This window comes from Thalassophryne amazonica, chromosome 10 (genome assembly GCF_902500255.1).
Source record: "Thalassophryne amazonica chromosome 10, fThaAma1.1, whole genome shotgun sequence".
Classification (NCBI taxonomy): Eukaryota; Metazoa; Chordata; class Actinopteri; order Batrachoidiformes; family Batrachoididae; genus Thalassophryne; species Thalassophryne amazonica.
Genome location: NC_047112.1, coordinates 77650388 through 78803820, shown reverse-complemented (window position 1 = coordinate 78803820; position 1153433 = coordinate 77650388). Strand labels below are relative to the sequence as shown.

Here is a 1153433-nt window from a genome sequence, read left to right as displayed (position 1 = left end):
GTCTTCGATTCCACTGGATTGCATCAAATGTCCAATGGCTCCAAGGAAAAAGATGCATATGCCATGATGTTAAATAATGTGGACATAACAACCATATTCAAATAATGCATGAGTTTCGGAATTTTGAGAGTAGCCTAAATTCTATTGACGTTCTGAGCCTGGTGATTGGTTGGATTTTTATAATTTTTTCTGTGAAATGAGTATACTGTTTGGTGAAAAGAATGGCATATTGGCTGATGTCATAACTTGGGGTAATAGTTGATTGCCAATGAAGTAAAGATGAAAATATTGGAAAAAAGTGAGAAAACGCCTATTTTTTTTCCATTAAATTAAGCCAAAATCATGTAGAAAAGTCTTTTAAGAGTTATTTTGTCAGTGTATGTTGTCAGCACATATGTTCTGTGTAACTGGAATGTATTTGACAGCCTACCCAAACCACTGACGATTTGAGGGAAAGAATCACCTCACATTTTTCTGATAAAAAGTGAAGGATACATACACTAAAATGGGAACAATTTTGTTTTCGCGATATTTCTGGCAGAGCAGACCCTCCAATTATTGTTGCTTAGGGTCAGAATTAACACGAAAAACGCAAATAAAAAGTATGGCAGACCATGTCAGGTTCAACCCATTTTATTGAGCTTTTGAGACTTTGGCTCCCTGACTATATATTTCATGTCCCAACCCCAAACATTCATTCATGCAATTTCTCAACTCAAATTCGAGTTGAGGGTGATGGGGCACTCATTGAACCAATCAGCCACAAAATACGAGGTGTATTAGATAAGAAACCGACACTTTTATTTTTTTTTTAACTATATGGATTTGAATGACGTGCGATTACACCAATCATGCTTGAACCCTCGTGCGCATGCGTGAGTTTTTTCACGCGTGTCAGTGACGTCATTTCCCTGTGGGCAGGCCTTGAGTGAGATGTGGTCCAGCCCTCTCGGCTGAATTCCTTTGTTTCACATACTGCTCGAGACGGCGCGCGTTGCTTTATCAAAATTCTTTCTGGACCTGTGAGGAATATCCGAGTGGACACTATTCGAGAAATTTAGCTGGTTTTCGGTGAAAAGTTTAACAGCTGATGAGAGATTATGGGGTGTTTCTGTCGCTGTAAGGACTTCCCACGGAGCGGGACGTCGCGCAGCGCTTCCAGGCGCCGTCGTTGGCCTGTTTCGAGCTGAAAACATCCTAATTTAAGGTTTAATTCACCCAGGACGTCGTGAGAGAACAGAGAAGATTCAGAAGAGGCCGGCATGAGGACTTTATGCGGACATTCCACTGTTTAAGGACATTTTGTAAGGAAAGACGTGCGCGCAAATTCGCTGAGTCGTTTCCGTGACGACTCGGCAAATCTGTGTGCGCCGCGACAGGAAAAACACCTCCGTGTTGAAAACCATTTGTAAAATTCAGGCGGCTTTTGATGGCTTTCAACAAGTGAGTAACTGAGAAATTGTTTAACAGCTTGGGCATGTTCCAACTTGCCCGTTAAGGTTTCCAACGGAGGTGTTTTTCCTGTCGCGACCCCCCGCGGTCGGGTCCGGCCCGACATGCGACTCTGCCTGCACGTTCTTTCATTACAAAATGTCCGTTAACAATGGAATGTCGGAATAAACTCCTCATGCCGACTTCTTCTGAAAGTTCTCTGTTCTCTGACGACTTCCTGGGTCAACAGAGCCTGAAATGTGGAAGTTTTCAACTTGAAACGGCGAGACGCTGCCACCTCGAAGCGCAGATCGCCATCAGGCGCCGTGGGCCATCCTTAAAGCGACACTACCAGACCAAAATCTCTCATCAGCCATTAAAATTTTTACTGAAAACCAGCTGAATTTATCGAATGGTGTCCACTCAGTTGTGCCTTACAGCTTTTGAAAAAATTTTTATCAAACAAAGCAGCAGTCTCTGAGCCATTCCTAAACAATGAAAAATCGACGAGAGGGTGGGCCCCTCCTCACTCAAACACTGCCCAGAGGCGAATGACGTAACCGACAGGCGTGAAAAAACTCTCACATGCCCACGAGGGTTCAAGCATGTCTGATGTAATCACACGTGATTCAAATCCATATGGTTTTTGAAAAAAATAATAAGGTCGGATACTTTTCTAACAGACCTCGTAAATAACCTAATTAATAATTTTGAAAGCACCAGTGTCAATATTCTACTAACCCAAATCCTAATGTATCAGCACAAGCTGGAAGATACCGTTCAACTCGGCTTCGCCTCGTTGAACAGTATGTTCCAACTTTCACCTCATGAAATATTCGTTCTATTGAAAGAATGCAAAAACATTCATTATTTGTTTTATATAACGGCTAATAGATCCTTGTCATTTGATTTTTTATTAATTTAGAAACAACAGGAAAGGGACTTAAATTTTGGTGTTCCACTGCTGCTAAAGTCCAAATTGTGGCGTGTAGTCCAGTGATGCTGTGCACTGACTTCGGACTTCCATATAAAAAAAAAAGACTTTGTGTAGTTCCTCAGTCCAGCCAAAAATCATGTCAGCTTTTCATGTGAAAAGCTCTTCACGTATCCAGACAGCTTACAGTGGAGTGGATTTTGTGTGTGTATGTGTGTATTTTACAAGAATTAGCAGCATCAGTTAGCTCAATCAAATTATGTCTCAGTAGAGTTGTTGTCCCCTGCACACACATGCAACCTGGTCAGTGCTTGTGTGTACGTGTACTACCAAAAAAAGCCTGTGTACGTCCTCAATGCAGTGAAAAAAAAAATCACATCAGAAATGAGTCTAGCTTTTCATTCCAACTTCCTGCCACCAGCCTCCAGACAGCACAGTAGATTGTTGTGTGTGCATGTGCATGCACGAGCACGTGCGAGCGCGTGTACATGCGTTTGCACAAGGAGGTGCGCACAAGCATGTGTGTGCATGCACGAGGACATGCGTGCATGTGTGTGTGTCCGTGTATGTGCAGAGTGCAATGGTACCAAACGTATGGAACCAAATTTGCACTCAAAATGGGACCAAGCTGCACTCTAAATGCAATGCAACACAAATGGGATGAATTAATCCATGTCATGTGACATACAAAGCACCGATCAAATGACAAGGATCCACACCGTTGTATAACAGTTAATATTGCATAGTATGTCCTTAGTTACAAGACATAAAACAGGGTTGTAAATTACACCACAGTGAAAGAGACACTATTCTTTCACATACAGATCCAGAAACAGATTGCCAAACAGGTTAGATGGCCGCAGGTACGGGTGGAGAGTAGCTATCCTAATACCAGTACAGAGGGAAGTCATCAGAACAGCAAAAACCTCAAGAAATAAACAGGTAGTAGGCAGAACAGGCAGTTAGACAGGTAAACAGCCATAACGAAGCAGTCACACCAGGAAACAAAATAGGCAGCTCTACCTGTCCGCTGTCGTTTTCCAGTAAGAGTCTCCAGAAACAAAGACAGCAGCAGCATAGAAGGAATCTATTAAAGCAGCCTTTTATCCACGGCTGCTGCTTCCGAGAGAGACAAACTGATTGAGACACACTCAAAGGCAACTACTGAGGCATTTGGCCAGCCCAGCTCTGCAAGGTAAATATCCAGATCCAGTTACTTTACGAAGCTCAGGTACTTCAGTTTCACAGTGCGTGGCTGGATACAGGTAATTTTTCTGAACTGAGAAATCAATATTATTTGTCACTTGTTTTTTCTTCCTAAGTTCTTATTTTATTCCTGCCACCAAGAGTCATGTTTGTCGTTGATTTGCTGACAGCTTCCTGTTATGTTTCGACATGTTTTGTCAAACAATGTATAGAGCCTCTGCCTCTTGAAGATGGACCCTCATTTGCTTCAGATTTAGTCTTGGTGAAAGGGATTTTTTTTTTCATGCCACTGTCATAAATGAGCAAAAATCTAGATGTCATGCTTTGATATGATTTTTATTATGGGTTGGTGTAACTGACTTGAATTGACTAAGTGGTTGTGTGTATACGGGCCTTTGATGCACATCCAGCGGCATCAGTTCATTTAACCTTGGAAGGCATGGATTTTTTTTCCTCCATTAAAGCAGCCATTCCTGAGTATACTACTGCCTACTTTGAACAAGGGAAAAATTTAAATACATAAATTTACATAAATGAGCATTTTTCTCAGTAAATATATTTCTAAAGGTGGTATTGGCATTAAATGTTCACCAGATGTCAGGAACAACCCAAGAAATCCACACATACAAAGAAACTAAAACAAATAAATATAGAAATTAAGTTATGTGTAATAAAATGGAATGACACAAACTATTGAACATGCTTACTGAAATTGATTTTGTACCTTGTACAAAAGCCGTTGTTGGTAATAACAGCATCAAGATACCAGATAAGATAGATAAGATTCAAGCCAGGTGATTGGCTGGGCCAGTCTCGCAGATTTATTTTCATTCTCTGAAAACAATTGAGAGTTTCCTTGGCTGTGTGTTTGGCATCATTGTCTTGCTGAAATGTCCACCCACATTAAATCTTGATTATCCTGGTAGATGGCAGTAGATTTTTATCCATCCATCCTTCCTTCAGTGATATGAAGTTTGCCAGTGTCGTATGCAGAAAACAGCCCCACACCATGTTGCCACGTCCAAACGTCACTGTTGGTATGGTGTTTTTGGAGTGATGTGCAGTGCTGTTTGACCTTGAAACACTGTGAGTATTATGGCATCCAAAGAGTTGCTTTCTAATTACTGATAGATTCCTGCTGGTGTCTTGGCTTTCCGTGTCTCAGTAGGGCGAATACTGCCATGAACACTGCCATTTACTGGCCAGTAGATGGCAGTGATGACACATGATGACAATTGATCAGTTTAAATATATTGGAGGTAAACTGTTACTTGCAGAGTTTGTATTTTTATTAAATTATTATTTTTTTTTAAGTGCATGTGTGTGTCTGTGTGCGTGTGTGTGAGATTTTGGTACCGGTGAAAGTATTATGTTGTGCATAGTTCAACAAACTCTTACTGGAAACTCGGGGTGTATGATATGGACAAAAAAAAAAAAGAAAAATCAGAACATTTTGTGACTTTGGTGATAACAATAACTAAGATATTCCTCAAATATTTGTTAATGTCTTCGTACTTGGCTTTAACTGTTGCTTTCTAATGACATTAATGGACACAATGTTGAATGCTGCATTTACACATAATGACGGCAAGTCACGAATGCCACGAAGTATACATTTTTGGCTGGTGATCACGAATGTAATGATTCGGGTGGAGGCCTCAGGTGTCCTCAGGATCTGCTACAACCTGTTACCACGCGTTATGATTAATGGCCCATGTTGCTGGAGAATTATCAGGAACCATTACGCACAGTCAAGAATAATGTTCCACATTGTTGCACGTTATCGCATGTAACAGCACATCGTTAAGTTATGTCATGTTGTGAATGAGGCGAATTGTCTCCACACACACCCATATTCATCCAACCGTCAGTTGCTGAATAATTCAGATCGTTCCAGTTTGTTCCTCAAAATCCACACCAGAAGAACTTTGTGACTGCATGCTTAGTTGGGCTCTGTGCCATGGAGTGGCGCAGACAGGAGCAGGAGATGGAGAGAGCCAGATGTGCGGCTCCACACGGCTCTCGTCTCGCTCGTTTTCCCAAACATCAGGCACATGTAGCAGGTGGAACACCTGCAGGAACATGCTGAGGAGCATTGGAGCAAGATTTTTAAGTGACTTGGCATCACTGTCCTTCTTCAGCATACTGCAGCAATGAAACTCAATGTGGTGCAGCAGGGTTTAATTGTGTGCACGTCAGAGAACGCTGTCATGCTCTATTAAGGATCAACACTAATCAAGACGGATCAACACGCTCAGTTGCGACCTCCACGACATGAGGTTAAATGAGGGTGGTGCGTGACATTCATGGAAGATTTTTTTGACAGCCAAAAACATGCTGCACGACAATCATGAATATCACGCAACAAAACGCACTATTATGAAACCTATTCAGATGCGTTAAGTCACGTTAAGAATGTCAGGAATGTGCCAAGAATTATGCAAATATGACGTTCATAGCGCGTCCTGCCTATGTGTAAACGCACCTTAAGGAAATCTGTTCTAATTTATTTCCTGATAGTAAAGACAATAGATCAGCATTAATCACACGTTCAAATATTACTTAATCAAATAAAGTTTGGTGAGTGTGCTGTGCAGACTCCTTCGCTGATTTAGGCTTTTCTATGGCAGTTGTGTCTCAAAGCTTTTCAGATTCTTCATAGTCCTTGCTGTGGTTAGTTTGCAGGTGGTGAAACAAGTTCAGTGTTGTTTTGAACAGCAACAGGTCTGGCATCTTTTTTTGTGAAACATCTTTTTTCCCCATCTAAACCACCTAGTGACGTTCATCCACTTTTAGCTACAAAATCTTCTGAGGTAACGTGCAAAGCTGGAGTTTTGTGCGTGTTGTTTCAGTTTTCTGATCATTTAATACAGTCAGTCCTGCTAAGAGGTAGGGTAACCGAGGTAACCTGTGTTGATGCTCTGTGAGAGATCATATGACTGTGCAGTGTTGCCAGATACAGCTGATGATTTCCAGTCTAAAGCCTGCAAACTAAAATTCAAAACTGACAACATTTCTCTGCTGCACACAAGGGCTTAACTGATGAATGCCATCAGATTACACATTAAAACAGCAATCATGATATTATTGTAGATGCACTCACAGGTCACTTTATTATGTACACCTTGATCTTCCCACCTTGGACCCCCTTTTGCTTCACAAACTGACTTAATTCTTCATGGAATAGATTCACCAAGGTGTTTGAAAAATTCCTCAGAGATGTTGGATCATATTAACCTGCCAGCATCATGCAGTTCCCCATTCAATCAGACTGCCCAATGTCCTCTGACATCAGCAAGGCATTTTCATCCACACAACTGCCGCTCGCTGTATACCGTCTCTATGTTGGACCATTCTCTGTAAACGCTATCCCATTAGATCAGCAGTGTCTGAAATACTCCCATCAGCCTGGCTTGCACCAACAAACATGCCACATTCAAAATCACATAAATCCCCTTTCTTCCATTCTGATACTCAGTTTGAACTTAAGCAAGTTTTTTTCACCACATCTTGATGTCTAAATGTATTGAGTTACTGCCATATGATTGGCTGAATAGCTATTTGTATTAACAAGCAATTGAAAAGGTGTACCTAATAAAGTGGCCAATGAGAGTATCTCTCACACCTCTATGAGAGGCTTTAGTAGGTTTTACACCTTAGTAATGTCGTAACGTTACACTATATGGTGTCTCTCTGTCTGAATTGTAGATACCATGCAATTCAATACATCACTCAAGGACCACAGCTGATGCTGTGTTGCATATGTGTCCCATCCTCTTGAGGATCACCTTCAGGATCTGATTATTGAAGAGAGGTATGGAGGTGTCAGTGGAAAAAACAGAAATCAAAATAACAGCCAGATGATTCTTGCTTGAAATGACTGAGCAAAGAATATTTTCAAGCACTCTTTCTCCTACACCCACATAACTGCAGTCTAACTTCATTCTTCTTCAGGGAATGACTTTTTCCCCCCTCAATAACCTGTGTTATCTACTTACCATTATTTACTCAAGCCAAATTCTTCAGGGAACCATGGTGTTGCGAAGGTTGCCAGGAGATTTGTGGTATGACAGCAAAACTAGAGGAAGTGCAGTCACAAGATGATGAAGACTACGGTGGTGGAGTGTTTTCACAGTGGATTTCTAACAGAAAACAGCTCTACTCATCAACATTTGCCAAGTAATTACTTTCCTGCTGTTTCCTGAATCACAGTAATTCAAAGGCTTTTGCTCATTTATAATCACAAATTCAATTTTTGGGAGAGTCAAATAACAAACCTGTGATTGTGAAACCTTATAATGGCTGCAAGAACTAATGCTGAAGAATCATGATGATGATGAACAATAATAATAATTTACACACCACTTTCTATTAAAAAATGCATTAAAATTTAAATAAAGTGTATAAAGCAACTAATATAATTACACAACTTAATGTCTTAAAATATATTTCAAACAACTGAAACTAAATGGGTTTTAAGGTTTTCCTTCAAAGAGTTGACAGAAATGGACATTATAATGTCAAAAGGAAGTGGTTGCACAAAGTAGGAGCACAGTAGGCAAAGATTCTAAAGCCTGCTGACTTCATTTTAACCCTGAGGATGCAGAGGAAGCCTGCTACCACAGGAAACAAGAAGGCACTTGAGGTTCAACAAGTATAGGTAGAGGTGGGAGTAAGTCAGCATCAAGTCACTTTCAAGCAGGTGTGACATCTGACTTGAGACTTGACTTGGGACTTGCTGATTCATGACTTGATGATGACTTACTCCCACCTCTGGTATTTTCATCAGCCATCTTGAGTTTACTTAAGCGCAATGTTAAAAGAAGTATATTTGGATGATTGCGTCTCACAGTCTTATCAAAGTGATTGCTAGTAATAATAATTGTGAAGTGATTCAGATTTTTTTTTTTTTTTTACATTTTGTCCAATCATTCATTCAGAGAAATATTCACAGGATTACTCAAACACTAGCCATGATAATTATGTAAAATCTGTAATATTTTAAACTATCCAGGAAGTGAGTTAAATTCTCCTTTAGAGAATGACGCAATACTGATTCTGTGCGCATTGAAATTGAAATCAAAGTAGTTTTCCTGCTCCTTGATGCAAAGGAGGGAATCGTTTTTAGCACCTTAAACATAGAGATTTGTTTGGACAGTGGGACCAACATTTTTTAAGAAAAAGCACTTCTCATATGAAACAAAAAGTAAAGACCACTGTTGAAGAGAAATATCTTTATTTGCGATTGTTGTTGGAAAAAAATACATATGTCTACCTTTAGAAGTATGACCTGACCAGTGACTTCTACTAACAGTGCAACCAGAAAGTATTCTCAGCGCTGCACTTCTTCTACATTTTATGTTACAGCTTTATTCCAAAATTGATTAAATTCCTTTTTTCCTCAAAATTCTACACACAAAACCCCATAATGCCAGTGTAATTTTTTTTGAGATTTTTGCAAATTCATGAAAAATAAAAATAACTGGGGGAGGTGATGGTCTAGTGGTTAAGGTGTTGGGCTTGAGACCAGAAGATCCTGGGTTCAAATCCCCGCCTGACTGGAAACTCACTAAGGGCCCTTGGGCAAGGTCTTTAATCCCCTATTGCTCCCGGTGTGTAGTGAGTGCCTTGTATGGCAGCACCCTGACATCGGGGTGAATGTGAGGCATAATTGTAAAGCGCTTTGAGCGTCTGATGCAGATGGAAAAGCTCTATATAAATGCAGTCCATTTACCATTTCTAAGAAATCACATGTGCATAAGTATTCACAACCTTTGCCTTGCCATGAAGCTCAAAATTGAGCTCAGGTGCATCATGTTTCCACTGATCATCCTTGAGATGTTTCTACAGCTTAATTGTAGTCCACCTAGGGTAAATTCAGTTGATTGGACATGATTTGGAAAGGCACACACCTGTCTACATAAGATCTCACAGTTGACAGTGCATGTCAGAGCACACACCAAGCATGAAGTCAAAGGAATTGTCTGTAGACGTCCAGGACAGGATTGTCTTGAGGCACAAATCTGGGGAAGAGTACAGAAACATTTCTGCTGCTTTGAAGGTCCCAATGAGCACAGTGGCCTCCATCCATAAATTAAGATGTTTGGATCCACCAGAACTCTTTCTCGAGCTGGCCTCCTGTCTAAACTATAAGTGATCAGCGGAGAAGGGCATTTGGTAGGGAGGTGACCAAGAACCTGATGGTCACTCTGTCAGAGCTCCAACATTCCTCTGTGAAGAGAGCACCCAAAGGGTTCTCAGAATATGAAAAACACAATTCTTTGGTCTGATGAACTCTGCAGCAATCCACCAATCAGGCCTGTATGGTAAAGTGGCCAGACGGAAGCCACTCATTAGGGCTCCTTCACACATAGTATGAATAAGTACAACTCAGGGCGACTCACGGCAAAACAGCTCATATGAACGAACCACGCAAACATCGAGCCGACGGGCAGGTGTGCACAATCCCGGTGTGATGGTTCGTGCATGCGACAGTGTCTTTCGAGCATGAACACAGTGCAAGCAGCTGCACCACATCATGCTGCTGATGTGGAGAACAATAAAATAAAAACCAGCTGTATAATTAGTGAATATCACTGTGTTGTTATAAATAATACATAAAAGGGGACGCAATACAGAACCCCACAGTTAAATAACCCTGGTTAAAAAAAAAAAAAATGTCACTCACTGGATTCAAACCTGTAAGCTCTGATTACTAGACTGAAACTTTACCACTGTGATACTGTGGTTGGCCTGTAATCAGTGCAAAAAATGCCTGAAATCAACAAAGACATGAAGGAGGCGCGCTGTGTCAGGCCGCTGCAGCCCGGCACAAAGGCAAAAGATGTTTATATATTTCCAAGTGAGGACAGCAGGCAGAGACACACACCTCATGGAGGAATGTTGGCACTTCATGTCCTTCCAAACACGAATGTGTTCTCAAGTTGGGACATCCAGGTGCAGAGATTTTTTACAGCTGCAGCTGTGGGCGGATACACCCCCCTATCCATTCAGCGCCCAGATGAACATGTCACTCTCTGTGTTATGTGGTCATTCATTTTCACTATTTGTTAAGTAATTGCATATGTAAGTATCATCGTAATTATTTATTTAACTGTCCTGTTGGTGGATTCTGTGTTTGTAATGTGTGCACTGAGCTGCCATCCAGCTGTCATTGTGCTACGATCAGCTGGCAGGCCCCTCCCCATGCTGTGTATGTGATCAGACCTTGCTGTCAGGCCCCATGTGATAAGATCTGGACATACATATATAAGCATTTTATGCAAATGTGTGCCCCTCTCCCCAGTATGCCAGATGTGAGCACTTAAGACAAATTTCACATCCAGCTCGACAGTGATTGTCTGCGGACTGTTTTCGTGAGGATAGTATGAATGGCCACATATTTTACAAGTGCCAAATGAGCGGTGTTAGATGTTTGTGCATGGCCGACACCTGCCGCGAGAGGGTTTGTTGGGCTTGCACAGCGCAAACTCTCTTTCAGCTGCTGGTGTGGGTAAATAGTTGTAGCAACAGGTGAACGAGGCGTTGGAAGCAGCTACAATTTTACACATTTTGTATACGATTCCTGCTTCATGCGCAATTCGCACCATGTGTGAAGGGGCCCTTAGTAAAAAGCACATGGCAACCCACCTGGAGTTTGCCAAAAGGCACCTGAAGGACTCTCAGACCATGAAAAACAAAACTCTCTGGTCTGATGAGATAAAGATTGAATTCTTTGGTGTGAATGCCAGCCATCATGTTTGGAGGAAACCATGCACCATCCCTACAGTGAAGCATGGTGGTGGCAGCATCATGCTGTGGGGATGTTTTTCAGCAGCAGGAACTGGGAGACTAGTCAGGATGGAAGGAAAGATGACTGCAGCAATGTACAGAGACATCCTGGATGAAAACCTGCTCCAGAGTGCTCTTGACCTCAGACTGGGGCAACGGTTCATCTTTCAGCAGGACAATGACCCTAAGCACACAGCCAAGATATCAAAGGAGTGGCTTCAGAGCAACTCTGTGAATGAGCCCAGACCTGAATTTTTCAAAAATGAAAATAAATTTTCTTTCATGTTGCAATTGAGGGAAAATTTCATTTACTCAATTTTGGAATAAGACTGTAACCTAAAAAGTGGAAAAAGTTAAGCGCTGTGAATACTTTCTGGATGCGCTGGATTTTGAGTTGAGGGTGTCTGTGCAAATGAAATCTTGAAAGCACAGATCCTGCTGGAAGCAAGAAAAATGGACCATGGCACAAAATGAGACTTTCAGTCATCCTTTGATTTTGCTTTAGAAATCTCCTAACAACCAGAGAGATCCATTGAGGAATCGGCTGTGGGTAAATGGTAAAATACTGAAGTGCTGGTGCTGTTAATTTCTTGAGGTTTTCAGTTGAAGTGAATAACAGACTTGTTCTGGGATCTGTGATGTCTGGTTAATGATGTTGCTTATTTTATTTGTGCAGCTCAAGCTTTTCTCACAGTACATCCTGAAGAGAGTCAGAAGGACACATTACCTGCAGGCTCATTATAGCCAAAAATTGTGAAATGTTAAAAGAAAAAAAAATACATTAAAAGAAATCTAACAGCAGGGAAAATGATGGCCTCTTGTTTTGGAACATCATGGTATTTTGGTGGATGGGTGCAAATGCAGTGAATGGATGTCTAATTTTGAAGTCTTTGGTGACCCACTGTTTCCTTTTGTGTGTGTGTGTGTGTGTGTGTGTGTGTGTGTGTGTGTGTGTGTGTGTGTGTGTGTGTGTGTGTGTGTGTGTGTGTGTGTGTGTGTGTGTGTGTGTGTGTGTGTGTGTGTGTGCAACCTTTCATTTAAACTTTAGAAAGATATTCAGAATTTTGAAGTGGACTTTTGAGGCCACATATTTTCAAATTACTTTAATAGACATAATTTTTTCAAGTGCCATTTTCAATCTTTTATCTCATTATTTTGTGATTTGCCTGTTTCATGTGATTCAAAGTTGTTCTTGTATTTCTGTTTCTTTGTAAAGCACGTATATATATGAGGTGTATTAGATAAGAAACCGACACTATAACTAACTATATGGATTTGAATGACGTGCGATTACACCAATCATGCTTGAACCCTCGTGCGCATGCGTGAGTTTTTTCACGTGTGTCGGTGACGTCATTTCCCTGTGGGCAGGCCTTGAGTGAGATGTGGTCCAGCCCTCTCGGCTGAATTCCTTTGTTTCACACATTGCTCGAGACGGCGCACGTTGCCTTATCAAAATTTTTTCTGGACCTGTGAGGAATATCCGAGTGGACACCATTCGAGAAATTTAGCTGGTTTTCGGTGAAAAGTTTAACGGCTGATGAGAGATTATGGGGTGTTTCTGTCGCTGTAAGGACTTCCCACGGAGCGGGACGTCGCGCAGCGCTTCCAGGCGCCGTCGTCGGCCTGTTTCGAGCTGAAAACATCCTAATTTAAGGTTTAATTCACCCAGGACGTCGTGAGAGAACAGAGAAGATTCAGAAGAGGCCGGCATGAGGACTTTATGCGGACATTCCACTGTTTAAGGACATTTTGTAATGAAAGACGTGCGCGCAAATTCACCGTCGTTTCCGTGACGACTCGACGAATCTGTGTGCGCCGCGACAGGAAAAACACCTCCGTGTTGAAAACCATTTGTAAAATTCAGGCTGCTTTTGATGGCTTTCAACAAGTGAGTAACTGAGAAATTGTTTAACAGCTTGGGCATGTTCCAACTTGCCCGTTAAGGTTTCCAACGGAGGTGTTTTTCCTGGCCTGACATGCGACTCTGCCCGCACGTTCTTTCATTACAAAATGTCCGTTAACAATGGAATGTCCGAATAAACTCCTCATACCGACTTCTTCTGAAAATTCTCTGTTTTCTGACGACTTCCTGGGTCAACAGAGCCTGAAATGTGGAAGTTTTCAACTTGAAACGGCGAGACGCTGCCGCCTCGAAGCGCAGATCGCCGTCAGGCGCCGTGGGCCGTCCTTAAAGCAACACTACCAGACCAAAATCTCTCATCAGCCGTTAAAATTTTTACCGAAAACCAGCTGAATTTATCGAATGGTGTCCACTCAGTTGTGCCTTACAGCTTTTGAAAAAATTTTTATCAAACAAAGCAGCAGTCTCTGAGCCATTCCTAAGCAATGAAAAATCGACGAGAGGGTGGGCCACTCCTCACTCAAAGACTGCCCAGAGGCGAATGACGTAACCGACAGGCGTGAAAAAACTCTTGCATGCCCACGAGGGTTCAAGCATGTCTGATGTAATCACACGTGATTCAAATCCATATGGTTTTTGAAAAAAATAATAAGGTCGGATACTTTTCTAACAGACCTCGTGTATATATATCAAATCAGCCCATGGTTATTTGCAGTCTTTTGCCTGTGTTTCATTTTCTGCTCTCCTCTTAAACGCCATCTGACATTTCTTACCTGGAAGCGCACACAGTATCACCTGTCATCTACTCGCTATTTCTTCAGCAACACCATCTGATGTGCCTCTTACACAACAAAAGGGAGCAGAGAAAAAGGGAGTGTGGAGGTATAGAAGGAGGGAGGGGAGGATGGAGAAGTGGGTGTGCTGTATCTCTGACAGTCCAGCACTTTCTTTTATCTCCTCCCTGTGTGGGAGAAATGCATCCCACCTTCTTTATTATCATCAAGCATTGATAAGCACGGCCGTGATGACACGTCTTCACACAAAAGCAAGCTGATACTGCAAAGACTGTATGCGTGCGTCAAAGACTCTGTCTTGAAGATATCATTTCTCGTTTTCCTATACTCTCGCTAGATAGTACTCTGTGATTTTGCTGTGGTTTTGTGATATCGGCTACAGCTCACTTCTACACAGTGGAGCTCATTGACTTTAGATTACAGTGTTAAAAGAATAAAGTCCAGAGCAACTATTCTTTCAAAATATAATTTTGCGGTTTATTAGCATAATCCATAGACTTTGTGCTTTTGTGTTGGTCTGCTTCAAGATGAACAGTTGGTTGGTATCGTTCAGTTGAGGGCAGTTTGCCCAGCAATGCTTAAGAGATTATTGATCCAGAGTGTTATTAGTTGAATATCCAAGCAGCTGTTCCTGGTTTTCACACAGGATAAAGAAATAGCAGTTAAAAGTGAGCACCATAATTTCCAGACAATGAGCCGTTACTTTTTTACATGCTTTGAAAACTGCGGCTTTTACAATGATGCGGCTAATGTATGGATATTTACAGGTTTTTTTCAGAAGTCCAAATATATCGATGCTGTCAGTTGATTTCCTGAAAGCTGTTCTCCTAATGTGGTGTAAATTCACACACAGTGTAAATATAAGGTCTTACCCATTCATTTTAGTGAAGAAAAGTCCCTCTCCAGCGCCAGAGTTGCGCCATCAGCGGAGCGGAGTCTTCTCCCCCCACCCTTCCACACCGGTTCTCTGTCTTGGTGCAACAAGTCGAAAAAGTCACACCGCCTCATGAATGTCTCATTTACCACAGACTCCATCTGATCCTGGCTGCACGCGATGAAATCTCAAGAAAAAGTTAAAATTACTCAGTTCTCCGTGTGGAGCAGAGACACCGTGCGTGTGCTGCATGACGTGCGCATCAATATTTGCATGTAACACTTGCGGTACAAAAGCATGTACAGTACGTATTTAATTAAAAGTTAAAAAATCTTTCTTTCTGACATCTTTCTGTGTAAATATCTCATTTTTTTTTTCTTTTTAAAATTGGTGGGTGTGGCTAATATTGAGGTGCACTCTATAGTGCAGAAATTACGGTAATGTGCCACATCTTAAGGACGAGATGGTCAACCAACTGGCCTCCCCCGGAGTCAGTGATCCAAGTCAGCTCAGTGTGTCCAGTACCGTCACCACATCTACACTCCTCAATGTCAGACATTAGTGCCCATGGGTGCTAATTGGCTGTTCAGCTTTTAGTGAAACTATACAAAAGAAGAGAGAAGAATTGGATGAAGCTAAGTAACTGATAAAATGGAAGGCACACACCACATACTGACTATAGGTGTATGTGCTGTTGTTGGGAAGTGATGGTCTAGTGCAGGGTTGGGCAACGAGGGTCAATACAGTGCAGGTTTTCCTTGCAACCAATCAAATCAGCAGGTGGGTTTACTGATGAGCCTCTCCCCTGAACATAAACACTTGAACATCATTGAAATTACCTCCTGATGTGATTGGTAGAAAGGGAAACATGCACTGTCTTGGCCCTTCATGGTACATGATTGCCCACCCCTGGTCTAGTGGTTAAGCGGTGGGCTTCAGACCAGAAAATCCTATACTCAAACCCCTTTTAGGCCAAGAAAGTAGCCCTTGGGCAAAGTTCTAATCCCCACGTTGCTCCCAGTGTGTAGTGAGCGCCTTTTTTGGCAGCACTCTGACATCAGTGTGTGCGTGCGTGTGTGATTGGGTGAATGCGAAGCATCATTGTAAAGTGCTTGAGCTTTTAATTCAGATGGTATTATGCTATATCAATGCAGTCCTTTTACCATTTCTGTACCAAAAGAGCTTCACACAGCTCTTTAGGGGAGGTGATGGTCTTGTGGTTATGGCATTGGGCTTGAGACCAGAAGATCCTCAGTGAAAATCCCAGCATCTGATGCAGATGGAAAAGCGCTATATAAATGCAGTCCATTTACCATTCCATTTACAGCCCATGGCAAATGTCTCAGAAGCTGACAAAGCTGTTAATGAGCAGAGAGTGTGGTAGAAATAGTGAGCAAATGCTGCTTGAATCCAGATTAGATAGTTACAACTTCCATGTTCATACAAGTAAGGTCTAACCTAACTTTACCAACCCGTCTCTGCCCCCGAGCAAGCACACAGGTGACAGTGGTAACGAAAAACTCCCTCTGGTGATAATGAGGAAGAAATCTCATTATGCTGCTTGGAATCCAGGTTAGATTTCTACAAATTCCGAGTTCTCTTTCTGAAGGACGTACACAGAGTAGAGCCACCTACTGGCATGGAGGGTTTAAACATGCACAGAATTTACATGCCAGATGGCCATCTGTTGTCGTCTTTCCAGTGTGACTGAATGCAATTTTTTTGGGTTACTGGGGCTAAATGACTGCAAATTCAAGGTTGATTGGAGCCTAATTGACCTAAATCTCCCAATGTCTCCTCCTTAATACACATGATACAGGTATCATTTTTTCATTAAGATCACTAAGGTCCCATGGGGAAGCACGTTACTCCCTCAGATCTGCTTGGTGTCCGGTTGAGCACCTTGCATGGAAGCATGTTGACAATGGCGTGTTCGAATGGGTGAATGTGAGGTATTATTGTAAAGCATGTTGAGCATCTATAGTATGATGGAAAATCATTATTAAAATCTAGACAATTTACCTTTTTTTTTTTTTTTTTACCAGTGACCATGTTCTTTTATGAGCTCATGAACTTGGGGCCAGGGGCATGTTGGCCTTGGGTGTCCTCAGACACAGTGTTGGTGCATTACTATCATGAAGCAGCAAAAAGTGAGTACACCATAGACAACCAAAAATGTGATCTGAAGTCGATTGCAAAATGTTTCTGATAATTATATACTAATTCTAGCAAAGGTACCAATTTTTGCCCGGGTGAAGAGTAGGGGAAGCCGGGGCACAGTGGATCAGAAATGTTGTTTTGTGGCAGTATAAACACATTATGCATAGGTTTCGGCCATTCTGTTGTGGATTTAATACAGCAAGTTATTGTTTATAAGACTGTGTTATTTATGTCTCCCCAAGTGTAATTTACAGGTGTTTAAAATCGATTTGAAATTTTTTTGATTCACTGTGCCCCAGACACACATTCACCTGGCACAGTGAATCAGTGTCCGGGGCACAGTGAATCAACTCACAATATAATGAAAAAACACATGATTATCAAGATTTCTTCAAAATGATTAAATATATGCTGATGCATATACAAACTATAATCCAGCAAACCAGCTATGTAATGTGTGAGTGTCTTATATAGTAATATAAGTCCTTTGGAAACTATTATAAATACAGCTGTCACAATTTCTATTCAAACGTGAAAACAGTTGTTTACACAAATTATGGAATTAATTCATGGAAAAATAAATGTATAAGCTTCAACAAGTAATATTTGTCATCCAGTTGATAGTGGGGCTTAGTAAATCACTTTGTAGACTGATTCACTGAGCCCCGATTCACTGTGCCCCAGGTACATGTGACACAGATGAGTCATGTTATCAAATAGCTGATAGTCTGGAGAAGACATAACACATGCTCAGTAGTGTTCTAACTAATAACAATTGTTTGGGCCACCTTACCTCTGTTGTGAGAAATAAATACAAAGACACTGACATCCACAAAATTTACTTTTGATAGGAAAAAAAAACTGCCTTCACTTGCCACTTAGTTTTACCCTTAATGTAACCAAAAAACAAAACACTAATTTATAAGGGGGATGTCTTTATGCATAAAAATATGGCATAACTACTGCAAATATGTATGTAGTTTTGCAGATATAGCTACTTTTTCACTGTGCCCCATGATTCACCGTGCCTCAGCTTCCTCTACTTACAAAACTTAAAAAAAAAAATGTAAGCACACCATTAGAATCAACACATCAACCCTTTGGTTTTTCACTAAACGTAAACTACAGCACTCATAGATGGCTCTTGTTCTTTCCTTTAAAAATGTTTGTTGCTCTTCTCTTTGCAAAGAAACTTTTGTACAATCTGAAAAAAACCTTCTACCTGTTAGAATGGCCTTAGCAGTGAATCACCCTTCTGGGTCTGATCTGCTTGAGATTTCTTCTTCATTATCACCAGAAGGAGTTTTTCCTTGCTACTGTTACTTGTGTGCTTTCTCATTGGCATTGGTAAGGTTAAACCTTATTCTTGTAAAGTGCCTTGAGGTAGTTTTGTTGTGATTAAATAGTTATTAGATAAGTTATGCAGTAACTGTATTTCACAATATACTAATGTCTGATTTAGGGTAATATTGTTCAACATTAAACTGGCTGTTCTGCATTTAATTAATTTTTATGAATTAGAAATATTAGATAATAGTACAAGTGAGCATAAGACAGTAGCAGCTATGACAACCTGACATTTAAACCCAGGGACCATAAACATCAACAAAATGACTGACCTATGGCTGACCTTGCCAAAAGAATTCTATAAGCTACCTAGATGTGGGCAGCATTTTGTCTAAATTGCGTTGGAAATCGTATTCCTTGACCTTTGCCAGAATTAATTTAACAGCAATTCTGATGTCAACCATCCTTGACACACCAAGTTTGGTAAAACTTAACAAAAGGGAGGAGTAAGCCAACAAACAGACATGACCTTAACTCCAGTGACTGACTTTGGAAAATGCAACCTTGTTGAACAATCCTGGACCCATCCCCTTATGTGTACCAAATTCAGTGCAAATGAGAGTGAAAGACTGGTGTAAATCAGAGTGAAAAACAATTTTGACTCTTGACCCCAATTAACTTTTCATAAAATTTAGTGTTTTCTGGTCAGTTCCAGATCTGATGACCTAGATAACTGTGATTTAGTGAATTTCTTTGTGTGTTGCTCATTGACCCCATTCCATTTGCACAACAGAGTGGCTTTTTTGATTCATCTGGTCCATCACACCAGAGTTAAATGAGTTTAAACTCATTATATAGCATTCAAATTTGGTGAAGCTCATCTGTTGTTTTTGAAATATTGTGCTAAGAAACTGTAGGAGACTGACGCCTTCATTTTTCAGTCAATTAAATCACTGCATTTCACCAGGTCCATGCCGAGGTTTTACCAAATCCTAGGAAAGTTCTCACATGTAAAACATTACCCTCAAATTTGTTTTTTCCCATGCCACAGGATGCAGTTTGTTTTGAACCAGTGAATTTTAAGACTGCAAGATGGTTTTGTGTGTGTGTGTGTGTGTGCGCGCACGTGCTTGTGCAGTTGGGTTTCTTACTGCCTTTCCCTGTGTCTGTAAATTGCTGTCATCAGTGGTGTGGGCTGTGAACTAGAAATAAAAGGAATAAATGAGCTCTGAAATACCGACTCCTTGCTAAAACAAACTCAGCATGACCTTTAGTTAACGGACAAATTGAGGTGCAGCCAGAGCGCACTTCCGACTTTTGACTGAGCACTGACAGACTGAGGATTACATGGGAGGACAGTAGGAGCCAATCCATTATTTTTTTGTTCATTTATTTATTTTGGTATTTTATGGGCTGTAGCAGCAGAATGAGTTGTACAAATTCTTAGACATTTGCATTAAACCAATGACCTTTTATGTTCAGAGGCAGTGAGCCTGTGATTAGCTCTGCAGACTAATGCTTTCTCCATTCTTGCATGTGCATGCAGTTTTTTTTTTGTTTTTTTTGGGGGGGTGGGGGGGTGGTTTTGGGATCTGTCCTTGCTTTTTAATTCTGTTTGGATGTAGGGATTGGGACCCAAAATACTTAAATAACCTGGAAAGTAAGAATGATCAAAATAAAGTTGATTTCACTGCAGTTTGTTTTAGATTGCATACCAATAGTATTTCACTCGGCTATGACAGCGTTCAAAAGGCATTTGTGAGGGAAATTACATGATTTTGCGCAGCGATCACTGGGTGGCACTCTTCCCTCGCTTCACTCACATGACGTACCATATGTCATGCCAGGATTTTGAACTGCTCAATGTTGGCAAAGCAAAAAGGGTCGCCTCACGATGCCCCCAGAGCCGTCGTTGTTGTGCAACCCTCTGAATGTACTCAGTGGGACTAATAATGTGAGAGATTCATGAGAGAACTGTGGGAGGGGTGGGCCACATGAACGAGCTGCTGGGGAGCATGCCAAAGTACTGGCGATGATTGGAGAGGAACAGCCACTTCTGGAAGTGGCTGAGCTTCTGCCAGCCTGGTCACAGTTGTACCTTCATAACTCCCATATGAGCTTTCTTCACTTGTGCATTTAATGTTAATGTTGGGTTTTTTCTCATTCTTTTGACTTTTTTGGAATACTTTTTACTAATTCTGCAGGAGCAGTGCACAGTGATTTTTTTTTTTTAATGTTTTTTTTTTTTTATCTAGAGTCGCTCTCTCTCTTTCGGGATGTGCGGTGGAGTTTTTTTTTCTGCAAACGTCACACTTGTAGCTATGATACAGAACAAATGGTTTGTCACATTTTAATATTCATAGTTTAGTTTAGTTTATTCATTTATTTGAGGGACAGTGTACAGCATCATTAAGCTCATCAAAGCACAGATGTGCTGTACCAGATTATAGCTAAATAGCTAATTTCCATCTGCAGTTCCTAGGTACATCAAATAATTTAACCACAAATAAATTAAAATTCATAAATTACAAAATATTAGCACAATATTGTAAAATTCAAGTTCTGTAATTGCTCTCCCTCAATAAATCACTCTCACAGGTACCATATCACAATATCACAATCAGTCGCAAGCATATAAATCCATGCCCCCTAAAGACTGTACTATTGCACATTTAAGTCTAAAAACACGGGGTTAACATTAGACAATTTCACACACACAAAAACGAAAGAAAAAAACTATCTAAGAAAACATGAAATTAATACTAAACAGTTTCTTCCAAAAAAAAAAAAAAACTCAGTCAGTGCTCGCAGATCTGACCATTCAGCAGCCACTTTTTTTAATTCAGTGGTGAAAATAAAATAATTTGACTTTTTTGTGCAGTGGGTAGATTTTTACAGTCTTTAATCGCTCTACATGAAAAAGCTGTCCGTGCAAAAGTTGTTTTATGTCTTGGAACAAGCACACTGCCCCCTAGTGATGGAACGTATACTTCTATTTGTCACTTGAGATGTTAACTGGACAAAGTTCTGAAGAGGAGCAGGTGCTGAATTATGTATAATTCTATGCACTAATCGAATGTTTTCAAAATTAAACAATCTGTATTTTTCCAGTACATGGCAGTGATGGTACAGCCTTGTTCTCCGATCCAAGATTTTTAAGGCTTGTTTATGAATGGATTCTAATGGCTTCAAGGTGGTTTTATTTCCTTGTGACCAGCATGTGATACAATAATAGAATCTAGACATGATCATTGCATTAAAATAATTTTTTGCTGCTTCCCTAGTTAGAGAATTCCTGATACATTTAAAATTGCGATACTAGATTTAAGTCCCTGACGCATTTGTTTTACATGTTTTTTAAAGGTAAGCGAAGGATCCAGGATAACACCTAAGTATTTATATTCTGTTACATTTTCAATCTGTTCCCCATTTACATACACATTTGGAAAGTTACACTTTTTTGGTTTATTGTAAAAATACATGGTAGATGTTTTCTTTATATTTAAAGTTAATTTTGACTCTAGTAGCCACGCTGCCACTTTACCCATGGCCTCAGTCAGTTTAGAAGCTACCTGCTCAACGTCTCTCCCCCAAGTATAAACGACTGTCATCTGCGTACATTTGAATATAAATATTCTCCTGCATCACAGATGGCAAGTTGTTTACATATAGGGAGAAGAGCAGAGGGCCCAAATTGGACCCTTGAGGCAGCCCACTATCAGCGGCTAAGATAGAGGATGTAGTATCATTAATATGAACACATTGAGAATGATCTGACAGATAGGATTTTTAACTCATTCATGTTGTCCATGCAAGTGTGTTTACATATTGTTTGTGGGAACTTCAGACTGAGCATTTGAACTGATTCAATAAAATGATTAAAAGAATTTCCAATAGTGAGATTATCAGATATAATTGTCATTCAACTTCAGTGTTATATTACAGTCCCTTGATTGTCCTCTTCCTGACAGAGAATTTGAAATTAGCTAATTTAGAAAAAAGAACCGGATTTTTGTAGATCTCAAAATGTTCCGCCTACTACTCCTCCATTATCCAAATGTTTTTTGTTTTTTTTTATGTTTTCGACAAGGAGGCAGCAAGCTGTTTCTGTTGAGTGGTTTGTCGTGAACCCAAACTGCATAGGATGTAGCAGGTCTTCAGCCTCGAGATGTGCAATGAGTTGCTTAGCTACAACCTTTTCAAGAGCCTTTGACACAACTGGGAGAATACTGATGGATCTGTAATTATTAATGTCTTGTTTATCCCCTGTTTTATGGATAGGGATGACAATTGCTGTTTTTAACGACTTTCAAAATATGTTTTCAGCTATAGACTGATTTACAAGTCTGGTGATTGGCACTGTTAAACTGTCTTTGTAAATTTTTATGAAAAGGGTATCAAGTCCATGAATATCCTGGCACCGTGAGCTAGACAGTGAAGTGAGGATTTTGTGCACTTTTATGCCATTGGTCAGAGAAAAGTTTAACTCATTCATGTTGTCCATGCAAGTGTGTTTACATATTGTTTGTGGGAACTTCAGACTGAGCATTTGAACTGATTCAATAAAATGATTAAAATAATTTCCAATAGTGAGATTATCAGATATAATTGTCATTCAACTTCAGTGTTATATTACAGTCCCTTGATTGTCCTCTTCCTGATAATTTATCAATGCTTTTCCACAACTGTTTAAAAATCCACTTTTGCTTTCCTTAACTGCATTGTAACCTTATTTCTTAGGCTTTTAAAATTCATTCTATCAGTAATATGTCCCGTTTTAAGAGATATTTTAAGTGCTGAATCCCTTTTTCTCATAAGAGCCCACATGGTTTCATTCAGCCAAGGTATATTTGCTTTTACATTTGCCTTACATGATTGAATTACAGTGTATTTAAGAACTATTCATTTAATTTCAGACAAAAATTCATCATATGATCGGTCAGTGTTTTCCCAGCTAACAATATTATTCCATGGAACGTTCTTTAGTTCGTGTTCCAAAAGTGCCCTACTTCTTTTGGGGACAAAAGATGTCCTTTTTTGTTGTGAGCATCTTGTAACCTTATGCCTAGATTTTGACAGGTGGTACCAGTGGCCCACATTTGGGGCCTTGGCTCATGGAATATAACAGTGTTAAGTGCTTCCAGCCATGCTGCTGTTGAGAACTCAATGAAATTATTGTAAAATCTGATTCTCTGACCTGAATTTCTTATAATCCAAAGGATGCCACCTAAAATAGTCTTATTTTTGTCCTGAGAATGATGAAGTAATTTTAAAAGTGAAAAGTAGTCACACATTTTGCTGATTTGCATGTGTATATTGTCTAGATATTAAGCAACTTTTTTTTTTTTTTACAAACATTTTCAAAATAGACAAACTTAATTGTTTAATTAGGATGATGTACACCAAAAATTTGGTGCTGGTCCAGAAAAAACTGTGCTGTCTGAACTGTCTAAAAATGAAGTTAGCTGGTGCCCATTGTGCAGCCCTAAATAAATAAACATCTAAATATTTGGGTTTTATTCATAGTATATTTGCCAAAAGCTTTTGAACATCGCATTACATCAGACTGATTCACAAATGAAAATGAAAGATCTTTGGGAGATATCACACAATTTTTAAAAAATCCAGACAAATTAAAATTCTTAAGAGTATTTTGTGCTGTTTTCATAAGTAAATCTTTCTTATTTTTCATCATATTCTGCCTTGACCATGGGACAGTGTCCAGCTCCCCCGAGACCCTTAGCTGGAATAAGTGGGTTTCCAAAATGAATGGATGAAGTATTTTGTGGATTAATTTTCCAAGAGATTTGTGTCCCCACATGGGAACTGAACCACAAACCATTTAATAGATAACTGCTTCTTCTGTCTGATTTGCTTTCACACCGTGCATTTATTCAAATAAATCTGAGTTGGCAATAAAAACCTCAATATTTTTGTCATCTTTTTCCAAGTCCTGTCTCATACCTCTTTGCTGTTGCTCAGACAGCAGATCTGGTTTCCCAGTAACCGAAAGGGTTGGCGTAGAAAATCTGTCCAAATTTTCTTTGGCAAGTGCAAAGAAACCTCCTGGGTTGAGTCAGTGCATTAATGCGATGTCACAAAACAAGGATATTGAGAGTAATAAGGGAAATCAAAGCAGATCATTGATTTTGCTAGATTTTGAAAAAAATAAGTGTTTACTGACGAAACCAAGAGCATATATTTTGTTATAGTAAGAGTTTCTGTATGTACTATGTTGTAGAGGGGTTTTTTTTGTCCAGTTTTAATAGACATTAAATTCTTAGAGGTTATACACTGGACATCTTGAAGAGGAATCGGAAGTCCAAATGATTTAGCGTGAACTCCAAGAGATCTCCTACCTCAGTGTCACAGCACACATTTTACAACAGTTTATGATAAGTTTACTCAATGGCACGCAAGATTGAATGCCAGTGCAGGGATCAAATTTAAGCAAGTGACAAGGTGGCTTAACTATACACAATCTTTTCTTATCTGTTACTCTGATATATATCTTGCTGTCATCTGTTTAAATATCCTGTCACCGAAAGCAATGGTGACCCCCGCTTCTCCCGCCCCCAATTTTCTGTACCGTTCCAGCTTTCTCTGCTTTGAGATTGTTACCAGACAACACTGTGCTGACTCATATATATAGAGAGAGAGAGAGAGAGAGAGAGAGAGAGAGAGAGAGAGAGAGAGAGAGAGAGAGAGAGAGAGAGAGAGAGAGATGAGAATATTTGCTCATTTTGAAATGGATGCCTGCAACATGTTTCAAAAAAGCTGGGACAGTGTTATGTTTACCACTGTGTTACATCACCTTTCCTACTAACAACACTCAGTAAGCGTTTGGGAACTGAAGACACTAATTGTTGAAGCTTTGTAGGTGCAATTCTTTCCCATTCTTCCTTGATGTATGACTTCAGTGGTTCAACAGTCCGGGGTCTCCGTTGTCGTATTTTGCACTTCATAATACGCCACACATTTTCAGTGGACGGCAGGTCTGGACTGCAGGCAGGCCAGTCTAGTACCCGCACTCTTTTACTATGAAGCCACGCTGTTGTAACAATGCAGAATGTGGCTTGGCACTGTCTTGCTGAAAAAAGCAGGAATGTCCCTGAAAAAGACATTGCTTGGATGTCAGCATGTGTTGCTCCAAAACCTGGATGTACCTTTCAGCATTGATGGTACCATCACAGATGTGTAAGTTGCCCATGCCATGGGCACAAACACACCCTCATACCATCACAGATGCTGGCTTTTGAACTTTGCGTTGGTAACAATCTGGATTGTCTTTATCCTCTTTTGCCCAGAGGACACAACGTCCATGATTTCCAAAAACAATTAGAAATGTGGACTCATCAGACCACAGCACACTTTTCCACTTTGCATCTGTTCGTTTCAAATGAGCTCGGGCCCAGAGAAGGTGGAGGCGTTTCTGGATGTTGTTGATGTATGACTTTCGCTTTGCATGGTAGAGTTTTAACTTGCACTTGTAGATGTAGCGACAAACTGTGTTAGCTGACAATGGTTTTCTGAAGTGTTAATGAGCCCACACGGTAAGATCCTTTACACAATGATGTCGGTTTTTAATAAAGTGCCTCCTGAGAGATCGAAGGTCATGGACATGCAATGTTGGTTTTCAGTCTTGCCGCTTACGTGTAGCAAGTTCTCCAGATTCTCTGAATCTTCTGATTATATTATGGACTGTAGATGACGGAATCCCTAAATTCCTTGCAATTGAACATAGAGAAACATTGTTCTTACACTGTTGGACTATTTTTTTTCACGCAGTTGTTCACAAAGTAGTGATCCTCACCCCATCTTTGCTTGTGAACAGCTGAGCATATACCCAATCATGACACTCACAATTAGTGTCCTCAGTTCCCAAACGCTTATTGAGTGTTGTTAGAAGCAAAGGTGATGTAACACAGTGGTAAACATACCACTGTCCCAGCTTTTCTGAAATGTGTTGCAGGCATCCATTTCAAAAAGAGCAAATATTTGCACAAAAAACAATAAATTTTATCAGTTTGTACATTAAATATCTTGTCTTTGTGGTGTATTCAATTGAATATAGGTTGAAGAGGATTTGCAAATCATTGTATTCTGTTTTTCTTTACATTTCACACAATATCCCAACTTCATTGGAATTGGGGTTGTAGAAACAAGGCCATTTTAAGCAGAAATGAGGTTGTTTTAAGCAGAAATGAGGCGAAATTCTGTGACGCTTTGAAATGACCGACGCGCAGTGAATGCATCAGCTAGCAGCTCATTTAGCTGTGGTGCTCTGATCACTTCCGCCGCCTTTTATGATTAAATTATTCTGAATTTATGTGGAAATGATTGCTGTACAAAAGCTTCAGATATTTGTTGCTGAGATAGATGATGACTGCAGTTTGAAGCAGAAACAAGGTGTTAATCCGTGAACCGCATCATCATGGGGGACAGAGTTTTAGGGGGACCGTTCAGTCTGCAACACCGGCAATCCAGGCACTGGTCCTGTACTGGTACACCCCTTCCCTAACACATCCTGTAATCTACAAACCCACAATCCAAGTATTACCCTGAGAGATGATGTGTGAGTGCTAATTTTATGATATACATGGAGTATACAGCAACTGTTCAAGAATTAAAACCAGTGGTGGTTGGGACACGGGAATCCAAGTGAAATGCAGCCAACAATGAAGGGAAATAAAAGGAAGCCCTGATATTTGACAGCGCAGCCTGGTTATAAATCATCATATCCATATTTTTTCTTCCTAACCTTACATATCTTTAAGTTAATAGTTCATCATAGTAATTGTAATGGCTGATGAATTCTGCTGCTGTATTCATGTTTACAGATGAAAAACCATCATAATAGCAGAATTGTGATCTCTGCAGCACCGTCTGCCACTGCAAATGATGGGAGTCATTCTTTTGTGCTAATCAGACAGACAATAATGTACTTAATTGCAAGATACAATAGTGTTTGTGTTTGGACAGTGTTGTATGACAAAGGAAGCACTATTACTGATGGCTGATTTAAAAAGTCTACTTTGTGATGTTGCATCTTAGGTTCTATCTGAACTATCACAATTTTTTTTTTCCTGATAAAAGCAACTGTAGCCTCTAGTGCAGGGGTGGCCAAGTTCGGTCCTCGAGAGCCACCTTCCTGACACCCCTAGTTGTCTCCCTGCTCCAACACACACCTGAATCCAATGAAGGACTCGTTAGCAGACTTTTAATGAGTCTTTCATTGGATTCAGGTGTGTTGGAGCAGGGAGACAACTAAGAGTGTCAGGAAGGTGGCTCTCGAGGACCGAACTTGGCCACCCCTGCTGTGGATGCCCAAGTCCCTGTGATGAGCAACAAGGCTTTAACCAGGAACTAGACAGCACTGTTGGTCTTTATTTTGCATGTTAAAAACAGCCTGCATTACCCAAAATAGGAGGTTCACTGGTTTCACACAAAACTTAATATGTGTCCGGTTTTACTGAGTTTGTTCAGTTGAGTATATTAATTCACTCAGTCACTTGTGCATGCCATAAGTCCTATACATCCCCAGCAAATCAAAATGGGGTAACTGTGATGAATAAAATCAGGTGCCTTTCCATGTCAAAAGCTTGTCTTTTCCTATTCATCCTTCCACACCATGAAGAGTAAATCAACACCTTGTTTGTTCTCATTTCTGTGACAAGCAGAAAAGGTGACCTTTTTTTTTTTTTTTTGACATTGCATGCTGTCATGGAGACAGGCCAATGCAGCATTATCTTCAGACAGAACCAGTCTGATCTTTGCAAAATTTCACAAAAGAAACAGATGGCATGAACAATAATCAACCCAGCAGCCCTGTATGCTGGGTTGTCCTGATCAGGCAAGCCCTGCCACTTATCCCAACGAGCTTCCTGCTGTGCGGCTACACTCACGATCTGTCACCATAAGGTGAATGAAAAGGCCTCCACTTGCCTTAAATAAAGATTGAGTGAGGCAGATGTGGACCTGGTGTTGGCTTTTGCACAAGCGCACACACACTCACACACACACTTAAACCAATTGTCATGACATGACATGCTTGTGCTCTTAGGTACTGATGAAGAACCACTCTGTGCCCATTTCCGTCCTACCAAGCAGAGCCTCTCTTCTCCAGTCAATTTGACAAATCCAATTGGGATCCATTACCAAGCCTTTATGAAAAGCAGCTCCATTATTTCTCTCCCTGCACTGAGAGCAGTGTCATAAATAAAACCCATGAAGATGATGAAAGTTCTGAAAGTTTTTTTTTTTTTTTTCCCCTTTCCGGAGGTTTTCGTATATTTTGACACTGCTTTGCACGTGTCATGTTGCTCACACTGCCATTGTTATACTTTGGCCATTTTCATATACAGTGCAATGTTATACACATGATGAATGTTATGAGTTCAATGGTACGAATATTTCATGAGGTGAAAGCTGAAACGTTCCAGCGTATATTTGTTCCATTGAAAGAATGTAAAAACATTCATTATTTGTTTTATATAACAGCTAAAAGAGATCCTTGTCATTTGATATTTTATTAATTTATAAACAACAGAAAAGGGACTTACATTTTTGTGTTTCACTGCTGCTAAAGTCCAGATTGTGATGTGTAGTTTAGTGATGCTGTGCACTGGCTTCAGACTTCCATAAAAACAACAAAAAAGAGACTTTGTGTAGTTCTTAACTCCAGCCAAAAATCACATCAGTAGTTCATCTGAACAGTTCTTCATACTTCCAGATGACTTACAGCACAGTGGATTTTGTGTGTGTGTGTGTCTTACACGACATAGCAGCGTCAGTTAGCACAATCAAATCATCGTGTCGTTGTCCCCTGTGCGTGCGCGCACACACACGCGCAACCGGGTCAGCGCTTGTACGCGCGTCTTCTACCAAAAAAAGACTGTGTACATCCTCAATGTAGCGAAAAAAAAATCACGTCAGAAATGAGTCCAGCTTTTCATTCATACTTCCTGCTAACAGCCTCCAGACAGCACAGTGGATTGGTTTTGTGCGTGTGTGTGTTAAAGAATTAGCAGCGTCAGTTAGCTCAATCAAATTATGTCTCGGGAGAGTTGTTGTCCCGCGCTCACGCGCCACCTGGTCGTCGTTTGTGCGTGCATGTACTACCAGAAAAAAGACTGTGTACATCCTCAGTGCAGCAAAAAAATAAAAAATAATCACATCAGAAATTAGTCCAGCATTTCATTCTAACTTCCTGACAGCACATTGGATTTGTTTTGTGTGTGCGTGCATGTTATGTGTGCACGTGCATGCGCATGTGTGGGCGTGAAGGTGTGCGCATGCATGCACGTGTGGGTGTGCATGAGGACGTGCACAATTGCGTGCGCATGTACTTGTGCATGCACGAGCATGTGTGTGCAGAGTGGAATGGTACCAAACGTATGTAACCAAATTTGCACTCTAAATTGAACCATGCTGCAACTCTAAATGAAATGCAACAGAAATGGGATGAATTAATCCATGTCATGTGACATACAAAGCACCAAAGAAATGACAAGGATCCACCCACCCATTATATAAATCAATGTATATGCAGGTCAAATGCATATATATATATATATATATATATATATATATATATATATATATACAAATATACAGTAGTGTTCAGAATAATAGTAGTGCTATGTGACTAAAAAGATTAATCCAGGTTTTGAGTATATTTCTTATTGTTACATGGGAAACAAGGTACCAGTAGATTGTCACAAATCCAACAAGACCAAGCATTCATGATATGCACACTCTTAAGGCTATGAAATTGGGCTATTAGTAAAAAAAAAATGTAGAAAAGGGGGTGTTCACAATAATAGTAGCATCTGCTGTTGATGCTATGAACTCAAATCTATTATGTTCAAACTGCTTTTTTAGCAATCCTGTGAATCACTAAACTTGTGTTTATTTGTATAACCACAGTTTTTCATGATTTCTTCACATTTGCGAGGCATTAATTTTGTTGGTTTGAAACCAAGATTTTGCTCATTTACTAGTGTGCTTGGGGTCATTGTCTTGTTGAAACACCCATTTCAAAGGCATGTCCTCTTCAGCATAAAGCAACATGACCTCTTCAAGTATTTTGACATATCCAAACTGATCCATGATACCTGGTATGCGATATATATATATATGCCCAACACCATAGTAGGAGAAACATGCCCATATCATGATGCTTGCACCACCATGCTTCACTGTCTTCACTGTGAACTGTGGCTTGAATTTAGAGTTTGACGGTCGTCTCACAAACCGTCTGTGGCCCTTGGACCCAAAAAGAACAATTTTACACTCATCAGTCCACAAAATATTTCTCTATTTCTCTTTAGGCCATTTGATGTGTTCTTTGGCAAACTGTAACCTCTTCTGCACATGTCTTTTATTTAACAGAGGGACTTTGCGGGGGATTCTTGCAAATAAATTAGCTTCATACAGGCGTCTTCTGTCACAGCACTTACAGGTAACTCCAGACTGTCTTTGATCATCCTGGAGCTGATCAATGGGTGAGCCTTTGCCATTCTGGTTATTCTATCCATTTTGATGGTTGTTTTCTGTTTTCTTCTCCGCGTCTCTGTTTTTTTTTTTTTTTTTTTTCCATTTTAAAGCATTGGAGATCATTGTAGATGAACAGCCTATGATTTTTTGCACCTGCGTATAAGTTTTCCCCTCTCCAATCAACTTTTTAATCAAACTACGCTGTTCTTCTGAACAATGTCTTCAACGTCCCATTTTCCTCAGGCTTTCAAAGAGAAAAGCATGTTCAACAGGTGCTGGCTTCATCCTTACATAGGGGACACCTGATTCACACCTGTGTGTTCCACAAAATTGACGAACTCACTGACTGAATGCCACACTACTATTATTGTGAACACCCCCTTTTCTACTTTTTTTACTAATAGCCCAATTTCGTAGCCTTAAGAGTGTGCAAATCATGAATGCTTGGTCTTGTTGAATTCGTGAGAATTCTACTGAATCTACTGGTACCTTGTTTCCCATGTAACAATAAGAAATATACTCAAAACCTGGATTAATCTTTTTTGTCACATAGCACTACTATTATTCTGAACACTACTATATATATATATATATATATATATATATATATATATATATATATATACATATATATATATATATATATACGAGGTCTATTAGAAAAGAAACCGACCTTTTTATTTTTTTTTTAAAACTATATGGATTTGAATGACGTGCGATTACGTCAGACAAGCTTGAACCCTCGTGCGCATGCGTGAGTTTTTTCACGCCTGTCGGTTGCGTCATTCGCCTGTGGGCAGGCTTTGAGTGAGCACTTACTTTCTCGTTAAATCTGGTGACTTTCCAAACCCTCTTGATGACTTATTTTCTCAAAAGCGACTAGCGACAAATCTAGCTACTTTTCCTGGCATTACTGGAGACTTTTCTGATGTTTGACGACTGAAAGTGAAAGTCTCTGTTTGTCACCAAGCGGCAGCGGGTCTCCCCCTCTTCCTCTGCAGCAGCCGTAAAGCACTGAGCGGAGGGATATCAACAATCCTCCTCACTTGGACTCAATCAGCCTACTGACGTCATTTGCTGTGCTGTGATTAAATAGTCCCCAGACTTTGAGAAGCCCAGGCCTTGAGAAGTTGTTTTTTTTTTAATAAGTGATGGCCAATTTTAATGGCAAAATAAATAAACAAACCAAGAATCAATTTTATTTGTGGTTTTAAATATTTTTAAGGTGGTTTTACTCACTTTTTTGCCTCTCCCCCAATGTTTTTGTTTTCAGAAAAGATATTTAAAAAGATATATTAACAAACATTAAACGAACAGTTAATAGAAAGAGATAGAAAATAAAATAAATTGTACAAAAGGAAAGGGATTCTTTAACATTAATTCTCTTTAAAGAAAATTCCTTATAGAGTTTGACAGTTTTGGGCAAGTTAATTTTTCTTGCAAAAATGTGAAGGTTGAATAAAATTGAACAGATCTTCATGCTGCAACTGTTGCTTGTTGAAAGGTTTTGTTAAAAGCTGTTTACTAGGAATTTTTTAAATAATATTTCATACATTTGTTGTTTATTTGAGAACATTTTATTTAACTTATTACCAGGCAGCACATTGCAATTATTTAATTTTCCTGTTTGTATAATGTTACAATAAACTCTTTGTTTAAACAACAAGCAAATTTAGGTTTTGCATTTTGTTCCCATACTGTACCGAAAATAAACCGAACCGTGACGTCAAAACCGAGGAACATATTGAACCATGATTTTTGTGTATCGTTACAACCTTAAAAAAAAAAAAAAAAAAAAAATATATATATATATATATATATATATATATATATATATATATATATATATATATATATATATATATATATACTCACCCTGTTGGGCTTCTACATGATTCTATTAACTTATAACATTAACCCCTTAACGCCCATCGTCGCATATATGCTACAATCTCTGACTCAAATATGCAACTTACCAAATTGACCTGTATGCCTGCAACATACCATCATTATTATTATAACATTATAACATAAAGTCATTACCAGAATACCCAATATTGCTATCTAGTTTTTGTGCAAAAGTGAAATTAATAATCTCAACATTATTTACCATCTACTTAAAGGCAAAAACACACACAAAACATTTTTTTATATACAGCTATATAAATTCTGGTGTTAAGGGGTTAAACTTGAACAACAAAATGAAGTCTTCTTTACAGTTTTCCAGCTTTTTTGTTGCAGGGTTTTGTTTTTTTTTGGAACATTGCAGTTCAGTTTACTTTGAACCCTTTTATGAAAAGACACCACCATCTTATGGTCTCAGTGAAAAATGGAGTTCGTGAAGATCATTACCCATATAAAAGCAACGTTCCACAGCAAGAATAAAACCATAAGTCATGCTTTAGCTTCATCAGTTAGTGTTCCATCTCACCTATTTTCTGTTTTGACAGTATAATTTTGCATTTTATTTATAGTCCTTTTTTGAAAATCCTAACTTTGAACCCTAATGAGGCACAACTTTATCAACTGTGGACTTGTTGTTGCAAAGCAAATGCTCTACTAGTGTATTACCGTGCTGTTACTGGAAAGAGATATGATTACGTACAAATAAGCATACGTCACCTTTGACGTATGCTTATTTTAAAAGTTTGAACACACTTTCCATTCAACTGAATGGGAAAGTGTGTTCAGATTTTCGACTAGTAGCATATCTTCCTTGTGCATAACAACACAGTTGTGTACTGGCAGCACACTTGCCATCTATCTGCTACAGCGAGGTCCACAATGATTCATGCAAGCTAAAACATGCTCAGGAATATATGAATAAAAATTTCAAGTAAGCAGGGCTTCCAAAAACAGTCTCAGACTCAATTTTTTTAATTTATTTTTTTCATAATTAGTGAACATAAAAAAAAAAAATGTTGGTCTACCTCTTCCAGATCATTTTGCAGATTTCTATCAGACTTAGTGTGTTAATGATGTTGATCCTATAATTGCCAGTAAAGGTCAAGGGACTTGATTTTCAACCTCATTTGACCAAATGTGTCACACCGTCAGGGGATGCTAGAAATTTGGTATTTTTTGGGGGGAGCAAAGGTCAAGGTTGTTTGCTTCAAGTGTCAGATTGCTGTACTTCCCAATTGTGCATTTTTTTTTTCTGTTCCCGTCACGAAAAGTGCCTGATTTTTGACACTTTTTTTTTTTTTTTTTAGTTTGCTATTTATAATCCTCTCATTCCCCTATCGCTCACCATAAACTCCCCAGACCCCCCTCTCACCCCACATTTTGTGCCCCATCATGAAAAGCACCCAACTTTTGTGACATGTTTTTATGTTGCTATTTATGATCCTCCCCTTCTCTTAACTGTAACCATAGCGTGTCTACCCTCCTCCTAACCCTAACCATAACCCCCCAGACCCCCATCACCCCACATTTCGTGCCCCCGTCACACACCCATAGATTAATGTACTTTTCGTAATGCCGCCAGGAACTGCTGTGAGACTGGGTTGCTTCATGCCCATGTACCCATGGGCATGTAATTGGTAAAAACTAAATGTGCACTTTAAATGAATGGGTCCCTGAGCTATTGCTTTATACACTTAGGTAATATCTTTCGTTTGGTGATGTCCAACGCTGCACGAGATACATGTGCTGCCACCTAGTGGGTAACAAAAAATGCGTGTCACCGCAGTACATTCTGGCAAAAAGGTCGACATGTGCCGCTATATGTGATCATGGCGTTCTACACTTTTATCTGATTTGCATTTAAGGTGACTTCTTGGTGTTTATGGTTCCCAGAGAATATCGTTTTCTTCTGTGAAGCTGCAGAATGTGCACCGCATATAAGCAAAATAAGAAAAAAAAGCTGAATGCTTCCCCACAGATGTCCAGGGTCTGCTTCTCTGATTAAGACTCCTCTAGATCACACTCCCCAAGAGCCACATATCTACCCTCTGCCTGTCTTATGAATGCTAATAACGTTGTTTTTGTTACACGCATGTAATATTTTCTTAGATAAAATTTCTTGCAATTTTTTTTCCGTGGTTAACCTTTAAAGAGGTGCATCAGAAGCCATGTTGGATTTTGTGTGTCGACAAGCTGCCCAGATGAGATGCAAATTTTTACCCACTATAAGCGACAGCCTCAATTCACCTTTGTGATCTACGACATGACAGTATGTGACAAATGAGGAACTGACTGTAGTACTATAACTGGCCCAGTGACAGAAAAACATAGATTTCACCTGTTAAAATAATAAAAAAAAATGTTCCTGATGATTACTGGTGTGGACCAGACATTCTCTTCCAAGTGGCCTCTGTATCACTCACATGCATGTATGCACACACGCACACACAGATGGAGAGAGAAAGAGTTGGAATTACACACAGCAGATTGAAAAAAAAATGAAGAAATGCTGAAAAAAAGATGTTGAACTGAAATGACAAACAATGGAATCTGACAGGTCGAAAATTGAGAGTTCTCATAAAATGGAGCTATAGCACTTTCAAAACAGCCAATCTCAACTCGCCACTGTTGAAAAGACCAACCACAAACAGGAGGTAGGTATTAGACCAGGTGACAAGCTGTCACTAAATCCGGCTGAGGTGTACTTTATGCATAGAGGAATGGACTAAAGGTGTGCCATCTTGCCGCATTGCTTAAATCTCAGTGAGGCTACTTCAGTCTGAATGTTGACAATCTGCTTTACAGCACCTCCAAATGGTTTCTCTTGTTTTTCCTCTCTCTTTCCCTTCAGTTTCATCAAATCCATCTAATCATATGTCACATATTTGAGGTCTTCCAAAGTCCCGTCAATTGTAGAAGTCGCTGGGAACTTTCTGATGAATTTTGTACTTGATTTGACAAATACTTTGAGCCACAAACGTTGCAATTTTATCTCAGTATTCACAGATCGTCAAAAAAATATGCGTAGCTGCAATCAGGATGCAGTGAAATGACTTATTTGAAAATACCCACAAACCCAAGAGTGGTGAATAATTTGGTCATCACCTGAAGATATTACTGGAGCTTGCACTTATAGAAAATAGATGCCTGGCAGGTTCTGAAACGAACTATGGCTACAGTATCATGCATTAGCACTGTAATGGGGAAAAAAAAAAGTTTTGAGGGTGTTGAGTACTGTATGTACTCCCTATTTTCACTTTTTTTCATGAATCATATATGTGTTTGTGTATACACTGAAAATAATACAAATCCAACACTTATGTTTTTGCTCCCATTTTTCATGAGCTGAACTAAAAAATGTATAACATTTTCTATATCAAAAATCAATCGATTTCTATCAAATATTGCTCACAAATCTGTCTAAATCTGTGTTGGTGACCACTTCTCTTTTGCTGAGATAATCCATCCCGCCTCACAGGTGTGGCATATCAAGATGCTTATTAGACAGCATGAATATTGCACAGGAGGTGGTCTGCAAAAGTAACCTGAAGGGCTCTCAGAAGACAATAAACAAAATTCTCAGGTCTAATGAGACAAAAACTGAAATATTTGCCGTTAATGCCAGGCAAATATGTTTGGAGGTAAACAGACACCATCTCTACAGTGAAGCATGGTGATGGCAGCATCATACTGTGGGGATGTTTTTCAGCAGCAGAAACTGGGAGAAGAGTCAGGACTGAGGGAAAGATGAATGCAGCAATGTACACAGACATCCTGGGTGAAAACCTGCTCCACAGCGCTCTTGACCTCAGACTGGGGTGATGGTTCATCAATAAATAAATAAATAAGTAAAAAAAAATTACTCCATTTTGCAATAAGACTAACATAACAAAATGTGGGAAAAAAGTGAATCTCTATGAATACTTTCCTGATGCACTGTAAAGGATCATTAATGGTGAAAAATGCTTCCTATTTCTGTTTGCAGCCACCATGCCTGACTTCCTATCTTGCACATGCTGGGATGCAGTATGTGTAAGTGCTCAGAATACCTCTCAAAATTCAATTCAATTCAAAGGCAAGCTTTTCCTTTTGCTTTAAACCTTAAATAACTTTGCTATTTCCTCCCTCTTGCCCATTTGACAGCTTCTCCTTGTCCTGCTGCACAGTTCACAACCTTTGACATTGGATTTATTAGACTGTCTGTGTACTCAGCAGTATCACTTTCCATTGTGTGCGTGTGTTGATAGAGTATATTTGTGTGAGTGTGGTGTCTAGCGTTGGCCACATGTTGTGTAATCAACACCTGTACCTCAGTGTGGTGTCACAGGTTAGGGACTGGAGATAAACTGCTCTCACCAGCACCACACACATCAGAGACAACAGTAGATTAAGTTGTGTCTCCCCAAAGGGAGACACTCCACTCCATCATAGCATTAGTCTGCCCATTTCACCTACTCCGCTACATGTTCACATGTACACATTGAGGAAACTGCCCAGTAGTTGTGATTGTTAGTATTGTCTCAAAAGATACAGGTGTTTTAAGTCCTGTGTAAGCAAAAATACAAGATAACTCATCAGATGACTTATAGCCAGCAGTCACTGGCAACCCTGTGTTTGCATGGGTTCCCCCAGGTGCTTTGGCTTGGCTAAATTGATCATAGGTGTAAGTGAGCATATACTTCTTTGTCTACCTATATGTGGCCCTGCGATGCACTGGTGTACCCCAAATGTTGCCCATTGACTGCTGGGACAGGTACAAGCCTCCCTTACTCTTGATTGGAGTAAGCAGGTATAGAAAATGAATGAATGTTCAAGGTTTGCATAGGATACATATTTACATAACACATCTGTTTAAGCTGTCACATTTTAATAATTTTAGGAGTGTAGTTATTTTGAATGACATCTCATTTGCTGGTGTCGCTGACCAAATGGTTCCCCAAAAAAGTGGTCCCCCATTGACGTGGTTCACAGATTAACACCTTGTTTCTGATTCAAACTGCACATCAGTCATCATCTATCTCAGCGACAGATATCTGAAGCTTTAGTACAACAATCATTTCCACATAAATTCAGCATTATTTCATCATAAAAAGCAGCAGAAGCGATCAATTCCGTCAGCGACACCAGTGTCGCGGACTGAAGGGTCCCCCCTAAAAATCGGTCCGCCTTTTGCATCTGCGCATGCGTCATTAGCGGCAGTTCCACATAAATTCATCATTATTTCATCATAAAAGGCAGCGGAAGCGATCAGAGCACCGCTGCTAAATGAGATGCTAGCCGATGCATTCACTGCGTGTCAGTCATTTCAAAGCGTTACGGAATTTCGCCGAGTTTCTACATAAAACGGCCTCCATACTGCTTAATACTGACTTTAGAATGATTTAAGAGGTTTTACCTTTATCATCTGATAGTTATTAATCCCATTAATGCATATGATTGTTTTCAGTAAAGAGACTCCATCTCAGACGTGCTTCTGTGGTCCAAAGTGACGCATACACAGATGCAAAAGGTGGACCGATTGATAGGGGCGGACTGTTCGGTCTGTGACACCGGGTCCAGGGCTGTCCTAGCAGTGACCATTAGCTGCTGCAAACTCAACCGTGTTTGCCTATTCTGAACAATATATTACAAATGTCAGAGTTAATATGGTTTTGTACATTTAACTGACCTAAAAGACTCTTTAACAAGCATGTGATTCAGTATTCCCATTGAGTTAATTATTAGTATGATTTAATTTGTACAGTGTATTTATATAACTAATTAGCAGGTATCGAGGAGCCACACTGATAGTGCCTCATTTATAGGGACAATTGTCTGTCATTAATTTTAATGCACACACCCAAACCACCCATTATAAGAACTACCAGCAACTCCACAAAGACATTTTAATCTGATAATATGTTACAGACCTTGCAGCGGGTTGGATCAACTGTTTCTGCAGCATGACACCACTTTGAAGTGTGAACGAGCTTGAACCAATGAAGCAATGCTTCAATCCACTATCTCATTGGTTCTTTGATTCGCTGCTCTTCAGAAACGGCAAGTCCGCTTCTTAACCCCTCTCAAAGCCATTAAAATATCTTGAGTCACTTTTGTGTGGATTAAAGTCACTAACTGGGACTCTTGTCTTGTTGCAGTCAAGAAGTGTGACTCGTCCTCCGTTCTGTGCGGCTCTCTGCTGAGACAGAGTCCGGTTGGAATTCAAAACAAATTTCCGCTTTAAATAAAATGACACCTCTTTACAAACGTTGTAATACAGACAAGGAACTACAATCGACTAAAACATTTTTTTTCCTCCCAAAATGAGACATCCTGCATTCTTTATGAATTCCATCCTGATGTGCAGCACAGCCAGCTGCAAGAGCTCAGCTCAAATGTATGGAAAGACATTCATGCCAATAATGTCTGAAATGAAATGCTTTTGACAATAACTATAGATTTTGTTTATTTCTATTTATGTCCAGAGATCCACCATGTAGAGTTTATTATGTCCAAAGTTTCCAGTGACCAAAGGATCCAGTGACCAATTTCATATTTATTTACTTTAAGACTCAATAAAATGTTGTTCAATTTGAATTCAATTTCAATTTAATCGGCTTATAAAGCATCAAATCACAACAAAAGCCATCTCAGGGCGCCTCACATAGAACAGTTCAACATAAAAAATTTAAATAAATAAATTAAAATTAAAAAAATTCAAATACACAATTAAAAAACAGAAGTAAAAGAATAAAATGAAGAGAAAACCTGTAAAGCCTACTTTTAGTACACAAAAAATTCGCAAGAGGTATCGATAAGCGAATCCATAAGAAATCGGATCGATAAGCAGAATCAATAATGGTATCAATATCGAAAAAATCTTATCAATACCCATCCCTAGCCGATGTCAAATCTATCATTTTGCTCTAAAGTTCTGGGAAAAAGTGGTGTCACAACAGCTCGTGGACTGTCTTACTGAGAATAATCTCTTTGAGCCACTGCAGTCTGCTTTTAGCAAATATCATTCCACAGAGACGGCTCTGTTTCAGGTGCAGCTCCATCCAGAGTATGCTGTGGTATTTGTGCTGAAATCCCTCCTATCCTGTGCACCAACAGCATTTCTTGTATATTTGTTTTGTGAATTGTTCTGTAATTTATGTCGCAAATAGAGGGTCACCGATTTGAGTCTGGTCTGCTTGAGGATTCTTCCTCAGAGGCAGTTTTTCCTTACCACTACTGCTCTGGGGGTTAGTAAGGTTAGACCTTACTTGTGTGAAGCACCTTGAGGCAACTCTGTTGTGATTTGTCGCTATATAAATGAAAGTAAATTGAAAAAAAAAAACATTGAGAAAATTTTGAATTGCATCTTCATGTTGCCACACACCAGCAAGCATGACTGACACAAATTTAGATTTTTCATCTACCGCCTAATTGTTTTTCTTGGGCCATTATTCAAATTAATCAAAAACAAATATATCAACAATTTTTGTACTGGGAGAGAGACGCCACCCTTTGAGTGGTCTACACCAATGGTGTAGCGTGATAGTACTGCACACTCTTCCAGTATGTTAGGTATCTATTACTGTTTGAGCTTGAGCTTTCAAGCTCTCTGCATGTTCCTTATATCTTGGGATATCTTCTAGGCTTCTAATGTTTTCAATGGATTAGGTCACTGCGCTTCCTCTATATAGTGCATCGGATAAATGAAACAATTAATAGGGTTTTTAAAAGGAATAGTTTGGACCATGTATCATACTTAGTTATCATGTTACAGGGTAACATATGGCACATGTCATAGAATCCAATGGACGTTGACCTTGTTTGACCTTTACTTTGGAGACCAACAATTCAGCACAGTCAAAACTATTCCATTTATTAATCCTATTACCTCAACCAATAGTTACCATCACTTTTTACCAGTACTGAAGGAACTTTAACTTTTAATCCCGTACAAACTGAAACTGACCTTTGTCACCATTTTTGCTGTTTTTACCCCATAACTCCTGAACATTTAGTCATAGATCATCCAAATTATACCTTTTTGGAATCATTATGACCAGACAAATAATGTAGTGTAGTTTTCAATTTGATTGTAGCATTTACAATTTTTACATTTTTTTTCCTGGTTCTCTCCCTCAGCCCCAACCAGTCCCAGCAGAAGACTGCCCCTCCCTGAGCCTGGTTCTGCTGGAGGTTTCTTCCTGTTAAAAGGGAGTTTTTCCTTCCCACTGTAGCCAAGTGCTTGCTCACAGGGGGTCGTTTTGACCGTTGGGGTTTTACATCATTATTGTATGGCCTTGCCTTACAATATAAAGCGCCTTGGGGCAACTGTTTGTTGTGATTTGGCGCTATATAAAAAAAAAAATTGATTGATTGATTTATAACTTTGACCCCTGTGTAATTCTTCAGTTGACCCCTACCTGGCCCCCCTGAAAATTCAAGTGGCTAGTTGTTTTTTTCAAGAGTAATTTCTAAGGTATTTGTTCTGACTTTGGTGCTTCTATCACCATTTGCAGGAGTTTGCTCTAAATATTCTCTTAGCTGCTACTGATTCAATATCCAGTCTTCAAATTGTTTTTTTATGCATCTTATTTTATCTTGCACAGCGTTGTATATAGTTTTGGTGCTTCAGTTGTGGCGCATCCCCAGATGCACCATGACATAATATTTCCATATAATTCATCAAATGTCAAGACCACATCGGACCAAATATTATGCAATCACTGAATCATAAAATTTCTTTTTATGGCTCTGTATTAATGTGAGGTGTATGTTCTACTCAAGTTTTTCCTTCAATTTACATTAATTTATTCATTTACTGATTGCATGGAGTCATTAATTGTATTGATTAGTTTCCCTGTAGTGCTTTACTGGTACTTGAGTAGATGTTTGATGATATCAATTCAACAGAAGTACTTGTGATCCCAGCCACTTCTGGTGCTGGTGCTAATATTACTATAACAGCAGCATCATGTCTCCAATCAGGCCAGGCAGTGTGGTCTCTCTTCCTGCAGCCTCCATAGAATTAGGTTGATTAACTCACAATTATCTTGTGTACTCAAAGTCCATCCTTGTGTGCTTCAAGCAGTGAGGAACATCTGTTTCTCAGATTTGGCAGGCATATAAAAATACCCACATGTACATATGAACTGAGCACACACACACATGTAAATGCGCACAGGTCCTTTGTTCGGGTTGAAACATCTGCTGTTTGTTGTTCACAAATTATTGATAGCAGTAAACAGAAAGTTTGAGGGGAAAACAGGCATTTCTCATGCTGATGAAAATTTCATGACCTGTCAACTCATTCAAACCAACAGTTTGTTACTGAGCATTACGGCACCATAACAATAGACACATCCCCACTGCTCCCCACAGAGAGAGGCGACACAAAGAAAACAGAGTCAGTGAAAACAAGGAATCTTACAGTTTTATGATGCTCTCAACAATTCAAAAATACCACCTGAACTTTTTTATACTTTGTAAGCAAAGCAATATATTTTGAAGAAACTCAGACTCATACAGTATATTTGATTGTTTTGGTAGCAATCAGGAGTGGCCTTGGTGGCCACCAGAACTACATGCTTTAGAAATGAAAGAAACTGGCAAATAAGCCTATTATTCCAAGCTACATCATTCATACAAATCCCTTTCTGTGGCATTACCACTTACTGCCAAACTTGAGCTGAAATCTTCTAAAGCTTTAAATATTTCAATTTCAGTTTATTTAATTTATATCCCACCAAATCATAACAAAGCTGCCTCAAGGCGCATCGCAAGTATGGTCTAACCTTACCAACCTCTAGAGCAAGCACACAGGTGACAGTGATAAGGAAAAACTCCCTCTGATGATACTGAGGAAGAAGCCTCAAGCAGACCAAACTCAAAGGGGTGACCCACTGTCTAGGCCAGACTATCAAAAAGGTTTCCAGAACACAACAACAATTGATGAAAGTCCATGCAGGTGTGCAGTCCATCATCGGGGGTGATCAAGCCACTCTTTGGATCTGTTCCTACAGCAGAGTCCGTCCCGCATCCGCCACAGAAATCATCCAATCCAGCACGTAGATCCAGTCGTATATCGGACAGAGAGAAAAAGACAACAGAATCAGTCAGCCAGTAAAACTACATTTAAGGTATAATTCTTCAGCATTAAGCAACAGGAAAGCAGAAGAAATACTAAGATGGTCGCCGGCCACAAGCCCTAATCTTCAATAACAGACCCAGACTTTAGATCAAGTTGAGGCCAATTAGTTAAACCTAACACTTAAACCACACTGTAAATTACAGCCTCCGAAATTAAATTACATTAACACCTCTCTCAGACAAATTCAATGAAAAGTAAACATTATAATCCTCATATAGTGCCAGTTTATTACAGTGTTGTGCTACATTGCATTAGTTCTGTTTACCTAAAGCATTGGTTGTGTCTGTTTCAGCAGTGGTTGCTCAGCATCGTAGTGAAGTGACACGCACAAGGATTACAAGCAAATCAAGGCTCAACTGGCCATATGGGTTCTGGTGAACTGGAGCAGAAATTTCATGTCGTCTTTTCAGAAAATCTTTCTGTTCTTCATTTGTGACAAGATTAATTCTTATTTTTATGTCTAATTATGTGTGGCCTCAAAGGATAGGTGGACTATTTGTAAAAAAAAAAAAAAAAAAGTGCTAACTCTGAAATGGTTAATGCAAAATGTCCGTTAAACTCCTTTATATAATGGCTGAGTAGATCCTTGTCATTTAATTGGTGCTTTGTATGTCACATGACATGGATTAATTCATCCCATTTGTGTTGCATTGCATTTAACTTGGATTTAACTCAGCTTGGTTCCATTTAGGGTGCAAATGTGGATCCATACGTTTGGTACCATTGCACTCTGCACACACACATACACACGCACGAAGATGTGCGCATGCGCACATGTGATTGCACATGCACATGTGCGCGGACTCGTCCTTGTGTGCACACACGATCATGCGCGCACAACACGCGCGTGTGCGCGCGCACACACACACACACACACAAAACATCCACTGTGCTGTCTGGAGGCTGTTTGCAGGAAGAAAGAAGAAAAGCTGGACTCATTTCTTACGTGATTTTTTTTTTTTTTTTTTTTCGCTGCACTGAGGACGTACACAGTCGACCGACCTGGTTGTGTGTGTATGCACGCGGGGGACAATGACATGATGATTTGATTGAGTTAACTGACACTGCTTGTAACATACAGACACAAACAAACACACAAAATCCATTCCGCTGTAAGCCATCTGGATGCACGAGGACCTGTTCACATGAAATGCTGATGTGATTTTTGGCTGGACTGAGGAACTACACAAAGTCTTTTTTTAATGGAAGTCCGAAGTCAGTGCACAGCATCATTGTACTACACGTTACAGTGGGACACTAAAATGTAAGTCCCCTTTCTGTTGTTTATAAATTAATAAAATGTCAAAATGACAAGGATCTATTTTAGCTGTTATATAAAACAAATAATGAATGTTTTTACATTCTTTCAATGGAATGAATATTTAGTTCGGTGAAAACTGGAACATACCATTCAACTCAGCTTTGCCTCGTTGAATGGTATGTTCCAGCTTTCACCTCATGAAATATTTGTACCACTGAGCTCAAACATTCATTATTTGTATATTACGTAAGTAAGTCCCTCCGGTTGCTCCCTTGTTTGCACTAGGGGTCGCCACAGCAAATCCAAGGTGGATCTGCATGTTGAATTGGCACAGGTTTTATGCCGGATGCCCTTCCTGACGCAACTCCACATTACATGGAGAAATGTGGCAGGGGTGGGATTTGAACCCGGAACCTTCTGCACTAAAACCAAGTGCATTATCCATTTGGCCACCACGTAATTGTTTCATTTCAACTCTACTGTGGAATTGTACAGAGACAAACATTCCAAAAATTGTCACTGTCCAAATGCATATGGATCTGACTGTAGTTCAAAGTCTTGTTTGTTATCAGAGGAAAAGATTCAGCCAACATAAATGGTTACATGCCTTTGTTGACATGTAAATAACAGAGGCTTTGAATCTTTCACCAGCACCTTGCCAGTTTCTTGTGATTTAACAGATCTCTAGTGCCATTCTGTTGGGCATCATGTTACATGAGAGAAATGGTGGATGTCCTTTTGGAAAAGAATATAGAAGTGGTTGAAATGAAGAAGTTTCTTTCTTTTTCTTTTTTTTTGGCAGAAATACAACATTAAGGATTTTTTATGAAAGTTCCCAAGGCTCCAGTCAAGGTAACGTCTGACAAGGAGGTCATTGTTTTTTTTTTTTTTGTTTGTTTGTTTTTTACTGTTGGTTTCATTGGCATTTTTTTTTTTAAATCAGGTTTACTCAAAGCATGTGGGCCAATTTTGATTAAACTTGATAAGGAGGTGGAACGAGAAAAGATTTTTTTTCCTTAGATTCCAAAGCTCTCACTCATCATCACTCATCTTCAACCGCTTTTCTGAGTTTGGGTCGCGGGGGCAACAGCTCCAGCAGGGGACCCCAGACTTCCCTTTCTCATGCCACATTGACCACCTCTGACTGGGGGATCCCAAGGCATTCCCAGGCCAGTGTGGAGATGTAATCTCTCCACCTAGACCTGGGTCTTTTCCGAGGTCTCCTCCCAGATGGACGTGTTTGGAACACCTAGGGAGGTGCCCAAGAGGCATCCTTACCAGATGCCCAAACCACTTCAGCTGGCTCCTTTCAACGTGAAGGAGCAGCGACTCTACTCCGAGCTCCCCAAGGATGAGCGATCATCATCAGCCATCATCATCCAAATCTACTTTTTTTAAAAAATAACGCAAAGTAGGGTGGTTAAATGTTGTATGAATCTTTATCCAGCAACTCATTTTAAACCTTGATAAACTTTGTTAGGTTGAAAACACTTCAATGACACCATTAGTCACGTGAAATGCAAGATGCATTCCCAATTAAATTTTGATCACATTTAGCAGGGGCAATGGGCCTAGAAGTGATTTTGATTTTGGTGAGGGTCAGTCAATGATACATGTCCGAACTCAAGGTCAAATTTCCAGCCCCTTGCTAATAGCGCAATGACAGAATTTAAGGGAATTATTTGTATGTATATGTCTGGTTCTTGAAAATGTGGGTAAAACATTGTTCTCCTTTCTGAGCACTTTTGATCTAGTTTTGCAGTCATTTTATCATAAAATAAATCATAGACCATGTCAAAGATGAAAAACGTATTGCAGAAGGTTTGGGACATTGTTACATATTACACCATTATTACAAAATGTGGCACGACAGGGTCTTTTGTGCCTTGGCAGAGGTGCACACTCAGTAAGTATAGCATGCACATATACAGAGAAGCTCCTTGTATCAATGCAAAGAGGTCTGGAAAGCACTGTGGAGAATTTGAATTGCCCTACAAACAGAACAAAACCTTTAAGAAGCCATGCCAGACAAGAATTCAAAAAAATCCCTTCTCTTCAAATGTTGCACTTCAGTGTTGTTTACCTCTCTCACTGATACCCTCCTGCTATTTCTAGCCTCTTTGTTGACTCCTGCAGCCCCGTTTATCTCACCACTGTGCTGTATGGAAAACTCCTTGCCTTAAGTGTTCTTTCCTGCCACTTGTGGGGATTGTTTCTGAAAAAAAAAACATGCATTAAGCTCAGAAGGTGGTCAATGGCATGTGTAGATAAGGCCAGGAGAAAACCCCAGCTTACACAAGAATTAATTTAATACATAACTATTGTTTACAACAAAAACACAGTATATAGAACCATTTTTCTTTCAGCTGCTCCCATTAGGGGTTACCACAGCAGGTCATTAATCTCCATCTCAGCCTGTTGTCTTCTTCTTCTCCATCTTCTTTTGTCACACCAACTACCTGCATGTCCTCCCTCAACCCATTCATAAACCTGCTCTATAGCCTCCTTCTTCCTCTTCCTGTTAACACCATCTTCAGCATCCTTCTCTCTATATACCCTGGGTCCCTCTTCCGCACATGTCCAAACCATCTGTGTCACCTGCCTAACTTTATCTCAACCTTCTTTCCTGTGCTGTCATTCTTAAATTGTCATTCTCAATCTTGTCCATCCTCATCACTCTTAAGGAAATGTAGCATCTGCAACTCTGCCTCCTATCTTTTTTTGTTAGCACTACTGCTTCCAAGCCTTACAACATAACTCGTCTTACTACTGTCTTGTAAAGGTTCTCTTTCACTCTTGGAAATATCCTTCTATCACCAATTACTCGTGACACTGTTCTCCACTGACACTTTGCTCTTTCTGACCCTACCCCTTCTCCCTAACCATAATACCCATAGACACCCCCCCCCCCCCACCGCCTATGTATCACCCTTCATTTTATGATACTGTCATGAAATTAATTCATGTTCCTGTCACAAAAATGTGGCACTTTTTGTGACAGTATCACAAACTAATAGATTGATTTGCTTTTTGTGATTGGGAAGCTCTATCACACTCTCCATTACTTTTGATTGTTGACTCGAAGTATTTAAACTCATCTACTCAGCACACTGTCTCTGCTCCATGCAAACACACTATTCCACCAAGCTCCGCCTCATTCATGCATGTTAGTGCTGTGTCAGCTGTGTGCCACAGAAACACTCCCTTTGGAAATCTTTCAGTTAAGAAGCTGAAAATAAAATATCCTTTTAATCAGTAGCAAATGATCACTCACTCCACAGAAAACTGTACTCATCAGTATTTTATGTTCTCCCTGCATGGTGTGGGGTGCAGCCCAGCTGCACCACACTGCAGAACACCTCTGCAAGTTGAGCCAGACACGCGCCAGCAGGCCGGCTTTGGCCACAGCCCAGAGAGCTTGCCCTAACTAAGCAAACTGGACTTTGTGGGATGAACACACTCCGTAAAGTCTCGAGTGCACAGCAAGAGTTCAACCAAAAAGAATAATCCCACTGCTGCCGATTTTAAACCAACATTCTTTGCATTACAGTGCTCTATGTCATCCACTTGTGTCCTATAGATGTGTGCAATTTTGAACATCCAACCCTATTGTGAGATGTGTCTACAAGACAAAGATGTTGGGGTGCATGGCAGAAAAACTGTGCCAAGGAAAGGTTGGATATCATGTCAGTCAAGGTTTGAACACACCTTTATCACATAAGAATGACACTGTTTCGCAGCAGATGTGCTCTGTCCTCTCCCACGAAAAAAGCTGCAGTGCACTCCATGTATACCACACACACACACACACACACACACACACACACACACACACACATATATATATATATATATATATATATATATATATATATATATATATATTCAATGTTGGTTTTCGGCCTTGCCGCTTACGTGTAGAAAGTTCTCCAGATTCTCTGAATCTTCTGATTATATTATGGACTGTAGATGATGGAATCCCTAAATTGAACATTGAGAAACATTGTTCTTAAACTGTTGTACTATTTTTGTCACACAGTTGTTCACAAAGTGGTGATCCTCACCCCATCTTTGCTTGTGAACGGCTGAGCCTTTTGGGGATGCTCCTTTGATACCCAATCATGACACTCACAGTTAGTGTCCTCAGTTCCCAAATGCTTATTGAGTGTTGTTAGAAGGAAAGGTTATGTAAGACAGTGGTAAACATACCACTGTCCCACCTTTTTTGAAATGTGTTGCAGGCATCCATTTCAAAATGAGCAAATATTTGCACAAAAACAATAAAGTTTATCAGTTTGAACATTAAATATCTTGTCTTTGTGGTGTGTTCAGTTGAATATAGGTTGAAGAGAAATTGCAAATCATTGTATTCTGTTTTTATTTACATTTCACACAATGTCTCAACTTAAATGGAATTGGGGTTTACAATGAACAAGAAAAAATAAAAAGAAATATGATATGATATGATATGCTTATGTATTTTGGATCAAGGGTGAAAGCTGTGAAAATAGAAAATTTATGGGACAAATATTTTGGGAGACATTAGGAATAAGCTAACAACAGTGAAGAATGTATTCTGTGCTGCAATGGACCATTAGAGTTTGGGGTGTTGGGATTTTAAATGTTATTGTGGTTCATGTTAGTTTAACAGTGTTGTTAGTGTTATTGATGTATAGTGTAGTTCAGTTGGTTTAGGCAGGTCCATTAAATGTCATGTTGCCATTATGATGAGTGGGAACTGTAGAGCATTTGATGTGTTCCACCACTGTTTGTTTGTTTGTGGGTGTGTAAAAATAAAAGCACTTGCTTGGGGAAGAATGCAGAAAATACAAAAAGCTCCAATCATATTTAGCTTTAAAAGTGAGATACATTTTTTTCATCACAAGAAAACTTGAGCAGACTGTATTTTAGACCTCCTTTTCCTTCTCCTGTTATGTGGACACTGGAATTTTAGGCATTTTTGCTATTAATAATTCAGATTGGAGGATGGGTTTTGTTCTTTATTTACACAAAAAGGTCTGCTCCACTGAACAATGCACTCATGCCGAGGCCCCTGGTGGATCTTCAGGAGCAGTTCTATTAAAAAAAAAAAAAAAAAAAAAAAAAAGCCTTTTCTCTGCTTTCAAACACAAGGTATCTTCAAACAGGCCAAAAGAACATGGTCAAGAGACACAGGAGTCGTGATTTATTTATTTATTTTTTTGTACTTGTACTGAGAACACAGGATTTTAATGAAGAAAGGCTTTCAAGACAAGGCTTTGTTTGTGAAAGGTACTGGAGCAACATTTCTTTAGAAACAAATTTGTCCCCTCTTTAAACCACTGCTGACAAATTTGCGAGTCAATTTTGCTCCATTTCCTCTCTCCATCTTTCTATTTTGTTGGCATTTTCATTTTATTTCATGGCATACTTTCATGTGATGACATGGATATTCATCAGTTTTGAAGGGCAGGACGATCAGGGGGGCCTGTCACCTGCTACGTGTCATACATTATAGCACAGACCTCATTTCCTGAGTGAGTTTAACAGTGTCTGTGTCCTTTGAGAGGTGAGACTATATGAGGGACACATAATGGCTTTCTACAGGTCTCAGACACCGTGTCCCTTGTTTGAGTGTGTGGAGGATGAATATGTGTACAAATAATGGGAGAAACACATCTGGAAATGTATGCGTCCTCCACATAACATTCAGTGTCACTGTACTGTACCAACACACTATAGGATTCTTGTGTGGCTCAAGGTAGAAATACTAATATTAGATTTGTCCTTAATGGTGTTGTTCATGAGTGATAAAATCCAAGTCACAAACCTTGAAGTCTATGAGTAAGCCTCATGTTGGAATGTAGGATTTTTATTCAAATGTGAAAGATCAAAAAAAAAAATAAAAAAATTTTGGGCCCAGGCTCGACAGTCTGTGACGCACAGTCTATTCTCCACAATGCAATACCTTTTATGGATATGTCTGACTCATTTATGCTATTTACAGGATGCAAAATCAGATACTGGGTGCAAGTGGGTCGGATTTTGTCCTCCGTTTGTCATGGGCTTATTTGGGGCTACCATGAAATAAACCAGTGTGTCATCTGTCATCCCCTTGAAGCCGGTGTCACCAACTGAATGGTCCCCCCCTAAAAAGCACTTCACTGTGCATGTGTCACTTTGGAGTGTCAACCGTGACTCACAGATTATTGCCTCGTTTCTACTTAAAATTGTCACGTTTGTCATTAAATATGACTTTAGAATGATTTAAGATGTTTTACTTTGTCATCTGATTTTTAATAATCACATTATTCCCTTTGATCACTTTGGGTGTAGAGAGTCAGACTCAGACATGCTGCTGTCACACTGTGATCACTCCCCATCTTTAATTATGAAATGTAGCAGAATCAGGGTTTTGGATTCCATCACAAAATGTGAACTCGGTCAATATTGGGTCGATTTTGATCAGAAAAACTGGACTGTGATCAACAAGTTGATGGCAATTCTTCAGTGAGATGTTTTTACTTGAATTTTGTTGTAAAGATATATTTCTAGGACTTTTGGGGAGAAAGTATGTTCTTCTGGTGTCTGTGTTTTTTGTTTTTTTTTAGATGAGAAAGGAATTAGCACATCTGGTTTAGGGCTGATAAGGGAATTCGCAGCTCTGTCAGGAATGCACTTTGGGGAGTCTTAAATCCTGGCAAGGGTGGGGGTTTATGACACCGAGCCATCCTGTGTTGGCTCGGAGGGTCTCCAATTGACACCTGCTGTTTTGAATCTCTTCTTTTGAAGAAATTTCATGACCTCTGCTTGATGCAAACTTAGGACGTTGAATGGTGGTACAGCATTCCGCTACATTCCCCCAATCGATTCGACTTTGGGTCTCCAACATTGAATCGCCAAGAGGAGAAAGGCTGTGAAGATTGGTGGGTGATGTCTTCCACTGGCAGTGAGGCTGTGGAGGGTTAGTGTCAGACTAGCAGCGTGGCTTTTGGGTGACTACTACATAACTAAAGTGGTCCGAATATGGCACCACATCATACATTTGCCTATTAGCTTGGAGGTCTGGTCGGGTTTGATTTCTTGGTTTAAATTTGGGTTAGCTTCGATGTCTTTGGTCAGTTTGGCCACACGTCTTTTTCTTCGGGCTAGCCTGGTGAGGGCACGAGAACACCTGGCTATACCATTTTGAAGGGTGTTGGCGTATCTGCGCACCCACAGAGCTAAGCCGAGGGTAGTTAAGTAACCAACGATTGTGGCTACAAACAGCAGGGTGTCAGGAGTGGAACCAAGCATATGATAGGGCTTGGTATGGTCTGAGATCTTGATTTCGAATCTCTTTCAAAACTTTATCTATCGGGGCCACGTCGATGACTTGAGAGCCCTCATACTGGATTTTCTCCAGTGTTTGTTGGTCTAGTTCAATAGCGGTTTGGTTATAAAAATCGGACACTTCAATGGCTCCTTCGTATTGGTCAGGATGCAGGTGGTCGAGGGATACCTCACCAATGCGGAGCAGGGCGTTTTCAGGTACTGTGACACAGAAAGTCTTTCAAGGGAGTCCGATAGGAGTCGATGTATTATGGCTGTTGTACACTAGTTGGGCTGATTTTTCAGGGGTGTTGACTAACACATTGTCCTAGTATCTCTACCTGAGTGTCCATGACCTGGCGGAATGGCGTGATGGTTGTTGGACATCGATTTGCCCCAGTAAGTGTTTTGAGGCCACAGATGCCGGCGGTGTCATCCCGAATGGTTTGCTGGGACACAGATAATGGATATCCTTAGTGACAGTACACATTTTAAGATTCGGCACTAAGTATAGCTCAGGATTAGCACCGTTGAAAGCCACCACGGGTGGTGTGTGGATTTTGAGGTGATTGTCTCCTTGCCAGAGACCTACGTTCATGACACTTTTGAGTCGGTAGATGTTTTTGGTAGTGACATTAGGCAAGTTAATTAGAAATGCCATTTCCAGATCCTCTGGATCAACATAGACTGAAATTGAGCTTCCCAATACAAGGTGAGCTTGTAGCCGTGTGACTACGCTATGGGTTTTGGACTCTAGAAGTTGGTGGACCAGGGTTAAAGGGACAATGTAGGGTGGAATCCTACTGATGGCGAGGCTGTCAATTGAAGATCTGACGTCCCTGGTCATGTCTGCCATGAGCATACTCAAAATCTGTGTGTGTGCATAGTCTTCCTGCAACACTGACGTTATTTGGTCAAGTACGCGTACATTTTTTTTTTGAGCACATTGGTCACCCATACCAATGTGCTCAAATGTGCGTAGTTATGAGGTGGCCACAAGCCGCAAACAGTTCTTTGTGTTTGACCGATTTCCTGTTGGAGGTCACAAAGCCATTGCGTTTCCAGCCAGGTAGATGGCACAAAAAGCTAAGGCATGCATAGTTAGTCTGTGCATAGCACAGATGTTCTGACATTTTTCGCCACAGCTAACTGACATGTTATGAGTATGCCAGCAATTTCTGCATACTGAGAGGACTGTGGTCCCAGTTGAAACTTTTGTGGCTCATGTGGTGTGTTGTCAATCCACGTGACCCCAACTCCTGCCCGGGTGACTGTTTCTTGGTGAAATGAACAGCTGTCCACCTATGCAGTGATCATGCCTCAGCAGGCATTGTGGTCAAAGTAATAGTGATTAGGGGAGTCGGGTGGTGACATGTCTTCGTTCAACAGGGTTGCAGCCGGTGTGTCTTCGGTGCAGTGCTGGCAAGCAGCTAACCCTGTACCTAGGGGAGTTTTGTGGCCTTGTGTGTACCGCACCTCCATTTCAAAACTTTGCAGTGCCATCAACCAAGAGGCAACTCCACAGTTTATTACTACACCTTCTCGCAGTCTTTGACTGTTAAGGAATGTCACTGGTTGATGACTTGTTTCTACAATGACTTTTTGTCCGCCCAGATAGATGATGAAATGTTTCACGGCCCAGACTGTGGCTAGTAGGGCTTTTTCGCAGTCACTGAATTTAAGTTCCGGTGGTTGTAGTGTTTTGCTCGTGTATGCAACCGCTCGCCTATCTTTGTCGTACATCTGGTATAGTCCCGCGATTAGGCATTGACTGGAGGATCCCACCTCTAGGTGGAATTCTTTGCTACAATTGGGGTATGCTAGGCATAGGGCTAAGCAGAGTTTGTCTTTTAAAGCCTGCATGGCCTGTTCTTGGGATTCACCCCATAGGAACGGCGTATCATTTTTTAGCAGGTCTGTCAGTGGTTTCGCTAAATGTGCATAGTTTTCAATGAATTGGCAGGAGTAGTTGCACACTCCCAGAAACCTGCGCAGTTCTGTTAGGTTCATAGGCATTTTGATGTTTGTGATGCCTTGGACTCATCTAACTTGTGGTTGCACTCCGTCTGGCCCGACAAGGTGGCCCACATAGTTACCTTGGTCTGACAACATTGACACTTTGGGAGTGAGAGTTTTGCACCAGCAGTCGCGAGTTGGCCCAGTATGTGGTCTATCTCCTCCAAATGTGTGTCTAATGTGGGGTTTCACATTAGGACATAGATAAGGGTGCCTCGCTCGTTAGCATCTTGGCACAACTTATTCAAGAAGATGTTGAATTCTGCAGGTGAGTTGTCATAGCCAAATGGGCACCTGGTGAAAGTGTACTGGCGGTTGGCGAAGGTGAATGCCAGTTTGTGTTGATCGTCTTTATGGACAGGGATTGTCCAGAATCCGGAGGCCACGTCAAGTGTGGAAATGTATTTTGCCTCTTTTATCTTGGAAGTTCCTGCTCTAACCGAGTCATCGGCCATCGAGATAGCGACACCTGTTGTTTGAGCTTGCGGTAATCAATGGTGAGTCTCCACTTACTGTTTGGTTTGATTACCAGACATACAGGAGCTGAATAGGTGCTGTTGCACGTTCTTATGACCCCTTTTCCTAATAGGTCATCTGCGATTTCCTGTATAGGTTCATAGGATGCCAAAGGAATTTTGTACTGTCACAAGAAGGTGGGCGGTGCGTTTGGAGGAGTTGGGATACACACAGAGTGAATGTGTGTGAGTCCACAATCTAAGGAATCATTGGCAAAGGATGCTTGGTATTTATACAGTAGATCTCTTAGGCGTCCTCACTCCTTACCATTCTTTAAAGCATCTGCTAAGACTACAAGCTCAGAATCAGAACCTTGGTTAAGGCTCAGAGCTGGTTCAGTGTCATTTCCAGCATTTTTGTTCTGAGAGTCGACAGTGAGGACTGTAAGGGTTTGGAGGACCATGTGGTCAGGGTCATCAAGGTCTATTGTGCTAACAGTGCCTTCCTCAGAGATGATCGCTGGATATACGGCGATTGCTCCTGATAGTTTGGAAAAGACAACCCCCTGTTGTGGACAGGGAAAAAGTGATGGAGGGACTTGACCAAGAACTGGAATGTTCAGCTCAAAGTCCTGAAATTCAGTGCTGATTAAACAACCAGTGGGTTGGCCTTGGGAATCAGGATGTCTTGCCAGTGTCGTTATGCACCACCAAGTGAGTTGTCCTACTTCTTAGGCTCAGAAGTGGGGAGTCTTCGAGAGACAGTCCCAGTTTGGTGAAGAGCTGGGATGGCTGGAAGACTACCTGCGAGTGCCGGAGCCATTGTCCTGGACGTATCATGAGGCGGAGTGGTGCATTTTTCAGGTTGGCAGGTATCGTGATGTGACCATCACTCACTACCTGACATGCATCGGGGATCAATTGCCCAGACTTTAGATACTGCAGATCGGAGTAAGCGGGGTCTTCGTGTGCTCTGGTCAGAGACCAGAGGACCTGATTGACTCTGTCAACCTGTCCCTCCAATCGGACAAGGAGGTCACCTCCTATGTAGACAGAGCGTGGTAAGTTTGGAACAACTAAGAATGAGTGGCTGAATTCTTGTCGGTTCCAGCATGTTCTGAGCGTGCAGATTCCAGTTGCATTGAATATGGTCAGGGGTAGAGGTTCGTTTGGAAAACGGAAAGATTTCTCCACATATCAATCAATCAATCAATTTTATTTATATAGCGCCAAATCACAATAAACAGTTGCCCCAAGGCGCTTTATATTGTAAGGCAAGGCCATACAATAATTACGTAAAAACCCCAACGGTCAAAACGACCCCCTGTGAGCAAGCACTTGGCGACAGTGGGAAGGAAAAACTCCCTTTTAACAGGAAGAAACCTCCAGCAGAACCAGGCTCAGGGAGGGGCAGTCTTCTGCTGGGACTGGTTGGGGCTGAGGGAGAGAACCAGGAAAAAGACATGCTGTGGAGGGGAGCAGAGATCAATCACTAATGATTAAATGCAGAGTGGTGCATACAGAGCAAAAAGAGAACGAAACACTCAGTGCATCATGGGAACCCCCCAGCAGTCTAAGTCTATAGCAGCATAACTAAGGGATGGTTCAGGGTCACCTGATCCAGCCCTAACTATAAGCTTTAGCAAAAAGGAAAGTTTTAAGCCTAATCTTAAAAGTAGAGAGGGTGTCTGTCTCCCTGATCTGAATTGGGAGCTGGTTCCACAGGAGAGGAGCCTGAAAGCTGAAGGCTCTGCCTCCCATTCTACTCTTACAAACCCTAGGAACTACAAGTAAGCCTGCAGTCTGAGAGCAAAGCACTCTATTGGGGTGATATGGTACTATGAGGTCCCTAAGATAAGATGGGACCTGATTATTCAAAACCTTATAAGTAAGAAGAAGAATTTTAAATTCTATTCTAGAATTAACAGGAAGCCAATGAAGAGAGGCCAATATGGGTGAGATATGCTCTCTCCTTCTAGTCCATGTCAGTACTCTAGCTGCAGCATTTTGAATTAACTGAAGGCTTTTCAGGGAACTTTTAGGACAACCTGATAATAATGAATTACAATAGTCCAGCCTAGAGGAAATAAATGCATGAATTAGTTTTTCAGCATCACTCTGAGACAAGACCTTTCTAATTTTAGAGATATTGCGTAAATGCAAAAAAGCAGTCCTACATATTTGTTTAATATGCGCATTGAATGAGATATCCTGATCAAAAATGACTCCAAGATTTCTCACAGTATTACTAGAGGTCAGGGTAATCCAGAGTAAGGATCTGGTTAGACACCATGTTTCTAAGATTTGTGGGGCCAAGTACAATAACTTCAGTTTTATCTGAGTTTAAAAGCAGGAAATTAGAAGTCATCCATGTCTTTGTCTGTAAGACAATCCTGCAGTTTAGCTAATTGGTGTGTGTCCTCTGGCTTCATGGATAGATAAAGCTGGGTATCATCTGCGTAACAATGAAAATTTAAGCAATGCCGTCTAATAATACTGCCTAAGGGAAGCATGTATAAAGTGAATAAAATTGGTCCTAGCACAGAACCTTGTGGAACTCCATAATTAACCTTAGTCTGTGAAGAAGATTCCCCATTTACATGAACAAATTGTAATCTATTAGATAAATATGATTCAAACCACCGCAGCACAGTGCCTTTAATACCTATGGCATGCTCTAATCTCTGTAATAAAATTTTATGGTCAACAGTATCAAAAGCAGCACTGAGGTCTAACAGAACAAGCACAGAGAAGAGTCCACTGTCTGAGGCCATAAGAAGATAATTTGTAACCTTCACTAATGCTGTTTCTGTACTATGATGAATTCTAAAACCTGACTGAAACTCTTCAAATAGACCATTCCTCTGCAGATGATCAGTTAGCTGTTTTACAACTACCCTTTCAAGAATTTTTGAGAGAAAAGGAAGGTTGGAGATTGGCCTATAATTAGCTAAGATAGCTGGGTCAAGTGATGGCTTTTTAAGTAATGGTTTAATTACTGCCACCTTAAAAGCCTGTGGTACATAGCCAACTAATAAAGATAGATTGATCATATTTAAGATCGAAGCATTAAATAATGGTAGGGCTTCCTTGAGCAGCCTGGTAGGAATGTGGTCTAATAGACATGTTGATGGTTTGGATGAAGTAACTAATGAAAATAACTCAGACAGAACAATCGGAGAGAAAGAGTCTAACCAAATACCGGCATCACTGAAAGCAGCCAAAGATAACGATACATCTTTGGGATGGTTATGAGTAATTTTTTCTCTAATAGTTAAAATTTTATTAGCAAAGAAAGTCATGAAGTCATTACTAGTTAAAGTTAAAGGAATACTCGGCTCAATAGAGCTCTGACTCTTTGTCAGCCTGGCTACAGTGCTGAAAAGAAACCTGGGGTTGTTCTTATTTTCTTCAATTAGTGATGAGTAGTAAGATGTCCTAGCTTTACGGAGGGCTTTTTTATAGAGCAACAGACTCTTTTTCCAGGCTAAGTGAAGATCTTCTAAATTAGTGAGACGCCATTTCCTCTCCAACTTACGGGTTATCTGCTTTAAGCTGCGAGTTTGTGAGTTATACCACGGAGTCAGTCACTTCTGATTTAAATCTCTCTTTTTCAGAGGAGCTACAGCATCCAAAGTTGTCTTCAATGAGGATGTAAAACTATTGATGAGATACTCTATCTCACTTACACAGTTTAGGTAGCTACTCTGCACTGTGTTGGTATATGGCATTAGAGAACATAAAGAAGGAATCATATCCTTAAACCTAGTTACAGCGCTTTCTGAAAGACTTCTAGTGTAATGAAACTTATTCCCCACTGCTGGGTAGTCCATCAGAGTAAATGTAAATGTTATTAAGAAATGATCAGACAGAAGGGAGTTTTCAGGGAATACTGTTAAGTCTTCTATTTCCATACCATAAGTCAGAACAAGATCTAAGATATGATTAAAGTGGTGGGTGGACTCATTTACAATTTGAGCAAAGCCAGTTGAGCCTAATAATAGATTAAATGCAGTGTTGAGGCTGTCACTCTCAGCATCTGTGTGGATGTTAAAATCGCCCACTATAATTATCTTATCTGAGCTAAGCACTAAGTCAGACAAAAGGTTTGAAAATTCACAGAGAACCTTCACAGTAACGACCAGGTGGACGATAGATAATAACAAATAAAACTGGTTTTTGGGACTTCCAATTTGGATGGACAAGACTAAGAGTCAAGCTTTCAAATGAATTAAAGCTCTGTCTGGGTTTTTGATTAATTAATAAGCTGGAATGGAAGATTGCTGCTAATCTTCCCCCTCGGCCCGTGCTACGAGCATTCTGGCAGTTAGTGTGACTCGGGGGTGTTGACTCATTTAAACTAACATATTCATCCTGCTGTAACCAGGTTTCTGTAAGGCAGAATAAATCAATATGTTGATCAATTATTATATCATTTACCAACAGGAACTTAGAAGAGAGAGACCTAATGTTTAATAGACCACATTTAACTGTTTTAGTCTGTGGTGCAGTTGAAGGTGCTATATTATTTTTTCTTTTTGAATTTTTATGCTTAAATAGATTTTTACTGGTTATTGGTGGTCTGGGAGCAGGCACCATCTCTACGGGGATGGGGTAATGAGGGGATGGCAGGGGGAGAGAAAATTGGCCAGATTTCTAGAAATGAGAGCTGCTCCATCCAAAGTGGGATGGATGCCATCTCTCCTAACAAGACCAGGTTTTCCCCAGAAGCTTTGCCAATTATCTATGAAGCCCACCTCATTTTTTGGACACCACTCAGACAGCCAGCAATTCAAGGAGAACATGCGGCTAAACATGTCACTCCCGGTCCGATTGGGGAGGGGCCCAGAGAAAACTACAGAGTCCGACATTGTTTTTGCAAAGTTACACACCGATTCAATGTTAATTTTAGTGACCTCCGATTGGCGTAACCGGGTGTCATTACTGCCGACGTGAATTACAATCTTACCAAATTTACGCTTAGCCTTAGCCAGCAGTTTCAAATTTCCTTCAATGTCGCCTGCTCTGGCCCCCGGAAGACAATTGACTATGGTTGCTGGTGTCGCTAACTCCACATTTCTCAAAACAGAGTAGCCAATAACCAGAGTTTGATCCTCGGCGGGTGTGTCGCCGAGTGGGGAAAAACGGTTAGAAATGTGAACGGGTTGGCGATGTACACGGGGCTTCTGTTTAGGACTACGCTTCCTCCTCACAGTCACCCAGTCGGCCTGCTTTCCCGGCTGCTCGGGATCTGCCGGAGGGGAACTAACGGCGGTTAAGCTACCTTGGTCCGTACCGACTACAGGGGCCTGGCTAGCTGTAGAATTTTCCACGGTGCGGAGCCGAGTCTCCAATTCGCCCAGCCTGGCCTCCAAAGCTACGAATAAGCTACACTTATTACAAGTACCATTACTGCTAAAGGAGGCCGAGGAATAACTAAACATTTCACACCCAGAGCAGAAAAGTGCGGGAGAGACAGGAGAAGCCGCCATGCTAAACCGGCTAAGAGCTAGTAGCTGCACTAAGCTAGCGGATTCCTAAAAACACACAAAGTGAATAATGTGTAAATAATTTAGATTCAGCAGAGGTAGTGCTTTAGTTAAGGCACGTGAAGATTACACTGTGAAACAAATATAAAATATCTAGATTGGATTTGCTCAATGAGTCAAACAAACTTTCACTAATAGCTGATCTTTTGGCCCATAGAGCCAGGGCTACATCAGCAGTGTGTGTGTTTTCCAAATGGAGACCATCTACTACCAGAGGGCAGTACTCATTTGCATTAATGTCCTCTGACAATTTACAGAGGAAAGTGTACTTCTCGGCCAGCCGTGCATCTGGGGGCCATGAAGCATTCCGCGGGTCTACAGTCGAAGGGATGTTCGCTGTAACCGTGTCGTGTGGGGGTTCTGTATCATCTGGGATCAGAGTCTTAATGGCATAACATTGGCACTCTGCTGGTTGGGCCACCTCAGGTGGGAGAGGGTGACAGGACTGTGCCCACAGTTTTAACCATTTGAAATCAATGACAGGTTTAAATCAGTTGAGAAAATCTTTCCTTATGAGGAAGGGGATGGTGTCGAGTGCTGATATGTACACAGGGTGTACCAGACTCATGGGGCCGACAGTGATGTTTACCAGAACAATTGAGGACAAAGTTGCCAGGTTGTTTGTGTAGGGCTGGATCTCCAACGAACACAGCGATAGTTTGAGGTTTCTGTTGGCCTGCCGTGCTGCTACCTGCAGTTGTTTAAACAGTGAGGTAGACATTCAGGTGACATCGGCGGCAGTATCCAGAAGAGTCTCATGTCTGAGGTAATTTTCCAGGATTAGGGACAAATAACATTTCTTTGCAATCCCCTTCTCAGAGAGATTGCCCAAGAATTTCTGTATAGGTGGTTGTCCAGGAATAACGGACGCTGGACACCGGGTTGGTAGTTGGAGCTATGCGGTTTACAGACAACACGTTAGCTTTCTTTTTGGCCTTTTCGTCCTCAAACTCCTGGAGGAGGACTTTCATGATCTTACAGATTTGTTGGTGGAGTTTTGAGTCCACATCCTTACTTGAGTGCTTGGACTGGTGTCTTTCTCTGGAGTTTCAGTTAACAAGTACTCTTGTTGTTGCATCCAGGTGGTCCCTGATGTGGGTGTCTGGAACCCTGCCATCCCTGGGATCGGTCACCTGGGTACTCACGTCTGTCATTGGGGTGATCTTCCCATGTGGTGGGCTTCTCCCACTGTCTGGGTTTCAATTTATTACCCTGATTTTCATCAGTTTCAGAGCCCTCTCTGGTTCTGAAGTCACTTTGGTTTTGTGGGGACCACTGTGGTTTTGCTCATGGTCCACCTTGATCCTTGGGTCGGCCTCTGACAGATGGTTTCATCTGTCGAAGTGAGGTAGTGGCAGATCAGGTATGGGGTTTAAATTACCCCCCGGAGGCACCTTCAAGCTCGAGGGTCGGCCAAGGTGCTTCAAGGCTGAGGATCATTTTGTCCTCAGGTTTACCCTCTCTCTTAATTTGTTTAGCAAAACCTTTCACAGCAAGGTCACGCAGGTCCTGTATGGGTGCCTCATTGGGATATCCCAGGTTTCCATGATGACTCGTGGTAGGGTGGAGGTTTTCAAGGAATAAGGTTTTAAAATTAAGGTCTTCTTCCATACCTGGTTCATTTTGGATGCCGAAAGAGGTACAGAGGAGCCTGTTATAATAATGTTGGGGCAGTTCACGCCTGCCTTGTTTGACAGCCATAGCGGCAGCTAGGCCTGTCTGAATGGAATGACCTGAATATTATTTTTTCTAATGCTAAGCTAAGTTTAGCAAAGTCTTGTCGTACCTCCATCGGTTGATGCTCAATGAACTGGCTAACCTCGCAGCTGGAAGTCCGCTTGATGAGGTAGATGTAATGTTCACCGGTAACATGAGTGAAATCCCTGAGGTAGTAGCGTATGTCATTTAAATACGCACGTGTCAGGGGAGCCTCCTGGAGTTGGCTCAAAAAGGTTAATGAGCCATGCAATCTTGTCCAGTTCTCTGTCATTAAGGACTGTGGTAGGATGCATATGAGTGGAAGGAGAGACGGTGTCTCTCAGTACCCATGATAAGGAGGTTGGAGCTCCCGAGGATGTGACATGGGTCCTGACGGAGGTTCAGGGTGCAACTGCTTGCGATCTGTGGTGGTGAACATTTGCTTTCCGTTTTCCCACATGGCTCTTTGTTCAGGTTCTCCTGGTGATTGGGAGTTTAATTGGAGTTCACGTTTTAGTGATTGCACTTCAGCACTGAGGCGTTCATTTTGTTCTTGAGTATCGGCTAAGAGAGTTTGTGTATCTTTCAGACGTCTCAACACCTCACGATTCTTCAGCTTTTCAGACTCCAAAATGTCTTCATGCTTTCCAGCATAACTCTTCAATGTTTTAAGCTCACCATACGGCTGTTGGAGTAAGTCATGAGCTTCTCTTTGTTCCAGACGCGCAGAACTCAGTTAATTTTGTAACTCCTCAATTTCATTGTCACGTTTCTGAAGGGTTTCTTTCAGGAGTAAGGCTTTGTCTTCAGCTCCGGGGTCAGATGTGGTATCTGATTCAGTGGCCTGATCTGGGAAAGCCTTCAGGTCTTCCAATTTTTCCTCAGCAAGGGTCAAAGACTGTTGTTTTTCTTCTAATTGCTGTCTCAGGAGTCTATTGTCCTCACGCAATTCTGTGTTTTGTTCTTTCTGCCTCTTTAGAGAAAGACTGCTTCATAGATAATTGGCAAAGCTTCTGGGGAAAACCTGGTCTTGTTAGGAGAGACGGCATCCATCCCACTTTGGATGGAGCAGCTCTCATTTCTAGAAATCTGGCCAATTTTCTTAAATCCTCCAAACCGTGACTATCCAGGGTTGGGACCAGGAAGCAGAGTTGTAGTCTTACACACCTCTCTGCAGCTTCTCTCCCCCTGCCATCCCCTCATTACCCCATCCCCGTAGAGACGGTGCCTGCTCCCAGACTACCAATAACCAGCAAAAATCTATTTAATCATAAAAATTCAAAAAGAAAAAATAATATAGCACCTTCAACTGCACCACAGACTAAAACAGTTAAATGTGGTCTATTAAACATTAGGTCTCTCTCTTCTAAGTCCCTGTTGGTAAATGATATAATAATTGATCAACATATTGATTTATTCTGCCTAACAGAAACCTGGTTACAGCAGGATGAATATGTTAGTTTAAATGAGTCAACACCCCCGAGTCACACTAACTGTCAGAATGCTCGTAGCACGGGCCGGCGCGGAGGATTAGCAGCAATCTTCCATTCCAGCTTATTAATTAATCAAAAACCCAGACAGAGCTTTAATTCATTTGAAAGCTTGTCTCTTAGTCTTGTCCATCCAAATTGGAAGTCCCAAAAACCAGTTTTATTTGTTATTATCTATCGTCCACCTGGTCGTTACTGTGAGTTTCTCTGTGAATTTTCAGACCTTTTGTCTGACTTAGTGCTTAGCTCAGATAAGATAATTATAGTGGGCGATTTTAACATCCACACAGATGCTGAGAATGACAGCCTCAACACTGCATTTAATCTATTATTAGACTCTATTGGCTTTGCTCAAAAAGTAAATGAGTCCACCCACCACTTTAATCATATCTTAGATCTTGTTCTGACTTATGGTATGGAAATAGAAGACTTAACAGTATTCCCTGAAAACTCCCTTCTGTCTGATCATTTCTTAATAACATTTACATTTACTCTGATGGACTACCCAGCAGTAGGGAATAAGTTTCATTACACTAGAAGTCTTTCAGAAAGCGCTGTAACTAGGTTTAAGGATATGATTCCTTCTTTATGTTCTCTAATGCCATATAACAACACAGTGCAGAGTAGCTACCTAAACTCTGTAAGGGAGATAGAGTATCTCGTCAATAGTTTTACATCCTCATTGAAGACAACTTTGGATGCTGTAGCTCCTCTGAAAAAGAGAGCTTTAAATCAGAAGTGTCTGACTCCGTGGTATAACTCACAAACTCGTAGCTTAAAGCAGATAACCCGTAAGTTGGAGAGGAAATGGCGTCTCACTAATTTAGAAGATCTTCACTTAGCCTGGAAAAAGAGTCTGTTGCTCTATAAAAAAGCCCTCTGTAAAGCTAGGACATCTTTCTACTCATCACTAATTGAAGAAAATAAGAACAACCCCAGGTTTCTTTTCAGCACTGTAGCCAGGCTGACAAAGAGTCAGAGCTCTATTGAGCTGAGTATTCCATTAACTTTAACTAGTAATGACTTCATGACTTTCTTTGCTAACAAAATTTTAACTATTAGAGAAAAAATTACTCATAACCATCCCAAAGACGTATCGTTATCTTTGGCTGCTTTCAGTGATGCCGGTATTTGGTTAGACTCTTTCTCTCCGATTGTTCTGTCTGAGTTATTTTCATTAGTTACTTCATCCAAACCATCAACATGTTTATTAGACCCCATTCCTACCAGGCTGCTCAAGGAAGCCCTACCATTATTTAATGCTTCGATCTTAAATATGATCAATCTATCTTTGTTAGTTGGCTATGTACCACAGGCTTTTAAGGTGGCAGTAATTAAACCATTACTTAAAAAGCCATCACTTGACCCAGCTATCTTAGCTAATTATAGGCCAATCTCCAACCTTCCTTTTCTCTCAAAAATTCTTGAAAGGGTAGTTGTAAAACAGCTAACTGATCATCTGCAGAGGAATGGTCTATTTGAAGAGTTTCAGTCAGGTTTTAGAATTCATCATAGTACAGAAACAGCATTAGTGAAGGTTACAAATGATCTTCTTATGGCCTTGGACAGTGGACTCATCTCTGTGCTTGTTCTGTTAGACCTCAGTGCTGCTTTTGATACTGTTGACCATAAAATTTTATTACAGAGATTAGAGCATGCCATAGGTATTAAAGGCACTGCGCTGCGGTGGTTTGAATCATATTTGTCTAATAGATTACAATTTGTTCATGTAAATGGGGAATCTTCTTCACAGACTAAAGTTAATTATGGAGTTCCACAAGGTTCTGTGCTAGGACCAATTTTATTCACTTTATATATGCTTCCCTTAGGCAGTATTATTAGACGGTATTGCTTAAATTTTCATTGTTACGCAGATGATACCCAGCTTTATCTATCCATGAAGCCAGAGGACACACACCAATTAGCTAAACTGCAGGATTGTCTTACAGACATAAAGACATGGATGACCTCTAATTTCCTGCTTTTAAACTCAGATAAAACTGAAGTTATTGTACTTGGCCCCACAAATCTTAGAAACATGGTGTCTAACCAGATCCTTACTCTGGATGGCATTACCCTGACCTCTAGTAATACTGTGAGAAATCGTGGAGTCATTTTTGATCAGGATATGTCATTCAAAGCGCATATTAAACAAATATGTAGGACTGCTTTTTTGCATTTACGCAATATCTCTAAAATCAGAAAGGTCTTGTCTCAGAGTGATGCTGAAAAACTAATTCATGCATTTATTTCCTCTAGGCTGGACTATTGTAATTCATTATTATCAGGTTGTCCTAAAAGTTCCCTAAAAAGCCTTCAGTTAATTCAAAATGCTGCAGCTAGAGTACTGACGGGGACTAGAAGGAGAGAGCATATCTCACCTATATTGGCCTCTCTTCATTGGCTTCCTGTTAATTCTAGAATAGAATTTAAAATTCTTCTTCTTACTTATAAGGTTTTGAATAATCAGGTCCCATCTTATCTTAGGGACCTCGTAATACCATATCACCCCAATAGAGCGCTTCGCTCTCAGACTGCAGGCTTACTTGTAGTTCCTAGGGTTTGTAAGAGTAGAATGGGAGGCAGAGCCTTCAGCTTTCAGGCTCCTCTCCTGTGGAACCAGCTCCCAATTCAGATCAGGGAGACAGACACCCTCTCTACTTTTAAGATTAGGCTTAAAACTTTCCTTTTTGCTAAAGCTTATAGTTAGAGCTGGATCAGGTGACCCTGAACCATCCCTTAGTTATGCTGCTATAGACGTAGACTGCTGGGGGGTTCCCATGATGCACTGTTTCTTTCTCTTTTTGCTCTGTATGCACCACTCTGCATTTAATCATTAGTGATCGATCTCTGCTCCCCTCCACAGCATGTCTTTTTCCTGGTTCTCTCCCTCAGCCCCAACCAGTCCCAGCAGAAGACTGCCCCTCCCTGAGCCTGGTTCTGCTGGAGGTTTCTTCCTGTTAAAAGGGAGTTTTTCCTTCCCACTGTAGCCAAGTGCTTGCTCACAGGGGGTCGTTTTGACCGTTGGGGTTTTACATAATTATTGTATGGCCTTGCCTTACAATATAAAGCGCCTTGGGGCAACTGTTTGTTGTGATTTGGCGCTATATAAAAAAAATTGATTGATTGATTGATTGATTGATTCTGCATGTTTGAGCTTCAGGTCTGTAGCAATGGCTAACTTGCCAAGGACTGTAGCCAGGTTTTTCTTTTCCACAGTTGCTGCTAATGTCTGACTGATGAGTTCAGACATTTCAGCAACTACGCTTTCACGTGTGGCTCGTTGCATGTGGTGCAAGTAGTCAGGCAATATTTCGGCGGTTAGCTCACCTGAGTCTCTACGACCTTGGCTTTCCAGGTCTTCAATGTGGTGGGCTTCTCCCACTGTCTGGGTTGCACAAGGTATAAGCGCTTGGTTTGTTGTCACTGGGCATGGCCATGTTGGCTTTCTGGGGTGGCGGTTAGACAGCGTGCACCAGAAACAAAACAATAAAGAATCAACAACAAAATAATAAGATGAGTGAAAATAAAAGATTTTACAGATGAACCACCTGCAGATGTGTGAACTGGATTAGTGAGTTAACTGCAGGTGAAACCAGCAGTGGATAATTCACATGAATGTAAAAAGGAAATTTTGAAAGGAGTGTTATTCATAGTATTATGTACACACTCATAGAAACTTTCCTTTGTTTAGTTATTGTGATGTAACACCAATATTCTCTGTTTAGAATTACTATGGGTTACACTTTAGTAAAGCTTTAGTACTTTCACTTTAAAAAGAAATCACTCCTGAACGAGATGTTCTTTTAACGAGGTAGGAGAGTTATATTTTTTTGTTATTAAATGATTTCCTGATTAATCCTAATTAAATAGGATTGAAACTGTAAAGTTCATTAGCTAGTTGTAAAAACAACAAGATTAAATATCTGTGTGTACACTTGATTAATATCAAAATAGAAGAATAAATGAGTAATATTTCCAATTAAATTGGAGAAGTGACTTAAAAGAGTTTAAAAACATTATTATGCAAGATAAAACTTGATAATAAATGTTTCAGTTAGTAGTTATTCTTTTAAGTGGTAGAGAAGAGTCAAAGGTTGCTGGAAATTATTTGCATGCAATACAAGCTAGCGACCAGCAGTCAGCAGGCTATCCAGTTAATGTTGCATGCTATTAGGTTGTTAGTAGAAGCCAGGCTAACTGGTTAGGCATTTAGCTGCGGTGATTATCACCTGGGTTAATTCAAATGTCGGAGCCTCGGCGGTTGAAACCAGCTAACGGCCTGTTAGCACGCTATTGCCTCTGGCTTTCCGATGGCTGATTAGTGTTCAATCCAGGTTAGGGGCCATTAGCATGGCTAGAGTAGCTAGCGCGTGTTTGCGCTATCTTAGCAGGCTAGAACTGTTGAGTGTAGCACAGACAGCTGAGATCGATTGAACGAAATTACACGGAATGATTAACATGCAGGTTTCATGCAGTTAGTGACCGTTAAAAGCAGCTTGGTTCATCAAGTAATGATTAATTAAACTAATTGTAATGATTTTCAACAGAGCTTGCGATTGCTAAGCAGCTCGGAGTGGGCGCCCCAAGATGGCAACTGTTTCCATCAAGCGTGTGACGTAGAGCAGGTTGACGGTGCCACGTCAAGCTGCTGATAGCGTCGTGATGTAAATCGCACACAGAGGGGTTTTGAAGCGGGCAACGCCTCCTCTTCAAACTTTTTCACTTCACAACAATAAATTCTTAAAAACGTGCTTGCTTTCTCACAAAATGGCAGCCACGGCGGTCCTTTGAACAATACACCACGTTAACCCACACATGATGGTGGGCACGTGGGTTCTCCCTCCCTTTTCTCTCAAACAGATTTGATCAGGTCATCTCCTGACCAGGAAAAATCACTGGCAATCCTTTCTGGAATATAGGCTCAGTGTAACATCAGAATCTCAGCTCATGCAAATCGTGGCTGGACAATCAAAGCACAACGTGCTGACTGACTCACAAGGTTTGTGACTGGTTAAGTAGCTAATTTAACCACTCCCTTGGAGTCACGAATACAGTGATTACAATAATTTAGAATCTCACAAATTTATGTAATATGTATTCTGGTGAACAGTTTAAACCTGGAAACTCACAGAATTTAACCATCACAGAGGACTCACATTAAACATGAATTTCTCATGTGTCAAGAATACAGCGCTTTTTCTTTTTATTTCTCTCTCTCTCTCTCTCTCTCTCTCTCTCTCTCTCTCTCTCTCTCTCTCTCTCTCTCTCTCTCTCTCTCTCTCTCATACCCACACAGAGTTCAGAATAAGGAAAGATTAAGTTGCTCTATACGCTTCCAACTTAATTGACTGTGTTTTTTATATGATTCACAGACGTTCAGACCTGATAAATGCGCCTCACACGGGGCACCAATAACATGTTGCAGAATCAGGAAGAATATAATATATGATTTAGGATATTTGAAATTATCGCTTGTGGATAATTTTACCTCGAAGAAGGACACCACCTATTTGAAGCATAGGTACTTTAATTTAAACATTCATTCATTAATTAGTCTCAATTTAATTACTCAGTCTCAATCTGTACATAATCATACAAAATCACAGACAACTTCACACATTTAAGATATTTATTTAACTCAGGTATGAGTTAAATAACAGGACATATCACAGTAAGCAATTTGATGATGACAAAATTCAATGAGCAACGATTATATGACGTTAATTTGGATTAGTAGCAGGAGTTTAGGAATGAAATTTGTCCTAATCAGCAGGGAATTTACTTTGGTATTTATTAACGTGAGAGAAGATTAGTACTGTTGAATAGAGTTAAATAAAGCCATTCTTTTTTTTTTTTTATCTGACACCGTAGCTCGGTCTTAATTTGGAGGTGCTGTCCAGATCGGTCTCCATAGGTCAGGTGCTGGAATCGTCTTGTTTTCAGTCCAACACACAGCTGATTCAGGTACCTTGACAAAGACACTCTGCCGGTCAACCTGCCCAGTTTCATTGGTTACCAGGGACGCTTTCCGTTGTTATGCTGTGACATGTGGCAGCGGTTCAAATCGCTGTTGATGTTTCAGCTGACCCATGTGTTTTTATCTCTGCAGTACGTGTAGTCTGGGCTCATCAGAATAAAGGTTTGAGTGTCTTTATTCTCTATCAAAAAAATTAAAAATTCGTGTTTCATCACCGTCTGAAAGCCGGGTCAAATCAATACAAAAATAGTTGACTTTGTGAGAAAAATGTTCACGAGAGGAATGTGAAGTTTAAGAAGAAAACACTTTAATTTGAAAAATGGAAAAAGGAAAATAAATGCACCTGCACGTTTAACTTTACAAAAGTTGAGCAAAAGTTATCTGTAGGAAAAAAAAAGGAAAGTAATTTCTTGTTGGAGCGCACAAACAAGAAATATGTTTAAGCCACGTGGTGGCAGACAAAGAGTCGTAAAATCTGGACAGCGAGGCGTGTGTTTCAGGACCCAAGATAAGAAGAGAGAAAGCCGGAGGAGAAGAGGAGAGGCAAGAGCATGATTCCCCGGGGGCGCAGGCTTTTAAAGGGTTAAAAGCTCCACCCCCAAGAATTCTGGGTACTGTAGTTTTTCTTTGTTTCTTTGTCTCGTTTTCTAATAAGTCAGCATCTGTTATTCCTAAATACCCACTTACAAACCAAGCAGTCCTGTATTGCAAACTCTAGCAAACAAGGTTTTCCATGAAGATACCACACAACACAATTATATGAAAAACACACTTGATAATCTTCCTACAGTTTATAATCAAAGTACGAAATACCATATATATACAAGGTCTATTAGAAAAGTATCCGACCTTATTATTTTTTCAAAAAACATATGGATTTGAATCATGTGTGATTGCGTCAGACAAGCTTGAACCCTAGTCCGCATGCGTGAGTTTTTCCACGCCTGTCGGTTGCGTCATTCACCTGTGAGCAGGCTTTGAGTGAGGAGTGGTCCAGCCCCCTTGTCGGATTTTCATTGTCAGGAAATGGCGGAATGATTTGGGCTTTTTTTCCATCAGAATTTTTTCAGAAACTGTTAGAGACTGGCAGCTGGAAACCATTAGAAAAATGTATCTGGCTTTCGGTGAAAATGTTAACGGGCTTGGTAGAGAATAAGGAGTGTTACTGTCGCTTTAAGGATGACCCCCAGCGGCTGTGGGGCGTGCCGCGCTCCGAAGCCGCCATGGACAGGCTGAACGACCATTTCATTTCTAAACGGATGGCTGTCTGGATCCGTGACCATCATGTGCCATTTCTCTGGTTATCACAAGAGCTGGACATCAACCATTTTCTGGCAGATTTCACTTTTAACAAGAGATTTTGTCATGGAAAGCCGAGCGGAGGCTTCGCGCGTCACGATGGATTTGCTACTGGAGCGAGACAAAACCACCTCCGTTTTGGTCTCACAGGATGGCTTTGAGATGGCATTCAGACAACTGTCTGTGGTTTTTCCATCGAGTGATTATCCGAGAAATTGAGGATGTGCCTGGACATGCCAGAACATGTCCCATGAGGCTTCATCACGGCGTTGCTGTGCGCCATGCGGCACCGCCGAGACACGCGGAATTCCTCTGCACATCTGTCTCAATGTGCCGAAAAAGTGCTGATGTCCACTTCTTTTCACAATTCCTGTGCTAGTCAGACGACGTCCCCGATAAAACACAGTGTCCAGTTTGGAAATGAACGGCACATTCCACTGTTACAGGAGTTTTTGTCATGGAAAGAGGAGCGGAGGCTTTGCGCGTCGCGGTGGTGCCGCATGGCGCACAGCAATGCCGTGATGAAGCCTCACGGGACATGTTCTGGCATGTCCAGGCACATCCACAATTTCTCGGATAATCACTCAATGGAAAAACCACCGACAGCTCTCTGAACGCCATCTCAAAGCCGTCCTGTGAGACCAAAACGGAGGTGGTTTTGTCTCGCTCCAGTAGCGAATCCATCGTGATGCGCGAAGCCTCCGCTCAGCTTTCCATGACAAAATCTCTTGTTAAAAGTGAAATCTGCCGGAAAATGGTTGATGTCCAGCTCTTGTGATAACCAGAGAAATGGCACACGATGGTCACAGATCCAGACAGCCATCCGTTTAGAAATTAAATGGTCGTTCAACCTGTCCATGGCGGCTTTGGAGCACGGCACGCCTCACAGCCGCTAGGGGCCGTCCTTAAATCGACAGTAACACTCCTTATTCTCTACCAAGCCCGTAACATTTTCACCGAAAGCCAGATAAATTTTTCTAATGGTTTCCAGCTGCCAGTCTCTAACAGTTTCTGAAAAAATTCTGATGGGAAAAAAAGCCCAAATCATTCTGCCATTTCCTGACAATGAAAATGCGACAAGGGGGCTGGACCACTCCTCACTCAAAGCCTGCTCACAGTCGAATGACGCAACCGACAGGCGTGGAAAAACTCACGCATGCGCATGAGGGTTCAAGCTTGTCTGACGCAATCACACGTGATTCAAATCCATATGGTTTTTGAAAAAAAATAATAAGGTCGGATACTTTTCTAATAGACCTCGTATATATTGAAACCTCACGTGTAAGGTTAAATGGTCACATGTTGTTTCTTTTTCTTTTCTTTTTTTCGGTTACAACAATAAAATGTACTTTTTTAAAATGTGGTTCATTTTAACAGTGCATGAGTTGGTTACATGCCCTTCCCCAATTCGTCCAACAGGGGTCACTCTTGTTCCATGGACCGGAAGGGACGGGGTTTTGGATTTCATCACAAAATATGAACTTGGTCAATAATGGGTCGATTTTGATCAGAAAAAGTGGACTGTGATCAACAAGTTGATAGCAATTCTTCAGTGAGATGTTTTTAATTGAATTTTATTGTAAAGATACATTTGTAGGACTTTTGGGGAGAAAGTATGTTCTTCTGGTGTCTGTGTTTTTTTAATATGAGAAAGGAATTAGCACATTTGTTTTCGGGCTGATAAGGGAATTCACAGTTCTGTGAGGAATGCACTTTGGGGAGTGTTAAATCCTGGAAAAGGTGGGGTTTATGACACCGAGCCATCCTGTTTTGGCTTGGAGGGTCTCCCTTTGACACCTGGAGATATACCAGGTCTTGCTGTATTGAATCTCTTCTTTTGAAGAAATTTCATGACCTCTGCTTGATGCAAACTTAGGACATTGAATGGTGGTACAGCTTTCCGCTACAGAAATAATGCTGAATTTATGTTGAAATGATTGTTGTCCAAAAGCATCAGATATCTGTCGCTGAGATAGATGATGACTGGAGTGCAGTTTGAAGCAGAAATGAAAGGTAATCAGTCAGTTGCTGCTGACGCTCCAAATTGACACATGCACAGTGAAGGCAGGGGGAACCGATTTTTAGGGAGGACCGTTCAGTCGGTGACACTGGAGTGTACCAGGTGGTCCTCCTCCCCGAGGTGAGCTAGTAACAAGAAATTAGTGTTTTTCCATTATTGTTTAATTGTGGTAAATGTTTGTTTTCGTTTTAGTTTCATTATGTACAAACTCTTTGACCTATTTATGTATGGCGCGTCTGTGTTCCACAATTTACTTATTACCAATATACTGACTCTACTCGACTGTATTCCTGTTATTTGCTACATGATGATGCAATTAAGTTGCACCTGGCCACCATTCATTTTACACCAATACCTCGACAAGTACACAGTTAAGCTCAATCCTTGATGTGGTCCTGGACATGAAAACAACAGCTTTACTGGGTGAAAACTACAAATTACACTTTAAACTGTGCTCTCCTTTGCAACATGTGGAAAGCCTTTAAAGTCTGGCCCGAGAGCAACATGCACAACTTGATTTTCAGTCTCTCTTGCCCACATACACATAACTGCTTTGTCATGGCACCTCAAAAATAACCTGTTTTGGGGAAAAAAATAAGTCTTTGTTCAGAGGTCAACAGGGCTCAGCTGCTTGCTGCTCAGTGAACAGAGAAGTCTGGCTTTATGCCCAAGAGTTATTTATCACATTCTTGATCTGAGAGCACAGCTCAAATGCAAGTGTCTTTCAGTAGGGCATCCTTGTAGCCAACATTTATTTTCATAATATGCTCGACTCGGCAAGTTGGGCTACTTTTGGGACAATCTAAGAATTTATGGAATTCTATGTACAGAAGTGCATAGGTACTGTAAATGCTAAGCTGTGTACAGGAAGAACCTCTGAACCTCTTCCCACTGAATTCTGGGGTTTGTCATGGATTTGCATTGGCTGTGACTGTTCAGTGTTTGCATGGGCAGAGTACTGACTAATGTCATGGAGTTCAGTGAGGTGACTAACAATTTAATGACCTTGACTATGTGATCTTTGCTTAATTATTGCATAACTTAACTGAGGTCAAGGTTACATGAGAAACCAAGTAAGAGCTCAGCATGTTTGAGTTTGCACCTATTTTGGCCCAAGGCCAATATCCAGGCTATCAATGAGTTTCTGGATTCATCATGAGTGTGTCTGTATGTGACAATGTATCAAACAGGAGAGATCCATTTATCTCAGCCATGACTTTCATGTTTCTGGAAGCTCAGCCAAGGTACAGTAGCTAAATGACATCTGGGAAGAACTCACTGAGTCACTGGACACAGGTGTACTGTGATGTCAATATATTTGTATGTCAATATCCATGTCTTCAGAGTCCAGGTGCTTCCAGTTTAATTGTATGCATGTCAGACCTGGACAGCAACTTGAACCTTAAACTGCACTGAGTGATTTCAGTCAGATTTCAAGTAAAATTTTGAGCTGAATGACTTTGTTTTTGAGTTGTCGAGTGTACCAGGGTAATGACAGGTGATTAATCCCTCCTGACCTGCAATCGAATGGTCAAATGTCTTCTGATGTCAGAAATTTTAGTTGCCCCTTTTGATGGTTTCGCACATTTGAAGCAAAGCTGTGAGCCAAATCACCTAAACTCTGTGTTTTCTCGCACCCCACCTCCTCGAAAAACATCAAGAGAACTGAATACATGCTGACAGTGTGTAAATTGTTTGGACAGAAACACTAATCAAGCTGTGGCGGCAGCATGCAAGCCTCTTTGATGTGTCCTGCTCTACATCCTTATTTTATTTATTCATGAATCTTTCTACACATAGATTGGCACAAAAGGCCAAGGCAGCACATTTCTCCTTTGTGAAATAGTGATGTTTATTTCGCACACATGGTTTGAACTGTCAACTCACAGCTGATCATCAGACTGCAGTGTGAGCACATAAAACCTGAAATTTGGCTCCACATCACATGTAATTTGCTCTCATATATAGATTATAGTAGGATACAGTAGAGTGTGGTAGAGAGGTGAAGAAGAGAGCGCAGGCAGGGTGCAGTGGGTGGAGAAAGGTGGCAGGAGTGATTTGTGACCGAAGAATATCAGCAAGAGTGAAGGGGAAAGTTTACAAAACAGTAGTGAGACCAGCTATGTTGTATGGTTTAGAGACAGTGGCACTAACAAAAAGACAGGAGGCAGAGCTGGAGGTGGCAGAGCTGAAGATGTTGAGATTCTCTTTGGGAGTGACAAGAATGGACAAGATTAGGAATGAACATATCAGAGGGACAGCTCAGATGGGACGGTTTGGAGACAAAGTCAGAGAGGCGAGATTGAGATGGTTTGGACATGTGCAGAGGAGGGACCCAGGGTATATAGGGAGAAGGATGCGGAGGATGGAGCCACCAGGCAGGAAGAGAAGAGGGAGACCAAAGAGGAGGTTCATGGATGTGCTGAGGGAGGACATGCAGGTAGTTTATGTGAGAGAAGAAGATACAGAGGACAGGGTGAGATGGAAACGATTGATCTGCTGTGGCAACCCCTAACGGGAACAGCCGAAAGACAAAGAAGAAGAATATAGATTATAGTAGGAATTTCACAAAACATTGCTAAACTCACAGTGTATGTCCAGCTTTAGAGATTAAATCAGTGTATTTGGGAATGACTTTGTCTGGAGAATCTTTACTTGAACCTAAAAATGTAGACCACACAGGATGCAAATTATTTCACCAGCTCAAAAAACAAGGAAGAGTCAGATTTTTTTTTTACAGGGCAGGAATGAGGAGTTGATGAGGTGACCAGGAAACATACTCGGACGTAGGGACACGGGAGCACAGGAACCAACAAACAAAAAACGAAAACAGGGGCATTGAGCAGGAGTCAGAATTAGTCAAAATAATCCAGCAAACACAAAGGGGAACAGTGAAGTACTTAAATAGTGACATGTAACAAGATGATGAGAGAGAAGTGGAGTGATTACAATGAGACACACCTGCAAAGGAACACCAAGTGACAGAGCCAGAACTGACAGAGTGAAACATCAAACCACAAATAGCTCTGGCATTGGGTAGAACCCTAAACAGACCACAAACAATGACCAAACTTTTATAGTTTTATAGTTCCAGTGCTTGATACCTGGTGCCTTTTTGGTGATGTTCCAAGCGAGCTGATCCAGTACTAAAATGTGATGTCAACGGGCTGCCAGCCAGTGATTGGTCAGAGAGTGTCATCACTGGAGGAGTCATGAGAACCACATCCAACATAAGAATTAAAGCCCCACACTGCAAAAACTGATATCTAAGAAACTAAAAAAAAACTTGTTTAAAGAAAATTGGACTTATTTTTTTCTAAATATAAAAATAATCTTGTCGAGTACTTTTACATAAGAAAAAATGTCTTATTTTGGGAAAATGTTTGCTAATTTTGAAAATTCTGACCAAGCAATTTTTTCTTACCCCATTGGCAGATTTTTTTGCTTAATACAAAACAATGTGGCTAGATTTAGGATTATTTGGCTTATTTTGAGAGGGGCAGTTTTTCAGTGGATTCTTACATAGTTGCAACAGCAATACAGTGACTGTGCTATTCTTTCATTTCCCACAAGGTTTTTTTTTTACTACATGGCTGCTATGTGCAAAATCACACTGTTGTCCATCGACAAGTTGAGGACATTTCTGTGTTTGGTGGAAGAGGACAGAATCCAGATAGAGCGACCTGAAATGAGAAAATATTTCAGGCAATCTCCCAGTTGTTTCAGGCAATCTCCCAGTTGTTAAGCCACTGATGGGTACTAGCGGACAATCCAGCAATGTAGGAGAAAGCTAAAACCGCTGATAAACAACAACAGGACCATCAATGACCACAACGGCCAGAGTGGGTTGAACTGTAAAGACTGGAAATGGTTTGACCAGATGGACTCCATTTACGGAAACCACCACTGAGCAATGGGAGGCAGGGTGACCTGGACTTTGCCACTGATTTGTTGGAGGTCGTAATGGACAATGGTAAGTGTTTTTGTGATGTTATAGTCTGTAGTCTGCTTGAAAGCAATATTTAATATTACTTATCCCATTGGTGGGAAGCACACTTGAACAAACAAGGATGATTTGAGTCTAAACCCGTGTTAAATTGCCAATGTTGTCTCATTAATGCAGACACAGTGAGATAGCAAGTTATCATTGATTGCTAGCTAGCGAGTTAACTAAACCCGTGCTCTGCTTGAAAATATTCGCTTCTGAGAAAAAAAACAAAAGCACTTAAAGTCAGCATGCCGACAGGCTTGTAATACTTATTTTTTGTGCAGTTTTCTCTATTGCTCTTTGCAACACCTCTCAAGTTCCATTAGGTTTGATGGGGAGCGTCAGTGCACAGCCATTTTCAGATCTCTCCAGAGATATTCAATCGGATTGAAGTCTGGGTTCTGGTTGGGCCACTCTAGGATAGGCACAGAGTTGTTGTGAAGCCACTGCTTTAATATATTAACTGTGTGCTTAGGGTCATTGTCCTGTTGAAAGATGAACCTTCACCCCAGTCTGAGGTCAAGAGTGCTCTGGAGCAGGTTTTCATCCAGGATGTCTCTGTACATTACTGCATTCATCTTTCCCTCAATTCTGACTAGTCTCCTAGTTCCTGCTGCTGAATAACATACCCACAGCGTGATGCTGCCACCAACATGCTTCAATGTAGGGATGGTGCATGGTTTCCTCCAAACATGGTGCCTGTTTAATCTTAGTCTCATCAGACTAGAGAATTTTGTTTCTCATGGTCTGAGAGTTCTTTAGTGTCTGGTTTCATAAAGTGGTCTAATCTTTTAGTCTATTAAACTTACTTGGTTGACTATGGTTAGTCACCCAATATTAGCCATCTAATCACCGTTTCACATACACGACTAAACTTGCAGATTAGCTACCTTACGTTAATCGACAATTTTCACAGCCGTAGCGGCCTCGTGAGTTCTATTGCCAGAAAACACCTCCAATGCGCTAGAGTTTTGTTTACTTCCGGGTTGATGACAATCATAATATCTGTGTTAAACTCCCGCCTGTTCCCGCGATGTGTATGTTCAGCCCGCATCCACCTGTGATATTCTGAGAATTTTTGCCCACACAACAATAGGGATGCATTGATTTTGTGTCTTCTCCCCTTCCGCAGAAGAAAAAAACACATAATTTAGTGTATTAATAAAGAGAATTGTGGGGTTGTTCATTTTGTTTTCCTGGCTTGTATGTCTTTTGATGCACTGGTCAGGAATAGCGCTCATATTTTATTGTTTTCATTTTGTTTAAAGACTGTTTCATACGTGTGCCATATATGGGTATACAGTGTGGCTACAGTAACTCTCGCTGCAGCTATGTCTGTCTTTGTATGTGTACCTGTTGCTTTCCGCTCAAAAGTGCCAAACCAAAATCCCTCACGATTCAACACACTGTCAACTTGGAGATGTGGATGGTGTCGCCGATAACCTGCTGAAAGGTCCCACAGGTGCCATTTTTTGTCAACTAAAAGTAAGATTAGCCTCCTTTGTAGCAGGCTAAAAAACTTGAGGCAGGTAACATGAAACTTGAGGTGACTACACTTTGTGCAACGTCTAATGTGACGAGATTAACTGTCTAAGTGGGTGTAGTCAAATAAACAAGATTAGACCACTTTATCAACCCAGGCCCAGGTGCCTTTTGGCAAACTCCAAGTGGGCTGTCATGTGCCTTTTACTAAGGAGTGGCTTCTGTCTGGTTACACTACCATACAAGCCCGATTGGTGGATTGCTGCAGAGATGGTTGACCATCTGAAAGGTTCTCCTCTCTCCACAGAGGAACGCTGGAGCTTTGACAGTGATTCTCTGGTTCTTGGTCACTTCCCTGACTAAGGCCCTTCCCATGAAGCTTCATGGCAAAGGCTTTGAATTCTTATGTGCTTGTGATATCTTAGTTTTTTATTTTATTTTATTTTAATGCATTTGCAGATTTCTAAAAAAAAAAAAAAAAAAATTGTAATATATCATAATATATATGGCATAACTGTAATTAATCAAAATTAATGCTGTAGTTTGACAACCATAATTTTAATACTTAAAAATGCCATGCAGCTATTACAACATTGTACACTGGACTTATTATTTATGAGCGACCTGTCAAGTTAGCAATAGCTACAATTAGCTTACCCTTAGCAGCTTGTATTCTCTACTCTTCGTCCTCATACTATTGTATGGCTCCCCAATGTCTCCTGTACCTTTCAAGCGTGTTTCATCTTGCCACCTGTCGCCGTCTCTTAAAAACCCACAAAACAAGCAGCAAGCACACAATCACCTCAATGTCCTCCATTGTTTCTATGTTTGTGTCCCATATAAATTAACATCACGGCAGTGCTATGAAGCCATGCTCTGCCAACTCATGGTGAGGAGGATCTCATTAATAGAAAAGGACATGGCTGGCGCCAAAAACTGAGTACAGCTGTGTGGAGTAGTGCTGGAACTGTAAAATGGAAAAGGGTGTTAAAGGGGAACAATGAAATAACAATAAAGTACAAACCAAGGAACAAAGACTGAAAACTAAAGTGAAACTCAGGAAAAGCAACAAACACAACACAACTAACAGATAAGACATAAGACATGAACAGGGACAGGGACAGACGAAACATCTTGGATACTGCTGGAATGCTTTTGTGTCAAATTAACAATTTTCAGTGCATAAGCCCAAACTGAGGTCTTCTGCTTGCACCATGAAGTCATTTATTATAGCAAGGCCATGTGGCATGTTTCCCTGAGCATGTCCCAACACCAAAGTATCTCACTGCTGTACCGAAAGAAAAGTACGAGATCAAGGACGTGCCCAGATGCTGCTGTGGTGGATAAGTCAAGTCAGCTCTGTCAATTCTGCAGTGCATACACAGACATATTGAGAACTAAAATTGTGTTACTCTGTCTCCCAGACAATACAGAGTTAAAAAAAATATGCAACAGTAGAATATAAAATGAATATATAAATATTGTAGACAGTGGAATGTGGTCAGTGAAGTACATGATGGTAGCAGTATGTCTTGTGCAAATTTAGCAGTGATTCAACATTGATGATCTTATTCAAATTAATTTGAAGTGCATGCAGTGAATAAGCAATCCTTGGAGATATGTTTCGTATTTGTGAGGTGGGTGTCAGGAGTACGAAGTCGGTGACTGGGGTCGGGGTCGTCAGGATAAAGAGTTTGTGCATGAGGAGGAGCAGAAGAGGAAATGGGGGAAGAGCAGGGAGGGAGTTGAGTGCTCTGTAGAGTCAGCTGGTCCTGGCCTGGAGACTCTGCAGTCTCCTCCTTGATGGTAGCAGGCTGAAGATGCAGTTTAATGGGTGGGTGGGATGTCCTGCAATGTGGATGGCCTTGTGGGTGAGGCGGGTGCCATATGTCTTGGAGGGGGAGAGAGGTGCCTGTGATCCTCACAGCTGTTCTCATGATTCGCTGAAGGGTCCTGCGGAAGAATGCATTGCAGGCACCGTACCACACCGTGATGCAGCTTGGATAGGATGCTCTGTCATGCCCCTGCAGAAGGTGCACACAATGGGGGAGGGACCCATGCTCTTCTTCATTTGTGGAGGCGTTGGCAAGCTTTCTTCGCCAGTGACATAGTGTTGGTGGTCCAGGAGAGATCCTCTGTGACGTGCACACCCAGGAATTTGGTGCTGATCACCCTTTCCACCCTTTCTCCTGAAGTCCACAACAATCTCTTTTGTCTTCTCCACATTTAAGGAGAGATTGTTGTGTTCACACCACAAGGTCAGGTGGTTCACCTTGTTCCTCGTAAATGGTAACTTTTAAGAGATTGTGATTACCTAACTGCCAATTAAAATATAGGGTGATTTTGTAGGGTTGTGAATGGTGCACTGCAACACCAATGCATACTTCAATGTCTGCCCAAATCAGGTCAGAGAAAAGGTAAACAAACATAAAGCTGTAGTCACACTGTGATGCCTTGAGTGAAGTGATGAGTAGCAGCTTTTAAATAAGTTGTTCAGTGGCAAAAATCACCTAATCCATTGGTCCCCTGGTGGATTTGGGGCTTTGCTGGAACAAGTGGACAACCACCAAATGTGGATGCATGGCACTTTGAGATGTGAACAGAAGACAAACAGATAATGCATACATAAAAGTAATGTCTATGGGATGTCCAAGCTGACAAACAAGTACAGGACAAAAGGGTAACATATGTGGAACCACAAGGGAAGCGCTCTGTTTGATGTCCACTCAATGTTTTGAGCATGCACAAAACAAAACTTTCCAACGGACTCGACAGACATCAGCTGACAAGGAATGTATTTAATGAATGACAAAAGCATTTGCACAAAACAGACACAAACAGTTATGTAAATTCCATTTCTGTTGCTCATGTTTCCTCAGTCCACAGTGTGACAGCTGCTTAAGGATATTAAGGGATTTTCAAGAGTTCTGCTTTACAAAATCATTAATGTAGAAAGCCCTGTGACAGACTGGCATCCTGTCCAGGGTGTACCCCACTTCATGTCCTACGACTACTCGCATAGGTTCCAGCCCCCCATGATGCTTAATTGGAGTAAGTGGATATAAAAAAATGGATGGCTGGATTAATCTCATAGCTTACATCTCACCTTAAAGCAACAGGCACAATAATATAGTTTCTAACAGGGTTTAAAAGTTTTGGTTTTAAAAGGCATAGCCTCAGTGTCCACAGGGTATTTTTAGCTTATAAAGATGCTGAGTGACCTCTTAGCTTGATGAAAAGGTTTATATCATGGCTATTTTACCAGCTTTTTACAGGTTGTAAGTTGACATTTGTAGGAACATCAGCTCGCCTGTTCATTAATAATGCACTGTTTTAAAATCAACATAAATCCAATAATTAATTGCTTCAAATTATTCTCAGATGGAATCACTTCCAAATAATTGAAAGACTAAACAAGCTGGGCTGGTGTTTATTACCTTGTGTTTCAGCACCAGTGGAGCGCTGTTTTCACATTATGCCCTCTGATAGTTCACTACACTGAGATGAAATATTTATTCTGTCAGGAATAGAATCATCAATTGCACCAATTCCAGATCATTTAGCCCCTCCGGCTAGAAGCACAGCAGTGAGCAAAGAGCAGATTGCTCACATAAGTTGGATAAAGTTATCAATAATGAATCTTGTTATTTTGTTTGTTTTTTTCTTTTCTATTTCATGGTGCACTGAGCTGCATTTAGTGACTTTATGAACAACGGGTGACGCAACAAATTTCTTCGGTATTGCCCATCACTGCCCCTGTGGGGCAGATGAGGCTGATTTGAGAATATAAATTCCTCATAGCCACAGACTGTTGACAGCTTTATCAATATAGTTACCCCACTGTGTCGTAATGTGGCAATTATAAGACCATTCGTTGTCATTTACACTAGATTGTACTTTTCCCCTCAGCAGTGCAACTTCTTAACTGCTGTACTCACATTTAAGGAATTATGTGGTAAAAATGTGAATGCATACATTAACCCTCTGGGGCCGACGCCCTCCTATACGATGGCTGAGACCAAGCTTTACTAAATTATAAATAACTGTTTGATGATATGAGATAGAAACATACTTTTTTTTGCTGAAAAGTTAACTCCACAGACTTTCGAGCTAGCCATCGACCATCTATGTACTCATCGAAGCTGTGTGATGACGTGTGCAATGTGAGTGTCCAATCAGAATTGGTTCACCATCACATGGTTTTCCAACATCCAATCGTAGGGCAGATTTAGCTCGCGTGATAAACCAAAGATCATTTTTATCAGTGATGTGTTACTAGTTGGCCCATTTGAATAGTCACTTGGCTGCTTGCTCCAATGCGCCCTGCGCCATTACGCACAGCGGTCAGTGAAAGTGAGCAGAGGGAGCAGACGGAGGGCCTGTGATGACAATCTCACGTGCTCAAACACAGACCGTGTGAGTTTTAGAGATCCTCCACTCCTCATTACCTGTGAATGTTATTGAATAAGCCTGTTGCAAGCTCTCTCACTCTGGTGTAGAGCACTGTTTACCATATCAATGGAGCGAGGGGGAACGGGCCGCTCCTCAGAGTGTAAATGGGCCACAGTGTGAAAGCTGCTTTCACAGCAGTACAGAACACTCCAAAACACAGTAGTAGTAGAAATTTATGATGTGACCTTGAATTCTTGAAAGGGTAGTTGTAAAACAGCTAACTGATCATCTGCAGAGGAATGGTCTATTTGAAGAGTTTCAGTCAGGTTTTAGAATTCATCATAGTACAGAAACAGCATTAGTGAAGGTTACAAATGATCTTCTTATGGCCTCGGACAATGGACTCATCTCTGTGCTTGTTCTGTTAGACCTCAGTGCTGCTTTTGATACTGTTAACCATAAAATTTTATTACAGAGATTAGAGCATGCCATAGGTATTAAAGGAACTGCGCTGCGGTGGTTTGAATCATATTTGTCTAATAGATTACAATTTGTTCATGTAAATGGGGAATCTTCTTCACAGACTAAAGTTAATTATGGAGTTCCACAAGGTTCTGTGCTAGGACCAATTTTATTCACTTTATACATGCTTCCCTTAGGCAGTATTATTAGACGGTATTGCTTAAATTTTCATTGTTACGCAGATGATACCCAGCTTTATCTATCCATGAAGCCAGAGGACACACACCAATTAGCTAAACTGCAGGATTGTCTTACAGACATAAAGACATGGATGACCTCTAATTTCCTTCTTTTAAACTCAGATAAAACTGAAGTTATTGTACTTGGCCCCACAAATCTTAGAAACATGGTGTCTAACCAGATCCTTACTCTGGATGGCATTACCCTGACCTCTAGTAATACTGTGAGAAATCTTGGAGTCATTTTTGATCAGGATATGTCATTCAAAGCGCATATTAAACAAATATGTAGGACTGCTTTTTTGCATTTACGCAATATCTCTAAAATCAGAAAGGTCTTGTCTCAGAGTGATGCTGAAAAACTAATTCATGCATTTATTTCCTCTAGGCTGGACTATTGTAATTCATTATTATCAGGTTGTCCTAAAAGTTCCCTAAAAAGCCTTCAGTTAATTCAAAATGCTGCAGCTAGAGTACTGACGGGGACTAGAAGGAGAGAGCATATCTCACCCATATTGGCCTCTCTTCATTGGCTTCCTGTTAATTCTAGAATAGAATTTAAAATTCTTCTTCTTACTTATAAGGTTCTGAATAATCAGGTCCCATCTTATCTTAGGGACCTCATAGTACCATATCACCCCAATAGAGCGCTTCGCTCTCAGACTGCAGGCTTACTTGTAGTTCCTAGGGTTTGTAAGAGTAGAATGGGAGGCAGAGCCTTCAGCTTTCAGGCTCCTCTCCTGTGGAACCAGCTCCCAATTTAGATCAGGGAGACAGACACCCTCTCTACTTTTAAGATTAGGCTTAAAACTTTCCTTTTTGCTAAAGCTTATAGTTAGGGCTGGATCAGGTGACCCTGAACCATCCCTTAGTTATGCTGCTATAGACGTAGACTGCTAGGGGGTTCCCATGATGCACTGTTTCTTTCTCTTTTTGCTCTGTATGCACCACTCTGCATTTAATCATTAGTGATCGATCTCTGCTCCCCTCCACAGCATGTCTTTTTCCTGGTTCTCTCCCTCAGCCCCAACCAGTCCCAGCAGAAGACTGCCCCTCCCTGAGCCTGGTTCTGCTGGAGGTTTCTTCCTGTTAAAAGGGAGTTTTTCCTTCCCACTGTAGCCAAGTGCTTGCTCACAGGGGGTCGTTTTGACCGTTGGGGTTTTACATAATTATTGTATGGCCTTGCCTTACAATATAAAGCGCCTTGGGGCAACTGTTTGTTGTGATTTGGCACTATATAAAAAAATTGATTGATTGATTGATTGACCTTTGTGTAATAGCAGACAGAAATTGCTGCTCACAGGGGGTCGTTTTGACCGTTGGGGTTTTACATAATTATTGTATGGCCTTGCCTTACAATATAAAGCGCCTTGGGGCAACTGTTTGTTGTGATTTGGCACTATATAAAAAAATTGATTGATTGATTGATTGACCTTTGTGTAATAGCAGACAGAAATTGCTTTGAGATGAAGACAAACAAAATGCATAGACCATTTTGTATATACTGTTCAAAATGTGCATTTGTGTTTATTGTTTGAACCTTTTTGTTGTACAGTATTTTACACAAGACCACAAATTACCTTTATAAAGTGTCAAAACAGTTATTATAGTTTACTGTGTGTTTTGAATAAATGTGTGTGGAAAATTACCTCCGCTTTACTTTTTCCTTTCTTATTTCTGATTGTAAACCTTTATTACACTTATAAAACACAACTATAGCATATATATTCTGAAAGTACAGGTTGTACTGAAAAAAGAACAAATTGTAATGAAATGACACGCACATCCGAGTCTGTATTGGCGTGCAGGGTCAAGCAGACCAATAGCACAAAAAATGAAGTAAAGATCCGCACAGCCGGTTAGCTCCCAAACAAATCTTTAATAACAACGAGGGTGACGTTTCGGGCCTAGCCCTTCATCAGACATCAACCATCGAGTATCATCAAGCATGTCTGATGAAGGGCTAGGCCCGAAACGTCACCCTCGGTGTTATTAAAGATTTGTTTGGGAGCTAACTGGCTGTGCGGATCTTTACTTCATTCTTTGTACTGAAAACAGAGCCAAAAAACTTGATTGAGGGATGCAAGGAGAGCTGTTAACAGCAATAATAAAACATTTACAGTGACAAAAATAAGTATTTCAACACCCTGCGGTTTTGCAAGTTCTCCCACTTAGAAATCATGGAGGTGTCTGAGATTTCCATCATAGGTGCATGTCCACTGTGAGAGACATAATCTAAAAAAAAAAGTCCGGAAATCACAATGTATGGTTTTTTTTTTTTTTTTTTTTTTTTTTTTTTATAATTTATTTGTATGATACTACTGCAAATAAGTATTTGACCCCCTACCAACCAGTAAGAATTCTGGCTCTCACAGACCTGTTAATTTTTCTTTAAAAGCCCTCTTATTCTGCACTCTTTACCTGTATTAATTTAACCTGTTTGAACTTGTTACCTGTATAAAAGACACCTGTTCACACAATCAATCAATCACACTCCAACCTGTCCACCATAGCCAAGACCAAAGAGCTGTCTAAGGACACTAAGGACAAAACTGTAGACCTTCACAAGGCTGGGATGGACTACAGGACAACAGGCAAGCAGCTTGGTAGAACAGCAACTGTTATGATTATTTATTAGAAAGTGGAAGAAACACAAGATGATTGTCAATCTCCCTTGGTCTGGGATTCCATGCAAGATCTCACTTTGTGGAGTAAGGATGATTCTGAGAAAGCTCAGAACTACACAGGAGGACCTGGTCAATGACCTGAAGAGAGCTGGGACCACAGTCACAAAGATTACATTAGTAACACATGATACTGTCATGGTTTAAAATCCTGCAGGGCAGCAAGGTCCCCCTGCTCAAGCCAGCACATGTCCAGGCCCATTTGAAGTTCACCAGTGACCATCTGGATGATCCAGAGGAGGCATGAGAGAAGGTCATGTGGTCAGATGAGACCAGAATAGAGCTTTTTGGAATCAACTCCACTTACCATGTTTAGTGGATGAGAACAACCCCAAGAAAACCATCCCAACTGTGAAGCATGGGGGTTGAAACATCATACTCTGGGGGTGCTCTTCTGCAAAGGGGACAGGACAACTGCACCGTATTGAAGGGAGGATGGATAGGGTCATGTATTGCGAGATTTTGGCAAACAACCTCCTTCCCTCATTAAGAGCATTGAAGATGGGTCATGGCTGGGTCTTCCAGCATGACAGTGACCCAAAACACACAGCCAGGGCAACTAAGGAGGGGCTCCGTAGGAAGCATTTCAAGGTCCTGGAGTGGCCTGGCCAGTCTCCAGAGCTGAACTCAATAGAAAATCTTTGGAGGGAGCTGAAACTCCAAACCTGAAAGATTTGGAGAAGATCTGTATGGAGGAGTGGACCAAAATCCCTGTTGCAGTGTGTGAAAACTTGGTCAAGAACTACAGGAAATGTCTGACCTCTGTAATGGCAGACAAATGTTTCTGTACCAATTGTTAAGCTCTGTTTTTCTAGGGGGTCAAATACTTATTTTGTGCAATACAATGCAAATTAATTATTTAAAAATCATACAATGTGATTTACTGGATTTTTTTTTTATTATTATTCTGTCTCTCACAGTTGAAGTGTACCTACAATAAAAATTATCGACCTCTCCATTCTTTCTAGGTGGGAAAACCTGCAAAACTGACAGGGGGTCAAATACTTATTTTCCCCACTGTATGCCAGGCGAGTGAACTATCTGAAAAATGCCCTCGGACCCCAGTTGGTTAAATTCATGTTTCTCGTCAATTGCTTTGTTTTGCAGTTTCTGGATAATTCCTTTAAATTTGCCATTTATGACTCCATACCTATTTTCCTGTGGTATATACTTAGTCTTAAATCAATGATGTCAACCCATGTGCTAAGGGTAATATCTCACTTGGCTGCAACAGCTTTTCATGTGGCATTCATTAGGGTATTCCACCCCCTTGCATGAGTAGCAGGGCACTGCTCTTGTCATTTTATTTTTGAACAGTTCAAAAAAACTGCACAACGAAGTTTCTCACCAAACCGTTATGTGAGCATCACAAACCCTTCTGAATGTAGTCTCAGCCACTCAAAATGTCACATAACTTGTCACCCAACTAATTGGAGATGCTCAGCGACTTCCAGAAGTCCAGTAGCCCTGGCTCTGCTGCTGGCCTGGCCATGCAAGCAGGAGCAGCAGACTGGTCAAACACCGTGGGGGACAGGATGAACACACCAGCACTCCAGATTCATTCTTTTATTTTTATTGAGGACAACATAAAAAAAAAAGTTTAATGCAGTGGCTTCAGCACACATTCTGGGTATTCAAACTGTATTCGCACACGGCTGTCTGAATATCTGTCCCTCCCAACTGTGCCTTGACATTTGGCTTTTTTTCCTATTCGACCTGATTTGGTCTCATTGATGCTCATTTATGCTACGTATGATGGGGGTTTAAGTTATCTGGCAGCTGTTTGTTTGTAGCCTTTCCATTAACTGAGTTGTTTGAAATTCTACCACATCTGCCAATTTTAGCAGGCAAGAGTTAATGAACAATGAATTAGTGTGATCATAATAACCCGCCTTATGCACCATCCTGATTTATTTTTTTTTTCTGGAGGACGCATAACGGTTGGAGTGACGTCCTGTGGGTGTTACCCCAAACTTATGCACAGTAATTCAGATATGGTAGAATTAGAGAACAATACAGAATATGTAATACTTTTAATTTAGAAAATGCTTTACTTTATAAATAATTGAGATGCTTCTGGATAATTGAATCTGAACATATTTAATGCAAGGTCTCCAGCAAATTTTGTGATCAATCATCACACCCAGAAATTTAATTTCCTTTTTTCTTCCGCATTCACACCATCTATTTTAACTTGCACTTCACTGTTTCCTGCAAAAATTCCAAATATCATAAACTTCATTTTATTTATATTTAAGGACAATTTCTTTATATCAAACCACTTTTATAATTTACCTGTTTTTGGTGTGATGTCTCCTAAGACCTGCTGTAAATTATCACCTGTACAAAAAATATTTGCATCATCTGCAAACAGAACAAACTTGAGTATTTTCGAAACCTTACGTAAGTCATTTATATAGAGGATAAACAGTTTTGGTCCAAATACTGACCTCTGGGGACACCACAGACAATGTCCAAGCATGATGACTGATAACACTATGTAACACGATTTTTGTTCCTGGCTTCTAAGTGTTATATTTCAACTGCTTATGTCTAAAGTCTATGGAAAAATGACTACATTCAGCACAAACTTTGATTTAATTTTTTTTTTAACATTCTAGAAAGTTCTAAAAGTTTCTTGACATTTCTAGATAATTCTGGAAACTTCTAGAAAATTCTGGACAGTTCTAGCAGTTAAAGAATATTCTAGAAGACTACTCAGTAGTAGTGAAGGCGACTCAAGAATATTCTTGAAAACAGACAAATTTCAAAATATCATTGTCCTGATCACAGAAGCAAGGTTTCTGTGGAATAACAGCTATTTTCTACTTATTTAAGGCATAACAGGTTAGGAAAACACACTGTGTACCCAGGAACGAAACAAAAATAAAAAATTGTTACATAGTGTAATCACCCATTTTTACAAATTGGTGCCTGTTGCTGACATACTGTAGCTCTTCATCCACTCAAGAATCACCCCCGAATACCAAAATGCTGTAGTTCCTTAATTACTATTTTGTGATACAAAAACCCCTACAGTAGTAAATAAGCTTGAATCTTCGACTGGACTGGGTTGCTTGACGCGAGGACGTCAAGCAACCCAGTCCAGTCGAAGATTCAAGCTTCTCTATTATGGAAACCACCTGGACAACTGAGAGCCTACACAGAAACAAAAACCCCTACAGCAAATTTCTTTTAATCTATAACAGTATCTGACAGTTAAAAAAAGATTGCATCACACACTCTGTTTTCACTTCAGTAATGTTGATATTACACTTTATTTTTTTCCTCATTAATTCTATCTCAGGCTTAGTCTCTTCCTGTAATCATCTGTAGTCCGAAGTGACATCTTTCTCCTCTTCTTTCCCCATCATTCATCCACTAAAACGCATCAGCCTCTACATATGAAATAGAGAATGACTGACAGGCATGCACCTGGAAATACCTATCACTTTTTTCTTAGTAGCTTAAAAGTGTCAAAATGAGGGTGGGGGGGGTATGGGGGTTGGATGCTGGTAGGCAGAAGTGGGTCTTATCTCCTGCAGACACCTGTACCTGCTCCATAGTGCCATTTAAAGCCTCATCACTGCATAAATAGGTTACAATGCAGATTCTTGTGTTCCTTTAAGAGATGCTGAAAGCTCACAGATTAGAGGGCCCCGGGGATTGTAAGCGGCCTTTACCTCCAACACATCTTTATTTGTGACTCAATGATATTTCTGCTGTCTCTTTTTTTCTTTTTGGCTCCTGTATATACAAAGATGTCCTGCTATTTTGAAGCTGCCTTATTTCTGTGCATCTTTGATTTTAGAAGTAAGTGTATGGAGTTATGTGAGGAATTCACAGTAGTGTGATGCTGTAGCTGGTGATCTGAGGAGCTGAGATTTTAACGATATTACCTGTAGAATTGATGTTGGTGACTGGTCTGCTGTTTTAAACAAATAACCTATTATTCGTAGCTATATATTACAAGTATTGTATATTAATAAAGGTAATTTATGCTGGATTTCCCAGTTTGCCTTTGGGCACCACTATGTTTTGATTTGTTCAATTCTCTTGCTGATACAGCTTGAGATGTGCAAGGAGAATGGGGCATAGTTTGGCTTGGTGTGGTCTATCAAACTTTCAGATACTGAAGTATAACTTAATAGGTGATGGAAGTGTCAGCATTTAATATTTCCACAACATATTTCTTTGGCAATTTATTTGAAGCTTACAGCCAAGGTAATACATTATTGTAGATTTGGCTAACATTCTAGAAAGTTATGTGTCACTTGCTGTATGGTTGACATTAACATTAAGTCAGAGTCTTTTAATTGGATGTCTGAAAGATGAAGTCCATCATGCCAACACTTCTGAACAAGGTGAGCATGAAATTGTTGATGTCTGCAGATATCACCTTCACACCTTATCCTGCATGTAGCCGGTCTGCAGGGGATTCACTATGTTGCCTTGTTTTTCAAGTGGATGATGTGCTTTTGAAACATATTTAATTTAGACCCCATTCAGACTGGAGTTGGCAGTCTTGCTTGAGTTGGATTCAATCCAAATTGTTTTTTAGCTTATCCTCCACGTGCAACCAATCTCATCCTCCTCAAGCCAAATTCAAGCCATTTGTGTGTGTTTGTGTATGGATCTGGATGTGAGATTGCAGGTGCGTGTGTGTGTTTTTACACACACACAGGCATATATACACACACACACAGGTGATGGTCATATAATTAGAATATCATGAAAAAGCTGATTTATTTCAGTAATTCCATTCAAAAAGTGAAACTTGTATATTATATGTCTTTTTTTATTATTTTTTTTATTTGGCACACACACAAAAACATAACAAAGAAATCTCTCACAAAACAAACAAACAAAAACAAACAAAACCTCAAACAATTAAAAAAAAAATTAAAATTCCCAGTTGTGTGCAGCCAAAAGGCTGTGGGCTGAAGCAAAGGCTTATAAACACCCACCCCTATCATGAGTTGTCATATGCACATACGTATGCACAACGAGATGAGCAAAAAGGTTTTGTAGATTAATCAATGCATTAAACATCACAACATAGCAGAAGAATTTAACAGTATGATGCACAGATTAAACAGAAGAACAGAAACAAAAACAATTTACCTAATTTATCATGCTATAATATGCAATTTTGTTATTTTTATAAGATGTGATTGTGGAGAATAAGTAGCTTTATCTGATAACCAGGCAGTGTGTTCGGTACCCAGGAAGTCAGACATACAGGCAGAGGTATCAGACATGGAACAGGCTGGGTCATGGCCAAAAAATGAGCAGAGTTTATTCCAACGGCGTCAAGGAGTACCGTATTTTCCGCACCATAAGGCACACCTAAAAGCCTTAAATTTTCACAAAATCGTCCGTGCGCCCTATAATCAGGTGCGCCTTATGTGCGCACTGAATTCCAAAATCTGTAAAAACGACCAACGTCTTTGACCATCGGAATATCGGACCATTTCCCACTGACACAGAGACGTAATACGTAAAGTACGTACACTGGCAGCGTAGAGTACGTACCCTGGCAGCGATAAACCAATCGGAGAACATTAAGTAATACGTAAAGTACGTACGCTGGTAGCGATAAACCAGTCAGAGTCCGTGAGTCCGTGGTACGTACACTTACCTCCGCCACTCCTCCGGTAGTTACCGTATACTACAGGTATCCTGAAAAACATTTGTTTGTCTAAGGACACCCGAAAATGGCGCCAGCGAAGAGACATGCTTACGAGGCACAATTCAAACTGCAGGCTATCAGTTACGCGGTTGTTCATGGGAACAGAGCAGCTGCGAGAGGAAACAAGAAAATGAAATGCGCCAAGTTAAAAAGACCAAATGGAGTTTCCGCGGAAACAAAGCGAGGTGGCCACAGGTAGAAGACCAACTCGAGCAATGGGTCATTGAACAAAGAACAGCCGGGAGAAGCGTCTCTACAGTCACCATTCGGCTGAAGGCAAAAACGACAGCGATGATGAGAGGGAAGATGAGCGGGAACCTGGCATGTTTGATGGCGAAATTGCCCAGCTGTTCATTTCAGACACAGAAGATGAGGACTTCGGTGGATTTGTGACAGAACCATAATAAAAAATAATGTGAGTACCATATTGTTGAATACCGGTAGTTCAAAGTTGTTAAAAAGTTCAAATAAACTCACCGTTTTGCTTCCGTGACCTTTTTTTTTTTTTTTTAGACTATATGTTTTAGTGTGCACCTTTTCTCAGGGTTAAGTATCGGCTAATTGAGGCCGCGCCTTATAATCTGGTGCGCCTTTTGTAAGGGTTAAGTACCTGCCAATTGAGGGCGCGCCTTATAATCCGGTGCACCTTATGGTGCAGAAAATATGGTATAACAGGCAGGGCAAAGGCAGAGTCAAAAAACAGGCAGAGTTCAGGGCTACGGCGTGGCGGAAGATGCAGTACACAAGCAAGGTCAAAAAACACTAGAGCACAAACTGGACAGGACGAGAAGCAAGAGTCAAAGTCAACAATCGGGAAGTGAGCTGTGGAACTGTGAGGGTTTTAATAGGAGCAAACTAATTAGGGTGATGTGATGCAGGTATGTGGAAGGTTCTGGAAAGAGGTGTGGTTTAGTGAACAAAGAAGAGTGAAGAAAGGCAAGAGTGCGGGAGGGCAAAACAAAGCAGTGCAAAGCAAGACAAGTGTTGTGTGGGCCACCCAAAGAGGAGGTACTGCTGGCCTAACACCAGAGGGCGCCCTGCCTATAGGCGGGCTTCAGGCACCAGAGGGCGCAGCCGCCTCCCTGGAACAGTGACAGCTGCCACTCATCAATTCCTCATTACATCCTCCTATAAAGGCCGGATAGCAACTCCACCTCCCTGCCGAGAAATCCTCTACCTGACAAGGTAAAACTCTCAGCTGTTTGTCTGTGCCGTACGCACTTGTTCTTTTCTCTGAGTTTTGCAGGAGTACCTGTCACCTACTTTCAGCTGAGAGCTGGGTTTGTGGTTTGTAGAGGAGTGACGTTCCTCACCCCTCACTCTCGAACCAGATAAGTAGCACTTTCAGGCTCTGCACGAACTGTGTTCCTGTGTTGGAGGTGGAGATTCTCCACAAAAAGGAACTGAACTGTTTTTGCTGATTGTTCTGCTGGGTGTGCACACACCCACCATAAACTGTCTTTACTTCCTGCCAGCAGTACCAGATCTGACAGCTGGAGACGGTGGCCACCTGGGGACTCGGGACTTGGCGGCTCCGGTGTGCTCCAGATCCGTTGGCAGGGGAAATCGTGTGGGACCCGGCTCTTCTCTGGACAGACGTCTTCTATCCTCGAGCCTGCCCACATGTCACCTTTGTATCATTGACTGTGTTCCAAATTTGCATTTGTATGCCGTTGTGCACATTCCACAACATTAAATTGTTATATTTTTGACTTTCACAGTGTTCACGGACCATCGGAACCTGGAGTATATCCAGACCGCGAAGCATCTGAACCCCAGGCAAGCCCGTTGGTCACTGTTCTTCGGTCGGTTTGATTTCCAAATAACGTATCGCCCCGGGACCAAGAACCAGCGGTCCGATGCACTGTCCCGGGTGCATGAAGAGGAGGTCAAGCCAGAGCTGTTAGATCCACCTGACACCATCATCCTCGAGTCCACTGTCGTCGCCACCTTCACCTGGGACGTGGAGAAGACCGTCCGGGAGGCCCTGACCCGACACCCGGACCTCGACGATGGACCTAAGAACAGACTTAACGTCCCACCAGAGGCCAGAGCTGCAGTCTTGGACTTCTGTCACGGTTCCAAGCTCTCCTGTCATCCAGGGGTGCAAAGAACTGTGGCAGTGGTCCGGCAGCGCTTCTGGTGGGCATCGATGGAAGCCGACGTCCGGGAGTACGTCCAGGCCTGCACCACCTGTGCCAGGGGCAAGGCATTACATAAAAAGGAACAAGGACTCCTCCAGCTGCTGCCCATGCCTTGTCGCCCCTGGTCCCACATAGGCCTGGACTTTGTCACGGGTCTCCCTGCGTCCCAGGGTATGACCACCATCCTGATGATAGTGGACCGGATCTCCAGGGCGGCCCACTTTGTAGCCCTCCCGAAGCTCCCGACTGCCCAGGAGACTGCAGACCTCCTGGTCCACCACGTCGTGCATCTGCATGGTATCCCCACGAACATTGTCTCGGATTGTGGTCCCCAGTTCTCCTCGCAAGTCTGGAGGAGTTTCTGTCGGGAACTGGGGGCCACCGTAAGTCTCTCGTCTGGGTACCACCCTCAGACAAATGGTCAGGCAGAGCGGGCGAATCAAGATCTGGAGCAGGCCCTGCGATGTGTAACCTCCGCTCACCCGATGGCCTGGAGTCAACATCTGGCCTGGATCGAATACGCCCATAATAGTCAAATCTCCTCGGCGACCGGCCTCTCCCCCTTCGAGGCATGTTTGGGGTATCAACCCCCATTGTTCCCAGCCGTGGAGGGAGAGGTCGAGGACCCCTCGGTCCAGGCCCATCTCAGAAGGTGCCGTCGGGTGTGGCGCACAGCCCGTTCTGCCCTTCTGAAAGCCCGGACGAGGGCTAAGGACCATGCAGACCGCCGGCATACCCCGGCTCCTGCATTCCAGCCCGGGCAGGAGGTATGGCTATCAACCAAGGACATCCCTCTGCACGTTGACTCCCAAAAACTGAAGGACAGATACATCGGACCGTTCACAATCATCAAAGTCCTCTGTCCAGCCGCAGTGAAGCTGGTAGCCTCAGCTTCACTGCGGCTGGACAGAGGACTTTGATGATACATCCAGTCTTCCACGTTTCCAGGATTAAGCCATATCACGCCTCCAACCTCTGCACTCCCGGACCGGCGCCGCCTCCTGCCCACATCATTGACGGCGAGCCTGCGTGAACCGTCCTCAGGCTCCTGGACGTCCATCGGAGGGGCCGGGGATTCCAATATCTGTTGGATTGGGAGGGTTACGGACCCGAAGAACGCTCCTGGGTAAAGAGAAGCTTCATCCTGGACCCGGCCCTCCTGGCCGATTTCTACCAACGACATCCCAACAAGCCTGGTGGGGTGCCTTTGACGGGGGGGTCCTGTTGTGTGGGCCGTCCGAAGAGGAGGTACTGCTGGCCCAACACCAGAGGGCGCCCTGCCTGTAGGCGGGCTTCAGGCACCAGAGGGCGCAGCCGCCTCCCTGGAACAGTGACAGCTGCCACTCATCAATTCCTAATTACATCCTCCTATAAAGGCTGGACAGCATCTCCACCTCTCTGCCGAGAAATCGTCTACCTGACAAGGTAAAACTCGCAGCCGTTTGTCTGTGCCGTACGCACGTGTTCTTTTCTCTGAGTTTTGCAGGAGTACCTGTCACCTACTTTCAGCTGAGAGCTGGGTTTGTGGTTTGTAGAAGAGTGACGTTCTTCACCCCTCACTCTCGAACCAGATAAGTAGCACTTTCAGGCTCTGCACGAACTGTGTTCCTGTGTTGGAGGTGGAGATTCTCCACAAAAAGGAACTGAACTGTTTTTGCTGATTGTTCTGCTGGGTGTGCACACACCCACCATAAACTGTCTTTACTTCCTGCCAGCAGTACCAGATCTGACAGCTGGAGATGGTGGCCACCTGGGGACTCGGGAATTGGCGGCTCCGGTGTGCTCCAGATCCGTTGGCAGGGGAAATCGTGTGGGACCCGGCTCTTCTCTGGACAGACGTCTTCTATCCTCGAGCCTGCCCACACGTCACCTTTGTATCATTGACTGTGTACCAAATTTGCATTTGTCTGTATACCATTGTGCACATTCCACAACATTAAATTGTTATACTTTTGACTTTCCATTGTCCGTTCATTTACGCCCCCTGTTGTGGGTCCGTGTCACTACACTTTCCCCAACAACAAGTAGGTGACAGAAAAACTAACTGAATAATGTGACTTGTTCTCGACAAACAATAATGCGTGAGCAAAACAAAAAGGGGCAGAACTAAGAAATACTGTGACTAGTCTAAAGAGGGAAAAAAACAAAGAACTTAATATGGGCCAGTCCTCTAATACTGTACTTCTGTAATTTATTCAATAGTAAGGTGTGATCTGTGGTATCAAATGCTTTCTGCAAATCAAAAAAAAAAAAAAAAAAACTCCTACAGTGTATTTCTTCTTCTCTGTTGCATTTGTAACCTGTTCAGTAAAATCGACCAAAGCCAAATATATATCGACCAATCAATATTTCAAGTGTTAATTCCTTTTAATTTTGATGATTATAACTGACAACTAATGAAAACCCCAAATTCAGTATCTCAGAAAATTAGAATATTGTGAAAAGGTTCAATATTGAAGACACCTGGTGGCACACTCTAATCAGCTAATTAACTCAGAACACCTGCAAAGGCCTTTAACTGGTCTCTCAGTCTAGTTCTGTAGGCTACACAATCATGAGGAAGACTGCTGACTTGACGACTTGCCTGGGCTAAAGACAAAAAGGACTGGACTGCTGCTGAGTGGTCCAATGTTATGTTCTCTGATGAAAGTACATTTTGCATTTCCTTTGGAAATCAAGGTCCCAGAGTCTGGAGGAAGAGGGGAATGGCACAGAATCCACGTTGCTTGAGGTCCAGTGCAAAGTTTCCACAGTCCCAGCTTTTTTGAAACGTGTTGCAGGCATCCATTTCAAAATGAGCAAATATTTGTTTATCAGTTTGAACATTAAATATCTTGTTTTTGTGGTATATTCTGTTTTTATTTACATTTTACACAACATCCCAACTTCATTGGAATTGGGGTTGTACGAGGTATCTTATAAAACTAACCGGCAGTTTTATAAAAAAAAAAAACTATATGGATTTGATAGACATGCGATTACACCAATCATGCTTGAACCCTCGTGCGCATGCGTGAGTTTTTTCATGCGTGTCGGTGACGTCATTTCCCTGTGGGCAGGCCTTGAGTGAGATGTGGTCCCGCCCTCTCAGCTGAATTCCTTTGTTTCACACGCTGCCTGAGACGGCGCGCGTTGCTTTATCAAACTTTTTTCTGGACCTGTGAGGAATATCCGAGTGGACACTATTCGAGAAATTCAGCTGGTTTTCGGTGAAAAGTTTAACGACTGATGAGAGATTATGGGGTGTTTCTGTCACTGTAAGGACTTCCCACGGAGCGGGACGTCCTGCAGCGCTTCCAGGCGCCGTCGTCGGCCTGTTTCAAGCTGAAATCATCCTAATTTAAGGCTCTGTTGACCCAGGACGTCGTGAGAGAACAGAGAAGATTCAGAAGAGGCCGGCATGAGGAGTTTATGCAGACATTCCACTGTTTAAGGACATTTTTTAATGAAAGACGTGCGCGCAAATTCTCCGAGTCGTTTCCGTGACGACTCGGTGAATCTGTGTGCGCCGCGACAGGAAAAACACCTCCGTGTTGAAAACCATTTGTAAAATTCAGGCGGCTTTTGATGGCTTTCAACAAGTGAGTAACTGAGAAATTGTTTAACAGCTTGGGCATGTTCCAACTTGTTCGTTAAGGTTTCCAACTGAGGTGTTTTTCCTGTCGCGACCCCCCGCGGTGGGGTCCGGCCCGACATGCGACTCTGCCCGCACGTTCTTTCATTACAAAATGTCCGTTAACAATGAAATGTCCGAATAAACTCCTCATGCCGACTTCTTCTGAAAGTTCTGTTCTCTGACGACTTACTGGGTCAACAGAGCCTGAAATGTGGAAGTTTTCAACTTGAAACGGCGAGACGTTGCCGCCTCGAAGCGCAGATCGCCGTCAGCCGTCCTTACAGCGACACTACCAGACCAAAATCTCTCATCAGCTGTTAAAATTTTTACCGAAAACCAGCTGAATTTATTGAATGGTGTCCACTCAGTTGTGCCTTACAGTTTTGAAAAAAAATTGATCAAACAAAGCAGCAGTCTCTGAGCCATTCCTAAACAATGAAAAAACGACGAGAGGGTGGGTGACTCCTCACTCAAAGACTGCCCACAGGCGAATGATGTAACCGACAGGCGTGAAAAAACTCTTGCATGCCCACGAGGGTTCAAGCATGTCTGATGTAATCACACGTGATTCAAATCCATATGGTTTTTGAAAAAAATAATAAGGTCGGATACTTTTCTAATAGACCTCGTACATGTGATTTCTTTCTTTTTTTATTAATCAAATGCAAAAGTGTAGTATACTGTAAATGCAGGTCATTTACCTTTTTTGTCAGCACTTCACTTGGAATAGAATGATGGGGTTGGGCGAGTAGGTGATTATCATCTCATTATCACATAAAACAACAAGCACCTAAACGGGACATCCTGGACAGGACTTTCACATGATTGCTGTTGCACTTGATCCTTGTGGTATTTTGGCCAAAATGTGTTACAGACATTAATTATGACTCCAGGAAGATGTGGAATAGGAGTATAATAAGTCTCCTTTACGATCTGCACCCTTTGTCATCTTTCACAGTACTGTAGGTCAATTAGCAGGACACCCAGAGACAGATGCTATAAATCATTTAATCCACTTCATTTAGTCTTCATTGCTGTGGGGATGCCGCATCCTTCTTAATTTCAGGATTATGCATCGTACAGACACTTCAGATGCAGCTAATTCTAGAGGGCTGAGCAAAGTTAGGGTGTTACAGTTGTCAAGTCGGAGCAGAAAAGTCGAGACAGAGGAGATTAGATCATAAGCCACTTTGTCAAATGTATTCATATCTTCATATTATATTAAAACAAACTAAAAAAAAAAATTTACACAGTGAACCCGGAGAGCTGTTTAGCTGATCTTCTGCTTTGGAATATATATTTTTTTTATTTATTAAAGTGTTTCTACGAGACATTCCAGTGGCAATGTAGACATGTATGTCAATAAAACGGCATGAACTATTTTGTAAATCACAAAATCTGCAGGACAAGAAGGCAGTAATAATTTTGTGAGAGTAAATTTAGATTAGAAAGGATTACATAAAATTAATAAATGATTATTACAAATTTAAATACTGTTTTGTGGAAAAACTGTATTTTCTCATGTTTTCGCATTTAACTGCATGTATGTTTCATCAAGAGCTTTTTATATATTTCCAATAGTGACCTGACCAAGAAGGCAGCACAACTATAACTTTTATACACAACAAATACACAATATCTATGTATGTAGGTATGTATGTATGAATAAATAAAATCACAACATCTACCCAGCATGGGACACAGGTACAGTTTCTGCAATGATATCATAAAAAAAACAACAACAAAAACATTTAAAAGCAGTCACATTGCCCTTGGGAGTTTTTCTCTCTACATTAAAAATTGAAGTCTCACATGTTAGTACATCTTAGTAATTCATCCATTATTAGAGTCCGTTTCTACTTGTAAATTGCTTTCAAATGTTTTCACCTTTTCACAAGTATTCACAGGGCTTCACTTTTTCCACATTTTATGATCCAGCCTTATTCCAAAATGGAGTAAACCCCCCCCAAAAAAATTCTACTCGCAACACCCCATTTTTTTAAAATGACAAATTTATAAAAAATTGAAAACTAAGAAATCAGATGTGCATAAGTTGTCACACCCTTTGCTCAAAACCTTGTTGATGCATCTTTGGCAGCAATTACAGCCTCAAGTCTTCTTGAATATGATGCCACAAGCTTGTCACACCAATCTTTTGGTAGTTTTGTCCATTCCTCTCAGCACCTCAAGCTCCATCAGGTTGGATGGGAGTGTCGGTGCACAGCCATTTTCAGATCTCTGCAGAGACTGGGCTCTGGCTGTGCCACTCGAGGACATTCAGACTTGTCCTGAATCCACTCTATTGTTTTCTTGGCTGTGTGCTTAGGGTCATTGTCCTGTTGGAAGATGAACCATTGCCCCAGTCTGAGGACAAGAGCGCTCTGGAGCAGGTTTTCATCCAGGATGTTTGTTGTGTGTTAAATTTATATTTATGCTGTGTGATTATATTGGATTTTTTTTTTTGGGGGGGGGGGCATTGTATGCAACACATGAGTCAAGACAAATTTCCCTTTGGGACAATAAAGTACAACATCGTATCATATGTCTCTGTACATTGCTGCATTCATCGTTCCCTCCATCCTGACGAATCTCCCAGTTCCTGCTGCTGATAAACACCGCCACAGCATGATGCTACCACCACCATGCTTTATTGTAGGGATGCTGCATTGGTTTCCTCCAAAGATGAAGCCTGGTATTTGCCATTTGCCAAAAGGCACCTGAAGGATTCTCAGATCATGAGAAAAAAAATTCTCTGGTATGATGAGACAAACTCCAGGTGGGCTGCCATGTATTTTTTACTAAGGAGTGGTTTCTGTCTGGCCACTCGATCATACAGGCCTAATTCTTGGATTGCTGCATAGATGGTTGTCCTTCTGGAAGGTTCTTCTGTCTTCACAGAGGAATGCTGGAGCTCTGACAGAGTGACCTTCTAGTTCTTGGTTACCTCCATGACGAAGGCCCTTCTCCCCTGATCAATCAGTTTAGAGAGGTAGCCAGCTCTAGGAAGAGTCCTGGTGGATCCGAACTTGTTCCATTTCTGAATGATGGACGCTACTGTGCTCTTTGAGACCTTCTAAGCAGCAGAAATGTTTCTGCACCCTTCCCCAGGTTAGTTCCTTGAGACAGTTGTGTCTCAGAGGTCTACAGCCAAATCCTTTGACTTCATGCTTGGTTTGTGCTCTGACATGAACTGTCAACTGTGGGACCTCATATGTAGACAGATGTGTGCCTTTCCAAACCATGTCCAATCAACTGAATTTACCGCAGGTGAACTCCAACAAGCTGTAGAAACATCTCACGGATGATTAATGGAAACAGGATGCACCTGAGCTCAATTTTGAGCTTCATGGCAAAGGCTATGAATACTTATGCCCATGTTTTTTTTTATTATTATTTTTCATACGTTTGTATAAATTAAAAAAAAAAAAGTATTTCACATTGTCATTATGGGGTAATGTTTGTAAAATTTTGAGGGAAAAATAATATAACTTTTGGAATAAGGCTGTAACCTAACAAAATGTTGAAAAAGTAAAGTGCTGTGAATACTTTCTGGATGCACAATAGATACACAAGAAGGAAGGAAGAAATGAAACCAGTGAACAGACCATGTGTAGGTGGGTACATTACCTCCACCAATGCTGTTGTAGAAGTGGTTGCGCGACCACGTGTTGCTGCACGCCCCCCCACACTCACATTGCCTCAATTTGGATGACGGACTGTGTCAAAGTTTAGCGTACATAAACAATCAAATGTACAGTGAGGAAAATAAATATTTGAACACCCTGCGATTTTGCAACTTCTCCCACTTATAAATCATGGAGGGGTCTGAAATTTTCATCTTAGGTGCATGTCCACTGTGAGAGACATAATCTAAAAAAAAAAAATCCGGAAATCACAATGTACGTATGATGTTTTAATAATTTATTTGCATGGTACTGCTACAAATAAGTATTTCAACACCTGCCAATCAGCAAAAATTCTGGCCCTCAAAGACCTGTTAGTCCACCTCTAAAAAAGTCCACCTCCACTCCACTTATCAGACATGGGGTCAAATACTTTGCATTGTATTTAAATATAAATACAAATACTTTAGATTTTTGAATTCCAAATACAAATACTTTGTACTTTTTCAAATACAAATACTTTATATTTTGAGTATTTCAAATACAAATAGAAATACTTTCTATGAACTATAAACAACAAATCAACACAAAAACTGATAAACTAGTGATCATTTATTTTGAAAATAGCATGACCAAATACTATTGATAAGTAAAGGATTGAATGTTTTATCACAAATTCACTATTATAATATCACAGCCAATAATCAAACTATCACAATATATATTCTATTTCCATCAGTATTGCATCCTTTTGTATCCACCATATCACAAAACAATAATAAAATGTCATATCTTCTCGTCTCAAGCATATTGTATTATTGTATCTCAATCAAATAACTTATAGTTTTCTGGTGTGTCTCAACATGGTGTCACAGAGATTCCCAAGTTTGAAAAGTATTTGTAAAAGTATTTGGAAATACTTGGGATCGGCGATGTATTTGAAATACAAATACAAATACTTTGAATTCAAAATCACAAAATACAAATACAAAAACAAATACTCTGAAAAATGTATTTAAATATTTTCAAATACAAATACTTTTGTATTTGGCCCCATGTCTGCCACTTATTATTCCAAATTAGAAGCATCTATTTGAGGTTGTTAGCTGCATAAAGACACCTGTCCACCCCACACAATCAGTAAGACTCCAACTACTAACATGGCTAAGGCAAAAGAGTTGTCCAAAGACACCAGAAACAAAACTGTAGACCTCCACAAGGCTGGAAAGGGCTACGGGACAAATGCCAAGCAGCTTGGTGAAAACAGATCAACTGGTGGAGCAATTATTTGAAAATGGAAGAAGCTAAACATGACTGTCAATCTCCCTCGGACTGGGGCTCCATGCAAGATCCCACCTCGTGGCGTATTAGTGATCCTAAGAAAGGTGAGGAATCAGCCTAGAACTGCACTGGAGGAGCTGGTCAGTGACCTGAAGAGAGCTTGCACCACTGTTTCCAAGGTTACTGTGGGTAATACACTAAGACGTCATGGATTAAAATCATGCATGGCATGGAAGGTTCCCCTGCTTAAATCAGCACACGTCCAGGCCTGTCTTAAGTTTGTCCATGACCATTTGGATGATCCAGAGGAGTCATGGGAGAAAGTTATGTGGTCAGATGAGATCAAAAAAGAACTTTTTGGTCTTAATTCCACTCGCCGTGTTTGGAGGAAGAAGAATGCTAAGTATCATCCCAAAAACACCGTCCCTACTGTGAAGCATGGGGGTGGAAGCATCATGCTTTGGGGGTGTTTTTCTGCACATGGGACAGGGCGACTGCACTGTATTAAGGAGAGGATGACCAGGGCCATGTATTGTGAGATTTTGGGAAACAACCTCCTTCCCTCAGTAAGACCATTGAAGATGGGTCGTGGATGAGTCTTCCAACATGACAGTGACCCAAAGCACACAGCCAGGATAACCAAGGAGTGGCTCTGTAAGAAGCATATCAAGGTTCTGGAGTGGCCTAGCCAGTCTCCAGACCTAAACCCAATAGAAAATCTTTGGAGGGAGCTCAAACTCCGTGTTTCTCAGTGACAGCCCAGTAACCTGGCTGATCTACAGAAGATCTGTGTGGAGGAGTGGACCAAAATCCCTACTGCAGTGTGTGCAAACCTGGTGAAAAACTACAGAAAACATTTGATCTCTGTAATTGCAACCAAAGGCTACTGTACCAAATATTAACACTGATTTTCACAGGTGTTCAAATACTTATTTGCAGCAGTAACATACAAATAAATTATTAAATAAATCATACATTGTGATTTCCGGATTTTTTTTTTTTTTTTAGATTAAGTCTCTCACTGTGGACATGCACCTAAGATGAAAATTTCAGACCCCTCCATGATTTCTAAGTGGGAGAACTTGCAAAATCGCAGGGTGTTCAAATACTTATTTTCCTCACTGTATATGTGCGATTGTTTTAATTCTGATGTGGGCCATTATTACGTTCAACTAGTAATAATTGTGGACTAATTGCTGTACATTTGTATGAGGTAATTGGGTGTGAAATGAATTGCTCTTTTAGGGATCAATTAAGTTTTCCGAGTCTGAGGTTATGTTGTCGCCCTTGTGTGTTTGTTTGTCTGTCTTATGTCTGATTTTGAACAGCCTGGAGCACAAATTTTTAATATATCATGAAATATTTACTGAAGATTAATTTCCTGATAGGCAAGGACTGATTAAATTTTCAAGGTCAGAGGTTATAAAGGTCGTGCAAACTGGCACTTTCAATGAATAGACTGTTTGATTCTTCTGAGCCGTATTGTGGATTTAGCAATTTGATTCTTTTGAACATTGAAAAGCCCTTTTGATCTATATTTTGTATTATATTTTAGATTTTGAAAAGTCACTTCTAGGACTTTGTCCTTGAAAATTTTTTCCAAGGTAAAAATTTGTGCACTTGGAAACTAGTGTTGGTGGAGGTTTGTGCTTTACGAGTGCGGTGCTGTAGTTTGCAATGCGGCTGGCTTTTCTGCAGAGGTGGACCCTGTACACTGAAAAAATGGAGACATGACATTAAAATGTGCATCCAACTGATATGCATATTTAAGTCATGCAATTCCAACAGATATTTTTTCATTATTTATGTCACTGAGGGGGACATTCACCTTTCCTTAAACATGCAGCTGGCAAATCACGCAATGAGCCAGTATGTCTGGAGGCTCTGAATGGCTGCTCCATAAAAGTTAAAGAGCAGGTATTGATGGAATTTCACCTGCTTCAGCTTCCTAAGAAAATAGCCTCTGCTGGGTCTTCTCCAATTTATGTGAGATGTTTCTAGACCAGGGGCCTGTACTATGAAGCGGGGTTACTGGCTTATCAGGGTAACTTCAGGAGTAAGTTGATGATGTGTGGAGTAAATTCCCGGTTAACCCGTACTACGAAAGGTGGATAGGTTTCGATCGAGGTATGCTGCCACGGCAACTTACGCTGTGCGCCAAACCTGCTCCGAGCAGGTTATGTTCTAGGTTAGCGTGAGGTTTTCGCTTAACCACTCTCTTTATAAGTACCATCCATCCACCTGCATCACTCCGAAGACAGTGCCGGCCTACCTGAATGATCCGTGTGATATTGGAGCACAAATTGTGAGGGGCTCTCTTCGCAGGGCGAGAGTTTTTAAAGACCGCCGGAATCCGCTGACATACCCGGACGATATTCTCTATGAAAGATATAGATCCTCAGCCGAGGGAATTTGTTATCTTTGTCAGCTATCGGGCCAGAAGTCTGTAACATCACCCATCGTACACTGTAAAAAAAGACTATTGTTTTTACAGGAAAACACTGGCAGCTGTGGTCACCAGGGAATTCCTGTAAAAATACAGCAGTTAAATGTACAAAAAAGAGATCTTGTTTGTAGATTTAACAGTTCTTTTAATGTGAGTCAGCCGTGGTTCATTCACTGTAAATCCATATACATAGAATAGAATTTAAAATTCTTCTTCTTACTTATAAGGTTTTGAATAATCAGGTCCCATCTTATCTTAGGGACCTCGTAGTACCATATCACCCCAATAGAGCGCTTCGCTCTCAGACTGCAGGCTTACTTGTAGTTCCTAGGGTTTGTAAGAGTAGAATGGGAGGCAGAGCCTTCAGCTTTCAGGCTCCTCTCCTGTGGAACCAGCTCCCAATTCAGATCAGGGAGACAGACACCCTCTCTACTTTTAAGATTAGGCTTAAAACTTTCCTTTTTGCTAAAGCTTATAGTTAGGGCTGGATCAGGTGACCCTGAACCATCCCTTAGTTATGCTGCTATAGACGTAGACTGCTGGGGGGTTCCCATGATGCACTGTTTCTTTCTCTTTTTGCTCTGTATGCACCACTCTGCATTTAATCATTAGTGATCGATCTCTGCTCCCCTCCACAGCATGTCTTTTTCCTGGTTCTCTCCCTCAGCCCCAACCAGTCCCAGCAGAAGACTGCCCCTCCCTGAGCCTGGTTCTGCTGGAGGTTTCTTCCTGTTAAAAGGGAGTTTTTCCTTCCCACTGTAGCCAAGTGCTTGCTCACAGGGGGTCGTTTTGACCGTTGGGGTTTTACATAATTATTGTATGGCCTTGCCTTACAATATAAAGCGCCTTGGGGCAACTGTTTGTTGTGATTTGGCGCTATATAAAAAAAATTGATTGATTGATTGATTGATATTACGTCTGTAATGTTATCTACTGTGCTGCTGTATGTTTTACAGGAATTCCCCGGTAACCACAGCTGCCAGCGTTTTCCTGTAAAAACAAGTCACTTTTTACAGTGTAGCAATGCCCAGACGATCGCACAGATAATGTGCTTTGCACTTTGATATGTTGCCAGTGGACAATTTATGTATTCCATCGGTGATGCTGAACATCTGAGCAAGAATACTGTATGTCGTATGATTCGCAAGGTAGTACTTGCTCTATCTAAACTGTTGGATGCATTTGTCGTTTTCCCTGGCCATTTATCCGCAATGCAAATCAAAGAAGGGTTTTATGCAATCGCAGGTAATTACTAATATCAAAATAGGTCTAATGCATGTCCATTAATTAGGCGAAGTGGGGCTTACCAAGCAATGAATATAAACCTACCGTTCTGAAGGATGTTTTTATATTTCATCTTCACCTGCTGCCAGGTGCGTTTGGCACTGCTATTGCATCTGAAATATTGACAGGATTAGGAATAGCAATCATACAGTCAAGGTAGCCTATTTAGGAACCATTAAATTAACCTAACATTTATTAGGAGGCCTATTCCCACTTCTGAATCGTGTTGAAACTGGGCGTAATTAATGGAAGAGGGGCATTTATTTTAACACATATCAGACATTCCACAGGTTAATCATCTGTAACAGATTTGGAGAACAATTACGCATTTACCCGATCAGCAATACTTGCCAACAAGCCTGTCTTGCTTTATTGGCAGACGATGTGTTCGATTTCCCCCTTAACATTAATTTAAATTCCTCGTAGCTCCGCATAATAATCGTGCATTCTTCTCCGGTAAAGTAAGGTGACCGCACCATCATTGAAAAATGGTGATGTGTGCTGCAACCTGCCCCTTTTATGTGAACGCCCACATACTCCACTTAACACAGGTTCAACAAATCAACATCTTATTCAGCGTCGTAGTACCGATTAACACCACTTGAGACACCCAGGTTTTGTCAACCCCGGTTTAAGAGGTTGACCCTGGGTTACATATGAGTAAGTTAACCCCGCTTCGTAGTACAGGCCCCAGGTGAGGTAAGCTGAAATGTAGACTCAAAGGAATTTAAAGTGGTCTTTCCTCTCTCCCTGCTCTCCATGTGTAAACAGAGCTGAGAGCTTCACTGGTCTTGATCCCCTAAATTTAATTATTATCATTTGTTTTTGTTGTGTGTAAGTCCAGGTTGTTATGGTAACACCATTCTGCCAGATATTGAACCTCCTCTTTGTGCCCTGTCTTATTCTCAGCTGTCTTCCCTAATATAGTTGTCTCATCAGCAAATTTTACAGTGGTGTTGGTGGTAAGAATAAGCAAGCAGTCGTACATGAAGATGGAGTAAAGGAAAGGGCTGAGGATACACCCTTGTGGCATTCCGGTGCTTAGGGTCATAGTTGATGAGGTGCCCCCCAATCCTGACACTTTGAGGACTGTTGCTGAGGAAGACCAATACCCAAGTACATAGACAACCCCAGTGCACATTCTTGTTTTCTTTTTTTTCCTGTTTTACCAGGCTTTGAGGTATTATAATATTAACTGCAGAAATTAAGTCAACAAACATTATCCTTACATGTGTGTTGTAGCGTTCTAGATGTGCAATGGCTGAGTGAAAAGCTATTATAATTGTATAGTCTGTTGGCCTGTCTGTCTAATATGCAAACTAATATCTCTCAACCTCAATAGGGAGGGTAGAGCTTTTATGTGAGAGAGATCTATCATCTTGAAAGATTTTGCAATGATATGGGTATGGGACAATGGTGGCTCCTTTGGTGGCAGATGGGAACTGCAGACTCTTCAAATGAGACGTTATAGATGTTGGTAAATACCTCCACTAGTTGGTTTGTGCAAGGTTTCATCTGGAGACTCCATCTGGTCCAACGTCTTTCCTTGTATTTAAATTAATAGTAAATAATAATAATAGTAAATTAGTTTTTAGCTGATGTTAAACATTTCATAAACATGGAGTCAGGATAATCAGTTTAAATTTTGATCTCATCGCACTTTTTATGTTGTGTACTTTCTAATTAGAATACACAAATACACATAGAAAAGCACCTACCTCTGTCAAAAACAAAGACACCCTCTCTAACAAGCTAAAACGAGAACATCAAGAACACCAACTTAACGTTTCATGGTGCTGTCCCTTTATTTGGATCCATCCCCAAAATTAAATGGAATCTGTTGTAAGCCAACACTGTCAACAAACTTAATGAACTGATGTTAATTTGCTTATTGCTAATCCTACCAGAAAATGACTAACAAACATGGACAAAAGAACCTTGTAATTTCTCGGGTCTGACTATGCACTGGTGTCATGTGTCACCACATATGCCACAAAACTGAACCACATTCAGTCAAGCAAACAATCAGTTCAGTTGGTCTTAGAGGTGACATATATGAAAATCATTTTGCCCTGAATACTACTATTGTGATTTAATTTAGTAGAAACTGTTGTTCGGTTCTAGGTCTCTTTAGCAGCTTACAGTAATTTGACTGCATCAGTCAGAATACCAAAAGGGTGACTGTTAAGTATGTAAAACCTAATCAATATGCTGATTTTAATTACCTGCCACTGTACTGAGAATGAAGCAGTGGTAATGAGGATTTGATTGCTTAAATCACAGGGCCAGATGATGCTACCAACATACTGAAATTGTTAACTTTGTCCTTACACAGATTTAGAAATAAAGGCCACGTTAAGGTGCACAGCCTGGTTTACTTCAACACATATGTTAAATACTAAACCAGTGGCGGGCACAGTTCCGCTAATCTGCTAACCGTTAATTAGCAAAGCTAACTTTTTTGTTAGCAGATTAGCTTTACAGCTAACTTCAAAAACCATCAGTGGACCAATTAGCTTTTGCTAAATTTAGTTCCACTAACTTAGTCCACCAATTTTTTTTTATTTTTTTTTGCTGGCATAGTTGGTAACAGTCAAAAACATTTGCAAACCCTAAAATCATACATGTTGGTTCCTGTCTGCTACGTGTTTTGCAGCAGTCAGGCAGCTGTTACGAGCTTAGCTCAACTCTACCCCCGCAGAAGGGGCCTGGCTGCCAGCCTGCGACAAAAAAAAAGTAATTTACATTCAACATACAGTGCTCCAGATGTGAGGCAGAAGTCATGAAAAGCAAAGCAGGTTTGACTTATGGTTTTGATTTATAAACCAAATTAATCCCAATAGTTTATCTACATTAATGTCAACTACCATTTTTACAAAGTGAAAATATAATGCATATCTTTTAATTTTAAAATAATATGGTAATTCTGAAGGTTTGAACATTAACACACACACAGATGCCAAAAGGCATTATGAGAAAATGAGCCTGGTGTAACATTGAAAATAAGCAAAACATTGAGAAATAGTTTTGAATGCAATTACTGAATGGACACACAGTCTTGAAATTTTTTGGCAACATACTGTGGCATGCAGATCTTTTTTGTTTTTTTCAAAGAAGCCTTCTTCATATTTGAACTTAGGAAATTATGTCCTTTCAACTCAATGAAAGCAAATATCCAAAAACCCCTTAAAAGTACCTTCAGCATAATTACATTTCTTGGATTTATTTACAGTCTTATGAGCTGGTGGACATAGTGTACAAAGTTAACCATGGTTGATGGTGTAAGAGTGTTCCATGATGCATAACACAACATGGCTGATGCACATCAAAAATGTCCTTGTACCTATGTGATCTTAACCTGGCTGCCTTACAAAATGGCTGACGCACAAAATGCCCTTGTATTTGGTAAAACTATCAGATCCTTTTACAGCTGTCTAATTGATAAAACCATCTGATCTTTTTATATATGTTTAATTGATAAAAACCAAAGTATTCATGTCTATTTGGAAAAAAGAATCAGCATGATGGAACACTGTTTTTTATTGCATGAAACTACACTACATACATAAACACAGTGGTGGGCACAGATAACCAAAACAATAACTTCGATAACAGATAATCAGATAACTGAAAAGTTATCTTTGATAAAGATAAAACAATAAACCACCCAAAAATGTATCGGAAGTTACCGATAAATTACAGTATTGTCTCTGGTACATTTGCAACTACTAACAAGCTGAGTTTTAACACCACAATCCCTTCTGGTAGCATCAAAAGCGACAACAGACACAAACAATGAGCCTGCACTTCTGTCTTTGAACATCTTACCCCCTGCTGGAAGCTCCTGTTTACTACATGGCTTGCAGCACAGAAGCAAGCTGAGAGGAGCCACAAAGCTCAGTTCGCTACTCAATCACAATGCTCCTGTCAGGCGGAGGTCTTAGAAAATAAAGCAATGCTGACTTATGGTTTGGTGTATAAATAAAATGAATACTGATAGAATAAATCCATTAATGTCAATTCTGTCATTTGTACAACGTTAAAATATAACACATCTTTTAATGTTGAATAATGCACTAATTCTGAAGTTTTGTAGCAAACACAGACAGATCGCAAAGGATTCTTGGTAAAATGTGCCTCTGCTAAACACTGATTGGTTGAGTCATTCATTATGTAAACCAACACGTTAATGTGACGTGTGTCATGTGCTCGTGTTTACAGATAAATGCGCTTTTGTAAAATATTCTATTTTTTTATTTGTAAAAACAGCCATTTTTATGGAGCCCTGGAAGTGTCATTGCAAAATGTTTAGCATGTGGAGACAATGTGCGCTCATTTTATTATATTGTGCGCACGTTTGATTATATTGTGTGCACATTTTATGATGTTGTGTGCACATTTTATTATATTGTGCACACGTTTTATTATTTGGTGTGCACGTTTTATGATATTGTGCGCACGTTTTAAGCATTGTTTGAGTAAAACAAGGGCACGATCTACTTAAACGTGGCCACAATTTGTAAAACGTGCACTCAGTATTGTCTTGATACACTATTAGCCAACAAACGAGGAGACAGTGTAATACATTTCCCCATTAGAAATGGATCTGGTCAGAGTGTATCATCATGGTTTGGGCGCACAAGGACATATAGAGAACTCCAGATGCCCAGCATGACATCATCTGGAGTTTAAGCACATTAAAAAGGATGCTGAGGGCGAAGCGTCTTCCTGTCGTAAGGATGACAATTTAGGTCATATTATGAAGTTCATTTTGAATGAAAGGAAAACATGCACACGTTTTATTAATTTGAGGGCTCAATTAAAGGAAAACGTGTGCATGAATTATCACGGCCAGGAAAATGTGCACACGTTTTATTAATTTGAGAGCATGTTTTATTCATTCGTGGGCTCAGTTAAAGGAAAATGTGTGCACAAATGATCATGGCCAGAAAAAAATATCACTTTAAGTGACCTCTCCCGGGTTCCGTACTCCCATCGAGAGTTTTTGTAAATTAAGTTTGAAAAAAAAGCTTCTGTTTATGTTTTGCTTCTGGAAACACGAGCCCAACGTGTGGTTGTTGAACGCACTATGTGTGTGAGAACATAAATCGTGCGCTCTGAACTTTTACACCGTGTGGTCTGTGGTACAGTTTGAGCTGTAGACGAGTGCAGTGATTGAAAATCTATCAGCTCAGCTTCAGGGCCAATACCGCCATGAACACTACTGGCCAGTAGATGGCAGTAGAGACCTTGAAAACCTGCCAAAACAAAATTCCAGATAATCCGTGTCTGCTACATTTAAGATGCGTGGAATTTAATAAATGCGTACACAATAATGTCTATAAACCCAGAGAATATATTCACGAGAGTTTTAGGCACTAGAGTTTAATGCTGTTGTCCTTAGAGCCTGATCAGAGTGTTTCAGTTGCATTTCTCATGTCATGAACGTTCAGAAATGATCCTACCCATAATGCACTGCTGGGCACAGCATATATCCACACTAAAACCTTAAAAATTAGCACATTATAAAACTAAAACATATATCTGATATTTTCACTTTATAAAACTTCAGACATGACATTAATTTAAATAAGTTGTCTGAAATTAGTTTGGTTAAAAGTTGAACCATAAGTTTAAATTGTATGCCTCTGGATGACTTGGGTGATATTGCCCTCATATTAGTGTGGGGTTAAAAGAAATAACTTTTTGGGGGGTGGGGCAGTTCTCCTTTGCTTTCAGAGGATAGAGCGGTTTCTTCTAGAAGCAGCTCTTCTCTGTTTTGCAGAGGGTAGAACTACACATCTGCTACGAAACATTTAACAGGTAGGTGCTCAACTGATTTAAAATTTTATAAATATTTGTAGCTATTCAGCTTTAGTTACCATGTTATCGGTCTAAAAATTATGGGACAAAAATTTATCACAATATAATTACTCCAATAATGTTTTTTAAAGTTATCTAAAAAGATAGTCCGATAATATAAACATTATCTTCGACAATTATCGGTTATTGGATTATCGGAACTGTGCCCGCCACTGCATAAACACACACTATGAGATTTTTACATAACAACCATGAACACACCGTGAACAGACAGCTGCCCACTTTCACCACTGTGCACCCAGCTCACATAGACACTAATTCAAGCCAGGTTAAAGGCCGCCCATATGGAGCTGGTTTAGGCTAAGGTAATAAAAGTTAGAGAACAAAGAAAATCGGGGTTCTGTGTTCCTGGTGTTTTCATGTGGCCAGTTCAAGATCCCAGCGCTGAGATAACTCTGTATCAGTGTAACAACTTTTTTACAGTACAACATCTAAACTTTGAAGTCTGTTTGCTGTCCATTTCTTTTTGGAGGTCTCACCATGATAAAAGAAACTATTAATGGGAAAAGACCTGGTAACAGACAGGCAGTCTGTTAGATCCAGACAGGATCTATCATGTCTGTTACATGTGTGTCTAGCAATCGGACTGACCAGGAAAACCCACTGATGTCAGAACACAGAATATGAACATACCAGGCAAACAATGCAACACACGGCAAGATAATAATAACAATAGCCTTTATTTAACCAGGTAGAATTCCACTGAGATCGAAACCTCTTTTACAAGGATGACCTGGCCAAGAAAGGCAGCGGCACATGTCATAGTGGACAGGTTAACATCAACATGAAAACGTTGGTGATGAATAAAATGCACTCATCTTGGTCATAATAACATTGCACATGATACAAAGTCCCAAGCAGATTTGGATTGAGAAACATAGGCATTGCACAAAAGAATCCCATTCACAATCTTGTAAAATAGACCGGAAGGTGTTAAAGGAGGTCAGTCCAGGCAGGTTCAGTTGGGATTAGATAACAACAACAGCTTGGGACTCTGGCGTGGGCAGACGCATCTCCTCCTCTCTCCCTTATCTCTGCTCCAACCTTCAAAGTCCCAACTTCACCAGACTGTGAATTCTTCAAACTATATTGGATTAACCATGGAATTAATCAGCTGGTCTCTGAATGCTATTGACACCATTTTTACTACAAGAAGATCAGGGACGGGGGACCCTGCGTGCCCAGATGGATCTTACCCTGCGGGCTATGTTCTCGACGCCTGGGAGATGTGGCGAGTTGCATGCTTTGCGCCATTCTGTGTAGAGGATGTTGAGGATTTATTTATATTTGGTTTCATAGTAGGAGGGCTGGTACTTATTGGCTTATGTGCTGCCCTGACCTACTGGAAAATTGGCAAGATGGCTGCCACTAGGCCACAACCCCTCACCTGTCCGTCATGATTAATGAGTCAGGCAAGGCAATGCATTCTCAGACTGCATTAACTCAGACGCAAATTGGATGGCATCTCGGAGCAAATGCGCACCTTGCAGATGAAGATGAAGATTTCAGAGACCGGGGAATATTCATAATTGGAATCTGGTTTGTTCATGTGAGACTGTAAAAGTGTTTTTTGCTGGTCAACCACAAACACAGCAGGCTTATCAGCCTCTGAAGGATTAAATGCCCAGTTTTCCTCCAGAAGAATGTCTATGGCCTTGGTGAACATTCGGTTGCCTGTTATCGTCTCTAACTCCCACATGGACAGAAAAACAACTGACTCACACAAGGACAAGAGACTGAAGCATGCTCCACAACGCCCCTACCCCCCTCCTGTCCCCATCCACCCCATCCCAGCCCCTGCTCACGCCACTCCATTCCCCCTCCGGGGACTGTGCAGTTTTAACTGCAGTAGACCCCTGTTCCCCCAAGCTAGCGGTGGTGCGACGACATGTTGCTGCGGCTACCACACACTCACATTGCCTCAATTTGGAAAACCGACTGTTTGAAGTTTAGTGCACATAAACAATGTCAAATGTATATGTGTTGTCTTGAATTCTGATGTGTGCCATTATTACAGTAAACAAGTAATAATTGTGGATTAATTGCTGTCTGTGGCAATTTGTTGTTGCACTTGTAATGACAATGACAATAAATCTCATTCATCCATCTCATCCATCCATCCATAATGTTCCAATCATAGGGAGCTGAAAAAATGAAGGCATTTTTTCCCGCTTCAGGACACACGGTACACGAAAACTTAACATGTCATTTGAACACAGATCATAACGGCTTTCAAATTTCTGAAGTAAACTGGGGAAATAGGTTGGAACCAGACCAATAAGAGTTTTGTAAACCAGAATCATCCAATGTGTATAGCACCTGTCAGACAAAGAGGGCATGCCCGCTTTGTCATACAACTCACAGTGGAGGGTGAGGCGGCTACAACCAGTGATAGGCTCGGGGAAGACACAAATGCAGGATGGGTTAGCAATGAACCAAACATGAGGAACGACCATGAGAGAGCAATCACAGATCAATGAGGAACCATTAGTGTACATGAATCCGGAAGCACAAGTGACAAGCAGCACAAGCAAATATGGAGCAGATGTCAAAATAAAAGTGTGAGGGATAACTAACACAGGAGAGAGTGTATATAGGGAGCACACAAGGAGTAAAGCACATGGAGAAAAACAATAGATAATTACCATAACATAATACAAGGAGAATATTACTCAGAGATAGAAACAGAAATAAGAATAAAACACCATGAATGTGAACCATAACAGTCAGGGAATCACAGCTTCACAGCAGAGTGGGATGGAAGGTGGGTTTCTGTGAGAGATTTGTATAAGATGTAATTGGTATTTTCTGAATGTTGTCAAAACACAGTTGCAAAATGACAATGTTAACATTGATTGATTTAATGCATCTGCTGGGTTTTGTCCTAATAATGACAGATAACGATGATTCTAGTAAGCTGTTATTTCAGTTATCGTAGTGACAGATCTGCAAGTTTCCAGGTTTCTTTTTGTTTTTGTAGATGTTGTGGAAACATAGCCGAGTGTGATGGGGATTTTAATAAGGCCACTGCAGATAGTCACCCCACTAACAGTATGATATAATGATATAGACTTGATATGGGCCTCCACTCCACACACTCCCACCACCACCAGACACATCTTGACCACTTGTCATGACTGGACCATGAAAAGGAGCCGTAACAGAGATAAACCACAATAAACAGGCTGTTCTCACTCTTTCAGGGTATTCTAGTAGAGGCTGAGTGTTAACCAATAGCAACCTAATTTTTCACCTTTTTTTTGCCAACTTATAGGTGGAGAGTTCTAACAAATATGATGCCATCTGAAAGTGTGTTCATTGTAAAATACTGTAAAAATAACAAGATATTATGGGTGTTTGTAATTTATAGCTATTACACTGCAAAAACTGTCGTCAAAATAAGACAAAAATATCAGAAATCCAGCCAAATTGTCTTGTATTAAGCAAAAAAAAATCTGCCAATGGGGTGAACATGAACTTGCACAAACAGTATGGCCACATAATATGTAACAGACACGCAAACACCCACAATATCTCTGTATTTGTTGAAGTTAGAACACCCCATTTCACTCCTACCTCCCCATTTCACATTCCAAACATGGCAAGGGTTCAGAAAAAAATATTATCCATTTGTGAGACAATGTCACCATTTGGTTTGTCTCTACCAATGATTTGAATTCATTTTCCAAACAACTCTGCCCTCCCCCCACCCCAACAAAGAAAAAAAGTCCTCCTCTGAGCTCAGAGAGCATTAAATCATATTTGGCCTGCAGTTCCCTTCTTTGCTGGCTTGTGTCATTCACCTGCTGTATCCCCCTTTTGGTACAAGCACGATGGGCTCCTTGCCAGCAGTTAGATCTCAGAGGGACTCATCCATATGGCCGACATGTTCCGAACCCATTACAGGTCCATTTAACACTTCTAATTGTTCAATATTTAACACTTTGTAAAAATGATTAGTTCAGATTATCTCATTGCTTTGTAATGTTGATCATATCTCAAAGCAATAGAAAATTTGCATTGAGTGTATCACTGCTACTGTGTAAGACAGCTGTCATGAGACTAATTTCATGACTTTTCTCTCATTTCCTTTTTGTAGGCCTGACAGACAGTGCTCATTTTCTTACACCATTTGTTTATTGCATATGTTCTACAGTATTTATTTTATTTGTTTTTTTCTTTTTATAAAATTTACTATATTCTAACTCTACTGATACTCTACCTCAGTTCATATTAAAGCTATTGTCCCTTTTGAAAACTGGCAATTTATTTGGTGTTGAAATCTATTTATTGTTAAGTACCTTTATTTATGTGGCATATCTAATTTTGTGGCAGGTAAAGTATTTATTTTTGGGTAATTCTATGGTAAATATAGTCAGTGCAAATTTATTTAAACAAATCAGAGCATCCTTGAAAAGACCTTTGTCATCTCCATACAGCGGCCCACCAAAGTGCTGAACAATGTGAAGAACTGATTACTGTTACAGAATGTCTATGACTATTGTGAAAGCAGAAACAGTCATCATCAACACACATGAGATTTTCCAGATGACATGAAGCAGGAAGCACATATGCAAGATTGGAAGTTCATTTTGGATTTGTTGGAAACTGAGAACTCACTTAAACCTCGGTCCAACTGAATAATGAGCCACGCACGGGTGTGTCAGCGATTATTCAAAGAATGATCCATGTTTTACGTTATCACATATCCGCTACTAAGGTGCCTCTCAGTACCTCACATGTGCCAGGTATCAGCCTCTAGTGAGCCATGCCTGACCTGTCATTTGAGCTGTGTCCAGCCTCGAATGGCTCGTGTCGCCGCATATGATCCACGTCAAGCCGCATTTGATCCATGTAGCACCATGTAACGTGATGTTGGTACACGTTTAGGCATGGGTTTGGTCCAAATCTCTAGCCCTCCCACACTCATATAGCCATCACTATTTCTCATAAACCAACATACATATGCCTCAGTGTAGGGGATCCTAGTAGAAGGCCAACGGGATGCCCAAAATTCACATGGCTGCATTGATGATACTTGTGAAATTTGGTGAAGGTCCACTTGACGGCATCAGTGGTTGCTAGCCAAGACCTTTGGCAGTCAGAGTGTACTGAATACAGCAATGAGAGGGTCTGCTAAATTTAAACAGTTTAAAGCCACCTTGAGACTTGCATGCACTGGCATGCAATATTGTGTGCCAATGAGTAAACTTGTAAACAGTGTGAGGCCCTGTGCGCAATGACATGATGACATGCAATGTTTGTGAATAGGTTTACGCAGAGTTTACACACTGTTTACGACTAGTTTACTCATTGGCAGGCATCAAATTTATGCAAGTGTCATCGTCACACTAGAGCACGAATTGCATGAATGCCGTATGAATTGACATTTGAATGACATTCATGCAGTTGATGCTGCATTTAAACTGCACTCAAATGCCTCGTACAGCATTCCTACAGCAGTCGGTACATTCGTTTGTCGGTAGTGCTGGAAAATATCCAAACTCCTGTACAAGTGAACATTCGGACGTCACTTGCATAATTCGACCTGCAGTCGAGCTGCATTCGAATTCCTCGGACAGCATTCGTGTGGCATTTAGGAAAATACACCAAACTCACACTGCCAGCACGAATGTAGAGAACAGGGACACTACTGTGGTGCGGCATTCGAACTGGGGAGTATCCGTACGGCGGTCGCACTGCTGTGTGACCGTTTCCTCCAATGGCATTCAAACTGGCATATAAACTGGCATCCAAAATGGCAACTCACCAGCAATTGGAGCAGCCTGATCGCATCGGCACGTCCCGATTGTGCCCCCGATGAGAGGGACCCCCTGCACTCTGCGTAGTCAACCTTGATTCGGGTGCTGCTACTCTCATTTGAGTCGGCTTTGTACCACATTCTGGGTATTCATATGGCATTCGTACAAGTCTGTCCCATATGAATATAGCTCGAATTCTGTTTTTTTTTTTTTTTTTTTTTCGCAATTTGTGTCATTCGTACAGCATTCGTGTTCTAATGTAACGGGGCCCTTAAGGTGGCTTTGGTAGTTAACTGCAAGCCACACTATGTGACATGGATGTATTTCACTAAGGTAAGACTCTAAATTTGAAGCATCCAGCCTGTATGATGTACTACAGAATTGTGGGATGAAACATCATCTTGTTACCATGACAACAAGGCAATGGAAGAAAAAGATTGTATTTGTTGACATGTCGTACAAAATCTGTCACAATAGAGAGAGCAAAACTCATTTATGATTGCAAATTGGACAGACTGCATGTTTCTGTGAAGGGTAACTACTTTTCAGCTGTTTCAAAAGACATTTTGTGTGCAGTTCTAAATTATTATTTTTTTCATGAAATGCTGGATGTGCACCTTGCCAGCACTTTTCTGCTCTAAAGAAACCAAAAGTAGAGCACAATCCTCCACCAAAACCCAATTCCACAAATTTTTACCATAGAAAATTTTCAAGGTCAGAGTCCTGTTAGAAGTGGCTATTCATAAGATAAATTAGATGCTATTATATTTCATAAGTATGTATTTAGTTCATGCACCAATGAAGTTGGAGGAGGTAATGTGTATGCCCAAGGGCCCAAACAAGGTTGTTTGTTTGTCTGGTTGTCTGTGTCAACAGCCCCCAATTTTTCATATATTATGAATTTTTACTGAGGATCCATGTCATTATAGGCAAGAACTGATTTAATTAAATTTTCAAAGTCAGAAAAAAATCTTGGAAAATTTAACAAATTGAGATATAATGCAAAATATACACCAAATGGGTTTTTTCAGTATTAAATTCAAATGTCCACAAAATACACAATCTGGATCAGATCCAGATCAAACTTTGTCAGGTGATAGTGAGTGCCAGTCTACACCTCACTTTCAAATATGAGCGTGAATGGAGCATGTTTGTTTAAGATAGAATGTCAAATATACATTAAATGGGGTTTTCAATGAAAAAATTAAATTGGCTACAAAATCTGTAATCTGGATCAGATCCGGATCAAACTTTCAGCCGACAGCTGAAAAATCATATAGTGTATACCTGGCTTTGTGGAGGTCTGTGTGTTGCATCTCTTCTTGCAGATGATGCAGTTGCAACTGCTTCTGCAGAATGTTGCCTCCATTGTGCATTCATATGGCAAATGTTTGGGACAAGAATCAACATCTCCATGTCTTAGTCCATGATACTGTGCTGGAAAGAAAACAAACAAACAAAAAAAAACTGATTTTGACTAGGACCATGTTGTTGCTGCAGCTGCACGTATGCAAGTATTTTGGGTTGGCATTGATGACTTAGAGAAATGGAATGAAACATAAAAGTAATTGGCAAATTAGGGAAATTTTTACAGTAATACTGTCATTGTTTTGTCTTTGTGAATAAAATGTGAAACTTCAAGCAATACATTCAATTTACCCATTGATTTATGTTGCAACTCTCATTTGTGGGTGTTGTGGAAAGTAACTTTGACAAGTTACTTTTTTAGTTACTTTTTCAGTTGCTTTATACAGGTGCTTTATGCAGTTACTTCATTAGCAGCTTTATGCAATTACTTTATTAGAATCTGCAGAAAACTTGCAACTAATAAGTAATGTAACTAATAAGGTAACGAGTAATCTAACTTGGTTACTCGTAAAATTGAGCAATCAGAAAAGTAACTAATCAGCAAAGTAACTAATAGTTACTTTTCTGAGTACTAAATCTTAAAAATAACCAAATTAGATTATGAGTAACTTTATTAATTACATTCAGCTGCCAACAAGGTGTTCGCAGCTGCTAATGAAGTAAATGTAAGAAGTAACTGTAAAATATAACTGTATAGACTAACTAATGAAGTAACTTTCCAAAGTTACTTTCCCCAACACTGGAAATTTTTATGTTGACCAACAGAATGAAAACATGGGTAAAACAGTCGAAACATGGAGTCTGAGCATCCTGACTTATTCATGACTTCCTTTTGAGGTGTTATGGGCATTTCCAACTCAGAGGAGAACCCGCAATACTTTGGAGGGACCATACATCCCATCTCAACACAATATTTGAATCTTCCAGGTCCTTCTCTGGGATTCCGTGTAGTTCAGTGGAAATGAGTGCCTAAACAAGCTATAACTACTGGCTGATGCAAAGGTGTAGCATTTAACTGTTTTCAGCAGGTTTAGCCAAATAAATAAATAAATGATCTCACCCCACTCTTTTTAAAAGCCTTGAGTATACTATATACATCAAATTATCATCATCAGTCAAAGTGTGAACTTTGTTTCAATATAGTGGAGAACAACTTGATATGGACAGTCTGTGGAAGTAAAAGGTTTTCTCTCTGCCAAAGATGTTCACAAGTCATTTTTTGCAAGTCCAAGTCTCAAATCTTTGACTGAATCCAATGGACGTTGACTTTGTTAGACCTTTACTTTGGAGACCAAACATTCAACACAGTCAAAACTATTCTAGTTTTTAATCCTTTGAAATCTTTTCAATAATTTGCATCTTTTTTTTTTTTTTCTTACTGAAATTGGGGCAACTGTACAAACTGAAAATGACTTTTGTCGCTATTTTTGCTGTTTTTACGCAATAAGCCAGAACATTCAGTCAGAGATAGCCCAAACTATACCTTTTTGGAGTCATTATGACCAGACAAATAATGTGGTATAATTTTCAGTGTGATTGGAGCATTTTTAAATTTTGACCTCTGTGTAATTCTTCATTGACCCCTAATTGGTTATAGCTGCCACCCTGGGATGGCTGTCATATATTTTTGTGTAGGCCAAGGTACACTGAGGCTGGATTCTAAGTGTCGTTTCATCACCCTAAGTGGTACTGATTTATGTCAAAAATTGATGAGTGTCTCATGGACTAGAGGACAAAACCACATTTAAGCTGCATCAGAGTATATGTAAGTTGCGCCGGACAATAAGTTGCACATTTTTATGTGTTATGAGCTCTGTCATTTGGCATTTTTGTGCACCAATTTTAGTGTTGTTTTTTTATTATTATTACTGCCATTTATTCTGCATGGTTGGAGTTTATTTTGGTTTAAAGTAAGCTTTAGTTTTGATTATTGTGAAAGTTCACTATAAATTGTCATAATAATTATGATGATTAATAACACACTTGTGAATTTTCGGTATAAAGGCACACCAGAGCATAAGTCACAGGGCCTCCCAAACTAATAATAAGACCTGACTTATACTCCGGACAATATGGTATGTGTGACTCGAGTCCAAGTCTAAAACTTATTCATTTTCTAATATGAATTGTCAGACACGAGGCTGCCTCCATCTGGTCTCAATAGCTGGTTTGTCCTTCATTCAGAGGAAGTGGTGCCCTAAATGTCAGAGAAGGGGGCTTATGATGGGAGTGCTATGCAGAGTTCAATTCTCCGGTCAGATGGAAAACTCACTGAGTGCCCTTGAGCAATTATATTATTCACCATACCTCTTGAGTACCTTGCACGACATCTGTGTGAATGGATGAGAGTGAAACATCACTGCCAAGTGCTTTGAGCATGTGCATCAGATGGAAAAGTGCTATGTGAAAGCATTTAATTTACCATTCAAACAATTTTAAATTCATAATAATCTTGATCATGCTTTTTGTGTGTGCATCAGACTTTTGAAATGAGAAGCTATTTTCAGTAGCCAGTAAAAAGCATTAGATGGCAAAGCAGACAGACAAAGCGAAAGGAGGCTTGCCAGTCTTTACTAAAGTTTTGAATGTTTTTTTTTTTTTCAATAGATGTTGCACTAGTGTCACATTTCAGGAAGTAAACAAAGCTTCCCTCATCAGCCCTCCTCCATCTTTTGCATCAAGCAGAAGAAATGCCAGTTGGAGCATTTTAACAAGTCTAAGGGCCCCTTCACACATAGTACAAATAACTACAAATCAGGGCGAATCATGGTAGAACAGCTCGTATGAGTGAACCATGAAAACATCGAGCCGACGGGCAGGTGAGAACAATCCCGCTGCGACGGTTTCATGCACGTGACGGAGTCGTGCAAGCAGGAACACAGCGAGCAGTTGGGATGTGGTGCACCACATCGCGGCACTGATGTGGAGAAAAATAAAATAAAAACCAGCTATATAATTACTCAATATCACTGGGTTGAATAATCCTGTTTAATTAAAAAACAAATGCCACTCACGGGATTCAAACCTGCAATTTACAAAAGCTCTGATTACCATACGGAAACTTTACCATTGCGCTACAATCACTGGCTTATAACAAGAGCATGAAATGGCTAAAATAACAAGCAGATAAATGTAGGAGAAAAAAGCTTCTTGATAATTGACCAAACGGCATTTGTTATGATGTATTTCTGCTGATATATAAATGGACTGCATTTATATAGCACTTTTCCATCTGCATCATGATGTTCAAAGCACTTTACACATCAATGCCTCACATTCACCCTGATGTCAGACTGCTGCCATGCAAGGCGCCCACTACACACTGGGAGCAACTTGGGGATTATGGACCTTGCCCAAGGGCCCTTAGTGATTTTCTGGTCAGACTGGGATTTGAACCGAGCATCCTCTTTTCTCAAGCCCAGTGCTTAACCACTAGACCATCACCTCCCCTAACGTGACTGAAAGTGGCATATTTGTTGCACTGTTGGCTTGTCATATGGTCCTGTAATGCCCTGCTCACAGGACACGCGTGTTGGACCGGGACCGAGTCATGTCCGACATGCATGTCCTGTCAGATAGACGTGACATTCAGATCACCTGCTGTGTGTCCATGTGAATTGACGGTCCATTTATCCAGCCCGTCCCAAAAGCGCTATATGTTTTTATGTATTTCCACGTGAGGACAGCAAGTACACACACGCACGTATCTGTCAAAACACCATACATGTTCTGCAGCTGTGACGTCCAGGACCAGAGATGTCTCAACAGCTGATGGCAGCCAGCCATGCCCCCGTACGTTCAGCGTACAGACAAAGGTGTCACTCTCTGATCAGATGAGAGGCGCCTCGCCTGTGGAGGATGAACCATATGCACGCCATGTGTTGGGTGGAGCGGAGAGCACGCAAAACAAACACACATACACACACGTGTTGTGGGGAGCTGACACTCTAGCATGCCAGATGTGTATTGGGCAACTCCACAGTCGTAGGGGCACTTAGACAAGTTTCACCACCAGCTTGAAAGTGATCGTCTGCTGACTGTTTTCGTAGCGCAAATGGCCACACATTTTCTAAGTGCCAAGTGAGCGGTGTTAGATGATTGTGTGTGTAACCCGGAATATATATATATATATATATATATATATATATATATATATATATATACAGTAGTGTTCAGAATAATAGTAGTGCTATGTGACTAAAAAGATTAATCCAGGTTTTGAGTTTATTTCTTATTGTTACATGGGAAACAAGGTACCAGTAGATTCAGTAGATTCTCACAAATCCAACAAGACCAAGCATTCATGATATGCACACTCTTAAGGCTATGAAATTTGGCTGTTTGTATAAAAAAGTAGAAAAGGGGGTGTTCACAATAATAGTAGTGTGGCATTCAGTCAGTGAGTTCATCAGTTTTGTGGAACATACAGGTGTGAATCAGGTGTCTCCTATGTAAGGATGAAGCCAGCACCTGTTGAACATGCTTTTCTCTTTGAAAGCCTGAGGAAAATGGGACGTTCAAGACATTGTTCAGAAGAACAGCATAGTTTGATTAAAAAGTTGATTGGAGAGGGGAAAACTTATATGCAGGTGCAAAAAATTATAGGCTGTTCATCTACAATGATCTCCAATGCTTTAAAATGGACAAAAAAACAGAGATGTGTGGAAGAAAATGGAAAACAACCATCAAAATAGATAGAAGAATAATCAGAATGGCAAAGGCTCACCCATTGATCAGCTCCAGGATGATCAAAGACAGTCTGGAGTTACCTGTAAGTGCTGTGACAGTTAGAAGACACCTATGTGAAGCTAATTTATTTGCAAGAATCCCCCACAGAGTCCCTCTGTTAAATAAAAGACATGTGCAGAAGAGGTTACAATTTGCCAAAGAACACATCAACTGGCCTAAAGAGAAATGGAGGAATATTTAGTGGACTGATGAGAGTAAAATTGTTCTTTTTGGGTCCAAGGGCCACAGACAGTTTGTGAGATGACCCCCAAACTCTGAATTCAAGCCACAGTTCACAGTGAAGACAGTTAAGCATGGTGGTGCAAGCATCATGATATGGGCATGTTTCTCCTACTATGGTGTTGGGTCTATATATCGCATACCAGGTATCATGGATCAGTTTGGATATGTCAAAATACTTGAAGAGGTCATGTTGCCTTATGCTGAAGAGGACATGCCCTTGAAATGGGTGTTTCAACAAGACAATGACCCAAAGCACACTAGTAAACCAGCAAAATTCTTGGTTCCAGACCAACAACAATTAATGCCTCGCAGATGTGAAGAAATCATGAAAAACTGTGGTTATACAACTAAATACTAGTTTGGTGATTCACAGGATTGCTAAAAAAGCAGCTTGAACATAATAGTTTTGAGTTTGTAGCGTCAACAGCAGATGCTGCTATTATTGTGAACACCCCTTTTCTACTTTTTTTTTTTTTACTAATAGCCCAATTTCATAGCCTTAAGACTGTGCATATCATGAATGCTTGGTCTTGTTTGTTTGTTGTGAGAATCTACTGAATCTACTGGTACCTTGTTTCCCATGTAACAATAAGAAATATACTCAAAACCTGGATTAATCTTTTTAGTCACATAGCACTACTAATATTCTGAACACTGCTGTGTGTGTGTATATTTATATATATATATATATAATCTGTTATGGTTGTTCATTTGAGTTTGGTATCAAATGCACCTCTCTGGAGCTGCTCCAGATGTGGTTTTGATCATCTTGTCCTTCAGGTCATAGCATGTCTGTAATCTTTCATCATCCACAAACCTGAATAGATCCTGGTTAACTGAATAATCACTGTGGTTGTATGAGCGGCTAGCACTGCACTACAGTCATACATCACCTGTCATTTCTACACAAAGCAAAACAATGCTCACTGTACTCAGGATGTTTTCATATCCCCTTGCTTTGCTAGAGCAAAGTCTGTGTTGCATCACTTTCTGCATTGCAGCTTCCATCACATTATTTTGTCATTTTCCCTGTGCCAATTGCAACATAAACATTGACAGTCATGCATTTGAGTTGAAAAATAGCATTTAGATTTAAAGCAATTATGACTGCAGAAATGTGTCTTGTTCTGTGGATGCATAAGGAATGTATGTGCTGCTTAGTTTTTTTATGGTAGTGTTAGTGTATATATGGTATGGTATATAACACAACATTACGTTATACAGTAGATTTAACAAGAAGTACCACATTATGACACACTCGTCAACATCATACTGTAGACCTGTAAAAGTACCTTTGGTATTGTTGCCGTTAAATTTGTGAAGTATATGGATTTGTTTCAGCATCCTAAAGATATGTATTGCATCCTCAAAATGATAAAAGCATTCTATTAAGAGGAAACCTAACTCACTCACTTCTCATTTTTTTCTTAATCAGCCCAATAAGTCTTTAAGTGCATGTTCTTGCATTAAGGACATGCTGAGCACATCTAGCAACCCTACCATAAGACCACATTCAGAGGACCATCCATTGAGTGCAATTATTAGAGCATGTGGAGTGAATAAGTGTATTATGGTCCGTCATGCTTTTTACAGTACAGTCACGTCTTTAAAATGACATTATTTTCCACAAGTATTAACAAGATTCATGAATTTTTAATGTTGACCTCTGTGTGCCTTGTCATTGTGTGTCTGAAGACAGTCCAGGTGGAACACCGAGATGAGCTTACCACCAAGATGCTAATTTCTGTTCAGAAAAAAAAGGTTGTCATCCAGCTTTTGTTCATCCTGTGTGGGGAAGATATATTGAGAAGTTACACATGCATATTTTGGAAATTTCATTTAGTTACATCAAACATTTTGGCCAAGCAGTTTGTGTGCTTGTTTTCAGAGCAGAATGTTAATGGTTCAAGGCCACCCATGCTCACTTTCCATGGAATTTGCAGGAAAGGTACCTGCTGTCAAACCTGTACAAAATCAAGTTGCACATCTGAGATGGATCTGCTGTGGTGACCCTGAGTGGAAAAAGGGCGAAACCAAAGTGGTTGAGAAAGGCATTTATTTTGTTTGGATCTGCCACATCAACTTTATCCAAGTTGAATACTTCTATTAGAAATTGCTGCAGTGGATCATCCATCTTGACAACACCATGTCCCCTGCATCTTCCTTTGTCATGTCAACCACCTGCATGTCCTCCCTCAATGATTTATGAATCTCTGTTCTGTTCTTTCTCCAGATATACCCCATAGACTTAGTCTGTCCAACATCTCAGTCTCAACTCTCTCATTTTGCGTTCAAACTGTCCAAATTATTGATCCTGCCCATCCTTGTCATTCCCAATGATTTATGCCTCTTCTAGGTCCACCACCTTTATCTCAGTGCAACTGCTTTCAAGCCCATTCATAAGCCTACAAACTTGATTTACTAAGTTTGAAATTGTGTGGGCAATTCAATATTTTGCACATTGGGTTGAAAATAGTTTTGCAAGTGGGTTACCAAGAGTAAATATGAAATTGAAAGTCTCATCTTCATGAGACTTTATATGGCAACCACTAACGATAGATGGCAACTGATACTTTAATGATATAGTTTAGCAATATTAATGCTTAATGACACTTTCACAGGACCCAACAGGGAGAACTGGTGAGGACCCAAAAAATGCACAGAGCCAATGAGCAGAATGAATGAAGTAACAGGTTTATTGTCCAATGAACAGATAAGCTATGGATGTTGTTATGAATGGCATGGAGGAGGTCACAGAAGGAGTGGATGGTATTGAGTAGAACTAGGTGGACCAGTGGAGCTGGTGGGCTGCTGCAGACCTGGAAGGAACCAAAAGCAAAGTATCAAAATAAGGAACACAGGGGTCAATGGAATGGAAATAGTTAAACTCGTGAAATCAGGAATCAAGAGGCCAACTGTACCACACAGAGCATGGAATTATCTGGTGGCGTCCTCCTGCTCAGCCAGGCCTTAAGAAGTAGCCAGTGATGACTGACAGGTGTGCTGCAGCTGCAGGTGTGTCTCATAATCAGCTCCACTGAAGGGAAAGAGAAAAACACATGGGCAAAGAGCACAGACCACCACCTCAAACCACAACACCAATGCTTCTGAATAGTTTTGGGGTGTGTGAAGGATACTGAACAAATATTGCTTCAGAGTGGCCAACATGGGGGGGGGGGGGGTCCCCCACTAATGTCTAAAATCAATAATGGCCTAATCCTGTGAAAACATGTAATAAATTATTGGTTTTGTCAAACAAAATATAAGAAAATATATATAATATGCCCCATTTCCATTCTTATGTTAATTCATTGTAGCCAGAGATGTGGAAAGGAAATCTGGAAAGGTTGATGCCATTTTGTTCAAGTATATTAAGGTTTTCTGATCAGAACAATGTTGGTTTCAAATCATATTTTCTCATAGGATAAATTTAATGGAGCTACTTTGACAATTAAAAAAAAAAAACCTTGAAATTTCAAAACATCCACTTTTGCAGCTATTTTGACTTTTCAAACTTCAGGCAACCTAAAACCATTTTCATACTGCGGACCCCATGAATGTATCCCTGGAAAAATTAAATTATTACTCTAATAAGAGCTGTAGCTCAGCGAGGTCATTGTTTCCTGAGCAGCTGCAATATTTTTCATCAGTCAATGGTTAATTAAAGAGGTCGCACTTTAAGTAGGTGTGTTGAGCAACTATTAAGCAAATTGAAGATTTTACACTTTGGCATAATGATACACTTTCAGGAGTCAATAATTTGTTCAGAACAGTGGAAACTAGTTGATGTATGTATATGGAAACATTTGCTTACTGTGTTTCACTTTTTTATGTTGACATGACATGACAGGACACATCGCTCCCATTGCATATGAAACTTGTGATATTAGATAAATGCATGTAAGCATCTTTATTGAATATGCATTCTGTGATATACTCTCATTGAATGCACAAATTGCATTAGCTTTGCCCGAAGTCCATGACCTTGTTGATGGATGTGGCTGGCTAAGTCTATTTAATCATTGTAATCATCATGATGGAAAATTTACTAACTAGACCTGGCAGTGCTGCAATGGCATATGTTCAAATGCACACACACACACACACACACACACACACATATATATACACACACACAACTAGGCATGCATGTTTAAAGTTTATTATATTTCAATAGAGACATTGGACATTGATATACAGCACATCACAGTGATAGGACCCGAAAGATGGTGAACTATGTCTGGGCAGGGTGAAGCCAGAGGAAACTCTGGTGGAGGCCCGCAGCAGTCCTGACGTGCAAATCGGACATCCAACCTGGGTATAGGGGCGAAAGACTAATCGAACCATCTAGTCGCTGGTTCCCTCCAAAGTTTCCCTCAGGACCCCTGGCCCTCCCCACTCACAGTTTTATTTGGTAAAGCAAATGACTGGAGACCTTGAGGCCAAAATGATCTCAACCTACTCTCAAACTTTAAATGGGTAAGAAGCCCGGCTCACTGGCTTGGAACCAGGTGTGGAATGTGAGCCGCCTAGTGGACCACTTTTGGTATGCAGAACTGGTGCTGCGGGATGAACCGAATGCCGGGTTAAGGCACCCAACGCCGACGCTCATCAGACCCCAGAAAAGGTGTTGGTCGATATAGACAGCAGGACGGTGGCCATGGAAGTTGGAATCCGCTAAGGAGTGTTTAACAACTCACCTGCCAAATGAACTAGCCCTGAAAAGGGATGGTGCTGGAGCACTGCACCCATACACAGCTGTCGCCGGCGACAGGGGCCGCGAGGAGTAGGAGGGTCGCTGCAGTGTGCACGGAAGCCCAGGGCGCGGGCCTGGGTGTATCCGCCGTGGGTGCAGATCTTGATGGTAGTCGTAGGTGGTAGAATCAGGTCATATGCAAGTGATTCACACCAGGTTCTCCACAAAACATGAGGTGTGAGGAAGGAGAGGGGTGGCCGCGCATCTGGCCGCACCCCAGTCCAGTCACGAGCGGCTCTGCTCACCGGGCCCCGGGGCCCAGCTATCAGGGGCCAACCGAAAATCCATGGCGCTTTGGTATCTCTTCATCTAGGAAGGATTCTGACTTAGATGCTTTCAGTCATAATCCCACAGATGGCAGCTTCGCACCATTGGCTCCTCAGCCAAGCACATACACCAAATGTCTGAATCTGTGGTTCCTCTCATACTGAGCAGGATTACTATTGAAACAACAAATCATCAGTAGTGTAAAACTAACCTGTACCACAATTAACGAACAGCTACTTTGCATATAATCACTGATGCTTGTGCATGTTTTTTATCGGTGTGATGGAACTGTAGTGCCTGTAGGAAACCCATGCAAACTCCACACAGAAAATGCGGTGACTGTTGAAAGTGAGATAAAGAATAATTCAGCAACTATGTAGCATTTTTAAATAACACTGGTGTAGGCAAGTTCTACTGGCTTCTTCTTGATGGTGCTGCCACAACACATCCAGCATGAATCATGTTAATTTGGCACAAGCTTTAGACCTGATGCCCTTCTTGAAGTAATTCCACATTATATGGAGTACAAGCATAGATGGTCTTGAATGGGAAATCTTCTGCTTTGGAAAAAAGCTCAATAAAGGCTTTCTCACTACACTGTTTCAAATAGCATGTGAACATAACTGCATTGTGTGGAAAATAGCAATGACACTAACCTTGTGCTTTGTCATGCTATGCATTGCTTTGGGCTACTTTGCGCCACTTTGGAAGATAGGATCCCTCAAGGTGCTTTCATTTAGGGCAGTTCTCCATCATCTTGAGTCACACTTATCCAAAATGACCCAACAAGGATAGCTTTTAATGAAACTGCCAAATAGCCAGACAGACCAGTTTCTCAAAATAGATTTTCTTGGGAAAATATTACTATTCCAGCAACAGATCTCTTGAAGTGCATGAAGTGAAAACGGTTCAAGAAGTGTGTGAATTGCAGCCTGCAAATTGATTACAATGAGTTTGCACATCAAATGAGCTAAAAATTACAATATCATGTTGCCTTGTCGTTAGTTACTGTTTTCAGTTATGGTTTTGCTTTGGTCTCCTTTAGGAGAACATTAATTAGAAGTCCATTAATTGTAGGATCTTTGAGATTGCTGATTTCTTGCTGGGTTGATGTGCTCTACTACAAGACACTGATTTACCCGATCATCCCCATGGAAATATGAGTCTAAGATGCAGAGGTTTGCTTTGGGGCTTGATTTATGAATGTCACAATTTTTTTCAGCATGTATGTATGAATTCTGAAGACGGCATTAAACCAGAAGGTCATGAGTGAGCAAAGATATTAATTGATGACAAACATGGACCAAGTAAGGCTATTGAAAGACTGATTTTCAGAAATATTGTTTATCCCAGGAGTCACTGTTTTTGTGTTCAGAACTAGAAAAAATGTATGTGTAATTTATTTCAGTTGCTCTTGCATGAACAATTTTTTTTACAGTAATCACACTTATACCAAAGAGCTTAGCTCATTCAGGGTGTTGTTCATACATATATTTGTTTTACAGAGACTTTATTTTTGCCACTGAACATTGTGCAAGAATTTACATTAATAATGTTATACAGAAGATCTTACAGGATATGTTTTGATGGCTAATGTAGCAACATGTTGTTCATGGTTTATTTGTAGGCTTGCAATGTTGAGATAAGTACATGTTCAAATGCATGCTATTCATTCGGGCTGGTGTTTGTTTTATTTTTGAATTATATTTTAAATAAAGATGAAGACATTTTCTACTATTCACTGTTATTGTTCAGAGGTTTTTCCTACTAAAACCCAACTGATTTTCTAACTACCAGCCTTCTGAAAATAAGGTGGGCGCCGGAATTTCTTAAGGTATGACAAAATCAAGAAAGTAGCCTTAATTAGACTCTGAGGCTTACCAGGGGGTAATTGCTTCTACTGTTATGTGTTCCTATTTATCTTTGTTTCTTCTGTCCTCTCTCTGTCCATCTTTTTTCATTTGTAAGTCTTTTGTTTCTACTTACCACCCAAGTGACATGCTTATATGAAGTTTAGGCATGGTTAGGCAGAAGCAGAGCAGAAGGAATGGGGAGATGGCAGAGAGGTGAGAGGTTGAGAAAATCACTGACGGGAAACAGAGATGGAATAAGTAAAAGGACAAATAGGTAAGACGGGGAGAGATTGTCTGGAGTGGAGGAGGAGCAAGGGGGTGGGCCCAGGAGATAGAAAGTTCAGACTCTGCTTGCTTTCACCGAAATGCCACAACTGTTAAAAAGATTTTTTTTAAAGCATCAATCACAGCTGAGGTGCTCCTCCAAGAATTGACACAGAGATTGGGAAATGAGACCTTGGCATTGAACTGCAGAGGTAATCACTATTGCACGCTTCAGGTCACCTCGCTGGTTGTACAGAGGAGGAAGACCTGAGAAAACCAAAACACAAAGGTGCAAAGGGGACGTGCTGATGCTTTTTGATTGAAACTGCCACAGATATCCTTTATGTGAAGTGTAGCTTCTAAAGCAGTGCTGAATTGTCAACCTTTACACTTTTAACAAGGCATCCTGGCATTTTGGTACCTCATCGCTGCCATGTAATAATTTGACTTGCTCGCTTGACATTGTGACGTCATTGGCAGGAGAGGTCCAATTCATTTATTTACCCCAAGGAGAACAGAAATGAATGCATAAAACTACATTTCAGCATCTGAATAAGTTCCTGAGATATGGGCATTCAGGTACTTTTGAGGATGACTTCTGATTTAACCTTGATGTAATCTGTGTTGTGAGAGGGCGATCCATACCAAGTTTGATTGAAGTTGTTGAGTTTTGAAGATTTTGCTGTGAACAGTAGACAATGACTTCTGACTGGACCCTCATGTTTGACCTATGACTTTCAGTTTACCCACCAACACTGAACTTGGTAATTTTTTTGTATTTTTATGTTCTCACTGCAGACAGTCAAGCAAATAAACAGACAGACAAGACAAGACATACACACACAGATTTGTAAAAAAAAAAAAATCCAAAATGTTCTGTCGCGAAAGGCTAAACGGAGTGATAATTACTCCCTAAATGTATTGATTCTCCTCTGCTGCCACCAATGCTTTCTTCTGTTTCCTGCAAACCAATTCATGGTGTTTGATTAATCCTGCTACGAAACAAGGAGCATAACATAACACATTACCTACTGAGCAGGAGTAACCATATTAAAAGCTCCTTGATTAAGTGTTTTCATAAAATTTCCTTCACTGTGACACCAACAGGCTACATATGTTGTGAAAGTGTAGTGACACGGACCCACAACAGGGGGCGCAAATGAACGGTCAATAGATGAGCCAAAAAAGTAACAATTTAATGTTGTGAAGGTGCACAACGAATATACAGACAATCTCAGAATTTGATAACAGTCAATCCACAAAGGTGACGTGTGGGCAGGCTCGAGGATAGAAGACGTCTGTCCTGAGAAGAGCCGGAACCACACGATTTCCGCCGCCACCGAACCTGGTGAATACTGGAGCCGCCAAGTCCCGAATTCCCAGGTGAGCACCGTCCCCGACTGTCGGATCTGGTACTGCTGGCGAAGAGCAAAAACAGTCAAGTGTGGGTGTGTGTACGCCCCGTAACAACAACGGTGGGAATGCCACCTCCACCTCTAATACACACTCGTGCAGCGTCTGTGTAACCACTTATCTGACGGGACATAGGACGAAACAGTCGCGACCCACGCCGGTCCTCTGGTTGACAGCTGCAACACAATAGCTCTTGGAATCAATCAATACAGGCAGAGAAAGTTACCTCCATAGAAGTACGATATCTCGGCGATGAGGTGGAGATGACATCTGGGTTTTATGGAGTGAGATGATGAAGAATGAGTGACAGCTGTCAGGAAATAATGAGTGACAGCTGTCACTCCCGGCTGTGTCCGTGGCGGCAGCGCCCTCTCGTGCCTGAAGCCCGCACTTCAGGCAGGGCGCCCTCTGGTGGTGGGCCAGCAGTACCTCCTCTTCTGGCGGCCCACACAACAACATAGGCTTATAGTATGTGGAACAGATACCATGGATGGTTCTTCAAAAATGATCACTTGTTCAGTTCCATTTTTCTTCTGTTACTTTTCCTCAATTTAGTTTCAAAGTCTACCCATTTATGCAGATATTTTCATTTGCAGGACATTATCAAAATTCAAGTTTTTCATGATTTATTTATTAAGTTGAGAGTGGCACAGTGGCTTAGTGGTTAGCACTGCTGCCTCACAACAAAAGGTCCTGGGATCGCTTCCCACCTTGTCCTTCCTGTGTGCAGTTCACATGGTTGTCTGCGTTCACTCTGGTTTCCTGACATCCAAATCAAATTCACATATTTATTAACAGGTGAACTGCATATATATGAATGGATATAATTGCAAAGCTTAATATTTTGACTTCTTGAACTTTTCCAGGTTGCACAAGTCCTGATCTCATTCTTGGACATCAGCTGCCCGTTGGTTTCCTGATCCCTGATCCCTCCATCTCTCTTTTCCCGTGAAAAATATTTAGCAGAGGCATCAGTCACCATTTTAACAACCCTGCCAATGCTCTGCGTGTGGCAAGGCCAGTTAGGAACATCAAGGGAGTATCGATGAAGTGCTTAGGGACGAGGTGAGAGGTACCTCTGATACATCTTCTGATCAGGTCACAAATGCTTGAACCATCACTTTTGGTATCAGGAGTCCCTCATCTTGGTATTTGGGCCCTACTCTACCTTGATGGCTAGGATTCTTTCCTCCCCCTCAATCCTGTCCTCCTTATCCTCAGAGCACAGCTGTGTTTGGACGATGGCATCACTGTGGGCATACCAATCAGATTTCCTCCTCGCAGTTGGCATCACAGCATCTAATACATCCTTGAGGCAGTCCAGCTGAAACAGAATGTGCCTAAGCCCCTCGATCCAAGAGAGCTTCATGTTGAACCAACATGGAAAATACACTCCAATGATGAATTTCACAATCAATTGCAGATTATTCAGGTTCTTTCCTTTAAGTCCCTACTTTGACACCCAGCATCTGTTTGCTGTGTTGAGCCAGCAGCTGTTGTTGAATCGTCCAGTCTCTAAAAGAGGCAGCTTTGCAGGAAGCACTCCATCCCTGACACCACTGACTATTTTATAGCTATCGTGTTGATCAGTTGAGAGATCTTGATTGAACTCTTGAATAAATGGCCCACACAGATCTGTGTGAAGTTTGGATTAATCCAAGTCTGTTGCCAATTCAAGGAGCTTACCTGCTGTCCCATATAATTTGTTGTTTGATAGAGTAGGGACATTAAGGTAAATAATAAGACGGAGCAGGGAAAGTTCACCACTGTGTATCAGAGATCTCCAATTGGTTTAAATGCTGCTGCTGGAGCTCTCACGAGAAGAAATCTTGACCATATTATCCCATTTTTGCCTCCTTTCTCTGACTTCCTATGCATGCAAGGTCACATTTTAAGTTTTTTGTTGTTAACAATCAAGCTGTCCATGGACTTGCGCCTCTCAATCTGGCTAATCTAATTAAATCTAATGTACTGGCCTGCACTCTTTAGCAGGATTACTGTGTGTTCTAAAGGTTAAGAAGAAGTCAGCAGGCTACAGTATTTTTTTGTTTGTTTTTTGTTTTTAACTAGGGTTGAGCCGGATACTCATTTCAGACGAGAATCCGGTACAGATAAAGCATTGTTGATGACCACGAGCATGAAACGAATAAAACTTATTAATATCTGTGCTCGTGCTGAAGGATAATTTTCATTGGCATCTCAGGGCGTGACTGTCTTCATGCTCTGTGATTAGCCAGTCACACACAGCGCCCGCCCGTCCCTACACAAATCTCTGCAGCCGCTCCGACCTGTCTCTCACTCTCGCAGAGACACACACACACAGAGACAGGAACTGATCTCTCTCTCTGTGCTTGGCTCAGTCAGTACTCCTTAAGTTTTCTTTAGCTCGCCTTTTTTGGTTTGTATGATATTTAAAGTTACTTGGTGAACTTGTTTTGTATCGTACACGGTGCTTTTGACAAGACAGAGCTGAAAACGGCTCATGTTTTCGGTCACTGCCTCCACTCCAGTCAGTTTTTTTTTTTTAACCGTTGGTTTGCTGGCTGGTGATATAAAGTCAGTTGGAAAACTTTGCTCCTACTGAATGCAATTCTTTTGAGAAGAATACAGTGAACACGGCTGACATATTATTTCCCTGTTTGCCATCACTGGATGTTTGCATGAATTACCAAGTTTACACAGATCATTAAAAAATAAACAGACCACTTACACACATACACATATATAGCTGAACACACAAAAGTAGCTGATATTAATACTTTTATTGAATATGGCTGCATGCAGTATCTGACAGTTTCTCACTGCAGTTCATAAAACTAAATTGGTCAGTCGAACAACCTCTCTCTCTCCCTCTCACAGAGTCACTCAGTCACACACACATGCACACAGACACACACACACACACCTTAATCAACATTGTTTAATTTTGTGTGGAAAAAAATGCAGAGAACGTAAGGTAGTAAAAATAAATAAATAACTGGAAAAAAAAACAGTTTGATCATAAAATTAAAAAAGAAAGTTGGGTTGAGTATAACAACTCTTGTTCATGTATACTTAGTAGTTCATAATTTCCTACAACATTGAAGCTCAATTCTGAGGCTGTTCTGTTATTCATTCATACACTTAAGAATATTCATGTTCTGAGTTTATAAAAAACTTGTTCTGTAAAGTAGTTCCTTTACTATTGTGATCAAAAACATTAAATCTCAATTCTGAGGCTGTTCTGTAAATATTCATTAATACACTTAAGAATATTTATGTCCTGAGCTCATAAAAACTTGTTCTGTAAATAGTTCTCTAACTTTTGTGATCAAAAACATTTATTTAAATCTCAATTTTGAGGCTGTTCTGTAAAGAGTTTTCAAATAAACAATAAATATTGCAACTTCTGATCAATCCATATCATTTCAGACTTAAAATAATGTGCTGATTTAAGTCCCAGCCATTTTGGGTTAAACCACGCCCACTTCTGGTTTAGACCCGACCTACTACGAGTACAGATACCGAAACAGATCATTTAGATGGTTGAAAAGATACAGATACAGATAGTGGTGTACTTGTTCATCCATATTTTTAACCATGCACCTGTTCTGTGGAATATTTTGCCTGCTAAGATGAAACAGTGTGATTCTGTTGATTTATTCAAATCCAGTTCAAAACCCCATTTTTTCCTCCCTTTCATCTGACTAAGATATTAGTGTTGTGCTGAACAATTTTCCTGTCCACCATAATTTTGTTATTAAAAAAGGAGTGTAACTAAATTCTGGGACTGTTGGTGAAGCAAAAGGCTAGCTGCCAGCAGTCAGGTTGTTATTTTGCTGCTTGGAAATACGAATGATACACTGATTATTCTGCACTCTCTCTCTCTCTCTCTATCAGAGGTACTGTCATCGGGTGTCAGTGGTCTTGTGGTCCCCTGTCTGAGCATATGGTTTTGGAATGATCTTGCAGGAAGATCTCCAGCACGCTATGAAGGCCAATAGATTTTTCAATAATATGAACATTTCTTTTACTGTTTTTCTTTTGACATATTTGATAATCCTTTGTTGTATTTTTGTATTTTTTTTTATTGATTTTTGTTATTGTTATGGCCAAAGCAGTTGGTCACCCCTCTGAACTTGGTCTGCATGTGATTTCTTCCATACAAAATGGCAGAGGGATTTTTTTTCTACCACTGTTGCCTACAGTATGTGCTTGCTCATGGGTTGTTTTTTTTTAAGGTTAGTCCTTACCCTTGTGTTGTCCCTTTGGGCAACTTACATTGTGAGTTGGTGCTATATAAATCAATTTAATTAAATTGAGGAAGTGATTCCATGGTTACATTTCTCTTGGTGGCAGAGCATGCACTTAATGTCAGAGGCAGAGTGTGCAACTTGTCTCTTGCAGCCAGACACTATTGCATGCAGTAGCCTGTAATTACGTTCTGAAGCAGGACACTGGGTCAAAGGATGACCTGGGTTTACATAAGCTGTACGCGTCCATGCCCCTGATTGCATTTTCCTGTGTATTGGAGCCAACAAAGTTTGCAGAAATAACTAAATGGATTCATCTATCACCCAAAAACTAGCAACTCCAAGCATAACAGAGACTCCAACAAAAACTAACAAATAAAGAGGGGTTTTATCTGCAAATGGCACAAACAGGAATCAGATTTATATCTGGGGAAAGCATGTCTCATCACTTACACAGCTTTTCATTCATTTTCTATACCTACTTATTCCAATTATCCAAATATCCCAGTGGTTATTGGGCGAGAGGCCAGGTACACCCTGGACAGCCCAGTGTCATGTTTTTTTTTGTTTGTTTTTTTGTTTTTTTTTTTGTGCTCCCGTGACGAAATAAGTCAAATTTTCGTGATGTTTTTTTTTTTTAACTCACTATTACTAACCCTACTCCTACCCCCTACCCTAACCTTAACCATAACCTAATCTTACTATTTCCCCCACCCTAACCATAACCACTCCGACCCCCCTGCTTCAATTTTATTTCATGCAGCCGTCATGGAATGAATTAGAATTAATTTGTGCTGCCGTGATGAAAATGAGGCGCTTTTCATCACAATATCACAAACCAATAGATTAATGTATATTTCGTGCTGCTGAATCACAACTTCTCCCTTGTTTTCACTCTGGGTCACCACAGTAGATCCGAGGTGGATCTGCATTTTGATGTTGGCACAAGTTTTATGCCGAATGCCCTTCCTGATGCAACTCCAGTTTACATGGAGAATGTGCACTAATTACATGAACACTACCCTGCTTGAATAGCACAGTCTTCAAATAATTCAAGAACATTTTGGTAAAAAATGGGGGTGGGGCTGGTTTCTTATCTTACTGATGAATATGAATTGTTTTCAGCAAGAAAAGCCAGAAAATACTTCCTCCTCCATTGGCTGTGTCAATAAATATGTTGTCAGGTGTGCAGCACAACATACGAGGTCTGTTAGAAAAGTATCCGACCTTTTATTTTTTGAAAAAACCATATGGATTTGAATCACGTGTGATTGCATCAGCCAAGCTTGAACCTTCATGCGCATGCGTAAGTTTTTTCATGCCTGTCAGTTGCGTCATTCGCCTGTGGGCATGCTTTGAGTGAGCACTGGTCCTCCCCCCTCCTCAGATTTTCATTGTTAGGAAAATGTCTGAACGGCTGGAGCAGCGCTGCATCAAATTTTTCCAGAAACTGTGAGAGACAGCCAGGTGGACACCATTCGGAAAATTCAGATGGCTTTCAGGGACGATTTTATGGGCATCACACAGATTAAGGAGTGTTACAGCCGGTTTAAAGACGGCGCACAATGGCGGAGGGCGCGCCGCACTCCGAGCGGCGATCGACAGGCTGAAATGACCAGATCATTTCCAAACTGAATGCTGTGTTGATCCGGGACGTCGTCTGACTACCAGAGAAATGGCAGAAAAGGTGGACATCAGCACTTTTCTGGCACATTCCACTGTTAAAGGAGATTTTGTCATGAAAACAGGAGCGGAGGAATTCGCCACGGAGCCGCTAATGGCGCGGAATGAAAGCACCTCCGTGTTGGTCTCACAGGACATGTGACATGCCCAGATCTTTGACAGTTTCTCAGATACTCACTCGACTGAAAAGCCACCCAAAGCCGTCTGAATCTTCCGAATGGTGGAAGAGCTGGGCATGTCCCGTGAGACTTCCAACATGGAGGTGCTTTTTGTTCTGCACCATTACGCGGCTCCGTCCTGACGCATGAATTCCGCCACACGTCTTTCATTACAAAATCTCCTGTAACAGTGTCAAAAAAGTGCTATGTCCACCTCTCTTGCCATTTCTCTGGTAGTCAGACGACGTCCCAGATCAACACAGCCTTCATTTTGGAAATGATCTGGTTGTTTCAGCCTGTTGATGGCCGCTCGAAGCGCGGCGCGCCCTCAGCCGCTGTGGGCCGTCTTTAATCCGGTTGTAATGCTCCTTAATCTGTGTGATGCCCATAATATCTTCACCGAAAGCAATCTGAATTTTCCGAATGGTTTCCACCTGGCTGTCTCTCACAGTTTCTGAAAAAATTTTGATGCAGCAAAGCGGCAGTCGCTCAGCCATTTTCCTTACAATAAAAATCCGACGAGGGGGCTGGACCACTCCTCCCACAAAGCGTGCTCACAGGCGAATGACACAACCGACAAGCGTGAAAAAACTCACGCATGCGCACGAAGGTTCAAGCTTGGCTGATGCAATCACACGTGATTCAAATCCATATGGTTTTTGCAAAAAATAAAAAAAGTCGGATACTTTTCTAACAGACCTCGTATTTAGAAATTTCTTATTGCATAAATGATCATCAAATTATCTGATTTACAACCCAAATTCCAATGAAGTTGGTACGTTGTGTAAAATGTAAATAAAAACAGAATACAGTGATTTGCAAATCTTCTTCAAACTATATTCAATTGAATACACCACAAGACAAGATATTTAATGTGCAAACTCATAAACTTTATCGTTCTTGTGCAAATATTCGCTCATTTTGAAATGGATGCCAGCAACACATTTCAAAAAAGCTGGGACAGTGGTATGTTTACCACTGTGTTACATCACCTTTCCTTCTAACAACACTCAATGATTTAAACACTTCTAAAACTGAAAATGCTATAATAACACCTAAAGTGATTTAAGACATTTTGCAGATGTTGGCTAACTTTTGCTCTTTTCAAAGGCTCATGTTCATATATTATGTAAAAGTGTAAAAGCTAGCTACAAATAAACACTTCGAAAACTGAAAACAATGTTTTCATAACCTGATCACACATCTGTTTTAATATATGAGAGAGAGAGAGAGAGAGAGAGAGAGAGAGAGAGAGAGAGAGAGAGAGAGAGAGATTGTGCATTGTTATTGAACATGTACAAATTGTACGTAAGCCAATAGGACCTTAATTACTTAAACTACAAATTATAAAGACAACAATGCTCATCCGGTCGAGGGTATTTTAGCATTGTGTTATATTTACTGGTTTTAGTGAACCGAAAGAAACAATGCTGTGCCTGATTTAACAGCTGGATTATTTATTCATCTGCTCAAATCCATTCAAGTTCTGTGCACATAAACATCTCTCACCATGCTGCTGTAGTGGGCAGACTGTTACACTTTGATTTTCACTGATGAATGCATCAAGTGTCCGCAGTGAAATCAGTTGGAAACAATGAAGATATTTGCAAATGCGTAAGACAGTGAACTGTTGCAATTCTGGAGAGTAGATACATGCAGTGAAAATTAAATTTCATTCAGTTTGTTCAAACCACAACTTAATTTAATGGATTAATTTTGGGAAAGTGATAATATAAAAAGAGGTTGTGAACAAGAGACAATGGGGCCTATTTTCCACTCATCACAAGGGAGCACAGTGCCATTGGTAGCTTCCAACCAATGCATTTTCACGCCCAGAGCCCAGTTTCAATCAATTCCAAATCTACTTGTGCTCATCTGTGCAGCCATGGGTTTGTTTGTCTAAAAATCAAGTTTGGTGCAAGGCTGTAATGATGCACTGGTATTTTTTATCACTAGAAAGTGTTTGCACTTTGTTTGTTTTTCGTTGTTTGAAGAAATCAATACTCAAACGTGCCTTAAATAACTGAGTTCACAACTCATGTACACCCTGCTTGCCTGCACGTATCATCACTAGTTCCCTACAGCCATGTATTAGTATGTCAGAGTTTTATGGCTGCTGTTGGAATACAAAGGGAAAGGAGAAGGGACACACAAAAAATACAAGAGTTAAATAACTGCTCCCACCACCATCAAATCTCAGCTAATCTGTTAACTCACTGCCTGTTGTACAACAGTGCCATGACTGACTCCTGCTGAAACCCAATGACAGCTCCCACTTTATGTTGATATTATGATAGGACTACAACATGCCTATGCATAACCCAACCATTTTGTACACAGTGGCCACATTTAAGGTCACTTTAGGCAACTGCAAGATGGCAAAAAGAACTTGGACTTGCCCTAAGTGGTCGTCCCTACTGAATATAAACCAAGCACCGCAGAGCCTTAAGACATGGCGTGATTGAAAAACTGCATGCATTACAAGTTAGTCACGTTGATTTGTATAATTTGAGTCTATAGTTTGGTGGGCTCAGGGGCTCGTCATTGCTTTCTGTGGTTGATGTGGTCCTGTTGGCTTCATCGGCCTGTGACCTTCAGCACTCACTGGGTCGGTTCACAGCTGAGTGTGAAGCGGCTGGGATGAGGATCATCACCTGTAAAGTTAAGGTCATGGTTCTCAGCAGGAAACTGATGGATTGCTTACTCAGTGTAGGGAATGAGGTCTTGCCCCAAGTGAAGCTCTCAATCTACTGGTCAATCGTCCTTCCTACTCTCACCAACAGTTGTCAGGGTGTGTCATGACAGAAAGAAGTAGGTCATGGGTACCAGCAGCCAAAATGGGTTTCCTCTGAAGGGTGGCTGGTGTCTCCCTTAGAGATAAGGTGAGAAGCTTGGTCATCCGTGGAGAGCTCGTAGTGGAGCGGCTGCTCCTTTGCATTGAAAGGAGCCAGCTGAGGTGGTTTGGGCATCTGATGAGGATGCTCTCTGGGTGCCTCCCTAGGGAGGTGTGTAGGCACATCCATCTAGGAGGAGACTCCGGGGAAGTTAAAGAACTTGGTGGAGAGATTATATCTCCACACTGGCCTGGGAACACCTGGTGATTCCCCCAGTCAGAGGTGGCTAATGTGACTGGGAAAGGGAAGTTTTGGGTCCCCTGCTGCAGCTGGTGCCCCCGCGACCCAATTCCAGATCAGCAGTTGAAGATGAGTGTATTTTGCAATGCTCTTGTTCATCTTGCCACAGCGGAGCCACATTTATTCTTGATGATAAGCAACAACAACCACGCTAGTGTTCTTCAGTTCAGAAAAAGACCAATTTACACTGGCCAAGTTAAATTTGAATTATGATTCTCTGATTGCTTACACTTGCAGTTAAATTTGCCTCATTATGTCAGCAACTGCACACACAAGTCACATGAGACAATTACATGTGAGGTGTAAAAACATCTCACTTTTGTGTCAAAATTAAACCTCTATCAAATCCTAACAATCCTTTGTCAAAATGACATTTTTGCAACATAATGTTGCAAAAATGAATGAAGGCATCCACTATAATTAATCTTTCAACACATCAACAACACACTAAAGTACTTATCCAAGACAACTTTGGATGCTGTAGCTCCTCTGAAAAAGAGAGCTTTAAATCAGAAGTGTCTGACTCCATGGTATAACTCTCAAACTCGTAGCTTAAAGCAGATAACCCGTAAGTTGGAGAGGAAATGGCGTCTCACTAATTTAGAAGATCTTCACTTAGCCTGGAAAAAGAGTCTGTTGCTCTATAAAAAAGCCCTCCGTAAAGCTAGGACATCTTTCTACTCATCACTAATTGAAGAAAATAAGAACAACCCCAGGTTTCTTTTCAGCACTGTAGCCAGGCTGACAAAGAGTCAGAGCTCTATTGAGCTGAGTATTCCATTATCTTTAACTAGTAATGAGTTCATGACTTTCTTTGCTAACAAAATTTTAACTATTAGAGAAAAAATGACTCATAACCATCCCAAAGACGTATCGTTATCTTTGGCTGCTTTCAGTGATGCCGGTATTTGGTTAGACTCTTTCTCTCCGATTGTTCTGTCTGAGTTATTTTCATTAGTTACTTCATCCAAACCATCAACATGTTTATTAGACCCCATTCCTACCAGGCTGCTCAAGGAAGCCCTACCATTATTTAATGCTTCGATCTTAAATATGATCAATCTATCTTTGTTAGTTGGCTATGTACCACAGGCTTTTAAGGTGGCAGTAATTAAACCATTACTTAAAAAGCCATCACTTGACCCAGCTATCTTAGCTAATTATAGGCCAATCTCCAACCTTCCTTTTCTCTCAAAAATTCTTGAAAGGGTAGTTGTAAAACAGCTAACTGATCATCTGCAGAGGAATGGTCTATTTGAAGAGTTTCAGTCAGGTTTTTAGAATTCATCATAGTACAGAAACAGCATTAGTGAAGGTTACAAATGATCTTCTTATGGCCTCGGACAGTGGACTCATCTCTGTGCTTGTTCTGTTAGACCTCAGTGCTGCTTTTGATACTGTTGACCATAAAATTTTATTACAGAGATTAGAGCATGCCATAGGTATTAAAGGCACTGCGCTGCGGTGGTTTGAATCATATTTGTCTAATAGATTACAATTTGTTCATGTAAATGGGGAATCTTCTTCACAGACTAAAGTTAATTATGGAGTTCCACAAGGTTCTGTGCTAGGACCAATTTTATTCACTTTATATATGCTTCCCTTAGGCAGTATTATTAGACGGTATTGCTTAAATTTTCATTGTTACGCAGATGATACCCAGCTTTATCTATCCATGAAGCCAGAGGACACACACCAATTAGCTAAACTGCAGGATTGTCTTACAGACATAAAGACATGGATGACCTCTAATTTCCTGCTTTTAAACTCAGATAAAACTGAAGTTATTGTTCTTGGCCCCACAAATCTTAGAAACATGGTGTCTAACCAGATCCTTACTCTGGATGGCATTACCCTGACCTCTAGTAATACTGTGAGAAATCTTGGAGTCATTTTTGATCAGGATATGTCATTCAAAGCGCATATTAAACAAATATGTAGGACTGCTTTTTTGCATTTACGCAATATCTCTAAAATCAGAAAGGTCTTGTCTCAGAGTGATGCTGAAAAACTAATTCATGCATTTATTTCCTCTAGGCTGGACTATTGTAATTCATTATTATCAGGTTGTCCTAAAAGTTCCCTAAAAAGCCTTCAGTTAATTCAAAATGCTGCAGCTAGAGTGCTGACGGGGACTAGAAGGAGAGAGCATATCTCACCCATATTGGCCTCTCTTCATTGGCTTCCTGTTAATTCTAGAATAGAATTTAAAATTCTTCTTCTTACTTATAAGGTTTTGAATAATCAGGTCCCATCTTATCTTAGGGACCTCATAGTACCATATCACCCCAATAGAGCGCTTCGCTCTCAGACTGCAGGCTTACTTGTAGTTCCTAGGGTTTGTAAGAGTAGAATGGGAGGCAGAGCCTTCAGCTTTCAGGCTCCTCTCCTGTGGAACCAGCTCCCAATTCAGATCAGGGAGACAGACACCCTCTCTACTTTTAAGATTAGGCTTAAAACTTTCCTTTTTGCTAAAGCTTATAGTTAGGGCTGGATCAGGTGACCCTGAACCATCCCTTAGTTATGCTGCTATAGACGTAGACTGCTGGGGGGTTCCCATGATGCACTGTTTCTTTCTCTTTTTGCTCTGTATGCACCACTCTGCATTTAATCATTAGTGATCGATCTCTGCTCCCCTCCACAGCATGTCTTTTTCCTGGTTCTCTCCCTCAGCCCCAACCAGTCCCAGCAGAAGACTGCCCCTCCCTGAGCCTGGTTCTGCTGGAGGTTTCTTCCTGTTAAAAGGGAGTTTTTCCTTCCCACTGTAGCCAAGTGCTTGCTCACAGGGGGTCGTTTTGACCGTTGGGGTTTTACATCATTATTGTATGGCCTTGCCTTACAATATAAAGCGCCTTGGGGCAACTGTTTGTTGTGATTTGGCGCTATATAAAAAAAAAATTGATTGATTGATTGATTGACTTTACTAAACAATGCTGTGTTGTCCTCTTTTCATACCATTTTTAATTTTCTCTGTTTTCCACTGCAGGACTTTCCAGCAACATAAAACAGAGTAAAGAAGAATTTTAGTGCAGTGTACATTAAACTTATGGAAATGTAATTACACTTTTAATTTACATTGCAATGGTAAACAAAAAATGTATGATGTGGATGGGGTGGTTGTTTTATGGATTCCAACATTTGTTAGCATCTGGCAACATCATCTTTTCCTCATTCCAAGTAATGTAATCTCCGGAAATGATGGGCAGTTGGAAAATACGACCTTGCATGGGCCACTGGATTGACCAAAGTGTCTCCAAATGGATCTCCCATTGCTTACAAAATACATGGATCAAGTTAGCAACCATACAAAGATAAAAATAAGTAATGACTATAAAATAAGGAGTAAAGTGGCACATACGCAACTGTGAAGTTATTGTGTTTGGTGAACCAAACTCGAGCAACTCAATGAACATGAATATTTTCTCAAATGGCACCGAGCCTGGCTACTCTGATCCATCCTGTTCAACTGGATGATGTTGTGCATGAATTTAAAGTTCTTAAATTTTACTGTGTGCACAGTACTGTTGGGACCAAGGGTAGCATGGTGATGAATTATACCTTTGAAGCAATGGAGATACGCACATCCAAAACACGTAAAAAGGCGTGCAGGACCAAAAAAATATATCAAAGAGAGAAACCAAATGAGCCGCACAGCCACAGTGAATATAGAAAATTTAATTTAACAAAAAATAAATGTAACGGTTTGGGCAACATTTCCTAATAAAATGTGTCTGACAAAGGGCTCTTGCCCGAAACGTTATGTTTATTTTTTGAATTATACCTTGCAATGGTGACACACAAGGTGATATTTCCCACTCAATGCCCAGCATCATTAACAACAGTTCTGTAACTTTTCTGATGACATTGAATTCAGCAACATCAATGAAAATGACATCATGAGGCCATGTAGATGCATCCAGGTCCAAGGGTGGTTGTGGGTAGTGTGAGACACAATCAGTCAAAGCCATAATCTATTGCACAACATGAAAACCCAGGCAGTTATAACATAACATCATTCCATTGATTTGGTTCTGTGTTAGAAAAGTCTCCCATGACTGACTTTTGATATGTGATTGTATATGTTTGTGTTGCAATAAATTAATAAATAATCTGTTAACCAATCTAGGTGTAATATGTAAAAAAAAAAAAAAGTGCTGTAGACCATTGTAAACAACTAAGAAAACATGTTTTAAAAATTCTGACATTGAGATAAATTGTGAAAAACAGATTTAATTGGTGGAGACTGGGGGTACTCTTGTATAAAAGTAGGTGAAAGTGGACAAGCTGGAACAACATGTAGTAATCAGGAACTATGTTGTCTGAGGAGGGCCTCATTCTGATCATCCTATACAACATGAAACCCATGAAAAGCATGTTGGACTCTTCAACTGAAGGCAGTTTTGAGATGTTAACACACATGTCAACTTTCTGGGAAACTGTGGAGAAAAATGTGGAAGTAATATTTTGTGCATACTCTTAAACAATAGTGCAAAGTATTTGAGTGTTTTTTTTTTTTTGCTTTGTTTTTAAACGTATAAAGTGTCTTTGAGCATTGTTAAAGGTACTATACAAATCAAATGTATTATCATTATTATTACTGGTCAATATTTGTTTACAGTTGTATGTTAGTGGAAATAAAAATGGAGCTAATACAAATTTTGCCTAATATTTTAAATTTGAAATTGGGATGGAAATTGAGGTCAAAGTTTGGCAATGGGAGACGTTTTAAAACATTATACTGTCATGCTGTACACAGTAATATCAAAACTCTCATGTACTTCACAGTTCATTGACGAGTGTTGACCCAATATTGTTGGACTTTTATGTATTGTACTGTCATGTAGAGTGATGTGCAACAATTGCAGGGGTATACAGTCTAGCATTGTATAAAGTCTTGAAGACATACCTGTTTTCCAAGATAAATGAAAGTATTATGGATGTCACCATATAACAACTCAGGATGAGCTGCACTCTCTGCTCAGCCTCCTTCATTGTCAGGCCATGATTTATGACATGGTGTACCGACATGGCCTGAAGGTCATTGTAAATATGGTCCATCTCTTGCCTGGTCCCCTCCTTTGTTCTTGTCCTTGTCATCCTTCTCCTCACTTGCTCTTTCTCTCACCCTCACAAATTCTCACAATAGAGGAGAGCTTGTTTGAGGTCTGTTTGTCCTCTTTAGGCGCAGAGTGACTGGTGTTCAACTCATGTTTGTGATTTTATGTGTGTGTGTGTGTGTGTGTGTGTGTGTGTGTGTGTGTGTGTGTGTGTGTGTGTGTGTGTGTGTGTGTGTGTGTGTGTGTGTGTGTGTGTGTGTGTGTGTGTGTGCAGGTATAGCTAAATTCAGGTGTGTTTTGAGTACTGAAGAGGAATGGTTTCCCAAAGACTTTAGATTTCTTCCTTTATCAAAGTGTTTGTTGTACAGTATGAAGCAGTGTGTAGTTTTGTTTTTGAAAAAGTGCATATATAATGTACTGTAATGTCATTACAGTTGCTTGTTGGTCAGTTGGCTGCTCCCAGTCTTTGTTCGGGGTCGCCACAGCGGACACAGCCAGATCCGCATTGGTAATTGGCACAAGTTTTACGCTGGATGCCCTTCCTGACGGAACTCCAGTTTTACCTGGAGAAGCATACACAGCCGCTGGTGTTCCAAAGAGGTCTCCCATCCAAGTACTAACCAGATCCTGCTCTGCTTAGCTTCTGAGATCTGACGGGATCAGGCTGACACAGAGCAGGCCGGCTGCACTGTAATGCCATTACAGTACATTATTGAATTTCTAACGGTGGCTTTGTTTAAGGTATAGCAAAATAAGAAGTGTTTTTTTTTTTGTTCTTTTTTTTTCCGATGTTTTGTTTTATATTTAATGCATTCACATTTAGTTTGCAAGAATTAAAAAAAAATTATTTAAGAAACTGTAGTCAGCACAGGTGAAAACCAAAGCTAAAACCAAGAGTACCCATTAAGAACTACATATTGTCAAAATAAAATAAATGATAAAATAAATGTATTTATCACAACATACATATTCTTGAAATTGGTCATTGCCTCTACTGGTGGTTGGCTCTCACTGCGGTATTGTATCACTTCCTGTTCCGGAGCACAGCTGTGTTTTTCTGTATCTGTTAGCTGTTTAATCTGCGCAGTTAGATTGATCTAGTTATCGAGATTGCGATTTGTTTCCCAGTGTAATCTTTACGTGCCTTAACTAAAGCACTCCTTCTGCTGAATCACCTCTAAATTATTTACACATTATTCACTTTGCGTGTTTTTAGGAATCCGCTAGCTTAGCGTAGCTACTAGCTCTTAGCCGATTTAGCATGGCGTCTTCTCCTGTCTCTCCCGCACTTTTCTGCTCTGGGTGTGAAATGTTTAGTTATTCCTCGGCCTCCTTTAGCAGTAACGGTACTTGTAATAAGTGTAGCTTATTCGTAGCTTTGGAGGCCAGGCTGGGCGAATTGGAGACTCGGCTCCGCACCGTGGAAAATTCTACAGCTAGCCAGGCCCCTGTAGTCGGTGCGGACCAAGGTAGCTTAGCCGCCGTTAGTTACCCCCTGGCAGATCCCGAGCAGCCGGGAAAGCAGGCTGACTGGGTGACTGTGAGGAGGAAGCGTAGTTCTAAACAGAAGCCCTGTGTACACCGCCAACCCGTTCACATCTCTAACCGTTTTTCCCCACTCAACGACACACCCGCCGAGGATCAAACTCTGGTTATTGGCGACTCTGTTTTGCGAAATGTGAAGTTAGCGACACCAGCAACCATAGTCAATTGTCTTCCGGGGGCCAGAGCAGGCAACATTGAAGGAAATTTGAAACTGCTGGCTAAGGCTAAGCGTAAATTTGGTAAGATTGTAATTCACGTCGGCAGTAATGACACCCGGTTACGCCAATCGGAGGTCACTAAAATTAACATTAAATCGGTGTGTAACTTTGCAAAAACAATGTCGGACTCTGTAGTTTTCTCTGGGCCCCTCCCCAATCAGACCGGGAGTGACATGTTTATCCGCATGTTCTCCTTGAATTGCTGGCTGTCTGAGTGGTGTCCATAAAATGAGGTGGGCTTCATAGATAATTGGCAAAGCTTCTGGGGAAAACCTGGTCTTGTTAGGAGAGACGGCACCCATTCCACTTTGGATGGAGCAGCTCTCATTTCTAGAAATCTGGCCAATTTTCTTAAATCCTCCAAACCGTGACTATCCAGGGTTGGGACCAGGAAGCAGAGTTGTAGTCTTACACACCTCTCTGCAGCTTCTCTCCCCCTGCCATCCCCTCATTACCCCATCCCCGTAGAGACGGTGCCTGCTCCCAGACTACCAATAACCAGCAAAAATCTATTTAAGCATAAAAATTCAAAAAGAAAAAATAATATAGCACCTTCAACTGCACCACAGACTAAAACAGTTAAATGTGGTCTATTAAACATTAGGTCTCTCTCTTCTAAGTCCCTGTTAGTAAATGATATAATAATTGATCAACATATTGATTTATTCTGCCTTACAGAAACCTGGTTACAGCAGGATGAATATGTTAGTTTAAATGAGTCAACACCCCCGAGTCACACTAACTGTCAGAATGCTCGTAGCACGGGCCGGGGCGGAGGATTAGCAGCAATCTTCCATTCCAGCTTATTAATTAATCAAAAACCCAGACAGAGCTTTAATTCATTTGAAAGCTTGACTCTTAGTCTTGTCCATCCAAATTGGAAGTCCCAAAAAACAGTTTTATTTGCTATTATCTATCGTCCACCTGGTCGTTACTGTGAGTTTCTCTGTGAATTTTCAGACCTTTTGTCTGACTTAGTGCTTAGCTCAGATAAGATAATTATAGTGGGCGAATTTAACATCCACACAGATGCTGAGAATGACAGCCTCAACACTGCATTTAGTCTATTATTAGACTCTATTGGCTTTGCTCAAAAAGTAAATGAGTCCACCCACCACTTTAATCATATCTTAGATCTTGTTCTGACTTATGGTATGGAAATTGAAGACTTAACAGTATTCCCTGAAAACTCCCTTCTGTCTGATCATTTCTTAATAACATTTACATTTACTCTGATGGACTACCCAGCAGCGGGGAATAAGTTTCATTACACTAGAAGTCTTTCAGAAAGCGCTGTAACTAGGTTTAAGGATATGATTCCTTCTTTATGTTCTCTAATGCCATATACCAACACAGTGCAGAGTAGCTACCTAAACTCTGTAAGTGAGATAGAGTATCTCGTCAATAGTTTTACATCCTCATTGAAGACAACTTTGGATGCTGTAGCTCCTCTAAAAAAGAGAGCTTTAAATCAGAAGTGCCTGACTCCGTGGTATAACTCACAAACTCGTAGCTTAAAGCAGATAACCCGTAAGTTGGAGAGGAAATGGCGTCTCACTAACTTAGAAGATCTTCACTTAGCCTGGAAAAAGAGTCTGTTGCTCTATAAAAAAGCCCTCCGTAAAGCTAGGACATCTTTCTACTCATCACTAATTGAAGAAAATAAGAACAACCCAGGTTTCTTTTCAGCACTGTAGCCAGGCTGACAAAGAGTCAGAGCTCTATTGAGCTGAGTATTCCATTAACTTTAACTAGTAATGACTTCATGACTTTCTTTGCTAACAAAATTTTAACTATTAGAGAAAAAATGACTCATAACCATCCCAAAGACGTATCGTTATCTTTGGCTGCTTTCAGTGATGCCGGTATTTGGTTAGACTCTTTCTCTCCGATTGTTCTGTCTGAGTTATTTTCATTAGTTACTTCATCCAAACCATCAACATGTTTATTAGACCCCATTCCTACCAGGCTGCTCAAGGAAGCCCTACCATTATTTAATGCTTCGATCTTAAATATGATCAATCTATCTTTGTTAGTTGGCTATGTACCACAGGCTTTTAAGGTGGCAGTAATTAAACCATTACTTAAAAAGCCATCACTTGACCCAGCTATCTTAGCTAATTATAGGCCAATCTCCAACCTTCCTTTTCTCTCAAAAATTCTTGAAAGGGTAGTTGTAAAACAGCTAACTGATCATCTGCAGAGGAATGGTCTATTTGAAGAGTTTCAGTCAGGTTTTAGAATTCATCATAGTACAGAAACAGCATTAGTGAAGGTTACAAATGATCTTCTTATGGCCTCGGACAGTGGACTCATCTCTGTGCTTGTTCTGTTAGACCTCAGTGCTGCTTTTGATACTGTTGACCATAAAATTTTATTACAGAGATTAGAGCATGCCATAGGTATTAAAGGCACTGCGCTGCAGTGGTTTGAATCATATTTGTCTAATAGATTACAATTTGTTCATGTAAATGGGGAATCTTCTTCACAGACTAAAGTTAATTATGGAGTTCCACAAGGTTCTGTGCTAGGACCAATTTTATTCACTTTATACATGCTTCCCTTAGGCAGTATTATTAGACGGTATTGCTTAAATATTTTCATTGTTACGCAGATGATACCCAGCTTTATCTATCCATGAAGCCAGAGGACACACACCAATTAGCTAAACTGCAGGATTGTCTTACAGACATAAAGACATGGATGACCTCTAATTTCCTGCTTTTAAACTCAGATAAAACTGAAGTTATTGTACTTGGCCCCACAAATCTTAGAAACATGGTGTCTAACCAGATCCTTACTGTGGATGGCATTACCCTGACCTCTAGTAATACTGTGAGAAATCTTGGAGTCATTTTTGATCAGGATATGTCATTCAAAGCGCATATTAAACAAATATGTAGGACTGCTTTTTTGCATTTACGCAATATCTCTAAAATCAGAAAGGTCTTGTCTCAGAGTGATGCTGAAAAACTAATTCATGCATTTATTTCCTCTAGGCTGGACTATTGTAATTCATTATTATCAGGTTGTCCTAAAAGTTCCCTAAAAAGCCTTCAGTTAATTCAAAATGCTGCAGCTAGAGTACTGACGGGGACTAGAAGGAGAGAGCATATCTCACCCATATTGGCCTCTCTTCATTGGCTTCCTGTTAATTCTAGAATAGAATTTAAAATTCTTCTTCTTACTTATAAGGTTTTGAATAATCAGGTCCCATCTTATCTTAGGGACCTTGTAGTACCATATCACCCCAATAGAGCGCTTCGCTCTCAGACTGCAGGCTTACTTGTAGTTCCTAGGGTTTGTAAGAGTAGAATGGGAGGCAGAGCCTTCAGCTTTCAGGCTCCTCTCCTGTGGAACCAGCTCCCAATTCAGATCAGGGAGACAGACACCCTCTCTACTTTTAAGATTAGGCTTAAAACTTCCTTTTTGCTAAAGCTTATAGTTAGGGCTGGATCAGGTGACCCTGAACCATCCCTTAGTTATGCTGCTATAGACGTAGACTGCTGGGGGGTTCCCATGATGCACTGTTTCTTTCTCTTTTTGCTCTGTATGCACCACTCTGCATTTAATCATTAGTGATCGATCTCTGCTCCCCTCCACAGCATGTCTTTTTCCTGGTTCTCTCCCTCAGCCCCAACCAGTCCCAGCAGAAGACTGCCCCTCCCTGAGCCTGGTTCTGCTGGAGGTTTCTTCCTGTTAAAAGGGAGTTTTTCCTTCCCACTGTAGCCAAGTGCTTGCTCACAGGGGGTCGTTTTGACCGTTGGGGTTTACATAATTATTGTATGGCCTTGCCTTACAATATAAAGCGCCTTGGGGCAACTGTTTGTTGTGATTTGGCGCTATATAAAAAAATTGATTGATTGATATATATTCCAGCCCCCAGTGACCCTTGATTGTAGTAAGCAGACATAGAAAATTATTGAATTAATATATAGATGTAAATGATATCAGGGCAGGTCCACGAGCATGCGTTTATGCCAGTTGTTTCTGTATCCACCAGACTAAGGAATTGCGTTGATTGCTGGAAATAATCAACCAACCAACCAACTTTATTTGTTAAGCACTTTAAAACAACCACAGTGGACCAAAGTGCTGTATATAAAAATTCACAGAAAACATAAAATTGTAAACAAAATACAACTAAAATTAAAAGCCATGAAACGTTAGTAAAAATAACAGTCATATGATAAAAATCAATGAGATTAAATCAAATATATGAATGAAGCCAGTATAGTAAAAGGTGTCAAAGAACAAGGAAAAGAGATGGGTTTTGAGAAAACATTTAAAAACAATCAGAGATGAGGCCTGTCAAACCTGCTGAGGCAGGTCATTCCGTAATTTTGGAACTACAACAGGGAATGTGCGGTCCCCTCTGAGCTTCTGCTTAGCTTTTGACCTGAGAGGGTGAGTGGGTTTATAAGGGTGCTGGAGTGGGGCAAGAACATTCTGGGATTTAAAAACAAATACAAATCTGAAATAATCCGGAGTGAGGCTAAAATGGCGTAAATGTGCTCATATTTACGTGTGCCAATTAAAAGACCTGCAGCAGAATTCTGTACCATCTGAAAACAGGGGATGGAGGACACAATAACCCCCACATACAGTGCGTTACAGTAATCCAGTCGAGTTGTAACAAAGGCATGGATTATTGTCTCAAAGTGTTGCCTCAAAAGAATTGGCTTCAGTTTGTCCAGCTCTCTCAAGTGGAAAAAGCTTGATTTAACAACTGTCCTGATATGAGCCTCCCTGAGCCTGGTTCTGCTGGAGGTTTCTTCCTGTTAAAAGGGAGTTTTTCCTTCCCACTGTAGCCAAGTGCTTGCTCACAGGGGGTCGTTTTGACCGTTGGGGTTTTACATAATTATTGTATGGCCTTGCCTTACAATATAAAGCGCCTTGGGGCAACTGTTTGTTGTGATTTTGCGCTATATAAAAAAATTGATTGATTGATTGATATGACTATCAAATTTCAAATGGGTGTCCACTTTAACCCTTAGATTTGTGATGGCTGGCTTCATGTACTGGGCCAAGTATCTCATATGTAGCAGAGGGGTCCCAGTTGTGCCACCAAAAACCATCACTTCAGTTTTCTTATCATTAAATTACAAAACATTCAGAGCCATAGAGGTTTCATGTCATCAAGAAATTTGACAAATGAAGTGAAAAAGTGTGCATCATTCTTTTTTATAGGCACATATATTTCACAGTCATCTTCATAACAGTGTAAAGGAATACCATGCTTCCTAAGTATAGAACCAAGCAGGAGGATATAGAGAGAGAATATAAGAGGGCCTAGAACTGAGCCTTGTGGGACCCCACATAAGAGAGGAACAGATTAGGACATTAGAGTCACCAAGGCTGATGTAGAGCGTTTGGTCTGACAAGTATGACCTGAACCACTCCAGTGCTATGTCCCTAATGCCCACCCCGTGCTTCAAGCGAGAGACTGCTTTCATGGTCCACTGTGTAAATGCAGCAGTTAAATCTAAGAGCAGGAGAATAACAGCCACCAGAATTAGTAGCTGTAAAAATATAATTAAAAACTCTTAAAAAAAAGCTGATTCAGTGTTGTGCAGGGTTTTAAAACCAGATTGGAAAACCTTAAGAATATTCTGTTCTTCCAGAAGGGCCATTAATTGAGTGTAAATTATCTTCTTGAGGATTTTTGAAAGAAAAGGCAAATTGGAGTTAGGCCTGAAATTGGTAAGAACTGCAGGATCTAGCCCAGGCCTTTTAATCAGAGGTCGCACTACTGGCAGTTTAAAATTTTCAAGGACAAACACCTGAGGACAGACTAATAATACCCTGTTTGCACCAAGTCCACTACTGATGTGCAATCGAAAAAATGGCCTCTGCTCGTGTGGCCTGCTGCAACGGGATTGTAGGCTGATCACAGTCGGGTCTCCATGGTCGGAACAAAGCTCCCTCCTGGTCACCATCACTCTCAATCACTCTCAATCGGTTTCCAACAGGTGCACGAGTGTATCGAACTGTTTAAGACACTTGCATCAGTTAAAAGACACATGGGTCTAATAATCTGTCTCATTAACTCTCACAGGTCTCAACCCACTCCAAACCTGATCCTATTGGTTGTAATAGACTCTAGACGAACTCACTGACTGAATGCCACACTACTATTATTGTGAACACCCCCTTTTCTACTTTTTTTTTTTACTAATAGCCCAATTTCATAGCCTTAAGAGTGTGCATATCATGAATGATTGGTCTTGTTGGATTTGTGAGAATCTACTGAATCTACTGGTACCTTGTTTCCCATGTAACAATAAGAAATATACTCAAAACCTGGATTAAACTTTTTCGTCACATAGCACTACTATTATTCTGAACACTACTGTACATGCATGTGATCAGAAAACTGCATCACAAGTCTCTATGTTAAGAACAGGCAAGCCATATGATGAAGATCAATGGGGTGTTGGTGTTCTTGTGTGGGTCCAGCGACAAACCCCAAAAGATTAAGAGACAATGAGGTTTAAGAAGTCCTTGCCAGTTGTTTATCAAGACAACGCACATGAACAAACACATAAAAAAAATCACCAGCAATAATGACACTGTCCTATTTAGGCATAATTTCAGCCAAAAAATAAGAAGATTAATCTACAAAGTCCTGATTATATTTTGGATGCTGATAGACCACAGCACCCAACACTGTGTGAGAGCAAACCAGCACAAATAAACTCAGTCCAAAGCTGCCGAACGAGGCTGAAAGTGATACCTTAATTTACAGTGACGCTTACAGACAGTGGCTATTCCTCCTCCTCAACCCAATGTCCATGGGGAGATAAAATAGCAACAATCACAGGGTAAGATGAAAACACTGGTCTCACTAACACTCAGCCACATCCCAGTCACACAGAGAAAATCCAATTCTCTGGGCGTGAAGAAATCCTTTAAGATAAAGGTCTTGTTCACTAGCGATCTCAGGTTTACCAGGCCAAACCAAGCAGGAAGTGGCAGGTCTGTGGCATTAGCTGTTTGGGGAGCCTGACACAGAGGCCACAGGTTGCAGTGATTCACCTGCACCGGTGTGAATGAGGAGAGCAGGAGTCATGAAGCTGGAACGCCTCAACTGCACAACAACTGGTGTCAACCAGGAGTTAACCGGGTCCAGCGAGCACTGGGGATTAAAGAAGCAAAGCACTGCTCCCAGCTCAGACCAAGAGGCTGAAGAAGAGCCCACCAGACAAGCCTTCAGCCACACCAGCCGACAGTTGCATATGATCATGGCACCGGGTGTGCTTACGCCGAGGAAGTAGATCCAGTGTACAACAGAGGTGGGCTGGGATCTTTGCCAGGAATGGGGCCACAGTTCCATTTCTACCATGATCCAAATTTATTAGATCTTAAGTATAAAGTGGAAGATCCAGCAGTATTTGGTGATTATACACCAGTAGATCATTGACATTCAGAGCAAACAGCGACACAAACACACACAGCAGTGACAGATGGCAAGCCGCACACACTCACACCATCTTGACTCTTCCATTAACCATCAACCTGCTACAGCCAGTTGAAATATGACCATTCTCTTGGCCTCTTCCAGTTGCTGGGGTCCTCTGCACTAAGGCACTTGCATGCTGGATCATGTCCAAAAAACATGCATGGTCAAATTCTTGTAGCTAAAGTTCTTTTAAAAGGTAAGTAGTATTCCTCATCTGAGTCTCCCTAAACAACTGTTAATTTGAGACAGTGATTCCAGCAGTACCCAAGGATCCTCAAAATTGATTGCACACCAAAGACATCTATTTGTTTCCTTAGGGTACTATCTCACTGGGTTGCTACAGAGTAGTTGTAGTTGAGAATTTGTGACCAAACACGTGAATTACCAGCAAATTTGCAGTTGTCATCTCACTAAATTGTTACGGAAGACACGTTGGCATATGTCGGCCGAATATCGCACAGACTTACGATGAAAATGACCTCATACATATAGCATCAGTGGTGCTGGAAATCCGTGTGGCACATTCGCTAATGGCAAGCAGCATTTGTGGCTGAAATGATGACACATTTGTAAACAAAGTGCTCATGGTCGTGAACTGTTATCGCACGATTATGTGAAAAGAGGCTGTGGAAATACTGCACACTGTAGCCACATAAGGCACGGGCCTGGAAATAATAATAAAATAAATGCTAAAACAATGATAAAGAATAAATATGAAATAATGACAATAAAAAAAGCCTAGTATTTCTCTATGGGGGGACAAATGGGAACAAAAGTGTGGACAGCACACTTACTGACTTCCAAACTTATGGCCTTTGTACAGCCCCTGTCCTCTCCTAGAGGGAATGACCAGTATGCTATCTCCCGCTTATATGATCCTTTTGTCCTTGACTCAGAGATCCACGTGCACCGCTTTTCCACACACTGGACCAGCCTGTTCTCCATGACACTGAGATGTGTAGCTGAGTGACCCCACAGGAAAGGCTGATGCATCTCAACAATATTATTGTTGACACGGGATCCACTATCCATTCATTCCGGGAATGAGCAGTTCATGATCCCTTGCTCATACGTCTTCATTCTTCTGCTCTGTTCGGGATCCATGCACAGTGCTCCTCCACGTGGTGGACCAACCCCTTCTTTGTGACTTGGCAATGTGCAACAGCACTTCAGGGGTGGGCATCTTTTGATTTCATTAGATTTATTCAACAATAATATAGAAAGTCCCATTGGCTGTAACTTTGTTTTTTTGTTTCTTTTTTACTTACGGTTACTACAGCAGATGTGACGTGGATCTGCATGTTGATTTGGCACAGATCACACGCGACCTCATCCTCCGTCCTCCTGCATGCACGGCAGGTTGGAGATGAGAGGCAGCATATAACTCCCATAGTTATATGTATGTGTTCTCTGCAGTGAACTTGGATCCAGACACGCAAAAGCTGTCCGACTTGGACCAGCACATTGTGCCATCATCAGGGAGATGGCACACTCAGGTCGGCTATGTGAAAAATCTGCATCATTTTATATCTCTAATTCTCCCCACCCTAACTTTTAGGAGTATCATCGCCTGAGTGCCTGGATGCGGACCTGGGCACCAAGGTAACGCTTCCATCCCCTCCCTATGTGGCTGCTACTCCACTTGATTAATGTTAGTGTTGGTACGCTGTACAAATTGAAGTTCACTGACTTGAACTTGAACTGACTTGAAAATGTGAGTAATTTAACTGAACTCAGTTAACTTGCCTTAAAGATAAGCTTTGTTTCAACTCATAACTAGTGAAGACAATGTATAGCTTTAAGTTCACATTTTGAAAACATATAGACTTGCATCCAATATCCTAAACTTGCCATTACAAGAGGAGTAAATGAGAAGAAATTAGTTCACTTAACTTCATGGTGCTATTATTTTTGACAGTGTACATTTAATTTATTTTAATATGAAAAATACTCTGTAAATTACTGAAATGTAACATATAATGATAAACACAGATATAACAGGAATATCACTGCAATATCATATTTTAATGAACGTCACATCAGGAGACAAAGCAACCAATGAGACAACATGTCTCCACTGAAATGTGCGTAAGAGTACTCCTGAATGCTCATGTAGGAAAATGATCATGAATGCCACAATCTTCATAAAAACTTTGTAAGCAGGACTTGGGAACAGATTTGTTCTTAAGAACAGTTTGTGAATGAGGCCCATTGTTCATGAAGTCAAGATCAGCAAACCTTTCCTCACTAACAAAGGCACCTAAGCTTCTGATTTCCACTACCCTGCCCAACACTCAGTCCAACTATGTACCCTAGCATTTTCCATACCCACTTAATCCAATTAAGGGTCATGGGGAGCTATCCTAGCAGTCACTGGGCATAGGATAGGCCACCAGTCCATATATATAGACAAACAACCACATTCACACTCTCACTCAGACCTACGGTCAATTTAAAGTTTCCAATTCACCAAACCTTGATGTCTAAGGAAGTGGGAGGAAGCTGGAGCACCCAGAGGGAACCTATGAAAGCATGGGGAGAACATGCAAACTCCATACAGAAAGGACAAGATTGTAAGTGATCCCATGACCTTCCTACTGTGAGGCACCAGTGATAACCACTAAGCCACCATGCTGCCCCATCCAAGCAATGACCAGTGTAAATGGAGTATTGTTTTTTATAGTAAATACCAGGAAATAAGATGATATTCTAAATTGTCTCCCTATAATCAGCATGTGATATCAAACCCTATCTTCTGTGTACAGCAAAAAGATTTGAACTGACCTTGTTTTTCTTTTTTCTGTACTTTTGGATGGGAATGCAAAATCAACTTTAAAAAGCTGTTAACACTGCATATGTGGACTCCTCTGAGCAGTTCTGGATGATTCTTGTAAAAAAAAAAATAAATAAATAAATAAAGTAATTCCAATGTATTCTCATTAATACACCATAAATGGGCTTTGGGACTTGGTCTGTGGTGCTTAATCAAGCAAGCCTGTCGCATTTTACAGATGAAAATGAAGAAAAGGAAAAGCAGAAAATTAAAGATCAAAGCCAGACACAGGTTAGGCCATTGAAAAAAACATCATTTGGCCCAACATCTCTTCCAACTTGAAAGTAGAGCTCTTTTGTTCTTTATTTCCCACCACCACCCATACACCTTCTCTCCATTTTTCTTCATTGATTTTCATTTTCTCCCCTCATCCTCTGCATAATTAAGGCATTGATATTTTTGTGATAGTTTTCCACCATTACTTGGATATAGAAATATCCTGCAGTAAAAGAAAGTGGACGTTATGAACAACAGTGAAACATTTTGCACAGATCTTTGCAGGGGGTTTTAAATAGCACACTGACACAATTTAATGAACTGTTGCCAGAGTAGAGAAGCTTGAATCTTCGACTGGACTGGGTTGCTTGACGCGAGGATGTTTCGCTTCAAATCGCAGAAGCTTCCTCAGCTAAAATTCTTGCTCTGGTAGTCTGACTTCTGTCTTGACTCTTGTAAACAGAAGCCACAAACGCTGGAGTTTTAAACCTAACCAGACCCCTCCTACCGAGAGGCTGACTGCTATAGGCTGGTGACTAAACAATAGCTCTAATTAGCACCTATTGTGCTCTAGTAAGCACCCTCCTAATGACAGGGCAGCTGTCCCTCCTAATGATGGGACGGAAGTCTCTCCTGATGGCTCCCTTGACGACTCTCCTGATGACGTAAATGACTCATTTCCATGAACAAAAGACTGAAACTGCTTTGACCTGAGTACCCCATTGTAAACAGGGGACAAAGTGTGTCTCAGACCCCCTCCCCGGTTAAGGCTGGGTTTCAACTGTTTCACATAGAAAGCCTCTTTGACCCCTCTCTCAAACCATTTCTTCTCTCTGGCTAAGATTTTAACTTCCTTGTCATCAAACGTGTGGTTAGTGTCTTTCAGGTGGAGATGAACTGCAGACTGAGGTCCATTTGCGCCCTCTCTGCGGTGCTGGTATAGCCTTTTGTGTAAAGGTTGCTTAGTCTCACCTATGTAGTGTTCATTACTTTTTTCCTGACATCTGATAGAATACACTACATTGCTCTGTTTGTAACTAGGGATCCTGTCCTTAGGGTGAACTAATTTCTGTCTCAAGGTGTTAACCGGTTTAAAGTAAACTGGGATTTTGTACTGTCTGAAGAGCCTCTGTAGTTTTTCCCCTACTCCTGCTAAATAAGGGAGAGACACTCTTCTTCTTGTCTCCATCTCCTGTCTATCTGATCTCTTTATTTTCTGGGACTTCTGCACTTTGTCCAGGGACCATCGTGGGTACCCACATACTGTGAGCACTTTCCGTACAAGTTGTTGTTCTTTAGCCCTTCCCTCTGCAGTTGTGGGCACCTGTAGGGCTCTGTGTTGAAGAGTCCTGATCACCCCAAGCTTGTGTTCAAGGAGGTGGTTTGAGCCAAAGAGCAGATATTGGTCAGTGTGAGTGGGTTTTCTGTAAACCCCTGTCTGGAGCTGCCTGTTCTCTCCAATCATAACATCACAGTCCAAGAAGGCTAAATGTTTTTTTCTGGCATCCTCACGTGCGAACTTGATATTGGAATCCACCGAGTTGATGTGTTCTGTAAAGTCCTCAACCTGCTGTTGCTTGATTTTAACCAATGTGTCATCGACATATCTGAACCAGTGACTGGGAGAGATGCCCGTGAAAGACATCAAGGCTGTCTTCTCCACTCACTCCATGTACAGATTGGCCACAATGGGGGATACCGGAGACCCCATCGCACAACCATGGATCTGCCTGTAGTAATTCCCCCTAAAAAGGAAAAACGTGGTGTTAAGACAGACCTCCAAGAGTTGGCAGATGTGGTCTGGTGTGAGTTTGGTCCTTTCAAGTAGAGACACATCCTCCAGCAGTCTCTGCCTCACAGCTGAGACGGCCTCAGCGGTGGGGATGCAGGTGAACAACGTTGTCACATCAAATGACACCATAGTTTCATCTGCCTCCAGCTGCAGGTCCTTGATCTTGTTCACAAAATCTTGTGTGTTCTCCACATGGTGGTCTGAGTTACCCACTAGAGGAGCCAAAATCCACTTGAGGTGCTGGGCCAAATTGTATGTGATGGAATCTGTACTACATATAATAGGCCTGAGTGGCACGTCCTGTTTGTGGATTTTGGGCAGTCCATCGATGCATGGAGTGGCGTCCCCAGGGTACAGTCTGTAGTATGTGTGCCTGTCGATGAGTCCCTCTTTCTCCAGGTTTTGGAGATAGCTAATGATTTTCTTCTTATAGCCGCTCGTGGGGTCTCTCTTCAGACGTTCGTATGTACTGGAGTCACTGAGCAAGTTGCTGATCTTGGCCTTGTAGTCCGATGTGTTCAGGACCACCGTGCATCTGCCTTTATCTGCTGGAAGGATAAGGATGCTTTGGTCCTTCTGCAGTGCTGACAAAGCTTTCTGTTCTTCTCCTGTGATGTTGGACGGAGGAGGCTTAGCACTGTTCAGCACTGCTGTGTCTCTTAGTCGGAGGTCCCCAGCTTCTGACTCTGACAAACTGTTATGTTTAATGGCTGACTCTACTGCAGTGATGTAATCTACTGTCGGTATATGTTTAGGGGTCACTGAGAAATTTAGTCCTTTAGCGAGCACATCCTTTTCTGTCTGTGTAAGAACCCTGTTGGAGAGATTCTTTACCCAATTTTCCCTGTTGTCACTAATTTGTCTGGGTGTATCTTTAAAACTACTCCCACTGAAAGTACGCCTTTTCTGCACTAAAAGCTTGTGAAACTTCCTGATTTGCCGCTCCTTACTTTTTAAATGCTCAGCCATTTGAATTTTAACTATGAACTTTGTCATCTTGTTATGGGCCTCTTCCCCCACTAAGGTTCTAACCTTTTGTGAAGACTATCAAGATTATTTTGGAGGTCTAATATTTTAACATGAAGCCTTCTAATTCTAAGACCCAAAATCCTCCTAAGGTAACTGTGCTGGATCTTTTCTGCTGTGTGACCTGCTTCTAGTGCCTTTTGCTTCATGCATTTGGGAATAACATTGTTTTGTTTGCATCTCAGGTTAAATCTTAAGTGGTTTCTAAAGTTAGCTATCTTTTTAGCAGTCTATTCCAGCTTACGTACCAGTGCCAGGGCCTCATGCCCACAGTTGGTCGCAATGTTTCTGTGTAGGCTCTCAGTTGTCCAGGTAGTTTCCATATTAGAGAAGCTTGAATCTTCGACTGGACTGGGTTGCTTGATGCGAGGACATTTCGCTTCAAATCGCAGAAGCTTCCTCAGCTAAAATTCTTGCTCTGGTAGTCTGACTTCTGTCTTGACTCTTGTAAACAGAAGCCACAAATGCTGGAGTTTTAAACCTAACCAGACCACTCTGGTAGTCTGACTTCTGTCTTGACTCTTGTAAACAGAAGCCACAAACGCTGGAGTTTTAAACCTAACCAGACCACAAACCTAACCAGGGGTCTGGTTAGGTTTAAAACTCCAACGTTCGTGGCTTCTGTTTACAAGAGTCAAGACAGAAGTCAGACTACCAGAGCAAGAATTTTAGCTGAGGAAGCTTCTGCAATTTGAAGCGAAACGTCCTCGCATCAAGCAACCCAGTCCAGTCGAAGATTCAAGCTTCTCTAGTATGGAAGCCACCTGGACAACTGAGAGCCTACACAGAAATGTTGCCAGAGTCTGTGATATTTATGGTTAATTTTACCATATGATGAAATACCAAGGGCAAATGACAGCTTTGGATTCACCACTGGTTCTAGTAATGGCTCATTTTTGTCTTTGTGCCTCATTTTCAGGTATAGAGTACCCACATAGTTGTTCAGTTGTTCCCTTTTTCCACTTGGGGTCACCACATTAGATCAGAGGTGGATCTGCATGTTGATTTGACATGGATCCTGCATGCAACCCAGATGGTACATGTACGTCTCCCTGACATTAACAAGACATATCAAGTTCCATCGCGGAGACACCTCTATAAGGACTTTTGCGAATTGTCAATATGTCACCAAGATGTCTGTATTTAGTCTCAGACGACCATTAGATTATTTTTTAATGATTAAAAAAGATTCTATAATCACGATCTCTTATGTCAAACAAGCTTGCATTAGTAATACGTCCAAGTAATAAGTCATGACCACAACATTTTTCTTTTTGACAGTTTTGCTCAGATGAAGACGTCAGCATTTGTATGATTCTGTAGATGTCCTAAGGCTATTGCATTACTAGCTCGCCTTACTTGAGGTTATTGTGCACTAACCCCAACCCATGTTCTAATGCACTGTAAAAAAAAAAAAAAAAATCCCTTGCTTTTACGGAAAAATTCTGGCAGCTGTGGTTACCAGGATAATTTTGTATAAATTACAGAGAATATGTAAATGGTTTTACATAAAACATGTACATTTTATAGTGTAAACCTGTTGTAATTTTATTGTCTATTTAGAAGATAAAATCTCTGCAAACCGGTCACCTTATGTTTAATTACCCTTAAAATGTAGTTTAAACAGACACATCACCTCTTTTTTCAAACCTTTAATTATTAGTATTTTACTGTATTTGTGAAAATTCTCATCTGTAAAATCTCACTGTATTGGACAGTTTTTGGTATTATGGTTTTTCTGTGTTTAAACTATATAGTCATTTGTAAAATATACAATGGTATATGATTATTTTAACATATTTGTACTGTTAAATTTACATTTCAGTTTGGTTCCACATTTTACACATCATTGCTGTAAATTAAAGATCACTCCATTGTTTTTCTTTCTACAATTTCTTTATGTTGGGATTTCACAGAATTTTGCCATTAATTTAACAGATTTTTTTTTTTTTTTTTTTTTACTGTGTGCTCTTACATGTCCCCTGCCATGTGAGATCGTATGAACTACTGACTTAAATATAAACATTTAAAGAGTTCAGATGCAAAACCCAATATCTCCAAAACCATAAATTTTTAGTTGAGGCCAACATGTACTTGGCTGTCAAGGGGACCATCAGTTTGCCAAATATAAAAGAATTTGAACAAACTGTTTTCATTTTATTGATGAAAGTCTTGCATTTCTGAATAGGGTTTCCTTTAAATCTTCATTACCTCCGCCAAGGAAGTTATGTTTTCGGTCGCATTTGTTTGTTTGTTTCTCTGTCTGTCAGCAGGATAACTCAAAAAGTTTTGAACGGGTTTTGATGAAATTTTGTGGAGTGGTTGGAAATGACAAGAGGAACAAGTGATTACATTTTAGTGGTGATCTGGATCACAATCTGGATCCTGATGCTAAGGCGTTAGCATGTCTCTGGCATTTTCAATGTTAAAAGTTAGCATTAAGCAGTTGCAGCTGTCATCACGTTCGGGTGCATTTGTTTTCAAATTGTAATATTTCTTATTTTTACCTCCGCCAAGGAGGTTGGAAATGACAAGAGGAACAAGTGATTAAATTTTAGTGGTGATCCGGATCTCGATCCGGATCCCAATGCTAACGTGTTAGCATGTCTATGGCATTTTCTGTGTTAAAAGTTAGCATTAAGCAGTTGCAGCTGTCATCACGTTCGGGTGCATTTGTTTTCAAATTGTAATATTTCTTATTTTTACCTATGCCAAGGAGGTTGGAAATGACAAGAGGAACAAGTGATTAAATTTTAATGGTGATCCGGATCACGATCCTGATCCCGATGCTAATGCGTTAGCATGTCTATGGCATTTTCAATGTTAAAAGTTAGCATTAAGCAATTGCAGCTGTCATCATGTTCAGGTGCATTTGTTTTCAAATTATAATATTTCTTAAATTTATTTTTGTTTATATATGAATAATCTAATGATTATTATATACAATTTTAGAGAAAGAGACAAAAAGAAATAGATCACTGTGCCAAGGAGGGAATCTCTTTAGGGTCAGTGACCCTATGGCCTTGTTTAGAGAAGTGTTTCATAAATGTTAAAAAATTCATATATTTGCAGTTTAGTTGAATAATAAATTGAATTTTGTCTCTTAATTGTTTCTGTCTATAAGCACATGCAATATCAATATCAGTGCTCAGATGACAGTAGCTTCTGGGAAAGGTGCAAGTTGCAATAAACTGTGATGCCAATCGCTAAGGATACATGCTATCCAGTCACAGCAGATGAAACTTTTTTTTACTACTGAGCAAACATCATTGTTAGACTTTTTTAGGTTCAATGATTCCACGGCATGTAGATGTTATGGCGTCAGTGACCCCATGGCCTTGGCGGAGGTTTGCACTCTCTGAGTGCTTCTAGTTTTCAACTGCATTTTTCTCCATTTAAAGAGAAGAGCACTTACGGGGTTTTGCATCTGAACTCTTCATTTACTAGAAAGTGTTCTGCTGTCTGAAGAGGGTAACTGGAGTCCTCAGAACCAAAGGACCTCGGTAACGGTGGTACCGATACAATCTGCCAGCCACTACATTATCAGAACCTCTACAAAGCACAGCATGTTTTCTGCAGTAGAGTTTAAGACAGGTTGAAGACTACATGCCCTTCAGTGTTAGAAATGATGTTAAAAAGGGAAAGAAAAAAGACAGGAGCTTTTTCATAGGTTTTGTGTAGAGGTTTCAAGATCGTAATGGTTCCATGACGGCTGGTCCTGGGGTTGCATCTTTCTGAGGTCTCCATAAACCTGAAGTAGCAGTCATCCAAATTCAAAACAAACATCAGCTTTGCCTATAGTCCCTTTATACAGAGAGTTACGGCATGACAATGTGAAAAAAATATGGTCATGTGACTCGGGGAACCATTTTGGGACCAAATTCTTCCTGTGATTGTTGGAAAACACAGAGATAGTCCTACTGTTTTCAGTCATACAAATCATTTAGAAAGTGACACAACTTTGTAAACTCATATTATCAGTTTACACTGAAAACATGGTATATAGCCCACTGTGAAAATGCAATTATTGAAAGTATTTGTCGTTTAAGTACCTAGTGCAGAGGGAAATAGTAATTCTAAGATCACAATTATTTTCAGTATTCCCATGCAAACATTTTTAATGATTTTTTTATTTTATCATTATGTTTTTTTTTGTTGTTTTTTTTTTTTTTTACTTTAACAAAATGTTGGGCACTTGGCTATTATAATATAGGGGTGATTCTTAGACTATGGGCACTTATTATGTCCTTTGATCGTATTGTATGAAAAACAGAAAAAAGGGGAAATTTCACACTGTTATAGTTATCTTTACAATGAAAGTGTGTTAAGAAATTTGTTCTAGTAGTCTATGATGACTTTTTCACCTTTTTTCAGCATCATTATATGCAAATATTGCCGTTTTGTGCTTGTCCCACACCCAGACTTTTGATCTTCAATGATAAAAATGAATGGTAAAAAAACATTTTTTTCTAATGTTTTAAAATATCTCTGAATAAAATATCAGTAAAATAATCAAAACATAATTGGGGTATTCAATGTCATACAACTGTTGTGATTTTTTTTAAACAAAATGTAGTTGTCCCACACTATTGCCGTAATTTCCACCACAACACTTTAATGTCCCTTTAAACAGTTTGTATGAAAGATTGTTTGAGTAGTTTCTATGGAGATAAACAGTGACATCAGAGCACATGTATATAGCACCAAATCACAACAAACAGTTTCCCCAAGGCGCTTTATATTGTAAGGCAATGGTGTGGTGGAAATTACATTTACAAGGCCAATAGTGCCCGTAGTTAAAGAATCACCCATATAGATGCAACAAATATGCTGGTCTACCACACCAGAAGAAATATATTACTCAGAACAACAGAAACATTGAGACTGAAGTACCACCAGTGGGGTCACACAAGCACAGCCTGCTGATACACATACAGGGTTTGACTGGGACTCAGTTCACATTTAAGAGGGTCAAAGCTACAAATTTCCTTCCATGATGGATTAGGAAGAACTTCTCTTCTACCTGTCCAATTCTGCATAGCTGTGTCGTGTGTGAGACTACACTCCAACTGTAGTGGAAGGTGTGGGGTACTCAAAGAACAATCGTTGCTAAGTATACCATGTATATTTCTTCCTTTTCAGCAATTATTGTACACCTCAGAGGGAAAAAAGTGAAGTTTTTCTAAAATTTTTAACCATTATGGTTCTGGTAGAATTGTTCTGAAAAATAAACATGCACTGGCCAAAATGAATTGAAAACTTTTGTTAGATTTCAGTGTTTGTGATTCAGGAGTGAAGCAGGACTCCTTGAAACCTAAAAATATTTTTACTTTAACCCAATAACTTTGAGGTTTATGGTAGGATTGTGATGAAGATGCAGTCAAGAAAGTCATACTGGGAGACCTCAATGTAAAACTGTGCAGAAAATTTCCAGAAACATTCACAAATATGCACGATTGTATATGCATCATCTGGTATTAGTCTATCAATTCTACTAATGTCTACCTAATTAGTAAAAGTTTACAATTGCATGAAAGAAACATCAAGTCTGAGCTTGCCTCACTTTCTTAACATTATCTCTTCCATTATTTTTCAGTCCTCCACCATTCAGCTCTCACTCTGCACCCTTTCCATCTGCAGACTGTTGGGATTCACTGCCATGCTCTGTCTCTCTCTCTCTGCCTTTATCTGTGCTATTTCCAGAGGGGAGCAGTAAGTGAAGTATTGTGAGAGGTGATACAAAAGCCTCCTTCTCAAGGGAGGAAAGAGAGAGGGGGAAGTAGAGGAGAAATGTGGAGGAATGTGCCACTGACTATTCATCCTTTCTCTGTCTGCTCTCTTGCTGTCTCTCTCTGACTCCTATATTTAGGCCGCTTCAGATGCTTGGACAGAAAGAATTTTCATATTCTGTTAAATAATGCACATTGTCCACAATTCCTCCATCTTTCCTTTCTTTTTCAAGCCATTTGAAATGTCTCAACCACTGTAGACCAGAACAGTGGATCCTTCTTATTACAGATTCATCAAATACAGGAGTGATGTTGATCCAGATTGTGCAAATTCTTGAAATGCAAAGAAAATAATGTTCAATACTTCAGTCATTCATTTAGAGTGACCAACTGGGCAACTGATACGAGTAACGATGGTTACTTTTCTAGATTTTATGTAGTTGACGAAATCCTCAATTTTCCCAAAGTTGAAATTTCCTTTAAATGAAAAATGCAGTGGGCTCAGTGCAACTGGTGCATTGTAAATGGTTTTCAGAAGAACAATTTAAAAGAACCAAAAAGCACTCTGTTGACTTCTGCCAACCATGTGAAAAAGTGCACTGTAGTGGTGGAAAAAATGGCAATTCTTTGTCCTACATCCCCCTCGCTTTGTTTTGCATCTTACACAGACTTAAATTACCTGCTACCAAAGCCTGTCTACACTTGGCTTTGAACTGCAGATGTCCTTGTGCCAAAGTAGGTGCACTAGCTACCACACCAGTGTGTAGCTGTTGGTGACTAATGATGCCCAATTGGATCATTAAATCATTAGTCCATTTTTTTTTTTTTTTTTTTACATTAGATGCTGTTCTTTATTTAAAGTAAGAAGATGAAGAAAAACCTTCATTGTCTTAGTGGCATGGCCAACTTAGTGGCCATTGCCCCTTTATTGGATTAGTGGTTAGCACTGTTGCCTCACAACAAGAAGGACAAGTTTCCACCCACATTTAAAGACATGCAGGTTAGGTGTATTGGAAAATTCATAATTGTCCAAGTCTCTTCTGCAAAAGAGATCTCGATCTCATTGGGACTAACCTGGTTTTTTTTAACCAATTTAATGTCATCTTTTTTTAGATGACATTAAATTGTCTGTACATACAGTGAGGAAAATAAGTATTTGAACACCCTGCGGTTTTGCAAGTTCTCCCACTTAGAAATCATGGAGGGGTCTGAAATTTTCATTTTAGGTGCGTGTCCACTGTGAGAGACATAATCAAAAAAAAATTTTAAAAAAATCGGAAATCACAATGTATGATTTTTTTTTATAATTTATTTGTATGTTACTGCTGCAAATAGGTATTTGAACACCTACCAACCAGCAAGAATTCTGGCTCACACAGACCTGTTAATTTTTCTTTAAGAAGCCCTCTTATTCTGCACTCTTTACCTGTATTAATTGCACCTGTTTGAATTTGTTACCTGTAAAAAAGACACCTGTTCACACAGTCAATCACACTCCAACCTGTCCAACATAGCCAAGACCAAAGAGCTGTCTAAGGAGACCAGGGACAAAACTGGAGAGCTGCACAAGGCTGGGATGGACTACAGGACAACAGGCAAGCAGCTTGGTAGAAGACAACAACTATTATGATTATTTATTAGAAAGTGGAAGAAACACAAGATGACTGTCAATCTCCCTCAGTCTGGGATTCCATGCAAGATCTCACTTTGTGTGGTAAGGATGATTCTGAGAAAACTCAGAGCTACACAGGAGGACCTGGTCAATGACCTGAAGAGAGCTGGGACCATAGTCACAAAGATTACATTAGTAACACATGATGCTGTCATGGTTTAAAATCCTGCAGGGCAGCAAGGTCCCCCTGCTCAAGCCAGCACATGTCCAGGCCCGTTTGAAGTTCACCAGTGACCATCTGGATGATCCAGAGGAGGCATGGGAGAAGGTCATGTGGTCAGATGAGACCAAAATAGAACTTTTTGGAATCAACTCCACTTAACATGTTTAGAGGATGAGAACAACCCCAAGAAAACTATCCCAACCGTGAAGCATGGGGGTGGAAACATCATACTCTGGGGGTGCTCTTCTGCAGAAGGGACAGGACGACTGCACCGTATTGAAGGGCGGATGGATTTGGTCATGTATTGTGAGATTTTGGCAAACAACCTCCTTCCCTCAGTAAGAGCATTGAAGATGGGTCATGGCTGGGTCTTCCAGCATGACAGTGACCCCAAACACACAGCCAGGGCAACTAAGGAAGGGCTCCGTAAGAAGCATTTCAAGCTCCTGGAGTGGCCTGGCCAGTCTCCAGACCTGAACTCAATAGAAAATCTTTGGAGGGAGCTGAAACTTCAAACCTGAAAGATTTGGAGAAGATCTGTATGGAGGAGTGGGCCAAAATCCCTGCTGCATTGTCTTTAAACTTGGTCAAGAACTACAGGAAACGTTTGACCACTGTAATTGCAAACAAAGGCTACTGTACCAAATATTAACATTAATTTTCACAGGTGTTCAGATACTTATTTGCAGCAGTAACATACAAATAAATTATTAAAAAAAATCATACATTGTGATTTACGGATTGTTTTTTTTAGATTATGTCTCTCACAGTGGACAACCCTAACCCTAAGATGAAAATTTCAGACCCCTCCATGATTTCTAAGTGGGAGAACTTGCAAAATCGCAGGGTGTTCAAATACTTATTTTCCTCACTGTACATACATACAATGAAAATTGTCCTCTGCATTTAACCCTTCCAAATTACAGTTAGACACAAACCAACCACTAGGAGCAATGGACAGCCACAGTAGAGATGTAGAGACACTGCCTTGGTCATGGTCAGAGAAAGGAGAAGACCCAAAATAGCAGGCTTTTTGATTGTGAGAGGAAAGCGGAGTGCCTGGAGCAAACCTGCACAGACATGGGGAGGACATGCAAACTCTACACAGAAAGGCTGGGAAGCGATCCCATGACCATGTTGTAAGGCAGCAGTGCTAACCACTAAGCCACTGTACTAGCGCTCATGAGAGTTTGCTTCAGATTTGAACTGAACACGTCATTTGGTGGTTGGCTCTCACTGCAGTATTGTATCACTTCCTGTTCCGGAGCACAGCGGTGTTTTGCTGTATCTGTTAGCTGTTTAATCTGCGCAGTTAGATTGATCTAGTTAACTAGATAACGATTTGTTTCACAGTGTAATCTTCACGTGCCTTAACTAAAGCACTCCCTCTGCTGAATCACCTCTAAATTATTTATACATTATTCACTTTGTGTGTTAAGCTACTAGCTCTTAGCCAATTTAGCATGTCTCTCCTGCACTTTTCTGCTCTGTGTGTGAAATGTTTAGTTATTCCTCGGCCTCCTTTAGCAGTAATGGTACTTGTAATAAGTGTAGCTTATTCGTAGCTTTGGAGGCCAGGCTGGGCAAATTGGAGACTCGGCTCCGCACCGTGGAAAATTCTACAGCTAGCCAGGCCCCTGTAGTCGGTGCCGACCAAGGTAGCTTAGCCGCCGTTAGTTTCCCTCTGGCAGATCCCGAGCAGCCGGGAAAGCAGGCCGACTGGGTGACTGTGAGGAGGAAGTGTAGTCCTAAACAGAAGCCCTGTGTACACCGCCAACCCGTTCACATTTCTAACCGTTTTTCCCCACTCGACGACACACCCGCCGAGGATCAAACTCTGGTTATTGGCGACTCTGTTTTGAGAAATGTGAAGTTAGCGACACCAGCAACCATAGTCAATTGTCTTCCGGGGGCCAGAGCAGGCGACATTGAAGGAAATTTGAAACTGCTGGCTAAGGCTAAGTGTAAATTTGGTAAGATTGTAATTCACGTCGGCAGTAATGACACCCGGTTACGCCAGTCGGAGGTCACTAAAATTAACATTGAATCGGTGTGTAACTTTGCAAAAACAATGTCGGACTCTGTAGTTTTCTCTGGGCCCCTCCCCAATCGGACCAAGAGTGACATGTTTAGCCGCATGTTCTCCTTGAATTGCTGGCTGTCTGAGTGGTGTCCAAAAAATGAGGTGGGCTTCATAGATAATTGGCAAAGCTTCTGGGGAAAACCTGGTCTTGTTAGGAGAGACGGCATCCATCCCACTTTGGATGGAGCAGCTCTCATTTCTAGAAATCTGGCCAATTTTCTTAAATCCTCCAAACCATGACTATCCAGGGTTGGGACCAGGAAGCAGAGTTGTAGTCTTACACACCTCTCTGCAGCTTCTCTCCCCCTGCCATCCCCTCATTACCCCATCCCAGTAGAGACGGTGCCTGCTCCCAGACCACCAATAACCAGCAAAAATCTATTTAAGCATAAAAATTCAAAAAGAAAAAATAATATAGCACCTTCAACTGCACCACAGACTAAAACAGTTAAATGCGGTCTATTAAACATTAGGTCTCTCTCTTCTAAGTCCCTGTTAGTAAATGATATAATAATTGATCAACATATTGATTTATTCTGCCTTACAGAAACCTGGTTACAGCAGGATGAATATGTTAGTTTAAATGAGTCAACACCCCCGAGTCACACTAACTGCCAGAATGCTCGTAGCACGGGCCGAGGCGGAGGATTAGCAGCAATCTTCCATTCCAGCTTATTAATTAATCAAAAACCCAGACAGAGCTTTAATTCATTTGAAAGCTTGACTCTTAGTCTTGTCCATCCAAATTGGAAGTCCCAAAAACCAGTTTTATTTGTTGTTATCTATCGTCCACCTAGTCGTTACTGTGAGTTTCTCTGTGAATTTTCAGACCTTTTGTCTGACTTAGTGCTTAGCTCAGATAAGATAATTATAGTGGGCGATTTTAACATCCACACAGATGCTGAGAATGACAGCCTCAACACTGCATTTAATCTATTATTAGACTCAATTGTCTTTGCTCAAAATGTAAATGAGTCCACCCACCACTTTAATCATATCTTAGATCTTGTTCTGACTTATGGTATGGAAATTGAAGACTTAACAGTATTCCCTGAAAACTCCCTTCTGTCTGATCATTTCTTAATAACATTTACATTTACTCTGATGGACTACCCAGCAGTGGGGAATAAGTTTCATTACACTAGAAGTCTTTCAGAAAGCGCTGTAATTAGGTTTAAGGATATGATTCCTTCTTTATGTTCTCTAATGCCATATACCAACACAGTGCAGAGTAGCTACCTAAACTCTGTAAGTGAGATAGAGTATCTTGTCAATAGTTTTACATCCTCATTGAAGACAACTTTGGATGCTGTAGCTCCTCTGAAAAAGAGAGCTTTAAATCAGAAGTGCCTGACTCCGTGGTATAACTCACAAACTCGCAGCTTAAAGCAGATAACCCGTAAGTTGGAGAGGAAATGGCATCTCACTAATTTAGAAGATCTTCACTTAGCCTGGAAAAAGAGTCTGTTGCTCTATAAAAAATCCCTCCGTAAAGCTAGGACATCTTACTACTCATCACTAATTGAAGAAAATAAGAACAACCCCAGGTTTCTTTTCAGCACTGTAGCCAGGCTGACAAAGAGTCAGAGCTCTATTGAGCCGAGTATTCCTTTAACTTTAACTAGTAATGACTTCATGACTTTCTTTGCTAATAAAATTTTAACTATTAGAGAAAAAATTACTCATAACCATCCCAAAGACGTATCGTTATCTTTGGCTGCTTTCAGTAATGCCGGTATTTGGTTAGACTCTTTCTCTCCGATTGTTCTGTCTGAGTTATTTTCATTAGTTACTTCATCCAAACCATCAACATGTCTATTAGACCCCATTCCTACCAGGCTGCTCAAGGAAGCCCTACCATTATTTAATGCTTCGATCTTAAATATGATCAATCTATCTTTATTAGTTGGCTATGTACCACAGGCTTTTAAGGTGGCAGTAATTAAACCATTACTTAAAAAGCCATCACTTGACCCAGCTATCTTAGCTAATTATAGGCCAATCTCCAACCTTCCTTTCTCTCAAAGATTCTTGAAAGGGTAGTTGTAAAACAGCTAACTGATCATCTGCAGAGGAATGGTCTATTTGAAGAGTTTCAGTCAGGTTTTAGAATTCATCATAATACAGAAACAGCATTAGTGAAGGTTACAAATGATCTTCTTATGGCCTCAGACAGTGGACTCATTTCTGTGCTTGTTCTGTTAGACCTCAGTGCTGCTTTTGATACTGTTGACCATAAAATTTTATTACAGAGATTAGAGCATGCCATAGGTATTAAAGGCACTGCGCTGCGGTGGTTTGAATCATATTTATCTAATAGATTACAATTTGTTCATGTAAATGGGGAATCTTCTTCACAGACTAAGGTTAATTATGGAGTTCCACAAGGTTCTGTGCTAGGACCAATTTTATTCACTTTATACATGCTTCCCTTAGGCAGTATTATTAGACGGCATTGCTTAAATTTTCATTGTTACGCAGATGATACCCAGCTTTATCTATCCATGAAGCCAGAGGACACACACCAATTAGCTAAACTACAGGATTGTCTTACAGACATAAAGACATGGATGACCTCTAATTTCCTGCTTTTAAACTCAGATAAAACTGAAGTTATTGTACTTGGCCCCACAAATCTTAGAAACATGGTGTCTAACCAGATCCTTACTCTGGATGGCATTACCCTGACCTCTAGTAATATTGTGAGAAATCTTGGAGTCATTTTTGATCAGGATATGTCCTTCAATGCGCATATTAAACAAATATGTAGGACTGCTTTTTTGCATTTACGCAATATCTCTAAAATTAAAAAGGTCTTGTCTCAGAGTGATGCTGAAAAACTAATTCATGCATTTATTTCCTCTAGGCTGGACTATTGTAATTCATTATTATCAGGTTGTCCTAAACGTTCCCTGAAAAGCCTTCAGTTAATTCAAAATGCTGCAGCTAGAGTACTAACGGGGACTAGAAGGAGAGAGCATATCTCACCCATATTGGCCTCTCTTCATTGGCTTCCTGTTAATTCTAGAATAGAATTTAAAATTCTTCTTCTTACTTATAAGGTTTTGAATAATCAGGTCCCATCTTATCTTAGGGACCTCATAGTACCATATCACCCCTATAGAGCGCTTTGCTCTCAGACTGCAGGCTTACTTGTAGTTCCTAGGGTTTGTAAGAGTAGAATGGGAGGCAGAGCCTTCAGCTTTCAGGCTCCTCTCCTGTGGAACCAGCTCCCAATTCAGATCAGGCAGACAGACACCCTCTCTACTTTTAAGATTAAGCTTAAAACTTTCCTTTTTGCTAAAGCTTATAGTTAGGGCTGGATCAGGTGACCCTGAACCATCCCTTAGTTATGCTGCTATAGACTTAGACTGCTGGGGGGTTCCCACGGTGCACTGAGTGTTTCTTTCTCTTTTTCCTCTGTATGCACCACTCTGCATTTAATCATTAGTGATTGATCTCTGCTCCCCTCCACAGCATGTCTTTTTCCTGGTTCTCTCCCTCAGCCCCAACCAGTCCCAGCAGAAGACTGCCCCTCCCTGAACCTGGTTCTGCTGGAGGTTTCTTCCTGTTAAAAGGGAGTTTTTCCTTCCCACTGTCGCCAAGTGCTTGCTCACAGGGGGTCGTTTTGACCGTTGGGGTTTTTACGTAATTATTGTATGGCCTTGCCTTACAATATAAAGCACCTTGGGGCAACTGTTTGTTGTGATTTGGTGCTATATAAATAAAATTGATTGATTGGTTAAAAGGGTTAAGGTACCATACGACAGTGTGCATTGAACTCCTTTGGGAGAAGAAAATGCTATCTAGAGCATTCAAGAGAAAACCAAATTCAGTCATCAAGCTTCATTTGGCCATCACAAATTTACATCACCTAAATAATATTGAGTGATAGCAATGAAATATATTGTCCTTGTGCTTAACAACATGGTAGTACACTCATAATGCATTATAGGCTGGAACCAGGAGTGCAACAATAAAGGCCCAGTTGAAACTGTCCTGTAACTCGTATCACAGTATCAACAAATTACTGATGTTTCTGGATTGTTCAAAAGACATGTTGCTTTTTTGACCTGTCCGTGCTCTATTTACAATGAACAGGGCACATAAACTGTGCACAAAGGTGGGCACTCGGCACAAAGTGCTTAGATTGACTTTGTTCATTATGTATGGGCACTCTGTATGTTGGACATAAAATCAACCAATCAGAGCTTGCCTGTTATTCCCTTTTAACCTTAATGCTTCAGACACACAGCACTGTGTTACTGAGAAACAAACGAACAGAGGATTAATGCTGACCAATTCATGGTAAAGTTGTTATGTGTCGGACGCAGCTCGGAGAACCGACCAGCGTTTGAAGGACCCAGTATGAAATAAGCAGAGCACGGTACAAAGGCTAACTGAATTTAATACATAACAGTGATCATAATAATAATAAAAGGTGCGGTCTGGCGTGGTGCGCTCCCAGCAGCGCTAATGGTCCGGAGCCAGAAGCTGTTTCGGACCCAAGGACCCCGCCGACACCCCCCAGGTGGCCGCAACAACCGAGTCTGTGAAAGAAGGAACCATTATGTGAGTCCACACTCTACACACAGAACACTTAAAGGTGTACAAACAGCAAACACTTCCTGGCTTGATTACTGATCAGCTTCCAACCTGCAGGCATGGAACATCCCGTTCACAAATCACCACCGCAGTGGAAGCTGATACATGACTAACATACAGCTCAATACAATAAGGTGTGAGGGACACCACATTTACTGACTGTATAACTGTTAGTCACAAAATCCAACGTACCTCAGGAAGTGTGCTGACGAGCGTGAGACCTCACCCTCTCCTCTTTCACAGACCGTGCATCAAACCTGGACATTCTCAGCGTCCGCTGCTGATGAGATGGCTCCCAAGACGACGATCTCACCCGTCTGGTCACAAGGTCGAGTCTCTGGCAAATGCACACTGGGCACTTCAGTCTTAAATGCCAACATACTCCAATCCCTCCAGATGCACCTCAGCTGTGAGTCCTGACGAGTCGCAGGTGATCAGGGTGAAGTCCTAACAGCCTCAGCAACACAGCCACTCAGTCCCAAATGCATGCCACCTGGGAGGAAACACAAAAGGCAAACAAACCGGCAGCCAGGCCCCCCCAGCCATACAACAAAAGTCGGACTTATATAGGCTCTTTGGCCCATTGGTGTAGGTGCTTATTCCCAGTGCGTGAAGTGGATAAGAGTTTATTACTCCTCCTGGACAAGACACAAGTCTGATGTAAGTGACATGAAGGTTCTTGTCCAAGGACACAGACAGGTAGTGTGATGGGGAATCAAGCACAGGCCTACATATTGGTAGTCAAACTCCTTATTCTACTGAACTAACAGGCTCTACAGCTCAAAGTAATAAAGAAATCACATATATAATCACTGACCAGCATTCTGGTCCAAAAAAGTAACAGCAGTCGACAGTTTAAATATCTTGAGAAAATTCACAGCTGAATCAATTCAGTACTTCTAACCCCAACAAAACTGTTCTCACCAATTTTTCAGTTAAGTTGCTCTGGCAGTATATTGTTCTGGGGTAATGGTAAATAGCATTAGTGATGTTTGGGAATTGTGCCACATCCAAAAAGGGAAATTTTCCTTTCACCCATTGTATAGAATAGTATGCATCCTATAATTTAGCAGAAGAGGCTTTTGGGTTCCTTTTTTTAGACTGGTATATGCAATATTCACTTCATTTCAGTTCAGATCTTCTTCTTTTTTTTCCTTTGGTTCCACAGCAGGGACTTCTTTTTGAGGCAAGAAACATAAAAGCACTTAAACGCAGTAATGGTAATAAAAAACATTATGTACAAATGTGCACAGTATAAACGACAATAAAATAAATAAAATGCAAGTGTCTCTTGGGAACCGAGAGAGAAAATAGGAGGCAGTTTTATGATATATTTAAGTGAAATTCATTGTTCTAAGGAAGACGTAAAAAATGGAGGAGTTGTATCTCACTTTCTGAACCAACAAATCATGAGTCGGCGCCAAAAGCTTCATTTGTGAAATTAAGTGATTTTACTTGGACAATGGTGCATGCTTACACTGTTGGATATTTTGATTTTTATCAGAGCCAACACATTCACAGATTGAGACATCCCTTCCTCTGCTGATCTTTATTTTTTCAGAGACGTTTATATCAAACCTCATCTGAAACTTTACATTAGGGCTGATTAATATGACACCTATGAAAACGTATATACGAGGTCTGTCCATAAAGTATAGGTCCTTTTTATTTTTTTCAAAAACTATATGGATTTCATTCATATGTTTTTACGTCAGACATGCTTGAACCCTCGTGCGCATGCGTGAGTTTTTCCACGCCTGTCAGTGACGTCATTCGTCTGTGAGCACTCCTTGTGGGAGGAGTCGTCCAGCCCCTCGTTGGAATTCCTTTGTCTGAGAAGTTGCTGAGAGACTGGCGCTTTGTTTGATCAAAATTTTTTCTAAACCTGTGAGACACATCGAAGTGGACACGGTTCGAAAAATTAAGCTGGTTTTCGGTAAAAATTTTAACAGCTGATGAGAGATTTTGAGGTGATACTGTCGCTTTAAGGACTTCCCATGGTGCGAGACGTCGCGCAACGCTCTCAGGCGCCGTCGTCAGCCTGTTTCAAGCTTAAAACCTCCACATTTCAGGCTCTATTGATCCAGGACGTTGTGAGAGAACAGAGAAGTTTCAGAAGAAGTCGGTTTCAGCATTTTATCCGGATATTCCACTGTTAAAGGAGATTTTTTTAATGAAAGACGTGCGGACGGGTCCGCGCGTCGGGATGCAGCCGACGCGGTGCGGCGGCACAGGAAAAACACCTCCATGTTGATAACCATTTGTAAAATCCAGGCGGCTTTTGATGGCTTTCAGTGGAGTGAGTATATGAGAAATTGTTTAACAGCTGGACATGTTCCAACTTGTCCTTAAGGCTTCCAACAGAGGTGTTTTTCCTGTGGCAGAGCGTCGCAGCGGCTGCGAGCCGACGCTGCAATCCGCCCGCACGTCTTTCATTAAAAAAATCTCCTTTAACAGTGGAATATCCGGATAAAATGCTGAAACCGACTTCTTCTGAAACTTCTCTGTTCTCTCACGACGTCCTGGATCAATAGAGCCTGAAATGTGGAGGTTTTAAGCTTGAAACAGGCTGACGACGGCGCCTGAGAGCGTTGCGCGACGTCTTGCACCGTGGGAAGTCCTTAAAGCGACAGTATCACCTCAAAATCTCTCATCAGCTGTTAAAAGTTTTACCGAAAACCAGCTTAATTTTTCGAACCATGTCCACTTCGATGTGTCTCACAGGTTTAGAAAAAATTTTGATCAAACAAAGCGCCAGTCTCTCAGCAACTTCTCAGACAAAGGAATTCCGACGAGGGGCTGGACGACTCCTCCCACAAGGAGTGCTCACAGGTGAATGACGTCACTGACAGGCGTGGAAAAACTCACGCATGCGCACGAGGGTTCAAGCATGTCTGACGTAAAAACATATGAATGAAATCCATATAGTTTTTGAAAAAAATAAAAAGGACCTATACTTTATGGACAGCCCTCGTATATATGCCCAACAGATACAAATGAAAAATTGTTATCAGGAAAATTTCATACAGATTAGTCAACATTAGATAATAGGGAGACACCTGAGGAAACCCAATTTACCCGCTTGTACCCACTGTCTAATTCCTTTGGTCATGACCCAACCCTCATGGCCATAGGTGAGAGTAGGAATGAAGATTGACCAGTAGCTCGAGAGCTTTGCCTTTTGGCGCAGCTCCTCAGTATGGTAGAGTGAATGCAATACCATCTCTGCTGCACCAATTCACTGGCCAATCTCATGGTCCATTGTCCCCTCACTTGTGAACAAGACCCCGAGGTACTTGTACTCCTTCAATTGGGGCAAGACCTCATTCCCTACCTGGAGCAGGCAATCCATCAGTTTTCTGCTGACAACCATGGTCTCAGATTTCAAGGTGCTGATCATCATCCCAGCCACTTCACACTCGGCTGCAAAGTGACCCAGTGAGTGCTAGCTCCCAGGCCAAAGAAGCGAACAGGACCATATTATCAGCAAAAAGCAAAGATGAGACCCTGAGCCCACCAAACTGAAGACCCTTCTCCCCTCAACTATATGCCTCAATATCCTGTCCATGAAAAAAAAAAAAAAAAAAAAAATATATATATATATATATATATATATATATATATATATATATATATATATATACCTACATACACATCCTTATATCAACACTTTTTTTTTCCACAGCACACATACGTTGTACGTTACCTATAGGCAGTCACTGAGCAATCAAAAGTAACAAGTTACTTTGCATTGAGAATAAGCAAAGTCATATATTACTTTTAGAAAATAATGTGTAATAGCCACTTCACACTCGGCTGCAAAGTGACCCAGTGAGTGCTTGGTCCCAGGCCAAAGAAGCAAACAGGACCATATTATCAGCAAAAAGCAAAGATGAGATGCTGAGCCCACCAAACTGAAGACCCTTCTCCCCTCAACTATATGCCTCGATATCCTGTCCATGAATATATATATATACATCCTTATATCAACACTTTTTTTTTCCACAGCACACATAAGTTGTACGTTAGCTATAGGCGGTCACTGAGCAATCAAAAGTAACAAGTTACTTTGCATTGAGAATAAGCAAAGTCATATTTTACTTTTAGAAAATAATGTGTAATACATTACTTTTTTTTAACATGTTTTACGTCACCATTGGCTTTGAGGCTGTCATCTGAAAAAGAAAACTTGTCTTGAATATTCACACTTTTGAGGTTGGCGAAAGCTCACCGCTGACCACACAGAGAAGGGAAAAAAAATCTGGGGAGAAGGTTTATGATCCGAAGAAAAAGGAAGAGCTGCTTGGCCACAATTTGGCATGTTGAGAGGATTCCTTCATTCATTTTCTATACCCACATACTTCATTTAGGGGTCATAGGGAGACTGGAGTCTCTCCCAGCAGTTATAGGGTGTGAGGCGGGGTACACCTTGGACAGGACGCCAGTCTATCACAGGGCCGCATATAGACAAAGACAGTTACACCAGCATGCACACCTATGATCAGTTTAAAGTTTTCAATTCATCTAACCTGCATGTCTTTGGATGTGGAAGGAAGCCAGAGCACCCAGAGAGAATCCACGTGAACATGGGAAGAACATGCAAATTCCACAAAGAAAGGCCTCAGGAATGAAGAGATTGTGTTTAGATGATTGAATGACAGCAGTGGAATCCAGAGAACACTGTTCTACCTCTGAAGCATGGTGTGGCAAAATTATAAACCTAACTTGATACTTCTATTTCATTATATTCATGATGGTTGACTTCTGATCACAGCAGTAAAGGTGATATCTTATTATTTTCTCTTACATGTGTGCTGGGAATGAAACGGCTGTTCATTGCATTTAACCTCACCTGCTGCTGTGCCAAAAAATTTGCTGATGATCAGTTAATTTGGTTTTCAGTCAGGGGCAGTTTACAGTTCCTTGAAATATTTGTTAGCAGAGACAAAAATCACATTAGTAGGCAATGTTATGAGTGCAAAAATGCTAATCACAATCTTGTTGTCGAGCCAGCAGCCACAAACCAAAATATGCTTTATTACCGTCAGTGTAGGCGGTGGCACAGGGTATTATAATTAGTCATCTGTGTGTGTGTGTGTGTGTGTGTGTGTGTGTGTGTGTCTGCTTGATAATTTACAAAATAAATCAGGACTTGGCAACAAGAACCCCCTGCCCTACACCCACACACACACACACACACACAAACACACACTGACACCAGACTGAGTAGACATTTTCCTTGGAATAACTCATCAAAGGTCAACCTTATCAGAAGCATAGTCATAAAATATTTTCTACGGTATCTCCACAAGTAGCAAGACGATGTAAAACTTATTGCATGTCCATCAGTATTTTTATGTTTCTTTTTCTTTCTTTCAGCATGGTGTCAAGGCAGTGATTGCGGCTTAGATCCATATGTTGATTTGGCAAGGTTTTTTCTTAATTTGTTTGCTTTATAACACTCTTTTATCCAGACGTACATTGAAAACTGGTCACAAATGGTTTTGAGCCAGAAAGCTTCAGTTTTGGAAATGAGCACCCTACATTCTTGCACCATCGTGTTGCTGTATATCTTATTTATATTAGTATCAATCCTTGAGTGTGTGCCAATGTGATAACAGTTTTATTCTGAAATGTTATAGTAAGTCCTTTCTGCTTTTACATTGTTTATTTCACTCATGGTCGCCCCAGCAGATCAGAGGTGGATCTGCATGTTGATTTGTCCAAAAAGCACATTTTCTACAGTATCTCCAAAGCAATAAGGCTGGAGAGGTGATCCAAAACATATACTGATTAGCTAAGGCTTATTAGAAAACAGTTGTTGCTTCCGGTAGCCAGAACAACCCTATTTCACATAATCTAGCTATTTTGTTTGACTGCATTTTAAGGACACCTTGAGTTTTTTTAGACTTTGAGAATAAAGTGATAATATTATAAGAATTAAGTAATAATTTATGAGAAAAAAAACTTGTACTATTATGACAATAAAGTCATAATATTACGGGAATAAAGTTATAATTTTATGAGAGAAAACTTGTACTATTATGACAATAAAGTCATAATATTATGAGACCAAAGTTGCAATTTTATGAGAAAGAACTTGTAATATTATGAGAATAAAGTTGTAATATTACGAGAAGTTGTATTTATACGAGAAGCGATAACCCTATAGACTGCCATTTCCAGCCTCCTCCTCCTCCTCCTCCTCCGCGAAAGAGGCGATTTCCCTCAAGTCCATGTGGTTCCTCCAAAATGATAGTACCAAAGCATTAGGACATATATTACCTGAAAGTACACCCCCACTATTAATTCCTATCCTAGTTATTATCAAAACAGCAAGTCTATTTATTCGCCCACTAGCTTTAGGTGTTCGTTTAACTGCTAATCTTACAGCTGGTCATCTCCCCATTCAACTCATCACCACTACAATCAAAACTTTTAATAGTTTCTATGTCAGTTGCTTTATTAACCCTAATCCTCCTTATACTCCTTTCCTTGTTAGAAATTGCTGTTGCTGTAATTCAAGCATACAGTATGTCATCGTACATCTTCTAAGCCTTTGTTTACAAGAAAACGTCTAATGACCCATCAAGCAAGCACATGCATTCCATTAGACACATTTGCTCTGGGGCTGTGGGGCCTGGGGTCCCGCGGCTCGTTGGGGGAGTGGCTGGTGGCGGTGGGGTGCGGGGGATGCACTGGGGGGTGACGGCTGATGGGTGGTTGGGGGCCGTGGTCTCCGTTGGATGGTGTGGAAATCACTGGTGTGCCATGCATATGCCTGCAGTTGCCGCCAACACCAGTGACTGCCAACGTGTGCGACGTGATGTCTGCCTGTGCATGTTGTGTGAGCGCAACGTGTGCAGCACTTTGTTTACTGCTTCCTGTCCAGTGTTTTATCAACTTTGTCTCTGTTTTCATTTATTTTATCATGGATTTGGAGTTTCTGAACAACCTGGTGCACTCCATCCTGTCGCGCAGACACCATGTGTTTGGCGTGTGCGTGGCGAGTTAGTGGTGTGCATAGGGGCGACTGTATGGTGAGTGTTTGGAACATGTCAAAGACTCGCCACACCCCGGTGAGTGTGGAGGATAGTGGCAAGATGGGTGGTGAGTGCTACACATGCCTCCAAACACCACTGTGTGTGCCTTCTGTGTGAGGATGGCTTTACACTTTCTGCTTTATGGTTTTATTGATGACTTTAAAGGAACTTGGTGAAAACACAGTGAGCTGAATATGACAACACTGAATTAAAGTAAAGATTAAATGATGGATCAAGAATTTTTATTTTAAGTAAATTCCAATGACATTATTATTGGAGGGCCTACTGCAGGGCTTTTGAATTTATTTATCTTTTCAAAGAAATCATGAATTCATTTCGCGAGAGAACTCCCTCCTCAAGCTCATGTCCTTTGTCCCGTTTTCATTCCCAGTCGTTTCTTTCTTTGTCTCTTCTCTTCGGGCCGTTCCTCTCTGCTCTCATCACTGACTTTTGTTTGTCTAATAAAAACAGCAGTATCTCTGAGCTTGGAAATAGAATCAACTTTTTTTAGAGTGACACAAGCTGTGCTTTCACATAAAGCAATGGTCAATTAGAGTTAAGAAGCCAGACTGTTCCTGAGCCATAAAACAAGGATAACAATCAGAGAACAACCAAGAGTCAAACACTTTCACACAATGGGCCTCATGTATCAAAGTTGCGCACTTGTGGCGTAAATTTACGGTGTAAATTTGAAGTACACCAAAGATGCCGTGACATGTATCAAGCAGTGCGCACCTGCCCATTTCCGGCGTACGCCTGACGTGACCTTGATAAATGCGGCGGGTGAAAACAATCGTAATTATAATAAACACGCCCATAAATATTCAGACTCTGCTTCAGACACACCCTCATTTTACGACATGGAAGCCAGGAAGACGGCAAAGAAAAAAAACTCGTCGTAATAATTATTTTGTAGTATAATCAAAAAAGTGTTACAGTGGTCCCTCGTTTATCGCGGGAGTTACGTTCTAAAAAATAGCCCGTAATATGTGAAACTGCGACGTAGTCATCGTTATTTTTTACAATTATTATAGACGTTTCAAAGCTGTAAAACCACTTTATATACACTTTCTCAATCAGGCATGAACATTTTCTCACTTTTCTCTCATGTGTAAACACTCTCAAAGTTCAAACTTTAGTAGAAAAATAAGACCAACCTGTTTTCAGGCCCAAACATTTGTTTGAGAAATAAAAATAGAATGTTTTCCTATACATAATTATGATGGCTTTTAGAAGTAACGAATTTAATTTTAACTATCAACCTACGAGGTTGGACACATAAGAAATTATTAATAGTGACTGACCAGTATTTCACAGATCGCGCCTCTGCGTCCTGACACCGCACCTTTTTCCTCTGAGTCACACCTGGCTGCAGCTGTCTGTTTCTGAGTGACAAACACAGTTATGAGTAGTTGTTGGCGCTCTTTTTTCGCTCATCAAGAGGGCACTCGTTTGGCGCCCTCTTGCTTGCCTCTACTGGTGGTTGGCTCTCACTGCGGTATTGTATCACTTCCTGTTCTGGAGCACAGCGGTGTTTCGCTGTATCTGTTAGCTGTTTATTCTGCGCAGTTAGATTGATCTAGTTACCTAGATAACGATTTGTTTCACAGTGTAATCTTCACGTGCTTTAACTAAAGCACTCCCTCTGCTGAATCACCTCTAAATTATTTACACGTTATTCACTTTGTGTGTTTTTAGGAATCCGCTAGCTTAGCGCAGCTACTAGCTCTTAGCCGGTTTAGCATGGCGGCTTCTCCTGTCTCTCCCGCACTTTTCTGCTCTGGGTGTGAAATGTTTAGTTATTCCTCGGCCTCCTTTAGCAGTAATGGTACTTGTAATAAGTGTAGCTTATTCGTAGCTTTGGAGGCCAGGCTGGGCAAATTGGAGACTCAGCTCCGCACCGTGGAAAATTCTACAGCTAGCCAGGCCCCTGTAGTCGGTGCCGACCAAGGTAGCTTAGCCGCCGTTAGTTTCCCTCTGGCAGATCCCGAGCAGCCGGGAAAGCAGGCCGACTGGGTGACTGTGAGGAGGAAGCGTAGCCCTAAACAGAAGCCCCGTGTACACCGCCAACCCGTTCACATCTGTAACCGTTTTTCCCCACTCGGCGACACACCCGCCGAGGATCAAACTCTGGTTATTGGCGACTCTGTTTTGAGAAATGTGAAGTTAGCGACACCAGCAACCATAGTCAGTTGTCTTCCGGGGGCCAGAGCAGGCGACATTGAAGGAAATTTGAAACTGCTGGCTAAGGCTAAGCATAAATTTGATAAGATTGTAATTCACGTCGGCAGTAATGACACCCGATTACGCCAATCGGCGGTCACTAAAATTAACATTGAATCGGTGTGTAACTTTGCAAAAACAATGTCGGTCTCTGTAGTTTTCTCTGGGCCCCTCCCCAATCGGACCGGGAGTGACATGTTTAGCCGCATGTTCTCTTGAATTGCTGGCTGTCTGAGTGGTGTCCAAAAAATGAGGTGGGCTTCATAGATAATTGGCAAAGCTTCTGGGGAAAACCTGGTCTTGTTAGGAGAGACGGCATCCATCCCACTTTGGATGGAGCAGCTCTCATTTCTAGAAATCTGGCCAATTTCTTAATCCTCCAAACCGTGACTATCCAGGTTGGGACCAGGAAGCAGAGTTGTAGTCTTACACACCTCTCTGCAGCTTCTCTCCCCCTGCCATCCCCTCATTACCCCATCCCCGTAGAGACGGTGCCTGCTCCCAGACCACCAATAACCAGCAAAAATCTATTTAAGCATAAAAATTCAAAAGAAAAAATAATATAGCACCTTCAACTGCACCACAGACTAAAACAGTTAAATGTGGTCTATTAAACATTAGGTCTCTCTCTTCTAAGTCCCTGTTAGTAAATGATATAATAATTGATCTACATATTGATTTATTCTGCCTTACAGAAACCTAGTTACAGCAGGATGAATATGTTAGTTTAAATGAGTCAACACCCCCGAGTCACACTAACTGCCAGAACGCTCGTAGCACGGGCCGAGGGGGAGGATTAGCAGCAATCTTCCATTCCAACTTATTAATTAATCAAAAACCCAGACAGAGCTTTGATTCATTTGAAAGCTTGACTCTTACTCTTGTCCATCCAAATTGGAAGTCCCAAAACCAGTTTATTTGTTGTTATCTATCGTCCACCTGGTCGTTACTGTGAGTTTCTCTGTGAATTTTCAGAACTTTTGTCTGACTTAGTGCTTAGCTCAGATAAGATAATTATAGTGGGTGATTTTAACATCCACACAGATGCTGAGAATGACAGCCTCAACACTGCATTTAATCTATTATTAGACTCAATTGGCTTTGCTCAAAATGTAAATGAGTCCACCCACCACTTTAATCATATCTTAGATCTTGTTCTGACTTATGGTATGGAAATTGAAGACTTAACAGTATTCCCTGAAAACTCCCTTCTGTCTGATCATTTCTTAATAACATTTACATTTACTCTGATGGACTACCCAGCAGTGGGGAATAAGTTTCATTACACTAGAAGTCTTTCAGAAAGCGCTGTAACTAGGTTTAAGGATATGTTTCCTTCTTTATGTTCCCTAATGCCATATACCAGATATAACTCAGATAAAACTGAAGTTATTGTACTTGGCCCCACAAATCTTAGAAACATGGTGTCTAACCAGATCCTTACTCTGGATGGCATTACCCCGACCTCTAGTAATACTGTGAGAAATCTTGGAGTCATTTTTGATCAGGATATGTCATTCAAAGCGCATATTAAACAAATATGTAGGACTGCTTTTTTGCATTTACGCAATATCTCTAAAATTAGAAAGGTCTTGTCTCAGAGTGATTCTAAAAAACTAATTCATGCATTTATTTCCTCTAGGCTGGACTATTGTAATTCATTATTATCAGGTTGTCCTAGAAGTTCCCTGAAAAGCCTTCAGTTAATTCAAAATGCTGCAGCTAGAGTACTGACGGGGACTAGAAGGAGAGAGCATATCTCACCCATATTGGCCTCTCTTCATTGGCTTCCTGTTAATTCTAGAATAGAATTTAAAATTCTTCTTCTTACTTATAAGGTTTTGAATAATCAGGTCCCTTCTTATCTTAGGGACCTCATAGTACCATATCACCCCAATAGAGCGCTTCGCTCTCAGACTGCAGGCTTACTTGTAGTTCCTAGGGTTTGTAAGAGTAGAATGGGAGGCAGAGCCTTCAGCTTTCAGGCTCCTCTCCTGTGGAACCAGCTCCCAGTTTGGATCAGGGAGACAGACACCCTCTCTACTTTTAAGATTAGGCTTAAAACTTTCCTTTTTGCTAAAGCTTATAGTTAGGGCTGGATCAGGTGACCCTGAACCATCCCTTAGTTATGCTGCTATAGACTTAGACCGCTGGGGGGTTCCCATAATGCACTGGGTGTTCTTCTTCTCTTTTTGCTCTGTATGCACCGCTCTGCCTTTAATCATTAGTGATTGATCTCTGCTCGCCTCCACAGCATGTCTTTTTCCTGGTTCTCTCCCTCAGCCCCAACCAGTCCCAGCAGAAGACTGCCCCTCCCTGAGCCTGGTTCTGCTGGAGGTTTCTTCCTGTTAAAAGGGAGTTTTTCCTTCCCACTGTCGCCAAGTGCTTGCTCACAGGGGGTCGTTTTGACCTTTGGGGTTTTTACGTAATTATTGTATGGCCTTGCCTTACAATATAAAGCGCCTTGGGGACAACTGTTTGTTGTGATTTGGCGCTATATAAATAAAATTGAATTGAATTGAATTTTTTCTTCTGGGTGAGAAGATTCTTATAAACAGACACGCAGACCACAATGCACTGTAAAAAAAAGCATGCAAAATTGGACTAAAAACTCCGTGAAATGGTGAGGCCGCGAAAGGTGAACCGCGTTATAGTGAGGGACCACTGTATTCTCTTTTCACATGTCAATAATTCTTGACATGTGGATATTTGCTCACTCAGTTAATAAGACACGCCTAATTTTTCAGATTTCTTTATTCTTAAGATGTATTTCTTTATTTATTTTATTGTGACAAACGAATGGAGAAGACAAAACCTGATTGCAGCACTGGCGAAGGGAATGAGAACACACACAGTTTTAATTATCAATTTCATTGTCTAAAACGATCACACCACATAAAGTTAAGCTCAGCGCTGCTCTGGCTCCAGGCTCTGGAAAAAAAAAGGCGAGCAGCACTTTCTTTGCAGTCAGCGCTGTGGCCATGGATCGTGCTCGATAGACCAGCAATCCCACACAGGCGGGATTTGTATTGATTATTATGTAGTATAATCATGAAAGTGTTATTTATGTAACATATGCATTGATTTGTATAATGGCACTGTTTATCATGTTGCTAATTTACATTTTTATGTGGATTCCAGCGCTGGTTCATTTGGTGATAATTACACCACCTCTCGACCTGGTGTATATTTTCAGCGCAGCGTACACCAACGACCACATTGATAAATGCCAAGTAGCGCAGCCGTTTTGGCGTATACCCCATATACGCTCAAATATCGCCGTACTCACGTTGATACATGATGCCCAGTGGGTGCAGCTGTTGGAGTTGTTACAGAGTTGTTGAGCGCTTTTAGCCTTTTCATTCTTCTTTCTGCTTGTTCAAAACAGCTTCCACATTATATGGCAATGCTGACAGGAGAGTTTAAAGAAAAATAAGTTTTATATAGGTACCAAAGCACAGAAATGCTTCATTTTCCAGTGGTGGCTCCTCACAAATTTCCCAAGGGGGGGAGGTGGCAGTTTCTGTAATGCTGGCCTACAGCCCCTTTCACATTAGTGTATTCGTAGAGCTGCTCATTGCAGCGTATCATCTATGCTGAGTTGAACAGCTCTACACCCACTTTTAGCAGCTCTACGTTGAGTTTTTTCTCCCTACGCAGCAGTATGTTGAGGGCTACGCACGTAGGATGGAAGGAATTAAACATTAACTGAATGTAGTTTTAAGCAGGTCTGCGCAGCACAGCATTACTGCATGCAAACCTGTGCAACACGGCGCTCCTGTACACAACCAAAAATTGAGTGCGTGCATCCAGAGGAATCAGCTGGAGAACATGATCACACAGCTCACAGCACCTGTGTGTGATCAGAACAGGGAATCAAACTTCAACTCAGAAATTCAGAAACACAACAGAAACAGCAGGTTGGTTGCTCACACTCTCTCTCGCGTGCGCTCCCCCTCACTCTCACTTTGTCTCTCTGTGTCTGATCAAACCTGTGACTTTAAAATAAAAGCACACTCACTGCATGTCGGTCCGCTCATCAAACACCCTGATCGATCAGGTCTGATCAAACCTGAAAAGAGCTGTGACTCTTTAAAATAAAAGTGCACTCGTTGCATGTCGGTGCGATCATCAGACGACCTGATCGATCAGGTCTGATCAAATCAGCGGACCTGATCGGAGTAACCGGAGGTTTAAAAGTTTAACGAGTCACAGCGTTTTATTAGAGGCAATAGATAGTTTTGACTGTGTTGAATGCTTGGTGTCCAAAGTAAATGTCAAACAAGGTCAACTTTCATTGGATTCTATGACATATGTTACCCCATAACATGATACTTAAGCATGACAGATGGTGCAAACTATTCCATTTATTAATCATATTAGCTCAACCAATAATTTGCATCACTTTTTACCAAAATTGAAGGAACTATAACTTTTGACCCCTGTACAAACTGAAACTGACTTTGTCACCTTTTTTTTTTGCTGTTTTACCCCATAACTCCAGAACATTCATTCAATCATAGATAGTCCAAACTATACCTTTTTGGAATTATTATGATCAGGCAAATAATGTGGTATAGTTTTCAACATGATTGGAGCTTTTTAAAATTTTGACCCCTGTGTAATTCTTTATTGACCCCTGTAGTTCATTAGAGGTCAGCTTTAGGATGGTTCCACATCTGAAATACACATTAGTTAATTTAGAATGTGTGTGCCAAATTCTATGCTTTTTATCAGAAAAAGCACAGTTGTTATGGAAATTTTAGCTAAGCTGCACCACAACTATTGTGGTGGTGTACAGAGGCAAAAATACAAAAAGCAAATGAACAAAATCACTATTCAACAACTTATGGACCTTACTATTTAGACTATATTGCAAGAGAACTAAGTTCTTAATAGCAGTGCTCTCTTGTGCTTTATTTGCATTTTCCATTGGGCTTCAGCCACACAAATGGCTATCAGTCGGTTTGGTTCCACTCATTTACATTCATTCAGCCACTGTGATTATTTTTTGCCTCTAGGGAAATTCACACACCGAGAAATGTCTATCTAACAAATGCAATGTAGTAGCCTTTGTGCACTGTGTGGAGGTTGGATAGCTGATATCATTGTTTAAAACAATTTTGTGGGTAATAACTGTAATCACAAGTGAAATCTGGATGGGTTATAGGTTGTATTATTTCTGTTAAAACTCTTGTAGAAAACAAGTAAAGTGCAGACCGTGATGGGTTCAAAGTAATGTCTCGGCAGAAATTTAAATCTTTACAATGAACTTCAGCATTTTTTCTCTTTTATGGAGAGTGAGGAAGAAAGGGAAACAGACTGATTTGGTATAAGTGTATCAGAGTGTGTCGGGCGCTGACTATGCATTTTCCACCAGCTCGGTTATCTGTGCGGGGTAACGAATGGAGTACGATGATGTTAAGTTGAAATGAATGGAGGTGAATTCAGGATTCAGCAAGCTGGCCTTATCATCAGTGGAGTATGAAGGTGGCTATTCAACAATTCTGAGAACATACGGCGTACCTTTGCTGATTCCACATTAAGTTGGCTCCTATTTAATTTATTGCCACAAATTCTCACTTATACCATTTCTTTTTTTTCATTTTCTTATTCCTGTATTGCTTTTTTCATTCTTTTACATGATTCCATCAATGTATTTTAAGAAAGACTCATCTCAGCTTTTTGCCTGTGCACAAATCTTTGTTTTAATTTACTGCAATAGTGGCTCCAAGCCAGGATGCATGAAGAGTAAAAAACAAAATACATTTCATCTGTCAGTCTTATTAGATCCCTCCACCTTTTGACGTTCAGGTGCTGTCATGACCTCCGGACAACGTAAGGCAAATGCTCAGAAGGATCAACGCAAGGAAAGCCCCTGGTCGGGTCCTGAGAGACTGTGCTGAGGAGTTCACGGATGTCTTCACGGACATGGTCAACATCTCGCTGAGACAAGCTGTTGTCCTGACGTGCCTCAAAGCCACCACCATCATCCCGGTCCCAAAGAAGTTGTCTCCCTCCTGCTACAATGACTACCGCCCGGTTGAACTCACTCCCATCATTATGAAATGCTTCGAGCGGCTAGTCATGGACCACATCAAACCTGCCCTCCCCCCGCACTGGACCCCTACCAGTTTGCATATCGTCCAACCGCTCGACCGATGATGCTATCTCCACTGCCCTCCACTCAGCCCTCACTCACCTGGAGACCAAGGACTCGCACGTCAGGATGCTGTTCATCGACTTCAGCTCAGCATTCAATACAATCATCCCCCAGCAGTTCATCCACAAACTAGTCCAGGTGGGACTCAACACCTCCCTGTGCAACTGGGTGCTGGACTTTCTGACAGGGAGACCACAGGCAGTTAGGGTTGGCAGCAACACCTCCAGCACCATCACGATGAACACAGGAGCCCCCCAAGGCTGTGTGCTGAGCCCCCTCCTCTTCACTCTGCTGACCCACGAGTGCACACCTACATCCAGCTCCAACCTCTTCAACAAGTTCTTAGACGACAGACTGTGGTGGGTCTCATCAACAACAACGATGAGACAAGCTACAGGAGTGAGGTGAGCCGCCTGGCCATGTGGTGCATGGACAACAATCTTCACCTGAACGTGGAGAAGACGAAGGAGATTGTCGTGGACTTCAGGAGAGAGCCCGCTCAGCAAGCTCCACTAACCATCAATGGTGCTGAAGTGGAGCAGGTGAGCAACACAAAGTTCCTGGGTGTCCACATCTCCCAAGACCTGGCCTGGAACATCAACACCACATCTGTGGCCAAAAAAGCCCAACAGCGACTCTACTTTCTGCGAAAACTGAGGAAAGCAAGAGCCCCGACCCCCATCATGTACTCCTTCTACAGGGGTACCATCAAGAGCATACTGACCAGCAGCATCACTGTGTGGTATGGTGCCTGCACCGTATCCTGCTGCAAGACCCTGCAGCGCACTGTGAAAGCAGCTGGGAAGATCATTGGTGTTCCTCCCCTCTCTGCTGGACATCTACCACACCCGCCTCACCTGCAAAGCCACCAGAATCGCAGGTGAGCCCACCCACCCACTCACAATCTATTTACCCTTTTGCCGTCGGGGAGGAGACTGCAGAGTCTCCGGGCCAAAACCAGCAGGCTCAAAGACAGTTTCCTCCACCAGGCAGTCAGGATGCTCAACTCTGTCACTCCCCCCCCCCCCCCCCACCCCCCACTGACCCTGCATGCCCATGCACACCTCACTTTATCCTCCCCCATTGCACTATTGCATCCACATCAGGACTGCCTGTACTGATACTGGTACATTAGTACACAGTCATTGCTCCACCAGGCAGTCAGGATGCTCAACTCCCTCCCTTCTCTGCCCCCACTCACCCCCCTGTGACCCCCCACTGATCCTTCATGCCCACGCACACCTCACTTTATCCTCCCCCATTGCACTATTGCATCCACATCAGGACCGCCTGTACTGATACTGGTACAGGCGGTCATCAGCATACTGCCACTTGCACCACTGTTATACTGTATTACACTGTTATCCATCGTATTTAATGTCATACTGTGTACAATAGTACACTTTTGCCATTTGCACAGTAGCATCATACTGTTATACTTACATGACCTACACTGTTTACACTGTTTTATATTATTTTTATTTTGTAAATCAGTAATATTTAAGTAGCTTAGTAGTAGTTTTTATTCTATACCCTGCACCTTGGGTCTGAGAGGATGAAATTTCATCTGTGCTGTATGTCTAGCATGCATAGCATATTTGACAATAAAGCTGACTTAGACTTTGACTTTACTTTTAAAAACCAAGCTCCTAATATAGTTCTATATTAGGAGCTAGGAAATGAAGGATGTCAGTCAACGGCATGCTTATGCCAGGTCCAGATCTAGCAATTAAAGGATTACGTTTGTTGATTCCCTTTTTCACTGCAAAAGCAATAATATTATGTCTTAGACCCCCATCACACACAGGCTGCAGCACGGACAGGAGCCAGAGACCGCAGCTTGTGGTGAAACCGTCTCACCTGGTTGTGCTGTGTGCTGCAAACAACCACGGCATAAATAAATCCCATATGACATGTTGTGCACCAATTATCCAACTGGACATTGCGGTGTAAAGAGTTGTGTTGTGCTGCTTATGCTGGAGTGGGAAATAAAAAAAGAAATTAAAGTTTTCTGGAATGGCTGCATCTGACAAATGTTGTGTGCATGGGGAAGCTTGGCCCACGGCTAGCAAAGTTTAGCAGCAAAAGGTGTCCACTGGCTGACAGTGGCACACACATGCATCCCACGCACATGCGTAGTGGCTCGTTCAGCCATTATGAGCAAGCGCACGTCTGATCATTTCATCACCTGTTCAATGCACGCATACCTGCTGTGAGATCAGTGAGCACTGGGAAGAGAGAATGAGCAAGATGTGATTGCATGGGAGTGAGTGAATGACAGCACTGATGCTGGCTTTTGACACATATGGCGTGAGTTCCGGTCAATACGTTGGTTGTACTGCGATGTCCAGTACCTACAAGTCCTGTACAAGGGAGGGCAGAGCGATGGCTCCCACTCTGGTCCTGTGTTTACCATCCAGATGTTTGGACATCTGGCAGTCTTCAGTTGTTTTTATGGCCATCTGACAGCAGTCTGTGTGGTCTAAAGCTGAGACTCAATTCTACCCCTCGGCCCTTCCCCTTACCCCTTCCCCTCCATTTTGCGCAGGCACGAGAGACAGAGGGGTGTCTCAATTCTTTTTTTGGAGCGAGGCGGAGGGCTACAAACCCTTTCAAACGGAGTGAATCTGGATGCACACTCCATTTGGAAGGGTAGGAGGAGCTTACTGCTGTCTCCAAAAAAACAAACATGGCGCCGAAAGAGCCGCACAAATGAAGCAGCTTTGATTAAAAATTACGCTGTTTAGAAAGTTATAACTTGCCAAAAAACTTTACAGGCAGTTGCCTATGACAGCAACGTGTATGCTGCTGGATGCATGTTGCGTATATTGTCGTTCTGAGGAATATCATAACGTCGCTCGTGCGCTGAGGCGTTGTAATGCACATACACACGAACGCTACGATAAGACACTTTTATATCTCACAATGGAGAAAATCATGATAAAGGATAAGCACGTTAATTTGTATGTTCATAAATCTTTAGATAATATCGACCCCTGCTGTTGGATTTCGAGGTCTGTAACGTGTGTGTATTTTGTAAACAAACGGGGAGCTCTGAACACACTCATCTCATAATAAGGAAATGAGGAGAAGTTTCATCAATGTTGGAAAATATATACACACACGTGTATATGTGTAACACATAACCTGACATCCTAATAGACTGCTATTATTTGTCAAGGAAATTTCTAAAGGAAATAGGGCTGGGTGCAAAAAATGGGAGAATTTGAAAAAGAAATATAAGGTTAACAGAACTACAGGTGCTGGTCATATCATTAGAATATTATGAAAAAGTTGATTTATTTCAGTAATTCCATTCAAAAAGTGAAACTTGTATACATTCATTGCACACAGACTGATATATTTCAAGTGTTTATTTATTTTAATTACTAATTAATTAATAAATTACTAACAATCAATTAATGATTAATCAAACAATATTAAGTATTGCTATTATTGATTAATTATTATTGATATTATTAACATTAATTAATTACTAATTAATCAATTAGTAATACTATTAATTATTATAATTATTATAAATTACAAATTAATTAACATGACATGATTGTGATGCATCAAAGAAATCTGCAACCTCTTCTATTTCTTTGCATTTACACAGAAAGGTGAGAAAATAAAAAGAGCAAACAGGCTACTGCAACAAGCTGCATTTCGGTTGCCATGTTAACAAACAGTGAAGACGGCAGTTTGACACGGGCAGTTTTTTTTTTTTTTTCTCCTAAGGCAGAGCGGTGTCTCAATTCATAGGGCTAGAGTCATACCCCTTCACCTTACCCCTTGTTTTAAAGGGCTAGGCGTAGGGGTAGGGGTAGGGCCAAGGGGGAGGGGAAGGGGTACAAAAGAGAATTGAGATTGGGGTAACTGTTGTCCAAATATGCTTTTGCTGTGATCGTGCAGGTGTGGATGAAGCAGTCTGGATGGGATCCACCCACAGTCTACATGCCTCATGAGCTATATATAGGGAGTCTACAAGTATAATTCCACAACCTTCTTCCACCTTCTTCCTTTGCTTCTTCTTATTTATAATTAATTCTTTATTAATTATTTATAGGGATTGGTATCGAGAACCGGTTCCTTTCGGGTATCGTTAAGAAATGATTCGATCCACCGACATCAATAAGCTTTGTGCTTAACGATTCTGTTATCGGTCCTTCAGAGTAGCCGTTGTTTTGGGGGTGTTTGTCAGGAAAATGATCATTTCTCTACATTGATTACAGACCCTGCAGCGGGTCCGTAATCAACTTTTCTGCAGCGCATTTTGCTTTGAACCTTGAACCAATCGAAGCAGTGGTTCGCAGATTGAAGCAATGCTTCGATCTATTGCTACGTTTATTCTTTCTTTCTTTCGCTTAATTTTCCCCCGCTAAAACCCTAAAGAGCATACGTCTGTGAGTATTATTTACTATGTATTATTATTATTAGAGTATAGAGTAATATACTCTATACTCTAATAATATAGAGAGTATTATTTTCTATGTTAAACTGACCTGTTATGGTCTTCTGAAACAGTTGATAGATGTATTTTATAACTTAAAAACGGGAGTGATGCTAACGCGTTAGCATGTCTATGGCATTTTCAAGGTTAAAAGTTAGCATTAAGCAGTTGCAGCTGTCATCACGTTCGGGTGCATTTGTTTTCAAATTATAATATTTCTTAAATTTATTTTTGTTTATATATTAATAAGCTAATGATTATTATATACAATTTTAGAGAGAGACAAAAAGAACCTGAATAGAAACACAACAGAAAAAAATATAAAACCAACTAACAATGAACATACATACATAAATACATACATACAGAAATAAATAAGTGTTTTCTGTGAACACCTAGTGACTCTTACACCTCCATTTCATCCCTGTCTTATTTAAGTTTAATGACAGTTTGTTTCGGTCAAACCATATTTTCAATGTGTTAATTTCTTCAGTGATTTCCTCCAGAACTATCTGCCAAGCTAGAAAACTGCTGGAATGAATTTGAATAAGGAAAGTTTGTTTTTTTTTCTCACTAAATGCATGCTGCACTCACTCCACTTTATTATCTGGAATAGTCCCAGATTGCATTTCAGAGCTTCTAGAATTCAAACATTTTCATGCACATGGTGTTGGGGGGTAATTTGGGGTTTCAGCTTTTTTTGTTTTTCACCACTTTCATCCCTGAATATGTCAATAATGAGTCACTTTTGTGCAGATTAAAGTTACTAACTGGGACTCCTGTCTTGTTGCGAGAAAGAAACGAGAATCATCCTTCGTTCTGTTCACACAGCTCCAAACGTTGCGCGGCTCTCTGATGAGTCAAGTTAGAACGATAGAGTCCAGTCGGAATTAATAACTTAAAAGTGAAACACCGTTTTGTTTATTTTTATTTATGTCCAGAGATCAAGGACACAGTAACCAATTTCATATTTATTTACTTTAAGACTCAATGAAATTCATAGAAAACCTGTAAAGCATACTTTTAGTACAAAATTCATGTGGTGATCCCTAATTATTTATTATTTGAACAAGTAGGCCTATCTTGCCCTGTGGTACACAGGAAAAGCCCTAGTCATATACTAGAGGTGCTTACAAACTGGACAGGACAGGACCCATGAATACTTCATGTAAAATTCCTGGAAGCACTATTGGCCACCACTGCAAATGTTCACCAGGCCTTGTGCATCCAAGGTTTCAAACAGGATCTTTCAATATACATGATTTTGCCAAGCTTTAACCATGTACCTCTGTGCCTATAGCCCTCTGCGCTTTATCCCTCTCATATAGGCCTATTGCCTCAAATCTGACTGTACATCTATTTCACTTATCCAGGCAGCAATTTTCAACATATAATGCATTCTATTTTTGAATGTGCAAGCTACATATAGTGGCAAAGACATCTTAGCCTATCCCATTACATGAAGGAAAATGTAAAATAATAATACAATAATAATGGAAGATAATAAAATACTAAAGGCCAATTATAGGCAGATGTCTCATTAAGCTTTTTCATTATGGAAGAAATCATAAAAAATTTACATCTAAATAACTGTCCAGCAGTTTTATGTTGTACATTTTGCAACTGTTCAGGTGAAACTGAAACCCACCCCTTTACATTTAACAAGATTTTTTTGTTTGTTTTGTTTTTTTGTGTGTGTTTGGGATTTTACATTTTGCATTCAGAGTTTTATGTTTTGCTGCATTTTGCGATTGGTAGATATATAACTCTATAGCCTGGTTCTCTGCTCAGGGGTCCCCAACCATATTCCAGTTAGTATACTAACACTATTTTTGTATTTCTTAGTGACAGACATAAATTAAGTCCATGACATCTTCATTGATTTGGAAATGTTCATGTATCCATCCAAAGAAAACATTTTTCATAGAGAAAAGCTCAAATTCTATTTTTGTTTTTGAAATAGCATGAAAAAAATTCAAATGTGGGGAAAACGGATTGGTATATATTTTTTAAAAATCAAATTCAATCATTCCATGAGACTAAAAAGGCTGTATACTGTATACTTGTGAAAATACAGTTTATTTCACAAAGTTTTATGCTTGTGGACAAGTTTCCAAGTCTTGACTCAATATCAGAAAAGTATTTGGTTCACGTAGTAAAAGTCTGTTTCTAATTGGAGGAGTTCACATTTTATCCTACAGCCCCACACTGTATTTTTATCATGATTTGGTTTTGCATAAATGTCATTGCAACTGTAACATCTTGATAATCTTTCTGGAGAGAGCCTGCTTTGATTTGTTATGAGCAACAGCAAGTATGATCAATTAGCAGTCTGAAACAATCAGCAAAGCATTCACATTCGCAGTATGCTGGAACAGTCATTTCTGATAAATGGTAGGCTACCCCTGACTGAAAAAAATGGCTTGGCATATGTATTTATTTATATTTTTACATTTTCGAATGAGGGAAAAGTAGCACTTCAAATAAAACTGAAAAGCTCCTTTCTGAGACAGAGTGGTAGGCGGAGAGATCAGAAAATCTATAGCACGGTATGGTGACTGTTCAGTGTATGGATCATTAACTCAGTCGATGTAAGCAGTGGAAAGGAGGAAGTCAGTTAGCTGACAACTAATGAGCAACAGTGGTTGAGTGCTGTGGTGACACACACATAGAAGGACTGAAATGTGTACGTAAAGTATGAAGCAGTAATGAAGCATGTGATTCAAAAAAATCCAGTATAGAGGTGTGTCAAGGTTAAATTTTTGACTCCGTTTTGACTCCAAATCTTACAGCTTTATATAAGATATACTAATAAAAATAAAACAACAAAATAAACCATAACCACAACAAGGAACTGACAAACCTAGATCATTTCACAAAATTTGGTTCCTGATTACTGCGAATACATGACCGTATTGAATTATGTGTATTGGAGGAGGCATGTTGCATCTTTTGGATTAAACTCTCTCTCTCTCTCTCTCTCTCTCTCTCTCTCTCTCTCTCTATATATATATATATATATATATAAAAAAAATTTCTGGTTATGACACAATTTATTATATGATCACTGTAACTGCACTCGTGCAAAACTATGCTTATATAACTGTGATTACCGTACGTTCCGGAGGGTTAGGGTTAGGTCACAGTTTTTAAGCATGGTGGGTTAGTGGTCAGCACTGTGGCCTCACAGCAAGAAGGTCATGGGATTGTTTCCCACCTGTGGCCTTTCTGTGCTGAGTTTGCATGTTCTCCCTGTTTGCACATGGGTTTCCTCCCCCCATTTAAAGACATGCAGGTTAGATGAATTGGAAACTTTATAATTGTCCAGGTCTCCCTTGCAAAAGAGATCTCAATCTCAGTGGGACTAACCTCGTTAAATAATGCTTACATTAATTTAAAATTACTAGTTTGGGAGGCCCTGCGACTTATCCTCCGGTGCAACTTATACACCAAAAATTCACCAGTGTTACGATTGTCAAAGCTGAGACTAATAGAACCCCAAAATTGCAAGGCAGTCTGGACACAAGGGATGGGTGTACCAAAAATCCAAAACTTTAACAATCAACACAGTGAAGGAATCTACATACACAGGTGCCGAGGGAAGGTACAATTAAAATACAGAGTCCGTACAACATGCAGGACTTAAGGAAACCAGCAAGTGAGATGGTGAAGTGATAACAACAAAAGGCTGACAAGGAGTGTGACAAATTCAACCAGATCCTTAAAACACTGTATAATCATGGAGCAAGCTGGAGGAAAGAACAACAACGGACAAGAAGAATGGAACATTATCTTATGCAATCGACCCACAAGAGGCAATCAAAACAGGAGTGGCTCAAATGCAAAAAGCTAAATGAGACACAGGTGCAGATTAATAATGGATCAAGAAATGTGAGGATTAAAATAAACATGACGTATGAAAATATAACTTCATGATAACTGATAAACTCTGACGACAAACGAAGATGGAAAATAACTATGAGAACAACAGGTGAATACAAATAACTATCAAATAACCAAACCCGCACCCAGAGAAATAACAAACAGAAATATGAGACAACCTAGGAGGTGAATGAATAAGACTCAAAGAATAATACCAGGAATTCGGTAATGCCAAGTAATCAACACAAAACCCAGATCATAATCAGAAATAGAGACTATTAGTTAACCGTCACCACCTAAAGGTGGCGTAAATGTAAGCACGAAATACATATTTCGAGAGCTCAGTTTAGGCATATAACGTACTCATGATTTACTAATTTGAAGATTCAAGTAAAGGGAAACATAATCACGGCCAGAAAAAATATCACTTTAAGTGACCTTTCCCGGATTCTGTAGGAATGTGATGATTATTTTGTCTCTTAGAATTAAGATTTTGTTATACAGTTATATTACATAATAGGTTCTGTTTGTTTCATCATATATGGATAGTTGAGTGATAAAATATCCATCCATCCATCCATCCATCCATTTTCTTCCACTTTATCTGGAGTCGGGTCGCGGGCCGAGAGATGTAGTCCCTTCAGCGTGTCCTGGGTCTTCCCCAGGGCCTCCTCCCAATGGGACATGCCCGGATAAAACGTGCCCGGATAAAACACATATTTTATCACGTGCCGTGCCGTGATAAAATATGTGTTTGGTAAATATCTTTAAGTCAAAGGTGAGATATTTTCACGTGATGTGTTGTTGTTTCATAAGTTGTGCCTGTTCCTTCCAAACATTCTTAAAAGAACTACCCTTCCCACAATCCTTTGTGGGAGGAGCTTATAGCCACATAGGAGCTGACTTTAAAAGGGGCCGGGTAAAGGGCTCTGGGATTCTCTTTTCTGCTCTTGTCCCATTTTCTGTTCTGCTTCGACTCTCCTTGTGTGCAGGTCTAGTCCCATTTTGCTGACCCAGTCCCCTTCTTCTGCTAGCGTTGTTTCAGTATGAATTTTTTTTTTTTTTTTTATGATTATTTTATCAAACGTTAGTGTGTCAGGATAACTGATGTCTGGCAAAAACTTCTGAGCATAAGCCAACAACAACAAATTAGGAGTGCAGATTATTATGTGTCTTGTCCAAGGACACAGACAGGTTGTCTGTGTCCTTGGACAAGACACATAATGAGACAAGACACATAATCCGCATGAGCAGAATTCAAACCCTGGTCTCCATATTGGCAGGATAGATCCATATCTACTCAGCTACCTGTTCTGCAATTGGTGAGTCAGTTTTTCACCCTATCACTTTTTTGACAACATGATGGTCCCTTAACTCATGGGCACAATATGGATTTTAAACTGCTCCCACAAAGACCAGATCTGGATGGATGATGGATGGATCCATCTCTCCCTCAGACAAGTACAGCAAGCATTATTTGTTCACAGTCCCCACAGCTCTTCTACTCCTGTCTGTAATGCAGTAGAGGACAAACTCCTCATCCTGGTGGAAAGCAATTCAAACATTTGCCACTTACTGCCCAGTTCAGTTGTCGATGTGTTTTTGGTAATATGTGGAAGAGAGGCAGGACTTGTAACACACAAACAACCATCCAAAGGTAATATTCAGCTCCCAAAGAAGAAGTTGGCAACTTCAAGTTTAATGAAGGGAACTGAAAACATTCAGCAAAGCACTGGGGGGAAAGATCATAGATTCTCTCAGTCTGTGTGTGTGTGTGTGAGAGAGAGAGAGTTATGAGGGCTGTATCAAACAATAGGGAGGAAATTTACCATTAAATATATTTGTCAAACACAAAAGCCAATGCATTATAATCATAGGCACTGTAGCGTTTCTGAAAATACCACATTATGCAGCATGTTAGTGTAAGTACAGCACACGTCTCTACCGTAGAGAGCAGCCATATGGATCACATTATGGGCTCGCTGTGTGGGGTCGTCAAACTGACAGGACATACTGATTTAGCCCTGCTGGAAGTGGATGGATCCATGCGTTCCTTAAAAGTAGTCTATCTTCTGGCTCTGTACGAGTCCACGGGTCCCCAAGGACACTATGCAGCATATTGGCCTTTCGAGTATCTCTCAATTACTGCTTTTAATTCCACTTCCACTGCTGCTGTGTTTCCATTACCTGTGACTTTTCTCCCATTAAAACAGCTCTTGTATGCAGTAGAGGTTTTGATAAAGTGGTGTTTTTGCATATCAAAGACAAACCACAGTGTGCGAATAGTGGCTGAATTTCACTCAGAGATTCACAAATTAAATTTAGATTCATATGACGTAATTGTTTTTTACATGCTGTTTTGGAATCTTTTGGTTACTCTAATTTGCTTTGGAACCATTTGCTTGAAACCACATGTTGATTTAGTTCAACTTTTAAGCTTTCCATAACCCACCTCCAAATGGACAGGGAGACTGGGTAAAGGAAACCCATGCCTTGTTGGTGTGAAGGAATGATATTGTTGCTGCACCACTGTGCTACCATGTATACTGTAAATGACATTGTATTATGTCACTCGGCTTCAAGACCACCCCTCAATTAAATTTTCAATTTATGTAGTTTATATATAGCGCCAAATCATAACAAAGCTGCCTCAAGGTGCTTCACACAAGTAAGGCCTAACCTTACTAACCCCTAGAGCAGTGGTGGGCACATCCTAACCAAAAAGGTAGCTTCGATAATGGCAAATCCGCTAACTGAAAAGTTAACTTTTATAGCGCTAAACTGATGAACCACTAAAAAAAATAACAGAAGTTAAAGTTAACCGCAAACTTTTAGTACTGACTCGGTACACTATTGGCTACTGACAAGCCAGTTTTGAGTTTAAGCACTGCCAAGGGTTCTGAGTTAAAATCAAAAGTTATCACAAACCCCAAAGGAACAACAAGCCAGAGCTATTTGTTGCGCTGAATCACACATAACAAACAGAATTTTCAGTTGTGAAAATGCCTTTTGATTTTACAAATGAAAAGAATGACATATTTACAAATACACATTTATTTGTAAAGTCCAACACACACGTTACAGTAACTTGTGTGTTGGTTTTTACAAATAAATAAACTAACCAACCAGTGATGAGCAGTGGCTCATTTTCCCATAATGCCTTTTGGCATCTACGTCTGTTAATTCTCAAACCTTCAGAATTAGAACACTACTTTAAAACTAAAAGATATGTGTGATAACTTCACTTTGTAAAAACATTACATTAATGTAGTTAAACTGTCCGGAATTATTATTATTATTATTATTTTTATTTTATTTTTTTTGTAGCAGCCTGGCAGCCAGGTTCCTTCTGCTGGGGTAGAGTTTGCTCAGCTCCTCACAGCAGTTTGACTGCTGCAAAACACATAATACAGACAGGAACCAATATGTATGATTTTAGGGTTTACAAATGTTTTTGACCATTCAGCTTTACTAACTATGCCAGCAAAAAAAAAAAAAAAGTAACTAAACTAAAAGTTTGCGGAAATGAATTTACTGGAAGCTAATTGGTCCTCTGATGTTTTTTGAAGTTAGCTGAAAAGCTAATATGCTAACAAAAAAGTTAGCTTCACTAATTAATGGTTAGCGGATTAGCAGAACTGTGCCCACGGCTGAACAGATTTATAGCAGAAGTTTTGAGCATGGTCAAACTTGTGCAATGTATCTCCTTCTCACCAACACATAGGATCCTTATTTGCTTTCCTCCAAACACATGTTATCTTTCAAGTATATTATTTTGTTCTTTGAACACAATGTGTGAACAAGCTCGATCTTTGCCTCCTCCAGCTCAGCTGACTCTGACCAGTGCTTCCTCCAGCTGACTTTGGCCATGACCTGCAAACTGCCACTTTTGTGAAGAAGGAAAAACACTGTGACTCCACTGGAAATCACACCTGACACCATATTCACCAGTTTTGCACTTTTCAACTAATTCAACCATTGCAATCAGAAGGCTGGAACACACAAGGTATTTCATTTTTGTTCTTTTCCAAAGCGCCCTAAATCCTGTGGTGGCTTCGGCCTTGTCCATACTGTTATGGAATTTTCCCAATACATTCTTTTTCTTTGTTGTTTTCAAAAAGTGTTGTGTAAAAATGCCACCATTTCAAGAAACATTGGCACATGAAAATGTTCAAACTGCCTGAAAATGCTGTAGCCTGTATGTGCCACTGTGTAAGGCTTCCACATAAAATGGAGAAGACATGTAAGAGCTGACCAGTGTAAAAAGCTAATTATTATAGCACCAGAAACTAAAGCTACACTACAAAGTGACACACTAATAACACATATATATATATATATATATCCCCAAAAGGCATCTACAGACCTTATATTTGTGTCAATGAACTCCTCACATGACCATTCGTACAGTTCCAACCTGTACTGTTTCAAATATTAAAACCATTTGCATAAATGTAAAGACTTAATCTTACCTGTTGAATCCTTTCAACTGGATTCATCATCACAGCCTGACGAAAAATGTTATCCGCATAAGATGTCCTTGCTTTGGCAGACAACATCTGGAAATACTTGAATTCTTTATCGTGGAAATTACTTGTGAATAAACTCAGCCTTTTATAAGAATTTCCTCTGTGTTTATCTGCTCCAGGTGTGTTTCTCAGCCTGAACTGGAGGAAGCCTCCGCTTTGTACACAAGGAAAAAAAAAAACATTTTTATAGCTGACAGTTATTTCTACAGTTATTTTGTTAATGTCACAATGCTCAATTTATTCACCACAGCCATCTGTCATCTCTTCAGCAATTTCCACATGACATAAATAAATCCCTTTAAGGATCCACCAAGACAAAAGACAAAAAAGTATGTCAAATTACACTGTTAATAAGTCATTCATTATGAGCGACTGAGGTTAGTGAGGTGCGGCTGTGACATCATTTCAGAAAAGTTCCATATTGCGTGTCCACGTGAAGACACAAATCCAGCATTTCTGATTTATCCAATTTGGGTCCAGTTTTCAAAAAGTATAATTTTTGGTCACCGAAAACACCGGTTCCATGTGGATGAAATGTCAATATTATACAAAACTTTTGCAGATACGCCTAAAGCCATTTCTGTGTGGACAGGGCCTTAGTGTTTACACTGTTGCCTCACAGCAGGAAGGCCCTGGGATTGTATCCCACCTAGTCCTTTCTGTGTGCAGTCTGCATGTTCTCCCTGTGTCAGTATGGCTTTCCTCCAGACACTCCAGTTTCCTCCCACAATCAAATACATGCTTATTTAGAATCTGCTCCTTTCTCTGCCCCTGACTAAGGCAGCGTCACTACATCTAGAGCTAATCCCCAGGCGCTGGACTGGGGCAGCCCACTGCTGCTCGTGGTTGGATTATGTCTAACTGTAATTATGATGAGTTAAATGCAGAGGACAAATATTGCTGTATGTATGTACAATGACAATAAAGGCCTTTCTTCTCTTCCTCTTCTCATAAGATGTAACAACCTTTTTAATCTAACATTAAAAATTCAGTTACATTAGCTTCATTAATGTGTAGTGTTTTTCAAATATAAAATCATGAAAATGCGTTATATTAGGTTCCTTGTTGTAAGCATTCATAATCTGGTAATATAAACCCTATATGATGCATATTAGCATGAGTAGGTGTTAACAACAATCTGTTTTAATAATGGTATGGGGAACATGTTTCTTGTAATAATAATCAGACATTTACTTCTAAAACAAGCATATTAGCAGTTCATAAAGACCTATTGAATGTTAATGAAACCATTGTGAGTTAATTATAATTGTTTAGAATAACATAATAAATTGTATTCAGTTTTTTGATGACTGTTCTCTTTTCAGTTCTACTAAGATCTTGTTGGTCTTCAAATTATGTCGTCACATCCAATAATAGTGGAATGTATGGAGACATAAGTTGCATTTGTTTCATTTATCCATTATTTAGGGCATCTGTGTCAATAAAAAATAAAATTTGTTACCGAACTAGTCTGAGATGATTTATAAAACTGAATTTAGAATCCTCTCCAGCAGGCACTTCTTCCAGGAGCCTATTTGGAAGAGTGGCTCCAGCAGATTCTCGGCACAACATCAGAGTTCTCTGTCCAGAAGAGGGCAGTCCTAGGAACACCTAAGATACTGTGCCAAACCCTCAAACTCCCAGGCCCGAGCTTAAGGAACACACATACTACCCTCCCCAGATGGTGTGAGAGGGAGATTTTATATATATATATATATATATATATATACACATATATATATATACACAGTGAGGAGAATAAGTATTTGAACACCCTGCAAGTTTGCAAGTTCTCCTGCTTAGAAATAATGGAGGGGTCTGAAATTTTCATCTTAGCTGCATGTCCACTGAGAGACATAATCTAAAAATAAAAAAATAAAAAAATCCGGAAATCACAATATATGATTTTTTTAAATAATTTATTTGTATGTTACTGCTGCAAATAAGTATTTCAACACCTGTGAAAATTAATGTTAATATTTGGTACAGTAGCCTTTGTTTGCAATTACAGAGGTTATACGTTTTCTGTAGTTTTTCACCAGGTTTGCACACACTGCAGCAGGGATTTTTGCCCACTCCTCCATATAGATCTTCTCCAGATCTTTCAGGTTTGGAGTTTCAACTCCCTCCAAAGATTTTCTATTGAGTTCAGGTCTGGAGACTGGCCAGGCCACTCCAGGACCTTGAAATGCTTCTTACGGAGCCCCTCCTTAGTTGCCCTGGCTGTGTGTTTGGGGTCATTGTCATGCTGGAAGACCCAGCCATGACCCATCTTCAATGCTCTTACTGAGGGAAGGAGGTTGTTTGCCAAAATCTCGCAATACATGACCCCATCCATCCTCCCTTCAATACGGTGCAGTCGTGCTGTCCCCTTTGCAGAAGAGCACCCCCAGAGTATGATGTTTCCACCCCCATGCTTCACGGTTGGGATGTTTTTTTTGGGGGGGTTGTTCTCATCTTCTAAACATGGTAAGTGGAGTTGATTCCAAAAAGCTCTATTTTGGTCTCATCTGACCACATGACCTTCTCCCATGCCTCCTCTAGATCATCCAGTTGGTCACTGGTGAACTTCAAACGGGCCTGGACATGTGCTGGCTTAAACAGGGGGACCTTGCTGCCCTGCAGGATATTAAACCATGACAGCATCATATGTTACTATTGTAATCTTTGTGACTGTGGTCCCAGCTCTCTTCAGGTCATTGACCAAGTTCTGAGCTTTCTCAGAATCATCCTTACCCCACAAAGTGAGATCTTGCATGGAATCCCAGACCGAGGGAGATTGACAGTCATCTTGTGTTTCTTCCACTTTCTAATAAATAATCATAACAGTTGTTGTCTTCTCACCAAGCTGCTTGCCTGTTGTCCTGTCGTCCATTCCACCCTTGTGCAGGTCTACAGTTTTGTCCCTGGTGTCCTTAGACAGCTCTTTGGTCTTGGCTATGGTGGACAGGTTTGGAGTGTGATTGATTGAGTGTGTGAACAGGTGCCTTTTATACAGGTAACAAGTTCAAACAGGTGCAATTAATACAGGTAAAGAGTGAAGAATATGAGGGCTTCTGAAGGAAAAATTAACAGGTCTGTGTGAGCCAGAATTCTTGCTGTTTGGTCGGGGATCAAATACCTATTTGCAGCAGTAACAAACAAATAAATTATTAAAAAATCATACATTGTGATTTCTGGATTTTTATTTTTATTTTTTTTTTTAGATTATGTCTCTCGCAGTGGACACACCGAAGATGAACATTTCAGACCCCTCCATGATTTCTAAGTGGGAGAACTTGCAAAATCGCAGGGTGTTCAAATACTTATTTTCCTCACTGTATATATACAACCCCTGGCAAAAATTATGGAATCACCGGCCTCGGAGGATGTTCATTCAGTTGTTTAATGTTGTAGGAAAAAAGCAGATCACAGACATGACACAAAACTAAAGTCATTTGAAATGGCAACTTTCTGGCTTTAAGAAACACTATAAGAAATCAGGAAAAAAAAAATTGTGGCAGTCAGTAACGGTTACTTTTTTAGACCAAGCAGAGGGAAAAAAATATGGACTCACTCAATTCTGAGGAATAAATTATGGAATCATCCTGTAAATTTTTGTCCCCATAACTAACACCTGCATCAAATCAGATCTGCTCCTTAGTCTGCATCTAAAAAGGAGTGATCACACCTTGGAGAGCTGTTGCACCAAGTGGACTGAAATGAATTATGGCTCCAACACGAGAGATGTCAATTAAAACAAAGGAGAGGATTATCAAACTCTTAAAAGAGGGTAAATCATCACGCAATGTTGCAAAAGATGTTGGTTGTTCACAGTCAGTTGTGTCTAAACTCTGGACCAAATACAAACAACATGGGAAGGTTGTTAAAGGCAAACATACTGGTAGACCAAGGAAGACATCAAAGCGTCAAGACAGAAAACTTAAAGCAATATGTCTCAAAAATCGAAAATGCACAACAAAACAAATGAGGAACGAATGGGAGGAAACTGGAGTCAACGTCTGTGACCAAACTGTAAGAAACTGCCTAAAGGAAATGGGATTTACATACAGAAAAGCTAAAGGAAAGCCATCATTAACACCTAAACAGAAAAAAACAAGGTTACAATGGGCTAAGGCAAAGCAATCGTGGACTGTGGATGACTGGATGAAAGTCATATTAAGTGATGAATCTCAAATCTGCATTGGGCAAGGTGATGATGCTGGAACTTTTGTTTGGTGCCGTTCCAATGAGATTTATAAAGATGACTGCCTGAAGAGAACGTAAATTTCCACAGTCATTGATGATATGGGGCTGCATGTCAGGTAAAGGCACTGGGGAGATGGCTGTCATTACATCATTAATAAATGCACAAGTTTATGTTGATATTTTGGACACTTTTCTTATCCCATCAATTGAAAGGATGTTTGGGGATGATAAAATTATTTTTCAAGATGATAATGCATCTTGCCATAGAGCAAAAACAGTGAAAACATTCCTTGCAAAAAGACACATAGGATCAATGTCATGGCCTGCAAATAGTCCGGATCTTAATCCAATTGAAAATCTTTGGTGGAAGTTGAAGAAAATGGTCCATGACAAGGCTCCAACCTGCAAAGTTGATCTGGCAACAGCAATCAGAGAAAGTTGGAGCCAGATTGATGAAGAGTACTGTTTGTCACTCATTAAGTCCATGCCTCAGAGACTGCAAGCTGTTATAAAAGCCAGAGGTGGTGCAACAAAATACTAGTGATGTGTTGGAGCGTTCTTTTGTTTTTTTTTGTTTGTTTTTTTCCTCAGAATTGAGTGATTCCATATTTTTTTCCCTCTGCTTGGTCTAAAAAAGTAACCGTTACTGACTGCCACAATTTTTTTCCTGATTTCTTATAGTGTTTCTTATGTATATATATATATATATATATATATATATACCTCATTTGTATATTGTTATCCCACAGTGTAAACTAGAATGGTCAAATTAAGTAGTAAGTATTTTTTTTATTATTATTATGCTTAACTGTGAGTTTCCACTATTTAATCTATTTAATTAATTGGAATGTTTGGGTTTACAGTGCATGAATTTATCAGAACGGAGTGACATCTATTCAATTGCTCAAATTGTGCAGTTCATTTTCTCCATTATAAAAATTTAATTTTGTGTAAATCTGGAAGAGATAAAATGCAAAAAGTAGTTTGCTGTTAATTGTTTGTTTTAAATGCTCCAAGCAGCAAATTATAAGAATGCAATCCTATTAGGTTGATGCCAAATGAAAAACAATTTGTTTGGATTTTCACCTTTAAAAACTGATAATGACTCTGAAATGATTAATGTTAGCAATTTAGCTGGGCCACTAAACAGAATGGCTTGCTGCTCTACAGAGAGTGAGAACTGAGGAAGTGAGGGTTAAAAAAATAATAATAAAATTAAGTGAAATGCGCTCTCAATTAGAAATTTCCAGTGAGGAAAGAGTAATGTGTGTTCAGGAGCTGAAAGCAATTAATGGAATCAGCAGACAGTCTCGGTGGCTTCTTGATCTATGATTAAATGATTGCGAGAGAAATCACTCCCTAAGAGGAAGATCCATAGCCGTCTATACTGTTAAGTGGCCTATTGATAAATCTGTTGCCACGGGAGACTGAAATGTTTGTGCACAGAAGGATATTGTTAATCAAGGTCTTTCACAGATGCTAAAAGCTGATCAGTGCCCTTTCCTCTGTACATTCATTATGATTCAGCTTGACAAAAAGTCAGATAACGTAGGGATGCATATATCCAGTTAACTGCATGTTCCAGGCCACCTCATATCCTCCTGGTGCATGCTGCTCCCTAATTTAAGGCCACTTCACACATAACACGACTACAACTATAGGTGCGCACCAGCAACTGAAAGACAGAGAGTGCCCTGTGAGAGCCCATTTGATCCCCATCACAGCAGGTGTCGGCCAAATTCCAGTTGACACGCATTGCAAAGCAACACATATGTGGCATGCCAGAGTATCGGCTCCCCCAACAACACGTGGCATGCGTGTGTTTCACGCCCCACCCCCGCAACATGTGGCGTGCTGGGGGTGGTGTACACTTTCATGCAATGCTGATGTGTCTGTACAGATGGGGACTGCCCGCCATGTTTGAGCGCACACAGCACAGCGAGCCGCCTCCCAGCTGATCACCAGCCAGATAGAGCAAATGACAGCTCATTGCACATGGCGTTTAACATTAAAAGCACATTGACCACCACCATGACAGGTATATAAATATGTACTATAATAACTACATACAAAATTACATAACAAAATAACTAAAAAAAAAAAAAAGATCACATAACACAGAAACAGAGTGACGCATTGGTCTTTGCACTGAACAGACAGGGGGCGTGGCCACCAACAGCAGCAGCTGTTGATATATCTGGTTCTGGATGTCACAGCTGGGGAACACCTACTGTGTTTTGGCCGACATGGCCTTACAACTGTCCACTGTGACATGCGTGTGTCTGCTTGCTGTCCTCACGTGGACATACATAAAAACATATATCACTTTTGTGATGGGCTGTAGCAAGTGAGGGCATGGCGTGCACATTGACAGGCTGTCCCAGCTGAAACGGACCATCAGCTCATGTGGTCATGCAGCAGGCAATCTGAATGTCACATCTGTCTGACAGGACATGTGTGTCCTGTGAGCCACGCACCACAGGACTACAAGCAAACAGTGCAACAAATATGCCACTCTGAGTCACGTGTCACCAAAAAAACGCCATAACAAATGCCATTTTGTCGGTTATTACTGTACTTTTTTTGCCGTAACTGAAGACAACAAAAAACATCCTCATCATCTAGATCATTTAATTTCTCTTTTTTAAATACGTTTATCTCCTTGTTGATTTTAGGGATTTTGCGCTCCTGTTATAAGACAGTGGTGGTAGCGCAGTGGTAAAGTTTCCGTCTGTTAGTCAGAGCTTTTGTAAATTGCAGGTTTGAATCCTGCGAGTGGCATGTACTTTTATTTAACCAGGATTATTTAACCACAGTGTTCTGTATTGGGTCCCCTTTTATTTATTATTTATATCAACCCAGTGATTTTCATTATTTATGCACCAATATCTAATGTATCAGTGTCCTGTGATTGTAGTAATTATTTATATACCCGGCTGGACATAATAAGACAAAATGAGAGCGCTTCATTCATGTCATTTCATGACTACGTCTGTGACCATGGGTCATATACAGAGGCACAGAGGGATCATACTTGTATTGTCCGCTCAATAAGAGGGATTAAATATTGGACATTGTGGTGTTTTTGATGGTGTTTAGTGCACTATGTGATCCCACAGCTGCTTTTTATTTTTTGTTTTCTCCACATCAGCGGCGCAATGTGGTTCCACATGTTCCAGCTGGTTTTTATTTTTATTTACTCTCCACATCAGCGGCACGAAGTGGTTCCATACGCTGCACCTGCTCGCACTGTGTTCCCGCTGCAACTCCGATCCCGAGCGTGCACAAAACCATTGCAGCGGGATTGTTCGCGCCTTCCCGATCATGTGTCCATCCCGACGTCGGCTCGATGTTTTCAGGGTTCGCTCATTCAGGCTGTTTCGCCCTGATTCCTACTTATTCGTGGTATGTGTGAAAAGGCCCTTATATTTACCAGGCAATTGTGTATATATATATATATATATATATATATATATATATATATATATATATATATATATATATATATATATATATATATTCCTTTGGGAAGAGCCAAAAATCAGAGGGATCCATGTGAGGTGAGTAGGGAGCCTGATGACTCACAGGAGTGTTGTGGTTGGCCAGGAAACTCTGAAACAACTCTGAGCAGAACGGGCGTGTGAATTGCCATGATGGAGCTGCCAACGTTTTGACATGCACAGATTCAATTGTTTGCAGCACACAACATCACAAAACTGAGGTTGGACCTCCAGATAATACTCTTTATTGTTTTGGGTTCATGGTGTGTATTCTTGATGCAACACCCCACATGAGTGAAACTAAATGGTTAAGATAACTGCTGTGCACCTGCCATGCTTACTTTGGACTTGATGATGCTGGATAGTTCCAGTGTGATGACTGAAATTTCAATTCTAGGCCATATCCATAAACTCACTATCACCAGTGATGATGATGCGAGAGGACTGGGAGCTGAAATGGACTTGAATGCAATGAGGCAGGAAATGATAAAGAACAGTTTATTGTAATGGAGGTTAGGATATATTGGGAGTGGTCAAGACCAGGAAGTGAAGGCACTGGAAGATGGGTTGGAGGTGCAGGAAACCAGGTGGGTCAGTGGAGCTGGTCCACAAAAAGACAAACACAAACATTAGATAAACAACTAAATTCCAAACAGGGAAACACAGAGAAGAATCCTGACGGTGAACACTACAAAACATAAGGCCAGGGTTACCACTCTAGAGATGGAAATATCTGGCAGAGTCCTCCTGTTCAATTGAGGCTTACGTAGGACACCACCAACTGATGCAGGTGTGCCACAACCACAGGTTTAGATGATGATCAGCTCCAATGGCAAAGAAAATACAGGAAGGAGGGGACACAAACAAAAAGGAGCCAGACCAATTCTCTAGACCACAACAGTTAAAGCTCTTCAAAAAGTCATGGTCGCTGTTTGCGCATTCCACCATGTCCTAAGAGACATACAGATGCACTTGCTTTTGCTCCGCCATTGGCAGCTTAGGCACAATTTTCACTAATGCGCTCCTCATGCTGAAATACTCCATCAAAATAGAATGTACTGAACTTTTGTCTCCACCTTATCCTCAAGTTCTTGGATGGTGACACAATGGTCATCCATGACCAAAGTCTGAATTCTGTCTATGACTTGGTCATTTCAGCTTGTCAGTGGTCTACGAGAACGTGTTTCACTGTCCAGTGATGGCCACAGATATTTGAAGCAGTTATACCTCTTCTTAATTTGTGTTATGCTGATGTCATCATTGCCAAATGACTGCTGAACTTGTGAAGGGTTTCCACTTATGTATCACAAAGTTTTTTGCAAAATTTTATGCAGTACATTTGTTCAAATAATTTTGTCACGTTATCGCAAATGAGAATCAGATGTACTCAGTGCAAGTGTTCACTCTATGGCTGACTGTGAGTGAGTAATGCGCTCTGCAGGTGTGAAAAAAAAAAATACACACGCACAAGAAGATTCCCTCTACCTCATCCACCAAACGACAACATGCAATGTGCTGTACTCACCAGCACTCATTGCCAATCCCGGTCACTGTGTGCAGGTCATGTAACTGCTGCATGTGCATGGACGTCAATGGTGTTTAACCCTCTGGGGCTGACGCTGTCGTATACAATGGCTAAGACCAAGCTTTACTAAATTATAAATACGTTTTTAATGATATGAGATAGAAACTTACTTTTTTTTTTTTGCTGAAAAGTTAACTCCGCTGGCTTTCGGGCCAGTCTTCGACCATCTTTGTACTCCTCATAGAAGCTGTGTAATGACGTGCACAATATGAGTGTCCAATCGGAATTGGTTCACCGTCACATGGTTTTCCAAAATCCAATCGTAAGGCAGATTTACCTCATGTGAAAAGCCAAAGATCATTTTCAGGAGAGATATGTTGCTAGTTGGCCCGTTTGAATTGCCCCCTGGGTGCTCCAATGAGTACATACTATTGGTCTCCAATGCACCCTGCACCATTACGCACAGCGATCAGTGAAAGCAGACGGAGCAGACGCAGAGCCTCTGATGACAATCTCACATGCTCAAACAAAGAGTGTGTAACTATTAGGATTGCTCCACTAGTTTGCATGTGAATGTTACTGGATAAATCTGTTGCTTTCTCGGCGTAATGCACTGTTTACCATGTCAATGGAGTGAGGAGGACGACCGCTCCTCAGACTATAAGGAGCCAACGTGGGCCAAAGTGTGAATGAAAGCTGCTTTAGGAGCAGCACAGATCACTCCAAAACACGGTAGAAGTAGAAGTTTGTGATGTAACCTTTGTGTAATAGCAGACAGAAATTACTTTGAGATGAGACAAACAAAACGCATAGACCATTTTTATATATTGTTCAAAATGTGCATTTGTGTTTATTGTTTGAACCTTTTTGTTGTAGAGTCTTTCACACAAGACCTCAAATTACCTTTAAAGTGTCAAAACAGCTGTTTATTATAGTTTGCTGTGTGTTTTGAATAAATGTGTGTGGAAAATTATTTACCGCTTTACTTTTTCCTTTCTTATTTCTGATTGTAAGCCTTTATTACACTTATAAAACACAGCAAAAGCATATATATTATGAAAGCACAGATTGTCCTGAAAAAAAGAGACATAAAACTTGATTGTGGGATGCAGGGAGAGCTGTTAACAGCAATAATAAAACATTTATGCCAGGCGAGTGAACTGTACAAAAAATGACCTCGGACCCCAGAAGGTTAATGTAGGGCATCACCTGCTGCTTCGTGGCCAGTGTTTTGTCAAATTTCTCCCTGTTCTTTCACCATTTTTATTTTGAACAACCTGTTGCCTTCCACTTTGTCACACAGCAGCCCAGTCTCATGGCATTCTGTGATGGCATTACAAAAAGTAAATAAATCTATTATTTTGTGATACCATCATGAAATGCATAACATTTCACCACAATGCGGGGAAGGCAGAGTGTTATGTTAAGTTCTTTTATGTGTGAGAGATCTCAAAAAGAATTAGACAGGAAACGGACTTCAGAGCTTAGATGTTGTATTGAAAGGTGCCTGCACTGATGACAGAGTCATCTAGCAGTGCTGGGGTCTTCGAACAAATCACATGCAACATCTGAACAGAGCCTCGATTCTTCTTCTACACTAACTTTTATTCCTGAGTCTAGGCCATCCCCCATGTGGGTGGTCCTTAACCTGTCATGAATCAGTCACTATGTGATTGGCTGCAAAGTGTAGTGAGGTAGGCGGGTATAAACATGTGTCGTGCTCACATTGTGTTCAAGGTGGTATGTAAAAATTTTATAGTGTATTTGTATGTAGATGTGTCATGCAACAAATCAGACTCTTACATCATGCCATCTAAATAGATGCGAATACTTTGGTTTTATTCAAATAGACAGCTATAAAAAGATCACATAGTTGTGTCAAATACAAGCAGTTAGCTTCAGATCAGATAGTCACAAGGACAGTTTGGATGTGGGTCGGCCATTTTGTGGTATGCATCATGGAACATGCTGACAGTTAGGACTATATGGACAGAGTGGGGGGAAGGAGTAGGGCTAGAAATAATAAAATTAAAAAACATCAGAAAAATGTCACTCATTTCATGACAAAACCATGAAATAAAGCAAGAAACTGGGCTGCACACAGATGGTGTGTGTATGGTACTGGGGTAAAATTTATATTAAATTGCAAAATGAGCCATACTATCAAATAAAAAAAAAAGGCAATTGAATCCATACAGACCATTAACTACACTTGCACATTTAAGAAAAAAATAGTTCTGAGTTCATGCAGAAGAGGAACTGGTCACATTAACATAACCACTGCTTTGACAGTGCTTTGTTCATGCTGGTTTTGTTTGTAGAATTCTATGTGAAACAATGAGTTGTTTTGGAAGATGGCTGTAACATAACTTGTTGAAAAGTGACGCCGTGTGAATACTTCCCGGATGCACTATATGAAAGTTTCTCAACCTATAACAGCCTTTCAAACATTCCAGAGCTTTGTAGCAAAACAAAGGACCCCCCCACCGCCCCCTGTTAGACGTGCGTTGCCCACAGTGAGTGCAAAAAAAAAACTTGGCACTTCAGTTCCTTTTCACACTCTCAGCTCCAAAGATCTGGTACCTCCATATATTGTTTTGTTTTTATAATAAAATAACTCAGATAAACACAGTGCAGATATGAAATATGCATCACCTCACTTTCAGTGGAAGGTCTTAACTTACTTTTCTTTCTCAAACATTGACATTTCCATTTGTTTTTTGTTTTTTTGTTTTTGTTTTTTTTTTGGACTGGAAGTTGACCTTTTCCACAGATGCCACTGCTGATGGAAAGGCTTGGCAGTCATGGCTCCCATTAACCCATAGTCCCTTGCTTCATGGGGTCACAGCTCTATTTTGTCAAGGTAAAGTAAAGATGATTCGAAGCCCTGCACAAGCCTTTCTTAGGGTTTTAATCAGACAAGTTTGCATGATTCAAACTTGATTACTGATGTGCATGCAGGTTTTTAGAAAGAAATAAGAAAGAAAAAGCATTACGGCGCAAAACATGAATGAGAGATGTTAGCAAGAAGAGTGAAAGTATCTTGGCTGCTGTGTCAATATGCTTAGTGGAGTTTTTTGAAGTGAGATGGAGGTATAAGGCAGTGACATTTTCATTAATTTGACATCAGGTAGATTCTTTCCCCATGACTGAGCTTGACATATAAGGCTGTTTTCGCACACATATCAGTGGAATTGCTTTACATATTACATCAGGTCTTGACTAATAAAGAAACTGACTTGAATTGTGCACAATAGAATATATGAATCACTCTAGCATGGGATATACACCGCTCATGTACCTGCTTTTCAAGTTCATAGCAGGCATTCCAGAAGGACATGTCATTTGATGTATCTGAATAAGTAACATTAAATGGATGGTTTTTTGTTCATAGTTCTGTTGAATGAAAAATTACAGGTCTCAGTAAGAAAATGTCACTCATGCTTAAAAAAGAGTGCCTTGTTTGCAACATATGGAGATAATCCAGCAATTTTTACAGGAGTTACCCCCCCCACCCGTGCAATGACAATAAAGACTATTCTGTTCTACCCAGCTAGAAATGGGTACACCCTGACTGGGGTAGTAACCCATTTCGGAATAGCATCCTGTCCAGAGGGAGTTGCAGACGCTTATCCTCTTCATGCTATGGCACCAATGGCCCTAAATAGGACTCACTTTTTCATATAAGAATGTCAAAAATGGCACGTAACTTCAGTCAGTCTGTCTTAACCTCACTGTCCGTCTGCCACCTTTCAACTGATGTCAGTCCTGAATACCCTGGTAAGATCAATCAATGAATATCTGTGATATTGAGTCTTGGCATACAGTTTCATGTGGCTGATGGTCGCCCCACTCCTGAATCTGGAACCAGATTCCAGATTCAGGAATGGCTGCAGGGCCCAGGACTATGTAGCACAACAGTAGTTACAGTGTATCACATCACCTTCGTATATATGACACACCTGATGGTGTGACCTGATGTGTGATTACTGTCAAGTTTGTCTCTAGTGTTGCCACCATTTGGGCCAGGACCTCTAGTATCCATGTGTGGGGTACTGATTCATAGGCTATCTTGTACCCAGTTCAGACATTGTTTGGGTTGGTGCAAAGAACGGCTCAGTGATTGAAGTTTGAATCCCAGTCAGGACAAACTTCTAATTAAGAGTCTTAAGGCAAGACTACAAATGCTATACAAGCCTATTTTGAAATGTGAGTGAGAGACATAAAACGTAAGCCATATCAGCTCAGACATCATCAAGGTTAACAATGTCTATGTCAGGTGTGAGTGAGGCAAGACAACCTGATGGAAAAGGTACCTTTGGAAGAATACATTCAAGCACATGGATATTAACAATACAAAGGCATCTTTATTATCACTGATAGTATGTGTTTATCTTAACTCTTGTCTTGTTTGGAAATTATGGTTGATTTTGTTCCCTGCACTTTATAATGCATCAGGAGGATGTGACTGTGAGCATTTGTCCTCCCTCCATCCCTTATTAACAGCCTTCACCTCACTGTCACCTTTTCCTCAATACACTTCCCACCAGAACAGTTTTTTCTTTATCCTTCATCACTCCCTCATTCAGGCCTCTACAGTATATGACAGATCTTTGTCTCTGTCTCTGCACCATCCTGTCTTTATTTTGCACAGTGTCTCTCAGACAGGGACGTGAACAAGTCAATATTGTTATCACAGCTGACCGCAGAAGGAATGGTCAAAATGAAAATTCCTATATTTTGATCGGTACTTATAGTGACAAAGCCTGGAGAAGTATTGTTGCAACTGTGGACACTTGTAATATTTTGGGATCTATTTTACACCCTGTGCAAAGCAGCAAAAACAGCAGCACAAATGTTATTGTTGTCGTCCACCTGACGCTGGTGTCTTTTTTAAACTCTGCAACCCTCATTTGACAGTAGAGATCATGACGCCACTTCCACACTTGCCTGTGCGTTGGTCTAAAAATGAGGTGCGGTGGGCTGCAGAGCTGGAGAATTGATATTGTCCATCACCAAAGTTTGCACCTAAGACCAGCAAAAACCAGGTTTAATGTCCAGCATCGACTAGTAATCCTCCAAGAGTGCAACACATAAGCAGTTTCAATGCATGTTTCCAGACTTAACGAAGAGAAAGGTGCTCTCAATGGATTTTTTTTTTTTTTTTTTACCAGTTTGGTTCAAGATTCAAGATGGTCATAGACTTTGGGATTAGAAATTGTGTAATTTCAAACTGATTCCCATCCAGAGTTGTTTGCATTTGCTTCCTTCAAACTCTTTTTTGGTTTGGAGTGTAGGAATGCATGAAATGCACAATGGAAAGAGAGACTTGAATGAACATTTTTCATGACTTTATCTCATTTTTAAAGTATTCAGTCAACAGATAAATTGGAAAGCCAAAACTCTTAGTCGTCAGATTAATTAAAGGAAATGATTATTAGGTGCATGTCTAAACCTCAGTGTCTGTTTACAAAGTACTGTTCAAACAGTTGCTAGCAGTGATGCTTGGTGTGCCTCAAAGGGCTCTTGTCACCATTCAGCTCATCTTAATCCTGTGGATTTTGTTGTAATGGCTATGAAGTGCCTCTCTAGGGCAGGTGAGAGCCTATGTTTGCAGAACTGTTTCCCCGTTGGGTCCCTCAGCAGAGCTTATTTAGCAGCCTGATGCTTTGTAATTAACAGTAGTGCTAAATGGCGTTACCAGTGCCAGTTCATTGCTGCATTCTGTTTTCTGTCTGCTAATGAGTGCATTAGTCTCCTGTGAGCGACAACTAGGATGAAGTGATGGAAGAAGGATCCGCCAGATGTTTGTTGACACAAAATAAGGTAGATGTTTGCATGTATGTGTATCTGGGGTGGAGAAAGGTTGAGCAGTTTTTTAGAGATATGTCAGGTTGTGCATAAATATCAAACTCATCAAACTTTATGCATTGAAATTCTTCTGAGTCATTCAATGAATCCAGGTTTTATGAGTCCTTTGAATCACTTCATTCAGTGTTATCAAGAGCGTCCCACCCACTGAAGATGAGCCCACTGCCTCCACTTGCAAATAAATTGAGGGAGGTCTACTGTTTGCTTAATTGAAGAGTTCAGATGCAAAATCATCGGGGGTTTTGCGGAGCTTGGAGTAGAGTCACTGTTCCTTTGCATTGAAAGGAGCCAGCTGAGGTGGTTCGGGCATCTGGTAAGGACCCAGGACTAGGTGGAGAGATTATATCTCCACACTGGCCTGGGAATATCTTGGGATCCTCCAGTCAGAGTTGGTCAATGTGACCCGGGAAAGGGAAGTCTGGGTCCCCTGCTGGAGCTGTTGCCACTGCGACCTGGATAAGTGGTTGGAGATGAGTGATGAGTGAGATGCAAAATACTATAACTCAACTCCACAAACTCAAAAATCACAAATTTTTAGTTGAGGCCAACATGCATGTGGCTATTTAGGGTGGTATCTCACTGGACTGTGACTGTTGGCAAGTAGGCAGAGACAAAATCGTGACAAAATGGGCACATTTGGAATAGTTTCGCAGTTGGAATCTCACTGAATTGGTACTAACAGTATGTTAGCGCATGTTGCCCAAATGTGGCGGCCCACCTGTCTGCGGACGGGCTGATGGATTTTCTGATAGCCCACCTCTCCACAGCACAGCACGATGTCCAACAGCACTTCTGGGATGAACATCTTTTGACATGTTTCATTCGACAATAACAGACATATATGTGAAATTGCCAAGGATAACACAATAAAGCATTAATGTTATTTACATTGTGGTCCTCAATAAAAATAAAAACACAAGCTAAATAAGGATAGGTATCACACAGCCCACTGTCCCTGCATGCATGGCTGGTCGTAGCTGGCCCAGCAGTATTGAATTTGTTTCTATTGTGGCCCTTAAAGAAGTTAACAAAAGTGAACGGAAAAAATCTGGATGATGATCCTCCCAGACCTCAGCAGTTGAGTTGGAGAAAGGTGGCAGGAGTGATTTGTGACTGAAGAATATCAGCAAGAGTGAAGGGAAGAGTGTAAAAGGCAGTAGTGAGACCAGCTATGTTGTACGGTGGCACTAACAAAAAGACAGGAGCCAGAGCAGGGGGTGGCAGAGCTGAAGATATTGCAATTGTCTTTGGGAGTGGCAAGAATGGACAGGATTAGTAATGGACAGCTCAGGTGGAACAGTTTGGAAACAAAGTTAGAAAGGTGAGACTGAAATGGTTTGGACGTGTGCAGAGGAGGGACCCAGGGTATATAGGGAGAAGGATGCTGAGGATTGAGCCACCATGCAGGAGGAGAAGAGGGAGGCCAAAGAGGAGGGTTATGGATATGCTGAGGGAGGACATACAGGTGGTTGGTGTGACAGAGGAAGATACAGAGGACAGGGTGAGATGGAAACGACTGATCTACTGTGGTGAATCCTAACAAGAACAGAAGAACAAGAAGTGAATAATATAAACAAATTTAATGAGCTCGTTAATAATCAGGAAATAAGTAGATAATGATGATGGGCAGAGGGTGTCCTTTAATGAGCTTGTTAATAATCAGGAAATAAGTAGATAATGATGATGGGCAGAGGGTGTCCTTTTCAGCATTTAAAACAGAAGAAGGGTTAGGATTTGTTATGAATTTCTGCTTCTTCCCGCTCCTTCTCAAACGTATTTCATTTTTATTTTTTGATTGTGATCAAGATTAAATAAAATATTCTGTGCTTTAATTTGTTTTAATGTATTGCCTTGTGGAGGAAAACTTAGCCGACTTAAACTTTTTTCGTGGTCCCATTATGGCTTCTGTAACGAAATGAGTAATGTTTTTGTGGTGCAGTATTTTTAAATGTTTTTTACTATTTGTAACCGTACCCATCGTGTAATTTCAGAAAAAAACTGTGAAAAACAGAGGAAAGATGAGTTGAGATGACACAGCCAAGTGTATTGTGAGCAGCGAACGTTGACCTTCAGTTGCGTGTGGCACCGCCCTGCACGTGACCTGTGACATTAAGTGCAATGCTTTGATTGCTTGTGTGACTGGGACATATGTACCTGCACTTTGACATTTACATGGCACATAATGTAAGTGCAAAGTAAGGCACAGAGTGCAAAGGGTTTGTCATGATTTAATTAATCATGAATGCATTTTGGGCATAACATGAATGAAACCATTGAGATGGCATCTTTCATTGGCATTTGCCCCCATCACACTAGAGGCCGAATGAGCCCGAATCTCATCTGAATGAAAAGTTGACCCACATTTGGGTGGTGTTGAGGTGCATTCAGACAGAATTCGGAGCCCAGTCTAAACAGTCGGACACAGTCGTGCAGCCACCTCAACTGTTTTGCACATGCTCAAAACGAAAGTGGCGCTTCGAAATGGAAAAACTATCAAACGGCAGTCAAAGTGTCATCTGACTGCAGTCTAAACAATCAGATGGCTTGAAAATGGCATTCAGGACATTCTAATCAGGTTCGGGGGAGACATTTGACATGTTTCCACCACGGCCAAATGTCACAAAGTCACTCCCCCAAGCCAGATGTGGCACGAATCTTGTTTTTTTTTACATTCTGCGTGATTCGCCTTTGTTCATCCTCCTTTGTACTAAAGGCCCCCATGACTGCACGTGAGAGGAGCGCCAGTGCGTGCTATTGTGCTCAGAGAATTTTGAAATGTTCAAAACATCTTTCACGCATAAATGTTGTGCTACGTGGCACGATCTAATCACCAACATGACGTGCAGCTCGTCAATTGGAGTAAAGAAGTGAACAGAGCGAGTGGTGACGTCAGCGGTCACATCAGAGAGCAGCTCGTATGAACGATTATAACAAGAAGTTAAATCTCTCATAAACATACTTTAACAGCTGCACACAAGAAGGAAAGAACACACAACTGTTTTACCAACCCGTGACAATGTAAACATGACAAATAATTACCTTTATAGACAGCTCAAAATGCTTTCTGCAGCTTGTTAGACCACACATGCGTGTGTGTGCGAACAGCTGAGGCTGGAGCGCTCCTCTGTGATTCAGGAAGTGATTACAGCCATTTTCAATGACCAATTTGCAGAGAAAATGATTAATCCAACACAAAATAATTACTTTATATACACAGCGTCCAGCGCAGAGCGCGTGGCAGCTGGAAGAACAAAGAATAGTGTCCAGCTGGGATCACAGCGGGTGGGATCAACACAACGACGGGCATGTGAGTGCGTGAATGAAAGACTCGTGTCAGGGGGGCCTTTAGTGTGATGGGGGTCTTTAAGTGTTCTGAGCATGACATATCTGTGAGCAAAGCACCAAAACACAGCAGAATGTGTGTCAAAGCAGCAGTCATTCACCACAGCTCCCCAAAGTGAAGCATGTGTATTCATTATTTGTGACTTGATTTTTGATTTGAACTTTTGCTTTCAGTAAAGTTTTTAACTTCTAATTTATAATAAAAACAGTTTCATATTTCCATTCCATTTGACTGAGTTTATCTTGAAGTCTCATTCCAGAATTGCATATGAAAACAGAGGCAAAGAATAACCCCACTATCTCCACACCAATGTGAAATTTCCATCAATTAGCATTACCAGTGTAATGTGTAGGTATAAACACCCACCATTTCTATCAGAAAACAAAGAACTGAAAAAAAATCATCACAGCATTATGAAATGTTTCCTACATGGTAAAAGTGCGATGTCAGCTCATTGTTGTGATGTGCACTGAGTGATGTAAAAAGCCTAAGCCATTATTCAAAACCATCCAGCACTCAATTAACTCTCCATTTGCATTATGGCAGAGCTCCACTGCCGCGTCTTGATTAATACGTCTCCGTCTTCCTCACCAGTCAATCATGAATCATCGTCTCTGCCACGGGACTTTACACTCCCCTGCAGGGAGAAGGAAGGATGGGGGAAGAATGGCAAGTGGGAGGGAGGATGAGAGGGTGGAAAGGTTGATGAAGGAGGGAGAGACGCCAATGATAGACTAAGACAGAGACGACAGAAAGGATGCATCTTTTTCACTCAGATCCTCTCACGTAAAGTCATGTTCTGATGTGAGTGATTTTTAAGTGAGTCAAGGCTGAATGACTCGGTAAAGAGTGCACCATGTCACCACAAAACCTTATATTCACCTATTCCTGGCAAACGGCCTCTTGTGGCCATGTGTAGATAACAATGACCTTTTGTAATTTGCACAATACAAGGGGGGGTGCATCATTGTTCTACTGCAGCAAAAACTGTTATGGAGTAGATCAAGATAGATGTTTAAGTGAAAAGGACAGTAGTGATAAAGTTTTTAGAAATTGACAGATTTGTATTTATTGTACACCAAATCTTAAATCAACACCAGACAAATCTGATGGATGACTGTAGAGGAAGGGGCACTAAATTAAATGTGAATAGCATGTGCGCCAAATAATTAAGGCAGTAAAAAGATGTTTTGAGTGCCATCTGACATAGTATGTACACCCTAAGAAATGAAACACAGGTGTTTTTAAATGCAATTAATACTATTATTTCAGTATACTTGCAATTGTTAAATTTATGGATTTAAGGAGTAATGATTCATTTCATTTAATTATTTTCAACTACACTATTGTTTTGCACTTAATTCTTATGTTATGTGGAAAAAGTTACCTTAACTTTATCAATTAAATTCAATGTTGTATTTCTTAGAGTTTGCAAGGTTCAGCTGAAAGTTTTTTTCCTCCTATGCATTATTTCAATAACAAGCACAATACTTGCATGAATTGCATATCCGCTTAACCCTCCGGGGTCCGAGGGCATTTTTTGGACAGTTCACTCGCCTGGCATAAATGTTTTATTATTGCTGTTAACAGCTCTCCCTGCATCCCACAATCAAGTTTTATGTCTCTTTTTTTCAGGACAACCTGTGCTTTCAGAATATATATGTTTTTGTTGTGTTTTATAAGTGTAATAAAGGTTTTCAATCAGAAATAGGCAAGGAAAAATAAAGCGAAAAATAATTTTCCACACACATTTATTCAAAACACACAGCAAACTATAATAAACAACTGTTTTGACACTTTATGAAGGTAATTTGAGGTCTTGTGTGAAAGACTCTACAACAAAAAGGTTCAAATAAACACAAATACACATTTTGAACAATATATACAAAATGGTCTATGCGTTTTGTTATTTTGATATGGTAAACGGTGCTTTATGCTGAGAAAGCAACAGAATTATCCAGTAACATTCACATGCAAACTAGTGGCACAATCCTGATAGTTACACACTCTTTGTTTGAGCATGTGAGACTGTCATCAGAGGCTCTCCATCTGCTCCGTCTGCTTTGACTTTCGCTGTGCGTAATGACGCAGGGATCATTGGAATAGTATGTTCTCATTGGAGCACCCAGGGTGCTATTCAAACGGGCCAACTAGTAACATATCACCTCTGAAAATGATCTTTGACTTTTCACGTGAGATAAATCTGCCCTACAATTGGTTTTTGAACCAATTCTGATTGGACACTCGCATTGCGCACATCATCACACAGCTTCTATGAGGAGTACAAAGATGACCGACGGCTGGCTCGAAAGTCAGTGGAGTTAACTTTTCAGAAAAAAAAAAAATAAATAAATAAAAATAAAAAAAAAAATATATATATATATGTGTGTGTGTGTGTGTGTGTGTGTGTGTGTGTGTGTGTGTGTGTGTGTGTGTGTGTGTGTGTGTGTGTGTTTCTATCTCATATCATTAAAAAGTTATTTATAATTTAGTAAAGCTTGGTCGTCGGCCCCAGAAGGTAAAAGCTTGGAGTGTTCTCTACTCTCCACTCAGTCACCTTCCCTTTCCACACAATTACCCCAACGTCAGACAAGTTTTTGCATCCCATTGGTGAAGTAATTTTGCATCTTCTCTCAGCACCAGTGATGCACAGTTTACCAGTGTCCCTTCAGGTGTGCTTTCAGCTTTGGAAAAAGGAAAAAGTCAGATTTTTGTGCTTCAAGCTGCTTGTCCAACTCTGACATCCACACAGTTGTAGCCATAGACAACACTCATCCGCCAATGAATGTTCATGGTTGCACAATCCTACGCCTTGAGGAATTCAGCAATGACATTTTGTTGCAAATGCACATCCTTGTATGTTGCCATTTTTTGCTGACTACTGTGCGCATGCGTTACATCAAAGATGATACTGCGCAAGCCTGAAATTGCAGGCAAAAACTGTTTGGTGTAGCCATGGTCGATCAGTAAAGGATTGTTATTGTACAGTTTCACTTTGATATCTTGTTTTTTATTGACATAATAGTATTTGAGGTATCAGCTCACCCTCATGTATAACCACTGTCATGCACTCCAGGTAACAACACAAAATGATGTGAACCATTAGTTTACCCTCTGGGGCTGACGCTGTCCTATACAATGGCTAAGACCAAACTCTACTAAATTATAAATAACTTTTTAATTATATGAGATAGAAACTTACTTTTTTTTTTTTTTTGCTGAAAAGTTAACTGCGCAGACTTTTGAGCCAGCCATCGGCCATCTTTGTACTCCTCATAGAAGCTGTGTGATGATGTGCACAATGTGAGTGTCCAACTGGAATTGGTTCACCGTCACATGGTTTTCCAAAATCCAATCATAGGGCAGATTCACCTCACGTGAAAAGCCAAAGATCGTTTTCAGGAGTGATATGTTACGAGTTGGCCCCTTTGATAGCCCCCCGGGTGCTCCAATGCGTACATACTATTGGGCTCCAAATGCGCCCTGCGGCATTATGCACAGCAGTCAGTGAAGCAGACGGAGAGCCTCTGATGACAATCTCACATGCTCAAACAAAGAGTGTGTAACTATCAGGATTGCTCCACTAATTTCTATGTGAATGTTACTGTATAACTCTGTTTTTACCGTGAAGATTAAAAAAAACCAGCATAGACCATTTTGTATATATTGTTCAAAATGTGCATTTGTGTTTATTGTTTGAACCTTTTTTTGTACAGCCTTTCACACAAGACCTCAAATTAGAATTAGAAATAGAAGTAGAAGTTTGTGATGTAACCTTTGAGTAATAGCAGACAGAAATTGCTTTGAGATGAGATAAACAAAACGCATAGACCATTTTTATATATTGTTCAAAATGTGCATTTGTGTTTATTGTTTGAACCTTTTTGTTGTAGAGTCTTTCACACAAGACCTCAAATTACCTTTATAAAGTGTCAAAACAGTTGTTCATTATAGTTTTCCGTGTGTTTTGAATAAATGTGTGTGGAAAATTATTTTCTGCTTTACTTTTTCCTTCCTTATTTTTGATTGTAAACCTTTATTACGCTTATAAAACACAACAAACGCATATATATTATGAAAGCACATGTTGTCCTGAAAAAAGAGACATAAAACTTGATTGTGGGATGCAGGGAGAGCTGTTAACAGCAATAATAAAACATTTATGCCAGGCGAGTGAAGTGTCCAAAAAATGCCCTCGGATCCCAGAGGGTTAAAAAAAAAGAAGCAAAAATCAAGATTTTCTGTTTAAAATATTTCCTCTGTAATGATGTGAGGACAACCGGGATCTCCTGCACAGAGAACAGCACAGAAAGGTGAGAGCAATGTTCCTTAACCATAGTCAAGGGCCAGGCAAAAGGAAAAAAACAGCAACAACAATAACAACAAAAAAACCCCACAGGAGTAGCTGTCCCTGTCACAGCTGGATATTAATTGAGGGGCAAAATACTGAAACAAGCAGGAGGTCAAAACACAAAAGTCTAACATACCAGACACCAGTAAAGATGTATATCATTAAAATTTTAGCACTACTACTACTCTTAACGGTGCTGCTTATCGGTCCGGTACTTTAGCAGTATCCTTATTGGTACTTTTTGGAGAACAAACAGTTCAATTAAGAATAGAATTAACAATGCTTCATTTTCTGTACAGAATTTAAGAAGCAGTCAAGTGCAACAACACTTTTAAATGTTTAATTCTCTCTGCCATCGTCAGTTTTGTAAATTGTCGGCACTTGTAAATCTCTCTCTCTCTCTCTTTCTCTCTCTCTCTCTCTCTCTCTCTCTCTCTCTCTCTGTAATACTCAGTTAAACACGTGTGTGTACATGTGCTCCCAGTGTGAGATGGACAGAGAGCTGAGCGAGTTAATTCAGAGGCAGTCGTGCAAACACATGCAGTTGGGAAAATGCATGGAGAAATGCACGCGCGCACACACACACACACACACAAGCTGCCAGCACAGTGCGAGAGAGCCAGAGAGTGAGACACAGACGTGATGTGTGACAAGATGACCTGCCTTCAGCTCTGCACAAAAGGCTACAAAGCAAAGAAAGAGCCCTTGAATACCAGGTTTACCCGCAGTGCAAGGGAGCAGCATTAATTATCAGTTATTTGTCTATTTATTAACGTTAGTGAGACAATTTATAAATTCTAAATACTGTAGACTCAGACCATACTGAAAAGGTATGATATATGAACAGTATGATATTACTGGACTGGGGTATTTGGAGTTGTTGACATCTTTGCAGGATAAAAGGTCCATGTCTTTTGGGTTCTGGTCTTGCTATATGGTTGTGAGACTTGGAAAGTAACCACTGACCTAGGGTGATGACTGGGTGTCTTTGGTATTGGGTTTCTTTAGAGGATCTTTGGGTATTACTGGAAGGACCTTGTGTCAAGTAAGTGGTTACTTGAGAGGATGAGGTGTATTAATTTCACTGATATGCAGCATCAGCTACATGTTGGAAAAAGTGTCAAATTTTTCTGTGCGTGATGTGCACTGTTAAGCACCTTAGAATGCCCAAGGGGATACCCATGTATCACCTTGCTGTAGCACATAGGCTGCTACTTCCAGTTGGTGGTGTACTATTTGTCTACTTGAGCAGTTGCCATCCAAAACACAGGGCAGTTCTGGGAAGACAGAGAGAGAGTGAGAGAGATAACCTTGTTCTCCCTTAATGAACCTGCTGCTATCAGTTACTGTCCCCACATAAATATACGTGGAAAAAGGATGGATGACATAAAAACATCAAAGCTGTCAAAAGGAACCCCTTAGACCTCAAATCAACTAAATCAGGGTGTAGTCTCTGAAGTGATTTAAACAGGTGTCAAAGTCACAGCTGTTGCCACATCTGACTGCATCATAATTATTTTATTATTGTACTATCCATTTCAAAGACAGGTGCTCAGATTGACTGATTGAGATGCCACTGAGCTGACACTGTATTTTCCACCTCACTGCCCATCTTCGTGGATTTCTCTGTCTGTGTGGCTTTCTCTGACACTGAAAAGAAGGGCCTGTATAATTGACAGGATTAAATTAGCACGTTAATAACCTCATGTTCCTCAAACACATATTCCATTAATTACCTAAAAATGAGATGTTTAATTTCCTTGTCCTTTAACAAGCCTAATACTTTATATGCTAATAGTAGAATGAGGTCAGGTTGTAGGGTAGAGATGAAAGTAGTGTCATATGCTAACAAAACTGAAAAGCCAAACCCGGACTTTAACATTTTGATTAATGCATGCGTGTCACTAAAAGGGCTTCGAAGTGAAATACCGACTGTTGGGTGATGTCATCCTTCTTCCTCTATGGCCGCCCCAGCTGATTGCATGTCTATGTTGGTTCTTCAAAGAGAAACATCCCTTGTTTGGGTATACGAGGTCTGTTAGAAAAGTATCCGACCTTATTATTTTTTTCAAAAACCATATGGACTTGAATCACGTGTGATTGCGTCAGCCAAGCTTGAACCCTCGTGCGCATGCGTGAGTTTTTTCATGCCTGTCGGTTGCTTCATTCGCCTGTGAGCAGGCTTTGAGTGAGGTGTGGTCCACCCCTCTCGTCTATTTTTTATTGCGAATAAATGTCTGAACAGTTTGGATCTTTGCTGCATCAGTTTTTTTCCAGAAACTGTAAGATGCCTCCAGGTGGACACCGTTCGAAAATTTAATATGGCTTTCAGGGACGATTTTATGGGGATTAAACAGATTACGGGGTGTTACTGCCCCTTTAAGGACGGCCCACAACTGCTGAGAGCGCAGCGCGCTCCCAGTGCCGATGGACAGGCTGACACCCCGCACAAACAACCAGATCATTTCCAACGTGAAAGCTTTGTTGATCCGGGACCTCGTCTGACTTTCACAAAAAGGCAGAAGATGTGGACATCAGCACTTTTTCCGGCACATTCCACCATTACAGGAGTTTTTTTTCATGGAAAAAGAAGCCGAGGGATGCGTCACAGAGCCGTTCATTACGCGGGACAAAACCACCTCGGTGTTGGTCTCACAGGACGGCTAAAAAGTGGATTTCAGATGGATTCTGGTTGCTTTCCAGTCGTGTGAATATCCGATTGTGATTGTGCATGAGCTGAACAGGCTTCATCACGCCGTTTCTTTTCGCCATGCAGCTCCGCCGCGACACGTGGAATTCCTCCGCCTTTGTTCCTCTTTCCATGACAAAAACTCCTGTAACAGTGAAATGTGCCGTTCATTTCTAAACTGGACGCTGTCTTGATCCGGTATGTCCTCTGACTAGCACAGGAATTGTGAAAAGACGTGGACATCAGCACTTTTTCCGGCACATTCCACCGTTACAGGAGTTTTTTTTTCATGGAAAAAGAAGCAGAGGGATGCGCCACCGTGCCACTCTTGACGCGGCACAAAACCACCTCGCCGTTGGTCTCTCAGGACAGCTTTCAGACGGATTCCGGTTGCTTTTCTGTCGTGTGAATATCCGAGAAATTGAGCTTGAGCTGGACAAGCCCCAACATGTCCTGTGAGGCTTCATCACGGCGTTTCTTTGCGCCGAGCGGCTGCACCACGACGCACCGAACTCCTCCGCACGTCTGTCTTAATGAGTAACTGAGAAATTGTTTAACAGCTTGGGCATGTTCCAACTTGCCCGTTAAGGTTTCCAACGGAGGTGTTTTTCCTGTCGCGACCCCCCACGGTCGGGTCCGGCCCGACATGCGATTCTGCCCGCACGTTCTTTCATTACAAAATGTCCGTTAACAATGGAATGTCCGAATAAACTCCTCATGCCGACTTCTTCTGAAAGTTCTCTGTTCTCTGACGACTTCCTGGGTCAACAGAGCCTGAAATGTGGAAGTTTTCAACTTGAAATGGTGAGACGCTGCCGCCTCGAAGCGCAGATCGCCGTCAGGCGCCGTGGGCCGTCCTTAAAGCGACACTACCAGACCAAAATCTCTCATCAGCCGTTAAAATTTTTACCGAAAACCAGCTGAATTTATCGAATGGTGTCCACTCAGTTGTGCCTTACAGTTTTTGAAAAAAATTTTATCAAACAAAGCAGCAGTCTCTGACCCATTCCTAAACAATGAAAAAACAACGAGAGGGTGAGCGACTCCTCACTCAAAGACTGCCCACAGACGAATGACGTAACCGACAGGCGTGAAAAAACTCTCACATGCCCACGAGGGTTCAAGCATGTCTGATGTAATCACACGTGATTCAAATCCATATGGTTTTTGAAAAAAATAATAAGGTCTGTTATTTTTATCACAGACCTCGTATACCTATAAATGATAAATGTTGTATGGTTTACTGAAGGGTGTAAAAAGCCATATTCATTGGTGAACAACTTGATAACGATTTTATCATATAAAGTGGTCCCTCGTTTATCGTGGGAGTTACGTTCTAAAAATAACCTGCGATAGGCGAAATCCGCAAAGTAGTCAGCGTTATTATTTACAATTATTATAGATGTTTTAAGGCTGTAAAACCCCTCACTACACACTTTATATACTTTTCTCAAACAGGCATTAACATTTTCTCACTTTTCTCTCCTGTGTAAACACTCAAAGTTCAAACCTTAGTAGAAAAAAAATAGAATGTTTTGCTATAAATAATTATGATGGCTTTTGGAACTAACAAATTTAATTTTAACGATCAACCTACGAGGTTGGACACGTAAGCAATTATTAATAGTGACTCACCAGTATTCCACAGTTCCTCTGACTGCGCCTCTTTGTCGTGGCACTGCTCCGCTGTCTAGATTGGCTGATTACTTGGGTGGTGTGAAAAATATTACCCGTCCGCAAAAAGGGTGTATTGCTATTTATTCTTTAGTGTTTTATCCAATAACACTGACGTATCATTTATAGGTATATGATAATGAATTGAATACACCACAAAGACAAGATATTTAATGTTTATACTTTAATGTTTTGTGCAAATATTTGCTCATTTTGAAATGGATGCCTGCAACATGTTTGAAAAAAGCTGGAACAGCAGCAACAAAAGACGGGAAAGTTGATGATTACTCAAAGAACACTTAATTGGAAACATGTGAGTGTCATGATTAGGTATAAAAAGAGCATCCCCAAAAGGCTCAGCTGTTCACAAGCAAAGATGGGGTGAGGATCATCACTTTGTGAACAACTGCATGAAAAAAATAGTCCAACAGTTTAAGAACAATGTTTCTCAACATTCAATTGTATTTTGTTTTTATTTACATTTTACACAACGTCCCAACTTCATTGGAATTGGGGTTGTACTTTATTTATTCATTTATTTTGCCATGCTGACCCAGGTCAACAGCAGATAATGTTCAAGGGCAATATTTACCATAACCTGCCTTGCCAAGCCCAAGTTTGAATTTTTGGAAGGTCTGATTAAGGTATAATATACAGTAGCAAGTCATCAACGATTGAGAACAGTTTGTGTTAAGTGTTGTATGTGAATGTGTTTTTGTCATAGACTGTATATATACACGGACAAAGCTGTGTGATATTACCCATAGGTTTCCTATAGCTACCTGGAACAGTCTATTGAAAGCGTATGTCTGGGTGTTGCCATGTTGGCAGCAGCACAGCGCTGATTTTGGCTATGTCACAATGAACGCATTGATGCATCAAGTCCGGAACAGCCAAACTAATAGACTTACCTCATTTTGGGTGTTTCTTAAATCATATTTTGGGGGGCTATACGATGGTTCCCATAATGTTTTGCTTTGGTGTAGACATTAAATGTTACAAGCTGCTTATTTTCCCAGTAATCGTGCATTAAAGGGACCTGACAGATCAGGCTACCGATAGCTGCTAGAAGTGGTAATGCACAGTGGTGGGCACAGATAACCAAAAAAATTAACTTTGATAACAGATAATCAGATAACTGAAAAGTTATCTTCGATAAAGATAAAACAAACCACCCAAAAATGTATCGGAAGTTACAGATAACCGAGAACAGATAAATTCCAATATTACTTCTGACACATCTACAACTCGATCTCTGCTCCCCTCCACAGCATGTCTTTTTCCTGGTTCTCTCCCTCAGCCCCAACCAGTCCCAGCAGAAGACTGCCCCTCCCTGAGCCTGGTTCTGCTGGAGGTTTCTTCCTGTTAAAAGGGAGTTTTTCCTTCCCACTGTAGCCAAGTGCTTGCTCACAGGGGGTCGTTTTGACCGTTGGGGTTTTACATAATTATTGTATGGCCTTGCCTTACAATATAAAGCGCCTTGGGGCAACTGTTTGTTGTGATTTGGCGCTATATAAAAAAATTGATTGATTGATTTAATAGCTTATAATAATAAAAATAAAAACACACCACAACAATGAGACCACACTTTTCTTTCAACATTCTGTCCTTGCTGGAAGCTCTTGTTTACTACAGAGCTCTCAGCACAGAGACACTCCGAGAGCAGCCATAAAACCAACTCTCTATTAATTACGACGCTCCGGTCAGGCGCAGGCCTAAAAAATAAAGTCATGCTGACTTATGGTTTTGATTATAAATAACATTAATACCGATAGAATAACTCCATTAATGTCAATTATGTCATTTATACAAAGTTAAAATATAACATATATCTTTTAATGTTGAATAATGCACTAATTCTGAGGTTTTGTAACAAACAGACAGATCGCAAAGGATTCTGGGTAAAAGTGCCTCTTTTTGGAGCGAGGTGGAGGGGAAGGCGAAGGGCTACAAATCCCTCCGTTTGGAGGGGTAGGAGGAGCTTACTGCTGTCTCTGAAAAAACAAACATGGCGCCGCACAAATGAAGCGGCTTTCATTACAAATTATGCTGTTTAGAAAGTTATAACTTGCCAAAAAACTTGACAGGCAGTTGTCTATGACAGCAGCGTGTCTGCTGCTGGATGCATGTTGCGTATGTTGTCGTTCTGAAGAATATCATAACGTCGCTCGTGCACTGCGTTATAATGCATATACACACGAACGCTACGATAAGACACTTTTATATCTCACAACGGAGAAAATCATGATAAAGTGTAAGCACGTTAATTTGTATGATCATAAATCTTTGGATAATATCAATCCCTGCTGTTGGATTTCAAGGTCTGTAACACGTGTGTATTTTGTAAACAAACGGAGCCCTGAACACACTCATCTAATAAGCTTTCAGGCAGAAAGTGAAAAGTTTCATCAATGGGAATAAGTTGGAAAATATATACACACACATGTATATGTGTAACACATAACCTGACGTCCTAATAGACTGATATTATTTGTCATGGAAATTTCTAAAGGAAATAAGGCTGGATGCAAAAAAATGGGAGAATTTGAAAAAGAAATAAGGTTGTAATTCCATTAAAAAAGTGAAACTTGTATAATGTATACATTCATTGCACACAAAAAAAAGCCATTTGCAAAGCCAAAAAGTTGATTTGACAGTCATCTGACATAACCGGGGTCAAAATAAATAGAACACTGCTATCTACTGGTTCCCACATGCTTAGTGAACACTACTGACCAGTAGCTGGTAGTAGGGGCCTTGAAAACAAAATTCCAGATGCAGTAATCCCTGTCTGCTACATTTAAAATGTGTGGAATTTAACAAACGCAAATAAAACCAACATCTATAAATGCAGAGAATATATTCAAGAGAGTTTTAGGCACTAGAGTTTAATGCTGTTGTCTGTGGAGCCTGAACAGAGTGTCTGAAATGCATTTGTCCTGTCCTGATGTACTGAGATTACATCATCCTACCCAAAATGCATTGCGGGTCACAGGATGTGCTCACAAAACCTTAAAAATTAGCACATTACTTTAAAACTAAAACATATATCTGATATTTTCACTTAATAAAACTTCAGACATGACAGTAATTTTAAATAACTTGTCCAAAATTTGCTTTGTTAAAATTTGAACCATAAGTTAAAAACGTATGCCTCTGGATGACTTAGGTGATATCGGCACCCTATTGGTATGGTGTTAAAAGAAATGTTTTGTTTTGTTTTTTCTTTTGGGGCTGTTTTTCTTTTGTTTGCAGAGAATTAAGATGCTTTTTATGCAAACAGCTCTCTTCTGTTAGCAAAGGTTATACCTGTGCGTCTGTTACAAAATTTTTAACAGGTGAGTGCTAAACTAATTTTAAAAATGCTTGTCTCTGTTCAGCTTTGTTTATCGGTTTAAAAGTTATCAGACAAAGATTAATCAGAAGATAATTGGTCCGATAATGTTTTTTAAAGTTATCTAAAAAGATAATCCGATAAAGAAAACATTATCTTTGATAATTATCTGTTATCGGTTTATCGGAAGTGTGCCCACCACTGGTAATGCAGTTAGCATACACCATTAAATATGACAAGAGTCTCACTCAGGATGAATACTGCAGCAGGGATATCTTAGATGATCCAACAGGAGCTTTCACCAATGTTTGTAATGATAGGCCTATATTCCACAGAGCACCGCTCCCTTCTGTTTAATTCTGAATAGCAAATTGGGTTGCATTTTGAAACCTTATAGTAATGTCTTATCTTGTTGTCAATCTTAAACAAATTTGGTATACGTAGTACTTATGGTGATCATTGGCACCAGATTTCAAATCAGGATCCAGTTATTCAACTGTTCAAAAATTTCATCCTGATTCTTGAAATCCGTGATAATAGGTGGTAACGTCTGGGTATTTGTAGTCTTAAGGGCTTCAGTCATGTTCAAACTTTTTGAATTGGGGCATTTGTAGTGACTCCAACTCAAAACTTATTTGTGTTCCATCGGGGTAAAAATTTAAAGCCAAAGCAACATTTGTTGCGGTTTTAGTTCAAAGTCGAACAGCTCAATCATGTCTGGCCAAGGGCGCAGCATCTTTCTGTCATTTTTGGGCAGGAGGTTGCCAGATCTGCACATTATAAGCCAGACAGTCACCAGGTCTGCATTTTAAAAGCAAGCCTTGACAGGCGGCAAGCCGGATTGAGCCAATTTATCCCTTTTTTCATTTCTTTGGATTGTGGGCAATCATAGTAGAATTGCACCCTATGGGATAGACCTGTATCATGCTCAGAGAGAAGCTCATCTCTGCCACTGTTAGTCAACGTGACCACACTCTTAATTATGCAAAACTTTATGGATTAAAACATCTTAAATTAAGGAGTTAGAAAAAGAAATGTGCCCCTGTACAGTTGTCATGGAGAAGGAAACTATCTACAAGCACCAAAATGTTTAGTGTGCCAGGCTGTAAACATGTTTATTTCTGCTATATTTGCCCTATTGAGATATTCCATAATCCCTTGCATGCCAGGAAATCACTGCAGTCAAAACAGCCAGGGCCGGCCCAAGCCTTTATGGGGCATTAAGCAGAATTTCATTTGGGGGCCCCCCTACCATCACCTCAGCACCAGATGCCTCATTATTCCATAGGCTACACTGTTATGTGTGTAACATACCCACAATCATTAGCATCATTTGTAATTATCTTACATCATACAGGTGTCATTCTTGTTTTTAACCTTAAAGGGGTAGCAAACTCATAAATATGTTTTAATTAACTTCTACATACAGAGTGATGTAGAAGTATGGCTCATTAATTTAACTATTTGAAAGTAACATCAGCGGGCAGGAGACTGCATTTGTAGTAAACACATTAAATAGTTTAATTTCTTTCAGATGTGCAATGGTGTGCAAAATGTTCAATATCCAAATACAAAATAGAATCAAATGACATTCACATTATCTTACAGAAAAATAAAGTTGGAATCAAAATTAAATACTTAAATAATAAATACAATACTTAAATAATCTCCAAAATGAACATAGAAATCCACAACATAACAGCAATGTGTGTGCACAGCAATGCACAAACATTGCACTGGGGGCTATTGCTTTAACTTTGGCCTGCAAACCATTGAGAGCTGAGCTACTTTTCCCCACCTTTTGCAACAAATTAATCTGAGGAGTTGATCTGCCCTGCTGTTTAACTCTAAGTTTTTCTTCGTAAGGAAGACTATCAAATGGCTTCGCCAAAATGCGGTCTACAACATTCAAATTGTCTGCTATTATGTGCAGCTTGCTACCTAGGTAGCTCGCTAGCTGGGACTGGCGCGAGGCTAGTGTGAAGTGTGTCCGCCTGTGAGTGCTTTGTGACGGTGGAGGAGCTCAGCAGCACCCGCTGCTCGGTAGGGACAGAAACTGCGATAGAAGTCAGAAAGAGTGATAGAAGTCAGTCTCCAAACACAAGCAGCTACAAAAAAAACACCAGAAATAGAAGTTCGATTTGTTACTAGTTGTTTTTAACAAAGAAGATGCCGCTAAGAGGATTAGGAAAGTCTCCGGTTCAACTCAGAACAGAACAGTGTTGCCAGATATGAAATATGAAACTATCGTACCAAAATCTCAAAATTATTGTATTTTGGGAGAAATTATCGTACACAAACAAAACGCATACAACGTAGCTATTTTAGCATTTTTTTTTTAATTTCCAAAGAATTTTATGTCACATTTTTAAACAGTAATTCACAATATCCCTATAGTAATGGGGAAACTATGGCACAAAAAGAACGCAAATGCACAAGCAAATGCACTACCAGACTAGAAAGATTTTTTTTTTTCTGTGAAGGGACACAAACGTGTTAATTACCAGACTAGAAAGAGTCGAATTCAACCTCGAGGTCGTTGTCGTCATCCAATGCCATGGCCACTTGTGCAGATTTTGTTGAACACAGAAAAAATGTTGACACCTCCATAAGGAACTTGATCTTTTTTTATTTTTCTTGTATATCTCTTTGCTCTTGTGTTTTGTTTGTTTGTTATTGCATTTGTTGAAATAAAGTTTCAAAGAAAAAAAAAGATGTTCGTTGGGGAATCTTCCTGTCACGGCAGAGACTGGATGGGAACTCATTACTTTGTATGGAGAGGGGGTGGGCTTTCAAATGACTTTGTCCCGGCCGGTCAAAGCCAGCAGCCCTGTGTGTGGTGTGTCTTTGATGTCGCCTGAGTGCAACGCCTGCAAAATGATTCTTGGGTGTCAGAGAGAGATGCGTGTTTGGGCAACCAACTGAAATTATTGTACATTCTGGATTTTTTCCGTACATCGCACAGAGGGCAAAAGTATCGTACAAATACGATATTTATCGTACATCTGGCAACACTGGAACAGAATGAAAATGCTCCCACAGATGTTTACACCAAAAGATTGCTGATTCGCTCATTTCGCTGTCAATCAAAAAGGGATTCAGCCTCAGACAGATCATCCAATCATCATGCAGAAGCTGAGCGTCCGGGCCAGCCGAGGCCAGCCCACTGCCCCATAGACCCCCAGAGACGCTGAACGTCCGATGGGCGGGACAAAGCCCAGCATTTATCCAATGACTCGTCCGTTTCACTGCATGCTTTGTGTCGCTATTGACGTCTGTGGACTGTTTAAAGCACTGTGAAACTGCGGGTTTGAGTGAGAGGAAAGCCGCGTCGTTACCAGTGATAAGAAGCTGATTCTGAACAAAAGTTGAGCGCGTTGTAGCGCATATTTAGTCAATGACATGTACACACAACAGTATATATTTGATCACTTATTTTTTGACATTTTGCTGTCTTAGAGCAATCGCCTCTGACTTTAAGACACCTAAAGCACTTTACACTAAATGAACGGAGCATTTCGCAAATAATGACAACAAAAATTGTAATATTGGACATGCAAACCTACCTTTGTCTTGTTGTTTTTTCTCGTCTTCCAACTTCTTTTTTCTTTTCTCTGCTCCAGAAGGATAATTTCTTTTCTGAGACATGACTTACACTCACTTCATTCCTCACGATTAGCCATTGACCACCTGACCCAAGCGGTGCATCTAAATTTACCCAACGGTGGCAGCAGCCAACAGGAGGCATCACTTAACCTAGTATTGGTATTTTGTCAAAATGAATTTATTTTTTTCAGGTGTAATACAATTTTGTTTAAATGATTCAATATTATTTTAATTTCATGTATATATTTACTTTTTTTATCACAATGTCTCTGTGCTCTCGGGGCCCCCTGGTGGTGTGGAGGCCCTAAGCGACCGCGTAGTTGGCGTATGCCTTGGGCCGGCTCTGAAAACAGCATAGAGAATTTACATGATGACAATTGCAAATGAACATTATTCTACCAAAATGTAATTTTTTTTATGCTTTTCATCATGTTATTAAGAGACTGCATGCAAGAGACCCTGAAAACTTGCTAAAACAAATATATCAAATATTCCGTGTCTGCTACGATTAACCTGCATGGAATTTAATAAACGCAAACCGAATTTTAGACATCTTATATATATTCCTCTGGAACAAGCAGGACAAAAAGTGTTGTAAAGGACAAGAAGCAGTGTTGGGAAAGTGTAGGTACATGGACCCACAACAGGGGCGCAAATGAACGGACAATGGAGGAAGTCAAATACAACACTTTACTGTTGTGAAAGGGCACAACAAACACAACAGATCACAATAATAGACAAAAGGTCGAATCACAACAGGTGTCGTGTGGGCAGGCTCGAAGATAGGAGACGTCTGTCCAAAGTAGAACCGGAACCACACGATTTCCTCCGCCACCAGACCCCAGGAATACTGGAGCCACCAAGTCCCGAACTCCCAGGTGTCCACTGCCTCCGCGTGTCGGATCTGGTACTGCTGGCGAGGAACAAAAAACAATTAAAGGTGGGCGCGTATGCACCCAGCAATTCACACGGCAGGAAAAACCAATCCACCTCTTGTTGGAAAAAGAGTCTGTTATATGATACACAAAAAGTCACAAAAGGTTACTGTCGAATAACTCTCACAGCCAGCTGAGAATGTTACCTTCCTGGTAAAGCGCTATCTCAGCAAAGAGGTGGAGATGACGTCTTGCTGATATACTGATGCTGATCAGATGAGTGGTGACAGCTGTCATAGGTGATGAGTGTCAGCTGTCACCCCGGCTACTCCTGTTAGGCGGCAGCGCCCTCTGGTGCCTGGAGCCCGCACTCCAGGCAGGGTGCCCTCTGGTGGTGGTGGGCCAGCAGTACCTCCTCTTCAGCGGCCCACACAACAGGACCCCCCCCTCAACGGGCGCCTCCTGGCGCCCGACCAGGCTCCCGACCAGGCTTGTCCGGGTGGCGGCGGTAGAAATCGGCCAGGAGGGCCGGGTCCAGGATGAAGCTCCTCTTCACCCAGGAGCGTTCTTCGGGTCCGTACCCCTCCCAGTCCACCAAATACTGGAAGCCCCGGCCCATCCTACGGATGTCTAAGAGCCGGCGCACAGTCCAAGCCGGCTCGCCATCGATGATCCGGGCAGGAGGTGGTGCCGGACCCGGAGTACAGAGGGGTGAGGTGTGATGGGGCTTGATCCGGGACACGTGGAAAACGGGATGGATTCGCAGTGAGGCCGGAAGCTGAAGCCTCACTGCGGCTGGACTGAGTACCTTAATGATTTTAAACGGACTGATATACCGGTCCTGCAGCTTAGGGGAGTCCAATTGAAGGGGTATGTCCTTAGTAGACAACCACACTGCCTGCCCTGGCCGGTACGTAGGGGCCGGGGTCCGCCGATGGTCTGCATGGGCCTTCGTCCTCATCCGGGCCTTCAGCAAGGCAGAACGGGTGGCACGCCATACCTGACGGCACTTCCGTAGGTGGGCCTGGACCGAGGGCACACCGACCTCTCCCTCAACCACCGGAAACAGAGGAGGTTGGTACCCCAGACATACCTCGAAAGGGGAGAGGCCGGTGGCTGACGACACCTGGCTGTTATGGGCATACTCGATCCAGGCCAGATGGGTACTCCAGGCCGCCGGGTGCGCGGCTGTCACGCAACGCAGGGCCTGCTCCATCTCCTGATTGGCCCGTTCTGCTTGCCCGTTGGTCTGGGGATGATACCTGGATGAAAGACTCACCGTGGCCCCCAGTTCCCGGCAGAAGCTCCTCCAGACGTGTGAGGAGAACTGGGGACCGCGATCGGAGACGATGTCTGTTGGGATCCCATGCAGCCGGACGACGTGGTGGACCAGGAGGTCCGCTGTCTCCTGGGCCGTCGGGAGCTTCGGGAGGGCCACGAAGTGGGCCACCTTGGAGAATCGGTCCACTATCGTGAGGATGGTGGTGTTGCCCTGGGACGGCGGGAGGCCCGTGACCATATCCAGGCCGATGTGGGACCAGGGGCGATGGGGCACGGGCAGCGGCTGGAGCAGTCCCGAAGCCCTGCGATGGTCAGCCTTGCCCCTGGCACAGGTGGTGCAGGCCTGGATATAATCCTGGACGTCGGCCTCTAGGGACGCCCACCAGAAGCGCTGCCGAACAACTGCCACGGTTCTTCGCACCCCTGGATGACAGAAGAGCTTAGAGCCCTGACAGAAGTCCAGGACTGCAGCCCTAGCTTCTGGTGGGACGTAGAGTCTGTTCTTCGGCCCAGTTCCGGGGTCCGGGCTTCGTGCCAGGGCCTCCCGGACAGTTCTCTCTACATCCCAGGTGAGGGTGGCCACGATAGTGGACTCCGGGATGATGGGTTCCGGTGGATCCGACAACTCCGTTTTGACTTCATCTTCATGTACCCGGGACAAGGCATCCGATCTCTGGTTCTTGGTCCCGGGATGGTAGGTGATCCGGAAGTCAAAACGGCCGAAGAACAGTGACCAGCGGGCTTGCCTGGGGTTCAGCCGCTTGGCGGTCCTGATATACTCCAGGTTCCGGCGGTCAGTGAAAACCGTAAATGGCACGGACGTTCCCTCCAACAGATGTCTCCACTCTTCAAGAGCCTCTTTCACCGCAAGGAGTTCTCGATTGCCGACGTCATAGTTCCGTTCGGCCGGGGTCAACCTGCGGGAAAAATAGGCACACGGGTGAAGGACCTTATCGGTCTTCCCGCTCTGGGAAAGCACAGCTCCTATCCCTGAGTCCGAGGCGTCCACTTCAACCACTAACTGGCGACTAGGATCGGGCTGCACCAGAACGGGTGCAGACGAGAAGCGTCGTTTCAACTCCTTGAACGCAACGATCCGACCAGGTGAAGGGGATTTTTGGTGAGGTCAGGGCTGTCAGGGGGCTAACTACCTGACTATAGCCCTTGATGAACCTCCTGTAGAAATTAGCAAAGCCGAGGAACTGTTGCAGCTTCCTACGGCTAGTGGGTTGGGGCCAGTCTCTCACCGCCGCAACCTTGGCCGGATCAGGAGCGACGGAGTTGGGGGAGATGATAAACCCCAGGAAGGACAAAGATGTGCGGTGGAACTCACACTTCTCGCCCTTCACAAACAGCCGGTTCTCCAACAACCGCTGCAGGACCTGACGTACATGCCGGACATGAGTCTCAGGATCTGGAGAAAAGATGAGTATATCATCTAGGTATACGAAGACGAATCGGTGCAGAAAATCCCGCAAGACATCATTAACCAAAGCTTGGAACGTCGCGGGGGCGTTTGTGAGGCCGAACGGCATGACCAGGTACTCAAAGTGACCTAAGGGGGTGTTAAATGCCGTCTTCCACTCGTCTCCCTTCCGGATCCGAACCAGGTGATACGCATTTCTAAGATCTAGCTTAGTGAATATTCGGGCTCCATGCAGGGGCGTGAACACTGAATCCAACAGGGGCAACGGGTATCAATTACGAACCGTGATTTCGTTCAGTCCCCTATAATCAATGCATGGACGAAGTCCGCCGTCTTTTTTACCCACAAAAAAGAAACCTGCACCCATCGGGGCGGTGGAATTCCGGATCAACCCGGCGGCTAAAGAGTCCCGGATGTAGGTCTCCATTGATTCGCACTCAGGTCGTGAGAGGTTGTACAGCCTGCTGGACGGGAACTCACCGCCTGGAACCAAATCAATGGCACAATCGTACGGACGGTGGGGGGGAAGGGTGAGCGCCAGATCCTTACTGAACACATCTACAAGGTCGTGGTACTCCACCGGCACCGTCCCTAGATTGGGCGGGACTCTGACCTCCTCCTTAGCCTGGGAACCGGGAGGAACCGAGGAACCTAAACATACCCGATGGCAGGTCTCGCTCCACTGAACCACTACCCCAGACGGCCAATCGATCCGGGGATTGCGTTTTAACATCCAGGGGAACCCTAAAATCACACGGGAGGTAGCAGGAGTCACAAAAAACTCGATCTCCTCCCGGTGATTTCCTGACACCACCAGAGTTACAGGTGGTGTCTTATGCGTGATTGGAGGGAGTAGGGAGCCATCTAGTGCCCGCACCTGCACAGGCGAGGTAAGCGCCACCAGAGGGAGCCCTATCTCCCTGGCCCATCTGCTGTCTAACAGATTCCCTTCAGAGCCCGTGTCCACCAGTGCTGGGGCCTTCAGGGTTAAATCCTCATAAAGGATTGTAACTGGGAGTTGTGTGGCAATGTGGGTGTGTCCCACGTGAATGTCTCGGCCCACCCCTAGCCCAGTTTCTAGGGGCGGGCGTTGGTGTTTAACCGCTCGGGGCAGTCTCTTACCTGATGCTCTATCGAGCCACAAACAAAACACGCTCCGCGGGCCAGCCTCCTCTGTCTATCTGGTGCTCTAAATGTGGCCCTGCTCGTGTCCATAGCTTCGTCAGCAGGGGGAGCTGTAACCACACGGAGCGCAGGGGCCGTGGAGCGTGGGGAGGGCGGAACGCGGTCGGAACCGGAAGGGAGAGGGACGGCGCGTGCCCGGCCACGCCCTTTGTCTCGTTCCCGACGGCGTTCTTCTAACCGATTGTCTAATCGTATGACGAGATCAATAAGCCCATCTAAATCCCACGGTTCGTCCTTAGCCACCAGGTGCTCCTTTAGAACCAATGACAGTCCGTTTACAAAGGTGGCGCGGAGGGCAGTGCTATTCCAGCCGGACCTCGCAGCCACGATGCGGAAGTCGACTGCATAGGCAGCTGCGCTCCGGCGCCCCTGTCTCATTGACAGCAGCACGGCTGAAGCGGTCTCTCCTCTATTTGGGTGATCGAACACTGTTCTGAACTCCCTCACAAACCCATCATATGTCTGAAGGAGCCGTGAATTCTGCTCCCAGAGCGCTGTAGCCCAAGCGCGTGCCTCACCGCGAAGCAGGTTTATTACATAAGCTATCTTGCTGGCATCAGTCGCGTACATGACAGGACGTTGTGCGAAGACGAGCGAACACTGCATAAGGAAGTCCGCGCACGTCTCCACACAACCTCCGTACGGCTCTGGAGGGCTTATGTATTCTTCCGGGGAAGGTGGGAGGGGTCGTTGAACGACCTGTGGAACGTCACTGCTACGCACAGGGTCGACAGGAGGGAGAGCCGCAGCAGCGCCCTGAGGGCGCGCTTCCACCTGCGCGGCGAGAGCCTCCACCCTGCGGTTCAGGAGGACGTTCTGCTCGGTCATTAAATCCAACCGAGCCGTGAAAGCGGTGAGGATCCGCTGCAACTCACCGACCATTCCTCCTGCGGACGCCTGTGCGCCCTGTTCTTCCATTGGCCGTTCAACAGCCGGTTAACGCCCCTCGGGATCCATGACGTTGGCCGAGATATCCTGTTGGGAAAGTGTAGGTACACGGACCCACAACAGGGGGCGCAAATGAACGGACAATGGAGGAAGTCAAATACAACACTTTACTGTTGTGAAAGGGCACAACAAACACAACAGATCACAATAATAGACAAAAGGTCGAATCACAACAGGTGTCGTGTGGGCAGGCTCGAAGATAGGAGACGTCTGTCCAAAGTAGAACCGGAACCACACGATTTCCTCCGCCACCAGACCCCGGGAATACTGGAGCCGCCAAGTCCCGAACTCCCAGGTGGCCACTGCCTCCGCGTGTCGGATCTGGTACTGCTGGCGAGGAACAAAAAACAATTAAAGGTGGGCGCGTATGCACCCAGCAATTCACACGGCAGGAAAAACCAACTCCACCTCTTGTTGGAAAAAGAGTCTGTTATACGATACACAAAAAGTCACAAAAGGTTACTGTCGAATAAATCTCACAGCCAGCTGAAAACGTTACCTTCCTGGTAAAGCGCTATCTCGGCAAAGAGGTGGAGATGACGTCTTGCTGATATACTGATGCTGATCAGATGAGTGGTGACAGCTGTCATAGGTGATGAGTGTCAGCTGTCACCCCGGCTACTCCTGTTAGGCGGCAGCGCCCTCTGGTGCCTGGAGCCTGCACTCCAGGCAGGGTGCCCTCTGGTGGTGGTGGGCCAGCAGTACCTCCTCTTCAGCGGCCCACACAACAAGCAGGACATTAAAGAGCAAACTTCACTGTCCCCCCACAACGACATGAACAGGAAGCCATCGCAGCTCACAGCAACTCCCACTGAAAATAACGGAGAAACAACCTGAACTTCTCGCATGTTTACATGTTTACATGGGATTTGAAACCTCAATAGGGTGAATAGTTGGATATTTTACCTGGAGTTGAAAGGGGAACTTGCTCACTTTTAGACCTAGCCTCAAGCGGCCAGTCAAGGAAGTGCAACTTTTTCTTCTTCCGTTAAGGCTTCATCTGAGACCATCCAAGCTTTCCGTTTGGATTATGTTAATCACGGACATGTGTCAGCACACATCTCTGGCACACATTTTAAGAATGCTGAAACATGGACACCTCCTGCCTCTCTCTCTCTCTCTCTTTATCATTAACTACACAGAAATCAATTTGTTGAAGAAAATCAGTGTAAGGGCTTATTTTATTTGTTTCTTTCTAAGTGCCTATAATGACTTTCCCTGTCCAAATGACAAACTTTTGTCATCAGCCTGGGATTTTTACACATGTTGGCAATCCTTAAAATGAGCCTTACGAGAGAACAAGCGTGAGCCAATAAAGTTCAGTGAAGACTTGTGCGTCCAATGGGTCACATGACAGAATGATGTAGGTGTAAGACCTCAATATCGACTGAGGATACAGGCTGTCTGCAGAATGATGTTAAGATCGTCATGGTCAAAACAGAGCAGTCTAGCAGAGATGAATAATACACTTCATATTAAACTTTGAAAACCCTGTGAGTCACAGTTGTCCTGACAACACCAGAAAACGGTTCCATCCCTCACTCCATGACTCACATATGCTCCCACCCCAACTTTTCCATATATATACCATCATAAACTTGGGTACTATTTACCATAACCTCACCACAAACCAACCCAGCCCATGCATAATGAACACAAAACTGATCATTTATCACTGTCTGCATTGCATGGAGGATGACATCTGTGAATGCAGTTAAACAGGCATTAGTACAATCAGCTCAGTATTAATAACACCCCATATGTTGTCATGGACGTTGTTAGTCACAGAGAACATTGTTGTGTTCATCTCCATCACATGCACCGGCCAAACTCGGAGGCAAAACAAAATTAGAGAAATTAAATTTGTGTCCATTCAGTATCAATGAGTACATCTGCTGGTTTCAGTGGGTTTTAATGGTGACATTAAAATTAATTACTTTGCTGTTCAGCTTTATGATGAAAGTAAAATTAAGTAAAATTTCAGCCAGTTACAAAACAGACCTTGCTTTCACAGATGTTAAATAGCTTTCTATTGAGAAAGAGCATAAGCAACCATCTGTTGTGAACAGATTTATTAACCATTTTAACAAGTGCTAAAAAAAAAAAATCCACATCATCTGATAGTAGATTTTAAAGCTGATTCTGCCTTTGTTTAATGACATGTTTTTCTTAATTTAAGGCCAATTCTTTGTTTTATTCATTTATAGTTGAAAAAAAGGTTGCTGTCAAAGTATTAAATTAATAAATATAAAGTAGTCTTCTTCCAGCCATAATTGCATTCCCCAATTTGAATTATACTAAATATTTAAATATTGTTCTTTCCATAAAAAGAGAAATCATAACATCCTACTTTAATCACTTTGCCTTGTTATAATACCAAATAGCATATATGCCTTTCAGCATACTGTTAAAAAAAAAAAAAATCTAAAACATACCAAAGTAGCACATAAAAATGTACACAAATTGATGTGCTCTTTTTTAATAAATTAATGCATAACCCACATATTTTCCACTGGGAAGTCATTTTTCTTTTTGTTATAATTCTAACACTAAACCTTACTATAATCTAAAACCCAACTGTAAAACAACAACAACAACAACAAAACACTCTTTTTAGAAGGTTGGATATGTAGGGGTGGCTGGTAACTAAAGGGCAGTCGGCAATGCTCCCTCAAAATATTGAGGAAAATAGCTCATTTCTAAATTATGCTACAACATAGTTAATAAATAGGAAATACAACTGTAAGTATGGTTTGCTCAGCGTCAGAACATGCAAATGTTTGTATTCATTAAAATGTGTTTCAGTGTTTTCCATTTCATTTCTGTTCATGAGAGTAAAGCCCACTTTCCTGCTTGGGTTGCAGGTCATATGGAAGTCTATGGAAGGAGATAAAAATTTCACACTCATGTGACCTGGGGCTGGGCGTTAATTTAGGCATGAAATGTTCCCTTAGCGACACAGCTCTGTGCATCACGTACCTATTATATATATATATATATATATATATATATATATATATATATATATATATATATATATATATATATATATATATATATATATATCTTTTACTGTCCATGTTCTTTTGCGATTGTCACAAGAAATTGCATAGTTTGAGGCAAAGATTAGTGCAAAACACTCTTTGAAATCTCAAAGCGAACTTTGAAGCTTTTTGCGTACTGAATTCGAAACAAGATGCCACCTGTGGACTAATGAACCTATGATGCCTAGTTATTGATTGATGAAGATGGAATGTCACCAGGGAGGTGATGATCAAGTACTTAAAGTGGCGGGCTTGTGACCAGAGGATCCTTGGCTCAAATCCATGTCATCTGAAAAAAAAATCACTCAGGACCCTTGTTGATCTCATGCCTTGCATGGCAGCACCCTTACATTGATGTGTGTGTGTGAAAAGGTGAATGTGAGGCATCACTGTAAAGCTCTTTAACTATGAACGTGCTATATAAATGCTGATTTAGCATGTCAAACTTCAACAGCTTCATGAAACGTTGAGTTTTAAAGCATTTGATTGGTTCACATTCATTAGACATCATCCTAAATAGCTTAACAAAGTAAAAACATGATCTGAATCATGCCTGAACAGTTTATAGCAATTACACAAAGTGATTGTTTAACCCATTGATATTATTATCATTTGATGACAGGTGATACTGTGTATGAGAGAGAGAGATCCTGTATTAGGCTACAAATTTACACTAAGTTGTCAGTCTGTTAGGTACTCCTAGTGAAACATAACCCAGCCCTTAATTCCCCCTTCATGAAGAAGTGAATGTGTGGCCTCTTAAAAATCAATACCACTTGATTAGATTAGACAGAACTTTATTGATCCCTTAGGAAGACTCCCTCAGGGAAATTGAGGTTCCAGCAGAATTGTATAGAGGCATACAGGGTATCAAAAGTGAAAGTAAAAACAGCTTTCAAATATAAATATAAATACACAAACATGAATACCAGACATACTGATCAATACTGGTTTACTGGCTACTACTGTTCCTCTCCTTCCCATCCCCTGTCTTCCTAGTCACCACTGTAAAATATGCATTGCACATGCATGCTGATGTTCATTGGAATTTTGATGAAATATAGTGTTTTACTAATCATAGTTGGGATGGGGAGGTGATGTCTAGTGGTTAAGCATTAGGCTTGAGACCAGAGGATCTTCGGTTCAAACCCCAGCCTGACTGGAAAATCACTAAGGGCCCTTGGGCAAGGTTCTTAATCCCCAAGTTGCTCCCGGTGTGTAGTGAGCAACACACACGATGGCAGCACCCTGACATCAGTGTGTTTGTGTGAATGGATGAATGTGAGGCATAATTGTAAAGCACTTTGAGCATCTGATGCAGATGGAAAAGAGAGATATAAATACAGTCCATTTAACATTATACCATATCAAAACAAAAATACACATCAATGTAATACGTATATCTTTTCAATTCAAAACATGATCCTGTTCATGTTCACTGTTGTGTCAATGTTTTGACATCAAAAACTGTTGAGAAGCATTTGTTTAGAATTAAATGCTCATGTACTGAGGCTCTATTCAGCTCAGCTCATGATGTCTACACCCCATATGTTACCAAATAGTCCAAGGCAGTGTACTGAAGTGGTGTCAGTAACTGGCAAAAAAAAAAGAAAAAAAAAAGTCCATTCAGCTGTTCCCTTGTTTGTACTTGGGGTGGCCACAGCAAATCCTGGCAAAGGTTTTATGCCCACTGCTCTTCCTGATGCAAATCTACTGTTGTATGGCTGGGGGGCCTGGCTGCCTTTTTGTTTCTGTCTTTTGTTTTTCCTTCCAGGTGGCTTGCATTTGGAACTGAGTGGCTGTGTTGCTGAGTTTATCAGGACCTCACCCTGATCACCTGAGGCTGATCACCTGCGGCTCATCAGGACTCACAGCTGTGGTGCATCTGCATGGATTGGAACATGGTGGCATTTAAGACTGGAGTGCACAGTGTGTATTTGCCAGAGACTCGACCTTGTGACCAGACGGGTGAGATCGTCGTCTCGGGAGCCATCTCATCATCAGTGGATGCAGAGAACGTCCAGGTTTGATGCACGGTCTGTGAAAGAGGAGGGGGTGAGGTCTCACGCTCGTCAGCACACTTCCTGAGGTACGTTAGATTTTGTGACTAACATTTATACAGTCAGTAAATGTGGTGTCCCTCACATCTTTTTATATTGAGCTGTATGTTAGTCATGTATCGGCTTCCACTGCAGTGGAGTTTTGTGAACTGGATGTTCCATGCCTGCAGGTTGGGAAGCTGATTAGTAATCAAGCCAGGAAGTGTTTGCTGTTTGTACACCTTTAAGTGTTCTCTCTGTGTGTAGAGTGTGGACTCACATAATGGTTCCTTCTTTCACAGACTCGGTTTGTTGCGGCCACCTGGGGGGTGTCGGCGGGGTCCTTGGGTCCGAACAGCTTCTGGCTCCGGACCGTTAGCGCTGCTGGGAGCGCACCACGCCAGACCGCACTTTCTTTTGTATTTTTTGTATCACTGTTATGTATTAAATTCAGTTAGCCTTTGTACCGTGCTCTGCTTATTTCATACTGGGTCCTTCAAACGCTGGTCGGTTCTCCGAGCTGCGTCCGACACATAACATCTACATTACATGTAGGAATGTGACAGGGGTGGGGTTTGAACCAGGAATCTTCTACACTGAAACAGAGTGCACTAAACACTTGGCCACCACCCCTGCCGGTGTCAGTAATAGGTACAATTGGCTAAATGTTTCAGCACTATCCCTGGTCACGTGTTTTAGCTGCTGGTTAATTCCTAGTGATGTCGTTGTTTTTCATACAGACTCTGGAACAGTGAAACTATTGGGGCAGTTTTTTTTGTTGTTGTTTTTTTTTAAATACCATCAGTTATTTGTGGAACTGAAATTTTTTTTTTTTTTTTTTGCATCATCTCTACCTACAGTGGGAGAAATAAGTACTTGATCCCCTGTCAATTTTGCAGGTTTTCCAACCGACAAAGAAGGGAGAGGTCTGTAATTTTTATTGTAGGTACACTTCAAATGTGAGAGACAGAATCTAAAAAACAATTCAATTTATTTCAATTTATTTTCATTTATATAGCATGAAAGCACAACAGAGTCACCTCAAGGCGCTCACACAAGTAAGGTCTAACCTTACAAACCCCCAGAGCAGCAGTGGTAAGGGAAAACTCCCTCTGAGGAAGAAACCTCAAGCAGACCAGACTCAAGGGGGTGACTCTCTGCTTGGAACATGCTACAGACAGAAATTACAGAACAATTCACAAAATGAATACACAGGAAAAGCTGTTGGTGCACAGGACAGGAGGATCTCCAGCACAATTACCGCACCCATCTCTGGATGGAGCTGCACCTTCAGAGAGAAAAAACAGAGAGACAAAAACAGAATCAAGCATCAGAAAGACAAGAAATACAGTATAATTTGTCAGCGTTAAACAACAAGAAAAACAGGAAATACTAAGGTGATCGCCAGCCACTAGCCTTGAGCTTCACTAAAAGACCCAGAATTTAGGTAAAGTCGAGGCCGCGGCACGCTCTGTTTCCTAATAAAATGAATTAAAAGAGTGAAAAGCACAGAACTATACTATGCCAGTATGCTAGCCATACAAAAGGGAAAATAAGTGCGTCTTAAGTCTGGACTTGAAAGTCTCCACAGAATCTGACTGTTTTATTGACGCAGGGAGATCATTCCACAGAGCAGGAGCACGATAAGAGGAGGTTCTATGACCTGCTGACTTCTTATTCACCCTAGGGACACAAAGTAGTCCTGCACCCTGAGAACGCAAAGCCCGGGCTGGTACTTAAGGTTTAATTAGGTCAGCAAGGTAGGGAGGTGCCAGTCCGTGAACAATTTTATAGACTAGTAGCAGAACCTTAAAATCTGATCTCACTGGGATAGGCAGCCAGTGAAGGGATGCCAAAATGGGTGTAATGTGGATGAACCTTCTGCTTCGTGTCAAAAGTTTGGCTGCAGCATTGTGAACCAATTGGAGACCCCTAATGCTAGACTGCGGTAAACCAGAAAATAAAACATTGCAGTTGTCCAATCCAGAAAAGATAAACGCATGGATCAGGGTTTCAGCATCAGCCATAGACAGGATGGGATGAATCTTTGCTATATTTCGCAAGTGGAAGAAAGCAGTCCTCATAATATTTCTAATGTGGAGGCCAAAGGACAACGTAGGATCAAAAATTACCCAAAATTCCTCACTTTGTCCATGTGATGTATGACACACGAGCCTAGGCTAAGCGTTAACTGGTCAAATTGATGTCGATGTCTCACTGGACCAAGAACCATCATTTCAGTCTCATGAGAATTTAAAAGTAGGAAGTTTCTAGACATCCAGCTTCTCACTGATGCAAGGCAATCTTCTAAGGATTTTATGTGGATGAGATGACCAGCAGTTATCAGCATGTATAACTGAGTATCATCAGCATAGCAGTGAAAGGTAATCACAAAGCGCCACAATATGTGCCCAAGTGGTGCGATATAAAGGGAGAAAAGCGGGAGGCCTAAGACGGACCCTTGTGGAACCCCAAATTTCATGTCACGAAGGTGGATTGGATTTGCCGGATGTGAATTCTCTGAGCCCACAAGTGACTTCCACTCCTGTCTCCAGGCTGAAACACCGGACTTTAGTGATAGGGGATTCTATCACCCGCAAAGTCAGGTTACAGACGCCGGCTGATGTTAAATGTATTCCTGGGGCCAGCGCTCCCGACATTGCATCTCATCTTAGGGTGCTGACGCTGCAGAAGGGAAGACAGATGAAGGAACATGACATGAGATATAGTCACATAGTTATTCACGTTGGCACCAATGATATCAGGATGAAGCACTCAGAGGTCACAAAAATGGACATAGAGAGGACTTGTGACCTTGCCAGAAAGATGTGTTGGCATCGATTAATAGTCTCTTGTCCCCTCCCCTCCCGGGGTACTGATGAGGCATTTAGCAGGCTGACATCGTTAAATAGGTGGCTGGTGCAGTTTTGTAGGCAGCAAGACTTTAGCTTTATTGATGACTGGCCTTCGTTCTGGGCCGCCGTGGCTTGCTGATGCCGGACAGCCTCCACTCTACTGGGAAAGGCTTGTCTACGAACATAGATAGATAGATAGATAGATAGATAGATAGATAGATAGATAGATAGATAGATAGATAGATAGATAGATAGATAGATAGATAGATAGATAGATAGATAGATAGATAGATAGATAGATAGATAGATAGATAGATAGATAGATAGATAGATAGATAGATAGATAGATAGATAGATAGATAGATAGATAGATAGAATAGATAGATAGATAGATAGATAGATAGATAGATAGATAGATAGATAGATAGATAGATAGATAGATAGATAGATAGATAGATAGATAGATAGATAGATAGATAGATAGATAGATAGATAGATAGATAGATAGATAGATAGATAGATAGATAGATAGATAGATAGATAGATAGATAGATAGATAGATAGATAGATAGATAGATAGATAGATAGATAGATAGATAGATAGATAGATAGATAGATAGATAGATAGATAGATAGATAGATAGATAGATAGATAGATAGATAGATAGATAGATAGATAGATAGATAGATAGATAGATAGATAGATAGATAGATAGATAGATAGATAGATAGATAGATAGATAGATAGATAGATAGATAGATAGATAGATAGATAGATAGATAGATAGATAGATAGATAGATAGAGCTCTACAGGGAGGGTAACATTAGGAATCTACAGCAGGCCATGGAGCAGGTAATTAGAGACCCTGCAAGGCTTATGACATATGTGGGTGTGGAATCCATTAGCTTAGCGGGGAATTTAGTGCAGAAAATCCACTATGGTGATAGTGCAGTTTATTTGCCAGTGAGGGAATTTCAACAAGTTGAGACTGTGGCCTGCTTCCGTAGTCGTGTCCATAAAAATCATAGAGGGATATGCTTTCCAAACTTAATACCCATTACTATATTGGATGATGTTGAATTTGAGGATGGCCCAGTGGTTGTTCCAGCAATAGCAAAGATTTCATGTCTGCTACCTACAACGCGCGTGGAATGTCTTAACCCTAAACCTACTTCTAGGCATCTTATATATGCTACTCTGGAACCACCCCGAAACCCAAACAGTTCAACTGTCAACCCCACTGAGGTCCTTAGACTGGGTCTCATTATCATAAGATCACTGTCCTCAAAATCATTGTTGATCAATGATCTAATTATTGATCATCACTTAGATATGATTGGGCTATGTGAAACCTGGCTTAAACCTACAGCTGTCCTCCCCTTAAATGAGGCCTGCCCACCAGCATATACATTTAGTTACATCCCTCGTGATGCGAAGCAAGGCAGGGGTGTTGCTCTTATTTATAAATCTAGGTTTAGCTTATTAGCTGTTGGGGGTTACAAATATCACTCGTTTGAGCATCTGATTCTCCGCTCTGCTCAGGATATTACACATTGCCAAGGTCAGAAGAATAAAAATCAGTTGTATTACTTTGTTACTGTATATAGGCCTCCTTGCCCATATTCTGAATTGTTAGATGAATTTGGTGCGTTCATCTCTAACTTGTCAACTAGTGTAGATAACATTCTGATCATTGGTGACTTTAACATTCATATAAATAAGCCTTCTGATCCTCTCTGCAAATCATTTATGAAAATTGTGGATGCATTAGGATTTCAGCAATGCATTCGGGATCCGACACACATTAGTGGAAATACCCTGGATCTGGTTCTCGCACGTGGTATTGCTGTCACAAATATTAACATCATGCCTCTTACATCAGTGGTGTCTGATCACTCACTTATTGAATTTACAGTTTCACTGCCGTGTTTAGTGGAACAACAACCTTATATATCATTACAGTGATGCATCAACTCCTCAACTAAGACTGAACTCGAAGCTACACTGCCTGATGTCTTAGCTTCACATTTGACAAATACCCAGTCAGTAGACAGACTTGTGGATAGATAAACTCAGTGCTCAAAACTACACTCGACATGATTGCACCACCTGTGTTAAAACCATGCTCCCCCAAATCACAGTCACCTTGGTTCAATGATTATCTGCGTGACCTCAAGCATAAAGCAAGAGGTCTAGAACGGAAATTAGAAGTATTTCACCTTGCGTGGCGTGATGCTATCTTAGACTATAAGCATGCATTACTGGCTACAAAGCGGACTTACTACTCTGATTTGATCAAGTAAAAACAAGCATAACTCAAAGTTCTTGTTTGACACGGTGGCAACACTTTTGCATGGACAACCACCTGTAGTTCGCTCTCCTTTTACAGCACAGGAGTTCCTGGATTGCTTTGGGAAGAAAATAGAAGACATCAGGTTAAACATATCCCGGCATGCCTTAACCCAGCCACTACACCCTGCTGTTAAGGTGGGCGCCTCTACTGAGGTATTACCTAGATTTACAGAATTTGATAGTATCTCACTTGGCATGCTGACAAAACTCGTAATGTCAACAAAAAGCACAACCTGTTTATTTGATCCTATACCAACAAAACTGTTAAGGACCTGTGGCCCACTCTTGGGCCAACTGTGCTGGAAATTATTAGTCTTTCTTTAACTTCTGGATCTGTTCCTAAATGTTTCATATCTGCAGTGTTTAAACCATTACTTAAGAAACCTAATCTTGACCCCAGTGTATTGACAAACTATCGGCCGATATCAAATCTGTCATTTTTCTCTAAAATTCTGGAAAAAGTGGTGTCTCGGCAGCTCATAGACTATCTAGACTATCTCATAGACTATATAGAGAATCAACATGATGACAGTTGTAAATTAATATTATACTGCAAAAATGTAATTTTTTTTATGCTTTTTGTCACATTAATAAGAGACTGCTGCATGATACCCTGAAAACTTGCTAAAACAATAATACCTGTCTGTTATGTTTAATCTGCATGGAATTTAATAAACACAAACCGAATTTCAGACATATTATATATATTAGTCTCGAACAAAGAGGACAAACAGTGTTGTAAAGAACAATAATAAAGACGTTAAAGAGCAAACTTTACTTTCCCCCAGAACAACATGATCAGGAAGTGAGCGTAGCTCACAGCAGCTGCCATTGAAAATAACAGAGAGACAGCCTGTGATTCTAACATGTTTACATAAAATAAACACAATAACAATGTCTAGAAACCCAGAGAATATATTAATGAGAGTTTTAGGCACAATATAAAAATAGTTTTATGTTGCAATGTTAATGGTGTTGTCCATGTGCAGCGGTTAAAGTGCAGCCCGATCAGAGCGTCTCAGTGCAATTCTCAATGTTACTGAGATCTCTCAGCACTGCGACCCTCCGAGGTTTTGCGAGATTTGAAACGTCAATAGGGCGAATTGAACCAAGGTGACTGTGTTTTGGGGGGGAGCGCGATTTTAACAAAGGTGGTGCAATCATGTCGAGTGTAGTTTTGAGCACTGAGTTTAAACTATCCACAAGACTGTCTACTGATTGGGTATTTGCCAAATGTGATGCTAAAATGGACTGTATTTATATAGCGCTTTTCCATCTGCATCAGACGCTCAAAGCGCTTACAATTATGCCTCACATTCACCCCGATGTCAGGGTGCTGCCATACATGGCGCTCACTACACACCAGGAGCAATACAGTATAATTATCTTTGGAGGGAGCGCGCTAAGACAACAGGCAGTCTAGTTTCAAGTTCAGTCTTAGTTGAGGAGCTGATGCATCGCCGTAGTGATTAATAAGTTTGTTGTTCCACAAAATATGGCAGCGAAACTGTAAACTTAATTAGTTAGTGATCAGAGACCACTGATGTAAGAGGCATGATGTCAATATTCGTGACAGCAATACCACATGCAATCACCAAATCCAGGGTATTTCCACTAGTGTGCGTCCAGTCTGAATGCATTGCCAAAATCCTAATGCATCCACAATTTCCATAAATGATTTACAGAAGGGATCAGAGCAGGGGTGGTGGCCAAGTGGTTAATGCGCTTGGTTTCAGTTCGGAAGGTTCTGGGTTCAAATCCCACCCCTGCCACATTTCTCCATGTAATGTGGAGTTGCGTCAGGAAGGGCATCCGGCGTAAAACCTGTGCCAAATCAACATGCAGATCCACCTTGGATTTGCTGTGGCAACCCCGAGTGCAAACAAGGGAGCAGCCGAAGGGACTTACTATTTACAGAAGGGATCAGAAGGCTTTTTATATCAAATCAAATCAAATTAAATCAATTTTATTTATATAGCGCCAAATCACAACAAACAGTTGCCCCAAGGCGCTTTATACTGTAAGGCAAAGCCATACAATAATTACGGAAAAACCCCTTTAAACAGGAAGAAACCTCCAGCAGAACCAGGCTCAGCGAAGGGCAGTGTTCTGCTGGGACTGGTTGGGGCTGAGGGAGAGAACCAGGAAAAAGACATGCTGTGGAGGGGAGCAGAGATCAATCACTAATGCTTAAATGCAGAGTGGTGCATACAGAGCAAAAAGAGAAAGAAACACTCAGTGCATCATGGGAACCCCCCAGCAGTCTAAGTCTATGGCAGCATAACTAAGGAATGGTTCAGGGTCACCTGATCCAGTCCTAACTATAAGCTTTAGCAAAAAGGAAAGTTTTAAGCCTAATCTTAAAAGTAGAGAGGGTGTCTGTCTCCCTGATCCGAATTGGGAGCTGGTTCCAGAGGAGAGGAGCCTGAAAGCTGAAGGCTCTGCCTCCCATTCTACTCATACAAACCCTAGGAACTACAAGTAAGCCTGCAGTCTGAGAGCGAAGCGCTCTATTGGGGTGATATGGTACTATGAGGTCCCTAAGATAAGATGGGACCTGATTATTCAAAACCTTATAAGTAAGAAGAAGAATTTTAAATTCTATTCTAGAATTAACAGGAAGCCAATGAAGAGAGGCCAATATGGGTGAGATATGCTCTCTCCTTCTAGTCCCTGTCAGTACTCTAGCTGCAGCATTTTGAATTAACTGAAGGCTTTTCAGGGAACTTTTAGGACAACCTGATAATAATGAATTACAATAGTCCAGCCTAGAGGAAATAAATGCATGAATTGGTTTTTCAGCATCACTCTGACACAAGACCTTTCTAATTTTAGAGATATTGCGCAAATGCAAAAAAGCAGTCCTACATATTTGTTTAATATGCGCATTGAATGACATATCTTGATCAAAAATGACTCCAAGATTTCTCACAGTATTACTAGAGGTCAGTATACTAGAGGTATATGAACGTTAAAGTCACAAATGATAAGAATGTTATCTGCACTCATTGACAGGTTTGAGATGTACGCACCAAATTCATCTAAGAATTCAGAATATGGGGCAGGAGGCCTATGTACAGTGACAAAGTAATACGGCTGATTTTTATTCTACTGACCTTGGAAATGCGTAATATCCTTAGCAGAGTGGAGAATCAGATGCTCAAACGAGTTATATTTGTGACCCCCATCAGCTAATAAGCTAAACCTAGATTTATAAATAAGAGCAACACCCCTGCCTTGCTTTGCATCACAAGGGACGTAACTAAATGTATATGCTGGTGGGCAGGCCTTATTTAAGGGGAGGACAGTTGTAGGTTTAAGCCAGATTTCACATAACTCAGTCATATCTAAGTTATGATCAATAATTAGATCATTAATCAACAATGATTTTGAGGATAGTGATCTTATGTTAATGAGACCCAGACTAAGGTCCTCAGTGGGGTTGAGAGTTGGACTGTTTGGGTATACGGGTGGTTCCAGAGCAGCATATATAAGATGCCTAGAAAGTAGGTTTAGGTTTGAGACATTCCACACGAGTTGTAGGTAGCAGACACGAAATCTTTGATATTGCTGGAACAACCATTGGGCGTCCTCAATTTCAACATCATCCAATGTAGTAATGGGTATTAAAACAATCCAGAAAATCACATTGTATGATTTTTAAATAATTAGTTTGCATTTTATTGCATGAAATAAGCATATGATCCCCTACCAACCAGCAAGAATTCTGGCTCTCACAGACCTGTTAATTTTTCTTTAAGAAGCCCTCCTGTTCTGCACTCTTTACCTGTATGAATTACACCTGTTTGAACTTGTTACCTGTATAAAAGGCACCTGTGCACACACTCAATCAGTCACTATCCACCATGGCCAAGACAAAAGAGTTGTCTGCGGACATCAAGGACAAAACTGTAGACCTGCACAAGAAACACAAGATGACTGTCAATCTCCCTCGGTCTGGGATTCCATGCAAGATCTCACTTCGTGAGTTAAGGATGATTCTGAGAAAGCTCAGAACTACACAGGAGGACCTGGTCAATGACCTGAAGAGAGCTGTGACCACAGTCACAAAGATTACATTAGTAACACACAATGCCGTCATGGTTTAAAATCCTGTAGGACAGCAAGGTCTCCCTGCTCATGCCAGCAAATATCCAGGCCCACTGACCATCTGGATGATTCAGAGGAGGCATGGGAGAAGGTCATGTGGTCAGATAAGACCAAAATAGCTTTTTTTGAATCAGCTCCACTTACCGTGTTTAGAGGATGAGAACAACCCCAAGAACACCGTCCCAACCATGAAGCATGGGGGTGGAAACATCATACTCTGGGGGTGCTCTTCTGCAAAGGGGACAGTACGACTGCACCGTTTTGTAGGGAGGATGGATATGGTCATGTATTGTGAGATTTTGGCCAGTGGTGGGCACAGATAACCAAAAAATTAACTTTGATAACAGATAATCAGATAACTGAAAAGTTATCTTCGATAAAGCTAAAACGATAAACCACCCAAAAATGTATCGGAAGTTACAGATAACCGATAAATTCCAGTATTGTCTCCAATACACTTGCAACTACTAAAAAGCTGATTTTGAGTTTTAACACCACGGTCGCTTCTGGAAGCATCAAAAGTGACAACAGACCCAAACAATGAGTCAGCACTTGTCTTTGAGCTTCCTGCCTCCTGCTGGAAACTCCTGTTTACTGCATGGTTTCCAGCACAGAAGCGACAGAGGAGCCACAAAGCTCAACTCTCTACTCAATCATAACGCTGCCGTCAGGCCGAGGTCTTGGAAAATAAAGCAGTGCTGAGTTATGGTTTGGTGTATAAATAAAATGAATACTGATAGAATAACTCCTTTAATGTCAATTCTGTTATTTGTGCAAAGTTAAGATATAACATATATCTTTTAATGTTGAATAATAATAATAACTAATTCTGAAGTTTTGTAACAAACACAGACAGATGGCATTCTGGGTAAAATGTGCCTCCGCTACATTGATTGGTTGATTCATTCTATGTAAACCAACATGTTAATGTGAGGTGTGTCGTGTCTTGGTGTTTACAGATAAATGTGCTTTTGTAAAATATGCCATTTTTATTTGTAAAAAAGGCATTTTCCAAAAAAAAAAGCGCCAAGTTGTAATTAGATAACCGTCTGATATAACCTGTGTCAAAATAAATAGAACACTGCCATGATCTACTGGTGCCGTTACGAGTTTTACCCTTTTTCAGCTGATTTTTCATCCGTGCGAGAATTTTTTGATCGCACTGAGTTTCAGGTTAATCGCCCGTCCTGCATTGTTTAGTATACATGGAGTAACGAGCTGCGGTTAACATCTCACGATCACCTCCTGATCGCCGATCGTATGGTCAGATGAAAATCAAGCCTGTTTGATATTCTGGTCGGCCATCGTGAGGGTATCCCGCATCTCACACTGTGCCTGTGCAAACACCGCAGACCTGTCTTGTAATTTTTTTTTTTTAACTTTGATGTCTCCCATCGAGAGTTTTTGTAAATTAAGTTTGAAAAAAAGCTTCTGTTTACGTTTTGCTTCTGGAAACATGAGTCCAACGTGGTTTTTGCAAGGCCAATGTGTGTGAGAACGTAAATCGTGCATTCTGAACTTTTTATACTGTGTGGTTCTGTGGTACAGTTTGAGCTGGAACCGAGTACAGTGATTGAAAATATCAGCCCAGCTTCAGTTTGAATACTGCCATGAACACTACTGGCCAGTAGATGGCAGTATAAACCTTGAAAACTTGCCAAAACAAAATTCCAGATCATCTGTGTTGGTACTTGCTACGTTTAAGATGCGTGGAAACGCAAACACAATAACGTCTATAAACCCAGAGAATATATTCATGATATTTTTAGGCACTAGAGTTTAGTGCTGTTGTCTGTGGAGCCTGATCAGAGTGACTGAAATGCATTCTCCTGTCGTGAACGTACTGAGATTACCCTATACCCATAATGCACCTGGACACAGCATGTCCACACTAAAACCTTAAAAACTAGCGCATTACTTTAAAAGTAAAACATATATCTGATATTTTCACTTTATAAAACTTCAGACATGACGTTAATTTAAATAACTTGTCCGAAATGTTGGGAAAGTGTCGTAACACGGACCCACAACAGGGGGCGCAAGTGAACGGACAATGGATAAGAAAAGGAGTAACAATTTAATGTTGCGAAAGTACACAACGGAATACAAACAGAAATAACAGGTGCCAATTGTATACAAGAGGACAGTGGGCAGGCTCGAAGATAGGAGACCTCTGATGAACGAGGAGCCGGGGCCCACACCGCTTCCACCACCAACGGCCTGAAGAACACCGGAGCCGCCAAGTCCTGAATCCCCAGGTGGTCTCTGTCCTCCGTTGTCGGCCCTGGTACTGCTGGCAAAGAAGAAACAGAAGGAGGTGAGTGTGAGTCCTCACACCCAGCAACCTTTACACTCAAATTCTCTGGGAGGGAAAACCTCCACCTCCAGATACGTTTCTCTAGTGCAGCTCCTGTTGGTCCCTCTTCTGGATCACCACAGGAATGCGGCTGCACACAGAACAAAGTTTAGACAATTGATCAGTCAGCAGCGAAATTACCTTTGTGGTAGATGATTTCTCGGCGAGGAGGTGGAGTTGTGATCCGCTTCTTGTAAGGAGGTTAATGAGAGACAGCTGGTGAGGTTGACAGGTGACAGCTGTCACTTCCAATAGCTCTGGCGCCCTCTCATGCTTGAAGCCCGCACTCCAAGCAGGGCGCCGACTGGTGGTGGTGGGCCAGCAGTACCTCCTCTTCAGCGGCCCACATAACAGGAAATAAGTTTGGTTAAAATTTGGACCATAAGTTAAAAACGTATGCCTCAGGATGACTTGGGTGATATTGGCTGCGTGTCACTATGGTGTTAAGACAAATTAGTTTTTCCTTCTTTTTTTTTTTTGGTGGCCAGTTCTGCTTTGTCTGCCGAGGATAGAGCGGTATCTTCTAGAAGCAGTTCTCCTCTGTTTGCAGAGGGTTGAACTACACATCTGCTCACCTTTGTTTACCACGTTAACGGTCTAAAAATTATCAGACAAAAATTTATCGGAAGATAATTAGTCCGTTAATGGTTTTCAGATTTATCTGAAAAGATAATCCGATAATGAAAACTTTATCTTCGATAATTATCGGTTATCGGATTATCGGAACTGTGCCCACCATTTATTTTGGCTAACAACCTCCTTCCCTCTGGAAGAGCATTGAAGATGGGTTGTGGCTGGGTCTTCCAGCATGACAATGTCCCCAAACACACAGCTCTGTAAGAAGCATTTCAAGGTCCTGGAGTGGCCTGGTCAGTCTCCAGACCTAAACTCAATAGAAAATCTTTGGAGGGAGCTGAAACTCCAAACCTGAAATATCTGGAGAAGATATGTATGGAGGAGTGGACCAAAATCCCTATTGCAGTGTGTCCAAACTTGGTCAAGAACTACAGGAAACGTCTGACCTCTGCAATGGCAGACAAATGTTTCTGTACCAATTGTCAAGGTATGTTTTTCTATGGGATCAAATACTTATTTCATGCAATAAAATGCAAATGAATTATTTAAAAATCATACAACGTGATTTTCTGGATTTTTTTTTTTTTTTTCATTCTATCTCTCAAAGAAATACAGCCCTTTGCATTCTTTGTTGGTGGAAAAAACCTGCAAAATTGACAGTGGATCAAATACTTATTTCCACTGTATAGTCTTCATCTGATGTATAATTCTGGTTTTAATTTCCTCCTCTGTTGTATATTTTATATCAAATTTGCCCATTTGGTGGAAGTGATGTCAGTCCTTGCAGTTGCTGTAAGCTTGTTCGCAGGGTGGTTTGCAGCAGCAACAACAACACACCCTGGTGTTCAGGGGCAGGCAAGCTGCATGTCAGTCTTAACAGTACAGCAATGATTAGAATTTTTTACACCTTTAACTTTTAAGCACTGTAACTGCAAATAGAAGGTCCTTCTTAAAAAAAAATACATGGAAATATGAAATTTGCAGCCCAGTCTCTCACTTTTTCTCTGTGCTCCCATCATGAACTGTGACTCACGAAATGAGTCACATTTTTGTGACACAATTTTTCATATTTTACTTTTTCTAACCCTACCCCTTCCCCTAACCATAACCCCCACAGACTTCCCACCCCCCGCATCACCCTGCATTTCGTGATATCATCACAAACTGAATTTGTGATACTGTCATGAAAATGTGGCACTTTAGATTAATTTACTTTTCGTGATACCATTGAGAAATGGCCAGAGATTGGGTTGCAAATTTCAGCTACAGTTTGCTGATCAGATGAAGACTGAATTTGGTTAGTTTAACCTCAATTCAGGAAAAAAGTTAGGAGAATATAAAAAAATGAAAAAAGGAGTTAGCTTTACATTTGCATAGACTTCTATTTCAGTGCAGAATGTGTGAACATTTTAGTAACTAATATACATTCAGCTTTCTCCCCAGAACGATCACTGCACTGAACAATAACAAATCACTCTAATCCACACCTTTCAAGTTTCTTGTGCAATATCTGTAAACCATGTGCAATATTGATTCCACAGTTGTATATAATTCCCGTTTTACATTTTACTTGTTCCACATTTTATTTTATATTATTTTACCTTATGTTTATATTAGTTGTACATATACTCTTAATAATTTACCATTAAATTTCACTATCTTTTATTTGGCTAAAAATTGCTCGCACCACGGAAAGCAACTTTTTGGAGTTGCACTCAAATCTCGTTGAAATGCAAATTACAATGACAATAAAGGCGATTCTGATTCTGACATTCATTTCTGCAATTAATGCCTGCAACGCATCCCCCCCCCCCCCCCCAAAAAAAAAGTTGGCACAGGGACAATTTATTCTGAATAAAATTATTTTTACAACTAGGTATCTTGAAACAAGTCAGTAGACAGTAGATTGCGAGCTCTTGCTTGCCTCTACTGGTGGTTGGCTCTCACTGCGGTATTGTATCACTTCCTGTTCCGGAGCACAGCGGTGCTTTGCTGTATCTGTTAGCTATTTAATCTGCGCAGTTAGATTGATCTAGTTAACTAGATAATGATTTGTTTCACAGTGTAATCTTCACGTGCCTTAACTAAAGCACTCCCTCTGCTGAATCACCTCTAAATTATTTACACATTATTCACTTTGTGTGTTTTTAGGAATCCGCTAGCTTAGCGCAGCTACTAGCTCTTAGCCGGTTTAGCATGGCGGCTTCTCCTGTCTCTCCTGCACTTTTCTGCTCTGGATGTGAAATGTTTATTTATTCCTCGGCCTCCTTTAGCAGTAATGGTACTTGTAATAAGTGTAGCTTATTCATAGCTTTGGAGGCCAGGCTGGGCGAATTGGAGACTCGGCTCCGCACCGTGGAAAATTCTACAGCTAGCCAGGCCCCTGTAGTCGGTGCGGACCAAGGTAGCTTAGCCGCCGTTAGTTTCCCTCTGGCAGATCCCGAGCAGTCGGGAAAGCAGGCCGACTGGGTGACTGTGAGGAGGAAGCGTAGTTCTAAACAGAAGCCCCGTGTACACCGCCAACCCGTTCACATTTCTAACCGTTTTTCCCCACTCGACGACACACCCGCCGAGGATCAAACTCTGGTTATTGGCGACTCTGTTTTGAGAAATGTGAAGGTAGCGACACCAGCAACCATAGTCAAATGTCTTCCGGGGACCAGAGCAGGCGAAATTGAAGGAAATTTGAAACTGCTGGCTAAGGCTAAGCGTAAATTTGGTAAGATTGTAATTCACGTCGGCAGTAATGACACCCGGTTACGCCAATCGGAGGTCACTAAAATTAACATTGAATCGGTGTGTAACTTTGCAAAAACAATGTCGGACTCTGTAGTTTTCTCTGGGCCCCTCCCCAATTGGACCGGGAGTGACATGTTTAGCCGCATGTTCTCCTTGAATTGCTGGCTGTCTGGGTGGTGTCCAAAAAATGAGGTGGGCTTCATAGATAATTGGCAAAGCTTCTGGGGAAAACCTGGTCTTGTTAGGAGAGACGGCATCCATCCCACTTTGGATGAAGCAGCTCTCATTTCTAGAAATCTGGCCAATTTTCTTAAATCCTCCAAACCATGACTATCCAGGGCTGGGACCAGGAAGCAGAGTTGTAGTCTTACACACCTCTCTGCAGCTTCTCTCCCCCTGCCATCCCCTCATTACCCCATCCCCGTAGAGATGGTGCCTGCTCCCAGACCACCAATAACCAGCAAAAATCTATTTAAGCATAAAAATTCAAAAAGAAAAATAATATAGCACCTTCAACTGCACCACAGACTAAAACAGTTAAATGTGGTCTATTAAACATTAGGTCTCTCTCTTCTAAGTACCTGTTAGTAAATGATATAATAATTGATCAACATATTGATTTATTCTGCCTTACAGAAACCTGGTTACAGCAGGATGAATATGTTAGTTTAAATGAGTCAACACCCCCGAGTCACACTAACTGCCAGAATGCTCGAAGCATGGGCCGAGGCGGGGGATTAGCAGCAATCTTCCATTCCAGCTTATTAATTAATCAAAAACCCAGACAGAGCTTTAATTCATTTGAAAGCTTGACTCTTAGTCTTGTCCATCCAAATTGGAAGTCCCAAAAACCACTTTTATTTGTTATTATCTATCGTCCACCTGGTCGTTACTGTGAGTTTCTCTGTGAATTTTCAGACCTTTTGTCTGACTTAGTGCTTAGCTCAGATAAGATAATTATAGTGGGCGATTTTAACATCCACACAGATGCTGAGAATGACAGCCTCAACACTGCATTTAATCTATTATTAGACTCAATTGGCTTTTCTCAAAATGTAAATGAGTCCACCCACCACTTTAATCATATCTTAGATCTTGTTCTGGCTTATGGTATGGAAATTGAAGACTTAACAGTATTCCCTGAAAACTCCCTTCTGTCTGATCATTTCTTAATAACATTTACATTTACTCTGATGGACTACCCAGCAGTGGGGAATAAGTTTCATTACACTAGAAGTCTTTCAGAAAGCACTGTAACTAGGTTTAAGGATATGATTCCTTCTTTATGTTCTCTAATGCCATATACCAACACAGTGCAGAGTAGCTACCTAAACTCTGTAAGTGAGATAGAGTATTTCGTCAATAGTTTTACATCCTCATTGAAGACAACTTTGGATGCTGTAGCTCCTCTGAAAAAGAGAGCTTTAAATCAGAAGTGCCTGACTCTGTGGTATAACTCACAAACTCGCAGCTTAAAACAGATAACCCGTAAGTTGGAGAGGAAATGGCGTGTCACTAATTTAGAAGATCTTCACTTAGCCTGGAAAAAGAGTCTGTTGCTCTATTAAAAAAAAGCCCTCCATAAAGCTAGGACATCTTACTACTCATCACTAATTGAAGAAAATAAGAACAACCCCAGGTTTCTTTTCAGCACTGTAGCCAGGCTGACAAAGAGTCAGAGCTCTATTGAGCCGAGTATTCCTTTAACTATAACTAGTAATGACTTCATGACTTTCTTTGCTAATAAAATTTTAACTATTAGAGAAAAAATTACTCATAACCATCCCAAAGACGTATCGTTATCTTTGGCTGCTTTCAGTGATGCCGGTATTTGGTTAGACTCTTTCTCTCCGATTGTTCTGTCTGAGTTATTTTCATTAGTTACTTCCTCCAAACCATCAACATGTCTATTAGACCCCATTCCTACCAGGCTGCTCAAGGAAGCCCTACCATTATTTAATGCTTCAATCTTACATATGATCAATCTATCTTTATTAGTTGGCTATGTACCACAGGCTTTTAAGGTGGCAGTAATTAAACCATTACTTAAAAAGCCATCACTTGACCCAGCTATCTTAGCTAATTATAGGCCAATCTCCAACCTTCCTTTTCTCTCAAAAATTCTTGAAAGGGTAGTTGTAAAACAGCTAACTGATCATCTGCAGAGGAATGGTCTATTTGAAGAGTTTCAGTCAGGTTTTAGAATTCATCATAGTACAGAAACAGCATTAGTGAAGGTTACAAATGATCTTCTTATGGCCTCAGACAGTGGACTCATCTCTGTGCTTGTTCTGTTAGACCTCAGTGCTGCTTTTGATACTGTTGACCATAAAATTTTATTACAGAGATTAGAGCATGCCATAGGTATTAAGGGCACTGCGCTGCGGTGGTTTGAATCATATTTATCTAATAGATTACAATTTGTTCATGTAAATGGGGAATCTTCTTCACAGACTAAGGTTAACTATTGAGTTCCACAACGTTCTGTGCTAGGACCATTTTTATTCACTTTATACATGCTTCCCTTAGGCAGTATTATTAGACGGCATTGCTTAAATTTTCATTGTTACGCAGATGATACCCAGCTTTATCTATCCATGAAGCCAGAGGACATACACCAATTAGCTAAACTGCAGGATTGTCTTACAGACATAAAGACATGGATGACCTCTAATTTCCTGCTTTTAAACTCAGATAAAACTGAAGTTATTGTACTTGGCCCCACAAATCTTAGAAACATGGTGTCTTACTTTTTGATCAGGATATGTCATTCAATGCGTATATTAAACAAATATGTAGGACTGCTTTTTTGCATTTACGCAATATCTCTAAAATTAGAAAGGTCTTGTCTCAGAGTGATGCTGAAAAACTGATTCATGCATTTATTTCCTCTAGGCTGGACTATTGTAATTCATTATTATCAGGTTGTCCTAAAAGTTCCCTGAAAAGCCTTCAGTTAATTCAAAATGCTGCAGCTAGAGTACTAACGGGGACTAGAAGGAGAGAGCATATCTCACCCATATTGGCCTCTCTTCCTTGGCTTCCTGTTAATTCTAGAATAGAATTTAAAATTCTTCTTCTTACTTATAAGGTTTTGAATAATCAGGTCCCATCTTATCTTAGGGACCTCATAGTACCATATCACCCCAATAGAGCGCTTCGCTCTCAGACTGCAGGCTTACTTGTAGTTCCTAGGGTTTGTAAGAGTAGAATGGGAGGCAGAGCCTTCATCTTTCAGGCTCCTCTCCTGTGGAACCAGCTCCCAATTCAGATCAGGGAGACAGACACCCTCTCTACTTTTAAGATTAGGCTTAAAACTTTCCTTTTTGCTAAAGCTTATAGTTAGGGCTGGATCAGGTGACCCTGAACCATCCCTTAGTTATGTTGCTATAGACTTAGACTGCTGGGGGGTTCCCATGATGCACTGAGTGTTTCTTTCTCTTTTTGCTCTGTATGCACCACTCTGCATTTAATCATTGGTGATTGATCTCTGCTCCCCTCCACAGCATGTCTTTTTCCTGGTTCTCTCCCTCAGCCCCAACCAGTCCCAGCAGAAGACTGCCCCTCCCTGAGCCTGGTTCTGTTGGAGGTTTCTTCCTGTTAAAAGGGAGTTTTTCCTTCCCACTGTCGCCAAGTGCTTGCTCACAGGGGGTCGTTTTGACCATTGGGGTTTTTATGTAATTATTGTATGGCCTTGCCTTACAATATAAAGCGCCTTGGGGCAACTGTTTGTTGTGATTTGACGCTATATAAATAAAATTGATTGATTGATTGATTGATTGATTGATTGATTGATTGATTGATTGATTGATTGATTGATTGATTGATGAATACATGAACATTTCCAAGTTAATGAATTTATCTTGCATCAGTCTTGCATGTATTATACATCTGTTACATCCCCATTTTCAGCACCATTATGGAGTGGAGAGTGAAAGGAAATGGGGGGACAAAAACAGTAAAACAGATTAAAAAAACAAACAAACAAACAAAAGACTAGGCTGTAGTTTCTCATGTGCCTTCTGGCAAAATGCAGTTGAAATTTTGCATGTTATTTACAAGAGAATCCTCAGCTATAATACTCTGTCTTTATGAAGCTGTATAAATGGTGATGCAAAGTTGCATTATGGAGTTTCCTCAACTATAACTCTTACCAACTTCTCTGGGTGTCTTTGAGTTTTCTTCCAGCATGTTCACTCGTTATTTGAGTGTGTGTTGTTGTTGTTTTTGTTTTTTTGTTTTTGTGACACTGGTCATACTTTTTAATACCCACCCATTATTAAAATCACTGTGCAGTCTGATATAATATGCATTAAACCCTTTAATGGTCAGCTCAACTTTACATTAAAGGGTTAATCAAACAACCAAATGGAAGGTTGCCTAGCCTGTTAACATGAGCTACCTTGGCAACAATAGGCGGGTGTGCTACTGTTGTCCCAGACAAGTCACGTTTGTCTTGCCTACGATCCACTTCTTCCCATTTTCTGGGTTTGTCTGGTTTTAGGTGGAGTCAGGCACTGCCAGTATTGCAACATCTACAACCGCCTGTTTGGGCTTCAGAAAAACTATGAGTGATATTACTATAGGTTTGTCCATGTTTTGAATGCAGATTATGTCAACGTTTTTTTTCAGTTTGTTTCCCAAGATGAAAGAAACAGTCTTAAGGGCCCCTTCAAACATAACACAATTGAATCTGACTCGAGCACGAAGAAGGAATTGCATGCAATTTGTGAAAAATCGGAGCTGCCTCAAACGCCTCGTACACCTGTCACTACAATCATTGGCACACACAAGCAGCCAAAAGATAGCAAATGCTCTGCATGTGCTCATTCGATCCCCTTCTCAGCAGGTGTCAGCCAAATTCTAGGTGTCGCACACGAACATCTAACACCGCTCGCTGCACACTTAGAAAAAGCGGGGCTATTCTCACACACCTGGTACAATAGTAGACAGCAGGCAATCACATTTGACCTGTCTGTGAAAATTGTCAAAGTGCAACACGAATGTGGCGTCATCTTGAAACACACATGGGTGTAACTGTGCTGAACCCCCCCCCCACACACACACACACATAAATGGCGTGTTGAGTGTGTTGTCCGTCCAACCCCAATACAAATGGCTTGTGGAGTGTGTCATCGTCCCTCCCCCACCGACACGCTCACACACCATGAATCCAAAATTGTCTTCTGTGGCTGAAGGTCCTGGAGTGCGGTCTCTGTCCAGCACAGTGCACTGCTGTATCAGCGAACAGCTGTGCACTGCAGGTCAGTTGGAAAATACACAGTGCACATGTGTGTGCGGCCGCTCACGCCCTCTTGAGGACAGGCCAGCATCTGAGCACGCGGTACGGTGTGAAGCCGCCAGGCCAGCTGATGTCACTTCCACCATGGAAACTGTAGTTTACATGACAGACAGAAAGAGTGGAAATTAATTAAAACAAATAAGGGTGAAGGTGTGATGCTTTGCTGTGGACATACAGCGCCTATCAGCTGACAAGGTGTCAAATTAAAAACACAGACGTCAGACAGATGCAGGACAAACACATAATAATACATACATAAAATTAAAATCACAGAACAAAGCAAGAAAGAGTGAGCCATTTTGTTCTGTGACCTGCCGAGGTCAACTGACAGAGGTTGGCATGTCCCCCTATGATGTGCTGCTGTTCAGATATCTGTGGTCGGAAGTCAAAGCTGGGGAACACCTGTAGTAGGATATTATGTCACATAACAACAGCATGAAGGGGCATGCTGTCCTCACGTGGAAATAAATTAAAACACATATTGCTTCAGCTGACTGCTGCATCAGCACACCGCAGTGCGCAGGAAATCACCCCAGAAGATGCCACCGTGAGGCGCGAGGCGCATGTCACTGCGGTATTTCCCCACATTGTAATAATTAAAACACAGATCACATTTGCGGTGGATCACTGCGCGCAGGGCACACCATGCCGGCTGCATGTGTTCATGACACGAGAGCCTGGCTCTTCATGACATAGGAGCCAGCCAGCTCAAGCACATCAGGTAATAAATGTAAAACATGAAAGCGAGCACAGTAATCCACGTCATTTCAGTACTTCCTGGTGTACGTCTAGGCGGAGGCTAAATCCGCTCTTTATAACAGGAATTAAGTATTAGAAATTGTGGTGTTTTATTAAGTTTTCGCTCTCTGCTGTGTGTGCGACTTTCCACATGCTCACACTGTGTTCATGCACATGAACACAGGCATGAACAAAATCTTTGCCGCACTATCGTGCAGGCCTGTCCGACCGTGCGCACCTCCCGATGGCAGGTGGAATGTTTCGTGGTTCCCCATTTTGTTTTTGGTTCGGGGATTTCTTCCGGTTCTACTTTCATCGTGTTACGTGTGAAGGGGCCCTAAATCTAGCCAAGCAGTGAATGCAAACATGCAGTATAAATTTTTGGTGGCAATGTCGGTAAACAGAAATGTGGTGGATTCACTTGGAATGATGATACTTCAATCAATCAATCAATCAATTTTATTTATATAGCGCCAAATCACAACAAACAGTTGCCCCAAGGCGCTTTATATTGTAAGGCAAGGCCATACAATAATTACGTAAAAACCCCAACGGTCAAAACGACCCCCTGTGAGCAAGCACTTGGCGACAGTGGGAAGGAAAAACTCCCTTTTAACAGGAAGAAACCTCCAGCAGAACCAGGCTCAGGGAGGGGCAGTCTTCTGCTGGGACTGGTTGGGGCTGAGGGAGAGAACCAGGAAAAAGACATGCTGTGGAGGGGAGCAGAGATCAATCACTAATGATTAAATGCAGAGTGGTGCATACAGAGCAAAAAGAGAAAGAAACACTCAGTGCATCATGGGAACCCCCCAGCAGTCTAAGTCTATAGCAGCATAACTAAGGGATAGTTCAGGGTCACCTGATCCAGCCCTAACTATAAGCTTTAGCAAAAAGGAAAGTTTTAAGCCTAATCTTAAAAGTAGAGAGGGTGTCTGTCTCCCTGATCTGAATTGGGAGCTGGTTCCAGAGGAGAGGAGCCTGAAAGCTGAAGGCTCTGCCTCCCATTCTACTCTTACAAACCCTAGGAACTACAAGTAAGCCTGCAGTCTGACAGCGAAGCACTCTATTGGGGTGATATGGTACTATGAGGTCCCTAAGATAAGATGGGACCTGATTATTCAAAACCTTATAAGTAAGAAGAAGAATTTTAAATTCTATTCTAGAATTAACAGGAAGCCAAGGAAGAGAGGCCAATATGGGTGAGATATGCTCTCTCCTTCTAGTTCCCGTCAGTACTCTAGCTGCAGCATTTTGAATTTACTGAAGTCTTTTCAGGGAACTTTTAGGACAACCTGATAATAATGAATTACAATAGTCCAGCCTAGAGGAAATAAATGCATGAATTAGTTTTTCAGCATTCCTCTGAGACAAGACCTTTCTAATTTTAGAGATATTGCGTAAATGCAAAAAAGCAGTCCTACATATTTGTTTAATATGCGCATTGAATGACATATCCTGATCAAAAATGACTCCAAGATTTCTCACAGTATTACTAGAGGTCAGGGTAATGCCATCCAGAGTAAGGATCTGGTTAGACACCATGTTTCTAAGATTTGTGGGGCCAAGTACAATAACGTCAGTTTTATCTGAGTTTAAAAGCAGGAAATTAGAGGTCATCCATGTCTTTATGTCTGTAAGACAATCCTGCAGTTTAGCTAATTGGTGTGAGTCCTCTGGCTTCATGGATAGATAAAGCTGGGTATCATCTGCGTAACAATGAAAATTTAAGCAATGCCGTCTAATAATACTGCCTAAAGGAAGCATGTATAAAGTGAATAAAATTGGTCCTAGCACAGAACCTTGTGGAACTCCATAATTAACCTTGGTCTGTGAAGAAGATTCCCCATTTACATGAACAAATTGTAATCTATTAGATAAATATGATTCAAACCACCGCAGCACAGTGCCTTTAATACCTATGGCATGCTCTAATCTCTGTAATAAAATTTTATGGTCAACAGTATCAAAAGCAGCACTGAGGTCTAACAGAACAAGCACAGAGATGAGTCCACTGTCTGAGGCCATAAGAAGATCATTTGTAACCTTCACTAATGCTGTTTCTGTACTATGATGAATTCTAAAACCTGACTGAAACTCTTCAAATAGACCATTCCTCTGCAGATGATCAGTTAGCTGTTTTACAACTACCCTTTCAAGAATTTTTGAGAGAAAAGGAAGGTTGGAGATTGGCCTATAATTAGCTAAGATAGCTGGGTCAAGTGATGGCTTTTTAAGTAATGGTTTAATTACTGCCACCTTAAAAGCCTGTGGTATATAGCCAACTAATAAAGATAGATTGATCATATTTAAGATCGAAGCATTAAATAATGGTAGGGTTTCCTTGAGCAGCCTGGTAGGAATGGGGTCTAATAGACATGTTGATGGTTTGGAGGAAGTAACTAATGAAAATAACTCAGACAGAACAATCGGAGAGAAAGAGTCTAACCAAATACCAGCATCACTGAAAGCAGCCAAAGATAACGATACGTCTTTGGGATGGTTATGAGTAATTTTTTCTCTAATAGTTAAAATTTTATTAGCAAAGAAAGTCATGAAGTCAGTGCTAGTTAAAGTTAAAGGAATACTCGGCTCAATAGAGCTCTGACTCTTTGTCAGCCTGGCTACAGTGCTGAAAAGAAACCTGGGGTTGTTCTTATTTTCTTCAATTAGTGATGAGTAGTAAGATGTCCTAGCTGTTAAGAAATCATGTACTAGTATGCCTCATGAGTATGCTATTATATCACACAAAGCATTGATCGAAATACGCCAGTTCCAATGAAGTTGGGACATTGTGTAAAATGTAAATAAAAACAGAATACAGTGATTTTCAAATCCTCTTCAACCTATATTCAATTGAATACACCACAAAGACAAGATGTTTAATGTTCAAACTGATAAACTTTATTGTTTTTGTGCAAATATTTGCTCATTTTGAAATGGATGCCTGCAACACATTTCAAAAAAGCTGGGACAGTGGTATGTTTACCACTGTGTTACATCACCTTTCCTTCTAACAACACTCAATAAGTGTTTGGGAACTGAAGACACTAATTGTTGTAGCTTTGTAGGTGGAATTCTTTCCCATTCTTGCTTGATGTATGATTTCAGTTGTTCAACAGTCCGGGGTCTCCGTCGTCATATTTTGCGCTTCCTAATGTGCCACATTTTCAATGGGTGACAGGTCTGGACTGCAGACAGGCAGTACCCACACTCTTTTACTACAAAGCCACACTGTTGTAACACATGCAGAATGTGGCTTGGCATTGTCTTGCTGAAATAAACAGGGACGTCCCTGAAAAAGACGTTGCTTGGATGGCAGCATATGTTGCTCCAAAACCTGGATGTACCTTTCAGCATTGATGGTGCCATCACAGATGTTTAAGCTGGCCATACCATGGGCACTAACACACCCCCACACCATCACAGATGCTGGCTTTTGAACTTTGTGCTGGTAACAATCTGGATGGTCTTTTTTCTCTTTTGTCTGGAGGACACGACGTCCATGATTTTCAAAAACAATTTGAAATGTGGACTCAGACCACAGCACACTTTTCCACTTTGTGTCTGTCCATTTCAAATGAGCTCAGGTTCAGAGAAGGCGGCGGCGTTTCTGGATGTTCTTGATGTATGACTTTCACTTTGCATGGTAGAGTTTTAACTTGCACTTGTAGATGTAGCGATGAACTGTGTTAACTGACAATGGTTTTCTGAAGTGTTCCTGAGCCCACGCAGTAAGATCCTTTACACAATGATGTCAGTTTTTAATGCAGTGCTGCCTGAGGGATCGAAGGTCACGGGCATTCAATGTTGGTTTTCGGCCTTGCCACCTTACATGTAGAAAATTCTCCAGATTCTCAATCTTCTGATTATATTATGGACTGTAGATGATGGAATCCCTAAATTCCTTGCAATTAAACATTGAGAAACATTATTCTTAAACTGTTGGACCATTTTTCATGCAGTTGTTCACAAAGTGGTGATCCTCACCCCATCGTTTCTTGTGAACGGCTGAGCCGTTTGGGGATGTCCCTTTTACCAATCATGACAGTCACCTGTTTCCAAACAGATGTTCTTTGAGCATTCATCAACATTCCCAGTCTTTTGTTACCCCATCCCAACATTTTTGAAATGTGTTGCAGGCATCATTTTCTAAATGTATAACAAAAAAAAAATAATTGCACAAAAACAATAAAGTTTATCAGTTTGAACACTAAATATCTTGTCTTTGTGGTGTATTCAATTGAAAATATGTTGAAGAGGTTTTGCAAATCATTGTATTCAGTTTTTATTTACATTTTACACAATGTCCCAACTTAATTGGAATTGGGGTTGTATTTGTGGATGACTCTCAGGGAGTTGTGCTCACATGACATGTTTTCCTGTCCCAAGGGTCCCGGAAGACAAAAGCATTTGATTGTTCTCTGTTTAGTGTTAGAGGGCAATCAGGAACAGAAGGCACAATTGAAAGTAGTTCATTAGATGCTGATTCAGATGCCCCAGAGGAGCCAGACAGGCCGGAGGGAATAGGCCGCATATTGGACAGAGAATTAGATGGAGGATTTGCTGCAGTCTTCAACTCATCTCCACATATCCGTCCTCATTATACACTTCAGGCAGGCAGGCTTACTTGCTAACATCACTGTAATGCTCCTATTATTAGCTGTCAAATATTACTTGGCTTTAAATTTCTACCTTGATTAAAAAAAAAAAAACTTCACTGTAGAATTTGATTTATAAGTTAGAGGTCTATGCTGAAAAATTCTATATCAAAACTTCTTTCTAAAATAAATAAAGGTAAGATTTTATTTTTCAATATCTGCAAGTCTATTTTCTGCTTGGCTGTATTCTCTGGAGATCTTGCTGACTCCAAAACAGCCCTTTAATATATACCCTTGACAACTAGACATTCTGCACACACCCTGCTCACATGAAGCCACTGTGGGGCTTTCTGGATTCTGAATAGTAAATATGCATCTTTAGTACTCAGACAAATGAATCCCCTTCTCACAGTAAATGATTGTCAGGTTTTGCCCCTGCTCAGTCCTCGCCTGTTATGTTTTATTGTCAGTCTCTTTGATTTTGTTTTGTCTGCTTTTTGACAATCTGTTTATTTTGCTTTTGTCACAGCTGCTTGTTTTCTGTTCATCACATTTCATCCACATTCTGAGTTCCATTTTGGTTTAGTTTAGTCTTTGATCCACTTTCTTTGATTTCTGTTCATCATTGCTTCTGTCACAGCTTGTTTTCTGTTCATCACACTTTAGGCACATCCTGAGTTCCATTTTAGTTTAGTCTTTGATCCACCATCTTTGATTTTTGTTCATCATTGCTTTTGTCACAGCTGCTTGTTTTCTGTTCATCACACTTCAGCCACATCCTGATTTCCATTTTGCTTTAGTTTAGACTTTGATCCACCGTCTTTGATTTTTGTTCATCATTGCTTTTGTCACAGCTGCTTGTTTTCTGGTCATCACACTTCAGCAACATCCTGAGTTCCATTTTGGTTTAGTTTAGGCTTTGATCCACTGTCCTGATTTCCATTTTGGTTTATTTAAACTTTAACCACTGTCTTTGATTTTTGTTCATCATTACTTTTGTCACAGCTGCTTGTTTTCTGTTCATCACACTTCAGCCACTCCTGAGTTGCATTTTGGTTTATTTTAGCTTTTGATCCACTGTCTATTGTTCATCATTGCTTTTGTCACAGCTTGTTTTCTGTTCATCACACTTTAGCCACATCCTGAGTTTCATTTTGGTTTAGTTTAGTCTTTAATCCACCGTCTGATTTTTGTTCATCATTGCTTTTGTCACAGCTCCTTGTTTTCTGTTCATCACATTTCAGCCACATCCTGAGTTCCATTTTGGTTTAGTTTAGTCTTTGATCCACTTTCTTTGATTTTTGTTTATCACTGCTTTTGTCATAACTGTTTGTTTTCTGTTCATCACTCTTCAGCCACATCCTGAGTTCTATTTTAGTTTAGTCTTTGATCCACCGTCTTTGATTTTTGTTCGTTATTGCTTTTGTCACAGCTGCTTGTTTTCTGTTCATCACACTTCAGCGACATCCTGATTTCCATTTTGCTTTAGTTTAGTCTTTGATCCACCGTCTTTGATTTTTGTTCATCATTGCCTTTAACAGCTGCTTGATTTCTGTTCCTCACACTTTAGTCACATGTTGAGTTTCATTTTAGTTTAATTTAGTCTTTGATCCACCGTCTTTGATTTTTGTTCATCATTGCTTTTGTCACATCTGTTTGTTTTCTGGTCATCACACTTCAGCAACATCCTGAGTTCCATTTTGGTTTTATTTTAGTCTTTGATCCACTGTCCTGGGTTCCATTTTGGTTTATTTTAGTCTTTGATCCACTGTCTTTAATTTTTGTTCATCATTGCTTTTGTCACAGCTTGTTTTCTGTTCATCACACTTCAGCCACACCCTGAGTTCCATTTTGGTTTAGTTTAGTCTTTGATCCACCATCTTTGATTTTTGTTCATCATTGCTTTTGCCACAGCTCCTTGTTTTCTGTTCATCACACTTTAGCCACATCCTGAGTTCCATTTTGGTTTAGTTTAGTCTTTGATCCACCATCTTTGATTTCTGTTGATCATTGCTTTTGTCACAGCTGCTTGTTTTCTGTTCATCACACTTCAGCCACATTTTGAGTTCCGTTCTTGTTTAGTTTAGTTTTGATCCACCATCTTTGATCGTTGTTTTTGATTGCTCATGTCACTAAGTTTATTTGTCAGGATTACCACATTAGTCTTCAGTTGTATTATTCATGTCAGTTCTGTTTGAGTTTCAACTGTTGATTTTCTCGTCGTCTAATCCGATTCTGTTCATGTTTAGTTTCAATCCTTTGGATATTCTAGTATTGTTAGTCGTGTCCATGTTGTCACTGCACTCCCTTGTCTCAGTTCTCTTGCTTTCACGTCCAGTTTCATTTGGATCACAGTCACCTCCTCAGATGACTTCACTCTCTTGCCCTTCACCTTCTCAGCTCTGTTGGCCACGCCCCATTTTGTTTGTCACCTCCTTGTCCACCTGTCACAACACTCTCTTGTCTCACACAGTTGCCTCTCCTCTCTGTTCGTCCACGCCCTCCTCCTGCCTGCTCACCACACCTGCTTCAAATCACATCCTAATTAACCCACTGTGTATTTACGCCCTGCAAATTTTTGTTCATTGATATTGTTGTCTTCGTCCTCGCTCTTCACGTCACAGTTTCTTGCTCCCACGTTTCGCTCGACCTCGCTTGTGTTCTGGATCTGGATTTTTTTTCTTTGCCCATGTTGCAATGTTTTGCTGTGCTATCAAACCCTGGCTGTTTTTGACGATGCCTGCCTGTACCTCCGCAGCGCTGACTGCCATTCTGTGTACTGGACCCTGCCTTATCGATAAAGCCTGTGAGTCTGCATTTTGCACCCTACCACGTGCTGTGCCGCGCTTACCTGTGTGCTTCTTGTCATGCAGGTGAAATCACTGATGGATTTTATGACCTGCATGGAGATTATGATACACCATGGTATATTTAAAGGATATATGTTATGTTCAGGCACACAGTGATTTTCTGGTCAGGCTAGGATTTGAACTGAGGATCCTCTGGTCTCAAGCCCAACGCTTTAACCACTAGACCATCATCTCCCCTAAAGTCACTATGAATCATCATTCTTCTCTTTTCTGTACCCGCTTACTTCAATTAAGTGAGACAGGGAGAACAGGAGACTATCCTAGCAGTCATATGGCGTGAGGCAGGGTGCGCCCTGGACAGAACACCAGTCTGTTGCAGGATCGCTTACAGACATCAAACACATTCAACGCGGACAATTTTAAAAGTTTCCAATTCACCTAACCTGCATGTCTTTGGATGTGGGAGGAAGTTGGAGCACCCAGAGGGAACCCAGGCAAACATGGGGAGAGCATGAAAACTCAACACAGGAAGGCCACAGGTGGGAATCGATCCCATGACCTTCTTGCTGTGAGGCAACAATGCTCACCACTAAACCACTGTGCTGCCCCACTAACAATCAATGCATATATTTTGGGAACATGTTTCAACATTTTCTGCTTTCAGCACTGACGCTCATTCCATATGTCTTATCCTTGAGCAGCATTAGTTCTCATTTTGGCTTTTCTTCATCAAGTCACATCATTTCTACACCTAATCCTTATTCTCTTATCAACTCCTCCCCTTTTGCAAAAAGCACTGCACAAAGAACTGCTGCACCATAACAAAGGATTCTGCACTTATGACATTAATCAAGGTATCAACTAGGTGATAATTAGTACTTCATTTGCTTGCTGCAACAACTGTGTAGAAATGAGTGGAAGACAAAAATGTCAGCTGCCCTTTCGACCAAAATGTTGAAAATCTGGCATCCACTATATAATGATGATGACTCTTTCAGTTTTTCAATGAAATGTTGTATTATGCAGATTTCTACTGAAACCATCACTGTTGAATCTCAGCTGAAAAAAAAAAGCTGCTCTCCAAATTTTAACACACTTTTAAGGTGCTTTTATGTGCTTTATCATTTCCTGTCAACTTTCTTGATCATCTCCTCTTTGGTTCTCTTCTTTCATCTACTCCCACTTCTCCCCTCACCTTTCTTTGATTATAGGCTCTTCTCTGATGGTCTCCTCTCTTCTTTTTTTTTCTCCTCTTCTGCTCTGCTTTCAAAAGCCTTTGTGTTAAGTCCTCTGCATTTTTCATCCCCTTTGTTCCACGTATGTAGACAGGGATGTGCTTTCTGCGACCTGGTTGAAACGAGGCAGAATATATGACCCAACAAAATCAAAGCAATTTATTTATCTCTATGCCTGACCTGACCCCTTTTGTGGAAAGCAGATTGCTTCTAAGAGTGTATTTTGAGGGCAAATTCAGGGTCCTGTTTGATGTGTGGGCAGGTGCACCATTTTATAGGCTCCATTTAGCCACATCAAGGTGTTAGGTGAGGACCCCTTGGGGCTTTTCCTCAAACATATAGAGAAGGTTTGGCAAAAATTTTTTTGGCTATTTGTGAAAAAGGAACTGAAGAGAGTGGCTTGTCCTTACTGACCCAGTGCAAGAGCAAAATGGGTTTTTCATTTCTGTTGTGCAGCTACACTACTATAAAATCTCCTGTGTTGTCATGAAAGTTGGTAATTTATTGTTCAAAGGTAGCAGGGATGGAGCGATACTACCTCACGGTAAGCCTTGCCGTCCGAATTACCTACAAAAAAAAATCGTGCAAAAGATGGAATTGGATTAGAATGGGAATAACCCCCCCTTGTGTCTGATGATTTGCGCATATTCATGCTGTTATATGGTAGTAAATATCTGTTTTACTGGTAAAACCCCTTTTTACTAGGGCTGGTAAAGCTCAATTTGTGACCATATAACCAGCATGTATGTCTGTAAATCATCAGACAGAACAGGGTTATTCCCTAATTACATGGTTGAAAGACACGAGGAAGAAATGTGTCAAACATATTTTCTCAGCTCTTTCAGTTTTCATGTCAAAGAATGAGTCTTGATTGGATGGCTCATTCGTCAACTTCAAAGTCGATCAAACCTACACAGGTAAAGTCTGAAACTAGAAGTTGATCTCATACCTCACTTATAACTGATGCCAGCATGCAGAGGAGGGCAATCAGGTGTCTTTTTTTTCAGACTAAGATGCCTAGTTGAGGTTTTAGGTCTTGTTTTTTTATATATATATATATATATATATATATATATATATATATATATATATATATATATATATATATATATATATATATAATATGGCCTGTTGTTAATACATGTGTTTACATGGTTTTGACCTCAAACGCCCTGGATGCAAAGACACTGGTTTATGCATGCACAGTTTTTAAGAGGGATGCAAACAGACAAAAGTTCTTCGACAAGCTATTTATTTTCAACATATCCCAGCAGACACACTACGTGTTATTCACGTAACCCATGTACGTGTCAATTACATAAATATTTGGTAGAATATGTTAGTTGAATTTACTTGTTTATTGCGACATCATGTTTACATGGGGCAGCACGGTGGCTTAGTGGTTAGCACTGTTGCCTCACAGCGAGAAGGTCGTGGGTTCAATTCCCGTGGCCATTCTGTGTGGAGTTTGCTTGTTCTCCCCGTGTTTGTGTGGGTTTCCTCCGGGTGCTCCGGTTTCCTCCCACATCCAAAGACATGCGGGTTAGGTGGATTGGGATATTTAAATTGTCCATAGGTGTGTGGGTGTGTCTGCTGTGTTTGTTTGTCTGTTTGTGGCCCTGCGACAGACTGGCGTCCTGTCCTGGGTGTACCCTGCCTCACCCTCTATGACTGCTGGCGTAGGCTCCAGCCCCCCGTGACCCTTAATTGGACTAAGCGGTAGAAGATGAATGAATGAATGAATGAATGTTTACGTGTTGAAAACACGTAGTTTTCACATAACATGAACCCAATGTATATTTGATGCCTCACACGGAAGCACCAAAAGATATAACCATTTAGTTAAATCTAGATCGGCTCACACCAGAGCACCAATAAAATGTAGTGTATTTATTTATTAGAGCCTCCACATTGGGGACCAAAAGATATATGTAGCGAATATATAATAAAGCCTCCACACGGGAGCACCATAAGAGGGTAGTGAATAAGCAGTTAAACTCCAAAATTGAATTAGATTGGATTAGGCCCCATCTGATGAGTCACCAAAATAATTAACAATTTAGGGTTTAATACTTAATTATTATTCAGGGCACCAGCTATTTATAGCATAGATACTTTAATTTAACCATTCATTAATGTATCAGTCTCAATTTAATTAAATCAGTCTCAGTTTAATTAATCAGTCTCTAATCTGAAAGTGAATTCACAATATGATTGACCGCATGTTTCCATCTGAACACAAAATGAACCACAGCAGAAACATTTACAATTTATTTACAAGTAATGAACAGTTTACTGGCATTTTTGTGGACAGTGATTGAATAAGTTCATTGATGTACACAATTCTTACTAACTCATGAGATGTTGAAAGAGAGAGAGAGATAAAGCTTAAAGACTTTAAGTGAATAAATCTGATTAGAATTTAATGATGAAATTTGAAGCCAATTATTAAGAAAAAGATTAAACAAACATGAATATGCTTAAAAGGAAGAGTAATAAGGAAGATCCACTTTGTATCCATTAACAACAAACCCTTTTTCTGGAACCTTTAACTGGGTCACTTAGCTGGGCCGTCGAGGAGATGGTTTGGATGGTCCGTTCGTCCGTCGATGTATGTTCTGCAGCGTGCTCACTTGGGTCAGGGGTTAATTCGGTGGTCTCCTGTGTGATCCAAAGGCTTGGGTTTGCTGGCTTTACTGACAGGATGGCTGCTTGCAATCAGGTTTGAAATCAGCTCCGTCATCAGCTGCTGGACCCCAGAAGTGCCAGGCGTTTGTTGAAAATGGTTTCTGGTAGCTTTTAAGTTTGTTGGAGCCAGATTAAAAATCTTTGTGAATTTAGGAAAAAAGTTAAAACTTTAAAAGCATTGAAAGAAAAACAAAATAGCCGACAGAAAAGAAAAGTCGCCTCTCTGTAAATTCACTATTAATTTGAAAAGTTCAGCTCGGAAGTTCTCTTAAAAATTCAAAAGACTTGCTGAACCTTAAAGCGTCAGGTTAAAACTTTGTTAAAAAATTATCAAAAGTGAAGAAAGAATGAATGCCACGTGGTAGCTTAGCTTAGCAATGGGGCATTGGCCCAAGAATAAAAATTAAACATTTAAGAAAGGAAGAGAGAGGCAAGAGAGGAGTGGCAGAGAAGGGAGTTGCCGGCGGAGAAGAGGGCGGCAAGACTCTGTTCTAACTTTTTAAAGGGGGACTGGCATCACCAAACTCCACCCATTCAGGGTGTGTTGTTTCACAGAAACCTTCATGTGGTCACAGTGCAGACACAAATGATTCAATTATTTAAATACATTATTTTGACATATTATGTGTTCTAAGACACTCAAATGGATATACATTAATTGTCAGACACATCCTTTAGATAAACCAGACTATTTCACCATCAACATTGATAATGTAGAAGGATCACCCTTAAATACATATCAGTTACAAGGAGCACATGTCAATAAAATGGAATAATTATATGCAAAGCATTTTGTTTGATTAATCAATACCACCAACATTATAAGTTTTTTTTTTTTTAGATATATGAATCAAAGAATACTGATGCAATTCTTTTATTTTAACAGAATGTCTTTCTTCACTTAAACCTAAAATAATAGCTGTTATCAAGACAAAGTTTTATGGCCCTGTGTTATGGAAGGGATATCGTCTCGCAGTCTTGAGAGGGTCTGGCCTTGGCGTGAGGTCATAAAATTTGGGTTCTCCTGGCTTCTGACGTGAAGCCATTATGATGTCATGTAATTCATAATGACCGAAAATTCACTGATAAAAAGGCAAGGGCTCCACTTTGAAGAACTTTGAATTACAGTTTTGTTTTGCTGTGAATCCCAGTGTTGGCCCATGGGGGATGTCTCCAAGCTTATCTGAAGCTCTCCAGATGACTTAGGAATTTCTCAACTGAGAGGAAAAACAGTCTTTTATCTGTAGTTCCAAACTCAGGTTTTTGTTGAGACAACATTAATGTATTTATTTAATTAGGGCGAATCGAGGCCATGGCGCTACAACAGGTATACACTGAAAATGGAACTCAGTTTAGATAACATAACAGTATGGCAGCACGTTTTCTTTTCAAATAATTGCAAAAAGTAAAGAACTGTCAATCAAAACATCCGTAACAAATACGTACATATGTTTGAAAAATACACTCGAGTTACTGTTAATACACATACCAGGTGTTGAGTGAACTACAGCTCTAACTTTTGAAATACAAGTTTATTCTAAACATATGTATTTTCTGGGGAAATCTTCTTCTTCTTCCACATTCAGTGGCAGATCCCACCATCTTAAGGTGCATTTACCGCCCCCTACCAGGCTGGTGAGTGATCGCTAAGGCTCTACAAAATTCTAGCTCCTGGCAGTCAGTCATTTGTTTAGATGCATGGGTAATGCTTGCATGCAATGATAAGAATTATGTCGATTATTCATCATAACGTTTCACGCTTGTAGAATCTATGTTGAAAACGTGTCACGAAAAATTCACGTTGTTTTTGATTTACTCTGTACGTAGAATTTACATAAATGTTATGTGGGGATACGTAACTAGCTTATGATGCGTCCTTTCTATGTATATTTTACATACATGTGCCTGCTGGGATTTTTAAAGGCACACAGACATAATCATGTCTACAGGTGGAGAAGACGGATTCAAGGACTTGTTGCAAAATTCCTAGTCGGTGTTTTAGACCACAGTAGATTTACTATTGCTTGGATAGATATCTAGAAGTGATAAGATGTTCAACTGATCCTTAGATCTTGCAGTGGTTTGGTCAGAGTCTGAAAAATGCACTGTTTTGCACATCTCAACAATGAAGGAGCCAAGATAGATAATTTGATTTTTGAGGTTGGTCAAAAGCCAGTGAAAATATGGACTGAAAGTACCTTTTCAACACAACAACCAAGAAGCTTTGGAACATGAAAATTGTGGAGTAGCTTGTTCAAACATCAAAGGTCAAGGAAAACTGTCCAAAAGACAACTTTTTTTGGATGTCTCAACAACCAAGAAGCCTCGCTAGATCAAACAGTGTGAATATTACTTGGATATATAACTAGCGTTGATTAGCGATTGGAGTTGTTTGGTCAAAGGTCAGGTTTAAGGAAAATATGCTTTGATAAACACACGTTTCTTATATATCTCCACAATGAAGAAGCATCAATGGATCATTAGACTTTTGTGTAGTTTGGTCAAAGGTGAAGGAAAGCATGGACCAAAAACACCTTGTTTGTATAGTTCAACAACAAAGAGGACAGATTTTTTTTTTTTAAAGCACACACTGAGCAGCAAAGTATTTGTGATTGAATGGTATGAATAACTTCCAAAATTAAGTCACCCAGAAGTTAACCACGATGACACATATGTATATTTATTTGTAGATTTTTGAGTATATCATGGTATGTTTGTTTAACATACATGGTATGCATCAGCCCTCTGGCTGTTAATCCAATTAACTGGTTCATAAGGGCATAAATTAGTACACCAGTCTTTTTATCAGACATATGTCCTTCTGATCAACACATTCTCCAGTCAGGGTGATGCGAAACATGGTTGTCATGTGGAAGATATCCTTTGACATCTCAATATGACTGATTTTAGTTTTCTAAATTTTGACAGAAAAAACCCTTTTCTTTCAGCATGTGGTGTTCACAAGTTTCAAGCTAGTGTGTGATTCCAAATGCAAAGCTGAAAGTTGCTACTGCTTCACTGTACCTGCATTAAGTGTTCAGAAATCATGAATCAAAGGCAAATAATGAGTGCTGCCAAATAAAAGGTTTGTGATGTGTTTACATCTGTTTGATTAATTCAAAATACAGCGCTCGGTTCAATACTTGTCCAGTCATTGAATGTCACCACATGATTTAACTTTATATAACACCTGAATAGATCCTTGCCATTTCATTGCTGGGTTGTACATTACATGACATAGATTATTTGTACAATTTGCCATTGTTTTCCACTTTCCGTGCAATAGTGCTATCTAGCATGCAATTTTGGCACTACATGATTCATGCTATTGCACACTGTGACCACCGGATGCGCTCACACTAGCAGCGATGGTGCTTATCTTAAGAACAAACATGATGGGAGCTGCTCATTCTTCCAACACACACACACACAAAAACAAATCCTGTACGCCAGAAGCCATCTGGAGGCAGTTACAGTATTTCCTTGGATATCTATAAGTGAAGTGGAACCACTGTCAGATGAAGAGCTTGCCACACTTCTGTCACGCTTTTGCTGGACTGAGAAAAGCAGATGGCAGTCTGTACACGATGCAAGGCATCAGCTACTGACTACATCGTTGGGATTGTTCTTGAACTATCTGACTGAGAACAATTTTGAGTTTGATTGGACTCCTATTTAAAATTTGTGTTGGTTTGGTTCAAACCTGTTAACGTCAAAGGACCAGTGGCACACACCAAATTGTTGTAAGTCCCTAGCGCTTGTATATAAATGAACAAAATATCAAATGGCAAGGATCTATTTTAGCTGTTATGTAAAACAAATAATGAATAGTTTTTCATTCGTTCAATGGAAAAAATACTTCATGCAGTGATAGATGGAAGTTCATTGCATGGAATATTCTTACCATTGCACGCATAAACATTCATTATTTGTATAATTTATGATGCACCTTTTAATATGCTACATTCTATCTTAAAAGGGAAATATACCTTCATACCTTAGGCTTTTGACACAATCAATCACAACATATTATTTCAAAAGATGGAACTGTGTGATCAGAGAAGTGGGTCTGAATTGGTTTAAAAGCTGTTTAGAAAACCAGAAGCAGTTTGTTAAACTCGAGGACTGCTGTTCTTTGTATCTGGATATCGTTTGTGGGGTTCCTCAGGGTTCTGTGTTGGGATCAAAGTTATTTATTTTGTACATTAACAATTTATGTAGAGTTTTGGATGTGTTCAGAGCAGTTCTCTTTACAGATGACACAAACCTGTTTTGTTCAGGAGATAATTTGCAAGAATTATTATCTGATTTCTGAATGGAAATGATAAAGTTGAAGAGTTGGTTTGATATTAAACAACTGACATTAAATTGGTCCAAAACTAAAATAATGTTTGGAAATCATAAAAAAGACACACAAATACAGTTAAATATAGAAGGGGTAAGCATAGAATGTGTCAAAGAGAACAAGTTGTTAGGTGTGTTTATTGATGAAAAATCAACTGGAAAGCTCATTCAGCATATTCAAAAGAAAGTACCAAAAAGTACTGCAATTTTAAATAAGGCTAAGCTCATTCTTGATGGTAAATCACTACATACTCTGCATTCTGCATTGATTGCACCTTATCTGAGTTATTGTGCAGTAGTCTGGACAGTGCAGGGTATCGTGATCATACCATCCCATTGTTCATTAAATCAAAAATATTGGAACTCTATGATATAACATTCAAGACTGTTCAATTGATGTACAAAGTGAAAAATAAGCAATTGCCATTTAGAATTCAAGACGTTTTTACGCAAAGAGAAGGAATATATCATTTAAGGGGTTTGTATCCATTTAAAATTGTGGGTGCTCAGATGACCAGGAAATGCTTCCGTGTCTCCATTTGTGGCCCCAAAAAATAGAATAATCTACCAGAGGAACTCAATGGATATCCAAATATTTACCGGTTCAAATATTTATATAAAGAAATGGTGTTCCCTGGATATGTATCTGATGAAACACTGATGTGTGTTGTATGACGAAACTGATACACTTGAATCCTTACTACTGAAAATGTGTGGTGGTAACTAGCACGTAATAGGAGCTGTTTGGGAAATATGTGACTTCACATTTTCTTTGGAAATGATCGTTCATCAGGCACATAGCCTGGTTTAATTTGACTGTACAGAGGGGTGTAAGTGTTGATACGCATTGCTTCTGCCTATGCCTTTAGGGGACTATGTACATTTTCTTTTTGTTCTTTTAACTACTTTGTCTGAGTTTTGTTTGTTTGCATACGAGTGATTTTTTGTTAAGCATATATGTGCCTAATAAATTCAGTTCAAGAGGGAAATATGCAAATTTTGAAGTTGTCAATGCCTGTTGTCAATCTCTGCATATTGCATATTCCTTAAAGTACTGAAAACCCCCCTTACCCTTTATTTTTAACAGTGATATGTCATTAAATACACATATGCCAGACTGTGCATGAATGGTCATCGATTTGCCATATATATCAGCCTAACCCCTGTACAAACCTTGTTGGCCATTACACATAGTCTTTGGAAATAAAACAAACTGACAAGCCCATTTCAAACTGTGTTTATCATCAAAATCACTTTTTAGAGCAAAAGAAAAGCAAGAAATCTGTTTTGGCTACATGTAGAAAGTCCAGTCTGCTGAGTTTGTAAAATTGTGTGATTAAGTTTCAGAATGTCACTGCTGCTCAACAATCATCAATAAATAAAACTACCACATTGCCCGTGGGGATCCACATCTAGATTGGGTAGTGTTCATAAAATAGGTAGCTGACATTTTTCAAGGGTGGTAATAAATTATGCAAAATTTCTATAATGACTTGGCATGTGAGTCCAGAATGTTTTTAGAACTTTAGACCTCAACAGTTTTTAGAAGAAAACTCTACCCTTTTATTTCCTGTTCATTACGTAATTTTTTGTTAATTTAATGTCTTAATGTTTTAAACAAATTATTTAGGTTCTTGTTATCATACAAACACTTATTATTATTATTATTATTATTATTATTATTTACAGTGTTATTATGACAGACTGGCATCCTGGCCTGGGTGTACCCCACCTCACATTCTATAACTGCTGGGATAGGCTCCAGCCTCCTGTGACCCTTCCTTGGACTAAACAGTTGGAGATGAGTGTGTGTATGTTATTATTATTATTATTATTATTATTATTACTACTATTTTGTCATTTGATTTTTAAATGGACAACGATGGAAATATGTTTTCACTGTTTTGTCATCCATGTGTTTTTAAAGTATTTACAATTAGACTGTGTACTTGCATTGAACTTACTCAATAAAATCAAGCATGTACACATACTTTTAATATATAGATGATTTACCATACCATGCTGGAATGGCATGTGAGTTCAGAATGTAATTATCATCTTCCATTCTTCAGTTGTTAGTTAATCTGTCGTTTCTCCAAAAATATTAGTTCCACCAACATTCCATTTTGGCGGCATTCATTCTTGACCCAAATTCCAAAGTATACCAAACGCCAAATGTCAGCTCTCCCCTGTTTGTCTGTGATCGAAGTTATACACATGCACGCAGAGCCTTTGGTCTGTTCTGCATTCTGCCACAAGAAAGTACTTTTTTTTTTTTAAACATACCAACAGAGACGGTGTTGGAAGACATCAAATGCACTACACGTCACTCATGGTAATAGAAACATAACACTTAACTAAACTGACTAAACCAACTGAAGTACAAATACACAATAAATCAATAACACTATCAGCACTGTTAAACTAACATGAACTTCAATAATATTTCAAACTCCCATTGTGCATTGTAGCACAACATCCATTCTTCAATATTAGATAATGTCATTAATTTCTCCAAAACTATTAGTCCTACCAACTTTACATTTTTGCAGGGTTCATTCATGACCCAAAATACATGAGCATACCAAACAGAAATGTCAGCTCTCCCCAGTTTCTCCATGATCGAAGCCATACACACGCACCCAGGCATGCATATACACACACAAACACACACAGAGGCCACTTGACTAATATAATAGAGATGATAATAATAATAAAGAACATTTAAATTCTACCTTTGTTTTTCTATCACTACTAATTTTATACAAAATCCATTCTGCTGAGTGGTGTGAATGTATACCCCATATTACTTGAGTTTAATGCATCCACTGTTAAATAATTAGAGAATTGTTGTTTACTTCCCTGATTTACTACATTCTCTGTGCAGAAACTGTCCCACTGACTGAGGAGCACAGCTGCCACTAATCCATCATCATCATTCCAGTTTCCACTAACCATCCAGGCTGTGCCAGATATGTCTGTTGGATATTACAAACGCAAAATAAAGTGGCTTTTATGATTGATTTGACACATTAATGTTCATCAACTGAGAGAAGATTTGCCCTCATTGTATGCCCTTTTAATTTGGTGCCTCCTGGCATCCACCCAGGCAGTGCTCATGTCGGTATGGGGTCATGACAGGGAGCTATGTGTGTGACAGTGTGACACTGTCCTGCTCACTCTGTATGATTTTGGTTCCTGTCTGGGATGCAGGTCTTAGCCGTATATCTCAAGCTCATAGGGCTGCTTCACACCATATTGCTGGAAGGTCGGGTGCTCTTTGCTGTTGGTACATGGTACTGGTCCTATCCATGTCCATGCCCATTCCAATACGGGCAGGGGTGTCTGTGCTCTGTGGTCTTCATGTATGTGAGTGGCCTTGGAACCATATCTCAGTTTGGGAGCTATGTGGCACAGATGCAACTATTCACAATCATTCCCACATTTAAATAAGATTTGGAATGTGCTGGTGCATTCATAAACCGCATTGGCTCCAGGCTGGCAACAACCCAGGCAGACAGCGAGTCCCTCCCGTTGATTGTAACCATCTATCTGCCACACTGTTCATCCCCTTGGCTACTGGGGTCCTCAGTACTCAGACACTTGCGTGCTTAATCCTCTGGGGTCGACGCCGTCGTACACCAAGCTTTACTAAATTATAAATAACTTTTGAATGATGTGAGATAGAAACGTACTTTTTTTTTTTGCTGAAAGTTAACTCCGGACTTTCGAGCCAGCCATCTGCCATCTTTGTACTCCTCATAGAAGCTGTTTGATGACGTGCGCAATGTGATTGTCCAATCGGAATTGGTTCACCGTCACATGGTTTTCCAAAATCCAACCGTAGGGCAGATTTACCTCACGTGAAAAGCCAAAGATCGTTTTCAGGAGTGATGTGTTACTAGTTGGCCCGTCTGAATAGCTCCAATGAGTACATACTCAGTGCGCCCTGCGCCATTACGCACAGCGATCAGTGAAAGCAGGAGCACACGGAGAGCCTCTGATGACAATCTCATGTGCTCAAACAAAGAGTGTGTAACTATCAGGATTGCTCCACTAGTTTGCATGTGAATGTTACTGGATAACTCTGTTGCTTTCTCTGCATAAAGCACTGTTTACCATATCAATGGACAACAAAACGCATAGACCATTTTGTATATATTGTTCAAAATGTGCATTTGTGTTATTGTTTGAAACTTTTTGTTGTACAGACTTTCACACAAGACCTCAAATTACCTTTATAAAGTGTCAAAGCAGTTGTTTCTTATAGTTTGCTGTGTGTTTTGAATAAATGTGTGTGGAAAATTATTTTTCACTTTATTTTTTCCTTGCCTATTTTTGATTGTAAACCTTTATTACACTTATAAAACACAACAAAAACATATATATTCTGAAAGCACAGGTTGTCCTGAAAAAAGACATAAAACTTGATTGTGGGATGCAGGGAGAGCTGTTAACAGCAATAATAAAACATTTATGCCAGGCGAGTGAACTGTCCAAAAAATGCCCTTGGACCCCAGAGGGTTAATTATGCACAAAGCACCACCATACATTTTTTTTTTAATCTTTCACTGTCCATGTAGATTTCATTAATGTATTATATTTGAATATAATACGTCATATAGACACCTGACCACCTCCTTCATGAAGCATTTTCACCCATCCATTCATCTCTTTTCTATACACACTTACTCCAATCAAGGGTCACAGAGGGGTTGGCGCCTGTCCCAGAAGTCATAGGGCATGAGTCAGGGTATACCCTGAACAGGACGCCAGTTTATCGCAGGACCACACATAGATAAACAAATATTCACACCCACACGCACGGCCACTTTGAAGTTTCCATTTCACCTAACTTGCACGTCTTCAGATGTGGGAGGAAGCTGGAGAGAATCCACAAAGACATGAGGAGAATATGCAAACTGCACACAGACAGGCCCCAGGTGGGAAGCGACCCCACAACCTTCTTGCTGTGAGGAAACAGTACTAAGCACTAAGCTACCATGCTGCCTGAAGCATTTTCTTTGTTTTTTCTTCCCTCTCTCTCTCTACTTGTTCCTCTTGGCATACTCTTTGTTGCAGACTGTGTCTTTGCCTACGTTTGTCAGTGTCACAACTATTACGTCCACCAAAGATGTAATAAAATCAGTGCTATTTACATACAGTTGTGCTCAAATGTTTACATACCTCACATTTGTTTATACTTGTACATATGTAAAGAAATCTGTAAATATTATGCCAGTTGTATGTCTTGTGTCCAGTTGAAGAGAGATATTTAATCGTATCCAGAACATTTGGCGTTCATATCAAAGACTGATTAATATCGATCATAACAATTTTTCCTACGCCTGTAAGTAGGTGGTATCTCTTTTGAGGTATTTAATTAAATTTCAGATTTAATTAAATATTTTAACTCATATCTACAATTGAATATAAGGATAATGTCATCAAAATGTGTGGTTGAGTTGCATTACACAGTCAAACATTGTCTTCACCTCCTACATTAACTGTCACCTCTCATTTCTGTGCTTCAGCTTCACTTTAATATACCACCTGTACTTCAATCCCGCATGTGACAATAACGTTGCATTACATTAAAATATGTTCAGAAATTAATTTATTATTATTATTATTCACATCACATTGGTCAGCACCAATATTGCTACAATGGAACAAAACAGGTTGGTGGGCAGCCAGAAACAATCATTTTAATTTATGTAATTTAACCAGGTTAGTCCCATTGACATCTCTTTTGCAAGGGAGACCATGACAATTATAAAGTTTCCAATTCCCCTAACCTGCATGTCTTTGAATGTGGAAGGAAACCCAAGAATACATGGGGAGAACATGCAAACTCCACACAGAAAGCCCACAGGCGGGAATTGAACCCATGACCTTCTTGCTGTGAGGCAACAGTGGTAACCACTAAGCCAATGTGCTGCCAATAATAAAAGCAGTAATAACAAAATGAAAAGCATTATCCTGTCAGAACTGTGCAAGCTAAATAAGGAAAATGCTTCTGTGTTTGTCAGTGTAAATATAAGCAGATGTAGCATCTATCAAATATAGATATAGAAATGAATATCTGTCAGTCACAAAGTATGTACCAACTCTGTCAGTCTATGGGTCAAGTCTGAGTGACAGATTGAGATCATAGTGGGTGAATTAGAAGGGTTGTCCGGCCAGATGTCTCTGGACACAGATCCCAGCCCAAGGTAACAGTTGCTTAGCCACCATATTACCAGACCCAGCCAACGGCCAACTGGCCCTGAGTTCAGCAGGCTAAATGTGGATGTCTGTACATTCCAGTTTGAGAAATAGGTCAAAATCACAGAATCATGGTCAAAGTTTGATGCTGTTGGATTTCCTTTGCACTGGGTGCACAGAGGTAATTGTCTTCCAGATGGACGTGGGCAATATGAACTAATCGGATGCAAAACTACTGCATGCAAACAGTGACTTACAATCAGCATTACACCTTGTTCATCCTCGGCTGGCCTTGTGTTAGACTTTTATTGAAAGAAATGCAGCTTGAGGCTGCACAGCTGTGAGTCCAACTATTCATTTAATAATAACTAACAAACTGATGTCATTGATTTAGAAAAAATGTAACATTAGTCAGTTTATACATATTTTAACCTATTGTGCTACTCTAACGATGTGAGGGGACTGTATTGTTGAAAATATTGTAAACTACAAACCAATTCCAGAGCCATGTGTTTTTATTCATCAGTAATACATTGTGGCATGAGGAAATTTGGAAAACAAAATTAGAATTCCAGACCAGTGTTTAGACAAGTAAAAAGTAGGAGCATGTACTTAGGCCACATCCACCACACCATGGAACTGCCCTGGGTCCTGGATGTCAGTTACCATGACAGACAACTCATCTCCAACACCCCCGAGTCACACTAACTGTCAGAATGCTCGTAGCACGGGCCGGGGCGGAGGATTAGCAGCAATCTTCCATTCCAGCTTATTAATTAATCAAAAACCTAGACAGAGCTTTAATTCATTTGAAAGCTTGTCTCTTAGTCTTGTCCATCCAAATTGGAAGTCCCAAAAAACAGTTTTATTTGTTATTATCTATCGTCCACCTGGTCATTACTGTGAGTTTCTCTGTGAATTTTCAGACCTTTTGTCTGACTTAGTGCTTAGCTCAGATAAGATAATTATAGTGGGCGATTTTAACATCCACACAGATGCTGAGAATGACAGCCTCAACACTGCATTTAATCTATTATTAGACTCAATTGGCTTTTCCGACCCTAGCCGCCAGTTCGTGGTTGAAGTGGACGCCTCTGACTCAGGGATAGGAGCCGTGCTATCCCAGAGCGGAGAGACTGATAAGGTTCTTCACCCGTGTGCCTACTTTTCACGCAGGTTGACCCCGGCTGAACGGAACTATGACGTCGGAAATCGAGAACTCCTTGCGGTGAAAGAGGCTCTTGAGGAGTGGAGACACCTGTTGGAGGGAGCGTCTGTGCCATTCACGGTTTTCACTGACCATCAGAACCTGGAGTATATCAGGACCGCCAAGCGGCTGAACCCCAGGCAAGCCCGCTGGTCACTGTTCTTCGGGCGTTTTGACTTCCGGATCACCTATCGCCCCGGGACCAAGAACCAGAGGTCGGATGCCTTGTCCCGGGTACACGAAGAGGAGGTCAAAACTGCACTGTCGGATCCACCGGAGCCCATCCTGCCTGAGTCCACTATCGTGGCCACCCTCACCTGGGACGTGGAGAAGATCGTCCGGGAGGACCTGGCACGGAGCCCGGACCCAGGAACAGGTCCGAAGAACCGGTTGTACGTCCCACCAGAGGCCAGAGCTGCAGTCTTGGACTTCTGTCACGGTTCCAAGCTCTCCTGTCATCCAGGGGTGCGAAGGACCGTGGCAGCTGTCCGGCAGCGCTTCTGGTGGGCGTCTATGGAGGCCGACGTCCGGGAGTACATCCAGGCCTGCACCACCTGTGCCAGGGGCAAGGCAGACCATAAAAGGTCCCAAGGACTTCTCCAGCCGTTACCTGTGCCTCATCGCCCCTGGTCCCACATCGGCCTGGATTTCGTCACGGGCCTCCTGCCGTCCCAGGGCAACACCACCATCTTCACGATAGTGGACCGATTCTCCAAGGCGGCCCACTTCGTGGCCCTCCCGAAGCTCCCAACAGCCCAGGAGACAGCAGACCTCCTGGTCCACCACGTCGTCCGTCTGCATGGGATACCCACCGACATCGTCTCAGATCGTGGTCCCCAGTTCTCCTCACACGTCTGGAGGAGCTTCTGCCGGGAACTGGGGGCTACTGTGAGCCTCTCGTCCGGGTATCATCCGCAGACCAATGGACAGGCAGAACGGGCCAATCAGGAATTGGAGCAAGCTCTACGCTGTGTGACGTCCGCACACCCGACGGCCTGGAGTAAACATCTGGCCTGGATCGAGTATGCGCATAACAGCCAGGTGTCCTCTGCCAGCGGCCTCTCCCCATTTGAGGTGTGTTTGGGGTATCAGCCCCCGTTGTTTCCCGTGGTGGAGGGAGAGGTCGGTGTGCCCTCGGTCCAGGCCCACCTGCAGAAGTGCCGTCGGGTGTGGCGCTCCACCCGTTCTGCCTTGTTGAAGGCCCGGACGAGGGCGAAGACCCATGCAGACCGCTGGCGATCCCCGGCCCCTGCTTACCAGCCCGGGCAGGAGGTGTGGCTTTCCACGAAGGACATCGCCCTCCAGGTGGACTCCCCGAAACTTCAGGACAGATATATCGGACCATTCAAGATCCTCAAAGTCCTCAGTCCTGCCGCAGTGAAGCTCCAACTCCCGGCTTCACAGCGGATCCATCCGATTTTTCACGTGTCACGAATCAAACCTCACCACACCTCACCCCTCTGTGCTCCCGGACCGGCGCCGCCTCCTGCTCGGATCATCGACGGGGAGCCGGCCTGGACGGTGCGCCGGCTCCTGGACGTCCGTCGGATGGGCCGGGGGTTCCAGTACTTGGTGGACTGGGAGGGGTATGGACCCGAAGAACGCTTGTGGGTGAAGAGGAGCTTCATCCTGGATCCGGCCCTCCTGGCTGACTTCTACCACGTCACCTGAACAAGCCTGGTCGGGCGCCAGGAGGCGCCCGTTGAGGGGGGGGTCCTGTTGTGTGTGGGCCACCAGAAGAGGAGGTACTGCTGGCCCACCACCAGTGGGCGCCCTGCCTGAAGTGCGGGCTTCAGGCACGAGAGGGCGCTGCCGCCACGGGCACAGCCGGGGGTGACAGCTGTCACTCATTATCTCTTGACAGCTGTCACCCATCTACTCAACATCATCTCACTCCATAAAGACCAGACGTCATCTCCACCTCGTTGCCGAGATATCGTACTTCATTGGAGGTAATATACTCAGCCGTTTGTGTTTTACACATCAATCTGTATATTGTGAGTCTTTGCAGGAGTACCTGTTATCCTCTGTCTGTGGGAGCTGATTGAGTGCTGGACTGCACTCTTTTCCCCTGAGGAATCACTGCGGTACTCTGCAGCATATTGAGTGAGAGGTGGAGGTGGCATTCCCACCGTTGTTGTTACGGGGTGTACACACACCCACACTTGACTGTCTTTGTTCTCGCCAGCAGTACCAGATCCTACAGTCGGGGACGGTGATCACCTGGGAATTCGGGACTTGGCGGCTCCAGTATTCACCAGGTTCGGTGGCGGCGGAAATCGTGTGGTTCCGGCTCTTCTCAGGACAGACGTCTTCTATCCTCGAGCCTGCCCACACGTCACCTTTGTGGATTGACTGTAATCATATTCTGAGATTGTCTGTATGTTCGTTGTGCTCCTTCACAACATTAAATTGTTAATTTTTGGCTCATCTATTGACCGTTCATTTGCGCCCCCTGTTGTGGGTCCATGTCACTACACTTTCACAACATCATGTTTGTAAAATGTTTTTTTTGTTGTTTTTTTTTGGGGGGGGGGGGGGGGGGGTTGGGACACACTGTTTCTTTCATTTTTATCTCCCACTGATCAAAGGCACAAAGGGGGATTATGTTGTGGAGATTTCCATCTGTCCATCCCAATAACGGTATAAGCATTCTGAAATCAACTTCTCACATTTTTAGGAGGAATTTCATGAAAGTTGGAAAAAGTCCTTGTAATTGGTTGGTAATATACATATTATCATATCGTTTGAGTTGGGCCCATTTACCAAGAGTTATGGCTTTTGATAAACAAATCTAGACTCCACCGGTTTCATGAGTGGGTGCCTGTATTCTGAAATCAGCTCCTCTCACACTTTGAGGAAGAATATCGTGAAACTTGTTACAAGTCCTTGTTATGAGTTGGTAATACGCATATTATCATATTGTTTGAGTTCAGCTCATTTTACCAGAGTTATGGACCTTGATTAACAAAGCTAGACTCCATTGGGTTCATGAGTGGGTGCCTACATTCTGAAATTAACTCCTCTTACACTTTTAGATGGAATTTCATGTAACTTTGTGCAAATCCTTGTTATACATTGCTAATACACATATTCTAATATTGTACAACAGTGATGTGTTATGGCCTTTCATTAACAAACCCAGACACTGCCAGTTTCATGAGTTGATGCCTCCATTCTGAAATCAAGTCATGACATATTTAGGATGAATTTTGTGAAAAAATGACACAAGTCCTTAAAATGTTATCAGAATGTAGCAAATACTTGTACCAAAGCAATATTTCCCATTGGGGCATAACATGCTCTCAGAGCACTCTTGTTACATTTTTGAGTTTCTCTTTACTTTCTAGTCACTGTTCTTTTGTTTTTATGCTTTAGCTACTTTTGTGTTCAGCCTTTGTTTCCTCTGTCACTGGTTTTATGTTAAGTAAGTGTTGTGTGAAAGTGTAATGACACGGACCCACAACAGGGGGCGTAAATGAATGGTCAATGGAAATAAAGAGTAACACTTTTAATGTTGTGAAATGTGCACAACGGATATAGATACAGTTCAATACTACAGTCAATTTGTACAGTTGGTGTCGTGTGGGCAGGCTCGAGGATAGGAGACGCCTGTCCAGATAGGAGTCGGGACCCACACGATTTCCACCGCCAACGGATCTGGAACACACCGGAGCCGCCAAGTCCCGAGTCACCAGGTGGCCACCGTCTCCAGCTGTCAGATCGGGTACTGCTGGCAGGAAGCAGAAACAGTCAAGGGTGGGTGTGTGCACACACCCAGCAAACAGTCAGCAGAGTTCTGATGATGAAGGGAGAAAAACACCACCTCCCACTTCTCACAATATTCACAGTCGTGCAGATCCTAATCACACTTAACAGCTGAGGAGCGGAAACGCCAACTCCTCCTGACCAGCTGCAAGTGTACTGAAACGTCTGCAAACTCAGAATATAAATTACAGCTTTTCGAGCTTAGCAGCAAAGTACGTTGTGACAATAAGCTTAGCTGAACAAGACAAAAGACGGCTGAGAGTTTTACCTGAGTACCTCAGATGATTTCTCGGCAGGGGTGTGGTGTCTTCTCCAGGCTTTTATGGATGGCTAGATGAGATGATGGACAGCTGTCAGGGTCCCTGGCAGCGAACTGCGCCCTCTGGTGCCTGAAGCCCGTCTACAGGCAGCGCGCCCTCTGGTGTTGGCCAGCAGTACCTCCTCTTCGGGCGGCCCACACAACAGTAAGTATAGTTTATTTCTATATCACCTGTAAAGATAAAATCAAAAAGTGCTTTACAGTGAAAAAAGTAAAATAGAAACACAAAAATTAAAACAATAACAAAAAACAAGTTAAAAGCAAGTCTGTACAAGTGGGTCTTGAGTGTCTCTTTAAAAGTTTCAACAGAGTCCACAGAACATAGGTGTAGTGGCAGTGTATTCCACAGTTTGGGAGCGACATCCTCAAATACCCAGTCTCTTTTGGTCTTCAGCCTTGACCTATAGGGACAACAATGTTCTGGTCTGAGGACCTCAGACACCTTGTTACATACAGGTGGAAGAGTTCACTGATGTAGAGGCATATGACCATGCAGAGTTCTAAAAATCATCACCAGTATTTGAACTTGCAGTTTGAACTGAATGGGGAGACAAAGCAAAGACGAGAGAATGTGTTACGTGAGACCTCTTAGATAACCTTGAAAGAAGCCTTGCAGCAGCATTCTGGATCATTTGTAAGTGACCCAGAGAAGACTGACTGAGGCTAGAGAACAGCAAATTACAATAGTTAAGATGTGATGAAATAGAATCATTGTGTCTCAAGCTGAGCTGGAAATGATAATCCATGATTTTAAGGCAGGCAATGTTCCATAAATTGAAGAAGCAAGATTGCACAAGACAGGTGACGTGTGCCAAAATTGAGAGCCTGGTCAAGTATAACACCCAGATTTCTGGCTGCTGAGCAAACAGAAGAGCACACAGAGCCAATGTACATAATCACCACGGGAACAAACTTCTCAGGGGCACAAAGAAGAACTTCAGTTTTTGCTGAATTAAGCAACAGACAGTTGGCAAGCCATCCAGCAGGGGTGGTGGCCAAGTGGTTAGTGTGCTTGGTTTGAGTGCAAAATGTTCCTGGTTCAAACCTCACCCCTACCACATTCCTCCATGTAGTTGTGTCAGGAAGGGCATCTGGTGTAAAATGTGCCAAATCAGCATGCAGATCCACCTTGGATACACTGTAGCGACCTTAGTAACATTGTGAAGAGTAAACGAGATGTACGGCTGGATATAATCTGCATCACAATGATATGAGAAATGTAAGTAGTTTCTTATGGTTTAGGTTGGAGTGTACTCCTGGGGAGTTTGATGTCTTCTCGGTCTGATCTGTCCTTGTGTATTTGTAGGTGTGGTCAATGTCACCTGTTGTCAGTCACAGCTATTTCACACTGTAATCACCTCACCTGTGACATGTCGTCATGTGCCAGCATATTCTTTGCCAGATTACTCTTAGGTGTGCTTTTTCTCTGTTTATTGAGTAGTCTTGGTTGTCAGTTGTTGTCATCTTCCTTACTCTAGGCACATTTTGGACTACTCCCTGTTTTTGGATTTCACACCTGGTAAATAAGATCACTATTTATTGCATTACTGTTGTGGTTTGTGTCGGGATTCAATCCAACATATCATAAGGGGTTGTATGGATAACATGAACATACTTGCTATTTTTCTGCTGCAGCATTCTGACCTGAAGAGACAATGATATGCAGACTGTCCACAAAAACTGACATTGCATGATGGATGGTGTTATGGCCCAAAATGACATTTCAGGAAATTTCATTAGCATTGGTTTTAGTGGGCAGCACAGCTAAATGTTGATTCAACGGATTTCATTAGTGCTGGCTATAGTGGACAGTATAGGGTTATGTGCCATGGATGCTGCATCACAGAATTCCATTAGTATTTCATTCAGTAGACAGTTTTTTGTGCTGCTTCAGAAGGCTTTCCATTCCAACAGGAAATAATTCTGTGACAAATTCTGATCTCAAGCTTGTGTTCAGAGACTTTTGAAGAATTTATAAGCCTGGCCTTTCTGATCCTGTAACAAGTGACCAAAGATTACATAATCCTTGATCCTCAATTAAATTTTAAGCACACGACATAAACTAATCCCATATATATATATATATATATATATATATATATATATATATATATATCCTGTTGCATAAATCTGCTCTCTCATGCAGCCAAAATTCCACAGTCAGATCAAAATAGTGTGAGATGTTAGCTTTTTAGCATTGTGTTTCTGCTCCAAACAATCTGACAAAATTTTATTGGGTTTCTGTATTTGCAGCTAAAGTACCTTCACAAAAGGTGGAACTTGTACACTGCCATGTCTTGTTCTCTAAGTGTTCACATTTGAGTTGAAGACTACTTCAAATAATTTTTGAGAAAGAATAAGACTTTCATCAAAAACTGTCCTGTTGAATCCTGTCTCACAGCCCAGCTGATGGTAGTTAAAAATGACAGAATAATTTATTTACCCAAAGCTGTTGTGGAGCTGTCTGTTTTGGAAATCAAGTTTAGACTGCAGATTGACGCGATTGAGCATCTTGCAGAAAAGTGGATATTGTGTGGTGCTGCTTGGGGGGGGGGGGGTTGCATGCATATATACGAGGTCTATTAGAAAAGTATCTGACCTTATTTTTTTTCAAAAACCATATGGATTTGAATCATGTGTGTGTCAGACAAGCTTGAACCCTCGTGCGCATGCGTGAGTTTTTCCATGCCTGTCGGTTGCGTCATTCGCCTGTGAGCAGGCTTTGAGTGAGGAGTGGTCCAGCCCCCTCGTCGTTGTTTCATTGCCAGGAAATGGCGGAATGATTTGGGCTTTTTTTCCATCAGAATTTTTTTCAGAAACTGTTAGAGACTGGCAGCTGGAAACCATTAGAAAAATTTATCTGGCTTTCGGTGAAAATGTTACGGGCTTGGTAGAGAATAAGGAGTGTTACTGTCGCTTTAAGGATGGCCCCCAGCGGCTGTGGGGTGCGCCGCGCTCCGAAGCCGCCATCGACAGGCTGAACGACCATTTCATTTCTAAACGGATGGGCGTTTGGATCCGTGACCATCGTGTGCCATTTCTCTGGTTATCACAAGAGCTGGACATCAACCATCATTTTCTGGCAGATTTCACTTTTAACAAGAGATTTTGTCATGGAAAGCCGAGCGGAGGCTTCGTGCGTCACGATGGATTTGCTACTGGAGCGAGACAAAACCACCTCCATTTTAGTCTCACAGGACGGCTTTGAGATGGCATTCAGAGAGCTGTCGGTGGTTTTTCCATCGAGTGATTATCCGAGAAATTGTGGATGTGCCTGGACATGCCAGAACATGTCCCGTGAGGCTTCATCAAGGCGTTGCTTTGCACCATGCGGCACCGCCTGAAAAAATTCTGATGGAAAAAAAGCCCAGATCATTCCGCCATTTCCTGGCAATGAAACAATGACGAGAGGGGTGGACCACTCCTCACTCAAAGCCTGCTCACAGGCGAATGACACAACCGACAGGCGTGGAAACACTCACGCATGCGCACGAGGGTTCAAGCTTGTCTGACGCAATCACACGTGATTCAAATCCATATGATTTTTAAAAAAATAATAAGGTCGGATACTTTTCTAATAGACCTCGTATGTGTGTGTAAAGGAGAAAATTTTTCTTCATGCATGGTGAACTCACTTACAGATGTCTGTCTAAGGGCCCAGTCCCACTGGCGTTTGGGAAGATTTGCGTATGAATTGCGCACAAAAGTGGTTTATATTCGTTAAACATCCGCAATATCCGTGAAACATGCTTGTATGAGTCGGCCAACACCCTCACACGTCCGCAATTATCCACAGAGGCACGTTTTTCCATTGCCAGGATTTTTGAGCTGCACAAAATTTTGGTTGCAGATGACATCCGCGTTACATTCTCAAACTATGTGCTGTATATCTGCCATTATCCACTGCTATCCACAAATGATAGGGTATTGCGGCTTGGCAGCGGACTGGAACAGTGTGTAAAAGGGATATATAGCGTGCCTATCACGTCCACATGACAAACTAAGACAAGTTGTAGCGAATGCAGACAGATTGGCCACAAATAAAGCATTTGTATTACGTCTGCTTTTCATCTTATTTATGGACAATTTGCGACTGCATAACAAACAGAAATCAACATATCTGCCAGTCATTGGCAATCCAGCTGTGGAGACATACAGTAGTTATGGATCCCCAAAGATGTAGTGTCATAGTTGCTGCCATCCAACAACATACCAATCAACTTGTCCAAGTCCAGCAATTGCTCCAGAGGCTGTGGTGTTGGTGTGAATAGTGTGCCAGGTGAAAAGGATCATGTGTACACTCAGCTGGTGATCTGTAGAGCTGCTGCTTTATTCATGTCATTTCATGACATGACATCTATGGTCATGGGTCATATACATAGAAACAGAAGGATCATATTTGTATTTTTTGCGCAATAAGAGGGATTAAATATTAGAAATTATTTTGTAGCTTAATTAAAGTATAAAACAAATTGGTGTGTGTGTGTGATAGGATTCTGGAATGGAGTTGTAATTTTTCAACTTTAACCAAATTGATCTTTCAATAAAATAAGTTTGTCGGGTGGGGTGGGGGGGAGTTCTGTTTATTTATTTTTATATATAATCATCACAACCTTAATTTGTGTTATATTGACTTACAATAATGAAAATATTGATGAACTGTTATGAACTCTCCTGTTCCTGTTACATTATTTCATCCACAGCTATGACAGGTTTTTACTCAGTATTTTAAATTTGATAAAATGCAGCAGTAGTTTCTTTAAAAGAAACATGAAACACCTACACTTTGCCAGGGAGACTGAAACCTAAATCTGATTTGTTTTCTTGGATGAAAATCCTTCCATTTCTCATTCAAGCATGAAGTTATGTATGACTGTTGATGAAATCAACATTGCACTGTGTGCAGTTTTTCCATTCAAATCCAACACTTTCAGAGTGGTTGTGGACCTTGATGGCTTCCCTCACAAGTCTCATTTTTTGCGTGATCAGTCAGTTTTTCAGAACTACCTACAACAGACACTGCACAAATATAACTGTGTATTTCCTAATGATTGATGTGAATGAAGTCCAAGAGTTATTTATTGGCTTGGAAATGCTAATTATTTATCCCCTGACTTATGTAAAATAAATCGGGCATGAAAGTAATGAATTACTGTAATTTCATCAAAGGCTGCCAGTAAATCTGTCTCACATCCTTTTTTTCCCCATTTTCTCAAAGCGTTTTGTTTGGTGGTTTGTCTGCATTTATTTCTGAACATATATTTTAAAATGTGTACTTAAAACATAAGGGTGCCAGTAATTCTTAATAGGACTGTATGCACTCAATAGACCAGTTCAGCAAGCCAAAATTTCCTATGTAATTCCTCTAAATTGCTTAATCGCAGAACATTACCTCATGTGACCTTGTGCAAGTGTAAATACAGACAGAAGATTACTGTCCTTTTACAATGAAGATCGTTAAAAACATTTTCAGAATCACCTTTGTCATTGCACAGTAAAGCAGCACAACAAAATATGCTTGTGCACCCTCATAAACAATGCTTGGACTCACACGTAACTTACCCACACACACCCTCACATGCACCCACATCCACACCCACACATACCTCGATTAAGAACATCAGGAAATTTGGGGCTGAATGAGGCGAGCTCAGAAACCTCTAAATTACACCATTTCAGTCAGACGTATGACTCATATTGTCAATGTCAAATTTATTTGTATAGCACATTTTATACAGAAAAACTGCCCAAAGTGCTGCACACACCCAAAGAATAATAATAGTAATAATGAAAAACACAACAGGAACAAAATGGCTAAAATGATAATAATAACCAAATCAGGAATCGGCTAGCTTGAGTCGAAAGCCAGAGCAAACGAATGAGTTTTTAACCAAGACTTGAAGATGTTTAAAGATGGGACCATATTGCACTGTCCCAGACAGACATATCTCATATTTCATTGAGCCACAAGAAAGTTTTCAGAACAGCAACACAAGCACCAACTTTTAAAAGCACTCTTAACATCTGAAAATACTTCAGTTGAGCGGAGACTGAAGCACAATGGAAACACTAAGATGTGAATACACATTATGTCACTACCAAGAGTTTGTCTTTCATGTAACTGTACATAAGCTTGTGTTTTTTTTTCTTTTTCAAACCTTTCCAATATGGCTGTCAAAAACGTTAAATGTGCCAATGAATAAGAACATCTAATGCCATTAATTTGTAAATCAATAACAATTTCTAAGCCTCCATAGTCCTCAGATCAGGTCTTCCAAGTTCATCTAAAAAAAAAAAAAAAAGGATGAAAGAGCTTGGATCATTTTTTTTCCTGTTTTATATATAACTTGCTACATTCTCCGTGTGTATGTATATATTAAAGTACAACCTCAATTCCAATGAAGTTGGGACATTGTGTAAAATGTAAATAAGAACAGAATACAATGATTTGCAAATCCTCTTCAACCTATATTCAATTATATACACCACAAAGACAAGCTATTTAATGTTCAAACTGAAACTTTATTTTGTGCAAATATTTGCTCATCTTGAAATGGACGTCTGCAACACATTTCAAAAAAGCTGGGACAGTGGTTTGTTTACCACTGTGTTGCATCTCCTTTCCTTCGAACAACACTCTAAGCGTTTGGGAACTGAGGACACTAATTGTTGAAGCTTTGTAGGTGGAATTCTTTTCCATTCTTGCTTGATGTACAACTTCATTTGTTCAACAGTCCAGTGTCTCAGTTGTCATATTTACACTTCTTAATGCACCACACATTTTCAATGGGTGACAGATCTGGACTACAGGCAGGCCAGTCCAGTACACGCAGTCTTTTACTACGAAGCCACGCTGTTGTAACACGTGCAGAATGTTGCTTGGCATTGTCTTGATGAAATAAGCAGGGACGTCCCTGAAAAAGACGTTGCTTGGATGGCAGCATGTGTTGCTCCAAAACCTGGATGTACCTTTAAACATTAATGGTTCCATCACAGATGTGTAAGTTGCCCATGCCATGGGCACTAACACACCCCCATACCATCACAGATGCTGACTTTTGAACTTTGTGCTGGTAACAATCTGGATGGTCTTTTTCTTCTTTTGTCCGGAGGACACGGCGTCCATGATTTCCAAAAACAATTTGAAATGTGGACTCATCAGACCACAGCACACTTTTACACTGTCCATTTCAAATGAGCTGTTGTTGATGTATGGCTTTCACTTTGCATGGAAGAGTTTTAACTTGCACTTGTAGATGTAGCGACAAACTGTGTTCCTGAGCCCACGCGTTAAGATTCTTTACACAATGATGTCATTTTTTAATGCAGTGCCGCCTGAGGGATCGAAGGTCAGGGGCATTCAATGTTGGTTTCTGGCCTTACCGCTTACTTGTAGAAAGTTCTCCAGATTCTCTGAATCTTCTGATTATATTATGGACTGTAGATTATGGAATCCCTATATTCCTTACAATTGAACGTTGAGAAACATTATTGTTAACTGTTTTAAACTGACTATTTTTTTCACGCAGTTGTTCACAAAGTGGTGATCCTCGCCCCATCTTTGCTTGTGAACAGCTGAGCCTTTTGGGGATGCTCCTTTTATACCCAATCATGGCACTCACCTGTTCCAAACAGGTGTTCTTTGAGCATTCATCAACTTTCCCAGTCTTTTGTTGCTCCATCCCAATGTTTTTGAAACATGTTGCAGGCATCCATTTCAAACTGAGCAAATGTTGGCACAAAAACAATAAAGTCGATCAGTTTGAAAATTAAATATCTTGTCTTTGTGGTGTTAACCCCTTACCACTGTTGCTCTGGGGGTTGGTGAGGTTAGACCTTACCTGTGTGAAGCGCTTTGAGGCAACTCTGTTGTGATTTGGCACTATATAAATGGAAATAAGAAGAAATAAGTGTATTCAACTGAATATAGGTTGAAGAGGATGTGAAAATCAATGTATTCGGTTTTTATTTACATTTTATACAACGTCCCAACTTCACTGGAATTGGGGTTGTAACATGCTTTAATAACTGTCAGAGAAATACGGTGTATCCGGAAAGTATTCACATTGCTTCACTTTTTCCTGATTTTATGTTACAACCTTATTCCAAAATAGAGTACATTCATTTTTCCTTCAAAATTTGACTCACAACACCCCATAATGACTACATGAAAAAGTTTCTTCTGAAATTTGTGAAAATTTATTTAAAAAAACTAAGAAATCACACTTACATAAGTATTCATACCTTTTGTTCAATACTTTGTTGATGCACCTTTGGCAGTAATTACAGCCTCATGTCGTCTTGACTGTGATGCCACAAGCTTGGTGCACCTATCTTTGGGCAGTTTTGTCCATTCCTCTTTGCAGCACCTCTCAAGCTCCATCAGGTTGGATGGGTAGTGTCGGTGCACAGCCATTTTCAGATCTCAGAGATATTAAATCAGATTCAGGTCTGGGCTCTGGCTGGGCCACTCAAGGACATTCACAGAGTTGTTCTGAAGACACTCTGATATCTTGGCTGTGTGCTTAGGGTCATTGTCCTGCTGAAAGATGAACCGTTGCCCCAGTCTGAGGTCACCCAACACACACCCACACACACAGGCTCAAGATTTCTGCTCCATTCTAAAATCACAGGAAGGAAAAAAAAAATCTAATGCTAAAGTAAACTTGCCGAGTTACACACACCACCATAAGTATGGTGATTAAAAAAATATGAAAACACACGGTGCATTCATGATGTGCCTTTTTAATTTTATTGGTTACACAGTTTATTTTCATGAAATACTTCTGAAATCTTAAGTGAAGGTTTTTTTTTTCCTCACATGCTTTTGCATTTCTCACAGCCTTACACTTTCCACTATATGTGGTTTGCAAATTATTTTGTGTTTACAAAAAAGATGCATGCAATTAATGTGGACTGATTAATCGCTGAGCTTGAGAAGTCATTAGAAAACATTTTATAATGTCCTGACAGCCCTAGTTTCCAGCAATTACAGTAACTCTGCTTTTCACTGTAGTTAAAAAAGGAACTGGATGCTGTTTGGGGATATCATTTTTTTAAAGTTTTACAACATGATCATTTCAGCACTTATCTCAAAATATAAGTGTGGCAGTGGTGGATTTTTACAGTTGCATGTCAGATTTTAGCAGCATGAATATTGCTAATGATGTATTTCATCAATGAATTTGTACACTGTTCCAACACTACACAATTTTCTTCAAGTTGTTCTGGCATTCAGTCGTGTGTTTGTATATATGCATGCCCTATCCTAGCCTCTTCATTGAGCCATTAATTATGATATAACCACTCAACCCAGGCAGTGCTTAAACTGCCAATGGCAACTAATAGCCCCTGCAGCAAGGGCACTCCGCCTGCCATGTACGCATAAACATGCCCAGAATACTTCAGGGAAATTGTTCATAACTAAATTACCCATTGCCTCAGGGTTGACTGAGAGTTTTGATGTTCAGCCACTTACCCCCCTTTTCACTCTTCCACTGAGCTTTCTCATCCTCCATCTCTCTGATTCTGCTTTTCTGACTCACTCTGAGAACTACAATATTCCCATCCAGCTGCCAAACAGAATTGGAAGTGTTTGAAATTTCACTTGAACAGCCACTTACTTGCATGACGTGAGATAGCATGACTAAATCAACTTCCAAAATTAGATTAGATAGAACTTTATTAATCTCTCGGGAAGACTCCATCAGGAAAATTGAAGTCCCAGCAGCATTGTATAGCAGCACACAGGGTAAGAAGCACACAGAGTATCAAAAATGAAAGCCAGAAACATACATAATGATTGCTACTGGTTTACTGACTACTACTGTTCCTCTCCTTCCTGTCCTCTGTCTTCCTGTTACTCTTTCTCTTTGAGCGAGGAGTTGTACAATCTGATGGTCCTGCACTGTCCATGTCAAATTTAGGACATAAACTTGACTGCATAAACAGCTGTTGTAAGTAGGGGTATTTTCTACAAACTGTCATTGTTGATTAATATCAACAACTCAAGTTTCATTTTAAATTCCTGGTAGTTCAAGAATCATCTTTCGTAATAATGACTTTCATAGCTTAATATCAAGTTTGCATACATTTTTTTTGCCTCTTTTCAGCAGTATGAACATTTGTGACATTCATTTATTGCAGCCTTGATAATCTTTTTACAGTGTGGCTGTTGTGGGGTGTGTGGGGTTTTTCTCTGGTCTGTCTTTGTTAATTAATACATGATTATATATTTCTCTTCCTCTTATCTGATGTTTATCTCTTGGTGGCAGAGATCTGCATGCTGAAAGACGGTAATTTTAAAAGTACACTCAACAAAAATATAAACGCAACACTTTTGGTTTTGCTCCCATTTTGTATGAGATGAACTCAAAGATCTAAAACTTTTTCCACATACACAATATCACCATTTCCCTCAAATATTGTTCACAAACCAGTCTAAATCTGTGATAGTGAGCACTTCTCCCTTGCTGAGATAATCCATCCCACCTCACAGGTGTGCCATATCAAGATGCTGATTAGACACAATGATTAGGAAGCCCTACCATTATTTAATGCTTCGATCTTAAATATGATCAATCTATCTTTATTAGTTGGCTATGTACCACAGGCTTTTAAGGTGGCAGTAATTAAACCATTACTTAAAAAGCCATCACTTGACCCAGCTATCTTAGCTAATTACAGGCCAATCTCCAACCTTCCTTTTCTCTCAAAAATTCTTGAAAAGGTAGTTGTAAAACAGCTAACTGATCATCTGCAGAGAAATGGTCTATTTGAAGAGTTTCAGTCAGGTTTTAGAATTCATCATAGTACAGAAACAGCATTAGTGAAGGTTACAAATGATCTTCTTATGGCCTCGGACAGTGGACTCATCTCTGTGCTTGTTCTGTTAGACCTCAGTGCTGCTTTTGATACTGTTGACCATAAAATTTTATTACAGAGATTAGAGCATGCCATAGGTATTAAAGGCACTGCGCTGCGGTGGTTTGAATCATATTTGTCTAATAGATTACAATTTGTTCATGTAAATGGGGAATCTTCTTCACAGAATAAAGTTAATTATGGAGTTCCACAAGGTTCTGTGCTAGGACCAATTTTATTCACTTTATACATGCTTCCCTTAGGTAGTATTATTAGACGGTATTGCTTAAATTTTCATTGTTACGCAGATGATACCCAGCTTTATCTATCCATGAAGCCAGAGGACACACACCAATTAGCTAAACTGCAGGATTGTCTTACAGACATAAAGACATGGATGACCTCTAATTTCCTGCTTTTAAACTCAGATAAAACTGAAGTTATTGTACTTGGCCCCACAAATCTTAGAAACATGGTGTCTAACCAGATCCTTACTCTGGATGGCATTACCCTGACCTCTAGTAATACTGTAAGAAATCCTGGAGTCATTTTTGATCAGGATATGTCATTCAAAGCGCATATTAAACAAATATGTAGGACTGCTTTTTTGCATTTACGCAATATCTCTAAAATCAGAAAGGTCTTGTCTCAGAGTGATGCTGAAAAACTAATTCATGCATTTATTTCCTCTAGGCTGGACTATTGTAATTCATTATTATCAGGTTGTCCTAAAAGTTCCCTAAAAAGCCTTCAGTTAATTCAAAATGCTGCAGCTAGAGTACTGACGGGGACTAGAAGGAGAGAGCATATCTCACCCATATTGGCCTCTCTTCATTGGCTTCCTGTTAATTCTAGAATAGAATTTAAAATTCTTCTTCTTACTTATAAGGTTTTGAATAATCAGGTCCCATCTTATCTTAGGGACCTCGTAGTACCATATCACCCCAATAGAGCGCTTCGCTCTCAGATTGCAGGCTTACTTGTAGTTCCTAGGGTTTGTAAGAGTAGAATGGGAGGCAGAGCCTTCAGCTTTCAGGCTCCTCTCCTGTGGAACCAGCTCCCAATTCAGATCAGGGAGACAGACACCCTCTCTACTTTTAAGATTAGGCTTAAAACTTTCCTTTTTGCTAAAGCTTATAGTTAGGGCTGGATCAGGTGACCCTGAACCATCCCTTAGTTATGCTGCTATAGACGTAGACTGCTGGGGGGTTCCCATGATGCACTGTTTCTTTCTCTTTTTGCTCTGTATGCACCACTCTGCATTTAATCATTAGTGATTGATCTCTGCTCCCCTCCACAGCATGTCTTTTTCCTGGTTCTCTCCCTCAGCCCCAACCAGTCCCAGCAGAGGACTGCCCCTCCCTGAACCTGGTTCTGCTGGAGGTTTCTTCCTGTTAAAAGGGAGTTTTTCCTTCCCACTGTAGCCAAGTGCTTGCTCACAGGGGGTCGTTTTGACCGTTGGGGTTTTACATAATTATTGTATGGCCTTGCCTTACAATATAAAGCGCCTTGGGGCAACTGTTTGTTGTGATTTGGCGCTATATAAAAAAAAATTGATTGATTGATTGATTGATTGATTGATTAGTGCACAGGTGTGCCTTAGACTGTCCACAATAAAAGGCCACTCTGAAAGGTGCAGTTTTATTTTATTGGGGGGGGATACCAGTCAGTAAATGGTGTGACCACCATTTGCCTCATGCAGTGCAACACATCTCCTTCGCATAGAGTTGATCAGGTTGTCAATTGTGGCCTGTGGAATGTTGGTCCACTCCTCTTCAATGGCTGTGCGAAGTTGCTGGATATTGGCAGGAACTGGTACACGCTGTCGTATACGCCGGTCCAGAGCATCCCAAACATGCTCAATGGGTGACATGTCCGGTGAGTATGCCGGCCATGCAAGAACTGGGACATTTTCAGCTTCCAAGAATTGTGTACAGATCCTTGCAACATGGGGCCGTGCATTATCCTGCTGCAACATGAGGTGATGTTCTTGGATGTATGGCACAACAATGGGCCTCAGGATCTCGTCACGGTATCTCTGTGCATTCAAAATGCCATCGATAAAATGCACCTGTGTTCTTCGTGCATAACAGACGCCTGCCCATACCATAACCCCACCGCCACCATGGGCCACTCGATCCACAACATTGACATCAGAAAACCGCTCACCCACACGACACCACACACACTGTCTGCCATCTGCCCTGAACAGTGTGAACTGGGATTCATCCGTGAAGAGAACACCTCTCCAACGTGCCAAACGCCAGCGAATGTGAGCATTTGCCCACTCAAGTCGGTTACGACGACGAACTGGAGTCAGGTCGAGACCCCGATGAGGACGACGAGCATGCAGATGAGCTTCTCTGAGACAGTTTCTGACAGTTTGTGCAGAAATTCTTTGGTTATGCAAACTGATTGTTTCAGCAGCTGTCCGAGTGGCTGGTCTCAGACGATCTTGGAGGTGAACATGCTGGATGTGGAGGTCCTGGGCTGGTGTGGTTACACGTGGTCTGCGGTTGTGAGGCTGGTTGGATGTACTGCCAAATTCTCTGAAACGCCTTTGGAGACGGCTTATGGTAGAGAAATGAACATTCAATACACGAGCAACAGCTCTGGTTGACATTCCTGCTGTCAGCATGCCAATTGCACGCTCCCTCAAATCTTGCGACATCTGTGGCATTGTGCTGTGTGATAAAACTGCACCTTTCAGAGTGGCCTTTTATTGTGGGCAGTCTAAGGCACACCTGTGCACTAATCATGTTGTCTAATCAGCATCTTGGTATGGCACACCTGTGAGGTGGGATGGATTATCTCAGCAAAGGAGAAGTGCTCACTATCACAGATTTAGACTGGGTTGTGAACAATATTTGAGGGAAATGGTGATATTGTGTATGTGGAAAAAGTTTTAGATCTTTGAGTTCATCTCATACAAAATGGGATCAAAAGCAAAAGTGTTGCGTTTATATTTTTGTTGAGTGTATGTCGTGGGTCCTCATTAACCGCTTGAAGACTATCTGTTCTCTGAAGCTGGCCAAGAAAACACAAACACACACACACGTGTGCACATTTGTGAACACGGAATTTGTAACCAAAAGTTTAGATCACAGTAAGATGTTTCATGCAGCAACACAGTTACAGAAAATCTAATGGGATTAAAAAAAACAAACTTTGTGGGTGATTCTTAGACTACGGGCACTTATTATGTCCTTTGATCGTATTGTATGAAAAACAGAAAAGGGGAAATTTCACACTTTTATAGTTATCTTTACAATGAAAGTGTGTTAAGAAATTTGTTCTAGTAGTCTATGATGACTTTTTCACCTTTTTTCAGCATCATTATATGCAAATATTGCCGTTTTGTGCTTGTCCCACACCCAGACTTTTGATCTTCAATGATAAAAATGAATGGTAAAGAAATGTTTTTTCTAATGTTATAAAATATCAGTAAGATAATCAAAACATAATTGGGGTATTCAATGTCATACAACTGTTGTGATTTTTTTAAACAAAATGTAGTTGTCCCACACTATTGCCATAATTTCCACCACAACACTGTAATGTCCCTTTAAACAGTTTGTATGAAAGATTGTTTGGGTAGTTTCTATGGTGATAAACAGTGACATCAGAGCACATGTATATAGCTCCAAATCACAACAAACAGTTGCCCCAAGGCACTTTATATTGTAAGGCAATGGTGTGGTGGAAATTACATTTACAAGGCCAATAGTGCCCGTAGTTAAAGAATCACCCTTGTATGTTTATTACAGCAGTCTTTTCCTCCTGTGGGGGCTGCACGGGATTTATGGGGAGATTGGGTGTGGTTGGAGGGAGGTACTTATCACACAATCCAATTTTAACAGAAAAAGAAACTCACTCACTCCATGTCTGTCAGAATGCAGGGCACAGACCTTGTATCACTTTGGTTTGTCAGTGTAAACAGTTTTTATCATACCATGAAAAGTGTTGTAGGTGATTTGTCTTTATGTGGAATCTTCTGAGGATGTTATCCTTTCATTCAGTCCGGCATTTGATATCCAGTTCTCATATTAGTCAAAGGACATGCAATGGGGTCCAATGTTGTCTATGTACAGTATTTTTGATTGCTGCTTTCATTCGTGTGGTTTGTGCATAGAGGCACCTTTTCCTTACTATAAAATGAATAAAAAAACAAATATGCCCTCTGACACTCAGCTTGAGACTCCGGCGAGGGCGGTCGCATCCTGTCCCCACCCCACCTCGGTCTCCACACTTGCCACTCTCTATCCCCTCCGGGAGGCCACGCAGCTCGGCTGCAGCAACCTCCCCTCCACCCCCTAAGCTCGGTTGTGTGGCATGAAGCTGCTGCAGCCCACACTCACATTACCTCAGTTCGGATGACAGACTGTTTCAAAGGTTAGCGTACATAATCAAATCAAATGTATATGTGCGGTTGTTTTATTTCTTGTGTGTGCCATTATTATGTGCAACTACTAATAATTGTGGATTAATTACTGTTTGTCTGAGGTAATTGGGTTTGATACGAATTGCCCTTTTAGGGATCAATAAAGTTGTTTGAATCTTGAATTTTTTTGAAGAAACCTTAAGCTTCCCAGCCTGACTGGGGTGAAATTTTGCTTTGAACATATTATGGGGAGGTGATGGTGTTGAGGTTAAAGCTCCTAGGCTCAAATTCCTGTCATATGAAATATCACCAAGGGCCCTTGGGCGATTTGCGCCCATTGTGCATTGGAGCACCTTGAATGACAGCATGCTGACATGGGGGGGATGTGAGGCATTATTGTAAAGAGCTTTGAGTGTTGGCATCAGATGGACAAGAACTGTAGAAATGCAGAGCATTTACCATACACTCATGAATAAAATTACAGCACAATGCTGAATTGTCAGAACATGTAAGTGATTAAAAATGTTACACCAAAGTAACAATAAAGATAGTCCATTGGTCACAATGTCAGATAGCTGAAAGGACAAGCCAGAGGGAAAGAGCAGGATCATAGCAAAGTAGATTGCTCTCGTGACTGAATATATGCAAAATCGGACATTGAATTTAGTCGAGTCTTGTGTCGTGCGTCGCCACATCCACGACATCACAGAACCACCTTGGGTACTGGATGGCAACCACCCAGACAGATAATTAGGACATTCACCAAGTTTTACCCCAACCTTGATGCATTTCTCTCACATCAAGAAAAGAAAAAAATTCTGTCATTCAAAAGCTTCAATGTAAACTGCACTCATCTCCATAAAGAATTAAATGAAGACATGAGGTAGCATGAGTTCATCCCACTTCTTAATCACATTCCCCATTTCTTTCAGTGCTGACAGTCGTTCACGTGACCCACCTGTCCTCCTCAGTATGGTGACATGCCTGTCTTTTCCCAGTCCCATCATAATCCCAGGTATGTGACAGTGCTCCCCAACAAAGACCCTGCAACCTCCTCCTCTGGCAGCTCATTGGACAGAATGTAGCTCATGCAGGCAAATCAGAATCAGCCAGTTCGCCAAAACATCAGCTTTGAGATCACGTCTATGTTGCCACCAGGTGGAAAAAAAATGCAGATGTTTTCCTCTGTGTTCAGATGGCATGAAAACAATCTCAAACATTTTAAACCATCCATTCAGTCACTGAAAGAAAAAAAATTAGTACGATTTTTTTGATGGTTTTCCTTTGAATTTTCAAGGCATTTGTGCAAAAGAAATAAAAATGCATAATTTCCTGCCTGAATAGGGTCATCTTTCAAGCTCTACCTTTCTTAAATTCTTTTAATGATTGTCTGGTAGTAGAATGGGACGGAGCAAACTCTCCAGAGTGCTCACAATCCTTCAGGGATTATTCATCTCAAGAGTGAAAGCACTTGACAGCTCAGCACTTGGTTTTGTCCACTCCGGTGGACTGTGGTGAAGTGCTTTGTGACACACAACACAGGAGAAAGTCAAAGCTTAGACAACTCCAACTTGCTACTCAGGAAATAAAGGGACATGTTACTGGGCAAATAATTAAGGCATCATGGAAAGAATTGCTGGAATTGCTCTAAAACTTCACTGTTTGACAAACATTATTTCAATTACCCATTTTCACACATAGTCACCTCCAAACCAATGAAGTGGGTGGACCCCTATAATTGCCTTATTTTGTGAGATTTGAAGTCAGCCATACTTCTGTCAGGTTCCATTGTAAGCTGTACAGTCTTCAAAAAGTGAGCATTAAAAATACACAAAAAAGGTATAAATCAGATTTTGACAAATTAAGCATGGGTTACGTACCTTGCAACACAACCGCTACCTGCTGATTTTTACGTCTTCTATAGTGCCACACTGCAAGTAAACAGAATAATGTGCTGCTCAGGCCACACATGCTTCAGTTCTTCAAAGTTCTACAAGTTTGATATGATGGTTGTTAAACATGCAATTTGTGTTTTTTGATACTTTCACTGTTCAAGATGATTTTGCAAATGGAGGTGTCTGCTTCAGGGGAAGTGGCACACAGCTGCTGTGGCTTCACACAGGTTTGTAGGGTTCAATACTTCCAAATTCTATGAGTTTGACATGATGGTCAGTCAACACCCGATATTCATCATCACATTTATTCAACCACTGTCAATAAGACATAAAGAATGGACATCTCTAACACGAAGCACCAGTAACTGTTTCAAACTCTTTTGTCCACCTCAGTCATAGCCGGGATTGGTCAGAGGTGAAGAGGATTGTCTCCTGGCCAATTCCCAGGCAGGGTCATTGCAGAGGAAATAATTGAAATGCCCAGTCTTGATGATCACTGTTTCTAACTGACACTGGAGCGGGTTGGTTGCAGCAGGAAGATTCTGTCTGTCTGGATGTTGCGCTCTCTCCAGCTGGCTCCAGATGATGGAATAGCTCTTGAGGTTGTACTTCAGGAGGTCCTTGTAACATTCCTGCTGTCCTCCTCTGTACTGTCATTCATTTATTTATTGCTCCACTGGGAGTAGAAGATCTGCTTGGGAAATCGGCTATTCTCCATCCTGTGACCCACCCACGTACCAACAGGTTTTTGATGATGGCACATGCAATGCTCTGAAGGTTGCCTTCAGCCAGGATGTTGATGTTTGTAAAGTAGTCTTCCCACCTGATGCAGCTGATCCTGCCATGCAGCGTTGGTGAAATTACTCAAGGGTATTCAGGTGGTGGCAGTAGGTTGGACCAAGGCTCAAATCCTGCAGGGTTGGTACAATGACTGATTTATAGATTTTTTTTTTTTTCTCTCTTATCAAGGGTCTCTGTTGTTGAAAACATGGGTGCAAAGCTGACTGAAGGCAGGTCCTGCACAGTTGAGTTGGTGCTGGATCTTGACGTGGATGTTTGATGACACACTGTTGCCCAGGTATGGAAAGGGCACCACATTCTCCAGGACTTATCCCTGTAGTTTTACAGCAGGAAGCTTTGGCTATCTCTGTCTTCTTCAGGGTGATGTGACGACCAATCTTGCTGTAGGCTTTGTTGAAGGTTTCAAGGATTTTCTGAAGACCTTCTTCTACAATGGATTACACACTGCTGTCTTCAGCATACTTGAAGTCCAAGGGTGAAGTGGTGGTCATTTTCTTCTTGGGACTCAGTTGGCTCACGGTGAAAAGCTGTCCATCTGTTCCGTACACTGTCAGTTCATGGTGCCACTTTGACCTTGATGAAATGGAGGCTTGTGGCCATGAAGATGATGAAGAGCATAGTGAATACACAACCCTGCTTTACTCCTGAGTGAACATTTAAAGCCTCAGTTTTTTTTTTTTTTAAATCTGCCAGAACTGTGGCAGGCATGTCATCATGGAGAGACCCCATAATCTTGATTGATTTCTACTGCATCATTTTGCACAGGATCTTCCACAGAAGGAAGACATACATCAGCGAGGATCTGACGTGGACTACTAACTTCACAGCGATCCTGAAGAAGGCGCAGCAGAGACTCTACTTCCTGAGGACTCTCAGGAAGAATAATTTAAGACCTGAGCTCCTGCTGTCCTTCTACCGCTGCTCTGTGGAGTCTGTGCTGAGCTGCGGTATCTCGCTGTGGTTCTCCAGCTGCACTGCAGTAGAGAGGAAGCAGCTCCAGCGGGTCATTAACACCGCCCAGAGACTGATTGGCTGCACTCTCCCATCTTCGGAGGAGATTCACCACACCCGCTGCCTCAGGAGAGCCCGCAGCATCGTCAGGGTCTACTCACACCCCAGTCACCACCTATTTGAACTCTTACCTGCTTGGAGTGCGGGCTCCAAGCAGGAGAGGGCGTTGGAGCCGCTGGAGGTGACAGCTGTCATCTATCAACACCAGCTGTCACCCATCACCACCACTATAAAGACCGGACTGCAACTCCACCTCCTCACCGAGAAATCGTCTACCTTACAGGTAATTTTCTCTGCTGAACAAAACATTGTGTAATAGTCTGAACTTCTTTTGCAGCCGTTATCCTGTGGTGTTTGCCTTATCTGTGGGATTGGCATTTGGTGTGATCAGCGACGGCTTCGCTTCACACTCCAACCAGATAAGTGGTTAGACAGGAGCTGCACGAGTGTGTGATTGGAGGTGGAGGTTCTCCCTCCTTACTGAACATAGACTGTGGGATTACTGAGTGTGCGAACTCACACTCATCCAGAACTGTTTCTGTTTTCTGCCAGCAGTACCGGGTCTGACTGCTGAAGACAGTGGCCACCTGGGGCGCAGGGCTTGGCGGCTCCGGTGTTCTTCAGGTCCGTTGGCGGTGAGGCTTGTGTGGGTTCCGGCTTTTCTCTCGCCGGACGTCTCCTATCTTCGAGCCTGCCACACGTCACCTTTTTTGTCGGATTGATATAACGCATATTTGTATCTGTCTGTATTACGTTGTGCACCTTCACAACATTAAATTGTTACTTTTTGGCTATTCCATTGTCCCTTCATTAACGCCCCCTGTTGTGGGTCCGTGTCACGACACTTCCCCAACATTCTTGTTGCAAATAAATTTTGAACGTGTTCATATTTTCTTAGACAATTTATTTTTCCGCAAACATTTGTAAAACAGTCTTAAGTGTTTGTAAATGGCTGTAATGCATGTTGCTAAAGTTCTTTTTGGTTTGCAACAACTCTCAGACCCAAACAGTGTACATGAAAATTCAGTAAGGTATATCTTATATATTATATTCCAATTCTAAGGTGGAACTATGCCAGTATACAAAGGTATATCTAAAAAGGAAGAGTAAAATAGGAGAGTAGAAAAGAGTAGAGTAGAGCCACTTAGGTGCCTGGTCTTGAGAACCAGGGATGGTAGGTTAAAAAGATTTTTTTATCCAATGGGAACTCTCCCTACCCACCCAAGCAGCTCAAGAAAAAGGTATATACGAGGTCTGTTAGAAAAGTATGGGACCTTTTTATTTTTTTCAAAAACCTGATGGATTTGAATCACGTGTGCAAGCATGAGCCAACCTTGAAACTTCGTGCGCATGCGTGAATTTTTTCACGCCTGTCGATTGCATCATTTGGATAGTCACACGACTGAAAAGCCACCGAAAGCCGTCTGAATCTTCCGAATGGTGGAAGAGGTCGGCATGTCACAACATGTCCTGTGAGACTTCAACACGAAGGCGCTTTTGCTCCGCCATCAGCTTTGTGCCGAAGCCATCAGCATGAATTTTGCTGCAACTCTTTTCATGGCCAAATCTTTCACAGTGGAATGTGCCGAAAAAGTGCTGATGTCCACCTCTTCCGCAATTTTCGGACAGTCACACGATGGTCCCACATCACCACAGCATTCACTTTGGAAATAACCTGGTCGTTTCAGCATGTTGATGGCCACCTGGAGCGCAGCTGCTCTCCACCGTTGTGCGGACGTCTTTAAACCGGTTGTACCGCTTCTTAATCTGTGTGATGCCCATAGGATCGTCACCGAAAGCCGTCTGACTAATCCGAATGGTTTCCACTTGGCTGTCACCCAGTTTCTGGCAAAATTTGATGCAGCGCTGCTCCAGTTGTTCCATCTTTTTCCTTGGAATGAAAAAAACGCAAAGAGACTACACCCATCCTCACACAAAGGCTGCTTACAAGCAAATGACGCAATTGACATGCACACAAAGTTTCAAGGTTGGCTCATGCAAGCACACATGATTCAAATCCATCAGGTTTTTGAAAAAAATAAAAAGGTCCGATACTTTTCTAACAGACCTCGTATAATATAATAAGTAATAAGACATAAGAAGGTTAAGACATCACAGGAGAAGATTGTTATCAAACACAAAGGAACCAACTATTTTGTAAGCTACGATGAATGTTGCTAAGGCCGGCTAGATAAGCTAACGTTAGCTGTTAGGTATAACGAATTGTACCCCACTCCTCCAATATTTGCTTAAATATAATAATATTGAAAAGGGGGAACAAGAAAAAGTAAAGCGTGTAGAAATGTATATGGAGATATAAGTACATATCTTCTTCTTCTTTGTCTTTCGGCTGTTCCCGTTAGGGGTCGCCACAGCAGATCAACCATTTCCATCTCACCCTGTCCTCTGTATCTTCCTCTGTCACACCAACCACCTGCATGTCCTCTCTCAGCACATCCATGAATCTCCTCTTTGGTCTCCCTCTTCTCCTCCTGCCTGGTGACTCCATCCTCAGCATCCTTCTCCCTATATACCCTGGGTCCCTCCTCTGCACATGTCCAAACCATCTCAATCTCGCCTCTCTGACTTTGTCTCCAAACTGTCCCACCTGAGCTGTCCCTCTGATATGTTCATTCCTAATCTTGTCCATTCTTGTCACTCCCAAAGAGAATCTCAACATCTTCAGCTCTGCCACCTCAAGCTCTGCTTCCTGTCTTTTTGTTAGTGCCACTGTCTCTAAACCATACAACATAGCTGGTCTCACTACTGTTTTGTAAACTTTCCCCTTCACTCTTGCTGATATTCTTCGGTCACAAATCACTCCTGCCACCTTTCTCCACCCACTCCACCCTGCCTGCACTCTCTTCTTCACCTCTCTACCACACTCTCCATTACTTTGAACAGTTGACCCCAAATATTTAAACTCATCTACTTTCACCACTTCTACTCCTTGTAACTGCACTATTCCACTGGGCTCCCTCTCATTCACACACATGTACTCAGTCTTGCTTCTACTGACTTTCATTCTCCTTCTCTCCAAAGCATATCTCCACTTCTCCAGACTAGACTCAACTTGCTCTCTACTCTCACTACAGATCACAATGTCATCTGCAAACATCATAGTCCATGGGGACTCCTGTCTGATCTCATCTGTCAATCTGTCCATCACCACTGCAAACAAGAAAGGACTCAGAGCTGATCCTTGGTGTAATCCCACCTCCACCTTGAATGAGTCTGTCATTCCGACTGCGCATCTCACCGCTGTCACACTATTCTTGTACATGTCCTGCACTACCCTAACATACTTCTCTGCCACTCCAGACTTCCTCATACAATGCCACAACTCTTCTCTTGGCACCCTATCATAAGCTTTTTCTAAGTCCACAAACACACAATGTAACTCTTTCTGTCCTTCTCTGTACTTTTCCAACAGTATTCTCAGAGCAAACATTGCATCTGTAGTGCTCTTTCTTGGCATGAAACCATATTGCTGCTCACAGATCTTCACCTGTTTTCTAAGCCTAGCTTCTACTACTCTTTAACATAACTTCATGCTGTGGCTGATCAGCTTTATGCCTCTGTAGTTACTGCAGCTCTGCACATCACCCTTGTTCTTGAAAATAGGAACCGGCACACTTCGTCTCCACTCCTCAGGCATCCTCTCACTTTCCAAGATTTTATTAAACAATCTGGTTAGAAACTCTACTGCCATCTCTCCTAGACATTTCCATGCCTCCATTGGAATGTCATCTGGACCAACTGCCTTTCCACTCTTCATCCTCTTCATAGCAGCCCTCACTTCTTCCTTGCTAATCTCTTTTACTTCCTGATTTACTCTCACCACATCATCCAGCCTTTTCTCTTGCTCATTTTCTTTATTCATCAACTCTTCAAAATATTCCCTCCATCTTCTCAGCACACACTCCTCACTTGTCAGCACATTACCATGTGCATCTTTTACCACCCTAACCTGCTGCACATCCTTTCCAGCTCTGTCCCTTTGTCTGGCCAATCGGTACAAGTCCTTTTCTCCTTCCTTACTATTCAACTTCTTGTACAGCTTGCAATATGACTTTTCCTTTGCTTTTGCCACTTCTCTTCTCGCCTTACGCCGCATCTCCTTGTACTCCTGTCTACTTTCTTCATCTCTCCGACTATCCCAAAACTTTTTCGCCAACCTCTTTCTCCTTATGCTTTCCTGGACCTCTTCATTCCACCACCAAGTCTCCTTGTCTTCCTTCCACTGTCCAGATGTCATACCCAGTACTGCCCTAGCTGTCTCCCTCACCACATCTGCAGTACTTTTCCAGTTGTCCAAAATTGCTTCCCCTCCAACTAGTGCTTCTCTTACCTGCTCGCTAAATTTCACACAACAGTCTTCCTCCTTCAGCTTCCACCATCTGATCCTTTGTTGAGCTCTCACTCTCTTCTTCTTCTTTACCTCTAAAGTCATCCTACAAACAACCATCCTATGCTGTCTAGTGACACTCTCTCCTGCTACCACCTTACAGTCTGTGATTTCTTTTAGCTTGCACCTCCTATAAAGAATGTAGTCCACCTGTGTGCACCTTCCTCCACTCTTATATGTTACCCTGTGCTCCTCCCTTTTCTTAAAGTAGGTATTCACCACTGCCATTTCCATCCTTTTTGCAAAATCAACTACCATCTGTCCTTCCCCATTTCTATCCTTGATACCATATCTACCCATTACTTCCTCATCACCTCTGTTCCCTTCACCAACATGCCCATTGAAGTCTGCTCCTATCACCACTCTTTCATGCTTGGGCACACTCTCCACCACCTCATCTAACACACTCCAGAAATCTTCTTTCTCCTTCATCTCACAACCTACCTGTGGGGCATATGCACTGATGATATTCATCATCACCCCTTCAATTTCCAACTTCACACTCATCACCCTGTCAGACACTCGCTTAACCTCCAACACACTTTTAATATACTCTTCCTTTAAAATGACCCCAACACCATTTCTCTTCCTGTCCTCACCATGGTACAACAACTTGTACCCACCGCCGATGCTCCTGCTCTTACTTCCCTTCCACTTGGTCTCTTGCACACACAATATGTCTACCTTTCTCCTCTCCATCATATCAGCCAGCTCTCTCCCTTTACCAGTCATACTACCAACATTCAAAGTCCCCACTCTCATTTCCACCCTTCTAGTTTTCTTTTTCTCCCGCTGTTCGTGGCAACGTTTTCCTCCTCTTCTTCCTCATCTTCGCCCAGGAGATATAAGTACATATATTTTCAGAAAAGAGAAAAATGGCGGGTGTTTTAATCACCAAACCTGCAGCTGCCAGCGTTACACATCTTGCTGTTTCTTCTTCTTCTGCTTATATTTCTGACACAATATTCAGTAGCTTCGCCCTCATCCAATGAAAGACTCTTTAGCAGGCTTTTAATGAGCCTTTCATTGGATTCAGGTGTGTCGGAGCAGGGAGACAACTAAGAGTATCAGGAAGGTAGCTCTCGAGGACTGAACTTGAGCACCCCTGTTCTAGGCAAACCTTGTCTGACAGTACATGTTTTTTATATGGATTTTTCCTTTTGTCCTAAGCCTATCTATCTTAATTTGAACTGTTTCTAATACTCGACCTTCCCATTCGTCCAATGTTCTAGTATCTACTTTTTCTTTTTTAGCCCAACGTTTTTTGTAATCCTTAATGGCTTTTTTAACTATTATGATGTTTGTGTCCCAGTTACTATTATTTTGTTCTCTAAATGATGGTCCTTTACTAAGTAATTTTCTAAGCTTCCTGTTCTCAATTATTTTCAGATTATCGTTATTATATGTCCTGTTGGCTCGTATCTGAAATTAGACGAGTCACATTCACAGCTAAGGTTTGTAGTACCTAATTCATAGTCAAAATTTTTTATGCTTTGTTTGAAATTAAAAACTTTACCAGCTATAGATTTAGTATAGCTAATAACGGGTGTGCGTGTGGGGGGGGGGGGGGGGGGGGAGTTATCATTGATTAAATTTGGTATAGTTTTTTGGATTGGTTTCCTATGTAGAATCTGTGATAGTTTGATCATTTCATTGCCTTTGTTGTGAAAAGGAATTTTCAAGAAAGATTTATTATCAACTTTGGTTATTGTAGTTTTTTTAAACTTATTTAGTTTTGTAAACCTAACCTAAATTTAGCTAAATCTTTTATGACAAGTGGGATATAGTTAGGTAATTTTTGATCTGAAAGTATAATATTAGCTAAAGCTGTTAGGATGCCAAGTTTTCATTGTAGAACTGAAAAAATTAATGTGATAAGTTCATGTACTAACCCAGGTCTATTGTAATTGTTAATTAGTTCTTTTAATCTAAATTCTAAATCTATCTTTGTAGTTGCATGTTGTCTATTGCGCGTACCTGATCGTTTTTTGAACTTAAGTTTTTTTTTTTGTTTTTTTTTTGTTTTTTGTTAAAAAATGTCCATATGACAATATCTTCCATATCTTTTTAGAAACCTTAAGCCTAGTTTTTGGCATCGTCATTAAGCCCATACAAATAAATTGTGGCTAGTTCTTTGTACCAGTATTCCTCCCTTTGTAATTGTTTAGAAACTAAACTAAAGCATTCACCCTCTTCCAAAAACACTTCCTCTATAGGCATAACCTCTGTCATCTACATTATGACCATATGAGCAAAATTGTTGGTATAAAAAAAAATTACACATTTTATTAAGCCTCTGTCTGTGGTTGTTCATTCTGCTCCTAAGGGTTTGGCTAGTTTCTCCTACGTATTGGATATTATATTTTTTGTGTTGCATGTCATTTTTGTTTCACGTGAGCTAACCTTGTATTGTCTACCTGTGGTGTTACTCCTGAAGTTATTTCCTTCTACTATGCATTTGCAAGTTTTATATTTACTACTACCACATTTACCAACTCTAGTGTCCTGTATAGCATCGGTCACATCCCTTCCTACCAACGTAGGGTTTGGGGATGTAACATCATAAGTACAGGACAAGTTGGAAATAAGAGGTATACCCTTCTTTAAGGGACTAGGGTATGAGTCCATCACCTTGGTTTGCCGGGCTAGTGACTGCCCCCTCTTATGCGTAGTCATCATGATATTTAAACCCTTGTTTAAGGGACTAGGGTAAGAGTCCATCACCTTGGTGTTTAGGGCTAGTGACCGCCCTATATTAAAAGTAGCCATCATGTTCTTCTTCCTTTCATATTTTTCTTCCTCTTTTTTCCTTCTCTTCTGCAGCAGGATAGCTGTATATTCCGGAAATCTATCTTCTATATAGCTTCTATTGACAATTCTTCTAATGAGCTGAGCTAAGTTGCTAATGTGGTGTTAACTGCTGTATGGAAGCCAAGAAGGTCGTGCGACTGCAACTACATTTAAGGCAGTGAGGATAAACTGAAAATGGAGAGAACGTTGTTTTAAGAATTGAATTTTTAAAGTTTTTAATCGTTCAGGATAAGTATCATGATTCTGATGTAACTCAATTTTTGTCAACACCCCTAGCTGTTTGGCTTCTTATCATATGGAATTGACACTATCAGGCCTTAGGTACCACCTCATGCATTGTTGTCTCAGGATGCAAGTTTACTCTGTTATCGCCAAAAGCACGTGTTGTGTATCGTATTGCTATCATGCAGATGGAAAACTAGATGATACCAAGAATGGGGTCTTGATGAACTCCACAGGAAAGACTAGGTGAGGATTAGAAAAAGGTGCCAGTTTTTCCACAGAATGTTTAATTTCATAGGTAAGAGATAAACCAAATTAAAGCAGTGCTCTTGACACCAACATCATGCTTCAATGATTGAGCTAGATGGCATGGTCAACTGTGTCAAAGACACAACCCACGAGTCTTTTTTTTTTTTTTTTTTTTTTTGTGCTCCCTTCACGGAATGATTAAAATTTTCATGACTTTTTTTTTTAAATCCTACTATTACTAACCCTACCCCCCGACTTCCATGCATCTCTTATAACTCCGTGCAGCTGTCACAGAATGTATTAGAATAAATTTGTGCTCCCCTTACGCACATTTTCCACTTTTTGTGACAGTATCACAAACCAATAGATTAACGTATATATTGTGATGCTGAATCACGACATCCTGTGAGATATGGTGGCAAAGGCAACACTGAGGGTGAGGGCACATCATGGTGAGGAGGTCAGCATGCTTTTAACAGGGGCAGACTGTGCTGTGCATGGCTTTAAAACCAGACTGAAATGTCTGAGGAATTATTTTGGTTGAGATGGAGCAGAAGGTAAGACACAACAATGTCTGACAAAAACGGTAATTTTGGGATATATCTGAAATTACTGAATAAATTTCAATCAAGGGCTTTTTGAGAAAACACTGGACCACCACACGCTTAAAGCAAGAAGGAACTGTACCTGTGATCAGGGAGCTTTCACGTGAAGAACTTCTGTCGTCCTTGTTGTGTCAGTTTGAGTGGGAGAAAATTGGAGCCATTAAAGATGTTAGAGGAGTTTTGGGGTGATGATTTTTATATACATATTAATGTGGGAAAAATAAATGAGTTTTGTCCCACTCTATCAGCCTCTTGATACCATACCATATTTCTCGAACACCCTGGATTGGCTCTTTACCTTCTGCTTCATAGTTATGTACAAAAACTGCATATAGTTTTCACAACAGTTACTGTGCTATCATTATCCATGCTACTTTTAACGTACTTGAAAGTGTGTGTGTGCTTTGAAAGCAGTAGGTGATAATGAGCAGTGTGCATTAACACCTGACACCAGATATATGTCGAGATATTTCTGTGATTTATGAACACAGAAGTGTGATTTTCAAACACGTGGAAGTTCATCATTAGTTAGTCACACGTTCAGTGTGGAAAAGAGCCTTTGACACATTTTTTGCTTATGGCACAGTTTGATAACAGGTATGTAATATTCATAGGATATCTTTAAATGCACCTCATTAAAAAAGATGAAATACAATTAATTGTAAGTAAAGGTGCAATGTCATCCCCTATCACAAGTGTCACATACTACTTAAAAAGCCATCACTTGACCCAGCTATCTTAGCTAATTATAGGCCAATCTCCAACCTTCCTTTTCTCTCAAAAATTCTTGAAAGGGTAGTTGTAAAACAGCTAACTTATCATCTGCAGAGGAATGGTCTATTTGAAGAGTTTCAGTCAGGTTTCAGAATTCATCATAGTACAGAAACAGCATTAGTGAAGGTTACAAATGATCTTCTTATGGCCTCAGACAGTGAACTCATCTCTGTGTTTGTCCTGTTAGACCTCAGTGCTGCTTTTGATACTGTTGACCATAAAAATTTTATTATAGAGATTAGAGCATGCCATAGGTATTAAAGGCACTGTGCTGCAGTGGTTTGAATCATATTTATCTAATAGATTACAATTTGTTCATGTAAATGGGGAGTCTTCTTTACAGGCTAAGGTTAATTATGGAGTTCCACAAGGTTCTGTGCTAGGACCAATTTTATTCACTTTTTACATGCTTCCCTTAGGCAGTATTATTAGAAAGCTTTGCTTAAATTTTCATTGTTACACAGATGATACCCAGCTTTATCTATCCATGAAGCCAGAGGACACACACCAATTAGTTAAACTGCAGGAATGTCTTACAGACATAAAGACATGGATGACCTCTAATTTCTTGCTTTTAAATTCAGATAAAACTGAAGTGATTGTACTTGGCCCCACAAATCTTAGAAACATGGTGTCTAACCAGATCATTACTCTGGATGGCATTACCCTGACCTCTAGTAATACTGTGAGAAATCTTGGAGTCATTTTTGATCAGGATATGTCCTTCAATGCACATATTAAGCAAATATGTAGGACTGCTTTTTTGCATTTGCACAATATCTCTAAAATTAGAAAGGTCTTGTCTCAGAGTGATGCTGAAAAGCTAATTCAAGCATTTATTTCCTCTAGGCTGGACTATTGTAATTCATTATCAGGTTGTCCTAAAAGTTCCCTGAAAAGGCTTCAGTTAATTCAAAATGCTGCAGCTAGAGTATTGACGGGGACTAGAAGGAGAGAGCATATCTAGAATAGAATTTAAAATTCTTCTTCTTACTTATAAGGTTTTGAATAATCAGGTCACTTCTTATCTTAGGGACCTCATAGTACCATATCACCCCAATAGAGCGCTTCCCTCTCAGACTGCAGACTTACTTGTAGTTCCTAGGGTTTTTAAGAGAATGGGAGGCAGAGCCTTCAGCTTTCAGGCTCCTCTCCTGTGGAACCAGCTCCCAATTCGGATCAGGGAGACAGACACCCTCTCTACTTTTAAGATTAGGCTTAAAACTTTCCTTTTTGGTAAAGCTTATAGTTAGGGCTGGATCAGGTGACCCTGAACCATCCCTTAGTTATGCTGCTATAGACTTAGACTGCTGGGGGGTTCCCATGATGCACTGAGTGTTTCTTTCTCTTTTTGCTCTGTATGCACCACTCTGCATTTAATCATTAGTGATTGATCTCTGCTCTCTTCCACAGCAGGTCTTTTTCCTGATTCTCTCCCCTCAGCCCCAACCAGTCCCAGCAGAAGACTGCACCTCCCTGAGCCTGGTTCTGCTGGAGGTTTCTTCCCACTGTCACCAAGTGCTTGCTCACAGGGGGTCATTTTGACTGTTGGGGTTTTTCTGTAATTGTTGTATGGCTTTTGCCTTACAACATAAAGCACCTTGGGGCAACTGTTTGTTGTGATTTGGCACTATATAAATAAAATTGATTTGATTTGATCTCTCTGAATTCAGAGAGATAACTTAAGGACCAATTAATACTTGTAATACCATTTGATGGCAGCGTCATTCATCATAGTGAAAGGGTTAAACATATTTAAGTGAATATCCTGATGCAGGAGATTTGAAAATTATTCTCAGTAAATTTATCTGATTCTGTCCCATAATGCAAAAATATAAATCCAGATTGTTCCTGATTAAAGTGAAATAAATTTGACAAATTATCTTTGATAAATACGAAAAAAAAAGTTAATTTTTTTTTTAGTTCCCTGGTATCCCCAATCTGTTGCTTTATTACCATTTTACAATATGACATATCAAAACACTGGTACAGTATGATAAAACACTAATCAATTTTTATTTAGTGTTAAACAGATCTGATCTAGGTTTGATTCACCTGTATGCCTTCTGGGAAATTAGAACTGAAATTTTATGATTTCTTTAAAAGAAATTTGTTTTCTTTTCCACTCTACCATAAAGCTGCATAGCAGATATAAGGAAAGCGGAAAATCTTACATTTAATTAAATGCCTCAGAAGGTGCGCTATACTCCTGGAAGAGCAGGAAAACAATGTTAAGATCAATATTAATCGGTCTTTAATCTGAAAGATATAAGTTCTGAATATGATTGATTAAAAGTCTATCCTCAATCGGACATAAAACAAACAACTCGCGTAATTTTAAAACATTTCTTCACATGTGACTGAGATTTGGGGAATATGGATAATGATTCATAGTTTTATTGCTAAGGGCCCTGTCCCACTGGCATTTAGGAGGATTTGCGTATGAATTACACACAAAATTGGCCCATATTCGCCAAACATCCGCAATATCCATGTAACGTCTGTATGAGTCGGCCGTCATCCAAACACGCCCGTGATCATCCGCAGAGGCACGCATGTCCACAGCCAGGATTTTTGAGTAGCTCAAAAATCTGGATGCAGATGACATCCGCCTTACATACTCCATACATACTCAATTAATACACAATACATACTCACTCTATGCGCTGTATATCTGCCGTTAACCGCTGATATCCGCAACTGACGGGGATTTGCAGCTTGGCGGCGGACTGGGACAGTGTGTAAAACAGATATATATCATGCCCATCATGTCCACATCACAAACTAAAATATGTTGTAGCGAATGCATACAAATTGGCCACGAATAAAGCGTTTTATTACATCTGCTTTGCAGCTGATTTGCGGACAATCTGTGAATGCATAACAAACACGTCATGTAAACCCAAAGTACTATATGTGGCAGAAAGTGACATACCTGCCAGTCAGTGCCGGTCCAGCTATGTAGAACCACAAAGACGTAGCTGCTGTAATCGGGTCTCCACCAGGACTTTTATTTAACACCAACCAAAGGAAGAGTTGCTGTTTAGCCACAACTCACGCTGAAGTCTGTTTTCTGTGACACTCTCAAAAAAAAAAAAAAAAAAAACACTCTCGCACCCCGAGCGGCATCCCCCCTCCCGCTGCCCAAACTCATGAACAGTTAAAACTCACATGACAACATGAACATTAGCTCTGTGATCAACTTGTCCAAGTCCAGCACTTGCTTCAGAGGTTGTATTGTTGGTGTCAATTGCGATGCCGAAAGGAGCGAGTACGCTTATTTTATGACCGCAATGCAGATGCCGTGCACGCGCAACATGTGCGCCATGCATTCATAATACACCCATAATACTGCTGTGATAATCTCAATGTGTCGGATCAGTTTACTCACTACATGCATTATATAACCGTGATTGTTCATCATATATTCGCTATATATTATTAATATATCCGTAATTCATACTGGGACATTTGTCATTTTTGGCCATTTTTGTTGCGGACGACAATGAACACCTGCAATTTGTATACTCAATTCATGCGCAATTAATCCTCTCCCCAGTGGGACAGGGCCCTGAGGTGATGAGATGAGGGTGAGAAAGGGAATGAACAGTTGAATATGAATAATAAATGGTTGGAATTTAGCAGTGAATTTTGGGTTGACAAAATGAGTATTATTAAGAAAATTAAATAAAGCCACTTTGCAACACTGATGGCAAAGAACATCAGAACATTTGAATATTCACTTAACTGAGCCCCTTGGAGCGGTCCGGTCCAGTTTTCTAGTCAGCCGTTTGCTGGCCTCCTTTAACGAACTGTGTCAAGTTAACCTGGCGGGTCTCACATCACTACAGGCATGAGTGCTGCTTGTTTTCCCAGACTTCAGACTTCAGACAACTTTATTGATCCCAAAAAAGGGCAATTACGTTTACACTCCAATTTCCTCAGACAAGATACAGCAATTAATCCACAATTATTACTTGTTTACCGTGACAATGGCACACATGAAAATTAAAGACAACACATATACATTTGACATTGTTTATGTGCACTAAAGTTGAAGCAGTCCGTCATCCGAATTAAGGCAAAGTGGCAACTGGAGTCGCACCGCCGCTAGCTTGGGGGGAATGGGCAGCTGCGGCAGCTAAAAAACGTGCGGCTCCCGGAGGGGAAAAGGGTGGCGTGAGTGGTGGCCGGGATGGGGTGTGTGATGGGGGCAGGAAGGGAGGTAAAGGGAAAAAATGAGCATGCTTCAGTCTTTGTCCATGTGTAAGTCTGTCAGTTTATTGTCTTTGTGGGTTGAGATAAGAAAGGAGCCAAATAATCTCACCAAGGCCTGAAGACATTCCTCTGGAGGAAAACAGTCGGGCAATTTGTCCTTAAGGCTTGATAAGTCTGGCATGTTGTGGTTTGAGCAGTGAAAATCACTTTTTACAGCTTCACTAGAACAACCAAATCCCAATTATGAATTAAGAATTTTCCCAATTGTAAATTAAGAATATTCCCCAGCCTCCAAAATCTTCAACTTCGTCTGCGAGGCATGCATCTGCTCCAAGATGTCATCCAATTTGCGTCTGAGTTCAAGAGTCATCGCGGTCTGAGAATGCACTACCTTGCCAAACTCATTAATCATGACGGACAAGCGAGGGCCTGTGGTTCTTGATGCCACTGTCTTGCCAATTTTCCGGTAGATCAGGACAGGGCATAAGCCAAAAAGTACCAGCCCTGCTACCATAAGACCAAAAATGAATAAATCCTCAACGTCCTCAATGGAGAAAGGCGCCAAGCATGCAACACATCAAGACCCCCAGGAGTCGAGAACATAGCCCGCAGGATACGTTCCATCTGGGCAGGTAGGATCCTGACCTTCTTGTAGAAAAGATGGTGTCACTAGCATTCAGAGACCAGCTGATCAATTCCATGGTTAATCCAATAGTAGTCCAATAGATCCAGTATCCAATATAATTTGAGAAATTCACAGTCTGGTGAAGTAGGGACTTGAAGGTTAAAGCAGAAGCAGAGATAAGGGAGAGTGGAGGAGATGCGACCGCCCTCGTCGGAGTCCCAAACTCACTGCCAAGGAGGACCGAATGTGGGAGTTTGGCAGCTCCATTGAAATTAGGGATCCAGGAAGAAGACTTCTTTTGGTGTTTGCTGTCATAAATGCTCCAGTAGCTTCCAAAACTTGTGGAAAATCAACTTAAAGTATTTGCAAAAATTAAAAAAGAAAAGGCTCAAGACTTGGCAAAGAAAATGCTTCTGGAAATACCTCAAAGCTTTTGGCATTGAGTGAGGAATAAACTGGAAATTCGAAAATTCACTCTTAATTTGAAAAACTCAACTTAAAAGCTGAGATTGTTTGACCTGTGCCTGTAAAAGTTATTTGGAAAAATTAGCAGTGTCATTCAAAGATTGGTTCAGCAAAAAGGTGCAGCTAACCAAAATATGTGGGAATAAAGTAAAAACAAATTTTGGAACAAAATCCACAAGGAGAAAAAGCTGAACTAAAACTTAAGGGAGGAAAGGACAGATCAAAAGCAAGACAGAAGGGGTGGGGGTGCAGGGGCTCAAGAGTGCGAGTCCTTTGTTTCAGGGTTCTTTTAAAGGGGCTTTCACGTGGCCTTAAACTCTGCCCACTTCACATCACATCAGATGCTGTGGTATAATTTTAACCAGCAATAAGCGATGTGCTAACTACAAACATGTTATGATGATGATATGCAAATGCCAGAAGATGATTACGTTGTGTATTGCTGATAACATTTAACAGATGTTTAGAAGGATAAGTGTATACTCTTTTTGCACAGACTAGTTAATAGCATTTCGAAAAACACACCTGATATATTGAAATGCATGTAAAAACAAATGTGTGAAAAATGTATGCTGTTTTTTTAATGTTGTGACACAAGAAATTGGAATTAACTGTAAAAATTTAAGTAAAGAACTTAATTTTTTTTTTAAAGAAAATTGAATAAAATCAAACATACCAGTGGAAAATTATGATTATTTGGGGTTCTTAAAACAGAGATTGGATCAAAGAAAGCGCCGACACAGGGCCGAAGCAGGACGGAAAAAATAAAGCAAGATCATCACCTGAATGATGAATTTCCATCACCCAGAGTTGAACTCAGAAGACCTTGGTACTGTCGAGAAAAGTGATCTCACCAAACCTGCATCCTTCTCAATAATGATATCACCCACAAGTGTTTTTATTGGTGTATGACTTGATATATTTAGAAAAGACCACCCTTTGTGGTAGGGTAATACCCCTTTTCACAGTATTTAAGATAAATGCAAACCAGGGTAAATCAAAGCGGTTCCAGCGTAGCTGCATCCAGTGTGATGAAACTTTAAAGTTGGGATGATACAGAAAATACATTTTTTTTTTTTTAAAGTTGATTGTAACTGTTCCTGCGTCCATCCCCTATCTTGACTCAAAACTGCCTATAAAAGTGATGATTTAAGAATTATTTAGAGTAAGTTCCTCCCATTCCAGCTTTTTTGTAATGCGTTGCAGCCCTGAAATGGAGGCATTGATGTATTTTAATATGATATTGCCCTAACTCTTTTCATTTGTGGTTGTACTGTTAGTTTACCCCGTGTAAAACCCCAACAGTGGCAGATGAAGCCAATGTGGAAGTGCAGTTCTTTGACTAGCCACTTGAGGCTGACTCCAAAACATATCACTTTCCTCTGGGTTAAAATAACGGTTTCAGTCTCTGTAGATAGTTTCCTCCTCTATGGCCATGATTTTTTTTTTCTAACTTCTTAGTTTAAGACACTTTAAACCTTTAAAGTTCAGTAAAATTGGGGGCATGGTCATTTTGAGTGGCAGCAGCCGAGCCGAACATCTGCACGTCTCTTCTTTAGCTCAAAGTCCACTCAAAGCGACTGGTAGTGGAGACTGTTTCTGTTGTTTTGGGGTATTTTGTTATAAACACCTGGAATAACACGGCCTCTTGTGTAGTGAAATGTCCTAATGGATCATTGAAAATGATCCATTACCCCCACTGAGGTCCTTAGTCTGGATCTCATTAACATAAGATCACTGTCCTCAAAATCATTGTTGATTAATGATCTAATTATTGATCATCACTTAGATATGATTGGGTTACGTGAAACCTGTCTTAAACCTACAGCTGTCCTCCCCTTAAATGAGGCCTGCCCACCAGCATATACATTTAGTCATGTCCCTCGTGATGCAAAGCAAGGCGGGGGTGTTGCTCTTATTTATAAATCTAGGTTTAGCTTATTATGTTTATTACGTTTGTGATATTCATGGACAGGATATCGAGGTATAGTTCGTGGGAGGAGTGTTTGGTGGGCTCAGGGTCTCATCATTGCTTTTTGCAGATGATGTGGTCCTGTTGACTTCATCGGCCGGTGACGTCCAAGACTCACTGGACGGGTTCGCAGCCGAGTGTGAAGGGGCTGGGTTGAGGCTTAGCACCTCTAAATCTGAGGCCATGGTTGTCAGCAGGAAACCGATGGATTGCCTACTCCGGGTAGGGAATACGACCTTGCCCCAAGTGAAGGAGTTTAAATACCTCAGGGTCTTGTTCACGAGTGAGGGGACGATGGAGCATGAGCTTGGCCGGAGAATCGGCGCAGGAGGGGCGGTATTGCATTCGCTCTGCCGTACTGTTGTGATGAAAAGGAAGCTGACCCAAAAGGCAAAGCTCTCAATCTACTGGTCAGTCTTCATTCCTACTCTCACCTATGATCATGAGTGTTGGTTCATGACCGAAAGAACTAGATCGCGGGTACAAGTGGCCGAAATGGGCTTCCTCAGAAGGGTGGCTGGTGTCTCCCTTAGAGATGGGGTGAGAAGTTCAGTCATCTGTGGGAGGCTCAGAGTAGAGTCACTGCTCCTTCGCGTTGAAAGGAGTCAGCTGAGGTGTTTTGGGCATCTGGTAAGGATGCCTCCTGAGTGCATCCCAAGGGAGGTGTTCCAGGCACGTCCATCTGGGAGGTGACCCTGGGGAAGACCCAGGACTAGGTGGAGAGATTATATATCCACATTGACCTGGGAATGCTTCGGGATTCCCCAGTCAGAGGTGATCAATGTGGCATGGGAAAGGGAAGTCTGAGGTCCCCTGCTGGAGCTGTTGCCCCCGCGACTCGAACCCGGAAAAGTGGTTGAAGATGAGTGGTGATGATTGAGTGATTAGTATAGGTGTTAGCTTAGCTCTTGGGGGTCAGAAATATAACTCATTTGAGCATCTGATTCTCCACTCTGCTCAGGATATTATGCATTGCCAAGGTCAGATTAATAAAAATCAGCCGTATTACTTTGTCACTGTATATAGGCCTCCTGGCCCATATTCTGAATTCTTAGATGAATTTGGTGCATTCATCTCTAACTTGTCAACTAGTGCAGATAACATTCTGATCATTGGTGACTTTAACGTTCATATAATTAAGCCTTCTGATCCCTTCTGCAAATCATTTATGGAAATTGTGGATGCATTAGGATTTCAGCAATGCATTCAGGACTCAACGCATATTAGTGGAAATACCCTGGACCTGGTTCTCATGTGGTATTGCTGTCACGAATATTGACATCATGCCTCTTACATCAGTGGTCTCTGTTCACTAACTTAAGTTTACAGTTTCGCTGCCGTGTTTAGTAGAACAACCACCTTATACATATATATATATATATATATATATATATATATATATATATATATATATATATATATATATATATATATATATAATCACTATGGCGATGCATCAACTCCACAACTAAGACTGAACTCAAAGCGAGACTACCTGATGTCTCAGCTTCACATTTGGCAAATACCCAATCAATAGACAGACTTGTGGACAGTTTAAACTCGGTGCTCAAAACTACACTCAACATGATTTCACCAACTGTGTTAAAATCAATGATTACCTGCGTGACCTCAAGCATAAGGCAAGAGGTCTAGAATGGAAATGGCATTGTTCAAAATTAGAACTATTCCACCTTGCGTGGCATGATGCTGTCTTAGACTATAAGCATGCATTATTGGCTACAAAGCGGACCTATTACTCTGATTTGATCAACAAAACCAAGCATAACTCAAAATTTGTGTTTGACGCGGTGGCAACACTTATTCATGGACAACCACCTGGAGTTCGCTCTCCTTTTACAACACAAGATTTCCTGGATTACTTTGAGAAGAAAATAGAAGACATTAGGTTAAATATATCCCAGCATGTCTTAACCCAGCCACTACACCCTGCTATTGAGGTGGGCACCATTACTGAGGTATTACCTAAATTTAGAGAATTTGATAGTATCTCACTAGGCATGGTGATGAAACTCGTAATGTCAACAAAATCACAACCTGTTTATTTCATCCTATACCAACAAAACTGTTTAAGGACCTGTGGCCCACTCTTGGGCCAACCGTGCTGGAAATTATTAATCTTTCTTTAACTTCTGGATCTGTTCCTAAATGTTTCAAATCTGCAGTGATTAAAGCATTACTTAAGAAACCTAATCTTGACCCTAGTGTATTGAAAAACTATCGCCCGATATCAAATCTATCATTTTGCTGTAAAATTCTGGAAAAAAGTGGTGTCACGGCAGCTTGTGGAATATCTTACTGAGAATAATCTCTTTGAGCCACTGCCATCTGCTTTTAGAAAATATCATTCCACAGAGACGGCTCTCACTAAAGTGGTGAATGAGCTTCTGCTTGCAATGGATTTGGACACCACTACAGTTCTGGTGCTTTTAGATCTCAGTGCTGCATTTGATACCATGGATCATCATATTCTACTTGATAGGCTGGAAAATCATTTTGGGATTACTGGGAGTGTCCTTGCATGGCTGACGTCATAGTTGACCAGTTGTTCTCACTGTGTTTTGTACAGTAACACTACCTCTGACCTTAATGACATGAAATTTGGGGTTCCACAGGGGTCTGCCTTAGGCCCCCTGCTTTTCTCCCTTTATATAGCACCCCTTGGGCACATATTGCGGCATTTTGGGATTACCTTTCACTGCTATGGTGATGATATTCAGTTATACATGCCGATAACTGCTGATAATCTCGTTCACATAAAACCCTTAGAAGATTGCCTTGCATCAGTGTGAAGTTGAATGTTTAGAAACTTCCTACTTTTAAGCTCTGATAACACTGAAATGATGGTTCTTGGTCCAGTGAGACATCGACATCAATTTGACCAGCCTAGGCTTGTGTGTCATACATCACACTGACAAAGTGAGGAACCTTGGTGTAATTTTTGATCCTACATTGTCCTTTGACCTCCACATTACGTAGAAACATTACGAGGACTGCTTTCTTCCACCTGCGAAATATAGAGAAGATTCATCTGGCTGATGCTGAGACCCTGATCCATGTGTCTCTCTCTTCTAGATTGGGCTACTGCAATGTTCTATTTTCTGGTTTACCACAGTCTAGCATTAGGGCTCTCCAATATGTTTAAAATGCTGCAGCCAGACTTTTGACACGAAGCAGAAAGTTCGACCACATTACACCCATTTTGGCATCCCTTCACTGGCTTCCTGTCCCAGTGAGATCAGATTTTCTATAAAATTGTTCACAGACTGGCACCTCCCTACCTAGCTGACCTAATTAAACCTTACGTACCGGCCCGGGCTTTGCATTCTCAGGGTGCAGGACTACTTTGTGTCCCTAGGGTGAATAAGAAGTCTGCAGGTCATAGCGCTTTCTCTTACCATGCCCCTGTTCTGTGGAATGATCTCTCTGCATCAATAAAACAGTCAGATTCTGTGGAGACTTTCAAGTCCAGACTTAAGACATACTTATTTTCCCTTTTGTATGGCTAGCATACTGGTATAGTTTTGTTTTGCGATTTTTACTCTTTTAATTCATTTTATTAGAAACTCAACTTTAGGCCTCAATTTTACCTAAATTCTGTGTCTTTTAGTCATGCTTAGGGCCAGTGGCCAGCAATCACTTTAGTATTTCTTCTGTTTTTCTTGTTGTTTAATGCTGGCAAATTATACTGTATTTCTTGTCTTTCTGTTGCCTGATTCTGTTTTTTCTCTCTGTTTAACGTGCAGCTCCATCCAGAGATGGGAGTTGTATTTGTGCTGGCAACCCTCCTGTCCTGTGCACCAACAGCATTTCCTGTATATTCATTTTGTGAATTATTCTGTGAATTGTTCTGTAATTTATGTTTGTAGCATGGCCCAAGCAGAGGGTCACCCCTTTGAGTCTGGTCTGCTTGAGGTTTCTTCCTCAGAGGGAGTTTTTCTGTTGCTCTGTGGGTTAGCAAGATTAGACCTTACTTGTGTGAAGCACTTTGAGGCAACTCTGTTGTGATTTGGCGCTATATAAATGAAAATAAATTGAAAAAAAAAATTGAAATTGAAAATGCCTCTTGCAATATTCACACAGAGTGAAATTCTCATTAGATTTAATGTTGTATGCTAATGGCTTTAGCACTTTTAGCAGAAGTCAGTAGCTTCATCTGTTGGGTCCACTTAGTGCATGATTACTGAGAAAATAAGCAGCTCATAATTTTTAATGTCCACAACAAAGTGAACCATTAGGAGAACTACCCTAACCCAAGAAAATGATTTAGTAATCTCCCAAACCCAGTTTAGGTGGTTCAGACTCTAAAAGATGGGCATCAGGCAACTTTAATTACACACTGACCCACCCATGCTTCACTCCTTTATGCATTCATGAGGTAATCATACTTCTGCTGTGAACATAGTGATGCCCAGAACATGCCCCAGACACAGGCTTCATATCAGCTGTTTCGGGTCTCTATATAAAAATAGATAAATAAAAAATTAAGGGTGACATCACACAGTTGTACATGGAGATGTACAACTCTGTTTGCATTAGAACATGCATTCACCATAAAATGAGTGTCAAATGTCAATATGGATCTGTACTGGATCTGCTGTGGTAACCCTGAAGAACCAAAGGCAGCCAAAAAATAGTACTTGTCAAGCATAGTGACATAATGTTGTTGTATTTGACTGCTTACAGATAAATGGAGTAATACTAATAGAAATCGCAGGAGCTTTGTAACCAATAGTTCAAACCAGATATGAATCTCTGCAAAAAGGAAATGACAGACATTTAACAAAGGCAGAAAATGGTTCATACAGTATTTATCAGACTCTGTTTACATCACTGCCTCTCCTTTTTTCTGTTTTGCTGTGGATACATTATTACTACCTCTTCCCCATCACCATATTTCATATTGTCAAACCTTTGTGCCTGTGAAGTACAATCAGTGTATTCCTAAACATCCCTGACAACATAAAGGACATAAAGGGTGGGGGCAGTGAGGTTTACATTGTTTGAAACATACAGATCCATGTACATGAATGGAGCATTTTATGCAGAAAGGCCCGCTTTGGTTGCCATAAAGACCCTTCACTGCCTGACAGTCCTAACCCAAACCGTCAGCTTCCAGTTGTACAACTGTGCAGCCAGCCAGAAGATCATTCAGTAAGTCGATCACTCACCTGTCAACTACACTGCCAACTACCCATTCGGCCAGCCAGTTGATGAGTTCACCATGTGGCAGCTCAATGACAAGTCAGTAAACCTCCTAGCAAGCCAACAATCTTTTATAATGAAGCCTGCAATATGATGGTGTCCCACTACTCACGGAGAAGGTATTCCTCCTGCCCCTCTGGTTTTGAGTTCAAGCAAAATGTATATTTTTAAGTCAAAGTGTATCCAGTTGTGGGTCCTCAAAATGGTCAGTTGATTACATTTCTATCATCTTTGCAGACCCTCAAAAGGTTTTTACAATCATCCCTCACGTTCCCTGTTTTCACACACTGATGTCAGGGTGTTGCCTTGCAGGGACTCAACTGGGAGTGACCAACAGGCAACCTCTGGTGCTGAAAAATGAAATCAATTCTGAAGTGCCAAACTAAACATGTTTGCAGCCTGGTACAAAAATTGAGATGATCCAGAAAACTGTACAGGGGTGGGGTATGGGGTGTGTGTGTGTGTGTGTGTGTGTGTGTGTGTGTGTGTGTGTGTGTGTGTGTGTGTGTGTGTGTGTGTGTGTGTGTGTGTGTGTGTGTGTGTGTGTGTATAAATCGTTAGTTTAGGCCTTGTTAATCATTAAATTATGCATACTTAGGTGTGTGGCAGTGTTGTATAAAGTACTGGAAAATCACACTTAAGTAAAAGTACAGATACCCACTAAAAAAAATGACTTTGGTAGACGTTCAAGACACTGATTGAAATACTACTCAAGTAAAAGTCTTAAAGTATCTAGTATTTATTGTACTTAAGTATGACAAGTAATGTACAACTAAATGTACTCAAGTATTGAAAGTAAAAGTACAAGTAAATGTTAATAATCAAAAATGGACTGATTTTTTTTTTTTTTTTTTTTTTATAAAAGTTTATCTAGGCTATCTAGGCACAAAAACACTTCAGAAACAAGGTTTCAAATCCTAAACGAGAGTAGGCTACTCACTAGGTGTTCACAGGAAACAGTTATTTATTTCTATATGTATTTATTTATTTTCATTGTTACATGGTTTTATCTTTTCTGTTGTGTTTTGTTTCATTAGGTTCTTTTCGTCTCTTTCTCTAAAATTGTATTGTAACGTTATTAGTCTATTATTATTGACTATTATTGTCCATTATGTAGACTGTTATTGTTGTTGCTATAATATATGAATAAAAATAAATTTTAAAAATTACAATTTGACTCTTTTACGACAACAAACGCTGAGCCATTAATTATACAGAAAACAAATCAACACAAACGTGCTGATGCGAACAGCTTAATGCTAACTTTAACATTGAAAACACCATAGACATGCTAACGTGTTAGCATCGGCCCCATTTTTAAGTTATAAAATACATCTATCAACTGTTTCAGAAGACCATAACAGGTCGGTTTAACATAAAAATATTAAATATTACTCACAGACATATGCTCTTCAGGGTTTTCGCGGGGAAAAATTAGGATAAAGCGAAATAAAGCAATCAATCCATGAATCGTAGATCGAAGCACTGCTTCGACCTGCGAATCACTGTTTCGATTGATTCAAGGTTCAAAGCTAAGCAGCACTGCAGAAAAGTTGATTACAGACCCGCTGCAGGTGTGTAATCAATGTAGAGAAATGATCATTTTCCTGGCAAACACCCCCCCAAGTGCACAACTGCAAGAAAGCCTACCAGACATGCCTCATGACAAATCGGCCTGCATACATGTCAACCCCTTTGAGGGTCCACCTGTATAACCAAGTGAGAAAATCCATAAGATCAGCACAAAATCCTTATAACCTCCAAATCGCACCAAAATCATTTTTATTACAGTACACACAAGCGCATAGTGGTATCACGTAACTGGATTTTTGTCCACATATTATGAGTTGCCACAATGACATTAAAGTCAGGATCATTAGTATTTCCTCCACAGTTGAATTTCAAACAATAGAGATCTCAATCTCAAGTTAATCTCAATTTATTTATAAAGCACTTTAAAATGCACCAACAACCAAAGCGCTGTACACAACAAAAACAGGCAAGTTAAAATAATTTAATAAATAAAAAGTTACAGTTAAAAGCAAAAACACACACACACACACACAAAAAAAACAGTGTCAAGCTGTGTTAAAAGCCAGAGAGAAAAAATGTGCTTTAAGAGACGATTTAAAAGCAGAGAGAGAATCAGCCTGCCTAATGTGCAAAGGAAGATCATTCCACAGTCTCGGGGCAACGACTGAAAAAGCTCAGTCACCTCTACGCTTCCTCTTTGACCTTGGGATAACCAACAGTGACAAATCAGCTGACCTGAGTGAGCGTGAAGGGGCATATAAATGAAGCAGGTCAGACAGATATAGCGGGGCAAGGCCATGAAGACATTTAAAAACAAATAAAAGAATTTTAAAATCAATTCTAAAACGAACTGGGAGCCAATGAAGTGAGGCCAAGCCAAAAGTCGAGCAGCAGCATTCTGCACCATCTGTAGGCGAGTAAGCAGAGTCCGATTCAGCCCAATATAAAGTGCATTGCAATAGTCCAGGCGATTAGTGATAAAAGCATGGATTAAAATCTCAAAATGATGTCGTGAAAGAAATCGTTTCACCTTGGCCAGTTGTCTAAGTTGACAGAAACTAGACTTGAGATCTAGTATTCATGTGTCAAGCTGAATTTTGTAGAACTGAATGTGTCAAATTTAGCTATTTTTTACAGAAACAAGAACTGTGTCACTAGTGGAAATAAAAACTTGAAAATAAATCAAATATAATGAACAAACTAAAATATACCTCAGAACTTCATAAAGTGTATCGAAAAATTGCCTCGCCAGTGCCGATGTTGCAGACGAGCATGTCAATGATCCTCGACTTCACCTTGTGTTTATTAGGGATCGGTATTTTTAAGATTTTATCGATACCATTATCGATTCCGCTTATCAAGCCGATTCCTTATCGTTACCTCTTGTGAATTTTTTGTGTACTAAAAGTAGGCTTTACAGCTTTTCTATGTCAGCAGGTCAAAGAGCTTTTTCTTATCGTGCACCCGCTCTGTGGAACGGTTTTCCTGCGACCGTGAGGCAGTTGGAGTCTATGGACATTTTTAAGTCAAGACTTAAAGCCTATTTTTATTCTCTTTCTTATGAATAGTTTTTATTTTTATCTGTTTTATTCTTTTACTTCTGTTTTTAATTATGTATTTTAATTTTTATTTATTTAAATTTTTTATGTTGAACTGTTCTATGTGAGGTGCCTTGAGATGGCTTTTGTTGCGATTTGGCGCTTTATAATCCGATTAAATTGAATTGAACAACATTTTATTGAGTCTTAAAGTAAATAAATATGAAATTGGACACTGGATCCTTAAACCTTGGACATAATAAATGCTGCATGGTGGATCCTTGATCTCTGGACATAAATAAACAAAATCTGTAGTTTTTGTCAAAAGCATTTCCTTTCAGACATTTTGGCATGAATGTCTTTCCATATATCTGAGCTCTTACAGCTGGCTGTGCTGTATGTCAGCATCAGTTTAATTCATAAAGAACACAGGACGTCTCATTTTGGGAAGAAAAAAAAAAGTTTGTCGATTGTAGTTTATTTTCTGTATTACAGCGTTTGGAAAGAGGTGTCATTTTATTTAAAGTGGCAATTTTTTGTCAACGGAACGGAAGGCGATTCTCGTTTCTTGACTACAACATGACAAGAGTCCCAGTTAGTGACTTTAATCCACACAAAAGCGACTCACGATATTTTAATGGCTTTGAGAGGAGTTAAGAAGCGGACTTACCGCTTCTGAAGAGCAGCGAATCAAAGAACCACGAGCCAGTGGTTTGAAGCATTGCTTCAGTGGCTCACGCATCAAAGTGGAGTCGCGCTGCAGATGATTACAGACCCGCTGCAGACCAAACCCTGAATATCCGTAAGACTTTATTTGTATGTCCGTATGACTCTGAAACTCGAAAAATCCATATAGGTTGACATGTATGGGCCTGACTTCATTGCAGTCACTAGTAATCAGTGGTGTCTCTGGGTGAAAACACAACTTTTTTCCTGTGTGTGTGTGTGTGTGTGTTTGTGTGTTTTTTTTTTTGTAACGAGTAACGACAGGGCGAATAGAAAATGTATCGGAGTAGAAGTTTGCAATTAAGGTCGGAAATGTAGTGAAGTAAAAGTGAAAGTAAGCTGAATTAAAAAAAAAAACTCAAGTAAAGTACAAAGTCTCCCAAAACGTACTTAAGTACAGTAGTGAAGTATTTTTACTTCATTACTATACAACATTGGTGTGTGGTCAGTTTGGCTGACAGCTAGCAGGCAACTGCTAGTATCCTGTTAGTTGCTGGAGAGGCAAGTCGCTCCTCTCTGCATTTTAATACAAATATGAGATAATAATATGATTTTGAAAAATGAGAGTTTCCTGTGCGGTTCATTGTACTAATGGACCATCTAAGTGCTAAAGTTTAGTACTGTTTAATTTTGCATTGGTTAGCAGGTATCAATAGTTGGGTAATGTTAGCTACATTGGTAGTGCCATTGTTACTCAGGCTATTTGTTGATTGCAGTTTAATACCTGCACTCAAGCCACCTGTGACTAAACCCAACAAAGTTTCCAAAAGAATATGCAGCTTATCACCCAAACACAGTTCTTAACTTTGACATAGGTATATGAGCTTCATTCATTCCACCAGCTCATGTATGTCATGAATAAGGTCCAGCCCTTTGCCTGTTGGCTAGGAATTACATGGAATCATTGAGATCAGTGGTGAACATCCCGTTTGAGCTTTAAGCCCACTTTCCAGAAGACCTATGGGTCAAGTCATAGAGGATTTATTTGTTAAAAATACTGTCAATGGTGAGAGACGTGAATTAAGTGCATATTTAGGAGTTGAACGGGGAATTTAGAAGGTGAACAGAGGATCCTCTAGTTACAAGCCTAAATAATCACTGAGTGTGATTATTTTTTTCCTTCCCCCTCTGTGTTGTTGCCATGACACTAGGTATGGTATCCTTTCCCAACACTCCCAGTGATAAACAGCTAATCTTCAATGCTTCACTGTTCAATGAAGTCCAAAGTGGATTGGAACCCTCAGCCCCAACTCACCGATGGGCTTGATGTGTAATTAATGGTCTGACACAGGCTAATGGAGATAATGACACTAACTGTTTTAGCATATGTGCATCCCACGGGGAGCCATACTCCACATTCAAATTTAGATAAATGATGCCCCAGGTTATGCTGAGCTATTTGCATTTAATTTTGTGGAGACCAAGGGAGACACAGGAATTAAACAGCAGGATGGATGGGACAGATCAAACAGAAGAGGAGTTTGGGGTTGAAGGGACGGGGCGGTGGAGGTGTTTACCCCTGTCAGTGTGTGTACAGCTCCACTTGAGAGTGCACTGTTGTCAGAATTGGTAGCCACAAAAGCTGATGGCAGCTGTCACGGACATACGGCTAAAAGTGTCCCTGTAATTTTGTACAGGTTTTTAATTACTCTGTTGTACCATTTCACAGTCTGGAGATAAACACCGGCACCAATCGGCCTCAGGGCCAACATAAGACTTCAAGTGAAGCAGATAGCTCATTGAGACGAGGAGATGGTCAACCAATATGTACAGCCGGATTTGATTCCCTGTCACACTAGCTGTCTCGGTCCTTGGACAACACACTTTGTCTGCATTGTCCCAGTACACCCAGCTGTAAATGGGTACCAGCCTTGGCTGGAGAAGTAACCTGTGTCCGGTACCAATGGGCCTCATTGCCTGAATATGACTTACTACTTCTCTTGAAATAAACTGCTGCTTGACATTAAAAAACAGAATGAATCTAACCACGGAAACAACGTATCTTGTTCTCTGTGCAGTCAAACATGGCCATATGGCCTCATTGTATATTCTCTCACTCTCTCTTAGGCCACTTCAGGACTCGGGCTCGTATTATTTCAAAATGAATTGCTAAACATTGCAAAAGATGAGACAATAGCACATGGTCACATATTTTGCAAATTTGTAAATGTATAATTATAAGTGACTGCAGATGCAAATTAGCCTAAGGCTAAAGGGCCTTTCACACCGCACACTTTCCATGCATTGGCAACGCTTCCCAACACGCCATGACGTCAGACGCTTCAGTTCGGAAGCAGCAAGGGGGGGCGGAGATTGCTACGTCACACTCTGGCTGTTTCCACAACCCGGAAAAAATTGAGCGATAGCCAGCTTGAATTTGCATCACCTGAACCACATAAAAAGCTTTAAAAAACAGCAGTAGAACGATTCTACAAAAAAATAATTCACACAGCGGGCCGACCCACACGAAGAAGCCAGAGTTCGGGCATCATCACTGGGCAGAGCAAGGCAGGCAGCCGGGGTGATGGAGCAAACCCACTCAGTCTGAAATCTCCCACGTTTTGGATATATGCAAAGTCCCAGTTTGACCAACGGAGCTTAGTTCTGCAGCTTTATTGAGGTGAGAATAATATAAAAATAAAATGTGACATTTACTGCACTGCTGTGAAGGTTTCATAATTGGCTAATGTTAGCTTAGCCTTTTAGCACAGTTGATCTAAGTGAACACTTTAATTTGTAAATGGTTGTCTTTTTTTTTTTTTACCAAATAAAGATGCAGCTTTTTTCGGAGACCACAAAAGCTCAACTTTAAATAACTTTTTTTTTTCAGGCGTTTTTTTTTTTCATTGTTTTTTCCGTTTTTTAATATACGAGGTCTGTCCATAAAGTATCGTACCTTTTTATTTTTTTCAAAAACTATATGGATTTCATTCATATGTTTTTACGTCAGACATGCTTGAACCCTCGTGCGCATGCGTGAGTTTTTCCACGCCTGTCGGTGACGTAATTCGCCTATGAGCATGCCTTGTGGAAGGAGTGGTCCCGCCCCCTCGTCGGATTTTCATTGTCTGGAAATGGCGGAATGAAAAGGACTTTTTTTCCATCAGAATTTTTTCAGAAGCTGTTAGAGACTGGCACCTGGATCTGGCTTTCAGTGAAAATTTTACGGGCTTCACAGAGAATAAGGACTTTAACTACAGGTTTAAGGACCCCTTTAAGGACGGTCGGTGCACCGCGCTCCGAGCTGCGACGATGCGGCACAAACCACTGGATCATTTCTAAGCTGATGGCTCTGTGGATACGAGACCGTCGTGTGCTCTTTCTCTGGTTATCACAAGACCTGGACATCAGCCATTTTCCAGCAGATTTTACTTTTAACAAGAGATTTTGTTATGGAAAGCCGCGCGGAGGCTTCGCGCGTCACGAGCGATTCGCTGATGAAGCGAGACAAAGGAACACCTCCGTTTCGGAGTGTTAGAGGACAAGTTGGGACATGTCCAGCTCTCCACAAGTTCTTTTATACTCACTCGACTGGTAAGCACTGAAACCCGAGATAAACATGTCCCAACTTGTCCTCTAACACTCCGAAACGGAGGTGTTCCTTTGTCTCGCTTCATCAGTGAATCGGTCGTGACGCGCGAAGCCTCCGCGCGGCTTTCCATGACAAAATCTCTTGTTAAAAGTGAAATCTGCCGGAAAATGGGTAATGTATCATTAATATACACAGTAGGAACAAACAATCATCAACCCTTTATTTAACCAGGAAAAGCTCATTGAGATTGAAAATCTCTTTTCCAAGAGAGTCCTGGCCAAGACAGGCAGCAAAAACACAAAGTTAACACAAACGAGACAAACAGGATAAGACATACAGTGATACTCAAGAAACATGTTGTTAAAAATAAGCATCAAGTGATCATCTGTCCAAACATCTACAGACTGATGTTTCAGCCTCCAAGTCTTGTAGTAGCGCTTTAAAAGTGTTTAAAGAGACCAGCTCCTGAAGTTTCAGATCATTTTGTAAATTGTCCAGATGAAGGGCGCAGCAAATTTAAAAGCCTTCTTTCCCCGTTCTGTTCTGACCTTAGGAACAGACAGTAACAGCAGATCCTGGGAGCGCAGACTATAACTACCTGCGGCTTTTGTGCTGATAAAAACCTGGAGATATGAGGGAAGCAAGCCTAAAATACATTTGTAGATTAAAAGATGCCAGTGGCTTTTTCTTCGAGAAGACAGATCTGACCAACCAACACGAGAATACAACAAACAATGATGAGTAAGAGATTTTAAGTTGGTGACAAACCTTAAGGCAGCATGATAAACAGAATCTAAAACACACAGACTTTGAACAGAAGCATTCATATAGATTACATCACCGTAATCCAACACAGACATAAAAGTAGACGCAACCAATCTCTTTTTGGCCTCAAATGACAGACAAGACTTGATTCTAAAGTAAAAACCTAATTTCACTTTCAGTCTCTTTGCCAGCTGCTGGATGTGAGGTGTAAAAGAGAGACTGTCGTCAACTAAAATCCCAAGATATCTATACTGAGACACTTGTTCAATTTGTACTCCTTGAGAAGAAGTGATTACTGGCAAATTCTGTGATTTAGATTTGGAGTTTGAAAACAACATGCATTTGGTTTTGGCTGCATTTAAAATAAGTTTTAAGCCATTAAAATTTGACTGGACAATATTAAAAGCGGTCTGCAGCTGGGATAAAGCCAATTCTAATGTGGATGCTTAGGTGTATATCACAGTATCATCTGCGTAAAAATGAAATTTAGCACCAGAAACATTGTCTGATAGACAATAGACTTAATAATGACAGAAATCATTGGTGTGTTAGTGAAGAAAACCTATTTTGGTGGCCATCGTGTATAACTGGCTTGAGGCCAGGTTTTATTTTTGGGAACATCCTGATTGTGTTTTGGGGTTTTTTAAGGAACCTAAAAAAGTTGATTTGGTTTAGTCCTGGTGGGGAGGAGGGTGAAAAGGTAATGGTCGTAGCTCCCCTCGTATTATTGCCACTGTCTTTAAATGCACTGAGCACTGTTGCTCAGCTGAATCAAGGTGAAGAAATTAAAAAAATGTTCAGGTAAAAAAAACATGTTAGATCAAATCCACTTATATAAATGGAAGATGTATTTATTGTCTTTCAGACATGATCATGTTCACTAAAGCCTGCTCAACCAAAAACATTAAGGATGTGACTGTTCTGAGCTCATGTGCTGAGGCATTTTTGTTTTCCTTTTATATTTATTTATTTATTTATTTTTGCTCATGTGATGTTGATTCTGTGGTCAATGAGAGGCTCAGGCTGTTGGCTGCATCTTGCTGTGTCAAGCCATCACAGTTTGGTTGTTGACAAAGCCTCTCAAATCAATATGTGTCTACATTTTTCATCAACTTGGAAGATGAAATATTAAATTGTTGCCAAATATACCCCACTCACTGACTGGTGCTGCTGTAAAGAAATACTGTTATTCAGTGTTATGGCTAATTTGGTGTATTATGTATGCATTGTATCTCATCTTGACCTGGCATTTTGGGATTGCTAGACTCATAAAAAATGGCTCATTGGATGAACTCATAGTCCCAACTCAAATAAAACACATCCATGCAAGATCTTTTAATTTAGTTGGGACTACATATATTTATTAGATGGAATCCAATACAGAGAGTCAGTTTTTTTGAGGGGACGAGCTCAATGCATTGGTAGGTAGGATTTCCATCTAATAAATATGTAGCCCAAACTGAATTAATTAAAATTATTTTGCATAGATGTGCTTTATTTGAGTTGGGGTAACATACGTATATTTATTCAATGGAAATCCTCCTCATAATTGAATTGAGTACATCCAGTGCATCAGTTCAGTTTTTGAATGTATGTAGTTGTTTTTTTTATGAAAATGCAGTAGGGTGCTTGGTATATATATATATATATATATATATATATATATATATATATATATATATATATATATATATATATATATATATATATATATATATAAAATATTATTATTATTTTTATTTATTTATTTTCCCTGAGTGGGAAATGTAGGCTTTTGATGACACAAAATTTAGTGGGTTTTTTGTTTTGTTTTTATACTCCAGCAACAGAACTTGTCCATTTTTCCATCCATCTACATCTGCCTGTTCTGCTTCCCAAAATCCACCCACCACAAAAGAGCCAAGCCTGACCTTCAGTGGTAATGGACTGCATAACCTGTTGACTTGTGGGGAATGCAGTTTTTAATGGATTGGCTTGAACTTTCTGTGAGTGGAATGCACTGAGAACGAGTGAGAGAGCAGGAAGCGAGGAGAAAATGCAAAGAAAGAAAGCAGGTAGAGATGAAGAAATGGCTAAAAAGAGCCACATAAGGATGTTGGGCTGTTATTGTTTTCCGTGTCTAACATTCTGAGACATGGCCTGTGGTATTCAGGAGATTTAATGCGGAGGCAAGTGGGAGAGATCTATAAAGCCTCTGCTCTCCTTGGACACCCCAGGGAAATCCATCTTTAATTCATGAACACTATAAAAATAAAGGGTTTTTCTCTGATGGCCCTGCAGCCACTAACAAACTCGCACAACTACATGACACCAGGCAGATGCTGATGCTGTGGTTATGGATGGAGAGCAGCTTTCCAGTCCGAGGTTATATTTTATGTGGAAATGAACAGAGTCCACCTTCAGCTGTGCTGTTGAATGAATCCCAATAACCTGTGTGTTGACTTTGTCTTCAGACTTTAAATTAACATGCGGACACTTTTGTATCACGGCTGACACAAACATAAGGACTTCAGCTTTACCATCTTCTTTTTTTTTTTTTCCACTAAGGAGCTCATTAGGAGAATTTCTGCCTGATTTTTCAAATCCAAATTAAGTTACAGGCAGTACTTTGGTTACAAAGTAGTTTTATCCCTAGAACTGCTCAGTTCACATTTTAGAATGCGTTAGAACTAGGGATAGACTGATATGGATTTTTAAGCACCGATACAGATTATCAACAAGGTTTGGAGGCAGATACTGATATTTGAGGCCAATATTTGCCTGCAGTAAGAGGTGTGAAAATTTAGTTTAACACACTCTTAACACAGACCTTTCTTTAAAATGTTTTGCAGCATATTTGTCATTCATAGAACCTTTCAACATGACCTTCACACAAAAAGTGCAAGTAGCTATAAATGACATTATTATGAAGCTGAACAAATAAATATACAGTCTGCATGCTGCTATCTTCTTCCATGCTAGTCTGTGGGATAGTAGCATTCTACACTGACAGGCTGAAGTTCTGACATTTAACAAATCAAGTAGTGCTGTGGGAGAGACTTTGTTACAAAACAGAAAGCAGTGATTTGTATTGTTAAAAAGTGGTGTTGGCTAACAGCCAATCAGTGTCTGAAGTCAGGGGCCATTGGCTCAATATGATGGGCCCTATACACACATCAGTGGCCAGAATAAATTACAAACATTACAAATCTTGAATTACTTTAATCAACTGTAAAAGACACAGCGGGCCTCATTTATCAACATTGCATAAAAACAGGCGCATATCTGAGCGCATAATTGGTCTTATGACAAGACACACGTGTGATTTATGAAACATTCGCATCTGACCAATCCCAGCGTACGAATGATCGGCTCTTGATAAATGCGGCAGCTGAATTTAATCGTCATTAGCATGTTACACCCTTAAATATTCATGGGTCAGAAGCCTCGCCCACTGAGCTCAACATGGAGAGAATAAGCACTGGGAAGAAGAAAAACTTTTCAGTGATGGAAATCGGCATCCTAACATCGGAGGTGGAGAAAAACAAACTTGTACTTTTTGGCAGTCTGAAAAGTGGAGTCAAAGGCGCTCATAAAAATAGTGTAACGGAGCTGGTCAACAGCGTTGCCGCAGAGGAACGGACTCTGGCTGAGGTTTGAAGAATTCTTTGACTTAACCTATGCCTAATGATTTTGAATCAATCTTTTATGCACCCACAGTTAAAAGCTTATGCCTGCTAATTGATTAAGAAATCTTTGCATTTAGGTCAAGAAAAAGTGGTCCGATTTAAAGCTGGCCACCAAAAAACCGTGTTGCGGCACTTAAGCGCAGCATTAGGCATTTTAATTTGCAATGATTAGTTGTCATGTTTAGGCTATTTAGCATATGTGTTTTTTATTTTACAAAGGAAACAGTATCATTAAAAATGTGGGATTTTTTTTTTTTTGTTAATTTTGTTTAATCCATTTTAAGAATCCGTTTTGATCTGTTCTGAATATGTGGCTGCTTATGCTTGGATGACAGCTGAGGTTTGTTTCATAATTATTTTCAGACTCAGATTTTGTAGTGCTGCGCCGCAAATCCACAGACTCAGATTTGCGTACACAAGCTCAGACCAGATGTGAGCTCTGTCGTGAGATTCGTCTTAGCCTCCACTCACGTCCAAATTGATAAATACCGACGTTTGCATAAAAATGGTCGAACGCACATTTTCTGCCATACGCTCGTTTGATAAATGAGGCCCAGCGTGAGTCAATATAACTTAAATATCCTAGCCTGAACTTGTGCGGGAGGTTGAGAGATACCGACTAGAGATAGTCGGGCTCACCTCCACGCACAGTTTGGGCTCTGGTACCCAACTCCTGGAGAGGGGCTGGATGCTTCATTTTTCTGGCGTTGCCCACGGGGAGAGGCGGAGAGCTGGGGTCGCATTGCTTATTGCTCCCCAGCTCAGTCGCCATGTGTTGGAGTTCACTACGGTGAATGAGAGAGTCGCGTCCCTATGCCTTCGGGTCGGGGACGGGTCTCTCACCGTTGTCTCGGCCTACAGTCCAAGCAGCAGTGCAGAGTACCCGACCTTCCTGGAGTCCTTAGGAGGGGTACTAGATAGCGCTCCGAATGGGGACTCCATTGTTCTCCTGGAGGATTTCAACACCCACGTGGGCGGCGACAATGAGACCTGGAGGGGGGTGACCGGCAAGCACGGCCTCCCCGATCTGAACCCGAGTGGTGTTCAGTTGTTGGACTTCTGTGCTAGTCACAGTTTGTCCATCACAAACACCATGTTCGAGCACAAGGGTGTCCATAAGTGCAGGTGGCACCAGGACACCCTGAGCCGGAGGTCGATGATCGACTTTGTAGTCGTATCATGTAACCTTCGGCCACGTGTCTCGGACACTCGAGTGAAGAGAGGGGTAGAGCTGTCGACCGATCACCACCTGGTGGTGAGTTGGATCCGCTGGGAGGGGAGGAAGCCGGTCGGACCTGGCAGGCCCAAACGTATCGTGAACGTCTGCAGGGAACGACTGGCGGAACCCTCTGTCAGTGAGGTCTTCAACTCCCACCTCCGGGACAGCTTCTCCCAGATCCCGGGGGAGGTTGGAGACATGGAGTCCGAGTGGACCATGTTCTCCACCTCCATTGTCGATGCGGCCGCTCGTAGCTGTGGTCGCAAGGTCTCTGGTGCCTGTCACGGTGGCAATCCCTGAACCTGGTGGTGGACACCGGAAGTAAGGGATGCCGTCAAGCTGAGGAAGGAGTCCTACTTATCTTTGTTGGTAGGTGGGACCCCAGAGGCAGCTGACAGGTACCGGCAGGCCAAGCATGCCGCAGCCCGTGCGTTCGCAGAGGCAAAAACTCAGGTCTGGGAGGAGTTCGGGGAGGTTATGGAGGAGGACTATTGGTCGGTCTCAAAGAGATTCTGGCAAACCATCCAACGCCTCAGGAGGCGGAAGGAGCTCTCCACCAGCACTGTTTACGGTGCGGGTGGGGAGCTGTTGACCCTGACTGGGGATGTTGTCGGGCGGTGGAAGGAGTACTTCGAGGAGCTCCTCAGTCCCATCGTCACATCTTCCGAAGAGGAAGCAGAGACTGGGGACTCAGAGGCGGACTCATCCATTACCCAGGCCGAAGTCACCGAGGTGGTTAGAAAGCTCCTCGGTGGTAAGGCTCCTGGGGTGGATGAAATCTGTCCTGAGTACCTTAAGTCTCTGGATGTTGTGGGACTGTCTTGGCTGACACGCCTCTGCAACATTGCGTGGCGATCGGGGACAGTGCCTCTGGATTGGCAGACCGGGGTGGTGGTCCCTCTGTTTAAGAAGGGGGATCGGAGGGTGTGTTCCAACTATAGGGGGATCACACTCCTCAGCCTCCCCGGTAAGGTCTATTCCAGAGTACTGGAGAGGAGAATTCGACCGATGGTCGAACCACGGATTCAGGAGGAGCAGTGTGGTTTTCGTCCTGGTGGCGGCAGACTGGACCAGCTCTACACACTCCATCGGGTGCTCGAGGGTTCACGGGAGTTCGCCCAACCAGTCCTCATGTGTTTTGTGGATCTGGAGAAGGCGTTCGACCATGTCCCTCGGGGCACCCTGTGGGGAGTGCTCCGGGAGTACAGGGTCCGGGGTCCTTTGCTAAGGGCTATCCGGTCCCTGTACGACCACAGCAGGAGCTTGGTTCGCATTGCCGATAGTAAGTCAAACCTGTTTCCAGTGCACGTCGGCCTCCACCAGGGCTGCCCTTTGTCACCGGTTCTGTTCATTATTTTTATGGACAGAATTGCTAGGCGCAGCCAGGGTGTAGAGGGGGTCTGGTTTGGGAACCACAGAATCTCATCTCTGCTGTTTGCGGACGATGTGGTTCTGTTGGCTTCGTCAAATCAGGACCTTCAGCGTGCACTGGGGCAGTTTGCAGCTGAGTGTGAAGCGTCCGGGATGAAAATCAGCACCTCCAAATCCGATGCCATGGTTCTCGACCGGAAAAAGGTGCTTTGCCCTCTTCAGGTCGGTGGAGTGTCCTTGCCTGAAGTGGAGGAGTTTAAGTATCTTGGGGTCTTGTTCACGAGTGAGGGACAGATGGAGCGTGAGATCGATAGACGGATCGGTGCAGCATCTGCTGTATTGGACCGTCGTGGTGAAGAGAGAGCTGAGTAGCGGGGCAAAGCTCTCGATTTATTGATCGATCTACGTTCCGATCCTCACCTATGGTCATGAGATTTGGCTTATGACCGAAAGAACGAGATCGCGAGTACAAGCGGCTGAGATGAGTTTCCTCCGCAGGGTGGCTGGGCGCTCCCTTAGAGAGAGAGTGAGGAGCTCGGTCACTCGGGAGGAGCTCGGAGTCGAGCCACTGTTCCTCCACGTCGAAAGGAGTCAGTTGAGGTGGCTCGGGCATCTTTTCCAGATGCCCCCTGGACGCCTTGCTGGAGAGGTGTTCCGGGCACATCCCATTGGGAGGAGGCCCCGGGGAAGACCCAGGACATGCTGGAGGGACTACATCTCTCGGCTGGCTTGGGAACGCCTTGGTGTTCCCCCGGAGGAGCTGGGGGAGGTGTGTGTGGATTGGGAGGTCTGGGCGGCTTTGCTTGAGCTGCTGCCCCTGCGACCCGACTCCGGATAAAGCGGAAGAAAATGGATGGATGGATAACCCTTTTAATAATTGTCTTATTTGAACAACAGCTGAACCGCGACTGATTTGATTGTCAAACCTGCTCTTTAAAGGAAAATCCTGTGTGAAAATTTGTCTGAATCATAGTTTTTCTGTTTCACTAAATGAAGTTGTGAGCCTAAGATGATTAAGTTGCTGTGCTGCTTTAATGAGTGTTTAGTGCTAAAGTCTGCTGTTCACACAAAGGATCATGTGATCCTTTGTGTAAACAGTTGTTTGTACAGTTTGTAAACGTTTGCAATGAAAACTAACTTGTCCTGTGAAAATTGATGAAGCCCCCCCCCTACTCTCCATCTCACTTCCTTCCCCCTCCCCTCACACACACCATTTTCCTGTTTTTCCTCCTTCAAGCAAACTTGGAGCTTTTTGAAAACACAAAGCCTTTAAACTGTAAAATAAGCCATTCATTTCTGAATGTAACAGCAGCTACAGACACAGGGGGACCTCTGGATTATTTAATGAAGGATTTTGATGGAGTTTGTTTTATTCTTCACTCAGACAGACAGACGCTGCTTTCAGTTGTGTTTCTCTCTGAGTTGTCGTTACACAGTACTCTGGCCCCACAGAATGCTAAAGTCGTTGACTGGTGATCTCTTTTTAAAAATGTAGACATGAAGGTAAAACTGTGTGACCAGTGAGTTGCTACATGCAGTCCTGCACAAATAAACTGTCACATTGGGGTATCAGCAGGTACAAATGGTCGATACAATTTCCTCAAAAATGCTGAATATTTGCGGCAATAATAGACCCGCCCCATAATGGGTTGACCCCTAGTAAGTTTTTATTTTAACTTCACCCTGTTTTTTTTATGTTTTGGGTATCTGTTTAGTCCTGTATTGAGTTAGAATGCTATTGTCATTGATGTTAGTGGTCTATTTGGTGTGTAATTTCACTGCATCATTGAGAGATTACTGTGTACACAGTTATGGATTGTTTTCCCATTATGGCATGTAGTATACTTACCGGGACACAAATGTAACAGATCAACAGCACCTGCTGCTAATTGCTTCATTCCTAGTTGGGTGGCATCTGCAATTCTATTGTTTCATGATAGATCCAATTTCCAATAAGAATGAGTTCCATAGATTTCCTGGAAGAGAAGGTGGGCTTCCTTGTGCGATTGAAGGCTGTTACAACATTGCATTCCTGATGGCTGATCTCCAATTGCAGGGCCCACTCTGGACAGACTGAATTTCTGAACTGCAGGGAAGTACCCTTTATAAGTCACTGTGCATGTGTGACATTGTTTATTTCTTGATATGATCAGGTTATCTGACGACCTGTCCCGTGTGTTTAAGGTGCTCTGAACCAGAAGGAAAGGCAAATTGTTGTGTGGGCCGCCAGAAGAGGTACTGCTGGCCCACCACCAGAGGGCGCCCTGCCTGAAGTGCGGGCTTCAGGCACGAGAGGGCGCTGCCGCCTACAGGAACAGCTGAGGTGACAGCTGTCACCCATCAACCATGACAGCTGTCACCGATCATCTGCATCACACCTGGAATAAAAGCAGGAAGACACCTCCACCACATCGCCGAGATATCGACTTCAGTGAGAGGTAATATCCTCAGCCATTTGTGGTTATCTAATAATCTGTCTATTGTGAGTGTTTGCAGGAGTACCGGTCCCTAGTTTTGTGGAAGCTGAGTGAGTGCAGGACGGCACTCTTTTCCTCTGAGGGATCACTGCTTACACATCAGAATATTGAGTGAGAGGTGGAGGTGGAATTCCCACCATTATTGTTACAGGGTGTACACACACCCACACTTGACTGTCTTTGTTTTCCGCCAGCAGTACCAGATCCAACACGCTGAGACGGTGGCCACCTGGGGACTTCGGGACTTGGCGGCTCCAGTATCCCTCGGGTTCGGTGGCGGTGGAAATCGTGTGGTTCCGGTTCGTCTCCAGACGGGCGTCTCCTATCGTCGAGCCTGCCCACACGACACCTTTATTGATTGACTTGTATCCATTCTGTAATCTGCTGTGTTTGGTTGTGGCATTCACAACAGTAAAGTGTTCTAATTTAACTCCTTCTATTGTCCATTCATTTACGCCCCCTGTTGTGGGTCCGTGTCACTACACTTTCCCAACAGGATATCTCGGCCAGCGTCATGGACTCCGAGGGGCGTCACCCGGCTGTTGAACGACCAATGGGAGAGCAGGGAGCGCAGGCGTCTGCAGGAGGCGTGATTGGTGAGCTGCAGCACATTCTCACCGCCTTTACGGCTCGGTTGGAAATGACCGAGCAAAACATCCTCCTGAACCGCAGGGTGGAGGCTCTCTCCGCGCAGGTGGCGGCGAGCGCTCAGGGCGCTGCTGCAGCTCCTCCTCCTGCCGACCCTGTGCAGGATATGAATGTTCCAGTGGTGGTTCAACAACCCATCCCCTGAAGCATACATAAGCCCTCCTGAGCCGTACGGAGGTTGTGTGGAGACGTGCGCGGACTTTCTCATGCAGTGTTCGCTCGTCTTTGCACAACGTCCTGTCATGTACGCGTCAGACGCTAGTAAAATAGCTTATGTGATTACTCTGCTTCGGGGAGAGGCACGCACTTGGGCTATGGCGCTTTGGGAGCAAAATTCACGGCTCCTTCACACGTACACTGGGTTTGTGAGGGAGTTCAGAACAGTGTTTGATCACCCTAACAGGGGAGAGACCGCTTCAACTGTGCTGCTGTCAATGAGACAGGGACGCCGGAGCGCAGCCGCTTATGCAGTCAACTTCCGCATCGCGGCTGCGAGGTCCGGCTGGAATAACGCTGCGCTCCGCGCCGCCTTCGTAAACGGACTGTCATCGGTCCTGAAGGAGCACCTGGTGGCCAAGGATGAACCGCGGGAATTAGATGGGCTTATCGATCTTGTTATACGCTTAGACAATCGGTTGGAAGAACGCCGTCAGGAACGAGACGAAGGGCGTGGCCGGGCGCGCGCCGTCCCTCTTCCTTCCGGGTCCGAAAAAGGTCCGCCCTTCCCACGCTCCCTGGCCTCTACGTTCCGTGGGGCGACAGCTCCCCCTGCTGACGAAGCTATGGACACGAGCAGGGCCACATTCAGACCACCGAATAGACAGAGGAGGCTTCCCCGCAGGGCGTGTTTTGTTTGCGGCTCAATTGAGCACCAATTGAGTAATTGCCCCGAATGGTTAAACACCAACGCCCGCCCCTAGAAGCTGGGCTTAGGGTGGGCCAAGAAATTCACGTGGGACACACACACATTTCCACACGGCTCCCAGTTACAATCCTTAGCGGGGATTTAACCCTTCAGGCCCCAGCACTGGTAGACACAGGGTCAGAAGGGAATCTGCTAGACAGCAGATGGGCCAGGGAGGTAGGGCTCCCTCTGGTGGCGCTTCCTTCACCATTGCAGGTGCGAGCACTAGATGGCACCCTACTCCCTTTAATCACACACAGGACACTACCAGTAACTCTGGTAGTGTCAGGGAATCATAGGGAGGAGATAGAGTTTTTTTGTGACTCCTTCTACCTCCCGTGTGATTCTGGGGTTCCCCTGGATGCTAAAACACAATCCCCGGATTGATTGGCCGTCCGGGGTGGTGGTACAGTGGAGCGAGACCTGCCATCGGGTGTGTTTGGGATCCTCGGTTCCTCCCGGTTCCCAGGCTAAGGAGCAGGTCAAAGTTCCCCCCAATCTGTGGGCGGTGCCGGTTGAGTACCACGATCTTGCTGACGTTTTTAGCAAGGATCGGGCACTCACCCTTCCCCCGCACCGTCCGTACGATTGTGCCATCGATTTGTTGCCACGCGTGGAGTTCCCGTCCAGCAGGCTGTATAACCTCTCCCGACCTGAGCGCGAATCGATGGAGACCTACATCCGGGACTCCTTAGCTGCCGGGCTGATCCGTAACTCCACCTCTCCGATGGGAGCAGGTTTCTTTTTTGTGGGCAAAAAAGATGGCGGTCTTCATCCATGCATTGATTACCGGGGGCTGAACGAGATCACGGTTCGCAACCGATACCCGTTGCCTTCGTTGGATTCGGTGTTCACCCCCCTGCATGGAGCCAAAATCTTCACAAAGTTGGATCTTAGGAATGCATACCACCTAGTTCGGGTCCGGAAGGGAGACGAATGGAAGACGGCATTCAACACCCCGTTAGGTCATTTTGAGTACCTGGTCATGCCGTTCGGCCTCACAAACGCCCCCGCGACGTTCCAAGCTTTGGTTAATGACGTCTTGCGGGACTTCCTGCACCGATTCGTCTTCGTATATCTGGACGATATACTCATCTTTTCTCCAGATCCTGAGACCCATGTACGGCATGTACGTCAGGTCCTGCAGCGGTTGTTAGAGAACCGGCTGTTTGTGAAGGGCGAGAAGTGTGAGTTTCACCGCACCTCTTTGTCCTCCCTGGGGTTTATCATCTCCTCCAACTCCGTCGCTCCGGATCCGGCCAAGGTCGCAGCGGTGAGAGACTGGCCCCAACCTACGAGCCATAGGAAGCTGCAACAGTTCCTCGGCTTCGCAAATTTTTACAGGAGGTTCATTAAGGGGTATAGTCAGGTAGTTAGCCCCCTGACAGCCCTGACCTCACCAAAAGTTCCCTTCACCTGGTCGGATCGGTGCGATGCCGCGTTCAGGGAGTTGAAACAGCGCTTCTCGACTGCACCTGTCTTGGAGCAGCCCGATCCTAGTCGCCAGTTTGTGGTTGAAGTGGACACCTCTGACTCAGGGATAGGAGCCGTGCTATCCCAGAGCGGAGAGACCGATAAGGTTCTTCACCCGTGTGCCTATTTTTCCCGCAGGTTGACCCCAGCAGAGCGGAACTATGACGTGGGCAATCGAGAGCTCCTTGCGGTGAAAGAGGCTCTTGAGGAGTGGAGACACCTGCTGGAGGGAGCGTCAGTGCCTTTCACGGTTTTTACTGACCACCGGAACCTGGAGTATATCAGGACCGCCAAGCGACTGAACCCCAGGCAAGCCCGCTGGTCACTGTTTTTCAGCCGTTTTGACTTCCGGATCACCTACCGCCCCGGGACCAAAAACCAGAGGTTGGATGCCCTGTCCCGGGTGCACGAACAAGAAGTCAAGACCGAGCTGTCGGATCCACCGGAACCCATCTTACCGGAGTCCACTATCGTGGCTACCCTAACCTGGGATGTGGAGAAGACCGTCCGGGAGGCCCTGGCACGGAGCCCGGATCCCGGAACAGGACCGATAAACAGACTGTACATCCCACCAGAGGCCAGAGCTGCCGTCCTGGACTTCTGTCATGGGTCCAAACTCTCCTGCCACCCAGGGGTGCGTAGGACCGTGGCAGTGGTCCGGCAGCGCTTCTGGTGGGCGTCTCTGGAGGCTGACATCCGGGCTTACATCCAGGCCTGCACCACCTGCGCCAGGGGCAAGGCGGACCACCAGAAGGCACAGGGACTCTTGCAGCCACTTCCTGTGCCTCATCGCCCCTGGTCCCACATCGGTCTGGATTTCGTCACGGGCCTCCCGCCGTCCCGGGGGCACACCACCATCCTCATGATAGTGGACCGGTTCTCCAAGGCGGCCCACTTCGTGGCCCTCCCAAAGCTCCCATCGGCCCAGGAGACGGCGGATCTCCTGGTCCACCATGTCGTCCGGCTGCATGGGATACCTACAGACATCGTTTCAGATCGCGGTCCCCAGTTCTCCTCGCAGGTGTGGAGGAGTTTCTGCCTGGAACTGGGGGCCACCGTGAGCCTCTCGTCAGGGTATCACCATCAAACTAACGGACAGGCCGAACGGGCCAATCAAGAGTTGGAGCAGGCCCTACGTTGTACTACCTCTGCACACCCGACGGCTTGGAGTGAACACCTGGCCTGGATCGAGTACGCGCATAACAGCCAAGTGTCCTCTGCCACCGGCCTCTCCCCGTTTGAGGTGTGTCTGGGGTACCAACCCCCTTTGTTTCCTGTGGTGGAGGGAGAGGTCGGTGTGCCCTCGGTCCAGGCCCACCTGCGGAGATGCCGTCGGGTGTGGCGCACCGCCCGTTCGGCCTTGTTGAGGGCCCGGACGAGGGCAAAAGCTCATGCAGACCGTCGACGGTCCCCGGCCCCCGTATACCAGCCCGGGCAGGAGGTATGGCTATCAACCAAGGACATACCGCTCCAGGTCAAGTCACCGAAACTGAAAGACCGCTACATCGGACCGTTCACCATCCTCAAGGTCCTCAGTCCCACCGCAGTGAGGCTCCAATTCCCGGCCTCAACGCGGATCCATCCGGTCTTTCACGTCTCCAGGGTAAAACCACATCACACCTCACCCCTCTGTGCACCCGGTCCGGCGCCGCCTCCTGCCCGTATTATCGACGTGGAGCCGGCTTGGACAGTACGCCGGCTCTTGGACGTCCGTCGAATGGGCCGGGGCTTCCAATATTTGGTGGACTGGGAAGGGTATGGACTCGAAGAACGCTCCTGGGTGAAGAGGAGCTTCATCCTGGACCCGGCCCTCCTGGCCGATTTCTACCGTCGCCACCCGAACAAGCCTGGTCGGGCGCCAGGAGGCGCCCGTTGAGGGGGGAGTCCTGTTGTGTGGGCCGCCAGAAGAGGAGGTACTGCTGGCCCATCACCAGAGGGCGCCCTGCCTGAAGTGTGGGCTTCAGGCACGAGAGGGCGCTGCCGCCTACAGGAACAGCCGAGGTGACAGCTGTCACCCATCAACCATGACAGCTGTCACCGATCATCTGCATCACACCTGGAATAAAAGCAGGAAGACACCTCCACCACATCGCTGAGATATCGACTTCAGTGAGAGGTAATATCCTCAGCTATTTGTGGTTATCTAATAATCTGTCTATTGTGAGTGTTTGCAGGAGTACCGGTCCCTAGTTTTGTGGAAGCTGAGTGAGTGCAGGACGGCACTCTTTTCCTCTGAGGGATCACTGCTTACACATCAGAATATTGAGTGAGAGGTGGAGGTGGAATTCCCACCATTATTGTTACAGGGTGTACACACACCCACACTTGACTGTCTTTGTTTTCCGCCAGCAGTACCAGATCCGACACGCTGAGACGGTGGCCACCTGGGGACTTCGGGACTTGGCAGCTTCAGTATCCCTCGGGTTCGGTGGCGGTGGAAATCGTGTGGTTCCGGTTCGTCTCCAGACGGGCGTCTCCTATCGTCGAGCCTGCCCACACGACACCTTTATTGATTGACTTGTATCCATTCTGTAATCTGCTGTGTTTGGTTGTGGCATTCACAACAGTAAAGTGTTCTAATTTAACTCCTTCTATTGTCCGTTCATTTACGCCCCCTGTTGTGGGTCCGTGTCACTACACTTTCCCAACACAAATGCTGATTACTGCAATGCTGTATAGATGAGATGCCTTGTTACATACACGGAAGGGACATAGCCAACTTTAGCCTGAAGTGTGTGTAATTACGCAGTTTGCAAAGGCTGTGTTCACGCGGCACTGATTGCTTTTATTCTGTTAGTTGGGCGGAACTCCGGCCGTTGGATTTCTGGAGGCACTAACTCTATTCCCACTGTTCATCATAAGGGTTGTTGTCCCTTACTGGTTTGGCAGTGGAGCAGCAGGATTTCCCTTCTTTTTGAATGGAGCCGCTGAAGTGGACTATTCTCCTTCGTGGGCACTGTGAACTGGGTGCATTGACTTTTTGTACAGTTTTACATATGTTTGGAAGAAAGCTCTAATTTTAAAAAAATCATATACGAGGTCTGTCCATAAAGTATCGTACCTTTTTATTTTTTCAAAAACTATATGGATTTCATTCATATGTTTTTACGTCAGACATGCTTGAACCCTCGTGCGCATGCGTGAGTTTTTCCACGCCTGTCAGCGACGTCATTCGCCTGTGAGCACGCCTTGTGGAAGGAGTGGTCCCGCCTCCTCGTCGGATTTTCATTGTCTGGAAATGGCGGAATGAAAAGGACTTTTTTCCATCAGAATTTTTTCAGAAGCTGTTAGAGACTGGCACCTAGAAACCATTCAAAAAATTTATCTGGCTTTCAGTGAAAATTTTACGGGCTTCACAGAGAATAAGGACTTTAACTACAGGTTTAAGGACCCCTTTAAGGACGGTCGGTGCGCCGCGCTGCGAGCTGCGACGATGCGACGATGCGGCACAAACCACTGGATCATTTCTAAGCTGATGGCTCTGTGGATACGATACCATCGTGTGCTCTTTCTCTGGTTATCACAAGACCTGGACATCAGCCATTTTCCGACAGATTTCACTTTTAACAAGAGATTTTGTCATGGAAAGCCACGTGGAGGCTTCGCGCGTCACGAGCGATTCGCTGATGAAGCGAGACAAAGGAACACCTCCATTTCGGCGTGTTAGAGGACAAGTTGGGACATGTCTATCTCGGCTTTCAGTGCTTACCAGTCGAGTGAGTATAAAAGAATTTGTGGAGAGCTGGGCATGTCCCAACTTGTCCTCTAACACTCCGAAACGGAGGTGTTCCTTTGTCACCAGGGCATTCGGTGGAAAACCTGTTAGTGGGGCGGCATAGCAAAACAATTGTTCATTTTGTGATAAAAGCATGAAATTTGGCACACATATTCTAAATTAACTGTTTATTTTCAGATATGGAGCCATCCTGGAGCTGACCTAATGAGCTATGGGGTCAATAAAGAATTCCACAGAGGTCAAAATTTAAAAAAATGCTCCAATCATGTTGAAAACTACACCACATTATTTGTCTGATCATAATGATTCCAAAAAGGTATAGTTTGGACTATCTGTGACTGAATGTTATGGGGTAAAAATGGTGACAAAAATCAGTTTGTTTGTACAGGGGTCAAAAGTTAATGTTTCCCACGTTTCGTTATCAGTCCACATTTCGCTTAAAAATAATTAATTCATTGAATCATATTTAATCATATTTGGAGCCTGTCCGCGTCCATCTGCTCCATTTCGTTACGTTTTACCAACGTTTCGTTATCATCAGTCCACATTTCGCTTAAAAATAATTAAATAAAAATAATTAATTGGATCATGACTACATCTCTCGGCTGGCTTTGGAACGCCTTGGGGTTCCCCCGGAGGAGCTGGAGGAGGTGTGTGTGGATCGGGAGGTCTGGGCGGCTTTGCTTGAGCTGCTGCCCCCGCGACCCAACTCCGGATAAAGCGGAAGAAAATGGATGGATGGATCATATTTGAAGTCAGTCTGGGTCCATCTGCTCCATTTCGTTACGTTTTACCCCCATTTTGTGATTATTAGGCTCCACTTTTGTATGTTAGCATAGATGAGTAAACCAAAGTCAAATTCCCCGTATTCTGTGGATACTTGGTGAATAAAAGGTATTCTTCAAAAGCTCACATTCTTAGTTTTTCTTAAATATTTTTGTATTTAAAATCTTTTATGTATGCTCCCCCACCACCCGCCAAGTAGGCTACTGTTCATCCTTCATCCCTGTTTGCACAGTTAAAGTGACCAACATGACCACTGATGAACATCCATCAAACAGCGCTACTCTATTTTGGATAGCAGTGTGTTTCACACACTCCCAGTTACTTGTCCTTTTGGAAATACTGCAATTTTGCACTTCTACCCACCCACACAGCTTCAGTTTCCTGTAAGCATATGACTGCACCTCATTTGCCACCGACTGCTTACAAAATGTGTACACAGTCTCCATGGAAACATTCAACGCTCGCTGCATTACACTGCTGTTTGCTTTTCCCGTTTGTCCCCAGTGGCTCTGAGTGTTCTGGTCCATGATCTTCGAATGTCACCAGGAGAGCCATCAGAATTGTGGGGGAGTTGTATAAACTGCAAGTGTTATTATTTATGGATGTGGAAAATTATACAATAGATGGCAAATCTGAGGTTGTTTTAATGTATAATCTACACAGAATTATGAATATGTTCTGTTCGTGCCCTGCATCTGCTTCAGTGCAGTGTGGAGCATGGAAAAGCCATGACTGACATGTGGCTTCATGCTCTAAAACTATGGCACTGATAAGGTCACGTCAAAAGAAATGACATGTGATGGACTGACTGGGCATACATTCTTTATCTCTCTTTTTGTTCTGATCACCCGAACTTTATTTAACTTCCAACAGCAGAGTCATTTTCAAAAATAATTCAAATGCCAACGAGGAATGAGATAAATTGATGACTTGTCAATGTGTTTGAACTTATGAAATAAAAGAGAACTTTTTTCTCCATGTCTGCATTTTTGTCTGCATTTAGAATTGGTGTGCGTGAGTGTGTTTGATATCAAAGGTAGGATTTGAAGGACAAATTTGTCCCAGCATAACACAGCTGTTGTTACTTGTCTCTTCAAAGCCGAAAAGCTGTATATGAGTAAGGAGAACTGTGAAGGACAAACTGAGTAGCTGTTGCATCAGCTGTTTCATTTTGCTTCCCAGAAGTTATTCATAGCCTTAATGCACCAACTACAACCCCTGGCAAAAATTATGGAATCACCGGCCTCGGAGGATGTTCATTCAGTTGTTTAATTTTGTAGAAAAAAAGCAGATCACAGACATGACACAAAACAACTTTCTGGCTTTAAGAAACACTAAGAAATCAGAAAAAAAAATTGTGGCAGTCAGTAACGGTTACTTTTTTAGACCAAGCAGAGGGAAAAAAAATATGGACTCACTCAATTCTGAGGAATAAATTATGGAATCACCCTGTAAATTTTCATCCCCAAAACTAACACCTGCATCAAATCACATCTGCTTGTTAGTCTGCATCTAAAAATGAGTGATCACACCTTGGAGAGTGGACTGACATGAATCATGGCTCCAACACGAGAGATGTCAGTTGAAACAAAGGAGAGGATTATCAAACTCTTAAAAGAGGGTAAATCATCACGCAATGTTGCAAAAGATGTTGGTTGTTCACAGTCAGCTGTGTCTAAACTCTGGACCAAATACAAACAACATGGGAAGGTTGTTAAAGGCAAACATACTGGTAGACCAAGGAAGACATAAAAGCGTCAAGACAGAAAACTTAAAGCAATATGTCTCAAAAATTGAAAATGCACAACAAAACAAATGAGGAACGAATGGGAGGAAATTGGAGTCAACGTCTGTGACCGAACTGTAAGAAACCGCCTAAAGGAAATGGGATTTGAAAAGCAATCGTGGACTGTGGATGACTGCAATGAAAGTCATATTCAGTGATGAATCTCGAATCTGCATTGGGCAAGGTGATGATGCTGGAACTTTTGTTTGGTGCCGTTCCAATGAGATTTATAAAGATGACTGCCTGAAGACAACATGTAAATTTCCACAGTCATTGATGATATGGGGCTGCATGTCAGGTAAAGGCACTGGGGAGATGGCTGTCATTACATCATCAATAAATGCACAAGTTTACGTTGATATTTTGGACACTTTTCTGATGTTTAAGGATGATGAAATCATTTTTCAAGAAGATAATGCATTGCCATAGAGCAAAAACTGTGAAAACATTCCTTGCAAAAAAGACACATAGGGTCAATTTCATGACATAGGGTTAATGTCAACGAGCAAATGTGATTTGATGCAGGTGTTAGTTTTGGGGATGGAAATTTACAGGGTGATTCCATAATTTATTTCTCAGAATTGAGTGAGTCCATATTTTTTTCCTCTGCTTGGTCTAAAAAAAGTAACCGTTACTGACTGCCACAATCTTTTTTTCTTGATTTCTTATAGTGTTTCTTAAAGCCAGAAAGTTGCCATTTGAAATGACTTTAGTTTTGTGTCATGTCTGTGATCTGCTTTTTTTCTACCAAAATTAAACAACAGAATGAACATCCTCCGAGGCCGGTGATTCCATAATTTTTGCCAGGGGTTGTAAATGTAATAACCTAAAGTCTAATTTGATATGGGCTATACTTGAGTCTGTCTGTCAATTTCTGTTTCTGTAACCATGGTCACTTTAAACGTCCCCCCCAAAAAATTAAAAAAACGTCTATTACCTATTTCATTACTCTCATCCATTCATTTATTTTCTACCACTTATTCTGGTCCAGATGTGGTGGCAGAAGACCTTGTGCACATCCTCAAACTCTTCCTGGGGGATCCTGGGGTGTTTCCAAGCCAGTTGGACAATAGAATTCCTCCAGTGTGTCCTGGGTCTTCTTGGATACACTTCTGGGGCCTCCTCCAGTTGGATATGCTTGGAAGACCCTCACTAGGGAGATAACCAGGGGCATCCTCAATAGAGACCATCCATCCAAGCAGTCATTAGGTGAATGGTAGAGTACACCCTGAACAGGCCCCGAGTATACACAACACGCTAGATATCCAGCCATTCATTTTCTACAGCCGTTTACTGCAATCAAGGGTCACAGCGGGGCTGGAGCCTATGTCAGTGCCATTTATACTGAATTGTTTCTCTGAAATTTAAGTAGCACTTTGACAACGAGTATATAACTTAAATATGCAAAAGTAAACTTTTGCACTCATCAGATTGAAGAACTCACTGCGCTGTGTGTGGCAGTAACTGGAGGTCAGCAGTTTAAATTAACTTTTGTTCCATCTTACGAAGAGGAGCCTTTATCTGCATTCAGCCAAAAGTAATGGAAGTGTGCTGGAGCATTGAAGATTGATGCCAGGGCATCTTCTGCATCTCCCTTTTACCATGTCTCATACTTTTGTAAGCCTTTCTTTTCAGATCTCTTCTCTCTGAATTTTTGTCCATGTTTTCCACTCCATCTATATCACTTCTCTAATCTTTACTCAGCTTTAACAATCAGCTTTAATTTTATAGCGACAAGACTGTTATTTTCCACCAAAATTTCAGTAGTTGGTTGTGAATACGGTAAACATTACCATAAATGATTGATGGAAACCATGTCCATTTTTCGTTGCCAGTTTAGCTCCATGTTGAACTGTGCGATCTGTCCATTTTTAGGCCTTTGTTGAGATGTTCAGCAGGAGATATCCATTTGTGGCTTGGTGGGTCCATCCAACCTTCATATTCTGTATTAATCATAGGGGTCACTAGAGGTTTCTGGTAGCCTAGCTTTCAATCTATGCTGTCACACCGTGTTGAGGTTGCGGGCTCTGTATTTGGATGTGACACTTGATTGTAATAGTCGTTAGCCTTAAGGAATACCTCATGCATGTAATTTTTAGCTGTAATGACATGACAGGTGGTAGCAGAGTAATATACACTATTTTTCCCAAATGTAAGACAGCCCCCCCCCCGCCTTTGGAAATGGTGTTATTTATATACTAAAAAAATGTTTAAAACCATGGATTTGCTGGAAAGAACATAGTGTCTTTTGTGTGATGTTCCTGATGCTTGACATGGCTAAACAACAACTGAAAATTTAAAGCCCTTCCAAAGTCCTAAGCTATGCTTTTTGCAAAGATGCTATCTACCCCAAACCATGAACTAGAGACTAGTGGTTGCCTGGGGTCTCCGGTTGACCCCAGGCCAGTTACCAAATGAGCCAACACTGGGTCCTCATTCAGGAATGGGTAAGTGGGCCCCACCCCCCAATGCAAACTTGTAAACTTGCAGAGAGGAGAACCATCCTTAACCATTGTTCTGCATCATTGTCACCATTGCAGTCACTGATATTTGCTATGATATGAGGAAGAGGCAAGGCCCAACACAATCCAGCTGTGTATTTAAAAGTATTGTGTGCCTTGTTTAGCCCCTGGCCATAATGTGGTCACCTTAGGGGAAACCAGGGCACGGTGACTCAAGAGGCACAGTGAAACAGGAGCTATATCAGCAAAACTACATATATATCTGCAGCAGTTATGACATTTTTATGCATAAAGATATCCTTCTTATAAATTAGTGTCTTGTTTTTGGATACATTAAAGGTAAAACTAAGTTGCAAGTGAAGTCAATTTTTCCTATCAAAACTAAATTTTGTGGATGTCGCTGTCTTTGTATTTATTTCTCACAACAGAGGAAAGATGGCCCAAAAAATTATTAGACTGCCCCATCCAACTGTTGAACATGTGTTATGTCTTCTCCAGACCATCAGCTATTTGATACCATGACTCGTGTGTGTCATGCACAGTGAATCGGGCCACAGTGAATCAGTCTAGAAAATGATTTTCTAAGCCTCACTATCAAGTGGATGACAAATATTACTTGTTGAAGCTTATACATTTATTTTTCCATGACTTATTTCTATAATTTGTGCATATAAACTGTTTTCACATTTGAAGAGAAATTATGACAGTTGTATTCATAATAGTTTCTAAAGGACTTATATCACTATATAAGACACACATTACATAGCTGGTTTGCTGGATTATAGTTTGTATATGCATCAGCATATATTTAATAATTTTGAAGAAATCTTTATAATCATGCATTTTTTCATTATATTCTAGGTTGACTTACTGTGCCTTGGACACTGATTTACGGGGCACAGTGAATTAGTGTTCGGGGCACAGTGAATCAATTTTTTTTTTTATCTATTTTAAACACCTGTAAATTACACTTGGGGAGACATAAATAACACAGCCTTATAAACAGTAACTTGCTGTATTAAATCCACAATAGAATGACCTAGACCTATGCACAGGCAAAACTAACAGCTTTTTGAACACGGGGAACATAAAAACACAAAATGTCATTCAAACATAATGCATAACCGCTTACAGTTCTCTGGAGAAAAGTGGACAGATAGATAGGAATCAGCCCAACAAGAACATTATATACCAAAGTCATCCAGTGATTGTGACCCCCTTGCTTCCAAAGAAGACATGCCAGCATTGGCATAAGTTCACAATGATGGGTAAAGCGGCTACTACCAGTAATAAATCTGAGAACACAATGATACAGTGGAGACAAGGACTACAAACGTGCAAGAAGCACATAAATACACATCGTCACCGTTGTTTAATACAGGCATGAAAGTGGCATTCATCAAATGCTTCGAGGGAGAAAAAGGATTTGAATACTTTATTGCATACTTGCCTGCTGTTGGCTCAGGTAAAGTGACCTCAAACCTTTGATGATGTGATGATTGGCATCTTGGTGGCTTACCTCACTAGTCTACTTCATACATGTCACTCAGTTTTTGAGAACTCCCTACACCGTCAGATTGATACACTGTGTGTACATCTTGATTGATTGAGTTGAATTCAATCCAAGACATATTCGGTGACTTGGAAATGTTTGTCTGTCCCCTGGTTTAACTAATGAAAATCACTGGGTCATACCCAGAGAAATGAGCCCCATAGCCAAAATATCAAGCTGATGCTCCCTCACAATGCGAGTGATACTCCTTGTTTTAGTCTCCCGCAGCAGCTGCTCATTTGACACATTCCAGCAGTACCCAGGGATTCAAAGACATCCAGTCATCACCTTAGGTCAGTCATCAGCATCCAAGTCTCACAACCATACAGTAAGGCAGCAAAGATTCTTATAGTGCAACCACGAGAACAACGCTGCCAGGCATTACCAAACACTTCTATTCATTGACCTCATGATTCCTTAAACTCTTTCCAGGCGCGTCTTGATCCCAAAGGCTGAAGCTCCAGGGATATGAAAATCACAGATACGTGATGTTGATGACTAGCACATTGCCCATGTGGATCCATGGCCCCTACATTTGGTAGGGTTTATAAAATAGGTAGCTGATATTTTTCAAAAGTGGTAATGCATTTCTATAATGAGTTGGATTAGAGTTTGAGGCCAGAATGTTTTTAGAACCTTAGACCTCAACAATTTTTAGAGGAAGAACTCAACCCTTTTATTTCCTGTTAATTATGTACATTTTTTAGTGTAAATTTATTGCCTTAACGTATTTAGAAATTGTTTAGGGTTTTATCATATACACATTATGATTATGATTATTATTATTATTAGTAGTAGTATTTTATTACTGTATTTTGTCATTTGATTTTAAATGGACCACAATGGAAATGGGTGTTTTCACTTTCTTGTGTCATTGATGTATTTTTAATGTGTTTACATTTATATTATGTACTTGCATTGAACTTGCTAAATAAAATCTTGCACACGTACTTTCAATATATAGATGATTTACTGCCCCCTGCTGTAATGGTGTGTGAATCTAGTGTCATTAACGTCCATTCAGTGTTGTTCGCTAATATCTGTAGTTTTTCCAAAATGTTCTGTATTTTGCCAGTGTTCATCCTTGATCCAAAATACAGAAGCATACCAAATGGCAAATGCCAGCTCTCCCCAGTTTGTCCATGATCAAAGTTGCACGCACGCACGCAGAGCTTTTTTTTTTCTTTTCTGTATTCTGCTGTAAGCAGGTGCTTCTATTTTTACACGTTCACAAGCAGAGAACAGCAGCAGCTGGTGGTGTGTCAAAGAGGGGAAGGTCATTGTCAGCTTACATCATAAAATGTGTTAATTTATTCATATGTAAATTCAAATATGTAAAATGGTCTTAAAAGTCCTTAGTTGCACACGCATTTCACAATTTATATCTCCATTACATACAGTATTTTATGATGGCACAATCACATTAAATTAGATTAGCTAGAACCTTATTTAGAACTTTATTAATCCTTTGGGATGACTCCTTCAGGGAATATAACATAACTATATTATTAATGTTTTTAAACAAAAATACCGTCAGCAATTTCAAAAAGCACATAGAACCTTTATTATTAAACATACATAACAGAGCCTGACTGTTTCATGACATTTTGCACTTTATTGTTCCATGCAAATGTTATAATAAAGGTTGGCCAGCAGATGTTGCCATACCTAATTGTATCAAAAGCTTCGAAACACTGAACCATTGCTTTATATTGTCAAAATGCTTTGGTTTCTCCATCACTAATTTCCCTCAATAAAGCACATCAATGACCACTAATTATTACCACATGTAAAGGGATAGACTTACAATCATGAATTTTTTTTTTTTTGATGTTGTGTTGCGAACCGGGACGTTAACATGTAACGACCTTAATCACTAACTTACTGAAGAACGAAGCAGCGAGTAACTCACCTGAATCTTCTCACACAATGTCTAATCCAGTACCTGATGCCTATGATCTGTGAATGTTCCTGGCATAAACATCACCAGTTTTGTCCGTTTCACTCATTTTGTTTGGCTGCAGTGCAAAGTTTTTTGTTTTTTTTTTAGTTTGGTAGCACTGTATAAACATATGATATCTAATGTATGACCTTTTGAAATCATTAACTGTCAAGCACAAGTGTGTATATGTGTTATAAGTGCTACAAAGTTTTAAAAAGGGGTGGAAATTGCTCCTGCACTGTTTTAGTTATGTAGGATGACAGGCACACATGGGGCTATTTGCAGCACCCTATTCCTTCTCTCAGGGGTAAGACAAAAAAAAAAAATTACATTTCCTTGTGATTGTTCTGATGGAAATTTGTGCTTCCTTCCAGGTCACATCATGGCTTACAGGAAGGTGTGTGATGCCCAAGGTGGCCCATTAGTTGGTGAAGGTCTGCACTGTTCTCGTGGTTTAGACCTGGACTGGGAGCTAGAGAAGGAGGAGTTACAGGAGCCAGGACCCAGCTTGGATCCTATGCAGATGCAACATGCAGAGTGCCAGAGATCTGGTAAGATTGGTATTTCATTGTAACCACTTTCATTTAGCTTGCACCTTGCAACAGACCTTTAAATATTTATTATTTCACAGTATATTTTGTAAAATAGACTTTAAAGTAGTATATTTGGTTTCACTCCAAACAGTAGATGCATTTACATGGACAGTAATATTCTGAACTTAAACTACACACATTCTGAATAAGACACATTGCGAAATAAACAGCATTTTATGATTACCAAAAAGTGAATAAGGCCATAATCAGAGTAATAAGCAATAATCTAAGAAATGATAAAGAAGAGTTTATTGTAATGTGTTGATAATATGATGTGGTGGAAATGAGGAGGTAAAGGCACTGGAGGGCAGGTTCCAGCTGCAAGAAGCCAGATGGGCAGTGGAGCTGGTGGTGGCTGTGGACTGTACAAAAGACAAAAACACAAAAACTTGAATAATCAAATAAATCCAAACAGGGAAAGCACAGACAAGGAGCAAGAAGGTTAACCACAACTAAACTTGAGGCCAGTATTACCACTCTGTAGACGGAAAGATCTGGTGGCATCCTCCTGTTCAGCTGAGGCTTAACTAGTACGCCGCTGATTGATCCAGGTGTGCCATAACCACAGGTGTAGATGATGATCAGCTTCACTGGGAGAGAAAACACAGGAAGAAGGGGAAACAACAAAAAGTAGAAAAGTAGACTGATTCTCCAGACCACAATAGTACCCCCCACCCCCAGAAGCAGCTGACTTGAAACTTATCTAGACAAGGGAAATCTGACTGTTTAATTAAAACAAAGCATCACCCCTCAAGGAGAGCTTCCAGGTGACCCACCCGGCCTGTTTGGATGGGCCCTATAAACGCCCCAGAGCAAGGTCCAGGATGAGGGAGTGGTACACCCAAGAGCACTCCCAGTCCATCAGGTACTGGAATCCCCAACCCTGACAATGCACATTCAGCAGGCGCCACACAGTCCAGGCCAGCTGGCCATCCACAAGCCAGCAGGAGGTGGGATCGGCCGGAGGGTACAATGGACAGTATCAGTCCGATCGTAGACGATCAGCTCCACTGACAGAGTGAACACAGGAAGGAGGGGGAACAACAAAAAGGAACCAGACCGATTCTCAACAAATACAACAGGTCCCTGGAGCTCTCCCCACTCTCACTTATTTCACGGCCTTTGTTTGATCTCACCAAGATTTGGTGGTTGACAGTTGCCTGGAGAATCAGCTATAAGAACAGTGGCAAACCAGGCAAGTACCACAATCTAAATACACAGTCTTGTTCAGAATAAGGTCAGTACTCGGATTATTGCTGACCTTGTAAACATGGTGTTAAATATTCTCTATTATAGCATTAAATTAATTCCATTATAGTAGAAATAATTTTTATTAAACAGCAATTATTCAAATCAATCAAAGTGTTAAATAAATTCTACCATTGTGCTAAACCAGTTTTATTATAGTATAACTGCAGTGTTAAATATACCAGATTTTTTGTCTTTCATGCAGATATTCATGTGATGTGCTACTCTTGTTTCAACTTTAATTCTAATCCAATTACATTTTTTTTTCGTAAATCTGATTGGTTAATCGTGTGAGAGTTCAGGCCATATAATATTGGGTGTATGGTTACAAAATATTCAAACGTTTCACATTTGATGTATTACTCTGCGTCCAGAACACACGCTGCTGCGCAGATGTCAATAATGGCATATTCAGCTGAGAGTGAGAGATGTGGCATAGTGACAACACTGCAGAAATGGGTGAATTTAAGTTACCATATGAAAGTATTGGATTCTGGATTCTGATTGGATATGGATTCTGATACAGAATTACTGATTCACATTTAATGGATTACTCAGAGCCCTGACCACTGCTGGAGTGACGGTAAAGATGCTGTTGCTAACTGTAAGACTCGCTGACTGAATTACCTAAAGAAAAATAGACCGAATTACCTACAGAAAAATAAACCATGCAAAGGATAAAATTGGGTTAGAATGGGAATAACCCCCTTGTGTCTGATGATTTGCAGATGTTCATGCTGGATTACGGTTGCATATATCCATTTTACTGGCTCCACTAACACATCGCCGGTAAGGGCCTCTTCACACATAGTACGAATGTGGACGAAATAAGCACGAAGCAGGAAATGTATGCAATTTGTGTAACATCTGAGCTGCCGCTAACACTTCGTACAGCTGTTGCTACAAATCGGAGCTGCCTCTAACACCTCGTACACCTGTCGCTACAACTATTTGTGCACACCAGCAGCTGAAAGACAGAGGATGCCCTGTGAGAGTCCATTCGATCCCTCTCGCGGCAGGTGTCGGCCAATTTCTAACTGACACACACGAACATCCAACGCGGCTTGCTTGACACAGAAAATGTGTGGCCAGTCACTCTTTTAGGACAAAAACAGTCAGCAGGCGATCACTTTTGAGTTGGCTGTGAAATTTGTCTTAGTGCCCCACGAGTGTGGCTTTGCAAAACAGCAACACGTGAGGTGCCAGAGTGTCAGCCCCCCCCCACACACACACACATATGTGCCGTGCGTGTGAATCGTGTGTGTGTTGTTGTGCTCCCCCCATCCGTAAACATGCAGCATGCCGGGGGGCGCACTTGCATGAACTGCTGATATATGGATGTACAGATGGTATGTTGACGTGTGCGCTGGACTGACAGGGGGTGTGTCCGCCCACAGCAGCTGCTGTTGGATTTCTGGTTCTGGACGTCACGGCTGGGAAACATATACCGTGTTTGGATGGACATGAAGTTCCACTGTGATGCACATATGTCTGCTTGCTGTCTTCACACGGACATGCATAAAAACATATGTCGCTGTTGTGACGGGCTGTGGCGAGCGCGCGCACAGTGCGCACATTGACAGACTGCCCCAGGTGAAACGGGCCGTCAGATCATAACACGCAGCGAGCGATCTGAATGTCACGTGACCCACGTGACCTCTGTTCCACATGACGCAGTGTCTGCGGCGCGCCGTCCACAAGACACGCGTGTCATGAAGATGTGGACATGATGAGCGCACCCTGCTTCTCATTCATGTCATTTCATGACTGTACGTCTGTGACCATGGGTCATCTACAGAGGAACAGATGGTTCACACTTGATAAGAGGGATTCAGTGAAATGCAGTGTTTTTTTAATGGTGTGTGGTTTTATTTTTTTTAATATGTCCATCTCTGTTGATTTCAGGCATTTTCCTGCACCATTTACAGGCCAGCAATGGTAGCTCAGTGGTTAGGCTTTGGGCTTGCAATCAGTAAAGTGCAGGTTTGAATCCTGTGGGTGGCACTTTTTTCCCACAGCAGTGGTGCGATGTGGTTCCGCAGGTACCAGCTGGTTTTTATTTTTTATTTTATTTATCATGCTCCAGTTGCTGGCACTGTGTTCATGCACAAGCGTGCACAAAACTGTCGCAGCGGGATCGTACATGCCTGCCCGTCGGCGCGATGTTTTTGTGGTTAGCTAATTTGAACGGTTTTGCGCTGTTTCACCGTAATTCGACCAAATTCGCACTATGTTTGAAGGGGGCCTAAAGCTCAATTTGTGACCATATAACCAGCATGAACGTCCGCAAATCATCAGACACAACAGGGTTATTCCCTCATTGAAATCCAAAGAGTACCTTCAGAGGAGTGTAATTTACAAAGTCAATCATATCATGTATCATTTAAACAGAAAGCTCCAGTTGAAGACACTTAATCAAAATTATTTCCTTCATGCACATTTTCATATGTTTTGCCTTCTTTCTGTGAGGTTTTTATTGAAATCTGCTAAGTGGTTTAGGAGGAATGGCATTTACAAGGCTCATGGACAAACAGACTGATGAATGGTTAATCAGGGTCATTTCAATACCCCCCGCCCCAGCTTGCAGGGGCTATTAACGTCACATCAAGTTAATTTGAAATGGTCAAGCGTAATTGGGTCATGGCTACAGCTGGGCTATTTTTGTATATGTATACCTGGGAGATTTAGGATTGACTTTATTGATTATATTTGAGGCCCACTTATGCTTGTGTCTTTGCTCTTGTTATGAGATCCTGATCTCTTATAAGCTTTGTCCCGGCTCATCAGGTGAACATCCACTCCCCCAACCCCACCCTGTTTCTGAAAATACTTGTTGCCATCTTGCTGTGCCAGCCTGCTCTCTCCATCTTTTGCTTGTAATATGACTGTCAACCCTTCCATTTGGCATGTGATTTTCTTTTTTTTCTGCCACTTAAATTTATGTAAGTTCTTAAATTGCTGATAGTGATGCTTGCTATTTAATCCAAAATGCTTCATGTGCAATTAAAATTCAAGCAACAGTAATGTTACAACTGTTAATACATGTAGATAACTATAAGACTGTCAGGTATAATATGCAGCAGATCTCACTTTTGTGCATTATGATGTGTTTGTAATGAGGATATTAATCTATCACGGCAGTTACTATGTAAATTGTCCAATGTCAGGGGAGTTCTCATGGCGATTTTCTCAATTGATAGTAAAACATTTTTCTACACTAATGAGAGTTGCACAGCTCATGGCAGACACACACAAAATGTATTAAGAACATTAAAACCCAGATCAATGTTGTCATTTTGTACTTTGACATTTGGCGCTATGAAGTCATTCATCATATCTTTTAGTTTATGTAAATCTTTTTGGTTGAATTTGATTTAATCATATTGATGACTGTATTAAATGTCAAAATGATGATTTTGGACACGTAGCATATAAAATTTTAATTTGGACTTCTCGCTATGACTAAGATATTGTCCCAAACCCAATTAACACTGTCTTCCTCCAGTGTGATATTACACAACCAACTCCAGAATGATTTTAAGAACAGGACAATGGTTCAAGCTCAATTTGACTTAATTTCTTTTCAGGGTGTTCGGACCCTGGGCCCGACCCTGAGCTGCTGGAACACATCCAGCCATCTGTCTCTGTTTCACCACATGGGCATTTCGAACGACTACAAGAAGATCCGAATTACATTTCCCACTTTACCAGGGCTCCAGGCCACAAAGGCCAACGTCAGCTCCACTGCTTTCTGCTCAGGCAAGCCAAGATAAAGAGATTTTTATTGATGTACTTCACTGAATGTTTAAAACTGTAGTAAAAATATCCAACTATTACTGTGTCATATTTACAAATTATGTTTTGTAGTGGTCACAAATGCAGAACTGTACAAATTCAAGAAAGATTTTGTTCACAAAATATGCATTCAGATGAAACAGAAGATGAGTTAAAATCAAAATAACAAACTCGGTGAGAATCTAAATGTGTACAATCTTATTTGTCTCATTACACCTGCCAGTGTAGAGCAGGTAGCACAGTGAATGAGAAGTTCTCCTACCATTATGGAGATGTACATTTGATCTTGGACAAGATCCATAAGACCAGATTTACTAAGATCCCAAATGATGATGGCTAAACTGTATGGACAATCCATGAAGTGTGTACAGATATAGGTGCATCATCTCACATGGCGCTGCACGCACAGCTTGGGGTCTGTGAGGCATAGCGACAAAATGTACTCTGGTCCACCTGTTATGCATTGAGATATTTTTATACAAACTGTTAAAATTTTTCTAATATGCCGCAACATTTACAATGAATGATTTTTCGTCATTCTGCAGTGCCCTCCAAAAGTATTGGAAAACTTGGCATTTAATTTGACATTTTAATTTGTTTACACTTGTAGGCCCAGACATTTCCAGTTCTGCTGCTTGCCCCCTCGTCTTTGCAAAGCATGTTAATTCCTCTCAGTATGCTAACATGAGAGGTCTCCACGGTAACACTCGGCCCTGCAGCCACACCCGCAGAGGTTGCTACCTGTAATGACAAAAGCCAAACTGCCTGTTTGAATTAAATCTCATCAGCCCAACATACTGTATGTGCCAGTATGGGCACATGTCTGTGGAAGGAACTCTGTGTGAGTTTGAAATTGAATTTTTAAGGTTGAATTTTTTTAGCATCAAAATCAGTTTTAAGTTGAATTTCTAAGGTTGAATTTGTTTAGCATCAAAATATTCAACCTCAAAAATAGAAAAGCAGGCGATCGTATGCAAGTAAATTTGTGCCATCAGAGTTTGAAATTGAATTTCTAAGGTTGAATTAGTTTAGCATCAAAATATTCACCCTCAAAAACTTCAACCTCAAAAATTCAACCTCAAAAATAGAAAAGCAGGTGATCGTATGCAAGTAAATCTGTGCCATCAGAGTTTGAAATTGAATTTTTAAGGTTTAATTTTTTTAGCATCAAAATCAGTTTTAAGTTGAATTTCTAAGGTTGGATTTGTTAGCATCAAAATATTTAGTCTCAAAAAGTTCAACCTTAAAAAAATTCAACCTCAAAACATTAGAAAAGCAGGGAGAAACAATCAATCCCTGTCTCAATCATCCAATGTTCAGCAATGTATCACGTCGTCGTTGTCTTCTTTTGATTTGGTCTCATGTCACATGACCAGTGGAGCAAAACATGATTGGTTGAACGTTGGATGATTGAGACAGGGAATCAATGGTTTCTCCCTGCTTTTCTGTTGTTTTGAGGTTGATTTTTTTTTTGGGGGGGGGGGGGGGTTAGGTTGAATTTTTGAGGTTGAATTTATTTATTTATTTTTTTAGGATGAATATTTTGATGCCAAACAAATTCAACCTTAGAAATTGTCCATATTACAGTGGCTGTTAGACTCCGTCCAGACAGACACACTTACTTCCAGTGCCTGTGATTGCTGTGTAATGTCCAGAATGAGCATGATATCACAGATCCATTGTCAGTCCACCTCATGTGTTAGATGTATCTGCAATGTCATGCTATCATGGCTGTTAGACCCTGTCCAGGTGGCTGCACATCGTCAGCACATCTCTGTGGCACACTGACATGGGACCTTCTTCTTCTGAGTTCCTTCCATGCTCCACTTTCTGCTACTGTATATGGGCACATGTTTTACACCAGATGTCCCTCCTAATGCAACTCCAGCTCAACATGGTTAAACAACTTCATGGTGTTGCCAAGCGGTCTCACAGCCCAGTACCAATCAGAACCTATTCTGCTTCATTTCTGAGAGCTGATGGGATCAAGTGAACTTAGCTATTGTACTTATAAAGTACAATAGCTGCAGTACCGCTGTAAGAAAATAGTACAGGGTATCATCTTGTCTTTTTGGTTCTCTTGTATCATTTCTGTTGTCCACGTTTTTCATAGGCACTTCCTGGCAGGGGTGGGGCTTTTTTTCTTGGGGCTCATGATTGGATGGTTCGCTCACAAACCCAGTCGGAAACCACTTGTTCCTCCATCTGACAGCTCTGACCTACTCGAGGAGCTGCTGAAAGGCATCACAGCTGACAAGATAGATGCCCTCCAGAGGTAAGCTTGCAAATTGCGCAGATGAAATTTAATTTAAAATAAAAATTTTGAATGAATGCAAAGAGTTTAATGCTGTATGCTTATAAATGATGGCTTAGATCAATGCAGATATCAGCGCTGAGGGAGACGTTGTTGAAAGCTTTAGACAAATGTTCTAGATTTGTGTGAGTTGAATTTGAGGAATTTTGTTTGAGTTTTATTTTATTGAAGCAGATAGCCACTGCAACCTAGATGAGTGGCAGAAAATGAAAATGAAGCATTGTCAGGGACAAATGAACAGCGACGATGGTGGATGTGGAGTAGTTGTGGAGCAGTGGTCACCAATTGTGCACATGGAAACTGCTTTTCATGCATAGTTCTATTCTAACTCACTCTTCTAGAGCTATTTTACTTTGTCAAGTTGTTTTCAGCACATCAAAGGCTGACAAACACTAGATCAAGCTAATTAGCTATACTCAGAGTAATGATTCCACTAGTACGTATGTAGATGTTGAATGCCATCAAAGTGCAGTGGAAACAAAAGGCTTTGATAGGTACTGTTAGCAACTGGAAGCACATAGATAGATAGATAAAGATAACATAGGACCTATGCAAGTATACAGTCGAGCAGTCTTAGATATGTTTCAGAAGATTTCAAGGTAGAAAATAAGTACTGTGTAGATGATGGTGTCAGGATGAGGAGGATGTTGATGTGACAAGAATGTGTGGAGACGAGGATGTGGTTGGTGTCTACACTCTGTGACATGACCGCATGATCTTTCTGGATGTGGTGGTGAACAATTTAGTCATTATATTGTTCTTTCTCCAAGTGAGGGGGTCCTTTGGAAATTTGATGAAGTGAGCATTTGATTTAAAACTAAAGTCAATGAACTATCAACAGTTTTTGTGCATTGATAATGCTTGAAAAAATTTCTTAACTTGTATAAAAGTGAACAATGTCAGCTGTCATCATATGTGACAGTTGAGGGATAGATGCCAATATTTTTAAGCACTGGTCCCACAGGCTACCAAAGCTCTAAATTTGATCACTAATGCATTTTTTTTTTGTATCCTGCATATAAATATAATTAATACAATATAGAAAAACCAACTTTTTTCAAGATATATTTCATTCACTGTGATACTTTAATGAATTAAACTTCATTGACAAATATACATAACAACTTATTTAAATTGAATTTCATTTCATCAGAAATGAAATTCTGTAATTATGTGTATTCTTACTGTAAGTGATGTCCACTTTTCAAATGAATTGTGATGTGGTGTGTCTTGATGGTATTCTTTCAGAAGAACAATGAGCTAGACGTCACAGCAAGTCAAGAAAGCTGCCAACACATTCTGCAAAACATCTGTCATTGAAATGTGCCATATTCCAGCCACTCAAAAATCTGCCTCCACTCACTCCTAAATTATTTTATTTTTTCCATTTAATTTCATACTCTGACATTTGTTTTTTTCTGGTTCAAACTGTCATCACAGTAGCAGTTTGAGCAGGCTTGGTATACCTGTCTTTGAATAATCCTAACATATTGGTAGATATGAGATAGCCAGCAACAATTATCATACTCAGACAGACTAAAATTATTATGCCTTCACTATATTCATGTCTCTACATCACAAAAAAAATATATTTGCACTTTCGTATTGTCCCAGGGTTGTAGATATGTGTATAACTTAGCAGATCGCTCTCTTTCTGCCTGTAAAATTCCATGATGCAATAATTCAATAATTTTGAATTGTTTCCTGGAGATAAACACTGAAAATCCACAGTATAGATACAGATAAGATGAGAAATAAAAACACAAAGACAGCTCTGATTTCTTAACATACATAGTCATCGGTCTAACTGAGATAATGTCACAAAACTTTCAACCAAAGCACCCAGGTGGTGGCCATCTTACACTCTAAAAAATGAACCGCTGCCTCAAAAAGTAATGTAAGAATTTGCATACATTTTTTTTAAAAGTTATTTCAACTTAACTAAAGTTATTTCAACTTAACTTGAGAAGTCTTGTTGCATAAATTCAGTTGAAAGTTGAAATATCTAAGTTGAAATAAATTTTAAAAATCTATGCAAATTGTTAAAACAAATTTTTCTTTGTTATACATTGCTGCATACAGAATTGTCTAAATCAATTATAAACAAGGAAAGATTCAATTTGAGTATCAAGAATGACTTCCTCATGTTGCTTGCTCCAGATATGCAGGAAAATGTGACAAAATTGTCCCTTTGTTGTTAGGATCTGCCCCAGCCCGGGGTTCATATCTGGGTTTTCCCCTTATTTGGGTGTAGGCCATCTCTGACGGTTTTACAGTTTTAATTTCATTTCATTATACGTCTGTTGGGAAAGTGTAGGTACACGGACCCACAACAGGGGGCGCAAATGAACGGACAATGGAGTAGGTCAAATAACAACACTTTACTGTTGTGAATGTGCACAACAAATACAACAGATTACAACAATGGACAAAAGTCAATTCACAAAGATGTCATGTGGGCAGGCTCGAAGATAGGAGACGCCTGTCCAAAGCAGAACCGGAACCACATGATTTCCTCCGCCACCAGACCCCAGGAATACTGGAACCGCCAAGTCCCGAACTCCCAGGTGGCCACTGCCTCCGCGTGTCGGACCTGGTACTGCTGGCGAGGAACAAAAAGCAATTAAATGAGGGCGCGTTTGCACCCAGGAATCCGTATAGCAGGAATGCTACCTCCACCTCTCGTTGGAAAAGTAGTCCACACTAACAATGCACAAGTCACAAAAAATACTGTCAAAACAGTCAGCTGAGGTACGTTACCTTCCAGGTAGAACGATATCTCGGCAAAGAGGTGGAGGCGTCGTCCTGCTGATATTCCCCTGTTGATCAGATGATGGGTAACAGCTGTTGCAGGTGATGCGTGACAGCTGTCACCCTGGCTGCTCCTGTGAGGCGGCTGCGCCCTCTCGTGCCTGAAGCCCGCACTTCAGGCAGGGCGCCCTCTGGTGGTGGGCCAGCAGTACCTCCTCTTCTGGCAGCCCACACAACAGGACCCCCCCCCTCAACGGGCGCCTCCTGGCGCCTGACCAGGCTTGTCCGGGTGGCGGCGGTAGAAATCGGCCAGGAGGGCCGGGTCCAGGATGAAGCTCCTCTTCACCCAGGAGCGTTCTTCGGGGCCGTACCCCTCCCAGTCCACCAAATACTGGAAGCCCCGGCCCATCCTACGGACATCCAAAAGCCGGCGTACAGTCCAAGCCGGCTCGCCATCGATGATCCGGGCAGGAGGCGGTGCCGGACCCGGAGTACAGAGGGGTGAGGTGTGATGTGGTTTTATCCGGGACACGTGAAACACAGGATGGATCCGCAGTGAGGCCGGAAGCTGAAGCCTCACCGCGGCTGGACTGATGACCTTAAGGATCTTAAATGGGCCGATGTAACGGTCCTGTAGCTTGGGGGAGTCCACCTTGAGGGGAATGTCCTTTGTGGATAAACCACACCTCCTGCCCTGGCCGATACGCAGGGCCGGGGCCCGCCGACGGTCTGCATGGGCTTTTGCCCTCGTCCGGGCCTTTAGCAAAGCAGAACGGGCGGCACGCCACACCCGACGGCACTTCCGTAGGTGGGCCTGGACCGAGGGCACACCGACCTCTCCCTCAACCACCGGAAACAACGGGGGCTGATACCCCAGACATACCTCAAAAGGGGAGAGGCTGGTGGCTGAAGACACCTGGCTGTTATGAGCATACTCGATCCAGGCCAAATGGGTACTCCAGGCCGCCAGGTGCGCGGCAGTCACGCAGCGCAAAGCCTGTTCCACCTCCTGGTTTACCCGTTCTGCTTGCCCGTTGGTCTGAGGGTGGTACCCGGACGAGAGACTCACAGTGGCCCCCAGTTCCCGGCGGAAGCTCCTCCAGACTTGCGAGGAGAACTGGGGACCGCGATCGGAGACGATGTCTGTTGGAATCCCATGCAGCCGGACGACGTGGTGGACCAGGAGGTCCGCTGTCTCCTGGGCTGTTGGGAGCTTCGGGAGGGCCACGAAGTGGGCCGCCTTGGAGAACCGGTCCACTATCGTGAGGATGGTGGTGTTGCCCTGGGACGGCGGGAGGCCCGTGACAAAATCCAGGCCGATGTGGGACCAGGGGCGATGAGGCACAGGCAGCGGCTGGAGTAGGCCTGGTGCCCTGCAATGGTCAGCCTTGCCCCTGGCGCAGGTGGTGCAGGCCTGGATATAATCCCGGACGTCGGCCTCTAGGGACGCCCACCAGAAGCGCTGCCAGACAACTGCCACGGTTCTTCGCACCCCTGGATGACAGGAGAGCTTGGAGCCGTGACAGAAGTCCAGGACTGCAGCCCTAGCTTCTGGTGGGACGTATAGTTTGTTCTTCGGCCCAGTTCCGGGGTCCGGGCTTCGTGCCAGGGCCTCCCGGACGGTTCTCTCTACGTCCCAGGTGAGGGTGGCCACGATAGTGGACTCCGGGATGATGGGTTCCGGTGGATCCGACAACTCCGCTTGACTTCATCTTCATTACCCGGGACAAGGCATCCGATTTCTGGTTTTTGGTCCCGGGATGGTAGGTGATCCGGAAGTCAAAACGGCCGAAGAACAGTGACCAGCGGGCTTGCCTGGGGTTCAGCCGCTTGGCGGTCCTGATATACTCCAGGTTCCGGTGGTCAGTGAAAACCGTGAATGGCAACGGACGTTCCCTCCAACAGATGTCTCCACTCTTCAAGAGCCTCTTTCACCGCAAGGAGCTCTCGATTGCCGACGTCATAGTTCCGTTCGGCCGGGGTCAACCTGCGGGAAAAATAGGCACACGGGTGAAGGACCTTATCGGTCTTCCCGCTCTGGGAAAGCACAGCTCCTATCCCTGAGTCAGAGGCGTCCACTTCAACCACTAACTGGCGACTAGGATCGGGCTGCACCAGAACGGGTGCAGATGAGAAGCGCCGTTTCAACTCCTTGAACGCGGCATTGCAACGATCCGACCAGGTGAAGGGGACTTTTGGTGAGGTCAGGGCTGTCAGGGGGCTAACTACCTGACTGTAGCCCTTAATGAACCTCCTGTAGAAATTTGCAAAGCCGAGGAACTGTTGCAGCTTCCTACGGCTAGTGGGTTGGGGCCAGTCTCTCACCGCCGCAACCTTGGCCGGATCAGGAGCGACGGAGTTGGGGGAGATGATAAACCCCAGGAAGGACAAAGATGTGCGGTGAAACTCACACTTCTCGCCCTTCACAAACAGCCCGGTTCTCCAACAACCGCTGCAGGACCTGATGTACATGCCGGACATGAGTCTCAGGATCCGGGGAAAAGATGAGTATATCATCTAGAAATATACGAAGACGAATCGGTGCAGGAAATCCCGCAAGACATCATTAACTAATGCTTGGAACGTCGCGGGGGCGTTTGTGAGGCCGAACGGCATGACCAGGTACTCAAAGTGACCTAATGGGGTGTTGAATGCCGTCTTCCATTCGTCTCCCTTCTGGATCCGAACCAGGTGATACGCATTTCTAAGATCCATGTTGTATGGCTGGGGGGCCTGGCTGCCTTTTTGTTTCTGTCTTTTGTTTTTCCTTCCAGGTGGCTTGCATTTGGAACTGAGTGGCTGTGTTGCTGAGTTTATCAGGACCTCACCCTGATCACCTGAGGCTGATCACCTGCGGCTCATCAGGACTCACAGCTGTGGTGCATCTGCATGGATTGGAACATGGTGGCATTTAAGACTGGAGTGCACAGTGTGTATTTGCCAGAGACTCGACCTTGTGACCAGACGGGTGAGATCGTCGTCTCAGGAGCCATCTCATCATTAGTGGATGCAGAGAACGTCCAGGGTTTGATGCACGGTCTGTGAAAGAGGAGGGGGTGAGGTCTCACGCTCGTCAGCACACTTCCTGAGGTACGTTAGATTTTGTGACTAACATTTATACAGTCAGTAAATGTGGTGTCCCTCACACCTTTATTATATTGAGCTGTATGTTAGTCATGTATCGGCTTCCACTGCAGTGGAGTTTTGTGAACTGGATGTTCCATGCCTGCAGGTTGGGAAGCTGATTAGTAATCAAGCCAGGAAGTGTTTGCTGTTTGTACACCTTTAAGTGTTCTCTCTGTGTGTAGAGTGTGGACTCACATAATGGTTCCTTCTTTCACAGACTCGGTTTGTTGCGGCCACCTGGGGGGTGTCGGCGGGGTCCTTGGGTCCGAACAGCTTCTGGCTCCGGACCGTTAGCGCTGCTGGGAGCGCACCACGCCAGACCGCACTTTCTTTTGTTGTTTTTTGTATCACTGTTATGTATTAAATTCAGTTAGCCTTTGTACCGTGCTCTGCTTATTTCATACTGGGTCCTTCAAACGCTGGTCAGTTCTCCGAGCTGCGTCCGACACATAACAATCCAGCTTAGTAAAGATTTTGGCTCCATGCAGGGGGGTGAACACGGAATCTAATAATGGCAACGGGTATCGGTTGCGAACCGTAATCTCATTCAGCCCCCTGTAATCAATACATGGACGAAGTCCGCCATCTTTCTTGCCCACAAAAAAGAAACCTGCCCCCATCGGAGAGGTGGAGTTCCGGATCAGCCCGGCAGCTAATGAGTCCCGGATGTAGGTCTCCATTGATTCGCGCTCAGGTCATGAGAGGTTGTACAGCCTGCTGGACGGGAACTCAGCGCCTGGAACCAAATCAATGGCACAATCGTACGGACGGTGCGTGGGAAGGTTGAGTGCCAGATCCTTGCTGAAGACGTCAGCAAGATCGTGGTACTCAACCGGCACTGCCATCAGATTGGGAGGGACTTTGACCTCCTCCTTAGCCTGGGAACCGGGAGGAACCGAGGATCCTAAACACACCCGATGGCAGGTTTCGCTCCACTGAACCACCACCCCAGACGGCCAATCGATCCGGGGATTGTGCTTTAACATCCATGGGATGCCCAAAATCACGCGGGAGGTAGAAGGAGTTACAAAAAACTCAATCTCCTCCCGGTGGTTTCCAGACACCACCAGAGTTACTGGTTGTGTCTTGTGTGTGAGTAAAGGGAGGAGGGTGCCATCTAGTGCCCGCACCTGCAATGGCGTAGGAAGCGCCACCAGAGGGAGCCCTACCTCCTTTGCCCATCTGTCTAGCAGATTCCCTTCTGACCCGTGTCCACCAGTGCTCGGGCTTGAAGGGTTAAATCCCCGCTCAGGATTGTGACTGGGAGTCGTGTGGCAATTTGTGTGTGTCTCACTTGAATGTCTTGACCCCCCCTTAGCCCAGTCTCTAAGGGCGAGTGTTGTCGTTTTGGCCGTTTGGGGCAGTCTCTCTGTGTGTGCTCTGTTGAGCTGCAGAGAAAACACTCTCCACGGATCAGCCTCCCCATTTTGGCCCTGTGCGTTTCCCTAACAACGTCAACAGGGGGAGCTGTTGCCCCACAAAGCGCTGTGGCTGTGGAGCGTGGGGAGGGCGGCCCCTTTTCGAACCCGGAAGGGAGAGGGGCGGCGCGTATCCGGTCACGTCCTTCGCCTCGCTCCCGACGGCGTTCCTCTAACCGATTGTCTAATCATATAACGAGATCAATAAGCCCGTCTAAATCCCGCGGTTCGTCCTTGGCCACCAGGAGCTCCTTCAGGACCAACGACAGTCCGTTTACGAAGGCGGCGCGGAGGGCAGTGTTATTCCAGCCGGACCTCGCAGCCGCGATGCGGAAGTCGACTGCATAAGCAGCTGCGCTCCGGCGCCCCTGTCTCATTGACAGCAGCACGGCTGAAGCGGTCTCTCCTCTATTTGGGTGATCGAACACTGTTCTGAACTCCCTCACAAACCCATCATATGTCAGAAGGAGCCGTGAATTTTGCTCCCAAAGCGCTGTAGCCCAAGCGCGTGCCTTGCCGCGAAGAAGATTAATTACATAAGCTATCTTACTAGCATCAGTCGCGTACATGACGGGACGTTGTGCGAAGACGAGCGAACACTGCATAAGAAAGTCCGCGCATGTCTCCACACAACCCCCGTACGGCTCTGGAGGGCTTATGTATGCTTCAGGGGAAGGTGGGAGGGGGCGTTGAACGACCTGTGGAACATCACTGTTACGCACAGGGTCGACAGGAGGGAGAGCCGCAGCAGCGCCCTGAGGGTGCGCTTCCACCTGCGCGGCGAGAGCCTCCACCCTGCGGTTAAGGAGGACGTTCTGCTCGGTCATTAAATCCAACCGAGCCGTGAAAGCGGTGAGGATCCGCTGCAACTCACCGATCATTCCTCCTGCGGACGCCTGTGCGCCCTGTTCTTCCATTGGCCGTTCAACAGTCGGTTGACGCCCCTCGGGATCCATGACGTTGGCCGAGATATCCTGTTGGGAAAGTGTAGGTACACGGACCCACAACAGGGGGCGCAAATGAACGGACAATGGAGTAGGTCAAATAACAACACTTTACTGTTGTGAATGTGCACAACAAATACAACAGATTACAACAATGGACAAAAGTCAATTCACAAAGATGTCGTGTGGGCAGGCTCGAAGATAGGAGACGCCTGTCCAAAGCAGAACCGGAACCACATGATTTCCTCCGCCACCAGACCCCAGGAATACTGGAACCGCCAAGTCCCGAACTCCTAGGTGGCCACTGCCTCCGCGTGTCAGACCTGGTACTGCTGGCGAGGAACAAAAAGCAATTAAATGAGGGCGCGTTTGCACCCAGGAATCCGTATAGCAGGAATGCTACCTCCACCTCTCGTTGGAAAAGTAGTCCACACTAACAACGCACAAGTCACAAAAAATACTGTCAAAACAGTCAGCTGAGGTACGTTACCTTCCAGGTAGAACGATATCTCGGCAAAGAGGTGGAGGCGTCGTCCTGCTGATATTCCCCTGTTGATCAAATGATGGGTAACAGCTGTTGCAGGTGATGCGTGACAGCTGTCACCCTGGCTGCTCCTGTGAGGCGGCTGCGCCCTCTCGTGCCTGAAGCCCGCACTTCAGGCAGGGCGCCCTCTGGTGGTGGGCCAGCAGTACCTCCTCTTCTGGCAGCCCACACAACAACGTCATCATTTAAGTCTTGGTTTGGGGCTGTTAGTTTCTTTACTTTGTATAATGCTTTTGTTACCGGTATAATTCTCTGTTTATCATTTATTGGTGGTTTAGTCATTCATAGCATTGCTTATATTCTGTAGTCTCTGGTTTTGTTTTTTGTTCTTCATTTATTTCCAATTCAGTCAATAGTTTTTATCATGTTTATTGCGTTCACTTGCCGGTATCACGTCCTCTTGTTTTAGTTATTATCTTTAGTTTTCTGGTTTTCCACTCTTGGACACGTCACTTTAGTTCTTAGTTTTGCCCCTTTGTTTTGTCCGCGTTTATTATGGTTAGTTAAGCATGGCACGTTTTGCACCATTAGGTTTTCTGTCACTTATACTCAACAAAAATATAAACGCAACACTTTTGGTTTTGCTCCCATTTTGTATGAGATGAACTCAAAGATCTAAAACTTTTTCCACATACACAATATCACCATTTCCCTCAAATATTGTTCACAAACCAGTCTAAATCTGTGATAGTGAGCACTTCTCCTTTGCTGAGATAATCCATCCCACCTCACAGGTGTGCCATACCAGATGCTGATTAGACACCATGATTAGTGCACAGGTGTGCCTTAGACTGCCCACAATAAAAGGCCACTCTGAAAGGTGCAGTTTTGTTTTATTGGGGGGGGATACCAGTCAGTATCTGGTGTGACCACCATTTGCCTCATGCAGTGCAACACATCTCCTTCGCATCATCCGTGAAGAGAACACCTCTCCAACGTGCCAAACGCCAGCGAATGTGAGCATTTGCCCACTCAAGTCGGTTACGACGACGAACTGGAGTCAGGTTGAGACCCCGATGAGGACGACGAGCATGCAGATGAGCTTCCCTGAGACGGTTTCTGACAGTTTGTGCAGAAATTCTTTGGTTATGCAAACCGATTGTTTCAGCAGCTGTCTGAGTGGCTGGTCTCAGACGATCTTGGAGGTGAACATGCTGGATGTGGAGGTCCTGGGCTGGTGTGGTTACACGTGGTCTGCGGTTGTGAGGCTGGTTGGATGTACTGCCAAATTCTCTGAAACGCCTTTGGAGACGGCTTATGGTAGAGACATGAACATTCAATACACGAGCAACAGCTCTGGTTGACATTCCTGCTGTCAGCATGCCAACTGCACGCTCCCTCAAATCTTGCGACATCTGTGGCATTGTGCTGTGTGATAAAACTGCACCTTTCAGAGTGGCCTTTTATTGTGGACAGTCTAAGGCACACCTGTGCACTAATCGTGGTGTCTAATCAGCATCTTGATATGGCACACCTGTGAGGTGGGATGGATTATCTCAGCAAAGGAGAAGTGCTCACTATCACAGATTTAGACTGGTTTGTGAACAATATTTGAGAGAAATGGTGATATTGTGTATGTGGAAAAAGATTTAGATCTTTGAGTTCATCTCATACAAAATGGGAGCAAAACCAAAAGTGTAGTTATCTTGCCCCGGTGCACTTTGCTTTTGTCTTACTGCATTCTCTTGCACTCACCTTTGTCTTCCCCAGTTACAACCCCTTCCAGCACTTTCTGCATACCTGATCCTCATTTCACTCCCTGATTCTTCCACTAGTATTTAAGCCCTCACTGTCTCACAGTCCCTTGCCAGATTGTTGCATTTTACACTTTCCAGCCTCACGCCTTTGTCCTGTTTTGCCTTGTAATATTTCTGACCTTGCCTGTGTTATCGACCTCCGCCTCGTCTTTTCCCTGAACTCTGCTCGTTTTTTGACTTTGCCTCTGCCTCAGCCCTGTGAACTCCTGTTGCAGTCTATCTGGAACTGTGCTTGTTTTTGGACTCTGCCTCAGCTTGCTACCTGCCTGTCCCTCCACTACGTTGACTGATTTCCTGTGTACCGAACCTATTGCCTGCTTACCAGATAAAGCTATTTTTCTTAATCCAACACTTGTGTTTGTGAGTCTGCATTTGCCTTCTACCACCTTCAGGGCCAAGCCACCACGAACCATGGCATTTCTGGTACAAGTTGGATGCAAGAACAACCATACAAAATTGTTTGATCTTCAGCGCACCAGATGAATATCTACAGTTGTATATTTTCAGAGTAACAATGCCAAAATGTTTAAAATGGTCATCACAGGATTTGTAAATGCACTAGAATATACTTTGCTTGTGTTATTTAAATGATTTTTGCGCATTTCCAAATACATCCAGTATTCCAGCTATTTTAGGCAGAGGCGATTTTAGACTTCCAGTTTTAGGGGTGCTTAGCACATTTTTAAAATTTTTAAAATCTAGATGTCCAGAAATACAATTTCCCATGATTTCAGAGTGAAAACATTGCTTGTAAAAGCTGCATTCATTGTCAAAATGATTTAAAAAAAAAAATGCATATTAGCAATGGATAATGGTCCATACATAAAATTCCTGCATTCTCGTGCAGTTTATATAACAAATAATTTAATCTCCTAATGTGATGAGGGCAAATAGTAATTGCAATTTAGGAGCAGGTCTGAAATATTCAGAGGCTGAGTAAAGTATATTATCCTTGTTTTTAATATTAGTCTTATGAGCCTATAGTTATTGAAGATTTTTTTATTTCATCTTACCAGATTATTATGTCATAGTACTTAGTACAGAACACTCACCCTGGTATCACTTTTCAATTACATTTAGACAGTTTTAGGCATTACTTAGATTGTGTTTTAGTTTTGGCTATTCATTTATTTATTCTACAAACTGACTGATGTCTCGGTTTTTCTGGCAGCACGCACATCCACGTTGTAAGTCATAAAAATACAGTAGTTGCAATTGTTATGATCAGTGAGGTTTAGTGCCGTGTGCACGAGGACCTGGTTTAGCACAGCGTCAGCAGCACTCCACTATAAGGCTGGATGGAGAACACAGATGGTACACTGCACATAAATGGGTTCAGGATAAGAAATATATGAATTATTTATTGAATTAACAGCAAAGCAAAGAAAGGACAGACAAGATCTAATGAAATCCTTAAAAGTAAGAAAAATAAAAATGTGTGACTTAAAAGTCAGAATTCATACCAAAACACCAGTAACACAAGTAAGACACCTCCACTGTCTGATACACATATTCAATTTACCCTTAGCTTCACTTTCCATCCTTTGCTATTCTCAATGTCCATATCTACTATCACATAAGGTCTATAGAGTGCACAAACCTCACCTGAAGCTTTTTTTGCTTTTGAAAAAAATGCTCTGATATCCATCACTGCACTGCAGGTTTGGTTTGCCACTTACTGCCAACAAATAAAAATACAAAATGAGTATTATGATTTATGCCTTTTTAGCAGGAATTTAAATTAGTCACTTATTATCATGCTGTGCATTAAACTTTATGGTAAAGTTTACTGTCTTAATTCTGAAATGCTTAGTTAAGGACCTTAACTAAGCATTTAAGGTCAGATCTGTGTACATGGTATTTGATGTAGGAGAGTGATTTGTTAATGGAAGCTACACAGATTAAAGGGCGAGCACTGTTTAGTAGCTGACAAGAGGATTTAGTTGAAAAAAAAAAAGACAACTGAATCAGTCTTACATTTGACCATAACAGCACGCACTAATTTGTAGAGCAATATACTGTGTTTAGCGATAGCTAGCTAGGTGAGTAAAATAAGCACTTTTCAGAAAGTTGCACTTAATTGCTCTTCACATTCAGAGACATAAACTGTGATTAAATACCTCACAAAAATCACTTGACAGCGCGGCTGGGCGAGGTTACCACCAGCGCTCACAGGACAGCGCCTCTGCTAAATGAGCGCCACCCGCAGCAGCACCACACGACACAAACACGTGCCAGAGCAGAGAGAGAGATGAATGTAGGCGCGCTTTGTGGATTGAACCATTTGCCAAGAAGGGGAGATGATCAAATTACTGTGTTCTTGTAATACATATTTTGGCATAATGCTTGAAATAGGTTGTTTAAAAAAATAGTAGTATAGAAGCATATATATAAATATTTTTAGGGGTGCTTAAAATATAATTAGGGGTGCTTGAGCACCCCTAAAAATAGGCTAACTCCGCCCCCGATTTTAGGTCATCCACCATATATACGTAGGGGGCCACACTGCGATGCGCCAGCAGGTTTGCTGATTTGAAAGAAGTGAATCAATGTGGTGAATAATCATTATCTCAGTCACATAACTTGCTCCATGTTTCAAATTGCTCTGCCAGTCACAGTGGATAATGACTTACTTCTCTGACTAGACATTTTTTTTTCAGCGTGTGACATGGTGGTGTGAAGAAAAAATGAACAATGCACAATTGCAAGAGTGCCAGATAGCAATCTATGAAAGTAGTAGACCTGATGCCAGGACGTCAAGATATATATATATCAGTGCGATAAAACCATATCAGTTAGATAGCAATCGCTTGCTCTGAGACATCAACCAGCCAGAACTGGTAGCAATTATGGCCTCGGGCTTAAAAACAGGATTTCAAGGATTATGCCTTAAAAAAAACCACAGTGGAAAACCTCTGAGTTAATGTAGGTTTTCACATTTGACATATGTGTGGGATTGTAAAGGCTGTGTGGATTTCTGATAGCTAAAATACTGAATTTATAACACTTTAATTATTACACCCTTACCAAGATAAATCCTAGGCAAGTCAAGATGCTAACAGTGGGAAAGCATCTTGCAGGGATTTCAACTTGATTCAGTTCTCGTGAAAGGAGCTATGCATGCTTACAATTCCCTTTGAAGTGTAAATTGAAAAATAATTAAATGCATACACTTTCTTCAGTGTTGAGCTCCAAAAAAAATCTCTGCCATGTTTTTCTTGACACTCCTATTGAGGGAAGAACATCAGAGGCCCTCTGACTGAGGAGGGGAAAAAAGACATTTATGAAATAATAAATGCAGACAGAAGTCATTTGTCTGCACTAAAGATGGTTTCTCCATCACAAACAATACTCAGGCTGATTGTTATTTTTGCATACAGAGACACTCAAGCAAATACATTTTAAACACAAGTGGGAGAATCACACAAACCAAACGGTAATACATTTGTACTCTGATATTCCAGCTGTCCAGTCATGCAGTGTTATTAAAACACATTTTTTCTCTGCATTCATTAATTCTATTTGTCTTTTGTCATAGCTCTTTTCATGTCTATCTTTCACAGTCTACCTCTGTCTGGATCTTTCTTGCTTCTGTGCTCCGAAACTTGACAGAGAATGTAGGCAACATTGTCATTGCAGAGCAGTGAGGTAGGAGCTGGTTATGAACACAGACGACAAAATTATTAGCGCCCCCCATGCAATTTAACATTTTCTTCACTTTATTAACAGAACAAGGAATTTTCAACATAGCATTTGTTAACATCACAGTTTTATATTGGATGCTTCTGTCATTTTACTTTACACACAGATTCTAAACTATTTCACAAAAATCTAAAATTACCCAGCTCAAAATTATTTGCCCCCTTAAGAACTGACCTGTCCATCAAAATAAATCAATTTAGATTTGAGAAAAAAACTTGTTGATGCTCGCAAAGCAGGAGAAGGAGTTATCACAGCATATCCAAGTGTCAAGAACTGCAGAGAGAAGTATCATCAAGAAATTCAAAGAGAGCCACACATTACAGACCAAGCCTGGCAGATGTAGGAAGTGAAAGTTTTCAATCACTCGGAAATAAAACTATTAAGAGATGTGTCTGAAGACCCCAGAACAACTGACATTAGTGAATGACTAAGCCAAGTTACAAATTGTAGTCTTGAAGAAGATTATCACTAGAGCCCTGGACAGAAATGGACTGTGACATTGCAGATCAAGAAAAAAGTCCACTTCTGCAGAAGAGACACCTTCAAACCAGACTGAGGTATGCTACGGAAAACCTTGAGAAAGATTGTGCATACCGGACGTATGTCATGAGACAAAACTAGAGCTCTTTGGCAGTAGACATGTTGCTTATGCTTGGAGAAAGAAGGGAGAGGTATATAACCCAAAGAATGCCATCCCCACAGTGAAACAAGGCAGTGGGGGTATTATACTGTGGGGATGCTTCAGTATGCCTGGAACTGGGGAATCTTGTGAAAGTGGATGGAGTCAGGAAGAAAGGAGGATATGTAAAGATTTTGAATGAAAACCTCAAGCAGTCAACAGCAAAACTGGGGTTGGTTTGTTTTTGTGTTCCAAGACACACCAGTGACCACCAATGACATACTTCACTCCTGCTGTAGAACTACCTCTACATGACCAAAGTGAATGTTATTGACTGGCCTTCACAAAATTGATGTAACAATTTGCATACATTTTTTAAAAGTTATTTCAACTTAACTAGAGAAGTCTTCTGGCATGAATTCAGTTGAACGTTGAAATATCTAAGTTGAAATAAATTTTAAAAAATCTATGCAAATTGTTAAATCAATTTTTCTTGATGAGGCAGCAGTTCCTTTTTTAGAGTGCACTGTGTGTATATAACCCAAATCTGTCAAATGTTGCAGCTGCATGAGCAGTGCATTTTCCATCTTTGTTATACATTGCTGCATACAGAATTCTCTAAAACAATTATAAACAAGGAAAGATTCAGTTTGAGTATCAAGAATGACTTCCTCATGTTGCTTGCTCCAGATATGCTGGAAAATGTGACAAAATTGTGCCTTTCTGGTACAAGTTGGATACAAGAACAACCATACAAAATTGTCTGATCTTCAGTGGTGAACTGAAGACCAAGGTCCATGCCAGAAGACCATCAAATTTGGGGGAGCTTAAGAGCTTTGTCAAAGAAGAATGGGCTGGTATTACTCAAGAGACATATCTGATACTTACTGAAAACTACAACAGATGACTGGAAGCTGTTATCCAGAAGGATACAGAATGACCTATTAGCATCAGGGGGGCTATCAATTTTGACCCTGGTATATATATATATATATATATATATATATATATATATATATTTTTTTTTTTTTTTTTTTGGTGAAATAATTTCATTTCTGTGTGCCAAGTAGAATAATGTAAGCATACAAAATAAAATAAAAAATAGGATGTGTAGAAATGCTGTATTGAAATTGCCTTGCTCTGTTAAAAAGTACTTGGGAAAATTTAGAAGAAAAAGGTAAATTGTATTGGGGTTAAAAAGTTTGTTATCTGTAGACCTTGGTTTGATTCCCGATCACAATGCCTGTACATGTCCATGGAAAGATGCTTTTTGTACATTCTGTCAATCCACCAACCTGTAAATGGGTACAGGATTTTGCTGGCAAAATAACCTGTGATGGACTGGGGTCCCATCACAGGTTGAATCAAAATTGAATCCAGTGGCGCATGAATTATTGATGGGGGTAAAAATTAGCTGATATGAATTGAAAATATTTATAATTTTATTTTTAGTCACTCTATTGGCATTTAATGTATCTAAAGGTACTATGGGTGGCACAGTGGCATAGTGACTAACACTGTTGCCTGACAGCAAGAAGGTCCTATGATTGCTTTCTACCTGGTCCTTTCTATGTGGAATTCCATTCTTCTCCCTGTCTTCATATGGTTTCTCTCCAGGGAGGCTCTGGCTCCCTCCCACTTCAAAAGATGTCCAGGTGAGGTGAAATGGGTCTAACTTGTGTGTGTGTGCAGTTGTGAATGGGTGTATCTGTCTATACATGGCCCTGTGATAGACTGCATCCTGTCCAGACTCTACCCCCCCACCCCACGTGACCCTTCATTGGAGTAACCGAGGGTATAAAAAATGAATGAATGGATGCGATGGATGACCCACACCAGCTAGCATCCAAATACAAGAGTCTTGGTGCTCTCGTCTGTTTTCTTCTTGTGAAGAGATGAGGCTTCAAAGAGCTTTCCTCCATCCACTTCATATTACGGGTTACATTCTGATGGAAGGCAGCTGCAGGGTTACTCTCAAGGAGAGCAGAAATAATAATCTTCCCTTCTCAGCTTTTAGCTTTTGGAGATATTTTTGTTGCAGCTAATGTGTTCATTCCACTGCCAACACCCAAAAAATGAGCTGTTGGAACACCTACTGTTCCAGATACAAAAACCATACTCAGGATACACACATACAAAAGAATGTATAAGATACAGCACAACATATTAATAAGGAAAAAAAAAAAATGATGTGATTGCCATCCAGAAGCAAAAGCAGATTTCTTGTGATGTGAATGTGGTGAAGCATGTGGCCAGACTTAATTTGTCTTCACTGATAATACTATGAACCAGCTGAAGGGTCAGTTTGAGCAAAATTTCTTTTGTTGTTATTTTCTTGTCTTCTCGTCAAACGTCATCACAAGGCAATTTAGAGATTTGAACATAAACTTGATATGTAAGATAAAACAAAATTAACATGTGTGAAAATGGTTGGTGGTATTATTGATACATATAACCATTTCAACATTACATTCAGTTCACAATTTGTTACTGTAATATTGGTACATAAAGTTATGCTATACTCTTTATGCTATGCTGTTAGCATAGCATGAAGTCCTTCTTGACTTATTCTGTGGTGAACTTTGTGGTCCTGTAGGTGATACTGCCCCCAGTGGTGAACAAAAAGGCAAGCAGAAGCAATGCCGATATGCAGAACACAGTGGAAAAAACATAACATACCTTGTTTTCATGACCACATGTATTTTAAATTAAGCAATACCACTTTTTAATTTACTATGGAAAATGAATGTTGTCATGATATATAATAATAATAATAATAATAATAATAATAATAATAAATACTAAGTCCCTTCGGCTGCTCCCTTGTTTGCACTCGGGGTCGCCACAGCAAATTCAAGGTGGATCTGCATGGTGAATTGGCACAGGTTTTACACTGGATGCCCTTCCTGACGCAACTCCACATTACATGGAGAAATGTGGCGAGGTGGGATTTGAACCCGGAGCCTTCTGAACTGAAACCAAGCACATTAACCACTTGACCACCACCCCTGCAATAATAATAATAATAATAATAATAAATGCAAAAGCAAAAACCTTTTTTTAATACCTTCCGTTACATTGATGACTTACTTACTTTAAATAACCCTAATTTTGAGAATGAAATAAAAAAATATTTATCAATCAAAATTAGACCTTAAAAGCACTACAGAAAACAATAACAAACTCTCATACTTAGATATAGAGTTGAGCATGATAGATAGTTTAGAACAGCAGTTTTTGACAAACGGGATTTTAACTTTCATATTGTAAAATTTCCATATATGAGTAATAACATTTAATAAACCTACATATGGTGTTTACACCTCCCAACTAGTCAGAATTGGTCGAATCTGTGATAATTACCAAAGTTTTTCCACTAGACACCACAAACTGACTAGTAGATTAGTTAAACAAGGTTTTCTGTATGACAAATTGATTTTTCATTTTAAAAGATTTTTTTTAATAGATATCAAGAGATAATATCTAAGTTTGGGGTTCCCATTAGAAAACATAGAAGATGGATTTTTTTTTCTGCCTATAGTAGCTAGCCATAACCTAAGGGCCCTGTCCCACTGGCATTTAGGAGGATTTGCGGATGGAATGCGCACAAAAGTGGCCCACATGCGCCAAACAACCGCAATAACAGTGTAACATTCCTGTATGAGTCGGCCGCCATCCGAACATGTCCGTGATCATCCACAGAGGCACGCATGTCCGCAGCAGGATTTTTGAGCGGCTCAAAAATCCTGCTGCGGATGAGATCTGCATCACTGCCTGAACACATACTGAAGACATACGCAGGACATACACAACCAACGTGCCACATATCCCCCGTCATCCACTGATATCTGCAACCGACGGGTTGGCGCGGCTTGGCGGCGGACCGGGACAGCGTGCAAAACAGATATGACGCGTGCCCATCACGGCCACATCACGGTCGCAAATGGTATGTTGCGCATGCAGACAGAGTGGGCACGGATGGAGCGAGTGCATCACGGCCGCTGTGCCCCTCATGGGGGCGCCTCCGCGGTCGCCTTCGCTTCTGTTCCCTGTTATATCCTTTTTTCTTCCTCATGTATTCGCTGATCCACCCCGGGACATTTGTCATTTTCGCCCACCTTTGTTGCGGAAGCTCAGCTTTTGTCTCCTCATTTCATACGCAAATCCTCCTAAATGCCAGTGGGACAGGACCCTAACAGTTAGGATAAACTTTGGATAAAAACCTAAAACATGTAATATCTTAGCTTCTGTTTATATAGTAATATAGCTGCAATTACAGCTTAGTCTACTAGCTATTAATTACCTAATAACCTACCTAGGCCTCATTCGCCTTCTATATATATGCCAATTAAATGTCATTTTATCAGTCTTCATTTTTATGGTTTTGTTTTATATTTTTATTGTATTTCCTTACAGTGAGTTTGCTACCTAAGTGGTAACTAGGCCCGGAGTGGCTATACGCCCAACCGTTGGTTCAATAAAGTAAATATGCAAGCATATACGCCCAACCACAACTGACCAATGAGCGCGCTTGTAAGCTCACTTCCGGTTTCAACGCAGGAGGAAAAAAAGGCGGATATTTTTTCACCGGCTGCGGGAGGGTTCGCACCCCGCGGAGGGGCTGTGATCTAAAGCCATTCTGTTTGGCTCATCACACCCAGGGAACTGCGTCAAACTAACACCATCTTACAGCCAACAAGCAGCATTTTGTTCAAAAACTGTTTTGTCGTCGTTAACAGGCTTCCGTTCAAAATGGTTATGAAGTTTGTCTGTTTTGATCCATTGCGGTGTTTTTGCAGTAATTAAAGCCAACGCCATTAAATGTGTCAAACATACGCCACAATAGAGCCTTAAAAAGTGGTGGAAAATACCTAGCTTAGATGCACAAAACATGTCAAATACACAATCACGGTTGGTCAAATAAGATAAGACATTATATTTATCTGCTCAACAGTTGGGCGAATAAGGTAAGACATTATATTTACCTGCCCAACGGTTGGGCAAATAAGGCAAGACATTATATTTATCTGCCCAACGGTTGGGCGAATAAGGTAAGACATTATCTTTATCTGCCCAACAGTTGGGCGTGTAATGTTCAATGTATGACTTATCTGCCCAACGGTTGGGCGTATAGCCTTTGCCAACTAGGCCTACTACTGTCAATGTTAGCTTACCTGGAATTTATCCCTCTCCATCAAGCTAGTTAAAGGCAAACCTGGCTTACATGTCGTTGCAGCCTCGAGCCCCGAGCTCTCTTTAGCCAGGAGCAGTTCCACCTCTATATCCTTTCACAAAGGTACTTATATCATGTCTCCATATACATTTCAGCATACATTTTCTTGTTCTTTTTTTAATATTATTATATTAGTGATAAAAATGGAGGAGTGGGGTACAATTAGCTAAACTTAACAGCTAACGTTATCTAGCCGGCTGCAGTACAGTTTATCATAGCTAACAATATAGACGGTTCTGTTCTGTTTGGCAAGCTAACGTTAATACACACTTTTGTTTACATTTGTTGTTATATGTATTTGTTAATACTGTTATTATAGGGTTAAACAACACTATTGTACTTTATACGCTAGTTAACGGCTTTGTTTACCTTGTTGGCTAGCAAGGTACGGTTGGCTTATGTCAGAGTTGTTCTTTTTCATGTCCAACTCTGAACAACTCAGTTAACACAGAGAGTGATCATGCTGGAGACTGAGTTTCATTTCCTGATCAGGAATAGGCTGGTATCGTAGATTTACGTCAGTGCTACCTGGCTATACCCCCCCGCTGTGTGTAAACAAATGACGTCATAGCGCGCAGCCCAAGAACTGTCCGCAGGGGGGGGACTGTCCGCAGAGGAAAAGATGAAAAGGCAAGAAGTGTGTTTTGGTCAAGAATACTTGTTATCTAACACTTCTAAATCTAATATTTTTTTAAAGCACCAAATAATTTGCAGTGATCAGTAAGAGATACGTGCCCCTAGTTGCTGAAATTGTCAAATTCACCTTGAAACCTACCACTTTCCTGTCACATGACTGATCCCAATGAACAAAACATTAACCATGACTCCAGTAATTGTGCTCATTTCAAACATTGCATTTATCGCACAGACAAAAATGAACCACCATCTGACGAAAGAACTTTATTTGGAACTGTTGACAGCTAGTAACTTATAATGTAACCAGTGGTGTAGTCTACATTTTTGAAGTGGGTAGACTGTGTTTTTTGCCCATCATCAACCCCGTGCGTTGCACCCCCGGTTATTAATATTTTTAACACCATAACAACAAATAGATCTATACTTTCCATCTGATCATTTATATTCTATATTTGCCACTATAAATGTGACAAATGTGTCAGAATATAAGTAAGTAATTTGCAGCAATTGCAAAACACAGTATACAACCTTAAATCTAAAAGAGTGATTAAAAACTACAAAGATCAAATACATTTATTTTTTTTTGGCATCTGAAAACCTAATTTAACAAAGAAATTTAATCAGGTCATAAACCAGGAATAAACAATGTTTAAATCCAGCCAAAAGTATCATATGCAAGCTACTGTGTATTAACAGTAAATAAGACAACTTTAAGTCACAGTCACTCAAAAAAAAAGTGACTGTGACTACTTGTTATTAAGAAAGAAAAGTTCTCTTAACAATAATAAGGAGCAGATTATTGCCTCCCAACTAAGTATATTGCAAGAGTTCACTTTTCCTCCCTCTATTTAGTACCGGATATGAGCCTGTACTGTCAAATTCAACAGCTGCAAGATTCACCCTTCATATAATCCGCATGCCACCACGTTGTTTGTGTACAGTTTAGACGCATAAACAAAAACAAAACAGAACACACCGGTCTACATGAGCATGCACTGGCTGCAGAGCCTCACGCCTCCTACCACAATCTCTGTTGAAATTGACAGTCCATCATCAGGTCCAGACGGGGGACTGGAACCTGTAGGCTTTATGGTCCATAAGGAAACCTACCCAGTATAAACAAGCTAGTATTAGTATACGTTAAGTTCCATTAAAACAGCTGCTAGGCTGAAGGACAGAAGCTAGCTCCCAGAAAATTCACATACAACAATGAAAATATGGTAGATGCTTTACTTTGCAGAAACCTTTTCAACCCATGACAAAAACATTGTAGGCCAAATCAGTGGCACAAAAGTATAGTATGAAGACAACCAACTAACTAACTAAGACAACCATGCAACTAATAATGGAGAGTATGCTACTTACCAATTCCAGTCATTTTAAAACTACACTATCCAACAGCCAACGGGACTCAAGCTCAAGAGACATATGTAGATTACCGGCAAAACTCTATTATTTTTTAAAAAGCTGTTTCATTTTGTATTTTAACAATAAATGAACGGATCATTAAAAATGTCCACAAATCAAAGTCAAAAGACATTTGCACAAGTAGAAGCTCTCCACTTAGGGTGCTCAAATGAATATTTTAGAAATGTTCTGTCCTGATAACAACATTAATGGCAATTAAATATTTTGGTGAAATTACAAGTTGAAATGACAATTAAAAAAATTAATCAAGAGGTTTATGTCACAGAAATCCTACTTTACAATCACTGCAGTCATTGTTAAATTATTTCCTGTTGCATTTATAATAAACATTTGTATTTATCTACAGTGTCTGTATTTCTGGTTGAAATGAGATATAAATAATCTACCAGACTTAAAAAAATGTACAAATTTCCATGTTATTTTGTCTAAAAATAAATGTCCGAGGTTCCTTATGTTAAACAAGAAATTATCTACTCTGAAATAACAGGTGGTTTTAATTTACAGATGAAAGGTTTCTAAAGAACCATTTATTGATTTATTTAGCTATTTTAATTACAAGTGTTCTAAACTTTTTTTAACAGTAATCAGAAATTCTGAGGTAACAAACAACAACAAAAAAACATTTCCAAGGATTTTTCTTCAGAAAACTGCTCCATAAATGAGCAGTCCTGTGACACGTTTGTTTTGTACAGATCAGTGGTTTCTGTACCAGTCCATTTTGTACAGATCAGTGGTTTCTACACCAATCCATTTTGTAGAGATCAGTGGTTTCTGCCACTAGTCTTCCGTGTTTTGGCCAATGCGTCGTTCCTATTGGACAACACAAATGTATGTCACTGCTCAGAGCATGTAAATTTGGATTGGATTGAACTTTGACGCGTCAGCCTGCCGACAAGCAGCAATGTGCGCTCCCGTCAGAAGCGTCGGTTTAGCTCGGCTTTTGACGCGACGCTTCTGACACATCTAAAAAGCAATGCGTCTCATTGAAAATAATGCTTTTTAGACCGATTTTTGAGGCATTTGACACGTCTGATGTATTCACTGTGAAAGGCCCATTAGCTTAGTGAACAAATAAAAAAAACTAGCTGCCGTAGGCTAGCCCACTTACCAGCAATGCAGACAGCGCCAGGTTTATCTCCTCCACTCAGGGTGCAAACTTCATCAATCGGCCCTGAAGCAGCAGGTGGACATTTTTGAAAAAATCTAAAAGTGAGGCCTGTTTTCTTTTCATTTTTTTCGGGTAATAATCACCATCGATACTTTCTCCAACATTCTTCTTGTTCGTGTGTGGCTTTCGCACTGATTAGCTGTTAGCCCAGCCCCCATCTATCTATGAGCCAATTAAAACTCTTATCTAGCAGAGTGAGCGAGCGGGGGGGGGGGGGGGTATGGGGATGGGACACATATGGTGCACTCTGCAGTGATGGACACCTGATGGTTGTCTTTTAAAGGCAGAAAATAAAATTGCGGACGTCTACCTGCGTTCCACGTAGACTACACCACTAAGTGTAACTAATAAGGTAACTAGTAAGCTAAATTGGTTACTCTTAAGATTGAGTAATCAGCAAAGTAACTAACCAGCAAAATAACTAACAGTTACTTTTCTGAGTACTCAATCTTAAAAATAACCAAGTTAGATTGCTAGTTACTTTATTAGTTACATTCAGCAGCTGCCGACAATTTGTCCATGGCTGCTGATGAAGTAACTATATAAAGTAACTAATAAATTAACTTTTCATAGTTACTGTGGCAACACTTGTCCTACAGCAGCCTGTACTCGAGGTTCTTGTAATGGAGCAATATCTCCACCTGGAGGACATTTCACATTTAGAATTGCACCAAGAGCTCAAGTAAAAAGTGAACAATGATGGAAGTGAACATCTGCAAATTTTGATGGTACATTAGAAAAATCTGGAGAAGTTAAAGATTAGCCTGTTGGAAAAGTGAACAGTATCACTTCAAGCATCAGCTGGCAAGGGAACATAAGATTGGTTCCATTGGGAACGTGTCTGCTGGTATGAAATTAATTTTATCAACTTCACACCAACTTCCTCCAGGCAAGCTGTGCAAGGCATGGACGTCATCAGACTTATAAGTGGAAATGGGAAGAATACAGGAAAGAAAAACCGAGCTTCCTCCTGACAAAACAAATTGCTGTTAGAATCAAGGCGGGTGAGGTTAGAGTTGAAAATGACGAGCCCTAAGAATCCAAGGAAGAAAAGAAAAGTATGAAAAACAACAGTGGCCGTTGCAATAGCTCCAGGACGAGGTAGCAGAAAATTTAAAAAAGAGTATAATCCCAGATCAATCGACAGCATTGCTCATCATCACCTACTAGGAAGCAGAATCCCCAGTGATGTGGATTGGACCTGGAGATTAACCAGTCCAAAGCAGTAAGAAGTAATTATGAAGAAGCTAAAAGTAATAGGAGGAAGTAAAGTGTTTATTAATTGATAAAAAAAAAAAATGATAATGATGTCTTTTTTGAATTGAAAAAAATAGAGGACATGATGTTATCAAGTAAAGTAGGAAGTGTTAGTGAATATATTTTGAAGGTTTCAAGTGCCATAATGTGCATTACATCATTATGTATTCTGTCAACATATTCTCGTGAAGTTTCTTAAATCATTTAAAATGTTATGCGTGATATTTCTTGCATTATCCTTTGAATTTCCAAGTGAATGTGCAATGCAAATTTTGCATTTAGCATTCCAAATTATGTTATGGTAGGAAAAACAATAATAATAAGAGGAATATCCCCTAACGTTTTGGTCATGTGATCACTATCCCAGCTATTATATGGGGTGTGTGTGTGTGTGTGTGTATATATATATATATATATATATATATATATATATATATATATATATATATATATATATATATATATACACGACTGTCTTCTGGTGTCCCGCAAGGCTCCATTTTGGCCCAGTTCTGTTCTCTCTTTACATGCTGCCTCTGGGTTCAATAATCTCCAGCCATAATGTGTCTTTTCATATGTACGCCGATGATCTTCAAATCTATCTACCAGTCTCACCAGATTCTCCAGATGCATTTCAGGCCATCAACACCTGTATGGATGACATCAAGCACTGGCTCACACAAAATTTCCTGAGTCTAAATGAATCCAAAATGGAATTCTGTCTTTTTGGCACCACAAGCCCACTCGCCGTTGTCTCAAGCGGTCACTCACTTCCTCACCATAACACCGTAATCAGAAACTTGGGAGTTCACTTGGACACTGACCTAAATCTCCATAAACAAATTGACTCTGTTGCTAAGACAAGCTTCTTTCAGCTCCGCATTCTTACAAAAGTGAAACCCTTCCTCAGTTGTTGTGACCTGGAGAAAGCAATCCACACATTCATCAGCTCATGCTTGGACTACTGCAATGCTCTGTACATTGGACTCAGTGAAACATCCTTACACAGATTGCAGCTGGTGCAGAATGCTGCTGGCCGGCTCCTCACAAATTCTCGTAAACATCACCATATCACACCTGTTTTGCGCTCTCTCCACTGGTTGCCAGTGCAATACAGAATCCAATACAAACTTCTCCTGTTCGTTTTCTGCTCCATCCACAGCCTCGCACCTATGTATCTATGTGAGATTCTGACCTTTCACCAGCCCAGCAGATTTCTACGATCTGCACAGCTCTACTTGTTGGAGCAGCCCAGGTCTCGAAGCAAACAGTGGGGTGATCGTGCTTTCGCAGTAGTAGGTCCTAAACTTTGGAACTCGCTGCCCCTCGACTTGTGTGCCATCTAGGATCTGCCCCTTTTTAAAACAAAACTCAAAACGCATTTGTTTAGATGTGCTTTTGATGCTTAGTCTTGTTTAGACTTACAATAAAATGTAACTGTCTTCTTCTTTTTAACTTTATTTTAAATACGATTTTTATATGTACAGCGCTTTGGTCAACTTAGGTTGTTGTAAAGCACTTAACAAATAAAATGTGATTGATTGATTGATTGATTGATATAATTTGTATGCATTATTTCAATATGTCTTAATACAAATGTTCCATGTGCATAATTTGATCCCATTATGCATTTTCATGTATTATGCTTCACTGTTGAGATGTGTTTACGTGCAGTGGTCCACCAAGTGTGCATGTAGAATGTTGCATCTCTTGAACATATCTTTAACAGTATCCTTGACAGGGACTTTCTTCCATCTTTCCTGTTCTCTGCATGGTGGCTGTTTGACAGACCCTCACTATTGTACACTATCTACATCCATTTTGGCTACATGTCCCATCCAGTAATGCCTATATCTGATGAGCAGATGCTCATTGTCCTCCACCTCAGCACCGGCTGGTGTCAGTATACATACAACCCCAGTTCCAATGAAGTTGGGACGTTGTGTAAAATGTAAATAAAAACAAAATACAATGATCTGCCAATCCTCTTCACCCTATATTCAATTCAATACACCACAAAGACAAGATATTTAATGTTCAAACTGCTAAACTTTATTTTTGTGCAAATATTTGCTCATTTTGAAATGGATGGCTGCAACACGTTTCAAAAAAGCTGGGACAGTGGTATGTTTACCACTGTGTTACATCACCTTTCCTTCTAACAACACTCAATACGCATTTGGGAACTGAGGACACTAACTGTTGAAGCTTTGTAGGTGGAATTCTTTCCCATTCTTGCTTGATGTACAACTTCAGTTGTTCAACAGTCCGGGGTCTCCGTTGTCGTATTTTGCGCTTCATAATGTGCCACACATTTTCAATGGGCGACAGGTCCGGACTGCAGGCAGGCCAGTCTAGTACCTGCACTCTTTTACTCTGAAGCCACGCTGTTGTAACGTGCAGAATGTGGCTTGGCATTTTCTTGCTGAAATAAGCAAGGGCATCCCTGAAAAAGATGTTGCTTGGATGTCAGCATGTGTTGCTCCAAAACCTGGATGGAGCTTTCAGTTTTAATGGTGCCATCACAGATGTGTAAGTTGCCCATGCCATGGGCACTAACATACCCCCATACCATCACAGATGCTGGCTTTTGAACTTTGTGCTTGTAACAATCTGGATGGTCTTTTTCCTCTTTTGTCCGAAGAACACGACATCCATGATTTCTAAAAACAATTTGAAATATGGACTCATCAGGCCACAGCTCACTTTTCCACTTTGCGTCTGTCCATTTCAAGTGAGCTCGGGCCCAGAGAAGGCGGCAGCATTTCTGGATGTTGTTGATGTATGGCTTTTGCTTTGCATGGTAGAGTTTTAACTTGCACTTGTAGATGTAGTGACAAACTGTGTTAACTGACAAGGGTTTTCTGAAGTGTTCCTGAGGCCACGAGGTAAGATCCTTTACACAATGATGTCGGTTTGTAATGCAGTGCCGCCTGAAGGATTGAAGATCACGGGCATTCAATGTTGGTTTTCGGCCTTACTGCTTACGTATAGAAAGTTCTTCAGATTCTCTGAATCTTCTGATTATATTATGGACTGTAGATGATGGAATCCCTAATTTCCTTGCAATTGAACATTGAGAAACATTGTTCTTAAACTATTTTTTCACGCAGTTGTTCACACAGTGGTGAGCCTCGCCCCATCTTTGCTTATGAACGGCTGAGCCTTTTGGGGATGCTCTTTTTGTACCCAATCATGACACTCACAATTAGTGTCCTCAGTTCCCAAACACTTATTGAGTGTTGTTACAAGGAAAGGTGATGTACCACAATGGTAAACATACCACTGTCCCAGCTTTTATGAAACGTGTTGCAGGCATCCATTTCAAAATGAGCAAATATTTTCACAAAAAACAATAAAGTTTATCAGTTTGAACATTAAATATCTTGTCTTTGTGGTGTATTCAATTGAATATAGGTTCAAATTTCCAAGTTCTTTATTAAACGTCTCCTTTCGGAGAAATTTAGTTTGGTGCATGAGGGGGCTCACCTGCACAGACAATAAAAACAGGACCAGGCTTTACACAATAAAAGCCACAAAAATAAATATCACCATCAATAAAATAACATAAATAACCAAAAATAACCTTTAAAAAATCACTATAATCAGCCCACTATATCCTACTAAAACCACACAGCCATTTACCACTCGTCATACAACTGAAAAATGTGCAAAATTTGTCCTAAGACATACGTACAATTTAAACTTGTTCATTAATAAGCTTAATAGACAACGGAACAAATGAGTGTTTGTACCGATTACATTTGTACAAAGGAACACGAAATCTCTTACCCAAGTTTAGCAAGGTGTACTCTGAGTGCAGAACATGTGAGCTGTCCATTAAGATGTTTTTTGCTTATGTAATGGTTGCTCTGTCAGAGAGTTCTTGAAAACTGGGAGGAGTGTGGCCCATAATCTTACCTGCTGTCTTTATAAGGGCATGGATCTTTGCTTTCAATTTGACTGGACGGTTCCCAGACCAGCTGGTGATACCATAGCGGAAAATGGACTCAGTCGTAGCTCTGTAAAAGATTAGCATAATGTTCTTGCAGACCCCGAATAAACAGAGTCTGCGCAAAAAGTGCAACCGTTGGTGAATTCTAACACTGACAGAAGTAACGTGTCTGCCAGCTTAAGTTACTGTCAATGTGAACACCAAGATATTTGTAAGAGGTCACCTGTTTAATTGTGAGGTTGTTTATGACAACAGGACTATGGTCACCGCCTGATCTTGGATCCAGCATCATCTCCACCGTCTTGTTTGTATTTATCTGGAGTTTATGGTTGTCACACCAAACCACAAAATCATTCACAGCAGCCATATGGGAAGAAACATCAAGTGACCTGGAAAGTAGAAACTCAGAATGACAGTATCATCAGAGAACTTCACCACATACTGATCAGGCCCAGAGCTAACACAGTCATTAGTATACAGAGTAAAGAGGAATGGTGAGCTGACGCACCCCTGCGGAGCCCTTGAACAGCTCACCACTGTATCTGAATGTGTTCCGTTTATTTTCACTTGCCGTGGTCGATCCGTCAAAAATGAATGATACCACTTAATTAGCAAGGGGTTAACTTTCATTTGTGCCAACTTCCTAAGAAGAATGTGTGGCTGAATAGAGTTAAACGCAGAACTAAAATCAATAAACAGCATTCTAGTATATGTACCAGGCTTATCAAAGTTCTGTAAAGTGAGGTGCATCAAAGTTGTTATAGCATCACTTGTGCTGCGTTTCCTTTTATAAGCAAATTGGTAACTATCTAAAAATGGCTCCACATCAGATTCAGATTGGTTGAAGAGGTTGAAGAGGAATTCCAAATCATTGATTTCTGTTTTTATTTACATTTCACACAACGTCCCAAATTCATTGGAATTGGGTTGTATAATGTATGTTTATGAGTGCAATGGTTAGAATATTTCCTAAGGTGAAAGATGGAATGTTCCATTCAATGAGGCATAGCCATGTTGAATGGAACATCCCATCTTTCACCTTAGGAAATATTATTTTCATTAAACAAATGTGGGGGGGGACAGTAGACACTCAGTGACAACACACGTATCTTGGGCTCCATCTTTTGAATATACAAAAAGTAACATCTGAATTTTACTTCCACAGAAATAATTACTTTAAAAACACCATGATAATGTTAATTTTTAAAAAAAATCTGTTGGATTTCGGGTTTAAATATGATTTTTTGTAAATTACAACAACCTTATCATTTAAATTTATTAACACTTTTTTCCTGTATTTTTTGAAGAACTACTCTCGCAACCACATGCGACTTTCTTTTATTTATTTTTTAACCGTAAAAAAAAGAGATTTTTTTCTTAAACAGTAAATATCACCATCATGCTTTGCTTGTGGTGAAAGAAATTAACATTTTGCTATTGTTTCATCTGCATAGGTCAAAGATGTCACCATTGTATCTGAGCTGAATATTAATGCTGTATGAGTGTATATTCTGAGAAGCTACAATGCTCAATAAATCACCAAAAACTGTGGGTGCAAATTCGGTGCCTTGTAGTCAGTAGGGTTCATTTGTTCACCCAAGCACAAACTTTGGAACAAAGCACCTTTATAATGTTAATGAACTTTGGAGGGCAGCCCATTTTATTCAGGATCTGGAAGAGAAACTCACAACTTGACAAAAACAATAGTGAAGTGAATGAAGGTAATGGGTAGATTTGAGGGTGAAGCTCGTCTTCCATTACAGAAACGAGTCATGCTTCTTACTCCCCAAATTTGGGGACTTGCCCTCTTTTGGAACATTTGAACACTCATAACTAACCAATGGTGACACCAGCAGACACTTATTATACATCAAAATGTCAAGCGAAGTCTCCTCTACAAATGTATCCACTTCAATCACATATCAACTAATCACAGCTGAAAGGCCATGCAAATAAAGACATAAATCGGAATTCATTTTTTGGTTAAAAAAAAGCCTCATTTACTCCTAACAAGTATTATTTACTTTCTTTTTTTTTTTTTTTGCATCCACAACATCCCCTAGGACCTGTCTTTTAGCTAATCCAAATGTTTGCATTTTTGACATTGTACAAGCTGAGAAATAAATCATAATGTATGGGTATGTGATTTTGGTGAAACAGGCTCTAGGGCTTAAGGGGTTAAGTGAAAGCTCCTGATAACTGCTACCTTCCTACCCTTATTGGACTATGGCGATGTTGTGTGCTTCATCCAGTTGTCTACAGTCCTTGACCGTGCTGTATCACTTTGCTCTGAGATTCATCAATGGTTGTAGCCACCTCACCCATCATTGCGAGTTGTATGCCAAAGCAGGCAAGCCCTTTCTTTCTATCAGATGTTCTATACGTTTGGTGATTCTGTTTTATAAAACTCTCATTGGTCTGGTTCGGACCTATTTATCCAGCTTACTTCAGAGATCTAATTGACATGTTATGTTTTCGTGTACCTTGTGCCTGCAATGAAGCAGGAAAGAATGCCTTTAGTTTTTTGGCTCCCTTTCATTGTAACATTCTCCACTCAGAACTGAAACTGCCTAGACTGACTTCCTTGAACAAATTCTGGTCTATTTTATAAGATCGTGAATGGGATTCTTTTGCGCAATGCCTATGTTTCTAAAGCTAAATCTGCGGAGACTTTGCACTATGTGCAATGTTATTATGACCAAGTTGATTGTATTTTATTTATCACCAATGTTCTCATGTTGATGTTAACCTGTCCATTATGATGTGTGCTGCTGCCTTTCTTGGCCAGGTCATCCTTGCCAAAGAGGTTTCAATGGATCCCAATGGAATTCTACCTGGTTAAATAAAGGCTATTATTATTATGATTAATGTTATATTTTGTTGTGGTCTACTTTTCTATAATCTGATGTTGTCTAAAACTGCCATCAGCAGTACTTCTTTCAGTTCTATACTTGGATTGGGACTCTGAGTATATCTTGTCTGACATCCATTGTACCTGTTATTTTATGTTGCCACCAAGGACTTTTCTGAATTCACTTAATGGCGTTAAGATCAGATAATCCTTTAATAGTGCCATGATGGGGAAATGTACGATGTGTAACATCGTACATTTCCCAGTCACAGTCACAGAACAACAGTGCAAGTATGCAAAAATAAGTTAGAAGAAAAATAATTACCAAAATACAGAAGTCAAGTTCTGTGTTGAATAACAATATATATAGTTGGATTTGGTGCACAAGTGTACAAATATTCTTGCACAGAATATGCAGTATTATAGAAAATGGCAAAAAAAAAAAAAAAATTGTTACTGTAACAGTTTTAATGATTTGAGTGGTCTACTGGCAACAGTGCTGGTTGTGGAGACTGACAGCAGCAGGGAGGAAGGACCTGTGGCATCGCTCATGTACTTTGGGTGGAGCAGCCTGTTACTGAAGGAGCTTTCCAGTGCAGTCAGGGTATCACATTTGGGGGGGGGGGGGTGACATCTTTGCCATCATCCTCCTTTCCCCTACCCCCTGCATTGACTCCAGGGGACTTCTCAGGACAGAACTGGCCTTTCTAATCACTTTGGTGTTATCCCTCATGTTGTACAGCACTCACTTCAGTCACCTTTCTTGAATAAAATGGAAATATTGATTAGATCGAGAGATAAGGGTATTTAAGATGCTTAAGCAATTGTGTGTCAAAGATGTTCCTTCCCTCAGAAAAAATCTCAGGTGAGATGTCATGTGGTCATGGACTGTTTTTGAGTTTTGTATTTCCATAGATCTGTCTTACTCTTTTGATATAATGTTTTTAATGAGAGGTTCTTTCGGTTTCATCAGGGATGTTAAAGTCAACATTATTCGGCTGATTAAGTAGTTCGTTGAAGTATTCCAGCTATCTGTCTCTGATGTTATCAAAGGACAAACCTTGCTCACCATCCTTGGATCTCACTAAATGTAGGCTCTTTTGTTGTTGTGTGATTGAGGGTAGCATACAATTCTCTGTGATACTACTGCTCTGCATATCTCATAGCTTTTTTCCTTGCTGCTTTCTCGTGAAATCATTCATCTTGACTTTTTTTTTTTACTTCTTCTCTAAGGATGTTCTGATCACTGCTAGACTTCAGGTTTCTCAAAAGTCTCTGGATTTCCTAATCTAGATGATCAAACCATTCATTCTGCATTCTTTTTTTTTTCTTGTCAAAGACATGCTTTGCTGAATCTTGCAGGACATTCTTAAATTTTTCCCAAAGATTCTTCTTACTGTGGATGGTTTTCTTCTACACTCCCAGCATGCTTATTTTTGCATTTGGGTAAGGTGGTGGCATGTTTTCTGGGAGGCTTGTTGCATTTTTTCTTCTTGTTCATTGCAGTGGAATATGAGCCCATTCGTCACTTGCAACCTGTAACACAGTCAGCACTGGTGTTCATCTTGGCAACACTGATGTATTGTCTTGTACTATTACACATTCTACATAATGCCCAAAAATTTAGCATAATTTCAATTTCAATTTATTGAACTTTTACAGCTCCAAATCACAACAGCATCGCCTCAAGGTACTTCACAGGAAACAACTCAAAAACCCCCAAAACAAATTAAACCAAAAGATCAAAGAGCATAATTAAAAGATTAAAAGCATAACAAAAAGTAAAAAGAATAAAAAGCATAGTTAAACATGTTAATCATATAAAATAGAAAACAAATGCGTGTTCACTTGCGACTTAAAAGTCTCAACAGAGTGCGACTGCCTCACTAACGCAGGGAGACCATTCCATAGAACCGGGGCACGATAACAGAAGGCTCTATTTCCCACAGACCTTTTATTCACCCTAGGGACACAAAGTAATCCTGTGTCCTCTGAACGCAAAGCCCAGGACGGTACGTAGAGTTTAAGTAGATCAGCCAAATAGAGCGGTACTGGTCCATTAACAATTTTATAGGCCAGTAACAGGACCTTAAAATCTGATCTTGCAGAGACAGGAAGCCAGTGAAGAGATGCCAAAATGAGAGTAAACTTTCTGCTTGGTGCCAAGAGTCTTGCAGCAGCATTATGAACCAATTGAAGACCCCTGATTCTGGACTGTGGCAACTCAGAAAATAAAACATTGCAATAATCCCAGCTAGAAGAAACAAATGCGTGAATCAGGGTCTCAGAATCAGCCATAGACAGGATCGGACAAATCTTCGCTTTATTATGCAGATGGAAGAAAGGACAATGTAGGATCAAAAACTACCCCTCGCTTGCTGTTCTTAAAATGTACACATGGGCAAAAACAAATATGATGCCCATGACAGACAAATGAAAATGGGTGCAAAATTGTAGTACCATGATGCCACTCCAGTTGCCAATACCATGTTTGCCTGTTACTGATGAGCAAGACGTCCAATCCTTTCTGACATGGGCACTGGAATCTCCAAGGACAAGGATACTGCCTGCTTTGGCTTTGGTAATACAATCACTAGGCTGTTGACAGCCACTTTTCTTTGCATAGTGGTTGCATAAACACTTATGTGGGTAAGGTTTGACATTAGCTGAATTTGAGCTGTCACCTGTTGTTGGATAATTGATGTTACCAAGCTTGTTAAAAATGGCAAAAACAACTCAATTTATCTTTTCTTCTCCTCCACTCTCTGAATTGTGTAACTCCTCTGGACGACATTTCCAGATCCCATGTTTTTTGCTCAGTAGTAGGTTGAACATTGCACACACATAAATAGAGAAGACAGGTTTTTGGTGGTTCAATATTGGTTGGTGCCATTTTGGTTATTGGCTGGTTATTGGAACATTTGATCCCTTCTAAGCAGTAGTATCATCACTTGACAAATTATAGTTATCCCATGAAAAGTGGCTGTGTTGTGGACACTGGCACTGTTCAGCACTATTGTATGCCCCTTGGCAAGTTGATGTTTTGATTGCTGGTACAGACTGCTAGGTGCAGCATCATCTTGTTGCATGGATTTGATTTCAGAGTTAACTCCAACTTTCCTGTACTTAAAGAGTTAGTTCAGCAAGACATCAGCTATAGGCTGACTTCAGAGTTTTGCTTCTCCCAGGCTTTGAGTCAAGAGGCACTACCAACACAGCAGCAGATGACTGGATAGGTAAGTAGCACAATTTGCCCACATTAGTGCCCACATCTGTGGGCACATTGTCTGCTTTGAGATCCAACACAAGGCAACTATGTTCAGTTTCATCTTCAGGAGCAGCTCCATTGAATTAAGGTCTGGTAATTGCTTTAGCTTATCTTGTTCATTAAAGACATATCCATGTACATTTAGAACACTTTTGGTGACGAATGTTTGATTCCAGCAATAGTTGGAAGTTTTTTAACCAGAGGAACCAGCACGGTGGATTAGTGGTTAGCACTGTTGCTTCACAGCAAGAAGGATATGGGATCGAGTCCCATCTGTGGTCTTTCTGTGTGAAGTTTGCATGTTCTCGCCGTGTTTGCGTGGGTTTCATCTAGGTGCTCCAGCTTCCTCCCACATCCAAAGACATTCAGGTTAGGTGGACTGGAAACTTTAAAAAAAATTGTCCATAGGTGCAGGTGTGAATATGTTTTGTTTGTCTATATGTGGCCTTGTGACAGATTGGAGTCCTGTCCAGGGTGTACCCAGCTGGATAGGCTCCTAGCCCCCCCCCCCCCCCCCCATGACCTTTAATTGGAGTAAGTGGTTGAAGGTGTGTGTGTGTGTGTGTGTGTGTGTGTGTGTGTACACACTTCAATGGGCTCGCATGAAGCCCTCCCAGAAGAAGAAAAGGTTGCACTTCCTTGACTAGCAACTTGCGGCTGGCTAGTCCCATAGGAGACATGTTAAAAATTTCAAACTTTAGCCCCAAAATAAACATGTTTATAGCCTGGTAGAAAAAATGTTTTGGTCTCTATGGAAAGTTTCCTCCTCCATGACTGCTGTACAGGGGTGACTTTTTTAAGTTTAAGATGTTTTAAATTATACATTTCTGTAAAAATTAGGGGCGTGGTCACTTTGAGTGACAGCAGCTCAACCGAGGCCTCTGATCGTGTCTTGAGATCAGAGGCTGCTCAATGCAACTGTTAGCTGTTGTGTTGCTGTTGTATCTGTCATTTTTAGTATGTTATTACAATCACTTGGAATAACATGGCATGTTGTGTGGTGAAACATCCTAATGGATCTTCTAAGATGCCTCTGCTGTAATATTTGCACTGAATGAAGCTCTCTTTATATTTATTATTGTATGCTAACAGTGTTAGCTCTTTTAGCAGCTGTCGGTAGCCTGATCCTTTAAGCCCTGTTAATTCTCAATTACTGAGAAAATCTGTGGCTCATAACTTTTCATGTCCACACCAAAGCAAATTGTAAGCAGAACTGCCGTGCAGTCCCACCAGCATGTTGTTTTTCACTTGCTCTCAATGAGAACAGAGACATGAGAATATACAGCCACCACCACAAAAAATAAGAAGACAAATAGGAAGGTGAATAAAACCCTTTTAATTTTCACCCACTCAGAGTGCTTTTAAATTGAAAGTTTCTCAATGTTAAAAAAACAAAAAAACAAACTAAAATGGGAAAGCATATGGGACATATGGTGGGTTCTGAATGTGGGTGAGTACTTTTAAACAGTTATTACCTGTTTCTTGTTAACAGAGAGAAACAAATGTAGCAAAGAGCACGTTTCCCCTATTGGAAACACTGAAAGTGCTGGGATGAAGTTTTTTTTTTTTTTAATATGCTTAACCAGTGCTATTCTGCCACAGTAAAAAAAAAAAAAAAAACACGGGCCCTTAATTGAGTCTGTGGCTCATCCAAATTTACCAGTTCCTAAATTTGCACAACTATTGTTAGAACGATTTTTTCCAACATATCACTTGGCATGACCAGCATGGTAGGAGTGGTGGACAAGTGTGCTTGGTTTCAATGCAGAAGGTTCCCAGTTCAATCCCCACCCCTACCACATTTCTCCATGTAATGTGGAATTGCATCAGGAATGGCATCTGGCATAAAACGTGTACCAATTCAACATGCAAATCCACTTTGAATCTGCTGTGGCAACCCCAAGTGAAAACAAGGAAGCAGCCGAAGGGTCTTACTTTTACTTATCATGACCACGTTTGTTGTATTGAAGAGGAAAATAATTTCACTCAGTGTCACTTCAGAGTATTTCGCCCAGCAACAAAAAATCTACCCCATCATTCTTAAAGATGGAAAAGTGCAAGGCTCTTTCTTTAAGTGGAGGCTGATTTGGCTGGAGGTTGGGCATGTTTTTGGCACCTTCATATATAAATGTGAGGAAGGAAAAATGTTAACCGTTAAGCTTGGGGAGCTGAGAGCAGGAAACCATGGGGACATGATTGTCTCACTCCACTGACAAAGCCAGTTATCTCACGGAGACACATACTCACAGGCAGACCTTGATTTTTTGGGGGGGTGGGGGGGAGCTTGGTGCAGACAGTTTCGATTGTGGGAGGCTTTTTTTAAACTTTAAAATGTTTTATTTGACTGTATCTTTTTATACATTTTATCAGAGTCCTTCCCACCCTTTCTATCATCAGATCAGATTGTGTGGCTCAAGAGAAAAAGGTGACTGAGGCACTATTAAAGTCTGGTTGGGTTTTTTCTTCATTGTGAATCTGTACTTTGCCTTCTTCTTCCTCCTCTTCTAAACATCTTCTGGCATGCAAGCTCTTATCCTGATGGTCAAAAATTCTTCAGTCATATATATGAAAACACTTCTCTGGCATTACTGTCCAACCACATGTGTGTCCATGTTTAGAAACAGACGAAAATCAGATGCTTTCAAAAACAGATGGTGCCAGATCAGAAGAATCTGGTGGGTAGTCAACCAGTCGGATATTACAATCTTATACAACATTCATGGCAAACACTGACTAATAAGCTGGGTCATTGTGGTGAAGAAACAAGACCCATTTGGACAGCTTTTCTTGCTTGGCTCATGCAGTTGCCTCAGCAAGCTGGCATAGTGTTCCCCCAGCTAACCCATTGGCAAGTAGTCCAAAAACACATGCCCCTTTTGTTCTTAGAATTCAGGATTTTGCTTTCCCATCAAGTGAAATGACCTTCACCTTCTTTGAAGGGTGGGAGGACAGATTTCAACTTTGTCACTGTGTCGCTACCTCATAGTCATGCAGCCTCAAATCTCATTGGATTGGAATGCATTCAGTGAAATTGTATGGGTCTGCTTCAAAATGTTCCAAATTCATCCTTGATGTAGTTTTGATCAGGCCACAGACAATGTGCTATTCCCTGAACAGATATCTCTGATGTGCTGAGGTCTATTTGCAGTAATGTTATCAACTAACTCACAAGGTATTCCAACAGAATTAGCTGTCAATCACCTATTGTACATCACTTGTGGCAAATACTATATTTTTCACAGTTGGCAGTTGCAGGCCATCCAGACATTGGGTCATTTTCAAGACTCTGTCTACCCACTAAATTTCAGCTGCCAGTTCAATTTATTTTATTTTTATCATGCCAAATCATAATAAAGCTGCCTCAAGGCTCATCACATGAGTAGGGTGTACCTTACCACCCCCCTTAGCAAGGTGACAGTGGTAAGGTAAAACTCCCGCTGATGATAGTGAGGAAGAAACCACAAGCACACCAAACTCACAGGGGTGACTCACTGCTTAGGTCATTCTAAGAGTTGCAAGGTTTTCACAAAATTATATCAAGCTGAGGAAACAGAAAAATAACAGAATAGTCCATTATTGAGATGAGCATGCAGTCATTGGTGCAACAGACAGGGCCTCATGAGATCAGTCAGGCACACTGGGATGTAGGGCCAACGTCCTTTCATCCGTCGTCAGTTTCACTTTAGTAAAAGCTGTCTTCAAGGAAGACAGAGTGTTCATGGAAGAGAGTTTACCCTCAGCAAGGTGGTCCACAGGTCACTGTCACCTTAAGCCAGGGAATCTCATGGTCACTCCAGTGCATTGGGGTGCATGACCATTATCCGGAGGAGGTCTCATCAGTGCCTTAGACAGAGAGAAAAAGAGCAGAATCAGTTGGCAAGAAAGAAATGCACCTAAGGTATGAGTTCACCAACAGTAAACCGACGGGGAAAAGTCATTAGCTGATAATACTAAGGTGATCAATGGCAGCTAGACCTGAGCTTCATTAACAGACCCAGAAATTAGATGTAGTGAGGCTGAGACCTGTTCTGTTGCTAATAAGATGAATTAAAAAGAGAGGAAGCATAGTTCCATACTTTGCCTCTATATTAGCCATACAAGAGGGAGAATAGATGCATCTTTAGTCTAGACTTTAAAGTCTCACCTTACCAACCCGCAGAGCAAGCACACAGGCGACAGTGGTAAGGAAAAACTCCCTCTGATGATTTAAGGAAGAAGCCTCAAGCAGACCAGACCCTCTGCTTGGGCCATGCTACCGACACAGTTGATAATACAAATACACAGGGAATTTTGGGAGTCCATGCTGGTGTCCACAACAAGGGACTGTCTAGGGAAGGAAGGAGTGGGTCCACATATCCTGCCTATTTCATGACCATTGTAGAAGAAGGAACCCACTCCCCACCTCTGGATGGAGCCATACCTCAGACAGAGAGAGAAAAAAAAAACAGAATCAGGCAGTAGAAAGACAACAAATAAGGTATAATTTGTCAGCATTAAGTAACAAGGTCAGCCACTAGCCCTAAACTTCACTAAAAGACTCAGACTTTAGATAAAGTTGAGGCTGCGACCCGCTCTGTTACAAGGGTAGGAAGCACAGTGGGCAGCACAGTGGCTTAGTGGTTAGTGCTGTTGCATCACAGCAAGAAGGTCATGGGTTCAATTCCCACCTGTGGCCTTTCTGTGTGGAGTTTGCAAGTTCTTCCTGTGTTTGCATGGGTTCTCTCCGGGTGCTCCAGCTTCTTCCCACATCCAAAGACACGCAGGTTAGGTGGATTGAAAACTTGTCCGTAGGTGTGCGTCCGGGTGTGAATGTGGTTGTTTCTCTATATGTGGCCTTGCGACAGACTGGTGTCCTGTCCAAGGGTGTACCCCGCCTCACGCTCTGACCTTTGGGATAGGCTCCATCCCCCTTAATTGGAATAAGTGGTTGAAGATAAGTGAGTGAGTGAGTGAGGAAGCATAGTACCATATTATGCCAGTATGCTAGCCATATGAAAGGGAATATAAGTGTAGTTGCATTTTGTTGTGTTTGTTTGTCTGTTGTGTTTTGGCAACAAACTCAAACTTGTTGTAAACTGTTGCAAATTGTGCGCGGCTTCATGCATGTGCACAAAGAAAATTTTGAAATGTTCAAAATCTCCATCATGCATCAATTGCATGAACTTCAAGTGAACATTGTGCAAACAACTCAAAAACATTACGTGAGTGTGAGTGATTGCATCAGCGCACCGCACCAGAGCACAGCTCATCGGAACGATTATAACGAGGTCTTAAATCTATATCTATAATATATCTATAAACATAATTTTACAGCTACTCATAAGAAAGAAAGAACATGCAACTGTTTTACCAAGCTATTACAATATAAATATTACAAATAATTACCTTTCAGACTGTTCCAATGCGTTCTCCACCTCCATTTAGTGTGCAAACACGAGAAAGAGAGAAAAACGGCAGCTGGAATAGTTCTCTGTGATACCGGAAGTGATTAGAGGCTTTTTCAACACCAACCCAGACAGAAAATGATTAATCTGCTATGAAATAATTATTTTATATACGCAGCGCCCAGCGCACAACACGTGGTATCCAGCGGAACAAAGCGTGGTGTCCAGCTGGGAACACAGTGGTTGGGATCATCACGATGAAGTCCGTGCAAGTACGCAACTCAAAGTCGTGCAAGTGTCAGGGGGCCTTTAGATTACCTGTCTCTCTCTCTCTCACAGTCAGAGATGGCACTTTTATATACAATTCCAGGCTTTTCTGGATTTAATTGCTTTTCACATTCCAGTGCCTGAAGTTTCACATTCTAACAATCTGGGTGTAATTAATGCTGCTGCTGCTGCCTATGAGAGCGTGTCATCAACTCAAGAGGATAAAGACAGAGTTGTGCTGTCCTCGGTGAGTGAGTGTTACCTGTTTTATTTACAAGGCTCATTCTATGCCTGTGTTTTTGCCTGATATGTAAATTTGTGGAGTCGACAGAGGTGCACTTAAGACAGCCAAATACTCCTGGCTGTGCTGCAGAGTTGTCATTTGGCTTGATTGTGCTTTACAACACATTTGGGTGTTTGTTCATCATCATTTACTTATTTTAAGAAGTAAATGAAATGTGAGCTGTACAGGCAGTGTTGTGGAAATCACTTTAAAACTGTAACTTGGGAAGCTGCATTACATCTCAATTGGTGAAGCTCTCACAGTACATTCAATATAGTGACGGCATTTCAGATCCAGCTTTACAGTATGAGATTACTGTGAAGATCTATAATAATTACAAGGAACACAGAACACACATAAATGGACAAAGGCCCTTTATTCTCCATGAATTTAAGTTAAGCTTCTTCTTCTTCTTAGTCTTTCGGCTGTTCCCGTTAGGGGTCACCACAGCAGATCAATTGTTTCCATCTCACCCTGTCCTCTGTATCTTCCTCTGTCACCAACCACCTGCATGTCCTCTCATCACATCCATAAACCTCCTCTTTGGCCTCCCTCTTCTCCTCCTGTCTGGTGGCTCCATCCTCAGCATCTTTCTCCCTATATTCCCTGGGTCCCTCCTCTGCACATGTCCAAACCATCTCAGTCTCGCCTCTCTGACTTTGTCTCCAAACCATCCCAAACTAAACTTTCCCCTTCACTCTTGCTGATATTCTTCAGTCACAAATCACTCCTGCCACCTTTCTCCACCCACTCCACCCTGCCTGCACTCTCTTCTTCACCTCTTTACTACACTCTCCATTAATTGACTGCAAATATTTAAACTCATCTACTTTCACCACTTCTACTCCTTGTAACTGCACTATTCCACTGGGCTCCCTCCCATTCACACACATGTACTCAGTCTTGCTTCTACTGACTTTCATTCCCCTTCTCTCCAAAGCATATCTCAACCTCTCCAGACTAGACTCAACTTGCTCTCTACTCTCACTACAGATCACAATGTCATCTGCAAACATCATAGTCCATGGGGACTCCTGTCTGATCTCATCTGTCAACCTGTCGGATGAGATCAGACAGGTCACCACTGCAAACAAGAAAGGACTCAGAGCTGAACCTTGGTGTAATCCCACCTCCAACTTGAATGAGTCTGTCATTCCAACTGCGCATCTCACCACTGTCACACTATTCTTGTACATGTCCTGCACTACCCTAACATACTTCTTTGCCACTCCAGACTTCCTCATACAATACCACAGCTCGTCTCTTGGCACCCTATCATAAGCTTTTTCTAAGTGCACAAACACACAATGTAACTCTTTCTGGCCTTCTCTGTACTTCTCCAACAGTATTCTCAGAGAAAACATTGCATCTGTAGTACTCTTTCTTGGCATGAAACTATATTGCTGCTCACAGATCTTCACCTGTTTTCTAAGCCTAGCTTCTACTACTCTTTCCCATAACTTCATCCTGTGGTTGATCAGCTTTATGCCTCTGTAGTTACTGCAGCTCTGCACATCACCCTTGTTCTTGAAAATAGGAACCAGCACACTCCGTCTCCACTCCTCAGGCATCCTCTCACTTTCCACGATTTTATTAAACAATCTGGTTAGAAACTCCACTGCCATCTCTCCTAGACATTTCCATGCCTCCACTGGAATGTCATCTAGATCAACTGCCTTTCCACTCTTCATCCTCTTCATAGCAGCCCTCACTTCTTCCTTACTAATCTCTTGTACTTCCTGATTTACTCTCACCACATCATCCAAGTTAAGCACCAAACCAAATTCCAATTCTTGGTTCATGCCTGTCCAAAAATACATTTTTGTCCATCAGATCCAAACCATTATCTGCATCTGGACCGAAGTACACCAATGGACAGATAATCATGAGAACATCGCCACACACCTTTGATCGTGATTTATGACCTTTGATTCAGTTAGGCTCAGGATCAATGGAATCAGAACCACACATCAGATGCATGGTCCACCTCTCAAATCTGAATGGGCACCTAAATTTAAACAACACTTCTTTGACAAAAGGTCGACCTCTCCTTCAAATGTGACTGAAAACCTTTTCTATACTTAGGCTATAGAACTGACAGTTATACATATAGAGAGACAGACAAATGGCAACAAAGAGCCAAATTCATGATGGAGATAAAAATGCTACCACTGTTGTGCAGCCAAGTGTTATTTCTTAAGCAATGCAGTGACTATGGCCACAGATATATCTTTACAGAATCAAAAGTTGCCTTAATTTTCCTCTTTTAACAAAGAACTGATACTCCAAACATTTTTAAGGTCAGAATGTATTAAGCTGAAGGACCGTGTTATCATGACTTGGTGTCAGGCACTGAAAGCCCCCACCTTTTCAAGAAGTGTCTTCCAAACATTTCATGGCCAAATTTGCAACACTTCTGAAAAGCTTCAACAAACAGTCCCTGTGGATCAAAGACCCTTGTTGAAACAGTGCCAGGAAATATCAACAAGTATTCTATAATCAACTCATACCTTACATCTCCAGAAGGGACCCTCAAAGCATTGTTGTTTGTCTTATTGGTAAAATAGATCAGCTCAACCAGCGCGATGACAAACGATTAAAGGTCATAAAAATTACCAACATTGGAATGGAACCACAGTGCCACCTGGAGAAAGGACACTGATCCTTCAATACGGGAATATATTTTCTTTTAACAAAAAAGAGAAATTGTAATTTCTTTTCCTGTTATAGTTAACCAAAGACAAAATTTATATTCCAGTTTAATCTGTTATATGTTTCTTTTATGTGGCATTAAGAGAATTCATTTTATAACTCATGGTGCATGTTTAAATGTTAGGGCCCTTTCCCACTGGTGAGAGGATTAATTGCACATGAATTGAGTATACAAATTGCGGGCGTTCGTTGTCGTCCGCAACAAAAATGGCCAAAAATTACAAATGTCCCAGTATGAATTACGGATATATTAATAATATATAGTGAATATATGATGAACAATCACGGTTATATAATGCATGTAGTGAGGACACTGATCCGACACATTGAGATTATCACGGCAGTATTACGGGTGTATTATGAATGCATCGTGCACGTGTTGCGCGCGCAGAGCATCTGCATTGCGGTCATAAAATAAGCTCACTCGGGCCTTTCAGCATCATTATCCACACCAACAATACAGCCTCTGGAGCATTTGCTGAACTTGGACAAGTTGATCACAGAGTGTTGTCATGCGAGGGTTAACTGTTCATGAGTTTGGGGAGTGGAGGGGGGAAGCTGCTCCGGGTGTGAGACGGTGTTCTTTTTTTTTTTTTTTTTGAGAGTGTCACAGAAAACAGACGTCAGCATGAGTTGTAGGTAAACAGCAACTCTTCCTTTTGTTGGTGTTAAATAAAAGTCCTGGATTGCAGCAGCTATTACATCTTCGTGGATCTACACAGCCGGACCGGCACTGACTGGCAGGTATGTTGCTTTCTGCCACATATAATACTTTGGGTTTACATGACGTGTTTGTTATGCATTCATAGATTGTCCCTAAATCAGCTGCAAAGCAGATGTAATAAAAATGCTTTATTCGTGGCCAATTTGTATGCATTTGCTACAACATATTTTAGTTTGTGATGTGGACATGATGGGCATGCAATATATCTGTTTTACACACTGTCCCAGTCCGCTGCCAAGCCGCAAATCCCCGTCAGTTGCAGATATCAGCGGTTAACAGCAGGTATACAGCACACAGAGTGAATTATGTATTGTGTATGAATTGAGTATATATGGAGTATGTAAGACGGATGTTATCCGCATTCAGATTTTTGAACAGCTCAAAAATCCTGGCTGCAGACATGCGTGCCTCTGCGGATGATCACGGGCGTGTTCGGATGACGGCCGACTCATACGGGCATGTTACACAGATATTGTGGATGTTTGGCGAATATGGGCCAATTTTGTGCGCAATCCATACGCAAATCCTGCTAAACGCCAGTGGGACAGGGCCCTTATTTGTTGAATTGTTAATGAATTTTCATGGTGAAAGCACTGTTTCTGTTAATCACTTCCCTGCTTATAGGGTGGTAAGCTTATATTTTGTTTGCCAGAGAAGAAAGAAGGGATATGTCATTTATTGTATCTGGTGTGTTTCTCAAATAACTTTCTTTTGGGGAGAAACCTGATGCCAGGTAGACGGAGCTTAAGATCATGTGCACATCCTCTTTAAAAGGACCCTTGAACAAACAAATTCTCTTTTGCACCCTTCTTCAGCTCTTGTAATCCCTTCCTCCACTCCTCCACACCCTTCCACCCTTCCACTCTTGAACACTCTTAATGTCCTTTCATTTTAGCTCATGACTTGAGTTTCATTGTGCCGTTTATTTCATTGTTTCATTGTGTTTCTATTTGTTCCGTAACTTTCGTTGTTTGATACACCAGTTGTTAATAGCTTTTAAAGCATGAGCCAAGACCCCTGCATTTTGAAGAAACTTCCGAGCTGCGTTTTTCAAATTAAGAGCGAATTTTCAGTCTCCAAATTCATTTTCCACTCAGTGCCAAAGGTGTTTTTGACAACTGTAATTTTCCTCCACAACTTCCTTTGCAAAGTCTTGAAGTTCTCTAAATGTTTACAAAGACTTTAAATTGATTTTCCACAAGTTCTGGAAGTTGCTGGAGCATTTCTGAAACCTTCATCCTGAGTCGGTCAGTGCACACATCTTCTACGGAACCGGCGAATCACCAACTTCGGTCCCACTGTGAAGCAGTCTGCATGCCTGTAGTCATCTGAGAACCCAGTGGGTTAATGTAACGTAGGTGAAATGAGGCCAGCAAAGTGCGATCAGGAAACCACACCACACTCAATCCAAAGGACCAAGATAAGTGAACCTTCAACTGTTCTGATGGTCTTTGCTGTCAATGATGCAAAGCGACTTTCTTTGTAAAATTTCTTAGTAACAACAATAAATTATGAACACAAAGTTCACCACTAAATTCCAACCAGGTTTATTCCTATTAATTTCTGTATTTAGTGCTAAATTTCATTATTTCATTTCTCTTGCTTTTGGCATATCATCAACATATCGTCTCTGTAATAAAACAATGTATCATTATCCATACTGGCAAAATCTCAGCCACATTTCTTTGTACCTGTACATATGTAAATAAATCTGTAAATATTACATCAGTTTGTCTTGTGTCCAGTTAGGGACAGATGTTTAATTAATCATATCCAGAACTTGTGATTTTCAGATCCAGAACTTATGATTTTCAGATCAAACATTAATATCAATCATAACATGATCATGTTTCTGCAGTATGCAGGTGGTGTCTCTTTGAAGGGAATTCATTGAATGTCATATTTAATTAAGTATTGTTTTAACTTATACCCACTACAGCAAATAAAGCTTGTGTTCACCGAGTTGTTTCCAGAGGGGGAAAAACATGGATTTGAGTTGATAAATTAAGTAAAATTATTTTCATTTCCTTATTCTTCTTGCTGCTTCCATTAGAGGTGTCCACACCACATCATCTCCAACCATCTCTGTAACATTCATTTCATAGACTCAACATTGGTTTATTCAGGGATATTTTTGTCACTTCTTAAGCTTTAAATGATTGTCAGACTCAAGCAAGACCACACTGCGGAAAAAAAGCTCTTTCCTGTCTTCTGATGTCCTCCACATCGACAACTAAAATCTATAACATGCTTGTTGATACTCATAAGTGCAATGAGTACTTTTGCTGCTCATGGTAATCTCATGGTAAATCCTGCAGCTCAGTAATATATGGTCTGATTCATAAAGATGATTTTATGAAAGTCTTTCATTTAATGTCAGGTTTTTAACTGATGAAGTAGATCATATTGCTATTCGAGAAGGATTCCAGTTCCAAGTACTTGTAATTGTATGTCGTACTCAGACCTGTTAGGACTGCTGAAGAGCTGGTGTTTTTGTGGTTTGTACACAACAGGCATTCCTCCCTATGTGGGTTTGCTGCAGATTGAGTTGAGCAAAGTCTGATGTACTCTATTTGAAAGACAATTTTAAATTTATGAATGAAGCAATATTTTCTATAACCATGCACTGTTTTCACATATGATTGAGCCAACTCTCACCACAAGTCTTTTCAGGGATTTGGATTTGTGTGCCTGTTTCAGTGTGTGTCAGAGATTGCATAAGGTCAAATGTCAAGACTGATACAAACAAGCTGGGGCGATGCTGTGGTACAACTCTGACATGTGTCATGTCCTATTTATTATCATAATGTCAACTTCAACTAGTATCAATCTGTTGAAAAACTCCAATGGTTCACATTCAAGTTCAAATTTAAAGTTCAGAGTGGTCACACTTAATAAACGTTGTCTTCAGATTTTCTAAAAATGCATGATGCACATCAGCAGGTGAGAGAAAATCAGCAGCACAAACCTGCATGACCAGTCAAAGGTTTGGACAAACTTGCCCCTTCAGTTAAATGAGAAAGTGTGCTACTCTAAACCTATATTGAAAATGGGCCATTAGTGGTCTTGAGCAATGACCACCTTTTTGGGAGGCATGCATACAAACTGCTTACACTACTGTGCTGTCCTATGGAATAGTAAGAGAAGAAATAAGTCCTATATACGCCCTGAAGCCCATTGATGATGCAGCTTATCTCTAATGTAAAGCAATGAATGTCTCCCACTTACCATGGGTGGAAAGTCTAATGCAGGTTACTTCCCAATTCTTGCCCATTTACAGATGGGTGAACTGGGACAATGCACAAAGTGTCCAAGGACACAAACAGGTAGCATAAATTGGAGATTAACCCAGGTCTACACATCAGTAGCTCAGATATTTTCTATTGAATAGGGTTACATGAATATAGTATATAAAAACAACATCATTTAATTGTTGTTGTCCATTCGGCTGCGCCTGTTTTTTGTGTTCGGGTTCGCCACAGTGGATATAACCAGATCCGCATTGATATTTGGCACAGGTTTTTACGCCGGATACCCTTCCTGACGCAACTCCAGTGTTACCTGGAGAAACACACAGCTGCTGGTGTTCCAAAGAGGTCTTCCATCCAAGTACTAACCAGGTCCCGCACTGCTAAGCTTCTGAGAACTGACGGGATCAGGCTTACACAGAGCAGATCAATAATGTAGACATTTATGGCCATTTTGTGGAAGTAACTTCTAGTGACTTCTCCATTTATGCTTGAGGTCTCCACAGCAGCTCAGATACAGATGCCCACATGTTGATTTGGCAAGAGTTCGACATTTGGATACCTTGCTACCAAATATCCACATTCTTAAGTTTAGTGACTATTGGTAGCAAGGTAGCAAGGTACCATATCCAAATGTAAAACCACTCTGAACTTTAAATTTGAACTTGAATGTGAACCATTGGATTTTTAACTGTGACTATGTTCTTGTTTCCTCACTACTTTCTCACCATAAACTGTCCTGGTTGTGGACAAAACTGTCGTAAAACAGCTGAACCTAAATGAGTGCTGAAATGTAAATGGGGTAGCGAAAATGGTACAGACAAATCTTTACAGAATCAAAAGTTCCCTTACTTTTCCACTGTTTTCAAATAACTGACTCTCCAGACATTTCTAAAGCTGGAATGTCTTAAGCTGAATGACTGTGTTATCACCCTGCACCACAATCCTTGCTTATCTCAGTGTCCCAAACATTTCTTGGCTGAATTTATGATGCCTCAGGAGAACTTCAACAAACAGTCCCTATGGATCAAAGACACTTGCTCCACATTGTTGACATCAACCCCACTTTAATGTGAATTTACTAAACAGTTTAATGAAACCTGTCCAATTCAGAGAACACCAAGAGGACACTGTTAGAAAAATATCCCAACAAACCTAGGAGCTCAACCAACCAGATGGCCAAAAATCGAAGTTCATAAAAACAACCAACATTGGGGTGGAATCACAGTGCCTCCTGTTGGGAAGAACATAGACACCCCCCCCAGTGCATGAATATATGTTTTTTAACGAAGAAAAGAGACAAATTGTAATGTATTTTCCTGTTTTTGTACTTAACCAAAGATTGAATTTTTACTCCAGTTTAATTTAGTATACATTTCTTGAATGTGATGTTATGGTTTTCCTTTTAAATAATGTCAGGTCCTCCACCAGAGACCTGGGAGTTTGAGGGTTCAGCACAATGTTCCTAGGACTGCACTCTTCTAGGCAGAGGACATCTGATGTTGTACCTGGATTCTGCTGGAACCACTCTTCTAGTTTGATGTTACAGACCTTACTGCTGCTATTAGCAAAAGCACTTTACCTTCCACATCATCTCCAGGTATTCTTTCAGCCCTTGGTACTTCTCTGTTTTCTCATGTTCCTTCTTTCTGATGTTGTGGTCAGCTGGCATTGCCACATCTATCACAACTGTGATCTTCATTTCCTTATCAACCACTACTATGTTTGGTTGGTTGGCTAGCAGCTGCTTGTTTGTCTGGAATAAGTCCCACAGGACCTTAGCCTTGTCATTCTCAACCACCTTCACTGGTGTCTCGCATTGGTCCATGGGGACTTCTTATCCTAACTGAGCATGGATGTTCCTGTACAATATTCCCAACTGGACGTTTATGCTGTCCACCTTGCATCTTGCACCCTGCAACTATGTGCTGGACTGTCTCTGGGGCACATTGGCACAGCCTGCAACTTGGGTCCCATCAGCTGTGGTAGACTCCTAGTTGTTGGATCCCGGAATGTTTGTCACCTCTAACATTGCAAGATAGGGCATTTTTGTAAATTTCTCAAAAGATAATGCACAGATTTTTGGTGTAATAACAAACAGCACTGAAAAAAACCTTGTTGGCAGAGGTAATAAATAAAATGTGTAAAAGCCCAAGGGTGCTTTTTCCTGCCATTGCATATGACAGTTTAGAGTGAACATTTCCAGCCGTTTTCCTCTCTGTCTCTGGAACGTTCCATTAAAAATGCCGTCTATTTCATTCACATGTGATTCAACTTTTCTTCTTATGTAACAAGCAACATCCACTGTTTCTCAGTGTTCTGCTGAGACATGACAAGACTGAAACATGTCAGTGTCATGTCAGTTGATGTGGGCGTTGCGTTTGTTGCCAGTATGTCATGTGACAAGACAGTCAGACATCAATGAAAAGGCTATACAGCCAATCAGCCTCAAACACGGCTGAGAGCTGCCACAACAACAAATCGGCAGTATTGATGAAGGCTGCTGCATCAGGTGAGTGTGTGTGTCTTTGTGTGTGTTGCTTGCCATCAGAACAGAAGTCTCTGCAGCCTGACACTTTAAAGTGGGATTACTTCAAACTGTCTTCTGTGATGGTCGGTGAACTTAGTTTCACAGATTTGGTTTAAATGCTTGGTTGCTGGTGTGAACATGTGCAGTACTCTTTGGGCTTTGGTTTACAAGCTCTGAGTTGTTTTGGTTATTAATAAAAAGTAGTTTCAAAACTTTCAGTCATTTGCCTCCTCGCCTAGTGTGAAAAAGCATGTAGAGTTTCCCTGCCATCATTTCTATATCGACAGTGTTGCAGAGCATGAATAAAGGAAATGTGGATGCAGTCATTTTGCACAGGTGACCTCAAATTCCACCAGAAACTCATTTATGTGGAGCCAGTGAGAGCAAAAGCTGTTAAAATGGTCGTGACTCATTCATTCATTCAAACACTCATAAATGTGGCCAAGGAATTTTGGGTACAGTTTGGTGAATAAGATATGATGCAGTTAGAGTGTAAAGTTTGACAAAGTGAGGTCCCTGTGGAAAGTGAATGGCACGGCTTTGCATTGAAAATTCATGATTATAAATGGAACTGGCTTACCTTTTTTTAAGTGGCATTTTTAAAAAAATATTTCAGTTCAGCCAGAATCCAATTGCATCGTTACAAATTATCACTTTTATTTTCGAGTTATTTACCTTTTATACTTTGATTATATATATATATATATATATATATATATATATATATATATATATATATATATACAGTAGTGTTCAGAATAATAGTAGTGCCATGTGACTAAAAAGATTAATCCAGGTTTTGAGTATATTTCTTATTGTTACATGGGAACAGGAAAAACACCTCTGTTGGAAGCCTTAAGGACAAGTTGGAACATGTCCTGCTGTTAAACAATTTCTCATATACTCACTCCACTGAAAGCCATCAAAAGCCGCCTGGATTTTACAAATGGTTATCAACACGGAGGTGTTTTTCCTGTGCCGCCGCACCGCGTCGGCTGCGTCCCGACGCGCGGACCCGTCCGCACGTCTTTCATTAAAAAAATCTCCTTTAACAGTGGAATATCCGGATAAAATGCTAAAACCGACTTCTTCTGAAACTTCTCTGTTCTCTCACGACGTCCTGGATCAATAGAGCCTGAAATGTGGAGGTTTTCAGCTTGAACAGGCTGACGACGGCGGCTGAGAGCGCTGAGCGATGTCTCGCACCGTGGGAAGTCCTTAAAGCGACAGAATCACCTCAAAATCTCTCATCAGCCGTTAAAATTTTCACTGAAAACCAGCTTAATTTTTCGAACCGTGTCCACTTCGATGTGTCTCACAGGTTTAGAAAAAATTTTGATCAAACAACGCGCCAGTCTCTCAGCAACTTCTCAGACAAAGGAATTCCGACGAGGGGCTGGACGACTCCTCCCACAAGGAGTGCTCACAGGCGAATGACGTCACCGACAGGCGTGGAAAAACTCACGCATGCGCACGAGGGTTCAAGCATGTCTGACGTAAAAACATATGAATGAAATCCATATAGTTTTTGAAAAAAATAAAAAGGACCTATACTTTATTGACAGCCCTCGTATATATATATATATATACTTGTCCATGTACATCTTGTTCCAGTGGCCCATTTTCCATTGGTTTGTCCTGGTTTCTCAACAACTGATGCGGATATTGCTGAGGGCCCCTTCACATGTAACATGGTTGAGTCAGAATGGGGCACGAAGGAGGAGTCAAATGCCGTGTGAAAAATTGGAGCTGCCTTAAATGCCTTGTACAGCTGTCGCTGCAACCATTCACACACACTAGTGGCCGAAAGACAGGTGTCAGACAAATTCCAGGTGCCACACACAAATATCCAACACTGGACACTTACAAAAGGCAGGACTATTTGCACTACTGGCACGAGAGTAGAGAGCAGCTGAACACATTCGAGCTGTCTATGAAAAATGTGTAAGTGTCCCACGAGTGTGGCATACCCTAGCAATACAAATGGGTGTGGCTGTGCTTAACTCCCGCCCCCAACAAATGTGGCATGCCAGTGTGTCTGCTCCCCCAACACATGTGGCATGCGTGTGTATCGCACCCCACCTCCCCCGCCCCCCCAACACATGTGGTATGCATGTGTTGGTCTTCCTGCTCCCTCAACACGTGGCATGCCTGAGTGTCTGCTCCGCTCTCAACACATGTGGCATGCGGGGGGAGAGCAAAGGCACCTCTCAGCTGATCACCGGCCAGCCACTCAGTGACAGCTGAAAAAGACGACTTAGTGCACGTGACGTGTTAAATTAAAAACAGAGAACAGAGCCAGGACAAGTATATAAATAATTACTACAATAACTACATACACAATTACATAACAAATAACAAAAATAAATAATCACAGAACACAGAAGCAGAGTGTGACACTTTGTTCTGTGTGCTGAACAAACAAGTGGGTGTAGCCACAAACAGCAGCAGCTGTTGAGATCTGTGGACCCACAAGTCACAGCTGGTGAACATGCATTGTGGTTTGAAGGACATGTCATTGCAACTTTACACCATGTGGCGCGTGCATGTGCTATCTGTCATCACATGGAAATACATTAAAAACATATATCGCCTTTGCCACGGGCTGGAGCGAGCACACAAAGTGCACATTGGCAGGCTGTATCAGGTGAAAAGGACAATCTGATCATGTCTACACTAAGCTGGCGATCTGAATGTCACGTCACCCATGTGAGCTATGGTCCACATCACGCGGTGTCTGTCCTTCAGTGCGCCCCTTGCTGGACATGCACACGCAGCTGACTAGACACACCTGCGGGGCTGGCTGGACGCAATGGGCCAGCAGGTGTGGACATAATGAGAGCGCATTTCTTCCTTCATGTCATTTCATGACTGTATGTCTATGACCATAGGTGATATTCAGAAGAACAGAAGAAAGTGCAATGTTTTTTATGGTGTGTGTTTTTTATTTTTACTCCACAGCAGTGGTGCGATATGGTGCCACACGCTCCAGCTGCTCACACTGTTTGTGCATGCGCATGAGCGTGCACGAAACCTGTATTGTGCATGCCTGCCCAAGCATGTGTCCCTCCCGACAGCAGGTGGAATGTTTTGTGGTTCACCATTTTGTTTTTTGTTTGCAGATTTTCTTCTGGTTTCTGCTTTTTTCACCCAACGTTGCATAATGTGTGAAGGGGTCATGACCTAGGCAACATCTGAGCCGGAATGGTTTTATTTATTTGTCTCTCTCTCTGTCTCATGATTTTAAGGTAGGCTAGGGGAGTAGGATAAGGGGTTTAGTCTGAACCCACATCCTGTTGTTCCAAATGCAGAAATTCTACCACTACTGCCATGTGCCACAAGAACAAGCCTTAAACATGAGATTTGTAGAGGCAGGAGTCGTCCACAGCCAACAGGAGCCAAGTTGCAGGCTGTGGCAATGTGCCCCAGAGACAGTTCAGCACATAGTAGCAGGATGCAAGATGCAAGCTGGAACAGTGTACATTGAGAGGCAGTGTTGGGAATTGAAATGGAACATCTGTGCCACATATGGCTTAGAATTCCCCAAATCCCAATGAGAGACTCCACCAAAGGTGGTGGAGAACGACAGGGGTAACGTCTTGTGAGATTTCAAATTCCAGACAGACAATCAACCACAGTTGTGATTTATGTGGCAATCCTGGCTGAGAGGAACATCAGAAAGGGGCATGAGAAAATCAAGATGTACCAAGGGTTGAAGAAGCAACTGGAGCAGGAGGGCAAAGTCCAAAGTGGTCCCAGTGATAATATGAACACAAGGAGCCGTAAGCCCTAAATTGGAAAAATGGCTCCAGCAGATTCCAGGCATCTGAGGTCTTTGTCCAGAACAGTGCAGTCCTAGGAATAGCTAAGATACTGCACTGAACTCTCAAACTCCCAGGCCTCTGGTAGATGTCCCGAGCTTAGGTTCAGGTTCAGGTGACTTTATTTGTACCCGTAGGTAGATTTGACTTGCAGCAAACAGAAAAAGGCGTCCATGTTAGTCAGACACAACAATAACAATGAAAACAATAATGAACTAGAAGCACTCGGAGAGTGCAAACCTCCGCAGGCCATGGGGTCACTGACGCCATAACATCTACACGCCATGGAATCATTGAACCTAAAAAAGTCTAACAATGGTGTTTGCTCATGTAGTAAAAAAGTTTCATCTGTTGTGACTGGATAGCATGTATCCTTAGTGCTTGGCATCACAGTTTATTGCAACTTGCACCTTTCCCAGAAGCTACTGTCATCTGAGCACTGATATTGATATTGCATGTGCTTATAGACAAAAACAAATAGACGAAATTCAATTTATTATTCAACTAAACTGCAAATATATTATTTTTTTTAACATTTATGAAACACTTCTCTAAATAAATAACAGTAAATTCTGAAATAGAACTATTTTTTAAGTGTTGCATGTGCTACACAAGGCCATAGGGTCACTGACCCTAAAGAGATTCCCTCCTTGGCACAGTGATCTATTCAACAATTCAGTGTTACAACCAAAACTATGATACATACACTTTTCTTTCCTTTATATTTGACATCCTTGACCATGAAAACATAGCACTAGAAGTTGGAATCACTTTTATGTCTTTATTAGTTCAAAGGTTATTGTATAAAAACGATTTTTCAGTAATGGCGGTTTTCTTCTGGATCTAGCTCCATAACATTTGAAGCTACATCAAATCTGATGACACCTTACTGAGTCACTACAGATTCAGCTACAATTTGGTGTTTGTTGTGCATCTCTAGCTTCATTTGTCACTTCACACTGACACATTTTCTATTTTCCCTATATTTTTGCATATTTTGGATCACCAGATCCGGATCCGATCATCACCAAACTTTGTTGTTTGATAGAACATTTGACTATGTTACACCCTAATTTTTTTCAAGCATTTCTGCCTTGTTTTTATGGACTTAGAAACTAGAATGCCAAAATTCCCTCTATCCTGCAATGGTGAAGAATCCTTTAAAAAAATTCCTGGAACACAGACATTTCACGATCCGGATCGCCACTAAAATTTAATCACTTGTTCCTCTTGTCATTTCCAGCCACTCCACAAAATTGAATCAAAATCCATTCAAAACTTTTTGAGTTATCCTGCTGACAAACAGACAGACAGACAAACAAACAAACAAACTCGACCGAAAACATAACCTCCTTGGCGGAGGTAATAACATATGCAAAACAAAGTTTAACACAGACACCACCGGGCACTCAAAAGCTTACTAAACCACCAAAAAAGAAGCATCAGGAGAAACCACTAAAAGATGGTAAGCATAAAACTGATGTGCAAAGGGCAAATAAATAAATAAATAAATAAATATGTGCAAAACCTACTAAGCTTTGTTCAAATACACAATTGCCGCTGGGACAAAACTACTCCTGTAGCGTTTTGTCCTACACCTTGGGACTTTAAACCTACAGCCAGAAGGTAGGAGCTGAAATTCATTAGCCAGAGTTATCAATCAATCAATCAATCAATTTTTTTATATAGCGCCAAATCACAACAAACAGTTGCCCCAAGGCGCTTTATATTGTAAGGCAAGGCCATACAATAATTATGTAAAACCCCAACGGTCAAAACGACCCCCTGTGAGCAAGCACTTGGCTACAGTGGGAAGGAAAAACTCCCTTTTAACAGGAAGAAACCTCCAGCAGAACCAGGCTCAGGGATGGGCAGTCTTCTGCTGGACTGGTTGGGGCTGAGGGAGAGAACCAGGAAAAAGACATGCTGTGGAGGGGAGCAGAGATCGATCACTAATGATTGAATGCAGAGTGGTGCATACAGAGCAAAAAGAGAAAGAAAGTGCATCATGGGAACCCCCCAGCAGTCTACGTCTATAGCAGCATAACTAAGGGATGGTTCAGGGTCACCTGATCCAGCCCTAACTATAAGCTTTAGCAAAAAGGAAAGTTTTAAGCCTAATCTTAAAAGTAGAGAGGGTGTCTGTCTCCCTGATCTGAATTGGGAGCTGGTTCCACAGGAGAGGAGCCTGAAAGCTGAAGGCTCTGCCTCCCATTCTACTCTTACAAACCCTAGGAACTACAAGTAAGCCTGCAGTCTGAGAGCGAAGCGCTCTATTGGGGTGATATGGTACTACGAGGTCCCTAAGATAAGATGGGACCTGATTATTCAAAACCTTATAAGTAAGAAGAAGAATTTTAAATTCTATTCTAGAATTAACAGGAAGCCAATGAAGAGAGGCCAATATGGGTGAGATATGCTCTCTCCTTCTAGTCCCCGTCAGTACTCTAGCTGCAGCATTTTGAATTAACTGAAGGCTTTTTAGGGAACTTTTAGGACAACCTGATAATAATGAATTACAATAGTCCAGCCTAGAGGAAATAAATGCATGAATTAGTTTTTCAGCATCACTCTGAGACAAGACCTTTCTGATTTTAGAGATATTGCGTAAATGCAAAAAAGCAGTCCTACATATTTGTTTAATATGCGCTTTGAATGACATATCCTGATCAAAAATGACTCCAAGATTTCTCACAGTATTACTAGAGGTCAGGGTAATGCCATCCAGAGTAAGGATCTGGTTAGACACCATGTTTCTAAGATTTGTGGGGCCAAGTACAATAACTTCAGTTTTATCTGAGTTTAAAAGCAGGAAATTAGAGGTCATCCATGTCTTTATGTCTGTAAGACAATCCTGCAGTTTAGCTAATTGGTGTGTGTCCTCTGGCTTCATGGATAGATAAAGCTGGGTATCATCTGCGTAACAATGAAAATTTAAGCAATACCGTCTAATAATACTGCCTAAGGGAAGCATGTATAAAGTGAATAAAATTGGTCCTAGCACAGAACCTTGTGGAACTCCATAATTAACTTTAGTCTGTGAAGAAGATTCCCCATTTACATGAACAAATTGTAATCTATTAGACAAATATGATTCAAACCACCGCAGCGCAGTGCCTTTAATACCTATGGCATGCTCTAATCTCTGTAATAAAATTTTATGGTCAACAGTATCAAAAGCAGCACTGAGGTCTAACAGAACAAGCACAGAGATGAGTCCACTGTCTGAGGCCATAAGAAGATCATTTGTAACCTTCACTAATGCTGTTTCTGTACTATGATGAATTCTAAAACCTGACTGAAACTCTTCAAATAGACCATTCCTCTGCAGATGATCAGTTAGCTGTTTTACAACTACCCTTTCAAGAATTTTTGAGAGAAAAGGAAGGTTGGAGATTGGCCTATAATTAGCTAAGATAGCTAGGTCAAGTGATGGCTTTTTAAGTAATGGTTTAATTACTGCCACCTTAAAAGCCTGTGGTACATAGCCAACTAACAAAGATAGATTGATCATATTTAAGATCGAAGCATTAAATAATGGTAGGGCTTCCTTGAGCAGCCTGGTAGGAATGGGGTCTAATAAACATGTTGATGGTTTGGATGAAGTAACTAATGAAAATAACTCAGACAGAACAATCCGAGAGAAAGAGTCTAACCAAATACCGGCATCACTGAAAGCAGCCAAAGATAACGATACGTCTTTGGGATGGTTATGAGTAATTTTTTCTCTAATAGTTAAAATTTTGTTAGCAAAGAAAGTCATGAAGTCATTACTAGTTAAAGTTAATGGAATACTCAGCTCAATAGAGCTCTGACTCTTTGTCAGCCTGGCTACAGTGCTGAAAAGAAACCTGGGGTTGTTCTTATTTTCTTCAATTAGTGATGAGTAGAAAGATGTCCTAGCTTTACGGAGGGCTTTTTTTTATAGAGCAACAGACTCTTTTTGCAGGCTAAGTGAAGATCTTCTAAATTAGTGAGACGCCATTTCCTCTCCAACTTACGTGTTATCTGCTTTAAGCTACGAGTTTGTGAGTTATACCACGGAGTCAGGCACTTCTGATTTAAAGCTCTCTTTTTTAGAGGAGCTACAGCATCCAAAGTTGTCTTCAATGAGGATTTAAAACTATTGACGAGATACTCTATCTCACTTACAGAGTTTAGGTAGCTACTCTGCACTGTGTTGGTATATGGCATTAGAGAACATAAAGAAGGAATCATATCCTTAAACCTAGTTACAGCGCTTTCTGAAAGACGTCTAGTGTAATGAAACTTATTCCCCACTGCTGGGTAGTCCATCAGAGTAAATGTAAATGTTATTAAGAAATGATCAGACAGAAGGGAGTTTTCAGGGAATACTGTTAAGTCTTCTATTTCCATACCATAAGTCAGAACAAGATCTAAGATATGATTAAAGTGGTGGGTGGACTCATTTACTTTTTGAGCAAAGCCAATAGAGTCTAATAATAGATTAAATGCAGTGTTGAGGCTGTCATTCTCAGCATCTGTGTGGATGTTAAAATCGCCCACTATAATTATCTTATCTGAGCTAAGCACTAAGTCAGACAAAAGGTCTGAAAATTCACAGAGAAACTCACAGTAACGACCAGGTGGACGATAGATAATAACAAATAAAACTGGTTTTTGGGACTTCCAATTTGGATGGAAAAGACTAAGAGTCAAGCTTTCAAATGAATTAAAGCTTTAAAGTTTTTGATTAATTAATAAGCTGGAATGGAAGATTGCTGCTAATCCTCCGCCCCGGCCCGTGCTACGAGCATTCTGACAGTTAGTGTGACTCGGGGGTGTTGACTCATTTAAACTAACATATTCATCCTGCTGTAACCAGGTTTCTGTAAGGCAGAATAAATCAATATGTTGATCAATTATTATATCATTTACCAACGGGGACTTAGAAGAGAGAGACCTAATGTTTAATAGACCACATTTAACTGTTTTAGTCTGTGGTGCAGTTGAAGGTGCTATATTATTTTTTCTTTTTGAATTTTTATGCTTAAATAGATTTTTGCTGGTTATTGGTAGTCTGGGAGCAGGCACCGTCTCTACGGGGATGGGGTAATGAGGGGATGGCAGGGGGAGAGAAGCTGCAGAGAAGTGTGTAAGACTACAACTCTGCTTCCTGGTCCAGTGTGTAAGACTACAACTCTGCTTCCTGGTCCCAACCCTGGATAGTCACGGTTTGGAGGATTTAAGAAAATTGGCCAGATTTCTAGAAATGAGAGCTGCTCCATCCAAAGTGGGATGGATGCCGTCTCTCCTAACAAGACCAGGTTTTCCCCAATAGCTTTGCCAATTATCTATGAAGCCCACCTCATTTTTTTATGAGAGCTTATATATATATATATATATATATATATATATATATATATATATATATATATATATATATATATATATATATATATATAGTATACTGAACAAAAATATAAATGCAACAGTTTTCTTTTTGCTCCAATTTTTCATGAGCTGAACTCAAAGACCTAAAACAATTTTAATATACACAGTAGACCTATTTCTCTCAAATATCATTCACAAATCTGTCTAAATCTGTGTTAGTGAGCACTTCTCCTTTGCTGAAATAATCCACCTCACAGGTGTGGCATATAGAAATGCTGATTAGACAGCATGATTATTGGACAGGTGTGCCTTAGGCTGGCCACAATAAAAGGCCACTCTAAAATGTTCATTTTTATCACACAGCACAATGCCACAAGCTTTGAGACAGCGTGCAATTGGCATGCTGACTGCAGGAATGACCACCAGAGCTGTTGCCTGTGAAAAGAATGCTCAGTTCTCTACCATACGTCGCCTCCAAAGGTGTTTCAGATCATTTGGCAGTACATCCAAACGGCTTCACAACCGCAGACTATGTGTAACCACACCAGTCCAGGACTTCCACATCCAGCGTGTTCACCTCCAAGGTCGTCTCAGATCAGCCACCCGGAGAGCTGCTCCAACAATTGGTTTGCAGAACCAAAGAAATCCTACACAAACAGTCAGAAACGTGTCACAAAAGCTCATCGGCATACTCACCATCTTCATCGAGGTCTCGACATACCTGCAGTTCATCGTAGTAACCGACTTTAGTGGGCAAATGCTCACATTCAATGGCATCTGGCTGCTGATCAACTCTATGTGAAGGAGATGTGTTGCACTGCGTGAAACAAATGGTGGTCACACCAGATACTTACTGTTTTTTTGACAGCCCCAATAAAGCAAAACTGAAGATTTCAGAGTGGCCTTTTATTGTGGCCAGCCTAAGGCACACCTGTGCTATAAATACACCGCCTCATCAGCATCTTGATATGCCACACCTGTGAGGTGGGATGGATTATTTCAGCAAAGGAGAAGTGCTCACGAACACTGATTTAGACAGATTTGTGAACAATATTTGAGAGGAATAGGTCTTTTGTGTATATAGAAAATGTTTTAGATCTTTGAGTTCAGCTCCTGACAAATTTGACAAAAAACAAAAGTGCTAAGTTTATATTTTTATTCAATGTATATACACAGTGAGGAAAACAAGTATTTGATCCACTCTTGATTTTGCAATTTTCCTACCCCCAAACAATGGAGAGGTCTGTACTTTTTATCATAGGTACACTTCAACTGTGACAAAAATAAAATAAAACAAAAATCAGAAAATCACATTGTATGATAATTTGCATTTTATTGCATGTAATAAGTATTTGATAGAATAGAAAAACAGACCTTAACAGGGTTGCCAACTTTAGGAAGCCGGCCAGAGTGAGGCGCTTCGCCTTGTTGAGCACTTCTCCTTGAGGAATGGAACTTTCCATCTTTCACCTCATTAAATATTTGTATCATTGAACTCATAAACATTCATTATTTGTATATTATATAATGGCTGAGTGGATCCTTGTCATTTGATTGGTGGCTTGTATGTCATGTGACATGGATAATTCATACCATGAATATTTTTCCATTCTTTCAACGGAACAAATATTTAATTTGGTTAAAGCTGGAACGTACCATTCAACAAGGTGAACCTCATGAAATATTCGTACCATTGAACTCGTAAACATTAATTTTTTGTATATATTTTCATATTATTCCTCAAGCACATCCCATGACTAATTAACAGCACAAATGCAAACATTTTGTGACCTGCACCACAGGTTGCACACACAGTTCATGGCACTTAAATAGGACTGTGAGTATGGACACACCTTGAATCCACATACACCATAGATCATCAAGCTCGGGTCCTTCTTTCATTTGCACGGTTATTGGAGAGACTTCACATCCGTCATCTTACTACATAGATAAATACATCCCAACCAAGGGATTCTGCCTTGCCAATCCATGACCGCAATTAGAAGCACAATGTATACGCTTAACAGGAAGCTTCATGAAAGTTAGTGTTACCGTATAGAGGTTTTAGCACCTGCTGCTGACACCAGTATTGATTGGAGAGACACTTCTGTGTAAGACGGCACTATGGCAAAGTAATTACGTTTAGGCTTTGACTCAAGGGAGTTGTGTAAGCAGGTATATAAGTGTGTCTATGCACACAGCTAAAACACACCAGGTGATACATGCACATGCCTGAAAGTAGACCTACAATTAAATGACTCGCTTCAGTACCTTCAACCACAGGGAACAAAACTACATTAATGTCCCACTCTCGAGCTTATTACAGCCTCTGTTAATTACCCTGTTGAGGTGTCTGAGGGCACAAAGAGCTCATGGGATAGAGTGGAGCACCAAGTTCCTATTGGTTATAGCACCTCTTGATTTATGTGTTATAAGTTTAATCCTAATAATGAGTAAAGAGAAAAAGCAGAAAGTCATTAATCTAAATATCACACAACCCAACAAACTATACTGCTATACAAATATATTCTCATGACAATAAACAGGAAGGTAAGCATGTATAATTAGTTTGATTTACCACTAACATTGTCTCCTAACAAGGTAATATATTTGCACAAGAGACATGACTTTGTATTTCACACAGTAAGAAGACAAGAAAAGTGTTTTGAGATTGATATTTTACTGTCAGTGAAACAATGTGTATGTTACTTTTTGTTTCTCACTGGTGTGGATGTGACTGAAAATGTCTGCCTGTCTATAGATATGCTATAAAATGGGAACATATGTTAAGCTGCAATTTCCATCCAACTCAAGATAATGAACAGGAATTTAAACAAATGAGAAAATGAATGAGGGATTATGATCAATTTCCCTGGTGGAAGTCACTGAGGTAGTCAAACAACTCCGCAGTGGCAAGGCCCCGGGGGTTGATGAGATCCATCCAAAAATGCTGAAGGCTCTGGGTGTGGAGGGACTGTCTTGGATGAGACGTCTCTTCAACATTGCATTGAGGTCTGGGGCAGTGCCTAAGGAGTGGCAAACTGGGTGGTGGTCCCCAAATTTACAAAAGGGGACCAGTGAGTGTGCGCAAATTGCAGGGGCATCACACTACTCAGCCACCCTGATTAAGTCTACCCTAAAGTGCTGGAGAGGAGGGTTCGGCCGATAGTCAAACCTCTAATTGGAGATGAACAATGCAGGTTCTGTCCTGGTTGTGGAACAAACGACCAGCTCTTCACGCTCACAAGGATGCTGAAGGTGGCCTGGAAGTATGCCCATCCAGTCTACATGTGTTTTGTGGACTTGGAGAAGGTGTATGATTGACTATCCCAGGAGATGCTGCAGGAGTATGGAGTTGGGTCCCTTCTAAGGGCCATCCAATTTCTGTACTCAGAAAGTGAAAGCTGTGTTCATGTGCACGGCAGTAAGTCGGACTACTTTCCTGTCGAGGTTGGCCTCTGCCAGGGCTGCGCCTTGTCAGCAATCCTGTTTGTGATATTCATGGACAGGATATTGAGGCGTAGTCAGGGGGAGGAGAGTCTTTGGTTTGGTGGGCTCAGGGTTTCATCATTGCTATTTGCAGTAGTTGTGGTCCTTGTGGTCCTGTTGGCTTCATCGTTCTATGACTTCCAGCACTCACTGGATCGGTTTGCAGTAGAGTGTAAAGTGGCTGGGATGAAGATCAGCACCTCTAAATCTGAGGCCATGGTTCTCAGCAGGAACCCAATGGATTGCCTACTCCAGATAGGGAATGTGGTCTTGCGTTCAAGTACCTCTGGGTCTTGTTCACCAGCCGAGGGGACAATGGAGTGTGAGACTGGCCTGAGAATTGGTGCAGTAGGGGCAGTATTGCATTCACGCTGCCGTACTGTTGTGACAAAAAGGGAGCTGAGTGAAGCTGTCAATCTACTGGTCAATCTTCTTTCCTACTCTTACCTATGGTCATTAGGGTTCGGTCATGACTGAAAGCACTAGATCACAGGTACAAGCAGCTGAAATGGGTTTCCTTAGGAGGGTGGTTGGTGTCTCCCTTAGAGATAGGGTGAGAAGCTTGGTCATCCATGTGGAGCTTGGAGTAGAGCCGCTGCTCCTTTGTGTTGAAAGGAGCCAGTTCAGGCATTTGGTAAGGATGATCCCTGGGCACCTCCCTAGAGAGGTGTTCCATACACATCCATGTGGGTGGAGACCTCTGGGGAGACCCAGGACTAGGTGGAGAGATTATATCTCCACATTGATCTGGGAAAACCTTGGGATCCCCCAGTCAGAGGTGGTCAGTGTGGAAAGGGAAGTCTGGGATCTCCTGCTGGAGCTGTTGCAACATTTGATGTTACCAATGCATGACACCCACACGTGGCCATGAGTGGCAACGGCACCAAGTGTAACTCTGGGGGTCAGGGAGCGTGCCCTGGCCAACATAACTGTGGGACTAATGGGCGTCCCACACACTCATGGGGGACGGGCGACACGAGGCTAAATCCTGCCGAATGCGGGGTGGTTGGCAGCTCTTACACTCTGGTCAGTGAAACTTTACACAAGCAAACCTCTATTATTTGGCCTTTTTCCATTCATTTTTCACTGTCCTCCACCATGAAATTGGGAGACCATTGAAGCTGACTTCTTGCGTCCATCCATGCTTATTTGATTAATTTGTCACAATGCCATATCAGCATAATAGGCAGGGGACCTTATCTGAGTATAGGCTTGCTTTGTTTTTCCAGCCCAGAGGTTCAGTTATTGGTAAAATGCTGGAAAAAGCATAAGCTATGTAATTTTCTTGGTTCAAGACCAGTGTTGCCAGATATGAAACTATCGTACAAAAACCTCAAAATTATCGTATTTTGGGAGAAATTATCGTACACAAACAAAACGCATACAATGTAGCTATTTTAGCGTTTTTTGTTTTTTTTTAATTTACAAAGAATTTTATGTCACATTTTTAAACAGTAATTATAGTAATGGGGAAACTATGGCACAAAAAGAACGCAAATGCACTACCAGACTAGAAAGATTTTTTTTTTCTGTGAAGGGACACAAACGTGTTAATTACCAGACTAGAAAGAGTCAAATTCAACTTCGAGGTCGCTGTCGTCATCCGATGCCATGGCCACTTGTGCAGATTTTGTTGAACACAGAAAAAATGTTGACACCTCCATAAAGAACTTGAACTTTTTTATTTTTCTTGTATATCTCTTTGCTCTTGTGTTTTGTTCATTTGTTATTGCATTTGTTGAAATAAAGTTTCAAAGAAAAAAAAAGATGTTGTTGGTTGGGGAATCTTCCTGTCACAGCAGAGATTGGATGGGAACTCATTACTTTGTATGGAGAGGGGGTGGGCTTTCAAATGACTTTGTCCCGGGCGGCCAAAGCCAGCAGCAGCCCTGTGTGTGGTGTGTCTTTGATGCCGCCTGAGTGCAACGCCTGCAAAATGATTCTTGGGTGTCAGAGAGCGATGCGTGTTTGGGCAACCAACTGAAATTATCGTACATTTTGGATTTTTTCCCATTATTGATCGTACATCGTACAGAGGGCAAAACTATCATACAAATACGATAATTATCGTACATCTGGCAACACTGTTCAAGACAGTCATGTCACTGATCCCGCAACATTACCATCATTTCCTATTGACTATGAGGTCAATTCTGACAATTCAGACACACTAAATGTGGCTTTTCTGTTTTTTGTTTTTTTTTTCTATTTGAATCTCATCAGCTCGGTGACATACAAAAGCCCAGTGTACTGTAGCTTAAAATACATTTGTTGAAACATTAACATTCACTATAGTGGGAGAGCATGATGTGACTTTAAAATGCATGGAGATACGTAAGTGATGACAGCATTCATTAGTTATTTCTGCCTTTTCAGGAATGCCAAAGCACAGACATTCTTGATGTTGAGGGAGCCAAACAGCTCACTCTTTTCAGTTCTTTCATCTTACATCTTTAAAGAGCTGGAATATGTGTGATGAATAATCTAAAATAATAAGCACGAAGACAGAGTGAACCAGAGGAGGAGAAAAACAAAGATGCAGGGAGGAAAAAGCAGACGAGCCAGAGAAATAAATGTGACTCACTGAGTATCGGAGAGTGACAGGCTGCTGCCACGACTCTGCTGCTGTGGGTAAACTGTCAAAACATCAGTTGGTCCACCTGACAGACATCATTCCTCTTTGCAAATTTTATGCTTATTCTTTGTTGCTACTTCCCAAATAAATTTCCATCTGTGACGAAGCTGTGTAGTCCTCAACCAAATGAAATTCAAGGACATATGAACAGTGCAAATGAAATAAAAGTGCTGAATTTCATTTATTCTTTCACTTTCCCCTCACTTCCATTCTGGGACGAGCACAGCCATGATTGCCTCCTGAAAAATAACATACGTTTTAACGACAGCTGTTGTAATTTGGGTGTAATTCCCATTCCACTCTCCCACCTGTCTCTCTTACTGACTGTCTGTTAGAGGTGGGTGGATCGATCCTAATATCGATAATATGGATACCAACACTGGTATTGATATTGAACGATCCTCGTGTAAACAGATCAATACTCAAGCTTTTTTTCTCTCCCGCATGCACTGACTACTGCGCATGCAGATTCATCAAAGTCTACTCTCTGTCTGTAAGCGCAGCGCTGCGCTGTGTCACACAACACTGGGCAGCGCACCCTTGTATTGTGGTTTGTTAGCCCTCTACCTCAGGAGATTTTGTTTTAAGTTGTGTTGAGTGATTTTTTTTAAACAAAAATGATGATTGTGATTGAAGTATTTTGTTGTTATGTACAATGTTTGGCAAAATTCTGTCCTAGGTCTTTTGGATCCTTTGGAGCTATGAAGCTTAAATATGAAAAACTATCGGTATCGGTATTGATATCGGCAATACTGGGCCTGTATTTACTTGGTATCGGATCAATACCAAAATTCCCGGTATTGCCCACATCTACTGTCTGTTGGAAATCAAGTCTTCGTTTATGTCTAATTTCCAGTGATAAAACCAAGATGCTGATCATTGGCACCAAATCTATTGTAGCCAAATTCCCCAGTTTTTCATTATCTATTGACAACTCCTCCATTGTGCCCTCCTACCAGATTAAGAGTATGGGTGTCATCCTTGATAACTCACTCTCCTTCAGATCTCACATCAACAGCATAACCTGTTCAGCCTATTTCCACCTTCTTTAATATTAACCGCCTTCATCCCTCTCTCATGCCTCATGCTGCTGCTATTCTGGTTCATAGCCTTGTCACATTGTGGCCGTCTACGTCCTCCCACGAGCTAATGCTAATGACGCTCTGAAGCAGCTACATAACTCCATCAGCTTGCATCAAAATAAACATCCAGATGTGCTGTACAGTGAGGAAAATAAGTATTTGAACACCCTGCGATTTTGCAAGTTCTCCCACTTAGAAATCATGGAGGGGTCTGAAATTTTCATCTTAGGTGCATGTCCACTGAAAGACATAATCTAAAAAAAAATCCGTAAATCACAATGTATGATTTTTTTTTAAAATAATTTATCTGTATGTTACTGCTGCAAATAAGTATTTGAACATCTGTGAAAATCAATGTTAATATTTGGTACAGTAGCCTTTGTTTGCAATTACAGAGGTCAAACGTTTCCTGTAGTTTTTTACCAGGTTTTCACACACTGGAACAGGGATTTTGGTCCACTCCTCCATACAGATCTTCTCTAGATCTTTCAGGTGTGGAGTTTCAGCTCCCTCCAAAGATTTTCTATTGAGTTCAGCTCTGGAGACTGGCCAGGCCACTCCAGGACCTTGAAATGCTTCTTACGGAGCCCCTCCTTAGTTGCCCTGGCTGTGTGTTTGGGGTCATTGTCATGCTGGAAGACCCAGCCATGACCCATCTTCAATGCTCTTACTGAGGGAAGGAGGATGTTTGCCAGAATCTCGCAATACATGACCCCATCCACCCTCCTTTCAATACGGTGCAGTCATCCTGTCCCCTTTGCAGAAGAGCACCCCTAAAGTATGATGTTTGCATGTCTATGACTCATGGCTGGGATGGTTTTCTCTGGAGTTGTTCCCATCCTCTAAACATGGTAAGAGAAGTTGATTCCAAAAAGCTCTATTTTGGTCTCATCTGACCACATGACCTTCTCCCATGCCTCCTCTGGATCATCCAGATGGTCACTGGTGAACTTCAAATGGGCCTGGACATGTGCTGGCTTGAGTAGGGGGACCTTGCTGCCCTGCAGGATTTTAAACCATGACAGCATCATGTGTTACTAATGTAATCTTTGTGACTGTGGTCCCAGCTCTCTTCAGCTCATTGACCAGGTCCTGTGTAGTTCTGAGCTTTCTCAGAATCGTCCTTACCCCACAAAGTGAGATCTTGCATGGAATCCCAGACCGAGGGAGATTGACAGTCATCTTGTGTTTCTTCCACTTTCTAATAAATAATCGTAACAGTTGCTGTCTTCTACCAAGCTGCTTGCCTGTTGTCCTGTAGTCCATCCCAGCCTTGTGAAGGTCTACAGTTTTGTCCCTGGTGTCCTTAGACAGTTCTTTGGTCTTGGCTATGGTGGACAGGTTGGAGTGTGATTGATTCAGTGTGTCAAGAGGTGTCTTTTATACAGGTAACAAGTTCAAACAGGTGTAATTAATACAGGTAAAGAGTGCAGAATAAGAGGGCTTCTTAAAGAAAAATTAACAGGTCTGTGTGAGCCAGAATTCTTGCTGGTTGGTAGGGGATCAAATACTTATTTGCAGCAGTAACATACAAATAAATTATTAAAAAATCATACATTGTGATTTCTGGATTTTTTTTTTTTTAGATTATGTCTCTCACAGTGGACATGCACCTAAGATGAAAATTTCAGACCCCTCCATGATTTGTAAGTGGGAGAACTTGCAAAACCGCAGGGTGTTCAAATACTTATTTTCCTCACTGTATGTAGTAACAGGGGAATTCAACCATGTAAACCTGCAAGATATTCTCCCCAAGTTCCACCAGCATGTAAACATCGCCACACGAGGGGAAAACATGTTGGACAAAGTGTATACAAAGATAAGATAAGATAAGAAAAGCCTTTATTTATCCCTCAATGGGGAAATTTCAGTGTCACATTGCAGCATAGAACAGTAGGAATAGAAGGGCATGCAACAAAACAACAAGCATCTCTCAATAACAAGAACCAAAGAAAGCAGTGAGTGCCGGGTAAAGCTGAGGCTACCATTGTTCAGTTCAATGCTGCACTGCCGGGATGATATACACCGTCGGGGTGTGAGAGTGATCAGGTAAAATGACTTCAGCGTGAAATGTACAACAAGTTACTCTGATATTTACAATATGGGCAGGTCAAAATATAAGTAATATATATATGTAATATATAGTGTAATATATGTAAAGTGACTTGAGTGCACCATAAGTTAAATTATTGCACTAATAAATACAGCAGGTAGTGACATGATTATTGTCCTGGTTGCTATGGTTACCACAGTACTAGCATTGATCATTGTACAGTCTGACAGCAGCCGGGAGAAACAATCTGCGGAATCTCTCCCTCACACAGCGAGGGTGGATGAGTCTGTCACTGATACTGCTCTCCAGAGCAGACAGAACGTCCAGCAGGGGGTGACACTCGTGGTCCAGCATAGATTTAAGTTTAGCCAGGACCCTCCTGTCCCCCACCTCCTGCACAGAGTCCAGAAGACAGACCAGGACAGAGCAGGATTTCCGGATGATCTTATCCAGTCTTTTCCTGTCCCTCTCTGTGATGCTGCTGCTGCTCCAGCAGACCATACCATACAGGATGGCAGATGCCACCACAGAGTCATAGAAGGTCCACAGGAGTGGCCCCCTCACTCCAATAGACCTCAGCCTCCTCAGGAGGTAGAGGCGGCTCTGACCCTTCCTGTAAAGTGTGTCCGTGTTGTGAGTCCAGTCCAGTTTGTTGTTCAGATGAACACCCAGGTACTTATAAGAGTCCACTCTCTCAATGTCCCTTCCCTGGATGTTCACTGGGGGGAGTGTAGTGGGGCGGCGTCTGAAGTCCACCAACATCTCCTTGGTCTTCCCTGCGTTGATGAGGAGGTGGTTCCTCTGACACCAGTCCACAAAGTCCTGCGTTAGTCCTCTGTACTCCGTGTCATCGTTGTCCATAATAAGTCCAATGAGGGCGGAGTCATCGGAGAAATTCTGCAGGACACAGCTGTCTGTGTTGTGTCTGAAGTCTGCAGTGTAAAGAGTGAAGAGGAAGGGCGCGAGGACCGTCCCCTGGGGGGCCCCCACACTGCAGGTCAGGAGGTCAGACACGCAGTTCTTGGTCCTCACAAACTGGGGCCGGTTTGTGAGGTAGTCCAGGACCCACTCAGCCAGATACTCGTCCACTCCTGCAATCACCAGCTTGTCCCTCAGGAGCCGCGGCTGGATGGTGTTGAAAGCGCTGAAGAAGTCAAAGAAAAGAATCCTCACAGCGCTGCTGGGCCTCACCAGGTGGGACAGTGAGCGGTGCAGCAAGGAGATGATGGCGCCCTCCACTCCGATGCCAGGCCGGTAAGCAAACTGCTGTGGGTCCATAGCAGAGCTCACCATGGAGCGGAGGTGACACAGGTTGTGATGTAACTGCCACTGGCCTGAAGCTGTTGAGGTCCTTGGCGTGCGGTGTTTTGGGCGCTGGGACCACACATGACATTTTCCAGAGGTGTGGCACCATCCTCAGCTTCAGGCTCAGGTTGAAGATCCGCTCCATGACCCCACACAGCTCATCTGCGCAAGATTTGAGGAGCCTCAGGCTGATCTTTCTGGGCCTGCTGCCTTTTTGCTCTTTAGTTTCTTCAGCTGACTCCTGACCTGATCTGCTGTGAAGAGTAGAGAGCAGGTGGGGGGGAAGGTAGGGGTGGAGGAGGGGGAGGAGGTCTGGATACGTGGAGCTTACAGAGCAGCCCCCCACCCCATCTCGACACCTTAGAACCCAGAAGCAAGGAGCAGAGAATGGTACATTAGAACACGGATTTATTTACAAGGAGCTTATGTACAGAAGATTTAATGAGCAAAATGTGTGTGGCTATCTAGCTCTGTTCGCTCAGAGGTGGAACCAGGGGAACCACAGCCCAGATGTCTTCAGTTCTGATGGGATGGATCCGGAGCCAGGTGGCAGCCTGCAAGCTGTCGACGTGTCTGGAGATCAGACACAGATGGGTGAGTGCTGAACCGGTCACTTCCACAAGTGATTATTCACAGTCAATCAGTAGTAAATTATCTCAGCTGGGTCCAGAAATGCTGACAGTTAGTTCAGAATGAATAAGCTTGGATTCTCTAGCAGTTCAATTTAAGAATGCTCAACTTCAACTACGTTAACATTATTCCAGGGTGTGTTCTGTGAGTGGAAGCTCGCAGGAGCAAATAAATGAGCAGCACACTTAGCTGGTAGATGCAGAGTGTGAGAGCTCCGTGCACAGGCTGCGGGTGAAGCTGGTCTTCCAGGATTGGTATGGAAGCAATTAGGAAGATATCGGCTCTGATCCGAGGCTCAGACAGAAAGGTGTGTGGAAACACCAAAAAGTCAAAGATATTCTATTTTGGAAAATAGAGAGGCCAAGCTTACCATGGAAGATTAGCTGAGTTTCTGGCGAAGATGGAATGAGGAGCCGGGGTTCATATGCAGGTACTGATTAGATGGAGATCAGGTGTGTCGATCAGCTTGAGGCGTGCCACCTGTGCAGAAGAGAGAGAGGAGCAGCAGCAGGAGGAACAGAGCAGACAGCCCACAACACAGTGTCGAAAAGCAGGGACACCATCACAAAGACCATCTCTGTGTGGCCAACTGGTGCTGTGTCCATGCTTCAAGACTGTTTTGAGACCACCGACTGGCAAATGTTCAGAGTGGCTGCAACAACAGGGAGCAATGTGGACATGGAGGAATACTCATTGACTGTGCACAGCAACATCCGGAGCTTCACAGACATAGACAGACATAGACTTCATAGACAGCTTCATGTGATCACCTCCAAGACGATCACCATCTGGCCAAACCAGAAACCCTGGATGACCGGAAAGGTGCGCTCCCTGCTGAAAATTTGTGATGCTGCATTCAAAGACAGTACATGCAACAGTACTCAACAGCCAGAAGGAACCTGTTGGCAGGAATAAAAAAGAGCTAAGTCCACATATGCCCTCAAGGTTCAAGGCCACCTCCAATCCACGACCCATGGAGCATGTGGAGGGGCATCAAATGCATCACGGACTACAAAAAACAATGTAGCACAGTGCCCTGCAGACCCAGCGCTCCCAGACACTCTGAATGCCTTTTTTGCGCGTTTTGAGGTGTCCAACACTACCACCCCCTCCCAAATACCTCCCTCCCCCAAAGACCCCCCCCAGTCAGCAACATCACTACAGTTGATGTGAGGAATGTGCTGTAGAGGATCAACCACCAAACAGCCCCAGGCCCTGACGGACTGATGATGAGGCGCCTGAAGCAGACCATCAGTGTGACTGTAGATGAGCATCAGTACGCGTACAGGCAAAACCGGTCCACAGCTGATGCCAACTCCACCGTGGTGCATCAGGCCCTCTCCCACACAGAGAACAAGGACTCCTATGTGAGGCTGCTGTTCCTGGACTTCACTTCTGCGTTCAACACCATCATCCCGCAGAAACTGGTTTCCAAGCTGGCTGAACTAGGAGCAACCTCAGCACTGTGCAACTGGGTCCTGGACATTCTGACTGGGAGGCCACAATGTCAGGATCCACACCACCTCATCCTCCACCATCATCCTGAACACTGGCTCACCCCAGGGCTGTGTGCTCAGTCCACTGCTGTACACATTGATGATCTTCAACTGCAGAGCCCAGCATGAGAATAATCTTGTTGTTAAGTTTGCAGACAACACAGCAGTGATTGGGCTCATCAGCCAAGTGGATGAGGCAGCGTACAGGTGAGAAGTGGAGAACCTGACCCAGTGGTGCGGAGACAACAACCTTATCCTCAACACCCAGAAGACCAAGGAGATAGTTGTTGACTTCTGCAGGTCAGCCCCCACCACCCCCTCCCCCCTCTACATCAGTGGAGCAGTGGTGGAGATCGTCTCCTCCATCAGGTACCTTGGAGTCCACCTGTCCAACACTCTCACCTGGCACACCAACACCACGGCTGTCATCAAGAAAGCCTACCAATGCCTCTATTTTTTGAGGAAATTGGGAAGGGCCGGATTGAACACAGACGTCCTCAGGGCCTTCTACAGCTGTGCAGTGGAGAATGTCCTGTACTGCTGCCTCCCTGTGTGGTATGGTGGCTGCACGGTGGCGGAGAAGAAGGCGCTGCAGCGGGTGATGAAGCCTGCACAGAAGACGATCGGATGCAACTTACCGCTCATTGGGGACATCTACATCTCCAGATGTAGAGACAGAGCCACCTGCATCCTCCAAGACTCCACCCACCCTGTGCACGGTCTGTTCACACCCTTCCCTGTGGAAGGAGGCTGCACAGCATCTGGGCAAAAATGTCCAGACTGAAAAACAGCTTCTACCCGAATGCTGTCAGACTGTTGAACAGTTGAACATCCACTACCGAACTGTGAACATTGCCTTAACATGCACATTGTCACTTTCTTAATATACTAACACTGCTGCTGCTGCCAACCCTGTGCCTTGTATATATATTCTATGGCCACAGGGGTGTGCATATTGTACATTGCAAAAGTTTACAAAGGTTAGGTTAAATTGTCCCAGTTAACTACACCAAGACCTGGAGAAACTGCATTTTGTTCTGCCTGTAAGGGTCGAGTAACAATAAAGTGAGTCTGAGTCTGACTTCATGACTTGACTACTGCAATTCCCTTTTATTTGGCCTTCCCCAAAAATCTCTTCGTAAATTAGTTAGTTCAAAATTCTGCAGCATGCATCATCACCATGACTCCATTTACTGACCACATCACACCTGTACTCCAGCGGCTTCACTGGCTTCCCATCACATACCGCATACACTATAAAATACTGCTTTGACATTTAAAGCCATTCACAACCTTGCCACTCCTTATTTGTCTGATTTAATTCACCTCGCTACACCTGCTCGACTGTTCCATTTGTTCACCTTGTTACCATGGGGATCAGAGCATTCGGTTGCTCTGCTCCCTAGCTTTGGAACTCACTCCCTCCTGACCTCTGCAATACTAGGTCACTTCCCCTTTTCAAATCCAGTCTCAAAACACATTTTTTTCATGTTGCATCTTTTGTTTGATCCACTGTATAGTTTGCATACTTTGTAATGTTTTGATTTTATTGCTGTTATTTTAATGCATGTTTTAATGTATGTGTTGTAAGGTGACCTTGAGTTTCATGAAAGGTGCCCTTAAATAAAATGTATTATTATTATTATTATGGTGGCTTTGTGGTTGGCACTGTTGGCTCAAAGAAACATACTGGGATTGCTTCCTGCCTGTTTTTTTGTTTTTTGTGTGTGTGTGTGTGTGTGTGTGTGAAGGTTGTGTGTATTTCCTGCAGGGACTCTGACTTCATCTGAATTTCCAGAGGCATGCGCGTTACTTGAATTGGTGACTCTAAAATGTGATTGTCTGTCTATGGACTGGCGGTCTATCCAGGGTGTACCCTGCCTCTCACCCTTTGACTGCTGTGATAGGAAAAAATTATGTTTTCATTTATACACCAGGAAACTGCTTGTTGGTGCCACTTTCTTGCCAGTCCTTGATTATGGTGACATTGTTCATATGAATGCCTCTGTCAGCTCCCTCCAGATGTTGAATGCTGTTTAGCATGGAGCTTTAAGATTCATAACTGACTGCAAACATCTCACCACGGTACCATGTATTCTCTGGTCAGTTAGTTATCACTATCCATCCTTACACTTTTGCATTGGTACAGTTTCATTTACCAATCAATCCTTGGAGTGTTGCCCTCATATGTCTCCTCCGACATGCTGCACAAACAGTGTAGTCGTAGCCTGCACTCCCAGACCTTTATTGTTTTCAAAAAGCTTTTTCTTACTCTGTCCCTTCAATCTGGAACACTGGACAACAGGATCTGAAGCTGTCCAATTTGATCCCCAGTGGAGGATTATTGTTGTGTGGGCCACTGAAGAGGAGGTACTGCTGGCCTACCACCACCAGAGGGCACCCTGCTTGAAGTGCAGGCTTCAAGCACGAGAGGGCGTCGGAGCAACAGAGAGTGACAGCTGTCACTCATCATCAGCACCAGCTGTCACTCATCATCCACATCACCATAAAAGCCAGACTGCAACTCCACCTCCCCGCCGAGAAATCAGCTACCACTCAGGAAACCTTCTCTGCTGTAAATTATCAAGACTAAATATTGTTCTGTGTGCAGCCGTTCATCCTGTGGATACAGTCTGTAGCTGGATTGGCGGATCGTGTGAGTTGCGACGTCTTCGCCTCTCACTCCTTCCAGGGAAGTGACTGACAGGAGCTGCACGGGTGATTCTGTTTCTGGAGGTGGAGGTTCTCCCTCCTGGAGGAACTGAGCAAGGAAAGATTCACACACCCACCATTAACTGTTTCTGTTTCTGCCAGCAGTACCAGGTCTGACAGCTGGAGACGGTGGCCACCTGGGACTCGGGACTTGGCGGCTCCGGTGTTCTTCAGATCCGTTGGCGGTGGAAGCCGTGTGGGATCCGGCTCTTCTCTGGACAGACGTCTTCTATCCTCAAGCCTGCCCACACGTCACCTTGTGTATGATTGACTGTACTCCTCAACTGATATTGTCTGTATTCCGTTGTGCAATTCACAACATTAAATTGTTACTTTTTGGCTTATCCATTGTCCGTTCCTTAGCGCCCCCTGTTGTGGGTCCGTGTCACTACACTTTCCCAACAATTCTAAACTTATTTTTACGGGTACTTGAAAAATCCTTGAAAACCATTTCCTGTTTATAGTATTTTAATCTACTTCCGCATGGCAGTTTAATTTTATTGTTGTATACAGGTACTGTATATTATATGTTTGTCTGTGACTGTTTGTTATATTGTATGTCTGACTGAAAAAAGGTCTGTCTTGAGAATGAGACATCGTGTGTCAATGAGACTACCTGTAAACATAATGGATAAATAAGATACATTCCCCCTGTGACCTTTGATTAGAGTAAGTGGATATAGAAAATTAATGTTTATATGTTTTAACAATTTTCCAGCATCTACTAACCATTGTTAGGAATAACTTAAGTTATGCTCTTGAAAGCAGATGCCTCCACTAGCCATCTAAGTAGGTGGTGGTACGTCCGGCTCGTAGAGTGCACCTGCCATGCATGTTTTCATGTCTAACAACTATACTTGCACATGATAATTTAATCTTGGTGCTTCTCAATTCTCGACTGGCTGAGCACACCTGACCAAGTGAATGAAACATGGGTGGAGCAGTTTGAAAGCATTTTTTCCAGGTGTTGGATTGGTGATTGGACACCCTTGTCTGAGACTTTAAAACAGTGTTACTGCTTTGATTGATCTGTTGCATTAAAGTTCAAATTGCTGTCTAAGCAATTTGTGTCATGTCCCGGCCGTTTCCAGGCTTCAGCCCATATGTCCCTTCTTCATTTAGTTCTGTTCCTTTGGCATCAGCCTCGTTTTGTTAATTACCTTTTTCTTCATGTGGGGTTTTTTTCCATGTTCTGATTTTTGCTTTGTCACTTTCTTCCTTTGTTACTTTTCACCTCAGTTATGTTTTAGTCTTGTTTTGTTATTGCCTCTTTCTTCACGTTTATTCAATGTTCTCATATTGCTTTGTCACTTTCTTTCTTTGTTACTTTACAGCTATGTTTTAGTTCCATTCTAGTTTATCCACAGTCTGTTTTTATGTTTCAGCGTTTAGTGTTTGTTTGCTTATGTTACTGTTCTCTCTTCTGTTAAGTATTTGGGTATTTTTGGTTTTCAGTTTTGTTGTAGTTCTTCTGTCTGTTCTAAGTAGGTTTATTGTATTTCCCATGATTCACTTATCACGTTCTTGTATGCTTTTCAGTTTTGTTCAAGTTAGGGTGGTGTTCATTGTACTATCTCTTATTGTCATGTTTGTATCTAATCACTTTTCTCTTGCTCCTGCTTGTCAGTCTCTCATTGTTTCCACAGTCTTTTCCGGATCACTGCACTCTGTTCCGCACCTGCACTTTGTCCTCTCAGTCAGCCACGCCCCTTCATCTGTCATTCTCTTGCCCATTTGTCACCGCCCTTCTGCATCATTGGCCTCTTAGCTGTCACCTGACCACGCCCCCCTTTCCAGGCCTTCCCTCCTCCACGTGCACCTCATTTCCTGATTAACACCTGTCCCTATTTAACCTGTGTCTGTTCACTTCTTCCCCGCTCGTTCGTTGATTCACTCACTTACCAGCCTCTTGTGTCGTTCTTGTTTTGCCTAGCCTTGTTTTTGGACTCTGTTTTGTGTTCTGGATCCTGTTTTTTGCCTCTGCTCTGACATACCTGTTTGCTCGTGTTTAGACCTTGCTTGTTCTTTGGACCACGTCTTTTGCTTAATCCTTGTCAAGTACTTTTGCTCCGTGGACTGCCTTGCTGTTAACGATCCCTAGCCTGAATAAACCACCCTTTAAGTATATTTCCTTTTGTCGAGCCTGCATTTGTGTCCTGCCCTCGTCCAGTCCTGACAATTTGTTGTGTTTCTGTTTATATGTTGATGTCAAAGCAGATTTCTCTGGGTTACACACCTCTTGAATGTGGGGCTATTTGGACCTGAGATTGTATTTATTTCTTTTCCTATTTTGGGACATGTAAGGATATATACTGGAACTTGTTTTTATTATTATTATTATTATTATTTTGAATGGTGCAAATTTTTGTGTTGTCTGTTTTTTATGTGAACCCCAGGAAGAATAGTCTTCACTATGTTGATGACTAATGGGGATCCTTTTCACAATAAACATCCAAGACACAGATTATGTCTAGACTTAATGTACATGTTGGAGGGTAATGTAGCAGGGTGAACTTTAGATAGATACCTAAAACATATTACACCATAGCTTCTGTTTTTATAATAAAATAACCATATTTATAGGTTAGCCAACTAGCTATAATTTAATTTTACTACAAGTCTACAAACTAGGTATACGTATACTACAATCTTCTCCTGCATGAATATTTAGGTTTTAGAAGCTAACTCCTATAATATTATGTAGTAAATATATTTCTTGTATATGTTGTTGATTATCCTGAGTACGTAAATATCACTTATATACATGCTGTCCATTTTCTTGAGCCGCTTAGGTGGGTAGGGAGAGTTCCCATGGGATAAAAAAGCTTTTCAACCTACCACCCCTGGTTCTCAAGACCAGGCACTTAAGTGGCTCTTCTCTGTTCTACTCTTCTATTCTACTCTTCTTTTTTTGGATATTTAGATATTCCTTGTTTATAGAAGACATACCTTATTGAATTTTCATGTTAAAAAGACATTTGCATTGGTACAGGAATTTTATTTTTCCACATTTTAAATAGTTTTATTTTGTTTTATATTGTTTTAAGTAGGAGTAAATTGAAAAAGAGACAATTGTGTTTTGCACTTACAATATAATTTGTTGAATGATCATTTTCCATGTATTCTGATTTGAATCTGATCAAATTCATCTTAGTGTCTTGTATATAAAGTTATTGTAGATATGTCTGGTAAATGTTTGAAGCCATTGCGTTTCTTTATGATTATGGTATGGAATGGATAGGACTTGAAGAACTCCTACATGCAATTTATTTTAGAGGTGCACAGTGAAGGATTTTTGCAGATATTCAATATGCAGATATTTTGAAACTCATTTTGGCCAATTATGATAGTGGTACAGATGTCCCTTTAATTTGATTGAAGACAACCAAGTCTCTCATGTACTAGAATTGACCAACATTGTATTAAAATACTGCTAGTTTAAATGAAAATATGTATTTCCCAATAGTTTTCTTTATTTTAATTTTATAAAAAATAAAATAGTCATTACCTGTAAAGTAATTATTTTAGACTACACTTGTGACAAATTACAGTTTTTCTCTTTTACATAAAAATTAAAGACATCAAGAAGGTGCCAAGATGTGTACTACATGAACAGTATAGTTCATGTATCAAACTACAAATCGAATTTTTGAAAATCTTCAAAACAAATTTCACAACCACAACGTACATTTTAACAGAAAATTCAGCTTATATATGAAGGGGCAAGACAGGTTTTTTGCATGGAGTTAAAGGTGCTGCTTTTTCTTATTTTGTGCCACAGAAAGGAATGTTGTGTAGCTTTTCTCAATGAGTTTAATGATTATTGAGGATCTGTTTATATTGTAATATTTGCAGTTACAATGACAAAATGATCATTCAATGATCATTTTTTTCTCATCTGTCATGCCAAGAGTACTACACATGTAATGAATGCTCTGAGAGTTTTGATGGAGAAACATAGAGAAGGTCAGAAGAAGTTGCATCATGTTTTTGTGGATTGAGAGAAAACTTATGACAGGGTTCCAAAAGCAGATTTATGCACTCGAAGAAATGAAACACGGGGGTTTAAAATGTAATTAATACTATTATTTTTAATATGGATGGATGGATGGATGGATGTTTCATTTGATTTAATTAATTTCAATGACAATATTGTTTTGCACTTAATTGACAATGTTATGTGGAAAAAGTTACCTTAACTTTATCAATTAAATCCAATGTTTTATTTCTTAGAGTGTGGTATTATATGTGGACGTCTGGAGTGGCAGAGATGTGAGGGTGGTGCAGGATATGTATAAGGACAGTGGTGAGGTGTACAATAGAAAACGAGTCCTTTCATGATTGGAGTGTTAATGGACAAGATCAGACAGGAGTCTCCATGGACTGTAATGTTTGCAGATGACACTGTGATCTGTTGAGAGTAGAGTGCAGGTTCAGTCTCGCCTGGAGAAGTGCAGATATGCTCTGGGGAGAAGGGGAATGAAAGTCAGTCAGTTCAAGACTCAGTACATGTTTGTGAATGAGAGGGAGCCCAATGGAATACTTCAGTTGCAAGGAGTAGTGGTGTTGAAAATAGCCGAGATTAAATAATTCTGTGATGCATATCCATGAATGTCACAATAGACTTTTGAAGTGACAGCAAATAGTAAAGTGTTCTGAGAGATGGAGTAACAAGGTGGTTTTGTTAGTTGATTTTTTTTACAGTTTGTTAGTGTTTTGGGCATTGTAGTGTACGATGTATACATCTATATGTGCATGCAAATTTAGACATTGAAATGCTGCTTGTGTGTGTGTGGTGTGTTTGGTTGTGCTCCTGTGTAAATTGGCTGTGTGTGTACTTCTAAATACATGAATACAATGTAGGGTGTGTGTGTGTGTGTGTCACACGGACTGATAGCTGTGCCTCTCCACCTCAGAGAGAGTTACCCTGAGAGACCCAGCAATAAACATACACTCATCCCTCGGCCATGAATCTCTGCCAAACATCTCATCTAGTGCTTTTCACCTTAAGTGACACAAACACACTGTGAGGCCACTGCAAATTTGAAAAAAAAGCAGTGGAAGAGTAGAGCTTCACCCATCTTCTCCAGCCACTCTGGATTTCAACCTGTCCATCATGAATCAAAATACCTGATGTTTGACATTAAAATCCTGATGTGAGTGGTTGAGCTTTTTAATATGGATGCGTCATTGCAGCATCCTGATCCACCAAGTAAAAGTAAGTCCCTTCGGCTGCTCCCTTGTTCAGGGTCACCACAGCAAATCCAAGGTTGATCTGCATGTTGAATTGGCACAGGTTTTACGCCCGATGCCCTTCCTGACGCAACTCCACATTACATGGAGAAATGTGGCAGGGGTGGGATTTGAACCCGGAACCTTCTGCACTGAAACCAAGCGTGTTAACCACTTGGCCACCACCCACCACCACTCCTGATCCACCAAGTAATGACATCATAATAAATAGAGCCAGGGCCATAAGTATTTGGACAGTGGTGCAATATTTTTCTTTTTTAATTTTGCCTCTACACACAACTGTAATGCAGATTTTGATTTTAATTCAAGGGATTTTAAAAATATATTGCATTTGTAGAGTGAATTACATTATCTCACTACAATGGCACATGCCATTGGCTGGGTTATGTTTGGCAACAACATTAAAATTTTGTGCTCAAAGCTTCTGTGTTGGAAGCAGGCGAAATGGGGATACATAAAGATCTGAGTGACTTTGACAAGGGCTAAATTGTGATAATAAGATGGTTGAGCCAGAGCATTTCAAAAACTCCAGCTCTTGTGAAATGTTCCTGATCTGTAGTGGTCAGTACTGACCAAAAGTGGCCCAAGGAAGTAAAACTGTTGAAGCAACAGGAGGGTTGTGGGCAGCCAAGACTTACTGATGTGCATGGAGAGCATATGGTGGCCTGTCTGTCCAATCCAACAGAAGAATCTGCTGCCAATGCCTTGGAGGTAGATATCACAGCACACCTACAAAGGACTACTGGAGTCCAGGCTTCAAATGGTCAGGGCTGTTTGGTGGGAAAATGGGGAACATAGACAATATTGATGGGTTTAATATAGGTGTCACTGTACAAATAATCATTTTTACAGCCGTGTTTCTACAGACAACTCAGGGAATGGATACTTGAACATTTGCAAGTCATTTAATATGTCTTGGACTTCATTTATATTTATCATTATCAAATACAAACAGTATGGTACTCAGTGTTGGGTGAATTGGAAACTTTAAGTTGGCCGTAGGTGTACATGTGAGTATCAGTGAATTTGTCAGTCTATATGTTGCCCTGTGATAGACTGGCATCCTGTCCAGGATGTACTCCTTCTGTCACTCTGACTGCTCTGACAGACTCCAGCCCCCGCTGGGACCCTTCATTGGAGTAAGTCTATCAGAATCAGTGTTGCTGGAGATATACCCTTGACAATGGGACATTTTAAACACACTGGAGGAAGAACAGTATGTAGTAAAAGTGTCATGGTTCATGGTGGCTTGACCCTGAAGGTTGTAGGAGGCAAATGCAGCCTCACAGACATCGGTGTTGGATTAAGAAAAATAACTTTATCTGGTAAGCAGGCAATAAGTTCAGTACACAGGAAATCAATCAACGTAGTGGAGGTACAGGCAGGTAGCAAGCTGAGGCAGAGTCCAAAAACAAGCAGAGTTCAAAATACATGGCAACAGAAGTTCACAGGGCTGAGGCAGAGGCAAAGTCAAAAAACGATCAGAGTTCAGGGAAAAGACAAGGCGGAGAAATACTACAAGGCAAAACAGGACAAAGGCGTGAGGCTGGAAAGTGTAAAATGCAACAACCTGGCGAGGGACTGTGAGACTGTGAGGGTTTAAATACTAGGGGAAGAATCAGGGACTGAAATGAGGATCAGGTGTGCAGAAAGTGCTGGAAGGGGGCATAACCGGGGAAGACAAAGGTGAGTGCAAGAGAGTGCTGTAAAACAAAAGCAAAGTGCACTGGGGCAAGATAATTGAATGACAGAAAACCTAATGGCGCAAAACGTGCCGTGCTTGATTAATAAACGTGGACAAAACAAAGGGGCAAACCTAAGAAATAAGGTGGCATGTCCAAGAGTTGAAAACCGGAAAACTAAAGATAATTACTAAAACAAGATGATGTGATACAGGCAAGTGAATGCAATAAACATGACAAAACAAACTATTGACTGAACTGGAAATAAATGATGAACAAAAACAAAACCAGAGACTACAGAATATGGTAATGTTATGAATGACTAAACCACAAATAAATGAAAAACAGAGAATTATACCAGTAACAAAAGCATTATGCAAAGTAAAGAAACTAACAGACCAAAACCAAGACTTAAATGACAACATATAACGATATGAAAATTAAAACCGTAAAATCCTCAGAGAAAGCCTAGACCCAAATAAGGGGAAAACCCAGACATGAACCCCAGGCTGGGGCAGATCCTGGCAAAAAGAAAAGAAAAAGCAAAATACAAGGCATCTTGCCTGTATACAAAAAGAACACTGGACACTGGTATTAGACAAATCAAAGTCTCTGGCAGTAACAACACACATTTTGTCAAAACATCTCCACCCACAGAGAATTTGGTAGTATGTCAGTGACACTGTGATATTCTATTTCTGCCACTGTCTTGTTAAGCGGATTGTAATGTCTTGTGTTAGTGCATTAGGACACTTGTTTGGGAAAAAATATATATAAATGCAGTACATTCTCAAGAGCACAACCTTCAAATAAAAGTGCTTTTACACCAAAGGGTACAGGAAATGCGCAATTGGAAAACAATGTTTATCTCTGTAACAACAGTAGAAAATATGGGTGATTGCAGATGTGACAGTTCACTAATGAAAATGCTTCATAAATGTGAACACAGAAGATACAGGCATTTGTGTTGACCATTAAAAGGTAATAAACATGGGTGAAAAGGATGTCTGATGGAGGTTAATGAGGTATACTGCTGTTAGGTTGGTTGCAGTCAGAGGTTGTCTGGCTGTCTATCAGTCTGCCAGCTGTTGTCATTATCACTTTGTAATGAGTGTTGTGCATCATGATAATTCCTCTTATGGGTATCTGCTGCAGAGCTGGGCTCATTTATGGGTTTAGTTGTCCTCTGCACCCCCTTCTTTCCAACTCCTGCTCTCTAACCAGTTTCCTTTCTCATCCAGTCCACTGCGGTATGATAGCCTGCTGCTGCATGGCGGCCTCTGTGCGCAAATTGATAACTATAGTTAGAATTGGACCTACGTACATGGAGCCACAATGACATCTTGGGTTTTCAAAGATTACAGCACTGCAGAGACGTACGTCTCTAGAATGCCCAGAGCTAAAATGTCTTCAAAAAGCATTTGCATATCAGTATGTGCATGCACATGGGCCCATGTTTCATCATAATGTCAAATGTTCTTCAAGACCCGAGGCTGATGCATTGACATCAAACAGAAGTAGGGTGAACACTGACTAAAGAGCATCAGCAGGAGGGGCAATGGAGGGTTAAGTGTTATGGTGCACAAAACAAGCTCCTTGGGGCACACTTATTCATCCTCAACATACAAATGCATTCAGCCCATATCTGAAATGTTGCAAAATTATGAGATTTCTGCTTCAATATTTGTCTCAAATTTTCTTGCTTTTTGAATTGGGATAATTAAAACAGATTGTAAATGTTCCAAAAGTGTAGGCAAATGCACTTATTCTTACTTCATTTACAGTAAATTTAGCCATGAATTTGCATGAGCAAAGGAAAAGTGCAGGTTTTAATTTTCGCTGCAAACTACGGTGTAGCCTATGTTTAAAGTAACCACAGTGGGTTGGAGAAAAGCAATATATTAATTTCCGTTGGCTTCTCCCTTACTTGCTTTGGGTCATTAGTGCAGCAGATAACAGAATATTTACAGAGCAATATCGCAAATGGTGACAGAAGCACCAAATTTGGCACAAATACATCTTAGACATTACTCTTTTGGGAAAAAAAAAACAAAAACGATTTGCCATTTGAGTTTTCAGTAGGGGGCCAGGTGGTGGTCAATTGAAGACTTACACAGGGGTCAAAATTAAAAGATGCTCCAATCATATTTAAAACTACACAATATTATTTGTCTGTCCACAAAGATTCTAAAATGGTATACTTTGGACTATCTGTGACTGAATGTTATGGTGTTATGGGGTAAAAACTGCAAGAATGGTGACAAAGGTCAATTTCAGTTTGTACAGTGGTCAAATGTTAACGTTGCTCTCATTTTGGTTAAGAGTGATGCAGATTATTGGCTGAGTTAAAGAGTTTTTAAAAAGGAATAGTTTGCACCATGGGCCATGCTTGGTTATCATGTTATGGGTTAAGATAAGTCACATGCCATAGAATCCATTGGAAATCTGCATTGTTTGACCTTTACTTTGCAGAACAAACATTCAACACATTCAAAGCTATTCCATTTATTTTAGGGTTTACAAATGTTTTTGACAGTTAAGCTTTACTCAATATGCCAGCAAAAAAACGCTAGCGGACTGAAAAGTCAGCAGAACTAAATTTATCAGAAGCCAATTGGTTTTGGCTAATAGTTTTTAAAGTTTGCTGAAAAGCTAATCTGCTAACAAAAAAGTTATGTTAGCTAATTAGTGGTTAGTGGATGAGTGGAACTGTGCCCACCACTGAAATCAGGCTTGAGATGATGGACTGTATATTGTTTGTTGCATAGTTGTTTGTTGCATAGTCTTGACATCAGTTTAATAAGGTCAGTTGCAAGAAATTAAACTCCAAATTGACTTTTATTTTAAAAAAAATCTTTTATACCACAAGTTGAAAAGGATGGTGTTTACGAAGCAAATTCCACAGAAAAATTATTTTTGGTTCTATCCCTTCAGTGAAAGGCTGCTTTTTGTTAGATGTGGAGGAAAATCTTAATTACCAGTCTAGGCAACTCTAAAAAAGCTAGAAATTATTTATCAGTTACTATGTTTCTGTGTAGGCTCTCAGTTGTCCAGGTGGTTTCCATAGTAGAGAAGCTTGAATCTTCGACTGGACTGGGTTGCTTGACACGAGGACGTTTCGCTTCAAATCGCAGAAGCTTCCTCAGCTAAAATTCTTGCTCTGGAAGCCTGACTTCTGTCTGACTCTTGTAGAGAAGAATAAAACAGAAGCCAACAAAAGCTGGACTTTTAAACCTAACCAGACCCCTCCTACTGAGAGGCAGACTGCTATAGACAAGACAAGAAGAAGACGAGTGTCTCTCCCTTATTTAGCAGGAGTAGGGGAAAACTACAGAGGATCTTCAGACAGCACAAAATCCCAGTTTACTTTAAACCGGTTAACACCTTGAGACAGAAATTAGTTCACCCTAAGGACATGATCCCTAGTTACAACAGAGCAATGTAGTGTATTCTATCAGATGTCAGGAAAACTGTAACGAAAGCACCGCAGAGAGGGCGCCAGTGGACCTCAGTCTGCGGTTCACCTCCACCTTAAAGACACTAACCACACGTTTGAGGACAAGGAAGTTAAAATATTAGCCAGAGAGAAGAAATGGTTTGAGAGAGGGGTCAAGGAGGCATTCTTTGTGAAACGTTTGAAACCCAGCCTTAACCGGGGAGGGGGTCTGAGACACACTTTATCCCCTGTTTACAATGGGGTACTCAGGTCAAAGGAGTTTTAGTCTTTTGTTCATGGTAATGAGTCATTCACATCATCAAGGGAGCCATCAGAAAGGCATCCATCCCATCATTAGAGGGACAGCTGTCCTGCCATTAGGTGTGCTAACTACAGCACAATAGTTGCTAATTAGAGCTATTGTTTAGTTACTAGCCTATAGCAGTCTGCCTCTCAGTAGGAGGGGTCTGGTTAGGTTTAAAACTCCAGCTTTTGTTTGGCTTCTGTTTTATTCTTCTCTACAAGAGTCAGACAGAAGTCAGACTTCCAGAGCAAGAATTTTAGCTGAGGAAGCTTCTGCGATTTGAAGCGAAACGTCCTTGCATCAAGCAACCCAGTCCAGTCGAAGATTCAAGCTTCTCTACTTTGTCAGTTACTAGCTTGTCAGGAGTTAACTATGAAGACTAGTCATCTTAACCTTAAATACAATATTCCTATTATTTTAAAAAGAATACCAGATGTTGTGCACGTTAAAGGACAAAATCCTTCCAGGGAGGAGGTGAGAACTGGCACAGAGTGGTGGTGAAGAGTTGCTCAAAACTGGGCAACTACTACAGAAAGATGGAGTATGATTAAGGAAGATGTCGTGATAAGAAAGAAGACGAAGACAGAAACAGAGGTGGAATAAGGAAGTACATGAAAGTATGAGGAAGAAAAGGTTTCTAAAAAGACTGAGGTCGATCAGAGAGGTGGAGATGTAGCAAGAGGTGAGGAGAGACAGAGAGATTAAACTAGGAAAGATGTGCATTCGGGGTTGACCAGAGGAGTCAAGCTCGGCAGTCTGCAATGCCAGATTAAACTTGACATTGATTCGACAGTTATGGCACCCCATCTGTCGCTGTTTGGTTCTTGGTAATAAAACATGAGATTTTATTATGACATCCATTCAGAGCTGAGTGGACTGAGACATCACAGACAAAGTGTGCTGTCCATGACACCAACAGCTTGTATGATCAACATTTGAACAAAGGTCTATGTATTGGTAGGTCAGCTCCTTATCCTAGTGAACTACCTGCCCTATGTTATGTGTCTTGGAGGGGTGCAAAATAATTAAATTTTAGTGAAGAAGAAAAAAAACACATGGAAATTAAATAAGGTATATCTTCTATTATACATTCCAAATCTAAGGTAGAACTGTACAAGTGCATCCTAAGGTACATCTAAATATATATAAAAAAGAAAAAGTAGAGCCACTTAGGTGCCTGGTCTTGAGAAACAGGGATGGTCAATTGAAAAGCTTTTTTATCCCATAGGAACTCTCCCTACCCACCTAAGCAGCTCAAGAATATGGACAGCATGTATACAAGTGACATTTACACAATCTGGATAGTAAACAGTATATACATGAAATATAGTTACTACATAATATTATAGGAGTTAGCTCCTGAAACCTAAATGTTCATACAGGAGAAGAATGTAGTATACATACCTAGTCTGTAGACTTGTAAAACTAAATTATAGCTATAAGTATGGTTGTTATTATAGAAACAGAAGCTATGATGTAATATGTTTTAGGTTTCTATCTAAAGTTCACCCTACTAGCTTACTATAGAAAGACAAATTCCATACACTTCATGCTTTCCAATGGAAACACCAAACTTAGATACTATCTACTGGTATCTATTAAAGAACCCATGAGAACCATTAAAAATCTACACCATGTAAACTAAAAGTGCAAATCTTGAAAGTAGGCTAACTATAGCCAGATGAGCTACCATTAATTTAGCTGTTAACTAGCCAACCGTACCTTGCTAGCCAATAAAGTTAAACAAAGCTGGTAATTGGCGTACCACAATAGCCTCCTTTCACCATGCAATAACGGTCGTAACAACAAATACATATAACAACAAATGTAACAAAAGTGTGTATTAATGTTAGCTTCCCAAACAGAAACTATACAGACTAAAGAACACAACATACTAAATAAATAATGAACTGCAGGGATCCTTTACTGTTGCATTTTTTTTTTGACCCTGTGTCTTCCTTCTTCTTTGTATAAGATCATTTTATTAGTTTTAAAATGATATAATGGAAAAAGCTTTCAATAGTGCATGCTAAATAATACAATACTTGCATGGAACTTGATTGCAACCTCCACAATAACTTTGGAGTGTTGTTAATTCATTAATGCATGTTTGTATTTTTGCATCACACATTAATTTTGTATTTTTATGAGCTTGCTCAAGTGGAATGTTTAATTAGCTGCTGCCTGAAAAATCAGGTCACAGCAAATACTATGGGTTAGAGTCAGGGGAGTGTAACACAATTAATAGTAAATGTTATTTTTGCTGTGCTTTTATTTATGTGAATTTTTATGTTCAGGTAACATGTTTGACAAATGATTGTACAATACAAATATGCTCCCATGCTCAAAGCTTTATTCTGTAATACCTCAGTACAATAGTATGACCGTACTGTATGTGTTTGGTGTAATATATCTTTGGAGATTCCTTGAGTACTTCCGCAGTGACGTTGTGTACAAATGAACAGAGGCAGTTGTGGTCGGGCGTTTACATACACTCATCATGTGCATGAATGCCATGGCATTTGTGGGCTTTTATTGTGGTCCTTGAACTGTTCTTTTGCCTTGGTGGAATGATTGTATTCCATACATCATAAATGACTTTAAAAAGAAGAACTGGGTGCATAAGTTTGAATTTATTGTGGATCTTTTCTAATCCACACAAGTTCAAAATGATACATATATACTCAACGATACACATACATTAACTTAAGTCTTGAAATAAGTGGTGCTGAAGGTTCTTTAAATTTTATGTGACATGGGCAAGACCTATTAACTCCTTATTCATGATCATGATTGACTGCACCTGGTAGTTTCTCTTTGCCAGCATAAAAAGGACATGTTTGACAGCACTCGTTGGACTGACCAGTGCTCAATGGGAAACTCAAGGAACTCACTGAAAATGCAAGAAAGAGATTTGTAGATTTTTCCCAAGCTTGGAAAGTCTCTCAATGCCATCTCTAAACAACATCAGATTCCAGGATCACTACTTCAAACAACTGTATGTACAAGTTAGTCAAATATGTCAGCACATTGTCAAAGTCTGGAAGAAGACCCAAACTATCCCTCAGATGAGAGGAAATTGGTTTGAATGTTCAGGAACAACCCAGGAACCACCAAGTCTCAGGCCTGCAATGAACTGGAAAATGCTGGAACACCCGCATCACTGACAACAGTGAAACAAGTTTTACTCCACCATGGACTGAGAGGGCACTAAGAAAGAATCAACACCTTCAGGCTAGACTGGACTTTGCAGCTGCCCACATGGACAAGCCAAATGCCTTCTGGAGCAAGCTTTTATGGTCAGACGAGACAAACATGAGCTATTTGACCACAATGGCAAGAGGTATGTTTGGAGGAGTGAAGGTGAGGCCTTCAAGAACACTGTACCAACTGTTAAGCATGGTGGTGGTAGCACTATGCTCTTGGGCTGTTTTGTTGGCCAATGGCATGGGTGCATTACACAACGTGGATAGAATAATGGAGGAGGAGTTCTACCTCCAAATGTTTCAAAGTCACCTCATATCAACAGAAAAATGGATGAACCTAGCTATAATTGGTTGTTCCAATAGGACAGTGATCCCGAACACACATGAAAGTGGTTTTGGGTTGTATAACAATATGTTAACATTAAGCTTCTTGAATGGGCATTCCCACGCCCTGATGTCAACCCTATTGAAAATTTGTGGAACTATACTTAAAAGCCAGGTCTGTGTCAGCAAACCAACCAATTTAAATGAATTCTACCAATTTCTGCCAAGAAGAGTGGTCAAATATTCAGCCAGAATGATCCCAGAAGCTTGTTGATGGCTATCAAAAGCATCTGGTTGAGGTGCAGCTTGCCAAGTGACCCTTAATCAAATATTAGTCGTGTGTATGCATATATTTTAGCCTGTTTGTATAATTTTGACTCTGTGTGGATGAGAGAAGAGCCACATAAGTTCAAATGGGCACCCAATCTTGTTTTTGTCATTCAGCTTGTGACTCCGACGAGGCGGTTGCATCTCCTCCACTCTCCCTTATCTCTGTTCTCTGCCTTTGAACCTTCAAGTCTCTACTTGACCAGGCTGTGAATTCCTCAAATTATATTGGATTGGATCTATTGGATTGACTATTGGCTTTACCATGGAATTGATCAGCTGGTTTCTGAACGCTATTGACACCATTTTTTCTACAAGAAGGTCAGGACCAGGGGATCCTACCTGCCCAGATGGAACGTATCCTGCGGGCTATGTCCTCGACTCCTGGGGGTCGTGGCGTGTTTGCATGCTTGGCGCCTTTCTCTGTTGAGGGACGTCGAGGATTTATTCATTTTGGTCTCATGGTAGTAGGGCTGGCACTTTTTGGCTTATGTGCTGCCCTGATCTACCAGAAAATTGGCAAGACAGCGACATCAAGAACCATGGCCCCATCGCTTGTCTGTCATGATTAACGAGGTTGGCAAGGCAGTGCATTCTCAGACTGCAATGACTCTTGAACTCAGACGCAAATTGATGACTCTTGGAGCAGATGTGTGCCTTGTAGTTGAAGTTGAAGATTTCAGAGGCCAGTGAATATTCTTAATTCATAATTGGGAATATTCTTAATTCATATTGGGATTTGGTTGTGCAAGTGGAACTGTTAAAAAGGATTTCACTGCTGAAACCATAACATTACAGGCTTATCAAGCCTGAAGGTCAAATTGCCCTGCTGTCTCCTCCCAAGGGGATTTTGTTTCAGCCTGGGGAACAATTGGCTGTTTCTTATCTCATCTCACAAAGATAATAAATTGGTTTTCACAGGACTGAAGCATGTTCCATTCCATTTCAGTTACAGACCGTCCAAACCATATCTTTTTGGAATCTTTATGATCAGGCAAGTAATGTGGCATAGATTTCAATATGATTGGAGCATCTTTTAATTTTGACTCCTGTGTAATTCTTCAATTGACCTCTACCTGAACGCCAACTGAAAATTCAAGTGGCCAATCAGTTTTTTCAAAAGAGGATTGTCTGAGGACTATTTCTGCCGAATGTGATGCTTTTATCACCATTTGGAGGATTCCTTATCTGCTGCAGTATTGATGGAGCGTGTAGAAATGAATGCTTCTCAGTTAATGTTTTACAGTTACTGATCATCCATGAAAGCACTGCAGAGACCTGAGGCCTTAATCAGAGTGTAAAGTATGATATATAGTTCTCGTGACACACTCTGCTTCAAGAGTGAGCTGAAGTATTAGCTCACTCTTTTGAGGCTGAGTGTGGCGCAAATGGGATGAGAATTTAACACCTGGGAATAAGAGATCATGGTTGTCTGTCTGAAAAGCGTGCCTTGTCCCTTCTAGCTCAGGAAAGAGTTATCACCTAAGTGGAGAAGTTCAAGTATCTCAGGATCTTGGTCACAAGTTGGGGGTAAGATGGAGCATGAGATTGTCAGATTAATTATGGCTGCATCTGAGGTCTTGCGGATGCTCTACCAGACTGTTGTGGTAAAGAAATAGATGAGCGATTTATGCAGAAAACATGACCAGTAAAGTTTTATGCATTTTCACATCATGAGGTCCTCACAAAGAGAGTTTAGATGCATTTGAGTGGAAAATAGTGTTAGTTGTTGACGCGTCGCAGAGGATCAGCTGTTTTTAACGAGCAGATACCGAGGGGCTCAGCTCAGAATTCTAAATAAAGGAGAAAAAAAAAGCATAAAAATGTCTTTGTAAAGCTCAGTGCAGGTGTGCTGTTGTCACCGCGCTTTAAGAGGTGAGGATGAGCCGTAGCTGCTGCAGAAAACCGCGGATGAAAAGCTCACAGCTCGCGTAAATTGGGCAGTTCAGTCGAACTCCGACCCCCTGCCCACGGACCAAGTTTAATGCTGCTATCGACCCACAATGCAAAAATAATAGTAACGCACAGTGACTTGGAGAAGTAACTTTAATCTGATTACTGATTTTGGAAAGATTAATGCGTTAGATTACTCGTTACTAAAAAAAAGTGGTCAGATTAGAGTAACGCGTTACTAAGTAACCATACGACAAAATTACTAAGTAACGTGTTACCGGCATCACTGCGTGCAACTTATGTTTGTCCCTGCTCTGTACACATCTCATTATATTATATTTGTAATTTATATTGTGTGTTTGTGTATTTATATTTGCAAACACTTTTTTTCACTTTTGATACTCTGTGTGCTTCTTACCCTGTGCTGCTATACAATGCTGGAACCTCAATTTCCCTGAGTGAGTCTTCCCAAGGGATCAAAAAAGTTCTACCTAATCTCATCTAATTAGTTAGGTCTGGTCTCTGACAGAACTTGATTGGTTGAGTACATGTCAGTTAACCAGCTGTGAAGATTGAATTTGTCATTGTAAAGTGCTTTGATCATGTCCATTAGATGGAATGTGTAGGAATGCAATGAATTTTCCATTTTTCTTTACAACACAAGAGCAAAAGTAAGTGTATTTAAAAGACCAGATACATACACAATGTTGTAGCTTTTCAAACACATTAAAGACATGTTTACTTCACTTCATAGAACTAATTCGGACAATTTCACAATGTTTAAAGAAGTACGATGCTGTACCGACAAGTGGTGTATGAAATTAACATTCTATGTGAATATGTGAAGAGTGGATTAGGCAGAGTTCATGGATGGAATCACAAGGTGATTCAATGGGAAGGACATTCCCAGCAATGCCTTGCAGAGTACAGACACAAAGGACATCAAGGTCATCCAGTGGATCCAACTGTGTCTTCAGTCATCTGGACTTTGTCTTGATTCTGGGCCCAGATGTTTTTTGGAAAAAAGACTGCAGTTGACAAAATGCATGACTCTTCCAAACTGTAAACAGCCTTTGCATTAGTCACTTTTTTATTCTTAGATATGCAAATTCTAATTGGATAAAGTGTAGGATACTGAATTGAAATTAACTAAGCTTTCACCACATCCTGTATAGACATGAGACACATTATCTTTAGCAATGTGTTACCTGTCCTGAGATCTCCTTTTCGATAATGTTTACCACAGTTGAAGCCTTCAATGTTCAATCAGGAGTAAAGTGGGAGTTTGTCATTACCCCAACATTCTTTATCATCTTAAATCCTCCATCTGATCAAAGACAAGGTGCCACTATTAACTAATATCATGTACAGAGCAGAGGGAAAGCTCAACCTGAGCCAACTGACTGAAAATCACCTCCACTTCACTCCTGAACTTCCAGTACCCTAACCGTGTCATCTTTTACAGAAGAAGGTCTTCAGAAAATCCTTGAAACCTTCTTAGCCTACCCTAAGCTTATCCATCAATCTGAAAAAGGCACAGATCCTATCAACCTCCACCCACCATGGTCAACCCAAAGCTAGCTGCTGTGAGAGTGCACGGATAATCGTGTCATCAAATGTGAACACTGTTGACAAGATCCCACATTTATTCAAGTGGGCAGGAATTGCCTTCAGTTGTCTTAGCACCCTTGTTTTCCACAAGAGAAACCTTCGACACATAGATCCACATCAATAAGCTGCCATCATGCCAACCCTGCTGTAATGATCTAAGACCTGGACCACCGACCGCAGCCACCGGAAGACCCTCGAGCAATTGTGCCTAGCTGCAGAGGAATCACCCTGTCAGGAGAAGACTACTCTATAATGAGTAAAGAGAAAAAGCAGAAAGTCATTAATCTAAATATCACACAACCCAACAAACTATACTGCTATACAATATATTCTCATGACAATAAACAGGAAGGTAAGCATGTATAGTTTGATTTACCACTAACATTGTCTCCTAACAAGGTAATATATTTGCACAAGAGACATGACTTTGTATTTCACACAGTAAGAAGACAAGAAAAGTGTTTTGAGATTGATATTTTACTGTCAGTGAAACAATGTGTGTTACTTTTTGTTTCTCACTGGTGTGGATGTGACTGAAAATGTCTGCCTGTCTATAGATATGCTATAAAATGGGAACATATGTTAAGCTGCAATTTCCATCCAACTCAAGATAATGAACAGGAATTTAAACAATGAGAAAATGAATGAGGGATTATGATCAATTTCCCTGGTGGAAGTCACTGAGGTAGTCAAACAACTCCGCAGTGGCAAGGCCCCGGGGTTGATGAGATCCATCCAAAAATGCTGAAGGCTCTGGGTGTGGAGGGACTGTCTTGGATGAGACGTCTCTTCAACATTGCATTGAGGTCTGGGGCAGTGCCTAAGGAGTGGCAAACTGGGTGGTGGTCCCCAAATTTAAAAAAGGGGACCAGTGAGTGTGCGCAAATTGCAGGGGCATCACACTACTCAGCCACCCTGATTAAGTCTACCCTAAAGTGCTGGAGAGGAGGGTTCGGCCGATAGTCAAACCTCTAATTGGAGATGAACAATGCAGGTTCTGTCCTGGTTGTGGAACAAACGACCAGCTCTTCACGCTCACAAGGATGCTGAAGGTGGCCTGGAAGTATGCCCATCCAGTCTACATGTGTTTTGTGGACTTGGAGAAGGTGTATGATTGACTATCCCAGGAGATGCTGCAGGAGTATGGAGTTGGGTCCCTTCTAAGGGCCATCCAATTTCTGTACTCAGAAAGTGAAAGCTGTGTTCATGTGCACGGCAGTAAGTCGGACTACTTTCCTGTCGAGGTTGGCCTCTGCCAGGGCTGCGCCTTGTCAGCAATCCTGTTTGTGATATTCATGGACAGGATATTGAGGCGTAGTCAGGGGGAGGAGAGTCTTTGGTTTGGTGGGCTCAGGGTTTCATCATTGCTATTTGCAGTAGTTGTGGTCCTTGTGGTCCTGTTGGCTTCATCGTTCTATGACTTCCAGCACTCACTGGATCGGTTTGCAGTAGAGTGTAAAGTGGCTGGGATGAAGATCAGCACCTCTAAATCTGAGGCCATGGTTCTCAGCAGGAACCCAATGGATTGCCTACTCCAGATAGGGAATGTGGTCTTGCGTTCAAGTACCTCTGGGTCTTGTTCACCAGCCGAGGGGACAATGGAGTGTGAGACTGGCCTGAGAATTGGTGCAGTAGGGGCAGTATTGCATTCACGCTGCCGTACTGTTGTGACAAAAAGGGAGCTGAGTGAAGCTGTCAATCTACTGGTCAATCTTCTTTCCTACTCTTACCTATGGTCATTAGGGTTCGGTCATGACTGAAAGCACTAGATCACAGGTACAAGCAGCTGAAATGGGTTTCCTTAGGAGGGTGGTTGGTGTCTCCCTTAGAGATAGGGTGAGAAGCTTGGTCATCCATGTGGAGCTTGGAGTAGAGCCGCTGCTCCTTTGTGTTGAAAGGAGCCAGTTCAGGCATTTGGTAAGGATGATCCCTGGGCACCTCCCTAGAGAGGTGTTCCATACACATCCATGTGGGTGGAGACCTCTGGGGAGACCCAGGACTAGGTGGAGAGATTATATCTCCACATTGATCTGGGAAAACCTTGGGATCCCCCAGTCAGAGGTGGTCAGTGTGGAAAGGGAAGTCTGGGATCTCCTGCTGGAGCTGTTGCAACATTTGATGTTACCAATGCATGACACCCACACGTGGCCATGAGTGGCAACGGCACCAAGTGTAACTCTGGGGGTCAGGGAGCGTGCCCTGGCCAACATAACTGTGGGACTAATGGGCGTCCCACACACTCATGGGACGGGCGACACGAGGCTAAATCCTGCCGAATGCGGGGTGGTTGGCAGCTCTTACACTCTGGTCAGTGAAACTTTACACAAGCAAACCTCTATTATTTGGCCTTTTTCCATTCATTTTTCACTGTCCTCCACCATGAAATTGGGAGACCATTGAAGCTGACTTCTTGCGTCCATCCATGCTTATTTGATTAATTTGTCACAATGCCATATCAGCATAATAGGCAGGGGACCTTATCTGAGTATAGGCTTGCTTTGTTTTTCCAGCCCAGAGGTTCAGTTATTGGTAAAATGCTGGAAAAAGCATAAGCTATGTAATTTTCTTGGTTCAAGACCAGTGTTGCCAGATATGAAACTATCGTACAAAAACCTCAAAATTATCGTATTTTGGGAGAAATTATCGTACACAAACAAAACGCATACAATGTAGCTATTTTAGCGTTTTTTGTTTTTTTTTAATTTACAAAGAATTTTATGTCACATTTTTAAACAGTAATTATAGTAATGGGGAAACTATGGCACAAAAAGAACGCAAATGCACTACCAGACTAGAAAGATTTTTTTTTTCTGTGAAGGGACACAAACGTGTTAATTACCAGACTAGAAAGAGTCAAATTCAACTTCGAGGTCGCTGTCGTCATCCGATGCCATGGCCACTTGTGCAGATTTTGTTGAACACAGAAAAAATGTTGACACCTCCATAAAGAACTTGAACTTTTTTTATTTTTCTTGTATATCTCTTTGCTCTTGTGTTTTGTTCATTTGTTATTGCATTTGTTGAAATAAAGTTTCAAAGAAAAAAAAAGATGTTGTTGGTTGGGGAATCTTCCTGTCACAGCAGAGATTGGATGGGAACTCATTACTTTGTATGGAGAGGGGGTGGGCTTTCAAATGACTTTGTCCCGGGCGGCCAAAGCCAGCAGCAGCCCTGTGTGTGGTGTGTCTTTGATGCCGCCTGAGTGCAACGCCTGCAAAATGATTCTTGGGTGTCAGAGAGCGTGCGGTTTGGGCAACCAACTGAAATTATCGTACATTTTGGATTTTTTCCCATTATTGATCGTACATCGTACAGAGGGCAAAACTATCATACAAATACGATAATTATCGTACATCTGGCAACACTGTTCAAGACAGTCATGTCACTGATCCCGCAACATTACCATCATTTCCTATTGACTATGAGGTCAATTCTGACAATTCAGACACACTAAATGTGGCTTTTCTGTTTTTTGTTTTTTTTTTCTATTTGAATCTCATCAGCTCGGTGACATACAAAAGCCCAGTGTACTGTAGCTTAAAATACATTTGTTGAAACATTAACATTCACTATAGTGGGAGAGCATGATGTGACTTTAAAATGCATGGAGATACGTAAGTGATGACAGCATTCATTAGTTATTTCTGCCTTTTCAGGAATGCCAAAGCACAGACATTCTTGATGTTGAGGGAGCACAAACAGCTCACTCTTTTCAGTTCTTTCATCTTACATCTTAAAGAGCTGGAATATGTGTGATGAATAATCTAAAATAATAAGCACGAAGACAGAGTGACCAGAGGGAGGAGAAAAACAAAGATGCAGGGAGGAAAAGCAGACGAGCCAGAGAAATAAATGTGACTCACTGAGTATCGAGAGTGACAGGCTGCTGCCACGACTCTGCTGCTGTGGGTAAACTGTCAAAAAATCAGTTGGTCCACCTGACAGACATCATTCCTCTTTGCAAATTTATGCTTATTCTTTGTTGCTACTTCCAAATAAATTTCCATCTGTGACGAAGCTGTGTAGTCCTCAACCAAATGAAATTCAAGGACATATGAACAGTGCAATGAAATAAAAGTGCTGAATTTCATTATTTCTTCACTTTCCCCTCACTTCCATTCTGGGACGAGCACAGCCATGATTGCCTCCTGAAAAATAACATACGTTTTAACGACAGCTGTTGTAATTTGGGTGTAATTCCCATTCCACTCTCCCACCTGTCTCTCTTGACTGACTGTCTGTTAGAGGTGGGTGGATCGATCCTAATATCGATAATATGGATACCAACACTGGTATTGATATTGAACGATCCTCGTGTAAACAGATCAATACTCAAGCTTTTTTTCTCTCCCGCATGCACTGACTACTGCGCATGCAGATTCATCAAAGTCTACTCTCTGTCTGTAGCGCAGCGCTGCGCTGTGTCACACAACACGGGCAGCGCACCCTTGTATTGTGGTTTGGTTAGCCCTCTACCTCAGGAATTTTGTTTTAAGTTGTGTTGAGTGATTTTTTTAACAAAAATGATGATTGTGATTGAAGTATTTTGTTGTTATGTACAATGTTTGGCAAAATTCTGTCCTAGGTCTTTTTGGATCCTTTGGAGCTATGAAGCTTAAATATGAAAAACTATCGGTATCGGTATTGATATCGGCAATACTGGGCCTGTATTTACTTGGTATCGGATCAATACCAAAATTCCCGTATTGCCCACATCTACTGTCTGTTGGAAATCAAGTCTTCGTTTATGTCTAATTTCCAGTGATAAAACCAAGATGCTGATCATTGGCACCAAATCTATTGTAGCCAAATTCCCCAGTTTTTCATTATCTATTGACAACTCCTCCATTGTGCCCTCCTACCAGATTAAGAGTATGGTGTCATCCTTGATAACTCACTCTCCTTCAGATCTCACATCACAGCATAACCTGTTCAGCCTATTTCCACCTTCTTTAATATTAACCGCCTTCATCCCTCTCTCATGCCTCATGCTGCTGCTATTCTGGTTCATAGCCTTGTCACATTGTGGCCGTCTACGTCCTCCCACGAGCTAATGCTAATGACGCTCTGAAGCAGCTACATAACTCCATCAGCTTGCATCAAAATAAACATCCAGATGTGCTGTACAGTGAGGAAAATAAGTATTTGAACACCCTGCGATTTTGCAAGTTCTCCCACTTAGAAATCATGGAGGGGTCTGAAATTTTCATCTTAGGTGCATGTCCACTGAAAGACATAATCTAAAAAAAATCCGTAAATCACAATGTATGATTTTTTTTTAAAATAATTTATCTGTATGTTACTGCTGCAAATAAGTATTTGAACATCTGTGAAAATCAATGTTAATATTTGGTACAGTAGCCTTTGTTTGCAATTACAGAGGTCAAACGTTTCCTGTAGTTTTTTACCAGGTTTTCACACACTGGAACAGGGATTTTGGTCCACTCCTCCATACAGATCTTCTCTAGATCTTTCAGGTGTGGAGTTTCAGCTCCCTCCAAAGATTTTCTATTGAGTTCAGCTCTGGAGACTGGCCAGGCCACTCCAGGACCTTGAAAATGCTTCTTACGGAGCCCCTCCTTAGTTGCCCTGGCTGTGTGTTTGGGTCATTGTCATGCTGGAAGACCCAGCCATGACCCATCTTCAATGCTCTTACTGAGGGAAGGAGGATGTTTGCCAGAATCTCGCAATACATGACCCCATCCACCCTCCTTTCAATACGGTGCAGTCATCCTGTCCCCTTTGCAGAAGAGCACCCCTAAAGTATGATGTTTGCATGTCTATGACTCATGGCTGGGATGGTTTTCTCTGGAGTTGTTCCCATCCTCTAAACATGGTAAGAGAAGTTGATTCCAAAAAGCTCTATTTTGGTCTCATCTGACCACATGACCTTCTCCCATGCCTCCTCTGGATCATCCAGATGGTCACTGGTGAACTTCAAATGGGCCTGGACATGTGCTGGCTTGAGTAGGGGACCTTGCTGCCCTGCAGGATTTTAAACCATGACAGCATCATGTGTTACTAATGTAATCTTTGTGACTGTGGTCCCAGCTCTCTTCAGCTCATTGACCAGGTCCTGTGTAGTTCTGAGCTTTCTCAGAATCGTCCTTACCCCACAAAGTGAGATCTTGCATGGAATCCCAGACCGAGGGAGATTGACAGTCATCTTGTGTTTCTTCCACTTTCTAATAAATAATCGTAACAGTTGCTGTCTTCTACCAAGCTGCTTGCCTGTTGTCCTGTAGTCCATCCCAGCCTTGTGAAGGTCTACAGTTTTGTCCCTGGTGTCCTTAGACAGTTCTTTGGTCTTGGCTATGGTGGACAGGTTGGAGTGTGATTGATTCAGTGTGTCAAGAGGTGTCTTTTATACAGGTAACAAGTTCAAACAGGTGTAATTAATACAGGTAAAGAGTGCAGAATAAGAGGGCTTCTTAAAGAAAAATTAACAGGTCTGTGTGAGCCAGAATTCTTGCTGGTTGGTAGGTGTTCAAATACTTATTTGCAGCAGTAACATACAAATAAATTATTAAAAAATCATACATTGTGATTTCTGGATTTTTTTTTTTTAGATTATGTCTCTCACAGTGGACATGCACCTAAGATGAAAATTTCAGACCCCTCCATGATTTGTAAGTGGGAGAACTTGCAAAACCGCAGGGTGTTCAAATACTTATTTTCTTCACTGTATGTAGTAACAGGGGAATTCAACCATGTAAACCTGCAAGATATTCTCCCCAAGTTCCACCAGCATGTAAACATCGCCACACGAGGGGAAAACATGTTGGACAAAGTGTATACAAAGATAAGATAAGATAGAAAAGCCTTTATTTATCCCTCAATGGGGAAATTTCAGTGTCACATTGCAGCATAGAACAGTAGGAATAGAAGGGCATGCAACAAAACAACAAGCATCTCTCAATAACAAGAACCAAAGAAAGCAGTGAGTGCCGGGTAAAGCTGAGGCTACCATTGTTCAGTTCAATGCTGCACTGCCGGGATGATATACACCGTCGGGGTGTGAGAGTGATCAGGTAAAATGACTTCAGCGTGAAATGTACAACAAGTTACTCTGATATTTACAATATGGGCAGGTCAAAATATAAGTAATATATATATGTAATATATAGTGTAATATATGTAAAGTGACTTGAGTGCACCATAAGTTAAATTATTGCACTAATAAATACAGCAGGTAGTGACATGATTATTGTCCTGGTGCTATGGTTACCACAGTACTAGCATTGATCATTGTACAGTCTGACAGCAGCCGGGAGAAACAATCTGCGGAATCTCTCCCTCACACAGCGAGGGTGGATGATCTGTCACTGATACTGCTCTCCAGAGCAGACAGAACGTCCAGCAGGGGGTGACACTCGTGGTCCAGCATAGATTTAAGTTTAGCCAGGACCCTCCTGTCCCCCACCTCCTGCACAGAGTCCAGAAGACAGACCAGGACAGAGCAGGATTTCCGATGATCTTATCCAGTCTTTTCCTGTCCCTCTCTGTGATGCTGCTGCTGCTCCAGCAGACCATACCATACAGGATGGCAGATGCCACCACAGAGTCATAGAAGGTCCACAGGAGTGGCCCCCTCACTCCAATAGACCTCAGCCTCCTCAGGAGGTAGAGGCGCTCTGACCCTTCCTGTAAAGTGTGTCCGTTTTGTGAGTCCAGTCCAGTTTGTTGTTCAGATGAACACCCAGGTACTTATAAGAGTCCACTCTCTCAATGTCCCTTCCCTGGATGTTCACTGGGGGGAGTGTAGTGGGGCGGCGTCTGAAGTCCACCAACATCTCCTTGGTCTTCCCTGCGTTGATGAGGAGGTGGTTCCTCTGACACCAGTCCACAAAGTCCTGCGTTAGTCCTCTGTACTCCGTGTCATCGTTGTCCATAATAAGTCCAATGAGGGCGGAGTCATCGGAGAAATTCTGCAGGACACAGCTGTCTGTGTTGTGTCTGAAGTCTGCAGTGTAAAGAGTGAAGAGGAAGGGCGCGAGGACCGTCCCCTGGGGGGCCCCCACACTGCAGGTCAGGAGGTCAGACACGCAGTTCTTGGTCCTCACAAACTGGGGCCGGTTTGTGAGGTAGTCCAGGACCCACTCAGCCAGATACTCGTCCACTCCTGCAATCACCAGCTTGTCCCTCAGGAGCCGCGGCTGGATGGTGTTGAAAGCGCTGAAGAAGTCAAAGAAAAGAATCCTCACAGCGCTGCTGGGCCTCACCAGGTGGGACAGTGAGCGGTGCAGCAAGGAGATGATGGCGCCCTCCACTCCGATGCCAGGCCGGTAAGCAAACTGCTGTGGGTCCATAGCAGAGCTCACCATGGAGCGGAGGTGACACAGGTTGAGGCGCTCTAGGGTCTTCATCAGGTGTGATGTAACTGCCACTGGCCTGAAGCTGTTGAGGTCCTTGGCGTGCGGTGTTTTGGGCGCTGGGACCACACATGACATTTTCCAGAGGTGTGGCACCATCCTCAGCTTCAGGCTCAGGTTGAAGATCCGCTCCATGACCCCACACAGCTCATCTGCGCAAGATTTGAGGAGCCTCAGGCTGATCTTTCTGGGCCTGCTGCCTTTTTGCTCTTTAGTTTCTTTCAGCTGACTCCTGACCTGATCTGCTGTGAAGAGTAGAGAGCAGTGGGGGGAAGGTAGGGGTGGAGGAGGGGGAGGAGGTCTGGATACGTGGAGCTTACAGAGCAGCCCCCCACCCCATCTCGACACCTTAGAACCCAGAAGCAAGGAGCAGAGAATGGTACATTAGAACACGGATTTATTTACAAGGAGCTTATGTACAGAAGATTTAATGAGCAAAAATGTGTGTGGCTATCTAGCTCTGTTCGCTCAGAGGTGGAACCAGGGGAACCACAGCCCAGATGTCTTCAGTTCTGATGGGATGGATCCGGAGCCAGGTGGGCAGCCTGCAAGCTGTCGACGTGTCTGGAGATCAGACACAGATGGGTGAGTGCTGAACCGGTCACTTCCACAAGTGATTATTCACAGTCAATCAGTAGTAAATTATCTCAGCTGGGTCCAGAAATGCTGACAGTTAGTTCAGAATGAATAAGCTTGGATTCTCTAGCAGTTCAATTTAAGAATGCTCAACTTCAACTACGTTAACATTATTCCAGGGTGTGTTCTGTGAGTGGAAGCTCGCAGGGAGCAAATAAATGAGCAGCACACTTAGCTGGTAGATGCAGAGTGTGAGAGCTCGTGCACAGGCTGCGGGTGAAGCTGGTCTTCCAGGATTGGTATGGAAGCAATTAGGAAGATATCGGCTCTGATCCGAGGCTCAGACAGAAAGGTGTGTGGAAACACCAAAAGTCAAAGATATTCTATTTGGAAAATAGAGAGGCCAAGCTTACCGTGGAAGATAGCTGAGTTTCTGGCGAAGATGGAATGAGGAGCCGGGGTTCATATGCAGGTACTGATTAGATGGAGATCAGTGTGTCGATCAGCTTGAGGCGTGCCACCTGTGCAGAAGAGAGAGAGGAGCAGCAGCAGGAGGAACAGAGCAGACAGCCCACAACACAGTGTCGAAAGCAGGACACCATCACAAAGACCATCTCTGTGTGGCCAACTGGTGCTGTGTCCATGCTTCAAGACTGTTTGAGACCACCGACTGGCAAATGTTCAGAGTGGCTGCAACAACAGGGAGCAATGTGGACATGGAGGAATACTCATTGACTGTGCACAGCAACATCCGGAGCTTCACAGACATAGACAGACATAGACTTCATAGACAGCTTCATGTGATCACCTCCAAGACGATCACCATCTGGCCAAACCAGAAACCCTGGATGACCGGAAAGGTGCGCTCCCTGCTGAAAATTTGTGATGCTGCATTCAAAGACAGTACATGCAACAGTACTCAACAGCCAGAAGGAACCTGTTGGCAGGAATAAAAAAGAGCTAAGTCCACATATGCCCTCAAGGTTCAAGGCCACCTCCAATCCACGACCCATGGAGCATGTGGAGGGGCATCAAATGCATCACGGACTACAAAAAACAATGTAGCACAGTGCCCTGCAGACCCAGCGCTCCCAGACACTCTGAATGCCTTTTTTGCGCGTTTGAGGTGTCCAACACTACCCCACCCCTCCCAAATACCTCCCTCCCCCAAAGACCCCCCCCGTCAGCAACATCACTACAGTTGATGTGAGGAATGTGCTGTAGAGGATCAACCACCAAACAGCCCCAGGCCCTGACGGACTGATGATGAGGCGCCTGAAGCAGACCATCAGTGTGACTGTAGATGAGCATCAGTACGCGTACAGGCAAAACCGGTCCACAGCTGATGCCAACTCCACCGTGGTGCATCAGGCCCTCTCCCACACAGAGAACAAGGACTCCTATGTGAGGCTGCTGTTCCTGGACTTCACTTCTGCGTTCAACACCATCATCCCGCAGAAACTGGTTTCCAAGCTGGCTGAACTAGGAGCAACCTCAGCACTGTGCAACTGGGTCCTGGACATTCTGACTGGGAGGCCACAATGTCAGGATCCACACCACCTCATCCTCCACCATCATCCTGAACACTGGCTCACCCCAGGGCTGTGTGCTCAGTCCACTGCTGTACACATTGATGATCTTCAACTGCAGAGCCCAGCATGAGAATATCTTGTTGTTAAGTTTGCAGACAACACAGCAGTGATTGGGCTCATCAGCCAAGTGGATGAGGCAGCGTACAGGTGAGAAGTGGAGAACCTGACCCAGTGGTGCGGAGACAACAACCTTATCCTCAACACCCAGAAGACCAAGGAGATAGTTGTTGACTTCTGCAGGTCAGCCCCCACCACCCCCTCCCCCCTCTACATCAGTGGAGCAGTGGTGGAGATCGTCTCCTCCATCAGGTACCTTGGAGTCCACCTGTCCAACACTCTCACCTGGCACACCAACACCACGGCTGTCATCAAGAAAGCCTACCAATGCCTCTATTTTTTGAGGAAATTGGGAAGGGCCGGATTGAACACAGACGTCCTCAGGGCCTTCTACAGCTGTGCAGTGGAGAATGTCCTGTACTGCTGCCTCCCTGTGTGGTATGGTGGCTGCACGGTGGCGGAGAAGAAGGCGCTGCAGCGGGTGATGAAGCCTGCACAGAAGACGATCGGATGCAACTTACCGCTCATTGGGGACATCTACATCTCCAGATGTAGAGACAGAGCCACCTGCATCCTCCAAGACTCCACCCACCCTGTGCACGGTCTGTTCACACCCTTCCCTGTGGAAGGAGGCTGCACAGCATCTGGGCAAAAATGTCCAGACTGAAAAACAGCTTCTACCCGAATGCTGTCAGACTGTTGAACAGTTGAACATCCACTACCGAACTGTGAACATTGCCTTAACATGCACATTGTCACTTTCTTAATATACTAACACTGCTGCTGCTGCCAACCCTGTGCCTTGTATATATTCTATGGCCACAGGGGTGCATATTGTACATTGCAAAAGTTTACAAAGGTTAGGTTAAATTGTCCCAGTTAACTACACCAAGACCTGGAGAAACTGCATTTTGTTCTGCCTGTAAGGGTCGAGTAACAATAAAGTGAGTCTGAGTCTGACTTCATGACTTGACTACTGCAATTCCCTTTTATTTGGCCTTCCCCAAAAATCTCTTCGTAAATTAGTTAGTTCAAAATTCTGCAGCATGCATCATCACCATGACTCCATTTACTGACCACATCACACCTGTACTCCAGCGGCTTCACTGGCTTCCCATCACATACCGCATACACTATAAAATACTGCTTTGACATTTAAAGCCATTCACAACCTTGCCACTCCTTATTTGTCTGATTTAATTCACCTCGCTACACCTGCTCGACTGTTCCATTTGTTCACCTTGTTACCATGGGGATCAGAGCATTCGGTTGCTCTGCTCCCTAGCTTTGGAACTCACTCCCTCCTGACCTCTGCAATACTAGGTCACTTCCCCTTTTCAAATCCAGTCTCAAAACACATTTTTTCATGTTGCATCTTTTGTTTGATCCACTGTATAGTTTGCATACTTTGTAATGTTTTGATTTTATTGCTGTTATTTTAATGCATGTTTTAATGTATGTGTTGTAAGGTGACCTTGAGTTTCATGAAAGGTGCCCTTAAATAAAATGTATTATTATTATTATATGGTGGCTTTGTGGTTGGCACTGTTGGCTCAAAGAACATACTGGGATTGCTTCCTGCCTGTTTTTTTGTTTTTTGTGTGTGTGTGTGTGTGTGTGTGAAGGTTGTGTGTATTTCCTGCAGGGACTCTGACTTCATCTGAATTTCCAGAGGCATGCGCGTTACTTGAATTGGTGACTCTAAAATGTGATTGTCTGTCTATGGACTGGCGGTCTATCCAGGGTGTACCCTGCCTCTCACCCTTTGACTGCTGTGATAGGAAAAATTATGTTTTCATTTATACACCAGGAAACTGCTTGTTGGTGCCACTTTCTTGCCAGTCCTTGATTATGGTGACATTGTTCATATGAATGCCTCTGTCAGCTCCCTCCAGATGTTGAATGCTGTTTAGCATGGAGCTTTAAGATTCATAACTGACTGCAAACATCTCACCACGGTACCATGTATTCTCTGGTCAGTTAGTTATCACTATCCATCCTTACACTTTTGCATTGGTACAGTTTCATTTACCAATCAATCCTTGGAGTGTTGCCCTCATATGTCTCCTCCGACATGCTGCACAAACAGTGTAGTCGATAGCCTGCACTCCCAGACCTTATTGTTTTCAAAAAGCTTTTTCTTACTCTGTCCCTTCAATCTGGAACACTGGACAACAGGATCTGAAGCTGTCCAATTTGATCCCCAGTGGAGGATTATTGTTGTGTGGGCCACTGAAGAGGAGGTACTGCTGGCCTACCACCACCAGAGGGCACCCTGCTTGAAGTGCAGGCTTCAAGCACGAGAGGGCGTCGGAGCAACAGAGAGTGACAGCTGTCACTCATCATCAGCACCAGCTGTCACTCATCATCCACATCACCATAAAAGCCAGACTGCAACTCCACCTCCCCGCCGAGAAAATCAGCTACCACTCAGGAAACCTTCTTGCTGTAAATTATCAAGACTAAATATTGTTCTGTGTGCAGCCGTTCATCCTGTGGATACAGTCTGTAGCTGGATTGGCGGATCGTGTGAGTTGCGACGTCTTCGCCTCTCACATCCTTCCAGGGAAGTGACTGACAGGAGCTGCACGGGTGATTCTGTTTCTGGAGGTGGAGGGTTCTCCCTCCTGGAGGAACTGAGCAAGGAAAGATTCACACACCCACCATTAACTGTTTCTGTTTCTGCCAGCAGTACCAGGTCTGACAGCTGGAGACGGTGGCCACCTGGGACTCGGGACTTGGCGGCTCCGGTGTTCTTCAGATCCGTTGGCGGTGGAAGCCGTGTGGGATCCGGCTCTTCTCTGGACAGACGTCTTCTATCCTCAAGCCTGCCCACACGTCACCTTGTGTATGATTGACTGTACTCCTCAACTGATATTGTCTGTATTCCGTTGTGCAATTCACAACATTAAATTGTTACTTTTTGGCTTATCCATTGTCCGTTCCTTAGCGCCCCCTGTTGTGGGTCCGTGTCACTACACTTTCCCAACAATTCTAAACTTATTTTTACGGGTACTTGAAAAATCCTTGAAAACCATTTCCTGTTTATAGTATTTTAATCTACTTCCGCATGGCAGTTTAATTTTATTGTTGTATACAGGTACTGTATATTATATGTTGTCTGTGACTGTTTGTTATATTGTATGTCTGACTGAAAAAGGTCTGTCTTGAGAATGAGACATCGTGTGTCAATGAGACTACCTGTAAACATAATGGATAAATAAGATACATTCCCCTGTGACCTTTGATTAGAGTAAGTGGATATAGAAAATTAATGTTTATATGTTTTAACAATTTTCCAGCATCTACTAACCATTGTTAGGAATAACTTAAGTTATGCTCTTGAAAGCAGATGCCTCCACTAGCCATCTAAGTAGGTGGTGGTACGTCCGGCTCGTAGAGTGCACCTGCCATGCATGTTTTCATGTCTAACAACTATACTTGCACATGATAATTTAATCTTGGTGCTTCTCAATTCTCGACTGGCTGAGCACACCTGACCAAGTGAATGAAACATGGGTGGAGCAGTTTGAAAGCATTTTTTCCAGGTGTTGGATTGGTGATTGGACACCCTTGTCTGAGACTTTAAAACAGTGTTACTGCTTTGATTGATCTGTTGCATTAAAGTTCAAATTGCTGTCTAAGCAATTTGTGTCATGTCCCGGCCGTTTCCAGGCTTCAGCCCATATGTCCCTTCTTCATTTAGTTCTGTTCCTTTGGCATCAGCCTCGTTTTGTTAATTACCTTTTCTTCATGTGGGGTTTTTTTCCATGTTCTGATTTTTGCTTTGTCACTTTCTTCCTTTGTTACTTTTCACCTCAGTTATGTTTTAGTCTTGTTTTGTTATTGCCTCTTTCTTCACGTTTATTCAATGTTCTCATATTGCTTTGTCACTTTCTTTCTTTGTTACTTTACAGCTATGTTTAGTTCCATTCTAGTTTATCCACAGTCTGTTTTATGTTTCAGCGTTTAGTGTTTGTTTGCTTATGTTACTGTTCTCTCTTCTGTTAAGTATTTGGGTATTTTTGGTTTTCAGTTTTGTTGTAGTTCTTCTGTCTGTTCTAAGTAGGTTTATTGTATTTCCCATGATTCACTTATCACGTTCTTGTATGCTTTTCAGTTTGTTCAAGTTAGGGTGGTGTTCATTGTACTATCTCTTATTGTCATGTTGTATCTAATCACTTTTCTCTTGCTCCTGCTTGTCAGTCTCTCATTGTTTCCACAGTCTTTCCGGATCACTGCACTCTGTTCCGCACCTGCACTTTGTCCTCTCAGTCAGCCACGCCCCTTCATCTGTCATTCTCTTGCCCATTTGTCACCGCCCTTCTGCATCATTGGCCTCTTAGCTGTCACCTGACCACGCCCCCCTTTCCAGGCCTTCCCTCCTCCACGTGCACCTCATTTCCTGATTAACACCTGTCCCTATTTAACCTGTGTCTGTTCACTTCTTCCCCGCTCGTTCGTTGATTCACTCACTTACCAGCCTCTTGTGTCGTTCTTGTTTTGCCTAGCCTTGTTTTTGGACTCTGTTTTGTGTTCTGGATCCTGTTTTTTGCCTCTGCTCTGACATACCTGTTTGCTCGTGTTTAGACCTTGCTTGTTCTTTGGACCACGTCTTTTGCTTAATCCTTGTCAAGTACTTTTGCTCCGTGGACTGCCTTGCTGTTAACGATCCCTAGCCTGAATAAACCACCCTTTAAGTATATTTCCTTTTGTCGAGCCTGCATTTGTGTCCTGCCCTCGTCCAGTCCTGACAATTTGTTGTGTTTCTGTTTATATGTTGATGTCAAAGCAGATTTCTCTGGGTTACACACCTCTTGAATGTGGGGCTATTTGGACCTGAGATTGTATTTATTTCTTTTCCTATTTTGGGACATGTAAGGATATATACTGGAACTTGTTTTTATTATTATTATTATTATTATTATTTTGAATGGTGCAAATTTTTGTGTTGTCTGTTTTTTATGTGAACCCCAGGAAGAATAGTCTTCACTATGTTGATGACTAATGGGGATCCTTTTCACAATAAACATCCAAGACACAGATTATGTCTAGACTTAATGTACATGTTGGAGGGTAATGTAGCAGGGTGAACTTTAGATAGATACCTAAAACATATTACACCATAGCTTCTGTTTTTATAATAAAATAACCATATTTATAGGTTAGCCAACTAGCTATAATTTAATTTTACTACAAGTCTACAAACTAGGTATACGTATACTACAATCTTCTCCTGCATGAATATTTAGGTTTTAGAAGCTAACTCCTATAATATTATGTAGTAAATATATTTCTTGTATATGTTGTTGATTATCCTGAGTACGTAAATATCACTTATATACATGCTGTCCATTTTCTTGAGCCGCTTAGGTGGGTAGGGAGAGTTCCCATGGGATAAAAAAGCTTTTCAACCTACCACCCCTGGTTCTCAAGACCAGGCACTTAAGTGGCTCTTCTCTGTTCTACTCTTCTATTCTACTCTTCTTTTTTTGGATATTTAGATATTCCTTGTTTATAGAAGACATACCTTATTGAATTTTCATGTTAAAAAGACATTTGCATTGGTACAGGAATTTTATTTTTCCACATTTTAAATAGTTTTATTTTGTTTTATATTGTTTTAAGTAGGAGTAAATTGAAAAAGAGACAATTGTGTTTTGCACTTACAATATAATTTGTTGAATGATCATTTTCCATGTATTCTGATTTGAATCTGATCAAATTCATCTTAGTGTCTTGGTATATAAAGTTATTGTAGATATGTCTGGTAAATGTTTGAAGCCATTGCGTTTCTTTATGATTATGGTATGGAATGGATAGGACTTGAAGAACTCCTACATGCAATTTATTTTAGAGGTGCACAGTGAAGGATTTTTGCAGATATTCAATATGCAGATATTTTGAAACTCATTTTGGCCAATTATGATAGTGGTACAGATGTCCCTTTAATTTGATTGAAGACAACCAAGTCTCTCATGTACTAGAATTGACCAACATTGTATTAAAATATGCTAGTTTAAATGAAAATATGTATTTCCCAATAGTTTTCTTTATTTTAATTTTATAAAAAAATAAAATAGTCATTACCTGTAAAGTAATTATTTTAGACTACACTTGTGACAAATTACAGTTTTTCTCTTTTACATAAAAATTAAAGACATCAAGAAGGTGCCAAGATGTGTACTACATGAACAGTATAGTTCATGTATCAAACTACAAATCGAATTTTTGAAAATCTTCAAAACAAATTTCACAACCACAACGTACATTTTAACAGAAAATTCAGCTTATATATGAAGGGGCAAGACAGGTTTTTTGCATGGAGTTAAAGGTGCTGCTTTTTCTTATTTTGTGCCACAGAAAGGAATGTTGTGTAGCTTTTCTCAATGAGTTTAATGATTATTGAGGATCTGTTTATATTGTAATATTTGCAGTTACAATGACAAAATGATCATTCAATGATCATTTTTTTTCTCATCTGTCATGCCAAGAGTACTACACATGTAATGAATGCTCTGAGAGTTTTGATGGAGAAACATAGAGAAGGTCAGAAGAAGTTGCATCATGTTTTTGTGGATTGAGAGAAAACTTATGACAGGGTTCCAAAAGCAGATTTATGCACTCGAAGAAATGAAACACGGGGGTTTAAAATGTAATTAATACTATTATTTTAATATGGATGGATGGATGGATGGATGTTTCATTTGATTTAATTAATTTCAAATGACAATATTGTTTTGCACTTAATGGAACAATGTTATGTGGAAAAAGTTACCTTAACTTTATCAATTAATCCAATGTTTTATTTCTTAGAGTGTGGTATTATATGTGGACGTTGGAGTGGCAGAGATGTGAGGGTGGTGCAGGATATGTATAAGGACAGGGTGAGGTGTACAATAGAAAACGAGTCCTTTCATGATTGGAGTGTTAATGGACCAGATCAGACAGGAGTCTCCATGGACTGTAATGTTTGCAGATGACACTGTGATCTGTTGAGAGTGAGAGTGCAGGTTCGTTCTCGCTGGAGAAGTGCAGATATGCTCTGGGGAGAAGGGGAATGAAAGTCAGTCAGTTCAAGACCTCAGTACGTTTGTGAATGAGAGGGAGCCCAATTGGAATACTTCAGTTGCAAGGAGTAGTGGTGTTGAAATAGCCGAGTACTTAAATAATTCTGTGATGCATATCCATGAATGTCCAATAGACTTTTGAAGTGACAGCAAATATAAAGTGTTCTGAGAGATGGAGTAACAAGGTGGTTTGTTAGTTGATTTTTTTTACAGTTTGTTAGTGTTTTGGGCATTGTAGTGTACGATGTATACATCTATATGTGCATGCAAATTTAGACATTGAAATGCTGCTGTGTGTGTGGTGGTTTGGTTGTGCTCCTGTGTACATTGGCTGTGTGTGTACTTCTAAATACCTGAATACATGTAGGGTGTGTGCTGTGTGTGTTCACACGGACTGATAGCTGTGCCTCTCCACCTCAGAGAGAGTTACCCTGAGAGACCCAGCAATAACATACACTCATCCCTCGGCCATGAATCTCTGCCAAACATTCTCATCTAGTGCTTTCACCTTAAGTGACACAAACCCACTGTGAGGCCACTGCAAATTTGAAAAAAAAGCAGTGGAAGAGTAGAGCTTCACCCATCTTCTCCAGCCACTCTGGATTCAACCTGTCCATCATGAATCAAAATACCTGATGTTTGACATTAAAATCCTGATGTGAGTGGTTGAGCTTTTTAATATGGATGCGTCATTGCAGCATCCTGATCCACCAAGTAAAAGTAAGTCCCTTCGGCTGCTCCCTTGTTCAGGGTCACCACAGCAAATCCAAGGTTGATCTGCATGTTGAATTGGCACAGGTTTTACGCCCGATGCCCTTCCTGACGCAACTCCACATTACATGGAGAAATGTGGCAGGGGTGGGATTTGAACCCGGAACCTTCTGCACTGAAACCAAGCGTGTTAACCACTTGGCCACCACCCCCCCACCACTCCTGAATCCACCAAGTATGACATCATAATAAATAGAGCCAGGGCCAATAAGTATTTGGACAGTGGTGCAATATTTTTCTTTTTTAATTTTGCCTCTACACCAACTGTAATGCAGATTTTGATTTTAATTCAAGGGATTTTAAAAATATATTGCATTTGTAGAGTGAATTACATTATCTCACTACATGGCACATGCCATTGGCTGGGTTATGTTTGGCAATCAACATTTAAAATTTGTGCTCAAAGCTTCTGTGTTGGAAGCAGGCGAAATGGTGGATACTCAAGATCTGAGTGACTTGACAAGGGCTAATGTGATAATAAGATGGTTGAGCCAGAGCTTTCAAAAACTCCAGCTCTTGTGAATGTCCTGATCTGTAGTGTGTCAGTACTGACCAAAAGTGGCCCAAGGAAGTAAAAACTGTTGAAGCAACAGGAGGGTTGTGGGCAGCCAGACTTACTGATGTGCATGGAGAGCAATGGTGGCCTGTCTGTCCAATCCACAGAAGAATCTGCTGCCAATGCCTTGGAGGTAGATATCACAGCACACCTACAAAGGACTACTGGAGTCCAGGCTTCAAATGGTCAGGGGCTGTTTGGTGGGAACATGGGGAACATAGACAATATTGATGGGTTTAATATAGGTGTCACTGTACAAATAATCATTTTTACAGCCGTGGTTTCTACAGACCAACTCAGGGAAGGGATACTTGAACATTTGCAAGTCATTTAATATGTTTGGACTTCATTATATTTATCATTATCAAATACAAACAGTATGGTACTCAGTGTTGGGTGATTGGAAACTTTAAGTTGGCCGTAGGTGTACATGTGAGTATCAGTGAATTTGGTCAGTCTATATGTTGCCTGTGATAGACTGGCATCCTGTCCAGGATGTACTCCTTCTGTCACTCTGACTGCTCTGACAGACTCCAGCCCCCGCTGGGACCCTTCATTGGAGTAAGTCTATCAGAATCAGTGTTGCTGGAGATATACCCTTGGACAATGGGACATTTTAAACACACTGGAGGAAGAACAGTATGTAGTAAAAGTGTCATGGTTCATGGTGGCTTGACCCTGAAGGTTGTAGGAGGCAAATGCAGCCTCACAGACAATCGGTGTCTGGATTAAGAAAAATAACTTTATCTGGTAAGCAGGCAATAAGTTCAGTACAAGGAAATCAATCAACGTAGTGGAGGTACAGGCAGGTAGCAAGCTGAGGCAGAGTCCAAAAACAAGCAGAGTTCAAAATACATGGCAACAGAAGTTCACAGGGCTGAGGCAGAGGCAAAGTCAAAAAACGATCAGAGTTCAGGGAAAAGACAAGGCGGAGAAATACTACAAGGCCAAAACAGGACAAAGGCGTGAGGCTGGAAAGTGTAAAATGCAACAACCTGGCGAGGGACTGTGAGACTGTGAGGGTTTAAATACTAGGGGAAGAATCAGGGACTGAAATGAGGATCAGGTGTGCAGAAAGTGCTGGAAGGGGGCATAACCGGGGAAGACAAAGGTGAGTGCAAGAGAGTGCTGTAAAACAAAAGCAAAGTGCACTGGGGCAAGATAATTGAATGACAGAAAACCTAATGGCGCAAAACGTGCCGTGCTTGATTAATAAACGTGGACAAAACAAAGGGGCAAACCTAAGAAATAAGGTGGCATGTCCAAGAGTTGAAAACCGGAAAACTAAAGATAATTACTAAAACAAGATGATGTGATACAGGCAAGTGAATGCAATAAACATGACAAAAACAAACTATTGACTGAACTGGAAATAAATGATGAACAAAAACAAAACCAGAGACTACAGAATATGGTAATGTTATGAATGACTAAACCACAAATAAATGAAAAACAGAGAATTATACCAGTAACAAAAGCATTATGCAAAGTAAAGAAACTAACAGACCAAAACCAAGACTTAAATGACAACATATAACGATATGAAAATTAAAACCGTAAAATCCTCAGAGAAAGCCTAGACCCAAATAAGGGGAAAACCCAGACATGAACCCCAGGCTGGGGCAGATCCTGGCAAAAGAAAAGAAAAGCAAATACAAGGCATCTTGCCTGTATACAAAAAGAACACTGGACACTGGTATTAGACAAATCAAAGTCTCTGGCAGTAACAACACACATTTTGTCAAAACATCTCCACCCACAGAGAATTTGGTAGTATGTCAGTGACACTGTGATATTCTATTTCTGCCACTGTCTTGTTAAGCGGATTGTAATGTCTTGTGTTAGTGCATTAGGACACTTGTTTGGGAGAAAATATATATAAATGCAGTACATTCTCAAGAGCACAACCTTCAAATAAAAGTGCTTTTACACCAAAGGTACAGGAAATGGCGCAATTGGAAAACAAAGTTTATCTCTGTAACAACAGTAGAAAATATGGTGATTGCAGATGTGACAGTTCACTAATGAAAATGCTTCATAAATGTGAACACAGAGATACAGGCATTTGTGTTGACCATTAAAAGGTAATAAACATGGGTGAAAAGGATGTCTGATGGAGGTTAATGAGGTATACTGCTGTAGGTTTGTGCAGTCAGAGGTTGTCTGGCTGTCTATCAGTCTGCCAGCTGTTGTCATTATCACTTTGTAATGAGTGTTGTGCATCATGATAATTCCTCTTATGGGTATCTGCTGCAGAGCTGGGCTCATTTATGGGTTTATTTGTCCTCTGCACCCCCTTCTTTCCAACTCCTGCTCTTCTAACCAGTTTCCTTTCTCATCCAGTCCACTGCTGTATGATAGCCTGCTGCTGCATGGCGGCCTCTGTGCGCAAATTGATAACTATAGTTAGAATTGGACCTACGTACATGGAGCCACAATGACATCTTGGGTTTCAAAGATTACAGCACTGCAGAGACGTACGTCTCTAGAATGCCCAGAGCTAAAATGTCTTCAAAAAGCATTTGCATATCAGTATGTGCATGCACATGGGCCCATGTTTCATCATAATGTCAAATGTTCTTCAAGACCCGAGGCTGATGCATTGACATCAAACAGAAGTAGGTGAACACTGACTAAAGAGCATCAGCAGGAGGGGCAATGGAGGGTTAAGTGTTATGGTGCACAAAAACAAGCTCCTTGGGGCACACTTATTCATCCTCAACATACAAAATGCATTCAGCCCATATCTGAAATGTGCAAAATTATGAGATTTCTGCTTCAATATTTGTCTCAAATTTTCTTGCTTTTTGAATTGGGATAATTAAAACAGATTGTAAATGTTCCAAAAGTGTAGGCAAATGCACTTATTCTTACTTCATTTACAGTAAATTTAGCCATGAATTTGCATGAGCAAAGGAAAAGTGCAGGTTTTAATTTTCGCTGCAAACTACGGTGTAGCCTATGTTTAAAGTAACCACAGTGGGTTGGAGAAAAGCAATATATTAATTTCCGTTGGCTTCTCCCTTACTTGCTTTGGGTCATTAGTGCAGCAGATAACAGAATATTTACAGAGCAATATCGCAAATGGTGACAGAAGCACCAAATTTGGCACAAATACATCTTAGACATTACTCTTTTGGGAAAAAAAAAACAAAAACGATTTGCCATTTGAGTTTTCAGTAGGGGGCCAGGTGGTGGTCAATTGAAGACTTACACAGGGGTCAAAATTAAAAGATGCTCCAATCATATTTAAAACTACACAATATTATTTGTCTGTCCACAAAGATTCTAAAATGGTATACTTTGGACTATCTGTGACTGAATGTTATGGTGTTATGGGGTAAAAACTGCAAGAATGGTGACAAAGGTCAATTTCAGTTTGTACAGTGGTCAAATGTTAACGTTGCTCTCATTTTGGTTAAGAGTGATGCAAATTATTGGCTGAGTTAAAGAGTTTTTAAAAAGGAATAGTTTGCACCATGGGCCATGCTTGGTTATCATGTTATGGGTTAAGATAAGTCACATGCCATAGAATCCATTGGAAATCTGCATTGTTTGACCTTTACTTTGCAGAACAAACATTCAACACATTCAAAGCTATTCCATTTATTTTAGGGTTTACAAATGTTTTTGACAGTTAAGCTTTACTCAATATGCCAGCAAAAAAAACGTTAGCGGACTGAAAAGTCAGCAGAACTAAATTTATCAGAAGCCAATTGGTTTTGGCTAATAGTTTTTAAAGTTTGCTGAAAAGCTAATCTGCTAACAAAAAAGTTATTTAGCTAATTAGTGGTTAGTGGATGAGTGGAACTGTGCCCACCACTGAAATCAGGCTTGAGATGATGGACTGTATATTGTTTGTTGCATAGTTGTTTGTTGCATAGTCTTGACATCAGTTTAATAAGGTCAGTTGCAAGAAATTAAACTCCAAATTGACTTTTATTTAAAAAAAAATCTTTTATACCACAAGTTGAAAAGGATGGTGTTTACGAAGCAAATTCCACAGAAAAATTATTTTTGGTTCTATCCCTTCAGTGAAAGGCTGCTTTTTGTTAGATGTGGAGGAAAATCTTAATTACCAGTCTAGGCAACTCTAAAAAAGCTAGAAATTATTTATCAGTTACTATGTTTCTGTGTAGGCTCTCAGTTGTCCAGGTGGTTTCCATAGTAGAGAAGCTTGAATCTTCGACTGGACTGGGTTGCTTGACACGAGGACGTTTCGCTTCAAATCGCAGAAGCTTCCTCAGCTAAAATTCTTGCTCTGGAAGCCTGACTTCTGTCTGACTCTTGTAGAGAAGAATAAAACAGAAGCCAACAAAAGCTGGACTTTTAAACCTAACCAGACCCCTCCTACTGAGAGGCAGACTGCTTTAGACAAGACAAGAAGAAGACGAGTGTCTCTCCCTTATTTAGCAGGAGTAGGGGAAAAACTACAGAGGATCTTCAGACAGCACAAAATCCCAGTTTACTTTAAACCGGTTAACACCTTGAGACAGAAATTAGTTCACCCTAAGGACATGATCCCTAGTTACAAACAGAGCAATGTAGTGTATTCTATCAGATGTCAGGAAAACTGTAACGAAAGCACCGCAGAGAGGGCGCCAGTGGACCTCAGTCTGCGGTTCACCTCCACCTTAAAGACACTAACCACACGTTTGAGGACAAGGAAGTTAAAATATTAGCCAGAGAGAAGAAATGGTTTGAGAGAGGGGTCAAGGAGGCATTCTTTGTGAAACGTTTGAAACCCAGCCTTAACCGGGGAGGGGGTCTGAGACACACTTTATCCCCTGTTTACAATGGGGTACTCAGGTCAAAGGAGTTTTAGTCTTTTGTTCATGGTAATGAGTCATTCACATCATCAAGGGAGCCATCAGAAAGGCATCCATCCCATCATTAGAGGGACAGCTGTCCTGCCATTAGGTGTGCTAACTACAGCACAATAGTTGCTAATTAGAGCTATTGTTTAGTTACTAGCCTATAGCAGTCTGCCTCTCAGTAGGAGGGGTCTGGTTAGGTTTAAAACTCCAGCTTTTGTTTGGCTTCTGTTTTATTCTTCTCTACAAGAGTCAGACAGAAGTCAGACTTCCAGAGCAAGAATTTTAGCTGAGGAAGCTTCTGCGATTTGAAGCGAAACGTCCTTGCATCAAGCAACCCAGTCCAGTCGAAGATTCAAGCTTCTCTACTTTGTCAGTTACTAGCTTGTCAGGAGTTAACTATGAAGACTAGTCATCTTAACCTTAAATACAATATTCCTATTATTTTAAAAGAATACCAGATGTTGTGCACGTTAAAGGACAAAATCCTTCCAGGGAGGAGGTGAGAACTGGCACAGAGTGGTGGTGAAGAGTTGCTCAAAACTGGGCAACTACTACAGAAAGATGGAGTATGATTAAGGAAGATGTCGTGATAAGAAAGAAGACGAAAGACAGAAACAGAGGTGGAATAAGGAAGTACATGAAAGTATGAGGAAGAAAAGGTTTCTAAAAAGACTGAGGTCGATCAGAGAGGTGGAGATGTAGCAAGAGGTGAGGAGAGACAGAGAGATTAAACTAGGAAAGATGTGCATTCGGGGTTGACCAGAGGAGTCAAGCTCGGCAGTCTGCAATGCCAGATTAAACTTGACATTGATTCGACAGTTATGGCACCCCATCTGTCGCTGTTTTGGTTCTTGGTAATAAAACATGAGATTTTATTATGACATCCATTCAGAGCTGAGTGGACTGAGACATCACAGACAAAGTGTGCTGTCCATGACACCAACAGCTTGTATGATCAACATTTGAACAAAGGTCTATGTATTGGTAGGTCAGCTCCTTATCCTAGTGAACTACCTGCCCTATGTTATGTGTCTTGGAGGGGTGCAAAATAATTAAATTTTAGTGAAGAAGAAAAAAAACCACATGGAAATTAAATAAGGTATATCTTCTATTATACATTCCAAATCTAAGGTAGAACTGTACAAGTGCATCCTAAGGTACATCTAAATATATATAAAAAAGAAAAAGTAGAGCCACTTAGGTGCCTGGTCTTGAGAAACAGGGATGGTCAATTGAAAAGCTTTTTTATCCCATAGGAACTCTCCCTACCCACCTAAGCAGCTCAAGAATATGGACAGCATGTATACAAGTGACATTTACACAATCTGGATAGTAAACAGTATATACATGAAATATAGTTACTACATAATATTATAGGAGTTAGCTCCTGAAACCTAAATGTTCATACAGGAGAAGAATGTAGTATACATACCTAGTCTGTAGACTTGTAAAACTAAATTATAGCTATAAGTATGGTTGTTATTATAGAAACAGAAGCTATGATGTAATATGTTTTAGGTTTCTATCTAAAGTTCACCCTACTAGCTTACTATAGAAAGACAAATTCCATACACTTCATGCTTTCCAATGGAAACACCAAACTTAGATACTATCTACTGGTATCTATTAAAGAACCCATGAGAACCATTAAAAATCTACACCATGTAAACTAAAAGTGCAAATCTTGAAAGTAGGCTAACTATAGCCAGATGAGCTACCATTAATTTAGCTGTTAACTAGCCAACCGTACCTTGCTAGCCAATAAAGTTAAACAAAGCTGGTAATTGGCGTACCACAATAGCCTCCTTTCACCATGCAATAACGGTCGTAACAACAAATACATATAACAACAAATGTAAACAAAAGTGTGTATTAATGTTAGCTTCCCAAACAGAAACTATACAGACTAAAGAACACAACATACTAAATAAATAATGAACTGCAGGGATCCTTTACTGTTGCATTTTTTTTTTTGACCCTGTGTCTTCCTTCTTCTTTGTATAAGATCATTTTATTAGTTTTAAAATGATATAATGGAAAAAGCTTTCAATAGTGCATGCTAAATAATACAATACTTGCATGGAACTTGATTGCAACCTCCACAATAACTTTGGAGTGTTGTTAATTCATTAATGCATGTTTGTATTTTTGCATCACACATTAATTTGTATTTTTATGAGCTTGCTCAAGTGGAATGTTTAATTAGCTGCTGCCTGAAAAATCAGGTCACAGCAAATACTATGGGTTAGAGTCAGGGGAGTGTAACACAATTAATAGTAAAATGTTATTTTTGCTGTGCTTTTATTTATGTGAATTTTTATGTTCAGGTAACATGTTTGACAAATGATTGTACAATACAAATATGCTCCCATGCTCAAAGCTTTTATTCTGTAATACCTCAGTACAATAGTATGACCGTACTGTATGTGTTTGGTGTAATATATCTTTGGAGATTCCTTGAGTACTTCCGCAGTGACGTTGTGACAAATGAACAGAGGCAGTTGTGGTCGGGCGTTTACATACACTCATCATGTGCATGAATGCCATGGCATTTGTGGGCTTTTATTGTGGTCCTTGAACTGTTCTTTTGCCTTGGTGGAATGATTGTATTCCATACATCATAAATGACTTTAAAAAGAAGAACTGGGTGCATAAGTTTGAATTTATTGTGGATCTTTTCTAATCCACACAAGTTCAAAATGATACATATATACTCAACGATACACATACATTAACTTAAGTCTTGAAATAAGTGGTGCTGAAGGTTCTTTAAATTTTATGTGACATGGGCAAGACCTATTAACTCCTTATTCATGATCATGATTGACTGCACCTGGTAGTTTCTCTTTGCCAGCATAAAAAGGACATGTTTGACAGCACTCGTTGGACTGACCAGTGCTCAATGGGAAACTCAAGGAACTCACTGAAAATGCAAGAAAGAGATTTGTAGATTTTTCCCAAGCTTGGAAAGTCTCTCAATGCCATCTCTAAACAACATCAGATTCCAGGATCACTACTTCAAACAACTGTATGTACAAGTTAGTCAAATATGTCAGCACATTGTCAAAGTCTGGAAGAAGACCCAAACTATCCCTCAGATGAGAGGAAATTGGTTTGAATGTTCAGGAACAACCCAGGAACCACCAAGTCTCAGGCCTGCAATGAACTGGAAAATGCTGGAACACCCGCATCACTGACAACAGTGAAACAAGTTTTACTCCACCATGGACTGAGAGGGCACTAAGAAAGAATCAACACCTTCAGGCTAGACTGGACTTTGCAGCTGCCCACATGGACAAGCCAAATGCCTTCTGGAGCAAGCTTTTATGGTCAGACGAGACAAACATTGAGCTATTTGACCACAATGGCAAGAGGTATGTTTGGAGGAGTGAAGGTGAGGCCTTCAAGAACACTGTACCAACTGTTAAGCATGGTGGTGGTAGCACTATGCTCTTGGGCTGTTTTGTTGCCAATGGCATGGGTGCATTACACAAAGTGGATAGAATAATGGAGGAGGAGTTCTACCTCCAAATGTTTCAAAGTCACCTCATATCAACAGAAAAATGGATGAAACCTAGCTATAATTGGTTGTTCCAATAGGACAGTGATCCCGAACACACATGAAAAGTGGTTTTGGGTTGTATAAAATATGTTAACATTAAGCTTCTTGAATGGCATTCCCAACGCCCTGATGTCAACCCTATTGAAAATTTGTGGACTATACTTAAAAGCCAGGTCTGTGTCAGCAAACCAACCAATTTAAATGAATTCTACCAATTCTGCCAAGAAGAGTGGTCAAATATTCAGCCAGAATGATCCCAGAAGCTTGTTGATGGCTATCAAAAGCATCTGGTTGAGGTGCAGCTTGCCAAGTGACCCTTAATCAAATATTAGTCGTGTGTATGCATATATTTTAGCCTGTTTGTATAATTTTGACTCTGTGTGGATGAGAGAAGATCCACATTAAGTTCAAATGGGCACCCAATTCTTGTTTTTGTCATTCAGCTTGTGACTCCGACGAGGGCGGTTGCATCTCCTCCACTCTCCCTTATCTCTGTTCTCTGCCTTTGACCTTCAAGTCTCTACTTGACCAGGCTGTGAATTCCTCAAATTATATTGGATTCTGGATCTATTGGATTACTATTGGCTTTACCATGGAATTGATCAGCTGGTTTCTGAACGCTATTGACACCATTTTTTCTACAAGAAGGTCAGGACCAGGGGATCCTACCTGCCCAGATGGAACGTATCCTGCGGGCTATGTCCTCGACTCCTGGGGGTCTTGGCGTGTTGCATGCTTGGCGCCTTTCTCTGTTGAGGACGTCGAGGATTTATTCATTTTTGGTCTCATGGTAGTAGGGCTGGCACTTTTTGGCTTATGTGCTGCCCTGATCTACCAGAAAATTGGCAAGACAGCGACATCAAGAACCATGGCCCCTCGCTTGTCTGTCATGATTAACGAGGTTGGCAAGGCAGTGCATTCTCAGACTGCAATGACTCTTGAACTCAGACGCAAATCGGATGACATCTTGGAGCAGATGTGTGCCTTGTAGTTGAAGTTGAAGATTTCAGAGGCCAGTGAATATTCTTAATTCATAATTGGGAATATTCTTAATTCATATTGGGATTTGGTTGTGCAAGTGGAACTGTTAAAAAGTGATTTCACTGCTGAAACCATAACATTACAGGCTTATCAAGCCTGAAGGTCAAATTGCCCTGCTGTCTCCTCCAGAGGGATTTGTTTCAGCCTGGGGAACATTGGCTGTTTCTTATCTCATCTCACAAAGATAATAAATTGGTTTTCACAGGACTGAAGCATGTTCCATTCCATTTCAGTTACAGACCGTCCAAACCATATCTTTTTGGAATCTTTATGATCAGGCAAGTAATGTGGCATAGATTTCAATATGATTGGAGCATCTTTTAATTTTGACTCCTGTGTAATTCTTCAATTGACCTCTACCTGAACGCCAACTGAAAATTCAAGTGGCCAATCAGTTTTTTCAAAAGAGGATTGTCTGAGGACTATTTCTGCCGAATGTGATGCTTTTATCACCATTTGGAGGATTCCTTATCTGCTGCAGTATTGATGGAGCGTGTAGAAATGAATGCTTCTCAGTTAATGTTTTACAGTTACTGATCATCCATGAAAGCACTGCAGAGACCTGAGGCCTTAATCAGAGTGTAAAGTATGATATATAAGTTCTCGTGACACACTCTGCTTCAAGAGTGAGCTGAAGTATTAGCTCACTCTTTTGAGGCTGAGTGTGGCGCAAATGGGATGAGAATTTAACACCTGGGAATAAGAGATCATGGTTGTCTGTCTGAAAAGCGTGCCTTGTCCCTTCTAGCTCAGGAAAGAGTTATCACCTAAGTGGAGAAGTTCAAGTATCTCAGGATCTTGGTCACAAGTTGGGGGTAAGATGGAGCATGAGATTGTCAGATTAATTATGGCTGCATCTGAGGTCTTGCGGATGCTCTACCAGACTGTTGTGGTAAAGAAATAGATGAGCGATTTATGCAGAAAACATGACCAGTAAAGTTTTATGCATTTTCACATCATGAGGTCCTCACAAAGAGAGTTTAGATGCATTTGAGTGGAAAATAGTGTTAGTTGTTGACGCGTCGCAGAGGATCAGCTGTTTTTAACGAGCAGATACCGAGGGGCTCAGCTCAGAATTCTAAATAAAGGAGAAAAAAAAAGCATAAAAATGTCTTTGTAAAGCTCAGTGCAGGTGTGCTGTTGTCACCGCGCTTTAAGAGGTGAGGATGAGCCGTAGCTGCTGCAGAAAACCGCGGATGAAAAGCTCACAGCTCGCGTAAATTGGGCAGTTCAGTCGAACTCCGACCCCCTGCCCACGGACCAAGTTTAATGCTGCTATCGACCCACAATGCAAAAATAATAGTAACGCACAGTGACTTGGAGAAGTAACTTTAATCTGATTACTGATTTTGGAAAGATTAATGCGTTAGATTACTCGTTACTAAAAAAAAGTGGTCAGATTAGAGTAACGCGTTACTAAGTAACCATACGACAAATTACTAAGTAACGTGTTACCGGCATCACTGCGTGCAACTTATGTTTGTCCCTGCTCTGTACACATCTCATTATATTATATTTGTAATTTATATTGTGTGTTTGTGTATTTATATTTGCAAACACTTTTTTTCACTTTTGATACTCTGTGTGCTTCTTACCCTGTGTGCTGCTATACAATGCTGCTGGAACCTCAATTTCCCTGAGTGAGTCTTCCCAAGGGATCAAAAAGTTCTACCTAATCTCATCTAATTAGTTAGGTCTGGTCTCTGACAGAACTTGATTGGTTGAGTACATGTCAGTTAACCAGCTGTGAAGATTGAATTTGTCATTGTAAAGTGCTTTGATCATCTCCATTAGATGGAATGTGTAGGAATGCAATGAATTTTCCATTTTTCTTTTACAACACAAGAGCAAAAGTAAGTGTATTTATAAAGACCAGATACATACACAATGTTGTAGCTTTTCAAACACATTAAAGACATGTTTACTTCACTTCATAGAACTAATTCGGACAATTTCACAATGTTTAAAGAAGTACGATGCTGTACCGACAAGTGGTGTATGAAATTAACATTCTATGTGAATATATGTGAAGAGTGGATTAGGCAGAGTTCATGGATGGAATCACAAGGTGATTCAATGGGAAGGACATTCCCAGCAATGCCTTGCAGAGTACAGACACAAAGGACATCAAGGTCATCCAGTGGATCCAACTGTGTCTTCAGTCATCTGGACTTTGTCTTGATTCTGGGCCCAGATGTTTTTTGGAAAAAAGACTGCAGTTGACAAAATGCATGACTCTTCCAAACTGTAAACAGCCTTTGCATTAGTCACTTTTTTATTCTTAGATATGCAAATTCTAATTGGATAAAGTGTAGGATACTGAATTGAAATTAACTAAGCTTTCACCACATCCTGTATAGACATGAGACACATTATCTTTAGCAATGTGTTACCTGTCCTGAGATCTCCTTTTCGATAATGTTTACCACAGTTGAAGCCTTCAATGTTCAATCAGGAGTAAAGTGGGAGTTTGTCATTACCCCAACATTCTTTATCATCTTAAATCCTCCATCTGATCAAAGACAAGGTGCCACTATTAACTAATATCATGTACAGAGCAGAGGGAAAGCTCAACCTGAGCCAACTGACTGAAAATCACCTCCACTTCACTCCTGAACTTCCAGTACCCTAACCGTGTCATCTTTTACAGAAGAAGGTCTTCAGAAAATCCTTGAAACCTTCTTAGCCTACCCTAAGCTTATCCATCAATCTGAAAAAGGCACAGATCCTATCAACCTCCACCCACCATGGTCAACCCAAAGCTAGCTGCTGTGAGAGTGCACGGATAATCGTGTCATCAAATGTGAACACTGTTGACAAGATCCCACATTTATTCAAGTGGGCAGGAATTGCCTTCAGTTGTCTTAGCACCCTTGTTTTCCACAAGAGAAACCTTCGACACATAGATCCACATCAAATAAGCTGCCATCATGCCAACCCTGCTGTAATGATCTAAGACCTGGACCACCGACCGCAGCCACCGGAAGACCCTCGAGCAATTGTGCCCTAGCTGCAGGAGGAGAATCACCCATGTCAGGAGAGAAGACTACTGTACTGACATCGGCATCCTCGCTGAAACCATGCATCAAAGCATCGAGTGCATCAATATCAAGAACCAGCTTCGGTGAGTGGGTCACATCATTAGGAAGCATGACACCTGATTTCCCAAGCAGATGTTCTACTTGCAGCTCAGTGAAGGAACATAGTCCAGAGGTGGACAAAAGAAATGCTACAAGGACGTCCTGAAGCACAGACATCAAGAGCTGCTCCACTGAGTGAAAGACTTCAGAACAACACACACGGGAGCGAGTCAGGTGGAAAGAATTGATCCACACTGGTGTGGAAACCTTGGTAAAAATGTGTACAAGCAACACAGAGGAGAAGACAGAGATCTAGATGATGACCAACAGAAGCTTCCTGCGGTAGCCATTTGCAGCGTCTGTCAGAAACGGTGCATGTGAAGACTGGACCTGTTCAGTCATCTTTACATCCATCTGGGAATCAACTAAGACCATGTTCCTCACCATTGACGAAGTGCTGTGATGTGTTAGGATTATGGCTGGTGTACAAAAACCCATGGGAGCCACTGCTGCAAAAAGTACAGTTAATGGAGGATATATATATATTGCACAATATCTAGTCAGTAATCCTAGAAAATCCCCAAATTTATCAATTCAACATTTCAGATTTTTCTTTTTGTCATAGTGGAACTGATTTGGTACTCTTCTGATCATTGATGGTACAGTACCAGTGAATGTCAATGTCAATCAATGACAATGGTCTCAATACCTAATAGAACACTAACCTGGGATCTGCCTGCAATAGCATCAGATCTCCTGACACTCTTCATCCTTATCCTCTGTTCAAAGTGCACTGTTGTTTATAGTTCAATGTGTGTGAATAATTTGGGTTATCCTGTTTGTGCTTGGGATCATCACAGCAGATCCTCCATTCATCCAGATGTTCATTTGGAACAAGTTCTTCACCGCATCTTTGTATTAATGTCACTTCAAAGTTAAATTGGGGCTTGTGTGGGATTTGAACTGGGACCTTTATGTATGGTGGTATGTTTAGAAAATTTAATTTTAGAATCTGTCAACTTTTTTTAATCTGTCTTCACAGACCTGAGATGTCTTTAGTTTCAGAACAGTGCACTCTCTCTGCATGTCTCTCTCTCTCTCTCTCTCTCTCTCTCTCTCTCTCTCTCTCTCTCTCTCTCTCTCTCCTTCTGTCTCTCTCCCTCTTTGTCTCTCGCTGTCTCCTTGTCTGTTTGCCTGTCTGTCTCTTTCTCATCTCTCTCTCCCTCTCTCGCGACCTGACTATGTTTAATTTACCATCATTACAACCTACAGTGTTTCAGCTTAAAAGCCATACTCAGTAGCTGTTTGGCACATTCACAGACGGACAGACATATTTGTTTATCACTTTTATTAAAGCAAGTACAAGTACACCTCCAGTCAAAAATGTCTCTCCCCTTAACTACTACTACTATTACTGCTGTCATTCCCCGTATGTATATGTGTGCCAAGGTTGGCTCAGTTCTGGACACACGCATACAGTTACCTCTTAGTATATAGATGGAGTACTAGGGGCTGAATTTTCTTTGTGTAAATACATTCTTGAATCTTCACCTACAGTTGTCATTGGTCATGTTTCTTGTGCTTTAGTCTGATCTCTGGGTTATACTACTTCTGATACTATGATTCCATGTGGTTTCTTTGATCTCTCACAATGTTCTCGTCTATGCTACCAGACCAGATAAAGTAGATCAGCTTATGCTGATCAGCATAAGTTGGAAAGGTTACGTTTCGCCCCAGCTGCTGGCAATGCTCACCTTCCCCAGAATCTTCTTCAGGCACACCCATCACTCTGGCTAAGGTACCAGCTCCAGCAGCAGTTTTTTTCCTGAGGGACCAAGGCAGATTAGCTGGTTTCACTGGTCACCTGAATACCACCAATGGCCCATGAAAAAATTTGCTTCTGTTTGTATCTACCCTGGGTTAGCAGACCATTTCATTGTGGCATTGAGAAGAAGTCACATGGAGAGCCACACCTCCACAATGTCCTCCATTGGTCACTCACATGTTCCTCCCATCATCCATGCACCCTCCAGACCAATGCATCTCTGTGACTTTATTGATGGTTGTGCCAACAAAAACATGATCAAAAACATTATAGATAAGAACCTTGCAACTCAGCTTCAAGTTCCCCTTGATCCCCCAAGAGATCACCTTAGGAGGAATGCTCTGGACAGTCTGCTGATGGTAGTTGTTACTCACTCCTCCATCCCAGGTTACCACTATGAATTTGTTCATTTCCATATTTTTGATTCTCTTGTAAACCTTATAATTCTTGGTTGCCCTTGGTTGTGATCTCATGACCACTCACAGAATGGTCAGCTTTTATTCAAGCCTCCTAATATCACGATTCATTCAACAGGTACTTGGTAAATACCACCTCACCTGTCTTGTTGCATTCATCAGTGGTGTATCAGCAGGCATTCAACAAGGGCCGGTTGGTAGCCTGTTGTCATCAAGTGGTTCAAAAAGTGGGGCTTTCATCAATGGACCTGCCACTGCGGGGGCTCATCAGTACTGAAAGTTGTCACTGGGCTTTGTTGGTCCCTTTGTGGTTTCTAATATTCACAGGCTTATTCCTGTCCTTGCCTTATTCTTTTTGGGTGCAAGCTACCTTTCATGTTTCATGAGTGAAATAAGTTCTAGTCCTTTGTGTCCACCTGTATTATTATTATTATTATTATTATTTGGTTTTCAATAACATCTAAAAGGTTGCATGTTGTCCAAAAGTGTCCAGTACTCCAATAACATGTCAGTTTCTGTCATTTTAATACTACACTCTGTGTAATACTACACAGTGTGTAATACTCTCTCTACGGTTGGTCAACGAAGCTCCAGTTTCTACGGTCGGTCAACGAAGCTCCAGTTTCCCTTATCATCAGTGGTGGAAGAATATAAAGTTGCGAAGGTTAGACTACAGTCAATGCTGAATGATTCCAATGACCAAGTGATAAGTAATAACCCACCGGCCCTGCAAGTTGGACGGAAGTGGAATGTTGGTGGTATGGTGAAAGAAGTTGAGGCCGTAGCACGTCAATGTGAAATTGTTGGAGTGGTGCGTGAAAAGGGAGCTTGCCTTGGCGTAGTAAGAAGGCAACGATTTTGGTCAAAGGTCGGAGCTGGGGAACGAAGAAAGCTCAGAGAGCAGGAGACTCGTCATTTGGTAGAGGCTGAAAGGGTGTCGAGAGCAGCACAGCAGGGTCAGCAAGGCCGATGGATGACGTGGGATGTAGAGGAGAGAAAGGTGACTTAGAAGGACATTTGGGGAAGACGTTTTGGGAGTCTGAAGTGTCTACTCCAGATGACGTATGATGTGTTTCCATCACCAGCGAGCCTGAGACGATGGGGTACTGGCAAGAGTGCGAACTGTCATCTGTGTGGAAAGTATGCTACTCTTCACCATATCTTGTCAGCGTGTCATGTTGCTCTGAGTAGAGGATGGTATACATTTAGGCACAACTTAGTTCTGAAGGTGGCTGTGAAGGCAGTAAACGAAGCATTTGTCCCAGTGAAGAAGAGCCAACCAGTTAAGTTTGTGAGAGCCGGTGAACAGGTGAGAGGTCGGAAGCAGAAGAGGACAGGCACTGGTCCAAAAAGAAAGTGGACTGTGTTAGAAGACAAGACTTTGCCAGTAGATGTGGCGGTGTCTGATTTGAAGCCTGATGTTACGCTGATTGACAGGGAGGAAAGGAGGGTAATACTTGGAGAGCTGACAGTCCCGTGGGAGGAGGGTATTGATGGAGCACGACAGAGGAAGCTCAACCACTATGAAAATCTGAGGGTGGAGATAGGAGAGTGAGGCTGGAAGGTGGAGGTCATTCCTTTTGAGGTGGGATGCCGGGGTTTCCCCGCAGCATCGGTGGGTCGTTTCTTGAGGGCAGCTGGTGTTGATGGATGTCGTATGGTGGTGAAGGAAATGGGAGAAAGAGCAGAAGAAGGCAGCACCTGGATTTTACAGGCCTGGGCGCAACAGGAAACAGCTGTTGCGGACCCACTATCATGAGGGACACTGAGCTTAATGGGTCGAAATCCCGAGGAGTGATAGCGCTCAGCTGACGACCCAGGCCCTGGGAAATAGTGCTTTTTGGCGTACTTTTTGTCTACGCTCTGTGGCACACTCACCCCTGGCATTGATCTGGGCCCTGTGGATGGAACCTACACAGACAAATATAGCAATTTAAATGCAAACTTGGTGACACCTGTTTTTGAGTTACAACTGTTACGAGGGCATTAGAAAGTTCATTACTGAATTTCATTATCCAATTCAAATGAGATTCAGGGAAGTTACAGTGTGTTATTGAATGTGTTAATTAGATAAGGTCCTATCATATTTCTCAAATAAGGATCACAATGACTGTATGTTTTAACTATGCACTGCTTTTCTTTAAATTGATTTTTTTTTTCCAGCTTGTGAATGTTCTAATTACTATATTTAACGGGACAAAATGTAATATTTTGTACAGGGGTGTTGAAGGTTAATTGTACAGTGCATATGTGCAATGATATTTAGCACAGTCACTGAGTGCAGCAACAGTGGACCTGTTTTACATTCAGTCAGATAAAAGCTCTTTAACTTTTGCATTATTCAAAGTCAGAGACTGTCTGGAGTTCAGAGACCGACTGACTTAATTTATCACAGCTGTTTCAGCAAAACAGTCTCACACACTGTCCCATATGCATACACACAGTGGAATACACCACTCTTGTATTGTCGTTCATAAGAAGGGCGTCATATGTTTGCTGAGACAGGATTTCACACAAGCAATTAAGGGGAGGATAATTTAGCTACCTGCTAGTAGACATGAAGTTGAAGCCATTAGTTTATTCAAATCCAATTACATTTTTTTCCCCAAATCTGATTGGTTAATCATGTGAGATTTCAAATCGTAAAATATCGGGGCAAAATATTCGACCGTTTCCCATTTGGATGTATTACTCCGTGCCCTGACTGGTGTTCTGACAAGTTGTCATTCCTGTCCACAGCGCAACTACGCATCGGGATGCGGAAATGTGGATTTATGCGACGAGACGCACAGTTCGACAGAACACCAGCCACATGCACTGCTAGCTGTTAGCACTGCTAGCTGAGAGGGAGAGAAAGTCGTGTACCGATGCTGCCGCCACTGCCGAAATGGGTGAATTTAAGCTACCATACGAAACTATTGATGTGGATTCTGATACAGAATTACCATTTCACATTTGACAGATTTGATCATTTGATGGATTACTCCGCGCCATGACCGCTGTTGGAATGACGCTGCCTTGGCTCAAAGGTAAGCCTAGCTGACCGAATTACCTACAGAACAACAAATGGTGCAAACGATGGAATTGGATTAGAATGGGAACAACCCCCTTGTGTCTGATGACTTGTGGATGTTCATGTTGTTATACGGTCGCAAATATCTGTTTTAAGGGTAAAACTCTTTTTTACCGGCTCCGCTAACACGTCATCGGTAAAGCTCAATTTGCGACCATATAACCAGCATGAATGTCCGCAAATCATCAGTCACAACAGGGTTATTCCCTAAATATAATTTAATATTCTTAAATATCTATCCACAAGGCTAGATGTCAACCATGATGGCATCTGAGATCAGCAAGTACTTACTGAATATAAGCACAAATGTGGGCCCTGTTTCTCTGCAGTGTTTGACTCCTTTAACTGTTGGTCTTTGGAACATTTGACAATTTGCAGGATCCCCATCAACTTGCTACATATCATAGTTGCTTATACATATATACCTACTGGGTGTGCTCTGCACAGCTCTTCTTCCCAATGAACAGCAGCATTAGTAAATTATGTGTTCTGGTTCCTACACTATTTAAAGCATGCCGTTGTGATAACCAGCAGCTTCTGTGCCTTTGTTGCTAAGAACAGGTTGACCAACCTTGACTTGACAATGTTGTGGTCTTTGCAGACTCAATGTAGGCTCTTATTGCAGTGCTTGAGGCTCTGAGTGCAGTCAGTGTGTCTTGTTTTATGATTTTCGTGGATCAAGACCAAGGCTTCAATGATTTCTTGGACTTAACCAGAGGTGGGACAAAGTCACTGTCAAATTATTCTTAAGTAATCAATCTGCAAGTCCCAAGTCGAGTCTCAAGTCAGCTTGCAAACAAGTGATGGTCATTATGACTTGAGACTTGATTGGGACTTGCTGATTCATGACTTGAGAGTGACTTGATGGTGATTTCGTCCCACCTCTGGACTCAACCCTCAGGACTGTATTCTATGTAATTCCATTCCTGGTCAATTGTGTTTGTGTTTGACACCTTTGACAGTATCCTTGTTGATAGAAAATTCCTCAGCAATCATCTGCACCATGAGTTAATACTTGTATACTGTTCTTCTTTTTACAAGCTCAATGTTTGGCATTCTGCTAACTGAAAGTCTTCCAGACTGTGGATGTTCTCCCATGTCTTTTTTGCACCTCTTGGAACATTCAAATGCATTATATGGTATGTGGCATTGTTTCTTCCTATAAGCTTGCTGCAGCATTGTGAGGAATGTTGAATATTTAATGCCAAAATTGAAAAAAAAAAAAACCTCAGGGATTTTTTGCTCACAACTCATAGTGTGATCACAAACTAGAAGTCATGTAAGGCATGATGTAAAAACAAATCACACACTGAGCACGGCCAACCACGACCAATCAAATATACTGTATTGCTTACAGGTTGCAGCAGACTGTGATGCAACCTACTCACTCAAGCTGTGTGTAAAGCACACAGCAGGTTTACATTAATTACATGTTGCATGTACCTTCTACATATACTGGAAAAAGTGTATTTTTGTATTTCTGTGATGTGTAGAATATTCTTATTAACTGTACCTTATTACCGTTACATCAGAATTGGCACCGGAGAAAAGATTTGCTGAGTACAAGTGGCACCCTCCAAAAATGTGACAAATGCAAATGGGATGAGGGGTATCAAATGTGACTAATGTGTATAAAAACATAGAAATCAATTGTCTCCTGAATAAATGGATATGCTATTAAAATGATGGCATGCTGCAGGAATATATTAGTTTCAGAAGCTGCCAGCAGAGGCAACACCAACTCATATTCTGAGTCATCTTGGGCCAAAAAGGCACAGTGAAGCTCCCACTAAGGCAATTATACCTACAAGCTGCAAAAGCTAAGCATGTGATTTTTCTGCCCACTGCAATAATACTGGAAATTCCACACTGCCATTAAAAGTGCATAAAGCAAGCAATAGAAATGTGGGTGTTCAACCTAAACACCACTTTAAATGATTTTTTGTTGTTGTTTTTTACCTTAATTATTCTCCTCTGAGTTTTATTTATTTTTATGTATTTATTTATATAGTCACCAAAACTGCAAGTAACCCTGCTAAATAATCAAATTTCTAAAAAAGTGTAAAATTTAAAATAAGAAATAACAAAAAAAAGGGTTGTCTCCATTCAAACATTAGTTGTGTTTAGCTTTTTCCCAGTCCAGCCAGAAATTCACTGTATGTGAATATGGAGTCGTCCAATTCGACCACTCCGGTACACGTAATATTGATTTTCTTGCATTTCTGAGAATTCGTTTACACTCGTAAGCCTCCTAACAGCAGTAACTGAAGAACATTCACCTCCCTTCAAGCAGTGCCACGAATTCCCAAGGTACAGCAAACACAACAAGAAGATGCAGAAGGCGGGTCATTTGCTAAGGGCCCTGTCCCACTGGCGTTTAGGAGGATTTGCAGATGGAATGCACACAAAAGTGGCCCACATCCGCCAAACAACCGCAATAACCGTGTAACATTCCTGTATGAGTCAGCCGCCATCCGAACACGTCCGTGATCATCCGCAGAGGCACGCATGTCCGCAGCCAGGATCTTTGAGCGGCTCAAAAATCCTGCTGCGGATGAGATCTGCATCACTGCCTGAACACATACTGAAGACATACGCAGGACATACACAACCAACGCGCCGCATATCCCCTGTCATCCGCTGATATCCACAACCGACGGGTTGGCGCGGCTTGGCGGCGGACCGGGACAGCGTGCAAAACAGATATGACGCGTGCCCATCACGGCCACATAACGGTCGCACGGATGAAGCGAGTGCATCACGGTTGCTGTGCCCCTCATGGGGGTGCCTCCGTGGTCGCTTTCGCTTCTGTTCCCTGTTATATCCACTTTTCTTCCTCATGTATTCGCTGATCCACCCCGGGACATTTGTCATTTCTGCCCACCTTTGTTGCGGACGCTCAGCTTTTGTCTCCTCATTTCATGCGCAAATCCTCCTAAATGCCAGTGGGACAGGGCCCTAAATGGCTCTATGCAGGCCAGATGCTTTTGGCGTCAGCTGGAGAGTGTCTTCCTACTGCTCAGTGTACGCACGTGAAGGAAAGAATCAGATGTCTGTTCCATTTACTATTACAGATGACTTTTTTGTCTCTTTTGTGAGAGATTTTGAGTGACAAATAAGTAAAAGTAATAATCTTCGCATTTACCTGAACCGACGCTATAGTGACGTCATGGCGTCTCTCTGAAAAGTTGAGGGATATTCACTTTAAAAGCGCACAGAAATGTCATTCAAAAAATAACGGTGCAGCTTTTTTTTTTTTTTCTGGTCACGTCTGGTTTTGGCCACATGCACTCTGATCTTACTTAGAGAAACTGAAAAAAAGACGTGGGCACTCATAGGAGGGAAAAAAAGACATATGGACATGGGAAAACACTAGGGATTTCTAGAGTACATCTTATGATTGAATGACAAACAATGTGTTACAAGGAGTACGGCATCTGAAATGAAGAGCTATTTTCTTTTTCTATTTTTTTCTCTTTTTTTTCAAATGCAACCAAATAATATACACTCAACAAAAATATAAACGCAACACTTTTGGTTTTGCTCCCATTTTGTATGAGATGAACTCAAAGATCTAAAACTTTTTCCACATACACAATATCACCATTTCCCTCAAATATTGTTCACAAACCAGTCTAAATCTGTGATAGTGAGCACTTCTCCTTTGCTGAGATAATCCATCCCACCTCACAGGTGTGCCATATCAAGATGCTGATTAGACACCATGATTAGTGCACAGGTGTGCCTTAGACTGCCCACAATAAAAGGCCACTCTGAAAGGTGCAGTTTTATCACACAGCACAATGCCACAGATGTCGCAAGATTTGAGGGAGCGTGCAATTGGCATGCTGACAGCAGGAATGTCAACCAGAGCTGTTGCTTGTGTATTGAATGTTCATTTCTCTACCATAAGCCGTCTCCAAAGGCGTTTCAGAGAATTTGGCAGTACATCCAACCAGCCTCACAACCGCAGACCACGTGTAACCACACCAGCCCAGGACCTCCACATCCAGCATGTTCACCTCCAAGATCGTCTGAGACCAGCCACTGGGACAGCTGCTGAAACAATCAGTTTGCATAACCAAAGAATTTCTGCACAAACTGTCAGAAACCGTCTCAGGGAAGCTCATCTGCATGCTCGTGGTCCTCATCGGGGTCTCGACCTGACTCCAGTTCGTCGTTGTAACCGACTTGAGTGGGCAAATGTTCACATTCGCTGGCATTTGGCACGTTGGAGAGGTGTTCTCTTCATGGATGAATCCCGGTTCACACTGTCCAGGGCAGATGGCAGACAGCATGTGTGGCGTCGTGTGGGTGAGCGGTTTTCTGATGTCAATGTTGTGGATCGAGTGGCCCATGGTGGCGGTGGGGTTATGGTATGGGCAGGCATCTGTTATGGACGAAGAACACAGGTGCATTTTATTGATGGCATTTTGAATGCACAGAGATACCGTGACGAGATCCTGAGGCTCATTGTTGTGCCTTACATCCAAGAACATCACCTCATGTTGCAGCAGGATAATGCACGGCCCCATGTTGCAAGGATCTGTACACAATTCTTGGAAGCTGAAAATGTCCCAGTTCTGCTGGCATACTCACCGGACATGTCACCCATTGAGCATGTTTGGGATGCTCTGGACCGGCGTATATGACAGCGTGTACCAGTTCCTGCCAATATCCAGCAACTTCGCACAGCCATTGAAGAGGAGTGGACCAACATTCCACAGGCCACAATTGACAACCTGATCAACTCTATGCAAAGGAGATGTGTTGCACTGCATGAGGCAAATGGTGGTCACACCAGATACTGACTGGTATCCCCCCCCCAATAAAACAAAACTGCACCTTTCAGAGTGGCCTTTTATTGTGGACAGTCTAAGGCACACCTGTGCACTAATCATGGTGTCTAATCAGCATCTTGGTATGGCACACCTGTGAGGTGGGATGGATTATCTCAGCAAAGGAGAAGTGCTCAGTATTACAGCTTTAGACTGGTTTGTGAACAATATTTGAGGGAAATGGTGATATTGTGTATGTGGAAAAAGTTTTAGATCTTTGAGTTCATCTCATACAAAATGGGAGCAAAACCAAAAGTGTTGCGTTTATATTTTTGTTGAGTGTATTTGCAGAGGTCAGCCTTGAGTGCTGGAGGTGCAAGGAGAACGAAAGGAGTAATTAAAAAAAAATCCCTTCAAGCAAGTGAGTCAGTTATTGCAGGAAAGAGGAGCAGAGCAAGAAGCTGGATTTCACAAGAATGGAACTTGAACAACATATTAAGAGAGCAGAAACGTGATCCACAGAAGACAATCCCAATAGGTTCTTATGTTATTTCCCTTGACTAGCTTCACCAGTCTGTCCTTTTAGCATAGCCGGGTTTGGTGAAGTGACAGGTGTTGTCCGAAAGGCAAGAGCAGCTTCAGCCCCAGGTCTCAACGGAGTGCCATATAAGTTCTCCAAGAACTGCCCCAGTGTTCCTCTCAGAGTTGCCGAGAACTGTCAGTCTTCATCACAACAGTGATGCAGTCTCCGTAGGAAGTTTGAATACCTACAGAAAAGTAGATTTCTCATGGATGGTCGTATGAGGCTGTGTTTGAATGTGGGATGTAATTATGTTGTATTATTTGAACATAGTATTTCATATTGTTTTAAAAAAATCAGTTTTATTATCAATTATTATTATTAATTAGCAGGTTACTGGAAAAGACAAAATTTAACAGAACATTTAAAAATATTTGAACAGCAAAACAGTACCCCACCTCCTGACCGCAGTTTATTTTAAATGGAACTCACAGCAAATATAATATTTTATTCACCTTATGTACTTACTGAAATGTTGTACAAACAGTGGGAAATTTGTCTGGTGTTGACGCTCAAGGTGAAGTTAAAACATTTTTTTCATTTGTATTTTTTGCATATTTTGATAAATTTCAGATCACTGTCAGCAATCAACATCAAACTCAAATATCAAGCACAGGATAATGTTATGTGTCGGACGCGGTCGGAGCACCGACCCAGCGTTTGGCAGGACCCAGCACGAAATAAGCAGAGCACGGTTCAAAAGATAACAGAATTTAATAATCATAATAAGTGCAGTGATAAACAACCAAAAATGTCCGTGGTCTGGTGAGGTGAAAACGGTCCGGAGCCACAGCAGTTCAGACCCAGGGACCCCGCCGACACCCCCCAGGTGGCCGCGACAAACCGAGTCTGTGAAGAAAGAAAACATGAGGTGAGTTCAACACTCTCCACCCAGAGAGACACAGCTCAAAAGGGTGCACACAATCAGCAAACACTTCCTGGCTTAAATATATATCAGCTTCTCACCCTGCAGGCACGGAACAACTCAGTTCAAATCTCCACTGCAGCAGAAGCTGATTAGACAATTAGCATAACGTGACAGCTCAATAACACAAGGTGTGAGGGACACCAAATCCACTGTCATTACTTCATAAAAGTCACCAAAACCAAATTACCTCAGGAAGAGTGCTGAAGAGCGTGAGACCTCACTCAATCCTCCTTCACAGAATGTGGCGTCAAACCTGGAGCGGTCTCTGCGTCCGTAATGGTGAGATTGTTCTCCTGACGTCGATCTCACATGTCTGCTCACAAGGTCGAGTCTCTGGCAATCACACACTGTGCATTCAAGGTTTAAATGCAGCAATCTCTGATCAAGACAGAATACACCACAGCTGTGAGTCCTGATGACCTGCACGTGAAAACAAGCCTCAGGTGTTCAGTGTGAGGTCCTAATGCTCAGCCACTCAATCCTGAATGCATACCACCTGGTGGGAGAAACAGAAAACAAAAACAAAGCCAACCAAACACCCCAGCCCACAACAGATAAAGGTCTTTGCCTACCATATAATTCAATGAAGAACCAATTTCTTTCAAGTTACTTTTGTTTTTTTCCTGTTAATGTGGTTGATCTGATCTCAGCTTAGGGCAAAGTTCACTTGTTTGTTGTGGCCAAATATGCATTGTAGTTATTTTGATGTATGCTAAAAGAGAGAGGTGAAAGAGAGAGCGTGTACTGAAGTCGTGTATCTTCAGACTTTTGCAAAACCACATATCACCATTTAGCCTTCCTTGTCTCTTTACCCTTTAAGTAAACCAAATTCCAGTGAAATACCTCCCATATATTTCTGCTTATTTCATTGAGCAGTCTTCTTGAGATTTCTCATGTAACTGTGGCTGTTTTATTGTACATCCAGTTCTGCAATGCAGAGGGTACACATTTTGTGCAGAGGCAAAGCTGCAGTTTAACAGTTAGGTACAGGACCCCAATGCAGAGAACCACTACAAAGGTAGGCAATTTCAGATTTATTGTCTCACAGAAATAAATGTGTAATTTGTGACATTTAGCATGTCATGAAGAACACAATTTACAAGGCAGTGGAAGATCACCAGAGCACTGGACACAGTGTGGCATCCTTTGTGAGTCCATTGTGCATCAAGAAATTTGCCAGAATGCACAAAGGACACAAAAACACTTGTCTGTGTAAATGCTTCAAAATCCTTTGTGTGTTGTTTCAACATTCTAAAGAGGAAATTTCTTGCTGATCTGTTTTCTTTGTGTCTCCTCCGTGCAACCACTCTGGACCATGGAGTCCTGTGCATTCACTGAAATTCATTGGTGCTTCCTCTGCGATTCCTCTCTGCTACACTATAGCCACCAGTGGCCTATTTTGAGCATCTAGCCAGCGGTGCTTCTGTGTCCTGGTAGACTCGTGACCATTGTTTTGAAGCGACACTCACTCTTTGCCTAGTTGTCAAAGAAGAAACATGCCCTTTCTAATTTGTTGGACCCTGCAGACTATGCTCATTGCAGACACAGTGCTTGGGCTGCGCTGCTGTCCAAGGTGCTGAAAGAGTTGAGCAAGAACGCCTGCTCTGGGTCTGTGCTACATAGCGCATCATCACCACGGAAGTCACTCAAATCTGATCACATCACGTCTCTCTAAAAAGAAAAAAGAAAAAGCTGTGTGTCTGTACTCAAGGGGGTCACTCACGTCAGATCACTGATCACATCAGTGTCAATTCCATTTAAATTTTCAATTTATTTTCATTTATATAGTGCCAAATCACAACAGAGTTGCCTCAAGGTGCTTCACACAAGTAAGGTCTAACCTTACAAATCCCCAGAGCAGCAGTGGTAAGGAAAACTCCCTCTGAGGAAGAAACCTCAAGCAGACCAGTCTCAAAGGGGTGACCCTCTGCTTGTGCCATGCTACAGACATAAATTACAGAACAATTAGCAAAATGAATATACAGGAAATGCAGTTGGTGCACAGGACAAGAGGGTCTCAAGCACAAATACCACACTCATCTCTGGATGGAGCTACACCTTAAACAGAGAGAAAAAACAGAATCAGGCATCAGAAAGACAAGAAATACAGTATAATTTGCCAGCATTAAACAACAAGAAAAACAGGAAATACTAAGGTGAGCGCCGGCCACTAGCCCTAAGCTTCACTAAAAGAATTTAGGTAAAGTTGAGGCTGCGGCACGATCCGTTTCCTAATAAAATGAATTAAAAGAGTAAAAAGCATAAAACTACACTATGCTAGTATGCTAGCCGTATGAAAGGGAAAATAAGTGTGTCTGAAGTCTGGACTTGAAAATCTCTACAGAATCTGACTGTTTTATTGATGAGGGGCGATCATTCCACAGAACAGGGGCATGATGAGAGAAAGCTCTATGACCCACAGACTTCTTATTCACCCTAGGGACAGAAAGTAGCACTGCACCCTGAGAACACAAAGCCCGGGCCAGTACATAACGTTTAATTAAGTCAGCTAGGTAGGGAGATGCTAGTCCATGAACAATTTTATAGACTAGAAGAAGAACCTTAAAATCTGATTTCACTGGGACAGGAAGCCAGTGAAGGGATGCCAAAATGGGTGTAATGTGGGCAAACTTTCTGCTTCGTGTCAAAAGTCTGGCTGCAGCATTTTGAACCAATTGGAGAGCCTTAATGCTGGACTGTGGTAAACCAGAAAATAGAACATTACAGTAGTCCAATCTAGAAGAGATAAACGCATGGATCAGGGTCTCAGCATCAGCCATATACAGGATGGGATGAATCTTCGCTATATTTCGCCGATGGAAGAAAGCAGTCCTCGTAATATTGCTAATGTGTTTGTCAAAGGACAATGTAGGATCAAAAATTACCCCAAGGTTCCTCACTTCGGTTAGTGTGATGTATGACGCATGAGCCTAGGCTAAGCGCTAACTGGTCAAATTGATGACAATGTCTCGCTGAACCAAGAACAATCATTTCAGTCTTATCAGTGTTTAAAAGTAGGAAGTTTCTAGACATCCAACTTCTCACTGATGCAAGGCAATCTTCTAAGGATTTTATGTGAATGAGATTACCAACAGTTAACGGCATGTATAACTGAGTATCATCAGCATAGCAGTGAATCCCAAAATGCCGCAATATGTGCCCAAGGGGCGCTATATAAAGGGAGAAAAGCAGGGGGCCAAAGACGGACCCCTGTGGAACCCCAAATTTCATTTCATAAGGTTAGAGGTTACTGTACAAAACACAGTGAGAACGACTGGTCAAGTATGACATCAACCAAGCAACGGGCACTCCCAATAATCCAAAAATGATTTTCCAGCCTATCAAGTAGAACATGATGATCCACAGTATCAAAGGCAGCACTGAGATCTAACAGCACCAGAACTGTACTGGTGTCTGAATCCATTGCAAGCAAAAGATCATTCACCACTTTAGTGAGAGCCATCTCTGTTGAATGATATTCTGTGTCCTGGTAGACACAGAATATATAAAGGGAGAAAAGCAGGGGGCCAAAGACGGACCCCTGTGGAACCCCAAATTTCATTTCATAAGGTTAGAGGTTACTGTACAAAACACAGTGAGAACGACTGGTCAAGTATGACATCAACCAAGCAACGGGCACTCCCAATAATCCAAAAATGATTTTCCAGCCTATCAAGTAGAACATGATGATCCACAGTATCAAAGGCAGCACTGAGATCTAACAGTACCAGAACTGTACTGGTGTCTGAATCCATTGCAAGCAAAAGATCATTCACCACTTTAGTGAGAGCCATCTCTGTTGAATGATATTTTCTAAAAGCAGACTGTAGTGGCTCAAAAAGATTATTCTCAGTACGATAGTCCACAAGCTGCCATGACACCACTTTTTCCAGAATTTTAGAGCAAAATGATAGGTTTGATATTGGCCGATAGTTTTTCAGTACACAAGGGTCAAGATTAGGTTTCTTAACCCTCTGCGGTCCGAGGGCATTTTTTTGGACAGTTCACTTGCCTGGCATAAATGTTTTATTATTGCTGTTAACAGCTCTCCCTGCATCCCACAATCAAGTTTTGTCTCTTCTTTTCAGGACAACCTGTATTTTCAAAATATATATGCTACAGTTGTGTTTTATAAGTGTAATACAGGTTTACAATCAGAAATAAGAAAGGAAAAAGTAAAGTGGACATAAGTTTCCACACACATTTATTCAAAACACACAGCAAACTATAATAAACAACAGTTTTGACACTTTATAAAGGTAATTTGGGCTCTGCACAACAAAAAGGTTCAAACAATGAACATAATTGCACATTTTGAACAATATATACAAAATGATCTATGCGTTTTGTTTGTGTTCATCTTAAAGCAATTTCTGTCTACTATTACACAGAGGTCACATCACAAACTTCTACTATGAAGTTTACTCTGTTTGTTCTCTCCTGCTCTGAAAGCAACATCCACACTTTGAGGCTCATTCAGTTTGAGGAGTGCCCCCCCCCCCCCCGTTCCATTGATATGGTAAACAGTGCTTTATGCCTGAGCGAGAGAGATTGCCACAGGCTTATCCAGTAACATTCACAGGAAAAGTAGTCGAGCAATCCTGATACTCACACACTCTTTGAGCATGTGAGATTGTATGAGAGGCTCTCCGGCTGCTCACTTTTGCTGTGTGTAATGGCGCAGGGCACATTGGGGCAGCCAGGGGACTATTCAAATGGGCCAGCTAGTAACACATCACTCCTAAAAACAATGTTTGGTGTGTCACGTGAGGTGAATCTGCCCTACGATTAGATTTTGGAAAACCATGTGACAGTGAACCAATTTCTATTAGACACTCACATTGCTCATGTCATCACACAGCTTCTGTGAGGAGCACAAAGATGGTGGAGGGTGGCTCGAAAGTCCGCAGAGTTAACTTTTCAGCAAAAAAAGTACATCTCTATCTCATATTAAAAAATTATTTATAATTTAGTAAAGCTTGGTCCCAGCCGTCGCATACAACAGCGTCGGCCTCAGAGGGTTAAGTAATGGTTTAACCACTGCAGATTTGAAACATTTAGGAACAGATCCAGAAGTTAAAGAAAGATTAATAATTTCCAGCACATTCGGCCCAAGAGTGGACCACAGGTCCTTAAACAGTTTTGTTGGTATAGGATCAAATAAACAGGTTGTGCTTTTTGTTGACGTCACGAGTTTCATCAGCATCTCTCGTGAGATACTCTCAAATTCTGTAAATCTAGGTAATACCTCAGTAATTGCACCCACCTCAACAGCAGAGTGTAGTGGCTGGGTAAAGGCATGCTAGGATATGTTTAACCTAATGTCTTCTAATTTGTTCTCAAAGTAATCCAGGAAATCTTGTGCTGTAAAAGGAGAGTGAACTACAGGTGGTTGTCCATGAATAAGTGTTGCCACCGTGTTGAACAAGAGCTTTGAGTTATGCTTGTTTTTGTTCATCAAATCAGAGTAATAAGTCTGCTTTGTAGCCAGTAATGCATGCTTATAGTCTAAGATAGCATCATGCCACACAAGGTGGAATACTTCCAATTTTGAACTACGCCATTTCCATTCTAGACCTCTAGCCTTATGCTTGAGGTCACGCAGGTAATCATTAAATCAAGGTGACTGTGTTTTGGGGAGCGCGCTCTTAACACAGTCGAGTGTAGTTTTGAGCCCTGAGTTTAAACTGTCCACAAGACTGTCTACTGATTGGGTATTTGCCAAATGTGAAGCTAAGGCCTGGTTCACATGGCAGGATAATTAGGTCGATATCGGACCCGACCTTCCCCTTCCGACAATCTTAAGGACGCCCCGACAATCGTGATCAGGGGCGGTCCTGGGGGTGGGCTGAGTGGGCAGCCGCCTGGGGCGGCATCGCGGGGGGTTGGGGGGCATGCACACAGACTGAATCTGGTTCTGTCTCAGGGGGCTAAATGCTTATCTGAGTGCAGAATATTTTTTGCATCACTCTCTGGGTTTGCCACATTTTTCCTCAAAATCCACAAAGAGGATGTCTTTTCTTGAGTCTGCAGGCTGCTCAAGGTTGCCCAGAAATGCTCCTACTCGATGGAATTTCACATCACGGATCGTGAGCACTGTGGCAAACAATTATGATGCCTCTTGCAAACTTTTGAGATGATCATTGCAGATAAGTCCATGGATGATGACACATTAGACTGTGCCAATTTCTTTGTGTTTGTTATTGCAGTAGTCATTAAAACTGGAAATTTGTTCTTGAAAATAGCTGTTGTGAGTTAATTTGTGGGATTGTGGGTGTTCTGGACAAAGTTAGTGTTTTCATGGGTGGTGGGGCGGAGGTGGTGGCGCACGCAGGGGGTTTCGCCCAGGGAGTAAATCACTCTAGGACCGCCACTGATCGTGATGATGCTAAATATAATCTTATCAGATATTCCTGTCGTGTGTGGTGTGTTAAGAGCGCTCTGATCTGCTTGGAAGGGTGTCAGGAGCGCTCCGATCGCAAATCGGGGATATTCAACATGTTGGATTTTTTTGGCCCAATATCGCAGCATCTGTTGTGTCCTCCGACCACAAATGAGCACGCAGCCTGGTGAATGTGACGTGCAACCAATCAGAAAGCGAGGTGACGGACGTACGGAGCGGAAAATAAAATCAAAACAGCTGTTCTGACTTACCAGAAAGCCCGGTGGTCACACTGTCTCCACTCCTTTAAAGAACACTTTTTCTTTTTCTTTTTGTATCATTTTTTCCCTCTGTTTTAAATCGTCCACAGAGTACCTCCGTTTGTTTACTCTGAAGTCACGTTTAATCTTGAGAGATTTTGCGAGATTTCCTGTCTGAACTGTAAATGTTCGTGTGTGAAATCTGTTCATGTGTGGTGTTGTTGTCCTTACCGTGTAGCTGAACACCACACACTGTACGACCAAACCTGTTAGAGCCATGATTTTTTATCTTCACGTGTGGTCTCTCAGGTTTTGGAAACCTAAAGATGATTTTAAGATCCTGCCATGTAAACCAGGCTTAAGACATCAGTCAGTCTAGCTTCAAGTTCAGTCTTAGTTGAGTAGTTGATCCATTGCCGTAGTAATATATAAGGTTGTTGTTCCACTAAACACGGCAGTGAAACTGTAGACTTAATAAAGATTGATCAGAGACCACTGATCTAAGAGACATGATGGCAATATTCGTGACAGCAATACCACGTGTGAGAACCAAATCCAGAGTATTTCCACTAATGTGTGTGGAGTCCCGAATGCATTGCCGAAATCCTAATGCATCCACAATTTTCATAAATGATTTGAAGAGGGGATCAGAAGGCTTATTTATATGAATGTTAAAGTCACCAATGATCAAAATGTTATCTACACTAGTTGACAAGTTAGAGATGAACGCACCAAATTCATTTAAGAATTCAGAATATGGGCCAGGAGGCCTATATACAGAGACAAAGCAATACGGCTGATTTTTATTCTTCTGACCTTGGCAATGCATAATATCTTGAGCAGAGCGGAGAATCAGATGCTCAAATGAGTTATATTTGTGACCCCCAACAGCTAATAACCTAAACCTAGATTTATAAATAAAAGCAACACCCCCGCCTTGCTTCGCATCATGAGAGGCATGACTAAATGTATATGCAGGTGGGCAGGCCTCATTTAAGGGAGGACAGCTGTAGGTTTAAGCCAGGTTTCACATAACCCAATCATATCTAAGTGATGTTCAATAATTAGATCATTAATCAACAATGATTTCGAAAGCTGTACTTCCTCCACAGCCGGCGTTTCTAGGCTGATGCTAATGGGCATGCTAGCCGGCCCAACACTATCCTCATCTGGAGTGCCTGTAACATCTAACTCCACTGAGCTAAGAAGCTGCTTTAACTTACGGAAATGGCTCTCTAAGAGAGCCACCCTATCTTACAACATCACGCAGGATTTATGGAGGGTGTAAAGTAGTGTACTTTGTGCACTAGGAAATTCAAGAGTATAGCCAAGCAAGCACGAGCTAACCAATAATAGATAATCTAACCACTCCTAAGGCTCACACAGGATTCACACAGACGTAAATAAATGAATTAAAATTCACAGCAGTTAAACTGAAAAAGTAGCAGTAGTATTAGACTTGTAGGAACAGTAAAATGAGTAAACCACTCCTAAGATTAACCCTCTTGGGCCGACACCATCGTATACAACTGCTGAGACCAAGTTTTACTAAATTATAAATAACTTTTAATGATATGAGATAGAAACTTTTTTTTTTTTTACTGAAAAGTTAACTCTGCAGACTTTCAAGCCAACCATCCACGATCTTTGCACTCCTCATAGAAGCTGTGTGATGATGTGCGCAATGTGAGTGTCCAATCGGAATTGATTCACCATCACATGGTTTTCCAAAATCCAGTCGTAGGGCAGATTTACCTCACGTTATAAACCAAAGATTGTTTTTAGGAGTGATGTGTTACTAGTTGGCCTGTTTGAATAGCCCCCTGGCTGCTGGGTCCAATGCGCCCTGCGCCATTACGCACAGCGATCAGTGAAAGTGAGCAGAAGGAGCAGATGGAGGGCCCCCCCCCCTTACAATCTCACGTGCTCAAAGAGTGTGTGAGTATCAGGATTGCTTCACTAGTTTGCCTGTGAATGTTATTGGATAAGCCGGTGGCAAGCTCTCTCGCTCCAGCATAAAGCACTGTTTACAATATCAATGGAGTCAGGGGTAGGGACACCTCCTCAAACTGTGAATGAGCCTTGAAGTGTGAAAGCTGCTTTCAGAGGAGGAGAGAACAAACACACAGTCAACTTAGAAGTAGAAGTTTGTGATGTGACCTTTGTGTAATAGCAGACAGAAATTGCTTTGAGATGAAGACAAACAAAACACATAGACCATTTTGTATATATTGTTCAAAATGTGCATTTGTGTTTGTTTGAACCTTTTTGTTGTACAATCTTTCACACAAGACCTCAAATTACCTTTATAACATGTCAAAACAGTTGTTTATTATAGTTTGCTGTTTTGAATAAATGTGTGTGGAAAATTATTTCCGTTTTACTTTTTCCTTTCTTATTTCTGATTGTAAACCTTTATTCCACTTATAAAAGACCACTATAGTACGAGGTCTATTAGAAAAGTATCCGACCTTATTATTTTTTAAAAAATCCATATGGATTTGAATCACGTGTGATTGCGTCAGACAAGCTTGAACCCTCGTGCGCATGCGTAAGTTTTTTTTATGCCTGTCGGTTGCGACATTCGCCTGTGAGCAGGCTTTGAGTGAGGTGTGGTCCACCCCTCTCGTCTATTTTTTATTGCGAATAAATGTCTGAACGATTTGGGCAGAAGACTGCCCCTCCCTGAGCCTGGTTCTGCTGGAGGTTTCTTCCTGTTAAACGGGAGTTTTTCCTTCCCACTGTAGCCAAGTGCTTGCTCACAGGGGGTCGTTTTGACCGTTGGGGTTTTACATAATTATTGTATGGCCTTGCCTTACAATATAAAGTGCCTTGGGGCAACTGTTTGTTGTGATTTGGCGCTATATAAAAAAATTGATTGATTGATTGATTGATTGATTTGGAGCTTTGCTGCATCAATTTTTTTCTAGAAACTGTGAGAGACCTCCAGGTGGACACCGTTCAAAAAATTAATATGACTTTCACGGACGATTTTATGGGGATTAAACAGATTACGGAGTGTTACTGCCGCTTTAACGACTGCCCACAACTCCTGAGAGCGCGGCGCGCTCCCAGCCCCCATCGACAGGCTGACACCCCGCTGGAACAACAAGATCATTTCCAATGTGAAAGCTTTGTTGATCCGGGACCTCGTCTGACTTTCACAAAAAGGCAGAAGATGTGGACATCAGCACTTTTTCGGCACATTCCACCATTACAGGAGTTTTTTTCATGGAAAAAAAAGTGGAGGGACACGCCACGGAGCCGTTCATTACGCGGCACAAAACCACCTCTGTGTTGGTCTCACAGGACGGCTTTCAGGTGGATTTCAGACGGATTCCGGTTGCGTTCCAGTCGTGTGAATATCCGATTGTGATTGTGCACGAGCTGGACATGCCCAAACATATCCTGTGAGGCTTCATCACAGAGTTTCTTTGCGCCATGCGGCTCCACCGTGCGTCGCGGCTTCTCTTTCCATGACAAAAACTCCTGTAACAGTGAAATGTGCTGTTCATTTTTAAACTGGACGCTGTCTTGATCCGGTATGTCATCTGACTAGCACAGGAATTGTGAAAAGACGTGGACATCAGCACTTTTTCGGCACATTAAGACAGACGTGCGGAGGAGCCGCATGACGCAAAGCAACGCCGTGATGAAGCCTTCCAGGACGCGTTTGGGCATGTCCAGCTCATGCACAATCACAATCGGATATTCACACGACTGGAAAGCAACCGGAATCCGTCTGAAATCCACCTGAAAGCTGTCCTGTGAGACCAACACGGAGGTGGTTTTGTGCCGCGTAATGAACGGCTCTGTGGCACGTCCCTCCGCTTCTTTTTCCATGAAAAAAACTCCTGTAACGGTCGAATGTGCCGAAAAAGGTTCAGGTTCAGGTAAGTTCATTTGTACCCGTAGGTAGATTTGGCTTGCAGCAAACAGAAAACAGAAAAAAGGCGTCCATGTTAGTCAACACAACAACAACAATAAAAAACACTAAAAATACTAACAAAGAACATACACAAAACAAGTTAACAAACACCACCAAGGACTCACAACCTTAAAACCACTAAAAAGATGGTCAGCTTAAAACTAGTGTGCAAAGGGCAAATAAATAAATAAGTATATAAATATCTAAATATAACCATATGCAAACCTACTAAGATGTGTTCAGTTGCACAATTGCTGCTGAGACAAAACTACTCCTGTAGCGTTTTGTTCTACACCTTGGGACTCTAAACCTACGGCCAGAAGGTAGAAGCTGAAATTCATTAGCCAGGGGGTGGGAGTCATCAACTATAATGCAGTTGGTTATCCGCTGTAATTGTTTAGTGTACAGGGACTCTAAACTCAGCTGCGATTCACCAATCAACCGACTGGACCATTTAATGATCTGACTCAGTCTGTTCCTATCCTTCAATGTCAAACTGCCAAACCATGCCACCAAAGAAAAGCTAAAACAGATTCAATAAAAGCACGATAAAATAGTGTTAACATGGTTGGGCCAATGTGAAAATATGACAGAACAAGTGCTGATGTCCCTGAGACAGAACAAGTGCTGATGTCCCTTCCTATACACCGCCTCACAGTTTGCCTCAAACTTCAGCGAATCATCAATAATAGTCCCAAGGTATTTATAAGTTTTCACAATTCCAGCTGGTTGACCATTCATTGTTGTGTTGCCAGGTGTGCTACCATTCTTCCTAAAATCAATGACCATATCTTTAGTTTTAGATATATTAATCTGAAGATATGAGTCCTCACACCATTTAACAAAATGGTCAACTACAGGACCGTGGCTACTCTCATTATCCCGCAGCAGACTGACAATCACTGTATCATCCGCGTATTTTAAAATGAACCTGTTTTTAAAAGTGCTCTGACACATACTGGTATAGAGAATAAATAACAGAGGTGAGAGCACACACCCTTGTGGCGAGCCAGTAGAAGAACACACTGTGTTTGATAAAATCCTGTTCACTCTAACTTTCTGTGTTCTGTTTGTTAAAAAGTCTAAAATCCAACCCACGAGATTACTTAATTTAAAATGTTCTAAAAGCCTTTGGGTTAAAATACAGGGTTGAATTGTATTAAAAGCTGAAGAGAAGTCAACAAATAAAAGCCGGGCATGACACCCGCTGCCCTCCAAATGCCTGAGAAGCAGATTAAGCAAAGTTAGTGTGGCATCCTCCACTCCTCTGTTAGGCCTGTAAGCAAATTGTAACGGATCGAGTGCATGCATAGTATTTTTTAGCATTACCGACCGTACCAATTTCTCAAAGATCTTCATCAAAATTGATGTTAGAGCAACAGGCCTAAAATCATTCAAGGATTTAGGATTACTAGATTTAGGAACTGGGACCACAACAGCATCTTTCCACACTTTGGGGACATGCTGTGTTTCCAAGGACCAGTTAAAAATATAATAAAAAACTGGACTCAGCTCTTTTGCACAAGATTTAAGTAAATGGCCACAGATATTATCTGGACCATGACTCTTATTTACCTTTGTGCTAAGAAAAGCTTTTTCTATATCCCATTGGTGAAGGGAGAAGTGTTGAGAGTCACGGAGCCTGAGACCAAGTTCCTGAGTTTCCTTACTAAAATCAGATATGTTAAAACGATTAAAAAAAACCAATTAAGAGCATTAGCTAGTTCAATATCTGAGTTGAAGCCATTTAAAGTAATATTTGTGCTGCTTTCCATATTTTGGAGGCCTGCAATGGCCTTCATACTAGACCAAGCTGACCCAAGATTATGAGCAGCCATCCTCTTCTCCAACTCAGACTTATAGGTCTGTTTTGCTTTAAGAATCTCTATTTTAAGCTCTTTGGTAACTAAAAGAAGGTCCGAGTCTACTCCCTTTTTAAAGACCTCCTTCTTTTTCTTTATACAAGATTTCACTGATTTAGTGACCCATGGTCTATTATTAGGATAAATTTTAACTTTCTTACAGGGAACAATCATGTCTCTACAAAAAGTGACATAAGAACATATAACATCAGTGAGTTCATCCAGGTTATCAGAGGACTGCTTAAACATGTCCCAGTCAGTACAGTCAAAACATTCCTGCAAACAATGCGCAGAATCAGCAGTCTAAACTTTAACCTCCTTGGTTTGTACTTTTCCCCTCTTTAAAACAGTCTTGTAGGTTGGCAGAAGATGCACACAATTATGATCTGCAAAACCCAATGGAGGAAGAGGGAGTGATTTAAAAGCGTCTTTAATTGACCCATAACATAAATCCAAAGTCTTGTCATGCCTGGTTGGGCAGGTAACATATTGATAGAAGTTTGTTAGGGTTTTTTTCCAAGGAGACTTGATTAAAATCTCCCAAAATAAAATTCGGGGCATCAGGTAAAATGGACTGCAATTTTTGAACAACATTAAAAACAGTACTAGAAGCACAGGCAGCATTTGCCTTTGGGTGAATGTATAGTACTGTTATAAATAAAGCGGATCCATTTCCGTTGGCAGCAGAATAGTCCTTCACACAGCAATAACCATACAGTGAGAACATAAAACACTCCAAAACAAAACAAAGAAAAAAGATTTTAGACAATAAGCCGGAACGCCAAACTCTCGCTGCCGGTCGCTGCGTGCGCATGCGCCCTCGACCAGGTTGGTTGAGGGCGCATGTGCTGATGTCCACATCTTTTGCCTTTTTGTGAAAGTCAGACGAGGTCCCGGATCAACAAAGCTTTCACGTTGGAAACGATCTGGTTGTTCCAGCGGGGTGTCAGCCTGTCGATGGGGGCTGGGAGCACGCCACGCTCTCAGGAGTTGTGGGCAGTCCTTAAAGCGGCAGTAACACTCTGTAATCTGTTTAATCCCCATAAAATTGTCCCTGAAAGCCATATTAATTTTTCGAACGGTGTCCACCTGGAAGTCTCTCACAGTTTCTGGAAAAAAATTGACGCAGCAAAGCTCCAAATCGTTCAGACATTTATTCGCAATAAAAAATAGACAAGAGGGGTGGACCACACCTCACTCAAAGCCTGCTCACAGGCGAATGACGCAACCGACAGGCATGAAAAAACTCACGCATGTGCACGAGGGTTCAAGCTTGTCTGACGCAATCACATGTGATTCAAATCCATATGGATTTTTAAAAAAATAATAAGGTCGGATACTTTTCTAATAGACCTCGTATATATATTCTGAAAGTACAGGTTGTCTTGAACAAAGAGACATAAAAATTGATTGTGGGATGCAAGGAGAGTTATTGACAGCAATAATAAAACATTTATGCCAGGCGAGTGAACTGTCCAAAAATGCCCTCGGTCCCCAGAGGGTTAACACAAGAGTAGAGTATTAAGCTAAAACTCACAACAGTTACGCTAACCGCTAGCGAAAATGCTAGCCACTCCTAAGAATTGCACAGGAGTGAAATAATGACCTAAAATTCACAGCAGTTACACTGAAAAATGAACAAAAGTATTAAACAGGTAAAAAAGAAACAGCTATAAAAGTAACAGCGGGGGGAGGGGGGAGTCAACCTAGCTAACGAAAGCTAACCGCTCGCGAATGCTAAGCACTAGTGAATGCTAACTGCTAGCGATTCACAATAGGACTATAGTTAAATAAGATTCAGAGTACATACACTTAACAGCCAGAAGAGTGCTAAACAGAAATAAAAGAAAGGTATACAACTGTGTAAAGTTCAGAAGAGCATCACAACAGCAATCCACTGGGAGCCACTGCTACGGTGGCTTCCAGTGGATCTCCTCATCTCCTCTTTAAAAAAAAGAAACAAACCCATGTGTCAATAGCTCACTGAATCACTGTTATTTTTTCAATAGAGATGGATTGGTCAGATGAATTTTGTTTGCCTGTGGTTATGGAACCTTGAATCTGGACCAAGATGGCGCCAGCAGTGTGCATGGCAAAACGTCTTCCAGCTGTCAGTTTTCTGTTACTGTTTCTTTTGCTTCTGTGGCAACGAAATGTTTCAGCTTTCATTGTGTATGATCGCCAGTTACTTTTAAGTATTCGTGATGATCACGAGAGATTTTTAAAGCAAGTATATTTTGATGATTTCACTTTATGCCCACCACCACCTTTTCTCTCTGCGGTGCCAGATTACCTGAGGCATGCACCTGCAGTTGTACCCGGAAGAAACACCCGAGGAGACGGGGTAAATGAGGTGGAGTACTCGTGAGAGTAAGGGCTTACTTTCGGTCCCTTCATGGCCATAATTTTGAACTGCAACGCCGCTGTCTCTTTCTGGCAACGCGCTGGATTATTCCATCGCTTGTGATGGCACTGTTGTGGAGCAGTGCGCATCGGCGCTGGAGAACTTTCCTCGGCGACGTTGAGTTCCAGACCACGGTGTGGATTTTAGGAATCTTCGATTGTTTTCCCGAGAACTACATTCACAGACGGCTGATGACTTCACCCTTCATCTATCTCTGATGAACATAAGGTCTGTGAGCAATAAAACGTTAATTCTCAATGAATTTTTTACATCCCGGGAGCTGGACTTTATGCTTTTAACAGAGATATGGCTTCAGGCTGGCGAGTCCTTCACCTTCTCGGAGCTACTTCCCCAGGTTTGCTCCTTCTTCAGCTCCCCTCTCACTACAGGCAAAGGCGGTGGTTTGGTGACAGTGTTTAAATCTGACTTTGTTTGCTGTCCACTTCCCACTAAAGCCTATGCGAGCTTCGAGCTACAGCGCTTTGAAATCAGATTGGATATACCTGTCTTGTGCGCACTCATCTATTGCCCTCCTAAATTTAACAAAGATTTTATAAATGACTTTTCTGACTTTGTGGCAGGTATTGCTCTTAATCGTAACGCATTTTTAATTGCTGGGGATTTTAATATTCATGTTTGTTGTCCATCCAAGCCATTGGTCAATGACTTTCTTAATGTTGTGGACTCTTTTAATCTTAAGCAGGCAGTAAATGTCCCGACCCACAACAAGGGTCATACTCTTGACCTTATCTTATTCAGTGGTCTAAATGTGAACGTCATAGAGATCTGTAACGCAGGCATATCGGACCATTTTTCTGTGCTTTTTTCTGTCGCGGTGTCCTCCACCATTAGAAAACAATGCGTTCCGGCACGCCAGCGGTGCGCTATTTGCCCCGCTACTGCACCACTCTTTTCTGCTGCGTTTCATGCTTCTGAACTTATGTCTTACGATTCTAATACAGATATTGATGAATTGGTTAGCTTGTTCAATACTACGTGCTCAGAGATTCTCAATGTTGTCGCCCCTTTCACTAATCGCCGTGCAAAACACTCAGAGCCATGGCACAATGATATCACGCGTGCACGCAGACGGGGAGACAGAGCCTTTGCTGTTGCGGGGCCCAAGCTCTGGAACTCTCTGCCATTAAATGTCCACCTGGCTCCTTCAATTGACTCTTTTAAAACTCTTTTAAAGACATATCTTTTTGCACTGGCTTTTAACACAAGATGAGCTGAATACTGCCACATCTTTTATTGTTTTGTTGATTTATTTTGTTCTTGTATTTAACTAAATATAATTTTAATTCCTTTTATTGTACAGCACTTTGGGGCAGTGTTGACTGTTTGTAAATGTGCTTTATAAATAAACCTGACCTTGACCTTGTGTTTACCTACATTGTAAAAACAACAAGAACGGCGCTTTATAATGAACTTTATTCATAAAAATCACAGGTGTTCTTCCACTCGTCATCATCTTTGATACATACAAGGTTGTACACATTCCTCTTGTCCAGTTAAATAAACACCTTGGCATCCTGCAGTAACTCAAAAGCAGAAGAAACTGAGGGTAAAGGATGTATGTTCTTAATCATGAGTTAATTTTCAACATAAAAGAACCTTGCTCTGGCTGGTGAGTAGGAAAATCAGGTCAGGATTCACATTTCTGGGGTTTTATTCTTTCTGTTTAGTTAGAATTGTGTTTATTTTTCTCCATGTTTCCCTTGTAATTCTCTTTGCATGGTTGCATTATGTCCATGCTTTTATTTTGAGATATTATCCATGTTTTCTTCATGCTGTTTTACTTCCTGTCTGTTCTTTCCTAATTCACATCTCTCTTTCTGTCCTTAGTTTCTGTTCATTTTTGGATTAGTTTTGAAATGTTTGTTTAAATTTGGCTTATTTGAAGTATTCTTGCATAGATAAATTCAAGTATCTGGTATTTCTTCTGGTTAAATCTGTGGTGTCTACTTGAGTTGGTTTATATTGAATGTTTGCGGTGTTTTTTTATGTTTTGTTTGTGGTGTCTCGTTCTTCTTTGACTCCCTGACACTGCCCTCTCTCCCTTTCTTTCTATTCTCTTTGGTTTCCTGTTGTGTCTTGTTGTACTATACTGTTTGGTCTGGCACATCTTTTGTATTATGTTAATTACCCTGCCACTGTTTAGTGCCATCACTCCCATGTTATTTTAATGCCTGACTGTGCTCACTCTGGTAGTTGGTGTATCCTGACCCAGAGAACAGAGAACTTTCAGAAGAAGTCGGCATGAGGAGTTTATTCGGACATTCCATTGTTAACGGACATTTTGTAATGAAAGAACATGCGGGCAGAGTCGCATGTTGGGCCGGACCCGACCGCGGGGGGTCGCGACAGGAAAAACACCTCCGTTGGAAACCTTAACGGGCAAGTTGGAACATGCCCAAGCTGTTAAACAATTTCTCAGTTACTCACTTGTTGAAAGCCATCAAAAGCCGCCTGAATTTTACAAATGGCTTTCAACACGGAGGTGTTTTTCCTGTCGCAGCGCACACAGATTCGCCGAGTCGTCACGGAAACGACTCGGCGAATTTGCGCGCACATCTTTCATTACAAAATGTCCTTAAACAGTGGAATGTCCACATAAAGTCCTCATGCTGGCCTCTTCTGAATCTTCTCTGTTCTCTCACGACGTCCTGGGTGAATTAAGCCTTAAATTAGGATGTTTTCAGCTCGAAACAGGCCGACGACGGCGCCTAGAAGCGTTGCGCGACGTCCCGCTCCGTGGGAAGTCCTTACAGCGACAGAAACACCCCATAATCTCTCATCAGCTGTTAAACTTTTCACCGAAAACCAGCTCAATTTCTCGAATAGTGTCCACTCGGATATTCCTCACAGGTCCAGAAAAAAGTTTGATAAAGCAACGCGCGCCGTCTCAAGCAGCGTGTGAAACAAAGGAATTCAGCCGAGAGGGCTGAACCACATCTCACTCAAGGCCTGCCCACAGGGAAATGACGTCACCAACACGCGTGAAAAAACTCACGCATGCGCACGAGGGTTCAAGCATGATTGGTGTAATCGCACGTCATTCAAATCCATATAGTTGAAAAAAAAATAAAAGTATCGGTTTCTTATCTAATACACCACGTATGTAGGACTGCTTTTTTGCATTTGCGCAATATCTCTAAAATTAGAAAGGTCTTGTCTCAGAGTGATGCTGAAAAACTAATTCATGCATTTATTTCCTCTAGGCTGGACTATTGTAATTCATTATTATGAGGGTGTCCTAAAAGTTCCCTGAAAAGCCTTCAGTTAATTCAAAATGTTGCAGCTAGAGTACTGACAGGGACTATAAGGAGAGAGCATATCTCACCCATATTGGCCTCTCTTCATTGGCTTCCTGTTAATTCTAGAATAGAATTTAAAATTCTTCTTCTTACTTATAAGGTTTTGAATAATCAGGTCCCATCTTATCTTAGAGACCTCATAGTACCATATCACCCCAATAGAGCGCTTCGCTCTCAGACTGCAGGCTTACTTGTAGTTCCTATGGTTTGTAAGAGTAGAATGGGAGGCAGAGCCTTCAGCTTTCAGGCTCCTCTCCCGTGGAACCAGCTCCCAATTCGGATCAGGGAGACAGACACCCTCTCTACTTTTAAGATTGGGCTTAAAACTTTCCTTTTTGCTAAAGCTTATAGTTAGGGCTGGATCAGGTGACCCTGAACCATCCCTTAGTTATGCTGCTATAGACTTAGACTGCTGGGGGGTTCCCATGATGCACTGAGTGTTTCTTTCTCTTTTTGCTCTGTATGCACCACTCTGCATTTAATCATCAGTGATTGATCTCTGCTCCCCTCCACAGCATGTCTTTTTCCTGGTTCTCTCCCTCAGCCCCAGCCAGTCCCAGCAGAAGACTGTCCCTCCCTGAGCCTGCTTCTGCTGGAGGTTTCTTCCTGTTAAAAGGGAGTTTTTCCTTCCCACTTTCGCCAAGTGCTTGCTCACAGGGGGTCGTTTTGACCGTTGGAGTTTTTCTGTAATTATTGTATGGCTTTGCCTTACAATATAAAGCGCCTTGGGGTAACTGTTTGTTGTGATTTGGTGCTATATAAATAAAATTGATTTGATTTGATTTAATTTAATTTTTAAGGCATTTCAACAACAAATAGCACCTTAAACTTTTTCATTTTCAGCCAAATATTCATTATTCACTCATCTGGAGTATACACTGTGAAATAATCAATGATCACAAGGTGTATAGATCCCAGTGTATAGAGTCACCTGTGAGGCTGTTAGGCTGTCCCTTCACTAAGAGCTGAACACGTCTGTCTCTGTCCTCTGCAGTTTGCTCTGGAAGGTCTGTGAGGGTAAGCACACAGGGGTGGTTTGTTGTACTAACACATTCATCCTCGATGTGGTCATTGGATGGGGACAGGAGAGTTGTGTTGAACATGCTAATATTGATATTTCTCAGAGGTGGGTATTAATTTTGGTGCCCCAGAAACAATGATTTGCCAATATACAAAACTAGTAAAATCAAACACTTGCTCCCCAGTGAAAGTGTTTCTTGCTGAATGGAGAAACGTGTTCATCACCAAGGTTGACTGAAGTGTACCCAGAAATCATTAACTGTTACAACTGATTGAACTCTGTGTTCTTTGCCAGAAATAAAGATATGGGAAAGCTTGCTTACCCTGATGGGAGAAAGGGTACGAAATTAGGATGACACTTCAGTCAAAAATATTTAGGGGAAGTACATTTTGATTTTGATAATGCACACATTGGTAATAGTTTAGGGATTGAACATACTCTAAAGATATACTATGCAGGGCAGAACAAACCCTTCTGTTATTTTGTCAAATGGAGTTAGAGCAAGCACAAATCCATGCACAAAAAAGGAAGTTTGTAGATGTTGGGCATGGTAATCAAGATTTTATTCATACCTGACAAACTCTGCACAAGCTACATGCTACCAACAAAGAAATTTGTTTAAGTGAACAACCAGGGATAACGAAACTCTCCACATGACTGCAACAATTTAAGGTGATGCCACCGTAAGAGAGTGTGCAGTGGAGTTGAGAAACTGTAAACGCTGATGATACTGTAGCAGCTGTTGATCTGCACCACACAATCTGATATGCTATGACAAATTCACAGGACAGGTTTTTCTGATTAAAAATATCACAATTGCACAAATAAATAACTGGTGTCATATCTCACCCCACTTATAAAATGTAACAGAATCATACCGTGCATCCAGAAAGTATTCACAGCACTTCACTTTTTCCACATTTTTTTCCCTCAAAATTCTGCACACAATACCCCATAATGACAATGAGATTTATTTTATTTTTTTTTTTTAGATGTGTTGCAAATTCATGAAAAATAAAAAAAAACATTCGCAGCCTTTGCCGTGAAGCTCAAAATTGAGCTCAGGTGCATCCGGTTTCCACTGATCATCCTTGAGATGTTTCCACAGCTTAATTGGAGATTTTAGGCATCTGGCACTTGTATAAACTTGATCCCCGCACTGCCGCGCAATTTGTCATGCCAATGCGACTGGTTTTGTCCTGCTGGATGCCAGGTTATATAAAATAATAATTTCATAGCTGATGACACATTTGGTTTCAAAACCTGGCTGGTGAAACCATTCTCTCATCACTTCAACAATCACAGACAAATTATTTACAGGTGCAGGTTGTCTCATGCATGTCATGGCATGGAGAATACATTTGGAATATTGTCTCAAAGGAAATACATTTTTAAAGAATATATTGTTATGGATTGGCAAAACAGTTGCATTTTCATTCCTTCTTATGAGTTAGACAATGTATCTTTAAAATTATGTTTATTATAGCTCTAATATCTCATTATAATCATTCAGATGCACTGCACGCAATGACTCGTATTGACCCACAGTGGTTTCGAATAGGTTGCACAATGTTCATGACTAGTTCACAAAATTAATGTGTGCCAGATGTTTTGAAGATTTCAAAATTTTCTTTGCACACTGACATGTAGCCATGCACAGTTTACACACACAGTTTCAGAGGAGATTACTTACTGGCATGCCAGATTGCATACCAGTGTAGGGATCAAATTTGTGGAAGTGTCAAAGCACTTTTAGTCAGGGAGATGTGCAAGAACCTAATGGTCACTCTGTCAGAGCACCAGCATTCCCCTGTGGAGAGAAGAGAACCTTCCAGGAGTACAACCATCTCTACAGCAATCCACCAATCAGGCCTGTATGGTAGAGTGGCCAAATGGAAGCCACTCCTTGTTAAAGGCACATGGCAGCCCACCTGGAGTTTGGCAAAAGACACCTGTAGGACTCTCAGACTATGAGGCACCATCTCTACAGTGAAGCATGGTGGTGGCAGCATCATGCTGTGGGGGTGTTTTTCAGTGGCAGGAACTGGGAAACTAGTCAGGATTGAGGGAAAGATGAATGCAGTAATTTACAGAGGCATCCAGGATGAAAACCTGCTCCAGAGCGCTCTTGACCTCAGACCAGGGTGACGGTTCATCTTTCAGCAGGACAGTGACCCTCAGCACACAGCCAAGATATCAAAGGAGTGGCTTCAGGACAACTCTGTGAATGTCCTTAGGTGGCCCAGCCAGAACCCAGACCTGAATGTGATTGAACATTTCTGGAAAGATCTGAAAATTGCTGTGCATCGTTGCCCCCCATCCACCTTGAGAGCTGCTGCAAAGTGGAATTGGCAAAACTGGCCAACGTGGGTGCACCAAGCTTGTGGCATCATATTCAAGAAAATTTGAGGCTGTAGTTGGTGCCAAAGTTGCATCATCAAAGTATTGATCAAAGGGTGTGAATACTTATGTAGTAGATTACCCCACTTGGTTATTATAGTTGCTTCAGTAGCTTGGTCACTTGAGAGTTAATGAGTGAATGATTCTTACACATGAATGCCAGAACTTAAACATATGCATTCAATCCTTTGGAATTTATTGCCTTTGTGGTCCTATTTCAGCAAATATTGACAGTTTTCAAAATATTTTTTGGACTTTTCAACATGCTACACTTTGCTGTGTTGCAGCACACTCCGTATTTAATTTGAGACATATTAGATTTTAGCCAAAATATGTGGGATAATCATTTTCCAGACATGAGAATATCCTTGCCACGCCATTACAGAAACATGTGAATTGTTTGGATTTTGAGTCCAGTCTTTTATGAAGCGGAACAACAAAGAGAGAAAGAACGAGACAAACAGTGAGAGCTGACTCATAAGGACGGGATCAACTTTTATTGACATTTGCTTCCTGCAATTTGGAAGATGGGACTGACAGGTTGACAGCTCCTATGAGGAGATAGCTGATGGTGTTTGGAATGACAGACAACTAACTATAGGGTATCAGGTCCATAAGTACTTGGACAGTGACCCCCCCCCCCCCCCCCTTTTTTTTTTTTTACCTCTGTACACCAGTACAATGGAGTTGAAATAGAAAAGTAAAACTGTTGCCTTTCATTCAAGAGAATTGACAAAAAATGTTGGATTAGCCATAATGAAATTAAGGCCATTCATATACGAGGTCAGTTAGAAAAGTATCCAACCTTATTATTTTTTTCAAAAACCTGATGGATTTGAATCACGTGTGCTTGCACGAGCCAACCTTGAACCTTCATGCGAATGCGTGAATTTTTTCACGCCTGTCGATTGTGTCATTTGCTTGCAAGCAGCCTTTGTGTGAGGATGGGTGTAGTCTCTCATCGTTTTTTTCTTTGCAAGGAAATGGCAGAACGACTGGAGCAGCGCGACTGCATCAAATTTTGCCAGAAACTGGGCAACAGCCAGGTGGAAACCATTTGGATTATTCAGACGGCTTTCGGTGATGATCCTATGGGCATCACAGATTAAGGAGCGGTACAACCGGTTTAAAGACGGCCGCACAACGGTGGAGAGCGAGCCATGCTCCGGTCGGCCATCAACATGCCGAAATGATCAGATCATTTCCAAAGTGAATGCTGTGGTGATGTGGGACCGTCGTGTGACTATCCGAGAAATTGCGGAAGAGGTGGACATCAGCACTTTTTCGGCACATTCCACTGTGACAGAAGATTTTGCCATGAAAAAAGAGTTGCAGCGAAATTCATCGGCACGAAGCTGATGGTGCCGCAAAAGCGCCTTCGTGATGAAGTCTCACAGGACATGTTGTGACATGCCCAGCTCGTCCTCAATTTCTCGGATAGTCACACGACTGAAAAGCCACCGAAAGCCGTCTGAATCTTCCGAATGGTGGAACCTCCAGTCACAGCCACGTAAGCCTATAACTTCTTCTGGGTTGCCTGGGCATCTTGGTGGCTTTCCTCACTATTTTACTTCTTGCACAGTCAGTTTTTGATAACTGTCTACTCCATGCAGATTTACCATAGAGTGCCATATTGTTAGTATTTCTTTGTAATTGATGTAAATAAAGTCCATCACATATTCAGTGGCAGCTTCACCATCAGATAGCCTCATCCACAACCACCACAAAAGACTCCAAGCTGTCATTGATGTTAAAGGGAGCAATACACAGTATTAAAAACAGGGGTTGTAAACTTTGGATCAGGGTCATTTGGGTAGTTCTCTTGTCATTTTGATTTAAAAATGGAAACACAGTTGTTTGACAGTAAATGGCTTCACCCAACCACTAACCATGAGTGAAAAAAAAAAGTTTTTGTGTTGTCATTCATATTCTCTTAAAAATGGCCAAAAAAAGAAAAAAAAATTCTGTCAGGGTATGTAAACTTTTGAGCACAATTGTATGTAAATATGCCATCAAATATAGTGTCCATATAGCAGTATTTCAGAATGACAAATTCTTATAGTGGGGAGAATTTATATGCATTTATCAGTACCAACATGACATGGCACAAACCTATTCAACACACACACACACACAGATTTTTTTTCTTAGATATTTCTACAAGAGTTACTTCTGTACCAAAAACACTGAACAGGTGTTTGACTTGAGCAAAAGTGAATGAAGTTCTTTGTCTCAGATATTAGTAGAAATAATTAGCTGATTGGAGCACTGTAGAGGCACTGGACTCACTGTATTTTTCATTGGTGTTATACCCCAAATCGGAGAAGGTGGGGCGATATGGAAGAGGGGGGCATGAAACCCTGCAGTGCATTTACTTTGACTTCTGTTTCACACTGTGAATTCAAGATATTTCATGTTTTGTGTGGTCAACTTCATTTCATCTGTGAGTATACATCCATTGCTGTATTTTAGGATTGTAACACATTTTGAAAAAAAGTTGGGATGGGGCAATTTAGTATTAGATTTTTTTTCCAAAATGGGGTCACCACAGCAGATGTGACATGGACCTGCATTATGATTTGGCATAAGTTTTACACTGGATGCCCTTCCTGGCTAGTAATGAGGAAACAAGGTAGTTTGTCAACAAATGCATGAGAAAAATATTAAAAACAATCTTCCTCAAAGAAAGATGGGAAGGGATTTGCATATTTCTCTCTGTACAGTGCATAAAATCATTGAAAGATTCCAGGTATCGAGGAATTTCACTGCATAAAGAGCAAGCATGCAAGTCAAAGATGAAGACCTGATCCCTCAGAAGGCACTGCATAAAGATCCATAATTCATCAATAGCTGATATAACCACTTGTTAATGAGATTTCTTTAAGATACCTTTGACAAGCACTACAGTACACAAATATATTCAGATATGACAGGTAAAATTTGCTCTGCAAAACACAAGCCTTATGATGTTTGTGCTGATGCACACAACTTAAGCCACATTTGCAGAAAGAATGGCACAAAATACCACTTGACAAACTCCACTGCTTGGTATCCTCCATGCCAAAAGACCTTTTAAGTGTTGTGAGGTGGTATGGCAACACTATAAAGTGGAAAATACTTTAGCATCCCAATTTCTTTATGGAATGTGCTGCAGGCCTGGAATACTTGAATGGATGTATGTTAACAAATTAAGATAACTCGGGGGGGGGGGGGGGGGGGGGGGGGTAAATATCTTGGGTACATGTTGTCTGTAATGATGTCAAAGTAAATGTAAGAACCATTGTGTTTTTTTTTTGTTTTGTTTTGTTTTTTTCTCATTGTATTTGCATACTTCAACATTTTCAGATATGGGGTGTATAGGATATCATGTTGTTGCACCTGTTTTAAGAAGAGATACGCTTCTGATTTTTTTTTTTTTTTAAGTGACAGTAGATACACAAGTAGTGATCAGACTCATTTGTTTAGTGACTGAATGATTCTTACACATGAGTATCACAACTTGCTGTCCAGAATATGCTGTCCATGCCTTTATCGCCCAATTACAGCAAATGGTGACAGTTGAGAGAATATTTTCTTCACTTTAAAAAATGCTGTAGTTTGCAGTATTGTAGCACATTCCATAAGTGGAATACTACTTTTTAGCACCAGTCGTTGTTCAGTTCTCAGTGAGATAATGGTTGTTGCAGAAGTGTGAACATCCTGCCATTCCATTGCCAAAACATCTGCATTGTTTTGGTTTCAGAATCCAGTCCTTTCAGAAGCAGGACAGTAAACAAAGAAAAAAAGAGGCAAACGCCACCATAATGGAGGTGAACTGTTGCATTCAATATGTGCTTGTTGTGCTGAGGTTTGCCTTTAATTTAAGAGGTTTAACAAAAACCTTGCATTTGGTATGTCAGAATGACCACATTTGTATATTTTCTATAGAAACATAAGTGGCACGCAGGAGCTGGAGCCTATCCCAGCGGTTGTTGGGCGAAAGGTTGGGTACACCCTGGACAAGCTGCCAGCCTGTCACAGAGCCACATAAAAACAGACCAACACATTCACACCTGTGGTCAATTTAAAGTTCCCAATTCATGGGACCTGCATATCTTTGACAGTGGGAGAAATCCAAAACACCTGGGGGGAACTGATGCAAACATGGGGAGAACACCAGTAGTGCCATGATTCAGCCCGATCTGAGCTCTTGTTATGACTCATGTGTGTATTGGTCTTTGATCCTCTGTCTTTAATTTTCTGTTTGGTATATTGAGTTCACTAGTTTTGTTTTCTGTTTATCAGAGCCTTTATTTCTTCTTTTCAGTATTTACATTTGTTCTCTGGTTAATTCTTTGTTTTTTCATGTTAGGTCTTTATTTTATTTGTACTTGGGTGTTGTTCATTAGTGGTTTTGACATTTTGTTTAAATCACTGTGGTTTTAGGTTCACCTTTGTGTTCAAGGTTTGGTGAGGGTGTGCCCTGTCCCTTCTGTTTGCCACACCACCCCTTCCAGGTTCTTCTCCAGCATTTGTCTTGTTCTCTAATTACCACTGGTTCTGTTTAAGTCCTTTGTGTTTCCCGTCTCACTGCCAGTTTGTTGAATCTTCACATTCACTTACCAGCCTTCCACGAGTCTTGTTCTTTTGTCTACTCGTGTATTGACCTTGCCTTGTTTTTGACCTCACACTAGTCTCAGCCTCTGTATCCTGCCTTGCTGTGTTTGAGAATCCTGCTTGTTTTTGGATGACGACCCTCCCTACTTCTTCCAGTTTTGTTTGATTGACCACCAGTGTACTGAACCTTTGCTCGTTTTCGCAGATAAAGCCTTTTTACTCCTAAACCTGCAGTATGAGTCTTGCATTTGTGTCCAACCCTGTTTGTGCCCCGACTTGACCCTTGCCTGACAAGAAGAGTACTGAATGGGTAGTGATCCAACAAACCTCTTGCTGTGTTGCAACAGGGCTAACCACTAAGACACCATGCTCCCTATTTGTATGTACTGCCCATTGATTTACATACAAATGATCACTTTTACAGCCAGATTCTTTAGACAAGAGAGTGAATAGACCTATGAATGTTTCTAAGTCCCAGAATATGTCTTAGACTACATTAACATCAGTCAATAAGGAATACAAACAGTATGGTACTGTATTATAAATCTATCTGGAGACGGTTCTCAAAACCTGAATGCCCCTGCAATGGGATGAGTAAGAGAAGCAACTAACACACCCAGACAACAAAAACACGTTTTTGTGATGGTGACTAGAGAAACTGTTTACACTACAATCTTTGACTGTTGCAACACCAATCACAGCTTTATGGTGGAGTGGCACAGAGACGTATTTTTGAACAGATCAAACCCTGGTTTGAGTCTCCTCTAAGACGAACATTAACTGTAATTCATGGCATTTTAAGAAGACCCTTCTCCTGTGCACTGAGGACCGTAAGCACTTGTAGAGTGACGGGTTTTACTCTGTGTTGTCATTTTTGTCTCTATAAAACAACACTGTAGTTGAAATAAACAATCAAGATGTACTTGTTCAGACTTTCAGCTTTAATTCACGGAGCTCAACAAAAACAGTGAGTTAACCATTTAGTAATTGCAGCTAGGCAAGCCCACTTTTTTGACTGTCTCTTGTTTTGGGCAGCTGTTGAGCAAACTGCATTTGCGTCATTCTGGCAGCAGTGTGCACTGTTTGAAATATTGACTGGAATGTGCCTGTGTGAGCAGCCTCAAACACGCCAGCCTCACCTGTCCACATTGGCTGCAGTTGTCCCTGAACTGAATGAAGTAAAAACCAACATAAATCTCTCTCAAAAAGAGAAAAAACCCTCCTATAAACACAAATTAGTAGATGTTTTAAATTAGCATTATTTAAAAAAAAAAAAACCGCAGAAGTGTATTTTATACTTGTTTTTCAGAAATTAATCATTTATCATTTACAACATCTTTAAAATCATCAATGTAAAATTCCATGTCTCACATGGCTGAAATATATAGTTTACTTTAAAGAGATGAGGATGGACCAGTTACCTCCCTGGGTGATTGGTATCCAAGAGACAAGACAGTGTAATGGTATTGTGGATGCATCATAGCTCAACACCAGAGCATGCTCCCAGTCTTCACTTGATATGCAATTGGTTTCTTTGTTTCTACAGCTTCATTGGAGTCCACATGGGGTAAATTAAGTTCATTGGACATTATTTGGAAACATACACACCTGCCTACATATAAGGTCCCACAGTTGACAGTGCATGTCAGAGAACAAACCAAGCAGGAAGTAAAGGAAATGTTTGTAGAATCTGGGGAAGGGTACAGAAGCATTTCTGCTGCTTTGAAGGTCCCAATGAGCACAGTCATCCATCATCTGTAAATCAAAGAAGTTCAGCTCCACCACAACTCTTCCGAGAGCTGGCTGACCATCTAAACTGAGTGATTGGGGGAGAAGAGCCTTAGTCAGGGAAGTGACCAAGAACCCGGTGGTCACTCTGGCAGAGCTCCAGCATTCCTCTATGGAGAGAGGAGAACCTTCCTGAAGGACAACCATGTCTGCAGCAATCCAGCAATCAGGCCTGTATGGTAGAGTGGTCAGACGGAAGTCACTCCTTAGTAAAAGGCAAATGGAAGTCCACCTGGAGTTTGACAAAAGCCACCTGAAGGACTCTCATACCATGAGAAACAAAATTCTCTGGTCTGATGAGATAAAGATTGAATTATTTGGTGTGAATGCCAGGTGTCATATTTGGAGGAAACCAGGAACCATCCCTACAGATAAGCATGGTGGTGGCAGCATCATGCAGTGGGGATGTTTTTCAGCAGCAGGAACTGAGAGACTAGTCAAGACTAAAGGAAAGATGAATGCAGAAATGTACAGAGACATCCTCGATGAAAACCTGCTGCAGAGCGCTCTTGACCTCAGACTGGGGTGACGGTTCATCTTTCAGCAGGACAAGATATCAAAGGAGTGGCTTCAGGACAACTATGTGAATGTCCTTGAGTGGTCCAGCCAGAGCCCAGAATCTGATTGAACATCTATTGAGAAAGCTGAAAATGGCTGTGCACCAATGCTCCACATCCAACCTGATTGAGCTTGAGAGGTGCCACAAAGAGGAATGTGCAAACTGCCCATAGATGGGTGTGCCACATTTGTGGCATCATATTTAAGAAGATATGAGGCTGTAATTACTGCCAAAGGATCATCAAAGTATTGAGCAAAAGGTATAAATTCATATATACATGCAATTTCTTTGTTTCTTTATTTTATTTTTAAGAAATTTGCAAAAATTATATATATATATATATATATATATATATATATATATATATATATATATATATATATATATATATATATATATATATATATATAAACTTTTATGTCGCCATTATGGCGCGTTGTGAGTAGAATTTTGAGGGAAAATTAATTTATTCCATTTTGGAATAAAGCTGTAACATAACAAAATGTGGAAAACGCAAAATACTGTGAATACTATCCGAATACACTGTAGATGAGCAATTTGATGTAGCCAAGTGTTTTGTTACAGCTCCACTTTTTGACATCTTTCAAAAGTTTATTGGGTTCTGTTGTCTGCTTTTTGTACTTTAGACAGAAATTCATCACTACCTGCCTCCACCATGAAAAGAAAATATAATGTTTACCTTCTCAATAATTTCTCTCACTTTAGTTTTTCTCCACGACAGTCTTGTTGGTATGTAGATGAGGAACAAATGTAAGTTAACTCACCAGCATGTGGGTTGCAACATAGACATCCTCATGTGTGTTATGCACACTTTGTTTTGTGCTGTTGCCAAATAAAACTGACCTTTGGATTGACCTATTTTTCTAACAATGCAAACGACTGAAATACACAAGTTCAGTTCACTACATTTCAGAAAATGAACAGATGTTTCATGACATTTTACCATTTTTCTTCATGAATAAATAGTCAAAAATTATATAGACTTGAAAAATTATTTGAGATTATCACTAATTACCAATGTTTTGGAAATTAGCTGGGCAATACTGAAACCTAATTTTTCCTGTACCTGCCAATAAGTTGGTGTCCACCTCATGACAGTTGCTGATCACTACTCAGATGATATCCATCTATTAGTCACAGCTTCAAGTTTCTTTGATTGGGTCAACCTTGCGACCCAGTCTGCCCTCTTGACTTTCTTTGCTCTGGCCAGTCTCCTGACCCAGCTCGCTCAGTTCTGATAATGAACTGGTGGTCTATTAAGGTTTTCAGCCTTGGATGCTTTCTGAACTTGGGTATGGATCCTATTTCAGCCTGCTTTCTGGAAAACTACCGCCCTCCTGATTCAGTCTGTTTCAGTGACAATGACTTGTCTTTCTTCTGTGTCATTAACAGACATCCTTTTGGGATTGAGAGGACAGACAGACATGGGCAAAGGGGCAAGTAGGTAACACAAACAAAAATTAATATATATATTTTTTGTCTTTCTTTTCTAGGTCTTTCTCCACTCTATCAGAAGACAGTGAAGAAACTAAAGCCAGATACCTCTACAGGCAGTGGGTGGAATTTGGTTTATCGGATGTGCATCTGTCCAATCACACAGTCCTGGTCAGTTTGCCCGGTCCAACGCCCAACACCATAACAGACAGGTCTAGTCATCAGTGTTTTCTGCCCAATGGGATCCCATGTGACCAGCGTGGACAAAATGGCATGCCACAGCAACAGTTTTCCTATGCAGCCCATTCTGCCGTTGGAAGTTTGCAGGTACAGTGCAACTGATTGAAATCTATTGCTTTTAATTTATGGTCTTACCTTGGATTTCCACCAAAGCCTAAAAATGAAGGGCTCACTTCCATGTCTGATGTGTTTTACCTTTTTATTTTGAATCCCATCCCTTTTTGGTACTTTTAATTTTTATATTTTTCCTACAATGAAAAAAAAAAGAAAATATTTGAACTAACTTAATTGAATTGTGTCCGTTGGTACCACCTGAATTAATTAACTTCTTTGAAATTAAGTTATTAAATTAGATTAACACGTGTTAATCTAACTTATTAACTAATTAGCATAAATATAGCACATTATGTATTTATATATACTCTATCTTCTATCTGAACCAGTGGTAAAAGATGGCTGTCCTTAATGAGTGAAAGGATGTTCCAGGAGCCTACCCAGATGAGCCACCTCATGTGTGGACCTGGGTGCCACTGTTCAGTGGGCGACCCCTCAAAGGGAGCAGCAGCTTCAACATTTTGGCCTTGTGTTCCATTTCTCTGTGCATGATCCAATGCTCAGGTGCCTGAGTGTTGAGGACCTCGGTAATGGAAGAAGACCAATTGGATGCTCACATTTCACCTGGCTGCAGCAAATAAATGATTATTGTAGAGGTGTGGGATGGACCGGTTATCTGCCTGGGTGGTTCTTATCTAGGATTCAAGGCAGTTCCGTGTTGTCATGGATGCGGTGAAGCACAGCACCAGCACGTATTTGAAGACTTGACTTAACTACTATATGTACTATATGTGTTTAATCAGCTATAATGTCCTTGGTGAAACATCTTGTCCTGCCGACCACTTGTTCACCTATTTCCCACCCATGAACCAGGGGAGGAAAAAAACAATGTTTTCGTATGTTGGCTTCTACTAGTTGCTAGAGATTGCCACAGAGAAACGTTATGTTTTACAAATAAAAATGCCCTTCAGCAGCACAGCAATGTCACATTTTATTTTTAGTTATTCTCACCTCAGTCAAATTTGCAGAAGCTCGGTTGCTCAAACTGGGTGTTTGTACGAGGTCTGTTAGAAAAGTATCGGACCTTTTTATTTTTTTCAGAGACCTGATGGATTTGAATCACGTGTGCTTGCATGAGCCAACCTTGAACCTTCGTGCGTATGCGTGAATTTTTTCACGCCTGTCGATTGCGTCATTTGCTTGTAAGCAGCCTTTGTGTGAGGATGGGTGGAGTCTCTCGTCGTTTTTTCTTTGCAAGGAAATGGCGGAACGACTGGAGCAGCGCGACTGCATCAAATTTTGCCAGAAACTGGGCGACAACAAGGTGGAAACCATTCGGATTATTCAGATGGCTTTCGGTGACGATCCTATGGGCATCACGCAGATTAAGGAGCGGTACAACTGGTTTAAAGACGGCCGCAAAATGGTGGAGAGCGAGCCGCGCTCCGGGCGGCCATCAACATGCTGAAATGACTGGATCATTCCAAACTGAACGCTGTGGTCATGTGGGACCATCGTGTGACTATCCTAGAAATGGTGGAAGAGGTGGACATCAGCAATTTTTCTGCAAATTCATGCCGATGGCTTGGGCACGAAGTGTTATGTGCCGACGCGGGTTGAGGAGCGGACCTGCGTCTGACTGAACCCAGCGCTAAATAACCAGAAAGCGGTTCCAGAAAAAACAAAACAATTTTATTTTCCCCCTTTTGTGCAATACTCTGTGTACAAACATAAAAGTGCGTTTATCTGGCGGAGTGAAGGACGGCGCGCTCTCCAGCGCCCAAAGGGATCGAAGCCCGGCGCTTCTGGACTCACGTTCACCGCCAAACACCCCCAGGTGGACACGACAAACCGATTCTGTGAAGGATAGAAAAGGTGAGGTAAGTCAGCAGCTATAACTAATATCCTTCAAAGGCACACACTATCAGCAACACATTCAGGTCTGAATTTAAGCTTTATGTAAATGAGCAGCTTCTCACAACAGGTGGAGGATCATAAGTCCGCATGCCACGGCAGTGAGAAGCGAGCTGCACAATTCTCATCAATGTTCAAATATACTGCGTAACAAAATACCACATTACTATTAAAATTTATTCAGCCAATCAATCACCTCTGATGTGTGCTGACAGCATGTGTCCCTCACCCGTCCTCCTTCTCAGGCACGATGTGTCAAACCCAGGCACGGCCCTCAGCGTCTTACAAACGAACATCACAAGGTCGAGTTCCCGGCAATTCTGCTTGAATCACACATGGCTTAAATGCAGAACGCCATCTCATTATCTGCTTCAGCTGAAAGTCTTTAAGGTTGCACGTGAGCACCATCCACAGGTGCTGCACATCACGTTGATGAGGGTGAAGGACTCTTCTGCCAGCACCTTCTCCACAGACAATAAATCAGTTTGCATACCACCTGGAGAGCAAAGAAAAGAAAAGAACACCAAAATGTCCAGCCTAACCCCCCCAACACACAACAGTACCCCCCCTTTAACGGGAAGCCTCCCGGCGACTGAACAGACCAGGTCCGAGAACAGCACCTCCCTCCGGGGTCCTCGTCAGGAAGCAGACAGCGTAATGCTCCCAAGGTCCACCACAGACAGCAGGACAGGGCACCGTAGCTGGAAGGCCGGCTGGCATCAACAAAAACCCCAAAAGAGTCCCAAGTACAACCTAACATACAAGAAAAACACAAAACCCACCCAAAACCTCCCCAGGGGACCGTCCCATCCAACCCCGGGAAGAAAAGAAAAACTCCCAAATGCAAAAACCCAACACAGCCCCAACAACACAATACAAACATAAAGTCACAAAGAAAAATAACAAACAACCCCCCCAGAACAACCTGCAGAGCCCAACACCCCCCAGAAGACCTTTACCGCCACTTCCAGGAGAAATAGCCAAAGCCGGAAACCCATAGAGGTCCCCAGGTACACATGGAACAACAGTGCCCCCCAGAGGACCGTACCATCAAACCCCAGGAGGCACCCTCCCCACAATCCAGGAACCCCAGACCCGGCCACACTTGGCTAGTCGGCCCCACAAGCCAATTCCCCCCCAGAGGACCGTCCCATCAAACCCTGGAGGTGGAACCCGGAAGGAAACATAAGAAACAAAAAAATCCAACCACCGGTGACCTCCATTAAACTACCCCAGGGGCAAATAAAACAACCAACAGACCCTGTTACCTCCCCCAGCACCCCGAAAGACCCCAAATCACTCCCAGAGTCTTTCGGCGGCTCAATTTTGGCGAACGGCACAAAATTACAAAGCCGGGGAAGGGAACAGGAAAAACTAACCCGGCCCCAACCCCAAGGCGCAGCAGAAAACCGGAAATACATCCGGTGCCCCAACCCGACCATACCCCCAGCCTATCGGGAGGGGTGGAATTACCGAAATGGCGAACGGCAACAGATCGGCCCACCCCTCCAACGGAGGTATGTTCCCGCTGCACCACACCCCGGCAACACCAATGACGAACGGTACAAAGGCCCACCGAGGCTGGAGTGGAACCGGGCCCTAACCAAACCAAAAATAACGCCCCTGACAACCCCCCCCCCCCTAGGTGCAGAGGTCTTCTGAGAATGCTCAGCGTGACCAACCTGCACCACCCCACAACCCACAAGACAAACAGTCTTAGGGCGAGTGAGGTTGGGGTTAGGGAAGCAGGGAAATAAAAAACAACAAAACAAAACGACCCCATACCCAAACAGAAAATACCTAAATACTCAACAAAAATATAAACGCAACACTTTTGGTTTTGCTCCCATTTTGTATGAGATGAACTCAAAGATCTAAAACTTTTTCTACATACACAATATCACCATTTCCCTCAAATACTGTTCACAAACCAGTCTAAATCTGTGATAGTGAGCACTTCTCCTTTGCTGAGATAATCCATCCCACCTCACAGGTGTGCCATACCAAGATGCTGATTAGACACCATGATTAGTGCACAGGTGTGCCTTAGACTGCCCACAATAAAAGGCCACTCTGAAAGGTGCAGTTTTATCACACAGCACAATGCCACAGATGTCGCAAGATTTGAGGGAGCGTGCAATTGGCATGCTGACAGCAGGAATGTCAACCAGAGCTGTTGCTTGTGTATTGAATGTTCATTTCTCTACCATAAGCCGTCTCCAAAGGCGTTTCAGAGAATTTGGCAGTACATCCAACCAGCCTCACAACCACAGACCACGTGTAACCACACCAGCCCAGGACCTCCACATCCAGCATGTTCACCTCCAAGATTGTCTGAGACCAGCCACTCGGACAGCTGCTGGAACAATCAGTTTGCATAACCAAAGAATTTCTGCACAAACTGTCAGAAACTGTCTCAGGGAAGCTCATCTGCATCCTCGTCGTCCTCATCGGGATCTCGACCTGACTCCAGTTCGTCGTCGTAACCGACTTGAGTGGTCAAATGCTCACATTCGCTGGCGTTTGGCACGTTGGAGAGGTGTTCTCTTCACGGATGATGCGAAGGAGATGTGTTGCACTGCATGAGGCAAATGGTGATCACACCAGATACTGACTGGTATCCCCCCCAATAAAACAAAACTGCACCTTTCAGAGTGGCCTTTTATTGTGGGCAGTCTAAGGCACACCTGTGCACTAATCATGGTGTCTAATCACCATCTTGGTATGGCACACCTGTGAGGTGGGATGGATTATCTCAGCAAAGGAGAAGTGCTCACTATCACAGATTTAGACTGGTTTGTGAACAGTATTTGAGGGAAATGGTGATATTGTGTATGTAGAAAAAGTTTTAGATCTTTGAGTTCATCTCATACAAAATGGGAGCAAAACCAAAAGTGTTGCGTTGCCTCTGAATCCCCAAACAATTTATAACCCCTTTCAAAAAAACAAAAACAGCCCAAATAATTTTTTTTTTTTTTTTTTGTCCATTATTTTGCCTGTCCCAGAACACCTGGAGATACGTCACCACTATTTTTCTTGACGCTTATGTGACGGGGCAATATGGCGGCTTCAGCTCGTCCGAGCTGTATGGGCTCATCCGCAAGAGGAGCCAGAGGTCCCGTCGGAGGAGTCTCAGTGGGGCGAAGAAGAGGCAGCCCTGATCTGTGTCAGGGAAAGCCCCGAGACAAAAAGACCCGCTCTGATGTCCGCCCTCTTTCGCGTCCACGCTCCTTTATCCGATCATCTAGACGAATAACCAAAGATATTAGCTCATCTAAATCGTTTGGTTCATCACAGACTGCTAGCTCGTCTTTTAATGACTCGTTTAACCCATCCACAAACACTCCGCTTGAAGCTGCGGCATTCCAACCGGGCTGAGCAGAAAAAATTCGGAAATCCACAGAATAATCCGCCACACTCCGTCTCCCCTGCCTGAGATTCAGCAACCGTTGGGCACCGGTATGAGCAAAAACCAGAGAACATTGCATCAAAAACGGAGCACAGGCTTCAACGTTTCCCGCATAAGGCTCCGGACGACGAATAATCAATTCGGAAGCCGAATCTCTGGGTGACGGAGTTATCTGCACCGGTATCGATGGTGCCGCAGCTGGAGCAGCAGTAAGCGGAACGGCTTGCGCTGCAAGCTCCGTAACGCGGGCATCTGTTTGTTTAATTTGGTTTGCGAGATGCTGTAATTGCTCCCATATTTTCTCCAAGTGTTCTTGAACTCCTTCGGCAAATGGAACTGCTTCTGGCGCTGGGTCCATTTTAGAATGGCCGGGAACTACTGTTATGTGCCGACGCGGGTTGAGGAGCGGACCTGCGTCTGACTGAACCCAGCGCTAAATAACCAGAAAGCGGTTCCAGAAAAAACAAAACAATTTTATTTTCCCCCTTTTGTGCAATACTCTGTGTACAAACATAAAAGTGCGTTTATCTGGTGGAGTGAAGGACGGCGCGCTCTCCAGCGCCCAAAGGGATCGAAGCCCGGTGCTTCTGGACTCACGTTCACCGCCAAACACCCCCCAGGTGGACACGACAAACCGATTCTGTGAAGGATAGAAAAGGTGAGGTAAGTCAGCAGCTATAACTAATATCCTTCAAAGGCACACACTATCAGCAACACATTCAGGTCTGAATTTAAGCTTTATGTAAATGAGCAGCTTCTCACAACAGGTGGAGGATCATAAGTCCGCATGCCACGGCAGTGAGAAGCGAGCTGCACAATTCTCATCAATATTCAAATATACTGCGTAACAAAATACCACATTACTATTAACATTTATTCAGACAATCAATCACCTCTGATGTGTGCTGACAGCATGTGTCCCTCACCCGTCCTCCTTCACAGGCACAATGTGTCAAACCCAGGCGCGGTCCTCAGCGTCTCACAAACGAACATCACAAGGTCGAGTTCCCGGCAATTCTGCTTGAATCACACATGGCTTAAATGCAGAACGCCATCTCATTATCTGCTTCAGCTGAAAGTCTTTAAGGTTGCACGTGAGCACCATCCACAGGTGCTGCACATCACGTTGATGAGGGTGAAGGACTCTTCTGCCAGCACCTTCTCCACAGACAATAAATCAGTTTGCATACCACCTGGAGAACAAAGAAAAGAAAAGAACACCAAAATGTCCAGCCAAACCCCCCCAACACACAACACGAAGCTGATGGCGGAACAAAAGCGCCACCGTGTTGAAGCCTCACAGGACATGTTGTGACATGCTCACCTCTTCCACAATTTCTCAGATAGTCACACAACTGAAAAGACACCGAAAGCCGTCTGAATCTTCCGAATGGTGGAAGAAGTGGGCATGTCACAACATGTCCTGTGAGACTTCAACACAAAGGCGCTTCGCCATCAGCTTCATGCCCAAGCCGTCGGCATGAATTTCGCTGCACCTCTTTTCATGGCAAAATCTTATGTCACAGTGGAATGTGCCGAAAAAGACGAGAGACTCCACCCATCCTCACACAAAGGCTGCTTAATAGCAAATAACGCAATCGATAGGCGTGAAAAAATTCACGTATGCGCACGAAGGTTCAAGGTTTGCTCATGCAAGCACACGTGATTCAAATCCATCAGGTTTTTGAAAAAAATAAAAAGGTCTGATACTTTTCTAACAGACCTTGTATATTTCCAAATCTGGAGAATTTTGAATTGCATTGGCTCTGCCCAGGAATGTGGCCTGAACCCCGGCTGCTCTTTGTCACTTTGCCCAGTGTTGCAGGCTGATCAATTCCACCATCTGATCAGTCCTCTGTCGGCTCAGCGTCACTGAAAAAAAAGCTTCTCCCAGCAGGGTGATGGGTGACTCATTGTGCTTTGTTTTTTTCTCTTAATGTTGTGGTTTTGGCAGACGCAAATCTGAGATGGTGATTGTCCTGTTTTTTTGGACTTTGGAAAACCAGATAGTGACATGTCCAATGTGTTGAACATCTCCAATGTATAAATGCAAGTGGAGACTGCAAATAACACTTGCAGTGTGAAACGCCCATTACTATTTTGCTTATTTTGCAGGGAAAAAATATAATACATCTTCTTTGCCTTCTTTTCACCATGTTTTTTTTGTTGTTGTTGTCAGAAACTTTCAAAACAGCCTGCGGTGCCCTCTAGTGGATTTTTGTTTTTTGATGTCTGTGCAAAACTAAAGGACATGGAAGTATTTGTGCAGCAAATGTTATGCTTGGAGATAGGTAGAGGATAAATGATTCTTTAGTGTATCAGTGCTTATACTAAATGGGCTTTGTTGTCTGCTGAAGTTTCTTACTAAAAAACATAAGTTATGTGAATACATGATGCAAAACCTTTCATTTAACTTCCCAGCTGAATGCATATCATTTTGACATACTGGCCACTAATGTGTGGTTTGTGGCTTGGCATTGGTCCATGTGCTGGTGTTGCAGATGTCTGATTTGAGTGAATATCTTGAAATGAAGATAGGACAGTGTTTGGGAGTATAACCATCCCCTCAGGCTTTCTGACCGGTGAGAGAGAATTTACACATTACACTTCAATCAAATAGCCTCCCTTATTTAACATTAAAAACAACAGCACTAGCAAACTTAATGCAGCGACTGTACATGTCACATGTGGCGCTTGTGTCGTGTGAGATGCAGCGTGAATCTTTCATGGCATCTTTCAGCAGTGTGAAGGTTAATGGAAGTCATTATGCATGTAGCCTGCCCACACTAGCCAGCAGACATAGTACTCACACTAAGAAATACAGTTGCACTATTTTTAGTTTTTCTTCCCAGTATCCCGGGAACAGAGAAAGAGGTTGAAGGAGACGTTTGTTATTCCCTTGAGCTCGTGGCCGGCCTGAGGGCAGATGAAAAGTTGGAGTGATTCTCTGAATACCAACTTCTTCCCCTCTTTTCACTCTGTCCCTCTCTCCTTGTTCTCCTTTTTTCAGCTTTGCTCAATCCATCCAGCTGTCCACTCATCGCAGCCTACCCAACGGAGGGTCAAAATCATCCATCACTAGATTATTTCCTTGCTCGTTTCCCCACACACTGCCTTGAATTAAGTGTCAGCTTGCCTGATCTAAACGTGGATTACAGACAATTAAATACAACTTCTCTGATGGATGGATGGCGGCCCGGTGTAAATATAGCAAGCCAAGAAGTCCCACTGTTGGTGGCACCATTTTAACAAGAGCAATCAGAGATTTCTGATGTCCGCCAATCTGGATGTGGATCACCTCCAAAATTCAGTGGCATCTCCCATGCCCTAACATCTATCTGTGGTGCAGATTTGGTGAGAATACATGATGTAATCCTTCAAAGCCTATATCAAGTTAATCTTGATCCAGAATCCAGATCCGGATCCAGATTACCTCTAAAATTTAATGGAGTCTTCCATGCCCTAATATCTACCTGTGGTGCAAATTTGGTGAGAATCTGTGAAGTAGTTTTGAAGAAATCCTTCAAAGCCTATATAAAGTGATCCTGGATATGGATCACCTCCAAAATTTAATGGATTCTTCCATGGGCTAATATGTATATGTAGTCAAAAGCTCATCAAAATCTGTGTAATAATTTTGATGTAATCATCAAAATCTGTGTAATAATTTTGATGTAATCCTGCTAACAGTCAGACAGACAGACAAATAAAATAAATGCTGATGATTGTCGGATGTAATGAGGCACTTTTTCTCCAAAGCAAGAAGAACCATTTCTATTTTCTCTTGTGGTTCTGGATAAGCTATGCCATTACCTTATTTAAATATGTAAATTGTATTTAATAAGGATATTGGGTAATTCAGAATTCTTAAGGTAGTCACTGGAGTTGCTTGTGTCGGCATCATTAAATCATTAGTTGCCAGGTGCATAATTTCTACATTTCGTTAACCATCCAATCACTCAAGATATGGGCAGCCTTGAAATTATAATAGCACATTTAATGGCTGCCATTTCCCTTGATGATTTGTGGTATGGATTGTAGATGATACATAGTGATGATTAATTCAGATGGAAAAAAAAAGGCATCACAGGGATGACAATATACTTTTGGTGCTATGTGCTCTCATGAGCATTTTAACTGTGATCTTAGTCCAACATTTGCTACATTTAAATATATATTTTTTTCTTTTTTATGAACACATTATGACCACTGAATCAAACTATGTTATTAAAAGGAGCACACGTGACAAGTGATCCTTGCACATGTTTCTACACAATACAATACACTCAGAGTCTTTTCCATCCATTTTGAAAGATCAATCTGCTGCATAATTTTAGTTTTTCAGTTCAGTTCATTTTTTTAGTATCTGCACCCAGCACACGATGAAACTGCTTCGTGTCATGGAGAGCAAACACCCAGACACCCATGGATCATGTCCAGAGAAACAGACTACATGGTGTAAATCTCATCACAGACATTTCATACTCCTCATTTGAGGAGTATTAGACAGAATACTGAAGGCTTGTGGACAAAGACAACTAGGGTTGTTCACAAAGTCATGAGACAAACTGAATTGTGATTGGACTTCTAAATTCTGGGGAAAAAAATGATATAATTAAGGTAAGACACTGCAACGTAACATTTGAATGAATTTATTTATCCGGCACACAGATGAACAACAACAAAGGCAATAACAAAACATAAAAGAAACAATGTACAAAAAACCCGTGTGGCCGAAAGGGTGAAGGCAGAAGCAAAGCTTATAAGCACCCTCCCCTTATACTATTGAAAAGAAAGAATGTATACATATATATAAGCTCATGACAACTATACAAAAAAGAAAAAAGTGCATAAACAGTTTAATTTAATTACAAAAATTTCAAAACACAAACAAGTAAGAGTGAACAATGACAAAAATGGTAAACCTAATCCTTCAACCTATAACGGGTAAATATGCTCTTTTTGTAAAGTCTTTTAAAACCAACCATTGTACCAAGTATTTTAATATTATCAGGACAATCATTCCAAATATTAACACCCCTGACGGAAACACAATGACTTTCAACAGTAGTTCGGATCTTCAGTTTCTCAAATAATAATAATGTTCCTCTCAAACTGTAGCTGGAATCCCTTGTTTTAAACAGATCCTGGACATGTAGGACATTTCATTCAAATACAAAAAAAGATGTGATTGTCACTGCCAAAAATCAGTAAAAGTGGCAAGGTAACATAAACTGTAGTGACCTTGGTTAGCTTATATTATGTTGTAGTTTACACACACTCATCATGGGCATGGGTGTCATGGTCATTTAAGGCTTTTAATGATGCTGTTGAAGTGTCCTTTTGCAAGAGTGAAATGACTGTTCTTATGCAGCGGTTAAAGTGCAGTTTTTGTAAATTAAGTTTGAAAAAAAAAGCTGCTGTTTACATTTTGCTTCTGGAAACACGCGTCCGACGTGTGGTTTGAAAATATCAGCCCAACTTCAGTTTGAATACTGCCATGAACACTACTGGCCAGTAGATGGCAGTAGAGACCTTGAAAACTTGCAAACACAAAATTCCAGATAATCTGTGTTGCTACTTGCTATGGTTAAGATGCGTGGAATTTAATCAAAGCAAACAAACACAATAGCAACGTCTATAAACCCAGAGAATATGTTCACGTGAGTTTTAGGCACTAGAGTTTAATGCTGTTTTCCTGATCAGAGTGTCTGAAATGCATTTCTCCTGTCGTGAACGTACTGAGATTACTGTACTGAGATTACCCTATCCCATAATGCACCTGGACACAGCATGTCCCACACTAAAATGTTAAGAATTAGCGCATTACTTTAAAACTAAAACATATATCTGATATTTTCACTTTATAAAACTTCAGAAGTGACGTTAATTTAAATAACTTGTCCGAAATAAGTTTGGTTAAAATTTGAACCATAAGTTTAAAATGTATGCCTCTGGATGACTTGGGTGATATTGGCCGCGTATCAGTATGGGGTTAAACATTTTTTGTTTTTTTTGGTGACCAGTTCTCCTTTAACTGCAGAGGATAGAGTGGTTTCTTCTAGAAACAGCTCTCCACTGTTTGCAGAGAGTAGAACTACACATCTGTTCACTTTTGTTTACCATGTTAACGGTCTAAAAATTATCGGACAAAAATTTATCAGAAGATAATTAGTCTGATAATGGTTTTCAAAGTTATCTGAAAAGATAATCCAATAATGAAAACTTTATCTTCGATAATTATCGGTTATCGGAACTGTGCCCACCACTGGGTGTACCAAATGGCAAATGTCAGCTCTCCTCAGTTTGATTGAAGTTATACGCACGCATACACCGACACAGTCACCATTCTTGCTGTCTTTACCCCATAACTCAATAGAATTCAGTCATAGATACTCCAAACGTTTTGGAATGTTTATGATCAGACAAATAATGCAGTATAGTTTTCAATTTGATTGGAGCTGTTAAAAATTTTGACCCCTGTGTATTTCTTCAACTGGAACCCTACCTGGCCACCTCTTGAAAATTCAAGTGACCAGTCATTTTTTTCCCCCAAAAAACTCAGCAGTTTGATGCCTCGATTGTTAAATACATTGATTAGTCATCTGATGACAGGTGATACTGTGTGTGTGTGTGTGTGTGTGTGTGTGTGTGTGTGTGTGTGTGTGTGTGTGTGTGTGTGTGTGTGTGTGTGTGTGTGTGTGTGTGTGTGTGTGTGTGTACGCGCAAGAGAGAGAGACAGCATTACAAAGGTCACTCAGTTGGCAGTTTATTAGGCACACCTAGTGGAATATAGTGTAGCCCTGTAGTAAATCCCCCTTCATCAAGAAGTGAAGGTGCACCCTCTTAAAAAATCAATACCACCAACTACCATTGTTTGTGCATATATTTTACAACATATACCCCAGTCACACATAGCCAGAATCACGCAGAATGGTGTTGGAATGATGAATTGGCGCACATCCAAAAAGTGTTGGATTTCAGTTCCAAAACGTTCTGATAGCCATCTGAGCCTGAACTCGAAACAGTTGGTCAAAATCGGCCTGCGGCCCAAGTGTGATGCACATGTTCAAAACCGTCCAGGCGTCGTCGAGATGGGACACCTATCCTGCGGCAGTCCATCTGTAATCTGAGGAGCATCTAACGTCAATTTACATATTCTGATGGCGGCAAAATGGGATCTGAAATGATTTGAGCGCATACAAGGGAACCTCGAGACGGATCTGGCACCGCAAAGCCTGTCGGTATGACCTGCACATGCCACGTATAATAAAGTCCCCCCCCCCCCCCCCCGGAGCACGAAGGAACTGTTGAAATGTATGCAGCATGCTTTATCATGATGATAATAATTACAATGAATGTGAACAGTGGCTATCAAACCGAAAGCTCCATGTGCTACTGCGCACATGCCGCTGCAAATCTGAACAGGCTGTTATATCCACAATAGACCTTACAGTACAGATATTTGTCCATTTCTTCCCATGGGTGATGTAAATAATGTGAACTATTGTGTCCGTCATAACTGCATATAACACAGGCAGCTGCGTCTCTCTGTTGTGCGCAGTAATGCATCATTGCACGCGTCAGGCTCAGAGCTGGACAGATCTCACACTGCAATAAGTGATCAACTTCTAACTCTGGAGGAGATATGACATGGAGCTTGTGCCAGGCCGTTACAGCGTTAATAAACATGAATCTCACCTCCAACAGCAGTCCAGGAGTGTTTCACAGTGCAGAGTGAACATGAAGCCAGGACAGCAGCCTGCAGTTAAAATCCTCTCACCCCCCCCAAAAAAATGAATTCGATTCGATAATCCAACCATCGCGGTGTCCAGAATTATGTTGTGCTCCTGAAGTGAGGGAACAAGAAAAAAGAAAGTTTCCTGGAAAGACGCTCCATCTGAGGGACTGCATGGTCCAACTGCCAGCAAACTTTGAGTGAAGCTGTCCAGTGCACCCTGCGTGTGCGCTTAGTGGTCCATCCAGCATTATGCATACGCACATGCATACAGACGGCTGAGTGATAATTGCGCTGCGCACTCATGCACATGTATACGTGAGGAACACAGTGCTCTGGTGCCGTGTTTGCCATCCAGACATTTTGACATCAGGCAGTCTGCAGTGCCTTTTATGGCCATCTGACAGCAGTCTGTGTCATCTACATATTATCTGTATACAATCTGACAGTTGTGGACGAGGCAGTCTGTCTGCACTCCAACACTGCTGACCACACCCTCTTTTCCTCCTGACTGTGTCAGATTATGGCAATATTTGCAATGTCGGGCATGGTTCCAGCACATTCCTGCTGTTTGTGATGGGAGCTTTAAGGTGCGTTTACACATAATGATGACAAGTCACGAATGCCACGAAGTATACATTCTTGGCCGCTGATCATGAATGTGGTGATTTGGGGCAGAGGCGTCAGGTGTCCTCAGAAACTGCTGCAACCTGTTACCACGCGTTACGATTAATGGCACGTGTTGCTGGAGAATGATCAGGAACCATTACGCATGGTCAAGCATAAGTTTCCGCATTGTTGCGTGCTATCGCGCGTAACATAACAGCGCATCGTTAGGTTTTGTCACGTTGTGAATGAGGTGAATTGTCTCCACACACACCCCCATATTCATCCATCAGCTGCTGAAATATTCAGATCGCTCCAGTTTACTCCACAGCAGAAGTACTTTGAGACTGCATGCTTAGCTGGGCTCTGCGCCATGGAGTGGTGCAGAGAGGAGGAGGAGATGAAGAGAGCCAGATGTGTGGCTCCACATGGCTCTGAGCTTGCTCATTTTCCCGAACATCAGGCACATGCAGGAGCATGCTGAGGAACATTGGAACGAAACTTTTAGCTGACTTGGCATCACTGTCCTTCTTCAGCATATGCAGCAATGAAACTGAATGCGGTGCAGCAGGGTTTAACTGTGCGCACGTCAGAGAAGAACACTGTCACACTCTATTAAGGATCACCACTAATCAAGACGGATCAGTATGCTCAGTTGCGATCTCCACGACATGCGACATGAGGTGAAATTAGGGTGGTGCATGACATTTGTGGAAGATTTTTTCACAGCTAAAAACATGCTCCACGAAAATCACGAATATCACGCACCAACATGCACTTATTAAGAAACCTATTCAGATGCGTTAAGTCACGTTAAGACTGTCAGGAATGTGCCAAGAATGACACAAATATGACATTTGTAACGCGTCTTGCCTATGTGTAAACACAGCATTAGTGTTTGAATGGACTAGTGAACTGTTCAGGGTTTGTTCTTTGTTTTCTTAGGGCACATTGAAACAGGCCTGATGATGTGGCCATAGTAAATGAATGGATGCATTTTTCATGCACATTAAATTGTAATGTTTCATTTAGTAGCTCTGTGTTTTATATCATATACAAAATGATCCATAATGAGGGATTTAAAAAAAAGTGTAAAGTTACTGCAAGACCTAGTTGTTCCAGCAGCTTATGCACTCAAAGAAGGGATTTAAATATACACAAACAACATGACGACGTAAAGAAAGTCCTTCTGCCACAGATGTTATCCATCAAGAGAAGCAGGGGACCGGTGTCCCTACAGAGCTCAGCCCCAGATGGGCACAGCTGTTAAGAATGTGTCACACTATATCAGAAAGTAGGTTGGTGCTTGTATGGAACTATACACTTATAAGTTTAGACTTTTTCAACTCTGTGTAAGCAGCAAAGGCAGTCCTGGTCATTTTGCTTTTCATAATGAATGCTTCTTATCACCTAGCCTAGTTAAATATTGAATACAACATCTTCAATACAAATGTTGTGTTCATGTTACCCAAACAGCGCTTCTATGCAGTTGCACTGCAGCGTCGTTTTGACCAAGCAGCACAGACGGGAGCGTATCTGTTCTACTGAAGAGAGAAGAGCATCCTCTTCAGGACTCAACTGAAACACTCAGGATTGTGAAGTGGACGCATCAATGTGTGTTCCAGCTGTCAGCACCAATGAGACATTAACTAGCACTTTATACAACTTGGTTGATGGACTGAACTCCGTTCGTGGGCCAACTCTACTCCAATCAGAGGCTGACAAAGCTGTTATGACTGTCAGTCCCAATTCTTGCCATTCTGTCAAATATGGCTTACAAAGTGACATATGTAATGGCATACCTGTGAATTTCAATTTTGATACATCTTCAGTGGCGCCTGTTACTGTTATGACGGCTATTGAGTTGCCATCATGAATCAAATCGGTCATTGTCAGTTTCACAGGTGAAACATTTTTCAATTTAGTTTCATAGTCACCATCCGGACCTGGAGGATCTTTATGCCACATTGTGACATGCAGGTCAGGTGGTGACATCTGTTGTTCAGGATTTTTTAGTAGGGCTGTCGCTTGCAAGACGACATCTTTACCCCATCCTGCAGCATCTTCTTCTGAGATGTCAAATGTATAGTAATAGTGGAATGTGGGGTCAGCGCTTTCTTCTCTTACCATGTTAACGCCTCCTGTGCGTTCAACAACTAATTTCCCTTGTTCCACAATTATGGACAAGCCCAATGCAGTCAATCCGTCTCGTCCTAGGAGGTTAACTGGACATTGTGGCATGCTTAACACTGACATAGTACACGTCAGGCCAAATGGATCTGTCAACGTTATGGGTTTGGTGATAGGGACGTCTGATGTTTGTCCATTTGCAGAGCGAACCCTAAAGAGTTCGTTGCTTAATTGATGGACAGGTATGTTGTCATTACATGTGGTTCTACATGCTCCTGTATCACAAAGGAATGTCACTGGTCGTCCATTTACCAACAAAGTCACTTCTGGTTTTGGTACCGGATTTCCCAGCAAGGCACACAGATCCATATCGCAATCAGACTGCCTATATGATGTGGAATCATGGATTATGGATTCTAGTCATTGTGGATACTGTGGCTGAGGAGGATTATTCCGTTGTGGAATTCCTCCTGCTGCTCCCTCAGTAGGTGGATTCGGACAATTTCTATACATATGTCCCTCTCTTCCACAGTTCCAACAAATCAGGGGACCACGTGGTGGCCCTCCCTGTCTGGGCTGCTGTTGTGGTTGCCATGGTCCTTGACGTTGTGGCTGTCCACCTTGTCTATTTTGCCATGGCTTTTTGGGGCGTTTGCACTGCTTCTGCTGTCTTAAGTTACCCTGCTGGTAATATATTTCGTCATCTCCATGTGCTACATACACTCCTTTGTCGCTGTTTCTTGTCTTTTTCTGCTTTAAGACTTCTTCTGCATGACAGCAGTGTGTATGTGTGTCTTCCAATGTGCCTGTAGGCAATCCAATCCAATGTTTCTGTATCCAAGCTTTTATATCCTTATTGGAATGTTGGATCAGAGCGTTTTTCAATTGCTGTTCATACACAGGTGTTTCTGGCAATATGCCACTATGGACCCTAAACACATTCTCAAATCTGCACCTAAACTCTGTCCATGGCTCTCCTTCTTTCTGAGTTGTCCTGGTAATTTCAGTATAATTTATCTTTGGTCCTAACACTCCTTTTGCACGTGTAATCATAGCTTCCACTCTTGTTTTCAAGACTAGATCATCATGTGTCAGTGGCACGCCTTGTTGATCTGCAGGATTCCAGTCTCCGCGTACCTGACTCCATTTAGGGCCACATGCTTTCATCCACACCTGTTGGACTTCAGGTCCATTAAGGTGGTAAGATGTTCTAATGTTTTCTATATCCTGCATAAATCCCTCAATATCGACATGTGGCGATGGTATCATGTCGACTGCTGCTTTGATATCATCAGCATTCCATGTCCGATAAACGAGCATGGTTGGTAGCTGTCCTGCTGTTCCTGCACGAGGATTTGGTACTTCTATCATAGGATAGGCACCTCCCTGATCACTATGTTCCACCATGGGAGGGGCTGTAGGCACTTTCGCTTGACTGCGTGTTTGTGGTTTTTCTGGTTTTTCTCTTTTTACCTTAGGTTTTACCGCCAAATCATACTGTGGTGGCGGTACATCGTCATCCTCTGGTAGAGGAGATAAAGGTCTCTTTGTCACCGACGATCCAGCCGGCGGTGATTGTTGAGGTTGTTCTGGCTCTCTGTGCTGAATTATCACATCTTCTTCTGCCTTACCTACAGCTTTCTTTTTCCTTGCTTTCTCTAATCGTCGCTTCTCTGCTCCTTTCTGTCTGTTCTCTGCTTCTTCCTCCCAAAATGCCACTAAATCTGCCCCTACTTTCTGCATCTTTTTCTCATCACCTTTATGTTCCCGTTCTAACTCCTTCTTTAGCTTCTGTATACTGATCAGGTTCAGTCGTCCGTCAAAGTCATGTTTATTTATCCAGGTCTCCAATTTCTTTGTTGCTTTTGGATTTTTTGCCTCCATAACTTTCCAGTCGTCAGTTGATAAATTTTCCTTATTTTTAGACGTCTTACCCCCCATTTTTATTATCCCTTGTTATAATTTGGACTTCAGACGGGGGCACACCTAGGGTGTTCTAAATCTGAAGTTTTCACACTTTCTTTGGACGTGACAATTAATTGATATTTTAAGAGGTATTTGTTAATGTAAGTCTGTATTGTAGTGCTAAGACTACTTCCTCAGAATGCTGTATGTATTTGTCCAGGTAAACCTGGAGTTGCATCAGGAAGGGCATCCAGCATTAAACTTGTGCCAAATGCCAATGCAGATTTAGCTGTCTACTGTGGTGACCTCGAACAAAAACGGCAGCAGCCGAAAGGACGACAGCAACAACACTGTAGTGCTAAGACTCAAAGGTTAATTGACCCTAGGATGGTCATGGCACATTACATGGTGAGTCTCTCTGGCATGGTCTTGCTAACTCCTTTACCATGTCAAAGGTCAATGTAGGAGAAATATTTAATGGAACCCACATGTGTCATGGGAGATGTCAAAGTTGGTCAATGGGTGTGTTATGGTTGACCCTTTATTTCTTGTACAACTGCAACCCCAATTCCAATGAAAGACAAGATATTTAATGTTCAAACTGTTCAAACTGATAAAGTTTGTTGTTTTTGTGCAAATATTTGGTCATTTGGAAATGGATGCCTGCAACACATTTCAAAAAAGTTGGGACGGGGCAACAAAAGACTGGGAAAGATGATGAATGCTCAAAGAACACATAAATGGAAACAGGTGAGTGTCATGGTTGGGTATAAAAGGAGCATCCCCAAAAGGCTCAGCCATTTTACACAACGTCCCAACTTCATTGGAACTGGGGTTGTTTGATCCCTTGACTGGTGTCAGAAATCAAGTTGGTTTCTGCTCAGGTCAAAGGTTATTTAAGGCAACATTTTCAGTGAAACGCGTGTGTGCTTTGGAAGATGTTCAGGTGAGTCTATTCACCCTATTGAGGTTTCAAATCTCACAAAACTTCAAAGAGTTTGCTGCTCTGCGAGATGTCAATAACATTGAAAACTGAATTGAGACGATCTGATAGGGCTGTGATTTAACCACTGCACACGGACAACAGCATAAACAAATGTTGTTATTGCGTTTGTTTTATGTAAACATGCGAGAAGCTCAGGTTGTTTCTCTGATATTTTCAATGGAATCACTGTGAGCCGCGATCGCTTCCTGTTCATGTCGTTCTGGGGGAAATGAAGTTTGTTCTTTAACACCTAGCTTATCTCCCTTTACAACATGGTTTGTCGTGTTTGTTCCAGAGTAATATATATGTAAATGTCCAAAATTCGGTTTGCATTTATGAACTTCCATGCAGGTTAAACATATCACACACTGAATATTCATTTCAGCAAGTGTTCAGGGGTCTCATGCATGCAGTCTCTTATAAATGTTATGAAAGGCATAAAAAATTACATTTTCGTTGGATAATGTTCATTTGCAATAATTGTCATGTGGTTTTTCAATGTTATTTCGACTGCAAGGATTATGGGATATCTCAGCAGGGCAAATAAATGAGTTGTAGGTAACACTTGCCCTTGGATGAATTCTTGACTGCAGATAAGATAAAATAAAGATAAAATTCAGGGTTTTTGCTGCATAGAACTTGTTGGGAATTGAATTTTTGCTGCATAACAAGTTGCAACATGGAAGCAGAATCTTAAAAGTTGGGTTCGCCAGTCGTCAACCAAGTTCAAAAGTCAAAAGTAAATGGTGGATCCCAGTGAATATTCACTGGGATCCACCTGTTAACTGGGTCATGTCTAGGATAGTCAGTAAGGAGGTCAAATGGGCCAACGGTCAAATTCAATTTTTTGCTTTGTAGAACTGGGAATTAGCTCATTGTATGTAATTGTATGTATTTGGTCTTATTTCCACATTGTTAAAGTAATATTTGCCTTATCTTCACTAATAATTTCAATCTTCAGTATTCCATATTTTAATAAACATACATCTTAAAAGCCTTGTTATGCATGAACCTAAAAGTGAATTCAGTTTTGAAAGATCCCTTTTTCATTCTACACATACTGACCAATGGTGACTCTAGTTGTTGCAGATTCTAGACCGTGACCCTGCAAATTACATTTTTATTGTCATTGTGATTATTCATGTCATTGCATTCTCATCAGGTATCCCTGTGAGTTACTCTACATGTCCTCACTTTTAATATTGTGTACTTTATGAGGTATTACATCAAACACATTTGCGGGTAAATGTTTTGCTATGGCAGACTAAATGCATAAAACACAAGTTGTATGAATAAAATCAGCATAAAAATGAAATCATATGCTTCAGAGTTTAATGAAATTATCTATGGTGTCAGAGAATCTGTAGCGTGATCATCGATATTCTGTATTCACTATAAATGAGAGATCATTTCACACAGTTGTTTCATCACAGAGGCACGCGGAGGCTTCGCGCGTCATGACCGATTCCCTTTGGAAGACCGATTCCGATTCATGACCGATTCCCTTTGGAAGTGAGACAAAGGAACACCTCCATTTTGGCGTATCAGAGGACAAGTTTGGACATGCCTATCTCGGCTTTCAATGCTTACCAGTCGAGTGAGTTATAAGAGAAATTGTGGAGAGCTGGGCATGTCTGAACTTGTCCTCTGGCACGCCAAAACGGAGGCGTTCTTTGTCTCGCTCGAACAGAGAATCGGTCGTGATGCACAAAGCCTCCGCGCGGCTTTCCACGACAAAATCTCTTGTTAAAAGTGAAATCTGCCAGAAAATGGTTGATGTCCAGCTCTTGTGATAACCAGAGAAAGAGCACACGACGGTCTCGTATCCACAGAGCCATCCATTTAGAAATGGTCCAGTGGCTTGTGCCGCGTCGTCGCAGCTCGGAGCGCGGTGCGCCGAGCGTCCTTAAAGGGGTCCTTAAAGCTGTCCTTAAAGCTGTACTAACAGACCTTATTCTCTGTGAAGCCCGTAAAATTTTCACAGAAAGCCAGATAAATTTTTCGAATGGTTTCCAGGTGCCAGTCTCTAACAGCTTCTGAAAAAATTCTGATGCAAAAAAAACCCCAAATCATTCCGCCATTTCCAGACAATGAAAATCCGATGACGGGGTGGGACCACTCCTTCCACAAGGCGTGCTCACAGGCGAATGACGTCACCGACAGGCATGGAAAAACTCACGCATGCGCACAAGGGTTCAAGCTTGTCTGACGTGAAAACATATGAATCAAATCTATATAGTTTAAAAAAATAAATAAAAAGGTACGATACTTTATGGACAGACCTGGTATATCCACACTTAATTTTCTACAGCTATTCTCCTTTGTTGTACCAAGTGATACTGACCTTAAAAAACAATCAAATTAAATAAATAATTCAGCAGCAAGGGTTATTTTGTGTTGTTTTTCTGATAAAACATTGAGGTATTTCTTATTTCTTAATCAAGTGCTAATGCCTGCAAAAGTTAAGTGGGCAAATCGATCATCTCAGCAGGGGAAAGAATTGACTGCTTCAGCCACACAGAAGCCACTTACATTCTTAATGTCATTACCTCGCCATGACAAAATGAAAGAAAATCGGCGGTGAGGAAAACAGAGATGGATCCAGTTCAAACCAGCCATCTGAGTGCATCAAGAGTTGTCTGTATTTCACTTTGCTGCGCCTTGTACTGTTCTGTGGTGTGCAGTTTAAATGGAAGTCTTTTATGATGCAAATGCAGGCAGGAGTGATAAATCTCTCTCCCTCCCCTCCCTTGGGCTCCCCTGATGCAAAAAGATGTGCGCTCTCTCGCTTTCGTTCGCACACACTTTCTCTTTACCGCAGCGGCGTGTTACACTCGCCTCCGGGCCACATGAAAAATGAATTGGGCCCAGGTGATACAGTTAGCCTGCAGGGAGGAGCAAGGCAGGGAGACAAAGAGAGAGACCCCAAAAAGTACTACTTTGACTTTCCCCAACAACTTCTAGGTCACTTTAATTGACAGTAACATCCAAAATGGGCACACACTTGGCCAAAGCAATTCCAAAGATGCCTCTCCCTTTGTGCCATATGCTGGAGTGATGTAGTTGGTTACAAATACTACATGGCATATGATCATATTATCAAGCAGCTCAATAACATCTTGTCAGATTGTCACACTTTGCTGTTTCTGACCATCTTTGCACCCTCTATGCACATTTCAAGATTTTTATTGATGATGCACCACACAGTTTTTTTGTTGATTGGCTCTGTGATTGGTGTGAAACTTCACTTCACGCACTTGATGTTTTCTGCTGTTCTGCTTGTTAAAGGTCATGGATTATCTTCATCCCTGAGCGGTACCTCTTTGACTCTCTGGGACCATCCAGATGCCTGTATATGTAATATCATTTGTTGTTGGTATTGCAAAGGTTTCACATATTTTTGGCATGCTTGGCAATTTTTTTTTAGATTGTGCACATAACTCAAAGCACAACTGAGAATTAACAACATGCAAAGTATGGCATTTAAAAAAAAATGAAACAAAATACTAATATTGCTGTCAACCATGACCAAGTATACTGTACACAATGTGGGAATTTTATGACTCTCATTCAGTGGGATGAATACAATCTTGTTCTATCATATGAAGTTGACCATGTGTGTGTATGTGTGTGTGTGTGTTTTTGCTAGTATGCACAGTGACAGTAATTAAGGAATCGGCACCAAACTTGCTATGGTGGCTGGGAGCACCAAGGGGGAGGTCACTGGGACTTTTTCAAGCTTAGTGGTTGTTCAGTTGTCTTCATTTTGTTGGGTTTGCCACAGCAACAAAAATTGAACAGTCCAGATGAAGTCTACTTTACAAATTTTATGGCTTCTCAAGCCAACTGTCTCTACAAATAGTGGTTCAGCTCTGTTATAAGAAAAAGGGGGCAATTATTTGTGCTGTCCATTGTTTTATGTTTTAAAATTTTATTCTATTTTGATTCTGTTTTTCAGTTTTGGACAATTGTTTGCTTGAAGATTAAAGAGCATATTTTTTTTGGAAATTACTTAAAAGAACTTTATTTTGTTTAGATTTTTTATTTTGTTTGATTGTGTTTTGTTTGGGTGGGGGGGGGGGGGTTGTCCAAAATGTATATTATATATATAGCACTTTTCCATCTGCAACAGATACTCCGTCTGATGCAGATGGATAAAGTGTCTGGATCAAGCATGACAGACACCTTACATTTATTATACACTGAACAAAAATATAAATGCAACACTTTTGTCTTTGCCCCCATGTTTTATGAACTGAACTCAGATCTAAAACATATTATATATGCACAAAAGACCCATTTCTCTCAAATCTGTATAATCTGTGTTAGTGAGCACTTCTCCTTTGCTGACATAATGCATCCCACCTCACAGGTGTAGCATATCAAGATGCTGATCAGACAACATGTTTATTGCACAAGTGTGTCTTAGGCGGGCCACAATAAAAGGCCACTCTAAAATGTTCTAAAATGGGAACAAAAACAAACGTGTTACAATTCTATTTTTTGTTCAGTGTTGGTATTGGGTTTGTTTTTCTTTATGTTGACAAGGTAGGTCTACATATGCTGAGTATTATATTATGTTTGAAGTATTATGTATGAAGTATTATGCCAGGCGTAGTCATCAAAATATTTGACAAATAAATGTGATGTCAAATGCCACCAGGATACTGAGAGAAGTGATTTTATTAAAAGACATTAATTGTGACTGCTTATCTTAAAGTGTCTTTTCTGTATATCATTACCAGGGGGAGGTGGTGGATGTCCAGTATGGTAGCATGAGTGACCTGATAAAAGCTAAAGAAAGTCTTAATCTCACCAATCAGATTGCTGCAGTCAAGCTTGGACGGGTACCACTACTCTACAAGGTAAGACTGAATCATTCCGAAGCAAAGTGTTGCTTCTCCACTGATAAAAGGAACATGTGTGATTTAGTATAGGTACTTGAAATCTGCCTGATGTTAAACCACTGCAGCAAGAAAAATATTCATCTTCAGTGAAGAATTAAATCTTTAGAGCTTTAAAAATAAGTGGAGGTAATGAGTCAAAAATGTCAGGTGAACAAGAGTATAAAGTTAAGGATCAGTGCATAAAGCTTTTAACAGTAGTCATGAAAAGGTCCTGCTGTACATCTGCTGTACATAAGGCAGGCAGGATGGTATTATATTAAACATATTTTCTCTTTTCATATATTTGTCATAATTACACTCCTACATTTAGTAAACCTGAAACAATTAGTTGCTCTGTAGAAAATAAATAAACCTTCATTAGTCATTTATTGAAGAAATTGTGACTTTTTATATCTCTCTCAAATATGAGAATTTCCTGGACCCAATGATCCCTTTTCAAGTCTGGGAGCATGCACTGGTGCCCCATATCACTGGTTCCATCACACAGTGGAACATGTGTAAAAAGTCATTGTGTTTCATTAAAGATGTTAACATTTGGAATAATTGTCCTGATAACATTAAATTACTTGGTACCTTAGTTGGCTTTAAAATACTTTACAAAAATAATAGAATTACCTCTTATAATTTTAAGAATTAGGTTTACTGATTTTGTTATTGGTTTTGGGTTTGTGCATTGTGCACTAGGTAGTGTTTTGAAATTTTAGTGCATTGATTTTAAGTTATATTGTTCGTGTACACTTCTTTGGTATTTTTTTTGTAATGAGTATATATATTTATAATATATTATTATAGAGATTCCCACCCTTGGTCTTTCTGTGTGGAGTTTGCATGTTCTCCCCGTGTTTGCGTGGTTTCCACCGGGTGCTCTGGTTTCCTCCCACATTTAAAGACACGCAAGTTACGTGAACTGGAAACTTTAGAATTGCCCAGGTCTCCCTTGCAAAAGAGATCTTGATCTCAACAGGACTAGCCTTGTTAAATAAAGGTTAAATTAAATTATATATGTATGCATTCTTTATTTTTATAGTATAAGGGGTGCATATTTATAAGCTTTGCTTCTCCCTTCACCCATCTGGTCACACAGGTACACAGTTAAGTTCTTCTTATGAGTTCTTTTTAAGTTCTTTTTTAAGGTTTTGCTATTGTTGATCTGTGTGCCGAATAAATCCAGTTCATTCATTCATTCATCATGTCATGCTTACCAACCACCAGGGTAGACAACCAGTCCATCCAATCTACTTGAAAGTATCCATCTATCTTCTGTAAACAAGTGATACATGGATGTCTCGTTTGTCTTTTCTAGTCACTGAGATGTTCACCAATGCATTAGCTCATGCACAGATGTCAGGCGTGGCACAAACCAAGCAGGACACAAATGCAAAACTCTCAGAAACAGACTGGTGTAAGCAAAAGGTTTAATTACAAGCTGGAATTCGGTACACAGGAGGTCCAGTAGCGACGGCAAAGGTACAGACAGACGTGAGGCAGAGGCTTGGTCCAAAAAACAGGCTGTAGTCAAAAAACACGGCGTGGAGGTAATCAGAGGCAATGACAAGTACAAGGTCGAGGGCAAAACAAGGTCAGATACCGGCAGGCTGAATACAAAGCAAAACAAGGCAAGGACATGAGTGCTGGAAAGTGAAATCATTCAACAATCGAGCAAGGGACTGTGAGACTGTGAGGGCTTATATAACTGGTGATGTAATTAGTGCAACAAGACACAGGTGTCGGTGAAGGTTCTGGAAGGGGGCGTGACCAGGGAAGACAAAGGCAAGTGCAAGAGAGTGAAGGCAAGAAGACAGAGTGAAGTGATGAAAGAGACAAAGACGTGAGCAAGTGCAAGAGTGGGAGTGAACGAAAATACAAAGCAGACAGAAAAAGAGTGAGACAAAGACACAATGGCTGGTGTATTGAGTGAACACAAACAAATGACGACGTGAGAACAGAGCTAAAACAGAATATGATACTAGGGGACCAGGACAGAGCAAGCATCTTGGGAACTAAAAGCAGACCAAGATATAACAAGTACAAAAGAAAAAACTATGAGAACTGATCAGAAAGTCAATACTTAAGCAAAACTAAACAGGAACTGACTAATTAACAGAAAGCAAAAAGCCAATATAAAAGTACAAGAGTAAACAGAAATGAGAACATCAGATAAACAAAACTGGTGACTACAGAATAGTGCAATAAATAAAAAAAGAACCAACTGATGAGCAATAAGTGACAAACAGAACATAATCAGAAGAAACACTTGAAGATAAATAACAAATACCTGTGACCAAAGCATAATACAAAAATGTGATAAACAGAACTAAGCTAAGAATACAAGCTGCTCAAAAGAAAACTGAACCAGTGACCAAAGCATAATACAAGAAATGAAGTAAACAGAATCAAACTAAGATTAGAGTGACTAAGTGACCAAGAGTGAACAAATACAAGGTTAAATGACAGAAACAAAACCAAAGATAACACGAACATGAAAAACCGGGCAAGGACAAGAAACAAGACCAGCTGAAGCATGACGGTGATACATGGCATGATTAAGAAATCCAAAAGGCTCAGAGCACAAACATGGAAAAAGAGTTCAAAATAATAACAGCCGGGCCCAACAGGGCTGGATCATGACAACAGAGAATTGTGCCCCATTCCTTGACAAACACACAACACTTTCAGTGTTTAACACACTGGCTACAAACTGTTTGAGGGAATTCCCTTTTGAACTTGAATTTTCAGTATAACCCAAGCTCCAATGTCATGTGACCAACCAAAACATGATGTATGACCATAATTGCTGTAAATCAGAAAAAAATAGAAAAAGTTAGGATGCTATGGAAAAAAGGTAGTACACTTACTCTTAAATTACTTTCACTTTTATGTCATTGCAGACTGTATGAACCATTTCATGCTCGGTCTGCTCAACTTCACTGAATTTGTTATTATGCATCCAGTATTGCATTTAAGGCCTGCATCACATTCTTAAAAAAAAAAAAATAGGGTACTTACTGTAAGCCTTTACCACATAGTAATGTTTCCATATTGTCACAACACAAAAGATATGTTGACATTGAGGATACCAAGCAATTACAGAAAAACAGACTAAAGTTAATTATGGAGTTCCAGAAGGTTCTGTGCTAGGACCAATTTTATTCACTTTATACATGCTTCCCTTAGGTAGTATTATTAGACGGTATTGCTTAAATTTTCATTGTTACGCAGATGATACCCAGCTTTATCTATCCATGAAGCCAGAGGACACACACCAATTAGCTAAACTGCAGGATTGTCTTACAGACATAAAGACATGGATGACCTCTAATTTCCTGCTTTTAAACTCAGATAAAACTGAAGTTATTGTACTTGGCCCCACAAATCTTAGAAACATGGTGTCTAACCAGATCCTTACTCTGGATGGCATTACCCTGACCTCTAGTAATACTGTGAGAAATCTTGGAGTCATTTTTGATCAGGATATGTCATTCAAAGCGCATATTAAACAAATATGTAGGACTGCTTTTTTGCATTTACGCAATATCTCTAAAATCAGAAAGGTCTTGTCTCAGAGTGATGCTGAAAAACTAATTCATGCATTTATTTCCTCTAAGCTGGACTATTGTAATTCATTATTATCAGGTTGTCCTAAAAGTTCCCTAAAAAGCCTTCAGTTAATTCAAAATGCTGCAGCTAGAGTACTGACGGGGACTAGAAGGAGAGAGCATATCTCACCCATATTGGCCTCTCTTCATTGGCTTCCTGTTAATTCTAGAATAGAATTTAAAATTCTTCTTCTTACTTATAAGGTTTTGAATAATCAGGTCCCATCTTATCTTAGGGACCTCATAGTACCATATCACCCCAATAGAGCGCTTCGCTCTCAGACTGCAGGCTTACTTGTAGTTCCTAGGGTTTGTAAGAGTAGAATGGGAGGCAGAGCCTTCATCTTTCAGGCTCCTCTCCTGTGGAACCAGCTCCCAATTCAGATCAGGGAGACAGACACCCTCTCTACTTTTAAGATTAGGCTTAAAACTTTCCTTTTTGCTAAAGCTTATAGTTAGGGCTGGATCAGGTGACCCTGAACCATCCCTTAGTTATGCTGCTATAGACGTAGACTGCTGGGGGCTTCCCATGATGCACTGTTTCTTTCTCTTTTTGCTCTGTATGCACCACTCTGCATTTAATCATTAGTGATCGATCTCTGCTCCCCTCCACAGCATGTCTTTTTCCTGGTTCTCTCCCTCAGCCCCAACCAGTCCCAGCAGAAGACTGCCCCTCCCTGAGCCTGGTTCTGCTGGAGGTTTCTTCCTGTTAAAAGGGAGTTTTTCCTTCCCACTGTAGCCAAGTGCTTGCTCACAGGGGGTCGTTTTGACCGTTGGGGTTTTACATAATTATTGTATGGCCTTGCCTTACAATATAAAGTGCCTTGGGGCAACTGTTTGTTGTGATTTGGCGCTATATAAAAACATTGATTGATTGATTGAATTACACATTCCTGGTGTTACTTTGTCCCATTCTAACTTCAAACATGACTTAAGGTGTGCAACACTGTGGGATTGTAGTTGTTGCATTTCCATTTGAAAATTCTGCACACATTATCTATTGGGGAAATGCCAAAACTGCAGGCAAACCAGTCCAGTAGCCATACCTACTTCCTCCGTAGTGATTGCCTTTGTAATAGGTGCTAGCCCCAAACTGCACGTCCAAACATTTTTGTAATGTGTTCCAAGGCTGAAATGCCAGAAATTATGTATATGCCATTCATTTGGAATGTACATTGTATGTGTGAAAATCTGTTTCTTCTTGTGCTTCCTCTTGACTTATTTTGGTTGAGTTTGTGCATGTATTCTGAGCGTACACTGACGGTATTTGCATGTACACTGTCCCTGTTTCAACTGACAGACAGATTTGTGATGAGAGTACAACCCCAATTCCAATGAAGTTGGGACATTGTGTAAAATGTAAATAACAGAATACACTGATTTGCAAATCCTCTTCAATGTATATTCAATTGAATACACCACAAAGATAAGATATTTAATGTTAAAACTGATCAACTTTATTGTTTTTGTGCAAATATTTGTTCATTTTGAAATGGATGCCTGCAACACATTTCAAAAAAGTTGGGATGGGCACCAAAAGACTGGAAAAGTTGATGATTGCTCAAAGAACACCTAATTGGAAACAGGTGAGTGTCATGATTAGGTATTAAAGGAGCATCCCCAAAAGGCTCAGCCATTCACAAGCAAAGATGGGGCGAGGCTCACCACTTTGTGAACAACTGTGTGGAAAAAAATAGTCCAGCAGTTTAAAAACAATGTTTCTCAATATTCAATTGCAAGGAATTTAGGCATTCCATCATCTATAGTCCATAATATAATCAGAAGATTCAGAGAATCTGGAGAACTTTCTACATGTAAGCAGCAAGGCCGAAAACCAACATTGAATGCCCGTGACCTTCGATCCCTCAGGCGGCACTGCATTAAAAACCGACATCATTGTGTAAAGAATTTTACCACGTGGGCTCAGGAACACTTCAGAAAACCATTGTCAGTTTACACAGTTCATCGCTACATCTACAAGTGCAAGTTAAAACTCTACGATGCAAAGTGGAAGCCATACATCAACAACATCCAGAAACGGCGCCTTCTCTGAAAGAGTGTGGGTACTAGACTGGCCTGTCTGCAGTCCAGACCTGTTGCCCGTTGAAAATGTGTGGCACATTATGAAGCACAAAATACAACAACTGAGACCCTGGACTGTTGAACAACTGAAGTCGTACATCAAACAAGAATGGGAAAGAATTCCACCTACAAAGCTTCAACAATTAGTGTCCTCAGTTCCCAAACACTTATTGAGTGTTGTTAGAAGGAAAGGTGATGTAAGACAGTGGTAAACATACCACTGTCCCAGCTTTTTTGAAACGTGTTGCAGACATCCATCTCATAATGAGCAAATATTTGCAGAAAAACAGTAAAGTTTATCATTTTGAACATGAAATATCTTGTCTTTGTGTTGTATTCAATTCAGTATAGGTTGAAAAGGATTTGCAAATCATTGTATTCTGTTTTTATTTACATTTTACACAACATCCCAAATTCATTGGAATTAGGGTTGTAGAATAAGTGTAGCTGGTACCACATAATCAATAAAACAGTCAGCTCTGCTCTTAAAAAAAGACCACTACATCTTTAACAAACAGTGAATTAATACTGTGCACAGTGGCAGCTGCAGTGCAGCACCTCCCACCAGCTAACCACGCTTGATTATTATCAGAGATGATGGTTATAAAAATGGCAACAAACCATAATCTTCGGTCATTACGACTAAAGCCATCATCAATGTGAGCAAAAATCTATTTCAGAAAAATATTACTGAGGAAATCTGTTCATTACTAATGCATAACCGCCCTGTGCTTCTCCTGTTATTACAAGACAACACCAAATTTCGGTTGGCGTAAAAAAGATTTGAAGATATCACAGTACTGAGTGAAAGCAATTGATAGTTTTTTTTTTTGTAAAATACAGTGCTGAAATATAATAATTTAAGCAGCAGTGATATGCATATAACATTAATGCTTCCAGTCTCACCTTTTTTCTACCCAGACATCCTTGTAAATACACGGTTATGTGCAATATTTAGTTTAAGCTTTTCTAAACTGGCAGAGGAGACAGAGATTATCCAGTCCTATCTCTCATGACAACCATGACAACTGCACACGGCCAAAGAACAGAAAGATGAGGGAGAACAAAGGGAGAACACTCATGCATGCACACACACAGACCGCCAGAAAACAGAAACTCACACGCACATACCCACTGACTCACACACATACACGCAGACCCAGAAGTGATGGCAGGGAGGGCGGACACACGCTGCCACATGCACCCAACACCCACACGCATGAGACTCACCCAGGACTCAGACACCACGCAGACATCCAGATCACAGACATGACAAAAAAAAAAAAAATAATTAAACCTCCTGAACAGCTAAGACCACAACATTTTATGGCAATACCTTCAAACAGTCTTTGAGGACATATGGTTCAAACAAACAAGAGCACATTCTTAGGTACATTGTAATAACAGCGATCTGTCAATGTTGTTTTCATTTTTCTGTGAATAGTTTCCTTTACCCTTGATAATTAGTGTTCAATTTCTCTTTCATATAGAGTTTGTGTCTGTTTATACGCAGCTGTCCATACTGTCTCAGATGGGATTTGGAGGGGTTCTGCTCTACATTGACCCTTGTGATGGCACTCGAAGCAGACATATCTGGCATCAAGCCTTCAGAGTCACCATCAACCCTGGAGGAAACCCTGCCATTGGTGAGTATATTGTTTTGTTGTTGTTGTTTTTCTTTTTTTTTGTAAAATCTACTTTACTTGGTCTGCATATGGACTGTTATGAAAAAGGGGCTGTTAATTTTGTTGACCTGCTTTTAACCAAAAGACAGACACACACACACACACACACACACACACACACACACACACACACACACACACACACACACACACACACAAAGATTTAAAATATGTCAGATAAAGGTTCTCATAATAAAAGCCATAATTTACTGATTTAAAAATGCTACCTGAATGTTTCCAACCTGCAGGTAATCCTCATGAGCAAAGAAAGATATTTCTTTAGAACAATATGGGAAATATTACAGTCAGCATTATGGCACTTGTGGCAGTTTTATTTTGTTCCTTTTATACTCTGTCTTGACAAGATGGTCAAAGCAGATGGCCACCTTTTATTCTAGTCTGCTCAAGGTCTTTTCCTGTTGAAAGAGTTGGCTTGTTTAGTTGAGTGGGATAGGTGTTGACCTTAGTTGTTATGTATAGCACTTTCAGATAACTGCTGTTGGCACTATAGGCCCCATTGTCACTTGCACGACTTTGAGCCGCGTACTTGCATGCACTCTGCCGTGCAGGAGAGTAAACCTGTCGCAAACCATTGTAAACCGTTGTAAACTGTGTGTGTCTTTGTGCATGTGTGCAAAGAAAATTTTGAAATGTTCCAAATCTCTGTCATGCATTAACTACATGAACTTCATGTGAACATTGCGCAAACAAATAAAAAACACTGCATGTGAGTGTGAGTGATTCCGTCAGTGCACCGCATCACAGTGGCACTCATCTGAACGATTATAACGAGTTCTTAAATCTATCATAAACATACTTTTACAGCTGCTCATGAGAAGGAATGAACATGCAACTGCTTTACCAACCCATTACAATATAAACATTACAAATCATTTTTAGACTGTTCCAAATGTGTTCTCCACCTCATGAAGTGCAGGAAAGAGAGAGGAAAAAAAATATCTGCAGATGAAACAGTCCTCTGTGATTCCGGAAGCGATTGGAGGTGTTTTCAACAGCCAAACTCTGACAGAAAATGATTAATCTGCTATGAAATAATTATTTTATGTACGCAGCATTCAGTGAACAAAGTGTGGCATCCAGCTGGGAACACAGCGGGTGGCATTGTCATGATGAAGTGTGCGAGAGTGCAGAGCGTCAAGGTACTTTAACATGACCTTCACTCCTGACGCCACAATTTTGGCTATTTGGTGGATTCATTTACTCAATGCAGATATGGGATTATTGCTGTCCAAGTGCAGAGCACAAGTACAAATCCGCCAGTCCACAAATACATTGAACACTCGGAGGTGAAGAAACAATATACACCAACATGTTTGCTAGGTGGAGTGCAGTAGCCATACATCATGCATGGATAATTTAACAATCCTTTTTATTTCACAAATGTCACAATAATAATCAAATAAACTTGTCAGCACATAATTCATGATGGCTCATGACTTAATAACACAAATCCATGCATTTTCTAACCCCTGTTTATTCCAATTAAGGGAAACGGAAGCCTAGAGCTGATCCCAACTGTTGTGAGGTGAGGCACCTTGGACAGGCCACCAGTGTATTTCAGGGAAAATAACACAAATCAAAGTTTGAAACAAAACAGAATGTGACCTATAAATGTCCTTTGAAACAGTTTTTGAAAATAGACTGCCATCTTATGGGCTTAAAAAAATAAAACAAAAGCAAATACTTCATGAGGCCTTATCCAGTCTTCATATTTGTAGAGCTTCAAACTGAGCACAGAAAAGCCAATACAATACAGACCAAAATTAATCCAAGGTTTAAAAAAGTTTGCTTTTAAAAAGCCAAAGTCAAATGCACTCACTTTATAATGCAATGGATGACGACAAAACTAGACGAGGTTGTGTAGTGCACAATTCATTAAAAAGCACTGGAGAGCAGCAACATTTCTGACATTACCTTGATTTGAACTCCTAATTAACTAGCAAATATTGAGAAGAAACAGCAAATGATCACACAGGAAGAATATGTTAATTTACCTTGAGACCTGTACAATTTTACTCCCTTTCTCTTCTGCACACACACACACACACACACACTGATAGAATCCTGCAGACATGTTTGAGATTTAAAAAAAAAAGAACTAATATGCCCCATGTTCTTTTCTTTAAAAAAAATATCTTGTGATATACAAGCAAAAAATTAGGCATGAACATGCTGTGAGGCTAATGTTAGGTAATATCCTACATTTTGAATATGCCACCCATTTATTCTGTTATATCTCTTTTTTTTAATCTCACCTTGTGTTGAACATGAAACCTTCACTTCTTGAGACAATACTGAAAAACAGCATTGATGCTTTTCTTGTTACACCAACCTAAGTGAATCTTTCTTGCCAAACAAGATGGATGTTTTCATACAAGACAGCAGATTAAACTAATGTTTGAGTCTCACACTGTTGCACAGATGAATAAATTGGACGGCAAAATGCTGACAACCAGTCACTGGCCAAAACGAGAAGAGCCAATGTCCAAAACCTAGGAATCTGTCCAAAAAATCCAAAGTGTACCATATGCGTGGGTGGAAAAGGTGGGACGCAAGGTTCATGAACAAACTAGCAGGGAGTGAATGAATGAGCCCATCTTTTAAACTGCACTGGACTAGATGATAGATTGCAGGTGTGAGAGGCAAGAAGGTCAATTATGCCCTGCCTAAGACTCACAAGACAAAAGGAAGAAGAGCAAATCCTGACAGAAAAAGGTTAAATCAGAGGAGACAAACACAAAGAAGGTCAAATTCACACAAGGGAAACAGAAACATGCTTTCCGAAAAGCTGCAGCTGAATTTTCACTTTTTTTTAAGAAAATTTTTCTCTGTGCTACTACGTGAGTAGTATGGGGTGTTGTAATTTGTGATAGACAAAATTTGAACTGTGCATTTTCTCCAGTGACAACCAGTGAAGTCTATAACTCTTTCAAAGCTGTCATGGATGTCTTGTTGGCTTCCTTTACATGTTTCCTTCTTGTCTGCCTACTGCAGTTATACTTGCCATACAGTACGATACTGTTTGAATTTATTAATGATTTTAAATGAATACTTTCTTGAAAAGGGTCGTGCCTATCCTCAAACTCATTGAAAGAAAAGCTGGTAAAGTGATTTAATCCTTTTTCCATTAATCTACTAAGTTCTCTATTTATGTATATACATAGAGAACTTCAAAAAATAAGAATATTTTGAAAGAGTTAAATATTTTGTCATTTATTTCAGAGGGTGAAAACATTATATATTTTTAACTCATTCCATATAAATTCTTCAAGCTTTTTTCCTAAAACTACAGCTTACAGCTCCAAAAAACATTTCAAAATACTGGAATATTTCATTTCAAATTTGAATAATTCAGTACTTCTGCAGTACAAATACCATGAATTTTCAATTTTGGTGCAGTCTACACAACCGCAATCAAGGGAGAAGACTGCTGACTTGACAGGTGTTCAGAAGACAGTCACTTACATCAACTGCATGGAGAGTAAGACAGCCATAAGGGGATGGCTGTTCACAGAGTGCTGTATCAAAACATATCCATTGAAAGTTGACTGGAATGGTGAAGTGTGGTAGGAAAAGATTCACAAAGAACAGGGATGATTGCAGCCTTGAGAAGATTGTCAGACAAATGTGATTGAAGAACTTGGAAGAGTTCCACAAGGACTGGCCTGAGGCTGGAGTCACAGACCACACACAGACGTATTTAGGAAATGGACAAGTGTTGCACTCCTAGTGTCAAGCCGCTCCTGAACTAGAGATAATTCCGGAAGCTTTGCTCCAAGGACAAAACATGGTCCAGAGCCCTGTTTACAGATGAAAGTAAATTTTAAATTTCAAGTATAAATCAAGGTCTCAAATTCTGGAGGAAGAGTGGGTAAGTGGATAGGCACAGAAACATTTTATCACTGAGGTCAAATTGTGTCTGAGCAGTACCACATACCAACCAAGGGGAAATTTATGGAAATGAAATTGTTCACTAACTCCACAAAACACATGGGGATAAGTTTAACAAATGTGTAATTTTTCTGTCTCCACTATTTAATTTTGGTTATTAATCATGCCTTGCACCCTATCTTTTGCATATGAATGCATAGCTGATCATCACCCTATCTTTTGCATATGAATGCATAGCTGATCATAATGTTGCATTATCTTTCAGATGCAGTGTCACAGTGGATTCAAAATGACTTTACAGTTCATTGCTGGCCATTTTGCAATTATTCTATGCAATATAATTTTTATAGTTGGCACAGTTGCCTAGTGGTTAGCACTGTTGCCAAACCACAATAAGGTGTTGGAATCTCTACCCACAATGTCCTTTCTGTGTGGAGTTTGCAGGTTCTACCTGCAGTTGCATGGGTTTCTTCCCAGTATTCTGGCTCCCTCTCACTTCCAAAGATATGCAGGTTAGGTGAAATGGGAACTTTAAATTGATCATAGGTGTGAGTGAGAGTGTGAACATGTTTGTCTGTCTACATGTGATCCTGCCAAAGACTGGCATCTTGACTGCGGTGACCCTATGTGACCCTTAATTGGAATAAGTGGGTTTAGAAAATGACTGAATGAATGTTGTTATATAAAAATAGATTTCCATTTCAATTTATTTGAATAGCGCCAAATCACAACAGTCATTCAAAGGCATTTCACTGTTGGGAAGGTGTCGTGACACGGACCCACAACAAGTAACAATTTAATGTTGTGGAAACACACAACGGAATACAGACAGAAATTTGGATTGCCGATTATACACCAGGTGACGTGTGGGCAGGCTCGAAGATAGAAGACCTCTGGCGAGAGAAGAGCCGATTCCCACACAGCTTCCACCACCAACGGGCCTGTAGAACACCGGAGCCGCCAAGTCCAGAGTCCCCAGGTGGCCTCTGCCTTCGGCTGTCGACCCTGGTACTGCTGGCAGAGAACAGAGAAAATCCAGGTGAGTGTGAATCTGCACACTCAGTAGTCCACTCACAGTCAATGTTCTGTAAGAAGGGAGCACCTCCACCTCCAATCACACACTCGTGCAGCTCCTGTGTAACCACTTATCTGCTATGGAGCGTGATGCGAAGTCGTCACGGTCACGCTCTTACTCCAGCTTGGATAAGTACACCACAGGGCAAACGGCTGCAAAGAAGAGTTTAGTTAGCAGAGAAATTACCGCAGAGAAGGTTACCTCTTGGTTGCTGATTTCTCGGCGGGGAGTTGTAGTCCGGCTTTTATGGTGATGTGGAAAATGAGTGACAGCTGGTGCAGATGATGAATGACAGCTGTCACTCTCCGTTGCTCCGACGCCCTCTCGTGCTTGAAGCCCGCACTCCAAGCAGGGCGCCATCTGGTGGTGGTGGGCCAGCAGGACCTCCTCTTCAGCGGCCCACACAACAGGACCCCCCCCTCAACGGGCGCCTCCTGGCGCCCGACCAGGCTTGTCCAGGTGACGGTGGTAAAACTCAGCCAGGAGGGCCGGGTCCAGGATGAAGCTCCTCTTCACCCAGGAGCGTTCTTCAGGTCCGTACCCCTCCCAGTCCACCAGGTATTGGAAACCCCGGCCCTTCCGACGGACGTCCAGGAGCCGACGCACAGTCCATGCCGGCTCCCCGTCGATGATCTGGGCAGGAGGCGGTGCAGGTCCAGGGGTGCAAAGTGGTGAGGTGTGATGGGGTTTTAAACGGGACACATGGAAGATGGGGTGGATCCGCAGTGAAGCTGGCAGCTGCAGCTTCACTGCAGCCGGGCTGAGGACCTTGAGGATGGTGAACGGTCCGATGTAGCGGTCTTTGAGTTTTGGCGACTCGACCTGGAGCGGTATGTCCTTGGTAGATAGCCACACCTCCTGCCCGGGCTGGTACGCAGGGGCCTGGGAACGCCGGCGATCTGCATGGGCCTTGGCCCTCGTCCGAGCCTTCAACAGGGCAGAACGGGTGGTCCGCCACACCCGGCGGCACCGCCTGAGGTGGGCCTGGACCGAGGGCACTCCGACCTCTCCCTCCACAAGCGGGAACAATGGGGGCTGGTACCCCAAACACGCCTCAAACGGGGAGACGCCGGTAGCAGATGAGACCTGGCTGTTATGGGCATACTCGATCCAGGCCAGATGGTTACTCCAGGCCGCCGGGTGCGCAGAGGTTACGCAGCGAAGGGCCTGCTCCAGCTCCTGGTTAGCCCGCTCTGCCTGGCCATTTGTCTGGGGGTGGTACCCGGATGAGAGACTCACGGTGGCCCCCAGCTCCTTACAGAAACTCCTCCAGACCTGCGAGGAGAACTGGGGACCACGATCCGATACGATGTCCGATGGTATCCCATGCAGGCGCATGACGTGGTGGACCAGGAGGTCTGCCGCCTCCTGGGCCGTCGGGAGCTTCGGGAGGGCCACGAAGTGGGCCGCCTTGGAGAACCGGTCCACTATCGTGAGGATGACTGTGTTGCCCTGGGACGGCGGGAGGCCCATGATGAAGTCCAGGCCGATGTGGGACCAGGGGCGATGAGGCACCGGCAGGGGCTGGAGGAGGCCCGTGGTCCTCCTATGGTCTGCCTTGCCCCTGGCACAGGTGGTACAGGCCTGGACGTAGTCCCGGACGTCGGCTTCCAGGGATGCCCACCAGAAGCGCTGCTGGACAACTGCCACGGTCCTACGCACTCCGGGATGACAGGAGAGCTTGGACCCATGACAGAAGTCCAAGACGGCAGCTCTGGCCTCTGGTGGGATGTACAATCTGTTCTTAGGGCCGGTCCCCGGGTCCGGGTTTCGTGTCAGGGCCTCCCGGACGGTCTTCTCCACGTCCCAGGTGAGGATGGCCACGACAGTGGACTTGGGAATGATGGTCTCGGTTGGAGCCGACAGCTCAGCCTTGGCTTCCTCTTCGTGCACCCGGGACAGTACGTCCGATCGTTGGTTCTTAGTCCCGGGGTGGTATGTAATCTGGAAGTCAAAGCGCCCAAAGAACAGAGACCAGCGGGCTTGCCTGGGGTTCAGCCGCTTGGCGGTCTGGATGTACTCCAGGTTCCGATGGTCCGTGAAAACCGTGAAGGGCAACGCCGCTCCCTCCAACAGGTGTCTCCACTCTTCAAGAGCCTCCTTTACCACGAGGAGTTCCCGATTGCCCACGTCATAGTTGCGCTCGGCTGGGGTCAACCTGCGGGAAAAATAGGCACAAGGATGGAGAACCTTATTGGACTCCCCGCTCTGGGACAGCACGGCTCCTATCCCTGAGTCAGAGGCATCCACTTCGACAACGAACTGGCGATCAGGGTCAGGCTGCACCAGAACTGGTGCAGTCGAGAACCGACGTTTCAACTCCTTAAACGCGGCTTCGCACCAATCCGACCAGGTGAAGGGGACTTTAGTGGAGGTCAGGGCAGTCAGGGGGCCAACTACCTGACTGTACCCCTTAATGAACCTCCGGTAAAAATTCGCAAAGCCGAGGAACTGCTGCAGCTTCCTTTGGCTTGTTGGTTGGGGCAAATCTCTCACCGCCGCAACCTTGACCGGATCAGGGGCGACGGAGTTGGAGGAGATGATGAACCCCAGGAAGGACAAAGAAGTGCGGTGGAACTCACACTTCTCGCCCTTCACAAACAGCCGGTTCTCCAACAACCGCTGTAGGACCTGACGTACATGCTGGACATGAGTCTCAGGGTCCGGAGAAAAGATGAGTATATCATCCAGATATACGAAGACATACCAATGCAGGAAGTCCCGCAAGACGTCATTTACCAAGGCTTGGAACGTCGCGGGGGCGTTCGTGAGACCAAACGGCATGACCAGGTACTCGAAGTGACCTAACGGGGTGTTAAATGACGTCTTCCATTCATCTCCCTTCCGGATCCGAACTAGGTGGTACGCATTCCTAAGGTCGAGTTTAGTGAAGATTTTGGCTCCATGCAGGGGCGTGAACACCGAATCCAACAGAGGCAACGGGTATCGGTTGCGAACCGTGATCTCGTTCAGCCCTCTGTAGTCGATGCATGGACGGAGTCCGCCGTCTTTTTTGCCCATGAAAAAGAAACCCGCACCCATCGGGGAGGTGGAGTTCCGGATCAGCCCAGCAGCTAAGGAGTCCCGGATGTAGGTCTCCATTGATTCGCGTTCCGGACATGAGAGGTTGTACAGCCTGCTGGACGGGTACTCAGCGCCCGGGATCAAATCGATGGCGCAATCGTACGGTCGGTGCGGGGGAAGAGTGAGTGCCAGATCTTTGCTGAAGATGTCAGCAAGATCGTGGTACTCCTTTGGCACCGCCGACAGATTGGGGGGGACTTTGACCTCCTCATTAGCTGTCATGCCGGGTGGAACCGAGGATCCTAAACACTCCCGGTGGCAGGTTTCGCTCCACTGTGTCACAACCCCAGACGGCCAATCAATCCGGGGATTGTGCTTCACCATCCATGGGAACCCCAAAATCACTCGGGAGGTAGAAGGTGTTACGTGAAACACGATCTCCTCCCTGTGATTCCCAGACACAACCAAGGTCACGGGCTGTGTCTGATGTGTGATTAATGGAAGTAGGGTGCCATCTAGTGCCCGCACCTGCAATGGTGATGGCAGAGCCACCAGGGGGAGCCCTACTTCCCTTGCCCATCTGCTGTCCAGCAGATTCTCTTCCAACCCCGTGTCTACCAGTGCTGGGGCGTGAAGGGCTAAATCCCCACTCAGGATCGTTACTGGGATTCGTGCAGATTTGCGGGGCCTCCTCGCGTGTGTGTTATGGCCCAGCCTTAGCCCAGTTTCTAAGGACGGGCGTTGTAGTTTGACCGTTTGGGGCAGTCCTTGTGCATGTGCTCACATGAGCCACAGAAAAAACACTCCCCGCAGGCCAGCCTCCTTTGTCTGAGGTTTGCTTTCATTTTGGCCCTGCTCGTGTCCATAGCTTCGTCAGCAGGGGGAGCTGTTGCCACACGGAGCTCTCTGGCAGTGAAGCGTGGGGACGACTGCACCCTTTCGGAACCGGAAGGGAGAGGGACGGCTCGTGCCTGGCCACGCCCCGCGGCCTGCTCCCGACGGTGTTCATTCAAACGGTTGTCTAAGCGTATAACCAAATCAACAAGCCCATCAAAATCCCGCGGTTCCTCCTTAGCCAGTAAATGCTCCTTCAGGACCGGAGACAGTCCGTTTATGAAGGCGGCGCGGAGCGCAACGTTATTCCAGCCGGACCTCGCTGCCACGATGCGGAAGTCGACTGCATACTCAGCTGCACTCCGGCGCCCCTGTCTCATTGACAGCAGCACGCTCGAAGCAGTCTCGCCTCTGTTGGGATGATCAAAAACCTGTTTGAACTCCCGCACAAACCCAGCGTAAGACATTAGGAGCCGTGAGTTCTGCTCCCAGAGCGCCGTAGCCCAGGCGCGTGCCTCTCCTCGAAGCAAATTAATCACATAAGCCACCCGGCTAGCGTCTGATGCATACATGATTGGATGCTGTGCAAAAATGAGTGAACACTGCATGAGGAAGTCTGCGCACGTTTCGACACAACCTCCGTACGGTTCCGGAGGGCTTATGTATGCTTCAGGGGACGGTGGGGGGGGTCGTTGAACGACCAGTGGAATGTCTGTGTCGGGCCCAGGACAAGCAAGAGGAGGGACTGCAGCAGCGCCTTGATCGCGCACTTCCACCCTGGCGGTGAGAGCCTCCATCCTCCGATTAAGGAGTACATTCTGCTCGGTCACCAAATCCAACCGAGCCGTGAAAGCGGTTAGAATATGCTGCAGATCAGTCAACACACCTCCCGCTGACGCCTGCGCCTCTTGCTCTTCCATTGGCCGTTCAAGCTCTGGTTGACGCCCCTCAGGATCCATGACGCTTGGCCGAGAAATCCTGTTGGGAAGGTGTCGTGACACAGACCCACAACAGGGGGCGCTAAGGAACGGACAATGGATAAGCCAACAAGTAACAATTTAATGTTGTGGAAACACACAACGGAATACAGACAGAAATTTGGATTGCCGATTATACACCAGGTGACGTGTGGGCAGGCTCGAAGATAGAAGACCTCTGGCAAGAGAAGAGCCGATTCCCACACAGCTTCCACCACCAATGGGCCTGAAGAACACCAGCGCCGCCAAGTCCCGAGTCCACAGGTGGCCTCTGCCTTCGGCTGTTGACCCTGGTACTGCTGGCAGAGAACAGAGAAAATCCAGGTGAGTGTGAATCCGCACACTCAGTAGTCCACTCACAGTCAATGTTCTGTAAGGAGGGAGCACCTCCACCTCCAATCACACACTCGTGCAGCTCCTGTGTAACCACTTATCTGCTATGGAGTGTGATGCGAAGTCATCGCGGTCACGCTCTTACTCCAGCTCGGATAAGTACACCACAGGGCAAACGGCTGCAAAGAAGAGTTTAGTTAGCAGAGAAATTACCGCAGAGAAGGTTACCTCTTGGTTGCTGATTTCTCGGCGGGGAGGTGGAGTTGTAGTCAGGCTTTTATGGTGATGTGGAAAATGAGTGACAGCTGGTGCAGATGATGAATGACAGCTGTCACTCTCCGTTGCTCTGACGCCCTCTCGTGCTTGAAGCCCGCACTCCAAGCAGGGCGCCATCTGGTGGTGGTGGGCCAGCAGTACCTCCTCTTCAGCGGCCCACACAACATTCACATGGGTAAAGTCAAATAATACCAACCCCTGTGGGCAAGCATGAAGGCAACAGTGTTAAGGAAAAAATTACTGTGGCTTCTTTTTTTTTTGATGAAGAAACTTCAAGCAGACGGGGCTAACCCTATTTTAACAGCAACAGAATACATGGAAAATAAGAAGAGTGCAGACAACATAGTCCAGACTGTATGTGAGCAATATAGATATCATATTAGATTAGATTCCAAAAAAGTCACAATGTCTTGGTTCCTGGTGGGCCTTGTAGATCTGCATTTTCACAGCAGCTGATATCACTGGCAGGGTGAAGGTCAGTCTCTGTCCAGGTTTTCAGCATGCAGCACCAGACTCCGAGGTTCCAGTTCTCATTTTTGGGAGTAGCACCTCAATCAGAGAGAAAAAGAGGAGAATCAGTCAGGCGGAAATAACAGCACCTAAGTCATTAGTCCAGAGGTTACTAAAGTGGCCGCCAACAGCAGGCCTATGCTTCAATAACACACCCAGATTTCAGATATAGTGAGGCTGAGACATGTTCATTGTTAATAAAACAATTTAAACGAAGAAGAAAATAGTCATGCGACAGGGAATATAGATGTCTTTAGTCTGGACTTGAATGACTCCAGAGAATCATTATCTTTGCAGGCAGATTGTTCCACAGCATAGGTCTGTGATAAGAGAAAGCTCTGTGGCCTGCTAAATTCTTTTTAATCTTAAGGACACATCATAATATTGTTTCATGAGGACACAGAACATGGTACGTAAAATTCAAATAGGTCAGTCAGGTTTGATTTGTGTTGCTCACTTGACAACCAAAGGGGAATTGTCATCAACTTGTCATCTATCCTCTTGTCTCTCTGTGTTTCTATCTCTGCATCTGTCTGTCTTTTTTGATGAAGGTGTAATTACATTATCTTGCAAACTGGCTAATGGATGGACCTTTACTTTTTCTTTTTCGGGGAAATGTCAACTTATTACATAAAACCAATGTCACCTGAACGAGCCATGGGATGTTCATGTTAGTAATGTCAGTCAATATGTGTTTGGGTAGAGAAGATGTTGACTGACAAGGATCGAGGGCCTTGATATACGAGGGCTATCAATAAAGTATAGGTCCTTTTTATTTTTTTCAAAAACTATATGGATTATGGATATTGAATCTCCAGTTCTACCAAATCGCAGACTCTGCTTTGACACACACACACATATATATATATATATATATATATATATATATATATATATATATACACACACAAAGTTTCATGCAAGGTACCTTGAACGCATGCATTAAGCAGTCACATGTTTTATTTTTGTCAAACTCTATTTTCTGGAGTGTAAGTCACACCTGTCAAAAAAGGCCTCTTAAGAGGAAAAAAACATATATATGTCGCACTAGAGTGTAAGTTGCACCTTTTTATGTTTTATGAGCTCTTCAATTTGGGATTTTGGTGCATTGTAGTTGTGTATTTTTACTGGCATGTATACTTTTATCATTAAAGTCTATTTTGGTTAGTGCTTTGATTCTTGGGAAAGTTCTTCATAAGTAGTCATTGAATTACTATTATCACAAAAAATACTTTTGAATTTTTGGTATATAAGTCACACCGGAGTACAAGTCACAGGGCTTCCCAAACTCGTAAACTGCGACTTATACTCCAGAAAATACAGCAAGTTGAGGATATTTGACACACAACACAATCTGCCTCTTACTGAACAAAGCAGCTGAAACCTTGGCCTCAGACAGAGGACGTTATTTCTCTCTGTCATTTCTCTCTGACTCTTTTCTACTGTATTTAAATCACCCTCCCAGGATGGGTAACCTTTCTGACCCACAGACTTGTCCCCACTTCCTGTTTTTCTGCCTAGTCTAGCCAATGGGGACATGTCATTACCACTGAAGTATCTTTAGTCCTTGTAAGAGACCCAGTATCACAGTGGCAAGACCCAGCAGAATCCCACCAGATGTCTGGACTGCTGTGCGAGCATGTTTAACTGTGTGCACGTTTGTGCGTTTAAGGGAAAATAAAGAGAGACAGATGCCGGCTGCCTGGACTCTTTCCAGTTACAATGCTCTCTGGTTTCCAGTACTAATATGGCCGAGAAGAACACGCAGTATGAAAGGGCACCTCATTACTCATTTCACCTGTCCTTTGTTCAGCTGCCAGACCTGCCCAGGTTAAAGCTGCTGTCTGTTGTTATTAATTACACGAGGAAAAAATGTTTTTATTCCTTATGTGTCATGTTCCCCCAACTGAGGTGTTGATGTGTTGTGTGTGTGTATATATATATATATATATATAAAACAGCATCACATTTTGTTGCTGTGAGCAATTTGCAAATATAGATTAAACAGTGCAGATGACTTTTAAACATAAAGGAATTTTGGAATTCATGGCTTGAAATAAATTTGGGATAATATATAATTGTACTTATTGAATTTTGCATTTAGATATCATAGTTCATGCTGCTCACCTTTAAGAATACATAGGTTCCTTCAGATTTTATTCAATTAATAAGAACACTTAATTCTACTTAATCTGCTTTTTACTATTTTTTTTCTGAATAATAATAATGTGTTTTAATGAAATGTGTAACTTTATTTAGTTTATTCAATGAAATTATTTTTAAAAATCTTCAGATGTTTCCTAAAATTGTAATTTGCACCTTTTGAATGAATGATTTATTCAGTACGAACAAACAAAATCTCTCATTTACAAAACAAGTCAAGAGAAAACAAAAATTAAAACATGTAGAACAAAACTCAAACAATTTACCAATTTCGTGCAGCTGAAAGGGTGTGGGCAGAAGCAAAAGCTTATAAACGCCCACCCCGTACATCAATTTCTGTGTACAAACAAAAAATAAACACGAAAAACAATTACCAGTCAGCAATGTAACGCAGTGAAACATACAAAGTAATACAACAAACAAACAAAAAATAGCCACACAGTTTACTTAATTACGCAAACTATAACAAGTTTTTTATACAGTCTTTTAAAACAAGCCAATGTACTGGATACTTTAATACAATCCAAACAGTCATTCCACACTCAAACACCCTTTACAGAAATGCAATGACTTTTAGCAGTAGTTCGAATCTTTCTTCTATCAAACACCAAAGATCCACGCAAATTATAACTGGACTCTCTCATTTTAAACAGCTCCTGGATATGTTGAGGCAAGAGTCCATTTTTAACTTTATACATTATCTGTATTGTAAAATAATTAACCAAGTCATAAAATTTCAAAAACTGAAGATGAACAAACAGTGAATTTGTTGGTTCACGATATGGTTTTTACTTATCACTCTTATAGCTTTTTTGTAACAGAAATATTGGATTAGTATTTGTTTTATATGTATTTCCCCAAACTTCAATGCAGTAAGTCATATAAGGGACAAGTAATGAGTGATACAATGAAACCAACAGATGTTGGGGGAGAAAGTATTGTACTTTGTATAAGATAGCAATAACTTTTGATATTTTGGACTCAATATGTTTTATATGAGTTTTCCAACTGAGCTTGTCATCAACAAAAACTCCAAGAAATTTAGTTTGAGATCCAATTTCAATTTCAATACCATTCAGCAATAATTTACTGCTTAAATTTCTAGGCTTATTTCCAAATATACACTTAGTTTTACTGAAATGAAGTGATAATTTATTAGAGTCAAACCAGTATTTAAATGTTTGCAGTTCCCTCTCCACCAAGTCCAAGAGCTGTCTCAAATCATCTCCACTACCAATCACAGTTGCATCATCAGCAAACAAAATACAACTCAAAGACTTAGAAACCAAACCTATATCATTAATATACAGCAAAAACAATAATGGCCCGATAACTGACCCCTGGGGCACTCCACATGTAATCCTCAAAAATTCTGATTTTATCCCACCAAGGTGAACACACTGATATCTATTACGTAAATAACTAGCTATCCAGTTACAGGCCAGTCCTCTAATACCATACATCTGTAATTTTTCCAATAATACGGTCTGATCAATAGTATCAAATGCTTTTAAAATGTGTTTTTCTGTTGAAAAACTGTAGAAAGAAAACTTCAAACAATTTTTTAATCAAAATTCTGTGGGTATAAAGTCTTTTCACCATACAGTCACAAAATTAGTTTTCAAAATTACCAAGGTTCTGCCTTCAGGCTGAAGTGTTATTTATGCCAGATATTATTCATAGCAGATATATGTTGACAAGGTGTGGGGATTAGCATTTTCAGTCATGCTACCCCCTGTTGATGAGAAGACCATCTTGTCTTTCTGAAAATTGGTGGAAAATAAAGGTATGGCACATTATTTATTTTTGACATATCACCTCAGGTCATATTTTCAGGCCATGATAAATGTTGCACCTGTCTGGGTCAAGACTGAAAAGGGAACTTCCGTGCAGAAACGGCAGCTGCGTGCCGTGCACCACCTTTGTATTCAAAATCCAGACATTTGCTACAGGCACATCCTGCTACACGTTCTCTGCTGTACTTGAAATGCATTCTGGTGTGTTTTGCATTGCCTTGATGTCTGACTCATGAGATACACATTTGTCACCACTTCCCCAAAGTGGGGAACAAGAGCTGAATTTTACACAGCAAGCTTTTATTGATGTTATTCCAAGGTGGGCTTACACTTCACACATGCTACACTTCAAAAACAATCCCCAGCAAATTACTGACATTTAGGGCATTTTCACAATTCATGTGCACTTGTGTTGTAAAAGCGGAGACATTCTCAGCATTTATTTATTTTTTTATTACTATTTTATTTTTTTAAGCTGTTTGCATCACACCTGTTTTGCTGCTCAGGTTGAAATGATTTTGCCTTTCAGACCCCAGTGTTTTAAGAGCTTTAAAACACACTCAGCTCTCAGCAGTGTCAACAACACCTCCAGGTTCCAATTCAAAAATAAGACAAGATGTTGTCAAGGGAGCTCGGCGGTGGTAGTGTTGCTCAGAGTAAATGCATTTCCGACATTTACCACAGCTGTGGTGTGTAATGTTCCTAATATGTCTCTTCCTACTATTTTATTGTCGAAACTTGTTTTCCCGTCTCCACCTCCTCCTGCTGCCTGCTGGTTTTCACTGTTCTTCATATTGTTGTAGCAGTGCTGTATCGTCACACATGTTGCCTGCTCAAAAAGCGCAACAGCTCACACATGGTGTATAAATGTCCCATTTCTGTTGTACATGTTCAGTATGTGTATGATAATCACTGCGTTGTTGTGGGTTGGGTGTGAATATTGTTGCATTAATGTGTCAGTGGTGGTGAAGGATTGTGTGTTCTTACATAAGGAATAAAATGTGTTTTGTACCTGTAAAATACATTTGTGTGTGTTTACTTGGAAACCTACTGTGGATAATGCACTGGATGAGAGATGAAGTGTGTGTGTGTGTGTGTGTGTGTGTGTGTGTGTGTGTGTGTGTGTGTGTGTGTGTGTGTGTGTGTGTGTGTGTGTGTGTGTGTGTGTGTGTGTGTGTGTGTGTGTGTGTGTGTGTGTGTTTTAGATGGTACTGGCTTTCATACATGCCATGTGCATTTAGAATAGGTTAGTCTTTGTCGTACTGGGGGGGATTACAATGAAATTGGGGGTGTTTGCACGAATGAAAAAATATATATAACAAAGAATGCAGTGGTGGTACAGCTAACCAAAACGTTAGCTGCGATAACCATTAATCAGATAACTGAAAAGTTATCTTTTATGACGATAAGCTGATAATCTTCTAAAAAATGTTATCTTTATTACAGATAACCGATAACTATTAATACTGATTTGGCCACAGCCACTTCAGATTACACTGTTGGTTTCTGATAAACCAGTTTCACTTAAGAGCCGCAGGGGTTTGCTGGGTAAATTCAAGGATCACAAACACAAAGAGCACATGAAAAATGAATAAATAAAAAAAATAAAACCCCAAATACTGTCATCTTTCAAAAGCAGTAAAACACAGTATTAGAAGTCACAGTTTATCTAGGTATTAGATACACTGTCATTTCCAAACTAAAAAAGCTGCTGCTTTTTTCACACGCTTTCAACCCTGCGGTTTAAACAACTGAAATATGTCCATTAATACATTGATTGGCAGAATAAAATACACATAGTAAATATAAATTCTTACCTGTTAGTTTCAGTGGGATTCATCTAAATAAATAATCCACATAGAGCATCCTTTTTTAAAAAAAAAATCCAAAACAGTGTCTAAACATGAAGAAAAGTCCCTCTGTACACAGCTGCACCATGACAGCTCCTCTCCCCCGCCGAGTCTTGGCGATTAAATTACATCCACAAAGAAATAAAATAAAATAATGTTAAAATTAGTCTGTTTTGTTTTTGTGTCGAGCAGACAACTCACTGTAATGTCCAAAGTGAACCTGAACTACACTACCCACAATGCTCCCCGCGTCGACCGGCCAATCACGTTTTGCCCTTAATGATGACATCATCAGCAAGCGACAGGCAGCCAGTCTGCTACAAACACACAACAGACGGACTAAAATGTTTTAGTGTTTACAAACGTTTTTGACTGTTAAGCTTTGCTCACTGTACCAGCAAAAAAAAAAAAAAGTTATTGGACTGAAAGTTATCAGAACTACATTTATCATAAGATAATTGGTGGGATGATGGTTTTAAAACTAATCTGAAAAGCTAATCCAATAGCAAAAACATTAGCTTCAATAATTATCTACTATCGGATTAGCTGAACTGTGCCCACCACTGAAAGAATGTTGGATTGCCACAGAGAGTACTGTAGACTGTATGTTTTGACAGGGGAAGTGGTGTCCTCGAGGTTAGAGAGGTGACCTTGTAACCACAGAATTTTTTGTTAAACCCCTTGAATTAAAACTAAAAGTCTACACTGTAATTACACCTTGATTGTTTTAAGTCAAGTCAGGTACAGAATAAAAAGAGTATAAAAATATAAGAATACAAAATACAGAATCCAAGCACGAACAATAAAATTTTAATACAAAACTGCAACTCCACTTAGGTCTCAACAAAGCACCAGTAGCAAGTGACGCAATCACAGAGTTAATTGAGTTTATATAGGCTATGCCATGTGATGGACTCATGGGCTCACACTGTTTCGCCCTGAACTATGAGCCATAGCAAGTCAATGGGCCATCGCCAAAATTGAGCTGTATGTTGCCCTTCACTGAACTACATTGATCTGCGTTGAAGGCAGCAAATTTAGACTCCTGGAGTGAGCCTCTCTTTGGCATTTTACAGAGAATTTTGAGAATCTGCTACATCAGCCAGCATCAGCCACCTCACTTAATAGTGTTAATGGCCCAAAGAGTTGTTTGAGTTTAGAAGGAGCACAGAAATGTCTGCCTTTACTTATCCATGGAGAAAGAAATATGGATATGAATTGACTTAAGACTTCCAAAAACAGCATCGAACAGGGTTTGTGTTTAAATGTCCACATTCTGGGGTTCATGGGACATATGGGTAATGGTCAATTGGAACATAAGCCCACAAACTTGCACTCACAAATTTGCACTATTTGTAAGTACTTTTGCAAATAGTTGCCCATACTGCTGCCAGAAGCAATAGTAGAAAAGAAAATAACTACCCTAACTACTCCTGTTGTAACTGTGGACAGAATTTTCTGTTGTAGGTCACTACATGAAAATGCAAGATGGATTCCATAAGTTCCTGTGTGCCATTTTCAGTCAAACTCTACAACACTAGCAGTAATTAAACAGTTTAGCCCTAGATTGGTATTATAGTGCATGCATATATTTACATATACATATATTCAATATTGCTGTTGTTCTGTGCAGTAATTGATGTGTTGTCATAAATGGTAAAATGGTAAATCAACAGCATTTATATAGCGCTTTTCCATCTGCCTCAGATGCTCAAAGCGCTTTACACATCAATGCCTCACATTCACCCCAATGTGAGGCTGCTGCCATGCAAGGCGCCCACTACACACCAGGAGCAACTAAGGGATTAAGGATCTTACCCAAGGGCCCTTAGTGATTTTCCAGTCAGGCTGGGATTTAAACCGTGGATCTTCTGGTCCAAAGCCCAATACTTAACCACTAGACCATTGCCTCCCCATATATGGTATGATAACCCCTGATCAGTGTACCACAGAGATAAGAACAGAGTTAGCATTTTTTTTAACATAGTCTTCACTGATCAGCATTAACATTGTGACAACCTCATGTTTCATAGGTCCTCTTTTTGACACTAAGACAGCCATGACAACACAAGGCATGGACCCCAGGAGACCTCAGAAATCATACTGTGATACCTGGCACCAGAGTGTGATCTAGTATATACCAGACGTGTTTGTCCAGCACGTCTTCATTGGTTTTCCTTCCTTGGACCACTTTTAGTAGGTACTGGCCTCTATAGACCAGAGACATCCCACAAGAGATGCAGTTTTGGAGATGCTCTGTCCCATTCTTATAGCCATCACAATTTGGCCCTTGTCAGAGTCACTTAAATCTTTGTGTTCCCATTTTTCCTGCTTCCAACACATCATCTTGGAGGGTAAAATGTTAACTTTCATCATAAACACAAAGTTATTGATCATCAGGTACAGATGCACTAGGTCAGAAAACAAACAATTGTGGGCAAAGGGGGCAGGCTTGAAGTGGGATGAATGATGTATGAAGTTAAACACAAATATCCACTTTTCCAAGAACAAAATATTTCATCAGTGCAGAGCAGGTGGCTTTGTGGACTTGCTTGTGTCTGTGCTTCATGTTACTGGTCTATTTCCTCGTACAAGACACTTTATCTGCATTGTTCCAGTCCACACAACTATAAATGGATGCAGGGTTTGGCTGGATGAGTAACCTGTGATGGACTGGTGACCATGTACTGGGAGCCATAGACTCTCATCTGCTTTACTCAGTGGCAGACGCCACAAAGTGAAGCATGTTTTTCATGTTATCTGTTCCACTCCCTGCTGTTTTTCTGAAGTCTGGTATTTCCGTGATCTTGACTGCTAAATAACTGAGTCAGGTGTGCTTACCAGTGTGTGAAGAAGAGCTGGAAACCATGCAGGGCAGATGATCTCCAAGAGCAGGGTTGGTGAGCCCTACTCGAACTCAAGTCTATGATGAATCAAAGCTATTTAAGGGTGGATTTCTCTGTTTTTAGTTGGAGATAACTGCTTGCCCTTATCCACATTACCTTGATACAGGTGAGCTCCAATAACTGGTGAGAGCTGGGGTCCACAAAATTGGACAAAAAGAAAAAAAAAAAATTATATATATATATATATATATATATATATATATATATATATATATTACACAACAGTTTAAGTTTCTGGGTCCACAAATTGACCATGAGTAAAGCCGAATCGCGACTTACACATGCACGAGTTAACAGGGTTCACCTGTATGTGGTTTCTCAGCATCCACAAAATGAATACATATCTTACCTTATGTATATCTGATATGCTGTGCTAATCATAGCAGTGATGGCTTCACCCTGTCAAACCAAAACACATTTTATTTGCATTCATAATGTATTTGACCTACAGCCTTCTTTGCAATTAATATATGAACACCAGATAACTCGAACAATGTTGTTTCACATTTTACCAGCCTCTGTCCACAGTTTATACTGAAACCCCATGAATATGAATGTCATCCCACTGGTAAACCAAATTTCAAATGTTGTGCTTGTCCTTTCTGGTTTAAAATCAGTTAATAAAATTACATAGCAAACGGAGTGTGCAGGTGTATGTGAGCAGCACTCATCAGCTAACACACTGAAGATTACTCAATCTGTCATCTGTTCAAAATGTGTGAACGTGCATTTTTCCACATGAATAACTCAAGAACTGCTTGGCTGATTTAGTTCATATTGCACATGTGAACTGCTCTTGTTCAGACATTAATATGAAGGTCAAGGTCAATCAAGGTCTTTAAATCGTATAAAAATTAAAATTTTCATAGTACCACCGAAACTGAATGGGAGAAGTGCTTAATATTCAGCACTACCGTCAGATGGTATGTGGATGGTATGTAACATCATGATGAAAAAAAAATCAGCTTTTCTGCAATAACATCACAACAAAGAAAACCTGAAAAACAATGTTCTCTCGTGAAGTGGTTATGGAATCAAATGAAACGTTTTGCACAATAATCCATATTTAATTGTGCTAATATCCATTTGAATTCAGAACTTGGGGTGAGGGTTCAGGTTCACGTTAGAATACACTCACAGAAACATTTACCCTAACTTTTGAGATTTATGTAATTTTATTACATGACTAATTCCCATTTACTTTTTTAGATAATTTTAATACAAACCTACCAAATAAACCTTACATGATGCATATTCATTAATCCTATTTATTTGAAATGCATAATCCTCAGCTTTATGTATTTAGTATTAATAGAATATAATTACTCTAAATCAATAATAATGACAGTATTTATTTAAAATAAATACTGTCAAAATAAATACAATTCAAACAATATACATAAAGTATATTGTTTGAATTGCATAATAATTATGTTACCTATGCCATTTATCTTGTATAGGTAACATAATTATTATGCAATTCAAACAATATACTTTATGTATTTTAAATAAATACTGTCATTATTATTAATTTAGAGTAATTATATTCTATTAATACTAAATACATAAAGCTGAGGATTAATGCATTTCAAATTAATAGGATTTATTACAGTAATGAATATGCATCATGTAAGGTTTATTTGGTAGGTTTGTATTAAAATTATAAAAAAAATAAATAAATGGGAATTAGTCATGTAACAAAATTACATAAATCTTAAAAGTTAGGGTAAATATTTCTGTGAGTGTAAGAAGAATATCCTCATTATCATTTGTTTATTTGTTTGATTTGAGGGCATCACAAGATCCATCTTTTTTGGGGGGCGGGGGGGTCACATGATCACAGCCTTCCTCACTGATGAGTACACGGATTATATTGTAATTATTGCATATTATTTTTGTGTGTTTAGCTGCAAATTCTTCATGGAAATACCCCGAGAAACGATGACCTCATTGCATATGAATCAGCAAACAAATTGAAACTGAAACTAGAAGAGCTATAAGGAAGATTTTGAATGCATCCATCCATCCATCCAATTTGTATACCCATTTACTCCAATTAAGGGATTGAAGACTATCCCATCAGTCATCGTGCGTGATGCAGGATACACCCTGGACAGGATGGTAAATGGACTGCATTTATATAGCGCTTTTCCACCTACATCAGACACTCAAAGTGCTTTGCAATAATGCCTCACATTCACCCTGATGTCAGGGTGCTGCCATACAAGGCGCTCGCTACACACCGGGAGCAATAGGGGATTAAAGACCTTGCCCAAGGGCCCTTAGTGATTTTTCAGTCAGGCTGGGATTTGAACCAAGGATCTTCTGGTTTCAAGCCCAATGCCTTAGCCACTGGACCATCACCCCCCGTGTCTGTTTATTGACATGTATTTATGAACTTAAACACTTAATTTGATTGACTTGATCACAACAAATAATCATAATTTTCCATCACTGCTTCTATACTCACAATATTCTCTAACACTTGACTGGGGAGACTATGAATTCTCTAAAAGCTTGTTTTTGAGAGGTAATACTCGTTCAGTAACGATCTCACAGTAAAAGAAAACTGCAGTAATTTTCTCAAGTTGAATTGTAAATTGTGTAAATTTGAAGGCAATTTCACGTAGATCACTACTGGAGTTTGCTCAGATGGTTTTTGCAGCCTGTACAAATCAGGGTATTTAGTAATAAGTGAGCCTATCACAGCAGGGTTGACCTCACTTCTTCTTTCAAGGTGAGCGATAAACTTTTAGTGGGTTGTCACTGGGAAATGGCTCACATAGTTTGCAAAAGAAGTTTCTCTATTCATTGTGCTGAGAGTTGGACTTTGCTGGATTCATTACAGCTAATTGGCTGTTTAGTGGGACACGAATGAACAGTCGAGTGTGGGAGCTGCAGCTGTAGCATTAACATCAGTGAGGGCTGAATTATGCATGGAGGTTAAAGCTTCTGAAAGCTTCTGCTTATGATTTATTAATGCGTGCTTGCAGATAGGGATGGATGTGGTCTGCTGCAGGGATACCAAACGGCGACGCCTTCACTTTGGTCACAGATGAGTTATTTTACACAACCGGATGGAAATCAAAGCAAAATATGATACGATTCCATCGTGTTCCTTGATTTGTGAAACAGTGGGTGTTCACAAAGTTTCATACATTGAAATTGCATGAGACATTCTGACTTAAAAAGTGGAGGAAGGCAAAAGTCACACGGTGAGTTGCACTGCTGCGGCTGGCTGATGGCTGCTGCTTTATCATATGTCACGGTTTGATCTGTGCAGCTGTTGGTTAGCCTGCCAACTGATGAGCAGAATGGTTTAAAAAGTAAGAAGCACATGTTTTACAAACCAAACAGAGCCCTGGAAGGAGAACATGGAAAACAGATCAAAGGGAGGTTTGCTTTTTTAATTGATACTTAAACCAGTCAGTAATCTAACATGTTGTATGTAAAGCCGTGAACACATTCTGCAAAATACTAACCAGGATTCATACTGTGATATAAGAAAACTGCTCAAATTTGTTCAGGGCTACGACTGATGTGCAGGTCCACGTTCCCCTGGACTGTGTTTTTTTTCTTCTAGGTCAGTGGTTTTCAATCTGTGAGGTGCACCCTCCCACCAGGGGGCGCCAGAGTTCTTCAGGAGCGAGGCGTGAAAAAATAACTGTAAACACTGTTAACCAACAAAAAAACAGGGGAAAAGGAAAAAGAAAATATTGTTAGCTAAAATGCCAGGTCAACGACCCAGACTCATTGCTCACACTAAACAAGAGGTGAGACTAGCTGAGAGACTAAATATGTATAAAAGTTGAATTAATATTATTTATGTTAAAATGCATTAGTTATGCCAAAGACATTTAAAAACAGAGATGTTTAAATGTTAAAAAAAAATGTTTAAAATATGACAAAACGTAAAAACAGAAGAAAAGAAAGTTCTTTAAAAACACGTTTAAAATGATTACAAAGACTGTAAAATGTGTAAATGCATAGACAGTTCCTTAAAACACACACAAATTTAAAATGTGTTTAAGAAGAGTAAAATAATAAAAATAAACACACAAAGATGTTTAAATTGTGTGTACGTGTCTGGGTGGGTGGAGGGGGGCAGCTATTCATTTGTTCTCTGACAGGGGGCTCACTCTCCCACACTTTGAAAACCCCTGTTCTAGGTGCTACCTCATAATTGTAAATTGTGATTGGCTTTTACACCATTTCAAAAATACTTCTTTTTCCAGACTAATTCTGTAAAAAAAAAAAATCAGAAAAGAATATGTAAATACCTTTCAACAACACAATAGGAGCTACTATGAAAATTCAACAAATATCATGTTGACTAGTGCAGTGCCCGTGGGAAGTATGTATTCCTATGGAAAAGTGGGAGCTTTGTTGATGACCTTTGTCGAAGTTGGTGCATGAGAACGTTCCGCCTTATGCCAATAATGATACCTTCAAGATAAAGGTTTTGAAAATGAATCCCCAAAATTTTCATAATAAAGGATGCATATCATCGACTGGAAAATCACTAATGGCCCTTGGGCAAGGTCCTTAATCCCCTAGTTGCTCCCAGTGTGTAGTGGGTGCCTTGCGTGGCAGCAGCCTGACATCGGGGTGAATGTGAGGCATCGATTTGTAAAGCGGTTTGAGCGTCTGATGGAGATGGAAAAGAGCTATATAAATGCAGTCCATTTATTAATGCAGTCCATTTAAGGTTGGTATTCAAGACTTTGGGTGGGTCCGTGGTCAGTTGCACCGGTGCATGCTCCCACACTTGAATTGATTGGCTGTCAACTGTATGGGAAATTAATCTAATACAGGCGTTCTCAGAAACCGAGTGACCCTGCAAGAAGACCAGTGAGGGACCCACCAAGATACCTGTGACAACCCTGGAAGTCTGACCATTGCTCCTTCTTTTCCTGCATAGATGATTTTCTTTTTCTTCGTCATAAATAAAGTCTTCTCATCTCAGCTTGTGAAGGATCTCATCATCTTTCTTCAAGGCAGCCAGAAGATTGGTATTCTCCTTCTTATCTCCATCAGATGAGACATGCAGGAGGCCTTACTTGTCTACAACTCCTCTTGAATCTTCTTTTACTTTTCTGTTTTAAACCCAGCTAGCATGCTTTGATCAAAAATGAGCTTCAATTGAAATTCCTTTTCATAAAGCTTATATCCAGGTCAAAGGACTTTCCCTCTTTTCTGAATTTGAGACTATGTTCCATGTATGCTTTTCCCTTCTTCTGCTGAGTTTGACATAGGCGATCCTCTCGTGTCCTTCCTGTATGAAGCAGCCTCTCAGCCCTGTAGAGTTTTTCAGCTGTTGGCAGAGGTTTGAAATAGAAATAAGTACTATCTGGTTCAGCACAACTTCACATTGGTCAGTCTGCTGGTGTTCTTTAGTCATTTTCTGGCTTTCACACTGATGGCCTGCTGAAGGAGTTGGAGATCATCCATTTGCAGGGTAAATTTCTCTATGTCACATGATGTGTGGTGTCTCCTCAATGCGTCATGGAACAATTTGCATCCTCTGCAGCTTCATAATGAAAGTGACACTACTCTTCTTCACAACCTGGAATTTTTCCTGTTGCAGTTGTCCAGCATCCTTGGCATTGTCCTCACTGGAGAAATGTACTTCTGTATTTTCACAAGCAATCTTCAACTGTGGCATGTGCTCAGTGAGAAGCCTCTTTTTAAAACAGAATCATTGCTAAGGGCCACACTACAAGATTTCTTCAGTCTGAAGTGACTACAGGCAGCGCACTTATTGACTGAATCTGTGGCAGTTTATTCTCATTTGTAGACACATGACAGCGGTTGTGTTGAGGGAGCAGACACAGATGCAGTTATATACACTGGCATGGGCAGTATCACAAATCTGAATCGTGGGTGTTGTTTCTTAATTCATGTTTCTTAATTACTTATTAATTCAGCATTTTAGGTTTTTCAGTAAAAAAAGAAATATCAAACTAAAAATTGCAGTTGAAGCTGTAAATGAATGGATTTGAGTAGTGTGAGCTATTTTCACATCAACAGGAGGTATAAACATTGAATATTCACAAAGATGAGATATAGTAATGAGCTAACTATAGTTAACTATCTGGGGTCCATGGGGATTTCTCAGATTTTAGCATAATTTCAGTAAATCCCATTTTAAGGTACATTTGTTGTCATATAATGCCCTTCAGAATATGTCACATATCTATCTAGATCACTGTATGTAGAAATATTTTCGCTGTTAAATCTGAAAAAAAAATGCATTTTTAGAAAATTATTGAAATCTTCATTGAAAATATACCTTTGTTCATCTGGACAAACCTTTTGGTGCTAGAAATGGCTTCAATAAAGTCTTTGGCTCATAAACATAGTGTAATATCTATCCATTTGCTATAATCATTTGCTCTAGATAATGGTTCATGGAAGTGCTAGAGTCTAAAATACAACCCCAATTCCAATAAAGTTGGGATGTTGTGTAAAATGTAGGTGGAATTCTTTCCCATCCTTGCTTGATGTATGACTTCAGTTGTTCAACAGTCCGGGGTCTCCATTGTCGTATTTTGCGCTTTATAATGTGCCAAACATTTTCAATGGGCGACAGGTCTGGACTGCAGACAGGCCAGACTAGTACCTGCACTCTTTTACTATGAAGCCACGCTGTTGTAACACGTGCAGAATGTGGCTTGGCATTGGGGACGTCCCTGAAAAAGACGTTGGTTGGATGGCAGCATGTGTTGCTCCAAAACCTGGATGTACCTTTCAGCATTGATGGTGCCATCACAGATGTGTGACAGTGTGACCCACTCTGATTGTTGAATGGAGCAACAGTGCACTCTGAATGAGCCTGTTGAAGACTGGCTGTGGCGCAAAGATCATTTAGAACAGGAACTGAAACTAGAGATGACATGCTGTTGTTACAGGAAGTCATTAAATGAAGTCTCTGTGACATTCCGTCTGTGATATAATAATTGAAACATGATGGAAAACACAGTTGGACATGTGGATTGCATCCGGCGACCTCAGGGTCTTAAGGATTCTCTCTGCTTCATTCATTGTATCCACTTTGACATACGAAGTCTGTTAGAAAAGCATCTGACCTTATTATTTAAAAAAAAAAACATATGGATTTGAATCACGTGTGATTGCGTCAGACAAGCTTGAACCCTCGTGCGCATGCGTGAGTTTTTTCATGCCTGTCGGTTGCGTCATTCGCCTGTGAGCAGGCTTTGAGTGAGGTGTGGTCCACCCCTCTCGTCTATTTTTTATTGCGAATAAATGTCTGAACGATTTGGAGCTTTGCTGCATCATTTTTTTTCCAGAAACTGTGAGAGACCTCCAGGTGGACACCGTTCGAAAAATTAATATGGCTTTCAGGGACGATTTTATGGGGATTAAACAGATTATGGGGTGTTACTGCCGCTTTAAGGACTGCCCACAACTGCTGAGAGCGCGGCGCACTCCCAGCCCCCATCGACAGGCTGACACCCCGCTGGAACAACCAGATCATTTCCAACGTGAAAGCTTTGTTGATCCGGGACCTCATCTGACTTTCACAAAAAGGCAGAAGATGTGGACATCAGCACTTTTTCCGGCACATTCCACCGTTACAGGAGTTTTTTTCATGGAAAGAAAAGCGGAGGGACGCCCTACGGCTCCGTTTATTACGCGGGACAAAACCACCTCGGTGTTGGTCTCTCAGGACAGCTTTCAGGTGGATTTCAGATGGATTCTGGTTGCTTTCCAGTCGTGTGAATATCCGATTGTGATTGTGTATGAGCCGGACATGCCAGAACATGTCCTGTGAGGCTTCATCACGGCGTTGCTTTGCACCGAGCGGCTGCACCACGATGCGCGGTGGAGCAGCTTCTCTTTCCATGACAAAAACTCTTGTAACAGTGGAATGTGCCGTTCATTTTTAAACTGGACGCTGTCTTGATGCGGTATGTCATCTGACTAGCACAGGAATTGTGACAAGACGTGGACATCAGCACTTTTCCGGCACATTAAGACAGACGTGCGGAGGAGTTCCGCGCGTCGCGGTGCAGCCGCTCGGCGCAAAGCAACTCCGTGATGAAGCCTCACGGGATATGTTCTGGCATGTCCAGCTCATGCACAATCACAATCGGATATTCACACGACTGGAAAACAACCGGAATCCGTCTGAAATCCACCTGAAAGCCGTCCTGAGAGACCAACACCAAGGTGGTTTTGTCCCGCGTAATGAACGGCTCCGTGGCGCGTCCCTCCGCTTTTCTTTCCATGAAAAACACTCCTGCAACGGTGGAATGTGCCAGAAAAAGTGCTGATGTCCACGTCTTTTCACAATTCCTGTGCTAGTCAGATGACATACCGGATCAAGACAGCGTCCATTTTAAAAATGAACGGCACATTTCACTGTTACAAGAGTTTTTGTCATGGAAAGAGAAGCGGAGTCCCAGATCAACAAAGCTTTCACATTGGAAATGATCTGGTTGTTCCAGCGGGGTGTCAGCCTGTCGATGGGGGCTGGGAGCGCACCGCGCTCTCAGCAGTTGTGGACCGTCCTTAAAGCGGCAGTAACACCCCGTAATCTGTTTAATCCCCATAAAATCGTCCCTGAAAGCCATATTAATTTTTCGAACGGTGTCCACCTGGAGGTCTCTCACAGTTTCTGGAAAAAAATTGATGCAGCAAAGCTCCAAATCGTTCAGACATTTATTCGCAATAAAAAATAGACGAGAGGGGTGGACCACACCTCACTCAAAGCCTGCTCACAGGCGAATGACGCAACCGACAGGCATGAAAAAACTCAGGCATGCGCACGAGGGTTGTCTGACGCAATCACACGTGATTCAAATTCATATGGTTTTTGAAAGAAATAATAAGGTCGGATACTTTTCTAACAGACCTCATATATATTCATTGAATTTCTATACCCGCTTACGCCAATCAAGGGTCACGGAGGGGATGGATCCTGCAGCCTATCCCAGCGGTCATATGGTGAGAGGCAGGGTACACCCTGGACAGGATACAGTCTATCACAGGGACATATATAGACAAACCTGGATTCTCACTCACATCTCTGGTCCACTTAGTCATTGATTCACCTAACCTGCATGGTTTTGGATGTGGGATGAAGCCAGAGCACCCAGACGGAACCCACACAAACACAAGGAGAACATGCAACCTCCACACAGAAAGGAACAGATTGGGAAGCTCAGGGTGTTCTTGCTGTGAGGCAACACCATTTTCAAATTATGCAGTATTTTAAGTTGCACACAGTACTCTCCCCAACGTATACACTATACTCTCCACTTACATAACTGCACTACACTCTTCCCTGTCTATTTTTACCTGAGGCCAAAATATGGGCATCGTGTATTGTGAAGGCCTTGCGTCTGTCCCTCCATCAGTCTGTCTGTGCTCAGCATAAATCCAATCCTATTTCTGCCAGGGAGCATTCTTGGGGCACTGACCTTGGACAAGTTCAACGATAGCTAACCTTGACCTATTTTAAGAGGTCAAAAGGTCACATTATGTTTCCTATTGTTACACAGTAAATTTTGATGAGTAAAATATACTCTGCCGGGATACCATTTGCTCCTTCAGGACCGACGACAGTCCGTTTATGAAGGCGGCGTGGAGCGCAGTCATATTCCAGCCGGATCTCGCAGCCATGATGCGGAAGTCGACTGCATATTCGGCTGCGCTTCGGCGCCTCTGTCTCATTGACAGCAGCACGGTAGACGCGGTTTCGCCTCTGTTAGGGTGATCAAAAACAGTTCTGAGCTCCCTCACAAACCCAGTATAAGAGGCAAGGAGCCGTAAACTTTGTTCCCAAAGCGCTGTAGCCCAAGCGCGTGCCTCACCTCGAAGCAAATTAATCACGTAAGCCACCTTGCTGGCATCAGACGCATACATCACAGGACGCTGTGTAAAGACGAGCGAACACTGCATAAGAAAGTCCACGCACGTCTCCACACAACCTCCGTACGGCTCTGGGGGGCTTATGTATGCTTCAGGGGATGGTGGGGGGGGGCCGTTGAATGACCAGTGGAACGTCTGTATTTGGCACCGGGTCGGCCGGAGGAGGAGCTGCAGCAGCGCCCTGAGCGCGCGCTTCCACCTGTGCGGTGAGAGCCTCCATCCTGCGATTAAGGATGATGTGTTGCTTGGTCATCAGGTCCATCCGAGCGGTAAAGGCGGTGAGGATGTGCTGCAACTCACCAATCACGCCTCCAGCCGACGCCTGTGCACCCTGCTCTTCCATTGGCTGTCCAACAGATGGTTGACGCCCCTCGGGATCCATAACGTTGGCCGAGATATCCTGTTCGGGAAAGTGTAGTGACACGGACCCACAACAGGGGGCACAAATGAACGGTCAATAGATGAGCCAAAAGGTAACAATTTAATGTTGTGAATGTGCACAACGAATATACAGACAATCTCAGAATCTGATTACAGTCAATCCACAAAGGTGATGTGTGGGCAGGCTTGAGGATAGAAGACGTCTGTCCTGAGAAGAGCCGGAACCACACGATTTCCACCGCCACAGAACCCGGTGAATACTGGAGCCGCCAAGTCCCGAATTCCCAGTTGATCACCGTCCCCAACTGTCAGATCTGGTACTGCTGGCGAGGAGCACAAACAGTGAGATGTGGGTGTGTGCACACCCAGTAACAAAAACAGTCAGAAGGAGGAAAGTCACCTCCACCTCTAATCACACACTCATGCAGCTCCTGTTAAAGCACTTATCTGGAAGGAGTGAGAGGCGAAGACGTCGGCACTCTCACAAACCGCCAAACCAGCTGACAAGGCACCACAGGACAACGGCTGCTAACAGAGCACACGTAAGTTATAATTACTTAGTACGGCAGAGAATATTACCTTCACAGGTAGATGATATCTCGGCAATGAGGTGGAGATGACGTCCGGGTTTTATGGAGTAGTATGATGAAGTGTAGATGGGTGACAGCTGTCATGAGATAATGAGTGACAGCTGTCACCCCCGGCTGTGTCCGTGGCGGCAGCGCCCTCTCGTGCCTGAAGCCTGCACTTCAGGCAGGAGGCCCTCTGGTGGTGGGCCAGCAGTACCTCCTCTTCTGGCGGCCCACACAACACTGTCATTTTGTTCTAAAATCCTGGAAAAAGTGGTCTCGCGACAGCTCGTGGACTACCTCACTGAGAATAATCTTTTTGAGCCACTGCAGTCTGCTTTTAGAAAATTTTACTCCACAGAGCCAGCACTTACTAAAGTAGTGAATGACCTTTTGCGAGCAGTGGACTCGGATATCACTACGGTCCTGGTGCTGCTGGATCTTAGTGCTGCATTTGACACTGTGGATTACCATATTCTACTCAATAGGCTGGAGAATCACTTTGGGAATACTGGAACTGCTCTTGCATGGTTGACGTCGTACCTGTCCAGTCATTCCTACTGTGTATTGTGTAATGGAACCTCCTCCGATCGTAGAGACATGAAGTTTGGGGTTCCTCAGGTATCCGTTTTGGGCCCCTTGCTTTTTTCTCTTTATGTAGCACCCCTCGGGAATATATTGCGGCGTTTTGGGATTCCCTTTCATTGCTATGCTGATGACACTCAATTGTATATGCCAATAACTGCTGGTAATCTTACTCACATAAAATCCTTGGAAGACTGTCTTGCATCAGTAAGAAGTTGTATGTCTAGTAACTTCCTACTTTTAAATTCTGATAAGACTGAAGTTATGGTTTTTGGTCCAGCGAGATATTGGCATCAATTTGATCAGCTAGCATTTATCTTAGGTCCGTGTGTTATACATCATACGGATAAAGTGAGGAACCTTGGAGTAATTTTTGATCCTACGTTGTCCTTTGATCTCCACATTAGAGACATTACAAGGACTGCCTTCTTCCATTTGTGAAATATAGCGAGGATTCATCCTATTCTGTCTATGGCTGATGCTGAGACTTTGATTCATGCGTTTGTCTCTTCTAGATTGGACTATTGTAATGCTCTATTCTCTGGCTTACCGCAGTCCAGGATCAGGGGTCTTCAATTGGTTCAGAATGCTGCTGCCAGACTTTTGACACGGAGCAGAAAGTTTGACCACATTACGCCAATGTTGGCGTCCCTGCACTGGCTTCCTGTTTCTGCAAGATCGGATTTTAAAGTACTGATTTTAGTTTATAAAATTGTTCATGGACTTGCACCTCCCTATCTGGCTGACTTGATAAGCCCCTATGTACCAGCTCGGGCCCTGCGTTCTCAGGGTGCAGGACTTCTGTGTGTTCCCAGGGTGAATAAAAAGTCTGCCAGTCACAGAGCTTTTTCCTATCGTGCCCCAGCTCTGTGGAACGATCTGCCGGCACACATTCGGCAGTCGGACACTGTGGAGACTTTTAAATCACGTTTAAAGACTCATTTATTTTCCCTGTTTTATCATTAGTGTTATGATGTGTTTTTAATCTTGTATTCTTTTACTGCTGTCTTTCTTTTATGGTTGTTTTTATTGTGTTTTAAATTTTTAATTGTTTTTTATGTTGTGAAGCGCCTTGAGATGATTTTTTCGTGAATTGGCGCTATATAAATGAATAAATTTGAATTTGAATTTGAACTACACTGCTCATACAGCACATGTGAACAATTAAAAGAAAACAAATTGCTTATTGCAGCCTGGCTGCAGCTCCTCGCGCTCACCTACTCAAGTTCTCTCATGAATGTGTTAAAGTCCATAAGTCCTGCTTACAGACTGATTGCCAGAGACAGGACATATCCACATCCAGTATAAACAATTTCAATTTCAATTTATTTTCATTTATATAGCGCCAAATCACAACAGAGTTGCCTCAAAGCGCTTCACAAAGGTAAGGTCTAACCTTACCAACCCCCAGAGCAACAGTGGTAAGGAAAAACTCCCTCTGAGGAAGAAACCTCAAGCAGACCAGACTCAAAGGGGTGACCCTCTGCTTGGGCCATGCTACAAACATAAATTACAGAACAATTCACAGGACAATTCATGGACGAATATACAAGAAATGCTGTTGGCGCACAGGACAGGAGGATCGCCAACACGAATACAACTCCCATCTCTGGATGGAGCTGCACCTTAAACAGAGAGAAAAAAACAGAATCAGGCATCAGAAAGACAAAAAATACTGTATAATTTGCCAGCATTAAACAACAAGAAAAACAGAGAAATACTAAGGTGATCGCTGGCCACTAGCCCTAAACTTCACTAAGAGACCCAGAATTTAGGTAAAGTTGAGGCCGCGACATGCTCCAATTACTAATAAATAAATTAAAAGAGTAAAAAGCGTAAAACAAAACTGTACCAGTATGCTAGCCATATGAAAGGGAAAATAAGTGCGTCTTAAGTCTGGACTTGAAAGTCTCCACAGAATCTGACTGTTTTATTGACGCAGGGAGATCATTCCACAGAACAGGGGCACGATAAGAGAAAGCTCTGTGACCCGCAGACTTCTTATTCACCTTAGGGACACAAAGTAGTCCTGCACCCTGAGAACGTAAAGCCCGGGCCGGTACGTAAGGTTTAATTAGGTCAGTTAGGTAGGGAGGTGCCAGTCCATGAATAATTTTATAGGTTAGTAGCAGAACCTTAAAATCTGATCTCACTGGGACAGGAAGCCAGTGAAGGGATGCCAAAATGGGTGTAATGTGGTCGAACTTTCTGCTTTGTGTCAAAAATCTGGCTGCAGTATTTTGAACCAATTAAAGACCCCTAATGCTAGACTGCGGTAAACCTCACGGAGGACATCTCCACTCATGGATGGTTCACACGTGTGTGCAAACGGTGGCTGCAGTTCCACGGTCACAGGAAGAATGATAAACTAGTATAACAGAAATCAGAGCGCAGACCTGCAGCGCTGCACAAGAAGAAATATAAACTAGAAGATAAATCAGAGTGCACAGTCTGTCTGCAGCTTCTCTGCACGCTCACCTCCTCAAGCTTCTCTGCCCCCCTGCTGCACGCAACTGATGCAGGCATACCTGCATTAATAGATATGCAGCAAATGCAACTTGAAGCAGGCCAGGTGTGAAAGGGACTTAAGCATTTCCTTGCCAACAAAAGCATCTAAGATGCTGGTGTCTACAATCCTCCTTAACACTAGGTTGATGCAAGCATTGAACAGTGTTGGAGAAGATACATCCATGATGAACACCTAACTCACTGGGAAAAAGTCAGAGATTATAGAAAAAATCAGCGCTCTGTCTCAACACAGCACTCACAGTGGATGTGTATATGCTGGCTATTATGTCCTGCAGCTTATTAGGGAACCCACACATTCTCAGGATGTCCCAGCGAAGATTGGGCAAGTGAAAAAAAAACTATGTGAAAATCAACACAAGCTGCAAAGGGGCACTACTAATATTTGCACTTACATTCAGTGAGTACTCGCAGAGCTGCGATGCAGTTGACATTGACATCTTGTGTGTGTGAAGCCAGCCTGTTCTGTTTGCAGAGAGGTAAGTAAGTGGATTTGAATTCAGTAAACAATTTTCCTTTCCCCTGGACAGAGAACAGTGTAATATCCCTGTAGTTGTTAAAAAGTCAGAGTTTCATGAAAAGAAAATGTGAAATTTCCGCTACAGTTTGCCTGAAGGCATGGCAAAAATCAAAACTCAAATCAGTCTATCTGTCTGTCTGTCTGTCTGTGTATAATTAATTATACATTTATTGTTATTTACATTAATCATTTAGATCCTGTTGTCTTATGTACAATTTGTGCATGTTCAATCAAGCCTCAGTATTTTGTCATGTGATAATTTCACAAGGGCCACAATGGAAATAAGCATTTATGCTTTATTGTGTTATCAGTGTATCATTGATATACGAGGTCTGTTAGAAAAGTATCTGACCTTTTTTTTTTTTTCAAAAACCTGATGGATTTGAATCAAGCCTGCTTGCGTGAGCCAACCTTGAACCTTCGTGCACATGCGTGAATTTTTTCACGCCTGTCGATTGCATCATTTGCTGGCAAGCAGCATTTGTGTGAGGTCGTGTGTAGTACGCTCGTTGGATTTTCATTGCAAGGAAAATGACGGAACGAGTGGAGCAGCGCCGCATCAAATTTTGCCAGAAACTGAGCAACAGACATGTGGAAACCATTCGGAAGATTCAGACGGCTTTCGGTGACGATGCTCTGGGCGTCACACAGATTAAGGAGCGGTACAACCGGTTTAAAGATGGCCGCACAATGGTGGAGAGCGAGCCGCGCTCCGGGCGGCCATCAACATGCCAAAATGACCAGCTCATTGCCAAAGTGAACGCTGTGGTGATGCGGGACCATTGTGTGACTATCCGAAAAATTTTAGAAGAGCACATTCCATTGTGAAGATTTGGCCATGAAAAGAGTTTCAGTGAAATTCATGCTGCTGCTGACGGAGCAAAAGTGCCTTCATGTTGAAGCCTCTCAGGACATGCTAGACTCCGAAAAATGATGCCCACCTCTTCCGCAATTTCTCAGATAGTCACACAACTGAAAAGCCACTGAAAGCCGTCTGAATCTTCCGAATGGTTTCCACCTGGCTGTTGCTCAATTTCTGGCAAAATTTGATGCAGCGCTGCTCCACTCGTTCCGTCATTTTCCTTGCAATGATAATCCGACGAGCACACTACACACGACCTCACACAAACGCTGCTTGCCAGCAAATGATGCAATCGACAGGCGTGAAAAAATTCACACATGCGCACGAAGGTTCAAGGATGGCTCACGCAAGCAGGCTTGATTCAAAACCATCAGGTTTTTGAAAAAAAATAAGGTCCGATACTTTTCTAACAGACCTCGTATTCACCTCTGTAAGTTTATGTTGATGTTGCAGAATAAACTCAATCAATCATTCAATCATAAACAATATTTTATTTACATTTTAACACCATTTTCAGGAGGGCATCTGTGTGCACATACATGAGGTTTTGAAAAGGCTGAAGTTTGCTTTGACTGCGTGTGATGCACTCCAGAGGTGACATCAGGTAACAAAGACAACGTTTTCAGTTTTAGAAGTGTTTATTTTTTGCTAACGGTTGTATAATATATGAGAAAGAGGTTATATTTACACAAAAGCAAAGTGGAGTTAGCAGTTAGCTAGACCAGCCAGTGATGTCACCAGGCTAACATCCACAAGATGTCTTGTAAATCACTCCTGAGGTGTTATTGGGTTACAAAAACAGTGTTTTCAGTTTTAGAAGTGTTTATTTCTCACTAGCCTTTACGTAACATATGAGAAACATGTTATATTTAGCCAGAAACAGAGTGGTTTTGGAACACCAGAGAGACCAGCCAGTGATGTCATGGTGCTGCTCTATTCTGATTGGCTGTCACCCCCCCCCTCCCCCCCATAAAGCTGATCAAGTTTAACCTTATTTTGAACTTGTCCAAGGTCTGTGTCCCTAGAATGTTCCCTGTGAATTCCCTGACAGCAATAGCACTAGACTTATGTTGAGCACAGACGGACAGAGGCAAAGCCTTTGCAATACCCAATGGTCATATTTTGATGGACTTGGGTAAAAATTGAACCATCTAGAATTTTTTTCATAGTTTACCGTTAAAATCGATAACCAGTTCTTTCTTGGTCTGCATGCCACTAAATTTAAGAAAAAGTTGCCCCTTAATAAATGAGGCAAATTCATTGCTTTTCACTTATTGTGCAGATTGATTAAACTATGTGAAGTTAAATAAAATTTAAGAGGGTTGTTTTACAACTTCTATATTCTCTGTAATTCACTTGGAAGGTGCTCACACAGGTGTGTCGGAGCTACAAAATACATCTTCTAATCTACAGCATGCTTTTAATCATATTACAAGTACACGTCGTGTTCAGCTCAGTGAGCCATCACGACTCCCTTCACAGACTATGTGGGAAAATACTAAATCTGCCACCTGTGTCATACATGATCCCTTTATCACTCCTTCGCAATGGAAACACTGGTGGAAGTGCGACTCTGTGTTGAAGGCGGCAGACAGCTTGTCATGTTTGAAATTTCTGTCACACCGACTTGACTGAACTTTGCCTTCCAGCTTATTTCACAGCTGATCCATCAAGCACGGTCAAGTGTGTGTTTAACCCACTAAAGGACACAGTTGGCCTTCATTACGCTACTTCCTGTCTACACCAAAGTGGTTTGCTGTACTTTTTTTTGTCATGATGTGTTTGAGGTTGTGGATGGATGTTGGGAGTGCAGCAGAACTTCAAATTGGTTCTTCTTCTGTGGCGTCAAGAGATACAGTTCACTGAGGTAATACACACAATCGCTCGATGTATATGTGCGTGTGTGTGTGTGTGTGCCTGTTTCCAGGCAGCGTTGCATCTCGGCACTCGGTCAATAACATTATGGAAATGCGGCGTGGATTTTGTGCGTCTCGCTGTTTGAGTTGGATAACAAGGCAGTCCAATGAGCCTGTTAGCAAGGCAACAGTAACAGAATGAGGTGTTTGCGTTGTCACACATTGTATCACAGCGTACGGCAAAGACGGGGGCGGCCGTGGGGAGGAAGGGGGTGCTGCACACTGTTGACACAAAAAGAGAGATGGGAAAAGTGAGAGGTATGAATGCATCAAAGTTCTACGCGCTCTCTCTCTCCCTGTTTACTCAATTTAACCGGGCAAACACATTTTCTCTCTCGTTTCCATTCTCTTGCTTTTTAAACTGTCAGAGTTTGTGTTTGTTGAGTTTAATTGCTTATCAAAACCAACATCACGCTCGGGTTATAAATTCACTGCATGTTTGCGTAATTGCACTTTCTACACTCTGGGTTATTTCTCACTTCTGCGTGTGTGCACTTCACCACAGTGTCTCGGCTTGCTTTGAAGGGATGGTGTAATAGTGTTTGCAAAGCCCATCCACAGCCGTGTTGATTTTCTGATTTTTTTTTCTTTTTCAAGGTGACAGAGATTTACGTATGTGGAGAATGTTTGTGTAATTGCATTGGCATAATTATTGCCATTCTCAAGACAGTCTCTTTCCCCTGAAGGAGCTGTTTTTGTGTGTGTGCCATTTTGATGTGCATATGTGCAAGAATAGAGTCCAGTGGGACATTTGAACATCTGTGTCTTGCTACCGTGCTATGCCCGGGAGACAGCTGAAAATAGAGGGTCTGCCTATAAGGACTGTGCGTCAGCAGGTAGAAAAACATTAATAAATAAATAAGATGTTAACATATGGGTAACCTGGCAATTACTTATACCTTTGTATAACTGCAGTTGTTACTTATTGTACTTGAGTAAACTTGTCTTTTCTGGAAGGCAAGCAAAAGAGAAACCAGTCAGCTGTTCTATAAGTTAGAAATTAGTTTCAAGAAATGTACAGTATTAGTTGTAAGAACTGGACTCCACCTGGTGGCCTAAGTAGACAATGGATATCTTTGATCTTCTGGGTCATCAGAGGATCTTTGCATTGCTGGAGAACCTTGGCTATGACATTTTGGCCACATGATGTGTTGCTGTCTGCATGATCCAGCATGCTGGTGTGTCATTGTCAAGCACAACAGCAAATGCAAAGGGCCAAGGGGACACCCATGTTTAACATGACCATTGCACATACATGGCTACTTTTGAGAGGTAGTGGTGGTAGATGAAGTAGTTGCTATCCAAGACTGAAGTGAGTTCTATAATGTGGTAGATGCGGCAACATGCGTGGCACCAGCAGATTGACATGGCTGGAGCAACTTCAACAACACAACTTTATTTTCTGCATCCACAAAGGCTTTTAATGGACCTCAGAAGTATACAGACAGACACCTCCATATCACAGGGCTGTGAAAACTCCATGGATCTGCGATTTCATCATGGGCGGGGTGGGGAGGTGTTAGTGTTGTACTCTTTAATCATGATCGTTACTGAGTTTTTAAAATGCTTATCGCAAAGCGTTATTTTTTTACAACATCATGCAAGTTTTATAAGTCCGCGGACACTGATCTGTGTGTTACAGATACATATCAGTTTCCTCGGATCCGCAGAGATTCGCGGAGGAAAAATGCCACTCAAAGCCTGGCTGTTACGACAGCTGTCGTAAAGCGGGACTGGTTGGTTGCTGCGGTGACACTGTGTGGCTCCTGTGCGAAGCTTAGCTAAACGTAGCACATGGACATCGCAAACTTTTAGAACTTTCAAGTTTTTAAAACAAGAATTTTGCAGCATATCTGTGTGATGGAGCGACATCAGACAGAGTGAAGATGGCGAGAAAGACGGTTTTAAAAAGTGTGATAAGGACAAGAATCTGTGGAATTGTTGCTGGCTTCATCAACACACCTGAAAGATAAATGGGGAAAGCGAACTGGTAAGAATTCTTTTCTCTTTCTGGAAAATAAACATTGTGCTGTTCAAACAGAATTTCAGAAAATATTATGTGCCTTTTTTTTATTCATTAATCTAGACTTTCTTTCATTGAAAAAAAAGACATTGTGGCTTTGAATGAATTTAGGTTACATGAATACAACAATGTAAATTAGTTTTTATTATTGTAGACTTTTTCATGGGAAAAAAGACACTGTGGCTTTGAATGGATTTACAGGAATTTACACAAGAATGTGTGGCATTTTTACTATAAGGTATGTTATTGATATTTTACCCTGATTTTTTAAATATTCTACAATCTTTAGCTGTGGTTTTTGACATGGTTTAACAGTCTTTTCAGTCTTTATGAATTTCATGTAGTTTAATTGTTCTGAGTTAATGCATAATTTGGTTTACAATTAAAAGGAAAATCATTCCAGGTCCTACTTCCACGTCGTATTCTGTTATTTCAACATGATCATTGATGGTTCAAATGAAAGGTTGAATCTAGGATCATTTAAATATGCACTAATTTTCAGATTTGTTCTTCCAGGAGATGTTGAAAATGTATCAGTGGATGAAAATTTAATTTGGTTTCTGGGGCCCCACAAGGCCCTAGACCCCAGCTCCTAAAAAGTTGGGATGATATGGAAAAGGAAAATTTTTAAAATAATAATAATCATAATAATAACAAATACAGTCGGTCATTCTTAATGACCGATAAGTCTCGTGAGTCTCCTGAATCCCAAGTCTACAATGAAAGGAGTGGTCATACAAGCGTGTTCTGTTCGTCCTGATGAGGACAATACCAGTTCTCTCAGATGGACTAGGGTATTATGAAAACAGATTAAATATGTTTTATAGACAGCACTGAGTGATACATTACTGTTTTAATTTGTACATCACCTGGGGCGTACAACCAAAAGGATATAGGTTAATGTAGACCACAGACTCATGGCCCACGAGCTTGCCTAACACTAAAAATATTATCTTCCTTCTTGGGTTTAGGGTTCTTTTCCCATAAAATAAGCTAAATTGAATGGCAACAAGCAGTGAGGCAAAATGCACAACGAGTCATCTGTTTTCAGCACTGTTGCCTCTTCGGGTCAATTAAACTGTATTCTGTTCTTCCTCTGTGCCTCTGTCTTTTCTGGCCCTTGCTCCATAGCAGCTCATTTGGGATGGCACCAACATTTACTATAAATGCAAAAGTGATTTTCTGTGACTGTGCAGCATTTCAACCTTGGCACATAAATTGGATCCTATCTGGATGTGCAAAAGGGACTGAGGGGTGACAACTGTTAACATATCTGTCTCCAAGCACATCTTCTGCTCTCCTGTTGCTGTGTGCATTCAGCAAATCACAGAAACCAACTTGTGTGATATCATTGTGCCAATATTTGTGTCAAACATAACCACTGTTAATTAGAAAAATAGCAGGTTTGCTGTTATAAATACTTTAACACATAACCTATAGGTGTTTTAGAGTGACATAAAGAGTCATTACTCCTGAACATATGATAGAGGAATCATTTCCTTTGTACAAATGACCAAGAAACATTTAAAAATTTCAAGAAAAATGCATGACCAGTAAAAGATCAAGGACCGAGACGTCGCCCGGTATGGCGGAGCCGGGGTCCCACCCTGGAGCCAGGCCTGGGGTTGGGGCTCGCGCGCAAGCGCCTGGTGGTCGGGCCTTAGCCCATGGGGCCCGGCCGGGCTCAGCCCGAAAGAGTGACATGGGCCCGCCCTCCTGTGGGTTCACCACCTGCAGAGGGGGCCATGGGGGTCGGGTGCAGAGAGGATTGGGTGGCGGTCGAGGGCGGGTGGCCCGGCGGCCTGGTCCATGCTCACAGCCCCTGACTGTTGGGACGTGGAATGTCACCTCGCTAGGGGGGAAGGAGCCTGAGCTTGTGCGGGAGGTTGAGAGATACCGACTAGAGATAATCAGGCTCACCTCCACGCACAGCTTGGGCTCTGGTACCCAACTCCTGGAGAGGGGCTGGATGCTTCATTTTTCTGGCGTTGCACATGGGGAGAGGCGAAGCGCTGGGGTCTGCTTGCTTATTGCTCCCCTGCTCAGTCGCCAAGTGTTGGAGTTCACTCCGGTGAACGAGAGGGTCGCGTCCCTACACCTTCGGGTCGGGGACAGGTCTCTCACCATTGTCTCAGCCTATGGGCCGAGCAGCAGTGCAGAGTACCTGACCTTCCTGGAGTCCCTGGGAGGAGTACTAGATAGCACTCCAACTGGGGACTCCATTGATCTCCTGGGGGATTTCAAAGCCCACGTGGGCGGCGACAGTGAGACCTGGAGGGGGGTGATCGGGAAGCACAGCCTCCCCGATCTGAACCCGAGTGGTGTTCAGTTGTTGGACTTCTGTGCTAGTCACAGTTTGTCCATCACGAACACCATGTTCGAGCACAAATGTGTCCATAAGTGCACGTGGCACCAGGACACCCTGAGCCGAAGGTCGATGATCGACTTTGTAGTCGTATCATCTGACCTTCGGCCATGTGTCTCGGACACTCGAGTGAAGAGAGTGGCAGAGCTGTCGACTGATCACCACCTGGTGGTGAGTTGGATCCGCTGGGAGGGTAGGAAGCTGGTCAGACCTGGCAGGCCCAAACGTATCGTGAGGGTCTGCTGGAAACGACTGGTGGAACCCTCTGTCAGCGAGGTCTTCAACTCCCACCTCTGGGAGAGCTTCTCTCAGATCCCAGGGGAGGTTGGAGACATGGAGTCCGAGTGGACCATGTTCTTGACCTCCATTGTCAATGCGGCTGCTCGTAGCTGTGGTCGCAAGGTCTCTGGTGCCTGTCGCGGTGGCAATCCCCGAACCCGATGGTGGACACCGGAAGTAAAGGATGCCGTCAAGTTGAAGAAGGAGTCCTACTTAACTTTGTTGGTAGGTGGGACCCCAGAGGCAGCTGACAGGTACCGGCAGGCCAAGCGTGCCGCAGGCTGTGCAGTCGCAGAGGCAAAAACTTGGGTCTGGGAGGAGTTCGGGGAGGCTATGGAGGAGAACGGTCGGCCTCGAAGAGATTCTGGCAAACCGTCCGATGCCTCAGGAGGCGGAAGCGGCTCTCCACCAGCACTGTTTACGGTGCGGGTGGGGAGCTGCTGACCCTGACTGGGGATGTTGTCGGGCAGTGGAAGGAGTACTTCGAGGATCTCCTCAATTCCATCGTCACGTCTTCTGAAGAGGAAGCAGAGACTGGGGACTCAGAGGCGGACTCATCCATTACCCAGGCCGAAGTCACCGAGGTGGTTAGAAAGCTCGGTGGCAAGGCTCCTGGGGTGGATGAAATCCGTCCTGAGTACCTTAAGTCTCTGGATGTTGTGGGGCTGTCTTGGCTGACACGCCTCTGCAACAACACGTGGCGATCGGGGACAGTGCCTCTGGATTGGCAGACCGGGCTGGTGGTCCCTCTGTTTATGAAGGGGAACCGGAGGGTGTGTTCCAACTATAGGGGGATCACACTCCTCAGCCTCCCCGGTAAGGTCTGTTCCAGAGTACTGGAGAGGAGAATTCGACCGATGGTCGAACCTCGGATTCAGGAGGAGCAGTGTGGTTTTCGTCCTGGTCGCAGCACACTGGACCAGCTCTACACGCTCCATCGGGTGCTCGAGGGTTCATGGGAGTTCGCCCAACCAGTCCACATGTGTTTTGTGGATCTGGAGAAGGCGTTCGACCGTGTCCCTCGGGGCACCCTGTGGGGAGTGCTCCGGGAGTACGGGGTCCGGGGTCCTTTGCTAAGGGCTATCCGGTCCCTGTACGACCGCAGCAGGAGCTTGGTTCGCATTGCCGGTAGTAAGTCAAACCTGTTCCCAGTGCACGTTGGCCTCCGCTAGGGCTGCCCTTTGTCACCGGTTCTGTTCATTATTTTTATGGACAGAATTTCTAGGCGCAGCCAGGGTGTAGAGGGGGTCTGGTTTGGGAACCACAGAATCTCGTCTCTGCTGTTTGCGGATGATGTGGTTCTGTTGGCTTCGTCAAATCAGGACCTTCAGCATGCACTGGAGTGGTTTGCAGCCGAGTGTGAAGCGTCAGGGATGAAAATCATTACCTCCAAATCTGAGGCTATGGTTCTTGACCGGAAAAAGGTGCTTTGCCCTCTTCAGGTCGGTGGAGTGTCCTTGCCTCAAGTGGAGGAGTTTAAGTATCTCAGGGTCTTGTTCACAAGTGAGGGACAGATGGAGCGTGAGATTGATAGACGGATCGGTGCAGCATCTGCAGTGATGCGGTCACTGTATTGGACCGTCGTGGTGAAGAGAGAGCTGAGTAGGGGGGCAAAGCTCTCGATTTACCAATCGATCTACGTTCCGATCCTCACCTATGGTCATGAGATTTGACTCATGACCGAAAGAACGAGATCGCGAGTACAAGCGGCCAAGATGAGTTTCCTCCGTAGGGTGGCTGGGCACTCCCTTAGAGATAGCGTGAGGAGCTCGGTCACTCAGGAGGAGCTTGGAGTCGAGCCGCTGCTCCTCCACGTCGAAAGGAGTCAGTTGAGGTGGCTCGGGCATCTTTTCCGGATGCCCCCTGGACGCCTCGCTGGAGAGGTGTTCCGGGCACGTCCCACTGGGAGGAGGCCCTGGGGAAGACCCAGGACACGCTGGAGGGACTACATCTCTCGGCTGGCTTGGGAACGCCTTGGGGTTCCACCGGAGGAGCTGGGGGAGGTGTGTGTGGATTGGGAGGTTTGGGCGGCTTTGCTTGAGCTGCTGCCCCCGCGACCTGACTCCGGATTAAGCGGAAGAAAATGGATGGATGGAAGAAAAATGTCACGCCATCAAGCTTAGATAACCCCCAATTCAAGAGTAAGTAAGTCCCTTCAGCAGCTCCCTTGTGTTGCACTCGAGGTCGCCACAGCAGGTCCAAGGAGGGTCTGCATGTCGAATTGGCACAAGTTTTATGCCAGATGCACTTCCTGACGCAACTCCACATTAAATGGAGAGAAGTAGCAGGGGTGGGATTCGAACCGGGAACCTTCAGCACTGAAACCAAGTGCATTAACCACTTGGCCACCACCCCTGCATATCTTCAAATTCAAGAATGGTGACTAAAAACATTAAAATACCAACAAGAGCCACCTCTTTGGATTAACTTTTGTGGTGTTAATATATGTAAAGTCTAACTGCAGAAAGATTTGCTCTACAAGACTCAAGAGAGTCCAACACCCAAATGTTAAATGTTTGACATGGATTCATGTAAATTGATTCTAGTAAGTGATTCATTGATACTATGATGTATGGCTCTGTGGGATCCATTGTATCCATTTCATGTTTTACCATAAACACAGAGCTGTTACATAAAATTTTTGAGATGTTGCCTTTTAATTAATCATACTACAATCATATCTTTGTATTTTCACCTTTACATTTAATAGCATGTATTTGTTAAACTGCAAATTTAGGATTGGGGGTCTGTCGCCATCTCATGGGATATGCAGGAAATAAGATAGACAGTGGGAGGAGGTGCTGCAAGAGGTGACCTAATGCTTTATCTCAGGGAATTGTGATGGATCATTTCTGCTCCTGTTTGCTGCCTTTGATGCAGAAAGCTTTCCTAATCAAAAATCCATCTCACTTATGAGTATTCATGTAAATAAGAATGCACCTGTTCTTATTACACCATCTGGCTCTTAAAGAGGAAGTTCAGCATTGTTCAACTTATTCTATATCTATATTTTTTTTGACATTTTGAGGGTCATCTTATCACTCAAGACCACACACACACACACACGCTGTTAGCTCAGAGTGAGAAGAAGTCCCATGCCGCCACCGCCGAAATAGCTGAATTTAAGCTACTGTACAAAAGTATGTTGATTCTAATACAGAATTACCGTTTCACATTTGATGGATTTTCACATTTATGGATTACTCCGCGCCCTGACCGCTGTTGGAGAGACGCTTACTGCTTCACGGTAAGCCTCGCCGACCGAATTACCTACAGAAAAATAAACCGTGCAAATGATGGAACTGGATTAGAATGGGAATAACCCCCTTGTGTCTGATGATTTGTGGACGTTCGCAAATATCCATTTTACCGTTAAAACTCCTTTTTACCAGCTCCGTTAACACGTCGCCTGTAAAGCCAATCATCAGACACAACAGGATTATTCCCTAAACGTAATAACATTGCTGTTAGGTGATTCAGGCTCAGCATCACTTCATTTCAAGACCATATTTATTTTACAGACCCTTCACTCATTTAAATTAGTGTTCTAACACATTATCACATATTGTCATGGAAATGACTTCAGGTTAATTCTGCTTTAACCTCATTCTTCTCTTGAGGTTGGGTCTTGCACGGCACACAGCCGGGCCTTGGCGTATGCACACTAACTGTCAAGTGGAAGTAATTGCTTGTGGCATGACCTGTGCTCTTTTGTGCAAAAGTACACATGATTCTGGGCCACATCCTCTTTATTAACATCTCTGCAATGTGAATAATGTATCCTGTTAGCATCTGATTATATCTGACTGCCTTCATCTCTCGTAATACTTCTAATGTAAGTGGGAAGCAATCCTTTACCATGTTGTTTTGTTACTCTCCTCGTCTATACATTTGGAGATTTTCATTAAACATAATAAGTAATAATAATGTAATTCATATAACACATTCAGAATAATATATTTCAAAGAGCTTAATCATTAAAAATGATTTAAAAATAAGAATATTAGTCTGGTGCATCTCAGTTCACTTTCACTTTGCTCAGCCAATGAGAAGCTGGGAAGCAACAGAATTAAATAATTACTAGCGTGTTGCTCATGGGGATCCATGGGCTCTAGATGGGGTAGTGTTTCTAAAATAGGTAGCTGACATTTTTGTGGTAAGTGTGGTAATAAATTAAGCAAAGCTTGTATGAGTTGGAATGGTGCGAGTCCAGAATGTTTTTAGAATCTTAGACCTCAACAATTTTTAGAAGAGGAACTCAACCCTTTTATTTCCTGTTAATTATGTAATTTTTTCCATGTTAGTTATGTTTATAATAGATTTAACATCTCGTCATAATTGTTCAAATGAGCTACGTTGTGATGCGGTCTGCTTTTCTTTGCACACTTGCATGAACCCGTGCAAAGTTTACAATGGTTTACAATGAGTTTACAACGAGTTTACACTCTGGCACGGCAGATTGTGTACCAGTGTGCCGATCAAATTTGTGCAAGTGTCAAGGCACTTTTAGGATTTAAATTCAAACCCAGTACTTTTATTTTGTGAAGCATGCTATCCACTCCTCACTGTCACACAACTGACAAATGTGCTGTAAGTTTATCCATTCATTCTAAAAGACTGATTTTTAGTGAATCTACATAAAGAGCTGCTGTGGTTACGTGCATAATTTAGAATGTAACTGCCCATACAAGTCTTATATATTCTTGTGATACTGAGACAAGTGTGTTTGTGTGTTTCTTGGGGGATTTGAAAGACTGGAAAAGAAACTTGAGCGTTATCCTGTTCAGCCCATCACCCGGTGTGTATATCTCCCTACGTTCTGTTGCTTTTTTTTTCCTTTTTGTCATCTTTTCCTGTTTTTGGCAAGCAGTGACAGTGAATACATCAGGGTGTTAAAGAGTGTCATTAAGCTTTCATTAAAACACCATCATCATTAGAGAAGGATTGCTTACTCCCAGGATTCATGACTTCAGCAACTCAGGAACATCAGAACACAGTCAGTGTTTATTATAACAACAATATTGTTGGCTGAGTGTGAGGCACAAATTGCTTCCAGCAGATTTAATTTTATAAGCAATTTTGCCAGTCACTATGTCAGATGTGCCAAACACATGTTGGCATTGACTTTTTTTTTTAGCATTTAAGAACTTCAAAACTGCACACAAGCATTACTTGATTCCACAAACCACGTGAGCATTGGCAAATGTGGAAAACCTTTTTTTGTGGTAATTTTAAAGTTTATTACCAAGTTGAATGTAAAGTCTCTTTATTATTAATACAACCTCAATTCCAATGAAGTTGGGACATTGTGTGAAATGTACAACCCCAATTCCTATGAAGTCGGGACATTGCGTAAAATGGAAATAAAAACAGAATACAATGATTTGCAAATCCTCTTTAACCTATATTCAATTGAATACACCACAAAGACAAGATATTTAATGTTCAAATTGATAAACTTTATTGTTTATGTGCAAATATTTGCTCATTTTCAAATGGATGCCTGCAACACATTACAAAAAAGCTGGGACAGTTGTATGTTTACCACTGTGTTACATCACCTTTCCTTCTAACAACACTCAGTAAGCATTTGGGAACTGAGGACATGAATTGTTGAAGCTTTGTACGTGGAATTCTTTCCCATTCTTGCTTGATGTACGACTTCAGTTGTTCAACAGTCCGGGGTCTCTGTTGTCGTATTTTGTGCTTCATAATGCGCCACACATTTTCAATGGGCGACAGGCCTGGACTGCAGGCAGGCCAGTCTAGTACCCGCACTCTTTTACTATGAAGCCACACTGTTGTAACACATGCAGAATGTGGCTTGGCATTGTCTTGCTGAAATAAGCAGGGACGTCCCTGAAAAAGACGTTGCTTGGATGGCAGCATGTGTTGCTCCACAACCTGGATGTACCTTTCAGCATTGATGGTGCCATCACAGATGTGTAAGTTACCCATGCCATGGGCACTAACACACCCCCACACCATCACAGATGCTGGCTTTTGAACTTTGCACTGGTAACAATCTGGATGGTCTTTTTCCTCTTTTGTTCGGAGGACCCAGTCAATACCCAAATTTCATGACAATAGGTGAGCATAGGAGCGTAGGTTGGCTGCTAAATCGAGACTCTTGCCTTCAGGATCAGCTCTTTCTTCACCATAATGGTCCAGTACAGCAATTACAGAACCTCAGCTGCAAGTAAACCTGTCAGAGTTAATCCACTGTGGGTGGACCAGAGAGAGTAAAGAAAGAAAAATGCAGTGCCCTCCAGGAGTAGATTTTGGCAGCCCTGCTCCAAACTAAACTTGCCATTGCTCCCAGTGTTTTGTGATACATTGACAGGAGGTTTTGTGTTGTCGATTCATCTTTTACTTCCTGGACAATTTGGATGGATTCAAGTCCTCGCCAAATAAACCTCTCACTTCTGAGTTCACATATTAAGCAAAATGCACTAAACCATGTCTTTCTAACAACAATGTGTGTCCTTAGCCTGTTTACCAATGCCCCAACAATAAGACTATCTTCCTCCTTTTTTGCCTGCTCCATCTTTTAGAAAATATGTGCTCACATAGGCTAATCAGATATTTTCCATTGATGCTGTTATTTCCCAAGATAGCACCTTCTCGAACCCCCACAGCTAGGTATCCATTGAGTCTGCTTTGCAAGCACCAGCTCTGATAAGGCAAATACATCAAAAGTATGAGGAAAAGAGGCCTGTTGCTGTGTCACTGGCTGCACAAAAGAAGACGAAAGTCTTTGTTTACCACCAATATTTGAGGGTCTGAAGTCAAAGTGGATTAATATTATTTGTGATGGATGTGTACCCACAACTCCTAAAGTGTTGCATATGTGTGATAACCATTTCACTTCTATCTGCTTTCTCAATGAGGGCTAGTAAAATGCAGGACTTGTTACAATTCTGAAGATAAAGCATGGGACGTCCTGACTGTCTGCAGACAACACCAGGATTGGCGTGGGTTGTTTAGCAAGAAACATCAAAGACAAGTGATGGGGACCTCTGAGACTGATGTAAGCTTGTTGAAATATTTTGACCACAGTGTTGGTTCAGGAAGGCCACCATCTGAAATCACCAACACTTCTCAGCTGGTAGAGCAGCAGATTGCCTGTGATCTGTTCATTGCCTGGTTCATTTAGGATGCCCTGTTGAACTACTTAAAGCTGCCCACACACTGCCTCTCTGCAAGCCAGTTTGCAAGCAGCCTCCACCCTAACTCCTCTGTCAGTGCTGGGTCTGATTTAATCAATGTCAAGTATGTTGTCACTGATGCCAGCTCTATTCCGATCTCTGTTTTTATGTGGGGCTGGAATGTTTTTTTTTTTTTTTTGGCTTTGTTTTATTACTGCTCTCCGTGCCTTTGGCTTGCCACGTATGTGCATAGAAGAGCAGGGAGGTCCCAGAACAGAGCCATACAACCATATATAACTTGCTGCAATTAAAATATAAATATATTTTGTTTTGAGAAATGGTCCTGACTGAAGTGAGCTTTAATAACAATGCACCTGCGCCTGGCACACTTCTGTCTTAGATGGAAAGACAAATAACACTGATTGGATAATTACATAACATGATTGTGACTAATTATGGAAGTTTATGTCAGGGGTTTGAACCAAAATTTTTTGCCAACTGGTTCGTTCCAAACAGGAACTGTATTTTAACATTTCCGGTTTGGGGTTACACTCCAAAACTGACATTCCCAAACCAGTTATAATAAAAAATATAATTCTCAAAGTCTTTAATAATGTTCCATGTCAGCTGTGGGACACTGAAAACACCGTATATGCCAGACCTGTATGTGGTGCTGTAACCCTCCCACAAAAATGGAGAAGACAATACAGTGTGCTGTTGCAGATAGCAGAAGCTAGAACTTTTCTAACAGGACACTGATTAAAATAAAGAGTTTTAAGAGAAAGAGGGGCCGAGCTGATCACCTGACATAGACTTATAGTGTATTTAAAGAGAGCAGTGTGTTCGTGTATTTTTAAAAACAAGACACTGTGTTGCTCTCAGCCTCCCAGAGAAGCTTGTTGTTATGGATAAGATGCAGATTGAGGAGCGGTCCAGTATCTGACTGAACCCAGCATGAAATAATCAGAAGCAGTTCCAAAAAGAAAACACATTTATTTTTCTCCCTTTGTGCTATACATGAAATACTAAATAATTAGAGTTCTGGTGAGGTGAAAAGGCGGCGCGCTCTCTCAGCGTCTCAACAGTCGGAGTCCGAACGTTCAGGACTCAGGAGTTCCGCCAACACCCCCCCCAGGTGACTTTCATAGCTTCATATCAAGCTTTTTATTTGAAATGGTGAAAATGAAAATGTAGGCTAACTTCGACTGTTTAAAATATTACAATCATTCACACACTGAGTAATTATAAAGTCTTAATCTGACCTGTTGTGTCATTTCAGTCGGATTCATCATCACAGCCTGACGAAAAGATGTTTTTGTTTGAGAAGACAAACTCTGGGAAATACTTTAATTCCTTATCGTGGAACTTACTAAAAAACAGTGTTTTTAAAAAACAGCCTGAACTGGAAAACTGCAGTGATTTGTCAACAACAACAAGAAACATAACTTACTGTAAATGTTGATATATATTCCCGCCAGTGTTCAGCCTTCTGACACATCATCTGCATACTATTTGCAACAAAACAAAAAAAATCCCATTTTGTCCACCAAGACAAAAAAAAAAATGAAAAAAAGATAGTAATGACCCAAATCAATGTAGTGTTTGAAAAGAAGCCTGTTTATGTTTGCCTGCTCCAGGTGCATTTCGCAGTGTGAAAATGCAGCGCTTTGTCCCACCAACAACAACCAAAATATACGACAGGCGGAAGTGGACCTCACCTCATGTCGAGTTTATTTGCGGTTTGAAAACATCACTGCATCATTGTAAACTGAAATCTTTTCAAGAACAAAAAATAACTGGATTAATCAGATCCCATTATTTTAAATAAACGGTTCCTTTCCAGAAGGAATATAAAGTTTCTGGTTTCATTTTCATTTCTGGTAAAATTCCAAAGGTTTCTGGTTTTCATTTTCATTCCACGAACCGGTTCAAAGCCTTGGTTTTTGCTGAGATCTGTGGAAATAGTAAAAAGGAGTTGGACACACCCTAAATGAACTTGTGCTATGGACCTTAGAACGTGCACCACAGAACATCAAGCTTGATCACATTGTCTCTTGTTAAGGTAGAACGAAAACATTCTGCAGGAAGGCTAGAAAGATATTTGTGTAAGTCGTATCTAAATCCAAAACAAAAACTGTTCCATCTTGCAATGTTCAAATATGTGCCAGTTGAAGGATTTTTTTTTTTTTTTTCCAAGGCTTTCTCTTCTTTTTGGGTGAGGTCAACAGAAGCCAGGCTTCCCTTATTTTCAGATTTTCAAAAACTCATATTAATAATAATTTTATTTCTCTCCACACTGGAGGGACTACGTCTCTCGGCTGGCTTGGGAACGCCTTGGGGTTCCCCCGGAGGAGCTGGGGGAGGTGTGTGTGGATCGGGAGGTCTGGACGGCTTTGCTTGAGTTGCTGCCCCCGCGACCCAACTTCGGATAAAGAGGAAGAAAATGGATGGATGGGTGGATTTATTTTTCTCATTACAGTGGCACTGCCTCCACCTTTTCCCTTGTTTTCATTATTTTAAAATTTCTGAAAACTGTTCTTGTGTTGATTTAGCCTGTTTTGAATATTCTCATTTTTAACAGAATATTTTTTTCAGTTAAATGAACTTGACAGATTTTAACTAATGATTATCTTGGCAGCATTTTTCCCTTCCACAGATTTCAGATTTTCATGTATTCTTTTTTAGATGAAAGCGTTCGAGTTAAAAATTGTTACTTAACCTTCGAAAATACATCATCTGGCATATTGTCAGTGATGCACAGACATCATCGGGGAAATCAAACCATTTCTCTCAGTTCCTTGATACTTGACAGTTATTCATCTCAGTGATTTGATCTATCTGTAGCTGTCCTACACATTGCCAAGCTAGCTGCTTTCACCACTGTGAATATGTCTGGATGACACAAACACACACAAACAGATGCACCCCCCCCCCCCCCCCCCCCACACACACACACACACACACCAGGTTTGCAGAATTATATATCTATTAATAATAGGATAATCATGGAATGGCTGATTTAAAAAGTGTGAACAACGCCAAGGTATTGATGTGTTGTTTCCTTGCCTTAGGGATGATTCAAACAATGGACAACAGAACAGGCACAGAAAGAAGGTCTGGAGAAAACACACAAAAAATCATTGTGGGAGTGAGTGAGGGAAGAGGAGAAATTGATGAGACAACTGTTTCCATCAGCCCCTGAAATTGGAGTTAAATGCTTCATTCTTGCATTACAATGAAACTTGAATTGACTTTGTATTTTTAGAAGAAATCACAGAATGAGAAACTGTCAGAATTCATATTTAAAAGCCATAAGACATTAGAAGGCATATCACACTCCAATCAACACTATCTTTTACAAAAAGTATTTTCCAGATTATGAATCTTTACTTCCAGCTCTTTAACTTGTGGGAGTCCTGATGTAGCTGATAAAAATACAAATGAGCTATACAACGTCTAAAAAATGCAGATATATTCAGAGCTATTTTTAGCCATAAAAGTGACATAACCTAAGGTGCTGCCTGAAGGTCACTCCACCTGTGTTCAGCTACAGTCCACTTCATGATTTACGTCAGCACACACAGTCAATTTGGGATTTTTTTTTTTTTTTGTCTCCAAATGTAATATGGCTTTAATATGGCTTTAAAATAAAAGTAGCATGTTCCCCGTGGGGATCCATGGAGTCTAGAATAGAGTAGAATAGAATCTTTATTTTCATTGCACATATATACATAAATACAACAAAATTTGTCCTCTGCATTTAACCATCTTAATTACAGTTAGGCAGGCCAACCACTAGGAGCAGTGGGGAGCCACAGTCCAGATATAGAGACTCTGCCTTGGTCAGGGGCAGAGAAAGGAGAATACCCCAAATAATCATGTTTTTAATTGTGGGAGGAAACCCATGCAGACACGGGGAGAACATGCAAACTACACAAACAATCTCACAACCTTCTTGCCGTGAGGTACCAGCACTAACAACTAAGCCACCTTGCTGCCCTATGCTGTCTAGATTGGGTAGCATTTATAAAATAGGTAGCTGACATTTTTTTCAAGGGTGGTAAATTATGCAAAGTTTCTATAATGAGTTGGAATGGTGTGTGAGTCTAGAATGTTTTCAGAACCTTAGACCTCAACATTTTTTGGAGAAAGAACTCAACCCTATTATTTCCTCTTAATTACGTAATTTTTTAATGTTAGTTTATTGTCTTAATGTATTTCTAAATTGTTTAGATTCTCGTTATCATATGCACACGATTATTATTATCATTAATGTTATTATCAGTATTATTATTCATATTAATAGTACTATTTTATAGGGCTGAAACGATTAATCGAGTAACTCGAATAATTTGATTACAAACAGTGTTCGAGACAAATGCCTCGAAGCTTCGTTTAACGTTGTAGTACATATGCCAGGCCTGTGTGTGGCGCTGCAACGTCTGCAGAAAAAAAAACAGAAGAAGACTGGAGCATAACAGCTAATCAAATTAGCAACGATAGCTACCACTTTCCAACGTGACACAAAGCAAAATAAAGCCTTTTAAGAGAAAGATGGTCCACGCTGATCATCTGAAATAGACTTACTGTGCATTTAAGGGAAGGAGTGTGTTTGTTTATTTTTTAAAAATACACGGTCTGCTCGACGTGGGGAGGGACTATTGACCCAGTGGCCGCTGTCTCTCTGCCTAGTGTGAGGGACTGTCAGACCTGGCGAGTCACAGCTCTGTCCCCGGCTACACTGACAAACAGCAGAAGTCCACTCTTCTGTGTTTCCCTCAGACTCGCACTGATGAGTTTTTAATTTTTGCTTTTTTGGGCAAAACACAACACTTCACAAACACGGTAACTTAAATAATATAATAAAAATAAAAAACTGACTGCGAGGCTGCATGTTCAACCTCCAGCTGAATTGCAGAGAAAGAGGGATAAGAAAAATCACGCAGGGACCCAGTCCACCAACCTTTATTAAAAAAAAAACCTTAAAAATGGTTACATTTTACAAGTTGGAGAAAACAAAACAGAAAGCCACATCCCATCGCCATTTCAGCAAAATACCAACACTTTGGCGCAGTGACATTGTGCCATTGCTTAGGGAGAGCCCTGGACTATTGATGATGTTTAAAAGCGCAGAAGTACTTTTTATCCGATTACTCGATTAATCACCAGAATAATCGATACAATACTCGATTACTAAAATAATCGATAGTTGCAGCCCTACTATTTTATTTTATTATTACTTCTATTTTGTCATTTAATTTTAAATGGACCACAACTGAAATAAGTGTTTTCACTTTCTTGTGTCATCCATGCAGTTTTAATGTATTTACAATTATATTATGTGCTTACATTTAACTTACTAAAAATCACGCTTGCACACATGCATACACGTACACAGATGCTACTTCACATTTAATATATAGATGATTTACTGCCCCCTGCTGGAATGGTGTGTAAGTCAAGAATGTCATTATCAATGTCTGTTGGATACACAGGTGCCACTTCACTTTTAATATATTATATATTAAATTTTATTTTATTGATTAAAAGTAATATATTTTTGTCTTTTCTGCATTCTGCCCCAAGTAGGTGCTTTTATTTTTACACACCCACAAACAGAGATGGTGGCGGAAGACGTCAAACACACTACAATTCTCACTCATGGTAACGGCAAGATGACAGTTAATTAACCTGACTAAATCAATTGAACTGCAAAAACACAATAAATCAATAACACTAACAACACTGTTAAAATAACATGAACCACAGTAACAACATTTAAGACCCCAAAACCCCAAACTCCTGCATTGCAGTACAATGTCCATTGTTCACTGCTGTTAGCTAATATCCCTAATTTCTCCAAAAATATTAGTCCTATCAACTTTATGTTTTTGCAGTGTTCATCCTTGGCACCAAAAATAAAATGAAATACAGCTTTTATTTTATTTTTTTTTAACTTTCACTTTTGATGCTTCTTACCTTGTGTGCTGCTATACAATGCTGCTGGAGCCTCAGTTTCCCTGATGGAGTCTTCCCAAGGAATTAATAAAGTTCTGTCTAATCTAATATATTCATGTTTATTTATTTAGAATTGTTGGCTCATTTGACATTTTATTTGCTGGTGATGTGTACTTTACGTTACTTATTTAAAACTCTACTCATTAAATCCTTAAAGGATCCAGTTTAAGCTGTTACACTGCAGAATGTTACTGGTATTTTGACATATGACATGAACTTATTAGTCTGTATAATAACAATTAAAATAAGGCCAAAGCCTGTACTCGTTTACAGAAAGGCCTTTTGTCTGCCTGGATGTTTGCCATTGAGGACCCTGGGCAGTTTAATGATGTGGTGGATGTGGCAATGTTTGGCACCAGTATGTACTCCCAGATTTGACTTCAGTAAAAGATCAAGATAGGTAGTCTTTTGGTAGTCCAACAACTGTGTCATATGATCACCAGGTGTATAATTTCAATTCAGTTCAACTTTATTACAGACTCAGAGCCCAACAAATGACAAAAACAATGACAATAATAATAAAAAAAAAAATGATTAAGAATGACTTTTTAAAAATAGACAGCTGTACCAGTGTTTCCACATTCTGGACTGTTAACAAATGGCACTCCAGCGAATGTCAACCAGGGACACAACAACTTGATTTACAGAGTGTTTCAGTCGACAGATAAAATTGTACATATATTTCCTCAGTGTGGCTTGCAGTATTTACTCTCGCCAAGAGAAACATCTCACTTGCACTGGTCCATCTCGGCCATCTCATAAGCACACGAAAAGCATCATTGTAGGCTACCTGCAGCCTTTGCAAGCTTCCTTTTTTATAGTTGGACCAAAGATGTGCTGTGTACAGAGGCACACAGTAAGATTTAAACAGCATTATTTTCACCCTATCTGTTATGTGTCGACGCGGGTTGAGGAGCGGACCTGCGTCAGACGGAACCCAGTGCTACAAATAACCAGAAAAGCGGTTCCAAAAACAATATATTTATTTCACCAACTGGTGCATAAAAAGTGTAAAAACAGAAATAGCGTCCTTCTGGTGGAGTGAAGGCTGGCACGCTCTCCAGCGCCCAAAAGGATCGAAGCCCGGCGCTCCTGGACCCACTACTACCGCCAAACACCCCCCAGGTGGACACGACAAACCGACTCTCTGCGAAGCATAGAAGAGGTGAGGTAAGTTAGCAGTTACAACTAATATCCTTCAAAAGACACACACTATCAGCAACACATACAGGTCTGTATTTTAAGCTTTATGCAAATAAGCAGCTTCTCACAACAGGTGGAGGATCACTTGTCCGCATGCCACAGCAGTGAGAAGCAAGCTGCACAATCCTCATCACAATTCAAGTTTAGTGCGTAACAAAATACCAAGTTACTATCAACAATTAGTCAAACACTTAATCACCTTTGATGTGTGCTGACAGCATGTGTCCCTCACCCTTCCTTGCTTCACGGCTCGATGTGTCAAACCCAGGCGCGGTCCTCAGCGTCTCACAAACGAACATCACAAGGTCGAGTTCCCGGCAGTTCTGCTTGAATCACACGACTTAAATGCAGAACGCCATCCAATTATCTGCTTCAGCTGAAAGTCTTTAAGGTTGCATGTGAGCACCATTCACAGGTGCTGCACATGATGTTGATGAGGGTGAAGGATTCTTCAGCCAGCACCTTCTCCACAGACAAATCAGTTCTCATGCCACCTGGAGAGCAAAGAAAAAAAAGAACACCAAAATATCCAGCCACACCCCCCAACACACAACATTATCTGTACAGGGTCCAAATCTGCATGCCAGGGTATTTGCCTGAGCATATAAATTTCTACATTGTGTATTTATATCATCGTCATCAGACAAATCCTCTGTGAGTACATGGTCAAGATATTTTATTTTATCAGTTACATTAAGCACAGTATTTGACAAATAAAAGACAGGAAACCTTGTATCTCTGTCCTCCTTAGTTCTACAAATCATTGCCATACTTTTTAATGCATTGTATTTGATGTCATGTTCCGAACCATAGTGGGAACAGATTTTAAGTAGTTGTTGCAGCCCGGCAGTGCTCGGACTGAAAACCACCAGGTCGTCTGCATACATTAGATGATTTAAAACAAGGTCACCAACTATGCATTCAGTGCTACAAGCTTTCAGTCTGGTTGAGAGATCATCCAAATACAAATTTAAAAGAATAGGGGATAATATCTCCCCCTGCCTGACCCCATTACATGCACTAAAAGGTTCAGACACGCTGTTTCCCCATTTAACCAGCATCTTTTGATGAGCATACCAATACAGTAATATTCTAACAACAAATTTGGGTACACCCCCCTAAATTAATTTCATAAATAGTTTTCTGTGATTTACTCAGTCAAAGGCTTTAGAGGCATCTAAAAAACACATAAAAACAGATGAATTTTGATTTTTGTATTTCATAACTATTTCTTTGAGAGCGTATATACACGTCTGTGCCAAGCTTAGCTTTAAAGCCAAACTGGCTATCTGATGATGCCACAAATTTTGATATCTTGTCTAGCAAAATTTTTTCCACAATTTTGGACACAATGCTGGCCAACGCTATAGATCTAAAATTTTCTGAACTGCCTATTTTCCCAGCTTTATCTTTAATAACAGGAACTAGCATTTGCTCCTTGACACAATAATAATAATAATAATGTGATTTGATGCCAACAGGCAAACACGGATATCTAGTTCATGGTCCAAGGTCAGGTCAGGAATGAGAGCATGTGATAACAGAGTTGATCGTGTCATCCACAACACTATAGAACCACCCTGGGTCATGGATGGAAACTGCCTAAGCAAACAACTTTCCCATCCCCACAGATCGGTACATACAGAAGTATGTGCCATTCAATCTGGCACACACTTGGCTTTTTCCTTTTTCTGGGGTCTTAAACAATGTGGGAACTGTGTCCTGGATCGAGAAATGTGCCATATGACCACAATGTCATAGCTGATGTTTCTTCACAATGCAACTGGTTTGCTGCCATCTGTTTAACATGAAGAGCCATGCTGATCGCGAGTGCAAAAACATGGTGCAGAGGGTACAAATCCTTTTGAGTCACGTCTCAGTGGACATCACTATTTAAAAGGTATGAAATATCACTGCAAAGCTGAGCAGTGGGTGCAGCAATGGTAGATTTACTGTGGTCATTAGGGATGGGCGTGTTGTAGCCTGAATAATGGTCATTCAGACTGGCACCTGTCATACCCTTTAAATCTGAGAATGCCCGAGACATACAGCTTTGGTATCCAGAATGCAGATGCAAGTGAAAGGATTTCTCACTCACTCACAAGAGTGCAAAAAAATAAAAAATCATAGAACACATTTTTCAAACAATGTGCATACATGTTGTTTTAGTCATGACCCAAAGCTGATGATCCTGGGTGAGGATAGGAAATTAAATCGGCTGGTAAATCAAGAACTTTGTTTTCTGGCTCAGCTCTTTCTTCATCACGACAATCCTGTACAGTGCATATTGTTTAATCTTTAATTTGTTTCTGGATTTATTCCATCTCCTCTAAATTTCTGTCTTCTCTTGAATACTTTTTTGGCTTTATTTTTCTTCTTTTTGGTTAAATGGCTTCTTTGTTGGTTGACAGCCTTCCAAGCTATTGTCAATTAAGTGCTTACTACATACTGTAGAGCCACATATGTCCTGATGTGTTCCGAAGCCAGCTGTGAAATATAATCCCTCCCTACACACCTATTACTGTGATTACTGCTCCAAGATCCTCGATCGAGAATAGATTATCTTTTGACTCTATCCTGTCTCTCTCCTGTCCTTGTTAAAGTCTTCATTGCTATCTCACGCCCAGTTTTGGTTTGAATTTTTCACAATCCTCACCATAGTTACTGGTTGTTTCATGGTGTTTCTGTTTCCTTTAATTTATGCACTGCAAAAACTGATACCTAAGAAATTACAAAAAGACTTGTTTAAAGAAAATTTGACTTAGTTTTTGTCTAAATAGAAAAACAATCTTCTCAAGCATTTTTACAGAAGAAACGATGTCTTATTTTGGGAACATATATCTCACATTTTCTTAATAAGTTTTTTCCAGCTAATATCAAGATGTATTTAACCAGTAACAAGGAAAGGCAATGGATTTCAAATCATCCAAGCAAAGGAACAAGATTGTTTTCCTTATTTTAAGACAGAGACTAATCTTAAAAAAAAAATTCTAGCTAGTTTTTAGGCACATTTGACTATTCAGTGCCTAGACATTTTGCTAGATTTGAGAATTCTAACCCCCACTGGCAGATTTTTTTTTTTTTTTTTTTTGCTTAATACAAGACAATTTGGCTGGATTTTGGATTTTTAGGCTTATTTTCAGGAGGACAGTTTTTGCAGTGTATAAAGCAACAAGGCCAGCAAATCTATTGCCACATTAAAATTGTTATTTATTCTTAATGGCATGAGCTGTTTGTGACCCCTACTCAAGTACAGACAGGTTGTATCTGTGTTTTGTTTTGTTTTTTTTAAATCAACACAGCCATCAACCAGGAGATTTGGAGCAGGACTTGGCACCACTGCCAAACTATGTGTAACTGGTTTGATGACAACTGAATTTTGAATTCAAGTCTTTTTATGTTGCACTTCTATGCAGCACTCCTCTACTGTATGCAAGTCTATATAACCCTGCGCTACTATACACCAAGCCTCTGCAATTGTACGCTACCCTATGCCAGTCACACAAAAAATTATTTTCGATTTTTGTTATCAGTACATACCTGCATTGCAAGATTTTATTCATCCTGCTGAACTTTGCTGGCAGTGAAGCTTCAAAACCACAGAAGAAGAAGAGGCGGGGGAAAGCTTCCCCCCTGCACACAACATAAACAGCCATTTCTGCATAATAGATACACACCACAACGTAACTCTATTCAGGCCTGGTGTGAAAGGGGCTTTACTCCAGTCAAGGTTGAGAGGTGGACTGGAGCATGTACCAGCAGTAATGGGGCTTGAGGCAGGGTACACCCTAGACTGGATGGCAATCTATCTGCCATTAGGGGGTCTCTGTACTTACTTTCATTCAAGACTTTATTCGAAATTCAATGCAACAAGTCTACATTAGTCATAGGAAAGAGAGATCAGTCTCTGCTTGACAAATAATTTAAACATATTTGTATATTCTCTACTTCAGTTTTACAGGTGTCATTGATTATAACCTGGATTATATCCTAGATTTTACCTGTTTTTACATTTACAGGCACAGCAGTTTCCAATTTCTTTATGGAAATATTCTATAAATCACTACTTTTTTATTTCCATCTCATTAACTTGTCAGATAATGGTGGAGGAAGTCTCACGTCTCTGTTGGTTCAGCCTATCTCTGCCTTCCTGGCCAAGACACTGCTGTCATCTCCGTCCGCAGGCCCCAGAGAATCCTGTATTCCTCTCGCTATGCCTTCTAACAAAGGTAATTACACAAAGTTTCTACTCAGCGTCAAGTGGTTGCACTAACATCAAGTTGCCATTGATGAAACATGGTAAAAATCACAAAACACTTGAGTTTGTTAATTTCAAACAGAGTTGGTGAGGACTAATCATATACTGACTCGATGTAACCTTGAGCAAAGACACAGCACACATTCTTGCATATTGGCTTTTGCTATAATTTCCATATGTGACATATCAAAATGTTTGGGGCAATCTCCACTTTTTGAATATATGACATGTATTTGTCTAAAACACTGAGTTTAAACCTGAAAATATAAAATACATTTTTTGAATATTCTTCAAATATTTATTTAAAATCCATCTTTATTCTTGTGAATGAACTTTTTTGATGCTAAAAATGGGTTTGCCAAAGAACTGGGTTCACAAACGTAGTATAATATACGTATGTATTTTAAATGTCACAGCTTTGTTTTGTTACTTCTAATTACATTTTTCAATTATAAACATGTTTGGTAATTTGACACCTTATTATTAATTTGAAACACAACATTGTATTTATTTCTTTTTAACAATGTCTTATTGCCCACCTGTAGTACACGCATGGTCCACTAGGCAGCACTGCCCACACTTTGGGAATCACTGGCTCTGAATTAGTGGGAGCAGCCAAAAGTCAAACAACTTTTGATTGTGTTGAAATGTGTCTTCTTTACTTGCCAGTGTTATAAATTTGATGCAGTTTAGGGCTGTCATAGTCTCTGAGACTAAAAACAGCTGTTTCTTTGTAATTTTTTGTTTTATCATTCTTGAAAAACAACAAGAAATACACACAAAAAATAGAAAGGACAGGTCCTTGTTATTGTAAAATAATATAATATATAAAAATATAAATATAAAAGTATTACAAAAAAATAACAAGGACCTGTTCTTATTTTGTGTGTATTAGTGGATTAATTTTGAAAAATTTCCTTTCATGTGGAAAAACTGCAGCATTTTTGATACCCACAAACTCGACCATTCTCCAAAAAGAAAGCCAAACAGACCACATTAAACTAGAGCAAACAGATAACCACGCCTCCCTCTCCGCCACCTTCCCCATGTTCACCCAGTACGTCACGTGTAGAACCAGGGACAATAGAATACTGGACCTTTTATATGCTAATGTGGAGGACGCTTACACCCCCTCCACTCGGACACTCGGATCACAACCTCGTCTATCTGCTCCCCCAATACACACCCAGGGTGAGAAGCGAGAGCCAGTGCAGAAAAGGTCAGTGAAACTCTGGACTGAAAAGGCCACTGAGAGGTAGAGGAACTGTTTCAGAACCACAGACTGGAGCATGTTTCAAAACTCTTATGGTGAAGACATCAACGGCCTGACCCAGTGTGTCACTGACTACATGAACTTCTGTGTGGAGAACACTGTGCCTACCCGGAGGGTACGGTGCTTTCCCAACAACCACCCCTGGGTGACCTCCGAGCTGAGGTCCTGATGAACCAGAAGAAGAGGGCTTTCAACTCGGGAGACAGAAAGGAGCAGCGTAGAGTCCAACAGGAACTCCAGTGGAAGATCCGTGCAGCCAAGAAGGAATATGGAGAGAAGATGGAGGAACAACTGGCCCAGAACAATGTCAGGGACGTGTGGAGAGGCCTCAAGACCGCCTCCAGATTTGGGCAGGGTGCCAGGAGAACTGCAGATGGAGATTCTCGGTTTGCAGAGGAACTAAACCGTTACTTTAACCGTTTTGGCTCCTTCACACCTGCCCCCCTGCCTGATCCTGGCTCTCCACACGTCTCCAGCAGCCAGCCCTCCAGTTCCCCTGACCCCCCACCTTCTCCCCCCCAGTCATCTCCACTGCACCCTGGACTTTGTCCCTCCTCTCCACGGACTGTATCCAGCACCTCAGCTCCCCCCTCCCCCTCCCCCCTCACTGTAACTCTGTCTGAGGTGAGATGCCAGCTCCTGCAGCTGAAGCAGAGGAAAGCAGCAGGACCTGATGGGATCTCCCCGAGGTTGCTGAGGACCTGTGCAGATGAGCTCTGTGAGGTCCTCAGCCACATCTTCAACAAGAGCCTCAGCCTGGGGGTGGTCCCCACCTTGTGGAACACCTCCTGTGTGGTCCCGGTTCCCAAAACACCGCACACCAAGAAACCAGCCCACTACAGACCAGTTGCCCTGACCTCCCACCTCATGAAGACCATGGAACGGCTCATCCTGTCTCACCTCTGCACCGTGGTGAGCGACATCCTGGACCCACTGCAGTTCGCCTACAGGCCCAACATCGGGGTAGATGATGCCGTTATCTACCTGCTGCAGTGAGTGCTCACCCACCCAGAGACCGGCAGGAGCGCTGTGAGAGTCATGTTCTTTGATTTCTCCAGCGCTTTCAACACCATCAGACCGGCGCTGCTCCGGAGGAAGCTGGAGGACGCAGGTGTGGATGGACATCTCGCCACCTGGACCATCACTAACTGCCCGCAGTACGTGCGGCTGCGCGGCTGTCAGTCTGAGGTGGTAAGGTGCAGCACCGGGGCCCCCCAGGGCACCGTCCTCTCGCCTTTCCTCTTCACCCTTTACACCTCAGACTTCACCTACAACACAGACAGTTGTCATCTCCAGAAGTTCTCTGATGACTCCGCCATTGTGGGTCGTGTGTCTGAGGGGAACGAGCTGGAGTACCGGTCGGTCATCACAGACATCAGTAAGACGAAGGAGATGGTGATCAACTTCAGGAGGAAACCACCACCTCACCCACCGGTGAACATCCAGGGGGAGGACATAAAGACTGTTGACAGTTTCAAATACCTGGGTGTTCACCTCAGCAGCAAACTGGACTGGACTCACAACACCGACGCCCTGTACAAAAAAGGCGCCTCCTGAGGACACTGAGATCCTTTGGAGTGAGCAGGCCTCTGCTTAAGACCTTCTATGACTCTGTTGTAGCCTCAGCTCTCTCCTATGCTGTCATCTGTTGGGCCCCGGGCAGCACAGAGCGGGAGAGAAAGAGACTGAACAAGCTGGTCAGGAAGTCCAGCTCTGTCCTAGGCTGTCCTCTGGACTCTCTGGAGGAGGTGGCTGAGAGGAGGGTGTTAACCAAGTTCAAATCCATCATGAACAACTCCTCTCACCCTCTGCACCGGACTGTAGTGGAGCTGAGCAGCTCCTTCAGTGATAGACTGAGGCACCCTCAGTGCAAGAAGGAACGATACCTCAGGTCGTTCCTCCCTGCTGCTGTCAGACTATGCAATAACACTGTGAAATAACCACATGCAATAATATGTCCACAAGTCATGTGCAATATTAATATGTCCACATATCATGTGCAATAACAACTCGTTTACAAATCCCTGCACTAATGTCACCTCATCACATCTAAACTCCACTAAGATGCTCCTGTCTTTTTCAATTCCAGTCATGTATGCATATGCATATGTATATATATATATATATATATATATATATATATATATATATATATATATATATTTGATTTCTACCTCTACCTCAATTTTATTGTATTGTTACAAGTGTTATTATTATTGCTTATCCTTGCACACGCTGTTTTATGCACATTTTCCTCTACTCGCACCCATCTTGTGTGTTTTCTTAAGAGCTGACGTAACATGTGAATTTCTCCACTGTGAGATCAATAAAGTCTTATCTTTTAAATTTCCTTTCCTGACAATAGATAAATAGATTACTAAGGAACAGCTGGAATATTTTACTGTCATTCAAAAGCATGTGTGTAGTCGTTGGACATTCAGAGGGAAGGAGAAAGAACACAAATACAGAATACATCATAATTACAGTACCACCAAATCATGTTTTGAGCTTCATATCAAGCTTTTTATTTGAAATGGTGAAAATGAAAATGTAGGCCCGTATCTTGACCATCCATATAATGAAAGGGGAGTGGCCTCTGTGTGTCTGAGTATCCGGAGCATCAATTGAAATCCATAAGGAGCTGACCTTCGTCCTTTGGCATAGTTATGTATTTTTTCATGAGGATTCAAGTCATGAAAACAGCAGAGTGATCAGATCAATGTGCACTTCCACAATAAGAACCTGTATTTCAAAATAAAAGCTTATGCAGTTGCTGCAGACCTGACAGAATCCTCCAACATCCCAGACAGCAGATTTAAATCTGGACATTTTCTGTGTGCATGTGACCCCAAACCCAGAATGATCATGTTCACGCTCCGGACATAACAGCAGAATTGTGTCTAAACAGTGTCTCACACGGGCCTTGTTTCTGTGTAGGCTCTCAGTTGTCCAGGTGGTTTCCATAGTAGAGAAGCGTGAATCTTCTACTGGACTTGGTTGCTTGACACGAGGACGTTTCGCTTCAAATCGCAGAAGCTTCCTCAGCTAAAATTCTTGCTCTGGAAGTCTGACTTCTGTCTGACTCTTGTAGAGACGAATAAAACAGAAGCCAACAAAAGCTGGAGATTTAAACCTAACCAGACCCCTCCTACTGAGAGGCAGTGTTATGGATAAGACGCGGATTGAGGAGCGGTCCGGTATCTGACTGAACCCAGCATGAAATAATCAGAAGCAGTTCCAAAAAGAAAACACATTTATTTTTCTCCCTTTGTGCTATACATGAAATACTAAATAATTAGAGTTCTGGTGAGGTGAAAAGGCGGCGCGCTCTCTCAGCGTCTCAGCAGTCGGAGTCCGAACGTTCAGGACTCAGGAGTTCCGCCAACACCCCCCCCCCAGGTGACTTTCCCAGACTGTACTCTGCGAAGGAGGAACAGAGATGAGATTATTCAACACTTATTACTACGAAATATTGTTTAGAGTTAAACTTATCAGCTACACGTTTAGGTCTGGTTTCAAAACTTAGTTCAAAGAGGCTGCTGCTCACAGCTAGTGGAGGATCATTAATCCGCACACCACTGCCGTGAGGAGCACGCCAAACAATTTCCACCAATAATTACTTATAGCTGCGTATAAACGCCAATTTACATTCATGGATAAAATTTTCAGAATATTCACCTCTGTCGTGTGCTGACAACGTTTGCCTCTCACCCTCGTCCTCCTTCACAGGCGCGATGTCAGACTCTGAAACGGCTCTCAGCGTCCCCACACGGTCGTCACAAGGTCGTATTCTCTGGCAATCTTATCCAACTCACTGCTGGTTTAAATGTAGTTCTTCATCACTACATTGGTACCAGCTGGAAGTCCTCAGATCTGCATGTGAACATCACAGGTGTCGTGGATTGTCCTGATAGAGAGCCGCACGAGAATGCAACAGGTGCAGCCAATCATCGTAACAGAGGAGAGAGACTGTTCTGCAGCACATTTTCCTCAGAGAACAGCCCCAAATCACCTGGGAAGGAAAATAAACACAAAACAACCCAACCTTGTCCAGCCAAACCCCCCCAACACACAACAGGCAGACTGCTATAGGCTAGTGACTAAACAATAGCTCTAATTAGCAACTATTGTGCTGTAGTTAGCACACCTAATGACAGGACAGCTGTCCCTCACACAGGCCAATAAAAAGGAAAAAAAAAACAAAAAAAAAAGAAATTTGATCTAGTGTGAACACTGTCACAGTGCAAATATGAAACTTCATTTTTTCATAATATTTAAATTAAACACAACTGAATACAGATTAGATCTTCGAGACTTCCATAAAAACTATGTCAATACTTAAAAAAAAAAAAAGTAGCACAACTGTAAACAAATGTTCCCCAAATGTCAGCTGTCCTCCATATATAGTATAGAAACAACCACCTCTAGAGCCCATGGTTTCCCATGCGTCAACATCCTAGACCTGTATATACCACATAGCATTAGTGCATTTGTCATGTGTCCAAATTCACTTAGCTGTTTATATGGTGCATAATGCTAAATGGTTTTAATTTAATGGTTCTTGTGAAGTGTGAAGTTGTTGAACACTGGTTATTGTTATTGTTATGGGGTCAGGGTGAATTCTTAACGTGTTGTGGGATGCATTTGCCAGTCAGGATCTTGCTCTCTGTCCTTCCTTTGTCTCCTCTTCTCCATTCTGTCTGCCATTTAGGGTTTCTTTTTTCACCAGAGCCCCATTAGCCGTCTTGTGTTCAGGATACCCATTGGAATGCCTTGAGTTCAAAATTGCGACTGGCCTCTTCCTCTATCCCCCTAGAAAAAGTGTGAGCAGGGGATGCCACAGAGAGTGTCATACGTACAGTATGTATAGGTCCGTCTATAGGTGCAAACATTTTGCCACTATGGATCTAGGTTAAGGGTTATATTAAGGAAGAGGGAGTGAACTATCAGCCCAGCAGAACATAGGCCAAAAAGAGCCCATTGCTCCCCCAAAATGAACATACTTAGTTAAACCTTTCAGTACCCTTAATAAAGGATACTGGGTTTCTTAACTTTAGTTCCCTGATCTGGTCAGGTTCCAAAACAAAGGAACACAAAAAAAACCCTGTCTCAGTCTACCCCATGCTGGACACTCGCCCAGAAAGTGGAGTGACGTCTCAGGTTCCTCCCCACAGGCTGCACTTGTACTGACCTGTTGGAGTCTCATTACCATTCTATGCCTGTTCAATAGGTTGTGACCTGTGAGAGTCCCAACCACTGTACTTATTATACTTCTGGGCAGGCCAACAAGCTCCCTGGAAAACTGTAGGTTTGGTCCTTTGGTCTACTATTGACCTATCTTACTATTCACTACCCAGTGCACAATTTTATCCAGACCGGGATGTGGAAGTTACCAGTTCACTGCTTCTTGTTTCCTGAAAGTCGTGATCTAAAAGTGTCCCCTTGGCCTTTTCCACTTGCTGAGGTCTTCAGGACTGAGGCACCTATATGCTGGATCATGCTCAGGAAGGCGTGTCACATAGTGCCAGGTTTTTAATGACTTTTTGAGATTGTTGAGTGAGTAACCTCTGACAGCAATTACATTCATGTCTCTGAGACCTTAGCCTTTTCTAGTGTTATGAAGTAATACTTTGTGCAGTGTCCGTTTACTGTTGTCCCAGCTTCATAGCTATCCTTCCACCTACTCAGTCACTACTGTAGTCTTTCTTTTTGTGTTGAGCTTGCACTCTATGGAATTGATCCCACCTTTACACTTTTGGGGGTGCGGGGTGGGCTGTAAGGTCGTAGACATGTCTTCTTGTCAGCGTGATTCCCTGTTATTCATGCACGGTCTGCCCATTTCCATTTATTCGCAAATACATCCAAGCAGGTGATCACTGAGCGGAAGACTGCTTGCTGCCATTCCCCATGTTGCACAGATAACACACACACACACACACACACAGAAAATCCCTGTTATGCATCAACACTGCCAATGTGAGTCGTACAGCCAATCAATCACACCCCCCACCAGCCATATCCCAGAGTGCAATTGATCCACCTGTGCAGGCAGGCAGATCCTTCAGTGGAAGCGTGTGTGTGGGTCCATGCATCCTTTTCAATTGTGGACTTGAAGCATCTCATCGAGTAAATATTATTTGGGGAAATTTTATGGTTTTCAATGGGTTTTGCATAAAATAAATTTGTGTCTTTTTTTATGTCACTTTTTTAGAGATTTGTGTCTGTTACAAGTTTGGATTTGGATTTCAGTGGATATTTTTGTATTCCCAATGCTTTTATATTTCATATATTGTTCCACACTTGGACAGCAGTACTGGTGTGCACGTTACGTGCTTGCTCTTAGACCATATGTATATGTATCTAACACAAACCTGGCAGCAAGCTCATATCCAGCTCGTGTTTCTCCATGTATTGTGTGTTTCGCTTCCATTATATGTGTTCAATAAAGGGACAACTGGACAGGGTGAGAGAGAGAGAGAGAGAGAGATGTAATCTGTCTCTAATCGATTGGATGTGCTGGTGCCCCCTCGTGGGATCCCACTATCATTTGTTTCCATCTGTCAGCCTCCTTTATTTTTTGTAATTTGTTTTCTTCTTATTTTCTCTGTTTAATTCCCATTCAATTAGGCTGTATTGAATGGCCATTGGTTAATTGCTAAGGGGCCCGAGATGGAAATCACCAGACCTTAACAAGATGATTCAGTCAACCTCAAAGTACTGGCAGCACACTGTGTGTGTGTGTGTGTGTGTGTGTGTGTGTGTGTGTGTGTGTGTGTGTGTGTGTGTGTGTGTGTGTGTGTGTGTGTGTGTGTGTGTGTGTGTGTGTGTGTGTGTGTGTGTGTGTGCTAATTTCAGGGTTTGGGTCCCTCTAAAGTACCAAATGCCAACAGTTGTCTGAAGTTAAGCAGAGTAAGTCCTTATCAGTACTTGGGACACCACGTAGGGCACACTGCATGTATTTTTCCATGTACGGCTAGAGTTGAATAAAAAAAAGGCATCCAGTGTCAAACATGTGCCAAATCGCAATGTGGACCTCAACTGGAACAACTGTGGCAAAAAGAATGTCTTTCTTGACACTACCAGAGTTCTTTGTGTGTAGAGTTTTCATGTCCACCTATAGTCTAAAGCCACAAATTAGATTAGAGATTATATTAGATGGAACTTTATTGATCCCTTGGGAAGATTCCCTCAGGGAAATTGAGATTCCAGCAGCATTGTATAGGAGCACACAGGGTAAGAAGCACACAACAGTATCAAGCCTCAATCCCACCGAGTGAAGGAGCCACGCACCCTGTTTTTTTTTGTTTGTTTGTTTCGTGAGCTATCGTGGCAGTATAGTGGCTCAGAGTGGCTCTTAGAGGCATTATCTTCAGTTAACAAGGCTCCTCTCTGAACGTGGCGCTAATTTCAAGATGTTCAAAATTCAAGCCTCGGTCCCACCGAATAATGAAGGCCGAAGAAGGAGCAACGCATGGGTGTGGTGTGATTATTTGAAGAATGACCCACATTTTCATCTATCACATATCCACTATGAAGGTGCCACTATGTGCCTCTCTGTACCCCGCATGCGCCACGTCATTACAGCCTCAAATGGCTCGCATCAGCCACACTAAGCCACGTAGTGCCATGATAGCGCCATGATAACGCCATGTTGGCGCACGTTTAGGCATGAGCTTGGTCCAAACCTCCAGCCCTCCCACACCTGGTCCCTTCAAAGTGTGGGTTTTCAATTCACAGATTCACAGCAGCATTTAAAGATGTCCCTTCTTTTTTATTTTTTAAACGCAGTCCAAAAATAGACACTCCATCACAGTTCTGCAGTTGTGCGCTGTGCGCCAGGCTGCTGTCCACCTGTAATGCACCAGACCAGCTAGACCCGAACCACGGGTTCCTGGAGAGCCGCCTCTGTGCTCCTCACTGGCGCCGCAGCTCTCTGGCTTTTTTTTTTTTTTTGCGGCTTTAAACACACAAAACTTTGTTTGTCCATTTATTTCTGCAAAATCGCTCTTTTGCGCGCGCGCTGCTGTTGTCCTTTCATGGACAGCTGCCTCTCTGCTCTTTCTGGCTTCCTTTCCATCCGTGGCTTGCTGGCTTTATTTTTTCCCTGGCTTTAAGCACAATCATTTTTACAATGTGAATCCACTTTAACTTTGTGTTCGTCTGTTTGTTTGCGCGCGGTGCCGATCTGCATACAGAATGAGGTGGCCGTTTTATTATATACACCTGTGGATCATTTTCAATATATATATATATATATATATATATATATATATATATATATATATATATATATATATATATATATATATATATATATATATATATATATATATATATATATATATATATATACGACGTCTGTCCATAAAGTATCGTACCTTTTTATTTATTTTTTTAAACTATATGGATTTGATTCATATGTTTTCACGTCAGACACGTGCACATGCGTGAGTTTTTCCGCGCCTGTCGGTGACGTCATTCGCCTGTGAGCACGCCTTGTGGAAGGAGTGGTCCCACCCCGTCGTCGGATTTTCATTGTCTGGAAATGGCTGAATGATTTGGGGTTTTTTTCCATCAGAATTTTTTCAGAAGCTGTTAGAGACAGGCACCTGGAAACTATTCGAAAAATTTATCTGGCTTTCGGTGAAAATTTTACGGGCTTCACAGAGAATAAGGTCTGTTAGTACAGCTTTATGGACCCCTTTAAGGACACTCAGCGCGCCACGCTCTGAGCTGCGATGATGCGGCACTAGCCACTGGACCATTTCTGAGCTGATGGCTCTGTGGATACGAGACCGTCGTGTGCTCTTTCTCTGGTTATCACAAGAGCTGGACATCAGCCATTTTCCAGCAGATTTCACTTTTAACAAGAGATTTTGTCATGGAAAGCCGCGCGTGGCTTAGCTTCCTGTAAGGGAAAGGCTTCATCAACCACGTCCTGAGGGCGAAGGCATCATCACCAACCATGTGGTGGGGAATGTCCTTGTCATCATTGGGCAGGGGCTCAGCAGGAGGAAATACTGCATAGTCTTCATCCAGGGCTTTGAAAAGGTCAGTCTCACTGAACACCCCACCATCAGAAGCACTGCCCACACTGCCAACGTCCACAAATAAAAACCTGTAGTTGGCATCAACAACGGCCATCAGGACAATAGAAAAAATTTTTTTGTAATTGTAGTTCTCTGAACCTGAGCCAACTGGTTTACGGAGAGCAATGTGCTTCCCGTCTATAGCCCCGAAGCAATTGTGGAAGTGCCATCTGGTGCTGAATCCCTTGGCTACCAGCTTCCACTCCTCCGGTGTCTTAGGGCACTGCAGAACTTCCTCCATATACTCAGAAATGATGGCCTCACAGGTTTCAGAGATGACACGGCTGATGCTGTTATAACTAGCTAAATTCATAGGCCATACTTCTGTAGGAATCCCCTGATGCCAAGTGCCTCAGTGTGATGGCCAGCCTCAGGGCAGCGCTGAGACTGAGTCTGTAATTAGTGTCTTGCTTCTGGACTCTTGGGCCGACTCTGTCCACCAACTCCTGAAACAGGGCAGGTTCCACTCTGAGAAAACCCTTGTAGCCTTTTGCATCTGTTTGTTGCAATTCCTTCACAAGCACATCATACTGTCCATATTGTGGCTTATGCAGGATCCACTGTCTGACCCACCACCTCCTCTGCCTTTTCCTCTTCCTTTGCTGTTCTTGTGCATTGATCTCCATCTGCAGCAAAACACCAGCAGCAGCCATACTGTGGGTGAAGTTCTGAAAAGGAATCCTGATGTTCCTCTCATGCGACAACATTTTGAATGATGTTGGGAATTGTAAACCCACACTTTAAATAAGAGACAACTGTGTGGGAGGGGTGTGGGAGGGGCGGGGGGTAGGACCAAAGGTGTGTTGGTGTATAGTGAAAAAAAGAAAAACAGTTTGCAAATATAAATACCAGAAATACTGCTCGCTACTGGTTTACTGGCGACTACTGCTCCTCTCATTCCCGTCCTCTGTCTACCTGTTGCTCCTCCTCCCCGAGTGAGGAGTTGTACAGTCTGATGGCCTGAGGGACAAAGGAGTTTTTCAGTCTGTTGGTCCTGCACTTGGGAAGGAGCAGTCTGTGGCTGAAGAGGCTCCTCTGGTTGCTGATGACAGTGTGCAGAGGGTGACTGGCATCGTCCATAATGTCCAGCAGTTTGTCCAGTGTGCTCTTCTCTGCCACCGTCACCAGAGAGTCCAGCTTCATGCCAACCACAGAGCCAGCCCACCTGATCAGTTTGTTCAGCCTGGATGTGTCCTTCTTGGATGTGGTGCTCCCCCAGCACATCACAGTGTAAAAGAGGACACTGGCTACTACGGACTGGTAGAACACCCACAGGAGTTTCCTACAAATGTGGGAACAAATGATTGTTTGTGTGTTAGGTTCGTGATCTATCAGGGGTGTATACCACCACTCAATCATGGTTTGCTGGGATAGTTTCCAGCATCCCTGAGACCCCACAAGGGAAAAGTCATTCATTCATTTTCTATATCTGCTTATTCCAATCAAGGGTTAATCAAGGGGGCACTGGAGCCTATCCCAGCAGTCACAGGGTGAGAAATGGGGCACACCCTGGACAGGACACCAGTCTATTGCTGGGCTGATGGGATAAGTAGAGGAATATTATTGTTGGGCAGATCTTCCCTCAAAAGTTTTGGTTTTATTTGCTTTTTGTTTATTTTTTTCTTAGATATCCTGGACTTTTTTCTTGGTGCATGTGATGAGAGATTGCTATATCGTGAACAGTTTGTTCATGTGTTTTGAAGTTGCGTCCGACACAACTTCTGAGGTCGATAGAGCCAGTGGCTATCCCCAGATTCCTCAGTGCAAAGCAGGTAAATGTCCAAAACTGGATGGGACACAGACAGGTACAGTGGAATTGGACCCTGTTCCATACTGTACATTTGTAGTCCTACAGTATACCACAGGGCCACCTGTTCTGCTGATGTGCTTTGCTGTTGTGGAAAATTAAAAAGTGCATCCCACATTTGGCTGATAATGTGTGAATCATACTCCAATGACACTGGAATAACTTGCTTGAGAATTCAGAATGTGGAACATCTGTTTTCACTCGTCTGCTCTTTAATTTGTCAGGATTGCTGAAAAATTACTGAACCAGTTTTTATGAAAATTGTTAAACACTCAGTCAAGCCTGAATCCCTTTATTTATTACAGCAAAGTTGAACATAATGCACGCACACACACACACACACACACACACAGACACTCAAAATGCAGGCTTCAATCACTTGTAATTATGCAGATGAGCAGTTGAGAGTGAACTTCTGATTTTAAAACAAATTTGGGATATGTTGCAAGAAGCTTCTTGACCTATATTGACACCGTGCAGTGTCACTGATGAAGTTGAAAAACACTTATCTCCAATGTAGGTGAACTGGAGATAAGTGTTTTTCATCTGACAGTGACAACATGCTTCATGATTGTACGGTGGGAGTGTTAACCAAAAAAGTGCTGGAGCTTGAATCAATCTAAAAGTGACTTCCTACCTACACATCATAAAGCACCAATTTCAGTTCAGATTCTCTAAGATGGCTGGTGCAGAGTTGTTATTATTATTACTCATAATAATAATTATTATTTATTCATTTTATTTATTTGTTAATGGTGTTTTCTGATATACCTTATTGAGAGTAAAATTAGTTAACACAAATTTTTTCTTTGCTTTGCACTAAACTTCATCCTTCAGAAGGACTTGAGTTAAACATTTGTATTTAGTTGTATTAGTCACATAATTATTACTGGATATATCATGAGTATAGCATGAAATAATTAATTTAATTCATTTTATTAGGAAACGGTGCATGCCGCGGCCTCAACTTTGCCAAAATTCTGGGTCTTTTAGTGATGCTTAGAGCTAGTGGCCAGCGATCACCTTAGAATCCTGTTTTTCTTGTTTAATGCTGGCAAATTATACTGTATTTCTTGTCTTTCTGATGCCTGATTCTGTTTTTTCTCTCTGTTTAAGGTGCAGCGCCATCCAGAGATAGGTGTGGAATTTGTGCTGAAAACCCTCCTGTCCTGTGCACCAACAGCATTTCTTGTATATTTGTTTTGTGAATTGCCTGTAATTTATGTCTGTAGCATGGCCCAAGCAGAGGGTCACCCCTTTGAGTCTGGTCTGCTTGAGGTTTCATCCCCAGAGGGAGTTTTTCCTTACCACTGTTGCTCTGGGGGTTCGTAAGGTTAGACCTTACTTGTGTGAAGCACCTTGAGGCAACTCTGTTGTGATTTGGTGCTTTATAAATGGAAATAAATTGAAATTGAAAAATGGGATCAAATAAGCAGGTTGTGCTTTTTGTAGATGTCACAAGCTTCATCAGTGCACCTAGTGAGAAACCATCAATATTTGTAAATCTGGGTAACACCTCAGTGGGAGCATCCACCTCCATAGCAGGATGCAGTGGTTGGATGAAGGCCTGCTGAGATATGCTCAACCTAATATCATCAATTTTCTTCTAAAAATAGTCCAAAAAGTCCTGTGCTGAAAAGGAAGAGTGAATAACAGGTGGCCATCCATGAATGAGAAATGCTACAGTTTCAAACAAAAACTTTGAGTTATGCTTGTTTTTACTGATCAAATCAGAATAATAGGCCCACTTTATAGCCAGTAGTGCATGTATATAATCTAAGATTGCATCACACCATGCAAGGTGGAACACCTCTAATTTGGAACTATGCCATTTCCATTCCAAACCTCTGGCCTTCTGCCTAAGGTCATGCAAGTAACCATTGAACCAAGGCAACTGTGCCTTGGGAAGGTATGGCCTTGAAAGGAATGATAAATGGCAATCTCACTCACTCACTCTTCGTTAACTGCTTACTCCAAATAAAGGTCACGGGGGCTGGAGCCTATCCCTGAAGTCGTAGGGCGTGGGTCAGGGTGCACCACGGACAGGATGCCATTCTGTTGCAAGGACACACATAGACAAACAAACACATTCACACCCGCACGCACACCTACGGACAATTTAAAGCCTTGTGAATTCCTCACAAGATAATTACCCCATGTGCCAGATAGCATGCCTCCACTCGCACAGCACCCACAGTGCCTGTGCATAGTTGTAAAGTTGTGAAGACCAATAACTTAGAGGTGATCACATAAATTCTCATGTCCCTAGAGGAGCTTGATTAATCAAACACTACAAAAATGACACTACAGAAATGTCTGTAGATGTGTAAATGAAATGTAGAAATCATAATAATAATCATGTATACAATTGGCAGCTATGAAAAACACCTTTGACTACACAGTAATTAGAAATAAATAAGAGATAAAGACGTTGAGGCTGCACTGGGTTTTTTGTGTTGTCTTGTTTCAGTACATGAGTTTAGTCAGTTATTAGATATACACTGTGCCATCGTCGGCGTATAATGAAATATGAAGTACAACAATCAACTTTGACTCAACATATCAAACGATGCCCATATCTGCAACCATCTATTGCGAGTTCATCATGGCAACTCTTGTGTGAGAGTTGCGTGTGCTACAATATAAGACAGGAGTAAAACTAACAATATGAAGAACAAATTGCAGAAGTGCAGCAAATTTCCAAGGCAATTACATTGTGAGACCATGGGGGGAGACAGCAAAGTAGAAAGGCTTGAAATGGCATTATAGAAAGGACTCTCAGGCCCTTTAATTACAGCACTATTGATTGCACTGTGCAGGTTCTCCGCATTCAGTTGCTTTTTTTTCCCTCCTCAGTTCTGCATGTAACACCCTGCAGAGAAGAGTACTGAAATACATCTGAATTTAGACTGACTATATTCCAGCTCCTTTCATTAGGTGGTTCATGGAGCCATTTACAATTTAAATGGGTCCATGGGTAATGCTTCCTCTGTGATGAAATGTCACCCATGTTTCCACTGTATGTCAGCCGTTTTTAGATTTGACATGGATTCAATCATCTGAAGCATATCTGGGACTGGGTCACGGGGTTCATACAGAAATGAAATTGTAAGCAATTTTAATATCTGTCTGTCTGTCTGTCCTGTGTCTCCATCTGTATTCATCATCCTACGATGAGTCACAGATGACTCCAGCTTGGGACTCCGGCAAGGGTGGTTGCATCTCCCCCTCTCTCCTCTCCTTCTGTTTCTGTCCCCCACCCCCCACCCCGGCCTCCGCTCTACCACTCCACTGATGTGTTCCATTATTACGTTCAACTCGTAACAATTGTGGATTAATTGCTGTATTTTTGTTTGAGGTAATTGGGTGTGAAGATGAATTGCCCTTTTAGGGATCAATAAAGTTGTTTGAATCTTGACTCATAGCATTCAGAATATATCCATCTATTTTCTGTACCCGGTTACCCCAGTAAAGGGTCACGGGGGAGTTGGGGTCTATCCCAGCAGTCATAGGGCATGAGGCAGGTATGCCCTATGACAGGTATGCCATGCTCACTCTGTATACTGAGATATAATATATTATTCCTTTGTTCATTCATTCATTTTGTACACCCGCTTACTCCACTTAAGGGTCACTGTGTGGGTAGTTGGGAGGGCAGGTTACACCATGGACAGGATGCCAGTCTATCACAGCTTATATGAACTGATCACAAATACACTCAACAAAAATATAAACGCAACACTTTTGGTTTTGCTCCCATTTTGTATGAGATGAACTCAAAGATCTAAAACTTTTTCCACATACACAATATCACAATTTCCCTCAAATATTGTTCACAAACCAGTCTAAATCTGTGATAGTGAGCACTTCTCCTTTGCTGAGATAATCCATCCCACCTCACAGGTGTGCCATATCAAGATGCTGATTAGACACCATGATTAGTGCACAGGTGTGCCTTAGACTGCCCACAATAAAAGGCCACTCTGAAAGGTGCAGTTTTGTTTTATTGGGGGGGGGGGATACCAGTCAGTATCCGGTGTGACCACCATTTGCCTCATGCAGTGCAACACATCTCCTTCGCATAGAGTTGATCAGGTTGTCAATTGCGGCCTGTGGAATGTTGGTCCACAGGTATGTACATCTCATACAAAATGGGAGCAAAACCAAAAGTGTTGCATTTATATTTTTATTGAGTGTACTTTACTGATCAGTATGACCCTCTGATCAAATCTCTAGCCACATTGGTAGTGTGGCAAACATGATTTTTGGGCTATGTCTGTTTGACATTAACCTTGACCTTTGAAAAACTGGATCCAACAGTTACCCATCCAGAGACATACTATCACGATTGACTAAAAATCCATCCAGGCATCCCCCTCACACACACACACATAGTTGTGATTACAATACACAGTGATGCAAATTTAGCATTTTGCATCACCACTCTTAGGTTCATAGTGGAGTAGAGCGGAGAAAGATTTTCTTTCAATAATCCAGATCAAATCTAGGCTTGCATCTCAAATATATCTTCTGACAAATCACCTTAGTATTTCTTCTGCTTTCTTTTTGCTTAAGGCTGACAAATTATAACGTAAGTGTCATTTTTTTCTGGCCGACTGATTCTGTCCGAGATCCAGCAAGATCTGCATGCTGGATTTGATGATTTCTGTGGTGGACGCATGATGGGCTCTGCTGTAGAAATAGATCCAATGAGTGGCTTGATGTCTGCATTGTGTAGAGGTTGGGCCCTTTCCAGTAACCTCCAGCACTGGAAATGTGCACTAATCACTTAGCCACCACCCCTACACCACTAAATATACAACCCCTGGCAAAAATTATGGAATCACCGGCCTCAGAGGATGTTCATTCAGTTGTTTAATTTTGTAGGAAAAAAGCAGATCACAGACATGACACAAAACTAAAGTCATTTCAAATGGCAACTTTCTGGCTTTAAGAAACACTATAAGAAATCAAGAAAACAAGATTGTGGCAGTCAGTAACGGTTACTTTTTTTAGACCAAGCAGATGAAAAAAATATGGAACCACTCAATTCTGAGGAAAAAATTATGGAATCACCCTGTAAATTTTCATCCCCCAAATTAACACCTGCATCAAATCAGATCTGCTCATTGACATTGACCCTATGCCATGACATTGACCCTATGTGTCTTTTTGCAAGGAATGTTTTTGCAGTTTTTGCTCTATGGCAAGATGCATTATCATCTTGAAAAATGATTTCATCATCCCCAAACATCCTTTCAATTGTCCAAAATATCAACGTAAACTTGTGCATTTATTGATGATGTCATGACAGCCATCTCCCCAGTGCCTTTACCTGACATGCAGCCCCATATCATCAATGACTGTGGAAATTTACATGTTCTCTTCAGGCAGTCATCTTTATAAATCTCATTGGAAAGGCACCAAACAAAAGTTCCAGCATCATCACCTTGCCCAATGCAGATTCGAGATTCATCACTGAATATGTGTTGTGTGGGCCGCTGAAGAGGAGGTACTGCTGGCCCACCACCACCAGTCGGCGCCCTGCTTGGAGTGCGGGCTTCAAGCATGAGAGGGCACCGAGACAACAGAGAGTGACAGCTGTCACTCATTTACACCAGCTGTCACCAATCACCACCTTCCCTACAAAAGCCGGATTATTACTCCACCTCCTCGCCGAGAAATCAGCTACCGTTAAGGTAATTCTCTGCAATTCATACTTTCTGAGACTAATTATTGTTCTGTGTGCAGCCGTATTCCTGAAGCCTGCCTGTAATAATTGGATTGGCGTGCAGTGAGAGTCTGCGACGTCTTCGCCTCTCACTCCATCCAAGGAGCAACTGTCAGGAGCTGCACGGGTGATTCTGTATCGGAGGTGGAGGTTTTCCCTCCCTGAAGACCTGTGGGTGAAGGATTACTGGGTGTGTGGATACACACTCACCATTAACTGTTTTCATCTTCTGCCAGCAGTACCAGGGTCTGCAACAGAAGACGGTGACCACCTGGGGACTCAGGACTTGGCGGCTCCGGTGTTCTTCAGGCCGTTGGTGGTGGAAGCTGTGTGGGTCCCGGCTCTTCGATCGCCAGAGGTCTCCTATCTTCGAGCCTGCCCGCACGTCACCTTGTGTTTAATTGGCATTATATATTTTTGTCTGTATCCAGTTGTGCGTTTCACAACATTAAATTGTTACTCTTTGTCTTATCCATTGTCCGTTCATTTGCGCCCCCTGTTGCGGGTCCGTGTTACGACACCATCCCAACAATATGACTTTCATCCAGTCATCCACAGTCCACAATTGCTTTTCCTTAGCCCATTGTAACCTTGTTTTTTTCTGTTTAGGTGTTAATGATGCCTTTCGTTTAGCTTTTCTGTATGTAAATCCCATTTCCTTTAGGCGGTTTCTTACAGTTCGGTCACAGACGTTAACTCCAGTTTCCTCCCATTCGTTCCTCATTTGTTTTGTTGTACATTTTTCGATTTTTGAGACATATTGCTTTAAGTTTTCTGTCTTGATGCTTTGATGTCTTCCTTGGTCTACCAGTATGTTTGCCTTTAACAACCTTCCCATGTTGTTTGTATTTGGTCCAGAGTTTAGACACAGCTGACTGTGAACAACCAACATCTTTTGCAACATTGCGTGATGATTTACTGTCTTTTAAGAGTTTGATAATCCTCTCCTTTGTTTCAATTGACATCTCTCGTGTTGGAGCCATGATTCATGTCAGTCCACTTGGTGCAACAGCTCTCCAAGGTGTGTTCACTCCTTTTTAGATGCAGACTAACGAGCAGATCTGATATGATGCAGGTGTTAGTTTTGGGGATGAAAATTTACAGGGTGATTCCATAATTTTTTCCTCAGAATTGAGTGATTCCATATTTTTTTCCTCTGCTTGGTCTAAAAAAGTAACTGTTACTGACTGCCACAATCTTTTTTTCTTGATTTCTTATAGTGTTTCTTAAAGCCAGAAAGTTGCCATTTGAAATGACTTTAGTTTTGTGTCATGTCTGTGATCTGCTTTTCTTCTACAAAATTAACCAACTGAATGAACATCCTCCGAGGCCGGTGATTCCATCATTTTTGCCAGGGGTTGTATATAAATAACTCACCTTGTTTGTTTAGTCCATCAGTACTGTTCACAAGGCTAAAACAAAATTGAGGAAAGCAAGTATTTAAACACCCTGGTATTTTGAAAGTTCTCCCACTTAGAAATCATGGAGGGGTATGAAATTTTCATCTTAGGTGCATGTCCACTGTGAGAGACATAAACTAAAAAAAAAAACAAATCCAGAAATCACAATACCAATCAGCAAAAATTCTGGCTCACACAGACCTGTTAATTTTTCTTTAAGAAGCCCTCTTATTCTGCACTCTTTACCTGTATTACTTGCACCCGTTTGAACTTGTTACCTGTATAAAAGACACCTGTTCACACATTCAATCAATCACACTCCAACCTGTCCACCATGGCCAAGACCAAAGAGCTGTCTAAGGACACCAGGGACAAAACTGTAGACCTGCACAAGGCTGAAATGGACTACAGGACAACAGGCAAGCAGCTTGGTAGAAGACAACAACTGTTATGATTATTTATTAGAAAGTAGAAGAAACACAAGATGACTGTCAATCTCCCTCGGTCTGGGATTCCATGCAAGATCTCACTTTGTGGGGTAAGGATGATTCTGAGAAAGCTAAGAACTACACAGGAGGACCTGGTCAGTGACCAGAAGAGAGCTGGGACCACAGTCACAAAGATTACATAAGTAATACATGATGCTGTCATGGTTTAAAATCCTGCAGGGCAGCAAGGTCCCCCTGCTCAAGCCAGCACATGTTTAGGCCCATTTGAAGTTCACCAGTGACCATCTGGATGATCCAGAGGAGGCATGGGAGAAGGTCATGTGGTCAGATGAGACCAGAATAGAGCTTTTTGGAATCAACTCCACTTACCATGTTTAGAGGATGAGAACAACCCCAAGAAAACCATCCCAACCATGAAGCATGGGGGTGGAAACATCATACTCTGGGGGTGCTCTTCTGCAAAGGCGACAGAACGACTGCACCATATTGAAGGGAGGATGGATGGGGTCATGTATTGGAAAACAACCTCCTTCCCTCAGTAAGAGCATTGAGGATGGGTCATGGCTGGGTCTTCCAGCATGACAATGACCCCAAACACACAGCCAGGGCAACTAAGGAGGGGCTCCTTTAAGAGGCATTTCAAGGTCCTGGAGTGGTCTGGCCAGTCTCCAGACCTGAACTCAATAGAAAATCTTTGGAGGGAGCTGAAACTCCAAACCTGAAAGATCTGGAGAAGATCTGTATGGATGAGTGGACCAAAATCCCTGCTGCAGTGTGTGCAAACCTGATGAAAAACTACAGGAAAAGTTTGACCTCTGTAATTGCAAACAAAGGCTACTGTACCAAATATTAACAATGATTTTCACAGGTGTTCAAATACTTATTTGCATCAGTAACATACAAATAAATTATTAAAAAAATCATACATTGTGATTTCCGGATTTGTTTTTTTATGCACCTAAGATGAAAATTTCAGACCCCTCCATGATTTCTAAGTGGGAGAACTTGCAAAATCGCAGGGTGTTCAAATATTTATTTTCCTCACTATATATATACGAGGTCTATTAGAAAAGTATCCGACCTTATTATTTTTTCAAAAACCATATGGCTTTGAATCACGTGTGATTACATCAGACATGCTTGAACCCTCGTGGGCATGCGAGAGTTTTTTCACGCCTGTCGGTTACGTCATTCGCCTGTGGGCAGGCTTTGAGTGAGGAGTCGTCCACCCGCTCGTCGATTTTTTTCATTGTTTAGGAATGGCTCAGAGACTGTTGCTTTGTTTGATAAAAATTTTTTCAAAACTGTAAGGCACAACTGAGTGGACACCATTCAATAAATTCAGCTGGTTTTCGGTAAAAATTTTAACGGCTGATGAGAGATTTTGGTCTGGTAGTGTCGCTTTAAGGACGGTCCACGGCGCCTGACGGCGATCTGCGCTTCGAGGCGGCAGCGTCTCGCCGTTTCAAGTTGAAAACTTCCACATTTCAGGCTCTGTTGACGCAGTAAGTCGTCAGAGAACAGAGAACTTTCAGAAGAAGTCGGCATGAGGAGTTTATTCGGACATTCCATTGTTAATGGTCATTTTGTAATGAAAGAACGTGCGGGCAGAGTCGCATGTCGGGCCGGACCCGACCGCGGGGCTTTTATTTTTATGAACTGCAGTCAGAAAGTGTCAGATACTGCATGCAGCCATATTCAATAAAAATATTAATATAGGCTAATTTCTGTGTTCAGCTACATGTGTGTAAGTGGTCTGTAAGACTGTTTATTTTTTAATGATCTGTGGGAACTTGGTGATTCATGCAAACACTCAGTGATGGCAAACAGGGAAATAATATGTCAGCCTTGTTCCCTGTATTCATCTCAAAAGCACTGCCTTCAGTAGGAGCAAAGTTTTCCAACTGACTTTATATCACCAGTCAAACTTAGAGCAAACAAACGGTTAAAAAAAAAAAAAAACGACCGGAGTGGAGGCAGTGGCCGACACAACATGAGCCGTTTTCAGCTCTGTCTTGTCAAATGCACTGCGTACGATATGAAACAAGCTCACCAAGTAACTTTAAATATCATACAAACTGAAAAAGAGGTGAGCTGAAGAAAACTTAGGGAGAATCAAGCCAAGCACAGAGAGAGAGATCCTGTGTGTGAGAGAGAGAAGCTGCAGACAGACGTATCTGTGTAGGGAGGGGCGGGTGCTGTGTGTGACTGGCCAATCACAGAGCGTGAAGACAGTCAGTTAGCCAATGAGAATTTTCCTTCAGCATGAGCACAGATATTGACGAGTTATATTTGTATCATAGTTGTACTCTTCAAAAATGCTTTATCCATACCGGATACTCATCTGAAACAAGTATCTGGCTCAACCCTACTTGTAATGTCATAGCTTGGTTGATATCTTACTTAACTAGTTGCTGTCTTTGTGTCCAATATAATAATGTCACTTTATATCTTAATCCTATGAAATGTGGGGTTACACAAGGGTCTATTTTAGGCTATCTGCTATTCTCCCTCTATATGGCTCCCCTTTGGCAGATACTGCAATTGCTTTGGGATTTTCTTTCATTGCTACGCTGATGACAGTCACTTGTACATGCCAATAGCTGTAGATAATCTCATGCACACAATGACTTTAGATAATTGCCTGGCTTCATTGAAAAATTGGTAGCAGCTTCTTACTTTTAAATTTTGAAATGAAGGACCAGTGACTGAGATGATGGTTATTGGTCCTGCGAAACAAAGGAATGAGTTTGAGCAGATAATGTTAACCTTAGACTTGTGTAGTAGAGAAGCTTGAATCTTCGACTGGACTGTGTTGCTTGACGCAAGGACGTTTCGCTTCAAATTGCAGAAGCTTCCTCAGCTAAAATTCTTGCTCTGGTGGTCTGACTTCTGTCTTGACTCTTGTCGAGAAGAATGATCTGAAGTCACAAAAGCTGGAGTTTTAAACCTAACCAGATCCCTCCTACTGAGAGGCAGACTGGCTCTCGGTGTCTGCCTCTCGGTTTCTAAGACCAAGCTTTACTAAATTATAAATAACTTTTTAATGATATGAGATAGAAACTTCCTTTTTTTTTTGCTGAAAAGTTAACGCCGCAGACTTTCGAGCTAGCCATCGGCCATCTTTGTACTCCTCATAGAAGCTGTGTGATGAGCTGTGAGCCTGCCAGCTGATGAATACTTGGGATAAGTACAAGTATGTTGTGCATAAGTTTTCATGTGTTTCACTATGACTTTTTCATGAGTATATGTGTAAAAATATGTTTGCTGGCTGAGTTTGTATCCAGTCAGACAGTGGTAGAGACACCAACAACAAAATTAAACCTCAAAGCTGTAATTAAAGATTAAATAATGGCTATTGTTTAATCCTTGTTTTATATGCATCTTTACATTACAGTATTGAGATAGGGATTATCTGAATCAATATGCAATTAATACAAAATTATACTAAGATTTTGTCCCGGTGCTGATCAATGGATCCTGAGTAGTAATGTGGATGAGAGACAGTCAAACACAAGTTACTTATCTAGGCGAGGCCAATACCCATTTACACTGGGTGCACTGGGACAATGCAGACAAAGTATTTTAACCAAGCACAATGATAATGTGACTGGGAATTCAACCAAGGTCTACATATTAGTAGCCCATCTTCTAATCAAGTCAATACATACCCAAGTTACTCCTGGTGTGCAGTTGAACACCTTGCATCGCAGCATGCTGACACTGGTGCGTGCGTGCATGTGTGTAGGCTGTGTGATCAGTGCAGGATTAATTTTGAAAATAATATGTTAGATTTTATTTTGACAATTATAGAGTCATTGTTTCCAACAAGCATTGGGCTTCAGACCACAGGATCCCCAGTTCAAACCCCAGCCAGACTGAAAAACCATTAAGGGACCTTGGGCAAGGTCCACAGCACTCTGGCATCAGTGTGTATCTCTTTGAATGGGTGAATGGGAGACATAATTGTAGTGCTTTGAGCTTCTATTGCTGATTGAAAAGCACCGTATAAATGCAGTCCATTTACCAACAAATTCAACCAAAATTTCATGCCTTTAACTCTCTGAGGTCCACGGTTGTGCTGGCATGTCCAAGTCGACTTTTCATCGCTTTTACATTAATGAATCAGCAAATGAGCATCACATGTAATTGTTCAACCATTTCCTGAAACTACAGAGTGAAAGCACTTGTCTCACTGTCTCTTGTGGACGATCTTTGATTTGCAGCTTGCTGCCTCTGCTCTTAGCAGACTGATGGTCTCTATGTGTGAGACTTTGCTGCTCTCAGTTTCTCATTTTTGCTGACAGAAGATAGGCATAAATACTCATAAACTCAAGAGTGTTCATACACCACAGCTCTGAACTGACCCTGAAGTGTAAGGGTTTCCTTGACCAATGTTCACAGATTTACAAGAAAGAACACATCCAGCTGACTTGTACATACTATTTATTGTACAAATATGTTACTGTGTGATGTGGCAAAACTTCACAATGACCATTTTGTGAATGTTTGCTCCAAACGTGCAGTGCACAGCTCAACGGCAGTTTTTAATGCATTTGTTTGTTTATGTGTTTGACAAAGCGAATGTGCATCATCCTTACTATTTCAAAATGATCATAAATCCTCCTGCATTAGCTATTTCTGGAAGAAAAGTGAAAATAAGTGATGGATATGAATGAAGCTTGGTGTGTAGTATGCAGGCTTTATTAGGTGTCATTTTCTCTAAATCACTCAAAAGTATGATAATATATACTGGCATTTTTGCTCTATGTGAAAATACGTACATATTTCATTTTGGACATTACTGTGTAACACGATTTTTGCTTCTGGCAAACAAGTGTCTTTTTCCAACTACATTTATTGCAAAACATTAGAAAAAGCCCATTTTCATGCCAAACCTTGTTTTTTTGGGCTGCACAGCAATTTTATCCCCTCAAAACAGCTATTTTTGACAATTTTCTGACTTTTTCACAATAAAACTAAAATACAGAACAAAACTGCAGCAAAGTTTATTTTCAAACATTTGAAAACAATTTTACAAAGTTAAAAATGAACAGTTTTCCTTGATCTGCGAATGTGCAATGAATCACTTTCCCTTATCAGACCCGAAATGTAGCCCCCCATCATGTTTTCATTGTAAGATCCCTAATATCTGTGTTCAAAGTCCATTATGTCTTGGTGGAAGTGCTCCCCATGTTCTGAGTATGCCCCTATATTGTCCTTGAAGTTGTCAAAGTGAGCATCCAGAATGTGGACCTTCAGTGATATCCTACAGCCCATTTGGTCATAGTTTCTCACCAAAGTCTCAAATCAGTTCCACATAATGTCAGCCTTGTGGTTGCCCATAAACCCATGGACAACATCAACAAAACTTTTCCATGCCTCCTGTTCCTTTGCTGTCACTTTCTTTGGAAATTCAGGGCACTCTATGTTTTTCCTGACTTGTGGTCCAGTGAAAACACCAGCTTTCACTTTTGCCTCTGACAGCTTTGGGAAAAAGTCTTGAAGATACTTGAATGCTGCAGACACTTTGTCAAGCGCTGTGACAAATTGTTTCATGAGACCCAGTTTGATGTGCAGAGGAGGGAACAAAACCTTCTGAGGATCCACCAATGGCTCATGTTTAATGTTATGGCTTCCAACTGAGAATTCAGTCCTTTCAGGCCACTGATTCCAGTGATAATGTGCTGCCTTGTCTCTACTTTCCCAAAGGCAGAGAAAACAGGGAAACGTGGTGAAACCTCCCTGGAGTCTCATCAAAAATGCCACCATTTTGAATTCCCAAATGACCTCCCATCCATACTCATCATAGTTCAAAGCTTCCAGCAGATATTTGACCAGTGGCGGATGCTGGTCTTTCAAGGAGGGGAAGCTCAATTTCGGCCTACATCATAAAATGTGTCGGTTTATTTATATGTAAATTCTACCCTCCGTTCCTTTTCAAGAAAATGATCTGTGACCCTGTCGTACCAACAAGGCGTCTTTTCCAGGGACTTGACTAGTGTCCTCTCAATGGCCAGCAGAGCTAGGGTGCTTAAACGGCCTTGGCCCATGGTGTTGTGGGTGTAAGACTTGAGCCGCGTTAAACAGGAGAAGCTCCTCTCTACACCTGCAGATGTAGCTCCAATCGTTGCCACTAATGACAATAGTTTGTACACCTGAGGCATTGCACTGGCCAACTCCATGTCTTTCAGAAACAGCAAGAAATCACATATCTTTCCCCTGTTGCCCTGCAAGTCCTGGTTTGAATATAGGACTTGAAGTTCAGACCTCACTCTCCCTGAATCAAAGAACTGGCCAAAACGTTTCAGGACACTCTGAAATGCCTCCTCTGGAAACACTTGTCTCATCTCATCAAATTTCCCTGGATTAACCAATTCCAAGAAGCGCAGACTTTCCAAATTTGCAAAACTCTGAGGTAGCTGCTCTGTGAGATTGTCTAGGATGGCCATGTACAGATTTCTGTAGCGCTCCTTGGGATCCTGTAGTTGTGACAGATGGCGTTTTCTCATGGGCTCAGTTTGTGGGTCTGATGTGAGATCTGCTGCTTTGGCATAAACAGCTTGGAAAGCCCCCTCTGACCTCTTCTCTTTGACAAAAGCAAGAAGAGACTCAATTCTTTTCTTGCAGTACAGAACATCCATAGCTCGTTGCTGGACAATGTCAAACACCACATCAGTCTCAGAGAAGATTTGTTCATATGTGTACAACATGAACACAAACTCAAAATCCTCCAGTTTCATCAGAAGGCCTTTGGCACAGTCTAATGTGTCATCATCCATGGACTTATCTGCAATGATCATCTCAAAAGTTTGCAGTAGGGCATCATAGTTGTTTGCCACAGTGCTCACTATCCGTGATGTGAAATTCCATCGAGTAGGAGCATTTCTGGGCAACCTTGAGCAGCCTGCAGACTCAAGAAAAGACATCCTCTTTGTGGATTTTGAGAAAAATGTGGCAAACCCAGAGAGTGATGCAAAAAATATTCTGCACTCAGATAAGCATTTAGCCCCCTGAGACAGAACCAGATTCAGTTTGTGTGCATAGCAATGCACAAACATTGCACTGGGGGCAATTGCTTTAACTTTGGCCTGCAAACCATTGAGAGCTGAAGCCATGACAGCAGCCCCATCATAAGTTTGCGCCACAAGTTTCTCCCTGAAATTGTAGCCCTGCATGTTCTCATTCAAGACTTCAAAAACAGACTGAGCATCTCTTCCCCCAGAAACATCAAAAAATCCAATAAAGTGCTCCTGAATTTTACCTGCCCTATCCACATAGCGAACAATGACAGAGAGTTGAGCATGGCAAGCTATATCAGTTGTTTCATCCACCTGCCATGCAAAAAAGGGAGCAGCCTGGATTTCATCCTTGATCTCATCAGAAACAGTGGCTGAAAAAGCAGAGATCGTCATTTTGGATTGCATGGGACATACCAGAAAACACAGCTGATGATTGGAATTGTGTGGCCAGGATAGAGTCATATTTAGCTAATGTTTCATTAAACTCCCTGTAATTCCCCTTGTTGGATGATTCAACACTCTCATCATGCCCCCTAAATGACAGCTCCTGACGGCCAAGCAAGGAAGTCACATCAATAAGGCGATTTAGGAAAGCTCTGTTTTGTTTAACTGCTTCATTAGGTTTTGCCACTTGAATGCGAGCGCCTTCATTGATTGCGTGCTCAACCCTGACTCTGCCCAGGCAACTTAACCTTGCACATGCACTCACATGTTCATGCCCTTTGTATGCCCTGTCAAAGTTGGACAGATCCCCAAAACCCACTTTTGACCAGACAACACATCCCTGAGATGGTTTCATCAAGAGGCATGGCCAACAGTACATTTTATTTGTTACAGCACTTCCAGTCAGCCAGCTCACTTTGTCATACCAGGGCAGCTGAAAAGACCTGTTACTTTTCCCCACCTTTTGCACCAAATTAATCTGAGGAGTTGATCTGTCCTGCTGTTTAACTCTAAGTTTTTCTTCGTAAGGTAGACTATCAAATGGCTTCGCCAAAATCCGGTCCACAACATTCAAATTGTCTGCCATTATGTGCAGCTTGCTACCTAGCTATCTCGCTAGCTGAGACTGGCGTGAGGCTAGTGTGACGTTTGTCTGCCTGTGAGTGCTTTGTGACGGTGGAGGAGCTCAGCAGCACCCGCTGCTCGGTAGGGACAGAAACTGCGATAGAAGTCAGAAAGAGTGATAGAAGTCAGAAAGAGTGATAGAAGTCAGTCTCCAAACACAAGCAGCTACAAAAAAAACACACACCAGAAATAGAAGCTCGATTTGTCGCTAGTCCTTTTTAACAAAGAAAATGCCGCTAAGAGGATTAGGAAAGTCTCCGGTTCAACTCAGAACAGAATGAAAATTAAAAAATGCTCCCACGGATGTTTACACCAAAAGATCGCTGATTCGCTCATTTTGCTGTCAATCAAAAAGGGATTCAGCCTCAGACAGATCATCCAATCATCATGCAGAAGCTGAGCGTTCGGGCCAGCCGAGGCCAGCCCACTGCCCCATAGACCCCCAGAGACGCTGAGCGTCCGATGGGCGAGACAAAGCCCAGCATTTATCCAATGACTCGTCTCGTTTCACTGCACTCTTTGCTTCGCTATTGAACTCTGTGGACGCTGTTTAAAGCACTGTGAAGCTGCGGGAATGAGTGAGAGGAAAGCTGCGTCGTTACCAGTGATAAGAAGCTGATTCTGAACAAAAGTTGAGCGCGTTGTAGCGCATATTTAGTCAATGACTTGTACACACAACAGTATATATTTGATCACTTATTTTTTGACATTTTAGGGGAAGCTGAGCTTCCCTTGCAGTCTTAGAGCAATCGCCTCTGTATTTGACACTGTTGTAATCCTCCTTGAGATGCACTGAATGAGCCAAAGTGATGGATACTTGTTCCCATTGGATGAGCTATCAATGAAGAGTCTCCACTCATTTGGATTACATGCAATTCCAATTGCATTGAACAGTCCTGAAATGTCACAACAATAGCACAAACTCTCTTCCTTGGCAAAGTAGCTAGAGAAAATTTGGTGATGTTTTCTTTGGTTTGTTACTTGCACACTTTCATTCAACAAGTCCTACTCTTTCAGCCTTGAGATCAAAAGCTCAGCATTTGACTTTGTCAAACCAAGATCTCTGATGAGGTCATTCAGATCTCCTTGACTTGGGAAGTAAGGATTCCTCTCACAAACTGTATCTGTAATGTCACAGTCCACTTCACTGTTCTCCCCATCCTCTGATTCAGTGCTTTCTTCTTCTAATGGTTGTTTTCTTTCTGGAGGTGAAGGTACAGGAAGCTCAGCACTATGTGGCACTGGTGCAATGGAAGATGGAATGTCAGGATAAGGAATAGCAGGTGCATTCTTCTCACTTCGACGTTTGGAAGGATCCACCATGCAGAAGTAGCAGTTGGTTGAGTGGTCAGTGGGCTCTCGCCATATTCTTGGAACAACAAACCTCATTGCTCTCTTTCCCTCTCTCTACCATCCTGCAAAAAGAGTGAAAATATTTGTTTAATGACTGACCATTCAATATTTACAATACAAGATTTTGGCTTTTTCAACAAAACAACTTTCTCACCTTCAAGTGTTTTCTTGCAATATTCACAAGCTAAGTGAGGTGCCCAGTTCTTATCTTGGTCTTCAACTGACATTCCAAAATAAGTTTTGTAGGCTTCACACATTTTGCTGGATGCTGTCACAGAAAACTTGTTTACTCTTTTCTTGATGAACTGGCCACAGATGTAGCAGAATTTATAGGGAGAATGATTGCAGCCTCTTGATGCCATCTCTCTTCTTCTGGTGTATCTTCTCAGGTAGTCTGAGTTTGACTGAATGCTGGCCTGTGAACCCCTGTTTAAATATTTGTCATGTAACACCCCAGAACTTTCTCAGTCTTTCATGATGGCATTCTGGAATCTTCTTGATCTCTCAAGAATATTCCTGAACTTGTTTGTCAACCATAAATTACTCTCCTGTTCTTGAAAGTTCTTGTTCAATCTGTACAAATGAGGAAGGTTTTCATAAATATAACTGCTTTGTCAACATTGTATTATGTTTGAAATTATGTTTGAACCCTTTTGACATGATCACAAAAAGAAAATATGCTGACCACAACTGTGACAAATGGACTTAACTTTTCCAATTTACTTCACATGTAATACCACATTTTGACCCAAAAACCTTGGTAAACCCATTTCTAGCACCAAAACACCCACAGGTGTATTTTTAATAATGATTTGAAGAATTCTAAAAACATCTTCACATCTTCAGAATGCTGAGATTGTTCTGAACATGTTGATTTGACACAGGTTTTATGCTGGATGCCCTTTCTGACACAACTCCATATTACATGGACAACGAGCAGGGGTGGTTTTGAACTGAGAAACCTCTGCACTGGAAACAGGCACACTTACGCACTTGGTCACCACCCCTGCCTATTCACTTGACTGTATAATGAGGACAAACCATTTAATTTTTATTTGATGCACCAATGGATGGAAGGAGCAACTTTTTTTTTGCTGAAGTAACATCTCATATACTTGCCTGCTCACCTGCTGGATGGTTGGTGTATACTGGATATTGATAATTACGAACACCTGTGGTTGTACTTGCATGTAGTTTATCTGCTTCCTGAACACATCAAGTGATTGCTGTGGTCTATCCAGCTGACAAGCTAGCAGCTGTCAGCAGAAACATAATGCCTGCTATGTGAGAAAACACGGTACAAACTATTCAACGGTGTGTGAAGGTAAAACTGGAATTATTAGATTAGATTAGATACAGGATGTGTGACTTTGGTTTATACCAAAAACCTTTTATTAGTACTGCAGATTAGTGAAAGTAAACTCAAAACACTGCTTCAGAATGTCTCAAAACCTCTGAAACACCCGTGTTTCAAACATTGCCACGGAGTCTGTGTCAAAACTGAGACTTTATAATACGACTTTATAATAATGTCAATGTTCCAGTTGATGAAAGTAGCCCAGATGTTCCCTTTAGCCACACCATTGAATTATACAGTTGTACTTTCTTGAATGTGTGAAATAGGGCACCACAGTCTTGTTTGAGAGCAGGCACTAAAGGGGCAAAATATGACGCATATGATGTAATTTCTCTACTTCCGGGAAGGGAAACACGGCATTTTCTATGGGTTTTTGGGCAAATGGCACACAAACAAAGTGAAAATGCAAAGAAAAAGTGATGATGCGGTGGAAAGTGGACATGTGTTGCGGTTTGTTTATGACCCGGAGCTCAAACATGTCAAGGAGGTTTTGCAGGCAAGAGAATGGAGCTACTCTGGTTAGCTGTGTTGGCTAACACTTACCGACATGACCTCTCCCACCCACTTCATCCTACCTTATCCACTGGGAACTGAAAATAAAACACTTTTCACGACTGCTTTGGTGATTGCAGCCGAAAACAAAACGGTACACCATTTGTCCATGTGAAGTTATGCTGTGTGTGTGTGTGTGTGTGTGTGTGTGTGTGTGTGTGTGTGTGTGTGTGTGTGTGTGTGTGTGTGTGTGTGTGTGTGTGTGTGTGTGTGTGTGTGTGTGTGTGTGTGTGTGTATATATAGGAGTGACATATTTAGCCGCATGTTCTCCCTGAATTGCTGGCTGTCTGAGTGGTGTCCAAAAAATAAGGTGGGCTTCGTAGATAATTGGCAAAGCTTCTGGGGAAAACCTGGTCTTGTTAGGAGAGATGGCATCCATCCCACTTTGGATGGAGCAGCTCTCATTTCTAGAAATCTGGCCAATTTTCTTAAATCCTCCAAACCGTGACTATCCAGGGTTGGGACCAGGAAGCAGAGTTGTAGTCTTACACACCTCTCTGCAGCTTCTCTCCCCCTGCCATCCCCTCATTACCCCATCCCCGTAGAGACGGTGCCTGCTCCCAGACCACCAATAACCAGAAAAATCTATTTAAGCATAAAAATTCAAAAAGAAAACATAATATAGCACCTTCAACTGCACCACAGACTAAAACAGTTAAATGTGGTCTATTAAACATTAGATCTCTCTCTTCTAAGTCCCTGTTAGTAAATGATATATTAATTGATCAACATATTGATTTATTCTGCCTTACAGAAACCTGGTTACAGCAGGATGTATATGTTAGTTTAAATGAGTCAACACCCCAGAGTCACACTAACTGCCAGAACGCTCGTAGCACGGGCCGAGGCGGAGGATTAGCAGCAATCTTCCACTCCAGCTTATTAATTAATCAAAAACCCAGACAGAGCTTTAATTCATTTGAAAGCTTGACTCTTAGTCTTGTCCATCCAAATTGGAAGTCCCAAAAACCAGTTTTATTTGTTATTATCTATCGTCCACCTGGTCATTACTGTGAGTTTCTATGTGAATTTTCGGACCTTTTGTCTGACTTAGTGCTTAGCTCAGATAAGATAATTATAGTGGGCAATTTTAACATCCACACAGATACTGAGAATGACAGCCTCAACACTGCATTTAATCTATTGTTAGACTCGATTGGCTTTGCTCAAAATGTAAATGAGTCCACCCACCACTTTAATCATACCTTAGATCTTGTTCTGACTTATGGTATGGAAATTGAAGACTTAACAGTATTCCCTGAAAACCCCCTTCTCTCTGATCATTTCTTAATAACATTTACATTTACTCTGATGGACTACTCAGCAGTGGGGAATAAGTTTCATTACAGTAGAAGTCTTTCAGAAAGCGCTGTAACTAGGTTTAAGGATATGATTCCTTCTGTATGTTCTCCAATGCCATATACCAACACAGGGCAGAGTAGCTACCTAAACTCTGTGAGTGAGATAGATTATCTCGTCAATAGTTTTATATCCTCATTGAGGACAACTTTGGATGCTGTAGCTCCTCTGAAAAAGAGAGCCTTAAATCAGAAGTGCCTGACTCCGTGGTATAACTCACAAACTCGCAGCTTAAAGCAGATAACCCGTAAGTTGGAGAGGAAATGGCGTCTCACTAATTTAGAAGATCTTCACTTAGCCTGGAAAAAGAGTCTGTTGCTCTATAAAAAAAAGACCTCCGTAAAGCTAGGACATCTTACTACTCATCACTAATTGAAGAAAATAAGAACAACCCCAGGTTTCTTTTCAGCACTGTAGCCAGGCTGACAAAGAGTCAGAGCTCTATTGAGCCGAGTATTCCTTTAACTTTAACTAGTAATGACTTCATGACTTTCTTTGCTAATAAAATTTTGACTATTAGAGAAAAAATTACTCATAACCATCCCAAAGACATATCGTTCTCTTTGGCTGCTTTCAGTGATGTCGGTATTTGGTTAGACTCTTTCTCTCTGATTGTTCTGTCTGAGTTATTATCATTAGTTACTTCCTCCAAACCATCAACATGTCTATTAGACCCCATTCCTACCAGGCTGCTCAAGGAAGCCCTACCATTAATTAATGCTTCGATCTTAAATATGATCAATCTATCTTTATTAGTTGGCTATGTACCACAGGCTTTTAAGGTGGCAGTAATTAAACCATTACTTAAAAAGCCATCACTTGACCCAGCTATCTTAGCTAATTATAGGCCAATCTCCAACCTTCCTTTTCTCTCAAAAATTCTTGAAAGGGTAGTTGTAAAACAGCTAACTGATCATCTGCAGAGGAATGGTCTATTTGAAGAGTTTCAGTCAGGGTTTAGAATTCATACAGAAACAGCATTAGTGAAGGTTACAAATGATCTTCTTATGGCCTCAGACAGTGGACTCATCTCTGTGCTTGTTCTGTTAGACCTCAGTGCTGCTTTTGATACTGTTGACCATAAAACTTTATTACAGAGATTAGAGCATGCCATAGGTATTAAAGGCACTGCGCTGCGGTGGTTTGAATCATATTTATCTAATAGATTACAATTTGTTCATGTAAATGGGGAATCTTCTTCACAGACTAAGGTTAATTATGGAGTTCCACAAGGTTCTGTGCTAGGACCAATTTTATTCACTTTATACATGCTTCCCTTAGGCAGTATTATTAGACAGCATTGCTTAAATTTTCATTGTTATGCAGATGATACCCAGCTTTATCTATCCATGAAGCCAGAGGACACACACCAATTAGCTAAACTGCAGGATTGTCTTACAGACATAAAGACATGGATGACCTCTAATTTCCTGCTTTTAAACTCAGATAAAACTGAAGTTATTGTACTTGGCCCCACAAATCTTAGAAACATGGTGTCTAACCAGATCCTTACTCTGGATGGCATTACCCTGACCTCTAGTAATACTGTGAGAAATCTTGGAGTCATTTTTGATCAGGATATGTCTTTCAAAGCGCATATTAAACAATATGTAAGACTGCTTTTTTGCATTTGCGCAATATCTCTAAAATTAGAAAGGTCTTGTCTCAGAGTGATGCTGAAAAACTAATTCATGCATTTATTTCCTCTAGGCTGGACTATTGTAATTCATTATTATCAGGTTGTCCTAAAAGTTCCCTGAAAAGCCTTCAGTTAATTCAAAATGCTGCAGCTAGAGTACTGACAGGGACTAGAAGGAGAGAGCATATCTCACCCATATTGGCCTCTCTTCATTGGCTTCCTGTTAATTCTAGAATAGAATTTAAAATTCTTCTTCTTACTTATAAGGTTTTGAATAATCAGGTCCCATCTTATCTTAGGGACCTCATAGTACCATATCACCCCAATAGAGCACTTCGCTCTCAGACTGCAGGCTTACTTGTAGTTCCTAGGGTTTGTAAGAGTAGAATGGGAAGCAGAGCCTTCAGCTTTCAGGCTCCTCTCCTCTGGAACCAGCCCCCAATTCGGATCAGGGAGAGAGACACCCTCTCTACTTTTAAGATTAGGCTTAAAACTTTCCTTTTTGCTAAAGCTTATAGTTAGGGCTGGATCAGGTCACCCTGAACCATCCCTTAGTTATGCTGCTATAGACTTAGACTGCTGGGGGGTTCCCATGATGCACTGAGTGTGTTGGGTATTTTCTCCTCCAAACATTCTTAAAACCTTGATAAGACAAACAGAGTCAAGAACCACCAGTGAGACAGAAAGTCAAATTAATCACGCGCGGAGTGCGGCCAGGCTGTACACCAAGGCTACACTAAAGTCTGGCCTGTGCTCCCGCTCTTTTTATTAGAGAAGCCCTCATTACATCATAAAACTTGTCCTAAGGGTGGGGGAAGGGTGACGCAAGACAAGTTTCTTCCCGTAACATAAACACATACGTCAATAAGTGCAGCTGTAAGGAAAAACAGTTTCTTTCTTTTACTCTTATCGTCGAAGGTCAGCACATCCCGTTCGTCTGTTGCAGTTATCAGCTGTTGTGCATCTGCCTGGAGTGTCCTGGTCTTCACACTAAGCATCACATCACAACAGTCAAATCAACCTTCAGTTCTTTTACTCCCAGTTTAGCCTGACCCCGTCATGCTTCACTCCCAGTCGTTAGCGGCTACAAAAACAAGTTGTATAATAATAATAAGTACATCCAGCTCTTCATTCCCAGTTCAGATTGACCCCAGCATGCTAAAACAAAGTTGAATAACAAATACATTCTCAGGGTTACTTTTAAGACAGGTGCATAACAGCACAATAACGTTTTCATAAGAAAGAAGACAAAGGTACAGATGTTTAACAGTGATAACATATATATATATATATATATAAAATCCTTAACAGAGTGTTTCTTTCTCTTTTTGCTCTGTATGCACCACTCTGCATTTAATCATTAGTGATTGATCTCTGCGCCCCTCCACAGCATGTCTTTTTCCTGGTTCTCTCCCTCAGCCCCAACCAGTCCCAGCAGAAGACTGCCCCTCCCTGAGCCTGGTTCTGCTGGAGGTTTCTTCCTGTTAAAAGGGAGTTTTTCCTTCCCACTGTCAATCAATCAATCAATCAATGTTTTTTTATATAGCGCCAAATGACAACAAACAATTGCCCCAAGGCGCTTTATATTGTAAGGCAAGGCCATACAATAATTATGTAAAACCCCCAACAGTCAAAACGACCCCCTGTGAGCAAGCACTTGGCTACAGTGTGTCGCCAAGTGCTTGCTCACAGGGGGTCGTTTTGAGCGTTGGGTTTTTTCCGTAATTATTGTATGGCTTTTTCTTACAATATAAAGCGCCTTGGGGCAACTGTTTGTTGTGATTTGGCGCTATATAAATAAAATTGATTTGATTTGATTTGATTTGATATAGCATTATAGTATTATAGGAAATTACTGGAAGTATGATAAATTCGAGAAAAAACTCTTGGACACCTGAGGATTAATAAATCCATGGAGCAGTTGTTCAGTGTTTAAACCACTCCATGTCTGCCATGCTTGGCATCACCTACAGCTGACTCTGAAAAAGAAGCTTTTTCAATATTTTCCTGCAGAGTCAAGGTAGAGATGAATGTGACCAACACACAACCAAACAGAATGAACTGATTGAAATATTTACATGATAGTAAAGGGTAATGCAGAATCCGTCACATATGGCATTCTATCAGCCTTTGACACGTCAGATAAATTCATTGGGCCACTCATTTTTACAAATAAAGATGAAAAATGAAACAAAAACAAAAATTGTGCGCAGTGAAGTTTTGCATTTTGCATCACCACTCTTAGCTTCATAGTAGAGTGGAGCAGAGAAGGAATCTCTTTCAACAAAATGGATCACATCTAAGCTTGTATTTCAGATGTACCTTCTGGCAAATTGTGGCTGAACCTTCATGTCTTATTTTTAAGAAAATCCTCCTCTCATATCATAAAGCTGTATAACTGGTGATGCAAAATGAAAAACTTGCACTGTGCACAATTTCTCCAATCACAGCCACAGAGCCTATAACTTCTTCTGGGTTGTCTAGGCATTGGTGGCTTTCCTTACTTGTCTCCTTGTTGCGCAGTCACTTAGTTTTTGAGAACTGCCTCCTCCAGTCAGAGCTACCATAAGGTACTATACTGTATGTATTTCTTAAAGACTGATCCAAATTAAATCCAAGACATATTCAATGACTTACAAAAGTTACATGTATCCATCCTGAGTTGTCTGAAGAAAACTGTCAATAAAACTGATTATTTACAGGTATTATACCAAAGGGAACCATTACTTATGCGACCCATCAACCTGACATTGATATTTTTATTTAATTTATATATATCAAGTTGTAGACATTTGCCTTGAGTTTGAGTTTGAGGATAAATTTCTAAATTTTAATATGGAGAAGCCCAAATTACTTTTTGTAGTTGACATGGTATAAACAAATTACAATGTGTAAAATCCCAAGGGGCTGAATAGTTTTTCAAGGTACTGTACCATTGGAGTATGCAGTGCATCTGGAAAGTATTCACAATACTTCACTTTTTTCCACATTTTATGTTACAGCCTTATTCCAAAATGGATGAAGTTAATTTTTTCCTCAAACTTCTACACACAATACCCCATAATGACGATGTGAAAAAAGATTTTTTGAGATTTTTGTAAATTCATTAAAAATAATTTTACAAACTAAGGGCCGCTTCACACATAGTGCGAATACGTACAACAAGAGCGATTCACGTCAGTAGAGCTAAGCACACCACGAAATATCATACTGACGGGCAGGCGTGCACGATGCCAGTGCAACCGTTCATGCACGCGACAGTGTCATTCGAGCAGGAGCACAGTGCGAGCAGCTGTAGCAACATTTCTGGCTCTCACAGACCTGTAACCTCTTCTTTAAGAAGCTCTTCTGTCCTCCACCTGTTACCTGTATTAATGGCACCTGTTTGAACTTGTTATCTGTATAAAAGGCACCTATCCACAGCCTCAAACATTCAGACTCCAAACTCAACCATGGCCAAGACCAAAGAGCTGTCAAAGGACACCAGGAAGAAAATTGTAGATGTGCACCAGGCTGGGAAGAGTGAATCTACAATAGTCAAGCAGGTTGGTGTGAATAAATCAACTGTGGGAGCAATTCTAAGAAAATGGAAGATATATAAGACCATTGATAATCTCCCTCGATCTGGGGCTCCATGCAAGATGTCATCCCGTGGGGTCAAAATGATCATGAGAACGGTGAACAAAAATCCCAGAACTACACGGAGGGACCTGATGACCTGCAGAGAACTGGGACCAAAGTAACAAAGGCTGCACACTACACAGAGAGGGACTCAAATTCTGCAGTGCCAGGCATGTCCCACTGCTTAAACCAGTATGTGTCCAGGCCCGTCTGAAGTTTGCCAGAGAGCATATGGATGATCCACAAGAGGATTGGGAGAATATCATGTGGTCAGATGAAACCAAAATTAAACTTTTTGGTAAAAACTCAACTTGTCATGTTTGGAGGAAGAAGAATGCTGAGTTGCATTCCAAGAACACCATATCTACTGTGAAGCTTGGAGGTGGAAACATCATGCTTTAGGAATGTTTTTCTGCAACGGGGACAGGATGACTCATCTGTGTTAAGGGAAGAATGAACGTGGCCATGTATCATGAGATTTTAAGCCAAAACCTCCTTCCATCAGTGAGAGCATTGAAGCAACAGCCCCAAAACATCACTGCTCTAGAGGAGATCTGCATGAAGGAATGGGCCAAAATACCAGCTACAGTGTGTGCAAGCCTGTGTCACTCGTGTCGTTGTCCCACACGTGTGTGCATTCATTCACACAACTGGGTCGGTGCTCGTGTACTAAAAAAAAAAGACTTTGTACATCCTCAGTGCAGCAAAAAAAAAAATCATGTCAGAAATTAGTCCAGCTTTTCATTCTAACTTCCTGCTAACAGCCTCCAGATAGCATAGTGGATTTGTTTTGTGTGTACGTGCGCGTTGTGTGTGCTTGTGCGTGTGCGTGTGCGTGCACGTTGTGTGTGTGTGTGTGTGTGTGTGTGTGTGTGTGTGTGCACGCGCACAGAGTGCAGTGGTACCAAATGTATGGAAAACAAATTGCACTCTAAATGCAATGCAACACAAATGGGACAAATAATCCATGTCATGTGACATGCAAAGCACCAATCAAATGACAAGGATCCACTCAGCTGTTATATAAATGTAATTATTATTAAGGAACACATGATTTTTTTTGTATAAAAGTTGCACCAACTGGGACCAAAGTAACAAAGGCTGCACACTTGTATAATTCAAAGGAACTCCTAAGCTACACTCAAGGCCAAGTGTGTGGAGTGGTCGTTCAGAGCACTGCAGCAAAAAAGTACTTGCTTCATTGAAATTACATTCATGGGGTTTAGGACAACCCATAAAGGATTCTCCCCCCAAAAGTAACATAATGGAAGTTTATAAACCTTCCTCATAGCTTTGAAAGAGATTGACATGTCATCTACACAGTATACATTTTCAGAAATGAATTGTACGATGAGTTAAATCTTTGAGAAAACTGCCTTCTTCTAACTGGAAGAACAACTTTCTTTGGAATGAATGGCCATCATTGAACTCATATCAGCACACCATTACGCAATTTTCAAAATACATCGGTGTACTTTGCAGAAAGACAGACTTGGGTCCCGTTCTACTGCATCCAGGAGAAATTGTGAAATATACCTGGATTAAACTGTCATACTTACAGCAGACTGGCACTTGGCACTGTACATCATGTCACAATCGATTTGCCTCAATAAAATTACATTCATCAGGATTAGGACAGTTTGTGAAAATTGGAGATGTTGTGTTTTTAAATATATTTATCAGCTCTCAAGCTTAACTCTGAGTCACCTTTTACCTGCGGAAGTGGTCCTATAAACCAATTCATCATGAAGGGAAATTACTCTTTGACAAATCTCTCGATGCTCTCCGAGCGCGTGTCTGCAGATTGAATATACAAACGGACCCTGCGTGTTCTCTGCTCTTTAGCCAAAGTCATTTGTGCCAGTGTCAAAAGTGATAAATGGGTTATGTGGCACCTATGAGAGAAAGCAGTGAATTTTTATAATGTATTAAATGGGAGCAGGAGGGAGAGCAGACAGGCAGGCGCGGGCGGGCGGGAGTTAGAGAAGTGGTTCTGTCATGCTGTAGGCAGGGGACCTCTGTCACGCACAGTTTCAGCCTCTGCTTCACATCTTCACTGGCACCTCATCTGGATTTCTCTCAGATATCAAGCCATCAGCACCCCCCCCCCCCACCACCACCACCCCCACCCACCCACACACACACACACACACACACACACACATACATACACCAGAGCTGGCAGACACAATATCCACTGACTGCTCTGTCAGTGTACCATGTGTTTTTCCAACATGGCCTTATTTTACTCTCCCCGTGGGAACCCATTTGAATTTTAGGCGTTTGCTTTCAAGACATTTTCCAATGCCAAAGTGATCATATTTTCACCTATTACATCATTTGTCACTCGATAAACAAATTTTCAATAAACTTTGTCAGCAGGCAAAACACTTGAAGGTATTGTCATAATAGTGACATGACACTATCATAAATGTTACATGACACAGTCATGAACATGTCATAAACATTATGTCAATGTCATGAATGTTTATGATTGCTGTCATTAAGTATCATTCAGTTTTTGTAATGAAAAGTTGACATTTTTGGGGTTGTTTTGATTATAACAACTTGACTTTGATCAAACTGACATGACCAGAAGTTGTCTTCAGCCTTTTTGGTGTTCGGTTGTATGCCAGCGTGTCAACTTGTCATTACAAAAACCAAATGACACTTAATGACAGCAGTCATAAACGTTTATGACACTGACATAATGTTTGACACATTCATGACTGTCATGTCACTAGTATGACGATACCTTCAAGTGAAGTGTTACCAAAAAAACTTTTTTGTTCAAAAAGTAATGATTTTTTGTTTTTATTTAAACAGATTTTTTTTATAGATTTAAATCAATTTTTTCATTTTTATTTATTTCGTTCTTCTAAATGAGACTATACAAAAAAAAAAAAAAATCATTCGATATAATGTTTACTGACATGCTAAAACATAAAGGTGCACATGCAGCATGTACAAGTACCATTAATTAATGGTTCCGATTTCATATTTCAGTGATGTTTTAAGTACTGATTTCTATCTTCTGATTTTTTTTTTTTTTTTTGATTTGTTTTTTACAGCAATAAAATCATGATTTAAATCAGCTGATTTAAATCATACCAGCCCTGTCAGCAGGTTGAGGCTGGTTTGACAAATAAATGCCATTTTATTATACGCTTTGAGTGTCTGATGCAGATGGAAAAGCGCTATATAAATGCAGTCCATTTACCATTTTACCTTTTATGCTATTTTATTATTTTATTGAGGCTCAGAAGAAGAAAAAATCTAAATCTTTCACATCACCAAAGGTGATAATAGGGCATTTTTTGGTTTAGATCCAGTCTTTACAGAATCCACAGATGTTTTCTGTCAAAATACTTTGACAATAAATGTGGCACATGCAAGGTCATTCATCACCTTGTGGGGAAAAAAAATCCTTGGAAATTGATATGCAAATATTAGGCAAATGCATTATGAAATGTTGTTGCCGTGATAGGTTTGCGTATATATTGGAATAAGAAAAACTTTCAATGTAAATTTTCCCAGATGCAAGTATTCCAGTTTATCTAACAATATGTGTAGGTCAGGGAGAATGTTGGCTTTTTTAAACAAATAGCTACAAATTTGATTTAGTTGTAATTTTATTCACTATGTCAAACTATGTGAGATTTACAGTTGGTCAACTTAAATGCACCACAGTGGCTGCCTCTTTAAACTGCACAGAAAATGCAATATTTCTGGGTTAAGTGGGGAACCTTTGGTTGTATTTGAGGGCCTATGTACGGAACCTGGGAGAGGTCACTTGGAGTGATTTTTTTTTTCCTGGCCGTGATAATTCGTGCGCACATTTTAATGGCCGTGCACACGTTTTCCTTTAATTGAGCCCTCAAATTAATAAAACGTGTGCACGTTTTCCTTTAATTGAGCCCTCGAATAAATAAAACGTGCACACGTTTTCCATTCATTCAAAATTAACTCCATAATATGACCTAAATTGTCATCCTCACGACGGGGAGACGAATTCGCCTTCAGCATCCTTTTTAATGTGCTTAAACTCCAGATGATGCCATGTTGCACAGGTTCTCCATACGAGGTCTGTTAGAAAAGTATCCGACCTTTTTATTTTTTTCAAAAACCATATGGATTTGAATCACGTGTGATTGCATCAGCCAAGCTTGATCCTTCGTGCGCATGCGTGAGTTTTTTCACGCCTGTTGGTTGCGTCATTCACCTGTGAGCAGGCTTTGTGTGAGCACTGGTCCACCCTCTCGTTGTTTTTTTATTGCGAATAAAGGTCTGTTTTTGTCAGCTCCACCGCGCGTCGCGCAAAGCAACGCCGTGAAGAAGCCTTCCAGGACATGTTGGGGCAGGTCCAGCTCATGCACAATCACAATCGGATAATCACACGACTGAAAAGCAACCGACAGCCATCTGAAATCCACCTTTAAGCCGTCCTGTGAGACCAACACCGAGGTGGTTTTGTCCCGCGTAATGAACGGCTCCGTGGCGTGTCCCTCTGCTCCTCTTTCCATGACAAAAACTCCTGTAACAGTGGAATGTGCCGTTCATTTCTAAACTGGACACTGTCTTGATCCGGTATGTCATCTGACTAGCACAGGAATTGTGAAAAGACGTGGACATCGGCATTTTTTCAACACATTGAGACAGACGTGCGGAGGAATTCTGCGTGTCGCGGTGGAGCTGCATGGCGCAAAGCAACGCCGTGATGAAGCCTGCCAGGACATGTTGGGGCTGGTCCAGCTCATGCACAATCACAATCGGATAATCACACGACTGAAAAGCAACCGGAATCCATCTGAAATCCACCTTTAAACCGTCCTGTGAGAACAACACCGAGGTGGTTTTGTCCCACGTAATGAACGGCTCCGTGGCGTGTCCCTCCGCTTTTCTTTCCATGAAAAAAACTCCTGTAACAATGGAATGTGCTGAAAAAGTGCTGATGTCCATGACTTCTGCCTTTTTGTGAAAGTCAGATGAGGTCCCGGATCAACAAAGCCTTCACGTTGGAAATGATCTGGTTGTTTCAGCGGGGTCTGAGCATGTCGATCGGCTCTGGGAGCGCACCGCGCTCTCAGCAGTTATGGGCCGTCCTTAAAGCGGCAGTAACACTCCTTAATCTGTATAATCCCCATAAAATCGTCCCTGAAAGCCATATTAATTTTCTGAACGGTGTCCACCTGGAGGTCTCTCACAGTTTCTGGAAAAAAAATTGATGCAGCAAAGCTCCAAATCGTTCAGACATTTATTCGCAATAAAAAAATGACGAGAGGGGTGGACCTGTGCTCACACAAAGCCTGCTCACAGGAAAATGACGCAACCGACAGGCGTGAAAAAACTCACGCATGCGCACGAAGGTTTAAGCTTGGCTGATGCAATCACACGTGATTCAAATCCATATGATTTAAAAAAAAAAATAAAAAGGTCGGATACTTTTCTAACAGACCTCGTATGTCCTTGTGCGCTCAAACCATGATGTACCCTGACCAGATCCATTTCTAATGGGGAAATGTATTACACTGTCTCCTTGTTTGTTGACTAATAGCCAACATTTATGTGTCACGACAATATTGAATGCACGTTTTACAAATTGTGGCCACATTTAAGTAGATCGTGCCTGTGCCTTTGAGTGCGCACATGTGCACTCAAATTATGCTTAAAACGTGCGCACAATATAATAAAACGTGCACAAAATATAATAAAATGAGTGCACAATATAATAAAACGTGCACACAATATAATAAAACGTGCGCACAATATAATAAAACATGTGCACATTCTCTCCACATGCAAAACATTTTGCAATGACACTTCTAGGGCTCCGTACCTATGTGTAGAACCAGTGTCTTTTTGTTTTGAAGTGCAAGAAAATCTTAAATAAATAAACTTTTCCAGAGCACAGTTGTGGGTCTCAAAAATACATGTTCCACCTTTGGAGCCACCTTAAGAAGATGTATGATGCCACAAGCAACTGCACAAAAAGATAATAACTTTGGGACCAGACAGACATCGAGGAAAGAGGCCCAAATTAACACCCAGAAATTAATGAAGTGTTTATAAAGTCTTTGTGACAACATAAACATGATGGGCAAGCGTTGGATTACCAATACAAAGACCGTGGGTATTTTAAATGTGTGCGTCAGGCTACCTGTCTATGTCCTTGGACAAGACTCTTTGTCTGCATTGTCCCAGTCCACCCAGCTGGGTACTGTAAATGAGTAGTAGCCTAAGCCAAGGCTACTACCCATTTTTAATCCCATACAGGTGGAGTCATACAGTCTTATCTGTTTCACACTGTGGTATCCTCAGATAAGCACTAGCCGTGATAGGCCTCATTGCAGTGGCCAACCGAGGGACACAGTAAGAGACACCCAGACATATGCCAAAGGGCCTCTGGCTGAACCCTGAGCACCTCCAACCCCCAGGTCATGGTTAAGAGTGGAGTCTACTTTCTAAATAACAATGCAACAGGTTCCTTTGCATTCCGACTCTTGATGGTGATGAGAGATTTTGATCTTTTTGTTTTACTCCATATTATGGCCAAAACATGCACATAGCTAATATAACCCCATTGAGCAATGCAAACTATTTTGCATTCAGATTTTGTACCATTTAAATTGTACTGTAGATTTTGACATGCCCCAAAAGCACTTGCCCTATATACACTATCTGCCATCGATTGTCAAGTTTGAGCCCAAATAAGTGCAGTTGTATTCCATATAATTTCACGTTGTGACTTTAAAATTCAGACTCTGGTTTCATGATGTGCCGTTGACAGTGTTGGTTGTTGCAGATCATTTCCAGTGAATCTCACAGCTGTCTTATGTTTGATGCTCACCCTAACGGTTGTCTTTTTCTTCTTCCTAGAACGAAGAAGATTACTTTGACAATTGGAAACCAGGTATTCTACCAGAAAATTTACAATGTTGTGGGATACCTGAAAGGAAAGACAAACCCAGGTTTGTAATTTTCACAACATGCATGTGTCACTGACAAAAGTTAGGTCAACAGATTTTCAGTGTCATAAGCTTCATATGTGATTTTTTTTTTTTTTTTTCCTGTCACTTGCTGCTTATTGGCCAGACACTGAAGCATTTGCAAAACATACTGAATTTGAAATGTGTTTTAAATTTGTCGAACATATGCTAATCATGAAAATCTCTTGATGAATGATCCTAACCAAAGCTATAAAAACTGATATTTAATGAGCACCAATGGAAGTAGAAATGATTTGTTTCTTCACGACTATGGAATTTTTCTGTCTAAAAATCTTAATTCTCTCATTTGAATATGTGTAAGAACAAATTAGCGCTGCTTGAACTAGTCCATATAACTTGTACTAGCACACATATATTCTCACAGCAAAGGTGTCTTTGGTGTTTCACAGCTTGCTGCTTTTAGGCGGTGGGGCCCATGTGGTTAAGTGTGATTTTTTTTTCCAGTGCAGGACGTTCTCTATTCAAAACCCACCCCAGCCTTTTCTCCATGCAATTGGGCTATTCCACTGAGTGCAGTTCCTTCCAGTTTCATTCCAAATAGTAAATCAAGGTACATTTCGAAGCATCACAGTAACTTCTCAATTCATCTTTGTCAATCTTGAACAAACTTGTCAAAAGTCATAGTTGTGGCTATTATCAGTGCCAGTTTTGAAACTGGTGTGAAGTTTTTTGAGCTGTTTAATAAATGTCATCCTTTTCACCAATTTGGCATCATTACAGGGTCACTTCTGGGTGTTTGTAGTCTTTACTGCTTCAGTCATGTTCATACATTTTTAATGTTTGAAATGGCAGCACGGTGGCTTAGAGGTTAGCACTGTTGCCTCACAGCAAGAAGGTCATGGGTTCAGTTCTCACCTGTAACCCTTCTGTGTGAAGTTTGCATGTTCTTCCTGTGTTTGCGTGGGTTTCCTCTCACATATAAAGACATGCAGATTAGATGAAATGGAAACTTTATAACTGTCCAGGTCTCCCTTGTAAAAGATGTCTCGATCTCAATGGGACTAACCTGGTTAAATAAAGGTTAAACTGAAAAGGAGGTAGTCCTAGTGAATACAGCTTTAAGCTTAAAATTTTGAAGCAGAAGCAGTGTTTGTAGCAATTCTGGCAATTCTAGGAGGCAGCCGCGAGTGGGTTGCCAGGTCTTCACTTTATAAGCCAGCCTGATAGGAGGCAAGAAGGAGTAAGGCATTTCTTCCCATTTTTGCTTTTTTTTTCTGGCTCGTGGGGGATTGTAATAGAATAATGCCCTGTGAAATAGGGGTAATAATAATAAGAATAAGAATTTCTTAATTTTGCATACAACAAAATTTGTCCTCTGCATTTAACACATCCTAATGACAGTTAGATAGGCTGGAATATGAAGTTATGTCAGGAAAGGCCACCTTGGATCTGCTGTCACGATCCTGAGTGAAAACAAGGGAGCAGCCAAAGAGGCTTACTTTTTACAGCTTGATGCTTCTGGGTTGAATCCAAGGTGATTTTTTTTTATGTTCTTCTTATACCAATGTGGTGGTAGCCAGCAGTTGCTGTGCAATAAAAATGTTATTCCCGAACACCAAAAGACATTCTAGCAACAGGTGCCTTTGGAGTTTTGCCTCCTTGCTAGACCATCCACCTTTCCATGCCTGAGGTCATTTGAGTCCAGTGTGCATCATTGCAGTGCCAAATACAAAGCAGGTTCCGCCTAGGTATTCTGGTTCCCTCCTAAAGTTCAAAGACATGTACTTGAGTTATGTGGGACCACCTTTATGCTGACTACCTTTACATATGTGTTTGTGTGTAACGTTTATTGCAGGATCATGTATCCAATATAACACCCGGCACAAAGCAGTACATAATGCAAGGCTTGCTGTTTTCCGCAAACACAGTTGTCATTTTAGGCATCAGGACGACATCAGCAAGAACTCTGTTGAATACAACACATTTTGGAAACATTTCCAAAGAGTAAGAGCTTGTAGACAGTAATGGAGAGAGATTTTATTTCAGTTTTTATTTCATGCAAATCATTTTAATCTAGTCTTTTATCATCAACATGCTAATTTTGTCTTAGTGTTTTAGAACAGTTATGTAGTATTGTCTCATTTTTGTTATAAAAAATGGTCTTTGATGAATGTATTTCATCTCATCTCATCTGAAGAAATTACAACACAGTGGTTGAGGGGTAGTATAAACCTTTCTGACAGCAATTAAGTAGATGGGTGCAGCAGGCCCAATAGTCACTTTGTCGGCACGCATTAGTGACTTCAGTTTGATGTGGGTGGTAATAGGTAACCAGTGGCCTTCAATTAGAGGTGGGGTACCAGATGCCATTTGGTTTCTTAAAAACCAGAAACACAGCCACATTCTGTATCACTTGAAAGGGCTTCACCATGCAAGACAGTTGGCTTTAGAAGAGTGGTACAGTAATTGAGGCAAGAGATATCTGTGAAGCATGACGACCAGGAGATAAAGGCAGCATGGTCTGAGAAAGATAGCTGGTCATCAATCATGACACCCACACATTGCACACATAGCATAAGTGAGGAATATCTCCACTTACTTTCAACTTAGAAAGAGGTATAAGACAGGAGCTGCAACCCAAAATGATGAATAGAGTATCGTTATAGTGTATAGTAGAGTATAGTGGATCCTTGTCATTTGATTGGTGCTTTGTATGTCACGTAACATATTCATCCCATTTGTGTTGTGTTGCATTCAGCGTGCAAATTTGGTTCCATTGTGCAAATTTGGTTCTATATGTATGTACCATTGCACACTGAGACCACCACACATGAACACACTAGTGGGGGTGACATTAGCTAAACATGGCGGAGTTTGTTTTGCTGATGGACGACCATTTGAAGAAGCTAAATGATGGTGCTAATTCTTCTAACACACAAAAAAACAAATCACCGTAAGCCATCTGGAGGCATGAAGAGCTGTTAGGATGAAGAGGATGAAGTTAGGATGAAAAGCTGGACAAATTTCTGATAGTTTTTCACTGGAATGAGGAGAGCAGATGGCAGTCTGTACACAATATCAGTGCACGACATCATGGACTACATCATCAGAATTGTTTTTTGCAAGTTGACTGAGAACAATTTTGGACTTATTTAAAATTCGTGTTGGACTTTAGCAGCAGTGGAACACCAAAATGTAAGTCCCTTTTCTGTTGTTTATGAATTCATAAAATATCAAATGACAAGGATCTATTTTTTGCCATTATATAAAACAAATGTTTTTTCATTCTTTCAATGGAACGAATATTTCAGATGGTACATTCCATTTTTCACCTCATGAAATATTCATACCATTGAACTCATTTGTACCATTCAACTCATAAACATAACTATTAATGTTGTTAAAAAAATAACACCATTCAGATGATATAAATACAAAATTCAATTTTGGATATTGCTGAATATATAGTATTTTAACCTAAGTGCACTAAAGTACTTATTTCTTCAATGCACTCAGGATATGGTGTCTCTGCCAAAACAAATAACCACAATGCGGAGCTGGATAGCCTCTGGTGCTACACGTGCCTTGAATGCAACATGTGCAAAGTCACAAATTTTTGGTACTATATGAGCACTGTTATTAAAGCAAACATGGCTCTCGTGCCCTCATGGCTTCTGCGAATATTAAAGAACCTGTCTGACATAACAAACTGCTCCAAGTGGTGCTGTCTGCTAACTTCATCTCAAAGTGACGCTGTTGCTTTCCGTCACTGTGACTCTATAATGGCATGTAGAGAATGACGAGGCAAATCAACAAAGCAGAACCACATTGAAGCTTTACAACACAGACTCGATTTTGAATATAATTAATCTCTGCCTCCCTGTTCCCTCTGTCTCCATCTGTGTATGTCTCTCACTCTTATCCTGGCCACATTCTGCTTCAGCTCAGCTTATTTCCAAACTTATAATGTCCTTTTAAAATTTAAATAGCAACCAAACCATTTTTTTAACGTATTTATTTATTCATTTTGTAGGCTGTTTGTGTCATTTTCTTTTGTTAATTGCCGTTCTGCAGAGGAAACCCTTCATCATTGCCTTGCTCGGCCCCCCCTCCCCTGCCGCACTACCCACACATCGCTACTGTACCTGCCCTGCCCAGTCGCTGGTGGAAAATTACCATGCTGATTTACAGTGTGATATTAGGCAGTCATAATGCACCACTAAAGCAGATAATATGGGCCACAAATCTCTGGAAGCGGCGACAATTTAACTACTTGTTGGTGTTTGATCATGTGTCTGTTCTGCTCTCATTTATCTCCATTTGAAGGAAAATGAATATTCATGAATATCTGCAAATTAATTTTTTTTGTGTGTGTGTGTTGTGTGTGCGCTTTTATCCCACACGACACAATAATACAGAGGCTTGTTTTGAATTAAACCGAGTTGCTACACACCCACGATGCTCAAATGAAGTAAACTTTTTTGCTTTTTTCCTTCTGTGTCTGCTAAGAAATAGTCAAGGTTCATCACCATTGGTGCATTGTTGCATGGTCCATAATTGCAGTGTAACAATCACATCCTGACCAGATGCAGAGATCATAAAAGGTAAAAAAAAAAAGTCCAATTCAAGGCAGGCTTGCAGTCACTTACATTCCAGGGTCACGCTTCACAAAATGAAAGTAACTCTATACACACACACACACACACACACACACACACACACACACACACACACACACACACACACACACACACACACACACACACACACACACACAGACAGGCATAAAACCTGTTTTAATACGTTCTGTAGCTTCCCCTCCATAATCTCAGTTATGGAAGCTATCTTGGTAAAAGGTTGCTTGTCATTGCAACAAGAATGGAACCCTGTGAAGGAAGCTCATTGCTATGCTTTAAGAATTGTGTGACTTCTTTGAGCAACCAATGACTTTCATCTCGATGTTGTTGTATGTATACACAATAAGTCAAGAAATTGATTTGGGAGAACTGGCGCATCACGTGGAACAAGACACAATTAATCAGCTCCTCTGACACCAATTAGACTCTCAGACTTTTAAAAAGCTCTTATGGAGACTTTGAAGGAAGAAAGAGATTCTAATCCAATTACATTTGTTCCGCGAATCTGATTGGTTAATCGAGTGAGAGTTCAGACCATGAAATATCATCTTGACGGTGGCAAAATATTAGACCGTTTCACATTCAATGTATTACTCTGCGCCCTCACCGCGTTGCTACGCAGATGTCAATAATGGCACTGTCAGCTGAGCGCGAGAGAAACTAGTGCAGTGACGACGACGCCAAAACGAGGTAATTTAATCTATCATATGAAAGTATTGATGTAGATTCTGATATGGAATTACTCAATGTAATTGATGAGATGGAAAAATCTGTGGGTCTGCTCACAGAATTTCCAGTTTGGCAAATATCCGTTTTAAAAAAATCAATTAGCGACCATAAAATCCAGCATTATTGTCTGCAAATCATCAGACACAACAGGGCTATTCCCTAAATATTTTGCTGGATATAAAAAGAATCCCCTCTCCCAAAAAAAACAACTGAACCAAACCCACAAAGCTGCAACATAACAATGCTCAGCCACTAGTGTTGCCACAGTTAACTCTGAAATGTTACTTTTTACCATTACATTTTACAGTTACTTTTTACAGTTGCAACCTCTATTCCAATGAAGTTGGGACATTGTGTATAATGTAAATTAAAAACAGAATACAATGATTTGCAAATCCTCTTCAACATATATTATTCTTTCCCATTCTTGCTTAATGCACAACTTCAGTTGTTCAACAGTCCGGAGTCTCTGTTGTCATATTTTGCACTTCATTATGCGCCACATTTTCAATGGTCGACAGGTCCGGACTGCAGGCAGGCCAGGCTAGTACCCGCACCCTTGTACTAGGAAGCCACGCGTTGTAACACGTGCAGAATGTGACTTGGCATTGTCTTGCTGAAGTAAGCAGGGACGTCCCTGAAAAAGACGTTGCTTGGATGGCAGCATGTGTTGCTCCAAAACCTGGATGTATCTTTCAGCATTGATGGTGCCATCACAGATGTGTAAGTTGCCCATGCCATGGGCAGTAACACACCCCATACCATCACAGATGCTGGCTTTTCAACTTTGCACTGGTAACAGTCTGGAAGGTCTCTTTCCTTTTTTGTTCAGAGGACACGATGTCCATGATTTCCAAAAACAATTTGAAATGTGGACTCATCAGACACAGCACACTTTTCCACTTTGCATCTGCCATTTCAAATTAGTTCAGGCCAGAGAAGGTGGCGGCGTTTCTGGATGTTGTTGATGTATGGCTTTTGCTTTGCATGGTAGAGTTTTAACTTGCACTTGTAGATGTAGCAACGAACTTTTAAACCGACTATGGTTTTCTGAAGTGTTCCTGAGCACACGCAGTACGATCCTTTACACATGATGTCGGTTTTTAATGCAGTGCTGCCTGAGGGATCGAAGGATCACAGGCATTCAGTGTTGGTTTTACAGCCTTGCCGCTTACGTGTAGAAATTCTCCAGATTCATCTGAATCTTCTGATTATATTATGGACTGTAGATGATGGAATCCCTAAATTCCTTGCAATGGAACATTGAAAAAACTTATGTTCTTAAACTGTTGGACTATTTTTCTTGCAGTTGTTCACAAAGTGGTGATCCTCGCCCCATCTTTGCTTGTGAACGGCTGCTCCTGTCTCAGTCCCTGAACAAGGCAGTGTCTCTGAGGCTGCCTGCTGCTCATAGTGGTTGGATTGTGTCTAACTGTAATCAGGATGGGTTAAATGTAGATGACAATTTCATTGTATGTCTGTATCATGCTAAGAAAGGCCTTCTTCTACTACTTTATATAAAGGGAGAATTCTTGTTTTTGTTTCCACCCATTTTTGCTCAGGGTCCCCACAGCAGATTGTGTAAGGATCCACTTGTTGATTTAGCAAACTCTTATCTGGATGCCCTTCTTAACAACTCCAGATGTACATGGCGATTGGGACAGAGTTGGCCATGAACTTTGACTCTTGTGGCTATCTCAGATTGTCTGACCCACTCAGTGTGAAATTGTAAAATATACAGTTGGTTTATCATTCCAAAATGTGTGTGGAATCACTCTTAACAAACCTCAATTTTATTTATTTATTTATTTATTCTTTCGGCTGCCCACAATTGCTCTGAGTCACAATAGCGGATTCATTAGGTCTACATTGCGGTTTTGTACAAGTTTTACACCAGATGCCCTTGAAGCAACTCCAGCTCTATATGCAGAAATATGTGTACACCTCCTGGTGGTCCTATGTGGCCTCCTACCTGAGTACTAATGAGCAGCCACACTGTATAATGTGATGTGATCTGGTGTGTACAGTGTAGTATAGGCCAAATAAAATGATAGATGACTGTAAATATGTTCCTACTAGTCAATGCTTGAAAGTCAGTGGTCTCAACCAAAGGCAATATGATTAATTTATTGTTCTAATTCATTCTTGGTTCATTTAGTTCATCTTGAGACTGACTAAACATCAACTAAGTTTCCTGAAATTTTGTGATTATAATTATTATTATTACTATTATTATTACTCCTGTATAATCCAGTATTTTGAAGAATAATAAGCCTTTACTTCAGGGTATTTAATTTCAGCAGAAATTTCTCACAAACACCAGTAGGTCACATGTGGTTCACAGCATGAGTGTTTTCTTCTAACATATGTCAAAAAAAAGTTCTCATAGAAAATGCTTTTAATGGCTGAGCTTGATCTTTATCTGGAATTGCAGCCCAGATCAAATGGTATCAAAGTCCTACAGCTGAAACCATACTTTCAAACATACACAAAAATACATGCATATATTGAGGCAATGGCTAGAATTTGGCAAGGAAGTATGGAAAATGACAGGAATATACAATGGGGGTGATGATTAATGGGGAACAGGTGCATTGGCAGAAGCAAGGTCAGATGACAAAATGAAGGTGGGAGTGGTGGATGGATGGGGAATGAAAGCATCTGAAGTGTCATGCAATGAAAGAGAAGGACATGGGCTCACTGTCAGATAATTCACAGAAATTTATAAAATGTGACACATGTCGCTTGCTCGTACTGTTGTCTTTAAGCCCTTGTAATTAAATTGAAATAAGTCTGAGGTAATCTTCCTGGGTGCAGGCCAGATGGAGGCGGTGGAAGAGGTTGATACATTACAAGACTGCATGACATAAGCACTTCCAACTACATTCGTAACAGAATCCTTTAAATCCATGCATATCAAATTTGACATGTAGCATTTAATGAGTAAAAAAACATTAAAAAGAACAATAGCTGGGTATCAACTTGGCAACATCAGTTTGCTTCATATCAAATTTCTTTCAGGGATTATAATATTATTTTTCAGATGCAAACTCCCTTTTGGTTGGTGTTTGACATCTCACCTGCTGTGTACTAACGAAATTAAATAAAATTGCTTTTTTAGTGATTAGCTCTTTCATCTCACAGTAAGGAGCCTGTGGGTTCAAACCTGTTGGCAGTCAACCAGGCAGACAATCATTCCCCTCACAAATCCACTAATAGCTGTCTGTCTACCACAGCCATGTGATATATGGGAATGATCTAGGTCTTTTCCAATTGCGGAGGACGTCAGCACTCAAGTCAGACACATGGCCAAAATCAGTGGTGGGCACACTTCCGATAACCAATAATTATCAAAGATAAAGTTTTCATTATCGGATTATCTTTTCAGTTTACTTTGAAAACCATTAACGGACCAATTATCTTCCGATAAATTTTTGTCCGATAACTTTTAGACCGTTAACGTGGTAAACAAAGGTGAACAGATGTGTAGTTCTACCCTCTAGAAACGGAGGAGAGCTGGTTCTAGAAGAAACTGCTCTACCCTCTGCAGTCAAAGGAGAGCTGGTCACACACAAAAAACATTTCTTTTAACCCCATACTGATACGTGGCCAATATCACCCAAGTCATCCAGAGGCATACATTTTTAACTTATGGTTCAAATTTTAACCAAATGTATTTTGGACAAGTTATTTAAATTAAGGTCACTTCTGAAGTTTTGTAAAGTGAAAATATCAGATATATGTTTTAGTTTTAAATATGCTACACAATATGCTACACTTTTAAAGTTTTAAATTTTTAAGGTTTTAGTGTGGGCATGCTGTGCCCAGCTGTGCATTATGGGTAGGATAGGGTAATCTCAGTATGGTAATCTCAGTATGTTCTCGACAGGAGAATGCATTTGAGACACTCTGGGTTTATAGACGTTGTTTTTGTGTTTGCTTTGATTAAATTCCACGCATCTTAAACGTAGCAAGTAGCAACACAGATTATCTGGAATTTTGTTTTGGCAAGTTTTCAAGGTCTCTACTGCCATCTACTGGCCAGTAGTGCTCATGGCAGTGCTCAGACTGTAGCTGGGCAGACACTGTACTAGAGAACCGCACGGTGTAAAAGTTCAGAGCGCCCGATTTATGTTCTTACACACATTGTACATTCAAAAACCACACGTCGGACTCGTGTTTCCAGAAGCAAAATGTAAACAGAAGCTTTTTTTTTCAAACTTAATTTACAAAAACTCTCGATGGGAGACATCAAAGTTTAAAAAAAAAAAACATTACAAGACAGGTCTGCGGTGTTTGCACAGGCACAAGAATGTCAAACAGGTATGATTTTCATCTGACCATACGATTGCCGATCAGGAGGTGGTCGTGAGATGTTAAAAACAGCTCGTTACTCCATGTATACTAAACGATGCAGGACGCGTGATTAACCTGAAAGTCAGTGCAAACCAAAATATTCTCACACAAATGAAAAATCAGCTGAAAAAGGGCCAAAACTCACACTGGCACCAGTAGTTGACAGTGTTCTATTTGACACCGGTTATGTCAGCCGGTTATCTAATTACAACTTGGCTTTTTTTCTTTTTTTTGAAAATGGGGTTTTTTTTACAAATAAAAAATGGCATATTTTACAAAAGCACATTTATCTGTAAACACCAACACACGACACACCTCACATTAACATGTTGGTTTACATAGAATTAATCAACCAATCAGTGTAGTGGAGGCACATTTTACCCAGAATGCCATCTGTCTGTGTTTGTTACAAAACTTCAGAATTAGTGCATTATTCAACATTAAAAGATATTTTATATCTTAATGTTGCACAAATGACATAATTGACATTAATGGAGTTATTCTATCAGTATTCATTTTATTTATACACCAAACCATAACTCAGCAGGGCTTTATTTTCCAAGACCTCCGCCTGATGGCAACACTGTGGTTGGGCAGAGTTGAGCTTTCTGGCTTTTCTCAGTGGTGTCTGTGCTGGAAGCCATGTAGTAAACAGAAGCTTCCAGCAGGGGGCACGATGCTGAAAGACAAAAGTCCTGACTCATTGTTTGGGTCTGTTGTTGCTTTTGATGCTTCCAAAAGCGATCGCGGTATTAAAACTCAAAATCAGCTTGTTAGTAATTGCAATTATACTGGAGACAATACTGGAATTTATCGGTTATCTGTAACTTCCGATACATTTTTGGGTGGTTTATCATTTTATCTTTATCGAAGATAACTTTTCAGTTATCTGATTATCTGTTATTGAAGTTAAATTTTTGGTTATCTGTGCCCACCATTGGCCAAAGTGTCATGTTTTGGCCACTCTCCTCAGTCAAGTCTCCCTCAGGGACAATTGTTTGTTTCCAAGTCATTCCAGCAGTCTCTATGGATCTTCTGAATAAGCCTAGCACCAATCACATTTGGGCTGATCCTGATGCAAGACTAAAATCCAGGCTTTGATTGATTTCCTTGACTAAGCCATCAGGAGTGTATTTTGTACAGTCTGCGGTGAAAATGCCAAACGTGTTGAAAGAATCACTTTCCTTGACAGTCACATACATGTCTCTGGGCTCTCAGCCTCAGAGATCGAGTGACACCTGGGAAGAGATTCCGGAGTAAAGAAGTCACTGGACAGAGGTGTTGAGAGATGCCATTACATATGTAGGAAGATTAAGGTGCGAGCAACATATTCTCATGATGCATTTCTTATAATATACAAAACGTAAAGCACAATAGTCTGTCATTTTTGTACATTTTACCACATTTAACATCATAAGAATAATGTGATCAAAGACATGTGTCCCATAAAACTCAAAATGTATTAAATGTAAATCATGACCAAGATCGGTGTCTAAACCAGAATTGAAACATTGAACCATGGACACAGCTGATCAGATAATGCTCATATTTCTTTTGGAAATGCTCATAGATATATTGCAAAATTATTTTTAATGATGAATTTTTTTAATGTACTTGTTTGAGGTTAATGACTGTTGTGGCAGCTTTAAAACTGCCTAATGAAAACAGAATTCCTTTAATGACGATTGATCTATTGCATACATTTTTCTCTGTTTCAGTGATGTTTTTTATTGGCTCTAAAACGTTGAGACATTTTATTTGTGTGTAAATACGTTTTGAACAGTAAAACAAACAAATTTCACTTTCACGTGAGTGATTTGTCGCAGTTTGCCATCATGTTTTGTGTGATCTATCCCCAAAAGCGCCTCACCATGCACTAATACGTTGTTGTAGTCTGAGGCTAAGCTAGCAGGCTTTTCTGAGCGTCTCTTCTCAAACAAAATCATCAGCCCTCTGCGGTAGACTGATGAGCTTTGTTCTGTTCATCTCACTGCCTGCAGGCCGCTGCTTTTTTTTCCACCTGGTGCGACAGTGTCCCTGTAGAAAATATAAGGCATCAAAAGAAGCCGAGAACATTTTTGGTTGTATGTGTGCATATGAGACTGCTTTCCTGAAACATGTACTTGAACACAGTTTCATGTTTTATAAAGTACAGTGTTAGAAATATGGCAAGTGTGTGTGTGTGTGTGTGTGTGTGTCGGGTGAAGAGCCAAACAAGTCATTTAGAATTGGCTACACCAAAACTGTAAATTTAAGGTAAAAATGTTGCATAATTACTCTTTAAAAGGTCTTTGATCACAAATCTCGTAGTCAAAACCAGTAATGTGCCAAGTTCTCAAGTGCGCTTGTTTTTAGAGTGAAAGTTTACTAGTTTAAGGCCACTCTTGTCCATCTCCATATAATGTGGATTTGCATCAGGAAGGTAAAAAAAAAATTGTATTTTGGGGAAAAAAATCACAAATCCAAATATTGTTAAATGCTTCAACAAACTGTAACATTGTTAAGCAAATGGTAAAATGGACTGCATTTATATAGCGCTTTTCCATCTGCATCAGACGCTCAAAGCGCTTTACAAATAATGCCTCACATTCACCCCGATGTCAAGGTGCTGCCATACAAGGCACTCACTACACACCGGGAGCAACTAGGGGATCATAGACCTTGCCCAAGGGCCCTTAGTGATTTTCTGGTCAGGCTGGGATTTGAACCGAGGATCCTCTGGTCTCAAGCCCAATGCTTAACCACTAGACCATCACCTCCCCTGCACAATTGTAGCGCTTCATGCAACTGTGCAGAACTCCTCATTAAGACAACTTTGTACTGAAGTGGGTATGTGAGGTCTGGGCCGGATGTCCCGATCACTCAACGAAAGTGATGTGCAACTTAACTAACCTTTCCTTTCCAGATGTAGTGATTGCAGCATGTCCCCTGTCTGGCTCACCAGGCAGCAGGCTGTTGCATATGGCTTCTCCTATATTAAAGTGCCCCCAGCAATGCCTTCTCATTGCACCCGTGTTTTTACAGAGTTGTTATTGTGGTGCGAACAAATTTCTGCCTGTCTAACCAGATGGGCATGCTGGGCTTTTTATCCTTGGTTGGCAGCCAGCCAAGGAGAAGAACACTCTGATGTAACACCTACAACCAGAGGACTTCACTATCACCATCACAGCTTGCCAGGTCATGGCAGATGCACCCTGGTGTAAATGGTGAGGCCAGTTCAGGGCACACTGCTCTTCACCTAAAACTTCATTGCACAGGCTCAATGGATACATCCATGTCCATGACCCTTTCAAGCCTTGTACCATTGGGAAAGGGGTAAAAATAGCAGTTGGAAGACAATACTAGAAGCCGCAGTCCCAATCCTGCATTTAGGTGGTTCATGATATTGGTCATTTGATGTCAATCCCGGAGACATCACTCGCAGCACCCTGAATGACCAAGCAGCCTTCTCTCGGGACAGCACTGCTTGCTCCATATGGAGAGGAGCCTAGAATAGGTGGCCTAAACAAAGCTAGTCTCCTGCACCCCCAGTTGACTGGCTGCTGTCAACAGGCATCTTCTCAAGTGGTCAAACAATACCAAAGAGGGAAAGGTACAGACCCACCTATAAGGGTGTGAAAGTACTAAAACTTGCATGCTGAAACATAAGAGCCATGCTTGACACAGCTGACAGTCACCCAGAACATCAGTATCCTCTCACTGCACATGAGCTGTCCAGACTGAACATGGACATCGCTACCTTCAGCAAAGTCAGCTTTCTGGAGGATAGCAGCCTTCAAGAGCCGGATGCATCATCTACTGGTCAGGCAAACCAGTGACAGAGAGATGCATTTTAGCCATTGGCTTCATGGTCAGAAACTCCACTGCTTCAAAGCTTGAAAATCTACCAACAGGTCATTCTGACTGCATCATCTCAATGTGCCTCCCACTGAAAGACCAGCAATATGCTACACTTTTCAATGTGTACTCTCCAACTCTTCAGGCAAACCCTGCAGAAAAGGTCAGGTTCTACTCTTATTTTTGCAGTCTCCTGCTAGGTATCCCTGCAAACAACAAGGTTATAATCCTTGGTGACTGTAATACCAGAGTGTGCCAAGGTTCAGAAGCATGGAACTATCGAGGGATTTCTCTGCTCTCCATCACAGGAAAAATCCTCACAATGATACTTCCGAACAGACTAGTACCTACCATCACTGAAGACTAGCTCCCTGAGAGGCAGTGTTGATTCAGAGCCAATAGGTGATGTGGAATTTGTTCTCAGGCAGCTCCAAGAGAAGTGCCAGGAGCAAAACAAAGGACTGTATGTGATGTTTGTTGACCTGACAAAAGCATTCCATGCTGTGGGCAGGTAAAGAATGTGGCACATCATGGAACATCATGCCAAGATCAACAGGGAAATTGATAACAGACTGGAAAAGGGGAATAATGCATTTAGCAAACTTTACAAATGAGTGTGGAACAACAAGCACCTCAAAAAGGGCACCAAGATCAGTGTGTCCAGAGCTATTGTCCTTACCACACTTCCTTATGGCTCTGAGTCATGGGTTACCTACTGTTACCACCTACAACTCCTCGAGCGCTTCCACCAGCTTTGTCTCTGCACTATCCATTGGAGTGACTTAATCACCAGCGCTGACGTTCTCAAACAGGTGGAGGTCACCAGCATCATGGCCATATTGTTGAAGTCACAGCTACGGTGGGCAGGGCACATCTCCAGGATGGAGGACCATCACCTCCCAAAGATTATCCTCTATGGCAAGCTGTCCACTGGCTATCGTGACAAGGGGCACCAAAGAAGCGATACAAGGAGTATTTGAAGAAATCTCTAGGTGCTTGTCACATCAGCCATCACCAGTGGTCCACCGTAGCTGTGCACCATGATGCCTAATGTCACACCATCAACCATGCTGTCTCCTTGAAGAGTCCCACAAACCACCTTTAAGGGTAAAAGATGCAGGAGGGAGAACAAAGACACTTTGACAGTGAATCCTGACCAGACCTTCATCTGCAGGCACTGCAGGTGGACTTGTTTGTCCTGAATCGGCCTTGTCAACCACAAGCACACCTGCAGTTGACAGAGTCCACCACTTTCATAATCTTTGAACTGTTGTTACAGGTTATTGAAGCATTGAATAAACTCAGATAGTTCATAACAAATGCCTTCATAATCTCCATTTGCTAAGTAATGCTATGATTGCTTAATAATTATGTGTTGCTTGTTTGTACAGTAGATGAAAATATTTAATAAATATTGTGCTGGTAATATTTACTGCATACACCTCAGTAAATGTGAATACAGCATTTATTATTTGTTTCTTTTTGGTATGGCATTTTTAGATCGTTATGTGTTAGTTGGCAGTCGCCATGACAGCAACCAGGGAGGTGGGGCTTCAGCCATTATGAACCAGCTCATTGCAGTGATGACAGAGCAGACCAAACGAGGATGGGTGCCAGATCGCACCGTCGTGTTTTGTTCATGGGGAGGTTCAGCCCTGGGGAACATCGGCTCCTACGAGTGGGGAAAGGTACCACAGCTTATGATTTATTATGTGTCAGCTCCAGGCTAAGTACTGGTGGTTGTAGCATATGTTTAATAGATTTTAATGTGAAAACATGTTGCGTGTGAGCAGTGGTAATATACTGTAAAGTTCTGCTGAACATCCAAAATCTAGATAACTACTGTGCAAGAAACATATGTGTTAGTGCAAGTACAAATCTTGTGTTGGTTATAAGTTTTAAATATGGAATTTACAATAACTGCAGTCTCACTTTGTTCACTTGTGTTTATTATGTTCCAACGCCAGCGGGTGCAAATAAAGTGGAACTGTTCGAGTTTATGTATTCAGGCCCCAAATTTCACCTCATCGGATGTCTTTCTTTTGAAACAGATTGTAGAACAGTGTTATGAAACATGAGTGTTGGAGATTTCCTTCGTTGGTCAGTGTTTTGACTTTGCGATCACTAATTAGCAGAGCCAAGGAAAAATTCCCAAGTCATACTTTTTATCTATTCTTATATTCTGATTTAACATTTCCAATTTTGTCCTATATTATCTGTGTTAATTAAATGCAGCTGTTGTTGTCAGTTAGTTCAGCTGCTCCCGTTATTGTTCAGGGTCGCCACAGCAGATACAGTCAGATCCGCATAGGTATTTGGCACAAGTTTTACGCCGGATGCCCTTCCTGACGCAACTCTAGTTTTACCCGGAGAAACACACACAGCCGTTGGTGTTCCAAAGCGGTCTTCCATCCAAGTACTAACCAGACACTGCACTGCTTAGCTTCTGAGATATGAAAGGATCAGGCTGACACAGAGCAGACCAGCTGCACTGTTAATTAAATGCAGCTAAGTATGTTAAACAAGTGAAACTGTGTGAATAGCTTTGACTCATTAAGTATTTCATCCAGGCTTTAACTTCCAAGGAAGATTTTAAAATGAAAATTGTCTTGCTCACAATGAGATTATTACCAAAGAATTCATGAAGTGTAAAACAAGTTTTTATCTACCTTTTACTTGTTCACGTGTTTAAAGTTGACCATTGTTTACCATTTTGTTGGCCTGACATGACTTGTTAGAAATCTCTGTGACATGTTACACAAATTTACCTCAGGTTATGAAAAGGAACACTCCCCAACAGATCCACTGTTATTTTATTCACAAGATAGTGCAGTACAGTAAAAGAATCAGTCTGTTGCCTTTCTCAGTCTGACCACATTCTTCTGTTCCATTTTATCAGCCCTCTAACAAGCAAAATGGAAGGTGAAGTTCAGTGATCTCAGGCTTGTTCTATAAACGGCCAAGAGGTTGCATGCTTGTTTTGCTCCAGATCACATGAACTTATTTCACGGATAAACTCCTGCCTTCAAAACCTTTGTTGTGATTAGTTGAGTTGACTAAATCAAGTTTTTAAATGACATTCTTGGCCATACGATAGGCAAAGTGTTTTGGGGTAATTTTTGACTTTTTCGAGTTTTGACTCCCGTATTTGTAATATCATAGAAAAGTCTGTCATATCTTTCATCTTAGTAAAACTGAACATTCTGTGATGCTGAAAACTCATCTTTACCATCATTTTTGGCACACTAGAAAACTGCAAGGTACTTTTTTAATGAACTACCAAAGAACACTTCAGAAAAACTGACAGCTCTGGTACTGAGTTATTGAACAAAAATGAAGCCACAATATATTGAATTTAGGAGAACTGCATTGGTGTCTACTGTGTTTTCTAGCTGATTTTTAAAGTATCACAGTGGATTTAAAGACCATGGTGATATTAAAAGACAAGGGTGAAAATAATGATTGTGCATTGAGTGCAGTATGTACCGTAATGATGTGTATGCGTGTTCCTTCCAGGATAACAGTGTTGTACTGCAGAGCAGTGCTGTGGCCTACGTCAGCCTGAATTCTCCAGTTCGGGGGACAGAGACTCTCACCGCTACAGCTTCCCCGACGCTCCTGCAACTCACCTCAGATATACAACGGGTAAGGAACACAATTACTTTTGGTGCTGCTAGTGCCATGACTTATAGCAACTGTAAACACAAAGGCTGCTGCCAGAAAGGAATTTTCCTGATTAGTAAAAAGGTTATAACTGCTACAAATACATAAAAAAAATGGAGATATACAGTGTAGCTAGCAATATGACAAGTCCAAATCCAATATGGCAAGACTAGTTTTGTCAAGGTTTAACAAGTAGTAACAACTACTACTTTTATTATTTTAAAAAATCTCTATTCCACAAGAACACTGGAGGAGGTTTTAGTCCCCCCCAATCTGGCGGCGGTGCCAGCCGAATACCACGTCGAATATACGTCTTCAGCAAGGATCTGGCACTCACGCTGCCCCCACACCGTCCGTACGATTGTGCCATTGATTTGATACCGGGCGCTGAGTACCCGTCCAGCAGGCTGTACAACCTCTCACATCCGGAACGCGAATCAATGGAGACCTACATCCGGGACTCGTTAGCTGCCGGGTTGATCCGGAACTCCACCTCCCCGATGGGTGCTGGTTTCTTTTTTGTGGGCAAGAAGGACGGCAGACTCCGTCCATGCATTGATTACAGAGGGCTGAACGAGATCACAGTTCGCAACCGATACCCGTTACCTCTGTTGGATTCAGTGTTCACGCCCTTGCATGGAGCCGAAATTTTCACAAAATTGGATCTTAGGAATGCTTATCACCTGGTTCGGATCCGGGAGGGAGACGAGTGGAAGACGGCATTTAACATCCCGTTAGGTCACTTTGAGTACCTGGTCATGCCGTTCGGCCTCACCAATGCGCCCGCGACATTCCAAGCATTGGTTAATGACGTCTTGCGGGACTTCCTGCATCGGTTTGTCTTCGTATATCTAGACGATATACTCATCTTTTCTCCGGATCCTGAGACCCATGTCAAGCATGTACGTCAGGTCCTACAGCGGTTGTTGGAGAACTGGCTGTTTGTGAAGGGCGAGAAGTGTGAGTTCCACCGCACTTCTTTGTCCTTCCCGGGGTTCATAATCTCCTCCAACTCCGTCGCCCCTGAGCCGGCCAAGGTTGCGGCGGTGAGAGATTGGCCCCAACCAACAAACCGTAGGAAACTGCAACAGTTCCTCGGTTTTGCAAATTTCTACCGGAGGTTCATCAAGGGCTACAGTCAGGTAGTTAGCCCCCTGACAGCCCTGACCTCCACAAAAGTCCCCTTCACCTGGTCGGATCGGTGCGAAGCCGCGTTTAGGGAGTTGAAACGCCGGTTCTCGACTGCACCGGTTCTGGTGCAGCCCGATCCCAATCGCCAGTTTGTAGTTGAAGTGAACGCCTCTGACTCAGGGATAGGAGCCGTGCTATCCCAGAGCGGGGAGTCCGACAAGGTTCTCCATCCATGTGCCTACTTTTCCCGCAGGTTGACCCCGGCTGAAAGGAACTATGACGTCGGCAATCGGGAACTTCTTGCGGTGAAGGAGGCTCTTGAGGAATGGAAACACCTGTTGGAGGGAGCATCGGTACCATTTACGGTTTTCACGGACCATCGGAACCTGGAGTACATTCGGACCGCCAGGCGTCTGAACCCCAGGCAAGCCCGCTGGACACTGTTCTTCGGGCGTTTTGACTTTCGGATCACCTACCGCCCCGGGATGAAAAACCAACGATCTGACGCCCTGTCCCGGGTGCATGAAGAGGAGGTCAAGACCGAGCTGTCAGACCCGACTGAAACCATCATCCCCGAGTCCACTGTCGTGGCCACCCTCACCTGGGACGTGGAGAAGACCGTCCGGGAGGCCCTGACATGGAGCCCGGACCCGGAGACAGGTCCGAAGGACAAATTGTACGTCCCACCAGAGGCCAGGGCTGCGGTCCTAGACTTCTGTCACGGTCCCAAGCTCTCTTGTCATCCAGGGGTGCGAAGGACCGTGGCAGTGGTCCGGCAGCGCTTCTTCTGGTGGGTGTCTATGGAAGCCGACATCCGGGAGTATGTCCAGGCCTGCACCACCTGTGCCAGGGGCAAAGCCGACCACCACAAGGCCCAAGGCCTCCTCCAGCCTCTGCCCGTGCCTCATCACCCCTGGTCTCACATCGGCCTGGACTTTGTCACGGGCCTCCCATCGTCCCAGGGCATGACTACCATCCTCACGATAGTGGACCGGTTCTCCAAGGCGGCCCACTTCGTGGCCCTCCTGAAGCTCCCGACGGCCCAGGAGACTGCAGACCTCCTGGTCCACCATGTCGTGCGTCTGCATGGGATTCCATCGGACATTGTCTCGGATCGTGGTCCTCAGTTTTCCTCCCAGGTTTGGAGGAGCTTCTGCAGGGAACTGGGGGCCACCGTAAGTCTCTTGTCCGGGTACCATCCCCAGATAAATGGGCAGGCAGAGCGGACGAATCAGGAACTGGAGCAGGCCCTCCGCTGCGTGACCTCTGTGCACCCGACGGCCTGGAGTGACCATCTGGCCTGGATCAAGTACGCTCATAATAGCCAGGTATCATCAGCTACCGGCCTCTCCCCGTGTGAGGTGTGTTTGGGGTACCAGCCCCCATTCTTCCCGCTAGTGGAGGGAGAGGTCGGGGTGCCCTTGGTCCAGGCCCATCTGAGGAGGTGCCGTCGGGTGTGGCGTACCGCCCGCTCTGCCCTGCTCAAGGCCCGGACGAGGGCTAAGGCCCATGCAGACCGCCGGCGTGCCCCGGCCCCTACGTATCAGCCCGGGCAGGCGGTTTGGCTTTCCACGAAGGACATTCCACTACAGGTAGAATCCCAAAAACTAAAGGACAGGTTCATTGGACCATTTTCCATACTTAAAGTCCTCAGTCCGGCCGCAGTGAAGCTGGTAGCTTCAGCTTCACTGCGGATTCATCCAGTGTTCCATGTTTCACGAATCAAACCCTACCACACATCAACTCTCTGCACCCCCGGACCGGCGCCGCCTCCTGCCCGGATCATAGATGGAGAGCCTGCCTGGACCGTGCGCAGGCTCCTGGATGTCCGTCGAAAGGGCCGGGGGTTCCAGTATTTGGTGGACTGGGAGGGGTATGGACCCAAAGAATGCTCCTGGGTGAAGAGGAGCTTTATCCTGGACCCGGCCCTCCTGGCCGACTTCTACCGGCGGCACCCGGACAAGCCTGGTCGGGCGCCAGGAGGCGCCCGTTGAGGGGGGGGTCCTGTTGTGTGGGCCGCTGAAGAGGAGGTACTGCTGGCCCACCACCACCAGATGGCGCCCTGCTTGGAGTGCGGGTTTCAAGCACGAGAGGGCGCCGGAGCCACTGGGAGTGACAGCTGTCACTTATCATCAGCACCAGCTGTCACTCAGTCAGCTCATCACCATAAAGGCCGGACTGCGACTCCACCTCCTCGCCGAGAAATCAGCTACCTTGGAGGTAATTTCTCTGATGACTTACAACATTGAGTAATAATCTGAACTTCTTTGCAGCCGTTTTCCTGTGGTGTTTTCCTTATCTGTGGGATTGGCGTTTGGTGTGATCAGCGATGGCTTCGCTTCACACCCCAACCAGATAAGTGGTTAGACAGGAGCTGCACGAGTGTGTGACTGGAGGTGGAGGTGCTCCCTCCCAAAAGAACACAGACTGTGGGATTACTGAGTGTGTGTACTCACACTCACCTGTGCTGTTTCTGTTCTCTGCCAGCAGTACCAGGTCTGACAGCTGGAGACGGTGACCACCTGGGGACCCAGGACTTGGCGGCTCCGGTGTTCTTCAGATCCGTTGGCGGTGAGGGCCATGTGGGATCCGGCTTGGTTCTGGACGGGCGTCTCCTATCCTCAAGCCTGCCCACACGTCACCCAACGTGTAATTGACTATAGTCCCAAACTGATTGTTGTCTGTATTCCGTTGTGCACAATTTACAACATTAAATTGTTACTGTTTGGCTTATCCATTGCCCGTTCTTTTACGCCCCCTGTTGTGGGTCCGTGTACCTACACTTTCACAACACTTTGATGTGATTTGTTGATTAACTCAGTGATAATTTTACATCACTGTTCCTGTGTTTACAATATTCTAAACACATGTATAGGTAGATAGCTTGGAGTGTTAAGTTCTGGCATTCACTGTCCCACATTGTCCCTGTTCAAACCCAGGAGTGTTTTGCAGACATAGCCAACCTTTTCAGGTATTGCCTTCTTAAGTTTCACAATCTCTTGATACTTTTTCCTTTATTGTCACTGTCACTTTAAATTTTTCATCATTGTCCGTGTCTCCTTTCCTTCCTGCACCTCTACTGCATTATTCTATTTTTGTTTTTCCACAGTTCCCTGCAGCGCTCTCTCCCCTCCCGTTGTTTACACCACTTCTTAAGCTGTCTTTATATCAGCACAACTTCTGTACCTCCCCAAACTCATTTTCATTATTAAAATGCCTCTCTAATGCTCATTTTATTTTTCTCTCTGCCTCACAAATATCACACACACACAAACACACACACACGCGCATATATATATATATATATATATATATATATATATATATATATATATATATATACACACAAGGTCTGTTAGAAAAGTATCGGACCTTTGGCTGGGAAAAAAAAACTGGCATTCCTGGAGCATTGAAAACCTAATCACCCTCAAAGTAGTCTCCTTGGGACGCCACACACTTCTCCCAGTGGTGCCGCCACTGTTGGAAGCATTCCGAAAAAGCCTCTTTTGAAATGGAGTTCAGCTCCGCTGTCGTTGCAGCCATAATGTCCTCTTTTGTCTCAAATCTCGTTTCTTTCAATGGCATCTTAAGTTTGGGGAACAGCCAAAAGTCGCAAGGGGCCATATCAGGAGAGTAAGGAGCCTGTTGAACCACCGGAGTCTGTTGTTTGGTCAAAAAAGTCTGAATTAAGTGCAAGGAATGTGCTGGAGCATTGTCGTGGTGGAAGCGCCAATTTCCTGTGGCCCACAACTCCGGTCTCTTGCACCACACAGCATTACGTAGGCGACGGAGGACATCCCTGTAGTACTCCTTGGTAATTGTTTGCCCCTGTGGTGTGTACTCGTGGTCAAAGAAGTCAAAGAAAACAGTCAGCATCACCTTAACCTTGCTGCGCACTTGGCAAGCCTTCTTTGGTCTTGGTGATGTGGAATGTTTCCACTGTGACGACTGGAATTTGGTTTCCGGGTCGTAGCCATACACCCAGGACTCATCACCAGTGATTATGGTGTCCATGAAGTTGGATTCACTCTTTATGGAGTCCAGCATGTCCTGTGAGACTTCAACATGAAGTTGCTTTTGCTCTGCTGTCAGCAACTTTGGCACAAATGTAGCCGCAACTCTTTTCATGCCAAATCTTCTGTCACAATGGAATGTGCCGAAAAAGTGCTGATGTCCACCTCTTCTGCAATTTCTCGGATAGTCACACGACGGTCCCTATTCACCACAGCGTTCACTTTGGAAATGATCTCGTCATTTTGGCATGTTGATGGCCGACCGGAGCGCGGCTTGCTCTCCACCATTACACGGCCATCTTTAAACCGGTTGTACCACTCCTTAATCCGTGTGATGCTCATTGCATCAACCTGACTGTCGCCCAGTTTCTGGCAAAATTTGATGCAGTAGCGCTGCTCCAATCGTTTCGTCATTTTTCTTGTAACAAAAATCCACCCAGCGCGCTCCACATGTCCTCACACAAAGGCTGCTTACTAGGAAATGACGCAATCGACAGATTCTCGCATGCGCACGAAGGTTCAAGGTTTGCTTACGCAAGCACACATGATTCAAATCCATCAGGTTTTTGAAAAAATAAAAAGGTCTGATACTTTTCTAACAGACCTCGTATGTGTGTGTGTGTGAATCATGTATCAATTAGTCATCTATCCTCAGGGAAGATTAATGTTTATGTGAAGTAACAAACAGATTCAGAAGGTTATAAGTGCCAGTGTCATCCTATTTTATTCCCTTCACTCACATAAGGCAGCTAATTAGTGTGATTGGCCCCGTCTCAAGCTTAAATATGGTATTTGGTTCTAATGAAGTAGAGCCAACAGTGATAGAACATAGGAAAGACGAAAGAGAGACAGCTGATGATTAAAAATCAATAAATGTTAACAATTGCTGCTTGAATTTCAGCTGCTCCTATTTTGTACAGGGTCACCGTAGCAGATACAGCACAGATCCATTTAGGAATTTGGCACAAGTTTAACTATGGATGCCCTTCCTGACACTACTCCAGTTTTACCCCTAAAAACAGGTACTGGTACAGCCACTGGTCTCCCTAATTTTTGCGACTTAGGACTCTGTCACACCTTGACGATTTATCCAGGGTATGCTGACAGCCCCATTTCCACTGAGTGGTCCGAGTCAGTACTGCATAGTATGGTGCAGGTCGGAACAGTTGACTCTGGCTTGGTTTGTGTTTGGCTGGCAGAAGACATATATATTCATGAGCACGTCATTGAGCATGCATACGCTGTCACGCAGCCTCTCCACTCCACATGGAGACCAAACATTATTTTATTGCATTTTTGTTTTGTTGGATAATGGGATTTATATTTTTATCATGTGCAGAATGCTGAAAAGTCAACTAATGTCTGTGGTAAACGGTGACATGAATGAATGAGGCACTATGACTCTTTCAACTTTTAAAACAAGTTAATTGTGTTGTTGTGGCACAATGTGCCGGTGTTCTCTGGTTCAGGCTGAGAAACACACAAAATACAGAGGGACTTCTTTTAAATCTTGCGTGTCTTCACCCACAACAAAGAATGAAAAATTTTTCAGATGTCATTTTCCATGTTTTATTCAGGCTGTGATGATGAATCTGACTGAAATGAACAGGTAAGATAAAACTTTATATATACCCCATGTGTAAATGGTTTTAATATTTGTAACAGTCTGAACTGTGCACATGACTGCAGTTTCCGTTATTAAGCCCATGCTGTAGGCAGAGCTGAGGACAACTATTTCTAGTTGGTATTGCTCAACCTCCCACCCAAGCTCAGGCTGCTTCCCCCGTACAGAGGTGATGTTCCACATTCCAAGAGCTAAGTACATAAATCAGTTGTCAGTCCGTGAGGGCATTTGTCACTGTCCATTGTCCCAAAAACAGTGCACCAGACCTGTTACACTCTACTTGCGGGTGATGAGCCCACATGAAGGTGACAGTGTTGTTTTGTCAGGCTGAGCCCAACTGATCCTCATGGTTGCAGACCCGGTCACCCAAACACTTGCCTGCTAGCTCCTCCCACAGTGCTGACTCCAGGCCTTACCACTCTCCTAATCTGGGTGAGGCAACTCCATCCCTATGTTTGTCCTATGTTTGACTTTTTTGAATTGCCCTTTTTCTATCTCCTCACCTGCATCCAATTTGCCAAGGGTGGCCTTACCAGGAGCTAATGCTCCAGACAATGCAGCTTCCAGGATCACTGGCACACACAAATCCCGCCACCCCATTAATGTGCCGATCCAGGGAGGTCATCTCACTCACTCACTCACTCACTCACTCACTCACTCACTCACTCACTCACTCACTCACTCACTCACTCACTCACTCACTCACTCACTCACTCACTTATTGTCAAATGCTTACTCTGATTAGGGGTCACGGGGGGCTGAAGCCTATCCCAACAGTGGGCATCTTGTTAATAGATGTTATTTGCATATTCAATTTAAGACAGCACTTGATGATTCTATCTCTAAAGTTGTGGTATTAAATTCTGACTCGTACTTTTTTGCATCACTTATCTGTTTTCCTTTAATTTCTCGCTCCTTGAGTAGTACTAACAGAATGTAACTTTAGATAGTTCTTTAGATTAGCCTATTAGATTTGGGCCATTGCAAACCCTGGTGCTGTGACAAATCCCCCTTGCAGCCTCTATATATAGCACTGCTATGTTTCTTATGGAGCATCTATGTGGTGTTGTGCAGAACATTTATGTTCTGAGTGAATATTTTGGTATGTTAATAAATCAATGGGTCACATGCATCATTACAGCTTGAACTACACAATGGTTTGTCCCAACTTTGTGTTTATTTGCATGCCCTTGTTGTCTTGTCTTCCCTCATCGTGCCTAATTTTCCATTCAGTGGCTGGTGTATCTCAGGCACAGTTTATCACTTTATTCATCACCTGAAGAGTCTGTGCCACACCAGGTATGCTCAACGCCTCCTAATATTTAGAAGCATGTCTAAGGATATCATTAATCATGTTTGCTCAACAGCTGTAATACATCCTACTTATCTGACTTCACTGGGACCTGTCTTCAAAATGGAGATGCTGCAGCACTGATAGTTTTGGAATGGGTGCTTGGGAACCAATTATAATACAAGTAGGATGTTTCTTATTATGGGGATTTAGACACAGAACAAGTAGTGTTAGACAGAGTGGGACGTTTAGATGGACAGAAAGGCTGGAGAAGGAGAAAGAATGGTGGAAAAGGGAAACAGGGGACCTTTGGTGTTGAGAAAAACACAAAACAAATGGAGAGAGTCATTTCCTTTAATTGTGTACAGCTTCAAAGACTTATGCGTGTCTAGAGTTCTGAGTATGGGTGGTTACTAGCAGGTACCTCATCTTGAAATCAAATGGTCTAGTGCACAACTTGTTGCTGGACTAAAAAGACTACCATGGCAAATCCTTTTTCCATGAACTCTCACAGAAAGGAGCTGTTGTGTTGTACCCATGAACTTGTGCGTGCGTGTGTGTGTGTGTGTGTGTGTGTGTGTGTGTGTGTGTGTGTGTGTGTGTGTGTGTGTGTGTGTGTGTGCGCGCGTGTGTGTATGTAGATGCACTGATTCTCATGTGCACTAGAAGAGTGTAGTAAGTGATGGCAGTGTAATTTCAATGCCTCCGAGCTCTGTGTTGGGAGCTAAGTTGTTAATTGTGTCTGCTACTGTTTGTCCCACACTCAATAGGCTTTTAATCATTGTGACAAGTTACTTACTGCATGTATTGTTCATGAGGACATTTCAACTCAGGAGAGCTGCTGATTAATTTAACTGAAACACTTGCAATTTACGCAGTCCGCATGACAAAATAAGAGCAATCTGGTATTTATGTCTGACTTTGCTTATTTGACTCTACATTGAAACATCACTGCCTGAACATAAAGTGAGTACTGATTATTCCATCCAGGATTGTTCCATCCAGGATGCAACCACTGAGCCTGAAGAGAAAGACAATACTTTTACAGGTTCAAGTTAAAACTTTGTGTCTTCTACCCTACACACACACACACACACACATATATATATATATATATATATATATATATATATATATATATATATACACACACACACACGCACACACAATTGTGCTCAAAAGTTTACATGCCCTGGCAGATTTCTCGTTACTTTGGCCATTTTCAGAGAATATGAATGATAACACAAAAAACTTCCTTTTCACTCATGGTTAGTGGTTGGGTGAAGCAATTTATTGTCAAACAACTGTGTTTACTCATTTTAAATCACAATGACAACAGAAACTACCCAAATAACCCTGATCAAACATTTACATACCCCTGTTCTTAATAACATGTATTGCCCCCTTTAACATCAATGATAGCTTGGAGTCTTTTGTGGTAGTTGTGGATGAGGCTCTCTGATGGTGATGTCCTGGACTTTACTTACATCAATTACGAAGAAATACAAACAGTATGGCACTCTATGATAAATCTGCATGAAGTAGACAGCTCTCAAAAACTCAGTGACTGTGCAAGCAGGAGAAGAGTGAGGAAAGCTACCAAGACACAGAAGAAGTTATAGACTTATGTGGCAGTGATTGGAGAAATTGTCCACAGTGCAAATTTTGTATTTTACATCACCACTGTTAGCTTCATAGTGGAGTACAACCCCTGGCAAAAATTATGGAATTACTTTTTTAGACCAAGCAGAGGAAAAAAATATGGAATCACTCAATTCTGAGGAAACAATTATGGAATCACCCTGTAAATTTTCATCCCCCAAATTAACACCTGCATCATATCAGATCTGCTCGTTAGTCTGCATCTAAAAGGAGTGAACACACCTTGGAGAGCTGTTGCACCAAGTGGACTGACATGAATCATGGCTCCAACACGAGAGATGTCAATTGAAACAAAGGAGAGGATTATCAAAAAAGAGAGTAAATCATCACGCAATGTTGCAAAAGATGTTGGTTGTTCACAGTCAGCTGTGTCTAAACTCTGGACCAAATACAAACAACATGGGAAGGTTGTTAAAGGCAAACATACTGGTAGACCAAGGAAGACAAAGCGTCAAGACAGAAAACTTAAAGCAATATGTCTCAAAAATCGAAAAATGTACAACAAAACAAATGAGGAACGAATGGGAGGAAACTGGAGTCAACGTCTGTGACCGAACTGTAAGAAACCGCCTAAAGGAAATGGGATTTACATACAGAAAAGCTAAACGAAAGGCATCATTAACACCTAAACAGAAAAAAACAAGGTTACAATGGGCTAAGGAAAAGCAATTGTGGACTGTGGATGACTGGATGAAAGTCATATTCAGTGATGAATCTCGAATCTGCATTGGGCAAGGTGATGATGCTGGAACTTTTGTTTGGTGCCTTTCCAATGAGATTTATAAAGATGACTGCCTGAAGAGAACATGTAAATTTCCACAGTCATTGATGATATGGGGCTGCATGTCAGGTAAAGGCACTGGGGAGATGGCTGTCATTACATCATCAATAAATGCACAAGTTTATGTTGATATTTTGGACAATTGAAAGGATGTTTGGGGATGATGAAATCATTTTTCAAGATGATAATGCATCATGCCATAGAGCAAAAACTGCAAAACCTTCCTTGCAAAAAGACACATAGGGTCAACGTCATGGCATAGGGTCAATGTCAATGAGCAGATCTGATTTGATGCAGGTGTTAATTTGGGGGATGAAAATTTACAGGGTGATTCCATAATTGTTTCCTCAGAATTGAGTGATTCCATATTTTTTTCCTCTGCTTGGTCTAAAAAAGTAACCGTTACTGACTGCCACAATCTTTTTTTCTTGATTTCTTATAGTGTTTCTTAAAGCCAGAAAGTTGCCATTTGAAATGACTTTAGTTTTGTGTCATGTCTGTGATCTGCTTTTTTTCTACAAAATTAAACAACTGAATGAACATCCTCTGAGGCCGGTGATTCCATAATTTTTGCCAGGGGTTGTAGAGTGGAGAAGGATATTCTTTCACCAAAACAGATCAAATATTGGCTTGAATTTCAGATGTATCTTCTGGCAATTTGTAGCTGAACTTTCAGGTGTTTTTTTTTATTTTTTTAAGAAAATCCTCCTCTATACCATTTCATCATGAAGCGTATAAGTGGTGATACAAAATCTCTAATCACTTCTCTGGGCTCACAGCCTTTCTCACTCTCTCTATCTGGTCTCTGGCTCCCTGTGGTTTCCTCTTTGTTCATTATCCTCCCACAGATGCTTTGAACAGCTAATTTGCCACAGTTGATCTCTTTTCATATTCTTTTGGTGCTTTCCTGTGTTCCTGATTTTTGCTTGCTATTTTGGATTGATTGTATGGCATGAAAATGTTCTCATTGAAATGTATGTTTTTGGATAACCCTCGGGCACCTCCCTGTGAAAGATTATTACCTGTTGGACTGATCTCCTGTGTTTTTGACTTTAGACTAATTCAGAATAAAAAACTCTGGATTATAATCATCTGGACCCATTTTTGGCATAAGTTATAGTCCAAGACTCACTATACTAGTAGTTTAAATTTAGCATCAGACTAAAATATAACTGCACTAAAGTCATAGACAAAAATTATGTGTTGACTAGTGATCACACAAATAGCCAGAATATTGTTGTCGATAGCTGTAAACACATTACCTGAGGCCAAAATATGGCCATCGGGTATTGTGAAGGCCTTGCATCATCAAACTTTTTCTACCAGAAACAGTCATAACATGTCATTATCTGTTCTTGAAAAATAGCTCTGCATATTATAAATTTTACACCAGGTGTATTTCAGTTGTCATATAAATGTTCAAATCTGAATGTATTTTATATGTGTTGTGTGACATTCACTAAGAAATTGTTCATTTGCACTCAGAGTGCACGCTGCCTGGGAAAATAATAGCTAATATTTTAATTCAATTATGACACCGTAACAGGCTTTCAAACATGATGGATAGGATAATAAAGACCCAACTTCAGAATTAAACTGTAAATGGTAAATATGAGCACCAGCCACATTAGGGAAAAAGCAAGAATTTCTAATTTATGCTTTCCCACATAAAGTCAGGAGCAAGAAAGCTCACAATGAATTACCAAAATGGCTCTCTGACTCTGAGTTCACAGCTGCACAGCTATCAGACAGAGTTTGACAGCACACTTGGCATAATATTTGAAATAGCACGCTGTCTCCAGTATGTTTGAATTACCACGATTCTTGTATTGTTAAGAAAAAAAAAACATTTTTGACTGATGTCAGCTCCATGAATCTGCATAATCATGAGATGCTGATCATCCGCAGACGGTATTTATGCGACTGCCAGCGTGGCCATTCCATCACAATTTCATATCACAGCGACAGAGTATAAGTAGGGGGACACATGTGAAAATGTGTGTTCGGTGAAGAATGAGTGCTGTCATTAAGTATGGCTGTGGCATTCATCAGCAGCCACAGTGTGATGCATTCGTCCAGAAGCAGGTTGTTGCTTGCCTGATGTGCAGGCTGCTCTGAAAAGGAAGAAAAAGCTTGCTGTTTCTGATAGAGGGAAGCAGGTGCAGCTTCATACCAGGAGCATTCTCCAGATTCATTTCTACTTAATAAATAGTCTCTAAATGAATTAAAGACAGATTACGCCCTTATTTGTGTATAACCTATGGTCTTAGAATGAACATAATTGCTCTTTGCTGGGATTAATCAATCCATATTCCCGAAGTGCACTGTTTCTCTGAGGGCAATGTTCTGCCTGGCTGACTTTAACCCTCTTGGTGATTATTTAATCAGTTACATTAAATAAATAGCACAAGCTTATTTTTAAATTCTGGTAAGAAATGCTTTGCGTTAGTATACCGACATGAATGCAGCCACACCATTGTGTGTTGTGAAGAGTGACACACATTTTGTGATTTTTGCCTCTGTACAACACCACTGTCGATATTCACAGTGGTGTTGTACAATGTGTTGGAAATATTGACATCACTTCTTCACAGCTTATGTTGATTTTTGCAAAGCCTTTGGTTCATTTAATCAGACTGCTCTCTGGGACATGCTGAGAATTCGTGGGATTCCCAAGAACTCACTGATCATCATAGACAGCCTGTGTGGTGCAGAGTGGAGGCAGAGGCTGACTTTCCCCAGTGACATCTGGTGCTTATCAGGGATGTGTACTGGCTCCTACACTGTTAGTGGTCACAATGTTATGCCTGATTGGCGTATATCCTACCATGTCTTCTGCCTTCAGTTGTTTTCACATTGAAAACAGTAACAAAATACTGCACTAGTGAGTGGAGAGATATGACACAGTGTGACACATTTATTTATTTTCAAACATTTATCTTCAAACACATACCAAGTTTGATGGAAATCAGAAAAAGGACCTTGGAGGAGCAGCAGAACAGACAAACAAAGAATGCTCAAGTTATAGTATGATACCTATTACTCTTCATACACGTACTGTATCGCTGTATGTGTTGGCAATATTCCCTAAATTCTCCATTACCAAGTGTGGCTTTTTCTTGGAATAATCTCAAAATGGACTTCATAAAGGCCTTTAATATTGTCATGATCCGGCCCTTTAGGGCCAACTGTCATAAATCTGGATTCGTATCTACTCCCGTAATCTGAGTTTTTGTGTTTTATTCCGGTCATGCTCATGTTATCATTGGTTTTGTTTCTGTTCATCATTCTTTTATTTGTGGTCTTCTGTTCGTGATTGTGTAGTTTTGTCTTAGTAGCTGGTTTGCCATTTTGTTTTCATTTTTATTGTGTTACCTTTTATTTTTTCACTCTTGGTCCCTTACTCACTTCAGTCTTAGTTTGGTTCTGTTTATCTCATTTCTTGATTTATGTTATTGTCACTGGTTTGGCTTCCTGCATTTACATTTATACTTAAGCCAGTATCAGTTCCGTTCTACTTTTGGTTATAGCCTTTTATTTTCTTGTTGTTCCCCATTTAGGGTTGTCACGTTATTTCCTTGGTTGCTCCCTTTGCTTTGTTCACGTCACTTATTGTAGATCTTTGGGCACGTCATGTTTTTCACCATTGGGTTTTCCTGCCACTTAATTCTCTTGCTTTAGTTTGCTTTGCTTTTTGGGTGACTTCACTATCTTGCACCTGCTTTTGTGTTTGTCAGTCACACCCTTTCTAGAACCTTCCTCACACCTGTTCCTCATTCAGCCCTTATTTACTAACTTTCCAGCTGTTCCTTGTCTTGTTTTGCCTCATAATCAGCCTACCGGTATTTGACCTTGTTTTGCCCTCGACCTCGTACTTGTGTTTGCCTCTGAATGCCACCACGCCATGTATCTTGACTTCTGCCTGTTTGTTGGAGCAAGCGTCAGCCTCACGCCTGTCTGTACTTTTGCTTCGCTGCTGGACCACCTGTGTACCTAATCCCTGCTTGTTTAATTATATTAAACCTTTTTTCTTACACCAGTCTGCTTGTGAGACTTTTGCATTTGTGCTCTGTTTGTGCCACACCTGACACATATGCAGCTCACCAACTTTAACTGAATGTCTCATCGATGATTGTTGACTTTTGAGAGATATGAGAAATCATCAGAGTGGAAGAAAGGAGTGTTTTCACTGCCATTTGTCAGTTTGTTTGTTTGCTTGTGTGTGTGTGTGTGTGTGTGTGTGTGTGTGTGTGTGTGTGTGTGTGTGTGTGTGTGTGTGTGTGTGTGTGTGTGTGTGTGTGTGTGTGTGTGTGTGTGTGTGTGTGTGTGTGTGTGTGTGTGTGTGTGTGTGTGTGTGTTAGCAATATAAATGAAATGGTTATGGATGGATCTGAATGGAATTTAGTGAGCAGACTGATAATGTTCTGGGAAATAGTTATTCAGTTTTGGAGGTGATCTAGAATATATTCTTGAACTGAGATCCAGAATAATATTTGGCACATAGCAACTTTTAATTCGAAATGCTGTGAGAGGCTGTTGATGAAATTTGCTGAGCAGTTGCTTTCTGGCAAACTGGAGTTGAAATTTCACTTCTTTTTTTAATCCTTCTCTTTGAGACTTTATTATGATGTGTATAACTGGTGGTGCAACAGACAAAAGTTACAGGATGCACAGTTTCTGTAATCACAACCACCAAAGGCTATAACTCCTTCAGAGTTGTCATTGGTATCTTGTGGACTCCCGTCACTCCTCTACTTCCAGGGTCACACAGTTTTTTAGAGCTGCCCAGTCTAGGCTGATTGACCTCACAGTACCATACCTGTTTGTATTTCTTCTTGATTTATGAAACAATGTCTTTCACCTGACTTGTCTAAAGAAAAGTGGCTGTAAAAGGGGTGATTTGCATGAACAATAATCCTGATATTCAGATTTTGTCCAGTTACATATGAGCTGTGAAAAATGGAGACACTATGTTCACAAATTGCCATAATTGCGTCTGTCATGGATGCAATAAAATCATCAGTGTTTATGAATTTGTCTGTCTGCCTGTTAGTAGGTTTACATCAAAACTACTGCACAGATTTTGACTAAATTTTCACCACAGATAGATATTAGGACATGGAAGACTCCATTACATTTTTGGAGGTGATCCAGATCCAGATCCGGGTTCTGGCTCAAGATTTCACTTTATAGGGGCTTTGAAGGATTGCTTGAAAACTGCTTCTCGAATTCTCACAAAATTTGCACCACAGATAGATATTAGGGCATGCATGAATTTTGGAGGTGATCTGGATCCATGTTCTGGCTCAACATTTCACTTTATATAGGCTTTGAAAGATTACATAAAAACTACTTAACCGATTTTCAACACATTTTCACCACACATTGGTGTTAGGCCTTGGAAGGCTCCATTAAATTTTTGGAGAAGATCTGGATTCAAATCCAGATTCTGAATCAGGATTTCTCTTTGTAAACTTTTAAGGATTACAACAAAACTGCTTCATGGATACGGCACCATAATGTAAAACCAAGATCAAGAAGACACTATTTTGTTTCAGTTTATGAATTAAATATCAGATTGAAAGATCTTGATCAGTCGGACCATTCTCGATTCATATGCAATTATTGCATTGTGTTGTAGAATCTTGATCCAGTTAAAGTCTGGGTCACGATGGGACTCACATAGCTTTTATTTTGAGTCCTCGTCAAACCTTGGCAGACAGCTCAAATTGCTCTTATTCATAAATGCAATATTTTTGCTCAGGTTAGCAATTTCTCTCGACAAAACTAACATCATGTGGGTACAAAGGTTGAGCAAAATGTTGCATGAGGTATTCCATGTTGCACTGTGTATCAGAGTAAGGACCTCTAGAATGCATAAATTGTGCAACAAGAACAACTTCCATGTTTTGACTTTCTTAGACCACAACATCACCACTAACTTGGCTTTTAAAGGAACAATGAAAACACTAAAATATTAACTCTCTGAATGCTTTAACAATGAAGTCCAGCAAAACCATTCTGTAACACATATAATTTCGTAGATTGAGAGGTATTGACTGGCAAGATGAGATCTCAAAATGATTTCAATCTCTCCTTATCATTGCAGACAAAGAAATTAAATATTGATTCCTCATGTGAAACCATGGGGTGAAATTACTCATTCTCTCTGCTCTCCCTCCCTTTAAACTTGCTTATTCTCTCTGTCCTCCCACTGCATTCATTACTTACACCACTCTTTCTATTATTCATCCTCTGAAGAACTCTCATTTTGAGTTTATTTCTGTTTCTTCTTAGCATTCTGTCTTCCTCGGAAAAAGAGATCAAATCTTGAGACATGATTTGACCTTAAATTTATATTTCCCAGAGTTGATAGAACAGTAGTCTGTTTGTCTCACTGTGAAAAGCACAGCATTCTCACACCCAATATGTCATATTTTCATGCAAATGGTTAATTTTGAACAGCATTAATTTTTGACAAATTGGACACCCCCCGCCCGCACAGTGATACAAGGGGAAATGGTAACCCCTGTGCTTATTAGTACAATGATGAATTTGTACTTTGTATTTGTAATTATGGATATACAAGGTCTGTTAGAAAAATATCGAACATTTTTATTTTTTGCAAAAACCTGATGGATTTGAATCATGTGTGGTTGCATGAGCAAACCTTGAACCTTCATGCGCATGCGTGAACTTTTCACGCCTGTCGATTGCATCATTTTCTGGTAAGCAGCCTTTGTGTGAGGACGTGTAGTGCGCTCGGCGGATTTTCATTACAAGGAAAAAGACGGAACGACTGGAGCAGCATCGCATCAAATTTTGCCTGAACGCCACTTGTCCCTCTAAGAAGTTGATACCGACCGCACGGGGCCGCGTAACTAGTTAGCATGCCGGAGTCTTGTTCGTTATCGGAATTAACCAGACAAATCGCTCCACCAACTAAGAACGGCCATGCACCACCACCCACAGAATCGAGAAAGAGCTATCAATCTGTCAATCCTTTCCGTGTCCGGGCCGGGTGAGGTTTCCCGTGTTGGGTATAAGTCCCGTGTGGGTATAAGATGGGGCAAGGATCACCACTTTGTGAACAACTGCATGAAAAAAACAGTCCAACAGTTTAAGAACAGCGTTTCTTAACTTTTAGTTGCAAGGAATTTAGGGATTCCATCATCTGCAGTCCATAATATAATCAGAAGATTCAGAGAATCTGGAGAACTTTCCACACATAAGCGGCAAGACTGAAAACCAACACTGAATGTCCGTGACCTTCGATCCCTCATTAAAAACTGACATTGTGTAAAGGATCTTACCACATGGGCTCAGGAACACTTCAGAAAACCATTGTCCGTTAACACAGTTCGTCGCTTCATCTACAAGTGCAAGTTAAAACTCTACCAAACCAGTAGGGCTGCCTACTGTCTCCGCTGCTTTTTAACATCTTTGCAGAGACAGTGATGAAGGAGGCCATGGAAGGATTGGAAGAAGGAGTGAAGATGGGAGGACACTTGATCCAAGCTGTGAGATTTGCAGACGATCAGGCAATGATAGCGAACACAGCAAAAGGACTCCAGACCATCATGACGAAGCTAAATGAGGTGGTGGAGCAATACGGAATGAGAATAAACAAGACCAAGACAAATGTAATGAAGATTGGGAAAGGTGAATATGAGCAGTTGCAGATCAACATCGATGGCCAGGTACTAGAACAAGTCCAACAATTCAAATATCTTGGAAGCCTGCTCACAGATGATGGACGTAGCGAAAAAGAAGTGAGGAAAAGAATTGCTATGGCAAAAGACGCGTTCAACAAACATCAAGCGCTACTCACTGGAAAGACCAACCAAAACCTGAAGAAGAGACTCAAGACTTTAGTTTGGAGTGTACTCCTTTATGGCTCAGAAACCTGGACATTGAAGAAAGAGGACATGAAGAGACTAGAGAGCTGCGAGATATGGTTTTGGGGGAGGATGGAAAAGATCAGCTGGAGAGAGAGCACGTGAGAAATTAAGAAGTACTGAGGAGAGTTGGAGAAAAGAGAAGTCTAAAAGTTACAATCTGGAAGAGGAAAGCGTGATGGATTGGCCACATCATGAGATCAGAAGGAATGTTAAGAACAGTGCTGGAGGTGAGAGCAGATGGAAAGAGAGGGCGAGGAAGGAAGAGGTTGGCATTGCTGGACAACATACAAGAAGGGCGTGGCTATCACATCATAAAGGAAATGGCGATGGATCAAGAGAGATGGTGTGCGGTTGTGCATGCTGGACCTGCCCAAGAGCAGACCACCTAAGAGAGAGAGAGAGAAACCAAAACCTCAAATGAACTAAATTTATAATTCATTTTGTATTACAAATTAAGACCCAGTCACTTTATAAGCCCAATGTGCTCCTTCATTACAAACATTATACTGTACTCATCTTAAATTTGCAGTGACACAAAATTTTCATCCGTGACAGAATTTACAGCTGACCTGGTATATCTCATGTCCCTCAATGCCAGTAAGTCTTAATCAAGTCACTATTCAGTCGCCATAATGCAGGTTCAATCTTAGATAAAAACAGGAGTAATTCACCGCAGTTGGTGTGCAGCACCTTGTTTTGTGCAACCATCACATTCCTGCTGTTGCCCGTGTTGTGCATATCATTTGTGAACTCAACAGAATAATTTGCAGGTGAGATTACAGAGCGCAGAGAACACCACACCAATTGTAAATTCATCATTGTCTGCAGTGATAAAAATATCTAATTTTCCCAAAGTGCTGACCCTCAGAAATACTGCTGTGAATTGTTTTCATTTGTTCACCCAAGAATGGAAAGTGGACACACTGCTTGTCCAATGACATACTTCCATGTAAATTGGTTTGTTCAGTGGTGGGCCTGCTTTTTCTAATCACAGACATTTATGTAAATTAAGTTCAAATGTAGTTCATTTTGTATCTTTGTTCAGCAGGAATGTTCCAGGAGAATGCACAATCTGTGAATACATACAAGTAAAGGAGGACACGGAGTTGTAGCCCACATTCAGCCTATTGACTATTGAGTGTCTGGGACCAAATGTGGACACTGAATGCAATTAAAGTACAGCTCCAAAGATAAATACCATTCCTTATTAATTTCAGTATATCACAAAAACAGTCAACATAAAAATCAACATAATTCTGAGTGAAAACATTTCGACTAGATATTTTGTAATTCTTTATTTCTGGGGTTTTATATTATGCTGTTTTAAATTGTATATGTTAGACTGACATATTTATTGATTCTTTCAACTTTTATTTAAATCTCAAGGAAGCACTGAGTGCACCATTTTTCACTGCTATCAAACATAAAAAAAATGTAAGGAATACAAGAATGCATTCAAAATTAACTCAACAGAATGTATACAACAGAATTAACTCTCACAACCAGTCAGTAAAACAGCAGCAGTCAGATTAACAACCGTTGCATTCAATAGAAGAGGTTGATATATGGTTTTTAAATTTTAAATTGTTCTCTGGTAAAGATTGTTTAGTTTTATTGAGAATTGCAAACTAGTCAACATTTGTGTGTCACAAACACCAAAGACAGTTTTCCTAAAATTAAGTGTTTGATTATGGGATTAAACCTTTAGCCAGTGACTTGAAAGAGTGACTGAGATTTCAGTTTAATAGAGACATGATATACGATTGTAAATTGCCATTAAGGGTTTTATAGATGTATAAAAAGCAATGCCTATTATGTCTTACTATTAGAGATGGCCAGCCAGCCTTTTCATACAAAATGCAATGAATTTAATAACTGTCATTGTCAAGTAATAGGGTGGAATGGTGCACTGAATCTAGGGTAATAAGAGTGGAAGGAGAGGTGTGTCTATAGATGACATCACCATAATCCAAAATAGACAGGAAAAAAAGCTTCATTCACATGCCTCTTAATAAACCATAGGAAAATTAGTACCATTTCTGGATGAATTTTTATAATTTGGTTATGTGTGTCAATATGAAATTTAAAGGTATGTTTTTCTCCCTGCCAGATATTCTCAGACCCTCTTGGGTTTACTTGCATTAAAGACTATTTTCAAGGTTTTAAAAAATGCATCTATTAACTTATTAAAGGATGTTGATGGATTTCAACAAGTATGCAGTTTTAGCAAAGCAAGTGAGAACTCTATCATTTGCATGAAGATGTGATTTGTCGATTTGCTGTGAGAGATGTAATATTGGCAATACAAACTGTAAATGAGACTGTAGCCAAAACTGAACCTTGCAGAACAATCATTTCTCCAAAATAACACCACAGTCTGTGAAACATAAATAATTTCCAAGAAGTACTGTATGGTCAAACACATGCCACATAGTCACTGTTGTAATCAACAGTGTGATTTTTTTTTTTTTTTAATCAAAGAGTAGAGCACAATACAAAACAAAAACAATACAATACAATACAGCAGAATTTCAGAATATTTTTTTGTAGAGAGCAGATACAATATAATTTCTTAAGAAGAATGATTTGAGCAGATTCACTAATGACTCCAGGTTGTTAGCACATCAGAACCTCTTGGAAATTGGCCTGTAATTGTGGATCTTACCTTTGTTGCCAGCCTTATACAGGTGGCTCAGTGGTTAAGGAGCTCGGCAACAACCTATATCTCCTGAAATTTTGCAAGAAACTTACTACAAGGCAATAGTACTCTTGGGCATGAAGACAGTAATGGCTAAAGCATTTAACTCCACTTACCTTGCCTGTGACTGAAATGATTGTCCTTTGGCTGACCTTGCCAGGGCAGTTCTGAATTCCACCAAAGTGTGTGCCACATTAGGTCCAAATTGTTTTGAAAATCAAATTACTTTATCTTTTTTTTTCTTCTTAGCAGGTTCATTGACTTGCCAAGTTTGGTAGAAATCAGCAAAGTGACCTCGGAGGAGTCAACCAACAAACAGACAGACAGATGTGACCTTAACCCCAGTGTTTGAGCTTTGGCAAATTAGACTTTGCTGGCCAAATCTGAAACCCAGTCCAAAATGTGTGCAACATTCAATGTAAATTGAAGTGAAAAACACAAATTTTGATCTTTAGCCACACTAACCTTGACCCAATAGCAAATTTGACCTCAACAAGACATTTCCAGAATTCATTTACATATGTGTGACAGGTTTGGTGGACCTTGGTGTGAAACTCATAATTTTGGCCTCTGATCCCAATTAACTTGACCTTTAAAATCCTTTCAGGGCACTATCATCCATGCATCCATTTCCTATACCTGCTTACACCAGTTAAGGGTCATGGGAGGCTAGAGGTGCTGCAGCCTATCCCAACAGTAATAGAGAATGAGGCACTGGAGCCTATCCCCGCAGTCATAAGGCCTGAGGCGCTGGAGCCTATCCCCACAGTCATAAGGCCTGAGGCGCTGGAGCCTATGCCAACAGTCATAAGGCCTGAGGCGCTGGAGCCTATCCCAACAGTCATAAGGCCTGAGGCGCTGGAGACTATCCCAACAGTCACAGGGCATGAAGTGCTGTAGCCTATCCCAACATTCATAGGGCATGAGGTGTTGGAGCCTTTCCCAACAGTAATAGGGTGTGATGCGCTGGAGCCTATCCCAACAGTCATGAGGCCTGAGGTGCTGGAGCCTATACCAACAGTCATAGGGCATGAGGTGTTGGAGCCTATCCCCACAGTCATAAGGCCTGAGGCGCTGGAGCCTATGCCAACAGTCATAAGGCCTGAGGCGCTGGAGCCTATGCCAACAGTCATAAGGCCTGAGGTGCTGGAGCCTATCCCAACAGTCATAAGGCCTGAGGCGCTGGAGACTATCCCAAGGCACAGCTCTGTAAATAATAATAAAGTAAAATTAATCTTAATATAATAATTCATAAATAAGAAATAATTATAAACTATGACTGCAAGCAGTCATATACGGGCCCTCGTTCAGCGCGACCGCCAACCCAGGCCAGTTTGTGCCCTTGTGACCACATGTTGGCATGTGCATACAAGGGCAACCACTGATCACACAGTTAAATTTTAAACAAATCACACAATGCATCAAGGAGTTATGACATGTTGATGGTTCATCCACTCAGGGTGCTCAGTGTACAAACAGAGGGGCCAGGTGTGTTGAGGGGCCTACTGTCATCATACATGTGAAGTTTCAAGTCAATCAGGCAAAGCATGAAGGAGTTATCATGACTTGATGTTCCATGGCGAAGGGGCAAAATGGCGGCACCGTAGCGGCCACACCCTTCAACATAGAGAAAAGCTTTCGATAACTTTTGGTCAGTATCATCTCTCGATGCTGTGAAAGAAATTTGAAGTGCACTGGACAAAATCCCTAGGAGGAGTTCGTTCAAATACAACATGTGGAAATCACGCCAAAATGAAAAGAAAATTCAAAATGGCTGACTTCCTGTTTGGAGTAGACCCATGGTGCAAGAGACTTTTTTGTACGTCTATGCAAGTCACACATGTGTACCAATTTTCATCTCCCTACTCCAAAAAAAACACTATGGGGAGGGGTTTTTGAAAGTTTCAATGGGGCGCTATTGAGGCATTTTGCCCCGCCCATGGGCGACGCCCCAATGAATTATAAGAGGTTGTCATGCTCGACCTGTGTATGAATTTTCATGATGATATGATAAAATTAAAGCCGTCAAAAGGAAGAACGTAATTTCATGGCGAATGGGCAATATTCGGCATGCCGCCACACGGACGCCGTTACTCGTAACTTCACAGTGTTCATCGCCCACGTTCACCACCTTGTTCTGCATGTTTTAGAAGTGGAATGAAGTTGATTGGGTTAAGTATGTGACATCAGGACCTCTTAAAGTAAAAATAGGACATTTCCCGCCACCACCGGGGGGCGCTATGGCGGAGGTGGGAACTTAATATATGCAGACGTTCAGGGCAGACCCCTCATCATGTGCAGCAAGTTTGAAGGCTCTACGATGAAGTATTTGGGCATGACAGCCGTTCTAAGTGAAACGGCGTGCTCTGAAAAGCTTGCCAAAGTTTGACGACCCCTAGCAGCCACGCCTTTTGATCTAATTAGAATCTTTTGATAACTTTTGATCACCATTGTGTCGTGATGATGTTGACCAAATTTGAAGATGATCGGATGAAATCCCTAGGACGGGTTCGTTCAAATGTAAGTAGTAGAAATGGCCAAAAATGGCAAAAATTAGCTCAAAATCGAAACTTAAAATCAAAATAGTCGACTTCCTGTCGATATTTCACCATGACAGTAAGAGACTTTGTGTTGTGTGGGCCGCTGAAGAGGAGGTACTGCTGGCCCACCACCACCAGATGGCGCCCTGCTTGAAGTGCGGGCTTCAAGCACGAGAGGGCGTCATAGCAACCGGGAGTGACAGCTGTTACTCGTCATCAGCATCAGCTGTCACTCATCCACATCATCACCACCACCTTAAAGGCCGAACTGCAACTCCACCTCCCCGCCGAGAAATCAACTACCAATCAGGTAATTTTCTCTGCTGAACAAAAACCTTGTGTAATAGTCTGAACTTCTTTTTCAGTCGTTTTTCTGTGGTGATTCCCTTATCTGTGGGATTGGCGCTTGGTGTGATCAGCGACGGCTTCGCTTCACACTCCAACCAGATAAGTGGTTAGACAGGAGCTGCACGAGTGTGTGATTGGAGGTGGAGGTGCTCCCTCCTTACTGAATACAGACCGTGGGATTACTGAGTGTGCGACCTCACACTCATCAGGACTGTCTCTGTTCTCTGCCAGCAGTACCGGGTCTGACTGCTGAAGACAGCGGCCACCTGGGGCAAAGGGCTTGGCGGCTCCGGTGTTCTTCAGCTCCGTTGGCAGTGGAAGTTGTGTGGATCCGGCTCTTCTCTCGCCAGGCGTCTTCTATCGTCAAGCCTGCCCACACGTCACCTGGTGTATGATTGACAGTCACTATATTGTTATTGTCTGTACGTCGTTGTGTGATTCACAACATTAAATTGTTACTTTTGGCTTATCCATTGTCCGTTCATTTACGCCCCTGTTGTGGGTCCGTGTCACGACACTTTCACAACAGGATTTCTAGGCCAGCGTCATGGATCCTGAGGGGCGTCAACCATGGCTTGAACAGCCAATGGAAGAGCGAGGTGCACAGGCGCCAGCAGGAGGCATGCTGGGTGAGCTGCAGCACATCTTAACCGCCTTTACCACTCGGTTGGACTTAGTTACCAAGCAGAGCAGTGTTCTCAATCGTAGGATGGAGGCTCTCACCGCCCAGGTGGAAGCGCGTGCTCAGGGCACTGCTGCAGCACCTCCTCCTGCTGACCGTGTGCCAGAAACAGACATTCCGCTGGTTGTTCAACGAACCCCCCCACCTTCCCCTGAAGCATACATAAGCCCTCCGGAGCCGTACGGAGGCTGTGTGGAGATGTGCGCAGACTTCTTGATGCAGTGCTCGCTTGTCTTTTCACAGCGTCCCGTCATGTACGCAGGAGATGCTAACCGGGTGGCTTATGTGATCAATTTGCTTCGAGGAGAGGCACGCGCCTGGGCTACGGTGCTTTGGGAGCAGAATTCACAGCTCCTAACGGTTTATACTGAGTTTGTGAGGGAGTTCCGACAGGTGTTCGACCACCCTCATAGAGGCGAGACCGCTTCAAGTGTGCTGCTGTCGATACGGCAGGGGCGTCGGAGCTCAGCGAAGTATGCAGTCGACTTCCGCATCGCGGCAGCGCGAGCCGGCTGGAATGCTGTTGCGCTCCGCACCGCCTTTGTAAACGGACTGTCTCTGGTCCTTAAGGAGCACCTGGTGGCGAAGGACGAGCCGCGGGATTTAGATGGGCTTATCGACCTGGTTATACGGTTAGACAACCGATTAACGGAACACCGACGGGAGCGAGACGAAGGGCGTGGTCAGGCACAAGCCGTCCCTCTTCCTCCCGGGTCCGAAAGGAAGCTGACTTCCCCACGCTCCACTGCCAGGTCTCTCCACGTGACAACAGCTCCCCCTGCTGACGTTGCTATGGAAACAAGCAGGGCCAAAAAACGATCAGATCAGAGACAAAGGAGGCTGATCCGTGGAGAGTGTTTTCTCTGCAGCTCTACCGAGCACACACAGAGAGAATGCCCCAAACAGTCAAAACAGCAGCACACGTCCTTAGAGACTGGGCTAAGGGTGGGTCACAACACCCACGTGGGGAAACCCCGACGATCTGCACGAATCCCAGTCACGATCCTGAGTGGGGATCTAACCCTTCACGCCCCAGCACTGGTGGACACGGGGTCGGAGGGGAATCTGCTGGATAGCAGATGGGCAAAGGAGGTTGGGCTCTCTCTAGTGGCCTTACCGTCACCATTGTCGGTGCGGGCGCTAGATGGCACCCTACAGCGGTTGTTGGAGAACCGGCTGTTTGTGAAGGGCGAGAAGTGTGAGTTCCACCGCACTTCTTTGTCTTTCCTGGGGTTCATAATCTCCTCCAACTCCGTTGCCCCTGATCCGGCCAAGGTTGCGGCGGTGAGAGATTGGCCCCAACCAACGAACCGTAGGAAACTACAACAGTTCCTCGGTTTTGCAAATTTCTACCGGAGGTTCATCAAGGGCTACAGTCAGGTAGTGAGCCCCCTGACAGCCCTGACCTCCACAAAAGTCCCATTCACCTGGTCGGATCGGTGCGAAGCCGCGTTTAGAGAGTTGAAACGCCGGTTCTCGACTGCACCGGTTCTGGTGCAGCCCGATCCCAATTGCCAGTTTGTTGTTGAAGTGGATGCCTCTGACTCAGGGATAGGAGCCGTGCTGTCCCAGAGCGGGGAGTCCGACAAGGTTCTCCATCCATGTGCCTACTTTTCCCGCAGGTTGACCCCAGCTGAACGGAACTATGAAGTCAGCAATCGGGAACTTCTTGCGGTGAAGGAGGCTCTTGAGGAGTGGAGACAACCTGTTGGAGGGAGCATCGGTACCATTTACAGTTTTCACGGACCATCGGAACCTGGCGTACATCCGGACCGCGAAGCGTCTGAACCCCAGGCAAGCCCGCTGGTCGCTGTTCTTCGGGCGTTTTGACTTCCGGATCACCTACCGCCCCGGGACAAAGAACCAATGATCTGACGCCCTGTCCCGGGTGCATGAAGAGGAGGTCAAGACCGAGCTGTCAGACCCCCCTGAAACCATCATCCCTGAGTCCACTGTCATGGCCACCCTTACCTGGGACATGGAGAAGACCGTCCGGGAGGCCCTGACACAGAGCCCCTACCCGTGGACAGGTCCAAAGGACAAACTGTACGTCCCACCAGAGGCCAGGGTTGCGGTCCTTGACTTCTGTCACGGTTCCAAGCTCTCTTGTCACCCAGGGGTGCAAAGGACCGTGGCAGTGGTCCGGCAGCGCTTCTGGTAGGCGTCTATGGAAGCCGACGTCCGGGAGTATGCCCAGGCCTGTACCACCTGTGCCAGGGGCAAAACTGACCATCACAAGGCCCAAGGCCTCCTCCAGCCTCTGCCTGTGCCTTGTCGCCCCTGGTCTCATATCGGCCTGGACTTTGTCACGGGCCTCCCGCCGTCCCAGGGCAACACCACCATCTTAACGATAGTGGACTGGTTCTCCAAGGCGGCCCACTTCGTGGCCCTCCTGAAGCTCCCGACGGCCCAGGAGACTGCAGACCTCCTGGTCCACCACGTCGTGCGTCTGCATGGGATTCCAGCAGACATTGTCTCAGATCGTGGTCCTCAGTTCTCCTCCCAGGTCTGGAGGAGTTTCTGCAGGGAACTGGGGGCCACCATCAGTCTCTCGTCTGGGTACCACCCCCAGACGAACGGGCAGGCAGAGTGGACTAACCAGGAACTGGAGCAGGCCCTCCGCTGCGTGATGTCCGCGCACCCGACGGCCTGGAGTGACCATCTGGCCTGGATCGAGTACGGTCATAACAGCCAAGTCTCGTCTGCCACCGGCCTCTCCCCGTTTGAAGTGTGTTTGGGGTACCAGCCCCCATTGTTCCCGCTAGTGGAGGGAGAGGTCGGGGTGCCCTCGGTCCAGGCCCATCTGAGAAGGTGCCGTTGGGTGTGGCGTACCGCCCGCTCTGCCCTGCTCAAAGCCCGGACGAGGGCCAAGAACCATGCGGACCGCCGGCGTGCCCCGGCCCCTGCGTATCAGCCTGGGCAGGAGGTTTGGCTTTCCACAAAGGACATTCCCCTGCAAGTGGAATCCCAGAAGTTGAAGGACAGATACATTGGACCTTTCCCCATACTCAAGATCCTCAGTCCAGCCGCAGTGAAGCTGGCAGCTTCAGCTTCACTGCGGATCCACCCGGTTTTCCATGTGTCACGCATCAAACCACACCACGTTTCACCCCTCTGTACCCCCGGACCGGCGCCGCCTCCTGCCCGGATCATTGACGGGGAGCCAGCTTGGACCGTGCGCCGGCTCCTGGACGTCCGTCGGAAGGGCCGGGGGTTCCAGTATTTGGTGGACTGGGAGGGGTATGGACCCAAAGAACGCTCCTGGGTGAAGAGGAGCTTCATCCTGGACCTGGCCCTCCTGGCCGACTTCTACCGGCGGCACCCGGACAAGCCTGGTCGGGCGCCAGGAGGCGCCCGTTGGGGGGGGGGCTCCTGCTGTGTGGGCCGCTGAAGAGGAGGTACTGCTGGCCCACCACCACCAGATGGCGCCCTGCTTGAAGTGCGGGCTTCAAGCACGAGAGGGCGTCATAGCAACCGGGAGTGACAGCTGTTACTCGTCATCAGCATCAGCTGTCACTCATCCACATCATCACCACCACCTTAAAGGCCGGACTGCAACTCCACCTCCCTGCCGAGAAATCAACTACCAATCAGGTAATTTTCTCTGCTGAACAAAAACCTTGTGTAATAGTCTGAACTTCTTTTTCAGCCGTTTTTCTGTGGTGATTCCCTTATCTGTGGGATTGGCGCTTGGTGTGATCAGCGACGGCTTCGCTTCACACTCCAACCAGATAAGTGGTTAGACAGGAGCTGCACGAGTGTGTGATTGGAGGTGGAGGTGCTCCCTCCTTACTGAATACAGACTGTGGGATTACTGAGTGTGCGACCTCACACTCATCAGGACTGTCTCTGTTCTCTGCCAGCAGTACCGGGTCTGACTGCTGAAGACAGCGGCCACCTGGGGCGCAGGGCTTGGCGGCTCCGGTGTTCTTCAGCTCCGTTGGCAGTGGAAGCTGTGTGGATCCGGCTCTTCTCTCGCCAGGCGTCTTCTATCGTCGAGCCTGCCCACACGTCACTTGGTGTATGATTGACAGTCACTATATTGTTATTGTCTGTACGTCATTGTGTGATTCACAACATTAAATTGTTACTTTTGGCTTATCCATTGTCCGTTCATTTACGCCCCCTGTTGTGGGTCCGTGTCACGACACTTTCACAACACTTTTTGTGTTTCCTAGCATGGTAAATATGTGTACCGAATTTCGTGAGGCTGCGACAAAAAAAACCCAATGCGGAGGGGTTTTTGAAAATTTCTAGGGGGCGCTATTTCGCTGCGACCATGTGCAACACCCCCAAAATATCGAATTTCGGATCCTGCCGGATGACTTTGCAAAGTTTGGTGAGTTTTTGAGCAAGGGAACAGGCCGAAATTTCGATTTCAAGAGTGAGAATAATAATACTAAATAATAATAATAATAATAATAATAATAATAATAATAATAAACCGCAATTACAATAGTGTCCTCGTAGGACTTTTTCCTACTCGGGCCCTAAAAAGAGCCTACACCATGTAGGAGAAAAAAAAAAAACAGGAAGAAAAATGTGAACAGTATGCTCACCCACTTGCAGAAGGATGTCCCCACAGGATCACCTCTCCTGTCCTCCTCTCCTGGAGACCCAATTGAAGCATTCCTGTATGCATTGGAATGGCTATATCTCCTTGATGCAATGCAATGTCCGGCAGCAGACCTTTCAGCTGTTCCATTGTTTTTTTGTTTGTTTTTTTTCACTCGAGGTCACCACAGCATATCTGAGGTGGATCTGCATGTTAATTTGGAATGGACTGCAAGGAACTGAAAATGTGGAAATATAAAGAAAAATATTTCAGAGATACTTCAGTTATGGTACATCATGTCCTTACCATACTCAACACAAATTCCAATTTAAATGCTTAACAGCTCTAAAGAAAAAATGACTATGCTGCGTATATCAAGAACATTTAAGAGTGTGTCCTCTGTGTGCAAGCTACCTGTTATGAATCACAATTAACTTTAAAATTGAATAAATGAACATCAACAGGCATTTCCCACTCTGTTAACTCTCATAATGGGCATAAGTGGATGATGAAATGCCCTTTGTGAATACTGATATGCATCTAAATGGGCATGTCCTTCCAGTCTCTGTGAGGGAGTAAAGAAAATTAAAAATGCAAGACTGCAAAAGAGAAAATTTGGGTGGCCAACACTTTTCATTCCTTTTGATAATAGGAAACTAATTAATTGTGACTAAAGAATAAGGTGGCAGAGTTGATGGAAGTGGTTTTTACACTTGCCCTAAAGACATACATTTTTCAGCAATTTAGAGTGTGATGGTGTTATGGTTCAAACTCAATACTGGACTAATTTTGTTGTTTTGTTTTTGTCCCTAACGCAGGGGTGGGCAACGAGGGCCGAGACACTGCAGGTTTTCCTTGCAACCAATCACCTCAGCAGGTGGGTTGCTGATGAGCTTCTCCCTTGAACATAACCACCTGGTTGTCAATGAAATCACCTGCTGAAACACCTGAACATTAATGAAATCACCTGCTGAGGTGATTGGTAGCAAGGAAAACCTGCAGTGCTTCGGCCCTTCATGGCACATGATTGCCCACCCCTGCCCTAACGGAAAATCTGATTCCCAAAATAATTGAAAGTAGACTTCAGTTTGAAGAATGCTGGAATTTCCATTAAATTAACAAATCAAAGTGGCACTTGTCATTCCCTTTAAACTCGAGTCCTCTAGACAGACAGTGCTGTGGTACTGAGAAAGTGGACAGTGCTATTCTCTGCAAACAGAGGAGAGCTGGTTTGAGGAGAAACCGCTCTATCCTCTGTAGTCAGAGGAGAACTGGTCACAGAAGAAAGCAAGGGAAAAAAAAGATAATTTCTCTTGACACCATACTAACTTGCCGGCAATATCACCCAAGTCATCCAGAGGCATACAGTTGTAACTTATGGTTAAAATTTTAACCAATCTAATTTTGGACATGTTATTTAAATTGTCACGTCTGAAGTTTTGTAAACTGAAAATATCAACTATATGTTTTAGTTTTAAAGTATTGCACTAATTTTTAAGGTTTTTGTGTGGACATGCCTGTCTCGGCAGTGCATTATTGGTAAAAGTTCACAACAGGAGAAATGCATTTAAGACACTCTGATCAGACTCCACACGGACAACAGCATTAAACCCTTTGTATATTGTGCCTAAAACTCTTGTGAATATATTCTCTGGGTTTATAGATGTTGTTATTGTGTTTGTTTTATGCAAAAATGCCAGAAGAAGCCTAGGTTGCTTCTCCATTATTTTCAACTTCAATCACTGTGAGCTGCAATCGCTTCCTGTTTGCTCTTTAACATCCTGCTTATTATCCTTTACAACACTGTTTGTCATCTTTGGTCCAGAGTAATATATATAAGATGTCTGAAATTCGGTTTGCGTTTATTAAATTCCACGCAAATTAAATGTAGCAGACACAGATTATTTATTTGGAATATTTGTTTTGGCAAGTTTTCACAGTCTCTACTGCCATGTACTGGCCAGTAGTGTTCATGGAAGTATTCGCCCTAAGTATTGATATAGCCCATAATCCTTTGCACACCAGAGAGTTGTTGCAGCCTCTTGCTGCAGCTGATGACAACCAAATTTACATTTTGGTTGTATAATGTTCATTTACAATTGTCGTCATGTGGATTCTGTCTGTGCTGTTTAAACAGCAGCAACTCTCTGGCACACAAAGGATTTTGGGTTAGGGTCTGAGCGTCTGGGTGCCAGTAGATGGCAGTGTTCTATGCATTTTGACCCTGGTTATATCAGTCGGTTGTCTAATCACAACTTGACTTTTGGCTTATGCAAATGGATTTTTTTTTACATATGAATAAAATGGCATATTTTACAAAGGCACATTTATATGTAAACACCAACACACATCACATTAACGCGTTGTTTTTTACATAGAATGAATGAGTGTGTGTTTTTTACAAAACTTCAGAATTAGTGCATTATGTAAAATTAAAAAAATATGTGTTATATTTTAACTTTGTACAAATGACAGAATTGTCATTAATGGAGTTATTCTATCTGGATTAATTTGATTTTTAAATCAAAACCATATGTCAAAACTGCTTTATTTTCCAAGACTTCTGCCTCACGGCGGGACTGCTATATGCTGTTAAAGAATAATGACTTTTTTTGTGGCAACCTGGTGGTCGCGGTCAGGCTCCTTTTTTCCTGCAGTAGAGTTGAGCTTAATGCCTCTCAACTGCTTCACTGCTGCAGCATATGTAGCAAACAGGAGCTTCCAGCAGTGGGCAGGGCACACAAAGACAGAAGTGGTGACTCATTGTATAGGTTTGTGATCATGGTGTTAAAACTCAAAGTCACATGTTAGTAGCTGAGAGTGTACCGGAGACAATGCTGAAAGTTAGCGGTTAGCTGTAGCTTCCGATAAATTTTTGGGTGGTTTATCGGTTTAGCTTTATAAAACATAACTTCTCAGTCAGCCGATTAGCTGTTATCGAAGCTAACTTTTTGGTTAGCTGTGGCCACCACTGCCTGTGCCTGAGCAAGAGGAGTGTATGTGTAGGGAGGTACATGACATCCTGCTACATTTGGAATCTTCAGAAAAATTCATCTGCCATATACAAGTAGTCGTGGCATTGTATTTGTGTGTCTTGTCTGTGGTGTTTCATGACAGCAACTTGCTGAGTGATGAGCATTCTTGGCATTATATAAGAAAATAAATTGCCAAAAACCAGCAAGGTGCTGTCATGCATACAAGACAAAGTCAACCAGACACTACCAAGAAACTGCCAAGATGTGTTCAAGATCATATGACAGCACACGTTTTGTTGTCTGCAGCAACATCCATCATTGGTCATCACTGTCCATACGCTCGTTTACACCACAGGAATTTGTGGGTCCCTACTCATGAAAGGTGATTTTTTTTGGGGGGGGGGGCTTTTTGTGGGAGCAAGATGAGTCTGTGCTCTGGGGAAGGTACTTCTCAACGGTCCTGGAAAATCGTTGGGCAGGACTTGATGCTGATTGGTTGGTAGCTTTTATGGAGAAGATGACAACAAGCAATAAAAACAAATAGTGTAGGCTCATTTGTAATTGTGTGTATTTTTTGCTTGTTTTGTTTGTAAAAGCAAAAACACATTTGATTTTGAAAGAAGATATCATAAGCTTAAAAAAATATTAGGGTGCAATTTTTTTCTTCACAGTCTAAGGGTATGAAATCCAAGATGTCATCCAAAATGATCTCCATTTAGCAATAATGCAATATCTTTCCTAATACACAAGTTAGAATTACAAAGTATCAAAATTTAGGTTTTCTGACACAAGAAAATCAATGGAATAATCAAATTACTTAATTACATTACATAATTAACAGGATATAAAAGGGTTAAGTTCTTCTAAATACTGTTGAGCTCTAAGGTTCTAAAACATGCTGGACTCACATGCCATTCCAACTCATTATAGAAACTTTGCATAATTTATTATCACCCTTGAAAAATGTCAGCTACCTATTTTATAAACACTACCCAATCTAGAGCCCGCGGATCCCCACGCGCAATGTGCTAGTAGTTTGTATAATCTGTTTGCTGCTCAGCTGACAAAAAAAGCAAAGTCCAAAATCCACAGTTTTTGTCTTTTTGTTAGATGAAGACTCTGGCTTATTGGTTTATATACAGTGAGTTAAATAAGTATTTCATCCACTGTTGATTTTGCAAGTTTTCCCACCAACAAAGAATGACGACGTCTGTAATTTTTAATCATCGTACCCTGCAACCACAGGAGACAGAACCTTAAAAAAAAATCAGAAATTTACATTGTATGATTCTTACATAATTAATATGCATTTTATTGCAGACAAAAATGGCACTCTATTTTTTATGTTTAGATCATATTCTAACAGAATCAGAGGAGTTTTTGCTTTTACCCAAAAAAAAAAAAATACACTAATTTTTATTTCAGGACAAATGAACCTACACTAAAAGACTTGCAAATAAAGAGCGACAATAAAGACACAAGTGGAAACAAATCTCATATAAGAGGAAAATACGTAATGCACCTTATATTTATAGGAAATTCATAAGCACTTTTCACCGTGATGCACATGCATCATGCGATGACTGGCCAACGTGTTTGTATGTCACTGCATGTTACACTGGCATCATAGCATATTCATGACATTCAGAATTGAAGCTGTGATAATTAATGGTGATTCTTGCTGCTATTTTGTCAGGTTTAGCTCAGGTCCTGTCACCATAATCATAACCTTTATTTAGTTTCTTGAAATTCATTTGAGGGTTAATCCTCATTTACAACATAGCCAAGTTTACAGTGCAAAAAAAGCAATACAATACAATAATAAAAACAAAATATATTATAAATAACACAATATACCTGACAGTAAAACAGTAGCTATACCAAATCCAGGAAATAAAATCAGTCTTAATATCCATTCACCTAAGACACATAAATTGATGGTAGGAAGCTGATTTTTGACAGGTTTTGTAACTTCTTCCAGGATATAGTGGCACTTACCCGGAATGATGCCCTTCCCAGCGCTAACTGAACCAGAGGAACTTTAAGTTATAGTCAAATAGGGGCTGCTGTGCCATTCTAATGGTGCTGTAATGTAACTCTAACAACATTGCAGTAGTGGCGTCACATATACATGGTGGGAAGGACACTTTTCAAGCCAAAGAGTCAAAGAAATTCACAAACTACAGTTTGCAGCAGTTGTACTTAAAACTTTTAGGAATCTGAGAAAGTGAAAACTCGTCTTAACTATAATCTGTAATGCAGTTTCAAGCCACTGCTCTTATCACAGTCTGGTCCATATCAGCAGCTATGCCTGAACAGATCAGTCATTGTTGATTACTACTGTGTGTCAAACCCTCAGTTAAGTGCAGATAATCTTCCTCTTATTCCTCTTTGCACCACTGAATTTCTCACTGTTGCCTTTTTTTCCTCCCTATTAGAGACAGTTGCTGAGTTGTATCCGCGGAGGAAACTGCCCTGGACCCAACGTCAGCTCCCTGCAGTTGCCAGGAGATGTGAGCTTCTTTGCCAACCAGCTCGCTGTGCCCACGCTGGAGTTTGCCTTTGAGCAGACCAAAGCAGAGGTATGTCTGGACAATTACAGCAGAATACCTCCTATTTCTAAAAGGTCTTTCATCGCCTTGATTCTATTTTATGTTAAACTATGCACCACAGGAAGAATACTGACTGATTGATACAATACCTGGACGCTGATTGATGTAGATAAGCTGTCAAGGTTGCATACGCTCCCGCTTGTACATCCTTAGTTGTTAACAAGAAGCACAGCAATCATCTTTCTCTGTGCAGCAGCACCTGTCATTGGTTTACGAGCATCATATATTAAAGCAAAGTGTCACCTCAAATTCTCCCAAACTTTTATTGCTGGAAATGATTAGAATTAGACACCTTTGTCACTGCAGTAATTTGTCTTTGGGGACTGAGATAACAACAGTGTATAGCACTATAAGACAAATGGTAAGAGTCAATAAGAATATAATATTCCATGATCATTTACAGATTCAGCTTGACACGCTACGGTATAGATTAGCTCTCCTTGCAAGCATCAAATCTACAGCATGCGGCTCACAAATTATGCATGTCCCCATTCACGTCCATTATAAATGCAATATTGATGGTTGCTTTACTGCCTTAGGGTGGAAATGGGGAGCTGGAGCTTAGTCCTCCCACTCAAATTTCTGGCAAAGATGCCAACTGTGAACTTAATTAGTACTAAAGATCTTCATGTTTATTCAAACCTGAGGGCATCCATAATAACAGGTGAAATCCATGACGGTGTTTATATTTAAGATGGGTGGCAAAACCCAAATTCAACTTAATGCACGTTGGTGCATTCTTGAATTATTTGTTGTGAGACAAAATTATTACATATGTAAATGGGAATAAGCTTCATAATAGGAAGTGAGGCTGAACTGCCTTGTGAAGGGGGAAAAAATAAATGGCTAATCACATTTGTTGTGGAATATTATTTCTTCAAAGAGATGAGAAGAAAAATAACAGACACAGAAAGCAGAAGTAACGCCAGATATTTTGGGATTTTATTGCACACAAAATGTGTATATTGTTTGTGAATCAGGAGCTTAATACCCTGCATAATGTATTCAACCTTGGAGAAAAAAGACAAAAATTCTGCAGTCAGAGAAGAATTAGAAGTCAGCAGGGGACAGTACTAATGGTATGTGTTGGTTGTATTGTTTTTGGACAATACTCCTTTCAGAGGGGTTTAAGGGCAACACAGATACTATCGTTAACTCAAACAAGAACCATTTATTGATGCTTGTCTTGGTCTGGAACCTTGAAAAATGCTGTTGAAAACTGTATGTAACCTTGACCCTAGTGAACATAACCTTCACCTGATTGTTTGACTATCTATCTATCTATCCATCTATCTGTCTGTCTGTCTGTCTGTCGTGTGTATATGTAGACACCATGATTAGTGCACAGGTGTGCCTTAGACTGTCCACAATAAAAGGCCACTCTGAAAGGTGCAGTTTTGTTTTATTGGGGGGGGATACCAGTCAGTATCTGGTGTGACCACCATTTACCTCATGCAGTGCAACACATCTCCTTCGCATAGAGTTGATCAGGTTGTCAATTGTGGCCTGTGGAATGTTGGTCCACTCCTCTTCAATGGCTGTGTGAAGTTGCTGGATATTGGCAGGAACTGGTACACGCTGTCGTATACGCCGGTCCAGAGCATCCCAAACATGCTCAATGGGTGACATGTCCGGTGAGTATGCCGGCCATGCAAGAACTGGGACATTTTCAGCTTCCAAGAATTGTGTACAGATCCTTGCAACATGGGGCCATGCATTATCCTGCTGCAACATGTGGTGATGTTCTTGGATGTATGGCACAACAATGGGCCTCAGGATCTTGTCACTATATCTCTGTGCATTCAAAATGCCATCAATAAAATGCACCTGTGTTCTTCGTCCAGAAGAGACGCCTGCCCATACCATAACCCCACCGCCACCATGGGCCACTCGATCCACAACACTGACATCAGAAAACCGCTCACCCACACGACGCCACACACGCTGTCTGCCATCTGCCCTGAACAGTGTGAACCGGGATTCATCCGTGAAGAGAACACCTCTCCAACGTGCCAAATGCCAGTGAATGTGAGCATTTGCCCACTCAAGTCGGTTACGATGACAAACTGGAGTCAGGTCGAGACCCCGATGAGGACGACGAGCATGCAGATGAGCTTCCCTGAGACGGTTTCTGACAGTTTGTGCAGAAATTCTTTGGTTATGCAAACCGATTGTTTCAGCAGCTGTCTGAGTGGCTGGTCTCAGACGATCTTGGAGGTGAACATGCTGGATGTGGAGGTCGTAGGCTGGTGTGGTTACATGTGGACTGCGGTTGTGAGGCTGGTTGGATGTACTGCCAAGTTCTCTGAAACACCTTTGGAGATGGCTTATGGTAGAGAAATGAACATTCAATACACGAACAACAGCTCTGGTTGACATTCCTGCTGTCAGCATGCCAATTGCACGCTCCCTCAAATCTTGCGACATCTGTGGCATTGTGCTGTGTGATAAAACTGCAGCTTTCAGAGTGGCTTTTTATTGTGGGCAGTCTAAGGCACACCTGTGCACTAATCATGGTGTCTAATCAGCATCTTGATATGGCACATCTGTGAGGTGGGATGGATTATCTCAGCAAAGGAGAAGTGCTCACTATCACAGATTTAGACTGGTTTGTGAACAATATTTGAGGGAAATGGTGATATTGTGTATGTGGAAAAAGCTTTAGATCTTTGAGTTCATCTCATACAAAATGGGAGCAAAACCAAAAGTGTTGCGTTTATATTTTTGTTGAGTGTATATATGTTGGCAGTTTCGGCATGTGTGTATCATCCATCCTGGCTATGTGAACTGCCCAGCGAAGCTGTTGTTTGAGTATAATAGACTCCATGGTGGGCAATTTGGCTCTGGTAAGGATGTCCTCATTTGAGACGTAGTCCTGCCACTTGATCCCGAAGATGTTTCGGAGACAGCGCTGATGAAAGCGTTCCAGTAATCTGATCTGCTGGCAATAGAGAACCCAGGTTTCAGCTCCATACAGGAGGGTAGGGACCACAATGGTTCTATAGACCTGCACTTTTGTGGAAAGGCGCAGTGCATGATTCTGCCAGACTTTCTTTGAGAGTCGACCAAAAGAACTGCTGGCCTTGGCAAGGCGACTGTCTAGGTCCTTGGCAAAAGATGTGTCGTTTGAGATAACACTACTGAGATACTGCATTCAGGCTGGTACCCTCAATGTTGATTTGGGGTGGGGTATATGCTGTATGGGGGACCGGTTGATATAGCACTTCTGTCTTTCTCAGGCTGATGGTGAGGCCGAAGACTCTTGCTGCTTCAGCAAAACAGTTGACAATGTGCTGCAAGGCTTGCTCCGTATGGGCGACGAGGGCGCAGTCATCTGCGAAGAGCAGCTCCATGATTAGCTGTTCTGTGATCTTAGTGTGGGACAGAAGGCGCCGCAAGTTAAACAGACTTCCGTCGGTTCTGAAGCGGATATAGATGCCATCTGTCAAGTCTTCTTTGGCCTCACGAAGCATCATGCTGAAGAAGATGGAGAACAGAGTGGGCGCGAGGATGCAACCTTGTTTGACGCCATTTGAGATGGGGAAGCTGCCGGACAGAGTCCCGTTGTACTTCACTTGTCCCATCTGGCCTTCATGCAGCTGCGGATGATGGTGAGGAGCTTTGGAGGGCAGCCAAGGCATGCAAGAATCTTCCACAAACCCTCACGACTGACCGTGTCAAAAGCCTTGGTTAGGTCTATGAAGTCTGCATAAAGGGCCATGTTCTGTTCTCTGCATTTCTCCTGGATCTGTCTCAGGACGAAGATCATGTTGGTGGTTCCCCTGTTGGCCCGAAATCTGCACTGACTCTCTGGAGTATTTTCATACGCTATGGTAGGGGTAAGCCTGTTGAGCAGCAGTCGAGCCAAAATCTTACCTGCTATTGAGAGGAGAGTGATGCCCCAGTAATTAGAACAGTCGGACTTGTCGCCCTTGTTCTTGTACAATGACCGCATCCCGAAGGTCATGTGGAACCATTTCCTTTTCCCAGCAACTGGAGAAGAGAATCTGAAGCTTGTCGAGGACTGCCTCACCTCCATTTTGGTACACCTCTGCTGGGATGCCATCTATGCCAGGAGACTTCCCTGGATTCAGCTGCGTGGTGGCCTTTCGGATCTCTTCAAGTGTTGGGGGGTCATCAAGTTCCCATTTCACCTCCACCTGGGGAATCTTCTCGATTGATGACTCTTGCACAGTGCGCTTGTCACTGAAGAGGTTTTCAAAGTGTTCTGACCAACGCTGCATAATAGTTTCCTTGTCCGTCAGAAGGGTGGAGCCATCTGAGGAGCACAGGGGTGCTTGCACTTGATGTGCTGGCCCATGGATGGTCTTAAGGGCTTCATAAAAGGAGTGCATGTCTCCGGCATCGGCATGTTGTTGTGTCTTCTCCGCAAAAGCTAGCCACCAGTCGTTCTGCAGTATGTGGAGCTTGCTTTGCAGCGTGGAGCAGGCATTTCTGTAAGCTGTCTTGGCAGAGTGGTCATCAGGTTTAGATAAAAGAGTCTTGTGGCATGCACATTTCTTTTCTAGTAGTTCCTGGATCTGTGCATCAGACTCATCAAACCAGTCTTTATTTTTCCTGACTGAGAAGCCCACTACTTCTGCTGCCGTCTCCTGAAGGATGGTCTTTAATCTCATCCACTGTTGTTCAGGGTCGTCAGGCAGGCCTTCTTCTCCACCCAGTCTCTCCTCTAGTTTGGCCTGGAACTCCATTTTTGTGTCTATGTCTTGCAGCTTGTGAACTTGTAGCTTCTTAAACTGTGGGCCTTTCTTCTTGGAACGGACCAAGCGATGATCCGTATAGCAATCCGCGCTAGGCATCACCCTGGTATGTAGTACGTCTCTTCTATCATGCTGTCGCATGAGAACGTAGTCCAGAAGGTGCCCGTGTTTGGAGCGTGGGTGTCTCCAGGTTGCTTTGAATCTCTCTTTCTGTTGGAACAGGCTGTTGGTGATCGTCAAGTCATGTGCAGAGCAGAACTCCAGCAGCAGGCGGCCATTGTCTTTACAGTTGCCTATGCCATGTTTCCCTAGCACGTCCTTCCATACATCAGAGTCGCGGCCCACTCTGGCGTTGAAATCTCCCATGATGAGGAGCTTGTCCTGGGTGTCATTGCGGTGTAGAAGGTTGTGCAGATCGCTGTAGAAAGCCTCCTTAACTCCGATGTCGGCCTGCATGGTTGGGGCATACACACTAACAATAGTGACAAAATCCTTGTTGTTGATGGGGAGTCGGAGTGACATGAGTCGGTCAGAATGTCCAACTGGCAAACTGTGTAACCTGTGAAGCCGTAAAATTTTCACCGAAAGCCAGATAAATTTTTCGACTGGTTTCCAGCTGCCAGTCTGTAACAGTTTCTGAAAAAATTCTGATGGAAAAAAAGCCCAAATCATTCCGCCATTTCCTGACAATGAAAATCCGCCGAGGGGGTGGACCACTCCTCACTCAAAGCCTGCTCACAGGCGAATGACGCAACCGACAGGCGTGGAAAACCTCACGCATGCGCACGAGGGTTCAAGCTTGTCTGACGCAATCACACGTGATTCAAATCCATATGGTTTTTGAAAAAAATAATAAGGTCTGATACTTTTCTAATAGACCTCGTATATATAGATAAGGGTGGTCCCAAAAAAAAAACAAATTTCAACTTTTTCAAGGTTCTTCTTCATTTTTTGGTTCCTTTTGGGGGTAAAAATAAATTGGGTGACATTTCATGAGATTCAAAAATATATCAACCACTTGCCGCCTGGCCCCTGTTTTTTGTGACGTGTGAGTGACATTTTGAGTTATGGAGTGCATACATTAGTTCATTAGTGGCAGATTTTGCTACATCTGCCTCAGGTCGCATTTTTGAGGCATTCACCATCAACATGGACTTCTTCATCAAGGACCCTCAGAGTAGGATGTCCCATCATCCAGCCACAACAGGTGGATAACATTACGGCTGTCAGTTATTTTGCTGAGCGAGGAGTTGCACTTATCCAGGTTTACAGTCACTTCCTAACAACAGAGGAACAGCAGCGCCACCTGCTGGAAGTTGTTGAGTAGCATTGAAAGTTAGTTCCAGGAAGCGAAGAACATTGGAACCACACGGCACTCCCAAAGACAGTTTGTTTTCACCAAATAGTTGGACAGTGTTGTGTCATACTTTATCTCTCCTGTATGGTCAGTTAAAGGAGAAAAGATTGTTGTTTCAATTTGTATTTCATTTGTGAACAGGTACACGACTATTGCTGGTTTGTGCTAATATTCTCATCAACCATTATAATTTCCACCCCGCGTGCAGCAGTGGATAGAATAGGTGTATCGAAATAAAATTTTGCACAAAACATTTTCTCATCAAGATGAACAGTTTTGTTAGGAAGTAGCTTATAAAAGTCAGTTTTATTTTTGACGTACTGGAGAGGACCACCCTAACACACACATATATACAGTATTTGTATGTATGTGTCTGTGTGTGTAATCAGTTCTGTAGTTCGCACGAAATGTGTGAGGGACAGTACACTATACTGTAGTAAATCCAACAGCAAATTGCAAAATGTGTTTTACCTGCTTTATTGAGAAAGCTGAGAGGACAAACGATTCAAGAAGACAAAGGACAGTGTATTAAATTTATCTTTGTAATTTGTCAAAGTAGATATTCACACGGCTCTGAGCAGCCTGACACCTGGTCAGCAAATTCTCCTTCTGTGTTCAACTGCTGTGTAATTTTCCAAACAGATACTCACTCTGCTGCCTGAGTAATTACATTCATTCATCTTTGCATGCCCAGTAAACAGTTGCGGTTTAGATAATGTGTCCGGGACCCAACAGATGTTGTGTACCAGTGCCATGGTGATCATGACAGGAGTGGGGTTCGCTGAGCATTTGTTTTCTCATTCGGCATCTGTTTTTCATTCCTCTTTGTGAAACTTTTCTGTGCACTCATAAAATTCCATGCATCGTCCAGTCATTCTCCTGTCCCCTATAACCATTGTTACAGTTTGTCAAGGTGAGGTAAGACAGCTGAGGTGTCAGCAAAATGTTGCTTCCTGCTGGAGGTAGGAGTTATAGTTAATTGGACATTTGTAAGAATGTGATTTCTTGAATATTTTTATCTCGTAATTAAGAGAAATTTGTATTTCCAACAGGGAGGGATGCTATGAGTTCGGAGGCAGTTTGACAGTGAAAAGGACACTTGAAAGTAATTTGAAAGAGTCCGTGTTGGCCAGCTGAGCAACATAACCATTAATCATGATGTCACTGGGTATATACAAAAATTTCAACCAGTACAGTTTTCTTTTGCTGGACTTAGTCTTCACTTCTGGTTTTAACATGTTCAGCTTATGATGTATGAAACGTCTTTCATAGTGACATAGTCTTTCACTGACAGGGACAGAGAATAGCTGGGTGGCATGCAGCAAATGTTACACTTCCAGTGAAATAGAAGCTTGGCAAACTTCATGATGGAAGCTTGGTACACTTCACAACACAGATATTCAACTATATACAAATATACATAACTCGTTTTGTGAATGGCACGTGCATTTTGTACTGAATGTGATACTCTTCACTCTTTTTTCCTTCTTTACAAATGAATTTGTCATTTTTCACGTTCATGGTTGTACTGGTAAGTGACCTGATCCTGACATTAGCAAAATCACTGAAAATGTACAAATACGCATTTCAAAGTAAATAGCATGTACTTTTACATACATTTTGTTAAATCATGCAATACCCAACTGACAGAATGAGCAATAAGCAGTTGTTTAAAAATAATTTTTGTGAAGGAAAACAAAAACAAGAGACAAACTTCACAGCTAACAACAGTCAACTCGGTCAAGATGGAGCCTGGTCTCCTGTCAGATGGGATGTTCTCCTTCGCTGTTTCTGAATGCTGGACATCCTTCTGTTTTTCTATTTCACCAGGTTCTGGTTCCTGTATAGAATTACACTCAACAAAAATATAAAAGCAACACTTTTGGTTTTGCTCCCATTTTGTATGAGATGAACTCAAAGATCTAAAACTTTTTCCACATACACAATATCACCATTTCCCTCAAATATTGTTCACAAATCAGTCTAAATCTGTGATAGTGAGCACTTCTCCTTTGCTGAGATAATCCATCCCACCTCACAGGTGTGCCATATCAAGATGCTGATTAGACACCATGATTAGTGCACAGGTGTGCCTTAGACTGTCCACAATAAAAGGCCACTCTGAAAGGTGCAGTTTTGTTTTATTGGGGGGGATACCAGTCAGTTTCTGGTGTGACCACCATTTGCCTCATGCAGTGCAACACATCTCCTTCGCATAGAGTTGATCAGGTGTCAATTGTGGCCTGTGGAATGTTGGTCCACTCCTCTTCAATGGCTGTGTGAAGTTGCTGGATATTGGCAGGAACTGGTACACGCTGTCGTATACGCCGGTCCAGAGCATCCCAAACATGCTCAATGGGTGACATGTCCGGTGAGTATGCCGGCCATGCAAGAACTGGGACATTTTCAGCTTCCAAGAATTGTCTACAGATCCTTGCAACATGGGGCCGTGCATTATCCTTCTGCAACATGAGGTGATGTTCTTGGATGGCACAACAATGGGCCTCAGGATCTCGTCACGGTATCTCTGTGCATTCAAAATGCCATCAATAAAATGCACCTGTGTTCTTCATCCATAACAGACGCCTGCCCATACCATAACCCCACCGCCACCATGGGCCACTCGATCCACAACACTGACATCAGAAAACCGCTCACCCACACGACGCCACACACACTGTCTGCCATCTGCCCTGAACAGTGTGAACCGGGATTCATCCGTGAAGAGAACACCTCTCCAACGTGCCAAACGCCAGCGAATGTGAGCATTTGCCCACTCAAGCCGGTTACGACGATGAACTGGAGACAGGTCAAGACCCTGATGAGGACGACGAGCATGCAGATGAGCTTCCCTGAGATGGTTTCTGACAGTTTGTGCAGAAATTCTTTGGTTATGCAAACCGATTGTTTCAGCAGCTGTCCGAGTGGCTGGTCTCAGACGATCTTGGAGGTGAACATGCTGGATGTGGAGGTCCTGGGCTGGTGTGGTTACACGTGGTCTGCGGTTGTGAGGCTGGTTGGATGTACTGCCAAATTCTCTGAAACGCCTTTGGAGACAGCTTATGGTAGAGAAATGAACATTCAATACACGAGCAACAGCTCTGGTTGACATTCCTGCTGTCAGCATGCCAATTGCACGCTCCCTCAAATCTTGCGACATCTGTGGCATTGTGCTGTGTGATAAAACTGCACCTTTCAGAGTGGCCTTTTATTGTGGGCAGTCTAAGGCACACCTGTGCACTAATCATGGTGTCTAATCAGCATCTTGATATGGCACACCTGTGAGGTGGGATGGATTATCTCAGCAAAGGAGAAGTGCTCACTATCACAGATTGAGACTGGTTTGTGAACAATATTTGAGGGAAATGGTGATATTGTGTATGTGGAAAAAGTTTTAGATCTTTGAGTTCATCTCATACAAAATGGGAGCAAAACCAAAAGTGTTGCGTTTATATTTTTGTTGAGCGTATTTAACACGAAAATAAAATCAATCTAACATACCAAAGCAAAGACAAGTGTTGCCTTCACTTGAACCTTTACTTCACTCACTGCACTGACAAAAAAAAAACCTGAATGAATTACGTTCTTTGAAATTAAGTTAATCAATTACATTAACACATGTTCCTTTGCTAATATAATGTGAAGTAGTGTTAATTTCGTCAGATGACACGAGATGACATATATTCATCGACAACCATTTTTTTCTGACTAAAACAAGACGATGGCGAGACAGCGTCTGTCTTCTCAAACAAAGATGAAGACTATATTATCATGCATTATTGTTGACAAAAAAGAGGAGACTAAAATGTTTTGCATGAAACCTCTCTTAATTTTGTCTACAAGTGCAAGGTTTTCTTCTAAACCAGGTAACAGGGGAGCCCCTTACTCATAGTGTGTGCCCTCTTATTGAAATGCAGAATTACTTGTACATGAGCGTCTCTGTATCAGATCAGCATGTGCGTTTACACACACAACATGACCAATTTATTACAAAGTTGACCAATATGAACTGGTGTAAGAATTCATGAATGGGATGTTAGCTAAAAAGTGACAAAATGGCTGGTTAAAAAAAGACAGAACACTTTTGGGTAATATATGCACAATTGTAAATAAGTAATATTTAGAAGTATAAATAACGACTATTAAACTACAGGTTGCATCACCTCTGCAAGCTTGGTGCATGTAGCTGTCAAGGTTGCCGGGTGATGGGTTTGGACCAGGGAAACATAATGGTCCAATAGCAAAATGCTCCGTGCTACAGTGTCTTAGCGTTTTGTGTGTAACAGCCCTTACATGGGTGCAGACACTGAACTGCGACAGGGCCACAGTGTGCTGTTAACATGAGGATTTTTAAATTCCAACAAAGAAAGATGGATAAATAAACATGCATTGGACAACATACTGGATATTATACGCATAAGAGCTGAGTGGAATGTTGTCATTTGATTGGTTGATTGTATGTCATGTGACATGGATTATTCATACCATTTGCCACTGTGTTCCATTTCCCGTGCAATAGTTATTTTTTACCGTGCAATTTTGGTACTATATGAAATGTGCTATTGCATGCCTCGACCACCATGTGTGCCATCTGGAAGCATGAAGAGCTGTTAGGATGAAAAGCTGACGTGATTTTTCGCTGGACTGGAAGTACACAGTCTTTTTTTTTTTTTTTTTTTGGAAGTACACAAAGTCAGTGCGCTGCATCACAAACTACAAGGTTGCAATTTTGGACTTCAGTTTCAAGTTTGTGTTGGACTGTTAAGCATCAGTGGAACACCACAATGAAAGTCCCTTTTCTGTTGTTTAGAAATTAATAAAAGATTATTTTAGCCATTATATAAAACAAATAAGGAATGTTATTTTAATTCTTTCAATGGAATGAATATTTAATTTGGTGAAAGCTGGAATGTTCCATTCAACTCGGCTTTGCCTCATTGAATGGAACATTACGTCTTTCACCTCATGAAATATTTGTACCATTGAACTCATAAACATTCATTTTATGTATACTATTCAATGCAGATATACATGGATTGTTGTCCCACAGCATTGGAAACACTTAAAAACGTGAACACTTTTTTTTTTTTTTTTTTTTTTTTACTTGATTAATTTAGGATTTTTGTGCTTTGTTGTAGTGTACCTTCATTACTGGTGTTTATTGTTTTATTGTTGGACTTTATTTTGTTTAGTATGCTGATTCTTGGGAAAGGCACTATATTGTTAATATTATTACCAGGTTTCTTTTGAGAATCCATGAATACAGCTGGAATTACCTTTTGTCAATCAGATGGTTACAGAGGGAGATTCAGCTCAGTAGTTGCACTTGCATTGTGAGGGAAGGACAGCAATGACATTTTGGCCATGTTGCACATTTCTCTGGATATTACCCAGCATGCAGGGTAATATCCAAAGAAATGTGCAACATGGCCAAAACATGGAACCCCAGAATGCCAAGATGACACCCAAATTTCACAAGGCTGTGACAGACAGACTGTTATTGTTGAGGGGTGGGGATGGAACAAGTTGCCTCCCTGAATGGATGCCATTCAGTATCCAAGGTGGTTATGCTGTGTCTGTGGATGCTGCAATTTGTGACATCAGTACATGCTGCCACATCTGACTAGACCTGACCTGCTCTTTCAGCTCATGTCCAAAAACATGGCAGAATCAGTCTCATCAAAGGGAACAACACATTATATGTTGAATTACTTTGTAATTCTGCATCTTCAGATGTTTGCCCCTCCCCCCGCCCCAACATTTCATGTGCATTGCATTGATCTTGATTAAACTTGTCAGATATACAGTACTGTGTAGATGTTTGAGGGTTGCTGTTACAAGAAAAACTGCTAATTTTTGCATAGTTATGAGCTTCAGCACCATCCTTACCTTTGAAGCAGACCCACACATATGTCCTCTTCTTCTAAACCTGTCACTTGCTGCAGCAGATCACTTCCAGCTTGAAAGTACTAGCTTGGCAAGGAAAAGGGTGATGGCACGACCAACCAATTTTCCCCCAAGGATGATCTCATTAATGTCAAATTTTGGTTTCATTGTCAGATTAGCCTGAATCCATCTGAACTTGGCTGACAAGGATTTCAGTGTGAAATGCAACATGTGGAGACATTTGCCAACTCGGTCTGATTACGTGTTATGACAGTTCTCTGCTGAAAAATGTGTCACAAGAATTAAGATCAGACAAATATTAACACATGCATCCATGAAGATGTCATTTAATGCAAATCAGAGAAGGTGCTTTGAATTTGACATCAATTTAAACCCACAGATTCTCAGAGAGGACTTCACCTATTGGCTCTTGCACTAGAAATACTGTTTAATTAAAACACTTTATTATGTCCATTTTAGAATGCATGTCTGGGCAGTTAAACACAGCAAAGGATAAGTTGTTACGTGGCAGCGGACACCTGTCATTGCCACCAGCTGCTCCTGCAAGTCTGAAGCTAATGAGGAGAGAGAAAAGCATATCACATCTGGATTCCACTCTCATGCACAGCTGTCAGGTCAAACCCGCTTTGGTGCTGAAATAGTAATAACACAAGGAAGGAACCATGCACACTTAAGGTACACTAACAGCCCCTTTGCCTATATCACTGTGTCACTTGATGCCATCAAAAGGACTCTGTTCCAGCCATTACACCTTGGCTAAAATAATTCCACACTCTGTTTTCCCTAACGACACATTTTGCATTTTATCTAGTTCACGGTGGTGCAAGCGGGTAGCGTGTTCCCAGAGCAGTCAAAGAAAATTACCCTTACAGGTATCGTGTGCAGCACAGAAATCACTTTATTTTCTTAATTTAACCTTTATTTAACCTTTATTTGGCCAGGTTAGTCCCATTCAGATCGGGATCTCTGGACAATTTTAAAGTTGTGGGAAGAAACTGGAGCACCCATAGGAAACCCACGCAGACACAGGAAGAACATGCAAACTCCACACAGAAAAGCCACAGTTGGGAATCGATCCCATGACCTTCTTGCTGTGAGGCAACAGTGCTAACCACTAACCCACCATGCTGCCAAGACAGGAACAAGCTCTTTCTGACAGTTCATATTTCTGGGGTACTGTTGGGGCACTTTTGACTAGATTTAAGGGCTTCCTTAAAGAACCAGTGGTTTGTTGTGATTAAGAGCAGGGGAAAAAACTCAAAAGAATTAAGCCATTCTGGAACACATTTGTGGGTGTTCACCTGAGGAGTCATCTCAAAAAGATTTATGCTACCACAAGGTAGTATTTTCAAAACATATCGATTCTGAATATTTTAAACTCACCGATTATCTGCCCGAGGGCAGGTTGATTCATAAAACTTCATCTTCACCAACAAAGCCATCACCTCCTACCTATCCAAGATTCCAGAGAACTGTTAGGGCACGACTAAATCTGCCTGAAGTAGTGTTAATTTTGTCAGTTGAGACAAAATATATTCATCAACTACCATTTTTTTCATGACTAATGCCCTATTTACACCGGACTGAGACCCATATAAGACCTACAAGACCATGATATGTTGTCAGCTGTCACAGGTCTTGGCTGGTCGCCAGTTTGATCCGTTATTTGCATTTACACCAAGCTTGCATTGCGAAGGAATTGTGTGAATGAAATATATGTTAATATCTGCAATCAGTGATACAATCCAATGCAGATTCAATTGAGAGTCTGTTACGGTCAATAGGATCAGGTTGGGAGTGGGTTGGGATCTGTGAGAGTTAACTAGACATATTATGAGACCAATGTATCTTTTAGCTGGCCGTGCAACTTCTGCGAGTGTTTTAAACAGTTCAGTATAGTCGTGCACCTGTTGGAGGCCGATGGAGAGTGATGGCAACCAGGAGGGATCTTTGTTCTGACCAGTGGTGGGCATGGCTAACCAAAATGTTAGCTCTGATAACCGCTAATCACATAACTGAAAAGTTGTCTTTTATAATGGTAAACCGATAAACCACCAAAAGATTTATCGGAAGCTTCAGATTTCAGAGGTTTCTCCCACAATAATTGTTTACCACAGATATGCCAAATTTACATATTTCATAGCCAGTATAGCTGGCATTAAGGACCCAAGAAATGGAAAGGCTTCTTTGAGTGTAATGGTATGCTTCAGTGTCTCAAACATGGATGCTAGCAATAGTCAATATAATATTTTCCATAGTTTGAGCATACATAAACTTCACAGTTTAGTGTCCATGTCTGTTGTTTGACTATAGTACAAGTCTGGGTGCCCATGACAACTGCCACAGAAAATGTCAGGCCTCTAAGTCCATTATTTGTTGAGATATTCTACCTTGAACATGGCTCCATAAATGATGGCTATAATTTTTGCCTAAAAAAAACGGCAGACCCCATGCACACTAAATTGGCCATATCTCAGAAACTACTTGGCCTGCAGGCCTCAAACGTCAGATTTGTTGTTCTGAATAGTCTGGGAATATTTGATTAAATTTTGAAGAAAATCTGAGACAAAGTGCATGAGGCCTTCATTGAATTGACATGGAATGACCCAAATACCTTTGTTTTTTTTTACAAATGAAAAAAAAGACATATTTTACAGAAGCGCATTTATTTGTAAACAGTAACTTGTATTGGTTTTTACATAGAATGAATGAATCAACCAATGTGATAGGAGGCTCAGTTTACCCATAATCCCTTTGGGCATGTTTGTGTGTTATGTTCAAAACTTCAGAATTTGTGCATTATTTTAAAATTAAAAGATATGTGTTTTAGTTTCACTTTGTACAAATGACAGAGTTGACATTAATCTTGTTATTCTACCCAGATTAATTTGATTTATAAATCAAAGCCATAAGTCAAACCTGCTTTCTTTTTCAAGATGTCTGCCTCACGGCTGAACCACTACATGCTGTTAAGGATAATGACTTTTTTGTGGCAGCCTGGCAGCCGGGCCACTTCTGCTGGGGTAGAGTTTAGCTGAGCTCCTCTCAGCTGCCTCACTGCTGCAAAATACATAGCAGACAGGAGCCAACAGGGTTTTAAAATATTTTTCATCGCTACTAGCTAAAAAAAAACAACTTAGCGGTCTAAAAGTCATTGGAACTAAATCTATCGGAAGCTAATTGGTCCACTGATGGTTTTTGAAGTTAGCTAACAAAAAAGTTAGCTTCACTAATTAGCGGATAGCAGATTATCGGAACTGTGCCCACCACTGGTTCTGACCATAGAGACCCTACTGTGACCAGCCTACAACCCCTGTGAGAGTGACGGTTAGCAGAGGCCATTTTTCGATCACACATCAGTTGTGGACTCGGTGTAAACGGGATGTAAGACGAGATGATGATGAGACTAAAGAAGCTCTTGTGGAAGAAATGGCTTGATATCTGGTCCCATTTTAAATGTCATGAGACTGAAAAAAAATGAATGCCTAATTGTATGTGATGGGAAACCTTTTGGATTCATAATATTGGAGAAAAACACCACAAACTTTCAATCATTCAGCAAGTGTATTTTATAAGGTTATTATAACATTCGTTATTTCAGATGTATGAAACACTATATTAACTGAAATGGTAATCAGTATTAATCTAAATGTTTTTGTCAAACAGTAAAATGGGTTCTAATACGTAGAACCCATGACTAAAATACACTGAGTTCTCTTTAGATTAAAACTAGACTAAAATAACCTGACTTTTTCAACTAAAATGTGAATCAAGAAAAATGGTATGTGAGTGACTAAATGTGATTAAACCTAAAAAGGACATTTGGCACAACAGTGAGACATAATAATAATTAACACTAACCTGAAGAAGAGGCAGCTTCTGTTATTACTACTGCAACAATGGCTACTACTACTGCCACTGTTACCTGCTAAATTGAAGAGGTAACAAGTTCAGATAGAACAGAAAAGTGTGACACCAACCTTTTAGCACACTTGCCGATGATGATGCAGCACAAAAGTGTCTCCCCTTAACTACTGCTACTATGATTACTACTAACGTGTGCAAAAGCCTTTGTCACTCCCATATGTCAGAGTATACATGTCCCAAGTTTGGATCAATTCTGCAGCACAAAAGTGTCTCTCCATTTAACTATTGCTACTACGTAATATTACTATTACTAATGTGCACAAAATCCTATGTCACTCCCGTATGTCAGAGTATATGTGTGCCAAGTTTGGATCAATTCTGCAGCACAAAAGTGTCTCTCCCCTGAACTACTGCTACTACTATTACTACTACTAATGTGCGCAAAAGCCTTTGTCACTCCTGTATGTCCAAGTATATGTGTGCCAAGTTTGGAACAATTCTGCAGCACAAAAATGTCTCTCCGCTTAACTACTGCTACTACTATTACTCCTACTAACGTGCACAAATCCTATGTCACTCCCATATATGGATGGGTATTGATAAAATATCGATATTGATGCCATTATCGATTCCGCTTATCAATCCAATTCCTTATCGATTCCCTTATCGATACGTTGTGTGAATTTTCTGTGTACTAAAAGTAGGCTTTACAGGTTTTCTACGAGGTCTATTAGAAAAGTATCCGACCTTATTATTTTTTTCAAAAACCATATGGATTTGAATCACGTGTGATTACATCAGACATGCTTGAACCCTCGTGGGCATGCGAGAGTTTTTTCACGCCTGTCGGTTACGTCATTCGCCTGTGGGCAGTCTTTGGGTGAGGAGTGGCCCACCCTCTCGTCGATTTTTTCATTGTTTAGGAATGGCTCAGAGACTGCTGCTTTGTTTGATCAAAATTTTTTCAAAACTGTTAGGCACAACTGATAGCTGGTTTTCGGTAAAAATTTTAACGGCTGATGAGAGATTTTGGTCTGGTAGTGTCGCTTTAAGGACGGCCCACGGCGCCTGACTGCGATCTGCGCTTCGAGGAGGCAGCGTCTCGCCGTTTCAAGTTGAAAACTTCCACATTTCAGGCTCTGTTGACCCAGGAAGTCGTCAGAGAACAGAGAACTTTAAGAAGAAGTCGGCATGAGGCGTTTATTCGGACATTCCATTGTTAACGGACATTTTGTAATGAAAGAACGTGCAGGCAGAGTCGCATGTCGGGCCAGACCCGACCACGGGGGGTCGCGACAGGAAAAACACCTCCGTTGGAAACCTTAACGGGCAAGTTGGAACATGCCCAAGCTATTAAACAATTTCTCAGTTACTCACTTGTTGAAAGCCATCAAAAGCCGCCTGAATTTTATAAATGGTTTTCAACACGGAGGTGTTTTTCCTGTCATGGCGCACACAGATTTGCCGAGTCGTCACGGAAACGACTCAGCGAATTTGCGCGCACGTCTTTCATTAAAAAATGTCCTTAAACAGTGGAATGTCTGCATAAAGTCCTCATGCCGGCCTCTTCTGAATCTTCTCTGTTCTCTCACGACATCCTGGGTGAATTAAGCCTTAAATTAGGATGTTTTCAGCTCGAAACAGGCCGACGACGGCGCCTGGAAGCGCTGCAGGACGTCCTTACACCGACAGAAACACCCCATAATCTCTCATCACCCGTTAAACTTTTCACCGAAAACCATCTTAATTTCTCGAATAGTGTCCACTCGGATATTCTCACAGGTCCAGAAAAAATTTTGATGAAGCAACGCGCGCCGTCTCGAGCAGCGTGTGAAACAAAGGAATTCAGCCGAGAGGGCTGAACAACATCTCACTCAAGGCCTGCCCACAGGGAAATGACATCACCGACACGCGTGAAAAAACTCCCGCATGTGCACGAGGGTTCAAGCATGATTGGTGTAATCGCATGTCATTCAAATCCATATAGTTAAAAAAAAATAAAAGGGTCGGTTTATTATCTAAGAGACCTCGTATGTCAACAACATTTAAAATTGGTCACTGGATCCTTGATCTCCGGACATAAATAAAAATAAAATCTGTAGTTTTTGTCAAAAGTATTTCCTTTCAGACATTTTGGCATGGATGTCTCTCCATACCTCTGAGCTGAGCTCAGCCGGCTGCTGCACGTCAGCGCAGGACGTCTCAATTTGGGAGGAACAAAAAAACATTTTGATCAATTGCAGTTTGTTTGGAAAGAGGTGTCAATTGATTTAAATGGCGTTTCACTTTGAATTTATTAACTCCGACTGGACTTTATCATTCTAACTTGACTCGGCAGAGAGCTGTGCAGCGTTTGGAGCTGTGTGAACAGAATGGAGGATGATTCTCCTTTCTTTCTCACAAGACAGGAGTCCCAGTTAGTGACTTTAATCCTCACAAAAGTGACTCAAGTTTGACATATTCAGGGATGAAAGTGGTGAAAAATAAAAAAGCTGAAACCCAAAATTACCCCCCAACACCACGTGCACGAAAATGTTTTAATTCTAGAAGCTCTGAAATGCAATCTGTGACTATTCCAGACAATAACCTGCAGTGAGTGCAGCATCCATTTTGGTGAGAAAAAAATAACTTTCCTTATTCAAATTCAATCCAGTAGTATTCTGCTCTTAGTAGGATGCAGCAGTTTTCTATCTTGGCAGATAGTTCTGGAGGAAATCACTGAAGAACTTAACAAATTGAAAATATGGTTTGACTGAAACAAATTGTCATTAAACTTAATTAAAACAGTGATGAAGTGGAGGTGTACGAGTCACTAGGTGTTCACAGGAAACAGTTATTCATTTCTATATTTATTTATTTATGTTCATTGTTAGTTGGTTTTATCTTTTCTGTTGTGTTTTGTGTAATCCAGATCTTTTTGTCGCTTTATCTAAAATTGTATTGTAGTATTATTAGTTATTATTACTATTGTTGTTATTGTTGTCATTATTATTATTAATATATAATAAAAATACATAAAAAATTACAATTTGTAATACATTTGACTCTTTTACGACAACAAATGCTGAGTCATTAGTTATTATACAGAAAAATGCACACAAACGTGCTGAGATGCGAACAGCTTAATGCTAACTTTAACATTGAAAACGCCATAGACATGCTAACGCGTTAGCATCTGTCCCGTTTTTAAGTTATAAAATACATCTATCAACTTTCAGAAGACCACAACAGATCGTTTTAACATAAAAAACATAAATATTACTCACAGACATATGCTGTTTAGGGTTTTAGCGAGGAAAAATTAAAATAAAGCGAAATAAAATGAACCAATGAAGCAGTAGATTGAAGCACTGCTCGATCTACTGCTTTGCTGCAGAAACGCTGCTGCAGAAACAGTTGATCACAGACCCGCTGCATGGTCTGTAATCAAAGTAGAGAAATGATCATTTTCCTGACAAAAACCAATGGCCACTCTGAAGGACCAATAAGAGAATCGTTAAGCAAAAAGGCTATAGATGTCGATGGATCGAATCATTTTTAACAATACCCGAAAAGAACCAGTTCCCGATACCCATCCCTACTCCTGTATGTCAGAGTATATATGTGCCAAGTTTGATTAATTCTGCAGCACAAAAGTGTCTCTCCCCTTAGCTACTGCTACCTACAACTAACATGCTCAAAAGCCTATGTCACTCCCATATGTCAGAGTATATGTGTACCAAGTTTGGATCAATTCTGGGGCACAAAAGTGTCTCTCCCCTGAACTACTGCTACTACTATTACTACAAGTAACACACTCAAAGCCTATGTCACTCCCGTATGTCAAAGTATATGTGTCCCCAATTTGGATCAATTCTGCAGCACAAAAGTGTCTCTCCCCTGAACTACTGCTACTACTATTACTACAAATAACACGCTCAAAGCCTATGTCACTCCCGTATGTCAGAGTATATGTGTGCCAAGTTTGGATCAGTTCTGCAGCACAAAAGTGTCTCTCCCCTGAATTACTGCTACTCCTATTACTTCAACTAATGTGCTCAAAAACCTATGTCACTCCTGTATGTCAGAGTATATGTGTGCTAAGTTTGGTTCAATTCTGAGCTGCCTTGGACAGGAGAGACATACACGCGCACACACACCCACACACAGAGTTGTCTCTTAGTATATAGATGATTCAAATCCTACATTTCCCGACTATCGACACCAGCTACTCTTGTCTTCCTGCCATCCTTTCTCCCTCTCTTCTTTCCCGCAGACAGGCTGGCTACAGCAGTGTAGACATTAGTCCCAGTGCCTTTTCACTAACAGGCTTTACCTCTCCATCACTACAGTTCAGTGCAAACGGAATGTAAAAAATAGCTATGGTATATTTCTCAGGCTTCCCACACCTTGCTTAATATCAGATTCAATGTCATTAAAGCCTAATTCCCTTAAAGTCAAGGACTGAACATAGAGACAGTTTGACACGGGACAGCTAGGGTAGCTGCTATTACAAATCATATAATGAGACCTGCAAAATTAATGGAAGCTCAAGGACAACAAGTGAAGTGAGACGCTGAATATTTCTCAAAAGTGTTGGGTGAGAGGGAGAGCAGAGATGACGTTCTCATGCTTTCTTAAACATAGTACAGCAAAACAATGTATGAATAGATCAATGGAAACCATTACTTAATTGAAAATTGAGCTCATTTACACATTAATTTCATTAAATAACTAAACAACAGAAACAAGAAACAAAGGACGACAAATGCAGTGATCCTGATATTTCTGTTGAAGTCTTGAAAGGGAAAGGGCGAAGAGGATGAAGGCAGGATATTGGGATTGGACCTTAATTTGAATTCCCTCAATTCACCCAGCTGTAAAAATGTGTACTGGCCTTGACTGGGGAAGTAAATAGGAGGCATCTTTATGAAGTGCTGTGAGCATCTGCTAGATGAAAAAGCACTATAAAAATTGAGTTCTTCCTTTGAATATGTTGTTTTAGAGTCTTAGAAATAAGACTCACAACTGACCCTACAAGCTGGCTTTCATCAACAAATAAACTAGATCCAAACTCAAATGCAGCTCTTTATTACATATTTTTTTTTATTTTTTTTATTTTTTTTACTTTTATTAATAGAAAATGCTAATGTTTTCACTGCTTTTCATTGTACTTGCACTAAGTCTTTTGACTGTATGACACTCTTGGACTTGCCAGTCTATTAGCAGTAGACTGGCTTCCTGTGTACACCGCCTCTTGTCCTATGACTGGTGGCATTGGCTCCAGCCATTGACCCATCATTGTTGTCAACGGGTCTTGGAAACAAATGAACCACAACTTGCAAAATAATTGTGAATGCAGTATATTTTTCCTCATAACAGTTCGCTTTTGTTTTGTTTAATGGTTGCTATGAATTCAGTTCTGTTAATGAGCAGAGAGTGTGCGCATCATGAAGCTGTATCTAAATAATTTTGTCATACGGACTTTAGGCCAGGTTTTTGGTGGTCAGTGTGGCCTTTCTGAGGATTTTTTTTGAGGACTGCATCTCTGACTCTGATTATTGTCAGTCAAAATGTAAACTGTGTGTTGTGTGGGCCGCTGAAGAGGAGGTACTGCTGGCCCACCACCACCAGAGGGCGCCCTGCCTGGAGTGCGGGCTCCAGGCACCAGAGGGCGCTGCCGCCTCACAGGAGTAGCTGGGGTGACAGCTGTCACTTATCACCGACGACAGCTGTCATCAATCATCTGATCTTCAGTGGTATATCAGCAAGACGGCATCTCCACCTCATTGCCGAGATATCGCTCTACGAAGAGGTAAATTCTCAGCTGACTGTATTTTGGAATAACTGTTGCTTGTGTGACTTGGACAGCATTTACTCTGTTCCTTTTTTTGACGAGAGGTGGAGGTGATTTCCCACCATACGTGTTGCTGGGTGCACACGCACCCACTTCTAACTGTGTTTGCTCCTCGCCAGCAGTACCAGGTCCGACACGCGTAGGCAGTGGCCACCTGGGAGTTCGGGACTTGGCGGCTCCAGTATTCCCGGGGTTCGGTGGCGGTGGAAATCGTGTGGTTCCGGTTCGACTTGGACTGACGTCTCCTATCTTCGAGCCTGCCCACATAACACTGTGTATATTGGAGTTCATATTGTAATCTGTTGTTGTTGTTGTGCAATTTCACAACAGTAAAGTGTTGTATTTGGCTTTATCCATTGTCCGTTCATTTGCGCTCCCTGTTGTGGATCCGTGCTCGTACACTTTCACAACAGGATATCTCGGCCAGCGTCATGGATCCCGAGGGGCGTCAACCGGCTGTTGAACGGCCAATGGAAGAACAGGGCGCACAGGCGTCCGCAGGAGGGGTGATCGGTGAGTTGCAGCGGATCCTCACCGCTTTCACGACTCGGTTGGATTTGATGACCGAGCAGAACGTCCTCCTGAACCGCAGGGTGGAGGCTCTCGCCGCGCAGGTGGAAGCGCGCCCTCCGGGCGCCGCTGCGGCTCTCCCTCCCGTCGACCCTGTGCGTAACAGTGATGTTCCACTGGTCGTTCAACGACCCCTCCCACCTTCCCCGGAAGCATACATAAGCCCCCAGAGCCGTACGGAGGCTGTGTGGAGACGTGCGCGGATTTCCTTATGCAGTGTTCGCTCGTCTTCGCACAGCGTCCTGTCATGTACGCGACTGATGCTAGCAAAGTAGCTTATGTGATAAATCTGCTTCGTGGTGAGACACGCGCTTGGGCTACAGCGCTCTGGGAGCAAAATTCACGGCTCCTTCAGACATATGATGGGTTTGTGAGGGAGTTCAGAACAGTGTTCGATCACCCAAATAGAGGAGAGACCGCTTCGGCCGTGCTACTGTCAATGAGACAGGGGCGCCGGAGCGCAGCTGCCTATGCAGTCGACTTCCGCATCGCGGCTGCGAGGTCAGGCTGGAATAGCACTGCCCTCCGTGCCGCCTTTGTAAACGGACTGTCATTGGTTCTAAAGGAGCACCTGGTGGCTAAGGATGAACCGCGGGATTTAGATGGGCTTATTGATCTCGTCATACGATTAGACAATCGGTTGGAAGAACGCTGTCGGGAACGAGATGAAGGGCGTGGCCGGGCACGCACCGTCCCTCTCCCTTCCGGTTCCGATCGCGTTCCGCCCTCCCCACGCTCCACGGCCCCTGCGCCTCGTGTGGTTACAGCTCCCCCTGCTGACGAAGCTATGGACACGAGCAGGGCCACATTTAGAGCACCAAGTAGACAGAGGAGGCTGGCCCGCGGGGCGTGTTTTGTTTGTGGCTCGATAGAGCATCAATTGAGAGACTGCCCCGAGCGGTTAAACACCAACGCCCGCCCCTAGAGACTGGGCTAGGGGTGGGCCGAGACATTCACGTGGGACACACCCACATTGCGACACGACTCCCAGTTACAATCCTGTATGAGGATTTAACCCTGAAGGCCCCAGCACTGGTGGACACGGGCTCTGAAGGGAATCTGTTAGACAGCAGATGGGCCAGGGAGATAGGGCTCCCTCTGGTGGCTCTTACCTCGCCTGTGCAGGTACGAGCACTAGATGGCTCCCTCCTCCCTCCAATCACACATAGGACACCACCTGTAACTCTGGTGGTGTCAGGAAATCACCGGGAGGAGATCGAGTTTTTTGTGACTCCAACTACCTCCCGTGTGATCTTGGGGTTCCCCTGGATGTTGAAACACAATCCCCGGATCGACTGGCCGTCCTGGGTAGTGGTTCAGTGGAGCGAGACCTGCCATCGGGTATGTTTAGGTTCCTCGGTACCTCCCGGTTCCCAGGCTAAGGAGGAGGTCAGAGTCCCACCCAATCTAGGGACGGTGCCGGTGGAGTACCACGACCTTGTGGATGTGTTCAGCAAGGATCTGGCGCTCACCCTTCCGCCCCACCGTCCGTACGATTGTGCTATTGATTTGGTTCCAGGCGGTGAGTTCCCGTCCAGCAGGCTGTACAACCTCTCACGGCCTGAGCGCGAATCAATGGAGACCTACATCCGGGACTCTTTAGCCGCCGGGTTGATCCGGAATTCCACCTCCCCGATGGGTGCAGGTTTCTTTTTTGTGGGTAAAAAGACGGCGGACTTCGTCCATGCATTGATTACAGGGGACTGAACGAAATCACGGTTCGTAATCGATACCCGTTGCCCCTGTTGGATTCGGTGTTCACGCCCCTGCATGGAGCCCGAATATTCACCAAGCTAGATCTTAGAAATGCGTATCACCTGGTTCGGATCCAGAAGGGAGACGAGTGGAAGACGGCATTTAACACCCCTTTAGGCCACTTTGAGTACCTGGTCATGCCGTTCGGTCTTACAAACGCCCCTGCGACGTTCCAAGCTTTGGTTAATGATGTCTTGCGGGATTTCCTGCACCGATTCGTCTTCGTATATCTAGACGATATACTCATCTTTTCTCCGGATCCTGAGACCCATGTCCGACATGTACGTCAGGTCCTGCAGCGGTTGTTGGAGAACCGGCTGTTTGTGAAGGGCGAGAAGTGTGAGTTCCACCGCACATCTTTGTCCTTCCTGGGGTTTATCATCTCCTCCAACTCCGTCGCTCCTGATCCGGCCAAGGTTGCGGCGGTGAGAGACTGGCCCCAACCCACAAGCCGTAGGAAGCTGCAACAGTTCCTCGGCTTTGCTAATTTCTACAGGAGGTTCATTAAGGGCTACAGTCAGGTAGTTAGCCCCCTGACAGCCCTGACCTCACCAAAAGTCCCCTTCACCTGGTCGGATCGTTGCGATGCCGCGTTCAAGGAGTTGAAACGGCGCTTCTCGTCTGCACCAGTTCTGGTGCAGCCCGATCCTAGCCGCCAGTTAGTGGTTGAAGTGGACGCCTCGGACTCAGGGATAGGAGCTGTGCTGTCCCAGAGCGAGAAGACCGATAAGGTCCTTCACCCGTGTGCCTATTTTTCCCGCAGGTTGACCCCGGCCGAAAGGAACTATGACGTCGGCAATCGAGAACTTCTTGCGGTGAAAGAGGCTCTTGAAGAGTGGAGACATCTGTTGGAGGGAACGTCCGTGCCATTTACGGTTTTCACTGACCACCGGAACCTGGAGTATATCAGGACCGCCAAGCGGCTGAATCCCAGGCAAGCCCGCTGGTCACTGTTCTTTGGCCGTTTTGACTTCCGGATCACCTACCGTCCCGGGACCAAAAACCAGAGATCGAATGCTTTGTCCCGGGTACATGAAGACGAAGTCAAAACGGAGTTGTCGGATCCACCGGAACCCATCATCCCGGAGTCCACTATCGTGGCCACCCTCACCTGGGACGTAGAGAGAACCGTCCGGGAGGCCCTGGCACGAAGCCCGGACCCCGGAACTGGGCCGAAGAACAGACTCTACGTCCCACCAGAAGCTAGGGCTGCAGTCCTGGACTTCTGTCACGGCTCTAAGCTCTCCTGTCATCCAGGGGTGTGAAGAACCGTGGCAGTTGTCCGGCAGCGCTTCTGGTGGGCGTCCCTAGAGACCGACGTCCGGGATTATATCCAGGCCTGTACCATCTGCGCCAGGGGCAAGGCCGACCATCGCAAGGCCTCGGGACTGCTACAGCCGCTGCCCGTGCCTCATCGCCCCTGGTCCCACATCGGCCTGGATTTTGTCACGGGCCTCCCGCCGTCCCAGGGCAACACCACCATTCTCACGATAGTGGACCGATTCTCCAAGGCGGCCCACTTCGTGGCCCTCCCGAAGCTCCCAACAGCCCAGGAGACAGCGGACCTCCTGGTCCACCACGTCTTCCGGATGCATGGGATTCCAACAGACATTGTCTCCGATCGTGGTCCCCAGTTCTCCTCACACGTCTGGAGGAGCTTCTGCCGGGAACTGGGGGCCACGGTCAGTCTCTCATCCGGGTATCATCCCCAAACCAACGGGCAAGCAGAACGGGCCAATCAAGAGATGGAGCAGACCCTGCGTTGCGTGACAGCCGCGCACCCGGCGGCCTGGAGTACCCATCTGGCCTGGATCGAGTATGCCCACAACAGCCAAGTGTCGTCCGCCACCGGCCTCTCCCCTTTTGAGGTGTGTCTGGGGTATCAGCCCCCGTTGTTCCCGGTGGTTGAGGGAGAGGTCGGTGTGCCCTCGGTCCAGGCCCACCTGCGGAAGTGCCGTCGGGTGTGGCGTGCCGCCCGTTCTGCTTTGCTGAGGGCCCGGATGAGGACAAAGGCCCATGCAGACCGGCGGCGGACCCCGGCTCCTACGTATCGTCCTGGGCAGGAAGTGTAGTTGTCAACCAAGGACATTCCACTACAAGTGGCCTCCCCAAAATTACAGGAACGGTACATAGGTCCATTCAAGATCCTCAAGGTCATCAGTCCCGCCGCAGTGAGGCTTCAGCTTCCGGCCTCACTGCGGATCCATCCCGTGTTCCACGTGTCAAGGATTAAACCACACCTCACCCCTCTGCACTCCGGGTCCGACACCACCTCCTGCCCGGATCATCGATGGTGAGCCGGCTTGGACAGTGCGTCGGCTTTTGGATGTCCGACGGATGGGCCGGGGCTTCCAGTATTTGGTGGACTGGGAGGGGTACGGCCCCGAAGAACGCTCCTGGGTGAAGAAGAGCTTCATCCTGGACCCGGCCCTCCTGGCCGACTTCTACCGCCGCCACCCGGACAAGCCCGGTTGGGCGCCAGGAGGCGCCCGTTGAGGGGGGGGTCCTGTTGTGTGGGCCGCTGAAGAGGAGGTACTGCTGGCCCACCACCACCAGAGGGCGCCCTGCCTGGAGTGCGGGCTCCAGGCACCAGAGGGCGCTGCCGCCTCACAGGAGTAGCCGGGGTGACAGCTGTCACTTATCACCGACGACAGCTGTCATCAATCATCTGATCTTCATTGGTATATCAGCAAGACGGCATCTCCACCTCATTGCCGAGATATCGCTCTACGAAGAGGTAAATTCTCAGCTGACTGTATTTTGGAATAACTGTTGCTTGTGTGACTTGGACAGCATTTACTCTGTTCCTTTTTTCGACGAGAGGTGGAGGTGATTTCCCACCATACGTGTTGCTGGGTGCACACGCACCCACTTCTAACTGTGTTTGCTCCTCGCCAGCAGTACCAGGTCCGACACGCGTAGGCAGTGGCCACCTGGAAGTTCGGGACTTGGCGGCTCCAGTATTCCCGGGGTTCGGTGGCGGTGGAAATCGTGTGGTTCCGGTTCGACTTGGACTGACGTCTCCTATCTTCGAGCCTGCCCACATAACACTGTGTATATTGGAGTTCATATTGTAATCTGTTGTTGTTGTTGTGCAATTTCACAACAGTAAAGTGTTGTATTTGGCTTTATCCATTGTCCGTTCATTTGCGCCCCCTGTTGTGGGTCCGTGCTCTTACACTTTCACAACACTGTGCCCAAAAACCAAATAAATAAATAAAAATTAAATCAAATTAAATAAAAAAAATAATTTCTATCCTGCAGGTGGTTGAAGCAAGGAACTTAGTTTGATGAGTTGACATTCCCCCATACAGTCAAATTATTCATCCTTGCAACATCACTGCTGGAAACAAGGCAGTCACTGCTGCGTACTTTCAGCTTTATGTACATCAAATCCCCCTGAAAAACTTTGACAGTGGACTCACCTACTCTGCCAACATACAGTATGTGACTGCAGTGAAGAAGGTAGTTGCCAAATGTTTCATCATTCTTGCTGTACTTCAGGAACACTTCTCTGAAAACAAAATCAGTGCTTATCAGCTGTTTTTGGCTTATCCCCATAATCAATATGATTACGGGGTTACCACAGCAGATCACCGCACAGGTTTTACACCAGATGCATTTTCTGACATAACTCCAGTTCTACAAGGAGAAACATACACACAAGCCCTGGTCTTCTCAAGTGGTCTCCCAATTAAGTACGAATCAGTACTTCTGAGATCTGACAGGATCAGGAGTACACCAAACAGAGTCACTGTACCCATATAAGCTTTGCTTGTAAAGAGAATAAAAAATCTGAAGCACTGAAATGTCTTCACTCATTCATTTTCTACACATGCTTACTTCAGACTGGAGCCTGTGTCAGCAGTCATAGGGCAAGAGGCAGGTTATACCCTGGACAGGCCACCAGTTGAGATGACCACAGAGAGAAAGACAAACTCAGCCACATGCACACATATGATCAGAGTCACCAATTCACCTAACTTGCATGTCTTTGGAACTGAGAGGAAGCCAAAGCACCTGGAGAGAACCAACGCAAGCATGGGGAGAACATGGAAACTCCACACAGTAAATGATTGCACGAACCCGTTGCTTGCAGGAACAGTGCTAACTTTTAACCCAACAAATGTTTTTCTGGTACTATATATATACTCAACAAAAATATAAACGCAACATTTTTGGTTTTGCTCCCATTTTGTATGAGATGAACTCAAAGATCTAAAACTTTTTCCACATACACAATATCACCATTTCCCTCAAATATTGTTCACAAACCAGTCTAAATCTGTGATAGTGAGCACTTTTCCGTTGCTGAGATAATCCATCCCACCTCACAGGTGTGCCATATCAAGATGCTGATTAGACACCATGATTAGTGCACAGGTGTGCCTTAGACTGCCCACAATAAAAGGCCACTCTGAAAGGTACAGTTTTGTTTTATTGGGGGGGGATACCAGTCAGTATCTGGTGTGACCACCATTTGCCTCATGCAGTGCAACACATCTCCTTCGCATCATCCGTGAAGAGAACACCTCTCCAACGTGCCAAACGCCAGCGAATGTGAGCATTTGCCCACTCAAGTCGGTTACGACGACGAACTGGAGTCAGGTCGAGACCCCGATGAGGACGACGAGCATGCAGATGAGCTTCCCTGAGACGGTTTCTGACAGTTTGTGCAGAAATTCTTTGGTTATGCAAACCGACTGTTCCAGCAGCTGTCCGAGTGGCTGGTCTCAGACGATCTTGGAGGTGAACATGCTGGATGTGGAGGTCCTGGGCTGGTGTGGTTACACGTGGTCTGCGGTTGTGAGGCTGGTTGGATGTACTGCCAAATTCTCTGAAACGACTTTGGAGACGGCTTATGGTAGAGAAATGAACATTCAATACACGAGCAACAGCTCTGGTTGACATTCCTGCTGTCAGCATGCCAACTGCATGCTCCCTCAAATCTTGCGACATCTGTGGCATTGTGCTGTGTGATAAAACTGCACCTATCAGAGTGGCCTTTTATTGTGGGCAGTCTAAGGCACACCTGTGCACTAATCATGGTGTCTAATCAGCATCTTGATATGGCACACCTGTGAGGTGGGATGGATTATCTCAGCAAAGGAGAAGTGCTCACTATCACAGATTTAGACTGGTTTATGAACAATATTTGAGGGAAATGGTGATATTGTGTATGTGGAAAAAGTTTTAGATCTTTGAGTTCATCTCATACAAAATGGGAGCAAAACCAAAAGTGTTGCGTTTATATATATATATATATATATATATATATATATATACATATATATATATATATATATATATATATATATATATATATATATATATATATATATATGTGTGTGTGTGTGTGTGTGTGTGTGTTCTCCACTCAGATTGCAATAGCCAATCACAGATTAGCCTTTCTGTCCAACATTTACCTGTATTTTGGCATGCTTGGCACCAGAAAGTTATGTTGGATCCAAAAGGATCCAAAAAGGCTAGGACCGAAAGTTATATTGGATCGGTTCCCACTGACCAATAGCGTTAGAGCTTACTGCCAACAGCTAGCCAATCAGAGCGCGGCATACGAAAGTTAGGAACTAGCTGACAAACGCTGGTTGAAAAAATGGCAACAAACATGTCAACAACAGCAGAAAATTGTCTGCCAGCTAACTTTGCTGAGTTCACAGAGGAGGAACTGGTGGAAATATTGAACTCCAAGGATGCCAAAAACACTAAGAAGGTAGACAAGCACGCTACTGACGTTTTAGAAGCATTCATTGCATCAGAATCAATCATATGCTGTTCACAACAAAATAAAATGATCTAATTTACTTGAGTCTTTGTTGTTTGCTTAATTTGGAAGGGGGGGGTGGAGAACATAACAACTGATGGATGACAAGTCGTCCAACATACGCCTCGTCCAATATAACTTTTCTTCATCAAATATTTCTCTATGTTGGTCTCCTTACCATCCATTATTTGTATTATATATATATATATACAGTTGTATGTAAACGTTTGGGCACCCCTGATGATTTCCATGATTTTCCTTTATAAATCATTGGTTGTCTGGATCAGCAATTTCAGTTAAATATATCATATAGCAGACAGTGATATTTGAGAAGTGAAATTAAGTTTATAGGATTTACAGAAAGTGTGTAATAATTTCTTAAACCAAATTAGGCAGGTGCATAAATTTGGGCACCCCAACAGAAAAAATACATCAGTATTTAGTAGATCCTCCCTTTGCAGAAATAACAGCCTCTAAACACTTCCTATAGCTTCCAGTGAGAGTCTGGATTCTGGTTGAAGGTATTTTGGACCATTCTTCTTTACAAAACATCTCATGTTTTTTGGTTTCTGAGCATGGACAGCTTGCTTAAAATCACACCACAGATTTTCAATAATATTCAGGTCTGGGGCCTGGAATGGCCATTCCAGAACATTGTACTTGTTCCTCTGCATGAATGCCTTAGTAGATTTTGAGCAGTGTTTAGGGTCATTATCTTGTTGAAAGATCCAGCCCCGGTGCAACTTCAACTTTGTCACTGATTCATAACATTGTTCTCAAGAATCTAGTGATATTGACTGGAATCCATGTTACCCTCAACTTTAACAAGATTCCCAGTACCTGCACTGGCCACACAGCCCCACAGCATGATGAAACCACCTCCAAATTTTACTGTAGGTAGCAAGTGTTTTTCTTGGAATGCTGTTCTTTTTCAACCATGCATACCGCCCCTTATGTCCAAATAACTCAATTTTTCAATTTTTCATGATTGGATTCACCTGCGTAAGGCGGTCAAGGGTCAATGAGCTTACCAAACCAGTTTTGTGTTCCAATAATTAATGTAAAATCTATTCAAATCAATAAAATGACAAGGGTGTCCAAATTTATGCACCTGCCCAATTTTGTTTAAATAATTATTGCACACTTTCTGTAAATACTAGAAAATTCATTTCACATCTCAAATATCAGTGTGTTCATCTGCTATATGATATATTGAACTGAAATTTCTGAAAATTATCAGTGGTGCCCAAAGTTTGGCATACAACTGTACATATATATATATATATATATATATATATATATATATATATATATATATATATATATATATATATATATATATATATATATATATATATATATATATATATATATATTTGCTCAAGGGCAGGTTATGGCAGATTATAATCTCAATGCCAGTCACCTTTCTGGTGTGGATATGACAGAACATCATCACATCACACATGGCTCTCCAGAAGGAGAAGAACATGAGTTGAGTAGCCAAAGTGAGATCAATGCAGTAAGACAAAAGTAATGAAGATAAACTCTAAGAGTCATGAGGCCATTAAAATAAATGACTCTGGGATTGAAGAAGTTACATCCTTCACCTACCTGGGAAGTGTTGTAAACCAAGGGGGTGGTACAGAGGAAGGCATTCAAATCCAGATAGGAAAAGCAAGAACCGCTTTCAACCTCCTCTCCAAAGTGCGGAAATCTCAAGAGAAAACACTTCTTATGAAATCTTTAACTGAAATGTGAAGTCCATATTCCTCTAGGGGTCAGAAACTTAGAAAACCACTAGCTTTAAAGCAAAAAGTGCAAGCCTTTATAAATGGATGTCTCTGCCAATTTTTTCGAGTGAGATGGCCAGACATTGTTTCCAATAAAGATCTGAGTGCGCACAAACCAGATACCGCCAACAAAAGAAATCGTGAAGAGGAAATGTAACTGGCTAGGCCACACATTAAGGAAAACAGATTCCAACAACACACACCACTTTTGAGATGGAGCCCAGGAAAAAGAAACAGAAGGTGTCCACGCAACACCTGGTGACGCTCTCTGGAAGAGGAAATCAAAAGAGCTGGTGAAAATTGGCATTCCGTAGCAAGAAAAGCACAAGACAAAGATGGAAGACGTTCATCAGTGGCCTTTGTGACATGTAGAAGTGAACAGGTGAAGAAGAAGAAGAAGAAGCCCAAGCAACACGCACACACACACACAAATATCTGATAAATTGGGTGGTTCATGGGTGAATAAAATAAATCATATTAAAATATATGATTATTATGCTCCTACTGGTTTTTACCACACGCATGATCACGCACCACTACATCCAGTTTGTTTCATTATTACAATCACATTGCTGCTTACAAATGACCACCTTTTCACTGCACCCAGCCTTTCTTGAGCAATACTGCACAAGTTTCTGTGTCCACATATATGTTCAATATTCATCTCCAATCATAAAAATGGATCTCCAGCCAAAAGTGCACATCTGTATTCAAACCCATTTTCAAATATGCTCCATCTGTGTCTGCATGCATGCATATGTGCACGTGGTCGACCTTATGTTGTGGTTTGGCCCTTATCCATGTCGTTGGTCAGTCTGTTTGTCTGTGTCCGTATGTTAACTGTCAGTGTCTTCTGTCTGCGTCCTTTTGTTAGTATTGGTTGTGGTCTCTCCCCTGTCTATGTCAGTCATCCGTGTTTGTCATCCTTGTGGTTTGTCCCTTGTCAATGATGCTTGTCTGTCCCCTGTCTGTGTCTGTGGTCAGTTTAGTCATTGTCCTTGTGACCTGTCCACTGTCTGTGTCTCTGTTTTTTGTCATTATCTCTTTATCATATGTTCCTCGGCTTATCGTGTTATGTTTCCCTGTTTGCACCTTGTACACTTTTTGCCTTCCATGTTTGTCTGTTTTCTTTGTTTTCTTGGTTTTGAATTTGGTTGTTTTGTGACTCCCTCTTTAGGTTGTGTATTATTATCTTGATGTTTTTGGGTTCCACTCACCTGCGGGTTTATGTTGAGTTTTGTATGTTCGTTTCATCATGTGTGTTACCTCCCGGTCTCACTTATTTCCCACACTTGCCACTCGTTTGCTCATTTGTTCCGTTGTGTATTTAAGCCTGCTCTGATTTCTGTTTGTTGCCGTTTTCTTCTCATTGGTTCCTCCCACATCCTAGCTGTAAGTACTTTGTTAATCTTTGTCACTCCCTGGTTGTAGCTGTGTCCCATTTATTAGTTTTAATTATTCCGTGTTACATCCGTCATTGTTGCCTGCGTGTGGAATTATGTCTTGTGTTTGATTTTGACTTCTAGTTTTCTTCTGTTGTACTCATGTTGTATTTTGGACTGTTCTCACGTGTTTGGATAATTAAATCACCCTTGTTTTCACCTACCTCCCGCGTGGTTGCTCCCTGCATCATTGGGTTGATTTTGCACTTCTAAATGTAACACCTTATACTATGAGAGTGGGGGAGTTTTCATTTTCTCTCTTTAGTTTCAGTGCCATGGAGAGTGAGTGGCAAAATCCAGTTACACAGCAGCTCACAAAGACTTTAGAATGAGCAACAGAGTCTCAAAACATTGTTTATTGCAGGAGGTTAGGGTGCTTGGAAACAAAAATTGAATTAAATGCCAGCAAAGAAGGGATGCATACCCTGTGTAAATAAGTCTTTTTCAGATAACAGTCATGTCATTTCATTAAACAGCATAATGACAAATGATTAGCTGATCAATATAAGCTATGGATCACCTCTATCACCCTATTAGATATGGCGATGTCTTGGAAAATGTGTTTTTTGGACAATTGTGACATAATTTTTCTTTGTGATGACCTTAACTCCATGTGGACTTCCGCTCCATGTGGAAAGGCATCCAGAACTTTATGGATTAGAAACAGTGCCCCCTCCCCCCCCCTTTCGACACCTCTCCCAGACCAGCTCAATGCCCTTTTCTCCCACTTTGAAGAGGACAGCAGACAAGCAGAGGACAAACAGCTGACACCATCACAGCATGACCAGCCCCCCACCATCCAACATCATCAGGTGCTACGAGTCCTACATGGCATTGACATCAGCAAAGTACCATGACTGGACAGAGTACCAGCTACCCATCAGCTTGTTGCAGTATTCACTAACCTCTTTAACCGTTTGCTGCAGCACGTCACGGCCCCTACATGCCTGAAAACTGCCACCATAATCCCTGTGCCCAAATCCTCTGTTATCACAGGTTTAAATGAATACCAGCCTCTGGGACTGATAGCGGTGATCATGAAATGCATGGAGAGACTGGTGTTAAAGCATGTCAAGGCCAATATGCCAGCCGACTTTGACCAATACCAATTTGCTTACAGGTCCAACAGATCCACAGACAACTCCATCTCCATTGCTTTCACACCACTCTTGGCCACATTGAAAGCCCCCAAACATACATCAGGATGCTGTTTGTTGATTTTAGCTCGCTATTTAATGCCATCAGCCCAACATCAACTGGTGTTCCTCAGGGCTGTGTCCTGAGTCCTGTCTTGTATACCCATGACTGAGCTGCCACCCATGGCTCCAACACCCTCATCAAATTTGCGGGAGATACAACCATTGTAGAGCTGACCAACAATGATGACGAGGCAACATACAGTAGTGTTCAGAATAATATTAGTGCTATGTGACTAAAAAGATTAATCCAGGTTTTGAGTATATGTCTTATTGTTACATGGGAAACAAGGTACCAGTAGATTCAGTAGATTCTCACAAATCCAACAAGACCAAGCATTCATGATATGCACACTCTTAAGGCTATGAAATTGGGCTATTAATAAAAAAAAAAGTAGAAAGGGGGGTGTTCACAATAATAGTAGCATCTGCTGTTGATGCTACAAACTCAAAACTATTATATTCAAACTGCTTTTTTAGCAATCCTGTGAATCACTAAACTAGTATTTAGTTGTATAACCACTGTTTTTCATGATTTCTTCACATCTGGGAGGCATTAACTTTGATGGTTTGGAACCAAGAATTTGCTTGTTTACTAGTGTGCTTGGGGTCATTGTCTTGTTGAAACACCCGTTTCAAGGGCATGTCCTCTTCAACATAAGGCAACATGACCTCTTCAAGTATTTTGACATATCCAAACTGATCCATGATACCTGGTATGCAATATATAGGCCCAGCACCATAGTAGGAGAAACATACCCATATCATGATGCTTGCTCCACCATGCTTCACTGTCTTCACTGTGAACTGTGGCTTGAATTCAGAGTTTGGGGGTCATCTCACAAACTGTCTGCGGCCCTTGGACCCAAAAAGAACAATTTTACTCTCATCAGTCCACAAAATATTCCTCAATTTCTCTTTCGGCCAGTTGATGTGTTCTTTGGCAAATTGTAACCTCTTCTGCACGTCTTTTATTTAACAGAGGGACATTGCGGGGGATTCTTGCAAATAAATTAGCTTCACACAGGCATCTTCTAACTGTCACAGCACTTACAGGTAACTCCAGACAGTCTTTGATCATCCTGGAGCTGATCAGTGGGTGAGCCTTTGCCATTCTGGTTATTCTTCTATCCATTTTGATGGTTGTTTTCCGTTTTCTTCCATGCATCTCTGTTTTGTTTTGTTTTTTTTTTTGTCCATTTTAAAGCATTGGAAATCATTGTAGATGAACAGCCTATAATTTTTTGCACCTGCGTATAAGTTTTTCCCTCTCCAATCAACTTTTTAATCAAACTATGCTGTTCTTCTGAACAATGTCTTGAACATCCCATTATCCTCAGGCTTTCAAAGAGACAAGCGTGTTCAACAGGTGCTGGCTTCATCCTTACATAGGGGACACCTGATTCACACCTGTTTGTTCCACAAAATTGACGAACTCACTGACTGAATGCCACACTACTATTATTGTGAACACCCCCTTTTCTACTTTTTTTTTTTACTAATTGCCCGATTTCATAGCCTTAAGAGTGCGCATATCATGAATGCTTGGTCTTGTTGGATTTGTGAGACTCTACTGAATCTACTGGTACCTTGTTTCCCATGTAACAGTAAGAAATATACTAAAAACCTGGATTAATCTTTTTAGTCACATAGCACTACTATTATTCTGAACACTACTGTACAGGGAAGAGGTCCAAGCACTGGGAGCGTGGTGCAGTGACAACCACCTCAACACCAAGAAGACAAAAGAAATCGTCATTGACCTCCGGAAGTCGAGGACCACACGGCACTCAGTGAAGTTCATCACTTTAAAGGATGCACACCCACGAAGTGCTGCTGGACATCATTGGGTTACAGAGCAGAAGCTGTTCCAGCACATAAATGAACGCTGTGTGTGGATCTTGGAGCTAGTGTGACCCTTAATTTGGAGTAAGCGGGTATAGAAAAACGGATGGATTACATACTGGACAGTGGTTAACACTGGTGACTTGATTGAATAGCAAGTAAAATAATCATTTAGCTGAAAATATTGTAAATAAACCAGTGTTGACAAGTCTTTGACAAAGAAGACATCTTTTTGTCCCCTTGAGTGTTTTTTTTTTATGACAAACAGGTAACTCATTGGGATAGGAGCTGATCTACTGACATGTAGTAGATTCCTGGTCAATTTCCGGTCATGCTACTTCTGTGGTTCCTTGGACAAGACACTTTATCTGCATTATCCCAGTTCAGCTGTAAATGGGTACTGAACTTGGTTGAGGGATTACCATATTTTCTGAAGTATACGTCACATCAGAGTATCAGTCGCATAGTGTTTCTTGCAAAAAGAAGCAACATGAATTTAAATATTATTTATTTATAATGCAAACACTGCACTGAGCAATGAGCAGAAGCTAGCAAGGCAATTCATGTTATTGTTACTCTTAAATATGAGTAAATTGCTCACATTAGTCCAGGATGTGGTCTTTCAGTTTGAGAACATGATTTCTTAAATGTACTTGTTCTCAAAGACACAAAACATCTCTCAAATGTTGCTGTTCTTGTTTTATGGCAGTTGGCATCCAGCGTAATGGTGCATTCCCACCACATTCTGCTGTGGATTGCAAATTAAGATCCCATTCAGTAGCCGGGTTCATCTTGTCAGGCCTGGGAACAGTACTTTCTTGTGTTTATACATAACAATGCAGTATTTTCTCAGATATCTGTCGCTTTGGAATAAAGTACCAGTCAAATCTTTGGACACAGTTTCCCTTTGATTCAAATAGGAAAGTTTGCCCAAACATTTGACTGTCCTCCAAAACTATTATTATAGTCCAGTAAATACAGTGTTCTGTGATGGATCAGTGTCCTGTCCAGAGGAAGTCATAAACAATATTCCACTTCAGTTTATGGAACTGAGGGATAAGCACCTGCTTATATGCACGTCAGAATGAGTAGAACTTTTTCTTTGTCTTCTTAGGTGACATGATACTGTAAGTAGTAACTTAACTATTAGTGGAGTCTTCGTCGGTCAATATTATTACCTTTTTTGGGTGTAATACAAATTTCTTATTTGAAGATACCTTCAAAACATATTGCCTTCAGAGCCAACATTCAGATATGAATATTCCTGCAGCAATTGCAGATTTAGCTCTATTCTGGTCACATTTATAGAATTCATGTCATTGACAATAAATTGATTCCTTGTTATATCTGTATAAAGAGGTGCTTTTGAACAAGGGTGCTTGTTGGGTTTTTACGAACATTAGATTTTTACAAAACCTGGTGAAAAAGTATATACTGTAATGAGTACTTTTGTTATTCTTGATGGATTTGTAATTAGAAATCAGTTATTACAGCAGACTCTACAATAAGTGTATCATTACTGTTTTTTTTCCAAGCCACTAAACTCAAAATGTAAATAGAAACAGGTACTTGTTTGCTAATTACTAAGATTTCATTAACAGTAATGCTTAAAATAAATCTTTAAAAAAAAATGAACAGAAATCAGCCATGATTTATTTATGGCAGATAGTGGAGAAGAATGGGGTTCCTACCTCCTTTTTTGTTCCTTTAGTGACACCCAGTGGTGACCATCTCAGTGAAAGTGAAGGAGTGAAGGAGACGTTAAGATGTGGATACAAAAAGAACAAGACAAAGAGTCGGCAAGAGGGAAATGGAAAGTGTGTGCCAACACTGGGAACCCCAACAGAGTCCAAATGAATATCTCAACACACTATTGATCCAGCTGCTGTCGCTACTATTCTTTTCCTCTACCCTCCCACCTTTTGCTCAGAGTCTCTCCATCTTTTGCTTTCTTGCTGTCAAATTCAAATTCATCTCTTTTTTTTTTTTTCCCCGGCTCACCCACTCCCTCTCTTGCTCAAACTGTCTTCCTCTCTGATATGGTGCCAGAGGGTATAATCAAATAACTGCCACGGAGATGGAGTATATCAGGAACTGGCATGCACTGAAGTGTGTGTGTGTGTGTGTGTGTGCGCGTGTGTGTGTGTGTGTGTGTGTGTGTGTGTGTGTGTGTGTGTGTGTGTGTGTGTGTGTGTGTGTGCGTGCGTGCGCGTGCGCATGCATGTGGAATTATAGCTAACGTTCTCACAAAATCACAGAGATCCTCAAGTAGCTGGTTAATGGACAACATTACAATCTGAGATTAGAGTTAAGGTTTTTTAGTCCTTGATTTTAAGAGAGCAAACTTTTTTAAGTAACCTGTAAATGTCTATGCTGAGACCTTCAGGGCACTGGATCCTTAAAATTCCAGATAACTCTCAGGTCTACAAATGAATCATCCAATAATTCCACTCTGCAGAAGAGGACACTGAGTGGGTGAAAAGTAATAAGACATTAGCCAGGTTCCTTCCAAACTGTGCAATTTGAAGTAGAGATTTGAAAATACAAACACATGTATTTCAGAAAAAATGTCAAAATATTGCAAAATTGTTTTTATGCTTGCATTAGGCAGGTTTTTGGGTAATTTGGGAAAAAAAGAATTTAATTTGAAAACCACTTGGAAAAAAAAAACTTGCATGATGTTCTAAAATACATGTCATGTGTGTGTGGTTGAAGTAAGAGAGAGAGAGAGAGAGAGCTTGTTAAACACTGTGACATGGTATATTGCAGCTATATTGGATTTTTTAAAATCCAACAACAAAATGTCAAAATATAGTGGGACTTATGGATCCATTACCATGACTACTGGAATTACAGTCCTGGTGAGAAAATATTGCTACATTTTGTGTAAATGTCAAATGGAAACCCAACTAGTCAGAGTCAAAAGAAGAAAGTTAAGTGGGATGGAGCAGAGACAGAAATTTCAGAAAAGAAATATTTCAATCAGACATTCAAGTAAAAGTGAGATAAAAAGAAAAAAGAGATGTTTCTGTGGTGTTGTCATCATCTCCTTGCAGACTCTAAAGTGTAATACATTTAATGGATTAGCTTTACCACACTGCTTGTGGTTATAGGGATAAAGTCAATCCACATGCAAATTACTCCCAAAGACATTGTTGATTTAATCAATATCTGCAGATGGGAAATGTTGGAACAATCTTGGAACAATTATTTTTAAATAATGAAGGATTATTAACGGAGTGCAAGGTCTATATGGGAAGATATCAGACTGCAGTGGTGTGACAGTACGGACAGAGCATTAGCGAAGACTGTGCGAAACTCAGAGGTCTGATAATCCCTTACAGACCGAGCAAGTGAGGTTAATAATTTGTTTATTATATGGTTATTATTATTATTATATACATATTATTATCATTATATGGCTAAATATAAATACACTACATTATGGTATCAACCGAATATGAAAGCTGCTGATGATTTTGGGCTCATAGTCAGCGAAAAAACACAGAGGTTTGATAATCCTGTACAGACTGAGCAAGCGAGGCTCATAATTTATTACATGGCTATATTTATGGAGTATGTTCATGTCCGACTTGCTTTGTCCAATCATGTTTTTAGCTTTGTGGTTTTTAACAAATGGGATACGCATTTCAGACCGATTGCCATGGTAGCCGGTTCGATATGGAAAAATATCGGACCAGAAATTAGCCAATCGGAGCATGCGTAGCGTCGCAGCCATATAATAATTATCAGGAATGGTGGACAGAAATGTCTGGACACAATTGTAGGACTCAACAATGTAGCTTTGGTTCATAAAGGCGTTGTTGGGAAAGTGTAGGAACACGGACCCACAACAGGGGGCGCAAATGAACGGACAATGGAGGAAGTCAAATAGCACTTTTACTGTTGTGAAATAAGCACAACAAACACAACCGATTACAATAACAGACAATAAAGTCGAATCACAAAGGTGTCATGTGGGCAGGCTCGAAGATAGGAGACGTCTGTCCAAAGCAGAACCGGAACTACACGATTTCCTCCGCCACCGAACCCCGGGAATACTGGAGCCGCCAAGTCCCGAACTCCCAGTTGGCCACTGCCTCCGCTTGTCGGATCTGGTACTGCTGGCGAGGAACAGAAACAGTCAGATGTGGGTGCGCCTGCACCCAGCAACACGTATGGTGGAAAAACCACCTCCACCTCTCGTCAGGAAAACACTGTTAGTGCAGGAATGTGAGTACTTATCCAAAATACAGTCTCCTGCTGTTCTACTCTCTTTCTGCGTGAAGGCAAAAAGTATTTTATGGTCAAAAGACAATCTGATTGGCTGGATACGTTACCTCCTTGGTAGAGCGATATCTCGGCAGAGAAGTGGAGATGACGTCTTGCAGATATACCGCTGCGGATCAGATGATTGGTAACAGCTGTCGTAGGTGACAGCTGTCACCCCGGCTGCTCCTGTGAGATGGCAGCGCCCTCTGGTGCCTGGAGCCCGCACTCCAGGCAGGGTGCCCTCTGGTGGTGGTGGGCCAGCAGTACCTCCTCTTCAGCGGCCCACACAACAGGCGTTTAGTGAAGGATTCAGTGGGGTTCGCAAGGCAGTCCAAAACAAGCAAACAGATCAAAAACATCAGGCTTAAGGCGTGGTCAATACAAACAGGCAGGTGGTCGAAACACAACATGGTAGCAGGACTTGGAGACATGGAACACATGGCTGGAAGTGAAGGCACAAGGCGCAATGATCTGGCGAAGGAGTAGTGCCACCAGTGGTACATAAATACACCCAGGTGAAGAGATGCAGATTAGAAACAGGTGTATGGAAAGATCCAGAACTGGGTGTGGCCCAAACCGAGTGCAACGCCCACCACCAAGCACCAAGTGACACAGACAAGAGAGACAGGGATAGAAAAAGAGCAGGCAGGAAAAACCCAGCACCAAGAAAACCATAAAATCCCCAACTAAACAACACAGAGCACAGGTACAAAGCATGACAATATAATATGCAATATTTCTAGGTACAGATGTAACACAGAACCCAAAGAGAGATAGATGTGCATAATCTACAAATTTGGTTTCAGAAAAAGTGAAGTACAAAATAATAAAGTAGAAAAAACATTACCCTGACAGCGGAAGATGAAAATCTGAATGCAGAAAGCTGAAAACATATAATCTGGCAGTGAATGAGAAGCTGACTAAATACTGATGGGAAGATAAGAAGATTGTTGGCAGATGTGCAAACAGGGCAACTGCGGGTCGCCTTGCCTCCCTTTGGTGAATTATCATCATGTGTAAGATGTTCCTTTCATCTCACTGTTACCAACATTGTTACAACACTGAAGTAGAAAAACCGAGCAAGTTATGCTTGAGCATACAGTCTGAGGTTCGGTTAAGAGTACAGTCTGTGGTGAGATGGTGGTCAGATATTCAGGAAAAATAAAATCCCAGGTGTGTTTCCAGCAGGGTCCAGGTGGTCCATTTTCATACTTCTTTGTAGTTTCATTTCAAAGGCTTCATTCCAGGAAGCTGTACTCATGGGTATTTGTGACTGCGAATTTCTTCCTGTCTGTTTGAGCTGTTTTCTTCTGGCTTTTGTAGTCAAATGAGGCTAATTTATGATAACATTCCTGCACCATTTAGAGACTAAATGTACTACTCAATGCTTCAAGCTTCATATTAGCAACATATTTTGCACCATGTGTGGCCTAAATTAGAGCTGAAGCTGGACAAACACTCGTGAGCTTGCATTCCTCTGGCAAGTCCAAATATTTATATGGATGTGTCCCAAAATGTCTGCTTTTGATCATTCATTCATTCATCTACTACCGCTTAGTCCATTTAAGGGTCGCAGGGGGCTGGAGCCCATCCCAGCAACCATAGAGCGCGAGGTGGGGTACACCCAGGACAGGACGCCAGTCTGTCACAGGGCCACAAACAGACAAACAAACACAGACACACCCACACACACACACACACACACACACACACACACACACACACACACACACACCTATGGACAATTTAAAGATCCCAATCTAGATGGTAGTAGAGACCATGAAAACTTGCCAAAACAAAATTCCAGATAATCCGTGTCTGCTACATTTAAGATGCGTGGAATTTAACAAACGCAAACATAATAACAATGTCTATAAACCCAGAGAATATATTCACGAGAGTTTTAGGCACTAGAGTTTAATGCTGTTGTCCGTGGAGCCTGAACAGAGTGTCTGACGTGCATTTGTCCTGTCTTGAACGTACCGAGATTACCCTATCCTACCCATAATGCACTGCTGGGCACAGCATGTGCTCACTAAAACCTTAAAAATTAGCGCATTACTTTAAAACTAAAACATATATCTGGTATTTTCACTTTATAAAACTTCAGATGTGACAGTAATTTTAAATAACTTGTCCGAAATTAGTTTGGTTAAAATTTGAACCATAAGTTAAAAATGTATGCCTCTGGATGACTTGGGTGATATTGCCAGCATATCAGTATGGTGTTAAAGGAAATTAGGTTTTGTTTTGTTTTTGTTTTGTTTTTTTGTGACCAGTTCTCCTTTGCCTACAGAGGATACAGCAGTTTCTCCTAGAAGCAGCTCTCTTCTGTTTGCACAGGGTAGAACTACACATCTGTTATGACACATTTAACAGGCAGGTGCTCAACTGATTTTAAATTTTAAAAATGTTTGTAGCTGTTTACTATGTTAACGGACTAAAAATTATCAGACAAAAACTTATCGCAAGATAACTAGTCCAATAATGGTCTTTAAAGTTATCTAAAAAGATAATCTAATAATAAAAACATTATCTTCGATAATTACCTGTTATTGGTTTATCGGAACTGTGCCCGCCACTGTCTGCGCCCTAATCGGTGTTCTGAGAAGATGTCATTCCTCTCCTCTGCGCAACTGCGCATGAGGTGTTGCCCCAAGTGAGGGAGTTCAAGTACCTCAGGGTCTTGTGAGGGGACAACGGAGTGTGAAATTGGCTGGAGAATTGGTGCACCAGGGGTGGGGTTCATTCGCTCTACCGTACTGTTGTGATGAAAATGGAGCTGAGTGAAAAGGCAAAGCTTTCCATCTACTGGTAAATGTTCATCCCTACTCTGACCTATAGGCATTTTTTCAATTTCAATTTATTTTCATTTATATCAATCAATCAATCAATTTTTTTAGATAGCGCCAAATCACAACAAACAGTTGCCCCAAGGCGCTTTATATTGTAAGGCAAGGCCATACAATAATTATGTAAAACCCCAACGGTCAAAACGACCCCCTGTGAGCAAGCACTTGGCTACAGTGGGAAGGAAAAACTCCAGAAACCTCCAGCAGAACCAGGCTCAGGGAGGGGCAGTCTTCTGCTGGGACTGGTTGGGGCTGAGGGAGAGAACCAGGAAAAAGACATGCTGTGGAGGGGAGCAGAGATCGATCACTAATGATTAAATGCAGAGTGGTGCATACAGAGCAAAAAGAGAAAGAAACAGTGCATCATGGGAACCCCCCAGCAGTCTACGTCTATAGCAGCATAACTAAGGGATGGTTCAGGGTCACCTGATCCAGCCCTAACTATAAGCTTTAGCAAAAAGGAAAGTTTTAAGCCTAATCTTAAAAGTAGAGAGGGTGTCTGTCTCCCTGATCTGAATTGGGAGGTGGTTCCACAGGAGAGGAGCCTGAAAGCTGAAGGCTCTGCCTCCCATTCTACTCTTACAAACCCTAGGAACTACAAGTAAGCCTGCAGTCTGAGAGCGAAGCGCTCTATTGGGGTGATATAGTACTACGAGGTCCCTAAGATAAGATGGGACCTGATTATTCAAAACCTTATAAGTAAGAAGAAGAATTTTAAATTCTATTCTAGAATTAATAGGAAGCCAATGAAGAGAGGCCAATATGGGTGAGATATGCTCTCTCCTTCTAGTCCCCGTCAGTACTCTAGCTGCAGCATTTTGAATTAACTGAAGGCTTTTTAGGGAACTTTTAGGACAACTTGATAATAATGAATTACAATAGTCCAGCCTAGAGGAAATAAATGCATGAATTAGTTTTTCAGCATCACTCTGAGACAAGACCTTTCTGATTTTAGAGATATTGCGTAAATGCAAAAAAGCAGTCCTACATATTTGTTTAATATGCGCTTTGAATGACATATCCTGATCAAAAATGACTCCAAGATTTCTCACAGTATTACTAGAGGTCAGGGTAATGCCATCCAGAGTAAGGATCTGGTTAGACACCATGTTTCTAAGATTTGTGGGGCCAAGTACAATAACTTCAGTTTTATCTGAGTTTAAAAGCAGGAAATTAGAGGTCATCCATGTCTTTATGTCTGTAAGACAATCCTGCAGTTTAGCTAATTGGTGTGTGTCCTCTGGCTTCATGGATAGATAAAGCTGGGTATCATCTGCGTAACAATGAAAATTTAAGCAATACCGTCTAATAATACTGCCTAAGGGAAGCATGTATAAAGTGAATAAAATTGGTCCTAGCACAGAACCTTGTGGAACTCCATAATTAACTTTAGTCTGTGAAGAAGATTCCCCATTTACATGAACAAATTGTAATCTATTAGACAAATATGATTCAAACCACCGCAGCGCAGTGCCTTTAATACCTATGGCATGCTCTAATCTCTGTAATAAAATTTTATGGTCAACAGTATCAAAAGCAGCACTGAGGTCTAACAGAACAAGCACAGAGATGAGTCCACTGTCCGAGGCCATAAGAAGATCATTTGTAACCTTCACTAATGCTGTTTCTGTACTATGATGAATTCTAAAACCTGACTGAAACTCTTCAAATAGACCATTCCTCTGCAGATGATCAGTTAGCTGTTTTACAGCTACCCTTTCAAGAATTTTTGAGAGAAAAGGAAGGTTGGAGATTGGCCTATAATTAGCTAAGATAGCTGGGTCAAGTGATGGCTTTTTAAGTAATGGTTTAATTACTGCCACCTTAAAAGCCTGTGGTACATAGCCAACTAACAAAGATAGATTGATCATATTTAAGATCGAAGCATTAAATAATGGTAGGGCTTCCTTGAGCAGCCTGGTAGGAATGGGGTCTAATAAACATGTTGATGGTTTGGATGAAGTAACTAATGAAAATAACAGACAGAACAATCGGAGAGAAAGAGTCTAACCAAATACCGGCATCACTGAAAGCAGCCAAAGATAACGATACGTCTTTGGGATGGTTATGAGTAATTTTTTCTCTACTAGTTAAAATTTTGTTAGCAAAGAAAGTCATGAAGTCATTACTAGTTAAAGTTAATGGAATACTCAGCTCAATAGAGCTCTGACTCTTTGTCAGCCTGGCTACAGTGCTGAAAAGAAACCTGGGGTTGTTCTTATTTTCTTCAATTAGTGATGAGTAGAAAGATGTCCTAGCTTTACGGAGGGCTTTTTTATAGAGCAACAGACTCTTTTTCCAGGCTAAGTGAAGATCTTCTAAATTAGTGAGACGCCATTTCCTCTCCAACTTACGGGTTATCTGCTTTAAGCTACGAGTTTGTGAGTTATACCACGGAGTCAGACACTTCTGATTTAAAGCTCTGATTTAAAGATTTATATAGCACCAAATCACAATAGAGTTGCCTCAAGGTGCTTCACACAAGTAAGGTCTAACATTACTAACCCCCAGAGCAGCAGTGATAAGGAAAAAACTCCCTCTGAGGAAGAAACCTCAAGCAGACCAGACTCAAAGGGGTGACCCTCTGCTTGGACCATGCTACAGACATAAATTACAGGGCAGGAGGTTTGGCTCATGACTGAAAGAACTAAATTGTGGGTACAAGGGCCAAAATGGGCTTCCTTAGGAGGGTGGCTGGTGTCTTCCTTAGAGATAAGATGAGAAGTTCAGTCATTAGTGAGGAGCTCGGAGTATAGCCACTACTTCTTTGCATTGAAAGGAGCCAGCTGAGGTGGTGCACTTGTAACTAACAAGTGCAGTTCGATCAAAATTTATTTTAAATGAAAATAAGCATTGCTGCCCCGTGACCCTTAATTGGAGTAAGTAGTTGAAGGTGAGTGAGTGAGTGAGTGAGCATTGCTGCTTGCAAAAGTCAATAAAAGACTAAACAATATACTTTCTATATACCCCACATTCCCTTTAATATGCTCCCGATAAATAAATAAAAATTTACTACAGATGTGCCATTTAATGGCACTAGAATCTGTTGGAATTATCAGTCAATTATAGGCTAATAAACAATATAACTAAAGGCAAAACTAGTACATGAACATATGAACACACATCCTCATGTACCCCATTACCCCCCATGGGCAGCAGGTGGCTTCGTGGTTAGCACTGATGCCTCACAGCAAGAAGGTCATGGGATCGCTTCCCTCCCTTTCTGTATGGAGTTTGCACGTTCTCCCCATGTCTGCGTGGGTTTCCTCCTGGCACTCTGGTTTTCTCTCACAATCAGAAACATGCTTGTTTAGGGTCTGCTTCTTTCTCTGCCCCTGACCAAGGAAGTGCCTCTATATCTGTAGTTGGTCCCCGGGTGCCGGACCGTGGCTGCCCACTGCTCCTAGTGGTTAGATTGTAATTAGGATGGGTTAAATGCAGAGGACAAATTTCACTAAATATATGTATATATGTACAATGACAATAAAGGCTCTATTCTGTTCTATTATAGGCTAAGTAAACTGCAAGTAAAATATAGTTTAAATTTTAATTAAGACAATACATGAGGAAGAAACATCGTCAGTTTCATGGTTATTTAAGGCATTTGGTCAATGCAATTGCAAGTTAAATTCATTCATTCATTTTCTGATGATTTTCCATGTCTTGGTCATGGTAACAGAAAACCAAGTAGTTCATCCCACATTTTCCTAGCCTTGGCCTTGTCCTCCAACTGTTCCTGGGAGATTCTGAAGCATTTCTAAGCTATCTGGGAAATATAATCCCTCCCTGAAGTGTCGGAATCCAACCCCTCACCCACATCGTAACACCTTGAAAATGGATCAAGTAGGGGATTGGCTGGTGGGGTGAAGTATGGTGGGGGTCGTTTGTGCTCGATGGCCCGTACGGTAACCATTAAGGCCCAACAGCAACCCTGAACACAAGATGGCTAACAGGGCTCTGGTGAAACAATAAGTCCTCAACAGTGAATCAGGCAGAGCTGGTGACGGCTGTGAAGGTAGATGAAGGCTGCAGAATATCCTCAGACCCCAATCAGACCAGGCTAAGGATCTGTCAAGGACTGTGCATCTCTGTCAACCCTAGATGTACTAGATATTCCATTTGGGAATCAATCAAGGGAAGATCTTCCTCACCACCGAAGAATTGCCATGACGATAATCCCTCCAGTGTGTCCTGGGTCTTCCCTGGGGCCTCCTCCCAGTTTGATGCGCCTGGAAGACCTACCTAGGGAGATGACAAGGGGCATCCTCAGCAGATGTCAGAACCATTTCAGCTGCCTCCTTTCAATGCAAAGAAGCAGTGGCTTTTCTTTGAGTCCCTCATGGATATTGGAGCTTCTCACCCGGTTCCAGATTGTAAGCCCAGATACCCAAAGGAGGAATTTCATTTCGATCACCTGCAGTTGCAACCTTGTTCTTTTGGTCTTTACACAAAATTCATGAGCATAGGTGAGAATAGGAGTGTAAATCAACTGATAAATCAACTGGCAAACCATCTGAATTTCTCGAATGGTGTCCACTTTGATGTCCCTCACAGTTTCTGAAAAAATTTTGATCCAGCAAAGCGGCAGTCTCTGAGCCATTCCTAAACAATGAAAAAACGATGAGAGGGGTGGACCACTCCTCACTCAAAGCCTGCTCACAGGCGAATGACGCAACCGACAGGCGTGAAAAAAACTCACGCATGCGCATGAAGGTTCAAGCTTGGCTGATGCAATCACACATGATTCAAATCCATATGGTTTTTGAAAAAAATAATAAGGTCGGATACTTTTCTAATAGACCTCATATATGAATTTATAAGAACAAACCTGGTTGGAATATAGCAGTGAATTTTGGGTTCACAAATTATGGTTATTATTATTAAGAAAATTAAACAAAGCCACTTTACACATATTAGCTGACTGAAACTCATCCTAGAAAAAGGAAGTAATTAACAATTAATTAATAATCAACAAATAGCATTTAAATATGCACCAACAGATTATGTAAAAGGAAGACTTGTAACATCACATTAAAGAAATTTATAAAAGATTAAATTGGAATAAAACTTTCGTCTTTGGTTAAGTATAGTGTCAGAGGAAAGTTGTCATTATTAATATTCTGTTGAATTCTGACGATTCATTGGGGATTTAAAAACACTGTACATCACTGAAAACACTGTACATCAGCCTGAATCTGGAAAAATGTGTTTACAATTATTTTTAGTGGTAAGCCATTCTTCGTTACTTCAGCTGTTTACATGTGTGACACGCATTATACCTTCCAGCAGTTTTAAAGCCAGAGTTTTACCGTGAAGATATAAATCACATCCAGCACCTGTGAAGACAGAGAAATAAAGAAAGGCAGACAAAGGAGCGACTGAAGAAAAAAAATCAATGACAATCCAACTGTGGTGGAACTAAGCTTGACAATGCAGCTTTTTCTCTGATTGTACTCATTTTGTTTTTCCTGAAGCGATAAAAGTGAGAGACAGCAGGTGTTTATCTCACATGAACTCACCACATTAACCTTTTCAAGCATCTCTTTCTGTGCCCATCCTCTCGTTCCTCTTAAGACAGCTTCGAACAACAAGACCACATTTCTTTGTACCTTTCAAACTACAGGACACTCGTTTCTGTGTCACGACATTGTATAGGACAAAGGGAACATGCAATAAAAGACATGATCCATACTTAAAAAGAAGGACACAATCCAATTTAAGACAGTGCATGTTTGTCTGTCCATGTGAATTTTTGTGTGTTTTTCCTTGTTTCCCTCCAAAACCTAGCTCAAGTAGGTGCACTGGAAGATATAAGTGCTGGGAGGTCAGCCAGGGTTCTGGAGATGGGCATAAGTGTCAGGAGGTCGGATGGGGTTCTGGACCAAGTGACTTGTATAAGTGACTTGTAACTGATTGTTATCCAGTGGGTGCCGCTGCCGCAGAAACAAGTGATGATCCTCTGGAATGTTCAACCTATGCTAGAGTAGGCAATAAACCTCTGGGACATGCTGCTGAACCTGCAACAGGCAATTGTGGAGTGGTGGGCACAGTTGAGAAAGGTCACAGATTTCCGGTGTTGCCAACCGAACTGTCTCCCCCTAAAAATTGGTCCGCCCTGGCGTCATTGCACATGCATCATTTGGGACCACAGCATCACATCTGTGTCAGACTCTCTACACCCAAAGTGATCAAAGGGAATAATGTGATTATTAACCATCAGATGAAAAAGTAAAACCTCCTAAATCATTTTAAAGTCAGTTTTAAGCAGAAACAAGGCCGTTTTAAGTAAAAGCAAGGTGATCAGAGAATCAGAGAATCGCAACTGACGCTCTGAAATGACGTAGGCGCAGCAGCATGGTCTGAGTCGGACATGCTGCTGTGATCTCTGCTCTGATCATGTCCCCTATCTTTTATTATGAAATAATGTTGAATTTATGTGAAAATGATTGTTATATGTACAAAAGCTTCACATATCTACCGCTGAGATAGATGATGACTTGAGTGCAGTTTTAAGCAGAAACGAGGTGATAATCGTGAATCGCTGGTGACGCTCCGAAATGACGGATGTGCGTTGAAGGCAGGGGGGACCAATTTTTAGGGGGGACCATTCAGGCGGCGACACCGGCACGCGCTGTTCAAGGCAGAAGCAAGTGACATACCTTTGGCCATATGAATTGGCAACAGCCATCTGGGATGTGTCAAATGTTCCCCTATTAAAGTAGAGATGAGATGCACCCCTGCACTTGATGACCGCAATCCCACTGACATGTTACACAAGGACAGTGTTGGCAGACTCTGCTGTTGTCTAATCTAAGGCAGTAATAGAAAAAAAAATACCTAGTGGTACTGCTACACTGCCTCTAGAACAGCTGACAGAAATTTTCAGTGGACCACCTCCTCATCCTCAAGGACATACCAGGAATGGCACATGGGATCGCCACCACCATAGAAAAAGGCCTGGAAGCTTGCATGGGACCACTTTTTATTGGGGAATGGGAGCAGGAAAGGTTCATTGGATTACTGTTACTGCAGGATCAGGAAGGATGAACATGACCAAAGCTGCTTTAAGCAAGAACAGGGTCACACGAGTCACATGGCACCACAGACTGATCAAGAAGGATATGGAAAGTCATGCAGTACCACCACTGCCTCAGGGACAGGGGCAAGGAAGGACTCAGACTCTGTGTGGGTTCTGAAAGACTCTGACTCTGTTTCTGCACAATGCAAAACTGGCTTGGAAATGGGCCTAGAATAGCCAAAATAGGCAAGAAGGCAAACTGGAGAGATGTCAGGATGGGAGTGGAAACTAAATACATCTGCATGGAGACTTGCATGGAAGCTAAAGCTACTCTAACACTGAGGATGTGTTAGTGGCAACCATTGGCATGCTATACTCACTGTGCACATACCAGCACTCACCACCAATATCTGTGTGCACATTCAGTAACATTTAACATAGTGCATTGACTGCACCTCATGCACCTCAAAATGCCACACACATGCCATCTGTGTGAGAGGGGCTTAAGGGCACTTACGTGGAAGTGGAAGGCAGCTGCTTGGACAGTGCATTGGTAACATATGTGGAAGCAACATATCACAGCAGGCTGAACGCATGTGACATGGAAGCAGGAGATTCCAGAGGTCTGGAGACAAGTGTAGAAAAAGTAGTTGAACATTATTGCAGTGACAAAGTGGCTAACTTTGGTCACTGACAACCTTGTGAGATCACTGCTGTACGATGTACAATGAAGTAGGCTCAGAAAAAAAACAACAAATGCACCATAAGGCATTATATGGCCGTTACTACCTCTGGGTATGTGTCAGAAGAGAAAAAGTCAGGGTGCAGTGCATCCAATGCTGTGGGATTAATATTCTGAACACCTGCACATTGCACATTAATCGACTTCCTGCAGACGACCACAAAGCCTTTGCAATACACAAAGACCATATTTTAGCCTTGGGTAAAAACAAACTGGGTGTTGGGAAAGTGTAGTGACACGGACCCACAACAAGGGGCGCAAATGAACGGACAATGGATGAGCCAAAAGTTTAACACTTTACTGTTGTGAAATGTGCACAACGAAATACAGACAATTGCAGAATTTGGAATACTGTCAATGTATAAAGGTGACGTGCGGGCAGGCTCGAGGATAGAAGACGTCTGTCCAGTGAAGAGCCGGATCCCCCACGATTTCCACTGCCAGCGGATCTGGAGTATACCGGAGCCGCCAAGTCCTGAGTCCCCAGGTGGCCAACGTCTCCAGCTGTCAGATCCGGTACTGCTGGCAGGAAGCAAAGACAGGAAAAAGGTGAGTGTGGGTTCACACCCAGCAAACCCTCAACACACCGGTGCAGTTCCTTGGTGTGGGAATAACACCTCCACCTCTAGATCTCAGTTCCTTTAGTATTTGTGCAGATACCAATGTTCACTTTACGAGTGCAGAAGTGTGGAGCGGGAAACGCCGACTTCGCCCAACTTTCTCCAACTCGGCTGAAAATGAATTTGGCTAAGTCTGCAAACTCAAAGTCACAATTTAACAGCTCCAAGTTTAGAAGTAAAGAAACGTTACTACTACCAGCTTAGCTGCGGAAGGCACAAAAGACGGCTGAGAGTTTACCTTCGATGGTAGACAATATCTCGGCAGCGAGGTGGAGATGCTGTCCGGCTTTATGGGATGGCTGATGAAAATGAGTGGCACCTGTCACTCCCGGCTGCTCTGATGTGGCGGCTGCGCCCTCTCGTGCCTGAAGCCCGCACTTCAGGCAGGGCGCCCTCTCGTGGTAGGCCAGCAGTACCTCCTCTTCAGCGGCCCACACAACACTGGGAGCCAATGTCTAATCTGCCACAGAAGACACCTCATTTTTTCCCTTCACTTTAAGCATTGGTCAGTCATGAATGAATCACTTGTTTCAGTCTGACTGAAGAATTTACATATAAAGACACTGTAAAACTTTATGATAAAGGCCCCTGAGATGATGATGGGTGCTTAGAACGCTGGCTATTCTAGTTGGTGTGGCAATGCCACTTATCAGATGGTTTCATCCAAATCTAAATTGGAACCTCTGAGAAATAATGATCAGAATAAGTAAGGCCCTCATGGTCTATCATCACTTCACATTATGAGCCCCACAGGCTAATGTGAAGAACATTATGCTGAGATCTTGGCAAGAGATCGTGTCCTCATCTTTCATTTTATAGAGTCTGCTCCCTTTTGTGAAAAAGAAAAACTAATCTGTGCGATCAGTTGGTAAAGACTATTATATTATCTGCTCCTGCACTCCAAGCTCATTAACACAGAAATTACTCTTGTGGAAACTGTGCAGAAAGCCATTCGGGTAGGTGCACATGGACAGCCGAGTACCATGAGAAAAGCGTATTATTTTCTTGTTAAAAATATATTGATCGGTTTGTTCTCTCCAGAGAGGCTGAGGATGACAATTGACTGACAGAGGGGGATTATTTTGATCTAATCTCAACCACAAGTTGGAGAAGTACAGTTTCACATGTACAAAGTCTGATTTTTGATGATTTTGCAGTAAAAATGTACAGTGGAGACTTGGTGTATTTTTTTTCTGATGGATGTGTTGGGCCAAAAAGTATTTAGTCAGCCCCTGATTGTACAAGTTCTCCTACTCATAAAGATGAGAGAGGTCTGTGCTTTTCAACATAGGTACACTTCAATTATGAGAGACAAAATGAGAAAAAAACAAACAAAAAAAAAAAACAGAAAATCACATTGTAGGATTTTTAAATAATTTATTTGTAAATTATGGTGGAAAATAAATATTTGGTCAACCACAAACAAGCAAGATTTCTGGCTCTCACAGACCTGTAACAACTTCTTTAAGAAGCTCTTCTGTCCTCCACCTGTTACCTGTATTAATGGCACCTGTTGGAACTCATTATCTGTACAAAAGACACCTGTCCACAGCCAGGGGACAGTAAGTCAGACTCCAAACTCAACGATGGCCAAGAACAAAGAGCTGTCGAAGGACACCAGGAAGAAAATTTTAGATGTGCACCAGGCTGGGAAGAGTCAGTCTACAATAGTCAAGCAGGTTGGTGTGAATAAATCAACTGTGGGAGCAATTTTAAGAAAATGGAAGACATACAAGACCATTGATAATCTCCCTCAAACTGGGGCTCCACGCAAGATGTCAAAATGATCATGAGAACGGTGAACAAAAATTCCAGAACTATATGGAGGGTCCTGATGAATGACCTGCAGAGAGCTGGGACCAAAGTAACAAAGGCTGCACACTACGCAGAGAGGGACTCAAATCCTGCAGTGCCAGGCATGTCCCCCTGCTTAAGCCAGTACATGTCCAGGTCTGTCTGAAGTTTGCCAGAGAGCATATGGATGATCCAGAAGAGGATTGGGAGAATATCATGTGGTCAGATGAAACCAAAATAGAACATTTTGGTAAAAACAGCATGGTAGCAGGCTCCCTCTGCCTGCTACCATGCTCCTGCATCTGCCTAACCAACTCCTGGATTTCGGCATTCACTCTGGACCAACTGACCACCTGGGGAACCTCTGTCAGCCCCGATATGTCCACAGAGGGGCTCGGCGGCGATTTATTTATGCTGGACCCCGGACCGAGCGCTCAATTCCAAGCCTGTGGACAGCTGCTCGTACTGGCGCACACCCTGCGCATCATCTGACGCGTCATCAGAACAGCGTCACTTCAGGGCATAAAAACTACAGTACTGTAGTCCTCGGGCAGCGCCGCAGCGGGCAATCAGGAAAACGCGGAGTGGATTTCAGCGTGCTCCGCCCTCTGGTAAAGTCCCCATCAAATGCAAGTTCAGCTGTTAAAATTGAACTTTTAAACTGTCAATCACTGACTAACAAAGCATCCCTGATCCATAACCATATAACTGAAAAAGGAATTGACTTCATGTGCCTGACAGAAACCTGGCACAAAACAGATGTGTACTGCACATTGAATGAAACGTCCACCGGGCTATTCATTCTTAGAAAAGGCCCGTGGCTCTGGTAGGGGTGGGGGCATCGCGGTTATTCACCGCTCTGATTTACATCTGTCCTTTGTCACTCTGCCTAAACTGTCTTCATTTGAATGTTTGGCTTTCACTTGTTCAAAACCACTACAAATGACAGTAATTCTCATATATCGCCCACCCAAACCACACTCAAATTTCATTTCAGAGATAACTGAGCTCCTTCTGTCAGTCTGCACATCATCAAACAATGTGATGATACTTGGGGACCTGAATATTCATATTAATTCACCCCAAAGTCAGTATTCCACAGAGCTGACACAACTCATCGACTCACTGCACCTCACACAACATGTCAATGTTCCAACTCACACTAAAGGACACATTTTGGACCTCATCATTACAAACTCCCCCATAAAAAATCTTCATGTGTATGATCTGGGTGTTTCTGACCACAAGGTGATCTCACTGGACCTCCCTCTACAGGCCCATTACTGTAAAGCTAAACGCCTGATCCATTTTCGGAAAATAAATGACATTGATCCAGAACAACTGGCATCCGATCTATCTCATCTCACTCAAACTGCTAATAATTGCTCTCCAGATGGACTTGTGGACTACTATAACACCGGACTACAGCAAATCCTTGAGGTCCATGCTCCCCTTAAAACACGAGCTGTGTCCTTCTCCAAATCTGCTCCGTGGTACACTGGTGCACTGCGTAGACAGAAGGCGACTGGGAGGGTCCTTGAGAGGCGCTATGTAGCTTCAAGTCTAACTGTCCATAGAGATGCATACCGGCAACATCAAAAATCCTACTCCAAATCCCTCAGTCAAGCTCGTTCACATTACTACTCCAATATCATAAACAGTAATCCAGGTAATTCAAGACAACTTTTCACAACTGTAAATAAATTGCTAAGACCCCCAAAACATGTGCATGAAATCAATACCAATGCACAGTGTGATGCATTTTTAGATTTTTTCACATCTAAAATTGATAAAATCCGTTGCTCTCTCAGCTCCTCTGGTGCCCCCAATTCCACCCATGGTTCCCCAGTCCCCAACTTCACTAATTTCACTCTCACCACACAGAAACAGGTGGAGGCTCTCATCTGTAAGATGACACCCTCCACCTGTCACCTGGATCCATTTCCCTTATCTCTGCTTAAATCCCATGTGGTCTCCTTGAGCCCTCTCCTCACACATATCATAAACCACTCTCTGCAATCCGGCCATCTGCCACAAACCCTTAAAACCGCCTTAATAAAACCTCTGCTAAAAAAAACCTACCCTCGACCCTGCACTACTTTCCAACTTCCGGCCCATTTCAAATCTTCCATTCCTCTCAAAAATCATAGAAAAAGTTGTTTCCACCCAAATCCATGATCACCTGCAATCTTCCAGCCTCTATGAGAGGTTTCAGTCAGGGTTTCGCTCTGCCCATAGCACTGAGACAGCCCTGGTCAGGGTCACCAATGATTTGCTGGTGGCTTCTGACCAGGGCTCTCCATCCCTTCTCTTGCTCCTGGACCTCTCTGCCGCCTTTGACACTGTAGACCATACCATCCTTCTTCACCGACTCCAGCATTTCATTGACCTTTCAGATACAGCACTCCAGTGGTTTTGGTCCTACCTGACTGATAGAGCTGAGTATGTGGCCCTTGGGGAAGCCAGGTCGAGGCCCCACATTGCAACCTGTAGGGTCCCCCAGGGGTCGGTCCTTGGACCGACCTTATTTTCCATCTATATGCTCCCCTTGGGCCACATCATCAGCAGGCATGGAATATCCTTCCACTGTTATGCTGATGATACTCAGCTCTATGTCAGGTTGGACCCCACTTCCACATCTTCCATTCACACCCGCACTGCCTGCCTGGAGGAGACAAGGGCGTGGATGAATGACAATTTTCTCCAGCTAAACAGCACAAAAACTGAAGCCATTCTCATTGGCACCCCACATCAACTGAAATCATCCCCCCTCAAAGTATTTTCATTTTCTGGCCACAACATTCCATTATCAACATCTGTTACAAACTTGGGAGTCCGTTTTGACCCCAACCTTTCATTTGACATCCATATCCAGCATATCTGTAAGACAGCATTCTTTCATCTCAGGAACATCTCCAAACTCCGCCCCTCCCTGTCGTTGTCTGATGCGGAGAGGCTGGTCCACGCCTTTGTCTCCTCCAGGCTGGACTATTGTAATGCACTTCTCATCGGGATCTCTGGCAGAAATTTACAACGTCTCCAGTCCATTCAAAACTGTGCTGCCAGGGTCATGATGGGGGTGCCCAAAACTCAACACATTACTCCCATCCTTAACAAACTTCATTGGCTTCCTGTTAGGTTCAGGGTGGAATATAAGATCTGTCTCCTGACCTATCAGTGTGTCTACGGCAGTGCACCAGTATACCTCAAAGAACTTCTGTCCCCCCATGAGCCCATGAGACGCCTCCGCTCAAACAACAGTCACCTCCTTCAGGTCCCCAAAACCAAGCTCCACACAATGGGGGACAGAGCCTTTCAGGCAGCAGCACCACGCCTGTGGAATGCCCTGCCCATCCACCTGAGGGCGCCACAGTCAGTGGACTCTTTTAAATCAAATCTTAAAACGTTTTTATTTCAGAAAGCTTATGAATTATAGTTGCTAATTTTAATTGATTTTAATTGATCTTGTTTTATTTTAATGTTGTTGATTGTTGTTTTATGCTTTTGTTTAACCTCTGTGGCACTTTGAGATTTGTTTACAAATGTAAAGTGCAATATAAATAAAATGTATTATTATTATTATTATTATTATTATTATTATTATAAAACGCAACTCGTCATGTTTGGAGGAAGAAGAATGCTGAATTGCATCCCAAGAACACCATATCTACTGTGAAGCATGGGGGTGGAAAAAAAATCATGTTTTGGGGCTGTTTTTCTGCAAAGCGGACAGGACGAGTGATCTGTGTTAAAGAAAGAATGAATGTATCCATGTATCGTGAGATTTTAAGCCACACCTCCTTCTGTCAGTGACAGCATTGAAGATGCAACATGGCTGGGTCTTCCAGCATGACAATGATCCCAAACACACCGTTCAGGCAACAAAGGATTGGCTCCGTAAAAAGCATTTCAAAATCCTGGAGTGGCCAAGCCAGTCAACAGTCCTCAACCCCAAACAAAATTTGTTGAGGGAGTTGAAAGTCCGTGTTGCCCAGCGACAGCCCCAAAACATCACTACTCTAGAGGAGATCTGCATGGAGGAATGGGCCAAAATGCCAACTACATTGTGTGCAAACCTGGTGAAGACTTACAGGAAGTGTTTGATCTGTGTCATTGCCAACAAAGATTATGTTACAAAGTACTGAGTTGCATTTTTGTTATTGACCAAATACTTATTTTCCACCATAATTTACAAATAAATTCTTTAAAAATCCTGCAATGGGATTTCCTGGATTTTTTTTTTCTAATTTTGTCTCTCACAGTTGAAGTGTACCTCTGCTGAAAATTACAGACCTCTCTCATCTTTCTAAGTAGGAGAACTTGCACAATCAGGAACTAACTAAATACTATTTTGCCCCATTGTATGTGTTTTTCAATTCAATTTAAATTTATTTTCATTTATATGGCACTAAATCACAATGCTGCCTCAAGGCACATCACACAAGTAAGGTTTAACCTTACCAACCCCTAGAGAAAGCACACAGGAGACAATGGTAAGGAAAAAACTCCCTGTGATGATTTGATGAAGAAACTTCAAGCAGACTAGACTCAAAGGGATGACCCTCTGCTTGGGCCATGCTTTCACTGTCTGCACCTGTGGGGGCCATCCATGACTCGTTGTGGTTCTGTAGTTTGGTGGATATGGTGGCATATAGGTCCAAACCTGACCTGATCTCTCATACAGATCAGAGCATTCCCTGGTGCCGTGTGACACCATATCCACCAAAAGCATGGAACGTCTTTAGGTCCAAGATGGCAAACACCCAGGCAGACATTGATTCATCTCTACATCTTGACAGTTGTAATCTTTCTGCTGTAACCAAGTGAAACTTGGGTGTCCCCGTGGCCTTCTCCAGGCACTGTGGTCCTCAGTGCTGAAGCACCTGCTTCATCATGCCCAGAGAAGGACACTACTTGGTCCTTCTCCGATGCTTCCTCACCATGCCAGACTCTAAACTCCTCATTATGCTGAGAGACCTTGTCCCAAAGACATCCAGTCTTCATCTGAAGAGACAGATTAGTGTCCAAGTCTCACAACAATACGGAAAGACAAGAAGGATAAAGATCAAATACACTTGGACCTTTATTCTCCTGCAAAGATATCAGTGTTGCCAAAAAAGTCTGTCGAGTGATGTCATCACTCAGTAAGCTTTTCACAGACATCAGTCAATCTCAAAAACGGAGGTCCCAGAGATATGAATGTCAATGCCAAGACAAGTGTAAGCCATCAATGATGCATCTGTATGTGGCAAAAGTGTGTAACCTGTGGGGACAGAGTGCAGGTAGTCACTCAAAACGTGGATCCTAGTCTTGATCCAGGACAGTTGCAAACCCTGGCCCCCTGATTCCTTTCTGTTCCTCAAGCTTAAATCAGGGTATCCACTGATTCTGCAAAGATCCCAACATCATCTGTGAAGTGTGCAACCTCTCACTGCATCCAATTATATATGTTATTATTTAGAAGTACTTCCAACATCAGCAGTTATATTTTTAAAATTCAGTAGAATTACGGAATGATGTATATCATTGTCCAGCTGGAGAATTTCAAAGATTGCTGTCAAAATAAAGGCTATGAATATACCATATTGCGCACAGAAAGACAAACAGTTCTACTCCTAATGATTATATTGGAGCTGATTATGATCCCAAATGAAGTAATATGGGACTAATTCTAACTTTCTTTTGTAGTGCAGTCACCTGACTGAGCGGCTCAAGGAAATTTCCTACAGAGCCAAAAATAGATGAATCACAATATTGGATCCAGAACTGTCCAGCATGAGTAAATCAGAGTAACATCCTGAGTACGTGAACGTCTTCCACAGAATGAAATATATATATATATCCATGATACTAATCCGATCACATAAAATAGTTTTGAATGCTGGGTCACCACAATCCAGTGATTCTCTGCAAACTATTGCATTGTTTCATCTTATTAGCTCAACCATTCATTTGCATAACTTTTACAAAATTGGACCAGTTTACATTTGTGACACCTAATCATCGTAGTTTTCAATGCGATGTCTCTTCAACATTGCGTTGAGGTCTGGGACAGTGCCTAAGGAGTGGCAAACTGAGGTGCTGGTCCCCATATTTAAAAAGGGGGACCAGAAAGTGTGTGCCAATTCCAGGAGCATCACCTTATTCAGCCTCCCTGGTAAAGTCTACTCCAGGGTGCTGGAAAGGAGTGTTTGGTCGATGGTTGAACCTCGGATTGAAAAGGAACAATCCGGGTTCTGTCCTGGTCATGGAACAACCAACCAGCTCTTCACTCTCACAAGGATCTTGGAGGTGGCCTGGGAGTATGCCCATCCAGTCTACGTACATGTGTTTTGTGGACGAGGAAAAGGCGTATGATTGGGTACCCCAGGAGATACTGTGGGAGGTGCTGCTGGAGTATGGAGTGAGGGGGTCCCCTCTCAGGGCCAACCAATCTCTGTACACACAATGCAAGAGCTGTATTCAGGTTCTGGGCAGTAAGTCAGACTTGTCTCTGGTGGGGGTTGGCCTCTGCCAGGGCTGCACCTTCTCACCAATCCTGTTTGTGATATTAATGGACAGGATTTCAAGGCGTAGTCAGGGGGAGGAGGGGCTTGAGTTTGATGGGATGAGGGTCTCATCACTGCTTTTTGCAGATGATGTGGTCCTGTTAGCTTCTCACACTGTCTCCCTTAGAGATAGTGTGAGAAGCTTGGTCGTCCGTTAGGAGCTTGGAGTAGAGCCACTGCTCCTTTGTGTTGAGAAGAGACAGCTAAGGTGGTTCGGGCATCTGGTAAAGATGCCCCCTGGGTGCCTCCCTAGGGAGGTATTCCAGGCACATCCAGCTAGGAGGAGATCCTGGGGAAGACCCAGGACTAGATGGAGAGATTATATCTCCACATTGGCATGGGAACGCCTCGGTATCCACCAGTCAGGGGTGGTTAATGTGGCCTGAGAAATGGACGTTTGGTGTGCCCTACTGGAGCTGTTGCCCCCTCAACCCGGTTCTGGATAAGTGGTTGAAGAAGAGTAGGTAAAATTAATGTCCTAGTGAAACAGAATGCTGTAGCAAGTTTGTGATTGTGTTCATACCCAATTCTATTGATCATCTTACCTACTAGAAGTAAGTCCTATGATGATACAGGGCCTGAGGCTCATTGGGTTGATGCTTATCCATGAATACCATAACATGACACAGATGAGAGTGGTATGTTTCCATACGTGGAATTTTCTACAACCTGAGCAAAATGTGATGGTCTGCTCAATATCGTGATAGATGCAGATGTAGATGTAGAGTCTAAAATTCTCACAGACATGATGCCAGTTCACTGCATCACCATACTATCAATAAAAAAAAATGATTCTGTTCAATGTAAAAGCTTAATTTAATGTTGCTAACAGTAGAATTTTCTTCCTCATAATCACTGTCTTCATCTCTGAAACTCAGTCTTTTCTATTTAGTTATTAATAAGTTTTGGTTATGAAGGGAATGTTTTAGAAGTCAAGAGCAACATCCAAGAGCTCTCATTAGTTCATCTGGCACAGACACACCAACAGTTCATTTATTTTGCATCAACACGAAGAGGCCACAAACACTCCCAGTGGAACTCCACAATCCCATTTATTATAACTGCAGTAAAATCCTCTTCAGCCACAGAGCCATCTTGATTGAATTTAAAAGCAAATCGGCTCAATCTCCAAAATGTCTGACAATCACATTTCAGTGCAATAAAAATTTTTGCATCATAATGAAATAACAAAAGTAAAATTGTGAAAAATAATCCTTTCCTCAAATTTACTTTACATTTCCTCACTCTAAATTACTGCACCCACAAACTCCTGAGCTGAAGAAGACCACAGTTTGCCCCAAGATAAAGGTAAAATTTCAGTGAAGATGTAAAAATATCTTAAAACATTTATGTAGCAAAAAATAATCAAAGTAATGACCATTTACTGGATTAGACCTGTTATCCATTTTGATGTTCTGAAGAGTCTTCTTCGAGTTCCTCCAGCAACTAACATCAAAATCCAAAATCTCCCTTTTCTATTCTGTGTCCATTAGTTTTTAATAGCTTTTCTAGTAGACAGGTTAGTCTAATATAATTTTCCTTTTATGTGCTGTTGTGCGTCACTGTGCACATAGAACACATGTATCATGAAACCTGTTTCTGTACGTAACATGCTTTTGTTGCTCTCTTTAAATGTAGATGAGACAGTGCTACACTTAAGACCAGGTTTTTCCTGGTTGAAAGTGCAAATGCTTTCTGGTGATGGATAATGTTAATGCACCACCTTGGTGCCAGACCAATACATCATAATGTATTTACTTACAGGGCATATGCATTGATGACATTCATCCCTTCAATTTCCAACTTCACACATCACCCTGCCAGACACTTAACCTCCAGCACACCCTTAATATACTCTTCTATTAGGATGACCTTAACACCATTTCTCCTACCATCCGCACAATGTTACAACAGTTTGAACCCAAGTCTGATGCTCCTCGCCACTTGGATTCTTGTACACATATTATGACAACCTTTCTTCTCTATCATATCAGTTCATTCTCTCCCAACATTCAAAGTCCTGACTCTCGCTTCCACACTTCTAACGTTCGCCATCTCCGACTGCCTCCGGACATGTTCTGACCATCTTTTTGCTCTTTGTCCAACAGTAGCCTGGTGGTGGTTGTTGCTGACATGGGCCTTGACCAATCCAATGTGAAAATTCAACTTGTGATCTCTGTGTTTGGTTTGGCAGGATGCCGTTCCTGATGCAATGCTACTCATTTACCAAAGCTTGGGATGGGAACTCAATACACTGGCTGTACACCATGTGACTGAGTTCTGTAAACATATTAATGTGAGGATAAGTGACCTTCAGTTAAATTCTGCTGTCAGGTCAGAACATCACTAGGGTGCCATGAATAAGGTGCTTAATCGCAAAATTGCTCCCACTCTGCAGTTGGGCACATCGCAGAGCAGCACCCTGGCATTTGTGTGTGTGTGTGTGGTGTGTGTGTGTGTGTGTGGTGTGTGTGTGTGTGTGTGTGTGTGTGTGTGTGTGTGTGTGTGTGTGTGTGTGTGTGTGTGTGTGTGTGTGTGTGTGTGTTTGAATTTGTGAAGCATCATTGCAATGCACTTTGGCCTACATTACTGTCTTCATCAGAAGAAAATGCCTGATATAAATGTAATCAGTTTACCAAATAAAGTTTTTATTATTATTATTATTATTATTATTATTATTATTATTATTATTATTATTATTATTATTATTATTATTATCATTTACATGGATTTTAGAGTCTCACATTTTGGACAGTGATGAGAAACCCAGGATCTTCTTGATGTTATGTCACTAGACATCTATCTTGTTGCCTCAGTAACACACATTTCAAGTCTTTTAATCCATTTCTGGAAACAAAAACACTGAGGCAGATGAAGGAGAAAGAGGGGGGCTGCATTGCTCAGATGAAGGCACAGAGAAGATCTGTTGTCTGAAAGATGAAGTGAGAGACAACATAAGTGATACAAAGGGCTGCAAGCACAGCGCGAATGAGACTCAGGTATCTTTGATCCCAGCTTTCTCTTGCTGTTTTAAGGCTTTTGCTCTCAAGAATCCTTCATCCTGCTCCTGTGAAGTACAGAGTAGAGTGCTTGATATGGCTTAGTGCTCAGCACAACATATCCATGCCTAATGGCCCCATAATGTACTCAAGGAAAGAGACCAGCAGACAGAACAAGGAGAGCACAAAAGAGACTTTTGTTGTGTGTGTAGGTCTATGCATGTGTGTGCATTTGTTGAAATTGAAGCAATACAGCTTTCCCAGAATGGTTAGACTTTTGAATGGCTTGAAAGTTCAGTTTCTCTGTTGTTGGTCCAGCATACTGTGTTTTTCCACAGGTTTGTTTGGTGTCAGCACATTCATCTAACACCCGGTGCAGTGCAGTGCACAGTACAGTCCAAGTGTAATTGGAAGTATTCAACTGACGCTTTTGCAGTTTTCACATCAATGTCCATGTTTTTTTAAATAGCAAGTGTTGCTTACATTCATGTGCGGACTCATGGGCATGCTGGTTGTAACAAATGTGATAGGCACAGTGTAGGTGCATTGCTGTCATGTTGCAGCAGAACCACCGAAAACCTGATTTAAGTAAATTTCACAATATTTCTGAGATTTACATGGAACAGTATTCCTTTACACCTTTCATTTAGTTGTACAAGCTGTTGAGGTCCAGGGTTATTTTCTAGATTTTACCATAATTGCAGTCATTTTCATATTAAGGTACTTTTTTGTATAATGTCCATGTGTTACATATCAAAATGTTCATAACAATCTCAGCTTTCAGGATATGTGTCAGCTTTTTGTCAAGAACACTGTGTGTGGAAATATTTTAACTCTAAATCTGATATACCTTTATTCATGTGGATAAAATGTTTTGGTGCTAGAGATGGATTCACCAAAGTCTTTGGCTCAAAAAAGTGCTCTGAAGAAAATTGTATATCTTTGTAAATAAATTTAAAATAAAATCACACCATTGCACTTAGATGTTTTTTTGTCTTTGCTGATGCAGAAATGTTCATAAAGACACAGACCCATCTGGTGTTGTCCAGGCTGTAGGACTGGCTTTGAGGCAAAAATGATCTACAACAGGAGCTGAAACTACAAATTATGTTCTGCAGTTGCAGGAAGTAGTTGAATGGAGTCTGGCATTTCCTGATTGATTAATAGAATCTGTCATGAACCTGGGCACAAAATTGCAGGACACAGTTGCAAGACTCACTCAGGTACATGGCATGAGAAACAGAGTTTAATCCAAAACTAAGAGGTCGGTACACAGAAAAACAGGACAAAAAGCAGCGGTTTTGAAATCATGAGGACAAAAGTGAGGTCAAAAAACAGGCAAGTGGTTCGATACACGGTGTAGCAAAGAGACAAATGAGAACTACAGAAAAGGCTGGTAGTGACTACACTAAGGTACAACAAACTGTCAAAGACTTGAAGGAAACAGGAGGCTTAAACAGAGCAGGTGGCAATGAGGGAAACAAGGAACAGGTGTGCAGGAATAATCAGGAAACGAGGAGTGGCAAACAGATGGGAAACACACCCAGACCCAAAGCCCAGATACAACGCAAGAGCATTCAGTGAGCACAAACACAAAACAAACGAAAAAAAAACAAGCACTTCATGAAACAAAACATGTACACAGTCCCACATGATAGAATCATAATGGAAAACACATAGATGTGCGTGCGCTTCCATTGGCCGTCAGCAGGTGAATATTCCAATAAATAATATTCATTGTTGCCTCTTATCCATGATACGTGGCAGTAGAACCAAGCAACTCATCCCACCACTTTCCTATTATTGGTCAAGTCCTCTAACTCTTCCTGGGGATCCTGAAGAGTTCCCAAGCTAACTGGGAGATATAATCTATCTAGCATGGTCTACAACGTCTTTGCAACTTCCTCCCAGTTGGATGTACACTGGAAGACCTGCCTAGAGAGATGACCGGGGGTAACCTCACCAGATGTCCAAAGCACCTCAACTCCATCCCAGATATTTGGGCTTCTCACCCTGTCTCTGAGTATAAACCCAGATACCCAACAGAGGAACCTCAGTTCCACCACTTGTATCCTAAACCTTGTTTTTGGTCCTTACCTGAAGCTCATGACAATAAGTGAAAATTGACATGAGCTTGGGCCTTGCTTTCTGGCTCAGCTCTTTCTTCACCACCATGGGCACATCTTCACCACAGTTTCCCCAGGATCCCAGCTGCAGCCCCAGTCCATCTTTCAATATCATCATCCAACTTACCTCAACTTGTCAACAAGACCTCAAAATAGTTGAATTGCTTCACTTGGGGCAAAAACTCCCCTGACCCAGACAGTAGAATCCACATGTTACTGACAGAGGACCAAGGTGTCAGATTTGGAAGTGCTGATGATCATCTCAGTCGCCTCACACTCATGTGATGAAGCTAACACAACCACATCATCTGCAAAATGAAAAAGAGATGCAATTCTGAGATTCCCTTCAGAATTACAAATTGGAAACCAATGATGAATTTGAAACACATGTACTTATCAGTGTCAGACATGTTGCTTTTTTTTTTAACCTTGCCAGCAACATTGTCTCTGTGCCTGTCTTACAACAGTCATTTGGTGGTCTTTGAGCTTTTATGAGAGTTGAAGATGCAGGAGAAGCAGCATAGCAGTTTAACTCAACCAATTCATAGAGTTAAAATTTGTCCATCGACTGCGTCATGGTACATTTAGATCAATCTAGGGTTCTGCATACTGATGTTATCATATCTTTTACTTTACTACCGATTTCCAGTTGATGTCAGTGAATTGTTACACCACTAATATTGAGCAAATTTTATATGCTGTGCGTTTCTAATTAGTTTATTGACACGTGTTAGGAAGTTATATGGAGCTTGAAAAAAACCTTGTGAGCTGCTATCATTTCCAAGGTCTAGGTTTGGGGTACATCAAGGCTACCACTGCCTATAGGAACACTTAGTGAGGTGTGTGTCTTCTTAGAATGTCTCACAGTTAGATTTTTACCCGAAGCTATCAAATATGGCCATGGGGTATTGCAGGGCTTTTCATCCGTCCATCCATCCGTCTGTGCTCAGCATAAGTCCAGTGCTGTCAGACTCTTGAAATTCACAGGGAACATTCTTGGGACACAGACCTTGAACAAGTTCAAAGGTGGCTAACCTTGATGTATTTTAAGAGGTTTAAAATGTCACATTCTGTTATAATTTGATCCATTTAGTTTTTGAGTGACGCAGGTGAAAGCCAATCAAAGTAGAGCTACACCGTGACGTCAATCACTGTCTCTTCAAAACTGCTTTGTTTGTGTGTTTATATACATTTTTTCTCATATATTATGTAAAAGCTAGCAAGAAAGAAACACTTTTAAAACCAAAAGCACTGCCTTTGGAACCTAGTCACACCTCTGAATTTATTTACAAGACATTTCGCAGAGGTTTGCTTGGTGAGGTCACTTCCTGGTGTAGCTACTTGCTAACAGCTTCATTCTAATATATTATGTAAAAGCTAGCGAGAAATAAACACTTCCAAAATTGAGAACACTGTTTTTGCAACCTGATAACTCCTCTGGAGTCAGTTACAAGGCATTTTCAGACATAGCTTGCCGCTAACCAAGCCTAACTTCCTATGTAGATTTGTCTCATTAATAACTGCAAATGCAGGGTGATCTACAAATATTCCTTGATTTGCACAACATGAACAAATGATGATTTGATTTGAACATGTAGAAATTGTACGTAAGACAATAGAATGTTAATAATTAATTAAACAAATGCAAATTATGAAGAACACAACACTCATACGGCTGATAGTATTTTAGCATTGCGTTATATTTTTTATGTCAGGGATATTGTGGAACTGTTTCATTACACTTGTGATTCTAGTTCATTCTTTAAGTCAAATGAATACAGTAAACAGCCTGATCGTGAGGACTAACAGTGGGAGAAAGCTCCTTGGTTCAGATACTACTTGAAGCCATTACTTTGTGTGAACACACCACAGTTGTAACCATGTGTTCATATTTAATCCCTTTCTTCTCAGTGTAGGCGGTGAGGCTTTTCGTTTTGGGGAGTGCTGCACATATTCAGTTTGACATCCACGGCAAGGGCATATTTTCAGGCAGATGTTGCACTCAATAATTCACATATTTATTCAGAAGCAGCACATAAAAAGCCTTCATAAAACTTCTGCTTGTGTCTTCTTGGAATACATAAATATGTGAATTATTAAGTTAAACGTTCCATTCCCCACATGTGCCCACACTCTAGAAAATACATTCCATCAGTTTCTCCTTCAATTAAGATGCATTTGACATTAAACTTTTAATTTTTCTTTCATTAAATTCCAAGTAATGCCAAGCTCGTCAGCTTGCATTTTGGCAGCAGAAAAACAAATTACGATCATTGAGAGAGCACAAACATCCACCAAAGTAATTTTGGCACAATGATCATCCTTGCCAGCTGATGGAGAAAGTGTGCTTCCATTTTTGTACTTAGAGTTTACTTTTTCTGGCCTGGAAGGAGTGAAATCATAAATTACCTCCCCCAATAAAGTTGGAGGAGGTTATGTTTTCACCCCTGTTTGTTTGTCTGTTTGCCTGTCTGTTTGATTGTGAACAGCATGTAGCCCACACTTTTTCACATATTATTAAACTTTTATTGAAGATTCATATCCTGATAGTCAAGAACTGATTCAAGGTCAAAGGTCAAAGTCAGGAAAAATCTTGGAAAATTGAAAAAAAAATCCATATCTTTAACATTGAATGAATTTTCAAACATTCATAACTTTGTCAACAAAGATCAAGTTTCTTTCATATGGGAGATCATTATGCAGCATGTCTCACAGGACATGCTGTGACATGGTATGGTATGGTATGATTTTATTTCTCAGGGACAGTGCACAATAATACATTGACCTAAAAAACAGGAAAGATGCATTGTGCAGGTTATAGCAAGAAATACTAATTTCCACCTGTAGTCCCTGGACAGGTTGATGTATAACTATAAATAACAGCATTTGTAAATGAAAGAAAATCCATTTAGCACAAAGACTATTGATACTTATTGATACATGTCCACCTCTTCCACCATTCGGAAGATTCAGATGGCTTTCGGTGGCTTTTCAGTCGTGTGACTATCCGAGAAGTTGTGGAAGAGGTGGGCATCATTTTTCGGAGTCCAGCAATGTCCTGTGAGACTTCAACACGGAGTTCCTTTTGCTCCGCCGTCAGCAGCTTCGTGCGAAGCCTTCAGCGCGAATTTTCGCTGCCACTCTTTTCATGGCCAAATCTTCTGTCACAGTGGAATGTGCCGAAAAAGTGCTGATGTCCAACTCTTCCCGCAATTTCTCGGATAGTCACACGATGGTCCCGCATCACCACAGCGTTTGACTTTGGAAATGATCTGGTCATTTCAGCATGTTGATGGCCGACCGGAGCATGGCTCGGTCTCCACAGTTGTGCGGACGTCTTTAAACCGGTTGTACCGCTCCTTAATCTGTGTGATGCCCATAGCATCATCACCGAAAGCCGTCTGAATCTTCCGAATGGTTTCCACCTGGCTGTCACCCAGTTTCTGGCAAACTTTGATGCAGTAGCGCTGCTCCAGTCGTTCCGCCATTTTCCATGCAGTGAAAATCTAACGAGAGCACAACACACGTCCTCACACAAAGGCTGCTTGCAAGCAAATGATGCAATTGACAGGCGTGGAAAAAATTCACGCATGTGCATGAAGGTTCAAGGTTGGCTGATGCAAGCACACGTGATTCAAATCCATCAGGTTTTTGCAAAAAATAAAAAGGTCAGATACTTTTCTAACAGACCTCGTATCACAATCAAAATTATCTCAGTCACTCTCATTTTTCTGTTAGGGCCCCTTCACACATAACACGATTGAAGCCGACTGGTGCAAGAAGGAGGATTTGCATGCCACTCGTGAAAAATTGGAGCCGCCTCAGATGCCTCATACAGCTGTCGCCACAACCATTCGCACAAACAAGCAGCGGAAAGACAGCAAATGCCCTGCACTTGCCCATTTGACCCCCTCTCTTGGCAGGTGTTGGTCAAATTACAGGTGCCACACACGAACATCTAACACCGCTCACGGGCACTTAGAAAAGGTGGGGATATTCACATACCTGACATGATGGTAGATAGCAGGCAATGAGCTGTCTGTGAAAAGTGTCTAAGTGCTCCATGATTGTGGTGTTGCCAAGCAACACACATGGGTGTAACTGTGCCGAATACCCCCCCCCACAAATGGTGTGGAGTGTGTCGTCATTCCCTCCCCCCTCCCCCCCATGCTGTCCTCAGATGGAAATAAATTAAAACATATCATTTCAGATGACCGCCACATCAGCGCGCCGCATCAGAGCGCAGCATCAGTGCGCCGCATCAGTGTGCTGCATCAGGGCGCCGCAATGCTTGTGAATATCGTGCCATGCAGAAAATTACCATGAGGAACGTGTCACTGTGGGATTTCCCCACATGTAACAATTAAAACACATATCACATTTGCAACGCGGTCACCAGCAGAACACTGCATGCTGGACATGCCATGCCTGCTGATGCGGTATCATGCACACTCGTCCAACCGTGCATCCCTCTCGACAGCAGGTGGAATGTTTCATAGTTCCCCAATTCATTTTTGGTTCGCAAATTTTCTTCTAATTTCTGCATCTTTCGCCCAACGTCATGTTATGTGTGAAGGGCCCCTTCACACATAACACCGCACATTATATATGTGCGGTGTATATATATATATATATATATATATATATATATATATATATATATATATATATACACTCAACAAAAATATAAACGCAACACTTCTGGTTTTGCTCCCATTTTGTATGAGATGAACTCAAAGATCTAAAACTTTTTCCACATACACAATATCATCATTTCCCTCAAATATTGTTCACAAACCAGTCTAAATCTGTGATAGTGAGCACTTCACCTTTGCTGAGATAATCCATCCCACCTCACAGGTGTGCCATATCAAGATGCTGATTAGACACCATGATTAGTGCACAGGTGTGCCTTAGACTGTCCACAATAAAAGGCCACTCTGAAAGGTGCAGTTTTGTTTTATTGGGGGGATACCAGTCAGTATCTGGTGTGACCACTATTTGCCTCATGCAGTGCAACACATCTCCTTCGCATAGAGTTGATCAGGTTGTCAGTTGTGGCCTGTGGAATGTTGGTCCACTCCTCTTCAATGGCTGTGCGAAGTTGCTGGATATTGGCAGGAACTGGTACACGCTGTCGTATACGCCGGTCCAGAGCATCCCAAACATGCTCAATGGGTGACATGTCCGGTGAGCATGCTGGCCATGCAAGAACTGGGACATTTTCAGCTTCCAAGAATTGTGTATAGATCCTTGCAACATGGGGCCGTGCATTATCCTGCTGCAACATGAGGTGATGTTCTTGGATGTATGGCACAACAATGGGCCTCAGGATCTTGTCACGGTATCTCTGTGCATTCAAAATGCCATCAATAAAATGCACTTGTGTTCTTTGTCCATTACAGACGCCTGCCCATACCATAACCCCACCGCCACCATGGGCGACTCGAATCCACAACATTGACATCAGAAAACCACTCAACCCACACAACGCCACACACACTGTCTGCCATCTGCCCTGAACAGTGTGAACCGGGATTCATCCGTGAAGAGAACACCTCTCCAACGTGCCAAACGCCAGCGAATGTGACCATTTGCCCACTCAAGTCGGTTACGACGACGAACTGGAGTCAGGTCGAGACCCCGATGAGGACGACAAGCATGCAGATGAGCTTCCCTGAGACGGTTTCTGACAGTTTGTGCAGAAATTCTTTGGTTATGCAAACTGATTGTTTCAGCAGCTGTCCGAGTGGTTGGTCTCAGACGATCTTGGAGGTGAACATGCTGGATGTGGAGGTCCTGGGCTGGTGTGGTTACACGTGGTCTGCGGTTGTGAGGCTGGTTGGATGTACTGCCAAATTCTCTGAAACGCCTTTGGAGATGGCTTATGGTAGAGAAATGAACATTCAATACACGAGCAACAGCTCTGGTTGACATTCCTGCTGTCAGCATGCCAATTGCACACTCCCTCAAATCTTGCAACATCTGTGGCATTGTGCTGTGTGATAAAACTGCACCTTTCAGAGTGGCCTTTTATTGTGGACAGTCTAAGGCACACCTGTGCACTAATCATGGTGTCTAATCAGCATCTTGATATGGCACACGTGTGAGGTGGGATGGATTATCTCAGCAAAGGAGAAGTGCTCACTATCACAGATTTAGACTGGTTTGTGAACAATATTTGAGGGAAATGGTGATATTGTGTATGTGGAAAAAGTTTTAGATCTTTGAGTTCATCTCATACAAAATGGGAGCAAAACCAAAAGTGTTGCGTTTATATTTTTGTTGAGTGTATATATATATATATATATACACACACACATAAACACACACACAGACATTTCTAGGATAGCATGTGTAATGTATGTGTTCATTGTCCACTACAATACATATTCCATGCCATGAAGAAGTGGTTCAGTTAAAGAGCCATCAAGTGTCAAGTGTAAACTTTATGTTGGGGTCATTGTGTGTGTGTGTGTGTGATGTGTATAGTGATGTGTATATACCCGTGCACACCTGTAATTGTTCAATGACTTAATGTCAGTCTCTGTGGCTCTGTGCATTTGAGAGTCTCTGTGTATGTGGATTTGACAGCAGCCCAAACATTCTGGCAGCACGTTAACCTTAGACCATTACTGTTGCTCCCCATCAACTTTATGGCAGCTCTCTGTTCTCTTTGAATCACTGAGGAGAAAAGAATAAAAGATGCTCTTGTGGTTCAGTGTGTGACACGTTTGTTTCATTATCTCTTTCACCTCAGACCAACAGTTACCTATCGGAGGCCCAATTCTTGGCAGAGTCACCACAGGCTATGGACCCACTCTTCAAGTTCCATGAGACCATTGCCAAGGTAACAATTATCACAATCTTCCACCAACATGATGAGCTTTTTCTCCACCAACTGCAATGTAGCATTTCATTTTCTGTTCCTTTCAGACAGAAAATTTAATGTTACTTTGTGTTGCTGAATATTTGTTTTTTTACAACTTATATTACAGATTTTTATATATATACATATAAATCAGTTCAGAAAATCTAAATCAAAGGAACACAAGTTAACATCACCAAAATACTATTATTATTATTATTGTTGTTGTTGTTGTTGTTACTGAATTTTCTCTTCTGTACTTGTGATTCATCCTATAGAGTTGGGTCCATACTATGGTTCTGAGGCATGATAGGGAAGATGGTATCTAATTGATAGGACTCTCCATAGTATATGATCTGTTCCAAGAAAGGGAATCTTCTTGGATGTTGATTTTCCCAGTGATCCTGTCTGTGAATTACTCTATACCTTTCTGTACTGGTCTGAGAGCATCGATGACAACTGGTGTTTCAGTCTTCATTCCCCACATTTTGCTGATTTCAATTTCTAGGTCTTTGTATTTTGGGAGCTTTCCAGTTGTTTTTACACAGGAGTTTCTTTGAGATGGTATTGCAGTTTCAATCAACACACATTTCTTGTTTTGCTTGTTCTTGCTAACAATGGCTAGTTTGTTGGCCTTGATTTGTCTGGATGGGCATGTCTGAATATAGATGCTTTTTCATGTTCCACGACCTTGTTTCAATTTTCAATTTCAATTTTTTCAAATTATTTTAATTTATATAGCGCCAAATCACAACAGAGTTGCCTCAAGGTGCTTCACACAAGTAAGGTCAACCTTACTACCCCAGAGCAGCAGTGGTAAGGAAAAAACCCCCCCTCCGAGGAAGAAACCTCAAGCAGACCAGACTCAAAGGGGTGACCCTCTGCTTGGGCCATGCTACAGACACAAATTACAGAACAATTCAGAAAACAAATATACAAGAAATGCTGTTGGTGTACAGGACAGGAGGGTTTTCAGCACAAATACCACACCCATCTCTGGATAGAGCTGCATCTTAAACAGAGAGAAAAAATAGATTCAGGCATCAGAAAGACAAGAAATACAGTATAATTTGCCAGCATTAAACAACAAGAAAAACAGGATACTAAGGTGATCGCTGTCCACTAGCCCTAAGCTTCACTAAAAGACCGAGAATTTAGGTAAAGTTGAGTCTGCAGCACACGCCATTTCCTAATAAAATGAATTAAAACAATAAAAAGCGCAGAACTATACAATACCAGTATGCTAGCCATGCGAAAAGGAAAATAAGTGCATCTCAAGTCTGGACTTGAAAGGCTCCTCAGAATCTGACTTTTATTGACGCGGGGAGATCATTCCACAGAACAGGGGCACGATAAGAGAAAGCTCTATGACCCACAGACTTGTTATTCACCCTAGGGACACAAAATAGTCCTGCTCCCTGAGAACGTAAAGCCAGGGCCGGTACGTAAGGTTTAATTACGTCAGCTAGGTAGGGAGGTGCCAGTCTATGAACAGTTTTATAGACTAGTAGCAGAACCTTAAAATCTGATCTCACTGGGACAGGAAGCCAGTGAAGGGATGCCAAAATGTGTGTAATGTGGTCAAACTTTCTGCTTAGCCGCCGTTAGTTCCCCTCCGGCAGATCCCGAGCAGCCGGGAAAGCAGGCCGACTGGGTGACTGTGAGGAGGAAGCGTAGTTCTAAACAGAAGCCCCATGTACACCGCCAACCCGTTCACATTTCGAACTGTTTTTCTCCACTCGGCGACACACCCGCCGAGGAACAAACTCTGGTTATTGGTGACTCTGTTTTGAGAAATGTGAAGTTAGCGACACCAGCAACCATAGTCAGTTGTCTTCCGGGGGCCAGAGCAGGCGACATTGAAGGAAATTTGAAACTGCTGGCTAAGGCTAAGCGTAAATTTGGTAGATTGTAATTCACGTCGGCAGTAATGACACCCGGTTACGCCAATCGGAGGTCACTAAAATTAACATTGAATCGGTGTGTAACTTTGCAAAAACAATGTCGGACTCTGTAGTTTTCTCTGGGCCCCTCCCCAGTCGGACCGGGAGTGACATGTTTAGCCGCATGTTCTCCCTGAATTGCTGGCTGTCTGAGTGGTGTCCAAAAATGAGGTGGGCTTCATAGATAATTGGCAAAGCTTCTGGGGAAAACCTGGTCTTGTTAGGAGAGACGGCATCCATCCCACTTTGGATGGAGCAGCTCTCATTTCTGGAAATCTGGCCAATTTTCTTAAATCCTCCAAACCGTGACTATCCAGGGTTGGGACCAGGAAGCAGAGTTGTAGTCTTACACACCTCTCTGCAGCTTCTCTCCCCCTGCCATCCCCTCATTACCCCATCCCCGTAGAGACGGTGCCTGCTCCCAGACCACCAATAACCAGCAAAAATCTATTTAAGCATAAAAATTCAAAAACAAAAAATAATATAGCACCTTCAACTCCACCACAGACTAAAACAGTTAAATGTGGTCTATTAAACATTAGATCTCTCTCTTCTAAGTCCCTGTTAGTAAATGATATAATAATTGATCAACATATTGATTTATTCTGCCTTACAGAAACCTGGTTACAGCAGAATGAATATGTTAGTTTAAATGAGTCAACACCTCCGAGTCACACTAACTGTCAGAACGCTCGTAGCACGGGCCGAGGCGTAGGATTAGCAGCAATCTTCCACTCCAGCTTATTAATTAATCAAAAACCCAGACAGAGCTTTAATTCATTTGAAAGGTTGACTCTTAGTCTTGTCCATCCAAATTGGAAGTCCCCAAAAACAGTTTTATTTGTATCTATTTTTTATTTGTATTTATTTTTATTTATATCTATCATCCTCCTGGTCATTACTGTGAGTTTCTCTGTGAATTTTCAGACCTTTTGTCTGACTTAGTGCTTAGCTCAGATAAGATAATGGGCGATTTTAACATCCACACAGATGCTGAGAATGACAGCCTCAACACTGCATTTAATCTATTGTTAGACTTGATTGGCTTTGCTCAAAATGTAAATGAGTCCACCCACCACTTTAATCATACCTTAGATCTTGTTCTGACTTATGGTATGGAAATTGAAGACTTAACAGTATTCCCTGAAAACTCCCTTCTGTCTGATCATTTCTTAATAACATTTACATTTACTCTGATGGACTACCCAGCAGTGGGGAATAAGTTTCATTACAGTAGAAGTCTTTCAGAAAGCGCTGTAACTAGGTTTAAGGATATGATTCCTTCTCTATGTTCTCCAATGCCATATACCAACACAGGGCAGAGTAGCTACCTAAACTCTGTGAGTGAGACTAGTTTTATATCCTCTTTGAGGACAACTTTGGATGCTGTAGCTCCTCTGAAAAAGAGAACCTTAAATCAGAAGTGCCTGACTCCGTGGTATAACTCACAAACTCGCAGCTTAAAGCAGATAACCCGTAAGTTGGAGAGCAAATGGCGTCTCACTAATTTAGAAGATCTTCACTTCTGTTGCTCTATAAAAAAGCCCTCCGTAAAGCTAGGACCTTTAACTTTAACTAGTAATGACTTCATGACTTTCTTTGCTAATAAAATTTTAACTATTAGAGAAAAAATTACTCATAACCATTCCAAAGACATATCGTTCTCTTTGGCTGCTTTCAGTGATGCCGGTATTTGGTTAGACTGTTTGATTGTTCTGTCTGAGTTATTTTCATTAGTTACTTCCTCCAAACCATCAACATGTCTATTAGACCCCATTCCTACCAGGCTGCTCAAGGAAGCCCTACCATTAATTAATGCTTCGGGCTTAAATATGATCAATCTATCTTTATTAGTTGGCTATGTACCACAGGCTTTTAAGGTGGCAGTAATTAAACCATTACTTAAAAAGCCATCACTTGACCCAGCTATCTTAGCTAACTATAGGCCAATCTCCAACCTTCCTTTTCTCTCAAAAATTCTTGAAAGGGTAGTTGTAAAACAGCTAACTGATCATCTGCAGAGGAATGGTCTATTTGAAGACTTTCAGTCAGGGTTTAGAATTCATCATAGTACAGAAACAGCATTAGTGAAGGTTACAAATGATCTTCTTATGGCCTCAGACAGTGGACTCATCTCTGTAGTTGTTCTGTTAGACCTTAGTGCTGCTTTTGATACTGTTGACCATAAAATTTTATTACAGAGATTAGAGCATGCTATAGGTATTAAAGGCACTGTGCTGCAGTGGTTTGAATCATATTTATCTAATAGATTACAATTTGTTCATGTAAATGGGGAATCTTCTTCACAGACTAAGGTTAATTATGGAGTTCCACAAGGTTCTGTGCTAGGACCAATTTTATTCACTTTATACATGCTTCCCTTAGGCAGTATTATTAGACAGCATTGCTTAAATTTTCATTGTTACGCAGATGATACCCAGCTTTATCTATCCATGAAGCCAGAAGACACACACCAATTAGCTAAACTGCAGGATTGTCTTACAGACATAAAGACATGGATGACCTCTAATTTCCTGCTTTTAAACTCAGATAAAACTGAAGTTATTGTACTTGGCCCCACAAATCTTAGAAACATGGTGTCTAACCAGATCCCTACTCTGGATGGCATTACCCTGACCTCTAGTAATACTGTGAGAAATCTTGGAGTCATTTTTGATCAGGATATGTCATTCAATGCGCATATTAAACAAATATGTAGGACTGCTTTTTTGCATTTGCGCAATATCTCTAAAATTAGAAAGGTCTTGTCTCAGAGTGATGCTGAAAAACTAATTCATGCATTTATTTCCTCTAGGCTGGACTACTGTAATTCATTATTATCAGGTTGTCCTAAAAGTTCCCTGAAAAGCCTTCAGTTAATTCAAAATGCTGCAGCTAGAGTACTGACAGGGACTAGAAGGAGAGAGCATATCTCACCCATATTGGCTTCTCTTCATTGGCTTCCTGTTAATTCTAGAATGGAATTTAAAATTCTTCTTCTTACTTATAAGGTTTTGAATAATCAGGTCCCATCTTATCTTAGGGACCTCATAGTACCATATCACCCCAATAGAGCGCTTCGCTCTCAGACTGCAGGCTTACTTGTAGTTCCTAGGGTTTTTAAGAGTAGAATGGGAGGCAGAGCCTTCAGCTTTCAGGCTCCTCTCCTCTGGAACCAGCTCCCAATTCGGATCAGGGAGACAGACACCCTCTCTACTTTTAAGATTAGGCTTAAAACTTTCCTTTTTGCTAAAGCTTATAGTTAGGGCTGGATCAGGTGACCCTGAACCATCCCTTAGTTATGCTGCTATAGACTTAGACTGCTGTTGGGTTCCCATGATGCACTGTGTGTTTCTTTCTCTTTTTGCTCTGTATGCACCACTCTGCATTTAATCATTAGTGATTGATCTCTGCTCCCCTCCACAGCATGTCTTTTTTCCTGATTCTCTCCCTCAGCCCCAACCAGTCCCAGCAGAAGACTGCCCCTCCCTGAGCCTGGTTCTGCTGGAGGTTTCTTCCTGTTAAAAGGGAGTTTTTCCTTCCCACTGTCGCCAAGTGCTTGCTCACAGGGTGTCGTTTTGACCGTTGGGGTTTTTCCGTAATTATTGTATGGCTTTGCCTTGCAATATAAAGCGCCTTGGGGCAACTGTTTGTTGTGATTTGGCGCTATATAAATAAAATTGATTTGATTTCATTCGATTTGATTTTCTATTCTCTGCAGATTTTCCAGTGCAGACATACTGCTGCTGGGTTATGGTGGTGGATGTATTCTGTCTTTGCCAGTTCAGGGAAGCCTGGGATTTTGTGGTCAATTGTCTCTTTGTTCTTTCGACAACTTCTACACTGTGAATCAGTTCCATCCTTGATGTGGTGATGGTAAGATCTGGTGATGAGGTCTTGTGCAGCAATGATTATGTCATCTGTCTTTTTCTACTTTTTGTCCATTCCTCTTAATCTACTGGTTTGTCTTTAGATGGTCAACTTCTGCCTCTTTGTTGTTCTTGGGTATTTGCTACACATTACCTTGTCTTCCCAGTTTTGCTGTAATTACTGCTGATCTTAGTGTTTTGCCTCCTGCTAGATTCTATGGGCATAGTTAGTTATAGCCTTCTTGTAGTTCTGGGAAACACAATTCCTGTTTGTTTGTTTGTTTGTTGTTGTTGTTGTTTGTTTGTTTGTTTGTTTGTTTGTTTGTTTGTTTTTGTTTGTTTGTTTGTTTGTTTGTTTTTTGTTTGTTTGTTTCCTTATTGATGGAGTACAGTTTCTTTCTCTCCATGATACTTGACTTATTGGAGGAGTGGATCATTTGCTGTTGTCAAGTATGTGTCTGAGCCTATGGAGGTAGTTTTCAAGGTCAATTAGGCTAAATTTTAAGGTCAATTAGGACAAGGCCTCATTCTCCTGCTGTTCTTGGTAAGCAGATCTTGTACATGGTTGGGAGTTTAGTTCATTGCTTTTGTGTTTCTTCAGTCTTGGGCAGTAGGTAGGTAATACCTGGTGTGAGCCATTCGGGGAAATTCTCAAGATTGTTTACTATGTTGTTGTATGCTCTTGGTTGTTCTTCATGGATGCTGGGCAGTTAGTAGTTGCTGGTTTTGTTGATGGCAGAAATGGTCTTCTTGATGCTGATCTTAGAGTATTCTTGGTTGTTTAAATCTTTGCACTCATTCTGTTGTTTTTGTTTTTTCAGTCGTTATCTTCAAGGCTGGCTGTTTTCCTTTCTGTATTCCTTTCTGTCTTGTCTGTCTTGAGTTTAAACGTAAGAAATTGCTGGATATCCCGCTTTTCACTGACGCAAGGCAATCCTCTTGTTGTGAAAAGTGTGATGACACGGACCCACAACAGAGGGCATAAATGAAAGGTCAATGGAAATACGAAGTAACAATACAGATACAATTCAATACTACAGTCAATTATGAAGTTGGTGTCGTGTGGGCAGGCTCGAGGATAGGAGACGCCCGTCCAGAGAAGAGTCGGGACCCACACGATTTCCACCGCCAACGGATCCGGAACACCCCGGAGCCGCCAAGTCCTGAGTCCCCAGGTGGCCACCGTCTCCAGCTGTCAGATCGGGTACTGCTGGCAGGAAACAGAAACAGTCAAGATTGGGTGTGTGTGCACACACCCAGTAAAACAGTCAGCAGGTAATCCTTTTGGAGAAAACACCACCTCCTGATCTCACTACTTCCTTGAGTCTTACGTGCAGCCTCCACTCAATGAGTGTAAGAGTGAAGAGCAGGAACGCCAACTCTTACCAACTCCCTCCAACTCGGCAGACAGTGGAAAGCTGCAAAACTCAAAAGTACAGTTCACCAGCTACCAGCTCAGAAGCAAAATACGTCACAACTTAGCTTAGCTGAATTACACAACGGCTGAGTGTCTACCTGAAAGGTTTGACGATTTCTCGGCAAAGATGTGGTGTCTTCTCCAGGCATTTATGGGTGAGGTGTGATGAGGTGATAAGTGACAGCTGTCAACTCGAGTTCCTGGCGGTGGCTGCGCCCTCTGGTGCCTGAAGCCTGCCTTCAGGCAGGGCGCCCTCTGGCGTTGGGCCAGCAGTACCTCCTCTTCAGACGGCCCACACAAGAGGACCCCCCCCCTCAACAGGCGCCTCCTGGTGCCCAACCAGGCTTGTCGGGATGTCGTCGGTAGAAATCGGCCAGGAGGGCCGGGTCCAGGATGAAACTCCGCTTAACCCAGGAGCGTTCCTCTGGTCCGTACCCCTCGCAGTCCACCAGATATTGGAATCCCCGGCCCCATCGACGAACGTCCAGGAGCCTGCGGATGGTCCACGCAGGCTCTCCATCGATGATTCGGGCAGGAGGCGGCGCTGGTCCTGGAGCGCAGAGGGTGGAGTTGTGACAAGGCTTAATCCGAGACACGTGGAAGACTGTATGTATCTGCAGTGAAGCTGGCAGCCTCAGCTTCACTGTGGCTGGACTGAGGACTTTGGTAATCGTGAATGGTCCGATGTATATATCCTTCAACTTTTGTGATTCGACCTGCAGAGGGATGTCCTTAGTCGACAGCCATACCTCCTGCCCGGGCTGGTATGCAGGAGCCGGGGTACGCCGGCGGTCTGCATGGTCCTTAGCCCTCGACCGGGCTTTCAGAAGGGCAGAGCGGGCCATGCGCCACACCCGACGGCACCTTCTGAGGTGGGCCTGGACCGAGGGGACCTCGACCTCTCCCTCTATGGCTGGGAACAACGGGGGCTGACACCCCAAACATGCCTCAAAGGGGGAGAGGCCAGTCGCCAATGAGATCTGACTGTTATGGGCGAACTCTATCCAGGCCAGATGTTGACTCCAAGCCGTCGGGTGCGCGGCAGTTACACACCGCAGGGCCTGCTCCAGATCTTGATTTGCCTGCTCTGCCTGTCCATTAGTCTGTGGGTGGTACCCGGATGAGAGGCTCATGGTGGCCCCCAGTTCCCTACAGAAACTCCTCCAGACTTGCGAGGAGAACTTGGGACCACGATCCGAGACTATGTTCGTGGGGATACCATGCAGATGCACGACGTGGTGGACCAGGAGGTCTGCAGTCTCCTGGGCTGTCGGGAGCTTCGGGAGGGCCACAAAGTGGGCCGCCTTGGAGAACCGGTCCACTATTGTCAGGATGGTTGTCATTCCCTGGGACGCAGGCCTACGTGGGACCAGGGGTGATGAGGCACTGGCAGCGGCTGGAGGAGTCCTTGCGCCTTCCTATGTTCAGCCTTGCCCCTGGCGCAGGTGGTGCAGGCCTGGATGTACTCCCAGACATCAGTTTCCAGTGACGCCCACCAGAAGCACTGCCGGACAACTGCCACGGTTCTTCGCACCCCTGGGTGGCAGGAGAGCTTGGAACTGTGACAGAAGTCCAAGACTGCAGCCCTGGCTTCTGGTGGGACATATAGTCTGTTCTTAGGTCCATCTCCGGGGTCCGGGTGTCGTGTCAGGGCCTCCCGGACAGTCTTCTCCATGTCCCAGGTGAGGGTTGCGACGACAGTGGACTCGGCGATTATGGTGTCCGGTGGATCTGACAGCTCTGGCTTGACTTCCTCTTCATGCACCCGGGACAGTGCATCGGACCGTTGCTTTTTGGTCCCGGGGCAATACATGATCTGGAAGTCAAACCGACCGAAGAACAGTGACCAACGGGCTTGCCTGGGGTTCAGACGCTTAGCGGTCCAGATGTATTCCAGGTTCCGATGGTCCGTGAAAACCGTGAAGGGGACCGTGGCTCCCTCCAGAAGGTGTCTCCACTCCTCAAGAGCCTCTTTCACCGCCAGAAGTTCCCGATTGCCGATGTCATAGTTCCTTTCAGCCGGGGTCAACCTGCGGGAGTAGTAGGCACAAGGATGGAGAACCTTATCGGACTCCCCACTCTGGGACAGCACAGCTCCTATCCCTGAGTCAGAGGCATCCACTTTGACTATAAACTGGCGATCGGTCAGGCTGCACCAGAACAGGTGCAGTCGAGAACCGATGTTTCAACTCCTTAAACTCGGCTTCGCACCGATCCAACCAGGTGAAAGGGACTTTAGTGGAGGTCAGGGCTGTCAGGGGGCTAACAAACTGACTGTAGCCCTTAATGAACCTCCAATAGAAATTCGCAAAACCGAGGAACTGTTGCAGTTTCCTACGGCTTGTTGGTTGGGGCCAATCTCTCACCGCCGCAACCTTGGCCAGATCAGGGGCAACGGAGTTGGAGGAGATAATGAACCCCAGGAAGGACAAAGAAGTGCGGTGGAACTCACACTTCTCGCCCTTCACAAACAGCCAGTTCTCCAACAACCGCTGCAGGACCTGACGTACATGCTTAACATGGGTCTCAGGATCCGGGGAGAAGATGAGGATATCGTCCAGGTATACGAAGACGAACCGATGCAGGAAGTCCCGCAAGACGTCTTTAACCCAATCTTGGAACGTCGCGGGTGCATTGGTGAGGCCGAACGGCATGACCAGGTACTCAAAATGACCTAACGGGGTGTTAAATGCAGTCTTCCATTCGTCTCCCTTCCGGATCCGAACCAGGTGATACGCATTCCTGAGATCCAACTTTGTAAAGATTTGGGCTCCATGCAGGGGCGTGAACACTGAATCTAACAGAGATAACGGGTATCGGTTGCGAACCGTGATCTCGTTCAGCCCTCTGTAATCAATGCATGGACAGAGTCCGCCATCCTTCTTGCCCACAAAAAAGAAACCAGCCCCCATCGGGGATGTGGAATTCCGGATCAACCCGGCAGCTAGGGAGTCCCGGATGTAGGTCTCCATTGATTCGCGTTCCGGATCTGAGAGGTTGTACAACCTGCTGGACTGGTACTCAGCGCCCAGTACCAATTCAATGGCACAATCGTACAGACGGTGCGGGGGCAGCGTGAGCGCCAGATCCTTGCTGAAGACGTCAGCAATATCATGGTACTCAGCTGGCACCGCCGTGAGATTGGGGGGGACTTGAACCTCCTCCTTAGCTATTACACCGGGTGGAACCGAGGATCCTAAACACTCCCGGTGGCATGTTTCGCTCCACTGCATCACAACCCCAGATGGCCAATCAATCTGGGGATTGTGCTTTAACATCCAAGGATAACCCAAAGTCACCCGGGAGGTAGACAGTGTTACAAAAAACACAATCTCCTCCCTGTGATTCCCAGACACGACCAATGTCACTGGCTGTGTCTGGTGTGTGATTAATGGGAGAAGGGTGCCATCTAGTGCCCGTACCGACAAAGGTGACGGTAAGGCCACCAGAGGGAGCCCAACCTCCCTTGCCCATCTGCTATCCAGCAGATTCCCCTCCGACCCCGTGTCCACCAGTGCTGGGGTGTGAAGGGTGAGATCCCCACTCAGGTAGGGGTTGGGGGTCTGGAGGGGTGATGCTCTAGCATTTTGATGCTCTTAGAGACGTAGCAAATGGGGCAGTGTGACATTAGATGCAATCAATATTCCATTCAAAGGAGCCTGTCATCTGAAGTAACCAATCCAGTCAGTGGGTCTGTGGAGCTCAAATGGATACAGTATATAGTATCTTATATCTCAGTGTGCATGTTATGCCTTTCATTCATATTTGTTTTCAATTCAGTTGTTTTGTAGTATGTGTAAATGTGCATCCTTATGTACACATGCACAGTGTACTTGCATTGTGAACCTTGCATGGAAGATGTAAAGAAAAAACCTAAACTTTCAAGCTGATTTATGGTCTATGGTGCCTTCACTTTTGACAGTCTACTTGGACTGCACCTGACCATTACCTCATTTTAAGAACAACATGGCGAATGGCCCAAGTGGAACTGTGCTTTAAAGGACATGGGTTCTTGGCGTCAAGACTGCACCTCCTTTGTTTGGAAGCTACTAATGACACTTACATTGCTCTGGGTCAAAAACAAAGTCCCTAATGCCATGGTGTCCATTAAATTCACAGACAGGCCCTACTGTCACTGTAAAACCTTTGACTCAAATAGTCATGTGTGTCTAAGGAGGTTTGCAGTCACGACGGCAGAGCAGAAATAGTGTTACTGTTTGGCCTGGATCATCACACCCTTGGAGATCAGGTAGAGTGCCAGATGTTATTTGTGTAGGCTGTAAAAGGGTTGGAGAGAGAGCGGGGACAGAATGACAGTTACATAAAAACAAGGCCGAGAGTACACTGACACAACATGTCATGATGAAGGGCAAATAGGAAGTGGCAGAGATGCTTTTTTCGCCATGTTAAATATTCAGATCAGCCGATAGCAAGAGGCTGAAAACCTTTGTGACCTCTTTTATAGCTTGTTTGTGTTGAAATGCTTGGCAGCCTCACTAGATTTCAGCAAACAAACTTTGGACTAGAGGCACTGATAAAAAGAAAAGACATGTCCACAACTTATCAACTTGCATTATTGATATCTTCCACACCACAATCCATGATATATTGTGTGTATGTCATGTTGTGGGTCAACAGTTATGTTTGCATCCACTTTCAGACAAGTTTGGATCCACTTTCAGACAAGTTTGAGTAAGAATGCATGCTGCTGTTCATTGTCAGACAATTCCACACAATTCATATTTAACAAGACCGGAGACTCAAAGAATGTTAGAAACACAGTGGTAACACCGGATGTTGGAAAATAGTGGTGGACTAAACTCATTTTGAACATGCTATGCTTACAGTATCATTGTGCTTGTATTATTATTGTATTATTCAATGAAGCAAATATTTTGTCTATAATACAAGCAATATTGTGGTGCACATACAGAGCCTGTTAATTGTAGCATTTAATGTAAAAATTCATATTTTGAGAAGAATACACATTCCAAAGGGGGTTTTAAAACATACAAGAACAATGTAAGTTATTGTTCTTGAATGTTTTGAAACCCGCATTTGCCCTCACTAATTTTCAGTATTGACAAAGTTTTGATGTCATCCCCAGTACTTCATTCTGTTGAATGTGAATTATACAAGTAGTTTACTTTATTGTTCTTGTCCCATATTTTCTTTCGTAGTGGCCATTGCTAGGTTACGTATTTCCTAAAACTCACATAAATGTAGGCACCAGTGGACAGAAAGCACCAATATTTGAAATTGTTTGAAATTTTCCATAATACATTCATCCAACATCCATTAACCATCGAGCAGATGGTAGACTTGTCTATAGGATATTACATAAACAAAACAAAGTTTCCCTTTTGCTTGATCTGGTCTGCCAAACTTGGTGATGACCATCTAATTAGGTCATACTCACTGTAGAGGGTAACATTTATTATTTTAGAGTTATTGTCTACATAAGCTGGCTATGATAGACTAACCAACTTGTGATTATTTTTCTGTCCAAACTATATATTGTTACCTGTGGAGGGAATATTGACATATTCAAACAGCACAGAGTCCAATGTTCAGGGTTTTTTTCCTTACTGTCACTTACATAAATATCATTGTAGACAATGATATTCTTTCCCCAAGCTCTCAAGCAGCAGCATTTACATAATACAATACAAGGAGATATATGTGTAGTGTATACCGGAGACATTAATTAAAATATAAAAAGTACACATATCTCCATGTTGGAAGTATATCTAAGTAATGCCATAATCAAAGCCTTTTTCATGCAGATGGTTCATTTGCTGGCAGTGTTAAGCCTCCATCAGCTATAGTTCAGTCAGTGTTTTCAGCATCACAGCCTTGGGCTTTTCTTAAACCGCTCCTTGAAATCTGTATGCACAATGGTCATGTGGTGGCCACACTCTGGTTTCAGAAGGAGGCTAGAAAACATTTTCTAACCAGCTCACTGTGGCACATAAGTAGCATCCAACTTGACAATTCAGATGTGGCTAAAGCAATAATGAATGTCTTCTGTGTTTTTATAGCAGCAGGTATGTGACCATCCTTGGTTTAAAATGCATGCTGAAGATAATTGTACCCAATTACAAAGTTTTCCCTCTTTCTCATTTAATTAAAACAAAAATTGAAGTTTAATATTGAATTACTGAAAATGTACTGAACGTGAATCCCAAGTCTCTCAAACTAAATGGTCAATTCAATGACATGATATGTGGGGTTCAGCTGTGATATTGGAACTTTTCAGAACAGCAGATGCCATTTTAATGAGTTGCAGAATGTCCAGAAAATCAGTAGTACATCAAGCAGGTGTGTGGTGAACTCTGGGATATCAAGTATACAGCACCAGTCAAAAGTTTGGACAGGCTTTCCCGTTCAATAGAATGTGAAAGTGTGATCTCTCGGAATGGGCTTTGGGAACTCTGGGAGCACTGACTTACTAAGCGCAACCTGTTTCTCTGGACTCCTGAGGTCTACCTCATTATTCATTTATCCTGCCACTGGAAATACTGATTTATATCTGGTTGATTAGGTCCAGTACTTTTTAATTGTGAAATTAAAGTGAATAATAACAAAATGCTGTTCTATTACATTTCTCAAAATCTTGTATTATTGATGCCTGAATATATTCTTTACCATTTTACTTCACCCTTATCATTACACCTGTTTTATTTTGTTATTGTTTGTTTGTTTGTTTGTTTTTTACATAAACATACTCTATTGGCAGAGCTATTGCATTTGGAAATGAAGAAAAATCTTAATTTGATTTATTTTTATGTCTTCACCTGGATCAGTGCCATTTAGAATGTGCATCTCTGTCAGATTTACAGTGGTGAAACAAAATAAAATGCAAAGTTTTTTTGTGCACAAAAAGCAGATAATGTGACTTTGGGTAATTTTAATTTACCTCTGGCTTTGTACAGTCTGTATTGCTGAATGTATTATTTTTAAATAAATGTTTTTTTTCCCACATACATAATATCATATTGACTGGAATTACTACTGTCCACACTGTAAAAAAAAAATAGTTGAGAATACTTCAAATTTGCAGGTAACAGTCTGCACTAAGACTTTTATATTGTGCCAATGATGAACTATATACTATAACATATATTTCATCATCGGCACAACATAAAAGTCTTAGTGCAGACTGTTACCTGCAAATTTGAAGTATTCTCAACTATTTTTTTTATAGTGCAACAAGAGCAATTAGGAAAAGAAAAAACTTTCTGTGAGAAAGCCAGCAGCTAATGTGCAATAACACACCCAAACTAAGCCAGAATGAAGACTCAAAGAGTGCAACAACCACACCTTACATGTTTTGCATTCTTTGTGATTCAATGATACCATTATATACAGTGAGGAAAATAAATATTTGAACACCCTGCGATTTTGCAAGTTCTCCCACTTAGAAATCATGGAGGGGTCTGAAATTTTCATCTTAGGTGCATGTCCACTGTGAGAGACATAATCTAAAAAAAAAAAAATCCAGAAATCACAATGTATGATTTTATATATATATATATAATTTATTTGTATGCTACTGCTGCAAATAAGTATTTCAACACCTGTGAAAATCAATGTTAATATTTGGTACAGTAGCCTTTGTTTGCAATTACAGAGGTCAAACTTTTCCTGTAGTTTTTCATCAGGTTTTCACACACTGCAGCAGGGACTTTGGTCCACTCCTCTATACAGATCTTCTCCAAATCTTTCAGGTTTGGAGTTTCAGCTTCCTCCAAAGATTTTCTATTGAGTTCAGGTCTGGAGACTGGCCAGGCCACTCCAGGACCTTGAAATGCTTCTTACAGAGCCCCTCCTTAGTTGCCCTGGCTGTATGTTTGGGGTCATTGTCATGCTGGAAGACCCAGCTATGACCCATCTTCAATGCTTTTACTGAGGGAAGGAGGTTGTTTGCCAAAATCTCACAATACATGACCCCATCCACCCTCCCTTCAATACGGTGCAGTCGTTCTGTCCCCTTTGCAGAAGAGCACCCCCAGAGTATGATGTTTCCACCCCCATGCTTCACGGTTGGGATGGTTTTCTTGGGGTTGTTCTCATCCTCTAAACATGGTAAGTAGAGTTGATTCCAAAAAGCTCTATTCTGGTCTCACCTGACCACATGACCTTCTCCCATGCCTCCTCTGGATCATCCAGATGGTCACTGGTGAACTTCAAATGGGCCTGGACATGTGCTGGCTTGAGCAGGGGGACCTTGCTGCCCTGCAGGATTTTAAACCATGACAGCATCATGTGTTACTAATGTAATCTTTGTGACTGTGGTCCCAGCTCTCTTCAGGTCATTGACCAGGTCCTCCTGTGTAGTTCTGAGCTTTCTCAGAATCATCCTTACTCCACAAAGTGAGATCTTACATGGAATCCCAGACCGAGGGAGATTGACAGTCATCTTGTGTTTCTTCCACTTTCTAATAAATAATCATAACAGTTGTTGTCTTCTACCAAGCTGCTTGCCTGTTGTCCTGTAGTCCATCCCAGCCTTGTGCAGATCTACAGTTTTGTCCCTGGTGTCCTTAGACAGCTCTTTGGTCTCGGCTATGGTGGACAGGTTGGAGTGTGATTGATTGAGTGTGTAAACAGGTGTCTTTTATACAGGTAACAAGTTCAAACAGGTGCAATTACTACAGGTAAAGAGTACAGAATAAGAGGGCTTCTTAAAGAAAAATTAACAGGTCTGTGTGAGCCAGAATTCTTGCTGGTTGGTAGGGGATCAAATACTTACAGTATTTGCAGCAAATAAAATAAATAATTAAAAAAATCATACATTGTGATTTCCGGATTATTTTTTTTTTTTTTTTTTTTTTTTAGATTCTGTCTCTCACAGTGGACATGCACCTAAGATGAAAATTTCAGACCCCTCCATGATTTCTAAGTGGCAGAACTTGCAAAATCGCAGGGTGTTCAAATACTTATTTTCCTCACTGTATGTTCTGTGTGGCCATGACTTTTTGTCAGTTGTGATCACACGTGAGCCACTTTACCTTAGACTAACACTTTGGGTTAACTCAAGTCTGGAAGGATGTGCTGGTGTCTGTCGCTACATCCACAACACTATGGGTCCACCCTGAGCCCTGGTTGGCAATCACCTAGGCAGATAGCCAGTCCATCGCCAAGTCCTGGCAGTAGCCATCAATCTGTCACTGCCATGTGATACATCGCTCTCCCTTTGACATTTCCAGTTCTGTGGTCCTCGGCATTGAGGTACCTATGCACTGGATCAAGCCTGCCACATGGTTATAATGTTGTCACAAAGTAGTTTGCCACATGAGACCAATGCTGGAGTAGCCATTTATTTGACACAGTTACAACAGTATGCACTGATCTCTCAGTGAGACGTAGTACCAAAGGCATTGGGCAATCATCTGAGATCACTGGCTCCAGATCTCACAACCACACAGGAAGACTGAAGTCATAAGGACCCTTAACATTTCACAAATGGTAATTTGTTTATGCCGCTTCAAATCCAAAAAGTTAATCAGGCTTCTCAATATAAAAATGTCTAAAATTATCTTCCGTGAACTCAAACTCAAAACAAATCTCTGCAACTTGACATAAATTAATAAAAAATATAAAAGCCGAGATGATAAGTAATGGTACGCTTTGGTATAATACCTGTAAATAATCACTTTTATTGCCAGTTTTCTTCAGACAAGTCAGGGGATGGATACATGTACATTTCCAAGTCCCTGAATATGTCTTAGACTTGAAGAAATTCAAACAATATGGCACTCTATGGTAAATCTGTAAGCAGTAGACAGTTCTCAAAAACTGAGTGACTGTGCAAGAAGAAGAAGCATGAGGAAAGCCAACAAGACACCTAGACAACCCAGAAGTTATATGCTTCTGTTCTTGTAATTGGAGGAATTGTGCATAGTGTTTTTTGCATTTTGTATCACATGTTATACAGCAGGATTTTCTTTGAGCAAAACATCAAATCTAGTCTTGCATCTCAGATGTACCTTCTGGCAAATTGTAACTGAACTTTCAGGTCTTCGTTTTAACAAAATCCTCCTACATCCTACTATTTGCATTCTTTCATAATTTACTTTTTTGTATCTGAAATAGCATAAATAAATTAAAATGTGTGAAATATCAAGCATCCCAATACTTTTGGAGTGCACTGTGTTACATTGCCAAACACCTGTGTGCTCATAATCATAAATGCACACACTCTTCCCAGGTGTCTCTCAATCTCAAATACCAACATCACTTATCTGAGTGTGGTAGAGATGAGATGTCTTGAATCGATATGAGAGAAAACTCACATTTGATTTTCGAAGGTTGCACATATGAAATAGGCCCATGATCACACCCGGTTGTGGCAGCTGGTTATTTTTTGGGAGGGAAGGATGGACTTCTTGTCTCTCTGGTTAGCTGCCCATCAGGATCTTGGGTGCTTATGTAGTGTGGTGGAAGCAGTGACATAGGGCACAAGCGTATATGCTCCAAGAACTGAACTGAGCTGACAACTGGTCATAAAATGTATGGGGCAATACAGTCGCTCTCCTTTAAAGTCACCCAATTCAAGTTTGTTTGACTCTAATATCTTAACCAAATTGTTGTCATTGCACAAATGACCTATGCAGTTTTTTCTTTTACGGACACTGTTCTGAAATGTGTCCTGTCCAAATTACCAGCAGTTGTACCTGCTACAATAAAAAGATGAAACCTGCAGGAGAGTTACGGTAACGGTGTACTTTTCAGTATTCCACTTTCACTTTTATAGGATTAAAAATCACTGAAGCATCATAAGGATGTGTCAAATTATTTCTCCTATTCTTTTACACTTGCTTTCACATGTGCCAGCTTCATTACCAAGTTAATTTTCACTTTGTGCTATCTTGCCTCATTCGCTGGCAGTCTCTCCACCTCTTTCTTTCTTTCTCTCTCTCTCTCCTTAACTTTCTGTCGCACTCGTGCTGACACACCACCATACACCCACAACCCTGCTCTCGGTGGAATGGTGCATGTGCTTTGTTAGTGTTGTAGCTCAGGGACTGTACCTCTGCTTTGTGTCCCTGCACTCATTTGTCAAGTGTGGTTTTGGACTGGTTGGAGCTCAGGGTGGCAGGTAGCAACAGAAACCAACCATCTCTCTCTCTCGCTCTCACACACTCACACGCACACTCCAGTCTCGCTCTCAGTGGACAAAGCATTCTGTATGTAGCTAATTTATTTTAAGCATGATATATAGCATCTGGTCTTCCATGACTGGCCATGGCAGTGCTAGTGTTCATGAAGTAAACAGTGCACGTGTGCATCTAGAGAGTGAGAGATTTGAGGATTCTGTCGATTAGGGCCAATGCAGAAATTGTCAGGCAAATTTACGGAACAGTAATGGGCCTTTCACACCAGAAGTGTTGATAGTGTTAGAAGCATCTTAAATCGGTCTAAAAAGCATTATTTTCAATGAGACGCTTCACGATTTTGACGCAACGCCAAGCATCACGTTAAAAACCAAGCTAAGGCGACGCTTCGCGCATTGCCGCTTGTCGTCAAGCTGCCACGGTCAAAGTTCCACTCAATCCAACTTTCGCCACTGTGAGCTGTGACGTAGCGTCGTGCTAACCAATAGAAATGAGACATCAGGCCAAAACATGGAAGACTACAGTGCAGAAACCACTGATCTGTATAACATTCTGTATTATATACAGATCAGAGGCAGAAATGTGTCACAGAGCTGCTCATTTATACACAACAGTTTTCTGAAGAAAATTCTTGCAATTTTTTTTAAACCTCAAAATTAATTTCTGTTTCCTGTAAAAAAAAAATGTTTCTTACACTAGAACACTTGTAATTAAAATAGTAAAAAAAAAATAAAATAAAAGATTCTTTAGAAACCTCTCTTCATCTGTAAATTAAAACCATAACGTGCCTGTTTCAGATGAGATGATTTCTTGTTTAATATAAGGAACCTTGGACATTTATTTTTAGACAAATAAAACACTATGGAAATTAATGTGTACATTTTTTAAGTCTGGTAGATTATCTGCATTTCAGCCAGAAAAAAGAGACACTGTAAAAAATGCAACAGGAGATAATTTAACAATGACTGCAGTGTGATTGTAAATTATGTGACATAAACCTCATGATGATTTTTTTCTTCTTTTTTTTTAATTGAGTAATTTGTGGCAGGGCTGTGCAAATGTCTCTTGACTGAACTTTGACTTCATGGACATTTTTAATGAATCATTCATTTAATGTTAAAATATAAAATGAAGTAGCTTTTTTAAAAAATAATAAAATAGTTGCTGTTTAAAGAGCCTTTGTTTTATTTAGAAGCACAGAAACAGGTGTTAGTTTGCTGGACCCTCAGGACATTTAACCACACGAAGGTCTCTTCTCTCTCTCTCTCTCTCTCTCTCTCTATATATATATATATATATATATATACACACACAATATATGAGGAAACACTAAACAGTTAAAAAAAAAAAACAGAAAAACCACTCAACAGAAATCTAAGCTATTTAAAGTTGAGCTTTTTATGGTCTCAGAATATAAAAAAAAGCTTTAGCTTTATTTTGTAAAAATAAAAATAGATTGAACCATTAACAAATTAAAGCGCTCACTCAGCTCAACTGTGCTAAATGGCTAAGCTAACGTTAGCCAAACATTAAAACTTCAGCAGTGCAGTAACGTCACAAATCCAAGATGGCGATCGCTCAGCTTTTTTTGAGTTGTGGAAAACCCAGTGTGTGACGTAACCTCCAACCCCTTGCCACGTTGAACACGTTGAATGAGTTAACGCTCTCAAAGCGTCTGACACAACCGGAACAGTTAACTGCCATGGCTGACACCTTCAGTCTGAAAGGCCCATAAGAGTGATTTCTGCATCATACATATTGCATCATGTCCTGCTCCTACAGTTGTAGGTGCCACTCCTTGTGTAAAGTAGTGTTGGGTCAAATAATGACATTATTAACTGACTAGTCAGAGAGACAGGAAGATGACAGTTGTAAAAGATGCCTATTTTGAGAAGGGATCTGTGATGCATAGATGATTCAGTGGTAGAATGTGAAATCTGTTTTTTCTTCTTTTTTTTTTGAAGGTCTTTCTGTCTTCTTTGGTGAAATCAAAATTCTGTGTTGATTCTAGAAAAAAATTAAGGCTACCAGACTCAGTAGGGTCACCATCTGCTTTGTCAGTTCTCACAAATAATCAAAAACACAAAGAATCATCTGAACATACAATAAAAATGTCAAGGCAAGAAACCACATATAGTGCATCCAGAAAGTATTCACAACACTGCACTTTTTCCACATTTTTATGTCACAGCCCTATTCCAAAATAGATTAAATTTATTTTTTTTACTCAAAATTCTACACACAGTACCCCATAATGACAATGTGAAAAGTTTTTTATGAGATTTTTGAAAATTTATTATAAATTTAAAAAACAAATCTAAGAAAGTATGTATACACAAGTATTCACAGCCTTTTCCATGAAGCTCAAAATTGAGCTCAGGTGAATCCTGTTTCCACTGATCATCCTTGAGATGTTTCTACAGCTTAACTGGAGTCCACCTGGGTTAAATTCAGTTGATTGGACATAATTTGGAAAGGCACACACCTGTCTACATATAAGCTCCCACAGTTGAGCACAAACCAAGCATGAGGTCAAAGAAATTGTATGGAGACCTCCGAGACAGGATTGTCTCGGGGCACAAATCTGGGGTAGGATACAGAAATATTTCTGCTGTGTTGAAGGTCCCAATGAGCAGTGGCATTCATCATCTGCAAATGGAAGAAGTTCAGATCCACCAGGACTCTTCCTAGAGCCAGTGTTTCAGACCGAGTGGTCTGCCCCTAAACATTGGTCCACCCTGCCTCCACTGCTTGTGTCATTTGGGAGCTCTGAGACACTGTCTCTTCACCCAAAGTGATCAATGGATAAATGGGATTATTAACCATCAGATGACAAGGTAAAACCTCTTAAATCATTCTAAAGTCAGTTTTAAGCAGGAATGAGGCCATTTTAAGCAGAACACATCAGTTCTCTATCTCTGCTCCGACCTTCAAGTCCCAGCTTCACCAGACTGTGAATTCTTCAAATTAAGATTTGGATTAACCATGGAATTGATCAGCTGGTCTCTCAACGTTATTGACACCATTTTTTTTTTTTTGACAAGGAAATCAGGGTTGGGGGATCCTTCGTGCCTTGATGGAACCTACCCAGCGGGCTATTCTCTCGACGTTTGAGAGACTGGAGTGTGAAATGTGGCTCCACTCTCTGTGGAAGACGTTGAGGATTTTACTATTTGTTTTTATGGTGGGAGGTTTGGTGCTGATTGGTTTGTGTGCTGCCCTGACCCACAGGAATATTAGCAAGACAGCTGCTTCCAGAGTCTCATCCCCTCATCAGTCTGTCATGATTAATGAGTCGGGCAATGCTGTGCAATCTCAGACTGTGTGAACTCTTGAACTCAAATGCAAAATGGAGACCATCTTAGAGCATATACACTGCATTGCAAAGGAATGTGCTGCTGAGGACCGGAGAATTTTCTCCATAAACTTGGACTGTGGATGGTCAGAGGTGCAGTAAATGGAATTCTGTATCTCTCTGTCTAACATCAACATGGCAGCCTTATCGGCTCCTGAAGGCCAAATTCCCTGCTCTTCCCCCAGAAGGATCTACGGCCTTGGTGAAGGAATTCGTATCCCCCTTCTTATCTATCTACCCCCCCTCCCCAGCCTGCTGTTGCCTAGCAACGTCAGACTTTACACACACGGACAGAAACTGACAGAAACTTAACTCATCTGCACACGACGCTTGTCTCCCTCCGTCCATCCCTATTACCCCCTGTGTCTCTCCATTCCCCTCACTCTGGCTTCCCCCCTGCCACCTCGAAGGCAGCGTGGGTTTTACTGCTGCAGCCTTCACCCACTGTACCTCAATTCGGATGACAGACTGCTTCAAGTTTAGTGCACATAAACAATGTCAAATGTATATGTGTTGTCTTTAATTTTGATGTGTGCCATTATTATGGTAAACAAGTAATAATTGTGGATAAATTACTGTATCTTGTCTGAGGTAATTGGAGTGTAAACTTAATTTCGTTTAATGACAATGACAATAAATCTCATCTCATCTCATAATCCGTGAACCGCGGCTAATAACGTATGCGCAGTGAAGGTGGGGGGGTACTGATTTTTATGGGGGCCAGTGTCACAGACCAAATGTGGTCTGTGACACTGGCCATTTTTATTTTTAATAAATGTGCAAAAAATGAATAAAAACATTTTTTATGTTCTCATTAAGGGGTACGGTGAGTAAAACTTTGAGGGGCTACCATTGAGGTGTTACCTCAATTTACAGAATTTAACAGTACTTCATTTGGTGTGCTGACAAAACTCGTGGTATCTACAAAAAGCACAACCTGTTTATTTGATCCTATACCAACAAAACTGTTTAAGGACCTGTGGTCCATTCTTGGGCCGACTGTGCTGGAAATTATCAATCTGTCATTAACCTCTGGATCTGTTCCGAAATGTTTTAAATCTGCAGTGATTAAAGCATTACTTAAGAAATCTAATCTTGACCCTAGTGTATTGAAAAATTGCAGGCCGATATCAAATCTATCATTTTGTTCCAAAATTTTAGAAAAGGTGGTTTCACGGCAGCTTGTAGACCACCTCACTGAGAATTATCTTTTTGAGCCAAGTGTGTGGGAAGCGCACTTGCATGACATGCTGATAATTATGGACAGACAAGATCACATGGAAACCGGCCGGCCAAGTCTGAGCACACGTGGCACAGCAAGGTGCCTCTCAGCTGATCGCCGGCCAACCAATCACTGACAGCTGGAAATGACGCATTGATGCACACGACACATTAAATTAAAACCACATCAACCACAGCCAGAACAGGTATATAAATAAATATTACAGTATTTATATACTACAGTATATAAATAATTCCTACAGTAACTACATACACAATTACATAACAAATAACTAAAATAAATAATCACAGAGCAAAGATAAAGAGAGTGACACTTTGTTCTGTGGGCTGATCAAATAGATGGACGTGTCCGCGTGAGCCGCTGCTGTTGAGATCTTTGGACCTGGAAGTCACAGATGGAGAACATGTAGCATGTTTTGAAGGACATGACCTTACATCTCTCCACCGTGAGGCACATGCGTGTGCCGGCTGTCCTCACGTGGAAATACATAAAAACATATATCGGCTTTGCAGTGGGCTGGAGTGGCCACACAGCACGTACATCGGGAGGACCATCTGATCACACTCAGCTGGCAATCTGAATGTCACGTCGCCCACATTAGCTATGGTCCACATGACGCTGTGTCCTTCGGCGCGCCGCTCGCTGGACATGTGGAGCTGGCTGATGTGGACATAAGGGCACACTGCTTCATTCATGCCATTTCATGACCTGACGTCTATGAGCATGGTCATATACAGAGAAACAGAATGGTCATACTTGTATTGTCCGCTCGATAAGAGGAATTACATTTTAGAAATTGAGGTGTGTTTTTTTTTTTTTTTGGTGTGTGGTTTCTTGTTTCCCCCACAGCAGCGGCGTGATGTGGTGCAACACGTTCCAGGTGTGCGCACTGTGTCCGTGCACACGCACAAGTGTGCACGAAACCATAGTCGCTGTATCGTGCACGCCTGTCAGACCGTGTCAGCACACCTGTCAGCAGGTGGAATGTTTCGCGGTTCCCATATTTTTTTGTTCATGGATTTTTTTTTTCCGGTTTCTGCTTCTTTCTCCCAACGTCATGTTATGTGTGAAGGGGCCCTAAGGAAAGGTTTGCTGAAAGGATACCTTGATTGTAGCACTTGAGAAGCTGAGTAAGGAAATGCAGTGTCTCAGTTTGTGATTGTCCTGAATCAAGACTATGTTCCAGGGTTTCAATGACTTTCTGGACTTGGCAATAAGGTGTGTATCTGCATTCAGTGAAAGTGACAAATTTGTGACAACATTAATTTATCATTTGTGTCTGTTATCCATCTTTGATATCAAGAAAACCTGGGAGGAGCTAATGAGGCCATGAGGTCATTGGACAGAGGTGGTTGATGATGCAAATACATTTGCAGGAGAATTAATGATTACTCTTGTTCAAGACCCGGATAACCACTAAAGGCGATGACTGGATGATTTTGTGTCAGAGGATCCTCATGTGCTGTTGTAATGACTTTGTGGCAACCAAGCATCTGCTTAGGAAGCATCAGTGGAGAAGTATCACTTAAATTGTGAGGGAATGTCAGTTATGACAGTTTGGTCATGTGGTACATTTCACTGGACATGACCTGGCTAAAGGTGTTTCAGTGTTGAGAACCCAAGCAGTTGGTCAAGGCCAATGGCATGGGCCACCTGGCTGTAGCAGATAGATGGTTACTTTTGATGGGTGGGGAAGGACCAGTTGTCTGCCTGGGTGGTTGAGATCTTGGACACAAGATGGTTCAGTACTGTGATTTCCTGCTGTGACAAGTAAACCTGACCTAAGGGATCTAAGAATTGATCATCATTGATCAACAATTAAACATTGATCAACTGGCGTCTTCAGCTTCCAATTTATTACCTCTTGCTCAAATGAGGAAGGATGTAACAAAATAGTAATTATGGTCCTGTCCTATTTCCTTTTTCTTAAATCAATTTCAGCAAAAGTTTTAGAAAAAAACATTAATTTGCATTTTGGGGGCTTTCAGCTCAAGTTTGTATAGTACTACAATTCCAAGTGAGTCTTGCCCATTGCGTCCTCCATAAAGACCCAGAGTGGAACATTAAAGCAGACATAAAATAAAGATTATAGCAGAGCAAAAAAGAGGAGGGCAAACAGACCTAAGATCAAAGCCTTGGCTTGTGGCTTGATAGATTGGATTTATCTCTCTGGTGTTACTTGTTTGGCCGGAGGGCCATTTTCAAGATAACATTTGCCTCCCTGAGAAGCCACGGCCTCTTTGACTTCTCCTGAGGTGCAGCAGCAAACAAACATCTTTAAGGGTCAATAGACAGAAATACATTTCAAGCAGAAAACCTGGAGCTCCTACACGACCAGCGCCCATGTGTCACAGTTAGCACAGTTAACCCAACTCAGCATGCAGTTTCTCCATATTTAAAATGATTATTTCAGTGCAGTGATGAAAGGTAGCAATAACAGCAAAAACATTTACATGCATTTTAGATGGATGGTTTTCTTTTCTGGTCTGTGTTAAGAATGATGCCATTTGAATCTTTTATCTTTCATTCAAATGTTGACATTGTTTAGTACAAGAGGGAACTAAGCATGTTTCTGCCCTCCCTGCTGCCGATGCATATCTTATCTGAGTTAATTTCCTACTTCCCTTTGAGGATGCATGAAATCCCAGCATATAGCTTTAGCCAAACCAATACAAGCTTGGTCCATGTGTAACAGTTGGCTAAATTACCATTTGTCTGTAATGTGCACTGCCATTGAGGGAGCAGTACTAGAGTCACTGGATGGCCCAGGTTGTCATTTTGACTGCCACCATGGCATTTTCAAGATCGTAAATCAATGGCTTTTTAATAGCACTTTTCCATCTGAATCAGAAGCCCAAAGTGCTTTTTAGTGATGCTTCACATTCACTTGTTCACACAAACACACACCTTCACTGATGTCAGCATACTGTCAACTGCACACACAGAGCAACTTGGGGATTAAAGCTGCATAACAACAGCAAGTCATGAATGGCACGAAGTATACATTCTTGGCCGCTGATCACGAATGTGATGATTCGGGGCAGAGGCGTGACGTGTCCTCAGGAACTGCTGCAACCTGTTACCACGCAACCATTACACACAGCCAAGAATTATGTTCTACGTTGTTGTGGCATTAAGTTCTGTCCCATTGTGAATGAGGTGAATTGTCTCCACACACACCCCATATTCATCCAACCATCAGTTGCTGAATAATTCACATCGCTCCAGTTTGCTCCTCAACATCCACAGCAGAAGAACTTTGCGACTGCATGCTTAGTTTGGCTCTGTGCCATGGAGTGGCGCAGAGAGGAGGAGGAGACAGAGAGAGCCAGATGTGTGGCTCCATGCGGCTCTCATCTCGCTCGTTTTCCCAAATATCAGGCACATACAGCAGGTGGAACATCTGCAGGAGCGTGCTGAGGAGCACTGGAACGAAACTTTTAGCCGACTTGGCGTCACTGTCCTTCTTCAGCATACTGCAGCAAATATAACTGAATGTGGTGCAGCAGTGTTTAATTGTATGCACATTAGAGAATAACACTGTCACACTCAATTAAGGATCACCACTAATGAAGACGGATCAACACGCTCAGTTGTGACCTCCACGACATGAGGCGAAATGAGGGCAGTGCATGACATTCTTGGAAGATTTTTTTGACAGCCAAAAACATGCTCCACAAAAATCACGAATATCACACACCAACACGCACTATTAAGAAACCTATTCAGATGCATCAAGTCACGTTAAGAATGTCAGGAATGTGCCAAGAATGATGCAAATATGACATTTGTAATGCATTCTGCCTATGTGTAAAGACAGCATAAGGACTTCGTCCAAGGGTTCTGAGTAATTGGAATGGGGATTTGAACCATGGAACCCCTAGTCTCAAGCCCACCCTTTTAACCTGTAGCCAATCACCTCCACATCTGGCCCCAGTTTCATAAAATAGTCTAATCTTGTTTAGACAAATAAACTCACTTAATTGACTACTTCTTTGATGTTAGTTGTTGCACAAAGTGCTTAGTCGGCTAAAGTTTCACGTTACCCGACTAAAGTTTTTAGCCTGGTACAGAGGAAGCTAATCTTATTTTAGACAACAAAACTTCGGTGTCTTACCTCAAAAAATGATGGCTATCATGTACCACCACCTGATAGAACACCCCTACGCCGCTCATATTCCTTCAGAAGGAGCGCTTCCTCTGCTTTTGGCCATGGTTGCAGGAGACGACTGTCATGATGTGTTTGTGACAGTTCTCACACAAGCCACCGGGTGTCGCTGTTAAGCTGAACAACGTTGTGTGCACAAAAACGCTTGATGGAAGTGTAGAAGAAGAAACTGAAGAGTGAAACTGCTAGGCTAAGAGCTACATACGTCATTCTGCAGTTTGTATGGGTTCATAAATGTTAATAAAGCCAGTGAACAAAACAAAGGCTACATAGTCCATGACAACGACCAAATCAGAAGTAAACAAAACTGTTGTGCATTGGAGCCGTCTCTTGGCAATGGCATGCATGAGGCCATTATGCCTGTGAAAATCACTGACTAAGGTAAAACAGCTAATCTACACATTTAACCGTCGATGTGAAATGGTGATTAGACTGATAATGTTGGGCGACAAACCGTAATCGAATAAGAAAGTTTAGTAGACTGAAAGATTAAATTGCTTTAGGAAACTGGGCCCAGGTGTATCCAAAGGCAAGCTTATAGACACATATAGTAAAATACACTGATGAAGTTGTAGAATACAACAGCAATGGCAGGTCTCCAAGGAAGGCAAATGTCCAAAGCCACACAGTTTACCAGTGGGGTAGCAGACTCATGTCAATTGCAAACTCATATGATTTGATAAGTACTGTTAAAAGGTAAAATATCCAGGTTGAGACTTAGATGAGCTGGTTTCTAGTTGATGATCAAAACAGGTGCAAGAAGAGAGTGAAATGCACAAGACAGGCTGTCTGGGGAGCAGTGTTTATGCAAGGGGTAATGAGGTAATTACCAGCAGGTGTGTGGTCAGGGGATCATGATTAACTGAAGATTGGCAGCTTGCCAGAATCTGACACCTTTCCGTGCAACATCGCATGGCTCCCAAAGGTGATCCAACATGGGTTTGACTACATGGACACATATCACCTAATCCTGTGACTAGCGGATACTGTGAAGCAAAACGAGCAGTGCTGGTGTCACACCTTGCATTTCCTCTTATTTAAGGCTACAATCTGTTCTTTTGACCAAGTGATTCCTTAATATTGTAATTATTCCTCTGGACACTGGATCAGATAATATGGCTTTGATTCTTGATGGAACATTAATTAATTCTTTTGTGGTGTGAGTTCGAATAGTATAATTTTTTTTTGTGAAACCAACAAAACTTGAATCTATGTTTAACAACTCACAGTGGGTTATGGTTTAGGGGTTCATGGCAGTGTTGAAGATTGTGGCAGTCTATTCATAACATATCCAGCATTACTGTATAGTTGATAAATTTGGGTGGTTCCATGATGTTCTGTGGAAATGATATACAAATCTGGTGATGGGGAAGTGTTTTTCCACCACTGGTGACCAACTCACTCTTGAACATCTCCTACCCTACATGTTTCCAAATGCTCCTTGCTATGCCCACACCTGATCAGCTAATTCTAAAGTCTGCCAACTCTTTCTTTGCTGAATACACCAGGCTGAGTAACATCTGCTCAGTCACACTACAACAGAAAAAAGAGAGTTTAATTACTCCAGATTTCAAATGTCCCTCACAAAAATCAAATTTGAACTTATTCATAGGGTTGATAAATGCAACTAGCGCATTTGATTCTCCATTACCCAATGGTTATGAAATAGGGCAATGGTTGGGTAATGGTTATGAAATAGGTACCTGACATTTTTCAAGGATGGTAATAAATTATGCAAAGTTTCTATAATGATTTGGAATGGCGCGTGAGTCCAGAATGTAATTATCAACGTCCATTGTACACTATTGTTACGTAATATCTGTATTTTCTCCAAAAATATTAATCCTATCAATGTTATGTTTTGGTGGCATTCATCCTTGACCCAGAATATATAAGCATACCAAACGGCAAATGTCAGCACCCCCAGTTTCGCCGTGATCAAAGGTAGACACATATGCACGCATGCATACACATACACAGAGGCTGGCTTTAAATATATAGATGGGATTTCTTATCTTATTCTAGTAACTGCACCTCTCTGGCTGTTATTCAGTTTACCACTAAATTCTGCAAAAAATTATATATCCTACATACACAAACCTTTAAAACCATCAAAAGAAGGCAAAGTGAAACACTTAACTAAAAGTGCAAAATTTCCTGTTGATTTTGTCACCGGATTGTGCAATAACATCTTGTAAAAATGGCCATAATATATGCTGAAATAACTTAAAATGGATATTTAATCACAAGAACAGAACATAAAGATGTAATGTAAGGTTCAAAGAAAGCCACTTTATTCAGTTTCAACACAGAGCTTATAATATTTTGCCGGTTTTTGGACATTTTTCACTTAAAAACTCTATGAACGATTCATATTTGGACAATTTTTGGCATGAGAAACACCAAGGTTGTGTTCAAAAATTTGTTTTCCTTTCCACGATTAGTTTCACACAAATGTCCTCTAAATGTCACTCAAAGTTTAAAGCTTGTTTTGCTGTTAGTAGATTAGAAAGGGAGGAAAATATTGCAGGTCCAGGATTTGAGAACATATGGTCAAAGTCTAGGAAATTTTTTATGTCTGGTGACATCTTGAAAAAGCTAATGAGAAATAAACACTTCTAAAACACTATTTGTGTAACCTGATAACACCTCTGGAGTGACTTACAAGACCTCTCACAGACATCAGCGTGCACAGGCATCACACATGGCGGAATCCACTCATTTCTGTTTAAATCTAACATGTGACTCATTCATATATTATGTAAAAGCTACCAAGAAATGAACACTTCTAAAACTGAAAACACTATTTTTGTAACGTGATAACACCTTTGGAGTGATTTACATCTCGTGGACGTCAGCGTGCACGCGCATCACATATGGTGGAATCCTTTTTGAAACCGTTGTTTCTGTGTCAGTCTAACATGTTTGTCATGCATTATGTAAAAGTTAGCGAGAAATAAGCACTTCTAAAACTGAAAACTATTTTTGTAACCTGATAACACCTCTGGAGTGATTTACATCTCGTGGACGTCAGCGTGCACGCGCATCACATATGGTGGAATCCTTTTTGAAACCGTTGTTTCTGTGTCAGTCTAACATGTTTGTCATGCATTATGTAAAAGTTAGCGAGAAATAAGCACTTCTAAAACTGAAAACTATTTTTGTAACCTGATAACACCTCTGGAGTGATTTACATCTCGTGGACGTCAGCGTGCACATGCATCACATATGGCGGAAGCCTTTTTGAAACCGTTGCGCTTCTGTGTCAATCTAACATGTTTGTCATGCATTATGTAAAAGTTAGCGAGAAATAAGCACTTCTAAAACTGAAAACTATTTTTGTAACCTGATAACACCTCTGGAGTGATTTACATCTCGTGGACGTCAGCGTGCACACGCATCACATATGGCGGAATCCTTTTTGAAACGAAATGTTTGTCATGCATTATGTAAATGTCAGTGAGAAATAAACACTTCTAAAATTGAAAACCCTGTTTTTTTTTAACCTGATAACACCTCTGGCATGATTTACAAGACATCTTGTGGACGTCAGCATTCACGCGCATCATACACAGTCAAAGGTACAGTAACTTTTGGTCTTTTCAAAAGCTCATGCATGCACATGCAGACGCCCTCCTGCAGATGCCGTTAGGTACATGCTCATACGGCAGACGGTATTTTAACATTGCGTTGTATTTTATATTTTTCATTTCAGTGCGGTGTTTAACTGAACAGCAATCCTGACTACAGGATCAAAAATGTCAGAATCAGAGGTCAGAAATTTATATTCAGTTCAATTTATTTTCATTTATATAGCACCAAATCACAGCAAAGTTGCCTCAAGGCACTTCACACAAGTAAGGTCTAACCTTACGAGCCTCCAGAGCAAGCACACAGGCGACAGTGGTTAGGAAAAACTCCCTGTGAGGAAGAAACCTCAAGCAGACCAGACTCAAAGGGGTGACCCTCTGCTTGGGCCATGCTACAGACTCAAATTACAAAACAATTCACAAAACGAATATACAGGAAATCTTGCCGGTCCACAGGACAGGAGGGTTTCAGAAACAGACACCACATCCATCTCTCGATGGAGCCGCATCTCAAACAGAGAGAAAAAAACAGAAGCAGGCATCAGAAAGACAACAGATACAGTATAATTTGTCAGCACTAAATAACAAGAAAAACAAAAGAAATACTATGGTGATCGCTGGCCACTATCCCTAAGCTTCGCTAACAGGCCCAGAATTTAGATAAAGTTGAGGCTGCGGCACACTCCGTTTCCTAATGAAATGAATGTAAAAGAGTAAAAAGCATAGAAACATACTAGGCCCGTATGCTAGCCATACGAAGGGAAAATAAGTGCGTCTTAAGTCTGGACTGGAAAGTCTCTACAGAATCTGACCACAGAACAGGGGCACGATAAGAAAAAGCTCTGTGACCTGCAGACTTTTTATTCATCCTTGATGGTCTAGTGGTTAAGGTGTTGGGCTTGACACCAGAGGATCCTTGGTTCAAATCCCTGCCTGACTGGAAAATCACTAAGGGCCCTTGGGCAAGGTCTTTAATCCCCTGTTGCTCCCAGTGTGTCGTGAGCGCATTGTATGGCAGCACCCTGACATCGGGGTGAATATGAGCCATAATTGTAAAGCGCTTTGAGCGTCTGATGCAGATGGAAAAGCGCTATATAAATGCAGTCCATTTACCTTAGGGACACAAAGTAGTCCTGCACCCTAAGAACGCAGAGCCCGGGCCGGTACGTAAAGTTTAATTAGGTCAGCTAGGTGGGGAGGTGCCAGTCCATGAACAATTTTATAGACTAGTAGCAGAACCTTAAAATCTGATCTCACTGGGACAGGAAGCCAGTGGAGATGCCAAAGTGGGTGTAATGTGGTCACACTCTCTGCTTCATGTCAAAAGTCTGGCAGCAGGATTTTGAACCAATTGAAGACCCCTAATGCTGGACTGTGGTAAACCAAAATAGAACATTGCAGTAGTCCAATCTAGAAGAGACAAACGCATGAATCAGGGTCTCAGCATCAGCCATAGACAGGATGGGATGAATCTTCGCTGTATTTCGCAGATGGAAGAAAGAAGTCCTTATAATATCTCTAATGTGGAGGTCAAAGGACAGTGTAGGATCAAAAATTACCCCAAGGTTCCTCACTTTGTCAGTGTGACGTATGACACACGAGCCTAGGCTAAGCATTAGCTGGTCAAAATGGGAGAATCTTAACCAAAGGTATCAGGATCAAAGAGGGAAGCTGAAACAGTAATAGGCAGGATCCACTCTTTGATCTCAATCCACACAAACATGTAATTAACTCTACCTCAACCATGGCGTTACCTCACCCCCAAATATCATTGGAATCTGTCAGTACCAGCAAAGTCAGCTGGAAAGACAAAACGAAAAGAATGCCCTCCTATCAGCTTTATTTCAAATTGAGCCATTATGAAAGTGTTCCCCTTTAAAATGACAACCAACCAAATGGTTTCCAGTTCTTTTCATCCTTTTCAGCCTGGTTATAATGTCAAATGTAGACAGCTATGGTGGGATGCAGAATCATTAAAATATATTGCTACTATTATCATGCAGGGACCCACATGAGCAGATCTGCCACCTGTTATAGGGGGAACAGCTCACTGAAGGATGGCCAGACACCTGCATAATACAGACCCTTACAATCCATCTTAACACTGCCCAGCGCCACTGCTCCCCTTCTGTTTCGTCTCTTTTTCTACCTCATGTTACCTCTCCATATTTTTACATATTCATGCACACACACACATCTGTGTGCACCTGCCATTATGAGTAGAATTCACACACATGCTTTGGGACTAGCACTTCAAGCTCGGTGCACTTGAACTAAATGTGTGGCAAATGGGAAGGTACAGGGCATGTAATTAAACTAGGCCCACTCCCTCAAGGCAGGTTATTTTGGGCCTGGTTTGGGGACAATTTAGTTAAGATGTCATGAAATATTCAGCACTTGTGAGTCACTTTCCTTCATTTTTCAGTTCCACCTTAAAATACAAGGATTCTAAAGTGCCTACTCAAAACTCAACATCAGTGGACTTGACAACATCGCAACAACACACAGGCAGTCTGGTCTTCATTTCTTTAATTTACAGGTGGATTTACTTTTGCTTGAATTGAATAATAATGTGGTCTGAGGGCTTCCACACATAGAACTTCTGAAATGAACTGGAACTAATTTGCACCCAAATTTATGGTGTTTCTTGGGAATAGAATTAGAATATTTTCTCATTCCTTACATAGTTGCAGGAATGTTTTCAATGATTCATGGTTAAAAAAAACGATTTTACAGAAATGGGTCTTGATGTCTCTAAGGGAGACATCAAGACCCTTAGAGATAGGGTGAGGAGCTCGGCAGGAGCTTGGAGTTGAGCCGCTGCTCCTCCACATCGAAAGGAGCCAGCTGAGGTGGCTTGGGCAACTTTTTCGGATGCCCCCTGGACGCCTCGCTGGAGAGGTGTTCCGGGCACGTCCCATCGGGAGGAGGCCCCAGGGAAGACCCAGGACACACTGGAGGGACTATGTCTCGCAGCTGGCTAGGGAACGCCTCAGGGTTCCCCCGGAGGAGCTAGGGGAGGTGTGTGTGGATCAGGAGGTCTGGGCGGCTTTGCTTGAGCTGCTGCCCCCGCGACCCGACCTCGGATGAAGTGGAAGAAAATGGAATGGGGAAAAAAATGGGTCTTGATGTATTGTCCAATTATGTCTGGCTTAGATCGTGTTCAAATTGCCAGGTTAGATATATACTCTAAAGCTGGCTCATATGTAAGCAGACTGCTAAGTTACGAGCAGTGCTACAAAAAAACATTGAACGTCACGTGGTGACATATTGTTGACCATGATCCATTGTCAGAGTATGGTTGTCATTAGATTGAAATCAGCTTGAACCGTGAAACCGTACACGACACTGCACGCTATCGAAACGTACACAGAACATAGCTCCTAAAATGTATATAATTTATCTGTCATGTAAACGCAAACATCACTGTTTCTATTGCCAGTCACCAAGCAGTAATTTAATCAATTTGTTTGAAGAACCATTGCTGTTCGACGTCAAATATCAATAGTGGAGTGGTCCTGGAACAAGGGCTGTGGCACAAGGCATAAAGCACAATGAACTGGCACATAACACACGAGGAATAAATACACAGCAGGCAACCAGGGCATAATGAGGAACAGGTGCGGAGAATGTTCAGGAAGAGGGCGTGGTCGGATGAGACGAGGGAAGACAGGAGACAAGTGGGTTCAGTGACAGATGGGGCGTGACTGACAGGAGCAGAGACAAAAGAAGCTGTGAGAGAAACAAAAACCAAGTGATCAAAATAACACACCTAAAACACAGATAAGCAAAACAAAAGGTCAAATGAAACACCCACACGCAAGGACAAAGGATAAACCAGGATGACAAAGGTAAGAACAAAAGCGATCACCAAAACTAAAGCCTGGGACAGAAACTATAAAGGAACTCAGAAAATTATAGGCCGGGGCCAGACAGTAGAATGAAGAGAGGGGACATGGACACAGACAGAAGACAAATCACAGCACAATCCCAGACATGGTGTAGATCATTTTCATTTAATTTATATAGCACCAAATCACAACAAAGTTGTTTCAAGGCACTTCACACAAGTAAGATCTGACCTTACCAACCCCTAGAGCAAACACAGAGGCAACGGTTGTAAGGAAAAATTCCCTCTGAAGATTTGAGGAAGAAACCTCAAGCAGACCAGACTCAAAGGGGTGACCCTCTGCTTGGGCCATGCAACAGACGAAATTAACAATACGAATACACAGGAAATTTTGGAAAATTTGATGAGATCATGACATTATAATTCATATTCGCTGATAAATGGCCAAAAAACCCAAACTTCTGCCAGGATATGTAAACATTTGAGCACAACTGTACTGACAAGGGTCATTCTTAACAGAATTCAGTCCCATATACTTCTTGCTCAGTGACAGGAACACCATATAAGTCAACAAACAACACAAAGTACACATTGAATGTTAGCGTATTTTGATTTTCAGAAAGCTTTTGATTAGGTCAGTGGTGTCCAAACTATTCCAGAAAGGGCCGAGAGGGTGCAGGTTTTCTTTGCAGCCACTGACTCCAGCAGGTGAAAGGGGAGGCAGACTGTGACTTCTTCCCAGTGAGCTATGACATTTAATAGAAATGTGTTCTGGCTCGTACTCTGTTCAGTGCTTGCCTGGACTGGGTGTTAGATAAGGTTGTGGAGTCCAGCAAGTTGGGTTACTTTGTCGGGGGGGAAGGTTCACTCACTTGACTTAGTGATGTATGCGGATGTGATGTATGTGGAATGAGTGGATGTCATTATTGCAGCAGATGAAAAGCTGAGTCAGGAAGTGACATGCCTGGTTTTGCTATTGTCCCGCGTCAACAAATATATTCAGGCTTTCAGGCTTTCAGTGACTTTCCAGACTCAACCATCAACAGTGCATCTCTTTGGGGGTGAACGTGTCAAACTTGTTGAGAGATTCATTTTTCTTGGTTGTGATATTCACATCTCTGAGACATCGGCCTTAAAGGCTGAGAGATACCTGGGAAGAGCTTATACAGATCATCTGGAAAGTATTCATTTGTGGAATGAGATAGAAGTACCTTTTTTATGACAAATGTAAATAGTAGGAGTAATAAGTATTCTGCAAAGCAGCTACTCTCAGAAGTACAATAAAAAAAAGCTCAAGTACAAATAATGGAGTAAAAATATTGCTTTACTGCCCGTCTCTGGTTATGATGTATTCTTATTTCAATTTATTTTCATTTATATAGCACCAAATCACAGCAAAGTTGCCTCAAGGTGCTTCACACAAGTAAGATGTGACCTTACCAACCCCCAGAGCAAGCACACAGGTGACGGTGGTAAGGAAAATCTCCCTCTGATGATTTGAGGAAGAAACCTCAAGCAGACCAGACTCAAAGGGGTGTTCCTCTGCTTGGGACATGCTACCAACACAAATTATAAAACAATTTACAAAAGGAATATACAGGAAATTTTGCCGGTGCACAGGACAGGAGGGTCACATCAGTAAACACCACACCCATCTCTGGATGGGGCCGCACCTCAGAGAGAAAAAAAACAGAATCAGGCATCGGAAAGACAACAAATACAGTAAATTTGTCAGCATTAAGCAACAAGAAAAACAGGAAATACTAAGGTGATTGCCGACCACTCACCCTAAGCTTCACTAAAAGACTCAGACTTTAGATGAGGTTGAAGAAGTTGGGAAGTAACAAAGGCTGTTTGTAGCAACCGATGCACACAAACCATTAGGATGATGAACATTACAACACAAAACAGCTGACAGTCATTTAAAAGTACAGCTATATGAAACTTTAAGCATGCACAATGACATCACAATGAAAATGTCTTGCACAAAGTGAAATAAACTCCAAAATGCCTTAATACTGCACATTCCACAGACTGGTAGAGTTTAAAACCAGATGGACCCACTCGCTTGGAGGAGACAACAAATGCAATCAGTGTTAACCAAAAATACAGTCAGACACGGGTTCACATAATCCATCTCCAATAAAGCACAAGGTAAACAGTAAATAGCACAATTTTTAGTGAGTTTCAGTGCACAGTGATGGAATATCAGAATCGACTGTGGGCAATATCTATCATTTTCACAGCTGAGTGTTGGAGGGAAGCCAGCCGGCCAATCAGCTGGTTAGTCAGCCAGTGAAGAAACGCTCAGGTCACTCAGTCAGTCAGCCAACCAGGCAGACACTTAGTCTTTGCCGCCCCGTTTACACCAGCCTGCCATAAAATACGAGTCGCTCACAGCTTGTGTCTGATACCGTGGAGTCGCTGTGATGTTTCTACGGCAGCACTCCGCAACGCCGCCATGACAAGCTGCTTTATCACCTGTTAACAGGGCGGGAAGTGTGTGTGTGTGTGTGTGTGTGTGTGTGTGTGTGTGTGTGTGTGTGTGTGTGTGTGTGTGTGTGTGTGTGTGTGTGTGTGTGTGTGTGTGGTGTGTGTGTGTGTGTGTGTGTGTGTGTGAATGCTTTGCTGCGCATACAGGCTGTGTGTGGCTTTGGTGTCTGTTTTATATGTGTGTGTGAGTCGTGTCCACAGGTGTTCCGTGTGTGCGACAGAGACGGGTACGTGTGTGGATGAGAGCTGACAGAGGCGTCCAGGTTGACAGCCTTTGTAATGGAGTAGAAGGTAATTTGTTAGACGGATCCTCCTCTGTGGCCGGCTGCGTGTCTCCCTGTGTTCATCCCTCCCTCTTTGCTCTCTCGCTCTCTTTCTCTCTCTCTGTTCCATCTCCTGTAAATCTCTCACAACCACTTTTTCTTTCCCCACTTACTCCCTGTCTTTCACCATTCTTCTTGTCTAATGCTCCTCCTCCTCATCACTAACTTCCTGCTCCCTGCCCAGCTCAGGCCCTCATCCATCAGGCCTAATGATGAAGCTGCTGTCCTGCTCATCTGAGGCCCTGCTTCATACGTCTCGCAGCTGAAAAACTGACTACAGTGGAGTTACAGACGAATGAAGTGAAGCATCTTCTCTGCACAGGTTCAAACTGACAAGGAAAACCCGAATGGCACACAGAGCTCTGTTTAATATTGCATTTGTGACATCCATGGTTCTAACGTGGCAAAACAGTCGATGCTGTTTTTCTTTTTAAATGCTAAAAATTTTGTACTTTTTCTTTTGAACCATTACAGTTGGAGACATAAGTTAACATACACTTTAGCTAAACATTACAATTTTTCCTTCCATTTCATCAAACAATATGTGTGTCAAGACTAGTATTCATTCATTTTCTAGATCAGCTTACTGTAATTAAGGGTCACGGGGGGGCTAGAGCCTATCCCAGCACTCATAGGACGAGAGGCAGGTTACACCTTAGACAGGATGCCAGTCTATCGCAGGGTTACGTATAGATAGACAAACACAACCACACTGTCACTAATACAGCCAATTTAAAGTTTCCAGTTCAACTAATCTGCAGTTCCTTGGATGGGTAAGGAAGCCGGAGCCCCCGGAGGGAACCCACGCCAACACGGGGAGAACTCCACATGGAAAGGACCAGCTGGGCAGTGAACCCAGAACCTTCTTGCTGTAGATGTATGTAAGACATACTGGCAGCATTTTTGATATGTCGGCATATGCTGGCTAAATTGTCATGGTGTGACAGCTGCATAAGCCAGCGTATTTGCCAAATTTTTCATAAGTCGGCACACACTGGTGAAATCGTCAAGGTATGACAGGCCCTTCATCATCATCAGGAATCCCTCGTGACCAAGTATGATTGTACAGTGCGAGTAAATCAAATCAAATCAATTTTATTTATATAGCACCAAATCACAACAAACAGTTGCCCCAAGGCGCTTTATATTGTAATGCAAAAGCCATACAATAATTACAGAAAAAACCCCAACGGTCAAAACGACCCCCTGTGAGCAAACACTTGGCGACAGTGGGAAGGAAAAACTCCCTTTTAACAGGAAGAAACCTCCAGCAGAACCAGGCTCAGGGAGGGGCAGTCTTCTGCTGGGACTGGTTGGGGCTGAGGGAGAGAATCAGGAAAAAGACATGCTGTGGAAGAGAGCAGAGATCAATCACTAATGATTAAATGCAGTGGTGCATACAGAGCAAAAAGAGAAAGAAACACTCAGTGCATCATGGGAACCCCCCAGCAGTCTAAGTCTATAGCAGCATAACTAAGGGATAGTTCAGGGTCACCTGATCCAGCCCTAACTATAAGCTTTAGCAAAAAGGAACGTTTTAAGTCTAATCTTAAAAGTAGAGAGGGTGTCTGTCTCCCTGATCCAAATTGGGAGCTGGTTCCACAGGAGAGGAGCCTGAAAGCTGAAGGCTCTGCCTCCCATTCTACTCTTAAAAAACCTAGGAACTACAAGTAAGCCTGCAGTCTGAGAGCGAAGCACTCTATTGGGGTGATATGGTACTATGAGGTCCCTAAGATAAGATGGGACCTGATTATTCAAAACCTTATAAGAAAGAAGAAGAATTTTAAATTCTATTCTAGAATTAACAGGAAGCCAATGAAGAGAGGCCAGTATGGGTGAAATATGCTCTCTCCTTCTAGTCCCCGTCAGTACTCTAGCTGCAGCATTTTGAATTAACTGAAGGCTTTTCAGGGAACTTTTAGGACAACCTGATAATAATGAATTACAATAGTCCAGCCTCAAGGAAATAAACGCATGAATTAGTTTTTCAGCATCACTCTGAGACAAGACCTTTCTAATTTTAGAGATATTGTGCAAATGCAAAAAAGCAGTCCTACATATTTGCTTAATATGCGCATTGAAGGACATATCCTGATCAAAAATGACTCCAAGATTTCTCACAGTATTACTGGAGGTCAGGGTAATGCCATCCAGAGTAAGGATCTGGTTAGACACCATGTTTCTAAGATTTGTGGGGCCAAGTACAATAACTTCAGTTTTATTTGAATTTAAAAGCAGGAAATTAGAAGTTATCCATGTCTTTATGTCTGTAAGACATTCCTGCAGTTTAACTAATTGGTGTGTGTCCTCTGGCTTCATGGATAGATAAAGCTGGGTATCATCTGCGTAACAATGAAAATTTAAGCAATGCTTTCTAATAATACTGCCTAAGGGAAGCATGTATAAAGTGAATAAAATTGGGCCTAGCACAGAACCTTGTGGAACTCCAAAATTAACCTTAGTCTGTGAAGAAGACTCCCCATTTACATTAAGAAATTGTAATCTATTAGATAAATATGATTCAAACCACCGCAGCGCAGTGCCTTTAATACCTATGGCATGCTCTAATCTCTGTAATAAAATTTTATGGTCAACAGTATCAAAAGCAGCACTGAGGTCTAACAGGACAAGCACAGAGATGAGTCCACTGTCTGAGGCCATAAGAAGATCATTTGTAACCTTCACTAATGCTGTTTCTGTACTATGATGAATTCTAAAACCTGACTGAAACTCTTCAAATAGACCATTCCTCTGCAGATGATCAGTTAGCTGTTTTACAACTACCCTTTCAAAAGCTGAGACTACTTGTGCACCCTATGGTGGCTCAAGGCCAATGCAGGAGGCGCAAGGTCGCTGGTACACAGAACAGATGAATGAGGAGGCGGTTGTAGGAGTTGTCTCTTCATGGTCCTTGCGATTTTGTCGCTTCTCCTCTTGCCTGCATCGTCTTGCAAGCTTGAAGGAGGTGACCCCCTCATGGGTTGCTTTTCTCTATCTTGACCGATCTGAGGCAAGCTCTTCCCAGTTGTCTGCGCTTATATTACAAGCTTTCAGAGTGGCCTTAAGATTGTTTTTAAAATGCTTCCTCTGCCATTCTATTGATCTTGCTTCAATGCTGAGCTCGCTTCAGAGAATTTGCTTGGGGAGGCGCGTTTCATCCATTCCGATGAGTTGGTTTTCGTTTATCGTTGCCGCTATGCTTATGTAGTCGGCTTCCTCTAGTACACTGTTGTTGTTATGGCATTTCATCCAGCTAATACCTAGAATGCGGCACAGGCAGCACTGATGGTACTTCTCGAGGGTTTTTAAGGGGCGCCTGTCGATGGTCCAGGTTTCTGAGCCATAAAGGAGGGATGTTAACGTGACGGCTTTGTAGATCTTCACCTTGGTGTTGGATTGTATAACTCTCCTCAAATACCCTCTCATGCATTCGTCTAAAGGCATAACTGGTGGCACGAAGGCGATGTTACTAATGTAACTTTCTCCACTTATAAAAAACAAATCTGTGCATAAACGGGTTAAAGATGGATAATGTAGTATTTCTGGCTGATGCCTTGAACTCCATCAGCATCTTCACAATGTTCTGTCTTTGTAAAACTAACACAATAAAACAGCATTACAGACCGCAAACATGGTGGTTGTGCCACCATCAGACACTGGGTCAGTGAGGACCCACATAGACACTGTCCATTTTGCTGTATAGTGTCTGCCATGAGAACATTTTTGGCATTGGGCAGTGAGGTTCACGTCACTGCACAGGACCTCCTGCTGGCCACTGCTATACTCATCCCTTAAATCTTACTTCCATCTGAGTCTCAGCACCAGTGTAATCTGTGTTGTGTCCCTTACTGGGCTCAAACTCAAATTCACTGGCATGGGAGGTAGGCATTCTAACAACAATGCTAAAACTCAAGGAGTCTGGTATCTGTCACTGGCATTGCTGGCAGCAGTTACATACAGTGGCATTATTACAAAAACAGTGTCACTCTTCGACTACTTAGACCTGAGGGAAAATCAGATTTGGGCCAAATATTTGGCCTCGATCTGTCAAATCTGGGACCATGTGCCAGTATTGCACATCACCACATCCACCAAGTCACAACAAAGCTGCCTCAAGGCATTGGTAAGGTCTAACTTTACCAACCCCTAGAGCAAGCACACAGGCGACAGTGGTAAGGAAAAACTCCCTCTGATGATAATGAGGAAGAAACCTCAAGCAGACCAGACTTAGAGGGGTGCCACACTACTCAGACCATTTAACAGCTGCAGTCACAATACAAGTGATGCCCCTCATCTGAGTCTCATTTTGGCATTGGCCTGTAAGTTTGACTTTAACTGACTTTTCTCAAAATCACATCTTGTTCTCTTCAGTTGACCCTCATTCATTTGACCAAGTTTGGACCAAATTGGATCTCAAGTATTTTTTTATTTTCTATTTAGTTATTTTGTTCTCAAACAGTGGTGTGAATGTGTTTGTTTGTCTATATGTGGCCCTGCAACAGACTGGCATCCTGTCCAGTGTGTAGCCTGCCTTACACCCTGTGACTGCTGGGGTAGGCTCCATCTCCCCGCAACCTGACCTTGGATAAGCGGTTGAAGATGTGTGTGTGTGTGTGTGTGTGTGTGTGTGTGTGTGTGTGTGTGTGTGTGTGTGTGTGTGTGTGTGTGTGTGTGTGTGTGTGTGTGTGTGTGTGTGTTCTCAAACCCAGACACATTACAGTACCCCCTCCATGCTGTTACCACTGTGTGTTGGTGTAAAAATGTCCAGATATCTGCAATAAACCACAGCATAATTTGAAAAAAACAGTCATTTACACAGTGTTCAAAGAGCAGCTGTGTGTAACCCAGAAACCTTTAAAAAAAAAAGCTTATTTTGTTTCACATAGATCTGGCCTGCTTTTAACCTGGATGTACAATCATCTTTTCATCTGCAGCTCAATACCTCAAACCTCACTGGAAAGCTTTCATTTCTGAGCTTCCTTTCTTTTGCTTTTTCTCTACAACTGCTCTGAATCTGCCTTGAGTAATTCTGTAAACGGAGGAAAACTTGGTATTTTCAGCATCAATATTGCAGCTGTTCACAGAGAACATGTTTATAATTTAAAAGAGTTTATTTCTGTTTGTAAATGTCTGTCAAATATATGTTAAATATAGATGGTACAGTATTTATATTTCACATCCTTTTCTACTCCTGTGAATGTTAAAAACTCCTTGATGGCTTGTGTTGCACCCAGGGGTGCGAGCACTACTTAAACCATTAAACTGTGATGCGGGTGGCGTCTCCCATCACTACACTTATCCGTGTTGGCTTGTCACTCAACAAAAATATAAACGCAACACTTTTGGTTTTGCTCCCATTTTGTATGAGATGAACTCAAAGATCTAAAACTTTTTCCACATACACAATATCACCATTTCCCTCAAATATTGTTCACAAACCAGTCTAAATCTGTGATAGTGAGCACTTCTCCTTTGCTGAGATAATCCATCCCACCTCACAGGTGTGCCATACCAAGATGCTGATTAGACACCATGATTAATGCACACGTGTGCCTTAGACTGCCCACAATAAAAGGCCACTCTGAAAGATGCAGTTTTATCACACAGCACAATGCCACAGATGTCGCAATATTTGAGGGAGCGTGCAATTGGCATGCTGACAGCAAGAATGTCAACCAGAGCTGTTGCTCGTGTATTGAATGTTCATTTCTCTACCATAAGCCGTCTCCAAAGGTGTTTCAGAGAATTTGGCAGTACATCCAACCAGCCTCACAACCGCAGACCACGTGTAACCACACCAGCCCAGGACCTCCACATCCAGCATGTTCACCTCCAAGATCGTCTGAGACCAGCCACTCGGACAGCTGCTGAAACAATCGATTTGCATAACCAAAGAATTTCTGCACAAACTGTCAGAAACCGTCTCAGGGAAGCTCATCTGCATGCTCGTCGTCCTCATCGGGGTCTCGACCTGACTCCAGTTCGTCATCGTAACCGACTTGAGTGGGCAAATGCTCACATTCGCTGGCATTTGGCACGTTGGAGTGGTGTTCTCTTCACAGATGAATCCCGGTTCACACTGTCCAGGGCAGATGGCAGACAGCGTGTGTGGCGTCGTGTGGGTGAGCGGTTTTCTGATGTCAATGTTGTGGATCGAGTGGCCCATGGTGGCGGTGGGGTTATGGTATGGGCAGGCGTCTGTTATGGACGAAGAACACAGGTGCATTTTATTGATGGCATTTTGAATGCACAGAGATACCGTGACGAGATCCTGAGGCCCATTGTTGTGCCATACATCTAAGAACATCACCTCATGTTGCAGCAGGATAATGCACGGCCCCATGTTGCAAGGATCTGTACACAATTCTTGGAAGCTGAAAATGTCCCAATTCTTACATGGCCGGCATACTCACTGGACATGTCACTCATTGAGCATGTTTGGGATGCTCTGGACCGGCGTATACGACAGCGTGTACCAGTTCCTGCCAATATCCAGCAACTTCGCACAGCCATTGAAGAGGAGTGGACCAACATTCCACAGGCCACAATTGACAACCTGATCAACACTATGCGAAGGAGATGTGTTGCACTGCATGAGGCAAATGGTGGTCACACCAGATACTGACTGGTATCCCCCCCCCAATAAAACAAAACTGCACCTTTCAGAGTGGCCTTTTATTGTGGACAGTCTAAGGCACACCTGTGCACTAATCATGGTGTCTAATCAGCATCTTGATATGGCACACGTGTGAGGTGGGATGGATTATCTCAGCAAAGGAGAAGTGCTCACTATCACAGATTTAGACTGGTTTGTGAACAATATTTGAGGGAAATGGTGATATTGTGTATGTGGAAAAAGTTTTAGATCTTTGAGTTCATCTCATACAAAATGGGAGCAAAACCAGAAGTGTTGCGTTTATATTTTTGTTGAGTGTAACTAGTGGAGTGATATACTGTAGCTTTCCGTGTGCCAATGTGCTGTAGCTGTACTTTAATTGGGATGAATATTATTTAACTGGTGGCCGTTCCGCCCACATGGATGAATGAGGTGTGATGGTGAAAACCCTGCACTCTTTCATCCTCCCTCTTTCCTTGTCATAAACTTGCATTAGTGCTGTGCTGTATGTATTTGTGAATGCTTTCTCTAAATTGTTAATTTTCACTAACGACATGGAGGAGCACGTCGAAAGGAGCCAGTTGAGGTGGCTCGGGCATCTTTTCCGGATGCCCCTGGACGCCTCGCTGGAGAGGTGTTCCGGGCACGTCCCATTGGGAGGAGGCCCCGGGGAAGACCCAGGACACGCTGGAGGGACTATGTCTCTCGACTGGCTTGGGAACGCCTTGGGGTTCCGCCGGAGGAGCTGGGGGAGGTGTGTGTGGATCGGGAGGTCTGGGCGGCTTTGCTTGAGCTGCTGCCCCCGCGACCTGACTCCGGATAAAGCGGAAGAAAGTAGATGGATGGATGGACTAATTAACTGACAAGTGATTATACGACGAACACGTAACCCTTCAAGTCAAGCATTGGAGCATGCGCTGGTGCTATGTGACATCACATCCACCACACCAGGGTACCGCCCTGCGTTCCAGATGTCAACCACCCAGGCAGACAACTGATCCATCCCCACCTTCTTGAAAGTATCCATCCTTCTGTAACAGGCAAGTGAAACGTGGATGTCCCCTTGGCTTTCTCCAGCCGTTGTGATCCTCAATAATGAGGCACCTGTGTGTCATTTCAAGAGAAACACACCACATGGCCAATATGTTGTTGCTGATGCTTCTTTGCAGTGCAATACTCCTCATTACCCGAGGCCAAAATGTGGCCATCAGGTATTGTGAAAGCTTTTCATCCGTCTGTCCTTCCATCCATCTGTCCGTCTGTCTGTCTGTGCTCAGTATAAGTCCAGTCCTATTATTTCCAGGGTTATCAAACTCACAGGAAACATTCTTGGGACACAGACCTTGGACAAGTTCAAAGATGACTAACCTTGACCTATTTTAAGAGGTACTCTAAGAGGTTAAAATGTCATATTCTGTTCCAAACTGTTCAGTTTCATTTTGGAGTGGCAGGGGTGGCAGCCAATCATAGAAGAGCTGCAATGTGACATCGGTAGCAGGTCTGTCTAAAATCGTTTCATTTATATGTATATATGGATGGATAGCTTTATTATCATTGTCATTGCAACGAGATTTTCACACCCACATTCCACAGACAAACAGCAATTAATCCACAATTATTACTTGTTTACCGTAATAATGGCACACATCCGAATTAAGCCAAAACATATATATTTGACATTGTTTATGTGCACTAAACTTGAAACAGTCCTGTTTTCCAAATTGAGGCGATGTGAGTGTGTGGTAGCCGCTGCAACTGGAGTCACGCCACCGCCAGCTTGCGGGAACGGGGACCTGCCGCAGCTAAAAATCGCACAGCCCCCGCAGGGGAAAGGGGTGGCATGAGCGGTGGCCAGGATGGGGTGTGTGATGGGGCAGGAAGGGAGGTGAAGGGAAAATGGAGCATGCCTCAGTCTTTGTCCATGTGTAAGTCTGTCAGTTTATTGTCTTTGTGGGTTGAGATAAGAAGGAGCCAAATAATCTCCCCAAGGCCTGAGTAAATTTCTCTGGAGGTAAACAGTGGGCAATTTGTCCTCAGGCTCGATAAGCCTGGAGTGTTGTGGTTGAGCACTGAAAAACACTTTTTAACAGTTCCACTTGAACACACAAATCCCAATTATGAATTAAGAATATTCCCCAGTTATGAATTAAGAATATTCACCGGCCCTTGAAACGTTCAACTTCAACTACAAGGCATGCATCTGCTCCAAGATGTCATCCAATTTGCGTCTGAGTTCAAGAGTCATCGCAGTCTGAGAATGCACTGCCTTGCCAACCTCATTAATCATGACAGACAAGCAAAGGGCCGTGGTTCTTGATGCCGCCGTCTTGCCAATTTTCCGGTAGATCAGGGCAGCACATAAGCCAAAAAGTACCAGCCCTGCTACCATAAGACCAAAAATGAATAAATCCTCGATGTCCTCAATGGAGAAAGGCTCCAAGCATGCCACACGCCAAGAGCCCCAGGAGTCAAGAACATAGCCCGCATTTCAATCAATTCAATCAATTTTATTTATATAGCGCCAAATCACAACAAACAGTTGCCCCAAGGCGCTTTATATTGTAAGGCAAGGCCATACAATAATTACGTAAAACCCCAACGGTCAAACAAACCCCCTGTGAGCAAGCACTTGGCGACAGTGGAAGGAAAAAACTCCCTTTTAACAGGAAGAAACCTCCAGCAGAACCAGGCTCAGGGAGGGGCAGTCTTCTGCTGGGACTGGTTGGGGCTGAGGGAGAGAACCAGGAAAAAGACATGCTGTGGAGGGGAGCAGAGATCAATCACTAATGATTAAATGCAGAGTGGTGCATACAGAGCAAAAAGAGAAAGAAACACTCAGTGCATCATGGGAACCCCCCAGCAGTCTAAGTCTATAGCAGCATAACTAAGGGATGGTTCAGGGTCACCTGATCCAGCCCTAACTATAAGCTTTAGCAAAAAGGAAAGTTTTAAGCCTAATCTTAAAAGTAGAGAGGGTGTCTGTCTCCCTGATCTGAATTGGGAGCTGGTTCCACAGGAGAGGAGCCTGAAAGCTGAAGGCTCTGCCTCCCATTCTACTCTTACAAACCCTAGGAACTACATGTAAGCCTGCAGTCTGAGAGCGAAGCGCTCTATTGGGGTGATATGGTACTATGAGGTCCCTAAGATAAGATGGGACCTGATTATTCAAAACCTTATAAGTAAGAAGAGGAATTTTAAATTCTATTCTAGAATTAACAGGAAGCCAATGAAGAGAGGCCAATATGGGTGAGATATGCTCTCTCCTTCTAGTCCCCGTTAGTACTCTAGCTGCAGCATTTTGAATTAACTGAGGCTTTTCAGGGAACTTTTAGGACAACCTGATAATAATGAATTACAGTAGTCCAGCCTAGAGGAAATAAATGCATGAATTAGTTTTCAAGCATCACTCTGAGACAAGACCTTTCTAATTTTAGAGATATTGCGTAAATGCAAAAAAAGCAGTCCTACATATTTGTTTAATATGCGCTTTGAATGACATATCCTGATCAAAAATGACTCCAAGATTTCTCACAGTATTACTAGAGGTCAGGGTAATGCCATCCCAGAGTAAGGATCTGGTTAGACAACCATGTTTCTAAGATTTGTGGGGCCAAGTACAATAACTTCAGTTTATCTGAGTTTAAAAGCAGGAAATTAAGAGGTCATCCATGTCTTTATGTCTGTAAGACAATCCTGCAGTTTAGCTAATTGGTGTGGTGTCCTCTGGCTTCATGGATAGATAAAGCTGGGTATCATCTGCGTAACAATGAAAATTTAAGCAATGCTTTCTAATAATACTGCCTAAGGGAAGCATGTATAAGTGAATAAAATTGGGTCCTAGCACAGAACCTTGTGGAACTCCATAATTAACCTTAGTCTGTGAAGAAGATTCCCCATTTACGTGAACAAATTGGTAATCTATTAGATAAATATGATTCAAACCACCGCAGCGCAGTGCCTTTAATACCTATGGCATGCTCTAATCTCTGTAATAAAATTTATGGTCAACAGTATCAAAAGCAGCACTGAGGTCTAACAGAACAAGCACAGAGATGAGTCCACTGTCTGAGGCCATAAGAAGATCATTTGTAACCTTCACTAATGCTGTTTCTGTACTATGATGAATTCTAAACACTGACTGAACTCTTCAAATAGACCATTCCTCTGCAGATGATCAGTTAGCTGTTTTACAACTACCCTTTCAAGAATTTCTGAGAGAAAAGGAAGGTTGGAGATTGGCTTATAATTAGCTAAGATAGCTGGGTCATAGTGATGGCTTTTTAAGTAATGGTTTAATTACTGCCACCTTAAAAGCCTGTGGTACATAGCCAACTAATAAAGATAGACTGATCATATTTAAGATCGAAGCATTAAATAATGGTAGGGCTTCCTGAGCAGCCTGGTAGGAATGGGGTCTAATAGACATGTTGATGGTTTGGATGAAGTAACTAATGAAAATACTCAGACAGAACAATCTGAGAGAAAGAGTCTAACCAAATACCGGCATCACTGAAAGCAGCCAAAGATAAACGATACGTCTTTGGGATGGTTATGAGTAATTTTTTCTCTAATAGTTAAAATTTTATTAGCAAAGAAAGTCATGAAGTCATTACTAGTTAAAGTTAAAGGAATACTTCGGCTCAATAGAGCTCTGACTCTTTGTCAGCCTGGCTACAGTGCTGAAAAGAACCTGGGGTTGTTCTTATTTTCTTCAATTAGTGATGAGTAGTAAGATGTCCTAGCTTTACGGAGGGCTTTTTTTATAGAGCAACAGACTCTTTTCCAGGCTAAGTGAAGATCTTCTAAATTAGTGAGACGCCATTTCCTCTCCAACTTACGGGTTATCTGCTTTAAGCTGCGAGTTTGTGAGTTATACCACGGAGGTCAGGCACTTCTGATTTAAAGCTCTCTTTTTCAGAGGAGCTACAGCATCCAAAGTGTCTTCAATGAGGATGTAAAACTATTGACGAGATACTCTATCTCACTTACAGAGTTTACGTAGCTACTCTGCACTGTGTGGTATATGGCATTAGAGAACATAAAGAATGAATCATATCCTTAAACCTAGTTACAGCGCTTTCTGAAAGACTTCTAGTGTAATGAAAACCTATTCCCCACTGCTGGGTAGTCCATTAAAGTGAATGTAAATGTTATTAAGAAATGATCAGACAAGAAGGGAGTTTTCAGGGGAATACTGTTAAGTCTTCAATTTCCATACCATAAGTCAGAACAAGATCTAAGATATGATTAAAGTGGTGGGTGGACTCATTTACATTTTGAGCAAAGCCAATTGAGTCTAATAATAGATTAAATGCAGTTAATCATTAGTGATTGATCTCTGCTCCCCTCCACAGCATGTCTTTTTCCTGGTTCTCTCCCTCAGCCCCAACCAGTCCCAGCAGAAGACTGCCCCTCCCTGAGCCTGGTTCTGCTGGAGGTTTCTTCCTGTTAAAAGGGAGTTTTCCTTCCCACTGTCGCCAAGTGCTTGCTCACAGGGGGTCGTTTTGACCGTTGGGGTTTTTACGTAATTATTGTATGGCCTTGCCTTACAATATAAAGCTCCTTGGGGCAACTGTTTGTTGTGATTTGGCGCTATATAAATAAAATTGATTGATTGATTGACTTGACCAGTCGTTCTCACTGTGTTTTGTACAGTAACACTACCTCTAACCTTACTGACATGAAATTTGGGGTTTCACAGGGGTCTGTCTTAGGCCCCCTGCTTTTCTCCCTTTATACAGCACCCCTTGGTCACATATTGCGGCATTTTGGGAATACCTTTCACTACTATGCAGATGATACTCAGTTATACATGCCGATAACTGCTGGTAATCTCGTTCACATAAAATCCTTAGAAGATTGCCTTGCAGCAGTGAGACGTCTAGAAACGTCCTACTTTTAAACTCTGATAAGACTGTAATGATAGTTCTTGGTCCAGTGAGACATCGGCATCAATTTGACCAGTTAACGCTCAGCCTTGGCTCGTGTGTCATACATCACACTGACAAAGTAAGGAACCTTGGGGTAATTTTTTATCCTTCATTGTCCTTTGGCCTCCACATTAGAAATATTACTAGGACTGCTTTCTTCCACCTGCGAAATATAGCGAAGATTCTTCCCATCCTGTCTATGGCTGATGCTGAGACCCTGATCCATGCATTTATCTCTTCTAGATTGGACTACTGCAATGTTCTATTTTCTGGTTTACCGCAGTCTAACATTAGGGGTCTCCAATTGGTTCAAATGCTGCAGCCAGGACTTTTGACACGAAGCAGAAAGTTCGACCACATTACACCCATTTTGGCATCCCTTCACTGGCTTCCTGTCCCAGTGAGATCAGATTTTAAGGTTCTGCTACTAACCTATAAAATTATTCATGGACTGGCACCTCCCTACCTTGCTGACCTAATTAAACGTTACGTACCGGCCCGGGCTTTACGTTCTCAGGGTGCAGGACTACTTTGTGTCCCTAAGGTGAATAGAAGTCTGCGGGTCACAGAGCTTCTCTTATCGTGCCCCTGTTCTGTGGAATGATCTCCCTGCGTCAATAAAACAGTCAGATTCTGTGGAGATTTTCAAGTCCAGACTTAAGACGCACTTATTTTCCCTTTCATATGGCTAGCATACTGGTACAGTTTTGTTTTACACTTTTTACTCTTAATTCATTTATTAGCAATTGGAGAAGGCTGCGGCCTCAACTTTACCTAAATTCTGGGTCTTTTAGTGAAGATTAGGGCTAGTAGCCGGCGATCACCTTAGTATTTCTGTGTTTTTCTTGTTGTTTAATGCTGGCAAATTATACAGTATTTTTTGTCTTTCTGATGCCTGATTCTGTTTTTTCTCTCTGTTTAAGGTGCAGCTCCATCCAGAGATGGGAGTTGTATTCGTGTCAGCGATCCTCCTGTCCTGTGCGCCAATAGCATTTCTTGTATATTCGTCCGTGAATTGTTCTGTGAATTGTTCTGTAATTTATGTTTTTAGCATGGCCCAAGCAGAGGGTCACCCCTTTGAGTCTGGTCTGCTTGAGGTTTCTTCCTCAGAGGGAGTTTTTCCTTACCACTGTTGCTCTGGGGGTTGGTAAGGTTAGACCTTACCTGTGTGAAGCGCTTTGAGGCAACTCTGTTGTGATTTGGCACTATATAAATGAAAGTAAATTGAAATTGAAATTATGTAAAAGCTAGCACTTCTAAAACTGAAAATGCTGTTTTTGGAACATAATATCACCTCTGAAGTCATTTAGAAGACATTTCGCTGATGTTAGTGTGACGCATCATATGCTGGTTTAGCTAGTGGCAAAACCTATTTCGTCTGTGTGTAAATATAACCTTATTGTCATATATTATGTAAAAGCTAGCAAGAAATAAACACTTCTAAAACTGAATGCTCTGTTTTTGGAACCTAATACCACCTCTGGAGTGAAATCGCGGACGTCAGCATGCACGCTAACTTTCGCTAACTCAAAGCTAACTTTTGCTACCTCAGTGAAGTTAAAGTTGTCTCATTAATATCTTCAAATGCACAGAGGGTGATCTACAAATATTCTTTGATTTGCACAACTTCAGCTCTTGTCAAAAACTCATGTGCACACACATGCAAGGCCTTATGTAGATGCCATTAAAATGTAAATCTTGCTTTTCATTGATTGATAAAGGGGCTTTATTGAACATGTACAAACTCTACAGAAGACAGTTGGATCTTAATAATTAATTAAACAACTGCAAATTCTAAAGAACACAATACTCATACAGCCAAGGGTATTTTAGTATTATATTATTAATTCTCCCTAAGCAACTGCTTTTTTGTCACAGAGTCACTGCAATTCAAGGATCATCTGAAGGGACCTAGTACTATAGACATCTAGTCTTTTCCTTAGGTCACTATTTAGCATCCAAGTCTCACAACCACACATTAAGACAGGAAACACCAGAACCTTAAAGACCTCAGCCTTTGTTCTCCTGCAAAGATATCAGCATCGACAAACACCTCTGTCCAGTGACCTTATGACTAGGTACAGCACAATACTGCTTTGTCATGTCCACTACAGTACCAAAACTGTAGTTTTCCATATCTGCTGATACAAATCCCCAAAATTTTCCCTGTCTTAAAACAAGTGATGTGTGTTAATAATTACATTTCTCTGGATGAACTTTGCTAGCCTAGCCAATCTAACAAAGCATCACCTCAAGCTGTGATATTTCACTCCCCTAAAGAAAAACGTACATAGCTGACAGCGTGAATCAGATGTGCAATAGAAGACTAGAATGGGCTCTTTTCAGTTTTATTTGTGAGGTCCCATCTAGTAATTTTGGCCAAGACAGAAAACAATACCCCCACATTCACTACCGCATGAGGCATAAAATATTGAATTTTCAAGGTAGAACAGCTGTAATATGTGAAGTGTGCTACAAATGACCTTCAGAGATTGTGAGCAGTGATGCTGAGAGATTATAAAGTTAAGAGGTGCTTCTTATTGTCAGTCAGAGGTGTCAATGAATCAACAGGATTTGTGTGCCGTCGCATAACTTAATGGGCCATTATTCAATATAGCATGATGCACTCAAATAATATATCATGCATATCCCACAGGCTTATCAGTACAATATTCATGATGTGCATCATATAAAGCAGATGAAAACCTGCATTTGACACCATTTTGTTCAATTATCAAAATAAAACATTTTCTATTCCACTGATCACTGACTATGCTTTCGCAACCACTGGCATTAAATAGTAAAATAACTCACTGCAACAAAATACAACTGGGTATGAAGGTTTCAGCTGTGACCATGTTTCCTTTTTTAGGTGGTCAAAGTGAATTTGTTAAAGTCACAGGAGACAACTGAAGCTCAGTACATAGAGCAGGTTGTCCGTTCACAAAAAGGTGTTGGTTGTTCCAGTACATAGTGCTGCTCGGTGGCAACGTGTCACCGACAAGACGCTGAACCCCTTAACTGCTCAACCTTGGGGCACACTCCCTGGAAAACAAGGAGATGAAATTCTCTGTGATTAACAAGGCAACCACAGACATAATGGAGTAAGTCAGTGAGTTGGTCTCTAAAATCTATGTAAAAAGTGAGTTGGTCTCTAAAATCTATGTAAAAAGTCTGTAAAAACTGCTGCGCAATCAGCTTTGAAATTTTGGATTCTGATAAATACCCTCATATTTTGGACCATGTGGGCATCTTTTAACAAAATTTTTGCTATTTTTCTTATATGTATTAGTTTAAATTAGAAGTGGCACAGCAGGACATGTCTGGGTTTGTCCAGGCAGGCACATATGAACGGTAAGGATGCAATACCCAGTGAGTCCTTTTTCAATACACCAAAATGCAGTTTAAAATGGGGATTTAAAGGAAAATGCATTAAAAAATTCACACATTTCTATCACTAAAATCAAAATGGTTGGTTCAAATCATTTAATAGTTTGCACACTATAGTTACAATATACCCACACGGAAGTTATATTTTAATAGTTTTTGCAGTGTGCCCACTGATTAATTCATTCCTGGATCAAATTACATTTGGCAGAAAAGTTTGCAAATATGACAAATTTTACAACACTGAGTCAGAAAAAGATGCCAAATGACCCACAATTCATTGGTGTAGAGATTGATGATTATATAAAGACGTGGAGCTCATTGAGGGAAAAACTTAATCCAGAAAAAGCCACTTTCCTGTGGTAAATTGTATAAAAATGTGACATAGAACTTTAAAGGGTCACACACACGTCAGCATCATTGCATGGCCACAGAATGACTCCTCTCTCTCACTGCTTCTGATGCGCTTACCGAGTCTGCGGGCTTGGTAAGCGCCGCAGCGGGCCACTCACACCACCCCCCTGTCTGCTGTGCGGAGCTACAGCCAACTCCGGCACCGCCTCCCTGTCTGCTGTATGGATCTGCGGTCAACAGGTCCAGAGACTACGCTCGCTGTTTTGATGCGGAGCGCTCCGGCAGCCTGCAAGGATAGACTTCTTGCGGAAAAATCCCGCAGCACCACAAGGTTTTGGTAACCGCAGCCGCAGAGCTCTGTGGTCACTGAGAGAGGTTTGTATCTTTTTAATGACTTGGATTCTCTGCGGGTCCCGCATCCGTACCCCACAATGGTAACACCAGAGGCAGTGTGAGTGAGGGGTCACAGAAGCATAAATCAGGCATTAGGATTTTAAAGTACCACTCCACAGCAGACTCGACTAAACGTAATATTTTCAATGCACATAATTTAAAAGTTTTGACCAGGTCATTAAATGAGGCAGGTCAGGTGTTTAATCGAGGAAATACGTACGCCTAATTGGTGTTTAGGATTCCACAGATCATTCGGCACCTCCTGGCTGTAACTAATCCGTTACATACATATAGCGGACTTTGTCCATTTTATACATATAATGGATTTTGATTATAATGGACAAAATTCACTGGTTCACCTGAATCCATTATGTGCAAGTTTTACTGTATATGTGTGTGTATATAATAATATTATTATTTTTAACTCTAGTATACTGGTAATGTGGCATGCAGTATTTTAAAGAACACTGAATGCTAAAGCCCACCAACATGCATACATGGTACCGTTTTACTAATAACAAAATAAAAGAATACCTCGGCCCTTTCCATTTTACCTGGATTCTGTGATCGAACATTTTCTCCATTTGTTGCTGTTAATTATTTTAGATCATCCAAAGCTGAGCTGCTTTGATGCCAGAATATCTTTTTCTCTCTTTCTGCATGAATACTCTAATGATTGCAGTCTTCTCTAAGGCTGACTCCACTCTCTCTGCCCTGCAGTGGTGTTACAAGTCCCACTCAACCCAATTAAGGCAGTTCGAGACAAATTCTTAATTTAACAAAATGGCACTTAAATTGAAAATGTTAAGAGGTATATGTGAATCCAAGCCACACTGATGAGTTTGCATCTTCCCAACAGTAGATAAGGAGCATGCATGCGCTCATAACCAAATGCATATTAACTCACACTCATTCGCAAAAAGCCGTATGACATCATGTGGGCTCTCATCCACTGTAGGCTGAGTTACTGGCTGCACTGCTTTAACTTTTAAAGCGTAGGCCTGATTAATTATTAAACCTAAACACAATGCAATGCCAAGCAGTGCAAAGAAACACCACCGCACCTATGCATTCCAAAAACAGCCAGAGGCTTTGTTTTTTGTTGTTGTTTTGTTTTTTACTGTGATAGTACATCTGTGCTCTTTTGTTTTATAGGTTTTACTGTTATCGCCTCCTGATAGTGTCACGCCCCTTTCATTACGGTTGCAGAGGCTGTACCCCACGATCTGCACTCCAACACTTCCACAACAGCGCTTAAGAGACTGAAGCTAAAAAATTGATTCGCATTACCATTTAATCAATGAGCGGATGTGAAACTGTGATGTGGCTGCTCAGCGGGCGCTATTGATGGAAGAGGACTTAGAGGTTTTGAGAGAGAGGGAGTGTGCCGAAGACTCAGAGATACATGCAAATGCACTCAGAAGTCCCAGCTGTGAAGCGTATGGGTAGATTCTCACTCTCCACTGTCATTTCAAATAAAATATTTCTACTGGGAGTCTGAAAGAGAAGTTATCAGGCTGGATGATTGGCAGGCAGGGGAGGTGTGAGATTTTCATATTATTTTCGGGGAATTAAAGATGAATATAAGAAAGAGTCCGCTCCCCGGACACTGTGTGCATGCCCATGTCCTCTTTCAACTGCCGACGCTGTCAAATCTGATTGCAACCCTTCAAACCCTGCAAGAGCTGAGTCAGTAGAACTGTTTTATAAACACAGTTTCTCACACATGCTTCAAGAATCTAAAGATCTTTCTGTCATATGTTTCTGTCAACGATCATTGATTCTACAAAAGTGTAGCTTCATGAAGAAAAAAATCATATCTGCATCTAAAAATGTGCCAAGAATGAATCTTTACACTGCAAATCAATGCTGCTTGGAAAACTGTTGGAACCATGGAGAGTTAATTGAATGGCGCTACATCGGTGTCTGCATGAATGGGTGAATGTGAGCTTCTGATTCAGGTGGAAAAGCATCATATAAATGCAGTGCATTTTAATTAGCAACTAGAGCACCGCGCTCGTAGAGCGCAAACCTCCAGCAACATTAGTTTCCAATTCCACAAATTTATATCTTGGAAAAAAATTCAAGGTCAAAGTCCTGTTAGAAGTGAGTTTTTATAAGCTAAATTAGATGCAATGAAATGTCAGGAATATGTATTTAGTTCATGCACTTGAATCGCAGGTTTGTTGTGGAGTTTTTCGGTTTCTGAATTCCTTTTCAGATCATTTTCAGAGGGCATTGGTTATCTCAACTATACACAAGTTGTCATTGCTTTTTGGCACTTGGTGCTTGATAACTGGAAGATAGACAAACAGGCATAAAATTGGAACCTCTGTCCAATTTTGGTGGTGTAGGTAAATCTATAGCAGAAAGAATGAGAGTGATTGAGGCACTTTTGATTGAGATATAATGCAAAATATACACCAAATGGGCTTTTCAATATTAAATTCAGATGTCCACAAAATCTACAATCAAGATTAGATCTGGTTCAAACTTTGTCAGGTGATAGAGAGTGACAGTCTGCACCTCACTTTCAAATATGAGAGTGACTGGGGCACGTTTTATTAAGATATAATGTAAAATATACATTAAATGGGCTTTTCAATGTTAAATTTAAATGACCACAAAATCTGTAATCTGGATCAGATCCTAATCAAACTTTGCATTTAATAAAGAATACCATAACACTGTCAAACATGAAAGAGATCTTTTGTGACAGTGTTATGAATTTTTGAAAATTCCTTAAATGTTAAAGATAGGGATTTTTTTTTTCCTAGATTTTGCCTGACTTTATCCTGTGACCTTGAAAATTGAATCAGTTCTTGCCTGTCAAGATATGAATCGTCAGTAAAAAATTCATAATGATATATGAGAAATTGTGGGCTCCAGGCTGTTCACAAACAGACAAACAAACAGGGGTGAAAACATAACCTCCTCCAACTTCATTGGCAGAGGTAACAAGTGATGAATGCCAAAAAGAAAACCAAATTATAACAACTGGAATGAGCACTCAGAGTACATATTCAACACCAATTGATGGAACATGAATTAGAATTAGATTGAGCAACACCATATTACATGGTTCTGTGTGGCCTTGATATCATACTATAAGTTGAGACATGTTTGTGTGCGTTTGTTTGTTCTACTCCTCCTCGTCAAGTTCCACCTAATGAACTGTGTGCATGTAGGTTGGCACCAGAATTGCCCTGAATGTGTCTGTTTTGGAAAATGTCAAAGGTCAAAATTTTGATTTGTCTGTTTGTTCCCCAATTCCGCCCCTATAATTTGGCTAATTTCCACCAAAATGGGTGAAGGTTGACCCCATTGTTACCCTTAAATAATTCATATGGGCAATCGTCAGATTCCAGGAATTTAATTTTCAGTCTGATTTTGACCAAATGTGGCACACTCTAAGGTCTTTTACAGAATTGCCCTCCCAAGTTCAGGCTGGTCAATAATTTGGACGAATATCAATATCCATTGTGGTCAGAAATCAACTTGTCATAACCTTTAGTGTTTTCATCACCACATGAATGTGGTCCGTAGTAGAAGGTGTTTCATATCTGAGGACACTCTGAAGATCCTCCCAAAGTGCATGACACACTCTTGTTGAAATTTGTGAGATGTGAGGATGAACTGATTGTCTGCCTGGGTGGCTGCCATCCAGGATACAAAGCTGTTCCATGGTGTTGTGGATGCAGTGAAGTGCAGCATCAGTGCTTGCTCCTTGTCTTGACTTGAAAGTACTACTTTCATTGTGCACACAAACTTAAACAAATGTAAAAATTGCATTCGTCTTTCCAAATTTGTAAGTTACTACTCAGGTTTCTCTGGCTAGTGTTAAATTAAAGCACAGTGGCTTAGTGGTTAGCACTGTTGCCTCACAGCAAGAAGGTCATGGATTTTATTCCCACCTGAGGCCTTTCTGTGTGGAGTTTGCATGTTCTTCCCATGTTTCCGTGGGTTTCCTCACACATTTAAAGACATGCAGGTTAGGTGAATTGGAAACTTTATTATTGTTCAGGTCTCCCTTGCAAAAGAGATCTCGATCTCAATGGGACTAACCTGGTTAAATAAAGGTTAAATTAAATTAAAAATTAAATAATTAAAGTAATCAAGATGCTGTAGCTAGATTTTGTCTTCACAAAATCAAATAGCAATATAAAACATATTCTGCCCAAATATCATTGACAAAACCACAAAACTGATTCACCGCAAATGACCCCCCCCCCCCCCCAATTTGGAATATAGAATGCATCATGCTTTGATGAGGTTCAGCACTTTCAACATTTTCTTTGACACTGGGCACTAGTAACTACTCCATTACAGTAGGCTGGTAAATATCCTTTGCAGTGATTCTTCAACACATCCAGCATGATCACAGTGTGTAATGTCTAACACATCAGCTTTTCTCAGCAACCAATAAACTAGCTTTTTCCTATTTCTTTAAATCATTGCATTTAGTAACTCATCAATCTTCTTTTACATCCAGCATGATCACAGTGTGTAATGTCTTTAACACATCAGCTTTTCTCAGCAACCAACAAACTAGCTTTTTCCTATTTCTTTAAATCAGTGCATTTAGTAACTCATCAATCTTCTTTTCCACCACTGCAGAAACTAGTATTAAAAAATATATAAAGCCCTCAGGACAGAAGTTAGTAACCTGAATAATGTCATCTAACAGAATGCCATTTTCACCCTGCACAAACTGTTTGGACCTATGGTTCGGACACAAGGGGCTATGTCTGGATGATCTATTGCACACGGTCTAAGAAGCATACTGCTAATGGATTTTGGGCATGTGCAGCTTCACATTCTTATTTAAGCAGTTCAAAGTCTAAGTGTAGTCTAGGGCACAAGGAACAAAGGAATTATATTTCTCCCCTTAATTAGTTGTTTAGTTGTTTTGGGCGTAACATGAATTAAATAAATCAGAGTGCCATCTTCCTTCTCCTTTGAGAGCTGAATATTCCAAGCACACAGTAAACTCCTGTTTAGAATGCAAACAATTTTTTTGTTTATTTGTTTTATGGCATGGTAAAAAAAATAGAAAAAAAATGTCATAACACGCTGTAATTGTGATAAGCTGTCTGAAACAATACTATTATAGATGTGTGTAAATGCTACCATCTAGTGTTGAGTCAATTTATTGCAACAGATGGGTGTGACTATCTGGGTGATTGACACCTGTTGCCATGCCAGCGCAGCTCACTTAGCCGCCCCATGATCCCGCCACACGAGCGGCAATATGGACAAGTGGCTAACAGGAAGAAAACTGCCCAGTGCCAAGACACCTGCCACAACTAGTCAGCTTGGTGCTAGTGATAACACTCCAGCTGATTGTCCAACTACAGCGACTATGACGGACTCAGATCTGATCAGTGACCCCGATGTTTGTGTGGCTAGCAAGAGTCAAGCTAGCGTAGCCAGCAGCATCAAAGAGGACAGCGGTGACAGAGACGCAGAGCATCGCAGTGTGAGACAGCAGACTTTTGATCGAGACCAAAGACTATTTAATCGAGAGAATAAGACATCAAAGAATCGCAAATATGATGACAACTACATTGCTCTTGGTTTCACGTGTATTAACACGGGTGGATTTCTTCACCCTCAGTGTCTTAATTGTGCAAAAGTTCTATCGCAAAATGCAATGAAGCCATCACTATTGCGCAGGCATTTAGAGACCAGTCATCCCCATTTGAAAAATAAACCACGTGAATACTTTGAGCGTCAGCTGAAACTATTATCTGCAAGTAAAAGTTGTATTGCAGAGACAGACACTGCCAACAGGAACCGGCTGCGAGCATCATACATGGTCAGCTATAGAGTTGCTAAAACTAACAAGCCACACACTATAGTGGAGGATTTAATACTCCCTGCTGCCTCAGATATGGTTGGAGCAATGTTGGGGGAAAAGGCAAAAAAGACTATACGGACTATCCCGTCATCGAACAACACAGTTTCTCGACACATCAGTGCTATGGCTGAGGACGTTTTGAAACAGCTTCTTCAGCGGGTAAGAGGCAGCGAGTATTACGCTCTACAGCTGGATGAGTCCACAGATGTTGCTGGCCTTGCACACCTCCTTGTATACGTGCGTTACATACATGAAGGGACAGTAACAGAGGACATGCTCTTTTGTAAACCTCTTGAGGAAAGGACCACTGCACTTGACATTTTTCAAAAGCTGGATAACTTTGTGAACACAAACGGCCTAATGTGGGATAGATGTGTGGGTATATGCACAGATGGCGCACGGACAATGACAGGTAGACATGGGGGTGTGGTGACACGCATTCAAGCAGTGGCACCAGATGCCACATGGGTACACTGCAGCATCCACCGTGAGGCGCTGGCTGCAAAGGGAATACCTGCTCACCTCAAGAATGTTTTGGACATCACCATAAAGATGGTCATCTTTGTGAAAGCCAGGCCCATGAACTCGCGTTTGTTTGCTGCGTTGTGTAATGAAATGGGCAGTGAGTATGAGATGCTGTTATTACACACAGAGGTGCGCTGGCTTTCAAGAGGCAGGGTATTAACTCGCATTTTTGAGTTGAGAGATGAACTTAAAGTTTTCTTCAGTAAACATGATTTTGACCTGTCAGAACATTTGCACAATGAAGAATTTCTCACTAGTCTGGCTTATCTTTGTGACATTTTTTCACATCTGAATGAATTAAATCTTGGATTACAAGGGCTAACTGTAACAATATTCAATGTTCAAGATAAAATTGAGGCCATGATCAAAAAGGTAAAACTCTGGATAAACTCCCTTGAGTCAAACAATACCGAAGTTTTCCCAGTGTTGCATGAGTTTTTGTGCTCAAACGAACTCAGACTGAGAGGCTGCGTGAAAGCAGAGATGAAGGCACACCTTGGCGCACTGTCTGCAGAGCTGCGCAGATATTTTCCTGAGGCGGACGGGTCAAACGAGTGGATACGTCATCCATTTAGTGCCGTGACCACGTCTTTATCAACAGCGGAACAGGAGAGCCTTATTGACATTGCAACAGATGGATTGCTAAAAGCAGAATTTAATCATAAGACACTGACTGACTTTTGGATTGGCCTGCGCGTGGAGCAACCTGCACTTGCAAAGCGCGCTATTAAGACTCTCATGCCATTCGCAACTACGTATTTGTGTGAAAGTGGATTTTCCACACTGACGAACATGAAAACAAAATACAGAGCCAGACTTAATGTTGAAAATGACTTGAGACTCAGCCTTTCATGCATTGAGCCTAACATTACTGAGCTGTGTGCATCCAGTCAAGCCCACGCTTCACATTAAACATTGGAGTTTTCCATTGCATTATAATTGGTCACATTGTGGTTTAAATTGTTTTAATTAAGGCAGATACTGAAATGAGGCTTCAGTAGGTTTTGTTAATAAGTGCCTCAAAGGTTCAGCCCACTAAATTTGAAGTTAATAAAACATTTGTTATTCTAATAAATGATACACACAAATGTGTCTGTATATTGTGGTATACGTATATATGATGTAATTTTATGTGGTTGATAAAACTTAAATGACATGTCAAGTCCGCCGGTGACAGGGGGTACATGACTGAAACTCAAATGCCCAAAGGGGTACTTGTCTTGAAAAAGTTTGGGAACCACTGATCTATATCATAAATACACTGTGCTACACTTTTAATTCAGTTTTAGTTGGTTGATAGCGCAATTCCTTTCTGTATCCCAATGATACCAACACACAGGCACTTTGCCTGACCACATCTCACTTTAAGACTAACACCTCCATGGACACACAGATGAGCACAATTCTATTTACTATTTACATGGCATTCGTGTTGGGTGTCACAGCCATAAATGTGCAGTGTTGTATAAAGTACCGGAAAATCACACTTAAGTAAAAGTACAGATACCCATTTTAAAAAATGACTTTGGTAGAAGTTCAAGTCACCGATTGAAATACTACTCAAGTAAAAGTCTTAAAGTATCTAGTATTTATTATACTTAAGTATGACAAGTAATGTACAACTAAATGTACTCAAGTACTGAAAGTAAAAGTACAAGTAAATGTTAATCAAAAATGGACAAAGTTTATCTAGGCTTGTAAATGACTGGTAGTATTAGTCAAAATACTGAAAATTGTGCACATCACACAAAAACACTTCAGAAACAAGGTTTCAAAACCCAAACGAGAGTAGGCTACTCACTAGGTGTTCACAGGAAACATTTATTTCTATATATATTTATTTATTTTCATTGTTACATGGTTTTAACTTTTCTCTTGTGTTTTGTTTCATTAGGTTCTTTTTGTCTCTTTCTCTAAAATTGTATTGTAACATTATTAGTCTATTATTATTGACTATTATTGTCTATTATGTAGACTATTATTGTTGTTGCTATTATTAATATATGAATAAAAATAAATTTAAAAAGTTACAATTTGACTCTTTTTACGACAATGAGCGCTGAGCCATTAATTATACAGAAAACAAATCAACACAAACGTGCTGATGCGAACAGCTTAATGTTAACTTTAACATTGAAAACACCATAGACATGCTAACGCATTAGCATCGGTCCCGTTTTTAAGTTATAAAATACATCTATCAACTGTTTCAGAACACCATAACAGGTCGGTTTAACATAAAAATATAAAATATTACTCACAGACATATGCTCTTCAGGGTTTTAGCGGGGAAAAATTAGGATAAAGCAAAATTAAACAATGAACCCACGAATCATAGATCGAATCACTGCTTCAATTGGTTCAAGGTTCAAAGCAAAGCCGTGCTGCAGAAAAGTTGATTACAGACCCACTGCAGGTCTGCAATCAATGTAGAGAAATGATCAATTTCCTGACAAACACCCCCCAAGTGTGCAAGTGCGCAACTGCAAAAAAGCCTACCGGACATGCCTCATGACAAATCGGCTTGACTTCGTTACAGTCACGAGTTGTCTCTTGGTGAAAACACAACTTTTTTCATGTGTGTGTGTTTTGTTTTGTTTTTTTTGTTTTTTGTTTTTTTTGTAATGCGTAACGGCATGGTGCATAGAAAATGTATCGGAGTAGAAGTATGCAATTAACATCGGAAATGTAGTGAAGTAAAAGTGAAAGTAAGCTGAATTTAAAAAACTCAAGTAAAGTACAATGTCTCACAAAACGTACTTAAGTACAGTAGTGAAGTATTTTTACTTCGTTACTATACAACACTGTAAATGTGTAAGGTGATCTACACATTTATAGTCTACAGTCTACACCATGTAACCCAACACTGGCTCTGCCTATGACTTGCTACAAATTTTGCAAACTGGAACCCAAATGCAGGCACAAAAACACAGAATAGATATGAGGAACAAGATTAGACAAAGAAGGTGGGAAAAGGGGGAATAAAGGAGTTGGTGGGATAGGAACAGGAATTAAGAAAGGCAGCCAGGTGTCCAGAACAGAAATTGAATGTCAGGAGGGCACCGTGGATGCTGTCACGGGACAGAAAATTTAAGAGTCACAGCAGAGCAAAGACATCTTGAGGCCCAGAGGGAGCAACTTGGCAGAGACATCTGGAAGGGAAACCTAGTAGACATAGAAAGGCAGAGGGGTGTAGGGAGTGGCAGGCAGCCTTTACAGGGCAAAGAGTCCAAGGCCCATCACCTTGTCCTCAAACTATGGAGCAGAAATGGAAGAGGCATGCCCACCCTTGGTGACTTCTGAGACAGGAACAGGAGCAATAGAGAAGTGTGTCAGCCCTCAACCACCTCTGATAGAGTGACAGGAACCAGACAGGTATGTGAGCCTTTGGCCAGCTCAGTAATACTAACATAAAAGATGTGCACTGGAATAGGAAAAGGAACTGATGAGGTGCACTGTGTCTCATTCATCTCTGACAGAAGAACAGGAATTAATAAGGCATTCTGACCCTCTACCACCTTAAACACTGGAGTAGGAAATGGAGAACTGTGTGGGACGACTACCATAGAAATTGGAGGGCCACGTAACCACCACATTGAAAACCGAAAGGGTCATGAGTCCATCACCCATGAGACTGGAGGGGGAAGTCGGTCACCCACCGCAAAGACTGGATGGGCCAGTGGGACTGACTCAGAGACTGGAGGGACTGCAGTGGATTCTAGAGGACTGACAGGCAGCATGGACACTGTAGCAGTAGACTGCAGCATGGGCTTTGAAAAAAGCTCTGTGGCCACAGCAGGCTCTGCAGAGGACCCTGGGGATTGTGGCGCAGAAACAGGCTTCTGGGAGTAGCCACTTTTGAACAGAAGATGTAGGGCAAACAGGAATCATGGCACTCACTGCAGGAATCACAGTGCAAACCCCACAAGAAATGTATGTGAGCATTTATATGAGTAATTGTACATGATGACACATTTATTGCTGGTGTTCAGGTTGCTTGTGATGTGCAGGCTCTCTGTAAGAGAACTATATGCTTCAGGGTTAAAACAGTTGTTGCGCTATGGAGATAAAATCATGTACTTGGGAACTGTGCAAGAATTTGTTGTTTGTTCCTACAAAAATGTAGGACACCCCCCCAACCCCGCCACCACCCAATCCTTCCATATTCTTCAGTTCTTCTTGTGTTGCACTCCAACTGATCGTGGTTCTATAGTCATGCCACCATATGGCTCCTGGAAGCACGCAGCACATTTGGTTCTTTTAATGATGCCGCTTTCTGCTCTTTTCTCTGCTGTTTTTGTTCCTGTACCCTTTTGCTTTCCTCTTCTTTCATATCTCATGACCCATTCATTCCCCGTTTCGTACATCGTATTTCTTCCACCAATCTCTCTGCTTCTTTACTCTTCTGCCACCATTCATCTTACATCCATGGTTCTTGACTGTCATCCACACCCCTGTACTTGCTGTGCTTCTTCACTCTGATCTTTTTCACCACCTTTCCACCACCTACTCACCTTCCTTCACCTCTCTTTCCTCATCAATTTTCCATGCCTTTGCTCCTTATCTTCCCCCACCACCCTCTTTACTGCCACCTTCCTTTTCGGGTTTGGTGATTCCTCGTCCCTGTATTGCAGCAGTCCTATTCTATACTATCCTGTAGTGAATTTTCCATTCATGTGTTTAGTGGTGACTACATGTGACATGCATATTTATTCTTGCCAAGGTCATGTTATCATTGGTGCGCTTGTGTTTACTAGTGGGTTTATTCAAAAAGGTTGACTCTACCATGGCATAGAACTTGTCCAGTGCTGTAGTAGATTAGTAAAAAAGCACAGAACCAGGAAAAATGTTATCTGTGGGCTGTAGGGATTGGGAAACAAATCAAACGCAATATTGGCATATCTATTTTTATGATATGAAAATAGATTTTTTTTTAATAATAATATTGCCTTTATTGTCATTGTACATATACAACAAAAATTGTTCTCTGCATTTAACGCATCCTAATTAGTTAGACACAATCCAATGACTAGGAGAAGTAGACAGGCACAATTCAGTGCCCAGGGACCGAATTCAGATATAGAGACCTTCCTCTGCCTTGGTCAGCATGTTTTTTTTTTATTGTGAGAGGAAACCGGAGTACCCGGAGGAAACTCACGCAGAGATGGGGAAAACATGCAAAGCCCACACAGAAATGGCAGGAAGCGATCCCATGACCTTGCTATGAGGCATCAGTGCAAACCACTAAGACACTGTGCCACTATGAAATCTCTGGATTCTGTCATGTCAAGTGGATGAGAGTCTGCAACTCTCTCTGGATGGAACACCAAGTCTAATGCCGGTTACTTCCCCAGCCAAGGTCAATATACACACCTCTCTGCAGCTTCTCTCCCCCTGCCATCCCCTCATTACCCCATCCCCGTAGAGACGGTGCCTGCTCCCAGACCACCAATAACCAGCAAAAATCTATTTAAGCATAAAAATTCAAAAAGAAAAAATAATATAGCACCTTCAACTGCACCACAGACTAAAACAGTTAAATGTGGTCTATTAAACATTAGGTCTCTCTCTTCTAAGTCCCTGTTGGTAAATGATATAATAATTGATCAACATATTGATTTATTCTGCCTTACAGAAACCTGGTTACAGCAGGATGAATATGTTAGTTTAAATGAGTCAACTCCCCCGAGTCACACTAGCTGCCAGAATGCTCGTAGCACGGGCCGAGGTGGAGGATTAGCAGCAGTCTTCCATTCCAGCTTATTAATTAATCAAAAACCCAGACAGAGCTTTAATTCATTTGAAAGCTTGACTCTTAGTCTTGTCCATCCAAATTGGAAGTCCCAAAAACCAGTTTTATTTGTTATTATCTATCGTCCACCTGGTCGTTACTGTGAGTTTCTCTGTGAATTTTCAGACATTTTGTCTGACTTAGTGCTTAGCTCAGATAAGATAATTATAGTGGGCGATTTTAACATCCACACAGATGCTGAGAATGACAGCCTCAACACTGCATTTAATCTATTATTAGACTCAATTGGCTTTGCTCAAAATGTAAATGAGTCCACCCACCACTTTAATCATATCTTAGATCTTGTTCTGACTTATGGTATGGAAATTGAAGACTTAACAGTATTCCCTGAAAACTCCCTTCTGTCTGATCATTTCTTAATAACATTTACATTTACTCTGATGGACTACCCAGCAGTGGGGAATAAGTTTCATTACACTAGAAGTCTTTCAGAAAGCGCTGTAAATAGGTTTAAGGATATGATTCCTTCTTTATGTTCTCTAATGCCATATACCAACACAGTGCAGAGTAGCTACCTAAACTCTGTAAGTGAGATAGAGTATCTCGTCAGTAGTTTTACATCCTCATTGAAGACAACTTTGGATGCTGTAGCTCCTCTGAAAAAGAGAGCTTTAAATCAGAAGTGCCTGACTCCGTGGTATAACTCACAAACTCGCAGCTTAAAGCAGATAACCCGTAAGTTGGAGAGGAAATGGCATCTCACTAATTTAGAAGATCTTCACTTAGCCTGGAAAAAGAGTCTGTTGCTCTATAAAAAAGCCCTCCGTAAAGCTAGGGCATCTTACTACTCATCACTAATTGAAGAAAATGAGAACAACCCCAGGTTTCTTTTCAGCACTGTAGCCAGGCTGACAAAGAGTCAGAGCTCTATTGAGCCGAGTATTCCTTTAACTTTAACTAGTAATGACTTCATGACTTTCTTTGCTAATAAAATTTTAACTATTAGAGAAAAAATTACTCATAACCATCCCAAAGACGTATCATTATCTTTGGCTGCTTTCAGTGATGCCGGTATTTGGTTAGACTCTTTCTCTCCGATTGTTCTGTCTGAGTTATTTTCATTAGTTACTTCATCCAAACCATCAACATGTCTATTAGACCCCATTCCTACCAGGCTGCTCAAGGAAGCCCTACCATTATTTAATGCTTCGATCTTAAATATGATCAATCTATCTTTATTAGTTGGCTATGTACCACAGGCTTTTAAGGTGGCAGTAATTAAACCATTACTTAAAAAGCCATCACTTGACCCAGCTATCTTAGCTAATTATAGGCCAATCTCCAACCTTCCTTTTCTCTCAAAAATTCTTGAAAGGGTAGTTGTAAAACAGCTAGCTGATCATCTGCAGAGGAATGGTCTATTTGAAGAGTTTCAGTCAGGTTTTAGAATTCATCATAGTACAGAAACAGCATTAGTGAAGGTTACAAATGATCTTCTTATGGCCTCAGACAGTGGACTCATCTCTGTGCTTGTTCTGTTAGACCTCAGTGCTGCTTTTGATACTGTTGACCATAAAATTTTATTACAGAGATTAGAGCATGCCATAGGTATTAAAGGCACTGCGCTGCGGTGGTTTGAATCATATTTATCTAATAGATTACAATTTGTTCATGTAAATGGGGAATCTTCTTCACAGACTAAGGTTAATTATGGAGTTCCACAAGGTTCTGTGCTAGGACCAAGTTTATTCACTTACATACATGCTTCCCTTAGGCAGTATTATTAGACGGCATTGCTTAAATTTTCATTGTTATGCAGATGATACCCAGCTTTATCTATCCATGAAGCCAGAGGACACACACCAATTAGCTAAACTACAGGATTGTCTTACAGACATAAAGACATGGATGACCTCTAATTTCCTGCTTTTAAACTCAGATAAAACTGAAGTTATTGTACTTGGCCCCACAAATCACAAATGAGTGATCAGGATATGTCATTCAAAGCGCATATTAAACAAATATGTAGGACTGCTTTTTTGCATTTACGCAATATCTCTAAAATTAGAAAGGTCTTGTCTCAGAGTGATGCTGAAAAACTAATTCATGCATTTATTTCCTCTAGGCTGGACTATTGTAATTCATTATTATCAGGTTGTCCTAAAAGTTCCCTGAAAAGCCTTCAGTTAATTCAAAATGCTGCAGCTAGAGTACTAACAGGGACTAGAAGGAGAGAGCATATCTCACCCATATTGGCCTCTCTTCATTGGCTTCCTGTTAATTCTAGAATAGAATTTAAAATTCTTCTTCTTACTTATAAGGTTTTGAATAATCAGGTCCCATCTTATCTTAGGGACCTCATAGTACCATATCACCCCAATAGAGTGCTTCGCTCTCAGACTGCAGGCTTACTTGTAGTTCCTAGGGTTTGTAAGAGTAGAATGGGAGGCAGAGCCTTCAGCTTTCAGGCTCCTCTCCTGTGGAACCAGCTCCCAATTCAGATCAGGGAGACAGACACCCTCTCTACTTTTAAGATTAGGCTTAAAACTTTCCTTTTGGTAAAGCTTATAGTTAGGGCTGGATCAGGTGACCCTGAACCATCCCTTAGTTATGCTGCTATAGACTTAGACTGCTGGGGGGTTCCCATGATGCACTGAGTGTTTCTTTCTCTTTTTGCTCTGTATGCACCACTCTGCATTTAATCATTAGTGATTGATCTCTGCTCCCCTCCAAAGCATGTCTTTTTCCTGGTTCTCTCCCTCAGCCCCAACCAGTCCCAGCAGAAGACTGCCCCTCCCTGAGCCTGGTTCTGCTGGAGGTTTCTTCCTGTTAAAAGGGAGTTTTTCCTTCCCACTGTCGCCAAGTGCTTGCTCACAGGGGGTCGTTTTGACCATTGGGGTTTTTACGTAATTATTGTATGGCCTTGCCTTACAATATAAAGCGCCTTGGGGCAACTGTTTGTTGTGATTTGGCGCTATATAAATAAAATTGATTGATTGATTGAATATCCATTTACAGCTGGGTTGACTGAGAAAATGTAGATGCTCTTGACTAAGGATACAAACCGGCAGCATGAGTGGGATTCAAACCCAGGACTGTAGATTGGCTGGGCTGCACCTTATCCACTCAGCAATCTGCTGTATCCTGCCAGTCAGGGGAAATAAATTATGTAGAATATAACAAATTTCCCCTCAGATCAAATTTATGATCAATATGTACTTTGCGGCGTGCCTGCCGGAGAGTGTAAATATTAAAGGTATGGGTGTTTTTTGTATATGAACTGGTTGAGGCCCTGTGACAGACTGGCATCCTGTCCAGGGTGTGCCCACCGGTCACCTTATGACTGATGGGATATGCTCCAGCTTCCTCATGACCCTTAATTGGAGTGAGCGGGTATAGAAAATGAATGAAAATGGTTGAGATGGTGCTGACCATTCATAAGAATGCTGGCTGGTCCACACGGACTGCAGACCTGCCTGGATGCACTTCAAGCCCAGTGACAGAGGCACTTAACTCACCCAGAACACAATATAAAATTAAACTAAGATGTCAAGAAAAGTTGTCCTGCCTGATGCGATGTAGTAATCATCATGATATACTAATGAGGTACATGCTACCTGACCCTAATGCAAAGATATTTATACCACTTTTTATGTAGCCAAGTTTGAGGTTGTGAAAGATGCACTGACAGTTAGTAGACATGGGGTCAGATCCCACTATTGCCACCTATCTATCTCCTTGAACAAAACATTACATTGTCTCAGTCCACCCAGCTGTAAATGGGTACCAGTCTTGGCTGGGGAAGTAATCTAAGTCACACTGGCATCCTATCCAGGGACACTCATAAACTCTCATACGCATGACGCTATGCAATCTGGAGATCATCACCAACACCAGCAAACCGCAGAGCCTATATAGAATTTACTTCTATATATTATCGGTCTACTGGGGTGGAGAAAATTCAATAATATGATGTGCATTGGTTTTGTAAATATGATTTATAATATAAAGTTCTTAAAAGTGTATTTTTTCCCATGGTTTAGTTAACAAAAAACAAACAAAAATTGCATTGCAACAAGTATTAAAGTAGCACACAAGTATCATATTACGTATCATTTTGAGAAATAAGGATACTGTCCAAGCTTAAGTGGTTTGAAAGAAAAATGAAACAAGACAGTGTTAATACAATTGAATTTACTGACACTTTAGCTCATTTTCCAATTGTAACGGTTTGCATTTATGAGACGAGACTATTAAACTTACTTGTGTAGACATGAGGTTCTATGTTTCGTATCATATAAAACTTTTTTTTTCATCAATTCTGCTTTGGAAGAAAACATCATGCTTTAACGGGCCTACATCACTTTGTATCTCATTAATCCATAACACTATTAAACATGATGCATCTCTGTCTTCTGTTCCAACATATCACCAGCACCAAATATTACGAAAGGAGAGGCTTTCAGTCCAAGTGGAAAAGCGGATTTTGTGGAAAGCACTGACCCTGGAATATGTTTAATTAAACTGTGGAGCAAGAGCAAATGTGGATAATAGAGCTGAGCCAAGAAATTAAAAATGACAGTTTTAACCTTGAGACTGAGGTTCAACTTTATTCTGAATCATTTGTCATTAAATGTTATGTTAAAAATAACTTGTTCTAGAATGCCATGCAAGGTCAGGAATTTGCTTACAATTACTTTTTAAACTGTGTGGATTGATTCTTGGCAAATCTACGCACAGTGTTTTATTTCTGTTGTATAGACAATAGAACTGGCTTACACCTTAGTGATAGTTTTAAAGAGAAATGTGAGGGATTGATTTGAAAGGTTGTGTTTTATTTTCCCTGTGAAGATATTGGTTTTTAAGACAATTTTGCTGTCACACACAACTCAAGCTGAAAAAAAAATTCATTTATAGAGCAAATTTAAAAGGACGTATGGAACCAAATGCTGTGAAAACAAAGTTATGTAAGAATCAATCAAACTGTATAATCAAAAGAAGACAAATGAGATACAAGAGGATGGCTCAGGCCTAGGGTTCAATTCCACCCATGCCCAGTTCCTTTCTGTGTAGGCTTTGTATGTTTTCCGTGTGTGTGTGTGTGTGTGTGTGTGTGTGTGTGTGTGTGTGTGTGTGTGTGTGAGAGAGAGAGAGAGAGATAGAGAGAGAGAGAGAGAGAGAATTTCCTGCGACCATTCAAGTTTCCTCAAGCATCAAAACATTCAGATTAGGGTCATCCTCCTTTTTTTGGTCCTTGCAAGGAAGTGACTGTAGATCTGGAGTTGGTCCCAGGGTAGACTTTGGCCTCCCATTGTTCCTTGTGGTTGGATTGTGTCTAACGATAATTACTGTGGATTAACTGCAGATGACATATTTCATTCTATGCCTGTACAATGGCAATAAATGTCCTTATTTATAAGATGAGAGATCACAGTAATAACATTTAAAAATATAACACAATGCTAAACTCCCCTCAGCCATATGAGAATAAAAATAGAAAACAGAATGTTAAATGGGTCAAGGTTAGCCATCTTTGAACTTGTCCAAGGTCTGTGTCCCAAGAATGGTCCCTGTGAATTTGAAGACCCTGGCAGTAATTGAACTGGACCTATGCTGTCGGCAGTATGAGCATAACAATAGGAAACTCAATGTGATATTTTGACCTCTTAAAATAGGTCAAGGTTAGCCATCTTTGAACTTGTCCAAGGTCTGTGTCCCAAGAATGGTCCCTGTGAATTTGAAGACCCTGGCAGTAATTGAACTGGACCTATGCTGTCAGCAGTATGAGCATAACAATAGGAAACTCAATGTGATGTTTTGACCTCTTACAATAGGTCAAGGTTAGCCATCTTTGAACTTGTCCAAGGTCTGTGTCCCAAGAATGCTCCCTGTGAATTTAAAGACCCTGGCAGTAATAGGTCTGGACTTGTGCTGAGTAGAGCTGGACGGATGGACAGATCCAAGGCCTTCGCAATGCCCGATTGCCAGATTTTGGCCTTGGGTAAAAATAAGAGCATAATAAAAATGAACAACTCGGGTATCTAACATCAGGTACCAGGATCTTAATGACATCATGGGAGTGTAGGACTGTAAGGGAGTGTTATAACTGTAAAGGTTCTAGAGTGTAGGATGATAAAGGTTCAATAACAGGCCCATATCACCAGCTGATACTTGACGTACACTGAAAAAAAGATACACTCCTGCAGTGAACACAAAGGTTTGTGGCCTCTCAGGATGGAGCTTAACACCTTTATCGTGTGAGCTGAGAGCTCTATCTCCTGCACCACAGTACTACCAAAACAAACAAACATACAAAAACTGTAGTTGTTATAATGCTGCAGGTTGTAACAAGATTGTGTTGATTTATTGTGACAGATTCACTGTTGTTTTGCTGACGCGACTGTCCAAAACCCACTGAGGCGAGCTTTTATGCAAACTCAGTGATATGGAAACACGTGGCCTGGAAGCTATGCACTGAAAATCAAGGTTGATCGACTTACTAAAGTGCACCATAGTAATTCCAGTTGCTGCATAACACTTAACATTCAGTTTCCAAAACTACAAAAGCAAAATACAAAGGAAATCTGATATTTTAAATATCAGCCATTGCACCAGGGTGACCTTGACACCTGATCAATGATAAAGGCCATCCAAATTTAAAGATAAACTGCTATTTTTATAAAAATATATTGAATAAAAATATTTTTGAGGAGTGCAATTTTATATTCAGTTTCTTGGATTATATAAATAATGATGCACAGAATGACTTTGACTGTTTCATTTCTTTTCAAACATCAAATTTTGTGCCAACATTTAAAAATAAATACTTACAGTGGTACAATCCAATTCTGGAAATATTATAATTTTTTATAACTTTGGGTGATATATATATACACAAATATCAACCTTTCTGATAAGTAGCATCTCCACCTAAACTGCATGCTCTTATGATCGCCTTATTCCCAATAGTGCAGCAGATAAGAGAGTGGAATCTTGCAAATGGTGATACAAACATCAAATCTGGTGCAAATACTGCTTAGACATTCCCCTTTTGAAAAAACCAATTGGCCATTTAAATTTTCAATAGGCAGCCAGGTTGGGGTCAACTGAAGAATAATTACACAGGGGTCAAAATTAAAAGATGCTCCAGTCATATTGAAAACTATACCACATTATTTGTCTGATCAAAAATATTCCCAAAAGCTATAGTTTGGACTATCTGTGACTGAATGTTATGGAGTTATGGGGTAAAAACAGCAAGAATGGTAACAAAGGTCAGTTTCAGTTTGTGCAGGGGTCAAAAGTAAACATTGCTCTAATTTTGGTTCAAAGTGGTCCAAATTATTATTTGAGTTAATAGGGTTGTTTGGACCATGTATTATGCTTAGTTATCATGTTAAGGGGTAACGTGTCACATGTCATAGAATCCAATGGACATTGACCTTGTTTGACCTTTACTTTGGAGACCAAGCATTAAAAAGTGTCAAAACTATTCCATTTATTAATCCTATTTTTCTGTAATAAATTTTTAAAAGTAATGTCTAAAGTGTATTTGTGCCAAATTTGATGCTTGTATCACCATTTGAAGGATTGCTTCAATTATCTGCTGTATTACTTTGTGTGGCTGCATTTTAGCAAAACATGTGAAGAATGCCACATCTAATTTTGATCAAATTTGGTAAGTGCATTGGGCTTTTACACACACACACACACACACACACACACACACACACACACACACACACACACACACACACACACACACACACACACACACACGCACACACAGTCCTCTCTCCAGTTCAGTTTTGAAAAAGTTAGAGAAGCTCCCTTAAATCTGCTGCAGACATACAAGTGCACTTCTGTTTGATGAACCATCCACAAATGAGTTGATGAAGGTTCCTCTGTGTGCGGCGTCACTGCAGTATCATACACACAGTGAATGTCCCTGTGTAGTAAACATGTTATTCAGCAATCTGTCACTTTACTGTTGCCTATATTTGTCTTTATTGGTTTTGACCCCTCATGGAGCAAGCACACCCACACACATTCACTCACAACCATCTGCTGCAGTAATGAGCACGGCTGAGCACTGTCATTTGCCGTATCAATCTACTAGGGTACATATGCAATGCTATGCTGTGACAGAAGGTGTGGGGGTGAACTTTCATCGTCGCTAAAGAGTGAATTAATTAGCACCGTGTTTGAAGGTTCTCGTTCATGTCTCCCCAATATGTCACACTGTGTGATCTAACAAGGCCTCATGCCAATAAAAAGCATCCTGCAGCACATGAGCTCACTCTGAGTGAAGGCAGGTGTGTTTAAACTTCACTTTGGAAATCAATGTTCAGGTCTCAAGAATACAGTAAGACAGGAACCGCAAGGACCTAAAAGACTTGGACCTTCAGATTTCTTCAAAGGTATCGGCAGTGCCAAACATCCGGTTCCAGCAACTTTGTGACTCTACAATGCACTGTAAAAAAAAAAAAAAAGTCTGTGAAATTAACAGGGAAATCCTGTAAAATCATGACATTTAAAAAGAGCGAAAAGAAAAATGGAGTAGCGTTTAATTGACGGCAATAATTTGTAAAATGTGAAACGAAACTGATCTGTGAATCTAACAGTCCAAAGATGGTAAAATAATCATATACCATTGTCGAATTTACAAATGACTGTAGTTTAAACACAGAAAAACCATAATACCAAAAACTGTGAATACCAAAATATTGGGGAATATTTTCCGGATGATCTGTATAAGCTCTTCCAAGGTATCTTGTCGTTTTTAAGGCCAAAGTCTCAGAGATGTGAATATCACAGCCAAGGAAAATGAATCTCTAAGTATGACATGTTTACCCCAAAGAGATGCACTGTTGATGGTTGACTCTGGAAAGTTGCTGAAAGCCTGAATATATTTATTGACCCAGGACAAAACCAAAACCAGGCACATCACCTCCTCACTCAGCTTTTCATCTGCTGCAATCATTGCATCCACTGATTCCACATACATCACAAAGTCAAGGTGAGTGAACCTTTCCCCCCCTGATAAAATAACCCAAGTTGCTAACACCTATTCCAGGCAAACACTGAACAAAATACGAGCCAGAACACATTTCTATTAAATGTCGTAGTTCACTGGGAAGAAGGCACAGTCTGCCTCCCCTTTGTGCAGCACGAGCAGTGGATATGATGTCCAGTAATGTTCAGAAGATCCTGCAAATTCTCAGGATGTTCCACAGATTAGCCCAGTCCACCTAATCAAATGCTTTCTTAAAATCAAAATAAACTTACATTCAATGAATACTTACAGAAACAGGATGTGGTTGTTAGATGACTTATTTGGTGTGAAACCTGTGTGTTCCCATCACTGGCAAGAAGTAGATGGGACTAAATTCTGTTAAGAATGACCCTTGTAAGTATCGTGTCCAGTACAGAAAGCAGCACAGCACTCCTGTCCTTGTTGCAGTTTATTTTTCAAATGGGGAGAACAAGTCCTTCCTTCCAGTCTGTTGGGGCGACACCAATCTTCCAAATTGAAGCAAAGATTGCTTGCAATAGCAGGAAAACAGCATGGCCACTCACCTCCAGTAGTACAGCCCTGTTAACACAGATCTGTAGAATCTCATCAGTTTCAAAATCTAATGTGTTTTCTACTTCCCTTCCCAATTTAATTGAAACCTGTTTAATGTTTTCAAAGACATCCTGCTAACACAGATTTTAGATACTTTTCCTTGGCTCACACCCTACCCAATGAGTAGACTTTCCAACAAGTGCAAAAACAAACAGTTCAAATAGTTCATAATCTGTGATATGAAGGACATTAGCAAAATATTATAACTGATTCGAGACTTAATAAACCTGTAATTCCTGATGTGAGGGATAATGTGTTTTGAACAAATGTCTTCATTGTATTTGCAGACGTTATTTATCTGCTTGAAGGTATTTCACCAAAACGTTTCTACAAGTTCTCCAAATTCTCCAGCCATATTAATCATTTCTATATCCTCTCAAATACAACCTGCAGAAATGTTTCCTACAAATATTAAATCAGTAAAGTTCCCACAATGCGTAGGCACAAAAATAATCTGTTGCATTTCTCCTGTCACTATGAGGGGGTGTGAATTTAGGAAATGGTCCTGAGGGTCATTGTGAGATTATGAATAAATGACCTGTTGTGCTGTTTGAACTCAAGGACTTGGATTTTCCATCCTGGGTATGTAGTAAGTAAACACTGGTGATTTTTTTTTTTTTTTTTTTTTTTAACCACAATAGAATGTGTTCTTTTGCTGTTTCCTATAATAACTAAGATTATAATTGGTCACATGTTAGTATAGGGATAACATTATAAAGGCTAATGCAGTCATTGGTCGACTAGTTTGGACATTATAATTGCTCCATCAGATAAAATTTTACTTTTATAAATATTGTTAGAATGATACGAAATTAAATAAGGGCACTTTTCCTAAACTACCTTTACTTCTACTCATGACCTGTGGGGTTGTTTGACCATGACCTGTGCATTTGTATGAACAAATAAATCAAATCTGTCATACACAGTGACTCAATATTCTAATCATAGCTCTTTTCTGATTTAAAAACAGCTGTTGGCACTAAGGCTGCAACTAATGTTTATTTTTGTAATCAGTTGATCGATTGAGTATTTTGTCAATCAGTCGATTAGTTGTTAGGTCCTTAAATGTCAAAAAAAAATGTTGAAAAACTTTGATCGATGTTATCCAGAGGCCGAAATAACACCTTCAAAAGTCTAATTTTGTCCAGACATTCAATTTACTACCAGACAGGAATAAAGCAGCTTGTAAAATATTTGGATTTAAGAAACTAAAAGCTAAGAATTTGGATTTTTTTTTAATGATTCAAAATGATGAATGCACTATCAATAGTTAATTGGGAAATTTAATAGTCGAATAATAATCAAATAATCATTGCATCTCTCATTGGTATAAGTGAATGATGCACCATGATGTGCACTCAGTTTGTGATGGTGGAACACGTCACTGTTGTTGTCGCTCAGCATGATAAAACAAGTCACTTGCAGGCTTTATTATATTTCGTAAAGCACTTCCACAACAGTGCAGAGATTCTAAGAAAGATGACTGTGAGGATCAGTGAGTCAGTCTGTCCTTGGGTCTTGGTCTAAGTATAGTTACTAGTTATGGGGTTGAAAATCAAACAATATTATCTGTACAGTAGTTCTCCTGCACTGCTGTCACTTTAAATCAGGAGTAATTGGGTTTTAGTTCTGTTTGTCCGATTAAAACTTCACCAATTATGTATATTCATAATGGCTTGTCTCTAGGAGAAAAATGTTCCTTTGATTTTTTTTTTTTTTTTTCATGTCACTAGAATCAAGATGCACGCTCCCATGGTTTATTCTGAGAGAAGTACTGCCGATGGGACCATCTGTTATTAAAGCTCAAGCTCATTAAAGCTGGGGAAAAAATGTCCTCCAGAAGCTGCTCATTGCATGTCTTCCTTCTATAAACATTAGTCCCGCCACTGGCCATTGATGTTAACTGTGTTGGAGTTCCTACATGAACAACACTTTGCAAAGTTTTTGTGCTAATGAGTGTCAGCATGTTGCACTCATATAAGAAATTGTGTACCGTACCAGTTTATGGGAACATCACAAACCACAAAGTCATGTCAAAAGGCTTTGAATGAGATGTTAAACATTTTAAAAATGCTTGGTGGCATAAAAAAGGAGAAAAACACAGAGCATGACTCTCCTTTAATTTAAGGGTGATTCTTTAACTACGGGCACTATTGGCCTTGTAAATGTAATTTCCACCACACCATTGCCTTACAATATAAAGCGCCTTGGGGCAACTGTTTGTTGTGATTTGGTGCTATATACATGTGCTCTGATGTCACTGTTTATCTCCATAGAAACTACCCAAACAATCTTTCATACAAACTGTTTAAAGGAACATTAGTGTTGTGGTGGAAATTGCGGCAACAGTGTGGGACAACTACATTTTGTTTAAAAAAAATCACAACAGTTGTATGACATTGAATACCCCAATTATGTTTTGATTATTTTACTGATATTTTATTCAGAGATATTGTAAAACATTAGAAAATACGTTTCTTTACCATTCATTTTTATCATTGAAGATCAAAAGTCTGGGTGTGGGACAAGCACAAAACGGCAATATTTGCATATAATGATGCTGAAAAAAGGTGAAAAAGTCATCATAGACTACTAGAACAAATTTCTTAACACACTTTCATTGTAAAGATAACTATAAAAGTGTGAAATTTCCCCTTTTTTCTGTTTTTCATACAATATGATCAAAGCACATAATAAGTGTCCGTAATCTAAGAATCACCCTTAAATGATGTCCCAAACAATATTCAAGTCTTTAGTCCACCCCAGTATGAAAATATGTGTTTTTTTCTTGATCTGGACAAAACATCACTATGGTTAACAGGATCCTGAACACTTGGCTTGATCCTGATTGATGACCTGCAGTCCTGATCTGGATCTTTGTTGCTGCTCACTCATATATGGATGTATTTTTATGATCCCGATCACTCATCTTCAATTTAAACAGTTTATTGATCACAACATGTCACCCCAACATGTACAACCCCAATTCCAATGAAGATGGGACACTGTGTAAAATGTAAATAAAAATAGAATACAATGATTTGCAAATCCTGTTCAACCTATATTTAATTGAATACACCACAAAGACAAGATATTCAATGTTCAAACTGATAAACTTTATTCTTTTTGTGCAAATATTTGCTCATTTTGAAATGGGTGCCTGCAACACATTTCAAAAAAGTTGGGGCGAGGCAACAAAAGACTGGGAAAGTTGATGAATGCTCAAAGAACACCTAATTGGAAACTGGTGAGTGTCATGATTGGGTATAAAAGTAGCATCCCCAAAAGGCTCAGCCATTCACAAACAAAGATGGGGCAAGGATCAACAATGTGTGAACAGCTGCATGAAAAAATAGTCCAACAGTTTAATAACAATGTTTCTCAACATTCAATTGCAAGGAATTTAGGGATTCCATCACCTACAGTCCATAATTTAATCAGAAGATTCAGAGAATCTGGAGAAGTTTTTACACGTAAGCGGCAAGGCCGAAAACCAACATTGAATGCCTGTGACCTTCGATCCCTCTGGCAGCACTGCATTAAAAACCAACATCATTGTGTAAAGGATCTTACCGCGTGGGTTCAGGAACACTTCAGAAAACCATTGTCAGGTCACACAGTTTGTCACTACATCTACAAGTGCAAGTTAAAACTACCATGCAAAGCGAAATCCACACATCAACAACATCCTGAAATGCTGCCGCATTCTCTGGGCCCAAGCTCATTTGAAATGGACAGACCCAAAGTGGAAAAGTGTTCTGTGGTCTGATGAGTCCACATTTCAAATTGTTTTTGGAAATAATGGACGTCGTGTCCTCCGGACAAAAGAGGAAAAAGACCATCCAGATTGTTACCAGTGCAAACTTCAAAAGCCAGCATCTGTGATGGTATGGGGGTGTGTTAGTGCCCATGGCATGAGCAGCTTACACATCTGTGATGGCACCATCAATACTGAAAGGTACAGCCAGGTTTTGGAGCAACATATGCTACCATCCAAGCAACGTCTTTTTCAGGGACGTCCCTGCTTATTTCAGCAAGACAATGCCAAGCCACATTCTGCACGTGTTACAACAGCGTGGCTTCATAAATTCAAATTCAAATTTATTAATTTATATAGCGCCAATTCACGACAAAATTGTCTCAAGGCGCTTCACAACATAAAAAACAATTAAAAATTTAAAACACAATAAAAACAACCATAAAAGAAAGACAGCAGTAAAAGAATAGAAGATTAAAAACACATCATAACACTAATGATAAAACAGGGAAAATAAATGAGGTCTCCACAGTGTCCGACTGCCGAATGTGTGCCGGCAGATCGTTCCACAGAGCTGGGGCACGATAGGAAAAAGCTCTGTGACCGGCAGACTTTTTATTCACCCTGGGAACACACAGAAGTCCTGCACCCTGAGAACGCAGGGCCCGAGCTGGTACATAGGGGCTTATCAAGTCAGCCAGATAGGGAGGTGCAAGTCCATGAACAATTTTATAAACTAAAATCAGTACTTTAAAATCTGATCTTGCAGAAACAGGAAGCCAGTGCAGGGACGCCAAGATTGGCGTAATGTGGTCAAACTTTCTGCTCCGTGTCAAAGGTCTGGCAGCAGCATTCTGAACCAGTTGAAGACCCCTGATCCTGGACTGCGGTAATCCAGAGAATAGAGCATTACAAGAGTCCAATCTAGAAGAGACAAACGCATGAATCAAAGTCTCAGCATCTGCCATAGACAGAATAGGACGAATCCTCGCTATATTTCGCAAATGGAAGAAGGCAGTCCTTGTAATGTCTCTAATGTGGAGATCAAAGGACAACGCAGGATCAAAAATTACTCCAATGTTCCTCACTTTATCCGTATGATGTATAACACACGGACCTAAGCTAAATGCTAGCTGATCAAATTGATGCCAATATCTCGCTGGACCAAAAACCATAACTTCAGTCTTATCAGAATTTAAAAGTAGGAAGTTACTAGACATCCAACTTCTTACTGATGCAAGACAATCTTCCAAGGTTTTTATGTGAGTAAGATTACCAACAGTTATTGGCATATACAATTGAGTGTCATCAGCATAGCAATGAAAGGGAATCCCAAAACGCCGCAATATATTCCCGAGGGGTGCTACATAAAGAGAAAAAAGCAAGGGGCCCAAAACGGATCCCTGAGGAACCCCAAACTTCATGTCTCTACGATCGGAGGAGGTTCCATTACACAATACACAGTAGGAACGACTGGACAGGTACGACGTCAACCATGCAAGAGCGGTTCCAGTAATCCCAAAGTGATTCTCCAGCCTATTGAGTAGAATATGGTAATCCACAGTGTCAAATGCAGCACTAAGATCCAGCAGCACCAGGACCGTAGTGATATCCGAGTCCATTGCTCGCAAAAGGTCATTCACTACTTTAGTAAGTGCTGTCTCTGTGGAGTGAAATTTTCTAAAAGCAGACTGCAGTGGCTCAAAAAGATTATTCTCAGTGAGGTAGTCCACGAGCTGTCGCGAGACCACTTTTTCCAGGATTTTAGAACAAAATGACAGATTTGATATCGGTCTATAATTCTTCAATACACTCGGGTCGAGATTAGATTTTTTAAGTAATGGTTTGATCACTGCAGACTTAAAACACTTAGGAACAGATCCAGAAGTTAATGAGAGATTTATAATTTCCAGCACAGTTGGTCCAAGAATGGGCCACAGGTCCTTAAACAGTTTTGTTGGTATAGGATCAATTAAACAGGTTGTGCTTTTAGTAGACGTCACGAGCTTCGTCAATGCGCCTAGCGAGATACCATCAAAATCTGTAAATCTGGATACCACCTCAGTGGGCGCATCCACCTCCACAGCAGTATGCAGTGGTTGGGCCAAAGCCTGCTGAGATATACTCAACCTAATATCCTCAATTTTCTTCTCGAAGTAATCCAAGAAGTCCTGTGCTGAGAAAGGAGAGTGAATAACAGGTGGCTGTCCATGAATAAGAAGTGCTACAGTTTCAAACAAAAACTTGGAATTATGCTTATTTTTATTAATCAAATCAGAATAATAGGCACGCTTTGTAGCCAGTAGTGCCTGCTTATAATCCAAGACAGCATCTCGCCATGCAAGATGGAACACCTCTAACTTAGAACTACGCCATTTCCGTTCAAAACCTCGAGCCTTCTGCCTAAGGTCACGCAGGTAACCATTAAACCAAGCTGAGTATGCCTTGGGAAGGCGTGTCCTCAAGAGAGGAGGCGCAACCTTGTCCAGTGTGGCCTTGAGCGCTGAGTTCAAGCCATCCGCAAGACTATCTACTGATTGAATATTCTCTAACCCTGAGGCCAAAATTTCAGGCAGTCTGGCTTCGAGTTCTATCATAATTGAAGGAGTAATGCGTCGCCGCAAAGAAAGACAAGGCTTTTGATCCACTAGGCGCGGCAACATAAATGCACACCTAACAAATGAGTGGTCAGAGATCACCGAGGCAAGAGGCAAAATGTCAATGTTTGTGACAGCAAGGCCACGTGTGAGTACCAGATCAAGGGTATTTCCACTAGTATGTGTTGAATCCTGAATACATTGCTGGAATCCCAGCGCATCTACAAGTTCCATAAATGACTTGCAAAGGGGATCAAAGGGCTTATTTATGTGAATATTAAAATCACCAATAATCAAAATGTTGTCCACACTAGCTGACAGGCTAGAGATGAATGCACCAAATTCATCTAAAAATTCAGAATATGGGCCAGGAGGCCTATAAACAGTGACAACATTGCATGACTGATTTCCATACTTCTGACCCTGACAATATGTAGCATCATGGGCAGAGCGGAGAGTCAGATGCTCAAACGAATTATATTTATGCCCCCCGACAGTCAAGAAGGTAAACTTGGATTTATAGATAAAAGCAACACCCCCGCCTTGCTTCGCACAACGAGACATGTGACTGAATGTGTACCCTGGTGGGCAGGCCTCATTCAGAGGAAGAACAGCTGTGGGTTTGAGCCAGGTTTCACATAACCCAATCATGTCCAAATGATGATCCATAATTAGATTGTTAATCAACAGGGATTTTGAGGACAAAGATCTGATGTTAATAAGACCCAAACTGAAGACTTCTGTCGGTTTGACAGACTGACATCTTTGAATAGGCCTGAGTATCTTAAAATCCACTCCACATTTTCCATCCAGCGCCCAGAGAGTGTCAGGAACCGCTGTCGTCACATCAGGACTACAATTCCCAGAAGCTGCAGCGCTCTGATGACGTGGGCGCCGAGCACCGATGTGCTCAGCTGACCAGATGACCGGCACAGACGACCCAGTTCGATGGAACACAAACTTTCTCCGGGAGCCTCTGTGGACACAGCGACGTCGGCGGAACAAGCCAAGTTCTCTGATAGCGCGAATGTCCCGAGGGACATTATTGTTGTTCAAGCTTCGTAGCTCAGCTGCAGAGTAGTTTAGCATCACGCCAGCCGAGGGAGTGAAATGCGGCGTCGTACAGCGCAAAGCAGGCAATAAACAATCAAAGATAACTAAAAATGCACACTGAAGGACCAAAAACCACGTTAAGTACATATCCAAAATAAAAATTACACTCAAGCCACTAAAAACCGAATTATACACAAGAAAACTTGAGAAAATCAGACGAGCGGCGAACACACAACGCCAGCAACTCTTCTTCATCTCTTCCAAGTAAAAGAGTGTGGGTGCTGGACTGGCCTGTCTGCAATCCAGACCTGTCACCCATTGAAAATGTGTGGCACATTATGAACCACAAAATATGACAACAGAGACCCCGGACTGTTCAACAACTGGAGTCGTACATCAAGCAAGAATGGGAAAGAATTCCACATACAAAGCTTCAACAATTAGTGTCCTCAGTTCCCAAACGTTTATTGAGTGTTGTTAGAAGGAAAGGTGATGTAACATAACACAGTGGTAAACATATCACTGTCCCAGCTTTTTTGAAACATGTTGCAGGCATCCATTTCAAAATGAGCAAATATTTGCACAAAAACAATAAAGTTTATCAGTTTGAACATTAAATATCTTGTCTTCGTGGTGTATTCAATTGAATATAGGTTGAAGAGGATTTGCAAATCATTGTATTCTGTTTTTATTTACATTTTTCACAACGTCCCAACTTCCTTCACTGGAATTGGGGTTGTACATGAGAAAGATTTAGTAGAACCAGTGGCAAATCAACATGTGGATCCATGTCAGAGATCTGCTCTGATGGCCCCAAACAAAAAGGGAGAATGCAAGAGAACTTACTTTTTCAGATATCCTCTTGGCGAAGGTGGTTGAAAAAAAGGCACACAAACAAATGGCAACAAACACAAAACTCTATGATAGAGGTAGTCATTCATAAGTCAGTCAGAAACAGCAGTAATTGCATTTTGAGGATATACGAGGTATCTTGTAAAACTAACCGGCAGTTTTATAAAAAAAAAAACTATATGGATTTGATTGACATGCGATTACACCAATCATGCTTGAACCCTCGTGCGCATGCGTGAGTTTTTTCACGCATGCGCACGAGTCGTTTCCGTGACGACTCGGTGAATCTGTGTGCGCCATGACAGGAAAAACACCTCCATGTTGAAAACCATTTGTAAAATTCAGGCGGCTTTTTATGGCTTTCAACAAGTGAGTAACTGAGAAATTGTTTAACAGCTGGGCATGTTCCAACTTGTCCGTTAAGGTTTCCAACGGAGGTGTTTTTCCTGTCGCGACCCCCCGCGGTCGGGTCCGGCCCGACATGCGACTCTGCCCGCACGTTCTTTCATTACAAAATGTCCGTTAACAATGGAATGTCCGAATAAACTCCTCATGCCGACTTCTTCTGAAAGTTCTCTGTTCGCTGACGACTTACTGGGTCAACAGAGCCTGAAATGTGGAAGTTTTCAACTTGAAACGGCGAGATGCTGCCGCCTCGAAGCGCAGATCACCGTCAGGCGCCGTGGGCCGTCCTTACGGCGACACTACCAGACCAAAATCTCTCATCAGCCGTTAAAATTTTTACCGAAAACCAGCTGAATTTATCGAATGGTGTCCACTCAGTTGTGCCTTACAGTTTTGAAAAAATTTTGATCAAACAAAGCAGCAGTCTCTGAGCCATTCCTAAACAATGAAAAAATCGACGAGAGGGTGGGCGACTCCTCACTCAAAGACTGCCCACAAGCGAATGACGTAACCGACAGGCATGAAAAAACTCTTGCATGCCCACGAGGGTTCAAGCATGTCTGATGTAATCACACATGATTCAAATCCATATGGTTTTTGAAAAAAAATAATAAGGTCGGATACTTTTCTAATAGACCTCGTACCCTATGTAGCATCATGAACGTTTCACACTGAAGGAAATTGTATGTCAAAGCAAAATCTAATGATACCTGCAGGTAGCATGATACAGGTATCACATTTCCCATGGGAAATGTGATTCTACAAGTATTGCAATATGATAATAAAATACACAGCATGCCATATACTGTATTTGCAGTCCTGTTCACACATTACTTCATTATAGTGGTGTAACGGACTACAGTTTATCCGTGATCGGTACAGATTGCCCCGATAGTTTGGCAAACATATGTATTAATGGATTCATTATGTGAAATTAGTTTGAAATACAGATTTGGTATTACAGTTGTTCAGTGTTAATTGTTTATAATTCTGTAAATCTCAGTGCAGCTTTTGCAGTGGAATCAAAGCAGTTGTGAATTCACATGAAAGGATCATGTAAATAGCTCAGTTTGGGGAAATTGGGTGAAGACGTTGAAAGATGAGGAACAAGCACAGAAAGAATCACTCCGAAATATCTGGAGCTTTGGATGATGGAGTGTTCGCTATACCTTTCCCATGCCATCCTGAGGCCACAGAGCCAAGCACAGGCTAAAGAGAGAGAGAAAAAATAAATCCCCAACTTTTTCTTGGTGTTGTGCCACTTGGAAAGCAAAGTTATGTCTGCCTTTCTTTTCACACCAATCTGGAAAATGATGTGATCCTTAATTGAAAATTGTGATACAATCCAAAGCATGACTTCTGTGACCTGCTGCACTCCTGGTACATTGTCAGTGGATTTCCTCCCACTTCACTTTCACCGTTAAGAACTCAACACAGTCCATGTTGAAGGCTGCGGTTGGAAATAATTCCTGATTAGCTACATATTGTAGAACAGATGACTCTCTGGATAGGAGTCGGACAATAATTGTGTAGATTAGGGTTCAGTTCCAGCTGTGTTCTTCACTCTACCTGCCTGTGTCCTTGGACACAACACTTCATCTGCATTGTCTTAGTCCACCCAGCCATAAATGGGTACCAGCATTGGTTGAGGAAGTAATCTTTAATGGACTGGCATGCCGTTCATGGTGGGATGGTTGACTCTCAGCGGCTTCGTGTTACAGCTTCCAGGGATAAGCACCAGCCTGATGGGCCTGTATATGACTAAGGTGATGTCTTAGGTTACATATTGTACAAACTAGACAAGATGACAAATAAAATTGTATGCTTTTTCACAAAAAAAAAACCTTTAACCTTCACATTGGAGCACTAAAAAAGTTCTTCTCTGGCAGAAGGGTGTACTTTGGTCCCCTTAAAAGTAACTCACATTTTTTGTGGGGCTTTATTTGTTTTTATTCTTAAATACCTATGCTCAAAGTTTACTTCATCATCGCTGCAATTGCAATCTCACTAAACTGTGTTTTTGGTTACACAAACAACAGCGATGCCATGGTGCACAAATGGTGCTAATGGTGGTGTTGTTGATGGTTTTAACACTCATGAAAACTGTAAGCATGTTCAAAATTATCATGACACTCTGAGATGAGTCCATCATCTCCTCTCCCATCACCATCTGGTACGCTGCTACCACTGCTAAGGACAGGAGCAGATTGCAATGTATCATCCATGCAGCAGAGAAGGTGATCCATTGCGATCTGCTGTCCCTACAGGACCTATACACCTCTAGGGCCCTGAGGTGAGCAAGGAAGATAGTGGCTTATCCCTCTCACTCAGGACCCAAAAACTTTTTGTTACCCTCCCCTCTGGCAGATGGCTGAGGTCCATCAGGACTAAAACCTCAAGACACAAAAACATATCTTTCTGTTCATAGCAAGACGTATAAATAAAGCCAGAGACCCCTATTTACCCTGCCTCCCCCCACTCCCACAAAGTACAGACTGATCATCCCTGTACTGTTGATAGATATGCCTGAACAGCCCCATTCCACTATATCCATTTGACTGTAAACTTAGTTTTGCCCATTTGTCTATTTGACTCCTTCACTTCTTACATAAGTTTTTTTTTCCTTTTCCTTTTATTGTTGTTTATGCACCTATTACTTCTTACAGAAGTATTTTGTTTTATTATTGTTTATGCACCAATGACACCAGATCAAATTCCTTGTATGTGAGAACTTACTTGGCAATAAATGCGATTCTGATTCTGATTCTGACCTATTACGATCCACAACAGTGAAGAATCGAATTGCAGTCTGTGCAGAAAGGGGCTGATATGTGCCTTTTACTTCAGTTTTACAGACACTTTGATTTTTTATTTCATTATTACATCCTGAAAAAAAATTGTTTCTGCTTGAATGTAGATTTGGTCTTGCAGTCACTATGATGCCAAATTAAAATTACTGGGTGAAATCAAAATATAATGCAGGTTGTTTTCTGTTTTGTGGCAAAGCAATTTCATTGTTCTGAGTGGGCAGAGTCGGGTGGAGATTAGCACAGCTCAGGTGGATGCACAGCGACACCATCCCGAGGCACACACAGCTCCACTCACTGGTCTGGCAAAAGCTCTGCGAGCTTTACACGCAGGCTGTATGGAGTATTTGTTGCGTACCAGTACCAGACCACACACCATCTATGTTATTTGCACAGACGGTGTTGTTATTATTTCATCACTGTCTCTTTTAATAAATAATGTCTGTTTGAATGTGGATTGAGATGATGCCGGACTACAATCTAAACTAAAAGAAGAACACAATGCAAACTGTTATTTGTGAAGCAAGCACAACAGCCAGTGTGTGTGCAGTTCAATGCCTCACCATTCACCGACCTCTTTAAATCTCCTCTTGAAATATAATGTACAACCATAATCCCATGAAAGGAATGCCACACACATCAGAAAGATTACATTTGTCAAGTGTTAAAAGACACATTTCAGATATGTAACGTGTTTCTATATAACACTATGTAACACAATTTTTGTTCCTGGCTTCTAAGTGTTATATTTCAACTGCTTATGTCTAAAGTCTATGGAAAAATGACTACATTCAGCACAAACTTTGATTTTTTTTTTTTTTTTTACGTTCTAGAAAGTTCTAAAAGTTTCTTGAAATTTCTAGATCATTCTGACTTCAACTTCTAGAAAATTCTGGACAGTTCTAGCAGTTAAAGAATATTCTAGAAGACTAGTCAGTAGTGAAGGCGAATCGAGAATATTCTTGAAAACAGACAAATTTCAAAATATCATTGTCCTGATCACAGAAGCAAAGTTTCTGTGGAATAACAGCTATTTTCTATTTATTTAAGGCATAACAGGTTAGGAAAACACACCGTGTACCCAGGAACAAAACAAAAATAAAAATTTGTTAGATAGTGTAATCACAGACAACTCATATGGACACTGTGAGCACCTGATGCTGCATTCAAAGCCGCTTTTAAACAGCAGTGATCTGGTGATACTTATTTAACACAAGACTTTAGACTGCTGTTGTGGACAGTTAGAACCAATTACCTATTGGTATTTGGAATTGGGACTTCAATCTGGACCAAAAATCGGCAATGGGAGACCAGCCTTGGTCTGCCTCTCTTTTGGAGCCGGACACATTTCTCTGCTTTTCTGTTCCATCTAGTAGTGATGATGAACACAGCAGTGCACTTTCACCATGAAATGGCCTAAGGTGGAGATGAACTGCAAACTAAGATCCACCGGCACCCTCTCTGTGGTGCTGGTATACCCTTTTGTGCAACGGCTGCTTAGTCTCACCTATGTAGTGTTCGCTACAGTTTTCCTGACATCTGATAGAATACACTACATTGCTCTGTTTGTAACTAGGGATCCTGTCCTTAGGGTGAACTAATTGCTGTGTTAACAGGTGTTAACAGGTTTAAAGTAAACTGGGATTTTGTGCTGTCTGAAGATCCTCTGTAGTTTTTCCCCTACTCCTGCTAAATAAGGGAGAGACACTCCTCTTCTTCTTGGCTCTGTCTCCTGTCTGTCTGGTCTCTTTGTTCTTTTGGACTTCTGCATGATGGTCCCTGGATAAAGGCTATACCAGCATAAAGGCTATACTGGATAAGGGCTATACTGGATAAGGGCTATACCAGCACCACAGAGAGGGCACCGGTGGAACTCAGTCTGCAGTTCATCTCCATCTTAAAGACACTAACCACACATTTGAGGACAAGGAAGTTAAAATCTTAGCCAGAGAAAAGAAATGGTTTGAGAGGGGAGTGAAGGAAGCATTGTATGTGAAACAATTGAAACCCAGCCTTAACCGGGGAGGGGGTCTGAGACACGCTTTGTCCCCTGTTTACAATGGGGTACTCAGGTCAAAGCAGTTTCAGTCTTTTGTTCATGGTAATGAGTCATTCATGTCTTCAGGAGAGTCGTCAGGAGAGGTGTCAATCCCATCATTAGGAGGGACAGCTGCCCTGTCATTAGGAGGGTGCTAACTAGAGCACAATAGGTGCTAATTAGAGCAATCATTAATCACTAGTCAATAGCAGTCTGCCTCTCGGTAGGAGGGGTCTGGTTAGGTTTAAAACTCCAGCTTTGTTGGCTTCTGTTATTCTTCTTTACAAGAGTCAAGACAGAAGTCAGACTACCAGAGCAAGAAATTTAGCTGAGAAAGCTTCTGTGATTAGAAGCGAAACGTCCTCGCGTCAAGCAACCCAGTCGACGATTAGCTTCTCTACTATGTTAACAATCAGAATCAAAGATCAATAAGGATCAAAGGTTAACATTCATAAACAAGGGTCATAGTCAAGAATAAGGGTCACCATGTTCACAGTTATGAGTGCCCTTCTAGTTTTCCTTTCTGTCATCTTCATTTGTCAGATTATCTGTTCGTCTACTATTGCAGAATTTTATCATCAAGCTCTTTCTTCTGCATGGTGTGTATTCAAACATATGAAAACTTACAGTAATAATAATAATTTATTTGTACAGCACATTTCGTAGATTAAATTTTCACTGCATGTTCTGACATTTTTGTGTTGTGATTTTGTTTTATTTGTTCATATGGCCAAAGCAGATGTTCATTACATGGACTCTTGCCTGCTTGAGGTTTCTTCATATCATCAAAAAAGAAAAAGGAAAAAGTTTCCTTACCACCGTCACCAATGGGCTTCCTCATGAGGTGGGTAAGGTTTAAACCTTGCTCATGTGTTATACCTTGGTGTGATTTATGTTGTGATTACCTTCTGTACAAATTGAGTTGAACTGAAATCCAGCTCGGTGGAGTTATAATTCCCTTGAAGAACATCCAGTCCAGACACAAGTGCTTTCCTCCAAGTGATGAATTTATTGAAATTCTCCACGTGAAAACTAAAGAAAAATATAGACAGAATAGCTATTAGCTCTTGATAAAAATAAAAGAGAAATCTTGATATTAAACACTTGTACACTCACTGAAAACTAAATATAGACATGAAACAATAAACATACCTCTTTGGCTGTGTGCTACCAAACGAAATTAGCTTATTTCTTCTTTTTTAGCTTCTTGTGCTTGCTAAAAGTCTGTGCTTAATTGATGCTAATCTTGCAGCATGCTTGACTTCTTCAAGCTGCTTTTTTTCCACACACTTGACTAGCCGCGCCATCAGAAGGGTGGCATGTAATACTACACATAATAAAACGGCTGGTACAAGCCAAATAAAGACATGTACATGAAGCATAAAATAAAATGTGGCAGTTACACTCCCACCAAATCTCACAACCTTTATATGGGATTTCTGTAAACTAAACTGAAACTCAAGTGTGAACGTGGAACAAATTCAAAGTTACTCTGCTTCAAGCAAAACAATAACCTTATGTACAGGTCGGTTGTGTGAAACTGTCTTAGTCATGTGTTTACCATGTTTGTCAAATGTACTCTCGCTAACCAACAGTATGACCTTCCTCACTTTATTATCTGCCCCAGGGTAGACACCTGTGACTTTGGCTATTTTCCATTCATTGCGTGTCAAACAATATTATTTTTCTTCACATCTCTTGTAGGCACATACCATTTTTATCTTGGTTGCAAGTTGAGTAAATACTCTTTCCTCCACCAGATCCAAAATTCATTGACGAAGTACTGTACTCTTCTCCATTTCCTTTGAAGATACAGATCTTTCAAGCACTGCCCTGGTGAGGGTTGAACATTGGTTGACTTCACTGTAAGAATATGATTAGTGTGAGTGGTTCAGGTCCAGTGGGAACATTCAGATGTTCTGCCGAGAGTGGCCTGCTGTTAATGATCGCGATAACTTCATACAAAAATGTTATCAACATTCTGTTCTTGCTGATTGGTCAATGATAGCAGAAAGAACACTCCTTATTGTCCTTATGTCTTTTCCATACCCCTCCCATATGACTTGCAGATAGAGGATTCATGAGAAATTCACATTCAAATGTCTTAATCTTTTCTTGATCTATGTCTTTCATCAGATTTGCAAACTCTCTCTGAGCCCCAATGAAATTTGTCACACCTCAGCTAACGAACATTTCCTCTGATTCATTCATAAATGCATCTGTACCCAGGTCATCTACCACTTCTGTGTGGATAGCTTGTGAACATAGACAGGTTAGTCTCAGTCTATATCTTTTCAGCTATTTACGTCCATCTTTAACCCTCTACGCTCTGAGGGCATTTTTTTGGACAGTTCACTTGCCTGGCATAAATGTTTTATTATTGCTTTTAACAGCTCTCCCTGCATCCCACAATCAAGTTTTATGTCTCTTTTTTTCAGGACAACCTGTGCTTTCAGAATATATATGTTTTTGTTGTGATTTATAAGTTTAATAAAGGTTTACAATCAAAAATAAAAGCGAAAAATAATTTTCCACACGCATTCATTCAAAACACACAGCAAACTATAATAAACAACTGTTTTGACACTTTATAAAGGTAATTTGAGGTCTTGTGTGAAAGAGTGTTCAACAGAAAGGTTCAAACAATAAACACAAATGCACATTTTGAACAATACGTATATACAAAATGGTCTATGCATTTTGTTGTCCATTGATGTGGTAAACAGTGCTTTACGCAGAGAAAGCAACAGAGTTATCCAGTAACATTCACATGCAAACTAGTGGAGCAATCCTGATAGTTACACACTCTTTGTCTGAGCACATGAGATTGTCATCAGAAGCTTTCCGTGTGCTCCTGCTTTCACTGATCGCTGTGCGTAATGGCGCAGGGTGCACTGAGTATGTACTAATAGTATGTACTCATTGGAGCACCCAGGGGGCTATTCAAACTGGCCAACTAGTAACATATCACTCCTGAAAACGATCTTTGGCTTTTCACGAGGTAAATTTGCCCTACGATTGGATTTTTGGAAAACCATGTGACAGTGAGCCAATTCCGATTGGACACTCACATTGCGCACGTCATCACACAGCTTCTATGAGGAATACAAAAATGGCCGATGGCTGGCTCGAAAGTCCGTGGAGTTAACTTTTCAGCAAAAAAAAGTAAGTTTCTATGTCATATCATTCAAAAGTTATTTATAATTTAGTAAAGCTTGGTCTTAGCCGTCGTATATGACAGCATCGGCCCCAGAGGGTTAACATATATTGGTCTGAAACAATCCATTCTGACATAAGTCAGTTCCATCCTGTCTGTAAGTAAATCTCCCATTTTCTGGAATTCAGTACTTTTCCTGTACTTCCTACATTTGTCACATTTGAAGATATGAGACAAGACTGCACTGCTACATCCAAGGATCCACCATCCATTAGCTTGCAGTTCATTGATCATCATTCCACATCCTTGATCCTGAACCTTTGCATGAAAATGTCTAATAAGCAAAGTGGATATATGACCGTCTTTCAGTAGTATTGCCGAATGCTTCACATGAGGATGGAGTACAGCACAACTCAAAACAGTCCTTCGACTCTAAGTATGTCTTCTTCAACCAAAAACGGACTCAGCTTGTACCGCTTACTGTCCTTAGTCTTTCCAACTGCTGTCTTTGCTTTCAAACTCTATCTCTTATGAGAACGCTTTCACTTGAACAAGCTTGATGACTTCTAGTTCATCTTCCTTCCTTTCTTTTAAACTTGTACTCTGATCTTTCACCTCAAATTGCTAGAGCTCTGACAAATCTGGACAAATCTGAGAACTTGTCGAAGTGATCTAGCATCGTTCTCGCTTCCTTTGCTTTGGTGTTACATACAAATGCTTGCGGAGTTCAGGATCATCTTCCTTGATCTCTCCCACCTTGATGTCTCTCTCAGGTAGTCTGTTTTGCCAAAGAAACTTTGGTCCTCTGAACCAGTTGGATGACTTCAATTGTTCTGCAGTTAAACCACGAGAAGGATGATTTGCAGGATTGTCTTCTGAAGCGATGTGAGCCCAATGTTCTAGAGTTGTACTGGATTTGATACTTTGTACGTGATTAGCTAGAAACATTTGAAATCTTCAGACATCATTATTTATGTAGCCAAGGACAACTGTGGAATCTGTCCAGAAGAACTCCTTTAGTTCTTGATTTTCAGACTCAGCCCCTAGTAGATCACTCACTCTGACTGCTGCCGAAAGTTCAAGTTTTGGAATTGTCAAGACACTGTTGGGTGTGATACTTAACTTGCCCATTAGTAAGCAACAGTGGACTTGATCTTGTTGGTTCATGCTTCCAGGTAAGTACATTCGCCATATCCTGAGATGCTGGCATCTGTGAAATGGTGAAGCTCGTAGCTTTTGACTTGTCCAAAATCTGGGGGAATGAAACATCTCTTGAGCTGTACATCACCTAATCGCAGTAGCTTCTTGATCCATGACTCCCATTGAGGTTTCAGATGTTCTGGAAGTTCTTTATACCTAATTCACTTTATCTTTGCACATTTCCTGGAGAATCTCCTTGCCTAGGAGGACAAACGGTGCGATGAAACCTAAGGAATCCTAGGCGCACACTCTGTCTTTCAGCCGCTGGCATGCGCAAATACTTGTAGGAACAGGTGTACGAGGCATTTGGGGCAGGGACGACTTTACACGTTTTGCACACCATTCCTGCTTCGTGTGCACTTCGACCAAACTTCTCACGATGTGTGAAGGGGCCCTTAGAAAAGATGCAAATTGTGAGAAATGTATTGGTCTCTTCTTTCATTTTAGTGACCTTACGGATCCAACTTGGTGTCAGCCAATCTGGTAACTTGGAAAGGATGTTTCTGCTCTCTTTACAGTCGTTTAAGATCTTTAATGACTTGACATGGACATGCCTGCTTCACAACTATGTAGGGAATCTATGAAGTCTCTAAGTTAAAGATTGTCTTTTGATGTGATTTTGGGCCAAGCTTGAAGCTTATCTCTGTAGGCTTTTGCAATTGAGAATGGGTTCCCGAATTTTTCATCAAGTATTTTCCATGCAGCATCGTAGACGGATTCAGTTCCAAGTAAGTATCCATGCAGTGCACTCTTTGCTTGTCCACTCACATAGAATATCTTCTCATTTTCTGGAATGTTCTTATGGTCGATGAGTGTGTGGAATGAGAGCTTCCAGTCATTATATCTTTGTAGATCCCCGCTAAAGATTGATGGTTCAGGGTCAGGTATTCAACTAGCATTTAATGTGCCTGATGCGCCTTGACAAGCGTTTCCCTTCTATCATTTGCAGGGGTGGCTGCAGCTTGTGGGATAGCGTGCCTTTGCAGTGGGGGAACACTTACATGTCTGAGGACCTTACTTTCTGTAGCAAGTCCTCAGTTAAAGGCTCAGATTGTGACAGTGACTGCTTAGATGATTTGGCACATGTTCTCCATTTTTCAAAAATATAGTTGAATCTCTTTACTTAGACAGCTTCTGGCTTGAAGCTTCTTATGGCCTTATCTTGCTGCCCACTTGCACCGATGAACAGTTTGAGTTTTCACTATAATTCCATTGAAGCACATCCAGACACAAGTGGTTTCCTCCAACTGATGAATTTATTGAAATTCTCCACCTGAAAACAAGAAAAACTTGTTTGCACTTTGTGGGATGATCAGAAACCATACCAAAAGAGAACAGCTAGGCTAAGGTAGGATAACTATAAATTATTTTTAAAAATGTATATCAGTTTTAAAACTTTGTTTACATTTAGTGAGGTAAACATGCACATGCACGCAGCGAATTATAGGCCAATCTCCAACCTTCCTTTTCTCTCAAAAATTCTTGAAAGGGTAGTTGTAAAACAGCTAACTGATCATCTGCAGAGGAATGGTCTATTTGAAGAGTTTCAGTCAGGTTTTAGAATTCATCGTAGTACAGAAACAGCGTTAGTGAAGGTTACAAATGATCTTCTTATGGCCTCAGACAGTGGACTAATTTCTGTGCTTGTTCTGTTAGACCTCAGTGCTGCTTTTGATACTGCTGACCATAAAATTTTATTACAGAGATTAGAGCATGCCATAGGTATTAAAGGCACTGCGCTGTGGTGGTTTGAATCATATTTATCTAATAGATTACAATTTGTTCATGTAAATGGGGAATCTTCTTCACAGACTAAGGTTAATTATGGAGTTCCACAAGGTTCTGTGCTAGGACCAATTTTATTCACTTACATACATGTTTCCCTTAGGCAGTATTATTAGACAGCATTGGTTAAATTTTCATTGTTACGCAGATGATACTCAGCTTTATCTATCCATGAAGCCAGAGAACACACACCAATTAGCTAAACTGCAGGATTGTCTTACAGACATAAAGACATGGATGACCTCTAATTTCCTGCTTTTAAACTCAGATAAAACTGAAGTTATTGTAGTTGGCCCCACAAATCTTAGAAACATGGTGTCTAACCAGATCCTTACTCTGGATGGCATTACCCTGACCTCTAGTAATACTGTGAGAAATCTTGGAGTCATTTTTTGATCAGGATATGTCATTCAAAGCGCATATTAAACAAATATGTAGGACTGCTTTTTTGCATTTACGCAATATCTCTAAAATTAGAAAGGTCTTGTCTCAGAGTGATGCTGAAAAACTGATTCATGCATTTATTTCCTCTGGCTGGACTATTGTAATTCATTATTATCAGGTTGTCCTAAAAGTTCCCTGAAAAGCCTTCAGTTAATTCAAAATGCTGCAGCTGGAGTACTGACAGGGACTAGAAGGAGAGAGCATATCTCCCCCATATTGGCCTCTCTTCATTGGCTTCCTGTTAATCTCTAGAATAGAATTAAAATTCTTCTTCTTACTTATAAGGTTTTGAATAATCAGGTCCCATCTTATCTTAGGGACCTCATAGTACCATATCCCCCAATAGAGCGCTTCGCTCTCAGACTACAGGCTTACTTGTAGTTCCTAGGGTTTTGTAAGAGTAGAATGGAAGGCAGAGCCTTCAGCTTTCACGCTCCTCTCCTGTGGAACCAGCTTCCCAGTTCAGATCAGTGAGATAGACACCTTCTCTACTTTTAAGATTAGGCTTAAAACTTTCCTTTTTGCTAAAGCTTATAGTTAGGGCTGGATCAGGTGACCCTGAACCATCCCTTAGTTATGCTGCTATAGACTTAGACTGCTGGGGAGTTCCCATGATGCACTGAGTGTTTCTTTCTCTTTTGCTCTGTATGCACTACTCTGCATTTAATCATTAGTGATTGATCTCTGCTCCCCTCCACAGCATGTCTTTTTCCTGGTTCTCTCCCTCAGCCCCAACCAGTCCAGCAGAAGACTGCCCCTTCCCTGAGCCTGGTTCTGCTGGAGGTTTCTTCCTGTTAAAAGGGACTTTTTCCTTCCCACTGTTGCCAAGTGCTTGCTCACAGGGGGTCGTTTGGACCGTTGGGGTTTTTCCGTAATTATTGTATGGCCTTGCCTACAGTATAAGCGCCTTGGGGCAACTGTTTTGTTGTGATTTGGCGCTATATAAATAAAATGATTTGATTTGATTTGATGTTTTGCTGAAAAAATAACAATAAGCAGTTTACTCAAGTTCTTGTGCTTAGTACAATAACATTAACCATCTTGTTAGCTTTCTGCTTGCTAATATGTTTGTTTGCATTATAATTAATAATGCACTGATTAAATTAATTTAACTTCTTGTTGCATTAAGGGGTACCACTGTATTTAAAAAAATAATTGTGACTGATGCAACTCATACAAGTGTTTTTCTTGTATGTGACACATTTTGAAGCAGGTCCAAATAATACTCTGATGTGACATAGTCCTGAAAATAATGGTAATCATGAAATTTCGAGGAAAAAAAAAGCAAAATGATGGGCATCCCCCAAGCGATCTGGATAATTAATCTGCGACAGGGGACCATAAATACAGTACGTTCCATCATGCTGACTTATGCGTTGATTTGAAGTGGGACCTGAGTGGTGGAGTGGATTTCCATTTGATTGTATAAATTATTCATCTGTGTTGTTGCCCCATCATTGCAAACAAATATGAAATATGAACGTCTTCTGTGTGCCCGATGATTTCTCTCAGCTTTCGAGACAGAAGTGTCAGAATAAGAAATATAGGCCTCATGTAACACCTCCGTGGTTTCAGTGAGTTGCAGACAGTAGCTCATGGTTGCACTTGCTTACATGAAACATTGCGCAGCAGCTCTTCATCACTTTAGCAGCTACTCTTGTGTACTGCATTGTTCGTTTATGCCGAAACAGTTTGAAATTGAAACACAACGTCAGCCTTCCCATCCTTACTGTAGTTTACCACGCAGCATCAATTCATGCGCTGTTGTTACATACTTAACTACATACTTCATGGTTATTCATGAGGCTTATTTTGGCCCAGAGAACTGGGCATCCTGAATTAGAGGAGAATCTCTCCATCTCTCTGCGGGCCTTCTGGGGAAAAACAGGCAGTAGGCAAATTAGATCACTGACTCGGACAGAATTACCACTTCACTGAGAGAGAGCAGGAGAGAAAATCTCCATCACCTGCACTGCCAGCATCACCCATCTATTCAGCTGTTATACGGAATGTTTCGTCAATGTACATATGCCTGCGGGCATGCGTGTTGGAATGCTGCTCGGGTGTGAAGGTAAAACTGCCTCCTCGGATACATGCATGGATATATGGTGACCAGTGCAAGGCTGCATGATGCACACTTACTGTTATCTGGATAGAAGGAGTTGGATGACAGGTTGTTGGGCATCACTGAGAATGCATCATGTGTGCGTGTGCATGTGCAAAAAATACCAAGCATGTTACAGGAGAGCCCTCTGCTGTCTTGAAGGAATATTCAACAATATTCTCCTCTATTAATTTCCAGCTGCACACACAATGTGTTATATCTAATTGAATTTTCCAAATGAAAGATTGAACATTTTAATATATGAAATGAAATGAAATGTAAGAATACTGAGAACGTTGACACAGTGTTTTGTGAAAGTATTCAGCTCACTGAGATTTGATATGTTTCATTGTGTTATGAAATCAAATCAAAAATAAATAATTCAGTCTAATTTGCACAGTATTTTTAATTTATTTTTGTCTTTTATCTGAGCCTGAAAACAAATCTCTACCAACATTATTAAAGATAAATATGAAACTCAAACAAATGCTTAATAAAACATATGTAAATCATCACTTTTATTGCTAGTTTTTGTCATTTTAGGTGAGTCCAGGGATAATTCAGCCACATGGTGTGTGCAGCCAGTACATTCTGAGTGCCAGTCACAAGCCCGAATAAATGAGGAGGGTAGAAGGAGGCAGGGCGTTAACCTTAAAGTTTGTCAAATCTTAGCCACATGGGGTGTGCATCAGTAACTCTGAGTACCAGTCCCAAGCCTGGATTGATAAGTAGGGTTGTGTCAGGAAGGGCATCCGGTGTAAAAGGAGCCAAAAAAAAACATGCCGAGTACACATCGAATTTCCATACCGGATTGGTCGAGGTCTGGGTTAGCAGCAACCGCCACTGGTGCCGTTGCCCAACAGAGTGCCAGCAGAAATTGGGCTACTGCTAGGCGAAGAAGAAGAGGGAGAGAAAGTGTCCACAGACAGTGGGAGAAGAAGAAAACTAGAAGGGTGGAAATGAGACTCAGGACTTTGAATGTTGGCAGTATGACTGGTAAAGGGAGAAGCTGGCTGACATGATGGAGAGCGGGAAGGTAGAAATATCATGTGTGCAAGAGACCAAGTTGAAGGGAAGTAAGGCCAGCAACATGGTGGGTTCAACTTGGTGTATCATGATGTTGATGGGAAAGGAAATGGCATTGGAGTCATTCTAAAGGAAGAATATTTTAAGAGTGTTTTGGAAATTAAGCGAGTGTCTGACAGGGTGATGAGTGTGAATTTTGAAATTGAAGGAGTGATGATTAGTATCATCAGTGCATATGGCCCACAGGTAGGTTGCAACATGAAGGAAAAAGATTTCTGGAGTAAGTTAGATGAGGTGGTCAAGAGTGTGCGCAAGCATGAAAGAGCAGTGATTGGAGCGGACTTCAATGGGCATGTTGTCAAAGAAAACAGAGGTGATGAGGAAGTAGAGGAAGTAGTGGGGAGATATGGTATGAAGGACAGGAATGTGAAAGGGCAGGTGTATTTTGCAAAAAGGATGGGAATGGCTGTGGTGAATTACCTACTTTAAGAAAAAGGAAGAGCACAGGCTGACATAAGAGTGAAGGAAGCTGCACATAGGTGGACTACATTCTTTGTAGGAGATGCAAGCTAAAAGAAATTGGAGACTGTAAGGTGGTGGTGGGAGGGGAGAGTGTAGCAAGACAGCATAGGATGATGGTTTGTAGGATGACTCCAAAAGTAAAGAAGAAGAGAGTAAGAGCTCATCAAAGGATCAGATGGTGGAAGCTGAAGGAGGAAGACTGTTTTGTGAAAGTCAGTGAGCAGATGAGACAAGCATTGGATGGAGGTGAAGGAGTTTTGGACAACTGCAAAGTACTACAGATGTGGTGAGGGAGACAGTTAGGAAGGTATTGGGTGTGACATCTGGACAGTGGAAGGAAGACAAGGAGACTTGATGGTGGAACAAAGATGTCCAGGAAAGCATAATGAGAAAGAGGTTGGCAAAAAAGAATTGGGATAGTCAGAGAGATGAAGAAAGTAGACAGAACTCCAAGAAAATCCAGCTTAAGGTGAAAAGAGTAGTGTCAAAAGCTAAAGAATATACATATAGCAAGCTGTACAAGAAGTGAAATAGTAAGGAAGGAGAAAAGGGCTTGTACCGATTGGCAGGCCAAAGGAACAGAGCTGGAAAGGATGTGCAGCAGGTTAGGGTGGTAAAAGATGCAGCTGGTAATGTGCTGACAAGCAAGGGAATATTTTGAGGAGCTGATGAATGAAGAGAGCGAGAAATGGCTGGATGATGTACAGAGAGGAAATCAGGAATAACAAGAGACTAGTGAAGATGAAGTGAGGGCAGCTATGAAGAAGATGAAGAGTAGAGGCAGTTTGTCCAGATGACATTCCAGTGGAGGCATGGAAATGTTTAGAAGAGATGGCAGTGAAGTTTCAAACCACATTGTTTAATAAAAGCTCGGAAAGTGAGAGGTTGCCTGAGGATTGGAGGCGAAGTGTGCTGGTTCACATTTTTTTAAGAACAAGGGTGATGTGCAGAGCTGCAGTAACTAGAGAGGTTTAAAGTTGATCAGCCACAGCATGAAATTATAGGAAGGAGTAGTAGAAGCTAGGCTTAGAAAGAAAGTGAAGATCTCTTAGCAGCAATATGGTTTCATGCCCAAATAGAGCACTATGAAGCAATGTTTGCTCTGAGAATACTGTTGGAGATGTATAGAGAAGGCCAGAAAGAGTTACATTGTGTGTTTGTGGATTTAGAGAAAACTGATGTAGACTGTTGATATAAGGTCCTAAGAGAGGAGTTGTGGTATTTTATGAAGACGTCTGGAGTGGCAGAGAAGTATGTGATGGCCGTGCAGGACTTGTACAAGGATAGTGTGACAGCGGTGACATGAGGAATGACTCATGCAAGATGGAGGTGGGATTACACCAAGGATCATCTCTGAGTCCTTTCTTGTTCACAATGGTGATGGACACGTTGACGGATGAAATCAGACACGAGTCTCCATGGACTATGATGTAGGAGTCTCCATGGACTATGATGTTTGCAGATGACATTTTGATCTGTAGTGAGAGTAGAAAGCAGATTGTGTTTAGCGTGGAAAGTGGCGATATGTATGCTCTGGAGAGCAGGGAAATGAAAGTCAGTAGGAGCAAGACTGAGTACATGTGTGAGCCCAGCGGAATAGTGTGGTTACAAGGAGTAGAAGTGGTGAAAGTAGATGAGTTTAAATACTTGGGTCAACTGCCCAAAGTAATGGAGAGTGTGGTAGAGAGGTGAAGAAGAGAGTGCAGGCAGGGTGAAGTGGGTGGAGAAAGGTGGCAGGAGTGATTTATGACTGAAGAATATCGGCAAGAGTGAAGGGGAAAGTCTGCAAGACAGTAGTGAGACCATCTATGTTGTCCAGCTTAGGGCCCCTTCACACATAGTGCGAATATGTACAACTCAGGGTGACTCACGGCGAAACAGCTCGTATGATCGAACCACAAAACATTGCATTGGCGGGCAGGCGGGCACAATCCCGGTGCGATGGTTTGTGCACGTGACGGTGTCTTTCGAGCAGGAACACAGACTCCAATATCAAGTTCACACGTGAGGATGTCAGAAACAACCATTTAGCCTTCTTGGACTGTGATGTTACGAATGGAGAGAACAGGCAGCTCCAGACAGGGACTTTACAGGAACTTTACAGAAAACCCACCCACCACTCAAACCACCCCCTTGAACACAAGCTCAGGGTGATCAGGACTCTTCAACACAGAGCCCTACAGGTGCCCACAACTGCAGAGGGAAGGGCTAAAGAACAACAACATGTCTGGAAAGCCCTCACAGTATGTGGGTACCCATGATGGTCCCTGGATAAAGTTCAGAAGTCCCAAAGAACAAAGAGACCAGACAGACAGGAGACGGGGCCAAGAAGAAGAGGAATGTCTCTCCCTTATTTAGCAGGAGTAGGGGAAAAACCACAGAGAATCTTCAGACAGCACAAAGTCCCAGTTTACTTTAAACTTGTTAACACCTTGAGACAGAAATTATTTCACCCTAAGGACAGGATCCCTAGTTACAAACAGAGCAATGTAGTGTATTCTATCAGATGTCAAGATAACTGTAACGAACACTACATTGCACAAAAGGCTATACCAGCACTGCAGAGTTGGCACCGGTGGACCTCAGTCTGCAGTTCATCTCCACCTTAAAGACACTAACCACACATTTGAGGACAAGGAAGTTAAAATCTTAGCCAGAGAAAAGAAATGGTTTGCAAGAGGAGTGAAGGAAGCATTGTGTGTGAAACAGTTGAAATCCACCCTTAACCGGGGAGGGGGTCTGAGACACACTTTGTCCCCTGTTTACAATGCGGCACTCAGGTCAAAGCAGTTTCAGTCTTTTGTTCGTGGTATCGAGTCATTCATTTCATCAGGAGAGTCGTCAGGAGAGGCATCAGTCCCATCATTAGAAGAGACAGCTGCCCTGTCATTAGAAGGGTGCCAACTAGAGCACAATAGGTGCTAATTAGAGCAATTGTTAGTCACTAGCCAATAGCAGTCTCCCTCTCGGTAGGAGGGGTCTGGTTAGGTTTGAAACTCCAGCTTTTGCTGGCTTCTGTTATTCTTCTCTACAAGAGTCAAGACAGAAGTCAGACTACCACAGCAAGAAATTTCGCTGAGGAAGCTTCTGCGATTAGAAGCGAAATGTCCTTGCGTCAAGCAATCCAGTCCAGGTGAAGATTCAAGCTTCTCTACTATGGAAACCACCTGGACAACTAAGAACCTTCACAGAAACAAAGTAAAAAGAAAGAAATGCCACAGGATTCTAACCCACATACTCTGATTACCAGACAGAAACTTTACCACTGCGCTACAATCACTGTCTTGTAACAGGAGCGTGAAATGGCTAAAATCAACAAGCAGATAAATGTATATTCTAAAAAAAAATGAAAAAAAGCACTGTCATAACTGAACAAGCCCAAAACGCGAGTCTTGTCAGACGTGACATTCAGATTGCCTGAATGTCCAAATGAACTGACGGTCTATTTTTATGTATTTCCACACAAACACACACACGCACGTGTCTGTCAAAACCTGGGACATGTGCTGCAGCTGTGACATCCAGAACCGGAGATTTCTCAACAGCTGTGGGCAGCCAGTCACGCCCCCTGTCCTGTCAGTACACAGACCAAGGTGTCACTCTGTGATCAGATGAGAGATGCCTCGCCTGCAGAGGGGAGCACGAACCACATGCACAGATGTGTTGGGGGAGCAGGGGGAAGCGCACGAAACACACGCACACGTGTTGTGGGGGGAGCCGACACTCTGGCACTCCACATATGCACTCGGCAACTTCACAGTCATGGAGCACTTAGACAAATTTCACATCCACTTCGACAGTAATTGTCTGCAGACTGTTTTCGTGATGACAGTACGAATGGCCCCACATTTTCTAAGTGCCATGCGAGCGGTGTTCATGTGTGTCAGCTGGAATTTGGCCGATACCTGCCGCAAGAGGGTTCGATGGGCTCGCACAGCATATGCTCTGTCTTTCAGCCACTGGTGTGCACAAATAGTTGTAGCAACAGGTGTACGAGGCGTTAGAGGCAGGTAGAAATTTACACATATTGCATACGATTCCTGCTTCATGCGCACTTAAGCGCAAATCAACCAAATTTGCACTATGTGTGAAGGGACCCTTAGAGATGGTGGCGCTAAGAAAAACACAGGAGGCAGAGTTGGAGGTGACAGAGCTGAAGATGTTATGATTTTCTGTGGAAGTGATGAGAATGGACAGGATTAGAACAGGGTTTTAGGCAGCGAGCTGTCCAGCCATCATTTGGTCGGTCAATATTCAAAAACGACAGTCAAAAAAATAGTGCGCGGCTTGTTTAAAGCCGTCTAAAATTAGGCCTGGGTTCGATCACTGGAGTTGTCTGTGTGTGAGAGTCGGCTTGCTGTGGGGGGGGGGGGGGGGGGTATGACCCACTTCAGTCAGTGCAGACAATGGGCCTCATGTATCAACGTTGCGCACTTGTGGCGTTAATTTACGGTGTAAATTTGAAGTACACCAAAGTTGCCGTGACATGTATCAAGCAGTGCGCACCTGCCCAGTTCCGGCATACGCCTGACGTGACCTTGATAAATGCGGCGGGTGAAAACAATCGTAATTATAATAAACACGCCCATAAATATTCAGACTCTGCTTCAGACACACCCTCATTTTACGACATGGAAGCCAGGAAGACGGCAAAGAAAAAGAACTTCACCAATCATGACGCGTGCCAATAGAGCGTCAAAAGCAGTCGTCATATCAATTGTTTTGTAGTATAATCAAAAAAGTGTTACAGTGGTCCCTCGTTTATCGCGGGAGTTACGTTCTAAAAATAGCCCGTAATACGCGAAACCGCGACGTAGTCAGCGTTATTTTTTACAATTATTATAGACATTTCAAAGCTGTAAAACCCCTCAGTACACACTTTATACACTTTCTCAATCAGGCATGAACATTTTCTCACTTTTCTCTCGTGTGTAAACACTCTCAAAGTTCAAACCTTAGTAGAAAAATAAGACCAAACTGTTTTCAGGCCCAAACATTTCTTTGAGAAATAAAAATAGAACGTTTTCCTATAAATAATTATGATGGCTTTTAGAACTAACGAATTTAATTTTAACGATCAACGTACGAGGTTGGACACATAAGAAATTATTAATAGTGACTGACCAGTATTTCACAGTTCCTCTGATCGCGCCTCTGCATCCTGGCGCCGCGCCTTTTTCACTCACACCTGGCTGCAGGTGTCTGTTTCCGAGTGACAAACACAGTTATGAGTAGTTGTTGGCGCTCTTTTTTCTTCTCGGCGAGAAGATTCTTATAAACAGACACGCAGAACACACAACACTGTAAAAAAAAGGCATGCAAAATTGGACTAAAAACTCAGCGAAACGGCGAGGCTGCGAAAGGTGAACCACGTTATAGCGAGGGACCACTGTATTCTCTTTTCACATGTCAATAATTCTTGTCATGTGGATATTTGCGCGCTCAATTAATAAGACATGCCTAATTTTTCAGATTTCTTTATTCTTAAAATGTATTTCTTTATTTATTTTATTGTAACAAATGAATGGAGAAAACAAAACCTGATTGCAGCACGGGCGAAGGGAATGACAACACTACAGTTGTAATGACCATTTCATTGTCTAAAATGATCACACCACATAAACTTAAGCTCAGCGCTGCTCTGGCTCCAGGCTCGAAGTCTGGAGAAAAAGGCGAGCAGTGCTTTCTTTGCGGTCAGCGCTGTGGCCACGGATCGTGCTCGATAGACCAGCAATCCCGCAAAAGTGGGATTTGTATTGATTATTATGTAGTATAATCAGGAAAGTGTTATTTATGTAACATATGCATTGATTTGTATAATGGCACTGTTTATCATGTTGATAATTTTCATTTTTATATGGATTCCAGCGCTGGTTCATTTTGGTGTATAATTTACGCCACCTCTCGACCTGGTGTATATTTTCAGCGCAGCGTACGCCAACGACCACATTGATAAATGCCATGTAGCGCTGCCGTTTTGGCGTACACCCCATATACGCTCAAATATCGCTGTACGCATGTTGATACATGAGGCCCAATGTGCACAGAGCAGAGGGAGGAGCAACATGCAGAGAAAACAAACAAAAGTGTGGCGCTGCCTTTATTTCTACCTGTACAGTTCTGACAGTACGTCCTGTTCACACCATGTGTGCGTGTCGGTGACAGTTATAATGAATTTATGAGATGAAATAAATGGTCAAAATTCTTTTAAAACTGAGAATATAGGAATGAACAGAATAAAAAAATCACACTTGATGTGGAGAAACTCTGTAGTGATATTTAGAAGCAGAAATCACATAAAGCAGGTGAGAACTCTGAACAGGCTATTATTTTCCAAAGATATTTATTTTAGATATTGAGCACAAAATGTGACTGAGGAGGAGGAAAAACAGGAAATGAACTTGAGTCAGAATAAAAATACAAGCTGCTGATTTTTATGTTATTTTTCAAAGTTATTAGGCTGCAGCTATACATTTTATTTATTTCAAAGTAAGTTATTTACCTCTTATTTTATTCTTCTTTTCAAAAAACAATGGGAGTCAAATCATCTTTTTTTTTCTTGGAAAATGCTGCACACCTTGTGTAGGAATGGATAAATAAAATAAAGCCAGCTTTATTTTATATTTAAAAAAAAAAAAGCTGACCTCACAAAACATGAAATATGTTGGTTTCATACTGTTGTGAAAGTGTAGGAACACGGACCCACAACAGGGGCGCAAATGAACGGACAATGGAGGAAGTCAAATAATAACACTTTACTGTTGTGAAGAAGCACAACCAACACGGCGAATTACAATTATAGATAAATAGTCAATTCACAACAAATGTGTCATGTGGGCAGGCTCGAAGATAAGAGACGTCCGTCTAAAACAGAACCGGAACCACACGATTTCCTCCGCCACCGAACCCCGGGAATACTGGAGCCGCCAAGTCCCGAACACCCAGGTGGCCACTGCCTCCGCTTGTCGGATCTGGTACTGCTGGCGAGGAACAAAAACAGTTAGATGTGGGTGCGTGTGCACCCGGCAACACGTATGGTGGGAAAACCACCTCCACCTCTCGTCGAAAAAAGAAACAGAGTATCTGCTGTCCAAACACACACAAGCAACAGATATTTCTGCTATAAACACGGTCAGCTGAGAATATTACCTCCTTGGTAGAGCGATATCTCGGCAGAGAAGTGGAGATGACGTCTTGTTCCATGTCTCCAAGTCCTGCTACCATGTTGTGTTTCGACCACCTGCCTGTTTGTATTGACTACGCCTTAAGCCTGATGTTTTTGATCTGTTTGCTTGTTTTGGACTGCCTTGCGAACCCCACTGAATCCTTCACTAAACGCCTGTTGTGTGGGCCGCTGAAGAGGAGGTACTGCTGGCCCACCACCACCAGAGGGCACCCTGCCTGGAGTGCGGGCTCCAGGCACCAGAGGGCGCTGCCATCTCACAGGAGCAGCCGGGGTGACAGCTGTCACCTACGACAGCTGTTACCAATCATCTGATCCGCAGCGGTATATCTGCAAGACGTCATCTCCACTTCTCTGCCGAGATATCGCTCTACCAAGGAGGTAATTTCTCAGCTGACTGTGTTTTCGATAAAGAATATCTGTTGATTGTGTGAGTTGGATATTCCGTTTCTTTTTTCGACGAGAGGTGGAGGTGGTTTCCCACCATACGTGTTGTTGGGTGCACACGCACCCACTTCTAACTGTTTTTGCTCCTCGCCAGCAGTACCAGATCCGACACGCGGAGGCAGTGGCCACCTGGGAGTTCGGGACTTGGCGGCTCCAGTATTCCCGGGGTTCGATGGCGGAGGAAATCGTGTGGTTCCGGTTCTGCTTTGGACAGACGTCTCTTATCTTCGAGCCTGCCCACGTGACACATTCTTGTGAATTGACTTCTTTGTCTATTGTTGTGATCCGTTGTGTTTGTTATGCTTATTCACAACAGTAAAGTGTTGTTATTTGACTTCCTCCATTGTCCGTTCATTTGCGCCCCCTGTTGTGGGTCCGTGTACCTACACTTTCCCAACATATCCGTTTGGTATGCTTTTGTATTTAGGGTCAAGGATGAATGCTGCGAAAACAGAAAGTTGATAGGACTAATATTTTTTATAGAAATTAGGGATATTAGCTAACAACAGTGAACAATGGGTGTTGTGCTGTAATGTACCATAGGAGTTCGGGGTTTTGGGGTTTTAAATGTTGTTATTGTGGTTCATGTTAGTTTAACAATGTTGTTAGTGTTATTGATTTATTGTGTTTTGTAGTTCAATTGTTTTAGTCAGTTTAGTTAAGTCTCATGTTTCCATTACCATGAGTGAGGTAAGTGTGATGTTGTTGCTACCATAAGTGAAAACTGTGCAACTTGTTATGTCTTCTATCACCGTCTGTTTGTGGGTGTGTAAAATCAAAAGTAACTGCTTGCAGCACAATGCAGAAAAGACCAAAAACTGTGTGCATTCATGCGAGCATGTGTGTGTATAACTGCAGTCACAGACAAACTAGGGAGAGCTGACATTTGCTGGTTGTTATGGTTATGTATTTTGGTTCAAGGATGAATGCCACCAAATCGGAACGTTGATAGGACTACTTCTGTAGAAACTACAGATATTAGCTATCAATAGTGAACAATGTGTTAATTACATTGTGGACTCACACGCCATTCCACCAGGGGGTGATAAATCATCTATATGTTAAAAATGTGCATGTGTGCATGGGTGATTTTATTTAGTAAGTTCAATGTACTATAAGTACATAATATAATTGTACATATGTTAAAAATACATGGATGACACAAGAAAGTGAAAAAAAACTTATTTCCATTGTGGTCCATTTAAAAATCAAATGACAAAATAGAAGTAATAATAATAATAATAATAATAATAATAATAATAATAATAATAATAATAATAATGTATATGATGACAATAACCTAAACAATTTATAAAGACATTAAGACACTAAATTAACATTTTGAAAAATTACGTAATTAACAGGAAATAAAAAGGTGGAGTTCTTCTTCTAAGAATTACTGAGGTCTAAGGTTCTAAAAACATTCTGGACTCAAATGCCATTCCAACTCATTATCAAAACGTTGGCCAATTTATTCCCACCCTTGAAAAATGTCAGCTACCTGCTTTATAAACACTACCCAATCTAGAACCTGTGGATCCCCACAGGCAACACGCTAGTATATATATAAAACAACAGATCAGGGGTTAAAACCCCAATCAGGACAGCATTGCAGCATTTTGGTTAAAAGCTGCAGGGAAGATCTATGAAGACAAATCAATTTATTCATGTAGCCCAGAATCTCAGAATGTCTCTGTGGCCAGTTTTGTCCACAATACAGCACACCCTCTGTCCTCTAAGCCTCATATGGATGAGGCAAGCTCTGAGGACAGATGTACAACTGTGTCTTTGTTGAACAAAGAAGTAAAAAATGTAAATCAGCTCTTCCATTTTCAACAGAATATAATTAGAAAGCTTACACAGACATCAGCAAATTAATTCAGTTGTTGCCACTTCTCCATAAATTTGTTTCTTTCTGGGTGCACACTTTTTCTGTTGATGCTTTGCCCAGATACATACATAACCAGAAGGCTTTTGACTGAAATTTGGACAATGTCACTTCCTTTGTCTGTTTGACCAAAACCAGCCTGTGTGCCACTTGGGGTACAGCACAGCAGATTGCTTGAGAACAGACCCATTGGTCCTGTGATTATCCCCAGATACTGTAGCGTAAAGATGATGGAAATGTTTGTGATTCACCCAGGGTGAGATGGCAATCTATCACAGGTTACTTCCCTGGCCAAGGCCTATACCAATTTACAACTGGGTGGACTGGAAGGGTGCAGATAAAGTGTCTTGTCCAGGGACAGTTTTCAGTTTGCCTGAAACACACACCTGGAATCGACTCTGGTCTGTGGGTGGATAGTTCAAGTCTGACAAGTGACACTAAGTCTGAGTCTCCCGAAGTAATAGTTTGAATTAAAGTCACTCCAGTGCTACAAAATGCTCCTCCAAAGACACCTAGTACCAAAGACATCTATTTGTCATCTTAATGTTTGTCAGTGGTTAGCACCCAAATCTCACAACTGCACAGTCAGTATGGCTCCAGGTGTGTTTCGCAGTGCAGGGCAGACACCGCAACCTGTGGTGACCACTCTTTCGTCCTGCCAGCGCTGTGCGCTGCCAACATCAGCTTTCAAATGCTTTATCCACCACAAAATATAATTCCCACAGGGCATGATGCCCCGCTGCACGTCATAACATGTAACACATGATGACAAGCTCCACAACATCTGAAGCATTGACTAATTGCCAGTGCACATGCATGAACCACATTGTGGTCAGCTCATGGACATATTATCCTGGAGAGGGGAAAGGCATGAGGCTCTCTCATCTGCTCAAACAACTGCGCATGCGTGAGCTCCAATCACCTGACTGCACTGCGGGAGGTTCCCTCATTTGAACGAACCACTGTGCATGTATAAGGCTGGATCAAATGATCGCCCAGCTGCGTGTGTGTCTACTTTTAAACAGCTGATCCCTTTGCTGTGCATGTGTGAGTCCGTCTGGACAGCTGCCAACCAGCTGATTCCCTAGTGGGTAAGGGGAGATAGAGAGAGAGAGGGCACGCACGCAATGAGGGGGCCACTGATGAGCTCATGTCAGGACCTGCCTTTCCTCTCCTCTGGTTTCCGTATTTTATCCAATATATAGACTGATGTGTGTCATACAGGGTCCCTTGATCATTGGTTTACTGCACCTTACCGCGGACTGGTAGCTATTTCTGATAACAAAGGCTGTGGGTGTGCACGTGGGTGATCAAATGTCCATAATATTGTGATCATATGCATCACATCCACTACAGTGATGTAATTGTCAAGGAACCCTGGTTTACATGTAATCAGTCCATGGGTTTGATGTCATGAGAAACCCAGCAGTGTGACATGCCAGGTCTTCAAAAGAGCGGGCCACAGCACTCGCACTGCCACATCCCTCCACTGGCTTGCATTCCACCCAGACCTTGGGTGGCAATCAGACTGCTTACATACAGGTGCATTCTGCATATTCCTGCAGCATTCTGTTGGCATTGTGGGGTTTTGTACTGCGTTCTGGCCGCAGTCAACTTGACCTGGGGAGATGTGGCATTCCGAATGTGCGCAATTCATTCAAGGCGGCTTCGACACACATTCTGGGTATTTGTACGACACTTGTACATAGCTGTCTGAATGTCTGTGCCTCCTGAATGTGGCTCGGGTTTTGGCTGTTTTTCCCATTCGGGCTGATTCACGCACATTCGTGCTAAGTGTGATGGGGCCCTAAAGCCAGATTTCAAGTCAAGGGATGGATGCATGAACATTTCTAGTCTCTGAATATGTTTGGTCTTCATCATCAGACTGATAAAGAGGATTGTACTGTAAAACTATCTGGAATAGGTAGTTCTCAAAAATTGAGTGATCAGTAGGGTTTTATTGAGGTCATCAGGTGGGCACCCTGCTTCTCTGCTGTTTCAAAGATTGGCCCATGACACCTTGTTAACCCCAAAAATGTGATTCAGCTGCAAATCGTGAATTATTCACAAACTGTTAATTACAAAATGTGAATACTGAAAAAATATCTCCCAAAACATGAATGCGGTTCTCACAAAACATGAACATGAGATTCGCAAAATGTGAATATCACTAATGAGATATATATATATAATTTTTTCAGTTTAAGTAGTTTATGGATTTCAGTTTACGGATCAGTTACTGCAGGAAATCTTGATCGCAAACCCTATCACCACAAAAATTATTATTTTTGTTTATTTGGGGGGAGGGGGGGATCACTACAGCCAGTTAGGCGGGGAGGTGATCCAAGCAGCTCTCGCTTCTGGTGTCAAGCGCCTGGCCCCGCTGGGGAGGAGTTTGACTGATGGGCCTTTCACACTGAATACGTCAAATGCGTCAAAAATCGGTCTAAAAAGCGTTATTTTCAATGAGACGTGTTGCTTTTTAGATGCGTCAGATGCGTCGCGTCAAAAGCCGAGCTAAACCGACGCTTCTGACGGGAGCGTGCATTGCTGCTTGTCGGCAGGCTGACGCAGTCAAAGTTCAATCCAGTCCAACTTTCAATGCTCTGAGCTGTGACGTACCTTTGCGTTGTCCAATAGGAACGACGCATCGGGCCAAAACACAGAAGACTAGTGGCAGAAATCGCTGATCTCTACAAAATGGATCAGTGTAGAAACCACTGATCTCTACAAAACAAACATGTCACAGGACTGCTCATTTATGGAGCAGTTTTCTGAAGAAAAATCCTTGGAAATGTTTTTTGTTGTTGTTTGTTACCTCAGAATTTCTGATTACTGTTAAAAAAAAGTTTAGAACACTTCTAATTAAAATAGCTAAATAAATCAATAAATGGTTCTTTAGAAACCTTTCATCTGTAAATTAAAACCACCTGTTATTTCAGATTAGATAATTTCTTGTTTAACATAAGGAACCACAGACATTTATTTTTAGACAAAATAACATGGAAATTTGTACATTTTTTAAGTCTGGTAGATTATTTATATCTCATTTCAACCATAAAAACAGACACTGTAAATAAATACAAATGTTTATTATAAATGCAACAGGAAATAATTTAACAATGACTGCAGTGTGATTATAAAGTAGGATTTCTGTGACATAAACCTCATGATGAATTTTTTTAATGGTCATTTCAACTTGTAATTTCGCCAAAATCTGTAATTGCCTTTAATGTTGTTATGAGGACAGAGTCATTTCTAAAATATGAATTTGAGCACAGTAAGTGGAGAGCTTCTACTTGTGCAAATGTCTTTTGACTTTGATTTCGTGGACATTTTTAATGATCCATTCATTTATTGTTAAAATATAAAATGAAACAGCTTTTTAAAAAATAATAAAATAGTTGCTGTTGAAAGAGCCTTTTATTTAGAAGCAGGTGATGTTCTGCTGGATTCTCGGGACCAGATGAAGGTCTTTTCTGCAGTTTTGAACTCTGGTGTTGGTGTTGCTGAAGACACTTTTGTCTTATTTTGAAGAGCAGAGATGTTTTCTTTTGACTGGACTTCGTGGTGTTCAGCTCATCAATGGAAGTTTGGTTGTCTGCACAGCAAATGTTCCTGATTGGGACAAATAAAAATATTTCTTTAAATATAAAGAAACACTAAACAGTTTATATATAAAAAAGGAAAAAAAAAAAACGGGAAAAAAAACGATGGAAAAAAAAACGTCCGAAAAAATAAGTTATTTAAAGTTGAGCTTTTGTGGTGTCTGGTAAAAATAAAAAAGACTGAACCATTTAGAAATTAAAGCGTTCACTCAGATCAACTGTGCTAAAAGGCTACGCTAACGTTAGCTGATCATTAAACCTTCAGAGCAGTGCAGTAAACATCACATTTTATTTTTACATTATTCTCACCTCGATAAAGCTGCAGAACTAAACTCCGTTGGGCAAACTGGGACTTCGCATATATCCAAAAAGTGGGAGATTTCGGACTGAGTGGGTTTGCTCCATCATCCCGGCTGCCTGCCTCGTCTGCCCAGGGATGGTGCCTGAAGGCTGGCTTCTCCATGCGGGTCGGCCCGCTGTTGCGGTTCAATCGATATCCCACCAAGTCGTCAGTCCTCCCTCAGTCGGCGTCACTCCGAAAAGTAGCTGAAAAAAGATTCTCCCAGCAGGGTGATGAGAGAATCATTCTACTGCTGTTTTTTAAAGTTTTTTTGTGGGTCAGGCGACTCAAATTCAAGATGGCGATCGCTGAACTTTTTTCAGATTGTGGAAGTAGAGTGTGCAATCTCCGCCCCCTTGCCGCTTCCGAAGTGATGCGTCTGACGTCATGCGTCGGATGCTTCGGATGCATTAATAACGCATCTTGACGGATTGGAAAGCGTTGACGGATTGGCCTGAAGTATGCAGTGTGAAAGGCCCATGAGACAGTCAACCTGTCAGACGGGAACTAACAGAAGACAGAAACGGTAAACGGCTCAATGAGCTGAAGAGAAATGCTGTAGAAAAACAAACAATGCTAGTTTCTAACCTCAGGAAGGTAGACAATGAGCTACAACCTTATTTTTATCCATATGAACCATCCTCTGAGCTGAAAAGTAATATTGATCTGAACAGGCAGGCGGTGGAGAAATGGAAGCTTAGGGACTGTCTGCAAAGTGCAAAAACAAGACACCAGAAAAATATTCAATAAATTCAGGTGTGGTGTAACCAAATTTACTGCACACATCAGTGGTCTCCTGCTGGTTTCTATTTGTTTGTATCACAACTCCTATCAAGTCCTATACCTACTGTATCTAACATATTCTAGAGTCTAAGTTGCAGGGATTTTTTTATTCATTTATTTTTTTGATTGCTTGTTTTTTGAACTAGTTTGAGAGTTCCTGAAATTTATATTTCAGTGTGACTCATATATCCTGAAAAATCACCATTCATTGTTAATAACAATAATTATAATGAGTGTTTATATTGAACTTTCCCAGGAATCAAAGCATGAAACAAAATAAACTCTAACAATAAAATAATAAATGCCAAAATTTAAAAAGTACATGGCAACAGTACATGACAAATCACAAGTTCAAGTGCTGATAATACAGGGAAAAAAATGTGACTTTTACTGCACTGCGAGTTATATAAGGGGTTTCCTCTTCAAGAGGCATTTTTTTAACAGGTGCATCTCATACTATGGAAAATATTCTACACAGCTTGGTATGTCAGTGAAGGCTGGCCCTGAAATTGCTCTGAAGTACTTCATTTTGGCAAAGGTCAAGGAATTTTATTTTCACCCCGATTTGGACCAAATGTGGCACGGAGATACATGGATTCCAGAACTGCCTTATCGAGGTCAGCCAGAGGTAAATCGGTTGAGTAAAGGCCAAGGTCATTGGAGACAAATGTCAAATTTATGTAGCCTATTGGTTGGTAATAATCATCATCATTGTCATCATCATCATCATAAAGCTTGAGAGTGGCAGGTATTCACTGGATCAGACAGAGAATAATGGTGGTGCCAAGAAACTGAAGCTTAAAATATCAGATTTTCAATTTTAAAAGGCCAGTTTTCTCATGGCGTTGTTGGGAGGGACTTGGCAATTCCACTCCCACCCTAAGAGCCGTCTATGTCCACATTTATTGGTAATGAACACAAATATCAGGCTGAAATCTACTCACATATGGTCCTATCTTATCACTGAGCCACCATTTTCAGACTCTTGGTTTAATGGTAATGCAGTAATAAAATGTGCCTGAGTCAGTCAGCACTATTTTGTAATCTAAAAGAAAGTGTTACAAAATGTGACGAAAGGAAGAACAATCACGAGAGATGATGGGGAGTACGCTGAAGCAAAGAGCAGTGAGAAAGAAAAAGTGCTAACACGAGACGAGGCACGCAGCCCACTTTGTTCTGTCCTCCATTCCACTCCAGCTGTCATCTTTGTTTAGCTTGGATTGTTTTTTTACTTTCTGTTATGTCACATCCTCTTTTCTGCCTTTCTTCTTCTATCATTATGTTTCACCATCTCCTTCTCTCTTGTCATTGACTCTCTTTTCGCTCTCTCTCACTTCTGCCTTGGAAAGAGACTCTCCAGAAATAAGGCCATAAATAAGAAATCAACGGCCTTTTCTGTCCCACCATATTACAGCCTTTTGATGAATGCTTTCTGCGGCAGTATTACTCACCAGCCTCAAATCAATGCTGTAATCTAACCGCCTGCCAGATTGATGGCAGCGACAACAGCGCAGAGAGGTGCACAACAGATAGTAAGACCATTCGGCTGCTCCCTTGTTGTTTCACTCGCATTCCTACAGCAGATCCACCGTGGATCTGCATCTTGATTTGACACAGGTTTTATGTCGGATGCCCTTCCTGATGCAACTCCACATTATACGGAGAAACTGGGAAGCTTCTGCACTGAAACCAAGCGCACTAACCACTTGGCCACCACCCCTGTGCACAACACATATCTCCACAGTTTTCAAAATAGTAGCAAAGCAGTGTAATGCCACGGTACATGTTGCATTAAGGATCATGAATGAATGAAAGAATTAATGTCTTCATCACACAGATGAACAACAACGACAATAACACAAACTCATAAAATGAACAAGGGTGAAGGCGGAAGCGAAGCTTATAAATACCCTCCCCTTTTACCATAAAAAATAAAGAATGTATACATATATAAATATATGCTCATAACAACAATACAAAAGAAATGTGCACAAACAGCATAACTTAGTCAATTTCAAAAAATTTCTATATATATATATATATATATATATATATATATTATATGAGTACTTATATTATATTATTTATATTATTTTTGTAAAGCCTTTTAAAGCCAACTAACTATCAGGTAATTTAATAATATCAGGACAGTTATTCCAAATCATACTTAGGGTGATGAGAAAGCAGCCAAATCTGCGCTGTATATTGGATAAAGTTGTAAATTTGCATTTTCTCCACACAGTAAATTTTGCAGAGTAAAATTTCCTCTGCTGGGATAATATTTGGTCCCAGTCCAAATAGAGTTAAATATGCTATTATACTATCACAGAGCTAAATCAACTCTATCACAGTGTAAAATGAACTTTTATTGGAGTAGAAACACTTGATTTGACAAAATGGTAGATCTGATTTGTATTTTGCTCTATTTAGACAGGGACCAAGTGCCATTCGGGCAGAGTAAATTTTACTCAGCAAATTTACTGTGCGGAAAATAATTTGGCCATCTTCAGGTCACAGTTATTAGATTCCTTTTTTTCTGGAATATCTGCCAGATGAGATTAGGAAGACAAAATCCATTCAATCTATACCCTCATCTGTTCTCCATAATCTGCAGTTATCTACCACGATGCTTCAAAGGTTATTCTGCTGCAATTTCTTTAGGATCATTATTGTTGGCATTTAAGTTGGGCTGTGTTAGTTTATTAAGAACCTCTTTGACCGCTGTAAATATTGACTGGACCTTGGGGACTGCTTCCTAAAGAGTAAAGCTCTACCGGTTGTTCTATTTTGGGGATGGGTAATAATTTGAAATATCTTAATCTGCCTCAGATACTGCCAGGTGTGCTTGCATGATTTATTTTTTTATATTTGTGCTGGCCAAGCAGTTAAGTGTGTTTGGCTGCAGCTCGAAGGGCAACTTTATCATAACAATAAATACTATCTTTACAATTTAAAGGAGACTTCAGCATCCAGCTTACATACACATATGAACTGACAAGTGATTGTGCAAAAATGTAAGTAGAAATCAGAGAGTGAAATTTCAGAAGGCAATGAAAAGTAGTGAGAGTAAAAGAGGGGCATGGTAAATGCGAGTTAGGCATGTTAAGGTTGTTAGAGATGTTAGGAGGTAGTCTCAAGAGCTTCTTGAAAGTAGAGAGGGTAGCATTTGTTAGCTGGTTTAACAATCAGTGGACCACAAATGACAATAGTCTGGATTTTGTTGTGTTGGGATGGCAATGTCAAATGACACATCTTAGAGGAAGACAGTGGTACATGATGGGTAACATAACCCTTATTGAGAGCATTTCAGTAGATGGGTGTAGACCCAGTAGTCACATTGTTGGCAAGACTTAGTGACTTGAGTTTGATGCAGGTGGCAGTGGGTAACCAATGGAGTTTGATAAGGACTAGAGGAACAAGTGCCCTTCTGGATTGATAAAAAACTATACATACCCCCCGTGATCTGGATCATCTGTAAGGACTTCACAATGCAACCTGGGAGGCCCATGAAAAGGGCATTACATTAGTCGAAGTAAGAGATTATCATGGCCTGTACCAGCAGTTTGGGTAGCATATCGAGTTAGGGATGGCTTGATTTTTCATGTATTAAATAGTGCAAAATCAGCAAAACCCAGAGATAGCAGCAACATGGTCCGAGAAAGACATTTGATTGTCATACTCATGTCTTTTGCCACTGGGAGTGAGAAAGAGAGAGACATTTTTTATGTCCACTTTGTGATGTATGGATTGTTTAGCTGTGAAGACCAGAAGTTCAGTCTGAGAGAGATTTATATTAAGGTGGTGTTTCTTCATTCATGAGGATATGTCTGAGACACAATCCAAAATCCAGGGCTGGTAACTGTTTTTTTTTTTTTTGTTTTTTTTCCTAAAAAAAAGTCATGATTTTGATTTTTTTTTCCCACAATTTAAATTTACTTTTATTGATTTAAATCGACTTTTTTCATTTTTATTTATTTCACTCTCCAAAATGAGACTATACAAATAATGTCATTAGTTATAATCTTTAATGACATGTTAAAACATAAAGGTGCACATACAACATGTACAAGTGCCATTAATTAACGGTAGTGATTTCAGGATATATATATATATATATATAATGTTTTTTAAGTATTTTTACAGCAATTTAAATCATGATTTAAATTATAAATTATACCAGCCCTGTTGAAATCTGTGCTGTGAACGTGGCGATAATCTCTTGGCACCAACAGATAGAGTTGACTGTCATCTGATACACATCCTTACTGATGAGTAAGGACGTGGTCACCTTGTTTAGGATGGAATGTCCTGATGGAAGTCTTTCGGAAAGTGCTGTAACTAGATTTAAGGATATGATTCCTTCTTTGTTATGTTCTCCAATGCCATATACCAACACAGTGCAGAGTAGCTACCTAAACTCTGTGAGTGAGATAGATTATCTCGTCAATAGTTTTACATCCTCACTGAGCACAACTTTGGATGCTGTAGCTCCTCTGAAAAAGAGAGCCTTAAATCAGAAGTGCCTGACTCCATGGTATAACTCACAAACTCGCAGCTTAAAGCAAATAACCCGTAAGTTGGAGAGGAAATGGCGTCTCACTAATTTAGAAGATCTTCACGTAGCCTGGAAAAAGAGTCTGTTGCTCTATAAAAAAGCCCTCCGTAAAGCTAGGACATCTTACTACTTATGACTATTTGAAGAAAATAAGAACAACCCCAGGTTTCTTTTCAGCACTGTAGCCAGGCTGACAAAGAGTCAGAGCTCTATTGAGCCGAGTATTCCTTTAACTTTAACTAGTAATGACTTCATGACTTTCTTTGCTAATAAAAATTTAACTATTAGAGAAAAAATTACTCATAACCATCCCAAAGACATATCGTTATCTTTGGCTGCTTTCAGTAATGCCGGTATTTGGTTAGACTCTTTCTCTCCGATTGTTCTGTCTGAGTTATTTTCATTAGTTACTTCCTCCAAACCATCAACATGTCTATTAAACCCCATTCCTACCAGGCTGCTCAAGGAAGCCCTACCATTAATTAATGCTTCGACCTTAAATATGATTAATCTATCTTTATTAGTTGGCTATGTACCACAGGCTTTTAAGGTGGCAGTAATTAAACCATTACTTAAAAAGCCATCACTTGACCCAGCCATCTTAGCTAATTATAGGCCAATCTCCAACCTTCCTTTTCTCTCAAAAATTCTTGAAAGGGTAGTTGTAAAACAGCTAACTGATCATCTGCAGAGGAATGGTCTATTTGAAGAGTTTCAGTCAGGTTTTAGAATTCATCATAGTACAGAAACAGCATTAGTGAATCTCAATCTCAATTCAATCTCAATTTATTTATAAAGCACTTTACAATGCACCAACAACCAAAGCACTGTACACAACAAAAACAGGCAAGTTAAAATAAATAAATATATAAAAAGCTACAGTTAAAAGCAGAAACACTAAAAAAAAAAAAAAAAAAAAAAAAACGTGTCAAGCTGCATTAAAATCCAAAGAGAAAAAAATGTGCTTTAAGAGATGATTTAAAAGCAGAGAGAGAATCAGCCTGCCTAATGTGCAAAGGAAGATCATTCCACAGTCTCGGGGCAACGACTGAAAAAGCTCGGTCACCTCTACGCTTCCTCTTTGACCTTGGGATAACCAACAGTGACAAATCAGCTGACCTGAGTGAGCGTGAAGGGGCATATAAATGAAGCAGGTCAGACAGATATAGCGGGGCAAGGCCATGAAGACATTTAAAAACAAATAAAAGAATTTTAAAATCAGTTCTAAAATGAACTGGGAGCCAATGAAGTGAGGCCAAAGTGAGGCCAAAACCGGTGTAATGTGCTTGCACCTTCTAACAGCAGCCAAAAGTCGAGCAGCAGCATTCTGCACCATCTGTAGGCGAGTAAGCAGCATCTGATTTAGCCCAATGTGCATTGCAATAGTCCAGGCAATTAGTGATAAAAGCATGGATTAAAATCTCAAAATGATGTCGTGAAAGAAATCGTTTCACCTTGGCCAGTTGTCTAAGTTGACAGAAACTAGACTTGACTACTGACCTAATCTGAGCATCGAATTTAAGATCACTGTCCAGCTTTACACCCAGGTTTTTTGCTGTCTGTGTCAGATACTGACTCATCCACATTTATTTTGGAAGTGTCACTTGGTCCAAACAGCAACACCTCAGTCTTTTTATCATTCAGGTGTAGAAAATTTATGGACAACCATGCCTTAATGTCACCAATGCACTCTAAGAGATGGTTCGCAGAGTATGCATTTTGCTGCTTCAGTGGCAGATAAATTTGACAGTCATCAGCATAAAAATGAAAAGCGATATGTCTCCTAAAAATTGATCCCATTGGGAGTAAATACAAAGAAAAAAGAAGCGGACCAAGTATGGAGCCTTGAGGCACCCCACATGGAAGAGGCGCTGCACAAGATTCAGCAGCTCCAATATGGACACAAAAACTTCTCTCTGAAAGGTAGGATCTAAACCAATCTAAAACAACACCCTTAATGCCTACCCAGTTTTCCAGGCGAGACAAGAGGATCTGATGGTCCACTGTATCGAAGGCCGCTATTAGATCCAACAGGACCAAAACAACACAGTGACCAGAATCAGTAGCTCTACAAGTGTCATTAAAAACCCGCAGCAGTGCCGACTCAGTACTGTGACGGGATTTAAAACCAGACTGAAACAACTCCAGGGTGTCATGATTATTAAGAAAAGAACTCAGCTGGCAGTATACAATTTTCTCCAAAATTTTAGAGAGAAAAGGAAGTTTGGAAATTGGCCTATAATTGGACAATTCAGAAGAATCCAAGCCAGATTTCTTAATAAGTGGGGTCACCACTGCATTCTTGAAACTGGTAGGCACTATACCATTAACCAAACTCCCATTAATAATATTCAATACATACGGTGCCAACATGGAAAAAGCCTCTTTAAGAAGACGAGGTGGCAAAGGGTCATTTGGAGAACCAGCAGGTTTCATATGACCAATAATATCTCTCAAAGACAGCAAACTGAGAGACTCAAACTGGTCAAAAACAGCTGAGCATGTCACAGAGATAGAAGGGTCATAAGCAGGAGAACTAATGAGGGTCCTAATACCAGCAACCTTTTTAAGAAAAAAACTCATAAAATTCTCACACAATTCAGTGGAGCTCTCGAGACAATCCATTTGTGGTGCACTTAAAACAGAATTTACAATCTTAAAAAGAACACGAGGATTGTGACAGTTCGAATCAATAACATCAGAAAAGTACTTCAATTTAGCAGCCTTCATAGTTTTCTTATAAAAACACCAACAGTCACGCAGTAACTGGAAGGACAACTGAGATCTGTCCTTCTTCCACCTTCGCTCAGGTCTCCTACACTCGCGCCTGACAGTGCGCGTAACATCATTCATCCAAGGCTCAGATCGACATTTGGAAGATCTAAGTTTCAATGGAGCTACAGTATCTAAGACAGTCTGACAGATCAAGTTGAATTCAGAGGTGAAGGAGTCAACATCTAAATTAAAGCCGAGACACTCAGAAGAGCTGATCACAGCGTTAAAAGCAGTGGAGAACTGAGCAGCAGTGGAAGAATTAAGAACACGACCGCGCTGAGTAGGAGCACAAGATTTCACCATATGACAAAAATCATCATAAACCTCTAAATTAGAAACAGTAAAACCATAAGTTAAAATGAGATCAAGAATGTGCCCATGTTCCTGTGTCGGACGAGACACAGACTGCACAAAATTAAAAGAATCAATCAAATCTAAAACATCATTGGCCAGCGGCTTCAGATGACAGCAAACATGAATATTAAAATCACCAACTATTAAAATCCAATCATAGTTTGGCATTATTTGCGACAGAAGATCAGCAAAATCACTGATAAAATCTTTGTTATACTTAGGGGGTCTGTAAACAATAGTGCACAACACCGGTTACATCATTTGTAACCTTCAGTTAGTGAAGGTTACAAATGATCTCCTCATGGCCTCAGACAGTGGACTCATCTCTGTGTTTGTCCTGTTAGACCTCAGTGCTGCTTTTGATACTGTTGACCATAAAATTTTATTACAGAGATTAGAGCATGCCATAGGTATTAAAGGCACTGCGCAGCGGTGGTTTGAATCATATTTATCTAATAGATTACAATTTGTTCATGTAAATGGGGAGTCTTCTTCACAGACTAAGGTTAATTATGGAGTTCCACAAGGTTCTGTGCTAGGACCAATTTTATTCACTTTATACATGCTTCCCTTAGGCAGTATTATTAGAAAGCATTGCTTAAATTTTCATTGTTACACAGATGATACCCAGCTTTATCTATCCGTGAAGCCAGAGGACACACACCATTTAGTTAAACTGCAGGATTGTCTTACAGACATAAAGACATGGATGACCTCTAATTTCTTGCTTTTAAATTCAGATAAAACTGAAGTTATTGTACTTGGCCCCACAAATCTTAGAAACATGGTGTCTAACCAGATCCTTACTCTGGATGACATTACCCAGACCTCCAGTAATACTGTGAGAAATCTTGGAGTTATTTTTGATCAGGATATGTCCTTCAATGCGCATATTAAGCAAATATGTAGGACTGCTTTTTTGCATTTGCGCAATATCTCTAAAATTAGAAAGGTCTTGTCTCAGAGTGATGCTGAAAAACTAATTCATGCATTTATTTCCTCTAGGTTGGACTATTGTAATTCATTATTATCAGGTTGTCCTAAAAGTTCCCTGAAAAGCCTTCAGTTAATTCAAAATGCTGCAGCTAGAGTACTGACGGGGACTAGGAGAGAGCATATTTCACCCATATTGGCCTCTCTTCATTGGCTTCCTGTTAATTCTAGAATAGAATTTAAAATTCTTCTTCTTACTTATAAGGTTTTGAATAATCAGGTCCCATATTATCTTAGGGACGTCATAGTACCATATCACCCCAATAGAGTGCTTCGCTCTCAGACTGCAGGCTTAGTTGTAGTTCCTAGGGTTTTTAAGAGTAGAATGGGAGGCAGAGCCTTCAACATTCAGGCTCCTCTCCTGTGGAACCAGCTCCCAATTCGGATCAGGGAGACAGACACCCTCTCTACTTTTAAGATTAGGCTTAAAACGTTCCTTTTTGCTAAAGCTTATAGATAGGGCTGGATCAGGTGACCCTGAACCACCCCTTAGTTATGCTGCTATAGATTTAGACTGCTGGGGGGTTCCCATGATGCAAGTGTTTCTTTCTCTTTTTGCTCTGTATGCACCACTCTGCATTAAATCATTAGTGATTGATCTCTGCTCTCTTCCACAGCATGTCTTTTTCCTGATTCTCTCTCCTCAGCCCCAACCAATCCCAGCAGAAGACTGCCTCTCCCTGAGCCTGGTTCTGCTGGAGGTTTCTTCCTGTTAAAAGGGAGTTTTTCCTTCCCACTGTCGCCAAGTGCTTGCTCACAGGGGGTCGATTTGACCGTTGGGGTTTTTCTGTAATTATTGTATGGCTTTTGCCTTACAGTATAAAGCGCCTTGGTTCAACTGTTTGTTGTGATTTGGCGCTGTATAAATAAATTGACTTGATTTGATTTGATGGTTGTTGCTGTTTGTCATTTAGATGTGCCCGGGTTGTTCAGGATCAACACACCACAATGAGTGCACAACCACATTAGGGTGTTGCACAAGTTTTATGCTAGATGCTTTCCTTGACACAGCTCCATTTCTACTGTTGGTCAAAATTGTGTTGAAAAATTGAATTCCTTCACTTTCATGTTGACCCCAGTTTTGACCTTTGTCAAAGTGACCCCTTTATTTAATTCCAGGGTTGAAATTCATGCACATGCCAAGTTTGGTAGAAATCTGCCAAAGGACCTGGGAAGTGTAGACCAGCAAACCAAAAGACAGGCATAATCTTGACCATGACCTCAATTCTGGAACACATTGGCATAAATGTGTGAAATGTTCATTGCAAATCAGATTGAAAATCCAAATTCTGGCTTTTGACCTCATGACCTTGATGCCAGTGATTGAGCCATGATAACTTTATCCTTGCCTGGGCAGGTCAGGAATCCACCTACATATGTAAGTTGACTTTTGGTGGAAATTAGAGAATAAATATAAATTTTGACCTTTGATCCGAGTGATCCTGAACTTTTCCAAAGTGAACCACATAAGGGCATGTCTAAGAATGACCTTTATCCACATACAAAGTTTGGTGGAAATCACGGAACAAACATATTGAGAAAAACTGGTCAAATCATAATGTGATTACAATTATATTTTCCTGTGTTTGTGTTACTAAGATCATTTCTTAATAAGTCAATGGTACATAAACTGTAGTACCAAAACTACTGTCTCAACATTTTTCACCACTTTGTCATAGTGACTTGTCGCATAACACACAGAGGCCAGTGATTTATGTGAAAGCATGATAGCTGTACAGAGTAAGGTGTAAAACAAGCCAGTGTTTTTGCCACAGTCCTATAATACATGCTGAGAACGGCTTCAGGAGACGTCACATCCCCGAAAACATTGTAAATCCTGAACTCAGTTTGAGGAAAGCCATAAACCATTAACCATAAACCAACCATAAGCCACTGTTAGTTAATAACTGGAGCATAAAAAATAACAGTTGTAAATTATTTAAAATAAATCTGATTTATTTGTGTTAAAATAACTTATAAAATAATAATGTGATAAATATAAGTTCTTAATGTTCATTCCCCATTCTGCAAACAATCTTCTGAGTCTAAACAATCATACATTTCTGAATTATGTAACAAATTATGTAACAAATTTAAATTTAATGTTTTGATCCTATGTGGGGTTGATGTCCTGATATATATGTTTACATTCTGTATGTCTGCATGTCTTTCTCCATGATAATCCTTCAATTGTTTTATAATGAAATAAGGACCAGAAGCATTTTGTTCTTGAATGTTTTGCTTAAAAACACTTTCACATTAAAGAGTGGCCAGAGGTCGATCTACCAACCCTACAGGGTGTGAACAACCTGCTCTACTGATTGAATGATGGAGGTTAGGTGGTATGTTGCCTTTACATTCATGTCACTTTTTGAATTTGTTCACTGATTTTTGATCCTGATGCCTATATGTTGCAATATTAACAAAACAGAAAAATAAAATACTGGGACAGCAACTTGATCCAGGTCTACACCAAAATTTAACAGCCCAGTCTCACGTTTTTTCTTTCTTTTTCGTGCCCCGTCACAAAAAGTGCCTCATTTTCATGACACTTTTTTTGCTATGTATAATCTGTCCCTTCTCTTAACTCTAACCATAACCATAGCATAAGTATCTACCCTCCTCTAACCCTAACCATAACTCCCCCAAACCCCCATCACCCCACATTTTGTGCCCCTGTCACGAAAAGCACCCCATTTTCGTGAGACTTTTTTTTTGTTGTTTTTTGCTATGTATAATCTTCCCCTTCTCCTAACACTAACCATAACATAAGTATCTACCCTCCTCTAACCCTAACCATAACCCCTCAGACCCCCATCACCCCACATTTCGTGCTCCTGTCACAAAAAGCGCCCCATTTTCATGACACTTTTTTTGCTATGTATAATCTGTCCCTTCTCCAAACTCTAACCATAACCATAGCATAAGTATCTACCCTCCTCTAACCCTAACCATAACCCCCCCAGACCCCCATCACCCCACATTTTGTGCTCCTGTCACGAAAAGCACCCCATTTTCGTGACGCTTTTTCTTTTGCTATGTATAATCTTCCCCTTCTCCTAACTCTAACCATAACCATAGTGGAAGTGTCTACCCTCCTCTAACTCTAACCATAACCCCTCAGACCCCCTGTCACCCCACGTTTCATGCTCCCTCCATGAAAGCGCTGCATTTTTGTGTCCCCACCACAAACCCATAGATTAATGTACTTTTCTTAATGCCACCATGAGACTGGGTTGAAATTTAATGCATTCTTCCTTGACCCATGCTCTACCCCTTCACCAAGTTTCATTAAAATCACTTCATTGGATTTTACTCAGCTGCACTGTCTGTTGGCATCATCTTGCTCTGGCCATACTTGCTTTGTGGTTTGGGCAGTGCTTCTCAATAATATGACCAAGTAACGTTGCCTCACAGTTCAGTCAATGCAGCCAGAGCCTCATGGGTTGAAACTCCAAAAGACATAATCTGATCATAAGATACAACATGATAGCAGCTTTGGACAATGTAGCAATTCACTTGAGACAGATAAGCGAGAAGTGTTGGAAAACCGAGCATGACATTATAGGCTGTTCTTACTCTACTGCATATGTGCTTTCAACATTTCTCTCATTGATCATGGGTTATGTCCTTGCAGGAGAAGCAGTGTTAGAAGTAAAAAGGTGGACACTGAATTCAAATTGCAGGACCTGGGTTTATAGGTTTTATCTCCACACAGTACTGCTCTCAGAGGAAGAAAAACATTCAACCTGAGAATAAAGTGCTGAAGGAATGTAAGAAAATATTTTATGGGGCACTAATATAGTACAGCTAGTGTTATATAAATGTGTTTTATCGGTTTCTCACAGGAAAATATGGAGTAAAATCACAGAGATACTTGTCAGGTAAATGCCAGCGGTGCAAAAGTAAAGGTAAAAATTATTCCAAAAGTAGAAAAATACTGGTTCAAAAGCAAACGTATCAGCTTTAAGGACAGTAAAAGATAAAGTAGATGAAAGAAAAGGACCCACTAAAGACTTTTTTCACTGCTCCATTGTGCCAGATTTCATTTCTAAACCAGATGTAAAGAATTAAAGAGCTGCTGGAGTGGTGAGACATCTGACTAAATCTTCAGTTTGTTTCATCTTCTGTTAAACCTACAGTAAAAATACAATGTAAGGTTTGCATGAAGGCATAGTGCTGTGCACTCTGGAGAAAGAAACAGAATTTTTCTCACTGAATACTGGCGTTCATCAGGGATCTGTTTTGGGTCCGACACTTGAACTTGAACTCTGACACTTGAAAAGACTTTCATTTATCTCAGCAGTGACATCCATGTTTTTGGATCTTTACATTTCAAGATTAGGAGATGTCTGGGGAGACCTTGAAAAGCCACGAGGTTGCTGGACAGAGGTCTTTGGCAATGCTGATACCTTTGCAGGACATTCTTTAGGTTCTTGGTACTTTCTGTACTTTAATGTATGGTGATGACACTTGGAGGATAAGCAGTGGCCTAAGATGATGACTAGATGTCTTTGGTGCCAAATTTCTTCAGACGATACTTCGGTACTGCTTGAATTACTTTGTATCAAATGTAGGAAGACTCAGATTAGGATTACCACTTGCATGTGAGGGAACGTCAGCGACGGCATTTTGGCCATGTGGCATATTTCTCCATGCATTATTCCAGTATGCTAGAGCCTCAGTGTTGAGGACCTCAGTGGCTGGAGAAGACCAAGAGCATGTTCATGTTTCACCTGGCTGTTGCCTGGGTGGTTACCATCCAAGACAGCTCTGTGGTGTGGTAGACGCCATTAAGAGCAGCACTGGTGCATACTGCATTGTAAACCCGAATGGTCAAATTAAATAAAAAGATTAAGTCGTGTAAACTCAGGGTTTTAAGAAAACATTCTACTTACTTAAATATTTCAAGTTTGTGTAACATGGTCTTGCTTTTTGAGTAAATTAAACTCAGAATTTTTGATTGACTTGAACTAATTGTATAGTAAGTAAGCAAACCTCAAAGCATAACTTAAGCAATTAAGTTATGCTGCTAAGAATTAAGTCATTATATATGAAAATATTTGAGTTGACTTAATGAGCACTTTAGCAGGGGTGGTGGCCAAGTGGTTAGTGCACTTGGTTTTGGTGTAAAAGGTTGCCGGTTCAAACCCCACCCCTGCCACATTTCTCCATGTAATGTGGAGTTGTGTCCGGTGTAACACTTGTGCCAATTCAACTTCCAAGATCCACCCAAAAAAACAAGGGAACAGCTGAAGGGACTTTCTACATAATGAACACTTTAATTGTAATCATGAGGTACAAGTAGCATATAATCAATTAAATTTTCAATTTATTTTCATTTATATAGCACCAAATAACAGTAAAGGTGCCTCAAGGTGCTTCACACAAGTAAGGTCTAAGGTTACCAACCCCCAGAGCAAGAACACAGGTGACAGTGATAAGAAATAAAACTCCCTCTGATGATACTGAGGAAGAAACCTCAAGCAGACCAGACTCAAAGGGGTGACCCTCTGCTTGGGCCATGCTATAGACACACTTAATACACAATACAAATATGCTAGAAATTTTGGGGGTCCATGCTGGTATTGAGGATGGGAGGCTTTACAGAATTTGACTGTTTTATTGATTCAGAGGCATCATTCCACAAAGCAGGGGCACGATAAGAGAAGGCTCTGTGACCCACAGACTTTTTATTCACCAAAAGGACACAAAGTAGCCCTGCAGCCTGAGAACACAGATCCAGGGCAGGTACGTAGGGCTTAACTAGGTCAGCTAAGTAGGGAGGTGCTAGTCCATGAATAATTTTATAGGTATATAAAATTATAAAGTTATAATCAAAACTTTTAAGTTCTGGGAACAACTGGCTTTTAAGTTTAAGAACCTGGCCTTTGATTGCCTCATTATTTTTGAGTTCTGCTAACAGGGTTTACAGAGAGCCACCACTGACCTAACACATGAAAACTTCATCCTGGTACAGTTAAGGAAAACTATAATGATGACTTCTGTACAAACTCTACAGTAGGTTTAGCTCCTGTGCCTGTTACCAAAAAAAGAGAAAGAACATAATGTTAGTTGTGTGCTTATGTGGAAATGATATTCAACTGTTTCAAAAAACTAATAATACCGTTGACTGTGTTTCTTCAGATGACAGCAGAAGCCATTTTCCACCTGGTCAATGATCCTGTGCTGGCATTCTACCCTCTGGATATCGCTCTGGATGTGCAAAACAAGCTCAAAGGTTAGTGATGATGTTAAAAATGTCAGGGTGATGTGCAGTATTATGGTGCATAGACTCTTTGTGGAGCATGTAACCAATGGAGGGGCTTTCCAAAGTGCATTATACTTGATTTCTGTGAGAAATGTCTGGTCACACCGATATAATCGGTTTTCTCAAGCTGCAGCTACTTGGTGGCTATGTCAGGTGTCTCACTGTAAAAATGAGTAAATAAACCATAATGTGTACACAGACAGTGTAAAACCCATTCCTTACATGTTTCACAGGATTCATGTGAATTATTTATTGTGATTCAGTGATAATACGTGTATAATGTATGGTTTTGTGTGGGCTTATACTTACTTATACCCAAACGTGAACTGCTTTATCTTTGGCTAAAGTACAAACCATTCTCTGTATTTAATTCATGTTAGCTTATAATAAACTTGAATCTGACTTTTCAAAGTCAAACAATATTAAAGGTTCTGTACCCACTACAAAAGGTTATATTAATGTTATATCATTCACCAATTTTTCAAACTAAACATTCTAAATTAGTTGAATGTTTCAAGGTCACTCAAGGTCAAGGGCCATTTGATCAGCAGAAAGGTGATAAATGAATTTATATTCATGTTTAATAGTAATCACAGGTGTGTATTTAGCTAATTCCCCAAAATAGATACTCTAAAGGAGTTTAAAAACTCAAAGTCACCCAAGGTGACTGACCATGTGATCAATAGAAAGACAGCGTAGGGCTTCATTTTGTTGTACTTACTGTATAAAAAAATAAATAAATAAAAACATTGTTTACTGTTTCTCTAGTTTGGCAAAATAATTTCCTTCGGGATAAGTAAAGTTGACGTTATCTTATCTTTTAGTGTTTAATGGTAATTGTTGGTGTATCTATACCTAATTCCTCAAAACAACCATTTTAAAAGAGTTTGACCTTTGATGGTCATCCAAGGTCAATACAAAAGCAGCATAAAATGTATAGCATACATGGGTTTTGACTTTTCAAGGTCAAACAAGGTTAAAGGTTATGTAACCACTAGAAAAGTTTATATTAATGTTATATCATTCACCAATTTTTCAAACTAAGCATTGTAATTTAGTTGAACGTTTCAAGATCACCCAAGGTCAAGGGCCATTTGATCAGCAGAAAGGTAATAAATGAGTTTATATTCACATTTAATAGTAATCACAGGTGTGTATTTAGCTAATTCCTCAAAACAGATACTCTAAAGGAGTTTAAAAACTCAATATCACCCAAGGTCATCATGTGATCAATAGAAAGGCAACGTAGGGTTTCATCTTGTGTACTTACTGTAAAAAAAAAAAAAAAAAAAAAACATTGTTTACTGTTTCTGTGCTCTGGCAAAATAATTCCCTTCGGGATAAGTAAAGTTGATCTTATCTTTTTTGTGTTTAATAGTAATTGTTAGTGTACTGTATCTATACCCAATTCCTCAAAACAGCCATTTTAAGAGTTTGACTTTGCATGGTCATCCAAGGTTAATAGAAGTAGTTAATAGAAGTCTCATTTTAACCACTTAATTGTAATAGCAACGTAAATTCAACTCATTATGCAGTAACCATTGGGACAGAAATTTTGACCTTGGCCTGTGGCCTTGACTTTTAAGGGTACCATCTCACTGGGCTGCGATTGTCTGAGAGAATAGAAGAGAAGAGAGAATAGAATAGAATAGAATCTTTATTCTCATTGTAACATGCACAATGAAATTAAAAATGCTAGACCAGTCAGTGCAACATGCAACAACATTCAGGTCATATAAAACTACAAGACTCTAAAACTATAAAAGCATAAAAATGTATAAAAATATATCTAAATAAATAATTGTAATACAAACCAGCAAACACTCAACCAAACATTCAACATTAATTACACAATCCCTTAGTTGTACTATCAGCAGTATTACATAGTACATACGTATTGCATAGTAGTTGGAGATGTGAATTTGCGGACAAACACGCAAATCTGCAACAAATTCGCAGCTGGTATCTCAATGAATTGGTACTAACGACACATTAGCCCATGTAGCCCAAATGTCGGCCGAATATCACACGGACCGACGCAAAAATGTCTCGATACATATTGCGCAAGTGCCATATGGTATTCCAGTGGCATTTGCGGGGAATCTGAGCAAGAACATAGTGACATCCCCACACTTGCGAATGTCTTGTGGCACGTGCGAGACATTCACGCAAGAACAGCAACAATGTTGCACCTGCGACGTCCAGATGAGTGGCCGTCAACATTCACAAGAGTGCCGAGTGGCATTTGCCTGGCCATCGTCAGGTTGCCAGGGGGATGTGTCAGGTCAGGTTTGTGTGTCAGTTCAGGTTCATAGCCTGCCTCTGGTAACATTGTAACCCAGTACAGCCTGCTGCCTGGACAGGTGATCAGTATCTAAACCAGCTCCCCCACTGTTTTCATACCAGTGAGGAGGGTAGCATGATACCCTGCAGGATGAAAAAACAAGACCTGTCACCAAGGGACACTAGTCTTGTGCCATGTAGTGTCGACATCATGGTGCAGCCTCACTCATCGGGTGGCCACACATAATTTATGTTCTTGCATTTCAGTTGCATGGTGTGTCAATATGGACATTTATTTGATATATTGTTGTGTTCCCAGGGGTCCCAGGGTTGTTACTGCATGTCTAGCACCTGGAATGTCAGGTCATCATTTTTTTCTCAAATCACTCATAATCTCTCCAAGCCCTCACAAAGTTCTGTCACGATTGTAGCACCTTATGAATCAGGGAGACTACATTCCGACGGCAAGGACCTCTGTCGCCTCTCCAACTTTGAACTGTTCAAAATCCAGGCAAGATGTGTGTGATGCCCTGTGACTTAAGACAGTAGTGACATCCAGTGAGCATCATATGAAGTCAAGTGAATTCCCTTGCAATTGCCTTTCTCATGCTGTAGCAGCCCAGTGATATAGTACCCTAAGGCTATGGTGTTTAAACCAGGGATAGACCAATCATCGGGCCAATGATCGATCTATCCCTGGTTTTGTTTTGTTTTTTGTTTTTGCATTTTACTGTAAAATCACAAGAGTCATTATTATGGCATGAGTACCACAGTAAACCTATGGTTGCTTACTGGACAACAGGACATTGCTGAGTGCTAACCCACATGTTAATGGTCATATTTACCCGAGGCCAAAATATTGAGTATTGTGAAGACTTTGTGTCCGTCTGTCTGTCCGTCCATCCGGCTGTCTGATTTTCTGTCTGTCTGTTTGTCTGTCTGTCTGTCTGTGCTCAGCATAAATCCAGTCCTATTATTGCCAGGGTCTTCAAATTCACAGGGAACATTCTTGGGACATAGACCTTGGACATATTCAAAGATGACTAATCTTGACCTATTTTAGTTGGTCAAAAGGGCACATTCTTTCTACACACATTACATTTTACAGGGTGTAATCTCAGGATAATGAACTTGCCGGACATTGAAGGTAGCTGGCCTTGGTCTACTTTCAGGATCAAAGGGTCACATTTTATGCTGGGGTTTGTCCACCAGGGTAGTATATTGGCGCTACTGGATGAGATGGCCAAGTGAAACTACATGTTGTGTTTCCTATTTTTATGCTCATACATCCAAGGTTACTTTAGCATTACGTTCTATATTTTTACATTCTGTTTAAGCAAGAAAACCTGGATAAAAGGCACTCTACTTTCAATGTGTGCTGCAGTAGCGTCACATGAATGCACTGCATGTGTGCACTCAGTTCTACACTTTTATGCTTGGTCATAACTTATGTCCACTGTCCTCCCACCCAGCTTGGACATTAATCCCTCACACACTCATGCACTCACAAACATGCTGTGCACATAGAGTAGAGAAGCATTCAGGCTTCCAAAGCTGTGGCAGTGTTGTTCTTAGAATGCATTTATCTACAGTAAGCAAAGCCTTTCTATAAAAAAAAATTTGAATTTGATATTAATACCTCAACCATCCAGCAGGTGGTAGTATTCACTAGGTGACATCACATCACATATTGTCTTCCTTTTCATACGGACTCTTGTACCATGACAAAACATGGTGTTTCAAAGGTTGAAAAATGTTTTGAAGTAGTAGTTTGAGGTTGCCAACACTAATTTGCAGTAAAAATGCAAAGTTTTAAAAATATCCCCAGCCAAACATTCTATCCATTCTTAAATTCTCCTTTTGCATTCATCTTCTGTTGTATATTTTGTCACATTTAGTGATGTTTCCCTGTTCAGGCAGACAAGACATGAATGGCAGAAACAGTGGTGTTTCAAAGCTTTTGAAGCATTTCAGAGCAGTGTTGCATGGCAGCCATCATTAATTTGCAGTTTTGGCAGCATCTCCAACCGAACATTGTAGCCATTCATTTTTTACGGTGATACCTTCCTGTTATGTTGTATATGTGGTTGAGTTTGGGCAGCATGTTTCACTCTGCCCTAAGTACTGAGCATCTGGGCACCAGTAGATGGCAGTGTTCTATTTATTTTGACACCGGTTATATCAAATAGTTATCTAATTACAACTTGGCTTTTTTTTTTACAAATGCCTTTTCTTACAAATAAAAAATGGCATATTTTACAAAAGTACATTTATATGTAAACACCAACACACACATCACATTAACGTGTTAGTTTTTACATAGAATGAATGAGTCAACCAATCAGTGTTAGCGGAGGCACATTTTACCCATAATCCCTTTGGCATCTGTCTGTGTTTGTTACAAAACTTCAGAATTAGTGCATTATTTAACATTAAAAGATATATGTTATATTTTAACTTTGTACAAATGACAGAATTGACATTAATGGAGTTATTCTATCGGTATTAATTTTATTTATAACTCAAAACCATAAGTCAGCACTGCTTTATTTTCCAAGACCTCCGCCTCATGGTGACACTGTTATTGAGTAGAGAGTTGAGCTTTTCTGCTTCTCTCAACTGCTTGAGAGAAGTACTGACTCATTGTTTGGGTTTTTGGTCACCTTTGATGCTACCAGAAGTGATTGTGGTGTTAAAACTCAAAATCAGCTTGTTAGTAGTTGCAAGTGTACCAGGGTGGTTTATCAGTTTAGCTTTATAAAAGATAATTTTTCAGTTAGCTGATTATCTGTTATCGAAGCAACAATTTGGTTAGCTGTGCCCACCACTGCTCAAAAGTAATGCAGCAGTCATGTAACACATTACAGCTCAGAGACAGTAATACTGTAATGTAACAAGTTACTTTGAAATAACAGTAATGCGTAATCTACAATGTATGACCTTTTGGAAGTAACTTTCCCATCACTGAAATGAACTTTTCAGAAAGGTTAGTGAGATGGTTTGAGGCTCGGTTGCAAAACGAAACATTGCATTAGTCACAAAGGTGTGCTCAATTTTGTTAAACTGACATTGAGCCTGAAAGAGATGACAGTGTGATGGTCTCTATCACACTGAGCACTGGTTTCAATTGTCATTCATTGTCGCACCGAAGCAATCGCTCAGTTGCTCGGGTTCAGCAGCCCTGTCGAAGCATGTAAGCACCATCCCATTACGGCTCAGATTGAATGTTTATGGTTCCCAGTCTGAGACTAATGGACACATTATGACCCGAGAGAGATGACTGATTATTATATCTGCCTGTAGCCTCTGTCTGTTTCATCATCACTTACTCTGTCATTTCGCTCCTCCTTCTCTTCTCCCCTTTCTCTCCTCTATCAATCAGCACAAAGGCACTTTAGTGGCACCAAAGCTGCACCTTCTTGCCAATTTTGCGTGTGGGTGCAGAGTTGAAGAATGGTTCAACAAGAGAATGTTACTTCATCAAAGATTAAAAAGACTCTTCATTCCACCAAGAACACAAATGACAGGACTAAATTATACCTTTAATTTGCTCTGGATTATATTTAATTATTTTCATACCTTTGTCACTTTAATTCTTGTGCCAGTCAATAGAAGACTGATTTTTTTTTTTTTTTCAAAAATCTTAACCTTGATCCAATTTTGTAAATGTACCAGATCAATCAGATTGTAGGCCTTTGCCAGCCACTTAGATCTGTTATCTGCTTCAAATGTCACAATGGATCAACTAGAATGACCTCTAGTTTGACATCCTACAAGTCCGGTCAGGTTTGAGAACATGAATTGTGCAGAACCACCCTGAGTCTTGATTGGCAACCACCCTGGCAGACCCATCTCCGTCTCCATAAGATGGCCGTAATGTCTGTAGAGCAGGTGGCCTATTGCGTCGGCATTGGTCTAACAACTGGTCAGCCAGCTGGTATGTAAAAATGTTTTGTTTTTCCAAGAATGTTAACTTTTATTTCATTTAATGCTTGTTTTCAGAGGGGTATTTTTAAAGGGGGTGGGGGGGTCTTCATTTTCATTGTGCAGATAAGTAGGGTATACGTTTGCTGTGACCCTGCTTATGCAAGGCACATCTGAGTGTGATGCACATTAAATACCACAAATACACTACACTGGACTTTAGACCAGGCCCAGATACTCTGACTCTTCATTCGGTTTCGATAAGTGCTAGGCTGTATATTGAGTCCACACATTTATTTTGTCCACAACATCATCTTCAAAGTCAAGGTCACTGAAACTTTCCTCAACAAGAAAGGTACTGTGGTCACTGGACACCACCATCTTACCCCAATGCCAGCCCATGCAAGCACTGAGTAGAGTAGGGGCGCGAACACATCTCTGATGGAACCCAACAGTCACGGAGAAGTCAGAGACACTGTCTCCACAGTATCCAGCGCGAACTATACATGTGTATCAGCTGGCCATGAAAACATTTTTGTTTTGTTTTTTCTGGAATGTACTGTCTTTTGCAATTTATGGTCAATGTGTCAAAATGGCAAAAAATTTTCCACTAACCGAGCAACAGTTTTTGGGTTATGTGACAAACAGACACACTTGACAGGCCTCAGTTCACTCATGCTTTCCATGGTGAGGGGTAAGGAAATACATAATGGCTATTTGTGCTACTGCAAGTGAGAGGAGAGGAAGCATGTATTGACCTTGTACTATCAGGTGTACTAATGTTGAAAAAGTACTGTTATGCAAGCTTTGTTATGCAAGTATGACTGATAATTGATTGAGGTGTGCCTGTAACACACAACAAGGATTAAAGACTTTGCCCAAGGGTCCTCAGTGATTTTCCAGTTAGGCTTGGATTTGAACGGAGGGTCCTCTTTAATGCTTTAACCACTAGACCATCACCTCCCCAGTTATCCTTCTTAACTTCAGGTGATTTTCATTGTCATTTTGGAGCATAAGAACAAAATGTGCGGATATTGCTTTAGAGCAATTACAAGCATAATATAAAATAACACAAAAATGTTTATTTTGATGTATAATACTCAAGTTTGTATTTGTCAGACATATGCACAGTGACCAGCTTGTTCTGGACAATGTCAGGCAGCTGAAACTCATTATATGATTTACAGAAAAGTTATGTTGTGATAAAACCCATTACTGTATATTGCATTAAATATGTGACATTTAATGGTAAATTGTAAATGGACTGCATTTATATAGCGCTTTTCCATCTGCATCAGACGCTCAAAGCACTTTACAGTTATGCCTCACATTCACCCCGATGTCAGGGTGCTGCCATACATGGCACTCACTACACACTAAACATAGTTTGACGTTAATTACTTTGTGTAGACCTGAAATAGACAGTGTGAGAAAGTTGGAATACATTGCTTGAACAAATACATTGCTTCCGAAATATTAATTGTGAAAATTTGTGTTCCATTTATCCAAAAATAACTGTAGTGTCTGTAGACAATGATATTACATTACAGAAATCTATGTACAATCCATGTACGTACATCAATACTACAACATTATTTATGTGTTTTGTGTTGGCATTCACTTGTCATAGCATAGAAACACAGCAAATATTGCACAATTAATACATTTTAGAACAAATATATGGAGTTTCCATTCATCAGGTGTCGTGTCTGTAGACAATGTCGCAATGGCTACTTAAAATACCTACAATGTCATGTATTTAATGAAATCAGTTTATTATATATTTATCAATGTTAAATGATAAATACAGCATCAAAGGTATCATATTGAGTTTATTACCACAATTACAATCTTCTAAATTGCATGGTATGTCCTGTGCTACAATCTACAAAGTAGAAAATACTTAAAAATTGAGTTATTTCTGAAGTTGATTGTTGGTTAACAAAGTTCTGTGAATTTTCTATGGGTACATTTTACTGAGGTATATTCACTCTCATTTGGAAGTATTATGGTCCTTTTGACTTTCTAGAGCCGTGGATATCATCGTCTACAGACACTACAAAATGCCTCCACATTAAAGGAAAAGAAAAGCCACTGCTATTATGACCGGTTTGGTAGATTATGATATTGAGAGCCCATATGAAAAGTTGTAGGTATGTGTGATCACTTATGTTAAATTTAAGAGCATTTTTGTATGGCTGGTCTAAAGCCACCAGTAGGCGGCCATGCCGTCTGCTATAACAGCGATGTGTGACGTCACATGGGCACAGAGGTTCAACACTCCGCCAGTGTCACCTTCCAGTATAGAAGGGGCAAAGATGTTTGAGGTCTCAAACTCATTCCAGAAAGGGCAGAGAGGGTGCAAGTTTTCTTTGCAACCGCCCACTCCAGCAGGTGATTTCACTGATTAACGTCACTTTCAGCAGGTGGAATCAGTTAATCAGTGGAATTAGTGAAATTGAAGAACATGTTTGTGGAGCTCTCAGATGACATAAAATGGAAATTTCTCAAAGGTTTTCAGTACTTAAGCTTTTGGATGTGCTTATTGATTAATTGCATGCCAGTTTCTTATCAAAATAAAGATATTGTTGACAAATATTGCATTTGAATGCATTCGCTTTCATGTGTAGTGTCCATAGACAATGAAAAAAGCACCGGCTTTACCACTAATTTTATGATCACATAGAAATAAATCTGTTGCACCTTGTGCTCTGAAATTTTGCAATCTCATTCCCAAGATAGCAGACTATCATTTCATCACAAAATTAGTGCTCTAAGATGGTATTATGAAATTGATCTGGTTGCACCAAACGTGGTACACCTGGTAGTACAAGGTGACGTTGGTTGTCAGTGTGGATAGTATACTACACGTTTAGCATTACCATGTTTGTTTTACTGCAACCACTTGAGTAAATTTGCTCCAAGCTTTTTAGAGCAAGAGTTATAAAAGATGACAGTTGACATGGAGTACACATTGACCAAATGGCACAAATGGAATCATAGGACTGCTGCATTTCATCTTTGGCCTCATTTCCAGGAAATCAGAGCAGCTTTTATTTGTATCACATCTGCTTTATAAACACAATTGGACATCATGCTCTGAAACTTCAATTTCCAACTGTCATTTTCCATATGCTTACATTTAATTTTATTATTTCCATCAGCTGCGTGCGGTCAGAAATAGGTTGGTTGTGACAGATTTTGGGGTTTTATGATGCTTATTAAATTGGTACTAAATTTAATTCCAGGTGGCATTATAAATGTCTTTAAGTCATAAATTTGACTTTGTGGAATGTGCAGATTCTCTCATGGCTTTGTAGCGAGCTGTTTAACCAGTAAACAGGAGGTAGAAAGCTTTTATCTTTTGCTGGTTAAAAATAAAAAGACACACCAGATGGCAGTACAAAGAGGAGGAGGAATAAGACAGTGAACGAAACACAAACACAGGATGGTGTGTAAGAGTGGAGGAAGGTGCACACAGATGGACTATATCTTATGAAGGAGATGCAACCTCAAATAAATTGGAGACTCATGTGGTGGCAGGGGAGAGAGGCTAGACAGTATCAGATGGTCTTTTATTGGATGACTTTGGAGATGAAGTGGAAGATGGTGAGAGCTGAAACAAGGATTGAATGGTGGAAGAGGAAAGGATAAAGACTGTTATGCCATTTCTCCTAAACATTTCCATGTTTAGGAGAAATGGCAGTGGAGTTTTTAACCAGACTGTTTAATAAAATTTTGGAAAGTGAGATGATGCCTGAGAAACAGAGAAGTGTACTGGTTCAGATTTTTTAAGAACAAGGCTGATGTGCAGAGCTGCAGTAACTGTAGAAGCATAAAGGTGGTCAGCCAGATTATGAGGTTATGGGAAAGAATAGAAGAAGTTAAGCTTAGAAAAGAAGAGAAGATCTGTGAGCAGCAACATGGTTTCACAATATGGTTTCATGTCGAGAAAGAGCACTGCAGATGCAGTGTTTGCATTGATAATGCTGATGGAGAAGTATAGAGAAGGCCAGAAGGAATTGCATTGTGTGTTTGTGAATTTAGAGAAAGTTCATGACGGGGTGCCAAGAGATTTGTGGTATTGTATGAGGACATCTGGTGGCAGAGAAGTATGTGAGAGTAGTGCAGGACATGTCCAAAGACAGTATGACAGTGGTGACGTGTGGTAGGAGTGACAGCTGCATTCAAGGTGGAGGTGAGATTACATCAAGGATCAGCTCTGAGCCTTTTCTTGTTTGCAGTGGTGATAGACAGGTTGACAGATGAGATCCAACAGGAGTCTCTGTGGACTATGGTGTTTGCAGATGACATTATGATCCATCATGACAATAGAAAGCAGGTTGAGATATGGCTGGAGAGGTGGAGATAAAGTCTGGAAAGAACGGGAATGAAAGTCAGTCAGAGCAATAGAGAGTGTGTAAATGAGGGAGCATCACAGACTAGGCAACATGTAGTAAATTATATTTATATGCATGAATGAACTGTGTGAATTGTTAAAGCTACAATCCAATCAGAAGAACAAGGACAACATAATGAGTGTCTGTTCATTTGTTTGTTTTAATTACCAGGTTGTGAGTTGGGGTTGTGTAGGCTGTACCAAACTAAAATACTAAGCACAGGATTAAAAGTAAAAAAAAAAAAAAATTCAAGACATAAGTGCAAATACATTTTATTAGCTAGACAGAAAACATTGAACAATTCCATCATAGTTTGAGGATGATGCATCGACATGGGTGGTAGTCTGAACCCACATTATCTGTATGTACTTCCAAGTAAGTTTGAGGAGAATAAAGGACAAGATTTTCATACTGTTTTCACAACTGGAATGATGCACAGTAACTGCCAATAAGCTTAGCTGCACATTAGTGTGGATTTTTTTTTTCTTAAATCACTTCATCCATCTGCAAAATTCATCCACTACAGTTATTTTTGGTTTTCTGGAATCAACACGGGAGCCAAATTATGCATAGATTTCATCTAACATTTGGTTGAATGTCCCTTAGCATGCTTCAGTTTGATCAGATGCTTGTGGTTGTCATCATCAAGTTTGTGGCAGAATTCTTTTTGGATATCTGATCACTCTCCTTCCCTGAATTGGTAGTTAGGGCCCTGTCCCACTGGCGTTTAGGAGGAGTTGCATATGGATTGTGCACAAAATTGGCCCATATTCGCCAAACATTCGCAATATCCATGTAACATGCCTGTATGAGTCGGCCGTCATCCAAACATGCCTGTGATCATCCGCAGAGGCACGCATGTCTGCAGCCAGGATTTTTGAGTAGCTCAAAAATTTGGCTGCGGATGACATCCGCCTTACATACTCAATACATACACAATTCATACACAATACATACTCTCTCTATGCGCTGTATATCTGCTGTTAACCGCTGATATCTGCAACTGACGGGGATTTGCAGCTTGGCAGCAGATGGGGACGGTGTGTAAAACAGATATATTGCATGTCCATCACGTTCACATCACAAACTAAAATATGTTGTAGTGACTGCATACAGATTGGCCACGAATAAAGCATTTTTATTACATCTGCTTTGTAGCTGATGCATAACAAACACATCACGTAAACCCAAAGTACTAAATGTGGCAGAAAGCAACATACCTGCCAGTCAGCGCTGGTCCGGCTGTGTAGATCCACAAAGACGTAGCTGCTGCAATCGGGTCTCTTCCAGGACTTTTATTTAACACCAACAGAAGGAAGAGTTGCTGTTTAGCCACAACTCACACTGAAGTCTGTTTTCTGTAACACTCTCAAAAAAAAAAAAAAAACACCGTCTCACACCCCAAGCGGCTTCCCCCCTCCCGCTCCCCAAACTCATGAACAGTTAACCCTTGCATGACAACATGATTAATGCTCCAGAGGCTGTATTGTTGGTGTGAATAGTGATGTCGAAAGGCCCGAGTGAGCTTATTTTATGACCGCAATGCAGATGCCGTGCACGCGCAACACGTGCGCGATGCATTCATAATATACCTGTACTGCCATGATAATCTCAATGTGTTGGATCAGTTTCCTGACTACATGCGTTATATAACCGTGATTGTTCATCATATATTCGCTATATATTATTAATATATCCGTAATTCATACTGGGACATTTGTCATTTTTGGCCATTTTTGTTGCGGATGACAACAAAAGCCCGCAATTTGTATACTTAATTCATGCGCAATTAATCCTCTCCCCAGTGGGACAGGGCCCTTACTTTTCTACCACAATCAAGTCAAGCCGTGTCTGGGAGCATGCGCTGGTGCCATGCATTGAAGTATCTCCCACATCATGAAACCACCACAAGGCCCAGATGGCAACTAACCATGAAGACAACTGGTCCATCCCCACCTTTTGCAAGTAACCCCAGTCTGCCACAACCAGCTGAAACATGGACATCCCCTCAGTCTTCTTCAGCTGTTGAGATCATGTACATTGATGCATCTGTGTGCTGGATCGTGAACAGATAAATGTCCAAAATGTCAGAGCTGACAGAAGTGTCACTTGTGCAAAATGCAAGTTCCACTTCTCATCCGAGTTGCCCTCAGGCTTGCATCACATATTGTCACCTCAGTGATACCCAAGGACCCTCTGAAGAGCCCTCGTGCCAAAGGCATCCCGTCTTCACCTTAGGCCATCCAAGTATCACTGTCAAACAGTGGAGGCAGGAAGTCCCAAAAGTCTTGTACCTTCATTCTGCTCCAAAGGTGTCAGTCAATCACCTCTGCTCAGTGACCGCATGACTCCCACAGACCCAACATTTAACCATAGCAAAGATATTCTGTTGGGCTGATATCAGCACTTTGGGAAGGCCATTCCAAAATCTTAATGTCAGCCACCTTTATTTATTCCACAACCAACTTCAATATATCTTTAGGGCCACTGTCTTATTGGAAAATGTCCAGATTTCATACATCTAGCTGATAGTTTGAGGGTCCCTCATTCAAGAAGTTGACCAAGTTGAGAGACAAGTTCCAGCTATTAGTTCCTGTTGTTGTTGCAGCAGCTGCTCAAGGGCAGTGACAATGTGAATGTGTGTGTGTGTGTGTGTGTGTGTGTGTGTGTGTGTGTGTGTGTGTGTGTGTGTGTGTGTGTGTGTGTGTGTGTGTGTGTGTGTGTGTGTGTGTGTGTGTGTGTGTGTGTGTGTGTGTGTGTGTGTGTGTGTAAAGGAGTAGAACTGCCTGTGTTTGTGTGTCTCTCTGCTCTCTGGGTGTATCAGCAGCCCCTGCGGCAAAAGAACAATGATATTTAATGGATTCTTTACAGGCAGCAGGGAGCACTGCAGTATTCATGACAAACCATTATAGGGGAAAGGGAAGACATGGATAAAATTCAAACCTAAATGAAATCCTTTAAACCTTTTGTTCAACTTTTAAGCATGTGCATTTTCATATAAAAGTGCCTTTGGTTATGACTGATCTGACAAAATTCTATTCATTGCATGTTGTGATCAGCAGCAGGCTGCCTTTGATTTTCTAGTACAGTGAGGGAGACAGTTATCTGTTGTGTGAATTACAATGAGGAATAAAAGTAAAGGCGGCAGTTATATCTCACAGAATGAAATGACTCTTCAACCTTTTGTGCCATGCATATTTTCACATTTAATTAGTAATATTTCAGAGGTGAAGCTGGACAGCAGTATTTTCCTGGTAAATTGCAGTGCATCCAGAAAGTATTCACAGCGCTTCACTTTTTCCACATGTTATGTTACAGGCTACAGCTTTATACCAAAATGGATGAAATACATTTTTTCCCTTAAGATTTTACACACTTTGCACCAGAATGACAATGTGAAAAAAGATTTTTTTGAGATTTTTGCAATTAAAAACAAAAAAACTAAGAAATCACACGTACATACGTATTCACAACCTTTGCCATGAAGCTCCAAATTGATCTCAGGTGACTCCTGTTTCCACTGATCATCCTTGAGATGTTTCTACAGCTTAATTGGAGTCCACCTGGGGTAAATTCAGTTGATTGGACATGATTTGGAGAGACACATACCTGTCTACATATAAGGTCCCACAGTTGACAAAACATGTCACAGCACAAACCAAGCATGAAGACAAAGGAATTGTCTGCAGACCTCAGAGACAGGCTTGTCTCGAGGCACAAATCTGGAGAAGGGTACAGAAACATTTCTGCTGCTTTGAAGATCCCAATGAGTACAGTGGCCTCCATCATGTATAAGTGGAAGACGTTCAGATCCACCAGGATGCCTACTAGTTAGTTAGGGGGGTGACCAAGAACCTAATGGTCACTCTGTCAGAGCTCCAGCATTCCTCTGTGTGGAGAGTGGAACATTCCAGAAGGACAACCATTTCTGCAGCAATTCACCAACCAGGTCTGTATGGTAGAGTGGCCAGTCGGAAGCCACTCCTTAGTAAAAGGCACATGGCAGCCTGCCTGGAGTTTTCCAAAAGGCACCTGAAGGACTCTCAGACCATGAGAAACAAAATTCTCTGATCTGATGAGACAAAGATTGAACTCTTTGGTATGAATATGAGGTGTCATGTTTGGAGGAAACCAGGCACCATCCCCACAGTGAAGCATGGCGGTGGCAGCATCATGCTGTGGGGATGTTTTTCAGCACCAGGAACTGGGAGACTCGTCAGGATTGAGAGAAATATGAATGCAGCAATGTACAGAGACATCCTGGATGAAAACCTGCTCCAGAGCGCTCTTCACCTCAGACTGGGGCGACAGTTTATCTTTCAACAGGATAATGACCCTCAGCACAGAGCCAAGATATCAAAGGATTGGCTTCAGGACAACTCTGTGAATGTCCTTGAGTGGCCCAGCTAGAATCCGATTGAACATCTCTGGAGAGATCTGAAAATGGCTGTGCACTGACACTCCTCATCCAACCTGATGGAGCTTGAGAGGTGCTGCAAAGAGGAATGGACAAAACTGCCCAAAGATAGGTGCGGCCAAGACGTGAGGCTGCAATTGCTGCCAAAGGTGCATGTTGAATTGGCACAAGTTTTATACCGGATGCCCTTCTTGACACAACTCTACATTACATGGAGAAATGTGGCAGCAGTGGGGTTTGAACAAAGAACCTTCTGCACTGAAATCAAATGCACTAACCACTTGGCCACCACCGCTGCGAAAGACACGATGCATTGCAACAGTCCAACAATATTTCATGAGTCTCATCTGGCTGTGAGCAGGGAGATTCATTTAAAATTAGAGGAGATAACAGTTTTGCCTATTTTTGTTTTCTTCTGTCATCACCGCAATCTGTTCCCATCCTTCCAGGACTCACTCTGATCTGAAGACACACAGTGCAGATTACAAAGTTATCTTCTTGTCCTCAGAGATTGAAAAACAGTAAAGTATAATGCTGGCATGATAACTGTGTGTATCAGCAGCAATACAGTAGGAATGGAAAATGTCCATATCCAGCTTCTATACTGTATCATTCAGTTTACAGAAGTATTTTTTTCATATAGATGTTGGAAAGTTTGCAAATCACTGAGCATACTCAAAATATATATTGACATTTATAGGCGGTTCATACAAATTAAAACAACACCAGGCTCCATTACATAATATTTCTAATGCTGTGGTCTTTAAATTCATGGTGAACATGATCCAAAATTTAAAAAAAAAAAAAAATTAAAGCCATAATAAGCAATAGCTTAAATGGTAGTATCTTTCAGTTTAACAAATCAAATCAAATTAAACAGCTTTATTAATCCCACAAGGGGCAATTAAGTTCGAGCAGCCCATAAAAAGCACAATAACATATAACAGCATATACGAACAATAAAAACAGACTTTAAGAAGGAGTTCAAATGGGTAGCCAGAATGAATAAATAAATAAATAAAAACACTCAGTAAAAAAAAAAAAAAAATCATATTACACCACTGTCATTTTCTTCTGTAGTATTAAAATAAAGGATTCACAATCTTATATTGTCAATATGCTCAAAATTTGGCTTTTTTTAAAATATTATTTAAGCTTTTTGACCCACACGGGTTAAAAATACAGTGACAGCATACAACGACACATTTAGAAACTGAGCTTCCCAATATGCCATTCAAGGGACAAAGTCCCTGATATGCTACATATGCTCACGTCAGCGTCTTGGAACATACGAAATGTGGTAGATCTTCAAATGTGCCAAAAACAGACCAAAAAAAAAAACAAAACAGTGACGGACACAGCTAATAAACATAAGACGCCAAGTATTCCACTGAGAAGAACACCAAAGGTAATCTGGACACATTTCATATGAAGGTATTGTTGGACACCTGCTAGACAGGTAAGACAGCACTGTATTAGTTTTCAATACTAACATTCGTTATCCTTCCTATGTTTTACTTTGTTTGACAAAATGAGGGGAGACTAACATTTTATCAAAGTTTTATACCATGTATTTGATCTAGAGTTCTGTTTCCATTGAATTTTGGCATTGAAGCCTTCTGTATGTGCTCCCGCATTCATGTTGTTTGTCAGATTTAATGGTAGTAGATGAATTGTCACATCTTCATTTTTACAAAAATTCTTCTCTCTTCTGTGGAGCAGGTATCTCAGTGGATAAGAAGCTGGCCTGCCAATATGTAGACCCAAGATCAATACCTATCTGTGTTCTTGGACAAGAGACTTAATCTGTATTGTCTCAATCCAGTCAGGTGTCTTGGCTGGGGAAGCCATCTGCATCTGACTGGGATCCCTTTCAGGGGGAGTCATAGACTCTCATCCACTTCATGCTTTGAAAACTGGAGATAATCCCCAACAACAGCGGGCCTTGGGGTCTATGTAGGACTTACTACTTCTCCTTCTGTATTATAGTCCACCATAAAGCTGTATAACTGCTGATGTACAGACAGCCACAAAAGCCTATATCTCCTTCAAAGTTGTCATGGTGACTTTCTTCACTTGTCTCCTTCTTGTAGAGTTGCTCAGTATCTGAGAACTACTTACCATGGACAGAAATACCATACTGTAGGTATCACTTAATGATGGAAATGACAAGACTGACATGGAAGTGTTCATAGATCCTTCCCTTGACTTGTCAAAAGAAAACTGGGTGTAAAAGTGATGATTTGTGGTGACAGTTTGCCTTGGTATTATATTAACGCATACATTTTAAAATTTTAGAATAGAGATACCTGGATTTTTTTGTTTGTTTGTTTGCTTTTTAGGTTTAGTTTAAAAAATGTATAAAAGCTCAAGCGTGCTTATTTTTTATTCCACTGTAGATGCAGCATCACAACACAGACCCACTGGATCCACGCAGACACAATTTAATGGAGTCAGGAAAACAGGCCAATTAACTGTAAATGCAAGACAATTGATTTCCAGTACCAAATGTACTGTACAACAAGCCAGCTTTGTGTTGATGGGATAATGGGGATAGTGTTGTTTGAGTAACTGGTTACAATGTGAATGACTCCATGTGTGTAATGTCTTCATGGATGAAACTGACCTGTAGTTAGCAAAAGAGAGAAGAAGGTTTTGAATATGTTGTATTGAATCAATGTTGAAGGTAGAAAAAGGCAGCAGTTCAGACACATGTCACATTGTGAGTTTGTTCAATGTGTTTGTGCACTGGTAATATATATATCAGGAAAAAAAGGTATTTGACATAACTGTAACTTCTTCAGGCTTGTCTTGGTGGTTTTCCTCACAGCCTTCTTTCTTGCGCAGTCACTTAGATTTTGAGAAGTGCCTCCTCCAGACAGATTTACCACATTTGCTTGATGTTATTCGAATATTCAGATGTGTAATAGCTCAAGGGTTGATATTCTTATTCTTGCCACTGTATATATATTTTGCAAACTTAGGAGAGATTTGATATGTTGTGTGTGAAGGTGCTCTGTGGGATGTTCTAATAAGGATTAAGCCCACCCACTGGACTCCTAAATCCATGGCTGTAAAACAACTCTGTGAATAATAGGGTGGGATGTGGGACATCGTCTTCTTTACACAGCAGATGTAAGAATTAATGAGGCGAAATGACATTGACAAAACTGCTATGACGCATGGGAGGCTACAATATATTGAATTCTTTTCAAACAATATTTATCCACTTAAACATATATCAAAATTGTTTTGTTGGATGTCAGAAACTCATTTTAATGTCAAATTTGGTTTGAAAAATGGGGGCAGGGGGTTGAAAGGATGATGTATTTAAATTTGAAATGTACTCAGTGTGTACATTTCAGCCAACAATGTATTAATTGCCAGTGCCATTGATTTGCCCATAAACTGTTTGTGTAAATAAGTCGGGAGAATGTGTGAATTCCTATCAATCAAATATATTCTCATGATGCGTTTCAAATGTTAAATGCAATATTTTGTGCATATTCCTACACATTTCCTGCACATACACGACCCATGTCTTGCATTTAACATTCAGGAACGCAGGTTAGGTTTATAATAACAATAATAATAACACAATGTGTAATGAATATGTAGGCTATGCATGAATTTCTGTGCATTACTTTTCATACGTTTTAGATGAGATTAGCAAGAACTTTATGTCATGGTTCGTGGCAGCGTGGCACAGAAGGTTGTAGGACACACAATGCTGACGCGCAGGCATTGAAGCAATAAAAAGGCTTTATCAAAAAACGAGCAAGGATTCAGTACACGGTTCGGCAGTCAGCGGGGCGGACGTAACAGGTAATCATGAGGCAGATTCGTAGTACCAAAAAAAACAAGCATGGGTCAGGTTCACGGCGTGGCAGAGATCAGAAAAACAAGCAAAAAATGAGGCAAACAAGACTGTGACTAAAGGTGCGGGGATGTGAAAGGATTTCAACAAACTGGCAGGGGACAGAGAGACAGTGAGGGCTTAAATACAGAGGGAGTAATCAAGGCGTGATGAGAAGCACGTGTGGGGAATGTTCTGGAAGGGGGGTGGCCAGACAAGACAAGAGAAGAATGACAGGTAGGCGTGGCAGACAGTACAACTAAATGCAAGTAACACCACCTACAACCAACAGAGATAAAAATCCTTAACATGAAGATGAACTGAAAACCATAGACCAAGTAAAGTGCCCATATGACAAGAACCAGAAAAGAAAAAGCAGAGACTTAACTAGAATAGAACTCACCAAGTGGCTTAAGTATAAAGGGAAATACAACCCCAAGTCCAATGAAGTTGGGACGTTGTGTAAAATGTAAATAAAAACAGAATACAATGATTTGCAAATCCTCTTCAACATATATTCAATTGAATACACCACAAAGACAAGATATTTAATGTTCAAACTGATAAACTTTATTGTTTTTGTGCAAATATTTGCTTATTTTGAAATGGATGCCTGCAACATGTTTCAAAAAAGCTGGGACAGTGGTATGTTTACATCACCTTTCCTACCAACAACACTCAGTAAGCATTTGGGAACTCAGGACATTAATTATTCAATATAAAAGGAGCATCCCCAAAAGTCTCAGCCGTTAACAAGCAATGATGGGGCGAGGATCACCACTTTGTGAACAACTGCATGAAAAAACTAGTCCAAACGTTTAAGAACAATGTTTCTCAATGTTAAATTGAAAGAAATTTAGGGATTCCATCATCTACAGTCCATAATCTAATCAGAAAATTCAGAGAATCTGGAGAACTTTCTACATGTAAGCGGCAAGGCCGAAAACCAACACTGAATGCGCGTGACCGTCATTAAAAACCAACATCATTGTGTAAAGGATCTTACTGCGTGGACTCAGGAACACTTCAGAAAACCATTGTCAGTTAACACAGTTCATCACTACATCTACAAGTGCAAGTTAAAACTCTACCATGCAAAGCAAAAATCATACATCAACAACATCCAGAAACGCCGCCGCATTCTCTGGGCCCAAGCTCATTTGAAATGGACAGATGCAAAGTGGAAAAGTGTGCTGTGGTCTGATGAGTCCACATTTCAAATTGTTTTTGAAAATCATGGATGTCGTGTCCTCTGGACAAAAGAGGAAAAGACCATCCAGATTGTTACCAGCGCTAAGTTCAAACGCAAGCATCTGTGATTGTATGGGGGTGTGTTAGTGCCCATGGCATGGGCAACTTACACATCTGTGATGGCGCCATCAGTGCCGAAAGGTACATCCAGGTTTTGGAGCAACACATGCTGCCATCTAAGCAACGTCTTTTTCTGGGACGTCGTGCTTATTTCAGCAAGACAATGCCAAGCCACATTCTGCACGTGTTACAACAGCGTGGCTTCGTAGTAAAAGAGTGCGGGTACTAGACTGCCTGCCTGCAGTCAAGACCTGTCACCCATTGAAAATGTGTGGCGCATTATGAAGTGCAAAATACGACAAGGGAGGCCCAAGAATGTTGAACAACTGAAGTCGTACATCAAGCAAGAATGGGAAAGAATTCCACCTACAAAGCTTCAACAATTAGTGTCCTCAGTTCCCAAAAGCTTACTGAGTGTTGTTGGTAGGAAAGGTGATGTGACACAGTGGTAAACATATCACTGTCCCAGCTTTTTTGAAACGTGTTGTAGGCATCCATTTCAAAATGAGAAAATATTTGCACAAAAACAATAAAGTTGATCAGTTTGAACATTAAATATCTTGTCTTTGTGGTGTATTCAATTGAATATAGGTTGAAGAGGATTTGCAAATCATTGTATTCTGTTTTAATTGACATTTTACACAACGTCCCAACTTCATTGGAATTGGGGTTGTACGAGGTATGTCCATAAAGTATTGTACCTTTTTTTTTTCTTTTTTTTTTAACTTATGGATTTGATTCATGTGTTTTCACGTCAGACAAGCTTGAACCCTCGTGCGCATGCGTGAGTTTTTCCACGCCTGTCGGTGACGTCATTCGCCTGTGAGTACGCCTTGTGGAAGGAGTGGTCACGCCCCGTCGTCGGATTTTCATTGTCTGGAAATGGCGGAATGATTTGGGGGTTTTTTCCATCAGAATTTTTTCAGAAGCTGTTAGAGACTGGCACCTGGAAACCATTCGAAAAATTTATCTGGCTTTCGGTGAAAATTTTACGGGCTTCACAGAGAATAAGGTCTGTTAGTACAGCTTTAAGGACGGCCCACAATGGCGCTCGGCACGCCGCGCTCCGAGCCGCGACGACAGGCATGAACCACCGGATTATTTCTAAATGGATGGCTGTGTGGAGCTGGGACTGTCGTGTGCACTTTCTCTGGTTATCACAAGAGCTGGACATCAACCATTTTCCGGCAGATTTCACTTTTAACAAGAGATTTTGTCGTGGAAAGCCGCACGGAGGCTTTGTGCGTCACGGCCGATTTGCTGTTCGAGCGAGACAAAGAACGCCTCCGTTTCGGATGACGTCACCGACAGGCGTGGAAAAACTCACGCATGCGCACGAGGGTTCAAGCTTGTCTGACGTGAAAACACATGAATCAAATCCATATAGTTAAAAAAATAAATAAAAAGGTATGATACTTTATGGACAGACCTCGTACAACCAATGACTACAGTGAAAGTCAGAATGCAAAAACAATAAGAAAAAAATTAAAAGCAAAGACTAAACAAGAACTCACAAGTGGCAAAAAATAGAATTAACAGATAATACAAAATATGATTAAAAACAAAACAAACAAGTGATTCAAACTAATGATTACATAATGAAAACAAACGCAGGCTGGACAAAACTAGAACGGAATACATGATGACCAAAGTATAAAAAGTGACACAACATTGATAACAAAATGGCAAAACAGACTACTGACTAACAAGAAAATAGATAATGAACAGAAAACAAAACGAGAGACTATGGAATACAGATAATGTAATCAAAAACTAAAGGAACATAACCAGATGATAAAACACTGAAGATAAATGATAAACAGAAACCACAAACAGATCGTCAAAGACAGAAAGAAACAAGGCAAGGCAACCAAATCATAACCAAGACCCTGACCACTTTATCGATCCCTTGGGAAGACTCCTTCAGGGAAATTGAGGTTCCAGCAGCATTGTATAGCAGCATACAGGGTAAGAAGCACACAGAGTATCAAAAGTAAACAAAAAAAAAAAAAGATAAACAGTTTGCAAATATACAGTAAATATAAATGCAAATACACAATATAAATTCCAGGCATACTAATACAATAACATGCTTTTGGAGGGCGGTATGCATTTTCTGAGTCCCTCTGTCCACGCCCAAAATGACCGACAGAAGAGAGCGAATATTTGTCGTTGCGGGCAACTGGGCATGGACGGAGGGACTCAGAAAATACATACCGCACGACAACTGCATGTTATTTGCTTTATTATCACTTACTGAGATACACAACACATGGAATCACATTAACAATATTTAATGTCATTTCAAAATGCATGGCACCCAGCAAATGCGTACATAAAAAGTTGGCTCACTTTAACTTTTGTCATGTTGGCTTGTACCGCGCTGCTCTCCAAATTCGTCAGGGCGTCCTCATCAAGCTGGCTGCCTAGGCTGCTGTTCATTGTCGGACTATCCATGATAAAATCATCCGGAATATCCATATTGGGACCAGCACACACTTCTCGCCTTTTCATGTTATCATCTGCGCACAGTTCTTGGGGTGTGCATGATATGATGTCATCACTTTATGCACAGCGGGTGGGTATTGGGATACCTGCCTGTTACTGCGGGCAGGTATGGACAGATAGCGTAAATGTAAATCTATGCTACCGGCCCAGCAACGCCTCAGTAAGTGATAATAATGATCAATACTGGTTTACTGGCTACTACTGTTCCTCTCAGTCTCATTCATGACCTCTGTCTCTTCCTGTTACTACAAATTACTACAATTTTTTTTTCTTTTTTTTTTGGTGGCGATAACCTGACCAATTACATCTCCTCAGTATTAGTTATTGAAATCAGAAGATCTCAACTTGTTTGCCTTTCAGTAGCTCCCACTTGAGCAGGGTCGCCACAGCAGATCCAGCACAGATCCACATTGGGTTTTATGCTGGATGCTCTTCCTGATGCAACTCCATTTTTTTATTTGAAGACGCAAACACATCTCCTGGTCTTTCAAAGAGGTCTCCCATCCAAGTACTGACTCGGACCCAGTCTGCTTAGTTTGGAAGATATGAGATCAGGATTACACAGAGCAGACTGGCTGCAGAAAGATCTCAACATTACAAAATATGTGCAAAACAACAACACTGAGCATAGATATTCTTTTCAGCAATCTACTGTATTTAGGCTTTTAATAAATGGTTTCACTTACTTTGTCAATGACTCATGTCTCTTTGATCTCTGGCACTGATGGTCAAGAAATGCCCGGGATGAGCTGGAGTCATGAGGTTACTAGTGCTTCCTATCTTACTGTATGGTTGTGATGCCTGAACATGACCCGTCAGCATAAGGAGATGACTGGATGCCCTCAGTTCTTGGTCTCCTTGGAGGATCCTTTGGTACGTCTTGAATGACTTTGCATCTAATGGCTTAGCGAGACTCAAATGAGGCATACTACTTGAATTGGGAGGTAACATCCACTGGGAGATTTTGGTTGTGGTTCACTTCTCGGTTTATGGTCCAGCAGGTAGGTGTCTCAGACAGAGTACCCCAGCAAATAGAAAAGCCCAAGGGAACACTTGCATATCACTTGGTTACAGCGGATAGAGGGCTATATGCTGGCAATGAGGACAGACCAGTTGTCCACCTGGGTGGTTGCCAGCCAGTACCAGGTGTGGTAGATGGTCTTGTGCATTGGTGTCCAAAGTATTCCAGAAAGGACCAAGAGGGTGCAGGTTTTCTTTGCAGCCTCTGACTCCAGCAGGTGATCTCACTGATAACCCTATCTGGAATACTTTGGACACCATTGGACATCATTGTAAAGCACTTTGAACATGAACAATGGCTAGCGAGGATATGGATGGCATTGATCAAGCGAGTTCACAGGTGATTATGATGATGACATGTTCTCCCAAGTTGAGAGGGTTTTCTAGAGGAGGTGTAGCACCTGTGATGGACTTCTGCCGTGCCCCGATGTTGTCTTCTTGTCCATACTTCACGAGGTTTGTTCACATTGTGCTTTGAACCGAAACTCTGCTGAAACTAACCTCTCGAGTGAGTCAGCGAACGCGAGAAGGCGCGAGATTCACCACTACGAAACAGCAAATATATGAATGCAGTCCATTTTCCATCCATGCTCCTTGACCTGACCCGAAATTTCAATGAATCCACCATGTCTGTAACTTTTTTGAACTGCAAATGACTAAATCAGGTTTGTGTCCTCTTTCTGAGATACCATGTCAGAGAGATTAGAAACAAGTTGAAAAAAATTCCAGAATGATTCCAAAAGTAAAAGACTATTTGATACTTACACAGCAAGTGGGCACACATTTAGAGTAGAAATGGAAAAAAAGGGCAGAAAGAACTGAGTGAGCGAGCGAGCGAGCGACCAGCTCGTCTGAACAACAACTCAGAAACTCTATATAACCTTGAAACTCACCAAAATAACAGAGTTGTTGTGGCAGTCCCTGGGTGGTGAGGAAGATGGTTTCTTGGTCAATTCGTGGAGGGGACGGTGAGCCTGGAGATGACTGAACAGGTTGAGTCTTGATGCACACTGTTTCATACAGATGCTCTACCCACGTACAGCATCTGTCCAAAATTAGTAATGGCAAACTGACAACACCGATCGGGAATGTTTTGAAACATTTTTTGAGATATTGTTCTGAAGCTCACATGCAAGACCTCCTGATCACTAGTTCCTGCTAGACACGTCAGGAATGTACATCTACATCAAATTCCAAATTTTATATTTTAAGTCTTCAGTCTTCACAGGGTCTGTACATACATAAACATGTACGTTGCTTGTGTGCAGTTAAAATCGTCTGCATTGGAACTAAGACATTCCTATCCAAGATACTGTATATACCTGTCAAATATCAAATCAAATCAAATCAATTTTATTTATACAGCACCAAATCACAACAAACAGTTGCCCCAAGGTGCTTTATATTGTAAGGCAAAAGCCATATAATAATTACAGAAAAACCCCAACGGTCAAAACGACCCCCTATGAGCAAGCACTTGGCGACAGTGGGAAGGAAAATGTTATGTGTCGGACGCAGCTTGGAGAACCGACCAGCGTTTGAAAGACCCAGTATGAAATAAGCAGAGCACGGTACAAAGGCTAACTGAATTTAATACATAACAGTGATACATAAAAAATACAAAAGAAGGTGCGGTCTGGCGTGGTGCGCTCCCAGCAGCGCTAACGGTCCGGAGCCAGAAGCTGTTCGGACTCAAGGACCCCACCGACACCCCCCAGGTGGCCGCAACAAACCGAGTCTGTGAAAGAAGGAACCATTATGTGAGTCCACACTCTACACACAGAGGTGTACAAACAGCAAACACTTCCTGGCTTGATTACTAATCAACTTCCCAACCTGCAGGCATGGAACGTCCAGTTCACAAAACTCCACTGCAGTGGAAGTCGATACATGACTAACATACAGCTCAATATAAAAAGGTGTGAGGGACACCACATTTACTGACTGTATAAATGTTAGTCACAAAATCTAACGTACCTCAGGAAGTGTGCTGACGAGCGTGAGACCTCACCCCCTCCTCTTTCACAGACCGTGCATCAGACCTGGACGTTCTCTGCATCCACTGATGATGAGATGGCTCCCGAGACGACGATCTCACCCGTCTGGTCACAAAGTCGAGTCTCTGGCAAATACACACTGTGCACTCCAGTCTTAAATGCCACCATGTTCCAATCCATGCAGATGCACCACAGCTGTGAGTCCTGATGAGCCGCAGGTGATCAGCCTCAGGTGATCAGGGTGAGGTCCTGATAAACTCAGCAACACAGCCACTCAGTTCCAAATGCAAACCACCTGGAAGGAGAAGCAAAGGACAGAAACAAAAAGGCAGCCAGGCCCCCCCAGCCATATAACAGAAAAATCCCTTTTAACAGGAAGAAACCTCCAGCAGAACCAGGCTCAGGGAGGGGCAGTCTCTGCTGGGACTGGTTGGGGCTGAGGAGAGAATCAGGAAAAAGACATGCTGTGGAAGAGAGCAGAGATAATAATTAATGATTAAAAGCAGAGTGGTGCATATAGAGCAAAAAGAGGTGAATAAAAAGAAACACTGGGTGCATCATGGGAAACCCCCCAGCAGTCTAAGTCTGTAGCAGTATAACTAAGGGATGGTTCAGGGTCACCTGATCCAGCCCTAACTATAAACTTTTTCAAAAAGGAAACTTTTAAGCTTAATCTTAAAAGTAGAGAGGGTGTCTGTCTTCCACAGGAGAGGAGCTCTTACAAACCCTAGGAACTACAAGTAAGCCTGCAGTCTCAGAGCGAAGCGCTGTATTGGGGTGATATGGTACTATGAGGTCCCTAAGATAAGATGGGACCTGATTATTCAAAACCTTATAAGTAAGAAGAAGAATTTTAAATTCTATTCTGGAATTAACAGGGAGCCAATGAAGAGAGGCCAATATGGGCGAAATATGCTCTCTCCTTCTAGTCCCTGTCAGTACTCTAGCTGCAGCATTTTGAATTAACTGAAGGCTTTTCAGGGAACGTTTAGGACAACCTGATAATAATGAACTACAGTAGTCAAGCCTAGAAGAAATAAATGCATGAATTAGCTTTTCAGCATCACTCTGAGACAAGACCTTTCTAATTTTAGAGATATTGCACAAATGCAAAAAAGTAGTCCTACATATTTGCTTAATATGCGCACTGAAGGACATATCCTGGTTAAAAATGAGTCAGGGTAACTCCAGCTTTTGTGACTTCTTGATTATTCTTCTCAAGACAGAAGTCAGACCACCAGAGCAAGAATTTTAGGTGAGGAAGCTTCGGTGATTTGAAGCGAAATGTCCTCATGTCAAGCAACCCAATCCAGTCGAAGATTCAAGCTTCTCTACTAAAGATTTCTCACAGTATTACTGGAAGTCAGGGTAATGCCATGCAGAGTAAGGATCTGGTTAGACACCATGTTTCTAAGATTTGTGGGGCCAAGTACAATAACTTCAGTTTTAACTAAATTTAAAAGCAGGGAATTAGAGGTCATCCATGTGTTTATGTCTGAAAGACATTCCTGCAGTTTAACTAATTGGTGTGTGTCCTCTGGCTTCATGGATAGATAAAGTTGGGTATCATCTGCGTAACAATGACAATTTAAGCAATGCTTTCTAATAATACTGCCTAAGGGAAGCATGTATAAAGTGAATAAAATTGGTCCTAGCACAGAACCTTGTGGAACTCCATAATTAACTTTAGTCTGTGAAGAAGACTCCCCATTTACATGAACAAATTGTAATCAATTAGATAAATATGATTCAAACCACTGCAGCACAGTGCCTTTAATACCTATGGCATGGTCTAATCTCTGTAATAAAAGTTTATGGTCAACAGTATCAAAGCAGCACTGAGGTCGAACAGGACAAGCACAGAGATGAGTCCACTGTCTGAGGCCAAAAGAAGATCATTTGTAACCTTCACTAATGCTGTTTCTGTACTATGATGAATTCTGAAACCTGACTGAAACTCTTCAAATAGACCATTCCTCTGCAGATGATCAGTTAGCTGTTTTACAAATACCCTTTCAAGAATTTTTGAGAGAAAAGGAAGGTTGGAGATTGGCCTATAATTAGCTAAGACAGCTGGGTCAAGTGATGGCATTTTAAGTAATGGTTTAATTACTGCCACCTTAAAAGCCTGTGGTACATAGCCAACTAATAAAGATAGATTGATCATATTTAAGATCAAAGCATTAACTAATGGTAGGGCTTCCTTGAGCAGCCTGGTAGGAATGGGGTCTAATAGAGATGTTGATGGTTTGGAGGAAGTAACTAATGAAAGTAACTCAGACAGAACAATCAGAGAGAAAGAGTCTAACCAAATATCAGCATTACTGAAGGCAGCCGAACATAAAGATATGTCTTTGGGGATGGTTATGAATAATTTTTCTCTAATAGTTAAAATTTATTTGCAAGAAAGTCATGAAGTCATTACTAGTTAAAGTTAAAGGAATACTCAGCTCAATAGAGCTCTGATTCTTTGTCAGCCTGGCTACAGTGCTGAAAAGAAACCTGGGGTTGTTCTTATTTTCTTCAATTAGTGATGAATAGTAAGATGTCCTAGCTTTACGGAGGGCTTTTTTTTTATAGAGCAACAGACTCTTTTTTCCAGGCTAAATGAAGATCTTCTAAATTAGTGAGACGCCATTTCCTCTCCAGCTTACGGGTTATCTGCTTTAAGCTGCGAGTTTGTGGGTTATACCACGGAGTCAAGCATTTCTGATTTAAGGCTCTCTTTTTCAGAGGAGCTACAGCATCCAAAGTTGTGCTCAATGAGGATGTAAAGCTGTTGACGAGATAATCTATCTCACTCACAGAGTTTAGGTAGCTACTCTGCACTGTGTTGGTATATGGCATTGAAGAACATAACAAAGAAGGAATCATATCCTTAACCTAGTTACAGCGCTTCAGAAAGACCTCTACTGTAATGAAACTTATTCCCCACGGCTGGGTAGTCCATTAAAGTAAATGTAAATGTTATTAAGAAATGATCAGACAACAGGGGGTTTTCAGGGAATACTGTTAAGTCTTCAGTTTCTATGCCATATGTCAGAACAAGATCTAAAGTGCAGTTAAAATGGTGGTGGGCTCATTACATTTGAGCGAAGCCAACTGAATCTAATAATAGATTAAATGCAGTGTTGAGGCTGTCATTCTCAGCATCTATGTGGATTGTTAAAATCACCCACTATATCTTATCTGAGCTAAGCACTAAGTTAGACAAATGGTCTGAAAATTCACAGAGAAACTCACAGTAACGACCAGGTGGACGATAGATAATAACAAATAAAACTGGTTTTTGAGACTTCCAATTTGGATGGACAAGACTAAGAGTCAAGCTTTCAAATGAATTAAAGCTCTGTCTGGGTCTTTGATTAATTAATAAGCTGGAGTGGAAGATTGCTGCTAATCCTCCTCCTCGACCCGTGCTACGAGCATTCTGACAGTTAGTGTGACTCGGGGGTGTTGACTCATTTAAACTAACATAATCATCCTGCTGTAACCAGGTTTCTGTAAGGCAGAATAAATCAATATGTTGATCAATTATTATATCATTTAATAACAGGGACTTAGAAGAGAGAGACCTAATGTTTAATAGACCACATTTAACTGTTTTAGTCTGTGGTGCAGTTGCAGGTGCTGTATTATTTTTTCTTTTTGAATTTTTATCCGTAAATAGATTTTTACTGGTTATTGGTGGTCTGGGAGCAGGCACCGTCTCTACGGGGATGGGGTATTGAGGGGATGGCAGGGGGAGAGAAGCTGCAGAGAGGTGTGTAAGACTACAACTCTGCTTCCTGGTCCCAACCCTGGATAGTCACGATTTGGAGGGTTTAATAAAATTGGCCAGATTTCTAGAAATGAGAGCTGCTCCATCCAAAGTGGGATGGATGCCGTCTCTCCTAACAAGACCAGGTTTTCCCCAGAAACTTTGCCAATTATCTATGAAGCCCACCTCATTTTTTGGACACCACTCAGACAGCCAGCAATTCAAGGAGAACATGCGGCTAAACATGTCACTCCCGGTCCGATTGGGGAGGGGCCCAGAGAAAACTACAACTAAATATCAACCTGGTTTCACGGCAAGTCGTGATTCAGCAGCACGAAACATACACGATACATTAATCTATTGGTTTGTGATATTGTGACGAAAAATGCCTCATTTTTGTCACAGCAGCACAAATTCATTCTAATTAATTTTGTGATGGCTGCACGAAATTAAAAGTAAAGCGGGGGGGTCGGCGGTGGTTATGGGTCGGGTGGGGGGGTAGGAATAGTGAGTTAAAAAAAAAACCCAGTCACGAAAATTTGACTCGTTTCGTCACGGGAGCACACAAAAAAAGTGAGACTGGGCTGCAAATATAAATTAAAAATTTGAACTTTTTTCAAACTTTCTTTTGTGTTTAATGTTACAATATGTTAATGTATCCTCCACTCCCCTGTGTAAACAGGTAATTACACTCATTATTAAATGTCATGGGTCCAAGCAGGGCAAGTGGCTCTGTGGATTAGGAGTTGGCCGGCAATGTATTGACCAGCGTACAATTCCTGGTGTGTGCTTCGGGCTACCTGCCTGTGTCCTTGGACAAGAAACTTCATCTTCATTATCTCAGAGTACCCAACTTTAAATTAGCATTGACCTTGGTTGGGGAAAATCTGTGTATCATTCGTTCATTTGTTTTTACATTGATTGAGGAAGTAACCTGCCATAGGCTGGCACCCTGTCCAGAGAGGGTAATAGATAGGATGAGCACTTGGCTGATGGAGTAAGGCCTGTATAGGACTTACTTCATGGGTTCTAAACCTGCTTATTCCAATTAGGGTTTGCTGGGGGTTGTAGCCTATCTCAGTGCTGCTCTGTATCTACATATTAAAAGCCAAGTGGCCTCTGTGTACACATACTGGGCCTCATGTATCAACGTGCGTACGGTGATATTTGAGCGTATATGGGGTGTACGCCAAAACGGCTGCGCTACTTGGCATTTATCAGTGTGGTCGCTGGCGTACGCTGCCCTGAAAATATACACCAGGTCGAGAGGTGGTGTAAATTATACACCAAAATGAACCAGCGCTGGAATCCACATAAAAATGAAACTGATTAACATGATAAACAGTGCCATTATACAAGGTCTATTAGAAAAGTATCCAACCTTATTATTTTTTTCAAAAACCATATGGATTTGAATCACGTGTGATTACATCAGACATGCTTGAACCCTCGTGGGCATGTGTTTTTTCACGCTTGTCAGTTACGTCATTCGCCTGTGGGCAGTCTTTGAGTGAGGAGTTGCCCACCCTCTCATCATTTTTTTCATTGTTTAGGAATGGCTCAGAGACTGCTGCTTTGTTTGATCAAAATTTTTTCAAAACTGTAAGGCACAACTGAGTGGACACCATTCGATAAATTCAGCTGGTTTTCGGTAAAAATTTTAACGGCTGATGAGAGATTTTGGTCTGCTAGTGTCGCCGTAAGGACGGCCCACGGCGCCTGATGGCGATCTGCGCTTCGAGGCGGCAGCGTCTCGCCATTTCAAGTTGAAAACTTTCACATTTCAGGCTCTGTTGACCTAGTAAGTCGTCAGAGAACAGAGAACTTTCAGAAGAAGTCGGCATGAGGAGTTTATTCGGACATTCCATTGTTAACGGACATTTTGTAATGAAAGAACGTGCGGGCAGAGTCGCATGTCGGGCCGGACCCGACCGCGGGGGGTCGCGACAGGAAAAACACCTCCGTTGGAAACCTTAACGGGCAAGTTGGAACATGCCCAAGCTGTTAAACAATTTCTCAGTTACTCACTTGTTGAAAGCCATCAAAAGCCGCCTGAATTTTACAAATGGTTTTCAACACGGAGGTGTTTTTCCTGTCGCGGTGTACACAGATTCGCCAAGTCGTCTGGGAAACGACTCGGCAAATTTGCGCGCACGTCTTTCATTAAAAAATGTCCTTAAACAGTGGAATGTCTGCATAAAGTCCTCATGCCGGCCTCTTCTGAATCTTCTCTGTTCTCTCACGACGTCCTGGGTGAATTAAGCCTTAAATTAGGATGTTTTCAGCTTGAAACAGGCCGACGACGGCGCCTGAAAGTGCTGCACGATGTCCCGTTCCGTGGGAAGTCCTTACAGCGACAGAAACACCCCATAATCTCTCATCAGCCGTTAAACCTTTCACCGAAAACCAGCTTAATTTCTCGAATAGTGTCCGCTCGGATATTCCTCACAGGTCCAGAAAAATTTTTGATAAAGCAACGCGCACCGTCTGGAGCAGCGTGTGAAACAAAGGAATTCAGCCGAGAGGGCGGGACCACATCTCACTCAAGGCCTGCCCACAGGGAAATGACGTCACTGACATGCGTGAAAAAACTCACGCATGCGCACGAGGGCTCAAGCATGATTGGTGTAATTGCATGTCATTCAAATCCATATAGTTAAAAAAAAATAAAAGGGTTGGTTTATTATCTAATAGACCTTGTACAAATCAATGCATATGTTACATAAATAACACTTTCCTGATTATACTACATAATAATCAATACAAATCCCGCTTTTGCAGGATTGCTGGTCTATCGAGCACAATCCGTGGCCACAGCGCTGACTGCAAAGAAAGCGCTGTGTGCCTTTTTCTCCAGAGCCTGGAGCCATAGCAGCGCTGAGCTTAACTTTATGTGGTGTGATCGTTTTAGACAATGAAATTGATAATTACAACTGTAGTGTTGTCATTCCCTTCGCCCGTGCTGCAATCAGGTTTTGTTTTCTCCATTCGTTTGTTACAGTAAAATAAATAAAGAAATACATTTTAAAAATAAAAAAATCTGAAAAATTAGGCGTGTCTTATTAATTGAGTGAGCAAATATCCACATGTCAAGAATTATTGACATGTGAAAAGAGAATACAGTGGTCCCTCGCTATAACACGGTTCACCTTTCGCGGCCTCGTCGTTTCGCAGAGTTTTTAGTCCAATTTGGCATGCCTTTTTGTTTTTTTTTACAGTCTTCTGTGTTCTGCATGTCTGTTTATAAGAATCTTCTTGCCCAGAAGAAAAAAGAGCGCCAACAACTACTCATAACTGTGTTTATCACTCGGACACAGACACCTGCAGCCAGGTGTGAGTGGAAAAAGGCGCGGCGTCAGTACGAAGAGGCGCGATCTGTGAAATACTGGTGAGTCACTATTAATAATTTCTTATGTGTCCAACCTTGTACGATGATCGTTAAAATTAAATTTGTTAGTTCTAAAAGCCATCATAATTATTTATAGGAAAACGTTCTATTTTTATTTCTCAAACAAAATGTTTGGGCCTGAAAACAGTTTGGTCATATTTTTCTACTAAGGTTTGAACTTTGAGAGTGTTAACACATGAGAGAAAAGTGAGAAAATGTTCATGCCTGATTGAGAAAGTGTATAAAGTGGTTTTACAGGGTTTTTACATCTTTAAAACATCTATAATAGTTGTAAAAAAATAACGCTGACTACGTCGCGGACTTCGCTTTTTGCGGACTATTTTTAGAATGTAACTCCCGCGATAAACGAGGGACCACTGTAACACTTTTTTGATTATACTACAAAATAATTAATATGACGGCCGCTTTTGATGCTCTATTGGCACGCATCGTGATTGGTGCAGTTCTTTTTCTTTGCCGTCTTCCTGGCTTCCATGTCGTAAAATGAGGGTGTGTCTGAAGCGGAGTCTGAATATTTATGGGCGTGTTTATTATAATTACGATTGTTTTCACCCGCCGCATTTATCAAGGTCACGTCAGGCATACGCTGGAAATGGGCAGGTGCGCACTGCTTGATACATGTCACAGCAACTTTGGTGTACTTCAAATTTACACCGTAAATTTACACCACAAGTGCGCAACATGGATACATGAGGCCCACTATGTGTGCATGCGTGTGTAGAACTTCGATCATGGATAAACATTTGACGTTTGGTATCCTTATGTATTTTGGGTCAAGGATGAACTCCGCCAAAACGGAACGTTGATAGGACCAATATTTTTGGAGAAACTGTGGACATTGGCTAACAATAATGAACAATGTACATTGATAATTACATTCTGGACTCACACACCATTCCAGCAGGGGGAAGTAAATCATCTATATATTAAAAGCAAAGTGGCCTCTGTGTACGTGTATGTGTATGTGTATGTGTACCTTCAACCGAGGACAAACTGCAGAGAGCTGACATTTGCCATTTGGTATACTTATGTATTTTGGGTCAAGGATGAATGCCGCCAAAACAGAACGTTGATTGGAGAAATATTTTTGGAGAAATTATAGATATTATGTAACAACAGTGAACTTGGTAATTACATTCGAGATTCATGCACCATTCCAACTCATTTCAGAAACTTCACATAATTTATTACCCCCCTTGAAAAAGGTCAGCTTCCTATTTTATAAATACTGCCCACTCTAGATCCCGTGGATCCCCACAGGCAATGCGCTAGTTTTATGTAGTTTACTCGTTTGCTTTGTAAAGTACTTTCTGATGGCTTATCTATTAAAAGTTCTATAGAAATAAAATGTACTTACCTACTTACTTACCTTGCCTCAAAGCAGCTAGAGAGAGACTCTAAGATTTCAGTGTAACTTTAAGCTTCAACTCCTCTGTTTTTATAATTATGCTGCTTTTTCTTGCCCTCTATCCCTTGTTTCTTTGTGTTCTTTAGACAGCACTGTGGCTTATCCGCTCCTGCTGTCCTCAGCGTCATCCTTGAGAGACCACGCAGCCTTCTTCCAATCAGAAACCATGCGGCCAGCCAATGACCCAAAAGAGCGCGACCCCTCTCATGTGCGGATGCTCAATGATGTACTCCGCGACCTGGAAAAGAGCTTTGTCATCCCACATCCACCACCTGGAGTGTACCGGTAGGATGAATGATACATTTGTATTGTAGGTGTGCCCATGGTGTTCAAGATGCCTGTCATCTCCAGTGAACCTTCTGAATATCACAGAATTGTGTTGTATCTGATTTTTAGACATAGACATAGTTGTACGCTGGAAAAGCCAATGGCCTATACACCCAAGGTTGGATTCTCAATATCCAGTAGTCTAATACTCATCCTTCTTAACTTTATAATCAAAACAATGTGGATGGGTTCTCCAGTGCCTTGCTTTGAAGGTATTGAAGCAGGGGAATGGTGCACAGGGAAGATAACCTCCCATTGTTTTTCGATTTCTGTCAATATATGGACATTATATTTATCCGAAGATTACAACAACCTGTAAATAGACTGACACAACTATTTTTATTTTTTATTTTTTATTTGAACAACACATCGTACTAATGAGGTGGCAACATGAACTTTGCATTGCTCAGGTCCATCTTGTATATCAGTCAGACACAAAATCCTGTTTGGCCATTGTTTTGTTCTAAAGCAGATTTTTAAACCAGAAAACCCTACAAAACAACCATTCCACTGAGTATTGCTCAGGTACAAAGGTCAAAAGCTCATGTGATAAATAAAATCAGCTGAACCTGTGTGCTGATTTCAAAATATCTAAAAAAAAAAAAAAATGGCATTGTGAATGGGTAAATTCTGATCTTATAACATACACTGCTGCTGCACGATGCTGCATCCACCCTCTAATGGAACCATGTTGGGTCATCAGTGGCAACCCTGGCAATCATGCCAGGCTCCCTATGCTTAAAAAAGCAGACATCTTTCTTCACAGCCACTGCACAGTGGTTCTCAGGTTGTAACCCAAGGTGGCTCATATAGGTTAATTCATTCATTTGATTTGTACACCACCTTATTCTAATCAAGAGTACTAGGGGGCTGGAGCCTATCCCAGCAGCCATAGGGCAAGAGGTGGGGTACAACCCGGACAGGGTGCCAGTCTTTCGCAGGGTCCTGATGAGGGTTGGCATGTGGAATGTAATTTAACATTCATTGCCAAGAAAATGCTATTGGCAGCTAGTCTGACATATTGCACCTAACACAAAATAAGTATTTTCATAGTAATAGGGTACAGTTTCCCTTTCCAAGTTTAGAAATATCAGCTCGCTTCTAAATCTCCATTCCAGACACAGTTAAGGCTCTATTGCCACAATGGTGCTGTGCCAAGCATAGCTGCTTTGGAGTAAATACTTGGCACTTTCCTGACACTGAAATCTGCTTTTCCTTTGTGTTTGGTATGTTTGAGCCAACACACTGTGCACAGCTTAATGTGTGGTACTTTCATTTAAATGAGGCACTGCAATGTGACTTGCTGGTATTTTTGTTTGAATCTGGGTCTTATAGCTCTTGTACTGAAAATAGATTTGGGAAAAGAGTGGTCAGTGACCGTGGCAACATCATGCGTGTGCCATGGTGTGATGATTCAGTTTATATTGTCCTCTCAGGATGTCTGTGTTTAGATAAGAGGAATCTTTTGTTATGCGCATTTCATAACATTTCATAATGAAAAATAAGGCTGTATTCTGAGTAAATGAACACACTGGAAGCATTAGCTTTGTGAGAAGAAACTGAACAACAAGGCAGCGGCTTGCACCAGTTTAAACACTGGGTTGTAGTCTCCACACGCAGCGTATCCAAATTCATTCTTTGCCTGTGAACATTTGGAATTCAGGACTCTTAATTTTGAAAATCCTTTTTCAGTCACCAAGGCAGGGGAACAGTTTAAAGTGGTTTCAAAATTACTAGAGTTGTAATGAATCACTGTGTCAGAATAGGTGGGGAAGGACAAAACATTGAACATAGTCTATGAGCCAGTCATCAGTTTTGACCTAATCGATACTATGTAATGTGACGAAACTACACTTGGAATCCAGCCTCAATGTACCATGGTCTATACAAAAATGTATGATAACCATCCCAGGGTGGCAGCTGTAGCCAGCTAAGGGTCAATGATGAATTATACAGAGGTCAAAATGTAAAAATGCTTCAATCATGTTGAAAACTATACTACATTATTTGTCTGATCATAATGATTCCAAAAAGGTATAGTTTGGACTATCTATGACTGAATGTTCTGGAGTTACGGGGTAAAAACAGCAAAAATGGTGACAAAGGTCAGTTTCAGTTTGTACAGGGGTCAAAAGTTAAAGTTGCTCCAATTTCAGTAAAAAAATGATGCAAGTTATTGATCGAAATAAAAGGATTAATAAATGAAATACAAGTAGTTTTGACTGTGTCAAATGTTTGGTCTCCAAAGTGAAGTTCAAATAAGGTCAACATCCATTGGACTCTATGACATGTGACATATGTTACCCTGTAACATGAAAACTAAGCATGACAGATGGTGCAAATTATTCCTTTTTAGAACCCTATTAACCCAAATAATAATTTGCATCACATTTTGCAAAATTTGGAGCAATTTTAACTTTTGACCCCTGTACAAACTGAAACTGACCTTTGTCACCATTTGTGTTGTTTTTACCCCATAACTCCAGAACATTCCGTCATACATTGTCCAAACTATACCTTTTAGGAATCGTTATGATCAGACAAATAATGTAGTATAGTTTTTAACATGACTGGAGCATTTTTACATTTTGACCTCTGTGTAATTCTTCATTGACCTAGCCGGCTACAGCTATCACCCTGGGATGGTTATCATACATGTTTGTGTAGGCCATGATACACTGAGGCTGGATTCTAAGGATTGTTTCATCACTTTAAGTGGTACTGAAAACCTGCTTGGCCCATGGACTAGCATGCTTAAGGGCCCCTTCACACATAGTGTGAAGTTTGGACGAAGTGCACACTTAGTGCACATGACATATGAATCGTGTGCAAACCGTGTAATGTTGTCCCTGTCGCCAACGCCTCGTACACCTGTTGCTACAACTATTTGCTCACACAAGCCCCTGAAAGACAGAGTGTGCGCTGTGCGAACCCATCACACCCTCTCACGGCAGGTGTCGGCCAAATTCCAGGTGACACACGCAAATATCTAATACCACTCGCATGGCACTTAGAAAATGTGTCACCAGCTGCAGTCTTGGTACAACAGCAGTCTGCAGACAATCACTGTCGCATGGGAGTGAAATTTGTCTAAGTTCCACATGACTGTGGAGTTGTTGAGATGTGGCGTGCCGTCAGCTCCCCCCACAATGTGTGTGTGTGCGCGCGTGTGTGTGTGTGCGTGTGTGTTTGTGTGTGTGCGTGTGCGTGCCCCCCACCACCACCCACAGGTGAGGCTCCTCTCACACACGTGTGCGCGCGCTTGCTGTACTCACATCAAAAACAAAAGCATATATCGCTTGCGATGGGCTGGACAGCGTGCACACTGACAGGTCCAGCTGGAACGGAGCATCAGTTTGTGTGGACACACAGCAGGCGATCTGAACATCACATCTATCTGACAGCACAGTGAGCAGGGCGCCGCAGAACCATATGACAGGCCAACAGTATGACAAATACACCACTTTCAGTCACATATCAGCAGAAAGACACTGTAGCAAACACTGTTTTGTCAGTTATCACAGTGCTTTTTTTTTTTTCTTTTTTTTTGAGAAAATACATTTGTCTGCTTGTTGATTTTAGCTATTTCATGCTCATTTTGGTGCAGTGGTAGAGTTGCTGTCTGGTTATTAGGACGTGTGGGTTCAAATCTTGCGAATGTTGTATTTATTTATTTATTTTAACCAGGGTTATTTAATTAACCGCAGAGTTCTGTATTGCATCCCCCTTTGTGTATGATTTATATCAACCCAGTGATAGTCACTAATTATACAGCTGGTTTTTATTTTATTTTCGTCCAAATCAGCAATGCGATGTGGTGCAGCTCGTCCCACAGAACACAATGCGAGCAGCTGCAGCAGCATGAGCTGCTGTTCCTGCTCGACAGACACCGTCGCGTGCATGAACTGTCGCGCTGGCATCGTGCACACCTGCTCAATGTTTTGTGGTGCGCTCATTTCGAACTGTTTCGCGCTGTTTCGCGTTTTCATCCATAATGGTTACAACAATGTTACACCATTGAAAATAAATGTTCAATGCATATTCAAGAATGTGGCTGTTGCATAATCCCTAATAAACCTATCCATTTATTTATTTTATTTATTTATTTTTTAAGCCCATGTTCAACTTGGCGACAGTGGCTCTTGACTGTTGTGTTTTATTTTAGCATCGGAACGCTCCTCAGCTCTCGTTGTGTTTTACCCCTCAGCAATGTAGCTGTCTACTTTTCCACTCTTCCACTCGATTCAAAGAGAATAAATGGGTTCTACTGTTCAGTGTTATTCACAGTTTATGGCAGTAATAGACGTGTTAATTGTCCTTGGCTGCCATTAGTATCCGAGCTAAAATTAGCTGCTCCATCATGCTTGAAAAGCATTAACACTTAATAGCAGCCATTTGTAAAGGAAGTTACCATTCCCTCACACAATTTAGAAAATTAGACCAACAGCAATAGTCTTTAAAAATGTTTACTTTCGCTATTTATTAAGTCTGCTGTTTTTGCCTGTTAGTGATTAGAATTACTTGAAAACAAAAGATGTATAATGTGAGGGACATACTGACTGTTTTAAAATGGAGAAAAGTACAATCAGATGCTGTTGGAGTCACCTACAGCCTCAGCATCGGCTAGTCTCAAAGAGGAAGAAACGCAACGTTGTATTTTTCCATTCGCTTTTACCACACTCCCGATACACCTAATCCTGTTTGGACTCCAAGTGAAGCAGAATAAGTCTGGATTAGTACAGTCTGGGAACACCAGGAGCTGTGAGCAGCTTTCTCCAGCTAGAATTGCAGGTCCATCAGAAAAAAATATGTGGATCTGTGTCAGATCTACTGTAGCAACTGGGGGCACATGAAAGCAAAAAAAAAAAATGCTTTCACTTTATTTTATTGTTAAATGTTTTTAGTTCATTTGTGTTAATATGGTAGTATCCATATACAACCTCAGTGTCCATGTACTGTGAACCCACCATGTGTTCGTGACAGCCCAGTGTCACATTTTTTTTTCATGCTCCCGTGACGAAATGAGTAAAATTTTCGTGACAGGGTTTTTTTAGCTCACTATTCCTAACCCTACTCCAGTGGCGGGCACAGCTGACCAAAAAATTTAGCTTCGATAACAGATAATCAGCTAACTGAAAAGTTATCTTTTATAAAACTAAACAGATAAACCACCCGAAAATTTATTGGAAGCTACAGATAACCGAGAGCTTCCAGTATTGTCTCCAGTACACTTGCAATTACTAACAAGCTGATTTTGAGTTTTAACACCACAGTCGCTTCTGGTAGCATTAAAGGTGACCACAGACCCAAACAATGAGTCAGCACTTCTGTCTTTGAGCGCTCTGCCCACTGGTGGAACCTCCTGTTTACTACTTAGCTTCCAGCAACAAAGCAGTTGCGAAGAGCAACGAAGCTCAACTCTGTACTCAATAACAGTGTTGCCGTGAGGCGGAGGTCTTGGAAAATAAAGCAGTGCTGATTTATGGTTTGGTTTATAAATAAAATTAACACTGATAGAATGACTCCATTAATGCCAATTCTGTCATTTGTACAAAGTTAAAATTTAACATATATCTTTTAATGTTGAATAATGCACTAATTCTGATTTTTTTGTAACAAACACAGACAGATGGCAAAGGATTATGGGCAAAATGTGCCTCCGCTAAAACTGATTGGTTGACTTATTCATTCTATGTAAAAACCAACACGTTAATGTGTGGTGTGTCGTGGGTTGGTGTTTACAGATAAATGTGCTTTTGTAAAATATGGCCTTTTTTTATTTGTAAAAAAAAAGGCATTTTCCAAAAAAAAAAAAAAAGCCAAGTTGTAATTAGATAACCATCTGATATAACTGGTGTCAGAATAAATAGAACACTGCCAACTACTGGACGCTCAGTACTAGGGTGAATACTGCCATGAACACTACTGGCCAGTCAGTGATGGGCACAGTTGCGATAATCCGATAACCGATAATTATCAAAGATAATGTTTTCATTATCCGATTATCTTTTTAGATAACTTTAAAAACCATTATCGGACTAATTATCTTGTGATAAAATGTTGTCCAATAATTGTTAGACTGATAACGTGATAAATAAAGCTGAAAAGCAACAAATATTTATAAAATGTAAAATCAGAGCACCTACCTGTTAAATGTTTCATAGCTGATGTGTAGTTCTACCCTCTGCAAAACAGAGAAGAGCTGATCTAAGAAGAAACTGCTCTATCCTCTGTAGACAAAGGAAAACTGGTCCCCCAAAAAATAAAAACTCATTTCTCTTAACCCCATACTGATACGCAGGCAATATCACCCAAGTCATTCAGAGGCATACATTTTTAACTTATGGTTCAACTTTTAACCAAACTAATGTCGGACAAGTTATTTAAATTAATGTCATGTCTGAAGTTTTATAAAGTGAAAATATCAGATATATGTTTTAGTTTTAAAGTAATGCGCTAATTTTTAAGGTTTTAGTGTGGATATATGCTTTGTCCAGCAGTACATTATAGGTATGATAGGGTAATCTCAGTACTTTCACGACAGGAGAAATGCATTTGAAACACTCTGATCAGGCTCTATGGACAACAAACTCTAGTGCCTAAAACTCTTTTGAATATATTCTCTGGGTTTATAGACGTTGTTATTGTGTCTGCATTTATTAAATTCCACGCATCTTAAATGTAGCAGACACGGATTATCTGGAATTTTGTTTTGGCAAGTTTTCACGGTCTCTACTGCCATCTACTGGCCAGTAGTGTTCATTCACCCTATTGACATATCTCATAATCCCGTGCATGCCAGAGAGTCGCTGCAGTCAACAACATATAGAGAATCAACACAATGACTGTTGTAAATTAATATTATACTACAAAAACGTATTTTTTATGGTTTTTGTCACATTAATAAGCGACTGCATGCATGATACCATGAAAACTTGCCAAAACAATTATAAAAATAATCCGTGTCTGTTACATTTAATCTGCATGGAATTTAATAAATGCAAACCGAATTTTAGACATATTATATATATTAGTCTGGAACAAAGAGGACAAACAGTGTTGTAAAGAACAATAATCAAGACGTTAAAGAGCAAACTTCACTTTCCCTCAGAACGACATGATCAGGAAGCGAGCGTAGCTCACAGCAGCTCCCATTGAAAATAACAGAGAGACAGCCTGTGATTCTCATATGTTTACATAAAATAAACTCAATAACAACATCTATATTCACAAGCGTTTTAGGCACAATATAAAAATAGTTTTATGTTGCGATGTTAATGATATTGTCTGTGTGCAGCGGTTAAAGTGCAGTGTGATCAGAGCATCTCAGTGCAGTTCTCAGTGTTACTGAGATCTCGCAGCGCGGTGACCTGTCCGAGGTTTTGTGGGATTTGAAACGTCAATAGGGCGAATAGCCAACATTTATGTGTCAAGACAATATTGAGTGCACGATTTACAATATAATAAAACGTGTGCACAACATCATAAAACGAGCGCACATCATAAAACGTATGCACAACATCATAAAACATGCGAGCATTCTCTCCACATGCTTAACATTTTGCGATGACACTTCCAGAGCTCTGTAAAAATGTCTGTTTTTAAAACTAAAAAATGGAATATTTTACAAAAATAGTGTTGGTGGAGGTTTGCACTCTATGAGCACAGTGCTCTAGTTATCTATTGATTAGGTATGTAGATAATTAGATATTTACTGTACATGCACTGTTGCCTCACAGCGAGAAGGTCATGGGTTCAGTTCCCGTGGCCTTTCTGTGTGGAGTTTGCATGTTCTCCCTGTGTTCGCGTGGGTTTCCTCCGGGTGCTCCGGTTTCCTCCCACATCCAAAGACATGCGGGTTAGGTGGATTGGGATCTTTAAAATTGTCCTTAGGTGTGCGTGTGGGTGTGTCTGTGTTTGTTTGTCTATTTGTGGCCCTGCGACAGACTGGCGTCCTGTCCTGGGTGTACCCCGCCTCACGCCCTATGACTGCTGGGATAGACTCCAGCGCCCCGCGACCCTTAATTGGACTAAGCGGTAGAAGATGGATGGATGGATGGATGTCAGTTTTGACTGCCTCAAATGTGAATTACAGATATTTTACACATAGCATCTAGTGGCAGAACAGGGAAACTGCAAATGCAAAGCATTGCTGCTGTCACAACATGCAATCTCATCCACATACGTTCTTACTGCATTTACTCAAAATACCCATAAGAGAACTCACTAGGGCTGCTTTCATCCAACTCAGCAATATTGCACAGAGTTTCCTATCCTGTCAATGGATACATGGCCACTGAGCAACACACTGTTGGCCAGACTTGATGGCTTTGACACAAGAGCCCTCAGGAGGATCAAAGGTATTACCTGGTCCCAACACATAACCAACCAGACTCTGAGAGTGCAGAGCCAACAGCTCCTGGCATCCCATCATGCAACAATGCAATGCAATGCAATGGTATGACCATATCATCTGTCTGCCCATGGAACATCCAACATGGACCATTCTGGACTTTGACCCCCAGCAAATTGGCTGGAGGCAGCCCAGAGGCTCTCCCGAACACGCTGGCTGGATGTAATAACCTGGGACCTCAGAAGCTGTAATGTGGCCCTGATCCAAGCATAGGATATTGCACATGACAGACCCACATGGAGACGTCTGGCTTCCATGGTTGGCTCCACCCTGAGTGCTGTCTATGAATGATGCAGAGACTCTGATCCATGCCTTTGTCTCTTCTAGATAGGATTACTGCAATGTCCTCTTCTCTGGCTTACCCCAGTCCAGCATTAGAGGTCTCCAACTAGTTCAAAATGCTGCTGCTAGAACTTTGACTATAAACAAAAAGGTTGACCATATTACCCCGATACTTAATGACTTGTTTGATAAATACACATTTTTTTTGTACTTACACACATACTAAATATTGTTTGTATGACTGAACTTAAAACCTTTTCTATGCACAGTTTGATAAATGAAGCTCCAGGTTCCCATCCTGGATTCTGAGCCCACCTCAGAGGAACACAAATGTCATTTGCAAACTTTTATCAAAGTGGACATTGAGCGAGAGGTGGGGCACACCCTCGACAGGCCACCAGTCTATCGCAAGGCCAACACATACAAACAACCACATTAACACCTGCGGTCAATTTAGAGTCATCAATTCACCGACTATAACCTGCATGTCTTTGGAAGTGGGAAGAAGTTGAAGCACCTGAAGGGAACTCTTGCATAGATAGAGAGAACTTGGAAACTACACAAAGAAACAATCAAGTCAGAAATGAAGCCGGGACCCTCACACTGTGAGGCAACTATGCTAGCCACTGTGCTGCTATATGTTAAGACCCAATTCTTTGATGAAAATGTCATGAACAAAGGGCTCAGGAGACTGTACTTTAAATAAAACACAGACAATTTATTACATGTAAGGTCAGACAGATCTGGGCTCTTAGCAAATGTAGCTCTCACAGGAACTGGTTAACCAACAGTCAGGAACACAAGTGCAGTGGCTTTTTATAGAATGCGGGAGTCTCCTCCCCGTTACAATGGTTGGGCCTATTCTCGCAACTGGTTCCTATTGGCTTCACAGTGACAGATGAGCAGTCCACCCATATCCCTTGATCGGAAGATTACTGGATCATATAGCGGTGTTGTGTCAGGCCATGTAACTAAACTGGTTCAAACTGGAACACACAGAAACAAGATCTTGGGTTGGCAAGTCAGTTGATGATTCACCACACTGGTGTCCTGTTATTGTGTCTTCTCTTGCAGATAAGAGCCCTTAGCAAGAGCACAGTGACCCACTCATGCAGATAAGAGAAGTGGAGACTGACCCTTATATAACCTCAGCAAGAGCACAGTGACACATTAACACATACTTATTTGATAATCAAAGCTAATTAAAAATATATGTTTTCTTCTTATTGAGTGACCCAAAGAGGAAAAATGACGGAGCTAAAATTCAAATTAATTTGGAAAAAACATGAATCATCACTGTATTCTTTGATGGGGGGACGGGGTATGTACCTGTGTGCAAGTGGGAAGCGCTCTGCCTTTCTCAGATACAAGTAGTAGTGGTTTGGGTAGAATCAATGGTGGTGGTGGTGGGGGGGGCTCCCTTGGTAACTGCTGCCATAGGCTAACACAGTGGAAGCCAGATGCCTACTAAAATGATTTAAATTATGACACCCTGATTTCTCATGCTACATCATGTGCAAATTATGACTGCAGGAAATGTGCCAAAGCAAAGGTTACCACTGTAGTTCTGTCAGGTCACTTGGCGCCTTATAGGGCATGACTGATAGCTGTGCCCAGACCCTAGCAGGTATCATTTGGCACCAATGAGGTAAATAGTGGTGCTCCACCATTTTTACTGACAAACACAAGTGCTATAGGATTGCACTCGCTTTTGCAACACAGTAGCTGGCACCTCCAGCATAAGTAATATTAATGAGGACAAAAAAAAAGACCTTGCTGCAACTATTAAGTTTTTGGGGTAAAAATTAGACTTTTTTCTACTGTTGCTGCTGCTGCAAAATAGAATTCATTAATGGGTGATAGATTCAATTCCAAGCACTGCTTTTATTTATTTATTTATTTACTTTTATTTTTCTTTCACAAAGACATGGTTTTCATGGCGGGAAGCTTGCTCAGTTATGTGCACATGTTGATCACCGACACCACCGGGACACAGGGGAGGTGTGGACGGATTACAAGAAGGTGGGCACTTGGAAAAAGGTCATCAGTTGCATCAGTCATCAGCACAAACAGATCCACTGAGGAGAGAGTAAACTGAACTCAAATCAGCACTGTGCTATGAGCAGGGAGTTATCTCCCCTCTGTGGAAACGATGGCTGATAACACAGGAACCTTTGCTGAAATAACGGATGGCGAACACTGCAATTAAAGCATTTACTGTCTGAAAGCAATAAAAAAAAAACTTGATGATCACAATGGGTGATGATGAGAGACACTTAACGGTCATGTCAGTGGAAACAGTAATGATGTTTTGGCCACCTCTGACTTTGCACTGCTGTTCTAAAATGGATTAAAAAGAATTCCTGATGTTGAGCTCACCAGAAAAATCAAATCAAATCAATTTTATTTATATAGCGCCAAATCACAACAAACAGTTGCCCCAAGGCGCTCCACATTGCAAGGCAAAGCCATACAATAATTACGGAAAAACCCCAACGGTCAAAACGACCCCCTGTGAGCAAGCACTTGGCAACAGTGGGAAGGAAAAACTCCCTTTTAACAGGAAGAAACCTCCAGCAGAACCAGGCTCAGGGAGGGGCAGTCTTCTGCTGGGACTGGTTGGGGCTGAGGGAGAGAACCAGGAAAAAGACATGCTCTGGAAGAGAGCAGAGATCAATCACTAATGATTAAATGCAGAGTGGTGCATACAGAGCAAAAAGAGAAAGAAACACTCAGTGCATCATGGGAACCCCCCAGCAGTCTAAGTCTATAGCAGCATAACTAAGGGATGGTTCAGGGTCACCTGATCCAGCCCTAACTATAAGCTTTAGCAAAAAGGAAAGTTTTAAGCCTAATCTTAAAAGTAGAGAGGGTGTCTGTCTCCCTGATCCGAATTGGGAGCTGGTGCCAGAGGAGAGGAGCCTGAAAGCTGAAGGCTCTGCCTCCCATTCTACTCTTACAAACCCTAGGAACTACAAGTAAGCCTGCAGTCTGAGAGCAAAGCACTGTATTGGGGTGATATGGTACTATGAGGTCCCTAAGATAAGATGGGCCCTGATTATTCAAAACCTTATAAGTAAGAAGAAGAATTTTAAATTCTATTCTAGAATTAACAGGAAGCCAATGAAGAGAAGCCAATATGTGTGAGATATGCTCTCTCCTTCTAGTCCCTGTCAGTACTCTAGCTGCAGCATTTTGAATTAACTGAAGGCTTTTCAGGGAACTTTTAGGACAACCTGATAATAATGAATTACAATAGTCCAGCCTAGAGGAAATAAATGCATGAATTAGTTTTTCAGCATCACTCTGAGACAAGACCTTTCTAATTTTAGAGATATTGCGCAAATGCAAAAAAGCAGTCCTACATATTTGTTTAATATGCGCATTGAATGACATATCCTGATCAAAAATGACTCCAAGATTTCTCACAGTATTACTAGAGGTCACGGTAATGCCATCCAGAGTAAGGATCTGGTTAGACACCATGTTTCTAAGATTTGTGGGGCCAAGTACAATAACTTCAGTTTTATCTGAGTTTAAAAGCAGGAAATTAGAGGTCATCCATGTCTTTATGTCTGTAAGACAATCCTGTAGTTTAGCTAACCAAATACCGGCATCACTGAAAGCAGCCAAAGAGAACAATATGTCTTTGGGATGGTTATGAGTAATTTTTTCTCTAATAGTTAAAATTTTATTAGCAAAGAAAGTCATGAAGTCATCACTAGTTAAAGTTAAAGGAATACTCAGCTCCATAGAGCTCTGACTCTTTGTCAGCCTGGCTACAGTGCTGAAAAGAAACCTGGGGTTGTTCTTATTTTCTTCAATTAGTGATGAGTAGTAAGATGTCCTAGCTTTACGGAGGGCTTTTTTATAGAGCAACAGACTCTTTTTCCAGGCTAAGTGAAGATCTTCTAAATTAGTGAGACGCCATTTCCTCTCCAATTTACGGGTTATCTGCTTTAAGCTGCGAGTTTGTGAGTTATAACACGGAGTCAGGTGCTTCTGATTTAAGGCTGTCTTTTTCAGAGGAGATACAGCATCCAAGGTTGTCCTCAATGAGGATGTAAAACTATTGATGAGATAATCTATCTCACTCACAGAGTTTAGGTAGCTACTCTGCCCTGTGTTGGTATATGGCATTGGAGAACATAAAGAAGGAATCATATCCTTAAACCTAGTTACAGCGCTTTCTGAAAGACTTCTACTGTAATGAAACTTATTCCCCACTGCTGGATAGTCCATCAGAGTAAATGTAAATGTTATTAAGAAATGATCAGACAGAAGGGGGTTTTCAGGGAATACTGTTAAGTCTTCAATTTCCATACCATAAGTCAGAACAAGATCTAAGGTATGATTAAAGTGGTGGGTGGACTCATTTACATTTTGAGCAAAGCCAATCGAGTCTAACAATAGATTAAATGCAGTGTTGAGGCTGTCATTCTCAGCATCTGTGTGGATGTTAAAATCGGCCACTATAATTATCTTATCTGAGCTAAGCACTAAGTCAGACAAAAGGTCCGAAAATTCACAGAGAAACTCACAGTAACAACCAGGTGGACGATAGATAACAACAAATAAAACTGGTTTTTGGGACTTCCAATTTGGATGGACAAGACTAAGAGTCAAGCTTTCAAATGAATTAAAGCTCTGTCTGGGTTTTTGATTAATTAATAAGCTGGAGTGGAAGATTGCTGCTAATCCTCTACCTCGGCCCGTGCTACGAGCGTTCTGGCAGTTAGTGTGACTCGGGGGTGTTGACTCATTTAAACTAACATATTCATCCTGCTGTAACCAGGTTTCTGTAAGGCAGAATAAATCAATATGTTGATCAATTATTATATCATTTACTAACAGGGACTTAGAAGAGAGAGCTCTAATGTTTAATAGACCACATTTAACTGTTTTAGTCTGTGGTGCAGTTGAAGGTGCTATATTATTTTTTCTTTTTGAATTTTTATGCTTAAATAGATTTTTGCTGGTTACTGGTGGTCTGGGAGCAGGCACCGTCTCTACAGGGATGGGGTAATGAGGGGATGGCAGGGGGAGAGAAGCTGCAGAGAGGTGTGTAAGACTACAACTCTGCTTCCTGGTCCCAACCCTGGATAGTCACGGTTTGGAGGATTTAAGAAAACTGGCCAGATTTCTAGAAATGAGAGCTGCTCCATCCAAAGTGGTATGGATGCCATCTGTCCTAACAGAAAAGACTTTTTGTGATTTTCTACTTCTTTACGGGGCTTTGCCCATTTCTGCCCAATGAATACTGTGATTTCTTCCAATGCCCAGATCCATTTAAAAGACTTGAACTTTGTTTGCAAAAGCATTTTAATGATGTAAACCTGTGCAGAGCTTGTTTTGTACTGCTGACATGGATTTGTTTCCTGTGTAGGTGCATTCCCACATTTTTTTTACTGACTGCGGTGGGGAAGGTACAGCATTTGACATAAATTTTTGACCTTGTCACAGGTAATGCTTTACCTCGACTGGGCTTGAAGGTCAAAGCTCAATATCAAAGTCCAGTTTTACGTGTTATCTTGTAACTTTTTAACTCATGACTTGACCTTTGAGCGTGATTTGCATCACACACCCAGGGAATGCCACCAGGATGTCACTGATGACCTTGACTGAATGGGCAAGGTCATCAGTCTGTTTTGAAGGTTAACTTTAAATTTTTACTTTGATTTTTTTCCTGCTTTTTCACATTTGGGTAGGTTAAAACAAATCTAGCTTACTCAGGTCAAGGTGACAGTCCACAATCAACAACAAAGGTCAAATAACAAGGGCAAAGTTCAAGGTCAGTGAACCTTTCCTCACCAACAACCAACAATGAAGGCAATGAATACCCTGATTATAGCACTTGAGAAACTTAGTCAGGAAGCAGAGTGTCTTGGTTTGCGATTTTTCTGGATCTAGTCCAGGCTTTAAGTGGCTTTCAGGGCTCAGGTATTAGAAGAAGATCTGTATGATGTGCAAGTGTTGAACTTGTAGAGACCTTTACTTCACACTGACATTCTTGTCTTTGGATCCTTGGTCTTTGAGATCAGAAGACACTTGGGAACAGCTTATGTTGATCCCTTTCAGGAGAACAAGGTATGAGTCTCACACATGTCATGGTGGTTTCTGTCTTACCACATGGTTGTGACATTCAGACATTAATCAGTGACATGAGGCCAAGATGTCTTTGGTACAGTATTAGGTCTTGCGGAGGAGGTTTAGCATTAAACTAAAGTCAGAAAAACAGCTCTCCAGCAAAACATTCACACCTCTATTTAAGCGCACACTCAAATATGCTCCATGCATGTGGGCGCATGCTTTGAAGTGAACCTCGATTTGAAAGAGAGGGTGTTTTCCCTCTTCTTTTTCTTGGCTGCATTTCAGTACCATGGACAGCAACTGGCACATTTAATTACAGTCCACAGACAGCTGCAGTGGGAGCCTTCTCTCACCTCTCTCCAACAGCTTCTATAATAACCCATTCAGGATTAGATTGATGGTAATAATGACCAGGTGTCTTACGTATATTATCAAGTTTATCAGTATAACAAGCAGCCCTGACCTCCAGCAGGGTCAACCATTTTTTGTTGTTGTTGTTGCATTTAATGTAATGTCACAGCATAGACACACACACACACACACACACACACACACACACACACACACACACACACACACACACACACACACACACACACACACACACACACACACACACAAAAGTCCATGGTACATCTTTGCAATAATCATGCTGTTGAACCAGCATCTTGATTAGTCAAACCAGCCAGGTGGATAGATTATTTTGGCATAGATGAAATACTCTCTAACACAGATTTTAACACATTTGTGAACAACATTCAAGAGGAATTGTCCCTTTGTGTGCACATGATATTTGTAGTTTTTGATAAGTAGGGGAAACCGGGGCACAGTGGATCACAAATGTTTTATGGCAGCATAAACACAATATGAATAGGTTTAGGCCATTCTATTGTACATTTAATACAGTAAGTTGTTGTTTATAAGGCTGAGTTATTTATGTCTCCCCAAGTGTAATTTACAGGTGTTTAAAATCGATTTAAAAATTTTTGATTCACTGTGCCCCGGATACTAATTCATGGGGCACAGTGAATCAACTTAGAATATAATGAAAAAACACATGATTATAAAGATTTCTTCAAAATTATTTCGTATATGCTGATGCATATACAAACTATAACTTAGCAAACCAGCTATGCAATGTGTGAGTGTCTTATATAGTGATATAAGTCCATTAGAAACTATTAAAATACAACTGTCATAATTTCTGTTCAAACATGAAAACAGTTGTTTATATACACAAATTATAGAAATAATTCATGGAAAAATAAATGTACAAGCTTCAACAAGTAATATTTGTCATCCATTTGATACTTTTGCTTAGTAAATCACTTTCTAGACTGATTCACTGTGCCCCAGGTGCATGTGACACACGAGTCATGTTATCAAATAGCTGATAGTCTGGAGAAGACATAACACATGCTCATCAGTTGGACAGGGTAGCCTTCGAACTAATAACAGTTTTTTGGGCCACCTTTCCTCTGTTGTGAGAAATAAATACAAAGACAATGACATCTACAAAATGTATTTTTGATAGGAAAAAACTGACTTCACTTGCCACTTAGTTTTACCCTTAATGTATCCAAAAACAACACACTAATTTACAGTAAGGAAAATAAGTATTTGAACAACCTGTGATTTTGCAAGTTCTCCCACTTAGAAATCATGGAGGGGTCTGAAATGTTCATCTTAGGTGCATGTCCACTGTGAGAGACATAATCTAAAAAAAAAAATCCGGAAATCACAATGTATGATTTCTTTTTAATAATTTATTTGTATGTTACTGCTGCAAATAAGTATTTGAACCCCTACCAACCAGCAAGAATTCTGGCTCACACAGACCTGTTAATTTTTCTTTAAGAAGCCCTCTTATTCTGCACTCTTTGCCTGTATTAATTGCACCTGTTTGAACTTGTTACCTGTATAAAAGACACCTGTTCACACACTCAATCAATCACACTCCAACCTGTCCACCATAGCCAAGACCAAAGAGCAAAGGACACCAGGGACAAAACTGTAGACCTGCACAAGGCTGGGATGGACTACAGGACAACAGGCAAGCAGCTTGGTAGAAGACAACAACTGTTATGATTATTTATTAGAAAGTGGAAGAAACACAAAATGACTGACAATCTCCCTCGGTCTGGGATTCCATGCAACATCTCACTTTGTGGGGTAAGGATGATTCTGAGAAAGCTCAGAACTACACAGGAGGACCTGGTCAATGACCTGAAGAGAGCTGGGACCACAGTCACAAAGATTACATTAGTAACACATGATGCTGTCATGGTTTAAAATCCTGCAGGGCAGCAAGGTCCCCCTGTTCAAGCCAGCACACATCAAGGCCTGTTTGAAGTTCACCAGTGACCATCTGGATGATCCAGAGGAGGCATGGGAGAAGGTCATGTGGTCAGATGAGACCAGAATAAAGCTTTTTGGAATCAACTCCACTTACCATGTTTAGAGGATGAGAACAACCCCAAGAAAATCATCCCACCCGTGAAGCATGGGAGTGGAAACATCATACTCTGGGGGTGCTTTTCTGCAAAGGGGACAGGACAACTGCACCGTATTGAAGGGAGGATGGATGGGGTCATGTATTACAAGATTTTGGCAAACAACCTCCTTCCCTCAGTAAGAGCATTGAAGATGGGTCATGGCTGGGTCTTCCAGCATGACAATGACCCCAAACACATAGCCAGGGCAACTAAGAAGGGGCTCCATAAGAAGCATTTCCAGGTCCTGGAGTGGCCTGGCCAGTCTCCAGACCTGAACTTATTAGAAAATCTTTGGAGGGAGCTGAAACCCCAAACCTGAAAGATCTAGAGAAGATCTGTATGGAGGAGTGGACCAAAATCCCTGCTGCAGTGTGTGCAAACCTGGTGAGAAACTACAGGAAACGTTTGACCTCTGTAATTGCAAACAAAGGCTACTGTACCAAATATTAACATAGATTTTCACAAGTGTTCAAATACTTATTTTCAGCAGTAACATACAGATATTTAAAAAAATCATACATTGTGATTTCCGGATTTTTTTAGATTATGTCTCTCACAGTGGACATGCACGTAAGATGAAAATTTCAGACCCCTCCATGATTTCTAAGTGGGAGAATCGCAGGGTGTTCAAATACTTATTTTCCTCACTGTATAAGGGGGATGTCTTCATACATAAAAATATGGCATAACTGCTGCAAATCTATATGTAGTTTTGCAGATATAGCTACTGATTTACCGTGCCCCGGTTTCCCCTATATCTTTGTGACCAATTACGAGCTTCCACCCAGCTGATGTTAGGTGTGGTTTCACTCAACCACAGATGAAAATACTCTTGGTCAATTCAGATGGTGATCCCCTGAAAGAGATTGAATCTGAGAGTGATCATTTACCTTAGTTTTTGTTGTTGTTGTTGTTGTTTTATTCTGTTTTTTCTTTCTGTTTAAGGTGCACCTCCATCCAGAAATGGGAGTTGTATTTGTGCTGGCGACCCTCCTGACCTGTGCACCAACAGCATTTCCTATATATATATATATATATATATATATATATATATATATATATATATATATATATATATATATATATATATATATATATAAAATAATTCTGGGCAAGCTGGGCTTTTATATATCAGATAAAAGTGAAATTTTGGATATAAGTAAACCATAAAAAGTACAAATTCTTAACACATGCAGGTAACTTTTAAGATGGATATACATTATATATCTTGATTGTTGAACAGTAATAAAAACCTTCTTTGGGACAGCCTAAGGCGCATGCTCCCAGACCCGTGCTGACCTGAAACTCAACATGGGCCATAACATTTTTCCAAGTTTTGGTTCCCATTAATGTTTTTTGCCTTTGGGTTTTCTATGGAAGACTGAAATTTGACTCACCCACTTGTGTAAAGCACCCCTTTTATTGCTATAATATCTAAAGGCAAGTATGTGCTGTCAAGATTTTATTGTCATTACTATTGAACACCACCAACAAATGAGATATTCATGTAAAATAGTAAATCCCTTTCACATTTGGCAGTCCCTCTTGTTGGGTGTGAAAGATAATATTGAGTTGCATGAATTTTTAAGCCAAAGAACTTGCATGCCAAGCAAACTATTTTGTTATATGCTTTGCTTTATACCTTGCTGATATATGAGCATTGAGGTAAAGGTTTTGAATCACAGCCAGAGAAAGCCTGCAGCTGAATCAGCAATGAACCATCAATCAAGTCCTGCCTGTCTTACTGCTTCCATTCTCTTGCTATCTTACAATCTCAGTTTAAGTGTATTTTTTTTCCAAGTTGGCAATAAATATGGATACATTCATTCTTAAACTCTGGGCTTTTGTCTGAGCCTAAGTGATAAATTAATTACCCTCACTGTTTCATTGATGAACATAAGGTTTCCTTGAAATGTGGTTCAATTGGGCGGCTGATTGATATGTCTTCAAGGTTCTCGTAACCCTGAAAACATGAAGAATCAAGACATAGAAGACGAAGAGAAGTTGAAATACCAGTTAATAAACATTACCTGTGTGTCTACAGCATGTTGTGAGATAACCCTGCATAGATGAGACGTTGTTATCCAAAAATGAATAAGCAGGAGTAACATTTTCCTTTACTGCAATGAAAGTGGCAAGTGAAATTACTTCTGCCAATTAGTTGTGGGCTCCTGTGGCGGTGAATGGAGAAACTGTGCATAATGCAACATTTGACTGTTGGGTCACCAGCAAACCAGCTTCATAGTGGAGTGGCACAGAAAATAATTTTCTTCAAATGAGCCAGCGTATTCTATTCCATTCTATTCTAAAACCTTTCAGCACAACTCCACTCCCTCCCCCCCCCCATCTAACCATGTCATTTAGGTCTTTCAGACTTATTTTCAGTAAAATGGTTCTTTCAGTCTCTGGAGGAGACTCCCCCCCTGTCTTTTTAAGCATTTTCCTTTACTTGCCTTTCAGCTTCTGGGGAGCAATCCCCAGACCCGCCTAATTACAGCCCCCTTAACCCCCTTCCACTTTAAGCATTTTTTTCATGTAGATGTACATTAATATTCAAAGTTTTCAGCTAGTTGACAGTAGGGCTGTACAATATGGCCAAATTATCATATCTCAATGTTGTCATTTCATTATGATATACGATATGACTATGACTTGACACAAAGTGCAGCAACAGTGAAAAATTAAACATTCTTAAACAAAACAGTAATAATATAATACTCATTTTGCACTCATCATACGGTTAGGATACAGTGCCCTCCAAAAGTATTTGAACACTTGGTATTTCATACATTTTAATTTGTTTATACCATTTGAAATACAAGAAATACAAAAAAAATAAATAAATAAATAAAGAAGAAAAATTTCTTCCTCAAACTCAAACTGAAGCAAATCTCTAAAACTTGATAATACCTGTAAATAATAATCTGTTTTATGGCCAGTTTTCTTTGGACAAGTCCGCGGATGGAAACATGAACATTTCCAAGTCACTGAATATGTCTTAGACTTTATTTACATCAACTATGAAGAAATACAAAAGTTTCATTCACCAAAACATCAAATCTAGGCTTTCATCTCAAATTGTAGCTGAATGTTCAGGTCTTCTTTTTAAAAAGATCCTCATCTACACCACTTCATCAGGAAGCTGGATTTTATATTTTTGATTGATTTGTATCAAGTTGTAGACATTTTCTTTCAGTTTGAGTTTAGATTTATTTATTTATTTGTATTTGAAATGGCATAAACAAATTAAAATGTGTGAAACACCAAGTATTCCAATACTTTTGAGTACATTTGAGAAACACTCCATGGCATGTGTATTTTTCAGTGAAATGCATCATCCTGGTGTCACTCAGAGAGCAAAATTAAGAAGTTATTTAAGTCCTTCAGACAGCAAAATTAAGAGGTTATTTAATCAAAAGCTGCCTGCTCATATAAAAATCACTGGAGACACACACATATATAACGCAACCCAAATTAAAGGAGAAATGCCACTTTTAACAATCTGGACCTCATTTCTGGCATAAAATATGGTCGTTTGCTCACCAATATAAATTTGGTGTCATTATTAGTTCACGGTTCAAACGTGTTCGGTTTAAACCTAAGGTTGGTTAGACCTTTTTTGTGGTACACAGCACCAACTACTGGACAGGAGGAACCTAGCAGTCAGTATGACTCACTGATGTCAAAATGCAGGTCTTTTCAACCAGACGTGTAGTGCCATGACATGTCAATCATCTCTGTCCAATCAGATTTCAGGGGAGTCCAGTGCAACCCTGGCCTAGCAACTGCTGTCTAGCTCTACCCATGCCAGGATATGTTCAACATTTGACATTTCCTGTTTCACTGTGGACTCAAAATTTGGCACTTCCTGTTTCAGTGTGAACTTGCCACTGAGTTGCCGCGAGAATCCATGAGATCTCATCTGTCAATCCAGGAAGTGTCGATCCAGGAAGTGTTTGACATTTGACATTTCCTCTTTCACTGTGGACCTAAAATTTGGCACTTCCTGTTTGGGACTCCCTGTACCACAAGTGTGCTTCGCGCCACCTTGTGTCGCTTTGCTCATATTAGTGCTTGATTTGTTTTATATTTTATTAGTAATAAAAGTACATCATACTATAATCTCCCAGGTCATTATGCAGATTTCTACAAAAGGTGGTATGTCGCTGAGGGTTGGCCTCAAAACTGCCATTACAGAATTAATTGTCATAAAGGTCACGGCCAAGTAATGTGATTTTCAGTCCAACATGGACCAAGTGTGTCACATGCTTCGGTGGATTCCAGAATTGGCTGGGTAAGCCCAGCCAGAGTTCAATCATTTTGGTGAAGCTCAAATGTCTCATTGCCAAAGCCATTACTGTCTTCATGCCAATAGGTATTATTGACAATATGAACATATGCAGTGTACAAGTGAAGGAGTTCAATACTTCGGGATCTTGATCATGAGTGAGGTGACAATGGAGCGTGAGATTCACCAGATTGACCCCTGCTGGAGCTGTTGCCCCCGCAACCCGATCCCAGATAAGTGGTTGAAAATGAGTGAGTGAGTGGCAGTATACAAAAAAATACACAATATAAATTGCACAGAAGAACACAATATACCACAGCTGCAAAACAATAGAAGACAGTTGAAATACCAGTTAATACTCCATTGCATGAAATAAACCCAGCCGTCTCACATTATGCACTCATTTAATTTGGCGAGTTACAAGATGATGGATAGGATTTATTGTTTTAGAACTGTGTTAATAAACAGAAGGGGATGGGCTTCGCCAAAGCCTAGAAATTACTGTGACAAACTCAAAGAGATCATTTTTTTGGATTATAAAATCACATCATGCTGACCTTATATTTAGAGTATCTCAATATATAAGGCAGCGCCAGTTAAAATGTCCATGATTTCGTTTTCTAAAGCTGAAATCTCATCTCGCATGGAAACACACAAACTTGTGAGTGCTGTGTGGGTGTGCAGCTCCTTTACTGGTGACACGTGGGAGCACAAGCCGCAGCTTAAACCCAATTTGTTGTGTTGCACAGCAGGACGAGGAGTCCATTAGGAGTGGATGTAAAGTTGCCAGTGGCCATGCCAATCAATCATTTCCTCAAAAACACCTCTTATGTAACCGAAAATTCAATTTGAAGTGATGCTGGTTTTCAGGCATTATTAAATAATGCGTTACCGTAGAGACGGCTTCCTCTGGGTGTTTTGGTTTGCTCTTATAGTAAGTCCAAACGATGCAGGTTTTCTTAAGCACACTCCCTAAATTGCATGTCAGTGAGTGTAAGTGTGAATGCACTGCTGTAGTGTGTGTGTGTGTGTGTGTGTGTGTGTGTGTGTGTGTGTGTGTGTGTGTGTGTGTGTGTGTGTGTGTGTGTGTGTGTGTGTGTGTGTGTGTGTGTGTGTGTGTGTTGCCACTGTAAGATGGTATCGAGCTGTACACAGTGTGTGCTGCCCCATGTGCACTGGCCTAGAATCCGTGACCTCGCTACTCTGAACACCACAAGAGCAACAGAGAACTTGTTGCAGGGAGTGATGGTCTCTAAATGGGTTTACACACTCCTCCTGAACTTCCTGAGGCGTCAAACCACATTTTATGACTCATCGCCAGTGTGTGGGAAAAAAAGATTGTTTGTCCTGCAGAGGTTTGCTTCATTTAAGATGCACTGTGGTTTGGGGAACAGATGGCAGTGTTGAACTGTGATGCTGCTCTGTACAGCATGGAAGCACATTGCTTACTAACTCCTGATATTGATCATTGTGATACTTTCTATAAGCACAATGTATGTGTTGGACTTTCTTCGTTCTTTTATTACCTCCTCCAACAATATTTTTGCCCTGTTTGTTTGACTGATTTTTTGCCTGTTTGTTTATTTGTGAACAGCCTGGAGCCAACAATTTTTCATATATCATGATTAGATTTTTGCTGAAGATTCATATCCTGAGAGACAAGAACTGATTCAACTTTCAAGTTCATAGGTCAGACGTCAAAATCAGGAAAAATCTTGTGAAATTTTAAAAATCCCTATCCTTAACACTGAAAGAATAAAAAAAATGCATAACTCTGTCAAAATAGATCAGATTTATTTAATATTTGATAGCATTATGTAGGATGGTATCCTTTATTGACTGACAAAGTTTGATCCAGATCTGATCCAGATTACAGATTTTGAGACATTTTAAATTTGACCTTGAGAACTCCATTTAATGTATATTTTACATTATATCTTAATCAAATGTGCCCCAATCACTCTCATATTTGAAAGTGGGGTACAGACTGTCACTTACTATCACCTGACAAAGTTTGATCTGGATCTTATCCGGATTGTGGATTTTGTGGACATTTGAATTTAATATTGAAAAAGCCTATTTAGTGTACATTTTTCATTATATCTCAATCAAATGTGCCTCCATCACTCTCATTTTTCTGTTATGGATTTACCTACACCACCAAAATTGAATGGAGGTTCCAATTTTATGTCTGTTTGTCAATGTTCCGGTTATCAGTCGGAAATGGAAATAAAGTGCCAAAAAGCAATGACAAATTGTTCATAGCAGAGATAACCAATGTTCTGGGAAAAATATCTGAAAAAAAATTCAGAAACCGAAAAAGTTGAAAAAAAACTTGGCAACACCACAAAAAAACTTTGATTCAATTGCATGAACTAAATACATACACCTGATGTTGTGAAAGTGTAGGTACACGGACCCACAACAGGGGGCGCAATGAACGGACAATAGAGAAAGGTGAAATAACAAGTTTTACTGTTGTGAACAGGGCACAACCAATACAACAATTAATACTTTAGAGTTGTAAGCCGAAATCTGCTGGTGTTGTGTGGGCAGGCTCGAAGGTAGGAGACGTCCGTCCCAGTCGAACCGGAACCACCCAGATTTCCTCTGCCACCGAAAACCAGGAGTACTGGAACCGCCAAGTCCCGAATTCCCAGGTGGCCACTGCCTTCGCTCGTCGGATCCGGTACTGCTGGCGGGAAAGAGCACAAACACACAGGTATGGATGCGACAGCACCCAGTAGACGGAGAGGGGAGAAGCCGCCTCCACCTCTTGTAATAATGAAGCAGGAAGGTGAGTACTTATCCAAGCAAGGTGCTTTCTGTAATCAGCTGTCCTGAAATGGTTTAGCAAGGTTTATCAGAGTCCTCAATATATATACTAGCAAAGAAGGTTACCTTAATCTCAAGGCGATATCTCGGCACTGAGGTGGAGACGCTGTCCTGCTGATATACTCCGTCCTGAGTGCAGTCAGCTGTGTCTAGTAATGGGTGACAGCTGTCACCCTGACAGCCTTCGTCGGCGGCAGCGCCCTCTGGTGCCTGGAGCCCGCACTCCAGGCAGGGCGCCCTCTGGTGGTGGTGGGCCAGCAGTACCTCCTCTTCAGCGGCCCACACAACAGGACCCCCCCCTCAACGGGCGCCTCCTGGCGCACGGCCGGGCTTGTCCGGATGGCGTCGGTAGAAGTCGGCCAGGAGGGCCGGGTCCAGGATGAAGCCCTTCTTCACCCAGGAGCGCTCCTCGGGGCCGTACCCCTCCCAGTCCACCAGGTACTGAACACCCCGGCCCATTCGACGGACATCGAGGAGCCGGCGCACGGTCCAAGCCGGTTCCCCGTCGATGATCCGGGCAGGAGGTGGTGCCGGACCCGGGGTGCAGAGGGGTGAGGTGTGATGGGGCTTTATCCGGGAGACGTGGAATACTGGGTGTATCCGCAGTGAGGCCGGAAGCTGAAGCCTCACTGCGGCGGGATTGATGACTTTGACAACCTTGAAGGGACCGATGTACCGTTCTTGGAGCTTGGGGGAGTCCACTTGAAGGGGAATGTCCTTGGTGGACAACCACACTGCCTGCCCAGGACGGTACGTGGGGGCCGGGGCCCGCCGCCGGTCTGCATGTTTCTTCGCCCTCGTCCGGGCCTTCAACAAAGCAGAGCGGGCAGCACGCCACACCCGACGGCACTTCCGTAGGTGGGCCTGGACCGAGGGCACACCGACCTCTCCCTCGACCACCGGAAACAAGGGGGGCTGATACCCCAAGCACACCTCAAACGGGGAGAGGCCGGTGGCTGATGACACTTGGCTGTTGTGGGCGTACTCGATCCAGGCCAGGTGGGTACTCCAGGCCGTCGGGTGCGCGGCTGTCACACAGCGTAGTGTCTGCTCCAGTTCTTGGTTGGCCCGCTCTGCTTGCCCGTTGGTCTGGGGGTGGTACCCGGACGAAAGGCTGACCGAGGCCCCCAGTTCCCGGCAGAAGCTCCTCCAGACATGTGAGGTGAACTGGGGACCGCGATCGGAGACGATGTCTGATGGTATGCCATGCAGACGGACGACGTGGTGGACCAGGAGGTCCGCTGTCTCCTGGGCCGTAGGGAGCTTCGGGAGGGCCACGAAGTGGGCCGCCTTGGAGAAACGGTCCACTATCGTGAAGACGACGGTGTTTCCCTGGGACGGCGGGAGACCCGTGACGAAGTCCAGGCCGATATGGGACCAGGGGCGATGAGGCACGGGCAGTGGCTGTAGCTGCCCTGAGGTCTTCTGATGATTGGCCTTGCCCCTGGCACAGGTGGTACAAGCCTGGACGTAGTCCCGGACGTCGGTCTCCAGGGATGCCCACCAGAAGCGTTGCCGGACGACTGCCACGGTCCTTCGCACCCCTGGGTGACAGGAGAGCTTAGAACCGTGACAGAAGTCTAGGACTGCGGCCCTGGCCTCTGGTGGGACGTATAGTTTGTTCTTTGGTCCGTCTCCGGGGTCCGGGACACGGGTCAGGGCCTCCCGGACGGTCTTCTCCACGTCCCAGGTGAGGGCGGCCACGATAGCGGACTCCGGGATGATGGGATCCGGGGGATCCGACGGTTCCGTTCTGACCTCCTCTTCGTGCACCCGGGACAATGCATCCGATCGCTGGTTCTTGGTCCCGGGGCGGTAGGTAATCCGGAAGTCAAAACGGCCAAAGAACAATGACCAGCGGGCTTGCCTGGGGTTCAGACGCTTAGCGGTCCTGATGTACTCCAGGTTCCGATGGTCAGTGAAAACCGTGAATGGCACGGCTGTTCCCTCCAACAGATGTCTCCACTCTTCGAGGGCCTCTTTCACAGCAAGGAGTTCCCGATTGCCGACGTCATAATTCCGTTCAGCGGGGGTCAACCTGCGAGAAAAATAGGCACACGGGTGAAGGACCTTATCGGTCCTCCCGCTCTGGGAGAGCACCGCTCCTATCCCTGAGTCCGAGGCATCCACTTCAACCACTAACTGGCGGCTAGGATCGGGCTGCACCAGAACTGGTGCAGACGAGAAGCGCCGTTTCAACTCCTTGAACGCGGCCTCGCACCGGTCCGACCAGGTGAAGGGAACTTTTGGAGAGGTCAGGGCTGTCAGGGGGCTAACTACCTGACTGTAGCCCTTGATGAACCTCCTGTAGAAATTAGCGAAGCCGAGGAACTGTTGCAGCTTCCTACGGCTAGTGGGTTGGGGCCAATCTCTCACCGCCGCAACCTTGGCCGGATCCGGGGCGACGGAGTTAGAGGAGATGATAAACCCCAGGAAGGACAAAGAAGTGCGGTGGAACTCACACTTCTCGCCCTTCACAAACAGACGGTTCTCCAACAACCGCTGCAGGACCTGACGGACATGCCGGACATGAGTCTCAGGATCCGGGGAAAAGATGAGTATATCGTCTAGATACACGAAGACGAACCGGTGCAGGAAGTCCCGCAAGACATCGTTTACCAACGCTTGGAAGGTCGCGGGAGCATTAGTGAGACCGAACGGCATGACCAGGTACTCAAAATGACCTAAGGGGGTGTTGAATGCCGTCTTCCACTCGTCTCCCTTCCGAATCCGAACCAAATGATACGCATTCCTAAGATCCAGCTTGGTGAACATCTTGGCTCCATGCAGGGGGGTGAACACCGAATCTAACAAGGGCAACGGGTATCGATTGCGAACCGTGATCTCGTTCAACCCCCTATAATCAATGCATGGACGAAGCCCGCCATCCTTTTACCCACAAAAAAGAAACCTGCGCCCATCGGTGAGGTGGAATTCCGGATCAACCCGGCAGCTAAAGAGTCCCGGATGTAGGTCTCCATGGATTCGCGTTCCGGCCGTGAGAGGTTGTACAGCCTACTGGACGGAAACTCACTGCCTGGAACCAAATCAATGGCACAATCATACGGGCGGTGGGGAGGTAGCGTGAGGGCCAGATCCTTGCTGAACACGTCAGCGAGGTCATGGTACTCCGCTGGCACCGCCTTCAGATTGGGCGGGACTCGGACCTCCTCCTTAGCTTGGGAGCCAGGAGGAACCGAGGAACCGAGACACTCCCGATGGCAGGTTTCGCTCCACTGTACCACTACCCCGGACGGCCAATCAATCCGGGGATTGTGCTTCAGCATCCATGGAAACCCTAAAACCACACGGGAGGTGGCCTGAGTCACGAAGAACTCGATCACCTCCCGGTGGTTACCTGACACCACCAGAGTTACTGGAGGTGTCTTGTGCGTGATTGGTGGGAGTAGGGAGCCATCTAGTGCCCGAACCTGCACAGGCGAGGTAAGAGCCACCAGAGGGAGCCCTATCTCCCTGGCCCATCTGCTGTCAAGCAGATTCCCCTCAGAGCCCGTGTCCACCAGTGCTGGGGCTTTCAGGGTTGAATCCTCATATAGGATCGTGACTGGGAGTCGTGTAGCAATGTGGGTGTGTCCCACGTGCATGTTTTGGCCCACCCCTGGCCCAGTCTCTAGGGGCGGGCGTCGGTGTTTAACCGCTCGGGGCAATCGTTTGCCATATGCTCACTCGAGCCACAAACATAACAAGCTCCGTGGGCCCGCCTCCTTTGTGCTTCAGGTGCCCTAAATGTTGCCCTGCTCGTGTCCATAGCTTCGACAGCAGGGGGAGCCGTAAGCGCACGGAGCGCCGGAACAGAGGAGCGTGGGGACGGCGGAACTCGATCGGACCCGGAAGGGAGAGGGACGACCCGTGCCTGGCCACGCCCTTCGCCTCGCTCCCGGCGACGTTCCTCTAACCGGTTGTCAAGCCGTATGACCAGATCAATGAGCCCGTCTAAATCCCGCGGTTCGTCTTTAGCCACCAGGTGCTCTTTTAGGACCAGAGACAATCCATTTACAAAGGCAGCGCGGAGGGCAGTGCTATTCCAGCCGGATCTCGCTGCCGCGATGCGGAAGGCGACTGCATAGGCAGCTGCGCTCCGACGTCCCTGTCGTATGGACAGTAATGCGGTTGAAGCGGACTCTCCTCTGTTGGGATGATCGAACACCGTTCTGAGCTCCCGTACAAACCCGTCGTATGACTGAAGGAGCCGTGAGCTCTGTTCCCAGAGCGCTGTAGCCCAAGCGCGTGCCTCCCCGCGAAGCAGGTTGATTACATAAGCTACCCTGCTAGCATCAGCTGCGTACATCACGGGACGCTGAGCGAAGACGAGCGAACATTGCATAAGGAAGTCCGCGCACGTCTCCACACAGCCGTCGTACGGTTCTGGAGGGCTTATGTATGCTTCAGGGGACGGAGGAAGGGGCCGTTGAACAACCAGTGGAACGTCATTCTCACACGCAGGGTCCTCGGGAGGGAGAGCCGCAGCGGCGCCCGGAGGGCGCGCTTCCATTTGTGCGGCGAGAGCCTCCACCCTGCGGTTTAGGAGAACGTGCTGCTCGGTCATAAAATCGATCCGAGTGGTGAAAGCGGTGAGGATCCGCTGCAACTCACCGATTACCCCTCCCGAAGCCGCCGCTGCGCCCTGTTCTTCCATTGGCCGTTCAACAGCCGGTTGACGCCCCTCGGGATCCATGACGCTGGCCGAGATATCCTGTTGTGAAAGTGTAGGTACACGGACCCACAACAGGGGGCGCAATGAACGGACAATAGAGAAAGGTGAAATAACAAGTTTTACTGTTGTGAACAGGGCACAACCAATACAACAATTAATACTTTAGAGTTGTAAGTCGAAATCTGCTGGTGTTGTGTGGGCAGGCTCGAAGGTAGGAGACGTCCGTCCCAGTCGAACCGGAACCACCCAGATTTCCTCTGCCACCGAAAACCAGGAGTACTGGAACCGCCAAGTCCCGAATTCCCAGGTGGCCACTGCCTTCGCTCGTCGGATCCGGTACTGCTGGCGGGAAAGAGCACAAACACACAGGTATGGATGCGACAGCACCCAGTAGACGGAGAGGGGAGAAGCCGCCTCCACCTCTTGTAATAATGAAGCAGGAAGGTGAGTACTTATCCAAGCAAGGTGCTTTCTGTAATCAGCTGTCCTGAAATGGTTTAGCAAGGTTTATCAGAGTCCTCAATATATATACTAGCAAAGAAGGTTACCTTAATCTCAAGGCGATATCTCGGCACTGAGGTGGAGACGCTGTCCTGCTGATATACTCCGTCCTGAGTGCAGTCAGCTGTGTCTAGTAATGGGTGACAGCTGTCACCCTGACAGCCTTCGTCGGCGGCAGCGCCCTCTGGTGCCTGGAGCCCGCACTCCAGGCAGGGCGCCCTCTGGTGGTGGTGGGCCAGCAGTACCTCCTCTTCAGCGGCCCACACAACACCTGACATTTGATCACCTCTAATTTAGCTTATGAAAAGTCACTTCTAACAGGACTTCGACCTTGAAATTTTTTTCCAAGGTAAAATTTTGCGGAATTGGAAACTGGTGTTGGTGAAGGTTTGCGTTCTACAAGCACAGTGCATTGGTTCATGCATACAATAGCGACTTTCCCATATTTTAATTAAATATTTAGTATTTGTGTAATTTATTGGATGTATGTGCTTGTTAGTTGTTTCATGTTTCTACAAAACTGGCTTTTGTCTCACTTTAAAGCTACAGGGTGTAGGATTTAGTGTCATCTAGTGGGGAATGTTGTCATTATGGGGTGTTGTGAGTAGAATTTTGAGGGGAAAAATGAATTTACTCCATTTTAGAATAAGGCTGTAATATAACAAAGTGTGGACTAAATACTTTCCGGATGCACTGTATATGACATTGCTGCATAGAGGAGGATACACATAAAGGAATCTTCCATCAGCATTGATGATCTTGAATGATGATGTGTGCATTTTTTTTCCACTCTGTTTACGCTGTAATTTCCACTAAACCTGTGACCTATTTGGAGAATAATAAATCCCATATTACTTGGAAACTCAAAAAGCTGCTCAAGGAAAAAAGAAATGTTGATGAAATCCACTTATGCCGTTGTCAGGTTAGAACTGAAATTGCAAAGGCAAAAATTAAATATAAGGGGAAAATTGGGGCTAAATATGATTCCTCTAATCTTAAAGTGGTCTGAAATTGTATGAAGTCAGACAAAGCAACATAACTCAGTTATTATCCTACGTGTATTTTTTTTCTAATATGCAGCTGCCAAATGACTATTTTTTATATGTGATCGACTCGGATGCTTTAAGATGCTGTTTTTTTGCAATTCGTTGGGACACAAAGGATTTTTGTTTTGGTTGAGATGATTGGAAAGCTTCCAAAACAACTTTCTTAACACCAGAAAGATCCTGGACCAGACCATGGTGAGCAGGTGCTTATGTACCAAACTTTACAGTAATCAGCCCTCATTTCTACATGTCTCTGTGTACTATAGAGGCGTTGCAGTCATGTGACCCGGCCACCTCCTGGCCGCTCCCCCATCACCATGTTACCGGTCACGCGCAGTGCTTCCACCATTGTTTACACTAGAAACAACATACTTACTGCGGTGTCTGGGACAAGCTTAGAGATAAACTCGTCCTGTCTGAACCTGACAGTGGAGTAAGCGAACATATCAGGCATCTTTCTGGTGCTGAATTACAGCGGTACAAGGAGAAAATTTCCGTTTTGGCCCCTTTGACTCATACACAGCACCGAGCTTGTTTTCTTTGCTGACCACACCTGGAGCGACATTGCAGCAGTTGGAGTTCAGCGACATCATGTTGTACCTTGTGGAGAACCCTTCACCGTACACCATACAAACAAAGACTTAATAAGTTCATTGAGGATTGCAGACGTACATATTTATAAAAGTATTTAGTGATAATTTTCATTAACTTTGTTGGATTTTATGTACACTGCTGTGGAGTAAAACTCAGCCGTCTCACTTTCTTTATTTTTTCATTGTCCCATCGGTCACGAAATGAATAACATTTTTGTGACGTGACACTTTTTTTATTTTATTTTATTTTACTCTTTGTAACCCCACCCTGAGTGATAATGTTCATCATTAACTTTATTGGATTTTGTGTACGCTGCTGTGGATGAAAACCCAGGCGAGTCTCACCCTTTCGTTTTCATGGTCCCGTCGTGGTTTTGGTCATGAAATGAGTAACATTTTCATGACGTGACATGTTTTTTATCATTATTTTAACTATTTGTAACCCCACCCTGAGTGATAATGTTTGTCATTTACTTTATTGCATTTTGTGTACACTGCTGTGGATGAAAACCCAGACGAGTCTCATGCTTTCATTTTCATGGTCCCATCGTGGTTTTGGTCATGAAATGAGTAACATTTGCATGGCATGACGTGTTTTTTTTTTTGTTTTGTTTTTTTACTATTTGTAACCCTACCCTGAGTGATAATGTTTGTCATTAAGTTTATTGGATTTTGTGTATGCTGCTGTGGATGAAAACCCAGACGAGTCTCACGCTTTCGTTGTCATGGTCCCATCATGGTTTTGGTCACGAAATGAGTAATATTTTTGCGATGTGACGCTTGTTTTTTTGTTTTTTTTAATTTTACTATTTGTAACCCTACGCTGAATGATAATGTTCGCCATTAACTTTATTGGATTTTGTGTACGCTGCTGTGGATGAAAACCCAGACGAGTCTCACGCTTTCGTTGTCATAGTCCCATCGCGGTTTCAGTCACGAAATGAGTAATATTTTTGTGTCATGACGCTTTTTTTTTATTATTATTTTACTATTTGTAAACCTACCCTGAGTGATAATGTTCGCCATTAACTTTATTGGATTTTGTGTACGCTGCTGTGGATGAAAACCCAGATGAGTCTCACGCTTTAGTTTTTATGGTCCCATCGCGGTTTCAGTCAAGAAATGAGTACACATGCACAGATCGAAATGCACATTTGTAAATACTTTTGCTAAAACAATGGCCCCATAGATTAACCTGTTCTGGAAAGACCGTGAGTTGTGGATGACACTTTTTCACCTCTGGGAAGTTTAAACTTTGTTATTGGACTGTTGGGAAAGTGTAGTGACACGGACCCACAACAGGGGGCGTAAATGAACGGACAATGGAAGGAGTCAAATTAGAACACTTTACTGTTGTGAATGACACAACCAAACACAGCAGATTACAGAATGTGCAAAAGTCAATCAATAAGGTGTCGTGTGGGCAGGCTCGACGATAGGAGACGCCCGTCTGGAAACGAACCGGAACCACACGATTTCCACTGCCACCGAACCCGAGGAATACTGGAGCCGCCAAGTCCCGAATTCCCCAGGTGGCCACCTTCACGACGTGTCGGATCTGGTACTGCTGGCAGAAAGCAAAGACAGTCAAGGGTGGGTGTGTGAACACCCAGTAACAATCCTGGTGGGAATTCCACCTCCACCTCTCACTCAATACTTGCAGCGATCCCTCAGAGGAAAAAGAGTGCCGTCTTGCACAGCCTCCACAAAAAGGACCAGTACTCCTGCAAACACTCACAATAAACTGATTTACAAAATATCACAAAAAGGCTGAGTATATTACCTCTGGTAGAAGATGATATCTCGGCAGTGTGGTGGAGGTGTCTTCCTGCTTTTATTCCAGATGTGGATTGGATGATTAGTGACAGCTGTCACGGATGATGGGTGACAGCTGTCACCACGGCTTGTTCCTGAGGCGGCAGCGCCCTCTCGTGCCTGAAGCCCGCACTTCAGGCAGGGCGCCCTCTGGTGGTGGGCCAGCAGTACCTCCTCTTCTGGCGGCCCACACAACATGGACTTTGTGTTTGGACGAATGAATGACCCAAGTGGCTTGAAATCTGCTTCTGTTTTTGAAGAAGAAAACATAATTTAGTTCTACCACTGCCTGTTGTTTATACTGAAATGCACTACTGCATTCTCGACTGTCCTGTCAGCCTCTCATGGCTTTAGAAAATAAGTTATATTTTGCACATGTATCACTAATTTCTTGCCTCTTGTTTTTGTCTCTATAGTGCTTGATGTGCGTATTGCACACAACTAGATGGTAAAAAAAAAAAAAAAACAGATATAATTTCCTTCTTACGACTGCTGCAGTTCCATTAAAAAAATGGGGGGAAAGCACACGTCTTTGATTTGAATACGACTGTAGTGTTGAAATCGTGTATGGTGTGGGTTGGTGTGGGCATGATACAAACAGTGTGTGGAAACCATTCAAATCTCTGTCCCTATCTCTATTCACTCACTGCATTTTAGAGGGTACATGCCTCAGATTTTCCAAACATTAGGAAATTTTTTTCTTGGGATATTTTTAATAAGGTCGAAGGTGTGTGGTTCACACTAGGTGTCCCATCCTGTGGCACAGTTTGTTGTAGAACAGAAAGCAAAGCTTGACACCGACTTTGAGTTTAAATTCTGTGCCGAAGGTCACTGTCCCTTTGCAGCCTACAGCCTTTGACCTATGTCTTAACAAATGAAGAATCGCTCCATTTACTCTTTGAGATGGTCCGTTCAGCCACTTTAAGAGAAATCAATGTACTTCAGCCCTGAGGAGCGGAACGCTCTGCAGTCCTGCCTTTCTGACCTATAAATGACTGCTGCGTCTGCTCCCCCAAAGGCTTGTCTGTATTTATGTATGTGCCTTGTGCGAGTGTATGCCTTTGTGTAGGAAGAAAAGGAGAAACCGGGAGAAGGTCTTTGAGGCATAACAACCGAAACTATTGCATTTTTTTTAACTCGTTTCTGTCCAAAAATAAAAGGAATCAGAGAACAAAAACTGAATTGTTTTGCAGTGTCCTTGGTGTCGTCCTCTTTTGTACCTCTGTGTGATCAGTCCTGTCTTATAACAGCTGGCCATGCTGATTTGTCTTTGTACCTTTATGTTGATTGGATTTTCCTATTCTGAAAGAGAAATCGCAAAAATCAATTTCAGGACTTGTTAACTTGCAGGAATATGAGTAGACCCTCATCACCACCACCACACACACACACACACACACACACACACACACACACACACACACACACACACACACACACACACACACAGTTTTCATCTGACTGAGAACGCCTGGCCAGATGCTGAACCTATCTGATGAAGCAACAGAGCCTAAATAGGCACGAGCATGTAAACGGAAACGGATGTCTGCCTGATTTATAGCAACCTGTGAGCCTGTGAGCACTTGCTGAAAACACGATTGTTCTGTGCTGCCATCAGATTCATTATTATATAACACCTAAATAGATCCTTGTCATTTGAATGGTGGTTTGTATGTCACATCATATTGATCATTTGCAGTGGTGGGCACAGTTCTGATAATCCAGTAACAGATAATTATCAAATATAATGTTCTCATTATCAGACTATCTTTTTAGATAACTTTAAAAACCATTATCGGACTAATTATCTTCCGATAAATTTTTGTCCGATAACTTTTACACCGATAACATAGTAAACAAAGCTGAACAGCGACAAATATTGTTAAAATTTAAAATCATTGAGCACTTACCTGTTAAAAGTTTCCTAACAGATGTATAATTCTACCCTCTGCAAACAGAAGAGAGCGGCTTCTATGAGAAATTGCTCTATCCTCTGCAGGTAAAGAAGAAACAGTCACAAAAAAAAAATCATTTTTTTTAACACAATACTGATATGCTGGCAATATCACCCAAGTCATCCAGAGGCATACATTTTTAACTCATGGTTCAAATTTTAACCAAACTAATTTTGGACAAGTTATTTAAAATTACTGTCACATCTGAAGTTTTATAAAGTGAAAATATCAGATATATGTTTGACAAATGCATTTCAGACAGGCTCCACGGACAACAGCATTAAACTGTAGTGCCTAAAACTCTCATGACTATATTCTCTGGGTTTATAGACATTGTTATTGTATTTGCGTTTGTTAAATTCCATGCATCTTAAATGTAGCAGACACGGATTATCTGGAATTTTGTTTTGGCAGGTTTTCACTGTCTCTGCTGCCATCTACTGGCCAGTCGTGTTCATGGCAGTTCATGGCAGTATTCGTCCTGAAGCAGACACTGTATGATATTTTTAATCACTGTACTCAGTTTCAGTTCAAACTGTACCACAGAACCGCACAGTGTAAAAGTTCAGAGCACGCGATTTATGTTCTCACACACATTGTACGTTCAAAAACCACACGTCGACTTGTGTTTCCAGAAGCAAAACGTAAGTTTTTTTTTTAAACTAAAGTTACAAAAACTCTCGATGGGAGACATCAAAGTTTAAAAACAAAACAAAACAACAAAAAAAACATTACAAGACAGCTCTGCGGTGTTTGCACATGCACAGTGCGAGCGGTTGGATGCTTATAGCTCTTCAGCAGCAGGTTAGCCTCACGACAGCCGACCAGAATAATATCAAACAGGTTTGATTTTCATTCCACCATACGATCGGCGATCAGGAGGTGGTCGTGAGATGTTAAACACAGCTTGTTACTTCATGTACACTACACAATGCAGGACGCGCGATTAACCTGAAACTCGGTCCAAAAAATTCTCGCACGAATGAAAAATCATCTGAAAAAGGGCCAAAACTCGCACAGTGTAAAGCCAACATTTATGTGTCAAGACAATATTGAGTGCACATTTTACAATATAATAAAATGTGTGCACAATTATATAATAAAACATGCGCACAACATCATAAAATGTGCACACGGCACTAATAAAATGAGCGCACATTCTCTCCACATGCGAAACATTTTGCGATGACACTTCCAGGGCTCTGTAAAAATGCCTGTTTTTACAAATAAAAAAATTTAATATTTTACAAACGTACATTTATCTGTAAACACCAACATACGACACACATCACATTAACGTGTTGGTTTACATAATGAATGACTGAACCAATCAGTGTTTAGCAGAGGCACATTTTACCCAGAATCCTTTGCGATCTGTCTGTGTTTGTTACAAAACCTCAGAATTAGTGCATTATTCAACATTAAAAGATATATGAGGTCTGTCCATAAAGTATAGGTCCTTTTTATTTTTTTCAAAAACTATATGGATTTCATTCATATGTTTTTACGTCAGACATGCTTGAACCCTCGTGCGCATGCGTGAGTTTTTCCACGCCTGTCGGTGACGTCATTCGCCTGTGAGCACTCCTTGTGGGAGGAGTCGTCCAGCCCCTCGTCGGAATTCCTTTGTCTGAGAAGTTGCTGAGAGACTGGTGCTTTGTTTGATCAAAATTTTTTCTAAACCTGTGAGACACATCAAAGTGGACACGGTTCGAAAAATTAAGCTGGTTTTCAGTGAAAATTTTAACGGCTGATGAGAGATTTTGAGGTGACACTGTCGCTTTAAGGACTTCCCACAGTGCGAGCCGCGACGCTCCGCCACAGGAAAAACACCTCCGTTGGAAGCCTTAAGGACAAGTTGGAACATGTCCAGCTGTTAAACAATTTCTCATATACTCACTCCACTGAAAGCCATCAAAAGCCGCCTGGATTTTACAAATGGTTATCAACACGGAGGTGTTTTTCCTGTGCCGCCGCTCCACGCCGGCTGCGTCCCGACGCGCGGACCCGTCCGCACGTCTTTCATTAAAAAAATCTCCTTTAACAGTGGAATATCCGGATAAAATGCTGAAACCGACTTCTTCTGAAACTTCTCTGTTCTCTCACGACATCCTGGATCAATAGAGCCTGAAATGTGGAGGTTTTCAGCTTGAAACAGGCTGATGACGCTGCCTGAGAGCGCAGTGCGACGTCTCGCACCGTGGGAAGTCCTTAAAGCGACAGTATCACCTCAAAATCTCTCATCAGCCGTTAAAATTTTCACTGAAAACCAGCTTAATTTTTCGAACCATGTCCACTTCGATGTGTCTCACATGTTTAGAAAAAATTTTGATCAAACAAAGCGCCAGTCTCTCAGCAACTTCTCAGACAAAGGAATTCCGACGAGGGGCTGGACGACTCCTCCCACAATGAGTGCTCACAGGCGAATGACGTCACCGACAGGCGTGGAAAAACTCACGCATGCGCACGAGGGTTCATGCATGTCTGACGTAAAAACATATGAATGAAATCCATATAGTTTTTGAAAAAAATAAAAAGGACCTATACTTTATGGACAGCCCTCGTATGTTATATTTTAACTTTGTACAAATGACAGAATTGACATTAATGGAGTTATTCTATCGGTATTAATGTTATTTATAAATCAAAACCATAAGTCAGTACTGCTTTTCCAAGACCTCCACCTGACTGGAGCATTGTGATTGGTAGAGAGCTGGGCTTTGGCTGCTCTCAGCTTGAGCCTGTGCTGGAAGCTGTGTAGTAAATAAGAGCTTCCACAGAACCACAGGGGGCAAGATGTTCAAAGACAGAAGTGTGGGCTCATTGTTTGGGTCTGTTGTCGCTTTTGATGCTCCCAGAAGCGATCATGGTGATAAAACTCAAATTCAGTTTATCAGTAGTTGCAAATGTACCAGAGACAATACTGGAATTTATCAGTTATCGGTTATCTGTAACTTCCGATACATTTTTCGGTGGTTTATTGTTTTATCTTTATCAAAGATAACTTTTCAGTTATCTGATTATCTGTTATCGAAGTTAATTTTTTGGTTATCTGTGCCCACCACTGATCATTTGTCCTCTTTGCCATTTTCCTTCATTTATCGTGCAGTTTTGATTCCATACTTTTTGTACCAATGCATGCCACGTCCACTGCGCACTCACACTAGTGGCGATGGCACTTCGCGTAAAAACAAACATGGCAGTGTTTATTTTGGTGACAGATGATTTGAATAAGCTTATTGATGGTGCTCATTCTTTCAATACAAAAATCAAATCCAGTACACCATATGCCGTCTGGAGGCATTTGTAGTATTCACTGGTACGTCTCCAGCTGAAGTTGAAATGCTGTTGGATGAAGAGCTCGACACATTTCTGTTGCTATTTTTCGCTGGAATGAAGAAAGCAGACTGCAGTCTATACATGAAGAAGTCAATGCACAGCATCAGGTACAGACTACATGGTCATTTTAAGATCATGAGAGATGTTGATATTACCAAAGCTGATAAGTTTCATTGTTTGGATTGGATTGCTATTTAAAGTTCGTGTTTGGAACCTCCTGACCTCAAAGGACCAGTGACACACACCAAATGTAAGTCCCTTTTCATTTGTTTATAAATTAATAAAATATCAAATAAAAAAAACAATTTTTTTTTTAGGTGTTATATAAAACAAATAATGAATGTTTTTTCATTTGTGCAATGGAAAGAAATTTTCCTGCGATGAAATATTCTTACTAGTGCACTCATAAACATTCATTATTTCTATAGTACTCAACATCAAAATCAAACTTTAACCTGAAGAATTAGGCTGCTCCACATGCACATGCGGTGAGTGGTGCTGCTGTTACACATCAGGTCTGTTTACTGATTTGCTCTACTCCATGACTCCCTTGAAACACTGTGGTTGAGTCTCTTTCTGTTACTTCAGACATTTTCTGGTCAAAAACCAGCCATACCCCACATAAGGATGCACCATTAATGTGTGTTGCACCAGGATCACACTGAAACACATGTGCCCTATTGCAATGTACAGTTGTGTTTGGATGTTAACATACACATCATGGGCATGAATATCATGGTAACTTTGAGCTGTCAATGATGTCCTTCAACTGTTATTTTGCCAGGGTATGACTGCACAATATAAATCATAAAGGACTTTAACAAAAAACAAGAACTGAGTGCACAAGTTTGAATTTATTTTGGATCTTCTCTAATCCACACAGGGTCAAAATTATACATACATGCTGAAATATATACAACCCCAATTCCAATGAAGTTGGGATGTTGTGTAAAATGTAAATAAAACAGAATACAATGATTTGCAAATCCTCGTCAACCTATATTCAATTGAATACACCACAAAGACAAGATATTTAATGTTCAAACTGATAAACTTTGTTGTTTTTGTGCAAATATTTGCTCATTTTGAAATGGATGCCTGCAACACGTTTCAAAAACGCTGGGACAGTGGTATGTTTACCACTGTGTTACATCACCTTTCCTTCTAACAACTCAATAAGTATTTGGGAACTGAGGACAATAATTGTTGAAACGTTGTAGGTGGAATTCTTTCCCATTCTTGCTTGATGTACAGCTTCAGTTGTTCAACAGTTCGGGGTCTCTGTTATCATATTTTGCACTTCATAATGCGCCACACATTTTTAATGGGCGACAGGTCTGGACTACGGCAGGCCAGTCTAGTACCAGCATACACTTTTACTATGAAGCCACAGTGTTGTAACACAAGCAGAATGTGGCTTGGCATTGTCTTGCTGAAATAAGCAGGGACGTCCCTGAAAAAGACGTTGCTTGGATGGCAGCATGTGTTGCTCCAAAACCTGGATGTACCTTTCAGCATTGATGGTGCCATCACAGATGTGTAAGTTGCCCATGCCATGGGCACTAACACACCCCCATACCATCACAGATTCTGGCTTTTGAACTTAGCGCTGGTAACAATCTGGATGATCTTTTTCCTCTTTTGTCCGGAGGACACGACGTCCATGATTTCCAAAAACAATTCATCAGACCACAGCACACTTTTTCACTTCACGTCTGTCCATTTCAAATGAGCTCAGGCCCAGAGAAGGCGGCAGCATTTCTGGATGTTGTGATGTATGATTTTCGCTTTGCATGGTAGAGTTTTAACTTGCACTTGTAGATGTAGCGACGAACTGTGTTAACTGACAATGGTTTTCTGAAGTGTTCCTGAGCCCACGCGGTAAGATCCTTTACACAATGATGTCAGTTTTTAATGCAGTGCCACCTGAGGGATCGAAGGTCACAGGCATTCAATGTTGGTTTTCTGCCTTGCCAATTACGTGTAGAAAGTTCTCCAGATTCTCTGAATGTTCTGATTATATTATGGACTGTAGATGATGGAATCCCTAAATTCCTTGCAATTGAACATTGAGAAACATTGTTCTTAAACTGTTGGACTATTTTTTTCACGCAGTTGTTCACATCTTTGCTTGTGAATGGCTGAGTCTTTTGGGGATTCAAACGTGTGCACTCAATTCTTGTTTGTTTTAAAGTCATTAATGGAGTAAGCTGTACAATCATTCCACCCTGACAAAAGAAAGAACAGTTCACGGACATCATCAACAGCCCAAAATTACTATGACATACCTATGATGAGCGCATAAACTTCCAACCACAAGTATATTTCCATTGCTCTAACTCTCAATTTCCTGCTTGGTGTAGTTGCACATCTGGTTTTTGTTTCTTTGATGGGGTTTGTTATGATGATGATGATGATGATGATGATGATTATTATTATTATTATTATTATTCTCAGTTGGTTTTGTAAGAAAATGAGCCTCCTGTCACACGTAGCCATGCTTAACACAGCAAATATTGCCATAATCCGACACAGTCAGGAGGAAAAGAGGCGTGGCCAGCTCTGTCAGAACGCAGACAGACTGCCTCGTTCACACCTGTCAGATCGCATCCAAAATGTATGTAGACAACACAGACTGCTGTCAGATGGCCATAAAAGGTGCTGCAGACTGCCTGATCTCCAAATGTCTGGATGGCAAGCACAGACTGGAGTACTCTGTTTTCCTTTTGCCAGGACCTGTACTGGACATCAAAGAACAACCAATGTTTGGACCAGAATCACGCCATATGTGTCCATCCGTGCGGTCAGTCACTCCCATTCAGTCACTCCTTCACTCGTCCTCTTTTCCCCAGGCTCACTGACCTCACGTGCGTGTGTGTGTGTGTGTGAGTGTGTGCGTGAAAGTGCTGACATGAGAAAATGACCGCTCAGTGTGTGTGTGTTTTCATAATAAACCGCTGTGTGCACACACAGAGAACCTTTGCTGATAGTCAAAGGACACCTTTGCTTACAAAAGTTTGCAGTGAGCTTTCCCACTATATTAGTGGCAGCAAACTTTATTCGCCCCCCCCCCCCCCCCACAATGCAACTCTAAATCATGATTTCTCGTTGGATTATGTTTGGTGTCATTGTTTCCAGCATTCCACCACTAGATGTGTGGTCCTGGCTCCTAATGCACTGCACTGCGAAATGCTCCTGTAGGTGAGATTCATGTTTCATATGTTGTCATGGTGAAACAGTTCCACGTCATACAGTGGAGGGAACTAACTATTTGACCCACTGTCAATTTTGCAGGAATTCCCACCTACAAAGAATGGAGAGGTCTGTATTTTTTATCGTAGGTACACTTCAACTGCGAGAGACAGAGTCTAAAAAAAATCCAGAAAATCACAGTGTATGATTTTTAAATAATTAATTAGCATTTTATTGCAGAAAATAAGTATTTGATCCTCTAGAAAAACAGACCTTAACAGTTAGTACAGAAACATTTGTCTGCCATTACAGAGGTCAAACATTTCCTGTAGTTTTTGACCAGGTTTTCACACACTGGAACAGGGATTTTGGTCCACTCCTCCATACAGATCTTCTCCAGATTTTTCAGGTTTGGAGTTTCAGCTCCCTCCAAAGATTTTCTATTGAGTTCAGGTCTGGAGACAGTCTAGGCCACTCCAGGACCTTGAAATGCTTCTTACGGAGCCCCTCCTTAGTTGCCCTGGCTGTGTGTTTGGGGTCATTGTCATGCTGGAAGACCCAGCCATGACCCATCTTCAATGCTCTTATTGAGGGAAGGAGGTTGTTTGCCAAAATCTTGCAATACATGACCCCAGCCATCCTCCCTTCAATACGGTGCAGTCGTCCTGTCCTCTTTGCAGAAGAGCACCCCCAGAGTATGATGTTTCCACCCTCACGCTTCACAGTTGGGATGGTTTTCTTGGGGTTGTTCTCATCCTTTAAACGCGGCAAGTGGAGTTGATTCCAAAAAGCTCTATTCTGGTCTCATCTGACCACATGACCTTCTCCCATGCCTCCTCTGGATCATCCAGATGGTCACAGGTGAACTTCAAACGGGCCTGGACATGTGCTGGCTCGAGCAGGGGCCCTTGCTGCCCTGCAGGACTTTAAACCATGACAGCATCATGTGTTACTAATGTAATCTTTGTGCCTGTGGTCCCAGCTCTCTTCAGGTCATTGACCAGGTCCTCCTGTGTAGTTCTGAGCTTTCTCAGAATTATCCTTACCCCACAAAATGAGATCTTGCATGGAATCCCAGACCAAGGGAGACTGACAGTCATCTTGTGTTTCTTCCACTTTCATAACAGTTGTTGTCTTTTCCCAAGCTGCTTGCCTGTTGTCCTGTAGCCCATCCCAGCCTTGTGCAGGTCTACAGTTTTGTCCCTGATGTCCTTAAACAGCTCTTTGGTCTTGGCCATGGTAGACAGGTTGGAGTGTGATTGATTGATTGATTGAGTGTGTGGACAGGTGTCTTTTATACAGGTAACAAGTTCAAACAGGTACAGTTAATACAGGTAAAGAGTGCAGAATAAGAGGGCTTCTTAAAGAAAATTAACAGGTCTGTGAAAGCCAGAATTATTACTGGTTGGTAGGGGATCAAATAGTTATTTCATGCAATAAAATGCAAATTATTTAAAAATCATACAATGTGATTTTCTGGATTTTTTTTTAGATTCTGTCTCTCACAGTTGAAGTGTACGTACGATAAAAAATACAGACCTCTCCATTCTTTGTAGGTGGGAAAACCTGCAAAATTGACATTGGGTCAAATACTTATTTCCCCCACTGTAGGAGAACCATACACTTTATAACTCTAATGAAAAGAATCCATACATACAGTTCTGCCTTTATATGTACACAGTTTTATTTCTTTGTATACACATTTCTGTATACAAACCCCATGGCTGTTAACCAGTGACTTAAAGTGACAAGTAGATACCATTAGTGTCAAGTCTGTTTGGAGAGTTTTTGTCTACAGCTGGATTTTGTGTCAAATCACTGGTTACTTCTGGATACCCAGATGATGTGTATTACTTGCATTTTGAGTGAAGTTCAGGTATGGCCCCCTGTCTATGTGGCACATTTTGCAGAGCATTATCCACTTTACCTAAATTCTGGGTCTTTTAGTGAAGCTTAGGGCTAGCGGCCGGCGATCACCTTAGTATTTCTTCTGTTTTTCTTGTTGATTAATGCTGGCAAATTATACAGTATTTTTTGTCTTTCTGATGCCTGATTCTGTTTTTTCTCTGTTTAAGGTGCAGCTCCATCCAGAGATGGGAGTTGTATTTGTGTTGGCGATCCTCTTGTGCACCAACAGCAATTCTTGTATATTCGTCTGTGAATTATTTTGTGAATTGTTTCTGTAATTTATGTTTGTAGCATGGCCCAAGCAGAGGGTCACCCCTTTGAGTCTGGTCTGCTTGAGGTTTCTTCCTCAGAGGGAGTTTTTCCTTACCACTGTTGCTCTGGGGGTTGGTAAGGTTAGACCTTACCTGTGTGAAGCGTCTTGAGGCAACTCTGTTGTGATTTGGTGCTATATAAAGGAAATTAAATTGAAATAAATTGAAATTGAAATCTAGTGCACACTCAAATCACTGTTGAGGAGCCTAGCAAGCAGAGAAGTCTATGAAGATTTCCACTTATACAACCTGATGGCTCCATTCAGGAGATAGAGGCGGACTGCTGGTGTACCTCAGTGGTTGCCAATCTAGACCCAGAGTGGTTTCATAGTGTCATGGATTTGGCAACACACAGATCCAGGATTTTTCTTGGTCTAACTTGAATGCCTCTCTCTTTCTCCAGGAACCTGCTATATAGCCTTCCAGGAACGATGACTCAGTTCTCCATGCTCAAGTTGTCACAGGAATCCTTCTACCATCACTGCAGTGACACCAACAAAGCATGAAATGCAACTCTGTCAACCAAGAATACTTCACCAAAGGGCAGTGAACCAAACTCTGGCGCTCATCCTTCGGGCCATCCAGTCAGCTGAAAGGCTGGTTTGTTTTGGCTTGAAACTGTTTGAGAATTATCCAGATTACACAACATGACTTTGACCACTACTGGCAGACACAATTTCAAATTAAAATTGGGGATTGGGGGTATACTTTGAAAAATAATGATGCCCTAACTCAGGGTAGGCAACCTGTTCCAGAAAGAGCCATGAGGGTGCAGGTTTTCTTTGCAGCCACTGACTCCACCAGGTGATTTCACTGATTAACTGATTCCATCTGCTCAAAGTGATATTAATCAGTAAAATCACCGGGTGGAGTCAGTGGCTGCAAAGAAAACCTGCACCCTCATGGCTCTTTCTGGAACAGGTTGCCTACCCCTGCCCTAACTGATCAGGTTACCCTCAGTCTGCTGCAGGGTTTTTTAAAACAAAAAACAAACAAACAAACAAACAAAAAAAAAAAACAATGGTGCTATTGGACAGGAGACAAAATTCATATTCAAAAATATCAACAGGCTATTTATATAACTTTTCTCTCAATAGTCGATATTGAATCAATGGCAATAATTCAGAATATCATGATTGTACAGTTCAGTTTCAGGTCAGTTTAATTCAGGTCAAGTCAAATATTCATGCATTACTGTACTTACTTTGCACTCTATTTTTGGTTTCATCAGGGTTCATAAAAGGTTGCAAAACAATTTGAAAACAGTTTTAGGGTTGCAAAAAAAAAGTATTTCTTTTTGTAAATAAATTTTGAACATTTTTAAAATTTATTAGCAAATTTATTTTTCTGCAAACAGTTGCAAACGGTTGTAAAACAGTTTAAGCATTTCTAAACTGCTGTAATGTGTTCCACTAAAGTTCTGTTTCGTTCACAACCTCTCTCTGACCTAAACCGTGTACCTTTTCTTCCTTCTTTTTCTTCTGTCTTTTCCTTAGCGTCTGCAGTTGGATAGGTGAAGCAGCAGCTAGACAAAGTAATTATTTTTCAGCAGAAATTTACTACATTCATCAGCATTCGCCACTCTGTGAGATACGGGCTCGGTTTTGTACAACAAAGTTGGTGAATCCAAAAATCACAATTGTCAGTATTTGTCTCTCTGTGAGATACAAGGCTTACCTCTGAAATCAGAAGTGAGAACTGCAAATGATGTTACACCGAAGTTAGAAGGTATTTCAAAAAGTTCTCAGCATCAACCAGAAAAAAGTATTTGGAAGCTTAAAAGGTGACCTTCTTCTGTGAAGGGATAGCAAAGCTTGACCATCAATGGATCAAGTGTATTCACTGAAGTGAAGAGATACTATTTTGAAAAATAATGTGAGAATTATATTTTTCCTATGATGTTCACTAGATGATGCCATGAAGGTTTTGAAGTACCCTCTTAAATGCATTACATTTTCCACACAAGCTAAAGGCCTCCAAGAAAGCCTTTGTTGTGTTTGCTATTATGGCATATAGAGAGCTATGGCAATATGCAGTACACCAAAGAGACCTAATGGGATAGGGCAGATGGCTCAGAAGGTACATTAGTGTTTCAATTTACTGTTTGGTTTGCTGCTCGATTGGACATTCAATGTAGCCAGTCATTGCTATTAGCGTCCAGTTGATAAACAACACAATGTGCAGTATTTCATCCATAAAAAATACGATAGCAACAAGTCCACAGACAGCGGTAGGACAGTACTGTGTGTACAACTTATTAATTTGGACACAAAAAAGACAGAACTCCTAAAACACAGTAAAAACTATAGTTTTCAAGAGGGTGTGTGGTATTCAAATGAGTTGACAAGTTGGAATTATAACTTCCTTTCAAACTCTGAATCCAAATGGAATGCACCAAGAGGTCATGATGTTGTCATAAAGTTAATTTTTATGCACATTATCAAGATTCACCATGACAACTCTGATGTGCTGTATTCGTGGACAGTCGTGGTCAAAATCTTGTATGTGTGAATGAGCCCATAGTCACTGTATCCAAAACATGTGTAAATGTGCATGAATGCCCGAACGTGCTACTGGTGTAAAATGGATTTACTTACCCAAAAATTCAATGTTCCTCAAAACACTGAACACATACATTAACCAAAAGTTCCAATTCGTTGAACTTTGAACCCTTGCCACACCAAACTTTGTGAGTGAAACCACAGCTTTGTTCTATTTGGTGAGATCTTAAAGTTGTGTTTTTGATTGTAATTGTACAATCACCAGTTCTTGACACACAGAGATAAAATCATATAAATTTACTACCAAAATGCTCCTGCACCAATAGGCAGGGAGCTTATCATCACTTGGGAGCACATGTCCCGACCAAACAACTGCTCCTGGTTGATAAAGAAAAAATGATGGAACTCAACTATATGGATCAATGAAGCAAAACATGCATGGCTGTGAAAAGCTGCAGTCTGTGGTTCTGAGCTGGATCCTCTGAGAAAAAAAAAACATCATCTGCAGTTAACTGTATAGTCAAGTTTAAAATTCATTCTTTGCACCATGATCATGAAGTATTTGAATAAGTTAATATATGTATATGTCGAAGTAGAAACTGCGATCTGGTAGAATCGGAGATTCTAACAGTAGACTGCGATCAGAGTCTTTACAAAAACTTGATATATGATGCACTAAATTTTGTAAATTAAATTATTTGTATTTATCTGTGACCTCAGACTTGCAATACTGCTTTAAAAACTTTTCAGTACTCTAAAGTGTAAAGCTCCATTTATTTAAACTCTGTGGCTTCATTCAGGGGTAAATATTCTTAATAAATTTAACAAGGATGTTGAATACGAGTAGTAGAGGTCGACAAAGGAACATCATTCTCACATCTGTGCACTGTATAACCAAGTGTACTTTCCTGTTGTGGTTTGGGACTTTGACTTGTAGTGCTGAGATTTATGAGTGACTTAATAGTGGTGTTTCCATCTCATATCATATACCAAAAAAAAAAGGAAAATCTTGTTTAATGTTGTAGCTTGGTGCTCTGATTGCAGGTTCACTGTTACATCTATAAAACAAATGCTGAGAACAGCAAGTAGTAAATGTTATAGTAAATAACAATGCCAACTTAACAGCAAGACTAAATATATTTATATAAGCCCCTATATCACATGCACCTCATTGTAGAAAATGTAGTTTTACATGCAAAGCTCCCAACTGCAAAATCAGTTGTAAAATTGAAATACAGTTTTAAGTTAAAATACAGCATGTGAGACACCTGAGAACATTTGATAGCATTTTGGTCCGTATCTATGAGCCATGGCTATGTTCATACTGCGGACAAATCTATTTTTTTTTCTTTTTCTTTTTTATCAAATTATATTTTGTGACATGACTGTCTACACTCTTATTTGCAAGTGATCAGATATGTGATCAGTGATATGCCTATACACACCTGTCGTGCTTCATTCGAACTGAAGAATATTTGTACGGCAGTCATACTGGTGTGTGACGGCTTCCTCTAATGTCATTCAAACTGGCATACGAACTGGCATCCGAAATGGCAACCCACCAGCATTCTGGCCAGTCTGACTGCGTCGGTGCATCCTAATTGTGGCCCCAATGCCCCCCCCCCCCCCCCCCACACACACACACACACATACACATATCCTGTTCAGGGTGCACAAAGGAAATATTGTTTTGTGCAAAGTCAGTGGCACACAATCATCATGTGCACTAGCCATGAACATTGCACAATCACACTGAATACACCGTGTGTCGCATTGAGTCAGCATCTCTGTGATGCGCTGATGCACACTGCGGCCGTGTGGATGGGGTATAACAGCCATGATAACATGATAATACAGATACATCCTCTGACACATGAGGTGGACTGACAGTGGATGTGTGATATAATGCCCATTCTCGAAGTTATATCACGATCATAGGCAGTGTGTGTCAGCACATCGTGCTGCGGTCGAAGATGAATGGCCCTGTCTCTTGTAGATAATGTAACCAAGGGATGATGGGGTCCTAGCCACGCTTGACAGCATTGTAAACTATGTCTCAGAGCACTTTCTGCTGAACAAACTATGTAATGACACCATTTATAAGAGCTGAAATGTTTTGTGCATGTTTACTGAATAAATGAAAAGTTTTCCTAGCTGCAATATGTTTGTGAAAAGCTCATATTGGCCTATTATATATCGGGCAACTGATCAGTCAGGCCCTAATTAAGGCTTCTATAATCAAGTTGAGTCAAGCGTGTTTGTGGTATTAAACAGTGCAATATTCAGCTGTACCTTACATAAGCGGGTTCATGACACACGCTCTGTGCACACAGAATGTGATAATGCATAATTGGAACATGAAACTGAATTGCACAAAAAATAATAATGCAAAAAGGAATAACTAATGATAAACAACTTTAATAACACTGTACAATATTTCTAAGCTGCCTTCCTTCTTACCTGTGGATGTGTGGATGAACAGGCGAGCTTCATTTTTCAACAGGGACTTGGACATTTTGTACACTGGGATGGCAAATCATCCCAGTGTTGTCATTCTTGCGAGCCAATTCTTACTCTGTCCACGTAGATCCATTTCCTCACCAGAAAACCGCTCCATTCCTTTCACTTGCATCCATTCAATATACAGTGATTTCTTGATATGCTGACAAAATGCCTATGACTAATGAACTGGAAACACCCAACCTTTCTGAATGCTAAGCCCATCTTTATGCTCCGTTTATATTCCAGCAAGACAGCGACAAGGACCTTGTAAAGGCTCCAATAGATTTACATTCTGTGCACCATAGACACTCAAGGGCCCCATATTTCAACTTGTTCTCTCCAAGGCTCCAGTCCCCTCTTATGTATATGTTAAATATTATGCCGACATTGTGGCTTTACTCATAATGTTACATAGGAGCAGTGCCTTGACAGTACTTAGCGGTTTGTTCATGGTATGGCACAAACTAACAATATTACTCTTTGAGACTAAGAAGAAACCATCAATTTCACCTCTGAATTAAGGCTACAACAAAGTTTTAGCTTGAAAATGGCAGATTTATCATTGTCAGTGTGTTGGTAACGCGACACACACTGGTCAGTTTCCTGATACAGCTTGCCCACAGAGAATGAACAAACAAAAATTCATGTAGTTTGCTGTGTGTCGTTGTAGAGTGTGAAAAGGTACTGTGGAATCATATAATTCCAGGAACTCAAGCAGCCCAAAATATACAAAGTACTCTGTAATGAAATGAATTGTACATACAGTATTAGCTCACACATGAAACCATATAAATAGATTTTTATCTTCTCATAAACAACCCAGTTTGGATGATAAATTCATATTCAACAAGAAGTCACCCAAAAATCACCTCAGTTGTAAGCATGCTACAGTATAACAGAACAACTGCCTTCAGCTCACCAAGTAGAATCTTTAAATATGGAAGAAAAGGATGTTGATTACACTTTGTAAATTTTGTAAAAAAAAAAAAAACAAACAAACAAAAAAAACTAAATCCCTCACACCAGGGGCTGACTTCACAATCCATCTCTTTAATTTGTTTGACAAAGAATTATATTTGCATTATACACACAAACACCTTATTTCAGTCCTGATAAATGTTTTGTCACAGTTATATACTGCAACAAAATGTCAAAGCATAAATTAATTTGTTGCGAGGCACGTGAGCTAAAATACAAATTTAAAGCACTCGTACAAGAAACTTTCCCAAAGATATTATGTTTTTTCACACACAGTGTGCTCTACATAGGTTTTCGAAACATGTAACCTGCCTAAAGCTTTTAAAAATAACAAAAAGCTGCCAAATATCTAACTTTTATAAATAAACAGAAATAAGTAAAATGTCTGTGAACTTAATCTTTAAAAACAGGTTTCTAGGCGATTTAAATACATTTTTAAGAAAATCTGCTTGTGTTTAATTACTTTTTTTATGGTCATGTTTTGGATAAATGATTGACAACTTTGTGTCCTCATCTGCTGGACATTAGTATGTTAAAAAAAATGTTTATAACATCATGATGGATACATTTCTTTGATAAATTTGTTTGGGTTTTTAATAGGAAATGTTTGCACATTTCAAGTTCATTTTTTGGTGAGCCACTGATGAAGGTAAAAAATAATAATAATAATATTACAATAGATTTTTCCCTAAATTGTGGGGTGAATTAAACTCTTGCACAGAGGTTTTAATCATGCATTGTAAATGTGTTTCCTCATGTCGTGTTCTGTGACTTAAAGACATTATTAGCTGATGTTTAAAGGAGGTGTTGACTAGGCATTTTTACAAATTTGCATCCCAGTATAATGACTTAGAGATGCCTGTGATATTTCAGAATTTGGTAATTATATCTTTCCACACACTGAGGGGTCTGACTGCAGACATGCACAAATCATTTGTTTTCTGTGTTTAGTTTGAAACAGTCACTTTATTTTTTGCCTCAAGTCCTATGACTGCTGGTACTTTATTTTTCTTTTGTCATTTCAGAGGCAGTAATTATATGCTTTTTAACCAAGGAAATGTCAAAAATATTGATGTCATACAGGGTTGTTGGTGCCTAGTGAGATGACAAAGCTGATATTTATCATGTAGTGATTGGCCATAAAAACTGTGATTGATAGTTGCTTTCAACTGAACAATTGTTGATTTACTTGAAGTTCTCTGGGATATTTGTTCATGGGTACAAAAGTAAGTTAGTTAGGACAGATTATTCGTTCATTTTCTGAATCCACTTATTTCTGTCACAGAAGGTGTTAGAGCTATCAGACTGGTGGACTGGGCAAAAGGTGGGGTACATCCTGGATAAGGCCGCCAGTCTATTGCAGGGCCGAGACATAGGAGAGTACTTCTCAAAAACTTATTGGCCTCACCAAGAAACATCTGAGGAAATAGATTGTTCTTGCATTATTTTTCACCATAGTAACCCTAATCTCAAATGCACCAATGTTTCAAGCTTGGCTGAACTTTCATGGAAGGTCACACATTAAGGCTGCAGATATTTTTGTTTACCAGTGAGGCCAAGAGTTATTTTGAAGTACCCCTGTATAGACAGAGAAATTCACATTCTCACTCATACCAATTTCAGTTTCCAATTCACTTTAATAAGGATAGATTAGACATTAGAAATTTGTTTTTCTTGTGACTATATTGTTCTTTGCCATTTGTCCAAGTTACAAATTTTTCTGGGAACTATTTACTTTGTCAGTTAATTAATTAAGTAATGTATTGTTATCTGTTCACTGCACCCAGTCACAGATCTCATCACACATTAATTTGTACTTTTCTGGTTTTAAACAGTGATGGGTCAGGTAACCCAAAATTTACTTTTAATAACTGTTAATCTGTAAACTAAAACCTTCCCTGTAATAACATCCAACAGATAAACTGTAGAAATATGTAGCGGAAGGTATCATTAACTGTGAATCTTTGTTTGAATTTAATTTTGACTTGGTTTTTTAATCTCTAAAACCCATAAAATGAATCTAAACATCTGAAATGTTAAGCATTGAAGTGTAAACATGCAGTTTCTGAAAAAAAGGTTTAGCACACCAAGATCAGATTATGATCCAGTATATAATATTGAATAAACCAATGACATTAAATAGTAATTTATTTTCAACATACACTGTATTCACAGTAGTGATGTATTAATGAAAAGAAATATTAAGAAATAAAAATACACATGGAAATAACTTTAATAGTCTAAATTAATGCATTTACTTTGGCTTTACCTCCTGATCCTCCACCTGAGGTGATGCGTGTTGCGGTTGCATGGAGTGTCCATTTGACTTGGATCAGTGTATAAGCTCCAATAGGAACAAATATATGGTTTTACTTAAGTTCACAAACATTTTTTTTAAACTAACTGGTTCACTAATGTTTTAAATAATGTCAACTGAGCAAAATAGCAGTACACTTCATTGAATTGTTTGTTTAATTTTTGCAAGGCGTGGCTTCCACTTCTCTCATTTCAACTATGAAACTATACAGTTAAACCGATCTGAACCGTAAGGCTTGTGCTCAGTAAGCAAAGGAATATCAACATTGTGCATGTAACCGTGTTCTCACCAAGTATCTCAAATGAGCATGATCTTTGGGATATGAACTGATTACAGTTTTATTGTTGTTGTTGTTGTGTATAAATTTATTCCTTTATATAATTTGTTCCTTTGTATTTTTGTGGCAGCAATTAACATTAAGCATTAATTAAAGTCTTCCCTGCACACCATGTAGCACTGCTGTTGACATAAAGGATAATGCACATCTTTATACTTTAACAGGTTTAAAATATTGATAATGTGATCTTGTTGGCCTGCATCTTTTTGGCCTTTTTCATCTGTTTTGTCTGTAATTGGTAATAGATTTTGTTGCATGGTAATGGAGAAAATATGTTCATTATTACATGGATAGTGGTTACTCTTTTATATATAAAAAATATGTGAAGTAATTTATTTTGTGCAAAACCATTGAACTTTGAGATTTTTAACAATCTTCCATTTTTACTTGTTTTATGATTACGGAAGATGTTAAAAATTAGTATTTAAACATATACCTAAACAGAAATTGCAACGTCACATAAAGTGAGTGGAAATGCCAAACCAGACCAGAGCCAATGCTTATTCTTGGGGATGAAGCTATGTCACTGTTGTTTTTCATTAATGCAATAGTCAGATTATGTAAGGCTTAGACCATGATTTCAAAAATAAGAATAACACAAATACTAAAACTATGTTGTGGAATTTGCACAAAAGTAATTGAATATTTCATTATTGTTTGAGATGATTTTTCTTGAATATATGTAATGTGGGGAAAATAACTTTTTGAAAGCTTGAAAATGTAATTTATACTCTTTCCAATCTTTTATGTTATTTGAATTGTTTGGTTAGATGCCCTTCTTTCTGTATGCATGACATAACTAAAAAGTAACTTTTGCATTGAATTTTACAGAATTTTGTCTCTTTCACTGTACATATCTTTTGGAAAATTTAATAAAAGATAATTTATACAAATTTGCCGGCTGGGTTATCACTTGCACTCAGGTATAAGACAGTGTGCGTTCACTGGTTTGATTATTCTGTTTTGAATTATTGTGTTGTAAAAATATTCATTTGATTGGTTGCTGCTGCTCATCCCCTCCATGATGAAATTGCAGATGCAATTTCATTCCTTGTAGTTAAATCTGTGGCAGTTTTAAACAGTAAATTGATCCCTCAATTGTTTTATATAAACTTGAAGTGAACTGGCATAAAAAATAAAACTGAACTGATTCAACAACATTTATGCTGACATTCCCAATCAAATAGGATGCTTGAACATGTCACCGCAACTTGTTTTCTGTTCACTTTGTGTTTTTCATGGTGATAAAACTCAAATTCAGTTTATCAGTAGTTGCAAATGTACCAGAGACAATACTGGAATTTATCAGTTATCGGTTATCTGTAACTTCCGATACATTTTTCGGTGGTTTATTGTTTTATCTTTATCAAAGATAACTTTTCAGTTATCTGATTATCTGTTATCGAAGTTAATTTTTTGGTTATCTGTGCCCACCACTGATCATTTGTCCTCTTTGCCATTTTCCTTCATTTATCGTGCAGTTTTGATTCCATACTTTTTGTACCAATGCATGCCACGTCCACTGCGCACTCACACTAGTGGCGATGGCACTTCGCGTAAAAACAAACATGGCAGTGTTTATTTTGGTGACAGATGATTTGAATAAGCTTATTGATGGTGCTCATTCTTTCAATACAAAAATCAAATCCAGTACACCATATGCCGTCTGGAGGCATTTGTAGTATTCACTGGTACGTCTCCAGCTGAAGTTGAAATGCTGTTGGATGAAGAGCTCGACACATTTCTGTTGCTATTTTTCGCTGGAATGAAGAAAGCAGACTGCAGTCTATACATGAAGAGTCAATGCACAGCATCAGGTACAGACTACATGGTCATTTTAAGATCATGAGAGATGTTGATATTACCAAAGCTGATAAGTTTCATTGTTTGGATTGGATTGCTATTTAAAGTTCGTGTTTGGAACCTCCTGACCTCAAAGGACCAGTGACACACACCAAATGTAAGTCCCTTTTCATTTGTTTATAAATTAATAAAATATCAAATAAAAAAACAATTTTTTTTTTAGGTGTTATATAAAACAAATAATGAATGTTTTTTCATTTGTGCAATGGAAAGAAATTTTCCTGCGATGAAATATTCTTACTAGTGCACTCATAAACATTCATTATTTCTATAGTACTCAACATCAAAATCAAACTTTAACCTGAAGAATTAGGCTGCTCCACATGCACATGCGGTGAGTGGTGCTGCTGTTACACATCAGGTCTGTTTACTGATTTGCTCTACTCCATGACTCCCTTGAAACACTGTGGTTGAGTCTCTTTCTGTTACTTCAGACATTTTCTGGTCAAAAACCAGCCATACCCCACATAAGGATGCACCATTAATGTGTGTTGCACCAGGATCACACTGAAACACATGTGCCCTATTGCAATGTACAGTTGTGTTTGGATGTTAACATACACATCATGGGCATGAATATCATGGTAACTTTGAGCTGTCAATGATGTCCTTCAACTGTTATTTTGCCAGGGTATGACTGCACAATATAAATCATAAAGGACTTTAACAAAAAACAAGAACTGAGTGCACAAGTTTGAATTTATTTTGGATCTTCTCTAATCCACACAGGGTCAAAATTATACATACATGCTGAAATATATACAACCCCAATTCCAATGAAGTTGGGATGTTGTGTAAAATGTAAATAAAACAGAATACAATGATTTGCAAATCCTCGTCAACCTATATTCAATTGAATACACCACAAAGACAAGATATTTAATGTTCAAACTGATAAACTTTGTTGTTTTTGTGCAAATATTTGCTCATTTTGAAATGGATGCCTGCAACACGTTTCAAAAACGCTGGGACAGTGGTATGTTTACCACTGTGTTACATCACCTTTCCTTCTAACAACTCAATAAGTATTTGGGAACTGAGGACAATAATTGTTGAAACGTTGTAGGTGGAATTCTTTCCCATTCTTGCTTGATGTACAGCTTCAGTTGTTCAACAGTTCGGGGTCTCTGTTATCATATTTTGCACTTCATAATGCGCCACACATTTTTAATGGGCGACAGGTCTGGACTACGGCAGGCCAGTCTAGTACCAGCATACACTTTTACTATGAAGCCACAGTGTTGTAACACAAGCAGAATGTGGCTTGGCAATAAGCAGGGACGTCCCTGAAAAAGACGTTGCTTGGATGGCAGCATGTGTTGCTCCAAAACCTGGATGTACCTTTCAGCATTGATGGTGCCATCACAGATGTGTAAGTTGCCCATGCCATGGGCACTAACACACCCCCATACCATCACAGATTCTGGCTTTTGAACTTAGCGCTGGTAACAATCTGGATGATCTTTTTCCTCTTTTGTCCGGAGGACCACGACGTCCATGATTTCCAAAAACATTCATCAGACCACAGCACACTTTTTCACTTCACGTCTGTCCATTTCAATGAGCTCAGGCCCAGAGAAGGCGGCAGCATTTCTGGATGTTTTGATGTATGAGTTTCGCTTTGCATGGTAGAGTTTTAACTTGCACTTGTAGATGTAAGCGACGAACTGTGTTACTGACAATGGTTTTCTGAAGTGTTCCTGAGCCCACGCGGTAAGATCCTTTACACAATGATGTCAGTTTTTAATGCAGTGCCAACCTGAGGGATCGAAGGTCACAGGCATTCATGTTGGTTTTTCTGCCTTGCCAATTACGTGTAGAAAGTTCTCCAGATTCTCTGAATGTTCTGATTATATTAGGACTGTAGATGATGGAATCCTAAATTCCTTGCAATTGAACATTGAGAAACATTGTTCTTAAACTGTTGGACTATTTTTTTCACGCAGGTGTTCACATCTTTGCTTGTGAATGGCTGAGTCTTTTGGGGATTCAAACGTGTGCACTCAATTCTTGTTTGTTTTAAAGTCATTAATGGAGTAAGCTGTACAATCATTCCACCCTGACAAAAGAAGAACAGTTCACGGACATCATCAACAGCCCAAAATTACTATGACATACCTATGATGAGCGCATAAACTTCCAACACACAAGTATATTTCCATTGCTCTAACTCTCAATTTCCTGCTTGGTGTAGTTGCACATCTGGTTTTTGTTTCTTTGATGGGGTTTGTTATGATGATGATGATGATGATGATGATGATTATATTATTATTATTATTATTCTCAGTTTGGTTTTGTAAGAAAATGAGCCTCCTGTGCACACAGTAGCCATGCTAACACAGCAAATATTGCCATAATCCGACACAGTCAGGAGGAAAAAGAGGCGTGGCCAGCTCTGTCAGAACGCAGACAGACTGCCTCGTTCACACCTGTCAGATCGCATCCAAAATGTATGTAGACAACACAGACTGCTGTCAGATGGCCATAAAAGGTGCTGCAGACTGCCTGATCTCCAAATGTCTGGATGGCAAGCACAGACTGGAGTACTCTGTTTTCCTTTGCCAGGACCTGTACTGGACATCAAAGAACAACCAATGTTTGGACCAGAATCACGCCATATGTGTCCATCCGTGCGGTCAGGTCACTCCCATTCAGTCACTCCTTCACTCGTCCTCTTTTCCCCAGGCTCACTGACCTCACGTGCGTGTGTGTGTGTGTGTGAGTGTGTGCGTGAAAGTGCTGACATGAGAAAATGACCGCTCAGTGTGTGTGTGTTTTCATAATAAACCGCTGTGTGCACACACAGAGAACCTTTGCTGATAGTCAAAGGACACCTTTGCTTACAAAAGTTTGCAGTGAGCTTTCCCACTATATTAGTGGCAGCAAACTTTATTCGCCCCCCCCCCCCCCCACAATGCAACTCTAAATCATGATTTCTCGTTGGATTATGTTTGGTGTCATTGTTTCCAGCATTCCACCACTAGATGTGTGGTCCTGGCTCCTAATGCACTGCACTGCGAAATGCTCCTGTAGGTGAGATTCATGTTTCATATGTTGTCATGGTGAAACAGTTCCACGTCATACAGTGGAGGGAACTAACTATTTGACCCACTGTCAATTTTGCAGGAATTCCCACCTACAAAGAATGGAGAGGTCTGTATTTTTATCGTAGGTACACTTCAACTGCGAGAGACAGAGTCTAAAAAAAAATCCAGAAAATCACAGTGTATGATTTTTAAATAATTAATTAGCATTTTATTGCAGAAAATAAGTATTTGATCCTCTAGAAAAACAGACCTTAACAGTTAGTACAGAAACATTTGTCTGCCATTACAGAGGTCAAACATTTCCTGTAGTTTTTGACCAGGTTTTCACACACTGGAACAGGGATTTTGGTCCACTCCTCCATACAGATCTTCTCCAGATTTTTCAGGTTTGGAGTTTCAGCTCCCTCCAAAGATTTTCTATTGAGTTCAGGTCTGGAGACAGTCTAGGCCACTCCAGGACCTTGAAATGCTTCTTACGGAGCCCCTCCTTAGTTGCCCTGGCTGTGTGTTTGGGGTCATTGTCATGCTGGAAGACCCAGCCATGACCCATCTTCAATGCTCTTATTGAGGGAAGGAGGTTGTTTGCCAAAATCTTGCAATACATGACCCCAGCCATCCTCCCTTCAATACGGTGCAGTCGTCCTGTCCTCTTTGCAGAAGAGCACCCCCAGAGTATGATGTTTCCACCCTCACGCTTCACAGTTGGGATGGTTTTCTTGGGGTTGTTCTCATCCTTTAAACGCGGCAAGTGGAGTTGATTCCAAAAAGCTCTATTCTGGTCTCATCTGACCACATGACCTTCTCCCATGCCTCCTCTGGATCATCCAGATGGTCACAGGTGAACTTCAAACGGGCCTGGACATGTGCTGGCTCGAGCAGGGGCCCTTGCTGCCCTGCAGGACTTTAAACCATGACAGCATCATGTGTTACTAATGTAATCTTTGTGCCTGTGGTCCCAGCTCTCTTCAGGTCATTGACCAGGTCCTCCTGTGTAGTTCTGAGCTTTCTCAGAATTATCCTTACCCCACAAAATGAGATCTTGCATGGAATCCCAGACCAAGGGAGACTGACAGTCATCTTGTGTTTCTTCCACTTTCATAACAGTTGTTGTCTTTTCCCAAGCTGCTTGCCTGTTGTCCTGTAGCCCATCCCAGCCTTGTGCAGGTCTACAGTTTGTCCCTGATGTCCTTAAACAGCTCTTTGGTCTTGGCCATGGTAGACAGGTTGGAGTGTGATTGATTGATTGATTGAGTGTGTGGACAGGTGTCTTTTATACAGGTAACAAGTTCAAACAGGTACAGTTAATACAGGTAAAGAGTGCAGAATAAGAGGGCTTCTTAAAGAAAAATTAACAGGTCTGTGAAAGCCAGAATTATTACTGGTTGGTAGGGGATCAAATAGTTATTTCATGCAATAAAATGCAAATTATTTAAAAATCATACAATGTGATTTTCTGGATTTTTTTTAGATTCTGTCTCTCACAGTTGAAGTGTACGTACGATAAAAAATACAGACCTCTCCATTCTTTGTAGGTGGGAAAACCTGCAAAATTGACATTGGGTCAAATACTTATTTCCCCCACTGTAGGAGAACCATACACTTTTATAACTCTAATGAAAAGAATCCATACATACAGTTCTGCCTTTATATGTACACAGTTTTATTTCTTTGTATACACATTTCTGTATACAAACCCCATGGCTGTTAACCAGTGACTTAAAGTGACAAGTAGATACCATTAGTGTCAAGTCTGTTTGGAGAGTTTTTGTCTACAGCTGGATTTTGTGTCAAATCACTGGTTACTTCTGGATACCCAGATGATGTGTATTACTTGCATTTTGAGTGAAGTTCAGGTATGGCCCCCTGTCTATGTGGCACATTTTGCAGAGCATTATCCACTTTACCTAAATTCTGGGTCTTTTAGTGAAGCTTAGGGCTAGCGGCCGGCGATCACCTTAGTATTTCTTCTGTTTTCTTGTTGATTAATGCTGGCAAATTATACAGTATTTTTTGTCTTTCTGATGCCTGATTCTGTTTTTTCTCTGTTTAAGGTGCAGCTCCATCCAGAGATGGGAGTTGTATTTGTGTTGGCGATCCTCTTGTGCACCAACAGCAATTCTTGTATATTCGTCTGTGAATTATTTTGTGAATTGTTTCTGTAATTTATGTTTGTAGCATGGCCCAAGCAGAGGGTCACCCCTTTGAGTCTGGTCTGCTTGAGGTTTCTTCCTCAGAGGGAGTTTTTCCTTACCACTGTTGCTCTGGGGGTTGGTAAGGTTAGACCTTACCTGTGTGAAGCGTCTTGAGGCAACTCTGTTGTGATTTGGTGCTATATAAAGGAAATTAAATTGAAATAAATTGAAATTGAAATCTAGTGCACACTCAAATCACTGTTGAGGAGCCTAGCAAGCAGAGAAGTCTATGAAGATTTCCACTTATACAACCTGATGGCTCCATTCAGGAGATAGAGGCGGACTGCTGGTGTACCTCAGTGGTTGCCAATCTAGACCCAGAGTGGTTTCATAGTGTCATGGATTTGGCAACACACAGATCCAGGATTTTTCTTGGTCTAACTTGAATGCCTCTCTCTTTCTCCAGGAACCTGCTATATAGCCTTCCAGGAACGATGACTCAGTTCTCCATGCTCAAGTTGTCACAGGAATCCTTCTACCATCACTGCAGTGACACCAACAAAGCAATGAAATGCAACTCTGTCAACCAAGAAATACTTCACCAAAGGGCAGTGAACCAAACTCTGGCGCTCATCCTTCGGGCCATCCAGTCAGCTGAAAGGCTGGTTTGTTTTGGCTTGAAACTGTTTGAGAATTATCCAGATTACACAACATGACTTTGACCACTACTGGCAGACACAATTTCAAATTAAAATTGGGGATTGGGGGTATACTTTGAAAAATAATGATGCCCTAACTCAGGGGTAGGCAACCTGTTCCAGAAAGAGCCATGAGGGTGCAGGTTTTCTTTGCAGCCACTGACTCCACCAGGTGATTTCACTGATTAACTGATTCCATCTGCTCAAAGTGATATTAATCAGTAAAATCACCGGGTGGAGTCAGTGGCTGCAAAGAAAACCTGCACCCTCATGGCTCTTTCTGGAACAGGTTGCCTACCCCTGCCCTAACTGATCAGGTTACCCTCAGTCTGCTGCAGGGTTTTTTAAAACAAAAAAACAACAAACAAACAAACAAAAAAAAAAAACAATGGTGCTATTGGACAGGAGACAAAATTCATATTCAAAAATATCAACAGGCTATTTATATAACTTTTCTCTCAATAGTCGATATTGAATCAATGGCAATAATTCAGAATATCATGATTGTACAGTTCAGTTTCAGGTCAGTTTAATTCAGGTCAAGTCAAATATTCATGCATTACTGTACTTACTTTGCACTCTATTTTTGGTTTCATCAGGGTTCATAAAAGGTTGCAAAACAATTTGAAAACAGTTTTTAGGGTTGCAAAAAAAAAGTATTTCTTTTTGTAAATAAATTTTGAACATTTTTAAAATTTATTAGCAAATTTATTTTTCTGCAAACAGTTGCAAACGGTTGTAAAACAGTTTAAGCATTTCTAAACTGCTGTAATGTGTTCCACTAAAGTTCTGTTTCGTTCACAACCTCTCTCTGACCTAAACCGTGTACCTTTTCTTCCTTCTTTTTCTTCTGTCTTTTCCTTAGCGTCTGCAGTTGGATAGGTGAAGCAGCAGCTAGACAAAGTAATTATTTTTCAGCAGAAATTTACTACATTCATCAGCATTCGCCACTCTGTGAGATACGGGCTCGGTTTTGTACAACAAAGTTGGTGAATCCAAAAATCACAATTGTCAGTATTTGTCTCTCTGTGAGATACAAGGCTTACCTCTGAAATCAGAAGTGAGAACTGCAAATGATGTTACAACCGAAGTTAGAAGGTATTTCAAAAGTTCTCAGCATCAACCAGAAAAAAGTATTTGGAAGCTTAAAAGGTGACCTTCTTCTGTGAAGGGATAGCAAAGCTTGACCATCAATGGATCAAGTGTATTCACTGAAGTGAAGAGATACTATTTTGAAAAATAATGTGAGAATTATATTTTTCCTATGATGTTCACTAGATGATGCCATGAAGGTTTTGAAGTACCCTCTTAAATGCATTACATTTTCCACACAAGCTAAAGGCCTCCAAGAAAGCCTTTGTTGTGTTTGCTATTATGGCATATAGAGAGCTATGGCAATATGCAGTACACCAAAGAGACCTAATGGGATAGGGCAGATGGCTCAGAAGGTACATTAGTGTTTCAATTTACTGTTTGGTTTGCTGCTCGATTGGACATTCAATGTAGCCAGTCATTGCTATTAGCGTCCAGTTGATAAACAACACAATGTGCAGTATTTCATCCATAAAAAATACGATAGCAACAAGTCCACAGACAGCGGTAGGACAGTACTGTGTGTACAACTTATTAATTTGGACACAAAAAAGACAGAACTCCTAAAACACAGTAAAAACTATAGTTTTCAAGAGGGTGTGTGGTATTCAAATGAGTTGACAAGTTGGAATTATAACTTCCTTTCAAACTCTGAATCCAAATGGAATGCACCAAGAGGTCATGATGTTGTCATAAAGTTAATTTTTATGCACATTATCAAGATTCACCATGACAACTCTGATGTGCTGTATTCGTGGACAGTCGTGGTCAAAATCTTGTATGTGTGAATGAGCCCATAGTCACTGTATCCAAAACATGTGTAAATGTGCATGAATGCCCGAACGTGCTACTGGTGTAAAATGGATTTACTTACCCAAAAATTCAATGTTCCTCAAAACACTGAACACATACATTAACCAAAAGTTCCAATTCGTTGAACTTTGAACCCTTGCCACACCAAACTTTGTGAGTGAAACCACAGCTTTGTTCTATTTGGTGAGATCTTAAAGTTGTGTTTTGATTGTAATTGTACAATCACCAGTTCTTGACACACAGAGATAAAATCATATAAATTTACTACCAAAATGCTCCTGCACCAATAGGCAGGGAGCTTATCATCACTTGGGAGCACATGTCCCGACCAAACAACTGCTCCTGGTTGATAAAGAAAAAATGATGGAACTCAACTATATGGATCAATGAAGCAAAACATGCATGGCTGTGAAAAGCTGCAGTCTGTGGTTCTGAGCTGGATCCTCTGAGAAAAAAAAAACATCATCTGCAGTTAACTGTATAGTCAAGTTTAAAATTCATTCTTTGCACCATGATCATGAAGTATTTGAATAAGTTAATATATGTATATGTCGAAGTAGAAACTGCGATCTGGTAGAATCGGAGATTCTAACAGTAGACTGCGATCAGAGTCTTTACAAAAACTTGATATATGATGCACTAAATTTTGTAAATTAAATTATTTGTATTTATCTGTGACCTCAGACTTGCAATACTGCTTTAAAAACTTTTCAGTACTCTAAAGTGTAAAGCTCCATTTATTTAAACTCTGTGGCTTCATTCAGGGGTAAATATTCTTAATAAATTTAACAAGGATGTTGAATACGAGTAGTAGAGGTCGACAAAGGAACATCATTCTCACATCTGTGCACTGTATAACCAAAGTGTACTTTCCTGTTGTGGTTTGGGACTTTGACTTGTAGTGCTGAGATTTATGAGTGACTTAATAGTGGTGTTTCCATCTCATATCATATACCAAAAAAAAAAGGAAAATCTTGTTTAATGTTGTAGCTTGGTGCTCTGATTGCAGGTTCACTGTTACATCTTATAAAACAAATGCTGAGAACAGCAAGTAGTAAATGTTATAGTAAATAACAATGCCAACTTAACAGCAAGACTAAATATATTTATATAAGCCCCTATATCACATGCACCTCATTGTAGAAAATGTAGTTTTACATGCAAAGCTCCCAACTGCAAAATCAGTTGTAAAATTGAAATACAGTTTTAAGTTAAAATACAGCATGTGAGACACCTGAGAACATTTGATAGCATTTTGGTCCGTATCTATGAGCCATGGCTATGTTCATACTGCGGACAAATCTATTTTTTTTTCTTTTTCTTTTTTATCAAATTATATTTTGTGACATGACTGTCTACACTCTTATTTGCAAGTGATCAGATATGTGATCAGTGATATGCCTATACACACCTGTCGTGCTTCATTCGAACTGAAGAATATTTGTACGGCAGTCATACTGGTGTGTGACGGCTTCCTCTAATGTCATTCAAACTGGCATACGAACTGGCATCCGAAATGGCAACCCACCAGCATTCTGGCCAGTCTGACTGCGTCGGTGCATCCTAATTGTGGCCCCAATGCCCCCCCCCCCCCCCCCCACACACACACACACACATACACATATCCTGTTCAGGGTGCACAAAGGAAATATTGTTTTGTGCAAAGTCAGTGGCACACAATCATCATGTGCACTAGCCATGAACATTGCACAATCACACTGAATACACCGTGTGTCGCATTGAGTCAGCGTCTCTGTGATGCGCTGATGCACACTGCGGCCGTGTGGATGGGGTATAACAGCCATGATAACATGATAATACAGATACATCCTCTGACACATGAGGTGGACTGACAGTGGATGTGTGATATAATGCCCATTCTCGAAGTTATATCACGATCATAGGCAGTGTGTGTCAGCACATCGTGCTGCGGTTGAAGATGAATGGCCCTGTCTCTTGTAGATAATGTAACCAAGGGATGATGGGGTCCTAGCCACGCTTGACAGCATTGTAAACTATGTCTCAGAGCACTTTCTGCTGAACAAACTATGTAATGACACCATTTATAAGAGCTGAAATGTTTTTGTGCATTGTTTACTGAATAAAATGAAAAGTTTTCCTAGCTGCAATATGTTTGTGAAAAGCTCATATTGGCCTATTATATATCGGGCAACTGATCAGTCAGGCCCTAATTAAGGCTTCTATAATCAAGTTGAGTCAAGCGTGTTTGTGGTATTTAAACAGTGCAATATTCAGCTGTACCTTACATAAGCGGGTTCATGACACACGCTCTGTGCACACAGAATGTGATAATGCATAATTGGAACATGAAACTGAATTGCACAAAAAATAATAATGCAAAAAGGAATAACTAATGATAAACAACTTTAATAACACTGTACAATATTTCTAAGCTGCCTTCCTTCTTACCTGTGGATGTGTGGATGAACAGGCGAGCTTCATTTTTCAACAGGGACTTGGACATTTTGTACACTGGGATGGCAAATCATCCCAGTGTTGTCATTCTTGCGAGCCAATTCTTACTCTGTCCACGTAGATCCATTTCCTCACCAGAAAACCGCTCCATTCCTTTCACTTGCATCCATTCAATATTACAGTGATTTCTTGATATGCTGACAAAATGCCTATGACTAATGAACTGGAAACACCCAACCTTTCTGAATGCTAAGCCCATCTTTATGCTCCGTTTATATTCCAGCAAGACAGCGACAAGGACTTGTAAAGGCTCCAATAGATTTACATTCTGTGCACCATAGACACTCAAGGGCCCCATATTTCAACTTGTTCTCTCCAAGGCTCCAGTCCCCTCTTATGTATATGTTAAATATTATGCCGACATTGTGGCTTTACTCATAATGTTACATAGGAGCAGTGCCTTGACAGTACTTAGCGGTTTGTTCATGGTATGGCACAAACTAACAATATTACTCTTTTGAGACTAAGAAGAAACCATCAATTTCACCTCTGAATTAAGGGCTACAACAAAGTTTTAGCTTGAAAATGGCAGATTTATCATTGTCAGTGTGTTGGTAACGCGACACACACTGGTCAGTTTCCTGATACAGCTTTGCCCACAGAGAATGAACAAACAAAAATTCATGTAGTTTGCTGTGTGTCGTTGTAGAGTGTGAAAAGGTACTGTGGAATCATATAATTCCAGGAACTCAAGCAGCCCAAAATATACAAAGGTACTCTGTAATGAAATGAATTGTACATACAGTATTAGCTCACACATGAAACCATATAAATAGATTTTTATCTTCTCATAAACAACCCAGTTTGGATGATAAATTTCATATTCAACAAGAAGTCACCCAAAAATCACCTCAGTTGTAAGCATGCTACAGTATAACAGAACAACTGCCTTCAGCTCACCAAGTAGAATCTTTAAATATGGAAGAAAAGGATGTTGATTACACTTTGTAAATTTTGTAAAAAAAAAAAAAAACAAACAAACAAAAAAAACTAAATCCCTCACACCAGGGGCTGACTTCACAATCCATCTCTTTAATTTGTTTGACAAAGAATTATATTTGCATTATACACACAAACACCTTATTTCAGTCCTGATAAATGTTTTGTCACAGTTATATACTGCAACAAAATGTCAAAGCATAAATTAATTTGTTGCGAGGCACGTGAGCTAAAATACAAATTTAAAGCACTCGTACAAGAAACTTTCCCAAAGATATTATGTTTTTTCACACACAGTGTGCTCTACATAGGTTTTCGAAACATGTAACCTGCCTAAAGCTTTTAAAAATAACAAAAAGCTGCCAAATATCTAACTTTTATAAATAAACAGAAATAAGTAAAATGTCTGTGAACTTAATCTTTAAAAACAGGTTTCTAGGCGATTTAAATACATTTTTAAGAAAATCTGCTTGTGTTTAATTACTTTTTTTATGGTCATGTTTTGGATAAATGATTGACAACTTTGTGTCCTCATCTGCTGGACATTAGTATGTTAAAAAAAATGTTTATAACATCATGATGGATACATTTCTTTGATAAATTTGTTTGGGTTTTTAATAGGAATGTTTGCACATTTCAAGTTCATTTTTTGGTGAGCCACTGATGAAGGTAAAAAATAATAATAATAATATTACAATAGATTTTTCCCTAAATTGTGGGGTGAATTAAACTCTTGCACAGAGGTTTTAATCATGCATTGTAAATGTGTTTCCTCATGTCTGTTTCTGTGACTTAAAGACATTATTAGCTGATGTTTAAAGGAGGTGTTGACTAGGCATTTTTACAAATTTGCATCCCAGTATAATGACTTAGAGATGCCTGTGATATTTCAGAATTTGGTAATTATATCTTTCCACACACTGAGGGGTCTGACTGCAGACATGCACAAATCATTTGTTTTCTGTGTTTAGTTTGAAACAGTCACTTTATTTTTTGCCTCAAGTCCTATGACTGCTGGTACTTTATTTTTCTTTTGTCATTTCAGAGGCAGTAATTATATGCTTTTTAACCAAGGAAATGTCAAAAATATTGATGTCATACAGGGTTGTTGGTGCCTAGTGAGATGACAAAGCTGATATTTATCATGTAGTGATTGGCCATAAAAACTGTGATTGATAGTTGCTTTCAACTGAACAATTGTTGATTTACTTGAAGTTCTCTGGGATATTTGTTCATGGGTACAAAAGTAAGTTAGTTAGGACAGATTATTCGTTCATTTTCTGAATCCACTTATTTCTGTCACAGAAGGTGTTAGAGCCTATCAGACTGGTGACTGGGCAAAAGGTGGGGTACATCCTGGATAAGGCCGCCAGTCTATTGCAGGGCCGAGACATAGGAGAGTACTTCAAAAACTTATTGGCCTCACCAAGAAAACATCTGAGGAAATAGATTGTTCTTGCATTATTTTTCACCATAGTAACCCTAAATCTCAATGCACCAATGTTCAAGCTTGGCTGAACTTTCATGGAAGGTCACACATTAAGGCTGCAGATATTTTTGTTTACCAGTGAGGCCAAGAGTTATTTTGAAGTACCCCTGTATAGACAGAGAAATTCACATTCTCACTCATACCAATTTCAGTTTCCAATTCACTTTAATAAGGATAGATTAGACATTAGAAATTTGTTTTTCTTGTGACTATATTGTTCTTTGCCATTTGTCCAAGTTACAAATTTTTCTGGGAACTATTTACTTTGTCAGTTAATTTAATTAAGTAATGTATTGTTATCTGTTCACTGCACCCAGTCACAGATCTCATCACACATTAATTTGTACTTTTCTGGTTTTAAACAGTGATGGGTCAGGTAACCCAAAATTTACTTTTAATAACTGTTAATCTGTAAACTAAAACCTTCCCTGTAATAACATCCAACAGATAAACTGTAGAAATATGTAGCGGAAGGTATCATTAACTGTGAATCTTTGTTTGAATTTAATTTTGACTTGGTTTTTTAATCTCTAAAACCCATAAAAATGAATCTAAACATCTGAAATGTTAAAGCATTGAAGTGTAAACATGCAGTTTCTGAAAAAAAGGTTTAGCACACCAAGATCAGATTATGATCCAGAAGTATATAAATATTGAATAAACCAATGACATTAAATAGTAATTTATTTTCAACATACACTGTATTCACAGTAGATGTATTAAATGAAAAGAAATATTAAGAAATAAAAATACACATGGAAAATAACTTTAATAGTCTAAATTAATGCATTTACTTTGGCTTTACCTCCTGATCCTCCACCTACTTGAGGTGATGCTTGTTGCGGTTGCATGGAGTGTCCATTTGACTTATTGGATCAGTGTATAAGCTCCAATAGGAACAAATATATGGTTTTACTTAAGTTCACAAAACATTTTTTTTAAACTAACTGGTTCACTAATGTTTTAAATAATGTCAACTGAGCAAAATAGCAGTACACTTCATTGAATTTTGTTTTAATTTTTGCAAGGCGTGGCTTCCACTTCTCTCATTTCAACTATGAAACTATACAGTTAAACCGATCTGAACCGTAAGGCTTGTGCTCAGTAAAGCAAAGGAATATCAACATTGTGCATGTAACCGTGTTCTCACCAAGTATCTCAAATGAGCATGATCTTTGGGATATGAACTGATTACAGTTTTAATTGTTGTTGTTGTTGTATAAAATTTATTCCTTTATATAATTTGTTCCTTTGTATTTTTGTGGCAGCAATTAACATTAAAGCATTAATTAAAGTCTTCCCTGCACACCATGTAGCACTGCTGTTGACATAAAGGATAATGCACATCTTTATACTTTAACAGGTTTAAAATATTGATAATGTGATCTTGTTGGCCTGCATCTTTTTGGCCTTTTTCATCTGTTTTGTCTGTAATTGGTAATAGATTTTGTTGCATGGTAATGGAGAAAATATGTTCATTATTACATGGATAGTGGTTACTCTTTTATATATAAATAAAATATGTGAAGTAATTTTATTTTGTGCAAAACCATTGAACTTTGAGATTTTTAACAATCTTCCATATTTTTACTTGTTTTATGATTACGGAAGATGTTAAAAATTAGTATTTAAACATATACCTAAACAGAAATTGCAACGTCACATAAAGTGAGTGGAAATGCCAAACCAGACCAGAGCCAATGCTTATTCTTGGGGATGAAGCTATGTCACTGTTGTTTTTCATTAATGCAATAGTCAGATTATGTAAGGCTTAGACCATGATTTCAAAAATAAGAATAACACAAATACTAAAACTATGTTGTGGAATTTGCACAAAAGTAATTGAAATATTTCATTATTGTTTGAGATGATTTTTCTTGAATATATGTAATGTGGGGAAAATAACTTTTTGAAAGCTTGAAAATGTAATTTATACTCTTTCCAATCTTTTATGTTATTTGAATTGTTTGGTTAGATGCCCTTCTTTCTGTATGCATGACATAATAACTAAAGTAACTTTTGCATTGAATTTTACAGAATTTTGTCTCTTTCACTGTACATATCTTTTGGAAAATTTAATAAAAGATAATTTATACAAATTTGCCGGCTGGGTTATCACTTGCACTCAGGTATAAGACAGTGTGCGTTCACTGGTTTGATTATTCTGTTTTGAATTATTGTGTTGTAAAAATATTCATTTGATTGGTTGCTGCTGCTCATCCCCTCCATGATGAAAATTGCAGATGCAATTTCATTCCTTGTAGTTAAATCTGTGGCAGTTTTAAACAGTAAATTGATCCCTCAATTGTTATTATATAAACTTGAAGTGAACTGGCATAAAAAATAAAACTGAACTGATTCAACAACATTTATGCTGACATTCCCAATCAAATAGGATGCTTGAACATGTCACCGCAACTTGTTTTCTGTTCACTTTGTGTTTTTACAAATGTAAATTATCAAAGAAAAGCTTATTTAAAAAGCAGTTGGGTAACTACTCTATACACACAAGCATGTTGATTATCCGTCCCGATATGAGGATAAATGCTACTATTGATCAGAACTATTAAAAAGAGAAAGAGAGCTGATGATATCATGTAAAAGCCTCTGTATATTTTTTGTTACACTGTCTTCACAAAAATGATGTCAGCAGCTCTTTGTCTTCGTGGATTAACCTTTTCATTCCTCGCCTTGGATGCCCTTTCTCTTTTATCCTGCAGGAGCTCTTCTTTTTCTGAACCCCTTTTTGAATATGAGTTCTCATTCTTTCCCTTTGATTTGCCAGTTCTTACTTTCTTCAGCTGCCAGATTGTGTGCCAGTGCGTGGATCAAATTTGTGCAAGTGTCAAGGTGCCTTAAGTCATTTATCCGGTGGGTCAGGGTTCAATTTCGGCTTATACTGTTAAACATTTGGAAATTATGGTCTTATGCTGGGACCTGCTTTTGCCACTATGATTTACAGCCACGAGTACAACAATTCACGAATTGTGCAACACTGTCCAAATATTTGCAGGCTGCTTGGACCCGATAAGTGGCGCTTGCAGTGATATTTTTTAAATTTGTGCTGAAGCTCGTTATCAGACAGAGACTCGGGCGCGTGCATCCATTCAGAGAAGTGAGGCGCGTTCACGCGGTGCAGGAGAACGTGCGTGTGAAGATATAAGGTCATGGACGCGATGGCGACTGATGTAGAGGAGAACAGAAAGCAAACGGCTCGCAGCTCGAGCAGCCGTGTCACCACCGTGTCCGTCCAAATTAGGCGCAAAACCGCGGATGGACATTGGAGGCTGTGGTTTATATACCTGCAGTGCTGTGAGTACCGACACACACAGTCAAACAAACACACTAACTGTGGTGCACAAACGTCGTCAGTGCTGTCACAACGTAATAAACGCACACGCTTCCATCACGTGTCTTTTTTTTAATTTCCAGAGTCTTAGCTTTAATTAACGTGTTAACGCAGGAGGGGGCTAATGACCGTCAGCGGACTCCACTCAAAAAATCCCGAAATTAATATTTATTGCTCTAATAAAATGCACACCGTACGTAACAAATCCTCACCGTGAGCCGACATGAAGCATTCCCATTCACAGTTTAATTCGGCGTGCTTCTAATGCACAGAAATCGGCTTAATAAACAGTAATAATTGTGTTGTTTTGTTTTTCCACCCGAAGCCAGCTACAGCAGGGAAGAGAAACGCGCGCGCGCATACATAATACGTAAAAATAAAATATTTAAATCTGTGGCGTCTTTTATTCTGTTTTTCATAATACTAGAGCGTAAAAACGCGGTTAAACAGGGCCAAGACTGCTTTAAATGCCACCACATGATGTGACTGTTTTTTTATTAATTGATTTTTTTTTATTTTTTTTAACAGGCCTTGATTTAGGATTTGTGAAGTTGAAGTCTATGGGGTAAAAAATATATATAATAAAAAATACAAATTTGAAATCCCCTTTTTATTCACCTTTTTCTTATTGTAATTATTTCACATGGTTTTGGCTTTGTGTGTGTATGTGTATATATACTCAACAAAAATATAAACGCAACACTTTTGGTTTTGCTCCCATTTTGTATGAGATGAACTCAAAGATCTAAAACTTTTTCCACATACACAATATCACCATTTCCCTCAAATATTGTTCACAAACCAGTCTAAATCTGTGATAGTGAGCACTTCTCCTTTGCTGAGATAATCCATCCCACCTCACAGGTGTGCCATATCAAGATGCTGATTAGACACCATGATTAGTGCACAGGTGTGCCTTAGACTGCCCACAATAAAAGGCCACTCTGAAAGGTGCAGTTTTGGTTTATTGGGGGGGGGGATACCAGTCAGTATCTGGTGTGACCACCATTTGCCTCATGCAGTGCAACACATCTCCTTCGCATAGAGTTGATCAGGTTGTCAATTGTGGCCTGTGGAATGTTGATCCACTCCTCTTCAATGGCTGTGCGAAGTTGCAACGACGAACTGGTGTCAGGTCGAGACCCCGATGAGGACAACGAGCATGCAGATGAGCTTCCCTGAGACGGTTTCTGACAGTTTGTGCAGAAATTCTTTGGTTATGCAAACCGACTGTTTCAGCAGCTGTCCGAGTGGCTGGTCTCAGACGATCTTGGAGGTGAACATGCTGGATGTGGAGGTCCTGGGCTGGTGTGGTTACACGTGGTCTGCGGTTGTGAGGCTGGTTGGATGTACTGCCAAATTCTCTGAAACGCCTTTGGAGACGGCTTATGGTAGAGAAATGAACATTCAATACACGAGCAACAGCTCTGGTTGACATTCCTACTGTCAGCATGCCAATTGCACGCTCCCTCAAATCATGCGACATCTGTGGCATTGTGCTGTGTGATAAAACTGCACCTTTCAGAGTGGCCTTTTATTGTGGGCAGTCTAAGGCACACCTGTGCACTAATCATGGTGTCTAATCAGCATCTTGATATGGCACACCTGTGAGGTGGGATGGATTATCTCAGCAAAGGAGAAGTGCTCAATATCACAGATTTAGTCTGGTTTGTGAACAATATTTGAGGGAAATGGTGATATTGTGTATGTGGAAAAAGTTTTAGATCTTTGAGTTCATCTCATACAAAATGGGAGCAAAACCAAAAGTGTTGCGTTTATATTTTTGTTGAGTGTGTATATATATATATATATATATATATATATATATATATATATATATATATATATATATATATATATATATATATATATATATATATATATATATACGCGTGTGCATGTGTGTGCAAAGTGCAATGGTACCAAAAGTATGGAACCAAATTTGCACTCTAAATGGAACCAAGCCGCACTCTAAATGCAATGCAACACAAATGGGATGAATTAATCTATGTCGTGTGACATACAAAGCACCAATCAAATGACAAGGATCCACTCAGCTGTTATATAATATAAAATATAGACCAAAAATGGCTTCTCAGTGTTAAAAAGAATCAAATATCCGCTAAATCCACAATATGGACCATATGCAGATCAGACTTAGTGTGTTCATTGAGAGTGCCACTTTGCACCTCACTGCCACAAATGCGAATAATTGACGAACTTTTGATTGAGATATAATGCAAAATGTACATCAACAAGGGCTTTTCAATATTAAATTCAAATGTCCACAAAATTCACAATCCGGATCGGATTCTGATCACATTTTGTCAGGTGATGGTGAGTGCCAGTCTGCATCTCACTTTCAAATATGAGTGTGATTGGGACATGTTTGATTAAGATATAATGTAAAATATACATTGAATAGGGTTTTTGATGTTAAATTTAAATGGCCACAAAATCTGTAATCTGGATCAGATCCTGATCAAACTTTGTCATGCAATACCATCCTACAAATTCAATGTTTTTTGGCAGTTAGTAGAGAAGTTTGAATCTTCGACTGGACTGGGTTGCTTGACGTGAGGACGTTTCGCTTCAAACGTTTTTGCTTCTCAAACCATTTCTTCTCTCTGGCTAAGATTTTAACTTCCTTGTCCTCAAACATGTGGTTAGTGTCTTTCAGGTGGAGATGAACTGCAGACTGAGGTCCACTGGCACCCTCTCTGCGGTGCTGGTATAGCCTCTTGTGTAAAAGTTGCTTCATCTCACCTATGTAGTGTTCATTACAGTTTTCCTGACATCTGATATGATACACTACATTGCTCTGTTTGTAACTAGGGATCCTGTCCTTAGGGTGAACTAATTTCTGTCTCAAGGTGTTGACTGGTTTAAAGTAAACTGGGATTTTGTGCTGTCTGAAGATTCTCTGTAGTTTTTCCCCTACTCCTGCTAAATAAGGGAGAGACACTCCTCTTCTTCTTGTCTCCGTCTCCTGTGTATCTGGTCTGTTTTCTGAGACTTCTGCACTTTGTCCAGGGACCAACGTGGGTACCCACATACTGGGCCTCATGTATCAATGTTGCGCACTTGTGGCGTAAATTTACGGCGTGACATGTATCAAGCAGTGCGCACCTGCCCATTTCCGGCGTACGCCTGACGTGATCTTGATAAATGCGGCGGGTGGAAACGATCGTAATTATAATAAACACGCCCATAAATATTCAGACTCTGCTTCAGACACACCCTCATTTTACGACATGGAAGCCGGGAGACGGCAATGAAAAAGAACTCCACCAATCACAACACGTGCCAATAGAGCATCAAAGCGGCTGTCATATCAATTGTTTTGTCGTATATAATCAATAAAGTGTTACAGTGGTCCCTCATTATTCGCGGGAGTTACGTTCTAAAAAATAGCCCAAAATATGCGAAACCGCGACGTAGTCAGCGTTATTTTTTACAATTATTATAGATGTTTCAAAGCTGTAAAACCACTTTATACACAGTTTATACACTTTCTCAATCATGAACATTTTCTCACTTTTCTCTCGTGTGTAAGCACTCTCAAAGTTCAAACCTTAGTAGGAAAATAAGACCAAACTGTTTCAGGCCCAAACATTTGTTTGAAAAATAAAAATAGAATGTTTTCCTATAAATAATTATGATGGCATTTAGAACTAACAAATTAATTTTAATGATCAACGAACGAGGTCGGACACATAAGAAATTATTAATAGTGACTGACCAGTATTTCACAGATCGGGCCTCTGCGTCCTGACGCTGCGCCTTTTTCCACTCACACCTGGCTGCAGGTGTGTGTTTCTGTGTGATAAACACAGTTATGAGTAGTTGTTGGCGCTCTTTTCTCTTCTGGGCGACAAGATTCTTATAAACAGATACGCAGAACACAGAACACTGTAAAAAAAAAAAAGGCATGCAAAATTGGACTAAATACTCCGCGAGACTCCGAGGCCACGACAGGTGAACGGCGTTATAGTGAGGGACCACTGTATTCTCTTTTCACATGTCAATAATTCTTGACGTGGATATTTGCTCGCTCAATTAATAAGACACGCCTAATCTGTCGGATTTATTTATTTGTTAAATGTATTTCTGTATTTATTTTATTGTGACAACCGAATGGAGATGACAAAACCTGGTTGCAGCACGGGCGAATTAAGGGAATGACGAAACTACAGTTATTATTATCAATTTCATTGTCTAAAACGATCACACCACATGAAGTTAAGCTCAGCGCTGCTCTGGCTCCAGGCTCGAAGTCTGGAGAAAAAGGCGAGCAGCGCTTTCCTTCCTGTCAGCGCTGTGACCACGGATCGTGCTCCATAACAATCCCGCAAAGGCGGGATTTGTATTGATTATTATGTAGTATAATCAGGAAAGTGTTATTTATGTAACATATGCATTGATTTGTATAATGGCACTGTTTATCATGTTGATCATCTTCATTTTTATGGATTCCAGCGCTGGTTCATTTTGGTGTATAATTTACGCCACCTCTCGACCTGGTGTATATTTTCAGCGCAGCGTACGCCAACGACCACATTGATAAATGCCAAGTGGCGCAGCCGTTTTGACGTACACCCCATATACGCTCAAATATTGCCGTACGCAACGTTGATACATGAGGCCCACTGTGAGGGCTTTCGGTACAAGTCGTTGTTCTTTAACCCTTCCCTCTGCAGTTGTGGGCACCTGTAGGGCTCTGTGTTGAAGAGTCCTGATCACCCCAAGCTTGTGTTCAAGGGGGTGGTTTGAGCCAAAGAGCAGATATTGGTCAGTGTGAGTGGGTTTTCTGTAAACCTCTGTCTGGAGCTGCCTGTTCTCTCCAATCGTAACATCACAGTCCAAGAAGGCTAAATGGTTGTTTCTGGCATCCTCACGTGTGAACTTGATATTGGAGTCCACCGAATTGATGTGTTCTGTAAAGTCCTCGACCTCCTGTTGCTTGATTTTAACCCATGTGTCATCGACATATCTGAACCAGTGACTGGGAGAGATGCCCGTGAACGACCAGCACCGCAGAGAGGTCACCAGTGGACCTCAGTCTGCAGTTCATCTCCACCTGAAAGACACTAACCACACGAAGGAAGTTAAAATCTTAGCCAGAGAGAAGAAATGGTTTGAAAGAGGTGTCAAGGAAGCATTCTTTGTAAAACAGTTGAAACCCAGCCTTAACCGCGGAGCGGGTCTCAGACACGCTTTGTCCCCTGTTTACAATGTGGTACTCAGGTCAAAGCAGTTTCAGTCTTTTGTTCATGGTAATGAGTCATTCACGTCATCAGGAGAGAGTTGTCGAGGGAGCCATCAGAGGAGGCTTCCCTCCTGTCATTAGGAGAGTGCTAACTAGAGCACAATAGGTGCTAATTAGAGCTATTGTTTAGTCACTAGCCTATAGCAGTCAGCCTCTCGGTAGGTGGGGTCTGGTTAGGTTAAAAAACTCCAGCTTTTGTTGGCTTCTGGTTTATTCTTCTCTACAAGAGTCAAGACAGAAGTCAGACTACCAGAGCAAGAATTTTAGCTGAGGAAGCTTCTGTGACTTGAAGCGAAACGTCCTCACGTCAAGCAACCCAGTCCAGTCGAAGATTCAAGCTTCTCTACTATGGAAACCACCTGGACAACTGAGAGCCTACACAGAAACTTTTTTGGCAGTTGTAAATTTTTGAAAATTCATTCCATTTTAAAGATGGGATTTTTCTAATTTTCCAAGATTTTTCCTGACTTTGCTATTTGACCTATGACCTCTAAAATTGAATCAGTTCTTGCCTATGTAACGGAGGCCAGCAGGTGTCGCTCTGCATATGTAGTTAGTACAACTTCACTCCCAACAGCTCAAAAGGATTCTCTGGTCACAAGGCCAGAGCCATAGGGTTTTAGCCTTCTGGTTAGAGAGTCCGACTTCCATGCCGAGGATCGTGAGTTCACGTCCCGAGGGGAGCGAATGGGCGGAGTCATAACAACACAATGCAGAGTGCAGCCACTGCACCTATCAGGATATGAATCTTCAGTAAAAATTTCATAATTAAATATGAAAAATTGTGGGGATTAGTAAAGTTTGTCTTGCCTAAAAACATGCGCTGGACTGTGGCTGCCCACTGCTCCTAGTGTTTGGATTGTGTCTAACTGTAATTAGGATGGGTTAAATGCAGAGGACAGGTTTCATTGTATATTGTGTATATATGTGCAATGACAAAGTTTCCATTCTGTTCTATTCTAATCTATTTCTGAACTCTGTCAGAAATAGTGTTATCACGAATCATGCACATGTCATGTAACTTGCATTGATGCTTTTACTACAGTAAATGTGGGTCCAACAGCCTCTGTCATAAGGACTTATATGGATCTGTTATTATTTATTTATATTCAGCCTTAGAATCAGAGATGCCCAAATTCTTCCCTTTGGCTATAAACTAATCTGAAAGGAAGGCCACAGGACAAAATGAAGTTTCAGCATCATAAAACATTTCTACTTAATTGCTTATCAGTAATTTATTAATACGGCATAATTGGACAGAAGCAATACTTGTCACACTTCCAACTACTTATGGACCTGTCTGTATGTCTATAATCTGATTTATGAGTAGAAATAGTTTGAATCCAACAGGCAAACGTTTGAAATGATGAAAATCAAAATGCTGCTAAATGTGTATGAGGGTCACTTTGCCCATGTTCCTTTCTCAATGAAATCATTTTATTCCCATAACAAGAGTTATTGATTTGTTCTGTTACCTCAGCAGCTAGAATAGAAAAAGATCATAATGACATGTTTAATTACTGATGCCATATACCCCTCTGCCATCTTCAGAGAAGTTGTAGGACAGTACAGTGGAAAATCGCCAAGAGAATCATGAAAAATGATTAGTGTAATTTGAAATGACAGGTTATTTCAAGGGACGATGGCAGATCTGTAAAGTGTAAGTGATGGATATGAATGTGACAGAAAAGTGACCTGTGTCGATGCGTCCATCAACAAGCCGTGAGAGAGGAGTGTTGGCTTGTCACTGCCGCTCTTCATGAACAGACTTTATCTATAGTACTCTATGCATTAATATTGCACGTAACATCAAGCACAGAGAATATGGTGAGTCCAGTGTTTTTCAGTTCAGTGCTGTTTAAAATAACATTACATGATCCACCTGTTTTGCATCACTTGCCCGGGGCAGGTTGTCCTGACAGCAGGCTGAGAAAGGCAACACAAATGTTCATCTTCCCAGCTACATTCTTTAGTTCCTCCTGGGAGATCCTAGTGCATTCCCAGGCTATATTGGAAATATAATTCCGCCTACATTTTTCTGGAATTAAATCTGGGCCTCCTCCCATTTGGGTAAGAGTTTGGTGTCGAGATGGCTTCTTAACCACTTCACATTTGGTTGCAAAATGCTGCAGTTTGCTTGAAGAAGATATCAGAATTAGATAATCTACAAATAGCAGAGATGTAACTCTGAAATGTCCTAATGGACACTCGTCATACCCTGGTCTTTAGTTCATATCCACAGAGATTACAAATGAATGAGTGACACAGGGCAGCCCTGAGAAACCACTGAAACCATGTTTGGCTTTTTGCCTGCTGTGGGTATATTGTGCAAGTATCAGCTGGTACCACCATCCCAGTATTTCCCCAGCAACCTCAACAACATCGTCATAGATCTACTTAAAGTCCACCAACCACTTGTCAAATGAAGGGGCAAACACTTGCTGCAAGAATTCCATTTCCCTCAACTCTTTTTCTTCAAAACAGGACACGTCATTGTTTTTCAGTTTCTCCTAAATGTTTCTTCCACTGTCCTGTCAGATGATATACCCATTTGAAGTCAGTGGTTCTTCTTCTCTGCTGCAATTGTCTACACCAGGCTCTATCTTGTCCCCCTGAGTTCTTCAAAATGTCTTTGAGGTTGACCAAGCATTTTCCCCATGGTCTTCTTAAACTCCTCTCACACCTGTTTATCCATTCTGTGATCATTGCATTTATTCTCGTCTGTCAGGGTTACCCAAGGCCTACTATGAATGAATGAATAAGTTTTATTCAGCATGCACATAAACAAAATACCAACATAAGAATCTCTTACTAACAAAACAAATCAACAAACAGAAGAAAATACAACAATAACGCAAACAATTTCCCATTTTGGTGCAGCCAAAAGGGCATGGGCTGAAGCAAAAGCTTATAAACACCCACCCCCTACACCAGTTACTATACACATTTAAATGCACTCAGAACAAGGTAACAATCAGAAAAATTACGTAACAGAACAGAACAATCAGTAATATGATGTGCAAATAAACAAAAAAGAACCACAAAACAGCCTAATATAGTGTACTATAGTAAGAACTTATGTTGATTTATAAAGTCTTTTGACACTTACCGATGATTTAATACTATCAGAACAATTATTCCAGATTCTAACACCTTTTACAGAAATACAATGACTAATCAACTTGACTTGCTGCAGCGGTAAAATATGATGCATATGACCTAATTTTTCTACTTACGGGGGACAGAAACACGGCATTTTCAATGGGTTTTTGTAGCTGAGAGAGCGGAGCTACTCTGGTTAGCTTGCCGACATGACATCTCCCATCTGCCTCACATTTTCTTCTCCAATGGAAACCGAAAAAAAAAAACCTTTTCACGACTGCTTCGGTAATCGCAGCTGAAAACAAAACAGTACACTTATCCGTGTGACGTTATGCTGTGTATTGTTACGCAACGGAGTTGAGGTCCCCCGAAGTGGTCAAAACCTGTGATATCACGCAGGGTTCAGACGAGATCTCCATGTTTGGTTGTCATTTAGTGTGATTTTCATGAACATGGCATCAATGTAATTCAAATTATTTTATGACTGTCCAAGACCTCATGGACCAGGAGGACCTACTGTGTCATTGATGTTCTGGATATGTACAATTTCTTAAATATGTGGCTCCAAAGTGGTGAATAAATGGGAATGGAGGAGAATAGAACAGATGCAAGACAGGATGCATCAGTCATGGAAGAAATCCTGCTGATTTCATTGAATTATGAAATACCCATTGATATAATGATTGGGGATAATCTACATACAGTATTTATATATTCTTAACAATATAAGTTTAAGATGTTAACTTTAACATGAATTCTTTGGGTATCAGTTCTTGTAAAGCACCTTTGAAGTGCAGCTTTGCCTCACGTATGAACATGTATAATTTCAAGTAGCAGCCTAAATCTCTGTTTTTTTCCTCCTCCCTTCTGTTTTTCTCTGAACAATTTTCTCAGTCTGAACAAAGTGTCTTTGTGTTAACAGATTTCTTAACTGTTGCAACAATACTAGGAACAGGAATCTTGGGTAAGTACCAACAATTTTGCTGAATAGACTTGTTCTTTTCAAAACCAGTTAATATCAATATCAAATCAAATCAATTTTATTTATATAGCGCCAAATCAAAACAACAGTTGCCCCAAGGCGCTTTATATTGCAAGGCAAAAGCCATACAGTAATCACAGAACAACCCCAACGGTCAAAACGACCCCCTATGAGCAAGCACTTGGCGAGAGTGGGAAGGAAAAACTCCCTTTTAACAGGATGACACCTCCAGCAGAACCAGGCTCAGAGAGGGGCAGTCTTCTGTATTACTAGAGGTCAGGGTAATGCCATCCAGAGTAAGGATCTGGTTAGACACCATGTTTCTAAGATTTGTGGGGCCAAGTACAATAACTTCAGTTTTATCTGAATTTAAATGCAGTAAATTAGAGGTCATCCATGTCTTTATGTCTGTAAGACATTCCTGCAGTTTAACTAATTGGTGTGTGTCCTCTGGCTTCATGGATAGATAAAGCTGGGTATCATCTGCGTAACAATGAAAATTTAAGCAATTCTTTCTAATAATACTGCCTAAGGGAAGCATGTATAAAGTGAATAAAATTGGTCCTAGCACAGAACCTTGTGGAACTCCATAATTAACCTTAGTCTGTGAAGAAGACTCCCCATTTACATGAAGAAATTGTAATCTGTTAGATAAATATGATTCAAACCACCGCAGCGCATTGCCTTTAATGCCTATGGCATGCTCTAATCTCTGTAATAAAATGTTATGGTCAGCAGTATCAAAAGCAGCTGGTCTAACAGGACAAGCACAGAGATGAGTCCACTGTCTGATGATAAGATCATTTGTAACCTTCACTAATGCTGTTTCTGTACTATGATGAATTCTGAAACCTGACTGAAACTCTTCAAATAGACCATTCCTCTGCAGATGATCAGTTAGCTGTTTTACAACTACCCTTTCAAGAATATGAGGAACCTAGTTAGGTTTCTGCCCATGTGTTGGCTTTCACTGGTCGAGCAGATTTATCTGTGGTTATGAACTACTGTTAACACAGAGGGATTTTTGTGGAGGCAGAAATTACATGGGACATTACATTTAACAACTTTGTTTTCACCAGGGTCTCCATGTAGTTCCATAAAGGTGGAGCATTTCCAAGTTAGCACTTGTTCAGTCACTTAAATTCAATTTTGAAGTCAACACTATCCATAAAATTTTATGGTAAGCTTGAGACAGGCCTGCAAGGCATGTCTGCAAGAGCGAGAAAAGCTGGCAGCAATATCGATTGATGGACAGGTAGGTGTTCAGGCTGACAAAAAGTCAAATAACTTTGTGTAGACTGCATCACTTCTATTAACGTTGCTTGCCTGTAGTCTGTGGGGAGTATTTATGTACCTGATCATGATTTACAGGTCTTCCAGTGACAATAGCTCATGCTGGATTGGTGCCTTTCCTCATCTCTTTTATCGCTGGCTTTTTTGCCCAGGTAAGTGTCGTATGGCCTAAATGCTATTTGGAATAACACAAAAAACCTACCTGCCAAACTAACAGTGGAAAATTGAACAATCCCATAAAGGTTGTGAATGACCTGTTCTCAGTCTGTATTAACCCTCTGGGGTCCGAGGGCATTTTTTGGACAGTTCACTCGCCTGGCATAAATGTTTTATTATTGCTGTTAACAGCTCTTCCTGCATCCCACAATCAAGTTTTATGTCTCTTTTTTTCAGGACAATCTGTGCTTTCAGAATATATATGTTTTTGTTGTGTTTTATAAGTATAATAAAGGTTTACATTCAAAAATAGGCAAGGAAAAAATAAAGCAAAAAATAATTTTCCACACACATTTATTCAAAACACACAGCAAACTATAATAAACAACTGTTTTAACACTTCATAAAGGTAATTTGAGGTCTTGTGTGAAAGACTGTACAACAGTAAGGTTCAAACAATAAACACAAATGCACATTTTGAACAGTATATACAAAATGGTCTATTTGTTATTTTGATGTGGTAAACAGTGCTTTACGCAGAGAAAGCAACAGGGTTATCCAGTAATGCAAACTAGTGGAGCAATCCTGATAGTTACACACTCTTTGTTTGAGCACGTGAGATTGTCATCAGAGGCTCTCCGTCTGCTCCTGCTTTCACTGATCACTGTGCGTAATGGCGCAGGGCACACTGAGTATGTACTAATAGTATGTACTCATTGGAGCTATTCAAATGGGCCAACTAGTAAGATATCACTCCTGAAAATGATCTTTGGCTTTTCACGTGAGGTAAATCTGCCCTACGATTGGATTTTGGAAAATCATGTGACGGTGAACCAATTCCGACTGGACACTCACATTGCGCACGTCATCACACAGCTTCTATGAGGAGTACAAAGATGGCCAATGGCTGGCTCGAAAGTCCGCGGAGTTAACTTTTCAGCAAAAAAGTAAGTTTCTTCATTCAAAAGTTATTTATAATATAGTAAAGCTTGGTCTTAGCCATCGTATGCGTCGGCCCCAGAGGGTTAAGGTAGTTCTTAAACGATCTCTGTGGAGATGCTGTAATTTAACAGTCTTTGAGGGCGTGGACAAGCCATTGTATTTTTGGTGCCTGAAGTTGGAAAAGGTAATTAGAAATAAGGTCAGAATACTCACATGTCTAATAAATGTGCATGCAGTGTATCTTTTTTGTTCCACAGTAAAATTTTGGGGAAACTCAACACATTGTGCATTCTGGACCACACCTGAATTAGTGATTTAGCTTTTGTCAGCTCAGGGAGAGATGGAAAGTGTGCAGGTTAGAGGGTCAGCAACGTCCAGAGTTGGGAACCACTGACGTAGAACATGACTTAGCGATCCAGCATTGCTGTTATCAAGAGAAAAGCAAACTCCACACAGAAAGGCCACAGGCAGGAATCAAACCCATGACCTTCTTGCTGTGAAGCAACAGTGCTTACCACTAACTCACCATGCTTAATACAAATAGCAGATCTGAGTGGAAATGAGATCCTCATTCTAATGTTTTCTTCTTTTTGGCCAAAACAAAATGGATGGAAAGGGTAGTTGATTGAGGTCAAAATATGTCCTCTATTTTTCTTTAACAAAGGGTAAAAACATAACTGAAACATGAGTCACCCACTAAAAAGACTTTTTTCATCTTCTGACTTGCAGGCTTTGCTTATCTACCTGTTTGTGGAGCTCCTTCAGCGATCTCAAGTGGTACAGCTGGATTATTTGAAGGTAAGATGCTCAACATGGTCTCAAACCATTTTTCTTTATTACATATATAAATGTATACTATTGTGTTGAATGCCCGTCGTTACAGAACAGTAAATGCTATTATTGTTTATAACTATTTCAAAAAGAAAGAAAATTAATATTATCATGTTAAAGCCTCTGTATATACAATATTTTTTGTTACACTCTCTTTCTCATAAAAGTCCAAGTTAGTACTTGTTCAGTCATTAAAGGACAAAGGATGTCCACAGCCCTTTGTCTGGCACTTCTTGGATTAATCTTTTCTTTTCATCAGTTTGGATGTCCATGTAACTGAATTTACTCTGCAGAGCAGCTGGTCACTCAGTGGATAAAGAGCTGGCCTGCCAATATTTAAAGCTGGGTTTGAATCCCGCTCATGCTGTCTGTCTGTGTCCTTGGACAAGAGGCTGGTCTGCACTGTCCCAGTCCACCCAGCTGTAAATGGGTACCAGCCTTGGCTGGGGAAGTAGCCAGTGTCGGACCGGCATCCCTTCAGGAGGAATTGTAGACTCTCATCACATCATAGTGCGGAATCCGGAGATAAGCACCGGCACCAGTGGACCACAGGGGTTCACTCTGATCCTCTGAAGTTAATAGATTTTTTTTTAGCTTTCTTGTGAAAGGATTGTGCGAGTTAAATACAACCTGAAAAACATGCATCAAATTACTAAGTCACCACTTCTTTAATTTGTCATATTTCAGGTGACTCTAAAATAAAATATGACAAAAACTGAAATATAACCATTCAGTTGTCTAAAACGAACATCAGGCAAATAAAAGGCTGTATTTTGAAGCAAGTTCTTGCTCAAATCTGAATAACGTTGTTTTCTACACAGCCAAGTACATATAAGTATTTAGTGCGACTTATGCTGTGATTAGTGCTGTATAAATGAATTGAATTTAACTGACAGTGGCATTTTTTGCCATTTTGTCTCTGTACACCACCACAGTGGAGGTGAAATTTAAAACAAAAATCAAGATGTGTTGTAGTTTAGAGTTTTTGGCTTTAATTGAAAGTTTTAACAAAACACTCCATTAACCATTTAAGAATTGCAGCTGTTTGTATACATAATGTTTCCATTTTAACACATCATTGGTAACTGGACACGGTAATTATTAGTGATATTGTTAATATAAATAATCACTTCTGCAGCCAGTTTTCTTTGGACAAGTCAGGGGTGAATGAATGAACATTTGAAACTCACTGAATCTGTCTTAGCCTTCATTTCCATCAGTCATTGAGAAATATCAACAGTAAGTTTCTGTAGGGTCGGACAATCTGCAGCAGGTGCTTCTCAAATATCTATCTACCTAGCTAGTGCTGGTGCTCTATTGGGGTGATATGGTACTATGAGGTCCCTAAGATAAGATGGGACCTGATTATTCAAAACCTTATAAGTAAGAAGAAGAATTTTAAATTCTATTCTAGAATTAACAGGAAGCCAATGAGGAGAGGCCAATATGGGTGAGATATGCTCTCTCCTTCTAGTCCCCGTTAGTACTCTAGCTGCAGCATTTTGAATTAACTGAAGGCTTTTCAGGGAACTTTTAGGACAACCTGATAATAATGAATTACAATAGTCCAGCCTAGAGGAAATAAATGCATGAATTAGTTTTTCAGCATCACTCTGAGACAAGACCTTTCTAATTTTAGAGATATTGCGTAAATGCAAAAAAGCAGTCCTACATATTTGTTCAATATGCGCTTTGAATGACATATCCTGATCAAAAATGACTCCAAGATTTCTCACAGTATTACTAGAGGTCAGGGTAATGCCATCCAGAGTAAGGATCTGGTTAGACACCATGTTTCTAAGATTTGTGGGGCCAAGTACAATAACTTCAGTTTTATCTGAGTTTAAAAGCAGGAAATTAGAGGTCATCCATGTCTTTATGTCTGTAAGACAATCCTGCAGTTTAGCTAATTGGTGTGTGTCCTCTGGCTTCATGGATAGATAAAGCTGGGTATCATCTGCGTAACAATGAAAATTTAAGCAATGCTGTCTAATAATACTGCCTAAGGGAAGCATGTATAAAGTGAATAAAATTGGTCTTAGCACAGAACCTTGTGGAACTCCATAATTAACCTTAGTCTGTGAAGAAGATTCCCCATTTACATGAACAAATTGTAATCTATTAGATAAATATGATTCAAACCACCGCAGTGCAGTGCCTTTAATACCTATGGCATGCTCTAATCTCTGTAATAAAATTTTATGGTCAACAGTATCAAAAGCAGCACTGAGGTCTAACAGAACAAGCACAGAGATGAGTCCACTGTCTGAGGCCATAAGAAGATCATTTGTAACCTTCAGTAATGCTGTTTCTGTACTATGATGAATTCTAAAACCTGACTGAAACTCTTCAAATAGACCATTCCTCTGCAGATGATCAGTTAGCTGTATTACAACTACCCTTTCAAGAATGTTTGAGAGAAAAGGAAGGTTGGAGATTGGCCTATAATTAGCTAAGATAGTTGGGTCAAGTGATGGCTTTTTAAGTAATGGTTTAATTACTGCCACCTTAAAAGCCTGTGGTACATAGCCAACTAATAAAGATAGATTGATCATATTTAAGATCGAAGCATTAAATAATGGTAGGGCTTCCTTGAGCAGCCTGGTAGGCATGGGGTCTAATAGACATGTTGATGGTTTGGATGAAGTAACTAATGAAAATAACTCAGACAGAACAATCTTAGAGAAAGAGTCTAACCAAATACCGGCATCACTGAAAGCAGCCAAAGATAACGATACGTCTTTGGGATGGTTATGAGTAATTTTTTCTCTAATAGTTAAAATTTTATTAGCAAAAAAAGTCATGAAGTCATTACTAGTTTAAAGTTAAAGGAATACTCGGCTCAATAGAGCTCTGACTCTCTGTCAGCCTGGCTACAGTGCTGAAAAGAAACCTGGGGTTGTTCTTATTTTCTTCAATTAGTGATGAGTAGTAAGATGTCCTAGCTTTACGGAGGGCTTTTTTTATAGAGCAACAGACTCTTTTTCCAGGCTAAGTGAAGATCTTCTAAATTATTGAGATGCCATTTCCTCTCCAACTTGCGGGTTATCTGCTTTAAGCTGCGAGTTTGTGAGTTATACCACGGAGTCAGGCACTTCTGATTTAAAGCTCTCTTTTTCAGAGGAGCTACAGCATCCAAAGTTGTCTTCAATGAGGATGTAAAACTATTGACGAGATACTCTATCTCACTTACAGAGTTTAGGTAGCTACTCTGCACTGTGTTGGTATATGGCATTAGAGAACATAAAGAAGGAATCATATCCTTAAACCTAGTTACAGCGCTTTCTGAAAGACTTCTAGTGTAATGAAACTTATTCCCCACTGCTGGGTAGTCCATCAGAGTAAATGTTATTAAGAAATGATCAGACAGAAGGGAGTTTTCAGGGAATACTGTTAAGTCTTCAATTTCCATACCATAAGTCAGAACAAGATCTAAGATATGATTAAAGTGGTGGGTGGACTCATTTACATTTTGAGCAAAGCCAGTTGAGTCTAATAATAGATTAAATGCAGTGTTGAGGCTGTCATTCTCAGCATCTGTGTGGATGTTAAAATCGCCCACTATAATTATTTTATCTGAGCTAAGCACTAAGTCAGACAAAAGGTCTGAAAATTCACAGAGAAACTCACAGTAACAACCAGGAGGACGATAGATAACAACAAATAAAACTGGTTTTTGGGACTTCCAATTTGGATGGACAAGACTAAGAGTCAAGCTTTCAAATGAATTAAAGCTCTGTCTGGGTTTTTGATTAATTAATAAGCTGGAATGGAAGATTGCTGCTAATCCTCTGCCTCGGCCTGTGCTACGAGCATTCTGGCAGTTAGTGTGACTCGGGGGTGTTGACTCATTTAAACTAACATATTCATCCTGCTGTAACCAGGTTTCTGTAAGGCAGAATAAATCAATATGTTGATCAATTATTATATCATTTACTAACAGGGACTTAGAAGAGAGAGACCTAATGTTTAATAGACCACATTTAACTGTTTTAGTCTGTGGTGCAGTTGAAGGTGCTATATTATTTTTTCTTTTTGAATTTTTATGCTTAAATAGATTTTTGCTGGTTATTGGTGGTCTGGGAGCAGGCACCGTCTCTACGGGGATGGGGTAATGAGGGGATGACAGGGGGAGAGAAGCTGCAGAGAGGTGTGTAAGACTACAACTCTGCTTCCTGGTTCCAACCCTGGACAGTCACGGTTTGGAGGATTTAAGAAAATTGGCCAGATTTCTAGAAATGAGAGCTGCTCCATCCAAAGTGGGATGGATGCCGTCTCTCCTAACAAGACCAGGTTTTCCCCAGAAGCTTTGCCAATTATCTATGAAGCCCACCTCATTACTGGTAACTGTGGTGAGTTGCATCTTGATAATGTTGAAGGCAAAGTGTTCCAATTTTGGCATCTTTAACAATTCATGATGTTTGTGGATATACAAAGAGCAAGTCGTGCTCTTTGCTTCCGTAACCAAGTTTGACAGATTCTATAAAGAAGTACATTCAATCTCAATCCAACGGGACCCAGGATCAAATGTAACTTAAGGGTACTCTGATCTCAATATGGGACATTGGGATATCTTGTTTCTGATGTCCTCTGTTCTGTTATTTAAACAATTCATAAAGTCTGCCTTTGGAGCTGACAATGGTCATTATTCAGTCAGACAATCATGCTATTCCTGATAAGTTACTTTGAGCCTCAAGGAATGAACTTTATGGAAATTATCATGTGATAACACATATTCATAGCTTTAGTTTACAAGTTGGATAATTTACAAGGACGTTTTGTGGTTGTTTTGTTACTCCTAGACTGGTGTCATGGAGGTTATTGTAATGGAGCAGGTGGTATTGGATGATCCTGTCCCCATTGAGGAAGAAGAGGATGAGAATGTGGAAGCAGGTAAGAAGAATTTTGTAAAAGGATCACTGCTTAACTCATTTCAGTTATTTTTTGACCAGTGACAAACCCATAACAGTTGTCTTACTTAATTCATTTTGCCCAAATAGAATTGGCAGTTATAGATGAAATGTACTGAGAATACTTAGCAAATGATTAACACAAAAACTGAAACTTGCATTCGGTTACAAAACCAGGTGTTCAGTAGTTCAGAGCTTCCCATATTGTGCAAACTGATTTTTGTGCTTGACTGAAACATAATGACTTGGATAGTTTTTTTTTGTTGTTGTTTGTTTGTTTGCTTTTTTTTTTTTGGCAGAAACCAATTAGCAGGAAATATAAACTTTTCCAAAAGCTCCAAAGTCTGGTTCTCTTTCCCCTTGGCTTGACTGTTTCTTCCAGGAATTTGAAGACTTTGCTCAAACCAACTTTGAAAGAGTGAGACGCATTATGAGCAACATACACACGAGCCCATCTACCACTTGTTTTGACAGCTCAGAAAGCTCTGCATTGCAGTGATGTTCTCTGAGGTGGGTTGAACTGGAAGCAAGATGTGCTTTCAGCTTTAATTCAAGGGTTTACCAAAAATATAATGTTAACTATTTAGGAATTATGGCCATTTGTGATAGAGACCATGAGTAAATGGACAAGCTATAATAATAATAATAATAAATGAATACAGAACATCATTTTCACAGCTTTTTTTTTTCAGTTTTTTAGACGAGTGAGAGGATGAATACTGAATATTTCCTAAATCACTGAATATGTTTTGGACTTCATTTCCATGAATTATTAAGATCATTCAGTTTGGGCTTTTCGTGTGTGTGTGTTCGCACGTGCATGCATGTGTTTTTTGTTTGGTTTTTAATTGGCATGCGCCTGACAGCATTTGCCATAAATGTTATACTATTCCAACTAAAGATAGAAAAAATAAACTATCTAACATTGTTATACGATTTACAAGCAGAAAATATAAAAATGAGTTATTAAGACAGGCAAAGAATTTGAAAGGAACGAGTGTCTATATAAATGAGCATCTAACAAAAAAAAATGCAGATATTGCTAGGGAAGCAAGACTACTAAGAAAACAGAAACATATTGTTGCTACATGGGTCTGGAATTGTAGGGTGTGGATTAGAGTGAAAGAAGGAACAAATGGTATACAAATCAAAAACATGGAGGACCTTACGAAATACAGACCTGAATAGACAATCAAATATACCATCTGTTGGTAATTGGACCAACAAAAAATCAGATCAAACATGGAAACACAGGATAAAATATATGACATAGACACTAATATTGATGAAAGTATATTTGACTTAAAAACGATTGGTTGTGAGTATTATACAGTAGAACAGCTGAATAGTGAAAAAATTGCAGAAGATACCCTGTCACTCATACATATAAACAGTCGAAGCTTGTATTGTAAAATGTCACAAATAAAAGATTATTTAAATCAGTTTAAAAATAGATTTAGTATTGTTGCAATCACTGAATCTTGGCTTAAAGATGATCTCATGGATGAAGTTCAAATGGAGGGATATGAGCTGTATTTTGTAAACAGAAGATATAAAAAAGGCGGTGGTATTGCTCTGTATACAAAAACAGATCTGATGTGTACAATTGTTGAAGAAATGACAATTATGAATGATGTCATAGAAATTGTAACAGTGGAACTTGTACATGAAACATCTAAGAATATTTTAATCAATTGTGTATACAGAGCACCAGATTCTTGTGTTGTGAAATTTACAGATAAAATAATTGAATTATTCCATCAAATTAAAAACAAAACGCTTTTTATGTGTGGGGACTTTAATATTAACATAGAAAGCTCCAGCTGCCAAAGATTAAGTGATTTTGTGAATTCAATGTATAGTTTGGGGTTATTCCCCTTGATAACAAAACCAACCAGAATTACATCGCAAAGTGCAACGGTAATTGATAATATATTTACAAACAGAACAGATGAAATTATCAAGAATGGGATCTTCATGACAGATATTAGCGACCATTTACCAATTTTTTCAATATTTAAATCTAAAAATAGGTACAACAAAAAAACTGATATAAACTTTAAAAGAGATAAGTCAGTAAAAGCCTTAGAGGCATTAAAATATGACCTTAAAAATCAAAACTGGGAAGAAGTTTATGTCAGTGATGTTAATGTAGCATATAACTCATTTATGAAAATTTTGATGAAATCATACAATAAAAATTGTAAATTAATTGAAATTAGTAAGAAAAGAGTAAATAAACCATGGCTGACAAAGGGAATAAAAAATGCTTGTGCAAAGAAAAACTGTTTATACAGGTGCTTTTTAAAATTGCAAACAAAGGAATCAGAACATAAATACAAAAAATATAAAAATAAACTATTAACAATAATTAGGAAACAAAAAAAAGATTATTACAGTGAAAAACTAAATAAGAGTAAAGATAATATGAGGGTAACATGGGGAATTATAAAAAGTGTGATTGATAGTGATGGAACGAAAGAAACTATTCCAAATTACTTTGTTAAAGAAAATAAAGAGATATATGATATAAAAGAAGTTGCAAATGGGTTTAATAATTATTTTTCAAATGTAGGGTCAAGTCTGGTGGGAAATAAACCAATAATAGAAGATAAATTATGTACATTGGTAAATACGGTCAATAGTATTTTCCTGGACAATGTGGAAAAAGATGAAATAAGAAATATTGTAAAAAACTGTGTAAGCAAAAGATCAACTGACCATGAAGATTTAGACATGGTGACTGTAAAAAGTATAATAGAAATTGTTATTGAACCATTTACTTATATTTGTAATCTGTCTCTGTCAACTGGGGTTTTTTCCAGATGAAATGAAAATTGCTAAGGTAGTCCCAATATATAAAAATGGAGACAAACATAATTTTTCTAATTACAGGCCAGTATCATTGCTTCCACAGTTTTCTAAAATTATGGAAAAAGTTTTTGTAACAAGATTGGATAAATTTATTGAGAAACATCATATTTTAAATAATGCTCAGTATGGATTCAGAACAAAACATTCGACAGCTATGGCAATTATGGAACTAATAGAGAAAATATCAACAACAATAGATAATAAGGATTATTTTGTAAGTATTTTTATTGACCTGAAAAAGGCTTTTGATGTTATAGACCACTCAAGATTGCTTCACATGTTACAACAATATGGAATAAGAGGTGTTGCACATCAGTGGGTAAAAAGCTACTTAGAAAATAGAAAACAGTTTGTTCAGATAAATAATACCAAATCAGAATTGTGTAACATTATTTATGGAGTACCACAAGGATCGGTACTTGGACCCAAACTGTTTATTTTGTATATCAATGATTTTGTGAATGTATCCAATGTGCTTGGCAGCATTTTATTTGCTGATGATACAACGCTGTTTTACTCTGGATCAGATATACAGGAAGTAGCACAAGTGATAAATACAGAGTTGGAAAAAGTTAAACATTGGTTTGATATAAACAGATTGTCACTAAATATTAATAAGACAAATTTCATATTGTTTAATGATAGAGCGAAAAAAAAATAATGTGTCATTACAAATAGATGGAATGGGTATACAAAGGGTAAAAGAAATGAAATTTTTAGGAGTCATGATTGATGAAGATCTTACATGGAAGTCACACATAAATTACATAAAAGGAAAAATAGCGAAAGCCATTGCTGTTTTGCATAAAGTAAAATATTCATTAAATAGTTATGGTTTATTAACATTGTACAATTCATTGATTGTCCCATATTTAACTTACTGTGTAGAAATCTGGGGATCAACATATACAACCTATATACAACCTTTATTTATTTTGCAGAAAAGAGCTTTAAAAGTGATTAGTAACAGTGGTTTTAGAGATCCATCTAATCCATTGTTTATTAAGTATAGGGTACTTAAATTTCATGATTTAGTCGATTTGAAAATATTACAAACGATGTACCAAGTTAATAAAAATACTTTACCAACAAACATTCAAAATATGTTTGAAAAAAGAGTAAGTAGTTATAAATTGAAAGGAATAGAAGTCTTTAAAAAAACAAGATGTTGTGTGGGCCGCTGAAGAGGAGGTACTGCTGGCCCACCACCACCAGAGGGCGCCCTGCCTGGAGTGCGGGCTCCAGGCACCAGAGGGCGCTGCCGCATCATGGGAGTAGCCTGGGTGACAGCTGTCACCCATCACCAGACACAGCTGTTCTACTCAGCACCAAGGTATATCAGGAGGACGGCGTCTCCACCTCAGTGCCGAGATATCGCCTAAGACCAAGGTAGTATTCTCTGCAGGTACACATTGCATTATCAACTAAAACCTTGTTTTCAGGACTGGTGACTACTAAACACCTCATTTTGGGATAAGTACTCACCTTCCTGCTATTCTTGCCAAGAGGTGGAGGCGGCTTCTCCCCTCTCTGTTACGGGGTGCGTTCATCCACTCCTGTGTGTTGTTGCTCTCTCCTGCCAGCAGTACCGGATCCGACGAGCGGAGGCAGTGGCCACCTGGGAATTCGGGACTTGGCGGTTCCAGTATTTCCAGGGTTCGGTGGCAGAGGAGATCTGGGTGGTTCCGGTTCGACTGAGACAGACGTCTCCTACCTTCGAGCCTGCCCACACGACACCAACGGATTCGACCCCAAATTGTGTTTGTTGTATTACTCGTGCTGGTTTCTGTAGTAAATCTTGTTATTTACTCTCTCCATTGTCCGTTCATTGCGCCCCCTGTTGTGGGTCCGTGTTCCTACACTTTCACAACAGGATATCTCGGCCAGCGTCATGGATCCCGAGGGGCGTCAACCGGCTGTTGAACGGCCAATGGAAGACCAAGGCGCGGCGGAGGCTTCGGGAGGGGTAATCGGTGAGTTGCAGCGGATCCTCACCGCTTTCACCTCTCGGATCGATTTAATGACCGAGCAGCACGTTCTCCTAAACCGCAGGGTGGAGGCTCTCGCCGCACAAGTGGAGGCGCGCCCTTCGGGCGCCGCTGCGGCTCTCCCTCCCGAGGACCCTGCGTGCGAAAGTAACGTTCCACTGGTCGTTCAACGGTCCCTCCCTCCGTCCCCAGAAGCATACATAAGCCCTCCAGAACCGTACGGAGGCTGTGTGGAGACGTGCGCGGACTTTCTTATGCAGTGTTCGCTCGTCTTCGCTCAGCGTCCCGTGATGTACGCGACTGATGCTAGCAAAGTAGCTTATGTGATAAATCTGCTTCGCGGGGAGGCACGCGCTTGGGCTACAGCGCTCTGGGAGCAGAACTCACGGCTCCTTCATTCATACGATGGGTTTGTACGGGAGCTCAGAACGGTGTTCGATCATCCCAACAGAGGAGAGTCCGCTTCAACCGCACTACTGTCCATACGACAGGGACGTCGGAGCGCAGCTGCCTATGCAGTCGCCTTCCGCATCGCGGCGGCGAGATCCGGCTGGAATAGCACTGCCCTCCGCGCTGCCTTTGTAAACGGACTGTCTCTGGTCCTAAAAGAGCACCTGGTGGCTAAGGACGAACCGCGGGATTTAGATGGGCTCATCGATCTAGTCATACGACTCGACAACCGGTTAGAAGAACGCCGTCGGGAACGAGGCGAAGGGCGTGGCCAAGCACGCGTCGTCCCTCTCCCTTCCGGGTCCGATCGAGCTCCGCCCTCCCCACGCTCCTCTGTTCCTGCGCTCCGTGCGCCTATGGCTCCCCCTGCTGACGAGGCTATGGACACGAGCAGGGCAACATTTAGGGCACCTGGAGCACAAAGGAGGCGGGCCCACGGAGCTTGTTATGTTTGTGGCTCGAGTGAGCACATGGCAAACGACTGCCCCGAGCGGTTAAACTCCAACGCCCGCCCCTAGAGACTGGGCCAGGGGTGGGCCAAAACATTCACGTGGGACACACCCACATTGCTACACGACTCCCAGTCACGATCCTTTATGAGGATTCAACCCTGAAGGCCCCAGCACTGGTGGACACGGGCTCTGAGGGGAATCTGCTTGACAGTAGATGGGCCAGGGAGAGAGGGCTCCCTCTGGTGGCTCTTACCTCGCCTGTGCAGGTTCGGGCGCTAGATGGCTCCCTACTCCCACCAATCACACATAAGACACCTCCAGTAACTCTGGTGGTGTCAGGTAACCACCGGGAGGTGATCGAGTTCTTCGTGACTCAGGCCACCTCCCGTGTGGTTTTAGGGTTTCCATGGATGCTAAAGCACAATCCCCGGATTGATTGGCCGTCCGGGGTGGTGGTTCAGTGGAGCGAAACCTGCCATCGGGAGTGTCTAGGTTCCTCGGTTCCTCCCGGCTCCCAAGCTAAGGAGGAGGTCCGAGTCCCGCCCAATCTGAAGGCGGTGCCAGCGGAGTACCGTGACCTCGCTGATGTGTTCAGCAAGGATCTGGCTCTCACGCTTCCTCCTCACCGCCCATACGATTGTGCCATTGATTTGGTTCCAGGCAGTGAGTTTCCGTCCAGTAGGCTGTACAACCTCTCACGGCCGGAGCGTGAATCAATGGAGACCTACATCCGGGACTCATTAGCTGCCGGGTTGATCCGGAATTCCACCTCTCCGATGGGTGCTGGTTTCTTTTTTGTGGGTAAAAAGGATGGCGGGCTTCGTCCATGCATTGATTATAGGGGGTTGAACGAAATCACGGTTCGCAATCGATACCCGTTGCCCCTGTTGGATTCGGTGTTCACCCCCTTGCATGGAGCCAATATCTTCACCAAACTTGATCTTAGGAATGCCTATCATTTGGTTCGGATCCGGAAGGGAGACGAATGGAAGACGGCATTTAACACCCCGTTGGGCCATTTTGAGTACCTGGTCATGCCGTTCGGTCTCACTAACGCTCCCGCGACCTTCCAAGCATTGGTAAACGATGTCCTGCGGGACTTCCTGCACCGGTTCGTCTTCGTGTATCTAGACGATATACTCATCTTTTCCCCGGATCCTGAGACTCATGTCCGGCATGTCCGTCAGGTCCTGCAGCGGTTGTTGGAGATCCGCCTGTTTGTGAAGGGCGAGAAGTGTGAGTTCCACCGCACTTCTTTGTCCTTCCTGGGGTTTATCATCTCCTCTAACTCCGTCGCCCCGGACCCGGCCAAGGTTGCGGCGGTGAGAGATTGGCCCCAACCTACAAGCCGTAGGAAGCTGCAACAGTTCCTCGGTTTTGCTAATTTTTATAGGAGGTTCATTAAGGGCTACAGTCAGGTAGTTAGCCCCCTGACAGCCCTGACCTCTCCAAAAGTTCCCTTCACCTGGTCGGACCGGTGCGAGGCCGCGTTCAAGGAGTTGAAACGGCGCTTCTCGTCTGCACCAGTTCTGGTGCAGCCCGATCCTAGCCGCCAGTTAGTGGTTGAAGTGGATGCCTCGGACTCAGGGATAGGAGCGGTGCTCTCCCAGAGCGGGAAGACCGATAAGGTCCTTCACCCGTGTGCCTATTTTTCTCGCAGGTTGACCCCCGCTGAACGGAATTATGACGTCGGCAATCGGGAACTCCTTGCTGTGAAAGAGGCCCTCGAAGAGTGGAGACATCTGTTGGAGGGAACAGCCGTGCCATTCACGGTTTTCACTGACCATCGGAACCTGGAGTACATCAGAACCGCCAAGCGTCTGAACCCCAGGCAAGCCCGCTGGTCACTGTTCTTTGGCCGTTTTGACTTCCGGATTACCTACCGTCCCGGGACCAAGAATCAGAGATCGGATGCATTGTCCCGGGTGCACGAAGATGAGGTCAAAACGGAACCGTCGGATCCCCCGGATCCCATCATCCCGGAGTCCGCTATCGTGGCCGCCCTCACCTGGGATGTAGAGAAGACCGTCCGGGAGGCCCTGACCCGTGTCCCGGACCCCGGAAACGGACCAAAAAACAGACTATACGTCCCACCAGAGGCTAGAGCTGCAGTCCTGGACTTCTGTCACGGTTCTAAGCTCTCCTGTCACCCAGGGGTGCGAAGGACCGTGGCAGTCGTCCGGCAACGCTTCTGGTGGGCATCCCTGGAGACCGACGTCCGGGACTACGTCCAGGCCTGTACCACCTGCGCCAGGGGCAAGGCCGATCATAGGAAGACCTCAGGGCAGCTACAGCCATTGCCCGTGCCTCATCGCCCCTGGTCCCACATCGGCCTGGACTTCGTCACGGGTCTCCCGCCGTCCCAGGGAAACACCGTCGTCTTCACGATAGTGGACCGTTTCTCCAAGGCGGCCCACTTCGTGGCCCTCCCGAAGCTCCCTACTGGCCCAGGAGACAGCGGACCTCCTGGTCCACCACGTCGTCCGTCTGCATGGCATACCATCAGACATCGTCTCCGATCGCGGTCCCCAGTTCACCTCACATGTCTGGAGGAGCTTCTGCCGGGAACTGGGGGCCACGGTCAGCCTCTCGTCTGGGTACCACCCCCAGACCAACGGGCAGGCAGAGCGGGCGAATCAAGAACTGGAGCAGACACTTCGCTGTGTGACAGCCGCGCACCCGACGGCCTGGAGTACCCACCTGGCCTGGATCGAGTACGCCCACAACAGCCAAGTGTCATCAGCCACCGGCCTCTCCCCGTTTGAGGTGTGCTTGGGGTATCAGCCCCCCTTGTTTCCGGTGGTAGAGGGAGAGGTCGGTGTGCCCTCGGTCCAGGCCCACCTACGGAAGTGCCGTCGGGTGTGGCGGGCCGCTCGCTCTGCCTTGTTGCAGGCCCGGACGAGGGCGAAGAGACATGCAGACCGGCGGCGAGCCCCGGCCCCCAAGTATCGTCCTGGGCAGGAGGTCTGGTTGTCCACGAAGGACGTTCCCCTACAGGTTGATTCGCCCAAACTGCAAGACCGGTACATCGGACCTTATAAGATCCTCAAGGTCATCAACCCCGCCGCAGTGAGGCTCCAGCTTCCGGCCTCACTGCGGATCCATCCAGTCTTCCATGTTTCCCGGATCAAGCCTCTTCACACCTCACCCCTCTGCACCCCGGGTCCGGCGCCGCCTCCTGCCCGGATCATCGACGGAGCACCGGCTTGGACTGTCCGCCGGCTCCTTGACGTCCGTCGGATGGGCCGGGGTTTTCAGTATCTGGTGGACTGGGAGGGGTACGGCCCCGAGGAGCGCTCCTGGGTGAGGAAGGGCTTCATCCTGGACCCGGCCCTCCTGGCCGACTTCTACCGACGCCACCCGGACAAGCCCGGTCGTGCGCCAGGAGGCGCCCGTTGAGGGGGGGGTCCTGTTGTGTGGGCCGCTGAAGAGGAGGTACTGCTGGCCCACCACCACCAGAGGGCGCCCTGCCTGGAGTGCGGGCTCCAGGCACCAGAGGGCGCTGCCGCATCATGGGAGTAGCCTGGGTGACAGCTGTCACCCATCACCAGACACAGCTGTTCTACTCAGCACCAAGGTATATCAGGAGGACGGCGTCTCCACCTCAGTGCCGAGATATCGCCTAAGACCAAGGTAGTATTCTCTGCAGGTACACATTGCATTATCAACTAAAACCTTGTTTTCAGGACTGGTGACTACTAAACACCTCATTTTGGGATAAGTACTCACCTTCCTGCTATTCTTGCCAAGAGGTGGAGGCGGCTTCTCCCCTCTCTGTTACGGGGTGCGTTCATCCACTCCTGTGTGTTGTTGCTCTCTCCTGCCAGCAGTACCGGATCCGACGAGCGGAGGCAGTGGCCACCTGGGAATTCGGGACTTGGCGGTTCCAGTATTTCCAGGGTTCGGTGGCAGAGGAGATCTGGGTGGTTCCGGTTCGACTGAGACAGACGTCTCCTACCTTCGAGCCTGCCCACACGACACCAACGGATTCGACCCCAAATTGTGTTTGTTGTATTACTCGTGCTGGTTTCTGTAGTAAATCTTGTTATTTACTCTCTCCATTGTCCGTTCATTGCGCCCCCTGTTGTGGGTCCGTGTTCCTACACTTTCACAACACAAGATTTAGAACCAAAGTAAAGGAAAGGAGTATTGCAGTAAATGGTGTCAAATTATGGAACAATCTTAATAAAGAAATTAAAGAATTAAGGTCGCTTAAATTATTTAAAAAACATATTAAATTAGATGTATTAAGTAAGTATGAAACTATGAAGTAAGTCAGTGGGCTGCAAGAAAGTAAAAAAAAAAAAAAAGTAAACTTAATAATGTTTGGAGTGTCTTAAGTTTAAATGTAACCTATCAGTGATGTAATCTATTAATTAATGGTCATAATTATGAAATGGGTCAGTGGTATGTGACAAGTTAAAGAAATGCAATCTGTTAAATAATGTTGACTATGATGCTGTATATTGAAAGATTGTATTGTTAAAAGGGGCAGAAATCATAAGACTTGTTCTTCTTTCTGCTCCTTTTCATTCTGGTATTGTGGTGCTTTTGTTTTTTGCTTTTCTGTTTTTCTTTTAAATGAATGAAATAAATATATATATAAAAAAAAAATGTTAGAACACCACATTTTATCGCGATCCCGAAAAAGTGCAAAAATAGGATATAACACTTACTTTGGCATGCCTCTTATCAGGTTGTCTTATAAAATGTAGACCTGGCAACCTGCTCAAATGAAAGTAAAGCTGCGCCCACCTGCGTCCTCGGTCAGACCCACATCAAAGCTACTTTTGCTTCAAATTTTTACCCAGATGGAACACAATCACAAATGTTTCAAGCTATACTCAGTAGGACTACACTGCAAAATGGGATGACATTTTTAAACAGGTCGACAATTTCACCCTGATTTCAAAATTGGTGCCATTGATGGCCGTCACTACTATGTATACCAAGTTTGTTCAAGATTAACAAAAGATTGTATTTATTTTTTTATTTTTATTTTATCTTGAACAGACACAATGTGAAATAGATATGAAAACAAAATCTCCAAAAACAACATATAGTATCAATTTAACAGAAAAAAATTAAAGAAATATACTCAAGAAGGAGCAGGAAGAAGCAGACATGCTTATTGAGTCCTACCCCTAACTGTTCAAAATACACCCCCTGCACATCGGCAACATTATATAGTTAACTTCTTGATTATTAATTAACTCATTAAATGTTTATAATATTTACAGTTTATAATAAAATATAAACTATTCAAAATGACTATAAATGCAAAATATGAACTATAATATAGCAAATAAAGAACTGTGCCACATGAGATGTGCAGCCAGTACATTCTGAGTGTCGCTCCCAAGCCTGGATAAATGAGGGTTGCGTTAGGAAGGGCATAAAGCGTAAAACAAGCCACCCCAACCATGCAGACTACAAATCGAATTTCCATACCGGATTTGTCGATGCCCGGGTTAACAACGGTGCCATTGCTGGTGGAAATTGGGCTACTGCTGGGTGAAGAAGAAGAAAAGGAGAACATGTCCACAGACAGAGGGAGAAGAGGAAAACTAGAAGGGTGGAAGTGAGAGTTGGGACTTTGAATGTTGGCAGTATGACTTGCAAAGGGAGAGTGCTGGCTGATATGATGCAAAGGAGAAAGGCAGACATTTTGTGTGTGCAAGAGACCAAGTGGAAGGGGAAGTTCAGCCAGGTGCATTGGCAGTGGGTTCAAGTTGTTGTATCATGGTGTTGACAAGAAGAGAAATGGTGTTGGGGTCATTTTAAAAGAAGAGTATGTTAAGTGTGTTGGAGGTTAAGCAATTCAGTTCAGTTTATTTCATTTATATGGCACCAAATCACAACAAAATTGCCTCAGGCATAGTGACCATTTGTCTCTTGTCACTGTAATAACATCCACTCAGTTTCAAAATGAATGGCAGCTGTTCGCTTTGCCACTGTCTCCTGTAGCTAAGGACGTAATGACACCTTTTCAAGCAAAAGTGTGTTTTTGTTTGTGTTTTTGTATTGTTTAGTCAGTAAAATTAAAACTTTTATATCAGCAAAAATAACACCAATATGTTTGTGAAAGGCTCACATCCACTGATATTATCGGTGAACCCAAACAACAGTCAGCCTTTTGAAGATTCATCTGTGACAAAAAGGCATATGGGAGCCCTGAACTGAAATTTGATCTGTCTCCTTGTATGAAAATCCTTCTCTGTTCCACTCCATCATGAAGCTGTGACAGATAAATGCTGCATTATGCACAGTTTCTCCAATCATAGCCACTGGAGACTCTATTATTAAGCATGTCTGTGTTTGACTGTCAGGAGTTTCTCTGGGGTAAGAGTTATGGATGTTTTTAACGAGGTACTACCATTGTTGTTGCTGCATCTGCATATGTTGAACCCAGTGATTCGTGTCAAAACAAATGATCTGGTACACTAACTGTCAGAGCTGTTGAAGCTGGGTTTTATGACTCTTTTAAATATGTTGAGGCGCACCAGGATGTGCGTTTTTATCTCGGGACCTGTTCTCTCTTAATTGCGGCATTGAACATTTAAGCCGCCTGCTCGGCTTGAATTCCTGGCTAAACACAGCTTGAGCCCAACATGAATCTGTTTTGATTGACAGTTTTAATATGTTTTGGGAGTAGGCAGATTTTATTTTATTTTTTTAAAACAATAGATGGAATTCATCCAAATGTTTGCAACATACAGGCGTCTGCTGCACATTATCCACAGTCATCACTGCTCCTTCCTTATACGTCTGTAACTCTGTTCAGGTGTTAAAATACATGAGTGAGGGTGGAGGTTGCAATAGTTTTGTTATGTGTCGACGCGGGTTGAGGAGCGGACCTGCGTCTGACGGAACCCAGCGCTAAAATAACCAGAAAGCGGTTCCAATAACAAAACAATTTATTTCTTCCACCCTTTGGTGCATAACAATGTGTACAAACTAAAACAGCGTCAGTCTGGTGGAGTGAAGGCTGGCACGCTCTCCAGCGCCCAAAAGGATCGAGGCTCGGCGCTTCTGGACTCACTTTTACCGCCAAACACCCCCCAGGTGGACACGACAAACCGACTCTCTGCGAAGGATAGAAGAGGTGAGGTAAGTCAGCAGTTACAAGCAATATCCTTCAAAAGGCACACACTATCAGCAACACATTCAGGTCTGTATTTAAGCTTTATGTAAATGAGCAGCTTCTCACAACAGGTGGAGGATCAGTTGTCCGCACGCCACGGCAGTGAGACGCGAGCTGCACAATTCTCATCACAATTCAAATATACTGCGTAACAAAATACCAAGTTACTATCAACAATTAGTCAAACAATTATTCACCTCTGATGTGTGCTGACAGCATGTGTCCCTCACCCTTCTTCCTTCACAGGCACAATGTCAAACCCAGGCGCGGTCCTCAGCGTCTCACAAACGAACACCACAAGGTCGAGTTCCCGGCAATTCTGCTTGAATCACACATGGCTTAAATGCAGAACGCCATCTAATTATCTGCTTCAGCTGAAAGTCTTTAAGGTTGCATGTGAGCACCATCCACAGGTGCTGCACATAACGTTGATGAGGGTGAAGGACTCTTCAGCCAGCACCTTCTCCACAGACAAATCAGTTTTCATACCACCTGGAGAGCAAAGAAAAGAAAAGAACACCAAATGTCCAGCCACACCCCCCCAACACACAACAGTACCCCCCCTTTAACGGGAAGCCTCCCGGCGACCGAACAGACCAGGTCCGAGAATAGCACATCCCTCCGGGGTCCTCGTCAGGAAGCAGACAAAATAACGCTCCCAAGGTCCACCACACACAGCAGGACAGGGCACCGCAGCTGGAAGGCCGGCTGGCATCAACAAAAACCCCAAAACAGTCCCTAATACAATCCAACATACAAGAAAAAACATAAAACCCACCCAAAACCTCCCCAGGGGACCGTCCCATCCAATCCCGGGAAGAAAAGAAAACTCCCAAATGCAAAAACCCAACACAGCCCCACAAACACAATACAAACATAAATGCATAAAAGAAAAATAACAAACAACCCTCCCAGAACGACTTGCAGAGCCCAACACCCCCCAGAAGGCCTTTGCCGCCGGTTCCAGGAGGAATAGCCAGAACCGGAATCCCACAAAGGTCCCCAGGTACACATGGAGCAAATGGCGCCCCCCAGAGGACCGTACCATCAAACCCCAGGAGGCACCCTCCCCACAACCCCAGAACCCCAGACCCGGCCACACCTGGCTAGTCGGCCCCACAAACCAATTCCCCCCCAGAGGACCGTCCCATCAACCCTGGAGGTAGAACCCGGAAGGAAACAAAACAAAATCAAAGTCCAACCCCCGGAGGACTACCCTAAACAACCCCGGGGGCAAATAAAACAACCGTTAAACCCTGTTACCTTCCCCGGCACCCCGAAAGACCCCAGGTCCCTCCCAGAGCCCCTCGGCGGCTCAATTTTGGCGAACGGCACAAAACATCAAGCCGGGGAAGGGAACAGGAAAAACTAACCCAGCCCCAACCCCTAGGCGCAGCGGAAAACCGGAAATACGTCCGGTGCCCCAACTCGACCATACCCCAGCCTCTCGGGAGGGGTGGAACTACCGAAATGGCGAACGGCAACAGATCGGCCCACCCCTCCGACTGAGGTATGTCCCCGCTGCACCACACCCCGGCAACACCAGTGACGAACGGTACAAAGGCCCACCGAGGCTGGAGTGGAACCGGGCCCTAACCAAACCAAGAAAAACGCCCCTAACAACGCCGCCCTAGGTGCAGAGGTCTTCTGAGAACGCTCAGCGTGACCAACCTGCACCACCCCACAACCCACAAGACGAACGGTCTTGGGGCAAGTGAGGTTGGGGTTAGGGAAGTAGGGAAATAAAAAACAACAAAACGACCCCAGACCCAAACAGAAAATACCTAAATACACATAAAAAAACAACGATCAAGTGAGTCCAGACGGGCTTCTAACTGCCTATCGTTCACTCCACCAGACACGCCTCTGACTCCCCAAACAAATTATAACCCCTATTCAAAGAAACAAAACATTAGCCCAAACAAGTTTTTTTTTTTTGTGTGTGTGTATATTGCGTGTCCCAGAACACCTGGAGATACGTCACCAGAGAACATTGCATCAAAAACGAAGCACAGGCTTCAACGTCTCCCGCATAAGGCTCCGGATGACAAATAATCAGTTCGGACGCCGAATCTCTGGGAGACGGAGTTATCTGCACCGGTATCGATGGTGCCACAGCTGGAGCAGCAGGAAGTGGAACGGCTTGCGCTGCAAGCTCCATAACACGGGCGTCTGTTGGTTTAATTTGGTTTGCGAGATGCAGTAATTGCTTCCATATTTTCTCCAAGTGTTCTTGAACTCTTTCGGCAAAAGGAACCGCCTCTGCCGCTGGGTCCATTATGGAATGGCCGGGAACTACTGTTATGTGTCGACGCGGGTTGAGGAGCGGACCTGCGTCTGACGGAACCCAGCGCTAAAATAACCAGAAAGCGGTTCCAATAACAAAACAATTTATTTCTTCCACCCTTTGGTGCATAACAACGTGTACAAACTAAAACAGCATCAGTCTGGTGGAGTGAAGGCTGGCACGCTCTCCAGCGCCCAAAAGGATCGAGGCCCGGCGCTTCTGGACTCACTTTTACCGCCAAACACCCCCCAGGTGGACACGACAAACCGACTCTCTGCGAAGGATAGAAGAGGTGAGGTAAGTCAGCAGTTACAAGCAATATCCTTCAAAAGGCACACACTATCAGCAACACATTCAGGTCTGTATTTAAGCTTTATGTAAATGAGCAGCTTCTCACAACAGGTGGAGGATCAGTTGTCCGCACGCCACGGCAGTGAGAAGCGAGCTGCACAATTCTCATCACAATTCAAATATACTGCGTAACAAAATACCAAGTTACTATCAACAATTAGTCAAACAATTATTCACCTCTGATGTGTGCTGACAGCATGTGTCCCTCACCCTTCTTCCTTCACAGGCACGATGTCAAACCCAGGTGCGGTCCTCAGCGTCTCACAAACGAACACCACAAGGTCGAGTTCCCGGCAATTCTGCTTGAATCACACATGGCTTAAATGCAGAACGCCATCTAATTATCTGCTTCAGCTGAAAGTCTTTAAGGTTGCATGTGAGCACCATCCACAGGTGCTGCACATAACGTTGATGAGGGTGAAGGACTCTTCAGCCAGCACCTTCTCCACAGACAAACCAGTTTTCATACCACCTGGAGAGCAAAGAAAAGAAAAGAACACCAAAATGTCCAGCCACACCCCCCCAACACACAACAAGTTTAGTATTGTCGGTACCACTCATTGGAATAATCGGGATTTTGCTGTGAATATGGAGAAGTACGGTGAGTGTCTAGGACCAGACTGCTTCAAATAATGTTGTTTTCTATCTGGGGCCACAGGCCTGCATGATGAGAGTATTTCAAGGACACTTATTTTGCTCCAATTAGTTTGTCACTTATCTATGCTTTCTTTTTTTTAAGCATTTTACTGTTTGTTATAAATTTTTGCCTCATTGTTGTCCAGGGTGCTTTTGTTGGTGAGGAAAGGTTTACTGGCATTGCCAAGGCTGCCTTGCCTTGGCAATGCTGTGATCTTTGCAGAATCAGTTACAGCACTTGAGAAGCTGAATGAGGAATCAGAGTGTCTGGGTAGCATGGCCCAAGCAGAGAGTCGCCCCTTTGAGTTTGGTCTGCTTGAAGTTTCTTCCTCAAACTGCTGGAGGGAGTTTTTTCTTACCACTGTCACCTGTGTGCTTGTTCTGGGGTTTGGTAAGGTTAGACCTTACTTGTGTGATGCGCCTTGAGGCAGCTTTGTTGTGATTTGGTGCTATATAAATTAAAATAAATTGAAATTGAACTGGGTTTGAGATTGTCCTGGATCAAGACTAAGATTCAGGTTTTTAACGACTTTCTCGATTTAGCCTTCAGAAGTGTATCTATGTGGTGAAATAGCTGAACTTATAGAGACATTCACTTATCCTGGCAGTGACGTACATGTATCTGGGTCCTCTGACTTTGAGATTGAGAGGGACTTGGGACGAGTGTGTGGAGTCATGAGGTCCCTGGACAGAGGTATTTGGCGATGCCGATATCTTTGCAGGGGAATGAAGGGCCAAGTTTCTACGTTCCTGGTGAGACTGTCTTGCTCCACTCCTGGCCTCTTTTCACTGGCTTCCTATCCATGTTAGGGTAGACTTTAAAGTTTTGCTGCTGACATGTAAAATATTGGAAGGATGTGCTCCTCTTTCGCTTGGTGAACAGATTGAGCCATAAATGCCGCCACATGCCCTACGGTTGCTGAGTGTTACAAGGTCAGATCTGGGAGCATGCACAGGTGCAATCTAACACATTTTGGAGCCACCTTTAGCGGCTACCATATGATGGTTGTTCCACCTTAACTCTGCCAAGACTGTTTTGAACATGAGCAAAACATTCGAAGCAGCCACACGAATGGGCCCGACTATTTAGACTGCTCTGAGAATGCTGTCCGACGTGCACTAAACTTGAAGCAGTCCGTCATCCAAATTGAGGCAAAGTGGGTGAAGGCCGCTGCAACTGTAAGTCGCGCCACCAGACCAGCTTGAGTGGGGACAAGGCCTGCCGCAGGGAAGGAGGGGCAGAGAGTGGTAAGAGGAGAGGCGGGAGCATGCTTTGGTCCATGTGTACGTCTATCAGTTTATTGTCCTTGTGGGTTGAGATAAGAATGGAGCCAAATAGAAGACAATACAGTGTTCTGTGGTGCGACACTGGGGAAAATAAAGCCTTTTAAGAGGAAGCGAGGCCACGCTGATCATCTGAAATAGACTTATGTATTTAAAGCAAAGCAGTGTGTTCATGTATTTTTAAAAAACACGCCGCTGTGCTGCTTTCAGCCTCACAGACTAAAATAATGGCCCAAATGCTAGCCAGCAGCTAAAGCTAAAGCTCCGGTCCTCACGTGATCATACATACAGTTCGACTGTTTAAAATATTAAAACTATTCACACACTGAGTAAGTATAAAGTCTTAATCTGACCTGTTACATTGTTTCCGTTGGATTCATCATCACAGCCTGACAAGAAGAAGATGTTCTTGTTTTAGGAAACAACATCTGGGAAATACTTTAATTCCGTATCATGGAAATTACTGAAGAAATGCAGCATTTTTAAAGACGTCCATCATCACAAAGCTCCAAACATAACAATGCCAATAAATTCAGTGTTTTTAAAGATTTCCTCCATGTTTGTCTGCTCCAGGTGCATTTGTCAGTGTGAAACCCAGGACATGGCGCTTTGTCCCGCCAACAACAACCAAAGTATGTGAATGACAGCAAGGGCCCCTTCACACATAGTGCGAAGTTTAGACGAAGTGCACACTTAGTGCGTATGATGCAGGAATCGTGCAAATCGTGTCCCTGTCGTCAACACCTGGTACACCTGTTGCCTCAAAGACAGTGTGCACTTTGCGAACCCATGGCACCTTCTCACGGCAGGTGCCGGCCAAATTCCAGGTGACACGCACGAACACCAAACTCTGCTGGCATGGCACTTAGAAAATGTGTGGCCAGTCGCACTCTTGGCATGACAAAAGACTGCAGACAATCACTGTTGTACTGCTGAGAAATTTTTCTAAGTTCCCCACGAGTGTGACTTTGCAAACAAACACACACTGACACGTGGGTGTGTGCACTCCACTCACAGGAAGTGTGGCTTCCCACAGAAGCAGCTGTGGTGATCTGTCATTCTGGACAGTCCAGCTACACAACACCTACTGTGTTTGGACAGTTATGGACTAACAACTGTCCACTGTGAGGCGCATGTGTCTGATTGCTGTATTTACATGGACATAAATAAAAAATATATCGCCGTGGTGGTGACAAGCTGCAGCAAGTAAGCATGCGCATGGAGCGGACACTGACAGCTCCCAGGTTGAAACGGACTGTGAAATCAGAACACGCAGCGGGCGATCTGACAGTCACGTCACCCACATGAGCTCTTTTCCACATGATGCGGTGTCTGCTGTGGCGCGCCGTCCACAAGGCACGCGTCAGGCAGAACACGCGCACGGCCGACTGGACCAGTAGATGTGGACATGATCAGAGCACACTGCTTCTCATTCATGTGATTTCATGATTGTATGTCTGTGACCATGGGTCATCACCAGACGAACAGACGGATCATATTTGTGTTGCTCGCTTGGTAAATGCAGTGTTTTTATATGGTGTGGGATTTTAATTGTTTTTGTAATACTACCATGTCCTTCTTGATATGAGGCAGCTTCCTGCAGTTTGGAAAGAACAGCTCTGTAGCTTAGTGGTAAAGTCTCTGACTTGGAATCAGAGGTTTTGAAAAGCACGAGTTCGTGTTCCGGGTGGTGTGTGTTTTTTCTTTTTTTTTCACAGGTACCGGCTGGTTTTTTATTTTTTATTGATACCACATAAGCGGCATGATGTGGTCCCACAGGTACCGGCTGGTTTTTATTTTTTATTTATACCACATAAGCGGCGCGATATGGTTCCACAGGTACTGGCTGGTTTTTATTTTTTTTTTTATTCCACATAAGCAGTGCGAAGTGGTCCCACAGGTACCGGCTGTTTTTTGTTCTGTTTTGTTTTTTATACCACATAAGTGGCGTGATGTGGTCCCACAGGTACCGGCTGTTTTTTTTTTGTTTTTTTTTTCCACATAAGCGGGGCGATGTGGTCCCACAGGTACCGGCTGGTTTTTATTTTGTATTTATGCCACATAAGCAGCGTGATATGGTTCCACAGGTACTGGCTGGTTTTTATTTTTTTATTTATTCCACATAAGCGGTGCGATGTGGTCCCACAGGTACCGGCTGTTTTTTTGTTTTGTTTTGTTTTTTATACCACATAAGTGGAGTGATGTGGTCCCACAGGTACTGGCTGTTTTTTGTTTTGTTTTGTTTTGTTTTTTATACCACATAAGTGGTGTGATGTGGTCCCACAGGTACCGGCTGTTTTTTTATTTTTATTTAGTCCACATAAGCGACGCGATGTGGTCCCACAGGTACCGCCTGGTTTTTATTTTTTATTTATACCACATAAGCGGCGCGATATGGTTCCACAGGTACTGGCTGGTTTTATTTTTTATTTATTCCACATAAGCGGTGCAAAGTGGTCCCACAGGTACCGGCTGTTTTTTGTTTTGTTTTGTTTTTTATACCACATAACTGGCGTGATGTGGTCCCACAGGTACCGGCTGTTTTTTGTTTTGTTTTGTTTTTATACCACATAAGTGGAGTGATGTGGTCCCACAGGTACCAGCTGTTTTTTGTTTTGTTTTGTTTTTTATACCACATAAGTGGCGCAATGTGATCCTACAAGTACCGGCTGGTTTTTTTTTTTATTCCACATAAGAGGCGCAATGTGGTCCCACAGCTACCGGCTGTTTTTTGTTGTTGTTTTTTAATGCCACATAAGGGGTGCGATGTGGTCCCATGGGTACCGGCTGTTTTTTTTTTGTTTTTTTTTGCCACATAAGGGGTGCGATGTGGTCCCACAGGTACTGGCTGTTTTTTTTTTTTTAATTTATACCACATAAGCCGCACGATGTGGTCCCACAGGTACTGGCTGGTTTTATTTATTTTATTTATTTCACATAAGCAGAGCGATGTGGTCCCACAGATACTGGCTTTTTTTTTTTTCTTTCTTTTTTTTAATTTCACATAAGCAGCGCGATATGGTCCCACAGGTAACGGCTGGTTTTTATTTTATTTTTTTTATGCCACAGAAGCGGCACAATATGGTCCCACGGGTACTGGCTGGTTTTTATTTTTATTTTTTTATTTCACATAAGCGGTGCGAAGTGGTCCCACAGGTACCGGCTGGTTTTTATTTTTGTATTCATTCCACATAAGCGGTGTGATGTGGTCCCACGGGTACTGGCTGGTTTTTATTTTTTTTTTTTTATTCCACATAAGCGGTGCGAAGTGGTCCCACAGGTACCGGCTGTTTTTTGTTTTGTTTTGTTTTGTTTTTTATACCACATAACTGGTGTGATGTGGTCCCACAGGTACCGGCTGTTTTTTGTTTTGTTTTGTTTTGTTTTTTTATTCCACATAAGTGGAGTGATGTGGTCCCACAGGTACCGTTTTTTTTGTTCTGATTTGTTTTGTTTTTTATACCACATAAGTGGAGTGATGTTGTCCCACATCACCCGGCTGTTTTGTTTTTTTTTAATTCCACATAAGCGGCGCAATGTGGTCCCACAGGTACCGGCTGTTTTTTATTTTTTTATGCCACATAAGGGGTGCGATGTGGTCCCACAGGTACTGGCTGTTTTTTTTTTTTTTATGCCGCATAAGGGGTGCGATGTGGTCCCACAGGTACTGGCTGGTTTTTATTTTTTTATTTATTCCACATAAGTGGTGCGATGTGGTCCCACAGGTACCGGCTGTTTTTTTGTTTTGTTTTGTTTTGTTTTTTATACCACATAAGTGGAGTGATGTGGTCCCACAGGTACTGGCTGTTTTTTGTTTTTTTATTTAAACCACATAAGCGACACGATGTGGTCCCACAGGTACCGCCTGGTTTTATTTTTTTATTTATTCCACATAAGTGGTGCGAAGTAGTCCCACAGGTACCGGCTGTTTTTTGTTTTGTTTTGATTTGTTTTTTATACCACATAACTGGCGTGATGTGGTCCCACAGGTACCGGCTGTTTTTTGTTTTGTTTTGTTTTTATACCACATAAGTGGAGTGATGTGGTCTCACAGGTACCAGCTGTTTTTTGTTTTGTTTTGTTTTTTATACCACATAAGTGGCGTGATGTGGTCCCACAGGTACCGGCTGGTTTTTATTTTTTTATTTATACCACATAAGCAGCGTGATGTGGTCCCACAGGTACCGGCTGGTTTTTATTTTTTTATTTATTCCACATAAGTGGCGCAATGTGATCCTACAAGTACCAGCTGGTTTTTATTTATTTTTTTTTATTTATTCCACTTAAGTGGTGCGATGTGGTCCCACAGCACCCGGCTGTTTTTTTTTTATTTTTTATTCCACATAAGTGGCACAGTGTGGTCCCACAGGTACCGGCTGTTTTTTTTTTTTTTATTTATGCCACATAAGGGGTACGATGTGGTCCCACAGGTACCGGCTGTTTTTTTGTTTTATTTTGTTTTGTTTTTTATACCACATAAGTGGAGTGATGTGGTCCCACAGGTACTGGCTGTTTTTTGTTTTTTTATTTAAACCACATAAGCGACGCGATGTGGTCCCACAGGTACCGCCTGGTTTTTATTTTTTATTTATACCACATAAGCGGCGCGATATGGTTCCACAGGTACTGGCTGGTTTTATTTTTTATTTATTCCACATAAGCGGTGCGAAGTGGTCCCACAGGTACCGGCTGTTTTTTGTTTTGTTTTGTTTTTTATACCACATAACTGGCGTGATGTGGTCCCACAGGTACCGGCTGTTTTTTGTTTTGTTTTGTTTTTATACCACATAAGTGGAGTGATGTGGTCCCACAGGTACCAGCTGTTTTTTGTTTTGTTTTGTTTTTTATACCACATAAGTGGCGCAATGTGATCCTACAAGTACCGGCTGGTTTTTTTTTTATTCCACATAAGAGGCGCAATGTGGTCCCACAGCTACCGGCTGTTTTTTTTTGTTGTTTTTTAATGCCACATAAGGGGTGCGATGTGGTCCCATGGGTACCGGCTGTTTTTTTTTTGTTTTTTTTGCCACATAAGGGGTGCGATGTGGTCCCACAGGTACTGGCTGTTTTTTGTTTTTTTTAATTTATACCACATAAGCCTCGCGATGTGGTCCCACAGGTACTGGCTGGTTTTATTTTTTTTATTTATTTCACATAAGCAGAGCGATGTGGTCCCACAGATACTGGCTTTTTTTTTTTCTTTCTTTTTTTTAATTTCACATAAGCAGCGCGATATGGTCCCACAGGTAACGGCTGGTTTTTATTTTATTTTTTTTATGCCACAGAAGCGGCACAATATGGTCCCACGGGTACTGGCTGGTTTTTATTTTTATTTTTTTATTTCACATAAGCGGTGCGAAGTGGTCCCACAGGTACCGGCTGGTTTTTATTTTTGTATTCATTCCACATAAGCGGTGTGATGTGGTCCCACGGGTACTGGCTGGTTTTTATTTTTATTTTTTTATTCCACATAAGCGGTGCAAAGTGGTCCCACAGGTACCGGCTGTTTTTTGTTTTGTTTTGTTTTGTTTTTTATACCACATAACTGGTGTGATGTGGTCCCACAGGTACCGGCTGTTTTTTGTTTTGTTTTGTTTTTTTATTCCACATAAGTGGAGTGATGTGGTCCCACAGGTACCGTTTTTTTTGTTCTGATTTGTTTTGTTTTTTATACCACATAAGTGGAGTGATGTTGTCCCACATCACCCGGCTGTTTTTTTTTATTTTTATTCCACATAAGCGGCGCAATGTGGTCCCACAGGTACCAGCTGTTTTGTTTTTTTATTTTATGCCACCTAAGGGGTGTGATGTGGTCCCATGGGTACCGGCTGTTTTTTTTTTTTTGTTTTTTTTTAATTCCACATAAGCGGCGCAATGTGGTCCCACAGGTACCGGCTGTTTTTTATTTTTTTATGCCACATAAGGGGTGCGATGTGGTCCCACAGGTACTGGCTGTTTTTTTTTTTTTTTTATGCCACATAAGGGGTGCGATGTGGTCCCACAGGTACTGGCTGGTTTTTATTTTTTTATTTATTCCACATAAGTGGTGCGATGTGGTCCCACAGGTACCGGCTGTTTTTTTGTTTTGTTTTGTTTTGTTTTTTATACCACATAAGTGGAGTGATGTGGTCCCACAGGTACTGGCTGTTTTTTGTTTTTTTATTTCAACCACATAAGCGACACGATGTGGTCCCACAGGTACCGCCTGGTTTTATTTTTTTATTTATTCCACATAAGTGGTGCGAAGTAGTCCCACAGGTACCGGCTGTTTTTTGTTTTGTTTTGATTTGTTTTTTATACCACATAACTGGCGTGATGTGGTCCCACAGGTACCGGCTGTTTTTTGTTTTGTTTTGTTTTTATACCACATAAGTGGAGTGATGTGGTCTCACAGGTACCAGCTGTTTTTTGTTTTGTTTTGTTTTTTATACCACATAAGTGGCGTGATGTGGTCCCACAGGTACCGGCTGGTTTTTATTTTTTATTTATACCACATAAGCAGCGTGATGTGGTCCCACAGGTACCGGCTGGTTTTTATTTTTTTATTTATTCCACATAAGTGGCGCAATGTGATCCTACAAGTACCGGCTGGTTTTTATTTATTTTTTTTATTTATTCCACTTAAGTGGTGCGATGTGGTCCCACAGCACCCGGCTGTTTTTTTTTTTTTTTTTATTCCACATAAGTGGCACAGTGTGGTCCCACAGGTACCGGCTGTTTTTTTTTTTTATTTATGCCACATAAGGGGTACGATGTGGTCCCACAGGTACCGGCTGGTTTTTATTTTTGTATTTATTCCACATAAGCGGTGCGATGTGGTCCCACAGGTACCAGCTGTTTTTTGTTTTGTTTTATTTTGTTTTTTATACCACATAACTGGTGTGATGTGGTCCCACAGATACCGGCTGTTTTTTGTTTTGTTTTGTTTTGTTTTTTATTCCACATAAGTGGAGTGATGTGGTCCCACAGATACCGTTTTTTTTTTTGTTCTGATTTGTTTTGTTTTTTATACCACATAAGTGGAGTGATGTTGTCCCACATCACCCGGCTGTTTATTTTTTTGTTTTTTTTTATTCCACATAAGAGGCGCAATGTGGTCCCACAGGTACCAGCTGTTTTGTTTGTTTTTTTTATACCACATAAGCTGCGCGATGTGGTCCCACAGGTACCGGCTGGTTTTATTTTTTTATTTATTTCACATAAGCAGCGCGATGTGGTCCCACAGGTACCGGCTGGTTTTTATTTTTTTATTTATTCCACATAAGCCGCGCAATGTGGTCCCACAGATACTGGCTGTTTTTTTTCTTTCTTTTTTTTTATTTCACATAAGCAGCGCGATATGGTCCCACAGGTACCGGCTGGTTTTTATTTTATTTTTTTATGCCACAGAAGCGGCACAATATGGTCCCACAGGTACTGGCTGGTTTTTACTTTTTTTTATTTATTTCGCATAAGCGCTGTGATGTGGTCCCACGGGTACTGGCTGGTTTTTATTTTTTTTATTTATTCCACATAAGCGGTGCGATGTGGTCCCACAGGTACCGGCTGTTGTTTGTTTTGTTTTGTTTTGTTTTTTATACCACATAACTGGTGTGATGTGGTCCCACAGGTACCGGCTGTTTTTTGTTTTGTTTTGTTTTTTATACCACATAAGTGGAGTGATGTGGTCCCACAGGTACCATTTTTTTTTTTGTTCTGATTTGTTTTTTATACCACATAAGTGGTGCGATGTGGGTCCACAGCACCCGGCTGTTTTTTTTTTTTTTATTCCACATAAGCGGCGCAATGTGGTCCCACAGGTACCGGCTGTTTTGTTTTTTTTTTTATGCCACATAAGGGGTGCGATATGGTCCCACAGGTACCGGCTGTTTTTTGTTTTGTTTTGTTTTTTATACCACATAAGTGGAGTGATGTGGTCCCACAGGTACCGTTTTTTTTTTTTGTTCTGATTTGTTTTGTTTTTTATACCACATAAGTGGTGCGATGTGGTCCCACAGCACCCGGCTGTTTTTTTTTTTTTTTATTCCACATAAGCGGCGCAATGTGGTCCCACAGGTACCAGCTGTTTTGTTTTGTTTTTTTATTCCACATAAGGGGTGCGATGTGGTCCCATGAGTACCGGCTGTTTTTTTGTTTTTTTTATTCCACATAAGTGGCACAGTGTGGTCCCACAGGTACCGGCTGTTTTTTTTTTTTTTTATGCCACATAAGGGGTGCGATGTGGTCCCACAGGTACTGGCTGTTTTTTTTTTTTTTTTATTTATACCACATGTCCAAACACTGTCCAAACTTCACACTATGTGTATTTTTAAAGGTAAAGCTGACTTCAAACTGGTGCGGACCAGGGGAATCCAACTGTTTAATTAAAACAAAGCATCAAGATTCAAATACCTTTTAAAATACCTTTTCCAAAATTTTCCACAATTTTGGAAAAGGTATTTTTTAAGAGGTTATATTATTTTATAACTAAACATCACATACTTAGCGAACAGCAGTATGGTTTTAGAAAAAATCGCACGCCTTCACTGGCTGTAATTGATTTTGTTGAACAGATTACAAATGCAATTGAAAATAAGCAATATACTGTTGGGGTTTTTTTGATTTGCAGAAGGCATTTGATACTATAGACCATACTGTGGTATTAGACAAACTGCAGAGGAATGGTATCAGGAGATTGGTATATGATTGGATAGTTAGCTATTTATACAATAGATATCAGTGTGTACATATTGGTGGGACTAATTCTGAACTCATGAAAATTACTTGTGGGGTGCCCCAGGGTTCAGTTCTGGGGCCGTTGTTGTTTCTTCTGTATATTAATGACATATGTTTGGTTTTCAGGCCTGTCAGTTGTATTTTGTTTGCTGATGATATGACTGTGTTTTGTAGTGGGGATCACATGGGACAGACCTTGGACATGATGGAGAAAGAGCTACAGAAGTTTAAACAGTGGTTTGATTCAAACAAATTATCGCTCCACTTTGGTAAGACAAAGTGTATCCTATTTGGAAACAAGTCCAGGAGTTCCTGCAGAAATTTATTATTAAATGATATTGAAATTGAAACTGTAACTGATACAACATTTCTTGGTGTTGTTGTTGATGATAAACTGAGTTGGAAAACGCATATTAATTTTGTTAAATCCAAAATGTCTAAAGCCATTGCAATTCTGCATTAAGCACAAGATTTCATTTCCCAACACTCATTAACGATTTTATATCATTCATTGCTCGTTCCATATATGACCTACTGTATTGAGGTATGGGGAAATACATATAAAACTAATACTAATCCAATATTTTTGTTGCAAAAGAAAGCTGTAAGAATTATTTTAATAAATCATTTTGCGAGCAAACAAATCCTTTTTTTGCCTGTTTACATATTCTAAAATTCTGGGACTTGGTTGATTACATTACATTACAAATTATGTATAATGCTAAAAATGGAAATGGAAATGGAAACCTTTTGCAACAATGAAACAAAGTAACTTTATTTACCGGTTACCACTATTTTAAAAGAACTATTCTGTTCTGGAACATTAAAAAAATATATAATGTTTCTGGTTTCATTTTATTTCACGAACCGGTTCAAAGCGTTGGTTTTTATTCATCCATTTTGCACTATTTTCAAGTCCTTTTTCCCAATGTGGAGTCTGACACCCATTGAGGGTGTTGCAAAGGTTCACAGGGCGGTCATGAGGTCTTAAAGTCATGAGGTTTGGGGGTCTAGTGGTTAAGGTGTTGTGCTTGAGACCAGAAGATCATCGGTTCAAAATCCCCACCTGACTGGAAAATCACTAAGGGCCCTTGGGCAAGGTCCTTAATCCCCTATTGCTCCCGGTGTGTAGTAAGCGCCTTGTATGGCAGCATCCTGACATCGGGGTGAATGTGAGGCATAATTGTAAAGCACTTTGAGCGTCTGATGCAGATGGAAAGCGCTATGTAAATGCAGTCTATTTAAAGTTACATCTGTGTTAAAAAGTAAGTTTTTGCCCAAATCAACCACGCGTACATTGGAATTAATCATTGTTATTTTGTGGGTGGGGAGGTGGGTGCATGTGTGCATGCATGTGTTAGAAATAAAGGGGTCTCCAAGTAAAAAATAAAGGTTGGGAAGCATGTAAGGATTTCTTCAGTGGTGATACACAAATTAATTTATTCTTACTTTCTTGTAAATTTTCCATTTTTCAGTACTGTGTTTTATCTCTAAATATTTATCATGTTTAACTTTTTTTTTTTTTACAGGAAAACAGTCTATATCAACAGTTTCTTGAAGCTAATGGTTTCCTGGCATTTCTTCTTTTATGATTGGAATTTATTTTGTTTAGTATGACTTCATGTAATAATTCAGGATATCCAAAAAAAGTCTGCACATTGCCTTGTGTTTAATGTTCTAAATAAGAAGCTTCAAATAATATTATGACATAAGACAGAAGCTTTTAAGATCATTTTCATCAGCTTTGCATCTCTGTTTATTTTATTTATTCATGCATTTTTATTCTTTTTTTTTCTCACAGGTACAGGTTTACTACAGCAAGATGGTGTAACTCTGCAGGTGCAAGCTGAAGACCTGCAGCCCAACCTTCACATGCTCGGTCACCTCTTTCTCTCACGGCCCATGAGCTGTGCCTTCAACTGCATTCTCCTCTTCCAGTTGTAAGTAACCATAGTAAAAGTTAGCTTTCTATAACTGCAGCACCACTTCAACATTTTCAAACAGATATCGGCGATGCTGAGTGTGGGAGAGATTGTGTGGGTGGTGGATATTTTTCTCCTCATTTTGGTTCACTGGTGTGGCATATTGAGTTGAACTTGAGTCGTTTTTGCCATTTCTGACATTCTTTTTTTTTTTTTGTCTGTAATCAACAGTTTTGTCAGTTTTTTCTCAGTTGTCATTAACATTGCAAAAACTCCCCTTCTCAAAATAAGACAAATAATCCCAAATCTAGCGAAATCATCTTTTATTAAACAAAAAAATATCTGCCAATGGGATAAGAAAAATTTACTTGTTTAGAATTCTCAAAACTAGCAAAATGTCTAGGCACTGAATAATCAAAATGTGCCTTAAAATTAGACACAAGTCTTATTTTAACAATAACCTCTCTCTTAAAATAATGAAAACAATGTTGTTCCTTTGCGTGGATGATTTGAAATCCATTGCCTTTCCTTGTTGCTGATTAAATACAGCTTGATATTAGCTGGAAAAACTTAAGAAAAAGTGAGATGCATTTTCCCAAAATAAGACATTATTTCTTATGTAAAAAATGCTTGACAAGATTATTTTTCTATTTAGACAAAAATTAAGTCAAGTTTTCTTTACTTTCTTAGATATCAGTTTTTGTAGTGAAAACTATAAAATCCAACTGTCAACTTTGATGAGGGGCCTGCATTGCCAGGCGACACAGTAAATGCAGATAAAATTCCTGATGAAAATCCTCTGTTGTTTTTGAACTGATTCAGTCACAGTATAGCATAATCATCATCGGCACTGCAGCATTCCAATGATTTACAAGTGCTGAGAGGACTGAAGTTTAGTTTCCTCATATCGTATCTTGTAATTTTGTTATTGACATTCATAATGGTGACTTTTTTAATTGATTATATTAGAATTCTGATTTACAAAAGCAGAAATTATATTTGATCTATCATAATTTAGGTTGACTGTGGGTATAGATACATAAGCTCTCTATAGCCCCTATCACACAGAAGGTGTGTACGCCTGTGTACATGTAGCACATCCTACCCATCTCGCCACTATCTGCCAAAAACGTGTCTCTACTCACAACATACATGCCACATGGTTGTCGGCACTCGACTCCAATCGTTACATAATCTCCCATGCATGGAACTCACTCTCCATGCACGTGCAGCAAGCACACAGTCTGTACGGCTGAGTGGAGACCACCGGGTTGTTCATAAATTCGAAATGCTTGATCAAATGGAAAAAAACAGAGACAGGAAGCAGCAGATGATGCGCTACAGCTACCGCCTCTTCACATGCAGTGGTCGCATGTTGCATACATGCCAGCAGTCGTGTACTGGCGATGAGGGGAATTGTTCACCTGTGATTCAAGTGTTGATTGTGTCAGGAAGCACAGTATCAGCTATAATTTTATTTATTTCCCCAGAAAAGAAATGGACCAGAACATTTGTGCAAAACATATTTATAATAATTATGGGAAAAGTAAATCATTTTACATGCCTGGTGTGTCCATTATCTGTATTTCCTTATCCTGTAGATAAAAGAAATAATCCAAATGCAGATAAGTGCATCGCAACACAGTGCTTCACCCAGCTTTCTTTTTTTTCCAAGCTATTTTATATTCATTCAGGCCGTTAGACATCTAATAACTGTCCATCTGTTGCAATCTTTACATCATCTGCATAGTTCTGAGAAATAGCTACAAGTCTTTTTGCTGCAGCTTTAGAAGTTCATCCATTCATTTTCGTATGGCATCTGTTTTCCGGTAAGTTTCTGTTCAAATTTTAATGTTTTAGGTTAAGATGATTAATGCAGACCTTTAGCCACCACTCATATCCTCAGTCTTTGATACACAGTTATGTGTTTTCTATTGATTTCTTTCTGACAGACAAGTTTCCACAAAGTTTTATCAGTTCAAAGCATTGATTTCTTTCTTAACCAGCAGCATTTCCATTTGTTTCTACTGTGTCACAAACTGATAGTCTAAAAGTGTCCCTCAGTAATAGTAATAATGGATTGTTGCGATCATTGTTAGATTCACACACAATGTTTTAATTCTGGATTTTCTAAAAAAAAACAAACAAAAAAAAAAAATCCCAACTTGGCTTTAGATTGAATGCAGATGAACAGGAGTCACTGAAACCAAGTTGTGGTTTGCTGTATTTTGTATGGCCTATTGACTTCAGGTTTAGCAAATTTAGTACTGATTTGTGTTTTTGTGTGTAGTGTTTGCAGCATTGGCTGGATGATGTGAGGAGTTGCGTGTGTTTTCATGTGTGAGACCTCCTGGACACACACGAGGTGAACAGGGCTCTTAGCATCGATGGTGAAATGTGTTATCAGTGTGTGAGCGGCTCTGTAACACCTGGCTAAGTGATAGCTCCCTCTTTGTGTTCAAGAGGGCTTAGTGGTGGATCAATGGCCGAGGCTTGACTGCACACACACGCACACACAAACACGCACACACACACACACACACGCCACACGTGAATAATGCTTCTTATGTCTTCTATACTTGGTGACTGGATCTTTATGTACTGCCTGAGACAGAACAGCTACAACACACATAACATATGCATTACACAGAAATGTTACTGTATTTAATATATAGCAACCGGAATCCGTCTGAAATCCACCTGAAAGCCGTCCTGTGAGACCAACACCGAGGTGGTTTTGTCCCGCGTAATGAACGGCTCCGTGGCGTGTCCCTCCGCTTTTCTTTCCATGAAAAAAACTCCTGTAATGGTGGAATGTACCGAAAAAGTGCTGATGTCCACATCTTCTGCCTTTTTGTGAAAGTCAGACGAGGGTCCCGGATCAACAAATCACGTTGGAAATGATCTGGTTATTCCAGCGGGGTGTGAGCCTGTCGATGGGGGCTGGGAGCACACCGTGCTCTCAGGAGTTGTGGGCAGTCCTTAAAGCGGCAGTAACACTCCGTAATCTGTTTAATCCCCATAAAATCGTCCCTGAAAGCCATATTAATTTTTCGAACGGTGTCCACCTGGAGGTCTCTCACAGTTTCTGTAAAAAAATTGATGCAGCAAAGCTCCAAATCGTTCAGACATTTATTCGCAATAAAAATCCGCCGAGAGGGGTGGACCACACCTCACTCAAAGCCTGCTCACAGGCGAAGGACGCAACCGACAGGCATGAAAAAACTCAGGCATGCGCACGAGGGTTCAAGCTTGTCTGACGCAATCACACGTGATTCAAATCCATATGGTTTTTAAAAAAATAATAAGGTCGGATACTTTTCTAATAGACCTCGTGTATATATATATATATATATATATATATATATATATATAAAATTATAATACAGTCAGATGAGCATGCCTTTTCTTACTTGTAAAAAATTAATAAATAAATTTCCTTGTTGTTGATGTGTGTGTATTTAAAGTTAAACAGAAAAGTTTGAGCCTTGGATCACGGGAGCACTGAGGTGGATGTAGGTATAGTTCCAGATGTATTCATATCAATACTATACACACATTTCTTCTTATCTAGTAATAAAGTTATGTTGAGATTCAGTATTGAAAATGTCATATTTGTCAGATATGATTAGCCATATAGTTTTTTGGTTTTGGTGGGAACATTTTGGGCTTGATTTACTAAGTTCCCAGATATCGAGTGCTAAATTGTGTAGCCAATCTGGACATTTGTGCATTGGGGTGGAGATTGTTTTGCAGGTGATTTACTCAGTGTAAATGCACAACTGATAACTGTGGGTAATGTGACATAGACAGCAGTATGCGTTTTGAAGCATCACGGTAACTTTTGAATCCAACTTTGTCATCACTAGAACAAACTTGGTACACGCAGTAGTTACGGCCATCATTGGCACCAATTTCAAAATTGAGGTGAAATAAAAAATTTCATCCTGAGTCTCCAAATTATCACTGATGCGTGGTAACTTGTGAGTGTGTGTTGTCTTAACATCTGTTAAGACAACAAACAAACACTTTTGAACTGAGATAGTCCTAGTGAGTACAACTTGAACAAATTTGATTGTGTTCTATCAGGGTAATAATTTGAAGCAGAAGCAGCGTTTTTGGCAGTTTTGTCCAAGCTTCTGGCAGATTTAGTTTGTCAGTATTTCTGAAACTGAATTATTTTGTTGTTTATATGCAGACGAGAGGGTGGTGGATACCCGAACCGGGCCTAGCAGGACATGATGAGTTGAGCCGGGTTTGGGCAAATAGTTTGAAATAATAATTGGGTTCATGTACCATACATGTATGTAGATTGTTCCTGACCAGAATTGTTTTTTATGGTGTAATTAAGTCAGCTGCTTTATTTCAAATAAGGTTAAGGTAAAACGAAGTAATATTTCATTGAATCAATACAACTAAATGGAGCAGATAATTCCTAATGAAGCATTTAAAGGCTTCACGGCTTCAACACTTAGATGAAGCCGATCTGACACCGAATCTCTGCTGTAAGTGAAATAAGAGTCGGACTCGGCTGATACGCGCTACACATACAGTTTCTGCTTTAACAGACAAATGTGATGGAGAGCAAATCTCCCACACACGTGTGGACTTGTTATGTTACATGTACAAGGGACATCACTGTCGATACATGTAGGCGCGCGTCAATTAATTCTTCTTCTTTCTGTTTAATGGCGGTTGGCAGCTAATTCACTGGTGTATTACCACCACCTCTGGACTGGAGTGTGGAACAGGAAGTAAATTCTTATCTGATTCACATTCTGTTAAATGGCCCTGTCTCTTCCAGAAAAGAAAACAAGAAATGAAGACAAATTTCCCCTGAACATCTTTACAAAATAGTCTGTAGGTCTAATGTTAATTTATTTACATTAAGCTGATGGGCCGATGTTGTGTATGGGAGAGTGATCAGTTCTTCTTTAGTGCCAGACACAGTCCTGGATGGCACAGGCGTTCCACGACGATTGCAAAAACGCTTTAAGCCATCAACTTTAGTTTAAACTGATCTAAATCATCGTAATCCATACTGCTTTCTGCTATTTTGAGCTGAGCCTTGGGGTGACTGTGTTGTGATTTAGTATAAATAAATTTAAGATTATTTAAATTATTTTAATTCCAGTTGAAATGCTGATAAATGGAAAACCAGATATTTTCTCAGGTGATACTCATAAAAAGATTGAGAACCACTGGCCTAGATGATCTTCAGATGGCTTTTCTAATTTAAAATTTAATCAACTGTTCCCTGACCCCAGAAAAATGTCATGACAGTTTTGTCAATATGTGTCCATCACTGTTTAAATTATCTTGCACACAGGCACAGAGAAAGAGAGCTCACCTGTTATCTGATGAAGGTAATTATCATCAGACTCTCTTTAGGATATTCTCCAAGTACAACAAAATATACAATACACACACACACACATCTTCAACTGCTTAGTCCAATCAAGGGTCAGGGGGGGCTGGAGCCTATCCCAGCAGTCATAGAGTGCGAGGCGGGGTACACCCAGGACAGGATGCCAGTCTGTCGCAGGGCAAAATATAGAATACTTACTATCTGAAACAATAGGTGGTTAGCTCTTACTTTCTGATGTTTTCCTTTGTGATCTTTAGTGTGTGTGTGTGTGTGTGTGTGTGTGTGTGTGTGTGTGTGAGAGAGATAGAGATTCACCCTTTAATTATACAGTTTGAATCATCTGACTCCAACACAAATATAACAAGTTCTCTTCTTTCCCATTTCCAGCTTTGGTATAAGTATTTGTCATCAGAAATGTGGTTTTGATTGCTGCAAATAATAAATAATTCCCTTGCATTAAAATAACTATGTTTTCTGGTATTTCAGGATGTGAATGTTTTCTAGATAACACACTGGATTTACACTTTCAGCAGCCAAATGTTGGGAGATTACGGAGGCTTAAAGTTATTAATAAATCAACACATTTGGATCAACGGTCTTCTTATTTTTTATTTTTTTTTAATTGCATTTAAAATACGGAAAAACACTGCACTCTAATGATGAGGAATGCTTGGCTCATTTATGAAAGCATAACCGATTTCTGGCTTGATTTAACTTTGCGATGCTTCAAGCACCTATTAAACGTGCAAGGAAAACATTTGCTTGGAAGTAGCCCCAAAGGCAACTGTTGTTTTGGAGTAAAAATATAGAACTTGTGGAGGATGAAGGCGCGCCACTGGAGCTAAGAAATGATTTCAGATTAAATCTGTTTGCTGTTTGTAGCCTTAGGCTCTGTGATGAGGCAGTAGCCTGGTGTATGATACTGTGGAGGAGAGTAACTTTTGGTTTTATGTTGGAAATTAACGAGAACATCAAGTTGTGATTAGACTTTGCTCACCATCTCTCTTCTTTCTTTCTCTGTCATCTCCATGTGCTTTTGCTTCCCTTTTCTCATCCTCTCTCTTTCTAGCGTTTCTATCGGAATTAGCTACGTGTTAGCTGGCAGCGAGGCCTACTCTGCTCTTATTCATGTCAGGTACGTTTTGCACATGCAACAAAAGAAAAGAAATATTCCTGTGAGGAGTATTGTTAGAGATAAACTAGAAGTGTCTTGATTATGTTGTGTACCTGAAGATGTAATTCTATAGCACTTGCAAAACAGACACTCATTTAGCTAATCGCTAAAACTGTCATGTCGTCGTAGTTCTTGTGGGATTTTACACATCTCGTGAAAAAAGGGCTTTTTTTTTTTTTGTACTAATAAAACTATAGTTTTTGTCATTTTGCCTCTGTAAACCCCTAGAATGGAGGTGAAATGAAACAAGATGTGCTTATAGACTTTAAACTTTAATTCAAGAAGTTTTCCAAAAACATCACTTTGACCATTTTGGAATTGTAGCCATTTTTATATGTGGTCCGTCCATTTTCAGAGCCTAGAAACTAAAAAATATGAGTTATGTTTCATATAAAATGTTTTCACCCAGTTTTGTTTTGACCAGTCAGAGGATGGTTACATGAACATTTCCAAATATATGACAACACTTAGATGACAGTTCAGGAATAGCATGAACAATAAAATCAGAAAGAAAACAAACAATAAAAATTGCATATTAAATAAATGTATGTGAGGATAGTGGGCAATAAGGGGATAAACAAGACAAAGTATCTGAGATAAATACTTTGCCCTGTGGGCCTGATTGCTTTGGACAATATTTATTGTTTACTGTGGTAGCAATTGCCCTTCTTACTGTGGTACAAGAACCTTCAGCATTCTTCAAAGTAAATTATTCTCACAGCATCTGGGAGAGACGGGTTCCTTGGCTTGGTGGTTCTGGTCCTGATGCTGCACAATATCCTCTTTGAACGGAGGGGTGCAAGCAGACCATGTGCTGAGTGGTTTGGGAATTGTTATAAGATCTCAAATGTGAGGATTTGATCCTTCACTGTCACAACTTGAATGTTGGACTGTTGGGCAGACAGTAAAAGCAATTATTAAAATCTGCATGGACCTTTATTGATTATACAGATAATAATAATTAAAAAAAACACAGTCATTAATTTCAACATGTGAACCAAGATAATTTTTCCCATGGTGTCTGACCCTCAGTGTCACAAACTGTCTCCCAAGCAGACTTTTGAACTGGGTTATAATTGGACAGGTGAAACAGTGCACCATGTGTAATTATTATGTAAATTAGTTATTTTCTTTTCCCATTTATTTTTAGTTTTATCAGCTTTGGTGAGTTGGAGATCAGTGTTCACACAGTTGCAAACACAGTTGTCTTTGCCATTTGATTCAGTGTCATTTCTCATTTGCATCACTTGCTGTGGATGAAAACTTCATTTAATCTTCAGTGTTTTTCTTTTACTGCAAGTGAAGTGTTGATGATGATGTGAGGTATGCTTGAAAAAAGGCAGTTTTATTGAAGTGGAAATGTGAGATGTTATCATGATGTCTACTGTAAAACAGTGAGATGACAATGAAATCAGGAGTTGCTTCACTTTGTTTAACAGGTATACATCTACTAGCACTTATCGGGAATTGGGTCGTAGGAGCAACAGCTCCAGCACTTCAAATGTGAGAGACAAAATGAGAAAAAAAAAAAATTCAGAGAATCACATTGTAGGATTTTTAAAGAATTTATTTGTAAATTATGGTGGAAAAAAAGTATTTGCTCAATAACAAAAATTCAACTCAGTACTTTGTAACATAATCTTTGTTGGCAATGACAGAGGTCAAACGTTTCCTGTAAGTCTTCACCAGGTTTGCACACACTGTAGCTGGTATTTTGGCCCATTCCTCTATGCAGATCTCCTCTAGAGCAGTGATGTTTTGGGGCTGACGCTGGGCAACATGGACTTTCAACTCCCTCAACAAATTTTCTTTGGGGTTGCGGTCTGGAGACTGGCTTGGCCACTCCAGGACCTTGAAATGCTTTTTACGGAGCCACTCCTTTGTTGCCTGAGCGGTGTGGTTGGGATCATTGTCATGGTGGAAGACCCAGCCACGTTGCATCTTCAATGCTCTCACTGATGGAAAGAGGTTTTGGCTTAAAATCTCATGATACATGGCCATGTTCATTCTTCCCTTAACACAGATCAGTCGTCCTGTCCCCTTTGCAGAAAAACAGTCCCAAAGCATGATGTTTCCACCCCCATGATTCACAGTAGGTATGGTATTCTTGGAATGCAGCTCAGCATTCTTCTTCCTCCAAACACGACGAGTTGAGTTTTTACCAAAATGTTCTATTTTGGTTTCATCTGACCACATGATATTCTCCCAATCCTCTTCTGGATCATCATATGCTCTCTGGCAAACATCAGATGGGCCTGGACACATACTGGTTTAACCAGGGGGACATGCCTGGCACTGCAGGATTTGAGTCCCTCTCTGCGTAGTGTGTAGCCTTTGTTACTTTGGTCCCAGCTCTCTGCAGGTCATTCATCAGGTCCCTCCGTGTAGTTCTGGGATTTTTGTTCACCGTTCTTATGATCATTTTGACCCCACAGGATGACATCTTGCGTGGAGCCCCAGATCGAGGGAGATTATCAATGGTCTTGTATGTCTTCCATTTTCTTATAATTGCTCCCACAGTTGATTTATTCACACCAACCTGCTGCCTGCTTGACAGCCTGGTGCATACCTACAATTTTCTTCCTGGTGTCCTTCGACAGGTCTTTGATCTTGGCCATGGTTGAGTTTGGAGTCTGACTGTTTGAGGCTGTGCATAGGTGTCTTTTATACAAATAACAAGTTCAAACAGGTGCCATTAATACAGGTAACAGGTGGAGGACAGAAGAGCTTCTTAAAGAAGAAATTACAGGTCTGTGAGAGCCAGAAATCTTGCTTGTTTGTGGCTGACCAAATACTTATTTTCCACCATAATTTACAAATAAATTCTTTAAAAATCCTACAATGTGATTTTCTGGATTTTTTTTTTCTCATTTTGTCTCTCATAATTGAAGTGTACCTGTGTTGAAAATTACAGACCTCTCTCATCTTTCTAAGTAGGAGAACTTGCACAATCAGGGACTGACTAAATACTTTTTGGCCCCACTGTATACCGAGGGATTCCCAGGCCAGTGTGGAGATATAATCTGTCCACCTAAATCCTGGGTCTTTCCCGGGGTCTGCTCCCAGCTGCCGCAATTCTCCGGCTAATCTCACGGTCCTCATTTGTGACCTCAAGGTTCTTGAACTCCTTCACTTGGGGCAAGATCTCATTCTGGAACACTCAAAAAAAAAAAATGCTGCATTGGATGAACTCAATTCAATTGTGAGCAGGATTTCCATCTAATAAATATAGGTAGCCCCGACTCAAATAAAGCGTATCCATGCAAGATAATTTAATTTAATTGGGACTACCTATATTTATTAGATGAAAATCTTGCCCATAATTGAATTGAGCTCATCCAATGAGTCAGTTGTTTGAGTGATACACTCAAACAACTGACTCATTGCAATTCACCTAATAAATATATGTAGTCCCAATTAAATTAAATTCATTATTATCAGGTTGTCCTAAAAGTTCCCTAAAAAGCCTTCAGTTAATTCAAAATGCTGCAGCTAGAGTACTGACGGGGACTAGAAGGAGAGAGCATATCTCACGCATATTGGCCTCTCTTCATTGGCTTCCTGTTAATTCTAGAATAGAATTTAAAATTCTTCTTCTTACTTATAAGGTTTTGAATAATCAGGTCCCATCTTAACTTAGGGACCTCGTAGTACCATATCACCCCAATAGAGCGCTTCGCTCTCAGACTGCAGGCTTACTTGTAGTTCCTAGGGTTTGTAAGAGTAGAATGGGAGGCAGAGCCTTCAGCTTTCAGGCTCCTCTCCTGTGGAACCAGCTCCCAATTCAGATCAGGGAGACAGACACTCTCTCTACTTTTAAGATTAGGCTTAAAACTTTCCTTTTTGCTAAAGCTTATAGTTAGGGCTGGATCAGGTGACCCTGAACCATCCCTTAGTTATGCTGCTATAGACGTAGACTGCTGGGGGGTTCCCATGATGCACTGTTTCTTTCTCTTTTTGCTCTGTATGCACCACTCTGCATTTAATCATTAGTGACCGATCTCTGCTCCCCTCCACAGCATGTCTTTTTTCTGGTTCTCTCCCTCAACCCAACCAGTCCCAGCAGAAGACTGCCCCTCCCTGAGCCTGGTTCTGCTGGAGGTTTCTTCCTGTTAAAAGGGAGTTTTTCCTTCCCACTGTAGCCAAGTGCTTGCTCACAGGGGGTCGTTTTGCCTGTTGGGGTTTTACATAATTATTGTATGGCCTTGCCTTACAATATAAAGCGCCTTAGGGCAACTGTTTGTTGTGATTTGGCGCTATATAAAAAAAAAATTGATTGATTGATTAAATTAAATTAGATTATCTTGTATGGATGTGTTTTATTTGAGTTGGGGCTACATATATTTATTAGATGGAAATCCTGCATATAATTGAATTGAGTTCATCCAAAGAGCTATTTTTTATTTATTTATTTATTTTTTGGAGTGAATGTGGCACTTTTCATGGTGGTATCATAAACCATATATTCATTTACTTTTTGTGATCCCATCACGAAATGGAGTGAGATTGGGTTGAATGGAGTAGTGACTAAGGGCGGCTCCGATCAATTGCATATAATCCAATGCTTGAAAGTAGTATGGTGGAGTAGCTTGCTCACAGATCTCTAGTTCAAAATAATCTTCAGCTTTCAGACTACCTTGAACAAAAAAAAAAAAAAAAACTACAGGAAACCAGCAAGATCAGCCAGTAACTTCCAGTTGTAACTGAATCCATCACTTCTGCCTACACCATATCACTGGCTGTCGTCTTCCAGATGTGGGTGTGTTATGAATATACAGTAGTGTTCAGAATAATAGTAGTGTTATGTGACTAAAAACATTAATCCAGGTTTTGACTATATTTCCTATTGTTACATGGGAAACAAGGTACCAGTAGATTCAGTAGATTCTCACAAATCCAACAAGACCAAGCATTCATGATATGCACACTCTTAAGGCTATGAAACTGAGCTATTAGTAAAAAAAAGTAGAAAAGGGGGTGTTCACAGTAATAGTAGTGTGGCGTTCAGTCAGTGAGTTTGTCAATTTTGTGGAACAAACAGGTGTGAATCAGGTGTCCCCTATTCAAGGATGAAGCCAGCACCTCTTGAACATGCTTTTCTCTTTGAAAGCCTGAGGACAATGGGACGTTCAAGACATTGTTCAGAAGAACAGCGCAGTTTGATTAAAAAGTTGATTGGAGAGAGGAAAACGTATACACAGGTGCAAACAATTATAGGCTGTTCATCTACAATGATCTCCAATGCTTTAAAATGGACAAAAAAAACAGAGACACGTGGAAGAAAATGGAAAACAACCATCAAAATGAATAGAAGAATAACCAGAATGGCAAAGGCTCACCCATTGATCAGCTCCAGGATGATCAAAGACAGTCTGGAGTTACCTGTAAGTGCTGTGACAGTTAGAAGACGCCTGTGTGAAGCTAATTTATTTGCAAGAATCCCCCGCAAAGTCCCTCTGTTAAATAAAAGATGTGCAGAAGAGGTTACAATTTGCCAAAGAACACATCAACTGGCCTAAAGAGAAATGGAGGAATATTTTCTGGACTGATGAGAGTAAAATTGTTCTTTTTGGGTCCAAGGGCCGCAGACAGTTTGTGAGACGACCCCCAAACTCTGAATTCAAGCCACAGTTCACAGTGAAGACAGTGAAGCATGGTGGTGCAAGCATCATGATATGGCCATGTTTCTCCTACTATGGTGTTGGGCCTATATATCGCATACCACGTATCATGGATCAGTTTGGATATGTCAAAATACTTGAAGAGGTCATGTTGCCTTATGCTGAAGAGGACATGCCCTTGAAATGGGTGTTTCAACAAGACAATGACCCCAAGCACACTAGTAAACGAGCAAAATCTTGGTTCCAAACCAACAAAATGAATGCCTCGCAGATGTTAAGAAATCATGAAAAACTGTGGTTATACAACTAAATACTAGTTTAGTGATTCACAGGATTGCTAAAAAAGCAGTTTGAACATTTTGAGTTTGTAGCGTCAACAGCAGATGCTACTATTATTGTGAACACCCTTTTCTACTTTTTTTTTTACTAATAGCCCAATTTCATAGCCTTAAGAGTGTGCATATCATGAATGCTTGGTCTTGTTGGATTTGTGAGAATCTACTGAATCTACTGGTACCTTGTTTCCCAAGTAACAATAGGAAATACACTCAAAATTTGGATTAATGTTTTTAGTCACATAACACTGCTATTATTCTGAACACTACTGTAAATGTTCAGCTTTGAATGCTGCATTTCCACTTGTGACAGATAAGTGGCCCCTTGGTGGAACTTGACAAGGCTTAAAATTGTGACATAAATAAACGTAAGTATGTGCTAGTTCAAAGATGAGATAAACCAGTATTTATTCATACTCCCAATAATAAACAAAATGACTGCCAAGGGCTTCTCTGTCTTTTGCACTCTGTCTTGTCAGCATCTTGTTTCTTTCAGATTATGCTTCTGTACTGGTTCAGCTTGGCTCAGCCGTGCACGCGTCTCTTGTGGCATGTCAGGATTTCTTTACACCTGTCATTGTCAGAGAAGGCACGCTGAGCCACTCTTCTACTCTTCAACACTACACTAAAATCAGTTCCTCTACAGCTCTAGTGCAGCTTTTTGTGGGCTACAACACCGCATTCTGTCTGGTGCCATGCAAGGCACTCAATTTCACACCGGGATTCAACAGTGGATCCTCTGGTCACAAACCCAACACTTTACACCCTGGACTATCACCTTCCCAAGGTGCGATATAAGGTTTGTTCATCAGTGCTGGGGAGAGTTTGTCAGAAATGCTCTGTGCTGTGGAGAGAAGGTTCATAAACATTGTTGAGGGAGATTCAGCTGCTTTTAACCCTCGAGGCCAAACTCGTTTTTCTACACCATAAACACTAGAAAGAGAAAAAGTGGTAGATGTTCAAGTGTTGCTCCTACCATGTCTGTGCACCTTATAATCCACTTGCTGTGGTCCTTGCCATTTGGAAACTAATTTAGAACTGGATGCAAGCACTTCTTTTTCAGTCAAGCCCCTTCATTGTACAGGAAGCTGTTTGGAGCCTCATCTCTTGAAAAGATTAAACCACTGAAGAGCACCAAAGGTCTTGTCTGTGGAGGGTGACACCCTTTCTCTCAGCATTCCTAGATTCAAAGGCACTTGGAAATGATCCTGTTGCAGTTGCTGTGCTCTTGAGTTTCACTCAGTGGGTGGATACCAGATCTCAATGGGTGGATACCACAGACTGGACAAACCCTCCGTGACATTACCCATAGGTTTTTTTGTTTGTTTGTTTGTTTTTGTTTTGTTTTTGTTTTTTTGAAAAGCAGTTTCGAAGCTCAAATGGGATAGCTGTGGTGACATCCACAGCTATCCAAAAAGTGCAACATGTGTTCATTTATGAAACCATGACTTACAGGTGGTTGTCCATGAATACGTGTTGCCAGCATGTTGAACAGGAACTTTGAGTTATGCTTGTTTTGGTTGCAGTGCTCATGCCACCAAAGTCCTGGCCAACCCATAAGTCATAGGTGTCATACTGATTCCAGAAAGGGCCAAGAGGGTGCAGGTTTTCTTTATAATTACCAACTCCACCAGGTGATTTCATTGATGAACTCATCCCAGCTGCTCAAGTGATGTTAATCAGTGAAATCAGGAACTTTGCAAGGATAATTCTTCACAGAACTCAATTCCAGTTACTTGCTACTTGGAAATCAGAGCTGTCTTGCTTCATGCCCAGGAAGTGCACATGCGCTGCCCTATAGCTTGGTGTCAAATTAACCAGTACTTAAGGAGACACTGAAGGTGTACCACTTGTATTTTTAGGAAACAGCATTTTGTTTCTGTGGTGTGCTTCTCTGGGCATGATCCAGTGCACAGATGTCTCGGTGCTGAGCACTCTAACAACTGGAAAAGACCAAGAGGATGTTTACATTTTGGCTGGCTGATTTTGAGATGTGGCGATTGACCAGTTGTGTGCCTGAGCCATGTTGATCAGTGAATTGCTGATTGATTCTTAACTGCTGTTGTGGTTGAGGAGTCATGTATTGGGCTGTGAACGTAAAAAGTAGTCACTTTTTTTTAATTGGTCCTTAAAAAACTTTTTTTAAAAATGCTGACTTCAGTAGAACCAAACTGTCTCAAATTGGATTTTTTTTCTTCAGAATTAACAGTTGCCAAGTCTTTAATTGGCATACTATGAAGAAAAACCTTTGCAACTGCAAATTAGAAAAGGTTCATACTTTATGGAAAATGATAATTAAAAACACACACACATTACACTGATTCTTATATTTACTTTGACTTCTATAACCTAAGATACACACAACTTCATTTGTAGAAATACACCCATTCCTGCATGTTAATGCCTGCAACACATTCCAAAATAAGTTGAGATGCTAAAACATTTACTACTTTGTAATACTGCTGATCCTTCTAGCAACACTTAAATACTTTTTAGAATTGAGAACAGCAAACAATGAAACATTTCAGGTGTGGGTTTTTTTTGGTTCCATTTTTCTCCTGTAAACATGTCTTAAGGTTTGCAACAATACAGGGTGGCTTAATGTTACTCTATGGATCCTTTAACCTTGGGTTACTTTGGAATGTGAGATACCCCGAGAATTGATGTTCGGCATCTCTGGTTTGGATAGGAATTCTATGATTCTGTTGAGTGCCTAGCCATGTCCATGATTCGTTTGATTTTGTTTTTCTGCTGCACTTTCTTTTAAACCATGAAAGCAATTTTTCCTAAACAGTTTACTTTAACCTAATAGTGCCTGTTACATAAGTCATTGGGGTGGCAGGGCAGTAAAGTTTTCTTGAGTTATACTGAGTTGACGTGGGAAATATTTATAGAATATAATGTGTAAATAACTTATTGGATTTGTACGTAAGTTGTTCAGACTGACTAACTGTTGTGGTACGATTCCAAGAGGACACTTGAGTCACTGAAGCAAGAATTTATGTACAGTGCTGATAACTTAGAAAAAAAACTCCTCTCAAGCCCAGACATCTTCAATAGCCTATAATTAGCTTTATCATTTAACAGGCTAATTTATTTTGTCATGCCCCAGTAAGTACGTAACCCAAATAATATTCACACGTTGTAAGCAGGTTGGGCTGCTTCATTGGTGTGTCTATGCAGTTCATTACTGGCTTTCTCATCATCAGGGGAGATGCTGCAAAGCATTGTGGGGTCAAAGTGGGAGGGTTAGTAGAGTGAAGAGAAAAAAAAAACCTTTGGCATCCTCATTTGGATAAGCCACCTTATTCTCTATCCTCGCTACAGCAATCAGTAGGTTTCTGCAAGTGTTGGTAAAGAAACTGTCTTCGATGTCCCGTTGCTGGAATAAAGTCGGTGTCGTGAACATAATATCAACAAAACTTTTCTTGAATTGCAGTATTATTACGATTCCCATCATATACAGTGAACCCCAATTTCTCCCTGTTTTGCTTTAATGCAGTTTTGCCATTAACCTAAAACATAATGCAAGTTCGGTAATAATTTCAAACAGAGATGTTTTACACAATACAGTTGATGTAATAATCATCTTTTTAAACAGCGACAGGAGCAAGTGTTGACTTTTGTGACATTAGGGCAATTCTGCGGTAACGGAATTACAATCTGAGCTAATCTGTCATGGTTAGATGCCATATGTCCAGGTTTTGCTGCTGTTGTAATTCCGTTACCATAGAATTGCCCATTAGTTATTCATATATGTTCTTCATGTGAAATTTGCACATAAATTAAATCACTGAAATGTTTTTCTGTTTGTTTTCTCAACAGCTATATCAGTGTTATTCCAGCCTTTACTTGGATTCTGAGTCTTATTATCTTACTTGCCCAAATGATCATCCAGCCAATCATTGCATTTCTCACACTGCTGAAAGGAATCCTGCTCATTGTCACGGTAACCATAATTTAATTTTACTTAACATGATGTATTATTCTGTTTTTCTTGGGCGGTTTTTCCACTCTTCCCACTGTTGAATGAATGAGAACAACATAATGGTTTCTTCTGATTGCAAAAAAAGGCTTTGTTTTTTTTTTGTTTTTTTTTTGCTTGCAATAACTTGGTGATGGGTTCACGTGCTCTCTTCCTTTGAACATCTTGCATGTCTTTCGATGGTGGAGAGAAATTTACCAGCGGCAGGTGATGAAAGTAAAATTTGGTGTTTTCTTGCTATAGGGTCAACCAGACAGGTTGTGCTTTTAGCAGAAGTTACACCCCATGAAGTAATATCAAATTCAGTAAATCTAGGTGGTTTTTCAGTGATGGCACCCACATCAGTAACAGAGTGCAGTGGTGGGACTAAGGCATGCTGGGATATGACCTAATGGGATTTAACCTAATGTCACCTATTTTCTTTTTGAAGTAATGTAAAAAATCTTGGGCTATAATAGGCAAGCGACTTACCGCGGTGGTTGTCCATGAATGAGTGTTGCCAACATGTTGAACAGGAGCTTTGAGTTATGATTGTTTTGGTTAATCAAATCAGAGTAGTAGACCAGTTTTGTAGCCAATAGTGCATGCTTATAGTCTAGAATAGCGTAGGTGGAATGATTCTAATTTTGAACCACATTATTTTCGCTCTCGACATCTAGACTTATGCTTGAGGCCACATAAGTAATCACTGAATGATCAATTGTAGTTGAGGAATTGATGTGTCATCCTGGTAATAAATAATTGTCTCGTCCCAGTGGACAAGACAAAGAGACTGTAAACTTAATAAGTGAGTGATCTGAAACCAGTGACGCAAGAGACACATTGTCAGTGTTTGAAATGGTGATGTCACAAACGAGGACCAAATCCAGGATATTTCCACTAATGTGAGTAGGTCCCTGAATGTGCTGAATCCCTCTCTTCACAGAGAAATAATCCTAAAATAAAGCAGTCTATAATTTATTCTCATTTCCCAGCTGGCCTCAGGCAGTTGTTACTCCTCTGCAAAAGCCATATCCAGAAAGCAATGTTTAGATTGGTGCATGTAACCTCTTTTTAAGTGAACTTTATAAAATGTGAATGTGACGTAAACAGCTCTTAGATGTAAGCAGCTTATGAAGTTGATTAATGTTTCCAGCTGAATTTAAATTACAGATCCTTGGAGGTCTGTGGAAATACAGTGTGTGGACAGGTAAGCAGCCCCTCTCAGGGCTCCTCCTTTGATTGGGATTGATTTTGGTGGGACAAAGGCCAGTACACAATCATTAAAGGTGTTTCAGACATATACATCTGCAGTTTGTCTAACAACCATCAGTACAGCAGGAGAAGCACTTCACACCAGTCTTACAGTCCCTGTTCCAGGAATAATACATTTACAACATGCCAGGTACTGTTCATTATTATCACTTACTGAGGCGTTGCTGGGCCGGTAGCATAGATTTACATTTACGCTACCTGGCTATACTGCGGGCATGTATCCCAATACCCGCCCGCTGTGCATAAACTGATGACGTCATAGCGCTCAGCCCAGAGGAAGAGATAAGAAGTGTGTGTTGGTCCCAATATGGATATTACAGCGGATTTGCTCATGGATAGCCAAAGCAGCCAGCTTGATGGGGACGCCCTGGCAAATTTGGAGAGCAGCGCGCGCCAGCCAACACGACAAAAGTTAAAGTGAGACAAGTTTTTATGTACGCTTTTGCTGGGTGTTGTGCGTTTTGAAATTACATTAAATATTGTTAATGTGATTCCACGTGTTGTGTATCTCAGTAAGTGCTAATAATGCAAATAACATGCAGTTGTCGTCCCTCTGTCCATGCCGTCGCCTGCAATGACAGATATTCGCCCTCATCTAACTCGGGTGAATATCTGTCATTTTGAGTGACTGGGCATACCGCCGTCCAAAAGCATGTTATTGTATTAATGAATGTGTGCTTGCTGACAATGAATGGAACATACATAACATACATCATTTTCCCACCTGGTTAATTAATGTTTGAAATTGAATCAGGTACAAAAATTGTATTATCCAAATTACTGTATTCGCACACTTGAGCGACCTGGGCACACTGCATGAAATTCTGCTTGAAGTGAGGGTGGGCATTTGCACAGCCTCATCCAAATATTAATGTATGTTGTATAAAATGTCTGATTTCCTCACAAATAAAGAATAAATCACCTGTCAGTGTCTGTTTTTTTTTTTTTGTATCCTTTTATCATTTATTAAATGTGTTCCTTGTCAGCTGATGTCTGGCTCAGCAAAAAAACAAAAAAAACAAAGGTGATGTGCACGACCAGTTAAAAATATTAACCACATGGACATAATTTACCTCACTGAAACATTTTGCACAGCGTTTATATTAAAACAGAAAACTCTGACTCTCATGGAAGCTTAAAAAAGTTTCTTTGTGTTTAAATTAAGGCAATGCTGCAGTTAAATAATCCATTTGTTGCTGTCTGTACAAAGCTAGCCATATCGTCACAGAACACTTCTTGTTTCTTGCACAAGTCTTTCACAGTAACAGCACAGGTAAACTCACGACGAGATAAACATTGTGAAAACTCGTTCATTTTTTGCTTTTTTGAGACCATGGATTTTGGCACGTGTTGACATTTTAATCTGCTAGAAGGTGTTGTTGCAGGTCATAGTCAAAAATCTCTCAAAAAAAGAATCACTGATTGTCTGGATATAAATCACCTTCATGTGACAAAGAGAAGGAACGAGTGAAGGATGGGCTTTGGGGAGGGACGCCACTTAAAAAGACAACAAATATTTGTATCGTGCCAATTCATAACATAAGTCACCTTGTAGTCCCAGCCAAAGGTAAGGTGTAGACCAGGGATCTGGTCTACACCTTAGAGGAGGAGGAGTCCTGTGTCCCACAAACAAAATCATCTGGTGTTGCTCAACATATTTGACCCTTAAAATGAATGAATGAATACAACACTATATTTTTTATTTGTTTTGCAACCCCAAATCAGAAAAAGTTTAGATGATATGGAAATTGTGGGTTTAAAAAAATACAAAGAAATCATAATAATCCTTACATTAATATGATTTCGATATCATTGCAGGCAAAATGAACCACAGATAATTTGTGTTTTGTGCGGTCAACTTTATTTCATTTATGAATATAAATGCATTCATTCCAAAAATAGTGGAACAGGAACAAATAATTCTAAATAGAAGGGTTAAATCATCACTTTTACAGCCACTTTTCTTGATGAGGGATGAATACATGAAGATTTTCCAAGTCACTGAATATGCCTTGGAATTCATTTACATTAATCATTAAGAAATACACACACTGATTTGATGTACTCACTCTCAGCAAAAACAGCATCTGTGCCCAAAAACAAAATTCTGTTCTTTGTGAGGATGCTCTGTGTGATTGGTTGCCTGAAAAGGTGCTACAGTTACATCATAGTATCAGTGTTTCTGAAAACAGTTCAGATTTTGAACTTAAAAGATGTTGCAACTCAAGAGCTATGCTCAGGGCAGGACAAAAGAAAAAAAAAAGATTTGCAGATACAGAGTCACATCTACAGGGAGTGTTAAAGAGCCGCACACAGCTCCCAAGTGATGTCCGACTGTGGACACATGTCCTCCTCGGTTCTCAGGAATAACCAGTATTGTTCCACTGCTGTGCTGAAACCCACCTCTGTACGAGGTCTGGCCAAAAAGTAACGGACCTTTTTATTTTTTTCAAAAACTATATGGATTTGAATCATGTGCGCTTGCATCAGCCAAGCTTGAACCTTCGTGCGCATGCGTGAGTTTTTTCACACCTGTCGGTTGCGTCATTCGCCTGTGGGCAGGCTTTGAGTGAGCACTGGTCCAGCCCCCTCGTCGGATTTTCATTGTCAGGGAAATGGCTGAGCGACTGCTGCTTTGCTCCATGAAAGTTTTTCAGAAACTGTGTGAGACAGCCAGGTGGAAACCATTCGCAAAATTCAGATGGCTTTCGGTGAAGATTCTATCGGCGTCACACAGATTAAGGACCATTACAACCGGATTAAAGATGGCCCACACCGGCGGAGGGCGCGCCGCGCTCCAAGCGGCCATCAACAGGCTGAAATGACCAGATCATTTCCAAAGTGAAGGCTGTGTTGATCCGGCACGTCGTGTGACTACCAGAGAAATCGCAGAAAATGTGGACATCAGCACTTTTGCGGCACATTCCACTGTTACAGGAGATTTTGTAATGAAAGACGTGCGGAGGAATTCGCGCGTCGGGACGGAGCCGCTCATGGCTCACAACAAAAAACACCTCCGTGTTGGAAGTCTCACAGGACATGTTGTGGCATGCCCAGCTGTTACACAATTTCTCGGATACTCACTCGACTGAAAAGCCACTGAAAGCCGTCTGAATATTCCGAATGGTTTCCAACACGGAGGTTTTTGTTGTGCGTAGAGCACTGGACGCAGTGTTCCACGCAAGTCTACTCAGCACTCCGCTACTGTATGTAAGTATATGCAACACTGCACTACTGTACACCATGCCTCCGCAATTGTACACAACCGGTTTTTTATCAGTTCATACCTGCATTGATAGATTTTATTCATCCCGCTGGACTTTGCTGGCAGTGAAGCTTCAAAACCATGGAAGAATAAGAGGAGGGCCGGCCAAGCTTCCACTTCCACTAACTCCTCACAGACAGATCCCCAGTGAGAGGACATGTCCACATCCACTAAATCCTCAGGGATGGATTGCGCACTTGGTCATGACTGCAGCTTTCTTACACTTCCTCAAGTTCTCTTACGATTGTGGGATGTTAATTATGGTAAAGTCCATTAACTCCTGCTCATGAATGAATCACCAGCAAGCGAACATGCCCACTTCCACTAACTCCTCACGGATGGATCTCATATGCAATCACCGGCTGCAGCTTTCTTTCACTTCCTCAAGTTCTCTCATGATTATTGCACTTTAAATAAAGTCCATTAATTCCTGCTTATGGACGAATCACCAGTGAGAGGACATGTCCACATCCACAAACTCCTCACAGATGGATCATGTGCGCAACCACTGTCTGCAGCTTTCTTTCACCTCCTGAGGTTCTGTCATGATTGTGACATATTAAAGTCCATTAACTCCTGGAAATAATGTATTCTGATTTTTTCCAAGGTATCAAATTCATCTGCGTGTCCAGGCAGTCTGTAAAAACAGTGTCATGGCGCCAAGCATCTCCCCCTTGCGCACAACTTTTTTTCCCCTGCGCGCAACTTACGCAACCATTCTTGCATACTACATATGCAACACAATGCAACTCTACGCAGGCCCGGTGTGTAAGGGGCTTAAGAAATCACCCCATACGTACTCGACATTAGAGTTGTTGTAAAAGTCATTCAGACACTTGTTTAATGTTCTTGCCATAATTCTGATAAGAACCATCCAGGAAGTCACTCCACTGGGGACTCATCATGATGCACACGCTACATTATAAAGTCACACCTGGTGGAATCAAGGGTTTATTCACGTCACCTCCACCTTAAAATCCTAACACCACACCCATGTCATAAACTGAAGACTGAATAGTAATATTATTCCTCTCTTGTGTTCTGTTTCTGCTCTGTAACTTCAAATCAGTGTTCTCCCCAAGCAGCTTCTGTTGCCCTGGTATCGCAGTAATTGCTTTAAATAAAAACCTTCAGCTAAATGAAATACCGTTGGGGCTCAAATGAGGCTGATACGCCTTGATAAGTGATCTATGAAGTCATTATGAAATCATCCTGAATTAACCTTTCACTGTGGCATCTACTCCACATCGGAGAGCGTATAAACACAGTTGCACAGGTGCATGAACAAACGAGCGCACGCACACACACACACACACACACACTTTAAAATGTGCCTCATGCACTGAGCTGTGGAATTGTGTTCAAAGGTAAATTATTCACGGAGAATCACCAACAATTTCACGCCTTTCTGGAAATAATTAGCGTGGCATTTATTCAAGCTTTATAATTGGTTCATACTGCAGACCCTCACCTCTAATAAAGTTGTCATTGAACCTTGTTGCTGGCTTCTATGATTGCTGTCATCTGAGCCAGCAGGGGAATATTTTAGGACGGTGGGTTCATTTGGAAGATGTCGCCACAGTCGCTTTTGATCTAACGTGATTCATTCTTTTTCCAAACCTGAAGAAACGTGTTTAAGAAGAACTTTTGTTCATCTGCAAAACATTAGTGTACAATGCTTGCTCAGAAATGATTGGAACTGTCCTCTTCTTCAACATCACTTTTCCTCCAAAAGATCATTTTGCATGCACATATCATGTTCGCTGTTCCACACTGCTCTCCATCATCTCAGTTTTTTCCTTGTTAGAATCAGTTGAGTGAATATAACTATTTTAGCTTTCTGGAGTGATCATGGATCTATTCATTGCTTTGTTTATGAGCATGAGTACACTTCGGTCTGTTGTGAACTATGAACAAATCAAATCAAAATCAAATTTATTAATTTATATAGCACCAAATCACGACAAGTCACCTCAAGGCGCTTCACAAACATCATTTAAAAGGCAGAATAAAATGAATTAACCCCTTAACGCCTATTGTCGCATATATGCTACAATATTTGACTCAAATATGCAACATACCAAACTGACCAGTATGCCTGTTGTCGCAAATTTGCAACATACCATTATTATAACATTATAACATAAATTATTACCAAAATACCAAAATTACTATTTATTTTTTGTGCAAAAGTGAAATTAATAATCTCAACATTATTTACCATCTAATTAAAGGCAAAAACACACAAAAAACATTTTTTATATACAGCTATATAAATTCAGGCGTTAAGGGGTTAAGATTTAAAACATAAATAAGTAAAAGGAATAAAATAAATAAAAGAAGACACACAATCGTTTAAAATACTAATGATAAAACAGGGGAAAAAGTGTGTCTTCAATCTAGCCTTAAAAGTCTCCACAGAGTCCGACTGTCGGATCTGCACAGGCAGATCATTTCACAGAGCTGGGGCACAGTGAGAAAAAGCTCTGTAACCCGCTGACTTTTTATTCACCCTAGGGACGCACAATAGGCCTGCACCCTGTGAATGCAGGCCCTAAGCCGGTACGTAGGGCTCAACCAGGCCGACCAGGTAGGGGGGTGCCAGTCTGTGAACAGTTTTATAGGCCAGTAATAACACTTTAAAATCCGACCTCAAAGAGACCGGAAGCCAGTGCAGGGACGCCAACATGTTTCACAGGATGCAATATACAATAGGCACGACTTCTTCATTCACTGCAACAGTACAGGATCTTACCTGATGGAACCCCATCAGAGATCCACCGGTGAGTAGCTGTTAGTGTCAGCCAGCGGACAGCGTTGTGGGTTAGAACCCATGGCCAAGGTGACGAAGCATGACTGAAAGTAGGAGTGCAGCGAAGGCTAGAATCAGCCTGCCATTTCCATCTATTGTTCTCAAAAGTCCAATCTTTGAGCAATAAAGTAGATGAATTGCAGGCGAATGTTGAGTACAAGAATGCTTGTGTAATAGCACTAAAAGTCCTTGTCTTGAGCAGGGATTTTGAAACAGATGGCTTTGGTCAGCCTATCCGTCTCCCTAGACCAGCAAAACACAGGGAAGATGCTTGTGTTTATACACCAACTCATGCTGGTATTGAAGTGGCATAGTAAGGGAATCTATGTATCACCCACACATCGAACTTTTATCCATTTCACCATGCCCATTTTATTTATTATGAGAAATTCCATGTTTTTGTCATACTAGCCTATAAAGATTGAGTCAACACAACAGATGCAGCATCCACCATTGTCAAATTTGTGCACATTCACCGACTCGCCGCATTTTATACTTGCTGATTTTAAAACTTGTAGTCTTAACCCCTTAACGCCCATCGTCGCATATATGCTACAATCTCTGACTCAAATATGCAACTTACCATCATTATTATTATAACATTATAACATAAAGTCATTACCAGAATACCCAATATTACTATCTAGTTTTTGTGCAAAAGTGAAATTAATAATCTCAACATTATTTACCATCTACTTAAAGGCAAAAACACACACAAAACATTTTTTTATATACAGCTATATTTGGGCGTTAAGGGGTTAAAAAACCCTTGGTTATTTTTATCAGTATGTTAGCAGTCCAACAAGACATGGCATTGTGCTATGGTATAATAAAGGCGACCTATAATTCTTGAGCAATGGTGGCACTATGCTTCTCTCACCACAGCTGCATCCTAGCAATGACCTGTCAATCGGCTCTCAAGAAATAGTAAATTGCAAAGAGGTTGCTGTGTGGACACTCACTCACTCATCTTCAACCGCCTGTCCGGTATTGGGTCGCGGGGCAACAGCTCCAGCAGGGAACTCCAAACTTCCCTTCCTGGACCACATTAACAACCTCTGACTGGGGCATCCCGAGGTGCTCCCAGGCCAGTATGGAGATATAATCTGTCCACCTAGTCCTGGGTCTTCCCCGGGGTCTCCTCCCATCTGGACGTGCCTGGAACACCTCTCTAGGGAGGCACCCAGGAGGCATCTTTACCAGATGCCCGAACCACCTCAGCTGACTCCTTTCAACGCGAAAGAGACACCAGCCATGCTCCTGAGGAAACCCATTTCGGCCGCTTGTACGTGCGATCTAGTTCTTTCGGTCATGACCCAACCCTCATAACCATAAGTGAGAGTAGATACGAAGATTGACCAGAATATCGAGAGCTTTACCTTTTAGCTCAGCTCCCTTTTTGCCACAACAGAACGACAAAGCGAATGCAACACAGTCCCTGCTGTGCTGATTCTCTGGCCAATCTCACGCTCCATTGTCCCCTCACTTGTGAACAAGACCCCGAGGCAATTGAACTCCTTCACTTGGGCGAAGACCTCATTCCCTACCCAGAGAAGACAGTCCATCGGTTTCCTGCTGAGAACCATGGCCTCAGATTTAGAGGTGCTGATGCTCATCCCACCCACTTCACACTCGGCTGCAAACTGATCCAGTGAGTGCTGGAGGTCACAGGCCGATGAAGCCAACAGGACCACATCATCTGCAAAAAGTGGTGATGAGACCCTGAGCTCACCAAACTGAAGATCATCCTCCCCCGTGTACGGTTTGATATCCTGTTCATGAATATCACAAATGGTGCTGGTGTCAGGTGCAGCCCTCGCGGAAACAAACCCCTACCGGAAACGAGTCTGACTTACTGGCTAGATCTCGAACACAGCTCTCCCTTTGTGAGTACTCCTCTTTTCAGCCAAGTGTCCAGAACATGCAACCTCAGATCAGATGATACAATCACAAAATCGATCATCAGCCTTCGGCCTAGGTTGCACTCGTACCATGTACACTTATGAGCATCCTTATTTTCGAACATAGTGTTTGTTATGGACAGCCCATGACTAGCACAGATGTCCAATAACAAACAACCACTCGGATTTAGATCAGGGAGGCTGTTCCTCCCAATCACACGTCTCCAGGTGTCTCTGCCATTGCCCACATATGCGTTGAAGTCCCCCAGCGGAACAATGGAGTCCCTTACTGGACCCCCATACAGGACTCTGTTCAGGGACTCCAAGAAGACCGAAGACTGCTGCTTGGTGCATAGGCACAAACAGTTAGAGCTCTCAAAAAATGTACCCAAAAGTACTCTGAAATATGAATACCAGGAAAAGGGTTTACTGGGAAATAATGGTGATTTTCTCATTTCAGGAACCCTAAACTTTGTTCTGCAAGACATTAAAGTCCAGAAAAAATGCAGCATTTGACCTTAATTCAGAGAACAGAAATCGTTGAGTTCTGTGCAACACATCCTAAGGGCTGACTTGCATCTCTTTCTATACAAAATTCAGTCTCAGAGCGAATTAACTCCCCAGCAAATGGCAAGAAGACTTGAATTTACTAGGTGGTTTTCCTCAGCTCGGTCACTCGGGAGGAGCTCGGAGTCGAGCCGCTGCTCCTCCACGTCGAAAGGAGTCAGTTGAGGTGGCTCGGGCATCTTTTGCGGATGCCCCCTGGACGCCTCGCTGGAGAGGTGTTCCGGGCACGTTAATTGGGATGAATATTATTTAACTGGTGGCCGTTCCGCCCGCATGGATGAGTGAGGTGTGATGGTGAAAACCCTGCACTCTTTCATCCTCTCTTTCCTTGTCATAAACTTGCATTAGTGCTGTGCTGTGTGTTTTGTGAATGCTTTCTCTAAATTTTAAATTTTCACTAACGACATGGAGGAGCACGTCGAAAGGAGCCAGTTGAGGTGGCTCGGGCATCTTTTCCGGATGCCCCCTGGACGCCTCGCTGGAGAGGTGTTCCGGGCACGTCCCACTGGGAGGAGGCCCCGGGGAAGACCCAGGACACGCTGGAGGGACTACATCTCTCGGCTGGCTTGGGAACGCCTTGGGGTTCCCCCGGAGGAGCTGGAGGAGGTGTGTGTGGATTGGGAGCTCTGGGCGGCTTTGCTTGAGCTGCTGCCCCCGCGACCCGACTCCGGATAAAGCGGAAGAAAATGGATGGATGGATGGATGGATGGATGGTTTTCCTGAAAATGGGAGACAGATGATTTGTTTCTTAGGAAACTTTAGATGAGGAGGTTACATCGATCATGTGATGTAAAAGATAAAGGGTTAAAACATCAAAAAGGAAATACTGAACTTAAAAACTATGCATTGGAGAGAAAAATTACATGCTTCAGCCACATGGTCATACATGACTGGTTTTTCTGTGCTGTCAAAATACTTTTGGGTACGTTTTTTGACACACCCTATATACGATAAATTATGGGAGAAGCACACAACATATGAAGAAGTGAAACAGTTGTCTTCAAGCAACAGTTAACATTTACATATGCAGCACATTATCTAACATTATTTTCATCATCACTTTAAAAAGGAAACTTTTGGAAAAGTTTGTTTTAACTTAATGTACTTTTTAAACTTAATATTTTATTTTTTCAGGCACAAATGTTGGTTTTTACCAAAGTTACCTTTATCTTTACTTCCTGTGTTGTTTCACAATCCCTGGTGTGTGTTTGGCTTTCAGGTGGCTGTGACCTTTGCACTTGGGTCAGAGGTTGGTCTCCAGAGCACCAGTGACTTCAGTCAGATGGGGAAACCTTTCCTTATGGGCACAGTGGCACTGGGTTAGACACCATTTTTAATAACGCGGATGGCATGCTTTTATTTTTCTGGCCTTTTGAAGTTCCTCTTGTATATTTATGTTCCCTTCTGCATACTGAATTGTAGACTAATACCAAATATGAGTGGACATCAGAGATCCTCCCCGTGGTTGCATGTTTGTTTACCATTTTGTCCTCTACATGTTTCTTAGCTTGCCCGTGGACGTCCAGTAGCTGTTAGTTTTATCTGTGTGTTATCTATTTGTCTTCTATTCCCAGTTGGAAGCGCTGCACACCTGCATTCGGTGGTTGGCCACTCATTCTATCAGAGCCCCAAATCCTCTAGAGACCAATGGATTAGGTGGTTTTTGCCACAGCACAAATTGTTTCAGTCTGATTGCTCAGTCCATCACAGTGTGACTTTGCCTCCAGTGAGATAGAAAAGGTGGTGAAGCAGCTGAAAGCAGGAAAAATTGCAGGGCTCTGTGATATTTGGTTGAATTACATCAAGCAGATGGAGAAGCTGTTTTCATAGTGTTGCAAGCAGTTGTTGCTTCCATTGAAGACACAGGTGTCATCCCAACATGCATAAAGAAACGCCTACTTATTCCACTCCTGAAAAGAAAAGGTGTTCACCTGGTTTGTCACAACCACAGGGACATTACACGTCTTTCTGTGCTCAGCCAGGAACTTGCAAGGGTCATTCTCAAGAGCATTTAGGTGTAGCACCTTGGTGCTCAGTAATGGGAGCAGTCTGGTTTCATGCTCAAGATGTTCACTAACGAGCATGTCCTTACTCTGAAGTACTTATTGAACACAAGCTTGAATATTGACAGTTTCTTTTGTGGTCTCTGTTAATTTTTACAACTAAATTGATTCAGTAGATCAATTTCATTTTTGGGGCATTCTGAGAATTTGCAGGGTTAGGGTTAGCAGGCGATTTCATTGAGGATCAAGTGTGTATGTTCAGGGGAGAAGCTCATCAGGAACCTAACTGCTGAGGTGATTGGTTGCAAGGAAAACCTGCAGTGTCTTGGGCCTTGTTGCTCACCCCTGATCTAGCAAATGTCTTTTTGGCCTTATGCCGTCAATGCTTGCTTGAACTGGGTGTTTGGATTCCAGTGGCTTGAATGCCTTTGTCAGCAAGGAAAGGTTTAATGCCTTGACTTTATGGATACCGTGATCATTTTGGAATCATTGGATTTCTTAATGTCACATTTGACAAGTTGAGCGAAGATATTATCTGGATTTGCGATTGTCCTGGATTAAGACTAAGATCCAGGCTTCCAGTGATATGCTGGACTCAGCCATCAGCATTGTGTCTGTATGTGGTAAAACTGTTGAACTTTTTGAGACAGTCACTTGTCTTGGTGGGGATGTTACACTCTGTGGGTGCTCAGTGTGGGGGGTCCAGAGAGATCTAGGAAGAGCATATAGGCTCATCATGTCACTGGACAGGATTGTGAAGCAGTGGTCTAGGGGAACAAAGGTCCAAGAATTTAGGGTTCTTGTGCTTTCAGTCTTACTATATGGCTGTGAGACGTGGTTAACCTGTGGCCTAATGTGAGGACTGGACATCTTCGAATGGTTTGGGTTAAACAAATTAGATCCGAACACCCCTGCTCCCCCCAATCTTTGAGTCTGAAGTTAAGATAAGATAATAAGCTAACCTTGGTTTGGGTGTTTATTAAATCATATTTTTGAGGACTGAGCCATGGTCCTTATGATGGTTTGCTTTGACCTGGACTATGCAAGTCCTAAACTGTTACCAGTGCAAGGAACTCTGTTTGTAGTATCTTGTAGTTTTCAGCATTTGATTATATTTTTGAGCCACATGTAAACGCAGTAAGAGAAAATATACCATTCTTTATCTTATATTGCCAAAAACTGGGATTGGCTCACTCATTGGAAATTACACATTTGTTCAAAGATCTGATATATAAATGTACCACTGATAATGATATAAATGTACTTAGCAGGTCTGTTGATAAGTTAGCCATATAATATTTAATTTTATATTATGCCTAAATAGATCGTTGTCACGTGATTGGTGATCTCTGTGTCACATGATATCGATCGTTCGTCCCATTTCCCATTTTAATGACCACCTTAACGTAAAAACATGGTGACGGCACTTAGTTTAAAAACAAACATGATGCTGTTTTAGTTTGTTTTAGTGACAGACAACGATTTGAATGAGCTTGTTGACTGTGCTCATTCTTCCAACACACACAAAAAAAGCATATGCAGTACGCTGTAAGCCATCTGAAGGCATTTGCAGTATTCGCTGGGACGTCTATAGCTGAAGTACAAGGCCGGTTGGAATGAAGAGCTCGACAAATTTGTTTCGCAATTTTTCATTGGACTTAGAAAAGCTGATGGCAGTTTGTACGCATACAATTTTGTATTGGATTGATTGCTGTTTAATGTTCGTGTTGGACTATTTGGAACCTCTTGACCTCAAAGGACTAGTGATGCACGCCAAAATGTAAGTCCCTCTTTTCTTGTTGATAAATTAATAAAATATTAAATGACAAGGATCTATTTTAGGTGTTATATAAAACAAGTAATGAGTGTTTTTTCATTTGTGCAATAGTAAGAATATTTCATATGCCTCGTTGAATGAAACATTTCATCTTTCACCTCGTGAAGTATTCTTACCATTGCACTCATAAACATTCATTATTTGTATAATATTCCACTCTTATCTATTTTTTATGGTCTTCTTTCCAAAATCTGCTGGCTGCTTATAAGATCACGACTCCAGTTCAGACATGAAGCCTCTAGTTTAAATAATTACTGGTATTTTGCATTGTTGGCCAGACCAGCAAAGTAACTCATATTCTGAAATTGCTTTTTAGGAAAGTTTGTCACCAGAACAAAGGCGGTATGTGTGTACTGCTATCTTTGTGAGGATCATCGCAGGTAGAGGACCTGTTTAGTGAGGATCATTTTGAAAAGTTAAGACATTTAGGCCGATCCTCACAAGATGTTTAATGAAGAGGCTTCCAGAAAGTGTAAAAATGCTCCTCTCAAAGTGATTTTTCAAAATCTGAGGTGACAACTTGACTTAGGGAGACATCTAGAGTTTAAGTGCAGTATCAGTGTTTATTTCCCAGTTTTGCAAAAAGGGTGGTCGTCGCTCCCAATGGGCATTTTACCAGACCTCACTTTGGTGCCTGTACAGGAAAGAGTGTGTGTGTGTGTGTGTGTGTGTGTGTGTGTGTGTGTGTGTGTGTGTGTGTGTGTGTGTGTGTGTGTGTGTGTGTGTGTGTGTGTGTGTGTGTGTGTGTGTGTGTGTGTGAGAGATGCTAATCTGAGGAGAAATGCTAATGTGTTGTGTTCAACCTGTGTTGTTAGATAAAAACATTTATTGAGGAGATATTGCAGTGCCTGAAGTGACTATGTGTCCCATGACACAAATTCAAGGTTGTTCTTTTTTCCTACTGAAAGAGAAAGGGAAAAACAAAACAAAAAATGATCAGACACATCAGGAATGAATTGCTACTCTGTTTTTGTCTTGATAGGAGGGATTGTCAATGTGATGCCTTTCCTCTACTCACAGATCTCGCACAATAAAACTCAGGTAAATTCAATCTTCTTCTTCTTCCTCAACTCATTGACTAGACTTAGACTCATTTTTATTGACATGCAGTGAAAAACATCACAGATGCTGTCACAGAAAGAGGTATTGATGCACTGCATGAAAAAATAAAAACAGAATAAAAGCACAGAGTAAAAGTCCAAGGTGTGTGATGGTGATAGATAGGATTTTAAAAAAAAACTATCAATAACTGTCTCTGTAGCTATATATACACAACATACAATAAAGGACACGGGATACTGCACATATGAAGATGCTACAAGGATAAAGTTGCTACCAAATGCTACAGTGTATTCTATATCCTACATTCAATATTGCGGAGTTCTCTCGATCAGTTTGTTTTTAACTGTTGTTTGGTGGTTGGGTTAAAAGCTGTCCCTGAATCTGCATGTTTTGCACCTCAGGCTACAGTACCATCTACCTGAGGACAGGTGGGAAACATATTGTTAAAGGGATATGAGTGTCCCTAATTATCCTTCTTGCCCTGGACAAGCAGCGCTGTTCTGACAGTTCACCAATAGTTAGCAGCCTTGCCCTAATAATCTCTGCTGCCCTCACAACCCTCTCCTGTGCCTTTCTGTCTGCACCTCAGTAATGTTTTATTTTCTGTTGACTTTGTTCTTTTAAAAGATAAATAAGAAAGCAGATTCTTATACCCCATCGCACATAGCAAGAATGAGGGCGAATGGCATCACAATGACAATTCGGCCCACATCTGAAAAATGTCTAGTTGCAGTTCGAAAATGTTCTGACAGCCAACTGCGAGAGTCCACACAGTTGGTCCCAATCAGCTGGTGGCCCCAAGCGTGATGCACATGTTCAAAACCCTCCGGGCGCCGTCGAGATGGGGCGCCTATCCGACTGCGGTCCTTGTAAAATCTGAGCACCATCTGACCGCAATTTACATATTGTGATGGCAGCAAAACAGGATCCGAAACTACTTGAGCACGTACGAGGGAACCTCAAGATGGATTATACACACTACGTATGACCTGCGTATGTATGACCTGCACGTAGCGTGTATAATAATGTCCACCTCAAATGCGCCCCCCCCCCCCCCCCCCCCCCCCAGAGCGCAAAGGAACTGTTGATATGTATGTGGCACGCTTCATCATTTACAGTGAATGTGAACAGCAGCTGTCAAACCAAAAGCATCGTGTGCTACTGTGCGCACTCCGCCGCAAATCTGAACAGACTGTTATATCCACAGTAGACCTTATAGTTCAGATATTTGTTCATTCCTTCCCATGGGTGACGTAAATAATCTTCACTATTGTCCCCATTATATCTCCATATACCACGGGCTACTGTTCCTCTCCGTGGTCTCATGCGCAGCAATGCGTCATTGCATGCATCATACGGAACTGAACGGAGCTGAATGGATCTCACCGCTGTAATATATGATCACCTTCTAACTCTGTATGAGATATAACATGGAACTGTTGTGCCAGGGCGTGACAGCATTAATAAACATTAACCTCACCTCCAGCAATGGCCCAGGAGTGTTTCACAGCGCAGGGTGGACATGGAGCCGGGACCACAGTCTGTGGTTAAAATGTTCTCACTGGGCTGCTGTGTGCTGTAATCAACCACACAAAAATAAATCCCATGTGATAATCCAGCCATCACGGTGTCCAGAGTTGCGTTGTGCTGCTGAAGTGAGCCAAAACACAAAAAAAGAAATTAAAGTTCCCTGGAAAGGCTGCGTCTGATGCATGGGACAGCATGGTCCACTGCCAGCAGTGTCCAGTAGCTGGCAATGGAGTGCACGTGCACCCCCCGCGCATTCATAGCTGCTTATTCAGCTGAAGTGAACACACACACACGCACACACACCCAGAGGTCACATCATCATTCCAGCACATCTGCTTTACTCATGCATGTGAGGTCACTAGTGCTGGGAAGTGGAGGACGAGGGGAGATGTGATTGCATGAGTGAGTGAGTGAGTGACCGCACCATGCCAGCTTTGACACATATGGCGTGAGTCCGGTTCATACGTTGGCTACTCTGATGTTCAGTACTGGCAGGGACTGTGCAAAGGGAGGAACACAGTGCTCCCTCCCACTCCGGTCCCGTGTTTGCCATCCAGATGTTTAGACATCAGGCAGTCTTCAGCGCCTTTTATGGCCGTCTGACAGCAGTCATCTACCTGTTGTCTACATGCGCTTTGGATGCCATCGTGCAGGTGTGCACAAGGTAATCTGGATGCGTTCTGACACTGTTGACCACGCCTCTGTTCCTCCTGACTGTGTCCGATTATGCCAATATTTGCCGTGTCAGGCTGGTTCCTGCACATTCTAGCTATGTGTGACGGGGGCTTTACAATTCACAAAACATGCAGGCCACTATGTTCTTGCTCGTGTGCAGATTATTAACAATTAGGTAGCACACTCCAGATAACCACCTGCTATGAACCTAAACAAGCGCCCAGCACAGGGAGAGACTGCGCCAGCACAACTCTGCAAACAATGTGATGAGTCAACTTCCCATATGGCACAGGAAAAAATATGTAGAAAGAAATCAGTACAAAATGTTCTAAAAAAAATACCTGATTTTAACAGCAAAGGACATGAGGACTGGTCAAAAAATCTATATGATGGGTTAAAATTTCTGCAGCGTATAATATTCATACCATATAAGTGTGCAGAGTCTTAGATAAACATTCATCTTGTAACTGATCAAAGAGCTTTGCTACAACCACATTATTCCACCCCCAATCCCCCATTTTTGTTACCCCCACCCACAATGACAATTAAGACTATTCTATTCTGTTTTATCCTTTTGTTCAGTGTGCAGTAATGTGCAAAAGCTGAAAGCATCCCAGTGTTCTTGTGTAAATGTTTTTGGTTATTTTTTCATCAGTAGCCTATCAATAAATTTACAAATTTGAAACTTCAACATGTTAAATTAAAAATCCATAACTCAATCTATTTGTCTAGCTATGCAATTAATTTGTTTGTGTGTGTGTGTGTGTGTGTGTGTGTGTGTTATGTTAAATTTCTGTTTTGTTATAGAGATTTGTTTTTCCTGTCAGATTAATGAGCATCTCAACGGCCAAGGATATTTGTGCTTTTAATGGCTCTATGTATGTATTGATATTAATAATAGTTCTTGTTATTGCTGTAATGATTGCAGTCATGCATATATGCATATATTACTCAGTCTTGTTTCCAAACCTTGCGATCATTGTATAGGAAAAAATCAATCAATTAAAGTCATACACTTTTGAGATCGACAGCTCATTTAGAAAGTTATATAATTAGGGAATAACCCTGTTGTGTCTGATGATGTGTCGGATGTTCATGCTGGGATATACGGTTGAAAATACGCTGCTTTACCACCTCTGCTACGTGTCACTACTAAAAGGAGTTTTATAAAAAGGATATTATATAAAAATCAAATCAAATCAAATCATGAGTTTAAACTGCATCCACGACTGTCGGTGGTCCTCCAGTCTGCAAATAACTCCTTTAATCAGGGTTATGGTGGGATGGGAGCTTCAGCCACTGGAAAAATCTTTCCAAACCTTGACACCACAAAAGAACATATGGGCTGTGATGACATTGAGGGCAGACAATCATTCATCCAAAACTGCACCTTGTGCTGTTGTAGTTATGCCAAGTGATGGCACGGTCCTGATGGATTACTCTGCTTTACTCTCTCTTTGGACCAGCTACTTTGAGAAGTTGTATGTGGCAGATCCTCCTGCCAGGATGTTGGACATCTCTGCTACCAGGGACCTGGTAGCTGATCTGTCAATAAGCTGTGAACCACAGCATGTAGGTTCCTCCATGTTGAGGACTCCAGTAACTTAAAAAGGCCTGTGCATTAGCTGACAGAAGTAGACATCAATGGTATTCTTGGGACATGGGGATCGACCGCATTTCTGGCTTTACTCATTTAGAGTATGTCATGAATTTTTAAAAAAATGATTAAATGATCTCCAGTGCATATTGTATATTAGGGCTATGAATTGTTGGAAATACTTAACAGGTTGTTGTACTTTAAAACTGCACCTGAAAATATTACTATACATTTTATATTTTATGTTCATGTCCAGATCCTGTGGTTTCGGAGAGCAGTACTGGGAGGTCTGACAACCTGCACTCTCCTCAACATCATCTGGTAAAAACATTATTATTTCTCAGCAGTGACCTTCATGTCTCCAGGAGTCCATCCTATGTGGCTGAGAGATGTCATGAGGCTACTGGACAGAAGTGTTTGATGATGCCTATTTCTTTGCAGGAGAACGAAGGTCCAAGTCATTAGGGTTCTGGTGCTTTGTGCCCAGTTGTGCAGATGTGTGACGTGTACTCTCGCCAGTGGCCTAATTTGATGATTAGGTGTCTTTAAGGCTGTGTTCCTCTGGAGAATCTTTGGGTTCCACTGGAATTTCTTAGTGTTGAATGAGGGTCTACATAGGGAGACTCAGACACATACCAGTACAACTTGCGTTGTCAGGGAACATCGGCTATGACACTCCAACCATGTGATGCTTCTCTGGGTGTGATCCAGGGCGCATGTGCTTCAGTTCTGAGGACCCCAGCAACTGGAAGAGGTGTGGTGGATGCCCACATATCACCATATCACTAAATAAAAACAGTAGAACACAGATCAGGTTTAATATTGACCTTAAATGTTTCGACTGAAGTAGACCCCCTGTCATCCATGGGCAGGTCTATAACATGCTGACACATCCTGTATCCTGAGATCACAAAGCACATGTTTCACATATGGGTTGATAAGATCCATAATATATGAAGGTGCGTGTCAGCAACAAAACTTTAAACAACATTAGCTGTTACATTCATAGGAAGCCAATGAAGTCATACAAGTATGATGCTTTATGCAGCGAAGAAGTCAATGATGTTTCAGAAATCGCACTTACATTTTTAACTCTTTCACTGTGATGACTCATACAGTCAGCAAATAACAGTGTTAAATGGTCAGATGCATGTAGTTCCATTTTTGAATCAGGAAAAAATCCTAAAAGACTGGAAGAAATTGACTAAAAAATGACTACCGTATTTTCCGGAGTATAAGCCGCGGGTTTTTTATGAGTTTGAGAGGCCCTACTACAACTTGGCAGTCATACTCACTTCAAGCAAATATATATGAATAAATATCAAATCAAATCAATTTTATTTATATAGCGCCAAATCACAACAAACAGTTGCCCCAAGGCACTTTATATTGTAAGGCAAAAGCCATACAATAATTACAGAAAAACCCCAACAGTCAAAACGACCCCCTATGAGCAAGCACTTGGCGACAGTGGGAAGGAAAAACTCCCTTTTAACTGGAAGAAACCTCCAGCAGAACCAGGCTCAGGGAGGGGCAGTCTTCTGCTGGGACTGGTTGGGGCTGAGGGAGAGAATCAGGAAAAAGACATGCAGTGGAAGACAGCAGAGATCAATCACTAATGATTAAATGCAGAGTGGTGCATACAGAGCAAAAAGAGAAAGAAACACTCAGTGCATCATGGGAACCCCCCAGCAGTCTAAGTCTATAGCAGCATAACTAAGGGATGGTTCAGGGTCACCTGATCCAGCCCTAACTATAAGCTTTAGCAAAAAGGAAAGTTTTAAGCTTAATCTTAAAAGTAGAGAGGGTGTCTGTCTCCCTAATCTGAATTGGGAGCTGGTTCCACAGGAGAGGAGCCTGAAAGCTGAAGGCTCTGCCTCCCATTCTACTCTTACAAACCCTAGGAACTACAAGTAAGCCTGCAGTCTGAGAGCGAAGCGCTCTATTGGGGTGATATGGTACTATGAGGTCCCTAAGATAAGATGGGACCTGATTATTCAAAACCTTATAAGCAAGAAGAAGAATTTTAAATTCTATTCTAGAATTAACAGGGAGCCAATGAAGAGAGTCAAAAATGACTCCAGGATTTCTCACAGTATTACTGGAGGTCAGGGTAATGCCATCCAGAGTAAGGATCTGGTTAGACACCATGTTTCTAAGATTTGTGGGGCCAAGTACAATAACTTCAGTTTTATCTGAATTTAAAAGCAGGAAATTAGAGGTCATCCATGTCTTTATGTCTGAAAGACATTCCTGCAGTTTAACTAATTGGTGTGTGTCCTCTGGCTTCATGGATAGATAAAGCTGCATATCATCTGCGTAACAATTAAAATTTAAGCAATGTTTTCTAATAATACTGCCTAAGGGAAGCATGTATAAAGTGAATAAAATTGGTCCTAGCACAGAACCTTGTGGAACTCCATAATTAACCTTAGTCCATGAAGAAGACTCCCCATTTACATGAACAAATTGTAATCTATTAGATAAATATGATTCAAACCACTGCAGCGCAGTGCCTTTAATACCTATTGCATGCTCTAATCTCTGTAATAAAATTTTATGGTCAGCAGTATCAAAAGCTGCACTGAGGTCTAACGGGACGAGCACAGAGATGAGTCCACTGTCTGAGGCCATAAGAAGATCATTTGTAACCTTCACTAATGCTGTTTCTGTACTATGATGAATTCTGAAACCTGACTGAAACTCTTCAAATAGACCATTCCTCTGCAGATGATCAGTTAGCTGTTTTACAACTACCCTTTCAAGAATTTTTGAGACAAAATGAAGGATGGAGATTGGCCTATAATTAGCTAAGATAGCTGGGTCAAGTGATGGCTTTTTAAGTAATGGTTTAATTACTGCCACCTTAAAAGCCTGTGGTACATAGCCAATTAATAAAGATAGATTGATCATATTTAAGATCGAAGCATTAATTAATGGTAGGGCTTCCTTGAGCAGCCTGGTAGGAATGGGGTCTAATAGACATGTTGATGGTTTGGAGGAAGTGACTAATGAAAATAACTCAGACAGAACAATCGGAGAGAAAGAGTCTAACCAAATACCAGCATTACTGAAAGCAGCTGAACATAAAGATATGTCTTTGGGATGGTTATGAATATTTTTTTCTCTAGTTAAAATTTTATTTGCAAAGAAAGTCATGAAGTCATTACTAGTTAAAGTTAAAGGAATACTCAGCTCAATAGAGCTCTGACTCTTTGTCAGCCTGGCTACAGTGCTGAAAAGAAACCTGGGGTTGTTCTTATTTTCTTCAATTAGTGATGAATAGTAAGATGTCCTAGCTTTACGGAGAGCTTTTTTATAGAGCAACAGACTCTTCCAGGCTAAATGAAGATCTTCTAAATTAGTGAGACGCCATTTCCTCTCCAGCTTACAGGTTATCTGCTTTAAGCTGCGAGTTTGTGGGTTATACCACAGAGTCAGGCACTTCTGGTTTAAGGCTCTCTTTTTTAGAGGAGCTACAGCATCCAAAGTTGTGCTCAGTGAGGATGTAAAGCTATTGACGAGATAATCTATCTCACTCACAGAGTTTAGGTAGCTACTCTGCACTGTGTTGGTATATGGCATTGAAGAACATAACAAAGAAGGAATCATATCCTTAAACCTAGTTACAGCATGTTCAGAAAGACTTCTACTGTAATGAAACCTATTCCCCACTGCTGGGTAGTCCATTAAAGTAAATGTAAATGTTATTAAGAAATGATCAGACAACAGGGGGTTTTCAGGGAATACTGTTAAGTCTTCAATTTCTATGCCATATGTCAGAACAAGATCTAAAGTGTGGTTAAAGTGGTGGGTGGGCTCATTTACATTTTGAGCGAAGCCAATTGAGTCTAATAATAGATTAAATGCAGTGTTGAGGTTGTCATTCTCAGCATCTATGTGGATGTTAAAATCACCCACTATAATTATCTTATCTAAACGAAGCACTTATTCAGACAAAAGGTCTGAAAAATCACAAAGAAACTCACAGTAACGTCCAGGTGGACGATAGATAATAACAAATAAAACTGGTTTTTGAGACTTCCAGTTTGGATGGACAAGACTAAGAGTCAAGCTTTCAAATGAATTAAAGCTCTGTCTGGGTCTTTGATTAATTAATAAGCTGGAGTGGAAGATTGCTGCTAATCCTCCTCCTCGACCCGTGCTTCGAGCATTCTGACAGTTAGTGTGACTCGGGGGTGTTGACTCATTTAAACTAACATATTCATCCTGCTGTAACTAGGTTTCTGTAAGGCAGAATAAATCAATATGTTGATCAATTATTATATCATTTACTAACAGGGACTTAGATGAGAGAGACCTAATATTTAATAAACCACATTTAACTGTTTTAGTCTGTGTTGCAGTTGAAGGTGCTATATTATTTTTTTATTATTATTTATTACTATTTGACAAAATATCTTTGTCAGATAGCAAAGAGTGGTGTCTAATGACACAAAGAACTACACCGTAAAAACACACAGGAACAGACGTTCATGTCTGTGTGTGTGTTGTTATGGCGCACACAAACAGACGTTCATTTCCACAGCAGAGCAACAATGTGAACAGAAAATGGATAAATGTTGCTGCTTATTTGGACTTACTTGAAAGTACAAGCGCAAAAAGAAGAAAATTAATTGAAGAAATAAATTGGTGAGTTTATTTTATAAATGTACTAAAAAGGAGTTAAATTACATTGTACGTCCACCTCACATATGATCATTTGTTCGGTGGCTTAAAGAATCAGTTTGGACTTGCAACAACAACAGTAATTAGCTTCTGATGGCTAAAGCAGTGTTTGTGTTATAAGTATATAAATGATAACATCGGGTTTTCAAATGTTTCATTGCGTGGTACGTTTATTTTACATATGATCATCTATTAAGTGGCTGAAAGAAGCAGTTTACTTGCATTATAGTGACATTTAGTTCGCTTGTTAGCTGGGCTCCTTAACACAGTGTGTGCCTTTAAATGAATAAAAATATGGCGATTAAATCCATTTTGCTTCTTCTTGCATGAAGTGATAAATGGTAATTATACTGTGGTGCGACGTATACATGTTTTTTTTTTTTTATTAAAGAGCCATTTTTGGACCAGTGTGATTTATACTGCCGTGCAACTTAAACTCCGGAAAACGCGGTACTTATGTAACACAACTACCTACTAGAAATAGTAAGTCCCTTCAGCTACTCCCTTGTTTGCACTCAGGGTCGCCACAGCAAATCCGAAGTGAATTAGGCATGTTGAATTGGCACAAGTTATTTTTCTCTACGCCGGATGCCCTTCCTGACGCAACTCCAAATTACATTAACAAATGGGGTGGGGCTTGAATCGGTGTAACAGTATATCTTCCCATCCTGGATATATCCCCCCCCCCCCCACACACACACACACACCCCCAACCCGCCCCTGAAAGGGAACCTTCCTAGAGGGCAGCACTGATTAAAGCTTACCCAAACATTGATAAGGCTCAATCAGGATAGAGCAACCTTTAAACTCTATATTTCATTGATGTTTTATGGTCCCAGATGAAACACAGTTTGATTGACATTGAATGATATTGGTATTTTTTCTATATGTATCTATAGCTTTCTACATGAGTAATATTTCCTATTCTGAACTATCTTTAAAACTCCCTTCCAGAGGGAATAATAAATGTGAATTGAGAGAATTTAAACAAAAAAGGGGGTCAGACACTTAGATAAAGATATACTGTTACACCGGGACCCTTCTGCACTGAAACCAAGTGCAGAAGAATTAACGATTTATCTTCTACAGCCAAGTGAAACATGGGCGTCCTGCTGGCCTTCTTCAGTAACTGGGGTCCTGAACACTGAGGCCCCTGTGTGCTGGGTCGTGCAGAGACAAGAGTACCGCACGTCTAAAATGTGGTAGCTCATGCTCCCTCACAATACCAGTGATACTCTTCATCTGAGACTCCGTAAGACAGGCAGACATTCACAAATTAAAATGAACATGCATGTCAACACTTTCAGATGAGGACAAGCAGGAAGACATTTATCCTGCAGGTTTCTGTCCTTGACACATCCTTTCCTCAGTAATATCTGCTCAAATAACACACTTCTGCAGTCACCAGCTTTAGTGTTTGTTGTCGGCTGTAGAGAGTTTAATGGAGGACTTTTAGATTTAAAGGACCTTTCACATTGGAAGCGGCAGCCTGACGCGTCAACACCTCCCAACGCGTCAGTGACGTCAAGATGCGTCGCTTTGGAAGCGGCAAAAAAGTGACACATCTCATTGAAAATAATGCTTTTTAGACCAATTCGCGACATCTCAGCCGTGGCGGACGCCTCCGGTGTGAAAGCCCCTTTACTCATTTTGAGCCGTGCGGTGGTTCTATAGGATACAGTTTGACATTCTGTCCACTCTGTAGCATCGGCCGGGTGGTTGTGTCTCCTGTGTATGCACAGACTTCTGCTGTACAATTAGACTGCTAATGTTTTTGTTTTATAGAGGGTGTGTACATGTGCATGTGTGTGGGCGTGTGTGTGCATGTGCATAGGCATGCATTTTGTGATCCCTTTATTTGCTCTGAGTAAACTGGATCAGTGTAATGTTTTGTTAACACAAGAAATTAATCACACAAATGAGACGCTGTCTGCTCCATTTTTCCATCGCACATACACACACACACACACACACACACGGAGTGTTGCAGAAGCCCACCTCACCAGAATAAATGAAATCCATTTCCAACAAAGAAATATTACAGAATATTTCCCTGTTTACATTTTAAATGGCATGTGGGATGACAACATTTAAAATCTGTAGTCTTAATTTTACAGCCTTGTCCTGCTTCTGGAAGAAGAAATTTGTTAAATCTCTATTCAAGAAATGGTCTCCTATGTCTCATGTCTTGTCTTTGGCTGTGGTGCATTTAAAGAGAGACAGACGTAAATCCTACTGTGTGTAGGTCCTGAGGCTCATTGGTGCAGGTGAGAGTGTCTGATTCTCCCCGGACGGGACACCAGTCCAGCACAGATTGCTTCCCCAGTGGAGGTCTGACAAGTCATTGTATTCTTCTTTCGGCTGTTCCCGTTAGGGGTCGCCACAGCAGATCAATCGTTTCCATCTCACCCTGTCCTCTGTATCTTTCTCTGTCTCACCAACCACCTGCATGTCCTCCCTCAGCACATCCATAAACCTCCTCTTTGGCCTCCCTCTTCTCCTCCTGCCTGGCGGCTCCATCCTCAACATCCTTCTCCCTATATACTCTAGGTCCCTCCTCTGCACATGTCCAAACCATCTCAATCTCGCCTCTCTGACTTTGTCTTCAAACTGTCCCACCTGAGCTGTCCCTGTGATATGTTCATTCCTAATCCTGTCCATCCTCACTCCCAAAGATAATCGCAACATCTCCAGCTCTGCATACTGTCTTTTTGTGAGTGCCACCATCTCTAAGCCGTACAACATCACTGGTCTCACTACTGTCCTGTTAACTTTACCCTTCACTCTTGCAGATGTTCTGTGGTCACAAATCACTCGTGCCACCCACTCCACCCTGCCTGCACTCTCTTCTTCACCTCTCTACCACACTCTCCATTGCTTTGGACAGTTGACCCCAAGTATTTAAACTCATGTACTTTCACCACTTCTACTCCTTCTAACCACACTATTCCGCTGGGCTCCCTCTCATTCACACACATACTCAGTCTTGCTCCTACTGACTTTCATTCCACTGCTCTCCAGAGCGTATCTCCACATTTCCAGGTTAGACTCAACCTGCTTTCTACTCTCACTACAGATCACAATTTCATCTGTAAACATCATAGTCCATGGGGACTCCTGTCTGATCTCACCTGTCAACCTGTCCATCACCATTGCAAACAAGAAAGGACTCAGGACTGATCCTTGATGTAATCCCACCTTCACCTTGAATGAATCTGTCATTGTTACTGGGCATCTCACCACTGTCACACCATCCTTGTACATATCCTGCACTACCCTCATATACTTCTCTACCACTCCAGACTTCTTCGCACCATACCACAACTCTTCTCTTGGTACCCTGTCATAAGCTTCTCTAAATCCACAAACACTCAATGTAACACCCATTGACGTCCGCTCCAATCACCACTCTTTCATGCTTGGACACACTCTCCACCACCTCATCTAACTCAATCCAGAAATCTTCTTTCTCCTTCATCTCACAACCTAAATGTGGGGCATATGCACTGATGGTATTCATCATCATCCCGTCAATTTCCAACTTCACACTCATCACCCTGTCAGACACTTGCTGAACCTCCAACACACTCTGAACATACTCCTCCTTTAAAATGACCCCAGTGTCATTTCTCTTCCTAGCCACACCATGATGGAACAACTTGAACCCATCACCTATGTTCCTGCTCTTACTTCACTTCTATTCTGTCTCTTGCACAGACAATATGTCTGCCTTTCTCCTCTCCATCATGTCAGCCAGCTCTCTCCCTTTACCAGCCATACTGCCAACATTCAAAGTTCCGATTCTCACTTCCACCCTTCCAGTTTTCCTCTTCTTCTGCTGTCTCTGGACACATTCTCCTCCTCTCCTTTTCTCAGCAGTAGCCCAATTTTTGCCGGCACCCTGTAGGTAAACGGCACCGGGCCTCGACCGATCGGTAGAGAAATTCAGTTTATAATCTGCATAATTATTTTGTTTGTTTTACAACGGATTCCCTTCTTGACACAACCCTACTCATTTATCCAGGCATTGGACCAGCACTCTGGCTGCACACCCCGTGTGGCTGAGATTTGACATATTTTAAGGTTAACACCCTGCCTCCTTCTACCCTTCTCATTTATTGGGGCTTGGGACTAGTACTCAGAATGTACTGGCTGCACTGAGTTTGAGGGTGTAGCAAGTAACCAAAAATACAGTGCATCCGGAAAGCTTCTTTTTTTTTCCACATTTTTGGTTATATACAGCCTTATTCCAAAATGGAGTAAATTCATTTTTCCCCTCAAAATTCTACTCACAACACCCCATAATGACAACATGAAAAAGTTGGGTTTTTTTTTTATTTTTGGGGGTGTTTTTCGAATTTAGTAAAAATAAAAACCTAAGAAATCACATGTACATACACCCAATAACTGAATAACTTGATGCACTTTTAGCAGCAATTACAGCCTCAAGTCTTCTTGAATATGATGCCACAAGCTTGGTGCACCTATCTTTGGGCAGTTTTGCCCATTCCTCTTTGCAGCACCTCTCAAGATCCATCAGGTTGGATGGGGAGTGTTGGTGCACAGACATTTTCAGATCGCTCCAGAGATGTTCAATCAGATTCAGGTCTGGGCTCTGGCTGGGCCACTCAGGGACATTCACAGAGTTGTCCTGAAGCCACTCCTTTGATGTCTTGGCTGTGTGCGTAGGGTCATTGTCCTGCTGAAAGATGAACCATCACCCCAGTCTGAGGTCAGGAGCACTCTGGAGCAGGTTTTCATCCAGGATATCTCTGTAATTTGCTACATTCGTCTTTCCTCAATCCTCACAGTTCCTGCTGCTGAAAAGACATCCCCACAGCATGATGCTGCCACCTCTATGCTAAACCAAAGAGTTCAATCTTTGTCTCATCAAACCAGAGAATTTTGTTTCTCATGGTCTGAGAGTCCTTCAGGTAGCTTTTGGCAAACTCCAGGTGGGCTGCCATGTGCCTTTTACTAAGGAGTGGCTTCCGTCTGGACACTCTACCATACATGCCTTATTGGTGGATTGCTGCAGAGATGGTTGCCCTTCTGGAAGGTTCTCCTCTCTACACAGAGGAATGCTGGAGCTCTGGTAGAGTGACCATCAGGTTCTTGGTCACCTCCCGGACCAAGACCCTTCTCCCCTGATTGCTCAGTTTAAACAGCGATTGGCAAATTTTGAGGGATCAAATGAATTTCATCTATTTTAGAATGACGCTGTAACATAAAAAAAAGTGGAAAAAGTGAAGCGCTGTGAATACTTTCTGGGTGCACGATAATTAACATGACTGCATTGAGACACAGAGCTAAATATACCGTGAACTGGTTGATGGGTCAATTTTAATGCTATAAATTGGTTGAGTTGACCTTGTTTCGTTGCTACTTCTGTCTTGAGAAGCTCATAAAGAGGTCTGCATGAAGCTCTTGCGAAAGTGGTCACAAGATCCATAACTTTGCTAAAGAACTTTATTTCCAGCATGTCATTGTTTGCTTCCCCTGCAACATGTGGTGAAATAGTTCATAGTGGAAAACTGGATAAGCTCTGCATCACTGATGCTCGGTTCTTCAAGTACAGTACATGCTTTCAGTCCTGCGTGTAGTATAAGTACAGTATAAGCACATTGTAAGCTTGTGAAAATGCCATGTTCCAGTTTTGCATTAGACAGCCGTGACCAATTTCATTGAGCTATTTCTACACAATCTGCTGTATCTGACCTTTAGGTGTGCCACACTGATCAGCTTCTGGCAAAACAACAGCAGCTGCTCACAATAAGTCTCTCTCCGCTGGGAGATTTCTCTAAGATTTATATGCTTGAGGCTGTTTTGTTGTCCCTGACCTACACACCACAAAGCATTGCTCTACAATCGCACATTATTTTATTTATTTAAATCACAGGAGAAAGTCACTTATTGATTAATGACACTGGGTCACTTTCTTCCTTGAATAAATCTATTTTTGTTTGTTTGTTTTGTCAAATTGTACATTTGCTGGTTACTGGCTGGATTTGTCTTCAGAATTTAGTGGTTTTATTCCCACATTAGACCCAGCCTTTTCTCCAGTGTTTTTTTTATATATTCCTCAGTTTTTGTTTCATCCAATAGACAGCTGGAAGCATAAACAAAAATCTCAGTGGCATAAAATGTGAATCTTTTACACTGCCAGAGATGATATATAATTTATAACTTCACAAATACCCAAACTGACAGAATATCGTACCTATCAAGTTCTTGTGTTTATTATAACTTGCATTTTTCACCCATCAGATGGATGCAGTTTAGGCCATACTATTACTACCAGTTGACTAGAATTGGCCCCGTTTACACTGCACAGACACACTCTTTCTTTTTCACTTCATTCTCTCTCTCTCTTGCTCTTTTGCTCTGTCGCTCATCGCACCCCTTCCCTTTGGGTCCCTATTCCAGCTTGATGTCCTGGTAAGCAATTTCCTCTGGTTCCATTTTTCAGACAATAATTTTGATTGATAATTATCGTTTGGGACATAATTCTGTTGGGCCACCCAGCACAGTGAAAGACTAGTAGAATAAAACAGAAATGGTCTGTTGGGTGCATTAGAGCGTAGCCACAACAAATGAATGGATAAATCTCTATGCGCTGCAGTCTGCAAAGGCGACTCGGAGACCAACAGTCAGAGCTGCACACAGATGACATTTCACTTTCCCTGCAGTCTAACTTTATGGCCTTTGATTTTGGACAAAAAATAAAAAAAATAAATTGTGATTCACTCTGTTTCCTGCACTCCCCTTTTTGATCTTATCAAAGCTTCAAACTGCAGTTCAACATGAGGGACGATCAGACAGATTTCCTCCACAGTTGCACCACACTAAGAAATCAAGGAGCAGGAATGGATCAAAAAGGGTGCCGGTGCTTTGTCGTTCCAGCTGTGCCTTTGGTTACAGAGATAATAACCATGTTTCTCTATGCGCACCTTCCACTATTGTTTTTAAGTGATAGTCAGACGTGAGCATCTTCTCCCAGAACATCTTGTACATATCTGAACCACCCTAATTAGAGATACAAACTGACACATGCAGTGCCGCGCAGCATTAAGCCTTTTCATTTTGGCATTTGGTTGTTATACAAATAATGAATGTTTATAAGTTCAATGGTACGAATATTTCATGAGGCGAAAGCTGCCTCATTGAATGGAACATTCCACCTTTCACCTCATGAAATACTTGTTCCATTGAAAGAATGTAAAACATTCATTATTTGTTTTATATGACGCCTAAAATAGATCCTTGCCATTTGATATTATATCCATTTATAAACAACAGAAAAGGGACTGACATTGTTGGTGTTCATCACTGGTGCTTTGACGTCAACAGTCAAACAAGAACTTTGAGTCCAAAATTATTCCCAGTCAACTTGGAAAAACAGTTAGATAGTTCAAAAATAATTCTGATGGTGTAGTCCGTGATCCTTAGTCCAGCGAAAAATCGCGTCAGAAAATTGTCCAGGTTTTCATCCTAACAGCTCTTCATGCCTCCAGACGACTTATAATGGTGTAGTTGATTTGTTTTGTGTATGTTATAAGAATTAGCACAGTCAATTAGCTTGTTCAAATTGTCATCTGTCAGCAAAACAAACTCTGCCATGTTTAACTAAATGCCGTCCCCCACTAGTGTGCATGGGCGGGGTTCGCAGCGTGCAGTGGTACAAAATGTATGGAACAATATTTGCACACTAAATGCAATACAACACAAATGGGAGGAATAATCCATGTCACGTCACATACATCTTTTGATTTCAGGATTGTGTGTTATATTAGACCTTTTTATATTGGAATTTGGTTGTTATACACTCAACAAAAATATGAACGCAACACTTTTGGTTTTGCTCCCATTTTGTATGAGATGAACTCAAAGATATAAAACTTTTTCCACATACACAATATCACCATTTCCCTCAAATATTGTTCACAAACCAGTCTAAATCTGTGATAGTGAGCACTTCTCCTTTGCTGAGATAATCCATCCCACCTCACAGGTGTGCCATACCAAGATGCCGATTAGACACCATGATTAGTGCACAGGTGTGCCTTAGACTGTCCACAATAAAAGGCCACTCTGAAAGGTGCAGTTTTGTTTTATTGGGGGGGGGGGATACCAGTCAGTATCTGGTGTGACCACCATTTGCCTCATGCAGTGCAACACATCTCCCTCGCATAGAGTTGATCAGGTTTTCAATTGTGGCCTGTGGAATGTTGGTCCACTCCTCTTCAATGGCTGTGCGAAGTTGCTGGATATTGGCAGGAACTGGTACACACTGTCGTATACGCCGGTCCAGAGCATCCCAAACATGCTCAATGGGTGACATGTCCGGTGAGTATGCTGGCCATGCAAGAACTGGGACATTTTCAGCTTCCAAGAATTGTGTACAGATCCTTGCGACATGGGGCTGTGCATTATCCTGCTGCAACATGAGGTGATGTTCTTGGATGTATGGCACAACAATGGGCCTCAGGATCTCGTCACGGTATCTCTGTGCATTCAAAATGCCATCAATAAAATGCACCTGTGTTCTTCATCCATAACAGATGCCTGCCCATACCATAACCCCACCGCCACCATGGGCCACTCGATCCACAACATTGACATCAGAAAACCGCTCACCCACATGACGCCACACACGCTGTCTGCCATCTGCCCTGAACAGTGTGAACCGGGATTCATCCTCTCCAACGTGCCAAACGCCAGTGAATGTGAGCATTTGCCCACTCAAGTCGGTTACGACGACGAACTGGAGTCAGGTCGAGACCCCGATGAGGACGACGAGCATGCAGATGAGCTTCCCTGAGACGGTTTCTGACAGTTTGTGCAGAAATTCTTTGGTTATGCAAACCGATTGTTTCAGCAGCTGTCCGAGTGGCTGGTCTCAGACGATCTTGGAGGTGAACATGCTGGATGTGGAGGTCCTGGGCTGGTGTGGTTACACGTGGTCTGCGGTTGTGAGGCTGGTTGGATGTACTGCCAAATTCTCTGAAACGCCTTTGGAGACGGCTTATGTTAGAGAAATGAACATTCAATACACGAGCAACAGCTCTGGTTGACATTCCTGCTGTCAGCATGCCAATTGCACGCTCCCTCAAATCTTGCGACATCTGTGGCATTGTGCTGTGTGATAAAACTGCACCTTTCAGAGTGGCCTTTTATTGTGGGCAGTCTAAGGCACACCTGTGCACTAATCATGGTGTCTAATCAGCATCTTGATATGGCACACCTGTGAGGTGGGATGGATTATCTCAGCAAAGGAGAAGTGCTCACTATCAGATTTAGACTGGTTTGTGAACAATATTGGAGGGAACTGGTGATATTGTGTATGTGGAAAAAGTTTTAGATCTTTGAGTTCATCTCATACAAAATGGGAGCAAAACCAAAAATGTTGCGTTTATATTTTTGTTGAGTGTATTAAACCTTCTGATTTTGACATTTGGTTATTCAACCTTTTGATTTTGGCATTTGATTGTTATGGTAGAACTTTTGATTTTGGCATTTGGTTGTTATGCTAGACCTTTTGATTTTGGCATTTGGTTGTTATGCTAGACCTTTTGATTTTGGCATTTGGTTGTTATGCTAGACCTTTTGATTTTGGCATTTGGTTGTAATGTTAGACCTTTTGATTTTGGCATTTGGTTGTTATGCTAGACCTTTTGATTTTGGCATTTGGTTGTTATGCTAGACCTTTTGATTTTGACATTTGGTTGTTATGCTAGACCTTTTGATTTTGATATTTGGTTGTTATGCTAGACCTTTTGATTTTGGCAGTTGGTTGTTATGCTAGACCTTTTGATTTTGGCATTTGGTTGTAATGCCATGTTCCTCAATGGCAAGATGGTGCCAGCAGTGTGCACAGTGAAACGTCTCCCAGCTCTCAGTTTTCTATCACTGTTTCTTTTGCTTCTGTGGCAACGAAATGTTTCAGCTTTCATTGTGTATGATCGCCAGTTACTTTTAAGCATTCATGATGATCATGAGAGATTTTTAAAGCAAGTATATTTTGATGATTTTACTTTACGTTCCTTTAAACAGGCCATAATACAGCCCCTCTTAAAAAAAACTTAATTTGGACCCTGCTATTTTTTCTAATTATAGACCCATTTTTAAGATGCCATTTTTATCTAAAATATTTGAAAAGGTGGTCTATACTCAAATACAGTTGCACCTTACTGCATTTGACATAACTGAAAAATTCCAGTCTGGTTTTAAACCTTTTCACAGCACTGAAACTGCTCTTTTAAAAGTTTTTAATGATCTTCTTTTAATCATGGACTCTGGCAGCTCAGCTGTGCTTATGCTTTTAGATTTAACTGCAGCCTTTGACACTGTTGACCACCAAATCTTATCTCGCCTTGAATCGTGCATTGGATTAAATGGCACAGTGCTCAAATGGTTCAAGTCCTATTTGACTGGTCGGTGCTTTTCTGTAAACCTTGGTCCCTTTGTGTCACAGAAAGCCCCTTTGACTTGTGGAGTACCTCAAGGCGGACCAGAGTTTACTGGTCTGTCCCAGGTCTAAGCTGAAGACCAGGGGAGACATAGCCTTTGCTGTTGCGGGGCCCAAGCCCTGGAACTGTCTGCCATTAAATGTCCGACTGGCTCCTTCAATTGACTCTTTTAAGACTCTTTTAAAGACACATCTTTTTGCACTGGCTTTTAACACAAGATGAGCTGAATATTGCCACATCTTTTACTGTCTTGTTGATTTATTTTGTTCTTGTATTTAACTAAATATAATTTTAATTCCTTTTACTGTACAGCACTTTGGGGCAGTGTTGACTGTTTGTAAATGTGCTTTAGAAATAAACCTGACCTTGACCTTGACCTAATGTTAGACCTTTTGATTTTGGAATTTGGTTGTTATGCTCGACCTTTTGATTTTGGCGTTTGGTTATTTGACCTTTTGATTTTGACATTTGGTTATTCGACCTTTTGATTTTGGCATTTAGTGATTACGGTGCCTCCACAAAGTATTCACAACATTTCACTTTTTCCACCTTTTCTAATGTTACAGCCTTATTCCAAATTGATTCAATTTTGTTGTGTTCGACCTTTTGATTTGATTTTGGCATTCATTTGCTTGTTAGTCCTTTTGATTTTGACATCTGGTTATTACATTAAGCATTTTGAGTTCAGCATTTAGTTATGTTCAGCTTTTGATTTGGTGCTTTTACATTTTCAACAATTGAGGGAATGCCTCTTTTGGTCTCTTTTTTATTTTATGCAAAGTGAATGATGTACAAATATTACCAGCAAAAACAAATTAATTAATTAAAACAGAAACATTTGATTTGATTCATGCCAAACTGGTCCAAGAGTGATTTACCATTTGTTTTTGTTGCTACCAGTCTTCTCTCGCTCCTCATTATGTTGCACAGATAGCAGTCATTACATTGATGGCCACACAGCACTTTAATGACCTTTTGAAGTTAAAGCTTTTTTGGCTATAACTGTAATGTCAGCTACAGTTTATTAATCTCTTTTAAATGTCACATCCTGTGGAGGTGGAGGCAGAAGACCTCATGGACATCCACAGTGATTACAGGAGCAAAGAGCTGTGTGTGGGAAAGGTTTATGGGCAGTCCTTGAAGAAAGACTTTTGGTTGACCTCAGATAAGTTCTTGCAAACTATCTCAGGACTCAAAAGCGAATCACAGTTTAGGCCAGGTAGGCATTGTTGTATCGGAAAGGATAACTTTGAGAGAAATCCTGAACCTGACTCTTACGCTTGATGGAGGAGGCCACATATGTTCTGTTCTCTTTTCAGACAATTAAAGAGAGATGTTGGCACGCAAAAAAAAGTTGTATGTGGACACAGGCCCACAGAGGAAGCCCATCCATCTCCCATCTCAATGAAGACCAGACCAGAAAAAAAAGCATGAATTATCTTGAGTTCATTCTGTCTGTGATGAACAAAAAGTCAAAGTAAATGTAAGAATCTTGGTTTATTATTATTATTATTATTATTATTACTATTCATTAGCATATCCCATACTATTCCATCTTTTTCTGTTTTAGGGTTGTAAATGAGGCCCCACGAGCACAGAGTTTAAAGGGAGTTTCGACCTCAGTGACTTCAGAAAAGACATTACTGTGCTATCATGGCTTCCTTGGCTAACAATAAGAATTTTAAATTTGATGCAGGCAGCTTTTTGAGCCAGTGAAGGAAAAATGAAGCATGTTGTGACATGCTCACCCATTCATAGTGCTCATAAAAAGAATATTGCCTGCTAATTTGGTCTTTTGTGTGCACTTGAACAATTCATGTATTAAAAAACATTATTGTCTTCGTTCCATACAGTTATCGTGTATATATTTTTTCTGGGTCTGTAAATAAATTGTATTGCCTCATTACCCTTCCTTCCAATCCCAAAGAAAGCTGACAGTAATAAGCTTCTGAGATGTGCATGTATTCTTCACATAGATTAAAAAGGTGTACAAATGGCCTTTCCTTAATCCAACAGAATCATTGTGTTGTTGATCATTGAGTCCAAGATGCATAAAGTAGATAATGTTTGATTTTGTTGGTGCAATAGTTCAGCGTCAGAGTTGGAGGTTGGACAGCCTAAGCAGAGGCAGAATGCACCATTCTGCAGTGCACCGTGGGTGGTGCGGCTTGTCACAATGCAAGCTGCTCAGTGCACTCTAGGTGTCATATTGAGGTTTAGTGGTAGTGTTCACGGTGGCTGACAGTTTTCCCACCATCCTTCTCCCACCCTGATGGAGTCTGGTGCACAGGATAGAGCCAGCCTTGCTGATAAGATTATCAAGTGTCTTCCTCTCTGCTACAGATACTCCGTTGCACAGGTTTATTCCACCGTAGAGTATAGAGTGGTAACATTCATCATGCAGTAATCCATAGACTCCAAAGTCTCATCAGAAGGTAGTTGTCTTTGGTCTGTCCTCTTGTTGAGATGGGGTGGCACACACTACCTCGCTGGCCAGTTAGCTGTCATGACTTTTCCGCCTCCATTGCAGTAGATCAGGTCCGGTCTGGAAGCGTGCACTGGTGCTGCACATTGTCAGGTCTACCGTACTATGGATCTGACAACCGATCCGTCCCCTCCTCTCAAAAGTAGTCATGTATTTGATGCTAACAGATGAAATGGGGGTGCCCCCTTGGCCTTCTTCAGCCACAGGTGTCCTCAACACTGAGCCAAAGGTGTGCTGGATCATACACAAAGAAATGGTCCACGTGGCCACACTGGGACTCCTGGATCCTCTACAGTGGTGTGTCTCCTTAGGTCACTGGTTATCGGTCAAGTCTCACAACCGTACAGTAAGGCAGAAAGCACCAGAACCCTAAAGACCTGGACCTTTGTTCTCCTCCAAAGATATCAGCATCATGGAACACTAGTACAGCAGATAACTGTAAGAATTGTTCAAATCTAGTTACAAGCACCAAAATTCGACTGTGTATACCTTTTGGTACATATTGTAGAAAAATAACTTTAGCCATTTGAATTTTCAAAAGGGGGCCAAGTAGGGGTCAATTGAAGAATTGCACAGGGTCAAAATTAAAAATGTTCCAGTCACACTGAAAGTGATACCACATTATGTATCTGATGACAATGATTCCAAAAAGGTATAGTTTGGACTATCTGTGACTGAATGTTCTGGAGTTATGGGGTAAAAACAGCAAGAATGGTGACAAAGGTCAGTTTCAGTTTGTACAAGGGTTAAAAGTCAAAGTTGCTCCAGTTTTGGTAAAACGTGGTGCAAATTTTTGGTTGAACTAATAGGACTAACAAATGGAATTGTTCTGACTGTGTTGAATGTTTGGTCTCCAAAGTAAAGGTCAAACAATGTCAACGTCCATGCGATTCTATGACATGTGACATATGTTACCCTGTAACATGATAACTAAGCATGACACACGGCGCAAACTATTCCTTTTTAAAATCCTACTAATTCAACCACATAATTGGAGCAACTTTAACTTTTGACCCCTGTACAAACTGAAAGTGACCTTTGTCGCCATGCTTGCTGTTTTTACCCCATAACTCCAGAACATTCAGTCACAGATAGTCTAAACTATACCTTTTTGGAATCTTTGTGATCAGACACATAATGTGGTATAGCTTTCAATATGACTGGAACATATTTTACTCCTATGCAGTTCTTTAATTGACCCCTACTTGGCCCCCTATTGAAAATTCAAATGGCTAATGTTATTTTTCTAAAATATGTACCAAAAGGTATACACAGTCAAACTTTGGTGCTTGTAACCGGATTTGAAGGATTCCTCTGCAAATATTCTGTTATCTGCTGCACTACACCTCATGACTTCATAAGTTCTTCCAAAACATCTCTTGATCTCAAAGGCCAAGGTCAAGACACGTATGAATGTCACTGCTGACATAATAGATAATCAACAGACCAAACCAATAAAATTCATGTTGTCAATCCTAAATATGACAAACATATATGAAATACTGAAATCCCTGAAAGAATATTGAAACTTTTCATGTGTCTGTCCATTCTTTTTGATCAACAAATTATTTAAATGTTTTAAAATCATTTATTATTATTATTATTCTTATATGTGACTATTGCCTCTCTCTCAGTGTGAGCCATTTATTCATTTTGTGAACTTTCTTACTACTATCAAGGGTCATATGTGCATCAGCACTCATGATCTACACCTTTAGATTTGTAAAATAATGAAACAGTAAAATATGTGTTGGCTTAGCAGCACATGTCGCACACACATGATAAATACACAGGTTATGGTCAGGTGACAAACTGGTTGGTACAGAGCTATTAGAAAGTAGAAAACCAAGTGCGCCAAACTTGATATGCATGATATTTTGCAGAATAGTCGTCACCCTTCCTACTACTCATGAATTCATCCAGCGAGCAATTCAGCAGGGAGCACAATAAAACCTGGGATGCAAAGTTTTGAATCCTGCAGTCGCACAGCATGAATATGTGGCTGTCTGTGCCGCTGTCAACAAGAAACTAGAACAGGAGCAGGAAGGCTGGTGAGGGAGTAAAACCAACAACCCGTCAAAATCAGTGAGAAAATCAAAATAAGTAACTCACATTTTTATGATTATTATTAAATGTGTCTCATCTGTGAGGCTTTGGTTCAGCTTGGAAATCAAACAGCAGAATTAATTAGTTCTGAGGAAGTGCTGTCTTCACCCACATCTGTTTACTCAAACAGTATTTAACCATTTGTCATGAACCTGACCTGGAACAGAAACTATTTCATTTTTGGAGCAGAGTCAAATAACTACAGTTGGGCCCATAATAATTTTGGCAGTAATGCCGTTTTTGTCATTTTGCCTCAGTTCACCACCACAAAACAGTTGAAAGGAAACCACCAAGATGTTCTTGAATTTTAGTTCTAGTGTAACAGGTTACATGACCTTCACCATGTCGGAATTACAGCCATTTTTAAACACAGTCTCTTGATTTTCAGAGCCCACAAGTAATTAGGCAAACTAAATATGTAGATTATCATTCAACCAAATCATCACTTTTGCAAACCAGTTTTCTTTAAAGAAGTCAGGTGATACATTTATGAATATTTACAAGTCAATGAATATGTCTAGGACTTAATTTATATCAATCATGAAGGATTTAAAAACAGTTTTGTAATATATGCTAAATTTGTCCAGAGAATGTTAATTCTCAAAAAACTTGAGTGATTGAGAGGGAAAAGAAGACTTAAAAACAAGATGTGAAAATTCAGCTAGTTTGCCAGAAGGCACATTGACAGGTTTGAGCTTAGATTTGAACTAGTTTTAAGCATAAATAGAGCACCACCATCGTAGAGCGCAAACCTCCGCCAACACTAGTTTCCAATTCCACAAATTTCTACCTTTGAAAAAAAATTTAAAGGTCAAAGTCCTGTTAGAAGTGACTTTTTGTAAGTTAAAATATAATACAAAATATAGACCAAAACAGCTTTTTAATGTTAAAATCAAATATCCCATCCAATATGGATCAGATGTGGATCAAACTTGTCTTTTCATTTGGGGGAGGTGATAGTCTAGTGGTTCACTAAGGGTCCTTGGGCAAGGTCCTTAATCCCCTAGTTGCTACTGGTGTGTAGTGAGTACCTGGTATGGAAGCACCCTGACATTGGAGTGAATGTGAGGCATTATTGTAAAGTGCTTTGAGCGTCTGATGCAGATGGAAAAGCGCTATATAAATGCAGTCCATGTGCCATTTCATTGGGAAATGACTTTTTATCGACCCTGATAGTTGGCTACATTTTAGTGATCTCTTCTTAAATCCCAGTTTGTTGCTTTTTTTAAGAAATGACCAGCAAATAACAGTTTAATATAGTATCTGTATGTGGGATTAGCCCAGAAAAGAGAGAAAAAAAATCACATTGTTATGGACCTGACTTTAACAAATAGCCACTGATGTTTACACTGCCAAAAAGGGGTGACTAAAACAAGATAAAACCCTAAATCTGATGGGAAAGGTACTCAAAACAAGTGAAATTATCTGTCCATGCATCAAGATAATTTCACTTGACAAGATTCTTGAAATAAGAATGTTAAATCTAGAAATAAGCATGTTGAACACTTAAAATAAGACAAAGATAAAACAAGATAAATTAAGTTTTGGGGTTTTTTTCTTGGGAGGAACCAAATAATTTGCAGTGTACCAAACGTTTTTGTCAAACGTTTTGTCATCACATCCATTATAAAAATGTGCACATATAATGATACAGTATACAAATAATGAATGTTTATGAGTTCAGTGGTACGTTCAGTGAGGCGAATGATGCATTCCAACTTTCACCCCATGAAATATTGGAACCATTGAAAGAATGTAAAGAATGTAAAAACATTCATTATTTGTTTTATATAATGGCTCAAAGAGATCCTTGTCATTTGATATTATAGGAGTCCATGTTGTTTTCACCACTACCTTCAATGTCACCTTAATTTGGGACATTCAGATATGTGATTTCCAGGTTAAATGATGGTGTCTTGTTAATGATGCTCCTCCAAGGTTCTTTTTTTAAAATAGATCACATCGTGTGAGCTCAGAAAAAGTTTTATTTTGCCAGCAGTAGTTAGAAGTAGTGACGACCAAATGAGGACTCATTTGGTCGTCGTATTTGCTGGGTTTTTTTTTGTTGTTGTTGTTGTTGTTTTGTTTTTTTTTCATGATCCTGCTTGATGAGCGTCTCTTCAAAAGATGTTCAAATAAACTGAAGTGCAGTGTGTTTTGGCCTCTTTTTTTTTTCAACAAGATCACTGTCTAGTGGGCTCAGGAACAAATTAGCAATTGGCTCATGAAGCATCATAAGCACCATTTGACCATCACTACTTACCTAGAAGTACTGTGTGAGGTCTGATGAAGAGTCTTGTGTATTCACATGGCTCAAATTTTTTAATTCTCTTGTGCTGTGTGTGTGTCAGGTGTTGGGCAGTACTGCACATTGTCCCCCAGATGTCATCACCGGACACCGTTAATCAGTCCAGCAGCCTGTTTGGTCCATTGACGTCAGTCTCTCCTCTGCTGTACTCAAACGTGTCACTCGAAGAGTAAGTCTAGTTTTTGCATGTTTTTGTTTGTTTGGTTTTTGTCCACGTTTGTGCTTTTGTCAGTGATAATAGTATATGAATGCACTGCATTTCAGTAGCACTTTTCCATCCCATGTGAACACTCAGAGCACTTTACAATGACGATTCACATTCACCCATTCACTAGGTACGCGCGTATGACCTAAATACGGTGTCTGCTGCTGTGGATGCTGTACCTGGCCTGAGAGACTTTCCAGGCAGTAGTGCTGAGTTTGCGCTTCATGGAATATGGCTCGTAGCATGGGAACGCGCACAGATTCTGGACACCATAGGGTAGAAAATGAAGTACCTTAAAATATGTAATGTAATATATCATTTTAAAGGGTACTGTCTGGAGTATTAACTTGCTCAGTGTGGAGACACAGATGAATCAACATTCAGATCACCTCACTGCGGGCAAAAAAAAAAATACTTTGACTAGTCTACTTCCTTAAAACGAATACTCTTCCAACGTATTGTAAGAACCAAGCAACAGTGCACTCTAACTCATGGCATAGTTCCAAGCTGGCTGTGTTACAGCTGGAATGCTATAGAGCATAACGTACACAGAGCGTGACGTACCATGTCTGTGCATCATTATTGGACCTGGTATCAAATACATTCAAAGAAATAGCTGACTAAATAGTAACTACATCTTAACTAGTGACATTCCATAAACAGCTGCTTTGCATCATTGGTATGTCATCTCTGGGGTGTAAGATCTGTGACATAAACAGTAAATGAGTGTACATGTTCCATTTTTTTTTTTGGCAAGTGGGAATCCCCCTTTTTGATGATGTAGTTGAAACCCCCGCACCCTCGTTTTCGAACAGCATTCCTGTGACAAGTAGAATTTAGAAAATTGTCTATGTTTACCCACGTGTGGTCGAAGAAATTTGCCTTGAAGGTGAGTAAGATCGGTTTTCAAATCATATAGAACATTTAATTCATGTAATTATCCACCTTCCTGTGAAGTTTGGTGGCAATCGAAGCCTTCGTATGCATATTTTTATCCTCCAAAACTGACATCAAGTCGGCAAGATGGCGGACATGGCGAAATTGAGTTTTTTAGCTTGGAAATGTCTGTCAGAAAACAGTGTTTAAATTGCAAATCACATGTTTAAATGAAATAATAATTGGGTTTGATAGAGTGCCATTATTTTGAAATGTAAATTATGAGAAATTGCTCACAGCTTTATTACCAGTAAATTACCAAGATCTCCCGGACTTCGAATGTTCATAACTTTCTTCATATTTGACATAGAACAAATATTTAAACACCGTTCTGAAGGTCTCTTTGAGTTCTTCCCAACCACAAATTCCTTTGACTTTAATTTTTTTTTTTGCATGCCTACATTCACATACGTGCTGCCATGTAAGACGCTCAACTGTACATCAGGAGCAACTTTGGAATTTAAAACTACAAACCAACAAACAATCTGAGGATCCTCTAATTGTCAGGCACAATCTACTCTGTGTCTAATGCTGAATTGTGGTTTAAAAACAGAAAAGAGCAAATAAGAACAGTTTTTTGACAGACATTGAGTACAGAAGGTGGTGCATCGCTCCAGGAAGTCAAATATGACTATTAAATGATGAAATAAGTCCAAAATAAAGCTGGTGTGGTACTACTCTGGGTCCCACTGCTCTGCAGTTTGTATTTGAAGATTGTGCTTTGAAAAATGTACAAAAATAAATGTCCTAAAGTATCTAAGTGAAGACATCAATTGTGCAATATATTGTGGTGTTTTCATAAATTAATTTAAGAAATAATGTTTAAGAATTAAACACTGTTATCTGTGTAGAGTTTTATAGTCACAGAATTTAACCCCAGCAAGCAAGTTTTGTTTTCAGTATCTGCTTCTTGGTTTTTTGGGATAACTGAAGAAGTTAGGGAAAGGTTTTCACTAAAACTGGTGGAGGTGTTCATTGATCACCAGATCATTTCAGACAATATAGACCTGAAAGACCTCCATCCACCACCTGCATGTAAAGGTGGGTATTTGAAGCCGGTGTCACCGATCGAACGGTGCCCCTCTAAAAATCGGTCTGCCCTGCCTTCAATGTGCATGAGTCATTTGGGACCACAGCAGCACGTCTGAGACGGACTCTCTGAGTCTGACTCTTGACACCCACAGCGATCAAAGGGAATAATGTGATTATTAAGCATCATATGACAAAGTAAAACCTCTTTAATCATTCTAAAGTCAGTTTTAAGCAGAAAGAAGGCCGTTTTAAGCAGAAAAGAGGCGATAATTGGTGACGCTTTGAAATGACGGATGCGTAGTGAACGCATCAGCTAGCAGCTCGTGTAGCCGTAGCTCTCTCATCGGTACCCCCATCTTACATGATGAAATAATGCTGCATTTATGTGGAAATGATTGTTGCACAAAAGTTTCATATATCTGTCTCTGAGATAGATGATGACTGGAGTGCAGTTTAAAGCAGAAACGAGGTGATACTCAGTGAACCGTGGCTGATGACGCGTGCACAGTGAAGGCAGGGTGGAGGGAGGCCAAAAAGGAGGTTGCAGGTGGTTGGTGTGACAGAGGACAGGGTGAGATGAAGAAGGATGATCTGCCATGGCAACCCATAACTGGGGCAACCGGAAGAAGATAAAGTTCTAATTATCCCGACAGTAGCTGTAGTAATGTGTGTGTGTGGGGGGGGGCTGATGAGGCTGTGATCGGCTTTTCTAATTGTAATGTGATAAAACAAAACAAAACCATAAAAAATGACTTCATTTCCATTTATAGTTGGACCTCTGTTCTTTTTACGTTAACATGTTTTTTTTTTTCCTTTCATTTTGCACTTGGTGCTTGAAGTTGACATTGATGACACATCAGCAGAGAGAAGTGTGGATGTGGTCAATTAGCAGCTCCTGTAGCGGCTGTGTAATTATTTCAAAGCGCCTTTGAATTCTAATCGTGTTCCGTCTCAGACCTTCCATTTCTATTAAATCCTCCTTCATTCCACTGATTTGCAGAACAACCATTTTTCATTCTGATTGCTTGGCACAAATTTTTATTCTGTTGTATTTTTCCCCCTCCCGACCCATCACCGTTTATTGTTCGTCTGTGTAACAACTTGAGCTGCTGTGACCCACATGACTAAAACAATCACAGTGACAGTTGTCGGTCTCTGAACCCGGCAGGCTTTGGATTTTTTTTTGAAGAGCAACATTGCCCCCTAGTGACAAATCCACATTTTTTTTATTTTATTTTTTTATTTTTTTTGCCAAAGCTTTAGGGATTGTTTTGTTGCTTCAAATCTCATCATTCCTACAGTCTATCTTTGCTTCTTTTTTGTATTTTTTATTTCACATTATTTATAACTGGATATATTACACAAGTTAAATCAATAAAAAATGAATAAAGATTTTTCAGAACAGCATATAATGCTGCTCAGAATTTTATTTATTTATTTTTATGTGGCTTATTTAAAATCCATACCTTGGCTGATTCATTCTAAACATAAATCTGTTCACTGTTTAAGGGCACAGTTTTGGAAAAGTGTGTCTTCAGTTTGAGATTTGGAGTGATGGAGAATGTAGAGAAGATGCAAGAGCGTAAGAAAGTGCTTGACACAGTTTGAACCTTTAAACCCAATAAAAGAGCATCATCAATACTGTCAGCCAGCGCGTTTTAATTTCAGATGGAGTGCGCTCTCTGCTTTTTGTTTTTGGAGCTTAAGTTATGACTTTTTGGACCAGTGACGTATTTCTCTGGGCTTGATCCACTACTCAGAACTTTAGCATCTGGAGAAGACCAAGGAGGAAGCTCACATCTCATGTGGTTGTGGGAGAAAGATGGTGACTGGAGGTGGAGATGGACTGGTTGTCTGTGGTGGTGGTAGTGGTGGGGGGTTGCCATCCAGGACCCAGGGCAGTTCTAGGATGCCATGGATGCAGTAACATACAGTACCAGCCAGGCTGTTTACCATTTACTCTGTATGTAAATTCAAAATGAAATACTTCTGATTCTATTTGAGGTACAGGTGGTGTGATTTCTCACATCTTTTTAAATCATGGTTCATGAGCTGGTGTTAGCTTTCTGATCTCTGGGTTGCTGTCCCTTCTGTTATAATGTCCTTTATATAACACCTGAACAAATCCTTATCATTTGATTAGTGATTTGTATGTCATGTGATATGGATCATTCGTCCCATTTGCCATTGTGTTTCATTGACAGGTGCAATTTTGGTTCCATATGTTTTGTACCATTGCAGGGCATCACCACCAATGCGCAGTCACATGAGCACAATGGCGCTTAGATTAAAAACAAACATAGCGGGTTTGTTTTATTAACGGTGCTCATTCTTATACAGTGGTGTAGAAGTTTGGGCACCCCTGATTATTTCCATGATTTACCTTTAGAAATCGTTGGTTGTTTGGATTAGCAATTTCAGTTAAACCTTAGAATTGGAATGTATTATAGAAGACATACCTGACTGAATTTTCATATAGCAGACAAACAGTGATATTTGAGAAGTGAAATGAAGTTTACAGGATTTACAGAAAGTGTGCAATAATTCTTTAAACAAAATTAGGCAGATGCATAAATGAAAAGTGACATGAAAACAGGAAAATGACAGGAAAATTACAAAATTATCGAGGGTGCCCAAACTTTTGCTTACAGCAGAAGTATTCAGCCCTTTGGTATTTCACGCATTTTAATTTGTTTATGGCATTTCAGATCCAAAAAGTAAATCAGGCTTTTCAATATAAAAATTTCAAAAATTATCTTCCTTAGACTCAAACTGAAAGTAAATCTCGACAAGTTGATATAAATTAAGTAAAAATATAAGAGCCAAGATGATGGACTGCATAAGTAATTAGCCCCAAGATGATGGACTCCATAAGTAATCAGCCCCTTTTGTTATGTGTCGGACGCAGCCCGGAGAACCGACCAGCGTTTGAAGGACCCAGTATGAAATAAGCAGAGCACGGTACAAAGGATAACAAAATTTAATGACATAACAGTGATGTGAAAAAAAGACAACAAATGAGTGCGCGGTCTGGCGTGGTGGATTTACGGTGCGCTCCCAGCTGCACAAACGGTCCGGAGCCAGAAACAGTTCGGACCCAAGGACCCTGCTGACACCCCCCAGGTGGCCGCGACAAACCGAGTCTGTGAAAGAAGAAACCATCATGTGAGTCCACACTCCACACACAGAGAGACCGCTCAAAGGTGTACATAAACAGCAAACACTTCCTGGCTTAATCACTAATCAGCTTCCCTCTCTGCAGGCATGACACCCAGTTCACATTACTCAACTGCAGTGGAAGCTGATTAAACGACTAACATAACAGCTCAATATAATAAGGTGTGAGGGACACCACATTTACTGACTGTACAAATGTTAGTCACAAAACCTAACGTACCTCAGGAAGTGTGCTGACGAGCGTGAGACCTCACCCCCTCCTCTTTCACAGACCATGGCATCAAACCTGGACGTTCTCTGCATCCATAATGATGAGATGGCTCTCAAGACGACGATCTCACCCGTCTTGTCACAAGGTCGAGTCTCTGGCAAATACACACTGTGTACTCCAGACTTAAATGCCACCATGCTCCAATCCGTGTAGATGCACCACAGCTGTGAGTCCTGACGAGCTGCACTTGATCAGCCTCAGGTGATCAGGGTGAGGTCCTGAAACTCAGCCACACAGCCACTCAGTCCTAAACGCGTGCCACCTGGAAGGAAAAACAAAAGACAGAAGACAGAAACAAAAGGCAGCCAGGCCCCCCAGCCATACAACAGCACCCCACCCTCACGGGAAGCCTCCCGGCGACCACACAAACCTAGCCCAGGAGAAACACCCCCCTCCAGGGACCATGGCTGGAAACCGTATCTGCATTCATCTTCCAACAGAATCTTCATCTGACAGAACGGTTGACGTCTTCTCCTCTGACTGCACCCTTGTTTCTGTCAGTCAATTTGCACAGGTGTGGCCAGGAGTTCTTGAACCTGTGCGGTCAGCCTTTGTCCAACTATGTTTACAGTCTGATTAGTCATAAAACAAAAAAGACAAACACAAACAACCAAACCCCCCCCCCCCTCCCCAGAGGACCGTCCCATCAAACTCCGGAAAGAGGAGAAAAGAAAAACAACCCAAACTTAAGCTTGCAAATAAAAACACTAACACCCCCCTCCCCCCCCGGACGACATGTAGGGACCAACACCCCCCAGAGGACATCCCGCCAGCTCCAGGAGTAATAACCACAGCCGAGGTCCCTCTGGGATCCAAAGTCACCCACGGGGACTCCCAGCGCCTCCCAGAGGACCGTTCCATCAACCCCAGGAGACGCCCCCCCTCATGACCAACGGACCCAGCCCCGGCCGTCTATGGCTAGATGGACCCACAGCCCTTTCCCCCCCAGAGGACACCACAGTCACACCCTGAGGGCGGAAACTGGGGGGAAAAACAAAAGGAAAAAAAAAAAACATACAAACAAAACAACCCCAACCCCACCCCCTCGGCGCAGTGGAAACTGGAAGCACGTCCAGCGTCACCAACCATGACTATACCCCAGAAGTCAACCGGGAGGAGTGGAACAGTGGTTATGGCAGACGGCACAAAACGGCGCCACCCCTCCGACTTCCAAACCAGCCACCAGCTGCGGGTATATCCCACTGCCCCAAACCTCAGCCACGCCGATGGCAGACGGCTCAAAGGCGCGCTGAAGCCGGAGGTGGAACAGGGAATCAACAAAACAAAAAAAAACAACACCCCGAACCCCCCCCCCCCTCCCAGGTGCAGAGGTTACCTGGGAAACGCCCAGCATAACCAAACTGCACCACTCCAGCAACGCCGACACGTACGGCTCACACGGCTGGAGCCAGAGGAGAAGAGAGGGCATAACAAAAAACAAAAAAGAGAAAAAAGAAAAAACAACCCAATTACCCCCCCATCACCCCCCAGGGGACCGTCCCATCAAACCCTGGGAGGTGAAACCAAAAGAAATAAAAAGAAAGACTAACAGACTAACACAAAGTTATTTGGGTCCTTTTTATGCTCCAGACAGACTGCAGGGTCACGACCCCAGACACTAATAGTGTAAAAAATCTCCCACACAAAAACCAACTCAAAAAACACCCACAAAAAATGAACCAACACAAAACTAATCAGTGACTCATACCGTTAAGCTCAAACAAATGGAACACACCTGTTCCATCTTAAGAGCATTAACGGTACTGTGACTCAGTCACCAACAGAGGGAGCCAGAGTGCTGAAAATGAAAAACCCCCTTTGGTAACAGAGAAACCAACTCATGCTGCTTTTCTGTGCGCAGCTGTGTGCAAACACACAACCAAAAATGTGCTTCAACTAAATTACGCCGGAGCTGACACAACAGACGCAGTAGTTATCTTCACCTGGGGAAACGGGGCTACAACTGTAACACAGGAAGCACAGCGACCCGTGCCACAGAGCTCCGCCGTGCGCATTCACCCATTACAAACGCACTCATGCAGCTCCCGTTTAACCTCTTATCCGGTCGGAGTGTGACGCGAAGCCGTCGCCAGTCATACTCCACCACGACCCACGGATAAGGCACAACACAGGAACACGGCTGCAAGAGAGCACAAATCAGTATTCAGTAATGGGTTCTCAGACACGCACCATCCGAGCGGAGAGCACCCGCAACTGATCCGGATAACTTCTGAACGTCTGCTGCCGCTGGGTCCGTGATGTTTGGCCAGAGACTACTGTTATGTGTCGGACGCAGCCCGGAGAACCGACCAGCGTTTGAAGGACCCAGTATGAAATAAGCAGAGCACGGTACAAAGGATAACAAAATTTAATGACATAACAGTGATGTGAAAAAAAGACAACAAATGAGTGCGCGGTCTGGCGTGGTGGATTTACGGTGCGCTCCCAGCTGCACAAACGGTCCGGAGCCAGAAACAGTTCGGACCCAAGGACCCCGCCGACACCCCCCAGGTGGCCGCGACAAACCGAGTCTGTGAAAGAAGAAACCATCATGTGAGTCCACACTCCACACACAGAGAGACCGCTCAAAGGTGTACATAAACAGCAAACACTTCCTGGCTTAATCACTAATCAGCTTCCCTCTCTGCAGGCATGGAACACCCAGTTCACATTACTCAACTGCAGTGGAAGCTGATTAAACGACTAACATAACAGCTCAATATAATAAGGTGTGAGGGACACCACATTTACTGACTGTACAAATGTTAGTCACAAAACCTAACGTACCTCAGGAAGTGTGCTGACGAGCGTGAGACCTCACCCCCTCCTCTTTCACAGACCATGGCATCAAACCTGGACGTTCTCTGCATCCATAATGATGAGATGGCTCTCAAGACGACGATCTCACCCGTCTGGTCACAAGGTCGAGTCTCTGGCAAATACACACTGTGTACTCCAGACTTAAATGCCACCATGCTCCAATCCGTGTAGATGCACCACAGCTGTGAGTCCTGACGAGCTGCACTTGATGAGCCTCAGGTGATCAGGGTGAGGTCCTGAAAACTCAGCCACACAGCCACTCAGTCCTAAACGCGTGCCACCTGGAAGGAAAAACAAAAGACAGAAAACAGAAGACAGAAACAAAAGGCAGCCAGGCCCCCCAGCCATACAACACGTTTGGTATAATACTTGTAAATAATCAGTTTAATTGCCAGTTTTCTTCAGACAAGTCAGGGGATGGATACATAAACATTTCCAAGTCACTGAATATGTCTTGAACTTTATTTACATCCGTTATGAAGAAATACAAACAGTATGGCACTCTATGTTAAATCTGTGTGGAGTGGACAGTTCTCAAAAACTGAGTGGCTGTGCAAGAAGGAGAAGAGTGAGGAAAGCCACCAAGACACCCAGACAACCTGGAAGAAGTTACAGGCTTCTGTTGCTGTGATTGGAGAAATTGTGCATAGTGCATGTTTTGCATTTTGTATCCCCACTTATACAGCTTCATGATAAAGTGGGACAAAGGAGGATTTTCTTTCACCAAAACATCAAATCTAGGTTTACATATCAGATGTACCTTCTGGCAAATTGTAGCTGAAGTTTCAGGTCTTCTTTTTAATAAAATCCTGTTGTATCCCCACTTATGGTGTATAACTGGGATACAAAATGCAAGCCAAGTGGTCTAGATTCCCACTTAGCTTCACCTCTGATTGATCCGGTGCATATCACAGCTTCTAATAGTTACATTTAACACCCGATATGAAATATGCTTTGAACATCAGGTGCTATGAAAATGTGTAATTGCGCATCATGTCGCTGTGTTTATTTTTTTGATGTCGTGGTCTTGCAGAAGCATGTGGATTAAAGGATCATCAAGAAGGCTCCAGGACCTGATGGTGTCTCTCCCTCGTGTCTGAGAGTGTGCGGTGATCAGCGGGGCCCATCTTCACATGGATTTGATCTTTGTGAACTTTTACCAACTTTGTTAGCACTGGAGTCTGACCATGATTTATTCAAAGACTGTAGCCCAGTCAACTAAAAGCCGGTGCCAAAAATATGTCACGTCGTTCATGCAGATGCACACAATGCAGTAACGATGTGGCAAATCAAAAAGGTAAATTTATAATAATGATAATAAAAAACAACAAAACCACACCAATTAAAAATATTGATGTTGATGCATTTTCAGCGTCACCATCATCGATTTCATCAACTCATTGTGGCAGCTGCACTCTGTACAACTTTTGCGCTGTCAAAATAGGGCCCAGGGTATTGAGGTGTGTTAACATTTAAGACATGCCAGCTTGAGGTCTGTAAACTGGAAGTTAGTCTAAAAAAAAACTCATCGCTTCTCATTGGTCAAACAAGCAAGTCAGCACGGGCCTCGGGGCCGCCACCTGTCTGTGGAGGACAGGAACAGCTGGTGGAGTCCTTTTTTCTTTTTTATAACTGCTGCTTGAAGAAAATCCTCCTGGATTGTTGACAACGAGACGTATTTTAGCTCAGAAGCTTTACAAAGTTAACACAGTGAGTTTTTCAATTCATTTTTTGCAGGACACAGAAACCTCTTTCTGAACTGGAGCACATGATGAACCTCATGCTGTTTCTATTTCATGACCAGCAAACAGCCCACAGCTTGAAATACACAAACAACATTGTTCCTGACATCTGGTGAAAATTTCATGCCAATAGTACATTTCAAATATATTTACTGAGAAAAATGGTGACGTGCTCAATACTTATTTTATCTGCTGTACTGTGACCTTCTCCTTCTTCTTTCAGCTGCTCCCGCTAGGGGGCATCACAGCAGATCAAGCAGATGTTCTAGTGGTTAAGCGCTGGTCTTAAGACCAGAGGATCCGCAGTTCAAATCCCAACCAGACCAGAAAATCACTAAGGGTCCTTGGGCAAGGTCTTTAATCCCCAAATTCCTCCTGGTGTGTAATGAGCGCGTTGCATAGCATCCTGACATCGGTGTGTGAGTGTGTTTGTATAAATGGGTGAATGTGAGGCATAATTGTAAAGCGCTTTGAGCATATGATGCAGATGGAAAAGCACTATATAAATGCAGTCCATTTACCATTCACCCTTGTTCTTAAAAATAGGAACAACACACTTCATCTCCACTGCTCAGGCATCCTCTCACTTTCCAAGATTTCATGATTTAATTTCTGGTTAGAAAGGCAACTGCCATCTCTACGGAATATTTCGATGCCTCCACTAGAATGTCATCCGGACCAACTGTCATCTGCCTTTCCACTCTTCATCCACTTCATAGCTGCCCTCACTTCATCCTTGCTAATCTCTCGCACTACCTGATTTAGTCTCTCCACATCATCCAGCCTTTTTTCTCTCTCATTTTCTTCTTTCATCAGCTCCTCAAAATATTCCCTCCATCTTCTTTATACCCCCATCACGCTTAAAGCCAAATGCTGTCCGAATGAAAGTTTGGCCCTCATTCCCTAAGTGTTAAGGTGCATTTGTAGACGTCGGACAGCATTCTGAGTGCGGTCTAAACAGTCGGGCAGATTCCTGTGGCCGCCATGCAACAGTCGAGTTGCAGTTGAGGTGAAAAAATGTTGAACGGCGGTCAGAGTGCAGTCTGCCCGCAATCTGACTACAATCTAAATATTCATACAGCATGAAAACTGTATTTGAAGCATCCTGATCGCATTCGGATGCTGGCCAAATGTTTCGACTGTGCCTGAACACGCCACGAATGCTCAATTTTGTTTCCTCCACCCGCAATCGGACCTCACTCGTATGGAAATATAAGTGCATTTGTCATATTCTCACTGTATTTTGACCGCTGTTTAGGTAATCCTAATGTGTTCCACCAACATTTGTAACGCATTCGGGGGCTTAATGCGCACGGCATGTGCACAAATCATTTGGGGTGGATTGCAGCACAGTCTGAGTAGTCGGACGGCTGTTTGCAGCGGTTGTTATTCCCTCCCAGATGTGGCACGAATTATGGCTTTTTTGACATTCCGCCTGGGTTGGGTTGATTCTTGCTAAGTGTGACGGGCCTCTTACTGTTCAACTTCTTGTACAGCTCGCTACGTGCCTTTGCCTTTAGCTTTTGCCACTTCTCTTTTTGCCTTATTCCGCATCTACTTGTACTCCTGTTTACTTTATTAATCTCTCCGACTGTGTCAATTCTTTTTCACCAGCGTCTTTCTCGTTATGCTTTCCTGAACATCTTTATTCCACCATCTAGTCTCCTAAAAATACTCTGCATCTTTCTTTGTAGCTTGTTTTACATCGGATTCCCCTCCTGACACATACTCATTTATCCGGGCTTGGGACTGGTACTCAGAATCCTCTGGCTGCAAACTCCATGTGGATGTGCAGCCAGAACATACCTGCTGTATGTGCACAAAAGCTTTATTTCCCTCACATTTTTTCACAAATTTGTTAAAATATATGGATAAGTGAGCCTTCACCTTTACTTATACTGTGTATAATCCATGTATAAAGTAATGTATAATCCATCTACTCGGAAGGTGTTAGATCAAAATACTTCATTACTCTCCCAAATGAAACTGGTGTGCAATAGGAATCAAGATGTCATACATAAAACATGGAAAAAGATAAAAACAAGTACCAAAAACTACAGAAATTTCCACAACAAATAACTGTGCCAAATCAGAACTAAACATTAAACTGCACACTGTGTGAAAAACATAAGTATATAAAATGGTACACAGTCTAAAGTCCAGCTGTTATGCAACGATACATGTATAAGAAGTTAAAATAGACTAAACAGCTGAACGTGCACGAGTCGAAGGATTTGTCATGAGTGCAAGATCCATCAACTGTCCACCCAGCCTTCCTTCCTTCTACCAATCAATCATTTAGTTTTTGAAGTGTTAAATTAGTGGGAGATGTTTAAGAAGTATGTATCAGTGCACACATTTCTGTAATTTGTCATTTTCATTCTTCCTACCTTAATGTAGAAGCAGAACGACTCGTTTTGCCTCCCAGGTCCCATTAGACTTCACACTTTTATTTTAAATTGTTAATTAAAAACTAATCTTGGAGATTCCATCTGTTTTACAGCACATGAAAGGCTTTTTTCAGACTGATTCCTTTTAGGTTAGCAGTCCTAGGAATGTTTCCATAATAATAATAATAATAATAATAATAATAGTGGCAACAAACATGAGATAATAACCAATAAATAATGAAGTCATCGTGATCTCGTAAATCCATGAGATCATTCCCATAAATGAATCATGTTTTAAAGGGCAGTCAAACAATATATTCCCCTTATTTACTCTTTATTGTTGAACTCTTTATTATAAATTATTTATTCAAAGCCTTCTATTATTTTACTGTGTTTTGCACCATTATTTGACTTTGTATTATTTTATGTGCACTCTGTGTGTGTGTGTGTGTGTGTGTGTGTGTGTGTGTGTGTGTGTGTGTGTGTGTGTGTGTGTGTGTGTGTGTGTGTGTGTGTGTGTGTGTGTGTGTGTGTGTGTGTGTGTGTGTGTGTGTGTGTGTGTCACAGCATTCACACATCAAGTGCATACAGGCATCTTAAAATGTTCATAAAGTTGAACTTCCCCCCGATGTTCATGCAGTGAATTGGTGTGTTTTCCTCAGCAGCAACAATGTGCTGCACATTTTAACAGACTGTGGTTTTATACGCCATAAACGACTGTGCAGCTTTAGCTGTTTTTGACTTTACCTGTGTGGTTTAGACATATGTTCTTATGTGCACACAAACATGGATTTTATGGAAGCGTGTCTGTGTTGTTGAGACGGAGTAAAAATTTGTGTGTAGAACATCACGCCTCTCATACTAAGTGCATATTCCAGGATGTCGGCACACTGTACTTTACATGTCTGTAAGATATTTTAAAATCTATCTTAGTTTTCTTTACAGCATTGGAGACACTGGAGACATTGGAGACACTGTGTGTGTGAGATTCTGACTACAGAGCTCTAGAAGTGTCATCGCAAAATGTTTTGCATGTTGAATTTGTGCTCATTTTGCTACATTGTGCACTCATTTTGCTACAATGTGGGCTCCTTTTGCTACATTGTGCACTGTTTTCGCTACCTTGTTTTCTCTTTTCGCTACGTTATGCGCTTTTCTTGCTACATTGTTTTGTTACATTGTGTGCTCGATTTGCTACATTGTGGGCTTGTTTTGCTACATTGTGCATTCATTTTGCTACATTGTGCACTCGTTCTGCTACATTATGCGCTCATTTTGCTACATTGTGTTCTCGTTTCGCTACATTGTGCGCTCATTTTGCTACATTGCGGGCTTATTTTGCTACATTGTGCACTCATTTTGCTACATTGTGCGCTTGTTCTGCAACATTATGCGCTCATTTTGCTACATTGTGTGCTCGTTTTGCTACATTGTGCACTTGTTTTGCTACATTGTGCGCTCTTTTCAGTTCATTATGTGCTCGTTTTGCTACATTGTGCGCTCTTTTCTCTAAATTGTGCACTCTTTTCGCTAAATTGTGCGCTCTTTTCGCTACATTGTGCGCTAATTTTTATTACATCCTGCGTACATTTTTGCTACATTGTGCGCACATTTTTGCTACATTG

At 41.6% G+C, this 1153433-nt stretch overlaps 2 protein-coding genes and 2 long non-coding RNA genes across 4 annotated transcripts; all 4 read left to right on the top strand.

The window, feature by feature from the left end:
* The first annotated feature begins 112046 nt into the window (after positions 1-112046).
* On the top strand, positions 112047-127929 carry LOC117519561. The gene is made up of 3 exons (XR_004563344.1): positions 112047-112057; positions 116608-116610; positions 127837-127929. It is a non-coding gene; the product is annotated as an uncharacterized LOC117519561 (long non-coding RNA).
* A 241881-nt stretch (positions 127930-369810) lies between these two features.
* Positions 369811-1026444, top strand: LOC117518136 (inactive N-acetylated-alpha-linked acidic dipeptidase-like protein 2). Its single transcript, XM_034179197.1, has 18 exons — positions 369811-369979; positions 374857-375028; positions 377178-377339; positions 542926-543193; positions 566593-566712; positions 573946-574082; positions 616913-616932; positions 634175-634294; positions 644264-644271; positions 678928-679012; positions 694051-694238; positions 696067-696195; positions 730853-730996; positions 777786-777796; positions 802834-802915; positions 931570-931663; positions 966073-966271; positions 1026195-1026444. Exons 1-18 carry the CDS (start codon positions 369811-369813, stop codon positions 1026442-1026444), a joined length of 2358 nt encoding a protein of 785 aa, XP_034035088.1.
* LOC117519040 lies at positions 533921-534541 on the top strand. Its single transcript, XR_004563146.1, has 2 exons — positions 533921-533952; positions 534401-534541. It is a non-coding gene; the product is annotated as an uncharacterized LOC117519040 (long non-coding RNA).
* Positions 1026445-1036406: 9962 nt separating the features above from the next.
* LOC117519560 lies at positions 1036407-1139413 on the top strand. Its single transcript, XM_034180852.1, has 12 exons — positions 1036407-1036567; positions 1045898-1045939; positions 1047329-1047402; positions 1049078-1049146; positions 1053982-1054072; positions 1082072-1082210; positions 1088630-1088695; positions 1098516-1098639; positions 1109694-1109793; positions 1113297-1113355; positions 1117435-1117499; positions 1139279-1139413. The coding sequence occupies exons 1-12, from the start codon at positions 1036423-1036425 to the stop codon at positions 1139406-1139408; spliced, it is 1104 nt and encodes a 367-aa protein (XP_034036743.1). The 5' UTR covers positions 1036407-1036422; the 3' UTR covers positions 1139409-1139413.
* Positions 1139414-1153433: the final 14020 nt, after the last annotated feature.

What these genes read in the sequence shown, in the direction of transcription:
- LOC117518136 (XM_034179197.1), top strand. Translation starts at nt 369,811, where the DNA reads ATGGCTTACAGGAAGGTGTGTGATGCCCAAGGTGGCCCATTAGTTGGT. An exon ending in GGGTACCACTACTCTACAAG is followed by an intron (nt 566,713 to 573,945) that starts GTAAGACTGAAT and finishes GTTTATACGCAG; the next exon opens with CTGTCCATACTGTCTCAGAT. An exon ending in TCACCTCAGATATACAACGG is followed by an intron (nt 696,196 to 730,852) that starts GTAAGGAACACA and finishes CCTCCCTATTAG; the next exon opens with AGACAGTTGCTGAGTTGTAT.
- LOC117519560 (XM_034180852.1), top strand. Translation starts at nt 1,036,423, where the DNA reads ATGGACGCGATGGCGACTGATGTAGAGGAGAACAGAAAGCAAACGGCT. An exon ending in GGATGAGAATGTGGAAGCAG is followed by an intron (nt 1,054,073 to 1,082,071) that starts GTAAGAAGAATT and finishes TTTTTCTCACAG; the next exon opens with GTACAGGTTTACTACAGCAA. An exon ending in TATGGGCACAGTGGCACTGG is followed by an intron (nt 1,109,794 to 1,113,296) that starts GTTAGACACCAT and finishes TTGTCTTGATAG; the next exon opens with GAGGGATTGTCAATGTGATG.